Raw genomic sequence first — 1,153,433 nt, forward strand, 5'->3', positions numbered from 1 at the left:
CAGGTTCGAGCCCTGGTCCGGGAAGATCCCACATGCCGCGGAGCGACTAAGCCTGTGCGCCACAACTGCTGAGCCTGCGCTCTAGAGCCTGCGAGCCACAACTACTGAGCCTGTGTGCCTCAACTACTGAAGCCCACACGCCTACAGCCTGTGCTCCACAACAAGAGAAGCCACCGCAATGAGAAGCCCGCGCACCACAACGAAGAGTAGCCCCCGCTCGCTGCAACTAGGGAAAGCCTGCGCGCAGCAACAAAGACCCAATGCAGCCAATAAATAAATAAATAAATTAATTAATTAAAAAAAAAAAAAAAAGAAAAAGAAACCTGGAACTCTCCTGAAGTTTCTGCTTCCCTGACAGCTGTCTCAAGTGATGGGTGTTTTTCTTATTCATCTCTCCCACCTCTGGGCCTGAGAGTGGAGAAGGTCTCCTTGTACCTCATTGCTGCTTGCACACCATTCTCTCTTTTTCCTCCCTACAACTTTTTAAAATTGAATCTCATGCCATCATATTATGTCGTTCCTTACCCCTTATTGTTGCCATCATCTACTGATTCTCTAGCCTTTTCCTCTTACCTTCTACAGTTTTACTCCTGGCTCATTCTTGCTATCTCTAATACACTCACAATTCTTGCTAATTTAATGTAGACTAAAGGAATCATTGCAACAACCTGATCTGTTAGTTCCTTGGACTCTTCTTCAAAGAACTTGTCTCCAGCTTAGTGCAGCCCCTCATTCTCTTGGTTATATCCTAGACCTCGAGATTACCATAAATGCAAACCCTACATAATCTCAATATATTTTTTTAACATCTTTATTGGAGTATAATTGCTTTACAATGGTGTGTTAGTTTCTGCTTTATAACAAAGTGAATCAGTTATACATATACATACGTCCCCATATCTCTTCCCTCTTGCGTTTCCCTCCTACCCTCCCTATCCCACCCCTCTAGGTGGTCACAAAGCACCGAGCTGATCTCCCTGTGCTATGCGGCTGCTTCCCACTAGCTATCTATTTTACGTTTGGTAGTGTATATATGTCCAATCTCAATATTCTTATATCCCACTCTCTAACCAGTACCTCTCCCAGCTCACATCCAGCCATCCTTGACCTCCATTGGGACCTACAGTTCATTAACCTAAATTGTCCCTCTCCTTGTGACATCTTCATTACCCTCTTACCCGGATTCATCCATAGGCAATCATAATAATCTCCCTCACACTTGCTCTTGTCTTCCTTGTCCCATTTCTCCCTTCTTTGTACTGCTTCATGAAACTACGTTTGGGTTAAATCCTTCCTTGTCTGGGCCATGCAGCTGAGTATTGCTGGAGAAAAACTTGCAACTATAATGATAGTGTCACTTTAAATTAAATATACAAACCATAATGCTACCAGGCAATTGTTCTGGCCCATTCAGTCTCTCATTTTCGTAGACAACTACTTCACATTTTTTTCAGAAGCAAAGGAACGCTTTATTCTTATTCTTTGATCAGAGAATGGAGAGGTGCACGCTCCCGCTCTAGAGCACTCACTCCCCGCCACAGGCCGTGGGCGGGGCTGCTTTATAGGGATCTCGTGGGGGTGGGGCAGTGGGGGGGTGTTCTCACAGGATTGGAGCAGCTGTGCTGCTCAAGCTCCGATCACAGCGCCGGGCACAGAGTCTCTGCGCACGACCTGCTGCTGCCATCTTGAATTGAGGTGTCACGCTCAGCACTTCTGCACACAGCCAACAAAGTTGGTATGTCGCAGCAGCAGTTCTGCGTCGGGAACTCTAATCCAATGTGTTAGGTGCAAGGCTTCTGCACACGGGCTCCCTATAGACAAGTGAAACCAGACTAAGCGCAAAAGGAGAGTTTAGACTTTATCTATCTTATTTTCCCTAGATATTATCTTATTTTTCCTGGGGATCCCTGTGGGCTTTGCTGGTGACATTTATGGGTCATGAAATGGACTTTGCATTTCATTCTAAGTGTTATGGGGAGCCACTGCAGAGTTTTAAGTAAACGAGTGAGATGATCTGATTCACATTTTCAAAAGCTTCCCCTGGTGGCTTCGTGGAGAAAAACATGAAAGGGGGATGAGGGGCAAGCCTGGAAGCAAGGACACATGGGCTTGGCAACTGTCCTCCATGCTCCTAATGTTTTCATGTTACCCGAAGCTCTCACCTGAGAATCGGAAACGATTATGGATCAAGGGAAAAGGGAAAGGCGCTAACAGATGTGGTGAGGGCCAGGAGAAGCAGGAAACGTTGAGGCAGAAACCACAGAAAATTTCAGAGGGTTCCAGCAAGATTAAGTTTAATGGCTGTTACCATCTTTTGCCTCTAATAAATGTAAATGTTCACCACAAATAAAGCTTTCACAAGTGGCAATTTCCCCTGAAATTCTGGGAATAGGGAGAAGGTCCAGAACCCTGGAGCTGAACAACAGTGTACAAAAATCTAGTCAGAGACTCCCGAATGAACAAAGAATGCTGAAAGGAAGGTGAAAAGGGTCAGCAAAATAGGGTCTTGAGATGAGCACAATTTTGCCATCTGAATCTGCATTTGCTACCCAACCTGCTAAGCTTTGCTACTGCCAGCCACTGAGCACAGGTGAGTATACTGGAAGATAGCAGCCCCAATTTCATGTTTATTACTGATTCTCCTCCAATGTGGCAAGGTTAAATGATGGAAATCAGTGTTCTCATCCTTGACTCCTCTCTATCAAGCGTCCCCATGTTCAGTTTTCTGTGAGGATGCAAAGAGCTCAGGTGTTTTTTGTGACAATGAAAAGAGCTGATGGCATCGTTTGATATCTCAAGTTGTGAGAACACTATTTCAATGCATATTTCATCTTGACACTCTTCTGCCCATGGCTGCACTTCATGGGAAAGGACTACTGCTCTAGTCATGATTAATGAGTAACTGACTTACTCTGTAACTGGAAATGCAGCACAAGCCTGAGAATGATAATGCAGCTTCAAAGCCCTTTGTTTATGAAGTGTTTTTATCATAATTTAAAAATTCTACTTGTTTTCACGTAAACCTGTGAGGTAGGTTATCGTCACTGCCATGCTAAAGATGAGAATGTGGAGCTTGGATGACTCCTACAAGGTCATAAGAGAAGTTATTTGCTTAGTCAGGATAGGAACTCACAATCCTGTTTCACCAGATTATTCCCCTTTGAGTCACATAATTACAGTGACAAATGGAGTGACCAGAGATAAAATGTTAGGTGAGACAAGCATAGAAGTCCATTGATGCAAAAAGCTGGAAGGCAAAAGGTGCCATTTTTCATGCAAGAAACATAGTCTGTGCCATGCTTTTAAGCCACTAAGGAGAAGAAAAATAAAGTTATATATTTGCTTTTTTTTCATTGTTGTTGCTATTTGTGCTGTCTCTATTCCCTGAATACTGTCCTTGCTTTTAGGTTTGTCAAGTGACTCTACTGTGGCTCTTGTCACTGATAGAAACCATAGAAGAGAGCTTGATGTTTCCATGAAGTTCGATGTTTCCATGTTTCCTACTCAAAGGGCAAATGATGAGTGCAATATAAAATAAGATCAAAATCCAGTAGAGGTTTTGACGATCTCATTCTGCCTTTCCTTTTTAGAATCTTATGAGATATATTGCTCTACTGAGAGAGAAGGATGTTGAGGGTGAGAACAAAAGAGAATGGTCTATCGTTGTACTCAATTTCTTGATGTAGTGATTAACAAAAGGAAGTCCTTACATATTAAGTATGTTAATCATAGACGAAGCCTGAGGTGGGGTCAAAAGAAAAGGTCCGGCTTTATGATCCAGAGAAGGGAATTATTTTACTCAGATCTGATGCTGAAGATTTAAAAGGAAGGTCCTTATCGTTCCATATCAATTGCCATCCCATCCAGGAGTGATAGGCATGAGCAAGGGCAAGCTGAGCGGTGACAGCTCTAAACAAAATAGACTTAAAGGTGGCTTCTAAGTGTGGAGAGTAACACGGCTTGTAGACAGACACGGGCAGGACCAACCTATAACAGAGTAACAGCATAGGGAACCATTTCTCACCTCTGCACATCAAGAGGAAAAATACTTATCAGTAGGAGAAAGAGTGGATGCAGTGTACATGTGGAAAAAGCCTTGGGAATCCCACGTCAAGCCAAGAGGTGCAAGGGAAAATTGTCCAGCCTGCTTTCCTTTCCTTGGGGAGAAAAATCATCTATGAGATACTCAAGTATACCAGTTGACTATTGTGGAATTTTTCCTGCACTTCAGGACAACTGAATATTTTGGAGGAGGGAGAGAAAACTGGCTAGGGTAAGCCCCTTCCATTGTTTCCCCAAGGTGCTTTGTATCCTCCACATAACTGCGCTTACAATATTGTGATTGTCTATTTTCTCATCTCTATCTCTGCACAGCTGTAGGCTTTTCGAGGGCAGGGGTCTTGTCTGGCTTGTTCAGTGTGGTATCTCCAGTGCCTAGCACATTGTACTTGGCACTTAATACATTCGATGGTTGTTGGTTGTCCAAAGGAGTGAATGGTGGATCAAGTAAAGGCAGCGTACAGATAGAAGAAATAAACTTTTGTTTCCTGAATCTAATCCTACTGGTAATCTTTAAAGAGATATATAGCATATAATTAAGAACCAGGCTGCCTAGTTTCCAAATCCAGTTTTGTCATCTCCAAGCTGTGTCATTACAGGATGTTTCTTAACCTTATCTGTGAATGGGGACAATGATACCCACTTATATCAGTGGTTATGTCAGGAATCTCAGTTTGGCTGCATGTATAGAAAACCCAAATAAGAGAAGTTTAAATGGGATAAAGGTTTATCTTTTATTACCTAATAATAAGTCAGTTGGAAGAAAGGTAGTCCAGGGCTGCATGGCAGGTCTACTATGAAATCAGGACCCAAGCTCTTTCTACCTTTTCTTTTAGCCAGCCTTGGTGTGTGCCTTTTACAATGGTCATGTGGTGGTTGCTGGAGCTCCAGCTATTGCATCTGCTTTCTAGGCAGGAAAAAGGAGATGAACAAAAGCAAACTCCACATGACACTGAGTCTCCTCCCTTTAAAGAGATTCTGAGAAGACTCAACCAAAAACTTTCATTTATAACTCATTAGCCAGAACTGTTTCACACGTTTGCCCATCTGGGAAGGAGTCTGGGAAATGTGTTTTTTGTCTTTTAGCTGGGCATATTGCTAGTCTTAAAATAAAAAGAGTCATGTTGGTAAGGAAAAAGTGGAGATTGGATATTGGATAGACAACTAACCATATTGGAACAGGTAAAGACACACACAGTAGGCACTCAGGAAATGTGTTGTACTCACATTTAAATTAGACTTGTGATTGTAATTGAAAATGTTTTAAAATATATAGAAATGATGGATATGTAGACTTGAACATTGAATTTATAGGACGTATCTTTTGGGTAGCTTCCCAGCTCATGGGTAATGATTAACGCTGACACAGTATTTACTGTGAACCTGGATCCTGATATATAATCACTCATTTAATCCTTAACCACAACTCTGAGAAGTAGCTACGGATATCATTTTCACTTTGTGGATGAGAAAAACTGAGAGTTAAGTAGGATGCTACCACAATCATCAAATGGTAGAAGTAGGTAGCATTTAAACCTAGACAATCTGCTTTCATGGTCTGTGCTCTTAATCACCAGTGTAAGTGAGAGAATGTCTTCCAATAAAAGTGTATTTAAAAGACCTCATTTCCGGGACTTCCCTGGCGGCGCAGTGGTTAAGAACCCGCCTGCCAATGCAGGGGGCACGGGTTTGAGCCCTGGTCCCGGAGGATCCCACATGCCGCGGAGCAACTAAGCCCGTGTGCCACAACTACTGAGACTGCGCTCTGAGAAGCCCACGCACCGCAACGAAGAGTAGCACCCGCTCTCCGCAACTAGAGAAAGCCCACATGCAGTAATGAAGACCCAACACAGCCAATAAATAACTTAAAAAATAAAAAAATAAAAACACTTAGAGTTTTTTAAAAAAACAAAATAAAATAAAACACCTCATTTCCTTCCTCTAAAAATTTTCCAGTTCCCTGGCTGGAATAAGCTAACTATGAAATCTTACAAATATATTTAAATTTATTGTGTCTCTTTGATGCCATGTTCGAAATAAGGAGAATAAATAGCAGATGGTGATATCTGTTAGAATATAAACCAAATAGGGAAAGACTGCCATTTTTTCTGGCTGCAGGAAGTGCCTAATTTAGTGTCTCAAATATTATGAAAGTACTTGGCAAATCACATTTGTTAGTGAAGCCCGCACTTCGACTTTCCCAGCTACTGAGCCTCACCACATAAAGATGCTGCAATTTAAGAGCTTCCTTTATAGATGGTCTCCCTGTGCTATGCGGCTGCTTTCCACTAGCTATCTATTTGTGACCACGTAGAGGGGTGGGATAGGGAGGGTGGGAGGGAGACGCAAGAGGGAGGGGATATGGGGATATATGTATACATATAGCATAGCTGATTCACTTTGTTATACAGCAGAAACTAACACAACAATGTAAAGCAATTATGCTCCAATAAAGATGTTTTTAAAAAAAAAAGAGAGCTTCCTTTACAGATGGAGCTAAAATTCTCATCTTTAGTCAACATGAAAATATGCTGTTTATAAAAACATTTAAAGCCGAATGATCAGCAACCAAACAGTTCATAAAGAAAGGCACATATAATCAATTTGCATGCATATATGTATACACACATATGCATATGTACATATTTTGCATGTATACATTATAAATGCTCATGCTTAAAACAATATCCTGATTATTTTTAGAACATCTGTTGGGAGAAAAGGATATTACCCAGGCACTCTTCAAGGATGACACGGATGGTAGGTAGTGACTGATTATGAAGAAGTGCATGTCATCTATACAAGGTCAGGCAAAACAAAGCTTTGAGCCATTTCGGTGTTACCATGAAGGCAATTGCAATGCAATTTGCTAGTGACCAAATGATTATCAGTATTAACCCTGTCTGCAAAGGCAGGAGAGGGGGTGGCACTTAGCTCCTGTTCACTTTCTATTGCCAACCTACAAGGCATCAGTGGTGGGATGGGTGGCACCTACAACTGCTTCTGATTGGCTGCTTTCACATCCTATGAAAGGAGAAGGAAGGGGCATCAGCAGGTGGGTTTACAGGAACAGTTTCATAAGCTGGAGACTGGATGCTATTTCTACTGCAGTTAACCTCAGGGGGCTGCTTTTTCCCTTTCCTCCCTTCTTTGGATTTTGCTAGTTAATACCCAAAAGGTTGACCCTTCACTCTGCCCTCAAAGAAGCCCTTCTGCCAGGGCTGGTGGCTATAGCTTTCAGCCACACGCACTCAGAAATTAGTATTTCTCAGACTAGTGTGTTTCTTTTCTTGTGGGCTTCATGGTTTTGGTGGTTGTTCTTTCCTTCATGTTTCGACATCTACTGTCATAAAAGTGACTCTGAGGGCCAAAGGAAGGCTGACAATTCTACTCGAGCCCTCTGTGGTACTTGTTGCCTGGTTCAAAAAGTGCCATTGTTTTCAGGTGGTCGGGGGATCATTTGCTGCTCTTGAGGTAGGGGAACCCTATAATAAAACAAATCTCCATAAAGAATATCACCTCTTGTAACACATTATTAATGCTGTTACTGTTGAAATTATTAGAGCAACAATCTTAGCTAGAAAAAATCATTGAAATATAGGAAATCAACTGCCTTTTGATTTCAGTAAAGGAGAAAAGCTTTTTTATCTTGTTATCTTGTCATTGCTTTGTAGTTTTTGAAAATGTGTGTAATTTTCATGAAGATGCATATTTCCCTAAGGCTAGCAGGAGATGAATGAGTAACAAGAGGACAATGATACCTACTTCTTTCTTCCTTTTAATAGAGGTTTTACTTGGTATGCTTTGTTAAAACTTTGTAAAAGATATACACTGATGTTTGGAATTTTAAAAACATCTACTTTTTAAACTCTTTATAAAAATTAATTTCATGGATTAGGGTTTTTGTTTGTGTGAGACTATTCAAATGTATTTACATGGTAACAGGATAAAAAATGTGGAATAGATTAGTTAAATCTGATTATTAAAAGAAAACAACTACTTATGTATTTTGTGGCATCCCAGTTCTTAGCATCTCTTTTCCCCTTAGAAACACTCATACCTCATTAATTTGGATGACATTCACTAGCAATTTGTCATAGTTTAGGCTGGATGAAATTTTTCTAGCCAGGTCTTAAATCAATGATAGAGTAAATAGGTTGAGAAAAGAAGATCATAGAAGTCATGTTTCAACACTGTTTTTTATCTATTCACTCATTCTCTACCCAGAAATAATTTGGAAGCATATTTGCATTCAAACAACCCAGCGGTTATAGGCTTTCTACTTTACCTACAAATGAGTGATACTTCCATCCACCAACTACGTACTGAAAATCTATCTTGTCCCAGGAACCGTGCTAAGCACTAGAGATATCAGAACGAATCAGAGAGGGCTCCACCTTTGGAGAGCTCAAAGGCTAGTGACGTGGTAGACAGGAAGTAGATAAACCACAGTGAGAGTCGTCAGTGCTCTTGTATGTGTATGAACAAATTGTGTGTGGGTACAACAAGGGTGTTAATGTCAGTGGAGCAGCCAGAGACAAGGCTGGAAAGGTAGGTTGGGACCCTCTCTCTACCTCTGCCCTCTGAGGCACTGTGGAGGTTAAGAAACAGCAGGCCAATGGAAAAAGCACTGAACTTCATCATTGCTGAAGCTTTCTGAGCTAGTTTATGTAAAATGGTGTAATAATACCTGCCTCTCAGACTAATGGGAAAATAAAATTAGGAAAAACATGAAAAGTGCCTAAAAACCTACTTGGTACATAGCTTGGGTACTTTCCTTTCCCTCTTAAAATGCTATTTCTAGGAATCCTCCAAGAACTGTTTTTGTAAGTGAACAAACCCCCTAACTGAATCTTTTTGTTTCTTTGTCTGTTTTGTAAATATGACCTATGGCTTGTATTGCCTGTAAATTGTAATAACCTTCCAAATTTCTTTGATTATAGAAACATGAGTACAGAATCTGGAAATTAGAGGATTTGGATCTTTAGGCTGAGTTAGATCTATCATTCTGATGCCAATTGGATTTAAACTCACTCAAAGTTTTTGCAAAATTTCTTTCTCCTAGCCTTTTTATCAAGAAGTAGAAATAATATATTTCTGAGCTAGTTCCTATGGAAATCTTTAAAGGATACATTTAATAATGTATGCAAAAGTGATTTGAAGAGATCCATACAAAGTAATAATAACAATACCTTACAAAATCTTTCATTAGGTAAATGTGGGTTATTTTAATTCTTAATAACTTAACACGTCAGTAATCTCTTGGGATAGAAATTTCTGGATGAAAATGCAAGTGTCTAAAAGTTTTGACTATTTCCTTAAAGATGATAAGTACTCAGTTCCATACCTAGTTTAGAGATTATTCTTTTTCATTTGGTATAGTTATGCTATGTGGTAGAACTAGAACAGTGCTTTTCATATTTATTTTATTGAATCTCAGGACTCTTAGTATGTTGGCCAAGATTCATTTGTCAGTTCTATAGTCGTTAGTATTGAATACATCTTGTAACAGCTATTTTCAAAATAGTCCTAAATTCTCAGAGAATTATGTTAATTGTTTATCATCATACATAAGGGTTAATTTCTGATTTGTAATCTTAACGTAATAATGAAGGTTGGTAAAGTCCATAGTTACTGAGATGGAGCTTTTCCTGATGTTACACGTTTACCTGGGTCCTTACCAGTTACTGTATCTCACTTGATTTCATGAGTAGCTGATGTTTTCTTTCTGGTTGTGATTTTAGTGGGGTTTTTTTTGTTTGTTTTATGTGATTTTTTTTTGGCCATGCTGTGCAGCATGTGGGATCTTAATTCCCCGACTAGGGATCGAACCCTCACCCCCTGCAGTGGAAGCACGGAGTTTTAACCACTGGACTGCCAGTAAAGTCCTGATTTTAGTGTTCTTGATTGCTGCCATACATATGTCTGTTAGCCTCATGCAATTGCTTGTGTTGGTGTCAGGCTATAACCAGTGCATTTTAGGATGTAAACTGTACTTATGTCCAGTGATCAGTTTATAGAGGTAGTAATCACCCAGGTTTATACTTGACAGCCATATGAATGGCTCATGTGAACAATTCTTTTTTTACTTTATTATGTGATATGCAGAGTATTTTAGTTGTTAGGTTTAGATGTTGCAGAAGAAATGTTGCCATTTTTACACAGCCGCGGTACCTTTTAGAATTTGCTTGAAACTTTCAGAATGTAGTAAAATAGCATCATGGTTTATGTATTCCTTTAACTTCATTGCTTTAACTGAGAGGTTTTAATGTTATCTCCACAGGAAAACAAAATGCTTTTCAAGAAAATGATAATACTATTAGTAGCATTAGTATCAACAGTCATCATTGTTTTTGCAAAAGGAGTTTAGTGGCCAACCCTAGCCATCTAATTTAGCACATTTTGTTGTAACATAAAAGAGAAACTATGAGGAAAAAAATCTCAATAATTTATATGCAATAGATTTGTTTTACTATTCACCTCTGAGGTCTCTTGTAATTTGACCTCTATGGTAGCTATAAAATATTAGAGTAAAATAAGATCATACTAAGAATATTTACCTAAGGCAACACATAATTTTAGAATCAGTTTTAATGTATACATTATAATAATAAAATAAGAAAAATCTCCTTGTTATGGTGATGACTTCAAATGCTAATTACAAACATCATTAATTATTGTTAGCTGCTGATTAAGTCTAGGATTTAACCTAAATTTTTCCACTTCATGTTCTTAAATGAAAACAACTGTCACTTTAAGGGATTCTATTCCATCTCCATATGATGGTGATAGAATTTCCTAAAAGGAAAGCAAAAATTTTCTGAAAGGAAATTGATTGCTAAAATATACATTCAATAACATTGAATACTTATTTTCCTGGTCCTTGACAAATCATGAGGGAATGAATATTAACTGAGTGTCTTCTCTGGGCCCAACCCTGCTCTAGGCATGGAGGCTGTAGTAGTAAACGAAGCAAAGGGGCTGCTTTTATGAACTTCTGTTCTATAGCTAAATGGTCTACTGTCTAACGCTTGCCAGAACTCCAACTGATGGAAGGGTTGTTTAAACTACTCTAATGATCAGCTGTTTTCCCAAGGGGAAACTCTGACCAATAGCTGATTTCAGATTGCTGCATTTTTAATGACATGAAAGTTGCATTTGGAATTAGATTGCAACCCTGTGGTCATGATGGACAGGCTCCATGGATCCCTATGGAATGAGTTTCTCATCAGAGCTCTAGATGGTCTACATCAGTGGTTCTTAAACTTTAGAATACATATGAAACAACTTTGGCACTTGTCAAATTCAGACCTCACCTGGAGAAATTCAGTTTCTTTAGATTTAGAGAGGTGCTTAAAAATCTGCATTTTTAACAAGCAGCAGGTGGTTGTGATGATGGTGGTACCACAATCATATTTTGAGAAACACTTGTATTTAGATTTTATATATGTGGCATTTACTAATATTATAAACTTAATCTAATTTTACTAATTACTACTAACATTACAAACTTATAGACAACCTTAGCTGTTCATTGGTGTAGATGAGATATATGACCCATGTGAGAAATTAATTTTAGCATGAGATGTAGGAAATGTTTATTTTCCCTGGAGAATTATTTTATCATAGTGGATAATGTTAAATGTGTAACTTACCATGCTTCCTTTTCCATTTTGGCATTCAGGTAGCTTTGTATTAAATTGATAACTGAAAAATAGTCATAAATTTGATCATCATAGGTATTCTGATTTCTCCACATCACCCTCCCTTAATGCCACCAGTTTCTAATTGTCTCTTCCAACTTTTCTCAGTGGTTCTGATGATAAATGTTTATTCATATTTAGCAATTACACTCCATAAGCAGCCCCAAATACTCTGTGAGAAATGAGATATGTTATAAGCAAGACACTTTGTAATTCAGACTTTTATTAATACAGACAAGTATTTCTTCCAATTTAGTTTAATTTAGGTATCACTATGCTAAAGAGAAAAGCTTGTTTCTTCATTTTGCAGTAATCGTATTTTTGAAATTTGTATTCATTTAGGAAATACTTAGAATGTGGATAATAAATATTAGCATTTGTAATAACCATCATGCCTGGGAATTCTTGATTATGCAAATGTGATATGAAACAGGCAGTACGCTGAAGTGGAGTCCTGGACCAAGAATCAGGAGCATGGGATTTAGTCCTAGCTCTATTTATTTATTTATTTATTTACTTTAAAAATTTATTTATTTATTTATTTATTTATTTATTTATGGCTGTGTTGGGTCTTCGTTTCTGTGCGAGAGCTTTCTCTAGTTGTGGCAAGCGGGGGCCACTCTGCATCGCGGTGCGCGGGCCTCTCACTATTGCGGCCTCTCTTGTTGCGGAGTGCAGGCTCAGTAATTGTGGCTCACGGGCCCAGGTGCTCCGCGGCATGTGGGATCTTCCCAGACCAGGGCTCGAACCCGTGTCCCCTGCATTGGCAGGCAGATTCTCAACCACTGCGCCACCAGGGAAGCCCTCTATTTATTTTAATGACATGAAAGCTGCATTTGGAATTAGATCACAACCATGTGGCCATTCTGATTATATAGTCATATAATCACCTTATGACTCTGGAGAAATTGCAACCTCTTTGAACCTCTGTTTTTCCGTCCATGAAATCACATGGCTTTGAGTAAATAATCTCTGGGCTCTTTTAAGGCTTATTTGCAGATTATTATAATTTCCTTAAGATTTATATGATATAAATTCTCTTTAAGTATGGCTTTAAAAGAACAGGTAAATGCAAATATCTAAGTGGGATATTTTTTAAAGTTGGAAAATCCATCCTCAAGAATTGATTCTGACATTAAGAAATGGGCCAGACTCAATTTTGTGTAAGATGTTTCTTACACATGAGGCTGAAAGTGCAGATAAAGTGTTGGTGATACCCCCTCCTCCTTTCTTTTTCACAGTAGCTATACAAAGGAGGATATAGGTATGTGTACATATGCTATCAAGAAAATTAAATTATATTCAGACAAATGTAAAGTTTTCATCTCCAAGTTTGTCTCAGTACCTTTCTGCCCACTTCCCCTATATCCTGTCTACGTTTCACACACTTAATCCTCCTCACTCACTTGATTCTTCAGGATAGACCTGAGGTGGAGATGACAAACTACTGACATGGCGATTTTCTAATGCTAACTTCTGAAAAACTAAAATCAGGCTGGAGAATGTTTATCTCTCATAATTGCTCACTTAAAAGATTAGACTTTTAAAAACATTTTTGGATGACTAAAAAATACACTTCCATTTTGCAGCGTTATAGCCTTGATGAGAACCTCAAAGTATTGTGAAATTCAAGGCCTCCTGATAGAATTTTCTGAATACACGATGCAATCTTGTTGCCTAGAGAAGGAGAGAAAAGACATTTTCAGCACTTATAATGGCTGGAGCATCCTTTTGTTTGTTTCTTCTATGATAAACCTGCAGCAAGTTGAAGCTTATGTCAGAATATGTCCAGAAGAAGCACAGTTTTTAGACGCCTGGTGAGTAAGAATATCTCTAATCATGAACACACAAACCAGAACCAGCACTAATTAGTCTTTTTATTCATTGCACTGGGACAACAGGAATTATCATCAACAAGAATGGCCATCAGATATTTTATTAACATGTACATGTTCTTTGTCAAGCTTATAGTTTTTAAGAAATGTTTGTCTTAATGTAGTCCTAGGGACCACATTAGGGGAGTACAAATAATTGTGGCTGAAATTTATGGCTCCTTTTTTTTCATTTTGACATTTCATAAAATCAAACTTTTCCTTAAAAACTGTCAGGAGTTGGCTTTTAGCAGACCAGCAGGGACAACCACAACTTTTATTCAAAAATTATTTTGAGCCTATGTATCCCCTATTGCACTGTGTACAAAGATTTGTAACACATGGTCTCAGCCCTTAGGGAACTGGGAAGACAAGGTATCAGTCCATAAAAGTGTGACTAATTTGTTAAAAAGAAAACTACAAAGGATATCTTCAACAAAGATAGTGTAGGAAGTGCTAAAAGAATGATTTAGACAATAAATCCTAAATGTACAGGATGGACAAATTACTGTGGGTAGGAGAAATCAGGAAGGCATTATTGAGGAAGGTGAACTTCAGTTGCTTGTGATTTTATGGCCATTGAGGAAGGGGTGCGACGTTTCATACAAGCAAATAGTTTGTGTAATATTAAAGTGAGGGCAAGTGGAAATCTAGGAAATAGATTAGACCCACTTATAGAATAGGGTTTGGTTACTGTAGATGGTTTCTGGCAGACAACATTGGAAAGATAGATTGATGTCAGAGAATGATATCTTTTTTTTTTCTTTTTAAACATCTTTATTGAAGTATAATTGCTTTACAATGGTGTGTTACTTTCTGCTTTATAACAAAGTGAATCAGTTATACATATACATATGTTCCCATATCTCTTCCCTCTTGCAACTCCCTCCCTCCCACCCTCCCTATCCCACCCCTCTAGGTGGTCACAAAGCACCGAGCTGATCTCCCTGTGCTATGCGGCTGCTTCCCACTAGCTATCTATTTTACATTTGGTAGTGTATGTATGTCCATGACACTCACCCTGTCACATCTCACCCCTCCCCCTCCCCATATCCTCAAGTCCATTCTCTAGTAGGTCTGTGTCTTTATTCCCGTCTTGCCACTAGGTTCTTCATGACCTTTTTTTTTTTTTTCCTTAGATTCCATATATATGTGTTAGCATACTGTATTTCTTTTTCTCTTTCTGACTTACTTCACTCTGTATGAGAGACTCTAGGTCCATCCACCTCATTACAAATACCTCCATTTCATTTCTTTTTATGGCTGAGTAATATTCCATTGTATATATGTGCCACATCTTCTTTATCCATTCATCCGATGATGGACACCTAGGTTGCTTCCATGTCCTGGCTATTGTAAACAGAGTTGCAATGAATATTTTGGTACATGACTCTTTCTGAATTATGGTTTTCTCAGGGTATATGCCCAGTAGTGGGATTGCTGGGTCGTATGGTAGTTCTATTTTTAGTTTTTTAAGGAACCTCCATACTGTTCTCCATAGTGGCTGTATCAATTTACATTCCCACCAACAGTGCAAGAGGGTTCCCTTTTCTCCACACCCTCTCCAGCATTTATTGTTTCTAGATTTTTTGATGGTGGCCATTCTGACTGGTGTGAGATGATATCTCATTGTAGTTTTGATTTGCATTTCTCTAATGATTAATGATGTTGAGCATTCTTTCATGTGTTTGTTGGCAATCTGTATATCTTCTTCGGAGAAATGTCTATTTAGGTCTTCTGCCCATTTTTGGATTGGGTTGTTCGTTTTTTTGTTATTGAGCTGCATGAGCTGCTTGTAAATCTTGGAGATTAATCCTTTGTCAGTTGCTTCATTTGCAAATATTTTCTCCCATTCTGAGGGTTGTCTTTCGGTCTTGTTTATGGTTTCCTTTGCTGTGCAAAAGCTTTTAAGTTTCATTAGGTCCCATTTGTTTATTTGTGTTTTTATTTCCATTTCTCTAGGAGCTGGGTCAAAAAGGATCTTGCTGTGATTTATGTCGTAGAGTGTTCTGCCTATGTTTTCCTCTAAGAGTTTGATAGTGTCTGGCCTTACACTTAGGTCTTTAATCCATTTTGAGTTTATTTTTGTGTATGGTGTCAGGAAGTGTTCTAATTTCATACTTTTACATGTACCTGTCCAATTTTCCCAGCACCACTTATTGAAGAGGCTGTCTTTTCTCCACTGTATATGCTTGCCTCCTTTATCAAAGATAAGGTGACCATAGGTGCGTGGGCTTATCTCTGGGCTTTCTATCCTGTTCCATTGATCTATATTTCTGTTTTTGTGCCAGTACCAAACTGTCTTGATTACTGTAGCTTTGTAATATAGTCTGAAGTCAGGGAGCCTGATTCCTCCAGCTCCATTTTTCGTTCTCAAGATTGCTTTGGCTATTCGGGGTCTTTTGTGTTTCCATACAAATTGTGAAGTTTTTTGTTCTAGTTCTGTGAAAAATGCCAGTGGTAGTTTGATAGGGATTGCATTGAATCTGTAGATTGCTTTGGGTAGCAGAGTCATTTTCACAATGTTGATTCTTCCAATCCAAGAACATGGTATATCTCTCCATCTATTTGTATCATCCTTAATTTCTTTCATCAGTGTCCTATAATTTTCTGCATACAGGTCTTTTGTCTCCTTAGGTAGGTTTATTCCTAGATATTTTATTCTTTTTGTTGCAATGGTAAACGGGAGTGTTTTCTTAATTTCACTTTCAGATTTTTCATCATTAGTATACAGGAATGCAAGAGATTTCTGTGCATTAATTTTGTATCCTGCTACTTTACCAAATTCATTGATTAGCTCTAGTAGTTTTCTGGTAGCATCTTTTGGATTCTCTATGTATAGTATCATGTCATCTGCAAACAGTGACAGCTTTACTTCTTCTTTTCCGATTTGGATTCCTTTTATTTCTTTTTCTTCTCTGATTGCTGTGGCTAACACTTCCAAAACTATGTTGAATAATAGTGGTGAGAGTGGGCAACCTTGTCTTGTTCCTGATCTTAGTGGAAATGGTTTCAGTTTTTCACCATTGAGGACAATGTTGGCTGTGGGTTTGTCATATATGGCCTTTATTATGTTGAGGAAAGTTCCCTCTATGCCTACTTTCTGCAGGGCTTTTATCATAAATGGGTGTTGAATTTTGTCGAAAGCTTTCTCTGCATCTCTTGAGATGATCATATGGTTTTTCTCCTTCAATTTGTTAATATGATGTATCACGTTGATTGATTTGCGAATATTGAAGAATCCTTGCATTCCTGGAATAAACCCCACTTGATTATGGTGTATGATCCTTTTAATGTGCTGTTGGATTCTGTTTGCTAGTATTTTGTTGAGGATTTTTGCATCTATGTTCATCAGTGATATTGGCCTGTAGTTTTCTTTCTTTGTGACATCTTTGTCTGGTTTTGGTATCAGGGTGATGGTGGCCTCGTAGAATGAGTTTGGGAGTGTTCCTCCCTCTGCAATATTTTGGAAGAGTTTGAGAAGGATAGGTGTTAGCTCTTCTCTAAATGTTTGATAGAATTCGCCTGTGAAGCCATCTGGTCCTGGGCTTTTGTGTGTTGGAAGATTTTTAATCACAGTTTCAATTTCAGTGCTTGTGATTGGTCTGTTCATATTTTCTATTTCTTCCTGGTTCAGTCTTGACAGGTTGTGCATTTCTAAGTATCTGTCCATTTCTTCCAGGTTGTCCATTTTATTGGCATAGAGTTGCTTGTAGTAATCTCTCATGATCATTTGTATTTCTGCAGTGTCAGTGGTTACTTCTCCTTTTTCATTTCTAATTCTAGTAATTTGAGTCTTCTCCCTTTTTCTCTTGATGAGTCTGGCTAATGGTTTATCAATTTTGTTTATCTTCTCAAAGAACCAGCTTTTAGTTTCATTGATTTTTGCTATTGCTTCCTTCATTTCTTTTTCATTTATTTCTGATCTGATCTTTATGATTTCTTTCCTTCTGCTAGCTTTGGGGTTTTTTTGTTCTTCTTTCTCTAATTGCTTTAGGTGCATGGTTAGGATATTTATTCGAGATGTTTCCTGTTTCTTGATGTAGGCTTGTATTGCTATAAACTTCCCTCTTAGAACTGGTTTTGCTGCATCCCATAGGTTTTGGATCGTCGTGTCTCCATTGTCATTTGTTTCTAGGTATTTTTTGATTTCCCCTTTGATTTCTTCAGTGATCACTTCGTTATTAAGTAGTGTATTGTGTAGCCTCCATGTGTTTGTATTTTTTACAGATCTTTTCCTGTAATTGATATCTAGTCTCATAGCGTTGTGGTCGGAAAAGATACTTGATATGATTTCAATTTTTTAAAATTTACCAAGGCTTGATTTGTGACCCAAGATATGATCTATCCTGGAGAATGTTCCATGAGCACTTGAGAAAAATGTGTATTCTGTTGTTTTTGGGTGGAATGTCCTATAAATATCAATTAAGTCCATCTTGTTTAATGTATCATTTAAAGCTTGTGTTTCCTTATTTTTTTTCATTTTGGATGATCTGTCCATTGGTGAAAGTGGGGTGTTAAAGTCCCCTACTATGATTGTGTTACTGTCGATTTCCCCTTTTATGGCTGTTAGTATTTGCCTTATGTATTGAGGTGCTCCTATGTTGGGTGCATAAATATTTACAATTGTTATACCTTCCTCTTGGATCGATCCCTTGATCATTATATAGTGTCCTTCTTTGTCTCTTGTAATAGTCTTTATTTTAAAGTCTATTTTGTCTGATATGAGAATTGCTACTCCAGCTTTCTTTTGATTTCCATTTGCATGGAATATCTTTTTCCATCCCCTCACTTTCAGTCTGTATGTGTCTCTAGGTCTGAAGTGGGTCTCTTGTAGACAGCATATATATGGGTCTTGTTTTTGTATCCATTCAGCCAGTCTGTGTCTTTTGGTGGGAGCATTTAATCCATTTACATTTAAGGTAATTATCGATATGTATGTTCCTATTCCCATTTTCTTAAATGTTTTGGGTTTGTTATTGTAGGTGTTTTCCTTCTCTTGTGTTTCTTGCCTAGAGAAGTTCCTTTAGCATTTGTTGTAAAGCTGGTTTGGTGGTGCTGAACTCTCTCAGCTTTTGCTTGTCTGTCAAGGTTTTAATTTCTCCATCAAATCTGAATGAAATCCTTGCTGGGTAGAGTAATCTTGGTTGTAGGTTTTTCTCCTTCATCACTTTAAGTATATCCTGCCACTCCCTTCTGGCTTGCAGAGTTTCTGCTGAAAGATCAGCTGTTAACCTTATGGGGATGCCCTTGTGTGTTATTTGTTGTCTTTCCCTTGCTGCTTTTAATATGTTTTCTTTATATTTAATTTTTGATAGTTTGATTAATATGTGTCTTGGTGTGTTTCTCCTTGGATTTATCCTGTATGGGACTCTCTGTGCTTCCAGGAATTGATTAACTATTTCCTTTCCCATATTAGGGAAGTTTTCAACTATAATCTCTTCCAATATTTTCTCAGTCCCTTTCTTTTTCTCTTCTTCTTCTGGGACCCCTATAATTCGAATGTTGGTGCATTTAATATTGTCCCAGAGGTCTCTGAGACTGTCCTCAGTTCTTTTCATTCTTTTTTCTTTATTCTGCTCTGCAGTAGTTATTTCCACCATTTTATCTTCCAGGTCACTTATCCGTTCTTCTGCCTCAGTTATTCTGCTATTGATCCCATCTAGAGTATTTTTAATTTCATTTATTGTGCTTTTCATCGTTGCTTGGTTCCTCTTTAGTTCTTCTACGTCCTTGTTAAATGTTTCTTGCATTTTGTCTATTCTATTTCCAAGATTTTGGATCATCCTTACTATCATTATTCTGAATTCTTTTTCAGGTAGACTACCTATTTCCTCTTCATTTGTTAGGTCTGGTGTGTTTTGACCCTGCTCCTTCGTCTGCTGTGTGTTTTTCTGTCTTCTCATTTTGCTTATCTTACTGTGTTTGGGGTCTCCTTTTCACAGGCTGCAGGTTCGTAGTTCCCGTTGTTTTTGGTATCTGTCCCCAGTGACTAAGGTTGGTTCAGTGGGTTGTGTAGGTTTCCTGGTGGAGGGAACTAGTGCCTGTGTTCTGGTGGATGAGGCTGGATGTCGTCTTTCTGGTGGGCACGTCCACGTCTGGTGGTGTGTTTTGGGGTGTCTGTGGCCTTATTATGATTTTAGGCAGCCTCTCTGCTAATGGATGGGGTGTGTTCCTGTCTTGCTAGTTGTTTGGCATAGGGTGTCCAGCACTGTAGCTTGCTGGTCGTTGAGTGAAGCTGGGTCTTGATGTTGAGATGGAGATCTGTGAGAGATTTTCGCCGTTTGGTATTACGTGGAGCTGGGAGGTCTCTTGTGGACCAGTGTCCTGAAGTTGGCCCTCCCACCTCAGAGGCACAGCCCTGATGCCTGGCTGGAGCACCAAGAGCCTTTCATCCACACGGCTCAGAATAAAAGGGAGAAAAAATGGAAAGAAAGAAAGAGGATAAAATAAAATAAAATAAAGCAATTTTATTAAAAAATAAGAAAAAAAGTATTAAGTATAAATTTATTAAGAAAAAAAAATTTTTTTAATTTTTAAAAATAGATTTATTAATTTTTTATAATAAAAATGAGAAAAAAATTATTAAGAAAAAATTTATTAAGAAAAAAAATTTTTTAATTTTTTAAAATAAAAAATATGAAAAATCTTATTTAAAAATTTTTTTTTAATTTTTTAAAAATAGAAAATAAGGAAAAAATTATTAGGAAAACATTTATTAAGGAAAAAAAATTTTTTTTAAGTAAAAAAAAAAAAAAAAAACGGACGGACCTAACCCTAGGACTAACGGTGAGAGCAAAGCTATACAGACAAAATCTCACCCAGAAGCATACACATATACACTCACAAAAAAAGGAAAAGGGGAAAAGTTAATATATCCTGCTCCCAAAGTCCACCTCCTAAATTTGGGATGATTCGTTGTCTATTCAGGTATTCAACAAATGCAGGCACATCAAGTTGTTTGTGGAGCTTTAATCCGCTGCTTCTGAGGCTGCTGGGAGAGATTTCCCTTTCTCTTCTTTGTTCGTACAGCTCCCAGGGTTCAGCTTTGGATTTGGACCCGCCTCTGCATATAGGTCGCCTGAGGGCGTCTGTTCCCCGCCCAGACAGAACGGGGTTAAAGGAGCAGCTGATTCGGGGGCTCTGGCTCAGTCAGGCTGGGGGGAGGGAGCGGTAGGGAGGAGGCGGGGCGAGCCTGCGGCGGCAGAAGCCGGCGTGACGTTGCAGCAGCCTGAGGCGCGCCGTGCGCTCTCCCGGGGAAGTTGTCCCCGGATTAAGGGAGCCTGGCCGTGGCGGGCTGCACAGGCTCCCGGGAGGGGCGGTGTGGAGAATGACCTGTGCTCGCCCACAGGCTTTTTGGTGGCGGCAGCAGCAGCCTTAGCGTCTCACGCCCGTCTCTGGGGTCCGCGCTGATAACCGCGGCTCGCGGCCGTCTCTGGAGTTCGTTTAGGCGGCGCTCTGAATCCCCTCTCCTTGCACGCCGCGAAACAAAGAGGCAAGAAAAAGTCTCTTGCCTCTTCGGCAGCTGCAGACTTTTTCTCGGGCTCCCTCCCGGCTAGCTGTGGTGCGCCAGCCCCTTCAGGCTGTGTTCACGCAGCCAACCCCAGTCCTCTCCCTGGGATCCGACCGAAGCCCGAGCCTCAGCTCCCAGACCCCGCCTGCCCCAGCGGGTGAGCAGACAAGCCTCTGGGGCTGGTGAGTGCTGCTCGGCGCTGAGCCTCTGTGCGGGAATCTCTCCGTTTTTCCCTCTGCGTCCCTGTTGCTGTGGGATCCGCGCTGATAGCCGCGGCTCGCGCCCGTCTCTGGAGCTCGTTTAAGCGGCACTCTGAATCCCCTCTCCTTGCGCGCCGCGAAACAAAGAGGCAAGAAAAAGTCTCTTGCCTCTTCGGCAGCTGTAGTCTTTTTCCCGGACTCCCTCCCGGCTAGCACCGAAGCCCGAGCCCCATCTCCCAGGCCCCGCCCGCCCCGGCGGCTGAGCAGACAAGCCTCTCGGGCTGGTGAGTGCTGGTTGGCACCGCTCCTCTGTGCGGGAATCTCTCCGCTTTGCCCTCCGCACCACTGTGGCTGCGCTCTCCTCCGTGGCTCTGAAGCTTCCCCCCTCTGCTACCCACAGTCTCTGCCCACGAAGGGGCTTCCTAGTGTGTGGAAACCTTTCCTCCTTCACAGCTCCCTCCCACTGGTGCAGGTCCCGTCCCTATTCTTTTGTCTCTGTTATTTCTTTTTTCTTTTGTCCTACCCAAGTACGTGGGGATTTTCTTGCCTTTTGGGAGGTCTGACGTCTTCTGCCAGCGTTCAGTGGGTGTTCTGTAGGAGCAGTTCCACGTGTAGATGTATTTCTACTGTATCTGTGGGAAGGAAGGTGATCTCCGCGTCTTACTCTTCCGCCATCTTGCCCCTCCTCCCAATGATATCTTCTTTAAAAGCTGGCTCAGCAGTTGGAACTCTGTAATATAGGTGATGGAGAACAATCAACCAGGAAGAAAGCAATCATTTAGGAAAACCTGATTGCAAGATACAGGAAGACCAAAGCAACAGTTTTCAAAGTATGGTCCACAGACCCCTGGACATCCCCCAGATTTTTTTAGGGATCTGTGAAGTGAAATCTATGTTCATGATAATACTAAAATCTTGTTTACCTCTTTCACTATGTTGACATTTGCACTGATAAGACAAAGCAGTGATGGGTAAGACAATGGTGGGTGGCATCTTTGCATGAATCAAAGCAGTGACACCAAATAGTGCTAATAGTCATTAGATTCTTTGTCACCACACACTTGCAGTGTCAGTTTTGCTTAAGAATGTCCCTGACGAAGCTGTAAAAATGATTAATTTTATTGTCTCACTCTTGAGTATGCATCTTTATGTTCTTTGTGACAAAATGGAAAGTATGCATACAGCACTGCTGCATACTGAAATATGATGGTATTCTTAAGAAAATGTACTTGCTTTGAGGTAAGCTGCCCTAGCCACTTTTTTTTTTTAATTTTTTTTCCTAAGTATTTGTTTATTTATTTATTTATGGCTGTGTTGGGTCTTCGTTTCTGTGCGAGGGCTTTCTCTAGTTGTGGCAAGCGGGGGCCACTCTTCATCGCGGTGCGCGGGCCTCTGACTATCGCGGCCTCTCTTGTTGCGGAGCACAGGCTCCAGACGTGCAGGCTCAGTAATTGTGGCTCACGGGCCCAGCTGCTCCGCGGCACGTGGGATCTTCCCAGACCTGGGCTCGAACCCGTGTCCCCTGCATTGGCAGGCAGATTCTCAACCACTGCACCACCAGGGAAGCCCCTAGCCACATTTAAAAAAAAAATAAAACATCATTTTTCATTTGAGATAAAGGCAAACTATGGTCATTCCGAGGAGGTACTTGGTAGACATGTTCTCAGAGACAAAATGGATGGGTAGGTTAGTTAGCTTGATTGGAAGAATCATTTCACAATGTATTTGTACTTCAAAACATCACGTTACGTATCACATTTGTTTGTAAATCATACCTCAATAAAGCTGGAAAAAATAAAGTAAAATTGGTTAATCAAAACAAACAGACAAACAGAGTGAGCCTGTCATTTCAAAGAAGACAACTGACAACATTTGTTGCCAATTACAAAATTTGACCTTTCAGGTGAAAATTAGACTTTGGAAAACTTTTGTCTGCCACACTGAGATCGACAGCTTCCCAATACTTAGACACATTTCTGTTGAGATCAGTATCGATATTAACTAGTGTGATTTATATTATGTAGAATGAAAATTGTCAATATTTGGAAGATCTGTATAACTCATTGAAGTAATACTTTCCAAGTGGCTAGTGCATGTTGTTACAAAATAATGCATGGGTAAAAAAAATCCATTTTAAAGTTCAAGACAAACCAATGAAATTTAGTGTATTCAAGTTAAAAAATTGACTGATATGATTTCAGATTCCACATTGCAACTAACCTTTAGGAAACTACCACTTTTTGAATTTTGCTGGTAGTATTCAGGTAGTATCCACAATTGCCTCCTTTTTTCAACTGCTTATCTGTGTGAGGATGGATTTTCTTCATATATTCAACCACAACAGCATATTGCAACAGATTGAATGCAGAAGCAGATGGAAGTGTACAACTCTCTTTTGCTAGGTCATTCGCTATAGAGATTGGCAAAAATATAAAACAGTAGCACTTAAGACATTTTTTTTTTGCTTGGAAAATGTAATTATTTTCATAAAAGTATAATTTGTGTTTATATATAATAGATCTATTATTTTTAAAATGAATTAAATTTTTTTAAATGAAAATTTTATAAAATTCTCAGTTTTAATTTCCTATATAATAAATATCAGTAGCTATCACCTAAATAGTAAGACCTACCCCAAAGAGTTATTGTAAGGGTTAAATGAGTTAATACATGTAAAACCTTAAGAAAATGATGGTGCAAAGTAAAGACTTCATAAATGTTTTAAATTATTATTATGTCTCTTTTTACTACTTGATCAGCTCCTTAAGAAGTGGGTAATTTGCAGACAAACTCTAAGGGATTCATGTCTTTCAATGCTCATGTATCTGCCCACATAAATAATAGAGTGAAACAGTTGCTTCTGTTTTTCTTTTGCCTTCTAAATCTCATGAGAGCATCTCTCCCTGGTAGATTATAACCCAGAACCATGCCAGCAAGGGATTCTGGGAAATATTGTTCCCTGGCCTTCAGCCCCTGTTGTGTAGGAGAGTGGGGAATGGTGCTGAGTTGCTAACAGATAATATGAAGCACAAGGGTTAACAAAATTAAACACAATTAAAATAATTAATTTGGGATTTCTTAAAGTCTTAACTATGCTAATAGGCACTGTAAAACTCCAAAGGAGATTAGCTTAGGTTTTCCAAACATATTTGACACAGAGCTTTTTTCTCCAGATTACTTATTTTCCATGGAGCACCTGGGCCGGGAAGAGTCTATTGTTTTCTCTGAACATTCTGGGCTCAATAAAGTCATTAAGGGCCAAATGTCATAGAATCAGTGCTTTAATTCTTGTGATGCTATCAGTTTCCTAGGAACATAGGACATTTCAACACTCGGAACCACTGGGAAACTCTGCCAGAGTTTGTAAATAACCTCCCATCCCCTGAAGTTTCTCAACTCCAAACTACCCTGTTCATCTTTGGTATGTCATGTGCAAATTTTAGAACAGTCAATAATAATATAGAAATAAATGAGAGTCAACTGATATAACCTTCATAAAATATGTTACTACAACTGTGAATTTTGAATAGTCAGAGGTGCTTTATCTAATTAGTGAGTTATCAATATGAATCAGTTATCAGTGTCTTCATTCTTTCAATCCTCAATTGATGTAATGCATACATGCGTGTTTGTATGTATGTATGTGTGTATATAGAGAGATAGAGTCCAGGTATGGTGCTAGACATGGAAACATCACATTAGTAATGAAAACTTATCTTTCTCTCAAGGACTGTACAGTAAAGTTTAGTGGATTTCCTTTTCTTTTTCTTTTTTAATTAAAAAATTTTAAAATTTAAGTATAGTTAATTTACAATGTTGTAATAGTTTCTGGTGTACAGCAAAGTGATTCAGTTATACATACACATATATATATTCTTTTTCATATTCTTTTACATTCTGGTTTATTATAGAATATTGAATATAGTTCCCTGTGCTATACAGTAGAACCTTGTTGTTTGTATCTGCTAATCCCAAACTCTCAATTTACCCCTCCCCTACCCCATTTCCCCTTTGGAAACCATAAGTTTGTTTTCTATGTCTTTGTTTCTGTTTTGTAAAAAAGTTCATTTGTATCATATTTTAGATTACACATATAAGTGAGATCGTGTGGTATTTGTCTTTTTCTTTCTGACTTCACTTAGTATGATAATTTCTAGGTCCATCCATGTTGCTGCAAATGGCATTATTTTATCCTTTTTTATTGCTGAATAATATTCCACTGTATATATATATATACCACATCTTCTTTATCCATTCATCGGTCAGTGGACATTTAGGTTGCTTCCATGTCTTGGCTATTGTAAATTATGCTGCTATGAACATTGAGGTGCATGTATCTTTTTGAATTACAGTTTTCTCTGGATATATGTTCAGGAGTGGGATTGCTGGATAATATGGCAACTCTATTTTTAGGTTTTTAAGGAACCTCCATACTGTTTTTCACAGTGGCTGCACTGATTTACATTCCTACCAACAATGCAGGAGGGTTCCCTTTTCTTCATACCCTCTCCAGCATTTATTATTTGTAGACTTTGTAATGATGGCCATTCTGACCAGTGTGAGGTGACACCTCATTGTAGTTTGGATTTTCATTTCTCTAATAATTAGCGATGTTGAGCATCTTCTCATGTGCCTATTGGCCATCTGTATGTCTTTAGAGAAATGTCTATTTAGGTCTTCTGCCCATTTTTTGATTGGGTTGTTTGTTTGTTTGTTTGTTTGATATTAAGCTGTATGAGATGTTTGTATATTTTGAAAATTAAGCCCTTGTCAGTCTCATCATTTGCAAATATTTTCTCCCAGTCTCTAGGTTTTCTTTCCATTTTGTTTATGGTTTCCTTTGCTGTGCAAAAACTCACACGTTTGATTAGGTTCCATTTGTTTATTTTTGCTTTTATTTCTATTGCCTTGGGAGACTGACCTAAGAAAACACTGCTATGATTTATGTTAGAGAATGTTTTGCCTATGTTCTAGGAGATTTATGTTGTTGTGTCTGTGTCTGTGTCATGTCATTTCTTTTTTCTTTAAACACTGTTGATTTTGTTGTTTATTGAAAGTTTAGTGGGTGGACCAGAGGACTCTCAAAGTGTGACTAAAGTAAGATTCCTTATAACTTTTTTTTACACTTTTAGTGGAAAGATTAGCCGTTTTCAATTAAGCGATATAGAAATCCATAGGGGAGACAATACAAAATTATTGAATGAAATAATTTTTTTGCTCCTTTATTATGTTACTTATCTGTGCTTTTCTTGTCTCCTGTTGCAGCTGATCTGAACTTCATTTTTATAAAGAGTCAAACAGGTGCATTTTCTACTTTTTATTACATTAAAATTACTGTCATGAGTTAGTGCATCTATGATAGCATGATAAATTCTGTTGGTGTTTGTACCAGTAAACTTAAAACTCAAGCTGTATGAATTATATTCCTTCTACAACTATATATCTACAACTACATGGGTGCACACCTGTAAGAAAATTTTATATATCAATCAATGGGGCTGCTATGGACTGACTCGTGTCCTCGCAAAGTTCTTATGTTGCAACCTTAAACTCCAATGAGACTGTATTTGGAATAAGGAACCAATTAAAGTTAAATGAGGTCATGGGGTGGGGACTGGATCCAACAGAATTAGTGTCTTTGTAAGAGGAGACACCAGAGAGCTTGCTTTTTCTCTCTCTGCCATGTGAGGACACAGTGAGAAGATGGCTGTTTGTAAACCAGGAGGAGAGATCGCACCAGAAATTAAATCTGCTAACATCTTGATCTTGGGCTTACTAACCTCTAGCACTGTGAGAATAAATTTCTGTTGTTTAAGCTACTCAGTCTATTGTATTTTGTTACGGCAGCCCTAGTTGGCTAATACAGATTTTGATAGTGAGAAGTGGAGGTGCTGCTGTAACAAATACCAGAGATGTGGAAGCAGCTCTGGAACGGGGTAATGGGTAGAGTTTGGAGAAGTTTTGAGGTGCATGCTAGAAAAAACCTGGATTGCTGTGAAGGGACTGCTGGTAGGAATATGGATGTGAAAGGCATTCTGGTGAGGGTGCAGAAAGAAGAGAACTTCAGAGAAAGCCTCCATCTTTTTAGAGAATATGTAAATAATCATGAACAGAATGTTGGTAGCAGTATGCATGGTAGGGACTTCCCTGGTGGCGCAGTGGTTGAGAATCCGCCTGCCAAGGCAGGGGACACGGGTTCGATGCCTGGTCCGGGAAGATCCCACATGCCACGGAGCAACTAAGTCCGTGCGCCACAACTACTGAGCCTGTGCTCTAGAGCCCATGAGCCACAACTACTGAGCCCACGTGCTGCAACTACTGAAGCCCGTGTGCCTAGAGCCCGTGCTCCACGACGAGAGAAGCCACCGCGATGAGAAGCCCGTACACTGCAATGAACAGTAGCCCCCACTCACCGCAACTAGAGAAAGCCCACATGCAGCAACGAAGACCCAACACAGCCAAAAATAAATAAACAAAATAAATAAATTTATATAAAAAATTATGCATGGTAAAGATCATTCTAGTGAAATATCAGATGGAAATTAGGAACATATTGGAAACTGGAGGAAAGGTGATTCTTATATAGTGGCAAAGAACTTGGCTGAACTCTGCTGTAGTGTTTTGTGGAAGGTAGAACCTGCAAATGATGAAAGTGGATATTTAGCTGAGTAGATTTCTAAGAAAAGTGTTGAAAGAGGGGCTTGATTCCTCCTGCCTGCTTGTAGTAAAATGTGAGAGGAGAGAGGTGAATTGAAGAAACATATGCTAGCAAAAAGGGAGCAGAAGTTAATGATTTGGAAAATTCTCAGCCTGTCTGTATTACAAAAAATGGGAAAGTATGCTCTAAAGAACAACAAGGTTGTAGCTGGATTATCACTCAATTAAGAGCTCATAGGATTATGCAAACAGAAACACTGCCAGTTTGAGAAGGAGACAGAGAGGGGTACAGTGAAGGAAGGCTGTCAAACTTCTTGAATTCTACAGGACAAGATTATAGAGCTATTTGGGTGTGAATGTGCACTATTCTTCAAAAAAAGGGAAAAATGATTCTGAAGACAATTTGGAAGTCATCAGGGCTGCCACTCCCATCACAGGCCCAGGGGAGGCTTTCCTCTTCAGTTTCAGAGGACAAGGCCCTGGCAAAGCTGTATAGGTGGAGGGGGGGGGCCCTTCCGAGTCAAAGGGGTGGGGCCACCCCAGTAAGCTGTAGAGGTGATGCTGTCATTCAGCAGGACTGGAAGACAGGGCTTTGAGCCAAATAGGATTATTCTCAAGCCTTAAGATTTAATGGAATGTGATTTGCTAGGTTTTGAACTTACTTGGGACCTGTCATCCCTTCTTTCTCTCCTATTTTTCTCTTTTAGTTTGGAGATGTCTATCCTATGCCTGTCCCACCATGGTATTTGGAAGCACATAACTTGTCTGGTTTCACAAGTTCGTAGCTGGAGATGAATTTTGCCTCAGGATGAATAGTATCTCAAGTCTCTTTCATACCTGATTTAGATGATATTTGATAAGGCTTTGGACTTTGGACTTTATAGAGTTAATGCAGGAATGAGTTAAGCCCTTTAGGGTTGTTGGGATAAAATGAAAGTATTTTGCATATGATAGGGACATGGATTTTTGTGGGCCAGGGCTGAATGCTATGGACTGAATTTTGTCCTCCCAGATTCATATGTTGAAGTCCTAACCTCTAACGTGATTGTATGTGGAATAAAGAAGTAATTAAGGTGAAATGAGATTTTAAAGGTGGGGCCCTGATTCAATTGGATTAGTGTCCTTATATGAGGAGACATGAGAGAGATCACTCTTTCTCTTTTGACATGTGAGGATACAGTAAGAAGGCGCTTTGCAAACCAGCACCAGGAAGAGAGCTCTCACTGGTAACCAAATCCCCAGCTACCTTGATCTCTGACTTCCTAGCCTCCAGAATTGTGAGAAATAAATTTTTGCTGTTTAAGTCACCCAGTTTGTGGTGTTTGATTATAGCAGCCCTATCTGACTAATACAGGGACCAAATAGATAAAATATTTACCTGTGAAGGTTGAAAACAAGGAAATCTATAATCTTGTTTATTCTAAGAGCCAATGCCAGTTTAAAAGGGATTATTATTATTTTTATTGTGGTAAAATACACATAGTATTAAATTTACCAACTTAACCATTTTTAAGTGTACAGTTTAGCAGTGTTAAGTATGTTCACATTGCTGTGCAAAAAATCTCTATAACTTTTTCATCTTGCAAAACTGAAACTCTATACCTATTAAACACTAATTTTTCCTCCCCCCAAGCCCTTGAAAACCATCTTTCTATTTTCTGTTTCTATGATTTTGACTACTTTAGGTATTTCGTAAGAGTGGAATCATACATTTGTCCTTTTGTGACTGTCTTATTTTTTTTAACATAATGTCCTCAAGATTTATCCACATTGTAGTATGTGACAGGATTTCTTTCTCTTTAAAGGCTGCATAATATTCCATTACATGTGTACACCACATTTTCTTTATCCATTCATCTCTCAAAGGACATTTGGGTTGCTTCCACCTTTTGGCTATTGTGAATAATGCTGAATGTAAAGGGGATTATTTATCTATTTATTCCATGAGATGATTTTGGAGAGTATGCTATTTCTAAGGGCAGTAGATTATTTTAAGTTTTCATGTCAGTTTGCTACCTGGATCTGGCAAATGAATTAAATAACTGATTAGGTAGGTATTACTCAAATCCAGGTAGACTTGGAGGACTTCTTTCCAGTCTCATCAGGAAGCCCACCCAAGGCAGGTATGAAGCAGGATGTGACCCTGCAGCTGAGGGAAGACTGGCAGTAACCAGATGGGGCTTCAGGGTCCTACTCAAGCAGGTTGGTTTTCAGTATTAGACCCTAGCGCTGAGGCAAACTAGCAAAGTATATAGATTCACTGGGAAGAGCATAGGATGGTGGCAAGCAGGAGTCTAATATGGATGGGACCTGTACAAGGCGGGGATGGGAATTGGAAAAGCAGTGGCTTGGAGTCTACACCCAGGTCTTACACCCAGGTCTTATTCTTGTATAACAAGTGCCAGGTGTGGTTGGAAATAAAACTTTGCTATAAATCCAAAATATTGTGAATGCTCAAAGATAGGTCTTTGAGTACTTCTGTTCCTACCATTTGCATTTGTATTTTCGTCTTTGTAAATAATGAATTACAAATGAAACAACTAGGTTGAATGAACTAATCTCTATCTTCCCAACTATACAAGTATTGATATCTTCCCAACTATACAAGTCTATAATTCTAAGAGTATTCAAGAATATAATTAATAATTTAAGTAAAGGCAGAGATTTTGTCTGTTTTTTCCACATTAATTCATTAACCTAGAACAGTACCTTGCACAAAATGATCAATATTTATTGAATTTGAAAGAATGTTGTACATGGAAAAATAAAATGTGGCCTATTTCTTTCACTCTGTATCTTGGAATTGAAGAATATTAAAAAAATTTTTTTTTGCAGTATATGACGTGAAAGGGGGATGCTAACAATTTGACTGGAAACATGGAGAATTCATCACTATTATAAGAAAACTGTGATATAGAGACAGGTCAATTCTTAATGTTGATTTTCAGACAGGTTTGCTTTCAATTTACTTGAATAGCTCTTGGACTTACCTTAAGGAAAGAAAGGAGGTAGTTAGATTCATAAAACAAAATGTTTTTGTTTTAATATTTATTTTCAATTAGCTTTAATTCTAAAAAATAAGGCCTTTATCCAGTACCATTCTGTGGAAGACTTTTACCATATGATGGCTTAATGTGAGAAATTTCCTTAGAATCATTAATTTAAGTAGGAACCTAAGAATTTCAAGTTGCCTTTTTCAGAGCTGAAATCATTATTCTTGGTATTGTCAAGCTGTAAGACCAAATTATATCACTAGGTGGCATGAGTTGCAAATTGAAAAGCTGTAGTGTTACCAGATATGAAGTATAATAGCTGATATTTACCTGCACCCTAGCTTATCTTTGTGTGTAGGTATATTAATCTTGGAAACTCTCACCAGGGAGAATATACATTTTGTTTGGATCTTCACTTATGAACTACATATAATAAAATAGAAAACAGGCATTAAGCTCTTAGTTTAAGAACAATTGAAAAAAAGAGCTATAGTTTTTCTTAATCAAAGTCATTCACTATTGAGTTAAAAAACGAGGGGGCACCATAGGGTAAGTAAAGTTATCCCCAGGCAAAACTGCAGAGTGGTGGATTAATCCCTCTCTCTGTATCCTGTAGGACCAAAATAGATAGTTCTCTATTTTCCCCATTCGCTTTTGGAAAGTCCCTTCTCCCAGCTGCTCCATGGTCACCACTGTGGGCACTCAGCAAACTCATTTTACTTGTACATTTATCAAAACATGCCTATTCTATGTCTCATCCTCTTAGAGTCAGAACTTTGAGTTCTTTCCATATATTTGCTAATCAAGAAACAAACCCATGCCCATGTATGAACGGGGATTAGGTTTTAATGGGAGAGCTGGCTCAGCTTTGTTTCATTCTCCTCTCTTAGATAAAGTGTATTTTCATAGAGGTTCGAGTGGTCAAGATTTGAACAGGAAACAGAAGGCATACTCAATGGGGTAAGTGGAGAGAATATCAAGTAGTGGTAGGGACCCACCCTGGGACTACTGACAGTGATGAAACTATTACTATTCCCTTTGCCATGGACTAGGGGCATCCCACGAGGAGCTGCGGACATAAATAAAAGAAGACAGTCACTATAAACTCGAGGGTCCAGGCTGCTGCTGCTGGTGTGTGTAGGGGGAGGGCCAGGATTAAATATTCGGGTTTTTCTTCCCTTTCATAGTCTAGTTTCCTGATGTTGCTTCCCACTGGGGAGATCTTAACCGGAAGCCAGAAGTCAAGGGAGCCTGTGAATGTGGTACGTAGAGGTCAATGTCTCAGGTTGCAGAATGGGGCAGAGAAATTGGAAAGTGATTGTGGAGGGGCAAATGGAAGCATCCAGCACAGGGGACTTCTGAAAACAGTACTTCTTTTTCTAGATGGGGCCTCCAGGTTGGGAATTTCAACTAATCAGCTTGTTGGCAAATAGGGCCTTAATGTATTACTCAAGTTCCACAAATATACCTTTTTTTAGTTGTGAACTATACTTGATAAATATCACATAGTTAATATCTATTTATTCATGATTGTCTTTGTACATCAACAAACAACTAGATAATTCATCAGAATATTTGATTCCCAAAAGAGATCTTTTTGGAAGTGCTTTCTTCCACCTTCATTAGTGTTTCTTAGTATATCAAAGAACATAGTGCCATATACTCCCATCTTCTAAAAATAGTCTCGAGAATACAAATATAAGCACGTATTTTTTACCACAAAGATTTTACAATTCCAGTTTTTATACAATATGCCCCAAACTTTTTCTAAAGGAAGAAACCTTTAGGCCAGAATATATTTTATTTATATATGTATATATATATCAATACAGGCAATTTCTCCTGTGCTAACTCAAGCTTGCTCAGGTGGCTGAGTTGTAGTTTGAGCCCCCTGATAGGTTAATTCTTTTTTCTCTCCATGCAAATTAGTCCTGGCACTTTTACAGTGAGGAAATAACACGGGCCATGAGAGGGACTGAAGCAGGGAGGAATTTGCCTGGTACATCACCCAGGATTGATTTGGAAGATTCCACAAAGGATTGAGCCCAAGCACAGTTCAATATTCTGCATACAGTAGACAGTTCTGCTCTGCTGGGTCTTAAATAAAAATAATTAAAACACAAAATGAATTTTCTTGTTCTTTTTTCCCTGGCCCAGATTGCTTTTCTATGAGAAAAGATTAGAATGCCCCCAGAGGATCTGGTAGCAGAGATTTAGAAATGCTGTACCACCTCAGACTGCTTGCTAGTTTACTGAGGAGAAATTGTACAAAGGATTAGGATTTTGGTCACCCTCTGACTTAAACCCTTAGATTCTCCTGGTACTTAGCTCCAGGTTGCTAAGCATCTGAGGCAAAATGAGGTCATCCTTGGCACTCTTATTCTTTTACTTTAAACATTCTGTAGGCAAATTTACGTAAGCCTATTGCCCCAGCTACCAAATATACACAAAGGATCCTTAGTTAAAGCATTCTCCTCAGATTCAAACACAACGGCTTCATAACCTACTTCCTAATCTCCGTTTCAGATAATGCCACTACAATCTACCTGTGAGTAATCCTGCATGCCACCTCCTTCCTTACTTCTCAGTAAGTCGCTAATTTCCCTTGACTTCTTCAGTACTGCTGGAACAGTCTTTCCCCTCTCTACTCTTTGCCACTGCCCATAGGTCAGATCATCATTTCCCCGCATGGGTCCTGTGCTCTGGTCATTCTGAATTACTTGCTCTTCTCCATACTAGCCATAGTCTCTCATGCCTTTGTGTTGGCCTCTCAATCTTTTTATTTTATCTGCTTTCATTAATTAGCTCAATTGCTCTGTGATAAGTGTCAGTTCCTCTGTGATATGAGGCCATGACTGAATTAGTTTCTTTCTCTTGGTTCTTATAGTGCTCTGTACATATTTCCAATATGTTATAGCAACTACTATTGCACTATACTTGCTTATTTCTATATATGTCTTCTCAAAATCCTGACACTGTTTGAGAGTTAGGACTTTGTCTTAATATCTAAGTATCTCTAATATTCATAATCAGCATTCAATAAATGTGAATTACTAAATAAATGATTATATGTGGTATAGAACCATCCCCTTGTCATGGAAATGAAACACTATATTCTATTGGTGATATCTAGTCAAATGGCCTCACTTAACATAGGGGAGGCTGGAAAATATAGTCCGACTGTAGTCCAACATTTGGTGAATAGCTGGCTTGTCTGCCATAGGAAGAGTGTTATTGGGAGGATACATATTTGGAAATATTGGATGCTCCTTTATAATAAAAAAACTTATTATGTAGTGAATCCTGATTGTTCTTTTTGCCTTAAGATCTCTCTTTGTCTGATATTAATATAGCCTTACTAGATTTCCTTTGAGTGATTTTTATCTGGAACAAGTTCTTTATTATTAAAAAAGCTATATCTTTATGTTGATCATATATATATGTCTTGTAAACAACATCTAGCTGAACAATTTTTATAAACCTAACATGACAATCTTTCTTTGTTGGTAAACTTAAATATTTATATTTGAATTTTATACTTAATGTAGTTGATGACATATTTGGATTTAATTCCTCCATGTTATTTTATAGTTTTGATTTGTCCTTTTTATATGATTCTTTTCTCTTTTCCTACCTTCTTTTGAATAGATCAAGATTTTAAAAATTCCACTTTCCTTTCAACCAGAGGATGTGCATCATTACTTTCCTAGCTGATGCCAAACTGTTTTCCAAAATGTCTTTACCAATTATATTCCCACCAGCAGCACATGAGAATTTTTTTTGCTTTCCATTCTCACCAGCACTTGATATTGTTCGGCTTCCTTTATTTTTGGTAACCTGGGAGGTATGCAGTGGTATTTCAAGGTGCTTTAATTTGCATTTATCTGATTGCTAGTGAGGCAGATTATCTTTTCATATATTTAGTGACCATTAAGATCCTTCTTTTCTAAAGTGCTTATATCTTTAGCCCATTTTTTCTATTAGGTAGTTTGTTTCTTTCACTCAGTCTAGTAGCAGTTCTTTTTTTTTTTTTAACATCTTTATTGGAGTATAATTGCTTTACAATGAATGGTGTGTTAGTTTCTGCTTTATAACAAAGTGAATCAGTTATACATATACATATGTTCCCATATCTCTTCCCTCTTGCATCTCCCTCCCTCCCACCCTCCCTATCCCACCCCTCTAGGTGGTCACAAAGCACAGACCTGATCTCCCTGTGCTATGCGGTTACTTCCCACTGGCTATCTATTTTACGTTTGGTAGTGTATATATGTCCATGCCACTCTCTCACTTTGTCACATCTTACCCTTCCCCCTCCCCATATCCTCAAGTCCATTCTCTAGTAGGTCTGTGTCTTTATTCCCGTCTTGCCACTAGGTTCTTCATGACCTTAGTAGCAGTTCTTTATGTCTTCTTTATACTAGTCCTTTGTCAATTATATGTGTTGCAAATGTCTTTTTCCACTTTTTTACTCATTTCCTTCTCTTTCTATCGTGTCTTTTAATGAAGAGTTTTTAGTTTTAATGTCATTAAATGTATCATTCTTTTTTTTATAGAAATCTTGAGGATATTTTCCTATATTATCTTCTGAAAGCTTTCTAGTTTGTTTTCCTCATAGGTCTCTAACTTACTGTGAGGTGACATTAGTCTGTGGCAGGAAGCAGAGCTTTTTTAAATGAAGGTACCCAGTTACCAGTACCCAGACCCTTTATTTATAATTTGTATTAACACCTCTGTCATATGACCCATTTCCCTCAATTGGTAATAACCTCTCCCTCAATTTGTAATAATGCCTCTGTCATTTATATATGTGTGTGTTAATTTTTGGACACTCTTTTCTGTTCTATTGATAATCTACTTGTCTATCCCTGCAGCATTACTAAACAGTCATATTTATCTAGCTATATAATAAAAGTTGCTGTCTTGTGGCAAATTTCTTTCTAATCCATCCAATGTAGCCTTAGCACGTAAGGCTCTAGGTTTCAGGGCTCAGCACGTATCCTCAGGACAGAAGTCATTTGAGTACCAATTTATCACTCTGTATTTCTGCTTACTTTTTGGATTCTTAGCTATGTATTTAAAAGAATCTTTAGTGCAAGTCATCTCGCATTGGTGTTTTATCTGGAAGGATTTCTCAGGATATCTTGTTCTCCATATTGCCAGAGGCCAAAGCCTCCTTCATTTGGCAAGGAGAAACAAAACCTGCTTTAAAGAGCATTTCCAGATTTTAAGAGGAAATATTGCTCAAAAATTTTTCTGTGAATATGAACAGGGAGAGGAGGATGGAGAAGATAAGTTTAATTTTATGACTTATCCCCATCATCATGCAATCAGTTATTCTTAGGTCTCTATAGGCTCAATGAATTAAAATATTACATCTAGCATTAAATATTTTCATAGAAATATTTAGTAGCCTTAGTAGCCTACCATGACTTTTTTTTCTATAACAAATACTTAGTAAATTCTTCTTGGTTGACTAATTGATGGTAGTATCTCAGAAAACAACTTAAAAAAAATTTATATAATCCTTAGCATGTGCCAGACACTATTTTAAATGGTTTATAAATATTAGCTCATTTAATACTCACACAACTTGGTGAAGTAGGTAGTGTTATAACAAATGAATTAACTAAGATATGGAGTAATTAGTTAGGTTGCCTCACATCAACAGCTGGCAAGTGGTGGAGCAGGGATTTGAATCCAGACAGTCTGGCTCCAGAGTCAGCACTTTTAACCACAATACTATGCAAAATTCAGCTCATGTTTCTATGGAGTTTGTTGTCTCTCACAGGTGGTAGAAGTTTTAATGATAAAACATGATAGTAAACTCTGAAGAGAGAAATAAAAAATCATCAAGTTATTTCACTACCTATATTTGACATGGTTTACAATAATTTGGCAGTGAGATGTCAAATGTAAGCATGATTTGGAAGTGGACCACAGCATACCCACATTATATTTTATTTTATTTTTTTAATAAATGTATTTATTTGTTTATTTATTTTTTGGCTGCGTTGGGTCTTTGTTGCTGTGCGCGGGCTTTCTCTAGTTGCGGCGAGCGGGGGCTACTCTTCGTTGTGGTGAGTGAGCTTCTCATTGCGGTGGCTTCTCTTGTTGCAGAGCACAGGCTCTAGGCGCGTGGGCTTCAGTAGTTGCAGCACACGGGCTCAGTAGTTATGGCTCACGGGCTCTAGAGCGCAGGCTCAGTAGTTGTGGCACGGGCTTAGTTGCTCCGTGGCATGTGGGATCTTCCCGGACCAGGGCTTGAACCCGTGTCCCCTGCATTGGCAGGTGGATTCTTAACCATTGGCATCAGGGAAGCCCCGCATTATATTTTATTCATCAACATTTTTGAGTACCAATTATGTGGCAAGCATTTTGCTACATCCTGGGGTTAAAAATATGAATAAGATATGCCCTTCCCCTTTCAATTCTCACTTCTAGAATCTAGCAGAAATTTCTCCAGAATGGCAGAAATGGGTTTCAGTGAACAGAGGTACATCTCTGTAGGAACTTTCTTAGATAAGTACAGTTTGGGGTGGGAAGTGTAAGAGAAAAAGGTAAATATATATAAAAGAAACAAATAAATAAAAAGAAGCAAGCAAGAAGATAGATTGTTATGACCACTGACTGACTTGTTCCTATTTTACCTATACTAGTGGCCTATTTCTAGGTTTCTGAGATAGTGCCCAAGGATTTTTTTCCTCTGCTTTGAACATTGCAGATAAGATATGGTTGTGATAGGTAATTTTGAGCATGTTAGTTTCCTTCCATCTTAGTGAGGAAGGAAAAAGATGACACATCTCAGAGTTCACTAATTGTCATTTTTCCTGGAATGTGAAATAGGGAAAGCAAAATTGCAAAGTGTTATAAGGTACTAAGGCAAAAGATTATCCGCAATGTGAATGTGGCTGCTATGGCCTCTCATTCCAGTTGAGTAATCAACTTGTATGTGACCTTGAACAATTCGTGCTTGGGGATTTTTCACTACCTAATTCTCAGAACAGTAAAATAAAAGCAACACCAAAATGGAATTCAATCAAAGTATCAAAAACCAAAGTTGATAATTAAGTACAGTTTCTCTGAGTTTTTAAGTTATTGTTTAGTTGCAAATTTTGTATTTTTGTATTGCTTTGTGAACACTTTCAAGTCATGTAAATACTTGCAGAAAAATCCACTCAATATACTCTTTATATAGAGCTAGCTGTACTAGTCCATGATCGGTAATATAGTTTCTTGGGTTCCTCTTCCAGTGGGGGATAGTTCTATACTACTCTTTCCATTGTATCCTTTCTCCTGGCTCCCTTCCACTTTGTGACAAATACCATGTAGAAGACCATTTACGTGGTATTCTGGTGAGATAAAACATTTATGTAAATTGATTTAATTAGAACATAATTACTTTATTGATTTTTGTGCTAAAGAAAATGTTTTTATCATTGCATTTGTTACCTGTCATATTAGAAACCATGTAGAAAACTTCCAGAAAAATGAAGAATTAGACCAAGGCTTTCAAAGAAATATATATTAAAATAGCAATTCTTTAGGGGATATTAGTAACAAGATTTATAGATGATATGAAACAAAAAGAGATCAGTAGCATCTTAATAATCAGGATAGTGAATGGAACTCAGGTACACATCATTATAAAAGCCTTTTAAAGGGCTGGGAAGCTATCCCCCTTGGAGCTTTGTGCATGATTCCGAACCTTATATGATAGGTATGGTAACGAAGCATCAATAAAGACCGCCATGATGATAAAGGATCTTTAGGTCATACCTCCTGTGGAGACTAAAAAAATGAGGTCAGTGTTCATTTCTGAGAAGGAAATGAAAGGTGAACATGACTAATGCAGATAAAGTTTCGTGTATAAAAAAGGTATATAAAAGGAAACTCTTCAAGGATATAATAGTTCAAAAGCAAGAGGGCATGAAATAGAATACAAGGGACTGACGTTTAAAGAATGTTATTAAGAGAGTGCAGTTCATATGTGGAAATAATGGCCAAAGGACCATGGAATTTACCATTTAGGGAGAAGGAATTTATTAGATAGTTAGGTAATATCATGGAACAAATTGGAGGGTGTTGCAAGTATGACCTGGATGTTCTTTCATGAAGAATTTTTATTTTATTTTATTTTTAATTTTTTTAACATCTTTACTGGAGTATAATTGTTTTACAATGGTGTGTTGGTTTCTGCTTTATAACAAAGTGAATCAGCTATACATATACGTATATCCCCATATCTCCTCCCTCTTGCGGCTCCCTCCCACCCTCCCTATCCCACCCCTCTAGGTGGTCACAAAGCACAGAGCTGATCTCCCTGTGCTATGTGGCTGCTTCCCACTAGCTATCTATTTTTTACACTTGTTAGTATATATAAATCCATGCCACTCTCTCACTTCTTCCCATCTTACCCTTCCCCCTCCCTGTGTCCTCAAGTCCATTCTCTATGTCTGAGTCTTTATTCCTGTCCTGCCCCTAGGTTCTTCAGAACCTTTTTTTTTTTTTTTTTTAACATTCCATATATATGTGTTAGCATATGGTATTTGTTTTTCTCTTTCTGACTTACTTCACTCTGTATGAGAGACTCTAGGTCCATCCACCTCACTACAAATAACTCAGTTTTGTTTCTTTTTATGGCTAACACTCCATTGTATATATGTGCCACATCTTCTTTAGCCATTCACCTGTCGATGGACACTTAGGTTGCTTCCACGTCCTGGCTATTGTAAATAGAGCTGCAATGAACATTGTGGTACATGACTCTTTTTGAATTATGGTTTTCTCAGGGTATATGCCCAGTAGTGGGATTGTTGGGTCATATGGTAGTTCTATTTTTAGTTTTTTAAGGAACTTCCATACTGTTCTCCATAGTGGCTGTATCAATTTACATCCCCACCAACAGTGCAAGAGTGTTCCCTTTTCTCCACACCCTCTCCAGCATTTATTGTTTCTAGATTTTTTGATGATGGCCATTCTGACTGGTGTGAGGTGATACCTCATTGTAGTTTTGATTTGCATTTGTCTAATGATTAGTGATGTTGAGCATCCTTTCATGTGTTTGTTGGCAGTCTGTATATCTTCTTTGGAGAAATGTCTATTTAGGTCTTCTGCCCATTTTTGGATTGGGTTGTTTGTTTTTTTGATATTGAGCTGCATGAGCTGCTTGTAAATTTTGGAGATTAATCCTTTGTCAGTTGCTTCATTTGCAAGTATTTTCTCCCATTCTGAGGGTTGTCTTTTCATCTTGTTTATGGTTTCCTTTGCTGTGCAAAAGCTTTTAAGTTTCATTAGGTCCCATTTATTTATTTTTGTTTTTATTTTCATTTCTCTAGGAGCTGGGTCAAAAAGGATCTTGCTGTGATTTATGTCATAGAGTGTTCTGCCTGGGTTTTCCTCTAAGAGTTTGATAGTGTCTGGCCTTACATTTAGGTTTTTAATCCATTTTGAGTTTATTTTTGTGTATGGTGTTAGGGAGTGTTCTAATTTCATTCTTTTACATGTAGCTGTCCAGTTTTCCCAGCACCACTTATTGAAGAGGCTGTCTTTTCTCCATTGTATATTCTTGCCTCCTTTATCAAAACTAAGGTGACCATATGTGCGTGGGTTTATCTCTGGGCTTTCTATCCTGTTCCATTGATCTATATTTCTGTTTTCATGCCGGTACCATACTGTCTTGATTACTGTAGCTTTGTAGTATAGTCTGAAGTCTGAGACCCTGATTCCTCCATCTCCGTTTTTCTTTCTCAAGATTGCTTTGGCTATTCGGAGTCTTTTGTGTTTCCATACAAATTGTGAATTTTTTTGTTCTAGTTCTGTGAAAAATGCCATTGGTAGTTTGATAGGGATTACATTGAATCTGTAGATTGCTTTAGGTAGTATAGTCATTTTCACAATGTTCATTCTGCCAATCCAAGAACATGGTGTATCTCTCCATCTGTTTGTATCATCTTTAATATCTTTCATCAGTGTCATAGTTTTCTGCATACAGGTCTTTTGCCTCCTTAGGTAGGTTTATTCCTAGGTATTTTATTCTTTTTGTTGCAGTGGTAAATGGGAATGTTTCCTTAATTTCTCTTTCAGATTTTTCATCATTAGTGTATAGGAATGCAAGAGATTCCTGTGCATTAATTTTGTATCCTGCAACTTTACCAAATTCATTGATTAGCTCTAGTAGTTTTCTGGTGGCATCTTTAGGATTCTCTATGTAGAGTATCATGTCATCTGCAGTGACAGCTTTACTTCTTCTTTTCCGATTTGGATTCCTTTTATTTCTTTCTCTTCTCTGATTGCTGTGGCTAAAACTTCCAAACTATGTTGAATAATAGTGGTGAGAGTGGGCAATCTTGTCTTGTTCCTCACCTTAGTGGAAATGGTTTCAGTGTTTCACCCTTGAGGACGATGTTGGCTGTGGGTTTGTCATATATGGCCTTTATTATGTTGAGGTAAGTTCCCTCTATGCCTACTTTCTGCAGGGTTTTTATCATAAATGGGTGTTGAATTTTGTCGAAAGCTTTTACTGCATCTATTGAGATGATCATATGGTTTTTATTCTTCATTTGTTAATATGGTGTATCACATTGATTGATTTGTGTATATTGAAGAATCCTTGCATTCCTGGGATAAACCCCACTTGATCATGGTGTATGATCCTTTTAATGTGCTGTTGGATTCTGTTTGCTAGTATTTTGTTGAGGATTTTTGCATCTATGTTCATCAGTGATATTGGCCTGTAGTTTTCTTTCTTTGTGATATCTTTGTCTGGTTTTGATATCAGGGTGATGGTGGCCTCGTAGAATGAGTTGGGGAGTGTTCCTCCCTCTGCTATAGTTTGGAAGAGTTTGAGAAGGATAGGTGTTAGCTCTTCTCTAAATGTTTGGTAGTATTCGCCTGTGAAGCCAACTGGTCCTGGGCTTTTGTTTGTTGGAAGATTTTTAATCACAGTCTCAATTTCAGTGCTTGTGATTGGTCTGTTTATATTTTCTAGTTCTTCCTGGTTCAGTCTTGGAAGGTTGTGCTTTTCTAAGAATTTGTCCGTTTCTTCCAGGTTGTCCATTTTATTGGCATATAGTTGTTTGCAGTAATCTGTCATGATCCTTTGTATTTCTGCAGTGTCAGTTGTTACTTCTCCTTTTTCATTTCTAATTCTATTGATTTGAGTCTTCCCCATTTTTTTCTTGATGAGTCTGGCTAATGGTTTATCAATTTTGTTTATCTTCTCAAAGAACCAGCTTTTAGTTTTATTGATCTTTGTTACTGTTTCCTTCATTTCTTTTTCATTTATTTCTGAACTGATATTTATGATTTCTTTCCTTCTGCTAATTTTAGGGTTTTTTTGTTCTTCTTTCTCTAATTGCTTCAGGTGTAAGGTTAGGTTGTTTATTCGAGATGTTTCTTGTTTCTTGAGGCAGGATTGTATTGCTATAAACTTCCCTCTTAGCACTGCTTTTGCTGCATCCCATAGGTTTTGGGTCGTCGTGTCTCCATTGTCATTTGTTTGTAGGTATTTTTTGATTTCCTCTTTGATTTCTTCAGTGATCTCTTGGTTATTAAGTAGTGTATTGTTTACCCTCCATGTGTTTGTATTTTTTACAGATATTTTCCTGTACTTTATATCCAGTCTCATAGCATTGTGGTCAGAAAAGATACATGATACGATTTCAATTTTCTTAAATTTACTAAGACTTGATTTGTGACCCAAGACATGATCTATCTTGGCGAATGTTCCATGAGCACTTGAGAAGAAAGTGTATTCTGTTGTTTTTGTGTAGAATGTCCTATAAATATCAATTAAGTCCACCTTGTTTAATGTATCATTTAAAGCTTGTGTTTCCTTATTTACTTTCATTTTGGATGATCTGTCCATTGGTGAAAGTGGGGTGTTAACGTCCCCTACTGTGATTGTGTTACTGTCAATTTCCCCTTTTATGGCTGTTAGCATTTGCCTTATGTATTGAGGTGCTCCTATGTTGGTTGCATAAAGGCTTGCAGTTGTTATATCTTCTTCTTGGGTGGATCCCTTGATCATTATGTAGTGTCTTCTTTGTCTCTTGTAATAGTCTTTATTTTAAAGTCTATTTTGTCTGATATGAGAATTGCTACTCCAGCTTTCTTTTGATTTCCATTTGCATGGAATATCTTTTTCCATCCCCTCACTTTCAGTCTGTATGTGTCCCTAGGTCTGAAGCTGGTCTCTTGTAGACAGCATATGTACAGGTCTTGTTTTTATATCCATTCAGCCAGTCTGTGTCTTTTGGTGGGAACATTTAATCCATTTACATTTAAGGTAATTATCAATATGTATGTTCCTATTACCATTTTCTTAATTGTTTTGGGTTTGTTATTGTAGGTGTTTTCCTCCTCTTGTGTTTCCTGCATAGAGAAGTTCCTTTAGCATTTGTTGTAAAGCTGGTGTAGTGGTGCTGAATTCTCTTATCTTTTGCTTGTCTGTAAAGGCTTTAATTTCTCCGTTGAATCTGAATGAGATCTTTGCTGGGTAGAGTAATCTTGGTTGTAGGTTTTCCCCTTTCATCACTTTAAATATGTCCTGCTACTCCCTTCTGGCTTGCAGAGTTTCTGCTGAAAGATCCTCTGTTAACCTTATGGAGATTCCCTTGTATGTTCTTTGTTGTTTTTCCCTTGCTGCTTTTAATATTTTGTCTTTGAATTTAATTTTTGATAGTTTGATTAATATGTGTCTTGGCGTGTTTCTCCTTGGATTTACCCTATATGGGACTCTGCGCTTCCTGGACTTGATTGACTATTTCCTTTCCCGTATTAGGGAAGTTTTCAACTATAATCTCTTCAAATATTTTTTCAGTCCCTTTCTTTTTCTCTTCTTCTTCTGGGACCCCTATAATTCGAATGTTGGTCCGTTTAATGTTGTCCCAGAGGTCTCTAAGACTGTTCTCAATTCTTTTCATTCTTTTTTCTTTATTCTGCTCTGCAGTAGTTATTTCCATTATTTTATCTTCCAGGTCACTTACCTGTTCTTCTGCCTCAGTTATTCTGCTACTGATTCTTTCTTGAGAATTTTTAATTTCATTTATTGTGTTTTTCATCGTTTGTTTGCTCTTTAGTTCTTCTAGACCCTTGTTAAACGTTTCTTGTATTTTCTCCATTCTATTTCCAAGATTTTGGATCATCTTTACTATCATTATTCTGAATTCTTTTTCAGGTAGACTGCCTATTTCCTCTTCGTTTGTTTGGTCTGGTGGGTTTTTACCTTGCTCCTTCATCTGCTGTGTTTTTCTCTGCCTTCTCATTTTGCTTAACTTACTGTGTTTGGGGTCTCCTTTTCGCAGGATGCAGGTTCGTAGTTCCCGTTGGTTTTGGTGTTTGCCCCCAGTGGCTAAGGTTGGTTCAGTGTGTTGTGTAGGCTTCCTGGTGGAGGGGACTAGTGCCTGTGTTCTGGTGGATGAGGCTGGATCTTGTCTTTGTGGTGGGCAGGCACGTCTGGTGGTGTGTTTTGTGGTGTCTGTGACCTTATTATGATTTTAGGCATCCTCTCTGCTAATGGGTGGGGTTGTGTTCCAGTCTTGCTAGTTGTTTGGCATAGGGTGTCCAGCACTTAGCTTGCTGGTCGTTGAGTAGAGCTGGGTCTTAGTGTTGAGTTGGAGATTTCTGGGAGAGCTTTCGCCATTTGATATTACTTGGTGCCAGGAGGTCTCTGGTGGACCAGTGTCCTGAACTCAGCTCTCCCACCTCAGAGGCACAGGCCTGACACCACGCTGGAACACCAAGACCCTGTCCAGGTACCGGGGAGTTTCTTGCCTTTTGGGAAGTCTGAGGTCTTTGGCCAGCATTCAGTAGGTGTTTTGTAGGAGTTGCTCCACATGTAGATGTATTTCTGGTGTATTTGTGGGGAGGAAGGTGATCTCCACGTCTTACTCCTCTGCCATCTTGATGGTCTCTCAGAATTTTTATTTTATATTTTGGAGTATAGCTTATAGTTTGCTCAGAGGTAAAAGATCATGTCTATTGGGCAGCTGGTAGTATGTTACATGCTGCATTTAATTCAATGCAATCAATTATTGTAATATGAAGTTACATTTTAAAGTTTTTATTTACAAGCATTTTTATATGGTGGTATAAAAAAAAAACCTGTCAGTGGAGAAAGCTTTGTCTTACTAACAATATAATTAATAGGAAGACATACATAGGGGCTACTCAGGTAGATATGGGAGGAGACCAAGGTCAATTTATTCCAATTCAGTAATACTGTATGTACATGAATCTTGTCTTTCCCTGAGTTAATCCAGCTTAAGAGTATAAATGTACTTATGTTCATTACAGTAAATTATGCTTTTTTTCTGGATATTTTACTATTTACTATTCCATTATTTACATTACCCCTCATATCTCTTCTATACATATCTAGGGTGTATAGGTACATCAACAGGGGATGTCTCCTGTGACCTCACAATTATTTCTTTTAAGCAGTGCTACTTATGTAAGGTATTTGGCTAGTTGTTTCTGGTGCCCATGGCCCCCTACTCAGCACTGCCACTGGGCACCACTACCAGGTGCCACTGCTGCCCTGGGATGTCCTAAGGCAGTACCGTGCTATGTGAGACCTCAGTGAAATGTAGGGCCCTCATCCACACTCACCTTCCCCCTGCCAAAGTAGGAGGGTGTCTCTTTTCCATGTTGGGTTTGTTTCGTCATGTGGATATCAAATTGGTGCTGCCTTGGTCTAGGTGCCTTACAGGTTTTAGCGAAAAGATTACACATTAACATAAACATAACTGGGACTGAGTCAATGGGTCAGGGCAGATGGCTTATGGTATACACTTTGCTTTCTCTTTGTTGATGACTAAGGTTTTCTTATTGGACCAAATCATTTATGTTTTTTGAACATATTCCTACCCCAGGTGCTTGCTTCTCAGTCCTGAATGTAAATGGATTTCTATATTTCCCTCCTTCACCCTTTTCCCTGTCTGTCAGAACCTTTAGTCATGCCTGCAGCCTAGAAATGAACCATTCAGGTAAGAGCTGGGAGATGGGGTTGAATGAGGAATCTTCAAAACAAAAAACAAACACACAGGGGCTTCCCTGGTGGCGCAGTGGTTGAGAATCTGCCTGCCAATGCAGGGGACACGGGTTCGAGCCCTGGTCTGGGAAGATCCCACATGCCGCAGAGCGGCTGGGCCCGTGAACCACAATTACTGAGCCTGCGCGTCTGGAGCCTGTGCTCCGCAACAAGAGAGGCCGCGATAGTGAGAGGCCCGTGCACCGCGATGAAGAGTGGCCCCCGCTTGCCACAGCTAGAGAAAGCCCTCGCACAGAAACGAAGACCCAACACAGCCATAAATAAATTAAAAAAAAAAAACACACACAAAAAACAGTAAGGAGGAGAAGAGGTAGAGAAGTAGACGGAGAAGGAGAAAAGGGAGAAAAAGAAAAAAAATAAGAAGGTGAAGATACTCCATTTTTCCATACTTGTTCTCTCATTAATACTCTGATGTTTCTTAGTTTAATATTCAACATTTCCCTTCTATTGATATTAAAATCTGATATTTCTTGTCAGATAGGATGAGTTAGATCCCACCAAAATCTTTACATTTTACACTTTAGATAGTAGATGCAATTTCATGGTTCAAACGAAATTCAGTTTTAAGCACTGGCTACCTTACCAGCATCTAGCTTGATTCTCTTTTTATTTCTGAGAGAATGCCAGAAGTGCACCCCTTTGGTTACTGAGGAGAAGGAAATTCTCTTTACAGCTCTTTCCAATTCTCATTACCCCCTGCTTTATGCCAGAATATTTTTGTTGGTGGCTGGCTGCAACTTTTTAATTTTCCATGGCATAAAATTTTTTTTCCTTGGAACGTAAGTTGCCGTTTCAACCCAGTCAAACAGATCCTTTTCACAGATGTTTCAGTGACATCAATAAAGCTGTGAGCCACGGAACACTGGCAGGGCATGCCGTGTGGACTTTGATTCTTTTGATCTCTGGAAGGTAGGGCTGCACAACCTCGCAGGCAAGGTGATGCAAGCCTCCAGTACTGGGACACAGGCAATTTCTAAGGCCAGAATAGCTTTCTGTTCTCAAAGAGTAGAAGTGTGTCCCGTTCATTTGCTGATGACCTTAGCTGCAGAGTCAACATTGACTGTAAACAGCAAAATTAAGAGGGTGATGGCAGGTTTCTATGGCGTTAGTAAAACCTGTTGGAGAATTTACGGTAGTCTGGTTTTAAAATTGAGATAATTATAATTCACATGCAGTTGTAGTAAATAATACAGAGTGATCTCTTGCACTCTTTGCCTATTTTCCCCCAGTGGAAAACTATAGTGGAATAACAACCAGGATATTGACATGGACACAATTTGACAATCTTAGATTTCCCCAGTTTTACTTATACTTGCACACAGCATGCCTTTGTATTGAATGAATGCATGCATATTAAGTCCTATGTAGTTTTATCATCTGGTATCCACCACCACAGTCAAGACACTGAACAGTTCCAACACCACAAATATCCCTCGTGTTGTCCTTTTATTACCACATCCACCTCCCTCCTGCCCCCACGTCCCCCTTAAACAACCACTAATCTCTTCCTTATTTCTATATTTTGTCATTTAAATAATGTTATACAAATGGAATCATACACTAGGTAGCCTTTAAAAGAAATAGACTTTACTTTTTAGAATGGTTTTAGGTTCGCAGCAAAATGGAGCAGAAAACACAGAGAACTTCCATATACCCCCTGCTCTCCCACATGCACAGCCTCCCACATTACCAACATCCCTTACCAGAGTGACACATATATTACAGTCGATGAACTTACACTGACACATTATCACCCGAAGTCCGTGGTTTATATATAAGTCCATAGTTTTTATATTTTACATAGCATTCACTTTTGGTAGTGTATATTCTATGTATTTGGACAAATGTATACTGACATATGTCTATTATTATATATCACACGAAATAGTTTCACTGTCCTAAAAATCCTCTGTGCTCTGCCTATTCATCCCTTCCTTTCCCCAGTTCCTGCAACCATGGATCTTTTTACTGTCTCTATAGTTCTGCCTTTTCCAGAATGTTATATAGTTGGAATCATACATATCATAGTTGGATTTTGTAGTTGGCTTTTTTTTCACACAGTGAAAGAGAGTCATCCAGGTTGTTGCATGTATGCATAGTTTCTTTTTTTTTTTAATTGCTGGTAGTATCCCACAATTTATTTGAACATTCATCTGCTGAAGGACATCTGGGTTGATGCCGTTTTTTGGCTGTTATGAATAAAGCTGCTAGGTATGTTCATGTACAGGTTTTTATGTGACTGTAAATTTTCCTTTCTCTGGGATAAAAGCCTAGGAGCACAATTATTGGATTGTATGATAGTTTAGTGTTTAGTTTTACAAGAAACTGCCAAATTGTTTTCCAAAATGTATGATTGTAATCCCACCAGCTATGTATGAATGATCCAGTTTCTGAACACAGCTTTGCTAGCCTTTGGTGTTGTCACTTTTTAATTTTAGCCATTGTGTCAGATGTGTAGTGAAATTACATTGTAGTTTTGTTTTGTTTTGTTTTTTTGGATACTTCTGTTTTTTAAATTGAAGAATAGTTGATTTACAGTGTTGTGTTAGTTTCAGGTGTACAGCAAAAGTGATTGCAAAAAGAATCTGAAAAAGAATCTGAAAAAGAACATATATATTCTTTAACCATTATAGGTCATTGGTTATTACAAGATATTGAATATAGTTCCCTGTGCTATATAGTAGGTCCTTGTTGTTTATCTATTTTATATATAGTAGTGTGTATCTGTTAACCCCAAACTCCTAATTTAAATTTGTATTTTCCTAATAGCTGATGATGTTGAACAACTTTTCATGTGCCTATTTGCCGTCTGCTTATTCTCTTCTCATGGGCTTTCATAGAGAAAAATTTTAAATTTTGATGAGGTCCTATTTATCAGTTTTTCTTTTTAGGGATTGTGCTTTTGGCACCCATTCTAAGCCTACCTCTAGATTCCAAAGAATTTCTGTATATTTTTTCCTAAATGTTTTACAGTTTCAGGTATTATATTTAAGTCTATGACCTACTTTGAGTTAATTTTTGTATAAGGTATAAATTTAAATCAAGGTTTATTTTTCTTTGCCTGTGGATGTCCAATTGCTGCATAATCATTTGTTGAAAAGGCTATCCACTGAATTGCTTTTGTAGCTTTGTCAAAAATCAGTTAAGCATATTTATGTGGGAGCATTTTTGGGTCCTCTATTTTGTTTCATTGATCTATGTGTTTATTACTAGTCTATTTTTGTCATCTAATTTAGTGATGAGTGCATGCACTTTAAATGAATTCACTCTGGTCATTCCAGGTTTTTCATGTTTTTAAAAACTTAATTGGTGAATCCAAAAGCTGAGAAAATGAAAATAACTAAAATTTACTGGGAGTGTATTATTTGCCAGGAACTACTAAAAGTAATTTTTTTTTTTTGTATTATTTAAGTTGCACAACAATGCTAAGCTGTAGGTACTATCTTTATTTTATAGATGAAGAAACTGAAGCACAGAGTTCCAGGATGGGGTCAGGTGAAGGATGACTCTGGAATCGCCTTGCATACACGGTGCAGGCTACATTTCTTCTCCCACCCTCACCCGAGCTTCTGCCGTGTGGATGAAAGGCTCTTGGTGCTCCAGCCAGGCATCAGGGCTGTGCCTCTGAGGTGGGAGAGCCAACTTCAGGGCACTGGTCCACAAGAGACCTCCCAGCTCCATGTAATACCAAATGGCAAAAATCTCTCAGAGATCTCCATCTCAACATCAAGACCCAGCTTCACTCAACGACCAGCAAGCTACAGTGCTGGACACCCTATGCCAAACAACTAGCAAGACAGGAACACAGGCCCATCCATTAGCAGAGAGGCTGCCTAAAATCATAATAAGGCCACAGACACCCCAAAATACACCACCAGACGTGGACGTGCCCACCAGAAAGACAAGATCCAGCCTCATCCACCAGAACACAGGCACTAGTTCCCTCCACCAGGAAGCCTACACAACCCACTGAACCAACCTTAGTCACTGGGGACAGATACCAAAAACAACGGGAACTACGAACCTGCAGCCTGTGAAAAGGAGACCCCAAACACAGTAAGATAAGCAAAATGAGAAGACAGAAACACACACAGCAGACGAAGGAGCAGGGTCAAAACACACCAGACCTAACAAATGAAGAGGAAATAGGTAGTCTACCTGAAAAAGAATTCAGAATAATGATAGTAAGGATGATCCAAAATCTTGGAAATAGAATAGACAAAATGCAAGAAACATTTAACAAGGACGTAGAAGAACTAAAGAGGAACCAAGCAACGATGAAAAGCACAATAAATGAAATTAAAAATACTCTAGATGGGATCAATAGCAGAATAACTGAGGCAGAAGAACGGATAAGTGACCTGGAAGATAAAATGGTGGAAATAACTACTGCAGAGCAGAATAAAGAAAAAAGAATGAAAAGAACTGAGGACAGTCTCAGAGACCTCTGGGACAATATTAAATGCACCATCTTTCGAATTATAGGGGTCCCAGAAGAAGAAGAGAAAAAGAAAGGGACTGAGAAAATATTGGAAGAGATTATAGTTGAAAACTTCCCTAATATGGGAAAGGAAATAGTTAATCAAGTCCTGGAAGCACAGAGAGTCCCATACAGAATAAATCCAAGGAGAAACACGCCAAGACACATATTAATCAAACGGTCAAAAATTAAATACAAAGAAAACATATTAAAAGCAGCAAAGGAAAAACAACAAATAACACACAAGGGAATCCCCATAAGGTTAACAGCTGATCTTTCAGCAGAAACTCTGCAAGCCAGAAGGGAGTGGCAGGATATACTTAAAGTGATGAAGGAGAAAAACCTACAACCAAGATTACTCTACCCAGCAAGGATCTCATTCAGATTTGATGGAGAAATTAAAACCTTGACAGACAAGCAAAAGCTGAGAGAGTTCAGCACCACCAAACCAGCTTTACAACAAATGCTAAAGGAACTTCTCTAGGCAAGAAACACAAGAGAAGGAAAACACCTACAATAACAAACCCAAAACATTTAAGAAAATGGGAATAGGAACATACATATCGATAATTACCTTAAATGTAAATGGATTAAATGCTCCCGCCAAAAGACACAGACTGGCTGAATGGATACAAAAACAAGACCCATATATATGCTGTCTACAAGAGACCCACTTCAGACCTAGAGACACGTACAGACTGAAAGTGAGGGGATGGAAAAAGATATTGCATGCAAATGGAAATCAAAAGAAAGCTGGAGTAGCAATTCTCATATCAGACAAAATAGACTTTAAAATAAAGACTATTACAAGAGACAAAGAAGGACACTATATAATGATCAAGGGATCGATCCAAGAGGAAGGTATAACAATTGTAAATATTTATGCACCCAACATAGGAGCACCTCAATACATAAGGCAAATACTAACAGCCATAAAAGGGGAAATCGACAGTAACACAATCATAGTAGGGGACTTTAACACCCCACTTTCACCAATGGACAGATCATCCAAAATGAAAATAAATAAGGAAACACAAGCTTTAAATGATACATTAAACAAGATGGACTTAATTGATATTTATAGGACATTCCACCCAAAAACAACAGAATACACATTTTTCTCAAGTGCTCATGGAACATTCTCCAGGATAGATCATATCTTGGGCCACAAATCAAGCCTTGGTAAATTTAAGAAAATTGAACTCGTATCAAGTATCTTTTCTGACCACAACGTTATGAGACTAGATATCAATTACAGGAAAAGATCTGTAAAAAATACAAACACATGGAGGCTACACAATACACTACTTAATAACGAAGTGATCACTGAAGAAATCAAAGGGGAAATCAAAAAATACCTAGAAACAAATGACAATGGAGACACGACGACCCAAAACCTATGGGATGAAGCAAAAGCAGTGCTAAGAGGGAATATTATAGCAATACAAGCCTACCTCAAGAAACAGGAAACATCTCGAATAAACAACCTAACCTTGCACCTGAAGCAATTAGAGAAAGAAGAACAAAAAAACCCCAAAGCTAGCAGAAAGAAAGAAATCATAAAGATCAGATCAGAAATAAATGAAAAAGAAATGAAGGAAACAATAGCAAAAATCAATGAAACTAAAAGCTGGTTCTTTGAGAAGATAAACAAAATTGATAAACCATTAGCAAGACTCATCAAGAGAAAAAGGGAGAAGACTCAAATCAATAGAATTAGAAATGAAAAAGGAGAAGTAACCACTGACACTGCAGAAATACAAACGATCATGAGAGATTACTACAAGCAACTCTATGCCAATAAAATGGACAACCTGGAAGAAATGGACAGATTCTTAGAAATGCACAACCTGCCGAGACTGAACCAGGAAGAAATAGAAAATATGAACAGACCAATCACAAGCACTGAAATTGAAACTGTGATTAAAAATCTTCCAACATGCAAAAGCCCAGGACCAGATGGCTTCACAGGCGAATTCTATCAAACATTTAGAGAAGAGCTAACACCCATCCTTCTCAAACTCTTCCAAAATATTGCAGAGGGAGGAACACTCCCAAACTCATTCTACAAGGCCACCATCACCCTGATATCAAAACCAGACAAAGATGTCACAAAGAAAGAAAACTACAGGCCAATATCACTGATGAACATAGATGCAAAAATCCTCAACAAAATACTAGCAAACAGAATCCAACAGCACATTAAAAGGATCATACACCATGATCAAGTGGGGTTTATCCCAGGAATGCAAGCATTCTTCAATATACGCAAATCAATCAACTTGATACACCATATTAACAAATTGAAGGAGAAAAACCATATGATCATCTCCATAGATGCAGAGAAAGCTTTCGACAAAATTCAACACCCATTTATGATAAAAGCCCTGCAGAAAGTAGGCATAGAGGGAACTTTCCTCAACATAATAAAGGCCATATATGACAAACCCACAGCCAACATTGTCCTCAATGGTGAAAAACTGAAACCATTTCCACTAAGATCAAGAACAAGACAAGGTTGCCCACTCTCACCACTGTTATTCAACATAGTTTTGGAAGTGTTAGCCACAGCAATCAGAGAAGAAAAAGAAATAAAAGGAATCCAAATCGGAAAAGAAGAAGTAAAGCTGTCGCTGTTTGCAGATGACAATGTACTATACATAGAGAATCCTAAAGATGCTACCAGAAAACTACTAGAGCTAATCAATGAATTTGGTAAAGTAGCAGGATACAAAATTAATGCACAGAAATCTCTTGCATTTCTATACACTAATGACGAAAAATCTGAAAGTGAAATTAAGAAAACACTCCCATTTACCACTGCAACAAAAAGAATAAAATACATAGGAATAAACCTACCTAAGGAGACAAAAGACCTGTATGCAGAAAATTATGAGACACTGATGAAAGAAATTAAAGATGATACAAATAGATGGAGAGATATACCATGTTCTTGGATTGGAAGAATCAACATTGTGAAAATGACTCTGCTACCCAAAGCAATCTACAGATTCAATGCAATCCCTATCAAACTACCACTGGCATTTTTCACAGAACTAGAACAAAAAAATTCACAATTTGTATGGAAACACAAAAGACCCCGAATAGCCAAAGCAATCTTGAGAACGAAAAATGGAGCTGGAGGAATCAGGCTCCCTGACTTCAGACTATATTACAAAGCTACAGTAATCAAGACAGTTTGGTACTGGCACAAAAACAGAAATATAGATCAATAGAACAGGATAGAAAGCCCAGAGATAAACCCACGCACCTATGGTCACCTTATCTTTGATAAAGGAGGCAAGCATATACAGTGGAGAAAAGACAGCCTCTTCAATAAGTGGTGCTGGGAAAATTGGACAGATACATGTTAAAGTATGAAATTAGAACACTCCCTGACACCATACACAAAAGTAAACTCAAAATGGATTAAAGACCTAAGTGTAAGGCCAGACACTATCAAACTCTTAGAGGAAACCATAGGCAGAACACTCTATGACATAAATCACAGCAAGATTCTTTTTGACCCAGCTCCTAGAGAAATGGAAATAAAAACACAAATAAACAAATGAGACCTAATGAAACTTAAAAGCTTTTGCACAGCAAAGGAAACCATAAACAAGACCAAAAGACAACCCTCAGAATGGGAGAAAATATTTGCAAATGAAGCAACTGACAAAGGATTAATCTCCAAGATTTACAAGGCTCATGCAGCTCAATAACAAAAAAACAAACAACCCAATCCAAAAATGGGCAGAAGACCTAAATAGACATTTCTCCAAAGAAGATATACAGATTGCCAACAGACACATGAAAGAATGCTCAACATCATTAATCATTAGAGAAATGCAAATCAAAACTACAATGAGATATCATCTCACACCGGTCAGAATGGCCATCATCAAAAAATCTAGAAACAATAAATGCTGGAGAGAGTGTGGAGGAAAGGGAACACTCTTGCACTGTTGGTGGGAATGTAAATTGATACAGCCACTATGGAGAACAGTATGGAGGTTCCTTAAAAAACTAAAAATAGAACTACCATACGACCCAGCAATCCCACTACTGGGCATATACCCTGAGAAAACCATAGTTCAAAAAGAGTCATGTACCAAAATGTTCATTGCAGCTCTATTTACAATAGCCAGGACATGGAAGCAACCTAAGTGTCCATCATCGGATGAATGGATAAAGAAGATGTGGCACATATATACAATGGAATATTACTCAGCCATAAAAAGAAATGAAATGGAGGTATTTGTAATGAGGTGGATGGAGTTAGAGTCTGTCATACAGAGTGAAGTAAGTCAGAAAGAGAAAAACAAATACAGTATACTAACACATATATATGGAATCTAAGGAAAAAAAAAAAAGGCCATGAAGAACCTAGTGGCAAGACGGGAATAAAGACACAGACCTACTAGAGAATGGACTTGAGCATACGGGGAGGGGGAAGGGTAAGCTTGGACAAAGAGAGTGGCATGGACATATATACACTACCAAATGTAAAATAGATAGCTAGTGGGGAGCAGCCGCATAGCACAGGGAGATCAGCTCGGTGCTTTGTGACCACCTAGAGGGGTGGGATGGGGAGGGTGGGAGGGAGGGAGATGCAAGAGGGAAGAGATATGGGAACATATGTATATGTATAACTGATTTACTTTGTTATAAAGCAGAAAGTAACACACCATTGTAAAGCAATTATACTTCAATAAAGATATTTTAAAAAAAAAAAGAAAGAAACTGAAGCACAGAGGAGATAAAGGTTATACTGCTCTTAAGTCAGAATATGCCCTATGATTCTGGAGATAAGACTGTTATTCACAGTGTTTGACAAGTTCTTACAGAGGGTACATATTTATACCTTGTAGGATCCCAGATGATATTTCTCATGAAAACTATCTTTTAATGCCATTATGAAAGTTTGCACCTATATTTTGCTGACAAGCTGACCTACCTTAAGAATAAGGATGTAGTTTAAAAACAAAATGTGACTACCTGAATAATTTTCTGAAAGCCACCTTTGAATGATGTTTTAAAAACTTTGTTTACTTTCCCTTGCTATTTGATGACCTTTACTTTGATAATATCCACCCATATTTATACTAATTAAAATCAAAAGACATGAAGAAAAAGGTTATCATCTCTGGGACTCTAGACAGTGTATTGCCCTACTGTGATTACTCCATGGCTTTATTTAAATTACACCTTGTATACATAGAAATTGTTATATTAATCTTTTTGTAAGTGAGGTTAGATTTTTTTTTTAATAGTGAAAAGAAAAGTGACTTTTCATAGAGCCCTCCCCACTTGGGTATTTAAAGAAAAATTTATGAAACTCTTTAAATGTAGTCAGTGAATTGTATTGTCAATATTATGAAAATATTGTTATTTTCTTAAAAAAATGACTCTTTTAATGACTGTTTTTGTTACCTTCTTATTGTGACTATAGTAGTTTCTTTCACTTTCATGGTGGTATTGACATATGGCATTTTTCTGTTATTATATACTAGGGGCTGTGGTAGGCCAAATAATTCCCGACCAAAGATATCCATGTCCTAATCCCTGGACCCTGTGACTGTCACCCTATATGGCAAAAGGGACTCTGTAGATGTGATTAAGTCAAGGATCTCCAGATGGGAAGATTATTCTGGGTTATGTGGGTAGGCCCTAAATGTAATCACAAGAGACCTCATAAAAAGAAGGTGGAGAGGGTTTTGTGAAGAAGTAAATGTAATGATGGAAGCAAGAGATTGAAGTGATTCAAGGGACAAGTCACGAGCCAAGGAATGCAGATGGCCTCTAGGAGCTAGGAAAAAACAAGAAAATGAATTCTCCCCAGGGCCTCCAGAAGGAATCAGCCCTGCCAACACCTTGACTTTAGCCATGTGAAACTGATTTCAGACTTCTGCTCTCCAACACTGTCAGAGAATAAATTTATGTTTTTTAAGTTATCAAGTTTATGGTTACAGTAACCATAGAAAACTAAAATTGTCTTACACACAGGTTGAGTGACGGAATATTGCAAGCATAGTCTGATTTGAAACACATCGAAGCCAGAAATTCCTGAAATTTAGCTTAAGGTGGTTGGTTGATTGCACTCTTATTTCCCTTTTGATACAGATATCTTTAAAAAGGTGGTCTGCTCCACCTTTGAGTCCAGGAGAACCAGTGAGAGGAGAGCCTATGGGATGATATCCAAGGGAAAAGTTGGCATGGCAGGGATCAGGACAAGCCAAGAAGGAACTTTCAAGATGCAGTTCACGTGAAGACTTCTTTATGACAAGTCAAAGTCTTAAGGAGGAAGAAACCTAAAGGGCAAGGTGAAGATGGAAGAGAAACACAAAAAAAGACTAACAGAGGATCAGTGGAGGGAAAAGCTGAGCTAGGCAAGGTCATGAAAGTTGGAGTTAGTTGAAGACCCACCAGAACCATGAAGGAAATGGCTCAAGGTTACTTTCACTTTGATTGCCTAGATGAACTATGTAAATTATGTCGACCAGAAAAGTACACAAAGGAATGTATGCAATCACCTGATGCCTCCCTTGTTACTTAAGGATCTGCCAACTAGATTCTGTGATCAGTGCTGCCTATGGGGAATTTAAAAGCCACCAGTTTAGAGGAGATGAGAAACCTCAGGCCTTTCTCTGACTTTTAAACACTTAGTCTGGGTGTGGGGACACGAAACATAAGTGGTCACTTACTGCTACTAAAGACATTCCTACCTGTGCCTCAGTCACATATGTCTGTGTTTTATTTTTTGTTGTGTTTTGGGCCTCTAGCAGACCTGGACATGACCTGCCACATAAGATTTCCAAGTGTTAACGAATAATATTTAATAAAATTTCCATTTCACAGTCTCATTTACTTTTTAGTAATTGAGTCTATGTTGTTGTAACTTTCCTCCTTTATTTACCAATAGGGAAAGAGGATCTGTTCACTTTTGAACTTGTCTGGAGTTCCTGTCAGATAAAAAAGGAAAGTTGAAAACCCTCTGTTATGGGTAGAGAGGGAGAGGAAGAGAGAGCAAGGAGTAAAACAAGAGTGTCTTGTTTCTTCCTTTCCAGGGTGTATACTAGGAAACTCTCAAGCCCCTTCTCGCATTCTGCCTGGTACCAAAATGACATGGCACTGTCATAGTGGGAGATTAGACCTGGTTGAGGAGGGTATTGTGGGCTGAGGATGGAGCATACTCAGTATGATACTAAGAGAGAAGCCTGATGTTATCAGGCTTCCTGTGGGGGATAAGGAAGTCTGCTGTAGCCTAGAAGAGCCCTGTGGTTGAGGCAAAGAGGATGCAGTGTGGAGCCTAGAGATGCTAGGGATGCTATAGAAAAAGTCATATTTTATCAGATACCAGTGCAGCAGATATTGTGTATCATGTGAAATGAAGGACATTTTTCGAGGAGGTGAGAAAGATCTGAAAAGCAGAGACAAGAGTATATCAGACATCCCTGTACTGGTGCCACAATAGTAAGTAAGCTCCCAAGATTTAGATAAAGCAGAAAAGGGAGGACCTAAACAAGTGATCCCTGAGATGACACCCCTGAAGACTAATCTGAAAGAGCCTGAGTTATTCTAAAGACTGAGATAACTTAAGTGGTCAAATGAAAGTTTTTGTTTTGTTTTGTTTTGCTACTGTATAGGAATGGGGGATCAAAACAGAATAAAGTTAGTTATAAAAATAAACTTACATTAAATTTTTTTGCTCAATTGAGTAGGAGGGTGCAAATTTTGACCCTTATCACCCAAGGTTAATCCTTTAATTTGTGTTCTTAAATCCACTTTCTCTATCTGCTCCAGGACTGTATGCTTTACTCTCTGCCTTCTTCCCCACAAACTCTAAGTACTTCTTAGTTACCTCAAGATTAGTCATCATTGACTTCATACTTGCCAAACCTAATGTTCTCTCTATAGTCCTTTTCTATATAATTTCTGTGCTGGTCCAGGGACTATCTGTCCTCAGATTCCTTCTCATTCATACCCTGGTCTGTGTTGTAAGCTGGGGTCTGAACCCTATAGGCTGTTTCCTAGTCTCCCATATGACTCATTTATGGCTGGGTTGAGACAAGGGGAGGTGATGGCTGAAGACTATAAGGGAACATTTCTGCTAATTCCAGTATCTGAATCATCCCTGGGTCTGCTCTGATTGTGTTTTTTATTCTCTTGGTTTTCAGACACATTTTATTTTTTTTCCAAAGATCTATAAATTTTTATTGTTGCATTATGTTACAATGGACTATTCACTGTCTTCTTTATCCCCAACCTAAAGAATATGTTTCTTTCTTTTTTTTAAATTTATTTATTTAATTTATTTATTTTTGGCTGTGTTGGGTCTTCATTGCTGCGCGCGGGCTTTCTCTAGTTGCAGCGAGTGGGGGCTACTCTTGGTTGAGGTGTGCGGGCTTCTCATTGCAGTGGCTTCTCTTGTGGAGTACGGGCTCTAGGCGTGCGGGCTTCAGTAGTTGTGGCACACAGGCTCAGTGGTTGTGGCTTGCGGGCTCTAGAGCACAGCCTCAGTAGTTGTGGCTCACAGGCTTAGTTGCTCCGTGGCATGTGGGATCTTCCCGGACCAGGGCTCGAACCCGTGTCCCCTGCATTGGCAGGCAGATTCTCAACCACTGCATCGCCAGGGAAGCCCAAGAATATGTTTCTTAATGATTGCACAGCACTTCACTTATAGAGAACAGACTTTAAATGTTGATTGGCTGACATGGAAGCAACCTAAATGTCCATCGACAGATGAATAGATAAAGCAGATGTGGTACATATATACAATGGACTACTACTCAGCCATAAAAAAGAATGAAATAATGCTATTTGCAACAACATGGATGGACGTAGAGATTATCATACTAAGTGAAGTAAATCAGAAAGAGAAAGACAAATACCACATGATCTCACTTATATGTGGAATCTAAAATATGACACAAATGAACTTATTTACGAAACAGAAACAGACTCACAGACATAGAAAACAAACTGTGGTTACCAAACGGGAAAGGGGGTGGGGGAGGGATAAATCAGGAGTTTGGGATTAGAAGAACACACTACTATATATAAAATAGATAAACAACAAGGTCCTACTGTATAGCACAAAAAACTATATTCAATATCCTATAGTAAACCATAATGGAAAAGAATATGTATATATATGTATAACTGAATCACTTTGCTATACACCAGAAATTAATACATTGTAAATCAATTATACTTCAATTAAAAAATAAATGTTGATTGGCTAAATGAACAGGTAGAAGAATGGAATGAGATAATAGAGACACTCCCTCCCCCCTCCTGAGGGAATGATCAGTCAGCTTTTTGCCAAGATTCTGATATCCTGCTGAGAATCACTCTCTGTAAGTGTTACTTATGGAAGAGTGTCTTATCCCCAGGTGTATTCATGTAGAAAAAAGGTGAGAACCATTGCCTTATGGAAATGAGAGCTTCCTATACAGATCTGTTTCTTGACTCATTGGAAAGTAATAGGACTGGACTGAAAATTAAATTCATCCCCAAATAGTACAAGTATGGAGATAGTGCTTCTCAAAGTTTTCCTCCTAAGCATCCATCAGGGTAGAGGAAGGTAAATATATACATCTGGACCTGACCTGGAGGTAACAGTGGTATGGATCAGGAAGCCAATCTGCCCTGAACTGAGAGTTTATCTCTAGAATTAATTTTAAAGTAGATACTCTGCTTTTGTGTTTATTTTAATAGACAAGTCTTCTACTTTGAGTCAAGTTGACTTTCTCAATTCATGGCATGAGTTTTACTCTGAGACTTTGTCTACCCATAGCTACATTGTTCCCCAGCAGCTGCTCCACGTTCTTCCTTGAAAAGTACAGATAGACAACTTGCTGGTAGCAGATCTCTTTCTAAGAGAACATTTTGATAGAGAAAGAGAGCTGGAGGCCATTAGGTGCTTGTAATGAGGGGCAGGAGAGAAGAGTTTGTCATGGGGATGGGAGAGGTCATTGAAAGGTTAGGGTGGATTCCCTTTGGATTTTTTCTTTGCCTAGTCCTGATGTCTTAGAATTTGGGATAATATTGATTTTGATTAATATGAGTCACAACTTTTCCCTTCAGTAGTTCTAAATGCTCCATCATCCTGTTGAAGATACTGCCGGTAAGAGAAAATCTGATCTTGCTAGATAACCAGTGTGTCCTGCCCCAAACAGCAACTGTGAATCTAACTGCAGCTTCACCATCTGCTTAAACACTGTTACTGTGATCCCAGAGGATGACAGAAAGTCACATATATGTTCCTTTTATTAAGGCTGACATTCCTTGCTGTGCACCTTACCTTTGCTCTTACTAGATATGTACAATCTCATTTAGGAGAGAAGTGCTGAGATGGGGGAAATAGAAGCTTTGAATACACTGTAAAATCTGATATGAAAATTTTATCACAGTTGCACTATTTGCTAAAGTTCATTTTGAGGCACTCTGAGATATGCCTGAAATTTTAAGGGGAAAACAGGATGTTGTCTACTGAATTTAGAGGCCCTGCAGAATAAATGAACCTGCCTGTTTTCTTATTACCAAGGGAATTTTATATATAAAATGGAAGCATAACAGTTAGAGAAGAACATTGTAGTATATTATTTGTACTGGGGCATAAACTATACTTGGAGATGAGCTACAGGGTAAATGAGTCTATTGCAGCATAGGTCAAGCTAATAAAATAAAAAGATGTTAAGTTCTGTCTATTTGTACTCTTCTGTACAAGAGTGCCTTGTACTTCTTGGAGAAAAGATTCTCTTCTTTCTTTCTATCTATCTACCTATGTATCTATCATCTATCTATCTATGTATCTATCTATCTTTTCAAACTCTTTCAGATTTCCCCAGCCATAATTTACTATTTCCTTATCAAAACTCATATTCCATAAATCTGCAACAATTATTTGGCAATTGGTCTTATGTTACTTTAAAATTGATACTTAGATTATGTATTGATATCATTGCACAGCTAGTATATTTTCTTCCTAACTGGATCATAAGCCTTCAGAGAGCAGGGACTATGGTTTCCTTTTTGTATTACCCAAAGGTGCTAATGTAGTGCTCAGTGAATATTGTATTGAGTTTCAGTTATAGGCATACCTCATTTTATTGTGCTTTGCTTTATTGCACTTCACAGATATTGCGTGCTTTACAAATGGAAGGTTTGTGCCAACAAACCTTGCATTGAGAAAGTCTCTCAGGGCCATTTTTCCAACAGCATTTGCTCACTTCATGTCTCTGTGTCACATATTGGTAATTCTTGCAATATTTCAAACCCTCCACCAGGAAAAAGATTATGACTTGCTGAAGGCTCAGATGATGATTAACATTTCTTAGCAATAAAGTATGTTTAAATTAAGGTACCTATATTGTTTTTTTTAGACATGATACTATTTGCACACTTAATAAACTACATTATAGTGTAACATATATGCACTCGGAAACCAAAGCATTTATGTGACTCATTTTATTGAGACATTTGTTTTATTGCAGTAATCTGGAACTGAACCCGCAATAGCTAAGAGGTATGTATTGATATATGGCACATTTTTTTAACCAATAAAACAAAACGGAGTTTCTAAATATTTTGCAATTACTCAGTAGCCAGGTGTATGAAGTCAGATTATTTTCCTGTTCATGGATAACTACCCATGCCAATTCATTTCATGAATATTGCTGAGAATTTAGCTTTTAAGCACTGTTATGCATAGTGGCAGGCAGCATGGGTAATTTTTTTTTTTTTAGTTCATGAAATTATTTTATATTTACCCTGGGCACACAGGAAGACATATTTCCCTGTATTTTCTTGAGTCTAGGGACTGTGTCACCGAGCTCTTCCAATGGAAGGTGAGTGGAAATGATGTGACACTTCCAGGCCTGGACATAAAAAGTCCCTATGCGATCTGCCTTGATTTTCCCCCCAACCATATAGTAGGAAAAGGAGGCTTTTGAGATGGTGGAACACACAATAGAAATATCCTGAATCCTGAGTTGACTGGTTGAAGGAGCCGCCCAGGAGATCTCCTGGCCAGGAACTTTAGCTCTGGATTTTATAAGAGCAAGAATATTGTATTGTTGTATAAAGCTGCTGAGACACTGGGGTTGTCTGTCACAAGTTAATGTTGAATAATACAGTAGAAAAATCAGTGATAGAGATTGAAAGGTTAAGAGCTGAAATTAGGGACTTCCCTGGCAGTCCAGTGGTTAAGATTCCATGCTTCCAATGCAGGGTGCCAGGGTTTGATCCCTGGTCAGGGAACTAAGATCCCACATGCTGTGCACTGTAGCCAAAAGATTAAAAAAAAAAAGAGCTGGAATTAGAGGAAAGCAAATGAGAGGAGAGAGGGAGGGAGATTGGAACCAAATAAGGTGGTTTTCAATTGGGCTCCATGGAAGGGATGATCAGAAACAAGACATTGCAGGGACGTCCCTGGTGGTCCAGTGGTTGAGACTCTGCGCTCCCAATGCAGGGGACTCAGGTTTGATCCCTGATCAGGGAGCGAGATCCCGCATGCATGCTGCAACTAAAAGATCCTGCAATTGGCAACGTAGATCCCGTGTGCCGCAACTAAGATCTGGCACAGCCAAATAAATAAATAAGTATTAAAAAAAAAAAGAAATAATATATTGTTGGATGTGTTAATGTCTGTAGGAACTTTAAGAATGGAGGTGCCAAATACTTAGTTAAAATATTTTTAGAAAGTAATACTTGGTACATATAAAAGAATATACAGTGATATATAGTTTAATTTTTGAAGGATAATAATAAAAGGAACACTTGTGGACCTATCACCCCCGCCTAAGAATCAGAACATTATCATTACTGTTGAAGCGGCAACTGTATGGATACATTTTAGAAACATGAACTAAAAAAGCAAGTCTCAGAAGATTATATACTAGATAATAACTTTTTATAAAGCTCAAAAAGTATAACAAAATAATGAGATATTCAGGGATACATACATGTTTAGTTTTTAAGTTGCTATGCTGTGGTATTTTGCCCTAAACTTTCAGCAAAACCTTTTTTGAATTTTGTTGGTACATTGGGAGGATAAGTTGTGAAATTTAACGAGGGAAGAGAGATACATAAACAACTGATTATGGTCTTATTTCTCAAAGTATGTTCTGTGGACCTGCAGCCTTGGCATAACTTTGGATCCGTTAGAAATGGAGAATCTCAGCACCAATGAGACCTACTGAATCAATCTGCATTTTAACCAGGTCCTAGGTGATTTGTGTGCACATTATATTTGAGAAGCTCTGGACTACAGCACACTCTCCAGAATCATCATTGTTTCCCTTCTTCTGAATTGGCTCCAGATATGATGTTCACCAGATAGTTCCACGGGGCACAAAAGAATGGGGCAGGAGGAACTAATGTCTATTGAGTACTGATCTAGAAAGACAGATATATCTAGGGTTATCCTTCTTTTCTCTTCCCCCACTCGCTGATTCTCTATTATAATCAGGCTTATGGTAGCAGGAGTCACTGACTCAAGTAAACCCCTAAATCACTATAATTGCTGTTTAGCCTTATGTCTGTGGCATGCCTACTTCCAGGGAAATAGCAGTTGGAGCACGTGTTATTGGTTATACTCCCACCGAATGACATACTCCTGAAGAGGATCATGTGTTACAACTTGGGTTGGGGTGCAGGAGTGATTGGAATGAAGCAGTAGTGTGTTCCCTTCTCAAGTGGCACCTCTGTCTATTTGAAATGCTTCGTGTATTTCACACACTAATGAATGACCTTGCTGGCTGCTAATGCATGCCAGAAAGCATGAATTTGATCCAGTTTTTACCACGTGCTGATGGATCCTGTCAGGAATAGGGCTAAAAGATGAGATTAGACATTTCTTTAACTAGATTTAAAAAAAGGACACTCTTTTATTCTGTAAAATGAGTTGACATGTGGCATTAAATTCATGGCTGTTATCTGTCAGTGGGTTTTCTGGGAAGAATAATGAATGTTAAACTTTATTAGAAATGTAGCTCAATCTTAATATCACAAATGTGTTGGTAGACCAGAAGGAATGTAACTGTTTTATCAGAATGACTTTGGTTTGTGGAAGTATAATTAATGGAAGGGATAATTTATACCATCAGAATTTCCCATTTAGGTTTTAAAAATCTACCAAAAACCTAACAATGAAATATGCCAAAAATAAATCATACTTCAGAATATAAAAGAGATTGAAGAATAAATGAGGTAACTTCTCACTAAGCATGATAGATAGCATATATGCATTCAGTACCACCTCCACTGAAAACTTTGTAGAGATTAAAAAAAAAAAAAGTTGTAAGTCCTAAGGCCAAAAAGTCTAAGAGAAGGGACAAATACAACATAGTTTGGAAGGGAGAAGCAGATGGTTCTTGTTATCTATGGCTGCAAAATTAACTGTCTCAAAAGTTAATGAATTAAAACAACAACTATCTTGTACTTCACACTTTTCTATGGTCAAAAATTTGGGCAGAGTTCAGTTGGGTGACTCTTCCATTTCATACAGCATGACTGTGATACCTCAGGGGTATTTATCTGGCAGCAGGGCTGATCTGGACTATCCAAGATACTTTACTCATGCACCTTTGCAGAGGCAGCTGGGAGGCTGGGCTCAGCTGGATCTCTTTCCCTCTCCATGAAGTCTCAGTCAGGGCCTTGCATGTTGCCTCTCCTGCAGGGTGGTTGGATTGTTCACCTGGCAGCTCAGGGCACCTACAATAAGTTTCCAAGAGATAGGATATGGAGGTGTCACACTGTTAAGGCCTGTGTTTGACAAGTGGCACAGCTCCACTTCTGCCATATTTTGTTAGTCTAAGTAGTAGTCTCAACAGAACAATGAGGCAAAACTTTATGACCATCTTTAATCTATTACCTAGATATATGAATAATAACAGACTTAGGAGACAAGAGGAATCTGAAACCCAAGGTAGCAGTGATGGAAACACAGGGTCAGCTGAGTCTGCCGCAGAGCCCTAGAAAGGTTTAGGTATTTCAGGTACTTCTGAAAAGAGGAAAGGGGTACAAGTAGGGTCGAAAATATAAGGATTGGTTGAAAGTCCATATAAAAACAGTTAGATCCCCGATCCCCTCTCACAGTTTGCTGAGCCCCTTCTCCATGCTGATAGAAGACTAGAGGTTTAATTTCCAGAGAGGTTGAACCAAACAGACTCTGGACTTGGGCACAACTTAAAGCAGGGGAAGCATACAGAAAACAAATACATTGAATTAAAATCTACATATTGTGCCATGACATTCCCTTCCTCTCATTTCCTAAATCAGCTCTGATAATACTGCCAGACTCTTAGGCGAACTGGAAGGTTCCTCTCTGCTGAAATTTACCAGCCCAAGAGAAAATGTCTACAGATGTTGACGGTTGGAGGCCCAGTGAAATGGCACCATCAGATCCACAACAATGAAGCAGTCAACAAGTCCCGTCTACACACAGAGCATCTACTCAGCTTTTAGTGCCTCACTCTTTTTTATTTATTTATTTATTTATTTATTTATTTATTTATTTATGCCTGCATTGGGTCTTCATTGTGGGCTTTCTCTAGTTGCAGCAAGCAGGGGCTCCTCTTCGTTGTGGTGCCCAGGCTTCTCACTGTGGTGGCTTCTCTTTGTTGCGGAGCACGGGCTCTAGGTGCACGGGCTTCAGTAGTTGCGGCTCGCGGGCTCTAGAGCGCAGGCTCGGTAGTTGTGGTGCACAAGCTTAGTTGCCCTGCCGGCATGTAGGATCTTCCCGGAGCAGGGATAGAACCTGTGTCCCCTGCATTGGCAGGGAAGCCCTAGTGCCTCACTCTTAAAATGAGCAGGCAATCAAGGATTGATAGACATTTGAGGCAGCTCTTAACATGCAGAGGCCAAACCAAATAAGCAGAAATAAAGAACACAGGGTAAATAAAAAATGTAAAGAAGAAAGATAAGAAAACTGTAATTAATATCCGAAAATAAGGGTCTTCCCTGGTGGTCCAGTGGCTGAGACTCTGCGCTCCCAATGCAGGGAGCCTGGGTTTGATCCCTGGTCAGGGAACTAGATCCCACATGCTGCAACTAAGACCCTGCCAAAAAAAATCTTTGGGCTTCCCTGGTGGTGCAGTGGTTGAGAATCTGCCTGCTAATGCAGGGGACACGGGTTCGAGCCCTGGTCTGGGAAGATCCCACATGCCGCGGAGCAACTAGGCCCGTGAGCCACAACTACTGAGTCTGCGCGTATAGAGCCTGTGCTCCGCAACAAGAGAGGCCACGATAGTGAGAGGCCCGCGCACCGCGATGAAGGGTGGCCCCCGCTTGCCGCAACTAGAGAAAGCCCTCGCACAGAAACGAAGACCCAACACAGCCAAAAATAAAAATAAATAAATTTAAAAAAATCTTTAAATATATGACAAAATATATTCCATACATGAAACAAAAAGGGACATTGAGTAGACAAACTAGAATTCTTAGAAATAAAAAGTATGGAATTAGAAATTAAAAATTCAATAGAATGATTGAAAGGTATATTTGAGGAAATTTTATGAGTAAAACAGAGAGGTGAGAAATAGTTGAGAAGTATAAGAAAATTAAAAAGTAAGTCCAAGGGGTTCCTTATCTAGATAATAGAAAAAACAGAACAGAGAAGACAGAGGGGAATAAACAATTTGTGAAATATATCAGGAAAATATATCTGACGGATATGAATTGCCAGATTGATAGGGACCACCAAGAGACCACAGAACAAAGGTTGAGGCAAAGATCCACATTATGGTACATCATCATGAAATTTCAGAAAACCAGGAATAAAGAGAAACTCCCAAAAGCTTCCATGGAGGAAAAACAATTGACCAGGATTCAAAATTGCACACTTCTCATGAGCAACACTTAGATGCTGAGAGGTAATGGAGTGACATATTCAAAATTCTGACTGAAAATGATTTCCAATTTGGAATTCTATGTTCAGCTAAGCTATGAATCAAGTGGGTAGAAAAAAGGCATGGTGCTTTTAGCTGGTTAAAATGTGATAGAATGTGTTCAGGATCCCTGAGAGCTGAGAGTGATCATTTCTCTTTAGTATGCATTCCCAGCCTCAATTAGACTCTACAGTTCCCAAGGCATAGAATTTTAATTTTTAATTTGCTCTGCCTAACATCTGCGTAAGGTAGGCGTTTATGAATGGTGTTTATGAATACATGGACTCTGCTCTACTTTAAGTCATACTTATTTGAAGTGCTGAATAAATAGCATTGCTTTGAAATGTATGACAGTAACTTATTTCCTTAGTTGCCATTTTTTGATATCATATCTATTATTTATTCTCAGATTTTTTTTTATGACCTGTCTCTATTTAGGAAAAAAAAGATCTTTTGTTTTTTTATTCTCTCATTTGGTCCAATAGTTTAAAGGATTTTGTTGCTTGCCTGTTCAGGAGGAGGAGTAGAATATGATGCTCATATTTGTTATAACGAAATACTTTCAGAGCCATTTATGATGATCTTGACCTGAGAACAGCTAGTACCAATAAATTAAGGACAAAATATGAATTTTTCCCATTGTAATTACTATCCAGACCAGGAAAATCAGGTGTTTAATTACTCCCAGCATTATTGTTGGTATATATTGGTATATATACCAATAGGAATATATATAACCAATAGGAATAGGAGCTGGTAGTGAATAAGGGAATAAACTGATTGGTTTATATAGTGGAGACAGATGGCTCTGGACCCTGAGAAATGGCTCAAAGAGAACTTGGGGATCTGTATGAGGATCTGGAAATCAAAAAAGACATTAGCTAGAATTGTCCAAGAGGGACAAGGAAAGGGAAAGTCAATCTGGATCAGGTGTAGAAATATTTTGGGTTTTGAGAGACTGTGGACTTCAGAATGATAGGAAGCAAAACTGACCTCAGGTGGCTGAGCAGAATCAAAGAATATAGGAAATCACTCATTAACCAACACACACCCATTCGTTTTTATTCTGCATACAGGTAACTGTGTATGATTCTTTCTTTTTGTAGTAAAGTTATTTATTTTCCCTTGTGTGCTTTTAGGAAGCCTGACTTATGAATGTGGGATATTTGCTTCCCATTGAGATAATTATAGAGGATGTGGCAAGAATTTTACCAAGAGTCCAAAACAGAGTCTTCTGTGACCTCACACACGTTAATTAACACACAGTCGTATGATGGAGATGTTTTATTACGTACACTTCCAAGGCCATGCCAAGGCTGATTGTTACCACTGTGTGTTCACCCCTGAGTTAATCATTGGCACATGCTGTGGTGTGCTGAGACCTGTCCAAGTGCAAAGACTGGAACATGTGGGACATGAAGAATGAATGCCTTTATGGTGGAGATGCCAATCATCCTTTCCCTACACACACCCCTTCCTTAGGGAATCTGCCTTCCTTTAATCCCTGGAAGGGGTAGCCTTCTGTACCACATGACTTAATTCTCTATGCTGTGGCTGATTGGACCATAGATGGACCTCTGACCCAGACTGAGCCTGGAATTTGGAGTTGAGAAACAGAGCTTGATTCAGATAGACAGTGGTAGGCACTGGACCCAGGAGATCATGTAAACTTGGGACTTGTTGCCTTGTTGGCCACATGTAGTCATGGAGAGGGAGGGAGAAGAAGAAAGAAGGAAAGACTAAGCTATTGCTTTTGTGACTGCTGCCTGATGGAGTGTGTGATAGTGACTGGCTTTTCAAGTACAGTTCTTATTCATAGGAATCCTGACCTGCTTAGATACTTTGAGGATGTAAACTTAAAATACCCTCCAATCCCCATAGGTTGAGTGGGATCTGTCCTTTCAACAGTCAATTTACATTCATTATTCCATTCAATTTTTCTATCCCAGCAATAAGGCTGACTCACCTGCAGACCAGTTAATATATGTTTAGAGAATGCCCAGTTAATTGCAATCACACAATTCCATAATTACTTGGGGTTTTTTTTTTTTAAACATCTTTATTGGAGTATACTTGCTTTACAATGGTGTGTTAGTTTTGCTTTATAACAAAGTGAATCAGTTATACATATACATATGTTCCCATATCTCTTCCCTCTTGCATCTCCCTCCCTCCCACCCTCCCTATCCCACCCCTCTAGGTGGTCACAAAGCACCGAGCTGATCTCCCTGTGCTATGCGGCTGCTTCCCACTAGCTATCTATTTCACATTTGGTAGTGTATATATGTCCATGACACTCTCTCACCCTGTCACATCTCACCCCTCCCCCTCCCCATATCCTCAAGTCCATTCTCTAGTAGGTCTGTGTCTTTATTCCCGTCTTGCCACTAGGTTCTTCATGACCTTTATTTTCCCTTAGATTCCATATATATGTGTTAGCATACTGTATTTGTTTTTCTCTTTCTGACTTACTTCACTCTGTATGACAGACTCTAACTCCATCCATCTCACTACAAATACCTCCATTTCATTTCTTTTTATGGCTGAGTAATATTCCATTGTATATATGTGCCACATCTTCTTTATCCATTCATCTGTTGATGGACACTTAGGTTGCTTCCATGTCCTGGCTATTGTAAGAAGAGCTGCAATGAACATTTTGGTACATGACTCTTTTTGAATTATGGTTTTCTCAGGGTATATGCCCAGTAGTGGGATTGCTGGGTCGTATGGTAGTTCTATTTTTAGTTTTTAAAGGAACCTCCATACTGTTCTCCATAGTGGCTGTATCAATTTACATTCCCACCAACAGTGCAAGAGTGTTCCCTTTTCTCCACACCCTCTCCAGCATTTATTGTTTCTAGATTTTTTGATGATGGCCATTCTGACCAGTGTGAGATGATATCTCATTGTAGTTTTGATTTGCATTTCTCTAATGATTAATGATGTTGACCATTCTTTCATGTGTCTGTTGGCAATCTGTATATCTTCTTTGGAGAAATGTCTATTTAGGTCTTCTGCCCATTTTTGGATTGGGTTGTTTGTTTTTTTGTTATTGAGCTGCATGAGCTGCTTGTAAATCTTGGAGATTAATCCTTTGCCAGTTGCTTCATTTGCAAATATTTTCTCCCATTCTGAGGGTTGTCTTTTGGTCTTGTTTATGGTTTCCTTTGCTGTGCAAAAGTTTTTAAGTTTCATTAGGTCCCATTTGTTTATTTGTGTTTTTATTTCCATTTCTCTAGGAGCTGGGTCAAAAAGGATCTTGCTGGGATTTATGTCATAGAGTGTTCTGCCTATGGTTTCCTCTAAGAGTTTGATAGTGTCTGGCCTTACACTTAGGTCTTTAATCCATTTTGAGTTTATTTTTGTGTATGGTGTTAGGGAGTGTTCTAATTTCATACTTTTACATGTACCTGTCCAATTTTCCCAGCACCACTTATTGAAGAGGCTGTCTTTTCTCCACTGTATATGCTTGCCTCCTTTATCAAAGATAAGGTGACCATAGGTGCGTGGGTTTATCTCTGGGCTTTCTATCCTGTTCCATTGATCTATATTTCTGTTTTTGTGCCAGTACCAAACTGTCTTGATTTCTGTAGCTTTGTAATATAGTCTAAAGTCAGGGAGCCTGATTCCTCCAGCTCCATTTTTCGTTCTCAAGATTGCTTTGGCTATTCGGGGTCTTTTGTGTTTCCATACAAATTGTGAAGTTTTTTGTTCTAGTTCTGTGAAAAATGCCAGTGGTAGTTTGATAGGGATTGCATTGAATCTGTAGATTGCTTTGGGTAGTAGAGTCATTTTCACAATGTTGATTCTTCCAATCCAAGAACATGGTATATCTCTCCATCTATTTGTATCATCTTTAATTTCTTTCATCAGTGTCTTATAATTTTCTGCATACAGGTCTTTTGTCTCCTTAGGTAAGTTTATTCCTACATATTTTATTCTTTTTGTTGCAATGGTAAACGGGAGTGTTTTCTTAATTTCACTTTCAGATATTTTGTCATTAGTGTATAGAAATGCAAGAGATTTCTGTGCATTAATTTTGTATCCTGCTACTTTACCAAATTCATTGATTAGCTCTAGTAGTTTTCTGGTAGCATCTTTAGGATTCTCTATGTGTAGTATCATGTCATCTGCAAACAGTGACAGCTTTACTTCTTCTTTTCCGATTTGTATTCCTTTTATTTCTTTTTCTTCTCTGATTGCTGTGGCTAAAACTTCCAAAACTATGTTGAATAATAGTGGTGAGAGTGGGCAACCTTGTCTTGTTCCTGATCTTAGTGGAAATGGTTTCAGTTTTTCACCATTGAGGACAATGTTGGCTGTGAGTTTGTCATATATGGCCTTTATTATGTTGAGGAAAGTTCCCTCTATGCCTACTTTCTGCAGGGCTTTTATCATAAATGGGTGTTGAATTTTGTCAAAAGCTTTCTCTGCATCTATTGAGATGATCATATGGTTTTTCTCCTTCAATTTGTTAATATGGTGTATCACGTTGATTGATTTGCGTATATTGAAGAATCCTTGCATTCCTGGAATAAACCCCACTTGATCATGGTGTATGATCCTTTTAATGTGCTGTTGGATTCTGTTTGCTAGTATTTTGTTGAGGATTTTTGCATCTATGTTCATCAGTGATATTGGCCTGTAGTTTTCTTTCTTTGTGACATCTTTGTCTGGTTTTGGTATCAGGGTGATGGTGGCCTCGTAGAATGAGTTTGGGAGTGTTCCTCCCTCTGCAATATTTTGGAAGAGTTTGAGAAGGATAGGTGTTAGCTCTTCTCTAAATGTTTGATAGAATTCGCCTGTGAAGCCATCTGGTCCTGGGCTTTTGTGTGTTGGAAGATTTTTAATCACAGTTTCAATTTCAGTGCTTGTGATTGGTCTGTTCATATTTTCTATTTCTTCCTGGTTCAGTCTTGGCAGGTTGTGCATTTCTAAGAATCTGTCCATTTCTTCCAGGTTGTCCATTTTATTGGCATAGAGTTGCTTGTAGTAATCTCTCATGATCGTTTGTATTTCTGCAGTGTCAGTGGTTACTTCTCCTTTTTCATTTCTAATTCTATTAATTTGAGTCTTCTCCCTTTTTCTCTTGATGAGTCTGGCTAATGGTTTATCAATTTTGTTTATCTTCTCAAAGAACCAGCTTTTAGTTTCATTGATTTTTGCTATTGTTTCCTTCATTTCTTTTTCATTTATTTCTGATCTGATCTTTATGATTTCTTTCCTTCTGTTAGCTTTGGGTTTTTGTTGTTCTTCTTTCTCTAATTGCTTTAGGTGCAAGGTTAGGTTGTTTATTCGAGATGTTTCCTGTTTCTTGATGTAGGCTTGTATTGCTATAAAATTCCCTCTTAGAACTGGTTTTGCTGCATCCCATAGGTTTTGGATCATCGTGTCTCCATTGTCATTTGTTTCTAGGTATTTTTTTATTTCCCCTTTGATTTCTTCAGTGATCACTTCATTATTAAGTAGTGTATTGTGTAGCCTCCATGTGTTTGTATTTTTTACAGATCTTTTCCTGTAATTGATATCTAGTCTCATAGCATTGTGGTCGGAAAAGATACTTGATACGAGTTCAATTTTTTAAAATTTACCAAGGGTTGATTTGTGACCCAAGATATGATCTATCCTGGAGAATGTTCCATGAGCACTTGAGAAAAATGTGTATTCTGTTGTTTTTGGGTGGAATGTCCTATAAATATCAATTAAGTCCATCTTGTTTAATGTATCATTTAAAGCTTGTGTTTCCTTATTTATTTTCATTTTGGATGATCTGTCCATTGGTGAAAGTGGGGTGTTAAAGTCCCCTACTGTGATTGTGTTGCTGTCGATTTCCCCTTTTATGGCTGTTAGTATTTGCCTTATGTATTGAGGTGCTCCTATGTTGGGTGCATAAATATTTACAATTGTTATACCTTCCTCTTGGATCGATCCCTTGATCATTATATAGTGTCCTTCTTTGTCTCTTGTAATAGTCTTTATTTTAAAGTCTATTTTGTCTGATATGAGAATTGCTACTCCAGCTTTCTTTTGATTTCCATTTGCATGCAATATCTTTTTCCATCCCCTCACTTTCAGTCTGTACGTGTCTCTAGGTCTGAAGTGGGTCTCTTGTAGACAGCATATATATGGGTCTTGTTTTTGTATCCATTCAGCCAGTCTGTGTCTTTTGGTGGGAGCATTTAATCCATTTACATTTAAGGTAATTATCGATATGTATGTTCCTATTCCCATTTTCTTAAATGTTTTGGGTTTGTTGTTGTAGGTGTTTTCCTTCTCTTGTGTTTCTTGCCTAGAGAAGTTCCTTTAGCATTTGTTGTAAAGCTGGTTTGGTGGTGCTGAACTCTCTCAGCTTTTGCTTGTCTGTCAAGGTTTTAATTTCTCCATCAAATCTGAATGAGATCCTTGCTGGGTAGAGTAATCTTGGTTGTAGGTTTTTCTCCTTCATCACTTTAAGTATATCCTGCCACTCCCTTCTGGCTTGCAGAGTTTCTGCTGAAAGATCAGCTGTTAACCTTATGGGGATTCCCTTGTGTGTTATTTGTTGTTTTTCCCTTGCTGCTTTTAATATGTTTTCTTTATATTTAACTTTTGACAGTTTGATTAATATGTGTCTTGGCATGTTTCTCCTTGGATTTATCCTGTATGGGACTCTCTGTGCTTCCAGGACTTGATTAACTATTTCCTTTCCCACATTAGGGAAGTTTTCAACTATAATCTCTTCAAATATTTTCTCAGTCCCTTTCTTTTTCTCTTCTTCTTCTGGGACCCCTATAATTCGAATGTTGGTGCGTTTAATGTTGTCCCAGAGGTCTCTGAGACTGTCCTCAGTTCTTTTCATTCTTTTATCTTTATTCTGCTCTGCAGTAGTTATTTCCACCATTTTATCTTCCAGGTCACTTATCCATTCTTCTACCTCAGTTATTCTGCTATTGATCCCATCTAGAGTATTTTTAATTTCATTTATTGTGTTTTTCATCGTTGCTTGGTTCCTCTTTAGTTCTTCTACGTCCTTGTTAAATGTTTCTTGCATTTTGTCTATTCTATTTCCAAGATTTTGGATCATCCTTACTATCATTATTCTGAATTCTTTTTCAGGTAGACTACCTATTTCCTCTTCATTTGTTAGGTCTGGTGTGTTTTGACCCTGCTCCTTCATCTGCTGTGTGTTTTTCTGTCTTCTCATTTTGCTTATCTTACTGTGTTTGGGGTCTCCTTTTCACAGGCTGCAGGTTCGTAGTTCCCGTTTTTTTTGGTATCTGTCCCCAGTGGCTAAGGTTGGTTCAGTGGGTTGTGTAGGCTTCCTGGTGGAGGGAACTAGTGCCTGTGTTCTGGTGGATGAGGCTGGATCTTGTCTTTCTGGTGGGGACATCCACGTCTGGTGGTGTGTTTTGGGGTGTCTGTGGCCTTATTATGATTTTAGGCAGCCTCTCTGCTAATGGATGGGGCTGTGTTCCTGTCTTGCTAGTTGTTTGGCATAGGGTGTCCAGCACTGTAGCTTGCTGGTCGTTGAGTGAAGCTGGGTCTTGGTGTTGAGATGGAGATCTCTGAGAGATTTTTGCCGTTTGGTATTACGTGGAGCTGGGAGGTCTCTTGTGGACCAGTGTCCTGAGGTTGGCTCTCCCACCTCAGAGGCACAGCCCTGATGCCTGGCTGGAGCACCAAGAGCCTTTCATCCACACGGCTCAGAGTAAAAGGGAGAAAAAATAGAAAGAAAGAAAGAAAGAGGATAAAATATAATGAAGTAAAATAAAGCTATTATAAAGCAAAGCTATACAGACAAAATCTCACCCAGAAGCATACACATATACACTCACAAAAAAAGGAAAAGGGGAAAAATTAATATATCCTGCTCCCAAAGTCCACCTCCTGAATTTGGGATGATTTGTTGTCTATTCAGGTATTCAACAGATGCAGGCACATCAAGTTGTTTGTGGAGTTTTAATATGCTGCTTCTGAGGCTGCCGGGAGAGATTTCCCTTTCTCTTCTTTGTTCGCACAGCTCCCGGGGTTCAGCTTTGGATTTGGACCCGCCTCTGCGTGTAGGTCGCCTGAGGGCATCTGTTCCCCACCCAGACAGAACGGGGTTAAAGGAGCAGCTGCTTCGGGGGCTCTGGCTTACTGCCCGAGGCGCACCGTGAGTTCTCCCGGAGAAGTTGTCCCTGGATCACGGGACCCTGGCAGTGGCGGGCTGCACAGGCTCCCGGGAGGGGCGGTGTGGATAGTGACCTGTGCTCGCACACAGGCTTCTTGGTGGCGGCAGCAGCAGCCTTAGCATCTCATGCCCGTCTCTGGGGTCCGCGCTGATAGCCGCGGCTCGCGCCCGTCTCTGGAGTTCATTTAGGCTGCGCTCTGAATCCCCTCTCTTTGCACGCCGCGAAACAAAGAGGAAAGAAAAAGTCTCTTGCCTCTTTGGCAGCTGCAGACTTTTTCCCGGACTCACTCCCGGCTAGCTGTGGTGTGCTAACCCCTTCAGGCTGTGTTCACGCAGCCAACCCCAGTCCTCTCCCTGCGATCCGACCGAAGCCCGAGCCTCAGCTCCCAGCCCCCGCCCGCCCCGATGGGTGAGCAGACAAGCCTCTTGGGCTGGTGAGTGCTGCTTGGCACCGATCCTCTTTGCGGGAATCTCTCCGCTTTGCCCTCCGCACCCCTGTGGCTGCGCTCTCCTCCGTGGCTCCGAAGCTTCCCCCCTCCGCCACCCGCAGTCTCCGCCCGCGAAGGGGCTTCCTAGTGTGTGGAAACCTTTCCTCCTTCAGGTCTCCCTCCCACTGGTGCAGGTCCCGTCCCTATTCTTTTGTCTCTGTTATTTCTTTTTTCTTTTGCCCTACCCAAGTACGTGGGGAGTTTCTTGCCTTTTGGGAGGTCTGACGTCTTCTGCCAGCGTTCAGTGGGTGTTCTGTAGGAGCAATTCCACGTGTAGATGTATTTCTAATGTATCTGTGGGAAGGAAGGTGATCTCCGCGTCTTACCCTTCAGCCATCTTGCCTTATTCCCTACTTGGGTTTTATCTGTCTCCTTCGGACGATTGTGAAGTTCTTGAATTGTTTCATATAATAGGAGGGTAATTGCTTTTTGAAATTGGGCATTGCCTGAGCTGTAGTAAACTTAGCTTATGAGAACATGTTTTCTCATAAGGGAACAATATTCCTAGCACTAACTATTGGCATGTTTTCAATAAATCCCCTTTAAAGTTTTATTTATAGGAAAAACTAAGGGTGTGTGTGTGTGTGTGTTACAATGTGAGCATCCTCTGACCCAAACTATTGACTGTATTAAGGATTTCAGGTCCTTTGTGACTCAAGGAGGAATCAGTTCTGAGGTCATCAGCCTGCCTTTCAACAGCAGGAGTGAGGAGGTGAGCCTGGCAGTGTGTAGCCAGAAGCCTTTGGTCATTATGATTCCCAAATAGCCATTCTGATTCCAGGTGGTGTGTACGGCAGATGGTGGGCTTCTCCAGCTTAAAGAACATTTGGGTAAGTATGTATCACTGTAGATATAATTATTTGGCAATTGTTGAGTAAAATCATATTTAGAAAATAAACTGTCTTTAGAGCTAGTTTTTGCATTTCCAAATTAAAAAAAAATTGCCTAGACAGTAACACAAGTGTAATATCATTTAATTAGGCTGCCTATTTGACTTTCCCAGGAGACTTTTTTCTGGCTTTTCCTGTAATACGTTATAACACTACCATAATGGGACTTTATTATGTATTTTCCACATACAGTGCTCTTATAAGTGGAAAAAGTCAGAAAATTCAACTATTGAAATAAGTGACCTTTACATTTGGAAAACTAATTTGTTCGACATAAATATAGGAACTCTCATCATGCCACTTAAAACACATAGAATTAATGGTCAATTTAATTTTTTTTTTTTTTTTTGGTTTGTAATTACTAAACTTTAATCAATCAGTTCTCCTGAGTATTCTGAGACTTTACTGTTAAAATTTTTTTTTGAATTTTATTTTATTTATTATTTTATACAACAGGTTCTTATTTGTTATCCATTTTATACACATCAGTATATACATGTCAATCCCAATCTCCCATTTCATCACACCACCACCCCACCCCCCTGCTGCTTTCCTCCCTTGGTGTCCATACGTTGGTTCTCTACATCTGTGTCTCAATTTCTGCCCTGCAAACTAGTTCATCTGTACCATTTTTCTAGGTTCCACATATATGCGTTAATATACGATATTTGTTTTTCTCTTTCTGACTTACTTCACTCTGTATGACAGTCTCTAGTCTCTTATAAAAGGAAATTGTTGGACTTCCCTGGTGGCGCAGTGGTTGAGAATCTGCATGCCAATGCAGGGGACACGGGTTCGAGCCCTGGTCTGGGAAGATCCCACATGCCGCGGAGCAACTAGGCCCGTGAGCCACAACTACTGAGCCTGTGCGTCTGGAGCCTGTGCTCGGCAACAAGAGAGGCTGCGACAGTGAGAGGCCCGTGCACCGTGATGAAGAGTGGCCCCCGCTTGCCGCAACTAGGGAAAGCCCTTGCACAGAAACGAAGACCCAACACAACCATAAATAAATAAATAAATAAAACATAAAAAAAAAAGGAAATTGTTTACTTAATCAAAATATGCATAACATATCTTTCTCTGTTTTCTTTCAGTCACTCATTCTATTTTTTTGCCTCTTCCTTCCCAAATTTAATACGTTTTTGATACTTATTTTTGCATTTGAGATTTTAAAGATTCCAGATATAAGCAGTAATAATGTCCAGGAAATTAGCAGCAAATGGGTTATAATGGGTATAGGCTGGAGAGAGAACATGATTTATTCACCTTCTAGCCCAAGTTCCTCCCAGACTTAACTATCAAGAAGAACAGTCTTGGGCTTTAGGAGGTCTTGTTCTTTTCTTCTTTTTTCTTTAAATTGCAAATTACATCAATTTGTACATTTAGAAAGCAATAGTGTCCTAGAACTTGTTCCTTAGTATTTCCTTACTTCTATTTTAGCCTCTCAGGCCCTAGGTTATTGCCTTGTTTAGTTTTCAGCCTAGTCCTTGGCTGTTTTGATGAGGGGAAGATAGCATTTATCTATAAAAGGACAGCCAGACCTGAAGACATTACTTCGACCTCTCCAGCTGTGGGCAGGAACCACTGAGAGCTCCTGGAAGGCAACGTCTCTTCCCATAGGCATGAGCTGAAGGCTCCAGGAGTGCCAGAACTAGTGCCAACAAGCCTTACATCCCTGCTTACCTTCAGCTTTAGCATTAAAAGATGAGGCCTCCCAGATTATCCATCATTTCAAAACAATTCTCCTCTTCTTCCTCAGGACATACCCTGGTCTGATGCCATCTCCTGCCTTTCCCTGTCCATCCAAACCCTCCCACTCTTCCCTCAGGAACCCAGGGTCTATCAATCATCTGGAAACAGCTCAACATCCTCCAGCCCTTGTCTGATTGTTCCTATCACATTCTTGTTCAAGTGACAACAGCTTGTACTTCCTCTGCAATCACTTCAGGGGCAACTGTGTTTTCTCTCATACTCAGTGTGAACTTTAGGGTCTGGCGGTGAGTAGATGGCCTCTTATTCTTCATCACTGCCTGCAAACCTTCCTCTCTTTCTCATTTCCTTTTTAGCTCATGACTTCAGATTTTACCATAGCCCTCCTTGCAGCTGCTTCCTCTCACTCCTGGATGATCATAACCATGGCTCACTCCTTTCTCTCTTCCACTTCTCTTATGGCTATGCTCAGTTGCTTTTGACTTTCTTAGTTCCAGGAATCTCTCCTTCCTCTCCAACTTCCTGACTCATGCATACAGTTATATGCACACTGGGTATCACTAGTGACTGTACCACCTCCAACATCCCATTTTCCCCTCAGACTTTGCCTCCCAGCCTACTAACTCCCAACTCCTGTACTTCCACTTTGGTAATTCTACCCCTTAAAGATTTCTTATCAACTGACCCTCCACATTTTTGTTATTCATAACCCCTTAATATCTTCCCTCCCCTTTTTACCCAACTTAGATTCCATATTTTGACACCACAACCATTCTGCTAAAATCTTTAATTCTCCTGACTTCCCTAATCCATTCATTGTATGCACCTGACCAAACTTCAGCCCTCCTTAAGCCTGGTTATCTGTGGCCCTATACTGGAGCAACTGAACAGTGCTGGCTAACAATCACACTACAATGCTGGTTGGCCTTGCTGCAAAGTTATGACCCCAGATCTCATAACACTGAACACTGTCAGAAAATCCTGTTTTCCTTTTCTAGTAAATTCACCTTCATCCTCCTTAGGTGACTATTTGACACCTTCTCTTCTCCCCTCCAACCTCAAAATGCCACTTATTCTTTCTTACTCTCAATTGATGACTTGGCCTTATCTTTCCTGGAGAAAATAGATGCGATCAACAGGAATTACCTATTTTTTCTACTACCTGCCTGTCTTTATGTCCACATACTCTGCCTTCCTCCTCTATTGCTCTTAGCTTGTATTCTTGATCAGTTTGCTTTCTCAAATTGTTCTTAGGTTTGTTATCTCCATTTCTTTAGCACATCTCTAAACGTTAGAGTGCCCCAGAGTTTATTTTTTAAGCCCTCCAATCTTCTCTAGCTACACATTTCTCAGGATAGCCTGTTTAGTCCCATGGCTTTAAATATCATCTAAGTGCTCCCAAATTTTCAACTCCACCCTGAACTCTGTCTTGAGCATCAGAAAAATACATCTGACTGCTTACTCAACATTTTTACTTGGGTGTCTTCTAGGCTTCTTTAACCTAACATGGTCAAGACATAACTGTTAGTTTTCTCAAAAAGAAAAAAAAAAAATCTATCCTCTCTCAATCCTTCCAAATATTAGTAAATGGTACCATCATCCAACCAGCGGTTGTTCAGGCCAAAAACATGGAAATTATTTTTAAATCTTCTCTTTCCCTCACTGCCCACATTGAATCCACCAGCAAGTCCAGTTGCCTGTATTTCTGAGTTGTATTCTGAATCTGACCACATCTCATCATTTTCAGTGTTGCAAACCTAAAACAAATTGTTACTATGCACACTTAAAAGATCCTGAAATTATTGTAATTAAATTTTCTGTGTTTACTGTCTTCTCCCCCACATTAAATATAAACTCTTCAAGGGCAGGGACTTTGTCTTGCTCACTGTTGAGTCCCTAGCACCAGTAACTGGCACACAGTAGGGGCCAATAAATATTTTCTAGTGACTGATATTTCAGTCTGTGGAATTTGTCTTTCAGAGTAATTATTAAACTATATGGGATTTATTAAAAATTTGTATTCCTAAAATCCCAACAATCAAATTGTTAAGTCTCTGCTTCCAATTTTAAAAGGCTAATCAATCATTCTGGTACCTAGCTCTCAGCTATAAACTATTCATATGACATGACTATAAGGGGATTATTTAAAAATATATACATTTGTGTATATATAGTATATATATATGTACATACACAAAAATATGTATACATCTGTATGCACATACAAGCTTATATTTTACATAAACAAGGTCATATTATAGATGCAGTTTTTTTCCTTTCTTATTTTTCATTTGCCTCTCTCTTCCCTACTTGTACCTCACCCTCTACCACATAGTTTTCCCAACCCCAAAGTAATAATCTGCTGGGTTATCTTCTGCATGCTATTATAATTATAAAAGCATGTGCTATGTATGTGTTATATTTATTCAATTATTTAATTATAGAGGAACACTTTGTCATGGATTGTTTTACAAAATGGGATCACATTATGCTTAGTCATGTGTATTTTACTATATAAAAAAATACTTGTAGCAATTTGTCTCAAATCCTTCCTCTACAAATTGCAGGTGCCTATTCTTGCCATTTAAAAAAATAAGAACCCATTTAAACACTCCTGTGACTGTTGTGTCACATAAGTGAGAAGAGAGGGCTGAAGAATTACATTACACTTCTGAATAGCCCTTGGTCAACGAAGAAGAACCCAAACTTTAGTAATGTGATTAGTATCAACTTTCAGACCAATTGCAGGGGAAGAGAGCCTTAAGATACTTGTATATATAAGTCTGAGGGCCTCTGCAGTATTGTTATAGTAGTAAGAGCATTGGTTTGGGAGCAAAATGGCCCAGATTTTCACTTATATTCTGCAGTTGACATGCTGGCTAGCCTTTGGCAATTCATTTAATTTCTCTGAGGAAGCCTAATTCCTGGATAGAAGAAAATTTGTGTTCAAGTTTGTTACTAGGATTGTGATCCTAACTTATGAAGATTTTAAGTTACTATGTTCTCTAACCTGTCAGCTAGGTAATATTTGTCATACTAACACCATAAATTATTGTTTTGGATCCTAGGGGATTACAATTCTTAGACTGTAATGTGATTTACAAAAGTCAGTTGTCATTATTTTTGTTTTCTCATATATTGATTGAAGGATATAACAGCCATATTTGAGTGATGGTTCAGATCTGCACTGTCCAGTATGGTAGCTACTAGCCACATGTGGCTATTCAGTGCTTGAAATGTGACTAGTCCAAATTGATAGGGGCTATAAATGTAAACACACACAAGATTTTTTGAAAACATAAAATGTCTTATTAATTTTTAAATATTGATTATGGGCTTCCCTGGTGGCGCAGTGGTTGAGAGTCTGCCTGCCAATGCAGGAGACACGGGTTCGAGCCCTGGTCTGGGAGGATCCCACATGCCGCGGAGCAACTGGGCCCGTGAGCCACAGTTACTGAGCCTGCGCGTCTGGAGCCTGTGCTCCGCAACAAGAGAGGCCGCGAGAGTGAGAGGCCCGCGCACCGCGATGAAGAGTGGCCCCCGCTTGCCACAACTGGGGAAGGCCCTCACACAGAGACGAAGACCCAACACAGCCATAAATAAATAAATAAGTAAAAAAATTAAAAAAAAAAAATTGATTATATGTTTTTTTAAATTTTTATTTATTTATTTTTGGCCGCACCGTGTGGCATGCAAGATCTTAGTTCCCCCAACCCCAGGGATCGAACTCGCACCCAAGGTTGTGGAAGCATGGAGTCTTGACCTCTGGACGGCCAGGGAAGTCCCTAATATTGATCATATGTTTAAATGACACTTTTTGGATATGTAAAGTTAAAATATTAAAATTAATATCACCTTTTTAAAATTAATAATTACATATGTGTCAGGAGCCACTCAGTTGAAGGTATGACCTTAGTGGGTATGCTTGTGCCAGGTAAGCATGCTGCCTACCTTCAGCTGACACATGCTAGGACTTTGAGAGCCTATAGTATTCCCCATCCTCCAAGGGCTCCTGTAAGGTCATATACAGCTAAAGGTCAAGTCCTCCCGTTTCAGGTGAATTATTGAACAGGTGTGGTACTAAAGGGCTAGCAGCCTGAAAATACTCTGCTGTTTTTCTTAATTAGTCGTGGTGGATTAGGTTCCCTAACAACTGGTTGTTTATATCACGGGAATTCAGGATGGCTCACACATTCTGTCTGGTTTTTTCTTTGATCATCCTGCCCAGTCTTCAGCTCTAATTCCTGTCTGACTTCATGTTTCTGCTTTCATCTCTTTAGTTAAGACTTTCTTGTAATGACCTTCTCTTAAATCCTGCATTAGTTGTGTCTCCCCAAGCCCACCTCCTCGTTGAATGTACAGTGTCCCATCCCTGTTGGCTGTGAGCTCACCGCCACTGGTCTGGTTTTACTTCTTGAGTTGAATCCAAATGTTAACAGCCTTTGTTATCACTGAGGCTGTACTCTAACAAGTAATTGTCTTTTATTTATTAATTTTTTACTTGCCCAGATTTAGACTTCAGAGTTACTATACCATACTAAGTAGACTGCCTCTTAATGACACATTGGCTGACTGGCATATCATTAAATGAGGCAAATATGTTAAGTTAATTTAAATAACTTTAAAGCAAACCTGCCAGAATAAATGCATTCAAAAGCACAAATCTTGTGTTAACTAACCTTATTGGGGTAACCATTTAACAATGTATTTATACATCAAATCATCATGTTGTACACTGTAAACTTACACAAAGTTATCTTTCAATAATATCTCAATAAAGATAGGAGAAAAAAATGATAGCACAAATCTTGAGAAGTTATACAGATATCCTAATTCCATTGCTAGTACTCAAAACCTTACTTTATAGTCACACTTTGTAAGGTTCTGTTTTTATAACATCTGCATTTTGTTTCCACTGTTCCAAGGAACCCAATCCTAGTGCATAAGTAAAATGTACCCTGTCAGAATTTGCACAGCCTGCCTATGGATGGTCAAAAGCTAAGGGGGAGACCTTAGCTCAGTTGGACGGCAGACCCAGCACTGCAAAGTATGAGGGCAGGCTAGAGATGGGCCAAATCAAACAAAATTAAATTTCATTGGTTAACTAAATTAAATAAAATTTAATTTTAAGGTCAAACTGGTGTCCAAAAGAGTAACTAGCCGAAATAAAAGGTGGAGAAAGCACGGTTTAGCAACATTATAAGAGAAAAGGGTAAGGATGACTGGTCCTGACTAAATTATTAATATGAGATTTCAATTTCAGGAAGATGTGACTTTGCTATCTATGAATATACATAATTTTAAACCAGGATGTTATCTTAGTTGTTCTTAGCTTAGTTGTTTTGGCTTTGGAGCCAGAAACATGGAAAGCCAGATGTATTTTACCTTATATATGTTTGTTGATAAAGTGAAATTTTTCTTGTAACATTTACAGCTTAGCAAATGATTTTTAAAAATATTAAATAGTAAGAGGATGATTGACTAATTCATAGTATCCACGTCTATTCAGTATTTCATAACTCTATTTAAATTTATGCTTTAGAGTTCTTGTGCCAGGGCATGGTGACTACGTCAGGCTTGGCCCCTGATGGGGAGGTTAGATCAACTCAGTAGTGTCATTGACACTCAGTGACTACTCACTACTGAGTAGTAGAGGCAGTGACAGCCCTTTGTTGGCCTGGTGTTTCATGTCGAGGTAGAGATTGAGGACTTCCAACATGATGAGGACTCAGAGACTTATTTCTATCCTCACCTGTGTGGGGACGACATCTCCATCACTGATGACGATTTGGAGAATGGGCCAGGCATGGCAATGTATCTGAGTTGCGCTCTCTTTATAACCGTGATTAATGACAAAGATCAGTTTATGTGTAAAGAAACAGTCCCAGCCCCTTCAACCAACAAAGAGTTAGCTAATTGCTGAAGAAGACTTTAGGAATCCAAATCCTGAACAGCTGGAAATAAGCCAAGGTGGAAAAATCAAATGCAAAGTTACTGGCTTTTTCACGGGGACAACAATGTTGTGGTTTGCTGTTCCAGGAGAGTGTGGATTCTTTTCATCGGCTGCCAAGTTCATCTTCAATCAAGGAAGCGAGATCATGACAGGACATACCTGGATTTTGTGTTTAGAAATCTGAATTGGAAGTGATCTTAATTTTTCCATCTGAATTGAAAGGAAGAGAACTTCAAATTAGTGCTTTCTTTCCCTATGTGTCATCATTTTTATATCTTACATCTCATTACTTCATTATCTGATAAGGGCATCATCTACCTCTAAGTCATAAGGATCTTTAATAAAAAAGGTATTTAATTTTTGAAAAAAAATAAGTTATATTTTAATAGAAGGTCCAACCACTTGTCTAGTGGCTACTGAAAATAAAGATGCTATGACCAGAAGTAGACTTTAAAGACTTTGCATTTTTATGTTTGTGAATTTATAGGCAATTCATAGCCAGTTTCTTCCCTGCTTGGTGCTTCAGAGGAACCAAAGGACCAAGTTAAGTGGAAAAATGATCCTGCTGTAGTTGTTGCACACATTTACATTCTAAGATTCTATTAACATTTTTTTATGATGCTCCTTCCCCAACAAACAAACAAAGAAATAAGTTCAGTTTTAGGGTGGGTCTCCTCTCATCCCCTCTTGTGACAGTTTTCTTAGGTGGACTTTACATTGAACTCTTCTGGAAATTCTGAGATTTGACAGCACCTTTTCTAACCCACCTATCTTGTATTTGGGTTTTTGATGGTGATAGAATAGCTTCAAGTCCATAGCTTAGTGAAATACAGTATTCTGTGTTGAGTAAAAATGAATGATAAAGACATGTTGGACTCTGCCACTAGAACATAAAGTGAGGGAGACTTTTGTTTCTTTGCTTTATCTAAAACTTGCCTTTGACAACACTTTTGGTTCTCTTATTCAACCTGTGAGGCTAGGTGCATGTCTGTGATCCTGTCCTCTGCACTGGCCCTTTAACTTGCACTGTTCATCTTTCAGTCCAGCAGAACGGATGACTTTTCTATCAGAGACGACCTCCTGTCAGGCACATATAGGTTTCTTCATCTACATGGTGATATGTTTCTTCATGAAAATAATAAAGCTTTAACATTTTAACTCGGTAGTGTTTAGATACTTCTGTTGGAAGATTTTGAAGGGGGCAGGCACAAATCTCAACTAGTCACTTTAAAAAAAATTTTATTGAAGTATAGTTGATTTACAATGTTGTGTTAACTTCTGCTGTACAGCAAAGTGACTCAGTTATAAATATATATATTCTTTTTCATACTCTTTTCCATTATGGTTTATCACAGGATATTGAATATTTATAGTTCCCTGTGCTATATGGTAGGACCTTGTTGTTTATCCATCCTATATATAATAGTTTGCATTTGATTCAATTAGTCACTTAAAAAAAAGTTATTGTGAAAGCAGAAGGATAGAGAATCAACTAGCAAAGAAATGACTCTTCAGGGCTCCCAAGTTACCTGACTGCATAAAGTGTGTTAAAGGTGTGATTCTAGGCAATCTCTTCACCTGAGTTTCTCCAAGAACTGTTGAAAAGTGTTGACTTTTAGAAGGCATATAACTCATATAAATTGAAACTATACCTTAAGCTAATTTCTCAAAGGGAAAGGATTCTCTAATATATTTATAAATATACACAGATTTTATTTTTGAATGAGAAATATATTTGCATTAGCTATAGCTTTGAAAATAATTTATCACATTAATTTCATTTATCAAAAAATTGCTCAAGGGGACTTTTTCTCTTCTTTATGTCATCACTGCTTTCTTACCACACAGGCTCAGAATATCATCACTCTAAGGTCTTTAGACTACATGTGGTTGAAGATAAGATACACAAGTGCTGGGTACCTAAGTTTGAGAAGGGAAGAGATGATACATTTGAGTAATTGTCACTTGACCTACAGGCATCCTATCTGTTGCCTTCTGTCTAGCTTTACCTGCCATTACTCACCTTAGAGGAAAATTCCAAAGAGTTGTTAGCACATGAAGGAATAACAGGCAAGAGTTTAAGGGCTCCGTGCCCAATGCTTTAGTCCTCTGGACCTCATCTTAGTCCACTGTGTGACTTGGTCCATTATGAAATATTTTACCTTTTGTATTGCCCAAGAAATACAGAATGAACTTCTCAGGTGTGCCTGAAATATGGGCTAAATAGAGTTTAGCCTAAGATATTAGACCATTGGACCATTGGACCAGCTGTTATCCATTAAAATTCTACTCATTTTTTTTTTTACATCTACTTTACCTTAATTTGCTTCTTCCTTTTCTTAAAAAAATTTTATTTATTTATTTTTGGCTGCATTGGGTCTTTGTTGTTGAGCACGGACTTTGTCTAGTTGTGGCGAGCGGGGGCTACTCTTCCTTGTGGTGCATGGGCTTCTCATTGAGGTGGCTTCTTTTGTTACGGAGCACAGGCTCTAGGCATGTGGGCTTCAGTAGTTGTGGCTCGCGGGCTCTAGAGCGCAGGCTCAGTAGTTGTGGCACACGAGCTTAGTTGCTCCGCGGCATGTGAGATCTTCCTAGACCAGGGCTCAAACCCATGTCCCCTGCATTGGCAGGCAGATTCTTAACCACTGCGCCAGCAGGGAAGTCCTGCTTCTTCCTTTTAATGAGGTACCAAAAGTAAGGGTGAAAAGTCCAGTAGATAATGCTTGTTCCCATGAAGGGTGACTATGTATTCTCTTCACTCCTGTCTTTCCTATGAGATCCTCAGAATCAATCTGAGTATTTCAGGGAATATTGACAGCTCCACACTTAAAATCAGTAAGGTTTCCTTAAAGGAAAATAGGAATCCAGCCCCAGAATACCTCAAGGGAGGTCCTGAAACACTTTCATTTCCTGAAATTCAGAGTTACTCTGTTCTTTTAAAAACAACATATTGTTTAAGGCCACAGGCTCTGGGACCTGACTACTTGGGGTTGAATCTTGATTCTGCTAATTAACAGCTGTGAGATCATGAGAAAGTTACTTACCCTAGGTGTGTTAAGCAAAACAAATGTTTTCTATTGTACTAAAATTATTAAAATCAGTGGTGTTACTTAATATAATCTTTTAGAATCCTCAGTTATTTTTCAAAAATTAACATAAAGATACAACAGGTAATCTCAATTCTCTCTCACAGGTTAGGCTGAGTTGGATTATCTTCATACATTATTGATTTTTGGTTTTTTTTAACACCAGTTTACTTCTAGAATGGCTTTAATAAATGTTCCACTTGTTATCAGAACAGGAATCTTACAGTTGCTGTCTTTCAATTCCCTTCTCTTAATGAGAAAACAAAGCTGCAGGTTATTGTTTTTGGCAACATTCACAAGCTCTTAGGATGGCCACTGTCATGCTACCACTGGGCATAATATAGTAAAAGTGAATACAAATCTGCTGTAACAAACAAGGTACAATTTACATTTCAGAGCTCCTTTTTGAGTTCCATAAAATTACAAAGACTGCAGCATATTCTGTCCAAAGATGCATTGAAATTCTATGAAGGAATTTCTTGAGGTCTTCAGTTTTAAGTTTTTCTTAAATTCTTTACATATTTTTATAAGACTAGAGAGAATTCTAATTTCAATGTGTGTGAAAATACTTGAAAAATACTGAGAAATATAGAATGTTTTTCATGCACAACTTTGATGATACTTGACACCCACTGTTTCCAGTTATTATATCTCTTAGCCCAATGCTCTATGAACATACATGTAATTTGGAATCTTGTCTATCTGTATTTGTATAATTTTCTTTCAAATTTTTTTTTCTTTTAGTTTGTGGTACTTTTTTCTCAGGCTGACCCTCATTTTGTATCACCTGGTTGTACTCAATCATTGATTCTAGTAATCTCTTCTTTAGCTCTCTTGAAATAAAGATGCTTATCACTGTTGCTGCAGTGACTACTGTCCTAGATTTAACTAATTCTAGCCATGCTTATTCTTTGGTAACTGTGAAATTTAAGTGAAAGTATCCTGCTGAAGTCTGACAGTGTCTGTAATAACATCACCAGGATTGAGGATCTCAGACAAAGATCCTGATCATCAATGTTCTTGTATGACTTTTGCAATATAGTTGACACAGGAAGATTTCTCATGTTTGGGATTTCAGTTCACTTTTTCTCCATGACTGCCAGTAAAAATTTTGAGGAGGTGAGAGTGGCTTAGCAACTATATTTTTAGTTATTATCCAAGAGTTAGCAACTGTGCCACCTGACCTGTATAAAAAGAATACATTTCCCCCAATTTTGCTCCAAGTACCAGTAAGGTCAATGCATTTTAATGCATGTATGCTACTCATTGACATGGATCACTCATATGTCAGAAATAAGCTGATATTTTTCAGAGGCAGTACCATACAGTAGAAAAGGCCCAGGCATTCAAATCACTTATTGTTAGTATGGTTTTTAACAATTACCTTGTCCTTCAGTTTTTACATATTTAAGATGGGAAAATGTTCTCCTCACAAGTTTGTTGTGTTAAACGGGATACTAAATATAAAGTTCATAGTGTAGTGCTTGGGACAGAGTAGTTTTTTACTAAATTGTATTACTACTAGCTTGATGTTGTGGTCTATTATCATCATCATGCATCCTTATCACCACCACCACCACCACTACCCCTGCCTGGGAAAACACTGTTCATCTTTACCATTCTTCCCCAAGGAAAAACCTAACACCATAGCAAAACCCCAAGTGGTTTATAACGGATCCCCAAAAAAGCTTTAGGCTCAGCTGTCAGGACCTCTTGTAACATGGACTGAGAAGGTTAATAGAAGTAGATATCTTTACTAGAATTGTCTCTCCTTATTTTATTTATCTCAAGGACCTTCCTATCTAAAAGCTAGTAGAAGGTATTCATCACACACACACACACACACGCATACACACACCCCTACAATCTTCTTGGTCTGTCATTTCAAGTTGAACTTGTGCCCCTGAGAAGCTCCCCTGCTACAGACAATGTTTAGAAACTGTCCTGAATAATTGGCTCCAATCCTGGAGAAAAAAACCTTATAGTTCAGAAAAGATGGTCTAAATCATACATCTGTGTGTCCTAAATTATAAACTGATCTGTCTGTTGAATGTTTATGCAAACCTTTGAGCAGATTTATTATTATTAAGCTAATTTTGTTCTCTTTGAAAATTGAAACTTTTCCAAACTACTTTACACAGGAAGATTAGATTGGGGTGATGGGTATTTTGGAGGAAGACCACAGAGGTGATGTTCCATTTTCATCACATCATATCAGGAGTACCTACTATCAGCATGACTTATTACTGTTGACATGGGCCTTGACTGCATGTCTAAGGTAGTATTTGTCAGGTTTCTACCCTGTAAAGTTGCTCTTTCTTCATCCCCCTTTCCATATGGTACTCTTCGAAGAAAGTAACTATGTGCATCCCACACTTGAGGAATGGACAGTTAGGCTCCATTGCCTCGAGGGCAGAGTATCTATGTACATTATTTGGAGTTTTTCTGCGTGGGAGATGTATCTAATTTCCCCCATTCATTTATTTATTCAATCGTTTCAATCGTATTCATGTTGGTACTCATGCATATTATATTGAATTTTTACATTATTGTGAAATAGAAGACCCAGGGTAAAGCAGGAAAGAAGAAATTAAGAAATACCTAGTTGTCTCACTGCAAGTTTATTCTCACTTTAAGTACTAATGAGCAAAAGTTCAGAAATACTCTCTTTTTTTCTACTAGTCAGGCAGATGTGTGTAGGTAATTTCCACAACTTTACAAAACTTAAAATATATGTAGGGAGTTAGGATTTGTGTTTTAAAATAAAATACTTCTGAGGACTCATCTCCTTAGACATTTACTGTCAGAAAATATTGGGAGCATAAGACAACAGAACATAACAAATATAATTTGTGTCAGAATCTTTGATGTTATCTTAACAAAGACAGTAAGAAGTTTTGTATATCACCAGGTACAGTAGACAATTCAAAGCAAGGGCAATTTGCTTCACCACTCCTGAAACAAAAATCTAGTAATTGCTTCATAATTTCCCTTTCAAGTTAATTCTCTTCTTAAAGGGGAGACTTATAGTTCTGATTTCATATTTTTTTTTCACACACACACTATTTTATTTTTACAAGAGATAAATAAACTGACACCAAGCACTGTAAATGTATGACCACAACAAAAGCAACAATGATTGCAATTACCAAACATGAAACACACTCATACTATGTCATAATATTGACATTCAGTCCAGTAATCCTCCACTGTAACAGCTCCTTTACTTTGCAGTGAAAATTGATTTGTATATTTTTTGCTGCTGAGTCCTTGTGGGATTTTTTTTTTTTTAATTCAAACAGAGAGTCACAAAAATTATAATCATCCTCATCAGTTCACTCAGTCCCATGTAATTAATGTTTTTTTATCTTGATCTTTTGTTAGCACTTTTATGAATTCATCAGTTTTCCATTAGAGTTCTGAAAATGCTTATTCATTCAGTTCAGCAGTACAGTCAGTTACCAGAAACCTGTCCTTGTCAGAGTCTTTTCCATGAATTCCTTGAAGATGAAACCCTTTTGTAGGAACATTTTTGCAAAAGCATCAGAGTACACCCAAAACTGTCTGTAAATGACAAAAGACTTAAAAAGGACCATGGTTAAAGATTTGATGAAAGTTCATAATAATGCAGTTGACAAGGAAATTTAGTTATTTCTGAGTTATACATTTTAAAGTAATAACTAGAATTATAACTTATAACATTATACCAGAACATATAAGATTTTTAGAAATTTCATGTAATGTCTGAAACATTTATATTAACATATTTCCATACAAATAACCCAAAGAAAGTTTAGTATTAGTTGTTTTTTTAATTTGTTTTTTTATACTGCAGGTTCTTATTAGTCCTCAATTTTACACACATCAGTGTATACATGTCAATCCCAATCGCCCAATTCAGCACACCACCATCCCCACCCCACTGCAGTTTTCCCCCCTTGGTGTCCATATGTCTGTTCTCTACATCTGTGTCTCAACTTCTGCCCTGCAAACCTGCTCATCTGTACCATTTTTCTAGGTTCCACATACATGCGTTAATATACGATATTTGTTTTTCTCTTTCTGACTTACTTCACTCTGTATGACACTCTCTAGATCCATCCACGTCTCAACAAAGGACTCAATTTCATTCTTTTTTTAATGGCTGAGTAATATTCCATTGTATATATGTACCACAACTTCTTTATCCATTCGTCTGTCGATGGGCATTTAGGTTGCTTCCATGACCCGGCTATTGTAAATAGTGCTGCAATGAACATTGGGGTGCATGTGTCTTTTTGAATTATGGTTTTCTCTGGGTATATGCCCAGTAGTGGGATGGCTGGATCATATGGTAATCCTATTTTTAGTTTTCTAAGGAACCTCCATACTGTTCTCCACAGTGACTGTATCAATTTACATTCCCACCAACAGTGCAAGAGGGTTCCCTTTTCTCCACACCCTCTCCAGCATTTGTTGTTTGTAGATTTTCTGATGATGCCCATTCTAAGTGGTGTGAGGTGATACCTCATTGTAGTTTTGATTTGCATTTCTCTAATAATGAGTGATGTTGAGCAGCTTTTCGTGTGCTTCGTGGCCATCTGTATGTCTTCTTTGGAGAAATGTCTATTTAGGTCTTCTGCCCATTTTTGGATTGGGGTGTTTGTTTCTTTAATGAGCTGCATGAGCTGTTTATACAATTTGGAGATTAATCCTTTGTCTGTTGATTCGTTTGCAAATATTTTCTCCCATTCTGAGGGTTGTCTTTTCGTCTTGTTTATGGTTTCCTTTGCTGTGCAAAAGCTTTGAAGTTTCATTAGGTCCCATTTGTTTATTTTTGTTTTTATTTCCATTACTCTAGGAGGGGGATCAAAAAAGATCTTGCTGTGATTTATGTCAAAGAGTGTTCTTCCTATGTTTTCCTCTAAGAGTTTTATAGTGTCTGGCCTTCCATTTAGGTCTCTAATCCATTTTGAGTTTATTTTTGTGTATGGTGTTAGGGAGTATTCTAATTTCATTCTTTTACATGTAGCTGTCCAGTTTCCCCAGCACCACTTATTGAAGAGACAGTCTTTTCTCCATTGTATATCTTTGCCTCCTTTGTCATAGATTAGTTGATCATAGGTGCATGGGTTTATCTCTGGGCTTTATATCTTGTTCCATTGATCTATATTTCTGTTTTTGTGCCAGTACCATATTGTCTTGATTACTGAAGCTTTGTAGTATATTCTGAAGTCAGGGAGTCTGATTCCTCCAGCTCCGTTTTTTTCCCTCAAGACTGCTTTGGCTATTTGGGGTCTTTTGTGTCTCCATACAAATTTTAAGATGATTTGTTCTAGTTCCATAAAAAATGCCATTGGTAATTTGATAAGAATTGCATTGAATATGTAGATTGCTTTAGGTAGTATAGTCATTTTCACAATACTGATTCTTCCAATCCAAGAACATGGTATATCTCTCCATCTGTTGGTATCATCTTTAATTTCTTTCATCAGTGTCTTATAGTTTTCTGCATACAGGTCTTTTGTCTCCCTAGGTAGGTTTACTCCTAGGTATTTTATTCTTTTTTTTTTTTAACATCTTTATTGGAGTATAATTACTTTACAATGGTGTGTTAGTTTCTGCTTTATAACAAAGTGAATCAGTTATACATATACATATGTTCCCATATCTCTTCCCTCTTGCATCTCCCTCCCTCCCACCCTCCCTATCCCACCCGTCCAGGTGGTCACAAAGCACCGAGCTGATCTCCCTGTGCTATGCGGCTGCGTCCCACTAGCTATCTATTTTACGTTTGGTAGGGTATATATGTCCATGCCACTCTCTCACTTTGTCACAGCTTACCCTTACACCTCCCCATATCCTCAAGTCCATTTTCTAGTAGGTCTGTGTCTTTATTGCCATCTTGCCCCTAGGTTCTTCATGACTTTTTTTTTTTCCCTTAGATTCCATACATATGTGTTAGCATATGGTATTTGTTTTTCTTTTTCTGACTTACTTCACTCTGTATGACGGACTCTAGGTCCATCCATCTCACTACAAATACCTCCATTTCGTTTCTTTTTATGGCTGAGTAATAGTCCATTGTATATATGTGCCACATCTTCTTTATCCATTCATCTGTTGATGGACACTTAGGTTGCTTCCATGTCCTGGCTATTGTAAATAGAGCTGCAATGAACATTTTGGTACATGACTCTTTTTGAATTATGGTTTTCTCAGGTTATATGCCCAGTAGTGGGATTGCTGGGTCGTATGGTAGTTCTATTTTTAGTTTTTAAAGGAACCTCCATACTGTTCTCCATAGTGACTGTATCAATTTACATTCCCACCAACAGTGCAAGAGTGTTCCCTTTTCTCCACATCCTCTCCAGCATTTATTGTTTCTAGATTTTTTGATGATGGCCATTCTAACTGGTGTGAGATGGTATCTCATTGTAGTTTTGATTTGCATTTCTCTAATGATTAATGATATTGAGCATTCTTTCATGTGTTTGTTGGCAATCTGTATGTCTTCTTTGGAGAAATGTCTATTTAGGTCTTCTGTCCATTTTTGGATTGGGTTGTTTGTTTTTTTGATATTGCACTGCATGAGCTGCTTGTAAATTTTGAAGATTAATCCTTTGTCAGTTGCTTCATTTGCAATTATTTTCTCCCATTCTGAGGGTTGTCTCATTGTCTTGTTTATGGTTTCCTTTGCTGTGCAAAAGCTTTTACGTTTCATTAGGTGCCATTTGTTTATTTTTGTTTTTATTTCCATTTCTTTAGGAGGTGGGTCAAAAAGGATCTTGCTTTGATTTATGTCATAGAGTGTTTTGCCTATGTTTTCCTCTAAGAGTTTGATAGTGTCTGGCCTTCCATTTAGGTCTTTAATCCATTTTGAGTTTATTTTTGTGTATGGTGTTAGGGAGTGTTCTAATTTCATACTTTTACATGTACCTGTCCAGTTTTCCCAGTACCACTCATTGAAGAGGCTGTCTTTTCTCCATTGTATATTCTTGCCTCCTTTATCAAAGATAAGGTGAGAATATGTGCATGGGTTTCTCTCTGGGCTTTCTATCCTGTTCCATTGATCTATATTTCTGTTTTTGTGCCAGTACCATACTGTCTTGATTACTGTAGCTTTGTAGTATAGTCTGAAGTCAGGGAGTCTGATTCCTCTAGCTCCATTTTTTTCCCTCAAGATTGCTTTGGCTATTCAGGGTCTTTTGTGTCTCCATACAAATTTTAAGATGATTTGTTCTAGTTCCATAAAAAATGCCATTGGTAATTTGATAGGGATTGCATTGAATCTGTAGATTGCTTTAGGTAGTATAGTCATTTTCACAATACTGATTCTTCCAATCCAAGAACATGGTATATCTCTCCATCTGTTGGTATCATCTTTAATTTCTTTCATCAGTGTCTTATAGCTTTCTGCATACAGGTCTTTTGTCTCCCTAGGTAGGTTTATTCCTAGGTATTTTATTCTTTTTGTTAGAATGATAAATGGGAGTGTTTCCATGATTTCTCTTTCTGATTTTTCATCATTAGTGTATAGGAATGCAAGAGATTTCTATGCATTAATTTTGTATCCTGCAACTTTACCAAATTCATTGATTAGCTCTAGTAGTTTTCTGGTGGCATTTTTAGGATTACCTATGTATAGTATCATGTCATCTGCAAACAGTGACAGTTTTACTTCTTCTTTCCCAATTTGTATTTCTTTTATTTCTTTTTCTTCTCTGATTGCCATGGCTAGGACTTCCAAAACTATGTTGAATAATAGCGGTGAGAGTGGACATCCTTGTCTCGTTCCTGATCTTAGAGGAAATGCTTTCAGTTTTTCACCATTGAGAATGATGTTTGCTGTGGGTTTGTCACATATGGCCTTTATTATGTTGAGGTAGGTTCCCTCTATGCTCACTTTCTGGAGAGTTTTTATCATAAATGGGTGTTGAATTTTGTCAAAAGCTTTTTCTGCATCTATTGAGATGATCATATGGATTTTATTCTTCAATTTGTTAATATGGTGTATTGCATTGATTGATTTGCATATATTAAAGAATCCTTGCATCCCTGGGATAAATCCCATTTGATTGTGGTGTATGATCCTTTTAATGTGTTGCTGGATTCTGTTTGCCAGTAGTTTGTTGAGGCTTTTTGCATCTATATTCATCAGGGTTATTTGTCCGTAATTTTCTTTTTTGTATATCTTTGTCTGGTTTTGGTATCAGGGTCATGGTGGCCTTGTAGAATGAGTTTGGGAGTATTCCTTCCTCTGCAATTTTTTGGAAGAATTTGAGAAGGATGGGTGTTAGCGCTTCTCTAAATGTTTGATAGAATTCATCTGTGAAGCCATCTGGTCCTGGACTTTTGTGTGTTGGAAGATTTTTAATCACAGTTTCAATTTCATTACTTGTGATTGGTCTGTTCATATTTTCTGTTTCTTCCTGGTTCAATCTTGGAAGGTTATACCTTTCTAAGAATTTGTCCATTTCTTCCAGGTTGTCCATTTTATTGGCATAGAGTTGCTTGTAGCAGTCTCTTAGGATGCTTTGTATTTCTGTGGTGTCTGTTGTAACTTCTCCTTTTTCATTTCTAATTTTTTTTTTTTTTAAAGAGTGAAATAGAGAGAATGTCTTTTAATTTTATTTATTTATTTATTTATGGCTGGGTTGGGTCTTCATTTCTGTGCGAGGGTATTCTCTAGTTGTGGCAAGTGGGGGCCACTCTTCATCGCGGTGCACGGGCCTCTCACTGTCGCGGCCTCTCTTGTTGCAGAGCACAGGCTCCAGACGCGCAGGCTCAGTAATTGTCGCTCACGGGCCTAGTTGCTCCGCGGCATGTGGGATCTTCCCAGACCAGGGCTCGAACCTGTGTCCCCTGCATTGACAGGCAGATTTTAAACCACTGCGCCACCAGGGAAGCCCTCTAATTTTATTGATTTGAGTCCTCTCCCTCTTTTTCTTTTTTTTTTTTCATACACACACATGGTATTTTATTTTTACAAGAGATAAATAGACTGACACCAAGCATTGTGCATGGATGACCACAACAAAAGCAACAATGATTGCAATTACCAAACATGAAACACACTCATGCTATGTCATAATATTGACATTCAGTCCAGTAATCCTCCACTGTAACAGCTCCTTTACTTTGCAGTGAAAATTGATTTGTATATTCTTTGCCTCTGCGTCCTTGTGGGATTTTTTTTTTTTAATTCAAACAGAAAGTCACAGAAATTATACTCATCCTCATCAGTTCACTCAGTCCCATGTAATTAATTTTTTTTTCATCTTGATCTTTTGTTAGCACTTTTATGAGTTCATCAGTTTTTCATTAGAGTTCTGAAAATGCTTATTCATTCAGTTCAGCAGTACAGTCAGTTACCAGAAACCTGTCCTTGTCAGAGTCTTTTCCATGAATTTCTTGAAGATGAAACCCTTTTATAGGAACATATTTGCAAAAGCATCAGAGTACACCCAGAACTGTCTGTAAATCACAAAAGACTTAACAATGACCACGGTTAAAGATTTGATGAAAGTTCATAATAATGCAGTTGACAAGAAAATTAGTTATTTCTGAGATATACATTTTAAAGTAATAACTAGGATTATGACTTATAAGATTATACCAGAACATATAAGATTTTTAGAAATTTCATGTAATGTCTGAAACATTTATATTAACATATTTCCATACAAATAACCCAATGAAAGTTTAGTATTGGTTGTTTTGTTTGTTTGTTTGTTTATACTGCAGGTTCTTATTAGTCATCAATTTTATACACATCAATGTATACATGTCAATCCCAATCGCCCAATTCAGCACACCACCATCCCCACCCCACTGCAGTTTTCCCCCCTTGGTGTCCATATGTCTGTTCTCTACATCTGTGTCTCAACTTCTGCCCTGCAAACCTGCTCATCTGTACCATTTTTCTAGGTTCCACATACATGCGTTAATATACGATATTTGTTTTTCTCTTTCTGACTTACTTCACTCTGTATGACAGTCTCTAGATCCCTCCACGTCTCAACAAATGACTCAATTTCGTTCCTTTTTATGGCTGAGTGATATTCCATTGTATATATGTACCACAACTTCTTTATCCATTCGTCTGTCGATGGGCATTTAGGTTGCTTCCATGACCTGGCTATTGTAAATAGTGCTGCAATGAACATTGGGGTGCATGTGTCTTTTTGAATTATGGTTTTCTCTGGGTATATGCCCAGTAGTGGGATTGTTGGGTCATATGGTAATTCTATTTTTAGTTTTCTAAGGAACCTCCATATTGTTCTCCATAGTGGCTGTATCAATTTACATTCCCACCAACAGTGCAAGAGGGTTCCCTTTTCTCCACACCCTCTCCAGCATTTGTTGTTTGTAGATTTTCTGATGATGCCCATTCTAAATGGTGTGAGGTGATACCTCATTGTAGTTTTGATTTGCATTTCTCTAATAATGAGTGATGTTGAGCAGCTTTTCATGTGCTTCATGGCCATCTGTATGTCTTCTTTGGAGAAATGTCTATTTAGGTCTTCTGCCCATTTTTGGATTGGGGTGCTTGTTTCTTTAATATTGAGCTGAATGGGCTGTTTATATATTTTGGAGATTAATCCTTTGTCCGTTGATTCGTTTGCAAATATTTTCTCCCATTCTGAGAGTTGTCTTTTGGTCTTGTTTATGGTTTCTTTTGCTGTGCAAAAGCTTTGAAGTTTCATTAGGTCCCATTTGTTTATTTTTGTTTTTATTTCCATTACTCTAGGAGGGGGATCAAAAAAGATCTTGCTGTGATTTACGTCAAAGAGTGTTCCTCCTATGTTTTCCTCTAAGAGTTTTATAGTATCCAGTCTTATATTTAGGTCTCTAATCCATTTTGAGTTTATTTTTGTGTATGGTGTTAGGGAGTATTCTAATTTCATTCTTTTACATGTAGCTGTCCAGTTTCCCCAGCACCACTTATTGAAGAGACAGTCTTTTCTCCATTGTATATCTTTGCCTCCTTTGTCATAGATTAGTTGATCATAGGTGCATGGGTTTATCTCTGGGCTTTATATCTTGTTCCATTGATCTATATTTCTGTTTTTGTGCCAGTACCATATTGTCTTGATTACTGAAGCTTTGTAGTATATTCTGAAGTCAGGGAGTCTGATTCCTCCAGCTCCGTTTTTTTCCCTCAAGACTGCTTTGGCTATTTGGGGTCTTTTGTGTCTCCATACAAATTTTAAGATGATTTGTTCTAGTTCCATAAAAAATGCCATTGGTAATTTGATAAGAATTGCATTGAATATGTAGATTGCTTTAGGTAGTATAGTCATTTTCACAATACTGATTCTTCCAATCCAAGAACATGGTATATCTCTCCATCTGTTGGTATCATCTTTAATTTCTTTCATCAGTGTCTTATAGTTTTCTGCATACAGGTCTTTTGTCTCCCTAGGTAGGTTTACTCCTAGGTATTTTATTCTTTTTTTTTTTTAACATCTTTATTGGAGTATAATTACTTTACAATGGTGTGTTAGTTTCTGCTTTATAACAAAGTGAATCAGTTATACATATACATATGTTCCCATATCTCTTCCCTCTTGCATCTCCCTCCCTCCCACCCTCCCTATCCCACCCATCCAGGTGGTCACAAAGCACCGAGCTGATCTCCCTGTGCTATGCGGCTGCGTCCCACTAGCTATCTATTTTACGTTTGGTAGGGTATATATGTCCATGCCACTCTCTCACTTTGTCACAGCTTACCCTTACACCTCCCCATATCCTCAAGTCCATTTTCTAGTAGGTCTGTGTCTTTATTGCCATCTTGCCCCTAGGTTCTTCATGACTTTTTTTTTTTCCCTTAGATTCCATACATATGTGTTAGCATATGGTATTTGTTTTTCTTTTTCTGACTTACTTCACTCTGTATGACGGACTCTAGGTCCATCCATCTCACTACAAATACCTCCATTTCGTTTCTTTTTATGGCTGAGTAATAGTCCATTGTATATATGTGCCACATCTTCTTTATCCATTCATCTGTTGATGGACACTTAGGTTGCTTCCATGTCCTGGCTATTGTAAATAGAGCTGCAATGAACATTTTGGTACATGACTCTTTTTGAATTATGGTTTTCTCAGGTTATATGCCCAGTAGTGGGATTGCTGGGTCGTATGGTAGTTCTATTTTTAGTTTTTAAAGGAACCTCCATACTGTTCTCCATAGTGACTGTATCAATTTACATTCCCACCAACAGTGCAAGAGTGTTCCCTTTTCTCCACATCCTCTCCAGCATTTATTGTTTCTAGATTTTTTGATGATGGCCATTCTAACTGGTGTGAGATGGTATCTCATTGTAGTTTTGATTTGCATTTCTCTAATGATTAATGATATTGAGCATTCTTTCATGTGTTTGTTGGCAATCTGTATGTCTTCTTTGGAGAAATGTCTATTTAGGTCTTCTGTCCATTTTTGGATTGGGTTGTTTGTTTTTTTGATATTGCACTGCATGAGCTGCTTGTAAATTTTGAAGATTAATCCTTTGTCAGTTGCTTCATTTGCAATTATTTTCTCCCATTCTGAGGGTTGTCTCATTGTCTTGTTTATGGTTTCCTTTGCTGTGCAAAAGCTTTTACGTTTCATTAGGTGCCATTTGTTTATTTTTGTTTTTATTTCCATTTCTTTAGGAGGTGGGTCAAAAAGGATCTTGCTTTGATTTATGTCATAGAGTGTTTTGCCTATGTTTTCCTCTAAGAGTTTGATAGTGTCTGGCCTTCCATTTAGGTCTTTAATCCATTTTGAGTTTATTTTTGTGTATGGTGTTAGGGAGTGTTCTAATTTCATACTTTTACATGTACCTGTCCAGTTTTCCCAGTACCACTCATTGAAGAGGCTGTCTTTTCTCCATTGTATATTCTTGCCTCCTTTATCAAAGATAAGGTGAGAATATGTGCATGGGTTTCTCTCTGGGCTTTCTATCCTGTTCCATTGATCTATATTTCTGTTTTTGTGCCAGTACCATACTGTCTTGATTACTGTAGCTTTGTAGTATAGTCTGAAGTCAGGGAGTCTGATTCCTCTAGCTCCATTTTTTTCCCTCAAGATTGCTTTGGCTATTCAGGGTCTTTTGTGTCTCCATACAAATTTTAAGATGATTTGTTCTAGTTCCATAAAAAATGCCATTGGTAATTTGATAGGGATTGCATTGAATCTGTAGATTGCTTTAGGTAGTATAGTCATTTTCACAATACTGATTCTTCCAATCCAAGAACATGGTATATCTCTCCATCTGTTGGTATCATCTTTAATTTCTTTCATCAGTGTCTTATAGCTTTCTGCATACAGGTCTTTTGTCTCCCTAGGTAGGTTTATTCCTAGGTATTTTATTCTTTTTGTTAGAATGATAAATGGGAGTGTTTCCATGATTTCTCTTTCAGATTTTTCATCATTAGTGTATAGGAATGCAAGAGATTTCTATGCATTAATTTTGTATCCTGCAACTTTACCAAATTCATTGATTAGCTCTAGTAGTTTTCTGGTGGCATTTTTAGGATTACCTATGTATAGTATCATGTCATCTGCAAACAGTGACAGTTTTACTTCTTCTTTCCCAATTTGTATTTCTTTTATTTCTTTTTCTTCTCTGATTGCCATGGCTAGGACTTCCAAAACTATGTTGAATAATAGCGGTGAGAGTGGACATCCTTGTCTCGTTCCTGATCTTAGAGGAAATGCTTTCAGTTTTTCACCATTGAGAATGATGTTTGCTGTGGGTTTGTCACATATGGCCTTTATTATGTTGAGGTAGGTTCCCTCTATGCTCACTTTCTGGAGAGTTTTTATCATAAATGGGTGTTGAATTTTGTCAAAAGCTTTTTCTGCATCTATTGAGATGATCATATGGATTTTATTCTTCAATTTGTTAATATGGTGTATTGCATTGATTGATTTGCATATATTAAAGAATCCTTGCATCCCTGGGATAAATCCCATTTGATTGTGGTGTATGATCCTTTTAATGTGTTGCTGGATTCTGTTTGCCAGTAGTTTGTTGAGGCTTTTTGCATCTATATTCATCAGGGTTATTTGTCCGTAATTTTCTTTTTTGTATATCTTTGTCTGGTTTTGGTATCAGGGTCATGGTGGCCTTGTAGAATGAGTTTGGGAGTATTCCTTCCTCTGCAATTTTTTGGAAGAATTTGAGAAGGATGGGTGTTAGCGCTTCTCTAAATGTTTGATAGAATTCATCTGTGAAGCCATCTGGTCCTGGACTTTTGTGTGTTGGAAGATTTTTAATCACAGTTTCAATTTCATTACTTGTGATTGGTCTGTTCATATTTTCTGTTTCTTCCTGGTTCAATCTTGGAAGGTTATACCTTTCTAAGAATTTGTCCATTTCTTCCAGGTTGTCCATTTTATTGGCATAGAGTTGCTTGTAGCAGTCTCTTAGGATGCTTTGTATTTCTGTGGTGTCTGTTGTAACTTCTCCTTTTTCATTTCTAATTTTTTTTTTTTTTTAAAGAGTGAAATAGAGAGAATGTCTTTTAATTTTATTTATTTATTTATTTATGGCTGGGTTGGGTCTTCATTTCTGTGCGAGGGTATTCTCTAGTTGTGGCAAGTGGGGGCCACTCTTCATCGCGGTGCACGGGCCTCTCACTGTCGCGGCCTCTCTTGTTGCAGAGCACAGGCTCCAGACGCGCAGGCTCAGTAATTGTCGCTCACGGGCCTAGTTGCTCCGCGGCATGTGGGATCTTCCCAGACCAGGGCTCGAACCTGTGTCCCCTGCATTGACAGGCAGATTTTAAACCACTGCGCCACCAGGGAAGCCCTCTAATTTTATTGATTTGAGTCCTCTCCCTCTTTTTCTTTTTTTTTTTTCATACACACACATGGTATTTTATTTTTACAAGAGATAAATAGACTGACACCAAGCATTGTGCATGGATGACCACAACAAAAGCAACAATGATTGCAATTACCAAACATGAAACACACTCATGCTATGTCATAATATTGACATTCAGTCCAGTAATCCTCCACTGTAACAGCTCCTTTACTTTGCAGTGAAAATTGATTTGTATATTCTTTGCCTCTGCGTCCTTGTGGGATTTTTTTTTTTTAATTCAAACAGAAAGTCACAGAAATTATACTCATCCTCATCAGTTCACTCAGTCCCATGTAATTAATTTTTTTTTCATCTTGATCTTTTGTTAGCACTTTTATGAGTTCATCAGTTTTTCATTAGAGTTCTGAAAATGCTTATTCATTCAGTTCAGCAGTACAGTCAGTTACCAGAAACCTGTCCTTGTCAGAGTCTTTTCCATGAATTTCTTGAAGATGAAACCCTTTTATAGGAACATATTTGCAAAAGCATCAGAGTACACCCAGAACTGTCTGTAAATCACAAAAGACTTAACAATGACCACGGTTAAAGATTTGATGAAAGTTCATAATAATGCAGTTGACAAGAAAATTAGTTATTTCTGAGATATACATTTTAAAGTAATAACTAGGATTATGACTTATAAGATTATACCAGAACATATAAGATTTTTAGAAATTTCATGTAATGTCTGAAACATTTATATTAACATATTTCCATACAAATAACCCAATGAAAGTTTAGTATTGGTTGTTTTGTTTGTTTGTTTGTTTATACTGCAGGTTCTTATTAGTCATCAATTTTATACACATCAATGTATACATGTCAATCCCAATCGCCCAATTCAGCACACCACCATCCCCACCCCACTGCAGTTTTCCCCCCTTGGTGTCCATATGTCTGTTCTCTACATCTGTGTCTCAACTTCTGCCCTGCAAACCTGCTCATCTGTACCATTTTTCTAGGTTCCACATACATGCGTTAATATACGATATTTGTTTTTCTCTTTCTGACTTACTTCACTCTGTATGACAGTCTCTAGATCCCTCCACGTCTCAACAAATGACTCAATTTCGTTCCTTTTTATGGCTGAGTGATATTCCATTGTATATATGTACCACAACTTCTTTATCCATTCGTCTGTCGATGGGCATTTAGGTTGCTTCCATGACCTGGCTATTGTAAATAGTGCTGCAATGAACATTGGGGTGCATGTGTCTTTTTGAATTATGGTTTTCTCTGGGTATATGCCCAGTAGTGGGATTGTTGGGTCATATGGTAATTCTATTTTTAGTTTTCTAAGGAACCTCCATATTGTTCTCCATAGTGGCTGTATCAATTTACATTCCCACCAACAGTGCAAGAGGGTTCCCTTTTCTCCACACCCTCTCCAGCATTTGTTGTTTGTAGATTTTCTGATGATGCCCATTCTAAATGGTGTGAGGTGATACCTCATTGTAGTTTTGATTTGCATTTCTCTAATAATGAGTGATGTTGAGCAGCTTTTCATGTGCTTCATGGCCATCTGTATGTCTTCTTTGGAGAAATGTCTATTTAGGTCTTCTGCCCATTTTTGGATTGGGGTGCTTGTTTCTTTAATATTGAGCTGAATGGGCTGTTTATATATTTTGGAGATTAATCCTTTGTCCGTTGATTCGTTTGCAAATATTTTCTCCCATTCTGAGAGTTGTCTTTTGGTCTTGTTTATGGTTTCTTTTGCTGTGCAAAAGCTTTGAAGTTTCATTAGGTCCCATTTGTTTATTTTTGTTTTTATTTCCATTACTCTAGGAGGGGGATCAAAAAAGATCTTGCTGTGATTTACGTCAAAGAGTGTTCCTCCTATGTTTTCCTCTAAGAGTTTTATAGTATCCAGTCTTATATTTAGGTCTCTAATCCATTTTGAGTTTATTTTTGTGTATGGTGTTAGGGAGTATTCTAATTTCATTCTTTTACATGTAGCTGTCCAGTTTCCCCAGCACCACTTATTGAAGAGACAGTCTTTTCTCCATTGTATATCTTTGCCTCCTTTGTCATAGATTAGTTGATCATAGGTGCATGGGTTTATCTCTGGGCTTTATATCTTGTTCCATTGATCTATGTTTCTGTTTTTGTGCCAGTACCATACTGTCTTGATTACTGAAGCTTTGTAGTATAGTCTGAAGTCAGGGAGTCTGATTCCTCCAGCTCCGTTTTTTTCCCTCAAGACTGCTTTGGCTATTTGGGGTCTTTTGTGTCTCCATACAAATTTTAAGATGATTTGTTCTAGTTCCATAAAAAAATGCCATTGGTAATTTGATAAGGATTGCATTGAATCTGTAGATTGCTTTGGGTAGTATAGTCATTTTCACAATACTGATTCTTCCAATCCAAGAACATGGTATATCTCTCCATCTGTTGGTATCATCTTTAATTTCTTTCATCAGTGTCTTATAGATTTCTGCATACAGGTCTTTTGTCTCCCTAGGTAGGTTTATTCCTAGGTATTTTATTCTTTTTGTTGCAATGGTAAATGGAAGTGTTTCCATAATTTCTCTTTCTGATTTTTCATCATTAGTGTATAGGAATGCAAGAGATTTCTGTGCATTAATTTTGTATCCTGCAACTTTACCAAATTCATTGATTAGCTCTAGTAGTTTTCTGGTGGCATTTTTAGGATTACCTATGTATAGTATCATGTTATCTGCAAACAGTGACAGTTTTACTTCTTCTTTCCCAATTTGTATTCCTTTTATTTCTTTTTCTTCTCTGATTGCCATGGCTAGGACTTCCAGAACTATGTTGAATAATAGTGGTGAGAGTGGACATCCTTGTCTCGTTTCTGATCTTAGAGGAAATGCTTTCAGTTTTTCACCATTGAGAATGATGTTTGCTGTGGGTTTGTCATATATGGCCTTTATTATGTTGAGGTAGGTTCCCTCTATGCCCACTTTCTGGAGAGTTTTTATCATAAATGGGTGTTGAATTTTGTCAAAAGCTTTTTCTGCATCTATTGAGATGATCATATGGTTTTTATTCTTCAATTTGTTAATATGGTGTATCACATTGATTGATTTGCGTATATTGAAGAATCCTTGCATCCCTGGGATAAATCCCACTTGATCGTGGTGTATGATCCTTTTAATGTGTTGTTGGATTCTGTTTGCCAGTATTTTGTTGAGGCTTTTTGCATCTATATTCATCAGTGATATTGGTCTGTAATTTTCTTTTTTTGTAGTGTCTTTGTCTGGTTTTGGTATCAGGGTGATGGTGGCCTCATAGAATGAGTTTGGGAGTGTTTCTTCCTCTGCAATTTTTTGGAAGAGATTGAGAAGGATAGGTGTTAGCTCTTCTCTAAATGTTTGATAGAATTCACCTGTGAAGCCATCTGGTCCTGGACTTTTGTGTGTTGGAAGATTTTTAATCACAGTTTCAATTTCATTACTTGTGATTGGTCTGTTCATATTTTCTGTTTCTTCCTGGTTCAGTCTTGGAAGGTTATACCTTTCTAAGAATTTGTCCATTTCTTCCAGGTTGTCCATTTTATTGGCATAGAGCTGCTTGTAGTAGTCTCTTAGGATACTTTGTATTTCTGCGGTGTCTGTTGTAACTTCTCCTTTTTCATTTCTCATTTTATTGATTTGAGTCCTCTCCCTCTTTTTCTTGATGAGTCTGGCTAATGGCTTATCAATTTTGTTTATCTTCTCAAAGAACCAGCTTTTAGTTTTATTGATTTTTGCTATTGTTTTCTTTGTTTCTATTTCATTTATTTCTGCTCTGATCTTTATGATTTCTTTCCTTCTGCTAACTTTGGGTTTTGTTTGTTCTTCTTTCTCTAGTTTCTTTAGGTGTAAGGTTAGATTGTTTACTTGAGATTTTTCTTGTTTCTTTAGGTAGACTTATATAGCTATAAACTTCCCTCTTAGAACTGCTTTTGCTGCATCCCATAGGTTTTGGGTTGTTGTGTTTTCATTGTCATTTGTCTCTAGGTATTTTTTGATTTCCTCTTTGATTTCTTCAGTGATCTCCTGGTTATTTAGTAACGTATTGTTTAGCCTCCAGGTGTTTGTTTTTTTTATGGTTTTTTCCCTGTAATTCATTTCTAATCTCATAGCGTTGTGGTCATAAAAGATGCTTGATATGATTTCAATTTTCTTAAATTTACTGAGGCTTGATTTGTGACCCAAGATGTGATCTATCCTGGAGAATGTTCCATGTGCACTTGAGAAGAAAGTGTAATCTGCTGCTTTCAGGTGGAATGTCCTATAAATATCAATTAAATCTATCTGGTCTATTGTGTCATTTAAAGCTACTGTTTCCTTATTAATTTTCTGTCTGGATGATCCGTCCATTGGTGTAAGTGAGGTGTTAAAGGCCCCCACTATTATTGTGTTACTGTCAATTTCCTCTTTTATAGCTGTTAGCAGTTACCTTATGTATTGAGGTGCTCCTATGTTGGGTGCATATATATTTATAATTGTTATATCTTCTTCTTGGATTGATCCCTTGATCATTATGTAGTGTCCTTCCTTGTCTCTTGTAACATTCTTTATTTTAAAGTCTATTTTATCTGATATGAGTATAGCCACTCCAGCTTTCTTTTGATTTCCATTTGCATGGAATATCTTTTTTCATCCCCTCACTTTCAGTCTGTATGTGTCCCTAGGTCTGAAGTGGGTCTCTTGTAGACAGCATATAGATGGGTCTTGTTTTTGTATCCATTCAGCAAGCCTGTGTCTTTTGGTTGGAGCATTTAATCCATTCATGTTTAAGGTAATTATCAATATGTATGTTCCTATGACCATTTTCTTAATTGTTTTGGGTTTGTTTTGTAGATCCTTTTCTTCTCTTGTGTTTCCCACTTAGAGAAGTTCCTTTAGCATTTGCTGTAGAGGTCCTTTGGTGGTGCTGAATTCTCTTAGCTTTTGCTTGTCTGTAAAGCTTTTGATTTCTCCATCAAATCTGAATGAGATCCTTGCCGGGTAGAGTAATCTTGGTTGTAGGTTCTTCCCTTTCATCACTTTAAGTATATCATGCCACTCCCTTCTGGCTTGTAGAGTTTCTGCTGAGAAATCAGCTGTTAACCTTATGGGAGTTCCCTTGTATGTTATTTGTCGTTTTTCCCTTGCTGCTTTCAGTAATTTTTCTTTGTCTTTAATTTTTGCCAATTTGATTACTATGTGTCTCGGCGTGTTTCTCCTTGGGTTTATCCTGTATGGGATTTGCTGCACTTCCTGGACTTGGGTGGCTATTTCCTTTCCCATGTTAGGGAAGTTTTCGACTATAATCTCTTCAAATATTTTCTCTGGTTCTTTCTCTCTCTCTTCTCCTTCTAGGACCCCTATAATGCGAATGTTGTTGTGTTTAATGTTGTCCCAGAGGTCTCTTAGACTGTCTTCATTTCTTTTCATTCTTTTTTCTTTAGTCTGTTCTGCAGCAGTGAATTCCACCATTCTGTCTTCCAGGTCACTTATCTATTCTTCTGCCTCAGTTATTCTGCTATTGATTCCTTCTAGTGTAGTTTTCATTTCAGTTGTTGTACTGTTCATCTCTGTTTGTTTGTTCTTTAATTCTTCTAGGTCTTTGTTAAACATTTCTTGCATCTTCTCGATCTTTGCCTCCATTTTTTTTCTGAGGTCCTGGATCATCTTCACTATCATTATTCTGAATTCTTTTTCTGGCAGATTGCCTATCTCCACTTCATTTAGTTGTTTTTCTGGGGTTTTATCTTGTTCCTTCATCTGATACATAGCCCTCTGCCTTTTCATCTTGTCTATCTTTCTGTGAATGTGGTTTTTGTTCCACCAGCTGCAGGATTGTAGTTCTTGCTTCTGCTGTCTGCCCTCTGGTGGATGAGGCTATCCAAGAGGCTTGATGGGAGGGACTGGTGGTGGGTAGAGCTGACTGTTGCTGTAGTGGGCAGAGCTCAGTAAAACTTTAATTCAGTTGACTGTTAATGTGTGGGTCTGGGTTCCCTCCCTGTTGGTTGTTTGGCCTGAGGCAACCCAACACTGGAGCCTACCTGGGCTGTTTGGTGGGGCTAATGACAGGCTCTGGGAGGGCTCACGCCAAGGAGTACTTCCTAGAACTTCTGCTGTCAGTGTCTTTGTCCCTGCGGTGAGCCACAGCCCCCCCTCCGCCTCTGCAGGAGACCCTCCAACACTAGCAGGTAGGTCTGGTTCAGTCTCCCCTGGGGTCACTGCTCCTTCCCCTCGGTCCCAATCTGCACACTACTTTGTATGTGACCTCCAAGAGTGGAGTCTCTGTTTCCCCCAGTCCTGTCGAAGTCCTGCAATCAATTCTCACTAGGCTTCAAAGTCTGATTCTCTAGGAATTCCTTCTCCCGTTGCCGGACCCCCAGGTTGGGAACCCTGATGTGGGGCTCAGATCGTTCACTCCAGTGGGTGGACTGTTGTGGTATAAGTGTTCTCCAGTCTGTGAGTCACCCACCCAGCAGTTATGGGATTTGATTTTACTGTGATTGTGCCCCTCTTACCATCTCATTGTGGCTTCTCCTTTGTCTTTGGATGTGGGGCATCTTTTTTGGTGAGTTCCAGTGTCTTCCTGTCGATGATTGTCCAGCAGCTAGTTGTGATTTTGGTGTTCTCGCAAGAGTGAGTGAGAGCATGTCCTTCTACTCCGCCATCTTGGTTCCTTTCCTGATTTCATATTTTCTATCTCAATTAGGTGGCTTATGCTACTCTGATTCCATGATGATGACCAAGAGTAATGGTATCTGTTCCCAAATCTGTTTATGCTGGTTAAACTTGTGCTTTTAAATTCTATACTTTAATTAAATATTATAAAAATCTATCTGAGTATATTGAAACAGTAGTTGTTCTTATGAAAACTGGACTTAATACTGTGGAAAGACTTGCTGAATGTAATTTGCTGAATTAGGTAAAAGATTCAGCTGTGCAAAAGACTGAGAAGAAAATTGTAAAATGTATTTATAATTCATAAATTGTGAAAAAATTATGAATTCAGATTATTTAGCAAGTATTTAACTTTTTACTCTGTTAAAAAAAACCCTCAAATTGAAAATCACAGACATCATATTATAGATAGGATGACTACACATCCTGTCTTGTCTGGAACCATTTGTTTTATGGTTGGTGATTCAGCATCCTATTTAATTCAGCATTTTTACTGAAACTAAGTATTATCATTAATATTTGCATTGAAGTAAGCCAGGGTGGGTTAGACCTCTGTTTTGTATTGGACGCTTCTGCCATGGCCTTTTTACTGGTGTGTGAGATGCATGTGCAGTAAACAGAGATGACTTGTTGAACAAGTTTTGTCTTATATAAATATTTACTGAAGAAAGGCACCCTGAATGTAGGTAAGAAAGCAATACTCTGAAAATATTGTGTTGAAGTATTTACAGATTTCTAAGTGAAAAATTACTGTCTGTAGGGAGTAAATATATTTTTAATTTAAAAAACATTACGCCTTCACAGAAAAGTTCATTGAAAGTGTCAATATTTTAAAGTTTATTGACTATAAAATGCAATCTTGAAAATAATTGTAGGCAATTTTGTGGGAAAAAAAACACAAGAAAACAAACAAATCAGTAAAAGCATATTAGAAAAATTACATCAGTTAGAAAAATACCAGTGACCCAGTATTAGACAGATACGGCTAATAAACTGATTAAAGCATGTGAATGCATATCAAGACTACTTAATTATTCTGCTTATTGTATTTTTAAATATTCAGATAATTAATATGAAGATTTTTAAACAATTGTTTTGATACTTGTATACATACATTATTTTTTAGCAAGAAATAAAATTTTTTAAAAAGCTCTTTGTCTGTCAGTAAGTAAATATTTCAAAAAATTATACAACTTTAATTACTTTAGTGACCTTTTTCACTCTCAAGAGTCCTAATTTGGATGATAAATTGTATGGTCACACACAATATTGATGTGAACTCCAGTAAGTGATTCCATAATCAAGGAAAAGTCCTTTGGTCCTCATTTCACAGATGGGTGAAAAATTGTACAATTCTATTTCTAAACAAGTATACAGTGTTTAATATATCTCTGCATCCTTTTTTTTGCTTGTAATTATCTGTTTCATTGATTAATGGACTCAGTTGGGATTAGTTTTAATTGCATAGAACAAAACCAGTTAGAAGAAACTAGCTAAAAGTTTATTTGAATCTCAATATAAAAAGTAGTAAGTGGTAAAGCTAGGATTTGATTCAAAATCTGTGCTCTTGTTCACTGCATGGTGTATAGCAGTTACAATGCATTCAGCTGTAAGTAAGGCATGTTATCACACATGCAAAATGAGTCTTCTATGGGAATATATACAGTTGTGTTTGAGCTTCTTTTCAAAATAGTCTCAGTTCTCTTGTATAAGTTAGATACATGCTCTACTTCCATAGTGATAATTTAAGTAAGTATTAATGAATACCTAATATATGAAAAGTAATCCATGAATTATAGTGGGATATAGAATGAATAAAGTATGGTTTCTGTCTTTAAGTATCTTAGATTATAATAAGCTTAAAGATAATTATCATTATTTAAGCCTGTGACATAATTTTATTTTGTAAGTAGAATAAGTTTCAAGAAGCACCTAGATCTATCAGCCAGTAATTCTCCTAGGGAGAAAAACACCAATTAGACGAAAATTTAAAAATTTCCAGTAGTGTATGTCCTTTTTTACAGTTAAAATAAAATCCCAGTCCAAGTTTATTTAATAAAGATGCTGTCCTAATTGGCAATCTGTGTGGAAGAAAACAAAGTTAGATCCCTTCCTCACAACGTGTATCAAATTCCAGATAGACCAAAATTTTTAAAAAAGGAAATATTAAAGAAAACAGGAAACATGGAAGAAAACAAGATAGGAAACTTAAGAGCATAAAGGGAAAGGCAAATGTAATTCATCACAGAAAAATAAATATAAGTTAATATGACAAAAGACACCAGAAACGAAGTCAAAACACAAACGATAGTGTGAAAGAGCAATAATGGAAATCACAGATCAAGGGTTATATCCCCAATATAAAAAGATTCCTATAAATTGTTACATATGCAAGTGCTCTTATGCACTATACAATTAACATGTACGGATGCTTAGAAAGTTTTCAAGTCCTTGTTTAATTAGCTCAGTTTGGGGAGGAGGTGTCTATCTCTGTACATACAGAGCAGGTTAGCTTCCTGTCTAGGCAAAATACCAGGCATGCTGGTATATTTTTCACAACATAACGAATAGTTTACCGACTTTATCTCTGATATCTAAAGCACATATTTTGAACCTCAGCTAACATTACAGCCTAGATGCAATGCAAATGCAGTTAGAGAAAGCAATTTATACTGACCAGAAAGCTGCTTTGCATAAAGTTCCCTTAAGACATCTGATGTTTGAGAAAGAGTTCATTCCATTCTTTGGTGAAATCATCAAGCAACAGCATTTCTAGGCCAAGTATCTCACCCTAGTATCCTGTTATGTTTTGCTCTGTCTTTACTGAGAGGGTTTATAATTGAAACTTGCATGTGAGGGTCATTTCTATGCCATTTATAAAGCTGTAATTGATTAAATGACACATTTTTACAATGTTAGCCAGACTATTATAGTACGGAGATGAATTAGTTCCTATTTATTTCCAGGAATAAGTTTGTTTTTGCTGATGAATTTGTTTTTCTTTAAAAAAAAATATTCTCACCATGAAACTTTTTTATCAAATACAGTGTCCCAATCTAGCAATTAGTTTCTTTTAGAAATCCTATAACAACTAATCCCATTTATCTTTTTAGATGGTCAACCTTTGACTTTGAATTTTTTTAAACTAGAATTCTCAAGTTTTACAATATTTTTAATTTATAAAGTCATGCAAATCATTTCGGAAGCAGAAAGCACAAATCCCTCATCTTACAGCAACAAAACTGAGGCTCAGAAATGCTAATTGGCTGGTCTTGTCTACTGTTAATTAACAAGGGCTAGAGACCCAGTCCCTTGACTATCAGTATAGAACTCATCTTAGGTTGCTTTCTAATTTTCTGACCAAGCTTCCATGAGATATTATTCTTCCAGAATCAAGCCAATTGGAGATTCTAAGGTTTGACAGCAAATCTCAATTTCTAAGTGTGTCTTAGAAGACAGTTTTAATTTTTAAAAGGCAGTTCCTAATGTGGTTTAATATCTTTTTAAAGGTATATAATAAGAGCAAGTAGAAATATATTTAGATTTCTAATTTTATTTTTATGATTTTGATTTTGAAAAACCTAAATGTAATATGTGCTTATAATTGTAATATATAGAATGTCACATAACATTTCTCCTAAAATAACTCATGAATCCTATTTTTTAAGTGCTCCTACCCAGAAAAAACACCACTCAATATATATAACCATTGGAATATGTTTTAGGTTTTTTCTTTGTAACCTCTTCAGCTTCATCTCCATTTGATTCTCAGACTAAGAATTCTTAAAAGTGGCAGATGTTCTCCAGATTTTCATAATGTTCTATTCAAAACAACCAATTTTCTATAATTTCCTTTTTAATGGTACTGCATACCATATGACCTAACCCCTGATATCTGGGTAACTAGTCCCCCAAAGGCTGTTTGGAGCTATATACAGCATCCAAGTATTTGCCAAGTAAAAAAAGTGTTTCCGTCTGAGGATTGCACAAAAGGAAGCACTGCTGAGCCATAGCTGCCAAACCGGCTGACTATTTCTTCCCGATACTTTCTACTGCAGATGAAGAATGTGAACAGGTGCACGGTTGCCTTTCCTTAAAGAAAAAAAAAGACTTTTCAACTAAAGTACATCACTGGTTACACTAAAATAAACATTCTTGAAAAAACAAAGGCCAAATTATTGGGGTATCTTTTTCTTTGTATTGATCCCCTCAAAGTCACTGGAAACTATGTGCAGAAGAATTGAGCGAGGGTGGGCAGTGGTGAAACGCTGCCAAGTTTGTAGTGAGTTATCATAACCACCACCAACAAATGTTTCCTAGAGCTTCCCACAAGTCTGGATGGCACCAGGGTGGTTGCTATGGGAATTGTGTTTTAGTTTCATACTGTTATGCAGGGTTATGGGTGACAGCAGGTCACGGGTTTGTGGCAGGAAGAGTGGCTGCCTCTCCACTCCCAAGCTCAGCACAAGTGGCAGGTTTTCAGCTGTGAGGCAAGTGAGAAAGGTGATCATAAAGTCTTGCCTTTTTATTTGCTTTTTGTTCTAAAAGATAGAAGCTGTCTGTGGTTCTGCTCAATATTTCAAAAAGGTCATTTAGGTGAGAGAATGTGTAGTTAATAGACCTGAGAAAAAAGGTGACCACTAAAAATCATTAGGGATAAAGATTAGCAGGCAAGATTACAGAGTTAGGCAAATAGCAGGAGGAAGAAAAAAAATGTAAGCAATCCTGACTCTAGGTAGGCAGGTTAAATTTGGAGGGTCTCAGAGGTAAGCAATATTTAGGCAGGTTAGGTAGGTCCAGACAATGATTATCCAAATGTAGCAATGTGACCTGAGGCACAGATTCTGTGACATAGATATTCCAAATATTCTTGCCAGAAGGGAGACCAGTATGATAGCCAAGAGATAGAAGTATATGAAAGGTGGAGATCAAAGTGAGACTTAACAAATTAAAGTGAAGAAGATTTTTGTGAACAGAATCAGCCAGTGTATCAGAGACAAGAGGAACTTTAATAGTGTTATAAAACATTACCCCAGAAAGAAATCTGTTTTGCTCTTCCAGCTATATCATGCATGAACCTGTCTAGATTTCTAGAGATGGGGATGCAACTGGTTACTGCAATGCTACTCCTCACTCCTCACAATGCCTAGAAAATTCATTTTATGTTACAGAGATATCATTTTCTATAAACTTTATTAGGTAATCTGCTTTATCATTCATTATGGAAAATTTACAATAAAAACAGAAGAGAGAATATAAAGAACTATCAACCAGCTTCAACAATTGCCAACATATGGCCAACTTTATTTCAACTATAATCTTTATATTCTCCAACTTGCTCCCCTCTCCCCATGGATTATGTTGAAGTAAACCTCAGCTAGCCTATTATTTTACCTGCTAAAATTCAGTATGTATTGTAAAAAAATAAGGACTGTTTATAACATCATCATACCCCTCATAATTAACAGTCATTTCTTTTTTTTTAAATAAATTTATTTATTTTTGTCTACATTGGTCTTCGTTGCCGGGCGCGGGCTTTCTCTGGTTGTGGCGAGCGGGGGCTACTCTTCATTGTGGTGCGGGGGCTTCTCATTGCGGTGGCTTCTCTTGTGGAGCACGGGCTCTAGGCACGTGGCATTCAGTAGTTGCAGCACACCGGCTCAGTAGTTGCGGCTTGCGGGCTCTAGAGCACAGGCTCAGTAGTTGTGGCACATGGGCTTAGTTGCTCCGGGGCATGTGGGGTCTTCCCGGACCAGGGCTTGAACCTGTGTCCCCTGCATTGGCAGGCAGATTCTTAACTATTGAGCCACCAGGGAAGCCCAACATTTCTTAATGTCACTAAATATCCATTCAGTATCCAAATTTCCCTGATTATCTCATAAATTTATGTTTATGGTTGGTATTATTTGAATCGAGTCCCAAACAAGGTCCACATTAAGAGCACATACAAAACATATAAAGTGCACATTAAGACTCTTTAATAACAGTTCTTCCAGTTTATTTTTTTTCCCTTGCCATTTACTTGTTAAATAAAACAGGTCACTCATGTTTAGAATTTCCTACATCCTGGTTTTAGTTGATTGAATTCCAGTATGTGTCATTTACCACGTTCCTCTCATCCCCTGGACTTTCCGTGAAAGAGTGGGGAGGTCTAGAAGCTTGATCAGATTCACATTTGCTTTTGTAGCAAGAACACTTCATTACTGGTACTATGTATTTCTTATTGAATCACATCAGAAAACTCATAATGTCTTGGTTATCTCTTGTGATAAGATTGATCGGTGGGTTCAGATGTTGTCAGCTTATCTACCATTATAATTTCCAAAATAGACCTTCATCTAATTGTTTCAGTAGCCACTGATGATTATGGCCTAGATTCATTATTTCATTAGAGTTCCAAAAGGGTTATACTCTAATCCTATCATCCTATCTGTATTTATTACCTAGAATTTATCCATAAAAACATTCTAAAATCTAGAAAAGTTTGTATAGCAAAAACAAGGCAATGATTTGATTTTTTATCTTCTTTCTTTTTTCATTTTATTTACCTCATTATAATTTTGAGGAAATTATTAAGCCCTCATCCTAATACATTATAAGAAGGTACACACAAACCAGAGAAGTGGCATAATACAATGGAAAAACCAGGGGTCTAGACACGTGAGAACCAAGGACGCTTATCTTGCTATCGTATGGTGTGTTGAGGTTGGTTTGTACGTGTGACATTTCTGATATATGCAGTTCCTCTGTAGGCTAAAGAAATATCTTTAATTATGAAGTTCATGTTTCTACAAAGAAATTTAATTCTTTTATTCTCATAATTTCTGGCATTATCAGGACCTCTGTCTGCTGCCTTTATTGATACACGCATTCTCAGCTCTGATAAATATATTTGTAATCCCCCTTGTTGCTCATTCTGTTTCCTGTCATCTTCTGTTGTTTATTACAGAAACATCCACTCAATATCTGGCTCCATTTTATAGAAATAAATTTCCTATTTTGTGTTTTTTATCTCACTTTTCAACTTAACCCATCCAGTGATACTCCTTTTATTGAGTTATCAATATTTCACTTATTTCTGACAGAATACTTATGTATTTACCTACTATGTTTTTCACTTTGATTCTGCTTCTTATTAGTTATGAGAACTTGGGCAACTCATCCCTCTAGACTAAGTTTCCTCATTAGTAAAATTGAGATCAATAAATCCAACTCCAAGGGTGTTCTGGAGATGAACAAAGATAATTTATAAGAAATTATCAATCAAAGGACCATTCTTACATTCTGATCTGATGAGTACTTGGTGAGCTCTTTTTGTAGTAGCCACTGTGCTAAGTTCTAAGGATATGCCAACTAAAGTAGATATGGGTCTTGTTCTCATAGAACTCCATCTAATGGTTCTATGATGTTGGAATACCAACATCAAAATATAATTGCATTTATTCCATAGATGTTCTGCAAATGATTGCTGAATTTGACTATTTTGTCTATTCTATTGGTGATTTATTTCTATGTCTTCCCAATTATTAGAAGTTGATGTTTAGTTCTGGTTCACTGCTATTTTCACTGTGCAGGTGTCATCTTGGTTTTCTTTACTGGGTTCCAAAGATTAATATACTACTAAGTCTTACTGTAGAACTTCCTAAGTATTAAATATGTATGTATTATATAGGGAAGCAGGGAATTTCCATTTCATTCATGCATTCATCCATTTATCAAATATTCAATGAGACTAAAATATGCAGAATGATTTCAGAGAAGATAGAGATGCTCAGACCAATTTGTTTTATAAGGCAACAGAAATGAGTCAACCAGAATTAGACAATGCCTCTTCTGTGTTTGGCCATTACTGCCTGCAAATTGAATCAAATATTTGAGATAAAAGATTTGGATCAATATGTCTGATTTAATACACTAGTAAGTCACTAATAGCTTCAGATAGATTGACCATACTTTAAAAAATAATTTCCTTTAAAATATAGGTAGGACTATGAGATAAGGAAATGAATAGGGAATGTCACCTGCCAGAACTGAACCATGACTTCCTGTCTGTCCCTTTATAAGCAAAGTTGTGCAGTCTTTTTCTCATTGTCCCCACCCTCACCCCTATTTCCATTTAAATAATTTTTATTAATTGGCAAACATATCTTTGGCTAGCTTGGTCTGTGCACTCAGTAATATATTCTCCATGTTGATACGAGTTATTCTACAACCTGTAGTTTAAAATATCTAAATGTGTGTGTGCATGTGTGTATGTGTGTTTAAGATATTCATTGAGATGATTCAGAAATCTAATTTCTGTTCATGTGTGCTAATTGGATTCAGGTCATATCTTTTCATTGAATTCTTAGCTTTATTACATTTTTTGGTAGTGATCAAGGAGAGTATATAAGCTCATCGATATTTTGGTTCTTTTACTCTTTTCCATGATTTGGCTACAATTTATTTCCTTTTAAATTTGTCATAACTTTCTCATAATATTCTCTTAACATTTAGTTTCCAAGAGTGAGGTAGTCAAATATATTATTATTCTCAATTATTTTTTCCCCTTTTCTGTTTGAGGGTTATACTTTCTGACCCCACTGATATCAGATTTGTTCAGTTGACTTGCTGGGCCAATGGAATGCAAGTGGAAGTAACATTTAAGAGCCATCATGTAGTTCTATCATTATAGGCATACCTCAGTTTACTGTGCTTCACTTTCTTGCGCTTCTTACAAATTGAAGATTGTGGCAACCTTGTGTTGAGCAAGGCTATCAGCACCATTTTTCTAACAGCATTTGCTCATTTTGTATCTCTGTGTCACATTTTGGTGATTCTTGCAATATTTCAAAACTTTTCATTATTATTACATTTGTTTTGGTGATCTGTGATCAGTGATGTTTGATTTTTACTATTATGACTCACTGAAGTCTCAGATGATGGTTAGCATTTTTTAGCAATAAAGCATTTTTAAATTAAGGTATGTACATTGTTTTTTAGACATAATGTTATTTCACACTTAATAGGCTACAGGATAGTATAAACATAACTTTTATATACACTGGGAAACCAGAAAATTTGTGTGACTCGCTTTATTGAGATATTTGCTTTATCACGGTGGTCTGGAACTGAATCCACAGTATCTCTTAGTTATACCTGTATTCTTTTCCTTCTGCTATGACATCAAAATAAGGGCTGCTCCTTCAGCTTGGGCGCCAGGATGAAGAAGGCATTCAGCAGGAACTGAGGCTGACACAGACATAAATGATGTTATTATTAAAAAGCTCAGATTTTCAGGGTCATTTGTTACTGCAGTATATAACTAAGCTGATTCACACAAAGGAACATGGTAGTTTTATTACTATTAAGAAGTAGGGGGATGAACTGCTAGTGTACCACAGAGGACTGAACACATGTTTTGGAGTTTGAGAGTTATGGGTTTGACCCAGGTTTGAATATAATTAGTTGTGTGAATACTTGGAATAGTTATTAAACTATTTGAACTTCAGTATTTTCACCTCTAAAGTGGGATCAACCCACATAAACTTACAACTTTGCTGTGAAGATTAAATAACTGCATTTAAGGTAATGCTTACTGCTGTAACTAACAATCGAATGCAAAACTGCATAATGACTCAGAGTGTATAGAAGTTTGTTTCTAACTCACTTAAACTGCAAAATTCGTGATCCTGATTGTCCGATGTTTTCTCTCCAAGCAATGATTCAGGGACTTGGCTCCTTCCTTCCATTTTGTGGCTCTGCTATCTGCAAAACATGGTGTCCAAGGTTGCCTGGGAGCTATCTCCATTCCTGTCATCCAGAAATGGCAAAGGAACATGGAGGATCTCAAGAGGGAGGTTTTCATAGACTAGGTGTGGAAGTGCTAACACATTGCTTCTGCTCATTTTCCAATGGTTAGAACCCAGTTACATGGTCACACCCAAGTACAATGTAAGCTGGAAATGTAGTCAGCTATGTGCTTAAGAAGAAAAGGAAATAGGTTTGATGAACTGTTAGCAGTCTCTGCCACAGTGATATATGTTAAGGGCAAAACTACGTACAAGAACCTAGTAGATGCTTAATAAACATTCTTTCCTGTTTGCTTTCTCTAGGTTTCTTCAAGCCTTATGTAGCTATCAAAAATTTTTATCTACTGGGAATCAAACACACGGCTTTAAGATGGAATATATAAACCTTGCAGCCATGAAAAAATGATTAGTTCAGGGGTTTTTCTTGCCTGATAATTCTTTTTTTTTTAACATCTTTTTTGGAGTATAATTGCTTTACAATGGTGTGTTAGTTTCTGCTTTATAACAAAGTGAATCAGCTATACATATACATATATCCCCATATCTCCTCCCTCTTGCGTCTCTCTCCCACCCTCCCTATCCCACCCCTCTAGGTGGTCACAAAGCACCGAGCTGATCTCCCTGTGCTATGCAGCTGCTTCCCACTAGCTGTTTTACATTTGGTAGTATATTTAAGTTCATGCCAGTCTCTCACTTCGTTCCAGCTTCCCCTTCCCCTTCCCTGTGTCCTCAGGTCTATTCTCTACGTCTGCGTCTTTATTCCTGTCCTGCCCCTAGGTTCTTCAGAACCTTCATTCTTTTTTTTTTTTTTTTGATTCCATATATATGTGTTCGCATATGGTATTTGTTTTTCTCTTTCTGACTTACTTCACTCTGTATGACAGACTCTAGGTCCATCCACCTCACTACAGATAACTCAGTTTCGTTTCTTTTTATTTGCCTGATAATTCTTGATATTCATAAAGCAACTTGCTTAGTGAAAATATCTTGGTTCATTGCCTGTCACAACTAGAGGTAAAGCTAGATGCATTCAATAAGTGTTTGTTGAATGCCTAACTGAGTAAATATGCCTCTTTTGATTTAATAAAATATCATGACTGAGCAAGTGTTATACCCTTCTGTAAGGCATATGGTAAAATATGAGAACTAAACAGGCTCTCTAGGGACTTTGCCAACCAAGAATTGGTATCTGACTTTTATTTACTATGGAAAATGCTTGTATTTCTAACATAAAATTAAAAGACTTTACACAAATTTTCAGTTTTTTATTATGTTATTGAATAATTCCTTTGGGTTTACACTTTCATGATTCTGGATATATGTGAAAGCTACTGGTAATTTCTGCTAGTCAAAATCAGTTTTGTAAGTCTTTGCAGACATATGAAGATGGGTTTGCCCCTCAGTTTTTCTTTACCTCTTCCTAGGTACTTGACTTTGGGGAACTTACATTACATATATGGGCCTCAATATTTTCATCCATAACAACAGGATGAAGATAAATCTAGGTTATATATTTATAGTGAGTTTGAAATGAGGTGTACAACATGTAAAACAATGAATACATTTTCTGGAATATAGTAAATACTCAGTAAATGGTAACTTTTCTATTAATATTAATAGCAGTGATGATATTAGTAATATCATAAATAATAATAATAGAATAATAACAAACTATTACCATGGAAAGGTATATCTTTCTCAGAAGTACACTACATATGTGAAATAAGAATGATGTTTAAAAATATTTTCCTTTAAAAGCCATCATTCCTAGAGAAAACATGGAATGAGGTTGGAATATGCGTCCTATAATGCCCAGACCAAGCTTTTGTTCTCACCTGAGGATTTTGACATTGCGTAATTGCATAGTAAACAAATTATGTCACATGCTTGGCATGTACTTCTTAATAATTTTGAAAAGCCACTAGAGGGTGCTACTTTGTTAGGAAAATAAAAGCACCTCCCAACAGTAGCGTTCAGTCTGCAGCGGAGACATCTGATGTTAGGGGCCAGAACTGAGCTCTCTGCTGTGAGTATCCGGATACAATTTATTCATTTATCGTTTATGTCGGAAGTAAATAGCAATAGTTTAGGCAAGCCACAAAAGTTGGTACAGATAAAATCCTAGTCTTTTCTTTCAGTAAATATTTATACCAATTCTGTTATGCAAAAGATGTGAATATTTCTTGCCAAACAAAATTCTGAGGCTATATGACTTTCTTATGGGAGATAAGCCGGCTTTAATTATGTGTGTTGTGTTTTGACTAGATATCTGTTGCTCTAAGTTTGGTGTAATGATTTTCTTCTGTCTTTGGTAGTTTTTATCATAAAGATTGGTGAAAGTGAAGATCCTGTATTATTTTTGCCCTCTGAAAAATAACATTTCAGTGATCCAAAGGTCACAGATATGTTCAGGTGGGTGAGCTGCAGATAAACTAAGTATATGACCTTCGTTTTCGTAACTCTGAGTTTAAAGTGAATGTTATGCTGATGAGAGATTGTATGAAGTGTCAGCCTCAATAATGAATAACAGCCTTTAGTCTGTAGTTCTTATTCAGTGGCAAAAGCATCTTTGTGAAGCCAATTACCTAAGGATGAAACACAGTCAGCATGGGTTTAGTCAAAAGATTTCTACAGATTAACTTTTGTCTTTTCAGCCAACCATGAAGTAATGACAGAGATGGAAAAAGATTGTCGGTAGTTGGAGGAGAGGAAGAAATAAATTGGGAAACCTAAAAAAATCCTAATTCTCCAGTAGAAGTGAACTGCACAAAAGCTGGGTGTTCTCAGTGTGCACATTTTTGATCCCTGATAGAGGAGTTAGCTTCCTGAGGGATTTTTTCCTACTACATATTACTTCTGAAATATGAGTGGGGGGAAAGGGTTTTGGTTTGACTTGCATTAATAAAAGGAACAACTAAAAAGTCTCAGAGAAAATTATCTGGAAGAGTCTAGCTCCTCAAGTCTTCTGAGATTCTCCAGAGCCAAAGTAACTACTCATTAGTCCGGATTGGACTTGATGATTACACAGAATATACTCAGGTTACTGGCTCATGGTGTGTGTGTGTGTGTGTGTGCGCACTCCATACACACACATACACTTTATCACAACTCTAAGAGGTCATGTCAGTCAAGAGCTCAGTCTTACCCTACTCTAATTTTTAATGTTAATCCAGCTTCTTTAGCTTGTTTCTCTTTTGGAACAGCTGACCCCTCCTTGCGGTGGGAGCTGGGAGGGGTCAGGAGGCTCTGATTATTATTCACTGTTGAGATGTTTTAAATCAAATCTTTTCCAGAGAATTTGAGACTGGGAACACTTGGGTGGCACTAGAATATGAAAAAACTATTTTTCATCTCTCTTTTTCATTAGTGTCGATCATGTGTTTCTTTTTGTAAGTGCACTGGAGAATAGTGATGAAATGGAATGGGGTTATCCCATTGTCCATGTTTGTTAGGGGTGTAAGGAAACTTTAATTCACTCTTCTCTGATCAGAAAGGGCTGAATTTTTACTGAGAAGTATACCTCTACTTTAATTTGCCAGCTGTGTGAAAGCATGGATTACAGAAAATAATATGGAACTAGAAGGGAGATGTCGGTTTTAAGCCCTCTGCTTCTGATCTGCTATTCTTAGTTGTGGCAAGTGGGTTTACCTTAAACCATGAACATGACTAAGCTTTAGGTTAGTTTTTAAATTAAAATCTTATTTTTGGTAAGAAAGAATAGTGTCTATTTGGTTTGCGACAGAAAAGTGCCCTCAAACTATAAAGGCCAATAGAAGTGTTGTCATGGTCTGTGACAATATGGTCAAAATTAGGCTTTACTAGATTAATTGAATGCTATTAAGAAAATACCCTGTTTGTTTTCCCATTCCTTGATTTTCTTTAGCATTCCAATTTCTCATTCTATATACTGCTATCTTGCAAATGACTGTATTGAATGGTTCAGCCTGAGAGCAGATGTTAAAGGTGTAATGATGAGGGAAGTAGAAAAGGTAGTTTATCTTCTCATGTAATACATAGTGTCACTGCCAACAGCTGTGCTTTTGCTTTTGATTTTGTTGTAACCCAATTCCTGCTTTAAGGCATATTGTACTCTTGTCCTTTTAAGCGTAGATGTTCAAATAATTCCATGGAATCCCCTTTACTGACTTAAAACCTGAGTGGATGTGAAATTCGAAATACTGTGCTTGAAAGTTTTTTTTTTTTTTTGCTCAATTTTCTCATTTGGAAACTTGAAGGGAGCAAGTTTTTTCAGTAGCTTTCTTTGGTATAGCTCCATGATTCTCAAACCCTAGATTGAGGCTTCCCTTCAGTCCCTCACTGGACTGAATTTTGTGAGGGAGTCCTCTTCTTTCGCTTTGTACATCCCTAAACAAACCTTGTTTAAGTAAAAAATAAGTGAAAGTCTTGGTTTCCCTGCTTAAGTTAATAACACACACACACCTATATGTATATATGTCAATCTTACCCATAAGGATTGGGCAAGACAGATGGAGATCAAAGAGATCAAAATATCACCTTTATCCTTTATGATTGATAACACTAATATTGGAGACTGTGATTTGGAGAAGTGGCAATAATGACATCTTAATACTAAACTCCAAGCTCAGCCAGAGGCAGGCAGCTGGGAAGATACTGGGTGGAAGTCTGCCCTTGTTCCACCTAAAGGCAGGTAGAGTGTGTACACTCTCTCAGAGCAGCTAGCTCCCTCCAGGATGTAGGGAATAGAGACTGAGCTGGGTCTACCTAGTTCTTCTCCCAAAAACTCATCAATCAGTTCGCTGACTTTCTGAGGTGAGAAACCTCGGAAATGCCTCATTACAGAAACCTGAGGGGAGGAAAGAATGTCCCAACCCCACTACCCCTCAAAATATTCTCCAGGGCTTTGTTTTCTTACTTTATGGAGCTTAACCATTAAGCTGATGAAAAGCAAGATTACTGCTGTTGTCTTAGTGGAGAAACTCTGCGGTCTATCAAGACAGCCTGCCCCTACCACCGTGAGGCTGTTGTCCAACGACTGATCTCTGACTTGTTGTGGATCTGCCTGGGAAACCGGTGAGAGAGACACCTTATTCCCCTAGAAGTGTCCAAAAGGGTCAGTCTGTACTACAGTTGAAAACTCCTCTTTCTGTTCCCTACCCAAATTACTATCTAGCTACATTGTCCAAGTTTATTAGAGGTTTTGCAGTAATATCCAATGACCACATGGAGCTATTCCAATAATAATATGTCAAAAAACTAGATGTCCCAAATATAAATATAAATCTCTGTCCACTATTAAATTCTTCAACAAAAATTAAAGTACAAATTTAAACTCCCTTGAATTTTATAGTTCAAATGAACTAGAGCCCAGAATCAAATTATCTTACCTTTGTGATTTCAAAGAAATTAGTGAAAAAAAAATCATCCTTGCCAATTTCTTAGTCTAATCAGCCTCAACAGAGACTTCTTAGTGGCTGGAGAGGATGAGTTTCCCTCAGCAGCTGCAGCGTGGCTTATTTCTCATGGAAATAGGTGTAATTCCTTTAGAACTTTCAGAAATAGTATTAATTCATTGCCAAGTTTCTGATGTACCTAATTTTTTAGAAAAGTATTCACAAGATTATTATAGCACTGGCCCCATTCTCACCAAATTTAGAAAAAAAATTAATAATTAATACTTAGCTCCTAGAGTAGTTTTTATGATCCCCAAACTCAGTTTTTAGTGATGTTAAAGATTCTAGAAGAGACTTATTGAGATCTGAGAACAGGGTGGACAGTCTGTTTTAGTCTGACCAGGATGCCAGACTTTCAGAATCAATGATTTGGGAACTTGAACTCAACTGGGAGAAATCACCTGTAAATACATTACCTTTGGCCCTGGGGAATTACCAGATCTTGAGAGAAAATGCATTTATGAACACAATCTCTTCTCCAACAAAGGGACATTTGAGATGTGCTGGGCAAGCTTAGGACTTTGTCAAGGTTTCTACATTCTTATTTGGCATGCTTTTGGGCCTTTTTGGGAGGCATCCTGATGGTGATTTAGTGTGGATTCTGTCTAGTGACAAGTCCCCCACTCTTTTTCCATGGTGGTTGGTTCCATTACTCTGGCTATAAAATTGCTAGAAATGAAATGAAATATCCTAGAGAAACTTTCTTTCTCCTCTTCATCATTCCTCCAGCTGGGGAAATATCTTCAGCAGATTCCTGAACTCACAATGTCATTGATATTTCTTAAAGCTTGTAGCCTTAGAAGGGTTTAGTGAGAACAGGTATCTCCCTGTGTCCTTCAAGAAAATGTTACCTGGCACAAAAATTTTAAACTAGGACCTCACCCATGTGTGCTCTGAAAGCACTCATAGAACTTAGGCATGCAATGAAAGACAATGCCTACATACATGGTTGAGAAAAATAGTAAAATAAAAATTGATTCACCTATTGGCCACACACAATAGATAGCTTAAGGTCATGTTGTAGCAGCCTAGTTCTGAAGGTCTCTGTGCCCCACATGACATTATTTAAGGTGTGGGAAGCCCTGCTTGTGTAAAAACAGCCTCTCGCTCTATAAAAATAGACACACATCTGCGGGCAAGCCACTGTAAGCTGCAGTCCTCCACCAAATGCAAAATCCCATAGTGACCTATTCCTTTAAAGTACAAGATCTAAAGATGCTACTTCGGCTGCACTGATTGTAAGCACACGACAAAACTGTGAAAGCCAGCTGCAAGATACAGTATAAGCCCCTGCAAACCACCAAAGTCAACCGCAGGCAGAGCCTGACATCATCCAGTGCCTCATGATTCAATATTATTTTTGCTCTCCAAATTCCACTCCATGTCTATTTCTCAATATTCCTGGCTCAAGGCACCATATCCTAACAATCCCTTGAATTGAACTTCCAGATCTTGGGCAGAGGCAGAATCTGCCCTGTAAAACATGGGATTTGGAATAACAGAACTGAATGCCTACACTCCGTAGTTAGCCGGATCACAAGGGAGGGGAAGGCAGAAGGAGCTGGGCTACTCATGTCCAGTTCTTTTCTAAAATTCACCAGTCAGGTAACTCACTCTTCTTTGTGCCCAAGTAGCTGGTGGTATTTAGAACATTTAGGGCATTTCTCCTCATAGAAAGCAGAGGAGTAGAGAAGTTCTTTCCCCCTTAACAGAACTTGATTGGATGTTCCCCCTGTGGCCTCCTTTGATAGCTTGTTCATGAAACCAGTTCCACTCTCCAGAATAAAAAACCCAAACCGAACAAATAAATACAAGACTTAGGTCTTCTAAGTAATTGAGCAGCTCAACAGCTGAATGGCTCAACTGATGCATCATCAATTTCAATTCTGCTGCAGGTTTTCCCATGTGTTTTACATATGTTAGTTGTAACTGATCTCTTCAAACACTCAGTGTAACACATTTCTGGAAATGCTTGGTTAAGTCTGGTTTTCCAAAAGTAGGTTGGAAAGATTTCAAATAATACAAATGAGAAAAAAATGGAATGAATAGGAAAATGATTCGCAGTGCCCATTGATACAGGGAGATGTAATTACATTAAGTTAAATGAGGTAATAGTTGTGAAAGCACTTGGCAAACTTGTAAAATACCATATGAAGGTAAAATTTTAGCTGTTACATTCTGTGCAAATGGATTGCAATTTGAAGTCCACAGTTCCTATGGTAAGAATTTTGGTAGGAACTTTATAAATTTATTTATTTATTTATTTTTGCTGTGTTGGGTCTTCGTTTCTGTGCGAGGGCTTTCTCTAGTTGCGGCGAGTGGGGGCCACTCTTCATCGCGGTGCGCGGGCCTCTCACTATCGCGACCTCTGTTGTTGCGGAGCACAGGCTCCAGACGCGCAGGCTCAGTAGCTGTGGCTCACGGGCCCAGTTGCTCCGCGGCATGTGGGATCTTCCCAGCCAGGGCTTGAACCCGTGTCCCCTGCATTGGCAGGCAGATTATCAACCACTGCGCCACCAGGGAAGCCCAAGTAGGAACTTTAAAATCAAGTTCTACTCTCTCTTAAAGAAACAGAGGCCTTGAAGTGGTCAATTTCTCTAAGCCTTAGCGTCTATGGTCATGGTCACCCATTTAATGAATGGCCAAATGGGACCAGAAGACCATTTGGTTCTCTCAATGACTGGCGCCAGAGCTGGTGTTTGCCTAGATTAGTGTGAAATGCAAGCTGCCAGGGCATGAGATGCCGACAAAGATGAAAACTTGACCATAAATAATGTTGGTACCATCAACTCTAGATATGAAGGAAAAGAGATATGTATATTTTGGAACCTAACAGGAATTAATTCACTTTGTTTGCCTTTTTTTATAATGTCAGGAAATTTCGTGATCAGTAGTAGTTTCTTTAAAAAATAGTAAAACAGTATTACAAAGACCCCAATCTATGTCCTACTTCTATATAAGTTTAGTGTACATAAAGATTTTATCCAGAGGACTTGTTATTTTGCATTTTATTTAAATGATTAGTTCAATGATGTATGCTTTTATGTCTTAATGAAATATTCCCTTTCAATGAACAAAAAATCCTTATGGATCTTACAACATACAGTAAATTCTGCTATAATGCATGTTTTGAAAATGTGAAATTGTTCCAACACAACTGATATTTTAGGGAACTTTGAGCATGACACAAATTTTGTCTTTGCACAGTTTTGTTTATAAGAAACTCTAGGTGAATGCAGTGACCTGCAGCCAGCTGAACCCAGCTGCATAGGAATTCGCATAACACACATGCATGCATCTCAAATTCTACCAGGTATCTCCTTTCACCCCATGTATTATAAGCCTCGCCCACCCACATCTGGTGTTAGAACTTTCAGACCCATTTCAGGTAACCCTCCTTCTATCATTTTACAATGACTTACAAGGTGCAACCCTTCTGTAAACTTCAGGTCTTTTTCAAGGTAAAGTGCCATGTTTATTGTAATATTTATGTATTTTGTAACTATTTCACATGTGTAACACTGTGCTACCATTTTTATTAGGTTCCTACCTTTAAAAAAAATGTCACTGATGAGATTTCTAAGTGTTGTGTCCCCAAACCCATTTTCTCTTAAGCCCTGTGGTTTTTATTGTGTGATTTTGCAAAGCATCGTAATTTTGAGGAATGCAGATGTCGTGTTCTAGCAGAACTGACTGGATTTTAAATTCAGTTTTTCACTTTTATTTATATTTTGGAACAAAAAGTAATACAATTATCTATTTCTCTTCTTTCCTCCCCCCAACTTTTTTGGTAGTGCTGTTAGTTTATTGTAAGATCCCTGCAAAGTGTCTGCAGGCTAGTTTCTGTGGGAAGCAAGCATGTCTTCATTTGCATGGAGTGTGAACAATTTTGTGCAAATATACACCTTTGAAACCAGGCAGAAACCTGCAGGAGTCTGTCTTTAGGCTCAGAGATATTGACAACATGCATTCTTGTTTTTTCATGCTCTGAAATTGAGACAAACTTTGGCTGTCAAAAACTTCCATATATGATATTTAATAAATATGTGTATGAAATATACATAAGGAAAAAACATTTTTGCAGCATTTTATTTTTATTTTGTGCATCTGTCTCATGCCACATGAGTACTATCACATATATGGTGTATGCATCTACTCTACTCTGATATTTATTGTTGTATTTGTCTTCAGAAGCCCCTTTTTCTTTTCTTTTTTAAACTTTATCAAGGTATAATTGACAAGTAAAATTGTAACATATTTAAAGTGTACATCGCGATAATTTGATATATGTATACGTTATAAAAGGTTTCCTCCCATCTAGTTAATTAACACATCAATCACATCACATATTTATCTTTTTTTTTTAAAAACTCCTTTGCTTTTCTATACTCCCTCTCCCATTCATCATGTGATGTACCCTATGCACAGCCACAGTACATAAAACATAAGTTTTAGACCAGAAGTTCAATGATGTGAAGGAAATGTATTTGTTCATAAAAGCTGAAAAGAGATATTAATATTTATTAACTTCCTTCTATGTTCTAGGAAGTTGACTACCTTGTTCACTGATAATATATCTCATTCAATCTTCACAATATCCCATATAGTTTTTACTCTCCATTTTAACAGATGAAGAAACTAAACCTCATGCAAGGTCGTTAGTTGTCCTAATATCAAGTGGTGTTAGAGTCATGTGTCCTTTTGGGTCCCCTGATAAGTGAACACAAAGATGAGATTAGATTTGTAAGAGATTTATTGAGGGAACTGCCTGTGAAAGATAAAGGAGGGAGCAGGAGAGTCTTTAGACAATGATGCAGGTCTGAAACCCAGGAAAGGAGAGAAAAGGAAGGAAAAGCCACAAACTGAATGGAGTTCTGAGAAAGTCTGAGTCAGGCCAGTGCCTCAGGGAATCCCTGAACAAAAGATGGCCATTAGAGGAGTCCTGCACTGGGGAGAAATGGCCCATTTCTAGTACTCCTGCCATATCAGTGGTTGGGAGCAGCCCAAGGGAAGCATGGACTCTCTAAGCTCTATGTTGGGTCCAAAGGTGTGGACAGCAGGAGGCTGCCAGTCAGCTGTGATCCCATGAGCAGATTCTCCTGAAAGATCTGAGCAGTGCACCTCTATGGCCACCCACAGTCATAACTCAAGAAGAGACATGCCTGAGTACAAAGTTCTTCTCTACATGGGTAGCACACAGGGTTAGTGGCAGGGGTCGTTTCCCACCAAGCAAAATAACACCCTCCCTCACCTCTAAATAATATAACCTAAGTAAAATTTGTGGGTTTGATGTGCAGACACAACTTCAGGATATGTTTCTCAGTCTCCTAGCTTTTAACAGCTTGTTTCATCCAAGTCCCTCCTAAAATTTTGTAGCTGCCACTGAAGAGCCAAGAACAGAGAAGCAGTTTTCTAGAGCAAAGGTTCTAATGTTGGCAGCACATTAGAATCAGGGTGAGGGGATGATTAATATTTCCTATGGCCAATCTGCGCCTCCAGCCAATTAAATCGAATCTCTCAGGGTAGAGTCTAGCGATCAGTATTTTTTAAAGGTTTGCAGGTGATTTCAGTGTGTATTCAAGGTTGAGAGTTATTGTTGTAAAGAATATCTGCCTGAGGTAAAAGAATAGCTATATCTTTGAACATTCTTCTAAATACTCAGTCTCTCTACCAGTTCCACTCATATCCACCCCAGCGATTTACCTAATTAGTTCAAGAATGTTCCTAGAGGCCATTAAGCTTAAAGAATTTTTAGTCTTTGTGACAGTAATCCTATACAAAATTTTCCTATCTTTAAGTTATACTTGCATTCGCATTTCTGTTTTCACCATACTATAACTTGAGCACATCTGTATATTTTTATACAAAAGTATGATACAAATCATAACAAGAAGGAATCCTGGTTCTCTGGCTACACTCAGCAGTGTAGCTTTTGAAAGTGCTCAGAACTCTAAGGAATCCTGGAGGTAGAGGTAGAGAGAAGCCTTTTTGCCTTAACATGGGAAAGACATTGCCACATTTTCTCAAAATTTGAAAGGAAAACAGGAAGAGAGTTAAGAGTGTGGACTGAACCGAATGGAGAGTTCAGATTGGGTGTGTTTTATTTATACTCTTATTTTTATGTTAAATGAATATCAGTGAAAGTAATATGTTCATTGTAAAACTCTGGAAAAAGACAATGTAGACAGATGAAAATAATATGTTTAATACTAATATTAGTTATTTGTTCAGAAATCCAAGTTGGTCAATATATTTGCCTCCAGTGAGCTCTACTTGTTAGATTAGGATGAATTGGTCAAGGTGTAGCTGTTGGTACCTGACCTCCACTGTGGGATTAATTTTTCTCTGTTATCAAGAAAAAACAAAAAGCAAACAAACAAACTGCCCCACCGTATATCTATTCATCTGCAGTGGCAGATCAAGAGTAGAGATGGAGCAATGGAAACTACCAGAAACAGGCAATAAGGGGAGGCATGGTCTGTAGAAAAGTTAAAAACAGTAATAAAACTAACTTAAAATTGATTTTTAAAATTATCATCATGCATTGGCAACTCTAAAATGATGTCAGTGATAAAAATACTCCTCCCTAAAAAAGTATATTTTCTTGGTCCAAGTTCTAAATTTCAAATCAACACTTTTAAAAAACTTATTTTAAAATAAACATTGTATTCTGCATTGTATTCTCCATGGAATATTCCCATTTATATAATTGACCTCTGACATTTGAAATCAGTTGCATACCTTGCTTCCAGAGCTTATTTGTAAAGGTCTGGCCTCCTTCTGGCTTGCTTAAGGCATAGCTTGTCTCCAACCTTTTGACAACATATAGTCCGGCATTTAAACAATAGATTAAAAATAACAATAGTGACACAGAATGTGTAAAGATGATGAACTAGAACTTGAGTTACTTCATTTTTGTCTTTCTTTGTGACTAGTTGGAGTTTTCATATGCATTTAAAGTTTAAACAGTGAAATAATGCAGACTGAGAGATGTAATATTTTTGTTTGGTAAGTGCAAATTTTAGTTCTTACATGAACTATATTACTGAACTCTTCTTTTTATATATGTTAATTGCTTTAAAACTAAAGAACTACAAGGGAGTAAAACATTGCATCAGTATGATTTAGTAGGTTTAGCTATTTTGGTTTTATTAAAATTCACTTAAAAAACTGGCATGATTATATATACACAAAATTTAATAAAAGGAAAAAGTCACTATCTTCATATCTCTTCTGGCTATTACTCATTCTATTTCATATTAATACTGAAAATAATTTTGCTGTATAGAGTAGGATAGCATTGAGAAATGCTCTGCTCTCAGTGCCAAATAATCCAGGTATGACACCATTCAACTGCTTTTTCAAAGAGCTTGAAAGTCACTTAATGGGCCTTGTATTTTTTCCTTCATCGTGTCAGTTTTCCCCTTTTCTCCATTCCTACCTCCTTCTTTGCTTGCTCTTAACATCCAATCTCCTAGGGCAGGAAATGTCTCCTAGAAAAGTAGAAAGAAGTCATTAATTATATTTACAGTTCTGGTTTTCCTGTGTTGTCAAAGAGGGTTAAAGTAATCCTGTCACAGACCTGGTCAAAGATCAGCTGAGAAAGCCTGAAGAAATCAGTGAGATTGATTTGTCCAACCCTAAGGGAAGTGTGATGAGTATTCTATTGAGAAAAGTAATCTAATTTGGGCGGTCCAAAGGAGATTGGTCAGATTAAATGGTCACTATATACTACGAGTTCTATTCAGCAGAAATGTTCAAACATTTAATTGCTCTTTAGTGGGTAAGCAAAGCTGACAACTTCTTTTTGAGGTGCATTTTGAGGGTGAAAGGAAAAAAAGGGTCTCCATAGATTTAGGCTATTAAAGTATGGAAGTAAAAGAAGTATAAAATTGGCAGAGTTATTTCCCCTGTACTCCTGGTTCCAAACAGAAGGAGGTGCAGCAGTGTGTGTGGCTAAAATGAGTGGCCAAAGCCCCCAAGAGCAAGTTACGCCAAGAGGATCTGAATTGTCTGAAATGCCTAACAGGTGTCTGATGTAATTTCTATGGACTTGAGATGCAAAGTAGTGAGCAGAGCTAAAGCCACTGTCTACTAGGCTTAGATTTGGAAGCAGACAGTGACCTCCATCACATATGACAATGATAATCACAAAATCCAGGCTGGCGTTTACTCCTAGGGAAAAAGGGAGAGGAAACAGGATCAGGAACAAGTAAACCGGGATTCAACAGTAACCATCATTCTTTATCTCTTCAAAAGAGCTCTGAGGGGAAAATGGCAAAATATTACACTTGTGTAAAATTGAGCATTGGGTATATGAGTATTTGCTATGTTATTCTCTTAACTTTTTGTATGTTTGAAGAATAGCTTAATAAATAAAATTCAAGAAATTAAAATAGATATTATCAAAGTGATACTGATAATGTTAATGATACAGGAATGTGTTATAAGTATTTGAGTCCTAAAGTCATATGTTTTAGTTGAAGATATTCCCCTCTAGTTTATTTTTGTAAAAATTCAGTATGATTTCAAGAATTATTTCTTGTTGACAAACACTAAAGGAAACAGTATACTTTTTTGTAGTACTTTTATAGCTCGTCAATCTTTAAGACACCATTAGAAGTAATCCAATCCACCTCTATTTTGACTCGGCCTCCCAAGAATGCATAGCCTTGGGCAAAGGCTAACTATTAGGTAGTAAAATCCCATGGAAAAAAATTAAGGGAAAGAGGAATGAGACATAGAAGAAGGAAAAACCAGTTCAAGGTATTAAGCATGACTGATAGACCATCTCATAAAACTGTCTTCTGAGAGGCTATATAAACAACTTCCCAATCCATGGAAAAAAAAGGAAGAATTTATCTGTAGGCTTCCATCTCCCATTGGTTAAAGCTTTACTACACAGGTGTTTAACTCTTTCCCATCCACCACTCTCACACACATAATTCTCTGTGGTACATGCTTGGGACCATAGCATCACCTGCCTGTTATCAATGAGGATTAGTAGGGTAGGAGATAAGAGTGTGCACAGTAAGTGCTTTTTACTTGCATATGTTTGAAGGTTTTTGGCTTCTCCAAAGAAGACTAATTGATTATATAAGTGTGGGTTTTTTTTCTGGACTCTCTATTCTGTTTCGTGGATATATGTGTTTTTGTGCCAGTACAATACTGTTTAGATTACTATTGCTTTGTAGCGTAGTTTGAAATCAGGTAGCATGATACCACCAGCTTTGTTCTTCTTTCTTAAGTTTGCTTTGACTATTTGGGGTCTTTGGTGGTTCCATACAAATTTTAGGATTGTTTGTTCTAGTTCTGTGTAGAATGTCATGGGTATTTTGATAGAGATTACATTGAATCTGTAGATTGCCTTGGGTAGTATGGTCATTTTAACAATATTAATTCTTCCAATCCATGAATATGGAATATCTTTCCATTTATTTGTGTTGTCTTCAATTTATTTACTTAAGTTGAAGTATAGTTGATTTACTGTGTTGTGCCAATCTCTGCCATATGTGTTGTCTTCAGTTGCTTTCCTCAACGTCTTATAGTTTTCTGAGTATAGGTCTTTTACCTCCATGGTTAGGTTTATTCCTAAGTATTTTATTCTTTTTGATTTAATTGTAAATTGGATTGTTTTCTTAATTTCTCTTCCTGCTAGTTCATTATTAGTGTATAGAAATGTAACAGACTTCTGTATATTAATTTTGTATCCTGAAACTACTGAGTTCATTTATTCTAACAGTTTTTTGGTGGCATCTCTAGGATTTTCTATATATACTATCACGTTATCTGCAAACAGTGACTTTTTTATTTTTTCCTTTCCAACTTTGATTCTTTTTCTTTCTCTTTCTGGTTTGATTACTGTGTCTAGGCCTTCCAATACTATATTGAATAAAAGTGGCAAGAGCAGGCAACCTTGTCTTGTTCCTGATCTTAAAACAATGTTTTTAGCTTTTCACCATTGAGTATAATGTTGGCTGTAGGTTTGTCATAGATGGCCTTTATCATGTTGAGGTATGTTCCCTCTGTACCCACTTTGTTGAGAGTTTTTATCATAAATGGATGTTGAATTTTGTCAAATGCTTTTTCTACATCTATTGAGACAATCATATGATTTTTATTCTTCAATTTATTAATGTAGGGACTTCCCTGGAGGTCCAGTTGTTGGGACTTGGTGTTTTCACTATTGGGGGCCTGGGTTCAAGCCTTGGTTGGGGAACTAAAATCCTGCAAGCATGAGGAGTGGCCAAAAAATAAATGATCAATGTGGTGTATCACACTGATTGATTTGTGGATGTTGAACTATTCATGCATCCTCAGAATAAATCCCATGGTGTACATGCATTGTTGAATTTGGTTTGCTAATATGTTGTTGAGGATTTTTGCATCTATGTTCATCAGTGATATTGGCTTGTAATTTTCTTTCTTTTTTTTTTTTAAACATCTTTATTGAAGTATAATTGCTTTACAATGGTGTGTTAGCTTCTGCTTTATAACAAAGTAAATCAGTTATGCATATACATATGTTCCCATATCTCTTCCCTCTTGCATCTCCCTCCCGCCCACCCTCCCTATCCCACCCCTCTAGGTGGTCAAAAAGCACCGAGCTGATCTCCCTGTGCTATGCGGCTGCTTCCCACTAGCTATCTATTTTACATTTGGTAGTGTATATATGTCCATGACACTCTCTCACCCTGTCACATCTCACCCCTCCCCCTCCCCATATCCTCACGTCCATTCTCTAGTAGGTCTGTGTCTTTATTCCCATCTTGCCACTAGGTTCTTCATGACCTTTTTTTTTTCCTTAGATTCCATATATATGTGTTAGTATACTGTATTTCTTTTTCTCTTTCTGACTTACTTCACTCTGTATGACAGACTCGAACTCCATCCACCTCATTACAAACACCTCCATTTCATTTCTTTTTATGGCTGAGTAATATTCCATTGTATATATGTGCCACATCTTCTTTATCCATTCATCCGTTGATGGACACCTAGGTTGCTTCCATGTCCTGGCTATTGTAAACAGAGCTGCAATGAATATTTTGGTACATGACTCTTTCTGAATTATGGTTTTCTCAGGGTATATGCCCAGTAGTGGGATTGCTGGGTCGTATGGTAGTTCTAGTTTTAGTTTTTTAAGGAACCTCCATACTGTTCTCCATAGTGGCTGTATCAATTTACATTCCCACCAACAGTGCAAGAGTGTTCCCTTTTCTCCACACCCTGTCCAGCATTTATTGTTTCTAGATTTTTTGATGATGGCCATTCTGACCGGTGTGAGATGATACCTCATTGTAGTTTTGATTTGCATTTCTCTAATGATTAATGATGTTGAGCATTCTTTCATGTGTCTGTTGGCAATCTGTATATCTTCTTTGGAGAAATGTCTATTTAGGTCTTCTGCCCATTTTTGGATTGGGTTGTTTGTTTTTTTGTTATTGAGCTGCATGAGCTGCTTGTAAATCTTGGAGATTAATCCTTCGTCAGTTGCTTCATTTGCAAATATTTTCTCCCATTCTGAGGGTTGTCTTTTGGTCTTGTTTATGGTTTCCTTTGCTGTGCAAAAGCTTTTAGGTTTCATTAGGTCCCATTTGTTTATTTGTGTTTTTATTTCCATTTCTCTAGGACCTGGGTTAAAAAGGATCTTGCTGTGATTTATGTCATAGAGTGTTCTGCCTATGTTTTCCTCTAAGAGTTTGATAGTGTCTGGCCTTACACTTAGGTCTTTAATCCATTTTGAGTTTATTTTTGTGTATGGTGTCAGGGAGTGTTCTAATTTCATACTTTTACATGTACCTGTCCAATTTTCCCAGCACCACTTATTGAAGAGGCTGTCTTTTCTCCACTGTATATGCTTGCCTCCTTTATCAAAGATAAGGTGACCATATGTGCGTGGGCTTATCTCTGGGCTTTCTATCCTGTTCCATTGATCTATATTTCTGTTTTTGTGCCAGTACCAAACTGTCTTGATTACTGTAGCTTTGTAATATAGTCTGAAGTCAGGGAGCCTGATTCCTCCAGCTCCATTTTTCGTTCTCAAGATTGCTTTGGCTATTTGGGGTCTTTTTTGTTTCCATACAAATTGTGAAATTTTTTGTTCTAGTTCTGTGAAAAATGCCAGTGGTAGTTTGATAGGGATTGCATTGAATCTGTAGATTGCTTTGGGAAGCAGAGTCATTTTCACAATGTTGATTCTTCCAATCCAAGAACATGGTATATCTCTCCATCTATTTGTATCATCTTTAATTTCTTTCATCAGTGTCCTATAATTTTCTGCATACAGGTCTTTTGTCTCCTTAGGTAGGATTATTACTAGATATTTTATTCTTTTTGTTGCAATGGTAAACGGGAGTGTTTTCTTAATTTCACTTTCAGATTTTTCATCATTAGTATACAGGAATGCAAGAGATTTCTGTGCATTAATTTTGTATCCTGCTACTTTACCAAATTCATTGATTAGCTCTAGTAGTTTTCTGGTAGCGTCTTTTGGATTCTCTATGTATAGTATCATGTCATCTGCAAACAGTGACAGCTTTACTTCTTCTTTTCCGATTTGGATTCCTTTTATTTCTTTTTCTTCTCTGATTGCTGTGGCTAACACTTCCAAAACTATGTTGAATAATAGTGGTGAGAGTGGGCAACCTTGTCTTGTTCCTGATCTTAGTGGAAATGGTTTCAGTTTTTCACCATTGAGGACAATGTTGGCTGTGGGTTTGTCATATACGGCCTTTATTATGTGGAGGAAAGTTCCCTCTGTGCCTACTTTCTGCAGGGCTTTTATCATAAATGGGTGTTGAATGTTGTCGAAAGCTTTCTCTGCATCTATTGAGATGATCATATGGTTTTTCTCCTTCAATTTGTTAATATGATGTATCACGTTGATTGATTTGCGTATATTGAAGAATCCTTGCATTCCTGGAATAAACCCCACTTGATCATGGTGTATGATCCTTTTAATGTGCTGTTGGATTCTGTTTGCTAGTATTTTGTTGAGGATTTTTGCATCTATGTTCATCAGTGATATTGGCCTGTAGTTTTCTTTCTTTGTGACATCTTTGTCTGGTTTTGGTATCAGGGTGATGGTGGCCTCGTAGAATGAGTTGGGGAGTGTTCCTCCCTCTGCAATATTTTGGAAGAGTTTGAGAAGGATAGGTGTTAGCTCTTCTCTAAATGTTTGATAGAATTCGCCTGTGAAGCCATCTGGTCCTGGGCTTTTGTGTGTTGGAAGATTTTTAATCACAGTTTCAATTTCAGTGCTTGTGATTGGTCTGTTCATATTTTCTATTTCTTCCTGGTTCAGTCTTGGCAGGTTGTGCATTTCTAAGAATCTGTCCATTTCTTCCAGGTTGTCCATTTTATTGGCATAGAGTTGCTTGTAGTAATCTCTCATGATCGTTTGTATTTCTGCAGTGTCAGTGGTTACTTCTCCTTTTTCATTTCTAATTCTATTAATTTGAGTCTTCTCCCTTTTTCTCTTGATGAGTCTGGCTAATGGTTTATCAATTTTGTTTATCTTCTCAAAGAACCAGCTTTTAGTTTCATTGATTTTTGCTATTGTTTCCTTCATTTCTTTTTCATTTATTTCTGATCTGATCTTTATGATTTCTTTCCTTCTGCTAGCTTTGGGGTTTTTTTGTTCTTCTTTCTCTAATTACTTTAGGTGCAAGGTTAGGTTGTTTATTCGAGATGTTTCCTGTTTCTTGATGTAGGCTTGTATTGCTATAAACTTCCCTCTTAGAACTGCTTTTGCTGCATCCCATAGGTTTTGGATCGTCGTGTCTCCATTGTCATTTGTTTCTAGGTATTTTTTGATTTCCCCTTTGATTTCTTCAGTGATCACTTCGTTATTAAGTAGTGTATTGTGTAGCCTCCATGTGTTTGTATTTTTTACAGATCTTTTCCTGTAATTGATATCTAGTCTCATAGCATTGTGGTCGGAAAAGATACTTGATATGATTTCAATTTTTTAAAATTTACCAAGGCTTGATTTGTGACCCAAGATATGATCTATCCTGGAGAATGTTCCATGAGCACTTGAGAAAAATGTGTATTCTGTTGTTTTGGGGTGGAATGTCCTATAAATATCAATTAAGTCCATCTTGTTTAATGTATCATTTAAAGCTTGTGTTTCCTTATTTATTTTCATTGTGGATGATCTGTCCATTGGTGAAAGTGGGGTGTTAAAGTCCCCTACTATGATTGTGTTGCTGTCGATTTCCCCTTTTATGGCTGTTAGTATTTGCCTTATGTATTGAGGTGCTCCTATGTTGGGTGCATAAATATTTACAATTGTTATACCTTCCTCTTGGATCGATCCCTTGATCATTATATAGTGTCCTTCTTTGTCTCTTGTAATAGTCTTTATTTTAAAGTCTATTTTGTCTGATATGAGAATTGCTACTCCAGCTTTCTTTTGATTTCCATTTGCATGGAATATCTTTTTCCATCCCCTCACTTTCAGTCTGTATGTGTCTCTAGGTCTGAAGTGGGTCTCTTGTAGACAGCATATATATGGGTCTTGTTTTTGTATCCATTCAGCCAGTCTGTGTCTTTTGGTGGGAGCATTTAATCCATTTACATTTAAGGTAATTATCGATATGTATGTTCCTATTCCCATTTTCTTAAATGTTTTGGGTTTGTTATTGTAGGTGTTTTCCTTCTCTTGTGTTTCTTGCCTAGAGAAGTTCCTTTAGCATTTGTTGTAAAGCTGGTTTGGTGGTGCTGAACTCTCTCAGCTTTTGCTTGTCTGTCAAGGTTTTAATTTCTCCATCAAATCTGAATGAGATCCTTGCTGGGTAGAGTAATCTTGGTTGTAGGTTTTTCTCCTTCATCACTTTAAGTATATCCTGCCACTCCCTTCTGGCTTGCAGAGTTTCTGCTGAAAGATCAGCTCTTAACCTTATGGGGATGCCCTTGTGTGTTATTTGTTGTTTTTCCCTTGCTGCTTTTAATATGTTTTCTTTATATTTAATTTTTGATAGTTTGATTAATATGTGTCTTGGTGTGTTTCTCTCTGGATTTATCCTGTATGGGACTCTCTGTGCTTCCAGGACTTGATTAACTATTTCCTTTCCCATATTAGGGAAGTTTTCAACTATAATCTCTTCAAATATTTTCTCAGTCCCTTTCTTTTTCTCTTCTTCTTCTGGGACCCCTATAATTCGAATGTTGGTGCATTTAATGTTGTCCCAGAGGTCTCTGAGACTGTCCTCAGTTCTTTTCATTCTTTTTTCTTTATTCTGCTCTGCAGTAGTTATTTCCACCATTTTATCTTCCAGGTCACTTATCCGTTCTTCTGCCTCAGTTATTCTGCTATTGATCCCATCTAGAGTATTTTTAATTTCATTTATTGTGCTTTTCATCGTTGCTTGGTTCCTCTTTAGTTCTTCTACATCCTTGTTAAATGTTTCTTGCATTTTGTCTATTCTATTTCCAAGATTTTGGATCATCCTTACTATCATTATTCTGAATTCTTTTTCAGGTAGACTACCTATTTCCTCTTCATTTGTTAGGTCTGGTGTGTTTTGACCCTGCTCCTTCATCTGCTGTGTGTTTTTCTGTCTTCTCATTTTGCTTATCTTACTGTGTTTGGGGTCTCCTTTTCACAGGCTGCAGGTTCGTAGTTCCCGTTGTTTTTGGTATCTGTCCCCAGTGGCTAAGGTTGGTTCCGTGGGTTGTGTAGGTTTCCTGGTGGAGGGAACTAGTGCCTGTGTTCTGGTGGATGAGGCTGGATCTTGTCTTTCTGGTGGGCTCGTCCACGTCTGGTGGTGTGTTTTGGGGTGTCTGTGGCCTTATTATGATTTTAGGCAGCCTCTCTGTTAATGGATGGGGCTGTGTTCCTCTCTTGCTAGTTGTTTGGCATAGGGTGTCCAGCACTGTAGCTTGCTGGTCGTTGAGTGAAGCTGGGTCTTGATGTTGAGATGGAGATCTCTGAGAGATTTTCGCCGTTTGGTATTACATGGAGCTGGGAGGTCTCTTGTGGGCCAGTGTCCTGAAGTTGGCTCTCCCACCTAAGAGGCACAGCCCTGATGCCTGGCTGGAGCACCAAGAGCCTTTCATCCACACGGCTCAGAATAAAAGGGAGAAAAAATGGAAAGAAAGAAAGAAAGAGGATAAAATAAAATAAAATAAAGCAATTATAATAAAAAATAATAAAAAAATTATTAAGAAAAAATTTATTAAGAAAAAAAATTTTTTAATTTTTTAAAATAAAAAATATGAATAAACTTATTAAAAAAATTTTTTTTAATTTTTTAAAAATAGAAAATAAGGAAAAAATTATTAAGAAAACATTTATTAGGGAAAAAAATATTTTTTTAAGTAAAAAAAAAAAAGCAAAAACGGACGGACCTAACCCTAGGACTAACGGTGAGAGCAGAGCTATACAGACAAAATCTCACCCAGAAGCATACACATATACACTCACAAAAAAAGGAAAAGGGGAAAAGTTAATATATCCTGCTCCCAAAGTCCACCTCCTAAATTTGGGATGATTCGTTGTCTATTCAGGTATTCAACAGATGCAGGCACATCAAGTTGTTGTGGAGCTTTAATCCGCTGCTTCTGAGGCTGCTGGGAGAGATTTCCCTTTCTCTTCTTTGTTCGTACAGCTCCCGGGGTTCAGCTTTGGATTTGGACCCGCCTCTGCATGTAGGTCGCCTGAGGGCGTCTGTTCCCCGCCCAGACAGAACGGGGTTAAAGGAGCAGCTGATTCGGGGGCTCTGGCTCAGTCAGGCCGGGGGGAGGGAGCGGTACGGAGGAGGCGGGGCGAGCCTGCGGCGGCAGAAGCCGGCGTGACGTTGCAGCAGCCTGAGGCGCGCCGTGCGCTCTCCCGGGGAAGTTGTCCCCAGATTACAGGAGCCTGGCCGTGGCGGGCTGCACAGGCTCCCGGGAGGGGCGGCGGGGAGAACGACCTGCGCCCGCCCACAGGCTTTTTGGTGGCGGCAGCAGCAGCCTTAGCGTATCATGCCCGTCTCTGGGGTCCGCGCTGATAGCCGCGGCTCGCGCCCATCTCTGGAGTTCGTTTAAGTGGCGCTCTGAATCCCCTCTCCTTGCACGCCGTGAACCAAAGAGGCAAGAAAAAGTCTCTTGCCTCTTCGGCAGCTGCAGACTTTTTCTCGGGCTCCCTCCCGGCTAGTTGTGGTGCGCTAGCCCCTTCAGGCTGTGTTCATGCAGCCAACCCCAGTCCTCTCCCTGGGATCCGACCGAAGCCCGCGCCTCAGCTCCCAGCCCCCGCCCGCCCTGCCGGGTGAGCAGACAAGCCTCTCGGGCTGGTGAGTGCTGGTTGGCACCACTCCTCTGTGCGGGAATCTCTCCCCTTTGCCCTCCGCACCACTGTGGCTGCGCTCTCCTCCGTGGCTCTGAAGCTTCCCCCCTCTGCTACCCACAGTCTCTGCCCACGAAGGGGCTTCCTAGTGTGTGGAAACCTTTCCTCCTTCACAGCTCCCTCCCACTGGTGCAGGTCCCGTCCCTATTCTTTTGTCTCTGTTATTTCTTTTTTCTTTTGCCCTACCCAGGTACGTGGGGATTTTCTTGCCTTTTGGGAGGTCTGACATCTTCTGCCAGCGTTCAGTGGGTGTTCTGTAGGAGCAGTTCCACGTGTAGATGTATTTCTCATGTATCTGTGGGGAGGAAGGTGATCTCCGCGTCTTACTCTTCCGCCATCTTGCCCCTCCCTCCCTGTAATTTTCTTTTTTTGAGGTGTCTTCGCGTCTGGTTTTTTTTTTAATTTTTATTTATTTATTTGTTTATTTTTAATTTTTTTGGCTGTGTTGGGTCTTCGTTTCTGTGTGAGGGCTTTCTCTAGTTGCGGCAAGCAGGGGCCACTCTTCATCGCGGTGCGCGGGCCTCTCACTGTCGCGGCCTCTCTTGTTGCGGAGCACAGGCTCCAGACGCGCAGGCTCAGCAGTTGTGGCTCACGGGCCCAGTTGCTCCGCGGCATGTGGGATCTTCCCAGACCAGGGCTCGAACCCGTGTCCCCTGCATTGCAGGCGGATTCTCAACCACTGCGCCACCAGGGAAGCCCTTGCGTCTGGTTTTGATATCTGGGTGAGGCTGGCCTCACAGAGTGAATTCAGAAGCATTCCTTCCTCTGCAATTTTTGGAATAGTTTGAGATAATAGGTGTTAATTTTTCTTTAAATGTTTTGTAGAATTCACCTGTGAGGTCCTGGACTTTTGTTTGTTGGGAGCTTTTTGATTACCGATTCAATTTCATTACTGGTAATCTGCTTGATCATATTTTCCATTTCATCCTGATTAAGTCTTGGGACATTGCATGTTTCTAGGAATTTATCCATTTCTTCAATGTTGTCCATTTTATTTGAGTTTTATTTGTTCATAGTAATCTCTTAGGATCCTTTGTATTTCTGTGGTGTTGGTTGTAACTTCTCTTTCATTTCTAACTTTATTGATTTGGGCCCTCTTTCTTTTTTTTTTGATGAGTCTGGCTAAAGGTTTATAAATTTTGTTTGTCTTTGCAGAAAAGTAGCGCTCAGTTTCATTGATCTTTTCTATTTTTTCAAGCCTCTACATTTATTTCTTCTCTAAATTTTATGATTTCTTTCCTTCTACTGATTTTGGGCTTTGTTCTTTTTTTTCTAGTTCCTTTAAGTGTAAGATTAGGTTGTTTGTTTGATATTTTTCTTGTTTTCTGTGGTAGGCTTGTAGCAGTATAATCTTCCTTCTTAGAACTGCTTTTGTTGCATCCCATAGATTTTGGATCATTGTTTTTTGCTTATTTTTCTACAGGTATTTTTTTACTTTCTCTTTTTTTCCACTAGTGATCGATTGGTTGTTTAGTAGCATATTATTTAGCCTCTGCATGTTTGTGTGCTTTTGCAGTTTTTTAAATTGCAGTTGATTTCTAGTCTCATAGCATTGTGGTTGGAAAAGATGCTTGATATGATTTCAATTTTCTTAAATTTACTGACTTGTTTTGTGGTGTAGCATGTGATCCAGCCTAGAGAATGTTACATGTGCACTTGAAAAGAGAGTGTATTCTGGTGTTTTTGGATGGAATTTTCTAAATACACCTATTAAGTCCATGTGTTCTAATGTATCATTTAAGGCCAGTGTCTCCTTATTGATTTTCTATCTGGATGATTTCTCCATTGATGTAAGTGGGGTGTTAAAGTCCCCTACTATTATTGTATTGTATTATTGTCAGTTTTTCCCTTTATGTCTGCTAATATTTTCTTTAAATATTTAAGTGTTCCTATGTTGGATGCATATATATTTATGATGGTTATATCTTCTTCTTGGATTGATCCCTGGAACATTATGTAATGTCCTTTTTCTCTTGTTAGAGTCTTTGTTAAAGTCTATTTTGTCTGATATAAGTATTGCTACCCTGGCTTTCTTTTGATTTCCATTTTCATGGAATACCTTTTTCACTTTCAGTCTCTGTATGCCTTTAGGGGTGAAGTGAGTCTCTTGTAGGCAGCATATAGATGGGTCTTTTAAAAAAAATCTATTTAGCCACTCTATGTCTTTTGATTGGAGCATTTACATTTAAAGTAATTATTATTATTATTTTTTAACATGTTTATTGGAGTATAATTGCTTTACAATGGTGTGTTAGTTTCTGCTGTATAACACAGTGAATCAGCTATACATAAACATATATCTCCATATTCCCTCCCTTTTGCATCTCACTCCCACCCTCCCCATCCCTCCCCTCTAGGTGGTCACAAAGCACGGAGCTGATGTCCCTGTGCTATGTGGCTGCTTCCCACTAACTATCTATTTTATATTTGGTAGTGTATATGTCCATGCCACTCTCTCACTTCGTCCCATCTTACCCTTCCCCCTCCCCATGTCCTCAAGTCCATTCTCTACGTCTGCATCTTTATTCCTGTCCTGCCCTAGGTTCTTCAGAACCTTTTTTTTTTTTTATATTCCATATATACGTGTTAGCATACAGTATTTGTTTTTCTCTTTCTGACTTACTTCACTCTGTATGACAGACTCTAGGTCCATCCACCTCATTACAAATAACTCAATTTCATTTCTTTTTATGGGTGAGTAATATTCTAAAGTAATTATTGATAGGTATGTACTTATTGCCGTTTAGTTAATTGTTTTGGAGTTTTTTTTGTAGATATTTTTGGTTCCTTATTTTTTTGCTCTCTTCTGTTGTGATTTGATGACTATCATTAGTGTTATGTTTAGATTTCTTTCTCTTTTTCTGTGTGTATCTGTTATAGATTTTTGGTTACTGGTTACCATGAGGTTCATATATAACAACATATATATGATATATATGATTATTTTAAGTTGATGATTTCTTAAATTTGAATACATTCTAACAACCTTGCTTTTGTACTGTACCCCCTGTGTTTACTGTTTTTGACATCATATTTTGCATCTTTTTGTTTTGTATATTCCTTAACTACTTATTTTGGATATTTACCACCTATATAAACCACCTACTAGCTTTATAAGTTGTTGATCTGATTGATCATGCTTTTACTATGTATTTGCCTTTACCAATGAGATTTTCCTTTTGTAATTTACATATGTCTAGTTGTGGCCTTTCCTTTTCCACTTAGAGAAGCCCCTTTAACATCTCTTGTAGAGCTGGTTTAGTGGTGCTGAACTCTTAGCTTTTGCTTGTCTGTAGAACTCTTGATCTCTTCTTCAAATCTGAATGATAGCCTTTCCAGGTAGAGTATTCTTGGTCGTAGGTTTTTTCCTTTTATCATTTTGAATATATTGTGTCACTCCATTCTGACCTGCAAAGTTTCTGCTGAAGCTGATTGTCTTATGCAAGTTTCCTTGTATGTAACTGGCTGCTTTTCTCTTGGTGTTTTTCATATTCTTTCTTTATCTTTAATTTTTGCCATTTTAATTATAATGTGTCTTGGAGTGGACCTCTTTGGGTTGATTTGTTTAAGACTCTCTGTGTTTCCTGAAACTGGATGTCTGTTTCCTTCCCCAGGTTAGGGAAATTTTCAGCTATTATATAAGTTTTCTGTCCCTTTCTCTCTCTGTCCTCCTTCTGGGATCCCTATAATGCAAATGTTACCATGCTTGATGTTGTCCCAGAGGTCTCTTAAACTGTCCTCATTTTAAAAAATTCTTTTTTCTTTTTTCTGTTCATCTTGGGTGATTTCCACTACTGTGTCTTCCAGTTTGCTGATCTGTTCCTCTGTATCATCTAATCTACTCTTGTTTCCTTCTAGTGTATTTTTAAAATTTCAGTTCTTGTATTCTTCAGCTGTGTTTGGTTCTTCTTTATATTTTCTAACTCTCTTTTAAACTCCTCAATGTGTTCCTCCATTCTTCTCCCAAGTTCATTAAGCTTATTTGTGATCATTACCTGAATTCTTTATCTGGTAGACTGCTTATCTTCACTTTGCTTAGTGCTTCTTCTGGGGTTTTGTATTGTTTCTACTTTTTGGACATATTCTTCTGCCTCCTCATTTTGCCTAATTCTCTGTGTTTATTTCTATGTAGTAGGTAGATCAGTTATGTTTCTTGATCTTGGAGAAGTGGCCTCATGAGGAGATATCTTATGGGATCCAGCATCAGACTCCCCTCTGGTCATGAGAGCTGTATGCTCTCGTGGTGCCCCTTATTGGGATGCATGCACCATTCTATTTTGGCAGGCCAACTACTGTGGGCATGCTGGTTCCTGGCCTGATTGGATCCCAGACCCTTCATTGTGTTGTGGTGGCCACTAGACTGGCCCAGCTGGTTATGGGGGCCTGGGCAGGTGCCGCCTGCTGGTGGGTGGGGCCTGATCCTGGGACAGCTGGCCCTGGTGACTGGGGCATCCTGGGACTGGTGCTGGCCTGCAGTTGTGTGGATAAGCCTGTTGTACTAATAGGCTAAGGGGAGGACTCCAAAATGGAGCTTGCCAGCAACAGTGTTCTCATGGTAGAATGAGCTGCCACAAATGGTAGCTGCCAGTGTCTGTGTCTCTAGGGGGAGTCCCATTTGCCTCTTATTTCCCCAGGAGATGCTCCAAGATCAGCAAGTGGGTCTGACTCAGGCTCCTTTCAGATTACTGCCTCTGTTCTGGGTCTTGGAGCATGTGAGATTTTGCATGTGTCCTTTAAGAGTGAAGTCTCTGTTTCCTACAGTCTTCTGGCTTTCCAGTACATAAGACCTGGTGGACTTCAATGCCAGATATTCTGAAGATTCATCTTCTCAGGGCAGGACCCCCAGGCTGGGGATCCTGATGTGGAGCTCAGACTCATTGCTCCTTGAGGAGAACTTCTGCAATTGTGATCATCCTCTTTTTTTGTGGGTTGCCTCCTGTGGAGTGTGAGTCTTGATTACACTGCGTTCCTCCCCTCCTACATTTCTTGTTGTGGTTCCTTTTTTGTATCTTTAGTTGTGGAAAATCTTTTCTGTTAGTCTTCAGGTTATTCTCATCAATAGTTGCTCTGTAAATAGGTGTAATTTTGGTGTGCCTGTAGGAGGAGATGAGCTCAGGTCTTCTTACTCTGCCATCTTTGCCACACTTCTCTTTGCAGTTTTTCTTACTGAAAGACATCAGCATTACTTTTATATTTACCAAGAAATCTTCAACATCAGTTGTTCATACTTTTCCTGTTACGTATAAAGCAATATGAACAAACTGTTAGCAGAGAGCCTAACATAGACAAGGAACATGATGAATATTAATTCCATTCCTGTACCTTTTTCTAAAATGTTATTCTCCAAGGTCCCAGAACTTGGACAACATTTCCTATGCTTTGTACCTATTTGCACCACAATAGATACCTCATGTTGGATTTTTAAAAACAATATATGTCTTTCTCTCAAGACTGTGAACTTGAAGGCAGGAATTATATCTCATTCATCTTTGTGAACAGCACAGTGGTTGGCCCAGTTGACTCTCAATTAATGGTAGTCAAACAGAACTGACATTTGGTGTGTACATAAGTAAGCAGGCATAAACATTTTGGGTATTTAATTGCTTCTCTCTTGATTTCTTCTCTGAACATAGAAAACTATCGGTAGATTGTTGGGAGTTCGCAGTTGTGATGGCATGTGTGATTCCTGCTGCTACGTGCAGCTGTTGGAGCAAATGTACTCACTGATGTGATAGTTTACCTGGAAAAGGGAATACTCTACAAACAGCATACTCCCAGACAAAACTTATAATGAGGATTCTATAATATCATAAGTGTCTCATTAGCAATAAAAGCTATTAAAGCCACTGTTCTTAATGAAGAATTAAAATAGCATCCTTCATTAGAATAGAAAGGGTAAGAGTGATACAATCAACATCGTGGATGGGGAGTTGGTGAATGTTTGGATGTTGAGGGAGAAAAATAGCTACAATAGAAAACGATCCCAAGATTTAGAATATTGATAGTATGAAAGAATGACTATGTTATTTTATGAGTCCGAGAAATAGGAATAAAGAAAGATGTTTAAGGAAAGTAGATGAGCTTGATTTTTAACTGGCTTTAATATTAAGGAATGTCCATTATTTCAGGAATTAATACATTCCATTTATATTGAATACCTATTATTACCACACACTGTTGTAAGCTCTGAGCACAGAAATAATATTGTCTGTCAGGCATCTCGTTAAAGAACTGTCAACAGATTTTCAAGTGACTCAAATACAGGTGGAATAACAATTCTGCTAGAAGAAATAATATGAATTTAAAATTCATATTATGAATTGGCAATGATGGTACAAAATTAAAGAGATGAAACTTAGTAAAAGTAATTTTGTGTGAAAAAAACTTGGTGTCTGTTAGTAGTATGAAATGGCTACCCTCCAAAATCAAATATATTCTTAAGCTATATTAATACAAATGTACAATAAAACAAGGGGTATAGTACATGCTTGTAAAATAAAAGATGCATAAGTGATAATCCATTGTGAACTTCTCAGATCACATCCAGGGTATTGCGTTCAATTCCAGGTGCTACTTTTTAAGGACTAGTCAACGAGATGAGCTTATCTCTGTTATGTGAAGGACATTAAAGGACGTAATCAGAATTAGGAGAAAAATTGCTTTGCAGTGTTTGGCTTGTCTACCCAATGTCAATGTCAAAACTGAGGCCATTTAGGTAGAAATGCTAGGCAGGAACATTTGACACATTATCAGATGTAACAGTCTGATACCTGGAGTTATCTGGTGTGAATGAGAGCTGTTCACACCACAGATGGATGAAGGAGAAGTAGTAGAAGGCACTGCTGCTAACAGGCAGTAGACTTTATTTATTGTTGCATGAAGTTTAAAGCTATGCATTAACAGCTTAGCAGCCCACCATCTACTCTAAATCTAAAGGAAAAGAAACAAAGTGTTCAATATTTTAAAAAATCAGCCTAAAGACTAAAACAGGAGGAAGTAGATCTATAAAATGACTTTGTGATCCAATTCTCTGGGCATTTTTTTGTCAGTTGTGCTGTGAGGTGACATTATCATAGAAGAGGAAAATAAAAAGAATCTTAATTTACAAGATTGGTTGGAGAAGATGCTGTTATGGTTGCATACAGATAAAAAGGTCACATTTAAAGATTCTTCTGTCCCAGGATGTTAAAAAACAGAATTCCTTTAAGAAGAGTCTGTTAGGGGAACACAATGATATATACATTTTAAGTCTTTGTATTCCAGTTGAATTTGCAAATCTAAATAAATAATTGTTTGTGGTTGGGTACTGCTGCTGTTGCAATTGTGCATAATTATTCATTCATCTGTTCATTCATTTATCAAACATCTACTAAGGTGCTACCAGGAAATAAGGAATAAATTCAAAAAGTTATGTCTGCAAAATAACTGAGACTGTAGTGAGGCAGACAGGAAGTAAACAAATGATTGAATGCAATGTGATGGGTCATATATTAGGGGCAGTGGTATCCCTAAGTAAGCATGATCAACTTTGCATGTGTATTGAAGAATGTAATTCAGATGGAGAGAAGAACATTTGTGCATAAGAAAGCAATATATGTTAGTATACCAAGATACAATACACTACTATCTGTTTTTCAGGGTTCTGTAAGCAATTCAACACAACAACAACAACAATGATACCTAACAATTATTTTGTGCTTATTATGTCCAAAATACCAGTCTAAACATGTTATATGTATTAACTAATCTAATCTTCATAGCAATTTAGAATAGTCTGGCTCCAAAATCTTCACCTTTAACTTCCATGTTATATATACTTTCTTGAAGAGATGGTTTTGACAGTATGGGAGATTAGGTACCTTAAAACTAAGTGGAAATATGAATCCAGGGGCATAGCTGGATTATGTGCATGCTGCTTCTGGGAGGGTAAATTGTTGTAAACACTTTGGAAAAGAGTTTGCTATTGTTTTGTAAAATTGCTTTGGTTCAATCCTAGTTTAAACACAAAAATTTCACTCCTGGATATATTCCTTAGAGAAGCTCTTGAATATGGGCTGCAGGAGACAAGTAGAAAGAGTGTTCATGGCAGCATGTTTGTAATGGCACACACACAAAAAGCAAACACCCAAAGGTTCATCATCAGCACATCATCAGTAACAGCAGAGTAGATAGAAACATTGTAGTAAATGTGCATAATGGAACACTACTAGCAGTAAAAATCAATGAGTTATAGTGCCAAAATGGATGAACATCAGGAAGATTATACTGAGTAAAAATTACACATTTCAGAATACATAAAGAACACATTTGTATAAAGTTCAAAATATGCTAAAATAACATACTGGTTAGAGATAAAAGATACGTAGTAAAATATATAAAAGCAAGGGATGATTCTTTAAAAAATTCAAAATAGTGTTTCTTCTAAAAGGAGAACAGAGGAATAAAATATGATAAAAGTGTATAGGTAGATGTCAAAGTAAAGTTCAATTCACCGTGTTGTTATTCTTCATATCTTACACATATTTTATAAATATTGTTTTGTATCTACTCAATGATCACCATATTTCATAAATTTTTAAGCCAATATTTTTTCATGTTTTAATATTTCTTAAACTGAGATGCATCTTAAAATTGAAGCACTATAAAAGTAATGGTCAGCATTTTTCTTTCTTAGTTGTTTGCAGAAAATAATGCAGTGCCTTATAATCGAGGGCATCTGAGATCTAGTGAAAAACAAAACTCTGGGAATAATTCTGATAAATGCCCTTGAGACTGTGTGGAGAATATGCAGAAAAATGGTAGGGTATGAGACCATAGTGGTAGGTGGGGGCCAGATCATTGGAGTGGCTGCATGTCATTGCTGAAGTTGTAAATTCCATAAAAGATTGGAAGCTATTAAAGGGTTTCATGAAGGAAAATAACATGACAGATTTATACAAATTTGGGGGACTTAATTATGATATTGGTTTAAACTGATTCTTTGCATTCTTGCTTCAACTTTTAAAAAGTAAATATTATCCTAAAAAACAGTGAACTTGAGTAACAATGAATGCAACAATGATTTTTAAAAATAATATCCCATGTGACAGCAAAGAGGTGCCCCTCCTTCCTTTCTGGGGTGGTATCAGTGAAGGCCTAGTGAAGAGTCAAGACTTTCACCATTGCCCAGTGGTAATGAGGCCACCTCCATTGCAGTGTCAGTGTAGACCATATGGGATGCTGTAACTCCCATCCTGCCTAGCAATAATGAAGAGCCGTCCTCCTCCCCTTTAATGTCAATGAAGGCTAAGTGATAACCTGGACTTCTGCCTCTACCTGGCAGTAACAAGGCAGTGCCTCCCCTCTCCTCCCAATAGAGTGGTGTTATAGAAAGCTAACTAAAACAGAAGGTTTAAATAAGATCTAGAGTTTCATAACATATTATGAAAATATGCAGCTTTCAAGTAAGAAAAACACTCATAATATTAAGAACCAAGAAGACCTCAAACTAAATGAAAGGTGGCAATCAAAAGCTATAATATCAATATGACAATGATGTTAGAATTATCTGAAAAAGCCACTCTAATAAGAATGCTTCCACAAGCAATTATAAATACACTTGAAACAAATGAAAAAACAGAAGACATCAGCAAAGAGAGAGAAGGTATAATAAAGAAGAAGATGGAAATTTTAGAACTGAAAAGCACAATATCTGAAATGAAAACTCACTAGTTGGGCTCAATATCAGAATGGAGGGAATAGGGAAAAGAATCAGTGAACTGGAAGATATTAATAGAAGAATAGAAACAAACCTAATCTGAATGACAGAGAGAAAATAGACAGGGCAAAACCAAATAAACAACCAACTAACAAAGCCTAGGTATCTGTGAGACTCTAACAAGAGTCTGACATTCATATCTTTAGAATCCCCAAAGGAGAGAAGGAAGAGGGTGGGGTTGAAAGAGTACTCTAAGAAATAATAGCTAAAACTTTCCAAATTTGGCAAGAGACATAAACCTATGGATTCAAGAAGTTGAGTGAATCCCCAAAAGGATAAAACCAAAAAAAAAAAAAAAAAAAAAAAGCTAGACACATCATAGTTAAAATTCTGAAAACCAAGGCAATAAAAAGTCCTGAAAGTAGCCAAAGTAAAATGATATCTATCTATAGGAAAACAAGCAAACAAACAAAAATGATAGTAGATTTTTGATCACAAACCATGGAGGCCAAATGGACAAGGCATAATATTTTTCAAGTTGTGAAAGAAAAGAAATTTCAACCCAGCATTTTATACCCAGCCAAAAAAAAAAAAAAAAACAGCAACAAAAAACCCTGAATAAAGAGAATTCGTCACCAGCAGACCTACCTTAATAGAATGGCTTAAGGAAGTTCTCTAAAGAGAAATGAAACAATAAAAGGAGATATGGAAGATCATAAAGGAATAAAGAACATGATAATCAAGAATATTGCTAAGTAAAATAACCTTTCCTTCTCCTCTTGAGTTTTCTAAATTTTATGATTGAAGCAAAAAATATAATATGTATGTCTGATGTGATTTTGAATGTATGTAGAGGAAATATTTAAAATAATTATAGTATAAGAAGGGGAAAGAAAGGAATGTAAAGGTACATAAGGTCTCTGTACTTGGAATTATAAAATGACAACACCAACAGACTGTGAAAAGTTATGCATAAGTAACATAATATCTAGAGCAACCAGTACAAAAGCTATATAAAAAGATGCACTTAAAAACACTATGGATAAATCAGAATAGAATTCTAAAAAAATATTGAAATAACTAATAGAAATCTATGAAAAAGGATACAAATGAAAAACAGGGAGAACAGTCAACAAAAAATAAAATGGTAGAGCTAATCCCTAAGATATCAATAATTATATTAAATGTAAATATGCTAAATAAACCAATTAAAAGACAGAGATTGGTAGAATGGGTTAAAAAATGACAAAACTATATGCTATCAATAAGAAACTCACTCCAAATATATGATATAGGAAAGTTGAAAGTAAAAGGATGGAAAAAGATACATCATGGAAACATTAGACAAAGTAAAGTTGGAGTGACTGCATTAATATAAGTTAAGATAGACTTGAGAGAAAGAACATTATTAGAAACAGAGGGTCAATCCACTAAAAGACCTAGCAATGCTAAATGTGAATTACCAAACAGTAGAGCTGCATATTAGGTGGAACAAAAACTCATAGAACTGAGAAATAGACAACATCAATATTATAGCTGGTGACTTCAAGACACCTCTCATTAATTGATAGATAAGACAAGACAAAATCAGCAAAGGTATAGAAGAATTCAACAACACCATCACCTAACAGGATCTAACTGACATTTATAGAACATTCCATTCAACAACAGCAGAATACACATTCTTTTCAAGTGCTTATGGAACATATACTAAGATAGACCATATCTTGGGCCATAAAATAAACTTCAACAGATTTAAAACAAACAATTGAAATCATGGAGAATGTGTTCTCTAACTACAATGAAGCCAAACTAGAAATCAGTAACAGAAAGATGGCAGGAAAATCTCCAAACACTTGGAAACTAAATAATATACTCTTAAATAATCCATGGGTCAAAGAGGAAGTCTCAAGGGAGATAAAAAATACATTGAAGTGAATGACAGTGAAAATATAGTATATCAAAAATTGTCGGGGGGCTTCCCTGGTGGCACAGTGGTTGAGAATCTGCATGCCAATGCAGGGGACAAGGGTTCGAGCCCTGGTCTGGGAAGATCCCACATACTGTGGAGCAGCTAGGCCCGTGAGCCACAACTACTGAGCCTGTGTATCTGGAGCCTGTGCTCCGCAACAAGAGAGGCCGCGATAGTCAGAGGCCCGCGCACCGCGATGAAGAGTGGCCCCCACTTGCTGCAACTAGAGAAAGCCTTTGCACAGAAACGAAGACCCAACACAGCCAAAAATAAATAACAAACAAATAAATAAATAATTTTAAAAAAATTGTGGGACACAGCTAAATCAGTGCTAAAAGGGAAATTTATAGCAATAAATGCATGCCTTAGACAAGGGAAAATTCTTAAATCAATAATTTTAAGATCTCCTCTCAAGAACCTAGAAAAATAAGAGCAAAATAAACCCAAAACAAGCAGAAAAAAATAAGAGCAGAAATCATTGAAGGAACAAGGAACTGTAGTCTGTTTATAAACATCTAAATGCAGTAGTATCATTTATTAAAATGGCAGTATGTTCTCCATTGAATTTCATTCTCACCTTTGTCAAAAATCAATTGGGTATATTTACGTGTGTCTATTTTTGGGTCTCTGTTCTTTGACCCTCAGTCCTCTTCTGATTGTTCCTTAATACTCATTACGCTGGAATTAAATTAACCTCTTACAGATAGTAATGGTTATAAAGATAAATACAAAAGATTGTAAAGGAAAATAAATACCTTTGGAAAAAATAGGTGATTTATTTTCTAGGCATTGTTTTCTGTCCCCCTTCTACGTCTTATGTAAAATGCCTGTAGATACAGGGGACCCTTTTCTCCTTTTTAAATACAGAATGCCAGTTCTATAATAAGCTTTGAATGTTGGTCATATGGTTGTTAGACATCAACCAGCCCATCACTCTTTCTAGAGAGGCCTCTGATGGGTTAGAATAGTTAATCCTCATGAACCATAAATCAGGTGACTTCCAGAGAGAAGGAGAGGCGCTAAGGATATTTCACCCTCTATCTGAAGCCAGAGGCCTGAAGTTCCCCTGGTACATTCAACTCTCATCTTCTTCTGTGGGATCACTATCTGAAATATGCTCAATGAATGTACAAGGATAAATATTCTATGTGTGAAAGCATTCTGGAGCCCTGCCTTCAATTCAGATCTTCATCTCTTTCCTAAAGAATGACTCTTTTCTTTTCCAGGAACTTAGTCAATATTTTTTGAAACCAGTTTTTTTGAAGAACTATTTTCTAATGTTTTTCTTTAAAAGGCTTAAGCCATTTTGTAAATAGGCAAGATGGAAAACATGTTTGGACTGGATTGGTAGATGACATAAAAATTTAGGAGGGATTCATTTTTACCTTTGGTATCTACAAATTAAATTACCTTTCAGCCAAGGAATTTCACAACCTGCCTCTTAATGTTTGCTAGTGTGATATTGTTTTCCCTTGTGGTAAATGCCCACACAAGGAACAGGAGTCATGTGGATTACTCTCTCTCACTCTCTCTTTCTAGACAGACAGACAGACAGACAGATGACACTCATTTGTACCTAGGTCCCTTTTACATGTCTACCTGACAAGGAGATAAATATGACAGCTACTGCATTTAAAAAGAAACTAATAATACAATCTGCTTTATGTGCTTTAATAAAAACCAATCCATTTGGAAAGAAGAGAAAGTCTTAAAAAGTAGCATAACATCCCCTTTCAGTTTTTCATTAATTCATCCTCTCAATCTTTCTTAGTAAGTTTAGAAGACTTCACTTCTTAGTCTTGTCCATCTCTGATAGATATCAGTATTATTTGTCTCAACTATTTCAGTTAGAATATACCACACAAATAGCCACAGCTTCTCTGAGTGCTGACAGACACTAGTAAATAAATCAAATGGCATTGATTTTATTTCCCAGGGTGCATAATCACAGACTGCTTCTCTTATTTTAAATTACTTGGCTGGCATAAATATAAACTATTCACTAAAAGAGAGTCCAGCTAAGAGTGTACAGATAACTGTACACAAATTTGTTACCACTGTCAGAAAAAGAACTGAAAATAAATATGTAATAGTCACATGGGACAGTAGTGTCACATCTCATAAAACAAATAATTATCTTCTATGTTCCCGAAATCAATGCTTAGTTTTATTTCCACTAAAGTTGCATAGTAGGGGGAGAGAAATGTGTCTTTGGATACCCTGTAATTTATACTACTAAATTAACAATTTATAGTATAAAGTAATTTTTAACAAGTGGAAAAACCAAATTCTTAAAGGTGAAGTTAATATTACTCAGCCATAAAAACGAATGAAATAATGCCTTTTGCAGCAACATGGATGGACCTAGAGATTTTCATACTAAGTGAAGTAAGTCAGACAGAGAAAGACAGATAATCATATGATATCACTTATATGTGGAATCTAAAAAAATGATACAAATGAACTTATTTACAAAATAGAAACAGACTCACAGACATAGAAAATAAACTTATGGTTACCAAAGGGGAAGGGGGGAGGGATAAATTGGGAGTATGGGATTAACAGATGCACATTACCATATATAAAATAGTTAAACAACAAGGATTTACTGTATAGCACAGGGGACTATATTCAATATCTTATACTATAAAGGAAATGAATAAAAAAAGAATATAGATATATACGTATATATGAATAACGGAATCACTGCTGTATGTTTAAAACTAACACAACATTGTAAATCAACTATACTTCAGTTTAGAAAAAAGGTAAAGTTATTTGGCTTTAAATTTCTTATATTAACATAGTGGCTTTTCTGGTCAGCTTAGATTTGACTGAAGGGTGTTTGGGTTTTTAAAAATGCAACGTGAGTGAGTCAATATAATGATTCATTTTGTACTTTACATATTAAGCCTTTAGTAAAAACACCCACACATTTTTATTGAGTGCCTATCTTGAGTTAAAAACGGTGCTTATTGGTGGTGGGGAGAGGGGGCTGTGTGTTACAGCAGCCCTCCCCTGACAGCTATGTGCAGGAGAAGAAAAGTTGTGATGTGTTAAAGCTTTGTCTATGGTCCTGTCTTACTGTGTTATCTCTTGGTTACCTGGACGCTGGGTCTCCTGGTGTGCCCAAGCTCTGGGTGGTTTCAGTTCTTGCACCCACACTCTCATCATCAAAAGCTACCTGTCCCATGCCCTATCTCAACTGGTTGCTTTCCTCATTATCCAAAATGGCAGCCAACTATGTGATCAAAGGGTATGTATACACAAGCCTTCCTATGATTCTTCTGTATTATATGTATTTTACAAGTCATCTTTGGGAAGCAAAACTTAAACCCAGGGAGTAATGGCAACATAGGAATTTCAAGTGTTTGGAAGATATACAGGTTGGTGATTCCATGTGGCTTTCCTGACATCATACTCTGTGAATAACTGCCTACATTTTCATAGGGTTCAGTCTATACATGATAGAGGAACATGTTTGTTATATTAGATTTTTATTGCAACAATTAAGTGCACAATTCTGGGATTAAAACATAATGAAAAGTGTTAAATTGATGACATGTTCGTTTAATTTTTTTTTTTTTTGCAGTTCTAATATAAGTGTGGTAAATATATTACAAGTAGAAATGCACGTAAGATAGGTTATGCTTTACAATTAGACCCTCAGTTTTGTGTAATATTCATTAGTACACTGGCAATTTTTAAATCTGAATCATTTAAAAATTTGGAATAATCAGTTATTATTTGTACATGTTCCTGGGTTTTTAAACATTCATTTATTTATAAATTCAGGCACATTCCTTGAATTTGTATTGTGTTGCAAACTCTGAGTTAGTCTAGGGAACATGAACATTTTCATGAAGAGAAAAAAGCACACTGATCATTTGGGATTTATGAGTGGTAACTAGGCATTATACAAATCTTATGCAACTTACGTGTTATTGAAATGAAAAAATGGAAAAAAACAAACAACAAAAACAAAACAAGCATCAGGAAAAATTTAACTCAGAGTGTATAGTAATCAGCTTTCCAAACTCCAAATCCCAAGCTGATCCTCTTACAGATGCCTAACTCTGCTGCACTGCTTCCTCATTTACAAGATCACCTTATGTACCTTTTAAAACAAGGTTTTCTCAACGTGTTCAACCTATTGCTCACCAACTCTGCAAGGCAGATGGAAAATTTGCATTTAACTACACTCTGGAAAGCAGTTGTTTTTTTTTTTTTTTGGTATCAAGTCAATGGTTTCATTTTATTAGTGAAACAGCATGGAGAACCTCTTAACTACAATGAAGTGTTAACCCACTTTTAATTACTTTCCCTTTAGAAGTAGATTTCGTAATTTTAACCTGGAACATTGTGAAGGATTTCAACTTAGTGGTTGCTTGCAACTGCAATATATAAATTTCTTATTTTCCATGTAATGGTGTATAAAACATAAATCTCCAAGGAATTCTAGCCCTTAAATGAGCCAAATTTGTTTTCTTCTCTAAAGTCAAAGACCATGAGAAAATACATGTCTAGACAAATATGTTATCTAATTTAGAATAAAGTTAGGCTAAGAAACATAAAAATATTGCTGAGTCTACAAAATCTTCACCACCTTCCTGCAGTTACCAACAATATATTTTTAAAATTTGTTTTCCTTGTGGTATTAATGCTATTCCAATGATCCTTTACTTATAGTCAGTTTAGAACTTTCACAGATATGTACAGAGCTGTTTTCCAGAGCAAATTGTTTTAGTTCTGCTCTCCATCAACACACAGTATTTAATAGTGTTCTGTAGTCTTTTTAGTGTTGGCTATGTGTTGTTGGTTACTGTAAGGCGTTAGTCATAAGTTGGTATCCCTTGGACAGCAAACCGTTTTATTTTGCCAACTCAGTGCTTTTATTTTTATTTTTTGTTCTGTTTGTGTGCTTATAGGTGAACAAGCACTTTTCAATTTGCTGTAAACCCCAGTAAACCCTTTTATATGTAGGCTGTTCATTTAAAATGCCTGTACTTAGCTGGCATTTAATGGCATTTAAGTTTGTCATATTGGCTGTGTATGTGCTCATAAGATGAGAGATAAATGGTAAAATTGAAAGTGGCAAAAATAAAAGATGAACATTGCATATAAATGTAGCATATAGGATGAATTACTTCACAGCAGAAACAGAAAGAACAAGAATTGGTCATCTATTTTTGAGAAAAGTGCTGGGTGGGCCTGTGCAATGATAATAGGAAAACTGATTGACAAAATTGAAAATCTTTGATTGAGAAGCTAGAGGATCAAAGTTGAATATTTACTAGCATAATGTACATTCAGAAGATGTCTAGGAGTTTGTTGGAAGAACTAAAATCCAAGCCTGGTGAAAATGAGGTTAATGAGATTATTGCTGAAAGCTATGGCTAGTTCTACAGGTTCCAGGCCCATTTGAATCTGCACAACATCAAAGTGAAGAGAGAGGCTGCAACTGCTGATAAGGTAATTTTTTAGAAGAAGGAGAATTCTTTATCCAATAGAGATGAGATTGTTCAATTTTGGGAAAAAGAGACCAATAGAATATATATATAACGAGGTGGTGAATAGTATGCAGGATTTTAAAACTTCGAAGGACCAATGCAAACTTCCATTGGGAGAATGCATCCTGGTATTGCAAATTTAAGCCTCCCTTATTTCAAATAGCTTTTCAGATTAGGACTATTTCATAATTCACAGAGTTTAAGTCTGGGGGAATGGAGGAATAGATTTGTCCATTGCTATAGCCCTAGTGTTATCACATATGAAAGCAAAAATGAACATCTATGACTTAATCTTAAGAATGATACAGCTATGTTTTTGGTATAAGTTAAAATTATTTTTTTATTTTTAAAATTGTGATTCAATATATGTAACATGAAATTTACCATTTTAACCATGTTTAAGTGCACAATTCTATGGCATTAAGTACATTCACATAGTTGTGCAGCAATTGCCACCATCCATTTTCCGAACTTTTTCATCATTCCCAACTGAAACTCTGTACCCATTATACACTAACTCCCTATTTCTGCCTCCCCTCAGCTCCTGACAACCACCATTTTCCTTTCTGTCTTTATGGATTTGACTATTTTAGGTACCTCATATAAGTGGAATCACATAATATTTGTTCTTTTATGAGTGGCTTATTTAATTTAGCATAACGTCCTCAAGGTTCATCCATATTAGAGCATGTGTCAGAATTTCCTTCCTTTTTAAGGCTGAATAATATTCTATTGTATGTATATACCACATTTTGTTTATCCATTTATTTTTCCATGAACACTAGGATTGCTTCCATCTTTTAGCTATTGTGAATAATTCTGCTATGAATATGGGTGTATAAATATCTATTTGAGTCTCTGCTTTCAGTTCTTTTGGTATATACCCAGAAGTGAATTGCTGGATCATATCATAATTCTATTTTCAACTTTTTGAGGAATAACCATATCATTTGCCACAGTGGCTGCACCATTTTACATTCCTACCAGAAATGCAAAAGTTTCCAATTTCTGCACATCCTTGCCAACACTTGCTTTTTTTTTCTTTTTCTTCCCCCCACTTTTTTTTTTTTTTTTGATGATGGCTATCCAAATGAGTATGATACCTCATTTTGGTTTTGATTTGCATTTCCCTAAAAATTAGTGATGTTAAACATTTTTTTCATGTACTTATTGTCCATTTGCATATCTTCTTTGGAAAAATGTTTAAGTCCTTTGCCTATTTTTGAATCGTTTGTCTTTTGTTGTTAAGTTGTAGGAATTCTTCATATATTTTGGATACTAATCCCTTATCAGCTATTTGATTTGCAAATATTTTCTCCAATTCTGTTGGCTGCCTGTTCACTCTGTTGATCGTGTCTTTTGGTGCACAAAAGTTTTTAATTCTTTTTTTAATGGTAACTTTTAAATATATGTATATTTTAAATTAATTAACTTATTTTTGGCTGCATTGGGTCTTCGTTGCTGCATGCAGCCTTCTCATTGCGTTGGCTTCTCTTGTGGTAGAGCATGGGCTCTAGGCGCACGGGCTTCAGTAGTTGTGGCATGCGGACTCAGTAGTTGTGGCTTGTGAGCTCTAGAGCGCAGGCTCAGTAGTTGTGGTGCATGGGCTTAGTTGCTCTGCGGCATGTGGGATGTTCCCGGACCAGGGATCAAACCAGTGTCCCCTGCATTAGCAGGCGGATCCTTAACCATTGCGTCACCAGGGAAGGCCCAAGTTTATAATTTTGATGTAGTCCATTTGTCTATTTTTTCTTTTGTTACCTGTGCCTTTGATGTTATCTGCAAGAAAGCATTGTTATATGTAACGCTATGAAGGTTTTCCACTTGATTTTCCTCCTAGAGTTTTATAATTTTATTTATTACTTTTAGGTCTTTTTGATTCATTTTGAGTTAATTTTTGTATAGGGTGTAAGGTCAGTATTCAACTTTATTTTTCTTTGCATGTGGATATCTAGTTTTTCCAACAATATCTACTGAATAATTTTTATTTTTAATGGAAAATTCTGATTTTTATCATGCTGTTTGGTCTATAATTAATCTTTGCTTATGTTCATCACTTTTTTCTATTAGTTTAATGTGAAAAGAGCTTAGGACATCTACTGCAGGAATGTCTGGATAGACACACATCACAGATACACACACAGACACATGCAAATCAGTAAATTATAAACTATATGAGCTGTGTTTGCATGAGACCCCACTAGGCTGCTTGGGAAAATTATAGCAAATAAGACATTGTGGGACATATAGACACCACTGAATTTTAAAGAAAGGCTTTTGCAACTTTTTTTTTTTAACATCTTTATTGGAGTATAATTGCTTTACAATGGTGTGTTAGTTTCTGCTTTATAAAAAAGTGAATCAGTTATACATACACATGTTCCCATATCTCTTCCCTCTTGCATCTCCCTCCCTCCCATCCTCCCTATCCCACCCCTCTAGGTGGTCACAAAGCACGGAGCTGATCGCCCTGTGCTATGCGGCTGCTTCCCACTAGCTATCTATTTTACATTTGGTAGGGTATATATGTCCATGCCACTCTCTCACCCTGTCACATCTTACCCTTCCCCCTCCCCATATCCTCAAGTCCATTCTCTAGTAGGTCTGTGTCTTTATTCCTGTCTTGCCACTAGGTTCTTCATGACTTTTTTTTTTTTCCCCTTAGATTCCATATATATGTGTTAGCATACTGTATTTGTTTTTCTCTTTCTGACTTACTTCACTCTGTATGACGGACTCTAGGTCCATCCATCTCACTACAAATACCTCCATTTCATTTCTTTTTATGGCTGAGTAATAGTCCATTGTATATATGTGCCACATCTTCTTTATCCATTCATCTGTTGATGGACACTTAGGTTGCTTCCATGTCCTGGCTAATGTAAATAGAGCTGCAATGAACATTTTGGCACATGACTCTTTTTGAATTATGGTTTTCTCAGGGTATATGCCCAGTAGTGGGGTTGCTGGGTCGTATGGTAGTTCTAGTTTTAGTTTTTTAAGGAACCTCCATACTGTTCTCCATAGTGGCTATATCAATTTACATTCCCACCAACAGTGCAAGAGTGTTCCCTTTTCTCCACACCCTCTCCAGCATTTATTGTTTCTAGATTTTTTGATGATGGCCATTGTGACTGGTGTGAGATGATATCTCATTGTAGTTTTGATTTGCATTTCTCTAATGATTAATGATGTTGAGCATTCGTTCATGTGTTTGTTGCCAATCTGTATATCTTCTTTGGAGAAATGTCTATTTAGGTCTTCTGCCCATTTTTGGATTGGGTTGTTTGTTTTTTTGTTATTGAGCTGCATGAGCTGCTTGTAAATCTTGGAGATTAATCCTTCGTCAGTTGCTTCATTTGCAAATATTTTCTCCCATTCTGAGGGTTGTCTTTTGGTCTTTTTATGGTTTCCTTTGCTGTGCAAAAGCTTTTAAGTTTCATTAGGTCCCATTTGTTTATTTGTGTTTTTATTTCCATTTCTCTAGGAGCTCTGTCAAAAAGAATCTTGCTGTGATTTATGTCAGAGAGTGTTCTGCCTATGTTTTCCTCTAAGAGTTTGATGGTATCTGGCCTTACATTTAGGTCTTTAATCCATTTTGAGTTTATTTTTGTGTATGGTGTCAGGGAGTGTTCTAATTTCATACTTTTACATGTACCTGTCCAATTTTCCCAGCACCACTTATTGAAGAGGCTGTCTTTTCTCCACTGTATATGCTTGCCTCCTTTATCAAAGATAAGGTGACCATATGTGCGTGGGTTTATCTCTGGGCTTTCTATCCTGTTCCATTGACCTATGTTTCTGTTTTTGTGCCAGTACCAAACTGTCTTGATTACTGTAGCTTTGTAGTATAGTCTAAAGTCAGGGAGCCTGATTCCTCCAGCTCCATTTTTTGTTCTCAAGATTGCTTTGGCTATTTGGAGTCTTTTGTGTTTCCATACAAATTGTGAAATTTTTTGTTCTAGTTCTGTGAAAAATGCCAGTGGTAGTTTGATAGGGATTGCATTGAATCTGTAGATTGCTTTGGGTAGTAGAGTCATTTTCACAATGTTGATTCTTCCAATCCAAGAACATGGTATATCTCTCCATCTATTTGTATCATCTTTAATTTCTTTCATCAGTGTCTTATAATTTTCTGCATACAGGTCTTTTGTCTCCTTAGGTAGGTTGATTCCTAGATATTTTATTCTTTTTGTTGCAATGGTAAATGGGAGTGTTTTCTTAATTTCACTTTCAGATTTTTCATCATTAGTATATAGGAATGCAAGAGATTTCTGTGCATTAATTTTGTATCCTGCTACTTAACCAAATTCATTAATTAGCTCTAGTAGTTTTCTGGTAGCATCTTTAGGATTCTCTATGTATAGTATCATGTCATCTGCAAACAGTGACAGCTTTACTTCTTCTTTTCCGATTTGGATTCCTTTTATTTCTTTTTCTTCTCTGACTGCTGTGGCTAACACTTCCAAAACTATGTTGAATAATAGTGGTGAGAGTGGGCAACCTTGTCTTGTTCCTGATCTTAGTGGAAATGGTTTCAGTTTTTCACCATTGAGGACAATGTTGGCTGTGGGTTTGTCATATATGGCCTTTATTATGTTGAGGAAAGTTCCCTCTATGCCTACTTTCTGCAGGGCTTTTATCATAAATAGGTGTTGAATTTTGTCAAAAGCTTTCTCTGCCTCTATTGAGATGATCATTTGGTTTTTCTCCTTCAATTTGTTAATATGGTATCATGTTGATTGATTTGCGTATATTGAAGAATCCTTGCATTCCTGGAATAAACCCCACTTGATTATGGTGTATGATCCTTTTAATGTGCTGTTGGATTCTGTTTGCTAGTATTTTGTTGAGGATTTTTGCATCTATGTTCATCAGTGATATTGGCCTGTAGTTTTCTTTCTTTGTGACATCTTTGTCTGGTTTTGGTATCAGGGTGATGGTGGCCTCGTAGAATGAGTTTGGGAGTGTTCCTCCCTCTGCAATATTTTGGAAGAGTTTGAGAAGGATAGGTGTTAGCTCTTCTCTAAATGTTTGATAGAATTCGCCTGTGAAGCCATCTGGTCCTGGGCTTTTGTGTGTTGGAAGATTTTTAATCACAGTTTCAATTTCAGGGCTTGTGATTGGTCTGCTCATATTTTCTATTGCTTGCTGGTTCAGTCTCGGCAGGTTGTGCATTTCTAAGAATTTGTCCATTTCTTCCAGGTTGTCCATTTTATTGGCATAGAGTTGCTTGTAGTAGTCTCTCATGATCGTTTGTATTTCTGCCGTGTCAGTGGTTACTTCTCCTTTTTCATTTCTAATTCTATTGATTTGAGTCTTCTCCCTTTTTTTCTTGATGAGTCTAGCTAATGGTTTATCAACTTTGTTTATCTTCTCAAAGAACCAGCTTTTAGTTTTATTCATCTTTGCTATTGTTTCCTTCATTCCTTTTTCATTTATTTCTGATCTGATCTTTATGATTTGTTTTCTTCTGCTAGCTTTGGGGTTTTTTTGTTCTTCTTTCTCTAATTGCTTTAGGTGCAAGTTTAGGTTGTTTATTCGAGATTTTTCCTGTTTCTTGAGGTAGGCTTGTATTGTTATAAACTTCCCTCTTAGAACTGCTTTTGCTGCATCTCATAGGTTTTGGGTCATCGTGTCTCCATTGTCATTTGTTTCTAGGTATTTTTTGATTTCCCCTTTGATTTCTTCAGTGATCACTTCATTATTAAGTAGTGTATTGTGTAGCCTCCATGTGTTTGTATTTTTTACAGATCTTTTCCTGTAATTGATATCTAGTCTCATAGCGTTGTGGTCGGAAAAGATACTTGATACGATTTCAATTTTCTTAAATTTACCAAGGGTTGATTTGTGACCCAAGATATGATCTATCCTGGAGAATGTTCCATGAGCACTTGAGAAAAATATGTATTCTGTTGTTTTTGGGTGGAATGTCCTATAAATATCAATTAAGTCCATCTTGTTTAATGTATCATTTAAAGCTTGTGTTTCCTTATTTATTTTCATTGTGGATGATCTGTCCATTGGTGAAAGTGGGGTGTTAAAGTCCCCTACTATGATTGTGTTACTGTCAATTTCCCCTTTTATGGCTGTTAGTACTTGCCTTATGTATTGAAGTGCTCCTATGTTGGGTGCAAAAATATTTACAATTGTTATATCTTCTTCTTGGATTGATCCCTTGATCATTATATAGTGTCCTTCTTTGTCTCTTGTAATAGTCTTTATTTTAAAGTCTATTTTGTCTGATATGAGAATTGCTACTCCAGCTTTCTTTTGATTTCCATTTGCATGCAATATCTTTTTCCATCCTCTCACTTTCAGTCTGTATGTGTCCCTAGGTCTGAAGTGGGTCTCTTGTAGACAGCATATATACAGGTCTTGTTTTTGTATCCATTCAGCCAGTCTGTGTCTTTTGGTGGGAGCATTTAATCCATTTACATTTAAGGTAATTATCGATATGTATGTTCCTATTCCCATTTTCTTAAATGTTTTGGGTTTGTTATTGTAGGTGTTTTCCTTCTCTTGTGTTTCTTGCCTAGAGAAGTTCCTTTAGCATTTGTTGTAAAACTGGTTTGGTGGTGCTGAACTCTCTCAGCTTTTGCTTGTCTGTAAATGTTTTAATTTCTCCATCAAAACTGAATGAGATCCTTGCTGGGTAGAGTAACCTTGGTTGTAGGTTTTTCTCCTTCATCACTTTAAGTATATCCTGCCACTCCCTTCTGGCTTGCAGTTTCTGCTGAAAGATCAGCTGTTAACCTTATGGGGATTCCCTTGTGTGTTATTTGTTGTTTTTCCCTTGCTTCTTTTAATATGTTTTCTTTATATTTAACTTTTGATAGTTTGATTAATATGTGTCTTGGCGTGTTTCTCCTTGGATTTATCCTGTATGGGACTCTCTGTGCTTCCGGGACTTGATTAACTATTTCCTTTCCCGTATTAGGGAAGTTTTCAACTATAATCTCTTCAAATATTTTCTCAGTCCCTTTCTTTTTCTCTTCTTCTTCTGGGACCCCTATAATTCGAATGTTGGTGCGTTTAATGTTGTCCCAGAGGTCTCTGAGCCTGTCCTCAGTTCTTTTCATTCTTTTTTCTTTATTGTGCTCTGCAGTAGTTATTTCCACTATTTTATCTTCCAGGTCACTTATCCGTTCTTCTGCCTCAGTTATTCTGCTATTGATCCCTTCTAGAGTATTTTTAATTTCATTTATTGTGTTGTTCATCATTGTTTGGTTCCTCTTCAGTTCTTCTACATCCTTGTTAAATGTCTCTTGCATTTTGTCTATTCTATTTCCAAGATTTTGGATCATCTTTACTATCATTATTCTGAATTCTTTTTCAGGTAGACTGCCTATTTCCTCTTCATTTGTTAGGTCTGGTGTGTTTTGACCCTGCTCCTTCATCTGCTGTGTGTTTTTCTGTCTTCTCATTTTGCTTATCTTACTGTGTTTGGGGTCTCCTTTTCACAAGCTGCAGGTTCATAGTTCCCGTTGTTTTTGGTATCTGTCCCCAGTGACTAAGGTTGGTTCAGTGGGTTGTGTAGGCTTCCTGGTGGAGGGGACTAGTGCCTGTGTTCTGGTGGATGAGGCTGGATCTTGTCTTTCTGGTGGGCACGTCCACATCTGGTGGTGTGTTTTGTGTTGTCTGTGGCCTTATTATGATTTTAGGCAGCCTCTCTGCTAATGGATGGGGCTGTGTTCCTGTCTTGCTAGTTGTTTGGCATATGGTGTCCAGCACTGTAGCTTGCTGGTCGTTGAGTGAAGCTGGGTTTTGATGTTGAGATGGAGATCTCTGAGAGATTTTTGCCGTTTGGTATTATGTGGAGCTGGAAGGTCTCTTGTGGACCAGTGTCCTGAAGTTGGCTCTCCCACCTCAGAGGCACAGCCCTGATGCCTGGCTGGAGCACCAAGAGCCTTTCATCCACACGGCTCAGAATAAAAGGGAGAAAAAATAGAAAGAAAGAATGAAAGAGGATAAAATAAAATAAAATAAAATAAAATAAAATAAAGCTATTATAATAAAAAATAAGAAAAAAATTAAGAAAAAATTTATTAAGAAAAAATTTTTGAAAATAAATTTTTAATTTTTTATAATAAAAATAAGAAATTATGAAGAAAAAATTTATTAAGAAAAAAATTTTTTAAATAAAAATAAAAAACAAAAAAAACACAGACGGACTGAACCCTAGGACAAATGGTGAAAGCAAAGCTATGCAGACAAAGTCTCACCCAGAAGCATACACATATACACTCACAAAAAGAGGAAAAGGGGAAAAATTAATATATCCTGCTCCCAAAGTCCACCTCTTGAATTTGGGATGATTCATTGTCTATTCAGGTATTCAACAGATGCAGGTACATCAAGTTGTTTGTGGAGCTTTAATCCGCTGCTTCTGAGGCTGCTGGGAGAAATTTCCCTTTCTCTTCTTTGTTGGTACAGCTCCCGGGGTTCAGCTTTGGATTTGGACCCGCCTCTGTGTGTAGGTCGCCTGAGGGCATCTGTTCTTCACTCACACAGGACGGGGTTAAAGGAGCAGCTGCTTCGGGGGCTCTGGCTCACTCAGGCGGGGGGGGGGAGGGAAGGGTACGGATGCGGGGCGAGCCTGCAGTGGCAGAGGCCGGCATGACGTTGCAAAAGCCTGAGGCGTGCTGTGCGTTCTCCGGGGAAGCTGTCCCTGGATCACGGGACCCTGGCAGTGGCGGGCTGCACAGGCTCCCGGGGAGGGGCGGTGTGGATAGTGACCTGTGCTTGCTCACAGGCTTCTTGGTGGCGGCAGCAGCAGCCTTAGCGTCTCATGCCCGTCTCTGGGGTCCGCGCTGATAGCCGCGGCTCACGCCCATCTCTGGAGCTCGTTTAGGCAGCGCTCTGAATCCCCTCTCCTCGCGCACCAGGAAACAAAGAGGCAAGAAAAAGTCTCTTGCCTCTTCGGCAGCTGCAGACTTTTTCCCAGACTCCCTCCTGGCTAGCAGTGGTGCACTAACCCCTTCAGGCTGTGCTCACGCTGCCAACCCCAGTTCTCTCCCTGCGATCCAACTGAAGCCCGAGCCTCAGCTCCCAGCCCCCGCCCGCCCCGGCGGGTGAGCAGACAATCCTCTCGGGCTGGTGAGTGCTGGTCGGCACCGATCCTCTGTGCGGGAATCTCTGCTTTGCCCTCCACACCCCTGTTGCTGCGCTCTCCTCCGTGGCTCGGAAGCTCCCCACTCCGCCACCCACAGTCTCTGCCCGGGAAGGGGCTTCCTAGTGTGTGGAAACATTTCCTCCTTCACAGCTCCCTCCCACTGGTGCAGGTCCAGTCCCTATTCTTTTGTGTCTGTTATTTCTTTTTTCTTTTGCCCTACCCAATTATGTGGGGAGTTTCTTGCCTTTTGGGAGGTCTGACGTCTTCTGCCAGCGTTCAGTGGGTGTTCTGTAACAGCAGTTCCACGTGTAGATGTATTTCTGATGTATCTGTGGGGAGGAAGGTGATCTCCGCGTCTTACTCTTCCGCCATCTTGCCCAGACCTCTCTGCAACATTTTGAAGAAAACTACAGATAAGTTCTTTGCCTTATGGTTTAATCTTTACTGTATATTTTTGTGATTATCAGAGAAAATGATTAGTTAATCACAATATTCTTCAGGTATTTAAGTAACAATGGTGGTGGGACATGTATAATGTAACAGCATAAGTCTAACCACCACCAACTCTGATGCACACAATTTATGATTAATATATTATTTATTTGAAGTAAATTCATGATAATTATACCTTTGACAGTTTTTCTTTAATAATTTCATGTATACTTTTGATTAAAATTTTTATCAATAGAATATAATTTAGTTATGAATAAGTATTTTGATAGATTATGTATTCTGTAAATATTTTATGAATGTAAACTTCTAGTAAGAAACTTCAGATGAAATATAATGATTTACTATTATTTCGGTTTCCTGTGGAAGATGAAATTTCTAGACTTAATCATTTATTTAAAAATTTTTTTATTTGCTAGGATTTTTATCATTATTTATACTTAAAACATTTAAATAATTTAATAGAAAAATACCAGAGTCAAATAATAGGAGGTTTCTCTTTTGACTTTGTAGAATTATAAATAATGTATTCCTATTTCAAGAGAGATGGACTATGAATTTTGAATGTGAAGGGCTGAAAAAAGTTATAAATGAAGGATGTGGTATGTATTGACCTTTATCTGGAGTCAAATTTTGGAAAAAATAGAACAAGCCTATATAATTTCATAGTTTAGATTTCAGATTTTGTGTCATATCCTTCCACTTACGTGTCATATAAAATTTGTGAATAATAAAATATCAGGAAAAGTATCAATCAATCTAGTGAATTAAACCATTTAAGTGTAATATTTACCTTGAATATTTCTGTTGAAAAGTCAAACCAACTTCTGAGTTCAGGAAAAAAAAGTGAATGAAAATATTTTGAAGATTTTTCACTGGCATCTGCTAGGAGCCATTGGGTTCCCTTTATTTTCAGCAGATACTTGCTGTGATACTTCATTTAAATATTGAACGGTTGACTATTTCTAGCAGAATGGAATATTCAGTTGCTTTTAATAGGAATAGCACTTCATATTTGCCAAGTTTCAGCCACATGTCTTTATTATTTCTCAACACATTAAAACATGTCTACTTAATGTTTGGTTATTTTTGTTGTTCCTACAAAGGCTTGTTGAATTATAACAGTTTCTAATCAAAATTTTAAGCTCATAAATAAATGCAAAAATAAAACTCCTCATTAAGTTATAAGCTACCACTAGACTATGTCTAGCACAAGCAATTAATTTGTTAAACATCTATATGCCAGACACTGTAAGTCTTTGGTATATAATGGTGAGAAACTTGGAACTTAAGAGATGAAGACAAGAAAGTAGGCAATTAAAATATGTTGTAATATGTTATTAAGGTTTTTAAAAACATTTTAAGGATGTCTCATAGTTTCTTAATGTTTGACCCAAATCATATCCATACCCATGCATGTATTGGATGGCAAAGAACAATTTTTGACTCTAAAATATTAAAGTCAAAGTTTGTAAGGTAAACTTATTTCATTTTTAATAGGATTACATATCTGTCTTTGATTAAGTGAGTTCTGCTCAAGAGCTGTATTTGGCTATTAGTAAAGAGGTCAGAATAAGGACATTTGTTTTGTAATGTGGTAGAGGGTTTTTGTATTTTTTTAGGATATTGGTTTTAGCTAGTTTTAATAGTTTTCCGTTTGTACTTTTCAGGAGTATAAAGAAAATTAAAGTGGAGTGTTGAAAATTCCTTATACTTTCTAGTAATTACATAGCCAATCTAGGTTCACAATTTAAAGAAAGAAAAGAATAGATGAATAAGTCAAGGACCAGCTTGTTTTGTTTTCTTTAAAATAGGTAAAGTTTTTTTAGGTTAACTCCAGGACTCCATGTAAAAAGATAAGCCAGATAGCTAACAGCAAAAACAAGCATATAACAAAAAAATTTCGTAATCCTAGAAAGTAATCAAATTACTTGAAATAGAAGAAATATTTGAATTTTAAAAATTCAGAGCAATGAAAGAATAAACCAGTGTTTTAGGATCTCATAACTGAGGCAGCAAGATAGAAATCTGGATTATAAATTTAAAGATTATGAAATCGGATTTAAAGGTTATGAAGTTTCTGGTTGTGCTATAGGAAAACAGTGTGATCTTGCTTTCCCTCAGTTGAGTCATTTATAAAATAAAGATAATACCTACCGTGGCTGCTAAGAAATGAAAATAAATAGTCCAGTCAATTCTTGGTCTAAGTAAGGCATTACCTTAAGGACTGGGGAATTTTCCTGTTCTTTTGTTTCATTTTCACTTAATCTAAACTACCCATCTTCTGACTATATTGCCATTTGTTATCGATTATATTAATGTGGTCATTAATGAAAAGAAATAGAACCTAAAAACATTTTTTCTCATTTTATCTTTACCTGTTTTTGTGTAGGTTATCAAAAAGCATTGATTAAAATAAGATTTGAGGTTGTTGGTTGAATGCAACAGTCTAGGGCTGTTTCTTGGGGTTGTACAATGGGCAATATCAGAGAGAAGTGGCCTAAGTTAATTGTAGAACCCAGGTTAGAGGCTACTTATATCTTCTACAGATGAAACCTTTTTCCTGACTTAACTGGTTTGGAAATTTATCCATTCAATTTATTTTATTTTAGTGATTATTACTTTATAACATTTACATGTAACAAATTAACATTGAGTCAAGAGCTCTGCCCTTCTTCCAAACAATATAAAGAAATTAATTGCTTTAACTCTGAACTTCCATCTTTCAGCTTCAGTGCTATTGTTGTTGTGTATTTTAGTTGCATCTTGTTCTCTGACCCACCATAATCAGTGATAATTATTATTATTTTAACAATTAATATTTATTTAAATTTCCATCAGATTAAGTAATATATTTAGTCTTGGTTCTTGCATCCCAAGCCTGCCTTCTTGGTTCAATTTTCTTACTGCTGAGTTACTTACTTGGTAGTTATTTCAGCAAAGGTCTGTGAGTGACAAATATTTAAGACTTATTGTGCAGGAAAATGTTTTAATTTCACTGTTACCTGTGAATGATCGTTTAGCTGAATATAGGTTAACAGTAATTTTTCCTCAGCACTTTGAAATTGTCTTCTGGCAAGTATTAGTGCTTATGCTTTGCTATCAATATAGTTGTGCTTTTGTAGATAATTTGTATTTTCTCTCAGATATTTTGTAAAATGTTCTCTTTGTTTTGATAGTTTGCATTCCACTAGATGGAGATCTATATTTGTTTATCCTGTTTGGAACTTGTTGTGCTTCTTCAGTCTGAGAATAACTCATGTCTTTATTTAATTCAGGAAAATTTTCAGTTTTTTAAAATATAATTTTTTGCCATTCTTTATCCTCTATTTTTTATTTTCATTTTTATTGAAATGTAGTTGATGTGCAATGTTTCAGGTGTACAGCAAAGTGATTCTGTTATACATATATTCTTTATCCTCGCTTCACTGGAAATTTCTGTCATACATATCTTGGAGCTACTCATTCTATCATCCATGCCACTCAAATAGTCTGTCATATTTCCCATCTGTTTTACCTCTGTTTTGTATTTTGGGTAATTACTTTAAATGCATTCCAATTCATTAATTTTTTTCCAGCTATTTCTAGTCAACTCTTCAACCTATCCATTGAATTATTTAGTTCGATGACTCTAATTTTTGCTTCTAGCATAAAAAGTGTTTTTCAAATCCAATTTTTTCCCTACCTTTCTGTTACTACCTCATGGCTTCTACTTTTCTCTTTTATAGAGTACTGTATTCAGTTTTGGAGTGCACATTCCACCATTGCTTTAGGCGACTCCTTCAAAGAGACTTATTTTCTTGTGTGGTTTGTAATCTTGTGAGCTAGTCTTCACAAGAAGCTGTTTTTCATGAGCATCAAGAGCGTTCTGCACAATGGAAGTATGTCATCAGTTGTTTCAATTTTGTCTCTGTAGAGGTGCCAATAGCATTGTAGACAAGGTCATCCTGATGTCTCACAGATTCTTAAAATTCAATTTCTCCACAAAGACTACATCATTTCCTCTACCCCAAACTTGCTTCTCCTGTTGTGTATTCCCTTTCTCAATGAAGGGGACTGTATTAGTTTGCTAGGGCTGCTCATAACAAAGCACCACAGACTGGGTGTATTAAGCCACAAAAATTTATTTTCTTACAATTGTGGAGACTAGAAGTTGGAGATCAAGGTGTCAACAGGGTTGGTTCGTCTGAGGCTTCTCTCATTGGCTTGTAGGTGGCCATCTTCTCCCTTTGTCTTCACATAGTCTTCCTTCTGTGTGACTGTGTCCGAATCTCTTCTTCTTATGAGGACACATGTCATATTGGATTAGGGCTCACACTAATGACCTCATTTTGACTTAATTACCTCTTTGAAGGCCTTATCTCTAAATACAGCACTTTCTGAGGTACTAGGGGTTAGAACTTCAACATATAAATTTTGGGGGAGGGGAACACAATTCCGGCCACAACAGGTATCAACCAGTTACTCAAGCTAGAAATCTGGACATTGTGCTTTACTACTCCCTATTTACCCTCTTGCTTCAAGTAGGCACCATTGATTCTATTTCCTAAATATCTTTCAAATTTATTCAATTCTAAGAATTTCACTGCCACTTCCCAACTTTTGGCCATCATTATTTTTTCCCCGGGATAATAGCAATAATTTCCTTGCTGATTTCTTTCCCCCCAATATTGCATTCTTCTACTCTTTCTTCCACATGATAGATAGAGTAATTTTTTTTAAAAAGGAAATACTTATAATTATAGCTTTGTCTATCTCTGCTGAAAATCCTTTAGAAGTCCAAAATCTTTTCTATGGTTAAGGAATCTTTGATGAATGGAGTCCACTTTTCTTTCTATTGTTTTAGAAACATTTTTTGTCTTATGCTTTTTACTAAACCATTTTAAATTCCCTGCACGAGACATATTCTCTCCAGCCTCTGGCCATTTGCATCTTGCTCTTCATACTTGGAACAGTCTCCTCCCTCGCCTTCACCTCACTTTTGAACTCCTACTTATCTTTTAGATTTTGGCATAAAAGTTTTTTTTTTTTTTTTTATGAGGAAGAATTTCACCACCCTCTAAGTCAGGTAAGGGGCTCCTTAAATTGTCTCCCCATCATAGTACAGGACACACCATGTTGCAATTGCTTGTTTCCTGACTGTATAATCCTCTATTCTGGAAGCTCCATTAGAGCAGGGATTATTTGTATGTAGTTCACAATTGCGTCAGTACTGCCTAACCCATAGTAGGCACTTAGTAAATACTGACACTTGGCATACTCCATATTATTTTTTTGAAATAGTGGATTGAATGAAACCTCATTTTCCCGACCATCCTATTTAAAAGTTCAACCCTATTGTCCTTTCATGCTTTATTTTATAGAGAAGTATCCATATCTGATTTTGTGTCTGTCTATCTATCTATCTATCTATCTATCTATCTATCTATCTATCTATCTATCTATCTATCTATTGTCTTTCTCCTCCCTGTCTCTACAAGTGTAAAGCTTGTACTATAGACTAAGCATACATGAGAACTGAAAAGTTTACTTATGCTTTTATATATCTGATGATTGAAGAAATTTTATACAAACTAACTTCCAGGTTCTTACATTTCAAACCTTGGTGCCTTCCATAAGACATGTTCACATCACTATACTACCTCTGACCCTACACCTTTGTGTCACGATGCTAGGTGAGTTGGCACGGTGAATGATGGGAGGATCCTGGAAGCCATCCCTGCACTGGGGTAACTAGCAATAACTCAGCCATACACAGGCATGACTGTGACGCTCATAATATATCCCGCTCTACCTAAACAAAATCTGTCTTCAAATTTCTCTTTAACTTCATCCCCCAAAATGCCTGTGACCACTCCAGTGCCATATAATATCAAGGGAAATTAGAATGAAAAGAGATAGTGGCCTTAACTAAGTGTGTCTGTTTGTTTTTTACTTTTGCAAGTTTTACAAAACATTCAACCATGTGAACACATCGCTAGGGGGCTTGGAAAGGTCTGTGCAAGTGAGGGTCCTTGAAGCTTAGCTTCATTCTGTTCAAGATAAACGTGCCACTGAAGGCAATGTTGCTCTGGTTAGAGTGGGGACATAGGTGGGATTGGGGGCTGGAGTCAGACCCTGTAAAATCCACTAATTCCTCCCTTCCCACTGCTGGAAGACCCTAAGAGCCCCCCTAAGTATTTCTGATCACAGATGAAAACAACTGCCCTGTACCATCTTACTTTCCAGTGTCAATTCCTTGAATATATAGCTTAAGAACCAGACTTGGAGTAAGAAACATTAATTTTTCAAACATGGAGATAAAGCACAATTTCTTTCAGCAGAAAAGCTCTTTCATATTGTTAAGACTGGTTCTGTCATTTACTATCAAAAGGATAATTCAAATCTCTACTCCTGATCTCTTAGAAAATAGCCAGACTTTCAAGATCATATCAAAACAAGTAACAAATACCCTCTTTTGAAGGGGAAATGATGAATCGATGCAGAGAGCTGCTGTGAAGGCAGTGAGGGGTAGTTCAATCAGGCTTTGATTATAGGTATATTACCTCTGTCAGCTGAGCCATCAAACCAGCAGTAGTGATTAGGGTGCACAATATAAATGCCTGCCCATATGAACACAATTTTGTAAGTAGCACATGAAAGTTTCCAGTCATAACCAAGTAATATTATTCAAGAAGAGATGACTTCAATACTCTCCATGCATGCTATAGGCCCCTTACATGGAAACCGTTTTCAGATTCAGTGATATTCAGCCTCCTGTTGCGAACTCGCAGGCACACAGAGAAAAAATTCAGAATGCAGCTATCATCCAAGAAATGAAGGTGGTATGTAGTTTTGTAACCAAATTGTGGCAGGTGGTATGTAGTTTAATCCCTGAAAAGACAATCCTTGCTTTTTTGTTTTTAATAAAATGGAAACTGTAGTCTAATATTTGTGAACATTGATAGAGATGATGACAAAGCACAAGTATATGGTTAATTTATATAGTGTAGAAAACTGAACTTTATTTCTGGTGCCAGGATAGGGGAACCCAATGAAGTATCTTCCAAGAACTTGAAAATTTAGATTGTCTACTGAGAGTTAAACTAATCAAGTCCAAATATAATAGATGTTATTATCTGTAAGAGCAAATATGTGGCCAACGAGTAAGGGAACAACTAAAACACCAACAAAGGTGAATTGGACGGAGTCATTTATAGGAGAAAGTAGGGGAATGAGATTGCATTTGGGGAGAGGAAACATCACCTATGATTTCATGGTCAGTTTGGAGAATGTGTGACAGTGATGGGCCTTGGAGGCACTGATGTGGAATACTTCTTTTGTGAAGAAATAATGGTGACAAGTCTGTCCTTTCATTGAGTGCTGTATCTTATCAACTAACTCTCCTTGTTCTGAATCTATGCAAATTTATGATAATTTGTATTCTTATGTAGCTTGTTTATAGGGAAAAAGCTTCTGATTTGGTCAAATTGTCATTCTAGTATCTGAGAGTTTAGTTAATGTGGTCTACTCCTGAGAACTTTATTATTCTCATTTGTGTTCACAAATTTAGGTATCTCTCCTGCACAGTTTACACCTGCAATGAACTTACAATGGATAACAACCTCTTGGGAGTCTTTTTTGGGAGTTGCTTGTCTTCTTAGGTGACATTCCATTTCACTGACATCTTCTGAGAATGTGAGATACTTTCTATTAATATTGGTTTTTGGAGACCTTTTGTTACTTTTAAAGACATAGGGTTTATGATTACAAGGAATATTTTCGTTGTGTGTTCATCAGACATAAAGCATTTCCTAAGTAGAATCAATTATGTTCTTGCAACAGGACCATGCAGAGGTGGCTCGAGGCTACTTTCTACAACATAAATAGCTTAAGGATTTAAAAAGTTGTAATAGATCCTATTTGTTATTCCTTTGCTTATTAAAAGAAAAAACATCTTTCATCATTACTTTATGTTAAAGATGTGGTACAAATATCAACAAGCCAGGACAAATAAATGTGCTAGCAAGATGTCCAGGCTAGGAAAGTATCACTATTAGCAGGAAACCACTGCTCCTGTTCATGATTGCACTATCAAAGTAGAAAGATTATGTTACTGTTCTTACTAATCACATTTGCCAAGATGCTCACAACAGAATCCCAGAGCCCTGGTGGTGCTGGGAGAACTGGCAGCAGTGGCAGAGGAGACCATTAATGCCTCTTGCCTTTTACAGGGTTTTGTAGTTAGAGAATATGCAAGGTGACGCATTATCTTAGTGGACATCAAAGGTCATTATTTAATTATTGCTCAAGGGTAAAAACATTGTTAAGATTGCTGTCATGATTTTATTTTTTCACATTGCAAATTAAATGAACAATGACTAAGAGACACTTTATTTCCTCCTAGGAATTCAGGATTGAGTATTATTTTTATTTGCAGTGAATTGTGAAGGCCACTTCTCTAGTTTAATCTTCAGTTCATGTGCAGTTATATAGATTCTCATGCTGTAGTTTTTTGGTGTAGTTACAAATTGACTTGAGAGTTTTGACTATGTTTGAATTCATTCATATAATTCAGAACAGAGATACCACTTAGTGATTTGGATCAGAAAAAGTAAATGTAGTTGAACTCTGGGATACACAAAGAATCTCCATATCAAAAAATGATGTAATTATAGCATTTAATAAAATTTGTTCTGGAGTTTAGCATGACTCACTTACTTCTAAGTGGGAGGAATAAATGTACTGAACTTTTAAAGTTATTTTTCTTTTTATCAGTTAATATTTTTATTTTTAAAATAAAATATGAGTTTACTTTCATTGAAATGCACATTATAAATTCAATGAATTTGATAAATGCATACTCCACTGTAACAACACTTTTGTCAAGATAAAGACCATTTTAGGTTTGCACAATTATAAATAAAACTGCTGAAAGCAGTCTTGTACAAGTCTTTTTGTGGACATACGTTTTTATTCTATTGGTAAATACTTAGAAATGGAATTACTGGGTCATAGCTTGGGAATATATTTAACTTTACAAGAAATTGCTAAACTGTTTCCCAAAATTATTGTCCATTTTATATTTATATATCCACAAGCAATGTATGAGAGTTCTGTGTGATCCACATCCTGGTCAACATTTGACACTGTCAGTTTTTAATTTTTCTCCCCATTCTAGTGGGTGTGTGGTGATGTCTCACTGTGCTTTTAATTTGCATTTCCCTCTAACTAATACTGCTGAACATATACTCATGTCTCTATTGTCTATTAATATAACTTCTTTTGTGAGGTGACTGTACAAATCTTTTGCTCATATTTAACTGGGGTAAATGGACATTTATCATTGAAATTTTCTTTCATTTCACAGGAAGAGGTACAAGGTTGTGATAAGTTAAAAATTAATATTGTAATCTCTAAAGCAATCAATTAAATAACAAAAAAGTAAAGCTAAAAAAACCAAGAGAGGAGATAAAATGGAATAGTAAACTATACTTTCTTAGTCCAAAAGAAAACAAGAAAGGGAGGAAAAAGAAACAAAACAGAAAGAACAAATGGAAAAGGAATATCAAGATAATGGACTTAAACCCAACCATATCAATCAATTGCATCATCATTTATTTATTTTGACCTATTTTCTCTTTCTGAAAGTAAAATTACATGTATATTAATCTGCTTGATATTTTTCCACAGATCACTGAGTCAATGTTTAATTTTTTAACTTTTTTTCCTTGGTTTTCTAATATCTTCCACTTCTGTGTGTCCTCCAGATTATCAATTGAGCTCGAAACACCTCACTAGCACTTCTCTTCTGAGCCTCTGCTAAACCTGCCTATCCATAGCTTAAAACACAGCTAAACCTCAAGATGACTATGCTCTTGCCTGTATCTTCCTTTCTGGATACAACATAGTCTTAAATGATTTCTTTTTAATATCCTTTAAAATATTATTTTAAGGGTAAGCAAGAGATAGAATAAGGAGTATCAGAATAATTTTATATAAATAGGGAGAAGCAGAGGAGTCACAAAATGATTGGAATTGCTGCAGGAAATACTGCAGTGAAAAAAACCCAATTTTAATGCATTGTTTGTGATTGTTATAATTTTTTTGTTATCTGAACTCAATTCCTTCAAAAGTGGAATTTACTAATACTGGTTACTGAAATTCAGCAGCATATGCTGGTACAGCTGTGGTAGTTGTTAAAACACTGATAGCTTCTGTATATGACAGAATATAGCTGCTGCCTCCAAGCCCTCTGAATGCCTGCTGCTGCCCCAGCTGCCCCAGTCACCACAGCCCCTCATCTCAGGAGTCTCTATAACTACCCATAATCCATGAATTTAAGGGTTAAGATTTAGACATTTTTCACAGAACGAGAAAAACAATCCAAAAGTTTGTGTGTAATCACAAAAGACTCTGAATATTCAAAGCAATCTTGAGAAAAAATAACAAAGCCAGAGGTGTCATGCTCCCTGATTTCAGACTATAGTGCAAAGTTACAGTAATCAAAACAGCATGGTACTGGCACAAAAACACACACAGATCAATGGAACAGAATGGACAGTCCAGAAATAAACCCACGTACTTATGGTCAATTAATCTACAACAAAGAAAGCAAGGATATACAATGGGGAAATGACAGTCTCTTCAATAAATGGTGTTGGGAAATTGGAATGCTACTTGTAAAACTATAAAACTAGAACATTTTCTCACACCATATACAAAAATAAACTAAAATGGATTAAAGACTTAAATGTAAGACCTGAAATCACAAAACTCCTAGAAGAAAACATAGGAAGTACACTTTTGACATTGGTCTTAGTAATATTTTTTTGAATCTGTCTCCTTAGGCAAGGGAAACAAAAGCAAAGATAAAGAAATGGGACTACATCAAACTAAAAAGCTTTTGCACAGTGAAGGAAACCATCAACAAGATGAAAAGGCAACCTATTAAATGAGAGAAAATGTTTGTAAATTATAGGTCTGATAAGGGTTGATATTGAAAATATATAAAGATCTCATACTTAATATCAAAAAAACAACACAATTTAAAAATAGGCAGAATAGGCATTTCTCCAAAGAAGACATACAGATGGCCAATAGGCATGTGAAAAGATGCTGAACATCACTAATCATCAGGTAAATGAAAATCAAAACCACAATGAGGTACCACCTCATACCAGTCAGAATGGCTATTAACAAAAACAACAAAGAAACAACAGGTGTTGGCAAGGATGTAGAGAAAAGGGAACACTTGTGCACTGTTGGTGGGAATATAAATTGGTACAGCCACTATAGAAAACACTATGGAGGTTCTTCAAAAAATGAAAACCAGAACTACCATTCGATCCAGCCATTCCACTCCTGGGTATTTATCAGAAGAAAACAAAAATGCTATCTTAAAAAGATATATACACCCAATGTTCATAGCAACATTATTTGAAATAGCCAAGATACGAAAGCAACCTATGTGTCCAACAAGAGATGAATAAAGAAGATGTGGTATATATATGCAATGAAATATTACTCAGCCATAAAAAGAATGAAAATTTGCCATTTGCTACAACATGGATAGACTTGGAAACTATGATGCACAGTGAAATAAGTCAGGCCGAGAAAGATAAATACTGTATGCTTTCACTTATATGCAAGATCTAAAAAATAAAACATGAATAAATATTAAAAAAACAGAAATAGACACAGATACCAAGAACAAACTAGTGGTTACCAAAGGGGAGAGGGATTGAGGGAGGGTCAAAATAGGTGAAGGGGATTAAGAGGTACAAATTACCAGGTATAAAATAAATAAGTTACAAAGATGTAATGTGCAGCACAGGGAATAAACTTTGTATGGTGTATAATCTATAAGAATATCAAATTAGTATGTTGTACACCTGAAACTAATATAATAAGTCAATTATACTTCAATTTAAAAAAAGATTTGGCTTAATAGGGGGACTACTGTGACATATTCCACACTATTGGCGTCTTATGCTATACTATTAATGGTTAAATATTTCTAAGAGCACCCTTAGTTATATATACATTGTGATTAAGCTTCTCCATATTCATGGAATTGTATTAAGCTTTCCGCTGGGTGAGCTGATTGGAAAAATATAATAGCTGCAGTCCAAGTATTTGTCAGAGAATATTATCTTGATTTTAATGCTATGCAATGCTTTTTGGAAGTTGATATTAGCCATCTTCCTAGCCTAAGGATTACATGAGTGATATGCAATCCATCCATTCCCCATTTTAGACATGAAAATTTATCCCTAGAAATTATCATACTAAGTGAAGTAAACCAGACAGAGAAAGACAAATACATGGTATCGCTTTTATGTGGAAACTAAAAAAAATGATACAAATGAACTTATATACAAAACAGAAATAGACCCATGGACATAGAAAACAAATGTATGGTTACCAAGGGGAAAGATGAGGAAGAGGAATAAATCAGGAGTTTGGGATTAACATATACACACTACTATATATAAAATAGATAACCAACGAGGACCTACTTTATAGCACAGTGAACTATACTCAGTATTTTATAATAATCTATAAAGGAAAAGAATCTGAAAAGAAATAGATATATATGTTTGTATAACTGAATCACTTCACTGTACACCTCAGACTAACACAACATTGTAAGTCAACTATACTTCAATAAAAAATTAAAAATATAAAAGTTTATCCTTGAATTAGATTTCAGAGAGATCTGTATTTTAGAGTGAATTGTTTTATCCCTTTCTTGAATTGCTTTAACTAAATTGCAGTTGGTAGTATACCATTAGTCTGCACTGAAAGATGTTCTGAGAAATAACATTCAGAATTTTCTTTCTATTGAAATGTATTCTTTATAAGAATTCAGGGGAGAAACTCTTCCCAGGACCTAGTAGGGGAGAAATAATTTTGCTTCTTCACAGTTATTGTTTGTTTTCACGTAAGGAAAACTGTCTTTTGAGTAACAAATTGGGTTTCCCTTACTGGATCAAGCATTAACAATCTCAGATCCAAATTTGTTTTCTACCTTTAACAATTCTTCATTCTATCTATCTTTCTTTCTATTAAAACATCTTATATGGCAGATACTTTTATAAATTTACATCAGTTTTAAGCAAGGGTGAGTACAGTTAAGTAAGCAAAACATACAAATGAAACACAATAAGCTTTCCATTAAAATATTTCTTTGTGTCCATGAAGCTGGAACCCAACAGCTAGATTGCAAGGGCAGGAGGCTCCAATATTTCTGTGAAGTTTCATTGTCAACAGAGGCCTTCATGTTGTGTGTGTGTCATTGATGCAAAGATGCACATCTTTTCCACATTTTATAGTGAAAAATCTAGATGCACTTTACAAGTGATAGTGCCTGAATTAGAGGGAATATGATATTTGTATGTATTTGTGGATGGTAAGGAAAAAGAGAGAAGTTGTCTTCATTTTCTCTTTAATAAACTAGCTGAAGCCTTGCCTTTTCTATTATGTATCACAACCTGCATCCCTCTTTCCCCATCTTCTGCCTGGCAAACCTGATGCACTTTTCAAAGCTAAGCACAAATATCATGTTCCCTAGGAGACCTTCCTTGATGCTTCAGTTAAGGTTAGGGTACTTTTTTCATGCTTTTAGTGTCCAATTCCTCTTTACACTTACTATACTCATAATTCTCTGTTCAGGTGTTTGGAAGCAACATAGCAGAATAGTTAAGCACTTGGCCTCTGGAAGTAGACAACTTTGGATTTAATTTTACTATATTAACTTTTGGGTGAGTTGCTTAACCTTTGCTGCTCAGTTTGTTACCTGTAAAATGGAATTATCGGGTAACCTATCTCATGGGATTATTTCAAAGATTAAATGAGTTAACACATTGAGAGCACTGTTTGGAATAGTAAATGTTTCTCTTCTTCCTCCTCCTCCATCTTCTCTTTCTTCTTTTTTTTTTTCTTCTTATTATTACTATTTTTGTTGTCCACACTGTAATGTGAGCTTGGGAAGCAGGAACTGCCTAAACTCCCTCTAAGTTTTTTATTTCTAATTTCATTTTCATTTCTAATTTCCCAGAACCTACAAGAATGCTTGGTACAGGGAAGTCCTTACTAGATGTTACCACTAAATAAAATCCTGTATTAGAGATGAATTTTGAGTGATATGTCATATTTCAGTGAAAACTGAGCTGTGTTTATGAAAATGCTTTATGAAATTGAGCTAGTGTAACTATCAGAATATCTTTCTACATGGTATAAAATCACTCCCTTTACTGGAAAGGATTCAATTACCTATTTAATAAACAGTAAGTTGAGTGCCACCTCTGTAAGAAACTGTCCTAGCTACATGGGAATGTAGAGGCAAAAAGAACTTCTGCCTTCAAGGAACTAATTTTCTAATGTAAAGAAGTGAGAGCATATGGTTTTTTTAACTGGATATTTTGTTTGTTATGAAAATGCCCTTAAATCTAGCAGTTTGTGATAGTATATACAAAAATAAGAAAATTTATTATTCCTTAAATTTATTTTGTCTCTCAGGATAATATTGAGAATAATAATTTCTTCCCCAAAGTTTAAAAAAATTACTATTTCCTTATCTATTCTCTGATACATTAAGAAACCAGAATTGAGAGACTAGCTGTTGATTTCTGTGATGTATTCTTTAGATTGAAAACCATTTATGGAGTTGGATATTGTCCTTGAGAAACCTTTTGCATTTCTTGGCTTCTTTTAGTAAGTTATGTTTGATCTTACTTAGAACCACTACAAGTTGTTACACTGAAATTTGGGCCCTTAGTTTCACGTTTTTCCACTGGTATCCATTTAACTCAATTGCCCAGTACATAAAAGTAGCTCATTAAAATAAACCCAATGCTCTTATGTTTATGTTGTGCTTCTAAAACAGCAGTAGCTTATGAATCCTTTTTTTTTGGTTGTTTGTTTCTTTTTAAAGAAAGTGCTTGGGCACCATTGACTTGTACAGTGAAAAATATTTCCTTGAGAGATATTCTTACACAGTCTTTCTTTCGTGAGAATTTTCTTTTTAGCCTTTAGTTATTCCATGTGTTTTAGTGCCTACTCCCAAATTCTAGCTGATGTAATTTCTCCTACGGTACATATCTCGACAGATGATTCCTCCAAAATTTATGAGTACTATATACCAATCCTTAATTCTGGGGCAATATTCCATCTCCTGAATGTAGTTATCACTTATATTCTTGCCAGTTTTGCTTCTTTTTACTTCTTTTGTCCATCTGGCAGTATACTCCCAAGCCTTTACAATTTATGAATCACTGGCAATATTCACACCCAATTGTCTATGACTCACTAGGAATCTTTGCCAGATTTCTCAGCATTTAAAGGATATATTCCTATTTTATGTTCTCTTGTTTTAACAGGAACAGTTGGCACATATGCTTCTTTATACTGTAATTTCAAAAATGGATGCCAGGTTGAAAATCATTCCCATATTTAAATCATTTACACATGTAGCCTCTTGTTCTAAAAACTCACAAATTAAGACCTCTTTAGGGGCTGCTTTTAACAAGCGTGGATGTCAGATTTAAACAATGTGAACTTCTCTAGGTGAGACATTAGAGTGAATAAATTATTTCAGTTCTGTAGGAAAATTGGGAATGTTCACTCTCTTTAGATGAATTATAATTTCCAAGGATTTCTTCCTTGTTTCCAATAATGATAAAAGCATAGGCTCTGTTACTCACTAGCTGTGTGATTTAAAGATATTAATAGCTTTTCACATGTTTCCTCATTTGTAAATATTTGTGTCAATATCTATGAGGTTACCTCTTCAGCACTTTAAGAAATTCTTAACATGGAATTTGTTCCTTGGAAAATATTTTTATTGATTAGAAGTAGTTTAGAAGATACTTACATAAAAGATGAATATATGGAAGGAAGAACTTAATATGTATTTTTTCAAACATGGGTATACCCACATATAATCATCTCACCTTGTATTTTTTTGTGGGGAGCGGAGGTGAATAAATCATTATTATCTTAAGTATATGAAGATAGCATATAACTTAACAGAGAACAATACCATATCACTATAAAAATGCTAAAGATATGAACAAATAATTCATGTATGTACAAACACAAAAAAATTACAATTTGATTAAAAACATGGGTAAAATATTCAGTCTCTATCGTGATCAAAGGAACACCAAGTAAACAATAAAATTTCATTTTGAATCCATGAATTGATAAAGATTTAAAATCATAATAGGTAGGGGTGCATGGTTTTAGAAAATGAATGTTCTTTTTTAAAAAATTTCATTGAAGAAAGAATATCTCAATACCTGTGATTTATTCCAGGAGTTCTGATACAAGAAAATGGACATTCTTATACATTTTTGGTAGAACTGTAATTATATTATTTCTAGAAGTCAGCTTGGCATCATGTCTCAAAAGCCTTAATATAGGGCTTCCCTGGTGGCACAGTGGTTGAGAGTCTGCCTGCTAATGCAGGGGACACGGGTTCGAGCCCTGGTCTGGGAAGATCCCACATGCCGTGGAGAAACTAGGCCCGTGAGCCACAACTACTGAGCCTGCGCGTCTGGAGCCTGTGCTCCGCAACAAGAGAGGCCACAATAGTGAGAGGCCAGCGCACCGCCATGAAGAGTGGCCCCCGCTTACCACAACTGGAGAAAGCCCTCGCACAGAAACGAAGACCCAACACAGCCAAAAATAAATAAAAAAAAAAAAAAAAAAAAAAAAAGCCTTAATATATTTGTAATGCACTGTGAGCCTACAATTTATTTATAGAAATTTATTCTAATAACCAGAAAAGCCCCCACACACATATGTATAATATATGCACATATGCATATTAATTGAATATTGTCATTAACAGTGGGAAATCAAAATAATATAAATCTCCATCAATATATTTCTCATGTCACCAACAAAACTGTTCCTCCCTTGGTTTTCCCCATTTCAGTCAGGGGACTTGCTTAGATAAAAAACTTGTTTCTTCTCCTTCTCTCACTTTCCATATAGGGTCAGTCCCAAGTCCACTTTTTGACATCCCAGAAAATAACAAAGGGATATAATGTATAAACTCATTTAAAACAATAGATGGCTTTATGTTAACAGCATCAGAAAAGTAAAAAGAAGAAGCATATACATCTATACATGTACATTAGCTCAGAGAAAAGAAATACAGAGGAGAGAGGCTGGATATAACTTCTTTTTGGATGCTTGACTGTATAAATAATTCTCTTCTCAGAGCTACAAGTTTTTTTTAATACCAACTTTAGACTTTGGGTGATAGCCTTATTCCTTGAAAGTAGCTTAGCTTAGCTTAGGAGAGACTTTTCTATAAGGCACAAAAACAAGGAAGATGAAGCTCTATCTAATATACTTATTTACTTTCTGAAATAGTTAGAATAATCACCTCCCATTGTTTTCATTACTTTGTTGTTGTTTTTATTATATTTGGATTTGAATACATTTTGAACCATCACGTAAGACCTGTTCTTTAACAGCAATTGTCTTTAACAGCAATTGGAAGACATGTGACTTTCTTTCTTTCTACTGATATATGCTGTCTTGATAAAAGTTCCTTCTAGATGTTTTGGAATATTTTAAACAGAATTTTTAATTCTTGTGCAATATCACATACTAGCATTAATTACCTATATTTTTCCAGTTTGAAAGACGTGGTGAAGTGAGTGCATTGGCTAAGTTTATTTAGCAAGAAAATCAATATATAAAAAAATGAAAGCAGATATACTGAATATATTGTGGTATTTGTCCAACTGGTCTTCCCCTAACTTTACATTTTCTCTCAGCTTACATAAAATGGAGCCTGCAAGGAAAACACAGTGCTGTCTAAATGTAGCTGTCATTGTGGCCTAACAAGTTTGATTAGCTCCATTAGCAAGAATACCCTGCAGGGAACTTTAGATAAAAAACATTAAAAACTTGTATTGTCAACAAATTCTTAATCCTAACTGAGTCTGGTAGCCAATTTAGAAATTGATTGTCTCAAGCAATTGGATTTACTGGGGTTACTGTATCAGTATCATATCTGATACTTCTTTTTTTTAGATACAAGTAATAGACTTCCGCTGCCTTCCTCATTATTCCATTTCCATGGGATAATCTGGATTGCCATTGAAAGCATTGTTCGGTAATGTGAAAAAGCATTCATTATAAGGCGCTGGATATAGCCAACAGGAGTCATTTTAATTTTTATTATTAGTTGAATTTATGAAAACTTCACAGGGAAAAGGGAATAAAATATCTCTGCTCATAGTTAGTGTCATATTCTGATTTTTATATTGGTTGTATTTTTTAAAAGTTAATGCTTTATAGGTTAATGTGGTTTATACAGAAGTCAAAAAGAATCAGACTGATTTTAGAGAAGAAGTAACATTGCCTTCTTTGTACCATTCTCTGGTAAAAACATTTCAGAGATTTTATAGGTCATAATTTCAGATTTACAAATGATTTTTAAATATTACTTTTCCCTAAAAGTTCTATTTGATTTATAAAGTTAATGTGATCCTACCCAGATTCAACCAGAGGTTTTCTGCTGGTCTTCAACATTCAGATTTCTCATCACACTAGTGGCAGATAACAACCTATCTTCCATGGAGTTCTTGAATGGACTAAATTAAATGAATGTATGTTATTCACCTGGAACAGAAAAGATGCTCAATACTAAAAAGAAAAGAAAAAAGAGAGAGAGAGATGCCCATTTATCACCAACCCCTTCCCCCTGACATTGAACCAGTTCTCCTTTCCTCTGAACTTCTATGGCACTGGGGACTGTGCCATTTCTTTGCTATGTCATTTATTACCTCGTATTGCTAATGTTCTTAGCATTCATAGTTTGAATTCATCATGTTTCACACCAAATCTGTTCCTCATCCGGGATTTCTATCATGGTGAGTGATAGAACACCATCCAAAGTGGTGTTTAAGCACAAACTGGACACCATGTGTGACTCTCCCATCTGCTTCCTCAACAGTAAATGTGAAGTTCTGTGCCATCTCAATATCTCTGTTCTCTGCCACTTTTTGACGTCTTTCCTTAGCTCAAGGTTTGATCACCTCTTGCCTGGATTACTGCTACAACTTTCCACAGCTGGTTGGATTCCAGCATTGTTCACATTTAATCCATTCTCCCTCATGCAGCCAAAAAGATATTTGCTAAAATGCAAATATGACCTTATCACTTTCCTGCTTAAAATTTTTCAATGGTTCTGAAATACTTTTAAAATAAAGTCCAAATTTCCTACCATGGCATACGAAATATTTTATGATCTAACCCCTACTTAGTTATCTAGCTTTATATCTGGGAACTCTTTCCACTGTCCACTCTAATTTCCTCCTGTACTGAGATGAACACAGATATTGCCTATGTTGATGAATGTGGAATGGGACTTTTCCTTTTGTCTTAGAATTTCTGCTAAAGCCTCAAAGTTAAGGGCAGTAGGCAATAGGTATTTACAACTTCTAAAGAGAGCTGCTAGACATTTCTATAGAACTGCCTAAAACATAATAATGTAAGTTTGTGACTTATCATTTTCTATCACCCACATCCAACCTATACAAAAGAAAATTAGAAATGCAAGAGACAGTTTATTGGAAAGTAGGAGAATTACTAGTGGTGATGGTGCTATGGTATTTCCCTTCCTCTCACCATGGAAATCCGAGGGACTTCATCCACTTCCCCAAAATGCGTGAGGAGTCATCAGAAGTATCACTTACAGAGGCTGGAGTTGTCTGAAAGAGGGGAACTCATATCTCTTGTTGTATCTTTACTGTACTGTGTATTGCTAGCTTGGACTCTGGTATGTACTGGAGCAGAGAGTTGAGAGAATTCTTGGAAGAATTCTCCCCTAGGGATTGGAAACATATGAACACGGAGCCTTGTGATTGCATTCCCCTGGTGAATTTGAAGGCAGGAAGCTGACTGGAGTAGCAATGTGAAGAAGACAAGGCAACAACTGGTAGAAGAAGCATTTGTCAGAGCAAGAATATGGGAGTTTTCCATAGGCCAAGTGGATGTTATAGAGGGAGCACCGAACTCCTGCAGGGGTGAGGAGAAGCCTGCTATATGCTCTGCATGAAAGGTACCTCCAGCAGCAGGAGTTTGGAGGGTTTGCCAAAGATCTGTGGAGTGTGTGTCTGTTTGGAACAAATGCAGTGCACAGGACCCTGCAGAGGCCAGGGATGGTCTCTAGAGAACATCCAAGTATCTCATGAAGCAACCAGCATTTGAACGCTCTCCATAATGCAGGACCTGATATCCAGCTGGGGTCAGCCAAGAGAGAACTACAAGCACACCTGCCAAATATGAAAACCTCTGCCATCTGTCTTCTAATCCTTTCTCCCCTTATTCCCTACGTTGAGGAAGCTTGGAGGGATGGAGAAGAGATAGAGCAGGAAGAGTGAAGAAATGGACCAAGCTCCCTACCAACCACAGGTCTGGGGGGCTTAAGCTGGGGAGAGGAGAGAAAGGATGCTTAACTCATTCCTTCAATAAACATTTATTGAGAATATATTGTGTACCTGCCACTTTTCTAGGTACAGGGAATACAACAGTGAACAAAAAAAGAATGATCTTTGTCTTTATGGACTTTATAACATAATAGAGGAAGAGAAATGATCAAATTAAAACAGTAAAAATAAGTTAAATGTGTAGAAGGTAATATGCACTACAGAAAAAAAAAATAAAGTAGAAAAGGTGAGAGGACATATTGGGAGGGGGAGAGGGTTAAGAGTGGAAGAGATGAGAAATGTTTGCTAACCAACCAAGACAACCACATTTGCTGAGGATTGGATGTGGAGTATGAGAGACAGGGCAGACTAGCGTGATTTTTGGCGTGAGCAACTAAAGGATGAAACTCTCATTAACTGGGAAGGGTTCTGCTATAGGAGGAACAGGTTGGGAGCAGGCTGCTTTGAGACATCCAAGTATAGATGTCACGGCAGGCAGTTGCAAGGGAGAAGTTGGAGTTAGAGAGAGAAATGTTGACACAGTCAGTGTGTGGATATCATTTAGATGAGACTGAAGTTTTGATTTATATGGCTCTGGAATTTTTAATACCTGAAATTAAAACTATTTTTAGAGCTGAAAGTGACTGGAAAGCTATCAGTTTGGCCCAGGGTGGTATTAAGGGGCTGGCATTTGAGAAAAAATCCAAAGAAGTGCATTAAACTCAGTGATAGAAGAACGATAAAAGTTTGCTGTTTGTGTTCCGTCAAAAGCAGCACATTCAACAAACCCATTACACCCTCAACGTACCTTGCTCTCTCAAATCTTCCCACATTTACACATGACTTTCCCTGCCTGGGTATTCTCCACAGTACCTCTACTTATCTTTGCCTGGAGAGCTAGAGTACATTTTTCTAAAGTGCACTTTTCTAATGCTTTATGGGAAGTGTTTTCCTACCCTTCTGGTTGAATCCATTTCCTTCCTGTGAAAGCTAAGACCCTTCCCTTTATGACACTGTTTCCTTGTTCTTTGTCCCATTCTAAACTGTAAGTTCCTTGAAGGCAGGGCACCTGTCTTATTACCCTCTCTGTCTTTTGTGTCTAATATAAGATCCTGAATAGTATATGCCCAATATATCATTATGAAATGTAAGAAAGCAGGTTAAGGGCAGAGATCGTGCTTTATATGTTGTATTGTTTCCTATGGCACTTGAGTAACTTGTATCACACTTAGGAATAAGTCTGTCAGCATCAGTGTAGTGTAAGGAAGGCTGCTGGTCTGTTTTTCTTGTAATGGGTACTACACACTTGATAGTGTTAGACAGGCAGAGTCCCAGTTCCTTTAAATACTGGGGAGTTTATCTCTAAACTTTATGAAGATGACGAAAGGATTTATTGAGAATGACTGAACCAATGTTCTGAAATAAAAACTGTATACATTTATCTTATGTATAAATTACAATGCCTCTGAATTCTATATTTAGGTATTTCTCACCGACAACAATATATACCCAAGTTAACATCTTTTTTCTGGTCTGTGCTCTTCTTTTCCTCAACTATTTCCAATGGTGTTCACTTCTGGCATTAGTGTCTTACAGGTTCTGTGCTGGGATTGTTGTGATATAGTTCAGGATTAGGTGTAGCTGAATAGTACAGAACACCTAAACTAACAGTTACTTAAATAACATAGTTGTTTATTTTTTTAAATGAAAATGAATCCAGAGGTAGATAGTACAGGGTGGATTTGATGTTCCCATAGTCACTAGGGACTCAGGGTTTTTTCTTAATTTCCGCTTCTCCGTGTGTCTAGCATGTGCCTCCAACTTCAAGGTCACCTCGTAGTCTAAGAAGGTTTTTGATGCTCTAGTCATTGTGTCCCAGTTATAGACCACAGGAAGAAGGTGGGAGAAAAGGAATGGTAACAGGGAATTTCCTTCCAAAGGAGGCAGCTACCCTTAGTCAGGCTTTCCTGGAGTCCCACTCAACATTTCTGTTTACATCTTATTTTTCAGAAGTAGTCACATGGCAACTGCTAGCTCTAACAGAAGCTAGGAAATGCTGTCTTTTAGCTAAAACTGGGGTTCTATTCTATACAAAAGAGGAGATTGGTGGCAACTGGAAAATACAGTCTCTACCATGGCTGTATGCTTGTATCAGGTTTACTGTCTACTACTTTGTCCCTTATTTTACTCCATGTCTCCTTAAATACAAAATCTTTACTTACTGATTTCCACAAAATGCCACATTTCTCTCTAATCTGCTCTGAAAATCCTGGCTGACTGCTTTGCTTGTTCTCAGAGGAGTAGCTTTGGTTGGCCTGCCTGGCCCTGCTGCTCTCTCTCTAACCTCAATGCTCTGTCTTATATCTGTGTTCTCAGAGCCAGCTGTGCTCTCCTTGGAGGGCAGGGACAAACAGCAGGACTTTATTTTGCTCTCTTTCCATTCAAATAATCTCTTTCTTGTCAGAATCTGAGCTGAAAATCGCACCTTGGCTTTGCAGTATTTAATACTTCCTGTAGCCAAAGGATGAGTAAGTGGAGGGTCTCATTGTGACCTGAAGTGGCCGCAGACTGTTGCTTATTTGTGTCAGGTGCCCTTCCTTGCTGCTTCCAACTCCTAGGTCGGCCACCTCTTCCTTCCCTACTGGTCCCATTCTGGCACATCTAGGCACAGTCCCTTCAGTGGTTGCTGCTGCCTCAGTGAAGGGTCCCTTAGAAAGACAAGCTCTTGATACTCCACATCAACATCACATAAAGCCCTATGAGTTTATAAGATTTTAGTCAAAGATTTGGGGAACTATGTTGAATTCCAGTGTAGATGGTGGGCAACGGAAACTATTTTATAGACAGGACTTTTCCATAGTCAAGAGAGGACCATCACAGCCATTCAGTCTTTCAGAGGGTGCCCTTCTCTATTGCTCCTGTGTATTAAGCTCTTTCTAAGTGAGAGTGCCTTTTCTCTGAACACGTTTGAAGTAACCTCCTCTCCTAACCACAGGGACTGATTTCACACCAGAACCTACTCCTACCCTGATTCCCCCAGCAGTTTATTTCTCCTTGTCTCAGTTACTTGGAAAAGGATAACACTCAGGAGAGTTCATAGTCACCCATTACATTCCAAGTCCCACAAAATGGTCCAGAGTAGATACTTCAAGTTTCCCCACCAGTGTGAATTTATTTTGATTATGTAGTAGGTACTTGTACCCTTTCTTCCAGACACACACTCACACACATACAGACATATCCAGACACATACGCATATATACACATCTCTCTACCAAAGAGGAACAGTATGAGTCTACCCATAAGGTGGTAAGCAAATTACCTGAGATTTTCATGCCACAAGATTCACTGAGAAAGGCTTTGTGGAACTTTACCACTGTGGACCATGTGTCCATTTTTCATTCTGATATAGAGTTGCCATATGTTTTAATAGTGAGCAGCCCTGGAAGAAATCTATGTATGTGCCGGCTCTGTGGCCCAGCCATTTGTTTGTTTTGTTGATTTTGTGGCATGCTTGTTTGGAAATGAAGGTATACTGATCTATAAATTGGAAATATTCTCAGAAGAGGCAGTTTTGGAAGGTTTTGTGCTCCTTTATAGCTTAAAGTAGAATGTAAGCATCTGAAGACCTCAAATGGGAGAGATAGGATTGAATTATTATAAATAGTTTAACCATCCTATGGATTTGTTTGCATTGTTGAACAACATTTTATTCACACCACAAAATAACATCTTGATAAAATAAAAACTTGATATATAGTTAACTTTTCTTAAATAGGCTTTATATTTTAGACCAGTTTTAAGTTCAAAGCAAAATTAAGCAGAAGGTATAGACTTCCTATATACCCCTGTATGGTTAACATTTAAGGTGAAGTATTGATTCCTGTTCCTGCCACCTAATTACAGTGAAATTCACTTCTCTGTTGGATTTTAGTACTCTTGAACTTAACTTACTAGTGATCACTGGGGATAATCATTAACTTCTAGGACATAGAATGACTTCAGCATAACATTATTCTCTTTCTGTTCAATGTTTATTATTTGGTAACTTAAAATGCTGTTTTTGGATTGAAATGATGCATTTGTAATTTACATAGAAATGGCTTCATTCATATGCAATCCCTTTATCCATTTGGTGAGTGAATATTTTAAAGTGAAAGAAATTTAGTTGTCTTTACATTGTTACACATCAATTAAAATAATCAGGTATTCAATGAAAGGGAATACTATGACTTTGCTATTGTGGAAGGTACCTGTTGCCTGGACCACTCTTGAAGTAGTGACTATAATCTTGATACTGCTTTATCTGCCTAAATAAAGGTAGATAGAGAACCAGCTCTGCTACTGTAAAATGTACTTGGGCTGATGATTTTTCTGAAGATGTCCTAGAGGTTCCATTTATCACTAGGAAGTAAATGTTAGGGCCAGTGCTCCTTGGTGAGTTCTAAAGCTTGCTCTGAGAGCTCAGAAACTTCCACTCCACCATTTTATCATGCATGGGATGATGAGTTTTCTCTAGGGAACAGTTTTTTTAATCTAATAAAGTAGTGATTTACATTTTTCATACTTTTCTCCTTGAAGCTTCTAATTCTCTTGAGTGTTATATTGTGTTTCTGTGACTGAGGGGAGGAATATACATAAAGATTATTTTAAAAAAATATTCTGCCTTATTATTTTTTTGTGCTCATTTTCCCCATTTGAGCTATTATATGAAAATTTCTGGACTTCATATGTATAAATTAAAATACTTTTCTTTCTTTCTCTACCTTTTCTAAAATCTTCATAAAGATTCTTCTCATATCCCTTAAATGTTATCTTCTTAGGAGGAAGAAACTTGGCCTAAACTGTCACATACATTTTTCATGAATGTTTGCCTGGTGTGGAGAATGCCTTGCAAAGTCTAAGAATTTTGCCAAAGGTGGCACATGCATTATATCCCTTCTTTCAACAATTCATTCACCAGCTCTGTATTGAAGAATCATTCACCAGCTCTGTATTGAAGAATACATTTTCCAGGCACTGTTCTAGACAGTGGTAAGATAAGTGAGACAGATATGGTTGAGGCCTGAAGGAGTTTACAGTCTAATGGGGGAGACAGATTTGTGAGTCAGCTACAGGCATATGTTGGAGATATTGTGAGTTTGGTTCCAGACCACTGCAATTAGGTGAATATTGCAACAAAGCAAGTCACACAAATATTTTGGTTTCCTAGTGCCTATAGAAGTTATGTTCACAGTATACTGTAGTCTATTAAGTGTGAAATAGTATTTTGTCTAAAAAACAAAATACATACCTTAATTAAAAAATACTTTATTACTAAAACATGCTAACCATCATCTGAGCCTTCAACAAATCATATTCTTTTTGCTGGTGAAAGTTCTTGCCTCAGTGTTGATGCTGCTGACTGATCAGGGTGGTGGTTGCTGAAGGTGGGGTGGCTGAGGCAGTCTCTTAAATAAGACAGCAAGGAGGTCTGCCACATCGATTATCTCTTCTTTCATGAAGGATTTCTCTGTAGCACGCAAGGCTGTTTGATGGCATTTTACCCTCAGTAGAACTTCTTTCAAAATCGGAGTCAGGGCTTCCCTGGTGGCACAGTGGTTGAAAATCTGCCTGCTAATGCAGGGGACACGGGTTCGAGCCCTGGTCTGGGAAGATCCCACATGCCGTGGAGAAACTAGGCCCGTGAGCCACAACTACTGAGCCTGCGCGTCTGGAGCCTGTGCTCCGCAACAAGAGAGGCCACGACAGTGACAGGCCTGCACACCGCGATGAAGAGTGGCCCCCGCTTGCCGCAACTAGAGAAAGCCCTCACACAGAAATGAAGACCCAACACAGCCATAAGTAAAAAAACCAAAAAAACAAAAAAAACTAAAGCCACATTGAAGGGGGCAGGTGAAATTAATTGTAATGGTATATTTAAAAAAAAAAAAAAATCAGAGTCAATTCTCTCAAACCCTGCTGCTGCTGTGTCAGCTAAGTTTATGTAATATTCTAAATCCTTTGTTGTTATTTTAACAACCTTCACAGCATCTTCACCAGGAGTAGATTCCATCTCAAGAAACCACTTTCTTTGTTCCTCCATAAAAGCCAACTTCTCATCCATGAAAGTTTTATCATGAGATGGCAACAGTAAATTCCTGTCTTCAGGCTCCACTTCTAATTCTAGTTCTCTTCCTATTTCCACCATATCTGCAGTTACTTCCCCCACTGAAGTTTTGAACCCCTCAGAGTCATCCATGAAGTTTGTAGTAATCAACTTCTTCCAAACTCCTGTTAATGTTGATATTTTGACCTCTTTCCATGAATCATGAATGTTCTTAATGGCATCTAGAATTGTAAATCCTTTCTAGAGGTTTTTAGTTCAGTTTGCCCAGATCCATCAGAGGAATTACTATTTATGGCAGCTATAACCTTATGAAATGTGTTTCTTTATTTCAATAAAAAAATGAATTGAAGACAAGAATAATCTATTTTTATACTTTGGTGATTTCCATATAAAAACAGTAAATATTTATTTTGTTATAATAATTGACTAAATTATAATTCTCCTCTCTGTCATTGTCATTTAGAAGTGTCCAATATGCAACATATAATTCCTTGAAGTTCTGCTTTTGTTTTTTCTTGTGACTTCAAATGTACTATTTAGAAGGATTTAAGAGTAGATAATCTAGTTGTATCTAGGTCTTGCAGCTCAAAGGTCTTGCCAATAAAGAACAGCAGCAGCATCTGCTGTTGGTAGAAATGCAAAATCTCATGCCCCACCCCAGATCTACTGATTCAGAACGTACATTTTAACAAGATTCCCAAGGAAATCACATTCATGAAATGTGTTTCTTAAATAATAAGACTTGAAAGTGGAAATTATTCCTTGATCCATGGGGTGCAGAATGGATGTTGTGTTAGCAGGCATGAAAACATGAATCTCATTGTACATCTTCATTGGAGCTCTTGTTTGTCTAGGTGCATTGTCAATGAGCAGTAATATTTTGAAAGGAATCTCTTCTTTTTTTTTTTTTTTTTGAGCAGTAGTTCTCAACAGAGGGCATAAAATATTCAGTAAACCATGTTGTAAACAAATGTGCTGTCATCCAGGCTTTGTTGTTCCATTTATAAAGCACAGGTAGATTTAGCATAATTCTTAAGGGCCATAGGATTTTCAGAATGGTAAATGAGCATTGGCTTCAACTGAAAGTCACCAGTTGCATTAGCCCCTACCAAGAGAGTCAGCCTGTCCTTTGAAGCTTTTGTCAGGCATTAACTTCTCCTCTATAGCTATGAAAGTCCTAAATGGCATCTTTCTCCAATAGGAAACTGTGTTGTCTGCATTGAAAATCTATTGTTTAGTGTAACCACCTTTATTCATTATTTTAGCTGTATCTTCTGGATAAATTGCTACAGCTTCTACATCAGTGTTGTCCTGTTGCTTCATCTTGCACTTTTATGTTATGGAGGCTCCTTCTTTCCTTAAACCTCATAAACCAATCTCTGCTACTTTCAAACTTTTCTTCTGTAGCTTCCTCACATCTCTCAGCCTTCATAGAATTGAAGAGAGTTAGGGCCTTGTTCTGGATTAGGCTTTGGCTTACAGGCACGTTGAGGCTGGTTTGATCTTCTATCTAGACCACTAAAACTTTCTTCGTATCAGCAATAAGGCTGTTTTGCTTTCTTATCGTTCATATGTTCACTGAAGTAGCATTTTAAATTTCTTTCAAGAACATGTCCTTTGCATTCACATTTGGCTAACTCTTTGGTGCAAGAGATCTAGCATTTGGCCTAACTTGGCTTTGGACGTGCCTTCCTCACTAAGGTTAATAATTTTTAGCTCTTGATTTAAAGTGAGAGACATGTGACTCTGCCTTTCATTTGAACACTTAGAAGCCATTGTAGGGTTTTCAATTGGCCTAATTTCAATATTGTTGTGTCTCAGGAAATAGAGAGGCCTGAGGAGAGGGAGAGACTTAAGGGAACAGCTAGTCAGAGGAGCAATCAGGACAAGTACAGTATTTATTGATTAAGCTCTCCATCTTATATGGGCAGGCTTCGTGGTGTTCCAAAACAATTACAATAGTAACATCAAAGATCACTGATCACAAATCACCATAACAAATATAACAATAATGAAAATATTTGAAATATTGTGAGAATTACCAAAATATGACCAAGAGACACGAAGTGAGCACATACTGTTGGAAAAATGGTAAACTGATAAACTTGCTAGATGCAGGGTTGCCAGAAACCTTCAATTTATAAAAAAAATTGTAATAGCTGAGAAATGCAATACAATGAAGGACAGTAAAGCAAGGTGTGCTTGTATTATAGTCCTGTGGGATAAATGCTATGATTTCAGAAGCGGGCTGCCTTTGAGTTGAGTTTCGAAAGGGTAAGTAAGAATTAGCTTGAAAACAGAAAGAAAAAAAAGGCATTTGAGTGGAGGAGGGTCTGAAACAGTATATATGTTTAAAGCATTTTAAATCCATAGATGTGGACTAAGGGGAAGAAGCATGTGAAGGAGTGATAGAAGAAGTTACAGTACGTAGGTGCCTGGTCATGAAGAGTTTGTGTGCAAGCGAAGAATTTTAACTCTAATGTGAAAATTATGGGGATATACAAAAGGATTTTTAAGCAGAGGAGAGAAATGATATTTACATTTTAGAAACATCATTCTGGCGGCAGTTAGTAGGAGCAGAGGAAGCAGGGCAGACTGAGGGAAGCACATCTAATTCTGACTCTACTGTAATATCCAGGGGAAAAGAGATGAGGATTTTAAGGAGTAGAAAAGAAAGGACAGATTAAAGAGACATTAAATTGGTGTCTCTAGTCTATATTCTGCATCCCTGGATGAGTGAGTGGGTTGGTGATTCTAGTCCAAAAGATAGGAAACGCAGGAAAAAAACAGGTTTTTGGGGAAAGATGATGTTTTATTTTGGACATGTTCAGGTAAAAGTGACAAATGGCATAGGCACAGTGGAGACATTCACTCTAAAATTAAATATAAGTGTCTGAAGCCAGTAGAGGGTTCTGAGCTAAAGATATGGATTTGGGAGTCATCAGTGTATATGTGGATACTGAAGCTTTGGTGTCAATGAGGAAACAAGACTTTTGGGAAATCTTGACATTTATGAGGCTTGTGGTAGATGATCTCATGCAAGATATTGAAAACAAATAACCCATAGCACGTTATTTTGTACATCTACATTACCTTTGTGCACTTATTTCATAAGTGGTAAGTTCTCAATAGAGTTTTGAGAGAGTGAGTTGGGGGGAGGAGGAAGGAGGGTGGAAGGAAGAAAGGTTGGATGAAGACTGGTGTCTTTAGAATACTTTGTGAAGCTATGGCACCAAAGAGAACATAAGATAACACACTAGATCCTTTTCCTGTAAGCCTTGGGATCAAATCTGATTTACTTTAGGAACATCTAAAAGTATTTCAAATTATCTCCATTGTATATTTTAAAGATTTTTTTCTAGGGTTTTGATAAAGATCCATTTCAGGTTAGTCTTTCAACCTATGCTGGGGCAGACCTTTCTTGGGCTGCTCCTGAATTGGCCCTGGTGCTCAGAGGCCTTTGGAAATCACATTGAATTTTCAGAATTATCTGCACATATTAGGTCTATTTGGTATAAACTTGTAAGCCTATTATTGACCAGGGACTGAATCTGACCCTAAAGAAGCAAAACGACAGGGTGACAATAGTGCCATAATACTCACATTGGCTCTACCAGCCCTCCACAGTGATTTATCCAGGGCTCTGGGTGTTAAGAATACATGGAAGAATCCAAATTCAAGACATCTTAGAGTGTTTATTTAAGAACCTTATACTTCCAGCCTAAGTGTATAACACTTGACACCATGTGGATTAGAGAAGCTATTTTCTTGGTACAACAGAAGTATGAATTTATGAGTTTTGCTTAAATAGCCCATTATTTCTGCCTCTCCCCAGCCCCTTTTAATTTGCATAGATGCCCTCAGATCTTAGTCAATGCTATCTTACTTTTCTTGTATATCCCTCTAATGACTCTTTATGTTCATAAAGATGTGCAATCTGTTTCCAATTATTACTTTCTTATGGGTGGGAAATTCTTGTCATGTCCATAAATTGGGTATAATCTAGAACCCTTACAAATACTGTGTAGAAGTAACTATTGCCTTTATTTGGCAGTTTTTTTTTTTTTTTTTTGGTTGTTGTTAACATTTATAAATAAACTTGTAAAACTTTCCAGCTCTTCCTCTTAGCAACATTATGAGAAGGAAAGATTAGCCATGCACTGCTAAGATAGGAAATCTTAATAAGAAGAAATAGGAAATATTATTAAAAAGGAGCTAATTAAAGTAATGCTCATGTCTTTGGACAAGACAATTGAAAGAAGACATGCAGGAGGTGGAAATGGTTCAGTGAAAACAAAAGGTCAAGGCTAGTAAGAGGAAAGTGACATTTACTTTTACTTCTGAATTTAATCCCATCAGACAGTCTCCTAGGCAAAACTGTCCAGTAAGTTGTCAGCAGCCAACTTCATACTTTCTCTCTCATTGGGTTAGGCTTGCCTTCTTTTTATGAGCATCAGACGGAATGCTCAATTAACAGTAGAGCTAATATCATAGGAAATAAAAATGTTGTCCAAAGACTAAAGAAGTCCCTTGAGCTCTAATAAAGAAGCAATGATGAATGTCCAGGTAGCACACACATCTCAGATTTTGTGGAACAGGATTTACTGATAAAAGCTCATAGAGATAGGAATAGTAGCAGGAGTGGGTACCCCTGTTCCCCTTGCACTTTGGGGCAACCGATTGATCTGGCAGCGCCAGACATCAGATTCCAGGAGAGGGAACCTGGTTGTGAGTTTATAAGCTGTCTGCTTGGCGAAAACCAGCTCCTGCCCTGGCAAACTCAGGGGTACAAGTAAGGACCACATGGTAGAAATTTGGTGCCTGGCCCCATTTTTTTTATCCCAACACCAGGTTGGGAGAACATCAACCTTTCCCTAGGCCTCATCAGGGGTTGGGACCCTAGCCTAGGGGTGGCAGCTCTATGCTTTGGTGGCCCACGGGCCTGATCCACCGACTCAGCATTCTGTGGGGATGGCCTTTAGCACCTGGCTCAGATGTTTCTTGGTGCTCTAGAACTTCCTCTCTGAGCGGCCAGCCTGTCTCAATCAGTCTTGGACAAATTAACCTTTCCCTCTTATGTATCCTCCTGTAATCTCTGTAAATGCTCAAGCAACTATGCAGCAGGGCTCAAGAGGAAGAAATCCTCGGAACATCACATTCCCTTCCCTGTGGTACTGAGAGTCACAATGGGACTGCCTTACAGCACAAGAGAGACTTGGTTTTCAAAGAAATTTCGTGTTGGTTTTAAAAATGCTTCTTTAATGAAGTGTTTGTATTTTTCACTTTGTAGCACTAGCTCCTCAAGAGCCCTAGTTCTTGGCAAATCTATTTGCTAAGCAATTTATAGTTTATAAAACTAACGGTTAATGGGTGCTTATTACGTGACAGGCATATAATGGGGGCACTGTCATTATGTTTATGCTACAGATAAGAAAATGGAGCTAGGAATTAACTAACTAACTCAAGGTTACAGCCAATAAGTGGTCAAGTTGGGATTCAAGACCAAGTATGTATACCTGGATTCAAAGCTTGCTAAAATCATGGCTTGTGAAAATACAAAACCCCATGCCTAGATTTATGTGAATTTTCATCTATTGCAATGGCTTTTTACTTCCTCCTGGTTCTTATAACATGTTATCTCATATTGACCCACACATGAAATTTGCATCTCTTTGACTTTTACCCAAAATCACCCACACAAAACTGATTAGTAAATAGAATTTACGGAGGATTTCATGGAGGAGTCAGGAAAGGGTTTATATTACTGTGACACAGATGACTTTGTCAGCATAGGTATTACCATTAAAAGATATTCACCCTTGGCCTTGCTGCTGTGGAGAAATTCTGTCTATCCCAGCATCGCTTGCCCTATTGCCCTCTTCTTTCTTCTCTTAGCTTCTCTCCTTTCTGCAACGCCCTTTCAGGAGTAAGCAAGCAAGCAAGCAAGAGAAACAACTAACCAAAAAGCCAATTTCTTTCTTTTTTTTTCTTTTAAACAAAACACCTCTCCTTTTCCTCTGATACTTTGGTGTCAACCAAAGCCAAGGCCCTCCATGTCTTACCTTCCAACCTAAGTGATTATGGATTATCTGCCTCCCTTCTCCCCACCCCCTAAAAGCATTCACAGGCTAAAATGACTACAAACTTTCTAATGAACACTCAATTCACTTTAGAGCTTGAGCTCTGGCAGCCTACATCCAGCTCTTCCTCAGCGTGGCTACCTACATTGCTCTGCCCGATCTCAAAGCCTTTCAGACTGAAAAGTTCAGGAAGGGGAAGAGGAAGATGGAGGGAAGTGGAGGGAAGGGGGAGGGAGGAAAGGAGTCTTCATATTTTGTGGGGCTTACTTTGCCTGTAGACTTCTGAAATGCAAGTTAAATTTTTTTCTTAAAGATGTCTGTCCCCATTCACTACCTTTAAACTGTTTATCTCCACAAGTTTTTCTTTTGCTTTAACTCAGATAATGGCCTGGAAAGATCAAAGAGCAAAGGTATGTGGCAGGGGAGGAGACTTTGGGGTAGAGGAGCAGTGTTAAATGCTTTCCTTTAAACATCTTATATGGTACAACCTATAGAGTTAGAAAATAATTTTCTGATATCCTTTTTGAGAGTAGAGGAGAAAGACATAGTTGAAACATCTAGCACTCATATGTTGCTAGGTTTTTTTTTTTAAGTGATTTTTTAGGTCCTAGAAAATAAAGGCTCAGATTATTAATTTATAAAGTGGACATTGTTTTGTATGGTTGTAGGGTTGTAGGGTCCCCTTCTTATTCATTACTAATATGGACCATGATCCAAGGCTGTTACTGTCTACAGATAAATTGGGTGGTAATTGTAAAATTAGCCATGTTCCTCCTATAGATACAGTTTATTTGTCAGTTTATAAATGGATTAATTTCAGTTTGATCAGGTCCTTTTTTTTTTTAGAGTAAATTATTAGTGAACATGCCAAACATCTTTCTGAATTCTATATACCAAACTCTGTTACTCACCATAATTAGATAATAAGTAATTTGTAGTTCATCAAATGTTTTAGGTAATTGTTAACATATAGAAAACATAGATTACTGATTTTCCAAGAAATATAGTAAATTCTTTGAAGACTATGTTACACTTAACGTAACTTCTATAATAATAAATTGAGTGCTTACTATGATGTCTATTGTAGATTCTTAAATGAAGATAAAATGTAATAGATACAACCCTTGTCTGCAGGCCACTCCTGGCCTGAGGGAAGCACACAGTTCATCTCATCTATGTGTACACTGGTGCACAAAGATGCTCTAAGAGCACCAAGGACTGAGGGATTCATTTGGCTTGAACGGTTTTGAGGGGGTGATGACTGTAACCTGGGAAGAAGAGTAGGGTTTGGTTGGCAGAGAGAAAAAACAGGCATGGTAGGTAGAATGGAGGTGAGAAATGTTTAGGAGAGTATGTTTAGAAATGAGCTAGTAGCCTAGTGTGGCTGGAGTGTAGTTATGCTGGGGCTGGTGGTGGGATTTAAGGCAGGAAAGGTAGACTAAGTCCCATTTGCAAGGTAAGGAGGCTTTTAAAGACAATGTTAAATAGTTGACATTTTATTGTGAAAGCCAGTGTTTCACTGAATACAGGTGTTTGGTAGACTTTAAAACTTACCCCCAAAAGACTATAAACAAACAAAGTTTGGAAAATCCTGCATACATCCTTCTCTCAGGAGTTCACAGTACATAGTGGCACATTAAAGTTTCAGGAATATCCTGCAATAAAGACTTATTTTAACTTGTTTAATATAATGTTTCTGAAACGTACTTAACCATGAAAACTTTGCTTCTGGAATCTTTATTAATACATTGAAGGATTCCTATGTTTCATGGAACACAGTTTGGGAAAATCTTTAGCCTTTGCTGTAAGCAACGGATTAGAATAAAAAGTGTTTAAGTCGGGCAATGGCATGATCAAATCTAACCTATATATTTTAGGAAGGAATAAAATACAACCTTCCTTTGATTCAGATTATTCATGTATTTCAAGATATTATAGCACATCGAGGCAGCTATGATGTAGTTATGGAGAAGAAATTATAGGGAACGATATTATGACAGTAAAAGTGGAGAAAGTAGAGTGGGATGACAGATGAAATAGATACAGTTGACTTTTGAGCAACATGGGTTTGAACTGTGTGAGTCCACTTATATATGGGTTTTTTTCAATAGTAAATGCTACAATACTACATGATCCACAGTTGGTTGAATTAGTATATGTGGAACTGCAGATATGAAGGAACTGAGGACAGGGAGGACCTACAGTAAGTTTTACCCCGATTTTCAACTGCATGGAGGATTGGTTCCCCTAACACCCATGGTGTTTAAGGGTCAACTGTACAAGTAATTTCACTGAGATAAGTTGATAGGATGTCTATGGGTGTTAGTGGGAGAAAATGGAAGACAAAAGAGATTATTTTCTAGTATTATTTCTGGTGTTATTTCTATTTCTGATGTTGTTTCTAGACTTTGATGAGTAACTGGATTGTAGTGTAATCATTCAGAGTGAGAAATGCAGGAGAGTTACTGAATTTTAGGGGAAGGGTTTTCAATCAAGATAGGTACCATTTGAGTTTAAGGTGCTGTGAAAAATTGAGATAGATTAGTGATTTTCAAAACATGGTCTGTTGATGCCTGGAGTCTCTAAGACCCTTTCATAGGACCCATGAGGTAAAAATCATTAGTATTTCATAATAATACTAAGATATTATTGCCTTTTAAAATGTGTTGACATTTGCACTGCTAGTGAAAAGCAATTGTGGTTTAAATTGCTGGTGCTATAGCATGAATAATGGGTGCTTACTAAAGCAGTGGTGCCAAATCGTAGGACTGTTGTCATTATAGTCTTTATTGCCATGCGTTTGCAGCTTAAAAAATGCCCAGTTTCATTTAAGAATGTCCTTGATTAAACTCTAAAAACTATTAGTTTAATTTAATTTTTACCCTTTGGTGCACATCTTTTAATATTCCATTTAGCAAAATGAGGAAATATGCTTATTGAATTACAAAGTTTGTCTGGGGAAGAATCACTTGTGTTTGAATTGCCATTTTTTTTAAAAGAAATATTTTTACTTAAAAATAAAACTGACAGAAAAATATTAATTATTCAAAATTGACTCTTTGGCAGTTATATTCTTGAAAATGAATGAAGTGAGCTGTCATTTCAAGAAAAATAACTGGTAGTATTTGTTGCTAATGATAAAATTTGAGCTTTCAAGCAAAAATGAGAGTTTGGGAAAACTGGTATTCATCACCATGGCGGCTTTTCTAATGAGACTGGTAGTAACATTAAAACTGTAGTTTAAAAAAATATTGTGTGATAAAATGTGCCAACATTTGGAAGATCTGTATAACTAAGTGAACCAATATTTTAAAAAGACCAATCTATAGTGTTACAAAATTATACAAGAAAGACCGATAGACTTTCAGTTTCAGATTTTCAGTTCATTAGCTCTGTCAAGTCTACTGATGAGACTTTCAATGGAATTCTTTATTTCTAATATTGTGTTTTTTAATAAATTCAAATATTTCCATTTGATTCTTTCTTACAGTTTTCATCTCTCTGCTGAAGTTCACATATTCATGCATGCTGGTTACCTTTTCACTAGATGTTTTAACATGTTTACCACAGTTATTTTAAAGTCTGATAGTTCCACTATCTGGGTCATCAGATTCTGTTTCTGTTAATTATTTTAAGTTTTGAAAATGAATGATTTTTCTTTTATCTTTTGAAAACAATTCTTTGTTTTCTCTTTTTGTGTGCCCGATGATTTTTTTTTTTTTTTTTTTTGTATTAAATGCTGGACATTATGTATAGAACAGTAGAGACTGAGATAAACAGTATTTTTGCCAGAAGATAAGCATGTCGTTTTTTCCCCCAGGACCCTGGGGACTTGACTCAATTTAGTAAGGAGTTGATCTGGATTTGGTGTTTGCCGTTGCTGTTATTATTGTCAGTGCACCACAGTCATCAAATTTCTCTGGTATTGGGCTGCTTTTGCCTTCAGCTTAGTGTGGGGTCTGGGGTGCCAGCAGATTTTCTGTGTTTGTGCTCTACCTTCAGCTTTCAGATGTCTCTGCATGCACCGCAGAAGGGATCTCTCCACGCTCTTGCTGGTTACTCCATGCTAGGCTGATAGTGGTGGCGATGAGTTATTTGTTGTTCTAATCCAGCCTCCATTTTATGAAGGGATTGTATACCTAGATCTCAGACATGGGGCATTCTTAGCATTCCTGCCTCTCCTCCCCGAAGCAGCTAAATTCAGTCTTGTATCTGTGGCTTGTCTTGCATAGGAGTTTCTCTCCTAACCCCAGCAATATCAAACCTACAGTACCTGGTTCCTGGAGCCAGAGTGGTTTCTTGCCCTTCTCCAGGGGAGAGAGCCTTTTCTTTTACCCATCCCCTAGATGCAATGGATCATTGCCTGTGCTCTGGGAGCTACAGTGATTGCCGCCCCATCTCCAGAAGCTTAAGGCTTTCGCTTCTTAGGAAAGAAGAGTCTGTTTAAATAAGCAAGAACTCATGTTTTTCCCCCCAGCAGTCTGGCACCATTGAGGTATGTTCTTTTTGGTTTCCTGCCTTGCCCCATTATTTCATGTGAGCACTTAAAGGGAGTCTGAGAAAAAGAGCTTGCAAGTGACTGCAAACTCTCCTTGTGTCTGAGGCCTCCAGCTATTTCAGACTGATATGCCAGTCCACACTTGACCCTTAATAATTAATTAAAATTATAGTTGGTTTCTTCTTATCCATTTATTTAGTGGCCACTTCTTGCTATGCTCTGCCACAGATAAGACACTTTGTGTATTCTGTCTTAGAGAAACTAGTTTCTACTTAGAATTCAGGTTACTTTGTTGCCTGTGAACTTAGCTATATAATGGGATCAAAAAAAGTTCTGATTTTGTACTTATCTTAGTGTCTCATTGTTAAGATGAGAGTGGCTTTCTCTCCAGCTTTCTACATTCTCAGGCCAATGGATTTTAATGAAAATTAAAATTATGAAAATTTATTAGTATGATTTCAGATTGCAATTTATCTTTAAGAACCTACTACTTGTTGAGTTCTGGTGTAGTATTGGAGAAGAATATGCACAATTATCTGAGATAACAGTTTAAATGCTCTTCCCTTTTCCAACTAATCTGTGCGAGGCTGAATTTCTTCACGTACTTTAACCAAAACAACCAAATATATTGCAGCAAATTGAATGAAGCAGATATGAGAATACAGCTGTCTTCTATTAAGCCAGACATTAAAGAATGTACAAAAAAGTAAAACAGTGCCACTCTTCTCACTATTTTTATTCTGAAAAATATAGTTTTAAAAAATGAAAACACTATTTATGCTAGCATACAATAGATTTATTATTACTATTTTCAAATGAATTGATATTTAATATTTAGTAAAATAAATTAATATTTTAAAATAATATATATTTCATAAAATTTTCTCATTTTTTAATCTTTAATATGGTAAATGTCTATAGCTACAACACACGTAAACAATAGCTCTTTGGGATTCTTAATAATTTTTGAGAGTGTAAAGGGTTAAGTTCCTGGGATGAAAATATTTGAGAACCACTGAGCTAGATAAATTTAGCAGCAAAAGTATACATGGGTCTGGAACTAGGAGAGAGATATGAGGCAGAGACATTGTTTGGGAATCAATAGTGCATGGTTTGTAGAGGACACTGTAGGTATAGAATGAGAAAAAAAAAAGAACCAAAATAGACCCTGGGGAACACCATTATTATGACTCAGGGGAGGAAGAGGAATAAGCATGGAATACTGTGAAGGAATTTTCAGGAGAATATAGTGTCATAGTGGTCAAAAGAGTAGAGTTTGAGAAGAAAGGGATGGCTTAACTGGATCAATCAACACCTTAGTGAAGTAAATATCCCTTAGATCCTCACTGTGACATATTTAGAGGGTGGTGAGGTCATAGGTAATAAATTCCCTGCAAGATCCCCTAAGCCACTGGATTTCTTCCTCTATACTATACAAAGAAGTTTTAGTACCTTAATTTCATTTAATGTAGGCCAATGTTGAGTCTATATTCTAGTAAACTACGTGAACTGGTAGAAACACTTCTAGCCACTCAAGCTAAAACATTGACTCCAGAGTTATTTATTTAGGGGCTCATATCAATATATTTGTTTTCCCAAAATGCTGACATTTTAAAGCACTTGATTCCATGCAGTGAGACTTGATATGTGCAGTGACTTTTGCCACTGCATGCCATGAACTGTCATTATTCCACTTTTTACTGGCAGTGAGGTTATTACTTCCTTCAAATCTAATCAGCCTATAGATCTGATTCCACATTCCTATCTTTTGAAGTTCTGTTTTCTGGTGTCAAATATAAAAGCCACTCTCTATGGCCCAGATTTGAAAGGTTTTAGGATAAGGAACCTGAGGATCCTACAACTGTTGGAAGAGCAGGGGAGCAAAGTCAGGGAAGCTGCCACTGACAATCTTGGCACGAAGCAAGAATGTGAATACATCTCAAGAGTTCACCAGGGGGCTTCCCTGGTGGCGCAGTGGTTGGGAGTCTGCCTGCCAATGCAGGGGACGCGGGTTCGAGCCCTGGTCTGGGAGGATCCCACATGCCGCGGAGCGACAAAGCCCGTGAGCCACAACTACTGAGCCTGCGCTTCTGGAGCCTGCACTCCGCAACAAGAGAGGCCGCGACAGTGAGAGGCCCGCGCACCGCGATGAAGAGTGACCCCTGCTCACCGCAACTAGAGAAAGCCCTCGCACAGAAACGAAGACCCAACACAACCAAAAATAAATAAATTAATTAATTAATTAAAAAAAAAAAAAACATATTAAGAGTTCACCAGGAACCCGCATGTGAATCACAACATCTGGCCAAATCTGCCTTTGCAGAATAATGGCCTCTCTTTTCTCCAAGTTTCAGTGAGTGACAAGGTCTAACTGGGAAACATAAAAGGAAGAGGATTCTGGGAAACTTATCCTGCTGCAATCAAAGAAAATTGTAAAAGAGGGAGATGCTGATACTGAGCTGACCTTAAGTAAGTCAGCACAGGCATGAGGTGTTGGCTCATACTGGGAGATCTGGTAAGATTCAGAGGTTGAGAAGATATATTGGAGTCAACAGTAAGAGTCTGAAAGCAAGCAAAAAGACTTGGGGAAATGTTATGGCCTAAAGACATGGCTGTGTGTTGAAGTTCAAGCCAGGCAAAAGGCAAAATGAGTAATAATTGGCCATGTGGGCCCTCCATGATATGTTCCAGAGCTATTTTTCCATTCTTGGCTCCATGACCTACTCTAAACACTCTGTGTTCAAGGCCTTCTTTTGTTCCTCCAAATGTTAAGCTTGATGTTCCTTTTGCCTAGGATGCTTTCCCCTCATCCTATTGTATGGCAGCCACGATCTTATTTTTTAGATCCTGGAGCAGAAGCTTTTCTTTCAGAGAGACAGTCGCATGCTATCAATATTACAACTAAAGCGTTTCTACACCCTATCACAGTGCCTTGATTATTTCCTTCAGGACTTCTAGCACAATAACAATCACTTTATTTAAATTGTTTCTTTAAATGAGTTTGTCATTAAATAGAATACAAATAAACAAAACAGCACTTAAGGAAGAAATTTATTCGTGGTTATCAGGCCAGTAGGGGAGCTGTTTGAATCATTTGACTTTCCAGGATCCAGCAAATCATAACATTTTAATAGTTGCTACTCTGCTTATAAAACACAGATAACTATATGGATAAACATCATCTGCGCTTCATACGTATGTGTGTATTGTTACCGTGTTCTCAGTTTGGAGTTTCAGGTAACTGTCATAAAACCTGGTACATTTGGATATGTCAATGACCATTTGGTCAAAGTTCTTCAGTTGCTAATTTGTTTGTTAGTTCATTTCACAAATATTTTATGTGTATCTCGTAGCTCTCCAAAATTTCAAGCTCACAAACCTCTTTGGTATTGAATTTACATGGCAAGTAGTTGGTGGTTGTCATCGTCCTTTTATGCCCCTGTCCAGTCCACCAGACTACATTGACTAAGATCATAGCTATAATAGTCTATTTCATTTACCTTCCATTTTATGGAAGCAAGCACAAATAAAACCACAGAAGAAAACTGTTAGTCTGTAGATTTCTTTAAGAAACAATTTCTTATTTGTCAGTATATATTATACTGCTTAGGTTGGTGGGAATTTGGTTAACAATATTGTTAGTGGTGGAGGTAGAACTTCCATGTATGTTACAGAGTAAGACTTTCAATATATGTATTTATTTCCAGAGACAATACATGGTAAAGCTGTATCCATAGACTAAAGAGTCTTTCTATAAAGACTAGGTTCCACTTTTTCCTTATTAATTGGCACTCTATAGGTTATGTTTACTTGCAGAATCATGTGTTGCGTGTGTGTATAAACACACACACAGTACAGTATTATTTGATAATGCTGGTCTTGTTTAGTTATTATTTTTCCTTTATCTTCCTTTGCTTCCCTTCTTAATTCCTTCATTTAATAAGTCATCAAGACCTATCCATTTTACCTCTGCCAAGTCTCCCAGACAAACCTTTCATATTTGCATCTCTGCAGTATTAATTCAAGCCCTCCTTGATGATCTCTTTCTTGGATTGTTGCAAAAATTTCAAACTCTTTTCCTTGATTTGTTTCTTTCCTTGATTTTGTTTTTGAGCTGAGTCCTTACTAGGTGGATAACCTGGGGCAAGTTACCAAGTCTTTCTGAGATTCAGTTTGCACTTTTGCAAAATGGGCACAATCATACAAAGCTCCCAAATGTAGTCTCTGCAGAAGTCAAACCAGACTCCTCATTATTCCCTAAATATGCCCGATGCTTACCTGCTGCCAGTTTTCTCCCTGTCTGCTGAAATCCAGCTCAGGATTTGAAGCCCAGCTCATATGCCCCCTGAACCCACAGCCTCCACTGATCCTAACAATTGGAAGTAAATTTTCCTTTCTCTGTACTCTCACAGTCAGGCTTATCTTCTCCCCAGACTGTCCCCATCCTAGCTATTCTGAATGTCCCCTAAGTTGCCTGCAGACTCTTTTCTCTTCCTCCAACAAATTAGAGGGTAACAGAGGAATACTTTTAGAGCCTTTATCTTGAAGTAGAAATAAAAATAGACCACCCTTTGCTTAAGGATGGAGAGGCCATGCACTTCCAAGACATTATTCTGTGATGACTGCCAGCGTATTGTCTAGAGCTTTCTCTGTCCACGTCTAATTTCATCTGTTACTCCCTTGGTGCCCTATCAACTATTCTTTCAACAGCTCCCTAGGTTTCTTTCTGGTCTCACCTTAAGTGAGACTATCTTTTTCCCCCTGCTCTTTCTATTCCCATTTAGACCAAACTACTGGGTCAGTAATTAATAATAGCAAGTGCTTTCTATTATTGAACCTCTATTGACTTCATCAGTTACAATTTCCGTCTAAAGGAGTAATGCACATAACCCCTAGCATTTAGCTGAATCTTTAATACTGTTAGTTGTTTTTTCTTGTCCTTGGGCTACCTAATTTTCTCCCAGAGGTTTACCTTTCCTCTCCTTCTACTAATTACTCCTCAATAGAACTAGACTTTTCCTCTCTCCAGGCCTCATCTACTTCTTTAATCCCATTATTCCCATTCAAGTAGGAATTCTATACCAAAGGTTTGGGAATAAGCAATCTTTATATGTTGCACTTTTCATGTACCTGATATTTATCATATTCAATCCCTAATTATGGATAGTAATGTCTTTTTAAATAACTCTTATTTATTATAAATTCTTTGAAGATAGGGACAGTATATTAAATACCTTTATTTTCCAAACTATCCTCCTTAGTGCTTTGCAAATAATCTGTTAAATACAGAACTAGAACAAAAAATTTCACAATTTGTATGGAAACACAAAAGACCCCGAATAGCCAAAGCAATCTTGAGAAAAGAAAATAAAGCTGGAAGAATTAGGCTCCCAGACTTCAGTCTATACTACAAAGCAACAGTAATCAATACATTATGGTACTGGCACAAAAACAGAAATATAGATTAATGGAACAGGATAGAAAGCTCAGAGATAAACCCACGCACATATGGTCACCTTAGTTTTGATAAAGGAGGCAAGAATACACAATGGAGAAAAGACAGCCTCTTAAATAAGTGGTCCTGGGAAAACTGGACAGCTACATGTAAAAGAATGAAATTAGAACACTCCCTAACACCATACACAAAAATAAGCTCAAAATGGATTAAAGACCTAAATGTAAGGCAGGACACTATAAAACTCTTAGAGGAAAACATAGGCAGAACACTCTATGACATAAATCACAGCAAGATCCTTTTTGACCCACCTCCTAGAGAGATGGAAATAAAAACAAAAATGAACAAATGGGACCTAATGAGCTTAAAAGCTTTTGCACAGCAAAGGAAACCATAAACAAGACCAAAAGACAACCCTCAGAATGGGAGAAAATATTTGCAAATGAAGCAACAGACAAAGGATTAATCTCCAAAATTTACAAGCAGCTCATGCAGCTCAATATCAAAGAAACAAACAACCCAATCCAAAAATGGGCAGAAGACTTAAATAGACATTTCTCCAAAGAAGATATACAGATTGCCAACAAACACATGGAAGGATACTCAACATCACTAATCATTAGAGAAATGCAAATCAAAACTACAATGAGGTATCACCTCACACTAGTCAGAATGGCCATCATCAAAAAATCTAGAAACAATAAATGCTGGAGAGGGTGTGGAGAAAAGGGAACCCTCTTGCACTGTTGGTGGGAATGTAAATTGATACAGCCACTATGGAGAACAGTATGGAGGTTCCTTAAAAAACTAAAAATAGAACTACCACACCACCCAGCAATCCCACTACTGGGCATATACCCTGAGAAAACCATAATTCAAAAAGAGTCATGTACCACAATGTTCATTACAGCTCTATTTACAGTAGCCAGGACATGGAAGCAACCTAAGTGTCCATCGACAGATGAATGGATAAAGAAGATGTGGCACATATATACAATGGAATATTACTCAGCCATAAAAAGAAACGAAATTGAGTTATTGGTAGTGAGGTGGATGGAGCTAGAGTCTGTCATACAGAGTGAAGTAAGTCAGAAAGAGAAAAATAAATACCGTATGCTAACACATATATATGGAATCTAAAAAAAAAAAAAAAAAGGTTCTGAAGAACCTAGGGCAGGACAGGAATAAAGACGCAGATGTAGAGAATGGACTTGAGGACACGGGGAGGGGGAAGGGTAAGCTGGGACAAAGTGAGAGAGTGGCATGGACTTATATATACTAACAAATGTAAAATAGATAGCTAGTGGGAAGCAGGCACATAGCACAGGGAGATCAGCTCGGTGCTTTGTGACCACCTAGAGGGGTGGGATAGGGAGGATGGGAGAGGGACGCAAGAAGGAGGAGATATGGGGATATATGTGTATGTATGGCTGATTCACTTTGCTATAAAGCAGAAACTAACACACCATTGTAAAGCAATTATACTCCAATAAAGGTGTTAAAAAAATAGGTGTTAAATAAATGTCTAATGAATGAATAGAACCGATTTATGATTGACTCAGATTTGAAGAAGTTTATTGTGTATAGCATGGAATTGTTTTATTCGTTACTCTTCTTTCCTTTACTCTTTTTTTTTTCCAGTTAACAAATACTTCGTTTTGACCTAGAGCTTTTCAATATAAATACACAAACTTTCAGGGCTGAGAAAAATTGTTTTATGCCTCATCTTTCAAGCACCAGATAGGAAAAATCCATCCTTGGAATATCATTTCCTTTGTACTTCTTATATGCTAAGACTGAGGCAGATTGTGACAGGCTGTCCTGGAAAGTTTGCTGAGGGCTATTAGGGAAATGTCAGGTGACTTCCAAAGTCGTCTTCAAAGGAGTCCCACGGCAGGCCCATGCACATTGCAGATAGTGCTTGTCCTTGCTGCTCCTGCGGTCAAGCTGCACCTGCTCATTTTAGTAATACTGAGTAGTTCTCTGGCAAGATGGATAGTGTCAATTTGTCAGGTTTCATAATAAAAATGCTTGAAACTCTTGCTGATTTTAGCCAGCTTTGTATCTCAACAGCAATATCTATAATGACAGGTAAATTAAGTGGAATGGAGAGAAGATTATAGCCAAAAGTGATCACAACAATAATGAAAACTAATCAAGTGACTAAACAAATTACTGTTCTCATGTCAGTGGGTAAGCAATTTTTTGATATTTTTCTAGGTATAAGACAAAATTATGGACTAGATTGTATAATTTTTTCATAATTTGGTTTTATATTCTTTTTCAAACTCCTTTACATCCTGTTTGTGTGTGTGTATTTACACACACATGTGTGTTTATTGCTTACCTTGCTAAGGGTTTTTGAGGATTTAGGCCTTGGGATTCTTTTGAATAGTTGCATAACATACAAGTTAAGGATTGCATTCTTGGCAGGTGTAAGTTAGTGGGAAATGAGATTACGATATTACATTCTTTTGAACTGACTGTTAAAGCCCTTTGTGTCATTGTATGTGCAGGTACCAGTTAGAATTTGTGGGCTTTGTGTGTATATCCCAAGAAGGGGCAACCTTTAAAAGAGAAAGAAAGACTTATTTGGAATCATAACAACATAAATACTCTAAATGAATAGGAGGCTCATAGATACCAAATATTATATGCTTTAGTTTAGCAAAGTGTGAGCTTGAGAGAAACAAAGTTTACTCCCCCAAAAGACTGCTTTCAAAAGAGATCCAGTGATCTGCCTTGGTGGAGCCAGGGCTGCAAGTGTTGAAGTTGCTGTCACCAGAGTAAAATCTTCTCTATTTTCACATTTTTGGTGAGCTCTCGTCAATACATCTGCTCCCAAATCTTAGACCATGGGGTGAATTCTCCAGTTGACAGCTCACAAGTTAGAGGATATAGTCAACTTTCCATTGGTGGGGGAAGTATGTTTGGAAAAATAAATTTCCCCAAAGTATCAATAGAAGGAACCTAGGCTATCCGCCTATTATTAAACCAATTTAAAATTTTCATTTTAAAATTTGAACCAATACCTGTTTCACTAAATATTTAAGAAATGCAAACAACACAAAAGTGAATGACCAAGATGAAAAAACAGAAAAATGAAAACAGAAAGAGAGGTAATATAGGCAGCTGAAAACCAACCAACCAACCAACAACCAATCAACCAACCAAATGAACACTTCATGAATTGTAATTTATATCCTTAGATAAAACTGTGAAGGCAGTACATCCATAAAGCAAAACTAGCTTTTATGAAAAATGATCATTAGAGATTAACAAATCTTCTTGGAAGTTAAAAAAAATATGATTGCCAAAATAAAAAAAACAATAGAAAATCTTAAAAAATAAAATGATTGAATTTTTCAGAAAGTAAAGAATAAATAGAAAATATGATGGCAGATTTAAGGGACAAGAAGTATTACTCTAGAAAGTCTAATATTCATCTAAAAGAAGAAAGAGACATAAAAATAAGAAATATGAGAGCATATCTTGGATCTGAAGAAAGACATGTGTCTTCAGTTTGAAAGTGTCTACTGAAGTTAATCAAATTGAATATATTTTAAGGAACACACTTAGGCATATTTCTGTGAAATTTCTCAACAGGGATCAATAAAAATTCCTTATAACTTTCAGAAATTAAAAAAATATGTACAAAGTAATGATAATCAGATTCACACCAGATTTCTTTCTCTTCAATAGCTAATGTACTGAGAGTTCTGTTGGAAAGTGATTTTGCACATAGAATTCCATTCTACAATCTGGAAGGATTCAGATACTCTTTCCACCACTAATCTTTTCTCAGGGGTGGGTAAGGGAGGAACTACTTGCGTGTTATTCCAGGAGCAGGAAACTTAAAAAAAAAAAACAGGAAAAAGAAAGAGTATGTGCCAGGAAACAAAAACTATTCAAGAGAATAATAAAAAGAAATCCCAGGGTAACAGACCTAGTTATAGAAAGCAATCAGTCCAAATTAGAAGAGGAGGTCAGAAGGCTCCTTTAAGACTATCTTTTAGAAGAATAGGATACAGTTTGCTCTATGGATAATATGATTAAAAACTGGAAGTTCTTAATAATATAGTGAATAGAAATATGTATTGCAAAAGAGGAGAGCAAATTGAAATTAAAATAAAAGAAAGAAATATACAAGAAGGTCATGGCCCAAATACGATGCAAATAAAAACTGTGAGTGATTCTGAGCACTTGGAGGAGTAAAAGGAAAGAGAATTCATTTGATCTTGATGTGTGTAATATTCTAATAACAGCAGGGGTTTAGTGCATTTTCCTTTTTCTAGGGGTCTATTCAATTAATTAGTTTTAGAATTAATAGTAATTATATAATTATCATATAGTAAATACTGTTTCTTAGGTTCTAATTTTTACAAATGAAGCACTGAAATTTTAATTATGCTTACAGAATGGGATGTAAAGTTGTAAACCTTGACAATATGTATGTGATGGTAAAGCTGACAGGTGTCAGGAGATGGAGAGAGAGGATTAATGGTACTTAGAAAGATGTTTAAGAAACAGTACTTAAGGTTAAAAGAGCAAGAAAAAAATTAAGTGTGTAACTTTATAGGACTAGTCAGTGGAAAAACTAAAAATTAAAAATATAACCAATACATCTAGATAATGAGGAGTGGGGGTGGGGAGGAGAAAAAGAGGAGTGATATATGGGAGCTAGTTCTTAGTAGAGGCAATTGGTGCCATACCCAATCCATAAAGAAAGTACATGGATAAAGTTGATAATTCAAGTGTATGACTAATTTTATGTGTCAACTTGACTGTCCATGGAGTGCTCAGATATTTGTCCAAACATTTTTCTGGGTGTTTCTGTGAGGGTGTTTTGGGATGAGATTAACACTTAAATTGGTAGATGGAGTAAAGAAGATTGCCTTCTCTAATGTAGGTGCGCCTCATCCTATTAGTTGAAGGCCTGAATAGAACAAAAATGCTGATCGTTCCCTGAATAAGAGAGAATTACTTCTGCCTGGCTGCTTGAAATAAGATGTTGGCTTTTTTTTCTTTTTGCCTTGTACTCCAACTGAGACATCAGCTCATCCTGGTCTTGTGCCTGCCTTTATTTATTCATTTTTGGCTGCATCGGATCTTAGATGCGGCACGCGGGATCTTCGTTGAGGCATGCGGGATCTTTCTTTGCAGCGCACAGGCTTCCCTCTAGTTGTGGCGTGCAGGTTTTCTCCTTTCTGGTTGTGGCATGCAGGCTCCAGGGCGCGTGGGCTCTGTAGCTGTGGTGTGCAGGCTCCAAAGTGCGTGGGCTCTTTAGTTCATGGCACACAGGCTCTGTAGCTGAGGCACGCGAGCTCAGTAGTTGTGGCACGCATGCTTAGTTGCCCTGCGGCATGTGGGATCTTAGTTCCCTGACCAAGGATCGAACCCACGTCCCTTGCATTGTAAGGTGGATTCTTTGCCACTGGACCACCAGAGAAGTCCCCCTGCCAACCTTTAGACTGAAATTAAACCATCACTTGTTGACTCACCCTGCAGATCTTGGGACTTGTCAACCTCCATAATCATGTGAGCTAATTCCTTATAATAAACCTCCATCTATCTATCTTTCTATCCATCCAGTCTATTGTTTCCTCTCAGGAACCCCAACCAATACATCAAGAAATATAGGTATTTATATATCCTTTAGACTTATGGTAATACCACCAGAAGATCTAAAAACTGAAACAAAAACTTCTAAAGCATGGGACTCAAAAAGGGATTTAGATGGAGAGACTAGACTTGTATGCCATTATAATGTTACTTTCTACTCTGCATGCATTACTTTATAAAAATAGTAAAATACTGTGCCTAAAGAAATATATATTTTGAAATTATACATTTTATTCCTGACATTTTTGAAATATTGTTTCCAAAGTTTTAGTAAAAATGTCACACAACTAGTCACAAGATGTCAAAAAGCATACTGCCTATGTTTTCTTCTAGGAGTTTTATGGTTTCATGTCTTACATTTAAGTCTTTAATCTATTTTGTGTTTATTTTTGTATAGGTGTAAAAAAGTGGTATAGTTTCATTTTTTTGCATGTAGTTGTCCAGTTTTCCCAACACCACTTATTGAAGAGCCTATCATTTTCCCATTATATATTCTTGCCTCCTTTGTTGTAGATTAATTGAACATATAAATATGAGTTTACTTTTGGGCTCTCTATTCTGTTCTATTGACCTAAGTGTGCTTTATTATGTCAACACCATACTGTTTGGATTATTATAGCTTTGTAGTACAGTTTTAATTCAGGACGTATGATACCTCCAGCTTTTTTCTTCTTTCTTAAGATTGTTTTGGCTATTCGTGGTCTTTCGTGTTTCCATACAAATTTTAAGATTATTTGTTCTAGTTCTGTGAAAAATGCCATGGGTATTTTGATATGGATTTCATTGAATCTGTAGATTACTTTGGGTGGTATGGACATTTTAACCCTTGTGCACTGTTGGTGGGAATGTAAATTGGTGCAGCCACTATGGAAAACTGTGTAGAGTTTCCTCAAAAGATTAATAATTGAACTATTATACAACCCAGCAATTTCACTTCCGGACATTTATCTGAAGAAATAGAAAACACTAACTGGAAAAGATATATTCACTCCAATGTTCATTGTAGCATAATTTACAATAGCCAAGATATGGAAGCAACCTAAATGTCCATTGTTAGGTGAATGGATAAAGAAGATGTGATATACAAGAGAGTTGAACCTGAGGAAATACAGATTTCAGGGTGTTTTTGCCATGTCATTAAGCACTATACATCACATTTAGCATAGTAATATGGCAGATTTGAATAAAAAGATCAGTATGAAACTGTCAGAAAAAATATGAGTTAGCAATATATCAGTAAGCATTAGACTAGGATGCATCAATGGAAATTGAAATGCTATAAAAATGGGCAGTGGGCTGTTAATATGTATATTTCTGATGTGGTACTTCTGTACTCAAGTCCAGAATGATTGTTGTCCTAGAGGTCATGTAAAAGCTGTGGCAACTAACTCCCTTTTGAATCTGTAAGTCCTCAAGTGTTGGATTCCTGGTACTACCTAAGTCAAGCCATAATATCTAGTGGAGATACAGGAATGCAGGTTATCTGGGGGACTTCTTATCCATTTTAAGCATCCAGGAAGCACATAATTTATTTCAGTAAGAACAAACAAAAACCTCAGGAAAATCCCAGTGCCATGCTCACCCTAGGAATTTGAATTTATAAGGCATATATATGATCAGACCCTCTAATGAACCTTATCAAGAAAACTACTCTGAAAGAGTTAATTGTTCATTCTTCCTAATTAAATGGACTGTTCTATAGTTAGAGATTTTTAAAATTACATTGCTTCTCCTATTAAGTCACGTTGTATCCAAGTGCTATAAAGCAATGGTTATATGGGGCTGAGGAAGGTGTGACAATTGCTGTCACTGTAAGGATATATCTGTTAAGAATGTTCCACCTTAGATCCCAAGACTTGTTGGTCAACATGCCAAGTTGCACAAGAAAGGGATTTATTATGACCTTATCTTGTACCCTTGATTCTGCCAGCCCTAGTAGGCATTGCTTCATCTTACAGCTCTTACACAGATGTTTAGTTTTCTTGCATCCAGCCACCATTCCATTAGCCCTGATCCCAGAGAGTCAGGTGTTAGAAAATCCCCGTTGTGTTTAAGCCATTTTCGAGGGTGCTATTGAGTCCCCTGTAGCAAAAGTCTGTGAGATTTGGGGTGAAAAGATCATTACAAATAGAAATAATAAAATCTAACTTTTTACTATAAAAATGTAGTGTTGAGTAGCCTTCATGAACACAGTCAACAATTATGTATGCCATATGTTACTGTGCATGGTATTACTTCCTCATGATATTAATCATTTTACTCCCCAAAATTCTCCTTAGAATGTCTTCACTCCTGTAGCTAAATTTTTGTGCCCTTTCTTATTTTAAAGGACAAGGTGAAATTGAATATGGAAAAGAAGGCTGTTTGGATAGGCAAGCGTGTTAACATTGATTTTACTTCATGGTGATATATGTGTTGTAGGTAGAGTTACATAATCTAATCAAAATTAATACTGAATGCAAGATCTTTTGAGAATTCAAGAACTACTGTAAAGAAAAATATTGCTTTATAAATATCACTATTTCAGTTCCTTATTTCCTTCACATGTTGGAGAAAGATATTTAGGAAATAGAGTAAATTAATGTGAAAATTTGCCAAGTTAACCCTATTTGAACAACCAAGAGTTTTTCGTTTGGTACTAGAATGGTTCTCTAGCATCCCCTTTCTCAGCCCCCTCTCATTCCCAAATTAATTATGGCTTCTCATCTAGAGATAGGACATCTGTGACTATCATCCCCAATGTAGGAGCCCAACTTCTTTGATACACTCTGAGTTTCCCTCACCAATCTTTCTTTCTCTGTCTTTTTATCCTTTTTCTTTTCTATACCATAAGCCAGTCTTGCTTCATTCATGGTGCAGGTATCCAGCGGGTATAGCTCAGGAGTAGAGCATTTGACTGCATGGTGCAGGCATCCAGACCTGAAACCAAAAATATCTAGTTGACATAAATGAATCAACCAACTCCTATTAATCGAGCAACTACTGGAAACCTATTAGTGCCTGTCCCTAAAGCACTGATTCCCAAACTTGAGTCTTGGGTCTATAGGTAACACTAAAAATAACATTGTGCACAGAATAGCTATTTATAATTCAAAATGTTTATCTGAAGCAGCACACTTTCCTATTATAAGACTGTACAGGCCAACTAAAGCATAATTTATTGTTGACTAGAGATATATTAATTCTTTGTGGTAACACGAACAATCTCATATGGATCACAAGCTCCAAACGTATGAATTTTGGGAATATCTTATTGCATATTTAGTTGATTAGGTTGTGCATAAGAAAAATGGGAAAATGCATACTTAGTACGAACTTGTGTAAATGTTAAGGAGAGTATTCTGAGGCCATAGAACATTGAAAACCAATGTTCTAGAGAGCTTTTATTTGTCTTAGCCTCCCAGAAGCAGGGGCAATGACTTTGAATGTGGGCTATTCTGTGGGCATTGGTTTTCTCCCTTGATTCCTTACTCAGATGCTCATGGGCAGATGGTTTTCCAAAAAATATTTCTCAAAATCACTATTCCGTGTTAAAAATGTAGATGGATCTAAGAAAATGGCATAATGATGATCTGATTTATTATTTTGAAGAAAAACCATCCTTTCATTGAAGCCTATTTCAGATAAAGTGTAATCGTGGTTCATTAGACATTGATTGGGGAAACTATTGCCCCACAGTAATGGATGGGATGCTTTGCTCCCATATTATTTTGGAACATGAATGGAGATATAAAAATAAAAAAGAATTCCTTCTGTTCAGGGAACTTTTACACTTTTATATAGTCTTACACTCTTACTAAGACATTTTTTGCCTTGCCTCCTTTTATTAATAAAGAGGGATGGCATATTAGTATAAAACAAACATTTTGGAAAATTACATTTCTTTATTCAATGTAAATAATGTGGTAAGAATCCCGAAGCTTAACTCCTTATATGCCTGTCTCTTTCATTAGGGCTCTGAAACAGTGGCCATCTTTATAAATTTAACTCTAAGCTTAAAATTAGGAAATACTGATTAAAAAAAGTGATAATGGAAACAAAAGGTCTGCCTCAAACTATATGAATTATAACTCCTAAGCACATGATCATCACCTATACATCATCCAACTTGAGATTTAAAAGTGTCCTCTGTCTCCTGTGTAAAAATAAAATTGTTGACAGTCTTATGTTCTTGTTTACAAGCTTTTTATTTTGGGATAGTTTTATATTTATAGAGAAGTTACAGAAATAAATAGAGAGTTCCAGTATACCTTTCACCCAGCTTCCTCTAATGTTAATATTTTATAAAACTATGGTACATTTGTCAAGACTAGGAGATTAACATTGGTACATTACTATAACTAAACTGCAGAGTTTATTTGGAAGTTCCAGTTTTTCCACTAATATCCTTTTTCTTTTCCAGGATCCATTCAAGGATACCACATTGTACTTAGTCATTATGTTTCCTTAGCCTTCTTTGGTCTGTGACTGTTTTTCATACTCTTGACTCTCTAATGGAATTTATTATGTACTATATTTAGTTGGCCTACCAGCTTTTTATTTACCAAATATTCAAAGAAGATTTTTTTCTTTGTTTTTGATTTTCAAACCTTTGTCTCTCCCTATTAGATCCAAATTCCTTTGTACTCACTCAGATCAATGTAATTTGTTTTTTTTGTTTTAGTTATTTATTTTTTTTGGTGTCTTCATTATTTCATTCTCAGCCATGCAAATTCTCCTCCCCACTCAGTAGTGTTTAATAATTTGCACACTATGAAATAGTGGGAAGCTGTCTTCTGTTTAAAGTTGTGGACCAAAAGAATTTCTCTTCAGAGAGAAAAGCAACTGTCTCCTGAAAAAAAAAATTGACAATTGTTAAAGTCTACCCCAGAAAATAGTGAACAAAAAAGTATTGTAAAGAGCTGTCAAAAAGAATTTGAGTGTGGAGATAAATTCCCATTCCCAATGAAAGGTTGGTGTCAATCAGTTTGAAATTGTCCAGAGATCTGCTCAGATACTGCCTGACTCCAGTTAGTAAAACATTAAGGGGACATGTGGTGATATTTATACATAGAGCTATGGTATTTTCATAAATGGCTTCAATAGGCTCCTCTGTATTTTGGCTTGTATTTGGCATATTATAAGCCAGTCATCACAGCCCACACATGATATGCTAGATGGGGAACTTGAACCAGTGATTCTCTTTCTTTCATGAGGATGTCTTTATTGAACCGTTAAGGATATCTAAGGTTAAAAGACCATCACCACTATTATTTCTCAAACTACAGTTTCCAAAGATATGTGACTTTTTTCATGAAGTTGAACAGCAAGCAGTTAGTTTCCTTCCTCCACCCCACCCTGTTGCAGATGGGCAACATTATTATTAACATGAAAACCAGTCATTGATTCAGAAACACTACATTGGTGATAAGATGGCAGTTTCCCCAGACAAAGGCACCACTGATTTCTTTAATGAGACTAAGGACTAGATAAAGCAAAGTCCTGAGTCAGAATCAGTCAGTAGGTCATGTTTTGTTCACATGTGGTTCAGAGTAAGATTCAGTTCAATTTAGCAATAATTGAGTAATAAGAGTGTAATGCCAGCTAATATTTTATAAGATGTAAACTCCTACTTTATTTTAACTTAATAATTGTTCTATGATACGTAAATCTAAACTTTACATTTACACAAACAAATTGATACAAAGAAACCTAAGAAATCATGTCTTCAAATACAGTATATTTCAGGACCCTTGAACCATTTTATTTTCAATTCAATGAACACACATGTCCAATAACTTTGATTTCCTCCTTGCACAAGTTTCCTTCTAAGGAGGTATATTCACTCTCATCTGTACTATTACTTGTTCCTTCTTAGATAAGTGCTTTATATTTAGCCAATAAATATCTTATTTAAGAATTTTAACTGAATACCTATTGTCATATCTTAGGATTTGGTGAGACATGTGGATAGAGCAGGATTTAGAACTATTGGATCTACTCACTGAAGTTGGACAAGCACCGAGGTAGTTGATAACCTACAGAGGTCATTGGTTAGGGGGATCAATTTGGTGACCAGGCAGAATATCCAAGGGTTTCAGCAATCTCTGTCACAATCCACTTGGCAGTGGGGAAATGGCATATTGTTGCAACAAGAGAATCCAGTTCAGTCAGACGGAGTTCTGTGGAAAGGTAGTTATACTTAGATTGAAGATGAATTTAGCAATCAGTTGGGTTTGAAAGTCTGTACTTGAACATAAAAGCCCTAGTTATTATTGGCACATTGTAGGTTATCACCTGGGAGCTCACAAGGAAAGACTAAGATAGAAGAAGTTCAAGTATGAGAACTGAAGTTTATGGGGCTATAGATGAGAGGAAGTTAGGAATTGAGAAAGGGCAGGAATTCATTTTTCACATTTATAGATCATGTGCTAGTTCAGGACCTCTATGAGACAGACATCAAGGCAAAACTAAAAGTTCAAGAATTTTATTAGAAACGGCTGTGTGAGAGAAAATGGAACAGGGAGCATGGCATAGCCATTAGATTAGATGCAGATCTGGCCCTGAAGGGGAAAGGGAGAAAAGGTAGGGTAGAAGTGCCTTAAACTACCATGCAACCTAATAAAAGTTTTGCAAGGCTGTTTGAGAATCATCAAGTCAGTGTCAACAAAAAGAAACCTCTTATTTCTCATAAGAGGGGGCCTGCCCCAGTATGCCTACCATGCTCAGTCATTGGTTCAAAGGAGCCTGGGGGAAAGCAAGGCCTTGGTGCCAGTGTGGCAATGGATTTTAGAGCTCTTGATCAATTACTCTGTCTGTAGTTGGAGGACTAAGAAGTGCATCCTTATGACCACCTCAGTGTATTTCATAAAAGTGACCTGATGCTCACTCCCAAGCCATAAAACTATGACTCTGACTTAAATTAGTTTTAGACGCTGGAGATGGAATTGATTCTATAAAGGGGAATGAAGTGATCCACCCTGGGAAGAGGAGAATGGATGTGGAGGTTAGGAACCAGTTTGAGTTTAACACCTACTCAGGATTGTCAAGAGTTTTAGCTTTAGTTTCCTGTATGTATATAGGCAATTCCCATATTAAGTGGTTTTCCATTTCGCAACTCATTATCCAGTATTATTTAAGAAGGACCAAAACTTCCCTTCCTGTTTCTTTTTTAACAGTTTTCACTCCAATACCAAGACATTCTGTATAGTATTTTGTATATGCACACCTCTTTTTATGTATCCCCTCATAAGATATACTTTCCAGGCTTACATTTTCCTATAAAAGCAGACTCAGACTTTTATAATGTACAGTGAGGGGAGAACACTATTCTTTACAGCTGACTCATCACAAAGGTTTCATGATAAATGTATAACTTAGTTGTGTCAGTTAATTCTCACATATCATTTTGATGGCTATTATAATAAAATATTTATGCAAGTTACTTAAATATTAATAAATAAAACCACAATGTCAAAAGAGAAAGTTCTAATAAGTTTTACTTTAAAGGTTATCACCTTTTCTTGCTCCATCTCCTTTTATCATACTACATGGGAAGAATAATAGGAAAATGTAGTTTCTCAGACACAAAGAGTAACCAATCTGGCACAATAATACCCAAAATTGCCTTGAGTAATACTGAAAGCAAATGAACTTCTACTGATTTTTTAATTTATTGATTCCAATGCTGTAATGTGAAAATTCTTAAACTGTATATGGAATGAAGCCTTGTAAGAACTTGGGGTTAGGAAAATATGTCATTCTTGTGTTAATGATTCCCACTGACACTCATATTGCTAAATTAATTTTTTTACTTAATGAATTTTCCTATTTAAAGCTTTCTCTCTGGTCCTTTTCAATTGGCATAACTTATTCTCTATGTGTGTTTAAGCTAATATAATTTGGATTCAATCAGCCAGTAATGAAGTTCTAAAAGTTACCTTCCTAGTTTTCAAAATGCTTAAGGTCATGTTTTCTTGGTGATGTAGCTTTGCTGAGGGGGCAAGAAAGAAGAGTTGGTGAGAAACGCCATGAAAACTAGGGTTGGTAAGGTTTAGTTGACATAGACTCCTTACTGAAGGTTTTTCCCTAAGCTCCCATTTAAGGCATAGGCCATCCGTTCATGCTCTTCTCTTTTCTCACCTCAGAGTTATGAGAAAGAAGAATGAAAAGAAAAAAAAAAAAAAAAAAAAAGAATGAAAAGAGACAGCACCAGAGCGGAAGATAATAATAAGTGTGATTATCAGTGAGTAAAGATCTATCCTGCCACCCACACCCACATTTATTCTCCCATCTGGGTAAACCAGAGATAGTTTGTTGTTTGTTTGTTTGTTTTTACTTTTAGTAAATTTGGAGGACAAGGATAACAAAATAGCATATTGAATAATTTACATGTTTCATAATCTTTGAGAATTCTATCAGTCACGGTGTTGGTCCCTTCTTGTTTAGTATTCATTAGATGTGGGGCTTTTGGCTTCTACTTATATTCTCTTTAGAGAGCTTAGCAACCACCCACATTCTTTCTGACTTTGCCTTTATTAAAGACAATATCTTTGGTAATACAAACCTTTCCTGTGTTGGCTTTCCCTCCCAAACTGAAAACAAAATCAGGCTTTAGAGTATATTCCATGCCAAATAATTAGTGTTCTTTTTGCTTAAGTGAAGGATTTGCATTCCTAAGGACTTGTGAAGTGAAAGACACTCAGTTCACTAGAGTCTGCTCAGTTCACTGAAATACCCCATGGTAGATTGTTACAATTATAAACACAGTGAATCACAACTCTCAGCATCCATACACCTTTGCATTGTGACTTGGTTGCTCTTTTAAGTAAGAAGTGAAATCTGTTTCTACACTCTTTAAGTCTGGGCTGGCCTTGTGACTTGCTTTGATTAATAGAGTGTGGCACAAGTGACAGTGCAAGTTCTGGAGCTTAGGCTTTAAAATGTCTTGTAGCTTTTATTCTTACTTATTGGAGCCATCCTGCCAAGAAATAAGACCAGCCTATTGAGAATGAGAAGTCAAGTGCCAGAAAACCAAAGCTTCCCAGTAGATAGCCAGCACCATCTGCCACATGTGAATGAGGCCATCTTGGGCTCTTCAGCCCCAGCTGAGCCATCAGATGACTGCAGCTATGTGAGAGATCCCAAATGAGACTAAAAGCACTACTCAATTTGACAACCCATATAATTGTGAGAAGTAATAAAGCTTTGTTATTTTAAACTGCCAAGCTTTGGGGTGGTTTTTATACAGCAATAGATAACTGAAATAATCTAGGACAGAGAACAATCAAGGAGTATGGCTCCCACCTCCAAGGAGTCTAAAACTGAGACAAAATTCAAATTGCTCCTCCATAGTTGTAAAATTTCTTTGTCTCATGTTCCTGCAAAAATTTATGTAATTTTGAATTCTGTTCAGTGCTATGTTTATTTCAACCTAGAAATAAATTTAAGAATTTTTCTACCACTAATTATAATGGATGCTCAAGAAAGATATGCTTTATTTATCCTGTGGCAACATAACCCCTGGCATATGTCTCTGTATCTCAGTTTGAATAGTATAGTATTTCTAACATATAGCTATTGTAATGTAAAGTATTGGAAAAGAAGGTGATTTTAATTGTCTATCCCTTGTAATTTTGCCTGAATGTTGTTTCTTTCATCATTTGTGATGTGACAAGCTCTCCTGCAGTTTCTCCTTTGTATCCTTGAATACAATTGAGTCTTAGTTGTCTAATTATGGTCAGTGTTCATAAGAGACCCCACCGACAGCCTCCAGACTTGGTTTTGGTCAGTTCTCTACAAACCTATGGCTTTTTTTTTTTTTTTTCTGAAAAATGGTGACCTGTTTATTTCTGTTGTTACTACAAGAAATTAATTGTTGCCTAGCAACCAGTTTTCCCATCAGCTTCCTAAAGCAGGAGGGGTTGCTAGATAAACCGCTTTACAGTTTTTTCAGAAAAGGTTAGACTTATCCAAACATATTCTAGGTTTGGAAAATTATCCTGGACGCATCAGGAAAACAAAGAAAAAGCCAGGTTGCCCTAGTTCTGCTATTACCTTGTTGAAATACACCCATATGGTTGGTAAATAGCCACTGCTCTGATTCAGATGAGTGTTTCCCATCCCCAACCAACTCATTCCTTCTTCTGAACTAACCTCTGCCCTCTACTTCCAAAGGGTTAAGATCTGGAACCATAAGGCTCTCCTCCAGAACTCTGCTTCAGCCATTCTTGTTGTTACACTTTTAACATCACCCCGGAAATGATCATATTATATAGTTCAATTTAGTTTTTATCAGAATAATTGGGAAATAGATAAAAGAAAGTATGAAGTAATAAAAAGAGCATGAGACTATCAGTAAAGGGGTTTGTTATGTTATGACTTTAGAACTAACCACCTGAATAACATTAATCTGCTGTATCATGTCCACATCTGGGTCATGAAGGAATGATCACTAAAGCCATGATCAGTACAAATATTTTTATGAGTCTAGGTAACAATATATTTCAAGCTGAATTACATCCTAATTTAGAAAACATGTAGTATTTAATTAAAATTAAGCTCAAATTGCAATGCCAATGGGTGACATAAAGGCAAGAAAATAAGCAGAGAGATTCTGCTGGTAGAGGCTAATTATAAACTTTTGAGAGAAAATCAGAAAGCTTTCATAGGCAGTAGAATGAAGGGAAAGAAATGAGTGTTTGTTGTTGTGTATTGATTCTATTTTTAGGCATATGGCTTTGAGGTGATTCTATAATTGAATTTATTAAAAAAGTAATTGTAAAATGACAAACTTTACTATAAGAGTTTAATTTAGTAATAGTAAATAGTTCTCTTCCAGAAGAGTGAGATGATGTATTTGATAGCTACTGCATCCTGACAAAATATTTGGAAATAAAACAGTGTATCTTGCTTATTATGAATATTTAATTTAGAGAATATCTTTTGATTTATCTACATACAGTAATAGTGATGACTAAATAAAGTTTTATTTAAAAATATTTGAGGCTGGATGTCAACAAAATGACAGGCTAGGAAACTCCTAGTCCTTGTTCCTCCATGGAAACATCAATAAACAACTAGAAATTGGCTGAACTAACCTTATAGGAGTCCAAAAAACAAAGGTATAAATAAAAATAGTATAATTGAATTTAATAATTCATTGTAGGGGTACAGCAGCAAATTTGAGTAGGCAGAAGAAAGAATTAGCCAACTTGAAAACAGAACAACTGAAATTATTGAGTCCGAAGAACAGAAAGAAAAGAGATTGAAGAAAGGTAAACAGAGTCTAAGGGATTTGTGAGATACCATCAAGTGAATTAAGGAAAAGAGAGAAAAGGGCAAAGAGGTTATTTGAAAAATAATGGCTGAAAATTTCCCCAAATTGAGGAAGGACGTGAATCTACAAATCCAAAAAGTTAAATGAACACCAAGTAGGACAACTTAAAGAGACCCACATTGAGACACATTATAATCAAACTGTCAAAAGCCAAAACAAAGAGAGACTGTTGTAAGCAGAAAGAAAAAAGCAACTTGTCACTTACAAAAAAATCCTCAATAAGATTATCAGTAAATTTCTTAGTAGAAGCCTTGAAGGACAGAAAACAGTGAGACGATACACTAAAGGTGCTGAAAGAAAATAATTTCAATCAAGAATTCTATATCTGGCAAAACTTTCCTTCAAAAATGAGGGGAAAATTAAGACATTGCTAGATAAACAAAAGCTAAGGGTAGTTTATTACCACTAGATCTGCCTTACAAGAAATGCTAAAGAATACCATGCAGTATCTCAAAGCCATATGAAATACAAAGATTTCCAATAAAAGTTAACTGTATGAATAAATGTAAAAACCAGTGTTATTGTAATTTTGGTTTATAACCCACTTTTTATTTTCTAGAGGATTTAAAAGACAAATGCATTAAAGTAATTATTAATCTTTGTTAATGCATACACAATGTATGAAGATGTAATTTGTGCATCAATGATCTAAAGTTGGGGTGGAGCTATGTAAGAGTAGAGTTTTTGTGTGCAATTGAAGTTAAGTTGGTAACCTTTCAAATAGAATGCTATAACTTTAGGATATTATATATAATCCTCACTGTAATGACTAAGAAAATATCTAAGGGATATATACAAAAGGAAATGAGAAGGGAATCAAAAGGTGTCATGATTTCACTTATATGAGATACCGAAAATAGTCAAATCCATAGAGACAGAGGTAGAATAGTGGTTACAAGGAGGGGAAAAGGGGGTTATATTAATATTATTTAATGGGTATGGAGTTTCAGTTTGGGATTATGAAAAAGTTCTGGAGATAGATAGTTGGGATGGTTGCACAACAATCTGAATGTCCTTAATGCCACTGAATTTTACACTTAAATATGGTTAAAATGCTAAATCTTATGTTATGTGTATTTTACCATAGTTAAACTAAACAAAAGACATGAAATGAGAGATCTAAAAATAAGAGCCATTATTTCTGGAATATTTATTATGAATGCCAGTGGCTTCATACTTTTCATACTACTTTACATACATACAACTCATTCAATTTAATAATTACATCTGGTAAATGCTTTATCATGGGAAAAAGATCAGTAAATCAAGTCTCAAAAAGTTAAATATTTTTCCCAAAGACAATGCAGGATAGTGGAAAAAAAAAAGGGATTTAACTTTCCATTGGTCTGAGTAAAAACCCATTGCCCCTGAAACTTCATTGAAAAAAGACAGAAATTGAGGGATGGGGCATGTTTAGGAAATTTATGATAAACTATGAAATTAATATGCTATTGGAAATGTTTAGAAACAAAGTAACAGCATGTGATTAGTAATTCTAAATGTTTGCATATGAAATAATTATTATTATGAAATATTCCAATTTATTTTCAGAAGGGAAAATAATTTATTAATAAAATTGACTTTACTCAAGACTAATTCACAATATGATTTTTACTTAATGGGAATTTACCTCTTGATTGATGTGGCAGAGGCTCCCAGATGCTCACCCAAATGTGTGTTCTCTTCTTCCTGTGTGCACTAGATGATACTTCCCAGCCTCCTTTGTGATTAGGAGTAGTCATGTGATTGATTTCCAGTCAATAGATTGTAAGAAGTAATATGTATTGGTCGGTCTCTAAAATCCTCCTATCAGTATCTTCTGTCTATTGTTTTCCTTTAGCTGTCGAGAATAGAGATAATGTCTAAGGAGACCTCGGAAGCCACCAGGGTAGCAGAACCTCTGTCATCATGCATCTATGAATGACTGTAGAATAAGATTGTCTTACCTACTCATTCACTCATCCAATACTATCTCATGATCAAGAAATGCACTACTATTGTGTTTGAGCCAATACAAATTTATGGTCTTTTTAGAATAGAACTTAGTCCACTCTAACTAATATAGTTAAAATAATAACACCAATAATAATTACTGGTATTTTACCTATTATTAGATATTTTATTCTATGTAGTTCTTTTAATCAAAATTATAATGAGTACCAGTGGAGAAAATAAGATTATAAGCTTTTTTGAAGGGTATATCAATTAGGATGATAAACACAAGACCAAAATATAAAATCTATGAGATTTAATTTTTATTTACATCTAATTTAACCAGTGGGATGTTGTCTTAGTCAGTTTGGTCAGCTATAAGAAATTGCTATAGACTGGGTGGCTTAAACAAAACATATTTCTCACAGATCTGGAGACTGGGAAATCCAAGATCAAGGCACCAACAGATTTGGTGAGGACACTCTTCCTGGTTTGTAGATGGCCCTCTTTTCATTGCATCCTCACATGGAGAGCAGAAAGAGGAAGTAAGCTCTCTTGAGTTTCTTCTTATAAGGGCACTAATCTCATCATAAGGACTTCACCCTCACAAACTATTACCTGCCCCCACCAAGGGCCCCATCTTCAAATACCATCACATTGAAGATTAAGGTTTCAACATATAAATTTTGGGAGACACAAACATTCAATCCATAGCAGATGTCAACTCACTGATGGGAAGGTCTTTTATATGTTATGTTGCTCTAGTTCTTAGCAGAATGCCTTGTATGTGGTAGGTTTTAATAAATATTTGAATGAATGAATGAGTGAATAAATGAACAAACAAATGAATTAATTGACTCTTCATGGGACTTTGGGACTGAGTTCTTAGTCTTTTGGTACCTTAGATCCTCTAATATGAAAAGTTTCCAATCACTTCAAAACTATGGTGATTGTACTGAGAAAATATTATTTAATCATGTTCTACAAAGCATTTTATTTAGAGAAAAACTGTCTAAAGAAACAAATTTTAAAATAGCCTAGAATGTGTATATAATTATATTCATACTTATAAATTATAGTACTATGTCTGTCATCCTAGATCTTTGTAAATCATTATTTGATAAAATAGAATACTCTTTTCTTACAACATCTTTGTTATAAGCTTGAATATTGCTTGTTGGAGAGACTGCTATTAAATATATTTTTCCTTACAATTACATTTGATATTTTTGCCTACTTAATATTTTATAATTGAGTAGTTCAGGGTTATGTAAATCCATATACTTTGCATAAAAATTATAAATCAAGATTGGTAAACAGTGAAATGTCTAGTTTTATACAATGTTTATGAATAATAAAGGGAAATTGATTCACATGTGTACATTCAGCTCGCAAAGCATCTACCAAAATGTCGCTCAAGGTGTACTTCTGAATAGATATTAGGTTTCCTAGTTCCACTGAATTCTTTTATTGAAAGTTTTCATAGGATGTGAACAGATGCCTAATTTGTTAATCTATCACAAAGAAAACTAAGATTATGAGGTGATGAGTTTGCCTCCATTATTTTATTGGTTTTGAAACACTGAAAAATAAATGAGAAATAGTAGAAGCAAAAACTTACTATTCTGTGAAATTTTGAAGAGTTACATACTTTTTAAGAAATGATTTATTGATCAAAGCAAAAACAGTTATAAAAATGATGAATGCCTTAATTTCATTTGCTCTTTTTACTTTGGTTTCTGTATTTTTCTTTGCAAGCAAAGTAATTTTCGTCTTCAGAAGTTTGATTTGAATGTATTTTTATATCTTCCATGTGCTCTCTTATCATGCTCACTTCTTCCAACTTCTTGAACATAAGGAATACAGTTATAACTTTTATTGTCCTTGTCTACCATTTCTATCATGTCTGTAATTTCTAGGTCAATTCCAATTGATTGACTTTTTTCCTACTCATTATGGATGAAATCTGCTTGTTTCTTTTTACATGATTACTAATTTTTTAATTGGATGCCATACATTGTGAATTTTACCTTGTTGGATGCTGAATATTTTGTATTCCTAAAATTACTGTTGAGTTTTATTCTGGGACACAGTTAAGTTACTTGGAAACCATTTGATCTTTTTGAGTCTTGCTCTTAAGCTTTGTTAGGTAGAACGAGAGCTATACTTATTCTAGGGCTGGTTTTCCCCTTTATTGAGGTAAAATCCTTCTGAATATTATAGGAATGTCCTGTGATTTATGAGGTTTTCAGTTTCCCTCTAATCTTTTTGGATGTTTCTTTCCTTGGCCTTGGGTATATACCTCACACTTAATGCTCAACTGAAGAGATGAGGGGGGTCCTCAGGTTTTGGTACTCTCTTTCTGCAGCTGTCTCCTCTTTTTTCCTCTCTATGAACTCTCGCTGCCTTGGGTTCCCTGAACTCCCGGTGTCTTATCTTATGAGTCTATCAGGCGTAAGTTCTCCCTTCCTGACTCATGGTCTATAAAACTCTCTAGGCACTAAGCTGAGGCAGTTGTAGGGTTCACTTTATTTCTTGTCTCTTAGAAATCACTGTTTTTTTTTTCTCATTTGTCTGATGTCCAATGTCTTGAGAATTGTCATGTTATATATTTTGTCCATTTAAAGTTTTTTTTTTTTTTCAGAAAAAAGATAAATTTATTCCCATCTTTCCTGGAAAAGGAAGTTTCTAATGATGTTATTGAAAATACTAGAGTCATGCAATTTTGGGTAAAGCATCTTGGAGAGGCTAAATAGAAAAAGAGCTCAAGATTTGGAGGGAGAAGATGTGGGTTTTGTTGTCCCTGAAATTTTTGGCAAATATGCTCATGGAACAATGAGAGCATAGAAGAGAGGTACTTCATTAAGCCTAATTAGAAACTAACTTTTCAGAGTGCCCTTTATGAAACATAGTTCTGTTCATGCTATTTCTCTGTTTAAACCTTTCAAATGACTCTCCATTATAAAAAAATGCAGCCATGAGGGGGTGGAGAAAGGTTGAAGTCTCTAATTTGGAATGTATGACTGAGAATAAATTGTGTGTATGTGTTGTAGTAGTTGTGGGTGAGGCTTAGAAGAGGGTGGCAAGAAATGAAGCAGGAGATACCCTAAGATTTGTCTGAAATTCCCAAATCACAAGTACTTCCAAAGTAAGTCATTCAAGGATGACTAGCTTAAAGCAAAACAGTTGTTTTCTTCTTATTTAATTAGTCCCGTTTCTTTTCAGCTTAAAGAAGTTCCTTTAACATTTCTTGTAGGGCTGGTTTAGTGGTGATGAACTTCTTTAGCTTTGGCTTATCTGAGAAACCCCTGATCTCTCCTTTCTTCTTCAATCTGAATGATAACCTTACAGGTTAGACAATTCCTGGTTGCAAGTTTTTTCCTTTCAGCACCTTGAATATGTCATGCCACTCTTCTGGCATGTAAAATTTTTGTCGAAAAATGTGGTGTTAGCCTAATGGGTTTTCCTTGCACATAACAAATTATTTTCCTCTTGCTGCTTTTAGGAGTCTCTCTTTATTCTTAATTTTTACCATTTTAATTATAATGTGTCCTGCTCTGTGTCTCTTTGGGTTTATCTTATTTGGTACTTTGGGCTTCCTGGACCTGGATGTTTGCTTCCTTCCTCAGATAAGGGAAACTTTCAGCGACTATTTCTTCAGATAATTTTTCTGGACATTTCTCTCTCTTTTCTCTCTGTGACCCCTATAATGTGAATGTTATTCCGCTTCATGTTGTTCCAAAGGTCCGTTAAGGTATCTTCATTTTTTAAAATTCTTTTTCCTTTTGCTGGTCTGGACGAGTTCCATTGTTCTGTCTTCTGGCTCACTGATTTGTTCTTCTGCTTCATCCATTCATCTGGCTAACCCCTCTAGTGTATTTTTCAGTTTTGTTATAGTTTCTGTTTGGTACTTTCTTATATTTTCTTTTTGTTGCAGTTGTAACTGTATTCATCCATTCTTTTTGTGTGTTCAGTGAGCATCTTTATGACCATTGTTTGGAACTCTTTATAAGGTAAACCATTTTATTTAGTTCTTTTTTTAGGTTTTGCTTTGTTCTTTTCATTGGAACATATTCCTCTATCTCCTCATTTTGCCTATTTCTCTCTGTTTCTATGTATTATTAGGTGTATTAGCTATCTCTACCAGTCTTGAAGGACTGGCCTTATTTAGAAGGTGTCCTGTGGGGCTTAGAAGCACAATCTTGCCTGTCCAGCCTAGCCAGATGCTCAAGAGGTGTCCCCTATGTGGATTGTGTACACTCTTTTGTTGTGGTGGTATTGAGGCTGTGATGGGGCAGTGGTGGGCAGTACTGGCCCCTGGACTGGATGTGGGACTTGGTGGCTGCTGCCATGGGGTGCTAGTGGTGTGAACTATTGCTTGGCCAGCTGTGAGCCTAGCCTAGGTTCAGGGGTGGTGGTTTTTTCAGTGGGGCCTGCTCTGTGCCACTAATAGGTAATGTGGAGAATTCCAAAATCGTGCCTGCCAGCATTGGTATTAACAAGGTTGCCTAAGATCACATAAATTGCTCCTGTCAGTGACTCAGTCCCTAGGGAGCACCCCAACTGGTTCCTGCCTCTACAGTAGACACTTCAGGATTGGTAAGTGGGTCCCCTTCACCTATTGTCTATACACTTTTCAGTCTGGTGTTTTTGTGCTGGTTTTTGGGTCAAGCAAGTTTGTGTGTGTCCTTTAAGAGCAGGTTTTCTGTTACTTGCAGCTCTATAGTTTTCTTGCATGCATTCCTGTTGGTTTTCAAAACCAAGTGTTTTGGGGGCTCATTTCTCCTGTGAAGGATACAGGGTTTGGAGTACTTGATGTGGAGTTCTTGAATCCCTCTCTTCTCAGGGAGAAGATCTGTTCCTTTGTGTTCTCTCCTGATTGTTGATTACTGTGGTCTGGGTGTGAGTTTTTCCTTGGTGAGCCTGTATCTCTGCCTCTCCTACCCATCTCAATGCTATCTTTTTGCACTTTGCTGTGGAGATTCTGTTCATCCAATTACAAGTATCTTTCCAAGGGGATTATTCCATATGTAATTGTAGATTTATTGTGTCTGTGTGTGTTGATGGGAGTGTGGTGAGTTCAGGATCTTTTTATGCTCTATCTTGAACTGACTTGTACTTTTCTCTCTCAAACTTGTAGAAAGCAATTAGGTCAAATGCTAATTTTTAACATATGCCTAACCTTTCCAAGAAATTTTGTTTTGCTTATAATATATAAGCAAGTGTAGGCTTTATAAAGCCTTAAATGTTAAATGAAGGCAAATGTGAACAGAAATTATCCTTATAATGCTTTGAACAATGAATATGAAAGCATATTGGGGGAATAAAGAAAGCAATATTGGATTTTATGGTTAAATTTTTTCCTGCATGGTGGCAAATATAATGAATACTCTTGTACTGAAGAAAAATATACAAATTTGATATTGATATTTGATATGGCAAAACATGTTCAGAATATGCATTATAAAACATAATGAGGAGGCTCGGACCTACAAGATGGCAGAGGAGGAAGATGTGGAAACCACCTTCCTCCCCACAAATATATCAGAAATACATCTACATGTGGAACAACTCCTACAGAACACCTACTGAACGCTGGCAGAACACCTCAGACTTCCTAAAAGACAAGAAACTCCCCATGTACCCGGGTAGGGCAAAAGAAAAAAGGAAAAACAGAGACAAGATTAGGGACATGACCTGCACCTCTGGGAGGGAGCTGTGAAGGAAGAAAAGTTTCCACACACTAGGAAACCCCTTCACTGGCAGAGACAGGGGGTGGGCCGGGGGAAAGCTTTGGAGCCATGGAGGAGAGCGCAGCAACAGGGGTGCGGAGGGCAAAGTGGAGAGATTCCCGCACAGAGGATTGGCGCTGACCAGCACTCACCAGCCCGAGAGGCTTGTCTGCTCAACCGCTGGGATGGGTGGGGGCTGGGAGCTGAGGCTCAGGCTTCGGAGGTCAGATCCCAGGGAGAGGACTGGGGTCAGCTGCGTGAACACAGCCTGAAGGGGGCTAGTGCACCACAGCAAGCCGGGAGGGAGTCTGGGAAAAAGTCTGGACCTGCCTAAGAGGCAAGAGACCATTGTTTCAGGGGGCACAAGGAGGGGGGATTCAGAGCACCGCCTAAACGAGCTCCAGAGATGGGCGCGAGCCACGGCTATCAGCGCGGACACCAGAGACGGGCATGAAACGCTAAGGCTGCTGCTGCAGCCACCAAGAATCCTGTTGCAAGCACAGGTCACTATCCACACCTCCCCTCCCGGGACCCTGTGCAGCCCGCCACTGCCAGGGTCCTGTGATCCAGGGAAAACTTCCCTGGGAGAACACATGTCATGCCTCAGGCTATTGCAATGTCATGCTGGCCTCTGCCGCCACAGGCTTGCCCTGCATTCCATACCCCTCCCTGCCCCAGCCTGAGTGAGCCAGAGCCCTCTAATCAGCCGCTCCTTTAACCCCCTCCTGTCTGGGTGAAGAACAGAAACCAGAGGGCAACCTACATGCAGAGGCGGGGCCAATCCAAAGCTGAAACCCAGGAGCTGTGCGAACAAAGAAGAGAAAGGGAAATTTCTCCGTGAAGCCTCAGGAGCAGCGGATTAAATCTCCACAATCAACTTGATGTACCCTGCATCTGTGGAATACCTGAATAGACAACAAATCATCCCAAAATTGAGGCAGTGGACTTTGCGAGCAACTGTAGACTTGGGGTTTGCTGCATGCAACTGACTAGTTTCTGATTTATATGTTTATCTTAGTTTAGTTTTTAGTGCTTGTTATCATTGGTGGATTTGTTTATTGGTTTGGTTGCTCTCTTTTTCTTTTTTATTACTTTTTTTATTTTAATAATATATTTAAAATTTTTTTTAATTTTAATAACTTTATTTTATTCTTTCTTTCTTCCTTCCTCCCTCCCCCCTTCCTTCCTTCCTTTCTCTTTCTTTCTTTCCTTCTTTCTTTCTTTCCTTCTTTCATTCTTTCCTTCCTTCCTTCCTTCCTTTCTTCTTTCTTTCTTTCTTTCTTTCTTTCTTTCTTTCTTTCTTTCTTTCTTTCTTTCTTTCTTTCTTTCTTTCTTTCTTTTCTTTCTCTTCTGAGCCATTTGGCTGACAGGGTCTTGGTGCTCTGGCTAGGTGTCAGGCCTGAGTCTCCAAGGCAAGAGAGCCAAATTCAGGACATAAGACCACCAGAGACCTCCCGACCCCACGTAATATCAATTGGCTAGAGCTCTCCCAGAGACCTCCATCTCAATGCTAAGACCCAGCTACACTCAACGACCAGCATGCTCCAGTGCTGGACACGCCATGCCAAACAACTAGCAAGACAGGAACACAACCCCACCTGTTAGCAGAGAGGCTGCCTAAAATCATAATAAGTTCACAGACACCCCAAAACTCACCACCAGATGCAGTCCTGCCCACCAGAAAGACAAGATCCAGCCCCACCCACCAGAACACAACCACCAGTCCCCTCCACCAGGAAGCCTACACAACACACTGAACCAACCTTTCCCACTGGGGGCAGACACCAAAAATAATGGGAACTACGAACCTGCAGCCTGCGAAAAGGGGACTTCAAACACAGTAAGTTAAGCAAAATGAGAAGACAGAGAAATACACAGCAGATGAAAGAGCAAAGTAAAAACCCACCAGATCAAACAGATGAAGAGAAAATAGGCAGTCTACCTGAAAAAGAATTCAGAGTAATGATAGTAAAAATGATCCAAAATCTTGGAAATAGAATGGAGAAAATACAAGAAACGTTTAACAAGGATCTAGAAGAACTAAAGAGCAAACAAACAATAATGAACAACACAATAAATAAAATTAAAAATTCTTTAGAAAGAATCAATAGCAGAATAACTGAGGCAGAAGAACAGATAAGTTACCTACATAACATACAAGGGAATCCCCATAAGGTTAACAGCTGATCTTTCAGCAGAAACTCTGCAAACCAGAAGGGAGTGGCAGGACATACTTAAAGAGATGAAGGAGAAAAACCTACAACCAAGATTACTCTACCTAGCAAGGATCTCATTCAGATTTGATGGAGAAATTAAAACCTTTACAGACAAGCAAAAGCTAAGAGAATTCAGCACCACCAAACCAGCTTTACAACAAATGCTAAAGGAACTTCTTTAGGCAGGAAACACAAGAGAAGGAAAAGACTTACAATAACAAACCCAAAACAATTAAGAAAATGGTAATAGGAACATACATATCGATAATTACCTTAATTGTAAATGGATTAAATGCTTCAACCAAAAGACATAGACTGGCTGATGGATACAAAAACAAGACCCATATATATGCTGTCTACAAGAGACCCACTTCAGACCTAGGGACACATACAGACTGAAAGTGAGGGGATGGAAAAAGATATTCCATGCAAATGGAAATCAAAAGAAAGCTGGAGTAGCAATTCTCATATCTGAAAAAATAGACTTTAAAACAAAGAATATTATAAGAGACAAAGAAGGACACTACATAATGATCAAGGGATCAATCCAAGAAGAAGATATAACAATTGTAAATATTTATGCACCCAACATAGGAGCACCTCAATACATAAAGCAAATACTAACAGCCATAAAAGGGGAAATCAACAGTAACACAGTCATAGTAGGGGACTTTAACACCCCACTTTCACCAATGGACAGATCATCCACAATGAAAATAAATAAGGAAACACAAGCTTTAAATGATACATTAAACAAGATGGACTTAATTGATATTTATAGGACATTCCATCCAAAAACAACAGAATACACATTCTTCTCAAGTGCTCAAGGAACATTCTCCAGGATAGGTCGTATCTTGGGTCACAAATCAAGCCTTGGTAAATTTAAGAAAATTGAAATCGTATCAAGTATCTTTTCTGACCACAACGCTATGAGACTAGATATCAATTACAGGAAAAAATCTGTAAAAAATACAAACACATAGAGGCTAAACAATACACTACTTAATAACCAGGAGATCACTGAAGAAATCAAAGAGGAAATCAAAAAGTACCTAGAAACAAATGACAATGAAAACACGATGACCCTAAACCTATGGGATGCAGCAAAAGCAGTTCTAAGAGGGAAGTTTATAGCAATACAATCCTACCTTAAGAAATAAGAAACATCTCAAATAAACAACCTAACCTTATACCTAAAGCAATTAGAGAAAGAAGAACAACCCCCCCCCAAAGTTAGCAGAAGGAAAGAAATCATAAAGATCGGATCAGAAATAAGAGAAATGAAGGAAACAGTACCAAAGGTCAATAAAACTAAAAGCTGGTTCTTTGAGAAGATAAACAAAATTGATAAACCATTAGCCAGACTCATAAAGAAAAAAAGGGAGAAGAGTCAAATCAACAGAAATAGAAATGAAAAAGGAGAAGTAACGAGTGACACTGCAGCAATGCAAAGGATCATGAGAGATTACTAGAAGCAACTATATGCCAAAAAAATGGACAACCTGGAATAAATGGACACATTCTTAGGAAAGTATAATGTTCCAAGACTGAACCAGGAAGAATTAGAAAATATAAACAGACCAATCACAAGCACTGAAATTGAGACTGTGATTAAAAATCTTCCAACAAACAAAAGTCCAGGTCCAGATGGCTTCACAGGCAACTTCTATCAAACATTTAGAGAAGAGCTAACACCTATCCTTCTCAAACTCTTCCAAAATATAGCAGAGGGAGGAACACTCCCCAACTCATTCTACGAAGCCACCATCACCCTGATACCAAAACCAAACAAAGATGTCACACACAAAAAAAATAACTACAGGCCAATATCACTGCTGAACATAGATGCAAAAATCCTCAACAAAATACTTGCAAACAGAATCCAGCAGCACATTAAAGGATCATAAACCATGATCAAGTAGAGTTTATCCCAGGAATGCAAGGATTCTTCAATATACGTAAATCAATCAATGTGATACACCATATTAGCAAATTGAAGGATAAAAACCATATGATCATCTCAATAGATGTAGAAAAAGCTTTTGACAAAATTCAACACCCATTTATGATAAAAACAGTCCAGAACATAGGCATAGAGGGAACTTACCTCAACATAATAAAGGCCATATATGACAAACCCACAGCCAACATCATTCTCAATGGTGAAAAATGGAAACCATTTCCACTAAGATCAGGAACAAGACAAGGTTGCCCACTCTCACCACTATTATTCAACATAGTTTTGGAAGTTTTAGCCACAGCAATCAGAGAAGAAAAAGAAATAAAAGGAATCCAAATTGGAAAAGAAGAAGTAAAGCTGTCACTGTTGGCAGATGACATGATACTATACATAGAGAATCCTAAAGATGCTACCAGAAAACTACTAGAGCTAATCAATGAATTTGGTAAAGTAGCAGGATACAAAATTAATGCACAGAAATCTCTTGCATTCCTATACACTAACAATGGAAAATCAGAAAGACAAATTAAGGAAACATTCCCACTTACCATTGCAACAAAAAGAATAAAATATCTAAGAATAAACCTACCTAAGGAGACAAAAGACCTATATGCAGAAAATTATAAGACACTGATGAAAGAAATTAAAGATGATACAAATAGATGGAGAGATATACCATGTTCTTGGATTGGAAGAATCAACATTGTGAAAATGACTCTACTACCCAAAGCAATCTACAGATTCAATGCAATCCCTATCAAACTACCAATGGCATTTTTCACAGAACTAGAACAAAAATTTCACAATTTGTATGGAAACACAAAAGACCCCGAATAGCCAAAGCAATCTTGAGAACGAAAAATGGAGCTGGTGGAATCAGGCTCCCTGACTTCAGACTATACTACAAAGCTACAGTAATCAAGACAGTATGGTACTGGCACAAAAACAGAAATATAGATCAATGGAACAGGATACAAAGCCCAGAGATAAACCCATGCACATATGGTCACCTTATCTTTGATAAAGGAGGCAAGCATATACAGTGGAGAAAAGACAGCCTCTTCAATAAGTGGTGCTGGGAAATCTGGACAGGTACATGTAGAAGAACGAAATTAGAACACTCCCTAACACCATACACAAAAATAAACTCAAAATGGATTAAAGACCTAAATGTCAGGCCAGAAACTATCAAACTCTTAGAGGAAAACATAGGCAGAACACTCTATGACATAAATCACAGCCAGATCCTTTTTGACCCAGCTCCTAGAGAAATGGAAATAAAAACAAAAATAAATAAATGGGACCTAATGAAACTTAAAAGCTTTTGCACAGCAAAGGAAACCATAAACAAGATCAAAAGACAACCCTCAGAATGGGAGAAAATATTTGCAAACGAAGCAACTGACAAAGGATTAATCTCCAAAATTTACAAACAGCTCATGCAGCTCAATAACAAAAAAACAAACAACCCAATCCAAAAATGGGCAGAAGACCTAAATAGACATTTCTCCAAAGAAGTTATACAGATTGCCAACAAACACATGAAAGAATGCTCAACATCATTAATCATTAGAGAAATGCAAATCAAAACTACAATGAGATATCATCTCACACCAGTCAGAATGGCCATCATCAAAAAATCTAGAAACAATAAATGTTGGAGAGGGTGTGGAGAAAAGGGAACACTCTTGCACTGTTGGTGGGAATGTAAATTGATAGAGCCACTATGGAGAACAGTATGGAGGTTCCTTAAAAAACTACAAATAGAACTACCATATGACCCAGCAATCCCACTACTGGGCATATACCCTGAGAAAAACATAATTCAAAAAGACTCATGTACCAAAATGTTCATTGCAGCTCTATTTACAATAGCCAGGACATGGAAGCAACCTAAGTGTCCATCATCGGATGAATGGATAAAGAGGATGTGGCACATATATACAATGGAACATTACTCAGCCATAAAAAGAAATGAAATGGAGGTATTTGTAGTGAGGTGGATGGAGTTACAGTCTGTCATACAGAGTGAAGTAAGTCAGAAAGAGAAAAACAAATACAGTATGCTAACATATATATGGCATCTAAGGAAAAAAAAAAAGTCATGAAAAACCTAGTGGCAAGACGGGAATAAATACACAGACCTACTAGAGAATGGACTTGAGGATAGGGGGAGGGGGAAGGGTAAGCTGTGACAAAGTGAGAGAGTGGCATGGACATATATACACTACCAAATGTAAAATAGATAGCTAGTGGGAAGCAGCCACATAGCACAGGGAGATCAGCTCAGTGCTTTGTGACCACCTAGATGGGTGGGATAGGGAGGGTGGGAGGGAGGGAGATGCAAGAGGGAAGAGATATGGGAACATATGTATATGTATAACTGATTCATTTTGTTATAAAGCAGAAACTAACACACCATCGTAAAGCAATTATACTCCAATAAGGAAAAAAAAAGTACTGGCTGAGCTGGGTCTGCTGCTTATAACACTGAAGGGTAAGATAAGAACATTAGTTGAATACTTACCATATCAAGCATCTTACATATATCATCTAATTTCAATCTTACAGTAAACCTATGCATAGATTACTGTCCCCATTTTATAGTTGAGAAAATTGAGCATCATAAAGGTTACATTTCTTGTTCACAGTTGAAGAGTTAGTCAGTGATAAAGTCTGATTTTGAAACCAGGTATGCCTGAGAATAATTGGTAATAGATTTGGTACAATAATTGCACTTGGAACTTTAGCCACTGACCAGTTTAATTTATATACTAAAATTCCTTTTGATGATCTTGTAAAGAAAAGTAATACATTATTGTTAAAAGAGTTCACAAGTACTTTAAGGGAGATTATACCATTATTATGTATAACCTGGGTTTGTGAAGGTTTGTAAAGAATAATTTAACATATTTCTTTCATGTTTTTAAATTCTTTTTTCTTTATGTTTTCTAAAGAAAATTGCTAAGTTAAGCACAAATACTGCTTCTCTTGTTGGTGTTTGTACGTGGATAAATTGAAGTCTCTAATTAGGTGTTTTGAATATAAGTTTTTCCTCCAATAAAATTTATCATGAGATAATATGCAAAGAACATTTATACCATTCTTCACTTGATACATATGAAAAATTGAAAGTAAGAGATATTTGATCAGATAATGTATTCCTGCTAACATTTTGGAAGCTTTTCTAATAGGATGTAAAGTTACTAAATGATAGGGAAAAATATCTTTCAATGAAATGTCTGAGGATGGATAACAGTGCACATTTTGTTTCTCTATGGAAAGCAGTTAACATTAATGCTGTATATAATGAATATTTTCGAAAGATGCTAAGTGAATGTAAATTAGCTATGACTACATAAAAGGGTAAAGGTAGTCCTCAAGTTATAGATGGAAAACAATCTGTTGGATTAACCCATGTTTCCACAGCTATTGAAGCCAGGGGGAGGGAGTCACACTAAGCATTAATAATTTACATCTCACCCCCATTTGCAATTACAAGGTTACCAGCCACCATCCCTCAATTATCCCTGCAAGTGGTACACCAATTGAATATGTCAAATAGGATTTGTAGAAGCAGTAGTAAATTTAAAAAAAAATAAAAATTTAAATGAAACTCTTTTGATCTGAAGAAGGGAGACCTAGTACTAGACCCATTCTTCAGGATTGATCCAGCAACGGTAATAATCCCAGTGGCAGAGCTGTACTTCATTTAAAATTTTTTATTACTTATTTTTCTCTTGAAAATGTAAATTGTTCACAACAAGTTCCAAGGATATAAAAAGCCATATGCCAAAGTAAACCTTCCTCCTATTCTCTTGTTTCTATTCCCCAGAGGCAACACCATTACAGATTTTGAGTCTCTCCCCAGATTATGTGTTTATTTTAAATAAGGGAATTTCTGGAGTGCTCTGTAAAGTATATTTCCCCACGGAGCATATTAAATGCACTTTCCTGTTCTATTCTGCACCTTTGGAGTACATGTGGAATGACGAATTAAACTTGCCCAGCAATTCTGTCATCACATGCTTAATATGACATGTAAATTGTTAGCATCTCTGCCCTATGTGGCCTCAGCTGCCTGAGAACTCCCATACTAGCAGCGGAATGAATGACAGGCCAGATCTAGTAGCGGGTGTTTAATTAACTCAGTGAGCTAACATGAGAAAAAGAATAAATCTTTGTACTTGATAAAGGCTCAATTTGCTTATCCCGGCATTGTATTACCTTTCTGGCAGCTAGGTGTTTCAGAAAGAAAATTTTGTGTATTTGCATCTCCTTACATATTTGTCACGTATGATTGAGGGCGTTTATTTCATGAATGGAGAAAAAAATCTTGTATTTAGGTTCCCTGGGAAGCAGGTCTGTCTCTCTGTGCCTTTCTAAGTCATCTTGGTGGTACTATAAATTCTTATTTTCTTAAACAACTTTATTGAGGAGTAATCGACATGCAATAAAGTCCACATATGTAAAGTGCACAATTTGATAAGTTTTAACATAAATATAAACAGTGAAACCATCACCACAATCAAGATTGTGAACATATCTGTCACCCCCCAAAAGATTTCTAATGCTCCTTTGTAGTCCCTCCCTCCTGCCTTCCCCAGCCTGTACCTAATCACTAATCTGTTTTCTGGCACTGTAAATTAGCTGCCTTTTTAAAGAATTATACATAAATGGAATCATACTATATATTCTTTTCCATCTGGCTTCTTTCACTCAGCATAATTATTCTGAGATTCACCTATGTTGCTGCATGGATCATATCTTTTTCTTGCTGCGCAGTAATCCATTGTATAGATGCACTACAGTTTGTTTACCCATTCATTTGTTTAGAGACATTTGAGTTTGTTCCAGTTTTTAGCTCCTACAAATAAAGCTTCTGTGAACATTCATGTTCAAGTCTGTGTATGGATGCACTTTCATTTCTCTTGGGTAAATACCAAGGAGTAGGATGAATGAATCATACGATAGGTGTGTATTTTATTTTTTAAGAGCCTGCCAAACTGTTTTTCAAAGTGATTGTACCTTTTTACATCCCCACCAACAATATATGAGTTCTAGTAGCACAACAGCTTGCCAGTCTTTGGTATCGTCAGTGTTTTATTTTTAGTACTTTTAGTAGGCATATACTAGTAATATCTCATTTTTTAAAAATTTGCTTTTCTCTAATGAGATTTGATGTGGAACACCCTTTCATGCACTTGTTTGCCATTTGTATTTCTTCCTTGGCGAAGTGTCTGTTCAAACTATCACTTTAATTAATTAATTCAGTTTTTTTATTATTAGGCTTTGAGAGGTCTTTAGATATTCCAGATACAGGTCTTTAATCAGATCTGTGATTAGCAAATATTTTCTCTGGGCAAATATAGTTTCATTCTGTAGTTATGTTTTCATTTTTTTAATAATGTATTCTGAAGAGCAAACATTCTTAATTTTGATGAAGTCCAATTTATCAATTTAAAAAAATGTTATGGATTGCGCTGCTCATGTCATATCTTAGAACTCTGCCTAATTCAAGGTCACAAATATTATCTCTGATGTTTTCTTCTAGAAGTTTTATAATTTTAGGATTTACATTTAGTTCTATAATACCTTTTGAGTTAATTTTTATATGTGGGGTGAGGTATTGAACAAAGTTTATCATTTTGCCTCCAGTACTACCCTGTCTTGATTAATGTGGCTTTATAACAATTATTGAAACCCCAAATCTAAGCCAACTTTTTCTTTTTCAAAATTGTTTTAGCTAATTTAGGTCCTTTACATTTGTACACAAACATTAGAATCATTTTCTCAATCTCCATATCAAGGCATGCTATGATTTTGATTGGGATTACATTGAAACTATAAATCAACTTGGAGGAATTGACATCTTTCATTCCATGAGCATAGTAAATTCCCCCATTTGCTTAGGTCTTCTTTAATTTCTCTCAGCAGTGTTTTCTAGTTTTCAATGTACAGGTCTTTTACATCTTTTAAGATTTACCCCTAAGCATCCCTTATTTTTAGTGTTATTGTAAATGGCATTAAAATTCAATATCTGATTGTATATAGAAATGTAATTGATATTTGTATATTTCTTGTATCCTTCAGCCTTCCTAGTAGTTTTCTTTTAGATTCCATAGGGTTTTCTATATAGTCATTATATCATCTGCAGATAAGGATAGTTTACTTCTTCCTTTTAAAATCTGTATACCTTTTATTTATTTTTCTTGCCTTCCTAAACAGCCTAGAACCTCTAATACAAATTTCAATTGAAGTGCTGAGAGCGGTCATGCTTGCCTGCTTCTGGTCTGAGGAGAAAAGCATTCATTTTATTTCACTTTCAGGTCTAAAGGTACTTTCATTCTAGTTTGACAGTACTTTAAACATGTCATTCCACTGTCTTCTGACTTGCCTTCTATCTAACCTATAGTCATTTTTATCTTTGTTTTTCTGTACATATTTTGTTTTTTTTCTCTGATTACTTTTAAGATTTTTCTTTATCACTATTTTAAGCAATTTGATTTTGATGTGCCTCACTAGTAATTTTCTTTGTTTCTTGTGTTTGGGATTAATAGAGCTCCTTGGATTTATGGGCTTATAATTTTCATCAAATTTGGATATTTTTGAGTCATTAGTTCACCAAATATTTTTTCTCACCCCATCCTTCTTCTTCAAGGACTCTAATTACAGTTACATGTATATACTTCATATGTTGTCTTACAGCTCACTGATGCTCTGTGAATTTGTTTTTAGTCTCTTTTTCTCTCTGATTCACTTTTGATGGTTTTCTATTGCTATGTCTTCAAGTTCACTAACCTTTTATTTTGTAATTCCGATTCATTGTTTACCCCATACTAGTGTATTTTTTTACCCTGGATATAGTGTTTTCATCACTAGAAGTTTGATTTGTATATTATTAATACCTCTCATGCCACTACATTTTACAGATGAGGAAACTGAGACACACAGAAGATAAGAAATTTGCCAGAGATTTCAGAGCTATTAAGAAGTGGATGCCAGGATACAAATCCAGGCAGCCTGATCCCAGAGACTTCACTTTTAATCAACACTTGTATTCTTAGTTTAAATGGTGTACCACTATCCCATACTAATCTTTTCTAAAGCATTTAGAAAAATGCTTGGTGGGTAAAAGGATACAAAAAATGTTCATCGTTGCTGTTGTAGTAAACTGTTGACAAGCTACAAAACTTCCTCAAGATAGAAAACTCAGATTACAATTCTTAAAAACTTTCCTGATCCTTCATCATGAACATAGGCATTTCCCTCCTCTTTGTTCTTCCTTCTATAATAGAATTTTGTAACTGTATGTGTCCTTGAATAATGAATGGAAGGTAGGTCGGATGGTGGACCAAGTAGAGTTTTAGGGTACAGACATCCTGCTTGATGGTCAGTGGGTGAGGTGCTGCTGACAACTATCAGAGAAGAAGCTTACCAGATACCAGGAGGAAGGACATATACACTATCATGACTTCGCAGCACAGGGATTGTACCATGATGGGGACTGGGCAGTCTTCAAGGGCTACCTTGGCTCCATGAAGTTTCTAGAGTTGTTGCATATTGAGACACAACCACAGAGGGTGCGATTCTTATCAGTATCTATGTGAGTAGTAACCCCTAGAACTGTGGCGTTTACAACCATCAGAAGGGCATGCAGCTGCCCTTTGATGCTACCAGGTAGATTACAGAATAAGATGATTTAAATTGGAACTCAGCTGAAAGCAGAGTGGCCTCTGCTTACTAATTTTTCTCATTGCAGCAGGATTTCTTGAGGTCTGGTTACACTATCTTAGACTTTACCAAGGTATCAACTCTCCATAACCAACTTCCTCCCTTCCTGTTTGCCTGATTTCTCCTCCTACGCTGGGGAACTTTTATTCTGTCTGTCTTGAGGACAGGGAATTTAATTCTAACTCACTGGGTTTTTTCCTTGCCCTGAGTCCTGTCAGAGGGTAGACTTTTGAAACTAAAACAAACTTATATTTTCTATGGTAATCAATCTTCCTTGAAGCTTGTATGCTACAAGATCAGATTATTGTGCAAATAGAGGGGAGAGCCAGAAATACTGGAAAAGGGGGAAGATATCAGTTATTATTTCAAATATATCTGTCTCCCCAGCTAGACCATGAATGCCACAAGGAATTAATCCTCAAGGGTAAGGAGTATGTTTTTACAAACAAAGGGGATGGATTTGAGTGCCATACAGGTTTACTCAAGATAAATGGTCAGTTCTTTCCATTTCTCAGTAGTTGCTACTATGCTAGAGGAAACTCTATTCTATTCATGCATTCTGCACACTTTTATCCCTGAAAATTGTGTACTGGACTAATATAATAATTCACTTCTGTGCTACAGAGATGATTTATTTTGTAAGGCTAATATTAGTTTCCCTAATTTTAGGAACTGGTATTTTGAATTTTCCCCTTTAACCTTGATTGTAGCTTATAAATATTTATATTGTCTCATTGGGCAAGCCTCTTAGAATCATACATCTGAATTTTGAGAAGTGGGTAACCTATCTCATTCTTTACTGTTAGGTACCAGGATCATCACACTTTTCTTGTGTTAAAAATATCTATTCCATATTTCCAGAGGTATTATTTAAAACACTACTGGAGAAGATTTAATGAGTTGGTATTCATTTTATCTTGTATACCTGGACTTACAGTTCATATCTAAAATGTAATTTATGTAAATAATGTACAAATTAGAATATATGAAAATTATAATGAGTAGCCATCATCTGCTGGCTACAGACACAAAGCAACACTCAAAAAAATCTTGCTTATATATTTCAGTAGTAAGAATTGTGGATTCACATTCTGGAGACTCACTTACTAATTTCAGTTGTATAAGTTCATTTTGTGGCTTTGAGAAAATATTTGACTCCTCCTGTTTCCGAACCAAACTGTGTCCACTTGCACACAGTAAAGCCCATCTACTGACACTGGGTTGTGGTGAAGGAAAGTGTAGTGTTTATCGCAGGGCGAAGCAAGGAGTTTGGGACAGCTAGTGCTCACAAAGCCCAAACTCCCCGATGAATTTTAGCAAAGCATTTTTTTTTTTTAAACATCTTTATTGGAGTATAATTGCTTTACAATGGTGTGTTAGTTTCTGCTTTATAACAAAGTGAATCAATTATGCATATACATATGTTCCCATATCTCTTCCCTCTTGCATCTCCCTCCCTCCCACCCTCCGTATCCCACCCCTCTAGGTGGTCACAAAGCACTGAGCTGATCTCCCTGTGCTATGCGGCTGCTTCCCACTAGCTATCTATTTTACATTTGGTAGTGTATATATGTCCATGCCACTCTCTCACCCTGTCACATCTCACCCCTCCCCCTTCCCATATCCTCAAGTCCATTCTCTAGTAGGTCTGTGTCTTTATTCCCATCTTAGCAAAGCATTTTTAAAGGCAAGGTGAGGGAGGACATCCCAGGGTATGTGATCAGCTAGTGCACAGTTCTCTGATTGGTTGATGGTGAGGTCATAGGGCAGTATCACAGAGGTTAACATTATCAATCCTTAAGCACCAGTATGCCTGGGGGCTATGTGCTCATGGTCGTCAAGTAGCTAATTTCTTCCATTTGATGGGGGTTTTAGCATCTATAAAACAACTCAGGAAGTGTGCATCAGATACTATTATCTAGGTAGTTCAGAGAGGAGCTACCGGAGAGGATATGGGGGAGGGGTCTGTGCTGGGAAGGCCCCATCGGGTCCTGCTGGGTTACTTTTCAGATACCTGTTTTCTTGCCTTTATGGTGGGGACATTGGATTGGATCAGTGGTGGGCTTGCTATTTTGCATGAATATTAATGCAGGAAAAATTATCCTTTGAAACAAATAAAATAGAAATTTTATTAGTTATGTATTTTTACCAGAAAATACAATATTTGTGTAAGATTTCTTTTATTCTTTCTCTGTGAATAAAGAGTTTCCTTTTTGAATTAAATTTCAGAAAATGCAATAAAGCACTATCATGATGGAATGTCGAGACTAAATTGAAATTTTTGTTTGAAATTGGTATACTTTGCCTCCTTTCCAGCCTTCTAAACAACTTAACTGAAAATGTGGTTTATCACATAGGGACTCTCAATATTGTATTCTTCAAAACAAGATTTTCCCATTGCAAACGAAAAAAAAAAAAATCAGTGATGTTTTTAATCTTAAAAACATTGTTCCCCGAGCCTTTTATGTTGGAGTAGATAATTTTCAACAGCCACTTTCTCCTCTTGGCAGTGGCCATAGATGTAGTTTGTGTTTTATTTAGAAAACAGCCTGTCACACACACACTGCCACCTGTTGTCTTTTTCCTCCTGTATACTACACTGAGCAGATCATTTTTTACATTTTTTGCCCAGTGATTTCAATCAACTTATTCTTCCCTGATAGTCAGACCCAAGGAGCAGAGATGCAGAACATTGATCAACAACTGATTTCTAAGGGCTGGAAAACAGTAAGCAGAATTTGGCACTGTCCAAGCCTCATTCCTGAGCCACACCAGAGAGTTAGAAGGGACAAACGTCATCTGTGGATTCCAGAATGCACATCAACACACTTTATCATCTCTAGGATTCCTTCCAGCTTGAAAATATCTTATTTCATTATGAAATACTAGAGACAGGGTTTTTATTGTTGTTTTGTTCTTTAGATCTAGACCCTTTATTTCCACCAAAATCCTGTGAAATAAACCTATGGGAATCAAATTCACTCTCATTGGGTATTGTCTTAATGGTTCTGAAAAATTCTATCATTTTTGAGAAAAATGGGAAATATTATTTCAGGACTTCCAAGAAGTCTATTACTGGTTGACAGGCCTAACTAGCCCCAGAAATAGAATATGAAACCAGACTCCCAGTCCTAATTGATTTTGGAGACCCAAGTTGACCTAAAAAGGATGCAGCTTCCTTAGATTTAGACTTACATTTATATAGGGCTTCAATGGGTTCATATAGGAAAAAAAAAGAAAAAAAAAAGTACACAAATTTTATAACTATAATAAAACTACAAACAAAACATTTCTAACAGTAACTATTGGTCCAAACAATAATAGTATTTTCATGACAATGGACAGTCTTACACAGATTTAGCAGTATTTAGAGGTACTGGTCACTGACACCAAATTCAAAGTATTTTTAACTGTCTGAGTTCTATAAGCTGAGAATTATTTATTGGCAGTAAATAAAGCTCACATTTTCAAAATGCATCACCATCTCACCCTGCTTGAGGCTGATGTGGTACAGACACGTTATTTACAGGTGTACCTCATTTTATTGCATTCTAATTTATTGCGTTTTTTAATAAATTGATGGTTTGTGACAACCCTGCACTGAGCAAGTTGATTGCTCAATTTTCCAACAGCATTTTCTCACTTCATGTCTCTGAGTCACATTTTGGTAATTCTCACAATATTTCAAGCTTTTTCAATAATTATTATATTTGTTGTGATGATCTCTGATCACCACGATGATCTTTGATGTTACCACTACAACTTGCTGACGGCTCAGATGATGGTTAGCATTTTTTAGCAATAAAGTATTTTTATTTTTTTTAACTTTTTATTTTATATTGGTGTATAGTTGATTAACAATGTTGTGATAGTTTCAGGTGTACAGCAAAGTGATTCAGTTATACATATACATGTATCTATTCTTTTTTTAAATTCTTTTCCCATTTAGATTGTTATATAATATTGAGCAGAGTTCCTTATGCTATACAGTAGGTCCTTGTTGCTTATCCATTTTAAATATAGCAGTGTGTACCTGTCAATCCCAAACTCCCTAACTATCCCTTCCCCCACTCTTACCCCTGGTAAGTATTTTTAAATTAAGGTATTTATATTGGTTTTTTTTTTTTTTAGACATAATACTATTGCCACTTAATAGACTACAGTATAGTGTTAACATAACTTTTATATGCACTAGGAAACCAAAAATTCACGTGATTCGTTTTATTGCTATATTTGCTTTATAGTGGTGGTCTGGGACTGAATATCTCTGAGGTATGCCAGTATTCCCCACACCTCATTTTATTTCTCTCTTAGGCACATAGGTAGACTACACTTCCAAGCCTCCCTTGCAGCTGGGGAGCATGGTCACATGATTGAGTTCTGACCAATGGAATGTGGGCAAAAATAAAATATGCTACTTATAGGCCTGATACATAAAGTTCTCTTATCCATCACACTCTTTCTTTCCCCATACAAGTGGCTGTTGAAGGAGGATTCAGTAGATGACTTCAAGGCTGCAGGAAACGGTTGAGACACTAGACTGAAAAAAACTGATTCCTTGAATAACTGCATGGGGTGGAGCCCTAGATCTCCTCTGCTTAGGACTGTGAAGAGAATGAAAAATTAATTTTATGGTATTAAGCCAAAGAGATTTTTGAACTGTTTTTTATAGTAGTTAGCTTACTTTGAGCAATACAGCTTGCTCAATAGATATACAAATCTTCCTAAATAGTATGCCTACCATTCAGAAATCAACTGTAGATTTTGAAGTCCAGGCTTAGGCAAAAGCGGTAAATGGTTTCACCTCATTAGACAATTATAGGATTGACTGTGGAAAGCTGAAGGGTTAACCTTAGCAGAATTTTGAGGCTACATTTAAGTTCAGTGGAAAAAAGAACCCAAATTCACTAGTGATTTTTGTCTTGGGCAAAAGAGAGAATAGTGGTACAGATGCCATGTATTTGAAATCACTGGGTAAGAGAATTAAGCCTTTTGAAGGCACAGATAATGGAGAATCGTGAGATAAGCCCAGGTGCAAAGTTACTTTTCTTATAAAAATGACATAATTTACAACTACAACTGTTTAGGTATAGATTCAACTCTAAATCCTAGCATAGTGCCTGGATCTTAAAGGCTATTTTGGTAAACTTTTGTCAAATGAATAAACAAATAAAAACTAAAGGTGTTTGACTATCAAGAGAAAATTCTTTTGAAGTAAGTTGCAAAGAAAGATTACACATTCACATGCGGGTGTCAACTTTCTGACGTGCTATCAATTATTAAGATGTGAGCTCCATGAAGGTGAAGGCCTTTGTCTGTTTTGGTCACAGATGTACACCTGACCCATGGAAGAGTACCCGATACATTGGAGGTGTTCAATTAAATATTTGTTGAACCAATCAAATGCAGTTTATATTAATCTTATTCTGGCTCTGATTTGTTTTCCAGCGACGAAGTCCTTCCCCTACTGTGCTTATAGCTGACAGTACTTCGGTACTTGACACTACAGGTCTTGTAGGCAGCCTGTTTCATTAGCTGTTTACCCATATCAGAGGAAGGTGTTATTCTTAACATGGAATGGGCTCTAGAATCATATTACAGAGGCTACCGCTTGTGCTTCTTAATCTCTGAAGTATTCAGTTCTGTAAGCAGAAAAATAAAGTATTTGGGTAACAACATTATAAAAATGCATTACTGGCTCTTCCTAGAAACTTGTGCTTCTGAATTAAATAAATAAAGAAATGTGCAAAAAAATGCAAACACTCATACTGCCAGTGAAGGGTTTGGTTGCCTTATTCTATTATTTCATAGTTCAAAAGCATTCTAAATGCACATTAATCATTTTTTTTTCCACACTGAAAAGAGTAATGAAGTTTCAGTGCTAAAGTCATATGTGGGACTGGCTTCATGGGCATGCAGTCTGAACAGGTTCCCTACCCTTGGTTAGTTCTTCTAAAATTCTTAATAAATTTTGTACAAAGGTCCTCACATTTTTCAATTTGCAGTGCACCCACAAATTATGTACTGGACCTGATCATGTGGCATCTTCTAATACACACCTTATAGATAACAGGACACTCCTGACACAGAACAGGTGCCCAATAAAAAAATTGTTTTTTTGAGTGAATATATTAGCGAATTAAAACATTTTGATAGCATATCATAAAAATACAAATACTTGTATCTAACTCTTAAGCAGAAGAGTTTCTTATTCAAACTAGAAAATGGAGGCAGAAAGAGTGAGAAAAGGGCAATCAGTAGTTCTTTTCCTTCCAAATCCATGAGAGTAAAAAGCTGAACATAAGTTCACAGCCTACAAAACCAAGTAAAATAAAATAAATCATTACTTGTAAGAGTAAATTATTATCTTTTAATTTTTGGTATTGTTTATGGAGCATTTGCTACAATATGCTCAGAAACATTCAAGGGTTTATTAGTTAATCTATTGAAAATCATTTTCTGCTATCAAATTTAGACCATCTCCTTTTAATTTCAGTGAATATTTTTTCTCTTCTGTTATGATACATTATGAATAGTAATACTGTTACTTGGGAATTTTATAGGCCCCTTTTCTCTATGAAGCTCAATGTTTGAAAAATATCATCTTCCTAACCTGCCCAGTGTTTGGCAACATATTGGCAGAAAATAAACCTGAAACTTGGAGGGCTGCAGATCAATAACAAGAATGAAAAGAAACCTCAAGTTTTTCGGTCTAACCCCAGAAATTTAGATTCACTATGTAGATGTGTTGTTATCAACACAATATCATACATTATTTTATGCAAATTATAGTTCATACCAAATAGGTTAAAAGTTGGCATAATCATCATCAAATACTTTGCACAGTCATTGAGTAGAGCACTGATCTAAATGTCATGGATTTGCTTAGCTTGGGATGTGGTCTATTTGACGCTTATTCAGCCACATGGAGACTGATAGCTCTGCGATTTCGTATTTGCTGCTGCATCTATTGAGGTGACTTAGGTAATGTGTTTGGTCACGTCTCAGACCTATTATTTTTGTCTAGTATAGAAGCACATTTCTGTAAAAGCATGGTTGTGTACATATGTTTAAGCACTAAATTTAGGTTTTACATATTTAACTTCTCAGAAATTTGACTAAAGCCAAGAAAGATATATCTGATTACTTTTGTTAGATGCTTCTTGATAAATTGTGTTCTCACTAGAGAACTATAATTTCTTCTGGAAGAAATGAAAGATCTCTTCAATCCCTGACTTGATGGCTAACATAATAGAAAGTTCCCAGTCCATTCTACTGGCAGACATTATACATTCAGAAAGTACCACTTTCAGATAAAGTTGAAATATTGGCATGCTGGCTGACACTCACTACTAATTTCAATTTTGATGGAAAAAAATTTAACTAAAATGGGATATTGATTTGATTTGGAAACTATATTTCCTTGGAAGAGATTTGTCTCATTTATCACAAATTAGAAGTTATTTCTCTGGCTGCTACACCTATCAATTTCCTCTCTAATGTTTCAGAAAAATTAATCAAATAAGAATGTTAAGTTTCAAGTTTGTTATACACTTTAATAGAGTCATTAAATATATCTTTTATTTGAGGTTCTTACTACTGTAAACAAGAAAATGAAAAAACTGACACATATCTAAAATTTTTTAATATTAATGCAATTATATTTTTAATATTTTATTTTGAAAATACGTATATGTCATTTTCCTCTTATTCTTGCCTTATTTTTTATTACATTACCATTGATCTTAATACTCAATATTGCTTCAAAAATGTGAAAAATGCAAAAACAAATATCTTTATTCTTACTTGGCTCTATGTTTATCGCTTTATAAATATATTAAGTAATGGCATTATTGATTTCTAAGGGCTAATAGGAGTCATTTTTTGGCACTAATTCTATATCAGAAATAGAACCTAAAAAAGAAAAGTGGGACTAAGAATCAGAAAAGAGAGCAATATGGTATTATATTAGATTTTGGAGAACTCTTGCCATGGACTGAACCTTCAGGCACTGACTATATAATGATTCAGTGACATTTCTTTTCATGGAAACAAAGGATAATAATATGGGACAATTATTCTTAAGCAAGGTAGGCCGACATAACTCCTTCCTTTCCTATGATATGTCTCCAAATATACATTAAAGGATAAGAAATCCTTTTATGAAACTCCTTTTTTTTAAACATCTTTATTGGCGTATAATTGTTTTACAATGGTGTGTTAGTTTCTGCTTTATAACAAAGTGAATCAGCTATACATATACATATATCCCCATATCCCCTCCCTCTTGTGTTTCCCTCCCACCCTCCCTATCCCGTTGCTCTAGGTGGTCACAAAGCACTGAGCTGATCTCCCTGTGCTATGTGGCTGCTTCCCACTAGCTATCTATTTTACATTTGGTAGCGTATATATGTCCATGCCACTTTCTCACTTCGTCCCAGCTCACCCTTCCCCCTCCCCGTGTCCTCAAGTCCATTCTCTACGTCTGCGTCTTTATTCCTGTCCTGCCCCTAGGTTCTTCAGAACCATTTTTTTTTTTTTTAGATTCCATATATATGTGTTAGCTTACAGTATTTGTTTTTCTTTTTCTGACTTACTTCACTCTGTATGACAGACTCTAGGTCCATACACCTCACTACAAATAAATCAATTTTGTTTCTTTTTATGGCTGAGTAATATTCCATTGTATATATGTGCCACATCTTCTTTATCCATTCATCTGTCGATGGACACTTAGGTTGCTTCCATGTCCTTGCAATTGTAAATAATGAAGCTCCTTTTCAAATAATCCCACTGGTTTACCCTTTCGATAAGTATGTTCCTCTAATTTGTTTAGGGAGAGATTAGGTCCTTTGCAAAAATAGTTCAAAAGAAAAATGTGATGTTAGTTTTCCATGGGTCAAGTTCCAGTGAGATTTTATCATGGTGGAGTATGTAATTAATTTTTAACAAGGACCCTAAATCATATACCAGGGAAAATAAAAGATTCAACTTATTCTTTTGTTCCTAAGCAGGAACTATTGGTTAAAAATTCCCCAGAGTAGCTCAGCTATAGTCAGGAAATCCCCTCTGTCATCTATCCTTAATCATCAAGCTAGAAGCATCAGCTTCAGGGCTCAGAACCATTTGCATCACTAATGTTTCCCATGTCTAGGCAGAAAATTCAAAACAGTGTGTATGTGTGAAAACTCAATATTGTTTGAATGCTCCATTTCATAAGAAAGTCAGCATATGCAAAACACTTTACCAGTTTTATCTTTTGATTATCCTGAAATTACCATCTCATTATTGTTTTACAAATTGGAGCAGGGACTCTTCCCTTCCTTACCAAGCTCAGTGGAGTCACATGGAGGTTGAGGATGTGCGGTGGAGAAGGGGTTTGAGGAGCCAAAGGCTGAGTGACGGCGGCTGTGGAGAGGTGGAGAGCTGTATGACCAAATGATATAACCTATATCACAGCACTCATCAACAATATTTGGCAAAGTGTAATGCTTCAATGAACTTTTATTCAATGCCTAAATGAGATTTTACTGGGGTCTCTGGGGAAGCATTCAGTAAATAGTACCCTTCTCCCTCACCAGGATTCTGAAAAAGTTGAGGGAAGAAAAGTAGCAAAGAAGTTTAATGTCTCTTTTTTTACTGATAGTGGCTAGCTTGAGCATGTGACTTTAGTTTTGGTAACGAAATCAGTTCAATAATTCTGAAGTTCAGATGGATTAGATTTCTTCGCCCAATCAGAGGACCAGGGCAGACAGAGACTCAGAGACTCAGAAGAGGAGCAGAAATCATGCTCCCCGTGAGCAGCTTACTTCCTAGAGGAAGAAGGACGACACTCACAGTTGCATACTCCAGTTTGTTTTACCCAAATTTACCAAACAGATCTATCTCCATCTCCTCAGGGTAGATTGAATCAAAGGTAGAGAGTGGCCAGGCCTGTGCTAAAGAACAATCTGTCCTCATTGAAAATTCATGCCATGGAAATTAGGTCATGTAATGACTAAAACCACAGAAAATGCAATGCTCAGCTCTTACAATGTTGAATACTTCAAGTAGAGCCATCATTTGTGACTCAAAGTAAACTGCTTGTCAATTCCTGTAGGGGGAGGGAAGGATTGGGTGTTTGGAATTAGGAGATGCAATCTATTACATTAGGATGGATAAACAACAAACTCCTACTGTATAGCGCAGGGAACTATATTCAGTGTCCTGTGATAAACCATGATGGAAAAGAAAAAAAAAAATTCCTGTTGGGGAGACATTCTTCTCTTCTAAAATTTATTTATAAAAGGAGGATATAACAGACCTTCTATGACATAACAGGGTTTGATTTTATAGGAAAAGCGTTGGGTATTTATTAAAGAATTTTTAAGTGTAGAGGTAAGAAAAACAGATTTGACTTTTAGAAAGATCATTCTGAATGGCATACGCCATAGAGGATGAATGGGGATGGGGTTTGGGGGAACAGAACAGAGATGAAAAGCAGGAAAGTCATTTAGGAGGGTTCTCCCAATGTTAGAATTGTGAGGGTCTCAACCAATAAAATTGCTAAAAGATTAAGAAAAGTATGCCTATTTGGGCATCCACAATGTAACTATAGGATAATGGCACTCATCAAAATCAACTCACACAATTCATTGTGATTTTTTAACCTATGCTCTCAGTCTTTTGTTGTCGGTATAGATTAATATTAAAGCGTGACTATTTCTATGGCAGCTTCGGTTCCCTGAATAAAAGTAGCTAAAGAAAGAAAAATGATCCAGTGTACTTCAGAGTACTGTATAAGTGGGTGACTAAGAAGCATTGATGTAGCAAATATTTTTAATCCTTGCTTTGACAGGTGTAGACAGTTGACACATGAATTTCCTGTGTTGTCTCATCTGATGTGATTCTTAGAGTGATGTGTTTTGTATAGAGCCCTCAATTTAGTTATTGCCTGCAATCATGACACCTATCAGCAGACATTGATGGACACATTAAACAAATTATTTTTCCTAGAGAAAGCATTTCAAATTATTGTATTTGTTAATGCATAAGTGCTGTTTTCCTAAAAATATTCTATTTACAAATTTAAGCAATGTAGAAAAGTATAAAGAAGAAAGTAAAGTTAAAAACAACATTCTCAAATTTCACAGCCAAGAAATAACCAAATTTGATAACATCATTGCAAACATCTTTCTATCCATATGTAGAGAGAGATTTTTTAAAAGGTAATTTTAGGAAAATAAATGGATGACAGTAGACTACATTCAATTTTTAAGCATTAAATTTAATTTTAATTACATTTAACAAAAGTACAATCCTCTGAAATAAAAGGAATTGTGAAATTATCTGAAGAAAAAGACTTCAGATAAATGTTTCTCTACCACAAGAAAGATTGATTGGGTCTTTAAAAATCTCCCTAAAGCTAAAGAAAAAAAAGTTAGAGCACTCATTTCTTTCTTTGTTTATTTATATTTAATTACATATTTCCACTTTAGACAATTTCTCCTACTTCTTTCCTTGGCTTACATGTACCTTACCTTTTCTTCCTGAATCCCTTAGGATTTGTTTTATAATCCTTGTAACTGTGTAACTTCCTCTAAATATATCTTGATGTTGCTCATTTTGCATAAAATATTTTTGTCAAATTTCCCAAGGACTCATCCTAATTTTGACAACCATCTACTTTTTTCCCTTGGTACATGGTGAGCCATTTCAACCTTCAGTTTTAATTTTTATCTCAGTAATGTTTTCCTCTATGATATATTTGACTGTTTTCCCCTGTTCCACTTGTTCTGTTCTCTGCATTATGAACACTAGGTATATATCAGAGAACTTTATCTCCTTTCCTCTCTGTCATCTTCTTTATAATTTTTATTTTATTTTGTGTGATTTTTATGCTTAGTTTTTTGTCCCTAGCTTCCCCCCCCCCCATTTTTTGAGCACCATCAGCTCAGTTTTTCATCTTAAAATATCATGTTTTATTTTAGAATTTTTAGAATTAAAAAAAAATTATTGAATGATTTGTCTAAACTCGTCATTTCTATATGGATTTTTCATCTCTCTCTTTCTCTTAGTCATTTTTGTAGCTTTTGTGTATAAGTCCTAGAAGAATTCATTTCTGTTTATTACTCATTTTTGATGAGACCAGTTATCTGCTGAAAAAATAATGAAGGAAGCTATAGAGGAAGAGGCTGCTGGAGAGACACATGCATTTAGAAGTGAGCCTTTTGTTGTACTGTTCTTTGACCAGAAGGGGAAGTTGTTTCCCTGACTGTGTGAGTGTGACTCATGGCTCATTGATCTCTTTTCTGTCTCCTTGGTTTCACCTACAGTGCAGTGTTGTCTACATAAAAGACCTTCAAATACTTTATGAAATAAACATTTTTTGGAAACTGATAAGACTAAAGAAGATTAGATATTACTTACATTGCTCTTAACCATTCTTTTCAAACATACACACACAATCACAAAACAATTGTATCATGGATCACAGGAAGGTCGGATGGAAGAAATAGTGGCAGTTGGGGGAGATATCAACGTATTTTCTAATTGTTACACAATTTATAGATGCATATTTCTCCAAGTTGCTGCATAGAGGCTTCTTTTCCTCCATTCAGTTTAGGAAAAAACCTTTCACACTGACTGAAGAGAGATTGTGACTTGGATGCCTAGTCCCCCTTCCCAGGGCTTGATTTCTAGTCTTGTGTAACTTGTAGTTAATGAAGTCACACATCTGAGACCAGCAGTGCCTAGCAACCACATTGCTCTTAATTCCCAGAGAGCCTAACATTCTCAGAGCTGGCAAGACAAACTAATAATGGTCTGCTTTAGATTCAGAGACCATCAGGAACTTGATTGACATCTTGAAGGAAGTGAGAGGAAGCCAAAGATCCCAAGAGGTAAAGACTGGGATTGTCTTTCACTGCTCTGGCAGGAAAATTTCTCCTCCTGAATGGTCAAGTTATTCCTGAGTTGTCATGACAATCAAAACTCCCTTTAAAAGAAGTTGTTTGAGGAGATCATATTCTTCAGGCAAACTTTCTTTTCTCTCATTTCCACAATTACTAATTAAATTTTGGGAAAATGTCACTAGAGAAGCAGCATTGCTGGATAAAAAGCCTAGAGAGTGACTTCTCCAGGAAACAGTTATTGGCAGCTTTATAAGGAAGACAAATTTATTTTTGTTTCCTGCCAATAAAAACAATATTTTGGCAATTGGGGAAAAATTTGTCAATACCAGAATGTGTAAAGAAGAAAAGAACACTTATGCATTATCTCATTCTTTAGAAATACTTATCATTTTGATATGTTTCTGCTCAGCCTTTTTGTATGTGCATATGTCTTTTACATTGAGATTATACTGTTTGTACAATTTTGAATTCTATTGGCTTTTCCACCAAACATTATATCAGAAATGTCTTCCCACATTACGTATTTTTAGGAAACATAATTTTTAATCACTGAGTAATATTCTGAATAACTGGAGATATCATAAAGGTATTTGATTCCCTTATTGTTGGATATTTATATTACTTCAAGTTTTTTTGTTATTATAAATAACATTGCAATAAAAAATTGGGGGACATAAATACTTGCCTGAATTTTGTATTTTTTTCCTGGAGGCAGATTTTGGATTTACTGGTTCAAGGAGTATAAATATTTTAAGCCATTCTGGCAAATATTTATTATTCAGTCTTGACAGACATTCATTTCAACTTTCTAACTTGTCCTATGATTTAGCATTTATTATTAGAAAGATTTGTATGTCCCTAAAATGTCATTAGACTTCCATATATTAGGCAGTTCATTGGTACTATTTAGAGATATGTGTGTGCATGTGCCTGAATGTGGATGTATGTGTACATGTAATGACTGAGCCAGTGTTTGTGAAACTGTTTTTCATGAAACATTAGTTCTGTGAGGTGTTAAAGCATGTGCTGAGGGGCAAAAATGGCTTATGCTCAAATAATGCATGAGTACTGTTCTCACTGCTCTTTACATTTTCTCCACCAAACTACTCACCCATGACTAATACCAGCCCCAAATGAGCATCAGTGAATTATATGGAACTGAAACAGTCAGATTCTCTGGCTTAGTACCAGCAAACAACTGTGCCACGGGCCTGGCAATTCTGCCTTTCAAATACGGAACCTTTTTCAGAGTCTATAGAAAGTCTGATGGCAAACAAAAGTTTTAATGCTCTCTGCCTCATCTTGTGTGGACAGAGACATGGGATGAAGACAAATGTGTGTGAAGGCTCCTGTAACCCTTTTGTGTCACAGAAGGGAATGTGGCCTACTGAGATTAACTGGCTCCAATTCCAAAGGCCTGGGGCTTTTGTTGAGATACAGAGACTCTCAAGGTGTTTTCTCCATATTCCTTTTCACGTATTAACTAGGAAAGAACCACAACTCCACCTAAAGTAAAACAGATATTAATCAGTGGTTTCACAATTATGTTTTCCCACATAGTAGAAGGGATTTTCATTCTATGCAGATAGGAGAGAAGATCAAGGATGCTGTCTGTTAATTAGAGAAGTTTTTTTGTCATTTAATAATATTTTTACCTCTTTTTGTTTCTCTGAAATGATGCAGTTGTACATATTTTGATGTGAGCATACTTAGGTCTCTATTATAGTTCAATGGTTAGAAAAAGTGGCTGTTGGCAGCTATGATATTCTTATTTCTTTCCTCAGGGGACCAGTTGGAGGCATTGTTCTTGGTTATTTACGAAAATTTTACATTCATGGTGGCTGCCGAGAAATGAAGGACATATAATTATTTACCGAGAAAACCTATTGAATACTTGTGACTCATATTGTTTTATACTTCCTCAAAGGAAAAGATGACTATTCACTAAATAATTTAATATTATACTCATTATTAAAAAACACCATAAAATTAATCAGATCTTTGTTTTAACCAGCCATACTTCTTACTTATTAAAGATACATTTACATTAGCTGTAGAACCTGAAAAAAAATTTTTTTTGCAATGCAAATTAATTTCTAGGAAGCTCAGGCATCAGGGAATAACAAGGAGGTGAATAGAAGTGCCATAAAAGGGAAAACTATAGTAGAGATGATGGAAAGTTCTCAGAGAAAAAATACAGGAAAGGGAATTATGCTCAAAATTTTAGAAGGTTCTTCTCTTCACAGGAATGAGATTCGTTTCCCTTTAATTTTTACTCTTGATCCTATATCTGCTTTTTGGAGCTCCATGGAATTGGTCTAATTCATCTCCCAATAATAGCCCTTCATCTATTAGAACAGCCATCATTATTTCCAAGAGTGCCTAGTGTTGTCCATTCACATTTGCATTCACATATTTCTTGCAATATCATGTACACATACATATAAAATTTGTCGTGTATATTTGTATACACTCTCAGTACTGCATGCTTTTAGCCAAATGATATCATTTTTAAGTAATTATTCTTGGAAATAATTTTTAAGCCTTGGTCAAATCTTCCCTTTTCTCTTTTGGCCCTTCTCAGTAATTAGGAGGACATAGATGTATTTACATGTTTCCACCCACTGCTGAGAGTCAAGGTGTAGTTATAGGAATCTGGAATAGAAATTCTCCTAAAGGCCCTTTTTCTCTGATGGCCCATGGAAACCAAACTGTTAACTCTCCTCCTCAGTCCTGACAAGCGTCTTGACTCATGAGGTCCTCTTCTTGTATTTGAGAACTGGCAGGATCCAACACCATTATCGCCTCTGTTGGATTTACCTATTTTTAGAAATGCCTGAATACCCAGCATAGAGATATAAAGCAAGACACGCTTCTTTGTAAATCCTTCTACATATGTGGGCAATTCAGTTCTCAGAGACTCAGGTAATAATTATCATTTTGGGGAGGCCCAGCCCTATCAAGTAGGGATCAACTCTCCTCTCCCCTACCCACTGCTCCCATTTTCTTGTACTAAACTCATTCACAATTTTCAGACATCTCTGGATTTCATAAGACTGCAACTGGTGTGGATCTTTAAGACAGGTAGTTTTTGAAGGAAATTTTAGCTCCTAACACCTTTTTGAAGTTAAATAATACATGTAAGGCACAGAGATTGTTTTTGAATAATTTATGTAGAAATATTCAAAAGGAAGAGCTCATTTGCATCAGATGTAGAGGTCAGTGATAGCTCTAACACCAGTGAATTTAAAAATTATTAAGAAATTACCAAGAGAAGACATATTGACATTTTGAGAAATGGAATTTAGAGAATCAAGGTGTTTGGGCCAATTTTATGTGATTGCAGTTATCACTCTACTGTAATCTTATAAGTTACTCTATGTACAAAATATTGAGAAGGCTGAATATGTATCCCAACTTAAAAGAAAAAAAGGACACTTATGTAAGGATGTATCAATGGCAACCTTGTAGCACCAATGGCAACTTCCTTACTGACTCTTGGATGTATGGTTTTTAGTGGTAAGCTAATTCTCTTCACTCATGGGAACCGTGAAGGTAGTCCTCAAGATTTCTTGGTCCTGCTCCTAGAAGTCTGGCAGTCATGGGAGAGGCTGCGTTGAAAAGAAGTTAAGATCACAGATCATGGAGCCAGACTGGATTCAAATACTGGTTCAGTTACACATTAGTTGCAAGTCTTTGGACACCTAACTTAGCCTCACATTCATTTAAAGATAGTGCTAATAATAGTCCCTATCTCACAGGGTTTTGTTATGAGAAGTTGATGGGTTGATATTTGTAAATTACGTACAATATTGCCTGTAGTTAGTGCTATATAGACATTTACAAAATAAAATAAAATGAGAAACTTTTTGTCTGAAAAAGCCATGAGTGTGATGACCTGTTGCTTCCGTATGCTATCAGAAAGACGTTTTCTCTAGTTTTGTGTTTAAGTTGGCAAGTGCGATTTTGTATTATAACTTAAATCTCTCCCACTGAGTTATAGCCACTAGGAAAAAGTTCTTCTCTTTGTCTCATTATTACATCAAGGAAGAAACTGACAGAGAAGGGATTCAACAGACAGTGTTCAAGAGAGCTGAGGTTTGGCTTAGAGACACCAGTATACGTGTTTGAAAATTAAAGACTAATATATATTGAGTATTTTTTGAGGGGGCAGGAGATTTTATGGTGCCAATATCCAATCTGATTATTTTTAACTGGTTATCTGAATAAACTAAGTAACTAAATTGACTTGGTTATTTGGGGGATATGTAGATAACTAATCTCAGAAAATGAGTTATAATCAGCCAGTCCAACAGCAGGGTTGGAAATAGATATAAGAAATATTAAAATCAAATTCTGTCTTGAATATCTAGAGTAGTGGTTTCCATTTCAAGGTTTTGTCATTTATAATTATTTAGATCTGCAATAAAAATATAAATACAACCTTTTAGAAAGATATGGATAGAAAGTGGGGGGAAATGTGTGCTGCAAGTCTGAGGCATGAGGAAAAGCTATTGGAGAGCTTGTATACTTGGCATTTTCTACATAAAACATTGCCTTTAAATTATATTGACCTTCTCTCAAAGGTATGTGTACTTTGAGGAGTGGTCCATAGTAGTGATGATCTAAGCTTCTTTTTACTTTGCAAGTAAGGAATTTTTTTCTTTCTCATAAGGTCTACAGAGCCTCACTTTTTAAATTAAACATGCTTCATCAGCCTTGAAAAACACTACACTCAAGAGAAATGAGTGAGGTCAGAGAGGGGGTAAAAAAAAAGAAAAAAGAAACACAACAAAATAACTACACTTATACCAAAAACAAAACAAACACAAGAGACCAATAAAATTCGATTCATTAGACTTTGTGTTTCTACTCTTCACAGTGACCATACAAGGAATGGGATATGTGATAATTAAGAAACAAACTAATAAGAATTAGTAGAATATAGTCCTGGCCCTGAAAAAAAAAAATCTTCTAATGTAGTCAAGGAGGCTGGCATACAAAATTAAGAGTGCCTTGTGATACATTCTGCAATAAAGCTACATAACAGGGACCAGGATAACCACAGAGAACCAAGCTAGGCTTTACAGGGGAGGAAGTATTTGAGCTGGACCTTATAAGATGACGTATATCAGGAATAGGTAGAAAAAGGGAAGGATATGTACTCAGGATAAAGATGCAAGGAGCGCTGGATATATGTGAATGAGGATTGGCTCAGTTTTTAAGGAAGGCAGAGGCTGGGAGGGTAATGGAATATGTGGCTGGTAAGGTAGGATGGGGGTAGAGTATAAATGGTTATGTATTGCCATACTAAAAAATTTAAAACTTATCCTAGAGGCAGTGGGAAGGCCATAAAAGTTTCTTATCACATAATTATGTGGTAGAAAGAAAGTTCAAGTTGTAGAGAATTAACTGGTATTTTCCCTATAATGCCTCTCAGACTTTTAAGGTGGCCATGCTTGTTTGAAAAAATGTTTTTCATACTTAAACTGCCAAAGAGCATAATAGGGTATTTTTTGCAGGCTGCATTTGAAAAGATCATTTAAGATAATTTTACACATGTGTAAATATAGATTTTTTTTTCTCTGCTCAATACTAAGAAAAATGGGACTTCCCTGGCAGCACAGTGGTTAAGAATCTACCTGCCAATGCAGGAGACATGGGTTCGAGCCCTGGTTCGGGAAGATCCCACATGCCTCAGAGTAACTAAGCCCGTGCACCACAACTACTGAGCCTGTGTGCCACAACTACTGAAGCCCGTGCGCTTAGAGCCTGTGCTCCGCAACAAGAGAAGCCACCGCAATAAGGAGCCCATGCACCGCAACCAAGAGTAGCCCCTGCTCTCTGCAACTGGAGAAAACCAGCTCCCAGCGGTGAAGACCCAATGCAGCCAAAAATAAATAAATAAGTAAATAAATAAATTTATTAAAAAAATACTAAGAAAAATGATATTGGTAGTTTTCTAAAATTTTCTAATTTAAAAAGGTACATTATAAATAAGTTCAGATATATTCAAGGAACTTTTTCTCTACTTTTTAAAACATTTGCTTTTTTTTTCTAGAAGAAAATATTGTTTATCTATCTTTGCCAAATCTCTTAGAACTCTAAGACAAGAAAAATGGTAATTCATCTCCTTCCTACTGACTATTGTACTAACATCCTGACATTTCTTCTTGCATCATTTGGTTTTAGCAATCCGTGGTTAATAAGAATCCTACAAACTTCTTTGCCAAGATGAAATTATAAGTTTTGATTCATTTCAGGAGTGAGTAGGTAGGGAGTTAGACTTATGTTTTCATCCTGTCTCCATTTTCCTGAGTTTTACTTATGGCAAATCATACGTCCCTTATTGTATCCTTTATTGTATCCTAAGTAATTCTCCATAGCTGTGCAATTGAGCTCATAGCTAAGTTCAAGTCTTTTTCTGATCTGCCAATGGCTCTCATTTGATGATGCTTACGTCATCATTTTAAGGCAGTTCCAAAGCAATCTAGAAGCTGGTGATCCTATTAGAAGATATCACCTGACTATCTAGAGTTCACAGGACAATGATTTAAAGGAACAGTAGTGCTATATGTAGATTTCTGTTAATTATAGACTATCAAGGTATTGTATTCAAGGTTGAGCAAATATCTCATGATATGACTGCACAATATGACTCAGAAAAAAATGCAAAAGAAAAGGTAATTAGTGAATTACTTTTTCCCCTGAAAATTTTTTAATCAACTTTTTCAAGATATAATTTACATACACAATAAAATTCACTAATTTTAAGTTCATGGTTAGATGAGTTGAAAAATGCATATGCTTGTGTAAGCGCCACCAAAATCAACCTAGAGAACATTTACCTCACCTCAAGGCATTCTTTCATGCGTCTTTTCACTTATATGTCTACTTTCAGTTCTAGTCAACCACTATAACTAATCATTATAGATTAAATTTACCTTTTCTAGAATTCCCTTTAAGTGGAACCATAGGATGCATACTCTTTTGAGTCCAGCTTCTTTTACTTGGTCTGTTTTTGAGATTCATCCACATGTGAATCAATAGCTTCTTCTTATTTATTGCTGGGTAGTATTCAATTTTATGGATATACAAAAATATGTTTACCTATTCACTTATTAATAGATATTTGGGTTACTTCAAGTTTACCATTACAAATAAATCCTCTATGAACATGCACGTATAATTCTTTGTGTGGGCACAAGGTTTCATTTGTCTTGAGTGAATACCTACTAGTGGAATTGCTGTATCATCCGGTGTTTGTTTAATTTTGTGAAAAACCGCCAAATTATTTTCTAAAGTAGTTGTACCATTTTATGCTTCCAGAAATGTGTGAGAGTTCCAGTTGCTCCACATCCTTCACAATATTTGCCATTATCAATATTTTTAATGTTAGTTATTCTAATATGTAATGATATTGTATTTTTAAATTTGCATTTCTCTGAAGGCAAATAATATTGAGCATGTTTTAAAATGCTTACTGGTCATTTATATTTGCCTGCTTTTCAGTTAGGTAGTTTGTCTTTATATATATACATATATATGTATATATATACACATACACATATATATATATACATATATATGTGTAAATATATGTCTTCCTGCTAATATATTGAACTACATCCATTGATTTTCCAATATTAACCCACATGTACATTCCCGGGATTAACCCCATTTAGTTATGATTTTATCCTTTTTAATTATTATAATTTTATTTGCATATATTTTAAAAAAATATGTTCTTCTATGTTTATGAGAACTAATAATCTGAAGTTTTCTTTTCGTATAATGTCTTCTGATTTTGTTATTGTAGTAATACTGGCTTTTGAGTTTAGAACAGCTTTTAATCGATGCCTAGTTTAGACCTACTACTAAGGCATTTTCCTTCCAGAGTTTCTGTTGAATGCCCAGGTATTTAAGAAGGACTCTACTCTTTGGCTAGTATGAACTCAAATATCTCCCAGGCCCATATGAGCTCTTGTTCAGATCTCAGCCCCCAAGTTGCTTTTTGTCCTGACTTGTGGGTTTCTAAACTATTTATCATGACTTTGTATTCGGCAAGAGTGGAGGAGCCCTCTGTGTGTATTTCTGGAGCTCTAGCTCTGTAGTGCTTTCATCTCTTAAAACTCTGCCCTTCAAATTCCAGGCACCCATCTCACTGCACTCAGATCTCTGTCTTCTTAATGCAGTGACATGTCTATGTTTTGCTTAGGATCCCCCTCCCTGCACCATGGCCTGGATAGTGTCTCCAGGAGGAAAGCTGGGAAAGTTGTAGGGACCACCCCATTTGTTTCCCTTTCTTCAGGGATCAACATCCTATACTGCCTGTCGTCTAATGTCTGAACACACTTTTGAATGTATTTTGTCCAGTTTTCTAGTTGTTTACTTGTGAGGGGGTAAGTCCATTTCCCTTTACTCTATCATGCTCACAGGCAGAAATCCAGTGCCCTACTTTTTGTTGTTGTTTAAAACCAATTGAGTTAAGCACAGTGTCTGATCCTGCACTCTTTGGATGGAGTGAATGAAACACTGCATGAATGAATAAAGCACTGGGTATTTTTTCAAATTGAGGCGCAATATGTGCCTTCTTATTTGAAAGAGGCCATAAATAGGCATCCATTCATCAACTGGACATTCACTGAATCCAAAACCAGTTTGGTCAAATGACAAGGCTTAGAAACATGACTGAGATCCCTTAAGAACTGGCTATTTATTTAAAGATCCAGATTTTTTTTTAACAAAATAATGGAAGAGTTTTTGGCTCATATATATTTAAAAAATCTAGTTAGCTTTATTTGAACACCATTTTTTTCCACCTTCAGAAATAGTACATGAATAAAAACCAGGAACACCCTTAATCTATTTGGATTTATGCAACACGATTTTATATAATTTTAACAGTAGGCTTAAGTTAGGAGTGGAGAGAAGAACTGAGGTCAGTATGCTCTGACAGAGAAACACTGCCACATTATTTTATGGGCTCTGAGTATCAACATTTCAATTGATTCAATGAAATATTATAAAGATGAAACTAAAGATTAACATCATGAGGGCATATATTTTTCAATCATGATTTTGAATTATGATGAAAATTTGTACTATTTATCCATACCAGTTTGTCTGTTCCCTTTCATGACTAGTAATAAGCAGTTATAGAATGATAGCTTGAAGTTAGAGTTTAGCACTTAACCCTAGACTCCTGAAGCAACCTGGCCTTTTAGGGAGTCAGACAGTTGACCTTGGCCTCTGATCAACAGAGTATACCAACCACTAGTTATTTTATGTATTAATGACATTGAGGTATAATGAGAACGTAGTTTAAAAATTATTAATGTGCTTTCTTCTTTCACCTTTTTGAATATAAGACTTTTGCCCTAGTTCCCCAGGGGTAGACATTGCCTGGGACTATATTAGGAACTGATGGTGTAGAATACAAAGAGAAAGACCTAGTTAATATTCACCTTCTGATATGCAAAATAAAATTATGCCACATGTTAGCCTTTCAGATCTTACCATAGACTAAGTTTGAAGGACACTGTTCACAGTTTTCTCTAACAGTGTAAAGAATACACTCCTTCCTTCTTGACAGGCCTTCTCTGATAGAAGGAAGATGTGACATAAGGGAAATAGAAGAAAGCTCTTTCCCCTCAAGGCTGGTCCAGGTATTTGCATGATGAAGGTTGGAAAGAAAAGAAGATACCAAAGCATTTAGATGTGTTTGTCCCAATTTCCTTTTGGGGCTTTGGTTGTGGTTAAGCTCACAGGCTCACTAAGTTTAGGGGGCTCAAGAAAGTTAGGGCTCTTGACCTAGTACTTGTATGGGTCTCTGAAATGAGGCTACACACATTAAAGTTGGGGAATACTATTGATCGGATGGATACTTTGAAGTTTATAAATCCTGGGCTGAGAATCAGGACTATTTCAGGAGGCAAGGTGATCCCAACAACACAGGATGGAGTGGACATCTCAGCCTGGGGCCGGTGGAGGTGGAGCTTTAGACTCAGGAGTTGCAGCCATCAAGGACTAAAAACAGATTGAGTTGGTAACAGATGGCTGTTGCTCCCTGTGAGTGCTTCTAGAGCTGAAACACTGAATCATGAATTACTGACTCTAAACTGCAACAAAGGAGGCCAGCAGGGCTCATAGTGGCAAGGTGAACAAAGGTTATAGCCCTTTAGGACAGTGGACAGCAGGGAGCACATATCTGAGGATTAGCATGTAGTTATTTCTATCAATTCCAGGGGGACCACAATACTCCCAAGGACACCTGTGCTCGACACTCTACCCTTCTCTACTCATGCAGATTCATTAGAGAAGAAGTTAGGGGGAGGAATAGAATATTAGAGACACTGAGAATTTTTATCCAGAGAAAATGAACCCAATACAATTTAATCCTTAATCTGTAGCTTTAACCAGAATTGGTGAGTTAATCATTTTTTGCCCTCACTAGGGGGTCAACCACAGAGATTATTTGGGGATAGGAATTTGTTAAAACAAAATAAAAAAGCTTCATTTCCTCTGCATGTTTAACCTGAATTTAAAAATCACTTTAATTAATGGTTTGTAATGTTGATGTAAATTTTACACAAATTATTTTCATTTATCTGAATTAGTTTCATTGAAAATGGAAATCTAAAATGTACAAAGTTCTATTTGAAGTACTATGGCAGGTTCAGCACACACATGCATGAGTGCTATCATTGCCCCTCCTCTACCCTCTGTTCCTTTAATTCCCCAATCATACCCACCATACCATCACTAATTAGTCAAAAAAATTGTCTTTTTTTTTTTTTTACTGAGACAGGAAACAGGCTGTACAAGTTTTTCAACATGGCACTCTAGGCAGCAACTACTAATTGCTCAAAGTTGGTAGGAGAGAAGAAATTTATTTTGCAGCTCTGTACAAAGAGGAACCCAAAGATCTTTAAGATATGGTCTCTGCTTTCAATTGAATAATCAAGAACGTAAATCATGTGTAGAAGTTGACTAGTAAACTAGGTAGTATATGATGTAGGATGTATAAGTGTGGAGTAAATGAATGCTACAGAATTTCACACAAGGAAGAGAAAACTGGAGGTTGGGAAGAGAAAACATGAAGAAATGTTCATCAGAAATGTAGTTCTTCAGGTACACCATAAAAGCAATTTGGAGAGATGGAGAAAATAAAGGAGGGAATTTACTGATATTGTGAGTAGCCCTCAAATTCCCAAGTATACTAGAATAAGCCAAGTATGCATTATAAAAAAGTATGTAAAAGTTTGGGTTCAAAACCTCACTCTACCACTTACCAACTTGTGAACTTGGATGGGTGACCTTGGCTCTTTGAATCCGTTTCCTCATCTGTGACAATGTGGATGATAATAACCAAATATTAGTATTTTTGAGGATTAAATGAAATAACTTAGAAGGCACCGAGTTAAGTACCTGGTGCATAGCTCAACAATGTTATTTAACTCTATTTCCTTCCTGTTCATCATTGCCTTTCATCTCCTTTGACTCAGCAAGTTTCTCTTATGGAAGATTTTGTTCCACATAGAGTCTTCCTATTCCATTATTTCTTTGTATGACACCTTTCTAATTCCTATTATGTTGAAACTTCAGAAAGGGTCATTTAAAATAAATGCTTCCTAAAGGAACCACAAAACCAAGAGTCTTTAATTTAACTGCCACAGATTTAAATATTCACATTTCACAAGCTCGACCTTAAACCCCAAGTACAATAAACTTTCTCATGAGTAGAATAGTTAAAATGGTTGCGTGTACTAGAGACTTTGTGTTAAGGACATTACATTTTCTTATCACCTTTGAATATGGTCATTATATTTTGTTGGCTATTTTCAGTTCAAAATGCACCGTGTAGTGTATGAAGATTTAGATACAGGGTAATTTATAAGAGCCACATGGCTCTTATCATTACACTGTCTGGGCAGAGAAACCTGAGCTCAGCTGTTCCAGTGTTTGTTTTACTTCTTCCTAGGCCTCAGGCTAAAGTGGAGGTGAGGAGTTATGCACATGTGGAATTAATAAAATGTGTTGAGATCAGATTACTATTAATTGGATGATGTAATTCCACATTATCAAATTTTCTGCTGGAAATAAGGGTCTACCTGCATTCTGAACACCTGTATCCTTAAATGATAATACCGTGTATACTATGTGTTTTAAAGAATGGTCACAGGATTCGGTGACTTGCCAAGAAATGTAGGTATCAGTTTATAGCTAAATAGGTATTATGTTCAGATTGGGTTATGGATCGATAAGGAGAGAACTTCTCTATATCTCTATCTCTCTGTCTCTCTATCTCTTTCTCTCCCTGTCTCCTTCTGTGTCTCTAATCCCTGCCAAGGATATGGACCCTAAAGGAAATGAGGTAGCTACATAGAGCAAAAACAAGTGCAATATTTTTAGTAAGATTTTCCTCTTGCCCCTGGACTCTTTATGCTTCTGACATTCTTGGACTTTTGGGATCCTGCTAGGGTTGGGAAAGAGGCTGAATTTGCTACTTCCTTGCTCTTTTCTATTGACAAAAGTAATCTATATGCTCCTGTTTAAGGGATTGTTTAAATACATCAGGTTCTTCTGGTTCATTAACCAAATTCAGAGCTAGCAACTAGAGGTGGAAAATGGAGTCAATGCCTGAATGTCTCTTAAAAATATCTCTGCATGTGGCTTCCAAATGTCCCAGAATATCTGTCTGCCCAAACCATATTAGACACTTTTCTCTTTTATCAATGTCTGGGGCTTCCTAGGAATGGAAGGATGAGGCTGGCCTACTGAGAGGATGGTGCAAGTTATGAGCACCACTAAGAATTTGTAGTTTGTCAATTGGTAAATGTTAGCTGTCTTTTGAGATCAAATGCTCAGAGAGGTATAGACATTTTGGTCTCTGGGCTCACATGCAGTTTGGGTTTTTTTCTCTTGGTATCAGTTAGACCAAGACCTTATTCCTGGAATGATTTCAAGTTCATCACATGCTCAGGATGGTTATAGTTTTAGTAGTATTCACTGGAACAGTGGCTCCCAAGTGCTGGTCTAAAGACAGTGCCTGTCTTAACAAGGGTTCCACCGTTCCAAAGTAAAATGGAAAAAATGTTGGTTTCCCAAATTTATGGGGAAAATCTTTAGGGGTCTATGAAATCTGAAAGTTAGGAAATTATTGTCCTATCCTATACTAGGACAAATGAATAAAAAGATTAAAAGGATCCAACAGCATTTTAACTCACCTATATCAGTAGCTGAAAAAAATAATTAGGGCAAATTCTAAAATCAGCAGCTACTCTGTTCTTTCCTTAGCACAGAGTAAGCAAGTAAGATATTCTATAAGTATTAGAATGTCAAATATTGACCAGCAACATTGGTCACTGTCAGGTAGAAAATAAGATGGAAGGTAAATTAGATCATATTTTATATTTTGTTTATATAAAAATAGAGATAAGTGGCCATGGATAACTCTATTTAGAGAAATTGATTGAGAAATTTACCTAGGGGAGGTGAAATCTGGGGAGGGATTTATGGCAGTAGTTTTTTTTTTTAATTTGATACATTTATATATTGTAATATAATGGCTGAGGTAGCAATATTTATCACATTATATAATTATAGTACAATGTGATTTCCTATATTCATTGTACTGTGCATAGATCTTGATGGCTTATTTACTACTTGTTACGTGTGTACCTTTAACACCATCAGTTTTACCCCACCATCCCATCCTCTGGTAACCACCATTTTACTCTCTGTTTTTTACACATTTAACTTTTTTAGATTCCACATGTAAATGATATTATACAGTACTTGTCTTTCTCTGTCTGACTCATCTCACTTAGCATAATGTGCTCAAGGTCCATCCACATTGTCACAAATGGGAAGATATATTCCTTTCTCATGACTGAATAATATTCCACTGAGTGTATATATCACATCTTTTTTGTCCATTCACCTGTTGATGGGCATTTGGGTTGTTTCCATATCTTGGTTATTGTGAATAATGCTGCCATCAACATGGGAGTGTGTATTCTCCTCGAATCCTATTTTCATTTGCTTTGGATATATACTCAGAAGTGGAATTGCTGGATTGTATGGTACACCTATTTTTAACTTTTTTGAGGAAACTCCATATTTTTTTCCATAGTGGTTGGACCAATTTATATTCCCATCAACAATGTATAAAATTTCCCTATTTACCACATCTTTATCAGCACCTGTTGTCTCTTGTCATCTTGATAATAGCCATTCTAACAGGTGTGAGGTGATTTCTCATTGTGGTTTTGCATTTCGCTAATAATTAAAGTTGAGTATTTTTCATGTATCTGTTGACCACTTTGATGTCCTCTTTGGAAAAGTGTCTATTTAGTTCTTATGCCCATTTTTAGAATTGAATTGTTTGTTTTTTTGTTATTGAGTTGACTGAGTTCTCTATATTTTGGATATCAATCAATTACCGATATATTGTTTGCAAATTTTTACCATTATGTAAGTTTTTTCATTTTGTTAATTGTTTCTTTTGCTGTGCAGAAGCTTATGAGTTTGATGTAATCTTATTTGTTGATTTTTTTTCTTTTGTTGTTTCTGCTTTTGTTGTTATGCCCCCAAAATTATTGCCAAGACCAATATTGATTAACTTCTTCTTGACATTTTCTTCTAAGAGTTTTATGGGATCAGGTTTTATGTTTAAGTCTTTGATCCATTTCAAGTTAATTTTTGTAAGTGGTATGAGATAGGGGTCCAATTTAATTGTTCTACATGTGTTTCTCCAGTTTCCCCAGCATTATGAGTTAAAGAGACTATCTTTTCCCAACTAGATATTCTTGGCTCCCTTGTTGAATATTAGTTGACTAGTGATACCTCCAGCTTTGTTCTTTTTCCTCAAGATTTCTTTGACTATTCAGGATCTCTTGTGGTTCCGCATAAATTTTAGGATCGTTTCTCTTATTTCTATGAAGAAAGCCTTTGGTATTTTGATAGGGATTGCATTGAATCTGTAGATTGCTTTGGGTAACATGGCCAATTTAACAATGTTAATTCTTCCTATCCATGAACATGGATGCATTTACATTTATTTGTGTCTTCTTCAACTTCTTTCAGCAAAGTTTAGTGGTTTTCATTGTACATATATTTCACTTCCTTGGTTAAATTTTTTCCTAAATATTTGTTTTTGGTGCTATTATAAATTAGATTGTTTTCTTTATTTCTTTGTCAGATGCTTCATCATTAGTGTTAAGGAATGAAACTGATTTTTGTCTGTTGATTTTGTAACATGCCACTTTACTGATATTGTTGACTACTTCCAAAGTTTAAAAACTTATTCTTTGGGTTTTTCTATATATAGGATCATATCATCAAAAAATTACAATTTTAGTTCTTCATTTTCAATTTGGATGCCTTTATTTCTTTGTCCTGTCTAACTGCTCTAGCTAGTACTATATTATTTGAATGGGTGTGGTTGAGAGTGGGCATCTTTGACTTTTCCTGATCTTAGAGGAGACATTTTCAATTTTTCTCCATTGAGTATAATGTTAGCTGTGAGTTTGTCATATACGGCTTTTATTATGTTGAAGTATGTTCCTTCTATACCCAGTCTGTTAAGGGTTTTTATCATGAAAGAATGTTGTATTTTGCCAAATGTTTTTTCTTCTTTTTTTCTTAATCTAGCTAAAGGTTTATCAATTCTGCTTCTCTTTTTGAATAACTAGCTCTTAGATTTTTTGATCCTTTGTATTGTTTTTCCAGCCTCATTCATTTATTTCTGCTTTGATTCTTATTATTTCCTTCCTTTTACCAACTTTGGGCTTAATTAGGTCTTCTTTTTCTAGTTCCTTGAGTTGTAAAGTTAGGTTATTTGAAATCTTTCTAATTTCTTAATATATGCATTATTGCTATAAACTTTCCTCTCAGAACTGTTTCTGCTGCATTCCACAATATTTGACATGATGTGTTTTCATTTTCATTTGTATCAAGATAATTTTTTATTTCACTTTTGATTTCTTCTTTGAACCAAAGGTTCTTTAGAAGTATGTTGTTTAGTTTCCGTATATTTGTAAATCATCTCATTTTACTCTTGTTGATTTCTAATTTCATACCATTGTGGTCAGAGAAGATGGTATGATTTCAGTTTTCTTAAATTTGCTAATATTTGTTTCATGGCCTGTCATATGATCTATCCTGGAGAATATTCCAAGTTCACTTGAGAAGAATGTGTGTTCTGCTTCTGTTGGATGGAGTGTTCTGTATTTGTCTATTATATTTATTTGTTCTAAAACGTAGTTCAATTCCAATGTTTCCTTGTTGCTTTTCTGTCTGGATTATCTGTCCATTGCTGATAGTTGGGTATTGAAGTTCCTTACAATTATTGTATTGTTTTCTACTTCTCCCTTAAGATCTGTTACTAATTGCTTGATATATTTCAGTGCCTGGGTGTTGGGAGCATATGTATTTATGATTGTTATACCTTCTTGATGTATTGACTCCTTTATCATTATGTAATGACCTTCTTTGTCTCCTGTTAGCTTTTTTGGCTTGAAGTCTATTTTGTCTGATATAAGCATGGCTATGCCCACCTTCCTTTTATTTCTGTTTGCTGAGAATATCTTCTTTCATCTTTTCACTTCGAGCCTGTGTGTTTCTTTAGAGCTGAAATAAGTCTCCTGTAGGCAGCATATAGTTGGGCCTTGTTTGTTTGTTTGTTTGTTTGTTTTTTAATCTGTCCAGTCATGGTGTCTTTGATTGGTGAGTTCAATCTATTTATATTTAGGGTGATTATTGATATATAAGGATTTACTACTGTCATTTTATCTTTTGTGTTCTAGTTATCTTGTCTCTTCATTGTTTTCTTTTTCCTTCTGTTTCTGTCTACCTTTGTAAGTTGGTGGTTTTCTATGATGAAAAACCATCTTTCCTTTTCTATGTTTCGTGTCTCTGCTCTAGATTTTTGCTTTGTGGTTGCTATGAAGTTTACATAAAATATCTCATAGATAAAATAGCACTTTTCCTGCCAATAGCAATATATTTTTATTCATCTATACAGGTTTTATCCTTTTGCTCTTCCCCTTTTATATTTTTGATGTCACAAATTATCTCTTTTTATACTGTGATTTCATTACCAAGTTGTAGTAGCTATAGTAGTTGTAGTTGAAGAGCTCCTTTTAACATTTCTTATAAGGCTGGTCTAGTATTTGTGAACTCACTCAGCTTTTGTTTGTCTGGAAAAGCCTTTATTTCTCCTTCATATCTGAAAGGTAACTCTGCTGGATAGAGTATTCTTAGTAGGCAGTTTTTATCTTTCAACATTTTGAGTATGTTATTCCATTCTCTCCTGGCTTGTAGAGTTTTTGCTAATGGGAGTATCTTTGTAGGTTATTGTTTTTTCCCCCTGGCTGCTTTAAAATTCTTTTTTTTAAAATTATTACTGACCTTTGACAGTTTTAATATAATATGTCTTGGAGAAGGTCTTTTTGCCTTGAGATAATATGGTGTTCTATTATCCTCATGGACTTGTATATGCAGTTCCTTCCCCAGCTTTGGGAAGTTCTCAGCTATTATGTCTTTAAATAAGCTCTCAGCTCCCTTCCTCTCTTCTCCTTCTGGGATACTGATTATTCTTCTGTTGCCTTTCCTAATGGAATCAGATAGATTTCATAGGGTTTATTCGCTTAAAAAAAAAACTTAGTTCTCTCTCCTCTTCCACCTGTACTATTTCTATATGTTTATCCTTGAGCTCACTAATTCTCTCTTCCATATGACCTGCTTTATTTCCAGTGCATCATAATGCATTCTTCATCTCATTTTTTGAGTTCTTCAGCTGCAGAATTTCTGTTTGGTTCTTTTTTAGGATTCCAATTTCTTTGGTTAAGTACTCCTTCTGTTCATTAATTTTATTCCTAAGATTGCCTTTCTGAGTTTTCTTGTAGCTCATCGAATTTCTTCATAATAGCCACTTTAAAATTCCTCATCAGTTAGATCACAATATTCGATGTCTTTGGATTCTACTGCTAAGAAATTGTTATTTTCTTTTTGTGATAACTTATTATTGTGATTTTTTATGGTGTTTGATGAAAAGTACCTCTGCCACCACATTGGAAGTAGTGAACACCTTTCTTATTTAGGCAAGGCTTTGTTTACTTTGATTCTAGTAATTCATTAGGTTGATAGTTAGAGGCCTTTTGTTTTCCAGAAGGTGGTGATATAGCACAAGTTTTTGGTTTCTCTTATAAGTGCTGACTAAGGTTGGGAGCCTGAACATAAAAAAACAAAACTAAGGGTGGCAGCAGAGTGGGGGGAGGAGGTGTGAGGAGATGTGTACTTAGCACTTATGGCTTTGGATGTACCCATGTCCTGGTAGGGGAATCCTCAAGTGAGGGGCTCCCAGAGGACTGTGGGCAGTCCTGTTGCCTCCAGGGGACATACAGCAGGAGACACTTTCTATCAGCTCTCTGTGTCTGCATACTTCCCTCTTCTTTCCCTTCCCCCAGTCACTCCAGTCTCCCTTTTGAGAGAGAAACTGGTCCCTCCATCTGTAGCACATGTGGCCAGGCAAACCCTCCCTCACCACCTTCACCTTCTGCTTCCTCTGCCAGAAATGTTGTACTGCTTTCTCTGCTATCACAGCCTCTGTTGCTGCAGGCTCCACTTCACAGCCTCTGTTGCTGCAGGCTCCACTTCCTCCATCGTCCAATCCCCCACTTTCAGACAGATGAATATCCATCTCTTGGGTGTCCTGGTGTGTTGTGCAGTTTCTTCCCCCTTTAACCCTCACCTCCGTTTGTGGCTGTCTGATTAGTTGTAAAGCAAAGAGGAGAGAAAAAAGGAACGACTCAAACCACCATGATGCTGACATCACTCTCCTCAGAGTAATTAATTGACAGATTCAGGTATTTCTCTGTCATCATTGACTCATCAGTCAGCATGTGTTGAGGGCATAACATTTACTGAGAATTCTGTCATCTCTATGTTGCTTTTGATTCACTTACTCTGTTACACATCAACCTGTGTGTGGTGACTGCTTATTATTTCCCTAGTGTGATAGACCTGGATATGCTCACTGGACATGACTAAGAGCCAAAGAATCTATGGTTTTCCATTTAGCACAGGCCTGTGATTCTGAACTTCAAAGTCCCAGGTAAAAGCTCTTTACTTGTTTTTCTGTTGTTGTGTTTGTTATAGGTTATCCTACATATCCAGGTGACAATTACTTAGTGCCTAGTTTCAAGGCCTTCTCAAGTAAAGCAACTCACTATTGATAAATCATTCACCAATATATTGTTCAGTTAAGCCTCCTTAGTTGGGTGAGTATAATAATGGTATCATCTTAGACCAAGTTGCATCTCAGGCAGGAAATATCCCTCAGAGCTAAGTAAGTAATTATTTGGCTTTATATTTTTTGTCCTTATAATGACTAATACCAGGTGATGCTTTTAGGTAGCTTGAGATTTATGAACCACAGTGCCTAAATCTCAATGAATGTAACAGTAGGGGCAAATAACTATACTCTGTATACTCTGTACTACTGTATTTGCAAGACACTAAGTGCATTATATATTTCACTTCGTGTAAACCTTTTAAAGACTCTGTGAGATGGCTACTACTATTATTATTATCCCCATTTTACAGATGTGTAAACTGAGGCATAGAAGAGGTTAAATAATTGTCCAGAATGGCAGTGAGTGGTGGAGCCAAGTTCTTTGACTGCTGACTGCAAATACTGAACCTGTTGAGTTGGTTGTTGATGACAATCATGCAACCATCACATAGAAGGGCAGATTTGTGGCCATTATTACCTTTCTAAGATACAATAAAACAAAGGGTACAAATTTTATTTATTATTGATTTGCTTGTTCTTTCAATTGATTTTTAAATTTAAAAAAATTTTAAAATTTTCACTAAATTTTAGATTCTTTTCCCATATAGGTCATTACCGAATATTGAATAGAGTTCCCTGTGCTATACAGCAGGTCCTTATAAGTTATTTATTTTATACATAGTAGTATGTATATATCAATCCCAATCTCCCAATTTATCCCTGCCCCCTTACCCCCCTGGTAACCATAAGTTTGTTTTCTGCATCTGTGACTCTATTTTGTTTTGTAAATAAGTTCATTTGTACCATTTTATTTTTAGATTCCACATATAAGTGATATCATATGATATTTGTCTTTCTCTGTCTGACTTCCTTTACTCAGTATGACAATCTCAGTATCAGGAAGGACCTAATTTGAAGAGAGGAAAACAGTAGACTGAAAGATACAAAACTGCTGTACTACAGAAATGAGTTTCTGACAAGGCATGTGTGTTGTTCCTCCCCTAGTATTTCATCATCCCTGCCATCACCATCATCATCATCACCATCCCACGGTTTTGATGACCAAGTGGAGAATTTTCTCTCCAGAGTAAACATTGTATTATTCATTAAAGACTACTTCCATCTTCCTACATATACTGTTCCACCAAATTTTCTTTTAAATGGAAATTTGTTTCCCAGCATAGGATGAAAGGAGCATTTAACTCTAAATTTCATTTAATTTTTCTAAATTTAATTTCTAAATTTCTAAAATTTCTAAATCTTATTTTAAAATTTTCACTAAATTTCAATAAAATCATTAAAACTAAAAAAAAACTTCTGCTATCTTGCTTCTCATTTTATTAAAAAAATCCAAATATAATTCTCTCTCTGTTGTATTTAGTTGAATAATTGTCTTTTTTTTCTTAGTTTATCTTGTTGGCCCCTAGAACACAGTACCTTATGTTCCAGAGGTTTTTTTTCTCCCTTGATTTTGGGACAAAAGACTTATTAATATCGAAGTATTGAATTTTTTTTAGATTGATCAGTAATCTCTGATGGATGTTATAGCAAAATTTAATCCGAACAGAAAAAAATAATGAAGTTTTATTTGTTCATGTTATATAAGGTTTACTTTATTATTAGAAAAAATTTAAAAATAGTTTCTAATCATGTTCTCAGGGTACACTTCAGCAAAGAACCATCAGAGAACTTTGAGGAACAAGATTAAATACTCATGTCCTGGAGGGTACATGGCACACTCAGGGGCCATGCAATAAGGTCACAGGTATATATAGAGAGAGAGGACTTGGGGCTCTGCTTTTATCAGGGTGTGAGGGTGGGGCATCTAGGGTTTTGCAGGGTCATTCATTATTTGCTATTGGGTACAGGAGAGTGGAGGCAGGGTCACTCAGACAGTCACTTATCTAGGTTTCCCAGGGTTTTCTGAAAGGGCAACATTACGGGTGTGGGCAGCCTAGCTCTTTTTTTTTTTTTTTTAAACATCTTTATTGGAGTATAATTGCTTTACAATGGTGTGTTAGTTTCTGCTTTATAACAAAGTGAATCAGTTATACATATACATATGTTCCCATATCTCTTCCCTCTTGCATCTCCCTCCCTCCCACCCTCCCTATCCCACCCCTCTAGGTGGTCAGAAAGCACAGAGCTGATCTCCCTGTGCTATGCGGTTGCTTCCCACTGGCTATCTATTTTACGTTTGGTAGTGTATATATGTCCATGCCACTCTCTCACGTTGTCACATTTTACCCTTCCCCCTCCCCATGTCCTCAAGTCCATTCTCTAGTAGGTCTGTGTCTTTATTCCCTTCTTGCCACTAGGTTCTTCATGACCTTTTTTTTTCTCTTCCTTAGATTCCATATATAAGTGTGAGCATACTGTATTTGTTTTTCTCTTTCTGACTTACTTCACTCTGTATGACAGACTCTAGGTCCATCCACCTCACTACAAATAACTCAATTTCGTTTCTTTTTATGGCTGGGTAATGTTCCATTGTATATATGTGTCACATCTTCTTTATCCATTCATCTGTTGATGGACACTTAGGTTGCTTCCATGTCCTGACTATTGTAAATAGAGCTGCAATAAACATTTTGGTACATGACTCTTTTTAAATTATGGTTTTCTCAGGGTATATGCCCAGTAGTGAGATTGCTGGGTCGTATGGTAGTTCTAGTTTTAGTTTTTTAAGGAACCTCCATACTGTTCTCCATAGTGACTGTATCAATTTACATTCCCACCAACAGTGCAAGAGTGTTCACTTTTCTCCACACCCCCTCTCCAGCATTTATTGTTTCTAGATTTTTTGATGATGGCCACTCTGACTGGTGTGAGATGATATCTCATTGTAGTTTTGATTTGCATTTCTCTAATGATTAATGATGTTGAGCATTCTTTCATGTGTTTGTTGGCAATCTGTATACCTTCTTTGGAGAAATGTCTATTCAGGTCTTCTGCCCATTTTTGGATTGGGTTGTTTGTTTTTTTGTTATTGAGCTGCATGAGCTGCTTGTAAATCTTGGAGATTAATCGTTTGTCAGTTACTTCATTTGCAAATATTTTCTCCCATTCTGAGGGTTGTCTTTTGGTCTTGTTTATGGTTTCCTTTGCTGTGAAAAAGCTTTTAAATTTCATTAGGTCCCATTTGTTTATTTTTGTTTTTATTTCCATTTCTCTAGGAGCTGGGTCAAAAAGGATCTTGCTGTGATTTATGTCATACAGTGTTCTGCCTATGTTTTCCTCTAAGAGTTTGATAGTGTCTGACCTTACATTTAGGTCTCTAATCCATTTTGAGTTTATTTTTGTGTATGGTGTTAGGGAGTGTTCTAATTTCATACTTTTACATGTACCTGTCCAGTTTTCCCAGCACCACTTATTGAAGAGGCTGTCTTTTCTCCACTGTATATGCTTGCCTCCTTTATCAAAGATAGGGTGACCATATGTGCGTGAGTTTATCTCTGGAATTTCTATCCTGTTCCATTGATCTATGTTTCTGTTTTTGTGCCAGTACCAAACTGTCTTGATTACTGTAGCTTTGTAGTATAGTCTGAAGTCAGGGAGCCTGATTCCTCCGCTCCATTTTTCGTTCTCAAGATTGCTTTGGCTATTCGGGGTCTTTTGTGTTTCCATACAAATTGTGAAATTTTTTGTTCTAGTTCTGTGAAAAATGCCATTAGTAATTTGATAGGGATTGCATTGAATCTGTAGATTGCTTTGGGTAGTAGAGTCATTTTCACAATGTTGATTCTTCCAATCCAAGAACATGGTATATCTCTCCATCTATTTGTATCATCTTTAATTTCTTTCATCAGTGTCTTATAATTTTCTGCATACAGGTCTTTTGTCTCCCTAGGTAGGTTTATTCCTACATATTTTATTCTTTTTGTTGCAATGGTAAATGGGAGTGTTTTCTTAATTTCACTTTCAGATTTTTCATCTTTAGTGTATAGGAATGCAAGAGATTTCTGTGCATTAATTTTGTATCCTGCTACTTTACCAAATCCATTGATTAGCTCTAGTAGTTTTCTGGTAGCATCTTTAGGATTCTCTATGTATAGTATCATGTCATCTGCAAACAGTGACAGCTTTACTTCTTCTTTTCCGATTTGGATTCCTTTTATTTCTTTTTCTTCTCAGATTGCTGTGGCTAAAACTTCCAAAACTATGTTGAATAATAGTGGTGAGAGTGGGCAACCTTATCTTGTTCCTGATCTTAGTGGAAATGATTTCAGTTTTTCACGATTGAGGATGATGTTGGCTGTGGGTTTGTCATATATGGCCTTTATTATGTTGAGGAAAGTTCCCTTTATGCGTACTTTCTGCAGGACTTTTATCATAAATGGGTGTTGAATTTTGTCAAAAGCTTTTTCTGCATCTATTGAGATGATCATATGGTTTTTCTCCTTCAATTTGTTAATATGGTGTATCATGTTGATTGATTTGCATATATTGAAGAATCCTTGCATTCCTGGGACAAACCCCACTTGATCATGGTGTATGATCCTTTTAATGTGCTATTGGATTCTGTTAGCTAGTATTTTGTTGCGGATTTTTGCATCTATGTTCATCAGAGATATTGGCCTGTAGTTTTCTTTCTTTGTGACATCTTTGTCTGGTTTTGGTATCAGGGTGATGGTGGCCTCCTAGGATGAGTTTGGGAGTGTTCCTCCCTCTGCTATATTTGGAAGAGTTTGAGAAGGATAGGTATTAGCTCTTCTCTAAATGTCTGATAGAGTTTGCCTGTGAAGCCATCTGGTCCTGGGCTTTTGTTTGTTGGAAGATTTTTAATCACAGTTTCAATTTCAGTGCTTGTGATTGGTCTGTTCATATTTTCTATTTCTTCCTGGTTCAGTCTTGGCAGGTTGTGCATTTCTAAGAATCTGTCCATTTCTTCCAAGTTGTCCATTTTATTGGCATAGAGTTGCTTGTAGTAATCTCTCATGATCATTTGTATTTCTGCAGTGTCAGTGGTTACTTCTCCTTTTTCATTTCTAATTCTATTAATTTGAGTCTTCTCCCTTTTTCTCTTGATGAGTCTGGCTAATGGTTTATCAATTTTGTTTATCTTCTCAAAGAATCAGCTTTTAGTTTTATTGATATTTGCTATTGGCTCCTTCATTTCTTTTTCATTTATTTCTGATCTGATCTTTATGATTTCTTTCCTTCTGCTAACTTTGGGGTTTTTTTGTTCTTCTTTCTCTAATTGCTTTAGGTGCAAGGTTAGATTGTTTATTTGAGATGTTTCCTGTTTCTTGAGGTAGGCTTGTATTGCTATAAACTTCCCTGTTAGAACTGCTTTTGCTGCATCCCATAGGTTTTGGATCATCGTGTCTCCGTTGTCATTTGTTTCTAGGTATTTTTTGATTTCCCCCTTTGATTTCTTCAGTGATCACTTCGTTATTAAGTAGTGTATTGTTTAGCTTCCATGTGTTTGTATTTTTTACAGATCTTTTCCTGTAATTGATATCTAGTCTCATAGCGTTGTGGTCAGAAAAGATACTTGATATGATTTCAATTTTCTTAAATTTACCAAGGCTTGATTTGTGACCCAAGATACGATCTATCCTGGAGAATGTTCCATGAGCACTTGAGAAAGATGTGTATTCTGTTGTTTTGGGGTGGAATGTCCTAAAAATATCAATTAAGTCCACCTTGTTTAATGTATCATTTAAAGCTTGTGTTTCCTTATTTATTTTCATTGTGGATGATCTGTCCATTGGTGAAAGTGGGGTGTTAAAGTCCCCTACTATGACTGTGTTACTGTCAATTTCCCCTTTTATGGCTGTTAGTATTTGCCTTATGTATTGAGGTGCATAAATATTTACAATTGTTATATCTTCTTCTTGGATTGATCCCTTGATCATTATGTAGTGTCCTTCTTTGTCTCTTGTAATAGTCTTTATTTTAAAGTCTATTTTGTCTGATATGAGAATTGCTACTCCAGCTTTCTTTTGATTTCCATTTGCATGGAATATCTTTTTCCATTCCCTCACTTTCAGTCTGTATGTGTCCCTAGGTCTGAAGTGGGTCTCTTGTAGACAGCATATATATGGGTCTTGTTTTTGTATCCATTCAGCCAGTCTGTGTCTGTTGGTTGGAGCATTTAATCCATTTACATTTAAGGTAATTATCGATATGTATGTTCCTATTCCCATTTTCTTAATTGTTTTGGGTTTGTTATTGTAGGTGTTTTCCTTCTCTTGTGTTTCTTGCCTAGAGAAGTTCCTTTAGCATTTGTTGTAAAGCTGGTTTGGTGGTGCTGAACTCTCTCAGCTTTTGTTTGTCTGTAAATGTTTTAATTTCTCCATCAAATCTGAATGCGATCCTTGCTGGGTAAAGTAACCTTGGTTGTAGGTTTTTCTCCTTCGTCACTTTAAATATGTCCTGCCACTCCCTTCTGGCTTGCAGAGTTTCTGCTGAAAGATCAGCTGTTAACCTTATGGGGGTTCCCTTGTGTGTTATTTGTTGTTTTTCCCTTGCTGCTTTTAATATGTTTCCTTTATATTTAGTTTTTGATAGTTTGATTAATATGTGTCTTGGCATGTTTCTCCTTGGATTTATCCTGTATGGGACTCTCTGTGCTTCCAGGACTTGATTAACTATTTCCTTTCCCATATTAGGGAAGTTTTCAACTATAATCTCTTCAAATATTTTCTCAGTCCCTTTCTTTTTTCTCTTCTTCTTCTGAGAACCCTATAATTCGAAAGATGGTGTGTTTAATGTTGTCCCATAGGTCTCTGAGCCTGTCCTCAGTTCTTTTCATTCTTTTTTCTTTATTCTGCTCTGCAGTAGTTATTTCCACCATTTTATCTTCCAGGTCACTTATCCGTTCTTCTGCCTCAGTTATTCTGCTATTGATCCCTTCTAGAGTATTTTTAATTTCATTTATTGTGTTGTTCATCATTGCTTGGTTCCTCTTTAGTTCTTCTACATCCTTGTTAAATGTTTCTTGCATTTTGTCTATTCTATTTCCAAGATTTTGGATCATCTTTACTATCATTATTCTGAATTCTTTTTCCGGTAAACTGCCTATTTCCTCTTCATTTGTTAGGTCTGGTGTGTTTTGACCTTGCTCCTTCATCTGCTGTGTGTTTTTCTGTCTTCTCATTTTGCTTATCTTACTCTGTTTGGGGTCTCCTTTTCGCAGGCTGCAGGTTCATAGTTTCCGTTGTTTCTGGTATCTGTCCCCAGTGGCTAAGGTTGGTTCAGTGGGTTGTGTAGGCTTCCTGGTGGAGGGGACTAGTGCCTGTGTTCTGGTGGATGAGGCTGGATCTTGCCTTTCTGGTGGGCAGGTCCATGTCTGGTGGTGTGTTTTAGGGTGTCTGTGGCCATATTATGATTTTAGGCAGCCTCTCTGCTAATGGATGGGGCTGTGTTCCTGTCTTGCTAGTTGTTTGGCATAGGGTGTCCAGCACTGTAGCTTGCTGGTCGTTGAGTGAAGCTGGGTCTTGGTGTTGAGATGGAGATCTCTGGGAGATTTTTGCCGTTTGGTATTACGTGGAGCTGGGAGGTCTCTTGTGGACCAGTGTCCTGAAGTTGGCTCTCCCACCTCAGAGGCACAGCCCTGATGCCTGGCTGGAGCACCAAGAGCCTTTCATCCACATGGCTCAGAATAAAAGGGAGAAAAAATAGAAAGAAAGAAAGAAAGAAAGAAAGAAAGAAAGAAAGAAAGAAAGAAAGAAAGAAAGAGGATAAAATAAAATACAAGTAAGATAAAATAAAAAAGTTATTAAAATAAAAAATAATTATTATGAAAAAAAATTTTTTTAAGTTAAAAAAAAAAAAAGAGGACGGACAGAGCCCTAGGACAAATGGTGAAAGCAAAGCTATACAGACAAAATCTCACACAGAAGCATACACATACACACTCACAAAAAGAGAAAAAGGGGAAAAAATAATATATCTTGCTCCCAAAGTCCACCTCCTAAATTTGGGATGATTCGTTGTCTATTCAGGTATTCCACAGATGCAGGTACATCAGGTTGTTTGTGGAGCTTTAATCCCCTGCTTCTGAGGCTGCTGGGAGAAATTTCCCTTTCTCTTCTTTGTTCGTACAGCTCCGGGGGTTCAGTTTTGGATTTGGCCCCGCCTCTGCTTGTAGGTCGCCTGAGGGCGTCTGTTCTTCGCTCAAACAAGACGGGGTTAAAGGAGCAGCTGCTTCCGGGGCTCTGGCTCACTCTGGCCCGGGAGAGGGAAGGGTACGGGTGCGGGGCGAGCCTGCGGCGGCAGAGGCCAGCGTGACGTTGCAGCAGCCTGAGGCGCACCGTGTGTTCTCCCAGGGAAGCTGTCCCTGGATCACGGGAGCCTGGCAGTGGCGGGCTGCACAGGCTCCTGGGAGGGGCAGTGTGGATAGTGACCTGTGCTTGCACACAGGCTTCTTGGTGGCAGCAGCAGCAGCCTTAGCGTCTCATGCCCATCTCTGGGGTCCGCGCTGATAACCGCGGCTCGCGCCCGTCTCTGGAGCTCGTTTAGGCGGCGCTCTGAATCCCCTCTCCTCGCGCACCAGGAAACAAAGAGGGAAGAAAAAGTCTCTTGCCTCTTCGGCAGCTGCAGACTTTTTCCCGGACTCCCTCCTGGCTAGCTGTGGCGCACTAACCCCTTCAGGCTGTGTTCACGCCGCCAACCCCAGTCCTCTCCCTGCGATCCGACCGAAGCCCGAGCCTCAGCTCCCAGCCCCCGCCCGCCCCGGCAGGTGAGCAGACAAGCCTCTCGGGCTGGTGAGTGCTGCTCGGCACTGATCCTCTGTGCGGGAATCGCTCCGCTTTGCCCTCTGCACCCCTGTGGCTGCGCTCTCCTCCGTGGTTCCGAAGCTCCCCACTCCGCCCCCCGCAGTCTCCGCCTGCGAAGGGGCTTCCTAGTGTGTGGAAACCTTTCCTCCTTCACAGCTCCCTCCCACTGGTGCAGATCCCATCCCTATTCTTTTGTCTCTGTTATTTCTTTTTTCTTTTGCCCTACCCAGGTACGTGGGGAGTTTCTTGCCTTTTGGGAGGTCTGACGTCTTCTGCCAGCGTTCAGTAGGTGTTCTATAGGAGCAGTTCCACGTGTAGATGTATTTCTGATGTATCTGTGGGAAGGAAGGTGATCTCTGCGTCTTACTCTTCCACCGTCTTCTCCTCTCTCCAGCCTAGCTCTTTATCCAGTTTGTTTGCTAGTAGCTGTGTCATTTCACTGGAAACATGTTTATTCATATGACTGTCTTTTGAGTTGAATGACTTGGCAATCAACAGCTTAAGGCCAGGCACTTACACTATAGTACTCCATTTTTCACTCCCATCTTCCTTCTGCCTGAACAACAAAGCATTTTAATTATAGGCCTGTAGCTACCTCTTCCTCACCCTACTCTACTCCACTCAGGGCAAACATCCCTACCCAATTTGAAGAGAATAACCACTTTTAGCAGCTTAATAGCTGCAATGAACTGAAATTGCTAATTCTACTTCAGAAGGTGAACATTTATTTCACTTTTATTAGTAGTATCAGGGTCAAGACACAGAAGTTTTACTCCACTCAAGACTAAGGAATTGTTTGATTTTATGCCATTTAATTGGTATGGCTTGTCCCAGAATGTAGTTATCATTTAAGACTTCATTTGAAGTCTTAGCATCTATAGTATTCTATAGTATCTCTTCTTCTATCTCTTCTGACAACACTTTAAATCAAGTTAGTTCTTCTAAACTGAATGATTGTACAAACAAACAAAACAAAAGAAGTCTAACTCACTTCAGCGGTGATTAATCATCCTACAAAAAAGATGTACTTTCTTTTATATTGTAGTTGTCTGAGAGAAATGCCCAGCCAGGAGCTATATTTCTCAGCCCTCTTATATCTAAGTGGGTTCAGGAAAGTGGTTCTTGCCAATGGAATATGAGGGGGAATGAAATCTGCCCATTTCTTCTTTTGGCAGCTTTCTGCAGATAAGCACAGCCAGGTGTCCCCATATTGGAAGCCAGGTATTGAAGATGGCAGAGCCATGAGATGCAAAGAGTTTGAGTTCTTAAATTAGCACTTAGAAGAGAAAAACTGATCAGGGATACACAGTTGAGATTTTAAATAAGAGAGAAGTAAACTTCTACTGTGTTTGAACATTATAACTTTTAACTTAATTTTATCTGTAGTTAGCACCTAAATTTGGAATATACTTCAACTTTAGTATCTGATTTATCATCCTGTTACATATTCAGACATGAAATATTTACGGAGAACTTATTACACACACACACACACACACACACACACACACACACCATATTTACAGAGAACTCAGTGTCAGGCACTAAGTTTCCACTTCTTGGAAAAGAAGACAGAGACTTTTCTGCCTCAATGACAGTGAGCTACCTTGTTCTCCAGAAATCTTCCTCATGATGAATTTCTCTTTTCATGGCTTTTCATTCTTTTTTTCTTGTTTATCAACAGCAATCTTTTCAAGGCCTTGTCCTCTTATTCTCTATAATCAATACTTTTACTCAATTATCACCTCTATGAATAATTTCTAAATCCATTTCTCTGGTCATGGCCTCTTAACTATATTCTAGTTTTTTATTCCAATTATTTATAGGACATTTTCACTTGGATGTCCACATCATTTTAAGCTCAACTAGAAGGCAATATAATAGCATAACAAAAAGAAGTTTAAATTATGATTAAAGTTAAGTTTTCTATAGTAAGATAACTATTAATTTAATGACCACCAAACTAATTCTCATCATTAGCTTATATTGTTTCTAGCAATAATTTTTTTTCCTAAAAGAAAATGCAAAATGCATGTCAACTGTGTTTGAGTCAAAATGAATTTGTTTTTGTGTCTCTTTCACATAAATAAATTAACAATGAACTATAAACTCTGAGAAGAGTTGTAGCTACAGCAGTTTGAAGGTTTTTAACCTTTACCTTTTTTTTTTTAACATCTTTATTGGAGTATAATTGCTTTACAATGGTGTGTTAGTTTCTGCTTTATAACAAAGTGAATCAGTTATACATATACATATATCTCCATATCTCTTCCCTCTTGCATCTCCCTCCCTCCCACCCTCCCTATCCCACCCCTCTAGGTGGTCATAAAGCACCGAGCTGATCTCCCTCTGCTATGCTACTGCTTCCCACTAGCTATCTATTTTACATTTGTTAACCTTTACCTTTTATTCTGACATAAAAACTTCAAGCACCTCTTCACTAGGGAAACCTTTACAAAAGTGTTTATCAGCTTCAGCCTCTTCCAGGTTCTTGATAGAATGAGGTACAAGGCAAGGGTCTAAACTTGAAAACACCCATGTCCTAGCTTATTGGAGGAGCTGATGACCTAGTTATCTGGAGTTCTATTTGACTGTGTTCAGAAGATTGTGTGAAAGAGGAAGACTGGACACACTGGAGCCTGACAGTTGTTGCCTCTGGTGACCCTACACTAAGACTCTTAAGTGATCAGATCACAAGAGCTGCCCCTTATTATCTCTAACAGTGTTATGTTTATCTGGACGTAAAGAGTTAGCTCACTCGAGCTTTTGGGGCTATTCTGGTTGGGGATCAATGAGGAGAGATAATTTTAGACATAGCAATGAGGCATCACTAAAATTAACCTCTGGCTCTGTCCCAGGGAATCAGTGACAGAATCCTAGAGAAAGGCATGGTGAGGCACACTAAAGAGTCAAATGAAAGTGGTGTATCATTAAGAACATGTTAGAAACAGAGAACACAAGGCTTCTAGGCTTTAGGTTTTATATATTTCATACACATTCACATCCTTCTGCAATTGTTCTTTAGAGCATAGCAAAGGAGAAACTGGTACTAAAGTAATGTGACAGGAGGAGCTTGTATGGATAAAAAGGTCAGTAGCAAATTGAGAAGTAGAGGATTGTGTTTGGGAAAGCTTAAAAAATGGATGCCTGAATCTGTCTTCTGAGAAAAATTTTAGGTGCCTTCATGTTTTTCTCTGTTCTTTCCTTCCTTCCTTCCTTCCTTCCCTCCTTCCTTCATTCATTCCTCCCTCCCTCCCTTCCCTCCTTCTTTTATTCCTTCCTTTCATCTTTCCATCTCTTTTTTAATGCTGTTTATTGAATATGTATTTGCTAGACGTGGTGCTAGGTATTAGTAATACAAAATCATTCCCTTTAAGTGTTTTACTTTCTATTGTGGAAGTCAGAAATGTAAAATCATCAATTATAGAACAGTAGGGAAAGTGTTGTGATAAATGTATTCAAAGTCTGCATGCGAACCCAGAGGCAAGTAACCTAACATGGCTGAAGAAGTCAAGCGAAACTTCTTGGAGGTGAGGGGACTACACTGACTCCTAAAGCCTAGAAGATTAGATGAAGATTAAATATGCAAGGGCAATCTCAGTAGTGATGTCAAATAAACTTAATAGTGATTAGAATTGGAATGCAGGAGTTAATAAAATCTGTTTTACTGCCACTGGAAGAAGGCAACTAGGCAACAACAACTGCTTTGAAGATTGGTTCATCATTTTTTTATCATCATAGAATTTTGGTCTCACTAGTGCTTAAGAACATGGATATGAAAGAGAGAAGTTGAATGTTTAGATTTGTCCAGAGCTGGGATTTTGCAAAGAAAAGAACAGTGGAAGGAGTATGGATTATAGAGAAACTTGCATTTGGGAGCCCTGGATGAGAAGGGAGAAATTTGCAGACTGATTGTGTTTCTGGGGCCAATACAGAGACCACTGTTTTATTTATACCCTCAAAGTCTTTGATTGGACCCCTAAGCTCCTCCTGTCTGTTTTCTTTCATTCAGGTAAGTAAATACCTTTGTCTCTGGACATCTACACATAAGTAAATAAGCTGAGAGGTAGAAGAACATAAAAATTCTTAAATTCTATCTTAGAATTTTTAGGAATATGTCAAAATTTTTCTTGAAATTGGAAGAACCTTTACGTCTGTATGGCAAATACCTTCCATGGTGGGGATGGCAGGGAAAGGCAGGGTGAGTAAAATCCTGAGAGTTGCAATGCTGGTTGTTAGGGGTTACTTTATGGGATAGTATTACAGGGAATCGAAGAGAGGCTAGAGGTGCTTAAGGAATGAATTTCTCTGTCGGTGGTTGCTAAGGCCTTGCCTTGTTAAAAAATAGGAACTATGCGTCTTATGTGAGCTCATATCTTGTTTGTGGGCTATGGAGGAGCCTTTTGGAAAGAAAACTTTAAATCTGGCTTGATTGCCCATGTATAAAAATATCTGGGTTTCTACCTAGAGTACAGAATACAATGCATAGATCTAAAACATGAAGGTGATTTTTAAGGAACATGTAATTGTCATTATCCTTAAATTAAGCTTGAATATAGTTTTAATTTTAGTAATATTTATTTTTTAAACTGTTGGGTATCTTATCCTAATAATGAAGTGTTGCCCCCCTTCGCCAAATTCTGACATAATAATAAATGTTAACTACTGAAAATCTCTATGAGAACACACAGTGACAATTAAAAGCCCTGTGCCTATTTAGGTGATTCTGACTAACTGTCCTTCAGGATAAAAGTGGGAGTAGAAAGATTAGTTTTTTAGAAGAAATAAATGCTTATGTGTTTAAGAATTAGTCCATCATTGCACCTGGTTGGTTTCAGAGACTCACACGAAAAGACTGTATTTTTCCCAAAAGACTTAAGAACAGTGTTCTATCAAACCCTCTTTTCGTCTGGGTGGCAGCCTCCCCAGTGGCATCTTATTCTAACTCTACCATTTTGGGTTACACTTAACTATTAAACCAGTCTTATCCTAGTTTTGAAATGTAGTCCTGCTTATTTACAAATTCCTATCTTATATTTAATTCAAAATGTTTTTAGGCCCAAGCACAGGTAGACTTCTGTATCTAGCATTGGAGTAGAGGGGACTTCTCACACCCCTCTTCTTATTCTCTGTATGTGTAATCTTTAGTTTGGGGGCAGGGAGGAGATAGAAGAAGACATTTCCTTAAAGACTGTATGGTAGGTTGGCTGTCAGTGATGGTAAAGTTGCTACCTCATTTTTGTCTGCTAGTGATGCATCTCTGTCTAACATTTGTTAGTTCTTCAAGTAGGTCAAGGTGGGGAGTTTACTCATAATTCTCTTCAATTTATACTAGACCCCTTTCATTTATACCCCTTTACCCCAGTCTGTTCACCACATAGCCTCTTGCTGCAGGAGTCCCAGTGCCTAGCAATTGACCCATATACCAGTTGTACCTGAAGTTGACTTTGCCAAGAGACCATTGAATCCACAGCATTATTCATGCCAACTGATGATAGTGTTGACATCTTCCTGGATTCCCCTTTTCTCACTCCCTCTCTTTCCTCATCCTTTGACCATGTCCCAGTAGAACTATTAGCCCAAATGGTGCCTTTAAGTGAATTGGAAAAAAAAAATTTCCAATTGCATTAGAAAAAAAAGTTTTCCAAATGAATTGGAAAAAAAATTTTCCAATTGAATTGGAAAAAATAAAACTATGTATCTCTTTCATCTGTGTATACAGAGATGTATCACTGTGCCAGATCTCACAGCTTGACTTTGGAGCATGGTTTGTATTTCAGTCCTTATTTCAGTCCTTGTTTGTAATCTCATCTAGGTGTTCTTGTGCAGGGCATGGCCTTTATGCTCACATAAGGAAGTCCTGAGTTTTGGTGCTCATTTTGCTAGCACTCTCAAGATACAAGCTGATTTCTCTCACCAACAAGGTAACATTGGGTGAGGACTGTTAGTGTACCAACAACCTTATAGTAAGTGATGTTGAATTCCTTGCTTCTGACATGAGGGAAAAAGAGTGGAAGACATATTACTGCTCCAAAAACTCTGCATTATGCTGAAAGCAATCTCTTGCAGACCCTCTTTTATAGCTCTAGATGGTAAAACTCTCCAAACCAGTTATCTTCCTTGGCTACTGAGAGCAGAGGAGTTATGTGACTTCTTTGAAGTCATCTCTAGATCAGTGGTTCTAAACTGGGGAAATTTTGCTCCTCAGGGGACATTTGGCAATGTCTGGAATCATTTTTGGTTGTCACGACTAGGAGGCAGGAGTTGCTCCTATCTAGTGGGTAGAGGACAGGGATACCTGCTAAACATCCTACAATGTACAGGGTGTACATCCTACAGTCCCCTCTGCCCCGCCCACAGCAAAGAATAATCCTGTCCAAGATGTCAGTAGTGTTGAGGCTGACAGACCCTGCCCTGGAACACTGCCAAGCATCTTGTTCCCCACATTGCTAAGGGTCAGGAAATGACCTTATCTCAACTTCTCACATCAAGGGACCAGGAGAACTAAGTTCTTACTTTTGATTTTTCACTTAACTTTGACTCTGGACAAATCTTTGCTTCAATTTCTTCTATCAAATGTGATAAAAGTATCTGTTGTACTAACTTTCTAAGATGGTAATGAGAATGAAATAATAGATATGAATGTTCTTTGAAAAACTTTCAAAAGCCACAAAACTCATTATTTCTGCCACATTGAGAGCTTTCTAAGCACAAAAGCATTCTGCTGACTATAGGGCTGAATTACTCTGCTTTATCCCCTTGCAGTTCATTTAAAAAATATGCCACTTGTTTAAACATGGATAGGTTATCTAGATGAGATAATTTGCTTGAAGTGATTGTCTTTGGTATTCATTTGTTCTTATACTCTATTAGTTCCTTTGTCATCACTTTTCTTGGGGGTCCAAGTTGCATATATATTATCTACATTCCTGAAAAAAATAATTTAAAGTTGGGCTAGTTTTTGAATTATTAAAATACCTAAATTAGTAGCATCACCTAAAATTTATGATTAGAGTCTGAACTAAATCTGTATCATTTTGAACGTGACGTAAATGAAATAAACATGTTGACCTTGGGCATGCACAATCATTAACAGATATAAACACATTAAATGGAATGAAACATTATAAAAAAATCTATGTACATATGAAAATGTTTCCATAGTTAGACCCCTACCAAAGAAGTGCTAAAAGTAATGTGAATGGGGCTTAATGTAAACTTATTATCAACAGTTGACCATTTACCAAAACAGCATGATACCTTTTTAGAGTGAATCTTTAGTCAGCAATCCAGTTGCAAAACTTCATCTTAAGAGTTGAGAGGGATAAACTGGAAAAAGCTATTAGGATTATACATTTAAAAAATAATGTATTACAGACTGAGAAGAACATATTGGATAGAAAGCTTTTAGTTTGCTCCTTTTGAAACACGGTTTAAAAGGGGCATGCCTGTTTAGATCGTGTCAAGGTGTCATATAGCTATGTTGTAGAAGAAACATGTTAGTTTTGGGGGAAGAGGTAGCACAAGTGAAAGAAAACTCCCAACTCCTTTTTGATCATTCCATGATCACACAGAAATGACACATCTGACATTCTTTGTGTTTCTCTGGATTTCTAGAAAGGAATCTTAAGCATGTATCATTACTCTCTTTTTTTTCCTTCATTAAGACTGTGATACTAGCTATGGTTATGCTTAAATCCATGATTTCCTTTAAGGTTTTAGTATTCTATAATTTGATCCTCCTTGTGCTAAGCTCTCTAAATTGTGTCTTGCCATTCTCACATTGGCTGAATTCTAATGTATAGAGAAAGAAAGAGCCTCCGATGCTTTAAATGCCCTCTTGATTTTGCCAGGGAAAGAAGAGTCAACATTGCATGGCATATTTGGAGTACAGATGAGTATGTAAGGAATGGGAATTGAATAAAGGTAAATGTCTTTTCATAGATAACAAACAGTTACAAAAGGGGAAAGGGCAGGGGTAGCATAAATTAAGAGTTTGGGATTAACAGATACACACTACTATATATTAACTAGATAAACAACAAGGATCTATTATATAGCACAGGGAACTATATTCACTATCTTATAATAACCTATAATGGAAAAGAATCTCAAAAAAAAATATCTGAATCACTTTGCTGTACACCTGAAATTAACACAACATTGTAAATCAACTGTACTTCAATAAAAAAATAAAAAGTAAGGGTAGTAACATCTGAGGTATATATACACAAAAAAAGGTTAATGTCTTTTGAGTTATTCACTAACAAACATTTATGCATCTGCTTTCTTTTCTGCCACTTCTTTTAATAAAAGAAACACCTTTTTTACACTCCTTCAAAATACTGCAGTTTGGGCAGATGGGAATAGGTGGTAAACTGGCTTGTAAATTTGTAAACTGTGACTTGAGCTCTTCTACTTCTTCCGGTACACAGGATGCAGGTATCATGAATCGAAGTGAAGATATCCTGAACAGGTACATAGTCAATCAAGCAATTGCTGAATTTGCTTTATGACAGTGGTGTAGTTCTAGAAGAAGTATAACAAAGCATTACTAAACAATGGCCAGAATTTAAATTGCTACTTAATCCAGATTGACAGATAGTACTACTGATGAAACATAAGGGCTTCGGTTCATCACAGCCATTCACAGGACTTTATGGTATGTTACTGCCTTGTTCAGGACGATGCCTGGCCCATTTCTGGTGCTCAGTGAGTGTTAAATAATACCAATATTGTCAAGTGCTTCTTATTTTTCACCCAGGAACATTTATAATTCTCTGCTTCATGTACTTCCTAATTTTTCATGCTCAATGATGGGAATGAAAATTAATTACACTGGGAATGTGAATGTCTCCTTGGCAAATCATTCCTATTCTGTTCAATAACGTTTTCATTGGTGACCCTAGGAGGTCCCTGAACTCTGTTCTCTTGTCCTAGTCCCCTATTCATTCCTCCTTCCTTTGCCCTAAAATCTTTTTAGAAATGCTAAAACTCAACAAGAGTAATAGCCTTTTAATTTAGGTCTGGTATTTAGATGTGATTTATTTTAAAACCTTCCCAAATGTGGCATTTAAGTCTACTTGAAATTCCCAATTCTCTACTCTTGTAGCTCAGCCAAAGATGTCATTTTGATTTCTGAGCTGCACATTCCTGGGAGCATGGATCTCATTTGTCTGAAAAAGAGAGATGTAAGCTCATTTGAAGTTTCAGTTGACTTATTGTTCTTTTTTGACCTTTGCTACTAATAGCTGGCAGAGAATAAATCCAGACATGTCAGTCACTGTCTAGATTTTAAAAACTATTGACTGTTTCTTGAAGGATTGTAATGCTTATTTTATTGGCCTGTTGTACCATAGGAGGAGATTTATAGAGTGCCAAAAAATAAAAACCATGGCTAGCTAGCATCATCCAGATCTGCTGGTAATAAAGTCATTGCAATTAATAACTATCAAATATAAATGAGCAGAAATCACACCAAGGAGAGAAACAAAAGCATTTTAATCCTTAGATCTCTTCTGGTGTTATCATATTTAATGCTCTGCAAATAGTTGAATTAACTAGTTTTCCTGATTTTTATTAAGCTGAACACTTCCTCTTAACAGTTTTCTTCATATTTTGTAACTTCCAAAGGAAGACTCTCCAAATCATTACTCATGTGTGCTGTCATCCAGGAAATCTTGCCCCTTCTCTGCTTCACTCCCACCTGTGCCTTGTATATTTTTAGCTCTTCTACACACTGCCATTCTCTTTAACACAATTCCTGCTATGATTTGGTCATTCCCAATACTCTGGTCTCTCAGTTTTTTCAACTTCTGTCCTCCAATGATTTTGCCTTACATCCTGCCTTAGACACATTCCATTGTCTTTACTCTAGATCAGCAGTTCTCAAAGTGTGGTCCAATGTACTCTGAGGTTCCCAAGACACTTTCTGGGGGCCAATGGGTTAAGAATGATTTTCATCATATTGCTAAGATGTTACTTACCTTTTTCACTCTCATTTTCTCATGAATATACAATGTCTTCCAGAGACTACATGACCTGTAATATCAAAATAGGTTGAATACAGAAGCAGATTCAAAATCCATCTGTCTTCTATTCAGGCAGACATTAGAGAGATTTGCATAAATGTAAAATAATGCCACTCTTCTCATTAATTTTTTTTGTTTTGGAAAACATTTTTTTTTTAATAAAAATAGTCATGTTACATTTAATGGGTTTATTATATTTTAATTGAATTAAATAAATATCTTTAAAGCTCCTGTTTTAATTTCTAATATAGTAAATATTAATAGATGTAATCTATATAAAATATTCTTTGCCATCAATAATTTTTAAGAGTGTAAAGGGGTCCAGAAATCAAAAAAATGACAAGTACTGTGCTGACCAAATTTCTCAAACTGTCTAGGAAGATGAAACCCCCTTTCTATATTGTTGTTTTGTAACATCTAATTGATCATAAATAAAAAATGCTTTTGGAAAATGAAATAAAAATAAATTGGTTAAAAAAATGTAGATGCAAAAGATGCAAACCCACGATCAAATGCTTGGGTGTCATGACACTGTCAAGTTGTTGTTAAATTTTCTTTTTATTCCCAATTTCTGCAATTTATCTCATTGTGGACCCATATGAGGCTCAAGGATTGGCTTTGATACTGCTTTGAGCAGCACTGCTCTAGATCTTGTCACCACAAACAGCCATTCTTCCGCAGAGGTAACATCCCATGCTCTGATCACAACATCTTATCTTTTCGCTTTATTCTCTCCAGTAATTCAACTCCAAAAATCCTTTGACTCCCAACCAAGACTTTCAATCTGTTTCCCTAACACCTTTTCACTCTTCCTCAGTGCCCTCAATTCCTTATTTCTCCCTTAAATTTCATGGTTAATTATGATAAATACTTCTTTGCAACACTCGAAACCCCTTTCAATTTCTCACTTCTTTATACACAAGTTAATGACTCACAACCCTGTTTAAATCCAACTCTACACACATGCCGTGCCTGCCTCCCTGCAGATGAATGTGGCTGGGAATAAACCCGTAGCCATGCCAATACTTCTTACTTTATATTCATGATGGTAACTTCAAGTAGGCCCTTAATTCTGCCCATGACAGCCAATTTTGTCTAGTTGTGCTGTGATACCAAATAATCTCAGCGTCTCAAAGGGAATGCAATAAAGCTTTGTTTCTCATTTAAATGTACACTGTGAGCCACCTTTGACTCTTGACTCTGGGAACTAGGCTAATGGAACTGCTCCTTCCTGGGGGTGCTGCTGTACTCATGGCAGAAGGAAAGAAGAGATAGTAGAAGCATATGATGTTTCTTAAAGCTTCTCTTCTGAAGTGGTACATGCTACTTCCACTTCTATTTCATTGGTCAAAGGAAGTCATCTGGCTAAGCTTAATATCAGTGGGGTGAGAATTATAATCCTCCTGCAGTGCTAAGCATGGTAAGGAGGAACTAGTCGGAAGGGGCAATGAATGTTTTTACATTAATATCACCTATCCAACAACTATCCAGTGCTACAATTTCTCATTCAATTACTTTTCCATTCCCACAAATGAGTATTTAATGCTTTCTCCACTCCCTTAAGCCTCCAATACCTCTTCTCATATCCTTACTCTCTGTTGATGATCATGCTTCCCATTTCACTGAAAAAATCAAGACAATCAGAAGATAAATTCCTACCTACCCACCTACCTGCATTTGTAGCCATATATGCCACCTTCCTTTGTATTAACTTTCCATAATCCCACTTGGGGCTGACGCCTCCATTTGTCTACTAGACAGTATTGCCTACACCTACTCAAATGTATTGCCCCAGCAACTCTTAACTCACTTCTATATTGTCAGTTTCTACTCTGTACTAGATTACTCCCACAGGCATGCCAATATGTTATTTTTCCTATCTTAAAAAACAAAACAAAATAAAACACAACACAAAACCCCCTTGTACTCATTAACCCTCATGATATTCTTCTATTTATATTTCTCATCTTTGAAAGAGCCGCTTATGCATGCTATCACTATATTCTCTCTTCTCATTCCTCCTGAACGGTATCAAGGTCTCAATGACCTCATTTTTGTTAAGCCAGTAGTCAATTCTCAGTTCTCATCTTCCTTGACCTATCAACATCCTGGAAATAATTTATCCACTTGCCATTCAGAACACTACACATATCTGGTTTTCATTCTACCTTTTTGACCACAACTTCTCAGGCTTTTTGTGATTTCCTCCCCATTTCCCTCACTCCTCCATGTTGGGGTACTTTATGAAGCAGTAATGGGTTTTCTTTTCTTTGTCTATGCTCTCCCGCCTTGGTAAGCTCATCCAGTTTTATGATTTTAGGCACATTATGTTTGCAGCTTTCTCTCACATTTATAATTTAAGCTTGGACCCCTCTTATGAATTTCATACTTATAAATTCAGTGTTTGCATGAGACAATCCCAGTTTACACTTGTTGTCCGGGTGTAATTATTAATAGAGTTCACTTTCACTCTCTGAAGTGTTTCGGTTTGGATGAAAACTCAAGTTGCCCTTCTCATAGGTCACACAGGAGGAGATGGTTGTGGATGTGTAGAAGGAACTCTGGGAAAGGCTAGAGCACAGAGTCTAGCACACCATCAAACAACTGTTTGTGTTGTGTTTTAAAGTGGGTCCTTTTAGAGTAAATATACCTTTTCACCTGTGCTTTGCCTTTCTTAGAATTAAATAATTTTAGTTTTTATTAAAAAAATAATTAAGACTGAATATATAATCTGTGTACACAACTAAACTTTCTGCTTTTTAAATGTATGTTTTTGGAGGAGCTCAAAGCGAATAAGGGGCCAAGGTAAGGACTAGAGATGAACATGGTCCTGATGATGAAGATACCACTGTAGCAAAGGATGATGTCTCAGCTAGCCGTCCATAAGCTACAGTGGTCTCCAAATCTTGTGGTTGAATACTCTATCTTTAAAAATTTTTGAGCATAAGCCACCAATAAATTCAAGTAATTGTATATGTATTCTAAAACATATATAAAAATAGAAAAGAAAATGGATGTGATGAAGTCAAATATAATGACTATAAACAACTTTTTATTTGTAATTTGTTAATGGAGTGATTATAGAGAGCTCCTTACTCTCACTAATATAATAATAATTTAGTGTGAGCAATGTGATTGAATATCCCAGTATTTAAAAACTTTCGGCTTACAATTTTTCATACAGAGATTTGAAGATCTGGTTCCTTTTATTTGAATATTTGTTTTTAATTTCTATCATAGGTTAGAGAAACCTTACCAAGATAACCAGATACAATTGGAGGGAGTACAGTGTAGTTATACTTACTAAACCACGACTTTCATTTTCATCCCAGATATTAATCATGCAAATGTTTTTATTAAAGTATGGCTAGTAAATTTCCCGATATTTATTATTAAATTTGCTTTCAAATTACTTGAAGGATGTTGCATTTTTATATATTTAGTATATGAGTCCAAAACTCACTGCAATCTTTTGTTTGGAAGACTTATAAACAGGTTAGAAAATTCTGATTACAAGTTTTTTTTTAAAATAAACTTTAATTTTAGAATAGTTTTGAATTACAGAAATGTTGCAGAGAGTACACTGAGTTCCCATGAGGCCCACCTCTAGTTTCCCTACTGTTATCATCTTACACTAGGACAGTACATTAGTCACAACTAATGAACCAATGTTAATATATTACTATTAACTATAGTCCGTACTTCTTTCAGATTTCCTTTGTCTTTACCTAACGGCCCTTTTCTGTTCCAGAATAGGACATGACTCCTTAGGCTCTCCAGACTGTGACAGTTAACTTTCCCTGTTTTCTCAGACTTTCCTTGTTTTTGGTGACCTTGACAGATTTGAGGAGTACTGGTCAGTTACAGAACGTTCCCAAATTTTTAAGTGTGCAGATATGAGTTTTTATAGATGGTACAAATCATATTGCTTTTTGTAACAAATGCATATAGATGTAGAAACATTTAAAAACAGTCATTTTAAACAACTCATCACTCTTAAAAAGCACCTTTTTATTTTTCGTTATTAAAACCTCACCTTTATATTGAGTGGGCAGATTATACACAGTTATCACTATTTTTGAAATTTTCTGCTAGGGGCAAACTACCAAGTGCTACATTTTCCATAGAACAGGTCAGCAGATTTAGAACAACTTGTCTTCTTTTAACAGAAAAATGCACCACTCATCTTCAGTTCAACAACTTTTTAAAGATTTTGATGCAAGATAACAAATACATGTCTGGGCTGTGCAGCAGATTCTCTTGCTCACTCCCCACCTCATTACTGAGATTTTGTAAGAACTCTATTGCATTTTTTAAACTAATTTTGATTGGAGTATAGTTGCTTTACAATTTGTGTTAGTTTCTCCTGAACTCTCTTGTATCTTAAAGGTCTTTTAAAGGTGAATTGTATCAATGATTTCCTGCAGTACTCTGTGTACTTCTATCTTTTATTTTGCTGCAATAGCTTGCCTGTGAATGATGAAGTGAATGGAGTAAATGTGTGGCCCTATCCCTGTAATTTTTCCTTATAATCTTTTCTTTAGTCTGGCCAAAATATTTACTCCATTAATGTTGTAATGTAAATTTTGTCAGGAAAAAACACTATTTTTTAAAAATTAAAGAGCTCACTTTCTGTCAACAATATGTCTTTTATGATACATCTTTAATTTCATGGTACACAAAAAGTTAGTTTTGATGTATCTTATTTTTGAAACAGAATTTAGCTGTTATATACTAATATACTAAGTTATATCAGAAATATTGGTATTTTCCTCCAACTTTAGAGAAAACATATCACCACGTGTAGATTGTTGTTCCAGTTCTTGTTTCTTCCAGTCTTCTGTTACGTGTTCTATACATCTTCCAAAATGATTTACTCATAAAAAAGCATATTATTTTGTCTCTGTATTGTGTGTGTGTGTGTGTGTGTGTGTGTGTGTCTTCTGCTAATTTTTACTAAGAAAAAGAACAAGGGTTTCCTAGATAATATGTGGCTTTTAAAATTTTTTCTCATAGTGAGAAACTTCTAGAGGTGATATGTCTACCATGCAATTTAGTAATGTTGTAAAATTAAGATGATTTTAAACATGACTGAAAAAATTATGGAGCTGTGTCTTCATGTTCTCAGTATGTAATTTTAATATGAGTTACTAATTGTGATGACTTCATACCATCACTGAAGAAAATCTCAAAGATTTGTTGTTAATGGTAGCAGATGTCAATCCATTAACTTCCTGATAATTTAAAAATTTTTGGTCTACTTTGGTCGTGTTAGGTATGATTATGTTATTGCAGTTTTCTAAGGCTGCATACAAAGGATAGAAGAAGTGTCAGCCTTTCTATTTTCTTGATGTTTTTCGTGGGCTTGCACGATTCTTATCACGCTCAATCTGTTGGTTTACTTTACCTGAAAAAGTTTGATCCACTGGTCAATTTGTGAAGATTAACTTGTTTAAAACTAGATAATATGATCTATAAATCCACCTAACCACATGCATTCTGAAATGTGCTTCATTACTCTGAAAGCAAAATAACACTTTAGGGCCATATAGTGGGTTAAATGGTGGCCCCCAAAATGTATGTCAACCCAGAACTTCAGAATTGGGTCTTTGTAGATGTTATTGAGATAAGGATCTAGAGATGAGATCATCTTGGTTTAGGTGGGCCCTAAATCCAATAATGGGTATCTTGTAAGAGACTGAAAAGGAGAAGACACAGGGGAGAAGGCCATGGGAAGTCAGAAGCAAAGATTGGAGTGACTTTTCTACAAGCCAAGGAACGTCAAAAATTGCCAGTAGCCTCCAGAAGGTGGAAGAAGCAATGAAGGATCCTCACCTACAGACACATCGACATCTTGATTTTGGACTCCAGAACTGTGAAAGAATAAATTTCAGTTGTTTTAAACTGCTAATTTTGTGGCAATTTGTTATGACAGCCCTAGGAAACAAATACAGGTTCCATTGTCCACTCTTCTGCCCTGTGACTGTCTCACTCTTTCCAGAGGAAACTTAAATAATATACCTGACTCATGCACACACACCTGACTGTAAACTGAGTGAGGTAAGAGTACAAACCCATGAATTAAATATCAATATCTCAATATTAAGAGAAGCCTTTGTATTATTCTCACACCCTAAGTAGATGCATCATCTTATACAACACCTGAAGAACATTCACCCCACTTTGGAGACCACTGGGGAGAGACTTTTTATATTTCAAGATGTATCTGTTTAATTGTTTGAGTCATATCTTAAGAGTCTTATCAGACAATATTCAAGGCCACAGAGCAGCAAGGTTTCATTCTTTGAAGAGCTGAGGAAATAGAGTAAGAGAAAGGACATGGGACCAAAACATAGTATTTGGAGGATGTAGAGTAGGGAGGATGGACAGTGAAGTTAGAATTCTGATCCAGGATGTAGCCCTGGCCTGAGCACATAAAGTGCTAACATAGCTCTTTAGGGTCACAAAATATGAATAAACTTAATAAATTTGGAACAATATTTCTACTTCTTTTTGCATGCAATTATGTCATTATTGCATTTAAAAATGATTAAAATAGTATCAAGTGCTTATTGTAGAATACAAGGATAAACAAAAATGTAAGACCTATGATGCTATTACTTGGTATATTTCTCCCACCCCCCACTCCCACCACCCAGTGTGTATATTTTTAAATTGGAATCACAGTATAGATTTTTATTTTCTGCTTTTGTTCACTTAGCATTTTATTGTATGCACAAATAATATAGCACAAATAATGTAGCACAAATAATAATATGATTGGAAACTATGGTGTTATAGGTTGAATAATGTCCCACCAAAATTGATATGTTTAAGTCCTAACCCCCAGTACCTCGGAATGTGACCTTATTTGGAAATAGGGTCCTTTCAGGTATATGGTTAAGATGAAGTCATACTGGAGTAGGAAGTGTCCTTAGTCCAATATGACTGGTGTCCTTATAAAAAAAAAAGGGAAATTAGACACAGATATTTACACAGGGAAAATTCCATGGAAGATGAAGACAGAGTTTGGGCTTAAGCTTCTACAATACAAGGAACACCAAAGATTGCCAGCAAACCACCAGAAACTAGGGGAGAGGCATGGAACAGATTCTCCTGCACAGCCCTCGGAAGGAACCAATTCTGCCACCACTATGATTTTGCACTTGTAGCCTCAAGCACTCTGAGACCATAAATTTCTATTAAGCCATCCAGTTTGTGGTGGTTTGTTATGGCAGCTTTAGCAAACTAATACATATGGTGTGGTGGTGAAGTACATGAACAATAGAGCTAGGAGGTCTGGGTCTTAAACTCAGCTCTACCTCTAACAAGCTGTGCCATTGTACATGTTAACCTTTCAGTGTCTCAGTTTACTAGCCTATAAAATGGGGAACAATGATGCTTCAGACCTAATAGGTTTGTTATAAGGATTGACTAGGTCCATAGATACAAAGCCCTTAAAGTGGTATTCAGCTTATAGTAGTCATTTACTTCTCATTTATTACTCTTCAAAACGTTAGTAACTGGATATTATATTCTACATATGTACCTTAACTTATCTAATCATTTTCTATTCTTTAAAATATTATAAATACTACTACAATGAAGACAGTTATAAATAAATATTTTTTTCCATTAGGCCAGACACTATATGTGCAAACCTTGGTCAGAGAATGTTAGTCTTAAGTTTCTGGATACTATATGTTTAAAAATTCCTACTTTGAACAACTGTGTTTTAAAGGAATCCCCTCATTGTATCTTGACTACCATTAGGCATTACAGTTAACTAAAAATATTGCTCATTTCATAAAATTATTGTATTTGCTTTCTTTTTGTTACTTGTATGGTAGTAAGATTGAATAAAATTTATTAATTTTTGAATGCTAGCAGTTGAGTGATGAGTATTTGGTTGATGAAAAAGAAATGTGGTTCTTATGGGAAATACATTAAAGCCTATCTCTTTAGAGAGGAAAAGTCGAGCATCTCGAAGTCATTCACTTCAACCTGCTCTTATCCCCTATGAGACATTGGACTTTATCAACTCTTTGCTAATAAAATTCATTTTTTATCACTGATAGCCTGCGAGCTTCTCCTCATTCTAGATAAATTGCTAAAACAATCTACAAATATTTTAAAGTGACATGTCATCCATTCACTGAATAAAAAAGGCTTGTGCTGAGTACAACCTTACAGAGACTGAAAGAACACTGCATTAGGTCTTTATAATATGCGATGTGCCAAGGACTCGTATGTGAAATGAGGCTGAGATAGGAGGTGGGGAGAAATGAGCGGGCTGGTGCTTTGTTGCTGTCAGGAGCAAAAGCATATTAATCAATGCCTCTACGAATAAAAATCTGCTAATATCATAATATCATGGCTTAAAATAAACAATCTCACAGGAAGTATGTCTCAAAACCAGCCTTTGTCCTCAAGACGATCTTGCTGGGTAAAAATTTGTCTTAAAAGGCGCTGACAATTCAGTGCCAAAGGGAGCCTTATTTTTTTTTAACTCAGGAGTTTAAAAAAATAACTAAAACAAAGACCAAAGAAGAAACCCCTTGTGAATTTTAGTTACTTATGTGTAACATGCCTAGATTTAGGAGTTCAGGAACAGCTTTATTGGATTTTCTAGATCATATGAAAAATTCTTTGGTATATTTCAGGCATCAAATTCTGTCAGCCCAGACTCAGGGCAATCATCATGCATGTATTGAGTTCCAAAAAAAATTTAATACTTTATTCAGTCTCCTGAAAAATGATAAAATGACAAAAAACAAACAGACAAGTCCCAAATCCATACTACTTATCTTTGTGGTAGAAGCCGAAGAATTTTGTAGAAGCTGTAATATAAGGAGAAATGATTATAGTCCTCATTTTATCCTTGTAACTTTCATTCAGTTAATAGTTATCTATTAAGGTCCTACTAGAGCCGGGTTCTGTAATGATTCTGGGGACATGACAATGAACAAGAATAAATCCTGCTGCCAGGAATTCACAATCTGGTGGGAAAGGTAGATAAATGAAGAGTCATAACTATAAGACAACTGCTATTGAAGAATGTTGGAGAACCATGAGAGTAACGGGAGCAAATCCCACTCTGTTGAAGTGAGGTAGATGGGCAAAGGGCAAGCCAAGAGGCTGGAGAAAGAAACATCTGAGCTAAGTTATAAATAGAAATAAAAACTGAGTGTGGAATGGGAAAAAGAAGAGAAGTTGAGTGGAATGACATGAGCAGAGATGTAGAAGGGTGTCTTTCATGTCATGTGCAGGGAACTGCACACACTGGGTAAATCCCAAGTGTAAGTGGATAGGCAAAGGAGGCCAGAAAAGCATGCAGAGTTTGCACGTGCCTACCGTAAATTTAAATTTCAAGCACAGGCAATGGGAATGCATCCAGGATTTTAAGTTGGGCAGTAACTTGATCAGTGCAGCCTAGAAAATCAACTTCTTAGTAGTGGAAGAGTGGTCTCTGATGGAGGAAGGGTCCATTGAGAAGGAAGTACTAAAGCTTATGTTTTCGCTTACTATGTATCTTAAAAATAATAAAACTATGAGATTGTGCTCAGTTTGATGGGATGCACTAGAAAGAAACTTTACTGTTCCTCTAACTTTTAACCCACTCTGTAGGCTGGCTCCTTTCCTGCCACTGGATGAAATCTCATTGCTTTTCTGATCACTTTTAGGGACAAGTAGAGTATCATTTTAGGAGGTAAAATGCCAAGTCCCTGAAATAATCAAAATGATACCTTCATGTGAAATTAAAACTTTCTTCTCCTGTACGTTGGATCTTCTTTGGGATAGGAGGCTGGAGGGCAGAAGCTTCTTTTCTATTCTGTCCTTGTTCTTCATTTTCTTCTTTTCTGCCTCTCCATGCACCAGGGTTGGGGTGGACCAAGATGGCGGTGTGAGGAGTATGCTTGTGATCTGGCTTTGGGACCCTCCGGGACCATGTGGACTCAAGTCATGAGGTGCTCTTGAGGTTTTCTTGGGGATTCATCCTCTCAGAACCTTTGTCTGCAATTCCTACCACATGAGAATACTTCTGTCTCTTCCTTCAGCAGACCACTTGCTACACCCTTCCTTAGTCCTTCAGATTCCTAGAAATTCACCCTTTTTCAGGGTTACTTTCCTCTTTGGGACAGAGACCATTTCAAGGTATTTCCAGGCCAGCTTTCTCCCATCTGGTTCATATGTCTGTTCACTTTCATTCCCATCATAAGTGAAAATGCAGGTCACCCCTAGGGCAATCCTCTCTCCAGCTCACTCTTTCTCTTTATCTCTCTGTGTCTCTGTCTCTCTCTTTCACACACACACACACACACACACACACATTCTTTCTCCATCTCTCTTCTTCTGTCTTGGGTTAATATGACTTCAGTATATAATCGTAGTTCTTAATCTTTCTAAATTCCTAAATACCTGCTTAGCTATCTGATTGATATCCTTAAAGCATCCCTTGATTTGCTTGGGAGAGAGAGAAAAACCTCCTTGAAAGGTAGGGGGAGCTCACAGCACTCTCCAAACTCCAGATGAATTCCAGCCTTTCTGTAGCTGGAGGTGAGTGATCTCTAATTCTTGAAGAATAGGTTTTATTATCTCATCACATTCTTATATGTGATTTATCAACTTTCTGTGGGATTTAGGTATGGGTTTCCTTTTGCAGTGGTTCTCAACATTTGGAGCCGAGAATAAATAAAGAGAATTACACTTATTATCCCTGTTAAACCAAGAATTAAATTATGATGTAGAAATATTTAGTACATAGATGAAGATCCTAAAAATATTTTATAGGTATATAAATATATCTATATATCAAGGATAGATTCTCAGAAGAGAGGCTTGATCAAAAGTTAGCATGACACTGGTATAAAGAACACCTTTGATGTGTTTGACAGGATGTGGGGAGACTATTATATGGGGTGGGTGAAATGTGTTGAGGACCTAAACCAAGGGAGCAAAATTGCCAGTGGAGAGGAAGGGACAGCAGAATATCCTGGACTGGGAGATTGACATTATTATGGGGACTTCCCTGGTGGCCCAGTGGTTAAGAATCCACCTGCCAATGCAGGGGACACGGGTTCAACCCCAGGTCTGGGAAGATCCCACATGCCGTGGAGGAGCTAAGCCCATGCACCACAACTACTGATCCTGCGCTCTAGAGCCCACAAGCCACAACTACTGAGCCCGCATGCCACAACTACTGAAGCCCACATGCCTACAGCCCGTGCTCCACAACAAGAGAAGCCACTGCAGTGAGAAGCCTGCACACCACAACGAAGAGTAGCCCCTGCTCGCCGCAACTAGAGAAAGACCGTGAGCAGCAAAGAATACCCAACGTAGCCAATAATAAATAAATTAAATAATTAATTTTAAAAAGACACTATTATGGACTGAATTGTGTTCCTCTCAAAATTTATATGTTGAAGCCCTGACCCCCAGTAGCTCAGAATGTGACTCTATACGGAGATAGGATCTTTAAAGAGATAAGTTAAAATGGGGGCAATTATGATGGGTCCTAATCCAATCTGACTGATGTCCCAATAAGAAGAGGAGATTAGGACACATGAGAGACACCAAAGATGCAAGCACACAGAGAAAATGCCACATGAGCACACAGAGAGAAGGCAGCCACCTGCAAACCAAGGAGGGTGCCTCAGGAGAAGCAAACTCTGCTGACACCTTGATCTTAGACTTTCAGTTTCCAGAACTGTGAGAAAATAAATTTCTGTTGTTTAATCCACCCAGTCTGTGATATTTTGTTATGGAACCCTATCAGTCTAAAACAGATGACCAATATAGGAGAGTGAAGAAGCGACTAGGACCTTGATTCACCAAGATAAGAGTTACGTGGTGGGGTCACTTGTGTGAGTCTTGGGAGGAGAACTCTTGCCTTTCCCCTTCTGTCCTTACTTTTCTTGTATATTGTTCACTTACAAATCAAGGGTTCATCCAAACTAATATACTGTTCTATGTTGAGGAAAGATAAGATCAGAGGGCATTACACATTATGGTTCAAAGCAAGGGTCTTTGAGTCAGTAGAACTTGTGTTCAAATCCTAGCTATACCATTTTGAGCAAGTTATGTAATCAGTCTTGTGAACTGAAGTAAACCAATTTGGTTACTTGCAATTCTTCGGTAAGTGTTTATATCCTCCATAAAACAAATTAACAAAAGCTCTGTTTATTTTTTTCAAAGATAGATGAAGAATTTAGAGTATCAGCCTTTAGATTATGGCTTTTGATCAGTCTTGCAAAGTGCTGAGTAACCCTGCAGTGTTTTCCCAGTTAGGTACTTCAGGTGTTTACTAATGACTGTAGGGAATAAAATAAAACTATATATCAAAGCTATACGTCACATTGTCCAATCCAAAGAATTTTAAGATAAATGAGACATAATATAAAACTCCCTAAGTTGACTTGCCCTTCTGTAAAATGGATTAATTTTACCAACATCACATTCATAATGCAAGGATTAAAGTAAATCATGTCAGTAAAGCACTGAGCTTCATTTCTGGCATATAGTTGGAACTTAAAAGTAGTTGGTTATTTTCCCTGAAAGATGACATGAATTAAGTTGTTCTACAAGGAAAATAGCCTCCATTTTGTTGCTAAACCAATAAGTAGGAAATCTGATCTAGGAATTTACTGATCAGTAGCAAACATTTTTTTACCCTACACATCATATCAATTAAGGGATTGCTCTGGTCTTGAATATTTAAATTTTTTTTTAATCAAACATTTGTCAAACTTCTGTTCTAATACACCTTTTTAAATCCAGGAAAACAATTTTTCTTTCAATCTTTACTCATTTCTGCTAAGAAGTATAAATTTCTATCCAAAAAAGGGTGGGCAAATACTTCTGTAGATTCAGTTTTGAATTGTGAACAATTTACACAGTAAGTTTTTCACTTTTGTGCAAGAAAGCTGAGAGTTATTAAGACAACATTTTAGGTTTGATATAATCTTGTGTCCACTGGACCAAGAGAGCACAGACCAGATTATTAAATTATATTTTGTTACTGAGGGCATATATGACTTAGGCTATTGTTTAAACTCTAAACATACTTTTTTGATTTATTAGATTGCCTCTTTTTCCTTTATCTAATTTCTTGATGTTTTGCAGGCACCACTGTAAATATTAGGAGAAAATGCAGTTCAGTGTCGTAACTTTCAGAAAAGCTGTATTTAGTATAAGATGTCAACTATTCAATGTAAACTGAGAAAGTCAGTCAAAAATGCAAACATTTGGGCTGTGTGATAATCCTCCCCATATTTGGAACCATTCTAAATGGGATAAGTTGAAAGAAGGGAACTGATATTATTACAACTCAATTTCTAAACAATGATTGATCCTTCTCTTTTCCAAAACTGTAATTTAAGCAGGAAAACATGTTGCCTTAGCCATTGCTATATCCTTCAGAAATAAGAACAGCTGTTTTGCCAGCAGTGTGGATTCCTTTTTCTATAATGTAAGTAGCATTAGAAAGAAAAGTTTTTCTGATTTCAAAAGGACCAGCTGCTCTGATGTTTTGGGAATATTCCCATATGTTCTGAATGGGAAAAGTTAAATGAAGCCAAACCAAAGACTTCTGACTTCATAAAAGAGACAAAGCTTTTCAAGACTTTCTCAACCAGAAAGTTTATAATTAGAGTATTAATTTCCTGGAGGGAATTTTTGCTTCTTTGTGTAACTTAAAGGACAAATTTTTTCATTCAGTCTCCCATAGGGTTTTGTTTTGTACTTAGAATTAATAGTCCAATGAGCCCAAAATAGTCCCTGATGCTTGGCTGAAAAGTTAATTCAAGAGCAACTAGTAGTGTATTAAAACATAAATTAGTATTCAAAATCAGGGTCTTGCAGCCCATTATAGAAATATGTGAATCTGCTTTACAAATGACTAATTTCATATTTGTGTTTAAGCTAACTGGCACTGCTTTGAAGACATCTGTTTTATGAATACTAACATTTAGACTATATAAAGAAGAACAAACAGAAACTTCTCCCCCAAGAAACCCCTTGCTGAGATACTTAATGGCGTACAACCTGTGAATCAGCTAGAAGAGCCTGGCTTAGAAATCAACCACAATTTCTCACATCTATAGCAATGGTCTTTCATTAACTTGTAGAGTCTCTCAAGTTTATTAGTGGCAAGAAAGAAATTGCAGTCCTTTGGTCAGGTCCAGACAATGTTCGTGAAGTAGGCTGGGAATGGATCCATGTGGGAGGACATGAGACAAAATTTTCTGGTGGGGCTGGGCCTGGAGGTGACCTCTCCATGGGGAAATTGTACGTGATCTTGGACCTAAGAAATGTGTATGTTCCTTTAAGTTCGATGAGTGGATAACCTGAACTAGTTGTTTGGGTTAAAGAAGGAAATTTAGCACAGGAAAAAAAAAGGGAATTGCATCTTTATTAGTAAGGCTCGTATTTGTCCTCTAAGCCACCATTTTTAGCCCATGCTATTCCTGTATTGCCTTTATCTTCTTCAGACTGTCAACCTGCAAGATAATTTTGTTATATTTTAATTTCTATTGTTTGCGTTGTAAATAGAGTAGGTAATCATATTTTTGTAAAAACATACATGTTCCTTTCCTCTCTGATATTTATATACACACTGAGGAACTTCCTTCACTATTGTTTCACTCTGGTTATTTGATAATCAACATCCAAGTGTAAAGGATCTGTCTGTTTATGTAGTCAAACACATCACTTAAATCTGATTTAATTTGGGTAAACTGACACCTATTAATTGTGTTCTGGACAACATAGTATAATGATTAGTGATAATAATTAAAAAATAATAACGATATCAGCTGACATTTAGAGAATGCTAACAAGTTCCAGTTGCTGATGTATTCTGTCATTCTATGTTTTCAGTAATCTCTTATAGCACATGTTTTTTTTTTTAGCATCTTTATTGGAGTATAATTGCTTTTCAATGGTGTCTTAGTTTCTGCTGTATAACAAAGTAAATCAGCTATACATATACATATATCCCCATAACTCCTCCCTCTTGCATCTCCCTCCCACCCTCCCAATCCCACCCCTCTAGATGGACACAAAGCACCGAGCTGATCTCCCTGTGCTATGCGGCTGCTTCCCACTAGCTATCTATTTTACATTTGGTAGTGTATGTATGTCAATGCCACTCTCTCACTTCGTCCCAGCTTACCCTTCCCCCTCCCTGTGTCCTCATGTCCATTCTCTACGTCTGCGTCTTTATTCCTGTCCTGCCCCTAGCTTCTTCAGAACCATTTCTTTTTTTTTTTTTTTTAGGTTGCATATATATATGTTAGCATACAGTATTTCTTTTTCTCTTTCTGACTTACTTCACTCTGTGTGACAGCCTCTAGGTCCATCCACCTCACTACAAATAACTCAGTTTTGTTTCTTTTTATGGCTGAGTAATATTCCATTGTATATATGGGCCACATCTTCTTTATCCATTCATTGTCGATGGACACTTAAGTTGCTTCCATGTCCTGGCTATTGTAAATAGAGCTGCAATGAACATTGTGGTACATGACACTTTTTGAATTATGGTTTTCTCAGGGTATGCACAGTAGTGGGAATGCTGGGTCATATGGTAGTTCTATTTTTAGTGTTTCAAGGAACCTCCATACTGTTTTCCATAGTAGCTGTATCAATTTACATTCCCACCAACAGTGCAAGAGGGTTTCCTCTTCTCCACACCCTCTCCAGCATTTATTGTTTGTAGATTTTTTGGTGATGGCCATTCTGACTAGTGTGAGGTGATACCTCAATGTAGTTTTGATTTGCATTTCTCTAATGATTAGTGATGTTGAGCATCCTTTCATGTGTCTGTTGGCAACCTGTGTATCTTCTTTGGAGAAATGACTACTTAGGTCTTATGCTCATTTTTGGATTGGGTTGTTTGTTTTTTTGATATTGAACTGCATGAGCTTCTTGTATATTTTGGATATTAATCCTTTGTCAGTTGCTTCATTTGCAAATATTTTCTCCCTTTCTGAGGGCTGTCTTTTCATCTTGTTTATGGTTTCCTTTGCTGTGCAAAAGCTTTTAAGTTTCATTAGGTCCCATCTGTTTATTTTGGCTTTTATTTCCATTTCTCTAGGAGGTGAGTCAAACAGGAACTTGCTGTGATTTATGTAATAGAGTGTTCTGCCTATGTTTTCCTTTAAGAGTTTTATAGTGTCTGGCCTTACATTTAGGTCTTTAATCCATTTTGAGTTTATTTTTGTATATAGTGTTAGGGAGTGTTCTAATTTCATTCTTTTACACGTAGCTGCCCAGTTTTCCCAGCACCACTTATTGAAGAGGCTGTCTTTTCTCCATTGTATATTCTTGCCTCCTTTCTCAAAACTAAGGTGACCATATGTGCGTGGGTTTATCTCTGGGCTGTCTATCCTATTCCATTGATCTATATTTCTGTTTTACTGCCAGTACCATACTGTCTTGATTACTGTAGCTTTGTAGTATAGTCTGAAGTCAGGGAGCCTGATTCCTCCAGCTCCATTTTTCGTTCTCAAGACTGCTTTGGCTATTCGGGGTCTTTTGTGTCTCCATACAAATTGTGAAATTTTTTGTTCTAGTTCTGTGAAAAATGCCAGTGGTAGTTTGATAGGGATTGCATTGAATCTGTAGATTGCTTTGGGTAGTATAGTCATTTTCACAATGTTGATTCTTCCAATCCAGGAACATGGTATATCTCTCCATCTATTTGTATCATCTTTAATTTCTTTCATCAGTGTCTTATAGTTTTCTGCATACAGGTCTTTTGTCTCCCTAGGTAGGTTTATTCCTAAGTATTTTATTCTTTTTGTTGCAATGGTAAATGGGAGTGTTTCCTTAATTTCACTTTCAGATTTTTCATCATCAGTGTATAGGAATGCAAGAGATTTCTGTGCATTAATTTTGTATCCTGCTACTTTACCAAATTCATTGATTAGCTCTAGTAGTTTTCTGGTAGCATCTTTAGGATTCTCTATGTATAGTATCATGTCATCTGCAAACAGTGACAGCTTTACTTCTTCTTTTCCAATTTGGGCTCCTTTTATTCCTTTTTCTTCTCTGATTGCTGTGGCTAAAACTACTGAAACAATGTTGAATATTAGTGGTGATAGTGGGCAACCTTGTCTTGTTCCTGATCTTAGTGGAAATGGTTTCAGTTTTTCACCATTGAGGACAATGTTGGCTGTGGGTTTGTCATAAATGACCTTTATTATGTTGAGGTAAGTTCTCTTTATGCCTATGTTCTGGAGGGTTTTTATCATAAATGGGTGTTGAATTTTGTCAAAAGCTTTTTCTACATCTATTGAGGTGATCATATGGTTTTTATTCTTCAGTTTGTTAATATGGTTTATCACATTGATTGAGTTGCATACATTGAAGAATCCTTGCATTCCTGGGATAAACCCCACTTGATCATGGTGTATGACCCTTTTAATGTGCTGTTGGATTCTGTTTGCTAGTATTTTTTTGAGGATTTTTGCATCTATGTTCATCATTGATAATGGCCTGTAGTTTTCTTTCTTTGTGACATCTTTGTCTGGCTATGGTATCAGGGTGATGGTGGCCTCGTAGAATGAGTTTGGGAGTGTCCCTCCCTCTGCTATATTTTGGAAGAGTTTGAGAAGGATAGGTGTTAGCTCTTCTCTAAATGTTTGATAGAATTCGCCTGTGAAGCCATCTGGTCCTGGGCTTTTGTTTGTTGGAAGATTTTTAATCACAGTTTCAGTTTCATGACTTGTGATTGGTCTGTTCATATTTTCTATTTCTTCCTGGTTCAGTCTTTGAAGGTTATACCTTTCTAAGAATTTGTCCATTTCTTCCAGGTTGTCCTTTTTATTGGCATAGAGTTGCTTGTAGTAGTCTCTTAGGATGCTTTGTATTTCCGCCGTGTCTGTTGTAACTTCTCCTTTTCACTTCTAATTCTACTGATTTGAGTCTTCTCCCTTTTTTTCTTGATGAGTCTGGCTAATGGTTTATCAGTTTTGTTTATCTTCTCAAAGAACCAGCTTTTAGTTTTCTTGATCTTTGCTATTGTTTACTTTGTTTCTATTTCATTTATTTCTGCACTGATATTTATGATTCCTTTCCTTCTACTAACTTTGGGTTTTGTTCGTTCTTCTTTCTCTAGTTCCTTTAGGTGTAAGGTTAAACTGTTTATTTGAGATTTTTCTTGTTTCTTGAGGTAGGCTTGTATTGCTTTAAATTTCCCTCTTAGAACTGCTTTTGCTGCATTCCATAGGTTTTGGATCATCGTTTTTTCGTTGTCATTTGTCTCTAGGTATTTTTTGATTTCCTCTTTGATTTCTTCAGTGATCTCTTGGTTATTTACTAACGTATTGTTTAGTCTCCATGTGTTTGTATTTTTTACATTTTTTTCCCTGTAATTGATTTCTAATCTCATAATGTTGTGGTCAGAAAAGATGCTTGATATGATTTCAATTTTCTTAAGTTTACTGAGGCTTGATTTGTGACCCAAGATGTGATCTATCCTGGAGAATGTCCCATGCACACTTGAGAAGAAAGTGTAATCTGCTGTTTTTGGATGGAATGTCCTATAAATATCAATTAAATCTTTCTAGTCTATTGTGTCATTTAAAGCTTCTGTTTCCTTATTAATTTTCTGTTTGGATGATCTGTCCATTGGTGAAAGTGTGGTGTTAAAGTCTCCCACTATTATTGAGTTACTGTCGATTTCCTCTTTCATAACTGTTAGCAGTTGCCTTATGTATTGAGGTGCTCCTATGTTGGGTGCATAAATATTTACAATTGTTATATCTTCTTTTTGGATTGATCCCTTGATCATTATGTAGTGTCCTTCCTTGTCTCTTGTAACATTCTTTATTTTAAAGTCTATTTTATCTGGTATGAGTATTGCTACTCCAGCTTTCTTTTGATTTCCATTTGCATGGAATATCTTTTTCCATCCCCTCACTTTCAGTCTGTATGTGTCCCTAGGTCTGAAGTGGGTCTCTTGCAGACAGCACATATATGGGTCTTGTTTTTGTATCCGTTCAGCCAGTCTATGTGTTTTGGTTGGAACATTTAATCCATTTACATTTAAGATAATTATGGATATGTATGTTCCTATTACCATTTTCTTAATTGTTTTTGGTTTGTTATTGTAGGTCTTTTCCTTCTCTTGTCTTTCCTGCCTAGAGAAGTTCCTTTAGCATTTGTTGTAAAGCTGGTTTGGTGGTATAGCACATATTTTTTAACAACTGTTTTTTTATGGATCGGGAAACTAGAGCCTAGACAGATTAAGTATCTTTCTTAAGGTCACATAGATAATAGAGGGAAACTAGGATTGGAAGCCTGTGTTGCCTAACTCCAGATCCAAAGCCTTTGCTGTTTTCATTACATCATGCTGCCCTCTTGACTAGGATCTCCCTAGGAACAATGGGGAGGCATGAACCATTTTGATTTCATAGATAATGTCTTCAGTACCCTGTGGTTTCTTTTCTTCATTTTACATTCATATCTTTTTAATCTCCCTCCCTTCTACCACAGGTATCCAGTTCTCTCATGCTGCTCTAGGCCATCCCATGTTTAAAGTTATTAGGCTATTTTTCTTGGAGATGGAAACATTTACAACAATTTTATAAAAAGTATATAGGCAGCAGGCAATACTTACTACAAATGAATGAATCATAAATTACAGAATTTCCACTGTTGGTTCAGGTTTTAGGAGAACTGGAGACTTTCCTGAAACCCTCTAAGTGTTGTCTTTTGGCTAATTTCCTCCACACAAGGTTGACTGTGGAGGAATGGGCTTATTTGGAAAGTTAAAGCTAGGCAAGTCTCCTTCCTTGCCACACCCGCACAACCCACTGCCCCCAGGTCAGGATGAAGCTTTGCTGAATCCCACTGTGGTTCAAGATCCAGAAAGCCCTGTGCTTGTGAATATTCCTTTCATAGTATAGAGCATGAGTTTATGCTGCAAGTGCTTCTGTAATGGTGATGTGAGTTAGAAAAATAAGAGTTGTAGCAGAGTAAGAATTAAGTCTTCTGGATGCAATGGGACCATTCTTTGCATGAATATGACTTTTGGCTTGTGTTTCCTATTATGATTTCTTATAGTGGGGGAATTTTGCTGTGATATGCCACATCTGTTGCTGCCATTTGAGGCTACCTTGTTTTTTAAACAGATTGTATATCTTTGGATAACTAAACCCAGAACGTATTCTAGTCCTATAGACTACGTGTGTTTATGTGGTGCATACATCTGGGTATATGTGTGTGTATATGCACCTATGTGCATGTGTGTGTGTGTTTCAGGAATGGGCATGACTCTTCCTTAGCTTAACAGAAATGTTGCAGTGTGTAAAACTGACGTATTATTTCTCAATGGTGAAACAATCTCTAGACTTCCTATACCATTTAAGTAGAAATATTTTGTATCTTTTTAAAAGTTTGAATTTATGTCTTAGAGTGAGAACTGACAAAAATTTGGAAATAGCCAACAAAATTTCTAAAAGTGACAGAACCCTCACTTGGCATGGTACCCACACAAGTCATTATCTAAAAGAGTCTATATTGTTAACCTAAGTATAAGGGCTTGTCAAAAACTGTGAAAGGTTGGAGACTTTACCTTAGTTGCAACATAACACATTAATCCCCCCAATTTCATAGATGGTAGGGATACAAGCATCCTGGGTTAGAGACATAGCACAGTTTATAACTCACAACCAATACCTGCAGCCAGATAATCAGCATTTTTGTGCTGTTCCCTGAGCTCCAATTCCCACAAGATGATGTAGAGAGGCCACCAATACCCACACACACAGTGCGGTGAGTTACAGAAGAAGAATGCAGAATTTAGGAACCAGGAACCACTTATAATGAGCAGAAAGCAAACCTGTCCTCTGCTTTGGAGGAAAACACTATCTCTATCTTCCAAGGCTGCTTAATATACAATTATCCTTGAAAATATAGTCTGCTACAAAGGACAATCAGTGCCTTTGCTTTTAAGACATGCAGAAATGCAAGAGACTCATGCAGGATTATCTCTCAACAGTTTATTTCTCGGCTTTCCTTTTCTTGGTATCTATTTTTTTCCTTTCCAATACCCATGCCATACTATCACCTTGAATTTATGACCAAAACCAACAGAGAGGTAAATGTTCAATGCGTTAGTTGAATAGTCTATTTGGATCCATTTTATAGCTTATCTGATCATTTGTACAGACATTGGTCAAAAATAACCGTCATAAGAAACTTCTACTAGAAAATGTTTTCCCTCAGAACCAAGGCTTGAGGGTGAAGAGTAAAACCTGACTAGGGTAAAACCTGACTAGGATAGTCAGGATCTGAGACCTCAGGGCCCAGTTCTAGAACAAACACTGAGTCAAAAGAGTTAGCTGAGGATTGGCAAGTGTGGCAGCTATAACTAATCTAGGGAACTGGATTAGAAGAAAAATGTCTTAAGAACTGGCTTCCTAGTTATCTTCTGCTTGGCTTTGCTCCTACACCCATTTTCCATCCTTGTGACCATTCTGTCTGCTGTAAGAGGCCTGTGCTTAGGCACTGCATTACCCAGAATCCCTTGCCAACTGGCTTCCACTGGGAGGCACCAGTAGTGTGATTGAAGGTGGGGAAGAGGGAAAGGTATTGGATTTTTTTCCTAGGCCCTTCTTGGGCCATGTTTCTGGAAGTGACTCAGACCTTCCATAAGTGCAGCTCCAGCTCCTTTCAGGCAGCCCTTCTTCCACAGCTCCGGTTCTCACTGGATTCCAGTGTTTCAGGACTAGGCTTCCCATTGGCTTCCCACTGCTGTTTGTCTTAAGGTACCTCAAAATCCCTTAGCAATTCTCTTAACTTGTGCCCACCCTTCTATAAGTTGAACTTCATTCAGGTCTCTTAAATATTTTGAGTTGGTTTCTGTTTCCTACTGAGACTCTGACTGATAGAACTAGAGAAAAAAAATGGGACCCTAGTCTCAAAGGACCTAAGATAATAATCAGCATTTATTAAGCCATTACTGTGTGTTGGTTTAAACCTCACAGCAAACCTAGGAGGTGGAAACTATTAGTAGCTCCACTAGACAAATAAAGAAACTGGGGTACAGAAATCTAGCAGTTGGGGGAACAGAGACTTAAACCCAAGCAGTTGGACTCTAAAGCCCTCACTGGTAACACTACACACTACAAGTCACATGGCCAAAGTCAGACACTGCCATATGCTCCTCTACAAGGCAGAGGCTTAGTCATCATAATCTGAGGAGGAGGCAGGTGACCTCTAAGGAGGCATAAGGCAAGAGCAAGATGATAACAACTGGTTTTCAGGATTAGTGTGGGATCAGGAGCAAGCTGTCCTGCTGCTGAATAACTAGTGCTTTAGTCTAGGACTGGCCCTGCATCATAGGCCTAGACCGAATCCAGTTTTTTGAGGTTAAGATTCCCTAGCTGTGGGAGGGATGAAGGGCTATAGGGACAAGAAGTCAAGGACAGGGGTGGGGGGTCATTGCCATGTCTAGGTTTCAAGCTGTAAAGATCTATGTCCTTTGTAAATAGATATATCCATGTAAGAATGGTATTGATAAAATATACTACTGAATGCAGACAGCAGTTAGTGCCATTCAAAACCAACTAGAATGTCAAAATATTTCAAAAGAGAGCTATATATTAGTAAAATGAATTGAACTTAGTCAAACAGAATGAATAAAATAAAAACAGCATGTACAGTTGAGTGGCCATCTGACTTTCAGATGTCTGGCACGGTTAACTTTCCAAAACAAGCATGAACATGAAAATAAGCAAAAAGGCTAATAATCCGAAACAATAAAAATAGCCCATAACATATTTCAGAACATTGAATGGCTAAAAGGAAAAGCATTATTTCTTTGACTAACAATTACAATAAAACTCATTTCTCATTGGCACCAAAGCCCAGAAGCCCTGGAGAAATAACAGAGTAAACAGTGAAAAGACTGATGAAAGAGAATTTGGAAATATCCACATACAAGTTTGTCTCAGAGAGACAACTGGCTAGTCTCTTTGCAAATGCCACGTGGCCAGAAGAGAGAAGAAAACAATGAACAGTCGTGAGGAACTGTGATGAGAAGTGACAGCCAGTATCAGAAATCCTCACTAGGGGAGGCAGAAGAAATACCAATTTGCTGAATCCAGCAGCCAGAGATCACTCACTGTGCTGGCAAGCATAGCTCATTCCAGGCACAGGACAGGAGGCTGTGATCACCTAACTGCTTCAATTCCCAGCAAAGCCTTCTGCATCACCACCTCCTTTATTACTCTACTACAGCCTTGTCTTGATTCTGTCCTTGTAGTCTTAGAAGCTGCTCCAGAGGGAAAAGGAAATGTAGGAAATGCTGATCATAATTTTCCCCTCTTAGTGATTCTGAGTGAACATTTATTTACACCCCCAAAACATGTGAGAGTCTAAAGTAAGAATGCCATTTAATTTTGATAAATCCAGTCTGTCAAAATAATTTAACATTGAAACCTTTTTATTTCTGTTTCAAGAACAACCTTTGGGAAATGCTGCTATAGTCACTCTAGACGAGACACAGGTGCATTCTGGAGTCACCTGTATCAATCAGAATTAGGTAATATTAGGTAATATAAGGAGAGTTTAATAAACCTGGAACCTGGGCAGTGACAGCAGAGAGCCATTACTGTTCCCCGGATGCTGAAACTGCAGAGACAGACAGCTGTAAGGCAAGAGGTGGCCTCTGGGAGAAAGATGCAGCCAACCTGAGACATAAACACCTGACCTTCCTATCTTCCCTTCCTTTGCATCTGCTGTTGCCTCTTCTGTATGCCAGTGGCTGCCTCACTGTAAGCTGGAGGGCAAGATAGCTCCCAGGGAAAAATGTGCAGGTCAGTGGCCCAGGATGGAGAAGGGGAGGGGGGATGGCTGTGAGGGAAAAGAGAAGACTCTCGACATCACCTCCCCTACTATCAAGTAGAAACTTCCTAAGTTAAAGGTAAATAATCTGTGAAATTTGTGTAATAAGTAGACAAGCAACGAGATCTCTCCAGAACTTAAAGAACAGAAATATTTGGATGGATCAGTGCAGTGTTGCTCATCCTTGCATTGCCATGTAATACAGCTCTGTATTGCCATGTAATACAGTAAGGATGGCTTCTGGTAGATTTTGAATCAAATAAAGCTGTTGACCAACTTGGTTAATGCATGCAGCAAAATTAGTGTCAAGTTCTGTTTCACGCGAGTACTTCTCAGCAAAAAGATCAGAAAATATTGCTATTTTTGGTTCAGTGATTGCTGAAAAGTATGAAAAAAGCTGCTTGACTAGACTTCAGAGTAAATCATCGCATTAGAAGACAAAATACAATGAACAAGCTTGAAGTTGCAGGCAAATATTTTGATAAAGAACAATTCATTCATCTATTTAGAGATATTATGCATGGAGTTTCTGTTTTGAACAGTAAAGTACTTATTTGCCATTCCAGGCGGGTAGGCAGTATTTCCGAATAAGCTTGAGAATTTAGAGTCAGAGAAACTTGGGTTAGAGTCCTGTTTTCCTCACTTACATGGCGGTACCTGCCTGGCAAATTCATCAGTCTTTGTAGGCATTATTTTAGTTAAATTATAAATAGAAGCTAATGTTCGCCAAGTTCTTATTTTATGCCAGGCATTAGATTGTGCATTATCTCAATAATTCTTATAATAAACTTAGGGAAGATACATTTATTATTCTAATTTTCAAATACAGAAGTTGAATCAATTGCTCAAGGTTACACTAACACATGTAAACCCTAGGCATACTGCTTGATAATAAGTGCTTGATAAATGCTAGATGCTGAAAGTATTTTTTATTAGTATTACTGTTAATATTACTTGTTAACTTTTCCCTTAAGAATAACAGGGAAATAAAGTGCCTTTGGAATACAGCAAATGTGGCTAATTTGATTTTATATATGTGATGATATTACAGGCCCCCATTAAAGTAAAACGTATGGTAATTGTTCTTTTAAAACTGTAATTATTCTGAAATTTTCAAAGATGTCACACATTTACTTATTTAGAGTAATTTAATGCATGAAGGGACACGTTATATATATTTTTCTGATTTGTTCCCTAGAGTTTATATCCTTAAAAGAGGAATGTTTCAAAACACACCAGATTCCAGAAAAAAGCACTGACCTTGAAGATGTAGGTTTAGAGTCTGGGAAAACACTAAAGATCATTTATTCATTTACTTAGCCACACAAAGTTACTAAGCTCCCATTATATGCCAGGGAGACCAGAGATTATGAAAATATATTACCAAAGATTGGTCATTTATCTATTATATAGAAACCATATATTAAGACTTCCTCTGCTGCTGGATTCTTTGTAGGTGAAGCCCCTTAAAAAAAGAGAATGCACGATTTGTTCTAGAAGTTCTAGAGTAGGTGAAAATAATCTATGGTGAAAGGGCATGAGGGAGCCTTCTGGGGTGATTAAAATGATCTCTATCTAAATAGAAGTGTGGGTTACACACAGGTTTGCTACATAATTTGCAGGGCCCAGTTCAAAAAGAAAACATGGGGCTCCTTGTTGAGAAGTTATTAATACTTTTGGCCAAAGCAGAGCATTAAGCTAAGCACAGAGCTCTTCTAGCACGGGTCCCTGTGTGACTGCACAGGTCACACACCTCAGAGTCTGGCTCTAGTTATACAGGTGTATGCATTTGTCAAGTCATTGAACTGAACCCTTAAGATCTATATGTGAAGTATGTCTCAATTTAAAAATGTAAAATTAAAATAGAGTAAAAATAAAATCAAGTGGAAGAACACTGGAGGTTGAGGTATGCTTTCTCAAGTATACCATTAGTGCAAATCATTCATTCTTTGTCAAGCACTAATTGAATAACCACTCTGATGGGTGCTAATAATTATGTATATATAGGCATAGTCCTTGCACTCATGGAGCTTACATTACAGCTGGAGGAGCTTTCTTCTTATCTTAAGCTCTGTTTAAAACAGGGCTTTTATTTCTGCTTACATACCCAATCTGTGCTTTCATTCTAGCTTTCTACTCCTCAGGCTGATCTCAGCCATCCTGATACTAGTTTGTTCTTCTATCAAAGCAGTAAGTCATGGGCCAGTGTTTCTGGGTTCCCAGCATCTGGCTGCTATCCGGTATCCCAGAGATTGGTGCCCTTGTGCTACTCTAGCTCATCTGGACATGAGTCCCTGAAGTAACTCTGCTGTCCCCTACTGTACCTGGGGTCTGAGACCCTGGTCAAATCTAAAAATGTTGTAATACTTTTAATTTCACAGTAGTACTTAGTTTGAATTTTAAACAATATTCTTTATGCCTAGAAATCTTTTAAAAGTCAAATATTACGGATGACATAGGGAAAAACCAACCTGTCTATGTTTATAAGGGGTATCTTTTAGTGATGCTGTTGGATGAAGAGGAATAACAACATATAGGCTTTATGATAGTAAACACTATCATAAATTAAATGTCACTGGAATAATGGGCAATACTTATTTTTTAAAAATATTTTTTATTATATAAGTTTCAGGTGTACAGTATTATAATTTGACATCTTTATAAACTACAAAGTGATCACCACCTCTAGGCTAGTTACCATTCATCACCATACAGTTGACCTCCTTCACCCGTTTTGCTCACTCCAACCCTCTTTCCCCATTAATCTGTTCTCTGTATCTATGAGTTTGTTTTTCTTTTATTTTGTTTGTTGGTTGGTTTTGTTTTTTTAGATTCAACATATGAATGAACCATATGATATTTGTCTTTCTCTCTCTGACTTATTTCACCTAGTGTAATACCTGCAACATCCATACATGTCGCAAATGGCAGGATTTCATTCTTTTCAATGGAATACCAGGTAGTATTCCATTGTGTGTGTGTGTGTATATATATATATATATATATATACCACATTTTCTTTATCCATTCGTCCATAGATGGACACTTAGGTTGTTTCCATATCTTGGCTATTGTAAATAATGCTGCAAGGAACACAGGGGTGAATATATCTTTTCAAATTAGTGTTTTTGTGTTTTTTGGATACACACCAAGAAGTGGAATAGCTGGATCATATGGTAGTTCTGGTTTTAATATTTTGAGAATCTCCATATTGTTTTCCGTAATAGCTGTGCCAACTTAGAGTCCCACCAACAGTGCACAAGGATTCACTTTTCTCCCTGTTCTCACCAACATTTGTTATTTCTTGTCTTTTTGATATTAACCATTCTAACAAATGTAAGGTGATTTCTCATTGTGGTTTTGATTTACATTTTCCTAATAAATTAGTGATGTTAAACATCTTTTCATGTGCCTGTTGGCCACCTGTATGTCTCTGTTGGCAAACTGTCTATTTAGTTTCTTTGCCCATTTTTCAATCAAGTTGTTTGTTTTTTTGTTGGTGAGTTTTATTTCTATTTCTTCATGATTGAGTCTTGGAAGATTGTATGTAAAATCTAGGAATTTATCCATTTCTTCTAGGTTGTCCAATCTGTTGGTGTATAATTGTTCATAGTAGCATTGTATGATCCTTTGTATATCTGTGGTATCATTTGCAATTTCTCTTCTTTCATTTCTTATTTTATTTGAGTTCTCTCTTTTTCTTGGTTAGTCTAGTTAAAGGTTTGCCAGTTTTGTTTATCTTTTTAAAGAACCAGCTCTTAGTTTCATTGATCTTTTCTATTGTTTTTTTAGTCTCTAAAAACTTTTTTTAGTCTCTTTCATTTATTTCCACTCTGATCTTTAATTCCTTCCTTCTATTAATTTTGGGTTTGTTTGTTCTTCTTTTTGTAGTTAGATTGTTTATTTGGGATTTTTCTTGTTTCTTGAAGTTGGCCTGTATTGCTCTTACAAATACTTTTGCTGCATCCCATAGATTTTGGTATGTGGTGTTTCTACTTTCATTTGTCTGTAGGCATTTTTTGATTTCTCCTTTAAATTCTTACATGATCCATTGGTTGTTCAGTAACATGTTGTTTAACCTCCATGTTTTTGTGTTTTCCCCCCTTTTTTGTGATTGATTTCTAGTTTCATACCATTGTGGTTAGAGAAGATGTTTGATACAATTTTTATCTTCTTGAATTTATTTAGATTTGTTTTGTGATCTAATATGTGAGTTATCCTAGAGAATGTTCCACATGCACTTGAGAAGAATGTGTATTCTGCTGCTTTTGGAGGAATGTTCTTATATATCCATTAATCCATCTGGTCTAATGTGTCATTTAAGTCCACTATTTCCTCATTGATTTTCTGTCTGGATTATCTATCCGCTGATGTAAGTGGGGTGTTAAAGTCCCCTACTATTATTGTATTCCTGTCAATTTCTCCATTTATAAAGAAAATTAATACATGCTTTATATATCTTGGTGCACCTATGTTGGGTGCATATACATTTATAAATGTTATATTTTCCTGCTGGCTTGACCCCTTTATCAGTATGTAATGCCCTTTTTGTCTTTTATTATAATCTTTGTTTTAAAGTCTATTTTGTCTGATATGAGTATAGCTACTTCAGCTTTCTTATTATTTCCATTTTCATGGAATATCTTTTCCATCCTTTCACTTTTAGTCTGTGTGTGTCCTTTCTTCTGAAGTGACTTTCTTATAAGCAGCATATAGATAGGTCTTGTTTTTATATCCATCTAGTCACTCTATGTCTTTTGATTGGCAAATTTAGTCCATTTACATTTAAAGAAATTATTGATAGGTATATACATATTGTCATTTTTAAAGTTTCAGGCTGTTTTTGCAGTTCCTCTCTGTTCCTTTCTTCTTTTCTTTCTTCTTGTATTTTGGTGATTTTCTTTAGTGTGATGTTTAGGTTCCTTTCTTATTTTCTTTTGTGTGTTCACTGTAAGTTTTTTCCTTGTGGTTACCATGAGGTTCACATATAACATCCTATGTAAATAGTAGCCTGTTTTAAGTTAGAAGCAATTTAAACTTGAACACATTTTAAATCTTTAACTTTTTAATCCTACCCCATCCATGTTTTATACTTTTGATGATACATGTTGCATCTTTTTATTTTATGCATCCCTTAACTAATTATTGCAATTTTAGGAAATTTTACTACTTTTGTCTTTTAACCTTCATGCTTGCTCTATGTGATTGATGCACTACCTTTATTATATATTTACCTTTTCCAGTGTAATTTTTACTTTCATATGTTTTCTTATTATTAATTCAACCATTTCAGTTAAAGAAGTCACTTTAACATTTCTTGTCAGGTTGGTTTAGTGGTGATTAACTCGTTTAGCTTTTGCTTATCTAGGAAACTCTTGATCTTTTCTACAATCTGAATGATAACCTTACTGGTTAAAGAATTCTTGTTTGGAAGGTTTTTTCTTTCAGCATTTTAAATATGTCATACCACTCCCTTTTGGCTGATAAAGTTTCTGCTGAAAATCTGCTGATGCCTTATGAAGTTTCCCTTGTACATAACAAATTGTTTTTCTATTGCTGCCTTTAGAATTCTCTCTTTATCCTTAACCTTTACCATGTTAATTATAATGTCTTCAAGTGTGTCCCTTTGAGTTCTTCTTACTTAGAACTCTCTGGACTTTCTGGACCTGGATATCTGTTTCTTTCCCCAGATTAGAGATGTTTTCAGCCACTATTTCTTCAAGTAATTTTTCTGGCCATTTCCCTCTCTCTTCTCCTTCTGGAACCTTTATTATGTGAATGTTATTCTGCTTGATGATTCTTAAAAGTTCCTTAAGCTGTCTTCAATTTTTAAATTTTTTTTTTCATTTTGCTGTTCTCTCTGAGTTCCCTTCCTTTATCTTCCATCCTGCTGATTAATTTTTCTATCTCACTCAGTCTGTTCACCCACGCCAGTGTATTTTTCAGTTCAATTATAACTTCTGTTTTGTATTTTCTTATATTTTCTATCTCTTTGTGAAATCTCTCACTGTGTCATTCATTCTCCCATGTTTAGTGAACATCCTTATTACCATTACTTTGAACTCTTTATCAGATAGATTGTTCTCCTAATCCAGAGGTTTTATTAATTTATGATTTCTTGAGATGCAAACTAATTATTTGGAAAAAGGAGTTTTATTTTTTAAATTTAACAACTGATTGTGTTTTATAATATTTTGCCTATAACTCTCTATATAAAGCTGATGTTATTCACCAGTTCTTTGTTACCCAAAAGATAACAGCCTTATTTGGGCTTATTTTAATAATTGTTGCCTAATTTCCCACTTCCTTTCTCTAACTGTCTTTTCTATGAATAAGTTTTACTATCTTTATTTTATTATCATATGCGGTCTTCAACAAGATCATGAGCAGATTATTGATTTTGAACTACAAAAATCAACCAACTCTGAAGTTATTTATCCAAAAAGTAGTCTCCCTCAATCACAGACACTGTTTATATCAATCATCTATTCATCTTTTCTATGTTCCTGGGTATATCAAATAATTCTTTCAAGAACACTCACTCACATAATATTGTGTGGGAATGAAGCATTTATGGGATTTCATAGAGCTTCCACAGAAAAAGCAAAGGAATATTCTGGAAATTATAATATTGATTTGTTTCATTTTTGTATAATTTACCTTCTCAGCCAGACTTGAGATTCTCAAAGAAATAGGTGGTGCCTTTTCATCCCTGTATTATCCAGAGCAATGCTTAATGCAGTGCCCAAATGCCTGAGGCAGTACCAGATTCAATATAGTCTCATTAAATGAAGGACTAAGTCTGGAGTTGATATTTTACAAAAACTGAGAAATTAAATTCATTTTGAGGTTCACAAAGTAAATATGTTTCAAGATTAATCAATGCTAATTTTACTTATTTTAAAAAGCACTTCGAAAAGCTTGTTGAGATAATTGATTATTTCCACCTCTCAAGTTTAGAGAAAATTCTGATCCTTAGTGAATTCACTATGAACAACTATGCTTTTTACTCTTAGAGGAATTTAAGTCAGATAGACCAGGAGATATTAATAAGCACATAAAGCCTAATGGGTGAATTTCTGCTCTCCTCCCATACTTCGCATGGTGCAGTGTACCCTGTAAGTGATGGATAAATATCACCTGACTGGTGGGGCACCCCACAGTTATCATTCTTAATTATTGGTCCTGTAACTAAGGGTAATGTTTCTTTGTAATTATTCTGCCTACAAAGAAGACCATAAATGTTTAATGCTCTTGTGTTTTCTGTTCAGGGTTGTTTAAGATGAAGTTACTCCCTTTCGTACTCAATGCAAACACCTATACCCATCACTAGTTTGTGATAATGTCTTGATAGCAGTTGAATTCAAATTTTACTGACTAAAAGTTTACACTGTGTACCAGGCACTCCAAGCCTGCCAAGTTCTTCCCAAATATACCCAAGACTTTTCAAAGGCCTTTTCCATGTCTACCAAAATTAGCCCTGCTTGTTGATGGCTCGCTGCTGACGGCTTTCTGTGGCTGGTCTGTAGACACAGACACACACCATCCATGCCATTGATTTAGGATTTAATAAATAAAGCCCTTGCTTCTATTGCCAAGGCCAGGGATCTGCAATCACTGGTGCTATGTGAACTGGAGGTGTACATCCACTGCTGAGGTTGCTGGGCAGTGCTGTAACCCTCACCTCCACTGAACAGGACCCATTGCCAGTGTGAGCAGCCAGGCTGATGGCTCAGGTCACCAGTGCTCTCATCTGTTCCAGTCCCAGTTCTTCCACCACAGAGTGAACATGGGAATGGCATCCTTCCTCTAGAATATAATTGATTATAGGGATTCCTTAGCAAGGACCTCAAGATGTTAAGAGTTTAGTGAAAAACTTCCTTTAGTTAGCAAAATTGGCCCATTTCTCTTCCGGGTGTATACAAACCAACCCAGAATCTGTTGGGGAGAGGTTCCAGTATTAGCTGTGTATCTGGAACCACACCTCCTCTCTGACCCTCAAACTCTGTGCAAATTCTCCTCAACCTTTTCATATCTTTTCTTTGCGATAAATTCTCTCTCAAACCCCTACTGACCCTGCTTGAAATTTGACTTCTGTTTGCCTAATCCTCAGTTTTCTAGATATGTTTATATACAATCATAGTTTGGGAGCTCCTCAGCATTTGTGTAAATCAGCTGACACAACTAGATATGCGGTCGGGGAGAAATGATGCAAAGGTGTCATATAACTCAAAAATTCCAGTTTACACAATTCAGCTGGAATGGCCTTTATATGTGAAAAAGTGAGCATTTATACTCTTTGAGTGTTCGAATCTGTGGGTGGACAGGTATAATTGAAAAGATTCCTCATGTGATTCTGATAACTTTTCTATGAAGTCAGAGAGAGTGGAAATAAAGAGGATGTGTGGGTTTTGGGGGAAGCGTGTCTCCCCTGTATCTATGCCAAAAAAATCACTGTCACTAAAAGGATATATTATAAATCTCAAGTTTAAAGTAATTTATAAAGTAATGTGCCTAACTTAATTACTCAGGCTGTGGTTAGAGTTGGTACAATGGAATTCTCAGAATGGGTGTGAGAGATTTGAGAAGTAAGAGGCTGGGAAACCTCTGCTTATAGTTTCTCCAGGGTTTTAGTTTATCCTAGTTTTATTGTGTTCTCTATTCTGGCCCCTCCAAACATCATGCTTTAATTATACACCTGTCAATTTTCTGAGCTCATGTCTCAGGTGGGCTTTTATATTTTTCTCACTCTGTAGGAGTAGTTGGTGTGATGATTTTTTAACCTCTTAAGTTTTTCTTCTAATATTTTAGAGAATATAGCTGTAGCTATATATGTAATCCAGTGTTACCTTAGCTAAATTGGTCAGTGGAAAATACCAGAATCAGCTCACAAGAGAAGAAGCCACAGGAGATTAGGCAGTGACCTTCTAGAAGCATAAATATTCTTCAGAATATGCTGATAATGAACATATTTTGTGCTTGAAGCTTTAGTAAAGCAGGAACAAATTTGAATTAGTTAGCATCATGTGGTAATTTTCAAGGTCAATAACAGGTGAGGTGAAATTTTAGAGAACTTTGGAGCTAGAAGGGATTTTTTTAAATCAGTGGCTTTCCAGCTGTGTTGACTAAAACCTGCAATAAGAAATACATTTTACATCATGACTCAGTATCTACATAGGTATGTCTGAAACAAAAGTTTCATGCACCTACACATACACAGACAGAGAAATAATAATTGTTACATTTACCATAGGGAAACACTTATTTCCTATTTTATCTTTGACACACTAAATTAGTTTTATATTCCATATGTGGTTATGAACAGAAATTGTAAAGTATTATTATAGATCACCCTGACCCGCCTTTCATTTTATAGAAGAATTGGATAACCCTAGCAACTAAGTGAATCTCACAATCTCTATCGCTAGGTAGGTCTAGGTCTAGAACCCAGGTCTTTTGATTCTTCCGAATGTGATCTATTCTCAAAACCGGTATATAATTAGTAGTGTAGGGCATTAATTTTTAATGTTTCTGTTAGACAGTTACATGTTGGGCTGCTTAAGGATTATAACTGTGACTATATAACAGTTTTGAATATATTAAAATTGCATTGTTTAGATAATTATATATGGAAAATCATTCACTCTTAGTATGCATGCAAAGAAGGAACAGGCAGAAGCTCAATAAGAGGAATGAATTGGGGAGCTGCTCTTGAGAACTAGAATTTTGGCTTCTTTGTTTATCACTATAGTCAGACTTCCTTGATTCTCAGCCTACTCTACAGTGAGTCACTGCCTTGCATGGCCTTGAGAGGAATTAACTAGAGGATACCTTTTATGTGAATAGCAAAAGGCCTGCCCTTTGGAAAGAGGCTTTGAACATTCTTGACTTCTAACTGGTCTCTTGTTAGGAGTTAGCGCCCATCAGACAACCTCTCTTCCTTAAATGCTGCCCTGACACTCTTTCTGCCCTCAGTGAGTTGACTTTGTATCTAGCATGTGGCATATATTTTGAATTGCTTTCCCAATAGGTGGTATTGAATTGTAATGAACTCATGTGCTCCCATTTCAACCCAGTGGCACACATTATAAAACCAATGGCTGACCAAGTATTCTGCAAAGGGTTGTCACCAGACCATTAGTATCAGGTACTTGGTATGTTTATTGGAAATGCAGAATTCTGAACCCTGCCTCAGATCAACCAAACTGGACTCTCAGGGATGAACCTGGGAATCCATATCTTTGACAGGCTTTTCCTTTGTGCACACTGGCTGATGTGAGTTCCATGTTGGCAGTCGTGATTTCTGTTTTACTTACCATTCCGTCTCTATTAAGTGGCACTATAGACACAAGAATTATTTGTTAACTGAATATCCTACCTCATACTTCATTATCTCCAATGTCTGAGGCAACTGACTCACCAACATTTCAGAAAAGCTTAGTGCGACAGCATGTAGGTTCTGGAGACTGTCTGCTTCCACCATTTACCAGTTGTTCAACCTTGAGCAAGTTGCTTAACCTTTCTTAGCCTAAAAATCCTTATCTGATAAAATAGAGATGACACTACTACCTACCTGGAATTTGGCTATGAGGATTAACTGAGTTAATACAAAAAGTGCTTAGAACACCAGACAGATAATAAGAGCTCCTGAAATATAAGCCGAGTAACTGTTAGTATGCGTTAAGTACATTCTTGGGCATTATCTCTTCTAGTCCTTTAACCACCCTGTCACATTGTTTTCACAGACGAGGAAACTAACTTAGTGATGTTTTAGTGACTTGGCCAAGTCACAGACTCCTGTATACATGAGCCTGGATTCAAACCTAGGAATTCTGAGGAACATCCCAGTGCTCTTTCCCTAACAGCACAGCTGCTTGGTCCCCTTCCCGCTAGTTCTAATGCCACCTCCCTTGTATGGAAATAATTGCACTGTTTCCTGAACATTAACAAAATGTTTTCAAGACTTGTCTTGGAGAGGAACCAAGATGGCGGAGTAGAAGGACGTGCTCTCACTCCCTCTTGCGAGAAAACCAGAATCACAGCTAGCTGCTGGACAATCATCGACAGGAAGACACTGGAACTCACCAAAAAAAGATACCCCACATCCAAAGACAAAGGAGAAGCCACAATGAGACAGTAGGAGGGGCGCAATCAGAGTAAAATCAAATCCCATAACTGGTGGGTGGGTGACTCACAGACTGGCAAACACTTATACCACAGAAGTCCACCCACTGGAGTGAAGGTTCTGAGCCCCACGTCAGGCTTCCCAACCTGGGGTTCCGGCAACAGAAGGAGGAATTCATAGAGAATCAGACTTTGAAGCCTAGTGGGAATTGATTGCAGGACTTTGACAGGACTGGGGGAAACAGAGACCCCACTCTTGGAGGGCGCACACAAAATAGTGTGCGCATCAGGACCCAGGGGAAGGAGCAGTGACCCCAGGGGAGACTGAACCAGACCTACCTGCTAGCGATGGAGGGTCTCCTGCAGAGGCGGGGGGTGGCTCTGTTTCACCGTGGGGACAAGGACACTGGCGGCAGAAGTTCTGGGAAGTGCTCCTTGGCGTGAGCCCTCCCAGAGTCTGTCATTAGCTCCACCAAAGAGCCCAGGTAGGCTCCAGTGTTGGGTTGCCTCAGGCAAAACAACCAACAGGGAGGGAACCCAGCCCCACCCATCAACAGTCAAGTGGATTAAAGTTTTACTGAGCTCTGACCACCACAGCAACAGCCAGCTCTACCCACCACCAGAGCCTCCCATCAAGCCTCTTAGATAGCCTCAACCACCAGAGGGCAGACAGCAGAATCAAGAAAAACTATAATCCTGCAGCCTGTGGAACAAAAACCACATTCACAGAAAGACAGACAAGATGAAAAGGCAGAGGGCTATATACCAGATGAAGGAACAAGATAAAACCCCAGAAAAACAACTAAATGAAGTGGAGATAGGCAACCTTCCAGAAAAAGAATTCAGAATAATGATAGTGAAGATGATCCAGGACCTCAGAATAAGAATGGAGGCAAAGATTGAGAAGATGCAAGAAATGTTTAACAAAGACCTAGAAGAATTAAAGAACAAACAAACAGAGATGACCAATACAATAACTGAAATGAAAACTACACTAGAAGGAATCAATAGCAGAATAACTGAGGCAGAAGAACGGATAAGTGACCTGGAAGACAGAATGGTGGAATTCACTGCTGCGGAACAGACTAAAGAAAAAAGAATGAAAAGAAATGAAGACAGCCTAAGAGACCTCTGGGACAACATTAAACACAACAACATTTGCATTATATGGGTCCCAGAAGGAGAAGAGAGAGAGAAAGGACTGAGAAAACATTTGAAGAGATTATAGTCAAAAATTTCCCTAACATGGGAAAGGAAATAGCCACCCAAGTCCAGGAAACACAGCGAGTCCCATACAGGATAAATCCAAGGAGAAACACACCGAGACACATAGTAATCAAATTGGCAAAAATTAAAGACCAAGAAAAATTATTGAAAGCAGCAAGGGAAAAACGACAAATAACATACAAGGGAACTCCCATAAGGTTAACAGCTGATTTCTCAGCAGAAACTCTACAAGCCAGAAGGGAGTGGCATGATATACTTAAAGTGATGAAAGGGAAGAACCTACAACCAAGATTACTCTACCCAGCAAGGATCTCATTTAGATTTGACGGAGAAATCAAAAGCTTTACAGACAAGCAAAAGCTAAGAGAATTCAGCACCACCAAACCAGCTGTACAACAAATGCTAAAGAAACTTCTCTAAGTGGGAAACACAAGAGAAGGAAAGAACCTACAAAAACAAACCCAAAACAATTAAGAAAATGGTCATAGGAATATACATATCGATAATCACCTTAAACGTGAATGGATTAAATGCTCCAACGAAAAGACACAGGCTTGCTGAATGGATACAAAAACAAGACCCATCTATATGCTGTCTACAAGAGACCCACTTCAGACCTAGGGACACATATAGACTGAAAGTGAGGGGAAGGAAAAAGACATTCCATGCAAATGTAAATCAAAAGAAAGCTGGAGTAACTATACTCATATCAGATAAAATAGACTTTAAAATAAAGAATGCTACAAGAGACAAGGAAGGACACTACATAATGATCAAGGGATCAATCCAAGAAGAAGATATAACAATTATAAATATATAATGCACCCAACATAGGAGCACCTCAAGACATAAGGCAACTGCTAACAGCTATAAAAGAGGAAATTGACAGTAACACAATAATAGTGGGGGACTTTAACACCTCACTTACACCAATGGACAGATCATCCAAAATGAAAATAAATAAGGAAACAGAAGCTTTAAATGACACAATAGACTAGATAGATTTAATTGATATTTATAGGGCATTCCATCCAAAAACAGCAGATTACACTTTCTTCTCAAGCGTGCATGGAACATTCTCCAGGATAGATCACATCTTGGGTCACAAATCAAGCCTCAGTAAATTTAAGAAAATTGAAATCATATCAAGCATCTTTTCTGACCACAATGCTATGAGATTAGAAATGAATTACAGGGAAAAAAACGTAAAAAACACAAACACATGGAGGCTAAACAATAGGTTACTAAATAACCAAGAGATCACTGAAGAAATCAAAGAGGAAATCAAAAAATACCTAGAGACAAATGACAATGAAAACACGATGATCCAAAACCTATGGGATGCAGCAAAAGCAGTTCTAAGAGGGAAGTTTATAGCTATACAAGCCTACCTAAAGAAACAAGAAAAATCTCAAGTAAACAATCTAACCTTACACCTAAAGGAACTAGAGAAAGAACAAACAAAACCCAAAGTTAGCAGAAGGAAAGAAATCATAAAGATCAGAGCGGAAATAAATGAAATAGAAACAAAGAAAACAATAGCAAAGATCAATAAAACTAAAAGCTGGTTCTTTGAGAAGATAAACAAAATTGATAAGCCATTAGCCAGACTCATCAAGAAAAAGAGGGAGAGGACTCAAATCAATAAAATTAGAAATGAAAATGCAGAAGTTACAACAGACACGGCGGAAATACAAAGCATCCTAAGAGACTACTACAAGCAACTTTATGCCAATAAAATGGACAACCTGGAAGAAATGGACAAATTCTTAGAAAGGTATAACCTTCCAAGACTGAACCAGGAAGAAACAGAAAATATGAACAGACCAATCACAAGTAATGAAATTGAAACTGTGATTAAAAATCTTCCAACAAACAAAAGTCCAGGACCAGATGGCTTCACAGGTGAATTCTATCAAACATTTAGAGAAGAGCTAACACCCATCCTTCTCAAACTCTTCCAAAAAATTGCAGAGGAAGGAACACTCCCAAACTCATTCTATGAGGCCACCATCACCCTGATACGAAAACCAGACAAAGATACTACAAAAAGAGAAAATTACAGACCAATATCACTGATGAATATAGATGCAAAAATCCTCAACAAAATACTAGCAAACAGAATCCAACAGCACATTAAAAGGATCATACACCATGATCAAGTAGGATTTATCCCAGGGATGCAAGGATTCTTCAATATACGCAAATCAATCAATGTGATACACCATATTAACAAATGGAAGAATAAAAACCATATGATCATCTCAATAGATGCAGAAAAAGCTTTTGACAAAATTCAACACCCATTTATGATAAAAACTCTCCAGAAAGTGGGCATGGAGGGAACCTACCTCAACATAATAAAGGCCATGTACGACAAACCCACAGCAAACATCATTGTCAACGGTGAAAAACTGAAAACATTTCCTCTAAGATTAGGAATGAGACAAGGATGTCCACTCTCACCACTATTATTCAACATAGTTTTGGAGGTCCTAGCCACGGCAATCAGAGAAGAAAAAGAAATAAAAGGAATCCAAATTGGAAAAGAAGAAGTAAAACTGTCACTGTTTGCAGATGACATGATACTATACATAGAGAATCCTAAAAATGCCACCAGAAAACTACTAGAGCTAATCAATGAATTTGGTAAAGTTGCAGGATACAAAATTAATGCACAGAAATCTCTTGCATTCCTATACACTAATGATGAAAAATCTGAAAGAGAAATTATGGAAACACTCCCATTTACCATTGCAACAAAAAGAATAAAATATCTAGGAATAAACCTACCTAGGGAGATAAAAGACCTGTATGCAGAAAACTATAACACACTGATGAAAGAAATTAAAGATGATACCAACAGATGGAGAGATATACCATGTTCATGGATTGGAAGAATCAATATTGTGAAAACGACTATACTACCCAAAGCAATCTACAGATTCAATGCAATCCCTACCAAATTACCAATGGCATTTTTTTACAGAAGTAGAACAAAATATCTTAACATTTGTATGGAGCCACAAAAGCCCCGAATAGCCAAAGCAGTCTTGAGGGAAAAAAACGGAGGTGGAGGAATCAGACTCCCTGACTTCAGACTATACTACAAAGTTACAGTAATCAAGACAATATGGTACTGGCACAAAAACAGAAACATAGATCAATGGAACAAGATAGAAAGCCCAGAGATAAACCCACGCACCTATGGTCAACTAATCTATGACAAAGGAGGCAAAGATATACAGTGGAGAAAAGACAGTCTCTTCAATAAGTGATGCTGGGAAAACTGGACAGCTACATGTAAAAGAATGAAATTAGAACACTCCCTAACACCATACACAAAAATAAACTCAAAATGGATTAGAGACCTAAATGTAAGACCAGATACTATAAAGCTCTTAGAGGAAAACATAGGAAGAACACTCTTTGACATAAATCACAGCAAGATCTTTTTTGATCCACCTCCTAGAGTAATGGAAATAAAAACAAAAATAAACAAATGGGGCCTAATGAAACTTCAAAGCTTTTGCACAGCAAAGGAAACCATAAACAAGACGAAAAGAGAACCCTCAGAATGGGAGAAAATATTTGCAAACGAATCAACGGACAAAGGATTAATCTCCAAAATGTATAAACAGCTCATTCAGCTCAATATTAAAGAAACAAACAACCCAATCCAAAAATGGGCAGAAGACCTAAATAGACATCTCTCCAAAGAAGACATACAGATGGCCAAGAAGCACATGAAAAGCTGCTCAACATCACTAATTATTAGAGAAATGCAAATCAAAACTACAATGAGGTATCACCTCACACCACTTAGAATGGGCATCATCAGAAAATCTACAAACAAAAAATGCTGGAGAGGGTGTGGATAAAAGGGAACCCTCTTGCACTCTTGGTGGGAATGTAAATTGATACAGCCACTATGGAGAACAGTATGGAGGTTCCTTAAAAAACTAAAAATAAATTTACCATATGATCCAGCAATCCCACTACTGGGCATATACCCAGAGAAAACCATAATTCAAAAAGACACATGCCCCCCAATGTTCATTGCAGCACTATTTACAATAGCCAGGTCATGGAAGCAACCTAAATGCCCATCAACAGACGAATGGATAAAGAAGATGTGGTACATATATACAATGGAATATTACTCAGCCATTAAAAGGAATGAAATTGAGTCATTTGTTGAGACGTGGATGGATCTAGAGACTGTCATACAGAGTGAAGTAAGTCAGAAAGAGAAAAACAAATATCGTATATTAACGCATGTATGTGGAACCTAGAAAAATGGTACAGATGAGCCCGTTTGCAGGGCAGAAGTTGAGACACAGACGTAGAGAACAAACATATGGACACCAAAGGGGGGAAAACTACGGTGGGGTGGGGATGGTGGTGTGCTGAATTGGGCGATTGGGATTGACATGTATACACTGATGTGTATAAAATTGATGACTAATAAGAACCTGCAGTATGAAAAAACAAACAAACAAAACAACTAATACTAAAGTTTCATTGGGTTATTTGTATGGAAATATGTTAATATAAATGTTTCAGACATTACATGAAATTTCTAAAAATCTTATATGTTCTGGTATAATGTTATAAGTCATAATCCTAGTTATTACTTTAAAATGTATATCTCAGAAATAACTAAATTTCTTTGTCAATTGCATTATTATGAACTTTCATCAAATCTTTAACCGTGGTCATTTCTAAGTCTTTTGTCATTTACAGACAGTTCTGGGTGTACTCTGATGCTTTTGCAAATATGTTCCTATAAAAGGGTTTCATCTTCAAGGAATTCATGGAAAAGACTCTGACAAGGACAGGTTTCTGGTAACTGAGACTGTACTGCTGAACTGAATGAATAAGCATTTTCAGAACTCTAATGAAAAACTGATGAACTCATAAAAGTGCTAACAAAAGATCAAGATAAAAAAAAATTAATTACATGGGACTGAGTGAACTGACGAGGATGATTATAATTTTTGTGACTTTCTGTTTGAATTAAAAAAAAAAAATCCCACAAAGACTCAGAGGTAAAGAATATACAAATCAATTTTCACTGCAAAGTAAAGGAGCTGTTACAGTGTAGGATTACTGGACTGAGTGTCAATATTATGACATAGTATGAGTGTGTTTCATGTTTGGTAATTGCAATCATTGTTGCTTTTGTTGTGGTCATCCATTTACAACGCTTGGTGTCAGTCTATTTATCTCTTGTAAAAATAAAATACAGTGTGTATGTGTGAAAAAATAGAAAAAAAAAGAGAAGAAAAGTACACAAACTAAGGATGTAAAATGATAATTTACAACCAAATAAACACCATGTAATCACAAAAAAAATAAATAAATAAATAAATAAATAAATAAGACTTGTCTTATACACTTAAGTTGGCCCACCCCAGTCGATTACAAGTTGCTATCTGGTCATCACTGCTGTGGTATGGGTTTCTCAATCTTGGCAGTATTGACATATGAAGCTGGATAATTCTTTGTTATGCGGACCATCCCATGCATCGAAGAATGTTTAACAACATCCTTGCCCTCTACCTACTAGATGCCACTCTGTTTGATAACCAGAAATGTCTCCAGACATTGCCAAATGTCTGAGAAGCGAAATCACCCCTGGTTGAAACCTGCTTTAATCTGTTATATCTCTTTCTGTCTCCCCCTTTTCAATCACCTCCATCTAATTTCCTCCTATTATTTAGCCTCTCAGCTAGCCTCCCATTTAACCCCTAACACAGACAGAAGCAGGGGTCCCTTTCAAAACACATTGTTTCCTGGTGCCTAAAATTCCACCAATAGAAGTTAAAGCATAGATTTTAACAAACTTTAAACATGAAAATTTCTGGAAACAAAATGCATGCTATTGATTACTGAAAATTTTAATGATTTAGTTTTAATGTATATACCTTTGTGGCAAATAGATGATGGGATAAGCACAGAGCATGATTATTTATGTATTTTTCCCAACAGCACTTAATACAATGCTTTATGTATAGTAGATGTTTAATAAGAATTTGTTGAATTAATGAACAGATGGATGAATGCATGAATAGATTAAAGAATGAATAGGAGAAGTGAAGGCCCCAAGAATAGACTGTTTTTCTAATAAATATGAAAGAAAGCATTGTTAAAAGTGGTTTTATTTCTTTACACAAAAGAGGAAATCTGGATATGTTCAAATTAGTTGAAAAAAGTGGGAGCTAGTAGAGAGAGAGATATTATAGAAGATAATGAAATACTTACTTGAAGGAGTCCGGTTTCAGAGGAACGTGATAAAGTTCCCAGTTAGGAGGATTATCTTTGCAAAGGAATTTTTGAGGTGACCTTTTCCTTTCCTTTTCTGAATAAAAATTATCAATGGGAGAAAGCAAAGTCTTTTGAAAGTAAATGAAAATTCTAGCAGAAGTGTAGTGCATAAATTCCTCCATTTTATTTATGTGTTTTAAGCTTGGAATGGCTTGAGTTAAATTGATTCATTCTTCTGCACGTGCCACTTGCAATTAGGGACTATTCAGCATCAGCCATCAACACCTGCTATTTGTCTTTGGTTTTTAGGCTGGCACTATTTTCAAAGGTTCTATTTCTAAATTACAGATTTCCTTTTAGAAAGGACACAGCCCTAATCTGCAGAAGGAGATGCTGTACCGTCTACAAAACAAAAGCTGGCTTGTGAATTTATGTTTCAGTTTTTAAATTCTGTGCATGACAATAAAACCTCTATGGAAAGGCTCTTGGTTTCTGTATTAGATGAGGACATGCTGCATTGCCAAAACGTTAGCTCTTTGTTGGTTGTTGAAATTCGGAAAATTTTGAAAGCAATTTATGCATTTGTGTGAGACCAGCTACATTTAATCTGTTTGACAAGGATAAGTTACAAATGACTTGTTTAATAGATCATCTGTATGAGATGAAATGCAAATGAGGACATGATGAGTGCAGGGGTAATTCCTCTGTTCTTTGCCAGTAGAAGAAATGGCTAAGCAGATTTTGAGTACACTTGCTGGGCCAATTCAGGATCAGATTAATAATGCTAATGGCAGAAAGGACAATCCTTTGTTGTCCTTTGTTGTTGTTAATTATAATTTATAAGGCATTACTAGGGTTCAAGTGTAGCTTGGTAGTGGGTGCTGGATGTCAGAAAAGAGATCCACTGCTTTGCTGCAGCCCAAGGACTCAGACTCAAAGTGCTTCAGCAGATGAATTCCTTGTGGCAAAGGGTGAATTGAACCGGAAACAGCTGCAGTGGCTGTAGCCCCTTCCTTATGGAAATACCTCCAGAGTGCCAGCTCCCAAGTCTGCTGCCTGGATTCCAATCCTGGCTACCTCTAATTGCTAACTTATCTGCAATGCAGACTAATAATAGTGCCTGATTTATGGAACTTCTGTGAGGATGGGATGAGGTAGTCCATGTAAAGAATAAGCACAGTGCCTCAGAATAAGCCCTCAGTAAATGTTAGTCATCATTGTTCTTGCTTTTAATTATTAGAATTAGAAAATATGAAAGTGCAACTCATGCAATGGAAGGAAACTTGGGAAATATTTTTAGTTCTAATTTTATTTTAGAAAATTTGCCCTCATCAGTCTCTGAGATTAAAGAAACGACCAAGTAAGCAAGCAGGCAAGCAAGCAAACAAACAAAAAGCAGCAGCAGAAACAAGTTATTTAAAAGCTTAAAGGCTAGACAGACCACAGCCCATCCACCTGGGAGCTAGGATCTCTAATAGTGGAAGGCTTTGCCCACTGCAGGACATCCTGTACTTCTGAAATATATGGTTCGAGGTTTGTCACTATGTCTGCCTTGCCCATTTTCACACCATGATTCTATTCCCTGTACTCAGAGTGTGGGAAGGGGTAGTCCTGTCACCTAGGAAAGAACATGAACAATGTCTCTGAGATTAGACACTGAAATATATGGGACTGGTGGGAGAAGGGCATCAATGGGATGAATTTTTGGTGACTTAAGATGTTGTTTGATTCTGATTTGGAGCCAGCAGAAATCTGGACTTGCATCATGTTCAAAGATGACCAATATCACATTGCTGGCTGTCAATAAATAGGTGCTGTTGTGAGAATAATGGACGAAAGCTGTCACTCAGGTGCTGACAATTCTGCTAGCCATTGTGGGAAGAGAATATGAGCTGGTGTCAGTGCTTCTGCCTTCCTAAACTGAGTTCAGATACAAGCAAGGTGATGTTGAGAGGGTTGCAGTCTTCTGGACCTCAGCTTCCTCACGTGTAGAATGAATGCTTCTAACTGCGTGGTCTCTAAGGTTTCTTCATGACCATAATTTGATGATTTGAATAGAAGTAATCCTATCCAGGCACATGGGAAAGTAGAATGGAAATAAGGAAAAGAAAAGGAATGAGAGAATCTGAAAGCAAAGGGAAGTATGGAGATCAGAGAGAGAAGAAAGAAAGCAAAGGCAAGATCAGATCAACGAGAGGAAGGAAAATACAAGATAAAACAAGCCAACAGTGGGAGGAGAGGTGGTGAATAAGCACTGTAGCTCTTCTATTGGTCAGTGGAGGTGTCGATCTGAGGATGAAAGACTCTCATGGTGTATTACTTTCCTTCATTTTGCACAATCTCAGTTAGCAAGTCAGACACTTGCTGTTAGAGGAAAAGTGGAAGAAACAAGAAGGTTTAAGTAGATAATTGGAGATTGCTTGAGGAAGGACAGAGGGAAGTTGAGGGTGGAGGGACTGATGCCAAGGGAAAGGAGAAAATAATCAAAGGGGAAGAAGAGGCGTTCCCTTGTCCCGCACCGTTGGCTCATCCAGACCCTGCACTGGGGCCCCTCTGTGCCAAGAGTTCCCTCCTTCTGCTAGGCGGTTCCTGCTGTATTTATACAGAGTGAAAAACGGAGGTTCTTTTCTCTGTCTCTGACTCTGTAAATGTAGTAAGTCTACAGAATTTTATCCATCATGATGGAGTCTGGTATTCCCAGAAGTCACTCTCCAGGCATCCTAACGATGTTCACATTTCAACTCCCATTTGCCTAGGGTGTTTTTAAGTCAGGACTCTCAGGGATCATAGGAAAGACAAGTATTTTGAATTCCTTATTTTTGTCTGAATGTGCATGGTGAAGGACAAGTCTGTTAATTAAGGGGCCTTCAATGAGGCAAGAATTTTATTGTTCCAAAATTCCATGGAATATCCCAATCAGAGTCTCTGCATTATACAACTGTAAGAACTACAAAGAAATAAAAATGGTAACAGGTTCTCAGAAGAAATAAGATCAGTAATACTGAGCTGACATTTATACAATATCAGAAAGTGGGTTACTGAAGAACCCATGTTCCTGTAATGTGCAGGTGTCTCTATTCTTGCCCCGTTACTGATACTGATGTTCATAATCCAAGTGTGCAAATTGCAAACTCCCAATTTCTAGAGTCTTAAGTAGCTTCTGGTAGTTTTTAGTTTTTATTTTTCTTATTTTTTCTAATATATTCTGATACATTAATTTTCATTAATCTCTTGATGAAAGACCTCCTTCTTTCAAATGACATGGGTTAGGGAATTGGTCCAGGTGTGAAGACTGACAGTGAAAATGACTGAGTCCAGAGATGGGTCAAGGTTGCTAACACATCAGAAAACCACTAGACTAGGCGACTAGTTAAGCAAAGAATATCGACCAGAGAAGATAAGTGAGTAGACACAGTGTTCTGTCTTCTACTTCTTCACAAAAGACTGCAAATTTCAGTGGTCACTTCTGCTTAAACTAGTGGGAGATGTTCATTTTGATGGAGCTCAGAGCCTGGTTTAAAAACTAAGCAGGGCACAACACTGTATCAGTACTTGAAGGCTTGTTTTTCCTGTCTAAGCCTTAGATTCTTTGCTGTGCCATTAATTCTATATCTGAGATCTCTTTCTTACAGATCGCTGGTCAAAGCAAATTAAACTGTGACCTAACATATGGTAATGGCCCCCAAAGATAGTTTTGTGAATTTCTGTTATGTTACATTGGCCAGTTGGTGATATTTTAACTGCCCTGCTGACATACGTGATTATTTTTATTAACTCAATAAAAACTCTGAATAAAAGTCAAAGGAATCATTTTATATTATAGTTCAACCACCTAAAAGAAAAAGGAGGTAGACATGTTGCCTTTGATGAATCATATTCCTTGTTACAAAGACAGAATTGGCCAGCAGGTACAAATCCATATTTGTAGAAGTCACGTATTGCTGCATGTTCCTAGAAACTGGAGCGACAAGGCAGGAAATTCACCACTAATCTCCAGTACTCTTGAAGATTCTGTAACTACAACTACTGACAAACTATTCTGATGGATTGGATTATTCACAGCCTTTGCAGTACCTCCCCTTAGAGTAGGAGGGGTGTACATCCCCACCCCACTGACTTCAGGTTTGGTGATGTGACTTTTTGGCTGATGAAATGTTAGCAGATGTTACATGAACTGAAGTTCCAAATATGTTTGCATGGTTAGGTGTGGTTTCTTATCCTTCTGCCATCTAGATGGTACCAGGACGAGAGGCATGTGGAGCAGACCTGAAACTGAACTTGAACCACAGCTTGAAGCAGACCCATCCTGGCCAATTTGATGACGAACAAGAGAGAAATAAATGTCTGTTGTTGTTAGCCACTGAGGTTTTTGGGGTTATGATTTAGTTAACATTTTCATAGCAGAACCATGGCTAATATATCTAGAACATCATTTTCCTTTCTGAACTAATTTTTCTATTAGGTTTATAAATAATAATGGGCATATCTAAAGATATGTGGTGAGGTTACCTCTGCAAGATTTTTTTCTTTTTTTTTTTTTTTTAAAGGGGAAGAGGAGGAAATGAGGAGTCTTTTTTTTTTTTTTTTAATTGATTGATTGATTGCTATGTTGGGTCTTCGTTTCTGTGCTAGGGCTTTCTCTAGTTGTGGCAAGCGGGGGCCACTCTTCATCGCGGTGCGCGGGCCTCTCACTATTGTGGCCTCTCTTGTTGCGGAGCACAGGCTCCAGACGCGCAGGCTCAGTAGTTGTGGCTCACGGGCCTAGTTGCTCCGCGGCATGTGGGATCTTCCCAGACCAGGGCACGAACCCGTGTCCCCTGCATTAGCAGGCAGATTCTCAACCACTGCGCCACCAGGGAAGCCCATGCAAGATCTTAATAAAGGTTTTTGGAGGTAGGGTTTGTGCTTTTTTGGAAGTGTCCCTGTATTGAGATGAGCTTTACAGAAAAAGCAAGAGAGCTTATTTGAACGATTTTTCTTCGTCCTCACACATACAACATTTTTTAATAGTATTTTCAGTATCAAGGTAGTGCCTGATATATTGACTTAGAAATCCAGTCTAAGATTTGTTACTTTAGATACGGGAGCACTAAAAAATGCAGAAATGTGGCATTAACATTTTAAATTCTTTTTCAGGATGTAAAAAGGACAATTTGAACAGTATAATGAGATTTCTCATTTTAGAATACCTTGCTGCTTCTATGCCATGTCTGTATCCCTCCAGTAGACATTGCTAATCTTTTTAGCCAAAGACATTGACACTTTCTGCCGCTGGCCGACTTGGCTCAATGCAGCTCCTGGGACAGCCCTGGCAATATAGGCCGTACGTTTACAACCTCATGCTTTGACCAGCAGGCGGGGCTATAGAGTTAGTCCTGTCCCAGCAAGGTCAATCAGCCTGCATTTGCTACCAAATGACTGTTTTCCCACAACCGCCATTCAGCTGGCTCAACTCTGCTGGCACAGTGCTCAAGCTGTTTGTGTGGCAAATCCCATATGGTTTCCGTATGGGATTTGACCACCTACTGTGACACTGGTCAGCTTGGTTGGAACTTTGTTATCCTCCCTGGCTTTTCAAATCCTCTTCTGCCTGGGAACTGGACTTTTCTCCATACCTACAGATCGACAAAGTCCACTCTAGATCTAGCAACATAAATAGGATCCCATGCGCCTGACTCTTAGCATCATCCCGTGATTGTGCCTGTGCGTATGCTGAGGTTCCCTACATTTCAGACTGGACCTCTTCATTCTTGAAGTGAGTCTCTTGGTCACACATTAGATATCCTATGTGGATTACTGATTGCTACAGTGAGATGTCAGTCCTTCACCAGGCTTGGTTATTACTAGTGCCACACCTAGTCTGTTTCCTCTAGGTTCCAGCTTCATTCTCTCACTCACCAATCCATATTGCTGGCATTCCTCTTGATGCATGTTTATAAAATATGACTTTAGTTTCCTTGATCTATTTTTAATTAAAAAATCCCCTCATGTATTACTTTGCTAGGGCTACCATAACAAAATAACACAAATGGAGAGACTTAAACAGTAGAAACTTATTTTCTCACAGTTCTGGACGCTAGAAGTTCAAGATCAAGGTGTCGGTATGGTTGGTTTCTTCTGAGGTCTCTCTTCCTTGTTTGCAGATGGCCCCCTTCTTGCTGTGTCCTCACACATTTGTCCCTCTGTCTGTGTTGTCTGTGTTCTCATTTCCCATTCTTATAAGGACACTTATAGTCATATTAAATTAAGACCTACCCTATTGACTTTGTTTTAACTTAATTGCCTCTTTAAAGGTCCTATCGCCAAACAGTCACATTCTGAGGTACAGGGGTTAGGGCTTCAACATATGAATTGTGAGAAGCACAATTCAGCCCATACACCCATTTTCCAAATAAAAATAATTTTTATTTTTTGGTATTTGATTAAATCAGGTTTATTTTGAAGTGTTTTGCTTCAACTTCAAATAATGGTCATGTGACGTAGTTTTATCTTTAATTCTTCAGGATACTGATAAGGAGATGCTAATCATTTGAATTTCCAATGATGGATGTAGTCTCCTGCTTACTTATTTTGAAGAATTTCCAGAATCATTACAACTGGATTATCATTGCACAGCAAAATTACTGAGGAAGCAGTGATGTAATTTATGTGTGATATTTATTTCTAGGTAATTCAGAAATGGCTGGAGAGGGAAGAGTGTAGTGGTGAAAGAGGTGTGAGAGAGCTTTGCCACTCTCCTCAAGCCTCCGACTCATCTCTACGTCGTGAATCTGAGTCTTCAGGCTGCGAGTTCTCTCCCTCAGTCTCCTATCTCCTCACCTATAAGCTCATTCTATCTACAACTCTTCCTCCACATTTGCCTGGAATTCCACTCTTTCGCACCCCCTTATGTGATTTGCTTTATTATCTCTTTTCCAAATTCTCAGACTCTTTCTCTTCCTAAGCAACTTCTCATCCATTTTTTTACATGATGCAGGTTTGCTCATATATCAATTTTGCTGCACAAAAAAACCCACCCATAATTCAGTGACTTAAAAACAGCACCATTTATTTAGCACATGAGCCTTAGGTGGGTGATCTAGGTTGGGTTTGGCTGAGCAGTTCTCTGGTCTTAGATGAGCTCCCTGCCTGGTGATGGACTGGGGGAATGACATCACTTAAGGCTCAACTCACTATTGTCTGGTGTCTGGGCTCCACCTTTCCCCGGTTCCACAGAAACTGATCCTACTAAGAACAAAACAACCTGCTTAATTACTCAAACCGATGGAGGATTTCAGGTCTAATCTTACTTGACTGTCCTTCAGCATTGGTACTAATGATGGTCACTATCTTTGTGAAATAATTTCTTCCCCATTGGCTTCCAAGAGTTCTTTACTTCTTTAATTTTTATTTTTTTTAGTTTCCTCTCACTTATTCTACTTTTCTCATCCCTTACATACTAGTTCTTCCCAGGAGTCTATACTCAGAACTTGTCTCACTCTATCCTCTCTCTAAACAGTTGTGTTCACTCCCATGGTGTTAGTTGCCAGCTGTATTGTCCGAAGCAGAGTGGGGAAGAGTACAAGTTCTAGTTGCATTATGAAGACTGATCGAAAAATTATGCCTTACCTAAGACAGTTTACAGAGCCATAATTTAAGGAGGAAGCAAGGTGGATAAGCTAAAGGGGTCACCCAGTGAAAGAGGAAGACCAAAGAAAAATCTTGAACATATGAGAATAGAGCCTGAGATCAGAGAGGTAGGGATAAATAAGAAGGGCGAGAACAGGCAAGCAGGGAAGTAGGATGGGGTGGAGGGTGTAGAATGTGTGTGAACAACAGGGATAAGCATTGTTCCATGTGGCTTGTATGGGTAAACTTGTTCTGTATTGCATGGAGGACAAGTTTTATTTAAAAGGCCAGAGATATATTGATTCAAAATATATTTATTAAGCATTTACTATATTCCAGGCTCTGTTCTATGCACTTGGGATTTTTCAGCAAAAAAAGAGGTAAAAAGTATGTGTTATTAAAAAGTTTACATTGGGGATGGGGGATGGGAACAGACCATAAACAATTAACATAATAAAAAAGTGAAAATAGCTTAAAAGGTGATAATTACTATGGGAAAATTAGTATGAAAAAATAGCAAGGGGAATCAAGAGTGCAGGAGTATGTTAAAATATAAAGGGTGATTGGAATTGGCTCATTAAGAAGGCAACATTTTAACAAAGGACCAGGTGAGCCACATGGATATCTTGGAGGGGTGTACTCCAGACAGAGAGAAGATCCAGTGCAAATGTCTTAGGTCTAAGGCTTTCAGTGGTTGGAAAATAAAACTACAGACAGCATCACAGGGTCCAGGGCACCTGCAAGTATCACAGAAAATCATCTGAAGTGCCCACATATCCCCAAAAGGCAAGGTAAGCTGGCAGTGGGCTGGTGGGCCAGAAGAGAGCTAGAGGTTGAAAATAAGAGACCATAGAGGTATATGCCTACCAATTAGAGGTCCTGCCGAGGATAGTGGTGCAGAGTCAGAGGGGACAGAGTCTTGCAGCCATGGTTGGAGGTGAGGGTAGCTAAGCCTCATTGTGGTCCAGGGAAGGGAAAGGTCAGCGCCCAGACCACGGTTTTCTTCAGAGGATGACATGTAAGCCTTTTAGTAATTTAAATTATCTTAAGAAACAAGGGAATAAAAGGGGAACTCTGAATTTAGTGAGTATTTGCCCTAGGAGACTGAATTCTAAATTAAAGGGAAACGGAGTTCTCTCAAATTGGAAACATTATGTTTGTTTGCTTTTTTATTCTTAAACAAAATTGTAACTTGAAAGTCAACTTAAACTGAGTTATATTTTTAGACACATGAGAAATATTATACTTGCCACATGTATGGTTTATAGATGAAGAAAAAAGAAACCAAGAGTTAATCAAAAATGTTATTTTGATATTTAATCATTGAAGGTTACACATCAGCTTGTTGACAGAATATTTGTTTGTACTTCTGCTATTTATCAAATATTTACTGTGTACCTCCCACACATAATCACTCTGCCTTAAATTACAAGCAAATTATGAAGCTTTGCAAGACACTAATCCTGTCCTCAAGTGGCTGACAATGTATAATAGAAAAATATAAATATAAAATTTTTTGTTATTGGAAACATATTAAGTGGTCTTTGAGAATTTGCTTCCAGAGGGGCAGAGATAGATTAGAAAGTGAAAATTATTTTTTGAGCAAATTACAGAAAAATTGAGTGAAAGTACCTAGAGTTCCCATAAATCCCCTCACTTAATCCGCCAATTTCCCCTATTATTATTATTATTATTTTTAAAAATTATTTATTTATTATTATTATTTTAAATTTTAATTTTGGCTGCGTTGGGTCTTCGTTGCTGCCCGTGGGCTTCCTCTAGTTGCGGCGAGTGGGGGGCTTCTCTTGTTGCGGAGCATGGGCTCTAGGCGCACGGGCTTAGTTGCTCCACGGCATGTGGGATCCTCCCGGACCAGGGCTCGAACCCGTGTCCCCTGCATTGGCAGGGGGATTCTTAACCACTGTGCCACCAGGGAAGCCCCTCCCCTATTATTAACTTCTTGCATTAGTGCGGTGTATTTGTTACAATTGATGAGCCAGTGTTGTTACATTATAATGAACTATAGAGTCCCTTAAGGTTCACTTTATGTTTTACACATTCTATGGGTTTTGACAAATGTATAATGGCAAGTATCCACCATTATACTATCATACAGAGTAGTTTCCCTGCCCTAAAAATTCTCTGTGCTCTGCCTATTCATCCCTCCTTCCCCCATCCCCTGGCAACCACTGATCTTTTTACTGTCTCCATAGTTTTGCCTTTTCTACAAAGTCATATAGTTGGAATCATACACTGTATAGACTTTTCAAATTAGCTTCTTTCACTTAGTAATATGCATTTAAGTTTTCTCCAAGTCTTTTCATGGTTTGATAGCTCATTTCTTTTTATTGCTGAATAATATTCTATTGTATGGATGTAACACATTTTGTTTATCCATTCACCTGTTGAAGGACATCTTCATTGCTTTGACATTTATTTTTTAATTTAGTCTTTCTTCTGTCCTAAGACTGAATCTTTATATTTTTTAACTTAAATTTGATCTGTCTATGTTTTAACTGGAAAAGCACTTATATAATGTTGTATTAGAACTTGTTTGATTGGAAGTGACAGAAACCCAAACTGAATCAATTTAAGCAAGTAACTTAATTTACCTTAAGGGTACAGTGATAATACATGGAGCCCAAAGACAGGAACAAGAATGAGCCTGGGAAACAAGTGAAACTTGTCTGAGGATACCTCATCTTGATTGTGAAAGCACACACACACACACACACACACGATTCTTTCCAGATTGGTTTTTAACAGTGTATAGCTCTAGCCAATGGAAAGAAGCTAGTCTGATTTTCACTTTTGGTATCAAATTCAGATTCCTATGAAGACCCTCATTGCTCCAACTCTGGTGCCCTCTTCTGGATCAATCAATCATGCCTTTGAAGCAGAGTCAAGAGAAGACCACTGTTTTTGCAATGACCATGTGGAAGGGTTAATTGGGGTAGGATTGATCATATATAGTATGTGGTCAGAAGAAAGCAGTGCATCTAAAACAACTGTGAAGTTTAAAAAAAGCAGAATCCATGTTTTAAATACAACAGTATTTAAACTATAGAAAATATATCTGAATATGGAAAAAGGTACAAAGATAAAAATTAACAAAATATTTTAGTGATTATGTTTTATTTTTACTTTTCTAGATTTTACAAAACTCTTTTGCTGTTTATTTTTATCATGAAGTGATGTATTAAAAATTAGATCCACATCCAGTTATTAAAATAGTATCTATCACAGAAAATAACTTTACTCAGTGTGTTTTTGAGATCAATCATTTAGAGTACATGTTGACTCTTTCTTTAGCTTGCTGCTGGGAACAGAGGGTAAGAAAGACTATTCAATATTCTTTGGGCAAATTTAACTCCCTTCATTGTAAATACCTGCCTTGGTTTTCCTGCAAAAACCAAGTTTACGAATTTGTCATTACAGTCATTTTGGAGTGACTGAAACACGTGAAGATAACTTATATGCATCTTAAATCATTAGTAGCATTCACCAGCTGATTAATTTAGCAGTAATGGCTAGAAGTATCAATGACAAAGAGCGTAAATATGTTGTGGCTTTGTGTTTCAATATAGAAAGGTAGAAACGTTAGACAGGCAGAAATGATGTAACAGCAGTCATTCATTGTCCATTTACCATTATTCATCTATTAATTCAGCCAGTGTTTACAGAGTGTTTACTATGAATTGTCTGTGAATCTTTTAGTAGTTTGAACTCCCTGAGGCCTGACCCCTGTTTTTTGTTGTATGCCTTTGTATCCTTAGCATACAATACTACACTTGCCTTAGAGTAAGGACACGATAAACATGTGATGATTTAAACTGAATTGGGTTGCCTGGTGCTGGCAAATAAGAGTGATTAAAAGGTCCCTGTGCTCATGGACCTCTGCCCAGTGGAAAGTAAACAACACATGAAGGCAACATGCTCCCTTTAATTGAGTACTGCTATATGCTAAGTACTTTCACACAGAGCATCTTTAGACCTGACAGCACCTCTGTGTGTGTGTGTGTGTGTGTGTGTGTGTGTGTGTGTGTTTTGGGGAGAGGGTACTATATGGTTAAAATTAAGACAGAAAATTTAAATACCTTGTCCAATGATACCTAGCTAATAAGTGTCATAACAGATTCAAAGCCACACTCTTAAGAATTGTGTGTTTAAATCCATTACTGGCTCGTATGGTGAGCTTGGTTAGCCTGTTTATATTTTCTGTTTAAAGCAGCTCCCTTTCCTTTGTATACTATCGGAAAAAAATAATGCTATTTATTTTCAATAATGTGCTTGAATTGTTTTTCCAGTGGGATTATGGGACTCATTAAAATGTTCACACTGTCCCATTTGTGACCAACAGCAGACATTTCAATATAAGGGTCAACGGGTCCTTAATTAGCAACCTCTTCCTCTTTGGGGGTAGGGCCAGTGACCTTGGCATCAGTAATGCCAAGCTTTAGTCAACTGAGCTCTACTACACTATAAACTCATTATTTCCCACATTATCTCTTTGATTTGTACAGTCATCAGCTTCCAGATTCTAGTATTCCTTCCTACTAATAATTAGACTCTGAAAACTCAAAGACCAAAAATCATATAGTTTTAATATTCTTAAAATAAATATTAAAGATGTGTATTTAATATTTTTACACATATGTAAACATAATATTTTAATAGCATATGCTCCTGTAAAAGCACATCTAGTTAGCAAAACAATAATAATTTAGAAATGTATCTTGCAGCTGAGGAGGGGGCTTTCTTACACAAGAAGGGCTTTGGATCAATTCATTCTATAGGAAGCATGAACCTGAGGCACCCATGACTAGATTACACAGGATCTTTATCATTCTCCTTTGTCAAAATACTTCTTTACCACTCAAAGATGTGAGCACTGACAGGACCCGTTGTACTGAGTAGTCATTCCCTTTGTTCTCTGCAATCACCACTATTCACTGCCACACTATTTAGCAATGACATTTTTCTTAATAGAGAATCCTGAAGCTACATTTATCCCCAAACTATTGCTCAAAGTGTGTTGAAAATCAAGAGCTCCAATGAGGTGGTACGATGTAAGAGAAAAATGGGTGTTCTTATGGTTCAGCATCTTGGGAAATAAGTGTCTTTAGACATCAAGCAGTATCTCTTAAACAGCACTGACACAAAGCACCACTAATTCTGCTAAATAAAAGCCATGTTTCTTGAATCCAGTATATAATTCATGATCTCACAAGATCAAGAATAATCTTGATTCTTAGTAAATTAAATTTCCTTAGCATCTTAATTTTTATTTGCTTTGGTTAAGGATTTTGAAGTGTACCTTTAACCTAACAGAGACATTGCAATCCTAATGTAATCATCAGATTGTAGTATGAAAATTCAAGTTCTAGGGTGAGTCTGAAAAACTTTCAAATTTGAGATTTTTATTATAATTAGTATGCCTGTGTTAATGTTTGAGACAGTTTAAATATTTTCTAAAAGAGAACAGAAAAATTTATAAAAATTGAAGGTTTTCTTGAACCCAGATTAATGGAGAAGTTAAAAGAATAGTATTCTAAAAATAGGAATGAACTGAGGAAGTTTCATAAAAGGAAACAATAGCCCACTAAATACTGTTTCCTTTACAATCATGTTTATATTATTCCAGTCTTTAAAATGAAAAGTAAATATTTAATAAGTTTAGAAAGACTAAAAATATATTTCCCGTATGTGAAAACAACTGATTTTCATTTTAAAGAAATCATTCTTGAATATATCCTTATATGACATGCATTTATAAGAAGGAATCCATTTTTGATCACTTTGGGGGATTTTTAAACTACGAGACATTATAATCTTTGTCTCATCTCTTTCTTTTGCTAATGTCTTCTCTGTGCCTTTGATCATGGTCCCCTACCCCCATCTTCCACCATGACTGTCCTTCAGTCCCTGTTTCTACCTAAGTGTCCTTGGCACCAGGGTTAGGATAGTCTACAGGCCAGATTGAAAATTTTCCTAGGATATCAACTTAATAAAGAGCATTTCCATAGACAGCAGGATATTTCCACCTGAAGATGGTGAGACATTAATTAACTGCTCAGTAAATACTTGACTCAAATTACTGTTCCCTTACATAAAGATGGAAAGGCACTCCATGCACTCACCACCTCCTGTCTCCCAAATAAAAGCCAAACACCACTGGGCAAGAGTCGATTTACTTTCTTGGATGATGCTGCTCATTGTAGCAAGTCAATATTTTGCTGTTCATCCTCTGAGTGGAGAGAAACCAAATGATTTTCATATGAAGTCCCAATTTACAAACATTTGTAATCTTGATAGTGACCAGGCTTCCTGGCCTTCCCCAATCAATAGAAATTGACTAGAGGCCAGACAAGAAATTCAGGCAAGGCTTTATTGGGGAAGACCAAGAACCCTGCAGCTGGGGGGAGTGAAAACAAGTAAAAGGGTAACAGATTCTCTTGCTTGCTCCCCAAGGCGGGGCGAGCTGGTTCCTTATATGGGTGAGAGTAGGGGTGTGTGTAGGGGTCAGGCCGGAGGGATGGCTTAAGTCAGGGGTCCCCAACCGGGCTGCAGAGCAGGAAGTGAGTGGAGGGCGAGCGAGGGAAGCTTCATCTGTATTTATAGCTGCTCCCCATCGCTCGCATTACCGCCTGAGCTCCGCCTCCTGTCAGATCAGCGGCGGCATTAGATTCTCATGAGAGCGCGAACCCTACTGTGAACTGCACATGTGAGGGATCTAGGTTGCGCGCTCCTTATGAGAATCTAATGCCTGATGATCTGAGGTGGAGGTGAGGTGGTGATGCTAGTGCTGGGGAGCAGCTGCAAATACAGATTATCATTAGCAGAGAGGTTTGACTGCACAGAGACCATAATAAATCAATTGCTTGCAGACTCGTATCAAAACCCTATCAGTGAGTGGCAAGTGAAAACAAGCTCAGGACTCCCACTGATTCTGCATTATGGTGAGTTGTATACTTATAATATATTACATTATAAATATTATTATATTTCTATTATTAATAATAGAAATAAAGTTCACAATAAATGTAATGCACTTGAATCATCCCGAAAACATCCTCTCTCCCCGGTCCGTGGAAAAATTGTCTTCCACAAAACCAGTCCCTGGTGCCAAAAAGGTTGGGGACAGCTGGCTTAGGTGGTTTGCCCACCCTTTGGTGGTGTTGAGTGCAGGGGGCATGTGCAGTACCCTGCTTTTGCTCCTGACAGCCTGTTTTTGTTCCTGGCTTTTCAGAATTGGCAGTTGGGTTTTTTTGGTCTTTTTGTATCTTGCTGTCCATAATTTGCTCCAACTGCACAAGCATGCAGTTATTTTTAGTCCTTTATAGTTTCTTTGTATTTTGTTGCTTGAGGAGACGTTTGTCCAGGTGCAAGCACTGCAGCAAAGGGTCCCAGGTCCCAGATCCCAGCCTATCGCAAACTGAAGTACCAGTGTATTGCATTGTTTATTCCTTAATTCAACAATCAGACATTGGGTGTTCCAGGTACAACAACAAGTGGTGGGATTATAAGACAATTAAGGAATAAGACGTGGTTTCTTCCATCTTGGAGACATTAGTCTGGGGAAACAGCAGACTTGATCAAGGAAAGAAACAGCATCTATCACAGCCATTTGGGATTAAACACACCAAATTGCTTATGAACTTTGGACTGAATGTGTATATCTCCTCACAAGTCATATTCTGAAGCCTAAATCCCCCATGTGATGGTATTTGGAGGTGGGGAGTTTGGGCAGTTAATTGAGTCATGAGGGTGAAGCCCTCATGAATGACATAGTGCCCTTATGAGAAGAGACAGGGCAGAAATCATCTCTCTCTTTCTCTACTATATGAGAATGCAGTGAGAAAATGGCCATCTGCAAACCAGAAAGAGGGCTCTCGCCAGATACTGAATCTGCTGGTGTCTTGGTCTTGGACTTTCTTACCTCCAGAACTGTGAGAAATAAACTCCTATTGTTTAAGTCACCCAGTCTATGATATTCTTGATATAGCAGCCCTAACTGTCTAAAACAGCCTTACTGCTAGGATTCCTTTGGACCATAGGTCCTTTACATGTAGCTGATCCATGGGTCTTTGATTAATAATGTACAGGCTGGGATCTGGGACCTGGGACCCTTTGCTGCAGAGCAAAATGAACCCAAGAAAATAAATAATGAGAAGAGGAGTTTCTGGGGAATATGCATTATCAGAAGATTTTTCATTATCTGAGTCATTGATTAATTAAATTAATTAATTAATTAATTAAATACTTATTGAACATGTTATGTGTCAGACACTATTGGGTTTGCATAGTGATAAACTAGGTAGAAATAGTATCTCTCATGGGAGAGTCAAGTAAAAAAAAAAAATCCCCAAACAAAAACCCAAACAGAATGCAAAATAGTACATTTTTAAAAAGCCCAGGTTGTGATGAAAAACAAACAAACAAACAAATATGGGGCTCATGTATTAGATTGTAAGCAAAATGATGGAAGGGATTCCCATCTATTTTGTTCACTATCTTCAGGAGCAAAAACAGCATTTGACACCCAGAGCCTACAACAATAAAATCTTGGTTGAATAAATCTGGCAAATAACAGGAAGGGGTTGTATTAGTGGGATAATCAGAGAAGATGTATGTATCAGTTTCTTATTGCTGCTGTAAAAAACTACCATAAACCTAATGGCTTAATTAAAAACAGAAACTTATTATCTTACAGTTTGATTGTTCAGAAGTACAAAATGGGTCTCACTCAGCTAAAATCAAGGTGTAAGGAGGCTGCATCCCTTCTGGAGACTTCAGGGGAGAATCAGTTTCCTTGCCCTTTTTTAGCTTCCAGGCAACTCCATTCACTGGCTCACAGCCCTTTTCTTCCATCTTCAAAGATGCTGAGCCCTTCTCACATTCCATCTCTTGGGTTCTCTCTTCCATAGTCCTATCTTCATTTTCCACTTTTACAGACCCTTGTGATTACGTTGGGAACACCAGGATAATCCAGGAAAATCTCCTTATTTTAAGTCAGCTGATTAACAACCTTAATCCATCTGCAGTCATAATTCTCCTTTGCCATGTAACCTAACATGCTTACAGGTTCCAGAGACTAAGATGTAGGCATCTTTGGAGGGTCATTATTCTGTCTACCACAGTGTTCTCTGAGTAGTGATGTTGAGGAACTAAGACCTGGAAGATGAAAGAAGTTAGGCATGTAAGGTGTGTGTGTGTGTGTGTGTGTGTCTGTCTGTCTGTCTATGTGCACATAAGCTAGTAGGGAGGCAGGGGTTGGAGAGGTAGAGAGGAGAGAGAGCCTTTTCATACAGTCTGTGAGAAAGAATTTGAATTTTATTCTAGGTACACTTAAAAGCTATTGGTTTTAAGCAAAAAAAAAAAAAAAAAAGATCTGATTTATATTTTAAGAGGGTCATTTCTGGGAGAAGTTGTAAGAAAAGGGATGGATCCATCCCCAAAAAGCATGTATTTTTTAACTTCAGAAAGCTAGAAGTGTGATGGTTGGATTTATGAGGGAGGCCAGCTGGGTAGGTTACGGACGTAGGGGCTGAGGAATCTGCTTGGGGTGGTCTGGGGCTCATTCCCCCTGGTTGGTTGCAGACTTGGTCAGGAGAGAAGGCTTGGAGTGAGGTGGGCAGGGGGGGGATGGAAGGGGTCTGAACAGGGGGCAGTTGTTTTCTCTGTGAACACGTTCTTCACTGTGAGTCTTTTCCAGATTTTTAAACAAGGTAAGTCTTTATAGCAAGATCTGGCTCTGTGTCTGATTTTGGCCTAAATTCCAAAGAGGGTAAATGAGGAATTGGGTCATGCAAGTGAAGAAGATTCCAGGATCTGAGAAGCTGATAAACTTGTGGCCACCTAGCCAAATGTGGAAGCACATAATTTTTGGAGTCTGTTACTCAAAAGTTTTATGGACTGGGAGAGTTTAAATAAGAAAGTGGGCCTAGGAAATTTATTTTAAGACCTATTTTTTTGTAACACAGAAAGGAGGAAGCACATTTTTTCTTGCTTTGTTAATATCCACAAAACCCTGGCCCCATGAAAAAGGTATAGAGAACCCTTTATGTTTCCTCATTCTAGGCAGCAATCTTGGAGGACTGGAAGCTGTATCTCCTGTGTGTTCTGAGGTGCCCAGTGCAGCCCCTGGCCCGTGGGGATATTCAGTCAATGCTGGAGCTCTGGACGGCATCTGTATTGTTTAATAAGCTTTAATCATCACCATCTTCATCCTGTATGGTTTATTAAAATGCCTGCAGGTAAAGCAGTTTACCAGTGAGGGAGTACACATGGTACTCTGCACTGTGTTGTGATATTCAGGTATTACTGCACTGCGGAAACTGAGGGTAAACTGATACCACCAGTACCTTCTGCTATTAAGATATCTGAACCTGCTCAGCAGGCCAGGCGTGGCCTGGAACTGGTGACTTGGCAGAGTCTCAGCCACAAGCAGATGTTCATTTGGATGCTAATTAAAATTTATAAACCATGTATTTTTTTTGGTTACACACTTTGGTAAGTTATTTCTTAAATACCTTCCAAGTGTATCCCTTAATAACCAATTAAAACTATTTTAAAAGAATTTACTGTTTTAAAAGGAATGTATTGTTTTGTATGTGCCAAAAAGAGAGCAGAATATAAGGAAATCTGCATTGAGATATTTAGCATGGGATTATTAAAAAACAAACAAACAAACTCCATGTGTGGGCATTTCAGATATTTGGTGTTGAGAGGGTCAAATGGCATGCCAGCGTAGGAACCTGTAGTTCTACACACTCTCTGTAGGTCTCTGTCTTCAAGTGCCACTGGGAGGATTCTGCTTTCTGTGACAGAGGAGTTATGGGGTCTAATTTCCTGGTGTCCTCCCAGCTTCTCTCCAGTCACTCAGCATTCTTGGAGGAAGCCCAACTGTGGATAGAGAAATATCAGGACTGCCACGAGGGAGAGAGAAAACCATTGGCATCAGCAGGCGATGCCCACAGTAGAGTGAGTAGGAATTACTCTGGGAGAAATTGTAGAGAGCATTTATGTAGCACACAGTTGGGATCTGCGGATGGAGGGGAGAGAACTTTGGAACAACTGGAGCCTCTTTATGCTGCCTCGGTCCATGGGAGATGAGAGCATGCAACTAGAGATAGAATAAGCCTTTTTCTGGCTCAAATGGCACGGGACTGGGATTGGCAAAAGATGAACACATATTTTCCTTTTTTACTCTCCTTGATCCATTTTCCTTTCTTTCAATATTTTTCTGTAATCCTTACTTTAAAATAAGCAGAAAGTTACCGGCTCTGTAGTGCTTGCAGGCAAAAATGGAAAGAGGCTACCCACTGTGGATGAAAATAATGAACTTCATTGGGATTTTCATATAATGGAGGAAATAGAGAAATAATAGAAGGTTGGTGGTGACTGCCAGAGAGAAAACCCCGCTTAGAAAGGTTTATGAGGTAGTAAAGACCTAAAAATGATCATTTTAGTTATTGTACCCACTGTGAATTTTAGTTCAGATAATAACCTTAGAATTCTCTCTCCCCAACCTAGCTCCAAGGCATCATATAGAATTCTTTCATTTATTAAATCGACAAATATTTGAGTTTCAGGCACTGTGTTTTGGTGCTGTGTGTACAATCAACAAGAGATACAGGGCCCCACCCCTCAGAGATGGCACTTAATCCAACCTCCAGGAGGGGGCTTGGCTCTGAACTTCTTCCGAGGCCGAAGAGTTGCATTATGTCAAATTTGGAACTGTACGGATTTTACTGACCGAGCAAAGAATCCTTCATGGAATCAAAATTATTGTTAGAGTCCCTTTCACCCAATGCAACCTCCCAAAAGATGTTAAATGAACATTCATGATTATAGAGCAAACTTCAGAAGCTTGCACACCATGGCACAAAATGTGTGTAAGAGTACTATAAAAACAATTATATATTGGTGTAGTTTTCATTTAAGAGAGCTGTTTTTCTTTTAGACTTATGTTGCAAAGCATACTTTTTTCATAAAGAGAGAAATCTCTTTTGTTGGCATTTATTGATTATTAAAACAATAATAATTGCTTTTAAACATGTGAGAATACATTAAAGAAGCACAAAATGATAAATGAGAATATTGACAAGATTTAAGATATAAAAATGTATATGTGTTACCTAGAAAATTCTATTTGCATTATGATTATACAAATGTTATATATACTCATTCATTCAATAACTCTGAGCATATACCTACTATACTAGGTAGTGGGAGTCATGGAAAGATATGATCCTTGCCTTCAAGAAGCTCATACACTAGTTGCAGGCAGATCCAACTACAAAGGAACAAAGGAACAATTGTAATATGACAAATGTCACAATACAGGTTTTATGACCTTCAAAGAGAGAGGGTCTGTACCCTGGCTGAAAAAGTAAGGAAGGGCTTTGCAGAACATTTTAAGCATTAAAAATGAATAGACATTTGCTTGCTAAATAATTAGCGGAAGGACCCTTGAGGCAGACGTCACAGATTTTAGAAAGAGTATGGAATGTCGGGGAATCAAGAAAGGCATGCCAAATAAGGAGCAGAATCCTCTTAGGCAGAGTGGTGGCTGATAAGTCTGGATAGACAGGTAGGGGCTGAGAGTATGGAACTTTATGTAATATGCCAGTGTTTTTATTTAATCCTGGAGAAAAAAATTAAGCAAGATAATAAGAAAATCCAATTTTTCAAATCAAAATGATCTTTCTGCTGGCAGAAAGAATGAATAGGAAGGGTCTGGGGAGTATGAATTTCCTATTTCCTATTGCTGCTGTAACAGATTGCCGCAAACTTTTGTGGTTTAAAACATCACAAACACATTGCCTTACAGTTCTGAAGGTCAGAGGCCCTAAAATCAAAATGTTAGCTGGACTGTGCTCCTTCTGGAGGCTTAATGGGAGAATTGGTTTCTTTGCCTTTACCAGCTTCTAGAAGCTGCCTGCATTCCTTGACTCGTGGCCCCTTCCTCCATCTTTGTTCAAAGCCAGCAATGTAGCATCTTCACAGTGTCGTCAAATCTCAATCTCTCTCTCTCTCTCTCCCACACACACACACACACACACGCACCCTTCCCTTTTTTTAAGGACCCTTGTGAGCACATTGAGTCCACCTGGATACTCCAGGATAATCTCCCCATTTCAAGAGCCTTCACTATATTAAATCTGCAAAGTCCTTTTTGCTATATAAGGTAACACATTCATAGGTTCCCGAGATTTGGGCATGGACATATTTAAGGGACCTTATTGTCTATCCCAGGTTGGGAGGAGAAGAATGAAATAGAAATATCATTTAGGTGACTGTTTCTCTAATCCAGGTTAGTGATGATGAGGACTTAAAATGAGGTCATGACCAAGCAACCTCACTCCTAGATATTCACCCAAGAGAAGTAAAAACACACGTCTGCGAAAGTACTTTTGGCAGCTTCTTTATCAGCTCTAAACTAAAAACAATCTAAGTGTCCACCAATAGGAGGTTGGATAAACAATCTGTGGTATATTCATAACGGAGCACTGTTTAGCAATACAAAGGAACAAATTTATAATACTAGCGGAGCATGAATGAATTTCAAAACAATATGCCAAATGAAAGAAATCAGACAGAAAGAAATAATACTATATGATTTGATTTGTTTGAAGTTCTAGAATAATTTGGAAGCTAATCTATGGTGAGGAAGATCAGAACAGTGGTTGCCTCAAGAATGAGGCCAAGAATGAGATTATCTGGAAATGGGTATAAAGGAACTACATGGGATGATGAGAATATTCTTTTTAAAAATTTTTTGTTAATTTAACTTAATTTTTTATACAGCAGGTTCTTATTAGTTATCTATTTTATACAAATTAGTGTGTATATGTCAATCCCAATCTCCCAATTCATCCCATCACCCCCCACGTCTGGATGATGGGAATATTCTGTACCTTGATTGGGGTGGAGATTACTCAGTTTACATAGATCAACTCACCAAACTGTACACTTAGGAGCTGAATATTTTATTGTTTATGAATTATACATCAATTAAGATTAAAGTATATTGAAAAATATAGAAGTAGTAGTGGGAATAAAAAGGCAAAGGATCAAGAGCTATTTTGAATCTAAAATTGACAATAATTTGTAAGCCATTGAATGCCAGTGGAAGAAAAAAGAGAAAGAGAGAAATAGACATGGAAATAAATTTCCAAATAGCATTAAGAAAACAAAATCAACCAGTATGGTTTATTAGATGCAGATTTCAGTTTTATCAACACTGTAAAAATAAGACACAAAGTTCTGACTGATGACTTATGAAATAGTAAAAATGAAAAACATTAAGAATTTATTTCTCATTCTCCTCTTTGTGCTTTAATTCAAAGGTTTAAATGTTAGTTATTAACCTCAGATGGGAGCAGTGACTGAGTTTGGATCTCTGGTGTGAAAAATAGGGCTGATGGGATTCAAGCTTATTTGCTAAATGGAAAAAATATATATAATTAACACCAACTCTGCTGTATTCTGGGAGCAGTGACTGAGTTTGGATCTCTGGTGTGAAAAATAGGGCTGATGGGATTCAAGCTTATTTGCTAAATGGAAAAAATATATATAATTAACACCAACTCTGCTGTATTCCAGGACCAGTTTGTGAGGCAAATAAATTCAGCAATTAGTGTTGTTTACTCGGAATTGAACAGAAGATATTTCTTGAACGTTTCAAAGCTTTTGCCTGCTGTGAACATTAGCTTGGTCATCAATACGTTCAAACTGATTTAAAGAATGGTGAAATTTAGTTAAGCCGCAAATTATTTTTAAAAACCATTATACTCAGTACCACCATTTTGGAAATAAAGAGGTTGCTTTAGAGAATCTGAATAATTATTTTTGGAGTTTATTTAATATGAACAGACAGGATCTGAATCTCTGCTGTGATAATTCCATTGGTTGTCTAACTCCAAGGTTTTTCCCTTTGCCCTCTCCACTCCTCGCTCCTAACTTTTCCTTTCCCCTCTCCTCTTTTCTAGGCTCCTTTTCTCTCTTACTGACTTTATAGGTAATATCCAGTTCCACATGCTATCTATATGCTGATAACTCTCAAATTTCTATGTACAGTCCACACCCTCAACCAAACCCCAGACTTATATCCCATATTATCCAGAGGCTGCAGCAATTCAGAGATTTGCAGCCTCAAAAAAACCCTGACTGCATCTATTGTCTACAGAGTCCATGTTAATCTACAGATTTCAGTCTGGAAATGGCTTGAAACTCTGGTTATATACAATACGATCCTATCTCTCTCTACCTTTTCAAACATTTCCAACATTTTCTTTGGGAAGCTACAGTAAAACATTAAAAAAATTTGTACTTCCCTCCTGACCAACTCAGCTTGGAGACCCTGATTTCTTAGCCGCCTATATTTAATAATCAGTATAACTACCAGCCCTTTATTTGTGACCTTGGTCGTTTACTATTTTAATTACTGAAGTTTTATGTGTATCTCTGCCCTGAGGCAACTTACAGCAAAGGGCACAGTTCCCAAGCCTTTGCAAATAAATTCATAAACACAAAAGCCATTTTCAGCCAGGCTAATAAAAACACACGGACTTTAATTAACTCTGATCCATAGTTCAGGCTGACACCTCATCATGTTGACCTTGTAGAGTCTCTGGTGAAACATAAAGTAAGAGCCAAGCAAAGTTTTACCACAATTTTGTTGAAAGCTGAAGTTTAGTTCAGGTTTGTAAGAAAGCTGAGAAGAGAAAATGGATTTAAATGGAAGGAGTGAAAATCACACCTTGTCCATTTGGAAAGTTCTTTTGGTGCTTCCACAGAGAATGATTTCTGCCTTCCTGCTTTCACAGAACCATTTGTGAAAGAAAGAGTCATGGCTTCTATGAATTTCCCATTATAAACTCGAAGAAAACATCCCATTTTTGGTGTCAGCTTCAAAGCACATGGTTTTGAGAAATCAAAAAGGAAAATTCCTTTATGTCATAATTTGAACTTTTACTGCAGGGCCTGGCTGGAATGGATGAAACGTGAGAGGTTCTTTTTTCTTCCCATTTTACTAAAATCTAAATGAAATGTAATGTTTTAGGAAGACAGCTAAGTTGCCTGGAGATTAATATTTATTGTCTCAAATATAATGTCACATGACCTAGAGGCATTATTATCCTGAGGATAAACCAAAGACCGAGAAGTTAAAAACTGCCACTCAAGAATAAACTCTTCTTTGAACTTGCAGAGAATTTCTGTTGTTGGTCATCAGTCATTTACTTGGTGTGGAGCTGAGCAAGTTTCTTCACCTCTCTCAAGTTTCTCACTTGCGGAGTGAAATTAATAATAATAATAGCACCTTCCTTATGGGATTGTTAGGAAGATTAAATGAGATAAAATCTGTAAAGTACTTGGAACCAAGTCTGTCATATAGTGTCAAATAAATGTAAATTAGCTTTATCTACATTATAACTTCACCTTTATGACTTACTTCAAAACTTAAGATTTCTTTAAGTTTATTGCTAGAAGATATCAGCTTAGATTTTAATGTCATTATTCTGTCAGTCAGGATTTTTGTGTTAGCAAATGATAGAAAACCCAATTCAGACTTTCTAAACTCAAAAAGGAAGCTTATTAGCTGATAGCTGAAAAATCCAGGGACAACCTCAGTCATGGCTTGATCCTGGAGCTCTACTGATGCTGTCAGAATGTGGTTTTTCTTGGGAGTTTGTATTGTGCTGTGTAGGCTTTCTTCTAAGCTCCCTGGGGGTTTCAGGCTCTTATTTCTTGTCTCAAATTTAGTGGCAATGCAGTAGGTGCTCAATCAGTATTGTTGCCCTTACCTCTTCCTTTTTCACTCTGTAAACCCTCTCTATTCTCTTTGAGTCTAAATCCTTTTAATGGCGTTTCTCTCAGCGTCTTCTACTCTACAGATCACTTTATATTCTCTCTCTTTTTATTTTTTCTTTCTGGCTTCCCGCCTGCCTTTCTTTCTAAGACACTGGTGAAGCTCTTCATAGCCTTCTCAGCTCTTACAGCCCAGCTTAAGGGTCCCGCCCCCAGTAGCGGGGCCCGCAGTATCTTCACTTATGTTCTTTTCAGGAATGTAATATATACTTCAACATGCTTAAGACAGTCACCACCTAGTCCTCAGAAGTCCCAATTTTCATCTGTTATAGTATTTTAAATAATAATACAAATTCTTATTTCCCAAAAACATTCTCCATGGGAAGTTTGAAAAACAAAACAAAAAGAAAGTTAAATCAGAAGAGCACAGAGAAGAAAATGAAATGCCTACAGTCCTACTACCTAGAGAACTGCGGTTGCCTTCTTAATTTTCTTCATTTCTTCTTCTTTCCTCCTTTGCCTGCCTTCTTTCCTTCCCTTCTCTTTCTTTCCTTCTTCCTTCCTTCCTCTCTTACATCTTCTATCTTCTTATTTGCACATATTTACACTCTGGCTGTTTCTTTTTAGTCTTCTCTTCTGGATCTTCCTCATCTTTTTGACTCTAGATATTAGTGTTCTCCTGACTCAGTCATCAGACATCTTCATCTATGCTCACTTCCATGGTGGTTTCATCTCGTCTCATGGCTTTAAATCCCACCTATACAGTGATTACTCTAGGTTAAACCACCTTGAATTTCAGACACATATATCCAAGTACTGTTTGGCATTTCTGCTTGGATGTCAAGTAGGCATGCCAAAAAGGAACTGATCATTTTTATGCCCCAATTTTCTCTTATTGTCCCTTTCCCATCACAGCAAATGGCAGCTCCATCCTTTCAGTTACTCAGGCCAAAAAAACCCCACTTTGGTGTCATCCTCTCTACTATTTCTTTTTCACTATGCATCTAAACCATCAACAAGTTTTGTTTTCTCTGTCTTCAAAAGGCTTCCAGAAATCTAATTCCTTTTCACACCTGACTGCTACTACAGTACTCTAGTCAAAGATTATTGCTTGCCTAATTATTGCAGGCTCTCTGCTTGCACCCTTGCCCCTCCTTGGCAGTCTGAGTGATTTTTTTTTTAATTTATTTATCATTATTATTATATTTTTGGCTGTGTTGGGTCTTCGTTTCTGTGCGAGGGCTTTCTCCAGTTGTGGCGAGCGGGGGCCACTCTTCATTGCGGTGCTCGGGCCTCTCACCGTCGCGGCCTCTCCTGTCGCGGAGCACAAGCTCCAGACGCGCAGGCTCAGCAGTTGTGGCTCACGGGCCCAGCCGCTCCGCGGCATGTGGGGTCCTCCCAGACCAGGGCTCGAACCCGTGTCCCCCGCACCGGCAGGCAGACTCTCAACTACTGCGCCACCAGGGAAGCCCCCTGAGTGATTCTTTTAAAATGTTAGAGATTCTTTTAACAGTCACTCCTCTCCTTGAAATTCCCCAGAGCTTCCCACTCACACACAATAAAATCCCCGATTTTTATTATTGCCCTCAGATCCCTGGCCCTATGTGATCTGCATCCCTAACTCAAACCTCTCTCTGATCTCATCTACTATTTTCTATTTTCTTTATTCTAGCAGGAAACTCCTTCTCCTCCTGATTTTGGTGGTCTCTGAGGCAGCAGCTAGATTTTGCACTTGGATGCCCTCCTGAGAATATGTCACAGGCCATTCCCATTCCCATGAGTTGTGCTTAACCTCAAAGACGCCCAGGCTGTGTCTCCTGGTGCCAATTTCCTGAAGGTTCCCATCTTCCCTCTTATCTTTCTCACTTTTGTTGGGTTGCACTGCCTGTCTCTCCAAAGAAAAATTATTCCTTGGTCCCATGTGGTCCTTTTTCCCCCAGAGTAATTTCTGCCTACTCGGCCCTTTAATATCTCTCTCTTCACCCCACTTAAGAAACATACTAATATTGTGATCTCAGGCAATCTGTTTATAAGAATAGAGTTACAATTATAATCATAAAAAAGCAAATAGTATTTCTATAACTCTGGTCCCCACATTCTGAAGGAATTCTGTGTTCTCTCGTATTCCTTCCAGATTGGCCTAGGAGAAATTTAGGACAGTCAGAGTTGGGAGTCTAGAATCAATGCCTTTCCTTTTCCACTTCGCTTGCTCTGGGTCTTTATGGTAATGCCCACTTACTACTGATGCCAAAAGTGGCAGATATAACATTGATGCTGACTGAAGGCATTACTGTTCTTCTGGAACTGCCAATGCCCGAGGTCAAGGAAGCCAACATTTCTACCTAATTCCCTGATGTTTAATATTGAGGACACTGAAGGTGCTGCCATCACAACCAAAACTCTCACCATTCACTGTTGCTGTTGCAACTTTCAATGTCCCAGTGGCTTTATGGACTCTACCTCTTTTAACTACTCTTGCTTTGTTTTTGCAACTCATGCCTATTAAGCCTGAGTTTTGAATAACCGTTTCTGTGGCAGATTCTGTGCACACTCACAAATTCATAACAGGTGCATTCATTTATTTTAACCAGGGATCTACCAAGCATAAACATAGGCCCTGGGAACACAGAAGTGAGCAAAGCAGATGAAGTCCTTGCCCTCATGGAACTTACCTTCCAGTAGGTGAGGTAGATAATAATACAAATAACTTACTACTTACCATAATTTCAGGTGATCGTGCTGTGAAGAAAAATAAAGCAAACTAAGGTGGGAGAACAGTACATTGGTACCCTAAAACAGCTATTTTGGCCTTCTCTTGACTCTCAAACCAATATATATATCAAACTCTATAGTATTAATTAAAGAAACTTCTTATGCATCTGCAATCAGTGAAGGCATTAGACCCCGACAAGGTATAGTCTCATAGCAAGAAAAAACTTTAAAACTTGCCTCAGACCAACATTTGAGAAGTTATGGGAAACATGTAATCATATTTTCTAAGATACCATTTTCGAAATCCAAGCGACAGAAGGACCAAAAATGTGTTAGAGTACAGGTGAAGTTTTTTAATCTAGTCTTCCCACTATCTTTTATATAAAAGTGAAAATGACTTTGGATGAAACAACTTGGGCGCAACTCAGAGCAGAGTTGTTTATTTGGATTTAGGAGCTAAGCTGCAGGGGTTTCTAAAGGTCTTGGGTTACAAGAGAGAAAGTGGTAGTTACCAAGCTCGGCAGACTAGCGGGGAGAGAAAGGGCACTTTCATCTCCACTGGGGAGCCAAGTCCAGCCTGGAAGGCCATCTCAGTATACCAAGCACGATCCTACATTAGTCTTTCCCATCACTTATGGGCTGAGATTTAGATGTGCTGCCCAGCTGAGACATGATGGGATGGCCATAAGGACTGAGGCAAGTCAACCAACAACTAAACGAGTGATTCTGAGATGGTTTCTACCATCAAGTCTTTGATAGAACAGGAGGTGGAGTAAGAACCACACTTTGAGTTGAAGTTATCTTTTCTTTGTGTTTTCACTCTCTATGTTTACGCATTATTAAAATGAAATTATTCTGTAGTGGATCAGTTACAGGGAACTATTTGTATAATAATTAACGTTTGCTTTCTAAAACTGTCAGAATTCATAGACTCGGCATTGTCAGGCCAGGCCCACTTATTATAACAAATGGGAGATCCCATTCTTAATGGTCATAATTTGGCAATAGCAAAGAAGAATGAAGTTTGATTTTAACTGTGTTGCATTATAAAAAAAGAGAGTTAAATGTACACAGTCTTGAAAATAGTTATGTCAGAATTTTTTACATCTTGAAGAAGTTTACAAATAAATGAATTTGACTCTTCAATAAAAGAATTTTTAAAAAGAATATAGTGATATTAATTCTCTACCAGAAAGGGATACTTTAAAAAGAGTACTAGAAGCCATTGAAGTTTATTTCTCCTTAACAAACAAGACCACTTTAGCTCATGGAGAGGCAGGATTGTGTGGCGGTTAGCGGGATAGATTGGTGCTGGATTTCAGGGTCTAAAACCTCACCTCGTTTCTTACCAGTCATAGGACCATGGATAAGCTTCTTAATCTCTCTGTGCTTCATTTTTTCCGATGCAAAACAGAGATAACAACGGTACATACCTAATAGGGTTCTTATACATTAAAATAATTATTAGACAAAATGCACCTAGAAAATTATTAAATAAGTAATAGTTACTACTGTGACTCCTAATCATTATTATTAGCTTTATCACTCATGTTGTATGACATAAGAGTGACTCTTCCCCTGAAATCTCAACAGCATAAAGACTCAACAGCATAAAGAAAATAAATTCAGAGACAAACAGAAGGAAATCTAGTATATTAAGAACACTACTGAATAAGGAGGATGTAGAGAGGAAATTTCCTAAATCTCTGAGTTTTATTAAATATAAGGTTTAATCATACAGGGGTCAAAAGATAAATTAGGTGAGAAAATGATGGTGTGTGACTCACTGGGAAAGACGAGAACACTTAATTTGTCCCCAATTTTCCCCTTGAGGTACAAGTAAATGACAGTTTTATTTTCTACCTACTAAAAGTATATTAAAAAAATGCTTTCCTGTATTGGCTTCAAATAGACCCTTTCAATACTCTTAATCTTTATACTTAACAGAATCCTAAGGTCTATCAGTTAATATTACTTTGGAGAGCTCCATTTTCTATTTCCATATTTCTGTTTCTAAATGTGGCTATACAGTCTCTCTAAAGCCACACCTAATTCAGATTCAGAGAGAAAGTTCTGAAAATTATAGAGTGAGCACATACTGTCATCAAGTTCCTTGTATGCACTTTAGAGAAATGTATTTAACTCCTATGATGGCACTTTGAGATACCTATTATTATTCTTGGAATACTGGGAAATTAAGTAGCTTGCCCAACATCACCCAAATAGAAGATGATACCTGTTGATTGAATGGGCTTGTTGATTGTAAATACAGTGGGACTTTAATTCAACAACAGTTATTCAAAGAGCATAGATTTCTTGATTCAAAAACTTTCAGCTTGTTAGTTACTAACTCTGTTTATTTGGCAAGTCATTTAACCTTTTTGATCTTTACTTTCTACTGTATTAAATGAGGCAAAGACCAACTGACTACTTCAAAGAATTGTTATGAGGATTCAGTGAGATGATGAGTAGAAAATACATCAGAATCAGACAGCTCTGTTTTCAAATCCCTGCTTTACTGCTTAGGAACTTGGCCAAGTTATCTCAACTCTCTGCACCTAAGTGTTCTGGTCAGCAAAAATTGGGTGAATTGTGACTGCTTTTTAAGGTATAGTTTTTGAGGTGTAATAATGTATGTAATGAACCTAACTCAAACACTAGAACTTCATAGATGGTTGTGGTTAATATATTTTCTTATAATTTAAAACATTTTATACATGTTCTAGGGGGCTCAATCTACCCATAACTCTGTAATTATTGAAAATGTAAATTTGAAAATGTGGGACATTTCTGAACACATGGCAAAAATCTAAATCTAAAATTCTCCCTATATTTTGTATATAAGTTGTCATATTAGAAGATTTTTCAAAGGGTCTAAACACTTAAATAAATAATTTATATACAATGCCCACTTCACTTAAACCCTGCAAATGGAAAGGTTGTGCAACCTATTGCCAGGATGAGTCACCGTATTTGATAAAGGCTAATTGTGCATTTTTTTGTAAATTGAAAACAGAAAATATAAGCAGAAATGCAGATCCAGCTGGTGGTAGACTGACAATGTTTCACAAATTCATTCTCTCCGTTTGCCTTATTTACAGAGTTTGGGCTGGATACTCAGCTGCCCAGCTAGAATTTTCATTCCCCATTGTCCCTTGTAGCTTGGCATGGCCATATGACAATGTTCCTACCAATGGAATATGAGCAGAAGTGAGTGTGCCCCTTTCAAGTCTTGTACTCAAAGCACTGAACCTGCACTCCTTCTGGCTCCCTCCCCCTTCCCTCTGAAGCATGGTGACCACAGAACCATATCTGGAAGCTACGTGTTAAGATAGCAAGGTTGCTTCTTCATTTTGGGTTTCTGGAAAGCCTTCTGGAGTGGAGCTGCCCCACATTCCTGGACTGTTTCATGGAAGAAACTTAACATCACTCTGATTTAAGGCTTGGAACTGGGGTCTATTAGTTATAGGAACTCCAACTTCACCATAACTAGTACATAATTAAAGTCAGAACATGGACGACCAGGCTTTCTCTTGTTCTTTGTCTTTCTCTGAGAGGCATGACTCCTATCCAAGAGAAACTTACAAAGCAGAAGCAATTATAATGGAAAAAAGCATTAAGGTTAAGGTTAATTTACAGTTAACAAAGGTGAAATGAAGGTTCTTATTGAATTATTTGACAGACTAAATTTTCTTCCCCAAAACTTGAAGATCTAAAACATGCCATAAACAATAAACTGTGGTTCCAAAGCACATAGCCTTTCCATTATTGAAAATGTTATCTTTATCTTATCTCAGTTGGTCTAAGGTGGGTTTTAGCAGCATAATTCTGGTGATTTCGGCCTTGTGTTGGCTGGGGAGAACTTACAGGCAGTGACTAATAGGCAAGTAATTTGAGAAGTTGCTTCCTTAAATTTTTTACAGACTTGTACCTTCTCTTTCTATAAAATTATGCCTATTTTTGCTCCTGGCCAAAAAGTGTTTGCTCAATAAATGTTTTAAAAAAGAGTGTTTGAATAAATGATGCAGAAATGTTATCAATGCAATAGATGATTGTTAAATATACAGTGAATATCAGTGAGAAGAGAAAAATCATACTTTCTACCCTAAAAAAATAAAAAACGCTTTCTCTTTTGCCACTCTTTCCCAAAATGATTTAAGAAATCTGCTTCACAGTTTGCAACACTAGTTGAGAGTAACTTCTGGGGAAGGTACATAATGAAAAAAAAAGTACATAGTCTATTAATATAAATTAATGATCCCAAATATAGATTTAAATAATGGGGACCAAAATCAGTTGTGTGATTTTTTTTCATGGTGATGGAAGCCACTAAAACAGTGATATCTATATCCATAAGAGAAAGGAAATATGAAGTATCAAGTTCTTAAATGTAATTTAAAAAAATTAAAGAGCCCTACTCTTCCTCTTCATCACATAGGCAGCACCTTTGAAGTAAACAAATCTCTAACTTGATCAATTTTTTGTAGTGCAGATCACAGTATGACCCAACCCAGCCTCTGATGGTCAGCTGCATCATAAGCTCCGTGGCCTCAGCTCTGGGAATATGCTCAGAATTTACAGTTCTCTGGAGGCTGGGAGCAGGAAATATCTGAGCCGAACAGAAGGCTGCCTTCCGTCTTTGTAGCTCCAGCAGTTCAAATTAAGAGTTCAAAGCATCATACATCAAAGAAAGGACTTCTAGAATGTAGTGGTTTTCAAGGCCAAATGAACACCATAGTTATATTTTTAGAGGTGATTTTTCATGGTGTGAACCTTGCGTTGGAAAGTTTTTCAATATAATTGGTTTCCTTTACAATCCTTAGAGATCTGAGGAGTCCACAGGCTTTACCAGACTGCCAGGGAATCCACAGCACAAAATGTCTGAGAAACCCTGATCTAGAGTGTTGGGGACTAGTAGGTATTGGCTGGGGCTCAGCACTCCGTTCAACCAGGCTTGAGATGAGAGCTGGATTCTACGTCTATCAGGAAACCAGCCCTGTAAGAGTCAAGTAGGACCCTGGAATTCAGTATGTTCTCAGGTCCCCAGAGGTCAATTTAACACCCTTTCATTCCCTATCTCCTTGATCAACATGCACATTCACTGTGGCTAGTCGAATACACTCAACTCCACAAACAGCTTTAAAAACCTTGTTTTACACACTGAATTTCTCACCATTGACTTCTAAGTGGTCAACATAATTTCTCTATAAACTAAGCTTGATATAAATACAGATTCAACATTATTTTATAGGAAAAATGTTCAAATGTCTAATTGGTGATGCTACCAGTGAGATAGTTCTTTGTCAGTTTTAGACATTCTTCTCTATTGTCCTGTTGTCTTCTGAGAATTTAATGCTATCATCATGGATTGTGTTGATGGGGACATATTTTAGGCAAAAGAAACTCAACTACTGTGTTTTATAAACACTTGGGGAACAACTAAACTTTGTTTATGCTTTGCTGAGCAGTTTCTGTCATTTATAAATCCATTTATGTTTGAAAAGGAAATTTAATTTATACATCTCTAAATGGTTTACCCATCTAAAACTGGTTTGTAAAAATCCATTCAAAGTCAAGGCTGTTTTGATTTGTTTTAATATCTTTTGCCTTCCAGTAGATTGCAAACAGTCCTACTTCACATTCTTTAATTCCAGTAAAATTCAGAATTTCCAGTGAAGTGGAATCACCGGAAGGAAGTCCTATGGGGCTGAGGAAACCTGGGTTCAGATACAATTCTAGAACTCACCAGCTGTGTATTGGAGAGATTTGGCCACATTCCTTCACCTGGTGTTTCTCAACTTGGTGACAAATTATAAACAAACACCCAAAAGCTTTAAAATATGATTACCCAGGTCCCCATAAAATATCATTACCACAGGTTTGGGTTTAAATAGTTTGGCATGGAGTCTAGGCCTCCATATTTTTTATGTCTTTGAAAAATTATTTAGCTATAGTTGATTTATAATATTGTGTTAGTTTCAGGTGTATAGCTTCAGATTCCTTTCCATTATAGGTTATTACAACATACTGAATATAATTCCCTGTGTTATACAGTAAATCCTTGTTGTCCACATATTTTACATATAGTGGTGTGTATCTGTTAATCCATTACTCTTAATTTATCCCTCCCTCTCCCCTTCCCGCTTTGGTAACCACAAGTTTGTTTTCTATGTCTGTGAGTCTGTTTCTGTTTTGTAAATACATTTATTTGTATTACTTTTTTAGATTTCACATATAAGTGATATCATATAATATTTGTCTTGCTCTGTCTGACTTCACTTGTATGATAATTTCTTGGTCCAACCATGCCGCTGCAAATGACAACATTTCTTTTTTTAGGGCTGAGTAATATTCCATCGTGTACACACACACACACACACACACACACACACACACACACACATATATATACCGCATCTTCTTTATCCATTCATCTGTTGGTGGACATTTCAATTGCTTCCATGTCTTGTAGGCCTCCATATTTTTTGAAAGCTCCCTTTGATGATTCTAGTGGGCTATAAGAGTTGATAGCTTATTTGGGTTTCAATACCTCCATGTGGTTAAACAGAAAAGTACTTAAATATTTTATATCCTGAGGTTATTATGAAAATCGATGGAAATAATGTATTTTAACATTTAAAACATAAAACACTATAAAATTAATGATGATGAGGCAACATGACAGAAGATTTCTGTACCCCTTGGTCAGCATTGCCTATGTTTCAATGAGGAAAGCCACTTCAGAATATCTAAAGAGCAAATGTTTATTGTTATCATTATAGAGCAAAGGTTTATTGTTATCATTATTACTGTTTTGTTCCTTCACCTGTTTGTAAATTCCCGGCTTATTTATGATTTCTCATAGAATAAATGATGAGCATAATTTTATAATATTGCTAACATAAGAAAGATTATTTTTATTATTTATTAGAACATTTAAAAATCAGAAACTACTTTAACATTATTAGGAGGTTGACATTTTGGTCGCCATGTAAATATTTTTATAATGAATGACTTGGATTTCTTAAGCAATTTGATAATCTTGCTCAAGACTCATGCATTATTATTTTTGATTATTGTTTTTGTTGATATTAGAGCAAGAAGAATATACCCAGTAGGTTACTGGCTACATGGGATCATTTGAGGAGGTGCTTTGGGTCAGGTTCCCCAGCAGCAGAGCCTGAGCTAGGGATTTGGTCACGTATGATTCAGTGAGGGAGTGCTCCCAGGAGAAAGGAAGTGAGGCAAGTCAGCTTGGGCAGAAGAAGCAGCTAAACAATGATGTGCTCTCAGGAGAACTCTGTCTTCAGTCAGCTCCATAGGGAGCTTGAGAGCATCCATAACACCACAGAGTTTGTCCCACCTGGGGCAAGGGGGACAGCCTTTTGTACCCCAGTGACAGATTTTGGATGAAGACAATTCTCTGGAGAAGAGAGGCAGCTGTGCATCATAGCAGTCAGACTCACTACAGCTGGAATGTGTATATTGGCTGATAAATGAGGCCTGGAAAGAATACCCACAGCATTTTATCCCCTGCTCCAAATATTATCCTCCCGTCTGCCATTTCATGTTAATAGTTTCATTCTCTTGGGTATTTAAGAGTCTTTGGTAAGATGAAAATATCCTTTGTATTGGTCATACCTTAGGTTGATACCTTAGCTGTCAAGGGAGAAGAGACAGATATTTATTGAGCACCTACTAGGTTTTAGTCACTGTGACATGCTATCATCATTCACAAATATTTTCTTACGTAATTCAAGGGATACTTTAGTGAGAAGTGCTTGATGGTCTGAGATCAAAATATGCCTAAGAAAGATATTTAAAGAAAAGGAGTAATTTCAAGGGAGATAAGACTAAACTCTTTGAGGACATGCACCAAATGTTAGTATCTTTGTGTATTTCCAGTGCAACATAAAAATTATTCAGGAAATCTATGCTAAACACATCAATAAATAAATGGCACTAGGAAACAGAATGATGACGGAGAAAATCTACTAGCAGAATTTTGTCTGCTCACAATTTTCCCCAGAGTTAGGGGAAAAAAAGAAACCCAAAAGATAGGGATTAGATTTAGACTTAACAAAACACAGAAACCTATATGAAAATGGCACTGGTGCTGCATAAAGACAGAATTTCTCTTCCATGATTTTTTTAAATTGAAAGTCTAGTATTATTCTGAGGTATTTATCCTAAAAGATGCTTGATTTAATGCAATACCCTACAAATTACCAATTGTGTCAATATTCTGTAGATTCCTCCTTTGTGAACCATGGTTAGAGCTTTGTTGATTTGATAATCCCAGTGGAAAACATTTGTTCATTTCCTTACAATCTTCCAGGCAGAATGCCCATCAGATTTTCATCAACTTTGCAAACACATTCTTCTGGTATGGAACATGATTTCATTAAATTGTGCTGGAACTTTCTTCCGGGGTTACACGAAACAAACTGCAGGTGTGAGTTGGGTTTTTTTTTTCACTCCCCTACACTGTACTGCCATCCTTATAAACTCCAGTCTGCTGTCTAATCAAAGGAGGCTTCAGAAGATTCACCTTTTTCCTGTCATCAACAAGTCCCTTTACCAATAAAAATGGCTGATTTGTATCCTGAGAATACTGGTTTTTGATCATTTTTTATCCTTAAATGTCAGTACCAGAAAGATCAAAATTTGCAAAAATAAGCAGTCATGTATTCACTTCCTCATTTCTATCATCTTGCAGCTGTCTGAAAACCATGATCTTCTCCTGTGGGCCTACCCAACCATTTAAAGTTTGCAGTATTTTCCATTCAAAACATCAACATATAAGCAAGTGTTTTATTTAAAATTAGTAAAATGGCAACCAGCTAAAGATATTTTAGGGTCAGAAATACAGATATAAATATGCTGGCCTTCATCTAAGAACAAAGTACTGTGATAAGACATAGGCTCCTTGGAATTCCTTTTTTATGGGTAATAGATTTACACTAATTTGTTTATAGCCTCTCCATAGTCACTGTGGTGCTCTCCTGACAGAGTCAGAACTGCTTGGATTAGCCCGGCCTCTGGTCAGGGAACAAAATAAAGCTATTTGGTATTAAACACAAGGTCTGCCTCCATCCAGTACTCTCACCTCCTAGTTCTCTACCTTTTCTCTTCCCTGACCCATGTGAGTGAAAGATTTAATATGCCAAAGAGTATCCCACAGGTGGGATATCTAGGTGAAGCAGAGTCCTGGCAGAACAGCTATAACTCCAGGGCACAGTTTAACTCCACCTCTTTCTCCTGAAAGAAGCATATCGCAATGGAATAGAAGAAGATTGGAAATCATAACAAGATGGATACTTTGAATCCACTGTATTACTTATTATTCATGATTCCTTTGAAAATGTTGCTCCTTTAACTATTATGAGTACCACATGACCTGTGACATATACAGCAATGCATTACCGCACTGCAGATGCTCAAACCAGTACATCAACAGGCCACTCACAAAAGTGGTCAACAGTTCACCCCTGATTGCTACGTACAGCCACTAGGGGCAGTGTAATAGCAGCAGGGGCACAAGTAGGGAGGGGTTAGAAGACCTGATTACCTGTGCACCGTGGATAAATCTTTCCAAGTTTTACTTCAATGGTATAGGACTGGATTAGATGATTTCTAAAGTCTCTGAACAGAAACTTAAAATCAGAGAGCCTTATTTCTCCAATAATCAGGTAATTAGTCCTTAGAGATCAGTTAATAAAACCCTCTTGTAGACCTGGAGAGGTGAGATCAGTGGAAACACACATAGTGTTAGTGATGAGGGCAGCATGGTGAACACAGGCTCCATCATACACTTGGTCAGGGATTATCTCTAATCTTTTCAATAATTAAGAACAGTAAGTAATAATCTCCTTTTACAGGTGAGGAGACAGATTTCTAATGGTTAAAAGACTTGACCAAGCTATCGCATCAAGTTATACAGAGAACCCTTCTGTTGAAGCCATGTATTTTCAAGTATACCACAGGTTTTGCTACATCTAGAACTAAAATACTGTCTCCTCCTCTTTGGGGCTTTTAAAATTCTATGACTATCCTAAATGTCCAACAAGAGGATACTGTAAATACATTATAGCATAGCTACAGAATGCAATGCCAGTAAGAAAAAATGACGTGACCCATTCAAATATATCGTTGAGGGAAAGACATAATGTAACAAGTTGATCCTATAAATGTATTTTTTAGATATATAAATACATCAAAATGTTCATAGAAGTTGAGTTTGGGAGGTAGAATTTGGGGTGAATTCTAGTTTTTCTTTTTCCCTGTGAGAGTTTCTAAATTTTCTACAATGAATAACCATGACCTTGTTGCTTAACTATGTTGAGCCTCAGTTTGCTCAACTGCAAAATGGGGATAATCATGGTACTTGTCTCATAGGGTTTATTGTCTGGGTCATATGACAAAATCTTGTAAAATGCTCAAGCTAGCGCCTGGCCCATTGTATGCACTAAATATTTGTTAGTCACTGAGAGAAAAAGAAAACTTTGTTTTAAAATGAATTCTGTTTTTTCTTAAATTGGTGTCTAACATATAGTTTATTTATTTATTTATAAATTTATTTATTTACTTATTTTTGGCTGTGTTGGGTCTTCGTTTCTGTGCGAGGGCTTTCTCTAGTTGCCGCGAGCGGGGGCCACTCTTCATCGCGGTGCGCGGGCCTCTCACTATCGCGGCCTCTCTTGTTGTGGAGCACAGGCTCCGGACGCGCAGGCTCAGTAGTTGTGGCTCACGGGCCCAGTTGCTCCGCGGCATGTGGGATCCTCCCAGACCAGGGCTCTAACCCCTGTCCCCTGCATTGGCAGGCGGATTCTCAACCACTGCACCACCAGGGAAGCCCCATATAATTTATTTTAAAAGTCAATTAAGCTAAAATTAACTTTTAAATTTTTTGCAAGATTACCATCATTCTGGAAGATAATTGTAGTCACTGGGAGATATAGCCCAATCAAAGCTGGACTATAGCCTATTTTTATTGAGGCCAAGACTTCAAGTAGTGATGTACTTGATGCTATATAATTAAAACATAAAAGTTACTAAAATGCAAGTGTAGCAGAAGCTCCAGCTGGAGACTAAACTGTGTTGTTTGCCCTGGGATTTAGGTTATATCTCAGCATGTCCAAGAGACTAGCAAAGGCTACCTCTGATGCATCTATTTGCCCGAGGGACTGAGGATTCTTCTGGGAGAACACCTAGGGGAATAAAGTGCAGACACTCCAGTTTGAATAAAAAACAACAGGCAGGTTTACAGGAGAAAGTTGATTTTGAGATGTGTTTATTATACTTTGGACAAGTAAGTGGAATGTCCTACTGACCAAGATTCAAGGAGGGATGGTCAGAGCTGGCTTTAGAGAAGGACAGGGAGTCATATATGGAAATTTAACAAGGATCTAAGGAGGTTCCCTGGAGTGACAATGTTCATGGATCGATGAATATACGGGCCTGCTGGTTGGGCCTCTTTTAGAAAAGAAAATTTGCTTTCTTGTTAGGTAAATTCCAAAACCAGCTAATGTGGTCTCCAGAATCGAGGGGCTATTCTTAGAATCCCAGAGAATGCTAAATCAGCAAACCCTTTCCCTCACTAATCTACCTAAAAAAAAAAAAAAAAAAAGTGCTACACAAAACCCTCTGCTCATGTTTTCATTTTTCCCAGTGGCTTTTTAGGATGAGCCCTGACAGATAGTTGAACAACTGCCCTTTGGATGGTGACTGCAGAGAGCTGAGCGAAGGGCCTGGGAATTCTGAAATACGGAGCAGATGAAATTCTTAAAACTTGATTATCTTGAGTTCTCTAACATTCTTTTATCTGTCAACATTATCATATTAAATTTTTATCATGCCTGAAATGTTTATTCCTGCAGTGAAAATCACTCCAGGTTGCAGTTTTTCCCCTTCTCAAATATATTGTTATTTCTCAAGATGGTTGTTTTTATTTCATCATCCATCATGATAAAAACTGGCATAACCTGGAGCTTGACTGTTTACTATCTTTGGATTAGTATTTCTTATGGTGACACACCTATTCCATTGAGTAAAATTCTAAGCTGCAGTAGGCTGGGGGCTGTGACTGTCAGCATTCAGAAAAGGGACATATAACAAACACAGTACAATGGCAGTCAATTGTGAGGGTTTTCCTGGTCTCAGTAGGAACAGATTTTTGCCATAAATGTCACAGGGGTGTGTATCTTGGTTTTATAGGAAATCACACACCTCCAGGTGGGTGATCTTGTGATGCTCTGATCATCATCTGTTAGAGAAGAGATCCCAGTCTTCCTCTCCCACACGTTCTTGGAAGGACCTAATACCTTGTACAGCTGTATTCCGTCTCATTTCTATTCCTAAAGAGAGGAGATGGGTTAATAGTTGTATAGACAGAAAATTGTTTTCAGAAGGAATTGGGAACAGAGCTGTAAAACCATAATATCTTCCAGACCAACTTTTTGTTATTCAGGCAATCATAACAGACACTCAGTATTATATTCAGACAGAGGGCTTTTCTCCTCTTTTCCAGTTCCCCTTTAGAGCCTGACTTCTTTTAGTAATATCTCTTCATACTTGGCTTCTCAAGCAAGAGCCCCATCTTAATATTTTTGAAAGTGAGCTCTCTCTATCAATTGTCTTGACTCAAATTTTCCTATATCGGCCCTGCTCTTCCATTTATGATAATTTTAGATTCTCAGATCACATTTTCTTCTTATATCTCTTCTGTCTTCAGATTCACCTATCCAAAATATCTTTGTTAACACTTGATACCTGCATCAATTCTCCAATGGTACATTGGGTTTCTGGGTCCCCGCAATTGTGTAACTTTCCTTCTACTTTCTTGCCTGTCTACATAACCTCATCATTTGAATGTGTTTTAAAATTCCTTGGCTTTGTTTCGATTTTCCTTGTCAAGTAAAGTTCCCTTTATTATACAAGTTCCAACTCTTCACTGACTTTTAGAGAAAATATGTGCTTGTCATTCAGATCCAACGTACGTCATTCATGTTTGTAAAGTTATTCTTACTTCACTGAACTGGTCTCAGTTTACTCACCTTGTTTTTAATTTCTCTACTGGCATTTTTCTTGGGCAGTTTTTTCCTCACTGTTTTAAATTTCTAAGCCCTAGCCTGCTAGATGGGGGCAAACCCTCATTCTTAAGAAGAATCTTTGTTAATATTTCCAGGTCACAGTAACACGCAAGGGCAGCCGGCTCTGCCACAGAACTTTATTTTTGCTAAGAACTACATAACTACCCACATCAACTTTATTTATCAGAAAAATAAAGCCAGTCCTTCTCCCTTCCCCTGAGAAAAAAGAACCAATGGGATTCCAAGGAATAACTTACCACTGTAAGTCTTCATCTCTCTCTTTCCCTCTTTAAATGGCTTTTGCTTTCTGCTAGCTCACCATTTCAATGTTTTCCAGGCTTGTATAAAAGCTGTCTTTTAATTTTCCTTTTCATTGATAATGTTACATCTGTCTTGTGAGCTGTTTTTAGGCGGTTTACATATATTTCGTGGCAGATAAAGAACTATTTGACCAGAGACTTCAGCTGAAACTATTAGTCAGGATTCTTCCATAGAGCTGTGGTGTTAGACCAGGTCTCAGATGGGTTTTTTTTTTTTTTTTTCTAGACTGTGTCTGATCTGTTCTACTCAAACTGGCAATGCATTAAGAAGTAATTTTATAACTCAATTGCTTATCAGAAATAAAATCATGCCACTGAAAAGTTTTAGAACTAAGAGGAACCTGAGTATTCTAACTCCCTAATTTTAGGGTGAGGAAGCCAAAGTGCAGAGAGGTTGCTTGTCCGGGCTCACAAATAGCAAGCAGGGCGTAGCAGAGGGAATAGTGCCCTGTGAGATTTAGTGACATTCATCCAGTGTTCAGATACTTAACATCAGATCATGTTCCAAATACTTGGGGGTTATTTCTCTCCCACCCCTTGCCCATTTTATGCATTATGAAGAAAGCTTTCTGACTTCTTAAAGGAAAATACTGGATTTTTTTGATGTCTATGTTTGTAACATCACAAACATAAATTATAATCTGGTGCAGTAATACTGTTTAGTATAATTTTACTTGTCTAATTATAGCAATAAAATAAGGCCCAGAGTTATTGTTTCTTTTTCTGTCTTCCTCAAATAACTTTTCTTAACCTTTCGTGAATCCACTTATCCCTCCTTCCTTCTGCTTTGATTGCACCTTCTAGCTTGCCACTTCTAATCTCCTGTAGGTTGAGAAACATTCAGGTCAATATTGTATGTTAAGTAATATTTACTAAGCCTCTCAATGAGTGATCATGGACATAAGATAGGCTTTCATGCTGGAGTCGCCCCTTTTCTGTTTATTTCTGAAATCTGGGTGATGATCTTGGAATCTCCACAGAAGTGGAGAAGAGGGCATTTCTCTCACCCAAACCTACTGAGAGGGCATGAGCATTCACCTGTAACACGTTGTTGAAGAGGGTCTCCTATCCATGCATTTTGAATAAATCCCCCAAATGCTAGTGTTCCAACTTACAGGCCTGAGAGAAAACTAAAATTCGACTCTTTCAAACATATTTTAATTTATAATTCTGGATTGCTTCTTATATTCTACGATTTTCCTTAGACCAATAAACTGCTCCATTTAGAAGGGAATGAACAGGGTACACTCGTTTAAGAGCCATAGTGTGAGATGTGTTCTGAAGTCCTGTGCCCTTGATCTAAGAGATGAAAGAAGCACTTTGTCAGGAATGCTGGCTTCCCAGGCTTTCCCTTTGCTGAGCAGGTAAATGAAAATGTTAGAGAATGGTTGACAGAACAGGAACGCCACTAGGCAGATCTTTCTTTGTGAGTAATGAAGCATTATTCTTTCTAAATGTCAGGGTACTCCATCAGAGCAAATGCTTTCAGTGATCTCTTTCACATACTGGCTTCTCACTATATATATACTCACATTTCCAGACAGTGATTGTAAAGCAAAGTCAAAAGGAGGAAGATGTGAACTGCAGTGGATCCAGGCGTGATTGACTACTAGTATCAGAAATTCCAAAAGTTCAAAATAGCAACTGTGCTGTCTCACTATTTTTTCTTATTAACAGGGGTGAGTGGAAATAAACGGCAATAATCCTAACTCAATTTCAGAGTCAGAGCCATCCTGACTCCATGAATTCTAACCATCACAGAGAATTGATTCTAGGAAACCTCTAATTTCTGTGTATCAGTCAGTGTGTTCCACTCCTCTATATACGCAGATACTAAAACAATAATTTCAAAGTAGAGTGTCATATTGTTTTGATATTAGCTTTTCTAAAAGAGAATCATTGTTTTTAATATTCTTTCTTCCTTATATAGCAATATTTATGTTTCATGTTTTTATGTTGTCAACTGATACTGAATTTTATGAAGTTCAGGCTTACCTAGAATTCCTCTTTTGATTAATTTATGTGGTATTTTTATCTGTTTAGCATTTAATTTATTAGATCTTGTTTATCTGCTCTGGTATATTTTGTCAATAATATACTTAGAAATGTGGTTCTGATTTGTTTTAATGTGATAAATTTTGGTCTTTGAGGCCCTGAAAAGCTGGACCTAAAACCTGCATTTAGACACTGCTCTTCATAGCTTTACATGATTATCAGTATTACTGATAGGGAAGAGAGTGAGTTCATGTGATATTTTCTTCCTATATTATAAATAGTATCTGCTGCTTGATTATTTAAAAATATATTATAAACCATGATCTTTTATCATCTTACTTTGTGTATTATTTTTTGTTTCCCCATAGATTTTATTTTAGAATGAGAATGACCTTTTCTATCCAGGTTTTTAAATGTTTTAATAAATGTTTTTCATCTTTTTTCCCCTTATTCATCAACATTCTTTGTTCAGAGTAATGCAAATAGTATAAAAGAGAAAGAGAAAGAGTAGTGTATGTTTCTCAAAATAAAGGAAAAATACTTGAACAGAAAGTGACATGTAAAAAGAAGAAATAGACAAAGGGAAAGTAAATAACTATGGTTTGAACTGTAATAAGAGATGAAACTAAGGTTCTGTATTTGTCATGATAATCAACCTTGTAATTAAAAATTTTAAAGATTTAAAACACATACTGTGCATTTCAAATAATGATCTTTTAAGTCTTCCGGTTATTTGGATCCCCAGCCATGGAATAAACTAATACCAGAATTTCATTTTAGGACATCATTTTAGGAAAGAATGACCTTAAAACCTTCAAGAGATTCAGATTCTATGTTTCTGACAAAGAATCCAAAAGAGTTGTATGCTCCGCACACTTTCCCCCCCAGGCTGGGCTCCCTGAGAGTAGCATTGTTCTTAGAAGTAAGAGCTGAGGCGCCTTGGGAAGAAACACAAGGGAGGCGGGGTGGGGGGTGGGGGGCTGGTTAGGAGGCAAATAAAATTTTTCTATTGTTAACTAGAAAAGTTCTTAGGGAACTGTCAAAACCTAACCTGGGGCTAGTCTCTGGGAAACTATGGCCACTTTAGAAAATAGGAAAATGTCTAGATTGTTGTTTCAAAACATATTAGTCCCCAACAACTTTGTATTCATAGCTAAGATCTCACAAAAACAATGACTTCCCTCGGCCACATTGGTGCTGTTACTCACTATCGGCTTCCGGTGCTGTCCTTGCTTTTCATTGCTCCACTTGGTGTTCTGGCTTTGTCAAATTCCCGGCAGCCTGACATGCTCCAGTGTGATCTCAGGTTGGCCCTGGCTCTCCTGTGTGATTCTGGGGTGTTGGTTCACCCCTGACTTGCCCACCATCTAACTTCTTGACCCAGTGCTCCTGAACTTGGAACCTTGTGCTATTCCAAACGGCCTCCCTCCCTAAGAGAAATGGAACCCTCTTAATTCCCCGGAAGAAAATAAGTGATCAGCTCTGATCCTCCCTTCCTGGTTTCTTCCCTCCTAAGTGTCACCAGCTTAACTCAGTGATTTACTCTTACCTGCATTTCTGTGCTGCCATTCTTTGGTCACACTGCCCACTATGGCATGCATTAACTTTTAAGGTCCCATATATTTCATGGAAGGTCGAAAGAATTTTATACCCCTCTCTGCCATTCCCAGGTTTTAGTACACTCATGCGTGACATCCATCACCCAACAAATTTACATTAGGGATCCAACTATGTACTCATAATTGTGATAGGCAGGTGGGGGCTTAACAGGACAAATATGTTAATGTTGTTGCCTTTAAAGAGCTTATTTTAGTCTTAAGACAAAAGTTAAGTTTGTGTGAATGGACTGAGCCTTTTGTACAAAACATACACTCCTCCACTCCAGCACAGGGATAGAGAAAAGCTCCCCGGAGGAGAAGCTCTGACAGAGGGGACTACAGTTCTGTCAGATTCTGACATTTTCCTAGTTGATGTTGTTGTCTTCTTGTGTATTGCCACTTCTACCACTTTATTCTGTGTCACACCCCCGCTTTCTCTAGGCCACTCATACAACAAAAATCCCTTCTCATGTCCACTTTATTTAGCACAGTTGGGAATACATAGATTTTCACTCTCAAAATGTATTATTAAATAGCAGGTAAAATAAAATGTTAATAAACAACAACAATAAATCCTAACATCTTTTTGAATGGTTTACCAGTGGTGGTGCTGTCTGTGATAGGAGGAGAGGGCAGAGAGTTTTGCAGAATAAGTGCATGTCAAGGGTGTTGTAAGTCATGAATAACACATTATAGTTCAAGGCCAATTCCTCCCTTTGCTCTTAGGGGCTCCAGCAGGAAAGTAAAGTTTTCCAGTTCTAAGGATACCAGCAAAAGGAAAGAAGACATAATCTAAGCTAAAATCTTCCATAGCTTAGAGCAACATTGACCACAGAACCTTCTTTAGGCTGGAACACGTGTGCAGCCACCTGTACTATTCTCTCCCTCTCACTCCTTAGCTGTCTTTTGGCCATGTGGTTATTGGAGATCATCTTTTCTTCCCGGCACTCTGGAACCTATCAACGTGAACAACATCCTCCATTGAAGAACAGACAACCACTGATAAAATCAAGCCTCTTCTTATTTTAAGCCTCCCCAGTATGTCCCAGACACAATGGGAAATTCACTTCAAATTTCTCCTCAGAATCTCTTGCCTACTTCACAACTGATTTATAGGCAGTGAGCATGAAATTATACTTTATCTTTTCCTGGATTAGGTTTCCAGTCCTGCCTCTCCAAATAACTTAGAAAAAAGAGAAGGTTCAGGGATGGGTCTAGAATCAGCCACAAAAAATTGCAATATACAGTGTTAATGTCTGTTTATTGAACTTTTCATATGCAGATAATAATGCTGGAATATTGTGACAGGTAGTCTAGCCTTCATTGACAACGTTTTATTGGTCATTCCAAGATCAGTGGCTACTAAACGGTCTTCCCTTGTATGCTGTGTGATTGCTGTCTCCTTCCTGATGTGAAAATATCTCGGCCACAGTGGTCTTCTACGCTCAAGGACTCCATCTGCAGACGCCTGTTTCTCGGCTTACGTGGAGAATTTCAGCCCAAAGGGGAGAGGGCCCCCCGTCCCTCTCTCGAAGCATTTTCCCCATGTCAGGAGCGGGGCATCTTTTCCACCTGCTCATTCCTGCCTCCAACAATATGCCACATACCCTTTCCTTTCCTGGCCCTTTAGTGCATCTAGCTGCTCAGTCAGCTCGTAAGGATCTCCTGGGTGCTTATTGTTTGCGTGCACTTTGAGCTTCTTACCACCTTCTGCTCTTGGATGTTGGCCCACCTGAATTTGGACTCACCTGCTGCCTGCTTTTCTTGTTCACAGTTCACACGGAGACTGCTTCCTGGTCTCGAAGCCTTCATCCTTGATCTGTTGCCACTCATGAATATAGAGAGCAAGTTGCTTTTCAGGCAATTAAATGTCAGAATTGTCTGTCTGCAATTTTTGTATCCTCTCCAAGAGGATCGTTGTAAAACCCGGTCTTTCCTGTGGTTATAGCTGCCTTGCTTCACTTTTCTCTATGGAGCTTCATCATGTGAATTTCAGTCTTTCGTGTATCTGTTTCAAAATCTTGAAATGAGGAGTGCTGGATGTGCGTATAAGAAGACATTACCGTTTAAGAACTCACTATTGATTGGGTCATTGTAGGTAACAAGGAATAGGGTTTAAGGGGTTTCATGTGGAACTGGAAAGAAAGCATGGTATGGTTGGTATACATGACAGCCAAATCCCAATTTTGTGATGTGAACACCTGTTTCTAAATCAAGTTTGAGGAAGTTGGAAGGGAACACGGACTAAAGGAAAAAATGCTAGATGTTAGACAGACTTAGGTTCTCAGTCCAGAACTGTTTGCTTATTCCCTAGGTAACTTTAGACATGTCACTTACATCTCTCAATTGCATACCTTTGGTTAAAGAATCAAGTGAGACAATACACACAAAAGGTCTAGCATAATTCTTAGACTGAAATAGGTCCTTAATAAACTTTAGTAACCCACATCCTCTCTCATCAGACCTTCCGTTCTTTACACGGCTGCTGCTCTGTACACAAATTTAATCATGTTGATTTCTTGCTTAGAAGCTTCAATATCTTAGAACGAAGTAATAACTCATAGAATGAAGGTAAAACTTCTTAACATGGCCACAGTATCTGACTTTACCCATTAAGTTACCTAAACATAATGGTGCACGTGTTTGGGAGGGCATTCCCTCTTACCCACCACGCCTCTTTAGTTTTCCAGAACAGTTTTGCCTTTCAGTGTCGCCCTTATTGCCTATTGACAAGTGTAGGGCTGAAAGGAGGTTATCCTTGTGGAAAGTAACATAAGGCAATATAAGAACTGAGCAAAATCATGAACAGGTGGTCAGTTTTTCTGCTGAAAAGATAGAGGCTGATGGGCTATCAAAGGGAGAGATTAGCATAGCTTCTCTGAATGCACAATATACTTTGTTCACTGGGGTGGAAACTGGACCATCTATGGCCTCAGTTCCCATGCAACTCCTGGATGGGAGTAGCAGATGTGATCACTTAGATGCGTGCTGGGAGGTCTCAGGAGAATGTCTTTGCCCAAGTCTGTGGGTTGCTCTATGTCTCATTCCTTTGTCTCTCACCCTCTCACCAGAACTATTTCTAGACAAGACTTAATAAGCGATCTCTAAATCAAAATGTATTCTCACCAGGTCTGCTGCCTATTTATACTAGTCTTACCGTGACCCTAAGTCATAGGATTTTAATCTATTTTTTTGGTTGCTGCTGTTTTCATTTGTTTTCCCTGTGCTATCCCTTGCCTGAGACAAATGAACTGATAGATTGAAGGCAAAGGGAAGAAGGGAATACTAGAAATAAAAATGCATTGGTTAGTATTTCAGAGGTAGTATATCATCATATAAGTGTAATTCCAACCCACAGAAATGTTCTAGGACCTATCCACCACGTGAATAATATTTATAAGAAAAAATGTAGCGTAAGTTCAATCAAAGTTATTAGGAACGCATTACCTGCTGCTGTAAGAGGGCACTAGGGTAGATTGCTTGCCATCATCCTATTCCTCTGACTACTAAGTAGTTGAACCGAGGCCTCTTCCAGCTGTGAGCTGGGCAGAGGAGGATTTGGAGCAACTTGGGGCCATGTCAAAATCACCCAGGATACTGCTCCATTTTGGGCTTGCTTCCTACCTTCTTTCCTGCACTCTCTTGATCTTTTCTTTTTCTCTGTAGCTACCAGAAGACTTTCCTTTCAGCAAGGATTTCTCTTCTTCCCTGTGGACTGTGACACAACAAAGTCTCTGCAACTTTGGCCTTTATCCTCTGTCTCTGAAGTTAGTAGATAAGTTGTTGTTTCTGTTTTTTAGCAAAAATGGAAAACAGGCAAGGTAAAATCACCTTTTCAGGTCTAGTTCTGGTCCTCTCACTCTTGCTCTCAGGAAAGCACCTGTGCTCAAGTCCTACATCAGTGGGACCCACCTCTGAAGTTAGACAATTGAGTTGGGATTGTATCCTCTCCCATCACTCACACCAGCATTTAGGCACATGACAGGCTGAATTAAGACTTACCTTCATTTAAGAGAGAAGATAGAATCAGTTTTTATGAGGAAAGCCATCCTAAACGTTTTATCTCGGAAGTTAGGATGGGCATTCCAACGTGAAGCTGGGAAGGCTCTGAGAGAGGCTCAAGAAGGAGAAGAGATAGGACACAGAACTACCATCTTGTTTCCTCTTTATCCTCAGCAATCCTTCCCCTGGTTCTGTAAACCTACTCTGGGTTATTTTGGACTGGTGTGTAAAACAGAGATAAGTGGTGGAGAAAAGATAAAAAAAGAAAGTAAAGGAATTCCAAGGATAGAACGGGAAATTCAATTAGCCATTTGGCTAGACAGCTATTTAAATTAAAAAGTTCTGCATAAGTTGGTTGTATATATATAAGGCACTACCTAATTGGAAAGTTGGACAGCATCATGTTTTTTTTTTTTAGATTAGATATAAATGATACCTAACTCAATTTGTCAGCTTTCCAAAGAACATCTTCCTGAGTTTTGTGTCTGAAGTCTTTGTCTTTTCCAGCATTTGCCACAAATGCTCATATTGAATGTAGCGGCGGCCTTGGTTCTGTAATGTCACATCTTCAGAAGTCATGAAGGTCAAGGTCTCAGAGAGCTTTGGGGGAATGAATGAGATGGATGTTTTCTGTGGGTTAAGATAGCAGAGGCTCACTGGAAGATGACCAAGTCTGAAGGGTAGGAATAATAAGAGCCCTTATTTGTTAAATGTGTTCCCTGCATCAGGCACTGTGCTTTTTGGTTCATATGTAATAATTCATTTTATGTTCACATTTTATGTTCTGTGAGGTACCATCATGACACTAATGATTTCCAGCTGAAGAGGACACACCTATGGGATGAATGGGGGGACAGGAGATGACATCTCACAAGTAAATCTCTGGGAGAATGCCAATTAACAAGGACCAAACAAGACGTGAATCCATTACTAGGACATTATATATATAGTGGCAGGAGGTCAGCCAGCAAGTGACGAATAGACTGTTGAAGAGACTGGTGCCAAAGACTAACAAAAAATAAGGACCTCCAGGGAGAATCCATGGTTCTTGTAGAATAGGTGGGTCAGCTTCCTGTTGGGAGTTTCTAGGAAGTCACTTAGCATTGATGACATTTTTGCAGTATCTTATTCCAGGCTCTTGGCTCTGCCCTTTACAATTCCATTGGGTAAAACACCCATGCAGATTCTGGTATGCATAGTTTTCCAGATCTCAGACTCATGTTATTAATAGTAGTCTAGGTGGCATTGTACATTGAATTATGAGATTTGAGCACTTTCATTTTTAAACAATGCTCATTACCTCCAAAGGATCTTAAATGCCTGACAGGTCCATGAGCATACTATAAAGTGTTTGAACTTCTGTACTTATAATATGCAAACATCAGTATATGCACTGTTCATGCCAGAGCCCTTGTGTCCTGTGATATAAAACTAGTTGTCAGGTAGGAGCACAGTTTACATCTTCTTCGAACATAAATATATTGAAATTTCCTAAGGTAAGACTAATTGATGGTAACAGGAATTAGTCGATTTTAATAATGTAATTTGTTCAGTATCACTATAGCAATTTAAAAAAAAGAAAGAAAAAGGTTTAAATCTCTAAATTCTATGCTGAAAGATCCAAGGTTAAGATAAGGTTGTAGCATAGCTTTTTTATTTACATTGTTAAAAATAATGATCAAGTTAATTAAAATTGAATTATAGTGGAACCATCTCGATAGACTCATGACAGCCATTTTAATGAGTTCCATTAAAGGTAGCAATAATAATTAAGCTATTTTGAAACCAGATCAATAATTTTCATAAGGAATCTATTGTGCACATTTCTCTCACGTCCCTGTTGGTAAAATTGTAGTAGCAGGATATTAAGACTGTGGACTCTAGATACACCTGTGGCCCTGCCTGTTCTGTAGTGATTGTGTAATGAATTAATGCTGTGCATGCTATTTGAGAAGAGTAGTTACCATCAATGTACATTATCCCTCTCTGCACAACTCTTCCACCTTCAAAGAACAATGGTAACACTAAAAAAGAGGGGACATTGTAAGGCAAAGGTCCCCAGTCTTTTCTCAACAACTGGGGACTCTATAAACACCAAAATATTTAAAAGTCTCCTTACATAAATGTAGTTGTATTTTTAGTATCCTATTGATTAATGAAAGGAATAATGACACAAAGCTCTATGATTTCAGCAGTAATTCGCATTTTATTAGTCACAACTTCTACATACAAAGAAGAAATATTAGTGAATTTTTGTTTGAGCCTATGATGTTTTAGTTCTCAGACAAAGCTGCTGTATTTTTGTCCTTCCCTTTCCTTCTCTCCTCAGGATAGGGCCATTGGTATTGGAAGTCTGGAATAAAACGAGATAGGCCCCCATGTTTCTGTAGCTTCTCCTTGGGATGTCAATCTGAGCAGAAAGTTGGGAAAAAGGAGAGTGGGTTACTACATAGATATCAACACATCTGGCATCTACTTGCTCTTTCTATGAGAATGTTTTTCTTTTAAATTATCACAAAGCTCTATTTTATATATTTGTATTTGTAATTGGAACAAAATATTAGCTAAAGGAAGAATGAAGCTGGATATTTATTCTTTGTCCCTAATTCTGTGAATATTGAGACTTTATGTAATGAATAATTAAAAGGCTCTTTATATAGGTAAATAAATCTTGACTTTTTTGTGCTCAAGAATGACCAATTATGCTAGTAAACATCACTCAATGTAGATAACTTATTAATCTCCTTATTTCAGCCTTTTAAGTAAATACTTCATTTTAAAATTTTGAAGCCTCATGACTGCTCAAAAACCACACAGATTAGTGATAAATATCCATAAGTTGACTTCTTAAAGCTCATTAGCTGTTTTTATTCTATTTATTATTATTTATTACAATTATTATTATTATTTATCACATAAATTTGTCATGGTGTCCTAGGTTATTACAAAGCTGTGTGTTCTTGGACTATTTACATTTGAGCACAGTGTGCCTCTCCCCAGAAACAACAATTTTCCAGGGGGATTCCTGCAGCTATTAAATAAAAATGCAATCATAAGGTCACTAATCTTACCTCGATAAAGTGCAAATGCAAAGTTTTTATTATTAATAGGTTTATCCCATATATTATACAAAATTATATAGTATTTCAGAAACATAAGCAATAATTAAAAAGTTAACATGGGTATAACCTGGGTCAATTAATACCATATCCACAGAAGAGTACTGAATATTTGGCCTATTGGACTTTATGTTTAGAAATTATTGTTCTTGCAAAATAAACTGTGAATGTGATTATCTATTAAAAGGAACTGTATGTAGAAATGTCTAAACTTAGACACACATTTTAGTTCTAAAGTTGCCTTTTTCATTAATAAAATAAAGATCAACATTGCTATAATCTTCTTTTCATTGAAATATTAACATAAATCCTTAGTCTAGAAAATTTTAAATTAATATAATCTTTGTGTGAAAAATGTATGAATTATTTAAAATAACCATTTGTTTCTATTTTTTAAAACCCAATGGCACATCATGAGAAATTAGTAAGTCATTTTACACATGGCAAGTAGCTTAATCTTAAACATTTGTTTTATAATATTAATTTTATAAAAGGCCTAAAGAAATGGACATTTTTACAGTGATCCTCCGAAAGGAAAAGAGAGACAGGGGAAAAATGTAACTTTTGAAACACTTTTAATCCTACAGATTACATTTCTCTAAATTTTGTCAAGTTTTGGTTTAAATAAGTATGGGAAACTTCAACCCAAATGTATATCGCTTTAGAATTTGATAAGTGATTAAAGCTAACAATTAAGATAAAAGGAATTTGTTGTTGTTTTAGGCTTTCCTCGTGTAGTGTTCAAGCCAGAAAATATTTTAATGTTTGTAAACTGATTTTCAAGGATTTGATACTGTCACTAAATTTGATACTGTTGCTAAATTTCTGTCATTTATGTATAAATAGTGAGTGTTTTTTCTATTATTGTCAATTCAAAACCAGAAATTCTGTGCAATGCATGCTAAGAAAAACCCGCCTGGTAAGTACCTAGACAATTACATTCATTGTCTTCTATACAGCAATGCATTGAGAATTTAAAGAACAAATGAGCAAAAATATAAAGTATGTCAAGATGTCTTTATATACTGGTTAAAGTGGAGGCTAGCATCTGTCTAAAATGATGATATAACATTACCATAGGAAGAGTAAGCCTTTTGTTTGCCTGTAAAGATGATGCCAGCAACTTTCAGACGCTTGATCTGAGCCAAGAATAAATGTCTATATGAGAGCGTCGTTTCTGCATTACCTACGAGGAAAAGGGAAAATTTACTCTAAACCTTCTTAGTTCACTCATTCTCAGTGATTGTATGTGAACTTCAGGAAGCCACAAATATCTGAATTGACTTTGCATTCTGTACAGGCCTCGCATTCGGGAGGTGTTTAAGTCTTTCAACCATATAAAGGAACCACTCATGTACATAGCAACTAGGTACTTCCTTGAATTTGCTCATTTCTCCCAATATTATTTTTCTTCATAAAATTACCAGTATTGGGCTTACCTGCAATGCACTTCTGATTCTTTGTGTTAGTACTTGAGTATCCACAGCAGTTTAAAGGGACTTAGGTGGGGATATGGGTAAAATTTACATTGGTAGTGAATGTTTACATACTGGTTGAAGTCTAGGCTTTAGACTTTAGGTTTTGAGTCTCTACTCAGCAGGATCAATGGAAATCCTCATCCCCCTGAGCCTCCCACCTACCTCTCACAGCGTATGGAGCCCCTTATGTCCTCTCCTTGGGAGTTATTGATATTATCCTGCTACTCTCCACTCTCTTGCCTGGTAGCTCTAGGCTGCCCAGCATTGGACCTGGAAGGCATGGCTGGGTTTGATCATGCTTTTGCTGCTGATTGCTTCCACAGATGCTGAGCACCCTCAGCCCCCAGCCCAGATAGGAGAGGCTTTCTCTAAGTGGATCTTAAAATTATTTTATTGGGCTCCCCAAAGGGTGGTTTCATTTTCTGTCTTTTGTCTGTTTGTATTTGAAATCCCTTTGCTTTAGGAACTTGGAATCATTTTCTCCAAGTTTGATTAAGAAGACATTAGAATGGGCTCATCTGATGTTCATCCAAAAGCATCTTTCTTCCTTGAAAATGCATTGGTGTCTCGGGCGGTAGCCTTGGTGCTTCAATTTCTATCTCACTGGAACTTTTCCCTACAAGAGCCATTTAGAAGCCTCTTTCACTGGTCTGTCCATTCTTGAGCAAAACACACCAGACAGAATGTCTTCCCCTGAAGTCATCTGGGACAGACAGACTGCTCAGCATTTAGAAACTACACTTGTCCTCCGCAGCCTCAACCCAGTTCATTCCTTACTCCCAGCCTATAACCTCTCCACTTTTGCAAAATAAGCCTTCAAAAAGCTTTCTTGCTACCTTTTTTAAGCTTTGAAAAAAGTTGAGAAATTTGATAAAAGGAGATGATAATAATTTTTTAGTCCTATGTGGTTTTGTTATTTGTTTGTTTTTTGTGTATGTGTGGGGTTTTTGTTTTGTTTTGTCTACTTCGTAGCCCACATCTTGAACTGCCCTTTGGTTATTGTCTTCTTGGAATATTACTTTGAAAATCTTTCAAAAATCACATTATTTTTTATTGCTTTCCCAGGAAGTTTATGTTTGGTAAATTTTCAAATATGGAGGAACTAGTTATCCTCAACTCTATTCCTTATATAATCAACCTCTAGCTTTTTTATGTCTTAAGAAGCAAACTTCTAATTTCAAATTTTTTTCAGTTTCACCTCCAGATCTAAAAACCAACACTCATTTCTTAGGAACTAATTTTCAAGTTCGTGGATTATCTAAACTGCTTGCTGTTCTTCCTGATATTTCTGCCTGATTTGTGGCCAATTCATTGTTCATTAGCACCTCTGACACATGGTGAGCCAAGAGAGAAAGAGGGAGAGCAGTTAATTTTGCCATTTTTTGAAAACTTGGATAAAAGGTTTAGTAGGAAAGGACACTAAAATTAATACCTAAAACAGGATTTAAAATTGGTCTGTAGGAAGATGACAATTTTTCCTTCTCACAGAATAATGTAATGATAACAATCATCGTCAAGCACTTGATCAGTACAAGTGATATGTGAAAGAGAAATTGTGCTGTCTTTTGCATAAGGAGATGTTGCTACTGACACATGAATGAAAAGAATCCACAGTTTGTACTCAAATGGCCTGAATTCAAGTCTTATCTCCAACCTTCATTAGTTTATGTGATCCTGAGCAAGGCCTATACATTTCTCTCTGTTCTCTCTTCTGTAAAGTGTAAGCAATAACCGATTTTTCTTAGGGCTGCTGCAGTGAAAAGACATCACATATAGGAAGACACTTTAAAAACTCTAAGGGATATTCCTATAACTTTACAATTATAATCATTATCATTACTATTATCATTAGTAATGTGTTTGAATGGATTATTTTGATTCATTGACACTTTCTTATTTAGTTTTCATGGAAGATAGTTTAAAAAGTTGATGGTTATGTCTGCACTCTATAACAAGAAAACATTTATTCTGCTTGATAACCTCATTGGTTTTAAGTGACTTAAAGTAATGCTGAGCCCCAAGTCTCTAGTTAACAGCCCAAACCAGGGAAATAACATTTACTCAAGCATGGAATCAATTACGCTTAGCATCCGAGGCCAGTAGCAGTCTTAATAGCTCAATTTTGTATCCAGACTGTATATTTCCTATCATTGGGACAAGAATCCATAATGAGCTATAAAGGTTCTTTTTAAGTTTTAAATTATCTGAAACTAGATAAAGCAGGCAATGCCAAGGGGAAGAAAATATGGAAAAGGAGGCAAAAAAGTACATCCATTATTTGAAGTGCTTGAAATATGATGAAAATAAAATGAAATGAGGAAGCACTTGGAATATGATGAAAATAGGATGGAATGAGGGTATCCTAGACAAATGATAAGACTTGGGATATACGATACTGCAATTAGACAGATGTAAAGACCCTACTGATAATTTACTTTCTATCTGCTTAAAAATAGAAACCATTTTTAAGTCACACATAATTTAGGTAGTCTACAAGTAAATAATTCTTGGGAGCAGGTTGTTTTATTTCAATGGCAGTGTTTAATTTTCTAAAGAACACAGACTTAATGAGGAGATTCCAACATGAGAATGAGCTTGAAACCTACAAAAAGGCAAGTATATTGAAAATAAGCCCATCTTGCTATTACTCAGATACTCAAATGGAATTAGATTTTTAAATATTTAAGTTCCCATGCCAGTTTTTTCATATTGAGAGTTGAGTCCACAAGGGGGAAGTTTCATGTCTGGAGGAATGTTTCACTCTATGGATGTGCATGTGGGATGTGAATGTACATGGTGTGTGTGTAGGGGGGTGTGAATGTGTGCACGCTTGTACTCATCGATGAGTAGAGAAAAGAGAGCCAGGATGTGAGTGACAGGAACATAAAGACTATCTTAGAGAAATTTTGAGTCAACAAGCTCAAGGAAACTCTAGACTACTAAGGGAGAGATTTAGAAATGGCCACTGAAAATATAAAGCAGGAGATTTTTCTGGGAGCTGACTGAGAGGAATCTGCATATCTTGGAAGGGAGAGTTTAGTTCTTTAACAGAATCCAGTAAACTCTGCAGTCTAGCTCTAAACAAAGAAAACCGTTTTAGTTGGAAATTGAGGTTTGAATTTGCAGCCCAGGCAAAGAGGACCATGCTTTGGTTAGTAATGTGAGCCAAACCATTATTTAAGACACACACACATACAGAGGTGAAGAAACAATTAGATATACTCAAAATGTTAGCAATACTTATCTCTGTATGGTGAGATCATGGCAATTTTTAATTTCTCCTTTCATGCTTCTTTATAGCATCCCAATTTCATGAGTTGAACATATATTAATTTTGTAATTAGACAAAAAACAACAAACACTATTTTAAAACTAAATTTAATCATGGATTTTTCCTTTGTGTACCATCTAATCTGAAGGTCTAGGGGACAATGGAGTATGACACTGGCTGCCACCAAAAATATATCAGTTCAGTAAGAGTATATAGCGATGGTTGATATTATACTCCATTCAGGATCTAAACAGGCACATAACATACTTGTGCTTCATTTTTAAGGCCCTTGACTGACAGCAGACCTATGATGGAATTATAGAGGCAGGAAGAATCCACCTCCACAGGAGCTGTTCTCTCTTTCGCACTTTCTCGCCTTCATTCTCTCTCACAGGGATTCAGTTGGATATTTTGGCCCCAACATTTCAATAGTAGTAGTGCTACCTTTTTTTCTGAATCATGTGATCCAAAGTGTTGCGAGGTGATAGGCACAAAACTCCCTGAATCTCTCTCTACTTTATTTAGCTAAGACAAAACTGGGCTTTCTAAAAAATTTAAAACTTCCACCAGGAAATAAAAAGAAAAACCAAAGACAGATGTTTTGAAACAGACATGCATCAAAGCACAGCCTTCTATCTTAATTCTGAAATCAGATCTTGGCATATTCCAGTACCCACACAAATTCTGCATTGTTGGTGAGAACCCGAAGGAAATGTTAGGATTTTGGCAATTTTTGACTATTCAGTTTTGTTACTGTGTTCTTTGCCCTCTTAGGAATTTATGTTTTCCCCAAAGAAAACATAATTAAAGAGCCCCAGTATTTGATATTAATGGGCAAGTGGGTAATATGACAATACATTACTCTATGCTAAGGTCTTCAAAGAATCTGGCAAGGAATCTGGTGGAAAACTTTACACTTTTTAAATTAGTAAATTGCACTAAAACACATTTTTAATCCATACTTGTTTAATAGTACCATTTGACCCATATACTTGACATCATATTAGACAAAGTGATTGTACAAATTCTTGCTGAGGTTCCTCCAACTAAATTCTAACCAAAGACAGAAAGTGTCCAAGGGGCTTTGTCTATGGACGCTTTTCCGCCCTCAACTCTGGCAATACTGATACTCAAACAACTTGCCCAAGTATACTAAGGCCATTATCAGCTTTCTCTCCTCTTCCTCTCTCTCCTCCTCCACCCACTTCTCCTCCTCTATCTCCTTCTATTTCTCTTCTAGGTCCCTGAAATCCCTCTGGTCTTGGAAGTATTACACATCCTCCTTGTAAATCTCCTTGTTAAGGCCCTTCAAATCTTGCTTGCCTTTTATACTGACCTTTCATAGACTCTCCTTCTGAGGATGTCTATGATTTAGGAATTCTGGAAACTTAGCCCTTACCCTTGAAGCATCTGTGGGTTTTGTAGAGTTCATCTGAAACATGCCTTTAACTGAGAATTGAGTTGACTGGTAAAATTCAGCTTTAAGTGATGCCCTGGGCAAGTTCTCACCAGAGACCCTGGGAATTGAATGACAGACATCACACTCCCTGGAGTCCATATCAGTCACATTAGCATCCTCCGCTGGTTAGACTCTTTCAAATCTCCTCTTTACAAATGTATTTCTCCTTTAAAGTTGCTACAGTCTGTATAAGGGATGTCTCCTAGTCTCAATTAATCCACAAATAAGGGAAAAGTAACATAGTATGAGTCCTGTGAACAGCCAAGCATTTTCTCATTCAGTTTATACTCTGTTAACGAAGATCTTTACTAAATCCCTAAGGAGCTTCTAGGAAACAAATACAGTGGCCCTTTTTCAGCAGAGAAGTGGGAGGGGAAGAGGGGGCTTTGGTAGATATACCTCCCCTACTGCTTAATCCTCAAGTGACAATCTTCCTATCCTTCAGTTGTACTGTCTAGCTTAAGATAATCACACACATACACTTCAGTGAAGTGATGTCAGGTGGAAAGGGTGGAGACAGAAGTCAGGAGATGTGAAGGGAAAGATCTTGGATGCAAGGGTGTGTCACAGAGGCATGCCTTAACCTTTTGGATTAGGGACTATCCAGCAACTACCTTGAGTTCAATTTTGTATTGTCCTGAGTCTAAATTGCTTGCGGTAATAATTGTTAGAGCCTGAAATAGGTTACCGACATGATAGGTTCCTTGTCTTTTTTAAATGTCAGAATCTTTAATCATACCTATTGACACTTATCTTCCTGAGGCTCCTGAGTCCATCAAGTGTGTGCAGATTTCATTTTGGTTAATTTCATTGTTTTCCAGCTTTCATCTAAAACTGCCCATTGACATTTACCTGCCAGGGTGCAGGTAAAACATGTAAAGCCACATGAGTTGATGAAGGACATTTGTTCCTACCAATTAGAAAATAAGCTACATTGCTTCTGGTTAGGAATTCCATACACATTTTTAAAACGACATGCCCAAAGAATTTTTCCCTGCAGAACTTAATTTGATTCATTAAATGGCTGAGAATTCTTCCACCAGAAAATCAATTTTCTAGTGGGACATCAGGCTGGGATGGGGCAGATCACCAGAAAGAAAGACTCCAAGAAACCAGAGAGAGAAGGATAAAAGAGAAAAAAACATGTGTCCACACAGACTTTTATTTTTGGTGTTTCTAAATTTGAATGTGTGCTCATCCATATCACTGGAGATCCCTAGTGAGAATACTCTTATTTTGTGTCTTAAAGAAATCTAGTGATGATTTTTAAATAATCTAAAGCAGAGATCTTTATAAAATTTTTTGAATAATTGAGTTGGCATTCCAGGTAACCAGTACTGTAATATCTAGATTTGAAATTGACATTTTTGGTAGTGGGAGGAGAGGGGGGCTGCATCAGCAAAATGTTTACTACTCTGTCCTCTTTCTTTCATACTGTGTAATTTTGAGAGCTCTTAAACCATGATAAGGAAGTAATTATTCTTCCAATTCCTCTAAAGATCTAACTAGAGGGCATCCATCTAAATAAACATTTCTAGGAATACAGGTTTAATGACCCAGGTAATTCTGATTGGAGAAATAAGATTTTACATAGATAGCTGAGGGAAGCAAGTAAAACCTTGTGGTTGTGGCGGGGGCTGGGGCGGGGGGTTGGTTAAAGAAATGCAGAGTTTCTAGGGGTAGGAGACATGGTTTCTCCATTCTTTTCCGCACCCACAGCCCCAGATCTGTGATCAATGTGTGTCTATGATGTACATGAAATAAAACGAGTGATGCCAGCTGCGGGGAGACCGAGGCAGGGCTCTGCCGGGTCGTTGGGGAGCCGGGCGCCCGGCAGTCACTCAGGCTCTAAGATAACGAGCAGTGAGGCGTCGGGCGAGGACAGGGCTCCTCCCGGCCTCCCCAGTAGCGCGGCTCGAATCTTCTGAAGCTGCCAGTTGCCAAATGAAATCTGAAACCCAGGGCTGCGTCTGAGGGTTGGCCCGGCTCAGTTGTTCCAGCCTCTTGTACTGTACATTTACACATTCACACACAGTCACTCTAACTTCTGGGACTCTTCTTTGCGCAACTGCTAGGATTTCTCAAGTGCATGTGGCAACTCAGTCCAGCTCCGGGTGGAAACCGGCGGGGCTTCGGAGGGTCTCGAAGGCCAGGGGAGCTGTCAAGGCTGCAGCAGGGACCGGGGAGGATCGCGGCGCAGGCGGCTGGGGGGAAACACCCACAATTTCCACCCCAGCCGCAGCTCCTTCTGCCGCCGCGTATTTCTTCCAAAACTACAGCTGCGGAGCTACCAAGTGCATGGGCGCAACACTTCCCCTTATTGTGGGAAGTAAGGAGACTGCTCTCCCCCTTTTTTCTTTTCCTTTTTTCCCCTGGCTTGTCCTGGGGGCCTTTTTCTTCGGAGCAGTCGCCGTCCTCCGTCTGTCGTGCGCTCCGAGGAGGGTAGGTGACGCCGCGGGGGGGGGTTGGGGAGGTGTGCTCCGGCGCCACCGCGGGAGGCTGGGACGCGGCCTCGCCTGCGCGTGGGGGCTGCGGGCACAGCTGCCTGCGACAGGGGCGGGGGCTGCAGGGGGCGAGGAGGGATCGCAGGAATCCCGTGCTGGTGCAGTGTGCGTGTGTGTGTGTGTGTGTGTGTGCGCGCGTACGCGCGTGTGTAGATGATGGGAAACAATGCTCTTTTATTATTTTTAAATGGATAAAAACAACGCAAGCTGGTGGTTCGCGCTTCTAAGCTTAAAAATAGAGGGAATTGAAAACTCTGTGCAGTTCACTTCCATTAGTATCTATCCTCCCTTTCCCCGCTGCTTGTTTCTGCTGGTGTCTTATATCAATATTATAAGAGTTTCCTAGATAACAGGCATACAGAGGTATGTTTTAATAATAACACTTTCATTGTAAACAGAGCGTTAGCGAATCTTTGGTGAATTTTAAGCCACCCGAAAGATTTTGTTCAGATTTTTTCAAGAGTAACTTTTCGAGGAGGTATCCAACCTCTTTTGAGGATAATAAATATGTAATATGTTCTAATTTTAAAAATACTTCTCATTTAAAAAATGTTTATTGTACAAGTCCCCAAGTAGAAAGGGGGAGAATATTACTCTGGATTCCTTAGAGATGTTAGGTTTTCAATACCAGCTAGTAATAGGGAGCCCAGACTCCCTTGTAGTCTATGCATATATTAATTCATTTAAAATATCATTTCCAAGCTATTTCTGCTTCCCTCACAGTTTATATTACTCTTTTTTTTTTCTTTAAACCTAGCAAGACATTATTATTTCACCTCTTTCTAAAATGAGGGAAAAAAAAATCATGCTGGGTATTTGAAATATAAAAGTTGTAAAGCGTCTGCTTATCCATAAGCAAAACAATAATATGTGTCACTGCGTCTGCTAAGTAGGACAAATCAATTGAAACCCAGCGATATTTACAGTAGAGGTAAGAGCTTTACTCAATTACTGAGATGGACAGACAGATTAAATACAAACAAGCTGTCCCCTGATTCTAATTAGAACTCAAAACCAACCCTTAAGGGCAAGAATGGATGTTGGTATTAAGCTGGACATCATAAAACATAAAACACACAGAATTAATATATTAGAAAAAGCCAGAAAACAAATATAAAGCCCACGTTAGACTTATTATGATCTCACTCTCCCTTTTAAATTTCTTAATACTTCCTCTTCTCTGGGGATAGTTCAACCCCCAAGAGAGCCCAATGATACAATTCCCCTTTTTGTCTTCCCTGAGTGCCTGACCTTCAGGTAGCAAGTCGAGAAATCTGTTCTCTTTAGAGCCATTACTGAGTTGTCAGAGAATTCACCTTAGACATCTTGGAGGACTGAGATATTGACAAAACCTTAAAATAAATAAAATCCTCCTTCCATTCAGAGGAGGTATGTTCTTGGTGGAAGACCTTTAAGTGGGAACAAGGGAAAACCTGTGAACTTTTTCAGATCTGGAATTTAGTTTGAGATGTATGTAAGGAATACACAACTAGAGTGATAAAAGGAAGGAGAATCTGTAATCCTTTCTACATGTGAAAGGCTGTTGAAACTCAGTCTGTCCTTGGCAAATAACTGTGGTATTTGGTTTTATTACTTAATCTCAGGGGCTTGGTTTTGAGAGGAGGATGGTTTCTCAGTTATGTTCTTCTGGGCTGTACATACAGTGAATCTGAACCATTTTGAAAATAAAGACTCGAGTAAGTGGGGAAGAATTGCATTCTCAAGAAAAATAATCCCTGCAGAACAAATAGCAATGCACCCTTCCAGACAAGAATATAGATTTAAGTGTAAAAGTGGGAAGGAAATGTTCCGGACTGAAATTTTCAGTGAAATCCTTTCAGGTTTTGCTCAGGATAGCAATGGCCAAAACTCTGAGAATTTTCATCCTCATGGTTTTATTTACTGTGTGATCTTGGGCTCTCTAGGGTGAGGGTGTGGGTTAAGGGAAGCAGGGGTGTGGTGGGGCAGGAAGGGCAAGGAATGTGCAGCAGGTGGTACTGAGTAGTTTGAGTCTGTTTATTTTGCTGTCTTGGCCAAAGCCTAGTTGTTGTTTACCAACAGTGCCCTGAATAGTTTTGCTGTGACCTACTGGCCCATTGAAGTGTGTTTTCTCTCTGGCTCTGTCAGTGTCCAGGTTGGTTTCTCAAGGCTGAAAGTAGGTGGTGCCACTGCAAAGTCCAGGCCATGCATTTGGTTACTGTTCTTAGCGTTTGCAGTGCTGTAGGACCGTCTTTGTTACCTGTGCTTATTCTCCTGTGATTTTTCTGGCCAATGTTGAAGGGTTCTTTTCCCATGAGTTGAGCTTATGTAATGCTGATTCCTTCTTTCTGCCTTGTTTCAATTTTTGGTAAAGCCGAATGCTTTGGAAAAATAAGATGGGGGAGGTGGATAGAGCCCCAGCTTGGAGCCCAGTAAGGAGGGACAGCCACCCAATTGGTGATACACGAGTGTGGAGAAGGTTGATGATAATGAGAACCTGAGGTATCCATTCTATCTTGATCACACTTTACTGAGGAAAAAAGCAGAAGAGATTTAAAATAAAAAGATGCCTGTTTACACTTAAACTTGTGGTTAAAGGATTAATATTTCTCCCAGATGGAGAAAGGTATTTAAAATTAAAGTCGTAAATAGGCAACTTAGTCATGAAGTTAATGCTCTTCATGTGAAGAGTTGGAACTTCATATTGAGTCTTGCAATGGTAACCCATCTGTCTTTGCTATATGAACTCAAACTTTACAAGATTATGATGGTTTCAGCAGCTAAGTAAAAGCACATTTGGAAGTGGAGGGATTATTGTGATAAAGACTCAAAGAGCGTTCAGTTTTCAGAGGTTACTATGTACATGTGTGCTTTTAAGCAGCATCTCCATTCTACTGTGGCATTGCCACAATTAATCTTTATAAAGTGCAGATCTAATTATATAAGTCCCTTGTTCTAAAACCTTTGATAGATCCCAAAGATCTATAAAAGTAACTTTAAACGCTTTAGTATAGCAACTAAAAGCTCTTCAAAGCCCTTCCTTTTTAGTTTTGTGTTCCTACACAAGGACCTCTCACTCTTCATACTTCTGATTTCTTGCTCCTGGGTTTCATTCTCCTGGAATGCCCTCTGCATGGAAAGCCCCTCTTGATTATTGGTGGTCCACTTCAAGTGGAACTTCCTTTGGAGGACTTACCCAATTCTGTGCAGGAAGAATTAATCATTTCATCTTATCTGCTTCCATGATGTTTTAAACATACTGTGAATAATTATTTTAATAATTTTTATGCAACCCCCCAGCCCACTACAGTGAGTTTCTTAATGAGTGTATTGGTGGTGAGGGAACCACCTGCATCTAGTGCCTAGCACAGTGTCTGAAACATAGTTGGCATCTGTTAATGTTTCCTAAGTGAATGAGCAAGCAAAGTCATGAATGAAAAAAGCAGTGGTGGACTCCAATTTATGCAGGTAGTTATTTCCCCAAAGTTCATTTCAAAAATGTCTATTTGGACTCAGGGTTCACTTTCCAAAAGTGACAGTGCTACCAAACATAATTCACTTTCCAGACCAGCCCACACAAGCCTATTTAATTCCTAGAATAGATGAAATTTTGTGCTTTTGCTATTCTAAAGTAAAAGCAAAACAAAACAAAATCTAGTGTGGAACCATTTTTCCTTTTTGAAATTACAAAATACACTTGAGTTTAAAGAGAGTAGAAACAATTAGAATAGATATACATCTTCCACAATTGTTTTTTATATTATACTGTAAAATCTGTAATCTGCCAGATCCCAGTGGGAGGCCCTGGATTTAGCTGTGAGGACTAATAATGGATTCTGTTGCCTGTGGAATGGGCAATAATCTTAATTAATAAAACAAAATAGAAATACTAATTTTGGCTATTTAATAATTATCTTGAGTGCTAGTGCTTGAGGGAATCAGATTTAACTAAAGGGGAATGTGGAGGTGGAAGGAGAGGAGGAAATTCGGAAGGGCACCTACTTCCGTTTTACTGATTCTTTTTATTATACTGGTTTTGTTTTCATCTCATTTGAGCATTTACGCTCAAAGTTGTTTCCTGGAAAAACTTTGTTTTTGTCTGCAGTTATTGCTGCTGCCTAACCTGTAGAAGGGAGGTGAGGGTTACACTCCCTTTGAGCCAAAATACAAATGGGCTTATTTCATTTTCAGGGCGGTGATACTTTTGTCACTTGCATAACTGCTATTTAGCATGTGGATAATTTGTCAATAAACAATGCATAATACTTGTGTTTCAGGCACTATCCAGGGACCATATATAGTTCAAGTTGCTCAAGTTGCTCTTTATATAGTATCTCTGAGAAGACTGGAAGAGCAACCATTGATATTTAAGAGTAATAGTCTACTCAGCTTTCTAAATCTTCCATGTTCTCTATTTTTATCAAAGTATATGACTGGAAATTTACCTATCCTAATCATATTATAACTCCTTTTCGTTACATTGTCTTCATTCACTATGCTTTAATATAATACTTTTTATTTTTTACTGGGAGTCAATAGAAAAGAGATGGGCTCCATGGAAAACATCTTGGCACTTTTTGTTATGTATTTCAATATTCCTTATATAAAGATCTCTATAAATTCATCTTTGCCTTTAACCACTTTAAAAGTGTGTCTCTTCTGATTAACTAGTGTTGTTTCTTTTCTTAGAAGAAAAGAGGCTAAAAATCACCATGTTTCTCATTTTGGCTTGTCACCCAAGAAACTCAGAACTAAATCTGATGCACAGTTGTACCCTTGTTGAGGTTTTCTAATGACATGGTTTGCATCCTTTTAGCCTTACTTTAATGCACTTAACATACCCCTACCTTTTAACTAAGTTAAAAGTTAACTCAAATCCATTATGGAAATAGACTGAATTACCTCCACTTTTTTTTTTTTTTTTTTTTTTTTTTTACTTTTTTAAAACATGTAGTTCAATATTTATAAAATTCTATTTTGTAGCTTTAGTATTTCAGAGCCAATAATTTTTCCAGATTATTTTTTGTGGTTCCTTGAAACATTCTAGGTACTGATTTTATACTCCCTGATAGATAAAATGGGCTTACCTCAAATTTACATTTCTTGAAAACCTTAGAAAGAAAATCATATCCGGGTAATTTTGAAAGTAGGTACTTAAGACCAAACATGTGAGTTATTTTCAATATGCATATCATAAACGTATAGAAGAGTGCCCTCAGGAATATCTCTGGGAAGCAGAAGAGAAAACTTTCTTTTTCAAATGAAAGCTACCAGTAAATTGAGACTAAAGTCATAATTAGGATCTGTAATTAGGGCTGTATTCTGCCCATCAAATTGAGTCCTCAGAAAAGATAGTAATTTTTCAAATATCCTGAGGGGAAATAACTCTCATTTTGTCCTGAGTTTTTCTCTCTCTTTAAGTCACATAGACTTTCATAATAATAAGCACTCTACCTACTGAGTATCGGGTTGGCCAAAAAGTTCGTTCAGGTTTTTCCGGAATGTCTTATGGAAAAACCCAAACGAACTTTTTGGCCAGCCCATACCAAGCACTCCATGAGATTTTTTAACATACACTACTTCTAATTCTAGAAATAGTTAGAAATAATTAATAATTCTAGAAGTAAACTATATTATATCTAATTCAGATATATTATTCCCACTGTATGAGGAAGTTTAGGCTCAAAGAGGTAAAACTTACTCAAGACATTATAGTTAGTAAGGCGTATGGAGTTGAGAAAAACAAATCTATCTGAATCCAAATACCCTGCTATTTCTAATATATCACCTCCTCTCAGTGCTCTTCTCTTCAATAGTAATTTTAGAATGATAATCTGTGTTTCAATGAGTCTGGCATACAGTATAGACGCTGGTCCCAATATGGCCTCCAGGAACTGGCCTTGAAGTTCTCCTGCAGGTCTTTTAGATGACATTCTGGTGCCAATAAGTTGAGGCCCCTGGGATGGATTGCCACCATCAGGGTTCTCTCATGAGAAAAGACGCTCCCTCTACTATAGGCTGGTAACTGAATCAATCTATAGTGATTGGCTTGACCAGACTTTACTTCTAGTGAGAGGTAAACAGCAAAGATATGGTCCATGAAACTACAATGATCTATCCTTATTGTTTAATTCCCAGACGTTTACCCCAAGGGCAAGTAATTTATTTGTGAAATGATCCCAGGAAACCCCAGGTAAGGGGTGGGCTTCTTTTTTTTAGGTAAAACGGCTTATGAGAAGTTATATGTCAGTACTTTCTATATGTCAGTACTTTTAATATTGGGTGCATCAAATTATAGTAAAAAGATGACTATAAAGATGCAGCCCTTGTATTTTCATGAACAGTGCACTGTATTACAGTAAACGAAGTTTATATCCACCATTAAGTGTGCCCCAGGAACACTGTGCGCAACAGTTGGAGGTGGCAGAGAGAGAAGGGGGCAGGTGGTCCTAGAGCTGAGGACTAGAGACCCCACTCAAAAAGCTGAAATAAATAAATAAATAAATAAATAAATAAATTCTTTATATATATATATATATATATATATATATATATATTTTTTTTTTTTCCAGGAAACTTCATACTGTTTTTCATAGTGGCTTTACCAACTTACATTCCCACCAACAGTGTACTAGGGTTCCCTTTTCTCCATATCCTCACCAACATTTATTATTTGTTATTTTTTTGATGATAGCCATTGTGACCGATGTGAGGTGATATCTCATTATGGTTTTGATTTGCATTTCCCTGATGATTAGTGATGTTCAGCATCTTTTCATGTGCCTGTTGGCCATCAGAATGTCTTCTTTGGAAAAATGTCTATTTAGGTCTTCTGCCCAATTAATCATTTTATCATTTTTTATACTGAGTTGTATGAGCTCTTTATATACCTGGGTATGTATTTGAAGAAAATAAAAACATTAATACGAAAAGATATATGTACCGCAATGTTCATAGCAGCATTATTTACAGTAGTCAAGATATGGAAGCAACCTAGGTGTCCATCAACAGATAAATGGATAAAGAAGGTGTGGAGTATATACACAATGGAATATTATATAACCATTAATAAAGAATGAGATTTTGCCATTTGCAACAACATAGATGGACCTGGAGGGTATTTTGCTTACTGAAGTAAGTCAGACAGAGAAAGACAAATACTATATGTTTTCACTTATATGTGGAATCTAAACAAATAAAACAAATGAAAGAATATAACAAAACAGAAACAGACTCACAGAGAACAAACTAGTGGTTACCATTGGGGGAGCGGGAGTGGGGCCAGATAGGGGAAGAGGATTAAGAGGTACAAACTACTAGGTATAAAATAAGATATGAGGATACAATGTACAGCATGGTGAATATAGCCAATATTTTATAATAACTTTAAGTGGAGTATAATCTATAAAAATATTGAGTTCACTATGTTGTAAACCTGAAACTAATATAACATCATAAATTGACTATACCTCAATTAAAAAATAAGAAAAGAAAAAGCTAAAATATAGAAGGAAAGGATTATTTCTCTGGGGGTAGCAACCGAGAAGGGGAGAAAAGTGGAGTTAGTGGTGGCAGTACTCACTGGGCACACAGAAATGAAATGGGCAATAGAGAAAGTAATTTCAAAGCTAGTCTTTCTCAAGAAAGGAGCATTTATCACAGGAACTGTTGAAGTGCATCTCACTCCTATCTGTAAAGATACCTAGAGAAAAAAGTTCTCCAGCCTCCTTGAGGTGTCATCTTTGATTGTTTTATTGTGTTGTGAATATCTGGTTTTAAAATTTCTTATATGAAGAAACTTCTAGCAAGAAAAGATGAGCTAGGGGAGTCAAAGGAGCCTGATGTTATCTTGTTGCACCTAATTGCATAAAACTAGGATTTAGCCACATGAGTACCAACTTCAGAATTCCGTTTTGGTTTTTGTATCCCATTATGGTTTAATTGTTACTGTGAAATGGTCAAGGGCAGCGCCAACAATTTTATACAAAGGCATCTATGGGTATACAGAAGGACTAGCCCTCTCAAATTTGTCATTTGCTGATTAGAGATTTCATATTTTGGTAACAACTCACACTTTCATCATGGAATAACTTTTCTGTGTCTACGGGGTTAGGCTCAAGTTGGGAGGTTCTGTGGGGGAGGCTTGGATTTTGGTGCCTAGAAACAGGTGGAGGTTACAAGGAATTATCTGGGTGAGGAGCCCTGAGAACTCCCACATAACAGATGGAGCTGCTGGAGGAGGATGGATGGGAGAAGGGGAGAAGCAAGGTCACAGGATAATAAGTGTCAGAAGCCAAGGGATCAGGAGAAAAGGCAAATTCGGAGATAGTACTGGAAAGTAGAAGCCAAGGGAAGCGAGGCAGTGTATGATGTGACAAATGAGTCAGTTTCTGTGTCTAACAATAGGTAACAATTATTGAAGGCTTACTATGTGCTAGTTATGCCAAACTCCTGTCCTGGGTTATCTCCTTTAATCCTCAAGCTCCCACATCAGTAGGACCTATTATCATCTCTCTTTTATAGATGGGAAAATGGAAACTTGGGGAGTCAGTAACTTACCAAAGTCACACAGCCACTAAGCGGTAGATCTGGGATTCAAAAGTAAAATATCTTACTGTGAGATATTATACCATACTTTATCATTATACTCTGGAATTAGACCTATGTTCCAACCCGGCTCTGATACACACAAGCCCTGTGACCTGGGGCAAGTTGTGTTAACCTCCTTGAATCACAGATTTCCTCTCTGTGAAAATGGGCATTTAATAATACCTACTCCATAGTATTGTTATGGGTTTTTAGTTTATGAAGTGAACATGCAAAGAGACTTGAAGGCTATCTAGCATCTGGTAAATGTCAATACATGTCAACAGTTATTATTAAATTAAATGATGAACATGGGATTCCTGAGCAGTATTTTTCAAACTATAGGTCTTGCTCTATCAGTGGTCGTAAAATCAAATCAGTGGTTCATGACCAGTGTTTCCTTTTAAATGAAAAGGGATAGAACAGGATGGAATGGAATAGAAAAAAATCAGTGTTTATTATATATAGTAAAAGTAAGAATTGTTTCATGTTTTAACTTCCTTTTTTTGTGTGTGTGCATGTATGCACCTCACACACTAGGTAAAAACGAAAAATGTGCTTCTTATTATTGATAACTGTAAAAATAAAGTATTTTTAAAATCCTTTAAAGTAGCAGTTCAGAGTGTGGTCCCAAGACCAGAAGCATCAATTTCACCTGGGAACTTGTTAGAAATGCAAATTACTGAGACCCACCTGGGCCCAGCCATTTGAGTTTTTAACAAGGCCTCCAGGTAATTAAGGACCATTACCTATTCAAAAATGGCATTTGGAAATCACGATAAAATTAGGTAAGGGTATATCTAAATGACTTGAGTGGTTAATAGTATATGTTGTCTTATATTGACTAAAGATGTTAATTCTCCACAAAATGCTGTTTTGTGTTGTGTGACTTTAGTTTTATGTAGTCTTTTCTCCTATTTTTTCTACGCTGCCTACTCGTGGTGCAGGTGGGTGAATCCCACAGAAGTCAATTACTTTATATGTAGAAGGACATTGAGTAGTTAGATCCTGTACTTTCTTCTAGAACTACAAGATAAAAGTTTAACATTCTTTGTGAGTAGCCCAGAGCCCTGAATATCTAAGTTGTGTTCAATTTGAAACATTTTAATGATAATAGTCCAGATGCCTGAACAGCTGTAAAATTGGGAATTAAATTAAGAACTCAAAAAACTGCATTCAGTATTTTACTAATTGAGATATTTATTTTGAAAAGCACATGCAGACAAGAGATTGGCAGTCTACTGATAGTTAATGCAACACTAATACTGATGGTAAACAACAAAAAAACATTTTGGGAAAAACGGAAGTCATAAATTTTTATACTGGGTTGTTTTTTCCCATTAATGAACACAATGAATGTATTTAAGATATTTATTGACTGTATGCCATTACTTTAAAGAGAGAGCAGGCAATATTGCATTGACTAGCCTTTGTTCATTATTGTGTTTTACTGTTGCATTTGGTTTTTGGTCGGAGGGTGTATTTAAGACTTAAAACAATTCTGTTTGAAAATACAGCATCCAGATTCACTAGAAAAGACTTGAGGAAGTTTCCATTTTTTTTTAAAAAAGAGTATTACCTTGGATTTTTAAAAAACAGCTTTTCAATAGGTACATATTAACTTTTCTAAAAGTAAGTTCTTAGTGGTGTGTGAAAATATTATTCAGGACAGAATTGTCAGGAAAAAAAGAGTTTCAGGCGTAAGAAAGTCAACCTTCTGGCTCATCACAGGTAAAATTTTATATTTAAACAATGGCTGGAGAGATGTTTCAAAAGATCCTTCTTTACTTTGTAATCTATGGTTTGGGGAGAGTGGAAGGGAAGGGAACTAGGAGGAGGTGGGCTCTGATCCTGCTTCTGGTATTAATTAGCATCTGTGAACTCAGGCAAATCATTTCGTTTTTCTGGACTTTAGTCTCCTTATCTATAAAATAAAGGTGCTCGAGTTAATACTTTCTAAGATTGTTCCAGCTTTGAAAAAGTCTCTGTGGCTAAATAGTAGTGTTCGTTTTGAACAATTTTGATAAGAATGTGGCTATGTATGTAATTAACAGGGCTCTGAAATTTGGATGTTTGACTTTATAGAGGAGTAAGGATCTGGAAGTCTGTAGATTACATGATAAAGTTTAGCCTGACCTTTCCTTGTGCCAATGGGCTAGTTTTCATCAGCTGTGGGTTTGGGGTCCTGGGTGATGCCATTCACTAAGAGGCTTTTGAAAATGCATGAGGGTATTTTGGTCATAACAATGACTGAGTGAAGCTACTGGCAGTCAGTGCCCAGGGGTCGAGAATGCCCTATGTCTTGCAATGTGTGTGACAGTCCCTCACTACAAAGAATTTTCTTTCCCCAAAAGCCAAAAACATGTCCATTGCAAACCAGCAAATAAAGTTAAAAGATTGAGTTTTAACTCCATATTTTATAAAGTCATCTGGGAAATGGTAATGAAGTCATGATATACTTTCTGCTGTTTCAGTAACACAAATGCAAACACTGTCTATTCTTAGATGACAACTGGTGTTTATGGTGCATGGGGGAGGACAGCCTCCAGCTCTCTGCACTATATATTGACTATGCAGTAAGAAAAGCAGAGAAATCTCAGCTCTGTTAGTACAGGGTGCAAATATAACTTGAAGGCATACTAGGAATAGTCCCTTTGAGTATGAAATTACTAGTTTCCTAATGACAGCCGTATTTTTAATGAAATCACTTACAGAAGTTGCCATTCAATGGAACGAGACATTTCTTGTGTTCAAATAATGCCATGATGAAGGCATTCGATACACAGATTTAATTCTCTATGATAAGAAATATCACTTGCTTAACAGCTTTATACATGATGGTGAGTGACATGAATACTTCCTGTTTCTCCTCTGGCCTCCTTCTGCACTTGGGTTGGCCTTGTATATTCTGGGTCAGATTAAGGATAGAGCCCATTCAGCAAGAGTGACTCATCCAGGGCCTTTTCAAGAACCCTGGTAACATTTTCAAATTTGACGTAAACTTTGCTTTGGAATCATTTAAATCACAGGATCATTTTCTTAAAATGCTTTTCTCTCTTCCATCTTCCTTCTTGTGTTTGTCAAGTCCTTGGTTTATTAATGTGTATATTTTTAAACTACTGCTTATACTCAGCTCTCAGATACTGTGAAGATAAAAGGTGTTGTATGGGTAAAACTGTTGTCTAGCAAATCAAAGCCAACTTGATATTTTCCGGGAGTGAAAGGGAACCCCTGCTTCTCCCTTCTTTGGTGAGTTTGGGCCTTAATACCTCTGCAGAAGGGGGAAAGGGAGGTGAAATTGAAATGTGTAACTTTTCCTATAAATTTAGTAAAAATTTAGATTTCAAGATAGGATTGAAATTACAGAATTAAAAAAAAAATTTCTTTTGGGTAGTCTTTCATGTTAATTATCTATTCTGGGCCTCCGCAATTAACAAATTATAAATTACACGCTACATTCCTCTTAGAATGAATTTATTGGACATTGGGACAAAAGCCCACTTAGAAAATAGCTATAACCATCTTCTCTCAATCTTTTAATATGGGAAATGAGTCCAAATGATCTAGGTGATTTGCCCCAGAATACCGAGTCAGGAAAAGGCAAACCAGACTCTTGATTTTTGGCAACTTGATTTTTCTACCCCACTGTCCCATTTTTCAGAGGTCTTTCTCACCTGTGAGTTCCCTGAGACAATTAAACACAAATGCTAGCCTATGGCATCCACTGCATATAATGAATTACCTCCTCTGCTCTGTAACTAGAAGGGTACTAGTTAAGTACCATCTGGCAAAACTGTGAAAAGAGTCACTCATGATTTTCTGTGTTCTATCGATTAGGTGAGGAATTATGGCTGAGAAAAGAGCAAGTGAGTCTGTAACGTTTTAAAAAGCATTCTTACTGAGTCCAGAGTAACCCTAAAGGCAGCTGAAAAATTACCATATTAAAATCAAGGTGTAACTGGTAATACATTCTGTTTTGGGTTACATTTTTAATCTAATTCCTTGTAATAATGTTAATGATATTGAATCCATTTAATATGAATATTCTCAATACACTGTAGATTTTCATTCAGTTCAGTCTTCAAACCACACTATAATTGTACACTGTTCTCTTATTTTATGTTTTCATATTCCTGAAAAACAAAGAAACAAGTAAGCCTGATGGTATATTACCAGCTAAGAGATTTCATGCAGAAAACAAAAACAAAAATTTAAAAAAAACAAACAGGTTAATCTCCTTAAGCACTGCCTTGACAGGCCAAATAATCGTTGAAGGTGAGTGAGAGAATGGAGGAGGGGGAAAAAGAGGCTTTGGCTAATGGTAACTGCTGTGTAACGCTGAGAAACAGGGAGAGTTCTTTCTGTGCAGTGCTTTTATTCTCTCTCTGTTTGCGGTCCTATCCTCTACTGTTTAATTTGTGGAACATTCCAGGGAGTATCCTTAGCTCCCCTGACATGAGCCTGGGACTGGGGCTTGAAGGCTCTGAGGGAGTCCTTTCGGAAACACGGGAGGATGAATAGAGCATGTGCCATGCGGTTGAGAGGGACTCCTCCTCGGGAACAAGGTGAGACCTTTGTGCCACTGAGCTGTGGGATGCCAGATCACGTGGCTCCGGGCACCTTTGCAGGCAGTTCTGAAAAGTGTATGATGCTATCTCAGAAAAGTGGGGTTACTTCGATATCACAAAAGAGAAAATACTAAATGCTTAGTCTTCCTTCAGACGTTTGCAGGCAGCTCAATGGTGTCACATTGGGACTCGGCTTCTAATATTTTTATTTTCAAGCGAGAATAGGATACTAGTAGCTTTATGAGGGTTAGTCCTTATTTGTTTAGCAAATCACACTGAGCAAATGCATAGCAATAATAATAGTGGCCTATTTTTTATTGCTGTTTTCTGTTTGTTTGAGGTAATAAACATTTTCTTAATGCCTTAGAAAGAGCCATTAAGGAAAATAAAATTATATTGAACTGTTTTATAGAAATGCCAAGCAACTTGTGTATGATATCATTTATGAGCTTTATTATTAATGTGAAATGCTAAAATAATTCAGAAAGAATAATATGTAAAGGTCATATTACTATGAGCCTGGAGGGGGTGGAGGTGGAGGGGAGGTGGAGAGAGAGAGAGAGAGAGAGAGAGAGGGAGGGAGAGGGGAGAGAATTAATAAATACATGTGTTATGTTAAGGTGGAAAGTGCTGAAATTGCTGGTGATATTTCCTAGGACCGTGGGATGTGCTGAGTTACAGCTGGTGCTGCTGTTGGTGAATACTGTCAGGGAACAGATCCTGTGACTGCTTAAGAGATTTGAGATTGATTCCTGATACCAATGTTGAGCCATAAATTATAACCAGAATAATTAGGACTGTGTTTACAGACTTGGGGGCCGGCAGCAAAGGCCTCTGGTAACTTGTTATTTCCAAAGGACCAGGTTAAGTTTTTATCTTAAATCTGAGCTTTGATTTGAAACAAAGGTATTAGCTGATTTTTTCTTGAGTTGGTAGTTCCTTTACCTTGCAATTTCCTGTTACTCCATTGTTAAGTTCCCAGAGAATTCTCTCTAGACTAAGTTCACACAGGAACCCGTCTACCTGCCTGCTTTCTGAGACGCCGAATTTGGTGCTGTTATTGATTTTAATCAGATGCAGAGAGCACCTTTATTTTTCTGACAGCTAAGAACTGTAGTAAACAATTTAGCCATAGAATGTCTGTTTGGCAGCTTTTGGAAAGTTATTAACCTGGCAGCTCAGCTCTTATTAGACGAATGCATTGATGTATTTACCTCCGGAGGTCTATGAGGGTAGCAGTTTTCTTGTGGTAATAAGTGGTTATTAACTAGTATTTGATAGCTTATTTGAAAAAAATTTTCAGAAAAGAACTTGAATGGCATGATATCATAAAAGCCTTCATTATTATATAGTTTATTACTGAATTTTTCCCCATAGAGACCATCTGATATGATATTGAGTCTCAGATTTTCTAATCTTTCTGTTTTTAGTCCAACACAAGTGCTTCTTTCTGCAGACTCCAATATCCCTTTTATTAATAGATCTGTTTAGTTTAACACTTTTCTGATATTCAAGCACGGGTGACTTTTTGTCACTTGGTATAATAAATAGTATGTAAATAAGTGGTATTTATAAGGGTTAGTACAAAATTTGGTATTCTGGGTTGATCAATTATCTTATTATCTTCTTTATTCTCTTCAAAGTTATGACTAAATCTGGCATGATATTAAATGTCTTGTAATTTATCATCCAAAAATAATGCTTTCTTAGACTAATTTTAAATTGATAACTTTTTCATAATTAATGACCATTTCTGGATTGTAATTGTTTATTTTTTAGTTCATTGATGGCTAGTACAGTACATTTCTTCCATTTAAAGTGAGCCTTTAAGAAAATAGTGGTTTTGTTCTCTTTCATTTCTTCTGCTAATTTTTGTGTGTGACTTTACATAACAGACTCAGAAATTATGACTACGAAAGTAGGTAATGGAAACTAGTGTCTTCTGCTAATTGCCACTTACTGTTCTGTGACTTTTTCACTTGTCTGTGTTCAGTCAGCTAGGCTCTATTTCAGCTCAAGTGTTATCTAGAAATCACCAGGACTCCCGGAGTATGTTCACACCCACGTGGCTGTGTGAAAACCAGACTGAAGAGAGCGGTGATGCTGGGCAGAGGTCCAGAGAGGGGTTCAGAGTGAATTAGGTACTTACTGGGGTCTTGGAGCCAGTGTTTTTCATCTAGACTTTTGCCATGAATCTACACTTGCTTCTTCTTGGTTCAAGGAAGATACTGGCTAGAGTACATCGTCAACCAGGAGACCCCAGACTTTGTCCTATGATGACTGCTTCAGTGCTTCTGGATGCCTGTGATGCCATCTCAGAAGAATTAACCTTAAGTTCTCTTAGACTTAACTTTAAGTTCTCTTAGCAGCAGTTTCAGCTGCTTCATGTTATGAATTCTAATGGATATGAAACTGTATTGAGCAGGTGACAGCTATGAGTCAGCCACCACCACATCAACACCCGGGTCACTTCCATTCTAATTCAGAGTGGCAGGCCCTTTCCTCTTTGAAGTTCAGTGTTTTGCTTCTATTCTTTCTCTAACCACTTCTTTCTTTCTTTACTCTTTCTTCCATTTTGATTCCCTTTAATTTGTTTCTTTCTTTGCTTTATCTCTTTATTACCCTAGAGCTTTGTCATATCAGTTTCCTCTTTTCTTCCCATATTGCTTCTCATTATTATTGTTCATGGTATTTATCTGGCCCCCTATCTTCTTCAGTTACACATTTTTGGGGATGTACTGGATTGATCATTGTTTCTGTTCAATTTGAATGAGTCCACGCACTAAATATTCCACTTTGTCCCAAAATACTTGAACAAACTGTTGTATACGTATTATGATTAACTCCTCCTTTCTCTTCCCACACCAAGAAAGGTTTCATAGAAATGTAAAACCAGATAAGCAGCTGATGTGGCAAATATTACATTGGTTCTTGGTTCAAAACACTCTGGATTTGAGAGTCAGTTCTGATATTCACTAGCAGTGGCAAGTCACTACAAATATTTTGTAAAACAGGGGATAATGGTCAAATGAAATAACGTAGCTGAAAGCAGTTCATGGTGCAAATGTTAGCTATTGTTACTGAGAATTACTAATGAAGAGGTTACCATTCAATATCATAGGACATTTTAAAATTTATATTTTATTTTTTAACTTTTTACTTTGACATAATTTCAGACATATAAAAATTTTGCAAAAGTAGTACAACGAATGCCCATATAACCTTTTTCTAGATATTAGCATCTTAAAAATATCAGAACCAGGAAATTAACTTTGACATAATACTATTAACTAACCTATAGATGTACCACTGTATTGCACCACCAATGTCCTTTTTCTGGACCAGAATACAACAGGAATCACACATATATTTAGCTGTCATGTCTATTAGTCTCCTCCAATCTGGGACAGTTCCTCAATCTTTCTTTACCCTACATGATCCTGACACTTTTGAAGAGTAGTGACCAGTTATTTTGGAGTCCCTCAACTTGGGTTTTCTGATGTTTTCTCATGATTAAATTCAGATTATGCATTTTGGACAAAAGTACCATAGAATGATGCTGTGCTCTTCATATCAGGAAGCATGTGATGTCAAGATGTCTAATTACTAATGATGTTAACTTTGATTTCTCAATTGAGGTCTGCCAGGTTTTTCTGTTGTTAAGTTGCTAGTTTCCTTTTTTGTAATTAGTAAGCATCTTGTGGGGAGATACCTTGAGACTATGTAAATGACCAGTTTTTCATCCTACTTTCAACCACAAATTTTAGCATTCATTGACGATTCCTTATTGAAACAATTGTCACTGTGGTATTTTCCAAATGGTGACTTTCTATTTTATCATTTCTTCTACACCTTATTCAATTAATATGGACTAATGGGTATTTGTTTCAATCTATGAGTTTTAATCCATTACAACTTATATTTATTTTGTTGCTCAAATTGTCCAGATTTGGCCATTTGGCCAATCTTCAAGTTGGCTCCTGTGTCCTTTCTTCATATTATCATCATTTTTAGAACACTTCTTATTTTCTGCTACCACAAGATTCTCCAAGTTCATCTTATACTTTTTTCTGATCCAGCCCTTGGATCAGCCATTCAAGGAGCCCAGATTTCTTTTGCTGAAAAATGGTATTTAGAAACCAAGATCTAAGTGTTAGATGTGCTCCTTGAGAAAATAATGTATCTCCTTTCTCCTACAATATATTTACTTATTTCCTCAATCCATAAATACACATAAAATACTTCAGAATTGCTAATCCATATCTCTGTGAGAAACATATTTTCTAACTAGAGTACAATATTTGTGTAAAACTATATTTTCTTTAGCTTTAGAGTCAAAACACTATGACCTACAAGGAAAACTATGGAGATATTGTCTTGATTTGAATATTTGCATACTTAAGCAAGCGACCTACAGATCAATGTGCTTTTTTGATAAACTAATTTGATACCTGCTTTGTTACCAACATGAGAAGGAAGCTTCATAAATCTGATATGTTTTCAGGCTGTTGTGGAATTTGGATAAGCATGCTGCTTACAATTAGGTAAAAGTAAAACCCCATGGAAACTGCATCTTATTCTATTGGAATATTTTAATTAATTTTTAAAGCTTTTGCTAGAATTTGGTTAGGAACTAGTATAAACAATAGTTTATTTATAGTATTGTTTCAAGCCTTTTTAACTCTCACTATCATTGTTCTGGTTCTTTCATTATGTTCTCAACTCCACATTCCCTGATTCTTTAAGTTTTCACGAAGAACTGACTCAGCCTCTGCTTGTAAAGGTGGAGATTATGTACAATTTTATAACCTCACTCTCCATTTCTAACATCACTGAAAATATTATGTCTTTCCCAACCAAGTCTTTGTAAGAGATATTCAAAGAGACAAGGAGAACTTTTTCTTTCACACAGACCTTTTGTTATTATAGGTATGTATCACAGCTTTCATTTGCTAGAAAAGTAAGAAGGCAGTGAAACAAAACCCCAGACAAACAACAGAAGTCCAGGGCGTTTGGTCATATGTTAGTTAGACAAACCTTAAATGGCTGTGATACCACTGAATCCCAGTTAACACCTGCTATTCAGGCTTCTCCCCCTCACCCCCCCCCACCCTATTAAAAAGCCCATTTAACTTTCGGTGGGATTTACAACACAAATAATATTCCTTTTCTAGTATTCATAGAAATGTTTGTTCCATTTTCTTTGAGGATGTGGCACGTTTACATTTCCTCCCTAAGTTCCTATGGAGTGGAACTTTCATCACCTGCACTTGAAATTCTCTCCTTTTTTTTTGGAAACCACATATTATAACAGCTCACAGTACACAGGTTCTGGGTTGATTACTCAGGTTCTTATCCTTACTCTACCACCTATGTGGTTCTTGGTCAAGGTACTTAATCTCTATTGGCTTTAGTTTCTTCTGGAAAATAAGAACAAAAAAGAGAGCTTTATGTGGTCGTCAAGTTTAAATGAGCTAAGAGATATACAGTGCTTAGAAGCATTCCTGGCACATAACAAGCACTCAATAAATGTTATTGCTATTGTTGTTATTATTTGTGTACCCTGCCTCTCTTTGGGTCTCATCATACCTGCATTTTCTAGAAGCGTAGATATGTGGGTATTTAAGATATATATTATGTACAAGAAAGAGAAGAAATAGCTATTTTGCATTACAAAGAGTCAAGACTAGACATTACGTGAGGATGAAGCAAAAGAGGAAATGACTATTAAAGAGTAAATGATAATACTCTCTGTTTTTACCATCTTAATCTCCTTAATATCGATTAGTCTCTGACATATGAAATAAAATAACAGAAAACAGTCTGTCTTATTGAGTACAATAAGACAAAATTTCATGAAATGTCCCAAGATAAGGAGTGACCTAAGCCAAAAATAGACACTTCAACCTGACGAACGATTTTGTCTTTCTGAAAGACGAGACCTGCAAACTACAGAGTGTAGCAGTCTCTTTTTCTGCTTTGTTTCTGGGTTTCAGTGAAAAGGGAAGGGAGCTAGAAGGGGTGGGGGGAAGGATAGGAAATGCTAAAAAGAGACTAGCCCAAATCAAGTAACAGGTACAGAAAATGTTTATTGTTATTAATCAAGAATTAATATATATGAGGGCAAAGTGATTTCTTTTAGGATGTCTATTTTTAATAGTGTGTTGGAATTTAGTGCCCTATAACATAATATGTGTCGCAAGCATTTCTGACGCCTAGATAGAGGTATGATAGTGAGCCAGTGCTTGGGTTTCTTTCCTTAGCTGTAATTTATGAGTGTCGGCATTATGTCTCTCGGTTAGAGAAAGAAAATTTTAATCTGTCAGTACTACCATTTATTGTATATATGTTTGCATCTCATTTTGATTATATAGCTTCCAAACCCTGGGGAATGAATGAAGTAGTTAGACTACTGTTATTCTTGGTGTGAGATTTTAATCTTTTATCTTAAATAGCACAGTGAACTCTTTCTTTTAGTGACTGCATTTCCCACCATTAGTCACACTTAGTGGTTACAAAGTTCTGTTTTCTTTTGTACAAATGCTGACATTCTTGTAACTTCTTGGCTTATGAAGGTGCATGTTTAGAGTTACTGGGGGGCTTCCCTGGTGGTGCAGTGGTTAAGAATCTGCCTGCCAATACAGGGGACACGGGTCAGAGCCCTGGTCCGGGAAGATCCCACATACAGCGGAACAACTAAGCCCCTGCACCACAACTACTGAGCCTGCGCTCTAGAGCCTGCGAGCTACAACTACTGAAGCCCGCGTGCCTAGAGCCCGTGCTCCGCAACAAAGGGAAGCCACCGCAATGAGAAGCCCGTGCACCGCAACAAAGAGTAGCCCCCGCTCGCCACAACTAGAGAAAGCCCATGCGCAGCAACGAAGATGCAACGCAGCCAAAAATAAAATAAATAAGTTAATTAATTAATTAATTAAAAAATATTAGAGTTACTGGGAACTATGAAAAGGAAGGTGTTTATTTACTGAGGTTTAGTAAGAGAGTCATTGATATGCTATTGTCATCCTTTGCAGAGATCTAGGAAAGCTTTCGGTTGCATGTGCCTTTCTGGTTTAGCAGTTGTAAAACAGTAACAACTCGAGAGTATCACCATGTGGCAGGGCCAACAGCAGCAGAAATAGGTTCATTACAGTCACTGTTGATTTAAACATGGGAATCCTTGGTATGGTGGGAATGTTTATTTGTTTACTTTTCATAACCTAAAGTAAAGAACTCCTTCCTTGAAGAAGTCTATTTCCCCTCTGGCTTTTGAGAAAATTATAATCTTTTGCATGATTTACTGATCACCTTTTGATCACAAGTGTATGTCATGTCATTTTGGACAGGTTCGAATCACAAGGATAAAGTTCAACAACCTATTAATAAAAATGGCCATGCAACAATGTGAAGACAAACATCCTTAAGCTCCAGGGTATATTTAGTTGTAATGATAAAAAAGCACAGCCTTAGGTGCTCCATGGTTTATAATTTGTGTCACATTTTCATGAGAGTTTTGCAGATTCCTAGCTATAAACATTAGCTTCCATATTTTGGTTATAAGTTGAAAACCTTTTGGGAAATTGATACTACCCAAATGTTTTTGGTGAAAGTCTATCCTTCCTGAGAAGAGCCTACCGAAAGAATATTGAGGGAGGAGTATGAACTTTATGGTTAAAGAAAGAAGGAAGGAATTTTCTGAAGTTTACAAGTGGACAAGGAAGGAAAGAAGTCATTTCAGGCAGAGGGAAATCCATGTACAAAGAAACAATATTGTGATGAGAATATTAGGAGATGTTTGGTAAATGTCCATTTTAGGATGAATTTGGACACTGCTAATAAAGAGGAAGGAATGGAGTCAAGAATTATGAAAAGGTTAAAATGACTAAACTTAGTGACTAATTAACTGAAGGAGGTTAGTAAGAAGGGGGTTGGAAAGACCCAAACCAACTGAACATATTAGTCACAGATATTAGTAACTAAGTCTCACTTTGCCCCATCCATTTCTGAATAGCTCAATCAGGGCATTAAATCATGTGCTTTTGTGAAGCCTAAAAATATGGTTTCATGTCTCAACTCTGTCAGTCATATGTGCAACTTTGGGAAAATAACTTCTACTTATGTTAAATTCTGGAAAAGAATACTTCTTAGAGATTTTACAAAGACTAATTGGAGGAGAGAAGTCACTTAGTAATGACTGTATAAATGCAAAATGTATTGTTATCCTGTTGCCCACTGCTACTGATCGTCAGTATGTTTGGAAAATCAGTTCCTCTACACTAAATTAAGAAACACGACACTGCATTCCTAATTTTTCACTTGTACTGTTGTAGCAGTCTCCAGACACACCAGTTTTGCCACACACACTTGGGTCTCCCTAGCATTTGGTTCCCTTCTCCACCTTTTTAATTTCTAATCTAAATAAAACAAGAGGTAGTTATGGTTGAGTTCCTTTTTCTTTTAAGTCGGTTAATGAAAAGTGTGCAGTCCTTTCATCCAAGTCAAATAAATGCACAAACCATGAGGCAGGCTAGTAGTTTATTTTATTTTCTTTGGTGACAGGAACAAGGAGATTTTTGTGAGGAAACAAAATGCTTGTTGCAAAGAATCAGTATTAATGTGTCAAAGGTGACTAACATCTTGAATCTCATCCAGACACTTACTCCAGGGGAACTGAGGACACAGTAAAATAATGGCCATCTTTGACACCTGGCTTGGCTCTCAGTACCAAATTTTGACATGGCTTGTACCCTAGTGAGCTGGGCAGGCCTCATTCAAGTTTTGCAGAAACAACCTTGCTTCTTAACCCAACACTAGACAGAAAGCAGCCCAAATGACTTGTGTTATTATTTTTCTTAATACCTGTTTACTTGGGTATGGTAAAATTTTCAGTTTTATTAATGGGAAAAGGGAGAGAGCCCTCGAACAGAGTGATTCCGTGCCTCATATCTGGGCAGAACCTCTTGCTGAACTGCCTTTATTAGGTGAGAACCCCTCTCCAAAGTGGGGAAATCCACAGGCCTGATATGCTATCCTGGGCACAAGAGAGTGAAGAGAGCAAAAGAGTCTTTCTCTTCCAAAACCTAGAGAAGAATTAAAATCTTTGGAAAAAGACGCTGAAATCTACATTCTAACAAATTCCTCAAGTGGGTCTACTGTACACCAAAGTTGAATATTTACTAAAAATTCTTCCCCCTACTATGGTCCTTCTATAAAAACCAAAATGCAGCTATGTATAACTAATAAGCACTTATTCACATTTCTAAGAAAATGAAAGCTATCTCTAAGAGCAAAGGAACAAATCATTAAGAAGTAATTCTTTTCAAATATTGTGATACATTTATTTTTTCTTTTATTTGCTTCAGGCAACTTAGAATTTAACTAGATTAACTAGTGTCATTCATGTGGTCAGAGTAGAAACCTTGCAGTTAAGTTCCTCACACTTATTCCACAGCTTATTCTTATTCATAATCACCCTCTTATTGTTTGTTTAGTTGTTCTTAGCATAGTGTTATTACTTAGTAGATCTTGCTCAGAATGACTTCTAAGTTAAATCAGACCTATTGTTTTAGAGTTAGAATACATACCAACACCAATATTTGGAAGAATATATCAACATATATTTTGGTAAGGGCAGCATTGTTAAAATGAATCAGTAGCCTTCTAAGTTGACTAGATTAAAAAAGCTATCAAGATAGGATGCAAATGTAGGTTAAACGTTCAGTGTACCTATTAGGTTTTCAAGCCTATAGCCTTGTAATCAAGCTTATATTTGAATTTAATATTAATGAAATGCTCTGCTTTAGAAGCCTTCAGAAGATAGCAGATACTCTCATTAACATGTACTCCCATGGCCTTAAGTGGGAGTGAAGCACCTGTAAGACTAGAAAGCCTTTATCTCTCTTTCACTCCCTCTTTTCTTCTTGTCTGTCATGATGACTCAAGGTCTACATATTTGAAGCCATTAGAACATTAAGGAGTGACTTTCTGTCTGAATAAAAAAAAAAAATCCCACAAGGACTCAGAGGCAAAAAATATACAAATCAGTTTTCACTGCAAGGTAAAGGAGCTGTTACAGTGGAGGATTACTGGACTGAATGTCAATATTATGACATAGTATGAGTGTGTTTCATGTTTGGTAATTGCAATCATTGTTGCTTTTGTTGTGTTCATCCATTTACAATGCTTGGTGTCAGTCTATTTATCTCTTGTAAAAATAAAAAAAAATAAAAAACAAACAAAAAAACATTAAGGAGCATTCTAAAGGGGTCCAACTGAAGAGAGTTTCCACCTAGTTCCCACCCAGGAATGGCCCTTTCATTCATTGCATTAGCTACTAAGACTGTCTCCCATTATCATCTCTTAGAGGAGGACTCCATTCAACATAAAAGGACAAACTGAAATAAAATAAAGAAATATATGGCTTAAATATTATTGCTGAAGGGGAAATGTGGATAGAAATTGATCTAGGTCTGTGCTGTTCCATAAAGTAGTTGCAGCTCTTGAGCATTTATAATGGGTCTAGTACTACTGAGGAACTGAGTTTTTAATTTGCTTCTAATTTTATTTAATTTTTATTAACATGTTTAAATTTAAAAAGTTAAGTATTTTTGAATCATTGAAAAAATTAAGTATTTTTTGGAATAACTTGGTTCTGGGAATCTATTTTTTAAATTGTAAGTTTTATGAAACCTAATACCAATCAAGTATTTCTGATAACAATTTAGCCTCCATATTGAGAGTGCTATAAGTATAAAATACAGAGTAGATTTCTAGGCCCCAGTAAAAAGAAAATAAAATATAATTTAAAAAATATTGTTTATATGTTGAAATGATACATTTTTGGCTATATTGGGTTAAAACACTTTTTTAATGTAGATAGTAGAAAATTTTATATGTGGCTTCCATTATATTTCTGTGAGACAACACTGATACAGATATTTATGACAACCCCAAAAGTCCATAGTATTGGGTACTGAGAACCTCAGTGTTCCATGGCATTTTAATCCCATAGCTCAAGTAGGGACTAAATATATATTATTGGGTTATGACAATAAATACTTTTATGACCTTAGAAAGTAAATTGACTGCTTTGTGACTCATAATACAGATTATTGACTAAATGGTGTTAATGCCAACCTAATATATAGATATCAACTCATTAAAACAACTAGGAATATTTAGAGGGAGGACTGAATAAATGTTTACCAAAATCTTTTTCTTATTTCATTTTTCCTTCCCACAACTTTCAAAGAAATTTATCTTAGTCAAAATTAGCCAAGTGAAATACATTGTTCCAAATATATTACATAATGCATAAATCAAACAAATATTTATGAATAATCAACTCAGATATAGAATGCTCGTGGCCTCAGAATGAAATACAAAAGCCCGTAAGACTTTGTCCTTGCCCATGTGGAACTTAGAAATCTGGTAAGCTAAGTAAGAAGCATATTTTAAAAATTGGTAATATAAAATGACATATATAATAAAGGACTAAATTTGATAGATTCTAATTGTTTGGGAACTTAGGGGACAACCAAACACATGTGAACTGAGGTTGTGTAAAAGCTATATGGTAAAGGTGAGACTTGAGCTTGGATGGTCAGATTTGCATGGTCTGGGGGAAGGAGCTCTCGAAGATCTGTACATTGACACATTGAGCTTTCTTTTGGGTCATTGATCACTTTTCTAAAACTGTTTATTTGCCTTTTTACTCACTAAGATGTGATCTCCTTGAGTATAATGATTCCATTTATTTCACCTTCCCCATCCCAAAGCCTTTGATGCCTGGCACATAGGGGGTATTCAGTTATATTTATGAAGGATATTAATAGCTGAATGAATAAATGAGAGCATTCTCCTCAGAAGAAAGAAAATAACCAAAGAAACAGTAAGGGGAATGAGCATTACGAGATTTTGGTAGCAACAGACCTTTTATGGTTCCATTTCTGATCTAAAGAAGTAAAAATAGCTCCTGTTTCCCAGGGTTGTTAGAGATGTTCACATAGTAAGTGAAAGGACTTGATAAACCATAATGTACTATACAAATCCAAGATTTCACTAGTACTCAGCTTGGGGCAGGTTCTTATTCATCTTTGAAGTTATATCATTGCATAGAAATATTCAATAAACAATTGTTTAATAAATGAATCAAAGAATGAATGGGAGGTCCCTACCCTTGCCACCTTCTGTATTTCTATTTTCCATCTACCTGAAAATGCAGATAGCCACTCTAATTAGAAAAGTGTCCAAATTCTGATTAAACTTTGAGGAGAAGCTTGAAGTCTTTGCTGATGAAGACAATTGATGTGTGTAAGTCCATGAATCTTTTAACATTTTCACATCTCTTTTGCCTTTTCAGCACTATTAATTTGTGTTTTTTTGCTATTCTTAGGTAATGGGCATTGATTCAGATTTTTGAAGTTTTTAGATATATGGCCTGAGGATTGAGTTCTTCCATTGTATAGAAAGCATATCTCAAAATATACCTTCACATTGCTCATGCGGGTCCTCATATGTAAAGCAGTTGGGGAAGGCATAAAAATATTTTCCAGAATCCTGAATCAAATATACCCAAAGATAATAATTTGGAGGTGATAAGGGTAAGATCATTATTAAGGAAAATAGCGCATTAAAAATGCTAACTTTAAAAAACCGGCAATACCATCTTCAGAGAAAGACATGCAGAATTGAGTGGTTTATTTTGAAGGTTACAGGAGTGATCTTCCATTCTTAAATTATGGCTTTCAAGGAATGTTTTTCTGCGATGTACACTTTCAATATCTTACAATTTTGTCAATTATACCTCAATAAAGCTGGGGGAAGAAAAGAGTGTTTCTCTGCCTGAATCCTAAGTATCTGACCTAAGGCTAAATGACAGAAAAGTTTTGTTACCACTAGCCAAAAGAGAAACACAATGCAGATGGTAAAGATAAAACCCCAGCACCCTGTCTCCAAGCTTGACAATTCATCTTGTGTAATATTCTTTCCTTCCATTCCCACTGCTGTCACCCTTCCCTTTGATGCCTGGGTTATTGCTGTTTTGTGCAACAGTTTAACCTATTTATCTTTGGCCTTTGCTACAATTAAATCCATCTTTGTTGCCAGTTCAGTCTTCATGTCTCTCCTCTGTCCAAGAATCTACCCTGGCCTCCTCTTGCTGGAGTGTTCCAGTCCTTATTGACCCAGTCAACCTTATTTCTCTGTCTGTTCTTCCCCACAGGCTGGTCTTTTCAACTCCAGTCTTCTCCTGTGAAATCTCCCTCCAGTCTGTGTCCCGGCACTGAGTGATCACTCCACTGTCTGAAATTTTAGGGAACTCTAGCTATACAATTGATTTTATCATTTATAAAATTCGACTTTCTGGTATTATCTTTCATCTATATGTCCTAACTGGAAGTCTTAATTGAATTTAAAAAAAGATGCAAAAAAAATGTCTAGATTATAAAAAGTCAAACACACACGTTTAAAAATATACAATGTATGTTATAAAAAGAGGACAAAATCATCAATATGTTAAATAGAGACACATGTTTTAGCACAGAAAAGTGAAGCAGTACCTGCAGAATACTTTCTCTTTGAGGAAGTCTTTCTTTATCCATGTATTTCGAAATGCTCATCTCCTCTAATCTGGTAGCATGTTTATTCTTAAAGCATAATAAAAACCTGGTTTGGAATCTGCAACTGTAATGCTACTGACTTGCTTTTTGCTTTTTCATGATACTTTTTCAGGTTTGATTATATTAAAAGATGATTTTTTACTTTGAACCCTGAGGATTTTCATAAGATTTTAAATTATATATTTATAATATATAAGAAATATATTAATTATTATATATTTTTGTAAATTAAATATAATACATTAGAAATGCTACTTTTGTATTATGAGCTGCTATAATTGTACCTTTTACTGGCACAATTTACTGATAAAGCCCCATCCCCAATAAATATATTCTAACAGCACAAAGATAGAATGGTGACAAGCTGTGGCTCCATATTTATGGTCCTTGATCTTGACTATCCAGAAATATTTTTCAAAGATCAAACCACAGCACACTGGCTCTTGGCACTAGAAAACTTGGGCTTTGATGGTGATCAAGTATTACATGTGATGTGGCGGCTTTTAAAAGGGCCTCTTCAAAGTAAAGTGATAGGAATGTACACTGCTCTTTTGTTTCAGAGAAAAGACTTTGCCAAAATATTAAAAAGAAGTGACACTTTATAAGAATATTTTCCTCCTTTGGGTTTGTGACTGGATACTTATCATCATGAGAAAGTGCCATGGAATGTGTCTATTTCTTTCTGTTTAAGCTAGCACTAGGACCCTGAAGAAAATGTCTGCCATGCATATCAGTGAGCAAAGAGGAGAGCTCAGACCTTCACAGTATTCAGCTCTTTTCCCTTCCTCCACTGTCCTTCCCACCCATCTCTTCTCTCTCTCTTTCTCCCTGGCTCATTCCTAGGTTCCCACATCATGCCTCCCCTACTATCTTCAGGCTTATTTTTGTTCCTCTGCTCAGCTCACCCTGCTTTTCTCTTATGTCCACTTCTTTCTCTATCATGCCCATGACAGTATACCTTCACTATATCCTTCCTCTCTCTCCTTTCAGTCTCTATTCTCGCTATCATTTCTTTCTTTCGCAAGGAAAATCCATGTCTTTTCTCCAGAAAAGTGTTGGCTGCATAAAATCTGTGTATTGTATAAACTTGTCTTGACCTAGTATAAGTCTGTTTCTCCTAGATGAGTTCTTAGAATGTGGTACTTCAAATATAAGTCTAACAGCCACCCACAAAATACAAAGAATCCTATTTGAGGATGAAAATTGCTTCAGGCTAGATGTCGGCCATTCCAGTAATTTAAAAGGGTAGAGTGAAGCTATTTTGTAAAATATTTAAAAATAACTACAAAAAATATTTTTATCACAGCTGATGCAGAGAATAGGAATTCTGATTAAAAGAAAGATCTGTCTGTGTGGATTTTCATGTAATTAGAATTTAACAAAACTGAAAAATTATATCTATTTTACATGTAATTCAACATTTCTTTTATCATCCTGGAAAGACTTCAAGCTGACGTGGTAATAAAACATGGCACTCTTAAGGCTTTAGAGTTATAAATACAAACTCAAAATATACTGTATATAATATAATAATAGATATCATATTAGGTTTTTTAAAAAAAATTTATTGGAGTATAGTTGAGATACAATGTTATGTTAGTTTCAGGTATACAGCAAAGTGAATCCGTTCTACATATACATATATCCATTCTTTTTCAGATTCTTTTCCACATAGGTTATTATAGAGTATTAGGTAGAGTTCTTGTGCTATACAGTAGGTTCTTATTAGTTATCTATTTCATATATAGTATAGTAGTGTGTATATGTTCATCCCAATCTCCTAATTTATCACTTCCCCCCATGTTTCCCCTTTGGGAACCATAAGTTTGATATCATAAAGAGGATGTGGTATATATATACAATGGAATATTACTCAGCCATAAAAAAGATCGAAAGAATGCCATTCACAGCAACATGGAGGGACCTAGAGATTATCATACTAAGTGAAGTAAGTCAGACAGAGAAAGACAAATATCATATGATATCGCTTATGTGTGGAATCTAATAAACAATGATATAAATGAACTTACACAAAACAGAAACAGACTCACAGGTCGTAGGTTTTTAGGCCTGCTGAAACAAAGCAATGTTAACAATAGTACAAAGTACTGTTTTAAACTAGGTAGTTTATTATTATTTTTTAACATCTTTATTGGAATGTAATTGCTTTACAGTGATGTGTTAGTTTCTGCTGTATAATAAAGTGAATCAGCTATACATATACATCTATGACTTTATAAGAAGTCATAAAGTCATATGACTTCTTATAAAGTCATATTGGGTCAGGAGTCACACTACCGCAGTATGACTTCATCGTAACTGATTATAGCATAACAACCGTATTTCCAAATGAAGTCATATTCTGGTAGTGGGGGTTAGGACATCAATATGTCTTTTTTGGGGGAACACAATTTAATCCATATCAAGAAGTCTGGGTTCCAGTCTCATTCTTCCACCAATTAACCATGTGACCTTTGGCAAATAACAGCTTCACTGAGCCACAACTGTAACATGTATATAATTATTGTACCTACCACATAGTGCTGTACGAATTAAATGAGATAATGCTAAGCAAAATATCTGGCACATACTAGGTATTGGGCTGGCCAAAATGTTCGTTCGGATTTTTCCGTAAGATGACTCTAGTAGCACTTAGATGTCTTTTTTTTTATTATTTATTTTTATTTTTATTTTTTTAAACATCTTTATTGGAGTATAATTGCTTTACAATGGTGTGTTAGTTTCTACTTTATAACAAAGTGAATCAGCTATACATATACATATATCCCCATATCTCCTCCCTCTGGCATCTCCCTCCCACCCTCCCTATTCCACCCCTCTAGGTGGTCACAAAGCACCGAGCTGATCTCCCTGTGCTATGCGGCTGCTTCCCACTAGCTATGTATTTTACATTTGGTAGTGTATATATGTCAGTGCTACTCTCTCACTTCATCCCAGCTTACCCTTCCCCCTCCCTGTGTCCTCAAGTCCATTCTCTACATCTGTGTCTTTATTCCTGTCCTGCCTCTAGGTTCTTCAGAACCACTTTTTTTTTAGATTCCATATATATGTTTAGCATACAGTATTTGTTTTTCTCTTTCTGACTTACTTCACTCTGTATGACAGTCTCCAGGTCCATCCACCTCACTACAAATAACTCAATTTCATTTCTTTTTATGGCTGAGTAATATTCCATTGTATATATGTGCCACATCTTCTTTATCCATTCATCTGTTGATGGACACTTAGGTTGCTTCCATGTCCTGGCTATTGTAAATAGTGCTGCAATGAACATTGTGGTACATGACACTTTTTGAATTATGGTTTCCTCAGGGTATATGCCCAGTAGTGGGATTGCTGGGTCATATGGTAGTTCTATTTTTAGTTTTTTAAGGAACCTCCATACTGTTCTCCATAGTGGCTGTATCAATTTACATTCCCACCAACAGTGCAAGAGTGTTCCCTTTTCTCCACACCCTCTCCAGCATTTATTGTTTGTAGACTTTTTGATGATGGCCATTCTGACCGGTGTGAGGTGATACCTCAATGTAGTTTTGATTTGCATTTCTCTAATGATTAGTAATGTTGAGCAACCTTTCATGTGTTTGTTGGCAGTCTGTGTATCTTCTTTGGAGAAATGTCTATTTAGGTCTTCTGCCCATTTTTGGATTGGGCTGTTTGTTTTTTGATATTGAGCTGCATAAGCAGCTTGTATATTTTGGAGATTAATCCTTTGTCAGTTGCTTCATTTGCAAATGTATTTTCCTATTCTGAGGGTTCTCTTTTCATCTTGTTTATGGTTTCCTTTGCTATGCAAAAGATTTTAAGTTTCATTAGGTCCCATTTGTTTATTTTTGTTTTTATTTCCATTTCTCTAGGAGGTGGGTCAGAAAGAATCTTGCAGTGATTTATGTCATAGATGTTCTGCCTATGTTTTCCTCTAAGAGTTTTATAATGTCTGGCCTTACATTTAGGTCTTTAATCCATTTTGAGTTTATTTTTGTGTATGGTGTTAGGAAGAGTTCTAATTTCATTCTTTTACATGTAGCTGTCCAGTTTTCCCAGCACCACTTATTGAAGAGGCTGTCTTTTCTCCATTATATATTCTGGCCTCCTCTATCAAAGATAAGATGACTATATATGCATGGGTTTATCGCTGGGCTTTCTATCCTGTTCCATTGATCTATATTTCTGTTTTTGTGCCAGTACCATACTGTCTTGATTACTGTGGCTTTGTAGTATACTCTGAAGTCAGGGAGCCTGATTCCTCCAGCTCTGTTTTTCTTTCTCAAGATTGCTTTGGCTATATGGGGTCTTTTGTTTTTCCATACAAATTGTGAATTTTTTTGTTCTGGTTCTGTGAAAAGTGCCATTGATAGTTTAATAGGGATTGCATTGAATCTGTAGATTGCTTTGGGTAATATAGTTATTTTCACAATGTTGATTCTTCCAATCCAAGAACATGGTATATCTCTCCATCTGTTTGTGTCATCTTTCATTTCTTTCATCAGTATCTTCTAGTTTTCTGCATACAGTTTTTTGCCTCCTTATGTAGGTTTATTCCTAGGTATTTATTCTTTTTGTTACAGTGGTAAATGGGAGTGTTTCCTTAATTTGTCTTTCTGATTTTCCATTGTTAGTGTATAGGAATGCAAGAGATTTCTGTGCATTAATTTTGTATCCTGCTACTTTACCAAATTCATTGATTAGCTCTAGTAGTTTTCTGGTAGCATCTTTAGGATTCTCTATGTATAGTATCATGTCATCTGCAAACAGTGACAGCTTTACTTCTTCTTTTCTGACTTGGATTTCTTTTATTTCTTTTTCTTCTCTGATTTCTGTGGCTAAAACTTCCAAAACTATGTTGAATAACAGTGGTGGGAGTGGACAACCTTGTCTTGTTCCTGATCTTAGAGGAAATGAGTTCAGTTTTTCACCATTGAGAATAACGTTGGCTGTGGGTTTGTCATAAATGGCCTTTATTATGTTGAGGTAGGTTCCCTCTATGCCTACTTTCTGGAGAGTTTTTATCATAAATTGGTGTTGAATTTTGTTGAAAGCTTGTTCTGCATCTGTTGAGATTATCATATGATTTTTATCCTTCAGTTTGTTAATATGGTGTATCAAATTTATTAATTTGCATATATTGAAGAATCCTTGCATTCCAAGAATAAACCCCACTCGATCATGGTTTATGATCCTTTTAATGTGCTATTGGATTCTGTTTGCTAGTATTTTGTTAAGGATTTTTGCATGTATGTTCATCAGTGATATTGTCTTGTAGTTTTTTTGTGACATCTTTGTCTGATTTTGGTATCAGGGTGAAGGTGACCTTGTAGAATGAGTCTGGGAGTGTTCTTCCCTCTGCTATATTTTGGAAGAGTTTGAGAAGGATAGGTGTTAGCTCTTCTCTAAATGTTTGATCGAATTCGCCTGTGAAACCACCTGTTCCTGGGCTTTTGTTTGTTGGAAGATTTTAAATCACAGTTTCAATTTCAGTGCTTGTGATTGGTCTGTTTATATTTTCTGTTTCTTCCTGGTTCAGTCTCAGAAGGTTGTGCTTTTCTAAGAATTTGTCCATTTCTTCCAGGTTGTCCATTTTATTGACATGGGATCTCATGATCCTTTGTATTTCTTCAGTGTCAGTTGTTACTTCTCCTTTCTCATTTCTAATTCTTTTGATTTGAATCTTCTCCCTTTTTTTCTTGATGAGTCTGGCTAACGGTTTATCAATTTTGTTTATCTTCTCAAAGAACCAGCTTTCAGTTTTATTGATCTTTGCTGTTGTTTCCTTCATTCTGTCTTATTTATTTCTGATCTGATCTTTATGATTCCTTTCCTTCTGCTAACTCTGGGGTTTTTTTTGTTCTTCATTCTCTAATTGCTTTAGGTGTATGGTTAGGTTGTTTATTTGAGATGTTTCTTGTTTCTTGAGGTAGGATTGTATTGCTATAAATTTCCCTCTTAGGACTGCTTTTGCTGCATCCCATAGGTTTTCGGTCATCGAGTTTTCTTTCTCATTTGTTTCTAGGCATTTTTGATTTCCTCTTTGATTTCTTCAGTGATCTCTCGGTTATTTAGTAGTGTATTGTTTAGCCTCCATGTGTTTTCTATTTTTTAGTTTTTTTCCTGTAATTGGTATCTAGTCTCATAATGTTGTGGTTGGAAAAGATACTTGATATGATTTCAATTTTCTTAAATTTACCAAGGCTTGATTTGTGACCCAAGATATGATCTATCCTAGAGAATGTTCCATGAACACTTGAGAAGAAAGTGTATTCTGTTGTTTTAGATGGAATGTCCTATAAATATCAATTAAGTCCATCTTGTTTAATGTATCATTTAAAGCTTGTGTTTCCTTATTTATTTTCATTTTGGATGATCTGTGCATTGGTGAAAGTGGGGTGTGAAAGTCCCCTACTATGATTGTGTTACTGTTGATTTCCCCTTTTATGGCTGTTAGTATTTGCCTTATGTATTGAGGTGCTCCTATGTTGGGTGCATAAATATTTACAATTGTTATATCTTCTTCTTGGATTGATCCCTTGATCATTATGTAGTGTCCTTCTTTGTCTCTTGTAATAGTCTTTATTTTAAAGTCTATTTTGTCTGACATGAGAATTACTATGCTAGCTTTCCTTTGATTTCCATTTGCTTGGAATATCTTTTTCCATCCCCTCACTTTCAGTCTGTATGTGTCCCTAAGTCTGAAGTGGGTCTCTTGTAGACAGCATATATATGGGTTTTGTTTTTGTATCCATTCAGCAAGCCTGTGTCTTTTGTTTGGAGCATTTAATCCATTCACATTTAAGGTAATTATTGATATGTATGTTCCTATTACCATTTTTCTTAACTGTTTTGGGTTTGCTTTTGTAGGTCCTTTTCTTCTCTTGTGTTTCCCACTTAGAGAAGGTCCTTTAGCATTTGTTGTAGAGCTGGTTTGGTGGTGCTGAATTCTCTTAGCTTTTGCTTGTCTGTAAAGTTTTTGATTTCTCATTGTATCTGAATGAGATCCTTGCTGGGTAGAGTAATCTTGATTGTAGGTTTTTCCCTTTCATCACTTTAAATATGTCCTGCCACTCGTTTCTGGCTTGCAGAGTTTCTGCTGAAAGATCAGCTGTTAACCTTATGGGATTCCCTTGTATGTTATTTGTTGCTTTTCCCTTGCTGCTTTTAATATTTTTTCTTTGTATTTAATTTTTGATAGTTTGATTAATATGTGTCTTGGCGTGTTTCTCCTTGGATTTATCCTGTATGGGACTCTCTGCACGTCCTGGACTTGATTGACTATTTTCTTTCCCATATTAGGGAAGTTTTCAACTATAATCTCTTCAAATATTTTCTCAGACCCTTTCTTTTTCTCTTCTTCTTGTGGGGCCCCTAAAATTCGAATGTTGTTGTGTTTAATGTTGTCCCAGAGGTCTCTGAGACTGTCCTCAATTCTTTTCATTCTTTTTTCTTTATTCTGCTCTGCAGTAGTGATTTCCATTATTTTATCTTCCAGGTCACTTATCCGTTCTTCTGCCTCAATTATTCTGCTATTGATTCCTTCTAGAGAATTTTTAATTTCATTTATTGTGTTGTTCATCATTGTTTGTTTGCTCTTTAGTTCTTCTAAGTCCTTGGTAAACATTTCTTGTATTTTCTCCATTCTATTTCCAAGATTTTGGATCATCTTTACTATCATTACTCTGAATTGTTTTTCAGGTAGACTGCCTATTTCCTCTTCATTTGGTTAATCTGGTGGGTTTTTACCTGCTTCTTCATCTGCTGCCTATTTCTCTGTCTTCTCATTTTGTTTAACTTACTGTGTTTGGGGTCTCCTTTTCACAGGCTGCAGGTTCGTAGTTCCCATTGTTTTTGGTGTCTGCCCCCAGTGGGTGAGGTTGGCTCAGTGGGTTATGTAGACTTCCTGGTGGAGGGGACTGGTGCATGTGTTCTGGTGGGCAGGGCTGGATCTTGACTTTCTGGTGGGCAGGGCCACATCCCGTGGTATGTTTTGGGGTGTCTGTGAACTTAGTATGATTTTAGGCAGCCTCTCTGGTAATGGGTGAGGTTGTGCTCCTGTCTTGCTAGTTTTTTGGCATGGGGTGTTTGGCACTGTAGCTTGCTGGCCATTGCGTGGACCTGGGTCTTAGCATTGAGACGGAAATCTCTGGGAGAGCTCTCGCCGATTGATATTATGTGGGGCTGGGGTGTCTCTGGTGGTCCAATGTCGTGAACTCAGCTCTCCCACCTCAGAGGCTCAGCCCTGACACCAGACTGGAGCACTAAGACCCTGTCAGCCACACAGCTCAGAAGAAAAGGGAGAAAAAAAAGAAAGAAAAATAATAATAATAATAATAAAAATTTTTAAAGGTATTAAAATTTAATAATAATAATAAAAAAAAGAAGAGAGCAAGCATACCAATAAACAAATCCACCAATGTTAACAAGCGCTAAAAACTAAACTAAGATAAGCATAAAAATCAGAAACAAATCAGTTGCAGACAGCAAACCCCAAGTCTATAGTTGCTCCCAAAGTCTACCACCGCAATTCTGGGACAATTCATTGTCTATTCAGGTATTCCACAGATGCAGGGTACATCAAGTTGATTGTGGGGATTTAATATGTTGCTCCTGAGTCTGCATGGAGATATTTCCCTTTCTCTTCTTCATTCACACAGCTCCTGGGGTTCAGCTTTGGTTTTGGCCCCACCTCTGCGTGTAGGTCTCCCTCAGGCATCTGTTCCCCACCCAGACAGGAGGGAGTTAAAGCAGCAGCTCATTAGGGCCCTCTTGCTCACTCAGGCCGGGGAGAGGGAGGGGTATGGTAGTCATAATTGGAATGCGGGGTGAGCCTGCAGTGGCAGAGGCTGACATGATTTTGCAGCAGCCTGAGGCGTGTTGTGTGTTCTCCTGGGGAAGTTGTCCCTGGATCACGGGACCCTGGCAGTGGTGCACTGCACAAGCTCCCAGCGGGGGGAGGTGTGGATAGTGACCTGTGCTTGCACACAGGATTCCTGGTGGCTGCAGCAGTAGCATTAGCATTTCATGCCCGTGACTGGGATCTGAGCTGATAGCTGCAGCTTGTGCCCGTCTGTGGAGCTTGCTTAGGTGGTGCTCTGCCTTCTGTGGGCACATGGGGAAGGAATCCCCTCTCCTTGTGCATCCCAAAACAATGGTCTCTTTCCTCTTCAGCAGGTCCAGACTATTTCTCAGACTCCCTCCTGGCTAGCTGTGGTGTACTAGCCCCCTAAGGCTGTGTTCACGCAGCCAACCTCAGTCCTCTCCCTGGGATCTGACCTCCAAAGCCTGAGCCTCAGCTCCCAGCCCCCAGCCACTCTGGCAGGTGAGCAGACAAGCCTCTCAGGCTGGTGAGTGCTGGTCAGCAGTGATCCTCTGTGTGGGAATCTCTCCACTTTGCCCTCCGCACCCCTGTTGCTGTGCTCTCCTCCGTGGCTCCAAAGCTTCCCCCCCGCCCACTCCCCCATCCCCACCAGTGAAGGGGCTTCTTAGTGTTTGGAAACTTTTCCCCCTTCACAGCTCCCGCCCAGAGGTGCAGGTCCCGTCCCTATTGTTTTGTCTCTGTTTTTCCTTTTTCCTTTTGCCCTACCCAGGTATGTGGGGATTTTCTTGCCTTTTGGGAAGTCTGAGGTCTTCTGCCAGTGTTCAGTAGGTGTTCTGTAGGAGTTGTTCCTCATGTAGATGTATTTTTGATGTATTTGTCGGGGGGAAGGTGATCTCCACGTCTTACTCCTCTGCCAGCTTGAAGGTCCCCCAACTGGTGAATTTTTGTGTAACCATTTTAATACTGAAGATGGAAGAAAAAGGCAACATTTTTGGCATATTATGCTTTATTATTTCAAGAAAGGTAAAAACACAACTGAAATGCAAAAAATGATTTGTGCAGTGTATGGAGAAGATGCTGTGACTGATCGAATGTGTCAAAAGTGGTTTGCGAAATTTCGTGCTGGATATTTCTCGCTGGACAATGCTCCGTGGTCGGACAGACCAGCTGATGTTGATAGCAATCAAATCGAGACATTAATTGAGAACAATCAACGTTATACCACATGGGAGATAGCCAACATACTCAAAATATCCAAATCAAGCACTGAAAAACATTTGCACCAGCTTGGTTATGTTAATCGCTTTGATGTTTGGGTTCCACATAATTTAAGTGAGAAAAACCTTCCTGACCGTATTTCCGCATGAGATTCTCTGCCTAAACGTAATGAAAATGTTCCGTTTTTAAAACAAATTGTGACGGGCGATGAAAAGTGGATACTGTACAATAATGTGGGCTGGATGCGATCGTGGGGCAAGCAAAATGAACCACCACCAACCACATCAAATGCAGGTCTTCATCCAAAGAAGGTGATGTTGTGTATATGGTGGGATTGGAAGGGAGTCCTGTATTATGTGCTCCTTCCAGAAAACCAAACGATTAATTCCAACAAGTACTGCTCCCAATTAGACCAACAGAAAGCAGCATTCAATGCAAAGAGTTCAGAATAAGTCAACAGAAAACGCATAATCTTCCATCAGAATAACCCAAGACCACGTGTTTCTTTGATGACCAGGAAAAAACTGTTACAGCTTGGCTGGGAACTTCTGATTCATCCTCTGTATTCACCAGACATTGCACCTTTGGATTTCCATTTACTTAGGTCTACAAAATTCTCTTAATGGAAAAAAATTTCAGTTCCCTGGAAAACTGTAAAAGGCACCTGGAACAGTTCTTTGCTCAAAAAAAATAAAAAGTTTTGGGAAGATGGAATTATGAAGTTGCCTGAAAAATGGCAGAAGGTAGTGGAATAAAAAGGTGAATATGTTGTTCAATAAAGTTTTTGGTGAAAATGAAAAGTGTGTCTTTTATTTTTACTTAATACTGAAGGCACTTTTTGGCCAACCCAATATAAGTAAATGTTAGCTATTCTTGCAGTTATTATTTAGCTTGTTATTTTTATTGCTGTTGTTGTTAGAGACATCCTAGTTTAGTAGCTGAACTATGGTATTTGCTCATTGAATGTTAAATTTGTCACTCAGGGCCATTATAATTAAATTCTAGTCACTCAGGGCCATTATAATTAATGTACTGTGGATGATGAAAATGCTGTTAGAGAATACTCACCTATGGAGTAGTTGAGGTTACTATATTTTACCAAAGGTTTGCCAACTGGTTGCTAAGGGGTTAATTTACCATGTTTTTTGGTATTGAAATTTAGGGGTTCTCCAGGATAACTTAGTACTGTGGGTCATGACTGGTGAATTGAATTGAATTTTAAGAGCCTGAGTCCTGGTCAGATTTCTCTATAACTTGTCACAAAAAGATTTCATATTCATTTTTAAGACAAAGCTTATTTGATTTACATGTAACAAATATAAAACTAAGAATAATGGATATTGTATGATAATGATGAGCCACTCTTCGATACAGAATAAACAGAGGCTGAAAGAGGTTAAATTACTCCTGGAACAGTTCTTTGCCCAAAGAAGTTCAAGTGAATTAGATGCTAATTAAATTAAGTACTCCGTCAATTGTCCACACTCCAGAGGACAAAGTCCCCAGAAAGAATTTGAGTGTGTTCTCCAGGTTAAATGTGTGGACCATCTTGACAAATGCTTGACCCTGGGGTATGTTTCCTGCCTCTTAGATTACTTTGAATTTGTCTCTGCTTTGTGTCACTTCTTGGGCACTTCTTGTGTGTCACTCCTGCTGTACACACAGAAGGGTAATAGCTACTGGACCTTCACTTATTTACCAGAACATCTCAATCAAGAGGTGATTCCGTAGGGAATTTGCCGTCTAACTCCAAATGAGGGTTGGGAAAGAAGTTTATTTAGTACTGTCAGTTAGAAGTGACCTCCAAACCTCCAGTGGACACCTTGAGTGAAGAGGAAACAGGAATTCTTGAGCACAATCAGGAGGAAGTGTGAATCTTTTTCCTCTTGCCACCATGTTTGACCACATGGGGATTCCTACTTTAGTGTTCATTTTTGGCCCCCAGGACTACTAATATACCCTTACCTGTTTGCTAACCATAATTTTTATCCCACTTAAAAAAAACAGTGGGAAATCATAGCACACCACATTTAAGCATAAACATTTGCTTTTGTTCAATTTTCAATTCTCCTGTCCAGCTGCCTAAACACTCCCTGTTTGGAATTACTTTTTTTCTTTCTATTTTTAAAAATAACTTGATTGTACATGTGTATTTGATCTCTCAGCCATGAGTCTTTGTCTACTAAAGACAGAAAACCAATGTGAAATAGTTTTAACACGAAGAGGAATTTATTGGCTCATATAAGCAACTCTAGGGAGGGTTAGTATGTAGTTCACTTTAGGGCTGACTAGAGCTGGGGGTTGACCACTGTCAGGATTCTCTCCACTCATCTTTTTGCTCTGTGTGTGATGGCTTTTTTTCTCTGGGGTTATATTCTCCACTAGTGAGGGAGCCTTCTGTGAGAAGACCTCGTTCAAATTCCTACAGCTTGATAACAAGAAAAGAAATGAGTTCTCTTCTCCTAGCACAAGTTTGATCAGCCTCCTCAATAGCTGAGCTGATTAGCTCAGCTCAGTATAGAATCTGTACGTACATTTTACCCACTGGGGTGGGACTCAGTCGTAGTCAGCCAACATGAGAGCCATATGTCTAAGGGGGAATTTCTCAAAGGAATAGGTGATATTTGGGTCCTAAAATAATAAATGTCCAATGTATCTGATACTATGAAATGTTTTCTTGTCTACTGTTTTGATTTTTCCCATGATTTTTTCCCCCTTATGATGGATTTTTTTCCTCCACTCTTCAGATTGCCTGATTCTGGTTAGTCTGTAATTTTGGAGTTTGATCTAAGAGGTTTGATCTAAGTCGCAGTTGCAATGTCTTTACTTGCTCTACCTGGAGAACTGTCATGACAGGCTCCTAATGTGTGTACGTTGCCTTTACCTCAATTTTTTCTCTGATAAAAGATCTGCATTCCTTTTTTCTGTCTCTGGAAATTAACTCCTCATCAGTCTTATTGAAAGTCTTTGTGAAATGGTTTATTTTAATATAATCCCTGCAGATTTTATTCTATAATGGCTCACATTCTTCCCTGTCGGCATAATTCTGTACACATAATGTGTACCTTTTCTTTTTCTTGTGTTAGTTCCTTGACACATTGCTCACCTTTTCCACATTCAGTAACTAACCATATCCCCAACAGTGCTGCAATAGGTAATCCATTTATTTCTTGATGAGTTTAAGAATGAGATGTATATTTGTATTGCCTTCTGTAGCATCACACTAAATATCATCTATAATTTTATTTATTGCTTTGCTTATGCAAAGTGTCAGTCACAAATGACTGAGTTATTACATACATAGATTTATATTGTCTAAAATTCTCATGTCAGTAACACTTTATGGGTATGAAAATGCAAGATAAATTATGGAGTTAGAGGGGTAGCAAAGGTACTATAGTATTCTTTTCCTATTCATAGAAGCTAATTTATAGAGGGTTACTCTAATAGACTGTTCTATAGGTATTTATTCAAATCACTAAAATCTCTCATTTTTTATAAGTTATTTCATATCTTTTGTCTCTACTGGGAGGAGTAGCCTCATTCAGATACTTTGACCTCTTCCTCCTCTTTCAAATAGCTTCTCATCTCCTTTTCCACAGGAGGATTTACCCATGGCACAAAGCCATTTGCAGGCAGCTGCAGGGGAAATTTCCATCTAGAGATGGGAACAAGAAAAAAAAGGAGACAGCACAAATCTGTGACAACACTGGGAATGAAAATGCATCAAAACTACAGATACAAAAGAGATTTTAAAGTTCACAGATGAGTAGTATGACTGTATTGTTGCAATAAGCTTAGCATTTTAGATGATATGGATAATTTTCTAGCAAAATATATATTATTAACCTAGCCGAGGAAAAATAAAAATTATGAATAATCAGTAACCATGAAGGAAATCAAATTAATGGTAAATGTCTTGCCTCCCCCATCTCCAAATGCCATCAAGCCCAGACATAGTTTAAAAGAAAAAACACTGTAAAAGCAGAAAATCCCTATCTTAGGCAAACTAGGCAGAGACTCAGAATAGGATGTCTAACCAAACAAGTTTATGCAGCTAGTGTAACTTTGATATTAAAAGTGAACACAAGGATAGAATAAGAAAAATTATAATGTATTCTCCCTTATGAAGATAAAAACAAAAACAATGTAATGCTAACAAAACATTTTCAGCATGTATAAATAACTACATGTTAGCCAAGAGATGATTATTCAAAAATGCAAGGATGGTTCAATAATCAGACATGTATAAAATTAGGAGAAAAACCTCATATGATTTTCTCAATATATGGAGAAAAAAGCTTAAATAAAATTCAACACTCAGTTGTGATATAAACTCTGTATATATAGAGTTATGGAGGATATAGAAAATTTTCCTTATTTTGAATAAGAGACATCAAAAACTTCCTTCAAATTTTATACTTATTTGGAAAACTTTATAAACTTTCCTATTCGTGTCAGCAACAGGATAAGAATTCTTGTGATTATCCCCATTATTCAGGATTGTACTTGATGTCATAGGCAACTTTAAAAGTCAAGAAAAATAAGTTGTGCAAGAACTTAAAAGGAAAAGAAAAAGAAAATTTTATGAATAGTGAAACTGACTAAATAGAAAATCCAAGATAGGCATCAAACATATCATTAGAGCAATTTAGAAATGAGTTTGGCATGTTCACTAGATTCAAGATTAATATACATAAAATGTAGCATTCCTGGAAATTAGCAATTAACCAACTAGAAAATGTCAGATGAAAAACATACACCATTTATGGTAGGCAGAATAGTGACCCCTACCCCCCAAATAGTGTTCACTCTGAAACCTGTGAATATGTTAGGTTAGTTGGCAAAGGGGAGTTAAATTTGAAGATGGAATTAGGTTTAGGATAAAGGGATTATCCTGGATTATCAAGATGGTTGCAATGCCATTACAAGTGTCCTTCAAACATGGAAGAGAGAGGGAGAAAAGTCAGTGTCAGAGTGATGTGACATGAGAAAGACTCTACCTGCCCTTTGCTATCTTTCAAGATGGAAGAGGGCCATGAGCCAAGAAATGCAGGCAACCTCTAGAAGCTAGAAAAGGCAAGAAAGTTGATTCTTCCCTAGAGCCTCTCATGTGGAGGAAGATAATTGGCTTTCATTCTCCTGCTACAGTGCCTGGAAGAAGCTTCCCTGTTCTCTTTCCCTTTTTGTCTCCCACATACAAGGGCCTGGAGGTCTCAGACTTTCTAGTCATTTCCCTCCTTGGTCTCTTGGGGCTCTGAGAGGCCAGGTTTACACACGGAGCTCACTCAGCTCACAGGGGAAGAGGCCACATAGGGATTACTTCTCAGATCAGCCACTTGTAGACCCAGTAACTATTTGAGTCAGGAGCAGCAGAAAGAAAAGAGTTAGCAGTGGAGGGGAAAGAAGCCACATTTATTCCCAACTTCCCAGAAAGCCCTTGATTAAACTTGTCTAAAGTTCTTGTCCAGTGACCGTATTGACCACAAACTTACATTGGCTCAACCAACTGGAACATGTGTTGTCTTTGCATTAACAAAATATGTGGAAATTATTGTAAATGTGTATGTAAAAGTGATGCAATCTGTCTTGGTTTGGGTGCTCCCAAGAGCAGACCCTGAAACAAGTATTTGAGTGAAAGATGATCTAAGGAAGCATGTTGAGGAAGTAGAGACCGGACAAGGAAGAAAAAAAAGTCAGTGAAGGGCACTCATGGAGTTGGGGACAGCTCTGGGCAGCTAGGGCCCAATACTGCTGAGCATCCAGAGATCATGTAGAATATTTTCAGAATTAACTCATCTAGGAAGATGAAGGCTGGGGCTTTATACTTCAGAACTTTTAGCCTGGCCTGCATGCATGAGGTACGCATACTCCTATGATCTGAGAACTCCTCCAAGTAGAAGGACACATTAAAAAAAAATTCTTTTGGAAATAATTTTATTTTCTGAATGGCAAATCTTTTACATAGTTTAAAAGTAAAAACTATTTAAAAAGGGATAAACTAAGATATACATATTCTTATTCTTACTTTTTCATTGCACAAAAGGTATGGTATATACTCCCTTTTATATCTTGTTGTTTTTTTTTTTTTTTACTTGGCAATATGTTCTGTAAAACACTCCATTAGAGGTTTCCAGTACTCTTCCTTGTTTTTTTTTCTGTTGTCATTTTTCTTTTCTTTTCTTTTTTTTTTTTGTTTGTTTTTACAGCTTCATATGATTTCACTGTGTTGTGGTATCAAAAGTTTTTTCAGTAGCATTTAGGCTATTTCCATATTTTATCTTACAAAATTGTCATTCAAAATTATTATGATTATTACTCTTTCTCAGTAAACAATGAGCATAAGTTGTTTCATAATTTTAGAGCTGAATCTTTAAGGTAAAATTCAAGAAGTAATATTGCTTGGTCACAGGGTAAATGCAGTGTAGCTTTTAAAAGATGTTGCCATATTCTTATCCATAGGGTTATACAATGTTGTACTCCTACCTCAGTACCTAACAATGTCTGTTTCTGCTTGGCACTGCCAATGGAGTGTGCTGTCAAATATTAACATTTTTGTCTATCTAATATGCATAATTATAATTTGAATTTCTCTTATTTTGAGAATTCCATCTTTCCTTATTTTTGTGAGCCAGGAAATTTATATATCATTTTTGGATAAACTTCATATTTTTGTATGTTATTTTTCTGCTGGAATTTTGGTTTCTTTCATTCCTTAATTTTTAAGAATTTTTATACATTAAAGTGATAAATTAAGAATTTATTTAGTCTTTGTGATACACATTGCAAATATTTTCTCTGTTATTAGTCTTTTGATTTTGCTTTTTTTTTAAGTCATGCAGAAGGTTTCTTCCCTTAAGTTTATATTATTTAATTTGTCAAACTTTGATTGGATCTGGATTTTAAGTAACAATTAGACAGACATTCTCTGTACCTATGTCTTCTTCTAGTATTTGTATGGTTTCCATTTTTTTGTTGTTTTTTGTTTGTTTTGTTTTGATATTTAGATATCTAATGCACTTGGAGATTATTCTTGCATATGGTGTGAGGTAGAATCCACTTTTATGTTTTTCTAAATGGTTATCCAGTTTCCCAAACCCCAGTTTTGAAAAAGTCCATCTTTTCTCCAGTGATTTGAGATGACACTTTTATCACGTAACAAGTTTCTGTGGTACTTGGGTCGGTTTCTGAATTTCCTCCTTTGCTCTCTTCATCTGTGTGTCTATGCATGAGGCAGTACTTCACTGTTTGAAACCTAGAAACTTCATAGTATATTTCAGCCTGCATATTTAGCAGGTTTAGCTCATCTGCCATTATTTGACTTAATAAAACAAATTTCCCTCACCTATGCCTTATTTTTGGACAACTAGGATTTTTCTTCCAGCTTTAACAACAAATATGATCACTTTACAGGCTAATTTGCATTTATTAGATTGTTAAAAAGTTAAACATTTTCTCATATGTTCATTCACTAGTTATTATTTCTCTTTTGTGACTTGCTTTCCATCTTGTGTTTTATTTCAGTGTTTTCTTATTGATTTATATGAACTTGCATGTAAACATACTAATCCTTCATCAATCATACTGCAAGGCTTGCCCAGTTTATTAAATGTTTAATGTTATTTGTATTTTGTCAGGCTGATATTTTAAACTTTAGGTTGAAAAACTGTGACTCTTTGCTTGTATTATTTCATTAGTCATTTCTAAAATCATTTCTCATTCATAGGGCTGATATGTATTTATAATTTTAAATGAATACATTATGTTTATCCAAAATATAAGAACAATTTTAACTTGCCTAGTGATTTTCTTCCCCAGACTAATGTAGGTTTGAAGAAGTAAATTAGAAGGCAGAAGCAATATTAGAGGCAAGAACTCTGACAGCTTTAAAAAGTGACATCTGATGAAAGGACAAAAGACTTTCTAAAAATATCACACAGAAAGCCTCAAAATTATAGCAATCTAAGTCCATTGAAGGTAGAGCACTTTTATAGACCTTAAAGTGCCCTAAACTGATGTTCGTAAAGCGATGTAGAGTTATGAAAATATTAAATGATGTACAGGATATCATGGGGAAAAAACAAAGAAATATATAAGATGTTTTTAGAGAATTTCTAGTTCAAATAAGTTTTTAAAAAGGTCCTTAGGCATAAAATTCTTAGCCAACCAGGAAAATTGGCTGTGAAAAATGACTTGTTCCCAGGGGTACCAGTTAGATGACATTTTATAAAAATAATTTGTCACATGTTTTATATGGCTTCCTAGATTCTGAACACATTGGGAATAATGATCTTGATTTATTCCTCAATCCCCTTTAATGCCACATATTAATAGGTACTGAATGCCAGCTGAGGGCCATTTTTCTATATACTTATTTTTTTTAACCCACCCGCACTTTCCCAGGGAGGAAATGGAGGCTTGGAGAGGTTATGCTCCTTCCCAAGGTTGATTTTGAACCCAGTACTGTCTGGTTCTACCTACATGGCTAATCCCTTTCTCATGATAACTGGCACAGTATCATGCCTAGGACTCGGTTCACTGTTTGCCAAGTAAATCAGAAAATTATTTTAATTACTAATTATTATTAATGAGAGGTTGGGAGTGGGTGACATGGTTTGCAGCTTTGTTGGAGAAACAGGACACACACATGAAACAATTCCTCAATAAAATTATAATTTGAAGTCCATCATTTTAGTTGCCTTTCTCAGAGCAACTGAGTCAGCCCAGAAGCCTTTCCAAAGAAGCAATTAGATTCTTCTAGGCTCTGAATGTACTTGTCTTTGGAGGAATACCATTCTCATCAGCTGACTCTAGAATCAAGGCAGTATATAGTCACATGTTAGATGGTCTTTCATCCTTCCCTCCACTGAATTCTTCATTGAGACTGGCAATCTCTTAGTCTTGTTGATTATAAGAGAGAAATGAAGAAATGAAAGAATGCTCTTTGTTTGTCTTCAAAGTCCTCCCTGTCTGTGGGTTGCTGTCAAATTCTCTCCTACATCATTTTCTACATTCCATCTTGCAAAAATGTTTTTGCGGAGATGATGTTTTTTTCAAGTCACTTTTACACTTTTTCTATCCATTTAACTGTTGTCTTCTTTAGAAATATGCTTACCTAGTAAGATGAAACCACTGGCACAGCCTTCCTTTATACTTGATGAATTATTGCTTCAAAAACATCTTTGGCCTTCTTTCTTAACTATAAACCAGCCAAACAAGACAAAGAGTATGTTAAAAAAAGGGGTTAATATCCACATTTAATGTAGGAAAACATATAAGATTTATGCAGTTTTGTGATGCAAAAGGTGAAAAGATTGTCAGGGACTTTTCAAATGATCCAGAAATCTGATTGCCCAGGTGATGGAGGAGAGATGGAGATGTCACTAGAGGCACTGATGGATTTCTTAGATTACAATACCATTTCTTAGGGAATATAGCAAATGTCAAAAGTTAGCTACATTATCTGTCTCTTTTGATTTTATTTAATCTAGGAGGTACCTTAACAAAGAGGGTGAGCGTAAGTAATGTTCCCTCTGAGAATGCCAGTTCTGTCACAGAGCCTGCAATAATGTTTAAGGTAGTACCAAGAACACAATGGATTCTCAATCAGCAATAAATATTTGCAAATATAGGCAAACATATTCCACATTTCATCTTCTAATGTATGCTAAAATACCCCTTGTCTTTCCTCTTGTATATAAGGTATTGAACTCATCTAGGTCACCTTTATCTTTTTTTTAAACTTTTATTGGAGTATAGTTGATTTACAATGTTGTGTTAGTTTCAGGTGTACAGCAAAGTGAATCAGTTATACATATACATTTATCCACTCTTTTTTAGATTCTTTTTCCCATATAGGCCATTACAGAGTATTGAGTAGAGTTCCCTGTGCTATACAGTATGTCCTTATTTGTTATCTATTTCATATATAATAGTGTGTATAGGTCAATCCCAATCTTCCAATTTATCCCTTCCCCCCTCCCAGGTCACCTTTATCCATGCAGTGCCCAATTCTACCAGTGTTGATTCAGAGGATAATCAGTTGAACATGTAAAATGCTTGGTGCAGGAAATCTTGAGGATGCAGACATGATTATCATTGATGGGACTTGGATGGGCAAATATGGGGAAAAGGTAATATTAGGCAAGGTTAATGATTTGACCAATGACACTGGCAAGACTGTATGGTGCACTTAGAAAACACTCGGGTAAATGACAATTACTCAAGTAGAGAGTATGTTGGAGGAGTGGGAAAAAGATTAGAGGAGGATTTGAGGGCAGAAAAGGTGGCTAAGAAAAACTATGCCAAATTATAGTTTAGATATTATTTGGTTATAACTTGCCCACTTCAATGGTCTTTTTCCCAAGCTCTTTAACTGTGGCCTCAATACATTGACTCCCAAAATTACAATCTGTTGCACTCCTAAACAACAATGCTATGATTCCATTTTCTTGGCTGATGCTCTGTTCATCAATTCCCCACCTCAATACTAACCTTTGGGGGCCCCTAATATTGTTGAGATAAGGCATTGAAAGTTACACAGTGTCAGGTGGATGGAGGGCAAGTACTGCCAGATGGTCTTAAGAACAATTTGAAATGGTAGTACGCATGTTATATATAATGTTCCCCCTTTTTTACCACCTCCATCCAGACATACCACACTCATGCACTACCACCCTCTTGTTCACATCCTCCTATTCTCATTCCCAACGCTACACAGGCAGCCCTCCACCTGGGAGCCTTGCAGCATCTCACCATTCTCGCCACACATCATCCTCAGACCGGGTGCTCTTCTTTGTGACACTTCCAACCTTTGGGTCACTCCTTTCCCTCTTTTAGTATCTCTACCTACCGCTGATCCTAATGGACTATTTATTCAGTTAATAAAACTGCACTTGATATGAATTTTAACTGATTTTCACCTGTTTAAAATGCTCTTAAGAGCATAGTCCATATTTTTCATGAGTCTCACAAGAAACTCCACAGGAACTATCTAACTACAACCCATTGCAAAGGCCAATATAGTTATCATTTATTAGTTACAATCAAGGACACTAACCAAATTTCATGGCAAGCTGCTGTGTTAGAAAGAAATGGTTTGTATCAGGATGTCAGTAAAAAAGCTAAAGCTATCAAGTTATTAAACCCTCATTCTTTAAATGATTGAAATGTTTGATATCTGTTTTGTAGAATTTTCTGAGAAGTTTAAAGAAAACAGGGTACAGTATTTATCTTAATGTGTTATATTAATGGTTTTCAATTCAGTTTGTGCTTGGTTTCTAGCAAAATACACATTGTGTGAATTGTTCTGACAAGAATTCAATAAAAATTCATAAAAGGAATAGAAAAATGCTAGAGCATCTGTTTTGTTAGTACCTGCGTATAGGCTAAGCCTGGAAAAAAAAATTAAGGTAGTTAATGGAATTTGATTTATTCAAGAGCATTGTAAAGATTAATGTTACTAAATGTTATTAATTTAATATACTTTAAATGACATATTAATAAAATAAGCATAAATTTAGTCTAGCTCAATCACACATTTCAGAGTTTTTTGTTTTGTTTTGTTTTTGTTTTTTGTTTCAAGTAATAAACTCAGGTGATAAAACACCAAAATATCAAATACTTAGCTTGTTATAAGTCATTTTTTCACAACATACTCTCCGTAATATTGTATAATTATAAGTGTTGCTGTGGTGTTAGTAGTAGTAATAGAAGTAGTGTTAGCAGCAGCAGAACTGAAGGCCGTGGTGATGATAGATACAGGCAATGTGTTATTACTATTTTTGTCTCTCCCTTCACTCCTCCCTCACTGTTTATTCACATTCTCATTTGGACAACTACTGTTCTAGGTATTTTATAAGGATTATTTGTAAACATCAAAAAAATTAACTAGGTAGATGGTCCTATCCCAACTTTGCAGAAGTGGAGACTGCAGCTCAAAGAGTTTAGGTAACATACCTAGGGTCTTATAACTTGGTAGAGCCAGGATTTGAACTCAAATCCCTGTCTCTAAAACTCTTGCTTGTTGTAATACATTGTGCTGTCATGTGATCCTCTCAGTTTATCCACATGATACAAAGTAAGTGAATTGTATAATCGCATGATTTTCTTTTTCCCTTGGGGCCAGCTGAAGAGGTACATCTCTCACTTTGTCTTGACTTGCCTTTCCCCTGCTTATTCAGATAGTTAGCTGCTTTTATATCTTTTTGTCTGATGTGTGCACGTGAATAGCCTGCTTGTCACATGACCACATGCCAGATGGGCTGGTCGTTTGGCCCTTTGGCGGCTGACATACATCCAGGTGGCTCTGCCAGTCTCTGACGTGGTAGAATGGTATCTGATGTATTCAGATAATGTTAGCTATTCAGTACTGAGAACAAAGGCCCATACATAAATGGAGATCACATTCTTTTCTCAGGCAGTAAGGAAGGCCTCTACTATTTAAGGATCCTTATTACATGTCTAACACTTTCCCTGTGTCATCTAATTTCACCACTAACTCTCAGATGAAAATAATGTATTAAGTCACATTTTCATTTCAGGAGAACTAAAATACTTAAAGTACTGTACATGTCTCCTAGATTTCCCATTTTAAAAAGTAACATACAATTATAGCTTGCAAACACATATGCCCCAGAGCACCTCCTCATTACCATCCATTTCTATGGTCTCAAAGAACCCAAACCAATTTTAGACATGACTTAATCAAAATCTGATTAGAGTAGCAGCACTTAAACAAATATAAATATCTGTTATGTGTGCCATTGACAGCCTCGTTAACGTGAATGAGACATTTCCTAATGACAGTAAACTTCAGTCATTCCTTTCCTTTCCTTTTCTTAGTTCATAAAGCAGTTATAGCCAAGACTACTAGTTGAGTCACTAATTGTTCTGTAGCTGTTGCATGACAGTGTTGAGGGTCTTTCCAGATTGTGTGCACCATTGGAATTTGGGGAGCCATGCTTCACTCTGATCATGTAATTGCTGAGTGCTTGGGTTCTCAATAAATACCCTTCGTGGGATTCACTGAGCACAGGTATGTGATGTTCCTCTCCTTACGATGCAATATAGTAATAAAGTGAAGGTTGCGAATAAAGAATGGTTTCTCCAAAGACCCGTTATCTTGGCCACTGTCACAGTAGTATTCAGATTTAGAACTTATGTGAGGACTGTGGGTAAATGCTCCTGGCATGATTTGCCTTTGAAGTGGTGACATTTTCAAACCAAGCCAAAATTGAATCATTATTTTCTATCTATTTAGTCTAACAGATTGTCTTTCTTTACCTTTTAGGATTCCAAAATGACTTTGTAAAAACAAAACACAATACAACTCAGAAACACTTTTCTCCTTACCTTAAGAGTAAACGGTGGGAAAATGTCATAATTATCAAAATTTTACACTTAGTCAGCCAAAGATAATTGTGTAATTGGGGGCAATTTGAAGGCATAAAGTTGAAAATGTTATTTCAGGGGTTTTTAGCATGGTAAATTTTGAAGTGGAATTATCACTCAGAACATGTAAATACAGTTAGCAACTATGGTCACTTAGCTTACAAATAAATAAATGCCTTATAGATGGGTTGGCAGGAAGAAAGGTTATTTTCCTCCTCTGTGGAGGAAAGTTTCTTGGTAAAAAAAAAATGAGATAAAGTATTTAAAGAATTTGATTCTATTGAATTTCTTACATCAGAATTATAATTTATTAGGGAACAAGCATACTAATAAATGCATATTTGTGGACTCTAAAACTTATACTCTTGACATGGTTGTACTGTGATGGGATTAATTCCATACATATTGGTCATTTTCATATAGAGGTGGTGAACAACCCAATTCTTTGCCCATGGTTTACATTTGTATATCTAGCTAGTCTTTTGGAGATTGGATAATTTATCAGTTATTACTCACAGGCTCATTTGAAGATAACAATATTCTCTATATGTAGTACAGGTTGGCAAAGTGTGGTTCATCTATGCCAGAATTACCTGGAGAATTTTGCTGCAGAATCCTGACACTCCCCTCTCTGGCCCATCTTAGACCATTGAATTAGAATCTTAGGATGGGGCTACATTTTTACCAAATTCTTGGGTGATCTTAAGCATTCAATATTTAATAACCAAATTCTTGTCATAACTATTTTTCTTTGATGTGTAAGATTTTAACCATTTAATGGATAAGATGTTAACACACTGTATAATAGTTTAACCATTTAACAGATAGGAGTTTAGTTAAGTAAAGTTTCTATTACAGATATGTAGAGTTAATCATATCAGTAACTATCACATATTGAACATATGAACAAAAAATGCTGTTCCATGACCATTCAGGATCTGCAGTTCACACAACTGCCCTGCATGGTGGATGATACTATTTCCATTTTACATGTGGGAGACAGGTTAGAGAGGTTAAGGATACGGCCTACTTGTAGTAAGAGATGGCACTAGGAATTCAATCCAAATGTGGTTTAGTCCAAAGCCTGTACTGGAATCACCATGGCAGAGTGCTCATTTATGCACTTGTAGCAATGCACAGGGCCACCGCTAGTTCACATGGCACTTTTATACAAAGTAGAAAAGGTCTCTTCATCCTTCAGAAAGATGCAGCTCATGCTACAGTACAAGAGCCTAGCATGAGGTAGATTTCACCTCTCCCCTCTCTCTCCATCAGGCTCCCTTGTGCAATGAGCAACCTGAATTACTCTAGGTGCTGGCCTAGATGATGCTTTTAGTGAGACAATTCTAAGGCTCTGTACTTTAGATTTGATATCTTATAAACACCCAAAAACATGTTAGCAGACTAAAAAAATCCCGGAAGTGTGACAGGAGTGAAGAGCAGGGAAAGTGAGGAGATGGCTTATTGATTGCCCGACTCTGTTGATTTATTTTGATTGCCTTTGGGGTTCTTGTGAAATGGAGTGTCTTTACATTCCTGTACTGTGATGGAGGCCACTTATATGAGATCTTAACCTTTTTGCTCCAGCCCAACATAGTTTGACATGGTTTCATTTATATCTACACTCTATCCACTATTTTATTAATATCCAAATTACTACATTTTTGATACCAAAATGAAGTAATGTTTATAAACTATTCAAGATCTAATTGGACTTTTTCCCACAGCTGTATTTTTTTTTTTTTTTTTTTTTTTAATTTTTGGCTGTGTTGGGTCTCCGTTTCTGTGCGAGGGCTTTCTCTAGTTGCGGCAAGCGGGGGCCACTCTTCATCGCGATGCGCGGGCCTCTCACTATCGCGGCCTCTCTTGTTGCGGAGCACAGGCTCCAGATGCGCAGGCTCAGTAGTTGTGGCTCACGGGCCTAGTTGCTCCGCGGCATGTGGGATCTTCCCAGACCAGGGCTCGAACCCGGGTCCCCTGCATTGACAAGCAGATTCTCAACCACTGCGCCACCAAGGAAGCCCCTGTATTTTTGTTAATAGTTTCACATGCCCATGTATTATTAGCATTAAAAAATATAGCTCATGCTTTTGGCTCATGCTATACATTTATGCTCTTTTCACACCTCTTCTAGTCTACCTTTTAGATATCTTACTATATTTGATTCAAGCTTTCTTTACTCTCTGCAGTAGGACTCATCTCAGAAAACCAGGAAAGGTTTTAACTTTTCCATTAAAAAAATCAGCTTATACAATTCTGAATTTTCTAAAAGAAAAAACAAGTCAGCATGGAAAGCCATTAATTTTTTAGACAAAAACCTTGGTTAAATCTTCAGAGCATACTGCTATTTGAGCCAAGAATGTTCTATAAATAAGCCATACTAATTATTGAGCACCTACTGTGTGTCATGTCCTGTCCTAGGTTCTTTGCATGTTTTTAGCTCATGAAATTTAATCACTACAGTCAGTCTTTTGGAGACTGCTTTCCAGGGGAATAGGTGATATACTGTGGCTGCTTCAGTGCAGACTTGTCACCATTCCTGGAAGAAAGCATCCCACCAAATATTTTACTATTTGTGCATTGGCCATGAATGTCACCTACACAAGGAGCCACACCTGGGGTTCCTAGAGAGTTGTAGTGGGTATTCTCTGTGTTCCTGTTTTTTTAGGGAGTCAACCTTTTAGTTTGCTCTCATTCTTTATGTTAGAAAAATAGAAGCAGGTTTTTTGTAGGAACCTTTATACTCCCCCATGGTGCCTATTCTCAGAGGTGTAGGCTCTTAATCACTTTGTTCCATTTCCTTCCTTTGAAATAGAGATTATGGACCTAATGAATTCAGCATTTGTTTTGATGAACTTGTATTGACGAACACTAACTTGGACTGGACAGAGAATGAAATATGCTTTAAAGGGGTTTTTTCACACCTCAATACAGCTTTCTTAAAATCAGATTATGAGATAAAAAGTAGTTGCCTGGGAAAACCTTAATGATTTTAAGTATTGGATACCAATGGTTTGGGGGCTACCTTGAAGCTGCTACTGAAGACCACAGGGGTCCTGCCTGTTGAAGAGAGAAAGACCACTCATAGGATGGTTTTTGCTGATTATTGCTATTTAACAAGCTTACTTTCTGATTTCTGGATTCTACTGGAAGTTGCTTTAGATAGCTACTGAAATTTTGAATGTGAATACTATTTTAAATACTCCCGTTGAACAACTGTCAGTAATACATTTATGAGTTTCTTATATAAAATATATTATTGAGGAAAAAATATTCCTATCATCTTTAAAGATAAATAGTACTCAGTTTATTTATTTAGACTTATGCTTATGGAGCAATTCTATTATGTTGTACTAATATTTTACTTTTAGGATTATTTCACATGATCTGTACATTTGTAATGTAACTTATTTCCTAGGAGTTCAAGCAATAATTTTATTCTTGAATCTTATTTAAAGTTCACTTACTGCTTCGTCTATTGTGGGTCAGCAACATTCTGCACATTTGCTTCTCTCAGGAGACGTGGGATAGATCAACGGAGTGTGTATAGGCATTCAGAGCACCAGAGAAAGGTATGATAGAAACGTTCAGTTACATTATGGTAGGGAGAGCTGAAGTGGGAATAGTTTCAGGGGACATTGCTGTCTTTTCTGAGGCTGTCTCTTATTAATAATTCATTATAATTTAGAATACAAAGTAATTTTGCATTTCTTACATTCAGTGTAGCTCCAGCATATTTTCACTACCTCCTCATAAGCTTCACTTGTGATTTCTATGCAATTAGCAAACCCATTTGGGGCATTCATTATGTGTCAAATGTTGCACTAGGGTACAGAGTATTATGATGAACAGGGCATATTTTTTATTTGGGAAGGTAGGAGGTGCATATTAATAATAAAAAGGCAAAATTAAAAGTTTTGAGCCATAATGCTTCCATAAAAGTGTTATGGACATTCAAATATGGCAAAGCCACTTCCAGCTTGAGGAAGCCTCTCTTCTTCTGAATGTCTCCCATTGCCAACCTCACCCACTCAGAGACCTTTATTTTACCTATGGAAAATTTTACCTGAGTGTGTTGAACTGTTTCACTCATCTCTTCTTTCATACTTTTGTTCTCTTCTTGTCCAAGTAGGACAACTTAATGCTTTTTAAGTGCACTCATTCTCATACTGCTTCCCAAGCATCACTTTGAAAACAGAAATACTCTCTCACAAACCTGCCAAGTATTTTTTTTTTCTTCTTTTAAATGATTCCTGGAATTTTACCTCATGCACAAAATCTTTTGATTTGATCAAAGAAGTGGATATGGATTTTTCTGCTGCTCAACATTGACAGCAAACAAACACCCATTTCTTCCCCTGATTTCCTGAGACATATATTCAATAAGTTTGTTTAGTACCTTTTATGTGCCAGGAACATAAACGCATCTGGAATGAGTTTCTCAAACACTGATAAAAGAGACAGGTGTATGAACAATAGATTACAATATGATATGGTCAGTGCTGTAATAGCAGTGTGTGTGTGAGGTGCATTATGAACACAAAGAACAGATTACCTAGCTCTGGGGAAACTGAAGAGTAGAACTGTGCGAGAAAGAAAAGAAAGAGAAAGTCACTAAAAGAAGGAACCAGTCCATGCAAAGGAATAGAAGCACGAAAAAAGGTGTAGATTTGGGTCAGATTGTGGCATACCCTGTATTCCATATCATGACAGCTGGGTTTAAACAAGATATTACATGTAAAGTGATCAATGCAGGACTTTATACACAGAAGGCAAGAAAAAAAGTATGAGCTATCTGTGTTAAAAATACTGTTTCTTATTTTTAATCATAATAATCCAGGAAGATATCAGGAGTCCTTGGAGACTTTTAAGCAGCAAAATTAATGAGTAGATATGCTACAGAAAAATGGCTCTGGCATCAGTTTAAAATAAGGATTGAAGGGAGAAAGATTGAGGGGTAGAAGATCAGTTGGCAGTTGTAACAATAATGCAGGCAAAGTGTAATTAGGTTCTAATGACATGGGTTTGAGAATTAACCTCTTTATGTCTCTTTCCTCATCTGTAAATGTCAGGATTATAATAGCATCTAATTCATAGGATTTTCATGAGGATTAAATGAATTAACATTTTCAAAGCTCTTATAACAAAGCCTTGTTAGTACTATGTGTTTGTTAAACAAAATTCAAACAGATGAATATTGCTTGTATGTCTTTTGTATATGCATGAGTCCTAGATTGTTGTAACTGGACATGAATTGTATTCATGTAACATTCTCTGCATAGGCAGTAATAAAGAACTGTTCATTTCAGTTGGTTCTAGTTATAGTAATATTCAATTGATACTTGTCTATTTAACACCATGAAAGATAGAGACAAGTCTTGGTCTTCTGAGTCAAATACATAATAACACCTTGACTACTCTTCAGCTGGTTATCGTCAGTGATGGCAAAATCCCTTTGTACATATCATGTAATAGTCATTGTAGTATATCGGGGTACAGATATTTTAAAGGTTATGTGCACATAAATATAAAAAGATTTTGTTGTTGTCATCAACTATTCTATTGGAACTCAAATTTATTTCCAAGAAGAGACCGTGAGCTATAGTGTTCTAGATGCACCAGTCCTAAATCAAATTATAGATTTTGGCAAGTACACTGTAATGCATAATTCTGTGGCATGCTGCTCCTATGTCTGATTAAATAAAGCACCTGTTTCTTTATAATATAATTTTATTTAATTTTGTACTATGAAAAGACACACTTGACTTGATCTAATCTTCTGATTTTAAGTGTAAGGTAATTGCTGATTGAGAATAAAATGCTGGTGAAACCTGTCAGAGGACTTACTCAAATTCAGTTGGCCTGAAATCTTTTGGATCACTCTTTCCTTGGCTTTTCATCACCATTTCTCAAGCTCAGAATTATTGACATTCTTGGTCAGATAATTTTTTGTTATGCGGGGGCTGACTTGTGTACTGTGGGACGTTTTGCAGAATCCCTGGCCTTTACTCACTAGATACCAGGAGAACCCCTTTCGTCTAGTTTCAACAACCAAAAATACCTCCCGATATTGTCAAATGTCTTCAGAAGAGTTGGGGTGGGGATCACCCCTGAGAACAACTGTTCTAAATAATGATTAACAGACACTAAAAGGATGCAGTTTTCCTGAGTCATGCAGCTGGAATATCAATTTGCTCAGGGTTCATCTCAGCAATTTCAGTTTTTTACTAACCTTCTTCAGGCAAGAATTTTATCTCTCGGGTTTCCCCAAATATGTTAAAAGTATTTTCTTCCAAGTCATTTTACTGGCTTATTAATATTTTAGTTATCCCATATAGGAGGTTTCTGCCAAGCAAAACCATCTGGTTGACTATAAAGCTAATTTCTTCATTTTTATATTTGGCCATATGAATGTTGTGCTATTAAAAAAAAAACTTTCCACTTCATTTTGCCTCTTTTGAGAATTAGTTAATTTAAATATGTTCATATTATATTAACAATGCCAAGGACTAAAGTGGCGTTCAACTAATATTTGTTGAATGCTTGAATGTATGAAAAAATGGACCTCAGTCTCATGTGTATTTACGGTGAAAGAATTACCTTTCAGTTCACTTAAAAAAGGGATCTGCTTCTTAATTAAAAAAAAAAAAAAAGAAAAAAAGAAGGGCCATGCACTCCTCCAGGCCTCCTTAACAGGTGAATATTTCTGAGCTACTTTTCATTTTTATCAAAAAAGTAGGGGTCTAGTGGGTATAAAAATAGGGAAAAAAATCATTAGATATGAAGCCAGTGAAGTTCTAACAAATGTATACTGCATTTTCCAAATGGATGAGAATCATGATAAGCTGTTTCTTTGCCTTCACAGTGTAGTACTACCTTATGAGAACTTCTCCTATGTAGATATTTGCTCTGGGTTGTTTCACTGTGTTATTTAACTTTCAGAAGACTATTTTCTTTACTGCCTTTACTAGTCCAGAGGGCTTGTTACTTTGCAAGTCTCCAGGAACACAGTGCATCAGCTCTCCCTATTGTACATTTTTATCACTCTAATTTTGCAGGACAGAGGTACTTGGAATGCATTTCTGGATTGTGATTTTCCAGTAAGTACCCAAATAACACTTTATTGAGAAATATAACACTGATATATTTAATACTGGCTTTATTAATTGTTCCATATGTAATATCTGACCCCCCAAATAGATTGTAAGCTCTCTGTAATTAGAAATTACATCTGACATTCTTTAACATTCTCTAGTATAAGAATAGAGTCAGAAATCATTCAGTGAATCTGGATTCTCTTCTTGGATAGTATTCTTTTATGTATTTAATTATTCAAGAATGTCTAAGAAATTCATTCTAAAGAGAGTTGGCACTTAGCAAATTTTGTCCAAGGAAATAATTAAGGAGTAAATAAGTATTAGGCCTTAGGTTTTTTATTTGCATAAGTGCAGGGATTATTTTCCATAATCAAGGTATTTGGGGTTCTAAGAAAAGGTTTCATGCAGTTTGGTAGTATTCTATAATTTTCTAGAAACACAAATTACACAGATGGGGTGATTAGTTTCCCTTTCTGTGTAAAATTCCATCTTTCCTTTCTTAGGGTATATGTGTTAAGCATTAGTCAATGGGATATTGTGTACCAACTTTTTGACCAAGGCCCACGAGTACAGCAGCTGGCCAGACCTAGAGGTTAAAAAATACAGGACCAAGAGAAGAAGATAAAACGAAGATTTCAAGAAAGAAATGCACAGCAAATTCTGGGAGATGACATTACTGTTGGCAAGATACACTGATGGTATATTTTGTTCACTGCTTTGTCCGCAACAATTAGAACAGTATCTGGAGCATAGGAAACTATCAGTGAATACTTTTTCAGTGAATGAGTAGATTAGTGATATCGAAGAACATAAGTTCTTTAAGTATAGGACTTTGATATTGAGTGGGTGTGTTGGAGGGATGAGGAAAGAATTTCTACATACTTCATAAGTGACCTTCCAGGTCTAACTAATTTGCGGCTTCTCTAAACCATTTTGATTTTAGGCTGATCATTGTAGGAAAGGAGAAGCATCTCAATACCTAGTGTGTTATTACTGGCCTTGCAACTTTTGTTTTATTAAATCCTTAATATAGGTATTTCAACTCTCTTTGCTTTAAATATAAGATAAATACCTTTGCTGAGTATAGTACTTTGCTTTTTCATTAAGTACTCATATTTGTTGTTTATTTTTGTTCTCACAGCAATCCTACAAAATGAGTTTTTATTTCCTCCATTTAACAAGTGAAGCTTGTAAACTGAGTTGTATGAACTAGCTTCATCTGCAGCCTTCTTATTTCAAAAATCCATCTCCTTTCCACATCATGCTGAATCGGTGACCAGTTTCTATGGTTCTGTTTGTAATGAGCATCAATTAACTGTAGAGTCCTAAGTCTTTCAGGGCCCATTTGGATATATAGTAAAATTGCAAAGCACAAACGTTTATCACGTTATAGTAGCAACTTGGCCACATGAGTGATAATGGAGATGATGGATACCATTGTTTTCAGGAATCAATTTTAAAGTCATAATGTGAAATGAATTGGGATTTAAAAATTTAGAAGTAGGTAGTAGCACATTTCATTGGTTCTTATTTTGTCTTTTTGTGAGTGATAGTGTTTCACTTAGGGTCCTGGTTGGAAAATAAAATTCACCCTAGATGGGTGAAATGAAGAGATTTTAAGGAAAGAATTCTTTATCAAGACAGAGAAAAACAGAATGATCCTACAGGAATGAGGGCTGTGGAGAATAATTGACAAATGGAGGATAATTAACTCAAATACTTATACTGAGGATTGGATAATTAATTTCTGAAACATTATCTCTATCTGTATCCATAATCATGCCAGTCTACTTAATTTTCTTCCAATAGAGAATATATGGTTCAATTGGAGAATACATTTGAAATTATAAAAACATCTTTATCTACAATTTGATCCTGCAGAATTTAGTTTCGCCATGAAAGGCTTTAACACCAAATATAATGTTTTGTGGTCTTTGAAAGGAGAAACTACAAATACTGTGAACACACCATAAACATTTGAATATCAGTTGGATCTGACAACAGTTATTCCTAGTGGCATATTATTTTCCATGAATGTCTGCCATTTCATGATCTTGCTGCATGAAAAAAAAACTTTGTTCTATGACCACTCTAATCCTGTCACTGCTAGGAAGTCTCAACAAATCCTTAGTATATAATGCTATTTTTATATTGTCCACTGCTTTCTGTCAGTGATGGAAAACTTCTGAGTTCCTGAGTTCGTTCTAGTCACTGATCAGTGGCAGCTCTCAATAGACAAAAGCCAGTTCTGTTAACAAAAGGTGTTGACTTGGGAGAGGAAAACTCTCTGCTACGACCATGGGGTGACACCTGGAACAAAATCATCTTCAAGGTCATGGTTTTCTGTTTTGCTTTGTATATGTGAGAGCTTATAAAAGCCTTAAAAATGTTCTAACAGTCTGAGATAAAATATATAGTAGGAGTATTTAGCAGAGAGTTAAAAAAAGTAGCTACTAGGTATGTTTGTGAGTGGGCTTATAGTATTAATTCTCAGATGAAATGTTTCCTATGAATCAAGAAACCTCCATATTAATTCTCATCTTGAGGGAGGGGACGTTATTTTTATCCTTTTGTTGTTATTGTTTTTATTGTTAATTTTGCCCATAAAGAAATATCCTAGTTTTCTAGCTAGGTAAGTATACTTTAGTGAAATGCATTCAATGTTTTTCCTACATTTTCCTTTTAATTATTTTTACTTTTGACCTAAAATTTATATTATTCTGTCAGTCAAGTTGCTTTGTTTAATTGTCTATTTTATTTGATATGCATTCAGCAATCAAAGTCTGAATGAAAATATTCTCTAAAATGAACTCTCTGCTGTTCCATACCTTTGAGAATGTAGTTTTTAGCACTTAATCAGCTTTATAGGCTAAACTATTCTTCATGATTTACTGCATGGAAAAAGGAGTATCCTGCCTCATGAGTGGGGGTAGAATATACCTTTGGATTCTAGGGTGCTATTTGTATAATCTGAAATACACCTCTCAACCACTGTTTCAGTTGCCAAATGCCAAACATAAAGATGTTAGCAAATTTTGTGTTTTTTTTGGATATGATTATTATGTGATTATAAATATTATTGTAACTATAAAATCAGTGTACACTCAAATGCAATAAAATCCCATTTAATATTCTAAATATATTATGATAATCACTAATTTAAAAATCTGAGAAAGATTTTAACTAAATAACTAGCTTATGTTAAGTTGTTCTCTTCCCAGGATACAGAGGACATATAGGACATTATAACCTTAGTTGAGATGCTTTTACCTATACAGCAATGAGCCTGCTCAACATGCACATGAGAGCTCAGTAATTGGAGAATGAGAAGTCTGCAAGTCCTGGATAAGGGAATAAATGAGTGGAATGATCTGAGGCAAACAGAACTAGTCTAGGGAAGCCTGTGAAGCAGCCAACACTAGCATGGAGGTTATAGCAGATGTGTGTGTGTATATATATACGTCTTATATATTAGATATAAAAATTAGACATAGAAATGAAAAGCGTTACCCATAAGGATAGGTAAATTTGGGGTAACCTGAAAAAGATACCAGGGAAAAGAAGAAAGTATTATTGACTGCCTTCTCTTCATTTGGCTCTGGATACACCCAGTTTTATGCAAATCACACAATAATCAGCAAGTTTGGTTTTTGTAAATAACTTCCTTAAGTTATGAATAATTAATATCAATCTTTAAGTTGTTAATTGGTTATTGTCAATAACTGCCTTAGGTTTTCAGCACTAGGAAGTGGTTGGGCTGGGCTCTCGCCACAGCTCTGTCAGACCACGAAGGTCTGCTCTCTTGTCACATCCTCCAACAAAAGGATGCATAATAGTTGGGGACAACAAAAGGGGCCAGTGTGTTGACAGATTTGCCTGGTTACAGGTAGAATGTATTGGTCTGTTTATTGGGAGAGAAGGTAGTTGGAGAAGATTAAGGGAGATGGAAATATGTGAGGGTTCAAAGAAGGATGGTAAGGAAAAATTAGTGACTTCTGAAAACACAGGATCAGCTATGTGAAATAGAGAGCGTAGTAGCTAGTCCCCATATTATATTAATGCTTAGTTATGCATAAGGTTATTTGTACAAAGCCTCCAGTAGCCAATCAGACATATGTGACATCAGTGGGATCACACCTTTTGACTTCCCTACTTTTCCAACCTAATCAAAGGCACTAGTAGTGACCTCAGGGCAGTAGATAAAAGTGACTGAACAAGGGGATCATGATTGTTCTCCCTCCAGTTCAAATCACATTTAGCCAAGATCTGCTGGGGTGCTTCTGGCTGTGTTTACAAGTTAAAGACAATAACTTCCCTAAAGCTGTGTCTTTAATTAAGTGGGTCTGAATGTCTCCCAAGACAAGAAGTTGAAGTATGTAGAACACGCACAGTCCAACTCAAAGTCCAAGTGTGTTATTTCCTAGAGCTCAGTTGCAAAATATAATTATAAAATGCCTCAAATTTAGCTGATAGATTTTCCATTGATGTTTAGAAGCACAAAAATGCATTATTTGTATAGCTTCATTTATTTCATACTTTTTAATAGATGGTAAATAAATTGCACCTTTTTGTTAAATGGTAAGAAGTTAAAAATAAAAGGCTGAAGAAAAAATGGCCATTATATCCAGAATTATTCCTCACTGTTGCAAGTCAGACACAAAGTATCCAACTTATGTATGAAGAGCATGCATTCAATTCAATAAATATAACACTACTAATTGAAACGAGGGAGTAAGCTATATGGTAAATACGTAACAATGTAGAAATTGGCAATTACCATGTGATTGGTAGCACACAAATTGAATGCAGGTTAGGAAGGGCTCAGGAGATTTAAGGCAGAAATGAGTCTCCACATTACCTCATTGACAATCCTAGTGATGATTAAAACAAAGGAACCCATAAAAACTTACAAGAAGGGATGTGATTTGGTTATGGAGAATAATCAGTTCCAAAGCAGAATGTTGTCACATCTGAATCACATAGCCCTTCCTAATGCCCATTAAATTCTTCATAAACGGAGGAAGGGGCAAGATGGCGGAAGAGTAAGACGCGGAGATCACCTTCCTCCCCACAGATACATGAGAAATACATCTACACGTGGAACTGCTCCTACAGAACACCCACTGAACGCTGGCAGAAGACGTCAGACCTCCCAAAAGGCAAGAAAATCCCCACGTACTTGGGTAGGGCAAAAGAAAAAAGAAATAACAGAGACAAAAGAATAGGGACGGGACCTGCACCAGTGGGAGGGAGCTGTGAAGGAGGAAAGGTTTCCACACACTAGGAAGCCCCTTCGTGGGCAGAGACTGCGGGTAGCAGAGGGGGGAAGCTTCGGAGCCACGGAGGAGAGCGCTCCCACATTGGTGCGGAGGGCAAAGCGGAGATTCCCGCACAGAGGAGCGGTGCCGACCAGCACTCACCAGCCCGAGAGGCTTGTCTGCTCAGCCGCCGGGGCGGGCGGGGCCTGGGAGCTGGGGCTCGGGCTTCGGTGCTAGCCGGGAGGGAGTCCGGGAAAAAGACTGCAGCTGCCAAAGAGGCAAGAGAATTTTTCTTGCCTCTTTGTTTCGCGGCGCGCAAGGAGAGGGGATTCAGAGCGCCGCCTAAACGAGCTCCAGAGACGGGCGCGAGCCGCGGCTATCAGCGCGGATCCCACAGCAACAGGGACGCAGAGGGAAAAACGGAGAGATTCCCGCACAGAGGCTCGGCGCCGAGCAGCACTCACCAGCCCGAGAGGCTTGTCTGCTCACCCGCCGGGGCGGGCGGGGGCTGGGAGCTGAGGCGCGGGCTTCGGTCGGATCCCAGGGAGAGGACTGGGGTTGGCTGCGTGAACACAGCCTGAAGGGTCTAGCGCACCACAACTAGCCGGGAGGGTGCACGAGAAAAAGTCTGCAGCTGCCGAAGAGGCAGGAGACTTTTTCTTGCCTCTTTGTTTCGCGGCGTGCAAGGAGTAGGGGATTCAGAGCGCCACTTAAACGAACTCCAGAGACGGGCGCGAGCCGCGGCTATCAGCGCGGACCCCAGAGACGGGCATGAGACGCTAAGGCTGCTGCTGCCGCCACCAAACAGCCTGTGGGCGAGCACAGGTCATTCTCCACACCGCCCCTCCCGGGAGCCTGTGCAGCCCGCCACGGCCAGGCTCCCGTAATCCGGGGACAACTTCCCCGGGAGAGCGCACGGCGCGCCTCAGGCTGCTGCAACGTCACGCCGGCTTCTGCCGCCGCAGGCTCGCCCCGCCTCCTCCGTACCGCTCCCTCCCCCCGGCCTGACTGAGCCAGAGCCCCCGAAGCAGCTGCTCCTTTAACCCCGTTCTGTCTGGGCGGGGAACAGACGCCCTCAGGCGACCTACATGCAGAGGCGGGTCCAAATCCAAAGCTGAACCCCGGGAGCTGTACGAACAAAGAAGAGAAAGGGAAATCTCTCCCAGCAGCCTCAGAAGCAGCGGATTAAATCTCCACAATCAACTCGATGTGCCTGCATCTGTTGAATACCTGAATAGACAACGAATCATCCCAAATTTAGGAGATGGACTTTGGGAGCAGGATATATTAACTTTTCCCCTTTTCCTTTTTTTTGTGAGTGTAGATGTGTATGCTTCTGGGTGAGATTTTGTCTGTATAGCTTTGCTCTCACCGTTAGTCCTAGGGTTAGGTCCGTCCGTTTTTTTTTTTTTTTTTTTTTTTTTTTTGGCTTAAAAATTTTTTTTTCCCTAATAAATGTTTTCTTAATAATTTTTTCCTTATTTTCTATTTTTAAAAAAATTTTTAATAAGTTTTTTCATATTTTTTATTTTAAAAAATTAAAAAATTTTTTTTCTTAATAAATTTTTTCTAAATAATTTTTTTCTTATTTTTAGTATAAAAAATTAATAAATCTATTTTTAAAAATTAAAAAAAATTTTTTTTTCTTAATAAATTTACTCTTAATAATTTTTTTCTTATTTTTTATTATAATTGCTTTATTTTATTTTATTTTATCCTCTTTTTTTCTTTCTTTCCATTTTTTCTCCCTTTTATTCTGAGCCGTGTGGATGAAAGGCTCTTGGTGCTCCAGCCAGGCATCAGGGCTGTGCCTCTGAGGTGGGAGAGCCAACTTCAGGACACTGGTCCACAAGAGACCTCCCAGCTCCACGTAATACCAAACGGCGAAAATCTCTCACAGATCTCCATCTCAACATCAAGACCCAGCTTCACTCAACGACCAGCAAGCTACAGTGCTGGACACCCTATGCCAAACAACTAGCAAGAGAGGAACACAGCCCCATCCATTAACAGAGAGGCTGCCTAAAATCATAATAAGGCCACAGACACCCCAAAACACACCACCAGACGTGGACGAGCCCACCAGAAAGACAACATCGAGCCTCATCCACCAGAACACAGGCACTAGTTCCCTCCACCAGGAAACCTACACAACCCACTGAACCAACCTTAGCCACTGGGGACAGATACCAAAAACAACGGGAACTACGAACCTGCAGCCTGTGAAAAGGAGACCCCAAACACAGTAAGATAAGCAAAATGAGAAGACAGAAAAACACACAGCAGATGAAGGAGCAGGGTCAAAACACACCAGACCTAACAAATGAAGAGGAAATAGGTAGTCTACCTGAAAAAGAATTCAGAATAATGATAGTAAGGATGATCCAAAGTCTTGGAAATAGAATAGACAAAATGCAAGAAACATTTAACAAGGACGTAGAAGAACTAAAGAGGAACCAAGAAACGATGACAAGCACAATAAATGAAATTAAAAATACTCTAGATGGGATCAATAGCAGAATAATTGAGGCAGAAGAACGGATAAGTGACCTGGAAGATAAAATGGTGGAAATAACTACTGCAGACCAGAATAAAGAAAAAAGAATGAAAAGAACTGAGGACAGTCTCAGAGACCTCTGGGACAACATTAAACGCACCAACATTCGAATTATAGGGGTCCCAGAAGAAGAAGAGAAAAAGAAAGGGACTGAGAAAATATTTGAAGAGATTATAGTTGAAAACTTCCCTAATATGGGAAAGGAAATAGTTAATCAAGTCCTGGAAGCACAGAGAGTCCCATACAGGATAAATCCAAGGAGAAACACACCAAGACACATATTAATCAAACTATCAAAAATTAAATATAAAGAAAACATATTAAAAGCAGCAAGGGAAAAACAACAGATAACACACAAGGGCATCCCCATAAGGTTAACAGCTGATCTTTCAGCAGAAACGCTGCAAGCCAGAAGGGAGTGGCAGGATATACTTAAAGTGATGAAGGAGAAAAACCTACAACCAAGATTACTCTACCCAGCAAGGATCTCATTCAGATTTGATGGAGAAATTAAAACCTTTACAGACAAGCAAAAGCTGAGAGAGTTCAGCACCACCAAACCAGCTTTACAACAAATGCTAAAGGAACTTCTCTAGGCAAGAAACACAAGAGAAGGAAAACACCTACAATAACAAACCCAAAACATTTAAGAAAATGGGAATAGGAACATACATATCGATAATTACCTTAAATGTAAATGGATTAAATGCTCCCACCAAAAGACACAGACTGGCTGAATGGATACAAAAACAAGACCCATATATATGCTGTCTACAAGAGACCCACTTCAGACCTAGAGACACATACAGACTGAAAGTGAGGGGATGGAAAAAGATATTCCATGCAAATGGAAATCAAAAGAAAGCTGGAGTAGCAATTCTCATATCAGACAAAATAGACTTTAAAATAAAGACAATTACAAGAGACAAAGACGGACACTATATAATGATCAAGGGATCGATCCAAGAGGAAGGTATAACAATTGTAAATATTTATGCACCCAACATAGGAGCACCTCAATACATAAGGCAAATTCTAACAGCCATAAAAGGGGAAATCGACAGTAACACAATCATAGTAGGGGACTTTAACACCCCACTTTCACCAATGGACAGATCATCCAAAATGAAAATAAATAAGGAAACACAAGCTTTAAATGATACATTAAACAAGATGGACTTAATTGATATTTATAGGACATTCCACCCAAAAACAACAGAATACACATTTTTCTCAAGTGCTCATGGAACATTCTCCAGGATAGATCATATCTTGGGTCACAAATCAAGCCTTGGTAAATTTAAGAAAATTGAAATCGTATCAAGTATCTTTTCTGACCACAACGCTATGAGACTAGATATCAATTACAGGAAAAGATCTGTAAAAAATACAAACACATGGAGGCTACACAATACACTACTTAATAACGAAGTGATCACTGAAGAAATCAAAGGGGAAATCAAAAAATACCTAGAAACAAATGACAATGGAGACACGACGATCCAAAACCTATGGGATGCAGCAAAAGCAGTTCTAACAGGGAAGTTTATAGCAATACAAGCCTACATCAAGAAACAGGAAACATCTCGAATAAACAACCTAACCTTGCACCTAAAGCAATTAGAGAAAGAAGAACAAAAAAACCCCAAAGCTAGCAGAAGGAAAGAAATCATAAAGATCAGATCAGAAATAAATGAAAAAGAAATGAAGGAAACAATAGCAAAAATCAATGAAACTAAAAGCTGGTTCTTTGAGAAGATAAACAAAATTGATAAACCATTAGCCAGACTCATCAAGAGAAAAAAGGAGAAGACTCAAATTAATAGAATTAGAAATGAAAAAGGAGAAGAAACCACTGACACTGCAGAAATACAAACGATCATAAGAGATTACTACAAGCAACTCTATGCTAATAAAATGGACAACCTGGAAGAAATGGACAGATTCTTAGAAATGCACAACCTGCCGAGACTGAACCAGGAAGAAATAGAAAATATGAACAGACCAATCACAAGCACTGAAATTGAAACTGTGATTAAAAATCTTCCAACACACAAAAGCCCAGGACCAGATGGCTTCACAGGCGAATTCTATCAAACATTTAGAGAAGAGCTAACACCTATCCTTCTCAAACTCTTCCAAAATATTGCAGAGGGAGGAACACTCCCCAACTCATTCTACGAGGCCACCATCACCCTGATACCAAAACCAGGCAAAGATGTCACAAAGAAAGAAAACTACAGGCCAATATCACTGATGAACATAGATGCAAAAATCCTCAACAAAATACTAGCAAACAGAATCCAACAGCACATTAAAAGGATCATACACCATGATCAAGTGGGGTTTATTCCAGGAATGCAAGGATTCTTCAATATACGCAAATCAATCAACGTGATACATCATATTAACAAATTGAAGGAGAAAAACCATATGATCATCTCAATAGATGCAGAGAAAGCTTTTGACAAAATTCAACACCCATTTATGATAAAAGTCCTGCAGAAAGTAGGCATAGAGGGAACTTTCCTCAACATAATAAAGGCCGTATATGACAAACCCACAGCCAACATTGTCCTCAATGGTGAAAAACTGAAACCATTTCCACTAAGATCAGGAACAAGACAAGGTTGCCCACTCTCACCACTATTATTCAACATAGTTTTGGAAGTGTTAGCCACAGCAATCAGAGATGAAAAAGAAATAAAAGGAATCCAAATCGGAAAAGAAGAAGTAAAGCTGTCACTGTTTGCAGATGACATGATACTATACATAGAGAATCCAAAAGATGCTACCAGAAAACTACTAGAGCTAATCAATGAATTTGGTAAAGTAGCAGGATACAAAATTAATGCACAGAAATCTCTTGCATTCCTGTATACTAATGATGAAAAATCTGAAAGTGAAATTAAGAAAACACTCCCGTTTACCATTGCAACAAAAAGAATAAAATACCTAGGAATAAACCTACCTAAGGAGACAAAAGACCTGTATGCAGAAAATTATAGGACACTGATGAAAGAAATTAAAGATGATACAAATAGATGGAGAGATATACCATGTTCTTGGATTGGAAGAATCAACATTGTGAAAATGACTCTGCTACCCAAAGCAATCTACAGATTCAATGCAATCCCTATCAAACTACCACTGGCATTTTTCACAGAACTAGAACAAAAAATTTCACAATTTGTATGGAAACACAAAAGACCCCGAATAGCCAAAGCAATCTTGAGAACGAAAAATGGAGCTGGAGGAATCAGGCTCCCTGACTTCAGACTATATTACAAAGCTACAGTAATCAAGACAGTTTGGTACTGGCACAAAAACAGAAATATAGATCAATGGAACAGGATAGAAAGCCCAGAGATAAGCCCACGCACATATGGTCACCTTATCTTTGATAAAGGAGGCAAGCATATACAGTGGAGAAAAGACAGCCTCTTCAATAAGTGGTGCTGGGAAAATTGGACAGGTACATGTAAAAGTATGAAATTAGAACACTCCCTAACACCATACACAAAAATAAACTCAAAATGGATTAAAGACCTAAGTGTAAGGCCAGACACTATCAAACTCTTAGAGGAAAACATAGGCAGAACACTGTATGACATAAGTCACAGCAAGATCCTTTTTGACCCAGGTCCTAGAGAAATGGAAATAAAAACACAAATAAACAAATGGGACCTAATGAAACTTAAAAGCTTTTGCACAGCAAAGGAAACCATAAACAAGACCAAAAGACAACCCTCAGAATGGGAGAAAATATTTGCAAATGAAGCAACGGACAAAGGATTAATCTCCAAGATTTACAAGCAGCTCATGCAGCTCAATAACAAAAAAACAAACAACCCAATCCAAAAATGGGCAGAAGACCTAAATAGACATTTCTCCAAAGAAGAGATACAGATTGCCAACAGACACATGAAAGAATGCTCAACATCATTAATCATTAGAGAAATGCAAATCAAAACTACAATGAGGTATCATCTCACACCGGTCAGAATGGCCATCATCAAAAAATCTAGAAACAATAAATGCTGGAGAGGGTGTGGAGAAAAGGGAACACTCTTGCACTGTTGGTGGGAATGTAAATTGATACAGCCACTATGGAGAACAGTATGGAGGTTCCTTAAAAAACTAAAAATAGAACTACCATATGACCCAGCAATCCCACTACTGGGCATATACCCTGAGAAAACCATAATTCAGAAAGAGTCATGTACCAAAATATTCATTGCAGCTCTGTTTACAATAGCCAGGACATGGAAGCAACCTAGGTGTCCATCATCGGATGAATGGATAAAGAAGATGTGGCACATATATACAATGGAATATTACTCAGCCATAAAAAGAAATGAAATGGAGGTGTTTGTAATGAGGTGGATGGAGTTAGAGTCTGTCATACAGAGTGAAGTAAGTCAGAAAGAGAAAAACAAATACAGTATGCTAACACATATATATGGAATCTAAGGGGAAATAAAAAAAAAAAAGAGGTCATGAAGAACCTAGTGGCAAGATGGGAATAAAGACACAGACCTACTAGAGAATGGACTTGAGGATATGGGGAGGGGGAGGGGTGAGATGTGACAGGGTGAGAGAGTGTCATGGACATATATACACTACCAAATGTAAAATAGATAACTAGTGGGAAGCAGCCGCATAGCACAGGGAGATCAGCTCGGTGCTTTGTGACCACCTAGAGGGGTGGGATAGGGAGGGTGGGAGGGAGGGAGATGCAAGAGGGAAGAGATATGGCAACATATGTATATGTGTAACTGATTCACTTTGTTGTAAAGCAGAAGCTAGCACACCATTGTAAAGCAATTATACTTCAATAAAGATGTTTAAAAAAAAAAAAAAATTCTTCATAAACTCTCTTCTCCCCACCCCACCCCTGAAAACACTAAGATAGAGTTTACACAAAACTTCTATGATGCAGTTTGATGTATGTGTGTGTGTCTGTGAATATGTCTCTTAGTCCCTCATGCAGTTTAAAAGACCTGCATCCCTAAATTATGGCTTTATTTCTCTATTTTCTTCACTATTGATTTTCTTGGAAAAGTAAACTCGCTAGTCCATACTCACTACCTCCATTTTTTTCCCATTTCCATTTTAATTCCATTTCTATCACTCTGAAACTCTTTCTGCTTAAACCCTCTAGTCACCTCCAATCCCGAAACTTGGTGGTCCTTCTGCAGTTTCCCACCTACTTAGCCTTGATGCTTCTCTCTGTACATCATTCATTCTTACAGTTCTTTCCTCTTTGACTTCCTTCATACCCCTGTCCTAAACACTGACTGTTCTGGCAGTTCCTTAGCCATCTCTTCCATACATTCTCCCATTGCTCACCTCTTGAATATTTAAAACATGAAGGACTCTATTTTCAGTCTTCCCAGTTGGTGATCCCTTGTGTCTCTTGACGTTAATTGTAACAGATATACCCTGACTTAGGTTACATCTCTAGTGTTCAATGTTCATCTGTGTTTAATTCATTCAACAAATTTGACAATATTTGTTGACTCTCTTATGTGCCAGGCACTGTTTCCATTGAAGTGATACAATTATGATCCTGTCTCCACACAAAAAGGACATAGTATTCTCAGAGAACATAGGGTCTACTCAGGTGAATAGACATTAATGAGAGAACCACATAGATAAATATAAAATTATGTTTGTGGCAACTGCCACAGAGGAGAGGCATATGGTCCTATAAACACTTAAAACTTTGTCAGAGAGATCAGCATATGCTTCCCTGAGGAAGCCTTCAGTTCTTTGGATAAAGACTCAAGGATCACTCCATCACCCAAATGTTATTTTCTTTCCAGGTGACCTGTGCCTTATTGGGGGGTGTAGTTTCCATGTCCTGATGGCTGACGTGCCCAGGAGTATCACCTCTAGATGGGTGAGATTTCAATATTTCCATCTTTAATATAGGATCCCTATACTATATCCCTAGTCTAGGACATGAAGATACATCAGATAATATGCTACATTGTATCATTATTTAGCACCCTCAACATAAGAGTCGGGCCATACACACATATCAAATATAGATGGAAATATATTATTGTACTTTTTTCTTTAGATATAATTACACATCACTGAAAATATACTGTATAGTGATTAAAATGTACTATCTTTGCCACTCATATCATGAATGGTCCCTTATATTTTGTTTTCAAATCTGTTCCAAATACCTTTTTTATTACTCATTGAAACTCTGATCAAAATATCTACCTAATTGTAATAGATTGCTGATTTGGTGCTTTAACTGGTAAACAAAATGTATGGGGGCTTTTGATCACAAAGGAGATTTAGTGTTCAGATTCCAAAATTTATAGCTATTTTGCCAAATAAATAAATGGTCATAATTATGACAAACAATATTTCTTTGTAATAGGGGACTTTGGATACATCTTGTGAACTTAAATTAACTAAAGATCTTGAAGAAAGATGAGAAAGAGTGAGGACGAATTCCTTTTTCATAAAACTGTCAATGAAGAATTACCATTAATGTGTTAACTTGGCTGATGTGATTTGAAGGATAGTGCCTTTTTGTGACAAAAAATACATACTCACTTAAAAAATATGTGTGACTATTTATGTTTGCAGTAAAAAAAATATGTATCTTATGAACATTTCAGGTCCTAGGTAATTTTATATCAAAAATTAATAGTCAAAGCCACAAGAATTTACTGCATTCCTACTATATGCAATATGGGAAGCCATGATATCCCAAGCACATTTTTTGGGAAAGAGCCTTATTTGTTTCCAATTTATTCAAGGAAAAATTAATCCAGAGAAGGAAAATTATCTTTACTATCTTAGATACTCTATATAACTACCTTTTTTTAAAATAGTCTCTCTATCATTTGCATTTCAATCAATGGAGAAGCAGTATTGAGTACCCACTTCATGTTCAATTCTGGGCTATGCATGATATTACAAAACACAATCCTTGACCTTGAGAAGTTTTCCATCTGGTTGGTAAGATAAGGATCGGGCTTAAGACACAATTAAAGAAACACACATCGACTATTGATGCAAGGTCTCCCCTCTTATGCTCAGCCATTCATACTTTAACATTCTTTATTTTTCTCTTTTAACTATTGACTCTAGTCCAGGGCAGAAAGTGTCTATTTTGAGCAATGAAAATATAGGACTTTAGTTTGAAAGAATGTGGACAAAAAACAGTTCAAGTACAAAAAGCCATACAGAGCCAAGAGATTCCTATAGGGAAAAATAATGTTTTTCCTACTAAATTTTGAATGTATTCTCTAGGGTAAGCTGGGTTTTGGTATCTAGAAAAAGTTTTGCTTATTTGAGTTTTAAAACTCTTCTTTTGCCCATGTTTACCTGTAGGCATCTACAATTGCAGAAAACTTTCTTTAGAATTGTGATTAACTCTTGGCATCACCTAGTATGCTTTGCTACAATATTTAATTAGAAAAAATGAAGGATAACATGATAAAACACAAGAGTAAGACAAATTTTTTAACTTACAATTTCATATATACTAAGATGGCAAACTATTTTATAGCTTTATTTAGATCCACTGTCTTAGTGCTTTCAAAGAATACTTTAATATAAGTTAAGGGAATTATTTAATTCACATTAATATATTCTTTGAAAAAATAAATAGTCATCATCTATGAAATAAATTATAAAAATCACACCAAAGTATATATTGAGAAGAAGAGATTTGAAAATTCTGTTATAAATGGAAACTAAGGCTGTAACTTCTGGTTCTTAGGTTTTGCTAGCCTAAGTTACCACCTAATAGACAGCAGGTATTTCCACTAAATTTAAATTGGTTAAGTGAAAGGAAAATCAGAAAAAATCTTCGCAACTTTCAAATTTCAAATATATTTCTACTGTCTTCGTTCTGAAGATTTATTTGAAAAGTATTGTGTTTCTAAAGGAGTTAGTCAACTAGGTTTATGATATGGAAATAACCTAATTATTATTAGCAAACATTTTCATCTTTTTAAGCAAATCATCCCATTATTAAAACTAACCTGCATCAAAATAATTTAGTATTTAGAGATTTTATTTTTTAAAATACAAATTTTTAATGGCTCACTGATATTCACATGTATTAATATTTATAAGTGAACACAACCAAATAACTTTAAAAAATCTAATGTGATGGCATTTCAAATCAACATAGGACAAGGTAGAATACTTAAAGACCTATTTTAAACATTATTAATAATTCAGTGCCACCAGCCTTTATGAGAACTTACTAAGAATATTCAGTTGGCTAACTTCATCTCAGTAATCATGAGATAGATGAATAAGACACAGTCCTTGCCCTTGAGATGATAGCAGTCTAAAAGTTATGATCAGCAAATTTTTTTACACCATCTTTATTTGGATATAATTTACATACCCAATCTGTACATACATAATTTAGATATAATTTATATATACTTTTATGTGTAGTTTGATGAGTTTGACAAATATATATATATTACTCTTGTAACCATTACCCCATATAAGATATATAATATTACCTTCGCCCTAGAAATTTCCCTTGTGATCCTTTATAGTCACCTCTGGCTTCAAACAATGACTGTTCCAATTTTTTTCCCCACCATAAACCAGTTTTTTCTATTCCAGAAATGTTATATGAATGAACACATATAGTGACTAGGAAATATTTCTCCATAAGTCTTTCATGATTCTGCATGTCTTTTGTGAGCAGAGGCACTGACTGTTTTTTCCAAAGGTGTTTGTATAGTGAACAACCTTGGAAGCTAGAGATAATGTCTTCTTCCTGAGAAAAGAGCAAGTTTGTTATTGTTCAGTGCATTAGAGATAATGTGTCCCTCTGGGGTAAAGTCAGGCGGGCTTACTGCCCATTATAATGGATTCAGACTCCCGAAGCTCCCAGGTTCCTCTCCTGTAACATAACCCACTGTTTGGGCAGGTGTGGTACTCTAGCTAATCCTACTGCTGTGAGTAACAAAGTCTTTTGTCTGTGACCCAAGAGTCTTGTGTCTTTTGCCAGCATGAATGAAACTTACAAGCTTACACATTGAATAAAATCTCAGATCCTTGGCAGTTCTTGGCACCAGTATGTATTCTTTTGTGTCTGGTTTCTTTAGCTTAATGCTTTTGAGAATTATCCATGTTGTTTTACAAATTAATAATTAGTTCCTTTTCATTGCTGAGTTGTACTAATTGCACAATTATATCAGATTGGTTTATCTGTTCATTTGTTGATGCACATTTGAGTTGGTAGCAGTCTAGAAGTCAAGATCTGCACATTTTCTAAGTAGTAGTTTTTATACCATGTAATCCAATAGAGATATTTATAAAATGCTGTTAGAATACAGAAGAAGCAGTGATTAATCATGCAAAAGAAAACCTCACAGATGGGTTCACATTTGAGTTGGACCTTGAAGAATGAGTCTAATCTTCTTGAGAGTATAGAAGCCTGGCCTGTTGACTTATTAGAAAAAACAAAAAGTTCTACTCAAGTTTCTTTATGTGCATGCATTTTATATATGTATATCTGTGCATAAGAATTTTCTCTTTTATTTCCAAAAGTTATATGCTTCATTTGAAAGCAAGAGAAGTGACTGTTGTTTCTAAGCATCGTGAAGTCTTTACTTAACTCTTCCTTCAGTTCATCAGCATGATCAGTCACTAGTGACACTATAAAGTTTTGAGGGGTTGGTGGGGTGCTGTCCACCCTCCCCCATACTTAATAAATTAACAATAATTTAACTAATATGGGTTATTTATGTTTTCCCAATCTTATGCAGAGAATAAGTAAGACCATCTTTAGGAAGTGTTGCTCTTTTTATTGGTTTACAACCTACAATCTCAGTAAGTTATCCTTGTTTGGCAACTATAGCTTCAAAGCAAGTTTTCTGAATCTCTGGTCTTTCATACAAGCAGAAAGCTGTCCTGCAGCCTCTCCAATGTAGAAATCCCCTAAGCAGCTACTGCCCGGCCCATGCTCCAGTCTCCATCCTCTCAGTGCTCTTGTCACAGACAAGTCCTGATTCAGAGGACTTTGTTGGTGACAGAAGATGTAGTTCTATACATTTTGACTAATCATAATTCTTGGATCTTTGCATTTATTCTTTGAATAAAATGGTCTCCCTTAGAAACATTTGTTTTGGGCTAACTGTATATCTTATATTAAGAAGCCCCTTGAAGAAATAAAATTCTTATAAATAAGTTTTATAATTAAAGAGATAAGAGTAGCATATGTGAAATAATTAATAGTTAATTATGTTACTGACAGAGGTATATAGATCGTGGTTGAGTGTAAAATTTGGAACCAAACTGCTGGTTTGAATTCTGGCTCTACAATTTACTACCTTCGTGATCTTGCATGAGTTACTTGACTGCTTTAGACCTTCTGTAAAATGAGGATGATTATAATAGTATCTATTTCACAAGGTTATTGTGAGGATTATATAAAAAGTATAATGCACTAATGACGTTGCCTGGTGCGTGTTAAGTAATATGCACATTGGCTGTTGATGATAGTGATGATGATTATGATGATTACGAAGATGAAAAAGAACGATTATTTTAGTTGTAGTAAGTTCCATGAAGGAAGAGGTAAGAATAAGCACTGTGTGTTTGTGTTAAATTGAGACACAGATTTGGACGACTGCTTCACAGGTGCTTATTGGGGGAGTAATGAACAATAAATTGGAAAGGTAAACTGGGTTAGATTATGACACTTTGAAAATGATACTAAATTTAAACATAATGTGCTATACAGTTGGAAGCTTTTGAAGGTTCTGGACTGTATAAAATACATGTTTAAGAATGATCAGTCTGGCAGTAGCACTAAGAGAGGGGCCCTTAGAAACGTCAAAGAATGAATTCATCATATAGGTGTGAGGCAAAGGGGTGGTGGTGAGAGTAGAACAAAGCTAGTTAGGATAGAGAGAATGGGGAGGGAGGATAGGAAAAAAGAATAGTTTAGCTGTGGGAGCAGGAAAAATACCATCATTAACTGTTGGTTTAGCTGGGCAGCAGAAAAATGATGATTGAATCTGGATTATTTAGCGATCTGTTAATGATAAAAATCCTGGTAAATGACCTTTATAGTATTACAAGATTCTGAATGGCAAAGCAAGACTGAATTGTGTTTATTATAGTTTTGATGATAATTATGATTATTTTTCTAATTAATTGGAAATTGGCCATCTGTTCATGTTATAAAAGACATTACTGGACTTCATATTTAATTAACCCGAGTGTTACATTTCACAACCATGTTGGAAAGAAGAATTTTTCTGCAAGCCTTAAAACATGTTTTATTTTTTCACTCTAAGATTGTAATTGAAGTTGTGCTAATACTTGAATTTTTATAAGTGACCCTTTATGTAATATCTCCATTTTATGTTTAAATTCTTAAAATTCTAAAGCAGCTCTATGAAAAATAAATACTGTTAGAATATTTCCTCAATAGTCTGTTAATTTTGTCTTATACATTTTTTATAACAATATTAAGCTATGATGTAATAAATATTTAAGTGCTCACTCTTTGTCCTGTCATTACAGTGTTTGTCCCTTCAGTTTTGGGGAATGCTAGTAAGTATACAGTGTGGTCTGTGTAAGGTGATGTTGTAAGTATGAAGCAGTGTAGTTTGGTGGGAAAAAAAGGAAAAAAGAACATCTTCTTTTAAAACAGCATCTTCTTAAAAAAATACCTGCTCAGATATTTGCTAGGTTTATGGCTTGAGCAAGTCACCTTAGCCATTTGGATCCTACATATAACAGGGACATCAGTCCTGCTTTTTAAGGGTTCTGTCAGGAATTATATGGATTATAAGGAATGTATGGAATTCAGATTATATGAAATTTATGAGAAGCCTTATGTATAAATATTGGTGATTATTATTATTTTTTGCAAGGTAATATGTCAGACGTGTTAAAACATTATGGGTTCCAATTCTTACTGTTGTCACTCCTAGCTTTTCTCTCTCTCAGATAATTCCATTGCCATTTAAAAGTATACTTACTTAGGTCTTTCAGCTTTGTTTTTTCACCCAATCTAGATCTCATGAAAGGTGAGTTTGAGATTAGCATGAGTAATTTTCCAGCGTCTAGGGAGGCCTTACTGAGCTAAGCAGGTGACTACAGATATTGGCACCTGCAGTGAGGGAACAGGTGTAAGTCAAGCTGTAATAAAATTTTTAGGACTTATAACTTTGTACTTTTCCAACTGAAATGACACAGTGCTCCATAGTTTCTTTTTTTAAGGCAAAAAGGAACTTGTCCTTTTCACTGCTAATTTTCTCATAAAGTACCAAGCACACGAGCCTCATTCTTTTTTCCTTGGGTTAAGAGTGTCAAGTGTGCTGCAGCACGGCAGGGCTTTATTTGCTGCCCTCTGCAAAGAACGGACAACCAGCAGTTTCTGAGCTTTTCACTTGACTGCTTTCAAGCTGCTGAAGGGGAAAGAGCAACAAGTCAATGTGGCAAATGGTTCACATGGAAGAGTCTGTCCAGTATTAGAATTTTAAAAGTAAAAACTCAAAATGAAATATATGTGCATAAATATCAAGGTGAGAATATATTAGTGATAGATCTGGAAAATGAGCCTTCTCTTTATATATATATATATATATATATATATATATATATACACACACACACACACACACACGTATACATATTTGAAGAACAGAATTTGCTTCTCCTTTGTGTGTATATATGTATATATACACATAAAACATATATATATTTATTCTTATGACATAAATAGTTTTATGACTCACATCACTTTTACTCATGGACTTATTAAAATGTGCATGCTATTCTATGCTAGAGTTTATTTCTGTGTAATATTTGAGAGGAAATGTAGAATTGTGATTAAGACACAGTCTCTGCAGCCACACTGCCTAGGTTTGAATGCATGGTTGTTTTTAAAGAGCCACTTATTAGCGGTAGGACTGTAGGTACCTTTTGGTACCTTAGTTTCCCTATCTGTAAAGTGGAAATAATAATCATACTTACTTCATAGAATTGTTTTGAGGATTAAATGAGTATATATACACACACAAGCACATATACACAAATACATATGTACACATATATATTGCTTAGAATAATGAGTGTATAGTAAACACTATATATCAATATTATTTATTAAACAAGTAAAATCATATTTCTATATAAAAGCAAAGAAAATGTCATACAGATTTTCAGTGGTAGTTGTTTTTATAGTCTTCTAAATTAAGGCATAACATTTTCAAAAAATAAAATGATAGGATGCTAAAATGGCATAGCAATTCAATAAAGAGGGCCGGGAATAGAACAAGACTTCTACTCTATTTACTGTCCTTTTTCCTTTAGAAGTCTTAGCTGTAACTGAACTAGAAAAATTTTCCTACTAATCATGTTACCTCTAGAGGTACGATGCTGTTAAAAGACCATTTCTAAGAATCACAACATTGTAGAATTAACAGAAATCTTAGATTTCAAATAGTTCATTCAACCTCTTTATTTGGGGGCTCAGAGGACTGAGACCAAGAAAATCAAAGGCTTTTCTTAAGGTCAGGTAGCTATTTAAGTCCAAAACCATGTTTACTAACTTTTAGTGTTGTACGTTTTCTTTTCTTTTAATTTTTATTGGAGTAGAGTTGATTTACAATGTTGTGTTCGTTTCATGTATACAGCAAAGTGAATCAGTTATACGTATACATATATCCACTCTTTTTTTTTTTTTTTTTTTAGATTCTTTTCCCATATAGTCCATTGCAGAGTATTGAGTAGATTTCCCTATGCTATACAACAGGCTCTTATTAGTTATCTATTTTATATATTGTAGTGTGTATATGTCAATCCCAATCTCCCAGTTTATCCCTCCCCCCCATCCCCTGGTAACCATAAGTTTGTTTTCTACATCCGTGACTCTACTTCTGTTTTGTAAATAAGTTCATTTGTACCCTTTTTTTTTAGATTCCACATGTAAAGAGATATCATATGATATTTGTCTTTCTGTGTCTGACTGACTCCACTCAGCATGAGAATCTCTAGGTCCATCCATGTTGCTGCAAATGGCATTATTTTGTTCTTTTTTTATGCCTGAGTAATATTCCATTGTATATATGTGCCATATCTTCTTCATCCATTCCCCTGTTGATGGACATTTACGTGTCCTGGCTATTGTAATAGTGCTGCAGTGAACATTGGGGTACATGTATCATTTTGAATTATGGTTTTCTCCAGGTATACACCTAGGAGTGGGATTGCTGGGTCATATGATGGTTCTATTTTTGGTTTTTAAGGAACCTTCATACCGTTCTCCATAGTGGCTGTACCAATTTACATTTCCACCAACAGTGTAGGAGGGTTCCCTTTTCTCCACACCCTCTCTAGTATTTATTGTTTATAGATTTTTTGATGATGGCCATTCTGACCAGTGTGAGGTGATACCCATTGTAGTTTTGATTTGCATTTCTCTAATAATTAGTGATGTTGAGCATCTTTTCATGTGCTTTTTGGCCATCTGTATGTCTTCTTTGGAGAAATGTCTATTTAGATCTTCCCCCCATTGTTTAATTGGGTTATTTGTTTTTTGATATTGAATTGTATGGGCTGTTTGTATATTTTGGAGATTAATCCTTTGTCAGTTGCTTCATTTGCAAATATTTTCTCCCATTCTGAGGGTTGTCTTTTTGTTTTGTTTATGGTTTCCTTTGCTGTGCAAAAGCTTTTAAGTTTAACTAGATCCCATTTGTTCATTTTTGCTTTTATTTTTATTACTCTAGGAGGTGGATCAAAAAAAGATCCTGCTGCAATTTATATCAAAGAGTGTTCTGCCTATGTTTTACTCTTAGAGTTTTAGAGTGTCTGGCCTTATATTTAGATCTTTAATCCATTTTGAGTTTATTTTTGTGTATGGTGTTAGGGAGTGTTCTAATTTCATTCTTTTACATGTAGCTGTCCAGTTTCCCCAGCACTACTTATTGAAGAGACTGTTTTTTCTCCACTGTATATTCTTGCCTCCTTTGTCATAGATTAGGTGACCATAGGTGCATGGGTTTATCTCTGAGCTTTCTATCCTGTTCCATTGATCTATATTTCTGTTTTTGTGCCAGTACCATACTGTTTTGATTACTGTAGCTTTGTAGTATAGTCTGAAGTCTGGGAGCCTTATTCCTCCAGCTCCGTTTTTCTTTCTCAAGATTGCTTTGCCTATTTGGGGTCTTTTGTGTTTCCACACAAATTGAAAGATTATTTTGTTCTAATCCTGTGAAAAATGCCATTGATAATTTGATAGGGATTGCATTGAATCTGTAGAATGCTTTGGTTAGAATAGTCATTTTCACAATATTGACTCTTCCATTCCAAGAACATGGTATATCTCTCCATCTGTTTGTGTAATCTTTGATTTCTTTCATCAGTATCTTATAGTTTTCTGAGTACAGGTTTTTTGCCCTGCTGTAGTACCTTTTCAATTACAGTAACATACTTGAGACTTACTCATGGTGGCTAAATGAAAAACAAAATTTGATTCTCATTTGAGCCAGCATACAGTGAAGCATATGTGTTGTATAACTTTTTGTTTTGATATACTTTCTCATTTACAGAAAAGTTATAAGAATAGTACTAGGAACTTCTAACACCCTTAACCCAGATTCCCAATTATTTACATTCTGTTTCGTTTATCATTCGTTTATATATGTGTTTATATATATGTTTATTTATGATTTTTTCTGAATTGTTTGAAAATAAATTGAAGACATCTATCTCTTTTAAATACTTGAATGTGTATTTCCTAAAAACAAGTCACATAACTGCCTTGATAACATAATTATCAATGATCAAAATGAGAAAATTTAACATTGATAAAATATTATCTAATCCACAGTTTATATTTAAGTTTTATCAATTTTCCCAATAATGTCCCCTTTCTCCGTTTTGTTTTGGCTCAGGATGCAAGCCGGGGTCAAGCATTCTGTTGAGTTATCATGTCTCTTTAGTGTACTTTCATTTGGAACAGTTCCTTAACCATTTTGTCTTTTTTGACCTTGAGATTTTTGAAGAATGCAGAACAGTTATTTTTTTGAATGTACCTCAATTTTTGTCTGTGCGATGTTTCCTCATGATTAGGTTTAGGTTATGCATTTTTGGCAGGGCCACCACAGAAGTGATAATGTGTCCTTCTCAGAGCATCCCATCAAGAGGCCCATGATGTCAATTAATTCCAACATTGATGATGTAAACTCTGGTCGCATTGGGTCTGCCAGGTTTCTTCACAGTAAAGTTACTATTTTACCCTTTCTAAATTAGGATTAATTTGTGGAAAGGTACTTTGAGATTATGTAAATATGTCTTCCCCACCAAACATTTACCCACTAAGTTTTGCATTCATTGATAATTTGTAACTTCATTATTGCTTCCATATTTATTAGTTGACATTCTACTGAAAGGAAGAGCTTTCTCACATCTTCCATTTGTTTATTTGTTTGCTTGTTTGTTTATTATATCAGTAGAACTCATGTATTCTTGTTTTATTCTATGGGTATGATCTAATACTATCATTATTTATTCTTATCTTCAAATTGTCCCATATTTGTCCATTGAAAACCACTTCAAACTAGCCTCTGTGTCCTTTCAATATTCTTCCATCATTCTTGAGAATTTCCTTACTTTCCAGCACATGTTATTCTAGCATCACCTTTTGCTTTTCCTGGTGAGGCCCTGGAATCAATCTTTTTTTATCCAAGTGACCATGATTCTATTTCCAAGTAAATGGTGTTTAGAAGTCAAGATCTGGATGCTAGGTGTACTCATTCATTGTTCGCTCCTGGTGTGTCATTACTTCAGGGTTCTCTCAGTGAGCAGCATTAGTAAATATATGTCTATATTTATTTCTGTATCTGTGTACCTATCTATTAAAAATCATGAGATGTTGGTTAAAGGGTACAAAGTTGCAGTTAAGCAGGATGAATAAGTCTAGAGATCTAAGCTACAACATGATGATTGTAGTTAATAATACTTTATCAAATACTGGAAATTTGCTAATAGAGTAGATTTCAGGTGCTCACATCACACACAAAAAAATGATAACCATGTGAGGAGATGGTATATTAATAGCTTGACCGTAGTCATCTTTTCACCATGTATATGTATACCAAATCATCATGGTCTACACCATAAATATATATAATTTTTATTAAAAAAATAAAAACCACGAGTTCATGCTGATATCTCTAATTCTATCTCAAACACAGGATATATTCTCATCTTTCCATTTCCATGTTTGTAACTTCCTTTTCCAACAGTGAGAAACCTGGCTGCCTATTGCATTCAACATACATATTTATTTACTCAACTTGGAATACTCAGAAGGTAATTTCAGAATTGCTAATCCATTTCATAGCAAAAAGCAATCCCACTAACTAGAATTCAATATTTTCAGTTTATTTTAGGGGTAAGATTTATTAGAACAACATAGCTTGTGCATAAATCTCAAATGTACAGTTCATGAGTTTAGACAGATGTCTGTACCCATATAACTCATATCCCATAAAGACATAAGGCATTTCCATCACTTTAGAAAATCCCCTGTGCCCCTTCCCACCCACTCCATAGTAGCCATTTTTCTTATTTCTATCATCATAGACTGGTTTGGCCTATTCTAGAACTTAATATGAATGGAATCATGAAGTGTATATTCTTGTATCTGGTTTTGTTTACTCATTATAATAACTATGGAATTCATCTTGTATAGTTTGTTTCTTGTTATTGCTAAGGAGTATTTCACTGTATGTTTATGCCACAATTTGTTTATCTACTCACTTGTTGATGGGCATCGAGTGATTTCTAGTTGAGGCTAATATAAATAAAACCACTATGGATATTTTCGTTCAAATATTTTTGTGACCATATGGATTCCATTTCTCTTGGTTAAACATCTTTGATTGGAATTGGTAAAATCATAGGTAAAGATGTGTTTAATTTCATAAGAAATTACCAAACCTTCTGTCAAAGTGGTTGTACCATTTATGCTCTTACCAGCAATGTCTGAAAATTCTGGTTGCTCCATATCCTCACCAACACTTGATGTTGTCAACTGTTTTTAACTTTAGCCATTCAAATGTTTATGTAATGGTATCTTACTGTGATTTTAATATACGTTTCTCTGATGACTAATGGTGTTGGGACTTTTCTGTGAGATTATTGGACATTTCTATATCTTCCTTTGTAAAGGGTTTATTTAATTTATTTTCATTTTCTAAAGATTTTTTTTTTTTGGTCTGTTTATTAGTGAGTTGTAGAAATCCTTTATATATTATGGATGTAAGTCTCTTGGCAGATATATGTTTTGCAAATATTTTCAAACAATGTCTGGCTTGCCTATTCCTTTTTTTAAATGATGTCTTTTGATGAACAGAAGTTTTTACTTTTAATAATTTCTAAATTATAAATTTTTATGATTATTACTTTATATATCCTTTCTAAAAAATAACTTTTTCATCCCAGGTTGTGCATTTATTCTCCTATGTTTTCTTCAGGAAGTGTTAGCTTTTAAATTTAGGTCTAATATCCATATTGAATTAATTTTTGTGTATGATGCAAGGTAGGGGAAGCTCTGTGTGTTGTAAGCCTAGATTTTCATTATTTTAAAGAAATTTTTCCCACACATATTTTCATTGTGTTTTTCCTGGATATTAAGAAAAACTTTTGGGGTAGCAAGTGATTAAAACCAACTCAAGCTAGATTAAGCAAATGGGAATTTATTTGCTCACTTTGCCGGGCAGAGTAAGATGTATTTCATAGGATCAAAGGAAGATACACAAAGGCCAGGAGTTCAGGAGCTAGAACTAGGATGGATATTCCAGGGCTCTCTGTAGTCTTTTCTCATATCTGCTTATCTCTGCATCACTTCATTGTGCAGACCACTTTCCTCTACAGGCCAGGGGAGATGAATGCTGTCAGCCTCATTCATCACAGATGCTCATTCTTCCAGCGTCACTACAGTTGTCCTAAAGAAGGACTCTACTTGGCACTGCTTCAGTCACATGCCCTCTTCCTAGGCTGGTCACTGTTGCTTGGGAGCTCAGAACCTAGGCGTAATCAAGTCCAGGCCCACCCTATGGCAGAGGGATGGTGCTACCATCAGAAACAACATGGAATGAGGGAGAGAGGGTTCCCCAAGGATAGGTTGCTGGACATTCCAAATATTATATGTCCCACCAAGATTCCTATTTTTAAAACATGGCTTTTTACAATGTATAAAATTAAAAATTAAATTTAAAAAATGGCTCTTTATATATGGGATTTATTTATCTTTCATGGAACTCTTAATTAAATATATTCAGGTGCAGTAAAGCTAGATTTCTATTCTGCTCATCTAAAACTGAAGTGTGAATTAATTAGATACTTTGAAGAACTAAAATGTATGCAAATTATATGATTAAATGATTAAAGTTTAACACATCAAAGTCCATCATAATGTGAATGATGCCGAATGAAGTGGAAGAGCAGTCAGATTTTTTCATTTTGACCTGTCCCCACTTTCCTCAAATTATAATGAAAAAATTGGATTGTCAATACCTCAGTATAATAAATCATTGGGAGAGTAACCGTGGTTCAGTGATTAGGACAAGATTTATATATTTAGAGTGCCCATAATTTTCCAGAGCTTTAAAGCAAGGCTGATGATGTTCAACCCACAGGATTAATTGACAATAAAAGAAGTGGTTCTCATTGGAAATCATTAAGCACCTCGAGGCTTGCATTTGAAGGAGAATACTTGAGAGTTCATTGTAGGCAAATGACTATCTCAGCCAAAGTTACCTACTTGTATAATATTTTCTTTGAAGTGTGGTTGAGTAAAAAGCTGGCCCCATAGAGAGCCTTGAAATGATAATGTAATCGACAGCATAACTGACTTTCCTGGGTTGGATTCACTAAAGAAATCTGACATCAAAAGTAGTATTTTAGACAGGCTTTTGTCTAAGTATAAAAATGTGACCATCAGGGGATAGAGATGGAAGACCTCTTTAAATGACAGGCCCAGAGGTTATTTTCCTGTTATGAGAGGAGGACCCAGCTGGGAAGGTCCTTCCCACCTTAGCCTGACTGTCTTCCTCAGCATTCCACTTGCTTCAGTTTTGCTCTCTTCACTCTGCCCACTGTGTAGAAAAGCTCCCCTTCATGGCTGCCATTGCTGCCCCATCCTCTAGGTACTATAATCCCATTAATTTTCAGATTTAGGTGGAAAGTCTCTTTTCTTTGTTCCTTGAGACAGCTTTTCAAAATAAAGTTTTACCAATGAAAAATGAACTAGGAGGGAGGGGAAAGACACACAAGAACTTAAAAATTGAGTTGTTTATAAAATCTGCTTTCTGATCCTATTTTTAAGGGTCTAGTCATAGATGGGGTTAATTAATATAGAACAAGGGACATTCAACTCCTATTTCCTTTTCCCTGCTTCAGATCCGTTTGCTTTGTTCTTTGTGGCCATATGATGCAATGATAGTTGCCATCTTAGAGCTCTCAGCAAACTATTAGTTTTTTCCATTAAAAGAAGTTGACTTTCCTGCTTGCCTTGGCAGCATGTTTACTAAAATTGGAATACTACAGAGAAGATAAGCATGGCCCCTGCAAATTCGAGAAGCGTTTCGTATTTTTATGTGATGTACAGCATGGTGACTATAGTTAATGATACTGTATTGCATATTTGCTAGTAGCCAGGAGAGTGGATCTTGATAGTTCTCATCACAAGAAAATAAATTTGTAACTATATATGGTGATTGATACTAAGTTGACTTCTTGTGGTGATTGTTTTGCAATATATTCAAATATTAGTTATTTTGTACACCTGAAACTAATATAATGTTATGTCATTTATACCTCAATTTAAAAAGAAAAAAAAATAAGTTGATTTTCTTTTCTTTTCTCATTTCAAATGACATTCTCTCTCGGGGAACACCTGAGTTTCTATTTTCTGTTAGGGGGATATTTTCAGTTCTTGGTTTATTTACAGAATCAAAGTAACAAAGAGTCTCTCTCTCCTGTTCACATATGATTGATTTGTTGTGACTGTCTGGAGTGCTGTATTGAGAAGCCATCTGGAGGTGCATCTAGGTCCCTCAGGAAGGAGAACTGTGATTAATTAATAATGTCTGTCATGAGCTTAAGAGTAGCTGCACACTTGCCACGTATCTGTCATTTCTCTCAATTCCATCAATGGTAAAGCATTTGTTTTGATTTGATTTTTATTTCTACTCAGGTTATCAGCCTTGGGAATTCCAGTGGTTTTCTTTTTTTTACTAATCCCTCAGATACTGATGTGGTGGTGGGGGAACACAACTAAATATATATTAAAATACTTTTCTCCCTGTTGAATTAAAAACCTCCTTAAGAAGGAGCAGATTCTCTCTACAAAGTCTGAGGCATTAAACATACAACAAAAACAAAGTAAATATTTAAACTTTTTTTCAAATGGTTCATCCCATTAATTCATTTTGATTTCTTACCAAATGAATATGGAAGTATTTTATATTTTATATTAAAATATAAAATGTAGATTGACATTCCTGATCCATCCCAACAGGTACATAATTTTCTATTATTGTGTATTCTCTGTTGTTTTGGACAACTTAATTTCAAATGAATCAAGGAACAGGATATTTAGTGTTTCTTCAGGAAAATAACTGCACATTTACAACATTATTACTGTTAAATTTTCCCCAGGTATGCTCTTCTGATGACTATTTTAAACTTTGCATTCATGACTGTTGTACATTATTCAGTTCTCCTGTTTTCTTCACACTTAAACTCTTCAGTTTTAAGAAGAAATGTTTCTTTATTTTTAACTCGAGTTATAATTCCAGTGAGGCAAATGGGAGTTCTCTTTGCTCAACAGTTTCTGAAGTTTGGGTTAGCTTTAAAGCCACTAAAAACTTAAAGGGTTGTATTTAGATGGGAGAATTTGGGCTGAAGTCCTTTCATTGGTGTCTATAACATCAAATGGTTTAGGATTTTTGCACTGCACTCTGGGGAGCCTTGAGGCCTCTGAGGTCCATTCTCTTAGGCCCCCAAGACTGACCGATGCATTTGTTTATTCATTCATTCCTCATTCCCTTCCATTTATTCAACAAACCTTTGAGTATTTAGTATTTGCTGGTGTGGAGGGTTCAGGGAGCCCATATCTTCCAAGAGTTTTGGTGTAGAAGACTGAACAGTAATAAGCATATGGCCACATGTGACAAAGGCTCTGTTCAGAGTGACATGGGAGCTTGTGGAAGGGGAACATCCAGACTGGGGATGGCAGTGGCTCTAGGGAAGCCTTCGTAGAGGAGCTGAAGGATGAATAGAAGTTAATCACACAGTGAGAACACCCAAGTGTGGAAAACCCTTTCAAAGTGTTTTTAAAAATTCGATTGCTTCCTGAAAACAGATTTGGCCTCCTGGAATTTATCTTGGAGTTAAAACAGTCTCCACTAGATCCACTGCAATATGGGATCTAGAATGCTGATTCCCTTGTAGGTATCACAGTTTGATTCATTCTTCCAGTGGAGAGGTGGTGTGGTAGAGAGTGAGGTACAGAAAGTGCACTGTTTTTCACTCATCAGTTTTCTTTAGTTAGCGGTTACTTAGGCTACTAAGATGTAATTCTTTAAATATTTTCGTGCACATTTTTTGTAAACGTACATTGTCTTAGTCTGCTCTGGCTGCCATAACAAAATATGATAGACTGGATGACTGAAACAACAGAAATTTATTTTCTCACAGTTCTGGAGGCTGGAAGTCTGAGATCAAGGCACTAGCATGGCCACGTTCTGGTAAAGCTTTCTTCCTGGCTTGCAGATGGCCACCTTCTCGCTGTGTGTTCATATGGCCTTTCCTTACTGCCTGCTTGGGGAAAGAGAGAGAGAGAGAGAAATCAGGCCTGAAATTATTTAAATATTTAGAATTTTAAAAGAGTTTTAGGTTCTAATCAGGTAAATAATTGCAGTTATTAAAGAAATGTTCTGGTAAATAATAAAAATAAAAATATAATTTCATAGGTTGACAGTAGTATACCATGACCAGTTTGTTCAGTGAACCTCGTATGGCAAAGCTCTTTTATGTTCTTTGCTTCATCAAAGAATGTCAGATCAGCAGGAATATCTTTACATGTCTTCCAGTGGCATGGAACTTAGTATTTAAAAAGATGAGAAAAGAATCTTAACAAATATGTTGCCTTTAAGGGTTTTCTTCTCTAGGGAGAAGACACACACAATGTGTATATACCCACATACACACACACATGCATGTTCATACACACATGTATGCATATATGTGTACACACACTTGCATTCACACATATGAATGAATACATACACATATGCACACATACTATATAATTCCCTGTGTGTGTTTTTGTGGTGTGAACCATTACCTATAGAAAGGCTATATGCTAGCATTTAGGCATACAGCTCAATCAAATGTACTACTGCTTGTCAAACCAGCATGTTAGCAACAGATACAGAACAGTTTTTTTTTTTTAATAAGAAAAGGGTTAGAATTCAGATAAATTTTGTCCCTCTGTAGTTATACATCATGTACAGTGCAATCACATTCGTTTTACAAAGGAGTTAGGTTCCACCGTCAACACAAAAGGTGACAATTGGATGTGAACAAAATGACTCTTGAAAGTTACACAAATTGCTCACAAATTGCAGTATTTTACCAACTCTGCCAGTTTTGTATTTGTTTTCTCTCCTAGCAACAGAACAGATCACTGTTCTTTAAACAACTGGAGTAGTTTATTTGTGTTGAGCAGCCATGTGGTGTGAAATCGTGTGTACTCTGAAGCTCTGGGATCACGTGTGTGCGGTGCGATACTCTCCCCACCAGAGCTGAAGGAGCTGATGCTGGCTGTAAAAATGCACCTCCCGCTAGTCCCACATATGTGGGAGCACATGTTCATTGAGTGTAAAGGAGGCATTGTGGTGGAACGCTGTTTAAGTTGTTCTCTCTCCTCCTGTTTCCCTCTAGCTTCCTCCTCCTTTGCCGTTCTCTTGTGTTTGCTGAACATTGTCATCTTGTAGGTAAATTCAAACACATTGCAACTCTATGGCATATGGCATTCTATTTAGATACATCTTTGTTTATGTGCCTGTTTATAAGTTCTTTGTTGAAACAAAGTTACAAATATCAATACCTATGTGTGTGGCTGTTGGACTTCTAGAAAATTCTGTTAAGAGCATGAATTTCATTTCTGATCACACCATGTAATGCTCACAGCATGTGTTCCTAGCTCATCTGGTTGCAAAAAAGTACTATACTAGTAGATGTACAAACCAGTTTCCATCCCTGGAAAATAATTTAAATCTGTTAGCCCATCAAATGATGGGATCTTTTTGGGCTCCGGCATGGTACAGTAGCTATCATTAAGGCTGTGAATACACAAGTTAACTTAATTCTGCTTTTGTTTTAGTTTAGAGTAACCATTTATTTATGTTACTGTTTTGTTGCTTTGCTAAACACTGAGGTCGATGGTCCTACTGGCATCTCATATACAACCCAGCTGCCACTGACTGACTACGGGAAAGTACTTTCCCAGTGGAGATTAGTTAAAACATTCTCTGAGAATCTGAGAGAGTGAACCATACTTTCCTTCATGCGAAACCAGAATTAATTACATGTATTTCCTGCCAAAGCTAAGAGGTGCAGTTTTGAATTTCTTCAGAAAGGGCAATTTCAGGTTCACTTAAGTTTTATGATTTTAACATTGTGTTTAAGAACAATTTTCATGCTAATTGAAGTGTCCTGTGTCAAAGGAGGAAAAAAAAATCAAGTTCTTAAGGTAGACCATCTTCTTTAAGACATTAAATGGAAATTCACAACTTTCCAAAATATTCTTTGTAGGAATTCTATTGTGATGGTTACATAGCTTCATTCCTTGATTCAACAATTGTTTGCTGATTACCAAGTAAGCACTGGATATACTGCAGTGAGGAGAAGCAAGTTCTTGACCTGTTGAAGCATATGGGATCCTGCAAGGGTGATCAGCAATAAACAGCTAAAGAAACAGCAATTTAGAGAAGTGTCAGGAAGACAGAGGACAGAATTCAGTGATAGAGAATAACAAGAGGGGAGCTAATTCACTAGGTGATTCGTAATGGTGGTTGGAGGAGGTAGGTTTTAGGCTGAGACTTAAAGGATGAGAAGAGGTGGGCCAGGTAAAGAGCATGAGGCAGAGCAGCCTAGGCAGAGATCAGCAAGCATCAGAACTCCAGGCATAAAGGAGCTTGGGTGTTTCCAGAACTGAAAGTAACCTGGTGTTACTGCATCAGAGGTTTTAAGTGTGTGTGTGTGTGTGTGTGTGTGTGTGGTGTGGGGGGAAATGAGGAGATGATGGTATGAGATTAGATTAGATCAGTAAATGGGTGTCAGATGATTCAGAACCTTGTATGCCATGGTTAAGACTCTAGATTTTAAAATAAGTACAATGGAAACCAATCAAAAATTTAAGAGTAGAGAATCATTATCTGATTTAATTTTTAAGAGCTCACTTTGGCTATTTTGTGGAGAATGAAACATGTGTGAGCATGTTTCATTGTGTTTGTGGTTAAAAATGGAAGCAATGAGACCAGTTGGAGGGCTATTAGAATCATCCAGTCAAAGACAATGGTGGCTTGGGTAATAAAGTGGTGATGGAGATGGAATCAACTGGATAGATTTGAAATATTTTTTGGAGGTATCTTCTGAATTTACAGGTACATTTGATATTCAGGGTGAGGAGGAATCAGGAATCTAAAATGATCACTTTTTTTTTTTTCCAACTGGGCATATCATGGTAGTCTTTACTAAGATTGGGTGTTGGGCAAGATCAGGTTTCAGAGGGAGATCATGTTCACTTTTAGATATCTAGCACCAAACCTATTGCAAATTTTATTAATTCATCAAACATTGATTGAGCTTCACCATATGCCAGACATTGTACTAAGTGTTGAGGATATCTGGTGTCCTTATGCTTATGGAATTACAGAGATGGTAGATTTCAGGGTGCAAGAAGGGACCATAGCTGGAAATCATCCAGTCCAACATCCTTATTTTAAAGATGAAGGGTAGAATTTGAAGCATTTGATTTTTGAAGAAATATCAAGACTCCTCTATAAAAATTATGGTTATCTTAGTAAAACTTAACTTTACTCAACCAGCAAAAATTGTGGTATTATTTTCCCTTAGGGATAGCATACAATCTGTTTTCATTTCTGTTTTAATGAATTGTTACAACTAGTACTATTAAAACACTTTCTGTTGCATTCTGAAGTCATGAAAATCTGGGCATTATAGCCAGGAGTTCAGTGAGTGATGCTGTCATTGGTTTCACTAGGCTTATAAACAACACATACAAGAAGAATCATAAACCATGTTCAAATGTGCACACATTTTTTTACTGAGGATTGATAGTAGACAAATGTGGAATTGGACACTTGTATTTTTTATATTATTGATGGTAGGTTGATATTTACCTTGAAACATTTTAGAGGAGATTTTTCAAATTTAATGGAAAGCATTAATATGAGAGGGAAAAAAAGAAGGGCTGCAAAGAAAAAATTTGTTGTTGTGCAATGAATTCTAGATTTGTGTGTGTGCAAGTGGATGTATGTTGGAATGTTTGTTTTAAGGGCTTATTCAATTTTATACGTTAATATATTTGGTTAAAGAATAAAGAGGTAATGATGAAATAGCAAGTTTTATAGATGTGAACAATTTAAACACCAGGAAACCAAAAAAGATTATTTAGAGTGGTCTAGATAAGCATACTTATTATCTAAATTATGATAACAGCATTTATTGTTCATTTAAAGTGAGATTTACTTGGCTCTTTATACTAGGTCAAGTACTGTGAAAGAAAAGAGATGAAAGTTCCTGCCCTAAGGGCGTAACAAACTTGAAGCATCAGGCATGATCCAGTCTGGTCACACCCATGCACACACACGATGGGAGACTGTTTCCTTCAGTGAGCGGTGATTGCCATAGGAATGCCCTGTGGAGAGAAGGAAGTTTCAAGATGTTTTGTAGAGATGAGGGCCTGTTCATCAGAAGGATGTTTCAGGATAAGAAAGGAAAAAGTGGATATTGAATGAGATAGACGGCAGTCAAGTGACCTACTTGAAGCTTAAAAGTAGGTTGGAAAGATGACGATAAAAGCAAGGATGGAGCTAGATTAGAATGCATGCCAATGGAAGAGGCAAAACTCCTGAGAGGATGGTTGAAATGGTCAAAATAAGAAGTATTTAGCTCTGCTTCTTCCCTGTAACTGGAAGGGCAGGACTAAATTCAAAGAAACCGGAAGTCCAAGGTTTAACCCTGTACCTTCAAGGAAGAAAGGTAACAGCCAAGGGCTGACAGTCGAAACTTCATGGAATTTATAACTAGGATTATGTACACATAAATTAATTGAAAAATTAGTAGCGAAAATAAAGACTAGATAGAAAGACAGCTTGTTTTCTGGAATCTTGCTGAAAAAATAGAAGCTTTGTGCATGAATATACCAGAACAGGAGTAATCTATGTTTTATTAATTAATCTGTATCCTTATATCCTCATGAAAGATACAAGGGTAAGAGTGTAGTTTTCACTTTCTGAAAAAGTGCTTAGGAATAAACACTGGCAAGAACCTGCAGGAAGCCTTCAGGACAGGAAAATGTCTTTTGTTCTTAACCACTTGCCCCTGGCTCTCCCAAAAGCCACCGTCTTACTGTGGTGGTTTAGCCTCTCACCTGTAGATTAATATTTCCTGTATGATAAATTAATTTGCTTGCTATGGACAGTGTGTATGACCTTATATTCCTTCACAATAACCTTGAAATTTTCTTCATCATGCAGTTGACTGGAACACACCACTCACTCCTGAAGTTTGAAAGAGACTCACTGGCCAAACAGGACTTTTTTTCATTTTTTTTTTTTTCTTAAGCTTTTTCAGCTGCACTAATTCTTAACCAGCCAAAGAAACTCTCAAGGGGATACTCTGGGGGAAAGGGGAGCAGAGACATCTTGAGAAATTTTTACATATGTAAAACAAATGTCTTCCACTGAGGTTTTTAAAATAGTCCCTTTAAACTGTAACATGTGTCAGGCTAAGTTTGCTCAAATAATCACAGGGCTGCACAAGCAGGTCCCAGTCAGTGCACACCAGGCACAGAGGCCCATTTTCATGAGAGTTATGTTTTTGTTGGTGGTTTTAGTTTGTCTTCAGAAATTGCCTCTTGCGTTGGTGGTGTAGTGGTGAGCATAGCTGCCTTCCCCAAATTACTTCTTAACCCATTATCTCTAGAACTTTCCCATTCTTTAATTCTACTTAGGAAAAAAGGGATATTATCTCACAGCTGAGTGGGAAGACGCAAGGAACTTGTCCAAGTTTTCTCCAGGAATATTGTTGTCAGGTTTGTGGTCTGCTTCTAGAAATTTGGTATGTGAGTTAATTTACATTTTTCACTCTACCTCCAGCTTTTTTTTTTTTTTTAAGGGACAGGGGTAATTTAAGAGGGAATTGAATATATCAGAGCACCTTATTTTTGTTGTTGTCTGTTTGCTAAATAGGAAAGTCCATCACCTTGGTAATGGAGGAGAGCAATGACTCCATGGAGAACCCCCAACAAGGCCAAGGGCGGAACAATGCCATGAAGTGTGGGTGGCTGAGGAAGCAGGGAGGCTTTGTCAAGACTTGGCATACCCGTTGGTTTGTGCTCAAAGGAGATCAACTCTATTATTTCAAAGACGAAGATGAAACCAAGCCCTTGGTAAGTAGGAGAAAATTAAAGCATTGTGGTGCTTAGTAGTCTAAGAAGTAGAGAGGTTTGCTAGAAACTGATGGAGACTGAGGTCAACCCAATCTCCCTGGTCTCCTTCTTTTCGTTGGCATCTTTCACACTCTTTCTCATTGTTTACTTTGGTTCAAGATGATGAATTTGCTAATTGAGGCCAAGAGACAAATTACACTTGTCGCATATTAATTTTGACTTTTACGAAGCTGTAACAGAGTGTCTGAGTCCCTCAGGCAAACTTACTTCACGTGGAAATGTTAATGGACATCTGCTAGAAGATATATTCTATAGCCAAAACATCTTTCCTTTTCTCAGAAGTAAGTTGGAAGATTTTAAGGAAAACTGTAAATGCAATTTTAAGTAATTTCTGAGACACCTTCAATATCAATTCTGTGGGGGCTTCTCTCTACTCTAACTCACATAAAATATGGATGTAGTGCTAAACCAGACAATGTTGACACATCCAACCAGCATACACAGTATAGTCCCCTGGGAATAGTTTCTATGTTTCTTTGTGGTTTCTTACTGGTCTTTTATTTTCTTGTTTACTTATTTTCTCAGCCACAAATCTCTGGGTTGCAATTAGAGAAAGGGAAAATCTCCATCATTCCCTGTAGGTACAGTAAGCTTTCTTAGCTGTGATCATTGCTTATCAATTAATGAAAGGAGATAGGAACTGAGGTATCACTTCTGTGTTTTTCCTTCATCTACATCTATAAAATATATAAATAGAGAAAAAATGTTTTAGATCAGTTTACATAAACATCCCTAACAGTATGTTCTTGAGGCTATTTTCCTTGTATTAAAATGTAAGAATTTAGTTAGGAATTTGGATCAAGGCTCTGCTTTAGTATTTTAAATTCCTCAGACATTATAATTTAACAAAGTTCTCATTAGTATAATCAAATTACATAAAGATAGCAATGAAATTACAAGCTCTACTCATTTTTTGAAATTGCTATTTTTTCCGCATATTTTTACCAGGGCCAAGCATTAGACTAAGAATTTGTATATATACGCTATCTTATGAAATGCTTACAATAATCCTGTGAGGTAGGATTATCCTCACTTAAGTATGATGAAATCAATGTTTAGGTGTAATGCATATTACCCAAAGTCAGACAGTGGTGCCATATTTTGCCTCTAGTTAGGTCCAAGTTCATATAGCCTAAGCCAAAGAGCTCATAAATAAATCAATAAAAGTATCCCATATTGATATCATGAGACTTACAGTGCATTTCCATACCTGCTATTGTTTTCATCACAGCAAACCAGTGAGGAATATGGGGGTTATCATTATAGATGAAGAAATTGTGTCTTAGTGACATGAAGCAACATGACCCCCATCATATAGAGATCAGAGGCAAAGGAGTAAAGTCTTTTGTTTCTTAACTCTTACTCTAGGGTTCTTTTCTTGTACCTTGTTTTAAACTATGTAATACTCACAGTAAGGTATTATCCTGAACATAAAATCATTTTTACCAAACTGAGGTTAATGTGAAAAAATGTAGAACGTGGGGGATCCAGTATGGAAACTGTGATATGGGGGACCGTGTTCAATAAAACAGAAGTATGAGTAATATTCAATATTTTATCCTATGAACTCTTGTTCTGGCGTGGTTTGGGTGGGCTGGGTTGTTAAACAGAATGGGTACAAATCAAATGATTAATTAGGTATCATCTAGAACCTAAACAAGGGATTAGGGGAGCAAACAGAGGTTTCAGAGGCTGAGTGGCTAGAGAATTGAAAGGAAACTGAACAAACGTTTTGACTCTTTGGTGAGCTCAGCGTACCTTCTAGTAATGAAGATAAGATACGATGGGTCAAGCTCGAGCTCAATATTTCTAAAATTTGAGAAATTGCAGATGTCAGAGAATATGCACATGACCCCTCTAAACTGTTAAAAGAGGATATTATCAAATTGCCTTGGCTACTGTCCTCTGTGGAATTTCTTAGAAGATCTACAGTCACAAATAGTATTCAGTGCAATGTAGTTATTTTGACAAAAAGTTGGAAATATAAATAAGAAGATGCAAAAACTTCTGATTAATTCAAATGAAACTCTGCCTCAAAGTGAAAATTACTTTCATTCATAATATTTCTAAGATAAGTAATATTTTGATATTAGTATGTTACTAGTATTTGTAGACTTATAATGACTGAAATTAACAAAGTAGTTATATTGACAAGAAAATACTAATTCTTATACAAACCAAACATAGACTACAATCATTCCCCCCCCTCCAAAAAAGGTTTCTTAATTTTTCTTCTACTTATTACTTGTTAAAGATTTGCTGTTAATAAAGCAGTAATAGTTTGGGGTGAATAACTTTGAATTATTATTCTTTTTTTGGATCATGTTTTATGACAGTGCAAGCACCAGGAATTTTGACATAGTACTTTTAAATTTTAATCTTTTACACTGATGTTTAGACATGTGAGCACAGAATCAGATGAAAACCCAGCAATTCCTATATCAGAGGACACTTTGGAATTTGAAAGGACCATGTATTTGCCCATGAATGGATTAATTACTTACTTTAAAGTGAGTTCTTTAAGTGAGCATAGATGCCTGACACATTGTAAGTGCTGCAGCACATTTTTGCACGAGTTGGTGAGTGATTCAGTAAAATATATCTCTAGCCAAGCAGGGTTGGGCCAGGACCATGTGCTGTCAGTAGTACTGACTATCCTCAGCTTCATGTATCAAAATCATAACCTGTATTTAAAATAATGAAGTTTAAATCACATTAAATAAATCCTGTAGTGATATATTATAGAATAACTCTAAAGAATTCGATGAAGAACAATTGAACATCCTGAAAAATGTTAAAACGGGAAAAAATTTAGTTGTAGTGATATGTTATAGAATAACTCTAAAGAATTCGATGAAGAACAATTGAACATCCTGAAAAATGTTAAAATGGGAAAAAATTTAGTTGTTATAAAACCCCTCATTTTATAGATAAAGGGTACGTGTGTGTGTGTAGGTACCCTTTATCTATAAAAGGGTACCTACACCTCCTGTGTGTGTGTGTGTGTGTGTGTATCAACCAAGGGATACTGTTAATGAGTAGCAGATGATGAACTGAAAAATCAGATTTCCTTGCTCCTGATCCAGTGTTCCTTCAGTTTAAGCTTTTGCCTGCTCACAAATCCTCAACATTTTTTTAGATTTGCTTCCAGTCAGAAGTACTGTTTTCAGTATTGGCACTTATAAGCATAAGAATGCCCTTGACCTTCATATATTTTGATGAGGGCTATTTCAATAATACTGGAGGAAACATCACTAATGAAATGAAAAAAATTCACTCTTCTAAGCATTCCTAGCCAACTGAAAATGTTCAATAAACTTAATCTGGATTGGTTTTCCTCTCTCTTAATAGTATTTCTAAAATGAAAGTATTAAAACCCTTGAAATGTGTGTCCCTCCTGTCCTAGAAAGAGGCTCTCAATTTATTTTAGTGAAACTTTCTCTGAGTTTCTCAACTCAGTAAAGAGAGTCAAACTCCATCATTATCCTTGCTATTAAAAACTGCACATCTGTTGGGAGAAACATGTAAACAAAATTATAATTGTGACAGGCTACCATGTAAGCACTGAGTGCTAAGAAAACACAGATACAATTAGTGCCAGGGAGTGAGTGGTGACTGGCTAGAGGAGTTGGGGGAGACAGTGCAAAGCAAGAGGTGACCCTTACCTGGGGTGCTGAAGGTTGCTGGGAGTCTTCCAGGTACATAAATTGGGGAAAGGAATTCAGAGCAGAGGAAAGATATGGAGTTGTAGAATAGATATCTATAAATAGCTCCATATTGTAAGGGCAGCAAAATGACAAGAAATGGGCTTAGAGAGATAGGTGGGGCCACAGCAAAAATGAATGTGTATGTCACCCAAAGAGGCTGGATTCTCAGGTAGGTAATGGGAAGGTCTTTCCAAAACACCTGAGCTACTCAAGATGCAAAACCACACTACCCTGTTAGAAAGGAATAATGGTGGCTGTTTCCTGATGTCTCCTCTGGCTGCCGTAATAGAATACCATAGACAGGGGCGCTTAAACAACAGAAATTAATTTTCTCAGAGTTCTAGAGGCTGGAAGTCCAAGATCAAGATGCTTTCAGGGTTGGTTTCAGGTGAAGCCTCTCTTCCTGGCTTGTAGACAACTGCCTTCCTTCTGTGTCCTCACACGGCCTTTGCTTTGTACACAGGAGAGTGAGAGAGCCCTGGTGTCTCTTCCTCTTAAAAGGACATGAGTCCTATCAGATAGCCCCATCATTATGGCATCATTTAACCTTAAAGGCCCCAAATACAGTCACATGGGGGGTTAGGTCTTTAATGTGAATTTGGGGGAGCCCAATTCAATCCATAATACCTAATATATTGAAAACCTATGTTAATAAATATAATTTTCTCAGTTAAGTTTTTCTTCCATCTGTACTGTCTATCTTCATGTCTACTAGAACCTAATATATCTGATTTAGTGCATTTTAAACTTAATTATTTGAACCTAATATTGATGTTTCATATTCTTATTCAAATTGCACCTTGCTTCCCAAATATTCCACAACCTGTGCAAGTTTGGGAACTTAGTCTCTAAACTGACACTTGTATTTTCTTCCTGAGCAAAAGGCAAAAGCACCTCTAGGTTCTCCTTTCTCTGGGGACAGTACCTGGTTTGTAAACAAGACTTTCCAGCCTGTAGCCAGGGTTCTCCTGGCAATATACTGGAGGTCTATCTCAAAATATAACTGCTTTATATTTAATATACATCAAACTAAAATCTTTAGTATCCTATACTTTTAAAAATGAAACTTTAGTTCATCTAGGCTGAAACTCTCTCCAGAAACCATTTTCTACAGTGTTTGCAATTACATGGATACAGATTTTATTTAGAACAGATTTAAAAATACAGTTGTTTTTGGTTGTTTCTGAAAAAACGAACACAGAAAAGTGATGTATGTAGCCAATTTTGAACATACACTAATGCATCCTTTATTTCTGTTACTCATAGAACACTACTGTAAACATCCTATAGTACTGTATTTTTTCAGTTTTTGTTTAATATTTTTTGTATTTTAATCTTTAAAATAAAGTTCTATTTACATACAGAAAAAAGTTTAAAATTATACTGTACAGAAGAATTTACTTTTTAAAAAGTCTTCCATCTACCCTGCATACCCCTAGGACTTTTGGGTAGCTATGAAAAATGTTTTAAAACAGATTTAAACTAAGTTTGTGACAATATTGTTTGCCTATTTTTCATTAATAATCATGACAAATGACTGTGGCTTTAGTTACAGATATTATAACATGGGGTAAGCAGCTGAGTTATAGATAAAGTATAATTATTATAGCTATCCTAAAAATAAGACAGTTATATAGATTTTGTTAAAAGAATTTAGTGATAAATTCCTAGTACTTTTTTGGAACCATTTGTTTTACTTCTATCCTGAAGTATATTATTACTTAAATAATAACCAAGTCTCAAGTTTGGCCATACTAGTGAATGTCTCTGACATACCCTGGGTACTAGAACTTGACACTGGGAAGCATTGATTTTTAGAAGCCAGTCTGGCACTCCTGATAAAATGACTAAAATCCAAACAGGCACTAACCCAATTAATCTAGTCTAGACTTTCTACAACAGATATTGATCCACTTGTGTAGGGAGGGTTTTTCTGGACATGATGAAGATGACACTGTATTAGATCACGATGGATTTTCTTAACTTAGAGAACAAAGTGATTTTCAGTGAATTATAACCTGAGGTCTGACCTCTAAATGTGCAAAAATTGATTACCGATTTAAGAGTAAGCTCTAACTTTATATATCTAATGAAACTTGTGAGTTAATGAAATCTAGAGATCTCTAAGGCAATTGCTGTTCTCTGTTAAAGTATATGAGCCAGGGGACTTCCCTGATGGTCCAGTGGGTAAGACTCCACGCTCCCAATGCAGGTGGCCCGGGTTCGATCCCTGTTTGGGGAACTAGATCCCACATGCATGCCACAACTAAGAGTTCACATGCTGCAACTGAGAAGTGCACATGCCGCAACTAAGACGTATGCATGCTGCAACTAAAAAGGATCCCTCACGCCGCAACTAAGGATCCCTCATGCTGCAGTGAAGATCCCGCGTGCCGCAACTAAGACCCAGCACACCAAAAATAAATAAATAAATAAATAAATATTAAAAAGTATAAAGTATATGAGCCAGAAGCAGCCAAAACCCCGATTGCGTGTTTAAAATAATACTGGAGGGACTTCCCTGGTGGTCCGGTGGTTAAGGTTCTGTGCTCCCAATGCAGCGGGCAAGGGTTTGATCCTTGGTCAGGGATCCCGCATGCCACACGGCACAGCCAAAAAAAATAATAGTAATAATACTAGAAACCTTGAAACTTGAATTTCAGCTTCAAATCTATAACTGACTTTCTATGTAGCATCTAAGTCTTTTGGCATTTAAAAAGACACATAAGAAGGTATTGTGTGTCTTCATAAATTTTTAGGAACTCTTAGCTCTTTCCTAGAAATTATATCAAAAGATAGTGTTATTAATATAAAGTATTTTATTCTGCTATTTGTTGAATAATTTTTTATTGCTTATAGAAGTCACCTAGGCATGGCATTTATTTATTTCAGTGTGGTTAAAAACGTAGGCTTTTGAGTTACATTGTTTGGGTTGAATCTTGATTCATCTACCAAATAACTATGATATACTAGGTAGTGATTAAGCTGGTTTAAGCTTCAATTTACTAATCTGTGCAATGGGATAATAGTAGCACCTACCTCATAACATTGTTAAGAGGTTTAAATGAGATAATTTATGGAAAGAATCTTAGAAAGCAGTAGCATATAGTAAGCATAAAATAAATGTTAGCTATTTTTATAATATTAGTTTGACAAAAAAAGTTTATTTCTTGAGATGTTCACCCTAATCATTCATTCATTTCATTTTTTTCAACACATATTTATAGATTTCGAGTGTACCTGTAGTTATTATGCTAGATTCTAAGAAACAAAAAAATGCTATAACTGATGGTATAAAAAGATAGACCTCCCCCCCCGCAAAAAAAAAAAAAGATTTAAAAGGAAGAAGCTTATTTCTTTCTCAGGTGAAGGTCCAAAGTGATTCTAGGTAAGTGAGGAGGTCTGCTTCAAAAAACTGTTTAGAAACTTAAGCTGCCAGTGATTTTGCAATTTTAACTTTTGGCTTCAAAATTCATCATGGGGTCATTTCCTTCCCAGTCACCTAGAAGGCAGTATAAAATAGAGTACTGCATAGAAGGATTAGGTGGACTAATAATGGCTCTTATCACTTCTATTCACATTCTGTTAGATAGAACTGAGTCACATGATCATTCCTAACTGCACAGGAGGCTGGGCATGCAGCCTAGCTTTATCCTGGGAGCAGAGAAGAACGTGGGCATGAAAAAAGAGTTAGCAGTCTCTGCCACAGACACAAATAATGCTAAATATCCATGAAGGTGGTGCTCAATTCCAGTGGCTGTTATAGACAATTGCAGTTACCGTACAGTGTAATGAGTATTTAAATAAGGAAAGTATAGAGAACCATTAGGAAGCCACGGGAGGGGCACCTATAACCACTTCAAGGTTCAGGGAGAGTTTTTCAAAAGAATATATATTCAACCTGAGAATTGAAGGAGAACATAACTTTATTACAAGCAGTTGGGTTGATATATGTGGCAGAATTAAAGGTGTAGGTCATGGTCCTTCGGTAGATTGTTGGAGAATTGATAATGGCTGAGTATTTCAGCACCTAAGAAAGAAGACAAGCAGTGATTCTTCCCTTGCTTTTATGTGCCTATATTTCTTGGTTTACTGGATTTAGAACTAAACAGTGAAAATAGGGCTTATTCTATGTATAGCTCACTGTGAAGGAATCCAAAATGCTCACCTATCCAAAAAGGCCTCCTCTGACAGTCCTGCAACTCTGTCTGGTGTTCCTATTGTTCATTATTTTGTATTGTGCAATAATTTCTGGAAAAATTTTTGAAAGGCAACTATGCCACAAACACTTGGTCTTCTATCATCCATTATTACCTTACCATGAATCATGGTAATCAGACTGTAGGAGGAAGAGCTGAGAAAATCTGTTGCTGCTGGAGAGGGTACTTGGTATGGAAGAGCAGCAAAGTATGTCTTGGACGAAGGGAAATTGATGGATGGGCATGGTGGCCAGAGGGATCAGTGTGAGAGAAGATTTCATCGTCATAATTTCCTCTAGAATTGACTCTGTCCAGCTTGGTCATTTCTCTGGAAAGCAGTTGAGCCCAGTTTTTTTTGTTTGGTGTTTTTTTTTTTTTTTTTTTGGCTGCATTGGGTCTTCGTTGCTGCATGCCAGCTTTCTCTAGTTGCGGCGAGTGGGAGCTACTCTTCCTTGTGGTGCGCGGGCATCTCATTGCGGTGGCTTCTCTTGTTGCCGAGCATGGGCTCTAGGTGAGCGGGCTTCAGTAGTTGTGGCACCGGGCTTAGTTGCTCCACGGCATGTGGGATCTTCCCGGACCAGGGATTAAACCTGTGTCCCCTGCATTGGCAGGCGGATTCTTAATCACTGTGCCACCAGGGAAGTCCCAGCCCAGTTGTTTTGTATACAGGTTCTAGGATCAGACTCCCTGTGTTCAGCCTAGACTCGATCACTAGTGATAGGCTTTGGGTGAGTTACTTGTTGTTTACTTGGGTAAGTTACACATATGTAAAATGTGAGTAATAATAATAATTATCTAATAAGTAGTTGTTAGCATACATGAAATGACGTTTCTAGAATACTTTTACAATATGTTGCCACATATAAAGCACTCAGTAAATATTGACTATCGTTACCACCACCACCACTACGATCATCATCATCATCATCATCATCATTTTTACCATCTTTTACCATCAGGATACCCTGACACAGCAGTTTAGAAATCAGGATCTATAATATATACTTTATTAATTGTGTAACAAAGGGAATGGTAGATGATCAGCCCATGTAAGTAATGCTAACTTCAGAGCAGAAGATAACTTGTTTTTACTTGTGATCTATGCTGCCAATACACTGAACTCAAATGGAAAGATTCTCAAAAAAAAAAAAAAAATGATAACCTTTGCAGTATGTCTTTTCTCTTTGTTTAAATTACTTTTGGGGCCCCTTCAGAGCTTATCAAAATGATTATGAAGACAGCCAAGGAGTCCTGAAGGATTCTTTTTGGACCATCCCAGAGAGAGGCAGCCCTAGTTTTCTCGTCTCACACACAGCACTTTTTCCTCAAAAATAATTTGGAGAGAGATCTACTGGAGTTGAATCCCTTGAGTTCTGCTTCTAACATTTACTCATATTGACTGAAGGCTTTTGTATTTGTGATGCAATTCAATAGACAGAACCAGATAATTCATATGCTATCTCATTAGCATAAATTTAGGTCTATTTCCATTATCCCAACTAGTGGAGAAGAGAATGTAGGGAAAAAAATTAATGGTTGAAAATATAATTTGAATATTTATATTTTTAGTGCTTAGATTAATATATTTTAAATGGCTACATTTTCTTCCCCTGGTGTATGAAGTATTTCACAGCTATTTGCTATTTTTTTCTTTCAGGTTTCTTTTGAGCACTCAATGTTTCTGGCCCTTCTTCTTTAGCTTTATCCTGCATAAATCCAGATGCTCTCTGTTTTCTAGTGTTATTACCATATGTTCATTCATTCAGCGACAATTTATCAATTGTAAACTACATAAATTATAATTTACCAAATGTTTTGATCGCTTTTTGTGTAAAAGGAAGCAACCCTAGATACATGAATTGTTAATCTTACTTTCCGAATTTTGGCTTCTTTCCCTTAGCATATTTTCAGGGTTCATCCATATTGTAGCATGTATTAGTAGTTCATTTCCTTATATGGCCTAATAATATTCACTTGTCTCTATATGCCACATTTTATATATACCCATTCTCCAGCTGACAGACATTTCGGTTGTTTCCCACTCTGGGACTATTATGAATAATGGTGCTAGGAGCATTTGAGTACAAGTTTTTGTATAGACATATGTTTCCATTTCTCTTGGTTATATACATAGAAGTGGAATTGATGGGATATACAGCAACTCTATGTTTAACCTTTTGAGGAAATATGCCAGACATTTTTAATTATTAAATTCCAATCTAATTTAATACTCAAGACTCACGCTTGGTTTATTTATTCTTTTTTAAACATCTTTATTGGTGTATAAGTGCTCTACAATGGTGTGTTAGTTTCTGCTTTATAACAAAGTGAATCAGCTATACATATACATATATCCCCATATCTCCTCCCTCTTGAGTCTCCCACCCATTCTCCCTATGCCACACCTCTAGGTGGTCAAAAAGCACTGAGCTGATCTCCCTGTGCTATGCAGCTACTTCCCACTAGCTATCTATTTTATATTTGGTAGTGTATATATGTCCATGCCACTCTCTCACTTTGTCCCACCTTACCCTTCCCCCTCCTCGTGTCCTCAAGTCCATTCTCTACGTCTGCATCTGTATTCCTGTCCTGTCCCTAGGTTCGTCAGACCCTTTATTTTATTTTTATTTTTTTAGATTCCATATATATGTGTTAGCATATGGTATTTGTTTTTCTCTTTCTGACTTACTTCACTCTGTATGACAGACTCTAGGTGCATCCACCTCACTACAAATAACTCAATTTCATTTCTTTTTATGGCTGAGTAATATTCCATTGTATATATCTTCTTTATCCATTCATCTGTTGATGGACACTTAGGTTGCTTCCATGTCCTGGCTATTGTAAATAGAGCTGCAATGAACATTGTGGTACCTGACTCTTTTTGAGTTATGGTTTTCTCAGGGTATATGCCCAGTAGTGGGATTGCTGAGTCATATGGTAGTTCTATTTTTGGTTTTTTAAGGAACCTCCATACTGTTTTCCATAGTGGCTGTATCAATTTACATTCCCACCAACAGTACAAGAGGGTTTCCTTTTCTCCACACCCTCTCCAGCATTTATTGTTTCTAGATTTTTTGATGATGGCCATTTTGACCGGTGTGAGATGATATCTCATAGTTTTGATTTGCATTTCTCTAATGATTAGCGATGTTGAGCATCCTTTCATGTGTTTGTTGGCAATCTGCATATCTTCTTTGGAGAAATGTCTATTTAGGTCTTCTGCCCATTTTTGGATTAGGTTGTTTGTTTCTTGATATTGAGTTGCATGAGCTGCTTGTAAATTTTGGAGATTAATCCTTTGTCAGTTGCTTCATTTGCAAATATTTTCTCCCATTCTGAGGGCTGTCTTTTCATCTTGTTTATGGTTTCCTTTGCTGTGCAAAATCTTTTAAGTTTCATTAAGTCTCATTTGTTTATTTGTGTTTTTATTTCCATTTCTCTAGGAGCTGGGTCAAAAAGGATCTTGCTGTGATTTATGTCATAGAGTGTTCTGCCTATGTTTTCCTCAAAGAGTTTTACAGTGTCTGGCCTTACGTTTAGGTCTTTAATCCATTTTGAGTTTATTTTTCTGTATGGTGTTACAGAGTGTTCTAATTTCATTCTTTTACATGTAGCTGTCCAGTTTTCCCAGCACCACTTATTGAAGAGGCTGTCTTTTCTCCATTGTATATTCTTGCCTCTTTTATCAAACATAAGGTGACCATATGTGCATGGGTTTATCTCTGGGCTTTTTATCCTGTTCCACTGATCTATATTTCTGTTTTTGTGCCAGTACCATACTGTCTTGATTATTGCAGCTTTGTAGTATAGTCTGAAGTCAGGGAGCCTGATTCCTCCAGCACCGTTTTTCTTTCTCAAGATTGCTTTGGCTATTCAGGGTCTTGGGTTACCATACAAACCGTGAAATTTTTTGTTCTACTTCTGTGAAAAATGCCATTGGTAGTTTGATAGGAATTGCATTGAATTTGTAGATTGCTTTGGGTAGCAGAGTCATTTTCACAATGTTGATTCTTCCAATCCAAGAACATGGTATATCTCTCCATCTGTTTGTATCATCTTTAATTTCTTTCATCAGTGTCTTATAGTTTTCTGCATACAGGTCTTTTGTCTCCTTAGGTAGGTTTATTCCTAGGTATTTTTTACTTTTTGTTGCAATGGTAAATGGGAGTGTTTCCTTAATTTCTCTTTCAGATTTTTCATCATTAGTATATAGGAATGCAAGAGATTTCTGTGCATTAATTTTGCATCCTGCTACTTTACCAAATTCATTGATTAGCTCTAGTAGTTTTCTGGTGGCAACTTTAGGATTCTCTATGTATAGTATCATGTCATCTGCCAACAGTGACAGCTTTACTTCTTCTTTTCCAATTTGGATTCCTTTTATTTCTTTTTCTTCTCTGATTGCTGTGGCTAAAACTTCCAAAACTATGTTGAATAATAGTGGTGAGAGTGGACAATCTTGTCTTGTTCCTGATCTTAGTGGAAATGGTTTCAGTTTTTCACCATTGAGAATGATGTTGGCTGTGGGTTTGTCATATATGGCCTTTATTATGTTGAGGTAAGTTCCCTCCATGCTTACTTTCTGGAGGGTTTTTTATCATAAATCGGTGTTGAATTTTGTCAAAAGCTTTTTCTGCATCTATTGAGATGATCATATGGTTTTTCTCCTTCAATTTGTTAATATGGTGTATCACGTTGATTGATTTGCATATATTGAAGAATCCTTGCATTCCTGGGATAAACCCCACTTGATCATGGTGAATGATCCTTTTAATGTGCTGTTGGATTTTGTTTGCTAGTATTTTGTTGCGGATTTTTGCATCTATGTTCATCAGTGATATTGGCCTGTAGTTTTCTTTCTTTGTGACATCTTTGTCTGGTTTTGGTATCAGGGTGATGGTGGCCTCGTAGAATGAGTTGGGGAGTGTTCCTCCCTCTGTCATATTTTGGAAAAGTTTGAGAAGGATGGGTATTAGCTCTTCTCTAAATGTTTGATAGAATTCGCCTGTGAAGCCATATGGTCCTGGACTTCTGTTTGTTGGAAGATTTTTAATCACAGTCTCAATTTCAGTGCTTGTGATTGGTCTGTTTATATTTTCTATTTCTTCCTGGTTCTGTCTTGGAAGGTTGTGCTTTTCTAAGAATTTGTCCACTTCTTCCAGGTTGTCCATTTTATTGGCATAGAGTTGTTTGTAGTAATCTCTCATGATTCTTTGTATTCCTGCAGTGTCAGTTGTTACTTCTCCTTTTTCATTTCTAATTCTATTGATTTGAGTCTTCTCCCTTTTTTTCTTGATGTGTCTGGCTAATGATTAATCAATTTTGTTTATCTTCTGAAAGTACCAGCTTTTAGTTGTATTGATCTTTGCTATTGTTTCCTTCATTTCTTTTTCATTTATTTCTGACCTGATCTTTATGATTTCTTTCCTTCTGCTAACCTTGGTGGTTTTTTGTTCGTCTTTCTCTAATTGCTTTCAGTGTAAGGTTAAGCTGTTTATTTGAGATGTATCTTGTTTCTTGATGTAGGATTGTATTGCTATAAACTTCCCTCTTAGAAATGCTTTTGCTGCATCCCATAGGTTTTGGTTCATCGTGTTTTCATTGTCATTTGTTTCTAGGCATTTTTTGATTTCCTCTTTGATTTCTTCAGTGATCTCTTGGTTATTTAGTAGTGTATTGTTTAACCTCCATGTGTTTGTATTTTTTACAGATTTTTTCCTGTAATTGATATCTAATCTCATAGTGTTGTGGTCGGAAAAGATACTTGGTACAATTTCAGTTTTCTTAAATTTACTAAGGCTTGATCTGTGACCCAAGATATGATCTATCCTGGAGAATGTTCCATGAGTACTTGAGAAGAAAGTGTGTTCTGTTGTTTTTGGATGGAATGTCCTATAAATATCAGTTAATTCCATCTTGTTTAATGTATCATTTAAAGCTTGTGTTTCCTTATTTATTTTCATTTTGGATGATCTGTGCATTGGTGAAAGTGGGGTGTTAAAGTCCCCTACTGTGATTGTGTTACTGTCGATTTCCCCTTTTATGGCTGTTAGTATTTGCCTTATGTATTGAGGTGCTCCTATGTTGGATGCATAAATATTTACAATTGTTATACCTTCTTGTTGCATTGATCTGTTGATCATTCTGTAGTGTCCTTCTTTGTCTCTTGTAATAGTCTTTATTTTAAAGTCTATTTTGTCTGATATGAGAATTGCTATGCTAGCTTTCCTTTGATTTCCATTTGCATGGAATATCTTTTTCCATCCCCTCACTCTCAGTCTGTATGTGTCCCTACGTCTGAAGCTGGTCTCTTGTAGACAGCATATATACGGGTCTTGTTTTTGTATCCATTCAGCCAGTCTATATTTTTTGGTTGGAGCATTTAATCCATTTACATTTAAGGTAGTTATTGTTATGTATGTCCCTCTTACCATTTTCTTAATTGTTTTGGGCTTGTTATTGCAGGTCTTTTCCTTCTTTTGTGTTTCCTGCTTAGAGAAATTCCTTTTGCATTTATTGTAAAGCTGGTTTGGTGGTGCTGAATTCTCTTAGCTTTTACTTGTCTGTAAAGGATTTAATTTCTCTGTCAAATCTGAATGAGATCCTTGCTGGGTAGAGTAATCTTGGTTGTAGGTTTTTCCCTTAAATCACTTTATACATGTCTTGCCACTCCCTTCTGTCTTGCAGAGTTTCTGCTGAAAGATCAGCTGTTAACCTTATTGGGATTCCCTTGTATATTATTTGTTGCTTTTCCCTTGCTGCTTTTAATATTTTTTCTTTGTATTTAATTTTTTATAGTTTGATTAATATGTGTCTTGGCATGTTTCTCCTTGGATTTATCCTGTATGGGACTCTCTGCACTTCCTAGACTTGATTGACTATTTCCTTTCCCATATTAGAGAAGTTTTCAACTATAATCTCTTCAAATATTTTCTCAGTCCCTTTCTTTTTCTCTTCTTCTTCTGGGACCCCTATAATTCGAATGTTGGTGTGTTTAATGTCCCAGAAGTCTCTGAGACTGTCCTCAATTCTTTTCATTCTTTTTTTCTTTATTCTGCTCTCCAGTAGTTATTTCCACTATTTTATCTTCCAGGTCACTTATCCATTCTTCTGCCTCAGTTATTCTGCTATTGATTCCTTCTAGAGAATTTTTAATTTCATTTTTTGTGTTGTTCATCATTTTTTGTTTGCTCTTTAGTTCTTCTAAGTCCTTGTTAAACGTTTCTTGTATTTTCTCCATTCTGTTTCCATGATTTTGGATCATCTTTACTCTCATTTCTCTGAATTCTTTTTCCGGTAGACTGCCTATTTCCTCTTCATTTGTTTGGTCTGTTGGGTTTTTACCTTGCTCCTTCATCTGCTGTGTTTTTCTCTGTCTTCTCATTTTTCTTAACTTACTGTGTTTGGGGTCTCCTTTTCGCAGGCTGCAAGTTCGTAGTTCCTGTTGTTTTTGGTGTCTGCCCCTACTGGGTGAGCTAGCCTTCCTGGCTAGCTGTGGCGCACTACTCCCCTTCAAGCTGTGTTCATGCAGCCATTCCCAGTCTTCTCTCTTCTCCTTGGGATCTGACCTCCAAAGCCTGAACCTCAGCTCCCAGCCCCCACCTGCCCCGGTGGGTGAGCAAACAAGCCTCTCAGGCTGGTGAGTGCTGGTCGGCACCGATCCTCTGTGCTGGAATCTCTCCACTTTGCCCTCTGCACCCCTGTTGCTGAGCTCTCCTCTGTGGCTCCGAAGCTTCCCCCCCACCACCCCCCATCTCTGCCAGTGAAGGGGCTTCCTTGTGTGTGGAAACTTTTCCACTTTCACATCTCCCTCCCAGAGGTGCAGGTCCCATCCCTATTCTTTTGTCTCTGTTTTTTTCTTTTTTCTTTTGCCCTACCCAGGTACGTGGGGTGTTTCTTGCCTTTTGGGAAGTCTGAGGTCTTCTGCCAGCATTCAGTAGGTGTTCTGTAGGAGTTGTTCTACATGTAGATGTATCTCTGATGTATTTGTGGGGAGGAAGGTGATCTCCACGTCTTACTTCTCTGCCATCTTGAAGGTCTGAAACTCCTCACGCTTGGTTTAAATCTCATTTATGTTGCTCCACACTGTATCCCAGTGCTTGCCAGCTTTGACGGGGCACACACAAGGGAGGAAGCTCAGGTGCATTTTTTCTCCTCCCCTCTACCCTCGGCACTGTGTGTGTGTGTTTGTGTGTTTCTGTGTGTTTGATTGTCTGTCTGCATGTTTGAGAGGCCCATTGGCTGGATACCCTTTCCTTCTCTTTGAGGTCTCTGGACTGGCAGTGGGGAAGAGGAGAGCAAGAACAAATGCATCTCTGCCTAAGAGCCTATCGTTGTAAGGAGACTATAGGGCCATCTTGATTGCTTCTGTTTCTCTGGCTAACTTGTGGTTGTTTATGACCATCTTTACTACCCAGAATGTTGGAGATGGGGCTGTATCTTGTCCTCTTTTTTCACCCTTCAACTCTCAAAATGAGCAGTACACCCACAGCTTCTTGCTCCTAGGAGATCCTTACAAGGCCACACGCCTTCCCTGGTTAAACTTGAGCTCCTGGAAATACATACATGGTCACCATGACAAATGTGGTACTGTAGGCTCCTCCACACTGCCACAGAATTTTCCTTGCCCTGCAGTTCTTTTGTCCATTATTCAGGGATAGGTGAAGAGCAGTCTAAGCACTAAGCTACCAGTCTCTCTAGTTGCCAGCAATTCTCCTGGAGTTTGTTCTCCCTCACTAGAGAGGGTTTTGGCTTTCCCTCAGACTTCTTTCCTTAGCAAGAAGGAGTAGCTGATGGCATTTGTTGTCTTTCCAAATTTAACATCTTTTTATTTCTGGTTTTAGATTCTAGAAGTCAGTTTGGGGCAATAGGATAATTCCTACTCAACACCCTAGTACAAAACATTGTGTCATAATATTACATTTTTCAATTACAACTCATGAATCAAATGTACATACTTTCTTCTCGAGGTAAGTGGGACTAATATTCTCTCATTAACCACCATTTCTAGAGATTGTCAAAATCCTTCATGTGTCTGATTTCCCATGATTATTACCTTGAAACAATATTCTGTTCCATTTATGACCTAGATACTCACCATATAGTAAGTACTACATATATTTTAAATATGCTAAATTATTATTTTTTTCTTTTCTCACTCACTTTTCCTGTTTGTGTCATAGTCATAGAAGAGATTAACAGAATCAATTCAAAGTCTTAGCAGAACCCTCAGTTCATCTTTGCAAACCTGGATTCCTACTTAAATATATTTTTTTAGGTATGGGATCACACATGGTTAAATAATGTGTTATCCCTCACTAAACTTAAAAAAATTTAGTTCAGATAAGTAGATGCACATCTTCTACTTGGCCTACCTTTTGGCTAATCTTGAGAAATTGTCAGAGGGATGACTAGAATAAAGAACTGAATCTGTAGATGTGAGCTCACTGACCTAGATGTGGGTTGAATATGCAATAGTCCTGGCCTTTCTAGCAGTGGGCACTGATTATTTGAATAAACCAACATAACCCTAACTTGACTGTGTTATTTAACATTTAGAACCTTCTCCAGGGAAAGCCGGAAACATCAGCAGTAAGACTCTAATACATTTTTAGACAACTTTGCAGTGCCAAATTCCTGTGTCTATTTTGAACCTTTTTCCTTGTTGTTTTAAATTTTTTTAATGACTAGACTTACTACTTATATTTTTCTCTAGATCTTAAAGAGAAAATTGACATCCTGCCAATTTCTGTTTTTTACAGTACACATGGTGGTGCAGGAGCCAAGGGTTTTCTGGGCTATGGACTTTATTCTGCCATTAATGAAGGATATCACCTTGTGTTAATCAACTCTTAGTACTTCCTCTGTTAAATAAGGAGATGAAACTGATGGTTTCGGAGTTGCTCTTTGATCCCTGGTTTCTAGAAGTTTTGCTTAGCCCCACAAATGCTGCTGCTTTCTAAAAATTAAACTTTCATAATTCTTCCAGTGAACTAATGCTTTTGATTATTTCCCAGATCATTACATTTGCCTATAAAATGTGCATGGAATATCCACAGACATTTTGAAAACGGGACACTTTACCTTTTGACCATACTGGGGGAAAATGAGCAGTCATTCCATTTTCAAACTAGACAAAGATTTCATAAATATTCTAAATGTTCTGTGTTAGTTTGCATTTTGAATATTTAAGCAAAAATCTTTGGTGAAGGCAGTTTTACTCATTATCACAGATAGTGACATAATTGCTCATCTAAGTTTTCAAAACTTCCTCTTTAAAGTGTCATCATTTCACATGCAATTGTGATAAGAAGACAGTGGTTATTTAAGATGTTGTTTCTCCTTTTAACTCTTTAAAAATGCTTAAGAATATTTTAGAGATACAAACAATGACTTTGCTCCCTCTGAAGCCCTTTCCTTCCAAAATTATGAGATGCAAAACTCATGAAATAGAAAACTTGGCTGGGTTTTTTAAACATGCATAAATCATTCATAAGACTGTTGTTTACTGTTTGAGATTCTATCAATTAATTCCTTTTTCAAAGCAGATACTGCGACATTCTTTGTGTCATTGTTCAAAACATTTACAGTGGGTTAATTAAATATCAGGTATTCATTTTTAAATCTTGTAACACATCATAGTATTACTGGGGAAAGAAACTCAGAATACTTACAGATCTCAGGTAATAGTCTGAATTGAAAGTTTCAACATATTTTGATTAAAATATTTTGAATCATATAATTTGTTTTGATCATAGAAATAATTATTGGCAGAAGCTATATTTGTTGTCTTTCCAAATTTACACCTCCCTAGTCAGCTACTTCTATAGAAATTACATTTTTGTTTCTGCCCTCTTCTCTCCTCTTGCGTTCTAGACTGGGGAATAGGAGTCATGTGATGCTATCCCTGAGGGCTTTTATTTTGTGGCATTCCATGTAGTTGATACCTTTCTAACCTTTTGTTTTGATGTCTCTTAAAAAATCAGATATTCTCTTATGAATTATATTGGCAATTTTACTGAGTTCTCAGAAACTAATATAGTAATAAGCTTTCCTATGTTAGAGTGTAACTAAGTCAAGCTGTTCCTTGATTTAAAATATTTTATTAAAGTGTCAATTAAAAATAATTCCAACTAATAAAAATTTAAAATACATTTTAACAGGTAATCTGACTCTACTGTAGCTTTCCAGGGAGATGAAAGAGAATAAATATTTATTGTGAACTGTTATGTGTCATGTTCTGTGCTCAGTATCCTATTTACATTATTATCTCACTAATTCTCAGAGTAACACTATATGCAGAGTTTTTTATCTATGGGAAAACTGAGCTTCTTAAGGGTTAGGGAAATCTATGTTCCAAAGATAACAAATGGCAAAACCAGGCAGAACAGTGAAATAAATAATATAAGAAGAAGTCCAAGAAGAAGAAAAAAAATGTTCTGAGGAGGTGAGCCAGGTCTAAACTAGAGTTGAGATGTTTTTGATTAGATTCATTCATTAAATAAGAGAGTAAAAAAAAAAGAAATGGATAAATAAGAGTATAGCTTGCATAGAGCCCTGATGAAGAACCCATCATTTGAAATAATGATGACAATTTAGAGGCATCCTCGGGTTCTAGGAATTAGGTTAATAACATAATTTTTGCTGAGAGGTCCTGGGATAGAGGATGTTGGCCTTCTGTAGAGGATACTTGGCAGTTTGGGAGGTATCCTCAGAGTCGGTATCCAAGATGGGATACAGACCCTGCTAAAACCCACCCGCCTACATCTAATACTCAGTTTTTGCAGTCATTCATGAAATGAACCTCTGTTAGCTGTGTAGGCATTTGCAGGTGGTCCCCACTTCTAGCTGCTTTATATTACACCAATCTGATCCATAAACACCACCTGATATAAACCTGAGTTTTATTTCTGGCTTTCTTTACAAACTCATACAATGAAGAAGATTCATGGACAATAGCAGATGTGATGCATTCTGTTTCCGACACAAGACAAAAGTGATACATAGCAGGGGCTGATGACTGTATACTAAATTACTATCTGTAAAATGGAAATGGATAATCAGGAAATGTACCAGGGACTGACTTCTTAGGCATGTGACAGGGAACTGTGGAGAACATATACTAGCCTATCAAAACCGTTGCCTGTTGAGGGCATTTTCGCTGGTCATTGTGCTAGTGGTGGTTCCCAGCAATGGGTTAAAAAGACCAATCCAGAGTGTGCAGACATTAATCCCCATCCCAGGGACTAATACATAGAAGGGAAAAGAGCCAATTATCTCTTTATCCTTTGCATCTAGTTTGTTCTTGGCCCGATATATAAAAGACTTGATCCTGATACCTCATTGGAGGAACAATTTATGACTCCCTGAATCTCTCTGAGTTTCTTTTTGTGTCTCTGCATCTCTCTGTCTTGCTTTTTTTTCTCTTCCTCCATTCTGTCTTCTCAGTGTTTGGTTCCAGGGACTTTCATGCCTGATAAAGTTGAGAATTGCTTACATTTGCACAGCTCATGTTTTTGAGCAGAGTTTCAAAATCTAGGTCTTCTGCTGTAAGCACTTAAACTAGAGAATAGGTCATAATCCAGGATGTGCCTACTTCTTAAAACGGGAGGTTGATGAATTCTCTATCAGAATCTTAAAAGTATTCATAGTAATTTTAAAAATCTGTGTAATTTTTATATAATCAAGGGCTGTCTCATGTTTTCAATAGCAGTGTTTTGTTTATAATCACATTGGCCTCAAGCAGTATTCCTTAATTGACCCAACAAAAGGATAGAGGTACGTTTCATACAGAAAAGGCTGCATTCCCTTAAAGTGAAGGCCAAGTGATGTCACCAAACGATACTGTCTGAATAAAAGTTTCTAAGTCATTAGGATGGAGATAAGTGGTAGGCAAGTTGAGGCATCACATGTTCCCTGTGCAAGAGTAATCAGTACCTAATTCATGCCATCAGTGATAATTAATTTAAAAAAAACATCTAGTAGATCACATTATGTTGATAATTTATAATGATAATAAGTTATAATAAGGGAGACAGCCATGTAACACATAGTAGTAACACAGTAAAGTGCTATGAAGGAAATGAATAGGTACCTAGACAGACAATAATGATGCAGTAGTGGAGGAAGGTGGGGATGCTGCAGAATGATGAAGACTCAGTCATGCAAGGAGAGGAGGGAAGGATATTCTGGGCTGAAGCAATAATATGCACAGGAAAAACAGGCCTGTGTGCTGGTGACCTCTTTGGTAAGGGGTTTCTGATCATCCCTGCCTTTATCTTGAGAATGATTTCAGCCCAACCAACAAGCAGGGTTGTTCTTCTCCATCAGCCAGTCACTGAAGGTTTGCATGCACATGATTGGACTCTCCACAAAAGGCTTCTGGTGCTTTTTATCCTATAATGATGATGCTTTCTGCTTGCTAAATGCCCTCTGCTGCCCTATAGTGTAATAGCTTTGGTTTGTTTATTTAAGAGACAATAAAAACATGTATCATGTCACTGCCTTTCCATGATGCCCTTCTACATTCTCTGCCTAGCCTGGGGGGTGGGGTAGAAATTAGTAGCTTCCACTTGTGAGTTCCCACAGAGTTCTGTGAATCTCTGTATGATAACACTTGTCATACAGGATTGCTTTTAACTCTCCTACCTAACTGCATGTGACTTCTTGAGTCCAAAGACTTTCTCATGTAACACAGTGTCCAGCAACACAACGTGTACTCAGTTTACCTCTATTGACTGAGCAGTATTAAAACTGCTGAAATGCATTTCGGGGGGCTCCAAGGAGCTCCAGTTCTTTATGTCTCAGTGCATAAAGAATTCAGCAAGAGGCAAAGTGATAGATAAGAAGTGATTTATTAGAATAGGACACTTGTGAGGCTTACAAGCAGGCGGGTGAGAGGGTGCCACGCCCCGAGAACTTAGTGGGCTACAGTTTTATAATCAAAGGAAAAGTGGGGAGGGGGAAAAGACCACCTTCTTCCTCATTCCTGAGTAGACGTCACACTTCCATCATCAGTTCCTCTTCCACATCAGGTGGGGGAGTTTTCTTGTCCCTACATGGTCAAGCCAAGACTGTCATGGCGCAATGGAAGGGAGCAAAAAAGCAATAGCATATGCTAAAAATGGTAAATCATCTCAGGTTTCAGTATAACATCACCTTTTCCTTACATTTTTGTTTTTAGTGTGCACAGAGGAGCTTGTCCTAGGAGTCATTAACTTACTGAGTTCACTGGGCAGGATGTGGGTCTCGTGCTACCATTGTTTTATTGTTTTGGGACATGTCTCATGCTTCTGTTACATGGTTTTGTTGCTAAGCAAGCCTGCTTGGTTTTGTGATTAAGCAAACCTGCTTTCTTGAGTGATCATTAACTTAGAGGGGTCTCCTATACTTTTTTCTTTACTTACAATCCCCTAGTGGGATTAATTATTTAATCACCTACTTTGTCCCTTTACTGTGTCCCTATCAGTATCATAAACTCATGTTCAACATGAATATCTAACTCTGCAAAGTATATGGTTATAAAAAATCATTATGGAGGAGTACACATTTTTCAAGATGATGACACTCTACTCTTACTTACACTTGAGATTGTTTTAAATCTGTAATGAGGTTTAAAATAAACTAAATCTCTATTTTTTCCCTAAGGTTACAGAAATATTAGCCTTATATTTTATTGTCAAGGCAAAGTTTCTAATTGATGCATGGGAGGGAGTTATAAAGACAGTGATTGCTGAAGTCTTTGTGCCCTGAATACTTAGTCTTTCTCTCTGACCCATAAAGTTTCTAATTTAATGTTGAGCTGATTTAAAATGGAGAAGCATGAGAGGTTGTCTCCTCTCTAAAGGCCATCAGGTGATATTCTCAGAGGTAAATCACCTGAGAGGTAAAGTTTGCAGGGGAAGACAACTTTGTAAAAGAAATTGCATTGGGTCTTAGAGCCATTGGCATATGATGGATAGAGGTCTGTAAACTCCACCACCTCCTTTTAGCCCTGCAGAGTAAACCTTCTGTGGGCATTTGCGTAGGGGTGAATTACGTTTGATAACAAATGGGATTGGGGTCTAGCAGGGATCAGAGGAGCTCGATTTATTCTTAACTCTGCCACTGAAAACCTGAACAATTAATGAATCTGGAGACTCATTTGCTCATCTCAACAAGAAAACAAAACAAACAAAACACAAAAGAGTGCACTGGAGGACTTCTAATACTTTTTTGCTTGAAATTTTGACAACTCTTGAAAATACACCTTTTATTAATGTTCCTTGAATTCTTTTAACCTTGTGATGCAAAAAAAAACAAAACAAACAAACAAACAAAAAACCCCAGAAGACAGGACATTGTAGCACTAGTAAGCTTGACTAAGGAAAAGAAGTTTTTATTTTTCATATTTAATATTTGAACAAGCTCTTTTTATCATGTAATTATGATAATGACCAGTTTGGAGGCATGTCTGAAAACTTACTAGATAATGAATCTGGTTCTTATTAACACCTTCTACACCTCTGGCTTGTCCATTAGCTAGAGATGTATACACCTTTCATTTCCTTTGGTTCCCAATATCAAGCTATTCTCATGTCTGATACTACTTTGAGCCTTATAATTCCTCTTTGGATGTAGCTAGAACCATATCTTTACATGGAGTTGGTTAGAGTGGAGACCTGCTGTGCTTCAGGGAAGCCAACTCAACAGGTTTTCTTTGTTAAATTTATCACAAAAGAACCTCATCCTATAAGACAAAAGTAAAGTATACTGTGTGAATTTTGAGAGAAATTTTACATGTTGTGTTTTTTGTGCCTTTTTTAGTTTGAGACATCCACCATCAAAATACTTTGATAGAAATATACAGTGCATACTAATCCTGTATGTTAAAGAATGCTTTTAAAGTAGATTCAAGAGTTAAAATATAGAATGTGGATTTTCATTTTACAAATGTTTTCCTCTTAATTGTAAGTCCGGAAGTTAGATTTAATATTTTTCAAAGCCCTTTTGCAAATTTCCATACCATGCCATATTTGTGTACCAGTTACTATAGTACGTTTTTTTGCATGTTCGTTTTGATTATCCCCTTTTTCAGAAGGGAAAGAGAATTCCCTCTGAAAGCAGTGCTTAATATGTGAGTGCTAGATAGTGAATTGGTAGCACAGAGATGCTAATGTTTAGAAAATGACTAATGTAAACGAGATTTTAATTCATTTAGAATGGGAAAACTTCTTTCTTTTCTCCCTTTCTTTCTCCTTTCCTTCTTGCCTTTTTTCTTGAATTAAAATAACATTCATTGAGTACCTGCAATCTGGCATAGTTGCCCTCCAAAAGAACATACTTTATAGTAGACCCAGTTTTACTGCTGGAAACTCCTTACAACCTTTATCAAAATTATTAGTGCACTTTAAAGTAGACCTAAGGATATATCTAAAATTTAACATAAATACCCTCACTTTTTTCAATATATTTGCCATAATTCTTGAAATGTGTGTAGGAAAAAGTTAAGGAGTAATCAAATATAAATAAAAATCATTGGTCTTAGTTTTCACATTTGTAAAATGAAAGGGTTAACTAAAATATATTATAATGCCCTTCCCATGCAGCACTTCTAACCTGTATTATCTGCAGTTGTAACTGATTTGCTAGCACTTTTGGGGGATTGGTAATTACACCTCTACCAATTCTCATCTGCTTTCCAATTTAATCAAAAACACACATATTTCTGTGACATTCAGCTTGGAATTAGGGAGTGAGTCTGGAAAACCAGAATGGCAAGTGTAATACTAGAGGGCTCAACTTTAGTGTCATTACGGTACTGTGTCAATAAGCTAGGAGGCATGTCACAAGTCATTAATTAAAATATTAAAGCTTGAGAAAATATCACTTTTTAAAAAACTTCAGTGCATTCAAGATCATCCCTATAATACTTGCACTCTGACATTTCTTCATGGAAAGAGAAAAGAATGGAATTGCAGATAAAGCTCCAAGAATTGGCCATAAACATAATTATGTCAAAGGATTGTTGTGAGTACTAAATAGCAGTTGTGAGCTGCTACATGTAAGGTACCTAGATTGGTACCTGGCATGTAGAAAATACTCAGTATATGTTAATTAATAGTATTACTAGACCACGAACAACCAACCACCACCAACACAGCAAACACATGTTATTAGCTTTACTGCCAATTACTTGTATCATGGCAGAAGCAAAAATAAGTTTGAAAACCTCTGGCCTAACATACAATCTAACATGCAGTAATCTTCTTAGGCAAGGTTTGTCAGATGTGTTCCTGTTCTTCTTTTCCCTCCCCAAGGCAGACTTGTCTACTCCATCCCAGCACTCCTTTCCCACTAGGTTGGTAAATACATTGAAATCTTTCTTAATATGGCATTCCAGGCAGCCACAAAAAGTTGTTCAGAGTTATCATGAGAGATGAAATCTATCTGCCAGCCTTACCTTAGATTCAGTAGCCATTGAATTGGCCCTCTAATCCATATATAAGGAAAGGAATCTCATTTTCCACCTCAGGGTACTTACTAAAATAACTTCCATCTCTTCTGAATACAAGCATAAAACACCAAGAACTCATTGGAATTCAATAGTGGCTTATTCTCTCTAAAATATATGGCAAACAAGTCTTTTGTAACCCCACAAGAGTCACCTATATTTTCTCTATCCCCTAAGTTAAAAATAAAACAGAACAATGTGAAAACATTACTTAAAATTTACTTAGCTATTATACAGATATAAAAAAGGAACTAGGTGGAACACAGAATCCATTCTTCAATTCATTCATATGAGAGAGTCATGCAGTCAATACAGAAAAGTGAGTTTAAATAGAAGAGACTCAGCTGACAAACACTGCAGTCCTATTTACTTTCCTTTTTACAACAGGCTTGTTCTGCTTTTTGCTCTCTTCCTTTCATCCCAATCTGCAAAATACGTCCATGCTCACCACAACCCACTCCCCCTTTTCTCTCAGACTTGGATAAATAATGTACCTTATGTACTGAATAGGCTTTGCAGAACATGAAAACTTTACTCCAACAAGTGGTATACATTGAACTTAACCCAAACACAACAAAGGAATAACCCTTTTCTCAGGCTGATGGAGCAAATCAGGCAATAGGAAGCTCCTGTCCATTCAGACATCCATTATTTGAAGATCTCACTAGAAATGAGTATCTCTTGGCCAAACATGGGTACATTGTTTATTTTGCACAGTTCATTTTGTACCTAGAAAGTGATAACATAAAGCACCTAACAAATCAGATGGTATTTATAGTTATCTGGTAGGCATAAGGCAAAGTGGCAAAGTTCCTTTAAAGAACTAAGCCATACTTGCTTAGGTTGAGATTCATGGTTTAATTTTCTCACTGAATTTCATTGTGTAGCATTTGCTCATAAATGCAAATTACTCTGCTGAATTAGAACATTGGTACCTTCTTTTCCTGTGTGGTTTATGTAAAAAGACTTTGGGGAGCCTAATGGAAATCTCCTGTTAAATAAATGGTTGAATATAGAAATGCAAATAAGGGCTATGAAAGAAGTGTAAAACAAAAGGAGAAAATGAAAACAAGCCTCAGAAAATGGTTTCAGAGACTGAAATAACTGAAAAGGAAACATTACAAAGACAAGTGTAGCTTGTGAATTATATGACTGCTATAAACTACATTCACTTCCCAAGAGGTCTAATAATGCTAGGTGTAGGCATCACAGTGTGACTGGCTCAATTCGATTGGTCATACTAAAATAATTAACAAAATGTTAAGGTTGACCTAGTAATGATGCTCTGACCAAATAGCATAGAAGATGCCTTGGTCTGATTTACCATTAAGAACTGACTCTGTCCCAATCTCTAACTCCTTCCTGAATGCCAGTGCCTAGCATGTATATAACTACCCCCATCGGAGAACTGATCACACTTTCCTTTTACTTAAAAATCAATATCATTTTGGAGGATTCTGGGAAGATAGTGGAATAGGAAGCACTAGAAATTTGTCTCCCTACCTAGATAGCAATTGTGCTGGCAGAATCTGTCCGATGTAACTATTTTGAAACTCTGAAGTCTATTGAAGGCTTGTAACTTCCAGGGGAAGGCATGGCCAGTACAATACATTGGTCAGTTTTAGCTCTTAGCAAAGTAGCAGCTACCTGTCACCCACCCCCAGCCACATGGCAGGCAGCTGTAAATATGTTCTAGGAGCAGCTTGCACACAACTATGGGAGCCAGGATGGGCAAAAAGGACCCTGTCCTCCAAATTTTGGGTATCTGTGCTCTGATCACTGATGCTGCTTCTGATTACAGAAGTGCAAAGAAGCAGCCATCCATGTTGTTTCATCTCCCACCGTTGCTGCAAGCCCCTCAGCTGAAGTGACTTCCTGGGTATTTAAAGGGCCTGCACCCTTTTGTCTCCACCCTCCCCCTTAATTTTTCTTATTCCTTTTTGGAAGCCAGACATTAAAGACTAGAACATTCAAAAGCAACTGCATATATAGAGAAAATTAGAAAGTGACTGCACATGCCCAGGGAAAAGCGCAGTCTCAGAAAAGATGTGAGAAGGCCTCACGTTTACAACTCAGGGTGATCCTTGGCACAGAGACAGCCTACAACAATCAAAACAAACAGACAGACAAACAAAAACAACAAGCTCTGGGGAAGGGGGAAAATTTGATTTCCAGAGTTACCACATTATCAGATTCAAATGTCCAGTTTGCAACAAAAACAAAAAAATCATAAGACATATATAAAGAAACAGGAAAGTATGGACCATTTAAAGGAAAAAAATAAATCAACAGAAACTGTCCCTAAAAAAGAACAAATGGCAGATCTACTAGAAAAACACTTTAAAACAACTGTCTTAAAGATGCCCAAAGAACTAGAACTAAAGGAAGATGTGGAGATAGTCAAGAAAATGATATATGAACAAAATGGAACTATTAGTAAAGAGATAGAAAACCTAAAAAGAAGCCAACAAGAAATTTGGGAGCTGAAAAATAAAATGAATAAAAAATACACCAGAGTGATTCAAAGGCAGATCTGAGCAGACAGAAGACATAATCAGTGAGCTTAAAGATAAGATAATGGAAATTATTGAGTCTGAAGAACAAAGGAAAAAGATTACAGAAAAGTGAATGGAGCATAAGGGACCTGTGGGACACTATCAAGTGGACCAACATATGCATCGTGGGAATCCCAGAAGGAGAGGAGAGAGAGAAAGGAGCAGAGAGAATATTTGAAGAAATAATGGCTGAAAACTTCCCAACTTTGATGAAAGACATGAATATATACACCCAAGAAACTCAATGATGAAGTAAGATGAACCCAAAAACAACCACACCAAGACACATTGTAATCAAACTGTCAAAAGCCAAAGACAAAGAGAATTTTGAAAAGAGCAAAACATAAGTGACTTGTCACATACAAGAGATCCACAATAAGATTTTCAGCAGATTTCTTATCAGAAACTGTAGAGGCCAGAGGCAGTGGGCCAAAATATCCAAGTGTTAAAAGAAAAAAACCTGTCAACCAAGAATTCTGCATCTAGCAAAACTATCCTTCAAAAGACAGGGAGAAATTAAGGCATTCCCAGAAAGAAAAAAGCTGAGGGAGTTTGTTACCACCAGACCTGCCTTGCAAGAAATGCTCAAGGGAATCCTGCAGGGTGAAATGATAGGACACTAGACAGTAACTTGAGGTTGCATAAAGAAATAAAGATCTCAATAAAGGAGAAGGATGGATTAATGAGCCTGAAATGACTCACGGGTATGAAATCACTGATAGTTCAGTGAAGACACTGCTGAAATATTTTACAGAATGACCAAATTCATTATATTTTATCACATTAAAAATTCTATAAATATGCATGTGTACATAATTTTACATAATTATATAAACGAAATCTTCCTCATTCCACCATTACCGGACACCAATCGTCACCTAATACTCCCTCCATGTTCATTTTCCAGCACTTGGGAGTATGTTGTTGGCTGTTGAAATACAACAGTTTTTTTGGCACTCTTTCTCCCTCTTTTCCTTTTCATCTTCTCCCCAAAGAAAAAATGTCCCATGTTAACAACCTAGTACATTTCCTTCTATATTTTTTCATGTGCATATAATTACATGAAATACACATATACATGAATATTCATGCTTACCATTACTTGTAATATATACAATATAGGAAGGTATGTCCTTTTACAAATATTATATCATATCAAGCCTACTTTTCTCCATCCTGCTTTTCTTACTCAACAATAACTAGGTTACTAGTTTCTCCAAAGGAACTAATATACTCTGTGATTCATTATTTTTATTGGTTTCATATTTACCAATGTAATAATAAACATGCATGTATGCAAAAAATATATCATTTTGCTCATGAAAACTTAGCTTTTCCCACCAAACCAGTATCACCATTGGTGGCTATGTAAAATCTTAGACAGAATGGGATCTGACAAGTAGCAAGCAAATAATTCCTGGAAACGTACTTTCATTTTCTATAACGAACACTGTGATGCGTGCTTATGAATCCAGTTTTATCTTAAGGATTCTAATTCTTACATGCATGCAGTCTTTTGTGCTTTTGGGAATGGAGCTGAGATTGTGCCAGCATTGAAGGTCAAACATTAAATAGAGAGTGGGAAGCCAGAAAGATTAGGAGTCAAGGTCCTGAGCCTCATAATAAAGTTATTTAACAACAACTTCTGAGTGGGCATATTCCAGTTTTTCTTTATCTTCCATAGAAAATATTATTGTCCCAGTGATGTTCAGATAAATTCTGAATGAGTTAAGAGAAAAGAAGGAAGATGGAACTTTTCAGGGGCTCAAGGAATTCTTTTCTTGTTTAGTTGGAGATGCTGTGGTTATGAGGAAAGCAGTTAAAATCCTGCATTCACTTTCTTCCTGTAATCTTAGTTGTCTCTCAGTTTTAAGACCAGATTTTCTAAAATAGAAAATGGCCAATCCAAGGGGCTGAACTCTGGAATATTCTTCTGAAATACAAATGGAGTGAAATTTATACATAAAACAGTTCAACACAATACCTAGCTTTTGCCCTAGGTGTTCTAAAGAAACAAAAAAGATAAAAGTTATATGGCTTAAAGGCTAGATTTTTTTACTATAATGACGAGCATGGAATCTAATTTCAAGTTTACCTTAGTGTTTTTCAACAGCATTCAAAATGTCCATTGCTAGACTCTTCTTTAACTAGATATCATAATATTTTAAGTCCAAGTATCATTTAAATAAAATAAAATTTAAAAATATATGAAATCATCATTTGTAAAAAAAAAAAAGAGTTCACGTTAAAGGAACAATGACTAGCAGATTCATGCAAAGCACTCAGCCTGTCACTGAAAAATAGGGTTTTTTTTCTTTTTTAAGCAAGGATTTCACTTTTCATTGTAACCCTCAGTACTTAAATATATACTTTCCGTAGACATGTTACTTTCATGAATCAATTGCATATTAGAAATAATGTTTAGAAGATATTTTTTCACTCTATCTTAAGATGTAAGACATCATTGGTATGAATTGGTAATAAAAAAAGAGTTGTTGATTTTCTTTTCTTCATTTAGAGGGAAGTCGACAAATTATTCTTTCATTCAAATAGCCAACACCTTCTACTGTGCCCAAAAGCCCACAACTGAATACTTACTTTTTTGATGTTTAAGAGTTCCTTGCTTTAAATATAGTTATTAATTAAAGTATGTACTTTGTGAGGAAAGCTGCAAAGTCTTATTCGTATGATTCCGTTGCCTAGTACATAGTTAGCACTTAATTAATATTGGTTGAGGATAAGGAGAAATTACTTCAGAAAACCAAGTTTCTTGAGAAAATCAATCCCTTATTGGAGGAGAGCAAACTGGTTCCTAGAGGAAGTAAAAGGGGTGATGGGGGAGGGTAGGAATTGCCTGCAGGAGTAAGAAGTAAAGAAAAATATTACCTATTCCCCAATTTTGTCAGTGTTTTGGTTCTTTACCTTTAGTCATATAGCTACCACAAAGATCTTATAAGAAATTTTGCATAAAATCTCTTTGAAAATGTAAACTTTATGCTCCTTTCGGGCAGTGACTATGTCTTTCTCAGTGTAGACGCTCATGTATGGGAGGCATTAAATAAATGTTTGCTTAATGAGGTTATTATATGGTTATATATGGTTAATGAGGTTATATATGTAATATATTATATATATATAAAGAGGTGGATTTTTAAATATAGCTGTTATCATAAACACCTTGATAATTTCCATCTGGAATGGTTGCCTTAACAGATTAATAAGTAGAGAATCTTAATAAGTACAATTTTACTTTCAGAATATTCTATCAGTTGAACCTACAGTAAATTGGATATAACATGAAATTAAGCAAACAAATTTCCCAATTAAAATGTCAGTGAAGATATCTGAAGCCTTGTGAGTCCATAATTATGACAGACGATGGTATTGTGACATCTGAGATGGCACTTGGGAGATTATCAAGTGCACCTTTCATCCTTCATTTTAATTTGGAGGATGATTTCAAGCTTATCCTAAGGGATAGATATGTTAAAGTTTACTATGTCCCAAGAATCCTTATTCTTTATGCAGCCACATTATAAAGCAAAAAAGTAGAAATTTCATGACTTCTCAAAAGATAAATTTGATATCAATTCATCTTTTTATTTTTGAAACTCATTTATTTTCTTTTTTAAATGAGGTAAAAATTTAGCTATGTTCTGTCTGATTAATGAATGGATACAGGATCTGGAGCTATTGAAAGAGTCTGAATTCATTAGGCTCAAATATGTAGCTATTCTCACATTCTACAGCTATGGCCCATTCTAACTATTCATATTACATTTAGGCGTATCAGAATTATGATAGCTAATTTTCATTCTTCCTAACACCCCTCCATCAGTCCATTTATAAGGAAACTGAGGCTCAGAAGGGTGAATGTTTTGTCCCAAATCCCAGAGATGTTTAGTGGCAGAGCTGAGAATGTGTGTGTTTATGTATGCGTGTGTGTGTAACTTTTTTTAACATCCTGACAAAGCTACAATTTGATGTTTCTCAGTAGCTCATCATTATACTAATGAATGATGATTCCTTTAGATTTTTGGCATCGAAACTGTTATTTGAAAAGAGTGAGATGAATGAGATCAATCAAGGGATTGAATTGTAGTGGTGGATCTCATATCATATTAATAGCGACCTATACTAATAATCTCATTTGGCTATATGACTACAGACTTATAGGAACTTGGATATTCAAGTTTGAAGGAATTTTAGTAATAATTTTTTACAACATTTCCCAAGGCAAACAAGTAATTGCAAACTGAAAAAAACTAAGTCATGTTATTCAGTAGAAATATAGTGCAGGTCACAAATGGAAGCCACATAAGTAATTTAAAATTTTCCAGGAGTGTAATTAAAATGAATAAAATTAACAGGTGAAATTAATTTTATTAATATATTTTACTTAACCCAATATATCAAAAATATAATTTCAACATGAAGTGAATGTAAAAATCATTGAGATATTTTACATTTTTATGTACTGTCTTCAAAATCTATGTGTATTTTACACTTACAGCACACCTTAATTCAGCTAGCCACATTTCAAGTTTTTAGTAGCCATGTGTAGCTAGTGACTACCATACTGGACAACACAGGTCTGAATGGTCTGCCATGCTGCTTGCAGTGAGGGAGAGGAGGAATTAGAGAGAGGAGGTGATTAGCTTATCTTATTCTGGAGAGATGCTTAGGAGAGGGTGCTGGCATAGGGTATTACAACATATGAAGGTAAACATCGCATTTCACAAATGGGGATGTTGGAGCCCCAGTGATGCTGAGCAGCTTGCCCAAGAGCCTGGACCTAGAGAAGCGGTTGAGCTGGAAACAGAGCTCAGTGCCTCTTGAACTTTCTCTCCTTTTCCCACTATACTGTGTGTCTTTTCAGGGAATAAGGAATCAGTAAATAAAGTCAGAAAATCATCTTTGTATGTAAAAGGTCCATAGAGCAGAAGTCTCCTTACCTTAGGTGAAAGATGCATGCTTATTGGATGGAAAATTTCCATTGGATTTGTTTACTCAGGTGACCTCCTCATAATAGATTTGTTATATTAATAACCATACTTTGGTGATGTTGATGTCATAATATTGCACCTCATGATTTTATTGAAAGAAAACATTTTACCCTAAGAGATAGATGTTAATTGCTATTAAAACTGATGTATTAAATTTTAATTTTGTATTATATGTATCACAAGTCCTACACGTAAAATTCAAATATAAGTGGAAATGACTCTACTATTTATATTTTGCATTTTATATTATGACCTTAAATAAACTCTATACTTGCAGTAATTGTAGATGTTTTATAAATTGTGGTCTGCAAAGATAACACTTTTTTAAAACAAAATGAATTCATTTTACATTGTTTATTTGTTCATTCAGTTAATATATATTTAACCCTTACTGTATACCCAACAACCTGTTAGATGCTGAGACTAAAATTGAGGATAACGTACCATGGTTTCAGCTTCATGGAGCTAACATTTTATTTGGGAACACAGGCAATAAATCTGTAACTAAAAAGAATATATAGTTATAAATCATGAGAAGTGCTGTATAGAGAAAAAAGAAACCAGTGTGCTGAAATAGAGAATTAGGGGATGGGGTGGCAGAGTTCTTCGTGGTAGAGAAGTCTAGAGTGGGAGAAGGGAATGGCAGGTTCAAAAGCCCTGGAGTGGAAAAGAGCTGGGTGTGTTATAGACACAGAAAAGAAGGCATTGTGACTGAGGCAGAGTCATGCAGTGAGAGGGGACAGAAGAGTCTGCAGCTATAGGCAGGGACCACATAATCCAGGCCTTTGTTGAGGACATTAAGGATATTTTTTTCCTAGCATGTAGTGGAAAAATGTATTTATTGAAGAGTCTTAAGAGGGGGGAGTGATATGATCCGATCTATGTTAAAAAATTCACTTCACTGTGTCTACTATGTGGAGAATGGATTTCAGAAGAGCAAGAAAGTTAGGACTCTGTGTACTTCAGGTGAGGAAAGAGGAGATGGGACCTTCATCTACCAGAGAAAAAGATCTGGAAGACACAGCACATTCAGATGTGTATTTTGCTATAGAATAAGCTTCTCATTACAGTGGCTTAGAGAAATCACTTATCTTCCTTTGGAAGGCTAAAACTCCACAGGGTATTTTAGATCACATATGGTAAAGTATTTTCAAAGTTCAGGCATTTCTGTGCTGAGCTACTCACTTGAAGAACTTGTGCTGCTTCTCCTTCATGATGTGGTTTCCATCAATATGCTTTTCATGCTAGGCATATGTAATATGCTATAGTTATTCAACTCTGTTAGCAACTCCCACATAAACTTTTTGTTTAAACATTCCCAGGGCAATATATTCAAATTGAGGCATGCCTTGAAAAGACTTTTTAGTTTTGCATTCTGGTCATCTTTTACAAAAGAATGTAAGAAATAGATGCTCAAATCAAACTTTCTTCCTCAGTAAGATCATTGGTAAGTGACGGATAAAATTTGAATATGCTCTTAGGGTGGCTTTTACAGCACAAAATAATATATTCATTTTGTCCAAACACTGCAGTAATGTTATGACATGTGACACATTTTTATTTTATTCATTTTCGATTAATTCTCAACATTCTATAAGAGCCCCTTTTGTTTCTTTCCTTTGTGCCATTCATCACATTCTATATTCTTAAATTTATTGTTTTGTTATCTATTTCTCAACTGAAATGTAACTGCTGTGGAAGGGAAATTGTATTCTGTTCTATTCAAGGCTGTATCCCAAGGAATTCATATAGTTCTTGGCACATAATGGGTGCTTAATAAATATTTGTTAGATAAATGAATGACTGAATGAACACTTGGAAATAAACTTTGGTATTTCTACTAATCAAAACCCATTTGAGAGATAACTGTTTGCTCAGTGTTATATATAGCAACCTCTTTTATTTGAACCTCTCCTTTAACTCACTTTATATTAAAGCAGGGTTTTTCAATGTCAGCTCTATTGACATTAGAGGCTGGACAATTCTTTGTTGTGTGTATGTCTTGTGAATTGTAGGGTGTTTGACAGCATCCCTGGCCTCTACTCACTAGATGCCAGTAGCACCCCCTCCCCAAGTTGTGACAACCCAAAATGTCTGCAGACATTGCCAAATGCCCCCAGTTGAGAACCAATAAAAATTTCTTTTCACAGTATACAAATAACAATGTTGAAACTGCTTAGGTTTTGAAGTAGTGAATGCTGAATTTTGGTATTTTCTATGTGGAATGTTTTATTTTAAAATTTTATAGAATATTTTATAAAGAAGGTAAACAGAAATGGATACAATCTTTTCCTTTTGTCCATGTGGAAAAGCTATTTCAAGGAGTCACAGATTCTTTAAAGCTGTTCATTTTTAGAGATTAACGAAGAACACACACTTTCAGTAAGACATTCATTTACTGGAAACAAAATATGATCATATGAACTCAGTTTCCCAAAATGAGAACATAGGAAGTCCCTAGGTAGCAAAATTGGTTCTGTAGTGATTAGACAGAATTATTACCTGCATGGGAAGAAGGAGAGAGAACAGAAAGCAACTCACAAAGGCTCAGGGCTTTCCTTCCTCCCTCCCTCCTCCTCCCCTCCTCCGCCTTTTCCCCTCCCCTTCCTCCTCCTCCTTCTTCTTCTTCTCTCTTTCTCTTTCTCTCTCTCAACAAATTTTTAGAGAAGTTTTAGGTTCACAACAAAACTGGGAGGAATGTACAGAAGTTTCCCATATATCCTCTGCCACTACAAATTCATAATCTCCCCCATTATCAACATCACTCACCACATGGTACTTTTGTTACCAAGGATAAGCCTACATTGACACATCACTATCATCAAATGTCCATAGTTTACCTTAGGGTTCACTCTTGGTATCATATACTCCATGGGTTAGGACAAATATTTAATGACATGTAGCCATCATTATAATTTCGTACAGAATATTTTCAATGTCCTAAAAATCTTTTGTGCTTTGCCTATTCATCACTCTTCCCTCCCACCACAGATTTTTTTTTACTGTCTCCATAGTTTTGCCTTTTCTAAAATGTGATACATTTGGAGTCATATAGCATGTAGCCTTTTCAGAGTGTCTTCTTTCACTTAGTAACATGCATTTAAGTTTCCTCCATGTCTTTTCATGGCTTGATAGCTCATTTCTTTTTAGTGCTGAATAATATTCCATTGTCTAGATGTACCACAGTTTAATTATCCATTCATCTACTAAAGGGCATCTTGGTTTCTTCCAAGTTTTGGCAATTATGAATAAAGTTGTTATAAACCTCTGTGTGCAGGTTTTTGTGTGGACATAAGTTTTCATCCTTTGGGGTAAATACCTAAGAGCATGATTGCTGGGTTAGAAAAAAAAAGAGTTATGTTTAGTTTTATAAGAAACTGCCAAACTGTCTTCCAAAGTGACTACCATTTTGCATTCCCACCAGCAATAATTGAGAGTTCCAGATGCTCCAGATTCTCACTGGCATTTGGTATTCCAGATTTTGGCTATTCTAATATGTGTATAGTGGTATCTCATTGTTTTAATTTCCCTGATGACATATGATGTGGAGCATCTTTTCATATGATTATTCGCCATCTGTATATCTTTTTGATGAGGTATTTGTTAAGGTCTTAGGCCCATTTTTTAATCAAATTGCTTTCTTACCGACAAGTTTTAAGAGTTCTTTGTATATTTTGGAAAACAGTCCGTTATCAGTATCTAAAAAGGTATCATCTTACCCAAAGCCATCTAGGTTTTCTTCTATGTTATCTTCTAGGAGTTTTACAGTTTTGCATTTTAACTTTAGGTCTATGATCTATTTTGGTTAATTTTTGTGAGGGATGTAAGGTCTGTTCTAGATTCTTTTTTTTTTTTTTTTTTTCTCATGTGGGTGTCCAGTTGCTCCAGCACCATTTGTTGAAGAGACTCTCTTTTGTCAAAGATCAGTTGAGTATACTTATGTGGGTCTACTTCTGGGCTCTCTGCTCCACTGATCTCTATACCACACTGTCTTGATTACTGTAGCTTTACAGTAAGTCTTGAAGTTGGGTAGTGTGAGTGCTTGACTTCGTTCTTCTCTTTCAATAATGTGTTGGCCATTCTGGTTCTTTTGCCTCCCATATAAAATTTAGAATCAGTTTGTAGATACTCAGAAAATAACTTGCTGGGATTTTGAATGGGATTGTATTGAATCTAGAAGTCAAGTTGGGAATCAGGGCTGTTCTGAGTATGGCAAGATAGCCAGAATATTTCTGTGTGATAGAGAATTTAGTGAGATGTTTATATTACTATTTCCAGAATTTTGTCTTTTTTATTTATTAAAGCTAAACCATGGTACAGATAAAACTCTGCATTGAACATGAAAAAGGAAGCAGCATTGAAGGAAAAAGTATATCATATCTCACATAATTTCCAAGGCAAGATGTACTATTTAAAGCAAATGACCATGTAGCCAGTTTATAATGAGGCTCCGCTTTTCTGAAGAAACACAAAATTTTAAGGGAAGATTTGGGTGACAGTAGAGAGGAAATGTCTTCAAAGCGACAGCATGATTAATCATTACTCCACCAACAGTTTTGTTTTACACAGACAAGTTTGCTAATGTGATAAAGCAAGAAAGTATAATCCTATTTGAGAAGGAAGCAGTAGATATGTCACTGGTACTCAAAGGACCCATTTTATCAAAAAATTTAATGATAGTGCTACCCCCCTCCCTGCTCATCATTATACCATCTTTTAAACTCATGTATTTAGCATATTATATACATGGATATTCAAAATATGTTACTAATCTGATTCCAAATTAAGAGATTATGAATGGAAGCAAATAGAACAGTGGTGCACAAACAAGTCCAAAATTGTGTAATAGACTGTCTTATATTAAATTCTCGGTGGGGTTTTTAATTCAACTGATTTGGCGAATGAAAGAGTGGCCTTTCTCTTCCTGCCATGGCAAGTTCTGAATGTTTTTCTCTGGGTGTTCCATTTTAAATTCCTCAGTCCTTGATAAAAGGGACTTTCATCTTAGGTCCAACATTATTAAATTTTAGAGAGAAATCTTGCAGTGTGTGTTTTGTGATGACACTGAGAAAATTACCTTTGATTAATCATTACCACCTCCCTGGATCAAGCTTCACTATTTTAATGTCTAATATGTTAGGGATTATTTTATATTTCAAGTTCATAAAAACCTATTTTTAGTGACATTTATGAGCAAAGATGCTGCTTTCTTAAATGCACCACCTCATTTATTTTGTTACACCTCATGGCACTGTGAGGAAATAAACTGCTTAATCATTGTAGTCAAACTAATATTTTCCATTTTCAGAAGAAACTAAAGTTAAATTTTTACTTAACATGGTTTTTTGTTCCCCATTAATTTGGGGGATAAGAAAATGCACATAATACATTGTCTTTAATAAGGTCATTTATTTGAAGTGCTGAATATTTAAGACCATGTGGAGGTGACTGACCACCTTGGAAATGCACCTGTATAGGGACCGTTCTTCCTTCAGGCTCTTGTCTGCTGCCAATCATTGCAGGTTAGGTACCTCTCATGTATCATCCTTGGCACCTTCCCCCATACAGTAGGTTACTAACTTTATCCTTTAATAATATTTTAGGTATAAAAAGTTCCCTGTGTGTTTCAAAGAACCCTTACAAAGATAATTTGAATACTGAATATCTTTATTTTCACTACATAGATATTATGGGTTTTTCTCAGTAAGAACAAGGAAATCAGTTAAAGCCTTTAAGATCATCAGAATATCATTAGTTTTCTCACTTCTCAGATGATGGTCAAATTAAAACCAAAATAGTCACCAGTATTAGATATGGTATAAGTAAAGGGAGAAGAAGGCGTATGCACTCATTCACTCTTTTTTTTTTTTAAATCTTTATTGGAGTATAACTGCTTTACAATGGTGTGTTAGTTTCTGTTTTATAACAAAGTAAATCAGTTATACATATACATATATCCCCATATCTCTTCCCTCTTGCCTCTCCCTTCCTCCCACCCTCCCTATCCCACCCCTCTAGGTGGTCACAAAGCACCGAGCTGATCTCCCTGTGCTATGCGGCTGCTTCCCACTAGTTATCTATTTTACATTTGGTAGTGTATATATGTCCATGCCACTCTCTCACTTTGTCCCAGCTTACCCTTCCCCCTCCCCATATCCTCAAGTCCATTCGCTAGTAGGTCTGCATCTTTATTCCCATCTTCCCCTAGGTTCTTCATGACCATTTTTTTGTTTGTTTTTTAGATTCCATATATATGTGTTAGCACATGGTATTTGTTTTTCTCTTTCTGACTTACTTCACTCTGTATGAAAGACTCTAGGTCCATCCACCTCACTACAAACACCTCAATTTCGTTTCTTTTTATGGCTGAGTAATATTCCATTGTATATATGTGCCACATCTTCTTTATCCATTGATCTGTTGATGGACACTTAGGTTGCTTCCATGTCCTGTCTATTGTAAACAGAGCTGCAATGAATATTGTGGTACATGACTCTTTTTGAATTATGGTTTTCTCAGGGTATATGCACAGTAGTGGGATTGCTGGGTCATATGGTAGTTCTATTTTTAGTTTTTTAAGGAACCTCCATACTGTTCTCCATAGTGGCTGTATCAATTTGTATTCCCACCAACAGTGCAAGAGGGTTCCCTTTTCTCCACACCCTCTCCAGCATTTATTGTTTGTAGATTTTTTGATGATGGCCATTCGAACCTGTGTGAGATGATATCTCATTGTAGTTTTGATTTACATTTCTCTAATGATTAATGATGTTGAGCATTCTTTCATGTTTTTGTTGGCAATCTGTATACCTTCTTTGGAGAAATGTCTATTTAGGTCTTCTGCCCATTTTTGGATTGGGTTGTTTGTTTTTTGATATTGAGCTGCATGAGCTGCTTGTAAATTTTGGAGATTAATCCTTTGTGAGTTGCTTCATTTGCAAATATTTTCTCCCATTCTGAGGGCTGTCTTTTCATCTTGTTTATGGTTTCCTTTGCTGTGCAAAGCTTTTAAGTTTCGTTAGGTACCATTTGTTTATTTTTGTTTTTATTTCCATTTCTCTAGGAGATGGGTCAAAAAGAATCTTGCTTTCCTCTAAGAGTTTTACAGTGTCTGGCCTTACATTTAGGTCTTTAATCCATTTTGAGTTTATTTTTGTGTATGGTGTTCAGGAGTGTTCTAATTTCATTCTTTTACATGTAGCTGTCCAGTTTTCCCAGCACCACTTATTGAAGAGGCTGTCTTTTCTCCATTGTATATTCTTGCCTCCTTTATCAAAGATAAGGTGACCATATGTGCATGGGTTTATCTCTAGGCTTTCTATTCTGTTCCATTGATCTATATTTCTGTTTTTGTGCCAGTAACATACTGTCTTGAATACTGTAACTTTGTAGTATAGTCTGAAATCTGAGAGCCTGATTCCTCCAGCTCCGTTTTTCTTTCTCAAGATTGCTTTGGCTATTAGGGGTCTTTTGTGTTTCCATACAAATTGTGAAATGTTTGTTCTAGTTCTGTGAAAAATGCCAGTTGTAGTTTGATAGGGATTGCATTGAATCTGTAGATTGCTTTGGGTAGTAAAGTCATTTTCACAATGTTGATTCTTCCAATCCAAGAACATGGTATATCTCTCCATCTATTTGTATCATCTTTAATTTCTTTCATCAGTGTCTTATAGTTTTCTGCATACAGGTCTTTTGTATCCTTAGGTAGGTTTATTCCTAGATGTTTTATTCTTTTTGTTGCAATGGTAAATGGGAGTGTTTCCTTAATTTCACTTTCAGATTTTTCATCATTAGTATACAGGAATGCAAGAGATTTCTGTGCGTTAATTTTGTATCCTGATACTTAACCAAATTCATTGATTAACTCTATTAGTTTTCTGGTAGCATCTTTAGGATTCTCTATGTATAGTATCATGTCATCTGCAAACAGTGACAGCTTTACTTCTTCTTTTCCAATTTGGATTCCTTTTATTTCTTTTTCTTCTCTGATTGCTGTGGCTAAAACTTCCAAAACTATGTTGAATAATAGTGGTGAGAGTGGACGACCTTGTCTTGTTTCTGATCTTAGTGGAAATGGTTTCAGTTTTTCACCATTGTGAACGATGTTGGCTGTGGGTTTGTCATGTATGGCCTTTATTATGTTGAGGTAAGTTCCCTCTATGCCTACTTTCTGGAGGGTTTTTATCATAAATGGGTGTTGAATTTTGTCAAAAGCTTTCTCTGCCTCTATTGAGATTATCATATGTTTTTTCTCCCTCAATTTGTTAATATGGTGTATCACATTGATTGATTTGCGTATATTGAAGAATCCTTGCATTCCTGGGACAAACCCCACTTGATCATGGTGTATGATCCTTTTAATGTGCTGTTGGATTCTGTTAGCTAGTATTTTGTTGAGGATTTTTGCATCTATGTTCATCAGTGATATTGGTCTGTAGGTTTCTTTCTTTGTGACATCTTTGTCTGGTTTTGGTATCAGGGTGATGGTGGCCTCCTAGGATGAGTTTGGGAGTGTTCCTCCCTCTGCTATATTTGGAAGAGTTTGAGAAGGATAGGTATTAGCTCTTCTCTAAATGTCTGATAGAGTTTGCCTGTGAAGCCATCTGGTCCTGGGCTTTTGTTTGTTGGAAGATTTTTAATCACAGTTTCAATTTCAGTACTTGTGATTGGTCTGTTCAGATTTTCTATTTCTTCCTGGTTCAGTCTCCGAAGGTTGTGCATTTCTAATAATTTTTCCATTTCTTCCAGGTTGTCCATTTTATTGGCATAGAGTTGCTTGTAGTAATCTCATGATCCTTTGTATTTCTGCAGTGTCAGTTGTTACTTCTCCTTTTTCATTTCTAATTCTATTAATTTGAGTCTTCTCCCTTTTTTTCTTGATGAGTCTGGCTAATGGTTTATCAATTTTGTTTACCTTCTCAAAGAACCAGCTTTTAGTTTTATTGATCTTTGCTATCGTTTCCTTCATTTCTTTTTCATTTATTTCTGTTCTGATCTTTATGATTTCTTTCCTTCTGCTAACTTTGGGGTTTTTTTGTTCTTCTTTCTCTAATTGCTTTAGGTGTAAGGGTAGGTTGTTTATTCGAGCTGTTTCTTGTTTCTTGAGGTAGGATTGTATTGCTATAAACCTCCCTCTCAGAACTACTTTTGCTGCATCCCATAGGTTTTGGGTGGTCGTGTTTTCATTGTCATTTGTTTCTAGGTATTTTTTCATTCCTCTTTGATTTCTTCAGTGATCTCTTGGTTATTAAGTAGTGTATTGTTTAGCCTCCATGTGTTTGTATTTTTTACAGGTATTTTCCTGTAATTGATATCTAGTCTCATAGCGCTGTGGTCGGAAAAGATGCTTGATACCATTTCAATTTTCTTAAATTTACCAAGGCTTGATTTGTGACCCAAGATATGATCTATCCTGGAGAATGTTCCATGAGCACTTGAGAAGAAAATGTATTCTGTTGTTTCTAGATGGAATGTCCTATAAATATCAATTAAGTCCATCTTGCTTAATGTATCATTTAAAGCTTGTGTTTCCTTATTTATTTTCATTTTGGATGATATGTCCATTGGTGAAAGTGGGGTGCTAAATTCCCCTCCTATGATTGTGTTACTGTTGATTTCCCCTTTTATGGCTGTTTTTATTTGCCTTATGTATTGAAGTACTCCTATGTTGGGTGCATAAATATTTACAATTGTTATATCTTCTTCTTGGATTGATCCCTTGATCATTATGTAGTGTCCTTCTTTGTCTCTTGTAATAGTCTGTGTTTTATAGTCTATTTTGTCTGGTATGAGAATTGCTACTCCAGCTTTCTTTTGATTTCCATTTGCATGGAATATCTTTTTCCATCCCCTCACTTTCAGTCTGTATATGTCCCTAGGTCTGAAGTGGGTCTCTTGTAGACAGCAAATATACAGGTCTTGTTTTTGTATCCATTCAGCCAGTCTATGTCTTTTGGTGGGAGCATTTAATCCATTTACATTTAAGGTAATTATCGATATGTATGTTCCTATTACCATTTTCTTAATTGTTTTGGGTTTGTTATTGTAGGTCTTTTCCTTCTCTTGTGTTTCCTGCCTGGAGAAGTTCCTTTAGCATTTGTTGTAAAGCTGGTTTGGTGGTGCTGAATTCTCTTAGCTTTTGCTTGTCTGTAAGGTTTTTAATTTCTCCATCGAATCTGAATGAGATCCTTGCTGGGTAGAGTAATCTTGGTTGTAGGTGTTTCCCTTTAGTCACTTTAAATATGTCTTGCCACTCCCTTCTGGCTTGCAGAGTTTCTGCTGAAAGATCAGCTGTTAACCTTATGGGGATTCCCTTGTATATTATTTGTTGGTTTTCCCTTGCTGCTTTTAATATTTTTTCTTTGTATTTAATTTTTGATAGTTTGAGTAATATGTGTCTTGGCGTGTTTCTCCTTGGATTTATCCTGTATGGGACTCTCTGTGCTTCCTGGTCTTGATTAATTATTTCCTTTCCCATATTAGGGAAGTTTTCAACTATAATCTCTTCAAATATTTTCTCAGTCCCTTTCTTTTTCTCTTCTTCTTCTGGGACCCCTAAAATTCGAATGTTGGTGCATTTAATGTTGTCCCAGAGGTCTCTGATACTGTCCTCAGTTCTTTTCATTCTTTTTTCTTTTTCTGCTCTGCAGTAGTTATTTCCACTATTTTATCTTTCAGGTCACTTATCCGTTCGTCTTCCTCAGTTATTCTGCTCTTGATCCCTTCTAGAGAATTTTTAATTTCATTTATTGTGTTGTTCATCACTGTTTGTTTGCTCTCTAGTTCTTCTAGGTCCTTGTTAAACATTTCTTGTATTTTCTCCATTCTATTTCCAAGATTTTGGAACATCTTTACTATCATTATTCTGAATTGTTTTTCAGGTAGACTGCCTATTTCCTCTTCATTTGTTAGGTCTGGTGGGTTTTTACCTTGCTCTTTCATCTGCTGTGTGTTTCTCTGTCTTCTCATTTTTCTTAACTTACTGTGTTTGTGGTCTCCTTTTCGCAGGCTGCAGGTTTGTAGCTCCCGTTGTTTTTCGCGTCTGCCCCCAGCGGCTAAGGTTGGTTCAGTGGGTTGTGTAGGCTTCCTGGTGGAGGGGACTAGTGCCTGTGTTCTGGTGGATGAGGCTGGATGTTGTCTTTCTGTTGGGCAGGTCAACATCTGGTGGTGTGTTTTGTGTTGTCTGTGGCCTTATTATGATTTTAGGCAGCCTCTCTGCTAATGGGTGGGGTTGTGTTCCTGTCTTGCTAGTTGTTTGGCATATGGTGTCCAGTACTGTACCTTGCTGGTCATTGAGTGAAGCTGCGTCTTGGCGTTGAAATGGAGATCTCTGGGAGATTTTCTCAGTTTGATATTACGTGGAGCTGGGAGGTCTCTTGTGGACCAATGTCCTGAACTTGGCTCTCCCACCTCAGAGGCACAGCCCTGAAGCCTGGGTGGAGCACCAAGAGCCTGTCATCCACACGGCTCAGAATAAAAGGCAGAAAAAAAGAAAGAAAGAAAGAAGAAGATAAAATAAAATTAAAAAGTTATTAAAATAAAAAAAATTGTTTAAAAAGAATTTTTTTAAAGTAATAAAAAAAAAGAAAGAAGAGAGCAACCAAACCAAAAAACAAATCCACTAATGATGACAAGCACTAAAAACTGTACTAAAAAAAAAAAATAAATGATGGACAGACCGAACCCTAGGACAAATTGTAAAAGCAATGGTGTACAGACAAAGTCACATACAGAAGCATACACATACACACTCACAAAAAGAGAAAAAGGGAAATATATATATATATATATCATTGCTCCCAAAGTCCACCTCCTGAATTTGGGATGATTCGTTGTCTATTCAGGTATTCCACAGATGCAGGGTATATCAAGTTGATTGTGGAGATTTAATCTGCTGCTCCTGAGGCTGCTGGGAGAAATTTCCCTTTCTCTTCTTTGTTTGCACAGCTCCTGGGGTTCAGCTTTGGATTTGGCCCCGCCTCTGCGTGTAGGTCGCCTGAGGGCGTCTGTTCTTTGCTCAGACAGGACGGGGTTAAAGGAGCAGCTGATTTGGGGGCTCTGGCTCACTCAGGCCGGGGTGGGGGGGGAGGGAGGGGTACGGATGCGGGGCGAGCCTGCAGTGGCAGAGGCCGGCATGACGTTGCAGCAGCCTGAGGCGCGCCGTGCGCTCTCCCGGGGAAGTTGTCCCTGGATCACGGGACCCTGGCAGTGGCGGGTTGCACAGGCTCCCGGGAGGGGAGGTGTGGATAGTGACCTGTGCTCGCACGCAGGCTTCTTGGTGGCGGCAGCAGCAGCCTTAGCGTCTCATGCCCGTCTCTGGGGTCCGCGCTGATAGCCGCGGCTCGCGCCCGTCTCTGGAGCTCCTTTAAGTGGCGCTCTTAATCCCCTATCTTCGCGCACCAGGAAACAAAGAGGCAAGAAAACGTCTCTTGCCTCTTCGGCAGCTCCAGACTTTTTCCCGGTCTCCCTCCTGGCTAGCCGTGGCGCACTAGCCCCCTTCAGGCTGTGTTCACGCAGCCAACCCCAGTCCTCTCCCTGCGATCCGACCAAAGCCCGAGCCTCAGCTCCCAGCCCCCGCCCACCCCGGCGGGTGAGCAGACAAGCCTCTCGGGCTGGTGAGTGCTGGTCGGCACCGATCCTCCGTGCGGGAATCTCTCCGCTTTGCCCTCCGCACCCCTGTGGCTGCGCTCTCCTCTGTGGCTCCGAAGCTTCCCCCCTCCGCCACCCACAGTCTCCGCCCGCCAAGGGGCTTCCTAGTGTGTGGAAACCTTTCCTCCTTCACAGCTCCCTCCCACTGGTTCAGGTCCCGTCCCTGTTCTTTTGTCTCTGTTATTTCTTTTTTCTTTTGCCCTACCCAGGTATGTGGGGAGTTTCTTGCCTTTTGGGAGGTCTGAGGTCTTCTGCCAGCGTTCAGTAGGTGTTCTGTCGGAGCTGTTCCACATGTAGATGTATTTCTGATGTATTTGTGGGAAGGAAGGTGACCTCCGCATCTTACTCTTCTGCCATCTTGAAGCTCCTCTCCACTCATTCACTCTTTCATTTCATGTTTAAATTTTGATTTCCTCATGTGTGTCTGGCCCTGTGCTAGGTGCTGGTGAGACATTTATGGGACAACGCTAATGACTCATTAATGCTCCTGCACACCTGTCGTGTTGTAGGCAGAGATAAGTAAATGCATGTAAAAACGTAGCTGTGCTAGGAAAAGTCCTGAGCCTATGAGAATACTTAATCAGGGATTCTGACCTAAAGTGAGAAGTCAAGACTGTTCATTGAGGAAATGATATTTGAGTTTAGGTCTTAATGAATAGGATGTGCTTGTGAAGATGGGGCAGCAGGAGGACGGTGGTGGTGGTGGACTGTTCAGGTAGAAGGAACAGTATGTGAGAAAACCCTGTGGTAAGATAGTTACTCACTAAAAGCAAGAGTAGAATAATGTGAGATGCGTTTGAAGGACTGCAATGACAATGTGAAACTCTCATGACAAAGTGTAAGATTTCCATATTTGAAAATTTACACTGTCTGCATATGGAGAAGGGCCTACAAGGAGGCTAGAGAAGATTCAGGAAGATTTCAGAGGCCTGGAAATGTGGAAGGTGACAAGCCAAAGAGGTGAGTTGAGGTTGAAAGAAGTAGATTGACTCCAGATCATGCAAAGTATGAAAGTCAACAGTACCTGAGGATGGATTAGGTAGGGGATTTTGGAAGGGAGGTTTGTAGCTGGTGTGACCAAATGATCTATGATCCTACACTCTGAGAAACAGAACATGCAGAAGGACCAGTTTTTCCGTTTTGCAAAATCAGGTAATTAGTTAGGTTACTAGTGGATGATGGGGTAGGCGCTCTGAATCAATTGTGTCCATATAATTTTCATCTTCAAGGTCAAAACCTTCATTTGGGCAACAGCATCACTTATTATTACCCAGGTTGCTGCCTGGTAATATTCTGACCAGAAAGGAGACACATTCACCCCTCTCAGTATTTTTAGAATTGCTTAAAAGTGGTACACATCTTTGCAAATCCTTGTAAGGCAACTCAGTAAATATCACACGCACAGACAGAATGCAGCCTGTAGAATGAGATGTTGCCTTAGACTACAAAAGCAGATGATGTCAAAACTACTGGAACTTGAGATTTCCTGTTTTCCAGTAACAGGCTTAGATGACTCATTAGGCTTGAATGAGATGCTTTGAACTGGGGTGGCTACAGAGATGTTCTCCTCAGCATGTTGAAGTGAGAAGCACTTCGTTGGCCTGTTGCTTAACTTGCCTGCTGTAGAAATCTCCAGCTGTCCAATACTGGGAAGAAAACTATGGCTATATCTTTTGAAAAAAGATCTATGAGACAAATCATGAAAGAATTACCCATGGATAATAAACATATGAAAAATCCCTTTATTAAGTAGGCTTGAAATAATATTATTGGAATTAACCTTTGTAACCAGCAATAGGGGACTTGAGATAAATTTTATTCATATGTTGGAACACTAAGCAGCCATTAAAATGTTCATACAGATGAATAACTATTAAAAAGGAGAGAACATTCATGTTTTAGTTTAAAAATGTGTGTTTCATATGGGAACATATGTATATGTATAACTGATTCACTTTGTTATAAAGCAGAAACTAACACACCATTGTAAAGCAATTATACTCCAATAAAGATGTTAAAAAAATTTTTGTTTTTAGGTATATTGCTATGGCCATTCATAATACACACAAAGAACCAAAGCTGAAAGCACTTACACCAAAGTGTTAAGAGTGTTGCATGTATTAGAATATGGGTAATTTTTATTTTATTCTGTTTCATGTCTATATTTTGCATATTTTCTGTAATGAACATATATTATTTTTGTCATAAAGTTATAGAAAATGAGAGATCCAATTTGTCTATCAAATTGGAAAAATATATTTTTAATCATAAAATGTTGACAAAACTTCAGGGAAATATATTGCTAAGAGAGTTTAATCTAATATAACCTACCCAGATATAATCTAAGAGAGTTTAATATGACCTACAGCATACCTCAAAATATAAAGTGTCCATACTCTGTGACCTAGCAATTCCACAAAAAAGGTATTTATTCTAAGGAAATAATCAGAAAAGTTTATAAATACTCATTAACATGATTTTTTCATGTCTGTTTATAATAGTAAATAATTAGGATCAACAAAATATCTACAAATATGGGAATGGTTAAACAAATTATATTGCATTCACACAAAAGTCATTTAAACTCATGTTTTAAGAATACTCAATGAAATGGGAAATGCTTATGATTTAAATTGTTAAAGAGCAGGTATGAAATAGTACATACATTAAAATCTCAACTATTTATAACACAACATATACATGCATGTGGTGGAAATGAAAAGATATACAGAGGCATGTTATAATTATTTTTCTGAACAGTGAAATTACACACAGGAGATTTATGTTTTCTTCTATGTGTTTTTCTGTGCATTTCTAAATTTCTATTGGGTTGGCCAAAAAGTGCCTTTGGTTTTTAAGTAAAAATAAAAAACACATTTTTCATTTTCATCAAGAACTTTATTGAACAATGTATTCACCCTTTTGTTCCACTACCTTCTGCCATTTTTCAGGCAACATCCTAATTCCATCTTCCCAAAACTTTTTATCTTTCTGAGCAAAGAACTGTTCCAGGTGCCTTTTACAGTTTTCCAGGGAATTGACATTTTTTCCATTAAGAGAATTTTGTAAAGACTTAAGTAAATGGAGATCTGAAGGTGCGATGTCTGGTGAATATGGCAGATGAATCAGAAGTTCCCAGCCAAGCTGTAGCAGTTTTTGCCTGGTCATCAAAGAAACATGCAGTCTTAAATTATCCTGATGGAAGATTATGCGTTTTCTGTTGACTAATTCTGGATGCTTTTCATCGAGTGCTGCTTTCAGTTGGTCTAATTGGGAGCAGTACTTGTTGGAATTAATCATTTACTTTTCCAGAAGGAGCTCATAATAGGGGACTCCCTTCCAATCCCACCATATATACAGCATCACCTTCTTTGGATGAAGACCTGCCTTTGGTGTGGTTGGTGGTGGTTTATTTCACTTGCCCCATGATCTCATCTGTTCCACATTATTGTACAGTATCCACTTTTCATCACCCGTCACAATTTGTTTAAAAAAACGGAACGTTTTCATTATGTTTAGGTAGAGAATCACATGCGGAAATACAGTCAAGAAGGTTTTTTTCGCTTAACTTATGTGGGACCCAAACATCAAAGCGATTAACATAACCAAGCTTGTGCAAATGATTTTCAACACTTGATTTGGATACTTTGAGTATGTTGGCTATCTCCCGTGTGGTATAACGTTGATTGTTCTCAGTTAACGTCTCGATTTGATCCCTATCAACTTCAACTGGTCTACCTGACCATGGAGCATCGTCCAGTGAGAAATCTCCAGCACAAAACTTCGCAAACCACTTTTGACATTTTCGATCAGTCACAGCACCTTCTCCATACACTGCACAAATATTTTTTTGTGTTTCAGTTGCATTTTTACCTTTCTTGAAATAATAAAGCATAATGTGCTGAAAATGTTGCTTTTTTCTTCCATCTTCAATATTAAAATGGCTACACAAAAATTCACCAATTTTGATAAGTCTTTTTTAAATGCCACCTGATATAACTGCTGTCACACACAATCTAACAAAATTGTTTCAAATGAAGTTAAAGACAACTAAGTGCTACTAGAGCCATCTTATGGAAAAAATCCGAACGAACATTTTGTCCAACCCATTACAAAAAGCATGCATTAAATTCAACACCAAAAAAAAAAAAAAATATATATATATATATATATACATTATATATATATATATATATATATATATATATATATATATATATATATTTCATGCTGAAGAGATTAGTGGGAAGAAAAGTGTTGAGGATGTGTGCAGTAACCAAAGTGTTTATGGGGATTGCAATGGATTCCTTCAAGAATTATAGTTTACATACAGTAGCTGACCTCTTTTGCTTATTCTCCTTGAAATATCAGGAACTGTCTGCTTCTCCTTTTCTCCCACTACAGCACTTTCAAAGCCTTTCAGGTATGTGGAAAATCATAACATTTACGTGGTGGGTAGTATATTCAGTTATTCAGATTTAGATGCAACAAAATTTATTGAGAACCTACTATGTGCCAAACACCTTAGGAAATAACTTCACTCTTTGAGTATCAGGACTGAAAGGGACATTTAAAATTTCTATAGAAAGAACAAAAGATATAGATTTGCACAGTCAAAGTTTGAGTCTAGAGTCTACCACCAATTAGCTTTATAAACTGAGCAAGTCACATTCTTCTGAGCCCTTATACTCATTCCTTTATTCATTATTTATTCTTTCAATAAATATTGACTAAATCTGACAGGCACTCTTCCAAGCTCCAGGGTAGACCAGTGAACAAAACAAGCTCATTCTTTTCATGCTACTAGGTTGAAACTGACAATATATAAATACATAAATACATAATATGCCAGATAGAGTTAAACATTTTGGTGAAAACTTAAGCTAGTAAGGGGATAGGAAGGCTGGAGGGCAGGGTGGAAAATGTTTGCTATTTTATAAGGAATTGCCAAAGAAAGATTGATAAGGTGTCATTTGAAAAAAATCTTGAAGAATATGAGAGACAATAATAATAAATGCCTTACTTCCTTCACTGGACTGTTAGAGCTATGTGAACAGGCTTTGCAGATGTAGAAGGGTATCTTCAATATCATGCAGCTAGAGTTCTGTGAAGTTCCATTGCCTTTGGTAAGAAGGGCCTGACTTTACTTCTGTCTACTTAGGGGTGTTCTTCCTTTGGAGCTGGAGTAGACATTATAAATAATTGGAATGAGAAAAAATAGAATCTCTCTCAGGGCCAGAATGGACAGACATTTGCCATTCTGTTTAAATAGAACTAATGAAATATAGATTACAGCATTCCCTATAGAGAGCTTTGCACTCTGCATCAAACCCATTTAAGTTCCTTTTATTTTAACCACAAAAGTTCTCCAAAAACGTTACAGTTGGCAAAACAAAAACAAAAACAAAAATGCCATACAATCTAACAGTTCACTGGTATCAATCAGGTCATGCAATATCACTAAGAAATGTCACACATCAGTTGTCTCTGTACCCCTTCCCTAATATCTTTGATAAATTCAATTCATTTTCATCTCTCCTAGATATTTCTCTGTGGATTTCTCTATTGTCACACATAACACAGCCACTCTGGGATGAGTTTTAAATCATAAGGAAGGAAAAGAAAAGTTTCTTCGAGTTGTCACCCACTGACTTTGATACTTCCTCATTCAGCACAGGTGTTGGAGCAGTGGCCACACTGCGCCAGGTTTCTCAGGGTTGAGTCCCCAGGTCTTGTGCTTATCCTCAGGTGTTGATGGGGCTCAAGCGAGATGGAATATGAGAGTACACGAGGCCTGGTGCTGGCTGCAGACCAGCTCAAAGCTCTGGGGCTAAGTGTTGATGCAGGTGTGCCTCTTACTGTCTGTGGGTCTGCAGTTATAAAAAGGAAGCTGTAAAATGTGTCAGTGGGAGGGGAACTAAGAATGAAATGAAAATTTCTAAACTCTACTTAAAGATGTCTTCTATTTAAGATCCTCTTTTGTCTTTAACAGATTCTATTGCAGAAAGTGTCTTGTTCTAGTATATGCTCAAAAAAATGTGAATGGAATTGCAGAAGGAAGGAAGGAAAGAAGGAAGAAGGAGAAAGGAAGGGAGAGAGAGAACAGGGGAGGAGGGAAATGAGGCTGTTGTAATATGTCACACTTTAGGACATAAGACATATTAATATGGAATTTTTAAAAGATACTAATTATTTAATGCTTCCCTGTTTTTATCAGTAGAGGCAACAAAAAATGAGTGCTATAGTTAGGGCAAATAGTCAAATGGCTTATAAAATGCTGACCACTCCTTCCTTTATGCCCTGCACTAAAGTCATGTATATAACCTAGCCTCTATGAAACCTTTTGTGTTTATTATTTACATATAAACACATTTGCAGTAGTATTCATCTCTGTAGCCATATGGTCAATATAGCGTATGATTGACAGTACTGAATAGATATTCTTTGCTATGAATTTGTTAATGTAATCGAACCTGAGGATCTTCTTTGGAGAGGCAGCACAGTGCTGAGATGAATTCTGGAGCCAGACTGCTTAGTTTGAACCTGGCTTTTCCACTTACTACCTGTGGGACCTTCAACTTATTACTTGACCTTTCTGTGGCTCAGATTTTCCATCTGTAAATGGAGAAGAATAATATTCCCTATGGCAATGAATTATTGTGATGATTAAATAAATCATGTGTATAAAATACTTAGAAAAGTGCTAGCATATAGTATGTGCTAGAATAACCCTTGCTATCTTTTAGTTAGGAATTAAGTCCACACTCTGAAATGAAACCCTATACAATTATCTGTTTTGTTAAATGTAAACTGAATGATATTAATAGTATACACTTGGTGCTGCTACAACTGAATTTTCTCATCATTGAGAAATTGGTGAACATCATTAGCCAGCAAGAGCAATGGCATAATTTTTGTTCTCATCTAGGACATTTATGTCGTCCTCATACAATTGATCCTTCTCTATGTGCCCCACACTCTTCTGGGATAGGAGTGTTAACTTTGTTTCAAGACTTTGGTCTTCTGCAAATGCTCCAAGTTCACTGTCAGTTCAATGTTTATCAATTCCTAAGGCAACTTTATTTCCCTGTAGCATGTTCTGCAAAATACATGCCCTTAATTTTTTAAACTAACCTGAGAATGCTTTCACTTGTTTTCTATCATGAGTGTTTCTTTGTTTTATTGTGCCTTCTCTGTTGCTTTCATTACAGCAATGAGGAGGGCAACCCAATGCATGCCCTTTGCGGAGGATGATGAAATTTTGATTAGATTATGAATTGAAGAAGAGATCCTTCATTATTTAGCACTATGGCACTTTTAAATGCCATCAAACCGCACCTTATCTGCAGGAGCTTACCTATTTTTAGCCACTTGGCAATGGATAGTTTTAGACTACCTAGTTATTGGAGCATAGGACAATTTAATGAGTATTGTTTATCTGGGTGAGCACCCTGGGAGCGTGGACCAAATCTGAATCAATTTATCACTGCTCAGGTCTAGCAGAGGATTGCACTGGTGAATTGAATTGAAGGGGTGACATAGAATGCTATGCTCTCAGACATGTTTTCCTTAGAGAGCATTCAAGGGTTTTGGAACCACACTGATACATTTTAATGGATTTGGCTCAATATCATCAACAGAAATAGATCACATGCAAAGGCTCTGAGATGGGTGAAGGTGCACTGGAGCATATCAGAAATCAGTCTCTCAAATTAGTTTTCTGCCCCTGAGGGAAAAAATGTGGCATGCCTGTTTCTCATGTGCAGTGATTCTTGCTACCATGGTGAACAGGTGTTCCCAGTTTCAAGGGTCTTGTGTATGTTAGTAGCTCCCAAGGTTTCCACTCACATTTATCAAGAATCTTCTAATGTCTCTTTCACTCTCTCTGTGACCCCTTACAGCCATACCTCAATTATGGTGGCTCTTATTATTTTCTCTTGGAGAGTTAGACTGCATAATGGGTGAAAGCATGAACTTTGACATAAGTTAGACCTGGATTTGTCCGGGCTCTTGGTGTGGCATTCTATGGATATGAAAGAAATTGTGACAGTCTGCCTTTTGGCATCAATATATTCATCTAAAAATTGTGGTAAGAGTAGAACAGGGGATTCTCATTATTGAAGAAAATTGGAAATAGAAAAAAAGTGAATCCATTTAAAAGGAGGACCTAGTTTCATAATAAACAGTAAATAAGTTTTATTAGGATTTTGTCTTGAAATAGTTATGCAAATAAATGTATTTCATCTTATATAAAACAAGTATGATTGCAACTGTGTGCTATGGCTATGGGATAAGCTGGGAAGAATGTTTGAATGGGGACTAATCTTATAGGTTAGTTATAAGTGAACATTTTGTATTGTCAAAGCCTTTGCTGTTCAATGTGACCTTGTAAATGTAGGGACGTGAACAATAATTTTTCAAATAAAAAGAACTCGCCTAAAGTTATCATGTGGGTAAACTAATATGCCTGAAACACATTTGCCATTGTGTTAGATAAGTGAAAGACGGTGTGTAATAATAAGCATGCATCTCCACTGGATCCCAAGACAATTATCCACCTAAGGAAAAAGATAGATTTAAAGTGTCTGTGTTTTTAGGGCTTTAGAAATTGTGTTTAGCTCTTCCTCTTTGAAAAATTGTTGTTTATGAAAACATTTGGGTTTATTCATTAGCACTGCAAAAATCAGTAACTCACTACCTGAGCTGTTCATTGGTGGTCCCCGACCCCGCTCCCTCCTCCTCCTTCCATGACCTGATCCCTTCTTCTCACGATGCTCTTTCCTAAGGAAAACAGTTCAGGCACATGGGTCTCTCTCAGATAATGCAGAATACAACTGGAGATTACGATTATTCTTTGAGTCAGTGGCAGAAGTCCAGTGAAAATCTGTACTACCTACTTGCTGAAGCTTGATGGGGTATGCAGGAAAAATGTGAGCATAGCAACTGGCTTGTTTTCAAAATCTCTCCTGGCTTTATGCAGTAGGCACACCATTTCTTTCTACATTCAGGTATTTAATTATAATCCCTTACTTGACCTGTACTTTTCTCCAGGTTCTGTTATAGTTAGTACCAGTGGGTTCTTTGTAATTGATTGCATATACTGACAAGGAACCCTTAAAAAATAACTGGTGCAAATAGTTAGGTTTATATTTCTTCTTTGGTGGCTAGCCAGGCAACTATATGGATAAATTGGGTTCTTTCTCATTGCATTCATGCCCATACACACACATGCATGATGCAAGGGGCAATATGTCAATTTCTAGACCTTCTTCTCAGGTTGTGAATATTGTATTATAAGACTAAAATGATCCAAGTAGCAAAATGCATACTTTAATATTTAAATATTATCTTATTATTTTCATCTATGAAGAACTGGTCTGAAGCTGTGTACTCAAAGGAATGCTTTCTATTCCGTTTCCATTTAGTATTATTTTTAGTTTTAATTATGAAAAGTAAACTGATTTAAGAGTTAATCATGTATTCACCACACACATTTAACAGAATTAACCTTTCGCCATATTTTTTCAGATAACATTTTTGTAAAGGAATAAAATGTTGCAGGTATAAGGAAAGCCCTATCCTTTTTCCTCCCCTTTGTGTTAAAGTTAACTACTCCTGAAGTTGGTGTGTTTAATGTCCATGCATGCTTTTGCACATTTTTACATACACGTGTATCTATAACCAACATACACTAAGTGCATGTTTTAAAAGTTTAATAAATCTCATAATAATCTTTAATTTCTTTTTGTAGTTTGCTTTTATCACTCAGCATTATATTTTAAAATTTTATCCATATCGATACATTTAGTATCTAGTTCATTAATTTTAACTGCTTTATAAATTCCACTGCATGAAACCAGTCCTGTTATGAGACCTTAAATTTATTGAATGCCTCCAAGTGTCAGACATTATGATACATATATATATATATATATATATATATATATGGTGTATGATTTTTGCCCCCAGGTTAAACCTTAATTTGATGAAGTTTTACTGACTAAGTTAGAAATCAGAAACTTTTATTTTCCTGTCCAGCAAAACCCAGCATTTCTGAGCTCACTATATGTCCTCTCAATTCTGTTTGCAAACCAGTCAGTTCTTTGCTGAGCTTATTTCTTGTAGCACTTTGGCAGATATGCCTATCAGAAGCACGCTCATGCTTCTAATATTCTAGTTGAACACCTGCTTGCCTAAGTTCACAAGTTTATTAGATACATGTTCTGTCTCCAAGTTAATACAGACAACATTTTTTACCAGGTATTTTACCACTACATGAAATGGTTCCCTATTTTTCTAGCCTCCTATAATAGTTTATTGTCATTCACCACCTGATCTGAAAACCAACGTTATGTATATTGGGTTTTGGCACAGTAGAACCTTAGTTCTAGGTACCAATTTCTTTATCATTTATCTTTCACCAAAATAATTCCTAACAAACCATCAGATACTCAGTGTCTTATAACAACCATCAACTTTTTTGCTTTCACATTAGATTCGCACAGCTGGAGACTGGCTGATCCAGTCTGGGCTTGGCTGAGCTGAATTATAAGCTGCATGTTGAATCCACGTCTGCCCCACAAGCCTTTTCACTTCCCTGGACCATGGGCTACTTGGAGCTTGACTTTGTCTTGGTAATCACAGAGGCCCAAGAGGGAAAACTCAGTAACACAAGCGTACCTCAAGCCTCCATTTGTGTCATGTCTGCTAATATCCCATTGGTTAAAGTCTAAGGTCAACAGGGCAGGGAAGGGTACTCAGAGTCCTATGGCAAAAAATGTACAGAGAGAGGAATAAAGAATTAAGAAAAATAATGTAATTTCCCACTAGAAATAAGAATGTATTATTTTTACTGATTGCCTCTCATGTGCCAGACACTGCTATAGGTGTTCTACATACATAATCTCACCTAATTCTCATATCTCCATCATGAGATATGTATTGTTATCTCCACTTTACAAATGAGAAAGCTAAGACTTAGAAGAGTTGACTAATCAGCTTTAGAAGTAACAAAGCCAGGAACTGAATCCAGATCTTTAGGTCTCTAGATATATGCTCTTTCTCTGAAAAACCATACAACTTCAATTATAATTTTCCAAAATTTTAACGTAAAAATTAGACACATATAGCCATAGAATTTTAAATAAATAATAGTACTAATCAGTATGTCTTATATGTGTCCTTCAGAACCAGTTTATCCTCACTACTTTTCTTGTAAGAATCAGAGTAGATAAGCATCATTATCCATCTGGGACAAAAAGAAAATGAAGACAGAAAAGACAAATAGACCAAGCTTGCAGTCAGAATGAGAAGTGTGGATTTTCATTCTCTTATGTTTTTAAGCATGCCCCTCTTTTTCAAAACTTCAGTGGAAAAATGTGTAATTAGATTATATTGATGAACTTAGGTGAAGCAGTAGATAAAGAACTCTCGTCTTTGTTCACAAAACAGTCTTCAGGAAAAAAACAGAAAAAAATCTTGGGCCCCAAAATGTCTTCTTTGATAGGAAAGACAATGATTAGTGATATGCTGAAAACAGGAAAGAACAAGGCATGCTTATGAAAATGAAGCACTGAGTATTTTTAGACAACTAATCAGAGGGATCTGATTAGATTAACTAAGTATAGTTGACCCTTGAACAAAGTAGGGGTTAGGGGTGCCAACCATCTGCCCCCTGCAGTTGAAAACCTGCATATAATTTATAGTCAGCCCTCCATATCTGCGGTTCTGTATCCACAGATTCAACCAACCGCAGATCTTGCAGTACCGTATTATTTACCATTCTAAAAAACTCTGTGTATAAGTGGACTCAAGCGGTTCAAACCTGTTGTTCAAGGGTCAACTGTATACCATATTGGCTGCACTTATTCTGGTGGAGGAAGTCATTTAAAGTATCATAATACCTAGAGATCTTTGAGATTGATTTCATGTGCTGCAGAACTGACAGTATGAATCCTACGTAAACTAGCAGACTACCAAATAGATACCTGTATATCTGTCTTTTCCTTGAAAAAATGACATCCAAACTTAGCTGAGTTTGTTATTATCTGAGATGTGAAGAAGCTGAACATACTTCATTCTGTCACTTTAAAAAGAGGACAAATAGACCCACAGACTTAGGAAACAGACTTATGGTTACCAAAGAGGAAAGGTTGGGGGGGAGGGATAAATCAGGAGGTTGGGATTAACATATACACACTACTATATATAAAAATAGATAAACAAGGACCTACTGTATAGCACAGGGAACTCTACTCAATACTCTGTAATAACTTATATGGGAAAGAATCTAAATAAGAATAGATAGATGCATATGTAAAGCTAAACCACTTTGCTGTACACCTGAAACTAACACAACATTGTTAATCAACTATACTCCAATATAAAAAAAAAGTTATGTCAAAAAAAAGAGCACTACACTAAGTGAAAGAAGCCAGTCACAAAAGAGCACATATTGTATAATTCCATTTACATGGAATACTCAGAATAGGCAAACCTATAAAGGCTGAAAATATATTAGGGCTGGTAAGAGGGGGAAGGATGGGAATGGGCATGACTGCTGTGGGTAAGGAGTTTGGAGTACGGAGTTTCTTTGAGGCGAGGTGAAAGTATTCTAGTTATATCACAGAGAAAGTTGCATGACTGAATATACTAAAAACCACTGAAATGTATACCTTAGATGAATTATATCTCATTAAAGATGTTTAAAATTTCACAAAAAAGAGGACAAATAGCCTTATATAAGAAGAAGGCAAATAACCATTGACAAGCTACTACAGAGGACTTTTCAGGATAAGTAGTGTTCCAAAGTCCAGCCATTTATATCATGTTCTGTAAACCCTGGCTGCATGTTGACCAGCATTATTCTGATCAACCCTAGCAGGCTGCTTTGTACTGGCTCCAGCAGAGTCCTAATTTTCTTAGGACCATCCATTCTGGGCCAGCCAGGAGCCAGAATGCATGTGGACTGATTCTGAGCCAAGGCACCAACCAAGGAGCAAATTATACACATTGAACCATTGCTCTCCATTATATAATGCCCCAGGGTGAATTTTCCATGCCTTTAAAGCACTTAAATGTCACATTAACTCCTTTTGATAACATCATATATTAGGAGATTAATCATCCTGTATAATCCTGTCATTATTAAAAATTGCTCATAGATCCTGTGATTAAACTAAGCCATCAGAGTCACATAGATACTTACTAATAGATGGTCCTCCTCCCCCATCACAGCGTTGTTCTTACTGAAATGTAATTTGACTTGATATCACATGCCTATACTTAGAAGCATTATAGGAAAAAGGCCTGTGAAAACTAACTTGTCACTGTATTATAAGGACATTGTCTATCACATTGCAGTGTTATTCCCAAAATAATCCACCGAAGAAATTCAATTTCATTAAGAGAAAAGGGTGTGCTTTTCCTTTACACCAGGTGTATATGTGCTTTATAAACAACTGTCAATTTTCTAAAACATTGATCCCTTGATTCAGGTTGCTTACACAGGATTTAGGGCATGCAATTGCAATTTACATACTAATCTCCTTCCATACTTCACTTTGTTTTCCTTCCCTCATTTTCCTTTCACCTCAGCTTTATTGCTTTCATTTATTTTACTTTTATTTACTTTACTTTGCTATATTTTTATCTGTAAAACATGTCTCCGTTAAAACCCTTCTCAAAACAAAGAAAGATAAAAATTAATTTTATGACTGATTAGTGGAAAAAATAATAGTCACTGAGAGATTAATTTCCTTGATCCTCAGTAATTTAATATGCAGCTCACCTGAGCAGGAGTAAATAAAGCTCACCAGGGCACTGTTTTGCAAAGGTTCCTGCTTGTCTGGTCTGCATATACTGGGTACCAGAATCTTTTCTCCAGTTCTCAGTTGACTTAAGACATGTATCATGCTCACATCCGTCTTTTAAATTGCTAGATGTTATTTTTGATAACAACAATATTAATCATGAATAAGTTCATGGTGTAGAATTAATTATGTTGTAATTGTGAAAATTTTAAGCAAATATAAACTTGTAGAGAGAAGACCAGTGATTACACAGCTTCTAGTATGAATTGCTCAGTAATAATTAATGTGGGGATTCCTCTCATAAGGAATGAGTGAAACTCTTAGTTGAAAGGGCTTATTTTATTAGTCAATAAGAGTTTCTAATTCATGTAAACATGAAAAATATGTGGTCGTTCAGAGTATTGTATACATTATTTCTCTTGGAAAAATAATTTTTAGAGTGTCTATTTCAAAACAGCATCTTTGGCTAGTTTTGGAAAAAATTTAGTGTATTTGCGTTTCTCTGATGCTGGAAGGATGTGTATTTGAATTAAGTGCCTTAAAGCAGATCAGACTCAAGGAGAACTCAGTTTTGATAATCACAAACTGCTACCTTTAAAGGAAGAGAAACTTTTATGCCTTTTCTGCATCATTGAGTTCTTCATCTCATTTTCCAGCCTGAAAACCAAAGGAACAAAACTATATTAATCCAGCAGCTGAGAGGCATATTTAAAATAAAGTATTTGAAGCTATCTTTGCAGCAGCTTTCCTGAAATTTCCAAGTAGTTAATATTGTCATCGGCTGACAGGCAGTTATGTAAAGCCTAGTCTGTGTGTCGCAAAGAATTTGTGGATTCTAGCTTTACTGAAATTTTTTTTGTTTTTGTAATGTCTGACCTTTGAAAAATCCTTAATCTTAACAGTTTGTGATGATTTCTTGTTATGACTCTTTCATTTATAGTATTTTAGATATTTCTAATGTTTGAGGGCTCTGATCATCGGCTCTAGTTCTCTTGTTGGTCATGACTTTGTGTGAATTATGCAGCCTAGAAAAATAGATATTATAGAAGGCATCAGATTACCTTTTTTGTATCTCTGTCTTTTTATCCCCAGTTTTGCAAAGGCTTTCTTTTTTGCTTATTTGTCCTTTTACTCTCTTTTAGAAATAAAGTATTTTTCTCTAAATTCCAGAGTATGAGAAGCAAACATTTGCTTGTATTTACATACCAATGAGTTGTAGGAAAGCATAACAGTTTTTCATGTATCTAATGTAGCTATATTAAATATACCAAGTTGTATATATTTTAATATATTATTTGTATAGCTCTGTGTTAAACATATCTAAATGTTGAATAATCTATATATCCACAATATGGATATATAGTTATATTTAACATTTAAAGTAAAATTTTCAATATTCAAAAGAGCATGCAGTGAAATATCTCCCTCCTACTTCTGTTCCTCGGTCACCCAGTTGCCCTCTCAGACACAGCCCCAGTTACAACTTTCTTAAGTATCTTTCCAGAGACATTCATTGCACACACAGACATACACATGTATTTTTACTCTTTTCTATAAAGATGTAGCAAACTACAGATTTTATTCTTTACCTTGTTTTTATTTCTCATAAAATTATGTCTTTGAGGGAAAAAAAGAAAAAGAAAAAAATTATGTCTTTGAGTTTGTAATGACCTTCTTTATCATTTTTATAGCTGCTACATAGTATTCTATTATATAGATATACTCCAGTTTATGTAATCAGCCCTCTGTTGATGAACATTTTGATTGTTTCTAATCTTCTGCTATTACAAATGATACTCCTGCAACATTCTGAACATGTACGGTATATCAATAGGATTAATTCCTAAAAGTGGAAAGCAATTTTTAATTATGGTAGATATCTGCAAATTGTCACTTATTGGAATTTTACCAATTTACACCACCACTAGCAAGGTATGAGTATCTTTTTATTCATACCCTCTCCTTGACATTTCTGTGTAAATTATATAATAAGCTTGTCTAATTGAGGAAAAAAATCTTATGACTCCTTTTATTATAAAGAAGTTAAAATTCTGTATCAACTTGGTAAAAATTGACATCTTTATAATTTAAGTATTTTAATCAAGGTATGATATGCTTAGGTCCTTTGGTACGTCCAAGTAGGGTTTTAAAGTTTTACTGAAATAAATCTTCCACATTTCAGGTTAAACTTAATGTAAGTATTTCTTATTTTTGTTACAATTTTGTGGAGAAGGGTCTTTTTTTTTAAACCATTACTGGTGATTGTTTATATATATATATAGATAGATAGATAGATACTATTAATTCTTTTAATTTTGAACCCAGCTGCTTTTATATACTCTCTTCTCATTCTTCACAAATTTTCAGTTGGTTTCCTTGGATATTAAAGGTAATCAATCATATCTGCTCATACTTTTACCTTCCCAATGTAGTCAGCCCTAGCTAGCTTCTAGAAACAAGCACTAAGTCTCAATGGTTTAACCAAATAAAGTTTTATTTTATGATGCAGCCGAATGCAGTATAATGGGGTAGGGCGGCTCTAGCCAAGGAGTGATTCAGGGACATAGGCTTCTTTTATCTTCTATTTCCATCATCTTAAGGCAGGGATTGTCAAAATATTTTTCTGTACAGGGCCAGACCGTGAGTATTTTAGGGTTTGCTGACCGTAGAGTCTCTCTCACAACTACTCAGCTGCTATTGTGGCTTGAAAGCAGGCATAGACAATATGTAAGTGAATAAGCATGGCTGTGCAATAAAACCTAAGTTACCACAACAGGCAGTGGGCCAGCTTTGGCCCATGAGCTGGTTTGCCAACCCCTGTTCTTGGGCTTCAGATTTCTACATTAGATTTTCTGTATCCAGCTGGCAGATGTGGGAAGAGAGAACCAGGATCACATGGAATGTTTTTATTAGACACACTTGGAATTAGTATACCTCACTTCTGCTTTTGTTCTACTTGTAGAATTCATATATGGCCTTGCCTATTGGGAAATTTAGTTTATATATATACCCAAGAAAAGTAAAAAAATAGTTATGGTGGGTGGTCATCCAGCTTGTTTCTACTATACTTCTGCTTGACAACCTTTAGAAGAATAATTTATTTCTTTTGTGTAGTTATATTGACTGTCATTGCTAGAAAGTGTGAAATAATAGTGGTGATAGTGAAGATCCTTTTATTGTCCCTGATATTAATGACCTGCTAGATTTGTCATTAATCTTTATGATTAGTTTTAAGACTAAGAAAGATGTATTTTATCATGTTGGGGAAGAATTTATATTCTTTGTATTTGTACTACACAACAAATTTATATTCCTATTATTTACGAAAGGGTCTATTTTGGTAAGGCCTATGAGCTAAGAATAGTTTTTTATATTTTAAAAGGGTTGTGTAGATTAACACTGAATGTACAACAGAGACTGTGTGTGGCCCACAAAGCCTAAAATATTTGCTATCTGACTCTTTAGAGAAAAAGCTTGCTGGCTTTTGCTCTAGAACAGTGCTACTCAAAGTAGAGTCTAGAGACCAGGAGGATTAGCAACACCTAGAACTTCAACACTATTAACATTTATGGACGGTTATTTCTTTGTTGCGGCACTGACCTGTGCATCCTTACTGATACTAAAAAAACAAAAAAAAATGTTTAGCAGCATCTCTGGCCTCTACCTACCAGATGCCATTAGCACCCTCTCACATGGTCACTGCAATAAAAAAAATGTCTCCAAACATGTGTGTAAATTGAGTGGTTAAGATTTCCTACTTTTTCTGACATTTAATAAATTATATTATCTAGAATATCAATCACTTCATTGAGGTTTTAAAATATATTTTCATAAAATTGAGCTAAGTAATTTCTTATGAATCTATTTTTAACTTTACTTAGCTAATAGTTTATTATTTTATTACTATTTCCAACAATGATTTCTAATAATTTTGTCAATTTTTCTTGTTTTGCTATTTCATTTATTTCAACTTGTATTTTTATTAATTCCTCAATTGGCCCTCCCTGAACTTTTGTATTGCTCTTTTTCAGAGTTCTTTGTATGTAGTTGTTTATTTTAATTTTGTTAGCTTAATATGAATATTTAAAGTAGGAATATTCTTCTAAGCTCTGTTAGGTCTCTTCCATAAATTTTGCTAGAAAATTATTTTAATACTGATATTTGTATCCATATTCTAATATCTTAGTTTTGATTTCATCATTGACTCATGTTTTTGAAGAGAAAGTTAATTTAATTTTGAAAAATTGCTGATTTCTTAGCTCTTTTTTCTTGTTCTTGTTAATTCCTAATTTTATTAAATGGTTATCAGAAAATACTATCTGTGCTGAGTCTACTCTTTTGGAATATATTGAGGGTTTCCTGCAGTTGATTTTAGTTTTTAGGCTTATTTTTTTCTAGTTCATCTCTCAGGTTCAACATGTAATTGGGTTTCACCTTGTTTTCCAATTTGTTAGTTTCTTTTATATATAATAGCTCAGTTTAGTACATTTACAATATGTTGTTATGATTAATATGATAATTCATGTTCTTTTACATTATGTGTTTAGTTTGTATAGGATATTTTATTTTTTTCAACATTTGGTTTTTTGGACTTTGTATCCTTTGATTTGCATGTGTTTCTTCCAATAATATGGAAAATTTTACTTTTACATGAGGAGATACCTTTAAACTAGCAATTTATATAAAATCCTTAACTCTCTATATTTTACACAAATATCTGTTTACTCCCTAGAAGGAGCAATGATTATGTTGGCATATTTCTCTCACTAGCTTTTCTTCTTCACACCCAGTTTAGGTGACAATGTTGTATGTCTTAATGCATACCTATATGTTGTTAAGTAAACTGAAACTTCTCCAACTGATCAGTTTTAAGTGATAGAGTTTTTCACCTAGCTTTAAGAGAAAAGTAACTTAAAAGTACATTTAAAAAATTCCAAAATTTTCTCTTTTTTCTCTTGCCCATTTTGTTAGATTATTATACTGTCAGGATGTATAACAATTATGAAAGTTCGATAATCCTGCTCCCCACATGTTTTAGTTAAATAGATTCAATGTTCCCTTCAAATCATTTTGCTATATTTTTCCCATTCTTTCCTGTTTGGCAAAAATTATTACTCAAGTCACTTCATCAAGATGAGCTCATAGCAATATTCCTTGGTTTTGCTTGTTCAAAAATATGAGTGGAAAATTATTAGATCACATTTTATGTCTTTGCAGCCTTTGTCACCATTTTTTTTTCTACTTTTTTTTAATGTTGAATATTGTGTTGGATAAAACTGAGATCAGACTGAGTTTTAGCTGCTTAAAAATGATTTGATCATGCCTGGCCACCCAAAGAATTTTTTTGTTAGCTGACAAATACAATAATGTAACTAGGATACATCTCAGTGTGAAATGGTCCTGCTATATGAAGTGTCTTCTGTATCCTTAGATCCGATTCTTCCTTAATTTCTGGAAAATGTCCTTGTAATTTATATTTTAATATTTTGTGTGTTCCTTTGTCTGATTTCCATATATATCATTTTATGAAACCCATTTAACTCTTTAAAATTTTTTTCTTTTATGTTTTCCAGTGCACCCGTGTCTTATAATTTAGTCTGCTCCAATTTTGTGTTTATTTCTCTGATGTTTTTATTTTTTTCCCACTCCTTTCCTGAACTTCAGCAGCCTACGATTCATCTATTTTTGTTTTCTCACCACGTGTTCTCTGATCTCTTATATAGCCATGTGCCCATATAAAAATTTTGGCTTATATTCCTATTTAAAACAATTAGAAAATATACATTGGGAGGCAGTTAGCAGTTTCTGCCGCAAGTAACGATTGACCTTCTACAGAGAAGTTTTTTTCTTGTTCTAAGCTATGTGTCACATAACTGACACATGTATTGCCTAAAGAACTACCATTCTTTTATTAGTAAAAGGAGAGAGATGGTTGGGTCAGGAGGTATTTTCTTGTATTCTCCTGGTGCAAGTCCTCAGAACTCCATCTCACTAGATTTTATGTAATAACAGAACCTAAGGTAGGTTATACAAGTTGTTAAAGGAAATACAAAATGAAACATTCTTGTGGTCTCAGTGCGTTTTTATACCTTTTATATCACATTTATACAGTGAGGGTTTAGGATTCCATTTTCTGTTAACAGGTATGTAGCCCGGCTGCCAAATCCACATTAATTAGTAGCAAATTAATGTCTAATAGCAATGTCTGATAAAATGCTTGCCTCTCCAAGCTCCATTTAGCCTTGGAGTTGCAATTACCTTGTGCTGTGTATTTCTTCAGGGCATGAGGGTGTCATTTGCAGGTTTTTGAATGTTTTAGAATATCAGGGGTTAAAATTAGGTTTTGTTTTCCCTGGCAAGATAACAGATGTTCTAGGACACTAATTACCCTAGGAAGAGTACCATTTACTTAGTATATATTAGCCTCAGTGAAAAATTTTCCTTTTGGTTTTGTTCCAATGGATAGCATTTTTTTCTTTTATATGTGTGTTTGGCTCAAGGGAAAAATAATAATGAGCACACTGTTGTCTAACACCTACAGTTTTCAGCTCCTGGTGAAACCTGGCTATTAAAATGCTTAGTGTATATCTACATACAGTGTTACCACACTGCCTATATGGAAATCCTGGCACCTCTTTTATTAACAGTTCATCTGAATGTCTGGCTGTGTTTTCCTTTGCTTTTCTCAGTGTCTGGCATTTCTTTGACTGTCTCTCTAAGTCTCTTTTCCTATTGATGTGTATTTTTTTTTTGTTGTTATCTGTCAGTCTAATTATAAATTACACAGATAGGGAATGCATATGTTTTGTATGATGGTTTACCCTTCCTTGGATTATATAGGAATGCTTAGAAAGTTACCCAATATAAATGATTTTGACAAATTAGCACATAGTCTAGTCCTTCCTTAACAAGTATTTATTCAGTATCTTCTATGAGTATAGAACTCTGCTACCATGTGTTTAAATTAGGCAATTTCTTATAACTCTAGGCATCTGCAAGGTCCTAAAATTTTAATGCAGATTGCTCCTTGAACTGACCTCCCAATTTATTTTGCCTTATGTAAAATACACAGTTTCTTGCCAAGAAGTTCTTCTAGCAGAGTGATATTTACGACCATTGACTGTCTTACCTTTTTACCTTAGGCAACAAGATTCAGGAAACTAGAAAGCATTTTTAGATTAAGACCTTATTTTTTATTCCCTTTAATGAACAATTGTAAATCAATAGTTCCAATGAGATAGTTTTAGAATAGGTGTGATTGTTATATACTTCCTAAAATATTTTGGGAGCTTGTTTCCTCCACTCTAAAGCTAAGCTCTGAGTTATAGATTGGCTCAGCAACTAGATGCCTCTGGTTCTGCGATTTTCTTTTTCCTAGTAAATGTTACTTTGGTATTTGTCATAGATAGGTCCTTAATTGTTTCCCCAGCTACATTCTGCAGGAACACTCCCCCTTCTGAAGATGCTCATTACTGTTTTATGATTTCTTCTATTTAAATGACATGACACTTGCATGTAATTATGCAACTGGTGTTTTGCATATCGTAATTAGCAGTCTTATTTAACTAAGGAATGAAAAAATTTCACAAATGGTTTGGTCCTCTTTTAGTCAGTGAGTTAATATCGTATATTGATATATTTAAGATGCAATGGAGAAATTAAAAGATACCTTGTCTCAGTATTAGCAGTTTTGTTTCAAGAACGTATGAGCGCTATATTCTAAATATTCTAAAGTGTTAGTTCAATAAATTTGTTCTGCCTCTAATTATCACCAATACTCCTCAATTACTCCATTTTTAATTTCAGCCTAGAGGCAAATTAGGATCATGATAATGGTCAAATATAGGATTTCTCTGGTTAGTTTTCTTTTTCTTACTTTTCAGGAACTTAAGCATCTTCAAATATATCTAAAGACTAGTGTCTGTTCTCAGAAGATGTCTACTGTGGTATTCCCTTTGGCTTCCAAATCAGTTTTGTCAGTTTCTTCCTCTCACATTCATCATTGCTTCATCTCCTACATCTGATTCTTTCAGAGGCCCACAAAAGGCCCTGTTGTTCATACTTGCTTAAGCATCAGTATCACTACCGATATCCAGTGTGTTGGACTTGACCTGTGTTCCTAAGATACTCCCGTGCTCAGTGAAACTACCAATGCCAATTCCTTCCAGTTTTATTCTTTTTCTTGACTGCCTTTGTCCTGTATCTCAGGCTTGAGTGCATGAGCCACAAGACCTTTCAGTGACAGACCCTTCAGATACTCAGAATTATTACTACCCTTTGACTCTTGTCTACTTTCCTTGAAAAAGATATTCTCTTCTCCTATGATTCAAATAATTATAACCCACACCTTACTCATCCTTAAGGCTTAATCATAGTTCAGATCCACTAGCAAAGAAACTGAACTGAGTCAAGGTTTTAGTCCAAAGATCTTTCACATAAACTTCCTGGTCTCTACAACCCCAAATTTTGGCAACAGATAAGTGGGGGGGATCCGGAAGAGTAGACGTTTTAGGTTAATTGATATACCACTAGACATTCATTCAGCTTCACTGTTGTTTTTTTTTTTTTTTTTTCTTTTAAAACATGCATTCACCTTCTAGGTATTCCTTAATAATAAATTCCAATATCTATTGTCAACAGCCACACATAGTAACTACTAACCACATGTGGCTATTGAGCACTTGAAATGTGACTAATCTGAATTGAGATGTACTCTAAGGGTAAAAGACACTCGATTTCAAAACTTTGTGTTGAAAAAAGAATGTGAAATATCTCATTAATATTTTCAAATAAAGTCATGTTGAAATGAGAATGTTGGGATCTATTAACTTATATTAAATGTATAATTAATTTCACCTGTTTCTTTTTACTGTTATTGATATAGGTACTAGATAATGTTAAATTAAGTATTTGACTCATGTATTTCTATCAGACAGTACTGATCTAGATCAAAGAGATATTTGAGGTTGCTCTTTAAAATAAGAACATGTATTAACACAGATGACTATTGCCAAGAACTAGGACTGTGGTCTGCATTCCTATGAGGCTTTTTCCCAAGTCTACACTCCCTTCGCCTCAGCTCCTGAGCAGAAGCTTCTTCTACACCACACACCATCTCAGTCACACCACACTCTTGTCCCCATCTATATCCTTAGTAACCAGCACCAGGGCAGACCAGGAATGTGGCATTGCTTTGTAATAACGTGTCTCATCTCCACCCCCTTCTCACCAATCGGGACAATCTTGCATGTTCATAACTCTAGCTAAGCCCTGATTTAAGAAGAACTTCAGCAGTGATTTAGCTAGAGAAATAATTTTGTACTTCTGATATTTTATTTTAGATCCAAATATCACATTTAATGATATTTATTAGACTCATACATGTAACGTGATACAACATCTTCTGAGTAAGAGTCTGCTTGACTTAGTGGTTTTAATTCGGCTGTTCCAACGAATTTAGAGAAGAGCCTGGTGCAATATAATATTCTTCTTTCTTAACACCTTTTGGCACCACTTGAAAAACTAAAGGAATGCATTCATCAGCTGACATGTGACTTCTTCAGACTCTCTAATGGTTATAGGAAGAGAAATTCTGTAAGTGATAACAGCTTTTCTTAAACCTGAAGAAAACTCCATGCGTCAATTTAACAATACAGAACTGTGTTTTTCCTCCTTTTTATTCCCCTCTAGTATTAACATGAATTTTAATTTTCTTTGTGTGTGTGTATGTGTGTGTGCTCCCACGATGTGTGGGGCAACTTGTAAACTGGATCAGTGATAACAAGGAGTCTCTTGAAGATTTTTTTTTCTTAAGCTATTTTTAAATTTTATTTATTTATTTATTTATTTATGGCTGTGTTGGGTCTTCGTTTCTGTGCGAGGGCTTTCTCTAGTTGCGGCAAGCGGCGGCCACTCTTCATCGCGGTGCGCGGGCCTCTCACTATCGCGGCCTCTCTTGTTGCGGAGCACACGCTCCAGACGCGCAGGCTGAGTAACTGTGGCTCACGGCCCTAGTTGCTCCGCGGCATGTGGCATCTTCCCAGACCAGGGCTCGAACCCGTGTCCCCTACATTGGCAGGCAGATTCTCAACCACTGCGCCACCAGGGAAGCCCGAAGATTTTTTTTTTGAACTTAAATTACATTTTGCATTTAATTACTAGAATATACTATCATAGACAGTTATGGGATATCCTCTGCCCACTTTATATTTTCTGCTGAAAACCCTCTTCTTTAAGTTGAAATTATAAAGATAAATAATTCCATTAAGGAGAAACTTAATGATAAAAACACTAGTAAGTTAAAGACAAGAACCTAATGCTGTTGGTTCACTTCATTAGGCCTTGACTTTAGTCATTGACATGCTATTACTCAGGGCTTCTGTTATTCTAGATGGGCAAGAAGCTGAAGAAGGAAGGTAGAATAATTTTTAGAGAGTTGCTTCTAATATATAGCTAATGAAATGGCAATCAATTTTATGTAAATTTCTATTCTTGTTGATTATTTCTCAACTTGTCCCAGGGTCACTCAGAAGAGGAGAATGGAGCCCATGGAACTGAGAATCAGACATGATCGCTATTATCTTTAATCATAGTCTTAGATATAATCTATTTCTTACTCAGCAGCTTTAGGACAGGTTGACTACCAAGAATTAAGTACTATTTTCTATTTCAGGAAATTCTAGAATCTCAGTGCCTTTGAAGAGCCTATGTCCACATGGCTAGTGTTATCTTGAGTATTACACTGAAAAGAAGTTACCCAGAGGCTATAGGAGCAAAGGCACTTGACCTAAATCTCAGTCAAAGACAGGAAGGAGAATAAGATTCTTTATACCTGTTCAGTGTTCAATAAACCTAAATAAATAATGAACTCTCAAAAATGGCTCCAAGACATTTACATAGTATAATTCAGGAAAATAATGGCTACTGTGTCCTTTGAGTCAGTGAAGACTAAATAACCTTAAAAAGACTTTCTGTAATGTCCTTTTTTTTCTCTTTGGCCGCACCTCGCGGCATGCAGAACTTTTCTGACCAGGATCGAACCCATGCCCCCTGCAGTGGAAGCGTAAAATCTTAACCACTGGACCACCAGGGAAGTCCTCTGTGATGTCTTTTTTTTTTTTTAAATAAATTTATTTATTTTATTTGTTTATTTTTGGCTACGTTGGGTCTTTTTTGCTGCGTGCGGGCTTTCTCTAGTTGCGGTGAGCAGGGGCTACTCTTCATTGCGGTGCGCGGGCTTCTCATTGTGATGGCTTCTCTTGTTGCAGAGCATAGGCTCTAGGCGGGTGGGCTTCAGTAGTTGTGGCACGCGGGCTCAGTAGCTGTGGCTCGTGGGCTCTAGAGCGCAGGCTTAGTAGTTGTGGCACACGGGCTTAGTTGCTCCGCAGCATGTGGGATCTTCCCGACCAGGACTCAAACCCATGTCCCCTGCATTGGCAGGTGGATTCTTAACCACTGCGCCACCAGGGAAGCCCTGTGATGTCCTTTAGTACATATTTTGTGCACAAAAATAATGCATTTAAAAACAAGTCATGCTAAATTCATGTATCTATTTATTAGAGTAAATAATTTCCAAAAAAGGAAAAATTGGCCATTGTTTTCCTTATGTAGTTATAAAATTATGAATGATTTACTAAGATTCAATTCATACAGATTTTAGTGCAGCTATCTTATCAGCATCAATGCCAAATTGAAGACAAGACTAATATGGTGAGAAGTTGAAAAAAGTCAGAAATATTGCTCAGTTTGTTAATTACTAATAAAATGTCAAATTACTAGGAGATAAAGCAATTCCTTTGTATTAGCCATGTCTTTTTATTTTCTATATTCTGACGCTTTGACATCCAGGGCCTTGCTTATCCTGAAATGACAGCCTCTCTCTGGGTTATCCAATTCCTCAATCCTATGTCAGTGTTTTAATGTGGACTGTAAGAATTTTCATGATACACTTTTATGTTTATTTAACAAATATTTATTGAGCCCCTACTAAGTCTAAGACTGTCCTAGATTTCATACTCCTGTTCAAGATCAATAAGACATAGTCCTATCCCTCAGAGTATTTATAATTTAGTTGTGACTAATTCTTTCCTCAGTGAAATAAAAGCGCAATGATTATTTAAAATGTAATTATCACCTGGTTTTATATTCACTGTCTTTTAATGTATTTATCTCTTTGCATTTGCATAAATATAGTCAGGATTTGATTATCTAGCACAAACAAAGGGCCATAGAGTCACGTATATCAATTGAGGGGTAATTTAAAAATAATATAAAAATTATTTATATTGATTGAATTATAGGAACAATTTTTGCTTCTATAGTTGGACACAGTGTCAATCAAGAATGCAGCACTCAAAATATGTCACTGCAAACTCAGAAGAAATTGAATAACTTCCTTGTTTACCTTCATGCTCTTGGGGAATCTTCCTTTCCTTTTGCAGATGGAGTGTAAAAGATGAGCCATTTTAACTTTATATTCTATATTAGTTTTCTGGGGCTACCTAACAAAGTACCACAGATTGTTCAGCTTAAAGTACAGAAATTTATTTTCTCACTGTTCTGAAGCCTAGAAGTCTGAGATCAAGGTGCTAGCAGGGTTGTTTCCTTCTGAGGTGGGTGAGGGGGAATCTATTCCATGCCTCTCTCTTTGGCTTGTAGATGACCATCTTTTCCCTCTCTTCACATGCTCTTCCCTCTGTATGTGTCTGTGTCCAAATGTCCTCTTCTTATAAGGACACCAGTCATACTGGCTTAGGGCCCACCCTAATGACCTTGTTTTAATGCAGTACTCTTTTTGAAGATCCCATCTTCAAATGCAGTCAAATTCTGAGGTATCAAGGTTTAGGACTACAACATGAATTTTGGGGGGGGTGACACAATTCAGCTCCTCCTCCTCCTTCTTCTTTTAAGAGAGAAGTGTTATTACCATCAAGCAAAGTGACAGTGCAGAGTGTCTTTGAGAGTTATAGAGCTTGTGTGCACATTGACACGCTTCTCCAAAGTCCATCTGAAACCCCACTATTTTTCTAATTGGTCACCCAGCCCTCAGTGAGCACTCCTTCCTCTGAGCAGCTACAACAGTTTTGGTCTTAACCAGACTTTTGTTTCTCCAACTATATAGTTAAGTTACACTAAAGATAAAACTATGTCCTACATATAAATATTTGTATTCATTCATTGAACAGAAAAAAATTCTTGAACACTTGATATTGATCAGAAACTATCAAGTCTGCAGAATATCAAGATAAATAACATATGACCTCTTACTCCATAAGCCCAAAAACTGATGAGGAGGAATATAAAAGAAATTAATAATGCGAATAACTAGAATAAGATATTTCATACTAGAATCCAGCTTTTTTCACTTCTACCTATTGCCATTCCACTAATGGTCAAGGTGACCCATGCGTCCATGATGCTAACTAAGTCCAGTGGTCAATTTTCATTCCTTATCTTACTAGAACTTTGAGCATAATTTGAGACAATTGATAAATTTTCTTCACTTGGTATTCAGGTCACACAGGCTGTTGGTTTTCTCAGTGTTTACTTCTTTACCACTTTTTACACCTCTACTGCTATCACCGTGGTCTGAGCCACTGTTATTTCTTACCTAATTTACTCCCAATCCCTTTTTGCTTCTCTCCCTGTTTCTATTTTTGTTTCATGACAGTCCATTTTCAACATAACTGCCAGAGTGATTCTTCTAGAACTTAAGTGAGATCACATCACTCCTTTGCTTAGAACCCTGCAATGCTCCCCGCGGTACTTAGAACAAAATCCAGGGCACTTGTAGTGGTCTTCAAGACCCTTAACCATCTGGCCCCTCGGTATCTCTCTCTGTTTCCCACTTCTCTCTTCGTTGATCACTCTCCCTAACCTGGAATCAAAACCCCAGTCATAATCTCACTTGTGGCCTTTGCAGTACCTCTTCCCTCATCTTAAAATGCCTTTTCAAACAGCTCCATGGCTAACTCTCTTTTCTTCATTAAGTCTTGTTCAAATGTTACTTTCTCAAGGAGGCTTATCTGGATCACACTACTTAAAATCACAAATTGCCATCCCCTCCACACTTCAAATACTACCCAACCTGCTTCTACTTTCCTTTTATTTATTTATTGTTGTTCACTGTATTTACCAACTTCTAATATACTATAAAATGTACTTTTATTATGCTTGTTCTTTGTTGTCTATTTCCTCCACAAGAGTGTGGGTTTATGAAAGCAAAGATTTTTCTTTTATTGTCTAGAAGAGTGTCTGGTTGATAGTAGGCTCTTGGTAAATATTTGTTGAAGGAATGGACAAGTGAATGAATTAATGAATGTGAACTCACGTTATTATTTGTAGGAGTATATGCAAAATGTCACTGAGAGCTGTGGGGTTAAATCTCCCAAGTCCAGGAAAGATTAGCTTGAAGGTTGCTTTAATTATCTTTAGGTATGTTATTATTCATCTTAGATTAGAAGTTAGTCTAAGTTAAAGATGAAACCTTTTGACTTCACTCTTGGTACAGTCCATAAGGAGAAAGGTGTCTATATGTAAAGTACCTGCAATACTATAGCATGATTTAGAACAAGGGCTCTGGAACCAAAACAGCTCAATATCTTACTAGTTATGTGAAGGGTGAGTGACTGAAACTTTGCTGTCTGAGTTTTCTCATCTATAAAATAGCGAAACTCAGAGTACTTACCTGATAAGTTATTGTGAGATTAAATGAGAGATCTAAGTTTGACTTCATAGCTAATGAGTTGCATGGGTTAAGCAAGTCTTTTAATGACTCTGCCTGTATTTGAAAACAAAAAATAGTACCAGATTGCATCTAATACCTATTCTGGCTCTAACAGCTGTAATTCTCTGATAATGACGATAATGGCATAGTTCCTTAGAGTCATTTATCAAATGAGTAACTTATTTCTGCAGGAAATTTATTCTCTAGATAAATTAGAGATGACTAAACCAATAGAATTTATTATCTTAATTTTTATTTGCTATTAAAATAACTTTTGGCATTGCTAGGGCAATATGGGGCTTCAAGAAATAGTAATTAATGATGGTGACACATGCATATGGCATTTCACAGATAAACGATGTAAGCTTTTGAATAATATACATAAGCACCTACTCTTGCTCTTTTGTAGTTAACTTTTCTTTGAAGGAATACTGCAGGCCTGTGTGTAGCATTCGTTTTACTCTATATGACAATTATATATGGATTTTGCAAGATCTGGCAAAATCTCATTAAATTGTCAAAGTTCCGTTTGATAAATAGGAACTCATGAGGTACCAAACTAGACAATGGCAAAAGGAGTGAGAAACTCATTTCCTACACTTTTTGTAAAGATCAGGTCTCATAATGACAGTCATGAAAGTGATCTGTTACTTTAAAAAAATTTACCATTAGAAGTGAAAATAACCTAGATAATAAAATTATATTTAAACAGATCTCTCTTGGATAAATTCTAGCTATGGTCAGTGGACATCTGCTCATTTTTATACTTTAGTGTTTGTTTTCTTTGTAGCTCAAGATTAAAATTCCAGACAGTTTAATAATAAAGAGTAAGTCTATCATTTAAAATGAATGACTTAATCAAAATTTCCATATAACGAAATTATTTTCATGCTCTGGTCATTGGCACATTTAATTTAAACACTTTTTCATAAAATAAACTTCCAGGATAAATAGAACAGAATCATTATGGTTTTAGTAATAGAATTTGGTCCTAAAGCACTTTCTTTAGGCTCTGATTTTTTTTTAAAGTCTTGATTACATGCAATATTTATATCATTGCTCTAGGGGTAATAATGAGGGAGTCTGCATGATAATCAAGAGAAACAGTGAAGGGCAGGTTTTGGTTATAAAGAAATTATACCATAGATAGGAATATATGAAGATTTACCTTAATACTAGAAAATGCTTTCTGTATGAAAGTAATCTTTTTAAGGTAGACTGACTTCTAAAAAACAGGTACCTATCCTGTTGGCACTGGGAAATGGACATCAAAACTGTGTGCTAAATATCCTTACATAGTAAATTTCATTTTAACTGAAAAAAAGCACATGTTGGAGAACACCTGTTGACTGTCAGTATTTCTCATACGAACTTTTTTTTTTAAATAGCAGAATTTTCAGGCCCACGAGAAGAAACTGATAATCCCACTGAGAGATTTTTGAAGAAAGTGTACAAAACAAATTTTATCTTATTTTATCTATTTTTTGGTTTAAAACAGCACGAATTTATTTTCTTACAGTTCTGGAGGTCAGAAGTCCAAAATGAGTATTAAAGAGCTAAAATCAAGGTATCAGCAAGGCTGGCCTCTTATAGCTTCTAGAGGCTCCCAATGGTCTTTTTTTTTTTTTTTTTTTTTAACATCTTTATTGGAGTGTAATAGCTTTGCAATGTTTCTGCTGTACAGCAAAGTGAAACAGCTATATGTATACATATATCCACATATCCCCTCCCTCTTGCACCTCCTTCCCATCCTCCCTATCCCACCCCTCTAGGTGGTCACAAAGCACCGAGCTGATCTACATGTGCTATGCTGCTGCTTCCCACTAGCTATTTCACATTTGGTAGTGTATATATGTCAGTGCTACTCTCTCCCTACGTCCCAGCTATCCCTTCCCCCGCTGTGTCCTCAAGTCCATTCTCTATGTCTACGTTTTTATTCCTGCCCTGCCACTAGGTTCATCAGTACTGTTTTTTTAGGTTCCATATATATGCGTTAGCATACGCTATTTATTTTTTCTCATTCTGACTTACTTCACTCTGTATGACAGACTCTAGGTCCATCCACCTCATTACAAAAAACTCAGTTTCATTCCTTTTTATGGCTGAGTAATATTCCATTGTATATATGTGTCACATCTTCTTTATCCATTCATCTGTCGATGGACATTCAGGTTGCTTCCATGTCCTGGCTATTATAAATAGTGCTGTAATGAACATTATGGTACATGTATCTTTTTGAATTATGATTTTTCTCAGGGTATATGCCCAGTAGTGGGATTGCTAGGTCGTATGGTAGTTCTATGTTTAGTTTTTTAAGGAACCTCCATACTGTTATCTATAATGGCTGTATCAATTTACATTCCCACCAACAGTGCAGGAGGGTTCCCTTTTCTCCACACCTTCTCCAGCATTTACTGTTCGTAGATTTTTTGGTGATGACCATTCTGACCAGTGTGAGGTGATACTTCATTGTGGTTTTGATTTGCATTTCTCTAATGATTAGTGATGTTGAGCATATTTTCATGTGTTTCTTGGCAATCTGTATGTCTTCTTTGGGGAAATGTTTATTTAGGTCTTCTGCCCATTTTTGAATTGGGCTGTTTGTGTTTTTGATATTGAGCTGCATGTGCTGCTTGTATATTTTGGAGATTAATCCTTTGTCAGTTGCTTCATTTGCAAATATTTTCTCCCATTCTAAGGGCTGTTTTTCATCTTATTTATAGTTTCCTTTGCTGTGCAAAAGCTTTTAAGTTTCATTAGGTCCTATTTGTTTATTTTTGTTTTTATTTCTGTTTCTCTAGGAGGTGGGTCAAAAGGATCTTGCTGTGATTTACGTCATAGAGTGTTCTGCCTATATTTTCCTCTAAGAGTTTGATAGTGTCTGGCCTTACATTTAGGTCTTTAATCCATTTTGAGTTTATTTTTGTGTATGGTGTTAGGAAGTGTTCTAATTTCATACTTTTACATGTAGCTGTCCAGTTTTCCCAGCACCACTTATTGAAGAAGCTGTCTTTTCTCCATTGTATATTCTTGCCTCCTTTGTCAGAGATAAGGTGACAGTATATGCGTGGGTTTATCTCTGAGCTTTCTATCCTGTTCCATTGCTCTATATTTCTGTTTTTGTGCCAGTACCATACTGTCTTGATTACTGTAGCTTTGTAGTATAGTCTGAAGACAGGGAGCCTGATTCCTCCAGCTATGTTTTTCTTTCTCAAGATTGCTTTGGCTATTTGGGGTCTTTTGTGTTTCCATACAAATTTTAAGATTTTTTTGTTCTAGTTCTGTGAAAAATGCCATTGATAATTTGATAGGGATTGCATTGAATCTGTAGATTGCTTTGGGTAATATAGTCATTTTCACAATGTTGATTCTTCCAATCCAAGAACATGGTATATCTCTCCATCTATTTGTATCATCTTTAATTTCTTTCCTCAGTGTCTTATAGTTTTCTGCATACAGGTCTTTTGCCTCCCTATGTAGGTCTATTCCTAGGTATTTTATTCTTTTTGTTGCAGTGGTAAATGGGAGTGTTTCCTTAATTTGTCTTTCTGATTTTCCATTGTTAGTGTATAGGAATGCAAGAGATTTCTGTGCATTAAATTTGTATACGGCTACTTTACCAAATTCATTGATTAGCTCTAGTAATTTTCTGGTGACATCTTTAGGATTCTCTATGTATAGTATCATGTCATCTGCAAACAGTGACAGTTTTACTTCTTCTTTTCTGATTTGGATTCCTTTTATTTCTTTTTCTTCTCTGATTTATGTGGCAAAAACTTCCAAAGCTATGTTGAATAATAGTGGTTAGAATGGTCACCCTTGTCTTGTTCCTGGTCTTAGAAGAAATGCTTTCGGTTTTTCACCATTGAGAATGAAGACAGATTTTAAATGGCTTTGAAATTATCAGCCTAGTTCTATGGAGATTTCAAAATATATTATGAATCTGTGTTATAGGAGAGTGTGTTAATGTTTGATTGTTTATATAATATATTAAACCATAGATGTTAATTTTATTTCATAGATGTTAATTATATTCTATTAATAGATGTTAATTCTATTCTAAAACACAGATTTTCAAAGATTTCCATTTAATTGATGCAAAGTCATTAAGTTGTAGAAAAATGATGTACCACTAATTCGTACCTTTTGTTCAGTTTTCACTTCTTTTTGATAATATGAATTTGGAAAAAAAGTCTGTACCATTATTTCTTATAGTAGTTCAACTTAGAGCTACAGTCTATATTTCTCTTTACTTCAAAAGTCATTTTTCAAAGATGCATCATTTTAGGATTAAATAATTATAAATTCATAGACCTTCATTGTATAAGCTATCTGCAAATGCCACTATTTGACTAGTTTATAATTTTAAATATCATGAATTTTTTGTTAATCTCTGATTTATTCATCCTCTTTGTATGCTAGTTAGTTGCTGCAAAAATATACGAGAAACAAGTAGACAGTGATCTGGCCATACTGCTATGCAGTTTAGAGTCTAGGTGGTGAAATGAGGTTGTTTTCTATAGTTGTGATTGGATTTCAATTCAACCAACATTTGTTTAAAATATACCATTATTAGTAAAGCTTTTTATGCAGATATATATAGCATGCAAAGATGAAAAATAATTGAACCTGCCATATAAATATTTGTAACTCAATGGAAGAGATAGACATACATTAAAATCTGATTAAGTTAAGCAACTGGGTTGAGAGTATAAGGGTGGGAGAAATAAATTCTAACTGCAACTGAGAAATTGGGAAGAAATTTCATGATAGTGGGATTAGAGCTAGACATTTACATTTGAAGGACATTTCTCTTAAAAATGAAGTAGGGGTGGGGTGGGAGGAGACAAGCAGTCTAGTTAGGTCCAAGTTCACAAGGCTGGGTAAACAGGGTAAGAAATAACTGTGAAATTGGATTTAATTATTATAATAAGCATTTTATAAAGTGTACTTTGCATAATCTCTACTGAATTATTGAGACATTCATGAAGTCAAATACAACCAAATCATAGCAAAATAGCAAATTGGGCAAAATTACCCAACATTCTTTTGCTTTTCCTTTTGGTGTCCCTTAGCTGAGTTTGACACCTAATACCCACATTCGGCTGTGGTGACACACCACCATATTCACCATGGTATAGTAATAACTGTGCAAGTTTGAAGGTCAAATGACCTGGAGTTGAAGTCCAATCCTAGCTAACCTCTCACAAGAGAGTGACATTGAATAGGTTGTTTAAATACTTGTCACTTCATTATTTCACATATAAAATTAATAGGAAAAAATACTTACCTCAAAGAATAAATCCAATATTAGTTATAAAAATGTGTTTTACTTGTAATGACTATACAAAAGCTGATAATGAAGATGTTACCTGCCATAGTGGCAGTGGTTGGTACGATGATGATGCACTGAATACTCAGATGTCAGATGTCAGAGATCTTTGATCAAATGTCATCTTCTCAGTGAACCTGATCAGACCAACCTTTTAAAAAATTACAGTCCTCTTCCTGCAACTACACTTCGTCCATTTCTGCTTTATTTTTGTCCGTGGAACTTATTGCCATCTGTAATACTATACATTTTACTTATTTATTTCATATGTTTTCCCCAACTGGAATGTAAGCTCTACGAGGGAAGGGATGTAACTGTACTTTGTTCACTGTTGTATCATTAATGCATAGAAAAGTGACTGATGTTTGAATATTTTTTGATAGCATGAATGCCTAAATTCCCCTAGGGACGTCAGCTAAATATGCTTTATGCTGATTTGTTAGTACCTATCCTAGGCAATATGTATGCATTTACAGATTATCTCCAGAAACAGAACTTTAAGCTAGTTATTCTAAAGGTAGAAACTCCTGATCCTATGCCATGTAGAAGAAGGATAGGTAAACTTTTGTCGGTTGTGTCTTACAGAGGTCCCTGAAAAGTCCTGAACAAGGTACCTTTCCCTCTGTCACTCTGACCTCTTATTGTATAGTGCATGTTATTCTCAGATACTCAATTATAGTTTAAAGTTAGTTTAATATATTTTGCACTGAGTTTGAGGTACATGGGCACATTAGTCGCTTAAAACTAGCTTAGGAACAAATGAAAAGATTCACACAGGTAAAATGAATTGCAGTGCATGTCCTTTGAGAACACAGATGACAGGAATATCTAAGTATGTGTTTTACATTGGAGTTTTGCAAATAGATACACTAGATTCAAAACCAATGGCAGAATGAACAACTTTAAAGCAATCAAGACCAAAGATGTAACATTGCATTTACTATCATAAATCCTAAAACCAAATACATTTTGGAAGTGAAAACTGTTATTTTTGTCCTCTGAGATTTTAATAAGAAGGATATAACTTGAGATTTATGAACTAGAAAGATAATTATGTCTCAGCTTGCAAAATTCCTGCTGGTTTGATATATTTTAATTATTTTCAAAAAATTAGTTTTATTTTTCTTGCTGGAAATGTAGTCACCCTTGCCTCCTAGAACTTAATTATTGTGTCCTTGGGGGAGCTTCCCAATATCTGTCACCCAATTTCCTTCTTTCAGTCATGTTGGTTTTTAACAGTACACCGAGTTACAATGTCCTAAAATAGAACATATTAAAATTCTTTGTTTTTAAAAAAATTGCCAATAGAAATTAACCTTCCTAAAAGGAGTTTACAACTATGTCACACATGTGCATTCAGAACACTGGATTATGAAAAATATTATAAGTTTATATTCTATTTCTGAAATTAAAATGCTAAAAATGGCTACAAATGAACTAGGTAATTGGCAGATATCATGGAAGTGACTTTCTGTGTGGGACACTTTAATTCCACGGTATTTACTAAACATCTAAGCCATGACTGACATTCTACATTTTATGAGAACAATCCAATTCCTTAGTCATAAAATGGCTTCAATTCAGCAGCCAATTCCCCTAATCTTGGCTGACTCATTTAGCATATTAACCAGGTATTGTGTTTTTAAATTCACTATCATATTTAATAGTCATAACAGTCTTGTGGGTAAATATGACCATGTTAGAGCTAAGGAAACAGTTTCAGAGGTGTTCAATTTTTAGATGAAATTCTCACAGCTATTAATTGCACAACCAGAATTCAAACCCAGGCATTCCAATTCTAAGACTAGGGCTTATTCTACTAAAGCACACCCCCTTTCCTTAATGACTTGGTATTCTTTAATATAATTGTAAAGTATTCTTTTGTCACTTGGTATCCATTTGCTTTCATTCGTAGTTAAGAAATCATTGACTCATAGTGGTCTGTCATAGACATGCCTAATCCATAGAACTTGAGACTTATTCTCAGAATTTGATATATTCTAATTGTGAAACAAGACCAATTCAAAAAAACCAGAACAAATTTTCTGAGAGTCTATTCATCTTTCTTCCTCCATCATTCACTGGACAAGAAATAAAGTACATGTGGACTATCTTCCAGCGCTGTGTGGTGTCTTGCTGTGTGAAGTTAAGAATTCCCTCAGAGAATCGGAATAAGAATTCTAAGTTTCTAGATAACATGGTTCTCTGGACTGACTTTAGGTAGCCTTGACAAGGAAAATATTTTCTTTGTATTTCTTTGATAGTCATTACACTTCATAATGCCTTAAATGTTAGGCATTGTTTTCCTCTCTTTACATGTGAGAAAATTGAAGCTTAAAGATATCAAGGCAGTCATTGAAGGTCATGTGGCTAGCAATGGAGAAAAAAGGACAGAAAAATCCAGACTTTTTGGCTCCAAATCTTATAGTCTTTCCACTACACTAATTCCCATGTTTCTTACTTATCAATCAGAGACATTATACTCAACTATATAGTGTAAATAAAAGAAGTATACAGTTTTTCCATAATGCTATCCAGATTTGGGATAAAATAATCCACACTTTCCCTTGGAAGGTTGTGCCATAAGAGAAGTTTTTACCCATAAAGCAAAAGATGATGGATTTTAGAAATGAACCATTTAGCAGAATAATCAACACAATTTATAGGTTATTTAGTGTCACCAAAGGAATCTAGGACAGACTTAGGCAAAGGCTTAGAAAAATCAGTCCAACAATTTTCATGCAAAATCATCAGAAGACAATAGAATCCCCTCAAAGAAATGATCAATTATTTCATTCTTTTGCTCTTTCAGTATGGAATATGTATTTAGTATGTTGCTAATAGCAGAATCCTTGGGTTTGAGACCCAGTTTCATCACTAGCTGAATGAAAACTTGGTCAACAATTTCTGAGCTTCTAGTTTTCTCATCTGTACCATGGGGATAATAGGAGTGCCCACCTTACTGGGTTGATGTGGCCAATCCTCACATCAATCAATGAGTTAATATACATCAAGTACTTAGAACAGTGCCTGGCTCCTGTAGTAAACCTTATATAAGCACTTGTTATGATTATATTATTGTAACATAATAATCATTATTGTTAATACTATACACAGTGAATTATGGAAATACAACAATGAATAAGTAGTCCCCACAAGCTGTATAATGATAATCAGGTGAAGGAGTCCATCATATGTCAGAGAGGACTACATGAAGGAGAAAAGGTTCCAACTGAGAAGATGAATACTATGAAAGAGTTGATCCTTAAGGAGCCCTTTTCTACTAATAATACATATTCCTAGGTCAAGCTCCTTTGTCAAGTGCAAATTGAGCATTTACAATTAGCCTGTGAAGTTAAGAATTCCCTCAGAGAATCTAAATAAGAATTCTAAATTTCTAGATAACATGGTTCTCTGGACTGACTTTAGCTAGGGTGACCATTAACCACTTGAAGGTTAAGCAGAAGCTACCCTTGTAGGAGCATCTATGTGCAGAGAATGTTCTAGGTGGAGGGAACAGCATATACAAAGGCCCTGAGGTGAAAAAAGTTTAGTGAACTTGGAGCTTAGTGAGTAAGAGGGAAAGTGACAGGAGAGGAAGATGGAGAGAGAGACAGGCCTGGGAACATACAGCTTCTTGGATGTTTCTGGAAAGAATTTGGGTCTTCTCTAAAAGTAATGGAAAATATATTAAAAGATTTTAAGCAAAAGAGTAGCCTGCTGTTGAGTAGAGAAGACTTGGGGGATAGGGAAACCTTAGGGTGTAGGTATAAGAGTGTCGTTTTCTTTTTGCTCAATAACCATCCTCTTCTATTTGAACTGCTATTTGACCATGAGGAATGACAATTATAAAACCTAGTTGATCCTATTTGAACTTTATACTGGGAGAATGGTCACTGAGACTGTATAGGCATTTTCTTTTTTCTATTTTTTGAATTTTATTTTATTTATTTTTTATATAGCAGTTTCTTATTAGCTATCCATTTTATACATATTAGTGTATATATGTCAATCCCAATCTCCCAATTCATCCCACCACCACACCCCCGCCACTTTATCCGCTTGGTGTCCATACGTTTGTTCTCTACATCTGTGTCTCTATTTCTGCCCTGCAAACCGGTTCATCTGTACCATTTTTCTAGGTTCCACATATATGCGTTAATATACGATATTTGTTTTTCTCTTTCTGACTTAACTTCACTCTATGACAGTCTCTAGATCCATCCACGTCTCTACAAATGACCCAATTTCGAGAAGATGTGGTACATATATACAGTGGAATATTGCTCAGCTATAAAAAAGAACGAAATTAGGCATTTTCAAAATGGACACCGTGGCACAAAGAAAGCAAACCTTAGAGCTGTACGAGAATCTTGCATTGGGTTTTGCTTGCTCTAAGTGACAGATTAAGCTGATGCTCCTAGCAGACTGGGTTACAGCAATAGAAAGGGATAGAAGCAGATGGAGTGCCCCCTTCCCTGTCATGAACCCAGAGAGTAAAAGGAGTAAGGAAACCCTCTTTTGTCCACAGATTTACAAACAACATAAAACCTAAATAATATTCTAAGACAGTACAAATGCAAATACTGTTCCCTTGTGTCAATTGCATGCAGCATGCCTGCATACAAAGAATGGTAATTCTTCACTCACAGGACATATGGCAGTGCACTATTCAAAATGCTTTATAATCCTAATTTTTGTTTCTGGGGCTGAGATATTATGAAAGGAACTGCTTTTGCAACTTATTAAAGACTTCTAGGAACAAATATTTCACTTTGTTCAGGACTTGTAATTTTGAGCCATTAATCATCCACTGAGCAAGGGCCAGTCAGGAGATGCTCATTGGTGATTGTTGCAGTGTGAGGGTTCTTCCTCGGAGGTTCTGAATCCTCATCCTCTGAGCTACACTCAGTATCACCCTAGGAGAAGTCCAGGGGTGGAAAATGTGGATGGATTTGTGAAGGTTTTGTAATAGAAATGACAGAACTTGCTGATGGTTTGAATTGGATATGAGATGCAAGGGCCACAGAGGAATCAGGAAAACTTAGGTTTTCCCCCAGTTTTTTGTTTCCTATACTCACCTAAATGGAAACAACATGCGATTTGTGATCCAGTTTTCAATAATTATAAAAATAATATTTAGACTTAAAATGTAATTTTAAAAATTCCTCATGATTACCAATATTTCATTTTTAAATATTTGTTCCCAGCCTTTATCCAAACATATATAGTTTTAATAACTGTAAACATAGTACACATGTTGAATTTTTTTCTGTTTTCACTTAATAGGTCATAAGTGGTCTTACATTATTTTGCATCTTTATATAATTTAATAATTTTGATGAGTACATGCATACATATTCTCTCCAGGTCATATTTTTAATTAAATTAACCATCTTCCATTATTAGTTATTTCATAAGTTCAATGAAAAATATCATTGACTAAACCAGATCTGATTTTTAAAAGGATGTTTTTGATCTTTCAAAATGACATAATATTAACAGGTGGACTTAGAGATCTGAAAATCATTCAGAAAACTCTGATAGTGAACAATTTAATGTCTTTCTCAAAAAACTCATTTCTTAGCACAGCTTATAGTCTGAGAATTTTAAAATGCTGGTGAAACTGGTCTATTGTTTTGCTTGCTCACATCAACGTCAACAAGTGTTTTTCAGTGGTAGAGCAAAACACGGCTTTATGCTTCATGATATATTACAATAAAAAATTAATGACTAATGTTCATATTAGACATTTAAAAAGTGTTCTACATTTATTTGTTATTTCATATGGAGATAATGAGTGATTCCATGATTTCAACTTGTTTACTTTTTGATACCTTTACTGAAATGTCACTTAATCAAAAAGGACAGAGAGAATACTCCACATAAGGAAAGACAGTTACTAATTAGTAATAGTTGTGCTATCTTATTGTCTCACAATATTACTTTACTGACTCAGCCTGTGATATGGGATATAATTCAGAAGATAAAATTCTATTTATCGAAGAAATCCATGAGAAGCTGATCCATCATTAGGATACAAGTTAGGGTTTTCAAGGACATTAATATTAGCATTCCCATTAATATTAGCATGTGTGTTTCTTGTGCCTAGAATTTTTATTAAGGCAAACTTTTTTTAAAGCATAGCAAAAATTCTCATACCTGCAGTATTTAATGATGACGAAAACGAAGAAGGAGAAATTTCAAGCTTTGTAATAAGAACTTCCTGAGTCATTCTAGCACCAATTCTTGTAGATATGAGGGATAATTCTTTCCCCCAGTCAATAATGTAATACAAGGGAAAGAGAAGATACGCCACTGTTTGAGGAATGCAGAAACTGTAGATTTTAGGAAGGCCAAGTGGAGGTGGTGTGTTTGGTGCACTTCCATTACATGAGGCAATTGTTGCGCAGTTGGTGTCCTGACTGGTTGGTACTTTGAAAAAGTACCAAAGGAGGAACTTTGAAAAAATTCATATATTTATGTGATAATTGTAATTAAGGATTTTTTTATTTTTTATTTTATAGTTGGGCATAAGTTTGCTTTCCTTGTTACTTTTTATTTTTGTATTGATTTTCCTTGAATTTTAATTTTTCCTCAAGATGCTAAGACCTCTTGAGACGTATTATAAACTTACAATAGTAACATATATTTTTCCCCTAAAATGATACTCATAATGATGAACCCGTGACTTCAAGACAAGGCTAAGTTATGTCCAAAAGTCAAGGGAGAGTCTGGTAAAATTTACAACCCCAAATAATAATATGCAATGAAACATTAAATATGTGACCTTTGATTACACAGAACTGGATTAAACAGGAATACATTACTGTTGTAGACAGAGAAGTCATTTATATTTGGTTGGCCAAAAAGTTCATTCGGGTTTTTCCATAACTTCTTACGCAAAACCCGAACGAACATTTTGGCCAGCCCAATATTTTCTGCATATGAATACTGACAGAATCATTGGAGGATTTTCTATACTAATTATGTAATTTGGTGAAAGGGCTTTGAGAAGTCTCTCTATGTATTATGTGGTAGAAAAGCTTAGAAAAGTCTAAACAAGATGAAAGTTACTTGAGTAGATGTAGGTACTTTAGATTTGTGCTGTCCAATACAGTAACCACTGGCCACATGTGGTTATTGAAACATAAGTTAATTTAAATTAAGAATTCAGTTTCCCAGTTGCACTATCTGCATTTCGAATGCTCAGTAGCCACATATGCCTAGGGACTACCATATTGGACAACACAGATTATAGAATATTTCCATCATGGCAGAACATTCTATTGGACACTGATGCTCTAGGTGCAACTTATACATGTCCCCTCATCTTTTATTTTATTATTAATAATAATTATAATTATAATAGAAGTAGAAGTAACATTTTGGTACTAGAGTATATATCAGAAAATGTGAGTTTTAATATATATATTTTATGGATGGTTAAAACAGTCCTACAATGTCAATCTTATTACTCTGCTTTACACATGAGGAAACCATGACCATTATGGAAAAGTTAGTGGTTGATAGAGATAGGATTCAAATCCAGGCCTCTCTCATGCTGTATACCATGATCTTTCTTATGCATACATTTTTATTATAAATGGATTCATGAATAAAAATAAATGCATTTATCTACATTTTGCAAACAGAAAATCTGAGGTATTTATGTAACTGATGGAAATCTATATTCTACAGAACAAGAGAAGGATTGAGAGGTACTTGGCCAACAGATCCTATCCTAGTTACTGACACTTAAAAAATTTATATTAGGGACTTCCCTGGTAGTGCAGTGGTTAAGAATCCACCTGCCAATTCAGGGGACACAGATTCCATCCCACGTGCCGGGGAGCAACTAGGCCCATGCACCGCAACTACTGAGCCTGAGCTCTAGAGCCCGCGCATCACAACTACTGAAGCCCGTGCGCCTAGAGCCCGTGCTCCATAACAAGAGAAGCCACCTCAATGAGAAGCCCGCGCACCGCAACTAAGAATAGCCCCTGCTCGCTGCAACTAGAGAAAGCCCACGCACAGCAACAAAGATCCAACACAGCCAAAAATAAATTAATTAATTAAAAAAATTATATTAATATATAGTCAGATTCATGAGAATTGATATTATATAACATTATGTAAACATGTACATGTATACATGTGTACTTCTTATGTTACCTTAGAATTAATAACTGAAGACCAGAAGACATAGTTCTGAATATAAGAAAAATCTGCATACATTATAATTCATATAGGGTCAGTAATAAATTGAATATATAGAAAATTAGCTATAGTTTTATAAGATACTCTGTTTTAAAGATTTTTCTCCCATTTCCTGGCACAAAAGAGTTTGTCACTCAATTAAGAATGCTTATTCTTAAAATATTTCTTTTATTTTAGATACTTTTCATTAATAGCATGTAACTTTTTTTGGCAGATGTTTTTAGCCCTAAATGGAGATATGAACGTTCTTTGCTAGAACACAGTATTCAGTCTAGGTTACTTACAGTTGGATTGTAAGAGCTATCTATGTTCAGGGGTGTAGGGTGATAAATAGCCTCACAATTAGGTACTGTTTTCCATAAATACTCTTGTATCTGATGGACATTTCACCAGGTTTATTATACAATTGTATGATTTTAGTATTGTTATTGAGTAATGCCCTTTAGGGACATGCTACTGCAAAATAAGTTTCATATAAAATGAGCTGAATAGGAAATTTTAATTCATATTCATTTTAATAACTTATTCACTTTAACTGCCAAAGGAAATTTTATGCATAACTCTTGATCACAGACATTGAAACTTTAAAATGAAGTTTCGTTAAACCGTGCCTTGAAAGAATAAGTGTACTGTACACTTGAAGAAAATATTTGAAATTTTTTATCAGAATAAAATAAAACAATTTCACTCAGTAGCTGATGAGAAGTCTCCTCTTATTTAGTTGCTTCCCAATAGAGTAAATATGCTGTTTCCTTAACTGCTGGATAAATTCAGATTGCAAATTGCAGTTTTAGAATTTGCCTACAGCTATTGCATCCTGCATGGACACTTATAATCCTATATTCTTGGGTCAAAGCATGTTTTGTGAATTATTTACTTTTAGTAATAAAAGGTGGTAACCGTAAGCCGAAGACTACTTAATATTCTTTAGAGGCAATTCTGAAATGTATTCTAAAACACTGTCTGTTATAAAATGAGAACAAAAAACACTCTGTGCAACCACTGAATTTGAAATTATAATTAAAAATTCAATGACACTTTAAGAAAGTGAGAATTGTTACTTTTGCCTAAAATATTTTAAGCATAAAAATACTTCACCACACAAAACAACAGAAAGATAACAATATTTTAGATTCAATTAGTTTATCTCATATGAATGATTTATTAATCTTGATTTTAAGTAATCAGCTTTTTTAAAACGCAAGCATGATAATCATGACCTGTGGCCATATTTAACCACAGCTGTCATGTGTTTCACACAATAGTGACCTAGCTAATAGTCCTAGTATTGAATAAACCTTGCTCCTTTCATAGTTCATTGAGACTTATTCTTGGCCAAAGTATAGGTTGGTAAAAAAGTTTACAGCAACTTATGTAGAGTAGTGCAAAATAAGGTCAATATTGAAAAGGATATAAGTAATACAAATCTAACACTTTAATGGTGTTTTAGAACAATTTTCTACTGAATAAAAGGAGAGAATTTTTGTCTTGTTTTTATTTTATCCTCATTGTTTTTTGACATGAGTTTGGCTGTATTTTGTTTGCTCCTTAAGCTTTTCATTTTTTTCTGGGCCATGGCTAAATTTCTCCATCTTTCCAAGCCTCAACTTATGTAACTGTATAATTGGAAAAATAATTTCTTAGAACCTACTCATGATTGTGTTTTAATAAATTGCTGTCAGGCATACTGAAACCTTTGGAGGAAAGGTAATGCAGTTTTTTTGTTTAAGTAATTAATTTATTTTTTGGCTGCGTTGGGTCTTTGTTTCTGCACGCGGGCTTTCTCTAGTTGTGGCGAGCGGGGACTACTACTAGTTGCAGCGTGCGGGCTTCTCATTGTGGTGGCTTCTCTTTGTTGCGGAGCACGGGCTCTAGGCACGCGGGCTTCAGTAGTTGTGGCACACGGACTCAGTAGTTGTGGCTCGCGGGCTCTAGAGTGCAGGCTCAGTAGTTGTGGTGCACGAGCTTAGTTGCTCTGTGGCATGTGGGATCTTCCTGGACCAGGGATCAAACCCATGTCCCCTGTGTTGGCAGGCGGATTCTTAACCACTGCACCACCAGGGAAGTCCCAGTAATGCGTTCTAAATGGCTTACTTTTGTTCTTCCTTTAGAGTTCCATAAGATGTAAGAAGGAACTCTGCTAGAAAAGGAGAAATACCTTCTTCTCTTTTAACCTTTCCTTCTCAGAACTTGTGTGCTGAAATTAACAGTGAATCTTTAATATCTAGCCAGCAATGAAACTCTCCATAAGTATCTCAAGAAATCTGGGACGGAAAACGGTCAAAACAGAGTAATCTTTCGAACACTTCATGTCTGCCTGCTCTCCCGCGGGGACAGGGTATTAGAGAAATTAATGACTCCAGGCACTTTCACAAGGAAATAATATTCTCATTTGGTTGGCAAAGTATAAATACTTCAGGGGTAGATAATAACTACAAAATACAAGTTTTACAAAATGTCACAGCTCTAATTATTCTTCATTTACAATTGCATTCTCACTGGCCAATTTGTCAAGACTTTCTTTTTGCCACTGACAAAAGAAGGAGCAAATTCTTTTCCTTTCCATTGCTCTTGCATAAAGTGTCTATAGAGTATATTTTAAATAATTATAAAAAACTTCAAGCTATCAATATTGGGACTCTGGGATCTACTAATCCCTTTTTCATCAGTAAAGCAAAATTATTAAGTTTGAAGGAATATGTAGCTGATCTTTCTTTGAAATTTATTATCTGGGACCCTGAGACAAAGTTCAGCACTCATAGGGTTCTTGCCATCAAAACCAATTAAACGAGCTTCTCAGAAAGTTTTTCTTAACCTTTTGGTAGAAAATTATTCTAGTGAAAACTGCTATTGTCATTCTGTTGTTTTTTGGACAAAATAGATACATTTTTATAAATATTATTTGAATCCCAAGTTATAGTGAAATGCCACTCCAATATAGAATTAAGCACACAATAAGCACTCAAAAAATACTTGCTTTGCATTGGTTTTCTGAATGTAAAAGTATCCCATTATGTGAGACTTAATTTGGTTCTAAATTTGGTTCAGCGTCATAACATGTAGACTAATTTTCCCAGGACCATCTTCATAGTAATATTAGCATGTTCGCACATAGTTTAGTCATAAATATGGGCCATGGGGAATCTTTGAAGACATTTTTCTTCTCTGTGGTTGGCCAAGTCTTAGAGCTCCTTTTAACTGGCTCTGTGAATATGGTGTTGGCAAACACACGTGAGAAAGACAGGCTCATCCGGCCAGTGAGGTAAGCAGAGAAAGTCAAGCCCTCCAGCCTCTCATATTTGACACAAAAGAAAATTAAGAATAAAAGTAATCAAAATTAAATAAATTCCCTCATAAACAAACCACATGAAAAATTAAACTGTTCCCAAGTGCTTTAAACATTCAAGCAATTGAGGATATTTTGATTTAGAAAAAGAATTAACAGGGGAAGAATGGTCCCAAGGTAGACAATAGCATTGCTATCAGCTGAGGTCATCCAAGACAAAGCAAGGGAAGAAACTTCCTAGTAGAAAATGAAGTTGAATTTTCCTTATTTCTTTCTTTTTTAATTGAAGTATAGTTAATTTACAATGTTGTGTTCATTTCAAGTGTACAGGAAAGTGATTCAGTTGTGTTTATATATATATATATATATATATATATATATATATATATATATTCTTTTTCAGAGATAATCTTTTTCAGATTCTTTTCCATTATAAGTTATTACAAGATATTGAGTACAGTTCCCTCAAGTTGAATTTTCTTCCATTGTAAGATGAATTATTTGGTAAAATCAAGCATTATATTTTACACATAGTTGAGATTTAAAAATTGATGTAGGTTGAATGAAGTAATGAAGAAATTTGTGGCTCTAGGTTGCATTAAAAATATTGATTCAATTCTGAGTAAGTGATTTTTGCTAAAAATTTGTGAAGTTTTAACTAATAAGCATAAGAAAATCTGAAAATATTTCCTTGAAGTTCTGTAAGTGTGAGGGCAAAAATTTGTATCACCTTGCTTGTCAAATTCAAGGGCACTGTAAGAAAAGTTATTCTGAGACCTGAAAATAGTTTCAAAATTTTGAAACTATCACAAACAAAATATTCACATTTTCATTCTCTAAACTGGATAACCAAGTGTAAATAAATGGTTTTGAAAATCCCCCAAAATCCCTTTGAGAGTCTCTAATAGTAATCCTAGAGAGGCCATCCATTCAATTCACGTTGATTCAGAGCCTGTCAATAATGTGCCGGGAGCTATTCTTGGCCCTGAGGATAAATCAGTGAAAAAAGTAAAAAATCCTGTCATCATGAAGCATACAACCTAGTGGAAAAACCAGATAATGAACAAAATAAGTGAATGATACAGTAAGATGATAAGTACTTTGGAGGAAAATTAACCAAGAAAAGGGAAAGAGAGTAGGGGCAGAGAGAAGTGCCTTTTCAAATCTAGTTGTCAGGGATGGCCTCACCGAGGGGGGTGACATTTGAGCAAAGACTTGAGGGGATAAGCCTGCCAGGCAGAGGAAACAGTGGATCCCTGAGGCAGCATCCTGCCTGAAACATGCCAGAAAGAGCAAGAAGGCCAGTGTGATTGGAGTAGAATGAGACAACATCAGAAAAGCCATTTTAAGAACTTAGGCTTTACTTTTTGTGAGAGAGAAAAACCATTGGAAGATTTTGTGCAGAGAAGTTTATAACAATTTAATAGTATCTGTCTGGGGCTTCCCTGGTGGCGCAGTGGTTGAGAGTCTGCCTGCCAATGCAGGGGACACGGGTTCGAGCCCTGGTCTGGGAAGATCCCACATGCCGCGAAGCAATTGGGCCCGTGAGCCACAGCTACTGAGCCTGCGCGTCTGGAGCTTGTGCTCCGCAACAAGAGAGGCCGCGACAGTGAGAGGCCCGCGCACCGCGATGAAGAGTGGCCCCCGCTCGCCGCAACTAGAGAAAGCCCTCGCACAGAAACGAAGACCCAACACAGCCATAAATAAATAAATAAATAAATAAATTTATTAAAAAAAAAAAAAAATAGTATCTGTCTGACTGGTGTGTTGGGAATAAAAGTGAACAACGGTGGAAGCAAACAGACAGATTAGGAGGCCCTTGGAGTCATCCAGGATTTGGATGATGGCAGCTTGGATCAAGGCAGGAGCAGTGGAGGTGTGAAGAATGCTTGTATTTTCTGTATGTTCTGAAGCAGAGCCAATAGGATTTGCTAGGAGATTTATATGGGGCGTGAGAGAGAACCAAGTCAGTCATGACTCTAAGGCAGTGGTTCTTAACTGTGGATAATTTTGCCCCCCAGGGAACATTTGGCAAAATGTCTGGTGAAATATTGGGTATCACAATTGGGGAGTATGCTATATGTGTCTAGTGAACAGGGGTCAGAGATGCTGCTAAACATCCTATGATGTACAGAAGAGCTCTCTCCAAAAAAGAATGATCCAGTCCCAAATGTCAATGATGCTGAAGTGGAGAAACTCTGGACTAAGGTTTTTGGCCTGAGCAACTGGATGGATGGAGTTTCCAGTAACACGAGGAGGAGGCTGCTAGTGTAGTGGTTTGGGAAGTGAGACCAGGAATTCTGTCTTTTTGAGGTGCCTATTAGATTTTCAAGAGACCAATTTCAAATATTACAATGTCACAAAGTAAAAATGAAAAAGTTTATCTGATTTTAAATTATTTTTTAACATCTTTATTGGAGTATAATTGCTTTACAATGGTGTGTTAGTTTCTGCTTTATAACAAAGTGAATCAGTTATACATATACATATGTTCCCATATCTCTTCCCTCTTGCATCTCCCTCCCTCCCACCCTCCCTATCCCACCCCTCTAGGTGGTCACAAAGCACCGAGCTGATCTCCCTGTGATTTTAAATTATTTTTAAATGGTTTCTTTAGAGATTAAATTCCTATAGAATTTAGGAATTTAGAAAAGGGATCTTTCCCATTTACATTCTTTCCCTATTTTGGATCCCTAGTACCACACACTTCTCTGAGCAGCATTTCTGATAGCTTAGAAGATATTCTTATATTTTTAGGCCATCCCTAAGAATAATTGGTTTCTTTTCACCTATTAGTCCTTCAAAATAGCTTCCTTTTTCCCCTAAGTTCAGAATGCTCGCAGCTGAACAAGCAGCTACACAGGCAGTCTGACTTGTTGTGGGGAAGTTTGCCTTATTACTTCTCAGCCAGCCTTGGTGGATTATGTGGAAAAAATGGAATCTGCTTAGCCTAAGATTTTAAAGTCTTTTAACTTTGCAGTTGACTGCCTAAAATTGAATTTTGTAATTAACTTAGTTGCATTTCTATTCCTCTCATCCTCCCCCTACGTGCATTCCTTTCTCTAGAGGAAGAAGCCAATCAGTGAATACCTTAGACCTGCCCACCAGCCATGAAGCAGAGAAAAGGTAGATGCTAGTGATTGAATTAATTCTCACACTTTAGTTAATGATGCTCAATATTTCTCATTTTTTTTTTGTTTCCAAAATGTCATTTTTTCTCTTCAAATACTGTTAAAGTATCTTTGAAATGCATCTTGCATGTAAATATAACAAAGCAGCCAGAATAATTAGTTCACAGCTACTGGTTTTTATAACTCAGATGTCCAGGGCTGCAAGGAGTGAAATGGTGAAACTCAGCAAGGGGAGGGGACTTCACTGAATTAATTTAAAAGAAAATCTGTACATGGGGATTCTTTAGAAAGCTGTTGTTAGGCATAATTTTCTCTGTTATTTTTAGAGTTTCAATTTCTAGTCCATTTGGTATTTTGAGAGTTTTGATTCATCTTCACTTATAACACCTTTATTAAGACTTCAGAAATAGAAACAGTCATGGACAAATGCTGTGATGCATGTGGCTTCTATTTTCTTATTTCTTACTAAGATATCTAAATACAGACATTTGATCAGAAACATTACAAAGATGATTGATGCATGTTACAAACCTAGAATCTTCATTAGGAACATGCACAGATTTTGCTGTAAATATGTTTTATAACAAAATTGATGTGTGGGTACATCTTCCTGAAATTGAATGTAGTGAATAGATAATGTCAAAAATATGAAATACAGATTGTGACTAGTCAATAATCAGCAAGGAGGGAAACTAGTACAATTAACTAAAATTGAGTAATTGGGGAATGAATCTTTCTGAAGAACCAGTGAAGGAGCAGGGCAACCCAATTTCCAGACTCTTCTGGTTTAACTTTTTCTTTGGTGGTCAAAAGGAAATAGCCCATAGGCTCTAATCTACTATACCTTGCTAATCAAATCATCACGTGGTCTTCTTTTACTTTGTTTCTCTAGACTTGCAGACTTTCAGAAACTACAAGTTGCATGAAAGTTTGATTTATCAAATGTACATGTTCTGTCTAACTTTGCATTTATTTTATGTTCTTCTCCTAACATCCATAAATTATATTACCGAATTCTGTATCAGTAAGTTAATATTTGTGTTTTTCTGTATCCAGTGTCCTAAAGAATCAAAGGTTACCACAAAAGATGGATAAAAATCGACTAGATTTTTAGAATTCTAGAAAAGAATTTCTTAAATCACTTATTGGCTTGTTGTCTGATTTCTTGAGGTTAACAACAACTGTGTAACTACTGTTTTTTTCTCATCTGTGTCTAGAAACAAAGAATAGGAAAACACTTAAATTGCAGTTAGAGTTTGGAAACACCAAAAAAGTATTTGTAGTAAGGATAAACAAATATAAAGCTTTCCTTAAGTGATTAAGTAAAATACCCTAAAGATCTTTTAAATGTGGAAAATTTATGCATCTGGAGGCTTATTTAGTTGCTAGTTGGCATGATCTCTCAAAGTGCCCTTTTTGTAGTACTCCTTGACAGCCCGATAGTAAAAAGAAACAGAATTCAGCGTATAGTGTCTCATTAAAGCACACTTGGCCCATTTTCTCCTCAGTGTTTTAGATGGCTGATCCTAATCCTTTGTTCAGAGACTTTCACCAGACTTGCAATTTGTAACTTTCTCTGTTGTCAGATCAAAGACGATTAAAACAAAACAGAAAACAGCGTACAGTTTTACTCCATTCATTCATCTATGCCACAGCTGGTAACTAAGAACTTACTATGTGCAGGCACTGAGCTAGCCACAGGGACTACTAGGAAAGTAAGACCCACAAGAGCTGATGGGGAAAATGAAAGGGAGCAGGGAAGTTGATAGACAATTACAGTGCATTTGCAAAATGCTATATAAATACAGACAAATACAGATTACGATAGGCGCACATAGACGGGACTAAAGGCATCTTCCTAGAAGAATAACCTCTAATCTGAGATCAAAAGATGAGCGAGAGTTAGCTAGAAAGAGAGAAGATGTGATTGTCCTTGCAAAGAGCCTGAGATTTTGCATATCTTGCTTTGTCTGAGTTTAAGAGAGGGAAGCCTCAGGAAGTGATACTATGGGTATAGGGAAAATGGTCCTTCATGATGGGCCTTGTGATCTAATCCACATTAAAGAACTGGAAACTGATCCGGAGAACAATGTGGGGTTTTAAGCTGTAAACTAAACTGTTGGATATACACTTCAGAAGAATTACTTTGGCTCTGGTTTTGGAGAAGAGATGGGAGGAGGGAAGACCAAAGTAAAGGCCATCAGTTAGGAGGCTGTGAAGTAACCAAGGAGAGAGATGTCATGGTCTGAACCAAGGTGAGGGCTGAAAGTGGATAGATCTAAATTTTACGTCATGTTAGAATTTCTAGCATTGCCATTTGTATCATGCCTTTCCTATGGTTCTCTTAGCAGCCATTTCATCACCAAGTGACAGGATTTGCTTTGGATAGCTTGGTGGTCGTAGCTTCTGGCTCAGTGACCATGCTCCCAGTTCACAACTGGGTGAAAAAAATTCAGGAACGTTGAGCCTTCAAAATCCACCTGTTATACTGGCACCCAGGGAGAAGTGCCTCAAAATTCAATCTTCACTTCAAGGCAAATTACCTAGAGAAACAACATGATTTTATTTAATTGAGGAAGTCTGACCCTAATCTGATGTTTCACCTGATTCAGATTTCAGGGCCATACTGTCAATATATTGTGGCAACACATATAGTTAAAAATTCATAACACATTATTTGGAGGATGGGTTATGGTAGCAGGTAAATAGGCCCATCCTAATCTCTCCAGGACAGTCACACTTTATGTTTTGCTAGACATCATATGAGAAGAGGAAGTAAGAAAGAGAAATGCAGAGACAGTGTTTGATAGCAGGAAGTGCCATTAGAAAAAGAAGAAATGACCACCAATAAAAATATTTATATATATGTAACATGTTTTATATATATATATATATATATGTGTGTGTGTGTGTGTGTGTGTGTGTGTGTGTGTGTGTATGTGTGTGTGTGTGTTTAAGTTACTTGCTATAACTTGTTAGATTTGCAACTTGTCCATGGTGTGTGGAATTATGAAATCTTAATAAGTGCTATCTTAGACAATTCAGATAGATTATGTGCCTTTTTTTTGTCCACGCTGTGGGGCATGTATGCAGGATCTTCATTCCCCGACCAGGGATCAAACCCATGCCCCCTGCAGTGGAAGCGCGGAGTCTTAACCACTGGACCTCCAGGGAAGTCCCAATCTTAGCCAATTCAAATAAAAACACTCCCAAGTCACTGACACTGCAAAGATATATGTGTGTGTGTGTGTGTATATATATATACACACACACACACACACACATACATATATACATATATATACATATATCTGGATTAAAAGGTAAAAATGTAGACTGCATTGGCTCTGTACTTTCAAACATACAGAACATAGGTTCTATGTGATATATCAGACATTTCAATCTAATCATATATTTTAGTGGACTGAACTTTGCACAGAAGATAGTGACAGAAAAAATTTTTAATGCATCTACTCCTGCACACAAAATTATAACAAAAAACACAATCAAATAAGTAGATCTTTTCAGTAATTCAGGAAAAATAAACCCAGGATGTTTGCAAGCTAGGTTCTTCACTTGTATAGGAAAATATGTCAGCACCCTTTATTGGGGCTTCAGTACGGATCCCCAGAGCACTGCCTCTTAGAAGGGAGCCAGGAAAATTAGAAGGAGGAGAGAAGGAATGTGAAGCTGTGGAAAGTAATTTTTGTCTGGGTTCGGATGAGGTGACTGCAAATCTGATTCTATCCCAAGAATAATTTCTCCTACTTGAATGTTATGTAACTCCTCCACTTTTTTATCCAATAAACTGTTAAGCTTGTTTGGATGCATAAAGAAGCTGAACATGGACAAGGGTGCCTCGTTGTTCCAGCAGAGGGAGAGAAGATTGGGAGGTGGGGAAAATTCTCTGAGGTTGCCTACCTAGTATCCTCCCAACCTTTACAGGGAGATAGAGTGATTCTATTTGACATTTACTTGCCATAAATTGTTAGAATTGCCCACTTGCCCATGGTGTTTGGAATTGTGAAATCTTAATAAGTGCTGTGTCAGCCAACTCAAATAAAACCACTCCCAAATCACCAGCACTGCAAACAGAGGAGAAAGTGCCAGGGAATATTAAATTAATACATTCTCCATCTCCTATATAATTTACATTCTGAACCCAATCAACAAAGCAGATGAGAACTTGAGCTCACTTCCTCCTCCTCTCTTCTACCCTATGTCTCCTTTCTTGGAGAATGGTGTCACCAAAGCATAAAGTAGGGAGCAAATGTAATTTTAGATCATCAATTCCTACTGATCTAATTCCCGTCATTTCTTTCAAATCCACTTGCCTTACCTCCTGCCACATCCTAACTCAGGGCTTATTTCATTCTTGCCTGAAAGTTTGCATTGCCTCTCAAACCATTCCTCGCCTGGAATTTCTTTGTATCACTTGCAAAATTTCCTCCACGTTCCCCACAAAGGGAGTTACAAACACTCAAGCAGATCATGGCTTTCCCATGTTCACAATCCTTTAGTGGTTCCTAGGACCTAAAGCAGTTCTAAAAGAGGGACATGCACATGATTTGTGAATGTTGAAGAAAATACAGATGAAAGGCTTCACCCAAGACCTATGAAATTGGAATCTCTTGAGTTAAGGCCCAGGCATGTGTTTGGAAAAGGATCTCTAGGATATACCCAGTTAAGAACAACTGTCCTACAAAATAAAATCTAAATTTCTTTGCATGACATACAGAGCCCTTCATTATTTGTCCCCTGCCTCGGACATCTCAGATGTCACTTTATATTTTTGCTTCATCAATACTGAACTCCTTTTAGTTTGGGGAATACATTTTTCTTTTATCTTAGTGCCTTTGCACTGACATTCCCTCTGACTAGACTGCCCTTTCCTTGAATCGTCCTACCTATCTTTCTAAGCTTTGCTTTCCCTAAGCCTTTCTGCCCCTCCCAGCAAAATTAAATGGTCTGTTTTCTGTATTCCCTCTGTATTTTGTCCACAGATCCATTATAAAAATTATCATATTATATTTGCTTCTTTCTTTCTTTCCTTCCAAGAAATCAAAAATGATACTACACTTCCATATTCCAATAACTTGGCTCCAAGTAGGCAGTGAAATAAATATTTGTCAAATGAAAATATGAGTAAGCCAATGAATATGTGAATGAATAGAAATGATCCAACAAAGCTTGAGAATGAGGAAGCTGGGAGCTATATATAAACAGAGGTTTTGCTACAGCCTTTTATGGTGGATCTGTGAGTACAGGGCATCTATTTCTGTTAAGAAGACACTTCTTTTTCTTCTGGAAAACACTTTTTCCATGCTTCCGTACGTTTATGTGGTTGAAAGTAGACCTTTCTGTAAAACTTTTCTGATGCTGACTTCTGAGGTTGGGAAATTATTTGAAGACTAGCATTGCCTGTAAAAATGAATACCTGCTGAGGCCTCTACTGAAAGGCAGAATGTGCTGCGTATATCACTGAACAAATGCAAAGAATTCCAGGAAGTAGCTGGCTGTGTGGATATCTCCATGGCAAGGAAGCATTTGCTGCTGAGTCTCAATCAGGATGAGAATTGTTGGAAAACTTTATTTAAAAGACACTTGGAAAGTGGAAATGGAAAATACTGAATTCGAGCATTCAGAGGACAGCTGTGTCTCTTTGTGTAATTAAATATCTCCCCTACTGAGTGCTTATTTTCTTCATGTCTGATAGTTTGATGTTCTGCAGCCATAATGGTGTAATAGCATGCTAGTTTAATAATACATTGAATTTATGTCATCCTTTCTCTAAGGGCACTGGAGTTTTTTGTAGACATTTAGTTAATTTCTCCTTTCTGGACTCAGAGGAGTGTGAGTTTCACCTTTGCAAAGCTTGCCAACTGGCCTGTAGTGTGTTTTTGATAGAGGAAGCTGGAGAAGATATTTTCCTTTAATGAGATAAAGATGAGCTTATACACGAAACATGTTCAGTCTGTAGCAGCTGTGTTGACCTCTGCCCTTCCTTTTGCTTAAGTTCTTCCTCCCTTTGGTGGCCTGGATTGGAATATTCTCTTCTGTACACCTGCACTTGTACTGTCCTTATTTGGGACAGTTCTTCCTCCCCCTGTATAAGGATACAGAAAGCCTGCAAGGCATCTGCACTCACCTATGTGCAGGTTCCTTTTAAAGGACAGACGTAATTTATTGTATAATTCTTAAAATTTGGTACTGTTTCACATTTATTTCACAGCTGAATTTTAATTACTTTTTATGATTTTATTTCAATTACTTCATGGTGTGGGAAATGAAACTTCTCAGTGTTTCTCTCTCTGGCCTTTCTTTTATGCCTTCTGTTCTATTCTGAGTGCAATTTTCAGGATGTGGGTGAAAGAGAAAGAAATTAGAAAGAAGGCTCCAGTTCAAACAGGGAGAGCTGGAAAAGTGCTTAGAGAACATTTTATTACAACCATTTCACTTTACAAGCAGGGGCATCTAAGCAGTGTCTTGAGTTACTCTACCGTTGATGGCTAAACTTGGTCTCGTGCACTTAGTCACCTAAAGTCAGAGACTTTTCCCTTGTAACTGCAGGAGCCATGCTTTTAGAACCCTTAAATCTGGTTCCCTGATCCGGCCATGCTCTTTTTAAAAAATATGTGAATTTACTTGTACAAAAAGGACTTAATGGAGGTTAACAAAGGCACATTTTGTTTCACAGCTTATATTTAATGGAAATAATAGCACAAGAAATCTGCATTGATTGAAAATCTGAAAAAGTGAGTTGATGGTAATGCACAGAATCTCATGAGGTCCTGTCATAGCCTGGCCTCCAAGTTTACCCAATAATTTAGCAGCATCTGAAGTAAAACCCCAGTCTACAGATTGGGACAGTGGTTCTCATCTTTAGCATTCATCTGCTGGAAACCGGATTCAGTAGGTCTGGGGTAGATCCCGATAATTTGCATTTCTAATACTGTTCCTAGATGCTGTTGCTGCTGCAGGACCAGTGGTCATGCTTTAAGAACCACTGCTCTAGCAGAAGTAGCAGGTTTTATTTCTGTTATCACCAGACGAATTATAAGGGATTAAGCAGGCAAATTCAACTCGTCTTGCTGAACGACCTCTCTCAATATTAAACTAAGATTATTTACCGTCCACTGTCAAAGGTGTACTCATCCTTTTAAGACTATTATGTCAATTGTGCCATTTTATCACCTATCCCAGAATAAGCAAAATCTCTTCGGTATGTGGTTGTAACAATATTATATTTTCCTTTATACTTTACTAAATAAATGCATATATACCTTACCTAAGTCAACCTCCCTTTAAAAGTGGCCATAGCAAATGTTATTTTGCACATTCTGCAGATTAAAAAGCTGTACCTCGTCTACGACCATATGTGACTTGAAATCACAAAGCTAGTAAGTGCAGAGATGGCAGGGATTTGAACTCAGTTTTTCTGACATTCTTCTGACAGCCTAATAGTGAAAACTGATGAGCTAATGACACCCTTCACTGTCATAAAAGATGCATCAGTTTGCATAATATTGGCTCTGCAGCATACATGCCTATTAACACTGTGAACCTTGAACTAATTATTAACATTTCAAGACTCTTGAATTAACCTGAAGGATCTGCCTTGACATAGGCTTTTTGTTACTGTTTGAGAATTCCTAATAGATGATGGGGACAAAAATAAGCCAAAAATAGCCACAAATAAATTGGCATCTAGCCAATTAGTTGTACCGACCTATTCACAAGTGCTAAGAGGGGAGCTGTAACAATTTGCAATCAGAGTTAAGGCTGAAAAATCTGCATGGAGGTTATTCTTGAGCAGTGTTTTGAAAAGAAGATACCGTGATATGGTTTGCAATAGAGGAAGAAAGAGCACTTCTGGTGAGAAAAAAGAAAGTAAAGGTTGGTAAGCCTCCTTCCTTGGCAGGAGTGAAGACCAAAAGATGCAATTGTATCTTAGAAGCCAGCTGAAAAACCAAGATGCACCTTTCCCTGAGATACTCAGCTAAAACAGTGAATATAATCAGGGCTTTCCTAATGGAAGTGAGTCAAAAATTCAAATAAGAAATGCAAATTGTATCACACCCTCCCCCCCCACTTCCTAGTCCTCTCTGAATGTTTTCTATAGGAAAGTGTGTTTATAGGGAGAATTGGCATGTATCCTGCAGTTGTGAGAAGTGACATTAGCAGATCAAGATGACTAGAAAGTAGCTGGCAGTATGTCGCATTGGTCAGTGCGTGTGAAATTCCAGACACTGCACTGGCCAAAAGAATCTGGAAAGTTTTGTGAAAGTCTGGTTTGTGGGGAATCATTTCTGGATATCCTTCTAGCAGAAAATTTCCTGTAAGATTTAAAGTTGATGAGACCAACCTTCCGCAAATGGCAGAAGCCACCAGTAGAAACTACCAGCTCCTGGAAAGGTGATGACAGTGAGGCTAAGGGGGAATTGCAATTATTTAAGGACTCACTAGTGACTCTGAAGTGTGTACTTTGCCTCACTTGATATTATGTTGAGCTTCACTTGGCCCGTGGCTCACCTCATTTGATGAAGCGAAGCTGCCTTAATGTTTGAACATGCCCCTAATGTTTACATGTTCCTTTCTACCTTCAGTCATTACACAGGATAGTTAGCCAATACTATTCACACGGAATTATGTTTGCTTTGAAATGCATATCTGACTCCCACTCTCAACCTCAGCATCTGGGGTGATATCCTGCATATAGTCCCCATTTTGTGGCCCTGTCTCCCACTGCTAGGTCAAAGCTGCCTGGAAGACTGCAAAATTAAAATGGAGAAGTAATGAAGAGTTTCCTAAGTTACAAATAATTGATGATGATTATAAAATTGATGGTAAGTTTTCACTGCATAATTTGATTGATATGGCAGTTATCATAGCAGCCTTGAACAGAATGCTCTTGTGAACAAGATCATTTATCTCACCGAGTCTGTTATTGCATAAACATTTTAAAATGAAAGGCATAATAAATCTGTCCAGAGCACGCACACAGTGAGCTGCCAAACCTGCCACCTGTTTAAGGTTTTAATGAACGCTTCTGCATTCAACAAAAAGCCATATCAAATTAGTGCTGACATTTTGCTTTGCTCCTGCCTTTCATATTCCCAGAACCCTGAGAGATCATCTTGCAAAATCCTCTAAATGGAGGACTGATTTTTTCATTAGAATTCAGCAACAACTGTTAAGCCAGCTCCCCCAGATTCGTGGTTACATCTGCAGTTCGATTGGGACTTGGGGGGGTCACGGGCAAAGTTAAGAGTGTTGGGTGAGTGGAGAGTTAGAACTCCAGGAAAGTGGAAAAAGAGCACTGGACAAGGAGCCAGGAAACCTAAGCGTTTGTCTTGGTTTTCCGACTGTTAGCTGGTGGTTAGCTGGTGAACTTTTGGGTCCTGAGGATCCACTGTTGGCATGGGCAGTGCATGTCCTGGGTCTGGAGTTGGAGAGAGTGAGGAGCAGAGTTATGGGGAAAGACCAGACAGCATAGTGCCGGACGGGGCCAAGCTCGCCTATTCATCTGTGAAAGTCTTACCAAAGCAAACAGAGCAATGTCATCTTGTTCCCTAAATGTACTGCCCTTTAATTCTGTCAGGTGAAGCAGTTGTTTTGAGGTATAATAGCATGTTAAGGGAAGGATTCCCATATTTCCTATCCCAGGGTCCTTAAATGGCACAGGTGCCAGCACTCCGAGAAAGGGCAGCACGTGAAAGAAGCAAACAGAACCTCCGCCTCCTGGGGGCTCGAAGAAGGGAGGCTCAGCCACACAGGTGGAAGGACCCTTCCTGGGGCAGAGCAGAGCACTCACGCTGTGGGGACATGGTGACTTTGTGCAGGCTTTTTACACCAAGCAATTTTGCTGCTGAGCAGCACGGATAACCTCTGAATCCAGAGCTTTGATTAAATAAAGGGCATTAGCAAAAGACACATGTGTGGGTCATTGCTTTTCCTTCTACTCTGGTCTTTTCTCTTTATCCTCCTCACAACATCTTAATGAGCTTTTAATCCTCCATTTTTATGTTAGCATGTTTATACACAGAGGTTTATCTTGTACCCCTGACCTTGGCAGACAGCCCGTGTTTTATATGCACACTTGTGGGGCGGAGGGGATTCAAGTTTGCCACTCAACCTAGTTAGGCACACAGCCTATGCCTCCCTGCTGTCCCTTGGGGTGACAGCCAGGGAACAATGGGCTTAATTAGCCTATTTCACATTCAGAATATATTTTACAGCTAGCCTTTGGTCCTGGCAGGCCATTAAGGATGTATCCATTCCTGCTGCTGCTGTTGATGGTGAAGTGAGTTTTTAACCATGAACTGTTGTGAGTCCTCTGATAACATTTCAAGGGTAAAATCCCTTTGATCTTCTCATTTCAATAGAGATCCCTCAAAAGGAATAAAGCCCAGGTTCACTAGCCAACAAGTGATGGCACAGGTACACGTAGTCTGTTTAAGTCAGGGAGACACGTTTTATCAACTGTCAGGAAAACAAACATGGGACAATCATGTGTTGGTTTTATGTATTATTTTTCAATTTTGTAGGCTATTTTTCACTAAATTATTTTGAAGGGGTTATTTTCATGTGAAAAGCAGTATCAGAGTTCAGCATAATCAGCAAGAGATCTAGGTCCAGTGCCCGAATTTGTTTTTATTGATAATAGTTACAAAAAGAATTTAGAAGAGTCATATAATAAAAAGCACAAACAAAACATTAAAGCAAGAGGCAAATAATAAAGGCAGTTGGAGGAGTACAATTAATACCTGAAAGCTTAGGCTTAGTTAGTCTGTAACTATAGATACTCTGGGTTGCAAAGGACTGTGAAATTGGGTAGTATCAATTTCTCAGACCACAAACGCAGTGTTAAATAAAATGTAACTACATTTTTATATAATTCATATTAATCTAAATGTCAAATTCCTATTCTGACTGATAGTCAAGGCATGAATCACACAATTCTTAGCTATTTTTAGATTTACAATCAATTGAGACAGGATTTTCATGTACATGGCACCGTAGCATCTAGAGAGGTGCCCAGACCCTGTTGGCATCCACCGCAATGGAAATCATTCCTTCAGAGAAATCGCCTCTGCATACTTGTATGTGCTGTGATAATGTCCTGTGTCTTCCTGGTCTCTGGTCCTCAGTCCTTGAATTTTCTGTCTTTCTCACCCACATTTCAAACCCTCTTCACTCTTAGCTAACTCAAGCATGTTGCTCCATGCTCCCTGAATCCCACCCTCTGCAGACGCTGCACCATGCTGGGATGGGGTGAGAAACCCTACCACTTGCTTTCCAGACAAACTGACCTTGAGCCTAAGCTCAAGGATGTCAGGACACAGGGTCCTTTCTCTGAGAGTCTTACCAGTATCTATCTCTCTTGTTTTTCCTTCAGTTCTTTTCTCCCATTACAGGTCCAAGTTTGTATTCTTTTTAATCTAGCTGTAAGTGGAAATAGGGAGTAGATAAGAGGAAATATATGGATTCTGCCTAATTGAACTTTCTGTCATATTCTTGGCCTGAAGCTTTTAAACCTTGCTACTCATGTGAAGTTTTCTCTCTCTGATTCTACTCCCCTCCAAGGAGATGAAAGAGTCCTTCTAGTGGCCCAAATGAGGGAGCTCAGGAAAAGTGCATCATCAACACCTATATCATCCAGGCACAGTGATCTCCAATACTATGAATCTCGTTGACATGAGCAGTACCAGATGACTGTCTGGCCTCTGTTTAAACAGTCCCATTGACAAGAAACTACTGACATCCAGTAGTTTCCCTTTCTCTCCTTCCCTGTGGATGCTCCTTTTTTTCCTCCTTGCCTATCCATGGCCCAACACTAATTAACTGAAACTGAAAGGCAGTTAAAAATGTTTTTTAAAAAGCCCTACCTACCACCCAATGCATAGTCAACATTTAATTGAATACCATACTGCCAAAGTAAACTACAGATTTGGAATTTTATCACTAAATTGAAACCAATTAATACTGAGAGCCAAAAATGTACCAAAGAAGCCTCATGTATCTTCTCTCATTCAAATTTTGATGGTCCTAGACTGTGAGTTCCTGGGGATAGGGACTATGGCTTCTTCATTCCAACACATAGCATCCTACTCCTAGTATGTACTTGCACAGTATTTGAAATTTGTGAGATAAGTGTTGTTTTGACATGTTTCAGAGTAAATTGAGATTCAGAGGGGTTAAGTGACCAACTCAGAGTCACACAGGTAGTCACGTGGCAGGGGTGAAATAAAATTGAAGGATTCTGAACCTGTGTGCATGGATAGCTCTCTCTTCCTCATTGTTTGGATGGCTATAACATTGCATATATCATGAGTTAGGATGTATATTTTGAGTCTCATAAGCTCCCCACAGTTTAACAGTCCCCTCTAACAGCCATGAAAAAAATCTCAGTGATAAGCCTTCCTCTTTGTATTTTCCTGATGCTTTCCTAAAGATAAAGTGAAGCATAAATACTCTAGGGAGGACTCTCAGAGCGCATCTTGTTTAAAGGATGGTGCTGGCATCCAGGAGTGTGTCTTGCATGAATACACCAGAACTTTTATGTAAGACTTACCATAGAATTTTCTCTAAACTCAACAGACAGCCTTCAAATATGTAGAAGAACTTCCATGATAATTTTAAGACTTGAAACTAAAATGATGTCCTAACTCTTCCCAAATCTTGCTTTCTGAGAGTGTCTTTCCCCTTTTGTATTAGACAATGAGATGGGATGCGAGTATGTGAATTGTGCTCTAAGCAGCCTGAGCTACTTGACAATCCTGTGACTCAAGTCTAATTTGAGGTTCCCACTGAACAGAGATTTCTGGTTTTGTTTCAGATGCCAGTAAGTTTCTACCATGTTCCTTCCTCCAGGAAGTACCACAAACCCAACCACATAATGAACAGCACTTGATACAATTAAATATGATGTAAGTGCAAGAAAGCCTTTGCTAACTCATGTGACATTCAGCGCTCCACTTCCCTCCCAGGCCTTTTTCCTGTTTGGAACATTGGAGCCAGACATGGCTGGTCAGTAGGAGATAACAGCTTCACTGAGCTCTCTGAATGCATCTGGAAATGACAAGCTCACCCCAGACAGTGCCCACCTTTTCTAGGAAGGTAGGAAGGAGGCCAAGGAATTTGTATGTATGAAACCTATATGTAATAATTTTTTTAAAATCTGTGTGTTCAGATCCCATATGCAAAGTAACAACAAGTAACAGCTCCTACATGATCTTCGTGGAGAAAATTGAACACTCCAAGTTGGGGAGAAGTTATAGATCAGCCTTGTTGGTATGTGTTTACTATTCATGCCTTTATTTCCATCTTAACGGTACTTTCAATTCAATAACAAAAAGCTTTCTTGTAGAAGAATAAGGAAAAATAAATGAAATATTGTAGCTAAGACTTATTGAGCACTTACTATGGGTTGGGTGCTGTTCAAAAGAATTTAAACGGAGTATATATTTTAATACTTAAAATACCTGTAGATTGTAGGTACTACTGTGATTCTCATTTTATATGTGAGAAACTAGGGCAAAGTTAAGAGACTTGCTCAGGGTCAGGAACTGCTATAGAGCCTAAAAATCAGTCTGTCTGATTCAAGTCTGGACTCTTAACCACAATGTTTCCCTCTACCCTAAAAGAGGATCTTCTTCAGGAAGCATTCACCAAGCTGAGTAGGACAGTGTCCTCTAAGTACCAGTATCAATGGTCCACTGTCACTACATTAAAATCAACAATGTACAGAAAGGTAACAGCCACAAAGTATCCCTGATTACTTATATTGTGTGACTTTACAGTTAATCCAACAGAGTGCTCTAATTTGAAAAGATATGCTAGTTTACCATATTACCAGAGAGCCTTAGTATGTTACCTGAATGGGAATAGCAGTGGTTTGCATTGCCTCAGACTTACGGATTTTTACAGAACAGAGGCAACAAGGCTTCATCCTGTGAACCCTATAGAATAAGCTGAGGGAAATCAAAGGCAGCCATTCTGACTCTTCCAGCTCTAGTGGACTTCTCACTGGCCACGATGCAGACCAAACTGCATTGTTTTGGGAACCAGCAAGAAGAGAGATGTTAGAGGTGTGATGGAAATGCACAATCATCAGTTTAGCCTCCAGAAACAGAACTCAAGATATTGCCTTCAAGGACTGCAAAAGTTCAGGGTTGGAGTTGAATAGTCGAGAGAAAAATATTCCTGCCACTTTATGTGGTTCTTTGAACCTTGCTTGCATAGCACATTTACCTCCTCTTGATAGACCTTCAGGAGCAGGCACTATGAAAACTACATCGATTACCTTAACAGTATTGGACTTTGGGCAAAGGAGACAAGATAGAGAGAACCTTTTCCTTCAACAACTACTCCTTCAAGAAGTAGCATTGCTCGTGCTTCTCACCAATGTAGCCAGTGGATCTCATGCTTATCTAATATGTTAAGCATTTTAAAGACACATAATATGTATTTGCTCATGAATCTCCCATTGCCAGAAAAATCTCTTTCCCTTCTCTGCCTGCTACATTCCAAGAAATGAGGGAATTCTAGGTTTCTGTAGCTATGCTGATCCACAAATTGGGGTTCAGAGCTTAGACGAGCTAAGCCCACTACCCCTCACTTCCCTTGACTTTGTTACCAATTCTCACCTCCCTCAACTGTGTGTGTGTTTGTGTGTAAAGGGCAAAGAGAGAGAGACAGAGACAGAGACAGAGGTTGGGGTAAATAGGAAGCAGTGAGTCTCGATAATAAAAAATGGCAGTTCGTATAGATATAACTTGGGGTATGTTAAGGAGGATGACAGGGGAGGAAATCTATATTATGTCCATTAGAAAACTTCCTGTCTGTCAGTACATGCTTACATAAATTCTCATACAATTGTAATGATGTAGAATTATGCAATTCTATCCTTGTCCATGAAGGTAAAAAAATCTGCTCTTAAAAACCTCATTTTATAGGCAGGTCTAGACCATGATCTTCCAATTGTTTGCTCATTTAACTCTTAACTCATCCACTTATTCAAAAAAAATATTTGAGCTAATTTTTAATTAAAACATGGCCTCTGTTAGAATAGGGGCCCTGGATTCTTATAAAATCTTTTAAGGTTGTCACACTTAGTAATATTCGAACATATTACCTTTTTAAATACTTTTTATTGTGATAAAAACACATAAGATGAGAGCTACTCTCAATAAATTTTGAAGTGTACAGGACAGTATTGTTCACTCTATGCACAGTATTACACAGTAGATTTCTTGAACTTTCTCCTCTTGCGTAACTGAAACACTACACCCATTAAACAGCAACTCCCCAATTCCCCCTCTTCCCAGCCCCTGGCAACCACCGTTCTACTTTCTGCTTCTATAAGTTTGACTACTTTACATACCTCATATAAGTGGAATCATGCAGTGCTTGTCCTTCTGTGATTGGCTTATTTCACTTAGCATAATGTCCTCAAAGTTCGTTCATGTTGAAGCATATGTATAAATTTTCTATTTTCTAAGGCTGAGTAATACTCCATTGTACATATATATCATATTTCTTTATCCATTTAGCCCTTGATGGACATTTAGGTTATTTCCACCTCCTGGCTATTGTACATAATGCTGCAATAAACATGGGAGTACAAGTATCTCTTTGAGATACTGTTTTCAATTCTTTTGAATAAATACCCAGAATTGGAGTTGTTGGATCATTCGGTAGCTCTCCTTTTAATTTTTGAGAAATCTTTGTACTGTTTCCGCAGTGACTATACCATTTTCCATTTTACCAACAGTGCAAGTGCACAAGGGTTCTCATTTCTCCACTTCCTCACCAATACTTGTTTTCGTTTGTTCATTTGTTTGTTTTTTGTTTTTTAATAATGGCTATCCTAACAGGTGTGAGATGATAGCTCATTGTGGTTTTGATTTGCATTTCCCTGATGATTAGTGATAAAACATTACATTTTAATTTTTAAAAATTGTAATTACATCCAGAGAACAAATCCTGTATCTATATATCTCTACTCTCCAACGTCATTCATTCTTTGACATGAGAAATGGTCTGTGCTCCTTGAAATGGCCTTCTATCCTGCTTCCTGTGCTGTAGAAGGTTGAGAATCACAGGTACCATTTCATTTCATGCTGTAGCTTCTCCCTGTGTGTCCAAGCTGCTATAATTTCTTCTAAAATGTTGTGGGCCTTCAGTGTATCATGTTATAATTCATTTGATTAGACAAAAGCTACACTCACATTTCTTTCTGAGCTAGGCCCTTCTATACCTTGGATGGAGAATCAGAGTGCTGACAGACAAGGCCCTAAGCATCTTAGAAGACTTTTTGTTTAGTTAATGGTCTACAAGGTAAACCCTTAAGATTCTTAGAGGCTCTCTTAACTAGAAAAAAGGGTCTGAGTGTCATGTCCCTGAGATTCCTCAGATGCTCTATCGCACACCCTTGAATCCTTCTGAGGTCTCAGCGAAGGGTCTTTCGACCACACTTTTGAGATGTTTACTACTTGACTGGTGGTGTTCTGGATTTGCTGTTTGCCCTGAGACTATTTCTCACTTTGTGAGCTTTTGTTGCCTAGAGAAACTGGGGATTACAAAAACAGTTTTACTTGTAGGTCTTGCCTTCTTTATATTCTCTCTAAGTCTTCTTTATAGTAGTTTTTTTAGCTTATCTTTTTCTAGCCATACATTATCATATGTAGATAAAAGAAAACAGTTGGCACTTTCAACACTGTGCCTGAAAATCTTAGTGAAATCCACCAGTTCATTAGGTATATTTTTTTTATGCCTTATCAATGGTACAGTGTTGCCAAATACTCTGCCACTGCATAACTAGGGTTATCTTTTCTCCACCTTCCAATTTCCTCACTGTCTTTCATGCCCCCAAACCCCAACAGAAGTCTCTTTGAAGCCCTTCTGGCTTCTGCCAAAGTCAATGCTACATATTTTAGGTTTTTGTTACAGTAGCCATTGAATTCCAGGTACCGCTTTATGCTTCTGTTATGGATCACTGCAAACTATCCCAGAATTCTGAAGCTCAAGACAATAGCCATTTTACTATACCCATGTTTTCCTGGGTCAGAAATTTGGACAGTTTGGCTGAACAATTCTTTTGCCCCCATTGACAGCAACCAAAGTCACTTGGTGGTACTCATTGGTGGATGCTCTGGTCTGGAGTGTTCGAGACAGCTTCCTTCACATGTCTGACACCTAGGTGCAGACAGCTGGGCTCAGTCATGTCTGTTGATTGGAGCACCTGGTGTGAGCTCTCTAGCATAGAGGTCTCAGGATACCTGGTAGGTTTTTATAGAGGATCAGGGCTCCCAGAGAGGGTCCCAATAGACAATCTTTTCACAGATTCAAAGCGGCCATAGAGCCCACCTATATTTAAGGGAAAAGCCAAACACTTCATCTCTTGATGGGAAGAGTGCCAAAGAATTTGTACCCATATTTATCACACCAAATGATGGTATAAGAAATAATAATGAGTCAGTAAGGAATAAAGAAAATGGAGCAAATATTTACTAGAGAAAAAGGCACTATTAGATTATAATCCAAAAATTTATTAAATTCAGTGTGTGAAGTGAACATGCTCTATTATCAAACTTCTCTGAGGCAACAAATACATATAAGCTTAGGAACTTGTAGTTTTCCAGAGCAGGTCATGACAAAGAAGTGTTTACCAAGAAAATTGAGCCCCTGGTGACTGCTTGTATTGATGTGACTTTTAATGAAAGCTCCCAAATTAACTTCTAGGGAGGTATATAGTATTGGAAAGCTTACTCAGAATATCTTGCAACAAACAATACTGACAGGCTAGAGAGCTATGTGTGTGTGTGTGCGCTGCCCTCTCATTCTTCACTTTGTGAAGAATCCTCTGCATACATTAAACAAGTCCTTAAGCCTGGTTGCTTATTGAAAAAGAGAGCCTAACTTTAAAATCCAAATATACTTGTGAAATTGGAGCACACTTCTATTCTCTAGTATGTTAAATTATAAGGCTACACCCAGCAGGGAGTGTGGGGAATGCTTTAAAAGAAGAGGATAACAGTTTTTACCAAAGTTATTGTATCAGTCAATTAGTCTTCTCTGCTTCAGACATTTGGCCACCAGATATGGGCATTGCAAATTTTTTCAGAAAGATTTTTTACTAGGAAGTAGGTGAAAGAGTCCTTGTCCAATGTAGAAATTTTTCCACTAACCTCTTCGCATTCTCGCCAGGTGTTGCTCCTTGTCAGTGTAGAGATGGGACTGGGGGAAAGGGCCATACATTTATCAACTTCTAGAACAATTTCCCAAATTCTTATTAGGTAGATAGATGATTGGTGGATAGATAGAGAGATTGATAATTTTAATGAAAATTTTTGTTTAGGGAGAAATCAGTAGGAAGAAGTTTTGAAATTTTGCAGAGAAGTTACTTAGTTTGGGAAACAGGTTGGTGCACTACCTGGCTTATTTGTTTATTTATACATGGCTTTTGCTTTTCTTTAAGTTCTGGGAAACTACAGGATTGCTCACATAGGAGAGACTCATCAGCTGTTATTGCAGGAGGGACTTAGAGATCAACGAGGCAGTGCTGGAAGAACAGGGCACCTGGAATCAAGGCTTGTCAGGAGCACAAGTCAGAACCCACCGATTCTGCCGAACATAAGCTCAGTGGAACAGGAGGTCTATCCATCTTTTTCACCAGTGGGGTGTCAGGTGGCTAGAGCAGTGCAACTGCTTTTTGAATTAAGGTTTTCGTATTGTGATTGACGATTATAGTACTGCTGGTATTGATTTCTGTAATCTGTAAAGGACTAGAAAACGTACTGTTTGGATACATGGCGAAAAGGCTCCTCCTTAGCCTTAAAAAAAAACTATATCTGTCTCTGCCTTTTTCTCCTGCTCCTACTGTGTGAGCGCATGTGTGTATATGTGTTTTACATACTAAATGTATACATGCATAAATACATTTACATATATATAACTATGCATTTTTTTTCAGTTTCGCTTTCAGGCTACAAAGAAAGACTATGTTAGACAAGTATACGTAAATATTAGAGAATTTTCTTCCCTTTCCTAATTACAGAGATGCATCTTTATCTCAACATTGATATTCAGCTATGATTCTTGTCTTAAATAAATCTCCTCAAGTAATGAAGTAACCCCACACATCATACACTGAGTGGTCAGGTTTTTTACAAGGTATTAAAGGTAGGTAACTAAATACAAAGCCAGTGTTTAGCTCAGTAAGGAAAACAACAATTACTGTGAAGGTAAAATGATTGCCTAATACCCCAAGATGTATTTTAAGCCAAACCTATAGGTTTTTATTCGGGATTTTAGCAGAGAATCCAAACCCCCAGACATCATCTCCACCGTAAGCTCTTAATATTATATATGCATTTTTTGGCTTATTTTGTACTTCCTACAGTGAAAAGTAAAGCAAAACAATATTTTGGTTCTGCCTTTATCCATCTCTACATAAAAGGTGAAATGATGCTGATACAAGACTGTGCTATTTCTCTGCCTCCCTCAAAAGACCATGGCTCATATTCTCCTAGGCCATGGGAGATGCATAGTAAAGACAGGGTTTGTCTTCACCTAAGATGTTTGTCTATAACATGGGCACGGAAAGAATTTAGCTACTTCTGGTTCATTTATCCACTTGAGAAAGGTTAAAAACTGAAACGTACCTTAGTGTTATCAGGTAAACTTATCTTATTTGTACCATGGATAAAAAAAATCAAGTTCTTGTCTGAAGTATCTCTTTATAAACTGGCAACCTTCTATTTTGAGCTAAAACCCCATTACAATAGCAAGTGTGGAAATTAGTGAAGGATTTGTAGTCTCTTTGATTATCACTGACCCTGAAATATTGAAATTAATATATTAAAATTCTGAAGCTAAGTAAATCACACCTAAGTCATTTGATGGTCTGTAACAGCAGGAAGTCAAATAAATTAGAGATGAATGTTTTCAAATTAACTGATATAACTTAATATTCATTAGAGTAAATCCATTTAATTTCCTCTTAGTTTTATTTGAAAGGGAGCAAATTAATTGGCATAATATATTATGCAGTGTTTACTACTCCCTACCGCCCATCTCCAACATATATGGTACTCAAAAGCAAATACAGTTCCATAGAGGAAATATACTGACAGAGTATAACTTGAATTTATCTTCCTGAAGGAAATATACTGACAAAGTTACAAATAGTTTGTCAACCAGAAGAATGGACAGTTTCCTTTTCATCTATGTTTAGACATATACAGATAAAGGATGATGTAGCATTTTGGAGAAAAACTAGCATTGCCAGATATTAGGGTGATTTTAATTTTTCAGAATACATGAATTAAGTTGAGAGTGATGGATCTCATTTGGGGCCCAACATCTTCTTATTTTTATTGAACATGAGTGCTAAAATGCCTTATTTTAAGGTTCCTAAAAGAGAATACACACTGAATAGATTTGCTTTTTTCTGCCCCATCATCAGCTTTTACTAGAGTCTAGCATTCAGATTGGTAACTTAATAGGAAGAAATACATTTACACAATATTTTTACCAATTGAATAAGGAAAAGGCCGATGTATATTCAAGAAATATCAACCTTATTCAGAACCCAATAAGCTGAATGATTTATCTGAATCATTTCAGATTCATGGTTTGTTTCCATTCCTTTGCTAACACATTTTCATCTCCACTTTTAATGCCTATAATGGTTTTGTGTTATTTTAAGTTAGGTATCCTTTTATACATTTTTAAAGTTTGCATTAAATGGCAACTTAGTTTGTTGGAAAGGGTTCACTGACATCACATGTGCAAGCTCTTTATTTCTTAAGCAATTTTTTTCAACTGAACTCACAACTGGATTGTACTCATTGTGAATAAAAGTACTCAACCAGTCATCTTCATGACTAAGGCAGGGGCTGCTCTGTCAGTTGGGCAGAAGCAGGAGCTGCCTGAGTCCCTTGTTGACTTATATAAAAGGATACTGTGCAGAAAGGATGACACAAACAGAGCATTTATCAAGTTGTTGAGGACCTCCTTGTCCTCAGCAGTGAGAGGGATGGGTAATGACAGAAGAACTTTCCTAGTAGGATGTATTTGGAGTGCAGTTTGGATGTAGTCTAGGATGATATTATCAATGGATAATGAATGTACTACAGTTGGAAGCATAAGAAAAGGCCCCTTTGAGCCATAGAAGGTCATTGGAAGATAAATCAAGATCAACTAGTGAGGAAAGGGTCTTATAGTTTTATGTTGTTTTCCAACTCAGGTAATCAGCCGCCATGCATTTGCACTATTAACAAACATTTATTGACTATTGTATACAGAGAATTACTTTGTCCTTAGCATTGGGCTACACTCTAAAGAAGTTATGAAGAATAATGTCCCCCTGTGTCTGTATTCAAGGAGCTTAAATATCTAGTTGTGTGCAGAAAAAAAAGACATGCATGAAACCAGTGAACATTCCTTAGATAACATAACACACTGCTATGGCAATAAGCTCAGTTGTACAATAGATAGCAGATGAGATAATATAAATATGTTCAAATTTTCTAGAAGAGAGGTTAACAAATTAGGTAAAATGGGAACCATCTGGGCTTAGTTTCTGAGGAAAGGAATGGCGAAGAAGCTAAAGTTTGAGCTTTAAGATTGGGTCAAATGTTGACAATAGATGAGAGGAAGGGCCTCCCAGGTTGAGAGAAGAGCATGAGTAAAGCACAGAAGGTAGACATGAAAATGTTCTAGGTAGGGGGGTGGAGAAAGTGGAGACTAGCAGAAAAAGGATGGGTGCCTTGACCAGAGATGATAGTAGATGTTGAAGAGAAATTAAAATCAAAGTTTGGAGAGTCCAAGTTGAAATAACTACGCAACTCGATAGAAAGGCTAAGTCCTTTTTTTTGTTTTATTTTTAATGTTTACATCTTAATGTTTTTTCTTAGTCACACATATATTATTATTTACAAAGCATGATTAAACAAGAGGTGTGTGTTTGAGGGGAGTATGGGTAAGGAACAGAAAAGTGGGAAGGGAAGCCAGCCAGAAGTGTCTACATAACAAAGCGCTCACTAAAACTTCCTTATGGTTCCGCCCATTGTGACAGTTTTAATAAAACTCAATTATTTCAGGTATACAGATGCTTCAAACCTTTGTCCGTTTGGAACTAGGATTCTTACCAGGGAATCTTCGTGTTTCATCTTTGGTGAACTGATGGCCGTGGAGAGGGATAGTAGGGCTTCTGTGACTGACTGCCTGAGGACACAGGAGGAGCAGCTGGGAGACCATGTAGGAGGCTATTATAGAGGCATAGCTGTAGAAGACAGAAAAGTAGGCAGATGCCAGAAATTTTTCCAAGGGAGAATTAACAAGATTTTGTGGAATTAATTGAATGTTAAATGTCTCAGCATTTGTGAGGTGCTATAAACTGTACTGGAACATGACACTTCTCTATGTAATAATATTCTTTCTGATGTCATAAGCTCAAAGTTTCAACAGTTAACACTATGGAGGTGTCTTAGTCTGCTGGGACTGCCGTAACATAATACCATCGACTGGGTGGCCTAAACAATGGACATTTATTCTCTCACAGTTCTGGAGGACGGAAATCTGAGATCAGGGTGCCAACGTGGAGAGGTTCCACTGTGGTATCTCTTCTGGCACTAATTCCATCAGACCAGGGCCCCACCCTCATGACTTAATTATCTCTCAAAGCCTCATCTCCAAATACTTTCCCATTGGGGCCTGGGCTTCAAGTATGAATTTAGGGGGGACACAAATATCCTGTCCATAACAAGAGGATATTTTTTGGTTGCCTCCTCTATTCCCATTCCATCTATTCTTTGCTTTTTTCCTTTCTAACTGACCCTTTGGTTGGTATAGAGAAAGGTTTGAATCAGAGACTAGGGCAGGATATGCCATCCCATTGTGGGCACTCTCTTGTTAATTCTCTGTCCAGATATATAGAAGGGAATCAAACTGACAAGTTTTTATTACAAATTTTACTTTTCCAAGAGGTGTATCCTGACCATCCTATTTAATACTGTAACCTGACACCTTCCTCACCTCCCCACAACTCCTGATCTCTACTTATTCTGCTGTATTTTTGTCTTCATAGTCATTATCATCTTCTAAGATACTACATACTGTTCTTATTTTATGTATTGTTTATTGTCTATCTTCCATCATTAAATGGAAAATTCACTAGGACAGAGAGATCTTTATTTTACTCCCTGATCTATCCAAAGTACCTAGGACAGTGCCTGGCCTTTAGAAGGCAATATATTATATTACTGAATGAATAAATGGACAACCACTAAGTTAACTAGATGAAAAGGATATATTATCTATTGACCATTGATAATTTTAAGAAAAACACTATGTTGTACAAACTGAATTAAGATTTCAAAACTCAGACCTAGCAACGATCTTTACTTTCCTGAAGAGGTCATATGGTTGAAGTAATAAGAAGTGGACCAATATTGGATGTATTTTGAAGATAGAGCCAACAGGAGTTGCTCATGCACTAGGTGTGGATATAAAAGAGGGAAGTCAAGGGTAACTTCAAGAATTTTGGCTGAACAACCTGAAGGACAAATTTGACATCAACTAAGATAGGAAGGATAACAGGGAGAGCAGGTTTATTGATGGTGGTGATGATGGTTGGGAGATGAGATGAGGAGCTCTGTCCTGGAAGTGTTGAGTTTAAGATGCTTATTAGTCAGACATTCAGGTGGAGATAGAGTAAGTACTTGAATATGTGAATATCAAATGAAGGATAAAAGTCTGAGCTTCTATTCTTAACACTTATGCAAATTTATATGGATTCCATTAAAAAATACTTGTATTATTGTTGAGTTTGATATCTGTAATTATGCATCTGTGCTCACTTTAAGATACCACTGAGGAAAAAAATGGAAAATCATTCTCATTGTTTTTGAAATACACCCTATATGAGCATTCCCCTTTTATAGTCTCTCTTCCAGCTGGCAAAAGACAAATAAAATATTTTCCCTTAATTATTCCAAACTGTTCTATTTTTATGCAGATATAATTAGCAATATTTATTTCTTGAGAGTTTTTTTTCCTGGAAATTAATTAGTTAAGTTGATCTTCAAGAGGAAGAAATATTTCATTGTAAGTAATAAAGTGAAAATCTTTGGGGTATTTTATTAGTCTGTCACTATAATTACAGGCATATTAAATAAAAGTTTTGTAGAAAGAGGTGCTAAGGTGATAACCACTTCTGCTATCTCTGCCTCCATCACTACTTATATTTCTTCTTATATACTGCCACACTAGACTTGAAACCCTGTTTTTCTTCATGACCACAATATCTATCTGTTGTGTTCATTACCTAATAACCACCAGCTACTTTTATGTTGTCTTTGTTTGCATCTTTCAAAAAAGTTGTACTTTCTGCCTGGCTGCATCCTACTATAAAATAAATAACACCAATAAATTTATTGGATTTAAAACAGCTGTCATAAAAGGAAAAGTCTGTCCTTATACTTCATATCTTATCTGGTCAGATTTTGGTTGATTGCAATTTTCTCTTTTTAAGATTGAGAATTTCTTAGGTGGTCCTGACAGATATTCAGGAACCTTGTAAACTCTCACATTAGCACAAACTATAGAGTCAGTGACATCAAGATCCATATAGAGACATGTACACACAGATGTGTACTATATGTACGGGTATAATAAAATGAGGACTCCAGCTGACTGAAACCACGTAGTAAGTGGATTCAATAAAATTCTGTTTTGAAAGCTGATCATCCAAACCATCTGCAATGTGGTAAGATCACACTTCCTTCATGTCTCATCTGAGAGGACAAAATAACCAAGATTTGGATCTAGTTCCTCTGTCTAAAGAAGGCCATTCAAAAGTCTATCAGTCCCATGGTGCATATTTCTCCTTCTAAAAGGTTATTTCATCTCTACTCAACTCCAGTCGGCCTGTGTCTCTCTCTTTTTTCTCTTTCTCTCTCTGGTTATAACATAGGTGTGTGTAAAATGTACACACCCATGTGTAATAAGGCTTCTCTCTTTATGACTCTATTATACATGAGGATATAGATAAGATGAAGGTTGAGGAGGAACTTAAAAAGGGAAGTGTACTTTTATATTTTGGTGAAAAGGCAGAATGAAATAGAGAAGTGAAACAAGTTTTTAACATGTACTTCTCTTTTTCTTGGCTAAGAGGAACAGATGTACATTACATTTGCACAAATGCAGTTTTCTTAAAATTAGAATAATGCATACAATAAAATGATTATTTCAGATTGCTTCCTAGCACAATAGTAAATAGATGTCAATCTTATTAATAATTAATAATTTATTGATATCTGTTTAATAATATATATTTCTTGAATGTATTTTAGCTGAAATGCTTCAATATTCATTCACATATTAGTGTTTTATAGATTTTAAATTATTATAGGAAAAGATATATTTTTAAGACACAATAAAAATAACTAGTCCCTTTCAATTTTGTAATTTTTTCCCTACACAAATTGTCACTGAGTTATTCAGTGTAACACAAAAAGCAAAAACCCAAATGTTTGCTTTTTGTTTTGTTTTGTTTCCCTTGGGGGTTTGTGAGCTTTGATGTACTGTAATTGAGATTGTTTTCAGCATACATGACTAGATTGTCAAGATTAAGTTCATGTTTAATCTACAGCATCATTTGTACACAGTTTTAAACATTTAAACTCATCTTTCATTATTGTGAAAATGTAGACAATGCTTACTTTAATGTGACTTTAGTTTGTGTATTTGTGTATTGAAGTTCAGGTATCTCCAATCCCACGCCCACCCACCTTCATTAACAGCCTGTGAGTAAGCATAAGCAAAATTTACACTTTGGGTCTGAAAAGTGTATGTGTTCAGTGTGATGATGAAGAAGACCATTCTTTGCTCTGTGTAAGCTTGATTTGGTTGTGGATGGACAGAAGTACGGGTCAGAAGCTGCCAGTGAGAGCATCACAGAGACCCATGTGAAAGGAAAGGTCACATGTGGGAAAGAATAGAAAAATCTGCATATTTACAGGATGAGAGAGAAAAATGAATAAAAAATAAAGATCCAACCAAGATTATAACTGAGACAATCAGGTCATTGTTGACAAAAATGAAGCTGTGAAGAAGGAAATTTAATCTTTTGTTTATGTTAAAAACAGATCCTATCAAGGCATTATTCTATTTGAATAATTAAAATGAAAGTTGCCTGCTCACCAGGAGCCTTCGTTATATAAGGAATTCATTCACATGCTTATTTATTTATTTATTTATTCATTTACTCATTCTACAAATAGTTTTGAGTACTTATATCTGAAAGATACTGCTATTTTCTCTGCGTGGAGTGTGATAGATATTGTGGAGAGGCTTGCAAAAACGCATCATGCTCATAACTCAGATCTTTGAGCGTGTTATGTAGATGAGGATAAAGAGTAAAAGAGGAATTGGGCATTCTTGTTAGGAGAAATTCACAGGATTATTGCATGGGGATGGGGTAGATCAGTCTGCCTAGAGTAATGTGTGGAGAGGATGCCACAGGACAAGGAGCTCAGGGTCAGTGGGGTGAGATTGTAGGTGAGCCTGAACACCAGGATAAAGATGAAGTAGTGTTTTCGGTTGACTGGGCTGGCAGCAGTGAGAAGCCCTCCAAGCCCCCAGAGTATCAGTGACACTGAATTTTTTAAAAGTCAGGCTTATTGGGGTTTACATATGGTTATGTAATCACCACCACAATCCAGATATAGGGTTGTTACATCATGGCACAAAAATTTCCCTCATGCCCCTTCATAATCTTTCCCTCCCTCAACCTCAGCCCCTGGTAACAAATGATATTTTTTCTGTTCCTATAGTCTTAACTTTTCCAAATATAAATGCAATCTACAGCATGTAGCCTTTGAGCCTGGCTTCTTTCATTAAACATAATGCATTTGAAATTCATCCATGCTGTTCTGTTTTCAGTAGCTCCTTCCTTCTTACTGCTGAGTAATATTCAATTGCATGGATATACCATAGATTGTTTATCCATTCACCTGCTGAAGGACATTTGGGTTATTTCCAGTTTGGGGGTGATTATGAGTAAATCCACTATATACATTTGCATACAGGTTTTTAATAATGTACTTTAATATATCTTCTTCCCACTGGTTTAGCTTCTAGCCTTGGAGTCAATAAAACCATTTCTTCTTCAAGTTCAGGTTTTTAAAAATGCATATGTGAATGGATTAAATTAGTATTATCAAACCCCTTATTTATGAGTTAAAATTTATTAATGGCAGTGAGAAAATGTTTTATAAGATACCTATGGAATGGAAGCCATAAGAAAAATAAAAGAAAATAAGGCAGTGACAGGGGAAGTTGGCAGTATTCAAAAGTAACTTTTGCCAAATGGGCCATCACAAAATGCTGAATGTACTGTCCATGTACTATGCATAAGGCAATGTGCTGTGATGTGTGGAGGGATTCAAAGTATGATACTCAGTTCTTTATCCTCAGTTCTTTAAAAATATTTTTAAAACTTTCATTAATACCTGACACTATATTACACATATATTTATGTCTCTTCCTCATTACAAAGTAAACTCTACAGACAAGATGTGCTTTTTGTTTTGTTATTTTGTATTTTCTTTATGTTTGTTTTTAAGCACTGTATTTTCAACACCTAGAAAAATATCTGGCATATAGTGGAGCTTAGCATATATTTTTGAAAGTATAAACAAGGAGATAAAACATTATAAGAAACTAAGAAGACATCATAAGTTAATTTGATTGACAATGGGGGTGACCAATAAGTGTTAAAAGTTTGGAGTGTGTGGGCAGCGTTAAATAGACTACTATTAAATAGTTCCTAAATAGTTATTAAATATTTCTCAAATAATTACTAAATAGGAAAGTGGAGAAGTTTGCTGAAGAGTTTTCTTTAGATTTTGTTGCTTCTTATGGTGAATGTACCTATTCTTCACATGTAAACCATACTTCAATTAATATGAGACCACATCAGATATAAAATGTACAATTAGTTTGTGTATCACTAAGTAGAATTAAAGACTGTAATATAAATTATAATCTTCTATTGTCTATAAAAGGTATCCCAGTTAAAAGACATTAAATGCAAAAATTTCTAATTATAAAATTAATTAAACATAAAATTTTTGCCCAGTTTAAGTAAGATGATATATTTAAAAATCCCTTGTAAGCTATAAAAATTTATATAAATGATAGATACTATACTTTACCCCAAAATTTAGTGCCTTGACCCAAATTAACACAAAAATTTAGCAAAGAAAATGTATGAATATACATATAATATACAAAAAAGACATATATACATTTAGGGTAAATCATTACTTGAATGAATATAAAATTATTACTTGTGTGTATATAGAAGTTCATGTGAAAAGTGACCATATACTCTCTGGAAGCAACAACGTGATCAGAACACCTGCAGGGTTAGCAGAATTTTAGACCCTTTTAATTGAATTACATTGTCCAGGTATAAAAGATTATAGTCCAGTATTTTTAAAAATTAACATTTTTTTGTCTACTTACCATGTGCAGGCATTGTGTTAAGCTGTTAACAGTTCTATAAGTCAATTGCTAGTATTATAGATGGAGAGACGGAGGCACAGAGAGGGTCAGGAACTTGCCCAAGATTTTTCTAACAAGGAGCAGAGCTTAGCTGTAAACAAAGTCAGTCTGACTCCAGAACTTAAGCTCTTAACTTCTATTCAGTGGCTCTTCATGTGGAGCACTGAGTTCGGGCACCATGCTTGAACAGTTAATGACAAACAAGCTTGGTTTCAGAGCTGTCTGTATGGATGATGAGGGCTTGGACACTAATTTTTCTGAATGGATGAACAAAATATAGGACTTAGTGTGGGCATAGTAGCTGTCTTCAAAGATGTCAAGAACCAGAGAGCATTATCAATCAAATGTTTGGCGGGGGCAGCAGAGATTCTCAAGTGTCAGATTTTAGTTGGCTATCATGTAAATCTTAGAAAAGACCAGTGGCTACCATTGTGGAATGAACTTCCTCAAGAGGCAGTAAGTGTCTTTCCACTGGAGTGTTCAACAGAAGATGGATGAAGACAGAATTGAGGTATTTTGTAGAGGAATGAGCTGAGTAACTTTAAAGTACTTTCCAGCTCTAATATTATGTGATATGTAGACATAAAATCAGTTTAGGGGCAGATTACCTCTCAAATTCCCATTAAAAAATTTTTTTCCCTGATGGATGCCAAATCTGTCAAATACTGCATCTGTTGAATCATTGGGTATATTTTAATGACAATTTAATAAAATGTATTTTCTTGATTATTAAATAAAAATGGCCGAATATACTGTGAAATTTTCTAGTTAAGAATAAATGCTAACATAAAATTTCACCTTGCTTACTAAAATTCACCTGTCATAGTGAAGAACTTTAATATAGAGTCTACTTTTAATTTAATATTTTTCTATGACTAACAATCATTAATTTATTTTTAAAAATCGAGTAAAAAAAGATTTTCACTAGACATGAAACATATGTTTCACTGAAGCATGTGCTCTTCAAAAACATGTCTTTTTGAGATATATTAGGAGTACCTCTTATTGTTTATATTTTTAAAATTCAAATTTCTTTCTTAATACCATTACTATAATCCATGCAAGTAAATATTTTTAGCAGAGTTTGTGGTTAAGGAGAATGCAGAAATACAAATGATTTGTTTGGACTTTTTTATTTTCCTCACCAGAGAAATTTGGAACCTTTCCTTATGCTTCCTGAATTAGTGTTTTATTTTGACTATCTAAGAGATAACTGTTATCTCTTTAACTTTTATTTTCGCTATGTCTAGAAAAATATTTCCACTGAGATTCTTAATACATTGATGGTTATAATAATCATAAAATACCACTAGATTTAAATTCAGATTTTAGATCCTCAGAAGGTACTTGATGAACGCATAAGTAATCCCAAACTGATCCCCTACAGGTTTTTATTTTTCATTAAAAATAGAAATCGTTGAAAAATAGTTTCTACCCTTTGAACATATGTGTAGGACACAAGCTATATTTTCTTGAAAAACAAGAAAATCTAAAGAACATTAGTAAAGTTGGACAGTTTATTGTCTTATCCAAAAATTAGGTCGCCAATGCCTCTGGTACAAGAATGAAAGTGGATTAACTCAACCTGGAATGAAAAGGAGACCAGCATGACTATTGCACCCTGAGTTCTGAGTATCTGATTTATGTCTAAATTAATTGTTAATTTTATATATTTTTAGAGAAAAAAAAAGGAAATAGTCATTTTTTTTCCTAATCTCCACCTGCCTGTTGTTAGTATGTGGCATAATGGTCTGAATGAGCTGAGGAAATTATTGTTTAGCACTCTGACTATTCCAGGACAGAAGCTTGCTGGTTTTCATTTCCTAATTTGTCAAAGAGAAACTCCTGGGAAGATGAACCTGAAAACTCACAGATATAGCAAGCAGTATCTTGCTCAGATCTCATTTATTCTTCAACATATGTTATTTTGAGTAACATTATATATGTATGTGTTGTGATCACTTTTCAACATGTATTGTTCTACTAGACTATAAATATAAATAATAATAAGTAACATTTATTGAGCTAAAACTCTGTTCTGTACCCAGAGAATTACCAAATTAGACTTAGATGAAAAACAGTCTTAATAATGGCTACTATTTACTGATGTCTAACCATATATCAGTTACTATGCTAAACACTTCATATGCATAATTTTATTTAAACCTATAAACAATCCTCTATAGAAAGCTCTTTTTTAGACCCATTTTGCTAATGAGGAAACAGAAGTACAAATGTTAATAATAATTCTCTCCAAGTCATATGTCTAGGATGTGAAAGTCAGAATTTAAAACCAGTTTGTCAGAATCTCAAGCCTGTGCTCTTACTTTACTGTCTTTCTCTACTTAAAATAATCCTAGTGAATGTATATGTTCCCTACCTTTCTGCTTCCTTACATCATGGTGTCTTCATTGGAAAGGAGGCTAAAAGTCAGGAAGTCAAAGGGCACACATTCTTCCTATCAACTCCACCATGTGATTTCTCAGGCTATGTTTGAATTCCTCTGATAAAAGGGAGCTCAATTCACCTAAGAAAACCAGTTTTATCCTTGAGTATCTATTATTATTAGACAAAATGAGTCATCTTGGGAGAATAAAAGAAAAAAAATCATCTTTTCCAAAGTGTGTCACAATTTAAAAATGCCACATGCCTGATTTGATTTTAATCTCCAAATCATCCTCTGTGTTAGTTCATGTATGTACTATATTATAATTATCCCTATTTTATAGATAATGGAACTCACCAAAAGATTCGGTGGCTTCATGCATTCAGCCATTCAATAAACTTTTATCTGTACCTTCTATATGCCTGTTACCTTCTAAACTATTGGGGATAGAAAAATAAATAATATATAGCTCTACTCTTGAGGTCTTTAGAGACCATGACATTTTAGGGACTCAGATTCCTTCAGTGTAGCTACTCTGCTTCCTTTCTTAGTACTGAATTGTCATCACCAGAAAAATTCAAGTAGTACCCATTGTGATATTATGATTTCCTAAAGGTTTCAAAGCGCTCATAAAATGGTGGTATTCTCCAAACATTTGTAGGAAGAGTGTCCTAGGAGATTGCTACACACACACATACACATATATACATATACATACATGCATACATATATATGTGTGTGTATGCATATTCACTACACACAATTATTTCTGGAATTAAGCACTTAGTTTGTAGCTTTGCAATTTAAGAACACCTTTTTTCAGCATACAAGTGGGAAGAGACAGAGAGGAAGATCACACAGGATATTTTATAGCCAAGTTTGGAAGTACATCACTTTTGCCTATTGGTCAGAACTTAGTCACATGATCTCACCTAGACACAGGAGTGATTGGGAAATGAAATCTTGCAGTGTGCTCAGGAAGGAAATGGAATTGTTGTGTAACTATAGTACCGGCTCTGTTTCACTTAAGATTTAAAAACTAATTATTAATATTCTAATAGGTTACAGGGGAGAAATCATCTGATTATTTCTATAAATACAAAAAAGAGTTAATAAAATTTAACACCCATTCGTGATTTAAAAAAGCAAAACATTTCTTAACAAATTAGGAATAAAAGAGAAGCCCCTGAAAGTGATGAAGAATAGCTTATTAAAAATCTAGCTGTCCTCATAGCTAATGATGACACATTGAAAGCATTCCCTTTAACACCAGAACTAAGTTAAGAATATTTGCTATTATAACACCAATTCACCAGTTTATTAATGGGTCCTTGTCAGCACACAGTAGGATAAAAGAAAATGTTTAAGGATTGGAGAAGAAGATACACAGCTGCCATTAGTTACAGACAATATCCATGTCTTGAAACTCCCAAATATCTTACAGATAATTTACCAAGGTTGATGTATACAAAATCAATATACATTTTCATAAACTAGCAGTAAACAGTTCAAAAACATATTTTAGGTGCCATTTGAAGAGCATCAAAATATACAAGGTAGATCAAAATATATACTAATATAAATATATATACTGTATATAATATACAACAGTATATATACAAATTCAGATTTATATATATACATACAGATACAAAAATATACAGATGATAATCATTTGTGGAAAGACATGAAGAAAACCTGTATTAAAGGTGGGATATAACATGCATATGAATTGGAAGTCTTTTTTTTTTTAACATCTTTATTAGAGTATAATTGCTTTACAGTGGTGTGTTAGTTTCTGCTTTATAACAAAGTGAATCAGTTATACATATACATATGTCTCCATATCTCTTCCCTCTTGCATCTCCCTCCCTCCCACCTTCCCTATCCCACCCCTCTAGGTGGTCACAAAGCACTGAGCTGATCTCCCTGTGCTATGCAGTTGCTTCCCACTAGCTATCTATTTTACATTTGGTAGTGTATATATGTCCATGCCACTCTCTCACTTTGTTCCCGCTTACCCTTCCCCCTCCCCATATCCTCAAGTCCATTCTCTAGTAGGTCTGCATCTTTTAAATTGGAAGTCTTAACCCTGTAAAACCTCTATTAATATTACATAATTTAATATTGTAGGAAGGCAAATGATCTTAGCATTTAGATCTCAGCTAAAATGTCACCTGCTCAAAGAGGTCTTCTCTGAACAGTCATTCCAAAGTACCCACCCAGGCACTTTCACAGGTAACACCCTATTTTAATTAACTACACAGTACTTTACATCATTTAATAATTCCCTTGTTATTTAAAATGTATTTATGTATGGGTGGATGTATGTATTTCTTCCTTCATTAAAACGTAAGCTTCGAGGCTTCCCTGGTGGCGCAGTGGTTAAGAGTCCGCCTGCCAATGCAGGGGACACGGGTTCATGCCCCGGTCCGGGAAGATACCACATGCCGCGGAGCGGCTAGGCCCGTGAACCACAACTACTGAGCCTGCGCATCTGGAGCCTGTGCTCCGCAACAAGAGAGGCCGCGATAGTGAGAGGCCCGCGCACCGCGATGAAGAGTGGCCCCCGCTCGCCGCAACTGGAGAAAGCACTCGCACAGAAACGAAGACCCAATACAGCCAAAAATAAATAAATAAATAAATAAATAAATAAATCTTAAAAAAAAAAAAAAAAAAAAAAAACGTAAGCTTCATGAGAAGAGGGACATTGTCTACTTTCAATGCTGCTGTATCTTCAGCATGCAAAACATCATCTGACCTAGAGAGGAAATGCAACAACAATTCATGTTGCATTATGATTGTATCATTGTCAAGCTATCTGGTTTGCTGCATACTTGTGTTTTGTTACAGTGCTTTCTTTGTGTAGGAAATCAATGCATGTTAAAACAGCTATCAAAAAAACAACAACAATTTCTACTTAATGTATTTTAGAAGTAGAAAGGCTGTTATATTAATTTTATCTATTGCAAAGTAAATTAGATTTTAATTGGATTACTACTTTGTCTCTAGTCGATCTGACAGAGGCATGGTGAAAATGAATACTTAGAATTGAAGCACTTTGCTTCTTAATCATAAAGCCAAGTCAAAATTTTTAAGATAGAGAAAGAAATCAATGACATTTGAGTAGCTTGGGGCAGGAGCCAGGAAAACACATTGTATGATATTGTGTGAGAACAACTATGAAATCAATAGAACTTCTGAGGTTAAAAATATTAGACTATTAAATCCAAAAGTTTAGTCACTAATATTTTCCCTTGAGATTATTTTGCTAAGCAAGAAGAGTAGTTGTTTGCCAAGGAAGGACAAAATTAAATTAAAAATATTCACACACACATTATCAAAGAAATTTGGATATGAAGCAAAAATGTTTTAAAATTGTGCCTATGCTCATACTCCCTTCAGGTTCTTAGTTCCAGGTTGTCTTAGCACATCTAGAATAACATGTGTAGAGCCCACCAGATATATCTTTAACACTTTGAGTGAATTAACTCAAACTCAAACATAAAAAGGTTTATTTTTATATCAAAAAAGTAATATCCTTGCAATGTAGAAATTCTAGAGAAAAAACAGTATAAAGAATATTTAAAGTTTTAACTGTATATAGTGTTAGTTTTTGGTTTTTTTTTTTTTTTTTTGGCTGTGTTGGGTCTTCGTTTCTGTGCGAGGGCTTTCTCCAGTTGTGGCAAGTGGGGGCCACTCTTCATCGCGCTGCGCGGGCCTCTCACTGTCGCGGCCTCTCTTGTTGCGGAGCACAGGCTCCAGAAGCGCAGGCTCAGTAGCTGTGGCTCACGGGCCCAGTTGCTCTGCGGCATGTGGGATCGTCCCAGACCAGGGCTCGAACCCGTGTCCCCTGCATTAGCAGGCAGATTCTCAACCACTGCGCCACCAGGGAAGCCCCAGTGTTAGTATTTTTGTGAAACTTTTTCTTTGCGTATTATTTTCATTTTAAATTTAATTTCTGAGTAGATAAAACATTCATTTACTTTCAAAATCAAAACTGTATTAAATGTTTACATTGAAAGTCTTACTTCCCATCCATCCTTATTCTCCACTCCACACACACACTCTCCCTATAGATAACTACTTTTCGTAACTGAAATATAGTTGATTTACAATATTATATTAGTTTTCAGGTGTACAGCATGGTGATTCAATATTTTATAGATTATACTCCATTTAAAGTTATTATAAATATTGGCTATGTTTCCTGTGCTGTGCAATATATCTTCATAGCTTATTTATTTTATACATAGTAGTTGGTACCACTTAGTCCCCTACCCCTGTGCTGCTCCTCTCCCCTGCCCTCTCCCCACTGATAGCCGCTGATTTGTTCTCTGTATCTATGAGTCTGCTTCTGTTTTGTTATATTCATTCATGTGTTTTATTTTTTGGAGTCCACATATAAGTGATAACATGCAGTTTTGTCTTTCTCTGTCTCATTTATTTCACTAAGCATTACCCTCCAGGTCCATCCATGTTGTTGCAAACGGCAAAATTTCATTCTTTTCTATGGCTGAGTAGTACTCCATTGTGTGTGTGTCTCTGTGTGTCTGTGTATATATGCAACATCTTTTTTATCCATTTATCTGCTGATGGGCACTTAGGTTGCTTCCATATCTTGGCTATTGTAAATAATGATGCTGTGAACACTGGGGTGCATATATACAGATAACTACTTTGATTAGTGTCATGTATATTCTTCCCATGATTTTTTATGTGAATAAAGCCAAATACATATATATGTTCTTGTTATTATTTCTTTATTATTTAAAACATAGCATACTGAATGCTTATTTCTAAATCGAGCTATCCTTCTTTCTCTTTATAATACATCCCATAGAGAACAATTAATATATGTATTCTCATATATATTCTTTAATAGATATAGCTTATTTTATTTTTTGTGGCTGCATAATATTCCATTACCCAGATATATCATCATTTATTTAACCAATTTTTCATTGATGGACACTTGAGTTGTTTCAAATCCTGTTATTACAAACAATGCTGTTTGTAAAACAAGTGACCTTGCAAATAAGCCATTTCTTATGTGTGTGGGTGTGATAAATAGTACCAGTGTGCCCTCTGTATAAATTTTACCATTTTGCCCTCCTACCACCGGTGGATGAGAGTAATGTTTTCCTTAGCAACAGACTATGTCGTCAAACTTTTGTAATTTTGCAAAAGCATATTATCTTTACAGAAATAAATATCACACTGTATTTACAATTTCAGCACTGTATTTTAAGGATTACATAGAACATAATTAATTGTAGGTCAAAGAAGTAGAAGCATGCCAATAAAAATAGGTGTCCAATAAGCCAAAGGAGATTTTTCATTTTAAAGTTCAAAATGTAAAAAGGAGCTGTGTGATTAAGTCCTACTTTGCCTTTTTCCTGTTAATGACTTTTTTCCTCTTAGTTGTACTTCTCAGTTTTAAGATTCAAATATATGGAAAGTTATTAAACCAACTATAAAATAATTTTACTTGGTTGTTAAAAAATTAGCATGATCACTTAATTCAGCATCCCAGATTATTTTGGTATTATAAATTTAGCTATTATACCATTTCTTCCAAGGTTAAACCTAGGTCTTTTCCGCTTTACTTTTTAAACACACAAAGGGTTTATTAGTTGATTAAGATAAAGGGTTAAATGAAAGTTTTAATTATTAACAACTTTCTGGTCCATTGATAATGGCTTATTGGACCTTTCTCTTTAGGGTTCCAGATTTTCCCATAATAAACATTATACAGCTATCACTGTTTTTGCTCTTTATATTTCTTTCATAATAAGACATAAACTCAAAAACATGTTTTTTTCTTTTCTCTTCTCCTCCCATAGACTTTGCTTCAAACCTTTGGCATTTATCACCCCCTGAGCAGCTGACATTTATTTTTCTAATTGAGAAATAATAATAAATGTGGTAAAATAGCATATACTGTTGGACATGAAGTAAAAGGTCAAGGTCCTAGTAACCAGTTGAGAGGGGTTAGCTGTTGAATTCAGTCATTTCTGAATAAGGACTCTTACTTAACCTTGCCACAGATATTCTGTCCTGGAATCCCAGGACATGAAGTGACACTGGTTTAATCAGTTCCTCCTATTGAGAGCAGAGGGTTGGATGAGGAGGGATTTTCTTTAGCTACCAGCTATTTGAATGTCTTGCACACTGTGGATTCTCCCCTCAAATCACTGGCTAATTAAAATTTAGGCACCACTTACCCGCACCTGAGAATTAGCAGTGGACTCCTTTCAAAATGTCAGCTGTTTATAAGCTGCTCCCTAGGGGTCATTAGAAAGCTTATTTCAGAGTCTTTATATGTATTTTTTTCCTTTGGCTGCTGTAACAAGTTACCACAAACTTGTTGGCTTAAAACAACAGAAATTTATTCTCTCACAGTTCTGGAGTCCAGAAAGTCCAAACTCAAGGCGTAGGCAGGGCCAAACTCCCTTCAGAGGCTCTAGGATGGAACTTTCCAGCTTCTGGTGACAGCATTTCTTGGTTTGTGACTGTGTCATTCCAACCTTTGCCTCCCTTTTCTCATCACCCTCTCCTCTGTGTGTGCAACAGATCTCACTGTGTCGAGCTCTTGTAAAGGCACTTGGCATTGTACTTAAGGTCCACACAGATAATTCAGGATAATTCTCTGTTAGGATCCTTAACTTAATCATATCTGCAGAGACCGTTTTCCCAATAGAATAACATTCCCAGGTTCCAGGGATTAGGACCTGATATCTTCTAGTGGCCAATATTCAGAGTATTGTACTATATTTAGATATGTTCTAGAACTATCTTCCACAGTCCTTACCGCAAGGCAGTATAACTTTGAGACTCCAAAATGCTTCTATTCAACCCTGCCTTCTACTGTCATTTTTCTTTGCTTTAAAAATATGTTTGTATATTTTTCCTTAGTACACAGTAATACGTGCTCATTATTTTTACTTTTTAAAAATATAAGAAAAACTTAGCAAAATAAAAATTATTTATGACCTGGCTATCTGAAGATAATCTATACTAACATTCCATTTTTTCTAAGCATTTTGGCATTCTCAACACATAGTACATACTAAATATATGTTTAATGAATAAACAGGTAAGTGAATGAATGAATAAATCACACTGCAGCTTTCTATCATATAAAAAAAACTAGCTAAGGAAGTGGAGCTTGGATTTACAGAAGGTCAAATTGCATCTCTGCACTTCACCAGCTGCATGCTACTCAACTTATTTATGCTTCAACCTTCCTTCTGTAAAATGGACAGTGGTAATTGTACCTCCACACATGGTATTCTAGAAGATTAAAATGTACATCAGAGTGCTGGCACACAGTAAGTCTCAGCAGATGGTTAGCTGTAATGATTCAAGATGGAAAAGGGGGATTTCACTCTGAAGGGAAGAATTTGGAGTAGAAATTGTTGGGGGATAGAGTTTGTGTCACAGTTGGATTTTTTTCCTTCCAATTACAATCTTTCAAAAATGGCATGGGACACCTTAAGAAAGGTTGTGAGATAGGTGTTGTGGGAAAATTCTGGATGCCTGTGGTATTGCAAAGGGATTCATGTATTAGAAAAGCGTGAAAAAAGTAATTTCTAAGGTCTCTACCAATTTTGAGAGTGTAATTATAGAATTTTGGTTTTAGAATAATGTCTTCCTTTTTCCACATTTTCAGGCTGTTTTTTCCCCTGTAGTCAAGGAATTTCTCCATTGTCCAATTAATTAAAAACATGTAGCTAGGACGATAATGTCTGTGTTTCCAGGGAGAATGTTCATTTAGAAGGACCCCATCAGAGAAGAAATTCAAGAACTTCCTCTGTTCTGTCCAGAGGGGGAGTTCACATGGGGCAAGGGATCCTTGTGTCTGAAAAGAAAGATTTAAAAGCTTTTAAATAAACTACATCAAAACACTGCACATATTTTTTTTCTATCACAAATATTGCTATCCTGTTAGCCTCCTAGGATCTGAACATATGTAATAATGTTATGCAAATGCTGTTTTAAAATTAGAGTGAACCCAGAATGACAATGCTTCTCAAGTTCTTAATTTGCAGTTTAGAATATAAAGCATCAAGATGAGACATCTGTATAGAGAATTTATTTCTATTTATTCAGTACTTATAAAACAGTTATGCTATTATGTTTATCATTGTTAATTTAAATAATAGTTTGGAAATATTACATGTATTACTTGCTCTGATGTGTTTCATTAGCTAAAAAAAATAGTACATTTTACAGAGTGTACACTTCATTAATATTATGCCATTTTTTTCTATAACTCATAACACTGCTTAGGTCAGTGTTCCCCAAGCAGTTTGCACTGCAGAATTATTTTGGTAGATCCTAAATTTGAACCAATTTGCAAGTCTCCCCTTCTCTTATCTCCCTAGAAGCACCCCAGAAATCAGTATAACTATTTCGGGGGCTAAGAAGAAACTCGATAACTATTTATAAACATTCTTCAAAATGCTTTAAGTAACAGTAATTGATTAGAAATAAGAACATGAATTCGGATAATAATTAATACAAATAAGTATTTGGAATCTACTGTGCCAGTCTCTTTGCTAGGTGCTTCCTGAGCTCTATTTCCCTCATGTATAAAATGAGAGACATGACACAGAGTCACGAGGCAAATTAATGATACTGTATAAGTAGAATACACATTTGCTTAGCAAAGTAATATATGGTCAAGAAATGTTAGCAATCATCATTATCAATATCATTTTGCTTTGCTGTTTGTTATTATGATTGCTAATTAGAGGTTTATTTGTTTTAATCTAGTCTTACGGACATGATAGTAAAAACTGACTTCAAATTTTCTAATTGGTTTACTTCCTTGTTCACTCAACTAGATGATAATACTAGCAGATGTATTTTGAACCTTTACTAGAATCATCCCATTATTTGGGGATTAGCAAAATATGGACCCAAAATATCTTGCAGACTTCTGGGATATAAGAAAGACTTTTTAAAATATTAAAAGCAACTAAAAATACTATGTACCCAGCATTTTTCTACAAACTACACATATATTAGTTCACAGTTATGAAGTAGGTTCTATTTTTATCCCATTTTAAGGATGAACATGAAGAATAGAAAGGATAAATATCTTGCCTGAAGTCACTTGGTTAATCGGTGGGAGAGTGGGTATCTGAACCTAGGCAGTTTGACTCCAGAATAAATTTTCTTAACCACTGACTTCATTGTCATTGGTAGATTGGGATATGGCTGGAGCACTTGTGGATACAATTTTATGTCCTTTATAAGCATACAGTATCCTGTTTCCTTTTCATAACAGGGGCTTATCTGTAATAGGTTGGGTTTTTTGGGTTTTTTTTTTTTCAATTTTCTGCCTACCCTGAGTGATTCTCAGATCCAGGAGTACAGAGACATTATTGGACTTTCTAACCATTACATTCTCTGTGCCTAAGACAGGGCCTGGCACATGCTGGGTGTTATTTAATAACTATTTGTTGAATGAATTAATGAAGTTACTTGCTACAAAGAAGAAAATCACACCGATCTACACTATTAAAACCTAATCTATTTTACTCTAATAAACATTGTTGAGTAATATTTATTTCACCTTGATATCATTTTCAAACCTCTGTCTGGTCACATTAAAAATACACATATATTGTCAAGCTGAGACTTTGCCTTGTTCCTTGTGATGCTCATGACCATTGTTCATGCTGGAAAAAAAATCTCGTCATTGTGCTTATGAAACTAACAAAGCTACTGCATATGCATACATTTTCCCAATCCAAATCCCAGAGAATAAGATCACCGTGCTTACTTTCAACAGCATCTAGTCTTGCCCCAATATCTTGTGGTTTTGGCTCAATGATCGGATATTAACTAGAGAGGAGCTGCTTTTCTAATAGCAATTTTAGCTGAAAGCAAAATACTAGTATGGTTCTGAATTATGTTTCTTTTGCCAACTCTTAGTTGTCAACTGTAAAAAGAATTTAGCATATTATTCCATTTTGAAGTTTTAAAGATGCTTTATAAAAGGGATATTCCCTATAGGGGAGAAAAATAAGTGTAATTCCATTCTGAATATGCTGATTAACTATTGCCATATAATGATTGCCATATGTAGTGAACTCCTGTCAAAAAGAGTACATCTCCTTTCTTGTACTTGAGCCTCTTCTCTCTGACCATCCAAAATTTGCAGTGAGGTATATTGAACATCATGGGTTAATATGCCCTTTGTTAAAAAACTCAAGAATATTTGCACCCTGGATATTTTGTCACTAAAGAGCCCCAGCAAGAAATTGATGGCTCTACCTCAAAAGGTGTAATTGAAGAGTGTGTGGTAAAGAAATTATTTACAATTTCTTGGAAAGGTTACTGGAAACCAAAAGGATAGTGAAAAAGCTCTGGGGCTAAAAACAGGGAGGAACCCATTACCACTCTGGTCTACTGGAACCTGCAGAAGCCTGAAGGTCTAGGAGTTGTAGACTAAGATAAGCAATGCAACTAGGGTCAAATTGCTGCCTAGCATGGAGGGAGAGTTATCTTGGCTTGACTCTGGTGGCTTTCTGACTTCCTGCTGTGGCCTCGAAACCAACCTGAAGCCAGAGGTCAAGAGAGCCTGGTTTATGCAATTTGTAGAGCTTAGTCTCCTAGGGTACAGAATAGAGTGATGGGTGGATAGAAGATCTGGAGGGCAAATAGGGAATACCCAGCATAGCTACTAACAGAAAAATTAAAGAATTGAGTTTGGGCTCAAGAGCATGGGCCTCATGGAGCTTGAATCTTCCTAATTTCCCATTTCTAACAAGAGGCATCACCTTTCTTTCAGATATACAGAAGAGAAAAACAGAAGAGTCAAGGAAGTCATCTTGACTCTTCCTTCTTCATTCCCTGAGTTAAAGATATGACCAGTTTCTTTCATATTTCCTCAAAATAGATCTCTAATAATTCACCTCTAATGCAAATTTATGCCATTTCTACTGCTGACACCTTTATGTCTTGACTTTGCTCTCATGTCAAATTAATTGCTTTGTGGTAACAAACTTCTAAGAGGTGGTATTTTTAAATCTCCTGCTTTGCTCAAGAACCTATTCTGGTTCTCAGCTGTCATGGACATCAAGTGCAACGTCCTCAGCCTAGGGTTCGACTTCCCACAGCATGTCCTCAACATCACCAAGAAGCCTTACTTCCTAATTATTCCTCCACATGAATCTTCTCCTTAGTCTTACGTGCTGTGCACTTATGGTTCTAATTACTGTTTTGCTGATACTACGTCCTCCATTTGGGAAGATTACCCCTAGCTCACTAAATCTTAAAACCTTAACCTCCTTTAAAAACCATTTCCTTCATATTATCTTTCTAACTAATCAGACTGCCCTTATGGCACTCTCTTCTTAAACTTTTATTATATATATATTTTTTTGTTTTCAACCTACTTTGACACTCACTTGTTCAATAGTTATATACTGTTATTCTTCTATTGAGAGTAGAGTTTATTTCTTTCAAATACCTCACATCACCTGAGATAGTTCTAGAAATATTATCTGACATATGGTAGTGTCTCAATACATTATGTTTTAATCAGATGAGGTACTTGAATTATATTTGTTTATTAGTTGTTTGTTTGGTTAGTTAGTTTAGGGCAACTCTGGAAGAATTAACCAAACCCACACAAACAGTGCATATTTTTTGACTACTAATTTCTCTTGTAGGTATTTGTCCTAAAGAATAAGTTAAGGAGAAGCGCAAAGGTTTAACTTCATGGATGTTCATGGAAATGTTATATGTAATAACAGTTACAAAAAATCATAAACACTTTACAATAATAAAGGATGTGAGAGTATGCATATTCGAGCAAGTAATGTACTATGCTATTCAGCTTTTTTAAATGATGCAGATTATTAAATTGACATAATAACAATATATGACTTAAGTTTTGAAGCAAATAATAAATATTTTGACTACTATTTTTGTAAAAATTACTGTGTATGTTAATACATACATATACATAAATACATACAAATATGGATAGGTGTATATGGTGTTAATATTGGTAATCTATGGTGATGGGTAAATTATAGATTTTTGTTTGTTTATGTGCATTTTCTGACAATGTATACACTGCAAAATACTTAGAAGATAACTATCACAATTAACACCCTTCTCTTAGTTATAGATATTAACTGCTTTGTTTCTATACAAGGTGATCAAGTTAGTTGTTTCAATTAAATGACTTTATTTTACTTACTGAATGACTTAATGAACTAACCACAGGAAAGGTTTGGCAATTGCAGTATACCCTGCCCTAAACATTGCCTACTGATAAGTAAACTATTATTTTTACATCACAATTTGTTTGGAAAACTGTCAAAATATAAATATAATGCCAAATTTGAAAATGAAAATGAAAATTTCAGCCAGAAGTAGCTATTTCTCATCTACAAAAAAGACAACAAAGGATAGCATTACTCTGTCTTTTAATTATCAAGTGAAGTTGATTGGGATTTCATAGAGGGGAATAGTTTATGTAGAAGAGTGGCTTGAATTCAACTTATAGGACATATGTACAGTTTAAGATCCTAAACAGAGCCTGAAGACATAGAATTAAATATGAGTCATACGTGTATACATACATACATGCATGCAGAAATGAATGTTGTGTCTATCTAGAAGGTTAGATTGTATGTTCTAAAACTGAGCTAAATCACACATTTAATTATTTCACAAAAGCATTTCAGGAAATAAAATAAACTAGTAATTGAAACAACTGATTTTATTACTCTATATAAACCTCTCTATAAATGGTCTTAATTATAATGAATATTTTCAAAGTCTTAGTAATCTCTTAACTTATTAAAAAACCACCAGTAAGTAGAATGGAATCCATAGGCAAGAGGACACTAGATATGATGAGAAGTAGGAAATTTTACTTCCTGGAGGAGGAAAACAAAGGCAGTACTTCCAACACCTCACCTTGTAAGGTGCAGACAGATGGGGAGGTACCCTTCTAACCTCTAATTCCTTAGGTTTTAGTTAGGGAGTGCTATGCTTTATCACTCTAAGGCCAGAAGGAGGGACAAATATAATGACGATAATATTCTCTGCCAAACCAGGTAGAATGAAAGCTGTGTAAAATATTATTTGAGCTAAATATTGCTTCAAGCTGGGAAAATGGACAATATAATACAGTGGACAAGAGTATAGGCTTTTGAATCCAGCGTGCTTGGTTTTGAATACTAGGTTTACTGTATAACAGTACTCATTCACTCAACAATACCCTTTTTTTAAACATTAACCTTATGCCAGGTGAAGTGCTAGGCTTTGGCGGTAGCTTAGGGTAAAAAACACGCATTATATTTGCTCTTTTATAGTTTAATGGTAGAGATAAACATTAATTAAATAATCTTACAAATAACATAATTGCATATACTGGTAAATCAGTCTAAGGAAAATTCAGGAAGCTATGCAAGTATATTTTAGATGTAGTCAATCTGAAAAATTGGTATAAAACAACCAGAGAAAGAATGTAGTCCTAAGGTAAATGAGAGCATGATGCCATTTATAGAAGGGCAATTGACCAGATCATAGAAAGCATTGAAAGTGTAAGACTGGAAAAATTAGTTTAGAGGTGTAGGTGGAGCCAGACCTCTCAGAGCTTTATTCTAAGACAAAGGAAAGCCATTGGAGATTTTTAAGCAGGAAAGTTGAAAGATCAAATTTCTGTTTTTAAAGATCACTCTGACCACCTTAAGGAAAAAGAATGGATTAAAAGATGTTCCAGTATTGAGGGGAATTTAATGAATGGGTATTTGAAACATTCCAGATAAGGAGACAACAGTCTCTTGGACTAGGGCGTGGTGATAGTAAAGATACAGTAGAATAGAGATAATGACTGCTACGTTTCTGGCTTTTGCAACTGATTGCAAGATGGTGCTGAGTTAGGGAATACATAAATAGGACCTGAATTAATTGCATTTTAATTTGACTAAGTTTAGTTTAAGATGCTTTTGAGATATCCAAATGGAAATGTCAAATAAGCTCTTGGATATAGAGGTCTGGAAGTCCGAGAGTCCTGGGTTTGAAATATTAATCTGATATTCTTTGCCTTATGGTTTAATAAAGTCACAGTCATGGATGAGATAGCTTGGAGAAAGAATGTATAAAGTCATAAGAGAAGGAATCATTGAATAAATCTCTGAAAAACTCCAATATCTAAAGGCTAATTAGAGCCAGCAAAAGTGACTCAGCCAACAGAACAGTAAGAGGAAAACCTGGAAAAAACCAAGACACCAAGGAAAGAAGGCACTTCAAGAAAGAGTAGTTAATAGTGCTGGATGCTCCTGAGAAGCCATGTTGATTGAGGACTGAAAATTGTCAAGCAAACAGCTTGTGAGAGTCATGTAATTGGAATTATGATTGCACAAACCACGCTGCAGTGGATCTATATGAGGAAATATATTCAGTGTAGACAACTCTTTGCTAGGGAAGGAAAAAAAAAATGAAACGAGAACTGGAGTGGGAGGTGGAGTCAAAGTAACTTTTTAAATAGGATCAACTTTTAAGTATGTCTCTGTGCTGATGAAAATGATGCACTAAAGAGAAGAAAATCCAACCGAAAAGAGAGGGGATAATCAAGAGAAGGCTATGGCAGCATTGGCTAAGTTATTGAATGTCTCTGCCTTGGTTTTCACAGCTATAAAATGGGGAAAAATAATACCTACCTTATAAGATTATTCTAACAAATAATATTATGTTGGTTGAATGGTCAGTAAAAATTTTCAGCACACAGAATACATTTAATAAATTGGTGCTTAAAATGAACTCAGCATCTAACACAGTGTTTTGTATATATTAGGTGCTCAACAAATATTTGTTAAATGTTGAATGAATATGATGCTGTTACATGATTTTGGACTAGATGGGAATATAAATGAGTCTGATGCATATTACTGTATCATATTACTGTACTGGTTACTGTATCCTGGGTTACAGATTTAACTAAGTTTATATTGGATATAAACTTGGATATTCACTGATGATGCTGATATTCAATATTTGCCATCTGATATTGACGTTTGGGGCATTTGTGTTCACAGGGTACTATTTTTCTGCCTGGAAATAAAGTCCTTGAACATCCCTGCAATGAAGAGAGCCCAGGGAAATTCCTTTTTGAAGTAGTTCCAGGTAAGATATTTTTCTGGTTTGATTCAACTATTGCCATTCCATGTTGGTAAAGGTGAAGACAGGTCAGACAGCCTTTATTTTTCTTGAGTCATGGCTAAGAACATTAATTTGACGAGGCAAGGGTCAACGTTGGTAAGTATTTACACAGATAATGATTCCAGGTTTGTACACTGGTACAAATGAACACATGTACACACATACACGTGGCCACATGACTATTGGATTTCCATTTGTCCATGAGACTCCAGAGCTGACCAGAAGTCATGACACAGCACTTGTTAGGGACTATTGGAGACAAAGGTGATTTTACAGTGCTCTTGTGGTATGAAATTTGACCAGGTGTTCCAGGTAGAATGCCTTGTCCAGCTGATTCACTGTCATATTTTCTTACAAAACTGCGTCTTTAAGGAGTCTTTGCTATAAAAACAAAACAAAACAAAAACCCTCCTTCGATGACTGACCAAGGATTGCAGTTCTGTACCTCATCTTCATTCACAACCAACCACTTCCACATGTTTGGCTGGTAGCATTGAGGATGTCTCTGCCAAGTCATCAGATCCTGCAGTTACATTTCTTCAACATCTGTTCATTTTTTTTAGTCATCTGCATCCACCCCTCTCAGAATACCTGATCTCCACTTAAGTCTTTGACTCACCCAGCAACACTCTTTTCAAGGCTGTGATCTACTTCTTTGATCAGTTCATTAGCCCTTCTTTAACACTTGGTGTAAGAAAAAGGGAGTTAGGAACGTGGTTTTCATGGCTTTGGCTCTGACTGACCCAGTTAATGTGATATTAACATTGATTTAATCACAGCCTAGGGTGAGTGTGAATTTATTTGGGTGACTAATATGTAATGCATATCAACAATGCCAGTACAAAGGCAGTCAATAAAACATTTTCCCCAGATTTATAAGTGCTAAGAATCTAAAATGTGAAAGCATATTTTTTCCCCTCAATGAAAACAGCTGTAGCTCTGGGTTCATCTGGCTCACAATGGAATCCATGACTAAATGTTAATTAATGCAGCTGAAGTGCAGAAAGCTTAGTCGGATGCATTGTGTTGTTTCCCCCCAGGGAGAACATATTGTAGGAAACCTGAATCTTGTTTGCTCTATTAAAATCTTTTTATACTTACTTCTTAGTGGAATACCCTATATGGAACCAAATTCCAGATGTTGCAAAGTCTTTGAAGTATCAGTAGAGGAAATTTCTTTCACTGTTTATTCTCAGATATTAGGCCTGTGGGCTTTGAAATGAGCATGGTATTAAACTGACAGCTTTGATTCTGTATCTTCAATAACACTAAAGGTCTACTTTCCCATGCAGTCTACTAAATGTGTAGAGATTTCACATTTTGGGGAAGATGTTCTGATATACTGTAGGTAGATATTGTCAAGACTGTTCTCAGAAGAGCTGTGTCTTCAAGCCCATGAAATCACAAAACCTCCCCTCCAAGGTTACAGTTCTTGGGTATGTGTTTCGAGTGCAATGCATATGATATAATGGCTTTTAATGAGCAAAGCTTAAGGGGTTTATGACCTTGTGCTGTAGAATCTGAAGACTGTCATTCCAAAAAGAATTTCTTTTTTCTCAAGGAAGTTCAGGTTGGCTGCAATAATTATGGAAATAAACATATCAATACTATGCCCATAGCTCATTTGAAAAGATGCTTTCTGAATCATTAATACAATATGTAGTAGCTTCTAAATTAGGTTTTATAATTCTGAATCATCTTATGGAGTGACAAGAGAACTGTGCCAAATGCTTCTTTAAAGAGAGAATTGGAAAAACAATGGCTGCATTGAGAATCCAGTGTTTGTGCCATGAATCTTGGTCATCGGGGTTTTTGGTGTGTCCCTAACATTAGGATGGAATTTCCAGGCAAATGTTTCTGTATTTGTATGAGGATGTGAGGATTGGTATCACATGATTTTAACCAATTTTTGCAAAATCAAGATTACTTAGGGCTTTTTGCACCAGAAACTCTGGTCGGAAAGGCTGGGGCAAGGCATCTGCATGCGGCACCCTGTGAGCAAGTGAAGCTAAACTAAGCACAATGGAAAATATGACTTTTCATTCCTGGCCCTGCTTCACCTGTATACGTAGGTGAACTCGTGTTGTGCAGCAGAACTAGAAAGAAACACTCATCCTTCCGGAAGCACCAGCCATGTGGCTGACAGGGTCTTGGTGCTCTGGCCTGGTATCAGGCCTGAGCCTCTGAAGTGGGAGAGCCGAGTTCAGGACATTGGACCACCAGAGACATCCCAGCCCCGTGTAATATCAATCAGCGAGACCTCTCACAGAGATCACCATCTCAACACTAAGACCCAGCTCCACCCAACGGCCAGCAAGCTCCAGTGCCAGATGCCCCATGCCAAACGACTAGCAAGACAGGAACACAACCCCACCTGTTAGCAGAGAGGCTGCCTAAAGTCATAATAAGTTCACAGACACCCCAAAACACACCACCCGAGGCAGCCCTGCCCACCATAAAGACAAGATCCAGCCCCACCCACCAGAACACAGGCAACAGTCCCCTCCACCAGGAAGCCTACACAAGCCACTGAAACAACCTCACCCACTGGGGGCAGACACCAAACAACGGGAACTACAAACCTGCAGCCTGCAAAAAGGAGACCCCAAACACAGTAAGTGAAACAAAATGAGAAGACAGAGAAATATGCAGCAGATGAAGGAGCGAGGTAAAAACCCACCAGACCAAACAAATGAAGAGGAAATAGGCAGTCTACCTGAAAAAGAATTCAGAGTAATGATAGTAAGATGATCCAAAATCTTGGAAATAGAATGGAGAAAATACAAGAAATGTTTAACAAAGACCTAGGAGAACTAAAGAGCAAACATAAAATGATGAACAACACAATAAATGAAATTAAAAATTCTCTAGAAGGAATCAATAGCAGAATAATTGAGGAAGAAGAATGGGTAAGTGACCTGGAAGATAAAATAGTGGAAATAACTACCACAGAGCTGAATAAAGAAAAAAGAATGAAAAGAATTAAGTACAGTCTCAGAGACTTCTGGAAGAACATTAAATGCACCAACATTCGAATTATAGGGGTCCCAGAAGAAGAAGAGAAAAAGAAAGGGTCTGAGAAAATATTTGAAGAGATTATAGTTCAAAACTTACCTAAGGCTTCCCTGGTAGCACAGTGGTTGAGAATCTGCCTGCCAATGCAGGGGACACAGGTTCGAGCCCTGGTCTGGGAAGATCCCACATGCCGCGGAGCAACTAGGCCCGTGAGCCACAATTACTGAGCCTGCGCATCTGGACCCTGTGGTCCGCAACAAGAGAGGCCGCAATAATGAGAGGACTGCGCACCGCAACAAATGGTGGCCCCCACTTGCCACAACTGGAGAAAGCCCTCGCACAGAAATGAAGACCCAACACAGCCATAAATAAATAAATAAATAAATAATTTTTTTAAAAAAACAACTTACCTAACATGGGAAAGGAAATAGTCAACCAAGTCCAGGATGTGCAGAGTCCCATAAAGGTTAAATCCAAGGAGAAGCATGCCAAGAAACATATTAATCAAACTATGAAAAATTAAATACAAAGAAAAACTATTAAAAGCAGTGAGGGAAAAGCAACAAATAACATACAAGGGAATCCCCATAAGGTTAACAGCTGATTTTTCAGCAAAAACTCTGCAAGAGAGAAGGGAGTGGCAGGACATATTTAAAGTGATGAAAGGGAAAAACCTACAACCAAGATTACTCTACCCAGCAAGGATCTCATTCAGATTCGATGGAGAAATTAAAAACCTTACAGACAAGCAAAAGCTAAGAGAATTCAGCACCGACAAACCAGCTTTACAACAAATGCTAAAGGAACTTCTCTAGGCAGGAAACACAAGAGAAGGAAAAGACCTACAAAAACAAACCCAAAACAATTAGAAAATGGTAATAGGAACATACATATTGATAATTACCTTAAATGTAAATGGATTAAGTGCTCCAACCAAAAGACATAGACTGGCTGATGGATACAAAAACAAGACCTGTATACATGCTGTCTACAAGAGACCAGCTTCAGACCTAGGGACACATACAGATTGAAAGTTAGGGGATCGAAAAAGATATTCCATTGCAAATGGAAATCAAAAGAAAGCTGGAGTAGCAATTCTCATATCAGACAAAACAGACTTTAAAATAAAGACTATTACAAGACACAAAGAAGGACACTACATAATGATCAAGGGATCAATCCAAGAAGAAGATATAACAATTGTAAATATTTATGCACCCAACATAGGAGCATCTCAGTACATAAGGCAAATGCTAACATCTGTAAAAGGGGAAATAGACAGTAGCAAAATCATAGTAGGGGACTTTAACACCCCACTTTCACCAATGGACAAATCATCCAAAATGAAAATAAATAAGGAAACACAAGCTTTAAATGACACATTAGACAAGATGGATTTAATTGATATTTATAGGACATTCCATCCAAAAACAACAGAATACACTTTCTTCTCAAGTGCTCATGGAACATTCTCCAGGATAGATCATATCTTGGGCCACAAATCAAGCCTTGGTAAATTTAAGAAAATTGAAATCGTATCAAGTATCTTTTCTGACCACAACGCGATGAGACTAGATATCAATTACAGGAAAAAAAACTGTAAAAAATACAAACACATGGAGGCTAAACAATACACTATTATATAACCAAGAGATCACTGAAGAAATCAAAGAGGAAATCAAAAAACGCCTAGAAAAAAATGACAATGAAAACACGACGACCCAAAACCTATGGGATGCAGCAAAAGCAGTTCTAAGAGGGGAGTTTATAGCAATACAATCCTACCTTAAGAAACAAGAAACATCTCAAATAAACAACCTAACCTTACACTTAAAGCAATTACAGAAAGAAGAACAAAAAAATCCAAAGTTAGCAAAAGGAAAGGAATCATAAATATCAGATCAGAAATAAATGAAAAAGAAAAGAAGGAAACAATAACAAAGATCAATAAAACTAAAAGCTGGTTCTTTGAGAAGATAAACAAAATTGATAAACCATTAGCCAGACTCATCAAGAAAAAAAGGGAGAAGACTCAAATCAACAGAATTAGAAATGAAAGTGGAGAAGTAACAACTGACACTGCAGAAATACAAAGGATCATAAGAGATTACTACAAGCAACTATATGCCAATAAAATGCACAACGTGGAAGAATGAACAAATTCTTAGAAAAGCACAACCTTCCAAGACAGAACCAGGAAGAAATAGAAAATATAAACAACCAATCATAAGCACTGAAACTGAAGCTGTGATTAAAAATCTTCCAACAAACAAAAGCCCAGGACCAGATGGCTTCACAAGTGAATTCTATCAAACATTTAGAGAAGAGCTAACACCTATCCTTCTCAAACTCATCCAAAATATAGCAGAGAGAGGAACACTCCCAGACTCATTCTAGGAGGCCACCATCACCCTGATACCAAAATCAGAAAAGATGTCACAAAAAAAGAAAACTACAGGGCAATATCATTGATGAACATAGATGCAAAAATCCTCAACAAAATACTAGCAAACAGAATCCAACAGCACATTAAAAGGATCATACACCATGATTAAGTGGGGTTTATCCCAGGAATGCAAGAATTCTTCAATATATTCATATCAATCAATGTGATACACCATATTAACAAATTGAAGGAGAAAAACCATATGATCATCCTAATAGATGCAGAAAAAGCTTTTGACAAAATTCAACACCCATTTATGATAAAAACTTACAGAAAGTAGGCATAGAGGGAACCTACCTCAACATAATAAAGGCCACATATGACAAACCCACAGCAAACATCATTCTCAGTGGTGAAAAACTGAAACTATTTCCTCTAAGATCAGGAACAAGACAAGGTTGCGCACTCTCACAGCTATTATTCAACATAGATTTTGAAGTTTTAGCCACAGCAATCAGAAAAGAAAAAGAAATAAAAGGGTCCAAATCGGAAAATAAGACGTAAAACTGTCACTCTTTGCAGATGACATGATACTATACATAGAGAATCCTAAAGATGCTACCAGAAAACTACTAGAGCTAATCAGTGAATTTGGTAAGGTAGCAGGATACAAAATTAATGCACAGAAATCTCTTGTGTTCCTATACACTAACAATGGAAAATCAGAAAGACAAATTAAGGGAACACTCCCTTTTACCATTGCAACGAAAAGAATAAAATACCTAGGAATAAACCTACTTAAGGAGACCTGTATGCAGAAAACTATAAGACACTGATGAAAGAAATTAAAGATGATACAAACAGATGGAGAGATATACCATGTTCTTGGATTGGAAGAATCAACATTGTGAAAGTGACTATACTACTTAAAGCAATCTACAGATTCAACAAAATCCCTATCAAACTACCAATGGCATTTTTCACAGAACTAGAACAAAAAATTTCACAATTTGTATGGAAACACAAAAGACCCCGAGTAGCCAAAGCAATCTTGAGAAAGAAAAATGGAGCAGGAGGAATCAGGCTCCCTGACTTCGGACTATACTACAAAGCTACAGTAATCAAGACAGTATGGTACTGTCACAAAAATAGAAATAGATCAATGGAACAGGATAGAAAGCCCAGAGATAAACCCACGCACATGTGGTCACCTCATCTTTGATAAAGGAGGCAAGAATATACAATGGAGAAAAGACAGCCTCTTCAATAAGTGGTGCTGGGAAAACTGGACAGCTACATGTAAAAGAGTGAAATTAGAACACTCCCTAACTCCATACACAAAAATAAACTCAAAATGGATTAAAGACCTAAATATAAGGCCAGATACTATAAAACTCTTAGAGGAAACCATAGGCAGAACACTCTATGATGTAAATCACAGCAAGATCCTTTTTGACCCACCTCCTAGAGAAATGGAAATAAAAACAAAAATAAACAAATTGGACCCAATGAAACTTAAAATCTTTTGCATAGCAAAGGAAACCATAAACAAGACAAAAAGACAACCCTGAGAATGGGAGAAAATATTTGCAAAGCAGCTGACAAACAATCTAAAAATATACAAGTAGCACATGCTACTCAATATCAGAAAAAAAAAAAAAAAACAACCAAATCCAAAACTAGGCAGAAGACTTAAATAGACATTTCTCCAAAGAAGATATACAGATTGCCAACAAACACATGAAAGGATGCTCAACGTCACTAATCATTAGAGAAATGCAAATCAAAACTACAATGAGGTATCACCTCACACCGGTCAGAATGGCCATCATCAAAAAATCTACAAACAATAAATGCTGGAGAGGGTGTGGAGAAAAGGGAACCCTCTTGCACTGTTGGTGGGAATGTAAATTGATACAGCGACTCTGGAAAACAGTATGGAGGTTCCTTAAAAAACTAAAAATAGAACTACCATACGACCTAGCAATCCCACTACTGGGCTCATACCCTGAGAAAACCATAATTCAAAAAGAGTCATGTCCCACAATGTTCATTGCATAACTATTTGCAATAGCCAGGACATGGAAGCAGCCTAAGTGTCCATCGACAGATGAATGGATAAAGGAGATGTGGCATATATATACAATGAAATAGTACTCAGCTAGAAAAATAAACGAAATTGAGTTATTTGTAGTGAGGTGGATGGACCTAGAGTCTGTCATACAGAGTGAAGTAAGTCAGAAAGAGAAAAACAAATACCGTATGCTAACTCATATATATGGAATCTTAAAAAAAAAAAAAAAAAGGTTCTGATGAACCTAGGGGCAGGGCAGGAATAAAGACACAGATGTAGAGAATGCACTTGAGGACATCAGGAAGGGGAAGGGTAAGCTGGGATGAAGTGAGAGAATAGCACTGACCTGTATACACTACTAAATGTAAAATAGATAGCTAGTGAGAAACAGTTCCATCTCACAGGGGGATCAGCTCAGTGCTTTGTGACCACCTAGAGGGGTGAGATAGGCAGGGTGGGAGGGAGACATAAGAGGGAGGGGGTATGTGGATATATGTATACATATAGCTGATTCACTTTGTTATACAACAGAAACCAACACAACATCATAAAGCAATTATACTCCAATAAAGATGTTAAAAAAAAAAGATTACTTAGGGATAGCATGACACTTGATTTATCTTTGCAAATGAGAATGACAAGATAATATTTTCTAATTATTCCAATTGTGTGATAGTTTGACATAGAGAATCTGGAAAGTCCAAGAGTGTTTTCACTTGTCAGAAAATGCAGGAAACAGGAAGGATTGGAGAAATGTGGTCAATGCCTTGTATAGAACCTTCTGCGGGACTGCCTGTCTGCAGATCCTTGTAACACGTACTTATTCTACACTGACTTTCTCTGTGGAATTCTGTCGATCACAACTTCTGAAATCTCATCCTGCAAATGATACTTACATATCCAACACGATTCTGTCTTTATGGACAAATACCTCAAGCCCAGCTACCCAAGGTATAATCAATGAAAAACGATGAATAGGATTAAATTCTTTAATCATATCTACCTATAATGATTTCTAGCAAAAATGGCAAATACCTCCAGAAAGCTCTTTACCAAATACCCTAGCACTATATACATACACACACATTTGTGTATGAGTGTGTAGACTTGTGTGTGTATATATATATATATATATATATATATATATATATATAACAAAATATATAATGTATATTTATATACACATTATATGTATATATCTTTAGCAACTATATATCTTTATAATTTTTCCATGTATGCTACTTTGTTTTGTTCCATTTTTGGTTTTGCTTTAGTCTGAAATGTCCTATGAAATTAAGTAATAATCATGTGTAAATTTGAAAGAAAACTCAAAATTTTCCAATAGAATTGAGGGTTTCAGGTCTTTGTATAGTACTTAATTACATTTGTTTTTGTATAACATTTCTCTGCAGATTTTAGGCTTTTGTAAAAATCTATCTGAAAAAAATTACCATAATTTAGGGTTAATTTCTTATAGAGTACTATCCCATGAAACGAATTGCCTCTCTGAATAATGTCATGATTTATAGCATTTCACTACAATTTTTTCCTATTTATCTGCTTGTTATTCAAAAAGGAGATGTGATCCAAATTGGCAAATTTGCAGACTTTGCTGTCAGACATGCCAAATTTTAGACTGGAGTGAGCTTTTATGGCCAAGTACTAAGCTTTGGGGAAATGTGGTTTAGGGAGAAATGTTGGCAGACCTTTAATGCATAGTCCTCGAAGAGGGAAAAAGCAGTTGGTTTCTTTGCTTCTCAAAATGTTTTCTGTGCATGTTTCCCTTGTGATGTTAAAATAAAATAAAGTAATTAATGGAATGCTGATGTCTTAGCTTTCTTAGAAGAATAGCCTGCCAGAGGGAGAAGAAGTAGTGATGCAGAGACAGAGACAGGTAAAAAGAGATGAGGAAGTATGTACTTCATATAGTTAGGAACCACGTCTATCTTCTCATTACTATATCCGTAACACCTAGTACAGTATAATGCAAGGTGCCGTGTACTTATTGAAGTGTATATATTTACCAGGTTTATGGAGGAAAGTCAACCATATGAAATGGGTTTATTGTTGGCAGTAACTACTCCCGACTTGGCTATGTTGAAGGCTTATTCCCTCCTGTGTAGGATCTTTCCGCCTCATGGTACAGCAAAGACCTTTCTGCTGCTCTAGTGGTTCAAGTGGAGGGAAACTCCTCACATCCTCTTTCTTACTCCTCTGCCTTCCTCTCTGGTAATGATACCAAGAGAAAGATGGAAGGAGGTAGAGATCTTCCTGCAGAGAAGCTACCGCTGGGGTGTAGCGTCTTAACATTGACTGGTTATTACACACCTCTTCAAATGCTGACTCTCTCATGAGGTGCCTTTGCAGATTTTATAATGTCCCTAGAATTGGAAATGCATGTCATGTGATAGGAGTCTCTACCTTGGGCATGGTCCTGGTAGATGGGATACCAACAAAATGGCTCAAAGGCCAGCTGCTTGCTTTGTGCTTATTCAGCTACCTGGAAACTCATGGACCCTGGTATGCCAAGTAGCGGATATACAGGCTGTTTCACTGTCACTGCCCACCTCAACCCTGCCGTCTTGCCCCCTTCTCCATGAAGCATGAGCTTCACAACCAGCAGTTCAGTGGTTTCACACATCATGTGAGTCTGCAACTTGGAGAAGGGCTAGGTGACAGTTTGAGCTTCAAAATTGCTGAGCAACTCTCTTGTGCTCACCTGACTTGTTCTGATGGTTCAGAGAATTTTCTTCTTTCTCCTCAAAAAAATAGTGTTTATCTTGAAAACTGTTATATCCAAGTAGCACTTCCTCTTTTCTAGTCTTCCTCTTGTAATCGTCAGGGGCAGAGGGATGGCATTTGGGTTCCTTCTCTGAAATGTGTTTTCTCCATAAGCCCTATAAGGAAGTGGCCAGGCACAACCTTCATTTTTTTTTTTTTTTTTAAACTTAGAGTGTGAGTAGCTTTCCTCTTCAGATTCAGATCTTAGCAATTTCAGGATAATGGAAAAATGACTTTTTATCTATATCTATCTATAATCTTAGATTGGATTCCAGGGAAACACACTCTGATGGAGAGTTATGTTAGAACATTTACTGGGGAGTGCTCTCTGGAGATACTTCACCTCTAAGGAATTGAGGAAAGCAGGATCAGACAGAAGGAGAAGCTGGCCCCAAACACCATTGCAGTTAATGTCTCAGCTGATGCTATGGGGAGCTCTGGAGCTTGGATGCTTCTTAGAGTTGCTCTAACCTGAGGGACCAAGCCTTTGTTTCCTGGCATCAGCTAGTCTAGTCATTGACTGGGGGGAGGTGAGACAAGTAAACTCATGTGAAGCGGCTCCAGGTTGCAATGGAGAACAGTTTCCATGAGGGCCTCTATGAGCCATCAGCCAATATACCGGCCTCTGGGATCTAGACAGAGCATCACAGTATCCATTAGAGTATTTATAGCTTTATCTGTATCTAGCTTTCTGTATCCCAGACAATGTTTCAGACTTTTTAAATGTATCACTTAATTTAATCCTTACTACATTATTATTTAATCCTCACCTCTATTACTATATCCATTTCCAGATAAAGAAACTGAGGCACAGAAAAGTAGTTTGATCAAGGTCAAACAGCTAACACTAGCTAGTAAATGCATGTGTAAATATAAATATAAATATATATATTACTTATCACTGACTTTATTTATATATGCATGTATTCTGGCTTAAAATATGAGATATCAGAGTATTAGAGGATGGAGCCTAGTTTTTGAAATATGAACTTGCGAACAGTTTTTATTAGTAGTAATTGAAGTGGATAGACTTGTATCTCTTCTTAGCTCATCCATTAAGGATGACAATTTGGGCACTTGAAGTGAGAATAGGCATTTTCATTTACATGCAGTTATTTATATGTGTAAGCCTATCATAAAGATATGCACTGGCTAAAGATGTTCACTTAGAGTTATAAGGCCACAACTATACTGTCATGAAAAAGTGGGGAGAAAACCACACTTGTCTGCAGTGGACTTTCTTATATGTGAATAGCTATGTGAAAGGAACAATCTGCACCCGTAATTTTTTCTTACAGAAAACTATTACACGCTGGAGTTCAGTTCTCTTCATGGCAGAACTCACACTGCTGAAATTGGCCTCACTTCTTCACTAACTTCCTCCGCACACTAGCCAAGTTATCACCACTGTCTAGCCACCAACAAGCACACCTAATACTTTATTGGGAATCAGTCCAGTGACCTGCACAGGTATTATTCAAGCAGAGACCCATTATGAGTTTTAAGGGCAATTACCAATATTTCAGACCCCCAAAGCCCCATCTCAGCCCAGTGTCCCAAATCAATAATAAGTAGAAAGTAGAGGTTTTCTTCTTCTCGTCCTTCCCCCAGAAAAAGAATAGAAGAGGTGAACACAGGGAAAAAAAGGGGATGAGAGATGAAGAGGCAGCTATGGGAACAAAGAAAAAAGAGAAAATTTAAAAGGTAATTTAAAGTGATTTTCATCTGCCTGGAAATGAAAGTAAACCCTTCAACAAAGGAGAAGGTGTCATTTATCCCAACTTTAGCCAGGAATATACTAATTATTAATAATATCCTTAGACAATTACATATTACTTATGTAAATTTTAATAAAAAATGTTTCCATTCTAACTACTTTCCAGAAGGATTTTCAGGGGTAATTGAAAAATTAGAAAACATGGGTGCCGAGAGAATCCAATTAATGCATTATGGATCTTTTTGCTAAAAAAAAAAAAAATGCATTTACCTACCAAAATTGCAGACACTTATGGGGGCTTCAGAGATTCCCTGAAACCCAATTGTGGACTCCAGCTTTAGAACTGTAATTTAAATTTAGGGACAAGAGACGTAATTAGTCTCTATCTTTCTATCTCCATCTCTATATTTAGCTATTCATCTCTGTGTTCCTGTACATCATCTATTTCATCTATATACATATGTGCATAAACATGACAATTTTTTTTATTGTTAGTAACTATGTGGTACTAGTAATCAGTTTTTGACTTTTACTGCCCTGATTCAGTTGTGTTCTTTTCCCCCGCTGGTTCTATGATTATGTAACTCTACAGACCTATTTTATGCATTTACAAAAAAACTTTCTGGAGAACATTTCATGGCTCTGGAGGCTATAAAATTTTTAATTTACCAAAACTTGAACCTACTTAGATGGTCAGTGCAGCTGTGCTATATGAGGCCATCTGAGACACATTCATGGGTGTCTCTGAGAAAGAAAAACATGTAGCCAATTTTTGAGTTTTTGAGATGATTATGTGACATCAGCAATGAAAGTTTATCATCCAAGTCTGTATTTGCAACTCCTTCTAGGGTGATCAAATAATGTTATTGGGTAACTTAATGTGCTGTCATTTAAATTTGGTATCTACTTTATAGGAAAATTCGGGGATGTTTTAATAGTGTTTTAGTATAGAAGTTGGTCATTTTCTTGATCACTGGTTAAATATATTGCTAGGGCATTTAATTTTACAACACACTCTTTATCTTAATTTTTCCCTTTTGTGTTAGTACTGTAAGTTGAAAGCCATGTAATTATATTTGTTACCCAAAGGCAACTAGGACAATCTCTTTTTTTGTCTGCCTATGTCTGTAGGCAGCTGTGAAGCTTGTATTTTTTTTCTTTGCTTAGTTAATATGTGCAAATCATTTAGAGAATGTGAGTAGGAATTGTTACGGTATGAAAACATAATTCTGTATACACAAGTAGTTCTGAACATGACTTAAATAAATGCATTGAAAATCAGCATGCTTTAGCTACTCTGTATTCTTCTATATAAAAAAAGTATTTGAGATATTTGCGTCAAAATTCCCTTCCTACTTAAAATGCCTTAAAATATACATTTAAAAGAGGCTATTAAAATGTCACAAAGGGCATTTAAAAATGTTTTTAATCTCTTGAAATTCTGACTACTGCCATGTCAACCAAAAGACATTTGGAGCATTTATAAACCGATCATAAGATCCCACTTTTGAGACGTGTCCATATGAGAAGGGCTCTCTCACAGTATTTGTAGACATGTTGACCTACTCATATTCATTTCTATCATTCATTCTATATCCTAGATCAGGGGTCAGAAAACATTTTCCAGAAAGAACAAGAGAGCAAATACTGTAGGCTTTGCTGGCCATAAAGTATCTGCTACAACTGCTGAACTCTGCTGTTGTAGCATAAAACAAGTGGGTATGGCTGTGTTCCAATAAAACTTTATTAATGAATACTGAAATCTGGGTTTTATATAATTTTCAAATATCAAGAAATATTATTCTTCTTTTGATTTTTTTCCAATCACTTAAAAATGTAAAAAATAGACAGTAAGCCAGATTTGGCCCATGTGCCATAGCTAGCCAACCCTTGTGCTAGATTAAAAAAAGCAAACTTATGAAAAGGAGTCTGAGGATACTATTATAAATCACTAATCCCCACTGGTGCCACCAGAGACAAAATTAGAATTCTGAGACAGAGTGTCTCCCCAGGCCATGGCATTACCCACTGCCTCAACATCATGATTCAGGACCTGTTTGCCAACATTTTTATTTAGAAGCTCCATCTCTGAATAATATCTCTTTTTTTCCCCCAATCATGATGAATCTAAAATGTTTTAGTGACCAAACCGAAACTCTCACTTTAAATTTTGTCTTAGCTCATTTAGAACTCTAGAATCTGACCAGAGCTGAAATCTGTGATGTGACTTTTAAAGCAATGAATACCATTAATAGGAGATTGGGTGTGCCTAGCATGAGAAACATTTCCCATACTTTGTTCAGTCCACACAAGTTCAGGGAGATATTCATAAGTATTCTGAGATGGAAGCATCCCTTGCAAGATCAAGTAAGATTGAAGTTTCTTCTAAACTCTCCTTTTTACAATGTACATTAGCGTCTTAAAGCTCTAAGTATCTCACACCAAATGTCAGTACTTTGTTTGCTCGTAAAACTAACAAACTTATTTTCTCAGAGGAGTAGTTTATTCCCCCCACCACTCATTTATGAACATATCTCTACTCCTAACCCACCAGTTTTCCTTTAGCATCAGTATGAGAAACACTTCCATAATTTTTAGAGCTAACGTTCACTGAACTGTGTGAGGCCTGTACTAATGAATGTCAGATTTTAAATACAACAGTTCATTTAACATGAATACACTTGTGATAGATGCCATTCTCCTCACTCGTCAACAGTGATAAAATTCACATTCCTAATAAATGCTAAAACCAGGCTTCACACTCATCTGAGCCCACAAAACCACCAAATGCTACAGCTTCCTTATACCAATGAGAATATGGATAGGTTAATTTTCTAGATCCCACAGAGGCCAAATATCCAAGAGTTAAGGAAAATAAGGACAACAAATGAAGAAATGAGGTTATGGATTTAAAAGTTAGTGTACTCCGTAGAGAACAGACTTGTGGTTCCCAAGGGGGAGGGGGAAGGGAGAGGGATGGACTGGGAGTTTGGGGGTTGGTTGATGCGAACTATTACATTTAGAATGGATACACAACAAGGTCCTAATGTATATAGCACAGGGAACTATAGTCAGTATCCTGTGATAAACCATAATGGAAAAGAATATAAAAAAGAATGTCTATATGTGTATAACTGAGTCACTTCGCTGCACAGCAGAGATGGGCACAACATTGTAAATCAACTATACTTCAAAAAAAAAAAATTAAAAATAAAAGTTAGCGTACTCTGCATTTCCTTCCTCTCTCCGCAAGACTCGCATTTCTTGTGTTGTCTGTATTCTCTTCCTTCTCCATCAGATTTGATGCTCTTGAGAACAGAAATGATACCTTCCATCCCTAGTACCTAGCAGAGTGACTGTCATGTAGTATATGCTCAATGCACATTCGTTGAATTAATGAATAGACTAGACCTCAGTTTTATCATCCAGGGAATGATTGTATTGGATTAACCAAAATGAAATGAGCCTTGCATCTCTGAGCTATTTAATTTGATCATAGCTCTTTGTCTCAATGCCTTAAGAGACTGGAGAAGTTCATTAACTTCACAGACTCTACGCTCTTTAAAAAGCAGTCCGCATTGCCTCATCCTTCACTCCTTCATGACCACTAACACCAATTGTGTCATTTAGTACTTTGATGATAGAAGCTGTTTATTAACAAGTTATCTGCTGGAATAAATGTGATCCCCTCCCCCTCATTGTTCTCTGTGGCCTGGTTTTAATTATGTACTCATGGGCTGTTTGCATTCACCTTTTTTATCCAGTAGTTGAAAAGGGCTTTGCAATCCAATCAAGCTCAGAAAACAGACAGTACTGTGCTAAACAAATGTCAGTGGCTGTTACTAGGAAAAGAGTATTTCTCCAGGCAGTTCTTTTTCTGTGGCAGGGCTTCTTTGAGCTGTATCTTAGCCAGGGAAAGAGTGTGTCTGAATGAGGCAATGGCCAGTGAGGAGAACAACCATAGGTTAGAAGTGATATGGGAGTGAGAAAGAGAAAACATACTTCACAGGAAACGCAATGTATCAGAAGAAGGAGGGTGAGTGCTGCAGAGCAGCTGCTGGTAGTTAGGTTGTAGGAAACAAGCTTGCAGCAAGGATGAAACCAGCATGTCACCAAGTCCTGTGCTAACTCTCAGGGAACCAGGGTAGCCTTTTTCATTTTCCTTTTTTTTTCCTTTTCATTTTTAATATAAAACTGAGCTGAACTGGTCCTGAATGTTTCCAAAAGTGAAACCTTAGGGACCATCTGCAACCCAATAATGCACCCTTGGGCCTGTTGGACATCCTGACTTTAAAACGATTGTTATCTTTGTCTATTGATCTGTGGGTTCATTTGCCCTGTGTCTGTTTTTCAAATGCTGCCTTTCTTGAGAACTGTTCATCTTCACAGCCCTGTGCCATCAGGCCTAGAAAGGCCCAAATTGAAGTCCTGAGAGGTCTTGATTTGGCAGAAATGTATGGTCCTACCTGCTAAAATCCCTACACCCCAATTAAGAAAACTGGCGACTTGGGCTTTCCTGGTGGTGCAGTGGTTAAGAATCCGCCTGCCAATGCAGGAGACACGGGTTCAAGCCCTGGTCCGGGAAGATCCTACATGCTGCGGAGCAACTAAGCCCGTGTGCCACAGCTACTGAGCCTGCGCTCTAGAGCCTGTGAGCCACAACTACTGAGCCCGCGAGCCACAACTACTGAAGCCCATGCACCTAGAGCCTGTGCTCTGCAACAAGAGAAGCCACCGCAATGAGAAGCCCGCGCACTGCAACGAAGAGTAGCCCCTGCTCACTGCAACTAGAGAAAGCCCGCGCACAGGAACGAAGACCCAATGCAGCCAAAAATAAATAAATTAAATAAATAAATTTATTAAAAAAAAACACAACTGGCGACTTGAGGTAAAGCCACCTAGGATTTATAAAACCCCAATTTATTCTGGGTGATTTGCTAAGTACTTTGTTAACTATAAAACTCTTTGCTTTAGGTATACAAGAGTAGAAAAAGACCTAGGACCTAGGAGGAGAGATGCCTAAGGGGAAAAAACTAGGCATTGATGGTGAGGAAGGAAAGCCACGAAGCCCGCCCTGGAGACCAGTGTAGGAAGAGGAGAGAGGTATCAGACCTCTCTGTCAGACAGTACTAGAATCAAATCCCAGCTCTGCCACTGGAGCTAGTTGCTTAGTCTTGCTAAACCACAGCGTCCTCTTAGTGAATGTGAAGTAAGAATACCTCCCTTGTAAGGTTGTGGTGAGGATGGAAGGAGATAAGGGTATGAGGAGCAGTCAGCACTCTGCCTGGCCCAGAGAATGGCTTACTGAAAAGTAGCAAGATTTGGAACTATTGTCCATATAGTACCATGTATAAATAAGCACTGGCCTGGATATTGAACAGTCTTAGATGGCATTATAGATGCAGTGGAAATTTAGGAAGACATAGGTCATTGTGGGCTGGAGTAATCAAGGAAGACTTCCTAGAGGCAGTGAATCTGCAACTGGAATGTAAAGAAACGACAGGATTTTGATTAGATGACTATAGTGTTAAGAATTTTTTTTTTTTTAAATATTGATGAAGCACAGAGAAAGCTCTGAAGCCAGAAAGGAGTACTAATGGAGTAAGAAGGGGGGATGTACCAAGGACATGTAGTGTGATTCATGTGTGTCCTGCTGTTCTACACAGTCCTGGAGAGGCCGCCATTTGGCTGTTCCTTCTATAGGGCCAACTCGGAAGAGCCCTGATTCTTAGGGAACTTGGTAGCATTCAGACACCAGGCTGCCCTCACATAGGCAATCAGCTAATTTTGTGAAAATACAGCAAGATAAATGCTAATCAAATGTTTATATTTCAAATATTAGAGTAGAAAAACAAAATTCAAACTTAGTACGTTCAAATTGCATCAGCCAGCTCTGGGTCTAATAGGCCTCCCCAACTTTAGAGGACTGTCACTAGGTTGTCATCATGCAGTGACATTGGTTTAAGGATCTGCTGGTCCCACACGGAAGGTTTTCCCATGAACTTCTAACTTGACCAGCAGTATTTCTAAACTAAACTTTTGTGTGCCTGCGACAAGAAATAGGGACGAGTAGAAAGAGTGCTTATTAGTCTATTAGACTGCTAGGGCTGCCATTACAAAGTACCACAGACTTAAACCACAGGCTTAAACAAGAGAAATTCATTTTCTCACAGTCTGGAGGCTAGAAGTCCAAGATCAAGGTGTTAGCAAGATTGGTTTCTTCTGAGAGCTCTTTCTTTGCCTTGTAGATTGCTGCCTTCTCCCTGTGTCTTCACATGGTCTTCCTTCCGTGTGTGTCTGTGTCCTAATTTTTCTCTCTATAAGGACACCAGTAATATTGGATTAGGACCTACCCTGATGACCTCATTTTAACGTAAATACCTCTTTTAAACCCTATTTCCAAATAGGGTCAGCTTCTGAGGTGCAAAGGGTTACTTTGTCAACATATGTATTTTGGAAGAACACAACTCAGACCATAACAGAGTAAAAAAGATGAGACATCACTGTACTTCCAGAAGCTTCTCTTTTTATGGGGCAAACTCTTCCTCATGTTTACTACTTACTACTTGAGCCCTATCCTACTCTTCAAGGAAGGTATGTACACCTTCCTTGCTGTATGTACACCAAGCCACAATCCAGAATTCTGCTCAGTTCTTTCATAAAGGTTGGAAAGCCTGAGTGATTAACCTACCAAAGGATTAACTAAAAAACATGTGAAATAGAAATGGAGGCTGCCCAGAGAAAGACCAAATATTTCATATCTAGCTACTCTTTTCTGCAAATTGTCCTTGGATTTAAAATTCTCCTTAATTTTGTTCCTAGGTTTTTTTTGTTGGTCTTGTTCTTTGTTTTTATCACTTTGCCTAAAGGAAATAGATTAGACATCTAGCCTTGTGTCATTGTTAGTAGTTAGTGTCTTTGGGCTTTTTTTTTTTAAGTCCAGGCTAAATTTTATTTGGGAACAAACTCCTTTCCAAAAGTGGTACATTAATGCCTTAAATACTACTGTCATGTGTCTAGTCAGGGGGAAAAAGCCAAACGGAACCCTTGATAGATCTCATCCAGTTGCCCAGGCCTTCCGTAGTGAATTACCAACTTGTCATTCTGTGTGTGGAGGAGCACAATATCAAGACAGGCAATTAAGGCTTCTGGAAAACGATTAGTGCAGGGGCATGACATGATGTGGGGTTCATTTCTCCAGCACCAATCACACTGTCTTTCTCATGACTCACTATTTCTGATGTGTCACTTGCTTACAGGAATCACAGGGGAGATAATGACAGATCTGTGCTTGGGGGCTGTTTGGCTCTAATGTAGGGTCTGTGATTTGTCATAATGTGTTCTTTGATTGAAAGATAACTCATTCCGATATGGATATAATTGATGCAAATCAATTCTCATTTAAATAGTTGATTTATTTTGTTTTTTTTATTTTTGTTCAGCCTTTCTTTCCCACAGATAACCTTACTGCCAACTTAATTTTATGGAAATTACCTCAATTGCCTGATACCAAATATACAAAACTGCTTACATCTGCCATTTGGTCCTCTTTCCCTCTATTACAACAGAGCAGTGGTCCCTTTTCCTCCCTAAATCCAGTCTTGCATCTGTCGTGGAATTCCATGCACGCCCACCTTTTCAGAAGCCAGCCATAATCTACTGATTGCGCTGTTTCCACCTGGTTATGTAGCTTTGTTTACTATATTGGATTATCCCCATAGGTTCACAGGGGTAGCCTGGGAACTGGAATTTTTATGCAAAAAAAGTAAATTAATCTCATGTATACTAAAGTTTTAAAAATATGAGCGTACAACATGCTATTATTCCTCTGATTTAAAAAAAATGATCTCTTGGCCACTCTCCTCCCACTATCCATCACCTCCTGTGTTTTGTGTTTTGCTTCTTTTCGCAATAAAACTGCTCTATGCTCTATACTACACTCTCTCCAGTTCCTTTCTTTGGCTCAATCCGTTTGTCGCCCACCACACTCCACCTGACTTTTTCTTATTATTGTCATCAATGGCCTCTAATTTTCCCAAATGCAACAATTACGTTTCAGCTCTCATAATAATAATTGCCAATAAGACCATTTGACCCAGTCCACCACTGCCTCTTTCTTTTTTTAAAAATTTATTTATTTATTTATTTATTTATTTTTGGTTGCATTGGGTCTTTGTTGCTGTGTGTGGGCTTTCTCTAGCTGTGTCGAGCAGGGGCTACTCTTCATTGCAGTGTGCGGGCTTCTCATTGTGGTGGCTTCTCTTGTTGCGGAACACAGGCTCTAGGCATGCAGGCTTCAGTAGTTGTGGCTCGAGGGCTCTAGAGCGCAGGCTCAGTAGTTGTGGCGCACAGGCTTAGTTGCTCCGCGGCATGTGGAATCTTCCCGGACCAGGGATTGAACCTGTGTCCCCTGCACTGGCAGGCAGATTCTTAACCACTGTGCCACCAAGGAAGTCCCCACTGCCTCTTTCTTGACACACATTCTTCACTTGGCTTCAAGGACACCACACTTAACTGGTTTTCTTCCTACTTCACTGCCCATGTCTTCTCAGTCACCACTGCTTCTTCCTCCTTGTCTCCTTAACCTCCTCATGTTGGAGGGAACTTGGGCTCTGTGTCTGGTCATCTTTGTCCCAGAGATCTGTAGTATATTCTCCTAGCTCATGTATAGACTCTACTCTTCCCGTCACTCTGTTTTATCCCATACACTGTAGCCAGAGTGATAGTTTTTAATAAAGTTTATTCTTTAGAGAAGTTTTAGATTTATAAAAAAAAATTGTGCAGAAAGTACAGAGAGTTTCCTTATATAGAGTCATGTTTTTGATATTCAAATCCAATCAAGTCGTCTCCTATTTTTTTAAAAACATAACCTTATCACAGCCCACAGGCCCCCACATAGACTATCCAGTGTGTTTCATCTTCCTTCTTTGCTCTCTAACCACACTGGCTTTCCTTCAGTTTCTCAAATGTGTCACGCTTCACTGTAGCCACAGAACCTGTACATATGCTGTTCCCTTTTTAAAAAATTGGTCCTCCCCATCATTCCAAGATTCATAAGATAACTCCTACTCATTTCTCAGATAGTACCTCATTTGTTACTTCTTCAGTGAAACCTGCACGTGATTCTCCCTCCCAGTCTGTCTTAACCCACTATTGAAGGCCCATGACCCATTTTTCTTGTATAAATAATGTATCTCTCCCTCACAAAAATCTAAGTTCCACGAGAGCTAGATCTCTGTTTTTTGCTCATTATCTTATTTATAGCACATAGCCAACTACCCAACATGTCATGGCCATTTAATTAATATTTGTGGAAGGGAGAGAGGGAGGAACTTGGAAGGAAGGGTGAAAAAGAAGGGGGGAGGGAGACATAGGAAATCAGTGTAAAGGAAGTCAGTGTAATCTAGAAATGGGTAGATTCTGGGGTTGATAATCAGGAGCCTTGAGTGTAACACTAATTCTGTTACTCAATTCACACTCAAGGTTTGGTTAGTTCAACAAATATTAGTAAGAATCAGCTATGATCCAGATATTATGTACCAAGTTCTTATTCTCAGGCAGCTATGGTTTGTCATCCCAGAGAACATCCCTTAGAGGTAGAGTTCCACTGAACCCTCTGAAAAACACTGATTAAATCCATTTATGAAGAAGTCTAGCACTCACAGAACTAGTACATCGGTGAAATGGGACTCCTGCTCCTGCTGTATCTCTTAGGCAAGTCCTCTAATCCCTGTGGTATCCATTTCCTCATCGGTGACATAGACATTACATCATAGAATACCAGATGAGACTGTGTATGTCAATGTCTGCAACATGGTGTCACCCAAATGAGCATAATTTAGTCCCATTAGTCTACCATCATATGCGTGTCTAACTTGTCCTCAACTCTCCTCTCTTTAGGGGCACCTCATTATTTCTAATGTGTTGGAATCCAGTGATAAGTCTTAGTAACATCATTCTCCATCATTTTCTCCCCTAGTTGATGTGATGTGTAAAAATCAAATTGTGTGAAAGGACTCACTGGAAAAAGAATGGGATGATCTATGTGCCTGTGTAAAAAAATGGATTTCTTTTATGCGGTTGTGTTCCCTTCCCTCTCAAAATGCTGAAAAATCCAGATCTGAGCCATAAATGACTCCTGTCCTCAGTCAATATGAACTGACAATGGAACGTTAAACCCACCCATTCTGCTCAGCCCCTTGTTGTTAACCTGTGGACCCCAGTAGATTTGATTGCTGCTTCCTTTGAGATGAATGTTTCCTCCTGCACTTCCTGGGAGTTAAGGGTGCCTGTTCATTAGTTTTCTGAAACACAAAGCCTCAAGGGCATACATGATACTACTGATGGGAGTACTAGTGATGAGACTGATCATGCATAGGAAATGGGTTGTATGCTCAGTTGATTGGTTACTGACTGAATTATGCAGAAAGATCCAGGCACAATGGCTTGGTAAGTTAATAGTGGCTGAAAACACTACCTTATTCAAAGCACGGTATTACTATCTCCTTGCTCTTCAAACTAATTGGAGGTCTCATTTTAAAATATTTAAATTTGAAGCTTTTACATGCTCTCACTTTCATGACATTTGCTTTATCTTTGAAGCAACTAATGAGTCCCACCCTTCCAGCAAATCTTGAATCTTTAGGATTCCTTGGCCAAATTAATATTGAAAATTACTTTTAAATAAGACCTAAGATTCACCTAATAACATTAGATTTTATCTTTAACTGCAAAAAAAAAAAGAGAAAAGAAAAACCCAAAATCAAATGGGGGAATATAATTTTGTTTTAGAATCTCAACAAGATTTAAAATAAATGTCTCCTTACAATATACATGACATATGCTATTTTTGAAAGGATTGTTTGAACTAAAAAATGTGTTCCAAATTAGAGTTAATATTTTTCTATTAAAAAAAATAACAGTAAAGAAGCAGCTTCTTGACATTTCTCAGTACCTGTCACATACATTAGATAGAAACTATCTCACATAGCAGAAATTATAAAGATCCACCTCCTCAGTGAGGGATGAGTATCTATATACTTAGATGTGGCTAGAACAGCAATAGGAAGACTAACATATTTATTTCCATTTTTGAGAAATATGGAATCTGGATCAGGTAAGATCCCTTGCTTTTTAAGGCTTTACAAGTTTGTTCATTCATGTAAACTCCAGATAGTTTTAAAGTGTTTCTTGTAACCAAGGGATGAGTGGTTGTGGCTTTTTTATATTCCCAAGATTATAGATTTAAATCCATTAAAAGATAATGTTCACTAGTGTTTGTGAGATTTGCTATTATTGTTTCCATCCTTCTATTCCAAACATGAATTGGCTTTTAAAGAAATCAGTTTGAGTCTGAAATTAAGACAAAAAGAATATTGTAAGGAAAATGAAATTTAATAAATCCCTTTCTCTTATTTTGTGGAAGTTGTAAGGAACCTCAAAGATTGTTGTGTTCATTTTGCAGTGAGGATTATGGTTCCCAGAGAGGTTATTGTGGCCAACCTTGTATAAATGCCCATGTTCTCAGTTGAGTAGTCTTTCTACTCTTCCACATTCTGTTTGATTGTATTAATATTAAAGTTCCTTGGTTTCTCAAGTTTAAGTAGCAAGACTACTCCTAGTCTGCTTGATTCTAGTAGTGCAGTGATGACAATATAGTGATCATCATAATAGATACTATTTGATGTACTTTAAGTGCTAAGTATAGTGTTAGGCCCTTTTTATGCATTATTTTATTTATTTTTTACCATTATTATGAGTTAAATATTGTTTTCTCATATGGTGAAGTTAGGTTCAAAAGATTAAGGAGCTTTCCAAGATCACAGAACTAAGTTTGTGACACAGAGTTCAGATCCAAGTTTTCTTTTCTAAGTTGGTTTACTTAGGATGAGAAATAGAAAATGATCAGAGAAATTAAAATTTTGTCCTCTAGTCAAAATATTGTGAGATTTTATTAGATCTCTAGAACATGGTGTCTGTAGTTAACTATCAATATATTTTATTGATGAAAATTTCTGTTATATTTTATATATCATGTTAATAGGAAACTGTTGGCATATTTGACAACAAAATTTTTCCTGGCTTAATTAATATTTGATAATTGGGCTAGATTTTGAAGAGATGCTTCCTCTCAACAGCAGGATTTGAGTCAGTTTGTCTGTTGCTCTTATCTGTTGTGCATCTTCCGTGGAGGATGGTGGCCACACCCCTGCACACCTGTCGAGTGGCCAGTACTGTAGTGGTTATACCTGTGTCTCAAGACAGAGAATTAGGAAGCCTTCCTTCCCGTAACCTGCCCTATATACGTATGTTGTCAGAGTGCTGTTCAGTGTCAATGGGGAGGCAAGGTGTGGAGGGATGGGAAAACTTTGTGGTCTTTTCAGTAGTTTGTTAAGGCCACATACATAAATGTATTAAAAATAAGATGGTAAGTAATTTCATGGAAAATTAACTCAAGAAACTAACCAAAAGTCATTAAAATGCCATATGGAAGGAGGGAAGATGAAGAGATTGCATTTATCCAACCATGTGATACTGAACCATCTTGTTATGTCAGCTATCATCAGGAAAATTTCAGTGTGGAGGACAATGTTTCTTGAATATTTACCTTGAAAGTAAGCAAATCAGTATAAATTGACAAAATTTAGGGCTTGTTTAAAGGCAGTATATTATTTGATATTAAGTTCTGTGTGGGCAAACATGTTAACTTCTAGTTTCATAACTATTCTATCAGAAAAAGTTTGATCTTAACAACTTTACTCAGATAGAATTCATGTACCATACAATTCACCCCTTTAAAGTGTACAATTCAATAGTTTTTCGTATATTCAGAGAGATGTGCAGCCATCACCACAAACAATTTTAGAACATGTTCATTGCCCCAAGAAAGAAATCTCATACCCATTACCTCACTTCCATTTCACCCAAGCTTCAAACATCAGGCAACCATTAATCAATTTTCTATCTGTATAGATTTCCCTATTTGGGACATTTCACATGAATGGAGTTATACAATATGTGGTCTTTATAACTGCCTTCTTTCACTTAGCACATTTTCAAGGTTTATCCATATTGTAGCATCTATTCCTTTTTATTGATGAATAATATTTCATTGTATGGACATACCACACTTTTATTTATCCTTAATCTGTTGGTGAATATTTTGCTTTTCTTCCACATTTTGGCTATTTTGAATAATGCTGCTATGGGCATTCATGTACAAGTTTTTGTGTGGACATATATTTTCAGTTCTTTTGGGTATATACCTAGGAGTGGAATTGCTAAGTCATATTATAACTCTATGTTTAACATTTTGAGGGATTGCCAAACAGTTTTCCAAAGTGACTGCATGATTTTTACATTCCTACCAGCAATATTGGAGAGTTTCAATTGCTGCATATCCTCACCACTTTTTAGGTTATAGCCATCCTGGTGGGTATGGAATGGTATCTTTTTGTGGTTGATTCACATTTCCCTAATGGCTAATGATGTTGAACATCAGTTCATGTGCTTTTGGCCGTTTGTATATCTTCTTTGGAGAAATATCTGTTCAAATCTTTTGCCTATTTTCAATGGAGTTATTTGTTTTGGTTTTTGTCGTTGTCGAGTTGTAAGAGTTTTTACATAGTCTGTATACAAGTTTCTTATCGGATATATGATTTGCAAATATTTTCTCCCATTCCATTGGTTGTCCTTTTACTTTCTTGATAGTGTTCTTGAAGTACAAGAGTTTTTAATTTTGATGAAGTCCAACTTCTCTATTTTTGTTTTTGGTCACTTGGTATCATATCAAAGAAGACTTTGCCTAAAACAAGGTCATGAAGTTTTATTCTTCTAAGAGTTTATTATAGTTTACTCTTACATTTAGGTCTAAGATTCATTTTGAGTTAATTTTTTTGTGTAAGGTGTAAGAAAGAGGCCCAACCTTTTTTTTGCATGTGGATATCCTATTTTTCTAGCACCATGTGTTGAAAGGGGCATTTTTTCCCACTGGATTGTCTTGGCACTCTTTTTTATTTTTTAAGTTATGAGGTTTTCTCCCTCTGGTTGAGTCAGCTGCAGATAGCACAATTCCAGGCATGTTTTTTTAAAAAGCCTCATTCTTTAACTTCCAATAATTCTCTTGTCTGCCACTTGCCATCTACTTTAGCCCCAGGGAGGATGCTCAACTTCTAGTGTGGGATCACCATGGATTGCCTTGTGATGTTATCAAAACCTTGAAAATAAAAGGAGCATTTAGAGACTATGCCTCACCTGGCTTGCTCTGTTGACTTCTTCTCTTAATGGGGCCACTGGTCCTTTTCTAGCTTCGGGCTGGAGGAACTGCCTGGGCTCCCCGCCTGGCTCCCCACTTGCCTGCCTCCTTCCCTCCTGCCTTGCCATCACCCTACGTCTTGATAGTTTGAGTCTGCCTGGACTTCTCCTCATATATTCTTCCCCAGGTTGCCAATATGCATTTCACTGAATGAAAAACTCTGGACTTTTCCATCACTCAGGGTATGATCCTTAACTCCTCTGTCTTGCTCACCCTTGACATCCAGTTCATCAGTCAGGGATGCTGACTAAACTTCCAAAATATACCTCCACTCTGTCCTCTTCTCTCCATCACCTCTTTCTCATTTTTATCTAGGCCATATCATCTCTCTCCTAGGTTTCTCAACTCTATTTTCCTCCAAAATTCCAGAAAGATCATTTTAAAATAAGCTAAACCAAGTCACTGGCTGTATGAAGGCTTCAACAGCTTCCCACCGCCCTTAGTATATCATCCAAACTCCAGGTCCTGCCCACAGCCCAGCAGGATCGGACCTCCACCTGTCACCCCTTGCTCACCAAGCTCCAGCCACACTGGCTTGCCTTAGAGTTCATGAGAGCCCCCCGACTTTTCAAATGTAAAGCCTTTTGTGCATGTTGGACACTCTCCTTATAATGCTCTTGGCTCAGTTTTTTGTTTGTTTGTCTCTATTTCTTATCATCTGAATCTCAATTTAAATGTCTTCTCCTCAGAGGAGACTTCCTAATGAAAGTAACTACCTCCAATCTAATATTCTTTTTTTTGTATTGAAGTATAGTTGCTGTACAATATTATATGTTACAGATTACAATATAGTGATTCACAATTTTTAAAGACTATACTCCATTTATAGTTATTAGAAAATATTGACTATATTCCCCATGTTGTACAAAGTGTCCTTGTAGCTTATCTTATACCTAATAGTTTGTACCTCATAATTCTCTACCCCTATACTGATCCTCCCTCCTTCCTCTCCCCGTTGGTAACCACTAGTTTGTTCTCTGTATCTGTGAGTCTGTTATATTTGTTTCTTGTATTTTTTTTAGATTCCACATATAAGTGACATCATATAGTATTTGTCTTTCTCTGTTTGACTTATTTCACTTAACATAATGTCCTCTAAGTCCATCCATGTTGCTGCAAATGGCAAAATTTTGTTCTTTTTTATGGCTGAGTAGTATTCCATTGTGTGTGTGTGTGTGTGTGTGTGTGTGTGTGTGCATATACCTCATCTTCTTTATCCATTCATCTGTTGGTGGACACTTAGGTTGCTTCCATACCTTGATAATTAGAAATAATACTGCTATGAACACTGGGGTGCATGTATCTTTTCGAATTTGTGTTTTTGTTTTTTTCGAATATGTACCCAGGAGTGGAAATGCTGGGTCATGTGGTGGTTCTATTTTTAGAACGACCGTACTGTTTTCCACAGTGGCTACACCAATTTACATTCCCACCAATAGTGTAGGAGGGTTCCCTTTTCTCCACATCCTCGCCAACATTAGTTATTTGTGTTCTTTTTGATGATAGCCATTCTGACAGGTGTGAGGTGATATCTCATTGTGGTTTTCATTTGTATTTCCCTGAGGATTAGCGATGTTGAGCATCTTTTCATGTGCCTGTTGGCTTTCTGTATTTCCTTTTTGAAAAAATGTCTGTTCAGTTTTTCTACCCATTTTTAATTGGGTTATTTTTTTTTTTTGATGTTGAGTTGTATAAGCTGTTTATATATGTTGGCTATTAACCCCTTATCAGTCATATCATTTGCAAATATTTTCTCCCATAATAGTATTCTTTATTAGTCATCTTGTTCATATCTGTCACAAGGCTTTACACTCTGAATTTAATGACTTGTTAACTTTTTTCATCTGTTTTATTCACCATTGTATTCTGTGTTCAGCTCATAGTTGGCAGACAATAAACAATCAAATATAAGCACACTTTCTTATCACTGTCTTTCTTCCCTCCTCTTGCTCCTATTTCCTTCATGTCAAGTGAGTGGAAGAAGATGTCATTCTTTGCATATTTTAGCTGATGGCTTTATCATGAGATAAGCCCCCGCCTCACCACCAGATATGTTCAAATATAATACCACCTGTGTCTTCTCCTCACCAATACCACACTCTCCCAAAAACACAGATCCCTGGGGCACAAAAGAGCAAGAGTAACTGCTAACTTTTTTGAACACTTATTCTGTTCATTATGTTTGGATTCTTGTTTAACTTAACAATGCTGTAAGGTAGCTGCTATTTTTATCATGATTTTACCAAGAAGAGAAAGCTCAAGGTGAAGTCACTTGTCCAAGGTCACCAGCAGGTAAAATGGCAGATGCAGGGTCCCTTTCATTAACCATTTTGCGATTCTTTCAGAAGGATCTGAGGAGGCTAGATGTTAACAGGAGGTTTTTCTCCCTTCAGCATCAGACAGGTAGATATGTGCCTCCCTCTACGCAAGAGAGAAAAGACACTATAGAAAACAATATTGGTATCAGAGGGAAGATGGTGCTCGAATGGCTTTTGTTATTAGGAAAAAGATGGGGACTTCTTGGAGAATGTCTATGGTGATATCTTGTTAAATGACTCAGAAGTAAAGAAAAAGGAACGTTTAAAAAAAAACAGGTTTTTGTTTTCATCTTCAGAAATATCTCTGAATGCAAATAGTTTGTCATTAAACGTGTGAAGCTTCTTGCTGTCTAAATGCTACTTATTTATTTTTAGATTCAGTTTAGTTCAGTCGGGCATGTGCATGGCTCAGAGACAGGCAGGGACGCCCAATACCTGGTAAATGGTTGCAAGGACTGTGGCAAGGAACTGTCTCTGTTACCTGGATGTGGGCCATTTACCTCCCTTGGAACTGGAAGAAGAGCCATGATAGAGAAACTGACTGAAAGTTGAGAGCGAAACTGGATTTGTTGCAGCGCCTAGTGACATTTTGGTGCATGGTTTTACAAACTCACAGCACCATTCCATGAGTGTAGGAGAGGAAAGAAGTGTCCCAAGGAGATAACTTCTTTTGCAGGCCCTGCTGTTTTTCCTTCATGTTTTATGTGATAGTCAAATGTTACAAGGGCAGCAGACACCACCTCACGTGGTATGATTATGTAGTTCAAAGACCAATCCAACTAAAAAGATCTGCTCTTTAAAAACTCTCATTTCCACTGAGGGGATTATGGAAAACACGACTGTGTTTAAAAGTCTATGTTCTATTTGCCAAAAAGTGGAGGAGGGAGTGGAAAAGTTGGGTGGAGTAAACAGGCCAGTTGCCATGTGACTCCTAGAGGGCCTGTGGGGAAGACGCCAGCTGCCACCAGTTGGTAGGATTTGGTCATCAGGGCACAGAGTGAGCAATTGTCCTCGGCTTTGGAGGCAGAAGCCGGCAGCTGACCCAATAGTCTGCTTTCTCCTAGAGAGATAGACAGTCATCGAGCTGAGATAGTGATGGTGTTTGTCTCCTATCGTGCAACCTGGAAACTGGAGAAAATGAAGGCGGGCCCAAGAGAGTGGAAGGAGGAGGAAAATAAAGAAAAAGAATACTGATTAACTCTGCATGTCTATTCAGCTTAGCTTGAGATTGATTTTGCTCACTGAATAGAACAGGAAACCAGCATTTCTTTTTTTTTTTAATTAATTAATTTTATTTTATTTATTTTTGGCTGTGTTGGGTCTTTGTTGCTGCATGCGGGCTTTCTCTAGTTGTGGCGAGTGGGGGCTACTCTTCGTTGCAGCATGCAGGCTTCTCATTGAGGTGGCTTCTCTTGTGTCAGAGCACAGGCGCTAGGCACACGGGCTTCAGTAGATGTGGCACATGGGCTTAGCTGCTCCGCGGCATGTGGGATCTTCCTGGACCAGGACTCGAACCTGTGTCCCCTGCATTGGCAGGCAGATTCTTAACCAGTGCCGCACCAGGAAAGTCTAACCTGCATTTCTGAATTGAATAAATAACAGAATTACCAAATTACAAGTGTAGGAGAAAAGATGAGAATGAAAAGTGTAGGAGTTTGTATACATATAAATATATGTAGATATAGATAGATATATATATAAATGCATGTTGAATTAATTCATTGTTGCCTACTCTATACCAGGCAAAGACATATTATGTAAATTTCACAATGATGCCATTAAGGTAGGTTCTTTGAGTCCAATTTACAAATGTGGAAACTGAGGTTTGTGACAAGGTTTAGTCTCTGGTTTGTATGACTCTAAAGTATGTGAAGTTATCTAGTGTTTATATATTCTCCATTATTAATGGTTTCAAGTTTTTTTAATATCACTAGCTAGCGTATAGGTTTCTCAGGGGGCCAAAACATTGTCCTACCTTTGTTATATCTCAGTGCCATTTTGCACATAGTTTATAGGCAACAAATAATCATTTTTATGACCTTTAGCATACTGTTTAAACTTGTTAGAATGTAGATATTTTATGGTAAAATGTATTTGAAATTTCATACGGAGTACTTTAGTTAAAGTGTTGTAAACCTCATGGTTTACATGAGACCCAGAGACTGAAGTCTTAGATAATTGCAGCTTATGTGAAGTCTCCATGCGTCATCAGGACCCCTGGATATCAGTTAAAGCGAGAGAATCTGAATCTCTGAGCAATAATGAATGATTCTGAAATTCAGATTCACCAGGAAGAAATTGAAAGCCAAAGGAAGACCATGTTGTTAAATTACTGTATACAGTTACCTGGCTGGAAAAGGGAAAAAAACAGTCACGGAAGCTTAAATACATCACTGTCATTAGATATTTAGGAGAATAAAAGATGTCTGGGACCTTGGAGGAGAAATAGAGAAGAAGACTAAGGGATGTCAAATGTTTGAAAGAATCAAAGAAACCAAACACACAGAGAAGAGAAGCACTGGTGTCGCCCTGGAGGGGCAGTTCCCAATCATTCCACTGAGACCCCCAGGCCAGCTGAGACACTGCAGGTTAGCCCAAGAGTGCAGTGACTCTAATTCTACCCCTTGCTCTCCTTCTCAAGGAATCACCCGAAACTCAAGTGAAAGTAACCTTAAATCAACTTTAATTATAAATAAGCAAATCTCTTGCCAACGTCACTATGTTAATTGTCATTAGCTACTCCTAGATTGCAACGTAGCTCATAGCACAGCAGCGTGACATCGAGCCTGAAAACTACTTGAGTATTTAACTTCTAGGTACTTTCTAGATCTCAAATCCCATGATTTACTGATGAGTTTACTAAGAACTATTGAATTGTTGTTCAGTAGGTGATGTTTATCCTCAGGATCTTTAAAAAAAAAGCATCTCTTTTAAGGAATCCATCTATTTGTAAAAGTATCTATTTCCAGTGGTTCTGCTGTGTTTGTTTCGATTATCACACAGGAATTCAGCTTTTTCCAAATATTCATAAAAAAAATGGAAGCCATTTTCCACTCAAAAAATGCTTTTCATATTGTAAGACTCCAGAGTCCTTTACTGGTAACATGACAATTCAAACATGTTTGGCATTAAGCTTCAACCTTAGAGCGGGAGGGGACCTGGCTTCTATTCCTTGGAATGCTTATTTGCTTGATTTCAAATCCCATGGCCCCTGAATCTATGAATTTTTAGAATTCTGCTTTTAGTCTCAGTCACATCCTCACTTGGTATGTGTGAGAAAGATACAAGGCCCAAATCGCTGAATGACTGAGTAGAATTTCCTAAATGAGAGTGAAAATTAGTCCTCTGAGTGAGAATGTAATGAGAAAGCACCTTTGGCATCTTGGTTATTAAATGCTACTCCACTTTTTAAGAAGAGAAAGAGAGGGTGAGAGAGACAGATTGCTTGAGACTGAGATTGACCAAGGTTTCTAGTAAACCCTCGCCATGTAGTTAGAGGCAAACGAGGCAGTTGCTTATAGCTATGACATTCCTGACTAACAGGACTCCAGAACAACTCGTTACACAAGGGGCATGCCTGTGTTGATTCATCTTTCATATTAGTTCAGGGATATTTTCCATTAGGTAAAGCTGCTTTTATTTATATTTTTCATTTATTTATTTTTTTAACATCTTTATTGGAATGTAATTGCTTTGTATTGTTGTGTTAGTTGCTGCTGTATAACAAAGTGAATCAGCTATACGTATACATATATCCCCATATCGCCTCCCTCTTGCGTCTCCGTCCCACCCTCCCTATCCCACCCCTCTAGGTGGACACAAAGCACCGAGCTGATCTCCCTGTGCTATGCAGCTGCTTCCCACTAGCTATTTACTTTACATTTGGTAGTGTATATATGTCCATGCCACTCTCTCACTTCGTCCCAGCTTACCCTTCCCCCTCCCCGTGTCCTCAAGTCCATTCTCTACGTCTGCGTCTTTATTCCTGTCCTGCCCCTAGGTTCTTCAGAACCTTTTTTTTTTTTAGATTCCATATATATGTATTAGCATATTTTAATGGTTCTTGAGTCTTTTAAAAATATATCCATCTCCATAAATGTTCTTTGTTAAGCCCATATTTCAGAGAATTCTTAATAGGTATTCCAGTCACTAGAGGGAATTAGCCAGGTAGTACAGAGTATCATATGCAAGGCTCCGTACACAGCCAGACAAGTCGAAATATGCCCTCTATTTTCAGAAGCCTCCTGGACCTTAATCTAGTCTCAATACTCTCCATTATTCATTCTAAACAATGTTTAAATATGGGTGTGAGGTTAAAGCAAGGTGCTTTTATCTTCAAAGCAGTTGTCATTATCAGATATGGGTAAATTGGTGCCAGAAGAAGGTGAAAAGAGGAAAATCTTCTAAATTCAACAAGTACTTATCGTGTACCTACTCACACACTACACAGTATGGAAGACATTAAAAAAAATGGATAAAATAGTTGATGACATAAACTCAAGACATTTTTAATCTAATTGGCTGCAGAGTACCCACCTCTCCCCCACCAAAAAATGTGTATTGCATGGAAGAATGTTCTCTGTGCAAGAGAAAGTACTGGAGGAGTCCACTGAGGGGAGAGTTCCCATCAGTTGCACTAGATTGGAGAATGGAATTTGTATGTTTTCAAATTCTACATGTTCTCTCAGGTCCTCTTCTAATAAACCTCACAATGACCAATCCGGAACACTAAACCACTAAATCATGAAAGATACATTTTTTTCGTATGATATTTCTTATATTTGTTTGTTATTTTTTCCTCGCTATAATTTCAATTTTTTAAACATTTTCTCATACCCCGACCTTTCATAATAAAGAGTGAATTCCTTGGGGCAGGGGCTATATTTTTTGTCTTTGTGTATCCCTTAGCCACATGCCTGGTTAGGAGAGGCACTTGGGTTGCTTGAGTGGCTAGCACACAGAATGCCAGGGTCCTTCTTTGTGTGTGATGCAGCAATGGCTTTCACCCCATTGCCAGTCAGTACCAATATGTATTGAGAATAGCTGCTTCTTTCTGTCACGTAAAATCATTATGAACTGCATTAGAAAGAACATTTTTTTCCACTTTTAAGTAAATGCTTGAAGCAACATGAGCAAAGCTTTTTTAAAATATAAGCGCTTCCATTTTTTGCTTTTTATCTTTTCACATCAGTTTGGGTTTTGGTTATGTTTTTTAAATGTGACAATATTAAAATATTTCCAAAATATAAAAGATCCAGTACAGCTTTTGAAAAAGTCTTGTTTGGGACGTAATTTTTGAACTTCTATTGTGCAAAAAGAAGCACCGAGCGTGAAACAAACAAAAATGAAAACCAACTACAACATGACATTAAAATAGTCAAAACGTGATCATCTTTTATATTTAGAGTCTGAAACAGAATAATTTTTAATTTTTTAAAAATATAATCATTAGAACAGAATAGTCAATAAAAATTGTGTTGTAAATAAATTAAGAGGATTTGGGTGTGGGTGGGAGGGTAGACTTCTAATGCTTTAAAATTTTGTGAGTTATTTTAAAATAAGAGTAATAAACCATGTACAATTAAAAAAAAAAAAGCTGATTAGACTTTTAACCTAACAGGCCTATTTTTGTTCCTGCCTGGGTTGTTTGGCTCTGTAGTTATAGTTTCTTAATAAATATGTACAAAATACACAGCAATACTGCCCTCTACAGTTCCCCTGTAAGACAGTCACTTGTCTTCAAGTGTGTAAATGCCTAGTTTTAAATGAACCTAACTTACATGGATGATTTCTGGTGTGTTTAGCTCTGATGTTAGTCTTAGCAGTAAACAGCTGCGGCCATCCCCCGCCTCTTTGCATGATGAACACTTAGAGAAGTCAAATCCCCTAAAATAGTTACATGATCCGTCTTATTTCTATGAATATACGATATCCACAGTTCTTAAAAGCTTTTCACTCTGTGGTACAATTGGCAATACATACCCCCTTTTCTCATACATATGCCATACTGGAATTAGGTAAGTAGTCTGATATGCCAGAAAGACAGTGGAATATATAAAATCTGTGGAAAGTGTTTAAGATTAAAAATAATGATGCTGCCTTATAGTCACATTTTTTATTTGTAGCAGAGGAAAGTTAGTAGATTAAACTCTGTTGTCCTCAGTAATTAAAAGTAAAAAGTAGAAAGAATATGTGATCCAAACTAGCTTCTTCAGCTTCCAAAAATTTTGGTGTTTAAATGAGATGTATATATCTCTTTAATTATAGGTGCAAATGAGACACCATAAGAAACTAGTAGTCACATGATGTAATATATAAAAGCTTTGCAAAAAGACATGAAAATAAAAATGTCTAAAGGAAGAAATATGTTTTATCCCCCAAATATGTTGCAGAAAGGCAGTATTTCCTGGTACATAATTGCAAAATCAGAATTAATTCAAATCTCAGTGTTGTTACATACTGTATGAGCTTTGGCACGTTGCTAAAACTCTCTGTGACTCACTTGTGAAATTAAATGGTAACTATATAAGTACTATATAATATTTGCTGCTAATATATTACTATTCTCAGAGTTAAGTATTTGTATAAATTTGCTTATGAGCATATGTAGGTTGTGGGGAGATTGAGGGCTCAACCGTTGCCTTCTTTAGGATGTTAGTTGTAAGTAGCAGAATGCAACTCATATTAGTTTAAATTAAACAGAGGGGGTAATATTATAAGAATTCAGGGATTATTTTCCAGAGCTCAAGGAAAAATCACCACCAACTCTCAGGATAAACAAAAGCACTTAACTTGAAAGTCTGGCAAGCAGTATTTTTCTCTGCTCTTGCTTGTCCTTGGATATTCTGTTACGTCTGCATTATTCCTCTCTCTCTTGTCAGACTGCCTCTCCTTCAACATGTCAGAATATGGCCAGTCACAGCTCTAAAGATGTTGTTACACTTCTAGTCACACTAAGATACTGAATGACTTTTTTCTTAGCTCCAATCCCAAATTCCTAAGAACAGGACTCTAATTCAACATGGATGAGATGCTCAATTGTGACTAACCAGCTATGGCCATCAGGAGAAATATAGAGCTAACATGTTGTCTTTATGTCATTTTCTAAATGTAGACTTTAAGAGATTCCTTTAATTCGTGCTCTATAAGCAATCTCCAGTTCACCAACCTTTACATTTAAATGGTTGCCTCTTGGTTGTTGTTTGGAATTCCAAAATAATTTCCTGTGTCAACTCTGTTATACAGTATTGTTACAGCCTTAGGAGAATCTCACTCCATCCCTCCCCCAAAGAAAAAGTTGCAAATAAAAAATTGCTTAACTCACTATGTGTCTGAAAAATAATCACTAATTTCCATAGGAATCACACACTAAAGATGTTTTAAGACTATTCTATTTTCATACGATTTTGTCAGATTATCAAACTATGCATTCCATTCTATTGTTGTTTGGAAACATGGTCCCACCATGTTTTTAAGAATGTAGTTTTAACCATAGTGTATCGTGTTAGTTTAAAAAAAAAAAAATGAGTTCAGAGCTCCTCTCCGTGGTCTTGGCAACTGAAGCTAGAACTCCCTCTTATATCCATCCATCCATCCATATATGTGCCTGGCACTATTGTAGACACTTAGGGTGACAGTATTAAAGCCAAAGTGTCATCTCTTCTGGAACTTGTTTTTTGGTAAGATAAAACAAACAAGTAAGCAAATGTATAAACAATAAAGTATCAGTTAATGTATAAGTATCAGGTAATGATAAGTACTATGGTTTCTAAGAAAAATAAAGCAAATCAGGGAATTGTGATGTGGAGTGACTGGGAAGTCTCTTTAACTGGGCAATGAGATCAGAGATTGCTAAACTTTAATTTAGCAGCTGTGGTTCTAGAGCTAGGACAGGGGCATCCAGCAGAAGGGTGAGGGATCCAGGAGATTGAGAAGGCCAAGACAGCCTTGTTACCGTGCCCCATCAGAGGTACTTAATACCAAAATCGCTCTTGCTCACCCTCTTTCTAGAGCCCAGGGAATTAACTTGGCTCCTTACTATCTCTTCCTTCTTTTTTCCATTCAGAGATTTCCCCCTTCCCTGTTCTACTGCAGAGCCGAAATCTCAGAGAACTCTCCTCCCTTCTACACAGTTTTCTTGTGGTTCTCAAAGTATGTTTTCTTTCCCTTTTTATAATCATTTTTAAAGTACTACATGAACATATGTTTTCCTGAATTATGGATTTCAAATCATCAATCTCCCTGCCTAGATTTATAAACATGAATGTGTGTGTGCAAGTAATATATGTATGTGTTTACTTGTAAATAAAATAATTCAATACATATATTCACTTATGAACTTATTGGATGTAGTGTTCGTTCTTGTTCTGTATCTTTTTTTAACTTAATAATTTATTTTAGATATCTTTTTATATCAGCACACATAGATTTACTTTGTTCTTTTTAATAGCTGCATAGTATTTCATTGTACAGATGCAAAATAATTAAAATTTTCATCCAGCTCTTAATAGATATTTAGGTTGTTACAGTATTTCTTATTGTAAACAAAACTGCAATCTCATAACTTATGTCTTGGCAAAAAAAATTTTTTTTTGAAGTATAGTTGATTTACAATGTTGTGTTATTTTCTAGTGTATAGCAAAATGATTCAAATATATATATATTCTTTTTTTTTTTTAATTTATTTTTGGCTGTGTTGGGTCTTTGTTTCTGTGCGAGGGCTTTCTCTAGTTGCGGCAAGCGGGGGCCACTCTTCATCACGATGCACGGGCCTCTCACTATCGCGGCCTCCCCTGTTGCGGAGCACAGGGTCCAGACGCGCAGGCTCAGTAGTTGTGGCTCACGGGCCCAGTTGCTCCGCAGCATGTGGGATCTTCCCAGACCAGGGCTCGAACCCGTGTCCCCTGCATTGGCAGGCAGATTCTCAACCACTGCGCCACCAGGGAAGCCCTATATATATATTCTTTTTCATATTCTTTTCCATTGTAGGTTATTACAAGATATTGATTTCCTGTGCTATACAGTAGGACCTTGTTGTTTATTTTATATATAGTAGTTTGTATCTGCTAATCCCAAATTCCTAATTTATCCCTGCCCCCCTCCTTTTTCCCCTTTGGTAACCATAAGTTTGTTCTCTATGTCTGTGAGTCTGTTTCTGCTTTGTAAATAAGTTCTTTTGTATCATATTTTAGATTTCATATATAAGTGATATCATATGATATTTGTCTTTCTCTGTCTGACTTCACTTAGTATGATAATCTCTAGGTCCATCCATGTTGCTACAAATGGCATTATTTTATTCTTTATTATGGCTGAGTAATAGTCAGTTGTGTATATATATACACCACATCTTCTTTATCCATTCATCTGTCAGTGGACACTTAGGTTGTTTCCAGGTCTTGGCTATTGTAAATAGTGTCACTGTGAACATTGGGGTTCATGTATCTTTTCGAATTAGAATTTTCATCTTTTCCAGATATATGCCCAGGAATGGAATTGCTAGGTCATATGGTAGTTCTATTTTTAGTTTTTTAAGGAACCTCCATACTGTTCTCCGAAGTGGCTGCATCAATTTGCATTCCCACCAACAGTGTAGGGGGGTTCCTTTTTTTCCACACCCTCTCCAGCATTTATTATTGTGGACCTTTTGATAATGGCCACTGTGACCGGGTGAGGTGATACCTCACTGTAGTTTTGATTTGCATTTCTCTGATAATTACCAATGTTGAGCATCTTTTCGTGTATGTCTTGGCAAATATTATATGGTATCACTTTACGTGAAATCTAAGAAATAATACAAATGAATCTACATACAAAACAGAAACAGACCCACAGACATAGAAAACAAACTAATGGTTATGAAAGGGAAAGGGAGTGTGGGAGGTATAAATTAGGAGTATGGGATTAACAGATACAAACTACTGTACATAATATAGATAAGTAACAAGGATTTACTGTACAGCATGGGGAACTATATTCAATATCTTGTAATAACCTATAATGGAAAATAGTCTTCAAAAAATTATATATATATAACTGAATCACTGTGCTGTACACCTGAAACTAACACAATATTGTAAATCAGCTATACTCCAATAAATATATATATGTGTGTGTGTGTGTGTGTGTATATATATATATATATATATATATATATATATATATATCGGCATACTAGCTATGTCAAATGTTCTGTGTGTGTGAGTGTGTATATATTAAATTTATTTATATATTAGGTTAACAAAATAAATTCTGGAGTCTATAAGTAAAAAAATGGTCAAATATTGGCAATTTTATGTGGTTTAACCTAATTGTAAAATTCCTCTCCAAGGCTCTAAGCCCAACTTTGTTCGTTTTTAATTTCTAACAGCTGTTGAAACAGAGAGGCAATATCTTAGAGGCTAAGCTCTGTTGGATCAAGTGAAAAAACTATATGGATTATTATCACTACAAAATCATAGTTTCCTTTTAACTAGACCTACATTTCCATTTGGGAATGTTCCCAGGAGACTGCCTTCCCATCCTCTAGTGCCAGAGGGAGTCCTTTATAGTAGGAATCAGGTAGCTGAATAGCGGAAAGGAGAAAATATGGACCAGGCTGGCTCTAGAATGACATTTGGTAAATCATTAACCTTTCTAGCTTGATTCCAGTAATAAATACAGATAACATCTACCTTAAAAATAAATGAAATCATTCCTACAGCACTCCCTAGCACAGTATTTGACCCTAAATTCTTGCTTAATAAATCACATCTTCCTTCCTCCTTCCCTTCCCCCTTCTCTCCTTCCCTTTCTCTCTCCTTCACATCTATGCTCTGAATCTCCACACTACAGGGAGATGGCAAGGAAGAGAGGGCCTCTCTGGGCCACATAGCCACACAAGCATCGACAGGCATTCGGAAGCCATTTCTGCCCCAAAGATAGGCACTGAGCTACTTCAGTCATCCGATAGGTGCTCACTGCTATCTTATAGGTCAATGGCCTGGGCACAGCGCACAAAGCCTGGCACCACAGGGTCTGGATACGTCCTAATTGGGGCCCAATCTGTGTGTGCAGTTACTGGGGAGCTCAGTGGATAAACACAACTTCTTCCATATTACTGTCCGTCGCTTGCAAAACACTGTGCCCACCAGGAAGCATCACTCCCCTGTTTCACAGGCTTCTCTCAGAGCCACCCTCAACTTCAACTCCGAGAAGCACAGATTTCTACTTCAGTGTCATTTGTGTCTGCTGAACTGCCTTTGTGTTTATTCTCTCTTTTTTTAAGGTTTTTACAATAACATTTATTTCCTAAAAGTTAACATGTGCATAATAGGAAACCAAAAAACACAAAAAGCAAAAAAAAAAGTCATCCATAATCACAAGCAGTTTACCATTTGATGTGTCCTTCTAGTTCTCCTTTTTGTATCTACACAACTAAGAATCCATTTTTATGTAATTAAGATCATACAGTTATGTATTATGCTTTTTCACACATCATGAATATTTACCATTTCAAAGTCCCAAAGCTATGAGTATTTTGATAACCAAGAATACACTCCACCAACTCAATCTGGAAGGAAAAAAATGTAATCCTGCCTTTCTTGGTAACAAAAATTTCATAAAAGACAAAAATGGCAACAGGCTTTATTCTCTTCGATAACTCAAGAAACTCAGATACTGTTCCAGACTCTGACTTGGCTCTCATTCAGTGTTTTTGTTTTTGTTATTTTTAATTTTATTTATTTTTGGCTGCATTGGGTCTTCGTTGCTGCGTGCGGGCTTTCTCTAGTTGCGGTGAGCGGGGGCTACTTTTTCTTGCGGTGCACGGGCTTCTCATTGTGGTGGCTTCTCTTGTTGCGGAGCACGGGCTCTAGGCGCGTGAACTTCAGTAGTTGTGGCACGCGGGCTCAGTTGCTCCACGGCATGTGGGATCTTCCTGGACCAGGGATCGAACCTGCGTCCCCTGCATTGGCAGGTGGATCCTTAACCACTGCGCCACCAGGGAAGTCCCTCATTCAGTGTTAATCACTTGGTATTAAATATGAGGGCCCATCACTTTTTTACAGATGAGAAAAGAGAGACATTGTGCTTATGTTTTGAAATTGTGGAGGGATTTCCATGGGAGTTGGAAAGGGACAGACCTGAGTTCCAGACCTGACACTGGCACTTAGTATATTTATTCTGTGAGCAAACTGCTCTACATTTCTGAGCATCAGTTTCATTTCCTGTAAAACGGGTTAATAACTCTCATTAAAATTGCTGGGTTGTGTTTCTCATGTATTACTTGAGAAAATGTATGCTAAGTACCTAACACCTTGCACAGCACAAGGAAGCCCTAAATAAAGGTTCACCTTGACTTATGATTCTCTGTATTGATCTGCCACTAGAGATACTTGCCTCTATTCACTGCCAGAATTTCAGGACCATAGAGGATTTGTGTTGCCAGGAATAAGGCAATGTAAATTTTGGCAGCATTGATTAAAATATTTTTTTCAGGAATAGGAACTGAAGTTCTTTCAGTTATCTGGTTGATGTTTAACCTGGGAAAAGTTTTTAAATGGGTATAAGAGGATGAGAGAATGAGCAAATAAGGTATCTTCTGACACCTCCTTGTCACTGGTGTAGAAGAAGAGAAAGAATGTGTCTTTTTGAAGCGATTGTTATACTGATTACAAAGCCCCTTACATAATGACGACCACAGATTTGAGTTATATAGAGATGTTCCAATGGTAGGAGTACATTCTGATAATTGTCAGGTTGTTTTTTTTTTCTTCTTTTTTCTTCTTATTCTGTCTTATTGTCATAGTGGACTTGGTGTGATTAGAAATGTTACCGCTTTCCATAGGGGTTAAACCTAGGAAGGGGAGGGGACTTAGAGATATATTTCGCGGATAGTAAGGTAATCATTCTGTGGGATCTTTACTTCAAAGCCTCATGCACACATCAGACTGTAATAAGCCCTGCCTTTGCTTCAATTGCTAAGAAATCTTTCTCTTAATGCCAGGGTATCATCCTAGCCTTTGAATCTGTGCATGTTTCAGAATAGTGTTTAGAAGACAACATTTCTATAAAGCAATTTGTGGGCCACACACATAAGCCTTTATGCACTAGCTGATGGCTGTTTCAGATACTTGACTGTTAAATTGGTTTTGAAAAGAGGAATGTTCCCTTTTCTGGCTTATTTTCAGATTAGCATCATCCTTCTGAACAAACAATAGTTTTCCTGGAAATATGCCTATTTACCGATATCTTTCTGATTAAGCATTATCTTTCACTTCATTTTAACTTTCAAATTATAACCTCCATTGACAGTACACAGCAGATTTTTCTCATGTATTATCCTTATTAGAATAACTTCAGTGATGTTTAGGTTCTTATCATATTCCCTAGAAAGGCTCAGATTGGAATAGTCCTCTGAGGAGTTATATGGTAGGCAACACAACTTTAAAAGTCCAACTTAAAATTCAGTGAATTCATGAAGAATTTAATACTACCTAGTTGGGTAGACATTGAATTCTAAGTTCTCGTGAGCAAGTAATGTCTAGGTTTGCCTCTTGAAAAATTATAAAGATAAGGAAGAGCAATTTTAAGAGACTTTAATGTCTGCCAGATACTGAAAGCAGCCAGAAAATACGAGAAAGGGCACTGAACTAAGAACTGTATTTAGTCCTGGCTCAAACATTTGTGAATCATGCAACACTGAGCAACCCACTTAAATTTTCAGTTCCTCTGTTTACAAGTCTGTAAAACTGGGATGATTATTCCTGTCCTGTTCACCTCCTATGGTTGTCACAAGAATCAGATTAGAAGATGCATGTGAAAGAGCTTTGTAGCTATACAGTGCTCTTCAGATGTAAGTCTTTGGTATAGGTTGCCTCTAGTTTAAGTTCTGTAAGCTTTTTGAGGACAAAGATTGTATCTCTGAGTCATGAGCACTATATTGTCCTGAACAAGTGAATGAAAGGAGGTGATTCCCCCTCTGCAATTTTCTGTGAGGTTGTTTATTTTGCATTTTTTCCAGAATCACAAAGTATAACTTTTTTTGTTTACCATCTCAGCATACTTATGGGGAAAATTCTCCCTTTATTTGAACTAACTCTCTTACCTGGTAAGAACCTTTAAACTTAGCAAGTAAATGTTTCTTGTGGAGAAGTCCATTCCTAATCTCAGGGCATTGTATTTCTAAGTGTATCTGATGTCAGAGATCAGAATGCAGACATGTCAAAGCTTGTATGGTACTGAGTGTTACAACACATGAAATAACCCTGAATTCTTCATCGATTAAATAGCATGTTTAATTTTATTAGAAAGTAAACATATTCCTTCATGGGGTACCACTGCTTCAACTACTGACCTATGGGGAAAAAGTTAGTGCTCTGGGAAACTTCCATTATTTTATATCAATTATGACTTGTAACACTGAGTTGAGTATTGTTCATGGCCCCTTCTAGCAAAAGATAAAATACAAAGAAATGCAATAATGTTTGAGACTGCAAGAGCCAACAGATGATACAATATATCCATACCCATCAAATTCTTTTTTAATAGTTAATAGATGAACTGATTAAACTGAAATGATTGCAAGTATTTAAGCTATTCTATACATTTAATCAATAAGATGCATTTTTAGGGATTGAACATTATGACCCACACTTAACTCACCTTCTAAAAATTAGAGCCTTAACATTTCATACCTAACTTCAAATGTTGAAATTCCAATCTCAAAACTTTTTAATTATACTACAATTTTAGGGTATTACAAATATTCCCTTATTTTTATTGGAAAAGAACTTACAGAGCCTAGTTCCTCATTTCCAAAATTTGTAAGAATCAGAGTCTCACAGTAAAAAAAGAGGGGAAGTGTTTTGAACAAATATTTCAAGGTACTGAATAAGCTCTTTTCTTAGTATCTTTTATTTCTTCAATGACTTGAAATTTTTCAAAAACAAATAACTTTTGAGTAAAGAAAGTGTTTATACTGTTTACAGAGGAAAAGTCTCATAAATCACACGTAAGGCAGGGCCAACCCCTTTGCATCCTATTGTTCGTTTGTGGCTTGCTATGGAAAGCATTTTATTTCCTGAAGTTGGCTGTATTTTGTTGACCTCCAGGACTCAAGATCTGTTTACTGAACGGCAGTATAATTCCAAAGCCCTTGTTGAACACGGGGGTTGGAGTTAAGACTGGAATAGGGGGATCCCTCAGTGGCTGCACTGGCTCTAATTCTATAGCAACGATGAAGGAATAAATTCATTTCAGGGTATTACTGGGGCCCTGAGAAATCTTAACTATGTTCCAAAGTTATTTTTGTGTGTTCTCTTGTTTGTCTTCTGACCAGAACAGTTGTCTGAAGGTCCCTGGAATCAGGCTCTTCTCTGAGGTCAGATGACCTTTCTGAGCCTAGAATGAATCAGTTACAGAACATTTGAGTCAGGCTACCTCTCTCTTTCTCCCAGGACTAGTTTCTTCCTGATTGTAACCCTAGGGGGATATACCAGACACTCACTAGAGGGCAGCAGGGGGTCAGTGGAACCAATTATTTAGTAACTTGCTAGACTGTATTATGTGCTTTGAAAAATGCCTAACAGTTTTTAAAAGTTTATTCACTGCCACTTCCATTACAAAATGCAGTGGCATCAAGAATCTATTCATGTGGGTGTGTTTGTTTCACAAAAACCTGGAATAAAGGACACATATAACCTAGCTATTTTAATGCAAGAAGTCTATCAATTGCAAGGCATTCATCAGCTACACCTGTGAGAGTGTGGGTCCCTGAAGGACTGGTCTCTGTGTCCATGATAGGAATCAAGCCACAGTTGAGTAGATTGTGAGGGAGGAGGCCTAAAGTCCAGGAGTGAGAAATGAGGGAAAATGACTGGACCTCTCCAATAAGCTGGGGTGACAGGGGGAAAAGGGGTGGCAGGTGAAGAGGTATTCCCTCCATTCAATAATGAACCATATCCTCCAGCTCCACCCAGGCGGTGTGTTTTCAGGAAGGAATATCACTCGCACTATTTTCCGATGCAGCCCCCTAAGGAAATTGGGGAAAGGGACGTGGGCATCTCATTTTGCAGTTTTATGCTGTGAGAGGGGAGCCCAGCCACTCTGCGCACATGGCACATTAGAAGGAGGGAAGTGAGCAGGTTGACAAGGGAATGACTTTATGAAACGTCATGAGGGGGAACAACTAACTTTGTGGAAGGTGGCAAGGACGAGGGGGAGACAAAAGAGAAGAAGAATTTGAGTCATTGTGCACTGTGCAGTGAGCGTGAAATGCAGAGACCACGGTCTGTGGAAGACAACAGTAAAGGCTGTCAAGGAATATGATGCATGAGCCACCCCAGGACCCTTCTAAGCAAAGGAGAGGATTAAGGTACCAAAGGTTCTATAATCTTGCTAGTGAGACTTGAATATAAAAATTATTTTTCTTATCCTTTTTATTGTTACCACACTCCTTCCAGGGCATCCTATAGGATGGCATGAACTGGACAACTTAGTTCTCAATTAACAGAAATAATTGCACTTTCATCCCCACATTTCACTCTCCGAGGTTCATTGTGGATAAATATAACATACCAGTGTACAGTTTTGTTTTTAATTTGAATACCACTGGGAAAATATTAATCCCCATCTCTGTTTTTCTCTATGTCAGCTGGGGACCCTTTGCATTAGAATCACACGGGATGAATTGATTCTTATACATTAATAATTTTAGGAGGAAGAATTTATTAAGAACTCTAAAAGAAAGATATAACCAAACGTCAAGGGAACATAAAGAAGGGGGAAATTACTTTCTGCCAGAAGACTCTGGGAAGATTTAATGGGAAAAATGGCATTTGAAAAGATTCCTAAAATATAGGTAAGATTTTTTTACAAGGAAAGTAGTGGGAATAACATTCTCGCACAAAGGAACAGTTACCTGTTCTATACCTGCTTGGCTAGTGAAGAGAGATTGATGACTGAAATATTGGCACAGAGGTTGAACCCAGCTTGTAAAAGGCTTTATGCAGAGTGCTAAGAAGTTTGAAATGTAGTCTGTGGTCACTTCAGCAGGTGTCTGCACAGAGCTATGTAATCAGAATGGCACTTGAGGACAGCTTCTCTTTCTGTAGGGCTGGGGCAGAGACTGAAGGCAAAGGCATGTTAGGAAGTAGAAGAGACTGTCCAGGTCTGAGGAAATGACTCTGTGAAGTAGAGCTATGGCTGTGGGAATGGAAGAAGGGAATGAACAAAACAAGCATTAAGGAGGGAAGAAGTTGGTTGTTTAACCTGAAATTTTTTAAATGTGCTTCATCAATTCTTGGAATGAGGGAGGAGCTTTGTCTTCAAAAACTTTGTGTGTTACAACCGTGGATCAGTTGGGATGTGGCCAAAGACAATCCAACTCTATCTTCAAGGTTCCGCAATTGACTCAGAGAGGGAGACAATGAAGAGGTAACGACAAGAGGAAAATATGTCTTGTTACCTGAATGCTGTGAAGTGTTGCAGATAGATGGGGCTTCATTTAGCCAAATGAAGATAAACTTTTCTTTCTTACTTCCTCGGTTTGGGTTTACTGAATTACATGTTAACATGTTTTAATTCAATGTACTTGTTAAATTAAATATCACAAGGTTATTTCAATGAGGAGATATCTAATTTTAACCCCAAATAATAATAAACAAAATTTAAACTTTGAGATAATTGAAGTCAAATCGAATTTACCTGGTTCAGGATTGCATTATTTTAATATTCAGTAGTACTGCTAGAATAGTATTCAGCAGTCACAATGAGCTCAGTAACCTGAATTTTGCTTTTATACTTCTTATTTAGTAAATTTTTCAATCCTAGGAAACACCATTCTTTTATATTGTGATGGAATCTTACAGGCAGGTCTAAGAAACTTAGAATTTCCTATTTGAACTTTTCTTGACTGTAGCATGGAGCTTCCCGTATGCCAACAGAAATGACATTTTCTTTCTGCTATTTGAGTAATCTGCTTCCAAACAGGAAAAACGGGGAATAGGACCAAACGCCTGTGACAATTACCTTTGGAGCAAGATTTGAAGCCAATTAAATCATATCCATATGATTTTGTTTGGACTATAATTGCTATCGCAATGAGATGCAGGAAGAACAGAAGGCCCTGCAGCCAAAAAGGACAGAACTTGGAAGAGTTCAAGGCCCATCACATTAGTGATTCTTACAAATTGTACTCAGAAGAGATCTGACTTGCCCCAAACAGTTCACAAATTGAGCAGTCCAACTGTATCTTATGTACATTTTCTGCTTTCCAGTTATGACAGATGCATACTTGTTGTGTTCCAGTTGCTCTCTAAAATATATTTCTTAGCTGCCTGCCTCTGCCTGTTTTCAGTCATGGATCAGTATTGCTAACAGCTTATCAATAATTTAAAACAAAAATCTGGAGCAATGAGATCTCTGTAGGCATTGCACTGTCAACAGGAAAAATGAAGACATGGTAATGAGGAAAACATTAGTCTGATTATTTTAGGAGAGATACATTCTCATGCTTTCGTGGTTGTGTAGAAGCTGTAATTACCTCCCCCCAGAGCGTCAGGTCACAACAGCTTGGAGAGTGCTGAAGTTCTTCGTAATTTGATTCTCTCTTGTTATTCTGTGCTTTATCAAAGTTAGAGAAATGTGCACCCAAATCTTACCAGTGCACCCAAGATAATTCTAGAGTTTTTTTCTCCAAGCCTGGGGATGATTTCTCTTTAGTCGCAGCATGTGCTGACACCTCTGAATAGCTGAGAATGCTCTCCTCAACAGAACTCCTCAGCGGTCACTTGCATCCCACCCTAAAAGAGCCCTGCTGGGAACACTTGGGTTTTCATTGGTCTTTTGTTTATATGAGTGAATTCTCGCGTTATTTCCTCTAAGCTGGAAGTTGTAATCAAAAGAAGGTGAATCACAGAACTGAGAGAAAGGAGTTAAAGGGAAAACAATGGAAATTATATTTAGAAAACTGAGTAGACTGAAAGAGGATATTTTTAAAGGAACAGAAAATAAAGCCCTGATGCATGGGTCAAATTAAGAATGAATATGGTATGAGAAAGGGGTGGAGTTTCAGATGAAGCAAAAAATATGCCTAAAATACGTTATGCGTTCTCTCTGTGGGATGGAATGACGTTGAGAGTTTCAGAAGCAGAGAGCACCCCAAGGAGCAGACAACAGAGATGACCTCTTTCCACCTCGGCATTACAGAAGACTTAACCTTCTGGATGCCGACTCTGCCTTTCTTGGGGAGAGCATAAGTTTCAGTGAACCAACAAATGGATTGAAGGTGTTTGTAAAGAGGAAAGACTGAGTCCATAGTAACGGCTGTATTATGATCAACAGTGCTACTTTGTTTCTTTGTTTGTGTCTCACAGCCTTTATATTGTCTTTTCGAGAACTGAGCCAGTTGGCCAGTGGCCATGGTAAAATTTTCGTTGCTAGTGAACATGAATACATCCCATCAGTGGATGCATCTTTCAGTATTCTGCTTAAACTCAGCTTTCCATTTGAAATGTCATATAGTTATAGGTGACTAGAGAACAGTATTTAAGAAAAAATGATTTGCTCAAAATAGTGTCCAAATACTAAGCTACATTATGGAACAATTATCGGTATCATTAAGTAATTTGCTTCTATTTTTGTATAAAAACTATAGCATGCAATTACATTTAAGGAAAGTATTTGACTTTGAGCATTTGTCTCATGTCCAGAAGATCGTAGGGTACATTTTCTAAGAGAATGAGAAGGAAAGAAGGTTGTCAGAGACGGATCCGAGAGAGAAAATGTGATGACCTACTGCCAGCCTTCTACTTTTCTAAACTTCTCTGTACCAAACCTAATTAACATAAATTAGCAGGTATTATTATTAATAAAACTATGGTTCCTTTAAAGGTGGCAATCTAATTACTTTTTCTAATATTTTATCTGAATTATTCCTTCAGACAATTCTGTGAGATAGATTATTATTTTCTATTTTACAAATTAGGAAAGTGAGGGGAACCAAAAGGTTAAAAAACAAATACCTGACATCATGTAGCCCATGAGGGAATGAGCTGGGATTGGTCCAGGTCTGTCTGGCCCACGCTTTAGTATTTAGGGTCTGCTGCCTTCCCTTACAGCCAGAAACTCCTCCAACAGCAGGCCCACCGAAAGAAAGGGAAACAATTTCCTGTTACACTTATGCAAAGAATTCCTGTGTGCCTAAAATAAAAGGATTTACTCTACACCATTGGTTTAATTAGCGTAACTGTGAAGATCAATGAGTTCAGAAATGCTTTTTTTTTAAGAAAGGAAAACCAAGATGACATGGCATAAAACTTGGAGTAGCTATGATTTTTTAAGCACATGTTTAAAATTTAATGACAATAGCTTATCTTCTTTTAAATGACTGATTTTCCTATTAATATCTAAAGTAAAATATTTTTTAAAGTATAAATTTTGCACCTTGCAAACATTGTATCAGTATTTTGAGTATATATCCACTGCCACATTCCGGTATTTTATAATTGCAGGAAGTCAGTATTCCAAGTGGAATGATTTGGTGTCGTTATTTTGTTCTGAAAAAGCACACAGTATAGCACTGGCTTGTGATAAATCACTGACATTCTGCTATGGTGGCCAGACCATTATTTTCTTATATTAAGAAAAACACTGAGTGCAGCAAACCAGAATTATAGCCCATGTCATATTATTTGCAAGAACGATAACTAAGGTGCCTAGGGCACTTGCATAAACCGCTGTTTCTTGTATTTTCCAGGTGATAAACCTATTAGTTTGGCAATTTATAGAAAAGCCATAGATCCATCTCAGTGCCACTGGAATAACTGATGCCCCTTTGGCAGGGTACATCTACCAACAACAAGAGGTGGAGGGTGGGAACCAGGGAAGAGGCCTGGGAGAGAGGGTCAGTGTCTAACCACCTACCAGCTGGGAAGAAAGGAGAGGAGCCCAGAGCCTTCAAGTGTCAGAGGGAGGAGTCCAGGATTACTTAGTCATTTATTCTTGGTTTGTCTGTCTGTTCATTGATTTCTGTATTTTAAAGGGAGAATATGTGTTAAATACTTCTCTTTACCCTCCTGAATTATTACAGTCTCTAAATTTTCAGAAGTCTATGATATACGTATCATCTAAGCTATCACAAGCATGCCTTCTTACCAGGATTGAGAAAGCGTCTTTCACATGAAAGGCCTTTTTACAAAATGCAAAAGCAGAAGTAAACAGGATTGATACTTACATTAACATTGCATGTAAACTCCAAAAGTCAGCATTCTATATTTTCCTTATCAGAGTATATATCACACTTCATTTTTTTCAATGTTCATTTTCTGTCTCTTCTAATAAATGTTAAGGTCTGTGAGGAAATAGATTTGCAAATTTTCGAAGTATAGAATTCAGTATAGAATTCAGCATCGAATGCAATGCTGAATGCCATGGAGTTCACAACACTGAGGGTTTCTTGAAAAATTTAATGACGGTTTTTTTGGGGGTTTTTTCCCTGCCAAGAAACTCTAAGCCAAATATTCTTTTCTCCAGCTTTCCTTTAATTTGTACCTCCTCACACTTTATTTTAGAGCATTATCATAGATATGCTGAAGAAATCCACTTTTCTATTTACTATGATGTGAGGGCTTTACGAGGCAACATTTTATATTTGTTCTCCCCTGCAATAATCAATGCATTAAAAGGGAGGAGATGCTATGCAGGGATACTTAAACAATCAATGAAACACATTCCCAAGCAACAATAATGTGAGGGAGGCACTGCAATTTGATTAGTGACCTTTTCATTCTGTATAGAGATAACCTTTACTGATATCATTAACCAGATGAAACCCTGGTTTGATGCCGCTCTTTTAAGCACAGAGCTTGGTATTGATTGAGAAGCAAGATCTGAGATTTTGTTAGTGTCGAGCTGTTTACAGAAACAAGAGGTACATTCCTCTCCTTTTCTCCAACCCCCGAAGTAATTGTTTTTTACCATCAGCTAACAGAGGAGAAACCAAGGACATTTTCTTACTTCTGTTCTTTTGCTATATACACAGAAAGCTGTTTAAGTGAAAGAGCACTTTCTGTATGCTATAAGGATGGAGGCTTTTGTATTAGCAATTCTGGTGTGGCATAAGTGCATCCCCTTTTCTGTTATTTTATCCTCAAGGATCACTCATTATACTGCTCCTTGTTAGTACTTTTCAATTCAGAAAGCCTACACTACTCCTACATGTGTTTACATTTAAACAAACCAGGTACACTTAATTGTTGCCCTGTGAAAGGCATATGTTATCATGGGGAAGACCTAGAGATTTTTGCCTTTTGGCCCAAATGGCTGATTATCTTTGAAAGGTTTAATCTGCATCTGCTTGCATACCATAAAAATAGAGTATTTGTTTGGACTTTTAATGAATGCACATAGGAATCAAACATTAAGTTTTAATTCCTGAGCTAATGTTTAAATGAAAGTCAACTCTTAAGTTGAATACACTATACATTCTAGAAAAAGAGAAGTTTAGCACTTTTTAACTTAGTTTGGTGAGATCAATTTGAGAATAATTTTTTTTATGGTATATGAATTGGATTGTGTAGTGCCTGGAATATTAGAACATGCATTTGTGTGGAATTATGAAGTTTGATTGATTTGCAGACTAAGTTCATAGCATGTAAGTGTGATCTATGGACTCAGAATGAATAATTAATGTTTAGCAAATAAACACTAGAAAAAAATGAATCAAAAGATTTACTAAGGGGACTTCCCTGGTGGCACAGTGGTTAAGAATACGCCTGCCAGTGCGAGGGAGGGGCAAGATGGCGGAAGAGTAAGACGCGGAGATCACCTTCCTCCCCACAGATACATGAGAAATACATCTACACGTGGAACTGCTCCTACAGAACACCCACTGAACGCTGGCAGAAGACGTCAGACCTCCCAAAAGGCAAGAAACTCCCCACGTACTTGGGTAGGGCAAAAGAAAAAAGAAATAACAGAGACAAAAGAATAGGGACGGGACCTGCACCAGTGGGAGGGAGCTGTGAAGGAGGAAAGGTTTCCACACACTAGGAAGCCCCTTCGCGGGCAGAGACTGCGGGTGGCAGAGGGGGCAAGCTTCGGAGCCACGGAGGAGAGCGCAGCCACAGTGGTGCGGAGGGCAAAGCGGAGATTCCCGCACAGAGGAGCGGTGCCGACCAGCACTCACCAGCCCAAGAGGCTTGTCTGCTCAGCCGCCGGGGCAGGCGGGGCCTGGGAGCTGGGGCTCGGGCTTCGGTGCTAGCCGGGAGGGAGTCCGGGAAAAAGACTGCAGCTGCCAAAGAGGCAAGAGAATTTTTCTTGCCTCTTTGTTTCGCGGCGCGCAAGGAGAGGGGATTCAGAGCGCCGCCTAAACGAGCTCCAGAGACGGGCGCGAGCCGCGGCTATCAGCGCGGATCCCACAGCAACAGGGACGCAGAGGGAAAAACGGAGAGATTCCCGCACAGAGGCTCGGCGCCGAGCAGCACTCACCAGCCCGAGAGGCTTGTCTGCTCACCCGCCGGGGCGGGCGGGGGCTGGGAGCTGAGGCGCGGGCTTCGGTCGGATCCCAGGGAGAGGACTGGGGTTGGCTGCGTGAACACAGCCTGAAGGGTCTAGCGCACCACAACTAGCCGGGAGGGTGCACGAGAAAAAGTCTGCAGCTGCCGAAGAGGCAGGAGACTTTTTCTTGCCTCTTTGTTTCGCGGCGTGCAAGGAGAGGGGATTCAGAGTGCCACTTAAACGAACTCCAGAGACGGGCGCGAGCCGCGGCTATCAGCGCGGACCCCAGAGACGGGCATGAGACGCTAAGGCTGCTGCTGCCGCCACCAAACAGCCTGTGGGCGAGCACAGGTCATTCTCCACACCGCCCCTCCCGGGAGCCTGTGCAGCCCGCCACGGCCAGGCTCCCGTAATCCGAGGACAACTTCCCCGGGAGAGCGCACGGCGCGCCTCAGGCTGCTGCAACGTCACGCCGGCTTCTGCCGCCGCAGGCTCGCCCCGCCTCCTCCGTACCGCTCCCTCCCCCCGGCCTGACTGAGCCAGAGCCCCTGAATCAGCTGCTCCTTTAACCCCGTTCTGTCTGGGCGGGGAACAGACGCCCTCAGGGGACCTACATGCAGAGGCGGGTCCAAATCGAAAGCTGAACCCCGGGAGCTGTACGAACAAAGAAGAGAAAGGGAAATCTCTCCCAGCAGCCTCAGAAGCAGCGGATTAAAGCTCCACAAACAACTTGATGTGCCTGCATCTGTTGAATACCTGAATAGACAACGAATCATCCCAAATTTAGGAGATGGACTTTGGGAGCAGGATATATTAACTTCTCCCCTTTTCCTTTTTTTTGTGAGTGTAGATGTGTATGCTTCTGGGTGAGATTTTGTCTGTATAGCTTTGCTCTCACCGTTAGTCCTAGGGCTAGGTCCGTCCGTTTTTTTTTTTTTTTTTTTTGGCTTAAAAAATTTTTTTTTTCCCTAATAAATGTTTTCTTAATAATTTTTTCCTTATTTTCTATTTTTAAAAAAAATTTTTAATAAGTTTTTTCATATTTTTTATTTTAAAACATTAAAAAATTTTTTTCTTAATAAATTTTTTCTAAATAATTTTTTCTTATTTTTAGTATAAAAAATTAATAAATCTATTTTTAAAAATTAAAAAAAATTTTTTTTCTTAATAAATTTACTCTTAATAATTTTTTTTCTTATTTTTTATTATAATTGCTTTATTTTATTTTATTTTATCCTCTTTTTTTCTTTCTTTCCATTTTTTCTCCCTTTTATTCTGAGCCGTGTGGATGAAAGGCTCTTGGTGCTCCAGCCAGGCATCAGGGCTGTGCCTCTGAGGTGGGAGAGCCAACTTCAGGACACTGGTCCACAAGAGACCTCCCAGCTCTACGTAATACCAAACGGCGAAAATCTCTCACAGATCTCCATCTCAACATCAAGACCCAGCTTCACTCAACGACCAGCAAGCTACAGTGCTGGACACCCTATGCCAAACAACTAGCAAGAGAGGAACACAGCCCCATCCATTAACAGAGAGGCTGCCTAAAATCATAGTAAGGCCACAGACACCCCAAAACACACCACCAGACGTGGACGAACCCACCAGAAAGACAACATCCAGCCTCATCCACCAGAACACAGGCACTAGTTCCCTCCACCAGGAAACCTACACAACCCACTGAACCAACCTTAGCCACTGGGGACAGATACCAAAAACAACGGGAACTACGAACCTGCAGCCTGTGAAAAGGAGACCCCAAACACAGTAAGATAAGCAAAATGAGAAGACAGAAAAACACACAGCAGATGAAGGAGCAGGGTCAAAACACACCAGACCTAACAAATGAAGAGGAAATAGGTAGTCTACCGGAAAAAGAATTCAGAATAATGATAGTAAGGATGATCCAAAGTCTTGGAAATAGAATAGACAAAATGCAAGAAACATTTAACAAGGACGTAGAAGAACTAAAGAGGAACCAAGAAACGATGACAAGCACAATAAATGAAATTAAAAATACTCTAGATGGGATCAATAGCAGAATAACTGAGGCAGAAGAACGGATAAGTGACCTGGAAGATAAAATGGTGGAAATAACTACTGCAGACCAGAATAAAGAAAAAAGAATGAAAAGAACTGAGGACAGTCTCAGAGACCTCTGGGACAACATTAAACGCACCAACATTCGAATTATAGGGGTCCCAGAAGAAGAAGAGAAAAAGAAAGGGACTGAGAAAATATTTGAAGAGATTATAGTTGAAAACTTCCCTAATATGGGAAAGGAAATAGTTAATCAAGTCCTGGAAGCACAGAGAGTCCCATACAGGATAAATCCAAGGAGAAACACACCAAGACACATATTAATCAAACTATCAAAAATTAAATATAAAGAAAACATATTAAAAGCAGCAAGGGAAAAACAACAGATAACACACAAGGGCATCCCCATAAGGTTAACAGCTGATCTTTCAGCAGAAACGCTGCAAGCCAGAAGGGAGTGGCAGGATATACTTAAAGTGATGAAGGAGAAAAACCTACAACCAAGATTACTCTACCCAGCAAGGATCTCATTCAGATTTGATGGAGAAATTAAAACCTTTACAGACAAGCAAAAGCTGAGAGAGTTCAGCACCACCAAACCAGCTTTACAACAAATGCTAAAGGAACTTCTCTAGGCAAGAAACACAAGAGAAGGAAAACACCTACAATAACAAACCCAAAACATTTAAGAAAATGGGAATAGGAACATACATATCGGTAATTACCTTAAATGTAAATGGATTAAATGCTCCCACCAAAAGACACAGACTGGCTGAATGGATACAAAAACAAGACCCATATATATGCTGTCTACAAGAGACCCACTTCAGACCTAGAGACACATACAGACTGAAAGTGAGGGGATGGAAAAAGATATTCCATGCAAATGGAAATCAAAAGAAAGCTGGAGTAGCAATTCTCATATCAGACAAAATAGACTTTAAAATAAAGACAATTACAAGAGACAAAGACGGACACTATATAATGATCAAGGGATCGATCCAAGAGGAAGGTATAACAATTGTAAATATTTATGCACCCAACATAGGAGCACCTCAATACATAAGGCAAATACTAACAGCCATAAAAGGGGAAATCGACAGTAACACAATCATAGTAGGGGACTTTAACACCCCACTTTCACCAATGGACAGATCATCCAAAATGAAAATAAATAAGGAAACACAAGCTTTAAATGATACATTAAACAAGATGGACTTAATCGATATTTATAGGACATTCCACCCAAAAACAACAGAATACACATTTTTCTCAAGTGCTCATGGAACATTCTCCAGGATAGATCATATCTTGGGTCACAAATCAAGCCTTGGTAAATTTAAAAAAATTGAAATCGTATCAAGTATCTTTTCCGACCACAACGCTATGAGACTAGATATCAATTACAGGAAAAGATCTGTAAAAAATACAAACACATGGAGGCTACACAATACACTACTTAATAACGAAGTGATCACTGAAGAAATCAAAGGGGAAATCAAAAAATACCTAGAAACAAATGACAATGGAGACACGACGATCCAAAACCTATGGGATGCAGCAAAAGCAGTTCTAAGAGGGAAGTTTATAGCAATACAAGCCTACATCAAGAAACAGGAAACATCTCGAATAAACAACCTAACCTTGCACCTAAAGCAATTAGAGAAAGAAGAACAAAAAAACCCCAAAGCTAGCAGAAGGAAAGAAATCATAAAGATCAGATCAGAAATAAATGAAAAAGAAATGAAGGAAACAATAGCAAAAATCAATGAAACTAAAAGCTGGTTCTTTGAGAAGATAAACAAAATTGATAAACCATTAGCCAGACTCATCAAGAGAAAAAAGGAGAAGACTCAAATTAATAGAATTAGAAATGAAAAAGGAGAAGTAACCACTGACACTGCAGAAATACAAACGATCATAAGAGATTACTACAAGCAACTCTATGCTAATAAAATGGACAACCTGGAAGAAATGGACAGATTCTTAGAAATGCACAACCTGCCGAGACTGAACCAGGAAGAAATAGAAAATATGAACAGACCAATCACAAGCACTGAAATTGAAACTGTGATTAAAAATCTTCCAACACACAAAAGCCCAGGACCAGATGGCTTCACAGGCGAATTCTATCAAACATTTAGAGAAGAGCTAACACCTATCCTTCTCAAACTCTTCCAAAATATTGCAGAGGGAGGAACACTCCCCAACTCATTCTACGAGGCCACCATCACCCTGATACCAAAACCAGGCAAAGATGTCACAAAGAAAGAAAACTACAGGCCAATATCACTGATGAACATAGATGCAAAAATCCTCAACAAAATACTAGCAAACAGAATCCAACAGCACATTAAAAGGATCATACACCATGATCAAGTGGGGTTTATTCCAGGAATGCAAGGATTCTTCAATATACGCAAATCAATCAACGTGATACATCATATTAACAAATTGAAGGAGAAAAACCATATGATCATCTCAATAGATGCAGAGAAAGCTTTCGACAAAATTCAACACCCATTTATGATAAAAGTCCTGCAGAAAGTAGGCATAGAGGGAACTTTCCTCAACATAATAAAGGCCGTATATGACAAACCCACAGCCAACATTGTCCTCAATGGTGAAAAACTGAAACCATTTCCACTAAGATCAGGAACAAGACAAGGTTGCCCACTCTCACCACTATTATTCAACATAGTTTTGGAAGTGTTAGCCACAGCAATCAGAGACGAAAAAGAAATAAAAGGAATCCAAATCGGAAAAGAAGAAGTAAAGCTGTCACTGTTTGCAGATGACATGATACTATACATAGAGAATCCAAAAGATGCTACCAGAAAACTACTAGAGCTAATCAATGAATTTGGTAAAGTAGCAGGATACAAAATTAATGCACAGAAATCTCTTGCATTCCTGTATACTAATGATGAAAAATCTGAAAGTGAAATTAAGAAAACACTCCCGTTTACCATTGCAACAAAAAGAATAAAATACCTAGGAATAAACCTACCTAAGGAGACAAAAGACCTGTATGCAGAAAATTATAGGACACTGATGAAAGAAATTAAAGATGATACAAATAGATGGAGAGATATACCATGTGTTTGGATTGGAAGAATCAACATTGTGAAAATGACTCTGCTACCCAAAGCAATCTACAGATTCAATGCAATCCCTATCAAAGTACCACTGGCATTTTTCACAGAACTAGAACAAAAAATTTCACAATTTGTATGGAAACACAAAAGACCCCGAATAGCCAAAGCAATCTTGAGAACGAAAAATGGAGCTGGAGGAATCAGGCTCCCTGACTTCAGACTATATTACAAAGCTACAGTAATCAAGACAGTTTGGTACTGGCACAAAAACAGAAATATAGATCAATGGAACAGGATAGAAAGCCCAGAGATAAGCCCACGCACATATGGTCACCTTATCTTTGATAAAGGAGGCAAGCATATACAGTGGAGAAAAGACAGCCTCTTCAATAAGTGGTGCTGGGAAAATTGGACAGGTACATGTAAAAGTATGAAATTAGAACACTCCCTAACACCATACACAAAAATAAACTCAAAATGGATTAAAGACCTAAGTGTAAGGCCAGACACTATCAAACTCTTAGAGGAAAACATAGGCAGAACACTGTATGACATAAGTCACAGCAAGATCCTTTTTGACCCAGGTCCTAGAGAAATGGAAATAAAAACACAAATAAAAAAATGGGACCTAATGAAACTTAAAAGCTTTTGCACAGCAAAGGAAACCATAAACAAGACCAAAAGACAACCCTCAGAATGGGAGAAAATATTTGCAAATGAAGCAACGGACAAAGGATTAATCTCCAAGATTTACAAGCAGCTCATGCAGCTCAATAACAAAAAAACAAACAACCCAATCCAAAAATGGGCAGAAGACCTAAATAGACATTTCTCCAAAGAAGAGATACAGATTGGCAACAGACACATGAAAGAATGCTCAACATCATTAATCATTAGAGAAATGCAAATCAAAACTACAATGAGGTATCATCTCACACCGGTCAGAATGGCCATCATCAAAAAATCTAGAAACAATAAATGCTGGAGAGGGTGTGGAGAAAAGGGAACACTCTTGCACTGTTGGTGGGAATGTAAATTGATACAGCCACTATGGAGAACAGTATGGAGGTTCCTTAAAAAACTAAAAATAGAACTACCATATGACCCAGCAATCCCACTACTGGGCATATACCCTGAGAAAACCATAATTCAGAAAGAGTCATGTACCAAAATATTCATTGCAGCTCTGTTTACAATAGCCAGGACATGGAAGCAACCTAGGTGTCCATCATCGGATGAATGGATAAAGAAGATGTGGCACATATATACAATGGAATATTACTCAGCCATAAAAAGAAATGAAATGGAGGTGTTTGTAATGAGGTGGATGGAGTTAGAGTCTGTCATACAGAGTGAAGTAAGTCAGAAAGAGAAAAACAAATACAGTATGCTAACACATATATATGGAATCTAAGGGAAAAAAAAAAAAAAAAAGAGGTCATGAAGAACCTAGTGGCAAGATGGGAATAAAGACACAGACCTACTAGAGAATGGACTTGAGGATATGGGGAGGGGGAGGGGTGAGATGTGACAGGGTGAGAGAGTGTCATGGACATATATACACTACCAAATGTAAAATAGATAACTAGTGGGAAGCAGCCGCATAGCACAGGGAGATCAGCTCGGTGCTTTGTGACCACCTAGAGGGGTGGGATAGGGAGGGTGGGAGGGAGGGAGATGCAAGAGGGAAGAGATATGGCAACATATGTATATGTGTAACTGATTCACTTTGTTGTAAAGCAGAAGCTAGCACACCATTGTAAAGCAATTATACTTCAATAAAGATGTTTAAAAAAAAAAAACAAAAAAAAAAACAAAAAAAAAAACACACAAAAAAAAAAAAACAAAAACAAAAAAAAAGAATACGCCTGCCAAGGCAGGGGACAAGGGTTTGAGCCCTGGTCCAGGAAGATCCCACATGCCGCAGAGCATCTAAGCCCGTGCGCCACAACTACTGAGTCTGTTCTAGAGCCCGCAAACCACAAACTATTGAGCCCTCGTGCCAAAACTACTGAAGCCCGCGTGCCTAGAGCCTGTGCTCCGCAACAAGAGGAGCCGCCGCAATGAGAAGCCCGCGCACCGCAATGAAGAGTAGCCCCCGCTCGCCGCAACTAGAGAAAGCCCGTGCACAGCAACAAAGACCCAACACAGCCAAAAATAAATTAATGGATTAAAAAACAGAAAAAAAAAAAAAAAAGAAAAGATTTACTAAGGTACAAAGATATTTGAGGGAGGAATAGAAAAATTCTTAAGGGTAAGAGTGTTTTCATATTCCCTTAGGTCTCCAAACACAATAGTAATTTAAATAAAGAACTGTGGGCATCTACTGTTTTTTATTAGCAAGCTTCTGATATATTAAGAAAATATATTAAGTTTAACAATTATTATGTATTTGTAGTTTCAGAGGGACAAAACTTAGTAAAATAATTATGAAAGATTGTGGGAATGGGTAGTAAGAATGGATATGGTTGCTTATCATGAAAACTGAAAATTTATCTAATTCTAGGTGTCAAAGACAGAGAACAACTTTTTCAAATGGAAAGTACATTTTAAAAAAATCAGTGGACACTCTTTTTTTTTTTTTAACTTTGGGTTTATTTATTTATTTATTTATTTATGGCTGTGTTGGGTCTTCGTTTCTGTGCGAGGGCTTTCTCTAGTTGCGGCAAGTGGGGGCCACTCTTCAGCGCGGTGCGCGGGCCTCTCATTATCGTGGCCTCTCTTGTTGCGGAGCACAGGCTCCAGATGCGCAGGCTCAGTAATTGTGGCTCACAGGCCTAGTTGCTCCGCGGCATGTGGGATCTTCCCAGACCAGGGCTCGAACCCGTGTCCCCTGCATCGGCAGGCAGATTCTCAACCACTGCGCCACCAGGGAAGCCCGACACTCTCTTTTAAAACATGAAATCTCATGTACCACGTGTAGCCCTTTGGTGATGAAAAGTTGAGAGCAGAGCAGAAATAAATTTACAGTCAATAGCATGGGGTTGTTTTTAGTTTGGAGATGACTTTTTCTCTGTCAGTATAAACTTGGTTTTTTCCTACCCTTATGAATTACAAGGGTTTGTGCAAACATAAAAATGTTGATTTGCTGTACTTTACTGTTGAGTCAGATGTTTTGTTCTTTGTAATCTGTTTTCAGCCTAAAATAACATCAACAATGGTAATGCAAAATCAAAATACTTAAAGCCCTGGAGGGAAAATCCATCAAAATAATGTCCCCACTTCCTAATTCTGAATATTGTGATTCATCCATCCTTCTATATATAGAAGAAGGAAGTGGAGAAGAGTCTGGGGGCTGGGAGTTGGAGAAGTAAACAAAGACAGAACAAAGGAAGGAAGGACTGAAGGAAAGAAGGGAGGAAGGAAGGAAGGGAGGAAGGGAGGAAAAAGAAAGAAAGAAAGAAAAGATGGGTAAGGAGAGAATAATAAAAATATTGGAAGACGATTTTGGAATTGATTGCCCTCACTTAAACGTCTGGGGTGCAGTTTAACACACTGAAAGAACTCCTTGTTCCTTGGCCCCTGCAGTACCTCTAGGTCCTTAAAACAGAGTTGTTCTTTTTAAATCAGTGGTGTGCAGATTCTTGCCACTCAGAGTGTAACTCTCTGGCCAGCGGTATCAAATAGGAACTTGTAAGAATATCAGCTTCTCATGTCTCCACCAGCTCCCTCAGGCCAGAATCAGAATCTGCGTTTTTAGGTCGATCCCCAGGTGGTCATATGTTGTTAAGAATAAGTTCAGCCGTGCACGGCCCTGTGTCTACTGGCAGAGTGTGCACTTGTCCCTGAGTGACCAGGGACCACAAACAAAGAAACACAACGTGTAAAAAGCAGAAGAAAAATCTCCCAGGAAGAAAGCATAAATAAGAGGAAATATAAAATCTTCCACTTATGCTAAGTGCTTCCCACTAAACAAGACATCACTAAAGTCATTCATTAGCTCTAACTTGAGAAAAACAAACTATAAGGGGTGGACTTGCCTTTTTCTGCTTCTCAACATCAAACAAAAACTTTCTTACAACTTTGATGTTTAATAGTTTTAAATGGTGTGTTTATCCTTACCAGCTCAAGTCTCAGGTAGTAATACTTTAATGTTTTGGTTTTGAATGAATTGAACTGTTTCTCTAGGTTGCACTGCTTCCAACTGTCCATTTCCATGTAGATGTGTGTTTTTTAGAATTTTTTATGTGTGTTTGTAATGTATATATTATGTGACCAGGATACATAAACACACGTGATACATAAACACACCATGTGAATGCTTCATCATCTTCATTACATGCTGTGAGACTACAGCAGTTTCTGCCTTTCTGTAGAAGAGGAAGAAGGCTTATCTGTATATGCCAAAAGCACTGGAGACTTAGAGCATCTCAACAACAACAAAACCAACCAGAGTACCTGAGAGAAGAAAAATGGCATCTGCTCTTCAGCCAATAGACTGCAAAGAGGGGCAAGTTATTAAAGAAGAAAGAAAACATGTTTCCAAATTTCAGTATTATATTTTAGTCATGGCAGTAGTAACTTATTTCTAACTGATGTTAACAAATGTCAAATATGATTGTGGAGAGAAAGAAAGGCTCTTCCCGAACTGTGACATTCTTGGTAGGAATTAAATTTCTGTTATCCTTTTTTTTGTTTGGCAAATGATCCTCTGATGTGTGAACTGGAGAATACAGTACATGTTTGTATATATAATGCTACAATGCTTATATTATCAACTTTTGTTTATAACTTGGCCCTTGGAAGTGACTGTTGAGGAAAGGAATTGCTCTAAACTTGAAAATCCTAAGACATTCTGAGGGTACAGACAAAAAAACATACTGACTTCTAAAAAAATGTGCCGACGTCTTTGCTTTGAAGGAAAGATAAACAGTGTTCTTGCAAGGTGGGAAGGGTGTCAAAGAGATTCACACTCACAGTCCCAGAGAAAAGAGACTGTTTAGATGTGGCTGCTTTGTTAACCATGACCAAAGTGAAATGAATTGGCATGACAACCTGCAAACATACTGTAGCAAAATAATAACAATAAAAAATAAAATAATTAAAAACAAAGAAAGCAGAAAACAAATGAGAATAGCCTGTCAAATACAGATTGAAAAAATACCTAGGAGAAAAATGAGATAGAAATCTAAAGTCTTCCACAAGTACCCAATGCTATGCATTATTTTAAAAAATGCATTATCTAAAGAAGACCAAGAATTCCATAGATGTGAGCTCAAAGACAGAGTGATAAAACCAGAGAAAGTATTTATTTTCTTCAGAGCTGAGGAGGCAAATTGAGAACTTAAAAAAAGACCTTTATAAATCTAACAAGTAAATTAGCATCAAGAAAGAACCGCGATGAGATCACTGGCATGAAAGAAATACTTGAAATAATTGTAGTGAAAGCAGACGGGAGACAGAAATTAGAATAATTAGCAAAAAAATGATAGACAAGAATGGGTATCTCTGAAGGGCAAAAGCCATTAAATGGAAAGGAAAAATATTTAAAGACACAAAGAAAGAAAAAAGTAAAATTAAAAGCGTACCTGGATCTGCAAATTAAATGGGCCCATCAAACTGACATAAAACAGGATATGTGGACATATCCTCTTATCTAGCATCAAGGAAAAAGGAAAAATTCCACTGGCATCCAGATGATAAAATCAAGTTGCATAGAAAAGGAAAAACAAACAAAACAAAACAAAACAAAACAGGCTTACCTCAGACTTCTTCACAGCAATTTTGAGTGCCAGAAGACACTGGAGGATAATAATTTTCATTGGTATCATTTACCAATGAAAATATATCTAGCAAGCTGCTGTAGGAACATATTCTCAGTGATACAATACTTATCTATGCCTTCCTGAAAAAATAACTCAAATGTTAACTTTGTGAAATCAAGAATGAATCAAAATCAAAAACTCAAGAATAGGAATGTGTGATAAAATTCTCACAGTAACACTGACTTAACTATAGGACTAAGATTAAGCACCTGGTAAAAATAGGGTTACAGAACAGAAAGCAGATATTATTATATCATTCTTATTATTTTTGGAATATTTATGTATAATTAAAATGTAGGGAAAGGTGGGAGAGGAGATGGAAGAAAGTATAAGTAATAATCGCCCATATTTTTAAATCTGAGCATCCAATTATATTGTGAGAACTTGAAATATATGATTAAAAAAATAAAAGATATATTCTGTGTGTGTGCCTATATATCTTTACATTTTTTTCCTAGCTCTGTCTGGTGAGAGGGTCTAGAAGGAATGTATGAGTGTTCAGCACTTGGTTCCTAAATGCTGTTCTCCATTAAGATAAATCAAGGTGAGAAGACTGATTTTAGTCTGGGACAGGGAAAGTATAGCTAAGCCTGAAATATCTTGTTGCCCCAGAAATAAGAATGTGCTCAAAGAATGATAGTGGGCTTCCCTGGTGGCGCAGTGGTTGAGAGTCTGCCTGCCGATGCAGGGGACACGGGTTCGAGCCCTGGTCTGGGAAGATCCCACATGCCGCGGAGCAACTAGGCCCGTGAGCCACAACTACTGAGCCTGCGCGTCTGGAGCCTGTGCTCCGCAACAAGAGAGGCCGCGATAGTGAGAGGCCCGCGGACCGCGATGAAGAGTGGCCCCCACTTGCCACAACTAGAGAAAGCCCTCGCACAGAAACGAAGACCCAACACAGCCACAAATCAATAAATTAATTAATTAAAAAAAGAAAAATTATATAAAAAAAATGACAGCTAATAAATATACAAGTAATCAATTGATGCTAAAAACTGCTGGGTGAGAATATGATAAGAAAATGGATCAAAGTTAAGTTCATCAATTTCAGGGCAATCTGATGTCACATGCCTCTTGATATAATGCAATGAGAAAGACCCAACATCACTTTCCTGGCATTTCTGCTAAAAACGTATAACCTGAATCTAATCCTGAGGAAATGTTAGGCAAATCCAAACTGAGAGACAGTCTATAAAATAATTTGCTGTACCCTTAAAAATTTCAAGATCAATAAAGACAAAGAAAGATTGAGGAAATGTTCCAAATCAAAGGAGTCTATAGAAAAAGAACACTAAATGCAATGTGTGACAATGGACTGGATCCTGAAATGGAAAAATAATAGCTCTAAAGGACATTAGTGGGATAATTTACAAAGTTGAATATGGACTGTGGATTAGATAATATTTTATCAATGTTAAATTTCATAATTTTGAGAATAATACTGTAGCGATGTAACAAAATATCCTTGCTCTTAGGAAGTACACACTGTGTACTGCTAAAGGTATACATTGTCTCCAACTTACTCTCAGTGATCCACAAAAAAAATAATATGCCTATACATAGATTGATAGATGGAAATTGGTAAATCTGGGTAGAGGGTATTTGGGTTTTGTTTGTAGTATTCTTAGAATCTTTCTGTAAGTTTGCAATTATGCTGAAATAAAAAGTTACAAACATCTAATGATGATTCATCTCTATTATAGCCCTTCCACCTTTGCACAACTATTTCTGTACCACATCTCTCCGAGTAGAAACAGGCATCTCCAAAGTTTTTCACTGAATGGTGTATCCCAGTGCATGTATGTCTCGGTCATATGTTTATAAACTACACACACACACACACACACACACACGCACACGCGTGCACACACACACACACTACCAATACTTCTAACACTTCAGTGGAGTGGCACACGTCTCCATCCTTGTTCATCTTTTCTAACTACACTCACTCTTCTGACTATCTCATCTACTCTTATGTCTTTACATGTCATCTACTTGTCAATAACAAATGGAGTTTGAAGAATAAAAGCACTCTAACATTTCACCAACAAAGTCCAATGATATCTCCTGAAATATATATTCTCTCATAGGAAAGTATTACTAACATAGATGATGACAGACTCATTGAATAATATCAAGAAAGAAATCAACGTTGAAGTTTATTGCAAGACCCAGGGACTTGATAGTTTCCAGGATGAAAACATAAAGAATATACTGACTAAAATTTCAAAGAAAAATAAAATTATTTTCTCGATAAGCTAAAACTGCCAGTAATTATCTTACCAGTTCAATAACTGCTGGCTAAACTGGCCTATGGGAGTGCTTTTTTCCCCTAGAACTGTGGGAAATATGCATTGACATCTCTTAATCTCAAATGCTGGAATTAATAGACCCAACAATGTGTTGATTAAAATGATGAAGGAAACACTGCAAGGGCCAATTTTTGATGAAGGAGATGGATCTATTCAAGTAAGACTCTTTATTGATTAGTGGCCATATAGTGATGAAGAAACATACAGTATTCAGATTTGAAACAGACACATCTTCACACAAAAGCAATCCTTAAGAGATATTCAAATAAGCAATTCTTGAACACTTGATAAAAAGAGGAATGGATTCTAGGGAAGTCAATTCACATGTGACTATTTCCTGGAAGCTTCTGCCACATTGATGAGATTAGGGTCCTTGGTGTGATTCATTCATTCATTCAAATCAGTAAACATTTATTAGGTAGTCATTTTGCTAAGCGTTTTGACTGCCAGTAAAATATTGCATTTATTTTTCTTAGCCATCTGAGAAGTTGTGTAGATAAGTCCAAGGTATTAAGGATAGAGGAGAGAGATTTTATGATGACAAAAGAAGACACATTTGTTATTATGCTTACTTGCTTGTCTCTAAAGTTAAACAAATTTGTAACTTCCAAAAATTGGTAAATAAAGATAATGTTTTCTTTTTGAAAAACAGATCTGTGGATATACATATGTATGTATGTGTGCAAATATACGTGTATGTGAACAGATGTAGATGGATGGATGGACGGATAATCTGGGTGGATGCACAACAAACTGTTGACAATGGTTAATCCTTAAGAATAGGATAGAATTGAGGTGGTAGGAACCTTAAATTTTACATTATATTCATCTTCATTACTGTTTGTATTGTTTATAAGGAAATATGTTACTTCTGCGTTGAAAAGGAATCAAAATAATACGAGGAAAAAGTCTGACTTCCTTGTATTTGGTGGCATTGAAGCTTGAGATCCAATAGCACAGGATTGATGGGCAGTTTGTTTTTATTATTTTTTGAACCATGCTTATGTATCTAGGAACTTGTCAAAGACTACAGCCCAGGGAGGCGCCTCCTCTATTCATTTTCAACACTCTGTCTTGTAAATGTGGACTCATTCTTTCCTTGTGAGAAATGAGAGTCAGGAAGCAGCTCTACGCTTCTGAGGGAAATCTTTTTTCTCTATAAACTCAGGAAGCTTGATCCTCAGTGTGTTTGGGGATCCCAAAGAAGTTTAATATTTAAAAATTATTAAGCACAGTGTGGTTTGGCAATATATCTGATGACTTTTCCCATAAGAAAATCCTAACGGTCCTCCTATTATACATGGAAAAATAAAATGTCTCCCCACTGCCTATGTTTTTATTCTTGGGAATCTTAAAAAAATCAACATTGGTGTTACCATTGCAGTTGTTTTTTCAATAACTGGCTGTTTTAATTTCCTTATGATACAACAGATATCTTCCCAGTCCTCATAGATAAATAAACCTTAAACATATTTAAAACATATCGGAGATAATTACCTCAGAGAATAGTTGAACTTCACATCTGAAAGAACCTCCAAGGTACTCTAACTAAATCCTCTCATTTTGTAAAGGCGAAAACTAAGCCCCAGTGAAGTGTTTTGTCCAAGGTCACACAGCTAATTGCTGACAGAACAAAGGTTGGAAACCTAATTGGTTGTGACTGATATCTCCTGTCTGTACCTGGGAATGTTAGCTTCCCATGCTATGGCCATTCTTCCTTTTGTGCAGCTTAGTAAGGAACTTTGCCATATAAGGAAGGATATCTTCATCTAAGAAAAAAATCCAAGAGTGGGGCAGGAGAGTGGATTGAGATTTGACTGAGTTTGGTGTTTATTCATATTGACTCATTGATGGTTAATGCATTGAAAAATAAGCCTGTGCTTATTAAATAATCAAAATATCTAGGGGTACCCATCTAAACTAAGATCCTTATATTTTATAGCCAAAATGTTGATGTGAATTCATTACTTTATAGGGGAGACTAGAAGCTATATACTTGTTGTCTGTGACTCTCTTATAATTCATTGTTCCATATAATTTTTTAATAAACTATGGAACTAAAATGATTAATATATCCCAAATGGTTCAGTTGATCTGGCTGTTTTATATATATTGTACTCCTTGTCCAAGTTGTGTAAAAATCCTTCACTTTTTTTAAATCTTGCCTCGCTTTAGGAGCCAGTTACTCTAAAACCTCTGACCTCAGTTTTGATACTATCATCATCTGAAAGGCAGGTTTAATGCCAACCTCTAGGTAGGGTGGTGTATATCCAGGTCTGTCTATAAGAGTCCTGGTTTTTATCTGCTATCCCATTGTAATTAATGAGTGCCTCCTTTTATTCTCAAAGAGTCAAGTTTTGGATAGTGAAATATATGGTTATCCTACCTACAGTGGATGTAAAATATGCTAGAGAAGGAATTTTCCTACTTCAACTTTAAAGCAAATCTCAGCATTTTTTTTTCCTGTTTGAGCTGTCTGCCCCTTTCTGTTTTCAATGTCTTAAGAGTTTTACCTCTTCCCTTCCTAGATTCATTGAAACTGATTTGTCTTTCAAACTCCATTCTACTCAAAACTCAATATTTGACTTGATTAAACTAGGATATCTGCCAAGTCCACTTTCATTTTCGTTTCAACTGACTATCCTTGTATAGAGTGTGAATAAATCTTTTAGGCTTAAAATGATTAGGTTATCAAGAGGAATTTGATGAAGGGTTTGTGCTTTGCAGGGAGAAGAACATATAGTTCCGTAGAAACAATGCAAATACAATTGTTTGTGTGTTGGGTCTCAAATCTGAACACGCTTATACCTAGAAAAACCTAAAAAGTTCTGCCTAAGGAATCTTTTAAGATCCTGCCAAATTGTATTCCAATCTCTTCAAGCCTAATCACCCAAATTTAAAAATCTACAATCTCCTAAAAGGGGCAGAAAATTTAGTGTAAAGAATATGGGCTTTTAAGCATTTTCAGAACTCTAATGAAAAACTGATGAACTCATAAAAGTGCTAACAAAAGATCAAGATGAAAAAAAAAATTAATTACATGGGACTGAGTGAACTGATGAGGATGAGTATAATTTTTGTGACTTTCTGTTTGAACTAAAAAAAAAAATCCCACAAGGACTCAGAGGCAAAGAATATACAAATCAATTTTCACTGCAAAGTAAAAGAGCTGTTACAGTGGAGGATTACTGGACTGAATGTCAATATTATGACATAGTATGAGTGTGTTTCATGTTTGGTAATTGCAATCATTGTTGCTTTTGTTGTGGTCATCCATTTACAATGCTTGGTGTGAGTCTATTTATCTCTTGTAAAAATAGAATACAGTGTGTGTGTGTGAGAAAAAAAAAAGAAGTACAAAGTATGCATTTAAGGCTAAAAAAAAAACTATGAAAATAAATAACACTTTCTATTTAAAAAAAAAAAAAAAGAATATGGGCTTTGTGGCCACATGGACATGAGTTCAAATTCTGCTATCACTCTTTCAAGCTGCGTGCCTCAGCTTCCCATTCTGTAAATGGAGAGAACTTACGAAAAATGTCTTTTATGTAATGAGGATTTACTACATTTTCATGCAATTCTAATACTGTATACATTTTTCTGTAATGATTTTATGGAAATTTTGGAAGTAAGTTTGCCTTTCCTACATCTTCCTACCTATGGAACAATTTAAATATCTTTTGAGGCCATCTCTGTCTTTCTGTCCCTACTGCCTAATTCCAGACCATCACGATGTCTTAACTGGATAAAGAAAGATCCTCTTAAGTAGTCCTTTAGATCACTTGTTCCTAAATTCTTTCTCCAGTTAACATTCTAAAAACAAAATATCCCATGTTTAAAATCCTTTAGTAGCTACCCATTGCCTTCAGGATAAAACCCCAATTCCTGACTCTGGCTTTTGCCTATATTTCTTCCTGCATATTTTATCTATTAGTCTGTCGTTCATTCTACATGCCAGCTCTGTAGAACTACTTGAAGTGGCCCAAGCATGTCCTGTCTCCTGCCTGGAATGTTAGTCCTTTTCCTTTCCTTCCGCATTCAAAATGTGCTTTGGTTTCATCTCCTCAAGGAAGCCTTATTTGGTCACTTCCCTTCTTCATTCCATGCTACTCTAATGTGCTCTCCTATAATGTTACGCTGATTTCCCCAAGTGTGTAGACTTCTTCCACCTCCAAAAGGTAAGTCTCTCCCCATGCTAGATTTCGTATTTTTCTTTATCCTCAAACATTGCACATTATATGAACTCAATAAATATGGGCTTCATTAAATTGAAGGAAGGAAAGAAGGGAAGAGAGGAAGAAAGGAGGGGATGAAAGAAGAAACTTTCACCTTATATTCCTAGGGAATTTTGTATTCTGGATAAAGAAATATTATTATCCCATGATATAACAAGGAATAATTATACAGCTCTCATGACCGAGCACAAGGGCCTGTCTATAGAAGGCAATCAAAAACTATTTGCAGCTTTGATTTATTGACTAAATAAATGACACCTATATATTTAGATTAATATTTAGTCAGTACCATAAGAAAAGGGCACTTTTTTCCAAAACAATTTAAAGTGATGTTATTTGCCACTGAGTGGTAACAGTGTTCAAGCAAGAAATTTCCTCTACCAGGGTGTCCTAGGGGGACAGATGCTGTGGTGCCTGGGAAAAATCATTCTCTTGCAAACAGAGGATCGCCCTCTCTTTGCCTGCCATCACAAAACACCTTTCTGATGTGACTGGACCCAGAGTGTGTTGAGCCAGTCACATGACCCACAATACATCTGAGTCCCAGGACCCAGAAAGGCTGACTCACTAAAACAGGTAATTAGGAAGCAGTAGGACATAAGACAGGAGAGTTGGCAGCTGAGAGCAGTTTCTTGAAACCACCTGAAAAGGATAGAATTAGGATATCTGCTATTTTAATAAGTGCAATTACTGTAGAGTTCAGGAAACAAAGGAGATATCTGGAAGCTCTTAGGACCTTCCAGCAAAAAAAAACCCATACCTAGTTAGGTGCATATATCCATGAAGGATATTCTGGCAAGTCAAGGAGATATTCTGGTCTTTGTGTTAAGAAAATTCAAGGGTTTAGAGGCCCCTTGTGTAGATACAACTACATGCCTAGAGCCCAACAGGGGCTCTTTCTTTATTTCCGGGATGCCTAGCTGCTGAGCCACAAGGAGATTTGCAGCGTTCTGTCAGTTGTAAAGGTGGATTAGTCTTTGCCCTCATGCTTATGGACTTGGGTTAGATGATTGTTGACTGAAGAGTAGTAACCCAGGCAGGAATATAAATAATACATTCAAGAAATATTTATCAAAGACCTATTTTATAGTCGATACTGTTCTGAACACTGAGAATAATGAGGTTTAAAAAGCCTAAATCTTATGTTTCTGATCTTATTTATAACTTCTGATACATTTCTGATGGTATAAAACTTATTCTAGAGGACATACAGTAAACATATTTAAACTAACTAATGAAATGAATGAATAAGTAAAAAAGAACCAAAGACAATTTTGGATAGTGGTAAGTGCTACGAAGAAAAACCAAAAGAGGGAAATGAAGTAGAGAGAGTAAGTGTATGTGGTGGGGAGGATGGTGAGCCAGAGTGGTCAGGAAATTCTTTTTCTGGTGAGGAAGCATTTGAGATGAGCTTCGAGTGCTGAGAAGGGGGGTAGTTCTGTGAAGATATGAGGGAGGAACATTCTAGACAGATGGAACAGCAGGTTAGGAAAGCAGCAGGAAAGATGAACAGGGGCGAAATGATGAAGACCCTAGGAGGCTATGGTTAGTCATTTGGATTTATACGGAGGGCAGTGGGAAACTTACAGGGATGAAACAGGGAATGATGGGAAACTCTTGGACACTATGAACCAGGGGATAATGGGAAACCATTGGAAGGGATGAAGGAGAGTAATGATGGGAAACCATTGGACGATATGTAGCAGGGAATGATGGAAACCAGCAGAGGAGAGGAAGAGGGGAATAATTACTCTGGCTGCTGCTAGGAGACTGGATTGTGAGAGGAAATGGGCAACCAAGTAAGCACGTGCTGGAATTGGTTTAAGAGAGTTGATGCTTGAGATTTTTTATGTGCATCAGTCCCCAGGGACTGTTAAAAACTTCCATGTATGAAAACTTCTCCCAAGCATAGAATAATCTGATAGCTGTTCATGCATTCACTTCCCTTCACTGCTATCACAAAACTGCTCTCTGGGATTCTTTAGTACAAGCCTTCTTCTTACGTTACTGTAAACCTGAAAAAGAGGAGGAGATCAAGAGTTAGAGAATTCCGACTGCCTTGTCTATGTTAATACAGTCTGCCCTGGAGTTCACCTCTGCTGTAAGTACTTCTCCCGTCAGTGGAATTCAACTCCACAGATTCCATCTTCATAACACAGTAACTCTTCCCCTCTAAACTACCTTAGTATTCTGAAATTCAGAGCATGCCCAGAGTAGGGCAACCTGGAGTATGTACAAGGGTCCTAAATATAAAGGGACAAAAAATTTTTAAATGGTTGTATATCACTGTGCTATTTTATTTTATTTATTTATTTTTTAATATTTTATTTTATTGTATTGTATTTTATTTTTTGGCAGCGTTGGGTCTTCGTTGCTGCACTCAGGCTTTTTCTAGCTGTGGCGAGCGGGGGCTACTCTTGGTTGCGGTGCACGGGCTTCTCATTGCGGTGGCTTCTCTTGTTGCGGAGCACGGGCTCTAGAGCACAGGCTCAGTAGTTGTGGCGCACGGGGTTAGTTGCTCCGTGGCATATGGGATCTTCCCGGACCAGGGCTCGAACCCGTATCCCCTGCATTGGCAGGCGGATTCTTAACCACTGCGCCACTGGGGAAGTCTCACTGTGCTATTTTAGATCGTGCTGAATTTCACATATTGACAGCACTTGCTTCCCTCCCAATTCGTAGAAAGGAACCATGTCATGAATTACAAAGTAAGTTTGAGGGCCAATTTCCTGTTGCTTGCACTGGTCACCAAAATTGCTGGTTCTTTCTTTGCTTAATCTATTTTGAGAGACTTTGGTTCCTGAAGTCAATACCTATAATCTATTGTCTGTGGCTCAGCCCACTTCTGTTCTAAACAACCTGCTGCTACGTGACTTCTCTCTACACCTTTTTTCCTGAGTCCGCTCAACAACCCTGAATCCATCTAAATCTCTGTGTGTCTCCTCACAGCCTACTTCTCTTTCAAAGTTTTACTCACACTTCCTTCCTGCCTCTTCTAACAGACAACAGGCAAAATGTTCAAATCAAAAAAGAAATAAAAGGAAAATATGGAAAACTTTTAGTAAGCCCAAGAAATACGTATCAGTGTGTCAAACTCTTGTCATATTTGACATATTAGTGTCACGTATAAATGTAGATTAGATGTTAATGTCTGTGGGGTTTCCCTTTGCATAGACCACAATCAGACAATTCAGAATAAAAGGAGAATAGGATCGTGCCATTGTGTCAAGAAGCACTGTGGTTTTACAAGATTTCTCTCTCAGCATTTACGTGTTCTGAATATCAATTGCTTATTCGTCAGGGTTGTAAAAATGATACAGTATGCATTAATTATTCAACATTTTGGAAAACATGTTTCAAAGAATCTAATCCAATTTTCATTTTAAAAAGTATACTTTTATAATTATTTGGTCACATATAATAAATAATAGTCAAGAATAAACTTGTACGTGTGGTAAAATTTTTTCTGACAAATTGGAAGTGGAGATTTTTGGTAATAGTAATGTGTTTCCGGTTCGAGAGCCATGTAACAATACCACTGATGCTGGGTAGAAATACTGAACACCTGTCACAGGTCCGTCCCTTTCAGAAGTAGTTCTCTGTAAGCACTAAGGGATGTTCACATCCCCTGAAAAATGGCAACTCCCGAGTCATAAAAATACTCTGGAAAATCATCAGTGGAAAGATTATTTCCTAAGTATAAAAGAAATTAGGCATTATAGAGAGACTTTCACTCTTAAGGATTTTAAAGTGGAGGGAAATTTTTTTTTCTGAGAACAGATGGTTCTCACATTGTAATTGTGTTACTCCTCCTGCCAACTCATTTGGGTATGATACAAGGATACAGAGGAAAAAGGTAAACCATTTCCCCTCAGGTACGCTAGTGTAGTAGAAAAAGCATTGAATTGGGAATTGTGAAACCTGGTAACTATTCTTAGCTGGCACGAATGAGCTATGTGAGTGACCTTGCACAAATCATGTTTTCTCTGGGCATCAGTTTCATTATTTATAAAATGAGGGCATTGGGTTAAATTATATTTAAGATCCTGTTGTGCTTTCTATGGTTCTCATTTTTAATTCTCCTTCTTTTTAAAAAAAATTTTTTTGTCTTTTTTCTAAATGCTCAAATACTACATTATTTAAGGTATATTTCCTGGCAGTTTTTTTTTTTTTTTTTTCTTCCCTCTCTGTCTCTTTCTTCAATATATGGGATAGGAGGATACTGACTAAGTCTGAGGGGAAGGAGAAGGAATAAAATTAGCTACAGGAAGGGTTTATATCCCCCTCTACAAGAAAACTTAAATACAGCTACCACCGCTTTGAAAGGAATGGTTTATGTCCAAGCAGCATTTTCCAGACAAGCTCTGTACTTTTTTTGCCAACAGAGTTAACTTTAAACTGAAGTCAGTAGACAGTTAAACAAGAGTCGGCACTGGAAACAGCTGTGAGTAGACAAGACCAGTTACTTATAAGGTACTGTTTTTTACTCACTGAAATCTCCTTCAGGGTTCATTTGTTTCGGGCACAAGTATTCTGTGGTCATTTGACCTTTTTCTCCCACTTTGCCTCTATTCTGAGAGAAAACACACTCTAAAATATCTTAGCTCTTTAGCTCTTTAGTATTGTTTTGTAGCTGTTGGTGGTTAAAGCTGCTAAGATTTTGTTTTGTTTTGTTTTATTTTCAGGAACCTAATAATTGTTGTTGTTATTTTATTTTGAAGCTTAGTTTAACTTTGTCCTTTGTTTCCTCTTGTCATGGGTGGTTTTTATGTTTTATTGTTCATATCGAATAAAACGGGATATGCTTTAATATTACAAAATGTACAGAATGCTCTTGACCTGGGGGGAGGGGGGCAGATATTGGTTAATGCATCATCAGCTTCAAGTATAAAACCTATATAGCCAATCAGATAAGTGGACCAGCACAGGGCAGCTCCAAGCACTTTAACTGGCTCAGTCGAGGCTCCCTGACCTCATCACAGCTTGGTGGGTCTGACCTGGAAAACACAAGTTTTTGAATTGGGGTTTTATCTTTAGTTTGCTTCTATGCTTGTTAATTTTAACCCTTCCTTCCCTTTACCCCTATTTATCTTTAAAAATTCTGGTAAGCCTGCTTTTTTTTTAAATGAAGTTTATCTTGTTAAGCTCATCCACCTTAAAGGGACAACATTTCTAAGAGTGATGTTTGCCATAAGATTTTAAATCACTGAGCTATGGAGGGGCTTTCAGAGCAGAAGAAGAGGAATAGCCCACGTGGCAGTGGAGTGGACGGAAAAGACCCCATGTACCACTGTCATCTGAAATGTCACTCTTTCCCCAGAGGCCTGGTTAACTAATATATAGTATTTGCTGCTGGTCAATAAACAGGTAATAGAGACAACTTAGGAGTTCTCTATCTGTGGACTTTCCAGAAAGAAATCTTACAAGTCTACCACTGAAAACTCCAAAAGTTTTAGAAAGAATTTAGCCATTTTTGGAGAGTCATCTTTCTGAAATCCACTATATATTTTGCTATCTCTCTGGAGGGGGCTAAATTCAATTTAATGTTTTCTGAATTGCTCAGTATTCTCATCATGAATACACATCATATAATTATTCTATAATGTAATAATACTTGGGGGTTCTATTCTGTGTTGTGTAAGGCTATTTCTTCTTATGTCAAAAGGTCACACAATTACTATGCTTTTAAAAATTGTATTTTTAAATTGTTGTATTATTCTTATAGGACATTTTGTGTGTGTGTGTCCACCATCCATATGGAAATGGGATTTCTTTACCTACTGATGTGGACAGTTTGCATTCTCTAACAACTCTCTTCAACCTCAACCATCCCTTTGTAATTATTATTTCATTTGTGCTGTGCACAAGGAAACCAGAAAACAAACAAGTTTATAAAAAATTATGGAAGGAATGAGAGACAATAACTTTATCTGAAGACCCCAAGAGAATCTTTTATGAGGAAAGTGTAGAACCAAAGTGCATAGACACAGTGACATCTATTTTAGGTGCTTAGGAGACTTTTGGTTTATGTCCAAGTTCTTGGTTGTGTTCTGTAGTAGAAGTTGTCATGGAAGTGGCTCTGGGATAACTACCTCATTCCTGCATCAGATACAGAAAGTGCAGTTTGTTCTGCTTTTTATACAGTTACTGGAGGCATGTGTCAAGGAATCAGTGACTAGCCAAATCCCAAGGGGCCTGTAATATTAATTAATATTAATCAAGTACTATGTATTCTATTTTAGTCCCATTCACACATATGCTATTCACATGCATATATGGCTGGGAAATAGCATAATACTGCTTTGTAGGAAAGAGAGAAAAGGAAAAAAAATCATTATCATCTAGTCTATGCAATTCTTCTGTGTGGTGATGATACTTTAGGGAAAAAAGAGGAATGCAAGGCTAATTGTCTCAATGATATCTTGGTTTCTTTAACTGCATCTTCTCTTGCAGCTTTTTTTAAGCTGAAAATACTGTAAAGCATTGAATTTAGTAGCTGAATATATGTTTTCTTATCTTCCAATATTTTTTATGTTGTACATTTCAGAGCAAAATGAATCACTGGTTTCTCAATGATCTTGATAATTAATCCTATTCTACACAAGAAAAATATTAAAACTGGATATATTAGACAGATACGTGAAGCTATAACCTGAGTCCAGGGCAATTCTACATTCCAACTTTAATTAGAATCCACTGCTAATTACTTGATCATAGAGCTTTATATAGAATTATATTGTGAGGCCTTTTGTATTGGAGGCCCTTTTTAAACTTAAGCTATTTTTTTTAATACAGGTTTCTCCTAGTCACTGTAGAAATTGTTCTAGGTGTTAAAGCATCTTGTGGTGTATATGACAAAGTCCTTCTGTTTGAAACAATGAATTAAGGACTGCCTTTTGTCTGCAACAGTGAATTTAGGGTCTACATAAATTTAGAAACATTGTCTAAAAGATAGAGATTTTGCTTATTTCCCCCCCTACTTCTTTCAGTTAAATGGCATGAGTTATTTTAAAATAAAATGGTATTCTAATTGAAACATAACTCTTTAAATTTGAAAGTATACTATTGTTATTTTAAGTCAATGTGATAAAGGTTTCCTTTACTTAATTGAGTATTTCAGGTTAATCAGAATTTAATTTTCACACTCATACCTAATTAGGAAATTTGATATATGATGCATATTTTACATGAGAACTATATTACCACAACATCTAAACTTAAAATCCCTGAAAACTCAATGCCATTAGGAATACACACTTGGGAAGACTTCTATTTAGAAAATGCTTTTTCAAACTAGTAAAGGAAGAAAAAGCTAAAATAAATTAACACATGACAGTGTTCACTGATAATGCCTTGTAAGGATCCTTTTTAACATAACCTCGTGAGGATTCTCCAGAAGTCTCAGAAGCTAGCCCCTCATGAACTAGATCAGTGAGCAAGATGTATGTGTTCCAGGGGGCTGTCAAGCTTAATGCGGTAGGTTGTGAACTGGGGAGAGAAGCTGTTGATATTTCCTAAACTGTTGAACAGAGAGATAATTGATTTGTTCTCATAAAAATCTGCATTTAGTTTGTTTTCAATTACAACCTCTCAGGAAAGAAGAGATGCTCAAACTGACTGAACTACATCCTTATATATTGGCCTTTGTTTAATGTACTAAACTGGTACTTCTAGACAATTTAAAAGGTGATGTGGTCAAAGACTAAGGTTCTTTTTGTACATCTTAGTCATGCAATAAGTGTTTGTTGAATGAACATAACTTAAAACGGTATTAACAAATAAGGTGATACTAAAACCATATGTTTTACTTCATATTTTATTATTGGAGTATTTGTTATTTAGTTTACTGCTGGGTCATGCTAAAACATGAAAACTTCATTAGATAATGCCATTTAACAAATTATGAAATTGCTGTTAGCACACAGTACTTTGGAACTGAACATTTCTATGAAGAAAAAACATCAGGTGCCTATTGTCAATAATAATTTAAAAAGCGGAGTTGGAGGACATGGAGGTGTCAGCCATTTTCCTTTACCCCTTTTTTGTTTGGTTTATTTTGCTGAAGGTACTGTGGGATTTATAATACATTTGCTACAAGAAGATGTTGCTAGCATTTGATTGTATTAATATTATATATATTTTTTTGTGGGGGGACAGCAGGAAATTAGAAGAATAAATAAATGTGGCTGAGTCTAAGACAATTTTACAAGCCAAGTATTATTTTGGTGATCTTAAAATTAAAAAAAAAAAAACTTTAAAGATTATATAAGTTAGAAAGATCTAGGCAAACACTGACATCTTTCCAAACTAACAAAAAATAATAGTAATTCTAAGGAGCAATTTTCATGTTTCTGTAGCTTCTATCTCCAACCTGCTTGCCTTTGAATATGTTTAATATCAAGCGTGTCTTCTGTGGTCCTTCTCTGCAACATGGTGCTAGTTCAGCAGGGAAGACAGCACTTATAGGTCCTCCTTCTCCACACATGAAAACATTATAAGTAGAGTTGAATACAATGGAAATGAAAACAACCTTCCTGTAAACCTCAAATGTAAAATGCCTTTTCCAACTCACAAGGGAGTTAGCAATGATAATGATTATAAGGAGAGTGACAAAATAAATTATTGTCACCAATTCCACTCTCTAGAAGATTAATTCCTATTGTGAGACTTCTTTCTGTATTTGTGCACATAATATGGTACCAACATTTTGTTTCATCTCATTTTTACAAAATTGGCTTAACACTGAACATTTGAATTCCACCTATTTCATGTAACATTTTATTGGCAACTTTTTCTATATCATTCAGAACACTTTGGAAAACAGATAATTGACAAGTGTATAGTATTCTATTCTATGACTATACCGTACATAATAGAATATGCACCCCCCATCTTTGGGAACCCATGTTGTTTCAATGTGTTCTTTGATAAACAAAATAAGGATAAGCATTCATTTACATATGATTTTTTGTTCATTTGATTATTTTAGAGCTGTAATGACTTAGAAATTAGCAAGTCCAAATCTCTCTTTTTACAGAGTAGGAGAACTAAGTCCAGAAATATTACTCATCTAGAATCCAGGCTTCCAGCTTTCAGTCTAATTTCTATATTCATCCAGAAGAAGTAATGACTGGGCGATAAATTTATTCAGGGGCAAGAGGTGAAAGCATAATTTCCTTCTGTCTGAGTAAGAGGTCAACCATGTACCCTATTCTCTGAAAATCCTCAGGGAACGGAAGAGTTCTCATACTAAAGAAAGAACTCAAAATTCCATGCCAGAAGTCTTTATTACACAAGGGGTGATAAACATATAATAGCTATGGGAACATTTTTAAATAGCTGTCATTTCATTAATGAGTATTTGCTAAAGAATTTCCTGGGCCACTGGTGTTTATGGAACTTTCAAACAAAATATTTATGAAGATGAAACCAGGCCTTGCTTCATAAATTATATCCTTTTACCTGCACCTTTGCTTTTCCTCAGGGCACAACCAATGTTCAAGCCTCTGCTACACTAAACAAATACACACTCAACTTTCTCAACCAAGCTTTCTCTTCTTGGTGCCAAGAAAAATTTGCATTTTCTGCCTCTGCTTCCTCGCCTCCCTCTGACTCTATAACTCTTTGCAGTTTGGCACTTATTTCTATCACAATACTGAAAATATCCCTCAGAGGTTGCTAATGATGGTGGAATTAATGGTTAAATCCAACACCTTCTTATCCTTGTGCCCACCTCTGCTTTTTCTACCATTTATACTATTTACTGTCTTCCTTTTCTTGAAATATTTCTGTCGTGAGATGTTAGGGATCTTGTACTGGCCTGTACTTCCATCTCTTTTTTCTTCACTCTCTTCAGAGGGCTCCTGTCTTTTTACCACCTCCTTGTGTGTTTCTTTTGTTTCCCCCCATTATACTTTCTTCCTCAGAAGATTGCATCCAGTCTCACAGCTTCAATTTAAAGCCCAATCTAGAGATCTGGTCAGCAAGACCTCTTCTAATCCATACTTTATACAAGTTATAATAAAGGTCCCCTTCCTCTGGATGCACAATGCTTTGACTTGGCAGGGAACTGGGCTGTATGTCAGCCCCAACTTGACTGTACAACCTTCCTTACGTAGTTGCCCTGCTCGTCAGAGCTTCCTATACAATGCTGTCTCAGGTATTCCAGTGCTTCAAACTCCTTATCTTACCCCAGCTCAAACCAGCCCTTCATCTTTATCTCCTTCCTCACTTCCTATACAGTCAGGTGATGGTGATTATAGAATTAAAAAATATGTATTCCCAGCATTTTTTTCTCTTCGTTCTCATGGCCACCATCTTGCTCAGAATTTAATTATCTCCCTAATCCTTTACCACTCCAATCCATCTTCCACACTGCTGGCAATTTAAAAGAGATATGTATGTATATTCTCCCTCAATTTTTCAGTGAGTTCTTAGTAGAGGGTTAAGAGCAAGGGCTATGGAGTTGAATTTCAGGACTTGAGGCCCAGCCCTGGCACAATTTACAGGTATCATCCTATGCAAGTTATTTAATATTTCTAAGCTTTCGTTTTCTCACATAAAATAAGGGTTCCAAAAATGGCTAATGTGCATATGTTCTAGCTAGTGCTCTGTACACTTGCCGTGCATTCCTTCCTTCCTTCAGTACTCAAAAGAGCAAATTTTATTATATTTACACTAAACATTCTTAAAAAGTGAAATCCAATTAATCTTAAAGAAACTGGTTTATTCTTCATGAGTTCAATTTGGTTTTTTGAAGAAACCCACACTAAAGTTAAACCCAGATAATACCAATGATCTTAGCCCAATTGATGGTGATGGTAAAACAAAGGTAAGTGGGTGTTGCATTTCATTTTGAGACAAAGGCATCTCCTGTCCCATTATTTTCTTTTAAGAAAGAAGAGCAAGAAAAGTTAAACGAAGTGTTTTTTTTTTCTTTTTTAATAACTACAAACTACATGATGCAAATGAACACTTTTCTTTTATATTTCTATGTGGTTTTCTTTATTTATTCTTTATGACTCAACCTTATAGTCACAAAGCAAACAAGTGGAGTAGCCAGAAGTCTATCCTAGGTTTTCTGATAACAGGCTCCCTGCCTCATTTGCATACTGCTTCTCTTTCTTTGAAGTTAAGAATCCATGCAGTGACATGGTCAAATTTAAGCAGAAATACTCCAAAGTAATGATTAAGGGTTTTCAGATGTATGCCGTGAATATTATTTCACTATAGTTTTAACCTCAAGCAATGGGTTAATTTAGTTTTTCCAAATTGATACATGCCTGTCACTTTGGATAGATAAACTGACCATTTGCCCTTGTATCCAATATGGGTTTTTTAAAAGCTGTGCTAGTGTCTCCTTTAGTGCTTTCCCCCAGAGACCGCTAAGTTATTTCTGTCAGAGGACTTAGACTCTTTCTTAGCATCAAAGGGTTCTGTGGCTTATTTCATGTCCTTAATCAGCTCATTAATTACTTATAAATGGAAGTTGTCTAAATCATATAATAGGGAAGTTGGGTAGGATCTTAAAGATCTTGTAATTGAGCCCCCCCATATGTCAAATGACCAAAACAGTCCAAAGTAGGCTATGTGACTTATCCATGATCCTAAAGCAAATCTAGAGCATGTTTCCTCTATAAGAACATCTACCTTACAGTTATGCTGGCAACTTCTTGGAATATTAATTGCATTGAACAGTCTCAACATCACAGAGAATAAGCCTGAGTCTTCGCTCCTCTCCTCCCTCTATCTTTCTGTGTCAGCAGGAATTGTTCACTCTAGTATGTATATCAGAGATCCATGCACAGGAACTGCTTTTTGGTAGAGAAAGCCTTCCAAACACTTGACTTTAAACTTCTTTAACTCCTGAAATGGGAATTAGGGACATACATACCAACTAGAATAATGAAATATTTATGAATTATCCCCAAAGTGCAACTCCCAATGCTCCACAGTGCTCTCTGCAGTAAAGCTCTGTGTCAGAGATATACTTGTACATTTCAAAAAAAAAAAAAAATGTATGAACATTATGTTATGGCAGTTTTATTATATGAAAACCCGTATTGCTTATGAACACACACAGAGATTGGGGGAAATGCTTTGGGATAACTAACTTATTAAGAGTGAATGTTTCCCTCGCTCCTGTCAGGTTTGTCCCCATCTCTGCCATATTCTCACATGAACACCTGGAGCCAGCATCTCTGCAGCCTCGCCTTTGTGTTATTTGCCACACATAGGTGGTCTTTCAGCCTAGACCATGGTTCCTCAGTCTTGTCTTTCTAGAAATCACTACCTCTTCTGAGATGCTCTCCCTGATTCCATCCGTACCCTTTAATCCCACAGCACTCTGCCATGGCTTCCATCGCTTTGCACTTTAACTTCTTACTTACTGGTCTACTTCCCTAGCTCTGCTACACCCCGAGCTCCTGGAGGCCAGGGGCTTTGTCTTACAGGTTCTCTGACCAGTGTGCAGCACAGTGCCTGACAGGCAGATGCCAAATTTAGGGGCCCGGTATTACTCTAGTCTTGTTGTTACAAAGGTACATAAATCATGTACAAGGTTTTCCCATATAATGATATGTTAAAAGATGGGCCAACCTGTCTCACTAGACATCTGGTTAGTCAACTGGAAAGTAAAAAGACACAGGCAAGAGAACATGAGCTTGCTTCTTTTTCCCTCTGGGTAAAATAGTCCAGGTTTTTGCTCTCTATATATTTTATTTCATGTTTACTCAGATTTCATGATAAAGCAGATGAGCTTTTTTTTTTTTTGCCACCTTCACTCATTTTGCCATTCAGGTTAGGGTTAGGATTAGTTTTATTAAAATTTGTTTATTTTAGCTTCTTCACCATTTGTGAGAGTTTCGGCAATCCCTTTATATGATGGAGGCTTAGACTCAGTGCTGACATTCAAGAAGTATTTTGAGATATTCATTCATGGTCTATCCCCTTATATTCACTCAAATTCCACTTGTTTTTATTACAAATATTGCCTCAGGAAAGGGATAATTCAGAAAGAAACGTTTTGGATATTTTTGTTTGCAACAGCTTTTGAGTTTCAAAAAGCTAACTCCTTAAATCCTCAGGATCCAAAGTTTAAATTATAACAACAACAACAAAATAAAACAGATCTTTATCCCATCCCCAAGATCAGATAATGATTCTCATGGTAGTGGGACCAAAGGGAAACATCAGAGGGAAGCAAAGGGACATTAGATGCTTGGAGGATGGTGGATTCCAAGTAAGGGCTCCATGTTCTGGCACCCTCTCTCCCACTCCCTGAGCCAGATACATGGGAGACAGATCTGAAAACCTGGATCAGACTGGGGGAACGTAAGAGCAGAGGAATCTGTGAATCACTTCCTGTATGAAGTGTGTGGAGGTTATAAAACGAATCATTTTTTACTGCTGCTCTGTGTGGTGCCAGGTCATTAGACGTGAGTATCTAGGCAGACATATCCAAAACAGCCTCCCAGCTTATCCCCATGCCCTCAATGGAGCCAAGAGGGGGAGAGAAGCAGCAACGTGAGAGTCAAACCTGCAGAAGCCAGGAGCCAGGACAGAGAGGACTTAGTCCCTGGGCCTGTGGACTGAAGTCCAGGAACAGACAAGGAAGGTGGAAATCAGCATCTCAGAGGTGCCCGTGTGTGCAGAGGATGACGACCACGGACAACTTTGCCACTCTCCCCTGTCCCAGACATGGAACCCTAGATGTTCGCAACATCAGATGGCTCCCGAGAAAGTGAGGGCCCTGGATTAACCAAGATTAAGCTTCAGTCACTTGATAGTATAAAAGAATAAGAAGTTACACTTTATACACCTGACTTTGTAAACCAACATCCATGACTTCCTTCTACAGAAATCATTTTTTTTTAAACTTAAACCAATTACTTTTTTGTCTGTGTTGCTATAGAAAACGCTAGTGTGGAAATAATGGTTTGTAATCTTATTAAACTATTCTTGTTTTTCTTTGAAGTGGGAGACATATCAAGGCCAGAAAGACAAAGTGTAGGATTTGACCTGTGTCGATCTTGAGCATAGAAGTGAGAGGATTAGGGAATGAAAAGAATAATCTTATAAGAGAATCTCTGCATGAGACAGCTTAATAGAGCTTCATAATTTAGTTTCCATTTCATCCAAATTCTGATCTCTAAGGACCAGAAACATCTGTTATCTTTCTATTCCTCACTGATGTTCTCTTAAGTGACACGGAGCAAATGCTGAAATTTTGGTAATTTGCTCAGGATTGTTGCCTGTCTAAAAGTGCCTTATAAACTGAGCCCATACTGGTAAATGAGTGATCCTTACCCAAGTTCTTAAAGCATAGCTAAGCTGCCCAAAAAAGTAATATCTGCTCCAAGTCTAAGGGCTCCATACAGAAAGGAAAAAAAAATCACTTACTGACTTTCTGAGGAGTTTACAGTTTACTCAAAGAATAAATACTGAATTTGCACTTGCAAGAACTTCCCCTATGAAGATCTAAGTCCTGAGGAGTTCTTAACTTAATGACGGGAGAATTTTCCAACTCACAGCCTGTTTAGGTTTTCACTGGTCCTCTGGGACATCTACGGAATTTCTTGGCCAAAACTTGGTAACCGCCTATGTATGGCCCAGTTTCCTACTGCTTAGTGTGTAGACAGAGAGGGGGTAATATACAGAAGTAGACTTGTGTGCATGGGTGGGACCAGAGATTGTCACTCCATGTAAGTGCAGATGCAGGCTCTGAACAAAAATCTTTTCTGCAAGGCCAGACATGGCATCTGCCAGGTTTAACAACACTGGGGTATAATTTGGGGAAGCAGTCAGCATCACGGATACAAGGATGTGGCAAATGAGGTCCAGTCCATCAGAGAGAGCAAGATAGCAGGCAGTCAAAGAACAGGTATACTAAACAGGTCAAGCAGGCTTTTGTTTTCAGGGAAATCAGTCGGCAGATTGGCTGGAGTTCATGGATAGGACTCTTCTTAAGAGTGAAATGGAAAGCAAGATGCAGGCTCATTGAGCACCTGAGTACTAGACACTAGATAGGAATTAACACACCAAAAAAAGCAAGAACTCAGGTTACAATAGGAGATCCCAAATCTGCGGGGCAGGGCTGAGCTATCAGTGAGTCAAATGGTAGTAGAGAGAAGTAAATTACAGGTATTGGTAATCCCAGAAAACCAGATATTCTGCAGGGCTATGCCTATTCCGGACTTCTGATATTCAGGACAGACTACCAGAAGGTCTTAGGGGATGGGGACATTAGTGCCAGCCATTTCAACTGTTGCTGGAGATTACAATAGCCCCCTTCCTGAAATGCAATGTTAAGGAGTCTTCAAAATCCCCTTGAGAAGTCCTATTAAAGTGCCATCCGTATGATGCTTTCTCTTCCAAGACTACTAGATTCTTATATCCCCTTGATTTAAGATCTAAGTAAGGATGTTTCCTTGTCTGAGTTTCTGGCCTGTCTTCCAATGTCCTGATTTTAAATATTCCTTTCTCTTGTCTTCTTTCAATAACTCCCTGAGTGTTAGATTTTTCTAGCAGGTGCAAAAGTAACCTGAAGAACTTAAAAAGCAGATTTCTGGTCCTGTGCCCAGATTGTCTGCTTCAGTTACTCTGGTATAGGGCCCTGAAATATGTATTTTAACAAAAACCCCAGGTTTTAACGGCAGGTGATAATGATGCGAGTGGTCCATGGACCACACTTTGAAAAGCACTGCTTTACAGGGAGATCAGCTCGGTGCTTTGTGACCACCTAGAGGGGTGGGATAGGGAGGGTGGGAGGGAGGGAGATGCAAGAGGGAAGAGATATGGGAACATATGTATATGTATAACTGATTTACTTTGTTATAAAGCAAAAACTAACACACCATTGTAAAGCAATTATACTCCAATAAAGATGTTTAAAAAAAAAAAAAAAAAAAGCACTGCTTTAAGTTACCGAAATACCTTGGGAATTTTGACATGTCATTAGCTATATTACAGATCTCAGACTGCCTGTTGCTCCCCATGTAGCAGCACAAATCATTCCTTATCACACCATATATCTTGATTTTGGGTGATGAAGATGGTCCCCATAACAGTATCCTGGGCCAAAACGTTGAGAGTTTTAGGATATAATTCAAAATTCAAGATAGACTGCGTTTTGGCTGTCTTTAATTTTATTGTTATCTATAATTTAAAGGGCAATTTGTTTTTACTGAAATTTAGATCTATTCTGGGATATGAAAATGGTTTCAATTTATACTTGAAATATAAGATTATATCTTTTACTCTTCCCAGAGTGAGATATCTCTCTTTCTAGTTTATTAGAGAACTGTTCTTTCAACTGCAAGCATAAAGACAGCTGCAGACTCTTGGTATAAATTAAAAAGGAGTATTTGGGATATTTTCAGTGTCTCTTTCAGAATTGGAAGCTGGGCAACAAGCAGTCATCACATATGGGAAATATTTACATTGCCTGAGTGGGCTCAAGTTTGATGTAGCATAAATGGTATTTTCAAGAGCTCCAGTTCCCCAGATTTTCCATGGCTGCAGTATATGTCTTGTCTCTACTGAGAAATATGCTAGTCTAGGGAGTAATGAATAAGCATTCTTCCAGGCACTGTAGTCATAGCCCTTTGTTTTTGGCCAAGTTTAGTGTGACTGTTTCACGTATGATTTTGTTCTTCATGAGCTGGATTGGAAAAAATGAAAACCTGGTCTAAAAATAAATATACCAGGCATTTAACCACTAATCAGTAAACATTTGTTATAACTAGGGTCTGTAAGATCCAAATAGCAGGCTCGTGCCACCTACTAAGAGTCCAGTGCTGGTCAAAATTCTGTTCTGTGTTTTATCTTTTCTAACCCAACAAGGAAGTAAGGAATCACAGAAAGGAAGGAATTGCATAAAATAATGTATATAGCAAATTGTCAAAAAAAAAAAGAAAGTAGATAGAATTGGAACTAAATGTTCATATTTTGGGAATTTATGCAGTCTTTTTAAAAATGTTTTGATAATGGCCTTACCAGAATTTTCAGTGTTTTAAATGCTGCTGCTGTAGCATATTCAGGTAAATCATAAAGGCATATTTGGGGGTAAAGATAGGAGCCAATAATGTAAAATACTGCTTTCTTCCAAAAATGGTTAGGATTTGAGAGGTGACCCCAGAAAAGAAATTATAGGTGTTAAAATACTGTCACAAATTGTGTTTGCCAAATATTTTCAGCTCTCTGTTCTCTGGTCACAAAACAGAATTATACTTCTCCCCATTTTTGAAGTGAATCATGGCCATGTAACTTTGTTTGGCCAATGAAAAATGAGCAGAAGTGATGTGTCTCACTTCCAGGTAGAAGTTTTAGGTGCCACTGTCCAGATCACCATGTGCCCTTCCTACTGCTCTGGGATTGTGGGAGCACATATTAGGGTCCTTGAATGAGTATGATGAGCTGAGGCTCCTGCTGACCCACAGTGGACAATAGTGTAAGTCAGAAATAATTTTTGTTATGGAACTGGTTGTTTGTGTGGCATCACTTAGCCTATCCTGACTAGTAAAGATATAGACATGGAGGCAAAAAAAACAAAAACAAAAACAAAACAAAACATAAAACCCCAAAACCAAAACCAAACAGACAAAAATCCCTCTTCAAGTGTTTGGATAGAAAATGGGATTTCCCAAGTAAAAAAACAGGTTGTCAATAATGTACAATTGTGCATTGTAGGTCCCTTAAGAGAGCTCTACAGCCAGCCTGATGGAAAGAATTGTGCTTGTTCAATTTTGGAGTCAGGTCTGAATTTTAAGGAACTAAAAATGATATTAAAAAAGATTCGTGTTCATTGATATATGTATTAATGAGAAGTAACATACAATAAAACTGTCAACAATGATGACATTCGAAAATTAAGAATTGAAATGAATGGGATAGAGATTCTACTTTTTCTTTCAAGAATTCAAACTTTGAAAGACCTTGAAACAATTTTATATTTAAAATACAAATATGGCAAAATTTACTGCCATTCCCCAATAAAAATCTAAAGCTTTAATAATTTTTAAAACTGTGTTTTAGATAAAACATGGTGATCAGGATTAAGAAAATTCAGAATATGCTTGTCCTGAAAAAGCATCCAAAATCAAGGATTTAGAAGGAAATGGAGTATCATAATTTACCTGTATAAAAACCAAGGCACATATGGTCTACTCATAGCATAGATTGCTTTGAAGAAACTTGCTCATTAACTGTAAATATAATTTTTAATTCCAGTAAAGTCTAAGTATGTTAGAGTATGTTCCAATTCTTGATTCATTGCATTATCTTTTAAAATTCTCTCATTTCTTGCAGTTTTCCCCAGTCTATCTGAACCCTCAGAATTTTTTTCCTGAAATCCAGCCCATGTCCCCTCCTTTTTCTTTTATCCTTTTAAAATCCCTTCTTCCTGCTTCAAGCAGTTTCTTTCCTTGATTCTCTCAGCTTTCTCTACCCATTACCCGAATTCTATAAAACTGAAGCCAAGAATGAAGCAGAGAGACTGAATATTCTTTGGAGTGAAAAAGGCCAAGAGTCAAAGACAGAAATGCTCTGTAGCAATCAAGAAGAGATAATATATGAAAAAAATTATAATATACATTTTCCTTTTTTTTTTGTCCCTATGTTTGACGTAGTTATGAGGGTTAAACTTTCAAGGAACTAGCCTTTGCTTATCCTGGGAGCAGCCCACTGGTTACTTCTATAGAGACAAGCCTCTTTTAAATACAGATATTGTGGTTTTCCCCTTGAAAGGAGCTGGAACTAATAAAAGAATGAACTATATGCTCCAGCCCAGCCCGCTATGGAGTACACACCTTAATGGTATTTTGAAGGGTATTATGACAATTTATGGATAATGTTCCAAAATGCTAATCACTCAGAAAACATTTCCGGTAGGTCTTTCCTCCCAGCATCATCCCTGTTTGGCTTTATTTTCATAGGAAATATCTGATCTCGAAGAGCTACTATATTTCCTATTTCAGAAATCCAAATCATCAAGCTGATTTATGATAGTACAGTTTGAAGCTCTGTCAGACCTCATTGTCATGCACCACTGAAGTACATCAACAAATTGCACCCATCAACTAATATTTAGACTTGTTTAACTCCCTGTCATTATTTAATTAGGCTCAAAAATGTCACTGTAGGCAAAGAACTCACTGTTTTTCTGTACTTAAGAAATTCTTGTTGAAATGGAGGAATATTTTTTCCTGGTCCCATAAATTAGAGACAGTAAGATAAATAGAGAGTTGACAGATATACAAGAAGCAAAGTTAGCTCCCAGTTATATAACACCAATAAATTATTAAAGAATGAAATTTTGTCTTAGCTGGAAGTCATAAATGTTTCAGCCTACACTTTTCACTACCCTCTACATCTATGAACAAGAAGTAGTACAGAATATATGAGCTTTAACTTTGTCTAGATAATAAGTTTGGTGCACTTAGTTGAGTATGAACTATCTCAAAAATGTATACTTCAAGAAACTGCCATTATAAAAAAAAAGAAACTGCTGGCAACAATTCTAATTGTTCATTTACAATAAGTTTCTGTGAAGAGGAGTCCTTAAGGAAACAAAGTTAAGCATGTGTTACGTCGCTAAACCTTAAGAGGACGGCTTCTTAGAGATATCTGCTTTGATTTGGGGACATGGTTTTAAAATACAGGGTCTGGATGGATACGAAGCTTACAAAACATAGCCCAGATAAATGAAGATAAGGTTAGTAGAAATTTTAAACCATATTTCCCACAGAATAATCAAAAGATAGGATAGTCCTTCCTCTTTTAATTCTGTTTATGGTACCTGGCAAACTCTTTTCCATCACATTCTATCTTTAAACAAGTCTTCAAAGCTTTAAAATTATGACCCTCAGTTTGTATATACTCTTTTTTAACCTTAGATAAAATACGTGACAGAATGAGATTAGGCTAGTCCCTGTCACAAAAAAATAGAACGCTCTTGTGTATTCTTTGAAAAGAAGAAATTAATAGTCCCTAAGAAAGTTTTCTTTAATATTAATCCACCATCTACAGCACACTAGGTGTTGCCCAAAACACACACACGTGCACACACACACACACAAACACACATGAAGCAGTACCTTCTTTTTGCAAATTTATGATTCAGTGTCAGCACGTATCATACAAGAAAAGGAATAGCAAAATGATAGGGGTATAAATAAGAAGATTTCAAAGGAAATTTATTGAGGTTTCACCTGAGAAGAAAATGTTGTGATTTTTTTAACAGTATGGGTAATGATTAAGAGTTACCGTATAGCTCTTACCATTTTCTTTAGGGAATAGTATTCCTTATGCTGAGGGGGAAAGGCAAGTTTAATAACTTAATGAGACAACCTAAATGGATATCATAGAGAGGGGATAAAATCATACATTCTGGAACTTTGAGGAAAAAACATTTTTACCTTTATTTTCAATGGAAGTATCTATTTTCTATGACCATTTCTATTGTTTCTAGAGTTATCTGAGTCTATTGAAGGTGGCTGTGTGAGACTTTCATAACGCAATTTACGTCTGTCAAGAGGATATCTGAATTCCACTGAATTAATAAAGTGGTGGAATGAAAAAGAGATGCCATATGTCACTGAAGATTATTCTGCTGATGTTTTCAGTATCCTTTTTGTAACATTAGTTATGAAGCCAGTGGCATAACTAATAAAGTACAAAAGGAGAAAAAATAATGCCCAAATATAATCATAGTATATGATGCTTTTAAAATACGCTATCTTCAAAGTGTCATTGCAGATCTTTTTTTACTTAAACATTATCTTGAGCATCTCAAAAAATTTCGATTATGTGACCTTTCAAATGAGTAACACTGAGCCCATAACCATGTTTGTCCCTCTGTTTCATCTCATCAGTGGCTTAGTCTAATGTTGTTCTGCAACTGATAAAATAAAAATCTGCCCTCATGCACCTACTGGATTACTCTCCTCAAAGAGCAGCCTGAGAGGTATAAGGAATGGAAGGAAGAAATATTACTTAATTAGCCCATGGGCATTTTCATGAGTAGTTGTCAACATCCAGGGGCAAGGAAGCATCACCAAGTAAACAGAAAAATATCACCTCTCACTATCATATTTCCTTCATTCCACATTACAGTTTTTCACACTTTAACATTTTGAAATTGGTATTTGTCTCAGAATTGACATGTATATTGATATAGAAATTCACGCAAAGTTCATACAAAGGAGTCAATGTTACCCGATGTTAAAAAAAAATGACAATAAACTAATGACCTTTTCTTCCTCATTCTCTGTCTCAGCTCTATTTTCTATTCTCTTCCTCTTTCTCCCATTGAAAGGCAACGTGGTTTATTAGAGAGACCATCAGCTGTGGATTCCAACAAATTAGGGTTTGAACGAGAGTCCTAATTGTGGACTATTTTGATCTTCATTTTTTTTTCTCCATGGGAGAGTAATAAGGCCATTATCACAAACTGTTGTGAAGTCTAATGAAATAGCACAAAGTTTGTAGTAGAAAACAAACGTAGTAAATAATAATTGGGTCCCTTTTCCAGTGCTTGGGGTGTTTACCAGGCTCCAATTCGCTGGAACTCCTTGTTTTATTTTCCCACCTTCCCTCATATAACCCTCATTTTGTTATTGTTAAAGTAGACTTCAATGGAAAAACAAACAATACAATAACAGAGGCAGAAACAAAAAGATTATTCTTCCACATGTAGTGATATAAGACCAAGTTAATACATTCCCAACTCAATGAAAAAGAAAACTATTTCCAGTTCATTTGTTTCTAAGTAATAAAAGCCGGGTTTTAAGTATCCAAAATTTCAGTTTAAATATCAATTTAACCTTTCCTTGAAAAACATCGAAAACAATTTGTAAGATAAAAATGCAGGAATTCTTTCTCAATATCTATAAAATACAGACATATTAATGGCAGAATCCAATCAAGTCACTTCTTAAAAATACCACATTAGTCAGGAAAACATCAGATCTCTGTAATATTCCAATCCCTACCCTACCTCAAACTTCAGTAACAAGCCCTCTAGTCCAAATAATTTAGAATCTCTTGGTCCCTTATCCAGTTTTGAAGGAGATGACAGGCTGAGAAAAGGAAGTGAAGGATTATTAACCCTTGGCTGTATAAAGGTCTTTATCCCTTTTATAGCAATCATAGGAACAGTTTGGGCTGAAACCCTTAAAATCTGGCAACTCCTCGTACCCATGCGTTGTTGACATCAGACAGTAGAGGCTTGTGAACCAAAGTTTGATATTCTGCTTGTTTGGGTTTTAGTCAATTTTGCTTTAAGCTTTGAAACGTTTATTGTGGCAGACTCTATCTAGAACATTTCTACTTGTTGTATCTTAGTTAATGGGAAATTTGTAGATAGGCAACAATCATTAAATATTCATATCCAAATCATTGCCGTCTTTCCTGGTTTTTGGCAGTCAGAATCTGAAACAAGGCTATTTATTTGTATGCTATTTTCTCAACTCAGAAAGTATCTTTTAGGAACTGTCCGGGTTTTGTTATTTTTGCATTTACTGTGATTTGACTACACAATTTATATCTATTCCAAAAATAGGAGAGATGTTTCCAATTAATAAGGCATGGTGGAAAAAATTAGTGAAGAATCAACTTCTGTACACACATAAAATAATTTAAAAGCCCAAAACCAAAACTAAAAATAACTTGTAGTATTTCTTTGCTTAAGGACACTCAGCTTACTGTATCTACGTCTAACATTAAATCGGCTTTCATCCATTCACACGTGTTCATCTTGGATAGTCTTTGGATCAATATAAGTGCATTAACTACTTAATGTTTACTTGGTTACACTGATTCACCACCAGAGAGTGATTATTATCAATTCCCTGAGAAAAGGGTTCCCTACTGCATGTGGCGAGGCATGTAGCATGAAACTGGTCCCTTATACTAACATCCTGAATCAAAGATGTGAAGTTTACTCATGGGGTTTTTAAAAAAATAATTTAGAACATATTCCAAAGTATCACTATAATATCATTCCTGTGTAGCTGAGAAGTTTTCTAGAACTGTAATCTGTGTTAATTAAGTTTGAATATCTAGTCTACTTTTTAAAAATATATGTATGGGACTTTCTAAGATCATTTTCTCTGTAGCAACATTTTTATTAATTTTATGGTTCTTACTTGTATCAGAACTTTTCCAGTTTCAGTTATAATTATAGCCAACATCAGCAAAAAAAAAAAGGAATTTATTAGATCACAAAATTGAGAAATCCAAGGATAGCTCAGGCGTCAGGCATGGTATATCAATTTGGGTCTAATCAGGAGAGAGAAACCACATAGTAATTTGAACAGGGAAAGTTTAATATAAAGAATTATTAACTGTAACAGAGGATTAGTGTATCAAGTGACTGGCTTGTAAAAAGTAAAAAGAACTCTCAAGAATATAGGTATAGGGGCTTCCCTGGTGGTACAGTGGTTAAGAATCCGCCTGCCAATGCAGGGGATACAGGTTTGAGCCCTGGTCTGGGAAGATCCCACATACGACAGAGCAACTAAGCCCGTGCGCCACAACTTCTGAGCCCATGAGCCACAACTACTGAGCCAGTGCACCTAGAGACCGTGTTCCGCAATAAGAGAAGCCACCGCAATGAGAAGCCCATGCGCTGCAATGAAGAGTAGCTCACTGCAACTAGAGAAAGCCTGCACGTGGCAACAAAGACCCAATGCAGCCAAAAATAAATAAATAAAATAAATTTATTAAAAAAAAAAAAAAGAATATAGGTATAGCAGATATAAAGAGCAGCCATGAGCCCGAGAGGTGTGATTGATTGCCCAAGGAAACACCCACCCCTCCCAAACCCCCATCCCCCACTGAGATCCAGACCTCTTCGGAGAGGGCATGGCCTTGGCTCACTAGATGGTTGAGCATCACTCTGGCGTGGCACTGGCAGAACTTCCTGAAAGTCCTCCCTTTGGAACTTGCCTGAAATGTGCCCTCCAGAGTGCCAGAAAATCCATGGAGAGGTGTCTCACTGGAGGTACTCTGCTACAAAAGGGCCTGAGGAGGTATGGGGAAAACTGCTGGCCGCTGAATATGAGGGCCGGTGTGTACTGCAGGAGCTTGATGCAGAAGGAGCTGCCAGAGCTGCAGTTGCTGGGCACTGAGGCCTCTGTGCACTGGAAGGGCTGGGAGCTGGAGGAGCTGCAAGTGCCGTGGGAAGCTGCAGAGCCAACACTGAGGAACCAGGAAGCAACACCCGCTTTCTTCTGCACTGTCTCTCTCACGCCCTCTACTGACAGAGTTTTAACATCGTGCCAACTGGCAAAGGAAACATTTTCAGAGGGACATGTCTATTTTCACAGAGCATTCAAAAAGGATGGATTTAGAGCAAACGTGGTGAGATCCCAAGATTCAAATGATGTCAGCAAGATTTGCTAAATACTGTTTCTTAGTCTTTCTTTCCTCTGGGTGGCTTCATTCTAGGCTGTCTGCCTCCATATTGTGATACGATGAATTCAGGCACTTAGCAGCCGAAGAGCTTTTCCTCTCAGCAGTTGTAACAAAAATCCTATTATTATTGTTGATTCAGATTTGTCTGACTTTATCCACATGCCATCCCCAAATCAGTGTGGCTGGGTTGTGTGTGTGTGTGTGTGTGTGGTTTTCCCTCATCTGGCATTATGTTTCTGCTTCCCTTACCTTTACCCTCATCAGACTGATATTACCAGACTAAGGCAGGTTGTACTGGGTAGGCCAAAACAATTTTGGATAAATAGGGGCACTAGCTGCAGAGTAAAACTTCAGAATTTCTTGCATGCCTTAAAGATGTACCTTATGCCCTTTTGAGCTTCTTCATTTTCTTAAATCATTTTTATAAGATTCTAGAGCTTGAATAAAATTTAGACCATCTAGCTTAATCAAGTCCCTTGACTTTACACCAAGAAGAAAAACTACAAAGACAAAATACTAGTGTCTGAATTAAGTCTTGAATCCAGGATTTTTGTTAAAACAGAATAAAAAACTTAAATGTAACTTTTTTTTCAAAGATGAGAGGATGTATTTAGTTAACTAAACATTCTCGCAGCAATAGCAGTGCATATGTGCCATCTAATACAACTCAGCAAAAAAAAGGAAGGAACTACTGATATACACAAAAATTGGGGTGGATTTTAAAGGCATTATGCTGAAAAAAGCCAATTTCAAAAGGCTGCCTACAGTGTGATTCAATTTTATAAAATATTCTTGAAATGGGTCACAAAATTATACTGACAGAGAACTGAGATGTGATTGCCAGCGCTTGAAGTTTGAGAGAGGGTTGACTATAAAGGAGTAGCATGAAGGAGTTTCTTTTGGGTGATTGGACAGTTCTGTATCCTGATTACCATGGTGGTTCAACAAATCAATACATGGGATAAATTTCATGGGACTAACTATACTATACCAACACCCCCCACCCCACATGCACACAAATGAATGCATGTAAAAACTGGCAAAGCACGAATAAGTTCTGTATTTTTATTAATGGTATTGTACAAGTGTTAATTTTCTGGTTTTGATCACTGTACTATGGTTTTCAAAGATGTTTATCTTTAGGGGAAGCTGGGTAGAGAATACATGGGAAATCTCCATGATTTTTTGCAACTTCCAATGCAAGGGTAAAATTATTTCCAAATAATGGTTATAAGTAATAGTAAATTGAGGCTGGATTTCTGATAGTGAATCAGGAAATTGAAAATCAGTTCTCTTTCAATTTTCTATTTCTTCACAGTGAACAAAATTAATTTTTAATAATTCATTTGGATACATAAGAAAAAAAAACAAATGGGTGCTTATACTATTTATTCCAAAAATCACAGATATTTTAATAATATCAGGGGAAAAAGCAACAAAAACAATTTCAAAACATACAAATGAGGAAAAAGGAAAGTTAGAATGAACTCTAAGGTACTGGATTAGTACTGTGCTAGTGACTGATGACTGAGTTCCTACTAGCTCTTTGCTCTTGTAGGAGAGTAGATTTGCTCAGGTAGAGGCAAGCAGAGGATGGATCCCAGGCTGAAGTAGGCTCCAAATGGTAAAATAATAACATCCCAAACCACTGTAGGACAAAGGTTGGAATCAGAAGAAGGAGAAGGAGGAAGAGGAGGAGGAGTAGGAAGAGGAGAAAAAGAAGAAAAAAAAATGCTCAAACAGAAACTGTTTTTCAATGAAGAAGCTTAACTGTTAGAATATAAATTTTATTTATTTTATGAGGCAACATCAAAAGGCTGGAACAATTATCGGTGCATAGCAACTGAACCAGGCTATATGGGAACAATGCTTATAACCATGTGGTCCTCTTAATTTCTTTCAATGTTAGGAATCAAAAAGAATTTTAATGTTTACCTTATATTATTCAAGAAAACTATAGCACAGGTAGATTATTCCCTAGACATTCACAAGGTGAATATATCTGGTTTGTTTAATATTTCCAACTGAAATTTTTCATTAAGAAAAAAAGGCAATTCACATTAAGAAATTATTCAGATAAAGTATCCTTTTTTCTTTGTTAAATTCATAAATAACACATAACTTTCCAAAGGACATACAGCTTTAAGGTGAACATAGTTAAGTACTGATGAAGTAAGGATGGTTATGTCTCAGTCATTGATGGTCAGTCATTTTCAACTATCCACAGTTTTATAGGCTTCCAGTTTTTTTCTTTCTTTTTTTTGTTCTTCAAGGACAGCAAATTTAAAATGCATAAAAGTAACAATCTAATTGAGTGATAAATTTCTAAATCTGTATTCTACTCTCTACTCATATATTCCTATTATAATGCCCTCCTGATTAGTAAGAGAGTCTGTGCCCCAGAAATATTCTTTTATTTTGGTCACTATATTTTGAGTTTGGTCTAATTGTACACTAAGTGAAAGCCTGGGAAAAGTTATCAAGTCTAGTTGTAATTAATTAAACATTATATAAGATTTTCCATATAGTTGAAATATGATGTAAGTCTTCTCTTCCATGTGAAAAATGAGTTGTTCTGCTGTAAGGATTTTGTTTCCAGGTAAAAACTGAAATATATTTACAGTGTCTTCCTTCAAGCATATGAAAAGATGGTATCTTGTGAAATCTTCTAAATAAAATAGGAGTAACCTTTTAGAAATCCTTTGAAAATTATATAGTTGTTCCCTGTGAAATAAACCATGTGCTTGCATAGGCAACAGCTAGAAATGAGCCACCTATCTCAAGAAGGCATTCCTTACCTTAGCAATACATTAGACAGATTCTGGGAGTCCGTTATTAGTGTATTCATGTACCATAGATTATTCACATTAACCAAGCTCAAGAGAATGATAGAGAAGACCAGAACTCCAACCCCACTTTTACTTGAGCTGGATTCCTCTCATCAGTAAAATCATTGTCTTTGTTGCATGCAATTAAGATATATGAGAAAGCTAGGTGACTTTTGGAAGGTGACTAGGTGGGCCTGAAATCTGAAGAATGGGCATTCTGTGTAACAGGTCTAATAATTAAACTAAGCCATTCACAATAGGGATGAACTTGGTGGTAGATTGAAATAAATTAAATCCATTAACTAGGACCTTTTCATGGACAATGTTTTGTTTTTTAATTAATTAATTAATTTTATTTTTGGCTGCGCTGGGTCCTTGCCGCTGCGCGCGGCTCTCTCCAGCTGCGGCGAGCAGGGGCCACTCCTCCCTGCGGTGCACGGGCTTCTCATTGTGGTGGCCTCCCTCGCCGCAAAGCACAGCACGGGCTCCACGCACGCGGACTTCAGTAGCCATGGCTCGCGGGCTCTAGAGCACAGGCCCAGTAGTTGTGGCGCACGGGCTGAGTTGCTCCGTGGCATGTGGGATCCTCCCAGACCAGAGCTCGAACCCGCGTCTCCTGAATTGTCAGGCGGACTCCCAACCATTGCGCCACCAGGGAAGCCCCATGGGCAATGTTTAGATGAGAACTGATAGCACTGGCTTCATGGCTTCCAAGGGTTTTCACCAGTAGCTACATGTACCTAAACAAATTACTTAACTTCTTAGAACCTCCTAATACTTTTTTCTTAAAGGTTGTTGTAAACAGCAATTAAGTAATATTAATATGTACCACCTATGTAAAAGCTTCTCAAAGAAGATGGTTTCCTCCTAGTCCACTGCCTATATCAGTTTTAAAGCTAGAAAGAGTTTTGAGCTAAGGAATGACTTCAGTTACTTATCTCCAAGCAACAGAAAACTTAAGAGTTCAGTTTAAGAGTTGAACGTGCAAATATCCAGAGAAACAGTCAAACTTCATGATTCTTGACTTATTTATAAATGGTGCATAAAGAATAACAATATGTTAGTTTTAAATGGAAAAAACGAAGACAATCAGATTTAAAGTAACTAATGTCCAATTTGAAAAATAATTTTTATGGCAAATCAAGATAGTTTCAATAGGCAGCACATTGAAATGAAAACGATCAGGGAGTCTGAGTTTGACTGACTTGCTTTAGAATTCCCAACTCTTTAGCACAGCTCCTGGAAGTTACTTAACACTCATGAATTGCTACTTCTACATTGGCAAAACAATAATAATTATAAAAATTACTTGGTGAAGGTAAAAACAAATAATATGTTAAGGTGAGCAAACTGATGCACAGTGGGAACATGCAGTCCTTAGCACTGCACTTTGTAGGTATGTTCATGTAAACTTCAGAATACTAAGATGAAACGTCTGTGTCTGGTGTCTGTGCTTGACTGAGGCTTATATCCACGGATACCGATGGTCAACTTCTCTACTGACTGAGCTTTCCATGAGCAGAGTTTTCTAAATACTAGAAAATACTAGAGCTATAGAAAAGTGTGCTTAACTGCTAGTAACATTTTCCTAGCTCAAATAGACTTAGTTTGTTTGCTGTCTATGATGGATCCCTTCCAGGGCCTCCTCCACATTGTTGGGGTGAAGAGGAAGAAAGGCAGGAAATTCTCACTAGATCTCCAAGGAACTAGGCTACCACTTTCACACCTACGCCTTGGAACAATTTGTATATCTTTTTTATGATGCTCAATTTGCCTTTTTCCCTTTTCACTTTTACTCTTTGTGTTTGCATATATTTCCTTATGTTTCATGGGCTTGAAGCTTAATTTGTCCCCAAACCTTTTTAAATGTTAAGAGATTCTTCTGTTTCTAAAATTTATGGCCACAATATCTCTCTGCCATTTGCCCAGGCTGGTTATTTAAAAGGCAGCTCACACCTCTTTTCTGTGTGATATACTGTGCCCCCTACTGCGGGGGTCCCATAAAGTGACTTTGAAAACAGTGTGCCATGGCTCTTTGCATATTTTTACTGGAGTAAGGGGCTCCTACTGGTTCCAAACATTTTCATTTATAATCAATGTAAATGTTCTACCTCCAATCCCAGGAAGAAACTAATTTTATAAGTAGACAAATTCTTTAAATAGGATTTTATGGAATGGGACTACATATACTATTAGATTTAGGAAAATCTTTAAAGTTTTGTAGAGTTTATTATGATGAGCTTTATAATTTAAAAAAGCTTGATATGGAGGCCACTGGAGCCCTGGTTTTTGTTCAGCCCCAATAACTTTGACAAGTGATTTAGTGTTTCTTTACAGCAGCTCTTCCTCATCTTTACAATAGGTCTTATATAACATCCTTCCTGTACTTCCATCAATAACTGCAATAAATATATACTGAAATACAATATTCTATGCAAAATTTAGATATAAAATTCTATATAAAACAAGATTTTTATGGATCACCAAAAACACATTATAATTTAGCAAAAAGGAGATAATTTGTCTTTTCTTTAAAAAAAACTAGGTAATACTACCAAACAGTACATAAATGAATTTGATTTATTTAAAACACACACACACATGCACACACATGGGAGTGCACTTGGGGTAGGCAGCTCAGAAATACAAATCAAATTACTAGGCCAGATAAAGATTTTTTTCATCATTATATATCATATTACAAATTGATGGATTTCTGAGAGACCAAAATTAATTAATTTTTAAAAAATATGTGACATCTGTACAGGGCTTTATATATATTTTTTATCTTATTCTAATGAAAGCTATCTATTCTAACCCTTTCTTGGGTTTTCCTATTGAAGGCATTCACTATATACAATGCTCTGAAATTGCCAAAGGACAGCCAATATTCAAAACTCTCCTTTCTGCAATTTTGAGTTCAAAGATCCATAGAGCTTTGGATGTGAGACAAGTTATGGGTCATAGCTTTGGTTGTTTTTTGTGTTAATAAATGGCTTCTCATTATTTCCTTTTCCTTTAATCTCTGGTTATAATAGGCTGCCATTTTAGTTGCAGACATATGCTGACCAAACAGGAACAAAGATATGAGATAAAAGTTTATTTGAGCTGCAAGTTTATAGCAAGCATGAATGCAAGTTGATTAGGGAGCCTGTGGTGAGGCTTACAGGCAGAGTCTCATAAAAATATATCACCTTGATACTGTTGCATTTGAAACTGTCTGCTGGAATGCCTTTGTTACTGATTATTCCTTGCAAAGTGAACTGACCAAGGATCTGGCTGTTGTTCTTACCCTTCCCACCTCCACCCATTCCCCTTGCCTCCCTTTTTTTTTTTTTTTAATGTATTTTTTTTAAGTCTTTATTGAATTTGTTACAATATTGCTTCTGTTTTATGTTTTGGCTTTTTGACCATGAGGCGTGTGGGATCTTAATTCCCCCACCAGAGATCGAACCACACTCCCTGCATTGGAAGGCAAAGTCTTAACCACTGGGCCACCAGGGAAGTCCCATTGCCTCCCTTTTAAAAGCAATAAAGACAAAGGTGAAATTTGGCTCCTGCAAGAGCTCAGTGTGGGTGAAATGGAATAGTCCTTCAGAGCAATCAGGATAATTATCCAGCCACTTTGGCAAATTTACCGACATCTGTTCCAGAGTCATTTTTGCTGCACAAATCTGCCATTAACAAATAGTGAGGACTTTAATTGAGCATACCAAGGAGTGAAACTCTGATAAGATGGCACCATCTGGAATAGAGAGATGTAAAATTCTCTCCTCTGCTGTGGTGATTAGGTATTATATTAAAATTTGTCTTGATCACAAATGATTCCCCTGCTGTGTAGGGTTAATGGCAAAGACTTTATGATTTGAGATACTTTGCTCAGGTATGCCACAGCATTAAAATGTAAATTTCCTGAGTTTGAGATTTTTCCTTTGGCCTTTTATTAATGCCCCATTAGTACTCTTTAACTTTGCACACTCCACAAAGAATTATGTTGATCAGCTTTGAGCTTCAAGAAGAGGTCAGCCAGAACCAGCAGTGTCAAACCCTTGACAGCTGTCCTTAACAAACTTATCTGAAAATTTAAAGTCAGGATAATCTCCCTAGAAAAATTCACTTATGCACATAATCACAGACTTTTGGATTCGATTTCAGGGGAGGCATCATAGACTCTTTGAAGGCCATTCATACTAAATTCATGGATCCCAGATTATATATCTGTTCATCAGACACACTCTTACCGTCTCTTGTACATGCAGCATTGCATCCATTTCATTCCAGCCTCCTACCTCATTTAACTGCTTTATTTGACCAGATTTTTAAGGTTCTTCAGCAAACGTGAACTTTGGATTTAGAAACTAAACGGGTTCCAGGGAATTCCCTGATGGTCCAGTGGTTAGGAGTCCGTGCTTCCACTGCAGGGGGCCCATGTTCCATCCCTGGTCGGGGAACTAAGATCCCACAAGCCATGAAGTGTGGCAATAAAATAAAATAGAAATTAAACTCGTTCCAATTTGGTTCAGTTTAATGGCTCCCAACTGAATAAGTTTCACTACTGACTGGAAAAAATGATAAATTAGATCAGTTGCAAGACATCAGTCTTGGCTTCCACAGATCTAAGGTGGGGAGTCGGGGAAAAGCTTGAAGTAGATTCTAAGAAAAGATGCGTCTAGGGGACTCTTGTCACTTGCTTCTTTTTTGTTTGTTTTTGTTTTTAAATTAATTTTTATTGGAGTAAAGTTGCTTTACAATGTTGTGTGAGTTTCTACTGTATAGCAAAGTGAATCAGTTACTATATGTATACATATATCCACTCTTGTTTTATATTTCCTTCCCATTTAGGTCACCACAGATCATTGAGTAGGGTTCCCTGTGTTAAACAGTAGGTTCTCATCAGCTACCTATTTTATGTATAATAGTGTATATATGTCAATCCCAATCTCCCAGTTCATCCACACCCCCGGCCCCCCATTCCTCCCTGGGTAACCATAATTTTGTTCTCTACATCTGTGACTCTATTTCTGCTTTGCCAATAAGTTCATCTGTACCATGTTTCTAGATTCCACATATAACCAGTATTATACAATATTTGTTTTTCTCTTTCTGACTTATACTCTGTATGACAATCTCTAGGTCCATCCATGTCTCGGCAAGTGGCACTATTTCGTTCCTTTTTATGGCTGAATAATATTCCATTGTATATATATGTACCCCATCTTCTTTATCCATTCCTCTGTCAATGGACATTTAGGTTCCTTCCATGTCCTGGCTATTGTAAATAGTGCTGCAATGAACATCAGGGTACATGCATCTTTTCAAATTATGGTTTTCTCCGGATATATGCCTAGGAGTGGGATTGCTGGGTCATATGGTAGCTCTATTTTTAGTTTTTTAAGAAACCTCCATACCATTCTCCATAGCAGCTCTACCAATTTACATTCCTACCAACAGTGTAGGAGGGTTCCCTTTTCTCCACACCCTCTCCTGCATTTATTGTTTGTAGATTTTTTAATGATGGCCATTCTAACCGGTGTGAGGTGATACCTCACTGTAGTTTTGATTTGCATTTCTCTAATAATTAGTGAGGTTGAGCATATTTTCATGGGTTTGTTGGCCATCTGTATGTCTTCTTTGGAGAAATGTCTATTTAGGTCTTCCCCCCCATTTTTTGATTGGGTTATTTTTTTTTTTTGATATTGAGCTCCATGAGCTATTTGTATGTTTTGGAGATTAATCCCTTGTCAGCTGCTTTGTTTGCAAATATTTTCTCCCATTCTGAGGGTTGTCTTTTTGTTTTGTTTATGGTTTTCTTTGCTCTGCAAAAGCTTTTAAGTTTCATTAGGTCCCATTTGTTTATTTTTGTTCTTATTTTCATTACTCTAGGATGTGGATCAAAAAAGATCTTGCTGTGATTTATGTCAAAGAGTGTTCTGCCTATATTTTCCTCTAAGAGTTTTATAGTGTCCTGCCTTACATTTAGGTCTTTAATCCATTTTGAGTTTATTTTTGTGTATGGTATTAGTGAGTGTTCTAATTTCATTCTTTTACATGTAGCTATCACTTGCTTCTCAACAAGCAATGCTTTCTGCCAATAAAGTTAAAGTTCATTGCAGCTTAGTTTGTATAGCAGGGTCATTATTGAAAACATTTTGTATTTGCCAGTAGTGTTAGACAATCATGAAATGCATGGTCTAAAATTTTGCATTCCGCTTCTCAGTACATTTGAGAGAAGGCTTTAGGAAATAATCCTAACATGCCCAAGGCAAATGACGTACTCAATTTTGTAACAACTGTTCCCTATGGAAGTAACTTTTTTTTTTTTAAATTGGGGGCTGATAGGAATTCAAAGAAGGTTGCTACATAACACCTTGAGATCTGATAAGACAGGCACAAAAATAAGAGTTAAGAAATAAAGATTTTTCACCAGCTCTCTCATTAAATTATAATTATTTTCGTAAATTTACTTGGATAATCTTTAGTTCTAATTTTCCATCTGTAAAATGGGAATACAATGTAATTCAAGAATTAGGTAATTAAGAGAAAGCTTATGACTATCTCAAAATAAGTAGCTTTTGCTACATGTGGCTTTTCCCAATTCTAATTATCTTTACATCAGTCTGAATAAAGCATTTTTCAGGTGGTAGAGAAAAACATATGTGATACACTTTTTAATTTAACACAAGACCTATATTATCCTGTTCTAGAACAGCTATATTTACCTTTTTAACCAAATCAAAGAGGCCCAGTGTCAGAAAGATTTTTCCAACTAATGCCAGTATCTTCAAGCTAGAAAGGCTTTTGTATTTTGTAAAATTGTATAAATACTTGTCACGGTATAATTTTTACACCACTACTGATTCAGTGCCAAACAGTTCATGGTTTTTCTAACCATCTTAAATCAAACTCTGAAATTCAAGTCACCAGAATAGTGAAGAAATAAAAATTCAATCTTAGCCATTATTGTTCCTCCTTATCTCATCTTTCTCACCCCCCAAATGGAGGCTGTGTTAAAATTTCATAGAAAGTACTGTTAGGTCTTTAACCCACACCAGGCTGAAATGATCAATGCCTAAGCCACATAATCTCCTGATAATGAATGGTTCTGTTGCTTCTGTGCCAAGATCACTGGTGGCTTTGAGCCTTTGTCCAGCCTTGGAGCCAGAGCTGTGCCACATCACCATTCTCCTCCTGGTCCTGTTATCTCCCTGGGGCATTTCAAACCCCACTATTCCAGCGACTTTTTCTTACCCTGAGGTCAGCCACTTTGGTCTCTATGCCTCTAAGCCCTTCTCTTTATCTCTTTGTCTCTCCATACCACCCCTCCCCCTCCTCCCCCCTCTGTGCCCCAAACAATTTTCCCCTCCATGGGCCTTTATAAACACAATGTTGATCCTTCTTTGGAACAGAAGAGTTTTTCCTAACTAACCCTAATACGTATTTTTATTTAATTGTTGACAGTGTTATATAGCTGTTTGTTTCTTTTTATAATGAAAGCTACCGGATGTGCCAGCATTCTTGTATTTTTTCCCCCAGTTCCAAAATTATGCTTTTTATTTCAGTGTGCTCTTTTTGGGAAAATTATTTGGCAGGCATCAACATAAAGCAAGATTCTCACTGTTAAGTCCTAGGGGTGACTGTGGGCATTTTCAGACCCTGCCATTCTAAGGCGGTATCTAGGCAGGCAATGAGTCTTCACCACTGAGCAGCATTGCTCTGTAAGTCAGCTTCCTTTCAGCTGTTTTAACCGCTCTTCCCCATCAACCTTTTTTGGTTTAATGTGAACCCGTCAGTCACTTACACCTTATTCTCTGTGATGCTCCTTCAGTTGCCTCAGGTGGATATTTTGTTTGAGCTTCCTCAGGTAAAAAAGAGTTATGTTGTCAGTAGCCAGCATTTCTTAGCCTGCCCCAGGGAGGGGTGGTCTGAAACTAGATTTCTAGACATTCTAAGGTATTACCTCCATTCCAACTCCCCTCTGCCTCTGTTCATATTTCATTCCTAAAAGTCATCAGAGAGGAGGAAGCTCAAGAGACATCATCTAGAGAGTGTGAACTTTAAGTCTAGAATGAAAGTTGGCCCTCATGTAGCAGCTCTTTCTCAGTCTTGTTTTGAGATTTTGAATGATAGTTTTCATTCCTGTTCTGCAATCTAAATGTCCATGCGGTAGTAATTATCTGCTTTAATCATGAGAGAAAAAAACCCAAAAGAAAAAGCAGTTAAGTAAAGCAAAAAAAAAAAAAAAATGTGTATGAGGAGACAAGATAGGTGATTTGGAAGATTAATCTATGGACAGAAAACAAGCTCTTTGTTACATATGAAGTGAAGACTATGTTTTCCTGGAAGTCACAGAAAGGGTGATTGCAGAATCATTCACACAACCCTTCCTGCCTTTTATCAGATTTAAGGTGAGTAGCTGTCATGAGCCTTGGGTAGAAAATCATTACTGACACCTTGTTGGAAGTTTTGGGTAGACAATGGGGAATGACAGCCCCAGGGTTAACTGGTTAAGGACAGAAGGACATTCCATAATATCTTTATAAACAGGATCAAAGACAGGTTCTTTGGTTATCCCTATAAACATTTCTTGACATATATCTAGCTACCATTGTCAACATCATTAACAATTTGGGGGTTTCTCTATTAGGTACTGAAAGGAGTTTAAAGGAAAAAACAAGTAAGCCCTTCCATTTGAATAGAGGTGAGAGTAAAGATATTATTATATAAAATTAAGAAAAGAAACAATCATATCTAGCTAGTTATAGAGAGATTCATATCAAAGTATTAGTGACAGAGCAAATAAATGAGTTATTCATATGATTCATCAGATAAGTATCCCAGGTAAGACATAGAATTACCTTATTCCATTCAAGGCTTAGTCATTTCCAAAATGTTACAATGCAACTAAATATATTTATACATGCAGAAGTTTATTTAACTTTCTTTAGCACCCCTCCCTTTTTTTTCAGGTATAGAATCTACTTCAGGACCCTCAGGACTTAGTTCTAACATCCCTTATTGTTGTGTAAAGTTTCTGGCCCACAGAATAGTCTGATGAGGCAAGTTTAGAATATAAAGGAAGCTTTTAGTGGAATGGCAAGGATGGGGTTTTCCAGACCAAAGGAGTGATGAGTGGTAGAACAGGCTCAGAAAAATGAGGTGAGGGGAGACAGATGGTAAGGAATGGGTGTGCCCAGCTATGGGATTTCTTTCTGTAGTCAACCCCCAGTGTTGAAATATCAACTGGGGTCCCCCAAAGGTATATTTGAAAGTGTGTGGTCTTCAGAGTCAAATCCTGATTCATCATCTGCTAGGTACATAAGTTGGGTCAAGCTACTTAAATTTTTGAAACTCAATTTCCTCATCTGTAACATGAGGATTATATGATGAAATAAAATGAGAGCCTACCTTTCAGGGTTGCTGGGAAGATAATAAAAATGTATGTAAAGTCCTTGGAACATAACCAACCCTCAGTAAATGGCAGACATTATGGCTGAAACGTAGTCTTTAAAAATTTCAGCCTTGCCTTTCATATAAGTAAATTACCAACTTTGTTAGACAGTATCTTCTTCGTCTTTAATTTTCAGCATAAAATAGCTCTGTGACTTTGAGAAATGCCCTTAACCTTTGTATGATTCAATTTCTTCACACGTGAAATAACAGGGATAATATCCTGAGTAATGTTCAAGTCCTGCAAAGCCATGGTGCTAATAGCCTGCTATCTGTTTTGTTCTTGATCATAATTAAAGCAAAGTAGAGGCATATGCATCAATATGCTGCAAAATGCATAATGCAACGCAGCTCTGGCATCAGCAGTATGGACTGTAGGGTCACATGACCTGCGTTACTACTCATGGTTCCTCCTTGTAATGTACTTGAATGTCTTGGGCAAGTCAGGTAGCTGTTTTATGCCTCAGTTTCTTCTTTTTTTGGACTTTCTTTGCACAACTTAATCTTCCCATGATATATAGAAAATCTTTTGTCCTCAAACCTCTATTACCTCATCTATCCTAGTGGTGCTCTGCTTTCCAAATGTAATAAATAGTTCCAGTGAAAATATTACATTGTTTTACCACAAGCTGGCAAAACACCAACACTTCAGTCACTCAACCCAATCAAACAAAAATGTTTCTAGAAAGTCATTTCTCTCTTAGTTATAGAGCTATAAAATTATAACAAATATTCACTAAAAATTTGAGATATTGTCACAAGAAATTAAATCTTATTAAAATTATTAACACAGAGAAGAGAGTATGAAGGTACTATGTTTATTAATCCATACTTCCTCAATATTTACTTGGTGGGTTTTACTTTTCATGAGTGAATCTGAAGGTTCATGACATACAGTACCTGTATAAACATTTCCATATTCATGAAGGGTTTGGAACATTTCTAGTATTAAGGGTCTGTTATAGTGAAGAGGAAAAATATCATTCAATCCATATTTTTTTTTTAAGTCTTTATTGAATTTGTTACAATATTGCTTCTGCTTTATGTTTTGGTTTTTTGGCCGCAAGGCATGTGGGACCTTAGCTCCCTGACCAGGGATCAAACCCGCACCCCCTGCATTGGAAGGCAAAGTCTTAACCACTGGACCGCCAGGAAAGTCCCTCAATCCATATTTTAAACTTAACAGGAAGATAGGAATTTGAACTACAGGGCCACTGGCATCTTTTCTAATACTGAGGTCCTATGATATTTATGTGTTCCTTGAGAACTTCATTGGTTATTAAAAATGGCAGCACTTGAAATGATGTCTAGAGATGTAACTAGTATGGATCAAAAAGGCTTTGTCTCAAAATGCTGAATTGTAAATGCTATAAAGTATTTTTAACAAAAATTTTAAAATTATGTAAATTTGAAAAGTTCCCTTTCCTTTAGCAGATGTTTCCCCGTTATTCCTCATCCTAGGAGTGAGTTCACCCCAGAATGTGAGATCTGGATGCTGGTGCATGTGGATGATGTCTACAGAGTCCTAGTCAAAGGCAATGAAATTCCCAGTCCAGAGAGACCTGGCAAGCAAGGAGGGCACACTATTACCTACCAGCTCCACTCCCTCTTATATTCACGCTACTTGATCTACACAACAAAATTTCTAGGTTGGTTTTACCCTAAAATTTTGCTTTTCTTATGCCGTTACTTAAACATTTATCATTTTATCCCACTGATAATTATAGTAAAAATAGAAAATTTTAATGATGAGGATTTAATCCCAATTTAAGAGCAAGATAAAAAAAAATCTTCACATTTTATTATCATGTGGATAAGTTCAAAATCATCAGGAATATCTAGAGAAAAATCAATACATGTATTACATGCAAAATTGATTTTAGCATCTTTTTCAAATATGTTCATATCACTTCTGAGCAAAATATATATGTAGAGAGAAATAAAAGTGACATAATTAGTATTTTCTTTTATAGTAAATGTATTTTTCAGTAATAAGGATCGAGCTCCAAGTAAGTGAGAATTTCTCACCTTTCCAAAAAATCATTTTTGTACTTCTTCATAACATAATTATTGGATAATAATAGCTAATTAAAATAAACTTGGCTGTTTCTATCAAATGTAGGTTCGTGGGGGTTTTAAGTTTGAAAGCAGTATCTTGAGCTTAAGATTATTTTTTATAATATCAATTAAGTTCCTAAAAAACTAACTGATACTCCCTTCAGAATCTAGATAAATCTAACAGAAAATCTGGAACTTGAAACTGAATATTTCCCGCAACAAAAAAATATCTTCCCTTGCTTTAAGGAAACTACTCCCAGACCTAACAATAAAACCCACAATCTCTAAGTTATCAAAGAGAGTCTCACATGGGGACGCATAACTCCTATTCTCATTCCCTGAGTTCCTTGAATGTTTTCTTCCCTTCAGGAGATACTTTTCCATTATCTTTGCAGTCATCCCATGATGACCTCGTAGGGCCTCTTGCTTTCATAATTTATCAATACAGCCTGCCCTATTATAGCCAGTAGAACACCTGATGCAAGGCTGGATTCTCACAAAGGACCCAGGGAAAACAAAGGAAAATAACCAGCAACTAAACCACTGTGCCATGAAACACCACCTGTTCTGCAGGGTGACTGGCTTCAGTTGCATCATGGCCCCTTCTCTGCCTCAAAGTAGGTGGCTCCATCCTACGACCTGTCACTCAGCTGACTTCCGAGACATCCATGTTCCTCACAGCTTACACCTAAGTCGACAGCCGGAAACTAGCTTCTTCTTCTACTCCTAGAGAGCCTTCCTCTGGGATTATTTTCTTTTTAATACAACTACCTCATTCCAGGATGAACTAAGTCGGAAATAGTCACTCTCTCTATTGAAAAGGCCATGACAGAATAGTAATCACCTCAGTACACCTCGGTGAACCCAACATTCACATAGGAGGTGAGCACAGGAGCAAACAGGGAAGCTGTCTGTTTGGATTTCTCCGTAAACTGCCTTGCTTTGACCACAGGGAGCAATGGATCTATAACAATAGGGAAAAATGACCTAACTGCCTGAGTAGAAATCAGGAGACAAAACCTTGTAGTAAAGTAGAAATAACAACCAAATGAAGAATCCCATTGTTTTCTACGCCAGAGTCAAATGCTCAATATCTGTGTGACTTTGAGCAAGGATTTTTTAGCTGAGGGTGTCAGGGTCCTCAGCTGTAAAATTCCTCTAGTCTCTTTCATATCTATGATTGATGGTCTAATTCTTTAAAGTGAAAGGTACCTAAATAATTAAACAAATTTTGCTTGATAGGTGTCCATTATATCCTTAAGTGAAAAGGATGTGGATTCAAATTATAAGACATCATAAAATGTAAGTCTTAAAATTTATTGAATCATCTATTTGATAAATCATAGGTAAAAAGTGGCAGTTTTCCCACATAATTCACTTTATTAGGATTAAGAGTTTCATATACTATTGTATGATTAAAACCAAGTATAAATAGTACAGTGAAGATAACCCTTTTAATGTAAAGACTTTTCTGAGGTATTTAATACAAAATCATGGCTCTGTATCCCAGATCCTGGTTCTGGGTTGAGCTCTGTCCCAGCTGGCTAATTACCTTGTTCTAATGAAATTCTTAGCATGATCTGAGTCTGATATTCCCATTATCTTGGCTATTAAAATCCAAGTGCCTATTCCTCCTTGAATCAGGTCTAAGAACATGTTGAATTATTGACCACTTACTGAATGATACTGATACTATGATAGAGTGGTATTGATCTCCTAAACTGCATTTTCCTTATCTGTAAAATGAAAATGATTATACTCATTAAGTCATTGCTCCGTAATTAGTTTCTTTTTTCTCAGAAACACGATGAAGGAGGCAAAGCATAAACTTCTGGTGTCACATGGGCTCTTTTCATTCTCTTGTCATTTTAGCCTAATTTGGGGCTATGTAAATCAGGAAAGAAACATTCAAGACCACAGCAGGGGGTGATTGGTTTTGTCATCAAAAGGGCCTCAATTAGGTGTCAGCAGATCCCTCCCTCCTTCTAATATTACTGACCATAACATTTGAAACTTTAGTGAGAAATCAAAACCTAGTTTTAGGTAATATAAGTTTTCATTAGAGAGAAATAGGGCTCCCCTTTTAGCTTTCTTCCCCTACAGTGGGTCCTCTTCCTCCTCAGTGAAATCTTTCTTCTGGTTGTTTTCTTCTCTCCAGCCGGTTAAAAACATTTATTGATCCCCTGTTGAGGCAGAGATGTTTATTGCCTCTACTCTTGCCTGTGCCCACTTGTTCATCCTAGTCTTCTCCTCTCTCTCAAGATGTCACAATAGCCCTCTTCACGACAGATTGTTTGCCACTGTAGAGATTTGTCGTTGTTGTTGTTTTAGTGGGAAATGTCATGGGACTTGTGGAGGGAAGTAGTTATCAGAAGAAATATTTTTTTTTTTTTACATGGGGGTGGGGGGGATTTGGTGAGGAGTTTTATTTTTTTATTTTTATTTATTTATTTATTTATTCATTTATTTATTTATGGCTGTGTTGGGTCTTCGTTTCTGTTTCGGCAAGTGGGGGCCACTCTTCATCGCGGTGCGCGGGCCTCTCTCTATCGCTGCCTCCCTTGTTGCGGAGCACAGGCTCCAGACTCGCAGGCTCAGTAATTGTGGCTCACCGGCCTAGTTGCTCCGCAGCATGTGGGATCTTCCCAGACCAGGGCTTGAACCTGTGTCCCCTGCATTGGCAGGCAGATTCTCAACCACTGTGCCACCAGGGAAGCCCCCAGAAGAAATATTTTGACAACCACTATTTAGTCAGTTTGAAAAGCTGAATGGAAAGGCTTATGAATTCAGTTTATCTGCACCATTCCTTTATCTTTTGCTTTATGAATAATTATTGGTATGAGCCGATGGTAATAGGCCTTTATATTGTGTTATTATTTATACTTGCCTAGCAGAAAAAGCCATGGAGCTCATTTGAAAATCAACAAAAATCAACACCAAATTCATAAAATTAAGTGCAGATTATCATCTAATGACAACTCCTTAGATTCTCAGTTTACATGTCATCTCAACATCCAATATCTGATTGGAATGTCATTTGACAGGTAAGGAAATTGAGCCCTGGGGAGGGAAAGTGAGGTATCCAAGTTGTCCATCAACAAGTGGCAAAGTACCCCTGCCTCCCATTCTAGTTTTCCTTGAACCGGACAAGGATACCTCTCCATTTGCTGCTGATTCTTGGTGCTGCTAAGATTTTTCTTATTCCTCTAGTTTCTCTTGTCAAAATTTGCAATGGTGGAGAGAAGAAAAGTGAATAAGAAAAATATATTAGTGCAAAATTATGCCAGTGTTAATTATTCTGCATATGCAGATTTTATATCCTTCTGATATGTTTTATTGTAGACTTACAGAATGAAAAGCCAGCCTCAAGTTTAAGTATAATTCCTTAAAAGTGCTCTGTTGACATAGCTGAATAAGCTCAATTTAAGAAAGCAAGTTTACATATGACTAACAAATTTGTTTTCACTGATATAACGTACTCTATTTTTTTCTAGATTAAATAATGTGGAAATTATGTGAACATATTGAATGAGTATCAAAATACCAATTTTTTTTTTTTAAAGAAACATGAGTAGTTTATTTTTATTTATTTAGGCTGTGTTGGGTCTTCGTTGCTGCGTGTGGGCTTTCTCTAGTTGTGGCGAGCGGGGGCTACTCTTTGTTGCGGTGCGCAGGCTTCTCATTGCGGTGGCTTCTCCTGTTGTGGAGCACAGGCTCTAGGCACCCGGGCTTCAGTAGTTGAGGCTCGTGGGCTCTAGAACGCAGGCTCAGTAGTTGTGGCGCACGGGCTTAGTTGCTCCACAGCACGTGGGATCTTCCCGGACCAGGGATCGAACCTGTGTCCCCTGCATTAGCAGTCAGATTCTTAACCACTGTGCCACCAGGGAAGTCCCCAAAATACCAATTTTAAAGTAACTATTAAAATGATAAAATGTAAAATGTGAATAAATTTAAACATACCTCTTACAGTGAGTAAGTGATTTATGAACTACAACATGGAAACAATGGATGTTCTCTTCCATCATTTATTTTAATGATTTTTTTTATGTTACACAATGTGCTTTGAAACCTTCAAAGAATCCACACATGGAATTTATCAAATAAAAATTACATTGGGGTCTTTGGGTGACATAGATGTATGGTAAACAGAATGTATAAGAAGTCACTTAGAACCTATTATGTATAAATGAAACTTAGGAGATCAACACCAACTTATATCTAATGTTTTATTGGGGTAAATGTTTGTCCTTATTCTAGGGATAAAAATAAGCGTGGTTACAAAATTTGCACAAACAACTTGAACCAAAAGAACACAGAAAATTGGTATATGGATTAAAGTATCCAAAATAACTTATAACAAATACTTGTAAATGCGTTTATTCACTCACCTTCCGTCCCAAAAAAGAAGTGCTTTAAAACTAATATACTCTAGTTTTTTGCCACCAAAAAAAACTCCCAATCAGAGTAGACTTTTTGACGTAGTGATCCTTTTTTCTACAAATTTGTTCTAAGACTGAAAAAAGAAATCTACAGAAAAACAAAAATATTCCTAGTAATAGAGTAGTATAATTTTTACTAAAAATATCCCCCGAAACCAAGTTTGTGCCCCCAAATAGAGTAATATACAAATAAGTTAGATCATACCATTAAAAAGAATATTATTCAAACATTGAAAATAACAAATGAAATAATGATTTTATTTATATATTTTACAATTTAAAAAGTGTTTTGCTTTGTTTTTACAGTATCTCATTTGATGATTCTTGATATAAGGAAAATGCTTATAAAATATTCAAAGTGAAATAATAAATTAAAAAATTATGTATAGGGCTTCCCTGGTGGCGCAGTGGTTGAGAATCTGCCTGCCGATGCAGGGGACACGGGTTCGAGCCCTGGTCTGGGAAGATCCCACATGCCGCGGAGCAACTAGGCCCGTGAGCCACAACTACTGAGCCTGCGCGTCTGGAGCCTGTGCTCCACAACAAGAGAGGCCGCGATAGTGAGGGGCCCGCGCACCGCGATGAAGAGTGGCCCCAGCTTGCCGCAACTGGAGAAAGCCCTCTCACAGAAACGAAGACCCAACACAGCCAAAAATAAATAATTAATTAATTAATTAATTAAAATTAAAAAAGAATGAATTGCCCATGAGAGCAAAAAAAAAAAAAAAAAAAAAATTATGTATAAGCTATGACAATAACCACATAAAACTCTACAGATGGATAAAGATTGGAATACATATATACCTGGGTGCATGTATGTAAATAGATAATAGATAGATAGATGGATAGATGCACACATACAGTATATAGTTGAGGGGGCTGTAGATATCATTTTCTTTAATATTAAGGTATTTAATTTAAACAAAAACTTGTCCTAAATTTTAAACAGAAGACAAGATGTGATTATTCCTCTTGAATAGATTAAAGAATATTGTCTTTTTTCATGATAGAATAGAATCTATAAAACAGATCTTTTACTATAATTTCCATATGAATGCATAAGTTATGAGTTTTTCAATATTTTAATCAACCAAGATGAAATTTAGTCCATGATATTAGTTCATTCCATAAATATATAATTTAAGTGTATTCAAACTTTACTCAGCTTCCAAAAATAACCCTGGAATTCTAACAGTAGCCTGAGTAAAGAGTAGGAATAATGCAAACACATACATTGGTTTACCGACAGTCCAAACAAAGATATAAATAAGTAAAAGAATTTACTGTTTTCCTTAAAGTCTATTGGAGATTGTTGTTTTGAAAATACCACACTTTTATATTTTTGAGCCTCTAGCTCAGTAATATCTGAAGAGCTTAGTGTGCTACCAATTTTATTTGTGTTGACTTTTTGTTTAAAGAGCAAAACCCATCCCCTTGAAATATAGCCCTGCTCAGCTGAACCTGTTTCTCCTCATGAGCATGTTAGAAATTTTTATTTCAATTTAAACAGGAAAACATATGGCTATGACTTAACCGTTGAAAAGGAAAATGCTCAGTGTACGTGAATTTGGTCTTGCTATTTCTCCAGTTCCTCAAATGTTACTTCAGCAAACAAATAAAACATTAGTAGGTGAATGAATCTTAGCCTGAGTCCAAATATTCCTGACTGGCCTCAAGACCTTTGTTCTCAACACTGCTGTTCCCAAGTAATACATACATTGAGGACCCGAGTCTGCCATTTAATTAACAGACTGATGTTTGTTTATTTTCTTGTAAACCTCAGTTCTCTACCAGCTGGTTCCTAGTTAGATCAGAAAGATATACAGAACACAAACAGAAGTGCAAGTAAGGCCCAAGTAACTTCTGCAATGCAGTCTCTTCCCTAGGCATCCTGCTTATCCCCAAAGAAATTTGTATTGCCCTTACAGTAGAGATCTCTGTAAATATGCTCTAAAGCAAGATCATTTTTTAGAAGACAGTAGATTTTCTTGATTGTATATACTGTTAGTTCATCATTCCCCTTTTAGGAATAAGTAGTGATTCCAAAACTATGATCATGTATTCATGAGTGTATATCATGGTACTGAGATTTGTACCATGTCCATTCTCTCAGTATGTACACACAGATACACATCTGGCATTTTCCCTATCTCCCTTTTTTCTATTCTAAAAACCGGTGAAACCAACAACTCTATATTTTCCATATATTATAGTAGTGCAGCATCTACTTTTTTTATCTGTACCCATGAAGATTTTTAATGCAGATGGTGAGAGAAATGGTAATAATGCTCTGAAGACTGAATGTTTCCACTTGCAGAGATTATAAGCATAGGTGAGTTAGTTTTGAAATGTTTATTTCAAAAATGATTCCCAAACATTATGAACTATGGTTCATAATTATGGTTTCTTTTTTTTTCTTTTTTCCTTCTTCCTTTCTTTCTTTTTCTTTCTTTTTACTACATGGTAGTAATGGCCCTTGCAGAATATTTAGAAAATAGAAAAAAGATCAAAAATAAAATTTTTATGATACCGAGAGACAAAAACTATTAAATAGTAATGCCTATCTTTCAGATTTTCTATAATATTAAATATTTATTACAAATTCAGATAACTTTGCACACACTATTTTCTAATATGCTTTACTCTATAAATGTATCATAAAGTAATATCTTAAAAATTCTAACCTAGTGTTCTGAATTTCAGTCCTTATTGTACCATGGCATATTAATGTTTCTTAATTTACTTAAGATACATTAAGAGGCATTGACACTGATGTTTTGAAGGTTTTACCGTCAAGGACCCACTGGTGGAAAACACGAGCACCCATGTTCCAGAGGGTCCCAGGCTTCCAAGAGGAGCCCTTACTGAAGGACTCTGGTGGAAGAGCAGCTGAGGCTGTAATCACCAGCCCAGGCTGCCAGGTGGCTGAGAGCTCTTCCTTAGACCACCTGACTATAATGTCCTGTCACACTGTAAGGGGGTGACAGTTATACTGCAAGACTGTATTTTTTACGAAAATTCCAAATACCTCCAATGATCCTGATGGTACATTTTAAAGTGACTTTAAATGCCCAGAAATTCTTTTCCCTGTGTTCACAAAAGGATAATCTTCAGAATTTTTCCCTCTTTATTCATACTCCTAAGTTTTGTTTTTTTTTTTCTAAAACCACTTGAATGTATTTAAGAAAGTTTTCAGTTAAGTCAGGACAGTGGTTTTTCACATCATAGAGTAGAAAAGGCATTAATAACAACATCTTTTTGCCTCCAGGGAAAAAACTTTCCATTCAGTACAAAACAAAATTATGTTTAAAAATACAGTAAATTTTTACTGCTCAGGAAGTGTTCGATTTCATGTGTTTGACTGTATACAGATTAAGAGACTTGACATACATATCTTTCAGCATCCACACAAAATGATTGAAATGCTAAAAGCTTACACATTTCAGATTACTTTACATTTTTCCCTAAATGACCTTCAATATTTTAACAGTATTTGCTCTCCGTGGCTAATAGTTATTATCATGTGGAGTCCTTTCTAAAGCCTAAGAAAAAGAAGTAAATCGAAGGGAGCGGCAGGGAAAAATGTGTTAGAAAGATATTTTTTTCTCATTATATTAAAAACTAGAAACGACTCTATCCTACACATCTGTGAGCCCAGTTCCACCCTAAATGGAAAGATTCTAAGGTTTTCAGGCCAGACCCATATCTGTGTAAAGTTAAACACTGCCACTAGGACACATCAGGAAGATATCGTCATTGGGCAAGGGAGCAAGAACCAAATAGAAAACCAGACCATCTTATTTCCTTTCTTCACCCATTGCAAATATTGGCCCATGCTTCGAAATGCTTTCCTCATACATTTAAACTTTAATACAAATTTCTTTTCAATACATGATTTGAAATCAGGATCTCAAAATGAAGTTTCTGAGACAAAGAAAGGGAGGATGCAATATGTTCTTCTGTTTTTCTGCTGTGGCATTACACTCAGGCAAACACTAGCTGAAGTGTTTGAAAAACAAAATGCTTTAATGGGACAGTATAACAATTGGAAGAAAGTGCCCAAAACTATGTTTTCTTTATCATTATTTTTGACTTGAAAGATAATTGAAAGCTTTGTCAGTAGATTTTTGTTTCATTGAAAGATCACTACAGTAGTTTCTAAATTTAAAAAAATAATAGTAATTCTGTCTGTGGTTGTGTTTTCATCCTTTCTTCAGAAATAAAATGGGTTTGGGAATGAGAAAAAACAGCTTTTCCCTTTGCTGTATGTTACATATGTCATCATAGGCTTCCCAATAGAGTAACTCTCTCTTTTTTTTTTTTTTAACTTGCTCTTTAGTTAAATATGATACCATAGAACAAGGGCATTGTAGTGAGTGTCAAAATGCATATTCTAAGCAAAGGTAGCAATGAAATCAATGTTCAGTAGCTGAAGGCCCCTTACCTTCTTTTATGTGGGTTGATTGGCTGTTTAGGATGATATTAGTGCTTTTGTTGTTTATTCGGAATTTAACTTGAAAAATTGTGATTAAAGTTCCAGCTTTTATTCTTTTTCTCTGCTGTTTATTTTGACTTATTACTAATTTAGTCAGTGGCCCAGTTATAGTTCTCTCTCTAATGAAAATATCTGAAACAAAGTGATTCTAGCTGCAAGACTTTGAAATTTATAGTTTTCTTTTTAAGGCTAAATTTGGGGAGGATGAGAAGGCTGGTTTTATGAAGTGCTTTTGGATGGTGCACTTTGCAGATGGGAGTGCTAAAAGCAGAGTCAAGGTATAATCAGCCAGAGGCATTCTCAGAGAAGATTGTAAAAATATGGAAAAGGGAGATTGAAGGCAGGAGCAATTACCCTACATGAAGGATTTGGTATGAATTGCCCTGCTGGCTTGCAGATACAATTTCAAGGTTTCTCATTTAACGGGCAATGCCACTTAAAAAGGGGAGAACAGAAACATATACCATGTAGGGCTGCAGTTTAAACTCTGCTTCTAGCTTTCCAATAAAACTCGTAGAAAGGACCTGGCATTTTATTAACATCCTCAGACTCAGGGAACTGAAAATTATGACTCCACTACAGTACTCCAAACTGTAGTTGAAAAAAATGTCTTTTCTGCATTTAATAGTAAGAGATTGCCTTGCTTCCTTGTGGGCATTCCTAAGGATCTGTTAATTTAAGCAAATTAAAATGATACAGATGAACCGGTTTGCAGGGCAGAAATTGAGACACAGATGTAGAGAACAAACATATGGACACCAAGCGGGGAGCGTGGCGGGGTAGGGGTGGTGGTGGATGAATTGGGAGATTGGGATACATATATACATATATACATATAGTGTATATACATATATACACTAATATGTATAAAATAGATAACTAATAAGAACCTGCTGTATAAAAAATAAATAAAATTCAAGAAAAAAATATAGTGGTATTCTACTATACAGAAAGACCTCTAAATTCACATCTTCAGCTTCAAGACAGGCAAGACACAATTAAGAAAAAGGAATTATAGGCACATATTAACAAAAATTGTATTTTTTCTCTGTATCCTACAATGACTTCATTGTTAAAAAAATCAAAACTTGTTTTTCTAAACATTTCTCTGCTCTTTATAAAAGTTAACTTGCCTAGCAAGTACTCTCAAGGTTTTGTGTAATTTGCATTCTTGCCTTCCCTACCCCTGCTATTTAAAAGCCAAACTTTCTTTTCTTCTTCTGAGAAAGTTATAAATCAACAGATTTCCTCCAAATACGGGACTCTAGGCCATGCAGACCTTGATTGTAATTCCAGCTCCACCACTCACCAGTAACAGTGTTCAGGCAAATTATTCTCATTGATTAAATGGGAATAACAACAACTACCTCATAGCGTTACTATGAGGATTAACTGAGATAACATTCATGAAGCTCCCAGCCCTGTGTGTCTCACAAGACAGGTGTTCATATACTTAGTTCCTTTCCTGTTCCCCATTGGTGTCCTTCCTTACACTCCCTCAACCTAATCTCTAAATAATGCATACGTAATGGTAGGAACATTAGCATGAATGCCTTAATGCATTTGTTACTGAGTTAACTCAGCAGTGAACTTGGCATTCCATCCCCAACCTTTCCCCTTCATTAATCCCCTTGGGCAACCCCTCCAACACAGGAGTACACCCAGGACACCAGGAACTGTGAAACCAGCCAGGCACGTGAGCATCTTCTACCAGGCTTTCAGCTGGTCTTGTTCTGCCTCAAAGACCAGACAGAGCTCATGTTTTTCACAATTAACTGACTCTGGCCATGTGGTCGCTGCCATCAAGATCTGCCACCAGGAGGACAGCAGTTAATAAAATCTTGAACTCTATTTATAGCCCACTTGAAACACTCACCCATGAAGCCTGAGGAGTCCTCCTTGAGAACACAGAAAGTAATTCACTAGTCCCAGCACCAAACTAGGGCAATAGAAAGGCGGAAAATGCAGTAAGTACATTTTTTTCCCAGCCCTCTATAGTTTACAAAGCATCTGCTCCTACACATTGTCCCATTTCGTCCTCATACTGACCCAGGAGGGAGCCCCAAAGCAGATGTTGGCAACAAATCCCCATTTTATAGATTACAAAACTGATACCTAGGAGGTTAGATAAGTTGCTCATTTTACATGGTTGGAGAAGGAGGGGAAAGGAAGGTGGCTAAAGAGTAAAAATAATTTCCTGTTAATACAATCAGTCTAAACTTCAGCGCATAATTATTTACCTGTAAGAAAAAAATAAACAACAAAGAGAAATAATGTTTCATAATGTTCTGGTAAGCTTAAACATTGTTTCTTCTCCACTTCTGATAGGAAAACCAAAATATGAGAAATAAAAACCTAGAGAGACTTTACAGGGAAACATTTATAAACATGTTTGTATCTGTCTAGAACATCTACATGCAGAATGATTATATTTTAGACAAGAAAGGCCTTCTTGAAACCTCTCCAAATTAAAATGTGCATCAGTCAAGACTAATCTTGAAAAAGATGGTAGGAATTTTTATGAGAAACCTTAATTGATTTTGCCAGTCATCTCTGAAATAAATACATGTTTACTGTCTTTTTAATATGGGGGGGGGGTTGCATAATTGAAGTATGTGCCCAAAAAGCAAGTCTTCATTAATATGAATTAGTTTATGGACCAGAAATGATTTTGTTCTTAAAAGAATTATTTGATTTTGGCAAATACTTTAATTTTCTAAGAGCTTTCTCTAAGCGGTGTTACCGAGAAAGGGTTTTCAGAAACTTTTTGACTTGAAAAGGATGTCTGAGCAATTAGAATAGCCACACTGAAGTCTGTTTGTGCCTGTGTGTATGTCTGTGTGTGTGTGTGTGTGTGTGTGTGTGTGAGAGAGAGAGAGAGAGAGAAAGAAAAAGAGAGAGAGAGAGAGAGAGACATTATTGCTTCAAGAGGGCCTCTGGGTTAGCAGGTTGGCTCCAAGCCATTTGAGGATTCTCAGATTTACTGCTTCTCTGACTATTGCTGCAGCCCTGATTTATGGACTTCAGAATCTTGTGAAAGGCAAGGTGTCTGAAGTTTAGAGTCTTTCCTGGATGGTCCCTCCTCTTCCCCGTTCACTCCTTTTGCCGCTGTTCACCTTGTAGTGACCTTGCAGGACTCAGCATTTTTACCTGAGCTCAGTAGCCGGGAGCCCACTAGTGCTGGGACGAGGGCAGCAGTTTCCATTCCTGGGTGATGGAGTCATGGGAGAAACTGCAGCGAACCAACAGAGAGTAGGACCTGAGCGGGCGAGCCGGGCTGGACGGTGCTTTAAGCGGCTCAGGACAGAGCAGCTGCTCCCTCTCCCAGCCTGCAAGCGCAGCCTGCAGTTGTCACTGACCACTGAAGTGTGTGTTTGTGCAAGGTGAGAGCTGGGTGCTTTTTTGTTAATTTGGAGACAAATCGCCAGGTATTGCTGTTGATTGTTTTTGATAATTTGGGGGTGTTTATATCACCACAAATTCAGGACCTAGACTGTGTGTGGTTTTATTTATACCCTTGTTTTTTGTCATGATCCATTATTCAGCGCTGCACGGTGTCCAAATTATGGCAACAGATTGGACGTACTGCTGTTCTTACACTGAAATGTGATCAGTCTGGTGCAATTTTCTTGGATTCTTTCATTGATTGCTGCTGCCAAATGATGGAGCTGTTCATATAAAGGATTCCAGTGCTGATTTGAAAGCATGTGAAAACAGCTTCAGACATAAATCTGAATTGCTATTTTTTGGAGTACTTGCTGTGGTGTATTCTTTGCTTCACTCATGTTTTAGTGGTTGAAACTTTGGAGACAGAGGAGTGCCTTAGGGCCTAATCTGGTGATAAAAGTAACATGGGAGTTTTCCATGTTTTTGCTTGTCAAAATGAAAACTTCTGCTTGGCCAGTGGGGTGTGTGTGTGTGTGTGTGTGTGTGTTTAAAAAAAAAAACTGAGGATCAAAAGAAAAGCAAATAATACTTTGCTCTATTTTGATGTACTTATCATTAATTTAATCAGCTCCTAGAGCTTTTTTTACCAGCATATTTGAGTTTGGAACTTCGCATTTTGTGTACACAAGGACAATACAGCTACAGTGTGCACTTGTGAAGGCATGTGGGGGCATGGAGTCTGTGCTTACTAGGAATAAAACAGGAATCCAAAATGTGTTCTTGGTTAAGCTGACAGGCCTTAATACCGCACCAGTTTTGTATGTTAGCTACTTAATGAATCTATGCAAAATATAAAGGAGATACAGTGTATTATTATATCTAAATAAATACACTAGAGATTTGTATTCATGAAATACATGCTCTAAAAAAGGAAAACATGTGGGAATTTGGTACTGTAAAAATAGGATGAGCAAAAGTTTGAAAAGCTGTCAAATTTTACAGGGAGGGGAAAAACAGTACATTAAAATGAGGAATAATTGGGATGGAATATGAAAAGTACTTCAACTGCTCAAATTTTTAAGTCTAATGAAAGAACAATAGAATATTTAAGGAAATTCAGAGTCTGCAGAAATGAAGCCAAGAGCAAAAATTCTTAAAACATGTTTTCAACCTGTGGAATGTACTTATTTGTCTTGAGTTCTGTTGCCTAGATTGATAAATTAGAATTTTTTTTTAAATATACATTTTAAAATTTTATTTAAAAGTGGTCTTCATTTGGGTAGACTTTGAAAACTAATAAAGTAACATAAGATGTATTAAAATGCAATGAACATTGAAATTATTCAAACACTTAACAAGTAACATACGATATGAAAACTATTTGTCCCACTTTTGAATTATGTCTGTTTAGAAAGAGTCTAATCCTCTAAAGTAGAATGTCAACTGTTGCTACATACGCTTGGACTGCTAAGGTCCTTGGATACACTTCATGGTTTCTTGCTTTCAGACTATGTTACAGCACTGTGGAACGGTGAGCAGAAAACACTTGACTCTAACATTGTCATGCTTTCTATGTGAGTTTAGAATAGAAATAGTTTCATTTGACAGATATGGAACTTGAGGTGTACAGAGAATTCATGATTGGTTGGCCTTTCCATATAGGAACCTGTACTACCTTGGCTTTTCTGCTGCCTTGATCTAAAATTTGGCTGCTTCTTTAAAAGGGTGTAACATGACTTTATCACCAGGACTGAAAAGATGTGGTGGAGGGCCTCTTATCAGTGTTTTATAAACACAAGAGTATCCCTGTCTCTATGATGAGTGCAGTCCAATGTGTTCAAATGTGGTGTGTCCATCTGTACCCATGGTCACTTTCCACGCAGAAAGACTAGAAACTTTGATGAACCACAATCAGTGTAACAGCCAAGAAAAGTCTTGAATAGTGCCCTCATTTATTCTTTAGATAACTAGCTTACTGTGGCATACAAAGAGGTTTAAAAGGGTTTAGAGATTATAGGTACTGACCTCAAAGCACAGGCCAGTATGTGCAAACACATTTACTTCTATGCAATTAAGGGCTCCTAGTTAAAGGAAATGATTAGGCTTCATTTATATATTTGATAAGTATCTCTTATTTTTTAAAAAGCTTAAGTTTCTTAAGCACATTGTGTTCTCGCTCCCTCTCTTCTTTCAGCTTTATACTTTACTCTAGACTTTAAACTTGCTAAATCCTTAATTTACTGAACCTGCTTTCTTTTGACCTACACTCAATCTCTTCTTCTTGGGTAAGAAAGCAATTATGATTTATCTCCTGGGGCTAGGGGAAGACCCACCTCCCCTGAGATCAAGAGATCACTGCCCACTCTGTGAGCAGGAAATGGGGTGAGATTAGCAGGAAAGAATGGATTGATAAACGGCTACCAGGAAGGCAATGACTGCGTCTATCTTGCTGAGCGTTTCTGCTATTCATGCTCTCTTATCCATCTAGTCTGTTACCAGGCTTGGAAACCTTTATCAAGAAATGTTTGCACATAGCAACGTAGTTACACTTTCACAAAGATTTTTGGTAAATTGAGATTAAATATGATTTGTAGTGTATGGGTTTGGCTTAAAGTGGTATCCGTAGTTTTTATGTCTTTTTACCTTAGCATTAAGGTAATTAAGTTCTATTTTGCCTAATGACTCCTCCTGAAGTAATGCAGATTCAGGTGAAGTACTGAGTATTCACACGACTTTTAACTATTACTTCCAGATTCCCTAAAGTAGGCCTGGATGGTTTGTGGGCAAGAAACATGGAAGGCAGTTTGTATGATATGACTGTTTTTTTCTGGTAGATGTCCCTCTGAGGCTACAAAGTGTCCAGACAATCTCTGGGCTCCTTAGTGGACCACTGGGCTGCAAGAATTTGGTAGCTGGAGTGGGAGCAGGTGGCAGCAGGCAATTCTTCCCTGGAGACAGAGATGAAAAACATTTTCTACAAGTCTACTCAAGAGGCCGGCCTCATTTGTGTTGAATCCAGTGTGTCTTCTAAGGAAACAGGACGGGTAGAGTCTGGTTGCTAGAAGTTGCGCCCAGAGTGTGACAGACCTCCAAGGAAGTGCATCTCCGTATTCTACATATTTTTACAACCAATACAAGCTCTGTTTTTTAAACTTTTAAATTATTTTTACTAGGGCAGGCTTCAAACCTGATCCCCGTGTCAATCCAGTTCCAACAGCCATCCTCTACTGCACAAAACAAAGAATTTTCAAGAAATACTAATAGCCAATTAAACTCTTTACATTTTTTTTAATGGCATACTGCCAATCAACAATGATTGAAAGAGTATTTATTTATTTATTTATTTATTTATTTTTGGCTGTGTTGGGTCTTCGTTTCTGTGCGAGGGCTTTCTCTAGTTGTGGCAAGCGGGGGCCACTCTTCATCGCGGTGCGCGGGCCTCTCACTATCGCGGCCTCTCTTGTTGCAGAGCACAGGCTCCAGATGCGCAGGCTCAGTAGTTGTGGCTCACGGGCCTAGTTGCTCCGCGGCATGTGGGATCTTCCCAGGCCAGGGCTCGAACCCGTGTCCTCTGCATTAGCAGGCAGATTCTCAACCACTGCACCACCAGGGAAGCCCAAACTCTTTACATTTTAATAGCCAAACAATTTTCATCAATGTATAATTCGAGTAATCACTTCAAGAGAATGTAATTACAACTTCCAAATATTTCTAATGACCAAGAAGCCATCAACAGAAAATTATGGCAAAGTTTCCTGTTACAGGCATATTGGATCTTAAGGGAATGTTCAAGAATTTAATCCAATATATCGAAATCAATAAAAACAGACTTCTATGTGCTCTTTTCTGATAGAATATTTTCAAGATCAGCCTGTTTTGAATATTTTTATGATAAAGTATAAAACACCCTGGAGGCTTTCCCTTCTCTCACTCCTGTTCTCTTATAGCATGGGGTTTCACTTGACTGATAACTCCTATCAGAACACATCAATGTGTTAAAAGGAATTATTTTGTAGCTACAAAGAAGTATCTCCTTTTCTTTATAAGTTAAAAACTCTGCTTTTAAATGTAGGTTTTATAATTATTTAGGTATAGTGGGAACAACAGATCAGGAGATGATTGCCATTGAAAAGATAGTTTGCTACTCAGTTTCAAAAGGAGGGACACATCATGCCTTGAAGGACCACATAGAGAAGCACCTGGGTTGGTCAGGAAGCCGAGAGAGAAAGGGGGGAACATGGGCAAGAGGCTTTATTGTGGTTTCCTTGGGAAAGAACAGGCAAAGTAGGGTACGTAAGTTTTGGACTGGCTAGTTCTAATAGTTTCAGCAGGCTCTGGGGCATAGAGACTGACTCTAGTTGTCTGGGTACCTGGCCCTGAGGTGTTTAGGGCAGATGGATAGTGACCCAGGATGTGAGAGCCTTGTGAGAGCCAGATAAAGGATCTGGTTGGGGTATGGGCTCAGAATTGGTTTATTTGCATAAGAAAGGCATGCTCATGGTTAGTCTTTCCTATCTCTAGGAATTGGCTAGCCCTGGAAGGGGCAGTCTCTTCAGGGTCAGCAAAGCCCAGATGCCAAAGCATTAGAAATACAGAAAATGAAAAGGCATGACTAATACAAACTAACACACCCAAACAGGAATAGACAGATTACTTAGTATCATTTTGCCAAATTTGGTGTTCACATGGTTAGTTCACTATGAACAACAATCTCTTGATGTGAAATGTACCTCTCCATCAACTCCGGGACCTCTGCCAGCAAACTCCAGAAAGGTTTTGTTCCATTTGTTTTTGTTTTTTAAATGCAATACTTTAAAACAGCAAAAGTGTTGAAAATAACTGAATCCTTTCTACCGAATAACTAGGTACATTTTACTTGTCCTACACAGCTATATATTATTTGATTTAGAGTCTAACAATAAATGTGTCCACATTAGGGTTCTGATAGAATCCTTAATTAGGCTAGAATTATTAAAGAAATTTTAACTTTGTACATTCACCATCCACCTTTGGTTGGAATCATCTTCTGGCACACAAAAGTTAATAAATAATTGTTAAATGAATAAATAAATGATTAAGTGATCTGAACTCATTGGCAGAATTTTCTTCAGATTCCCTAAGAGCCTTTTACATTGTTTTCAATATGATTTTCAGAATAAGGAAATTCAGAAGAGTAAAATATGTTGATTATTTTGCTCAAACAAAAGCTAAATCTCCTGTCACTTAAAAATAGCCATAACCAGCCATGCCCTTATGAGCAAACATATAATGTGGCAAGGAACATATATAAATTGAGTAACAATTCAGTTTCAGCTGAACTGGCAAAACTGGCCTTCATAATGTCCTACTCCTTGAGTCAGCAGCAATGCACAGAGGGATCAAAGAACATTTAGCAGATGAATAGGATAATTAATTTATCAAATTAGAATAGATCAACATGTGCTAAAAATAACCTGTAATCAAGGAAAGCGGCACCTTAGAAATGTGGCATCTTTCCTTTGTAATATTTCTCCTTTTCATTTTTAAACATTAAGGAAAGGAGAAATCATGCATATGGTGTTTCAGTGGAAATGGAATTTTCTTACTGTCCATGTTTAGTTTCCCCATTCCAGTTACTGGAATTTCCCACAGGAATGTATTGTGTAATAACTGTGGGACTTCAAAATAGTGGGGGAAGGATGATTGAGTGGACAACAGGTATTGGTACATTTAGATAGCCATTTGGGGAAAAAAAAAGGTTTATCCTTTACACCAAAATAAATTCTAGAGGAGTCAAAGATTTAGATGTAAAATATAAAGCTACATGCATGCTAGAAGAAAGCTTTGGTGTACTGACTTGAACAGAGGAGATGCTTCATCCACCGTGTCACTAAGCAGCCACAAACAGGGGTAGAAATGACGTCCTGCTGCTTGAGAGGTGCCTAGGCTTTGTGGTAATTGCTGCAGTTATAGCAGAAGGGAGGTGTCAAAAGTGATCCTTCCTCTGTACCATCTGCCCCATCGTTCTCTATGCTTTTCAGGCACCAAAGCTTCTGAGATGAAGGAAAGCAAAGAAGGTATAAATGTAAATCACTAATTTCTGTTTTAATTCTAAAGCTGATGCTTTATATTTTATCCTGGGGCCAGACAAGTATCGGGAAAAAATTATAGACTGATTTCTTGCTCTTAACTCTCCTGATTCCCAAATCTGAAACGTGATTGAGGTTTCAAAGTGGCCTCACTGTCTCTGGTATCTGCAGGTTTCAGATCTGTGATTTCCATTGGTGTGACAGGGGAATGAGACACTCTCAGCTGTGCCCTGACCCTTCTGAGTTGTTGTCAGACTAGACTGAAGCGATTCCAAAAGCTCTCAAGGGATGTGTGCTTGGTGGGGAGCAGAAGAGCTTCAGTTGGAAAGCTTTTCCTTTAGGGTCTGTGGATTCTTTCTTCTTTGTCACTTCCTTTTCCTCTAGTTAATTTCTTTATCCTGAATTCCTCCCCTCCCATCACCTCCCATACTGCTGCACGCCATCCTCTGACCTGGATGAAAGAAACACTTATGTCATTCACGCTAGGTTTCTCAGACTGGCAGGCTGTTTGGAGCAATGTGCAGAGTTCCTAGCAACAGATTAAGGCACATTCACAGCACTTTAAAAGGCTGCAGGCATTGAAAAATAACAGAGGACTACCTAGTTATACTTGGAACTTCTACTTTGTGGATTTGTATTAGCTAAGAAACCCAGAAAAGTTTTTAAACTTTTTTTGGGTTTATTTTTAATGGAAACTTGGAAGGTATAACCAGGTTTCTAAAACAGTCGTGATGAATTTAATCATGGCACTGAGAATGAAGGCCAACTGTGTCTATGCTAAGATTTAAAAGTAGGGCATATAAAGTTCACCGGCAGTCACAGGAAGGTGATTTTAATTATCAGGAATATTTTATATTCATTAAGAACTCAGGCACTAGGGTCAGCTAGACCTGTTTTAAAATCCATGAACAAGTTGTTTGTGCGAAAGTTATTTAACCTTCAGTTTGTAAATCTCTAATATTAGCATAAATCACAAATATTAAGGTTAAAATGATAAACTATGTATGTGAACTTGTTTTTAGTATAAGAAATAATCAAAAAGCTAATCAACATAGATGTGTAGGGAGGTAGTTTAGCAAATAGAATTGTCACAATTTTGTGGAGGAGTGAGTTTTTTCTAGATCTGGCAAAAGCTCAAAGTTGGGAAAAGTTATCAGGGAGAAGAAGGGAAAAAATAATGAGAAAGGAAAGAAGGTAAATCTGACTATCCCAGAAGAGAGATCTGATCATCATTGTATGTACCCTCCTTCCATGAGGCTTAACACCATATCTTAGAGCAGGTGCTTATTTATGTTTGAAGAATGAATAAAGAAAAGGAAGGAGTGAGACCGTAACCATAATGGTGGAGGGAAATGGATGGTTGTACAAAAGAAGCTCCAGGATGTCCTATCTGAAGTACACTGTGCTAGATTTATCTACAATGATCAAAAAATAAAACAACAAATCAAGAAGAACAGATATGTTAATTACATGGTATGTTCTTTATCACAGTCTATAAAGTGGAGGGGGTGAGAAACAAAACCAGCGATCTTTGAACACACAAAGGGAACGACACACCTGTTAAATCAGAGAGAGAGAGAGAGAGAGAGACATATGAAGTCAGCATGGTTTCTGGTAGAAGTCAAGAGGTGAACCCAGAGCCTAAATTGGAAAGACCATTAATCTTAAAGAAATGTCAAAATGGGAGGAGGCCCTCAACGTAAAGGAGCTGTTGGCATTTGGTGAGAGTCAAAGATTTATCATCTCTTGCTTTGCTTTATTTAGTTTCCCAATGCCTTGCCCATTAAATGCCAATAACTCCATCCATTTATTGTGAAAACTCAAACACTCCTACGCTTTTCTAAACAGCCCTCCAGGGAGTGGTACCATCCCCATGGAGAGTATAAAAAATAGGATGAACTATATGCAGAAGTGTAAAGGCTAAGTAACATAATGAAGAGCTTCACACCCTTGACTTTCATGGATCTTGGAAGCTTGTGTTTTACCCTCTTAAAATGAAAGCAAAGGTCTTGAGTAATTTGTCATTTTGCTGAGGAATGTTTGGAGTGAGACTGATTTGTATGGACCCGTCATTTAGCTAGTGAGTGAGATTAGTTTACTTCATTCTTTTCTACATCTTCTAAAAATCTGTGTGGGTTGTTTTTTCTACTTGTATTCATTGGAAACTTAATAACTCTCATAGTGTGATTTAAAAACAAAAACAGAACAGCTTTGTTTCATTGTAGAAAAATGGCTTCAAAAAGAAAAGCTATTTGTAGGGCTCTAATGAAGCACAAAGGATGTGAAGAGGTAGAAATAAATGGGAATTCATAGACAAAAGCAGTTTTGAATAAATTATGAAATTCAAATTTGGCAGTACTGATGATCTATGTCAAAATGAGTCCACCAAATGTGCTATAAAGCAACAGCAACAACAACACAAAAGTGATTTGTAAAATTGTTTTAATGCCTTTATAATTTATTTTAGGTCTATGTTTATAGGATTATTAAGGGGCCACTCCAAGTTTTCATTTTCTGAAGGAAATTATATGCTATAGAAGCATTTGGGAATATAGAGATTTGCAAAAATCTGGGCATATGTCCTTTGAGTGTTAAGCGTCAAGTTTGTTGATTCCTAAGGGGAACTAACAACAGAACAACTAATAACTAAATCTACAGTAGATTTAACCTGTTTCATGATTAACACCTGCAATGACTGTAGGACCAATCCAAGCTTTTGTCTTAGGCAAACCTGAGAAAACATGACCTACCCCTTTGTGTTACCTTATCTGTGTGTGGAATGTCGCCCTCACATTCTTCACATTGTACTAAGTTTAGTGGTGCACTGAAATGTTCCGTATATGTCAGAGAGGAGGAGAAAGAAGAGGTGTCAGGGAAGAGTTGTTAATACTATATCTGTATTTCTTTTCTAAGGCTGCTGTAACAAAATTCGACAAACTGGATGGCTTAAACCACAGAAATGTACTGTCTCACAATTCTGGAGGCCAGAAGTCTAAAATCAAGGTGTTGGCAGGTCTATGCTCCCTTTGAAGGCCTGGGAACGGATTTGTTCCAGGCCTCTCTCCTTAGCTTGTACATAGCCATCTTCTCCCTGTGTCTTTACATCATCTTCCTTCTGTGAATGTTTGTCTCTGCGTCCAAATTTCCCCTTTTTATAAGGATCACGAGTCATATTAGATTATGGCCTACCCTATTGACTTTAACTTAATTATCTCTGTAAAGACCCTTTCTATTTCCAAATAAGTTTACATTGTGAGGTACAGGGGGTTAGAACTTCATCATATCTTTTGGCGGGGGGACACAATTCAACCCATAACGTTGGCTCAAGTAAGGTGATGATAAGGAAAATTCAGAGTACAGGACTGGCTGTCTTATTACCTTCACACTATTCAAAGTGTGGTCAGTGAATCAGCAGCATCAGTATCACCTCAGAGCTGGTTAGGAATGCAGATTATCCAGCCCTGTCCTAGGCCTATGGAATCAGAATCTGCATATTTACCTAGATCCCCAGATGTTTCATTTATACATTAAGGTTTGAGAAGAGCTATTCTAGCTCATAGAATAAAAGCCCCACTCTCAAATGCCAAGAAGGAGAATAAAAACGAAGTGCTTATATGCAGAAGCCTCATTAATATGTGCACTTAGCAAGTATAGGCCATTATTCCAGCACAGCTATGGCACAGTTATCTATAAAGGGAATATTGATCTCTGGAAATAATTTTAGGAGTTAAGTTTCAGTTATCATTAATTTCCTCTACTGTAGATTATCCCTTGGGAGTGAACTCAGAAGATCATCATATATAGAGAACGCTCAAATTATTTCTCCTACACTTAACTTTGCTTGTGTAAATTGCTTCTTTTCTGCCAACCTGGTCTACAATTTAAGTTGACGCAGCTAGCTGAGTCATAGAACTTAATCCTGAAATAAGGTCCATTGAGGGAAAAAAAAGTCCCCTAGTATAGGGGAAAAGGCACTCGAGTTTATAGCACCATCTTCTAAGTGATTAAAAGCATGTGAGCTCTTGTTCGCTTACTTCTGCCTTTTCTGTCCCATAGTCTTTGTGCTCCCCTAAAAATGTAATTCACCCAGAAGTTGTGTCTGTGTTACATGAAGACAAATAGAAACATAAAACTTGAAAATAAAAGAGGCATAATTAAACTTGTCCTGGAGTCAACTTAGGCAAATGCTTATAACAGCAGGGGAACAAATACAGCTTCCTGAGATAAACTCTGAGGGCACGGTTCTCATGGAGTTGGGGACTTTAAGTGAAATATGATTGTCCGCAGGATTAAAATATGCTCAGGAGGAATCTGGTCCCCTAAAATCCAGGATGTCAGCAAGTATGCAACATGAACCATATTCTGATTCCATTGAAACTGCCATGCTGCGGATAATATTGCTGGTAAATTTCCCTACATGGGGATCAACCTCTGTAACTGGAAATTAGACAACTCTTGATAACATTTGTACCATCTTCTCTTGAGATTTATATTTGGCTTAGGTCCCTAGATAAGTGTTAGTATTTTGAATCTGTTAGCTTTATCTATATATTAAGTAGTAAAACCATATTTCGAGAATGTGCTAGTGGCATCATTTAATTGTCTTGACCATCTTTTCTGTTAGCATTCTTTATTGGATTTGAAAAATGTCAAGAAAAAATGGTGAACATGTATTGCTACTATGTGCCAGCCACTTTCCTAAGTGCTTTACATACTTAAACACTTGTAATTCTTCCAACAATGTCATAAATTACAGATGAGAAAATTGTGCAGATGAGGAAAACTGTGCAGATAAGGAAATTGAGGCAGGAAGAGGTTAAATATGTTGCCATGTCAATTAGTGTCAGAGTCAGAATTCCAGATCTGATGCCAGATCCCATGTGCATAACCACTGTGGATACTGCCTCTCAAGAGAGACAAGTAATTATTCTGAATATCTCATTAATGGGCCAAAATAACTACTTTAAAATGTGTTTTTAAAATCTCTTTTATTGCACAGACAATTATTACTGCAGATGTGCCTTCTCTTTGGGTGGGGGTATTGTGTCCTTCCTCAAGTGATCTATTTTAGGCACAGTTCCTTTCAGCTATACACCAAATAAAATGCTTTTCATACCCTCCCTCCATCACTAATTCCACACCCCCTCCATTTACCTGCTGTCTCCGTGTACCTGTTGTCTTCTTTATTCACAGGAGGATACACCTTAGATGTTTCTGCTTTTCCTCTCCTTGCTTCTGCCTCTGGCTGAACTGAGTTCCTCACTTTTATTTATTGCTGTTGTTCTGGTCTATATGCAGTTCTAATAAAAAGCATAGGTCAGTTGCCACAACACAGGCATTGTCCATGGCATTCTCATGAACAACTAATTACCTTAGATGACATCTAATAAATGTTTGTTGCATGCTTAATTCCAGAGGGAAGGGGAAACACAACAATAGCAATGAACTAAAAATGGTAGCTACTCCCATTGCTCTGGGAAATCATAATGAAACAGGATAGACTCAGTAGAAATAATTGCACAGATTGTCTTTAAATATGAAAAACAGCAATTTATAAACGTATTATTTGACATAGTCCTTGCTTCCAAGTACCTTTCTCAAAGAGGAAAGTGTCTATATTGATTAGAATTTGGATATCAGAGGATAGAGACTCTCTAGTGGTCCATACCTTTTATCAATATTATTTACTCAAATTTGAATCCCTGATAACAGTGTTTATATTCACATAGAACTTCTTTATCACTGCAGATAAAACATTAAACCTGCATTTGCCTGATTATAATTCCAACATTTTTGAGAATAAAATAATTTCACTCTGTTGACCAAGTAGATGCAAAATAAGCGCTAATTTTAACTGGAGTTAACTTAGAAGGTATAAAGTACCCTTCTTAAGAAACTCAGTGACCTGTATCTGGCTGGAGAAAACAGAACAAAACAAAAAACAAAAACCACATGACAGAATAAACTTAAGTAAACTTTGATAAAAAAAGAAAACTAGGGCCAAGTTCAGAATTACTTAAGGGAGATGAGAATCATTTTTTCCTGAATTGCATTTTAAGTCTTGCCTTTAAGCAGTGAGCTTTTGTAATTGAAAGCCATGAAGAAAAGATAAGCTTCAGAGTGGACACTGGGTCCAGCAGTTATGCAAGGTGTGATGAACAGAGTGGCCCCAAGTACAAAGCATTGCAATTGGCCTGTCCTGCTCCACAGGTGCCATGACTCATCCCGTATTATATATCATATGATTTGTTTCTCATTCATAACTGTTGTGTATACAAGGCTTTGAATATTTAGCAGGATTGTACCTGATGGCTATGACTTTGGCTTTGCAAATTGAAAAGAAGCCCATTAAGTGTGAAATTTTTAAGAGATAAACATCCTACCTGTGATGGACCAATATTATTGAAATACAGCCTCTATAAATGAAAGTTCAGGTATTAATTTGATTTTGTATTGAGACACAGCTTGTTGGTAATGGCCCTTAGCAGTCTTAAAGCCATCATGTCACTTGATCAAAAGGAGATTATTCATATTACAAAGTCCCATAAATTAAGGGTAGAGGTAGACAGAGAGATACATTAATTATGTAATTAGACAACATATATCAATTTATCCAACATGAAACTGCTGATCATTTTAGGTGCCTTATTTGATTTTAGTCTCTTCTTTTTTTGGATTTGGTCTCTCAAATGTTACAAAGATGATCTAAATGAAGACATTAAAGTAGCTACCTTGGACTTCCCTGGTGGCGCAGTGGTTAAGAATCCGCCTGCCAATGCAGGGGACACGGGTTCGAGCACTGGTCCGGGAAGATCCCACATGCCGCGGAGCAACTAAACCCGTGCGCCACAACTACTGACCCTGCACTCTAGAGCCCGTGAGCCATAACTACTGAGCCCACGTGCCACAACTACTGAAGCCCACATGCCTAGTGCCCGTGCTCCACAACAAGAGAAGCCACTGCAATGAGAAGCCCGCGCACCGCAATGAAGAGTAGCCCCCGCTCGCCGCAACTAGAGAGAGCTCGCACACAGCAACGAAGACCCAATGCAGCCAATAAATAAATAAATAAATAAATTTAAAACACATTGTTTCTCATTTAAAAAAAAAAAAAAGTAGCTACCTTAACATCTATAGGGAATCCCAGAGGATGTTGTTTTGTTTTATTTACCAAAGCTCCATTTTAGACTTACCTGTTACTAGTTTTCAAATGTGATCTAGAATGATTGTTCAGTAGAATATCTTCATTCAGTAGAGCATATTGCTGTATGTTCAGTAGAGTCTGTCTATTAAAAATTTACAGTGTTTCTTGATGAAAACATTCTCCTGACACTGCGGCTGTAGAAGTAAGAATAGTCTCTATCAATTCATTTGAATGTCTACATATTTGCACATTTTTAGCAGATAATTTGTGGTCAAAGACCAGAGAAAAGAGGCAACTTCTCCCACAAGTGATGTTTCTAGTAATTGAAAAAAGAGAAACAAAGTACACTGTAGTCTCCTGCAACCATAAATCCTTACTCTTGAAATGGGTTAGGTTGAGTCTCTATTAATACAGCTTCTAGGAGAGAGGGCCGATCCTTTGCGGGTTTTTTTTTTTTTTAACAGTGTGAAACTAGTCACTGAACATCAAATAGGATGGAGCTATATAACTTGGCACAGCTCTTTGTTTGTATTGGCCACACTGATACTTTTCCTCAGTCTCTTTTTATTCTTATATTTTGTTTACTTATTGGGCAGACTTTCAGGTCAAATTGTCAGGCAAGAAATCTTTCATTAATTATTCTATTCTAATTCAAGTTTATATCTCAAGGTTAGTGATTGAAAGTTGTATGAAATGTGTGAAGAGGAACTTTCTTTTCAACTTATAAAATGTTACTAAAATGATTTTCAAATGTGACAGGAAGAAGGGATCTTGCAATTCCCTTCTTTTTCCTAGTGAATTCAGTCATTCTAACACGTCTTTTTACTTCATATTGCTTCATATTCTTGAGAGAGAATGTATTGCAAAACTTTCTATTTAATTTCATGTCAGCTTTAAGACAACTGATATTTGGTTAATATGAATGGGAAACAATTTTAAATATTCAAAAACTATCATTTTAAGCTCTGTTGAAATAAGTACACATGTTTTTCAATATTAGTATAAATTTGGTTAAAATTTGTAGATTTCAAAATGCATGCCTGTGTGCTTTTCAGTATAAATTTTGACATATCCAAATTATGTTATTTACTAAAATAGGAAGTATGGGTAGATTTTTAAACTCTGAACTCAACTACTGATGCATCCTATTTTAAACAAATATACTGCATTACAAAGTTTCCTATTTCTCCCAGATGGGTATAAAAGTAGAGGATTTTTTTTTATCTTTAACAATCATTTCATGTAATTTCACATTTTTCAAGACAAGTTTTTCAAGGAGAAAGTAGTGATGGAAGACTTCTCTCTTTAGATTCTTTGAACACCAATAATTTGGGGCTTGTGTGTCATTGAGATGATAAAAATAATTACACTAGACTTTTATTTACCCAAATACAACCCCAAGAAGTGGTCATAGTGTCATTTCCATCTCACAGCAAAGGAAACAACTGAGTGTTACAGGGATTGAATTACTTCCCCAACTATCAAATAGCAGAGTCTGGGTCCAAACTCAATTGGCCTTGTGACCAAAGAGGCCAGGAGCTCTTAAGTTCTTGCTTAATCAACCCTCCTCAATTCAATTTTATAGCCTGCCAAGGAGCATCCTGCTGGTGCCTAGGCCTGTTTAACACTGCTGAATGAAATATGTTCCCTGAATGTGTTTTATAGATAGGTGTGCTAGGGTGAGGCCAGAGGAAGAAATTCTCAACACCATTTAACCAATGTTGGCTTTATGTATATTGCCATACAATATAAAATCTGCTGTATGTATACTGGACTTGTGTGTCCAGTTTCATTTGAAGAAAAAAATTCTAATAAAAACAAACAAAAATGAACAAATCAAACTATTGCTATAGTAAAATACAATTAATGATGATAACAGTAGTAAAATGTAATACCTGTATGGGGCTTATATAAGCCAGAAACTATTCCAGGTAATTCTTATTGTTACCCAATAAGATAAGTTCCATTATTCTCATTTCATAGATGAGGAAACTAAAGAGGTTAAATAATGACTTCTCCAAGGTCTTGGCTAGTAAAGAGTGCATTTGGAATCAGAACTCAGGCAGTCTGGCTCCCAAATCTGGGCTCTTAAACACTATGCTATGCAGCCTCTGGATTGTAAATAATTATAATAACATATATTCTCACTGTGTACCAAGCACTATTCTAAGTATTTACACCAAGCCTGTTTATGTGGCCCTTTCCCCATAGGTAAAAGAGACCAGAGAGAGCAGGAATATGTCTCTGAAACTACTGAATATTTTAGGTATAATAAAAAATGTGTTACCTGTTGAACGTATGTCCCATAGGTACTGTACTTGAGTGATTAAGAGGAGAGGCATATGTACCCCTCAAGAGGAATTTCAGAGTTTCTCTTTTGGAATAAATGCATAATTAACATCATTCAGGTATTCTGTGATGTGTTCTGTCCCCCAACCCTGACCCCACAGTTGAGTGCAGTGGAAAATAGATGGGAGTTTAAGGTCTGTCTTCACTCTATGTGTGCTTCAAGCTCTCTTTAATTTCTATGAGTTTAGAGCATAGGCTCTGGAGTCAGGACCTCTGGATTCAAATCCTGACTCTGTCCCTGTTACCCAGGTGACGCTAGGCAAGTTACTTAACCTGTTTTTCTCACTGGCTGCATCCACAGATGGGAAAGATTAACATTAGATACATCAGAGGGCTATGGTAAACAATGTGAAACATTTTTCTTGTGGTTATTACAAGACAATAAACGAAGTCCTCCTGGTCTTTGAAATGTACAAAACATAATGAAACTGCCACTTTACCTCAATTGGGTCCCATAAAATGAGAAGCAATAAAGAAAAACAAGTCAATTATTCCACGGTCATGAATTCAACCCATGAGGAGAACTGGCAAGGCACGTTATATACACATCAGCTGTGGCAAAAATAAGTCAACATTGTTTGTAAAAGGCCTGTGATGTCTGGATTACCAGCTGTCTGGAAAAAGGAGAACATAGCTTCCTTTTTTGTTTAATGTGGTCTGCCAGCCAGCTGGCATCAGGGGAAGAGGAAGGGAGCTCATGTTGATTGAACGAGTGTCTGTGCCAAGTGTATTGTGTAACTTGTCTCATTTGGTCCTCCCAGCTGGTTGGTAGGGTGGTATCAATACCCCTGATGTACACATGGAAGACAGACTTAGGGAGGTCAAATAACCCAGCCAAAAACCCACAGGTAGTAAATGGGATTCTGACTCCAAATTTAGTCAGGTCATGCCACTGGCTGCTTTATTTTTTTTTTTTAATTGAGGTATAGTTGATTTACAATGTTGTGTTAGTTTCTGGTGTACAGAAAAGTGACTGTTATACATATATACTCTTTTTCATGTTATTTCCATTATGGTTTATTACAAGTTATTGAATATAGTTCCCTGTGCTAAACAGTAGGACCTTGTTGTTTATCTATTTTATATGCAGTAGTTTGTATCTGCTAATCCCAATCTGCTAATTTATCCCTTCCCCCTTCTTTCCCCTTTGGTAACCATAAATTTGTTTTCTGTGGCCATTGACTGCTCTTGATAATGCTAAATATACTCATTGTTGACCAATTGGAGTTAGCAGTAAAAATAAAAAATTTCACATTAAGAAATACCACATTTCACATTAAGATATTTCAAAATTGTATAATCAACAAATATTTATTTATAAACGACCTCTAGTTTTTTCCTCATCCATAATTGACTCAAAAGCTTCTGGTGTCTTTCATTTCCCTTTTTGTTCTCGTCCTTTATAATTTTTCATATTTCTTCCTTATTACTAAGGTAAAAATGGAAAATTGTGGAAGGGATGAATATTATGTACCAAAGTAAGAAATTTTAAATGTATGAAAAAATTAAAATACATAGGGTTAAAAGTATACTAGACTTTTTTCTTGTAACTATCCGTAAGAAATCAACTCATGGACAAAGTGATAAATTTGTCATTATTGAGTCGAATATGCAAGTTACTATTAGAATTTTTGTGACTGCCTTTAAGTTTTTAGAAGATTAGATTGATGGTACAGTAAGATTTTCTATTTAGGTTAATGCTGCCATTAAAATGCTAGATTAGTCAGATAGCTCTTTTATTTTCTCTGTTTGTCTCGTAACATAAAAGAAGATTAACAGAATTAAAACTGCACCATTTGTCAGGAAACCTGCATTCTAGTTCTATGTTCTATTATTATCTGTGATTTATAGGTAAGGAAAAGTTAAATAGCTAGTAAGTGGCAGAGCTAATATCCAAATTCAAGATGCAAATAACAGAAGATCCAAAGGGGACTCATGATAAGAAAAATTTGATAGTAGATTCATAAATTTGGACTTGAAGTCTTTTTACTCATCCATTGTAGATCAGAAGGCAGTTGGTGGTTTTTAATCATTCTCTGAATAACTTGCAATTTCTTAGCTAATAAAATAATCAAATTTAAACCAAAGGGCAACAATGGCACCAGTGAAAAAGCTTGTGGTGAAGGGGGGCAAAAAAAAGAAGCAGGTCCTGAAGTTTACTCTTGACTCTACGCATCCTGTAGAAGATGGAATCATGGATGCTGCCAATTTTGAGCAGTTTCTTAAGGAAAGAATCAAAGTGAATGGAAAAGCTGGGAATCTCGGAGGAGGTGTTGTAACAACTGAAAGAAGCAAAAGCAAGATCACTGTAACTTCCGAGGTGACTTTTTCCAAAAGGTATTTGAAATATCTCACAAAAAAATATTTGAAGAAGAATAATCTCCGTGATTGGTTACGCGTAGTTGCTAACAGCAAAGAAAGTTACGAATTACGTTACTTCCAGATTAATCAAGATGAAGAAGAGGAGGAAGATGAGGATTGAAACTCAGTTATCTGGAGTATTTTGTATGAATTCTAAAATAAAATTTAGGAAACAAAATGGTGGGTTTCCTTGTATCTCTGCAGCGTGGATTGAACAGAACATTGGAAATCGCAGTGAAAGGGCTTCACGTGGGCTGCCACTCACTTATTTGTAATTAAACTCTTTTCTGCTTGAAAATTTCAATTCCTGTGGTAGAAATACCAAAATAGAAGGATAAGGCTCCTTCAAGGGAACTGACTACTGTTCAAGCAGGTGGATGAGGGCGTGGAGATGTGAGTTCAGTTAGTCACTATTTTACACAAAAAGGGGTGAGTCAGTTTCACCTGATACTTTTCTCAAAGACTGAGGAATACAAATGTGGGAACTCCTAATTCACTGAAAGCAGATCCAGTGACTTGTTTATGAGGTTCTCTTTTTGGGAAAGTGGCAATGTCGATAAAATGCAGGCTTCTGGGGCATTTGTCTTTTCATTTTCTGATTACAAATTACTCCACGTACACAGTTACTATGTATGTATATCCTTTTTCTTCCTGTAGAAATAAAACGTGGTCCTTTTGTGTCGCTGCATATTCTACTACCCCTCAGGAAAGGGTCTGGAGAGCGACTGTAAAAGTCACAGGTGTTCAATTAAGGAAAGGTCTACAAAATATGAATTTGTAAATAATCATTGTTTCTACAAGTCTTTGCACCAAACTGTCCCTTTGAACCCCACCAGGGGGAGCTGGAGATGAGGAATAGTGGAGCTTCCAAAGGTGGGTGTCGGTGAGGTTCCCTGGGGTCAGGATCAGAATCCCAGAGTTCTGGAGTCTTACCACGGGGGCAGGTGTGAAGGAGAGGGGCCTGGGAGACAGCTCAGGCTGAAGAGAAGTGTTGAGATGCCCAGAGAGTAGTCCCTTTCACACCATTTAGGCCACGGCTGGGCTTAAAAGTCATTCTACAAACTGACACGTTAAGCAGGGCCAAACTGAAAGGGGTTCCCACGATACTGGGGGCTCTGCTGCCATATGTGTAGAGGCTAGAGATCTGTGAAAGGTCATCAATGAGTTGTAAAAATGTGATTGTTGCTGACAGAATATCAAGAGTGACTTTGAGAAGAGACCCTGATGCCTTATGGTGCCCTCCTAAAATCTGAATTCTACAGGACTGTCTGCATTGTCTTAAGATTACATTGTATCAAATTCATGTTTCTCAAGAGCTTGCCTAGGGCTCATTTCCACACCTGAAATTCTTGTGCTCTTGCTAGTTGCACAGCTGGAAATTAAATGTTTTGAGTCGTACCTTGGCTCCAATTTAACATTTGGTGCTCCTTGGGTTGAATTTAATATACTAAGGCTTTGCAATTTCATTTGTGGTAAAGGCTCTAGCATTTTCTATTTCTATGCAAATTTCTTGAAGCAGAATTGTTTGCATGTTTCTCTGCCCTAGAGAAAGCAGTGTTTCTTTCAAATTTAACTGAGGCATCAGTTGCTCTTTGGTACTGTCCATTACCATGATTATTAACTTTGTTAGCAGGTTTGTGACTTGGGTTTGCAAATTTTACTTGTTTGTTGCATTGATGTTCCCTTGTAGTAATTCTTAGTTTGGTTGTAAAAAAATTAGCCCTGGGTTGAAATTAGCATATAAATTTTTTTTTAAAACTATTCCCAGAATTTAAAACTTGTAATAAAATTGAAGATAAAAGATTTTTCTATGCCTTTTTGAACTCTTGTATTTTGACTTTTGATCACATTTTATATTAAAGTGGCTAACACATGGCTAAAAAAAAAAATTTAAACCAAAGAATACCAATATTGCTTGACTATTAATTCCAGCTGATGGGATAAATATGAATTTAGAGATTGGTGTATAATAAGAATAAGAAAAGAAATAATGATTCTTTATATATAACGTTATATTTTAAGATAATTTCTCACCAATACAAATTTGTGTATATTCATGGAGAGACATTTTTATGGAAAGTTTGTTCATTCAAATCTAAACCTTTCTCATGAGTCAACATTTTTCTTGTGATTTTTGTTAATACTCGGGGGAAACATTTTTTAACATGCTTTGTTTTGTAGAATTAATAGTGCAATATTGAATATGACATGGAAGATATTACAGTGCTATTAGATTTGTAAAATATGCAACTGTAATTAGAGTAAACTTCAGTTGTTTTCAGGATAAAAATTGTTCTACATTGTTTTGCATTCCTACAATGGACATAAGATATGTATGTGAGTGTACACACATGCACACGAGTGTGCAAACATGTGTGTGCAAGTGTTGTGCAAGTTGTGCCTGAGCGGGGTAGAGTAGGGGATGTGTGTACTGATAGTGGTCTTTAAAGACAGAGCAAAACATTCCTTTTTATTAGATTACATATATATTGAACTTAGCACATTAAGATTTAAAACACTAAGATCAATAGAGATCAAGCAGCTGGCTAAAGTCACATGGCTAGTAAGTGGCAGGGTCCCATTCTAACTCAAGTCTGTCTTCCTCTCAAACTATAGAAACATTAATGTATACATTCATGTAATGCATTACTGTATATCTGTGTACATATTTTGAAACTTAAATACAATATTTGCATTTGCTTCCTTAGGATTTTTCTCTACTTTTAATATTCCCTCTCCTTTCAATACAAGTTTTGCTTAAACACGCTTAAGGCATAGCAGTATTTCTCATCAGCATCCACCTCATTCAGGGAGAAGTAGAAGCGCAACCTTATAAGTTAAATAAATAATAAATGCTGAATTGTGAATTGAAAGCTCCCACTTACATTAACAGAGTTAAAAATTAAGTAAAAAAACAACATTTTCCGTTGGTGGGTATTGGGAGGGTTACACTAGGACTCGTTTTTTCTAAACAGCACAAATTTCAAAGTCATTAGAAAGGTTTATTTAGCTACTAAGAATATGTAAAGATTTATTGGTGATTACACTTTTTAAAGTAAAAACATAGGATCTTTTTATATTTCTGGTTATTATTTCCTTTTTTTATGGAATGTCACTGACATTGCTAGAAGGCAAAAAAACACAAAACTGCCTTCTTACAGCAACTTGTCTTCACCCTCTGCCCTGCTCTCTGTGAGTTAAGAGGATGGGGAACCCCATTTCACCATCACAGGTCAGGATTTTTGATTAATGATGCTTTTTGTTGAGAGATACTACTTTAATATCTTACCTTTTGCTTCTCCTGTAGAATGAGTCAGACAGTACAGCATAAGTCATCATTAGGATTGGGGAAGTGCTTTTTTGAAGTCAACACTTTTACATTTCCTATTGGAATAACAATAAAACAATCAATTAATTACCACTTAATGGTAATGGGTTCATTCTCACATATCACAGGGTGGCTATTAACCAACTTTCACTCTACCCTGTTACCTTGCATAAAGATAATTTGTCAGGATTCCAATACTGTATTTATTACCACGCTGTGGGTCTCAGAAAAATTGATTTCTGGCCTTTTAATTAGGAAAAGCAATAAGCAAACAGATTTGTACAGTTTGATATCTGAAATATAGTTAAATAGAAAGCTACCTTTCAGTCAAAGGACCACCTTTAAAACTATTGCATTATTTTCATTATTTATGTTTCAGGATAAGATATCACAGCAAGATTTACAATAGTTTTACCACCATTTTGTAGCTTACAAAGGCTAGAATATAATTCAGCCAAAGTAAATCTAAATCCATACGTTCTTTCGAAAGATCTTAGATGCCAGCTGGTTCTAGAAACAAAAGGGGGAATTTTGAGGGTACATCCATTTATGAACTATGTTGGGAATTTCTAGGTATCATATTTCTACTAAAACTTTCGGAGTACATGCAAAGACTTCCACCAGTAAATTTTTATAACAATATAATACTTCAATATCTAGATTTTATTCTTCACTTGATCTGCAATAAATATCTAATAAGAAAGATTAAAGTAAAGTATCGTCTGATTATTTTGAATCCCCAGAAAATTTGCCTGACTTATTTTTTCATTCATTTAACAAATATCTGTTCATTTGTATTATGTGATAAGTACTATTCTGAGTACTGGGAATATTGCAGTGAATCAAACTGACAAACTCTTTGTCCTCAATAATCTTACATTATAGCTACCAGAAGATATATAATTACAGTATATTGTATGTATAAACAATGCTTAATAAGATAAATGTAAAGCATGCCAGGCAGCAAGGGCTATAAAGAAAGATATAGCAGAGGCAGAGAAAAAGAGCACAGAGTGGGTGGAGCAGGGTACTATTTTATGTAGAATTATCAAGATACACCTCTCTGAGGCAAATTGTGAACCAAAGCCTAAGGGAGGTTGCTGTGTAATGAGCTGTTCAAACAGAGGAAATGGCAGATGGATAGGTTCAGATGTGAGACTGTACTTGGCCAGTTGGAGGAACTGCAAGGAAACCTGTTTGGGGGCAGACGAGGTCAAAGATTAGGGCACATGTAGCGTCCTCATTGGCTAAGGAAGTGATGATCTGTTTATTCACAGCATTAGAGCTTAGGGTTCAGGATATGGTGGTATTTGGTGGGTCACACTGCCAAGGACCCAATCACCCATCCCTCAAGTTGCAGGTTTAGTAGTTTAATGTATCTCAATGCTGCAGAAGAATTATGTTTATTTTTCAGATGAAGACATCTCACAATAAGTGAATCTAGGTATGTTATACATGATTACATAGTTAGTAAACGGCAGAGCTGGTAGCCTCATCTATGTTCTATAACTTTTCTCCCAGTTCACCACACTGTCTCTGCAGTGAGGCAAATCTGCTATGTCCAGGTCTATACCCCAAATCAGAAAAACGTGGGCTGACCAATGAAATGTCTCCCATTTGTCAGTTTGTTCATATGAGATACAAAATATCCAAATTGTATATTTATATACAGGAAGACAATGACATGAAATGAGGACTGCTACAGAAATCCTGTCTACATGAACTGAAATCTCAGAGGCAACATATAATGGTCAGCATTTTCAACACACTTGACAAATGGCATTTTGAATTTACAAAATTGAAAAACTAGAAAATTACATTCCTATGGACTAGAGACTTATAAACACAATTTAGACTCAAGGGCCTTTGTAGATAATGGTTCTGGTGTGTTGTTAGCTGGTGTAAATTCAGCAAAAAAAAAAAAAATTATGATAAGGAGGAAAGTTCTAAGAGTAACATATTGGTCAGCTTTGTCTTGGGGAAATTATTTCTTCCCTTTTCCCAACTTTCCCACTTTACTTATAAAATGAAGGTGTTATAAAACATTATCTCTAAGTCTTCAAGGCTCCCTGTGGAAAGTTCCAAAATTATATAAATCCATTCATTTCTTGCTCCTTTATTTCTCTCTTTTCCTTTAGCCTACAAAGCCCAGAAGACTTGTAGTTCAGTGACTGGGTTTCTTCCACCAGGTCCAAAGTGGAACTGGTGTTTATGCTGAGCCAGTGAGTGAGCTCAGACATCTCGTATGCACTTGGTCCCTGGAGTTCTGCCACTTGAAATGGTATTTTCAGGGATGACTTCACAGTATAGGAAACAGATACTCAGCCATGCTCATCATTAGATCCAGCACCTAACAGGCAGCATTTCTAAGAGAAAAACAACAACAACACTTCATACCTTTAAAGTTCTGGGGTTGCCCTAAGAACAAGGGACTATTTACTGGACATTATGCTTTTCAAGGTCCTAGCTTTATGTTAACTTTGTTTTGTTCTTATAGCAGTAGTACCAGGTGACCAGGTGTCATCTCCTTTGTGTGAAGCCTACCACTATCACTCCTGAGGATTGCAACTAATATCTAATATTGGTGGACCTCTTTCCATTTTGAAAAACAATTTCCTATGTGCCATCTCATGAAATATTCACAGTAGCTCTGTGAGTTTGTTTGTATTAAATTATTAGCCCAATGTGATCAAACATTATTTATGTATACATGTGTGTATGTAAGAAAGTGTGAGACACTGAGCCAAAGACCAACTAAGTTCTTCAGACTCTAAATCTACTCTTCTCTAAACCACAGAAAATCTAAACCTGAAGTGTTGGAACCAAACTTGACTAGGGCACACAGGAAAAAGGCTCTGTGAAATTAAGCCTAGACATACTGATCCTATATTTGAGTGAGAGTGATCAAATATAGAATCAGCTTAATTAGACAGAGTCTAATAGCCTACCTGAAGAATCTGAGATTCCCATGATGTTTATACTCCGTGTAGAAAAGTAGGATGCTGAGAAGTTTGCCATTCCCTCAGCCTGGCTTTGAAATTGGCCTCTAGAAGTGATGTGCTATTCACGCACAATTCTCTTTTGGACATGTGTTTAGGTTTCTCTTGAGTGAAACCAGGAGTGGAATGGCTGAGTAATTTGCTAAGTGTATTTTTAACTGTGTGAGAAATTGAGCAAGTGTTTTCCAAGTGATTTGCACCATTTTATATTCTCACTAGTATACATGAGAGTTCCAGTTGCTTCACATCTCTGCTACCACTCGGTAATGTCAGTTTGTTTTTTAAAATTTTGGTTATTCTAGTGGGTACTTAGTGGAATTTCATTGTGGTTTTAATCTGATTTTCTCTGATGACTAATAACATTAAGTATCTGTTTATGAACTTTCTGGCCTTTCATATATCTTCTTTTGTTTACTGTTCACATATTTTCCTAATTCATTTGAAGGAGCTTATTATCTCCTCATTAATGTGTTGTACAAATTCTTTATATATTATGGACAGAAGTCTTTTTTTAGATAGATGTATGTGTTGTGAATATTTTCTCTCAATATGGAGCTTGCCTTTTTGTTTACTTAACCATGTCTTTCTAAGAACAAAAGTTTAATTTTGATGAGTTCTAATTTACAAATATGTCTATGTATTAGAAAATTTACTGAAATGAAAATAAAGTTATTATTTACTAGAAAAGCCATATGTATAGAAGGATCTCATTTTGGTTAAAAAACATCCTTATGTAGATAGATATAGATAGATATACAGAGATAAAGATCTGATGTTTTAATTTTTTTAGTCTTGCTTATCAGCACTTCCTTTTTACAATGCATGTGTCATGCTTTTGTAATAATAAAAGGGTTTTTTTAAAGAAATTATGTAAAATAAGAAGTGAAAGGATCTTTCTTGTTCTTCCCTTCCAAACCTACTCTTAATACTAAGCTCTCTTAACATTTTAGTACATTTTTCTATGACTGCTTTTATGTATACTCATAATATTTCAAAAAATATGATTATACTGTACTTTTTTTGGCAATTTACTTTTTAAAATTTAACATATCATGCACCTCTCATAGATTTAGATACATCAAAAAATAGTTATTATTCCCCCTTTGCTGGATACATAGATTGTTCCCATTTCTGTTGTGCTATTATAAGCAATGGCTCAATTAGCATTCTGGAATGAACATGTTTAAGAAATCAACATTCAGCAGGTATTTATTGAACATTTGTGCTGGTCTCTGTTCTAGACACTGAAGATACAGTAGTGAGCAGAGCAAACTTTCTGCTCTTCAGGAATTTACTAGTACAGGGTAATGAGCAAAAGCCATTAGCAAGAACAAGCTTCCTTGATATTTCAAGGCTGTGAGGAAAGCAGAAATAAGGTGATTTCATAAATATTTACTTTCATTTCACAAACTACAAGAAAAAAAAAGCCTGTCATGAATACAAAGTAAATGCATAATGTAACAAGTGAGATTACCAGAATAAGAGTATTGGAATAGAATACTCCCTCTCTGGAAACAATGGAATGCATTGCATATACTCCATTTCTTACTGTTTGTTCATTTAAGAATAAGAAAAGTATGGGTTATAAATTCAAATTTATCATCATGATCAGTTATTACATATATATGTTATTATATATGTATATATATTTCCTAGAATCCATTTACTCTCCCTCGTAATGCTTCATTTCCTATTCAGAAATTATCTCTGTGCAGTTTTAGTGGTAGGAAAATTCTAGGTTTACACCTTTTCTTAAAGAAGCAAAAGGCATTAGATCCTTATTGCCTCAGTCCAGTAGAGACAGAGAGTAGGCACATGGATTTATTTTGACCAATTTGGTGCTTTCTCTCAGTTGTAAGATACACAGGATAGAGAGAAACAGTTGGAAAGTTCACATTTGAACAGTGATTGCAGAGGACACCATAGAAGCTGGCTACTGTGGTAGGCTGAGTACTGCGACTCTGGATCTCTGCTTTTTATTTTTATTTAATTACTTTTCTAGCCCTCTGAAACTCTGAAGCCTGGTCCTTAGCCTCCCATTGATTCTGAGCTCATAACATATTCTAATAATTATCCTTTTGATTAAATTAGTCATTTTTAAAAATCTCCTTTGCTTGAAATTAAGAGCTTTAAGTGGAACCAATATTACTTTTAACTTTGTCTTCAGCACCTACCACAAAATAAGTTCCTCCTTACAACAAGAGTTGTGAGAAATATAGAATAAATAGAACAGACATATAGAAACATGTCCCTCTTCAATTACACATTCATTCACGTAACATTCAAGAAATATTATTAAATGCCTGCTGCACAAAGCACTGACTAAGCTTTGGGGAGCAAGGGAGACAACTCTAACATTTATGAAACAAGAGCAAGGCAACAGGGGTACATTAGTTGGTCTTCAGACCCCTGAACTCATATTAGATGACCAGTGCCTGCATATGGTATTTTACTCAATTGATATTCCTTTACTATTTATTTAAGCCAGTTTATTATTCATAATGATGTTTTCTACCACTTCATTTTGAAATTCCTCACTTTTTCCATAACAGGATACCAGTAAATGGTGCCTGGTGGTAATCAGATCAATATTTTCGTCTTCTGACCCTTCGCTGCAGTAGCATTTGCCTGAAAATGAGTAAATGCTTTGTGCAGCTAAGCGGCGTTCATGCAGAGGGAGTTCAATAACTTAACACAGAGCAATTCATGCAAAAGCAGGAAAATAAAACGATATCTGGTCTGTTACGGCTCCCCGGTTGGTTTTGCCTCTGTGGACAGGGTGATTCCAAGAAACAATGTCATGGAAAAGAAGGAATGGGAAAAGCCAGCATTCCAGGCAGAAAGGAGACCTTTGTAGAAACAGTAGTTGGCATAGTGCCTTGAGGGTCTGAAGGGACCTGGAAGAGTTTCTTTTACCTGGAGAGAGTGAAAGGTTGCAGCTGGTGAAAATAAAAAATGAATGAATCTAAAGAAATGTATAGATACCAGATATTAAAGAGTCTTTTACACCAAAAAGAATGAGTCTCAAGTCATTCAAGCAATCCATAAATTCATAGCCTCTGCTACCACACACTTTGAGGTCTTAGGGAAAGCTTTTTCCTTCTTTCACATGTTACTGCAGGCCTTTGTGGTCATTAAAACATAGTTTGACCTCCTGCCATCGGGAAAAAAATGAGGGGTGGAGATCTGACACCTACCTCATCGTGCGCTTGCAAACACACACACACACACGCATACACACGCACTCACACATGATCCCCTTGTGCTTTATGCTCTAATTGAGAACAGCTTGGTCTTGGTCTTTGGTCAGTTCCTCAGCCATGAGCTATGAAAGACTGGACATTCCCTCAGACATCCCTTGAGAGTTATTTCATAAACTTTTGACATCAGAACCTTAAAGAGATTTTCTTAAAGAATGTTCACTTAGGGACAAAGATGGAAAATGGTCATAGAACAATAGATAATCTTGGCAGATAAAAATAAAAGTCCTTGCTAAGTGCCAGGATATTTTAGAAATAAGAGTAGATTGTTTAAATTCATGATGAACTTTACAGCCTAACTGCTGAAATATTCTCTCTTTATAGCTAGGAAGTGTAGTTCCATGTGGTTTTTTCTCTCCAGATATTTAATGTGAGATTTAGGTCTTAGCATCTCCACAGACCCATGCTAAGAGCTAGGGTTGTGGTGGCGAGTGAAGTTTCCGGGCCAGCACTACATATGTCTAAACTTTACAGAAGGCGGGTTCATATATATTGATACCTGGACTATTTTAACTGACAGATTCTCCCAGCTTACTGTACCCTGGAGTTCTAGCTTTCCATTTCATTTAAGAGCCTTGGCTTACTAATGAGGCCATTTTTGCAGCAAACAGGAAGAGGGAGCAAGGAGGACAGCCCTCCTTTTGAACTTCCCTAGTTATCTTTTAGTCTCTTTACCACCATATCAAAGTGGTAAACCGAAGTTTCAGAGCTTGCAGTTTTAAAAAATTCAAGCTTTCTCCCTAGAGGGAGAGTGTCATTCTGCCTGATATTAACTGGGCAAAGCTTTCTGATAAGCATAGTGCCCTTAAGCAGCCTTTAATATTTAATGATGGTATCATAGAGGTATTGACTTGAGAGTAAACAATAAATTATAAAAACACCCAGAAGCTCATGTCAGATGAATCAGAACAATTGATTTTCTTTTTAAACATGAGCTTGCCGTGGGAAGTATTTTAATATGGCAGAAACAGGGCCAAGAAGTCGAGATTTAGAATGAATGAGGCGTGGAAGATGAATTACAGGACAAGGTGCTAACTATGGAGAATATAAAAAGCAAGTGTGTAGAGAGGTAGGGGGAAGCAGGGTGACTTGTTGAAATATGGTGCCCTGTGAGGACACATTGACATATGAAAACATGGAAGATGCCAAGAGGGAACTGCAATTTACAGAGATTGTCTCTGCAAAAACCAGCTATTAAGTACACATGATATTGTTGGGACATCTCTTCATTATGGTTTAATATTAAACTTGTCAGCCCCCTTAGCCAGGGACAGCTCTTCAACCATTTATTGCAGGATCCATTATGGTTGAATCACCAGCATAATAGTCCGAACGGACTGGAGGCTTTTATTTCATGTGTCTCTGCAAAACCCAAGGCTGGCTTAGAATAGATGACTTCACTTTGAATGAAGCACCAATTACTACAGGAAAGTAAACATCAAACATAACTGGAGTTCCTGAGGACTGGACAACCGTAAAGTGATGAATGATTAGGAGTGGATTTAATATTGTACCCTAGGTGCAATACAAAATAATTTGTCAATCACCAGTGGAATGAAGGTGGGCATTATGGAAGGCAATTGCTGACATCCATCTTATCTTTTCATTTGTTATTAAAATGAATCATGAGAGTCACTCTTCCTACTCATATTTTGTGAGCAGGTTGCTTATTAATATTATTAAATCTTTCCTTGCTAGTTTGAATAAAATGCTTTGGAAGGAATGCATTATGTTTAATATTGTTTTGCTCAGACCCATTTGTCAGTATTTCATATCTATTTTATTCCTCTATATTTTCTTGTTTCCTTATAAGAATACCTGTCATTCTGCGTGCGCACACACGCACTCAGACACAACTCTCTCCCACTTCACTAGATTAGGTGATTTCCTTTTGTAGATGGTAAACCCAGAGCACAAAAAGGGAAAGAATTGCCTCGGGCCAGATACTGTTTTACCAACCTAACAAAAATAAAAATGTCAAAATTAAACATAAAACCGACTATGAATCTGTCTTGTTATTCAGCTAGCTCTTGCTGGTGACAATATTTTTCCCATTATTTATTTGGTGTACTTTTGCAAGATTTACATTTTGGTGATCAACCCCTTCCCCGTAAAAGAAAAGGTCTTATGTGAAGTAGGACAGGAAAAGATTAGATGCTATGCTGTGGGGGCTATATAACCCGCGTCATTGTGCAAGTTTCTTTACTCAAAATAGAGATTTTGCAGATGTTACTCTTATCCTTCAGCATTCCTTATTTCTATGCTGGAACTTCTCTGGCCCAGTGATCACCAGTTTTGTCCTGATGCCTCCCACTCTTGCTTTGTAGATCCGTGCCAGCCATTCCAGAGGAAGCTAAGCGTGAAGCAAGGCATATGTGGTGTGCACAGCTTAGGCACATTGCCAATGTATACTGGTTAGTTAAGGAAGGAAGAAAGCATGAATGGTATTTACCAGATTATTTCCTCTATTTCCCCTCCCCCCCCCTTGATGTCTCAGGCACCAAATATATTTTATGTTACTTTACCATTCTCTTCCTTTCTGTTTCTGTGCCCATCAACTTAGCCCACACATTCATCCATTAACACCACAATTATTGAAATGCTGCCCCGAGAGATCTCCACATCAGCCTGAGGTTTCCTCTACTCCCCAAATTATACGCGAATAATCATCGTTGTTTTAATGATACCCTTCACTCGCACAACACCTCCCGCTCCACATCTCTACTCAGTTACCCTTGATGGCTCCCTAAAATTAGGCAAAAAAAAAAAAAATCATAAGCTTGAATTTAAAAGTTCTCTTAATCTGGCTCCTACTTATTTCTCCAACATTTTTTTCTTTCAGTACATTCCTACAAGAAATCTCTACTGCAGCTAAGCATTTTATTATTCCACAATTAGATCAACACGTAGTTCTAAGTACCTTTGGCTTCCTCTTTCTTAATTCTCGAAGTCCAGCTGTTCCTTAAATTCCCAGCTAGAGTTTCAGCTCTTCCACCAGGGCTAACCTCTTCTGAATTCCTGCCCCAGCCCTCTCCCTTGATATATGGACTCAGATAACCTACTCATGGTTACTATGTGTCTCAGACTTAAACTGTCCAAAATGCAACTCTATATGCACTCCTCTGCCACCACCACTTCCTTTTCCATCCTTTCCTAGCTCAGTAAGTGGCAACACCATTCATCTAATATTTGTCGGTGTCCCATTTTTCCTCATTTCTCACATTCAATTCATGTGCAGTCTTATCAGTTCTACTCCCAAAATACATTTCACATTTTTTGACCTATCTTCATGTTTATTGCTCTCACTATGGCACAAGCCACCATCACTTGAAGTACTGCAAGGGTCTCCTAAAATATCTCTTTTCCACTCAAACACATTCTCCACAAAACAGTTGTTTAAACAAACAGATACTGTTTGGTCCCTGTTCCCTGCTTAGAACAAGGATCCAAGGATCCAACAGAGATTCCTGCTGGGAACAGATCCTGTCCCTCCCCTGCTTGGAATGGTCCACATTCCCTACCATGACCTGTAGACTCAACATGACAAGGTCCATCTCTAACCTCATCTTGGGCCACTGTCCCCATGACATATGTTCTAGCCACTTTGGCCTCCCAGTGATTTCTACATACACCACCAGGGTTTTTTAAAATTTAGGCTCCCTATACTTAGATCCACCTCTCCTTCCAGAGGCCTGTTTTCCTTGGCTGGCTGGCTGCTCTTTCAGGTCTCAGCTTAAACTTCAGAGAGGCATTTATTACCCACCCTAAATAGTATAGGCTACCACCCCATTATTTGCTATCACAAAACCCTATTTGCTTTCTTCGTAGCACTTACTACAATCTCTACTTACTTAGACATTTATTTATTTACTTGATATTGCAGCTTTTTAAAAAAAATCATGTCTCACCAACATTGGAATGTAAGTAAGCTCAATGAAGTCAAGGACTAAGTCTGCTTGTTTATCTTTGTATTTCTAACACTTACCACTGTGCCTGGCAACGATAGATGCTCAGTAAGCATTAGTTAAATGAAAGAACACTACTTTTTGGGCACAGGTTGTTTTCCATTCCTTAGTGCTATTACTTATAATCGTTGCAGAGTTTTCCTTATAACATTTACTTCCCCAGTGTCTAAAAAAGTACCCTACATGTACCTGGACTTCAATAAAATTTTTATTGTTAATGTTTATGAAATAGGAAGTTTGAAATGTCAAATTAAGTGTACGGGGTGTGGTGGGAGGGTACATTTGTTAGGAATCAGCTCGTTACTCCTTGAATAAAAATCTGAATGATGTTAGGGAACTTTGAGTATGACTTTTAGTAGAGCCCTGCCAAAGAAAACAGTACAGTCGTGTAAGAGGCTTGAATTAGCCATGTAAAATTTGGTACAGATTTATCTTAAATTCAGTATATCCTAAGAAAAACAAAATTATTCTCCTCTGGCTTGGCAAAGACATCTATACAAAAACCTTGTGGCTAAACTTATGATAGGTAATCTTCTGAAAAGGAAGAAAATTAGGGGTTTTTTTGTTGTTGTTGAACAGACCCCAAATATAAGCTGGGGTGGGGGGCTGGGAATGTAAATGTTAGGATGAGAAGGAAGGGTCTTTCAGAGGTGTCCCCATGAGCCAGGCCCACTGGCAATGAATAAGAGCAGTAAGAAGTGCACAGAAATGTACACCATTTAGGTAGGGGGAACTTGCAATTTCTCCTTTGTTTGATTTTTCTTTTTACGTGTGTTAGAGGAATAGAAGAGCTCTGGCTGAAGTTTTTTAATAAAATGTCTTCAAAATAAATCATTTATAATAGCATCTTGAGAATGTGCATACATTTGAAATGAATAAAGTCTGTCACTCTGAAAGAATAAATTCCATATGCTACGTCCATCTCCCTCCTTCATGCGGTGTCGTGGTCCAATTTCCCGTCCACTTGCCTCACTAAGAGGCAAGTCAGATTTCCTGGGCTGTAGACAAAGAAATGACTAAATAAGTTTTGCTGGGTCCTCTTAGAGAACAATTTTCCTTGTAAGCTTTCCTGTTGATGAGTTTCAGAATTCTTATTTGCAGTGCTATTCAACTTCATTTTGTGAATAAGAAGCTTTTTAAGCTAATTCTTGATTTTCCAGGTTAATAATTACTGTAGCCAAATTAAATCCTAAAATTTCATGGGTCGGTCGATGAGGTGAAATCACTTATTCACTTTAAATAAATCACCAACTCTGATCAGGGAACATATTATATTTTATTTGTTTTTCAGAACTGATTGTGTAATTTACTTTAGAAGTAAGTCTGGAATATTGAAATCAAAATATACAAATAAGAGGGATTATTCATTTCAATTAAGATAACATATGCAAAAAGACTTCCAATTGGATTCTTCTGTAAAAGACATCTGTAATACATTCAAAAAATTATTGGGTTAGTGAATTTTAAAAGTTAGCTTAAATCTTTATTATTTTTATTTATCGAGAAGCTATTCCTTGTATATTTCTAAATATTTTAGACAATTTACACTGGAAAACAAGACAATGAAAAGAAAAACAATAAAAATCAGTTAAAATGAGCAGAGAAATGGATTTAGTTGCTGGAAACATCTTTTGCAATGTGCTTCACTCTATGGTGACCCGATGCAATATTAATTTGATAAATAATTACATATATAACGTTAGGTATTAGGTATTGTAGTAGAGATAGAAAAAGTAACTGAGGCACAGCAATGCTATGAAATCACTTCTCTAAGCACATTCAACCACTTGGTGACAGAGCTAGAGCCACAGTTCTTCAGGAATAACTTCTGGAACAACTTCTGGAACAACTTCTCATGATTCAGAATTGCTTCACCAAGCAATAAAGGATGCTTGGAGAGTCCTGACTTAAAAACAAAACAAAACGAAACAAAACTTAAAGACTTCAGGGCATTGCTTTGGCTTTCCTTGTCAACCAGCAAAGTCTCTACTTGAGCCTTTGCCATGGTTTCTATGGTTTTTCTATGGATTTTTTTTTCCCACTTGAACAAACTCACCTGTGATTCTTATACGTTTAGAAATATTCAATGCAGAGGTGTTTTGCTGCTGGTTTTCAAGTTTCTTTTCTTTTTTTTCTTTTTTTAAATTTATTTTATTTATTTTTATTTTTGGCTGCATTGGGTCTTCGTTGCTGCACATGGGCTTTCTCTAGTTGCGGTGAGGGGGACTACTCTTCGTTGCGGTGTGGGAGCTTCTCATTGTCATGGCTTCTCTTGTTGCAGAGCACGGGCTCTAGGCACGTGGGCTTCAATAGATGTGGCACGCAGGCTCAGTAGTTGTGGCTTGCGGGCTCTAGAGCGCAGGCTCAGTAGTTGTGGTGCATGGGCTTAGTTGCTCCGTGGCATGTGGGATCTTCCCGGACCAGGGCTCAAACCCGCGTCCCCTGCATTGGCAGGTGGATTCTTAACCACTGTGCCACCAGGGAAGCCCCTCAAGTTTATTTTCTTTTTTTTTTTTTTTTTTTTTTTTTTATTCACATGGAAATTATATTTTTATTTTGGGGGAGGAACCACCATACTGTTTATCATGGTAGCTATACCATTTTACATTCCCACCAACAGTGCACAAGTATTCCAGTTTCTCACCAACGTTTGTTTTCTGTTTTTTGATAGTGGCTATCATAGTGGGTGTGAGGTGGCAACTCATTGTAGTTTTGATTTGCATTTCCCTAATAAATAGTGATGTTGAACATCTTTTCATGTGCTTATTGGCCATTTGTATACCTACTTTGGAGAAATGTCTATCCAATTCCTTTGCCTATTTTTGAATCAGTTGTTTATTTTTGTGTTGTTGAGTTTTAGGATTTCTCTATATATTCTGGATATTAATCGCTTATCAGATACCTAATTTGCAAATACTGTCTCCCATTCAGTGGGTTGCCTTTTTACTCTGTTGATAGTGTCTTTTGATGACAAAGTTTGAAATTTTTCAATAAATTCAATTTGTCTATTTTTCCTTTTGTTATCTGTGCCTTTGGTGTCATACCCAAGAAATCATTGCCAGATCCAATGTGCTGAAACTTTTGTCCTATGTAGTCTTCTGAAAGTTTTATTGTACTAGGTTTTACATTTAGATCTTTGATCCACCTTGAGTTAATTTTTGTACATAGTGCTAGGTATCCAACTTCATAGTTTTACATGTGGATATCCATTTCTCCCAGCACTGTTTGTTGAAAAGATTGTCCTTTCCCCACTGAATAGTCTTGGCACCCTTGTCAAAAATCATTTGACCTAATATGCAAGGGCTTATTTCTGGACTTTATTCTATTCCATTGGTCTATATGTCTGTCTTTATACCAATATCACATTTTTTTGATGACTGTAGTTTTGTAGTAAGTTTGGAAATGAGGAAGTATGAGTCCTCTGGTTTTATTCTTTTTTTCAAGATTGTTTTGGCTATTCAGGGTCCCTTGAGATTTGAGGATGAGTTTTTCTATTTCCACAAAAAACATCATTGAGATTTTGATAGGGACTGCATTGAGTTACTATCTAATGGCTTTTCATTTCATTTTGCAGGACTCCCTTGAGCATTTCTTGCAGGGCAGGTCTAGTGGTCAACTCACTCAGCTTTGATTTATCTGGGAATGTCTTACTTTCTCCCTCAGTTTTGAAGGACAGTTTTGCCAGATGTAGGATCCTTGGTTGACTTTTTTTTTTTTACTTTTGGAACTTTGAATATATCAGCCCATTGGTTTCTGGCCTCCAAAGTTTCTGATGAGAAATCTGCTGGTAATCTTGTCAAGTACCCCTTGCACTGATGATTCACTTCTTTTTCTGCTTTCAAGATTTTCTCTTTGTGCTTGGCTTTTGAAAGTTTGATTATAATTTGTACCAGTGGGTCTCTTTGATTTACCTTGTATGGAGCTTGTTGAGTTTCCTGGCTGTTTATATTAATGTTTTTCATAAAATTTGGGAAGTTGTTTTGCATTATTTCTTCAAATATTCTCTCTGCTCTTTTTTCTCCTCTCCTTCAGAGACTCCAACAACATGTCTGTTGGTGCCCTTGATAATGTCCTGCAGGTCCTTCAGGCCCTGTTAACTTTTTTTCAATCTTCTTTCTTTCTGTTCCGCAGATTTAATCAATTTTATTGTCTTACCTTCCAGTTCACTGACTTTTTTCTTCTGTCTACTCAAATCTGTCTTTGAATCCCTCTAGTGAATTTGTCATTTCAGTTATTGTATTTTTCAGCTCCAGAATTTGTTTTTGGTTTCTTTTTAAGTTTTGTATCTCTTCAGTGATATTTCCATTTTGTTCCAACATTATTTTCTTGACTTTCTCATATCTTCCTTTAGTTCTCTGAGCATCTTTAAGGTAATTGTTTTAAAGTTTTTATCTAAATAGATCTGCCATCAGAATTTTTTTCAGGAATAGTTTCTATTGATTTATTTTTTTCCTTTGAGTGAGCCATGTTCTCCTATTTTTTTGTATGCCTTGTGATACTTTTGTTGAAAACTGGATGTTTGAATCTAATAATGTAACTCTGGAAATCAGATTCTTTGCCTTCTCCATGCTCATTGTTATTTGTTATTGTTTTTGTTATTTAATTGTTGTTGGTTGTCTCTGTGCTGAGGATCAGTCTGAGGTGTAAACTCAAGGTCTTCTCTTAGCCTTTCTGGGCATATATAGTTACTTTCTAATTTTCCTTGTACATGCAGGTTGTTTTGAATGTCCTGGTCTTTCATGTGTGGTTCCTTTTCGGTCCGGTTTGGTGCATCTTTTAACCAGCCGAATCGAGTCCTTCACAAACTGCCGACTTGGCTCAACGAACTGCATTACCTGATCCATGATGCCTGCCCGCCGTCCGCTCGCCAAGGCTAAGACACGTAGCACAACCAAGTTTATTTTCAAGGGAATAAATACTTAGCATATTTAAATGAATGTGAATCCTATGTTGTTTCTATGTTCAAGCCAATGGTTAGAGAAATGTCACCATTTGCTGTGCTCTTCTGCTTGCCTCTCCTCAGGCATTGCCCGCCACTCCCATCCTGCTCTCTGCTCTAGTAGGCAGAACGATGAGGACCACCCCATCCCTCCCTTGTCCTATGCCTTTCGGTTGCAGTTGGCCCACAGAGGACCCAATCAAGGCATCGGGTGGAGGGAGGAGAATAAGGACGGTGTCTGTTTCCCTGACTCCAGCACTGTGGGTGGAGGGCTGGGTGGGTTGCCTCTGTCTGGCTGTATCCTAAGGGATGGTACAACTCTACAGTGCCCAGCCTGGGGGATTCCTTTTGTGGTTTCCTTATTTCCTGCCTATGCCTTTGGTAATAGTCTTTTTATTAATCCCTCCATGGATTATCTTAATCTGCATGGGCTGTTTCCTGCTGGAATCCTGATAGACACAGCATGTGAGTGGCTCTCTACTCTATGTGAATTTTAGTCAGAAAAAAATGTCTTCCAATCTGTACTCTTCTGCATGCTTCATGGATATTTGGACAAATCACTTAACCTTTATTTTTTAAATGAAATTTAAAGCCCTTGATTCAGGAGGACTAAACCGGAGGACTAAATGAAATAATTTATGTTTATGCAAAGCACCTGGCCCGTAGCAGTCATTTTCATTTTTTTAAAAAGTTGTAATGCTGATTGAAGTGCTCTATTTTCTTCTAAAATGTCATGGCTATTTATACGCTGTGTGCTCAGTCTTTAACACATCTAAGTATAATTTGGGCCTCATTGTCATGGAGTCTACTGAATTTACAACTGATATGAGAATTAAAAGAACATCAGACCTATGTTCATTAGCCAAATAGCTAAAGTCGAAAATATTTGGCTTTCCAGCTAGCCAGGGACGGGAGATGGTGACAGAACTATAGTTGATGGGGGAATAAGCAATAACAAACATATGATTTCCTTTTTTATTTTTATTTTTTGCTGGGGCATCCTCTTTTCCTCAAAATAGCACAGATCATTTAGCTTACCCAATAAATTACTCTGTGCTTTCATTTTGAGAGGAAAAAAATGAAAACATACCAGTGCCTGGAAGTTTCAGCTCCCCCTTTTTTTAGAATCCTATTTTTATATTCAGTTCTTAATCCTCAGTGCTATTGTTATCAGGCAGTAGTGATCTAGGTGATCTAAAAGTTCTATATTTAATTCCTTAAGAGCTATAGATAGCTGATATTATGATATATAGCAGCAAAAGATAACCCCTCTCCAGAGGTCATAGTCAACCAAGAGCACACACTTACTGAGCATGAACGTGGGAATGGTGATTAAAATTCAGATGGGTAGGATGAAATTTTCTTTATGTTGTGATTTTGTTTTAATCTTGCTAGCCTTGTAATTGGAAAACTTGAACTGTAGGGCATCTACATTTCCCCCTTTGACTGTGGTGAAGGAAGAATACAGTGGCCATATAGGAATATTGTGAAACTGGGATGGATATTAAGGGAGAAGGAAAGGGAGTAAGTTATAGGGGAAGGATATGAGCTGTGCAAAACTGAATAACACTCACATTTAATTTTAAGAAATTTAATGAAAAATTCCACCTAATATTTTTTAAAAAGTCAGTCATATACCCAGCACCCAGATCTTGGTTTCTAAGACTATCCTCCAACAAAGAACGAGGGATCCTTGGAAAAATGTCTGATTCTAGGACTGGGATAGGAAATACACAAGATGAGCCTGCAGCATTTTGTAGTGCCAGAAGATAAGGATGTGCTATTTAAAAACAAAGACACGATTATAGGGATATATCAAAGGGACAAAATAACCAACTGAAAGAGCTCCCAGTAGATAAAACTGGAACAATGTAACAAAATAAAATATTGGATTGTAATCCAAACTATAAAATAAATGAGTTATTACATATTACAACATTATTACATATTACAAATAAATGATTGAATTTCAGTCTGTCCAAAAACTCAACAAGGAAGTCGGGGGTTGGGAATGGTTGTTGATACATCCAGTCCTCAGCATCTGTTGTTCCAAAAAGATCATGCTTCTCTTCTATTTCTATCATTCCTTGCAGGGGACTCTGGTATTTCACTTGCATTACCTCTAGTTGTTACGAGATGATGCTTCCAACTGCATTTGACTGGTGCCTTCTGTGATCATCTAACTCTAGTTATTACAGTCCTGCTCTGGGGGAAACAAAACAAAACAAAACACAAAGCTGAGAAACTTTCAGCTCACCAGTTTGACACCTATTTGGTGAACAGAGTAAGGCAGCACATTTTATTACACCAACTTGTAGAAAAGGAAAGGCTTTTCTTTCTCCATACATTTCCATAATCAATTTGGTTTTTCTTTTATTGATTAACAGAAGCATCTTGTTAAAGGAGCTGATTATATTGAATTTGTGGGAACTGTTTTCTGAAACTGAAGTTGAGGCATATACCAGAGAAACAGGAGAATTTTATTAAGGATTCAGGATAGAATATTTGAAATTAGAATTCTTCAGAAGAGAGCTGGAGGTCAGCTCATTATACATATGACATAAAAGTGAAAAGCTTCGGCTATGCATCCACACTGCCTGGATTTGAATCCCTGCTCTGCCAGTACTATGGCTTTGTGCCTTTGATTAGTGTCTCAATATTTTTGCACCTTAATTTAATCATCTGAAAAATGGGAATGATAATAATAGTGTCTACCTGAAATGCTGTGTGGATTAATTGAGTTAATGCATGTGGAGCTCTTACAACAGTGCCTGGCACTTAATAAATGTTAGCTGTTACTATTATCATTAGCAGTAGTGTCAGTATTACAGGAGAGCAATAAAAGTGCCTTCATCATTTATAGTATCATATACTATATATCATTGAGCTTTTTTCTCTCCTTCCCCAGCCTTAAATGTTAGCAACCAACTATGTCTAGAAATATGAAACTACATCCTCCCTGTATTGTTAAGGCTTTTATATGTATATGTCTATATTTTCTATCAAAGATGAAATTTAAACGATAGAACTCATTCATTAGGTATGGCTATAAAGCAGATTGACCTCAATTGTTGATTTTGCTTTTCAGGATAAAATGTAAACCCAGTGTACTTTGCTGACCTTCCCTGTCTGTGTATGGTAGCTTATTATCCATATTGCCCCAATACTTATGGGTTAACTTTTTTAGAAGTAAAGTCCACTAATTATTAGAGACTTTCCTTTTTCATGAACTCACATATTTATGGGTGATATGAACATAGGGGTTCTTGGAGATTGCAGGTGTTTTGTGCATTGGGACAGATGTCTCCATGGGTTTACTTTGTGCTCTGCACACTTAAAAGCCACTTACATTGTATAATAACATTTAATTATTTAATGAGGGTTTTAGGGCCCTTTCCTTTGATAGTAAGTGTTTATAGAGGAAACATTTTTCAGACATATCAAAAACAGAGATTGGGGGAGGCAAGGAAGGAATAATATCTCCTTTGTTTTAAAGGTGACAGTTTACTCTGTTTTATTTACTGTTTCATGAGTTTACTTCAAGTTTCTTTGTACTGAATAGTACCTACTAAATGGTACAGTTGTATTTCTATTTGCTCACCATGGTAATGTTGAAATAAGGGGAGGAATTATCAAGTAGATATGAGACTAGACTTTTATTCCCATTTATTCTTTCTTTTGAATAAAGACCTCCTAAACAATTCCTGGTTGGAAGAAAGGTATTGACTTTCTCACCTATTCCAAAGGAAGTCTATGAAGTGTATAAATGTGTATAAAGTGTATAAATGTCTCCATAAATGTTTCAGATTACTCTCCAAGGTAATTTTTGAGGGACGTAAAGCTTATAGCATCTGGGAGTCATATTTAGGAGAAAGAATACAAAATTATGAATAAGAAATAAACTATTGTTTTAGAAAGAAAAAGGATTCCCAACAAATTTCAAATTTATGACAGCCGACAAATACCCACAAGCATCACAAATCCAGAAAAATAACAGGATTGTTACTTACAAAATGCCTAATGTACTTTCTGCCCTACCTTAATTGACGGAGTACTCTTTGATTACCTTTTGACAACTATTTTGTAATATCACTTTCTACAGAAAGAGTGAAAAGATAATTCAGCCTTTCCTTAAACCACATGCATATATTCCACTAAACCTAAGCTAAATGTATCCCCAGTACATCTCCTTACCTGGATACCAAAAATGCTGGTGGCCACTCCAGTGTTAACTGACCCAAGGGAAAGTATGATGGTTGGTAAATTGAAATGGAAAGAGGGGCTTTACTAGACTGTGGCTAAAGCGTCTTAATTTTGTGAATTTTATAAAAATATATATAAAAATATATGACCATGTGAGCACATTGACAAAGCCCCTGCAGGACCTTGGAAGAGCGCTGTGCAGTTGAAGAGCCTTGAAGCTTAAGCTTCACTTGTTCCATAATTAATTCCCCTCTGCTTGAGGGATGAAGTAGTGAGAGCAAACTGACTCTTCCTTTCACCAACAAAGAGATGCATTATATTATCCATGTGGTTTACTCTCTTGAAGACGCCTAATTATTGGATGCTATTATTATGTTAAGATAAGGGTAAGAAGAAATTGTTTTCATTAAAAAATAATGATTATAGCCACTAGTTTTAAAAATTAATTTGCTCTTTAAACTAGACATTTAACCAAGGTCTAGTATGCACCACATATTAAGTCTAAATTACCAATGTACTCCCAGGAAGAACTGTGAAAATATACATGAATTATTTACTCACATACTTCAAACAGGCCGAATGAGTGTTTGTTTTTATCTAATAGGTTATGTTTTGATTATAGACTGGTGACCTTGAACTTAGGAAACATTTATCTTTCACAAGAACATTTGAATTTCCTAAGCCTTATATTTTACATTAGGAGACATAATCAACATATTAATATAGAAATCACTCTACATCTTAAGACATACCTTAGACAAACAAAAACAAATCCCATTGGAATTGAACTATAAAGAAAGGGTAAATTATTAATGGCCGATTTTTCTTCCCTTGCTGAGAAGTCATATTTTGCTATAATATTGCTGATACTCTGGACTTTAAAGAATCCTGAGGCTGGTATTGGTGTTACTTATGCATAAAAAAGCTGTGGTTTATGATGGTAGGTACCTTCAACAGAGACCCTACCCCTTACTGGGTAAGCATAAGGAAGCCCAGAGTATCAACTTCCAGGTCAGATCATATTTCAGACTCTGGCCCAGCTATTTACTAGCTATGTCAATATTGGGCAAACAAATTAATTTCTGATCTTCAGCTTCCACTCTGTAAATGGGAATAGGTGAGCTGTAAGAATAATTTAGAGTAATAAAGTACCTGACTCTCCTTCTGACACATATGGCCACTTGATAAATGTTAATTCTCTTCTTCCTTTTCTTGCTCTTCACCCTATTTCCTCTCCAAGTGAACACACATCTTTATTCGTAAATCACTTTGTTCACTTAGCAAATGCTTGAGATCATCTACTACATACAAGGGTTTTTGCCAAGTGCAGAAGGTTTGCAAAACTGAATAAGACATGGTGCCCTGTCCCAGGAGTTCATGCAGGAGTGGGGACAGTAAAAGCTAACCAGAGTGTAATGTGATAAATGTTGCCACGGAGTGTTCGGAATGAGAGATCCCATTCTTGTCTGCTGTACGACCAAGCTCTGTATTGCTTTTATTTCGAAGCATTCATTTCATGCGACATCGTTTCATGCCTTTCTATTTCAGTATATCCATCTTGTGTTTCTGTTACCTGACCCATTCGTTAAGAGTTCCTCACTTCCATTCTCCACACTGAAGCTGATGTCTGCTTTTATCTACTTTTTTCCATGCAGGGTAATAAAAATTGGACTAGTACCCTCAAAACATTTTGACTGTGCTCTCTCAATTAAAAAAAATAAAATAAATAGAACATTCAGTCCAATGTAAATATGGTACTTATTTGCTTGTATGTTATACATTTTTATTAATGTATTTTTTATTTATAAAACATGCAGAAAAAAGTTGGATGATTAAATTAGGCACTCTGCTGTTAAGCTCCATATGAGTTCATAAAAAATTCTGTGTCTTGCAAAATTGCTTAATAAAAATATTAAGGCTTGAGTTATTCCATAGAATTAGGAAGAGATCACTCGAAACCTAGAGCAATTTGAAAACAGAGCACAAATAAGAATGAGAAATATCTTCATACAAACATTAGTACCGTGAAATCTCCATAGAACTTGGCACCTAACTTCACTGTCAGACAGTCAAGGCTTTGCAGTCTGGAATCCTGGGCTTGACTTCTTCCTTTAAGATGTAGGTATGGAAGGGTACTTGCTTCTAATAGAGACCATTTTCATCAAAATGGAAAATCTTATCCCAGGTGTGGGCTTTCTCATTAATCCACTGTTTTAAGTGAGGGGATATGTCTTGGGCAGTTTCTACAACTGCACTTGCATCTTAACCTATTGAAAAGCTGAGAAGTTCTTAAAATTCCTAAATAAGCCACTATTGGAGGAACGCCCCTCTGTAAAATTTTCAGCTCCATCCTTAAGGTTTTCAAATATTGCTAAGGCTCTCTCTTTGATCGTGAGAAAGCTTGTACCTGATTTCTTCAACACATTAACATTCTAGTAAAAAGCCATGTATGAACCAAAACTATTATTGTGTCCTACTGATATCCCTCCTTTTTTTACAATCACATGTGAGGAAGTTCATATCAAAGAAACATAGAGCAGAAGAGATTGTATTTTAAAAATAATAACTTTATGAGTAATACAAAAATATCTTAATTTAAATGAAAGATACCTTTAATATATGGCATTTTTCTCAATCTTTATAAAAGCAATCATTTTGGTAACCATTATAACTGAGATAAATTATCTCACAAAAGCAGAATATACATGCTGTACAATCAGCATACACGCAGGGCAAGGTCTTTCAACAAAAATAGCAGGTATACATGTGTTTCAAATAATCATGTTATTTTTCACAGCTTTTGTTTTTTTTTTTTTTTTTTTTTTTAAACATCTTTATTGAAGTATAATTGCTTTACAATGGTGTGCTAGCTTCTGCTTTACAACAAAGTGAATCAGTTACACATATACATATGTTGCCATATCTCTTCCCTCTTGCATCTCCCTCCCTCCCACCCTCCCTATCCCACCCCTCTAGGTGGTCACAAAGCACCGAGCTGATCTCCCTGTGCTATGCGGCTGCTTCCCACTAGTTATCTATTTTACATTTGGTAGTGTATATATGTCCATGACACTCTCTCACCCTGTCACATCTCACCCCTCCCCCTCCCCATATCCTCAAGTCCATTCTCTAGTAGGTCTGTGTCTTTATTCCCATCTTGCCACTAGGTTCTTCATGACCTCTTTTTTTTTTTTTTCACAGCTTTTGGACTGCTGCTCGTCAGACTCAATTAGATTGTTTCCTCTTGTAGTTTACCTGATAGAATTGGCTTGTGCTTGAATTATCAGCATTGTCTTTAATCCTTGGTTTCTTGGAAAGAATCTTTTCAAGCCATCTGTTCATTTCATGAGGACTAGTTTCTTAAAATTGGTGCTCTAATCCATTACTTCACTGAACCACATGCCTGTAAACTACAATATATTCAGTAACCTCAAAGCTCAAATACAATTGTAAGATTTCTGCTCTCCATTCCTTTGCCTTGTGAAACTCCTCCTCTTCTCTCGAGAGTCTCCTTCTTCAGTAAGCAAACTGACCGTCTGACCTATGCACTAAGTGAAAGTCTCAGGGTCAGTCACATGTGAAATATTACTAATATTGGATCTCTTTATTTTCTTCTATGAAAATAATATAAAATCAAGTTGTAAGATTTTCTTCCAGCACCCAATGGATTATCATGCTCAGCCCCTCTGACCATCAGCTCTAAGCATGATGGAGCGCATATAACCTCACAGGTACTTGACCATCCTGTAAAGCCTCCCAATTAGTGCCCTTGTTTTACCATTGCATGATACACATGGGTTAGAGAGGTTCTTCTGGCACTACTTAGGACAATAGCTGTGTGCTTTTTTGTTAAAAATATTATTCACGATAACGTGTTAAAGACTAGTAAGGCAGATTTTATTCTGGGAGACTGTCTCAAAAGATATAGGGACCACTTCAGTGGAGTTTTGCAAGTGGAGGAGAGAGATTGGACTCAACCCTGAATACAAGAAGGAAAAGTGGGAATTTATAGTCAAGAAAGAGGGTGAGGGGGTCGGTGAATAGAAAATTACTAAGAGGAAACATCGGGGTGAGGGGGAATTGTGGCTAAACCAACCTAACAGGATTCTTGCTAAAGGCAGGCCAGGGTGATCAGACATCATGGGGCATAGTGGAGAATGAAGAACCCCATCAGATATCAAGGGTGGGGATTCTGGCTAAACTGACTTAGCAGGATTCTTGCAAAAATTGGACAATGCAGAGACAAACACAGAAATTCAAAAGTCAGTATGTATTTGAAAAGAGAGTTCAGAGGAGCCTGACTAAAGTTTGGTCAAAAAGAGATTCTTTGTTAGTTTGCAGTCAGTCTAGTTCTACCATTCTTCATTGAACTTTTCTCTATAAAAAGATTACAGACTAAGGCTTCCTGAGTTTGAAGTTGATGTACTTTGTTAACTACTACATTATTATTAGATTCAGTTTTCATGTAAATCTTCAGTTAAGATGTTATTTCTCTATTCCAGCTCTATCTCTCTATATTTATCTATCATCTCTCTTTTTGTTTTCTCATGACTGTTACAAAATATGGTAGCTCATTAAAAAAATGTTTTAAATATTTGTAGTCAGTTAGTCTGAGGTAGATTCTTGTTGTTTTGCATGTTTCATTCCCACGTGTATTTATTATTTAACACAAGGTGGTATAGAAAAAGCAAAAATGAGTAATGAGTGTAGTATCTGTTTTGAAATAAAAATTTAAGAACAAAGGACACATTTTATCCTATCTAAAATATAATGAAATTAAGTGGGGGCAAACTATTCAAAATGTTTTATGTTTGATAAAGACTTAATTAGGTGTTTCATAAATTGTTTAAGAAAACTTATTAAATGTGCCCAAACAATATGCATTTATGCAAAAGTTATTAAATGTGCCCAGCTTAATGCATTTACGTTTACTAGTGAAAGAAAAGTTTGGTCCATGATTGTGAAAACAAGCTAGTATATAGAATATACAGTTATAGGAATTGATAGTTACTTAATTAAATATTAACTTCATGCACACCTCAGAGTTTTATACTCTTTATTTGATGTTAAAATGGTTATAGGAAGTAACCCTATTTTTTGTAGCTAATTAAAATGGAAAATGGAATACATGAAAGAGAAAATATCTTTGTAATACCTAGCTAATTTATTCCTGTATCTATCAAGCCTGTTATTTCAATTGATGGCAAGTACTCAAAAGAGCTTATCTTATCCCTTTAATTTTCAAGCATGGACATATATAGACAGATATGTGTACATGTGTGCTTTTGATGCTGTAAATTCTTTAAAAAGACCAACGTGCACCTTTTTTAGTTGAAAGTGGAATGCAGTGTGCAATAAGGATGAAATAACCCCTCGATAAAGATTTCAGGAAGACTAAGTGTTCAGTTATTTAAAAACAGGTAGCAACAACAATTGTATAGCCCACATCTATGTATACTATAGAAGAGATAGTTAATTTTTTAAAGTTACAATTAATATCAATTGCTCTTGGTTCCCTCGTCTTTTAAGATTGAGGAGAAAAATTCTACATTAAGACCCTTATTAATAAACAATAGTAATCAATGTTCACTAATAGATGAAAGTTAAGCCAGACCCAGATGATATTTTCAGTCAATTTTGAAGCGGCATTTAACTGTAAATACATATTTTTTAAATCCTATATTCATGTTTTTTACACCTTATCTTGGAATAAAATATTGCAAACCTTGTCATTTTTGATCTTGCATAATCCATTTGTTTCATTGTAAAAGTCCAAAGCATTTGTTATCACAGAGCATTTTACTACGTTAAAGCTCCTCCAGTTATATCCCTTAAGAGGTTAATAAAAAAGCAATTTTTTAAGTTTTTCCCCCTTATCTCCAGTATAACATTTCTCTTACATTATGCCCATTTTCTCTACAACCTTGCATTTTTCTCCTTTTGCCAAGCTTTATGATACAAGATATCACCTTTATGAAAGCATTGAAGAAACTGTGTAAAAACTTGGAATGAAAAATTGACTAGGCATTCAATCTCCGCTAAGCAAATCAACCGAGTACAGTACCAAATGTTTCAGTGCTTGTGGAAGTATTACAAAGGCTAGCTGCTGAATAAAGGCAATGGAATTTTATCTTTAAAACACTAAGAAATAGAACACTTGCATATATTTTATAGGAACATAGTAACTATGTCTAGTAATGAGGAAAGTATTTTATTTGGCTTTTTTGCATAAATGTCAACATCATGATCTTATTCTATGCATTTTCTCTAAGACAACACAATCAGTAAAATTGTGTTCCATGTACATATCAGTTGTATTATGTTTATTCTGAAAATTACTCTTCAGAAATTTCTTTTATTGCATTGCAATAAGATACAATTTATTTCTGACCAACACATTGCCTACCTTTATGTGTTGTGGAGATTTGCTATGATCACCATTTAGCTGTTATATAGTTATATAAATGCAAAGAATGATAGTGACTGAGAAAAATGTAAATTTACAGATAAGTAGGGAAATTACCATTTAGTTCCAATGGCAAAAATAAAATATAAACAGCTCAATAATTTTTTTGGTTTGCTTTTATCCTCTTAAAGATGTTAGTGTCATTCCTTAGATTAAATTATGTTTTCCATCTTGTGAAACTATGAGCCATCGAAAATAAAAAGAACATGTTTTTAAAATATGAATATTAATTACTATTATAATAAAAATTGAAAAAATAACATAAATAGTATTTGTGGGAAGGATAGTAACCAAATTAGCAAAAGAACATGATAAAATTAAATGATTTTGGAGGGCAGCAGGTTTGTATGTTTTATTTATTTTGTAATTGTTAACCTTGCCATGCTCTTTGTTCATTTTTTTTTTTTTTAAATATGATTGAACGAATATTATCATTGAAACGTTTCAGTCAAGAAGGAATGTCAGTTCTACTCAGTTGTTTTTCTTTTTATTTATTTATTTATTTATGGCTGTGTTGTGTCTTCGTTTCTGTGCGAGGGCTTTCTCTAGTTGTGGCAAGCGGGGGCCACTCTTCATCGCGGTGCGCGGGCCTCTCATTATTGTGGCCTCTCTTGTTGCGGAGCACAGGCTCCAGACGCGCAGGCTCAGTAATTGTGGCTCACGGGCCTAGTTGCTCCGCGGCATGTGGGATCTTCCCAGACCAGGGCTCGAACCCGTGTCCCCTGCATTGACAGGCGGATTCTTAACCACTGCGCCACCAGGGAAGCCCTCTTTGTTCATTTTTTTTTTAAAAAGTAGAGGAAGAACAGCTTGTCCAGGTTTTTTAACATGATTTATGCTGATCTCTGGGGTAAGTTTTCTTTCATCCCCTCAAGTCTACATTATTTCGCAGTCAGATTGTGATTTCAAAGAACTGTCTCTTTGGTCAGATCTAACCATGCAAATTAGTGATGCTTGTTGTACCTTCAACTCTCTGAGTGTATATTTACTACCTGGGAAAACAAACCCGCAGTTCTCAAAGTCCTAAGCGTCCTGAGCTTCTCTGCCAGCTCTGGATTCCATTTCTCTACTGGAAGCTTCACTGTCAGGATTGTTATCACTGTAGAGCACAGTATGTGATAAGCGGGTATAGAGGCTTCCTTTCTCCAATTTATGGTTGTTTGCTTTCTTTTTTTCTACGTGTCAATAAATATATATTTTTTAAGACTTTATTTTTTAGAGTAGTTTTAGATTTACAAAAAAACACGATGAAGGTAGAGATTCCCATTTGCACCTCCCACACACATGCATAGCTTACCACATCACCAACATCACGCACCAAAACACTACTTTTTTGTTGTTGTTGTTGTTGGTTTTTTTTTTTTTATTTTATAAATTTATTTATTTACTTATTTTAACTGTGTTGGGTCTTCGTTTCTGTGTGAGGGCTTTCTCTAGTTGCGGCGAGCAGGGGGCCACTCTTCACTGAGGTGCGCGGGTCTCTCACTATCGCAGCCTCTATTGTTGCGGAGCACAGGCTCCAGACGCACAGGCTCAGTAGTTGTGGCTCACAGGCCTAGTTGCTCCGCGGCATGTGGGATCTTCCCAGACCAGGGCTCGAACCCGTGTCCCCTGCATTGGCAGGCAGATTCTCAACCACTGCGCCACCAGGGAAGCCCAACACTACATTTTTACCAAGGAGGACCCTATGTTGACAAGATAGTTTCTTTTTAACTGTCTATGACCATGTACAATACATTCTGCTAAATTAATCTCTCCTATGTAACTGATTTTCTGAGCAGTTTAATTCTGTGAGAATCAGACCTCGCTGGTGGGAAACAGCACAAAACACATCAATCTGGTGGTCTTCTGCAACAGTGATCACCTGCCTCCAAAGCACACATTAATGTCATGAGTGGGGAATTAAATTCTGCTAAATATAATCAACATCATAAACACTTTGGTGAATTTTCAGTCATAGAAAACATGGAAGATTGTAGACTTGGATGAATAAACAAGGCTACATGTTTCAAGGCCTGTAGTATTGAATAAATTGTTACAAAATTTAGTGCTCACTTCTTTCCCCTTAAACATAATTCAGAATGGTTAATTTTGGCAATTTTAGTTCAGCTTTTAGGCCCAAATCAAAGGAATCATACAATTATTTTTATGTAAAAACTTTAAGTCCTTCAAGATATCATATAGCTTCTGAGTAGTATGTAAGTGATGATCTAAATTATATGTAAATGAAAATTTACTTTGCTAATTTTCTAAAGATATATAAAAGTTTGATGAAAACTTGAAATGATGATTCCCAGTGCACACTTCCTAATGAGCTCTAAATCCTCTTGGAAGTTTTCCTTGGGTCTTGAAGTCACCATTGGATACTGTGAATAAGGGGGAAGTATGAGTTTGAACTACGTTGAAATGGGAACTACGAAAGAAGGAAAATTCATGACTCAAAATTAAGGACCTAGGTTGATAAAAGTGAAGGTAAGGAATCTTAGGAAGGTAATAAAATATAGAAAATCTGGGCAATTACATAAGGATTGAAAGAGGCGTTAACAAAATACAACCATGGGCCAATGTGTTTGATGAAGATGTAGGCATACATTTTCAGAAATACTGCATTATACCATTGTGGCAATTAATAAACTGATTTATTCACTTATTCAACAAATATAACCTAAGCATCTACTATGAATATAGGGATTATGGTCATGAACAAAAAAAACTTGGTCCTTGCTCTGATGGATTTTACAGTCTAGGAAGGGAAACAAAAAAGTAATTACTAATGCTTAAATAACAATTATTGACTGTGTTTTGAATAAAATAAGTTGGATGCTGTGCACAGAGAGTAATTAATATAGACTATGGCTCCCGGAGACTCACCTAGTGATATTATTACCTACGTTTGTTGTATTTTTATATTCCTTAGTCATGTTGATCCCTCGGTAAAGGGAAATGCCTTAAGAAATACTTTTTATTTTGGAATTTGGAATTTGATGGGAGATTTAAAAATCAGAAAATCACATTTTAGGGATTTTATTCAATGAATTTCTTAAATCAAGAATTTATACTAGATTGTCTTTCCAACCTTCCGGTCAGATTAGCAATGGAAAAGTCATAGGCTCTGGAGCTAGATAGATTTGGATTCCAGATCTGTGTCTAACATTTGTTAGTTGTATGAGTCTAGGAAAAATTTTAAGTTTGTTGAATCTCAGTTTCCTCTTTTTTAAAGTGTGCAAATATTATCAGCATCATAGGGTTACTGTGAGAATTAGAGGACAAAGATTTAGTCTCTAGTAAGTGCTTAATCAGTAGTCTTTTTCTCCCATTTTTTATTCCATGACCTATGTTCATCTTTAGACCCTCCTGATAATTAAGATGACATCATTAGAAGTTAGGAATTCTAACTCCCACTCTGCTACTAACTAGTTGCACGACCTTGGCCAGTTCATAAAGCCCTTTTGTTTCCCCGTTTCTGATCTGTAAAGTGAAAAATATGAACACAGTAATCTTTGTGGTTCTTCTGAATTCTATTTCTTTTTTAATTCTATATGTTGAAATATTTGAGTGAAATGAACAAGGATGAGAAGGATAGAAACTTTAAGTAAGTAAAATTTAATGTTTTAAAAATTAAGCTTATGTGCAAAACAGTTTGAGCACTTGGTGTGAGCCAGGCACTTTGTGAAATGTAACAGCAAAGATAAGTAAGACACAGCTCTTATCTACACGAGGGCTCAAGTGTAATGCCTCAAGTTTCTAAGAGCCAAAAACATATTGGGTAGGTGAAGACAGATCTGGGACCTGACATAATTCCTATAGTTGGAGCCACACAAGGCAGGTCCAGCTGACCACCAGCTTAGTGAGTCAATCAAGGTGCAGTGTCTATATGGCCAAGGGCTTCAGGAAGCATTCTGCAAAGATTTTCTGAGAGGATATAGGGGGTTCCTAATAGATGGCTAGAATGTAGCTACAGAGAATGTAAAGGGACAATGCAGGCCAGAATCAGCGTATGATTATCCAAACCCCAGTGACTGGAATGAGGTCCTGGAGTAAAACTAGAGTCTCCAATGAGAGTCAAAGAAGGATTTGCTCGGAGCAGACAGGAGACCAGAGTGCTGGGCAAAACACAAATCAGGACTCCACAGCACAGAATGCCCTGCACTGCAGCTGCCATCTGGGAGATGAAGAAAGACCCTGCTGGACTGACCTAGACTGGTGAGGAAAGATATTGAGGATATTTAAATACTCCCTTCCCTGTGTCTGAATGGTCTGGGTCAAGCAAATCAGCAGGAACAGTTCTAGGGAACAAAGGGATGTAAAGATGGAGCAGTGAGGGGTACTGTCACTTGTCCCCTTCCTAAGCTTATCATTGAGTAGGAGGGCTCAGAGAAGTCTGCATACAAAGAAGAATTTGGCAAGGATCATTGGAAATTTGCAAGAAAAGGGACTTCAAAAGATGGAAGGTACACATATGGCTGAAAGGTTTATAAGCAAGGTTTGAAGAGATGGGGAGAATTTTGATAGGTTTTTGTGGTTTTCAACCTTGCCTGACTATTGGAATCAGCTGGATCACCTGGATTGGCTTGTAAATATGGTATGGTTCCTCCCCTTTCTGGATGATTCTAATATGCATCCAAGGCTGAAGAAACACTGTGATAGGAGACTGTTCCAACTAGTGGGAATGCCACGAGCAAAGACCCAAAGACAGAGAACAGAGCTTATTTGGGGACCAGAGTCATCTAGTTTCAGTGGTGCAGGTGCTGGGGTGTTACACTGGGGGGAGGAAAATAATACATCATTACACAAACAAAATGGGCCAATGACAAAGCCTTGAGAAATTAGCTAAACTAGGAGAAATGAAGGGACCAAGGTAGTACAAGTACTGGGAGCCAAGAATGGTGAGAGTTTTTGGAGAAATATGGCTATATAGTGAAAATCCAAACACACAAATAGACAGAAGTCTAGGAAAATGTAACACAAATTGAGAAGGCATGCAATCTATTTTTCCTGCATTTTGGTCTTATATGATTACTAAGGTCACTAAAAGTGCTTGTTACAGTTTTATTGCATGTTGAGCTACAGTTTTTCATGCATGTCTAGTGAAAAACACCCTGCGTCTCAAATTCTTTACTTACAAAGTGGAGATTTAAACAACAAAAATCCTTGTCCACTTAAAACTCCTGAGGTTGTTTTGAGGACAAGTGTGTGAAAGCTTTGTTTATAGCATCAGTTCTCAAAAAAATGTAAAAAGTGGTTAAATCTTGAGCAAGAGCCTGTAGGTTAAGTTGTAATCAATAATAATACACAACTTAGTATTCATTTCTTTAACACTCTCAACTTACCTAATCATTACTTAGGGAATTGGCAATTCCAATTTGTTTTCTATAACCTATTTTTCAAAGATGTTTTGCTCAAGCTTTCTCAAGCAAATCCCTTTTAGGTACTATCTGATCTTAGAAGGTTTCAGTTCATTCAAATCAGAAGATGCTGAAAAGTTAATGAGGGAAAAAACTTTGTGCCTGTTTTGACTTTAAAGACCACGGGGACAGTAAGCCACTTCAAAGCCTGTCTTTTAATCTTCTCATTGTTGAGCTCTTTGTTGTGAGGGGACGAGGGGGTGTGATTTTTATCCCTGTAATCAGTTTCTGTCAAGACAAGCTTTGTAAACATTTGTTAAGGGGGAGTTACAGAAGTATTATGTGTGGTCACTGGTCTCTCACCCTTAGCTGATAAAAGGAGAGATGAGTGTCAAGTCAGCAAACCTCCAGTCTGGGTTAGCTTTCCTCTGGAGGTCTAGAAATGAACCCACTTTCCACAAACACACCTATAATGAAGGAAGATTGAATTTGAAACTGTCAGGTTGTGGAATGTTGGACTTTCTTCTAGAAAATATGGAAGGTAAAATCATTGGGGTTTTTTTTTTTTTCTTTTTTAGAAATATTTGGAAGCTATGATAAAGAAATCTTGAGGGTGGAGGTGGGGGGGTCTGAGGGCAGAGAGACATCATTGTCTCAACTAAAATTGTTATTTTAAAGGTTTATTATTTCAGTTTATTATCTGCTGCCTTCACATATAAATTGTGTGTATAAATATAATCTCAAAAATTTCTTACTTTCTATGTGAAAATGGGCTCGGAAATTTTTAAATTACATAGGTTCTTTATGTCTGTCAGGAAATTCAAAGAAACTCTAAGAGTGGCCAGAAGTCACCAGGTAGAAGCAAACAGGGAAAAAAGTGAGGCTTGAGAGTATTTTTCTTATTTAAGGCAAATAGACTTTCTTCAGATTTATTCATTATTAACCAATGCATTTTAGGATTTGGTGTCTTTATAGTACATATTAGATTCATTATGATTCCTTTTGTAGAGTTTAATGTTTTTGTATGTGGCCTTGACTATAGTGTTTTAAGGGCTATGTAACTCCCCTAGGCTTTTAGTTTTGCAATCCACACGGATAGCCTAATTTAGGCTTATATTTGCTCTGGAAACTTAGTGTCTATGTATAGATTTTTAAGTACATGTTTTTATTTGTACTCCTTTTTAAATGTGCTCTTCAAGTAAAGACCATTTTTACAAATTCTTAGTTCATAGTACATTTTCTATAGAAATCTGTAAATAACAATAACTCCTACCCAGTTCGAGGGTTGTATTAGCTTTCTCAGAGAATGCAAGAATGCATTTTTAGAATTTTCAAGGTTTTTTGGGACAGTTATTCAGTGTCTCTGAAATAGAAGAACTTTTAATATAACAAAAGCATTGTTTAATCATGCACTATATGGTTTAAATTGTAAAATAATAGGCAATACTATAAATTTTTAATACCTATTAATATCTTTTTGAGCTTTCTCTAATAAAGTAGGGAGACAGTAGTTCTTTTTAGGTCTTCCATATGCTTTCAAACATTTGATAATCTCTCATGTGTGAAACCATATGGAAAACTAAAACAGTGGGTTGTTATGGTTAGTAGAGGGGTCATTTCTCTTAACATCTGCGCTCCTTAATTGTCTAAAGCTAGAGTTAGAGAGGGTAAATTATGTTGGTTGATATTTCATCAATTGTCTTTTATGCCTCAGAGGGCAAAATTCTGGATAATTAAAGCACTGCCTAGAATTAGAATCCCTCACTTAGAGAAATTTGAAATGGAGTGTCATAATCAATTTCATTGTTGGACTTGTTCAATAAATTAAAGATAAATATTAATCAAAGTTACACTATCACTATTCTAGTGCTGTAGAGAATTTTGAATCATCTTATGCTATTTCAAAACACTTTTGGGGGTTATATTCAGATTTATCTTTAATTTAGCAGTGGCTGGACTCAGAAGTCATTCATTGTTTGAGGGCCGAAGATACACTTTAGCAAACCATGTTTCTAGCAAAAGTTTAAAGATTGTCAATGCCCGTTATCTGACAACATGATCTACTTATTATAATATGCTAAACTTCACAGAACAATCATAAAACTTATTTACTAAGTGAAATAGAAATTATAGCTTGGGTTGCTTAAAAAGATTCATATACAGCAGTGAAGTGCACCATGGACAGAGTATACTTTCCATTTTTAGTTTTCATCCTGACTCCAGATTAACATTCTCATGAGGTGTAAATGTGAACACTTTATAGATGAACAATCACTGCACCTGAAGATGGTCCTGCAAGTATTAAGCCTTATCATCATAGACCAAGATTGTGTGTCTCTTCTAAAATCACTGCTAAAATAGAGTCGTGAGTTCATGCTACTCAAACTGCTTGAGAGAGAAGGAATGATAAACAATCATTCGATGTTTATTTTCTGAATGGCTCTTTAAAATTGATACGTATTCGTAGAGCATTGAAAGTATTAATGGAATAGCTTCGTTGCTTCCAAATAGACTAATACATTATAAGTTGAAATCATGTCATAAAGCAGCCGAAATGTTGAGGCTAGACCACATGCATTTTTCCCTAAAAAATACAAATAAAATAGTTGAAATTAACCCCATACACTCAGATACGAAGACAATAGTTGATACACGTTTTGATATAAGATAATGTTAAACAAGGGTGACTCATGGGCTGTATATCTATTGTATGCATAGAGTTTATTAATGGTCACCACAGAGACAATAACAGGTTTTACTATATATAAGCTGCTGACCTTTTCTCTTGCAACTAGAGAATATCCTGGATCATATATGAATCATAATTTTCCTTGCATCACAAAATACATATTGATATTGACAAGCCTGAATGGTGTTCTATGATAAATATTGTCTTTTTCTACAGTCAGTTTTATCTGGGACCCACAGGAAGTACCATCCCCCGCCAGCTTTCTTCATGTAAACCAACTGCCTCTTTTTCTGTTCTCTATCTTCTTTCTCCTTATCTTTCACCTTCCCTTCCCCTCCTTATATGGGCACAAGATAGTCTGTGTTTTATTATTTCATATATTTTTTGAAAAACTATGTATTTCATTCTTCATTTAAAAATTGGCATATAATGTATTTTTAAAAATTAGTCTCAATTCTTTTCATTCTTTTTTCTTTATTCTGCTCTGCAGTAGTTATTTCCACTATTTTATCTTCCAGGTCACTTATCCGTTCTTCTGCCTCAGTTATTCTGCTATTGATCCCATCTAGAGTATTTTTAATTTCATTTATTGTGCTTTTCATCGTTGCTTGGTTCCTCTTTAGTTCTTCTACGTCCTTGTTAAATGTTTCTTGCATTTTGTCTATTCTATTTCCAAGATTTTGGATCTTCCTTACTATCATTATTCTGAATTCTTTTTCAGGTAGACTGCCTGTTTCCTCTTCATTTGTTAGGTCTGGTGTGTTTTGACCCTGCTCCTTCATCTGCTGTGTGTTTTTCTGTCTTCTCATTTTGCTTATCTTACTGTGTTTGGGGTCTCCTTTTCACAGGCTGCAGGTTCGTAGTTCCTGTTGTTTTTGGTATCTGTCCCCAGTGGCTAAGGTTGGTTCAGTGGGTTGTGTAGGTTTCCTGGTGGAGGGAACTAGTGCCTGTGTTCTGGTGGATGAGGCTGGATGTTGTCTTTCTGGTGGGCTCGTCCACGTCTGGTGGTGTGTTTTGGGGTGTCTGTGGCCTTATTATGATTTTAGGCAGCCTCTCTGTTAATGGATGGGGCTGTGTTCCTGTCTTGCTAGTTGTTTGGCATAGGGTGTCCAGCACTGTAGCTTGCTGGTCGTTGAGTGAAGCTGGGTCTTGATGTTGAGATGGAGATCTCTGAGAGATTTTTGCCGTTTGGTATTACGTGGAGCTGGGAGGTCTCTTGTGGACCAGTGTCCTGAAGTTGGCTCTCCCACCTCAGAGGCACAGCCCTGATGCCTGGCTGGAGCACCAAGAGCCTTTCATCCACACAGCTCAGAATAAAAGGGAGAAAAAATGGAAAGAAAAAAAGAAAGAAAGAGGATAAAATAAAATAAAGCAATTATAATAAAAAATAAGAAAAAAATTATTAAGAATAAATTTATTAAGAAAAAAATTTTTTTTAAATTTTTTAAAAATAGATTTATTAATTTTTTATACTAAAAATAAGAAAAAAATTATTAAGAAAAAATTTATTAAGAAAAAAAATTTTTTAATAAAAAATATGAAAAAACTTATTAAAAAAATTTTTTTTTAATTTTTTAAAAATAGAAAATAAGGAAAAAATTATTAAGAAAACATTTATTAGGGGAAAAAAATTTTTTTAAGTAAAAAAAAAAAAACGGACGGACCTACCCCTAGGACTAACGGTGAGAGCAAAGCTATACAGACAAAATCTCAACCAGAAGCATACACATATACACTCACAAAAAAAGGAAAAGGGGAAAAGTTAATATATCCTGCTCCCAAAGTCCACCTCCTAAATTTGGGATGATTCGTTGTCTATTCAGGTATTCAACAGATGCAGGCACATCAAGTTAGTCTCCCTGAATATAATAAAACAAATCTCACCCTTTTGTGATCTTTTACTTCTGAGGCCCTCATTTGAAATTTTTGGTATGTTTCAGTGATCTGGATTTAAGAAAGTTCTATTTTTACTATTTACTAGTGATGTTTATAGCTTCAGATGTATTTTTATTGCATTAATTGTTCTGAGCAGCAATTGTTACAACAGTCAAAAAAATTAAAGCTCTGTCTGTTAAACTGTATTAGGTAACTTTTTCAAGAAGATGGATATACTATACAATTCATCCAGAAGATGCCAGAGTTTTAATTAAACAAAATGTAAATCCTATCTGGGCATAGAGTAATACTGTAACAGGAGCTTAGTTTCTCATTCCTACTGAGAAACTGTTTACACTGGTAGTCACCTGCAAGGTGGAAAGAGAGGCAGAATTCTCACATTTATTGAATGTGTCACCTGTTTGTGCTAAATGCAGATAAACTACACATTTATAAGCCTTCCTACTTAACAAAATTGTAACTAATGTTAGCATTTCTAGATAAAATAAATACTTAGGGAGAAATCTCAATAAATACCAGGGATCATTGTTTCCTTTTCAGTATAAAACCTCATGGAATTAGAATGAAAATAAAACACCATTTATTCTGTTGTCTGCTAGGCTTAGTTGCATATTAAAATAGTATACAAGGTAGTTCTGTAGTTGAATGTCAGAGAACTTTGATAACCACACATCTTCTTTCAGTGACTGTTTAGCTGCTTGTCTACTGGTGTTTACAGAGCAAAATGATTGGAAAGCCAAGAGAAAACCAAGTATCTCATTGGTTAAGGTAGTGCACATACAATCTCCCGAAGTTTACACAGCAATTGAAATGGCCTCTTCTATAAATAATGCCATACTTCCTGGTATTTCTATCATTTACAGCTTATAGTAGCAACAGCAGCCTCAGCACAATATTTCTTAATCCCCCCAAATGTCTCAACCATACATAAATCATCTGAGTCCTGGCAGAATCTTGTATTGACCCTCCAAGACTTTTATTGCTGTTTCATTCATTTTTTAATTGCCTCTTCTTTCTTCTTCTTCTTTTTTTATTTCCTGAATCCATGTGCTGAAAAGGGGGTTATAATTTTCATTTTCTTGTGAATGATGTCTATATAGTTTCTTCCCCAACACGCTGTCAGTGTTGTAGGAAAGAAAAGCTTCCCTGTTATGAACAGCTAACTGAAGCAAAAGAATCATTAGACTGATGAAAGGTCTGTTGGGGACAATCAGAGTCTTTCCTCTTAGCTGTCAGTTAACAATGACACCTAATCCTTAGCATTTACTGAGTGTAAAATAAAGGTCGTTAACAATTTTATTACCAATACTTTCATCCCTGAAGACTTCCCTGTCTCCAACTTTCTGTTCACTCTTTCTTTTCCCCTTCCTTTTTTTCCCCTGTTTTGTTTTTGGTCATTAGACAAATCCTTACTGAGTTCTTACCATGGCAGAAGTTTTGCTTTGCTAGGGACTCAAGATTCAAAGATGACTACATCATTTTTGCAATTAAGGAACTGACAGCCTTGTTGGGGAGACACAGATGCAAGCAAAGAATTGTAATATTCTGTGAATACAGGCAGTGATAGAAGCATGAACAAACAGACACAAAGGAGGCGCCAATTAAGTTTGGCTGGAACAGCGAGGATAACTTCACTGAAAGTGAAATTTCCTAGCTAGGTCTTTAATAGAAATTTTGCAAATAAATAAAGAGGGAGGGAGGGAATACATAAATAAAAGCATGTCCAGGCAATGGCAGCTAGAATAAAAAAATAAAAAATTTTTTAAAAAGTGAGAAGAGTAAGATTGCAATTGAAAAGAGGACTGGAAATATTTTTGAAGCAAGATTGTTAAGGGCTTTGTGTGCCTCTAGAACTGGGGACCTTGCTCTCTGATGATGGATTGCTATCAAAGATTTTTAATCAGAGGAATTATCAAATTAAATCTATGACAGTAGCATGCAAAATCCATTAGGACAGGAACTTTGTTTCAAACACTTCTAAATCCCTGAACAGAGTCGGCAGGCATCAGTAAGTACACACTTAACAAATGTCTATCCTAAAGATTGCATGGGGTCAATGTGGCAGTGGAATTGCTAATGGAAGGTATCAGAGATAGGGGTACCGTGAGGAGACAGTGTAGTAATCTAGGTGAGAGATAATGACAACCTGAACTAGGGAAGTGGGCGTCAGTTGGTGAGAGGTGTAAACTGGAGAGGTGCAACGAAGTGGTTTGGAAGTGGTATTGACAGGGCTAAGTGACTGATAAGGTCTGGGACATCCATGGGGAGATTAAAGAGTCGTACAGTAGGACTAGAGTAACTTCCAAACAAGATAAGAAAGGCAAGAGAAAATGCAGATTTGGGGGTGAAATTGATGATTCTTATTTGGGGATACTTTATGTTTGAACCCAGTATTGTACATTTTTCATCTACATAAGAGATGGAGATGTAAAATTAAGAGCCATCACACCAGGGTTAATAGCCAAGCTTGCAGAAGCAAATGAGATTCCTCAGAGAGAACCTCACACCAGAAGGTCACTATTTATGGGGAAGATAAAGTTATCCAAAAGGAGAGGAGGAGGAGAAACAACCAGAAAAGTAAGGGAGAGGTTCCAAGAAAAGTGCATATAGTCCACTCTCTCCTCTTCTCCTCCTCTATGACTAACGTTCTTCTGGTGGTCTTTGAAGACACAATAGGCTCATCTGTTACCGAAAGTGGGGGTCCGGTAAGCCAATAAAGAGGCAAGGTTGGTGGAAAGGAAAGTTTGCTTTATTTCCAAGGCGGGCAACCTAGGTGGAGGAGGGCAGACTCCTGTCCAAAGGCCCACTCCCCTCGCCACCCCGACAATCAGTGGGCAAGAGTTTTCGTAGGTTAAGGGAGGGGTCTACATGCAGAAACAGCACAGTCAGCTCTGACAGTCATCTTGAAATTGGTCATGCGGTGGTTTGATCAGCATCATCTTGATTGTTTTAAGTACAGTTAATCTTCAGTTCCAGGGTCTGTTTGTTCCCATTTCTTTGAGACCAGTTCTTGGAAATGTGGCAGCTTACATCATGGCTACGATCTGGTTGTCACGTAAACTTCTTCCACCTGGTGGGAGTTTTAGTCTCTATAAGACAGCTAAAAGGATATGGCTCAGAATATTATCTATAGCCCTTGAAGAGGAACGAAAGGTCGTTGACTATGCTTAATGACTACACTATTATTATTTAGTCTTGTTGGATTGTTTTCCTTTCTATCTGCATTTTCTCACTTCTCTGATTAAACTTATTCTTTGGCTAAAGTTTTTCCACAGACAAAAGGCAGGCTGAGGACATAGGGGGCAAGGACCATAGGGTCCTGCTCCGTTTCACATCCACATCAGACAACATGATTAATGGTGGAAATTTTGTTCATCTTCCTTTGTCAACTCTAGGCAAAGTTGAACAACTTAGGAATTTAATGACAGTGGATGGCTAAACCCCACATTATTCTTTACAGTATTTAACAGGCAGGAGACAAAACAGAGCACTGGTAAAGGAATCAAAATGAAGGATATAATTTACTTATTTACTGCTGCCAGCTTCTGTAGCTTGCCATGGAGAAGTTTACACTGGTGAGTTTAGAACCAGGACTGACGCAGCCTGTGAAAATTAGTCTGTGCTATGACCAGTTTCTCATGTTAAAGGCATTGATCCCAAAGAAGATCACCTGGGATCCAACCAGCAAGACACTCATGAAAGGCACACATAAAAGTGACATGGAATTCGTCCCATGCCCTCTGAGCATCTGGGCTTTCCATCTTTTGTGTTTGTTTCCTGAGAAAAACTCTTTGCAGGGGAGATCTTTTTTTTTTTTTTAGTTTTTAGTTTTTGCAACTATTGATATGGGATGTTCTGCATCCATATTTTATGGCAGAATTCATATTTCTAATTCCTAATTCCTTAATACGTATCCAGCCTGACTTCTGTCTGTTCCATTTTTGAAGTCAGAGTTGATTCCAAAGACAAATGCTACAATGTATGAATGAAGAGTATTATACGGGAATTTTGCTTAACAGGCTTATGGAGGACGAATGATCAACAAACCAGCTTTAAAAAGCTAAGTGCTAGATCATTCACATCTTATTTCTTAGTATTTTGATATTGTTTCTAGGCTGCCTGCCTGATAATATGGAAATTTAATACTAGTTCCCAAAACCTGTCTGAAAGATTTATAGGTCATTTCTGTCTTCCAGTGGTTGTATATAGATCTCACATCATGGTCTATAGTGATCAATTACCTTAATTCCATGGTAGAGAGTACTTTAATGTAAAGTTAATGGCTTCTGTGACTAAATTCATAAGAATAATTACCCTATTGAAACAAAAACGTAGGAACACAAAGAGCTCCCGCTCCTAAGTAAGCATGTGCCCCTTGAAATCAGGTATAGCTAAATAAATAGAATATTTGGTGGGATAGTTAAACCAGATTTGTATGTTTTAATGAAGTGATAGAAATGTAATAGGAATATTTGCTGTAGTTTATTTTATTGACATTAGGTAATCAACATCATTTGGCAATTGTCAGGTTAATATTACCTTTCTTTTGGATTTCCTACCAGTTCTTAATCACTTTCTTACTATTGTTCTCTTTAAAAGAATTTTCTCCCCCAATCTCAAAGAAACGTCCATCTATTTCTCTTGTGGTCATCTCCTACCAAGAAAACAATATTTCTCTTATTTGAACCCTTCTTCCCCAACCCCATGCTGGGAATTCTAGCCTCCTGAAGTCTCCCCTCTAGTGTTGTTGTAGAATTTCTTTGTAGAATTGGCTCATGGCTAGAATGTCTTTAGAAGTGGGTGCCAGATTCCTCTTCTTGAAGTTTCATTTGCATAGCAAGCACAGTGTGTTTATTTACTTGTGTGTTTGTTTATTTGGGGGTCATGGAGTTAAAGTTCCTCTATCCGAATATATTTTGCCCCTTACTATCTCCTTATTCTACTGATGCTCAGAGGCCTTGGCAGTGTTTCATGCTTGCTCTCTCAATTGTCCTTTCAGATCCCAATGTTGCAACTGTTATTGTCTGCTCCTGCTCTGGGGATCTCTTTTGAATGTCACTTAATTGCAATGTTCTATCTCAATCCTCTATTCAAATATAGAATTTTCTGGATTGCTATTCAAGACATTATCTTCTCTGCATGATCTATCATGCTCCAATGTTAAAGTGAATACTTTATACCCCATGAGTGCTTATGGGGTATAAAGTGCTGGATGCGCTTCTATAAAGCACTATAAAGTACACTTCTTTGAACTCTCAAAATCTTTCATGGAGTTTGGTTTAAACATCTCTTGTAGATTTTATTGTCTTTATTGAAACCCTTCTACCTTAGACATTGCTTATGTACCATACTGAGGATGATATGATTAAAAGGCACTGGGCACTACATCACATGATCCTTTCTCCTCTTCAGCAGTTACCCACTATCATGGGACAGATGTGGAGGTCTCAATCCTTCTTCCCACAGGTTGAGTTCTTTCTTGAAAGGACCCAAAGCGACACACCAAGTCAATCCCCACTCCATCATACTCTCAGTGTGAATGCTAGTATGAACACTGATCAGTTTTCAAGCAAAAGCACCACCCACTTCAAGTCAATATTCATTCAAAAGACAGGTGTGAGGTAAACCACTCTATACACTTCATGTAAATAGATTTTTTTTTTTTTTTTTTTTTTTTTTGCTTATTTAGTTGTGTGTTTATAGAGCTGGAGAAACTGCAGTGCTGAAGCAGGGCATGATTGGCTAGGAGGTCAAGGATTTCCTTATAAGTCTGGCAGGCCCTGTTTTCTAGGGTAAGCTGAGTTGGATGATTGTGATTGGTGTTAGATTTCTGTGACAGTGAGGCATTTCCCATAAGTGCAGGCTGACTTCATTTTGGTTTGTGACCTGGGCCAGGCCACTGGCGAGGCCTCCATTTGGTGTCCTGATACACAAATTAATGTTATCATCAGTATTAACACTGAAGCCAACAGCTTTCCACTTCTCTCTCCTTGTGGCTCTCGTCTTCCTGCCTTTCTTATTCCTTTAGCTTCCTCCCGCCATTCTTATATTTGTTCTTTCTCATTTATCTTCTTCATTCTTTATTTATGATATTTTCTCATAATTTATTCTTCTTTCTATGGCTTTCCAGTTTTCTTCCTTTCTTTTTTTCAACTTGAAGAGCAGTCAAACTGACAGGCAGAGTGAGACAAGTGATGGAGGGAAAGAAATGCTCGGGGCAGGGGGAAAATTAAGTTTTGTGTGTGTGTATGTGTGTCCACTGTGGGTTGAGGCAGGGGTGAAGATGGAACAGGCATACAACATTTTTCCCATGTAGCAATTTACTGCTCACTTTTTTTTTTTTTTTTGGTTAGGTTTTTGGTTTGTCATTTGGGGGATTTTTTGGTGGGAAGGGTTGGGGTTTGGTTTGGTTTTGTTTGTTTTGGTTTTAAGAAAGGTCTCCAGATGAAATTGGGTCTAAAAATAGTAAACTGTTACTATCTCTCTTGAAATGCCTTCTTTTTAACTATTATTATTATTGTCATTGTTGTTCTTATTATTAAGCCAATTATTATACTCCTGTTTGAAGAACTGTCAATAGACAAAAGTCATCTCCATCTTACACATGAAGAAGGTAGGCTCAAGGAGTTTCAGCAACTTCCCCAGTGGTACATGACTGCTGGACACAGGACTATCTGATAAAACTTCAGCATGATTTGCTTGAATTGACAATAGTATTTTACTCCTAGGCCCTTTGCATAGATCACTGGCAGCTCCGTGCCTAAACATACATAAACATACCCTCTTAGGTATGTATTTGTATCCACATGGTTGCACCCTTTTCCCTGATTAAAGAACAAGATGACTGCCTCAGGCTGGAGCTGATGAGATACGTTTCTGAGTAGAGTTGGTCTAGGATACATGTAAGATCAAAAAATGCACTTGGTAAATCATTTAAGAAGAAGAATGTCAGGATGTGAACTTGCATAAAGATTGATGCATTTTCAAAAACATCGAACCAGGATAGTTGACCAGTTGGCAGAATTCGGTTCTTGTTGGTTCACTACTTTTCTTAAGAAAATACAAACATCCAGAAAGATGTAAAAGAGTTATTCCAATCAGTCTTATATGGATTTAATATGTGTATAAGTTTTTTAATGGCTTAAGGTATAACTGTGTTAAATCCTGCATTAAAAACAAAGTAATCAGATAACTTTTCTGGAAATTTTTAAAGCACCGGCTTATTAGTAAATGTGTTTAAAGTTAAAAGTACTCTTTGCTTCATTTTGGGAAATCCCTATTTTGTGAAGAAAAAAATCTTTGGAGGGAATAAAAATTTCCATACTAGATAGATTGCTTGAAATTTATTTATCAAACGCAAATAAGAAGAGAACAAAACTATATTGGTAACCAAAATAGAATTTTTCCTCCCTTGCATTTGGGACAAGGTCAGTTAATCAGTAAATAACTTTGGCTGTGTTACAAGCGCTGTTCAGTAGCACATTTCAGTTCCTATCTTCACTTCATATGCACACTTTCAGAGCTCACTATTTCTTTACTTTTTGTTTGACGATTTCCATTATGTAGAAATAGAGTCAACAAGGAAAAAGAAGACGGAGAAATTATTCTTTAAAGGTGAAAAGGTAGTAAGATAGTATCCAGTGATAAAGAAATAAGGCTGATATTATGTGGCAAAAATAATTTAAGTTCTGGAAACAAAATATACTTTCAGATATTATCTGCTCAACTCCTAGGTAAAATTAAATTTAAACAAAACAGTAAATCAAAAGTCTAACTTCTTTCCTATACTCTCCAAAATCCCAAAATATCTTTGAACTTCATTATCTCCGTCTGTAATATATAATACTATTTAAAGTAATCCATATCCAGCAAGATAATATTTTTAAAATGTGACGAACCTCACATGATAAAGATATTCACAGAATAATTAAGGTAATAAAGATAAATATTAATGTAGCAATATCTACCAAGTTCTGCAACATAACAAAGAAGCCAGAAGAACAAAAAGATGGGTGCATTAAAATGCTTATGCTTCCAACCTGTGGTGCAAAGCAAGATTGGAGAAAACACAGAAATTACTGAATAGAGAACTTACTCTAGTCATCTATAACAGCTGTTTGACAATGTCCCCCTGCTCATCTATGTATTTACATATTCTTAATATCAAATGCTTTCTTCCTTTCTATCAGTATATTTTCTTCTCTTAACTATTCAGGATGGATTGGCTGATCATTTCGACTGAGTCTGAGAAGGAGTAGAGTATGCAGCAGGCACAATTAACATTCATTTACATGCAAAACTAAGTAATGTGAGGAATTTAAAGTTGTCTTATCCTGCAGATCATTTTTAATACCAAAACTTTCTTCATACAGAAGAAAGAATGTTCCTGGCACTGCAAAGTCATGAGATTCTCCTGGGGCCCAGAAATGCTGAGCCAGGGCTTCCAGACCTGATGCTTTTGTATTGAACAAAATCAGTCTTCCAAATTCCACTCATGTTTGAACTCTACCCTGTTGATTTTTCCTCTTGCAATAGCAGAAAATGACAGCTTCCTTTAGAAAGAAGAGCAGGTACCCATAAGATAACTTTGCATAGTATCATGGCCATACATATGAAACCGTCTTCACCACGACATTTGGACTAGCAGATGTTCAATTAATTACTCCACTAAAAGTTTCGGTTAAAGCAGGGAACTGTCAAACAAGGCACACACGATGTAGAAATTTTATACCAATTTAAAACATTTAAATGTATATGCATTTGCCAATTTTGATGTGAGGCCAAGCTCTTTTCTTTGAGAAGGAGTCAAATGATTGGTTTTCTTCTTGTCTTTTTTGCAGAAGTTGCTCCTATAATTTATCACTTGTAATTTTCATATTCAGTTTCTTTACAAATACATCTGCAAAGTAATGTGAGCTCAGAACCTTTCCAGATTCCTATGATTTGTTTTTAAAGTCACGTAGGTATACTGAGGTATGAGTTTTTAAAAACCAATAATTACTTTGGTCTTGCTCACATCTAATTTAATAGTAACGTTATTTTATGTCTGTCCTGTACAGCAAATCCTTAAACTAGTTTTCATAGAACACCCCTCTTTGTTTTTTGCCTCCATATTTGAACACTTCATATTATATACACTACAAAATAATATTTATGAAACTGAGTTCCTCAGACCATTTGTCTATAGGTATTGGAGTGGAGTAAATGTTTTCAGATCAAATAAGTTTAGGAAATGCTAGTGTATAGTAAGTTATGCAAGTTTCTTGACTGAATAACTTTTTCATGGCATTTGCAAGAAGTCTGACTTAACATACTACGTTTGGCAACAAACACAATTTACCCAGCTGGTGGGAGCAGAAGTAAGCAGGCATACAAAAAAGGAACTAGCCACAAAACTTAGGGTCCCGTGAGTAACAAACAAACCTGTTTTATAGAGGGAAATGGAGAACACTGGTTACCGAAGGCACTGAGGAGATAAAAGCTAGTGAAGAAACTCTCTTATATATTAGTTTTAACTATGTCAAGCCTGCAAAAATTCTGTGTCCTACAGGTATATGTGTTGAAGTGTATATAATTGTCCTCATCCATAAACTGCAGAGTAAATACTCCAGATTCACTCTTTCCTGGATGGCATACAACCTTCCTCAAGGTCCCATCTGTCTCTTTTATCTCTCTCTATTTTTCTGTTTCTTTTCTTTCTCTTTTATTCTTTTTTTTCACCACATTTGGCAAAGCTTTGTCTATAACTACATTTTTAATTTTCATGATTAAGCCTTCTGGCCTTAGAGATGTTGTTTATCTTCTTGGGAGTACTCAAGGTAAAGATGTTGCTACTCTTCTAGAGAAAATACAGTAAATTTTGCTCCCAAGAGGAGCAAGGGTAGTTCCTACATGATACTCAGCTTTCTACACAGCAGCATGTTTTGCTGATACAGAAAAATGATAAATGAATTACTTAAACACGCATCTCCCTACCAAGTCATCTAAGGATAGTTTTGGTGGTGACATTTAAGCAAGTGTATGTTATGGTCTGACTGTTAGATAAGACTATTTTGTGTCAGCAGATCTGAACTCTTTATATATGTACAATACAAAATATTAATTTATAAAACTGAGTTCCTCAGATCATTTGTCCATGTTTAAAAGAGGAGCAAATGTTTTTAGATCAATTAAGTTTAGAAAATGCTAGTGTATACCAAGGTATTCAAGTTGCTTGAGTGAATTACTTTTCAGAGATTTTAATATGCTGATATACATTGAGCATCTCTTATGGTCAGTATGGTGTTATACATTTCCCAAATTTACTTCATCTTCAACTCTTTTTTTTTTTCCTGGATTACCTATTACATTTTTAGGAATAAGAAAAATTTAAAGCATCCAAGCAATTGGCTAAGGAGAGAGGAGTTATGAGTGGAAGTGCCTGAATTAGTAACAAGTTATACTTTTGTTGTAGAGAAGGAAGAAGGAAAAGTCAAGAATGGGGCAAAAGTTGTAAGGGAAGACTTTATGGTATTCAGAATGGTTGAGTTGGAGAAACCAAAGGAAAATTGGGTCTGAACAAAATTAAGTTGCTGCTACCTTCTTTGAAATGTGTTCTTATTAATTATTACCATGACTATGAACAAAACCAAGATTATGTGGACCTCTCCATAAAACTTGCCACTTAATTTAAAACAAGGTAGGCATGAAGAATAGTCTAATTCTCAATCATGGACAAAAAGGATCACAGTGAATATCAGAACTTTGCCCAGGAACAAGTGACTCTTGGATGTCAAAGAAGTATTCAATGTTTCTACTCCTCGGTTATCTCATCTGTATAATAGACACTATAAAACCTCCACTGTAGGATTATTCTGAGACTTGAATAAAGTAAAATGTGTGAAAATGCCAAGCATGGTGCTTGGCAGGCATATAGTAGGCATACGGTAAATATTACTTTTCTCTTTTGTTTACACTTACCGTGTGCCCTCTCAGTTCCAACAGTGGCCTGCATTCTTAAAGGCAAAGTTAACCTTTTACTATTTACACTATCTTCACTCGCTAAGTGTAGTCGCCTTGTTTTCTTCTGGTAAAAGAAATCTTTTCAGGGCCAATTACTTAACTTCTTCTAGGGCAGTCATACTTTCTAATTTGTTTTTAGTACTAGAAATATATCATAAAAAAGTAAAAAAAATAAATGATTTACCAATCTGAGTTGCACATCAATCAAAGGCAGTTATTTATGTTGTGGAGATGTGTCTTCATTTTAACTTTACTCCTTCATATTGACAAAGGAGTAGTAAGAAAGTTATAGTGATTTGTTTCTTGTCAGGATCCATTATGGGAAACCAAGGAGCAAAAAAAATAACTGACAAGAACCTTGAAACTGTAAGAACTCTCCTTCCTTACATTTCAACTACCTGTCTCATAGTAGACTAGACATAGTAGACATGGTAGACCATTTAATGGGTGAACAGATTTCAACCTGCTGTTTTAGAATCCTAACCATAATATAATATGTTATATTATAGGATCAATCATGTTTGTTACGTGATAGTTTGACTTCTTGAAAGGTGTATTTTATTTACTCAGCAAGAAAGTTGAAAAGATACATGGGAAAGTAATTAAGCCAAATAACTTACCAGTTGCTTTAACAACTTTGTTATACTACTGCTCCTTCAAGAAGTCCAGCTTGCAGCCAAGGAGTTATTTGTTTGCCAAACAGAAAGTAAATATTCATTGTAGCCTTACGGACCAGAAGAGATGGTTCATTCTGTTGGCCACATATTTACCAAACTGTAAATGGCATTTAGGTTATACTGACTGAATCCTACTCTTCAGGGTGTATTTAATATGTAACACTTCCATCGTGGTAGAGACTCCTGATTTAAAGTCTCTATCAACTCAGACAGCACACATAGGTAACAACTGAAGCCTACTGGTCTAATTTAGAGATTATGATATTTTCTTTCCCAGGAAGTTTTGTTTCCAAATGGTCACATTGAGTGGATCTAGTGCCTTTACACTTGTACCTTCCAATGTAGGTTGATACAACATCATAGTTCCCTGTCTCAAATAACCTTCCAGCTTTTTTTTTTTTTAAATAAATTTATTTATTTATTTATTTATTTTTGGCTGTGTTGGGTCTTCGTTTCTGTGAGAGAGCTTTCTCTAGTTGCGGCAAGCGGGGGGCCACTCTTCATCGCGGTGCGCGGGCCTCTCACTATCGTTGCCTCTTGTTGCGGAGCACAGGCTCCAGACGCGCAGGCTCAGTAATTGTGGCTCACGGGCCTAGTTGCTCCGCGGCATGTGGGATCTTCCCAGACCAGGGCTCGAACCCGTGTCCCCTGCATTGGCAGACAGATTCTCAACCACTGCGCCACCAGGGAAGCCCACCTTCCAGCTTTTAACTGGCCACTCATTTTTAAGGTTGGCTGAGAGAAGAAAATAAAACCTCCACGGTCTGGTAATCATGGGTGGCCCTTATTTGTAACATGTTCCCCTTGGGCTGAGTCACAAATCCGCTTTAAAAAACTGATCAGTACCCTCTGGAACAGAATGTCAATCAGATGTGACCAGAGTTTTATAATTTGATGAAAACTTAATATTTTCTGGTTGAAATTGACCTGGGCTTTGGTGAAAGGTTTAATTGTTCTGTGCCATATCTCAGTTTGTTGATTTTTTCCCTAGTAAATAGATTATTTTCATGCATGCTTTAAGAATAATCAACTGAGGATGTAACAAAGGGTTTATTGAGAAATAGTTCTTCTGATTTATGGAAAAGATTAAAAACACTGTGTTTAACTTTTTCTTAAATGAGAAATTTGTATACTTCTAAAGTCCATGTGATAGAGGGGAACAAGGTCAAAGAATTTTTCTAATTAACTGAACATTTTGATCTTTGGTCTAAAGCATCTAAAATCTAAAAATCTTCTGATATATGCTGGACCTATGGCAATGCTAAGAGCACTGGTATATACTATATTTGATTTTACTGCAGCTAGGCTATTGCAACTTAAAAGTGAGCTTTTAGTTTTTGTTCTTATTAAAAATCTTGTAATTTGTTCACCTTAGGACTCTTATATTGTATAGCCATAATATTTTGGTGTATCCTTTTCAGAATGTAGTTCAATAAGTATAAAAATTTTATTAAGTTAACTCTGTAAAGAGATATATTTGAAAACTTCCACTGTTAGTAATGTGAAGCTACAGCAATGTACAACTTCAAGATTTAAAACTGCTTATATTTTGAAGCATTCTTTAAAAACCAAAACCAAACCAAACCAAAACAAACAAACAAACAGACAAACAAAAAACCCAGGGTGTTTAAAACATCAAAACTACCCTAGGAGCTTTTTTAAAAATACAAATTTCTGGTCTCATCCTCAAAGATTCTGATTCACTTGATCTGGATTAGACCCAGTTACCCCAGTTGTTTAAAACCCTCCCCAGATGATTTTTATATGTACTCTAGACATCAGTACAGTATAATGACTGCATAAAAAGCAATATTTTCTAAGGCATATGCCATAAAACACAAATCCCTTGAGATGACTTGCAAAGAAAAATTTCTATAGGCAAGTATGTAAGGGATCCCCTGCATATTATCCTTTCTTGGAGTTTTCGTAGAACATTTTTAAATATTGAGACTGAGAAGTTCTGCAGAAATTAAATCTATTTAATTTAGTGTACCTGTAGCTTTTCAGATGGATTTGTTCCTGGATAACTTATTTTTTTCTGTCAGTGGTGTTTTTATTTTATTTTTTTATTAAAGTATAGTTGATTTACAATGTTGTGTTAGTTTCAGGTGTACAGCAAAGTGATTCAGTTATAAATATACATATATCTATTTTTTTCAGATTCTTTTCCCTTATAGGTTATTACAAAATATTGAGTATAGAGCTAGATGGTTAAACCTATTTTCTCCAGAATGTCCTTTGAGAAATGCTACTAAATAAAATTTAACAAGATCCAAATTGTTATTTACATCAGTACTGTTTTTTAATGCAATATGATTATGATGTCTTTGAGAATGTGCAATATTCAAAGCTATTGAGAATTATTTTACCTTTGTTTAGACCTATGAATGGAATATTTCTATTGCCTAAATGGCATCTAAAAATTAAATACTAAAGAGTCACTCTATTTTTGTACGATTTATTTTCTGATTGCATGAAACAATCAAAAAGAAAGCAAATAAATAAGTACATATAAGTGGTTTGTTTCAGTGGCTTAAGTGGCCATTTCTTGAACAGAATAATGGTTCTGTGAAGCTAAACTACTAAAAAAGTGCTCTTTTCACCATATTCTTAAATATCCGCTGAATTGAAGTTTGGAAGCAAACAAGTTGTTGGTGAGTGCTCCTTGTCACGTCACAAGACTTTACAAATAGACTGGTAAAAAACAAATTACAAATGCTTAACTCTTGCCTTTAATTGGAGGATCAGATCTAAAATTATGGTCAGGGCTCAGGTGACAGAGAATTTGTCAAAATTAGTTACTTGAGTATTTTAATTTAATGTAATATGCTCAGAAGAAGTTTGAATTATATTTAATGTGTGCTTGTCTTCCATTAGGAAAAAGTATTAAAGAAGTTTTGGGTTTGGAGGTAGAGATATAGTCACAATTCTAAGAAAGGAAGCATTTCCATAACATTGAAAAATGTTATCAAACAAGGAGGACAATGAATCGTTAGTTTTACTCTCCAGAAAAGGGGAGAAAAGAGGGTGATTTGTTAATCAGCATCTTTTCAGGTCACATGGGCCAGTCACTAAGCTAAGCACATTGTGTACATTATCTCATTTAAGTAGAAGAAATTGTTTTTTAATCCTCTTATATTTTCAGAAAACATAATCTGTTGTTTAGAGTTTTAAAAACAAGTTGTGGTAATGGACTTACGTACTGTATCTGTATTCACACTGTACACTTCCTTTTTCCATTCTTCCTTCATCTGCCCCATCATCTCTTGTTCCAATTCTTTCTTCCCTTTTAGAAAATGACTGTGCTTTTTACCCAGTGAATTTAATTGAAAATGTTAAGCAAGTAGATGAAGAGCCCTGCTTCCATGTGTTTTGTATGAGGAGAAGCTTCCCTTGTGTTTGGTTTCCATTGAACATCAGTCTTACCTGGAACATAAGCTCATTGTTGTACCTTATTCTTAACTACATATAAAGAACACTCTACTTTATAATGATAGCAGGACTGTCAAAAGCAGTTAATTTCCCCCTCACATTTAGTGAAGCAAAGAAAAATAAAACTTCATAAGCCTGGTTTCAAGTATGTAGATGATCTGAAATTGTGTTCATGGGTTACTTTTCACGTTTAATTCACCTTGGTTTGTTTCATGGTGCTGTCACCTCAGTGCCAATTAGTACAATGGACATCTGCCAAGAAGGAGCTGAAATAAGGCCATTGGCTCATTTCATCTTGGCACAAGGTCACTGCTAAGCTGTATTTAACCCGGTGCTAGAGGCCAGACACATTGTTTAGTCCAGGAGCTGTATTATATGCAGGAGCCTTAAAATAAAGAGAGACTATGCAGGCACTGTTTTTCTTCTTCAGTCTTCTCACAAAAGAAAGATAGGGAAAACCCATCATAAATATTTCAGAATTATGGTAACCACTACCAGCATACAAAGTGTACATTATAGATTTTTCCAGCATACTAAAACCCATCATTTATGTGAGGAAGTTGCTTATATCACTCTCTGCTGTTTCTCAGAGTCAAATAAATGGTGACGGCCATATCATTGGGAAGACAGGGAGTATCCTCACTTGGCAGAAAAGGGGGTTTAGAAAGAAGGTACTAGTTGGGGTTGATAATATTCAAACTAACAGGGCCAGGATCAGTAATAGTGATATTGGAACCTAAGGCAAAAGGAAGATTCAGGAATAGTGATCTTGCCTTTATTTTGATATTTTGTTCATGATGGACTTTTTATGTTAATTTGTTTCTGTTAAATATGTTATTAAAATATCATTTATCTTGATTACTAAGTATTTTGGTGCTCCTTAAATTTTGTACCATTCTAATCTTTGCTCTACAAACTAAAATAAGCTGAAAACTCAAAAGGTTTATGGAAAATCATAGAGAAAAAAATCACCATACTGACCCCATATTTCATATAGTAAATAATAGATATCACAGTTTCATCATTATTAGCGTTTGAGATTTTTTAGTGCATAATATTGAACAGCAGTAAAGTTTCCAGCATTGCTGAAAGTCAATAATAGGTTGATTCACAGCCAAAATTTCATGAGGAGCGGGATAAAGGAGATGTGGCTGAGCTACATGAAATTTGTGATCTCCTGTATTTAAACAGGGGTCTTAGTCAAGGCAGGTTCCCCTCACGCACCAGTCCACACTATTCCTTATGAATCAGAGAGATATTTTTATTATTTATATTTTAAATGAAGGATAAGGTTAACGTCCTGGCAAGAGGGCACGTATTGGTGAAAAGGGAGACTGAATATGCAAGGAACTGATTGATTTTTTAAAATTTTCATTGTAGATGCAAAATGAAAAGAAAATTAAACATGATTTGCAAGAAATCTTGCTTGCTCAGACATCTTACTGTGGAATAGTGACTCAGCCTTGACCAAACTCTGAGCCCCTGTATTGAATTTTCATATTACCACCTTGCTTCTTTGTAGTTGTTAATATATTCTTAGTGTTAATATGTTCCCAGGTTCTAAGAAAAAGAGAAAGCCCCCCTGTGGCCAACTTATCATTTGGTATTCCTATAGCTGCCAACTTAAAAATGGATAGCAAAACAAATCTGGTTTATTTTATTTACAATTATACATGTATCTAAATGTTCAATATATTTTTCTCACCTGAATCCCTTTATGAAACCTAATTAGATCCATCACAACGAATTCAATTCAAAGAAGCATTATCTTGATATTTATCTAGGATCTTGCACTTCAAACTCTTTGAAGTTGACTTCGTGAATGATTTCAACATTATATATTTTCTCTTTTTTATTAGCTTATGTGCAAATGAATTTCTGTCTGATACCTGGTTCCCAGCAAAAGTGTTGTGTGTGAGCAAGTGTATATATGAGTGTATGTATACATTTGTATATGTGTAAGCACTGCATTTGCCCACGATGCCCCTGCTTTTATTGGGAATAGAAAGTGGAGATTCATATACTTCTTAATTTCCTCTACTAGATGGCACATCACTTATGAGCAAGAACTGTGACTTAATCATCTTTGTATCAATGGTTCTTCACTAGTTTGGTACCTGCCATGTCCTGTTGCTGAGGATGAACTCATCCAGAAAGTGATGCCTTGCTGCTACTCTCTCTCTCTCAGGAATCTTCTAATAATGAAGCAGTTATTTGCAAACAGTTAGCCTGGAAAAAGATGGCAATATACAGGAAGAACTAAGGAAGGCTCAGGGACATGGGACCAAAGAGAAGGATCTTGTGGGGGCTGCAGAGCTTCTCAGAGCTTAGTCATAGGCTGGAAGAAGTCCAGAGCATGGGAAAGCCAACTCAGTTCGAGGCAACTTCACTGCAGAAGGGACATCTGAGTCAGGTCTTCAGACACACTGAGCCCCACATGCACTTACATTCCCTCCCCGACTACAATGCCACCTGGACTTGGAGACTGTTTATCAAAACACTTTTCAAGTTCCCCCGCTTTCAGAACATTCTTCCTGATTACATAAATCAGTATTTATTTCTTACTTTCTTAACAAATGATACCTCTTATTCTCTGTATCATAAATGATTGCACCTGACTGTGTTCAGTTCATGCTTTCTTTATAATTTTCTTCCGTGTCATGCTTTGTCTCCTTAATAAGATTATAATGTCCTGGTGGAGAGAGCATATCATAAATTCGTTCTGTACTCCTCACAGTGTCTTAGCAATCCCGAAAGTATATAAAATTTAAATAGGTGTGGCATTAAATTAATTGTAAGTTTATCGTTTCTTCTTTGCACTGAGGTTGCTACATATCTAGGCTTTAGAAATGAGGAGAATGCTGTGACTTAAAAGATGAAAAATGCATCACTTACTTAAGCTTAACTGTTTTAATCAGAGTCCCAATTGAAAAAGGTGACAAACTCAAATTAGCATAATTTGAAGAAGGTTTCTATACAAAGGTATTACTTAAAAAGTGTGGATAGGCTGTGCGGGATTATAAACAATAGTGAAATAACCTGGCTCTGATAACAGTGAAAGAGCTTTTCCAGTCTGCCGTCTAAGGGGCAATGGCAGAGAGATCTTAGTGGAACTCTGAAAAAGGGTGCCATGTAGTAAAGTCTTCTAGGGTCCAGTAGTGATTTTTGGTCAGAATACAGAGCTGACTCAAGGCAACCCCAGAGCTAGGGAGCCAGGGAAATAAATACCCTGATCTCACACTTCTTCCTCCCTCCTATCCCTTCCATGGCTGCCTATTGGCCCAACCCAGTGGAAAGCTATAAGGATGGGAATCCAGTACTATCATCCATGCAAGTTAGTCTCCCTGGGAGGAAGCTGGGTGGAAAAGTGCAGAGTGTATTTGAAGAGGCACATGGAAGATATCTAGCACATTCTCTCTTAATGGAACCTGTCCTGATACTTGGAAATTTATACCACTAAGGGTAGTACTTTCTTTTAAAAAATTAATAAGGAACACAGATTTTTGAATTCAGTAAGTCAAATGCCTATATGATGCCACTCCGCTTTAATTACCAAGTAATGTTACAAGTGCTATCCCAGAGATACATGCAAAATGCTATGGAAGTCAGGGAGGGAGGGACCAATTTTACTTGGAAAGCCAGCAGGGTTTCTCCCTGGGGTAAAATCTTTAAAGGTTCTAATGAAGAAAGGAAGAAGGAAATGCTATACAGAGAGCACAAGGTGATTCCTGAAAGAGCAAACAGCATAGAGCAAGCATATTCTGAAGAAACCAATAATAATGGGAAAAGAAAATTGGCCTCTGGGGTCAAATTGAAACCTGTTCAAACCCCAGCTCTTCCACTTACTAGCTATGTGATGTTGGGAAATGAACAAAACCTCTCTGATGCTCAGTTTTATCATCTGTAAAACAGGCACAGTAATTCTTACCTCACAGGTTACTTTTATTGATTAAATGAGACAATGTACAAAAAGTACCAATAATTATGTCCAGTTGTTAGGAGTACTCTCTTTAGACACAGAGACTATTATTTCCAAATTCTTATTCTAGATTACAAAATAATAACCTGTTATTAGGCTGAGAAACTATAGAATAAAGGCAAACAATCAGATAAACAACAAGAATTTACTGTATAGCACAGAGAACTATATTCAATATCTTATAATAAACTATAATGGAAAAGAATCAGAAGCTGTACACCTGAAACTAACACAATATTGTAAATCAACCAGTTCAGTATTTTTAAAAGGGCAAACAAACAAATCATCAACAAATTAAGTTTCTAACTTGGATTCATATGGTAACTTTTGTCTTGGGTGGTGGATCACTTGTAATAGTCGGTAAGTAATCCCACTATTTCCCATTTATGGTTGTTCTCTGCTGGCATCTAGTTTTGGTACTGAATGATTTCCCTGTTTTTGCTCACTTCTTTCTTTTCAATATGTTGTAAACCGTCAAGAGGTCTTCCTCATGGGTTTCAATATGCTTGAGGTCAAACTTGTATGCATATTAAAGAGCAATAAATAATAATGTTCAGTGAATGGAGTCATATAATCCTTTAATCCTCTATTAAGTTATTCAAGAAAGATCTTTCAACAGCTATCACAGGTAGTTCAGGCTTTCTTTCTTCACATCTTCTGAAAAGGGTCAGGTTTTTCCAGTATCTAAAATGGTGAGTTTGCTAACTTTGAGATTTTATGGACTCTACTGAAGAGAAACTCAGTGACCTTGATTTAATCTTGCTTTCTACTATAAAACATTCTTCTTCAGTAAACAACTGGCTTTATATCCCTTTTCTTTTTCTATCTTGATGTATATATATAAACATATGTGTGTCAATCCATTCATTTTATGCCCTTGCCCCCATGTCCTACCCACCACACAAAAGATCAGGAAAGATAGCATACATATATCTACTACCTCTTTGGTGACTTTCTTACATTATATTTGAAAAAGTATTCTATTGTTTCTCTTTGGGTTTTTTTTTTTTTTTTTAGGAATCTTGCCTCTAGCTTAACAATATGTCCATTGATCTGCCAATCTGTATTCAGAGTTTAGTCAGATTTAGATTGGTAATTATATATGAATTAGACTACATGCCCCCAAACAGCAAGTGATTTACTGACTTCTAATGCTACTGCAGACACCCGTTGGTATTCATTAAATGTTAATTAATAACGGTATGCTGAGTTGAATTGACTTGTGGATTCTGGCTGATTGCTCTTCAGTTTAAAATTATGAGATGCACAGCATCAATCTATCCGCAAGCAGGATCAAATTTTGATTTATTGCATGTGTCTAGAAAATTGTAGAGCTTTAGGAATTCAAAGAAGTAGATATTTGTAGTAGATATGAAAGATAATACATAACAGAAAAACAGAAACAGTGTGAAAGGTCTGAGAGCATTTTCTAGGGGCTTTTCCTTGCCTCTGTTACCCTTTAAATTCTCATTTGGAGTTATCCAAATTCATATAAAAGCTAGGTGGCTTTTTTAATTTATAACATTTTTGTGGTTAAGTGGATAATTATGAGAACTTGGAACATTCTCTTGTTGTCCTGAGTGGGCATTATACTTCTCTTTGCTAAGGACAATCACTATTTTATAAGGTTTTGGAGGTAGTTGCAGATTATTTTGAGAAGTAGGAAGGAATTCTTGAAATATTCTAAGTTTTTTTTAGCTCTATTATGGTTCTCTTAATATGGTTCTCATTTGTTATAAGTGATTTTTAGACATGACTCCATATTTATGTTTTCTGCCTGCAAATGGTTATGGGGAGTCATAGTTTTATGGCAGAATTTCAGATTTTCATCCATTTGCTTACTTAATATTACCTAAAATTATAAAATTAACTTTTTAAAAAGCCCAAGAAAAATCTTTCTATAATAATTCTGATATAATTAGCCAGATTGAATCCAATTTGGAGTAAAAAGAAAGAAGTTTAGTCTTTTAGTAAGATGGATTTGATATATTTCTGAGCATTAAAATTAATTTGTGTCCATCAAGGATTTTTTTAAAAATTGTTTAAGAGGGGTGCCTTTTGTTAGGCAAACATTCCTCAATACTACTTGTATTTAAATTAATATTCCATTAATTAAAGATGTAGAACCCTAGAGTTTTCTGAGCCTTCAATAATAGTTCCAGTTTTTCTTATTTTATATATAAATCTAGTAAATTGTATGTTATGATTTAAAAATAACTTTTCTTTGTTTTTGGTTAAAGCTCAATAAACATGAATTTGACAAATTAGATTTCTCTAAATACTTAAACACTGTCTATACACTAATTGAAATCCCTGAATCATTTTAAACCATATAGTATGTTTAATTCTCATAAGTATTTCTGACACCTTCCAAGGCAGACATAGAGATCTACCAATATCTTTCCAAGTAGGTAATGAATACTTGCCAACCTATTATGTTCAAGCATTTAGATTCCATAAATATTTTTCTTTCAAAAATTCAAATATTCACTTGTATTAGTTGAATTCTGCCAACACATATGCTACTTGGTTTTAAACCATCTCTTCATCAACTGATTTACTTTGAAGTGATCCTACACCTTTCTTTAATAATAAAATTTCCTATCTGACTTATTAATCCTGAGTGTATGGTCATTATATTGAAGGTACTGAAAACTGATGGATTAACCTATCATAAGTAGTGAAAATTTTTAATTCCAGAGACTTTGAAAGGAAATTCAGCTTTTTGAAATGTGTAAGACTGAATTAAGAAGTCTTGCCTACAAGGAGTCATGTTTTAAGGAATAGATCAAATGATCTATAATCAACCTCAGTGCAGTTATGTATGTGTATTCATATGTGTTTATTTTAAAAGAAATCATCCTAAAATGTGTTCATATCACCAATATGAGAACTAAAAAGAGAAAATCTGTGTTTTGTAGCCCTTCTAGCAGTGTTAACCATTCTAAATTTGGATTAAGAAGTAGATATGGAATAGTATTCTTTATAGGAACTTCTATGTCTGTAGTCAGTTTGGGAGGAACATGTGCCCTTCTGAGCCTACTCCTTCTGTAGGGTCTTGGAATTATATGTAATTAGAATGGGACAATTACGTGACACTCCTAACCCCAGACATAGGGTGAGGAATTAACTGAGTGAACACAGAGACTCTTTTCAACATTCATTGTGGAAACAGGTTACACTTAAGGAAATCATAGAGTTAACGTGTAATATATTTCTATCAAGCAAGTTAGGAAAATATTCCCAAGAATCCTTACCAGTGGAAGTGATAATAGTTCTGAAATACCAATGATCTTGTCAGTTTAGGTTTTTGACACATTATATAAATGTGTGCTTTATGAAGCAGTGTGCCTTTACCTGAAAGGCTAGGTTCAAATTCCAGATCCTTAAGGCAAATTTTACATCTTACCCTCCCAAACATATATACATGAAAGCTCATGAAACTCAGAAAATTCATAAACTATGGGAGACAAAGCACAGTGTACAGTTGAGCTGTTCTGATTGCAAAGTTAATTTTAGCTGCTTAAGAGAACAGAATTTAAACCTAAGTCAAAGAGTTATTCTTAGTTTTATACTATCACAATGATTGCTAGTTGCCATTTGTTGAGAGGAATAATTTAATTTTGAGCTATGTATCATAGCATTTTATTTTAAAATATCAATTCTTTTTATATACCAAAATACTTTTTTTTTAAATAAATTTATTTGTTTTTTTATTTTTGGCTGCGTTAGGTCTTCGTTGCTGTGCACAGGGTTTTCTCTAGTTGCGGCGAGCAGGGGCTACTCTTCGTTGGGGTGCACGGGTTTCTCATTGCAGTGGCTTGTTGCGGAGCACGGGCTCTAGGCACTCGGGCTACAGTAGTTATGGCGCGTGGGCTCAGTAGTTGTGGCTCATGGGCTCTAGAGCGCAGGCTCAGTAATTGTGGTGCACGGACTTAGTTGCTCCGCGGCATGTGGAATCTTCCCGGACCAGGGCTCGAACTTGTGTTCCCTGCATTGGCAGGCGGATTCTTAACCACTGCGCCACCAGGGAAGTCCCCCAAACACATTTTATGTAACTGCTGCTATGTAAAATTGGTTAATTAGCATCTGTGGCAGTTAAAACTAGTAAGGTATAAAGAAAATTGTCCCAATTAAGTTGCCAGAAGTTTCCTATTGAGCAAATAACTAAAAATTGTGTTCAAATAAAAATAGTAAAATTTAACTTGAAAAAATGATTTATCAGTTTAACCTTAGTCCCTCCTTACGTTGCCCCCAGGCAGAGCTGTGAAGAAACAGCTGCTCTATATGACTTCTTTTTCTTTCAATGATTCTCTTCTAGATGTTTTACATATTTTGAAAGTAATAAAATTTGAGGGGAAATCAATTATATTAATTGTCAGACCTTATTAAAGATTCTAAGGAGAGTGAGAAATTTTGAGCACAGCTTTAAAGAAATATGGATGAGTCTTTAAACCTCTTCTCTGATACATCATCAATTTTTCCCTCTCCAGTGAATAATTCCCATAAGAATATAACATTTTGTAATGTTTCTCATCTTAAATCCCTTTGTCCTCACAACTCCCCTACCCACCCATCACTGCCCCTATTTCTCTGCTCCTCTATACATTAAAGTGCCTAGAAGACTTGTTTATACTGGCTGTTTCTGTTTTCTCTCTTCCGTAATCTTTTTACTTTTATTTTATATTGGAGTATATATAGTTGATTAACAATGTTGTATTAGTTTCAGGTGTACAGCAGAGTGATTCAGTTTTACATATACATGTATCTATTCTTTTTCAGATTCTTTTCCCATTTAGGTTATATTCTGTAATAACCTAAATTATTATGAGCAGAGTTCCCTGTGCTGCTGTACAGTAGGTCCTTGTTGGTTATCTACTTTATTTTATGTTTATTTATTTATTTATTTTTGGCTGCCCTGAATTGAACCCGGGCCCTCGGCAGTGAAAGCATGGAGTCCTAACCACTGGAGCACCAGGGAATTTCCTGGTTATTTATTTTAAATATAGCAGTTTGTACATGTCAATCTCTTCCATAATCTTATGAACACATTCCAATGATGATTTTATTTGTGCTGGCCTGGTTGACCTTTCAAGGTTACCAGTAATATCCATATTGTCTAATCCCTGACCCGTGCTTCCCCTAATTTCGTGGTCTGTACTTAGTCCTCATTTTCTTTAACCCCCTCAACAGCATTTGACTCGCCTGATCACTTTCTTTACTCAGCCTCTCTTGTTTCTCTTCCTACCTTCTCAGTCTTCTCTGCTGATTGCTCTTCCTTCTCTCAGTCTCTAAAAGTTGGCACTCACTTGAACTCCTTTTGCTCTATTCTAGCTACGGTGTTCCCTGGGGACCTCATCCAGGTCTGTCTTTTTATACTATCACACTGATGACTTCCAAATCTATATCTAGCTCAGGGGTGAGTCCAGACCTTTGTTCTGTTCCCTGCTGTATCCTCAGAACTTGGTAGAGTGACTGGAACAATACAAGTGCTCAATCAATATTTATTGAATAAATGAATGAATGTTCTGCTTTGCCTCCCAGGGGTATTGTAGAAACCAAATAAATCAAGAGATATGAAAGTAATTCACCCTGCAATTGTCAACTGATATTATTATTCATCTTGCAGTTTTGCACTATTCAAAAATGATTTATCATTTTGAATGAGAGGATTTTTTAAACGTATTTCAACATTCTAATCTAGATCTTCAAAAATGGCATGTCTCCTCAAATTCAATGTTCTGTTTCATTCATCAAACTCTGAGCACCAAGGAAAGAGGTATAATGAATCTGTATTCAAGTGTAAAAATAAATGCTCTAATGTTTACTCTGATAAAAATATGGTGTCTTTAATGCATGAGGCCCACAAATTTGCTAGTCAGTAATCCCAACTTGAATGACATGTCCTTGCAAAACTAGTTGCAGAGTGTTAATCATTTACAATGTAAATAAGCAATTAGATAAGTTATATGATTCATAGCTTTAAAGCTTAATATTTTCTGGTTGAATGGCTGTCAATGAAAGAATAAGACATGGATACAAGCTAATAGGATGAGTATGGTTGAAATACACCAATTCTAAAATTATAGTCTCTGCCTGTTATAGCAAATTCTTCTACAAGAGTATTGATTCTCAAATTTTATGGTGCATCAGAATCTTCTGGCAGGCATCTTAAAGCACAGATTACTGGGTCCCACCATCACAGTTTCTGATTCAGTAGGGCTTGGGCCCAAGCATTTGCATTTCTAACAAGTTCTCAGTTGCTTTCTATCTTCTTGGACATAGATGAGTTTCATTACACTTTGAGAAACACTGCAATAAAAAGTTTATTGCTATGTTCACGTAGAATATAAAGTTCAGTATAACTCCAAAACATTTCTCCAAAATTTTCCAATATTCCCCAATATTAAAGTCATCATTTATACTATTAAGGGATCTCATGATTGAAAAACACTTTCAATTTTAGATTCATTCAAGGCCACAAACTCTCTGCCTTGCTTCTTTAGCTGTGAATGGCATTCCATTTGCTACAAGTTGTAGATTATTTCATTAAGACTTGCTTTCATTTGTGACTTCCATCTCTGTCATCACTGTTGGAATAACATTGATCTGAATATACATGTCATTTATTCTAGCTACCTGTCTTCTATATCAATCAGATAAAATTTTGAATTCATTGGTTTCCCAAAAAAGCCAACCTAAATTAGAAGACTTAATTCTAGATACTCGGGCTCTTTCAAGGAAATGTTCTAATTTTATTTCTCAGAAGTTTTGATCAGAAGAATTTAATTAGATGCTGAGAAGGAAGTAACTAGATTCTGAGCCTCTGACATAATTGAAAGTCAAAATATATTGTTGGATTTAAACAGAGATCCTATTGACTGCTCAGTACAATCTGGGAAACAACTGCCCAAAATGTAATAAATTATATCATTTTTATAGTTGATGTACTCAGCACAAATAGTAGGTTTTTTGATAGAATGAGTCCAAGAAATGTGAAAAATTAGTGGAAATATAAACTATGCCTATTTAAGGTTTTACATTTTTCATTAATCATTTAAATGTATCACAATTGTACTTTTAAAACATGACCTATATGAAAATCAATATTTACTTGAAAGATAAATTGTTACTTTCCTAAGAAAGGACTTTTCTTAACAAATATAGTCAGAATATATATATTTCCAAAAGTAAACTACTTTCCTGCATTTTAAAAGATTCAAATTATAAATATTTAATTTATCCAAATATTTAGTATCAAAATTATTATACATGGCAATAACAACGAGAGCAGAGCATTGTATGTCCCAAGCACTATACAAGATATTTTATGGTATTATTCATCAGATTAATTCACAATAATACGGTGAAGCAGGTACTCATCACCCTCAGTTAAAGCTGAGGGATCTCCCAGCTAGTCAATGAGTAATTTGAACTTGAGGAGTCTGCTTTCACTGTCCTAACTCTTAACCATTTTTCAGTACTTCTTTATAAGCACGTATTTGTTTTTGCAATTTGATCCAGGCAACACTTTTGCTCTAATATTCACATATTTGGACATTTCTTATAGTGAAGTTTGTAGAAAGGCAATCAGAAATAATTTGTACGGTATAGAATTTTTAGGTCAGTGCTTTCTATATCTGTAGACAAGTAGACAGACTCCCAATAAATCATTTCTAAATTTAATTATTAGAAATCTACCATAATTGGGATTTCCCTGGTGGCGCAGTGGTTAAGAATCCACCTGCCAACTCAGGGCACATGGGTTCGATCCCTGGTCCAGGAAGGTCCCACATGCTGTGGAGCAACTAAGCCTGGGCGCCACAACTACTGAGCCCACATGCCCCAGAGCCCACACGCCACAACTGTTGAGCCCGTGTGCTGCAACTACTGAAGCCCGTGTTCCTAGAGCCCATGCTCTGCAACAAGAGAAACCACCACAATGAGAAGCCCGTGCACCGCAACGAAGAGTGGCCCCCGCTCACCACGACTAGAGAAAGCCCACGCGCAGCAACAAAGACCCAATGCAGCCAAAAATTAATTAATTAATTAACTAATTAATTAATTTTAAAAAAGGAAAAAGAAATCTACCATAATTAATAAATATCAATCAATCTATAATCGGTTGATAAATGTGCATTTATAGTTATTTTCAGCTTAAACATAATGTAGCTATATGTTGTTGGATGATTCCTTCTTAAAAAGAGATTATAACCTAGTAAGGAGTATAGGAAGTATGTAAAACAGTATTATAAAGTATTCATGAAATTAAAATGTAACATTAATTTTATTATAATGTAAGACAACATTTAGTAATGTGTTTGTTGTGTACTGACTGCAAACTACAAACAGAATGATGATTACAGCCACCGGCCTTAATAATTCTCATTTTCTGGTTTAAGGGTTTTAAAATTTTCAAAATCTCATTAAGGATTAATGCAAATTTTCTGTTGACAAAATGCATTGAAATTTTGCCACTCTGATATTTTTGAAATTAACCTTTGCGGAAGAAACACTTGGAAAAAATTTGATTAGCAGAGCATCCCCAAACCCTTAATTTTCAGAGAACAATGTCTCTATAATGCACGAGACAATATGAAAAAATTAAATATGATGTTGAATGTGAGGCCAATTTGTTCTCTGGCTTTATTTTGTAAATTATATGCTGTTTTATTATTGTTGTTGTTTATTAAGAGGTGATAGTATCCATAGAAACCTACAATTTTTTTGCTTGTACTTCACATAACACTGGTTGTTTTCCAAGTATCATTCTCCATAAAAGGGAAAAAATGTTTTTCTATCTCAGTAATTTTCCACAGATATGCTTCAGAATTTACTTTATATCTTGCAATTTATCATTAGAGCTCTACTATTAATGAAGACTCAAACTGTTTTGAAGGAAATAATGCTTAAAAAATTAAGACCTTGCAATGGTATGAGTAAAAATTGATAACCCTACTTAGAACATTTAAATATTTTTCTGTAAGCTCTAATTAAATGGGTAGTACACTAGGGCTAGTTTTGACCTGAATTGTAATTGGAAATAAGGAAACATTTTGCCCTCGAAATTATTAACAGTATCAGAGGTGTTCACTGAAATACCCTCAAGTCTGTACCATGAATTTTGCTTGGAAACTGAACCTAAATTTCGGTCACCACAGTTTTCCTTGAGCAACTTGTTTTAAAGTTTAAGCACAAACAAGTAATTCACTGTATAGCTTTAAAATATGACACACATCTTTATATGATACACATATAATACTTCACTTCTGATTAATTGTTTTGCTTTTTAGTTCATAATTTTGACAATTTACAATTATTATTTTCCAAGGAAAAAAAATCTACTTTGGTGACTATTTTTGGAAATTTCCACACAATAAATTCAGTAAAATATTTTTTAAAATATATTAGTTAAGAAAAATAGCAGTCTATTTCACTGAGAAAGTCCTAGTTACGTGACGTAGCCTGTACTTTGAGCAGCGTTGGTCTCCTGTCCCAAATCTTCCCTTGGGAATGTACTCAGAGATGTATTTGGGGAAAGAGGGAGAAGAGTTTGTAGGTAAATTAGTGAGAATTCAAAACCAAACAATTTTAAGCAACACTGAGTGAAGTTAGCAATAATTATCTTCACCTTGGCTTTTTATTGATTAGTGCTTTCATGACCATACAGTTCTTATCATTTGTTCTTTTCAATAATTTTTTTTGCTGATAAAATAACACATGTTAGAACATCTGGAATAATGCATGCATTATAAAACAACACATGGTTGAACATCTGGAAAATACAGAAAAGTACCAAAGGAGAGCAAAATAATTTCTAATCCTAGCATTCACAGTAATCATTGTTAGAATTATTGTGTTTTTCAACCTAGTATCTTATTTATCTGACTTTTTACCTATATGAAAATAGAGATATCATATATATAAAATCTGTATATTTCCTTGTGTATAATAAAAGCTCATATTAATAAATATTCTTCAAAATCCTATTGTAGTGATTGCATCATAAGGAATATTATCCATACTCCTATAAGCAATGAGCATGTATATCTTAGCATACCATTACCAATATTTCTCCTAAATATTTAAAAATCTTTGCAAAGCTTTTCATCAAAAATATGATTATCTTTTAAATTACTATTTTGTAATTATAAGAGGAGTTGAAATTTTCATATGCTAAATATTTGTATTTCTTTTTTGAATTAACTGTGCATCTACTTTAATGTAGATTTCTTTAACCTATTCTTAAATTTTACATTAAGCTTTTTCTTAATCTATTAAGTTCACTAAGCTTTTCTTAATCTACTTTTTAATTTTTGCAAAAGTTAATCATGCCATATAATTTATTTCACAGAACTTATTTTATTTCTGGGAAGGAAAAAATTCATATCAAATGCAAATATACAGAAGATCCCAATGAAATGTACACATACTTTCAATTACATATAAACAAATAAAATTGAATGATGTGACCTACTTGGCTAACTTAAAATCACAGACGCTTGAAGTGTTGGTACCCTAGCACCAAAGCATTGCTACCAACCCAAGCTAACATCTAGAAGGTGTATACAATTTACTGATACATTGTGTCTTTTAAAATGCGCGCAAATCCACCATCATCTAAAGTAGTATTAAAAATAAAAATAACACTGCATAGATATTTATGTTCAAGCAGAAATTAAGAATGGAGAATGTATACTGGTTATAATATATATATACTTATATACACATATATGTGGATTGAAGATGACTATGATACTTTCACTCCAGTGATAATTACATCTTAAGGTTGCTTTTTTAAATTTCACCTTTGGAAAGAATTTTAGATTCACAAATAGGTAAATGGAACATTAAGCCCCGTAAAAGATTAACAAACAGAGTGAAACTTGATCCACATGGTTGAAAGTCAATATTGAGTTTATTCATTTATCAAATTATACATTTAATAAATTGTTTTTGAGCCCCTTCAATTGCAAGGCTCAATACCAGACTCTCAGAACTGAAGGATTATGAATTAGAACAAATGGCTTCTCCAGTTAGAAATCAGGTAACCTTAGCATGGAGAATTTAGTTCATATCTATATAAATGTCTCCAATTGTTTTAATCACATTCTTAGCAATGAGTCTATTATTTCCACTGAGACTCATAAAAAAAAGTTTTTCTAAATCTTCTCCCTGTCTTTTGCTAATTCACTGAGGAATCAAGATCTATATCAATGGATGAAATTCACAGATGAGAATTTCATATCTGTGATTGGCAGTCGAAATGAGATTCAGGGGTCAGGCACACAGCATCATTGGCTTTCAGGCAGAAACACACTCCAGTGGCTGTCACTCACTCTCATTACTAGGACTGTTTCTGCTGGGGCTGGGAGTGACACAGCAGGATATGACTGTCTGAATTGCTAAGCAATCTCCAGGCAAAGACAATAATTAAAATATTCTGATTTCAAAATGGTAATTTTTTACAGGTGGATCAGAAAACAGAATAAATTTTAGTACTGTGCCACGCCAAGCAAAGCATCTTTTTCTTTGGTCGTTTATTTCTTTCTGCGACTTATATGTCATACAGCCATGCATATGCAAGTTAATGTGTGGCAAATTTTCCTACATGCACAGTATACAACTTCAATGTGCATCGTTATGTATCAAAGAAAGACAGCCTTCTATAAAAACTCCTGTGTATGTGTATTATTGACTAATTGTTCTCAAGCACTCACTAGCATACTACACTAATTGTATGTCTCTGAGGTCAAATTAAATGTAATATGCCCTTTTTGCATTTGTAGATATGGGAGGCAGTTAAATGAGACTGAATTAATATTTACGGAATTTCTCTTTTAGCCTAACACAGTGCTAGTATATTAACTTCATTTCGTTTAATTCTCACAAAAATTTACTAGATAGGGATTATTATTTCTAAAGCATGACTAAAGATACTGAGTTTCCAGAAGTTATGTGCTTTCCCAGAAGTTAAACAGCTAATATAATATAGAATTGCGATTTCAGCAGGGTTTTCTCTGATTTTCTGAGCCTATGCTTTTTCAGACATAAATTGCTTAAAGTGATAGTTGACCTAGGCTTGACCTAGAGGTGTAAGAAGGTCATTGTTTCCCAAATAGTGATGTGTTCTCTTTAAGGTGAGAAGGCTCATCTTGTTTATTCAAGAGATCTGTAAACATTAGGGAACTGATTTGATGGCATCCCTCACCCACGACACCCCCAAATTCAGTTGTATTGAAATGTAAAACATCAGTGCTGGCTGTTCAGCTGGTTGGCTTAAAGTTATTTCACTTCTCTGACCTCGCACCTGTTCTGTTAATTTGCATCAATGCTAGAAGAGTTGTATTTCTCAACCTAGGATATTTGTATAAAATTCGGAGATCACAAACTCAAATGCCTAGAGTTTTCAGAGCTTTGTGAATGAGATTGGATGTGAAAGAATAGGAAGTGCGGGGCCTATTGGAGGCTGCACGCTCCTCACAAAGGAGATTGTTTTTGAGCCCCTTCAGTTGCAACTTGCAGTACCTGGCCCTCAGAACTAACTGAAGGGTTGTGAATTAGAACAGTTGGCATCTGTTCTGATCCACTTAAAAACAAACAACGACAATGTCTTAAACAAATAAAATACTTCGATATGAATTAATCCAACCCAAGGCTGCAAGTTTACAGCACTTAGTGAAAATTAAATTGTTCATAGATGATTTGAGCACCTTAGCAGTCAGTATAATGCTGAAATATTATCAGAATTCAGTTAAATAATACTTAATGGTCCATTTTCTTAATTATTCCTTCTGTGAACCACACTAGTTTTTTCAAAGAGAATGAAGCAGTGCAGTCACTGATACTTGTTTTCAGAAATGCTCCTTTAAGCATAAAAATGCTTTATAGATCTCCAGCATTTCAAAGTTGATTTTAGAGATTATAAAGGTTTTAAAGTGTATGAGTTGTTTTCGGCCAGTGCGGGGGCGGGGAAGGGGGGAGATAAGAGAAAACAGCAAGCAAGGAGGTACTGCTGGGGTTTCCTAAAGCTAACCCTTAGGTGGCAGGGCCATCTGGGGTGTTAATTTGGTCGTTGAGACTGGCCAGGCTTGTGTCTTCTTCTGTGTGTCCCCCTGAAGGTATGATCTGGGGGAAGAGGCTCGCCTTCCAGGACAGAGCGCAGAGGAGGACCTCTGGGGCAGATTCTCACATGTGGCTCTTTTCCCTTTCCTGGGACTCGTACTCAAACATGATGTGCCCGGTGGCCTCACTGTGTGCGCTGAGCAGACTCAGACTGTTCTGCGCTTGCTTGGAATGAAAACTCAGGCTCTGTGGACCACTTCTCCATCTTTCATTTTGCTTTTGCTATTTTTCCCTATTCAGCAGTACGGTGTGAATAGATTGGATTATGAGTTAATACAGGCCTATGGGTTGTTGCTAGGACAAAAAGCTAGGCTTTGTTTGGGGAATGACATTTGTTTGCTGGCTTTCTCTTGGAAACATGAGAGCCTTTCCCTTCTAAGCAGATTTTTTTTTTTTCCCCATGCTGAAACCATGGTAAATATTTCTGATTCATTGGGTAGAACCTAGTGCTAGCTGCATTAGGTACAGTTTATGTTTCAGGGATTCACTAGGAGGCTGCTGATGGGGAATCTTCGGCTGAGCACACACTCATGTGTTAATGTTCCTGTCTTCTTACAGGAGGCGATCGAGATCGGATGACAGCAAATCATGAGAGCTACCTCCTTATGGCGAGCACCCAGAATGATATGGAAGACTGGGTCAAGTCCATCCGCCGAGTCATATGGGGACCGTTTGGAGGAGGTGAGTGTATTTTAAAATCATGGAAAAACAGAAAGGTAGGCCAAAACTGTTCATCCTTTCCCCCAGCCCGTGTCACTATCAGCACCTACTTTCAAATGGATGAATGTTAAAATAAATAGTAAACTACTAATTTATTTGTAGACACATATCTAAGTAACTCCTAGAAGTTCAATTTAGATCAAATATCATTAATAACCAACCTTCTTCCACGAATATTTTGAATTATAAAAAGGGATAATATTTTTCTTTTATCTTGGATGTTCCATTTTACTAATAATACATAGTTATGAGCCTCATATCATAAATGTAGATTAGTTAATAACCTGTAGATACAGGGCAAAAAAACATTTTGACTATTAGCTTTGGAAGAGATTTCAGCCCCCAGATGCTCAGTGGTATCAAAGAGGAGTGGCAAAGCATTGGATGAAAATATGCTGGTAATCAGAGTGACAAAAAAAAAAAAAAGCTTTGCAACTTTGCAATCAGGAAAGTATTTGTGGATTTGATAATAAGTTTCTTTTAAAATTCTTAGCTAATACAGTGTAGAGAATATATCATGTGAAGAATAAGCTACATGGTGCTATGAATAGAGCTAAAAGGAAGAAGGAAGGATAAAAGATGTGAACTTTTCTATCAAGTAATATAGAGTGATATAAACAGAAAACATATTTAAAGAAAAAATCCAATAAATGGAACCAAATAGATAAGGACCCCAAAATATTCATCTATAACCAACATGTATTTCCAAGAATGTAAAGCCTAGTTATTTTATGTTGATGTAGTTAAAATAAATGATATAAATCAAATTCATATTTATTAAAGCAATTAGAACTTTCATATTTATTTTATCTTCTCTTTTGTGTATTGCCAGCCCCCTGAATTCAGAAGTGAATTTTTTTTCCCTTAACATATCAGATGCTTCTTAAGCTGACTGACCTCTTTACATTTTAGAATAACTTCAAAAGCATAGTTTAAAAAGTTGAAAAGTTAAGTTAAAGTTAAAATAGTAAATATTCATGGAAGACATGTTGATATTTTACAAGAGTAGTGGTACATGTCTGCAAACTGTCTGTCCTTTAGCAGGATCTCCTCTTGGGGGAGGAGAAGGTTTCTAACCAGGGTGACCATTCATCCCAGTTTGCCTGGTAACAGTGTAGTTTACTACTGTTGTCCCAGGCTAATTATTGACAGTGCTACCTCTCACTCTCATGGTGTTCTAGTTTGGGTGACAACTTGTATGGTCACCCTATTCATTTACTGAAATGGCTAGTAAGTGACTTCAAAATGTTTGAAGAGGCCGGTGGGCTGAGATCCCATCCCAGTGCCTTAGCAGAGGGGTCTTCATGACTATTGATGAGAGATACATACTCAGCTGCGGGAGGTCTTCTGTTACCCTCAGGGTCAAGGATTTATGGGGAAGCCTAAGGATATGTCTTTTCAAATTTCCTGTTTCCCCTCCATTATCAGGTTTCTGAGGCTCCTGAGTTCAGGAAGATTCTTAATATTTGCTGAAAGTGGTACTTTTGTTGAAGGATTATTTCTATCAAGGATTATTTTCTCCCATTCCTCCTCTTCCATCTGTCCTTTTCTCAAGAAAAATGAATGAGATCCAGTTTACTTCACCAAATCAGTGGCCACGGGAGGTCCTATCAGCCCAGGAGTATCACAAGTGATCCTAGTGGGATCTATGTATTAATCTTCAAATTTATGAATCTGGAAGGAATACTCTAGTATCTGATTGGTTTGTATATTTTATCCTGCAGAATGTGCTTCAGGGATTTTGCAAATGCCTGATTCAAATTTACTTTTAAAGAGATATATTTTAGCATAGAGCACTTACAACAGAAACAATATTCTGAAGAATAAATCTTCTCCTGCCCTCTTTGTTTTAATTGAAGAGTGTTAATGAGATTGTAAGGCAAGCTCTTAAAGTACTCATTCAATTTGCAAGAAATCTTTTGTGATTCATCTGAACATCGGAATTTCCTAAAGTTGTTAGAGAACACACAACCAAACCGAATGCTGACCCTGATAGAAAATTGCAAACGTCACCCATAATCTCATGTTTCAAATGTTTGTATTAATATAGCCCCTCTATACTTACTGATTGAATTTTAAAGAAATGTTACAAATTTGAGTTGTAAACAATAAATTTATATGACTGAGAAACCTTTTATTTATCTTATGTATTGGGGTTCCACTTAATATTTCATTGAAAATAAGTTTTTCACCAATTAATAATATTTTACTTTATTTTTATTTATTTTTTAACATCTTTATTGGAGTATAATTGCTTTACAATGGTGTGTTAGTTTCTACTTTATAACAAAGTGAATCAGCTATACATATACATACGTCTCCATATCTCCTCCCTCTTGCGTCTCCCTCTCTCCCACCCTCCCTATCCCACCCCTCTAGGTGGTCACAAAGCACCGAGCTGATCTCCCTGTGCTATGCGGCTGCTTCCCACTAGCTATCGATTTTACATTTGGTAGTGTATATATGTCCATGCCAGTCTCTCTTTGACCCAGCTTGCCCTTCCCCCTCCCCAAGAATATTTTAAAACCACTTTATTAGTTCAGCCTCACATTTTGTAGATTAGGTCATTAAGACCCAGAGAGAATGAATGACTTGCCAAGTGTCATACTGTGAGTAACATAAGTAGGAAGAAAACTCGTGTGTTTTCACTGTGAGCTTCTTCCTGCTTTATTGCACAATAGCTGATCTATTACTTCTACTGTGGTAGTGAAAAACCCACAATTACAAGTCCATGCCTTATTGATAGTATATTCTTCAGTATATGAAAAACAAAAGTGTTTAAAAGTTGATAAGTAGGATGAATATAGTTGAGTCCTTCAAAAATATCTGAATTAATACGATCAAGAAAGTGAAAAGACAACCCATAGAATGGGAGGAAAGTATGTCCAGAGCATATGTCTGATTTTGGACTTCTACCCAGAATATGTAAATAACTCTAACAACTCAAAAATAAAGGCAAATCAAAATTTTGACCCAATTAGAATCAATTTAAAAATAGGCAAAGAATCTGAATAAGCATTTCTGTAAGGAAAATATACAAATGGCCAATAAGCACATGAAAAGATGCTCAGCGCTATTAGCCATCAGGGAAATACAAATCAAAAGCACAGTGAGATACCATTTCTTTCATACACACTAGGATTGCTAGAATCAAAAAGTTCCATAATAACAAGTATTGGCAAGGATGTGGAGAAATTGAACCCCCCCCCCATATTGCTAATGGGAATTTTAAATGTAGCTGTTTTAGAAAACAGTCTGACAGTTCCTCAGATGATTAAACATAGAGCTACCATATGACCCAACATTTGCACTTTTAGGTATATACCCAAGAGAAATGAAAAATGTATGTCCACACAGAAACTTGCACATCAATATTTATAGCAGCATTATTCCTAAATGCCAATAAGTAGAAACACCCAAATGTCCATCAATGGACAAATAGATACACAGAAAGTGGTATATTCATACAATGGATTGTTCAGCCATAAAAAGAATGAGGTACTGATGCATGCTACAATGTGAATGAACGTTGAAAACATTGTGCTAGATGGAAGAAGCCAGTCAGAAAAGACGATATATATATATATATCGTTCTATTTATAAGAAAGTACAGAACAGAGAAATGCATAGAGACAGAAAGTAGATTTGTGATTGCTTAAGGCTGGGATGGGGAAATAAGGAGATTGCAGTGGGTTGGTAGCCAAAACATATGAGATCTCTTTTTTAGGTGATAAAATGTTCTAAAATTAACTGTGATGACTGTTGCATATATCTGAGTATATTAAAAACTATTGAATTGTACATTTTAAACAGGAGAATTCTATGATATGTGAATTATATCTCAGTAAAGCTGCTAAAAAACTCCTGAATTGTCATAATTGCTTTTCATTAGAGAATACATTTCCCCTTCCTATCTTAGTCATAGAATCCAAGACAGTTAATCCTAAATAAAAACCTATTGGCTTCCAACCTCCTTCTCACTGCTCAAAGATTGTTGTGGTTGTTGATTAAATGGCATCTGTAAAGACATTTGGAAGGTGACTTTTTATCCTGATTTATCAAGTTCTGTATACCACCTCTGGATACATTTTAAATGTGTTTATTGTAGAGAGGGCATTTCATTGTCTATATTGCAGTTCTACAACCTGTGTTTCTAAATAGTTAAAGTTTTTCACGAGGCACTGAAGCTTATTCAGGTTGTTTATACATGTAAAATATTCCCTCTTTACCATTTCAATATTAGACATTTGGTTAAAACATAGGTGACACCTGAGGAGTTTGCTTAGTTTTTCAATATTTAGAAATTAAAAACTGTTACGTGAAATCATAAAATATAGGGCTTTGATATTTCTTTTTATGAAAAAAACCAAAGTTACTACAAATACTCAGATGAAGGAGGGGAACCAGGGGAAATGCAAAATGTAGACATCCTCTCTTAACAACCAAGCCTGATAACTTAGTTCAGTATTGAGTCTAGATACCTCAACTTTCTTTTATCTGATTAACCCCCCTGTAAACAGATGCTTCCCTACTAGTGATGCTGAGAAGCACCTGGTTTCTGCTTAAAAGTGAAATCCAGAAGTTGGGATGTCAAAACATGTATTTAACTTTGGAAAAGTTTAGGGTTCTGTTTTTGTTTGTTTTGGTTATTCTTGTCTTTTTCACTGGGCTTCTGTTCGATTGTTTTTGAGGCAATGTATATGGAAGTACCCAGCCCAGGATCTGGGGAGGGTGAAAATTCATTAATTGTTCATTAGATCTGAGGGAGGAGCCTAACTTTAGCTACTAACAAAATCAGGTCCTTCCTGTATATTTCTGTGTCCTTATAAAAAGAGTTGAGTCAGAACTTACCAAGGCAGTAAAAATACTGAATGTGAATAATCCTCATGATGAGTAATTAGCACACGGGCAAGCAGTGGTTAATTAAGAAGCTATGTGCTCTTGCCTCTGACACAGACCACTGTGTGATCTGTGGTAAGTGATATTACCCCCTCACCTTTAGGTTCCTCACTTGTGAAATAACATTGGACAAAACTCTTTTAACTAAGATTCATTCCAACTCCAAAGTCCTGCGATCACGTGTGTTCCCTCCATACCAATGCTCAGAGAAGTGATGTTTTCAGTGGACCAAGGTGCCTCTCGTCCAGCGCTGCCACTGTCTTGGTGGGACTGAGTTATTCTTCACAGTTCCTTATTTTCCTAGCAGCCTGCTGTGACACAGAAGGCAAAAACAATGGTCGAACTATGGGGCAGAAATAATAATGATTCCCTCGGTGACAAAATTTTACCTATCTGGGCATGCTAGTCAGAGTAAAGGGAGTATCTTTTTAATACTCTTCACAGCTTTTTTTAATGCTCCTGCTAAATAGCTAGGAAGGTACCCAGAGGCCTTAGGGGTCAGTTGGGGTTAAAGCACTAGCATTCCAAATGTGCTCATGGAGCAGCCAGGTGGATGAATGATTAACCCAGTAAGTAAATTGTTCAGTGACTGGGACCAAGGGGGTTGGTAGACATAGGGGCTGGGGTGCAGCGGGTGCATGCATGATCAGGGGAGAAGATGAAAGCAGGATTGGTTCGAAAACCATAGCCAGGCAAATACATATGTATAAAAACGTATAAACACACACACATATGAGTTAACTTGTTTTGTGGTTATACCTGCAGAATCTTTGTTGCTAAATTTTGAACATTTTCCTATTTCACACACATACAAATACACAGATATGTTTTAACGATATGCACATTGACATCAGCACTCACAAATAGATTCAGTTGCAGAGTATCTGAAAAAAAAAAATCTTGTATAGGAAGAGAATAAATGCAGAAAGGAAGGGGCAAAAAGTTGACCCCCTCGGGGCTGGTTTGGGGCTGTTTGGTTTCTGGAGGGACTGAGGCAGCCAGCTGTAAAGGTATGTACAAGACCAGAGCCGGCAGGGGAGTCACTGCAAAGGCAAAGGAAGAAACAAGGGGTTCAGGCGGCCGCGGGGCACTCTCCCTGCTCCCCTAACACTGTTGTGACTGCACCTGCTGCATGTGACTGGCGGGCACTGAAGGCAGCCGCAGCCACAGCGTGGTGACGAGGCAGCTGCAGTCCTGCCAGCTCCCGCCCAGCTCTCATTGAGAAAAGGGGAGCAGGAGCAGGGCTAGCGGGGGAGAAGCTCCCTGCAGAGCTGCTTCCTACACGGATCCGAGGAGGAGCCTCTCCCAGAACGGGCACTGGACTGTTTTGACGTGGCGATTCCCTCGGGAGCCCCGGGAGTTTGAAGACAGAAGGGAGAAGCCCGCAGAGAGCATCAAAGGCTGAGGGGTGCTATAAAAGGAACAGGGGAGTTCTTTGAAAAGAATCTGTCATGCACCGAAATGCTTTCTGGAGAAGGTGCCATTATTTGCCTCCCCTTTTGCTCAGATAAAAGGAGCCAGCAAGGACAGTACTGAAGTATCCCTCAGGGGCCTTTTGGTCATTGTTCCTCTTTCCCCTGCTCACGGCTATTTGCTGACCTTTCCAGAGAATCTCAGTCCCCCCAGTTCCAGCTGAGAAGACAGTTCTTAATAAAAAAAAAAAAAAAGAAAATTCTGCTGTTGGAATGGGAGGTGCCGCTTGCTTGCTGTGGTTCTTTTTGCTGTGACATTTTGGAATGTCTGCAGAAACAAAAAAAATAATTTAAAAAACCTCAAAAACTCCCGGGATTAGGCAAGAAAAAAGGAACTTTTTTGCCAAAAAGAAGTAAATGAGAGGTGGTAACTTATCCCTGATCCAGGACCTGGATGATCAAAATCTTCAAGTTCTAGGAAACAGCACTTCAACAAATAAACAAACATGAGAAGGAGTAGCTGTGGGATCCCGATATCACACAGAGGCAGGTTTTAAAGGGAGCCAGAAACGGGTTCAGAATTTTGGGGCTGTATGATGCCTGAAGACCGAAGTACTGGGGGGCGCCCTTCAGGTGCCTTGGCGTCTACTCCTTTCATTCCTAAAACTACATACAGAAGAATTAAACGGTGTTTTAGTTTTCGGAAAGGTAGGTACGTAATATGTTCATGTCCTTTTAAAATACCTTTCTGATGCCTTAAGGTCAGTTTACGCTCAGATAAAGTGGGAGTTTGGAAACCAAGAGCTTACAACTGTACAAGAATGGTTTACGTGTGGTTTTGCTTGTCTATACTTATTTCTCGAGGCTCCTATTGATCTGTTTATTACTGTCTGTGACTGGCCCAGGTGGGCGGGGCTTAAAGAACGGTGGTCCTAAAGGGATCACCTTGACTGCTGGAGAGCAAACGAGCTGGCCGGACCATGCCGAGGGGAGGGGCCGAGACTACCTTGGGCTGTTCCCAGACTCAAATCAAGCAGCCATGTTGTTCCCCCCTTGAACGGAGTCCCTGTTCTGTGCTCCCATCACATCGGTTTTGTTCTGGCTGCCTGCGCTTGCCTCCCCTCCCTTACTAAGAAAATTGTAATAATCAGATTATCTGTAGTGACCCCTTTTCAGGAGGCTTTGAACCCTATTGATTAACACTGATAAGAAATAGGAGTCACCTTGACTTTCCAAATATATCATAAGGTGGCATTGGGAGAGGGCAAAGATATGAAGAATCAGGAACAAGGGGTGGGAAAATATAAGTTTAGGATCAATAAAAGAAACTAAGTATTTCAGAACTGATTTGTGCAGGGGGAGTTAAAGGGTACAACATAGGTAAAATGAAGTATTTCTATAAAATGTTTCTGTATCAACATATTTTAAAATGTCCTTTTGTATTAATGGGAATGTAATGTAAATGGGAATAATTAAATCAAATGATTATTTAAATTGGAACTAGGTAATTATAATTTTAAAGTCACATACTGTAACCTAATAATTTAATCAGGAGCTGACTTGAGTCCCATCTAAGGTTGTTCTTTCTCCCTTTTTTCTTTAATTTGCCACCTATTAATCAACATTCTCTATCTAGTAATCCACAAAAAATAGAAGAGAAGAAAAACCGTATATTTAAAGCAAGATATAGTGGGAACTTTTTAAAACTAGACCTTGTTCCTTCTGAGTCTTTTCCTTTGAGCAGTTAATATCTGGCTATGATCATTATCATATATTATAAGCAAGGAATTCGGGTGTTAATTTATATTCCTCTCTCATCCACAAAGATAATTAAATGAGAGATACGTGTCTCATATTTTATAGATCTTTAGAGATTTCATGGTTACTGTAAGGTTGCATCATTGATAGAGAAATTGGCAATGAGAGAAACTGAGAAAGGCTAGGGATTAATTGCTTAAAGGACATCCCCTCTTCTGGTTCCCCCACCACTCAGCAACTAAATTGGGTTTATCCAAACATGTAGAGAAGGTCTACTTTTCTAGGTTATTACTGCTCATTTGTAACATGAAATGTTCTGGGGACAATTCATTTATCTTCGAAATGCAGAGCAAAGTGCTTTTACCTTTTCCACCTTCTCTCCTCCCATATTGGAATATAGCATGTCTTCGAGAATCCTGACTAACACTGCTGTTCATTATGTCCTCTTCCCTCTCTCCTTAAATATCAATGAGGGAAGGCAGTGCTGCAAAAAAAAAAAAGAAGAAAATTCCCATGGGCTGGCAAATGGCAACCAGAGAGTGGGGAACAGCTTCCGTCTATCATCTCCTGTAGGCTATTTTTAAACTATTGTCCTTGCCTCTGCAAAGTCTTAGTAATCTGAAGAATGTTCAGCATTTGAGTCAAGGATTAACAGATTTTTATTTTACAAAGCTGCATTCTGGTTACCGTCAGAACCGTGAAGGAGAGGAGGCGCAGGGGGCATTCAGCTGTGTTAAGTTCCCTCTCCCCTTCTGTGGAGCCGCCTCATACCAGCCTCTCCCAGGTCACGGGCTGCTCAACCACAGTTAGGCAGTGAGGCTCTGGGAAGGAGGGCGCCCGGCTGAGGCTGGGCTGCGAGGCTGTTTCTGTGCCACACTAGCCGTTCTCTTCAGCGGCGGTGTGAAGCCCAGGGTGTTAGATCTTTATTCAAGGTCCTGCACTGAAAAGAAGGAACTTTTCTTTCAATCCCAGGTTCCCAAACCATGCTACCTTAAGAAGAGAGTGTCGTTTTGTGCTTTGTTTAATCCCCTGGGTGCTCCAGGAGTTCCAGAAGTGGACAGGGGTTTCTGAGTTCCTCTCCCAAGCCTGTTGGAGAGCATCCACTGAAGTCCTTTCAATGAAAGCAAAAGGGAGGGTGCAGGAAGCATGGAAAAGCACCCAGAAGTGAAAAATGGTAGTGCGTCTGCTTTTCCTGATCCACATTTTAAACATTTTTTACTACTGTTATGGGTCGGCTGACAGAAGAGGCAGCTCAGCACTTCAGAATGGCCCTCAGAATGAAGAGGGGAGCTCAGTTAAAGTTTCCAGAGGCCTGGTGGGATTGCAGCTTGCATGCTGTGCCTGTTGGAACTCACTACTCTGAGTTCCTTTCTTTTACAGACCTCTTCTGTCCTTTACTGCCCTCTGTTTCTTTGTTTAGCTACTAATAAAGGTCTCTGGACATGTTTTCTCAGTGGTTTTAAAAATCTAGGCACTGTGAACCATCTATTAGCAGGATGCTGGGGAGAGTGGTGCTTTGGATTTATGTTCTGGTGAGATAAAGATTACAATGTGTTCTTTACCCTTTTGATTTTGAAACTATATATTTTTTACCTCCATAAGACTAATATGTAATATACAGAGCCTAACCAATCTTTTGATTACTTGGAAGTGCATAACACTTTGGGTCCTGATGTCAGTGTTAATTTCTAGTCAGAATGGTCTGGCTGGTTTAAGATTGTTGTGATCACAGAACATACTAAAGTAAAATATTAAACCCTAACTTTATCTTGTCTTTTTCCTGAGTCGTGCTCTTCCTGGAGATAAAGCATCATTAATTCCCCAGTGCTTTTTTTTTTCCCCTAGACAGTAACTTAGTGGTCATGCCCCATTGCTTCTTTCTTCTTTATATACTTTCAGCTCCATTTCTATTTCCATCACCTTAGTTGTCTGTGCCTTTATGGCTTCATGCACACAAGGTACTTTAACCTTAGAAGTGGCTCTTCAAGACAGCATCCATCCTCACCTCTTTTCATCCCCAATATTGTTCACAAATTCCTGCAACACAGTTCACTTGTAAAGTGTCGTCCAGTTGGTATTCCTGAAACAGTACTAACAAGCAATGTTCCACAGCTTAGAAATTTTTCATGAGTCCCTATTGCTCCCAGGAGGATGTCCCGTTTCATGCAACTGTCAAGGGCTGCTAAGTAATTCCAACTATTTCCAATTCCCCAGACTATCCCCTCTTCCTCCCTGAACCCATCTCCTGTAACACCTCTTTGCTCTGTTCAGTGCCCCCTCTGCAGTGATGCTCTCTCTCCTCTGCAGTCTGTCCACATTCTACACTGTCTTCAAGTCATTGTTGGCTCTCATTTCTTCATCAAGCCTTCTCTGTTCACCTGTTATACTCTTTACTCTATAGCCCCTATATTTCTTATATGCTGCCACCTGGCCACCTTATCTTCATAGCTATTTTCAAGTGCTTTTATGCACATTTGTGGTAAGAAATATATATTTGTATTTGTTTATTTCTTCTCAAAGTTAAGAATGGCAATAGGTCTATTCAATCCAGGATTCACGATCTATTGCAGGCTGGTGAAGTATAGTATTATTACCTATCTTTTTCTGCTAGTTCATAGACAGTAGTGAATTAAAATAGAATATCTTTACAGAGGTGGTGGATAACACCAGCATTTTCTTTAAAGTTAATTTAAAGTATTCTGATCTGTCCTCAGAACCTATTTTTCCCTATATATGCAGATGGTATGTTTATAAGTGAAAATGTTAACACATTAAGTGATGGTTAACCTTAAAGCATAAAAAAGTTAATGTTGTATATGTTGTAATCACATTTATCAAAATTGATTTGTCCAACAGAATGCTACTATCCAAATCCATATAATTTTAAATGGTGCTATAAATGAGTAGCTCATTAATTCACATGTCAAAGTTTTACAGAGCATCTACCAAGTGATTTTGGGGGTGAGAAGGCAAACAAAACAAGTTTCCTGGAATCTATGAGTTCACAGATTCCTTGAGGATAAAGAAACATATAAAATAAGTAATTACTTAATCTGTAATAAGCACTACAACAAATTATATACGAAGTCTGAGGAGTTTATGAATAAAAGACTCAACATGGACTCATCTGGAAAGGCAGTGATTCATCTGAACTACATGAAATCAGATTTAGTCTTTGGAAGTTTATGGAAAGACATTTTCTCTTACATGATCCTAAAAGAGTAGTCAGCATCCCTATGGGGAAAAAATGTCTGAGTTGAATTAACATAACATAGTGGAAAAGGAAGGCTTTTAGAGTCATATAGACCTGTGTTTATACCCCAGATCTACCACTTACTAGATATGTGACTTCAAGTCACCTAGCATCTCTGAGTCTATTTGTAGAAGGGAGATGTCCTTGTGGAATATTTGTGAGTGTCAAATAAGAAAATACATGTAAATTGCATGGCTTGGTACCTGGATGTAAATGGTGAGTATAATTACTCTGCTGGTCTAAGACCAATGCTATTGGGTCACTATTATCACATTATTACACTTGCTTATTTTTTTCAGGCCTTTATTTTTCTCCCTCCTTCCCCAGTCTGACTACAAGGAGAGTCAAGATTTTACCATATATTCATTGGTTATTATAGATTCTGAGCTTCTTGAATTAAATTTTTCTATCCATAGAAGATTTGTTGGCTGCTTAGAAAGTGCTAGTAACAGACTGAAGTAAGCTTTGGCTGTCTTTGTTTCTTAGTTCTGTACTAAATTGGATGTCTTTTATTTTTATTTGTCCATTTACCATGGGCAAATGTTCATTTTTAATTGAAAATTATTACAATCCTGGTGACACCGTGACTTATTCTGTTAGCAGGGTTGTAGTAAGCAGAAGGATAAGTAAAAGCAAATTCTCTATATGGCTTAGCATGTAATCTATGGCATGGAAGGGACAGGGAACTCTGAAAAATAACTGATAATAGAAAATTTAAGTAGTAACCGAGAAGTTATCTAACTTCTGCCTTTTTCATCAACAAATCAAAGACTTTTTTGTTTTCACGTTTTTATAGGAATCAGTGCCACAACCTGAGAAGTCTTGATAAGTTTCGTTTTACCTTGAAGTTAGTCATTTATTTCCTCTAATTGAGGAGGTGAAGTATTTTATTTTAATGTATGCATTAATTCTACAAATGTTTATGGAACACTCAATCCTTACCCACTTTGGTGTTAAGTTCCAGGGAGCAAGAGAGTTTACCTATGTGTCTTAATCCATTCAGGCTGCTGTAACAAAATGCCACAGACTGGGTAGCTTCTAAACAACAGGAATTTATTTCTCTTGGTTCTGGAGGTTGAAAGACTGAGATCAGGCCAGCATGGTTGGGATCTGGTGAGAGCCCTCTTCTGGGTTGCAGACTGTCTACTTCTTGTTGTATTCTCAAGGGGCTGAAAGGGAAGGAGTGAGAGAGCTCTCTGGGGTCCCTTTTATGAAGATACTAATCCCACTCATGAGGGCCCTGCCCTCATGACCTAATCACCTCTCAAAGTCCCTACCTCCTAAAACCATTACCATAGGCATTAGATTTTCAACATAGGAGTTTGGAAGGGACACAAACATTCAGACCGTGACACTATGGTAGACGGAGTATGAGCCTTGGAGTCTTTCATGTTCCCAGTTCAGTCCTTATGTCTGCCGTACTTTCGGAAATTTACCTAAACCTCCTTTAAGTTTATAGGATAAATATATAGTATAAACTGTTATCCAATATCATTTATAACAATAATAATAAATGTAAAATAATTGTTTTATTATAATAATTGTGAAAGTACAATCTTCTTTTGACTGGTGAGGGACTAGTCCAGTATGGATAGGCATCTAAATAAACAATTACAAAGCAATATGTTAAGAAAGCAAAGAAGGGCTTCCCTGGTGGCGCAGTGGTTAAGAATCCGCCTGCCAATGCAGGAGACACGGGTTTGAGCCCTGGTCTGGGAAGATCCCACATGCCGCAGAGCAACTAAGCCCGTGAGCCACAACTACTGAGCCTGCTCATCTGGAGCCTGTGCTCCGCAACGGGAGAGGCCGCGATAGTGATAGGCCCGCGCACCGCGATGAAGAGTGGCCCCGCTCGCCGCAACTGGAGAAAGCCCTCGCACAGAAACGAAGACCCAACACAGCCAAAAATAAATAAATAAATTTATAAAAAAGAAAAAAAAAAAAAAAGAAGAAAATAGCAAGTTTTGTGTCTGGGATAGGGGTGAAGGAATATTAGTAAGGACTTAACACAGGAGATGATGTGAGTTGAATCTTGCAGGATAAGTTTTCCTAGGCTGGCTCATGACAGCAGGACCTACCTTCTAGAAGGAGACGTGAAGATGTAATAAGTCATAATACATATAGGAAACAACAAATAGTTCAGTATAGTTATTGACTATGTTGTTTGTGAGGAAGCAGCAGTAATGAGCGTGGATATGGCACAGTGCCTGGCACAGAAAGGGTGCTACTAAACATTTGTACTTTGAATAGTGGATGAAGAGGCAGAGATCAGATTGTGGAGACTTTGTATTTCATGAAAAGGAGTTTGGTTGGCCAGGGGGCACCATGGGAAGAAATGAAGCAAAAAAGAGGCATAATCTGATTTAAATATTATGAAGATCACTGTGGCAGCACTTGCCTGGCTTGGGAACCCAGCTCTATAAAAGTCACTTAAGAAATATTGAGGATCGAGATTGAAAAGAGTATTCTTGAAGGAAAGAATTACGTAAGGTGTGAGAAGTGTCAGGAAGAAGAGTGAGATTGATAGTTTTAAAGGGAGTGAGCCATGGACTAATGCAAAAAATAAATTTGGCTGTCAATGATTTGGCAACTAGGTAGTTATTGGTAATTATAGAAAAAGCTCTTTTAGTGGAATGATGGTGTCAGAGGCCACATTGTAATAGGTTGACAAGAAGATAGAAAGTGATGAAATGGAGCCAGAGTTATACTTAGTTGGGAATCAAGGAGCAGAGTGAATAAATACAAGGCACAGAGAGTCCAAAGATGTTTAGCTTTGTATTTATTTATCTTTTAGGATGGGTAGAATTTGAGTATATTTTTTAGATCACACTCAATAACGTCACAGGCTGCCTCTAGCTATTGAGTATGTAAATCACACATAAAGGAGAAACCTCACAAATCCTGAAGATATTTAGATTTTCTTTATATTTTTTTCTCCCTCCTGTCTCTCCCTCCAGTTGAAACAGCCTCCCACAGATATAATAAAATTACCTGTGCGATTTACTTTCTCAGCCTAGTGGAAAGTCATGTCCTGAGTGATGCTTCATGACACCATCAATGTACTTCCAGGGGAAATATGCAGAAATTCCAAGGGTGGTTTTGTTAGGGAATGTGAAACCTCTCTGAGAATTTAAATGGACATAGCTGCAACTGTTTACAAGACTCACACCACAGGGAATATTCTTGTTAATAATCTACTAATCAATGTGTCCTTTTCTCCATGCTGCTAGCTGGGGATAGATCATGACCTTGTGCTTTTGTGTTAATTTTAAAATTTGAAGTTTCACTGCTCCCTCAAAGAAAATTCTAACTAAAGCAGCTTTTAAAAAAGAATTCCCCCCTACCTTTTTGTACAAAAAAAATTCTCACACAGGAAGTTAACTCACCATCTACCTTTGTAAGTCAAAGATGTTTGGGACATTCTATTTCCAATGCTACGGAATGGGAAGTATACATCTAATCATTACCTAATTCTTTGCAAGACCAGATGAACAGCAGAAAATTACTATTTTTCCCACAGGAATTTCTAAGTATGTGTACATACTGTCTACATTTTTAAAACTCTTTTACATATTCCGTTGCTAAATAGGCATAGCTCTTTGTATTAAGGAAATCATTTTGTTGAGCAAGATGCTGAGTTTTTTCCTTCTCCTTTTTTTTCCCGACTTCCCTCCAAATATGCCATTTTCTCAACAGAAATCACCACTCCTAGTGTGATGACAGGAATTGAGACCAGAAAACTAGTAAGAGACATGTTTCTTCCTTTGTAACTCAATTTTCAGCCATTATGCCCACTAAGCAGTATTGTGTAATACACAAACAGAGGCTCTGAAATTCAACAGCCTTGATCAAGTCCTGGCAACATCTTTTACCAGCCCTGTGACATTCAGCAAGTTACTTAATCGCTCTCTGCTTCCATCTCGTCCTCAGTAAAATGGTGGTACCCACCTCATAGAATGCTGAGAGTTTTAAATGAGAGAAATGCAGGTAAACTTCTAGTACCCATGCCTGGCGTACATAAATACAGCCTAGCTATTACCATTTTTTAGAGCACAGAAAAGGTATGCTATTTTCTTCACTTTTAGAATGTATTAATATTTTAAATTACTAGGAAATGAGGACACATAATATTTGGGATTAAATAAAGTGGAAGAGGACAGGTATTCAGGAACAAGCAAAGATTTTTAAGCCTGACTAAATCTGGATATGGACTTCCATTCTGCCACTTGGTGCTGTGTAGCTAACCTTAGGTGATTTATTTAATATCTCTGAGACCAATTTCCTAAGGTATAAAATAGCTACCTTGTATATTTATTATGGAAACAAGAGAATATATGTCAAGGACTTAGTGCATATTAGGTACCTAATACATGAAAGGATGTTAGGGCTTTTGGCTTTTAGTTTCTTACTATACCTCTTAAGAAAATTCTTATCATATAGGCAAGCCTATATGTAACAAGGGGAGAAAAAAAAGAAAACCAGAGTGCCCATCTAAAGCAAAAATTACTGCGTCCTTTATCACATCCCTGAGTTTTGGGGAAAAAAGAAATCCTGAGAGTTTTAAGAAAAGAATGTTTGTTTTTCATTACTGCATAAAACCAAATCTTGGAAGTTTGGTTCTCATTTGTAGCGCTCATAGAGTTTGAACTGGAACATCTTTAGTAGATTTTCTGCTGGATTTAGGGAGAAACCTTATGTAATGTATCAGTCCAAAACAATAAGTGAAAAATCAGATATGTAAGATTTATTCCCAAATGTTAACATTATGTTTTAATATAATCTATAAGTGCCTCTGAAAGGCTATCTCCTCAATTTTGGCAGGATAGAACCAAACATCCCAGGCAAATAAGCATCAAAGAACTCCAGGGAAAAAGATTTGGTATTCTTCATTCATAACCAATTTTCAAGCTTTGTTATTAAAATACTAGAAGAGCTTCAAAATCATTATCACCACTTCATACAGAAATGGGCATTGTTGCAAATAACTGAAAACCCAGTGAACGGTGACTTATACAAGGGCTTATTTTTCTCACATTGAAAAAAAATCTCCAAGGAGTTGCTGCTGGTATTGGGTCAGCGGTTCAGTGATTTCAGCCCCGTTGTCTCTGTGAATCTTTCAGCCTTTCCCTCGTGGCTGTTGCCTAATGGTCAAAAGATGACTTTTAGTCACAGGTAGCATGTCCAAGTTCAAGATGGAAAAAGGCATGATTGGCAATTCCAGCTATATCTTTCTCTTTCATCAAGATAAACAATTCTTCCTAGAGACTCCAGAAGACTCTTGGGAAGTGGGAGAAGTATTTAATTTTCCAGCCACGAAAATAAAAATAACAAGACAAAATAAGGGTGTGAATATCTGTTGAGTTAGGGGAAAATGTTTAGCACACCATTATCGAGAATCTCCTTGTTCCAAAGTCTACAAACTAAGCTAATTTCTAATTCTGTTTTATATGCATTTGAATATTAATAACAGGTAACTCAATCTTTTTTCCTAGAAGGAATATATGGATACCATTAGTGCCAGATTTGATACCAGGTGTACAATAGTTTGGTTTGTTGTTGTGTTATTGTTTCTACCTAGGCTAAGAATATTCTCTTTGGTAGCAAGTGTTTATTGCTTGGAATGTGATGGTTTTGCATTACTGAATCCATACATAAATTATTTTACAGATAGGGAGGTAAAGCATATGTTCTTATTGTTAAATTCTGAACCTGATGTTTTTGAAATATTCCCCAAACATTCTGGAGTCTTACATAGTTTCAACATGCGACACTAATTTTTCTTCCCCTTTTATGAAAATCATTAGATCATTAAAGCCATCCCATCTGGAAACGTTGGAATCACATTTGCTTTGGCTCTTTTTCTCCCTCTTTTCTCATTGGTTGATCATTTTTCCAAGCTACCAACTGATAATAATATATTTTAGAGGCATTGTTTCTTAATCAGTGGGGTACCAAATGCATGCACCAAGAAATGCATCATTTGTAGGTAATTAAAAATCATTAAAAATCACTGATAAAACTGATCAAAATTGTTTTGATTTTTATTACCCCCATGTGCTGACAATTCTAGGCAATGTGTAATCATATATGCCTCCCTGTTAGGACAAACCACCATGACCCTGTCTCCTCACTTTTAGTATGCACTGCTTCGTAATTCAAATACTTCTCTTTTCAATAAATTAATAGTTTAAGATTTTAAAGAGCTAACACTGTCTGAAATATTTTATATGGATGAAAATTCTGCATTTCTTTTCATGGTTTTATCCCTTTGATTATAATCATGGCATCATCTCTTGATTGAAAACAAAAGGTGAACAGAGACATGAATAATATTTAAACTAAATGAAAATTGGACATAAAGTTACACTTGTAACAGAAGTAGAATTTGACTATTATCTACAGAATATTTCTGTTTTTAAGTTTTTGAATACGTTTTTTCCCAAAAGGAAAAAATAAAAGAAAACCCAAAACTGAAATTATGTTTATTGCAATATTTCTTATTTCAAAGTGGATATCTCAAACTCCGTATTTCCATTTCAGTTTTGGGCTAAATATGGAATACAGGGGGAAAGGGCAGCACAAGGTAAACCCTTTTCATTTGAAGAATTGTGCGTAATGAATTTAATTCTGTAATAATGTGAAGTACCAGATGTGAAATGCTTGCTAGCATTCCAATCTTTGTTTTTCCTTTACATTGAGTTTTAAAAGAAAGCAAAAAAAGTGGGAAAAGATGAATTTCTCAAATTCATTGTGATCCTTTATTTCTCCAGGCATTTTTGGACAGAAACTGGAAGATACTGTCCGTTATGAGAAGAGATACGGACACCGTCTGGCTCCAATGTTGGTGGAGCAGTGTGTGGACTTTATCCGACAAAGGGGGCTGAAGGAAGAGGGTCTCTTCCGACTGCCGGGCCAGGCTAACCTTGTCAAGGAGCTGCAGGATGCCTTTGACTGTGGAGAGAAGCCATCCTTTGACAGGTAGATTTCAAGTTTTCACTAACCATCCTTCACTGAGACACTCAAACTCAACCAGAAGGTTGCAGTAAACTGAGATGACATCATCTTAATTGATGTTGTAACAGTTTAGAAGATGGATTATATGGCCTCACAGAGATGGATTGTTTTTAAGTTACAGAGTCAAAAATTTGATACTTTAGATGTCTTTCTCTGCCATACTCCGCCCCCCCCTTAAAACATTATTATTTATTCTTTTCCTTTGGCCCTAAATTAAAACTGTATTAAACTTTTACATCGGAAAAGTAAATTTTCAGAATAAGAGTCTTCTCTTGTTTGATGTTTCTTTGAATTCTTTCAGCTAAGGGATATTAAAAGTGTTGATAAACAGAGATTGGGATATTGGCAATGTAATTAAAAGCATTATATTTTTAAATATATAGCTCCATCTTAATCTAGGATAGATTTACAAGGAAACAAGGAGAAGTATATAGTATGATGAAATTCAGGAAATAATGGAAGTTGCAGAGAAGAATGCATAAAGCATCCATAACTCCACTAACTGAGTTGAACACTGATAATATTTTGTAAATTACCTCCTCCTCTTCAATTTTTTTAATTCAGTAGAAAAAAATAGTCATTTATCCTAATATTATTAACTCAACATTTGTAGCAGTTTTTTTCATATCAAGAGTTGAAAAGTGCCCTTTTATTCCAGCATATTCTAACTTAACATCTGATCATTGGCAACCTCTGTAAGCATAATTTTTAATAACTATTTCACTCTATAGGTATATAGTTCATAATTGCTTCAATAAATGGAGACATTTAAGTCGTGACTTTATTACTATTACAAGTAATGTTGTAGTGAGTACACATTAATATAAATATTTTCTATTTTTGGATTATTTTTTCAGGAGAGATTCTCAGTATTGGACTTGTGGATAAGAATAGTTTTGATACTTGAAAATTGCCTACTTAAGTAGTATTTCCCTTTGAAAGTATAGAATTATCGTGTGGATAGACAGATCTACAGGACAGATAGACAAGAAGACTCTTGAATACATGATACGAGATAAAGGAAGCATCATTGAGAGTATGGACTTGTTCCAATCCAAAAAATTCATGGTAACTCATTTGATGCCCTTTTACTGGTCACATTAACAAAACCCCGAACAGTGATACAATCATGCTGGCAAGGTGTGTTGAGGTAGGTGCCCTGATGGTGAGAGTACAGATCATCATAGTCTTTCTAAAGAAATTTGGTAATGTATTTCAAGACCCTTTAAGCAGGAAAGCCCAGTCCTAGAAAAAAATCAGATATGTGGAAAAAACTGAAGCGCAAAGTTGCTTATTACAATTTCCATAATAGTGAAGAATGAACTCCAATCTGTTATCTCTAGCAATAGACTGTGGTTAATATAATATAATAAAATGTTATTTACTTATTAAAATTTTGGGAAAACGCTGATTAGACAATAAGTGGAAAAATTAGACAGGATAAATTAATTGATCAAAATGCCACCTTTTTACAAAAAGTGTCACAGTTTATAAAGATTCATAAATTCCCTCTGAGAGAGAAAAATTAAATGTGGTGGTAAAGAAATGAATTCAAAACTAGGGTCAGAGAACAAATTTCAAAAATGCAGATATATTTTTGGTGGGGGAGCCACATGTCTTAATCTATACTTTGAAAAAAAAAGATCAGCGGTTCCATAGTTCAGGCCTGTACGCTGTACACAAGATATAAACAATGGTTTATCTAGGAGAAATGTAATTTTTTGTTCCAAAATTAGAAAAAAGTTTGTCAATGGGATCCTCAAAGTAAAATATCAGATTATGGGATAAACAACGTCCTATACAATGAACTCATGTGACATTGATAAATTTCAGTGGTCTTTTTCTTTACATTTATGTATGGCTTAAATACATGCATATGACCTTAATAGCAAAGTTTATCTATTAAAAATTCTTTTGACACAGGCATTTAAAATTTGGTTCTTTTAACAGCTCTTTGCTAATATGTGCAATTTAGGGGGATATTTTATATATTTAAGGATACTTATAAGAAAAGATGTGCCCTGTAAGCAAAATTATTTCTCTGTAACTATAGGCTGACAATGAACTTTATATAAAACGTGATCCCAGTTAAGAAAAATGTATTTTTTTGTATAAAAATGCATCAGTTCATAGAGACTAAAGAAAATATAACAAAAGATAAAATTAATTTTGTGGAATAATGAATGACCTTCTCCCCTTTTTTATACTGTAAATTCAGTAACTATACATTACTTTTATAATCAAAAGTTTAATCAGAAAGATCTTTAATTAATTTCGTGCTGCACAATAATTTCCTTATCTTTTGATAATTTCTGAAGTGTAACTACAGAAACTCCCCATTTACTAGAAAATCTGTAAAAGAGAGTTACAGAGAGTATTTCAGTGTCAGAAACAATATGGTAACATTGCTAGTATGCTTTGAGAAAAAGGAGTGTCATTCGTTTCCTCCGTCATTCACTGGTTCAGGTTTCTACACTGGTATATTAAACCACCCCAAAACTGTGTGGCATAAGCAATAACAACCAATCATTTGTTTATAAATCAGCAATTTAGTCAGACCTTGGCAAGGATGTTCTCATTTCTCCAATACATAGTGTTGGTTCATGTAGATCAGTTAGGTCTGAAGGATCTAAGATATGGCTTCACTCACATGTCCGTAGCATTGTCTGAGGTGACTAAGGTAGCTGAAGGCTGCGTGGTCCTTTACCTCCTTCTCTCTCTCTCTCTCTGTCTCTCTCTGTCTCTGTCTGTCTCTCTCTCTCTGTAGTCTCACATCCAATAGTGTGTCTCTTCATGCAACTTTTATCTCTAGCAGATTAGTCAGACCAAGCGACATTAAGGCTCAGGGTTCTAAGAGAGTAAAGCTGGAAGCTTGTAAGCATTGCATTGCTTAAAGCAAGTCACAAAACAGGGCCAGCCTAGATTTGGGGGAAGGGAAATAAACTCCAGAACTTAATGGAAAGAAATGGCAGGCATATACAGAGAAGGAAAAATTTGTGGGACACTATTTTAGGAGAAAATCACTATAGCTTTAAAGTCTAGAAATCAAGTGGAGTAAATTCCCTAACTATGTTCTTTTTCAAGATTATTTTGTATATTCTAGGTCATTTGCATATCTGTAAAAAATTTAGTATAAGTTTGTTAGTTTCTACAAAAAATCCTATTAGGATTTTGATAGAAACTTCATTGAATCTAGAAATCTATTAATCTAGAAAAGTGACATCTTAAAAATATGAAATCTTCTAATCCTTGAACATAGCCCATCTCTACATGTCATTAGGACTTTTTGTATTTCAGCAACACAAAATTGTATTGTAATTTTCAATGTCAGATCTTGCTCCATTTTGCTAAATTTATCCTTAACTATTGAATGTTTATAAATGCGCCTGTAAATAGTATATTGTTTTTTATGTTTAATTTTCTAATTGCTTACTGCTAGATTATACAAATATGATTTTTTATAGAGAGATTTTTCCTATAAACTTGGCAAATTTATTTATAAATTCTAGAAGGTTCTTTTAGATCCCTTAGGATTTTCTCTATGCATGATCTTGTTGACTGTATATAATGAGAGTATTATTTCTTCCTTTTCAATAAGCTTTGCATTCCTCCTTCTTGACTTTCTGTATTTGCTAAGAACTATTCTACAATAGTAGTGAATGGATATACTTTTTGTATATGTAGAGGGAAGTTTTTAGTCTTTTGCTATTACTCATGATGGTAGCTATAAGTTTTGTGTAGATGCCCTTTATCAGGTTTGAAAATGTTCTTATATTTCTAGTTTGCTGACAATTTTTATAATGACAGACAATTGAATTTGATCAAATCCACTTTTTCTGCATTTATTGCAGAAATTATCTGGTTTGTCTGTTTTATTATGTTAATGAGGTGAATTTCAAATGTTAAACCAACTTTGCATTCCTAGGATAAACCACTTTTGGTTATTATGTATTACTCTTTTAATATATTGATGTATCTGACTTGGAAATAACTTGTTGAGGATTTTTGGACCCATATTCATCAGGGCTATTGACCTAGCAATTTCTTTTCTTGGAATGCATTTGACTAGTTTTGTTATCAAAGAAATTCTGGCCTCAAAAGTAGGCCAGAAAATGTTCCCTCAACCTCTATTTTCAGAAAAATTGTATGTAGTTTGTATTATTTCCTCCATAAATCTTGGGTAAAATTTACCAGTGACATCCTTGGAGGTGAGGTGAAAGAGGTTAATCCTGAATAACCCAGTAGGTTATAATAAAAAATTTAGTTTTTATTCAAAGAGATATGGAAATCCATTGAAAGATATTTAACAAGCAAATGGAATAATTTTATTTACATGTTAAAAAGAAAAGGTCACTCTGTGAGGGAAAACTAATATTTTCTACTACTCCACCCACAGAACACTTCTGACACCAAATGTGTGGGTTTTCCGTAAGAAACAATTCTCCAATTCTTGGTAGACACCCACTGAGTGTCCTACGATTTAATCAATTCTGGCACTAACTGCCCAGAGTTAGTGCAGACCCCACAGGTTAAGGGCTCATTTCCACAAGTCTGCCCCCCTCCTTCTTCAGGCACCAATTACAAGTCCCAGGTTGCCACCTGTACTTCTGACCAACTAGCCATAAACCTGAGGTTCCTCAAGATCAATCATTTGCTAGAATAGCTCACAGAACTCAGGAAAACAGTTCAGTTACTAGATTACTGGTTTATTATGAAAGAATACAACTCAGGAACACAGATGAAAGAGATGCATAGGGAGGAATGGGGTAGGGGCTCAGAGCTTCCATGTCCTCACCAGACGTATCACCCTCCTGGCACTACGACGTGTTCACTAACCTAGAAGCTTTCCAAACCTCTTCAGTGAGGATATTTTTATGAAAGCTTCATTACATAAGCATGATTGATTAAACCCTTGGGCTAAAGTTCCAACCTTCTAATTACCTGATGGGTTTCTCTGGCAACCACCCTTCACTCACCCCACCCTCCATCATCCTTATGGGCTTTCTCAAGGATGCCTGAACATAAATTCAGGCATGGTTGAAAGGGGCTTGGTATGAATAGCAAAGACTTTCCTTTCACCTTCCTCATTCCAGAATTATTTTAGGAACTGGGGATAAAAAACAAATATAACAAAAGACGCTTCTATTACTCTTATAATTTAGGAAATTACAAGGGTTTTAGGAGCTCTGACCAGGAGCTAGGGATGAAAACCAAAATATATCATGGTATCACACTCTGACAATCTGAATGTGCTTGTTTTGACAAATAAATTGTTAAGCTTGAGTCTTTCAGTAGTAGGGAGGCAGAAATACAAATTACTGGATTCTGCTGATTTTCAAAAAAGGATTTCCAGATCCATGGACAGTGAAATAAAAAGAAAAGAGTAACATATTTGTGGCCAAATGTAATTGTAAACTACATTCTTAGGGAATAAATAATCCATAATTTCCCAAGGAGAGTGTATTATTTTTGGAAATGTGTCCAAGTAGAGTATTCTGCCCCATCTGCTTTTTTAGTTACTTGACTGAGTTTAAAATTTCTCATGACCAAGTCCCAGTTCAAGTTTCAGTTTTTGGGATGTGAAGACAAACTGCCTGGGAACATTTTCTAGTTCAGGTTAAACTCACCAGTGTTCACCATCAAAATGATCTAAAAAAGAATGTAAGTTAAAAAATGCAGGTCGTGCATAATGTTTTGAGTAGATATTAGTATATAAAGCAAAGTACAGAAATTTTTCTTTGTGAAATATGTTAAAGAATGACAATGAATAAGTATTTTCTCTTATTCTAATAAAGCTCATATCTCACTAAAGGGTCAACTGGCTTTAGCTTTCATCTTTATGTTTATTAAAACCTGGAAAGAAATTCCCACAGGAATTCTGCAAAGATAACCTCTAATTTTAATATTAAGGCCTATTATTATTGTCATTCTAATATTAAGCTCTAAAATTTGAATTTTAAAACAAACTTTTTAAATACCATTTTAAAATTATAAAAGTATAGTGTTATTAAAATTTAATGTAAATATTATTAAAATCATATTTTAAATTATAACATTTTGTATACAATTTAGAATATAGAAGAATATAAGAAAGAAAGATGACTATTTCAAAATTAAACAACCCAGAGAGCTCTTGCTATATATATAAATAAGTAGATATGGGGACTTAAATATAGAGATATATCTAAATACAGATAGATATATATATACACACAATTACGGGAATCACACAGTTTTTACATCTTGCTTTTCTTGTTAACATTACATCATAAACAACTTGGCATGTCACTAAGTAGTTTTTGCAAACATGATTTCAGGGACAGTATAGTAATTCATCATATCATTATATTGGTTTGTGTTACGGGAGAAGAGAAAGATGGTTTGAGAAAAAGAAATTAAAACATACACTACTTGAATTTAGAGAGGTTGCAAGTGCATGTGCCAGTTTTTATGAAACCATGTGCTTTCTGCTCTTCTTTAATTATATCAAATGCTATTTTCCCAGTTCTGTGGTTCAAGTTTGAGACTTTTATGTATGCATGACTTATCAGTTAGATGAAGTATTCCCATAGACTCCTTGACCAAAGTGAATTCTGAGAGAAAGGACACTCTCATTGACCTGAAAGAATTTGTATTTAATCAGTTTATGTCAACTGTAAAAAACAACAGATGTTGGAGTTCCTAACCTTTCTTTTCTTCATTATTTCTGTTTAGAAATGTAAAAAATTAAAATATAACATTTTATATTAAACTTCCCCACTTTGAAGGGACAAAAATGAAATGCAGAATGTGTAAAATCAGATTAGAAGCAAAGTGTTTTTTCATTTCCAAAGCTCTCCGGATGGTATCAGCTGTTAAAGAAGACACAGTTTGGAAGAGCTGGGAAGGTAGGGTCAAAAATGGCCATGTGGGTGTCACCATCATAGCATTAATTGCTCAGCAACAAAATAACTATGCACTTACAACAAAGCATTCAAGAGCAAGGACAGAAGCCTGGAGAAGCCAGTGATTTTACACACTGTCCAAGAATCCCATAAAACAGCTGCTGTCCGAGGTACCCCAGCTGCCCTCCCTTATACTGAGCTCATTCTGTCCTCGTCCCTCCTCCTCTTCTCCTGTGTTTATTTTTTATTTGTTTTGGGGACTGACAGGATTACAAAACAAACTGCAAGTCTACAGAGATAAGATGGGAAAAAAAAGCCTAAACTTTAGAGGCAGAAAACCCAGACACATTTTACTTTTATCCTCTGGGTAACAATATAGCTTTGAGCATTACTGACCTGAGTTATAAAAAGTGAACTTGAAAGGGAGAGCACCATAGACACAGAAGAGATTCTCAAACATTATTTTGTATAAGAATGACCAAGAGAGAGAACTCAAGATTCAGATGCCCAGACCCCACTGGCTCTCATTCTGATTTAAAAGGTTTGAGGATACCTAGGAATCTTCATTTCAAACAAAGCCCCAGGTAATTCTTTTTTTTAATTATTTTTTATTTTTTTTTATGTAGCAGGTTCTTATTAATCTATTTTATACATATTACTGTATATATGTCAATCCCAATCTCCCAATTCATCCCACCACCACCACCTCCACCACCGCCGCCGTGCCTCCCAACCCTCCACTTTCCCCCTTTGGTGTCCATACGTTTGTTCTTTACACCTGTGTCTCTATTTCTGCCTTGCACCATTTTTCTGCACCATTTTTCTAGATTCCACATATATGCGTTAATATATGATGTTTGTTTTTCTCTTTCTGACTTACTTCACTTTGTATGACTGTCTCTAGGTCCATTCCACGTCTCTACAAATGACCCAATTTCATTCCCTTTTATGGCTGGGTACTATTCCATTGTATATATGTACCACATCTTCTTTATCCATTTGTCTGTCGATGGGCATTTAGGTTGTTTCCATGACCTGTCTATTGTAAATAGTGCTGCAATGAACATTGGGGTGCATGTGTCTTTTTGAATTATGGTTTTCTCTGGGTATATGCCCAGTAGTGGGATTGCTGGATCATATGGTAATTCTATTTTTAGTATTTTAAGGAACCTCCATACTGTTCTCCATAGTGGCTGTATCAATTTACATTCCCACCAACAGTGCAAGAGGATTCCCTTTTCTCCACACCCTCTCCAGAATTTGTTGTTTGTAGATTTTTTGATGATGCCCATGCTAACTGGTGTGAGGTGATACCTCATTGTAGTTTTGATTTGCATTTCTCTAATAATTAGTGACGTTGAGCAGCTTTTCAGGTGCCTCTTGGCCATCTGTATGTCTTCTGGGGAGAAATGTCTATTTAGGTCTTCTGCCCATTTTTGGATTGGGTTGTTTTTTTAATATTGAGCTGCATGAGCTGTTTATATATTTTGGAGATTAATCCTTTGTCTGATGATTAATTTGCAAATATTTTCTCCCATTCTGAGGGTTGTCTTTTCATCTTGTTTATTGTTTCCTTTGCTGTGCAACAGCTTTTAAGTTTCATTAGGTCCCATTTGTTTATTTTTGTTTTTATTTTCATTACTCTAGGATGTGGGTCAAAAAAGATCTTGCTGTGGTTTATGTCAGAGTGTTTTTCTTATGTTTTCCTCTAAGAGTTTTATAGTGTCTTAAAACTTAAAACTATAGTTTTAAGTTTTATGGGTCTTACATTTAGGTCTTTAATCCATTTTGAGTTTATTTTTGTGTATGGTGTTAGGGAGTGTTCTAACTTCATTCTTTTACATGTAGCTGTCCAGTTTTCCCAGCACCACTTATTGAAGAGGCTGTCTTTTCTCCATTGTATATTCTTGCCTCCTTTATCAAAAATAAGGTGACCATAGGTGCGTGGGTTTATCTCTGGGCTTTCTTTCCTGTTCCATTGATCTATATTTCTGTTTCTGTGCCAGTACCATATTGTCTTGATTACTGTAGCTTTGTAGTATAGTCTGAAGTCAGGGAGTCTGATTCCTCCAGCTCTGTTTTTTTCCCTCAAGACCGCTTTGGCTCTTCAGGGTCTTTTGTGTCTCCATACAAATTTTAAGATTTTTTGTTCTAGTTCTGTAAGAAATGCCATTGGTAATTTGATAGGGATTGCATTGAATCTGTAGATTGCTCTGGGTAGTATAGTCAGTCATTTTCACAATATTGATTCTTCCAATCCAAGAACATGGTCTATCTCTCCATATGTTGGTGTCATCTTTGATTTCTTTCATCAGTGTCTTATAGTTTTCTGAGTACAGGTCTTTTGTCTCCCTAGGTAGGTTTATTCCTAGGTATTTTATTCTTTTCATTGCAATGGTGAATGGGATTGTTTCCTTAATTTCTCTTTCTGATCTTTCATTGTTAGTGTATAGGAATGCGAGAAATTTCTGTGCATTAATTTTGTATCCTGCAATTTTACCAAATTCACTGATTAGCTCTAGTAGTTTTCTGGTAGCATCTTTAGGATTCTTTATGTACAGTATCATGTCATCTGCAAACAGTGACAGTTTTACCTTTTCTTTTCCAATTTGTATTCCTTTTATTTCTTTTTCTTCTCTGATTGCCGTGGCTAGGACTTCCAAAACTATGTTGAATAACAGTGGCGAGAGTGGACATCCTTGTCTTGTTCCTGAACTTAGAGGAAATGCTTTCAGTTTTTCACCACTGAGAATGATGTTTGCTGTGGGTTTGTCATATATGGCCTTTATTATGTTGAGGTAGTTCCCTCTATGCCCACTTTCTGGAGAGTTTTTATCATAAGTGGATGTTGAATTTTGTCAAAAGATTTTTCTGCATCTACTGAGATGATCATATGGTTTTTATTCCTTAATTTGTTAATATGGTGTATCACATTGATTGATTTGCATATATTGGAGAATCCTTGCATCCCTGGGATAAATCCCACTTGATCATGGTGTATGATCCTTTTACTGTGTGGTTGGATTCTGTTTGCTAGTATTTTGTTGAGGATTTTTTTTTTTAATTTATTAATTTATTTTTATTTATTTATTTTTGGCTTCATTGGGTCTTTGTTGCTGTGCGTGGGCTTTCTCTAGTTGCAATGAGCAGAGGCTACTCTTTGTTGTGGTGCACAGGCTTCTCACCACGGTGTCCTCTCTTGTTGTAGAGCACGGACTCTAGGCACGCGGGCTTCAGTAGTTGTGGCACGTGGGCTCAGTAGTTGTGGCTCACGGGCTCCAGAGCACAGGCTCAGTAGTTGTGGCACACAGGCTTCATTGCTCCACGGCATGTGGGATCTTCCCGGACCAGGGCTCGAACCCGTGTCCCCTGCATTGGCAGGCGGATTCTTAACCACTGCGCCACCAGGGAAGTCCCTTGTTGAGGATTTTTGCATCTATATTCATCAGTGATATTGGTCTGTAATTTTCTTTTTTTGTAGTATCTTTGTCTGGTTTTGGTATCAGGGTGATGGCGGCCTTGTAGAGTGAGTTTGGGAGTGTTCCTTTGTCTGCAATTTTTTGGAAGATGTTGAGAAGGATGGGTGTTAGCTCTTCTCTAAATGTTTGGTAGAATTCACCTGTGAAGCCATCTGGTCCTGGGTTTTTGTTTGTTGGAAGATTTTTAATCACAGTTTCCATTTCAGTGCTCACGATTGGTCTGTTCATATTTTCTATTTCTTCCTGTTTCAGTCTTGGAAAGTTATATCTTTCTAAGAATTTGTCCATTTCTTCCAGGTTGTCCATTTTAATGGCATAGAGTTGCTTGTAGTAGTCTCTTATGATGCTTTGTATTTCTGCAGTGTCCATTGTAACTTCTCCTTTTTCTTTTCTAATTTTATTGATTTGAGTCCTCTCCCTCTTTTTTCTTGATGAGTCTAGCTAAAGGTTTATCAATTTTGTTTATCTTCTCAAATAACCAGCTTTTAGTTCTATTGATCTTTGCTATTGTTTTCTTTGTTTCTATTTCATTTATTTCTGCTCTGATCTTTATGATTCTTTCCCTCTACTACCTTTGGGTTTTGTTTGTTCTTCTTTCTCTGGTCCCTTTAGGTGTAAGGTTAGATTGTTTATTTGAGATTTTTCTTGTTTCTTGAGGTAGGATTGTATTGCTATAAATTTCCCTCTTAGAACTGCTTTTGCTGCATCCCATAGGTTTTGGATCATCGTGTTTTTGTTGTCATTTGTCTCTAGGTACTTTTGATTTCCTCAGTGATCTCTTGGTTATTTAGTAACGTATTGTTTAGCCTCCACATGTTTGTGCTTTTTACGGTTTTTTCCCCTGTAATTGATTTCTAATCTCATAGCGTTGCGGTTGGAAAAGATGCTTGACATGATTTCAATTTTCTTAAATTTACCAAGGCTTGATTTGTGACCCAAGATGTGATCTATCCTGGAGAATATTCCACGTGCACTTGAGAAGAAAGTGTAATCTGCTGTTTTCAGATGGAATGTCCTATAAATATCAATTAAATCTCTCTCGTCTATTGTGTCACTTGAAGCTTGTGTTTCCTTATTAATTTTCTGTCTAGATGATCTGTCCATTGGTGTAAGTGAGGTGTTAAAGTCCCCCACTGTTATTGTGTTGCTGTCAATTTCCTCTTTTATAGCAGTTAGCATTTGCCTTATGTACTAAGGTGCTCCTATGTTGGGTGCATATATATTTATAATGTTATATCTTCTTCTTGGATTGATCCCTTGATCATTATGTAGTGTCCTTCCTTGTCTCTTGTAGCAGTATTTATTTTAAAGTCTATTTTATCTCATATGAGTATTGTTACTCCAGCTTTCTTTTGATTTCCATTTGCATGGAATATTTTTTTCCATCCCCTCACTTTCAGTCTGTATGTGTCCCTAAGTCTGAAGTGGGTCTCTTGTAGACAGCATATATATGGGTCTTATTTTTGTAACCATTCAGTAAGCCTGTGTCTTTTGTTTGGAGCATTTAATCCATTCATGTTTAAGGTAATTATCGATATATATGTTCCTATTACCATTTTCTTAATTGTTATCAGTTTGTTTTTGTAGGTCCTTTTCTTCTTTTGTGGTTCCCACTTAGAGAAGTTCCTTTAGCATTTGTTGTAGAGCTGGTTTGGTGGTGCTGAATTCTCTTAGGTTTTGCTTGTCTGTAAAGCTTTTGATTTCTCTGTCGAATCTGAATGAGATCCTTGCTGGGTAGAGTAATCTTGGTTGTAGGTTCTTCCCTTTCATCACTTTAAATATATCATGCCACTCCCTTCTGGCTTGTAGAACTTCTGCTGATAAATCAGCTGTTAACCTTATGGGAGTTGCCTTGTATGTTATTTGTCATTTTTCCCTTGTTGCCTTTAATAATTTTTCTTTGCCTTTAATTTTTGTCAATTTGATTACTATGTGTCTCAGTGATGTGTCTTTGTATGTTTCTCCTTGGGTTTATCCTGCCTGGTACTCTCTGCACTTCCTGGACTTGGGTGGCTATTTCCTTTCCCATGTTAGGGAATTTTTCGACTATAATCTCTTCAAATATTTTCTCGGGTCCTTTCTCTCTCTCCTTCTGGGACCCCTATAATTCAAATGTTGGTACATTTAATGTTGTCCCAGAAGTCTCTTAGGCTGTCTTCATTTCTTTTCATTCTTTTTTCTTTATTCTGTTTCACGGCAATGAATTCCACCATTCTGTCTTCCAGGTCACTTATCCGTTCTTCCGCCTCAGTTATTCTGCTTGATTCCTTCTAGTGTATTTTTCATTTCAGTTATTGTGTTGTTCACCTCTGTTTGTTTGTTCTTTAATTTTTCTAAGTGTTTGTTTTTTAATTCTTCTAGGTCTTTGTTAAACATTTCTTGCATCTTCTGGATCTTTGCCTCCATTCTTTTCCTGACGTCCTGGATTATCTTCACTATCATTATTCTGAATCCTTTTTCTGGAAGGTTCCCTATCTCCACTTCATTTAGTTGTTTTTCTGGGGTTTTATCTTGCTCCTTCATCTGGTACATAGTCTTCTGCCTTTTCGTTTTGTTTATCTTTCTTTGAATGGGGTTTTCGTTCTACAGGCTGCAGGATTGTATTTCTTCTTGCTTCTACTGTCTGCCCTCTGGGAGATGAGGCTATCTGACCCTAGGTAATTCTTATATACATGGTACTCTAACCACAACTTGTGAAATAGTAGCCAGACTATGGGCTGCAAGAGTGTGGGTTAAAGGGAAACTGATCATTTGAAGGGATGTGCCTCAGTTTTCTCATATATGAAATGGAGAAAAAAGTTTAACCTCATGGCACTAATGAAAGCAACATATTATTTCTGTCTAAGCTAAGCAGGTCTTATCCTACTGTGAAAGATAAATTACTTCCTGGGGTGTACAGTTTATGTGTAAAATATAAAATTTCCTATCTGCTAAAATAGGTCTGAAATTTTAGAACAGCCTGAAAAGTACGTCCCTGCACCTATGCTTTGATCCATGTGAAAACTCAAACACTGGGGAGTTCGGTAATGCACTACAGGTATAGAGCCTTTGTATCATACTGTGAATAAAGATCTACTGGTCAGATCTGATGGAAGAAAGTGAAGAAAGAAAATACTAGCTTGAGGACATGTGGATAGGTAAAGGGTTGGAAAAGCAAAGAACAGACTCCCAGGAGTTTGCCTAAGGCAAGATCTGAACTTGTAGATGGCAAACTGGCTACCTGTTTTCAGCAACCGAAATGATTTTCCAAAGTTCAGAAAAGGGCCAGCCCTCCAAAGTCCTGGGCAGCTGTTTAGCTGTGGTAACTCTTAACGTTTCTATATTTTGATGCAGTTCTTAGATATTATGATGGCTTGACAAGATTGATAACCATTGTCTTAGAGTACTTCTCAAATGTCCATCATTCACATAGGACCATCCTGACTTTAGCCATATTCATATAACACCTGTACTTGGTTACTGAACTTTTTCTTTTTTATTCACTGTTATTTAAATCAATTTTGTTGTAAAAGGAACTTGATATCATTTTTTAGTTGAAAATCAGCACTTGCCATAAATAAAAGGTTAATATAGCACAAATGCAATAGCCACAAAGAGGGTATTAAATGCCATCTGAATACAGCTGCTTTGGGAAGACTCTGACCCTTTGGACCTCTGTTTATTTGATGAAAGTGGAGATTGGCACATGCTGGGACCACCTGAACACATCTCTCATCCCCAACTGATACTTCCTACTTGTTATAATCAGGAGAACTGAAAGACAATCGAGAATGGACTAATGTTCCTTCTGTGTAATTTAATGTCTCTTAGTGTCCTGTCCGTGTGGCACCTGACTTGGAATAGCCCACGTTTTGGGAAGTACAGCCAGATTGCTCTTTGCTAGCACTGACAGGCCTACTTCCTTGAATGCTTGGCTTCTTTTCTAATTTGAACCATGGGTGTAACTTGCAAGGGTTCCATGAAACCCCCTTGTAAACATATCAAGGTCTGAAAAATTAATGAGCTTTAAGGGAAAATATTCCATATGTGGAAAATACTCACCCGAATGGATACTTACTAAATATTTTACGTAAGAGAGATTGTTAGCTAGAAATCTGTCATGTTCCATTGTGCTTACTCTCTTGGTGATGTATCTAAAAAGCCAGTACATGTGAATTGGGGGAACTGAATTACACCTTCCTTTCAATTTAGCTTTGAATAAATTTAAGTTCACTTCCAATGAAACCTGATTGAGTGATGAAGAAAAATAGCCAATTAACCAAGAAGTTTCCCAGTATTTGGCGTATCTATCAATTGGCATTTGTGTACTTAATTGCAAGGAAGCAGTGTAGGAATAAGAGTTCAGGCTTTGATGAGAAGCAGGTACCATTTACTACCTATGTTAACAATCTGAGACTAGTTACTTAACTTCTCCAAATTCCTAGTTTCCTCATATGTAAAATGGAAATAACGCTTAAGTCCCCCAGAGTTGTTGTATTCATGAATTTAAAAATAAAACAAAATGGAACAAAAACACCAGGAGTAAGTGGTAGAAGAAGACACTTAGCACATTTATTGTCATTGTAAGTATCATGATGTTGGTGATGATGGTTTTAACATTTTATATGACAAGGTAAAGTAATATCCTGAACCCATAAATACAGAAACTAGTGCTTAACCATAAACTCTTGTGTTTTTAATCCAGAATATCTTCATTTCTGTTTTGAAATCTCCATAGCAATTTCTACTGAAAGAAATAAGATACTATAATGTTTTATGTTCTGAAAGTGTGTTTTTGTGTGTCTTGTAAGTCAGATTGTAAATATTTTTGCATGAGTTTGGTGAAAGTACATCCCTTAAAGGTATATATTTTCTGAAATAAATTTATTGAGTCATATTTTACATATCATGCAATTCGCCAATTTCAAAGATACAATTCAATGATTTTTAACAAATTTACCTAGTTATGCAACCATTACCATATATTGGTTTTAGCACATTTTCATCACCCAAATAGCGTCTTTTATGCCATTTACTGTTATTCGCAGCAGCCCTTCCTCCCCAGGCAACCACTAATGTACTTACTTTCTGTCTCTATAGATTTTCCCTTTCGACATTTTGTATAAATAGAATTATTCAATACATGGTCTCTTGCATCCAGCTTTTTTCTCTTAGCATAATGCTTTTGAGGTTTGTCCATGTTATAGCATGTATCAATAGTTTGTTGCTTTGCATTGATGAATAGAATTTTATTTTGTAGATATACTACAGTTTGTTTATTCGTTCATCAGTTGATCGATATTTCAGTAGTTTGTGTTTTTTGCCTTTTATGAAGAATGCTGCTGTGAACATGCATGTACAAGTTTTTGTGTGGACATGTTTTCATTTCTCTTGGGTGTATACCTAGAAGTAGAATTGCTAGGTCTATGTTTAACATTTGGGGAATTGCCCGACTGTTTCCCAAAGTGGCTGCAACATTTTATATTTCTACCAGCAATGTATGAGTGTTCCAATTTTTTATCCTAGCCATTCTGGTGAATGTGAAATGGTATCTCATTTTTGTTTTAGTTTGCGTTTCCTTAATGACTACTGATGTTGTGTATCTTTTTATGTGCTTATGAGCCATTCATGTATACACTTTAGAAGGCATATGGTTTTTAAATGTTTGATTTTTCTGGTTATCTTGATAATTTATTATAAGGAAATGGTTGAAAAATTGCTAAAGAATCAAAATAGTGTTCTGGGAATTGAGATAAACATCTGTGATATCATGAGAGTATGCATATGCATACTCATGAGGATCTCACTGTGGATATTCATTTAAAACTCTGTATTTATAAAGTAAAATTCTACATGTATGACTACAATATGAACTCAAAGAAAGTAGAGAATTTTGACTCTTGATCACCTTTTTTATCCCTAGCACCTAGAACGATGTCTGACACAATGTAGGCATTCAATAAATCTTTGTTGAATAAATGGATACAAGGAGTATATTTTGAATATATTTGTTGGGTAAAAGAGTGCAAATATTTCTGATATCTCAATAAGTAGACAATTCATGTTCTTATTTTCATAGATTAGAATTCAGGAAATTTGAAAATTGTCATGTTTCAAAACAACTTCTAAAATTCTGTTAAAATATCATTTTTGTTAACTAAAGCAAAATGCCTGCCGATGTTAATGTGGAGTCATAATCTTATGAATGGGAACACAATTTCATAAAAGCCACAAATCTAAATTAAAACCAGTACCTTTGTTTGTTTTGTATTCCAGAAATGCTCCATGAATATGGATGCATTATACTTCCGAAGTGAACTAGATTTTGATTTATAACAAAACAACAACAAAAAATAAAAACAAACCCCCTAACTTCTGCTCAATACAATTTGTTTGTCTCTCTTCTTCCCACTTACACTGACCTCTCTTAAATATAGTCCTAGTAGATAACAGCACTAATATAATATATATCTGTATACGTGGTAGCAAAGTATCCTTTCCAACAAAGAGCATGACAGCATTTATTAGTAGGAGATTCACAATAAATACATAATTGGATTCTTTTAAAGCTTTTTAGTCTTTCCCCCAATACGTATATATACACACAAATTAATAAACTGGAATGGTATCATTTTAGCTCTTATGTGGAGAGTGCTTTTGTGTTGTATTAAAAGACTGTTGAAGTGTTCAGAGGAGGAACATGTTCTGCGTGGACTTGAACAGTTTGGGTGTTGATTTTGTAGATTCACCTGGATATGCCAGAAAACCCTTTTAAGTTCCCTCTAACACCATGAGTTACAGATTCAACAATGTAAAATTAGGCATTTCTTTATTCATCTCCTTTATAACAGGGGTCCCCAGCTCCCGGGCCGTGGACCTGTACGGGTCCGCAGCCTGTTAGGAGCCGGGCCGCCCAGCAGGAGGTGAGCTGCGGCAGAGCGAAGGTTCCTATGCTGCCCCCCGTCGCTCCCTATCGCCTTGCATTACCGCTTGAACCATTCCCCCCACCCCGCCCCCGCCCCCGTCCGTGGAAAAATTGTCTTCCGCAAAACCGGTCCCTGGTGCCAAAAAAGTTAGGGACCGCTGCTTTATAAGGCACAAAGGTTTTCTTTCCTACCTTATTGACTTTATTAGAAGAAAATAAGTATTCTGGAAAAGAATGTTTGCATCCTTTATTGTTTATCCTAGAAATCAGATAATCAAAAATTTCCAGTCTTGTGATGGTTACGAAAGGAAATGAGCAACATGCAAAAGAGTCAGCGTTAAAGACACATTAATAAGAAAAAAGAGTTATATTAAGGAAACTTTGCTATTTAGTTTTCATTAACTAGAAAAATTACCTGTGATATTGAGCTCTGTTTTATTTTTATTTACAAATGGAAATATTAAATTATGTACATGGATTTTAAATGTTTTTGGGGAAATTTAAAAATATATTTTTTCCATAAATATACCCCGTCAGCATCAGAACATCAATAATGATTCTCTGGGACATTCTTGGTTGCATAATCTGAAATCTTTCAGAAAAACCAATTAATTGTTGAATGTATTATGATGATGACATTTCCTTTGTTTCTCCTGAAAATCCATCTGCAGAGTTTAGTAAAGGGAAAAATATGTAGGCAGACAACATAAAATTGTAAAGTAACTCAATACAGCTGTAACTTCTCTATTTTAGCTAAGCCAATTTCATTGTTTGCCAAGATTTTGAAGATCATATGAAACTTCAAAATTACAAATTTTGAAATTACAACCCATAACGTTTTAAGTCCAGGGTACAATTGAAACAAGCAAGGGTTATGTGATAAAGTCTCTGGTACAAACAATTACTAATGTAAAGACATGAAAACTGATAGAGCCATGTAAAACTTCTGTGAAAGAATCCTTTGCATCTGTACATCAGGAGTCAAATGTCAGGAAAGACAGCATATCCCATTTAAGCAAGAAATGTGGAAGATCATCATTTACATCTCATTAGATAATCACAGTGTACTTAGAGAATGTATATTATTCCTTCCAGTTGTCTTTATTTCTGAGCCATTTCTGGGGGAAATGTGAGGTGGGCAAGAAGTGTCCTAATCCACCTCTCTCAAACTATAGTCACATAATCCAATGAATAGTAAGTGCTATTTGTTCACTGTAATTTAAAATTTTCTGTAAATGAGTTTTCTTGTGTCTCTTACTATGAGTAGTTTCTTTATATCCACCTGAAAATAGGTCATCTAAATTGACAACAATCTTCTAATTTTTTTAATCATTTATGCAATTCCTGCATATATTTTACACTTTGTGAATTTAGGAAATTATGTTTCACAGAACAGCCAGAGAAAGTGTTAATGCAATGGATATTATTCCATCGTGACTCCCAACCTAGATTAGGAATGCCTATGTTTATTAAAAATTGTGAGCAAATTAACTACTTCTTCCATTAACAACTATAGATACTCTCTGGAATCTCAAAGGCTTGAGCTTTCTCCTGAGACAATTATGAATAAATTCAGTAAAGTTCTACTGGCACTGAGAGAGAACAAAGTCCAACATGCACAGTCAATCAAGGAGAGCCTTGATTCATTTTCTTCATACCATGAAACCAGCTGGATATGTTTACAAAAATTCTACAAAGAATAAAAAAAATATATATATGTATGTAGTACCTGTGTGTGTGTGTGTAGTATGTGTATATATGTATATATAGTACGTGGATACACACACACTTATAATAGAATCTCTCCAGTTTGCAAACAGGCTATCTCTAATCTCTTTATCATTCGTGACTTTCAAGTAATTCCTTAGATCAATACATATTCTAAGCAATTATATACATTATCGATATGAATAGGGTCTTAGTTTAATAAGAAAATCTTTGTGGCTCCTTGACCTCAGATTTATTTTCTTTGTGAAAAATTTTTTTTCGTAACATGGGTCTTAAGAGCTTGGACAGTATTAATGTCATTTATAGTATAAGAATGCAACATGTGTGTTTGAATGTTACTTCTAAGTTGAATTTGGATATAACATTGAACCTTGGATTCCAAGTCACCAGGGCCATTGTGAACTCATTTTAATAGTCATGTTGATTAATTTTGTAACTGACAACATATTTCTGTAATTAATTAATTTATTTTTTTGAGATATAGCTGACATATAACACTGTGTAAGTCTAAGGTGTACAGTGTGTTGGTTCAATATGTTTATATGTTGCAATATGATTGGCATGTTGCCCAGCATCTCTATCAGGTCACATAATTATAATTTCTTTTCTGTAGTGAGAACAATTAAGATCTAGTCTCTTAGCAAATTTGACATTTATAATACAGTATTGTTGACTGTATTCACTATGCTGTGTGTTAGATCTCCAGAACTTATCTACTATTTGCATCTTAAGGTTTTAGTTAGGTTTTTTGTGTTGTTGTCATTGGAATTGAATGCATATGTATGTACAAGGTAGCCTGTTAAAATAGTTATACTGATGTAATGTTACTGTAAGGAAACTTGTCTGAATGTTCTACATCAATCCTTTTAAATGCCTCAATCGCATTAGCCTTTCCACTCCGATCAACTCACCTTGGTTCTATGATGGAAAAAGTCAGATTTTATTTTTATTCTTCAGTCTAAATTTTTAATTTACTTAGATATATTAGAGTGTGGCTATTTATAAAGTGAATCAATGCTCTCAAACACTAATCCAAACTAACTAAATAATGTCACCTCTAATGACTAGTCTATAAAATAAGTATATATGTTTCTTTGTAATGTATATTTATCTGTATATGCTTAAACATTTGCCCTTTGTATTCACATGTAGTATTCAAAAGCTATACAAGGCATTTTACTTGTCATTTATATTTATTTGGTACAAGTGATTACCACCTGGATGTGTATGTTCAGGGGTCTAGTGTGGGAAGACAGGCTTGTAGCAGAAAGACCAATGAATATGCTGTTATATTAATGGAGATGAGTGATAACTTGAACTTGAGCAGTGTCAATGAGACTGCTGAGGAGGGAACAGATTCATGAGGTGTGACACGAGAATATATAGGATCCAGTCATTGGTATTTTGCAAACTTTCCAGGTGATTCCAATGTGCAGCTTAGTCTGAGAATCACTAGTCACTGTTAGATTTAGAATCTCAGAAAAAGCAAAATTTAGGTTGACTTCTAGGTTTCTTGTTTGTTTCTGTGAATGGTGATGCCATTCATGGTTGAGAAAATGGTAAAGGAGGAATAATTTTATTGCAAGGTTTTTGTTGCTCTCCAGCTTTGTTTATATGGAGTTCAGAGTGTGTATGGAACGTCTAAGAATTCAGTGGAAAGGTCTGGTTTGGAGATGTGTACTTTGTAGTCATTGTAGAAAAGTGATCGTCAAACTTATGGATTTAGCCAGGGTATGTACACAGAGTCAAGGAGAATAATACTTAGAGGCCAGGAGAGGAAGAAAAGCTTGGGAGCTGACTAGGAGAAGGTGAGTGAGGTGACAAAAAAACAATGAAATGAGAGACTTACCCAGGGGAAACATTTGTCAGAAATAGCAAATGGATGAATATCCATGAATTTTTTTTTCAGTTTGGGGCTGTAGTTACTTTCTATTTGAGGGATCTATGATGTAGAATCACCAAACTCAGACTGATCACAGGACTCTCTTCCTTCAGCTACACAACAGGGCATTTTATTTGTTACTTTGAGTATCTTATACGCATATAGGGGTATGTGTGTGTGTATGGTATGTTGCATTGTATATAAAACTGTCAAATATTCTTTTTATGTGATTAGCTAGCATTTTAAAAGGGGAGTCTATATACACATAAGTAATTACATACATATAAGTAATCCTAGAAGTAGGAAAGAAAATGTCAACGTAACAGTTTGGTTTAAGCATGAACAACATCTCCCCACCAGCATTCCTCCCACCTCTTCCATCACAACACTGGAGAGATAAGTATGTAACTAGTCAGCTCCAATGGATGATAGAGTAGTCAGATTTAAACTTGTGACCATTACACATTAGAACTGCCTCCTTATTTGGAAGTTTTCCACCTCAAATACATGTTCTATATTAATATCCCTTGACCTTGGCAACATATGAAAACTGAGGAGCTTTAAAAAATCTCAATGTCCAGGCTTCACCCAGACCAATTATATCAGAATATATAGGACCCAATCATCAGTATTTTGAAAAACTTTTCAGGTGACTCCTGTGTGCAACCAAGGTTGAGAATCACTTTCTTCTATGTCACATTGGTCAATCTGACAATATTTCCATAAATCTACATTATCTGAAAGCATGTTTCTATTTTTCTGATGACATCTCATTACCTAGCACTGTGGCATGGTTTTATAGGTAAGCTCACGAGATGAAGATTTGGTGCCTCTGCTATAACAAAACACCACAGACTGGGTGGCTTAAACAACAGAAAGTTATTTTCTCACAGCTCAGGACCCTGAAAGCCTGACACCAGGGTGCCAGCATGGTTGGGTTCTGGTAAAGGCTCTCTTCTTGACTTGTAGATGGCTGCCTTCTTACCCTCTGCTCACATGGCCTTTCCTCTTGCATGTGCATGGGAGCAAGGCGGTAGGGAGCAAGCTTACTGGTGTCTTTTATTATAAGAGCACTAATCCTGTCAAACCAGAGTCCCACCCTGATGACTTCATCTAACCCTAATTACCTCCCAGAGGTTTCATCTACAAATACCATCACATCACATTGGAGGCTGAGCCTTCAACATATGAATTTGGGGGAGACAACAATTCATTCCATAGTAAGGGTCGTCTTGCCACTCTCTGCCATCATTGCTTTTAAACCAGGAGGCTTCTTTGAGACAAGCACTAATTCAGTGTAGTCCAGACAGATAAAACTGCCCTTTTGTGTTGTATATAATTCAGCAGTGACACTTACATAACTACAGTGAGCCATGACAGTTTAACCAGATTCAAATTTTACTGCCAAAAAGTGTACCATTTTTGACAGATATATAAAAAATAAGTTAGAACAGAACCAGACTTTTCTTGTAAATGTTTAGTTTAGTTTGGAACTGCCTACTGCCTTTGGATTTGCTTTTCTATGTCTTGGTGAATTTGGTGCACAGAACTGCATGTTGTTTAAGACAGTTTGGTGGCAGGCTTCATCCTGGTAATGCTGCTGAATGTTTTCAGTCTCATATATGTTCTTCCCGGAGTTTGATAGATATGACATTATTTTTTTTTAGTTCCAAGCAAATTTTAGGTCATCTCACTGTGTGTGTTGCAAAGAACTTCACAATATCTTTAATAACTCCCTGTGGGGTGCCTGGAACTTCATTCTATTCACTTCAATCAATGGATTATGTTGTGTCCTGTGCAGAGTATCCGGAGTGAAAAATTCCCACTTCTAGTTTTCAAGCTTAAAAGTTCTAAGGTTTTTGTCTGTGTAGTATTATACTTGGAATTACTGTGGCATTCTACTTATCTGTATGTGTGAGTCTGTTTATCAGGGAAGGCAGGGGTGGGGTTAGAGGATGAGCAAGACAGATTGTTGTCAGACTCCTTTATCCCTGTTAGGATTAGTAAGGGGCCAATATTGTACATAGATTATAAATAGGCAAGCAATTTCTGGGAAGTATAAAAAGATTCTTAGGATCACACACCTGGCAGGGACTTAGCAGATAAAAAATACAGAAAATGTTTAAGGAGTCAAACAAATGAGGCATGGGATGGAAACGTGTTGATGGTGATGGGTTAGAGATATAAGCCCAAGGGGGACAAAAAAGATCTATGTTGTTCATCTCTGTCTCACCTAGCATGTGGCGTGAGGTGGTCCACACTGTAAGTGTTCAACAACTATTTGGTGAGTGAATGATAGAACAATCCCAGAATGACCAAAGGAAGACCCTCAAGAATATAAAACTAAGTCAATTATAGAAAGTCTCATGGAATTCAGGTTTGATTAAAAAGCACTACAGGATCCAGAAGTAAAGTCCAAGTACAATTTAAGGTGAAAACAAACCCCATATGTTGATCAATTAAGGGACATATGCTACAGAATATCTTCTGGCCTGATAGCTCTTTTTTTTTTTTTTTTTTTTTTAATTTTTATTTATTTATTTATTTATTTTTGGCTGTGTTGGGTCTTCGTTTCTGTGCGAGGGCTTTCTCTAGTTGTGGCAAGCGGGGGCCACTCTTCATTGCGGTGCGCGGGCCTCTCACTATCGCGGCCTCTCTTGTTGCAGAGCACAAGCTCCAGACGTGCAGGCTCAGTAGTTGTGGCTCACGGGCCCAGTTGCCCCGCGGCATGTGGGATCTTCCCAGACCAGGGCTCGAACCCGTGTCCCCTGCATTGGCAGGCAGATTCTCGACCACTGTGCCACCAGGGAAGCCCCTGATAGCTCTTTTACTCAAGATTCCTGGGCCTGTCTCTGCCTATTTGCTATCATTGGATAGGATGTGCATGATTATTTATCTTAATTTCTGAAAACAGAGTCTACCACCAAGTGGGTGAAGGAGACCTGAGGTCTGGATAATGAATTTATATTAGCAAGTAGTTTTGAATTTCTACCAAACGAGTGTGACTTTAAAACCTCTCATATCTCAGCAATTAGCCCCAAGGCATGTTCTGTCAGCGCAGTTTCCTGTTCGTGTACCCAGGTGGAGTTAATAACAGGACCTACTCACTGGACAGCTGTGAGGGCCTGAGACAGGGAGAGATGTGTGTAGATGTGTGCTGCTACTATTGTTGTTGTCATTATTATTATTATTATTATTAACCAGTTTAGGGATTTTAATTCTCCATTGTACATCAACTTTTGCTACAATATAATCACTTCACTTTGCTGAAGAACATGATGTATTTCTCTGAGGCAAAGACACACACATCCCACTAGGTACTTTGGGCAATTAACACATCACATTGATACTACTTAATTGGCTGTACATACTAAAGCAAATATTAATCAGGCAAAGTAGTGGGTTTTCAGTAAGAGATACAAGTCTGTAGAGGTAGATGCAGAAGGTTGCTATTTTGTAGAATGGATATACAAAGAGATTTTTCAGAGAAACATCAGATTTCGCCTTGCAGCGAGTAGCATGCTGGCAATTGGGGCGGATAGACTGTGAGCCTCTTGAGGTGAACCGGAACTGGCAAACATGTTCAAGTCTTCCCAGAAATGATTGATTTCTTCCGTTCGGTGGGAAAGGACAAAGCCAAAAATGAGAACGCTAGGAAAATGGAAAAGTCTCTATTTCTACAAAATAACCTAAGTTTAGTAAAGCCCCTCAGAAAGAGTCAAAAATTTTTAAGTTGTAACCTTTAAGCCAAAAATGTAATAACCTTTGTTAATTGAAATAAAAAAGAAAATATATTCGGTTACTTTTTCCTTACCATTTTTATATAACCAACAGTGTATGGGTATATACTTATAATGCTAGAAACGAATGTAATGTATCACTTTAGAGAAGGAATAAAATAATCATCATAGCCCACATCTCTTACCTTGATTCATAGCGCAAATATTTCTATTCTTGGAGCATTACTGCAGCTTTGGTGCTTAGAAATTTGCGGTGGATGAAAAATGATTCTGCAGCCTTTCATCCTTCACAATTTTCACACCATCTCAATAAGTTTAACTTTGCAATCGTGCCATCTAGTGCTCAAACGTCCTCAGTACTACAGCTCAACTTCATTAGAAGCAAAATAATACAGTAACAGGCAAATTACGTTAAAAACACCGTGCTAGGGCCTGGTGGCGCAGTGGTTGAGAATCTGCCTGCCAATGCAGGGGACACGGGTTCGAGCCCAGGTCTGGGAAGATCCCACATGCCGCGGAGCAACTAGGCCCGTGAGCCACAATTACTGAGCCTGCGCGTCTGGAGCCTGTGCTCCGCAACAAGAGAGGCCCCGATAGTGAGAGGCCCGCGCACCGCGATGAAGCGTGGCCCCCACTTGCCACAACTAGAGAAAGCCCTCGCACAGAAACGAAGACCCAACACAGTCATAAATAAATAATTAAAAATTAAAAAAAAAAAAGAATAAAGATGTTAATCTGAGATTACAAAACGATCTAAAAAAAAACAAAAAACAACACTGTGCTTGGGGACAGGCAATGTAATGAACAGTCCATCACTGAAACACTAAAACAGATTTCTTGTTAAATAAATATTTCTTGTTTATCATTATTGTTTCATTAATTTATTGCATTTAATTCATAAATATTTTTGTATATTCTATTTATATAGTCATACAAATTATACATAACATACACCATATATTGCAATTATACTTATTTTATATTTTATTTTTGTATTCCTATAATGTGTATTTTGTCTTCCTATAATGTGTCTTTCTATAACTTTAACAAAATGATCATTGAATTTGAAGGCAACACAACCCAACGACCCAGTCATGGATTGGGTTTGATTAGAGTGGATTGGATAGAGTGGAATGAAAAGATGGAAATCGGTTATTGTAATATTTGATTGCCTTGCATATCCTGCCCCAGGTCGTGGTTTTGCTACTGCTGATGACTGTGCCTTCAAGGGTCAGGTGCTTCAGGACATACCAAGAGAAACACAGAAGGGTTTTGGATTGCACGAAATAAAGCAATTTGCCATAATAGAAAAAAACTAGGGTCTTTTTTTTGCTTTACCATTGAGACTATTTTATGTATCTTTTAAAAAAAAAATTTAGGAAAGTATTTTTAGAAATTAATGAGCTTGAATAGTTTTCAAGATGTCCCAGAGACATGATTTTTATGTTCTTTACTAACCTTTAAGATGGCCTCTATATTGTCTATCGGTTCAGAAATTTAAGAGAAAAAAATTCATTTCTGTAATTATGAAAAGAATACAATTGATTAAAGACAGGCCCTATCAGATCACCTCCATCATTTTAGCATCTGAAAAAAGGTTGACAATATACTAGCTCTGACTGACTCTGATGTTAAAATGGAAAACCTCAGCCCTTGCCCTGATTCCAAGGTAGATGAAGTCCTATGGTCCATGAGGCTGCTCCCCTCTGCTCAGAACTCATCCTCTGAGCTCTTTCTCCCTTAGCCTTTTATCAGCTCCTCAAGGACAGGACACTCCCTCCCACTTTGGGCTCTGTTTACATGCCTTGCTTTAATCGGAATGACTTCTTTTATTCTTCACTCTCATTTAGTTCATTCTTACACCCCCTCAGATCTTACCCTAAGCATCATTTCTTCAGAGAAGCCCTCCAACCCCTGGATTAGTCCTTTCTTGTTATTAGATGGCACCCAAAATGTTTCCTTATTACTCCTCACCACACTTTGTAATTATATATACTTGTGTTATTATCTACTTTCTATCTCCTACTCCCACTAGATTATAAATTATGAGCAGGCTAGAATATTCCTTTTTATAACCCCTTAGGGTCCTAGCCACTGCGTTTTCTATAATGCCTGTTACAGAGAGTTTATGCGGGAGATAGTTGAGGAAATCAACCCAAGAGTCCAAAATTGAGAACTGAGATGCCCATTGTCCCAGCCCATGTAGATTTGTGAAGTCAACTCTGCTTTTATGTCACCCTCGGGGCAAGAGAATTGTCACTGAGGCAGGAGATCCTGGTGCCTGTATCCCAGCTTCTGAAGGAATACCCCTCAGCGACTTGTCACTTCCTGCAGCAGAGTCTGGGATTGGAGTGTTTGTTCCCACCACTTACAGAATTCCTGACCTTGCTCGCCACCACTCTTCCCACTTCTTGGGAATCAATTGACCTTTCACTCCCTAACCACCACTCTCCTTCCCACGCTCTTGTTCCTCACCCCAAAAACAAAGCAAAGCAAAACAAAACAAACCCAAACGAACTGCCTCCTCCTGCCTCTACTGTCAGCCATCTTCATGGATTAACAGAGAGATACAGAGAACAAAATATAAATTAATATTTCAGTAAATTATCCTATCACTCTGGTATTCAGCAGAGAGTAAACATAAATTTTACACAAAGGACACGTTAAGTTTTCAGTGTTTATTTTTGTAGCACTTCCCTTCTCTTTCTAGAAGACTGTAAGGTTCACCAACTATCTTAGAATATCAGACAAGCAATCATTCTGAGATCAATCATCTTCAAAGTGAGTTTTTCTTAAAAAGTTAAAACGTACTAAACTTCAGATGTCTATAACCAATCACCAATGTCTTCTAAAGAATAAGAAGTGAAGTTAGGATCTATAAGTAATTAATTTTGACATTGAATACATATAGACACACATATGTAGATTGGGTGTTTTTTGGTGCATTGTATTATATTTTATTTTAAATCTGGTGTATATATTCTCATTGTTTTAGAAAAGTAACACTTTTGCTTAACATCAAATACACACAAAAGAAAAATGCTTGCACTTTTGAAGATTTTCAAACCACACTGAGGATTCCAAGTGTCTCTCTGGGTCCCTCTCTTTTCCACCTGTGGTAGCATCTAATAGGTGTTACCCAAGCATGTGCTTCTTGAAAGCTGGATTGACTAATTCAATTGTCAACTCATTTAGAAGTCTGACTCTTAGATGTATACTTGATGAAAAAATTAACCAAACGGTATAAAGTTCACTCCGTAGAAACTCTTTACACTTCTACCTCCACAGCAACACGGATGTACACACAGTGGCATCACTTCTTAAACTGTATCTCCGAGAACTCCCAGAACCGGTTATTCCTTATGCCAAGTATGAGGATTTTTTGTCTTGTGCCAAACTGCTCAGCAAGGAAGAGGAAGCTGTAAGTCCATGCATTTATTTCTTAAAAAGCTATTGTTTGGGTTTTTTGTCAGTGTTCTTAGTCTTTAATCTGTAAATTTTCCTTTGCCCCATGCTTGGATTGTTTTCCACTATTCTAAGTATTGACATCACACATGTTTAGATTTTACACACACAACGCAGGTCCCATTTTTAATCCTCTCTCTGATCAAAAAGAAAAGTACAGATGAATAAATGAAATCAGCACTCCTTGCCACTTTGCCCTCAAATGCTAAAAATCGGAAGGACGCTCACTATATTAAGGCTACTCTTTCCCCCAAACAACCTTCTTACAAATAAGGCTATCTTCCCTTTTCAGTCAATTGTGAACAAATGTTAAAAATGTTAAAAGGGCTTCACTTAAACATGTTTCTCCACAAATAGTGCTTACAGAGATATTTGAAATGCTTTCACATCTTTTGAAAATATTTCTGAAATGTTCTCTGTGATAGTGGCAAGTTTTCAAGACAGTATCCTTCACTGGTAATATGTGAAACTAACTAAAATATAATAATAATAAAGGCTGTATGCCCATTTTCCATGTGCTTTAATTCCAAGGCCAACACTTAGATAACATTTATTCTCTTCTTTATATTCAGGGTGTTAAAGAATTAGCAAAGCAGGTGAAGAGCTTGCCAGTGGTCAATTACAACCTTCTCAAGTATATTTGCAGGTAAGAATTGTCCTAAAGACAAAAAACTAAATTTAAGAAGACTGTATTTAGCCTGACACTAATTTACTTTTGACAGTGAATAAAAATCACTTAACTGCTCTGAGTTCCAGTGTTGGCCTCTATAAAACTGAGGTTTGACAAGGTGATTTCTTTTTTTTCAAAATAAATTTATTTATTTATTATTTATTTTTGGCTGCGTTGGGTCTCCGTTGCTGCCCGTGGGCTTTCTCTAGCTGCGGCTAGTGGGGGCTACTCTTCGTTGCGGTGCGTGGGCTTCTCATCAAGGTGGCTTCTCGTGTTGTGGAGCACGGGATCTAGGGCGCACGGGCTTCAGTAGTTGTGGCACACGGGCTTAGTTGCTCCGCGGCATGTGGAATCTTCCCAGACCAGGGCTTGACCCCGTGTCCCCTGCATCGGCAGGGGGATTCTTAACCACTGCGCCACCAGGGAAGCCCTTGACAAGGTGATTTCAAAAGTTTCTCTGAGCACTAAAATTGTTTGATTTTGTAATTTGCTGTTTCTGAAGTCTCTCTGGCCTCTACATATTAAAGATATGTTGCTTTGAACTTCCATCCAGGTTGTTTATACATGTACCATGTACCATTGTTTAACAGAAGGAGCGTGTATCCTGGCATGAGAAAGATCTGCCCGGGAGTCCAGATTCTACCACTGACTACTTACGTGTCTTTATGCAATTTTCTTATCCTCTTTGAGACTAAAGATCCTAATAGGTAAAAAGGTAGTGAAAACACATATTTCACACAGCTGTTTTAAAAATTAAAGTATATTTTAAAATTTCATATACCTATACATATAGTGAATGCTAATATTAATTTTTTCCATTTCTCTCAAGACTCATTGAAAAAAACATTGTAACTCAATTCTGCTAGAACAATAATTGTGCTTCATAAAGCTCTCTCTCAATGACCATGTTTAATGTCAGGGATGCTATGTACCATGTCTGTGCCCCTATTTAAGAAATCAAGTATGTGCTATTGAAATATATTAAATTTATTTTTTAAAATTTTATTGGAGTATAGTTGATTTACATGAAACATATTAAATTTAAATAAAGAGATTAATGATTGGCACTACAGGTCATTGTAAACTATTTTAAACGATAGCTTCCCAGTCCATTTTTAAATAAAATTAAAAATTTTAATTCAGTACAGTGCATCATTTACATGTGTTTTTTGCATCATGATTAGATAAATGTACAGCTGACTGGGAACTATGGAGTTTAAGACTAACGCCAGACACTGTGGAGTTCATTGTCAACTGTAATTGAGTAGGAATTCCAGAACCTCCTGCCATACTTTTTCTGGTGATGGTTAGCATTCAGGAAACAAACAAGACCTTAGGTTTCAGAATTTGAAAAAGCAAGAAATAGTTTCACTGATAAGATAGATTTATTAACATAGAAGGGTTCCATCCCAAGTTTTTGAACTAATTCAAGCTATTGTAGTGGATGAGAAAAGGGTGACAGTCTCTTAAGTAAAAGGGAAAAAGGCTTTTTGGAGAACAGTATTGCAAGTCTTTATCTCCACAATAGAAAACCTTAACTTCTCTTAACACATTTAAAGCAGACTTTTAATTTCAGCTATTTCAAATAAGAAATAGTAGTTTGACTTTTTGCCCTTCAGTCTTGCTATAATTAGGCTGTATAACAGTAGTGAACATGTGGAAATAGACACTTTTTTATTTTTATTTTTGGCCACGCTTGTGGGATCTTAACGGCAGTGAAAGCATGGAGTCCTAACCACTGGACCACCAGGGAATTCCCAAACGGCACCTTTTTAAAAACTCATGGTATAGTAATCAAGAGTTCAGACTCTAGCATCAGATCACCTGGATTCAGATCTCAGCTCTGCAAACTCTGTGTCCTTGGAGAAGAGTCTTACCTCTCTGGTGCCTCACGTGTCTAACCTGTAAAATGGAGATAATGGTATTTACCTCACAGAGATGCTTTGAGAGTTTAATAAGTTAGCATGACTGACACATAATAAAATATATTATTTTAAATAGCACATAAAATAGGTTAAAATTTTTTTCATCACTTCTTTGTCTCATTAGTACAATTAGTAAACCATGAATTAATAGAAGTTCTTGTAGAAACAAAGAGGGGATGGGAAATGAAGAAAAGCTGAAAAATTACAAAAACAATCTCTGCTATTAAAATCATTTGGGGATAGTGGGAAGCAGCCTCATAGCACAGGGAGATCAGCTCAGTGCTATGTGACCACCTAGAGGGGTGGGATAGGGAGGGTGGGAGGGAGGGAGACACAAGAGGGAAGAGATATGGAGATATATGTATATGTATAACTGATTCACTTTGTTATAAAGCAGAAACTAACACACCATTGTAAAGCAATTATACTCCAATAAAGATATTTTAAAAAAAAAATCATTTGGGGAAAGGGCTATTTCATGCCTCTAATTCTTTAGCACCTAACAAGTTAAAACAATTTGTGCTTGCAATTTTCCATATCAGTAGAACTGAGGTTTTATTTTAAACCATGTTTGATCTCATTTTTTAATAGACTATAAATTCGAAGCTCACAAATTACTCCACAAAGAGAGTTGATTCCTCCTCTCTGAAATAAGAGATTGTACCAGACAATCTTATTTATAGTTCTTGAATTAAATATATATATAAATTTAAAATTTTATTTAGAGATTGGAAAGAAATTCATATTCTTGAATCTCAAGTCCACATTAGCATTATCCAAACACTCTTGTCCCTGTGACTGACAGGGAAACCAAGCCAAGCCAGGCCAGAGCAGATATTTGATATGATCCCTTATGAGTTTGATCCTTAATAATTTGCAATATACATTCTGCACATTTGACAGAGAGATGTTTGAATTCCTAAAGAATTTTGTGTCTATAATCATCTTTGAACGTACTCCACTCCATAAATTTCCTTATAACCCATTTTCTTCCACTGACAAGTTTGATCCCATTGTGTTCTGTTCATACTCTTGCACCCAACAGGTTCTTGGATGAAGTACAGTCCTATTCAGGAATTAACAAAATGAGTGTGCAGAACTTGGCCACTGTCTTTGGCCCTAATATCCTGCGCCCCAAAGTGGAAGATCCTTTGACCATTATGGAGGGTAAGTAAATTATTATCTTATACCCTCATCAATAGAACTGTCTCTTTGTTGTCCTGAGCCTATTCTCCTGTGAGGAAACTAGGGAAATAAGTGAATCCATGGTAACTCCATTCATGGACTCAAGTTCTTCAAATACAAAAACTCCTCTTTGGGAGTCAGGCATTTTTTTTGGAGTTTACTAAACATAACTTACCAAATGATTCCTTAGGAGTTTTATAAGAATAAATGGAACTTCCATAAGTCATCTGCAAAGTATCACACAAGAATGGGAAAAAATCTAATTCACTTTTTGAGTCCAATGCAATTTTCAGAAAATTCAAATAGTTACTATTTTAAGTTAATGTATTTTTATTAATTCTGGTTTTATTTGACGAATTTCAAGAGGCAGAAAATATGGGCCTCTGTAAGATAATGCTGCTTATTTACCTTGGGTTGAAACATGAAGAAATTCTTGTTTTCTGTATTACAAAATGCCTCAAATTCTTTTCCACAATGAACTGTTACTTCTGTTTATTTCCAGCAGGCCTCACTGCTTGAGTGCTTTTTTACCTGTGGCCATCAGTAGTACTGCTGATGTGCAGGTCTTGCTGAGCTGAAAGAGTAAGATTAGAGGATGGAAAACTCATTAAGCAGCAGAAAAGAGAGAACTAGACATAGAGATTGTTCAGAGATATGCAGAGGGTATCCCTCAAGTCTTTGCCTAAGAATTGCTTTATGCTTGCATGAGAGGACTCTATACTACTTTCTGGGGGAGAGTACCAGAAATCAGTAGTATGAGCCATTCCTGGGCCTCACAGCAAGCTTGAAATAACTGTGTTTCCCACAACGAGAGTAGAAAACCCTGACATTGAGACATTGTATCGAGCCCTCAGAAAGGTATTACCTTGGTGATAATGTTAAAAGTTACAGTCTCTATATAAAGTTTTTAAAAGAAATACTAATGATTCAATAGAGGTTTGGGGAAGAAAAGGAGGAATAGTTGGAGCACAAAGGATTTTTAGGGCCATGAAACATTATTCTATATGATACTGTAATGGTGAATACATGATATTATGCATTTGTCAAAACCCAGATCTCACAAAGAGTGATTTCTAATATAAACTGTGGACTTTAGTTAATAATAATAATAATAATGTGTCAATATTGGTTCATCAATGGAATCTAAAACTGTTAAAAACCTAAAACTGCTCTAAAGGTTTCACATTAGAAACTATGCAATTCAAAAGGACATGGATCAAAATAAAGCCTATAAGTGTAAAAAAAAATCCAACTTATCTTCAAACACCTAACTATAGCAAAAAAAAGTCCAACACAATTTAAAGATATTTTTTCCAAATTAAATAAAGCAGTGTGCTAAAAAAGAAAACATATATTCCCTTAAGACTTATAGTCAATGTTTATGTCAACTTTATTCATAATAGCTCCAATCTGAAGATGATCAATTGTCCTTCAATTATTGAATAGATAAACAAATTTTGATACATCCATGAAATGGAATTCTACTCAGCAATAAAAAGAATGAACTACTGATACATGGATAACAATATGGATAAATGACAAAAGCATTATGCTAAGTGAATAATGCCTAGACACAAAAGACTTCATACTGTATAATTGCATTTATGTGAAATTCTAGAAAAGAAAAAACTGTAGTGACAGAAAGCAAATCAGTGGTTGCCATGGATAAGGGATTGGCTACAAAGGGGCACAAGTGAATTATCTATATAATGATTAGGTGGTGATTAAAGGACTGTCGTTTGTCCAAATTTATCATATACCTCACAGATATCTTGTACATGTGCAAAATGAGACATGTACAAGGTAATGTATTGCAAAAAATACAAACTGAATCTACATTTCAATAGAATGCTGCCATACATATGTATCTTAAAGTGCCTAGGTACCTTCAAAGGAAAATTGAATTCTTATCCAGTTCTTATGAAAAAAAGTACCCCATAATATGGTATTTAAATTCAACCTGTATAAAATTATATGAGCCTGGGGAATTGTTGGAACATGTAGTCCAGTGGGACTCCCAAATCTGCTTGGACTCTTCAGAATGGACAGGTGATTATAACCATTCTGACCTCATTTATTTCGGCTTCATGTTTCTTATTAGCATTCTAAGGAAGAGAATGACAGAGAGGGGAGAATAAAAAGGAAAAAAAGATAGTGCATATAATGACACATAGATCATTATTACTACCAGGCTAGTCTGTCCTAAATGGCTATAAAAATTGAAAGGAAGTCCCTTTGCAAGAAATGATTGCCATTTACTATTCTGGAAACTAGATGAAAGCAAAGCCTTCCAAGGTAATAGACATATATTTCTAAATCTCTAGGGATCTGACACTCACTCTATAATCGTGGCAGGTATACACTGGCATAGTTGTTCACGTATTTCATCATGGAGACCTTGAGGATATCTTTCTTCAATAAATTAAATGCCCCACACAGTTCACAACTGTGATAAAAAGCAGTGATGTTTCTAAATTGATACATAACTGATACGAGAATCCAGTTATCTTCTACAAGCCAGTCTTAAAAATATTAAATCCAGTTATCTTCTACAAGTAGGTCTTAAAAATATTAAAAGTATTTGCAAAAATGTGAACAGTGCACCTCTTCTCCCTACTTTGATTGTTTTAAAAAATATAAGTACATTGTTTATATTAATATGTAAAAAAAAAAAAAAAGCAGTGATGTTTCAAATGTTAATATTCCAGTGATGGGGAAAGCTCTATTTTCCCAAAGTACTAGACAGAGCCATATATGACAGAGGCTGCTAATGTTTGAAAGTATATCCGTCATATGGGCAAATAGTGAAACAGTTGTCTTCAAACACAGTACATAATGGTGTCAGTGTTGACAGTCATTTTAAAGATGCTAAAATCTTTTCTTCAGATTCACTGCTACATGCATTGAAAATAGGATGACAAATGCAGAAGTTACTAAAAGAGAAAAGATAAATATATAATACCATTAATTTCATTCAGTCTTTTTTATTCCACAACTCCATCATAATTGATGATTCAGTAGATAGTTGTCTTTTATTTAGTTTCTTATTTAGAACAACACCGAATTTACTTATTATTACTACAGTTTTAAATCCAGCAGCTGTTCTACTTTCATTCTTTTACATGTAGCTGTCCAGTTATCCCACCACCACTTATTGAAGAGGCTGTCTCTTTCTCCATTGTATATTCTTGGCTCCTTTGTCATAAATTAGGTGACCATGTGTGTGTGAGTTTATCTCTAGGCTTTCTATCCCGTACCACTGATCTATATTTCTGTTTTTATACCGATACCAAACTATACCGTAGTATAGTTTGAAGTCAGGTAGCCTGATTCCTCCAGCTCCATTTTTCTTTCTCAAGATTGCTTTGGCTATTGGGGGCCTTTTATGTTTCCATACAAATTGTAAAATTTTTTGTTCTAATTCTGTGAAGAATGCCATTGGTAGTTTGACAGGGGTTGCATTGAATCTGTAGATTGCTTTGGGTAGTATAGTCATTTTCACAATATTCATTCTTCCAGTCCAAGAATGTGGTATATTTCTCCATCTGTTCATGTCATCTTTGATTTCTTTCATCAGTGTTTTATAGTTTTCTGAGTACAAGTCTTTTGCCTCCTAAGGTAGGTTTATCCCTAGGTAGTTTATTCTTTTTGTTGCAATGGTAAATGGGATTGTTTCCTAAGTTCTCTTTCTGATTTTTCATTGTTAGTGTATAGGAATGCCAGAGATTTCTGTGCATTAATTTTGTATCCTGCAATTTTACCAAATTCATTGATTAGCTCTAGTAGTTTTCTGGTGGCATCTTTAGGGTTCTCTATGTGTAGTATCATGTCACCTGCAAACAGTGACTGTTGTACTTCTTCTTCTCCAATTTGCATTCCTTTTATTTCTTTTTTTTTTTAACATCTTTATTGGAATATAATTGCTTTACAATGGTGTGTTAGTTTCTGCTTTATAACAAAGTGAATCAACTATACATATACATATATCCCCATATTTCTTCCCTCTTGTGTCTCCCTCCCTCCCACCCTCCCTATCCCACCCCTCTAGGTGGTCACAAAGCACAGAGCTGATCTCCCTGTGCTATGCAGCTGCTTCCCACTACCTATTTTACATTTGGTAGTATATATAAGTCCTTGCCGCTCTCTCACTTCGTCCCAGCTTACCGTTCCCCCTCCCCGTGTCCTCAAGTCCATTCTGTAGTAGGTCTGCATCTTTATTCCCATCCTGCCCCTAGGTTCTTCATAACCATTTTTTTTTTTTAGATTCCATATATATGTGTTAGCATACGGTATTTGTTTTTCTCTTTCTGACTTACTTCACTCTGTATGACAGACTCTAGGTCCATCCACCTCACCACAAATAACTCAATTTCATTTCTTTATATGGCTGAGTAATATTCCATTGTATATATGGGCCACATCTTCTTTATCCATTCATCTGTCAATGGACACTTAGGTTGCTTCCGTGTCCTGGCGATTGTAAATAGTGCTGCAATGAACATTGTGGTACACATCTCTTTTTGAATTATGGTTTTCTCAGGGTATATGCCCAGTAGTGGGATTGCTGGGTCGTATGGTAGTTCTATTTTTAGTTTTTTAAGGAACCTCCATACTGTTCTCCATAGTGGCTGTATCAGTTTACATTCCCACCAGCAGTGCAAGAGGGTTCCCTCTTCCCCACACCCTCTCCAGCATTTATTGTTTGTAGATTTTTTGATGATGGCTATTCTGACCGGTGTGAGGTGATATCTCATTGTACTTCTGATTTGCATTTCTCTAATGATTAATGATGTTGAGCATTCTTTCATGTGTTTGTTGGCAATCTGTATATCTTCTCTAGAGAAACGTCTATTTAGGTCTTCTGCCTATTTTTGGATTGGGTTGTTTGTTTTTTTGATATTGAGCTGCATGAGCTGCTTGTAAATTTTGGAGATTAATCCTTTGTCAGTTGCTTCATTTGCAATATTTTTTCCCATTCTCAGGGTTGTCTTTTCATCTTGTTTATGGTTTCCTTTGCTGTGCAAAAGCTTTTAAGTTTCATTAGGTCCCATTTTGTTTTTACTTCCATTTCTCTAGGAGGTGGGTCAAAAAGGATCTTGCTGTGTTTTATGTCATAGAGTGTTCTGCCTATGTTTTCCTCTAAGAGTTTGAGAGTGTCTGGCCTTACATTCAGGTCTTTAATCCATTTTGAGTTCATTTTTGTGTATGGTGTTAAGGAGGGTTCTAATTTCATACTTTTACATATACCTGTCCGGTTTTCCCAGCACCACTTATTGAAGAGGCTGTCTTTTCTCCACTGTATATTCTTGCCTCCTTTATAAAAGATAAGGTGACCATATGTGCGTGGGTTTATCTCCGGGCTTTCTATCCTGTTCCATTGATCTATATTTCTGTTTTTGTGCCAGTACCATACTGTCTTGATTACTGTAGCTTTGCAGTATAATCTGAAGTCAGGGAGCCTGATTCCTCCAGCTCCATTTTTCGTTCTCAACATTGCTTTGGCTATTCGGGGTCTTTTGTGTTTCCATACAAATTGTGAAATTTTTTGTTCTAGTTCTGTGAAAAATGCCAGTGGTAGTTTGATAGGGATTGCATTCAATCTGTAGATTGCTTTGGGTAGTATAGTCATTTTCACAATGTTGATTCTTCCAATCCAAGGACATGGTATATCTCTCCATCTATTTGTATCATCTTTAATTTCTTTCATCAGTGTCTTATAATTTTCTGCATACAGGTCTTTTGTCTCCTTAGGTAGGTTTATTCCTAGATATTTTATTCTTATTGTTGCAATGGTAAATGGGAGTGTTTTCTTAATTTCACTTTCAGATTTTTCATCATTAGTGTATAGGAATGCCAGAGATTTCTGTGCATTAACTTTGTATCCTGCTACTTTACCAAATTCATTGATTAGCTCTAGTAGTTTTCTGGTAGCATCTTTAGGATTCTCTATGTATAGTATCATGTCATCTGCAAACAGTGACAGCTTTACTTCTTCTTTTCTGATTTGGATTCCTTTTATTTCTTTTTCGTCTCTGATTGCTGTGGCTAAAACTTCCAAAACTATGTTGAATAATAGTGGTGAGAGTGGGCAACCTTGTCTTCTTCCTGATCTTAATGGAAATGGTTTCAGTTTTTCACCATTGAGGATTATGTTGGCTGTGGGTTTGTCATATATGGCCTTTATTATGTCCAGGAAAGTTCCCTCTATGCCTACTTTCTGCAGGGTTTTTATCATAAATGGGCGTTGAATTTTGTCAAAAGTTTTCTCTGCATCTATTGAGATGATCATATGGTTTTTCTCCTTCAATTTGTTAATATGGTGTATCACATTGATTGATTTGCATATATTGAAGAAAGCTTGCATTCCTGGAATAAACCCCACTTGATCATGGTGTATGATCCTTTTAATGTGCTGTTGGATTCTGTTTGCTAGTATTTTGTTGAGGATTTTTGCATCTATGTTCATCAGTGATATTAGCCTGTAGTTTTCTTTGTGACATCTTTTTCTCGTTTTGGTATCAGGGTGATGGTTGCCTCGTACAATGAGTTTGGGAGTGTTCCTCCCTCTGCTATATTTTGGAAGAGTTTCAGAAGGATAGGTGTTAGCTCTTCTCTAAATGTTTGGTAGAATTCACCTGTGAAGCCAACTGGTCCTGGGCTTTTGTTTGTTGGAAGATTTTTAATCACAGTTTCAATTTCAGTGCTTGTGATTGGTCTGTTCAGATTTTCTATTTCTTCCTGGTTCAGTCTTGGCAGGTTGTGCATTTCTAAGAATTTGTCCATTTCTTCCAGGTTGTCCATTTTATTGGTATAAAGTTGCTTGTAGTAATCTCTCATGATCCTTTGTATTTCTGCAGTGTCAGTTGTTACTTCTTTTTCATTTCTAATTCTATTGATTTGAGTCTTCTCCCCTTTTTTTTTTTTTTGATGATCTGGCTAATGGTTTATCAATTTTGTTTAGCTTCTCAAAGAACCAGCTTTTAGTTTTACTGATCTTTGCTATCATTTCCTTCATTTCTTTTTCATTTATTTCTGATCTGATCTTTATGATTTCTTTCCTTCTGCTAACTTTGGGGTTTTTTTGTTCTTCTTTCTCTAATTGCTGTAGGTGCAAGGTTAGTTTGTTTATTTGAGATGTTTCCTATTTCTTAAGGTAGGATTGTATTGCTATAAACTTCCCTCTTAGAACTGCTTTTGCTGCATCCCATAGGTTTATGGTCATCTTGTCTCCATTGTCATTTGTTTCTAGGTATTTTTGGAGTTCCTCTTTGATTTCTTCTGTGATCTCTTGGTTATTAAGTAGTGTATTGTTTAGCCTCCATGTGTTTGTATTTTTTACAGATTTTTTCCTGTAATTGATATCTACTCTCATAGCTTTGTGGTCAGAAAAGATACTTGATACGATTTCAATTTTCTTTAATTTACCAAGGCTTGATTTGTGACCCAAATATGATCTATCCTGGAGAATGTTCCATGAGCACTTGAGAAGAAAGTTTATTCTGTTGTTTTTGGATGGAATGTCCTATAAATATCAATTAAGTCCGTGTTGTTTAATGTATCATTTAAAGCTTGTGTTTCCTTATTTATTTTCATTTTGGATGATCTGTCCTTTGGTGAAAGTGGGGTGTTAAAGTCCCCTATTATGATTGTGTTACTGTCGATTTCCCCTTTTATGGCTGTTAGTATTTGCCTTATGTATTGAGGTGCTCCTCTGTTGGGTGCATAAATATTTACAATTGTTATATCTTCTTCTTGCATTGATCCCTTGATCATTATGTAGTGTCCTTCTTTGTGTCTTGTAATAGTCTTTATTTTAAAGTCTATTTTGTCTGATATGAGAATGGCTACTCCAGCTTTCTTTAGATTTCCATTTGCATGGAATATCTTTTTCCATCCCCTCACTTTCAGTCTGTATCTGTCCCTAGGTCTGAAGTGGTCTCTTGTAGACAGCATATATACAGGTCTTGTTTTTCTATCCATTCAGCCAGTCTATGTCTTTTGGTTGGGGCATTTAATCCATTTACATTTAAGGTAATTATCGATATATATGTTCCTATTACGATTTTCTTAATTGTTTTGTGTTTGTTATTGTAGGTCTTTTCCTTCTCTTGTGTTTCCTGCCTAGAGAAGTTCCTCTAGCATTTGTTGTAAAGCTGGGTTGGTGGTGCTGAATTCCCTTTTATTTCTTTTTCTTCTCTGATTGCCATGGCTAGGACTTCCAAAACTATGTTGAATAAGAGGGGTGAGAGTGGACATCCTTGTCTTGTTCATGATCTTATTGGAAATGCTTTCAGTTTTTCACCATTGAGTATTTGCTGTGGGTTTGTCATATATAGCTTTTATTATGTTGAGGTAGGTTCCCTCTATGCTCATTTTCTGTAGAGTCTTTTTTTTGGACATCTTTATTGGAGTATAATTGCTTTACAATGTTGTGTTAGTTTCTGCTGTATAACAAAGTGAATCAGCTATATGTATACATATATCCCCATATCCCCTCCCTCTTGCGTCTTCCTCTCACCCTCCCTATCCCATCCCTCTAGGTGGTCACAAAGCATCGAGTTGACCTCCCTGTGCTTTTGGGTGTTGAATTTTGTCAAAAGCTTTTTCTGCATCTATTGAGATGATCGTATGGTTTTTATTCCCTAATTTGTTAATATGGTGTATCACATTGATTGATTTGCATATATTGAAGAATCCTTGCATTCCTGGGATAAATTCCACTTGATCATGGTGTATGATCCTTTTAATTTGTTGTTGGATTCTGTTGGCTAGTTTTTTGTTGAGGATTTTTGCATCTATGTTCATCAGTGATATTGGTCTGTAATTTTCTATTTTTGTCATATCTAACATCATACATAAAAATAAACTCCAAATGGATTACAGACCTAAATATAAGACCAGACACTATAAAACTCTTAGAGGAAAACATAAGAAAAGCACTCTTTGACATAAACCACAGCAAGATCTTTTTTGACCCACCTCCTAGAGTAATGAAAATAAAAACAAAAATAAACAAATAGGACCTAATTAAACTTAAATTTTTAGCACAGCAAAGAAAACCATAAACAAGATGAAAAGATAACCCTCAGAATGGGAGAAAATATTTGCAAATGAAGCAATGGACAAAGGAGTAATCTCCAAAATATATAAACAGTTCATGGAGCTCAATATCAAAAAAACAGAAAACCCAATTAAAAAAGGGGCAGAAGACCTAAATAGACATTTCACCAAAGAAGACATACAGATGGCCAAGAGGCACATGAAAAGATGCTCAACATCACTAATTATTAGTGATGCAAATAATTATTAGTGCAGCAAATAAAAACTACCATGAGGTATCACCTCACACTGGTCAGAATGGCCATCATCAAACAGTCTACAAACAATAAATGCTGGAGAGGGTGTGGAGAAAAGGGAACCCTTTTGCACTGTTGGTGGGAATGTAAATTGATAGAGCCACTATGGAGAACAGTATGGAGGTTCCTTAAAAAACTAAAAAGAGAGCTACCATGTGACCTAGCAATCCCACTACTGGGCATATACCATGAGAAAACCATAATTCAAAAGGACACATTTACCCCAGTGTTCACTGCAGCACTATTTACAATAGCCAGGACATGGAAACAACCTAAATGTCCAACAGTAGATGAATGGAAAAAGAAAATGTGGTACATATAAACAATGGAATATTACTCAGCCATAAAAAGGGACGAAATTGGGTCATTTGTAGAGATGTGGATGGACCTAGAGTCTGTCATACAGAGTGAAGTAAGCCAGAAAGAGAAAAACAAATATCGTATATTAACGCATATATGTGGAATCTAGAAAAATGGTACAGATGAACCTATTTGTAAGGCAGGAATAGAGATGCAGACATAGAGAATGGACATATGGACACCGGGGGGAAGGGGAGGGTGGGACGAATTGGGAGATTAGGTTTGAGATAAATACACTACATAAAATAGATAGCTAGCGGGAACCTGCTGTATAGCACAGGGAGCTCAGTTCGGTGCTCTGTGATGACCTAGATGGGTGGCATGGTGGAGGTGGGGGGGAGGTCCAAGAGGGAGGGTATACATATAGCTGATTCACTTCATTGTACAGCAGAAACTAACAACATTGTAAAGCAATTTTACTCCAATAATAAATAAATAAGTAAATAAATAAATCCAACAGCTGAAATATAGTTGGACAAGTACATGATTTGGAGTGAGAAGATGAAGTATCATATTTCACCCTGGTCACTTATCATCTGTGTGTCCCTGGGCAAAACTGTAACCTCTCTGAACCTCAATTTTCTCATCTGAAAAATGTTAAGTCCTATCTCACAGCCTTCTGAGAAAATTTAGAAGATGTAAGTGAAACATTTCTACCTAACACAGTTTCACAAACTCTAATACACACAGGAATCATCTAGGAATATTGCTGAAATTCTGATTCAGAAGGTCTGTCTGTGGTGGGTCCTCTATGCTCTGCCAGTGCTACTATTCTGTTATTGCTGGTGTCATCTGGGGGCTGGTTAGAAATGTAAAATCTCATGCCCCACTCAGTATTTACATTTTAACAGAATCTCCAGATAATTTGTATGAACATTAATGTTTGAGCAGCACTGGCCAGCATCAGACCTAACACACTGCAGATTCCTAATCTAAATATGTTAGAAGTTTTGAATCATTACAGAAGTGTGCAGGATATAGATGAATATAACACATATTTTCCTATTCAGAATTTGAATTATATTCAGAGCCAAATCCTGCCCAGGTGTTGCTTTAAGCTAATGAGTGGCCTCATTCCAAGTCAGGCTTCTACTCTCTGACAGCTACTAGCAGCTATTTCAGTAGATATCTGCATTGTCAACAGCACTTATCATTTTCTTCACCAAATTTATTTAAGTATTTTAAATAATATTACCTTTACTAACTAAAATTTGTTTCCCTGTATTTATTTATCAGAGACTACTCTTAGGAGCTTTTATCAACATGATAAAAGAAACACAGTTAACACACCACATTAATATAGTTCAAGCCAAAGCAAAGATGATTAATGCTTTCATGAGCCTACACTGCTTTATTGTGGGTACATGAATAAAATTTTTACAAAGATTCTTAGGGGATTGGGACACCTAAATTTGTGAAACTACTTTAGAAGCCCAGTTAGTGGTGGTGGCCTATTTTAAGGGGTGGGAACAGCCCAGCATGTAAGTCAGTGAGGAATATGTGAAAATATATTTTGAGATTTTGGCTAACATGCCATAAAACCTGATAAATCCACCAATTTTTAGAAAGAATATTACTGCTTTTTATGATAGGTTAGCCTTTCTATCCACTGTTGTCTGAGTTATTTTTAGTATCTGAAACTTGTAAGGTATTGATTTCTAATCATACTTTACAGTGAATAATAGAAATATGAGGATCAAATGAGAACCTTAGCATTTTCATTTGTGTAAGAGAATTATTTTCTTTCTTGAAGGTCTTCTCTTTGTTTAAAATGCCCTGAAGCATTGATATTTCTTGTAGAGCAGATTTGCTAGTGGCAAATTCTCTCAGCTAGGAATGTCTTATTTGTCCCTCATTTTTGAAGCCTAGGTTTGCTGGATAATGTAATTCTGGCAATAAGAATGATGAAAAATCAGCTGATAATCTTATTGAGAATCCATTGTACATGAGTTGGTTATCTCTTGCTGTTCTCAAGGTTCTCTCTTTGTCTTTGGTTTAAGACAGTTTGACTATGATGGGTCTAGGTCTGGATCCTTTTGCATTTAGCTTGCTTGGAATTTGATGAGCTTCTTGAATGTGTAGACTCATATTTTTTCATCAAATTTCATCAAATTCCAGCAACTATTTCTTCAAATATTCTTTCTGCTCATTTCTCTTTCTACTCTCCTCCTGGGATACCATTACGCCTATGCTAGTATGCTTGATGGTGTCCCACAGGTCTCTGAGGCTCTGCTCATTTGTCTTTATTCCTCTTCCTTCTGTTCCTCAGACTGGGTAACCACAGTTGTCTTCAGGTATGCTGATTCTTTCTTCTGCCTGCTCAAGTCTGCTGTTGATTCCCTCTACTTATTCTTTTCATTTGAGTTATTGTACCTTTCAACTCCAGAATATCTATTTGATTCTTTTCTATACTTTCAAGCTCTTTATTGATATTTGGTGAAACATTGTTATCACTTTCCTTTGGTTCCTTCATTTATTAGAAAACATTTAAAATAGCAAATTTAAAGTCTGACCAGTGAGTACAGTGTCTGGGTTTCCTCAGAGTCTGTTTTTTTTTTTTTTTTTTTTCCCTTGTATATGGGCCATGCTTTGTTTATTTTTTGCATGTAGCATTATTTTTTGAAAACTGCACATTTTTTAATAATATAATAATATGGGAACTCTGGATATCAGATTCTTACCCTCCCTTTGTTGTTGTTGCTGTTTGTTGTTTGGTTTTTTAGTGAGTTTTCTGAACTAATTCTCTAAAGTCTATATTATTTGTCATCCGTGGCCACTGAAGTCTCTGCTTGGCTTACTTAGTTGTCAGCTAGGGATTGAACAAAGATTAAAAGACTATAGCTAATAAGTCTCCCAGTCTTTACCAAGACACTCTGTGTGCGTGTTGGGGCAAACTTTCAACACTCAGCCAGGCAGGTTACAACTCTGCTTTAGCATTCAGATCCTTTTTGTGCAGAGCCTCAAGATCAGTCAGAGGTGAGAGCTTGGGAACTTCTCGGTTCTTTCCTGAGCATGCATATAGCCCTAGGCATGCACAGAACCCTAAGCAGGCATGTAATCTTCTAAATTCTCAGGAATAAAGGAGAGCTTTTCAACACCTCCTAAGGAAATCTCTTTCCTCAGATTTTCCTTCTAAGCTTTTTATTTAGCCTATTGTTTGTCTTCAACTGTTATCCACTTGCTTCAGGCAAACATGATTTTAAATGAAAGAGCCCCTAATTGTTTTTGACAAATGGCCTTGAGAAAAGTCTTGCTAACTCTGGTCAAATTCTTAGTCAGATAAAATGAAGACAAGCCTCTTGAGTGGCGTCTTCCAGGGAACCACCAAACAAGTAAAATAATGACAATTCTTTGGGAATGGGACTTTGAAGGATTTCCAACCCTGCTTTTCCCATTCCAGTGGCTGCCAGACTGCTGGTCCCACTGTGATTGTGGGCTGTTGGTTTTCAAGGCCACTGCAGAGAGGAGGATAGGAATAGGATGAGTTAAAATACCACAGTGTTTGCTGTTCTTTACCAAGATTCAATGATTTTTTTTTTTTAATAAACACTCTCCAGATTACAACAAGCCTTTATTTAATTTCCAAAGTTCTGAAAATGATGATTCAGAATATTTTTGTCAGTTGCTTTTATGGAGGAGAAGATTCTTGTAGGTCTGTCTTTATTACACCATTTTGGCTAATGTCACTTAAAATGCCTTGAAGGTTTTGAAGGCTGAGCAAAAGTTGTATGGAACTTCATTGTCTTGCTATATTATAAAGACAGACCATATATCCACTAGAGATTTTATAGGGTTCCACTTTGAGATGCCACTACAAATGTCTTGATAGTTTGAGGCAATTGTCTGATGAGAGGTAACAGTGACTTCCTCAAAGAAAGATTTTTCATAATTAAATGTCAAACTTGCAAGAAATGTGTGACAATGAAGAGGCTGGTCTTTGGAACTAATTAATTCTGGGTTCAAGCCCTGCATTTTCTCCTTAATAGCTTTGGGATGCTGATCAAGTTACTTAACTTTCATAAGACAGTGATAGTTAGATAGAACGGTATCTATTCATAGATTTTTTTTTTTTAAATCCAACTACACTAACAAAAGTAAAGTGTTTGGTATAGTTCATGTTAAATGCTCAAGAAATTTTAGCAGTTAATATTGCTATAGATAATATTGCTATTATCATCATTAAGAATATAGTTTGGCACTGCTAATAATAATGCTGAATGTTCACCTGAACTCTTTAAGAACTCTTTAAGAGTCACATTCAAAACAAGAAATAAAACTGTTTCACTCATGCTATTTTGTTTTCTATGCAATTCCAGGCACTGTGGTGGTCCAACAGTTGATGTCAATGATGATTAGCAAACACGATCGCCTCTTCCCCAAAGATGCAGAGTTACAAAGCAAGCCCCAGGATGGAGTGAGCAACAACAACAATGACCTTCAGAAGAAGACCACCATGGGTCAGCTACAGAACAAGGAGAACAATAATACCAAGGACAGTCCTGGAAGGCGGTGCTCTTGGGACAAGTCTGAGTCTCCCCAGAGAAGCAGCACGGATAACGGATCCCCCACAGCTCTATCAGGCAGCAAAACCAACAGCCCAAGGAACAGCGTTCACAAGCTGGATGTCTCTAGGAGCCCCCCTCTCATGGTCAAAAAGAATCCCGCCTTCAATAAGGGCAGTGGGATAGTCACCAATGGGTCCTTCAGCAGCAGTAATGCAGAAGGACTTGAGAAAGCCCAAACCACTCCCAATGGGAGCTTACAGGCCAGAAGGACCTCTTCCCTGAAGGGGTCTGGTACCAAAATGGGCACCCACAGTGTACAGAACGGAACGGTGCGGATGGGCATTTTGAACACAGATACCCTCGGGAACTCCGTGAATGGTCGCAGCATGAGCTGGCTGCCCAATGGCTACGTGACCCTGAGAGATACCAAGCAGAAAGAGCAAGCAGGAGAGTCGGGCCAGCACAACAGACTCTCCACCTATGACAACGTCCACCAGCAGTTCTCCGTGATGAGCCTTGACGACAAGCAGAGCGTCGACAGTGCCACCTGGTCCACTTCCTCCTGTGAAATCTCCCTCCCTGAGAACTCCAACTCCTGCCGCTCCTCCACCACCACCTGCCCGGAACAAGACTTTTATGGTGGGAACTTTGAGGACCCCGTTTTGGATGGGCCCCTGCAGGATGACCTTTCCCACCCCGGGGACTATGAAAACAAAAGTGACCGGAGGAGTGTGGGCGGTCGAAGTAGTCGTGCCACCAGCAGCAGCGACAACAGTGAGACCTTTGTTGGCCACACCAGCAATCACAGCGCACTGCATAGTTTAGTGTCCAGCCTGAAGCAGGAAATGACCAAACAGAAGATAGAGTATGAGTCCAGGATAAAGAGGTGAGGAAAATCTGGAGCCCCAAACTGCCAGAGAGGGTGAGATAGCCTCCTAATATGAGACAGGCTCACCCAGAGGGTAAATATGCTGACTCCAAAGTCAGAGACCTGGGTTCAAGTCCTAGCTTCACCGTTTGTAAGCTGTGGGACTTTGGGAAAGCTCACTTCATCTCTGTGAATCTCAGCTCCCTAACATGAACATTTTAAATTCTAGCAGTATCTACCACAAAAGCATGTAAGAAATCATTGCACATTGTCCCTGGCACAGAGCAGTTGCTCAGTAATACTGTCTCTTGTTAATAAATGTGTGAATTTGTGTTTGAGGGCTGGGGAGAGGAGAGGAAGGGGATGAATGCAGAACAAGGAGTCTGTTCTCACAGGAAGAGGATGAAATGAGGATAAAGAGAAGTTGGAGAAGTAAACAGATCTTTATTGTTCATTTTTTCCATTGTTGAATGCTGGGAGAGTGTCTGTTCTCTCCCAAGCTCAGACCCAGACCTCGAGGATTCAGCAGTGGATAAAACACAGAAACTCAGCCCTCGTAGAGCATGCTTCTATTCCACTGGAGGAGACAGATAAATAAGTAAAATAGGTCTCATGCTAAGTAGAAGACTAAAGCAGGGAAGAGGGGTAAGAAGTGTTGGTGAGGGGTAATTCTAAGTGTCGGGCCTTATAGGAGGTTAAAGAGGCAGCTATGCAGATGCCCGGGAGGAGTGGAAATGCCGTGAGATGGAATCAGTGAGGAGCTCAGAGAGGTACCTTAGAGCCTTCAGGATCATCTTAAAGTCTTTGGCTTTTACTCTGGGATTGGAATCCAGGCAGGTTTCTGAGAAAAGTGATGGCATGAAGTGTATTCATATGGACAATGGAAATTGTAGCCTAAGTGGGGAGCAAAAAATATGAATTATAAGGAAGCAGTTGTGCTGAAACCTAATTGATAGCAGTGGACATCTTCTCATAAGATGACCAAGGTAGCGATGGCTTAGCAACTTCAGGGAAGCAACCTGGGCAAGACATGGGGTATTGGCTGAGCATCCTGTGTTGACAGTACCCCTGACTGCCAGATGCTCCATCATCTTGAAAGGCAGGAATACAGAGAATGGAGCCCATGATTCACAATACAACCCTGTGCTGGAAACCTGAGCATCACCACACCCCGTGATTTCACCAGGGTCACAGAATTACAAAACTGATTGTTTTTATGTTCTCCTTTCAGTGTAGTATAAGGGAAGGACACTGCACTCTCAAGAGAAAGCCTGAGGCTCAGTTCAGCCTGAAGTAACCCCTCTAGTGGCCTCAGTCCCAGTCCCAGACTGTGCCTTGGTAGACCCCTTCCTGTTTAGGTTCCTCATAGTTTGTGAACCTCAGTCTTTGTCCTGCTTCAACTGCTTCCATGGCTCCAAACCCCACATGGTTTCTTTTTTATATATAAAGTTGACCTTAATGTATTTTAATGTTTCCCATCCATTTATCAATTATCAAGCCAAAAGATATGTATTTTTAAGAGCTATGGTAAAGTAAATATAAAAAAATACTTCTTATATGTTAGATTGAAAAAATTACTTTCTTGGAAACAGAAACTTGGTTTGAATTTTCCTATATAATGCTAAGTGACAGGAGGTTTAAATAAGAAGAAAAATGGAGTCATCATCTTATAAGGCTACTCTTCATTCTGAATGTAGTTTTTGGAACCACTGGCTACCAAGTCTCTGAATTGCTGCCAAGGCATGATGATAAATTAACACTTAGCACTGGGGAGCAAGAGATAACTCTTGAAACTTGCCTTAGGATAGGAATACATTATTCTGAATGGTTGCAGATGTACACGTTCATTTATGAGAACATTGGTGCTACATTTATGTTCTGAGTCTATGGTGCATTTTAGAGACATTGATAAAATAATAGAACCTTCCAACAGAATGTCATTCATTGGCATCTTTCACTGTAGCATTTTTACCCATGTGACAAGCAAAGGGAGAGGTCCATGATAAAGTAGGGCAGAGGAGCTGCCACATGACCAAGCCACAGAAATATAAGAAGTAACTGTTCTAGTTAATTCTTGATCATTCCAGTTTAGAATTATACATTTGTCTTTCAATTCCTTTTTAACTCTACCCTACAAGTATTAAGGATAGATAGATGGATAGATAGATAGATAGATAGATAGATAGATAGATAGATAGATAGATAGATAGAGATAGATGATAGATACGTACATACGTACACACATACATACATACATCCCTAGATAGATAGACAGATGATAGAGAAATAGATACTATACTATCTATCATTGATATGTATGATTTTTAGTTTTTAAACATGTGAGTTTGACATTATTTCCCCCCCTCGCCTTCTCCCTTTATCATATTGTGGTCAGAAAAATTCATTTGTATGATATCAATTATTTGGTCTTGTAAGAAGTATTTATTAACTTATTGTTGGTTTGGGATTGTATATATGACCAATAGATCAAATCTGTTCATCAAGCTGTTCAAATCTTTTACATTTCTCCTAATTTTCATCAGATAGAGCTATAATTTCTAAGAAAGTTATCTTAAAATTTCCTAAATTTTGTGGATTTATCTATCTTTATAATTTTGTTATATTTTATATTGAATAACTTGAGGCTATACAGCTAGATGAATAAAAGTTCAGAATTGTTTATATCTCCCTGATGAATTGATCCTTTTATCATAAAGTAATGGTAATAATGCTTTTTGCCCCAAAATATTTTTTCTCATATTAATATTCCTATATAATTTTTATTTTGATTAATAACGTCCTGCTATATATTTCCATTAACTTTCAAACTTTATGTTTCATTATTTGAAGACATATTTTTTTCAATTCTGGAGTATTTTTATTCATCACCATTTTTGTTTATTTCATCTCCCATTTTCTCAATTTTCTTTCTCTCCAACCCTTATTAAAGTATGTTGGACCTTCTTAATCCATTCTCCATCTCTGTTAGCTTCTCTTTCTTATATTACATTTTCATCTTTTTTCATTACATGAAGCATTCTGGGTAATTTTTCCTCAGAGCTGTTTTCTCATTCATTTATTTCTCTTCTGATTAATTCTGTCACTTCACTCAGCCCATGAGTAGAGTTTTTGTAGTCTCTTTGTCATAAAGTCAATTGATGTTCCAAGCTCTCAGTTGAATCACTTTCAGCCTTCTGCCTCTCTTATACTGGAGATCTCCTCCTCCCCATGAGAAAAATAAAATCCTAGTCACAGCTTCCAGGGCTTCTATCCAGGAACAATACCCCTCATGTGCTTCCATTTACTGTTCTAAATTTGAGTTTCTTCCTTGGTTCTGATAACTTGAAGATGCTCTTTTAGTTCTTTTAACCTTGCTGTGTATTTTAAAAATATTTATCTTATATATTTTTCCAGCATTGATCTGTGCTTACAGTGGGAGGGGTTTCTTCTGTTTTCAACCCAGTCTATTAGATTCCTGGAAGTTTCATATGAGTGCCTGTTATGTACAAATGCATTAGTATATTTTTTAAAGGGTGTCTTCCTTGGTATTTAAGCTTGAGTTTCTTCCAACTTTTTTAGTTCTAAAATAAATAGCTTTAGAAAGAAAAGAGAATGTATTGTAAAATAATTCTGGGTGACAACCAGCACACTACCAGGTTTTTATGTAAAAAATGTGATCATGTGGTCAAAATGGCCTTCTAAACTGATTATAGAATGTGACTTTTTTAAAAATTCTAGTTTCTTACAAAGGGAGAGCAGATTCATCTTTAAGTGTTCTTATGATTATCTGGATGAAATATCAACATATGGGACTCTATTTCAAAACAGAAAAATAATTGAGATTTTAATTTGAAAATTATTAAAATAATCAGATTTCTGGGAGCTACCTGTGCATTAGCCTTTCAAATTTCAGTAGCATGGCAAATTCAAACATACTCCTGGGACTTTAGCTCAGAATAGGAGAAATTAAAATGTCAGCCATTACCAAGACACATCATCTAATAATCAAGTGCTTACTATTCCTCCTTGAACAACAGCAATAATAAATTATGTTTTGGAACTTAATGATTATTGGGAAAATTTTGTTTATAGGAAATTATCTAAAATTATACAGTTATCCAAAAGAATATAGCTATCAACCTATAAAAATATAACTCTAGAGATCTTAAGATATATTAACTTGGAAGGCAGTGAGAATTTTAGATAGTAGGCTACTTAGGTGGACTCCATTGTCACAGATGAATTACTTATTCAACACATGTAATCTCTACCTCTCTTGTTAATATAAGGTGACGCTGTTAATACCACTTTTATACGATGGGACTCTATATGTCCCAGAGAAGTCCATTCTTAGCAGTCGACTTAACCTTTCTAACAATGACATTTTCACTATCATTCTTTTTCCTTTGATAGAAAGCAAAAATAATTGTCCTTTTTTTCTTCCAACTTTATCAGACTCGCCCCCCCCCTTTCTTTTAGTAAAGCCAGATTTACATAATGATTCAGGAAGCTTTGTGGTTTAGGCTGCCTCTTACTTCTGCCATTCTGTGCTCCATGACATTGGTCTCTGACTTCTTTTTGCCGAAATTCATTAATTCGCTGTCAAATGACAATGAAGTGCATCCAAGAGAGGTCTTGGGGTCTCAACAAAATGATAGTAAATCATCTTAGGAATTAGTAAAAAAAAGAATATATATACACCTTTTAATCTGTGGACCTTGCTTCATTGATTTGAAAGGCTCAATCCAATTTCCTAAACATTGCAGAGACAGTTTAGGAAATATTTTTTATCCCTTTTGCATTTCAAATTAATAAAATTGCTTTATCTCTTATTCCTTCCCCCACCCTTTGTAGCTTAGAACAGCGAAACTTGACTTTGGAAACAGAAATGATGAGCCTCCACGATGAACTGGATCAAGAAAGGAAAAAGTTCACAATGATAGAAATCAAAATGCGAAATGCCGAGCGAGCAAAAGAAGATGCAGAGAAGAGAAATGACATGCTTCAGAAAGAAATGGAGCAGTTTTTTTCCACATTTGGGGAGCTGACAGTGGAACCCAGGAGAACCGAGAGAGGAAACACGATATGGATCCAGTAAGGCTGATTTCTCCCACTGTCTCCAGTGGCTCTGGGGAAGACTCTGGGGGGTCTGGTGGGACTATTATATAGGATCAGGTGGCTGGTCACCTGGCTGTACAGAGCTCTAACTGGGGAAGAAATATCATTTACAGACATTGCCCATCCATATCTGCAATGTGTACCAAAGTTGTATCATGCCCCATAATGCTACTGTCAAGTGTTACAACTGGATATGTGTATATAGAGTAGTTTTTAAAAAGTAAACTAAAAATGAGAAGCATATCTCAATAATTATTTTATTGCAAGTCTTGTATTTAAAATGTTAAATCAGTATGTCATTGCAGTTTAGCTTGCTTTCAAGCTTCACCCCTTGCACTTAAGCTATTTTTGGCATTGTGTTATCATCAGCTTATTTTATAGATCAATATTTTTATTTCCCCTTTTGCTGAGGAAATGAAAATAAGCAGATATATAAATATATATAAATATATATAAGATGAGTTATTAAAATCAAAAAGAGTACTTTGTGGCTGTGCTGTTTGTGCCAATGGACCTTGCCATGACCAAAAAGAGAAATGTAAATAATTTTATAAAATACGGTAGAATCACCAGGAACCTTTGAATTGCTCTGTAAATTCTGCCCTTGACACTGCTCAGTTTTCTTGGTGAGATGCTTTGACACAGGAGATTTTGGACTATGTAAACAAGTCCCCTTCTCAAGCCCCCTGGTCTGCCTTGCCCGTTCCACAGATGTATGTCTCCTATGCAGGATGCACCTTAGACGGGAAGCATGTTTTTTTTTTTAAAAAAGAGCATTTAAGCAGTCATGCCTTGAATTACTCTGTCCTTCTACTGGATAGTTATGAGGGAGATTCTTCCTGCCATTGGGAAGTTGAAAAACAATGCTGGCTAACCAGTGCCTACATTGAGCACGTGTCCTCTACTCCAACCCCGCCCCCCCACCTCCCCGCCCCCAATGCAAACAGTGAAATAGTATTAGTGTGTCTCTCTCAGTTAAACTGCTAGAGTGTGTGCCATATATTCTTTCACTCAGGCTGACTGCTCTGTTGTCATCTAGGATTCTTTCTGCACAACAGAGGGTAAAGGCAGTTTGCAGCAAGAGGGGGCTGATGCAGGGGAAGGGGACCAGAAGGAGGAGGAGACAAGATTGGAAGAAACTAACTATTTTGCTTCTAATTTTTACAGTATTCTTCCCTGTCAAAAACATTTATTCACAATAAATTTAAAATGCGAATCTTTAAAGGTCCAGTTTTGATAAATTTGTGAACATCAGTAATGATAACTTTCCAGAGAAGCCCAGGGCTCTCTGGAGCTGGAGTTTGGGGAGAACAGTTCACAGTTCAATGAGGCAATGATCGAAATAAATCTTTCTCACGCTAGAACAGAAAGTCACAAAAGGTAAAATTGGAAATAAATACTACTTGAGTTTATGGGATTCACACTGTTTGAAGGTTCTATGTTTGTATTTATTTTCAAGGGGACAGTAGACTTTACAGAGTTTATTCTTGTCACTGTGCTGCTTTTGTTTATATCCTTACACAGAGCAAGCTTACGTGGTCCTTTGGTATCAACCACTGTCTATGTAGCAATACCTTCTTTATCTTTAGTTCCCTTTTCTCTCTCTTTCCAATTCTTTAACAAGATACTCCCACCTGGATATCGTAAAGGAAATTCAAGCTCAAAATGTGTAAAAATGATCTCAATAGCTCTCTCTACCTTTTCGTCTTTTCCCAGTCCCTGTCTTAGTTGACACAAACCTCAGGCTCATCCAGGGAGCTGTATGATACAATAGTAAAAATCAAAGGCTATGCAGTCAAACTGCCTGTGTTCACATTTTCTCCAATTTGCCAGCTGTTGCTGAATTTTCGATGCATCCCTTTTTTCATCTGTAAAATGGGAATAATAAAAGTACTGCTCTCACAGACTTGTTATGTGGTTTCAATGAGGTAGCTTGTATTAGGCTGAGAACAGCACCTAGTATACAGGATGGACTCCATAAATGTTAACTCTGATTTTTCTCTACTCTGCCCTCTTCTTCACTTTTAAATTCACTCACCAAGTACTGTTCAGTCCACCCATCCTCACCTTTTTCATCTGCTCTCTTTGATCAGTTTCTCCCCATCTCTCAAAGAAAGCATCGCACCCAGCCACTTGTGTTCCAGTATCTCTCCTCTACTTTCATTTGCAGACTGCCCTTTCTAAGTCACCCTTCTGATCATATCGTAGCCTTGCTAATAACATTCAAATGCCCTTCACGCAGTGTATACGACTCTAACCTGAGTTTCATTCTCATCTCCTGCCACTTCCCCCCACACCTGCCATGCCATTTCATGCCTCTGGAACTTTCCACCTCCTATTGTTGTGCCCATCTTGACTGCCTTCCTTCTATCTGGCACACTCCTACCATTTTTTTTTTTTTTTTTTGCCAAATCAAATGTCAGCTCCTCTATGACGCTTCCTAGGATCTCAATGCAGAGGGAGTTACCTTTTGTGCTCCCAATTTGGGTATATCTTTTTTAGCCTTTCCCATGTCTGGTTATTTTCTTCACCAAGTTAAGAAGCACTTTGGGAAGCAGCAAGGGGGAATGAACGATAATTGCAGGAAACTGAGAGCCAGACAGACTAAGATATGCATCTCAACATGCCTTAGGCAACATGCAAGGCAATAAGTCACTTAACTACTCTGAACCTCAGTTTTTTCATCTGTAAAGTGGAGATAACTTCTACAAAGCAAGGATGTTGTAATACTTAAAGGTGATATGTACTGTGCTTATCTCAGTGCCTGCCACTTAGCTTCATTGATAGCTCTATTGATAAATGGAGCTTCTTAAGGCATGAGAATAATATCTCATTGATCTTAAATCTCTCCATCTCCAGTATTATTATGCCACAGAGTGCCAGCATGGAGAGTTAGCAATAAATTTGGCCTTTGATTTATGAGGGATATTGTGATTAATTTTAACTATAAATCTCAGTGATGATGATCTCCAATCAATGGATACTATGAACAGCTTGTCCATCTGGGTTTCTACTGGTTCTTATATTAATTCTGCTGAAAGCCTAGAAAAAATTCAACTGCAAATTGACATAAGAATAAATTGGAAATAAGTAAGTAGTATCAAGGGTTCATTTGCCACATCCTGTGTACACTTCTTTAAAACTCTTTAGGCAACTGCAATGATTCTTAAATTATGAGCTCAGGAGAAAAGATTTGCTTCCAAGTGTTGAGTCTATAGTATTGGTTTTACTCATCAAACTATATGGCTGGGTATCCTTTAGAGAACATTTAAAATAGAAGTGCCTAGGACATCAAGCCAACTGAAATGTAGATTTTACATGTAACTTTATTATGAACTGACGAAAAGCTCCAAGTGGAATTTAAATAATGTCATTCCTATTTATTCACAAGGTGAGGAGGGCTCCTTTTAAAAAAGTAGGTTATTCCCAGGTAGGATAGTTTAAATCACTGATATATAATTATCTCCCCTTGGAAATTCAGAAGAGGATTAAAGACTGGGAAGCCAACCACAAACCCCAGTGTTCCTTACATTGCAGATCTGTGTTCTGATTAGAGTAGCATCCTAGAAAAGAATATGCGTGAACTTTTGGATTCAGAGACCTGGATCAAAATCCCAACTCTGCCATGTATTAGATGCACAAACTTAAGAAAAGTTGCATAATGTTTGTAAGCCTAAATTTGCCTTTCCATCAAATAGGGATAATAATAGTGCTTGTTCCTCACTGAATTTTTTCGAGAAATGATTAAGTAAAATGATTAGCACAGTACCTGGAGTATAGTAAGTGCTCAATAAATAGTAGTTGTCAGCCCTCAGATTACTTCTATTGAAAGGTTGCCACAGCTTCTAGAGAACATAACAAGATTCTGGCCTCAGGAAACAGGCCGGCAATGAAACACTAGCATGCACAGCAGCAGAGGATATAATTGTGTCCCCTTCCCAAGTACTCCAATTTCATCTTTTCTCAGATAATCTGCCAGAGACTGATGACAAGGAAGAGGCAACCCAAAGCATCCTTTCTATTCTGAGTTAATACAATTACATCTGTGATCTGGGAATAATGTCTAAAGAACCACCTGTAACTGTCTTGCAGCAACTCTGTCTATGTGGACACTGAGGAAGACATTGGGCATTAAAGGTATTGGGTAAAATACAATGAAAGTGCCTAAGGATATGGGCCAGTGAACATACCTACACTTACATCAGCATCACCGTTAGCGAGTATTTATTGAAGGCCTCCACAAGCCAGGCCAGCACTGTGCTAGGTGCCCTGGGATACCTAGTTCACAATAATTACCACATGAGAGGATGTACTGTGGACATAAGGGGTCACAGAGGTGAGGCTGGGCACGAGCCATGACTATGATGTAAGCCCTGAAGGATGAGTCGTAAGTTAGCAGACAGGGAGGCGGTTTGGGGCAGAGACCTCCCTGGAGCATGCGTGGAACAGCACATGCAAAGGTGCCTGTGGTGCAGACTCCAGGGAGTCTTTTCAATGATATAAAAAGACCTATCCAGCCTGTGCCGTCGAGGTGGCCTTGTGTGTAACAACATACCCACACCCCGCGAGACCTGAAAACACACTTAGGACCCAGGCGCCTTCCACTCTTTTATTCAAAGAAAACAGCCAGAGCTGGACACATTTTACCTTGTTTGAATTCATAAACTACAGGGAAAGAGTGCTGGATTTGTGGCTCCCAAAGGTCTATTTCATTATTCTCTTTATAGTCTTCTTAACAGCATCAGTGGGGAATGAGTTGAACGTTAGCACTGCCCAGCTGAAGGGCCACTTTTGCAAAGTGACTTGGAACACCTACAGTTCCCCAGGCAGCCGAAATTTACTGAACCTACTGCAGAGCTTCAAATAGAAAGTTCAGCTGACGAAAAGTGTGTTTTTTAACTCACAGCTTGTGGCTCAGGTCCAGGGCTGAACAACACTCTTATTTCTGGACTACGTGTAGCTGCTACCATTATGGCCCCTCCAGGGCCAAGCCCAGGTGAGACCAGCCCACACAGGTAGGTGTCCCTTCCTTAAGTAGACAGTACGGGTAACAGGATATTACTGAATTGTTTGAATGAGGAGTCAAATTGGACTATCTGCTTTGAGCAAAGTTGTCTCTTAGCTCTGAGGGAAGCCCTTTAAGAACTGGTGAAAATACCATGTCCATCCCAGCCCTCTCCTCCCAACACACACGTTCCCCACCTCCTTATGATTCATTAGAATTGATTATGTACCACACACCAAAGTCATCCCAGGGTTGGGCCATCACACCTCACCCTCCATTATTTTTCACTAAAGTAGTTCACACTCCATGTCACTTGCCTCCCCCTGTGAGCTCATCGCCACATCGCTCAGCACATTCCCCCATTTGCTTCAAACTCTGATCCCCCCTCCCCTTCCCCAAACTTTCGATTACACCTTCTACATCTAAAAGCTACCAGCAACCTCCCTTACATCTCTGAAGAATAGTTACCTCCTGAAGACACAGCTCCCCAGCAGCCCTCTCAAGGATGGCTATTTTTCCTTCCCACAACCAGCGTATCGTTAGGCTGAAACAAACGTAGGTCTTGCTTGGCTCTTTGCTACTACTTTCAGAGCTTTGATCCTCTGTCCTCCCTAAGAACCTCCTTGGAAGCACATGTCACATGAAAGAATATTTCAGCACCTAATCAACTGTTTTTCCCCCACCCCTACTCATGTACCATCCACCAACCTGGCCATACAGCTCCTTGACCTGTTCACTTCTGAAAAATCTTGTTCTCCCTTTGCCTGAACATCAGCCACCTGTGCCCAAGGTTGACCTCACACTGTGTCGTTACCAACAACTGCACCATCACCAAAATATCCGTTCCAAGCCTCTACTCTCTGATCGTCACCTCTTCTCTTTCTAGGTCACCGCCTTTGGCACCATCACTCCAACAATGCTTGCATACTCCCAGAGTATCTCTGAGCTACAGACTTCCTTAAATTTTCACAGACAATCATCCCCTCATGTCATTGCTTCCCTCCTTGACCAACTTAGCTTCTGTGGTTCCTCATAATATTTATTCTCTTGTCTCCATTCTCAAATCCCTTCATCTTCTCTTCCACCACTCCACTCATCTAAGAAGAAAGAAAAACAACAACAACAAAAAATAAAAACAAAAAAAGCAACCCAACTTTGGCTAGATCCAATTTCTGCTTCCTCCTAACCTGCACCTAAGAAACTAAACATGACTGAAGAGCAGAAGACCACCAATTGACTTGTCTATCTTATATTTATATAAATATGGCTCACATGGACCTCATCATTGTTCAGTAACTTATCTTCATACTTTCTAAGGTCTATCTTGTACTTCTTAAGCCTCCATGAACTCTTCCCATCCTCATTTTCAGCTGACAACCTTACTTATATAAGCTTACTTACTGATTTCCTATTTTTACTGAGAAAAGAAATCAGAAGACTATGTTTTTATGTTTCATCATCATATCTAGCAAACAACCTACACCTGTCCTGTACACATCACTTTAGCTCCTGCTCCAATGACTGTGTTGTCTGCTCCAACCAGGCCAACCGTTCCTCTTAGAGCACCCACCCCTTTGGCCTTTTCAAGAGCATAGCTCCTTCAGATAAATACTCTTTCTCTCTTGCATTACACATTTTGCTCTTAAATATTAGTCCCACCAACATATACCCATGCTGTAATAACTTTTTAAAAATCCTCTCCTCATATCCTATGTATGACTAATTTCAATATCATTCTTCTGCTTCACTTTTTAGAAAAAAAATTCTTCAATTTTCTATACTTGTTCCTAACTTCTCACCTCCCACGTTCTCTTAAATTCACTGGCGTCATGCTTTCTTGCTCAAAATTGCAGAGAAACCACTGTAGTCAAGGTCAGCCATGACCTTCACAAAGTCAAGTCCAATTGTCAATCTTCAGTCCCCATCTTACTCAGCCACTCAATGTCATTGTCCCTGGTGCCCACTCCCTCATTTTTGAAACACCTTTATTTGGCTTCCAGGACAGCGCCAGCTCCTGGTTTTCCCTCTACTTCACTGGACATTCCTTAGAATACTCTCCTGTTCCTGATTTCTATATGTTGGAACAAGAGGTGCATCCATCTTTAGACTCTTCTTCTTCTTTATCTATACTCAGTTTCTTAATGGTCTCATATAATCTGGTTTCAATGAACACTTATAAGCTGACTACTCTCAGATTTATGTTTCAGCTCAATTTCTTCCCTTAACTCCAGCCTCGTAGATACTCCAGCTACTTCACTTGAATATCTAATCATCAACTGACATTTCCAACAACAAATATGATTTTCTTCCCAAATATGCTCCTAACCCATCGTTCACAGTCAACTGCACTATCATTTACCTTGTGGTTTAGATTTCTTAAAAATCCAGAGGCATTCCTTGATCTCTTTCTTTCATATCACATATCAATCCATCAGCAAATCTTGTCAACTCCGCCTTCACAATGTATCCTTAATTAGATCCTGAATCCAACCCCTTCTCAGCATCAGCACTTTCTAGTTCAAGCCCCATCATGTCTTTCTGGACTACTGTTACACCCTACAGTGGACTCTTCATTTCCATTCTTATCTTTCTTCTCTTTCTTCTTAACCTCCTCTCTCTACTCAGCCAGAGGGATCCTTTCAAAAAGAAAAATTAGATTATATTATTTCCATGCTTAGATCTATCCATTATCTTCCCATGTTTAGAATAAAATCGCAAGATCTTGCTGTGCTCTAACCCTGCTTACCTTTCCAATTTCATTTATTATCACACTAATCTTGTCCATTCTGCTTCATCCACAAGACTCTTTGCCATTCCTTATATATACAAGCAAGCTCTTACTCCAGGGCCTTTACACTTGCTTTTCCCTCAGATACTGATATGGCTCATTCCCTCACTTTATTCAGGTCTCTGCTCAAATATCACCTCTCTGAGAGGCCTGCCCTGACCACCTCATCTAAATGGTACCCTTTTTCATGCCTTATTCTTTTAACCTGCTTTGTCTGTCTTCTTAGTGCTATCCACGACCTTACTGCTCCATTAGAATGTAGATTACATGAAGGCAGAAAGGTTGCCTGAATTGATCACAGCTATGTGTGCATAGAATAGTCCTCAGAAAACTGGAGTGCTCAAGCAATATTTGTGGCATGAGTCAATGAGTGAATATTCAGAGTTCAATGCCAGATTTCAGGTTCATATATTCAGGGATATTCTGAGTTGGAGTTTCTAATAAAAAATATTAAATGACTAAATTCTACCCTAAGTTATTTTAGGGCTCCATTCATCACTTACAGACTAAACAAATTTCAGAGATTTGGCTTCGTATGAGAGCATCACTGCAGAGAGACTCCAGTACACGTTGTGATGTCATTTGCTGATCTGGAGATTTTGATGCCAGAAATATGAGCCTCAAGCTCAGCATCCAGGCCTAATAGCTCTCAAAGGAAACGTGTATCAAAATAACTTTATATAATGTAGAAAAAAAGCATCCATTTTATTTTGTTGTTGTTGTTGTTTTTTAGCCTCTGAAATTTTAATCTATTTTTTCCAGGATACAAATATCATAAGTTATTGACAACGTCTCAAAATGTCATCACATTTCTCCCTTTATCTGGTGACTGACAATTTGTTTAAGACCTACCAAAAGATAACAGTAAATCTTTTGATTAAAAGAGTGAGAGTAAAGATACATATATTTCCTCATTGAGTTAGTGCAGGCCTACTTGTATCTTTCATCTCTATGCTATTTTTTAAACAAATTGTAAAATATGTTTTCATCTCCTATAATGTCATGGAAAATATCCAAAGTTTTCTTATGCTGATTCATTAAGTGTACTTACATGCAATTAGACAAAATGATAATACTGAAAGAAGCAGATTTCTTGTTTCATTGCTTTAAGAGAATAATAAAAATGGAATCATTCAAGTCACACCACTAATTTGAACACATTGTTATTTTAAAAGAAAGTAAATAAATGAGTTAAATTTTTTTTTGCTTTAACCATTGATTTTTAAACTGAAAGATTAATTTACTCTGAAGTTGTGAGGCTAAGGACTATGCTGTATTTGTCTCCTACCTAGGACACATAAATAGATGTTCAATAAATGTTTTTGGAGTGAATGAATGTACCACTTAAGAATGTACCTCAGAAATTAAACTAGAAATTTAGAGCAATCTTCTTAGAGCTTGATTTGCACCAAATCCAAGTTTGCAAAATGTTAACATTAAGGAAGAAGCAATTGTTTTTTGAAAGTCTTCCTTTCATAAAAGAAGTACTTTAATATTACTAGTTTCCTTAGTCCATGTAAAATATTATTTGGGTTATAAAAACTGATTTTGTGTATAACTGTTCACAGACAATATTTTCACAAATGTGAACATAAGAGTGTTAATGGAAGGCAAACTATGAGTGATACACTTTTCTAGGCAGAGTGTGGAGAGTTTTTAAGATGAATAACATTTTGCACCTGCTTTTGAGTTGCAGACAATGTGGACTGCTGGGTAAACAGAAGGATTCCAGACAAGATTTCAGGGAAGGACTGTATCAGAAGTTCAGTGACGAGGAAGTGAAGTCACTCACTCCATGGAGTAAAGCTTAAATCCTCTAAATTGCATTTCAGACTTATTTTACATTGGGTTTTATACTAGGATAAGCATATCTTTAAAGCAAGAAATATGTGACATAGAGAGGATGGGAAATTTCAAAGGGGTATTTGACTCTTATTTGTGTATGTGCCATCACATTTCATGTGCTCAAGAACTGTGCATTTCTACAGCTTGTTTCAGTAACTAAAACAGAACACACTGATCTAAAAGGATGAGCAGGTGGAATTCAGTCTGGACCTGAGGGAGATGACTTGCCGGGTTCATTGGTCCCTGACATGAACTGATCTGAGACAGTGGGATTTTCAGTGTGTTTCTCTAGTTGCAAATGTCTTCCAGGCATGGCTTTCAAAAAGCTGGGAGGAAAGGCACGCAACAAGTAAAAAATACCATTCTGATAAATCGGTAAGGTCAAAAAATCTCTATCTTGGGTAAAACCCAGTTCAACTACTGAGCAAATAGAATCCTCCTTCTAGACTGGTTGTTGCATAAGTAGCTGCAAGAAAGGTAGTTTTCAAGACACCTTTCTTCTTACTGCAAACTGGGTCAAACTTACCCAAATATTTGATAACATTTTATGGTACCTGGTATGCACCAATAATTCCTTCTGACCCTTTCTCTCCATAAGGAATCTTGTGGAATTTAATTTCCCATCTTAATATTGTGGGTATTTTCAGGTGCCTATATTTGGCCACTTTTAAACTTATTTTACTAAGAGAGTAAAGATCTGTGGTTTAAATTAGAATAAAATCTATGCCAGAGATAACAAAGGCTTTGGGTTTCTATTTTTCTTATAAATAAAAGGATAAATTGTGTTAACGCAAAAGAATAGGTATGTTTATCTTCCAGATTTTTTTCTGATAGTTAACTGGTTAAACAAAATGTTTTATTTACAGAAATAGAAGGGCCATTCCTCAACACTGTCAGACACTTCCAGCTTAATTGACACGGGTTTGGTGACCTTATCAAGACACAAAATCATATTTTAAAAAGTTCACCAAGGAGTTTGAGATATTAAGGTTGGCTACCACGTAGACAAAAAAAAATCTTTTACCCTCTCTCGAGTAATAATTAAACTGATCAGAAATTCTAATAAATTAACCTAAGATATTTACGCCTGTTTTAGTCACCTAATACTTCCAGAAAATTATTTTTTCCTTTCCATCAATCTTATACCTTAAAGGAAACTTACTGAATTGCAGATGTACAACCAATATCCCTAGACAGAAAAGAAGGTCATTTTTAGAAGAAACCAATCTCAAATGAAAGCACAGCCTTCTGCATGGTCACATACATATTACACACTCATTACCCACCGTGAAAAAGTAGGTCATTCTTCATTTCTAATTTATTCCCTGGCACAATCAGACCACATGATGAAATCATGTGAGATGCTTCAGAGTTACTGTCAGGACATGAAACCCAAGACAGTGAGCAGCACAGCAACCATTGGCAACAAGGCAAAACTCCAGCAAAGTCTGGATGTGGATTTGGTTTTGTGTTACTGGAAGCAGATTTGCTCTAGTTTTTAATAGTTCATAAGACACAGAAATCATAATGTATCGACATAGTATCCACCTACAAAGAGTTCAAAAAAGCCAAAGTTCTCCCCTCATTCGCCCTCTTGTTCCACCAACATTTTGAAAATAAAGGAAAAAATAAAATAAAAAAAGAGAGAAAGAACACAGAAATGATTTAAATAATTTCAAATCCTTATTAAACATCACTGAAGTGCATTTGATCCATCAGGCTGACTTTCAGTTCTTACCACTAAGACCTTGCAGAGAAACTGGATGTACATAGTTTTGCCTTCCAGGATTGATCTAGAACTGTAGAGGTGAGATGTGTATGAATATGGGTGTGGGTTTTAAGTCCATTTTATGAACACGGACACAGGACAATTCTCATCATTTGTAGTAGTCTTTGGAGTCCAATCATGCAGAATAACAGGCGGGTTCAAGTCAGGTATTGTTGCAAGATAGACATGGCAAGGTGAACAGTTTAATGCTAACTAGGGGTGGGAGATTTGTGTCCATTAGAATATACTGGCCATTGGTCCCACATAATCAAAAGTTAGATGTACAGGAGTCCATATACAGAGGCCTTCCATTTCAGCTTGCTGACCAAGGAAATGGGTCAATGTGAGCCATTTCAGACAGTGAAAAAACTGCCCAAGTGCTAAAAGAAATAAAATCTTATATTTTAATCACATGGAAAATAATTAATATAACTATTTACATTATAACTTGATTGTTGTTCTTAGAGGAAAGAGTTTCCATTCTTGGTTCAATGGTATCTGTGGAAAATGTCTGTCTTTCACAATTAAAACGCGTGTGGGGTATTGTGAGTAGGGCGGGGGTGGGATTCCTCCTCAGACCCAAGGTGGGTGGGCTCAAAGATTCCTGGGGCAACTTGATCCCTTTCTCTGAGCTATAGAAGATAACTTTTTCAGCAAAGCTGACCATCGCGTTCTGTGCAGAGCATAATGCTTTTAAGATTTAGATTGTCATATGTTAAGAGAATCAAATAGAAATAGACTTTGCAGAATTTAGATTTTGCAGTGACTATTTAAAATTTAAAAGTCTGTTTTGCTTATTGTTTTTTTTTTTTCTCCTGGAAGGTCATAAAAGGATTTATGTAATCTCACCTATTCTACTTATTCCACTTGTCAAGGCCTATTTTCGGATTTATCAGTCAGCTGCTATCAGTATCCACAGGTAATAATTTTCTGATAATGATAAAAGATTGAGAAAAAATTATCCAGCTCCTCGGCCCTCAATTAAATAGTTTACTCCAATTGGAGGGAACTGGCCAGATTCTGGTCCACCTGTGGGGTACATTCCCTCAAAGCTCAGTCATCAGATTCTTGAAGATGCAAGATTATTATCAGTTTTTATTCCACAAGAAGAAATTTGGTTGTAAGGCCAATGTATCTCTTTTTAACACATTGGCCCACAAAATACATATAAAAAAATCAAAGTGGTAGTGGTGGTTTTGCCAAGATCTCCCAACAATCTAGTTCCTCCTGCACATAGGCATACAGCTATCCCTCCTACAAAATACTATGAAACATTTCTTTAAGGATCACTGTGAAACTACGTGCCCTATAGGAAGTGACATGTTAGGCCTCTCAGAGTGCCAACTTCACATTCCGAAAGGAACCCCACAACTACAGGCAGGACCTTCACGTTTTCCAAGAATATAGACCAGGTGACTTGACACTTCCCTGCCTGAAAAGCAAGAGAGTCCTTTGGAAGTAACAGGTGACTATACAGGAAACATTTGTTTTTTTAAGAAAAGAAGACTCAATGCAGAACATAGTATATTCTGTGAATTTGGTAATAACATAATCACCTCCTGAAGATACTATAATAAAATGGACCCAAAATTGTGAAGGACCGGCGGGCTTTTGAAATGATTATTCTCTTTGTTGGCCCATCACCTGTCTTGCTTTGACAACCTAGGAAAATTAATTCTATAGGCAGTCAAGAAGCTAACCCTTAGCTCAATCTGTACATGATATTTCACTATGAAGGATTTGTTTCATTTTTTCTTGTCCATAGGGAGTTCTGGCTAAAGGTAATCAGCCCCCAAGAGCCATACAACAGGAGAGATCAGACTAGCAGAGTTTAGGGAAGGTGGCAATAGCAGGGGAGGGGCATTAGCTAGTTCTTGCCTGGTTTCATCTGATTGAAAAAAAAAAATTCACTTCCGCAGACATGAGAGAGAGTCTAACTGTCAAACAGTTCTAAGATGCTGGCTGGAGATTTTCTTCTGTCTTCTGATGTCATTTTGTGGCTGATGAAATTTCCCTTGTGACTCTCTTTCAACAGCTGCCTGCTCTCTGCACTCAATCCTGTGTGTTTAAAGAGCCGGGAGTGGAAAGGCCACAGGTATAGCAAGAGAAGAGCATGGAGAAAGAAGATAAGCAAAGAAAAAGGAATACAGAGAAGAGAAGCTTTTAAAAAGGGGGAGGGGGTTGGGGGAGTGTGACAGAAAGAAAAGTGAGAAAGCTCATGTGATTGGGGAAGCATTTTTAAAATCAGGTTGTCTGCAATATTAACCAAAAACTCTGGCAGCAAGATAGAGAAACTGGGCCCCTGCTATTCCAGGAGACAAGCGGCACAGTCTAACTTTTTTTCTCTCCATTTGGAACAAATGACCTCTTGTCATGAATCCTACTGTGTGAAGCAATACCATAAATGGCAGCATTGCTCCCACGGCGATGGTCAGTGTTGCCTCTATTGCTTGAAAAGAGACACAGCTTTCCTACTGTTGTGTTTAAGGCAGTTTTCAGAGCACTGGCATTCTTGTCTGCTCTGTTTTCAAAGGGATTCCATTTGCCAGTCATCTCACACATATCAACCACCCATCCCATGCGTTTCACTTCTTCTTCAGGTGAAATACCACCGCGTTGGTGAGCACCAAAATGGTCAGAGTGCAAAGAGCTGTGATGAATACTTCACCAAAGTGAATAAGAAGAGAAGCCTGGACCTGGTCCCTATTATTGCTGAGAAGTCACCCTGGTATTGCCTTGTATAGAACCAGGATGTTTCACAGTGCCTCCTTAAGTGCCCAGGAAAGCACTTTCATTTAATTTGAGCTAAATTCAGGAGATTTTGCTAAACATTGACATAAATGCTTCATGGCTTTTAAGACACTCTATTGCTAAAGCTATTTAGCAGCAGTAACTTATGGGCAGAGTTATTGCTGTCACGTCACCTGTGGTACAAAACTCAGATGATCAGCCCTTCTTGGATTGTTGAAATTTATGAAATAAACAAATAAACATGAAACATCAGCCATATTAAGGAGTCGCGGAAACCCCTGAGGAATGTCTGTGGAAATGTTTTCAAAGGCTAACCTGAGGATCACCCTGGGCTTTGGGTATTTTTTAAGTAATTTCTTTTTTTAATTCTAGAAGAGGGCAGTAATATTTCTTCTCTAAATAAGACCTTGGCAAGGTATAAACCTGGAAAGTAGCACACTCATGGAAAACACAACCTACAATCTGAAAATAGCCTAGATAGGCTCATTTTCTGTGAGGGATACCGTATGGAAGCGATTCCACTCTGTTTCAGGGAGGGGTTCTTACCATCAGATATGTACACACTAACCCTGCCTCTTCACCTGCCAGTTGTGACACATGATTTGTAAACAGCAAATGGGGTCTCCTTTCTAAAATATGAATGTCGGTGTCTCCTAGTATCTGGCTAATAATCTCCTTCATGCCTTCCTCCGCACTGCCCCACCACTCTCTATCAGAGAAAAGACCCTCAGCCTTTATTCCTGCCTTCCTTCTAAAGGTCAAAAAACATTTAGCACCTGGAAACTGTTACCCCCTCCCACCCCACACTGTACATAAGCATCACATATGTTCTTTCTAGAAATTGGTATACAGGTGCCATTTAATCAGTTCAAATTTGGAAGCTACATCTTCAAGGGTCCAAGAGAGCTCACTCCCCCCATCTTCCCCCCTTTACATGTTTTCTTGTAAGACATACAGCTTAATCAATTAACAAACTAAATAGCTTATATACTGGCAATATATTACAGATGGGTTTATGTCAGAGTAACAGATCACATGAAATGGACCATGTGGTACCCCAGTGCGTGATGTCTTGGTAGAGCCCTGAGGACACTGACAGTAGCATCTCTAAGTAAGTATGCTGTATGAATACAGACACATGCGGATCTGTATCTACATCCATCTGACTAGGCCAAAAGGAGCAGGTAGATGCAAGATAGAGACACACACATGCTGGATGGGGCCACTGCACACCTTGTCATGCCATTTGAAAGGGCAGTTACAGGTCGCTGGTTCTGCAGCCATTAAAATTACACTTTATGGAGAAGGCTTCTCTAATTGTGTTTGATTTGCTTTCTGTAGTAAGCATTGTTAGAAGAAGACCAAAGCAAGAGCAACTAGAAGTTAAATATACATTTGGCTTAGCTGCAATACAGAACTCTGGAGAAGAAGCAGGCTGAAAGATTTGTTTCAATTTTAGGCTTGGATTCTCTCCCTTGCTGTTTTCTTGTCATTGTGTGTCTGTGTTTGTGTGTGTGCGTGAGTGTCTGCGTGTGTGTGTTCCATCACATCATCTCCTGAAGAACGCTGGGTTTCGCAGGCAGGCGGCTAGTCACCTGCAACAACCCAGGGGTCCTGCCGAGGCTTCCAGGCTGCTGTCAGTGTCAGATGCCAGGGTCTGGTCGGTGGACATGGAGGAGATATCGTTGACAGACGAGGATGGAGGGAGACTCTCACTGCTGTTCACTGCTGCACCTGTGCTAAGAAAATGAAGACCAACATGACTAAACCTGGAACTGGACTCAGCTGAATGTCACTCAGGTTGCAGGCACGGGCAAATATGATAGGGGATGTCTGGTCCATCACTCATTCGACAAACTTTCATAGAACAACGAATACAGAGCACTGTATTAGATGGTGAAAATCAATATAACAACACAGCATCCCTGGTCACAAGTTATTCACAGGCTAATGCAGTAATTGTCAAATCTCACTCTACCTTAGAAATCACCTGTAATGCTCTTAAAAGAAAACAAAAAATAAAAAAACACCACTAAAAACCCCAATCACCCCTTGTACCTCCAATATTGTAATACAGTTGGCCTTGGGTGAAGTCAAGGCATTTGCATGTTTTAAAAGCTCCCCAGAGACTGTGGTGTCAAGGGCTGAAGGCCACTGTTCTATGGAGAAGGCAAATGAGCAAAACCCTTTAATGTAATCATCTGAGCCTGGATGCTTTCAAATTCAGTGAGCTATTAAAACAAACACACATAAGATGCCTACCCCAGAAGTATGGGCTGAGGGGAAGCCCAGAAATAAGAATTACTTGGAGGCTACAGCTCTAGAGAAATGAACGTATATTAAGTAAATATTATTACATAGTCATTAATTTGACATCAAACTTAAAAGTCCATATAGAAAAGCCAACTAGGACTGTGGATGAAAGTTACCATAGACCAAAAAAAGAATAGAAGCCAGAGCACACCTCTTGATTGTGTGTTTACTTTCCAGCAGGCTTGCTTACCTGGGAATCTCCAAATCAGAACTCTGAATTACTAACTTAGATTAATTTGCAAAATTTTAAAAATTTATCTGCTATGTGGGAATATAAAGATTTTGAAACTCTGAGAAGAAACTTGCTCATGGTAATCACTCAGTAAATACCTGCTGAGTTACAACAGCTTTGAGAACCACAAAGGAAAGATGAGCCAGTGGCATTGTAAAATCAAATTAAACCAGAGCACCCTGGAAAGAGTCCAATCACTTTTTCTCTTTATACTCAAGCAATATGGGTGGTAAAATGTATGTTTTGTGAAATAGTTCACTATTAAAAATATCTAAAGTATAAGCATCTTAAATAAGAGATGAGGAATTCTAACTAAATTGTATTTTATTTGAGCAAATATAGTGTGTAAGATATATTTGGTGAAAATCATAAATCCCAAATAAGATAGTGTTATCAGATAGATCTAATAATTCAGAAAAAAGATCTAATGAAGTGGAGAGGTTAACACAATCTCTTAGTTCCTGGCGTAGACATTTCTTTCCTGTGGAAAAAATGTGATTAAAATGTGACAGTCGGACTTCCCTGGTGGCGCAGTGGTCAAGAATCCGCCTGCCAATGCAGGGGACACGGGTTCGAGCCCTGATCCAGGAAGATCCCACATGCACGGAGCAACTGAGCCCGTGCACCACAACTACTCAGCCTTCGCTCCAGAGCCCATGAGCCACAACTACTGAGCCCGCATGCCACGACTACTGAAGCCCATGCGCCTAGAGCCCATACTCCGCAACAAGAGAAGGCACCACAATGAGAAGCCGGCGCACCGCAACGAAGAGTAGCCCCCGCTTGTCGCAACTACAGAAAGCCCGCGTGCAGCAACAGAGACCCAATACAGCCATAAATAAATAAATAAATAAATAAGAAACAAATATATTTTAAAAAATGTGACAGTATCTGGAGAGGATGCACACGCATAAACTAAAACAGATTATATGTACCCTATATGCTTTTAAAATTTTTGTTTGTTGATTATAAATATATTTATGTAAATTATGAGAAATATAAAAAATACAGGAAAAAAGATAACAATATGCACTCATCCTCAAATTAATGATAAGAACGGTTAAATTTCTGGTATATTTCTTTCTAGTCTTTTTGCTAGGAAGTTTCTTTAATCATTTAATGTATATCCATTTGTATCCTGTATTTTCATATACAAAAGGTTTATGCATTTTTCATGTTCTTCAAACTCTTAAAAGTATCTGTACTTCCTAATCTTAAGTGTCGCTAGATTTTTAAATCTGTCTTGTTAACATCTTCCTGTAAATAATTTTACTCTCATTACCAGAAAAATACATAATGTGAAGTTATCTGGTTTCAATTTATTCCAACTTTACTTAATTATATCCTTTACAGTTATGGTGCAGAGCTAGTTCATTTCCTCTCGTGACATATACTAGTAGATTTCCTATGCCAGCAGACAACCCTTGATTACATAGCCCAAATACCCAGCTCTGCTTTACCCCTTGATTCTAGATTAAATTATACCAACATCCTCATGTTCTTTCATCAGCTTTGTCCTGTAATAATTGAGCATCACTGTGATGGGCTTCTCAGAATCATATTCAATTTTTCCACATCATTATTAAAGGGTAGCGATTAAAACGAGATACAGGATTCTAATAAAGGCTTGGTCAATTGTGGACCAACAGAGTGAGATTACTGTCCATTTATCTCCTAGATGATATATCCCTATACTACAGATGGCTTTCAAATCACAGTACTAGAGTTTAGATTTAGTTGTGACTTGAAATATAAAATATTGCCCATGTAACGTTTTTAACAGCTTCATTGAGACAAAATTCACAAATCTAATTTGTACAATTCAATGTTTTTTTAGGATATTCACAAAGTTGTGCAGCCATCACAAGAATCAATTCTGTAGTGTTTTCGTCACCCCAAGAGGAAACCCTATACTCTGTTTCTTACCAACCCGAGGCAATGACTAACTTACTTTCTGTCTCTATAAAATTGTCTATTCTGGACATATCAGTTAAATGGAATAATACAATATGTGATCTTTTGTGACTGGTTTCTTTCACACAGCATAATATTTTCAAGGTTTATTTAAATCACTACTTCATTCCTTTTTATGGCTGAATAACATTCCACTGTATGAATACATCACTTTTGTTTATCTATTTATTAGTCGCTGGTCATTTAATGGACATTTAGGTTGTTTCTACTTTTTTGGCTATTATGAATAATGTTGTTATGAGCATTAATGTACAAGGTTTTATTTCTCTTGGGTAAATACTTAAGAGGAGAATTGCTGGGTCATAGAATAACTCTATGTTTAATATTTGAGGAACAGCCAAACTGTTTTTCAAAGTGGCTGCATCAGTTTACATTCCTACCAGCAGTGTATGAGGGCTCCAATTTCCCCCTATCCTCTCCAACACTTATTATCTATCTTTTTGATGATAGCCATCCTAATGTATGTGAAATGGTATCTCATTGTGATTTATTTGCATTTTCCTGATGGCTAATTATGTTGAGCATCTTTTCATGTGCTTGTTAAACATTTGTATATCTTCTTTGGAGAAATGTCTGTTCAGATACTTTGGCCATTTTTAAAATTGTGTTATGTTCTTTTTATTAGTGGATTGTAAGAGTTCTTTATATATTATGGATACAAGTCCCTTATCATGTAAGACTTGCTGATGTTTTTCTCCTATTCTATGGATTGTCTTTTCACTTTCTTGATGGTGTCTTTTGAAGCACATTTTTTTAATATTAAGTTGGATTTAACTTTTTTTTTTTCATTTGTGCTTTTAGTGTCATATCTAAGAAACCATTTCCTAACCAAAGATCATGAAGACTTACTCCTATGTTTTATAATTTTACCCCTTACATTTAAGTCTATGATCCATTTTGTGTTTCATTTTTGCATATGATGAGGTAGAGATTCACCTTCATTCTTTTGCATGTGGAGATCTAGTTATCCCAGCTCCAATTACTGAAAAGACTATTCTTTGCCCATGGAATTGTCTTGAAATCCTTGTTAAAAATCAATTGATCATAAATATAAGGCTTTATTTCTGCACTCTCAATTTCATTTCAATGATCTGTATGTGTATATTCATGCAAATACCACACTGTCTTGACTATTACAGGTTTATGGCAAGTTTTGAAATAAGGAAGTGTGAATCCTCCAACTGTGTTCTTTTTCAAGATTGTTTTAGCTATTCTGTGTCCCTTGGCTTAATGCAAACCAAAAAGTATTTTAAAGTATCTCAACAAAATAGACCTGGTATTCTTTTGAGATAAGCTTTTTTTCCTTTCCTGGTTGAAACTGATTATGTGGACATGTTCCAATGGTCACAGTTAAAGCTGAGTACTGATTCAAGCAGGGTGAGATAAGACTTAGCTGAGATTAGGCTCCCTTATAAGATTGATGTTTACAAATAAACACAAACTCACAACAATGTCAGCTAGAGAAATGATACAAAAAATATTGAAGAAATTTCCCCAGTAAAACACAAATTTTTATCTATAAATAATTCTGAATGAAGGCAACAAAAGTCAGGGCAGCTTTTAATAAATTCTTCATATACAGGGGATCACATTCCTACTGCACCTATTTTATAATCAGCATATTTTCAATGTACTTACCATTCTAAGTGTTATGCTATATGGGTCAGCCTGTTATATATAGTTTTGTCACATGATTACTTCATGTTTATGTTTCCCTTGCTTCTTTTGATTTCTTTCATTATATTTCTTAATTTCTCCTATCTTCCTCTATCCCAACTCTTGAGCAACTCTTGAGAATAAGAACTCAGGTTAACAAAATGCTGAGTATCTTTTGTGTGTACTCTTCTAGAGAGGTTCTGTGAGGGAAAGCAAATTTCTCCCTGCTGTGAAATGGATGAAACTTCTGACCTAGTTTTGGCTAAGGGAAATAACTTTGTTGTAGTTGTCTTTCTTCTCCTTTTGTTCATCAGCTGGCTTTCTGTAATTTCTATCATCTATGTTGGAATGGTCCTGCCATCTATTTTATCAAAGTTGAATGCAAATTATAGCTGGTATTCAGTTACTCAAAGTTCAGAATCTTTATCAGCTGTATTTCTAGGGTTCCATAGATTATTGTTCCTGATTTCTTATAGCACAAATGCATTAAAAGAGGTTCTCTCTTCTAATGCTTCCTCTATAAAATCCCCATTTCATTCCCATGAGAAGGGTTGTATGAGAAGCCGTTCCTCTTTATACAGTGCTATGGTGGGAGAATCATGTGTATTATCTAGTGGTGTGCTGGAGTGGCTTTTGAGAGTCAGTTATTAGCATTTCTTTCCAACTCTGCCCTCATTGATGTCACATCAGTAGCTTGAAGTTGATCACAGTGAGAATATTTACAGCATAGAAATTAGTAAATGCTATAATCAGTCGTTTTTTTAAAAAAAGAGATGGTTGTTAAAAATTGTCCCCCACTATAATATAAAAAAACTTTTACTTCTGTATTACTTTTTCTATTGCACCATAATATATGCCTTCTTGACTGTAGCCACCTCTGGCTTTACTGGATGACCCTCTCAAGTCTGTTTTTTTGTGTAGGCAATAAATAAACGTTTAAACCATAAAACCAAACACAAATAATAGAAGGGTCCAGACATAGATTTTGGTTTCAAGTTATTAATTTACTGCCAAACAGTTTGTGACAATCTCTTAAATAGAACTGAACTGAATTGAACTTGATTATAATGTCCACTTGCCCAGGATATACTAGCAATGTGATAAATATCCCTTCTTCCTATATTGTTTTCAGAGAAACCAGTAAAGATACACATTTTTTTAAAATGTTTTATCATCAGTAAAGTATTACAAATTTTTGTCAATAAAAATGTCATTAAAATTAACTGAAAATATTAACAGAGTTGCAAACAAAAAATACTAGCTACTTTCAACTTTACCTGAAAAAAATTAGGTTTTATGGAAAGAAGTAACTTACAATAACAAAAATTTATCAGCTAGAAGTTATCTAGCCAAAGGTATTCATTATTTCAGCAGAAAAGGTTGTTCTGCTTCTTAAAGGAAATTATTTTCCTGACCTATCCAAACATTTTAAAAAAGTAGACACAAAGAATTAGAACTACTAGAATTTAAAAAAAAACACTGAGATATATTCCTTCTCTGTCTTCGTGATCTTCAGCTTCAATTTGTTTGGGGCTGAGGTTTTTAAGTAAAAAAAATTGTTGGACTAGATCTGTGACTAATTGGGAGCGACACACTCCCATGGGGTGCAGAATATGGAGGGGGAGGGGCTATATGTTAAAATCACGTGAAGAGCTTTATCTTCCATGTAGAGTTTCTAAAAAATCTCTACCCATCCTGATGTTAAGCATCCCTATCTTGGTGAGTCGTTGTTACTTGTGGGAGGTTTACTTCTCAGGCACAATGAGGCGGTGAACAGACTGAGAGTTAGATGACCTCCTAGTCTGTTCTAGCTCTAACATTCTATAACAAATACTTTTAGAAGAAAATTTATTTATATTCATGGACTGCTATTCCCTCAGCAATCTTTACAAATCAATTCAGAAAGCAAGCAGCCATGCTATTCTTGAAAATAAATCACTATTCAAGTGAAATCAGATAGCAGAAGGGAGTACAATTATTTATTTAGAAATGTATCTGAGGTTTAGATTTATTTCTTATTGATATACAATTCCATCAATAAATTTCAAACCTAGGTATTATTAGGCAAATGCACATTTAACTTCTTATTTATGTTTTAAAAGCATCACTAAAACATGAGTTTGGGTATTAGAACAATTTTGTCACTGAGAAACTGCATTAACTTATTCCCTTGCTGCGGGGCTCCCAGCATTGCTGTGACTGAATATTAAGGGAGTCTATGTTGTAATATTACTTCATCCTAGCTATTTACAAAATAAAATGTGATAAGCAACATTAATGAGAAAAGGTGAATATAATGAAGAATGCAAAAAAAGCTGACTTTTCAAAAGTTTTCTTGGTAATTGCTTTTTCTTTCCAGCATAGGTTACTGCATATATATATATACCATGCACACACACACACACACACACACACACACAGTAGTGTTCCAATAAAAATTTAACAATTGGCTCTCCAGGGGGGAGGAATGCCTTGATTTGTAGAGTCGGCCAATTTCTATGTCTTAAATCCTGCATGGTAGATTTCAAGCTACAATATGAGGTCAAAAAACTCATAGTTGGATGTATACAAGTGGCTCTCATGAGCTGGAAGAGTCAACTCCAGCACATGGCTATTCTATGTCTCCACATTATGCACACAAATACAGCAGACACAAATATGTCATATAATATATATTATACATATGATTTCTCAAAATTAAGCCAGGAATATTTTCCTTTAAAATCATGTAGTGAAAGACTGAATCCACAATCATTTTAACTATAAATTGTTTAAGCCAGTCAACTATAGTTTAGAGCATGCATAGAAGGTAGATAATTTAGTATTGTTACAAGTAGTTGGAATGGTTAAAAAATAGTTTGGCCTTTTCACATGCACATAGAGCCTACGTGGCATATTTTATAATTAATCATTAACATATTAAACTAAACAGGCATGCAAAAGAAATTCAGGAATATGCATTTCTAAAAATGAATAAATCAAACAACCACCTGAAAGCAGCAAACCTTTATCTGAAACGTGAGCAAATGCCAAAAGCAACAATTTATGTACTGATACTTGGTTCGTTTATCTTCATGGTGATTAATAGGGTGAATAAATATTTACTGGCATAAGAACATACTGAATCGCATACTATATTAAAGTTATAATCCTGTCCTGAATTCTGTCTTTGGAATAGCACCAAGAAACATGCTGAGGGAGGACCTGAGCAGCAATTTTCAAATATTTATCAAGCTAATATTATGTGCAAGGCACAACACTCAGGCACTGCTTGACACGCAAAGGTGAATACATACCATCTTTCTTTTCAGTGAATTTCAATCAATAAGGGTAATAAGACTATGTTTAAAATACAGGTACTAGTAGGACCCATATGAAGAAAAGATTCTATTCTTTGGGAAGATATGAAAAGTCTTTTGGAACAGATATAAAAAATATTTTGGAACAAGGTGGTATTCAATAAGAGAATACTTATGAATGGGCAGCATTCCAAAAGGTGGGGATCCAGTCAAGTAAGACAATGGTAATACAGGAGCCTAGAATGGGTATAGTATGAAAGGTGGAAAAACGTGGATTACAGAGGGCTATCCATGTCAGGGAGAGGTTACTAGGCTTAAATTATAAGTGATGCAAAGCCATTGGAGGCACTGATCAGTGGAATTATTGCTCAAACCTATAGTTTTGAAAGATCAACTTAGGTAGAGACTGAAGTCTGGAAAATTATTTCAGGAAAACTTCAATCATAATGATGTTAAAGGAAAGGCATGGTAATTAGATGTAAGACATCCAGCAAACAAAATTTTTAGTATGTAGAAAATGACTCAGTCATAAGGTGAGTATGGAGTAAAAGATCAATCAGGGGTTTCAGGCTGGGAGGCTAAGAAAATAGAGCTGCCATTAACAGAAATGGGAAAGTTGTGAAAAAATTTACTGCTGAGTGGGTGAATCTAAATAGAGAGGATGTGTTTGATTTTAAACAAATTGAATCTGAATTGGCAGCAATCTCATGCATTCTGGCCAATATTTTAATTTCTCTATGACTAGTTATATTCATCATTAAATATTGTAGTGGAATGTATTTATTTTCCAGTCATTCCAGAAATAACAAACTGCTCTGTAACCTAGTCTTTGGCCTTATTAACCTTAAATGTATTTCTTGCAAACTTAAAAAGGATTTACTCAGTCAGGACTCAGGTTCATCTATTCAGAGCATGTAGAAATTATTTATGTCAATAGCCTTAGACACTGTTCAGGAAAATTATCCAACACTTGGGATTAGTGCAAAAAATGAGCATGTAACTTTTTAATATCATACTTGAGCATTTTTTAACAAGCCCTCCTAAGGGTCATCTGACTGTTTTGTGGAACATAACTTTTTGGACTTAATATTCTCAATTGATTAGGGTCCAGATGTTTTACAACACTGTAAACTCATAGAAAGCTGATAAAGTGAAACTCTGGTTTTTTTTTCTGCCTGGTAGAAAAGATAACCACAAAGATAGGTTTGGTTGCCCTGTAGGACATTTACAAGTTTTGATTTAATTTAGTAATCTTATTTCAGTGTTCTTTTTTCCACAGACTATGTAAATCCTAATTTCTCGTATCTTCATGGAACTGTTATTCTGCCATTTCCCTCATTAATGAGTTAAAAGAAACTTCTTCATGCAATCACTTTATTTTTGCATAAGAATTATGGTTTTAATGATTAAAGAATTAGGCCTTAATAACATACAAACTTTGTTCCTTTACCAAATACTTAAACCTTTCTTCATATGGCAGACCATTCATGAATTAATGATTAATTGATCTAACTTGTACCATTTCTAATCCCATTTTTCCCACCCTGAGCTGTACAGTTTGCATAAAATGAATCATGGGAATAAGAAGACTTTTGTAGAAGTGTTGTGAAAGTATTGAAAAGAGAATTATGAATTTTTATGTCATCACAGATTAGTTGCTGTGGAGACCTGGTTGGGGCCAAGGGGAAAGTGGAGGAGGAAACGAGCAGAAGATGGGGTGTTCTGGAGCGGGTGGCATGATTCTGAGCTCTTTGAAAAAAGGAAAAGAGATGAATTAATGATAATTTGAAATAAAGATGACACTCTGTTAAACTTGTCCAGTCCCAGCCTGAGATGCTAGGTCACCCTTCACTGGATCCTGGTATTTCGTCTTCTTAATGATTATAAGAAAATATGTTCTGGCCATTATGGGAATTCTTAAGGTAAGGAGTCTTTCTGCCTTAGCAGGTGGTATCTTGAGGCTGTAGGATTCAGTCTTTGGGTTCTTTAATCAGCAGCAGATGGAACATGCAGGTAAGTTAGAAGCAGCTTCTACAGACCTGTATCGATATGGATGCTAGGCTGAATAAATAGGGTGGGTAGACTACCAACCCCAATGATTCCCTTAACCCTCTTTGAGGAAAGGGAAGACTTGAGATAGAATTGGACATTTCCTCAAATCTAGAGGTGAGAAATGCAGGTCATATGAGAATTGCATCTGTTTGGGCATCATAGTGGCTGTGGGTACAAACTAAAGAGCAGTTATCAGTGTGAAGAATTGATTAATTCATCCTACCTGTTTCCTGAAGCAAGTTAAAGTGCATGGGAACCTCCATACCACTATGGAGAAGACTATGGAAGTTCCCTAAAAAACTAAATATGGAACTACCGTATGACCCAGCAATCCCTCTCCTGGGCATATACCCTGAGAAAACCATAATTCAAAAAGGCACATGCACCCCAATGTTCATTGCAGCACTATTCACAATAGCCAGGACAGGGAAGCAAGCTAAATGCGCATCGACAGATGAATGGATAAAGAAGATGTAGTACATATATACAATGGAATATTACTCAGCCATAAAAAGGAACAAAATAATGCCATCTGCAGCAACATGAACCTAGAGATTGTCATACTGAGTGAAGTAAGTCAGGCAGAGAAAGACAAATATCACATGATATCACTTATATGTGGAATCTAAAAAAAAAAAAATGGTGCTAATGAACTTATTTACAAAACAGAAATAGAGTCACAAATGTAGAAAACAAACTTATGGTTACCAGGAGGGAAAGGGAGGGGAGGGATAAATTGGGAGATTGGGATTGATATATACACACTACTGTATATAAAATGGATAACTAACAAGGACCTACTGTATAGCACAGGGAACTGTACTCAAACCTCTATAATAACCAATATGGGAAAAGAATCTAAAAAAGGGTGGATATATGTATATGTATAACTGATTCACTTTGCTACACACCTGAAACTAACACAACATTGTAAATCAACTCTACTCCAATAAAAGTATAAAAAAATAAATAAAGATGGAAATGAAAAAATAAAGTGCATGGGAAAAAATTATACATCAAAGGTAGGACACCAGGTATACTTTCCTCTAAACTAATAATTTGCAGCCTACATTTCTGCCAGCATGATCTGAGTGTTGTTTAAATCTAAAGATACTCTCTTTCTATTCAAAGCATAAGTCTTAGGAAAAATATATTAGCATTAATAAGTGTAAGTAAATTACCTCAAATAATTCTAAAGCACATTAGTAAGATCAGTAAAATATGTATATGTACAAATGTGTGTTAGATTCTGTAGATTGTAAACTGAAAGATTTTCTATGCTGACTTTAATTGGATCCCATCTTGGTTAAGGCTTCAACTATGGTTACATCAACCTTGGGAAGAATGCAAACATTAGAGTGAATGAAGGAAAAGGTTTTGGCTGGAGGGATTCCTGAACTCTACATTGACTCGGTGGTCAAGAGGGCATTATGGCTCTGAATTTTGATGAGGTGCAGTTACCCTTTAACCAGCCCATGTTAACGTTTCTTTAAGATTCCTTATTATCTTAAAATAAGTTCTGAAAGAACTCTTGTGCTAGGTCATTATAATCAGAATAATCAGAATGAATGCCACACTAAACATCAAAAGGAATAAAACTAAAATCATTAGAGGGAAAAACAGTCATGTGATATTAGTTCATGTGCTCTATTGGCAATGTTATTGACCGCAATCTCTCCTTAAGGCCAAGAAAAATACACGAGTATTGGTTTATTGGTTATTCACTGAGAGTGAGTACCTGAAGGAGAAGGCTGTCCTTTCACAACGCCATTCTTAGTCTTTTCTTCTGAATTCATGACTTCCTTGTAAATAAGTTCTGTAAGAAACAGTTATCAGTGTTATAAAAATCAATTTTCTCCTTAACCCAAAGAGGAGATTCATTAGTTAATGACAAGTAATAACATTTTGATGGGGCTGAGTAAATTATAAACCAAGTGGAATTTCTTTACTCTTCTATTTCTACATTTTCTTGCAATAACACAGAGCCTGGCAAAAGTAGGTGCTCAATAAAGCATTTGACCAAGAAAATGTATGAAGAGTACACGTTACTTGTTTTCTGAACTCTTTGGGAGATTTCTGATGCATTCTAATTTTATCTCTTATGGATTTTAATGGCTCAGCTTTGAACCTCCATTTTTCTTTTATGTTCACTTCCTAAGAGATATACATATTCTTCTTGTGGCTTTAAATTGTTACGTTCTATCAGTTTTCCAACTCTTATTCATCTTTTTGCTAGATTCAAATCTTGGATTTGTAAAACTAAACTTGCATAAAATCCAACATTAAAAAGTTATTATATTTATTCCCAAACTTGCATCCATTTCTGGCTTTTTCATTACTAGAATTAAAAATATGTATATCTTCATTACTTTTTACTTTATAGCTTTTAGCTACAAGTTATTCTGTGCCATTCATTCGTGCTTTGCAATGGCTTACAATTTATAAAATCATCATCCTTTACAGGTATTTCTTCAGTTTTTCAGAATTTAGTCTATGTCCATCCTCCTCAAGTGATATTTATACCCTATCGCTTACCTAATCATGAACCCCTGAGTGCCTTCTGGTCCTTATTTAGATCAAATCAAGTCTTTTTCTGTCTATCATTCTCATCTTTTTTTTTACTTGATCTACTGTTTATATGTGCTTATTTTTCCATACTCTCCAACGTGACCTCTTGAACAGGGGATTCTCTTTACTAACTTTATAACACTTTTTGCTCATTCTTACCCTTTGGTTTCCTCTTATATCTTCATTCTGGTATTTTCCTCAATTTTTTTTCTTTTCCAAACTTATAATTATTAATTCTTTCAAGGTAGCGCAAATGTTTCTTCCCTTCAGATCTCCCCTTTATGTTCCTCCTCATAATGACCTAATCATGTGTTATAATCTGCATTTGGCTTTATCATATTTATTCTACTCTGTGGTTATTTATGTTAGTGGAACAATTCTTCTCTACCTTGTCTTACCCTGAGTATGACCTTGATCATGCAGTACGTGTTTGAAAAGTTTTCTTAAAAAAAAAGTTAATGTATTCATTCACTCTTTTCTTACTTTAAAGGAGAATAAGGCACTCAGATACATGAATTTTCATTTAAATTTTCAAGTCCTATAAATCAAGTGAATGAATTTATATATTCACTATCTTTTATTCTATGATGACTAAAACCATCTCAGGCATAATTTTATCCATTTTATGTGATAATTTTATGTACAAACATGGAATGTTTAATTCTGAAATTTTGAATTAAAGTTTGCCCTCCACCATGACAAATATTTTGACAATCAGTACTATTTTTTAAAAAGTGTCAGTAATTAAGTCCTTTCATTCTTGAGTAAATGCAATACTGTTATTAGTATGAAAAGATAGATGAAGTTTTAGGAGCTTTGAAAATGGTCTAAGAGGATAGCACTTAGAAAATCATCTGTTACTAAATTGTTTTAAAAGGAAAAGCCTTAAAGATGTTTTCTGGGTTTCAATAAAGCAAAAGGTACACTTATTTAAACAGTAGGGTCACCTTTCCATTCTTCAATGGTGTGTTCTCTTTCATCCAGCTGTTTGTCGTATATCTGGGGTGGGGGCTGCAGAATAAAAACAGACAATAAACCTTCCGTAATAAACTCAAAATAACTAAACTCTTACAATGCACGAGAATATTTTGCTATTCATTGATTTTAGTGGTGATCAGAATCTCATATAAATTGTGGAGTAATTACAGTGGTACAGAAGTTAAAATTTCCTCACAAATTTACGAAGGATTCATTTAAATGCCAAATAAGCCAGCAGAATCCAAATCCTGAGAGCTCACTTCCCAAAACCTTCTGATTCAGAACTCAAGTGTAAGCAATTAATATTCAGTCTTTAAAAAGCAAACAAGACACTTGATTACAAGGACCCAGAGGCTATTTCCTCCATTCACTAGCCCTATAATAGAACCCTACTAAAACTATCCCAGACTGATAAGATTTTGGTCCATTTTAGACCCCTGTGAAAAAGACTCTTGAATACCTCTCAACAGATCATAGTACTAGTTCCCCGTGTAAAGAAATATTTAGATCTCATTAATTTTTTGTGTGTGTGAAGCATCATAAAACATCTTTATACATAACTGTGTGCCCTATATTTAAATGATTTAAGATATTTTCCCCCCTCAGGCAGAAGCAGCTGCCAGTTGCCTAGAGAGATGGGTCACCTTGAACCCCTGAGTGGCCCCTGAGTTAACCCTCTCTAGGAGAAATGATGTGACAGGACCTTTAGTCTAACATTGAATCAGCATTCCTCTTGCTATGAGGAATTTGGACGTGGAAAAGGAGAAATTTTCACAAATCTAGGTGCCTTCCAGGAAGGAAGGTCTCAGATAGATTCCCTGACTTCTTCCTCCCAATGTTTGGACCTAGGGAAATCTATCACAGTGACATAGAGTAGCTCCAACTCAGCTCAAGTAACACGGAAAGAAAAAAATCTCTTGGAAAAATAGAGGTGAGAGAGAAGGAGTTGAGGAGGTATATTGGCTAATAATGGCTTCAGGGCAAAGAAGAGCTACAAAATGTCTGGTGTCATGAGACGGGGTCCCAGAATTCATGTTGTCCAACACTCCAAAAGCAGCCATTTTTTGTAAGAAACTAACAGTTACTCAATAAAGTGACTCAGGTCTATTAAGACAGCATCCCTCAGAAATGGCTGTTGTAGGAACACTTCGGACAATATCTTCAGAGACAGCTTCTGACTTCTGTGGGAGGTTCTTTGGCCTGGGAGCAGCACCCTAATACCACAATGGTTCTTCTTTACTGCATGCAGAATCTCTGGTAGCCTGAATCATAACAGACATGAATATTCATCCTAGCCCTAATATGCTGGGGCAGCCTCACATACTACAGAAGTAGTTGGACATGAAAATAAAAGACTTTGATTAGTCATGGTAGGGCAATTTAACACAATACTGAATTACTGAGCAACATCTACTGATGAGGCCAGACATTCCTTTAAAACCTGTGATCGTTACTGGGACAGAAGGCTTTAAACCAGCTACTGGGATTCAGATGTGGCTGACTGAGTAGCCTTTACTGAAAGAGCTAAACAGAACAAGACCCCACCCCACCCCATGACACTAGTGAGGACACAGAAACACTGACTATATAAAGTTAAGGGCACTGGGATGATCGGGCACTGCCCCCGGGACCTGACTGAGGGAGGACCTTCTACCCCAAACTATAAAGAACTTCCCAATTATAGGAATATGATGATTTAATGAGTGAATGAGTAAAACTAAGTTATTTTTGAAAATCTGTGAAACTGTCATCTAAGTAAGCTAATGCAAAGCCAAACTCTGGTTATGTAAAGATGCTTCACCAAGTGGTAGGTTTTCTGCTTTGCCTCTTCCTGAGCTTGTATAAAGCTGTGGTGAGGTCCTCGTCTAAGTGGGCCTTGTCCAGGCCCCCCACAGACCAGTGTGCACAGCTCTCAGAGCTCACGCCCCACCCAGAGCTCTGTGCATTGTTGGCGCCTCTTCTACCAATAGACTCAGCTCAGGATCCTGTGCGGCTGACTTCTCCATGCAGTGGACTTTTCCATTCAAGTTTCAAAATTAAACATGGCTCAAGGGTATAGTTCCTGTCAAAGTTCGTAAATGTTATTTTCTCTTTGCAACAGAACTATTTGAGAGAGGTTTTCCTTGGAGCTTCAGCATACAGCTGTTGCTGATGTAGAAAGCATGAAGTAATAGACTCTAACCACAAGCTACAAAGAAAGAAAGCAAAGTACTGAGTCCAAGATTTCTCCTTTCAATAAACCAAGAGGATTGCTTTAAACACACTTGCATTATAATTATGGTTGAAAGGGCTACATGTTCAGGGTTTGTTTGGGTTTTTTTTTTTTTTTTTTTTTAAGAGAGAATTCAATCACCTGCAATGGAAGAGTACTTCACATAAAGATGTCTTCTACATGACAATATAAAATAGTAATTGACCAATAATCCAAAGAGAGTAATGTCGTATTCAAACACATATATATATGTGCTCAGACAGCAATTGTCAGCATGCAGTGGTCTATAACACTCTCTGCCCCTCCCTGCTAAAGAGAAGCTAGTGGTCTACTGCTCTGTTGCTCCTTTTCCCCACTTTATTAAATAGGAAGGATTCTCTCTTGCTAGGTAACAGTCTAAATAAAAAAGAAATGAGGAGTGGGTATAATGAGAAGGGCCCCAGAGAGTATTTTAGGAGAGTTTAGTAGATTAGAACAATTTGAGATGTGAGAAAATTAAGGGTGAGAAGAAATTAAGAATAATTTGTGGAGAGTTATTAGAGCTTATGATTTGCATGCTTTTGAATATTCTTCGAGACTGGAGATTCCCTTTCTACTATTTTGGAAGATTTGGGCTCTACTTCCCTGATTTAAATTCTTAGAGGAATTTATATGAATTGCATAAACAGTAATGGATTAGATGTGCTTTATATTGATGGCACTATATATACATATACTATTTGTTTCAATTAAATAAGATAAACACATGGTCAAATACGAGTCACTATGAGTTAGTAAATATTAGAATTAATTAATTTATTTATTAAATTCATTCATTCAATTAAGGTTTGGGGCACCTAGTATATGCTAAGCTATATTAGAAATTGAGATTTCAAAACTGAATAATGTGACTGCTGACCTCAAGGAGCTCACAATTTAGTGGGGTAAGACTTATGCAAAACAGATAATTAATACACAGCATGATAAATAAAAGAAATATGTAGGTGGTATATGGGAGCAGAGTGAAGAAACGGTAACAAAACTGTAGCAAAACCTTTTTCTTTTTGGAGTAGGTGACACCTGTATTAGTTCAGTGAGCAAAAGATGTCTTGGATATTGACAAGATAAAAAGGGAAGGAGAAAAAGATGACTCTAGGCCACAGAAGCTAGAGAACAGAATGGTGCTGGTGGTAGTAGTCATGGTGGTGGTGAGGTTGGTGGTGGTAGTGGTGGGAGGTGTGCTTCTCTGCTCCAGTGCACGCACATGCAAAGAGAACTGGAAGCAGTTCTGTTATTATGAAGTATAACTTATGTGGTCAGAAGTGACAAGAGATAAGAGCCGTGAATAGAGAAGTAGATGGGTCAGGGAAAGGCTGGATCAAGGATGGATTGGTTACCATGATTGGAATTAAGACTTCTTCCTAATGGAGGAGAAACCACTGAAGAATGCAATAGAATGGTATGGCCAAATTTACAGCCGGATTGAAGAGAAACATAAACTGAATTCAGAGAGAAGAGTCAGGGAGCTGCTGGATGATCTAGAAAAAAATTAAAAGGTCTGACTGGGGTAGGGAAGGTAAAAATTGGTAGAAAATATGGATTCAAGAATACTTAATAAATATTAATAAATAAAATTGGTAGAATTTTGTTTTTGATTGAATGTGCATGGTGGGAAAGAAGAATGACTCCCAGATTTCTAAGTTGAATAGCTGGACAATGGCAATACTAGTGGAACCAACTAAAAATATAGAATGGAAAAAGGGAAATGAGACTAAGTGCTATGTTGGCAGAGATGTCTATTTGATAATCAAATATATGATCTGATGTTCACAGGAATGCTGTTGGCTAGAGATGTGTAGATTTGAGACTACCAGCAAGAGGTGTTTGCTGAAATCATGGCAGTGGATGAGGTCACCCATGGAGAGTATGCAGGTAGGAAGAGTATAGGGCCGAAGTGGACCCCTAACAGACACCAGAGTTTAAAGGTTGACCAGAGGAAGATAAGTCAAAGTGGGAGGATGAGGGGGAGGAGAAAGGAACATTTACAGAAATCATGAAGAATGAGAATATTACAATGTTATAGAAGTGATCAGAGAGTTTCAACAAGAGGAACTGGAAGTTTCTTGGAAATGAAACAAAGATTTTGGCTTTCAAGGCACCAGAAAGGCATGATAGAAAACGTGCTTCTGAAATCCACAAAGGTTTCCAAACCTCAGAATTGCCACCACACCCAGAAAGACCCAGGTCGGCTCTTGGTGGGGGACATTAATATGAGCTAGCACCTAAAACATTGGAACAATATAGAAGAAATATCTTCAGTGCTAACATGGATATGGGATATGAATAAACAAATAAACAAAAAGGAACTGCAGAACAGATTGTGACACTGAAAAAAAAAAATGTAGTTATATGCTCTTAGATCTGCTCTCCCAACTATCTTTGAGGGCTTGATAAATGAAGAGCACTCTTCTCCAATTAAGGGAGGCCACTTTTTTTTAGAGAAGATACTATATGCTAGGCTCTTTATATATACCCTTATAATCCTCAGGTCAGGAAACTAAGATTCAAAGAAATTTTAAAAAAATATCTTGAAGTCACATAGCTAATTAATGTTAGAAATTTGACTAAAAGTTTAATTGAATTTAAAGAATTTAAAGAATAATTCAGAGCAAATAGTAATTGAGTTGAATCTAAAGTAAGGGATAATGAAACAGTATCTAAACAATATTTAAATCAAAATCTTTATAAAACAAGAAATAGAAAAATAAGCAAATAGGGTGACTGTATGTCTAAATTTGCCCAAAACAGTCCCAGTTTGTACTTGCTGTCCTTGCAGTTATTAATAGCCCTCAGCTCCTTCACTCTTATAAGTGTTGGGATGATAATTATGTGAGCATCCTATATGGCAATGTTGAAACATGCATATTAGGGATCTAAGTTATACGGCAATGGGAGGATGGAGAAAACAACTGAATTGCAGCATTTTTCTACCACTGGAGTCTCAACAATTGCAGCTGTATCTTTTCCTGCTCTAGGACATCATGTTAGCATTTACTTCCATTTTCTCCACTTTTAGGAATGTAAAACTCAGATAAAAAATATGGCTCTTGCCAAAAAATACATAAAAGAGTACAGTTCTACATAAGAAAATTAGGATTGAGGAATATGGATTTTTTGGGGGCATTCTCTTGAATTCTTACTGCTGGACTTGATTTCTTGACAAAAAGATCTTTTTAATCAGTATCTATTTGAATTCCTAATTGATTCTCCCAAGGTGGAAGTTGCTCTCTCTTGCAACTTCATTTTATATCATTTTATATCATATATTTAAGTGATACTTCTTCACTAAGTAAAATGTATGAATTTATTCTTTCCTTAATCTTCAAGATAATCCTGTTTTCAACAGCATCATAGAATGTTAGTGGTGGAAGAGAGTTGACAGATTATCTAGTGCCACCCTTGTTCAATTTGCAAATGAGAATATGAAAACTCAGAGATCATAAGTGATTTGTCCATGGTCATAGAGTTAACTAGTGGCAGACTTAGGGATAAAATGCATGATTTCTTATAAGAAAAGATGGAATGAAGGAATTCTTAGGGTTAAAGACGTGCTAAACTGAATAATTCAACACTCACAAAAGATTTTCATTAACGACAAATTTGAGCCTACCACTCTGATTTCTGCTCCAATTTTCTGTCAGTCTACACATGTAGCTAGACTTGGCAATTATCACCCAAGCAGTCAACACATATTCTGAAATGCTTTTTGTTAAAATATCTTGGACAACATCAGGACCTCTACACATATGAAAGAGATGAGAACCAGATATGAAAAATCTAAATTGTACATAGCTGTTCCTTTTATTCATCTTTGAGCCCTGAATTAACATTTTTTCCATATCAGTCATGTTCTGACCATATGATAATCATCAAGATGTTGCTGTTTGTTTTCTGCTTCTTTCATCCTAATTAAGCATACAATATGGTTTTGTTCTACTTTTTCTCTGTGTGTGTTTGCAGCCTTGTTGAAAATGCCAATGAAAGCTTTAAATAACATTGTCTTTCTGTGTGTGCATTCTCTATTAATTCAGCAGCTGGATCAAAGAAAATGATATTATGTCCTATTGAAACACGCTTTGCTTTTTCTTATTAACCTTTGCAATGTGAGGATTGCCAAAAGATGTGTGATTCAACCAAGGCTTCAACCAAGAAGACTGAATTTTAGTACAAAGTTAAATCACAAAATCTGTTTAAGGAAACGTGCAAAATTCAATTTTAAATTTCCCTGACCCTACATATATAGAATAAGTTTTCCAAAAGTATTTAAAATTTCTGATGAATAGAACGTCTTAAAATTTTAACCTCCTGATTGGAAAATAAACATTTATATAGAATAATTTTTTATATAACACTAAATATGTTTGTTTGCCTCTTTCTTTCTTTCTTTCTTTCTTTCTTTCTTTGGCTAATGACACCATTTAGTACGTTCTATTTTTTTCTAAAACTTTATATTCTCTGTAGTACCAAGAACAGTTCATTATCCACAATGAGGTTCAATGTTCGCTTAACAGTCTTACCAACAATCTGCCAAGTTAATAAAAGTATAATAGCAATACACACAATCATCAAAATAATTGACTAAAAATACTTATTTTTCAGTGTTACGATGTTTCTCTATTTTGCGACCTTACTATGCAGTAAACAATGACTTGGTTTCCAATCACCAAAAATTTAATTGCCTCTAAAAGTAGACAAAGAGAAACTTGTAATACACATCAGTTGATTTTTAAAAATTGCTTGCACAGGTTTTAGGAAGTATGTCTGTGCTCTTGAATAGGAATTAAACTATCTAATACCACAGATGAAGCAAATGCCCTTTAAAAGTCTGATGACTTGAAAGCATTCCACAATAGGGGGATAAAAGGTTAATACAATCTGTCTCTGGAAACTAATCTGATTAATTCTTCTTTTTTTTTAAAGTTATCTTGCATTGGGTCCCCAAGGAGGGCCCAAGAAGGGGATTCACGTGCAGGTGATCATTCGAAGAAGTGCTCTCGGGGGCATCCTGTAAGGGAGGGAAGGAGGATGGACAGGGAAACATGAATGACACTACAATTAATGACCTTAACGAGAACTGTTTTGGTGCAGAAGTCAGACTGATCTGTGTGAAAGAGGAAGTGTGAGGTAAGAAATATGACTTAATGACAACTTATGAGACTTAGGACTACTTACGAGACTGAGTAACAGCACTGAGAAGTATTTTGCAGGGGGTGGTGAAGAATTGAGAAGCTTTGGCAATTTGGATTTGAAGGAGACTGAGGGAGGCGTGTAGAATGACTCCTAGGGATTTGGTTCAATCACCCGGGTGGAAAGTAATGCCGTGGATTGAAAGGTGTGATGGGGGGGAGGAGGAGGAGTCGTCGGTTTTGGGTGACAGGGGATATGTCCAGTTCAAAATTCAACATGTTAATTTTGAGATACCAATCTAAATGCTAGTTATTGTTAGATTTATAGATCTGGAACTCAGGACAGCCATATGTAACAATGTATAGATTTGAAAGTCATTTGTAGTGATTAAAATTAAGGGTTGGTCAAAGGTGCCAAAAATTCCCATGGAAAAAAGAAAATAGGGCTATAGGAGAGGACTCCTGGGATCCCCAATTCTAAGGGAGGAGAAAACAACTCAGACAGCAATGGTGACTGGAGAACAGGAATGCTGTCACCACAGTGATCAGTGGGGAATGTATCAGAAAGGAGGACATTTTCAGCCTATTCAAATGGCAAAGATGCACAAGATGCCAATATTCTTTGGACTTGGGCCTTAGGAGGGCACTGGTGATCTCAGAGAAAGCAATTTCAAGGCTTGAGAAATGAACTAGAGTAATTGTGAGTAAACAAAGTCTAATTCTTTACAGAAACCTGGCTATGAAGGTGGAAGGTACTTCCATTGCTAATAGTGTAGTAAAAAAATAATAATAATGACTTTGATTCCTCTTTAAAATGAAGGCAACTAGAGCATGTTTATTTGTATAATCACCAGTGGAAACCGAAAGGTATGACACACACAGGAAAAGAAGAGACCCACACGCAGAAAAGAAAGACCATATGTGAAAAACAACTGTATCCTGGGTTTTTCTGGACTTTGTGTAACTGACTCTATTACAGCTTTATCACTTTCATCCTCGACATCTTCAGCATCTTAGTACCATACATACAAAGTTGATTTTCATATATTATCTCATTTAGTCCATATAACAACCCTCCTCTTCTAGGCATACAACTGAAGTACAAAGAAATGAAACAACCTATCAGTAAGTGGCACAGACAGCATTGAAACCCAAATCTATCTGAATGTAAAATCCATGTTATTTGCATTTTTCCACCCAACTATAGCTTACAAAATAGTTCATGGTAATTTAACCTGTTGAAATAAATACATTTAAAAGTCTTCTTAAACAACCAAAGCAACAGAGAACAACAGGGAAAAAAGTCAATGCTGTCTCTAGCTGGAGGAACCCTCACAATGCTATTAATTAGTATTACGGATATAAATTTCAAAGTCCACTCAATAGAAGGGCCAGTGTGTGCACTGTATTGTGATGCTGCCACCTTGTGGTTGGAAAAAAGACAAATATTAAGTATGAGTTCATCATTTTAATCAAATCGCTCTCACCCATGGGTTCTCCACTTTGGTTGCAGGTTGAAATCATCTGGAAGTTTTAAAAATGCTGATGCCTGAATCCCACCCCAAGAGATTTTTATTTACTTGGCCTGGAGTGAGATCTGGGCATCAGGATATTTTAAAACTCCCCAGGTAATTCTAATGTGCAGCCAAGATTAAGACCTCTGTTCTCACTCCTATACAGTAATCAAAGCAAGTTTTGTCATTTGCCTAAGTATGCTTCATGTGCATAGATGAAAGAGAAAATATTCAAGAGAAAGTAAATGATTTCCTCTCAGTCTTCAATGATATCTACTTCTTGGGAGAAAAAAAAATGTTTTGTGAACAGAAATCATCATGTGCTATGGTTTTGAAGAACAGGAACAGAGAGATTTGTGGATTATAATCAAAGTGGACACCAGATTTGTATCTCTTAATCAGATTCAGCCTTTGTCAAAAGAGAGAGAGGAGAACTCTGAGTTTCTTGAATAAGTCACAGAACTCCTCACAGGAACAATGGAAAGAGCACGGAACTCAGAGCACCCTTGACTCTGATACTAGGAAGACAAGTGACCTTGGGCAAGTCACTTAATTTGCAATGAGTCTTAATTATCTGGAAAAAGTTTCATATGCTGCTTTATTCCAGAGGAAACTAATTTCAAATGTATAACAGGTAATTCAACACACCTCTCTTGAGAACTTGCAATGTGCAAAACATTGTACTATACTTTGTTACATTTGGAAAGCACTAATGTTGTTTGAAGACACCACAGCACTAAGTGGCCAGAGGAAATTTTAAAAGCTAGTAATGCAAATTGTAATTATAATGTGAACTGAATGTAATTTAAAAACTTAATTTAATAATGTTCCAGTAGCTTAACAAGGAAGTTAAATTCAGTTTTCTCTACTTTTCTCTTCTATTCTACAGCTTTCTCAGATATTAGGTCACAAATTTATTAGCTTTATACCATCAAAAAGTTTAATCATATCTTGAAAATGGAAATTCTCTTTACTGTTCCTTGGAAGTTAAATTTTTCTATGGTTCTTTAATTGAAAAGGCTGAGTAATTGCACCATCAATCACCCAGTGTCCAAGTCATAAATTGTTTTTTTATTCATTCATTTAACATATATTTATTAACCAACTACTATATGCTATGCAATCCTTGAATCCTACCACCCTACACCTTAAATCTAATCACTTATAAGTCATGTTGATTGCTAGCTTCTAAAAGTCTCTTAAATCTTTTGCTCATGTCTATTCTCAGGCCACCATCAGTTCTAACCTATGTTACTACAGATTTATCCCCCTGCCTTACATCTTCCTTTTCTCTACTCCAGTCTCACTTTGCATATAGAGTGATCTTTCAGAAGTTTAAATCAGATAATGCTGTTGTTCTGCTTGCTAGGTTTTTTTAAATTTTTAATTGAAGTATAGTTGATTTACAATATGATATTAGTTTCAGGTGTACAACATAGTGATTCATAATTTTTATAGATTATACTTCATTTAGAGTTATTATAAAATATTGGCTATATTCCCTGTGCTGTACAATATACCTTTATATTATTTATGGTATATATAGTAGTTTTGAATGGCTTCCCTTCACCCTTAGGATAGAGTGCATGCTCCATCATGTTTTCCTTCCTTACCTGGTCCCTGTTTGCCAGCCCCAATTTCTCCTTACCCTTCTCCATTGAGTCACCCCCAAAGATCTGCAGCTCTCCCAACCTTCTCTTGACTCTGAGTTTTTTAGCCCTCTTTTTTTTTTTAATTTACTTATTTTACTTATTTATTTTTGGTTGTGTTGGGTCTTCGTTGTTGCACATGGGCTTTCTCTAGTTGTGGTGAGCGGGGGCTACTCTTCGTTGTGGGCTTCTCATTGCAGTGGCTTCTCTTGTTGCAGAGCACGGGCTCTAGGCACCCGGGCTTCAGGAGTTGTGGCTCGCAGGCTCTAGAGCGCAGGCTCAGTAGTTGCGGCGCACGGGCTTAGTTGCTCCGTGGCATGTGGGATCTCCCGGACCAGGGCTCGAACCTGTGTCCCCTGCACTGGCAGGCGGATTCTTAACCACTGCACCACCAGGGAAGCACAACTCTGAGTTTTTTGCACAACCCTTTCTTCTGCCTTTTTTTCTTCATTTGGATAATTCCTGCTGTATCCTTCATGTTTCTTTTTAGATATTAATCCCTCCAAGGAGCCTTCTCTAATTCACATTACTGAGCTGAGTTTTTTCTATGTGCTTCAATAAGCTTAAAATTTGGACTACTTATCACTCAACATTTACTGGTTTTACTTCTCACAAGATTGTGGGGACAAAGTCTTGAGGACAAAGATTGTATCTTCATTCACCAGAGCCTAACACTGTACATAGCACACAATAAATATTCAACAAGCCTTCTTTGAGAAGATAACGTCTGAGCAAAAACTTAAATGAAATAATGGAGGGAGCCATGTGCATTTTTATCTTTATGATGTAAAAAAAAAAAAAAATCTGCTGTAAGTCTCTTCAGATTTCCCTGGAAATAAAACAAACAGACAAGGGATGCCGCTATTTCTTATCAATACGTGTATAACTGGTAGTACACATCTGGACTACATTTAAATGTTCCGTTACATACCCAGTCCTTATATTTCACCAAATCTTCTAAGTCAGATTCTGTGCCAAATACCAAAATTCTGTCTACATCTCATTCTCCACTATCAAACAACAACAAAATTTCACCATTTTTAGGAAACATAATCATCATGACTCAGGTAACCATTTTGGGTTGGAGGGAGATGGAAGGATCTTGATTCTTCCTTTGCCTCCAACTTCAAATATTGTGCAATAAATTTGGTAAAGATAGCATTAGAGAACAAGTTGTTTTATTTGAATTACTTAAAGAATCAGTAATTAATGCTCTCTAAGACTGTTGTGAATTACTAGCCACCTCTTTTATATTATCTGTTACTGGCATTGAAACCAAATTCTCAACCAAACTGTCAACCACTTACTTTATCTTTTGCGGCAAAGTTGACTTGCGACCAATTAGTTTACGACAAAGATACCAAACAGATGCACTCAGTAGGTAAAGCAGAATTTCTGCTCTCAAGGAACATTAGAGCAGTGGAGTCGGGGAGATAGACCTAAAAATGGATTATTTCAGCATAATATGTGATATGATGATAGCATGTGGAAGGTTCTAAGGAAAAAAATGTTAACCTAAAACTCTGAGAAGCAACAGCTTTTATTGCAAGACTTTCCATGGCAAAAGGCCATATTAGCCTCAATCATACATTATAGGACAAGAATAAGCTATAAAGGAGCTAGAAAAACGTTCTGGGTGAAAAGTCAACACAGCTAACACAAATATTGCTGAGTCAGCCTGTTAAGGCCATGTGCCATTTGCACCTCTGCCCTACAGTCACAAAGCTGAAGCAAAAGGAGCAGGGGAATAAAAAGACCTTCAGCACTCCTATATCAGTCACATGACTCAATAACAATTCACCCTAGAGACATTAACCAGAGGAGATCATACTCCTCTAGTTAATGTAAATGAGTAGAGTAGCCCCAGGATAAGAATCCACAATGAATAAAGAAACATAGCTACAGAATTAGAAACTCTACCAAGGAAAACTGATTTCCCTATTCTTTACTGTCATTATAGGAATTCTATTGCATTTTAACATAAAATTTAGTATTTTTTCTATTCCAAAATATTTTATTTAAAAATATACACTTTTTTTTAATTTTTGAATTTTATTTATTTTTTTATACAGCAGGTTCTTATTAGTCATCCATTTTATACATATTAGCGTATACATGTCAATTCCAATCTCCCAATTCATCACACACACACCCCCCACCACTTTCCCCCCTTGGTGTGTCCATACGTTTGTTCTCTCCATCTGTGTCTCTATTTCTGCCCTGCAAACCAGTTCATCTGTACCATTTTTCTAGGCTCCACATATATGCGTTAATATACGATATTTGTTTTTCTCTTTCTGACTTACTTCACTCTGTATGACAGTCTCTAGATCCATCCACGTCTCTACAAATGACCCAATTTCCTTCCTTTTTATGGCTGAGTAATATTCCATTGTATGTATGTACCACAACTTCTTTATCCATTCGTCTGTCGATGGGCATTTAGGTTGCTTCCATGTCCTGGCTATTGTAAATAGTGCTGCAATGAACATTGGGGTGCATGTGTCTTTTTGAATTATGGTTTTCTCTGGTATATGCCCACTAGTGGGATTGCTGGGTCATATGGTAATTCTATTTTTAGTTTTTTAAGGAACCTCCATACTGTTCTCCATGGTGGCTGTATCAGTTTACATTCCCACCAACAGTGCAAGAGGGTTTGGCTCTTCGGGGTCTTTTGTGTCTCCATACAAGTTTTAAGATTTTTTGTTCTAGTTCTGTAAAAAATTTGACAGGGATTGCATTGAATCTGTAGATTGCTTTGGGTAGTATAGTCATTTTCACAATGTTGATTCTTCCAATCCAAGAACATGGTATATCTCTCCATCTGTTTGTATCATCATGTTTAATTTCTTTCATCAGTGTCTTATAGTTTTCTGCATACAGTTCTTTCATCTCCCTAGGTAGGTTTATTCATAGGTATTTTATTCTTTTTGTTGCAGTGGCAAATGGGAGTGTTTCCTTAATTTCTCTTTCAGATTTTTCATCATTAGTGTAAAAATATACACTTTTTAAATTACGAGTTTCTACTTTTTTTCTCTCTTAGCACTGATCTTTCTGAAAATCTTAGAACATGACATAAAGATTTTGGATCAATGAAATTTTTCAATCAGGTATAAAGAGCTCTGCTAATCTAGTAATTACTGCCCCTTCTACCTACCTAGATTCCATAGGCTTGGCACATTATATAAGTAAATGTTCATGTACCACTTTTATACACAAGATGTTAATCAGAAAAAAAAGTAGCAAATATTATTGTAAATTCATTTCTATTCTAAATTTCATGATTACATAAATTATTAAAAGACCCCCTTTGTAAAGAATAATAGAACTTTTTAAAGGATACTGTGACATAGTTCAATGAGCACTGGCTTAGAACCAAGGATTTTGGCTGTGGACGTGTAAAAGTCATTTTAAAATTTTGTACAATAGGAATAACAGTACCCCGAAGTAGTGGTAGGGGTTCTTTTGGCTGGGGTAATGCAGAATAGGAACATGGATGGGAAGGTTAAATAAAATAGTCAATACGAAGGTGATTAAAACATTTCCTTAATTCAATTAATTCTTTTGAAAACCTGCAGTGTGCTAGGAACAAGTAGTTACACAAATGATGCAAATGAATGAGACAAAACCCTTGTCCTCAAGTTGTTCTTAGAGCAATAATTTCTAAGGTATCTGTGGTGGGGACAGAGTGCTGAGGGGGTGGGGCAGTGATTGGGTAAGGAACAGAATCACCTGAGGATGAAAGGTTATTTCTAATTAATAATTTGCTCACAAGATTCTAACATATCCCACACATCCCATTAAGAATCATCTCTTATGAAATAGACTCGCAGACTTCAAAAACAAAATTATGGTTACCAAAGGGGAAAAGTGGGGGGAGGGATAAATTAGGAGTTTGGGATTAACATATACTCACTACTATATGTAAAATAGATAATCAACGAGGATCTAATGCACAGCACAGGGAACTCTACTCAATATTCTGTAATAACCTATATGGGAAAAGAATCTGAAAAAGAATGGATATATGTATATGTATAACTGAATCACTTTGTTGTACACCTGAAACTAACACAACATTGTAAATCAACTATAATATAAAATGAAAATTAAATTAAAAAAAAAAAGAGAATCTCTTATGTCATATAGATTATAACCATTAGGTCGAAGCTATTTCAATTATACTCACAAACTAAAAAGTCCCTCTTTAGTAACATGATGTGTTTTTAAAGTTTATTTGAGCATTTTCACATATAATATCCTATCTCTTAAAACCCTGTTAGATAGGGCATTTCATAGATGACGATTACTTGTGACAATTATACCACCAAAAACATCTTGGAATCTGTCATTCTTTTTTTCATCTCCACTGCCATTGAAATTCATTTTATCATCTTTTATCTCAACTACTTCACCAGCTTCTTAACTGGTCTTTCTTCTAATAGTCATCACCTCAACCAGTCAGAAAGAATGGTCTACCTAAAACAGACATCTCTGATTGATATTCCTACGGTCACTCCTTCTGTGCTTCCTGACCTGGTCTCTTCCTTGGTCATGTTGAATTTCCTCACACAGTTCTCATATTAACTGCAAGAAGATGTCTCTTCTCTCCTGGCCTTTGAACACGTTGCCTCCTTTGTTCAGAAGATCCTACTCTGCAACCCCCATTTCATTTGGCTAACTCTTGCCCATTCTTTTCATCCTATTTAAGACTTTTCTTCCTCCTGAAAGTCTCATTTGTCTACTAAAAGATGGGTAATGCATTATTCTTTTGGCGTCTGTAGCACCTTGTGCCTCCTTTTCATAGAATTTACCAGAGTGGTTAAAACTTCTCATTTACTTGCCTATCAAACTTACTATATTATAAGCAACTAAATAATAGGAACTAGGTCTTTTTATTATTATAATTAATGAATCCTCAATGGCCATATGTAATTGAAGCTCAATAAAAATTTAGGGAATGAAAGAAGTGAACCCATCCAAGGTAGGATGAGGTCTTGAGTCCCTGTCTAATTGTGGATCCTGAGTGGTTTCCATTGTGCTCTACTGTACCCCTATATGACGATTTTGGTCTCCACACTCTATAGCTCTTTGTCTTCGCCCATTGCCTAGAACCCCTTGGTCTGAGGAAGCTAGGGTGTTTGCCACAATATTATAAATTAACTCATTGCAAGTCAAATTTTTGCTTTGTTGCTAAGCCTTCTATTCATGGGGGAGCTACTCATTACTTAAGAACTTCTCTGTGAGTGTATGTGCAAGAATTCTGGCTAGGAATAAACTTTTCTTTGTGATTAAATAGGATTCACAAGGCAATGGAACAGGGAATGTGAGCAAGCCTACTTCAGAAAAAGAAGTGGTGACAGATTGCTGTACCATGATGACAGCATTCTGGTGTATATGTCATGAAACGAAGTCACCAAAAATGCTTTCTGCTGGACTTAGTCCAAAATAACAAACATCTTAGATAAGAAATTTTCATTAAAAGTGCCTGAAGCATAGCTATTTTATCCTTCTCTTCTTTCAGAGGAACATGAAAAGAATTCAGTTTTCAAAAAGCACATAAAGATGGAAATCAGATCCTCCCTGGAATTAGAAACTGTGGGGAATTTCTTCTGGTTATCAATCAAAAGCATTTTTCATAAGCAACAAATTCCATTCCTTCCCAAGATATGTGGGCCAATATTCCACAAATGACCCTGTGAGTCCCAAATTAAACCTGTAGCAAGTTATAGAAGTGGTTTTTATCATTCTTACGACTGTCTTGCCATTCGAAAGAGACATAATAATTTTATTACAGCATATACTCTGTGAAAGACCATAAACTTTTAATAGATTTATAAAAAGGGAATGTAACCTTTTCAATATTCTGTCTCATCGTTGCATGAATCCATTCTGCCCTCTCCTCACACATAATGGATGCCCCAGGGCCTAAGCAGTGGTTCCACACTTGGGAAGAAAATGTTCACATCCAGCCTTTTCCCTGAATCTGAAGGTTACCATGATTTCACACTCAAGAACGCTTCCTGGCTTCTCTTTTTTCTGATTCTGCAGCTCCTCAAACGTCCAGTCCATAGATTTTTGATCTTAGGACAGTTCTGATGACATGCTGATTTCATCTCTATAGTTTTAATTTAAAAGTCAAAATAGACATCTTTCAGGTTTAATAACTCTTTGTTTTCACATGACCACACATTCATTTTCAGCGTCATTAAGGATTGTAATTTCTTATTATTTCCCTTCTATCCTAGAATGTGAAATTTCTCAATTTACCTCCTAACCTTGATAGCATAACCAACTCTAAGCGTGACTTCTGAAACAAGACGGTTGATTAACTTGACCCTATGATCCCCACCTGCATAGCGAAGAAATTAGGCCTTTTTATGTGTTTTTGCTGTTCATTTGTTTGTTTCACTTTTATGTTGCAATAAACAACAGATAAAGAAACAAAAATCTTTGGAGACAAATATGGCAGAGAAAAATGGGTAGTGCAAAGGAAGTAAGTCCTTAACTAGGAGAAACAAAATGGAAGCAATATATGAGGAAAGTTGGACCCGTCATTCTCATGAAGTCTGATCTTCATGCAAAACAATGCCATCATAAAGCTATAAAGCAGCCTGCCAACTGAAGCCTTGAAAGTTTCATAGCACAAGAAAAGAGCTAGCTACTTGAAAAGTAGACACTGGTATTAATTTCTGTTTCTTGAAGAAATGCCATTTTAACTTGCCTAGAATCACAGAAAACTTTTTCATATTTTCAATAAATTTTTAAAATCGTAATGAAAATTGGAAGCATAGTGCTTCATATTTACCTGTCCCTTCTCCTTATATCCCCTACCTAAAAAAAGGAGAACCTTTATAAATGAAAGGGTCTTTCTATACAAATAAAAAATTACCTCAAGGAAATAACCTGAGATTTTCTAAGAAGTGCATTAAGTCTTTTGGTTATGTCTATGACTGATAGCCAACTCTAACAGTCAATTACACATATTTTTGTAGTCCCTCATCCAAAACTTTCTGTATCAGACTAGCGTTTTTTAAAATATTAAGAATTAAATTTGGAGGTAAAAGCTCTAAAAATCTCATAAAGCCCATGAACTATATCCCTAGGAAGATATACACACATAATTATAGGCATGTAATTTCAGTATGTTTTTCACTAACCCTCAGAGTCTCATCCAAGGAACGTCTAGGGTAAATGAATGACAGAATAAGAAAGATTAGTGCTAGATCGTGAGCTCAGCAGGGTAGGGAAGTGTTTCCCTCATTTGTGCATCTGTAACTCTGGAACAGTGCTCAACATAGCACACGAAAAAAACAAGAATTTGTTATGTTGTACTGTGCATGATGGGCATGTGTGTATTGGGGGATTTTTTAAAAAGGAGAATGTACTTTTTAAAAGTTCATCACACAGTTAAACCTCATTGAATCTGGTAAAGATGGGACAGAAAAACATTTTAAGTAGCAAACCAGAGCAGATTTAGAAACTTGAACAGGGCTACCCACCAAATAAGCATTACTGCTGGGACTAGAACAGAGGTGGCCTTTAAATTACAAAGTTTATATATAATAACATATGGGCCTTGCAGAAAATATCACCACCTCTGCAGAGCAGTATCAGTTTCTTTATCAATAGAGGTTCTATATTGAAAACACTAATAATGATACAAGGGTAGGCAGGAATGCCTTAGAGCTACGCTTGAACTTATATACACAGTACTTTAGAGGAGGTTCTTTTAGGACAGATAAAAAATTGTGGAGAGGGAACAGTCTAGTTTGATTATTTTAACAACATTGCAGGTAGACAAACAAGGCAGGAATGCAAATTACCAAGTAAGTTATGTTTCCTAGAGATTAGCCATTTTTATGACTTCTACTTATCTCAAGGCAAAGCTGTCCAACAGAGAGTCTCTCTTCTGACCGACCTTTCTTTTCTCCTCTTTAGTCTTCCTCTTACTATAAAATTTGGTAAGTTTTCATTGACAGAAAACCTTACAAGTTCCGATATTGACTTCTTTGTTTATCTCCTAGGAGCGGCTCTGAAAGGGGAAAGCATTACTTGTTTTCTTTTTTTTTCTCTCACAGTTTGTGGATTATATTACTTTGTGGCACCTTAGACAGATGCCACAATGAGTAATCTCTTTCTTTCCAGGATGAAAATGTTAAGAAAATAAAACACGCTCTCACAAATACCTACTCCCTTGAGTTAAGTGGGTGGATCTCACAATAACTAGAAGTCATCTAGGAAAAAAGAAAAAAAAAATCATAGATTTGGGAGAAACTGACAGGACATCATAACTCCGGCTTTCAGAGATCACCAGCTGTGGAATGTTCTAAAAAAACAATTTCTGTTCCCTTCCTATGTTTTTAAAAGAATTCTCCTTCAGTGCTCTATTCAAGAGATTAACAATATTCACTGCCTAAAGGGCTCAAGGTAATATATGAAAAGAAAAACCTGATCATAGGCTCTACCAGTCAGCAAAACAGGTATCTCCTGAGAATGAACTATTCAACTACTCCAGTTTTGACACTTGAGAACCATAGGTGTTCTGTGAATTCTGAATATCCCAATGATTTGAAATCAAGGAGGTTTTTCTTCAGTAGAACAATTTGCTATAATTAGAGACAAATGAATTAATGTTTGAGCAAAGTATATGTTCTTCTTGTAAGTCATGTAGGGAGAGGGGCCACTAAAAGCAGGTGGCTAAATCTATCTACAACAAACATTTTGACAAGCTCCCACCAACATGGCATCAAAACAATCCCAATGTGATTCAGAAGATATTTTCACTTTAACAGTTGAGGTACTGGGCATATGAACTGTATTGTAAGTTATATTTTTCTCTAGAAGGCAGTTAGTAAACTGCTCACATTTTGCTGCTGAAAAGGATACATCAGTACAAACAGATGGAAATTTAGAATTCCACAAACGGCAGATATTAGGAATTAGAGACATCAATTTAACTTTAAGCAAGCAAATGAGAATCAAAAAATACAAATTTCTCCTTCTATAATTAAACACATAACTGGAGTGCACCAAATTCATATCCATTGTAGCTCATGTTTCTTTCTACTTATTTCTAAATTTATATACATCCTGAGTATAATAAACCTACTGAGAGTTCAACTCCGCAATAAAAGGGTCTTCTGTGACAGATAGATGGCACTAAACTATTTCTCAAATTAAGCCTGCCAGGGAGTTTCACTAGCTTTTTCTCAGCATGATGCATGCTGCAATAATAAGAAATCATAAGACTCAAAGAGGTAGTCCGTGTGTCAGGACAGATGGAGAGAACAGCTGAGAGAGGGATTCAGCCAATTTATTAACTCTCTGTGAGTAGAATAAATCATATTTGAAAGAATTCAGAGGAACACTTAGTCTGAAAAAGGAATTTAAATGATGGCAATTTTAGAATGGAGAGAGTAGAATAATAATGTTTCACCTTAAAACGTCACTCAGTAACCTCTTAGTCTTTCCAACCCCTAACAGCAAAAGGTCACCAGTGACCAGCACCCCAATTATAGACCAGGCTAGTGATGAACACTTGGGAAACATTTAGACTGACTGTCAAATTTAAAACACTTAATGAATATTATAACATACTGTGGAAATGAAATCCATGATATTAAATATTTGAGGTACCGTTGTTAATTATTCTTTTCCTTGCTCTGAAATGGGATAGCTTGTCCTATTTGTGAAAATATTTAAGAGAACTTACTTATAATTTTTGATACTCTTAAAATGCTAAACATAATCTGAGAAATCTTTTTTGAGAATAATTTCCTTTATACAAGCTCCATATAGGACTTTCGGGAGAACTCAATTTATGTGCTTTATCACATATAGTGATATATCTAGTTGTAAATATGAAAAGAAAAAACCCTTTATAAGTTTTCCAAATTTTAATCCAAGGGAAAAAGGCATGATTGAAATGATCTAAAGAAAAGTAAATGGAGTTTTTTTTTTTTTTCTTACTAAAAGTGAGTGTACTTAACATCAAGAAGCATCTTATTACTAGTACCGAACTAGTAATACGATCCCTAGTAAAATCCCAGGTCATACTCAGAGACATAGCACCATGCAGTCTTTTTGGTTTTAATGAAAAGCAATGGAGGCTTTTTACCCATTAAATGTTAAGAGAAACTAGTTTTCTTATTATTTTGGTGAGATAGACTTTTTCTTCCCCAATAAAACTTTTAGATTACTCCAAATAAATTCTTAAATAAAAATTCTTAAATAATTCTTAAATGTTGCAGATTATGTTTTTTAAAATATTTAAAAGGTCTTTTTTTTACAGTTTGAGAATTTCTATTAAATTTTATATAATAAACTTCATTTCCAAACTGGCTTCCTTCTCAGGCTCACTAAAGGCAAACAAAGATAACATCTATTAGCCCTTTAAGCATGTGTCTATATCCCCTGGGGGAAATCAGGAAACAAAAACAGAAGTTTCTGAATTTCAGATTGATTACTTATTCAGAAGCTATCTTGAGGACATGGCCTAACCTTTTGATACTACTCACCAAAGGGAAATGTCAATTACAAAGACTTTAATCCCCTTTCCTCTCAATGGGAGAGATATAGCCTATACAGAGAGTTGTTTTCTTTTATAACTCATTTAAATCATTTCTTCTAGATGCTTCATGTTTAATGGTGTTAGACTCACTGACTTAATAAAGAGATTATAAAATATTTGAAGCAAGCACATATACCTTTTATTCAGTGGTTTATCACCAAAACATAAAACTACTGAGGGACTGATTGAGCATTAGATGCATCAAGTTCATATTCATGGCGGCTCATATTTTTTCTCATTCCTAAATTTATATTCATTCTGAGTATAGCAGAATGTACTTAATACATTTATAATTGAATATATTTATAAGCCTATTCTTTACCACATTGCTTTAGGAACTTATGGATTTAAGAGAATTCAGTAGAAGATAATTGGTTAAACCATAGTTAGTGAAGATAAAGATAATACAAACAATAACTCACTCATGAAGTAGATAACAGAGCAAGTTAACACATGATAATCATAATCAAATAATATTAGCTTTCACTATTAAAAATATATTCAGGAGAATTAGAAGTAGAAAATGAGAATAATTTCCCACCATCACCTTCAATCACTTGAATTTGTTTGAAGGCCCCAGATAGTCAATACTTATAGATGAATCTTTAAACTACATATGAAGTCTTAGTATGCCAACTTCAGGATTCTTTGATTATTCAATAATAATCTATGCATTTCAGTTACTAAAACGTGGTCAGGACAATGATTTATATTCAAAGCTGACTAGTTTTTTTAAATATCATAGCTAGAGATAGATTATCATAATTTGTTAAATATAATTCAAAGCTATTGATGCAATCTGGTTAAGGATTAGGAAACAGTCATTGCAATTTAGTTATAACTGATTAACATTAAGAGGAACAATTATTACAGTTTCTTCTTACGTTCGGAATCCTATATACTAAACAGGTTAAATTGTCAAGTAAGATAGGTAACCCACATTTGGAGGAATTTATGTCCAGAGATAATAAGTTATAAAATTCCCAATCAATAAAAATTTCCATTGGCTATTAACTGAATAAATACATTCAAGAGAATTAGAAGATCAGTAAAAGCAGGAACCTTGTTTTTTGTTTTAATTTCACTGCTGAATCACCAGCACCTAGGTCAGTGTGTGACACACAGTTTGGGTTTAATAAATATTTACAGAGTGAAAAATACCAAACTGTTAATAAATAATCGAAACATATGTGACTAGCTCTGTAGGAGCTGAATAAAGAAAAAGGGCTAACGAGAGAAGGAAAGACAAAGAAGGAAGAAATAACAAAGAGGTGAGTGAGAAGAAAGAATGACAGAGGTCTTTTTTGGTGTGTTTTACCTACTTGGCAGCAGAAGAGTGGAATGAAAGCAACCTAAAGGAAAACAGATCGCTGAATCCCTCTTCCCCCCATGCACATGTTGTCCAGCATTGGCTCCACAAGCTGTAGGCTCCTCATCAACAGCATAACAAACAACTGAAAAAGTGACACCAACATACAAAAGGAGAACTACACACATTCAACTGCAAACCCAATGAGAAATGCTCTCATGCCCAGACTATCGGGTTGGCATAGTACTTGTGATTTCTACAAGATACTTGAGGAAATGAAATATTAGGAGTTTCTAAGGGGATAATGTTTACTTCACTATTACCCAGTGTGGCCCCTGAGCACCTACCTCTTCCAACCTCCAGTCTTCTCCTCTCCAGATTAAGTGAGCCTAACCATCGGTTACTTTAATTTTACTTAGGGGTTTTAGAGCTGCAAATGAGGAAAGAATGAATAGGTGAGCGCCTGCCTTGGGCCTATTTGCCCACAGATACAGTCCTCACCTTTCCTTTATTTGCTCTGTATCTCAGAGGCTGGCCCCTGCAGGCTGCATTTCCAAGGCTCACCTATCGGCTGGTTTAGGGCTGGTCTCAGCCAAGAGGAAGGAGACACCACTAGAAGATGGGGGCAGTGGGGAGAAGCCAGGCCATTTCTCCCCATTTCTCTTGCCAGACACACCTGCATCTCCTCTGTGTCTATTACCCAGCTCCCACTGGACAGGCCACCCACCCCTGGGCTCCAATAAACCATCTCCTCTCTCTAGGCTTCCTACTGTCGCTAATCTCTGGGTTGTTCCAAGAGTATCTGCTCTTGACTTTTGCACTGCAATCAGAAAATATTCTTAGCTTTGCCACTGTTTAAATGCCCTCTAGGGTGGTATCTGATCAGACCTCAGACTTTAGACTACATGTCTCTCCTGAACTGGTCTTATCTGCCTGCCCTATGTAATTTGTCCACATCTCAGAGCCAGCCCTCACTCTGGATTGCTCAGACCAAGCTCTGGAACCTTTGCTACTTTGACCACAGGCTTCTGATTCTCTTCTCAATGCTTTCTGATCCCACGCCTAGCCCTATTCTACTCTCCTCATCATGGCTTATGAACCTGTGTCCCTGTCACTGTTCTCAATTGTAGAGCTTATATTCTGAATGTTGATATTGGCTGAACTGCAGCATGAAACCATTCTACAATGATCTTTAAGCTCTCATTTAAGATTTACCTTGAACATATTTCCAGACATACACAACAGTAAAATTTACATATCTATGTCACAAGAAAATTGAAAATAGTGCATATTTCCTGGATGGTTGGTCATCCCTTCCATGTGTTCACTTTGGTAATGACCAGTAAGATACAAAGGCAGACAAGAAGATAACTAAAATAATGTCAGAGAATAACTCTGCTCAAAGGGCATGAAATCTATGATGGCTTTGCGATAAAAGAGCTTATAATAGTCAGTTTAGCTTGTTCCTATAAATTATTTCACTGTCAGCAAAAAATAACATAATCCCTAAAGCAATGAAATAGTATATATTAATAACAATAAAACATTTAAGGCTCTATTAATTACCTTATGTTGTAAACAGACAGTAAATGTGTAACAGTACTGACTATTCTCAGCTTACATTTTCTAAGTGCTTATTTTAATCGAACTTCAGCACTAATACATGTAAGTGTTATTCTGTTTCCCAGGTTATTCTCTCACCGCGGAGCTAAAGACCAGATTGTTTAACTCGAGGTCTATATGGGTAGATTAAATTCCCACCCAGGCTTGTCCCAATTCCCAAATTAATCTTGAATTGGGTAAGAAATAATAAACAAACTCAGCACTGGCCTTGCTTCCCTAATCGCACTCCACCCAAACTGACTGGATTAGTCATACCATTTCCCCTTGGTCTCTATGTGGATGGCATGTGTACTTGTATTCCCAACAGAACATTCCCAGCCCCTCTCTCCAGTTCATCCTCGGCTGTGGCCCATGTTCCAAGCCTCTCTTCTAGCATTCTTCCTGTGACTTTGACTCAGTCACCATACAGAAGGTCCTAAGTTGCCTGCCACCCCTCCACTGCACTCTCAAGTATTATACCTGGGGCTTGCCAACTGGAGGACAGAATTCTCAGATACCAGCTGCCTGACTGGTTCAACCTGCCCCTTTGTCCAGATTCCCAGAGTAATGTTTTGATCATTTAGGACTGGATCTGGGCCTCTCTGAGACAGAGCCTTCCAACAGTGGACCTGATCACTACTGGCCATGAGCCAGGACACCAGCACCAGTCCCACCTTAGACAATGGTTCCAGTGTCAGGTCTGGAGCCTTCCTTCTTATCATGAATTGAGAAATAAAGATATGTCCTTCTCTAACCCCGTAGGTTTTCAGTTGTCTTCCTTATGATGATTACTTTGAGTTTTGAAGTCTTTGGTTTGGTGATTGAGCACATCTCCTCCCCCTCTTCTCTCCCTCCCTCCCCATAGCCCTCTCCCACTCCTAGCAATGCAGAACAACTGCAGAAGCCCTTAGTAAGGCTCCTGTACTCAGGAGCTTTCATAGAGTGCTCAGGAGCTTCTGAAAAACAGAAAACTATGTTTTAAAAAATGGTCACATTTCATATTCTCCTTAAGTTCCCGTTTTATATTCCCTGAGACATAGTTAATCAACTTCTCCTTAGCTTGCAGTTCACAAAAGTCCTCCTAAAGTGCGTTCATACTCCTCCTCTCAGGGTTTGCAGGGTGAGAGTCACCCTGTATCCTAGCAGGGTCTCTAAACTCAAGAATCTGGTAAGAAACAAGGCAACTGATCCTCACTGTTTCTGTATTTCCCTCCAACAGAGCACAGAGAATATGTTCAAGTTTATTCTCTCAAATAGCCCTGACTATACCCTAGTTTATTAAAGATAAATTATAATGAGGATTTGTGAACAATGTAATTTGTCTTTATTTTGGTTTAAATTAATGGCACTGGATTCTTTTATACTTGGCAAGGTAGTGGTGGGTATACATCAGCAAAAAAAGAATGAACATCTTAAAATCTTGCAGAAACTAGATAAATTTTAGTGATTTTTTAAAATATAGAGTATTTCTATAGTTTCTTGGCCAGCTGGTCTTTTTTCACCAAATATATCTATCTTTCCTAACATCAAAAGTAGTAAAGGCTTGCATGTAAAAGTCATAACAGTAATAGTAATGATTATGAGAATAGTAATTTATGATTTCTACTGGCTGTCAAGTACTGTATGAAGTACTTTATGTACATTACCTCTTTAAATTCTCAGAACACTATGCACTATGTATGATTGTTTTCTATTCTTAGTTAAGAAAACTGAGTAGAGGAAAGGTTAAGAAACTTGACCTAGGCCAGCTAGTAAGTGGCAGAACAGAAATTTTAACCTAACTCATCTTTCCATATCTGTGGCATTGCATACAACTCAATAAATTGCATTTGTGTATGCTATTGTACTCCTCTTGATGAATACTGAAACAGAATTAGAATGCCTCCCTATTGTTTTATGAAAAAGCATTGACATGAAATGTGGCCTTTGTGTTCAGGGTACATACACCTGTTGCTCTGAACATTATTTGAATAAGAACTTGCTAATAACTTGAGCAGTTCTAACTTCAAAATTGATGTAATATTACACAAATAGATGAATATTAACCTTGACATTCAACTTTTTACATTTTCAACTTCATTGTTCCACGAATAATTTTCTCTCTTACAGTTATGACAGCATTCATATGCTCTCCTCTTTTCATTTTGGTACTTTGGCACTTTTGGAAACATGTGATAAGATAGCTTGTAGTATGGTTAACAGATTAGTACACATAGCATTTCTCTATTCTTTATTTTTCCTGAAGACATCACATTCTCTTGCAGTTTTTCCATTATCACTCTCCACTTGCCTCTATTTTCTTCCAAAGAAACTTATTTTGACAATATTGAAATGGCTGAGAAAAAGATTCTAGCCATGTAAGGTACCCTAAATTTTATCTTTCTATCCTTCAAAGGAATTTTTCATAAAAAGTTAAAATTAAGTTAAAAACCCATTGATACTACTCATTAATATATTGTTACAGATTCTAAGCAATTGTTTTTTTTTACAGGCAACATGATTACAAGTGAATTGCAAATGCAGACTTTATGACTCCAATTAAATTCTAGGTCACAATCCATTAAAAACAGATTATACATATTACATTAGATGTAAGGAAAAATACATATGCCACATGATTCGAACTATCAAAATAAGTGAAGAGCAATAATTTCAAATAATTTATGTTTGTCCAAAATTTTTATCAGCATAACCTCAAAAATCATCAGAGAAAAAATTCTTATGCTTAATTTTTACATACATATACATCATACTTTCTCTTACTTATTTCATTATTTCATTCTACCCCAGGAACCTCTTTGAAGTATTTCCCAAGAATGAGAGACTGGAAGAGATTCTAGTTTTTAGCTGTAAGAACATTAGTATTTTTAGTTTCAAGAGCATTAGAAGTAAACTCATAAGTAATTAATTTTAGAGATTTTATTTTGTAAAAATCAAATCAAGTGACTAAAAATTAATTTAAAGCAAATTAAAATTTCAGCATCATTGTAAAACTGCTTAAGAGAGCAGATCTTAAGAAAATGTTATGAGAGACTGTTTTACCTCAGTTTCCACACAGGAAGAGTCATTTATCACTGAAGTGTTTTCTCTGAAATTTTTGAATGTTTAAGAGCTGGGTTACTATGAAAAGTCGCTTTTTGAATATTATGTCTATAAAGTTTGATTCTACCTGATCCTCACTCCCATCTGTCAGCTCTCACTTCTCCAGTGGAGGGTGAAGGGATGAGAATTAATGTCAGCCTTGAATTTAGCATCTCTAACATGGTCAAGCACACAATGAAGCAGAGGAAAAGAAGTCAAAACAATGCAAAAATTGGCCGGGCCAAGAATATCTTGGGGTACAAAGAAGTTCACAAGAAAACAAACAAACAAAAAGAGGGACAAGAGGACATTCCTATTGGGAGGCCTACAGGACACACATGGGCAAAACAATAGCCCTTTGCCCTGAGCAGCCCTGGCTCCATACAGAGAAAAGGAGAAAGGCAGAGATATAAGAAAGTGATTGAAGAGAAGATAGCAAATGGTTGAAAAATAATTTAAAAATTGAAAAGAGTTATGCTTCTGAGAAGATTCTTAAACTATATCTGGATGGAAAATATGGAGATATATCTGACTATGGTAAGAACCAACCTGAAATTTAGAACCAACCTGAAATAGTATCCTTATTGGAATACCCGATTTTTCTCATCTGATTTATGCAAGGCTTCACAAAGGCACCAACGGCCTAGTAAAAGCTTTATAATCTAAATGTTCTTAGTACCACACTTTACTAAAGACAGGCATCTTATTGGAATAGAGGCAAAGAGACTTATTTACGTTTTCTGTTACTTAGTTTGCATCAGGAGAGGCTGATAATTAAACATAAAGGAGGAGACACCGGTGGTGTTAACAATTTAACAAAAACTAATGGAAGTGTTTCATGGACAGCCAAGGTTTGTTGGACTAAATCACCATCTCTCATAGGAAATCCTGAAAAAGAAACACAACTCAAAACACAGGCTGAAGAAAATAACCTTTAGAAGGGAAGGTAATAGCTTTGTGACTTAGGAATTTTATGAAGGTCCTTTGAGTATTCTTTTGGATTCTAATTCTCCTTTAGTTCACACCATGGAGCACCCAGTTACTATGATTTGTTTGTGGAAGGAAAATAAAATAAGCCGAAGACTTACCGCCTCCACTTCGGCAGGATCATACCACACATTGATGTATGGATGCTGTAAGGCGTCGTCCACTGATATCCTTTTTGCTGGGTCAATCACTAGCATCTTTGACAACAAGTCCCTGGCTTGGCTGGCTGAAACAATGAATGAGAAAAAAAAAAGTAATGTTTTGATTTTGGCAGGGAAATTTTTTGGAGGGAGAAAAAATTTAAAAAAACAAAAAACAAAGATCAATTAGCACCTTCCATCCAAACGTCAGGTAACTTCACCAAGTGATTAGGGAAATGCAAAATTAAAAAATGAAAATATTTTTTTATCCATCAAATTTGCAAAAATAAGAGATGGCATAATATCCACTAACTCCAGGTAATTTCACTCATGTTGGTGGCAGTGTAAATTGATAAAGATTTTTTAGAGGGCAATTTTGGCAATATCTATTAAAATTTTATATGTGAATACTTTATGGCCCAACAGTTCCACTTTTAGGTATACAGTCTAGAGAAACAATTGACATGTTCATGAAAAGCATATAGAAAGGATGTTCACTGCAGCACTGATCAAGGATTAAAACATTTTAAACAATCTAAATGTCCACCTATAGAGCAACTAAATGAGCTATGGTACAACTGTACCAATTATATGTGGCAGTTTAAAAGAATAAGGTAGATCTATATGGACTCACATGGACATGGTGTTCAGTGAAAAAAAAAATTTGCAGGATGAAGCATAGATCCTGATGCCATTGTATAAATCTGCCCCTTCCCAATAACACAACAAACATTTCCCTCTCTCTCTATTTATGTATATAAATGCATAGAAAGGTCTGCAGGGATAATCAACAAACTGAAAATCATAGTTACCTCTGAGGAGAAGAAACTATGTACATGTATTGCTTGCATAATTAAAAATAAATTTAAAAGAATGAAGTTTTAAAAATGCAAGCAAAGTGAGTGTACACCGCTCATTTTAAAACTTTTCTGAGCTGCGAAAAAGGATAAAGCAGTGTCTAGAGGGCGGCAAGGAGGTCAGGGGTGACTTTTTGATGATGGGAGAGATGATGAGGACTTTAACGGGAGCAGAAGCTTCAAGAATTGAGAGGAGGGGACAGATTTGAGAGAAAGAATCCACAAGACTTAGTAACCAAATTGGTGTGAGAGATGTTCAGTTGATAAAATACACATTGTCTACTGTGTGCCAGGTACAGTGTGAGATGCTAGGGATATAAAAAAATGACACAGTGATAATCATTAAGTGTATTTATTTAATAACATTGCTAAAGGACACTCTAAAAATCTCTGAAAATACATAAAATTTTCAAGAAAATACAGATCCAAACTGGTTTGGAAGTTTTTATGGTGAAAATATTCAGTTTATTCCAAACATATGGTAAAACTTCAAATTAAAGAAAGCAAAATCTAAATTGGTTTGCTAAATTAGGAAAAAGGCAATGTGTTTGAATCCATGAATATGTATCAACTTTTAATTATCAATTTTTTTCTGATTATTAAGGAAATATGGATTAATTATAAAAAATTTGGAAATCACATAAAACATAAAATCCAGAAAAACCCACCTTCCCCACAAGCGATCACTCTCATTATTAATGTATTCTCTTCTAGTTTTATGTGTTTTTTCATAATTTTGATTGCACTACAGTTAAAATGTAGCAATCTATGACATTAGTATCTCTGGTGTTGTTACATTTTAATAAAATACTTTTAATATATTTATTTATACTAATTATATATTTATAAAAATCGCTAGTTAAATTAGACTGGAAGATTTTTAAAATTTCTATTAGTCATTTTTCTGGGGATCTCAATTCTAGAAATTTAATGTCTGCTAATTCCAAACTGATACTGTGAAGTTCACAAGAGTAACAAAAGTACAGAAATATACATTAATTTTCAATAATTAATCTTTCTCATTGTTAATAACCCTGTCATGATTTAACGGGGCTGTATTTGTTTATGTCATTTGTTCAAAGATCTCTTTGATTTGTAACTGATTTTATACCCAGACTCACACAGTCCCATGGGTTCTCCCATCAAACCCACCTATGTTTCTGCTCTTAGAAAGGGTCAGGGGGGTTGGGGTGGTCTCCTCATCAATAGGGACATGAACGACAGTAATACCAAATCATCTTACTAAGAAACAATGATCAGTATTGCTTGTAGGGGACAAAATGAGGAAGAAGAAAAGGTTTCAATTCTTCATCTTTCATTCTTTCATTTGCAAGTAAATGTCTTACACTCTTTAATAACAGTAGAATAAATTCATCCCTTTGATTCTTTGTATAATTCTTTATAATTTGCTGATTTTATATTACAATTATAATTTAATAATTGTAAATATGTAAACTAGTTTTTTTTTAATTTTTAAAATTTTTTTACAATTTTTAAAGGTTACTTTTCAGTTATAGTTATTACAAAATATTGGCTATATTCCCCGTGTTGTACAATACATCCTTGAGCCTATCTTACACCCAATAGTTTGTACCTCCCACTTCCTTCCCCTGTATTCCCCCCCACCACCACCACTGGTAACCACTAGTTTGTTCTTTATAGCTGTAAGTCTGCTTCTTTTTTGTTATATTCACTAGTTTGTTGTATTTTTTAGATTCCACTTTCAAGTGATATCATACAGTATTTGCCTTTCTCTGTCTGACTTATTTCACTTAGCATAATGTTCTCCAAGTCCATCCATGTTGCTGCAAATGGCAAAATTTCATTCTTTTTTATGGCTGAGTAGTATTCCATTGTGTGTATATGTGTGTGTGTGTGTGTGTGTGTGTATCACATCTCCTAGTTTATTATTTGCAAAAGTAATATAATTGTAGAGGTTCAAACTGAATTAAAAAGCCAAAAAATAAACTCAAGAAGGTTGGAATTATATCATGAAACATGGCATTTTACTGAATAGTTTCTCTACAAGTGTTTGCATTATCTCAAATAATTTAATCAAGGCTTTGTGGCCTCTATATTGTTACACTATAAGTGACTTAATAGGAAGGGATTACTTTTGCCTGACATGTCAATTACCATCATAAAGACGTACATTCTTCGAAATCCCTACCTGGGGTATTAGCACTTCTTCATTCTGCATATAGTTGATGTTGCTCTTAAGAGCAGTAGATTTAGTAATAATTTAGTCTGTTGTCATTCAGAGAGCCGGTAGAGGTAGTTAAAAGAAGAAACCCAACTGTGCAACAAAAGTGTCACAAACACAGAAACAATGCTGTGCATTTAAAACCCATCAGATAAAAGTTTGGAGGAAATAATAAGACCCTGGGAAGTCGTAGCACCGCATTTCAGCTTCTCTATCTCATTTATGTCTATATTAGCTATAAATTAAGTCTGAAAGTTAAATATGTAGCTAATTAATTGTCCACTGAACATTTGGGGTAAAATTTCACAAGTATGTGTCCTTTTCTGGGATAATGTATAGATCCATCTAAAATACTAATTATTTTATTATTAATAAATATTTATTAGTATTTTTATATCTAATAGTTACTGAGCACTTACTGTGAGCCAGGCACTGTTCTAAGTGCTTGACAAATTAGTCAGCTAATCTTCCCAATGACCCTATAAAGTAGACACTTTCTACTTTCATTTGTTAAAGGAAGTACAGAAAGATGAGATAACTGGCCTAAGTTCACACAGATTTCAAGGGATAGGGTTTGAGCTCCGGCAGGGGAAAAAATCAAATTTGCTTCAAAATCACATTCTCTAAAATGTCCTAAGTTAAAATAAGAATTAGAATATTATTTATATTACACTTTATATATTACCAAGTTTATTCAGTACTATAACCAAGCACTATGATCCCAGTTCTGTTGGTGAAGAAATTAAGATTTGTTACTAAAGTTCATAACTGCAGACATGGTAATAGAAAAATTACTTATTAATGAAAGTGTTTACACTGAATACAAAATGTGTAAGTAAAAAATCTCATTTGTCACTCAAATGAAAAAATGGTGGTTAAGCATTCCATAAAATACAAATAAAACTCAAACATCTATAGCTCTAAGATTTGACAACTAAAAACTTGTGTTGAAAGTATTTTCCAGGTAATAAAAAGAACTGAAACAATTATTTCAATGTATATTACATTGGTCTTTCAGAGTTAGCACTGCAAAATAATTTTAAGATTCTAAATAAGCCCCATGAAATAGTTTAACCCGCACCACTGTTACACTCTTTATTATTAACCTTCTCTCTAAATATCCAGGCAATTTTAAAATCCTTGGCTTCTCCCCCTTTGTAAAGAAGATCTTTTAAAAATACCTCTCTTTAAATTGAGGTATTTCAAGTTAAAGAAAGATGTCTCTATAGCTTGCCCATCACCCACATAGTGGTTCTGAAGTTGTCCCTGAAGGGCTTACCTTTGAGTTTATTGTGCTCCGAGTCCGCTGGGAAGAGGGAATCTGGAAAGAGCTTGGGGAAGGTGAGTCCTGCATACTTGGGCCGATTCTCCACATAGTTTCTTACTGTGGGTTGCAATTTCTTCATGAATTCTGGACATGGTGTTCCTAGTTGCTCAATTACCTTGTTCCACTGGTCAATATCTGAGAATTGAATAGTTAAGGGCAAAAACAAGTGTAGGCCACTAGCGCTTGCCTTTCACTAGTTGGGAGACTAACTGCTTCTCAGAATCCTGAGCAGTCATCAACACAAATGGAGTTTTAATAAACAACAAAGGACAGAAATATAAAATCAGATTGTCAGGCAGTGAATCCTCTTGGAATTTTAAATTCACTTTCGGAACATATACACTTTTGGGGAATTAGCATTACTTAAAATAGGATATCATGAAATAGTCTTTGGGTTGTAAAGATGAAAAGGTATTTAAATAACACAAGAAGAATTTCTCCTCTTGAGCTAAACTTCTGTATAACCATGTAATATGGAAGAGAAAAAAATATAAAGACATATAATAATATTATCATGAAATTACTTCAATCATTTATTTTCTAAAAATGACAAATGCACAAATATTTTATAAGATTTGTTTATATTTTTCTTAAATTCTTTTTAAGGTTTTTTTCTTCTGTTCTCTATCAAATGGGAAATTTCATTATCTGTTTATGTTTTCCACTCATATGCATTACAAATAGGATCAATCTAATTTTTGATAGTAACTCACTAATTCTTCAACAAAGACTTAAAAAAAATTCTCTTTATCAAAGTAGTCGCAGTTTCATACCTATTTTCTTACTTCTGATAATAGTGCCCTGTATCCCTGAATATTGGGGATATGAGGGTAAACATAGGATGTTCAATTTAAAACAGATTTCAACCAACTGCATGTGTTTCAAAAGTATGTCAAGCATAGGGAATTCTACAAGAAAAATATTACCTCTCTATGAAAGTTAATACTTTACAAAACTGGGGAGTCTTTCACAGACATACCCACTGATTGAAATTTTCTTTTTCATCTATCATTGATATTTGATATGTCAGAGCCTTGAGAATGATAAATACCACCTATGAAAACTCTGAAGAGCCAACTGGAAGAAGTTGATTTCAAACAGATTTCCTTGCCATGTGTCAATGAATGATGGAGGCCTCAAAAATTCTTAAATACAATACCACAGGCAGTGTACTCTCCTATGTTGTTTATTCTACTACTCTATCTTTAGTGTAAAGTTAATTAATTCATTTCTGTTAATGTAGTTTGTGACAGTTCAAGTAACTTTACCATAATATTACTTAATTGAGATTCATAAAATCTTTACCCCAGCTATTCCATAGGGGTGGACTGAAAAAGATGGGCCGTCTTAACAGAAGACAAAATTAACTATATTCAGCCAAAATAAATATATAATGCAAACAATGTAGATAGGTGATTGAAAAAGATAAAGTCAAGCTAATTTGCAAATTCTCTTCTATTTCCCTTATAATCTAGCTGAATAAAATTTGAATTATTACATAGCCTCTCAAGTATGGGGATGAAAAAAATACATGATTGTGTAATATCAAGAAATGAAGTAAAAGCGGGAAAAACTGAAGAATATTCCTTTACAAAATGATAGGAATAATTAAACAAGAACATATTTCAATAAAAATTAATCTAAATTACCATGTGCCTGAGAATATAGTAGTAAGTGAAAATCATTAGAAATAAACTTAAAAAATTATAAAAGATTAGAGTTAAAAGTTACTCTTAGACAAAAACTTATGGTAGTACTATGGATATAGGTAAGCTAGAATGACTTAGATATATTTAAATAGAAAACATTAATACAGTTAAATAAATCTCAGTGCTTACGTTGTAAATTATGAAAAGAGATCTACTCTTTAATACAGTTAAGTTATCATGTCCTAACAAGCCATCATTTAATCATCGGTCAAACTTCTTTAGGATTCTGAAGATTTGATGTCAAACTAAAAATAAGGGCAAAGAAGCTGTCAGATTTTCTGTAAAGGAGTCTTTTAACAAAGGTGGCAAAATACTCCCAACACACTACTATAGTGACATTTAACTAGCAGTATATAGTTATTTAGTTAAAAAGTGATTGCTTTTAAAGTAACATTCCCAAAACAATTACATGTTATTTTTACAGTAAAGTTTAAGGAGACTCAAATATTCTGGAATTAATTAAACAAGAACTATTAAAATGTTTCTTATTACAAGTTATAATTAAACTCTATAGAAGCACTCAGCACATCTTCCTACCTTAAATTGCTTTTTAGATGAAACACTATTGTGGTCCCTGATGTAATGGTTTACAAAAAGAAGGGAGGCGAGAATCTTTATTACTGACAATGAAATAATTGAATGTTCTAACTGCAAATATGTAGTATAGTCATCTTTAAAATTGTGTGCCTCTATTTTAACCAATCCATTTCAGGTTCTTTCTTCCCACAAACATGACTAGTATATTTAAGTAATAAGTATTTGTTTTCCAGATGTTCACAGGATTGCAAACAACTTTGTCCACTATCCTTAGTTAACCACATGATTTTTCTTTATAATCATAATTAACCAAATATAAGCCATGACTGGAAGTAATGTCTCCTGGCTCCAAATCCAGTGCTTGTTCCAAGGATTGCAGTAAGAAAAAGAGCAAGCTTGGAACTGACGTGTTAAAAATTGCTTTAATTTGGCCATAAAATTGATGGTATGTTTGTCACAGGCCATTCCTCTTAAAGAATGCCTCTGAAACTCCTTACCTAGTCTATAAGGTCAACATATCCACATAAAACAATTAATTTTATTAATATTTAAATAGAAAATAAGGTGATGCATTTTTAAAAGAAATTTTTTAATCATCAGATTTCCACAATGATTTTATTTTAAAATATATATAAAATATTAACTAGATTTTTATGATTATGTGCTGTTAGCATAGTAAATTTTTTTTAAAAGAATGGCCAAAATTATTTTTGCAAAAGGATTTCTTCGTTTTAGAACACTAATAAGTCATCATTTTTCTATTATATGAGTAAGGATGTGATTCCTTACAGATTCCAGCCTGAGCAGTTATCAAAAAAGCAATAAATATATATTTTAATATACTTTAATATATTTTAAAATATTTTGATCTACTATTTCAGAAATTGTCATACAACTTAAGTACCAAAGGTATTTAATAAAAATTGAAAAATGTCATTTAATAGGAATCATTTGACAATTTCCTCTAGTTCTAAATTCACTACATAAAAAATAGTCATATTACAAAAAGTTTGATTTTATAGAGTATAATGATAAGATAATGTGCAAATATTGACTATTACTAATGTCTTCAATAAATAGTATTGTAATAGAAGAATGAAACAAAATAAGTATGGATTGTAAAAATGATTATTTGAAATCCTAAGATTAAAAATTATTCCAGGGCTTCCTTGGTGGTGCAGTGGTTGGGAGTCTGCCTGCCAGTGCAAGGGACATGGGTTTGAACCCTGGTTCGGGAAGATCCCACATGCCACGGAGAAACTGGGCCAGTGTGCCACAGCTGCTGAGCCTGCGTGTAACAACTACTGGGGCCCGTGCTCTGCAATGGGAGAGGCCACCTCAGTGGAGGCCCACGCACTGCAGTGGGGAGTGGGCCCTGCTCACCGCAGTCAGAGAGGGGCCCGTGCACAGCAACAAAGACCCAACGCAGCCAAAAGTAAAATAAATTAAAAACTAAATAAAATTTAATAAAAATTATTCCAGCTAATTCTTGTCAGTTAGCCAAGAATTTACTTTTAATGCCCTCCTTTTACGTTAACTTCCTTGGTTGAGGAACTTTCTAAAATATGTAACAAACTGCCTTGAACCTAATGTATGAAATTACTCATACATTATTTTCTTATTATTTTCTGGGTATTTGGGGTCATAATTTATACTATGCACATTTAAGCTTTCAGAAGCTACTAAGTGGAATCATAAAACGTTGTTTAATGACCTCATTCTACTATGCTCTTTGAATTACTGTATCTTCTTTTCATGTTTTTTTCTTCATTGATTACTTTTTGTTATGATGAATATGGTTTCCAGAGTTGACACCATCATGAATTCAGACTTGCTTTCTACTCTGCCCTAAGCCTTATATTCAATATTCTATGCAAAAATTTTCTGACATCTATTTGCAACTTAAAGAATATCAATGTTTGCCCCCAAATTCTTAACTATGTTTTTAAAGATAATATTGTTTAAGAGCACTGTCTGTATAGAAAAGTTCCAGGAGAGGCTATTTAATCTTGCAAGCCAACTTGCTGCCTGGTTGGCACTGCATTGTGTATTATTGTGTGGCTTTATGTTAGCCCTGTATTCATGTCTGCAATGAATGTGCAATAAGGAAGTGGAGGTATGCATGTCATGTGTTAGGCATCATGATATAAAACTGTGGTTCCCAAACTGAATATTCATAACATAGGGAACTTATAAAAATACAGATCACTCCCCTCTACCCACTGATCTACAAGATTCTGAGTGCATATGCCTGAGATGATATCATTAAGAAACACCAATAGTAATTGCAATCCAGATGGCCCCTGGACTCTATTTGAGAAATACTAACAATCTCTTGTGAATTACTAAGCCCAGATTTAAGAATAAAGTACTAACTTGTTTCAGTTTTATGACACAAATTAGAATAGGGTCAATTTCACCAAAAGATTATTCCATACCTGTTTGCTATGGAAAACTTAGGGGTTGTCAACTTGGAAATATTTCAGGGAAAGAAAAATCCTAATATATGTTCCTTTTCCCCATGTCACTTTCCTGAAAAGACCATGGGAAATTATGACAAGTAGGCTCCATGCAGAGAAAGAGGGGTTCTACCCATCAACATCTAGGGAAAGATCGAAATTATATGTTGTTATCATAGATATATATGGGGTGATATAATATCATATTATATGGGGTGCTACTCATGTGAAGTATAAAAGCTATTCAATATAAAGTTCAAAATATTTGCCAATTTATTTTCCAGTAATTACTCCATATTGCTCTATGATAAACTTTGTTCTCAAAAGAACTCTCAATTCCGAGGACATTGTAAAAATCAGGATAGAAATATATATATATTCATAAGACATAGGTCTGGATTCAGATTTTCATGGTTATGTCTTGAGTTGTTTTGTTACTTTAAAAATATTTTTACTCTTTTTTCATTTGAAAATGTTATTTTCCTCTCAAAAGTCCCCCTCAAATTCTAGTAATATGAAATATGAATAAGTGACTTAATGCACAATTGTAACTAACGTTTGTTTTCATTATAAATGAGCACAGGAAGAGGAAATATTACAAGCCAAAACACACTGAAAAGCTCAAAGCTGACAATGTGAGTTAAAGGCTGTTTGTTCACTGGCAGCAGATTGCTCATGGAGTACTGTGGGACATGAAATATCCAAAGGCTGATATTTGAAGCATGATGTATATGCATCTCAGTATAACCTATTTCATCTTATAAATCTATTTATTATTGTAATCTATATTTACTTAAAAGCAAAAAATGGAGAGATATTTCACATATAAGCAAATCTAATATACATTAATATGTGTCACAATGTAGAATTTTCATTAAGCTATTGATGGTTAATCTTTGGGGCCACTCATTTGTACAAGTCCCTTGCAAAACTCTGTGCCTAGTTTTGTATTTGTAATATTAGTTTTTTTTTTTTACATAACATCCGCCTCCAACTGCATGATATTCTGGCCTCACAAAAGCTAGATCTGACTCTACCTGTATTTTGAAACTGGAAGAGGTCTTGGAGATCATTTAAATTGACCTCTGTATTTTGTAGCTGAAAAATGTCAAGGTCTTTTACAATTGGTAAGTAAAATGACTTTAAACAAAGGAGCTCATACAAACAGCTCCAAACACTAAAAGAAATACAGAATGCTATTTAACAGGAGTTTTGGTGACTCTGTACTCTGCTCTGTGAGATCTTCCCTGAAAGATTACATCCATTTCTGGGTATAACACTATATAAGGAAAAGGTTAAGTAGGGACAATGAAGTTTATATGAGGTAAAAAGAAAATGCTATATGAGGCATACTTGATAAAATGTTTTATGTTTCAACTCAAAAGGCAAGGAGACAACCCCAACACCCCCATCCTAGCACTTTGAACCCTCTTATCCTTTAGCTGTTATCACCTTCTAATATATTGTGCCTTCTATTTTAAATTTCATGATGACAAGGATTTTCATCAGTTTGTTTACTTACATATCTGTAGATATAAGCACATAGTAAGTGCTCAAAAATATTTGCTGAATAATTGAATGTCTACTTTATGTCCAATTACAGTTTTTTCATGGAGATAATGTGAAGAATAGTGGAGAGAAGGTATTCAAAGAAACGAAAGCTGAGAAATTCCAGGAATTGGAGATAGGTTGGAATTCAGGCAACACAGTGAATCCCAAGAGATAAATAAAAAGAAATCCAAACCTAGTCACATAGGAGAGAAACAGCAGATAACCAAGGACCAAGAAAAAGGACAAACTATGCCCAAAGACAACTATCACACTGACAGCTAATTATTCACCAGTAATATTGAAAACAAAAAGCCAGGGGAATAACACTTCTAAAATGCTGGAAGAAATAGCTGTCAATCCAAAATTCTATATCCAACAAAGCTCTCTTTTAAGGAAGGGAACACCAATCAAAAAAAAAAGTTTTATTGTCAAAGACTCCCATTAAAGGATGTACTTCAGAAGGAAAGAAAATAATCTCAAAGTAAAGGGCCAAATTGCAAGAAATAGTGATAAACCAAGAAAATGATAATCAGGATGAATCTAAACAAACTCTACCTGTATGCAATCCAATGATAATATTGTCAATTCATGAGGCTAAAAGAAGAGAATTAAAATACTGGGCACAGATAGCATATGTAAATTGGTATAGTAATGATCTAAATTATGAACATGTGCTAAGATCCTTATGCATTCAGGAGAAGGATAAAACTTGTCTGAATTAAAACAGCAATTCTCCACAAATTGAAGTACAGATTCAATACAATTCCAATATAAATACCAATAGGGATCATTTTACAGAAGTTAGCAAGCCAATCTAAGATATTTGAGGAAGAGCAACAGTTCATTAATCACTAAGCTACTTCTGAAGATGACAAAAAAGTCGGATATTTACCCTACCTGATATGTGTATAGTGTACTTCTGTATTCATTAAGAAAGGGTAGCAGGAGCTTCAAGATGGCAGAAGAGTCAGACGTGGAGATCACCTTTCTCCCCACAAATACATCAGAAATACATCTATATGTGGAACAACTCCTACAGAACACCTACTGAACACTGGCAAAAGACCTCAGACTTCCCAAAAGGCAAGAAACTCCCCACATACCTGGGTAGGGCAAAAGAAAAAAGAAACAACAGAAACAAAAGAATAGGGACTGGACATGCACCAGTGGGAGGGAGCTGTGAAGGAGGAAAGGTTTCCACACACTAGGAAGCCCCTTCGTGGGCGGAGACTGCGGGTGGCGGAGTGGGGAGCTTCGGAGCCACGGAGGAGAGCGCAGCCACAGGGGTGCGGAGGACAAAGCGGAGAGATTCCTGCACAGAGGATCGGCGCCGAGCAGCACTCACCAGCCCGAGAGGCTTGTCTGCTCAGCCGCCGGGGCGGGCGGGGGCTGGGAACTGAGACTCGGGCTTTGGTCGGATGCAGGGAGAGGACTGGGGTTGGCGGCGTGAACACAGCCTGAAGGGGCTAGTGCGCCACAGCTAGCCGGGAGGGAGTCCGGGAAAAAGTCTGGAGCTGCCGAAGAGACAAGAGACTTTTTCTTCCCTCTTTGTTTCCTGGTGCTCGAGGAGAGAGGATTAAGAGCGTCACTTAAAGGAGCTCCAGAGACGGGCGCGAGCCGCGGCTATCAGCGTGGACCCCAGAGACGGGCATGAGATGCTAAGGCTGCTGCTGCAGCCACCAAGAAGCCTGTGTGCAAGCACAGGTCACTATCCACACCTCCCCTCCCGGGAGCCTGTGCAGCCCGCCACTGCCAGGGTCCCGTGATCCAGGGACAACTTCCCCAAGAGAACGCACGGCGCGCCTCAGGCTGGTGTAACGTCATGCTGGCCTCTGCCGCCGCAGGCTCGCCCCGCATCCGTACCCCCCATCCCCCTGGCCTGAGTGAGCCAGAGCCCCCAAAGCAGCTGCTCCTTTAACTCCGTCCTGTGTGAGGGAAGAACAGACGCCCTCAGGCGACCTACACGCAGAGGCGGGTCCAAATCCAAAGCTGAACGCCAGGAGCTGTGTGAAGAAAGAAGAGAAAGGGAAATTTCTCCCAGCAGCCTCAGGAGCAGTGGATTACAACTCCACAATCAACTTGATGTACCCTGCATCTGTGGAATACGTGAATAGACAGTGAATCATTCCAAATTGAGGAGGTGGACTTTGGGAGCAATGATATATATATGTTTTTCCCTTTTTCTCTTTTTGTGAGTGTGTATGTGTAAGCTTCTGTGTGTGATTTTGTCTGCATAGCTTTGCTTTTACCATTTGTCCTAGGGTTCTGTCTGTCAGTTATTTTTGTTTGTTTGTTTTTTGTTTATAGTATAATTTTTAGAACTTGTTATCATTGGTGGATTTGTTTTTTGGTTTGGTTGCTCTCTTCTTTCTTTCTTTCTTTCTTTCTTTTTAATTACTTAAAAAATTTTTTTAAATAATTCTTTTTTATTTTAATAACTATTTTATTTTATCTTCTTCTTTCTTTCTTTCTTTTATTTCTCCCTTTTATTCTGAGCTGTGTGGATGACAGGCTCTTGGTGCTCCAGCCAGGTGTCAGGGCCGTGTCTCGAGACAGGAGAGCCAACTTCAGGACACTGGTCCACAAGAGACACCCAAGCTCCACGTAATATCAAATAGCGAAAATCTCCCAGAGATCTCCATCTCAACACCAAGACCCAGCTCCACTCAACGACCAGCAAGCTACAGTGCTGGACACCCTATGCCAAACAACTAGCAAGACAGGAACATAACCCCATCCATTAGCAGAGAGGTGGCCTAAAATCATAATAAGGCCACAGACACCCCAAAACACACCATCAAAGGTGAACCTGCCCACCAGAGAGACAAGATCCAGCCTCATCCACCAGAAAACAGGCACTAGTCCCCTCCACCAGGAAGCCTACACAACCCACAGAACCAACCTTAGCCACTGGGGACAGACACCAAAAACAACAGGAACTACGAACCTGCAGCCTGAGAAAAGGAGACCCCAAACACAGTAAGTTAAGCAAAATGAGAAGACGGAAAAACACACAACAGATGAAGAAGCAAGGCAAAAACCCACCAGACCTAACAAATGAAGAGGAAATAGGCAGTCTACCTGAAAAAGAATTCAAAAAATGATAGTAAAGATGATCCAAAATCCTGGAAATAGAATGGAGAAAATACAAGAAACGTTTAACAAGGACCTAGAGGAACTAAAGAGCAAACAAGCAGTGATGAACAACAAAATAAATGAAATTAAAAATTCTCTAGAAGGGATCAATAGCAGAAGAACGGGTAAGTGACCTGGAAGATAAAATAGTGGAATTAACTACTGCAGAGCAGAATAAAGAAAAAAGAATGAAAAAAACTGAGGACAGTCTCAGAGACCTCTGGGACAACATTAAATGCACCAACATTCAAATTATAGGGGTCCCCGAAGAAGAAGAGAAAAAGAAAGGGACTGAGAAAATATTTGAAGAGATTATAGTTCAAAACTTCCCTAATATGGGAAAGGAAATAGTTAATCAAGTCCAGGAAGCACAGAGGGTCCCATACAGGATAAATCCAAGGAGAAAAACGCCAAGACACATATTAATCAAACTATCAAAAATTAAATACAAAGAAAAAATATTAAAAGCAGGAAGGGAAAAACAACAAATAACACACAAGCGAATCCCCATAAGGTTAACAGCTGATCTTTCAGCAGAAACTCTACAAGCCAGAAGGGAGTGGCAGGACATATTTAAAGTGATGAAGGAGAAGAACCTACAACCAAGATCACTCTACCCAGCAAGGATCTCATTCAGATTTGATGGAGAAATTAAAACCTTACACACAAGCAAAAGCTAAGAGAATTCAGCACCACCAAACCAGCTTTACAACAAATGCTAAAGGAACTTCTCTAGGCAGGAAACACAAGAGAAGGAAAACACCTACAATAACAAACCCAAAACATTTAAGAAAATGGGAATAGGAACATACATATCGAAAATTACCTTAAATGTAAATGGATTAAATGCTCCAACCAAAAGACATAGACTGGCTGAATGGATACAAACACAAGACCCGAATATATGCTGTCTACAAGAGACCCACTTCAGACCTAGGGACACATACAGACTGAAAGTGAGGGGATGGAAAAACATATTCCATGCAAATGGAAATCAAAAGAAAGCTGGAGTAGCAATTCTCATATCAGACAAAATAGACTTTAACACAAAGACTATTACAAGAGACAAAAAGGACACTACATAATGATCAAGGCATCAATCCAAGAAGAAGATATAACAATTGTAAATATTTATGCACCCAACATAGGAGCACCTCAATACATAAGGCAAATACTAACAGCCATAAAAAGGGAAATCGACAGTAACACAATCATAGTAGGGGACTTTAACACCCCACTTTCACCAAAGGACAGATCATCCAAAATGAAAATAAATGAGGAAACACAAGTTTTAAATGACACATTAAACAAGAAGGAGTTAATTGATATTTAGGACATTCTAACCAAAAACAACAGAATACACATTCTTTTCAAATGCTCATGGAATATTATGCAGGACAGATCATATCTTGGGTCACAAATCAAGCCTTGGTAAATTTAAGAAAATTGAAATCGTATCAAGTATTTTTCCAACCACAGCGCTATGAGACTAGATATCAATTACAGGAAAAAATCTGTAAAAAAATAAAAACACATGGAGGCTAAACAATACACTACTTAATAACCAAGACATCACTGAAGAAATCAAAGAGGAACTCCAAAAATACCTAGAAGCAAAGGACAATGAAAACACGATGACCCAAAACCTGTGGGATGCAGCAAAAGCAGTTCTATGAGGGAAGTTTAGAGCAATACAATCCTACCTTAAGAAACAAGAAACATCTCAAATAAACAACCTAAACTTACACCTAAAGCAATTAGAGAAAGAAGAACAAAAAAACCCCAAAGTTAGCAGAAGGAAAGAAATCATAAAGATCAGATCAGAAATAAATGAAAAGGAAATGGAGTAAATGATAGCAAAGATCAATAAAACTAAAAGCTGGTTCTTTGGGAAAATAAACAAAATTGATAAACCATTAGCCAAACTCATCAAGAAGAAAAGGGAGAAGACTCAAATCAATAGAGATAGAAATGAAAAAGGAGAAGTAACAACTGACAATGCAGAAATACAACGGATCATGAGAGATTACTACAAGCAACTATATGCCAATAAAATGGACAACCTGGAAGAAATGGACAAATTCTTAGAAAACTACAACCTTCCGAGACTGAACCAGGAAGAAATAGAAAATCTGAACAGACCAATCACAAGCACTGAAATTGAAACTGTGATTAAAAATCTTCCAACAAACAAAAGCCCAGGACCAGATGGCTTCACAGGCGAATTCTATCAAACATTTAGAGAAGAGCTAACACCTATCCTTCTCAAACACTTCCAAAATATAGCAGAGGGAGGAACACTCCCAAATTCATTCTATGAGGCCACCATCACCCTGATACCAAAACCGGACAAAGATGTCACAAAGAAAGAAAACGACAGGCCAATATCACTGATGAACATAGATGCAAAAATCCTCAACAAAATACTAGCAAACAGAATCCAACAGCACATTAAAAGGATCATACACCATGATCAAGTGAAGTTTACCCCAGGAATGCAAGGATTCTTCAATATATGCAAATCAATCAATGTGATACACCATATTAACAAACTGAAGGAGAAAAACCATATGAACATCTCAATAGATGCAGAGAAAGCTTTCAACAAAATTCAACACCCATTTATGATAAAAACCCTCCAGAAAGTAGGCATAGAGGGAACTTTCCTCAACATAATAAAGGCCACATATGACAAACCCACAGCTAACATTGTCCTCAATGGTGAAAAACTGAAACCGTTTCCACGAAGATCAGGAAAGGCAAGGTTGCCCATTCTCACCACTATTATTCAACATAGTTTTGGAAGTTTTAGCCACAGCAATCAGAGAAGAAAAAGAAATAAAAGGAATCCAATTCGGAAAAGAAGAAGTAAAGCTGTCACTCTTTGCAGATGACATGATACTATACAGAAAGAATTCTAAAGATGCCACCAGAAAACTACTAGAGCTAATCAATGAATTTGGTAAAGTAGCAGGATACAAAACTAATGCACAGAAATCTCTTGCATTCCTATACACTAATGATGAAAAATCTGAAAGTGAGATTTAAGAAAACACTCCCATTTACCACTGCAACAAAAAGAATAAAATATTTAGGAATAAACCTACCTAAGGAGAGAAAAGACCTGTATGAAGAAAATTATAAGACACTGATGAAAGAAATTAAAGATGATACAAACAGATGGAGAGATATACCATGTTCTTGGATTGGAAGAATCAACATTGTGAAAATGACTCTACTACCCAAAGCAATCTACAGATTCAATGCAATCCCTATCAAATTACCACTGGCATTTTTCACAGAACTAGAACAAAAAATTTCACAATTTGTATGGAAACACAAAAGACCCCGAATAGCCAAAGCAATCTTGAGAACGAAAAATGGAGCTGGAGGAATCAGGCTACCTGACTTCAGACTATACTACAAAGCTACAGTAATCAAGACAGTATGGTACTGGCACAAAAACAGAAATATAGATCAATGGAACAGGATAGAAAGCCCAGAGATAAACCCACGCACATATGGTCACCTTATCTTTGATAAAGGAGGCAAGAATATACAGTGGAGAAAAGACAGTGCCTTCAATAAATGGTGCTGGGAAAACTGGACAGCTACATATAAAAGAATGAAATTAGAACACTCCCTAACTCTATAGACAAAAATAAACTCAAAATGGATTAAAGACCTAAATGTAATGCCAGACACTATCAAACTCTTAGAGGAAAACATAGGCAGAACACTCTATGACATAAATCACAGCAAGATCCTTTTGACCCACCTCCTAGAGAAATGGAAATAAAAACAAAAATAAACAAATGGGACCTAATGAAACTTAAAAGCTTTTGCACAGCAAAGGAAACCATAAACAAGACCAAAAGGTAACCCTCAGAATGGGAGAAAATATTTGCAAATGAAGCAACAGACAAAGGATTAATCTCCAAAATTTACAAGCAGCTCATGCAGCTCAATATCAAAAAAACAAACAACCCAATCCAAAAATGGGCAGAAGACCTAAATAGACATTTTTCCAAAGAAGATATACAGATTGCCAACAAATACATGAACGAATGCTCAACATCATTAATCATTAGAGAAATGCAAATCAAAACTACAATGAGATATCATCTCACACCAGTCAGAATGGTCATCATCAAAAAATCCACAAACAGTAAATGCTGGAGAGGGTGTGGAGAAAAGGGAACCCTATTGTGCTGTTGGTGGGAATGTAAATTGATACAGCCGCTATGCAGAACAGTATGGAGGTTCCTTAAAAAACTAAAAATAGAACTACCATATGACCCAGCAATCCCACTACTGGATATATACCCTGAGAAAACCATAATTCAAAAAGAGTCATGTATCACAATGTTCATTGCAGCTCTATTTACAATAGCCAGGACATGGAAGCAACCTAAGTGTCCATCAACAGATGAATGGATAAAGAAGATGTGGTGCATATATACAATGGAATATTACTCAGCCATAATAAGAAAAGAAATTGAGTTATTTGTAGTCAGGTGGATGGACCTAGAGACTGTCATACAGAGTGAAGTAAGTCAGAAAGAGAAAAATAAATACTATATGCTAACACATATATATGAAATCTAAAAACAATGGTCATGAAGAACCTAGGAGCAAGACGGGAATAAAGACACAGACCTACTAGAGAATGGACTTGAGGATACGCGTAGGGGGAAGGTTAAGCTGGGACAAAGTGAGAGAGTGACATGGACATATATACACTACCAAATGTAAAATAGATAGCTAGTGGGAAGTAACCGCATAGCAAGGGAGATCAGCTCGGTGCTTTGTGACCCCCTAGAGGGGTGAGATAGTGATGGTGGGAAGGATGGAGACACAAGAGGGAAGAGATATGGGGACAGATGTATATGTATAACTGATTCACTTTGTTATAAAGCAGAAACTAACACACCATTGTAAAGCAATTATACTCCAATAAAGATGTTAAAAAAAAAAAAAAAAAGAAAGAAAGGGTAGTAGTGGTATAGAGATAGACAAACAAGCCAGTGGAACAGAATATAGAGCCCAGAATCTAATACCCCTTCCCCCTAAATGTGAAAACTTATAGGTCAATGAAGAAAGAATAAGCTAATCAGTAAATGGAACTGAAATCCCTCTTTCACATCATACACAAAAATCATTTCCAAGTGAACTAAAAGCTTAAATATAAGAGATTAAACTTTAAAACATTCACAGCAAAATTACAAGAGAATATAAAGGCATCAAAGGATTCTTAAACAAGACATAAAAATGCATGAACTATAAAAAAAAAAAATAAAAACAGATTGCCAAATTCCAAAATCACTACACAATAAAATGGGAAAATAATCTAAATATAGGGAGAAGATATTTGCAACACATAAAATGGACAAAGATTAGGTACTGGAATAAATAAAGAACTCCTACTAATCTGTTTTTTAAAATACAATAGAAAAAAATTGTTTTAAAAAAAATTTTTAACGTATTACCAAGGGGGAAATACTAATGGCCAATAAACAGGAAAAGATGCTTGTAAAGAAAATGTAAATAAAAGCTCCAATGAAATAGGATTTTATATCCAAGAGATTGCTAACAAATTTAAAAACAAATCTGACAATATCAATAGTTGGTGAGGATGTTGAGTGGACAGTTACATTTATATACTTTTACTCTGGAAATCAATCTGATGTTACATAGTCAAGTTTAATATGTGCACACCTATGAGGCCATGCATTTATCATAAAGAAAATTGTCCATGTGCTCCAGGAGACATATATTCATTGTTTATGAAAGCAAAACCAAAAACTCAATGTATTCCAAAGTTTATTTATAGGAGAATGGATTTATTGTAGAATATTGATAGACTGGAATACTATACAGTAATGAAAATGAATGAACTATTTCTGATGCATCAACATGGATAAATCTTAAAAATATAATATTAACTTAAAAAAAGCAAGTCACAAAATAATGATAGTACAGTATGTAAAACAGATAAAACTAAATAAAATGTTGCTTAGGGTTAAGTATGCATGTGGTAAAAATGTAAGAAAAGTCAAGGAGTTTGTAAAAACTTGTCTTTAGGACTGTGGTGTCCTCTGAGGAAGAGAAAGGATAGAATTGAGGAGGAGCACACAAAAAAATTCAAAGGTATTGGTAATGTTCTACTTTTTAACCTGAGCAGTAGTATATGTTCGTTCATTTTATTGATCTTCTTCAAAAGCTATGAATTTAATATTAATTCACTTGTGTAATATAAAATATTTTGTAATTTTTAAAGTAAAATTGTCTGCCAGGGTGAAATTCATTAGGAGATATCCCAATAGAAAAGTATCTCAATAGTTGAATTCTGACTCTTCTGCAGAAAGTTAAACACATTTAATTTGAATAAAATTCAATTAGTATGTATCTTAAAATACATCTATTAATAAAATAGCATATAAATGAACTGTTTTGGGGTATCAATTTCTCAATGCTAAAAATACTGTGTTGAATTTGTTTAGGCATAAAAGATAAAGGGTATAAGACCTTATTAATATTTTAAGTTTTGCTGTTGAGTTATTTTATATATTAAGATATGCATAGCTCATATCACAAGGACTTTTATCAATCATTTATTTTGAGAATGTCTTCATATAAATAAGGATATGTTGATTAAAAATAATATGACTCCCTATGATATATTGTATAGATGTATACTATACATATTATATATCTAATAGATTTAGATATGATTTTATTGTCACTTTCAGAAAAGTCATATTTAATAATAGGGAATTTTTTAAAAATAAGTAATCTGTCTTGCATTTTAAGAGCTTAATGTTATGATACTCAGTGTTCATAATTTGTTTGCTTGAAAAGTACTGGTTTAAACTTACCTACATGTTTGAAATCGTGAAAAGACCACATCTTACAATGAGAGAAGACGCTTTAGAAAATAATTCCCATTTGCCCTTCAAAAAATTTACAAATGTATCCTTACACAAACGCTCCAGAAATGACCCAATATAAAAATATCAAGCTCAAGTATTGAAAAGGCATCTAATATGAGACTTTTTAACATTAGGAGCAACCCAAAGGCTTACTTATAAGGGATTTTGACACCCAAGTTAAGAAATGATAACCAAGGAACTTCTTCCAAAAAATGGATTCTAAGAAATGTTAATCCATACTTAATAACTCAGTTGTGGAAATCTGATTTGATTTTCTTTAATAGAAAATGTAGGAAAAGTAATGAAAATCAATCATTTTAATTTACAGGTGGCAAATAATTCATTTCAGTCATCAATTACTCAAGCAAAATGAACTTCTGAAAAATCAAAGAGTATCGAGTTAACAGACTGAGTCTATTTTTATCAAATGTCTAAAATTAGCCAAAACTTAAGAACTGCTTCATGTTCATGTTCAAAGGCCAAACTCAAGTTTATAATTCGTTGGGAATCAAAGAAATCCTGTTTGTTTAAAATCTGAAGGAATTTAGTTTTTGTTACACCAATATACTTTTAAAGAGCATTAACATAAACATGAATGTGGCAAATTTATAGATGCTACTTAGTAAAATGCGTATGTAGGAGACAATACTGCAATATAGACATAAATTTTTTAGAAATAAATGTGTGTCATATATAAAACTAGAAAAAAGTTTTCAGTAAGAATAGAGTTAAAAGTAGTGCAGCTTTATTTTTAACTAAACAAAACATTTCAGGTTAAGTTTTTTATTCTACAAAAACTGAGTGCCTAACTCGGTCATTTTGTAAACTGGTCCTTTAATACATACAGAGAATATATGTATGCAACTATATATATGTGATATATTAATCCTCAGAGCAAATGGCTAATTATAATATGATTAGGCTATAATATTAGTAATTAGATTTACTTTAATTATACTTTAAAACACCATTACTATAGGCTTGATTTTGTTTTTGAATTATCATTTAAGTAATGATCATTTTATCTTTAGTATGGTGAGGATATAATATTTTCATAAGTGACTGCATGTAGGAGGATATTTAACTAACTAAAGAAAATAAGTTATTATAAACCCGTATACTAATTCACATTATCCATATCTTTTTAATACTGCAGAGCCTCTAGAATCTTTAATTGCTAATTATTAGCTGCTTAAGAGAGGATCACTTTTACTTATTCAAGTGATGTAAATTTGGTCTCTTCAGATATTTCATATAATCAGTACTATTAATGAGGTTTTAATTATTGTACTTGTTAATAATGTGGAGAAAAGAAGAGCAGGAATGGAGCTATTATTCCTAGAAATTAAGCAAATGAGAAAAATAATTTTAGAAGATCAATTTTAAAATGAAATTCATATGAATGCTCTCTGATTATGTGTTAATGATAAACCTATTACATTTGTGAGTACACATAAATCTAACTGATAAAAGATTTCCATGCCAAGTGAATATTCTTATGATATAAAAGCATAAATATTTAATCTTAAACTAAAAGATTCTGTCATTTATTATCTAGCTATGAATATAACTTAATTTTAAAACATCTACAACAAAAAACAGTAGCGTATATCACTGTCATTAATTTCATAGGACTGAATTAAGGCAGACCTTTGGATAGCATGTTGAATGTTCCATATCTGATACTGTATTATCCACATAAGATCTTGCTAGGAGACAAGGTTACCCTACCATGATGCCAGCTGGTAAACATTTGGCGTTGGAGTCTCCAGAACCCCTCTAAGGGCAGTGAGAATATACCATCAGCAGTATTGTACTGGACACCAAAAGGAATTGATTGAGAATGATACCCATAGAGACCACTGGCTGCTAAGAAGGATACGATCAGTGCCAGGAAACAGCACTGCACCTTTTATCATTTCTCCCATGATGCACCCTACTGACCACATGTCAACTGAAAACAAAAATGAAATGAAGATAAACAAGAAGACAGGAATAGAGCAGCAAATAAACGAAAACACTTGCCTACACATGCCATGGAGCAACAGTCTGACCTTTTGCTGACTGGATAAGAGGCCAGTCTTACAGTGCTTTAAAACAGTGGATAGGAAGAAAACAAGAATGTCAGGACCCTTTCTGCTATGTAACTGAACTAACAATGCCACTCAATGCCACCTAATGTATGATAATATTATTTTGCAATTATAATTCAATGATTAATTTAGTTTCTGATTTAAAAGGTCTCATTTGCATTCATCTGCTAGAATCCTACTGATTTGTATTATAAATTATTTTAGATTGTGTTAATATGGGAAACATGCAAAATGGTTTTTCTTTCATTCTTTTGTATACTATACTTGGAGAAAAAAAAGAAAGAAAAGCTGAGCTGCCAGCAACCTCAGAAGAAAGGGTTTCTTTTATAAAACACACTTACTCTTATTTATAAATATGAATAAATTTCCAGAAGTGAAATGCCAGTCCAAGAATGAGTGTTTGGAATATGCTGGTTCAGTTTCATTGACTCCCATCAAAGGAGCATGCTTCTAAACTGGAAGCCTTGTCTTATCCTCATAAGCACGGTTGCTTTATAATGGTAAGAAATGTTGGCTTTCAAAACAAGGTGGTTTGACATGAAATGAACAACATGACTTAAAGAGGTGACCCTTCTTCTGAGACTGTGAATCAAAAGAAACCTGGAATTCAAGGTGAAATTACAGTGGTCTCTCTGCTATTGCCAGTTATCATCCAGAACTTAAAACCAGGAAGCTAGGGCAGAGGATACTCAGGGAGGGGCAAAATAGGGAAGCAAGAAAGTGAAATCTCTCTTTAACTATACTCGGTTACTCACGTGTTCCTATTAAAACTCAGAAAGAAAGGTAGGTCATTCTCATGGGGGAAAATAACCTAGAAGAATAAGGGAATTTGAGGGGGAACAAATAGGGAAAGGCATTAGGATAGCAGCAGCACACTATAATTTTGCTCCAGTTACTCTTCAAATTACATCTTGTAATTTGGCAGTAACCTTACAGAATTCCTCATAAGATTCTTTCCAGTGTGAAAATCTCAGTCAGGTTAAACTCAAAGTTTCCAAAGTTTGACTTAACATCTAAACAGAGTGATCACTGCAAAGAAATGGTTACAGCTTTGAAGGTGATAAGCATACCCAGAGAAGCAAATTAGTTTTGCTTCCACTTTAGGAAAGCAAGTGACATGCAAAAATATCAGGGAAAGATAGAGCAAACAGTTGTGCATCCCTTTATTATTAATGCATTTGTAATTCCAGATAATATCTGTCTCACAAGAGGTTGGTATTGTGAGTAACTTGATTAAAAGGGAAAAAAAATCTCTGAAACGGTATTTGCTTTTGAATTGCAAATATTCTTATCATACTGTCCAAAGTGACCAGTCTAAGTTGTTATTTACCATGTATCTATTTTTTATAGATATTGTGGGAGAGATAGGTAAAAAACTATACAGCTATAAACTCAGTAAACAAGTTTTCTCTTGCCTGCATCTAAACATTTGGAAAAGGCTATTTCTGCCACAAACCTATCTGCTAGTTAGAAAACTTCTATTTCTATTTTTTATTTAATGCAAAAAATATCTCTTCTATGTTATCTCTGGCAGAAACTCATTTTTTTCTGCTGCAGAACCAACTCCATTGCTTTCTAATTGTATAACCTTGGCCAAGTTACTTCATCTCTCTTTTCATCCTCTAAAATGAGGATGATAGACAGTATTTATCATGTAAATTTTTTTTAAGACGTAAAAGGATTATGCCGGGTAAAGAGCCTTCCACATTGTCTGGTACATAGTAAGTTCTCAATAAATGTTAGTTATGTATGTATATAATACATGTATCATCATGTATTATATATATATATAAATTATATTCATATACATATATAAGTATGTGTATAAATATATACATATATAAATTATATACATATATGCATATATAAATTATATATTGGAATTAAATATATATAGGGAAGGCTCATTTATTTTATATTTATATAATATTATATTGTATCTTGTATTTATATACATAATTAAGAAATTTTTCCAATGAGGAAAGCTTACTCACTGGGCAATCCTTTTCACTGCTGAAACCACTTAGAAAGGCATTCCACATCACAGCTGACTCTGTGGAACTTCTCTCCATTATCTAAACAGGAATTACCCTGTTCCCTAATCCAAATAATAATCTTAAAATATGTGAATATAATCTATGATCTCCAGCCACTCTTCTAAAACTGGAAAATTTTCAGACTAAAATCCCTTGATTTTCACTCTCCCTCACCTATGCCTTTAAACAACAGCAACAACAATAACAACAGATGACCTACATGGAATCTTAGTCCTGGTATTGCTTCAATCCCAGTTGGTTCTAGACTGTTGTTGGTTTAATAACTGCTATATCTCCCAGTTCTCATTTGTGTGGCTCTGCTGGATACAGATATTTCAAAGTAAAAGGAGAACAGTTTTGGAAATTTATCTTCATGTCAGAAGCTAAAATAGACAATAGATCACAAAGCTTTCACATAAAAATAATGCAGAGATATATAAACTCAAGATCTGAACTACTGATGAATATACTGAATTCCATTTTCTTTATTTAATGTATCTTTTCTGAGTAATAGTGCCCTGGAAATCTCTCCAATTTCCAAATTCCATTTAACTTCCCTCATGATTCACTATTCCTACAGACTATCCATGCTTATGCCACGGAAATGCTAAGCCTTGTGCCTGGAAATGATAAGCTCTATTATTATAAATTATAAAAGTAGAGTATATGCACATGAATTTATATAGATTTTTATTACTCAAGACAGGATGATTTCTCAAGAGAAAGCCATTGCATCAAATTTTATTAATTAGTCATCACAACTAAAACAGGAAATAGGCGATAAAAGAATTTGGTACTAAATCTTGTTGGGACCAGGGGTAGTAGTAAGCCTTCCCTCATCTAATATGCATATCTGCTTATCAGGGTGAAACTGGATTATTCTATGAAAATTTCAAGATATTCCAATGAATACTGACTGTGAATAGACCTTAGAAGAAATTGGCAAATTCAATCACAGTTGGAAACTGGATTTTGATGCTTTCTGAGACAGTCTGATATGGTATTTGGGTCTCCATAAGAGTTTTGTACACTAATGCTGCCGAGGTAGAATTCTGGTTGCTTTTATGGTTCTGATTCATTACATTTCCCCTCTCATCATCAGTATTCCCAGAGGCAGAGAGCAGATTCATTTGCAACTGTGACAGGCAGAAACTGAGTCACTTTCCTTAGAAGGAACTTATAGAATGTCTTCTAAGGAATTAGAAGGAATGTTAAGTAAGTTTTGGTGTTACTAAAATATGGTTATAAGTTTTCTAGGTGAGAAAATCTCAAGTGTATTATTTGTCAGGCATTAGATTATACTAAATTATCTTTTTTCTACTTTAGCCAAGTGATAGAAATGATATAATATAGGTCCTGGCAGTTTAAATCTAAATAAAGAAAGCACTTTATTGCTACTTCCACACCCCAGTGGCTTGGACTGTGATCTATGATGAAATATTTTTTGGACGATGTGAGCTTCTAACCAGCAACCTGGCAAATGTTTCCTATCTAGGAGATTATGTGGCTCTGGTAACGCAATTGTGAGACTACACTGCTTTTCTCCGTAACCTAATTATATCTTTATTTAGCATACGATTCAGACAATGGGCTTTGATAAATTTTCTTTCAACGAATACTTCAAAGTACAATAGGAAGAAGATTTAATATGGTTTTCTAAAATCTGAACATCATTTCTTTGAAAAGTTTGTTTTAAAAGTTAAAATTTAATTAGATATTTTACAAAAGCACATTGTTTTAAACTTCAGCGCAAAGATGGAATTATAAAAGGCTACTGATATGCATAAATAAACTGTGAATGTACCTACTTTGCACTTGTGAATCTCAGTAAAAAAATAAAAAAACATTCACAGAACACAATGCTAAATATTCTAATTCCAGGAAACAGAGGAAGATTTTCTCCTTGAGACCACCTGTTTAACTTGCTTTTCCTTCTTTATGACTTCTATGGCATCATATTAATGGCTAACCTTTATTTTATAAATGTCATATCATTGATTTGCTTTTTTAACAAAACAGAAGAATATCTATTTAAACTTACAACAGAGGAGAAAATCTTTAGCTTTATGTTAAATTATAAATAAAACTGTAGACTAATGAATTTTCAAAATATTCTTTTATAAAAAGACAAACAATTTTTTACTGCAACAAAATATTTTAAATTGTCATCATTAAAATCGTGTAATTCTGCAGTGTACACAAATAAGGAATTTAAAGAAATCCTGATGTTGAAAAAAATTTTTTTTTCTTTAAACTTTTCATGTTCTGATGAACAAATCGTAAATGCTGGCTCTGAATGTCTCACATTATCACCAAATTAATTACAAGCTCCCTGAAGATTCGGGTAATTATCCTCACTTCATTCTGCACATCAACTTGAAGAAGTGCTTTAGTAAGTGACAAACTATTCATTTTCTTTCCTTTTACTGTCTAATTCACAGATAATTTTGGTTTCTCATCACTTGAGAAATTTTTTTATTCTAGGTGGTCTTTTGGTTATTTCTATTTTTTATAGTTTATCTAATTCAATTTGAAGGTTATTTGGGCCGGAGTGCCCCCAAACTAACTTCATACCATAAAAACTGAAGTTCCTTATCTTTTAAAGGTATTTAAAGTTATGTGTATGTTTGTAAACATCTAATGTTTTATATGTATCAAATGATATCATCACAGCCATCCTGTAAGGCAGGCAAAGGAGGTATTTTATACAGTAAATTGAAGTTGGTAGGAGATGTCACATGACTAAAGCTAAGAGGACCAGAGTAAGTTCTTGGAGCCCTTATGCGCTGGAGACTCATTTGACTGCTGAAGGGAGAAAGAGTCCCACAATAGGTATCACTGTTCACAAACTTTGTCCTAAGGGCCAATCAGGCCAAGGACAGTTTGAATGGAATAGAACACGTAGTGACTAAGGAATGTGTTTTGTTGTTTGCAGTTTTACCCCCTCAAATAGTTCACCTTATTTTTGAAGATCTTTCAGTACTCTGCCTACAGAACTGTAGAGGGATAAAGAAAAATAATATGCTTTTAAACCTTTCTATATCCATTTCCGGGAGACAGGGGACTCCTGGGGGACCCAGCAGTCCTAGTGGAGCTTTGTCCATGGTCACTTAATAGCTCCTCTCCAAGGCATCAAGGAGTCAAGTTCCATCTCCTCAATTTCTTCCTTCTGTTCCACCCCCAAAGTCTGTTCTCTGTGTCTTCCCTCACTTTCTGCCCCCTTTCTGTGTATCTCTCTCAACTCCTTTTATCACCTTCATGCCTTATCCTACCCTCTGTTACATTCTGGCCTACTCTAAATTTCTTGGGAGAGGGATTTTGCTCTTATAACTCTCTCCTCCTCCCATCTGTTCAGATCACCTCAGAATCTCCAGCTCCCATTCTAGTGATTCCCGTCTTACTCTGATTTTCTCAAAGTAATAATAATAGAGTATTCACAAATTCATGGTGAAAATGTATTCTTTTAAGCAAATACAAAGAAAAAAAAATTAAGTCTTATTTTTTCAAATGTTTGTGATTATTGGCAATTTGCTTATGGGTGTGAAAGAATGACTAATTTTTACATCCCAATTTTATTTAAAGTCATAAATTATATATTATTAATGTTGTACTACCATAATATTAGATAGAAGATGCAGAATATAGCAATGTATTAGCTGCAAAAGTTTATTAGGAAGTAAGCAGAGTTATTTCAAAGAGGGAAGAAGGATTAAGAATATCTATCTGTACTAGATGGATATAATAATCCACAACCTCCAATTTTTGTTCACCTTACTTTGATTATTCCTAATTTTCATTTGTTCAAGTTTAGAAAAGATATGATACTCAGTTAATCTGAGGATGTTTTCTTCATTTCTTCAAATATATTTTTGGCAAATCATTCTCTGTTCCTTAATAACCTGGCTTCTTGGAAAGATTATATGTACATCCTTTTCTTTCTAACTGAAATTTCTCATGTCCTCAGAGGGAAAGGCAAGAGGCAGTGTTTTAGCAATCTGTCAGCTTTAATTGGAGATAATATGCTTGAGGTCCAGAAGTTTCAAATGAATATGGTGTGCCTATTTTTAACATTTCCCAGGTCCAGAGAACTTTGGCCAGAACTCAAAATAAAGGAATATCACAGACCTTGCTCAAAAAAGGTGCTACCATTTGAAGTAGAATGGAAAAAATAAGGTAGAAAGAATATATTTAAAAGAAGCAGGCTTAAGGAAAGAACTGGTATTATATGAAAACTATACTGGTATTATATGAGACTTCAGTAATCAAGAAAACAGCATGCCCTGGTTGGGTTGTGGGGTGGAGGGAAGGAGTCAGGAACTAGATAGTCCTTTAAAAAAACAAAAAACAAAAAAAAGCTTCTAAGGAAGTATCATAAAACTGCTTTACTATAAGTTATTATTAAAAAAACCAAAATCTTAATGAAATATAAAGTCACTGATGCCTCTTATATGATAATTGGACTATGTAAATAAAATAATGGACCTGGCATATTTATTGTTCTCTGGCTTGAAATTCATCATGGGTCCAAGAATATTAGTAATACTATATATTTTGTCAGCATATATGCTATGAAATAGGTTTTAATCATAAAACCATAATGAAAATTGAGTGTATAATACTGTATGTTTATATAATTAAGAAACACTTTACACAAGAAAAACAAACACTTTATAAATGTTCCTTTGGATATTAAAAAAGCTAGCAAACTAATAAAAGTAGAAGTAAAAAAGTAAAATATGTATGTATGTAGGTTGCCAACACTTTTAGTCATCAAGAAACTACCTTGTGATACCATCTGGATCATATCAATAGTCAAGAAACCCACACAATGTTTCTCAAAATGCAAAATGTTAAATACAATTTTAACAGAGGAAAATAGCTAAAACTTCGGTCGTCAATGATAATTTCTTAAGATTTCCCAATTTTTCAAGGTGTTTTACTACTTTTACTTAGGGTCCAGATTTTAAAAAAGGAGCATGAAAAAGTGCTGTTCAGAGAGAGGAATAACGTTGATTATGATGATAGAGTATTATAACATCATTTTTCAGCCTCAGAGAAATTCAACAGAATTTACTCTGAATAATTCTAAGTGAATTATTCACTTAGATTGTTTTTTTAAGTCTCTGAAGAATCTTGGAAGTAGTCAAGGTATAAATTAGCGTATACTAAAATTTGATATTACTTCCAGTAAATGCTGGAATCATTTCAATATGTTAAAATATTGGTATGATTCTTCTCCCTATAAATAAGCTCCATCAGCCCCCAAACTTGTGTCTGATCATCATGGCCTAGTGAAGTTACTTCAATGCTCTGATCCCTTTATTATTGGTAGTAAGCTCTAATCACAAAATGATAATAACTTCATGTAAAAATTAATGAAACAATTCCACTCAAAAACATATAGTACATGTAATCCATTGTTTAATAGGGATTTCTATGGTTTCGTTTAATTTTTAAATATGGTCATGACTAAGACATTAAATTATAATTTTAATTATAGGCAAAATGAATTCCAATGCATTTCATCTGAAAGTTATTTACCTATATTTAAGTAAAATGTAACTTAAGCAAGATATTTGCCACTATAATGACTTTATGTAACTTCCCCACTGACTTATAGGTCAGCAATATATGGCACTAGGCTATCGGATACCAGTATTTTATATAATCATCACAGGAGATAAAGGAATACAGAATACAAACCCTTATTACAATCTACATTTTGTGTATTGGGGTTTATTTAATTTCTAGGACCATATTTATCAAGGATATATATTTTACGTATTGATATTTGCACAATTTACTTACAGTTTTAAACATTTTTCTAAAAAATAAACTAGGATAAAAGGAAAAACAGACCTCCAAGAGAACAATTTCTGGAAGAATGTAGAATTATCAATATGGTGCTATTATCTTTGCTTGTTTATCTGAAGGGTATTTTGGGTTCAAAAATGTTTTAGTTTTTCCTAATTTTATTGGCTTTTAAATTTAATACTGCTAAAATAAGAGAAAAAGAACCCTGATAAATGCCTGAATAGCTAAATTAGATCTCAGAGAACCATGCTACATGGGAATCAAGTGACTGTAACAACAATGTCACATGGGAATGAGATATTTTGTAACATTTTGTCTTTGGGAATTGATTGAGAAGTTCTGGGTTTTTTCAATCTGAAATGTACTGTACCCCAAAGACAAAAGCACACACACACGCACACACACACAAATTCCTACTTTTGTATGAAATCAATACATATGAATGTGAATTACAGTATTGTTCAAACCAACTACATGATTTGTATGTAATTGATCCTCAAAATAAATTCAATAACTAATTTAAAGTAAAATGAAATATTATCATTTAAATACATAATCAATATAAAAATTGAGATATTTTACATGTTTTCTTTTTATATCTTCAAAATCCAGTAGGCATTTTGCACATATAACACCTCTGAATTCAGACTAACCATATTTCAAGAGCTAATGTGGCTAGTGGCTACCTATTGGATAGTATAGCTGTAGAAGATGTCATTACTATTATATTACTATTGGAATTTAGAGAATATCTTATTAATATACAGCAGAATAAATAAATGCCTACATTAAATGCATGGTCATTGTGGCATCAACTTTCTATTGTCAGACTTTTTTTATCATTGGCCTTTTCTTCTATTCCTACTAAATAACAATAATAATCTTTCTTACATTATAAGAGTTCCTAATAGAGCTTTCTTATTAATCAAATACAATACTTAATAGTAATGGATCACATGTTTACTGCCAATTTCTAAAACACTTCCAATGTAATAAATATATTGAACTCACTCTTGCATTATCGTTGTTAAAGTTCTCAGTTGTTGTACTTAGATTTGCACAATTGTGTGTTAACAGGGTATTTCTGTATTTATAAAAATATATTTTCTATTAATATGTAAACTTTCTTATTGATATATTACAAACATATATATGTGCCTTTGTTAAAGAGTGAACTTTTGATCCTTTCAGAAATATATCAGCTCTTTTAATAATTCCAAATCAGAGATACCTGTCCAAGAAATTTCTGATGGAATCTAGTAGAAGACTAAGTGGTAGAACACAAATCAACACTGCTTTTTTTTTTAATTGACTATACTCCTCACATTGTATATTTCATTTCTTTAATTCTAAATTTCATTGGAAAAGCAATTATCTAAGTCACATGTCCAAGTCAGATGAGGAAAGCCTATTTTAAACCCACCTGACCTCCAGCAATTTGAATAATAATTATGATTTTTAAATGTGGAAGTTCTTGTTTGAAGGAAGATGTGCTATATTAAACTATTTAAGACTGGATATAGTGTCAAGAGTAATTCAAATCAATAAAGGCTTGGACAGAAGCTTAAGATGTCAGCAAGTAGAGAAATAATTATGCCTAAATTTGTTGAAGCATAAAATGGTTTTAGAAGGGAGATGGATAATACTTGCAAATAGTGACTGCTATTTTGAGTTACAGATAAGAAAATTTAAGAAGAAAAAAACCCATTGAAAATTTAATTAAAACAAACCATTGAGGTACGTAGTCTTCAGTACTGGTCAGATTAGAGAAATAATCACTTTTTTTTTAGTCACAATTATACCACTTACCCAACTTTTTGCTTCTATCTTTACTCTCCTGGCAAAATCATTATGTGTTTAAAGGGAGAGAGAACAAAACAGGTAAGGCTGCAGCAAAAAGGTACAAGGATACAGTCCCTTCCTGGAAAGAGGATTTTGTGGCGAACCATTTCTCCCATAATGCATCCCACAGACCATATATCCACTAGAATAAGAGAGAGGGAAGTGAAGAAAAGGGAGGAGAGTAAAGTTAACTAAGATAATTGATCTCTGAAGGAGGAGGAAAAAGAACAGTTTGATTAGAAGATACAAATTTTGTCTCCCACCAAAAGTTGGTCAAAAAGGTGAGTTAAAACGAGCAATATAATATCACATAAACAACATCTAGTATAAGAACTCAAATTAATTTTTTAAAGTTACTTTATGAGTGCCTTAGATTGCCCTTTAGTGCCATAAAATGGTAGCATGGAAAAGCAGCAGCTTAACCAAAAGTATCTCCATGCCAGGTGACAGCTAAAAGCCACCAAAGGGTTTTCGATGTCATTTGCTGGATGCAGAGAAAATAATCTTAATCGACCCTTAGGGATGGCTGTTTCCATTTTCTATTCTATTCAGTTACACGGAAGAGGGCAACTAGAGACCCCCTTTTTCTTGGTCCAAAATAAGGTACATGCAACCAAATCCAAGAAACTAGGAAATGGCTGGAACCATGGTTTAAAGGCAGAAATATTGGAATCCCTGGTATTCAAGACTTAGTTTTTCCTTCAGAAGTTATTCTTGTAAATAAGTATCAGTTTTTGTTTCTGTTTGAAATATTTCAAGAAAAAAGATGCATAAATAATTTGCACATGTATAAAGGAGTCATGACATAAATAAAGTATTAAACGTGTTAAAAAGTTGTTACACACATAGGTTCCTCAATTGTCATACTTGTTAACAAAACAGGCTTCACCTTCTCTTACTAATCTTTACCCTCTTCCAACTCGCTTTTTAGTAAGGACAAAGGGAACTCTGGGGCAGAAACATTAGGCTAAAATCCTCCTTGGGGAAGGAAGGCAGGGTTCGGTGCACAGGGTAGCTGGGCATGCCCGTTGTCAGAGCAAGCAGGTTTTTCTGCATGATAACCTTTATCCTGTATGGAGGTGAGAGCAGCACAAGGGTGCTAGGTGTGCTTTCTCCATTGATCAGGAGAAGCCAAAAAACTAAGGCAGCAACTTGCAATCCTTTCTAGTGAGGGAAGAACAAGAGATGAGATCACATGCCATCTGCACAGCAAAGATCTGAAAATCCATAATAACAAATTTAGAACACCCCTCCCCCACCAGATTCTTGTAGATTCTTGATTTCTTGAATTTTTTAATTGGTTCCCACTTTGATTTTTTAAAAATAACTTATGAAGAATGTATACAACTGTCTTCTTTTCCAAATAAGTTAGATGTGGTATTGCCTTGGGAAGAGGACTAGATTTTCCTCCTCCAAGTCAAAACGGATTAGAATTCTCCCATTGTCCAACAAAGTAAACCTGACCTTCCTAAGAACTTCTTCCCTTCCTCTGCACAAATGCACAAAAGTATTGGCTCTCTTCTAATCTGGAAGGGCACAAAGACATTTTTTAAAACTTTGGTGGCCAGGGAATTTTCATAAAAGTACTCTGTAGCACCTACACATAAAAATACAATGATAATTATTTCTACAAAACTTATAGATTGTCAGGAACTAAATAGAATATCAAAATGAGTATGAAAGGTACATTGAGTGCATTTATACAATTCTAATTTAAGACAAGTTTAATTCCTAAATATAGTGGATGTGTTTTTTAATACACCTCATTACTTATTAGAGATATTCTTTTAAAAATAATATATTGCAATGCTTTCTAATAAGTATTTTTATAAATCCTTCATTTTAATAAAATCAAATTAGAATACATTTTGAAGATTCTTTCTACCTTTTCTTTTAAAGTGTTCATGAATACTAGATTTTCTTCATAAAATCAATAGTGTAAAATTTAATACTTTTCTCTCTCTATGGTTTTAGAATTTATTAAAACTTGCTAGGCAATTGCTACCTTAACTATTACTTATGGAACACTTTAAAGTATTAAAGAAATTCTTATCCAACTTGAACAATTTGGATTATTCTAAATTGACTGTGCATTGAGCATTTGTGAATATTCTTGCTCCAAGGATTTGTGGTATCTTTTTGTTTGTCTTTTCCTAAGACTAGAGCCATCAATCTAAGAAGTGACATAAAGCCAAATGGCTAAATGCAGTAGATAGATTTCTTCCTGTTTATACTCACTTTGAGCTCAGCTGCCACCTAAATAGCAATTTTTCTCAACATCTATAGCATGTATGCTAATCAGTATCCACTTGACTGTTTAATCAGACTCCATTTACAATTCTTTTTAGCTATGACATTTCAGTGTTCTTCTAACCAAGCTTACTTCTCAGCAACAGCCTTTACATGTTTAATGAGTGATTCTTCGTAGTAATATTTTTTTAAAAACCTCTGAATATGAAAGCTGGCAGCCTTACTTTTTAAAAAGTTCATATACATGAGAGAGAACATTACTCTTGGCTATCTAAAACACATACTCATTTTCTTCACAGTTTCTTTGCCTGGTACTCAGAAGCATCCTTACCGTTCTCCTTGTAGCCCATTCCCAGAATAACCTCGGGGGCCCTGTAATAACGTGTCACCACATAAGGAGTCATCATGAAGCTTGTGCCTGCTGTCCTGGCCAATCCAAAGTCTAGGATTTTCAATGTACAATCAGACTTGACTACAATGTTACTTGGTTTCAAGTCCTGACAATAGGAACAAGAGAAGAAATTAAAAGCTAGCATCAAATGGAACATGTGATTTCCATTTACTCAATCAACATGGTAGTCTTGCAATAGCACTGATGGGTGCCCACCCACCATTGACTGTAGAGCCCTATGCAAAGCAAAAGAGTACTTCCCAAAAGAAGTTTACAATTAGTTTTGGGATTTCTTTGTTTTAACATCCTCAGAAGCTTTTTGAAACCCAGAAGAGAACTGTATCATTTTTACAATTTAGGCTCATCTTGGGAAGAGGTTTTTAGAAAAAAACATCATTTATTGTCATCTGTTAGGTTTCTCCTTATGGCAACATAAACCTTTTAGTTTATACTTCATTTCTAGGCCAGACAGAAGAGCAGATCAGGGCTGCTGTCTTTATGCGACCAGAAACAGTGGAAATGAACTGTCTTGTTTCAGCTGCACATATGACTCTGCCAATCAGAATTTCTGAGAAGCCTTGGACGCTGACTCTCAATGAGCTGAAACAAAATGTTAAACAAAACCAACTACAGTGTGCTAAAGTCTCCTCCTACACATTAGTGAACTATGTGCTAATTCTATAGTAAAATAAATGAAGTACATTATATTTAACCAAGCTCCCCTACATAAAGAAAATAATCTACAGTTGCTCTTTCTCTTCTCCACAAGCATCTTCATTATAATTCTGGACTAAGTATTCTTACCCTGTGAATAATTCCAGCAGAGTGAAGGTGCTTGATGCCACACAACATTTGGTATAGCAGGTAAGACATTCGCTCGTGGTCTAACTCCATCTGAATCACCTGACACAAGTTGGCATCCATCAGTTCCATTACTAAGTAACTGCAAGGTAAATCCACATTGTAAGTTCCAAGTCACAAGACATGTGAAGTCCTTCAAACAAGTCAGGATCCTCTCCTAAATCTATAAGTTTCCGAACTTCCCAGCTCAACTTTTGACTGAATTAAGTATATGAAAAACCTCCAAGTACTGCATGCACGTTGGCCATGGTAACTCTACCACAAAGATGCTAATAGAAGTAGCATTTATTAGTGTGTGGTTCCTGTTCATATATTTTGTACCTTCATCTTGTTCTCATTTTACCCTGAATTCCCTGAACTCTTTCCCGTGTATTATGATTACAAATAAGAAAAAAAATTCAGAATAGCATCTTCCATTAAATGCAAGGTATCTGTGTTAAATAAGACAACGTGCTAGGATTCACTTCCTCTCCTCTGTTTATTGTCATTATACTTCTGGAAGGTTTTTTGCACAAAATCAAAGGCACCACAAAAATAGAAAGAAAGATTAAGGATGATTTTTTATCGTGTCCGTCATTAATATTTCTCAAAGTGAATTGACTCATTCTAGAAAGCTCACAGAATAAATTAAAAATAAGTAAAAATATAGAATAAATAGTAAGCCTTCCCTGATTCTGACTGAACTAAGAACATGGGGCAACAAAGCACAAAGAGCCGTAAGGCCAGAAAGTAGCAGAAGTGTCTTTCCAGGAAGAACAGCAGAAACAGAACCTTCTCTCCTGTCACTGGACCCCTTTCATTTGCCGCCAGTTCTTACCTCCCTTTGATCTCTACAAGGGATTTCATTCATCTGATTTTTGTCAATATCACTTGAGTTATTTGAATGTCATGCTCCCCCTTCCTTCATGAGTTTTGTTACTTACACATCTTGGAACTCCTCCAGCGTTTTCTGGGGTGTGAAGACATTTAATAAACTAATAATCTGGAAAAGAGATAGTGGAAGGGACAGAAGAAGGAGAGAAAGAAAAGGGGAGAAAATGAATTATTTAAACAAGCACTTATTCCAACTCAAAGTCACATATTAGTGCTATGGTGGATATAGAAAAGTCAGAAAAATTTTCTAGAACTGTCTCAGAGAACATTCAAAAACATATTCAGAAAGGACATGTAATCTGTCTTCAGGTTAAAATGCAATTAAAAAGCTCAAATTCTTAGGCAGAGAAAAGAGTCATAGAAGATATATGATTGTGATATTGCTTTAGAGTGTGATTCTCCTTAGTAAATATAGGGTTGTAATGTAACTAAACAAAAAAGAGGAAAAGCCATGTAAGAAAAGTAAGGCAGCAGTGAAATAACCAGCAAGACTTAGCAAGTCTATGTCTTCCTCCAAATGAAAAGGTGGTGTTTAAGTCAAGGAGATGTTCTACGTTAAGGAGGTATTCTAAGTCAAGATTTTTTTGTGTTGTTATTTTAGTTTCTTTTGCTTCTATTTCACACTCAAATATTATTTAAACTAATTCTCCAGTGGTATGTGTGGGGAAAGGTATATCTTGGATGATATCAATGATGAATTTAATGGCAAATGTATTTTAAGTTATAAAAATGATTTTTTAACTTTTTTGTTTCCTGCTTTAGTTATTTTATATATTAGGTAGTAAAGAAGTTTACCTTCTAGCATAAGTAAATGTTAAAAGGAAAAAACCTTTGTTTTATGCAAATAGATTACATACATAAATAACTCAAAATTGTCTTTCAGCTAAATATTCTGTACTAAAGTGCCAGAGGGAAATAAAAATAAAAAATATAGATAACAATCCTCTACTCATAGGATGGATGCAACCATTTCACAAAAACAAGTTTAAGATTTGCACATCTTTAAAACATGAGCTAATGAATTTCAATAAAGTTCATAAGTGGTATAGAAACACGAAGTAATAAACAAAACAAAATGATTTTCAACATAGGAGAAATGCAGTCAATCTAAGGAATGCTTTAGGCCTTCAGTAGTTTCCAATTATTGAGGAATTACTGAGAAAAAAAATCACAACACCATCCAATACTTTCATATATATATACAGGGTAATGGTTATAACATATCAAAAAACATGAGATTATCTCTTCTGAAGCAACCTTGCAGCATGGAATGTGCGTATGGAAATAAAACTGTTTCAAAATATTTTTTTAAAATATTTATTTACTTATTTGGCTGTGCCAGGTCTTAGTTGCAGCACGTGGGATCTAGTTCCCTGACCAGGGATCAAACCCAGGCCCCCTACTTGGGGAGCATGGAGTCTTAACCACTGGACCACCAGGGAAGTCCCTCAAAATATTTTTAAAACTTGTGATTAAAGTGCTTTGCTATTCTGTATACTTAGTTATGGTGTGTATTGAAAAATGTCTACAGTTCTCATTGGAAATGTGAGCCTGTTTTTATAGTACTTAATATTAGAAAGTAATTCATTTTGATACTTGTTCAAACAAAAACATCAGAGACCATGTGTGGGACACACACACACAACACATACAAACAACCCTTAAAGATGAAAAAATGCTAATCCATATTATCTGGTGAATAAATAATCTAGGTAATCTAAATTAATCTAGAAAATAGCATTACAATGTTAAATAAATCAAGGTTTATTATTTTAAAGAGTAAATTCCCCACTATATATTCTTGTATTCCCCTTTTCTATGCCCTTGTTTTAACACCTTCATTGCCTTTGATTTTCCTCTGAGTATTTCTCCTCTGTTCTTTCTTTGATCCCTTATAAATCCTAACTCCTATTAATAACCAATTAAAAATCTTATCTTTAGAAACAGACCATCACAGGTATTTCCATTTTAGTTCAAACGTTTTCAGGCAGGAATCTGATTCAGTTCCTTTTTTTATTCCAACATCTTAAAATGTGGATCAACGTCTGTCATGGTCCCACAATCATACCAGCTATCACTTCCTAGAATTGTGTTCATTTTCTAAATGGATTGTCTTCTTTATTATTAAAAACTTAATTGGGATTGCTTCACTATTTTACATTACTTTCCACAGCATTTCCAGCGTTCTTCATTCTGACTGCTTGTAGTTAGTATTACAAGCACTAATGTGGAATTTGCATTTGGTTGTCAGTGAACTTCCTTTCTGTTAACAAGTTCCAGAAATTTATTTCCCTAGATTTATATACATACATGCATACAAACATATGTACATACACAAACATATGCACATACACACATAGCAGGTAGGATGCCATTTACAAATTATTATTTCAATTTGGAAATCCTTTTTAGGTATCATAAATGTGAACCCCCATATTCCAGTCAAGAATGGGGAGTATGATTCCCTCAAATTGGCAAAGTAAGTGGGAATTTCTCCACGATGTATTTATTGCATTATAGGGGCTGGAGGGAGGATTAGGGAAATCTAAATATTCAATATATGAAAACAAAAAACTATTAAATCTTCCCATGCAGTTGTTTCATTGCTTGTGTCCATCCATCTTCCATTGCCTATGGTATTTCTCATCCTCTTTGCTATCATAAAAATAGATTGCATTGGTCATGTGGTTAATCTTGCTCCTGCCTTTATTTCACATACTGAAAGAACAAATTGCTTTAGCAGAATGATCTTTCTTAGGAATCATCATTTCTAACATTTCTATATTCCTTTCTCGAAGTATCACGTTCCTTGCCTGGCCAAATCAGAGATGGGTACGTACCTCAGAAAATTTTTCTTTCTGAGTGAGGCCTTTCCTGCTTAACCTATTTAAAAGAGTAACCCTACCCACTCTGCACTGACCAGTATTTTTTATCTTTCTTCTTCGTTTTGTTTTCCTTGGTAGCACTTATTACTATCTGACATTCTAAACATTGACCTACCTATTTTGTAGACTGCCTTTCTCTTCCCAATAGAACCTGAGCACCGCATGGGCAGGGATTTGTCTCTCTTATCTTCACTGCTGTATTTTTAGCATCTAGAGCATCTAGATCTATACCTGGCACATTGTATTCATTTAACTGTCAAGTGACTGAACTAAAAAGTCATTGGAGTAGAGTAATAGGGGGAAAAAGAAACACTGTCATTGGGCCTAAATCCACATATTTGTATTTTAAATATCTTTCAACTAAACACTCATACATTTGCTTCTACTTAGTGCCTTATGACAAATTCACCTGTTTATAAAACTGCACTGATAATTTCATGTATTCTGTGATTTTCATACTCAAGAAAAACTTTATAAGGAGTTATTATTATAGTTTTATAATAATTAATTTTATTATATGTTTATATGTAATAAATTATATATAAAATATTTATTATAATTTATTTATTAATTGTCTTTATTAAAATAAGAATTATCTCCCATTTATCCTTACTAAGAAGAACAGGAGCACAGAAAGAATTCTAGAGGCCTTTGCCGGTGTTTGAAGAAGATTATAATCTGAAGTGAAGAAAGCCCTGTAATGGTGTTCCCTACTGAGTTCCAATGTGAAACGTTCTTGACAAGCCTGTTCTGAAGTACGCTGCAGATATGTCCCTGCACGTTTGCCCAACCCTGCAAAAAGCAAGATGCCAAAGCACAGTGTATACACTGAACAGTTGGAGGACACTGCCAGACTATAGCTAAAAGTAAACGGAGACAAAAATCTTCACCAGTTAATAATTAAATTTAAATTATTATAAAGAAATATAGCATATTGTTCTTTAAGATATTTTTGGTTTTGTTTTGGTTTGTTGGATGTTTTTTATTTGTTTTTTTTTGGAAATGCATGAAGTTCTCTGGTTAATTTGGAGCAAGATAACCAAATATGGTTAATTTCTTAACAGGGAAATATCTATCAGATTCATCCCCTCCATGCCATACGGTTTTCAGATGATTTTTAAGAAGAAAGCTACCATGAGCACAATGAAAGCAAATGTAGCATATGGGCAGGATAAACAATCTTAAGGGGCAAAAATTGCAAAGTAAAGAAAGCCTTTCCTACTCAAGTTGGCATACTGATCTTCCTTCCCCAATCTCACCACCTCCTACCACCAGAGGTTTAAAATAAGAACTCACGTTTTTATGGTTCACACACTTCATGAGGACCAGCTCCCGGTAAGCTCTCTTGGCATGCGTTTGGTTCTGAAAGGGTCTGCTGAGCTTCTTAATGGCCACATTTCTGTCAAGAACAGCATCATACGCAGCACTGCAGAGACCCAAGAGCAATCCAGAATTAAGAACAAAGGAGCCCTTAGAATTCCTGCCTATCAAACTAAAGATACAGATAAGGAAAATACTAGTTTGGAATCCTACTCAAATACCTGCTTCTCAAGCCACATGTCAATCAGGCTGTAAATAAAGACGTAAGAGTGACTAGTATAGAAACATTCTACCTGCTAGGAAAAGAAAAAGAGTATCTTGCCAAGAAAACAGCATGTAATTTCATCAGTGAGTCGGGGACAAAAGAAAGAAAAGTGCTCAACTTTCCCACTGGCCATGCGACTGTGGCAAGTCATTTAATCTCTCTGGGCTTGAATTTCTCATCCACTAATATGTTATATTTAGCTGTGAAACTTTACTGTTCTTTGATTGTTTTCAGTAGACATTCATTCTTTCCCCACTCACAGGACCAATTTTTAAGGTGTGACATTAATTGCCATGAATGCGCAGGTGGGCTGATGCTCAAAGTGCACTCATTAACAATAACAAAGCTTGAAATAAGGAATGCAGTCAGAGAGGGTTTCAGAAGCATAAATCATTACATTTAAATACAAAGACAGAAATGAATGCTACTAACATTTGAAGCTTTCAAGCCATTTGAGAAGAATTTACCATGCTTTATGTTTCTACCATACTCAGAATACATGGGTCTAGGGATCAAATGAGGAAGTGAATCTCTTTTTGCTAAATATTATACCTAATGAACCCACTCACAAAGTTTTTTCCATCTCTGCAAATTTGGGTTGTCCTGGACTTTGTCTTTGTTGCTAGGAAAGAAGGGAGCAATCAATATCCTATAGATCTATTGAATTGGAAGTGACATTAACCATTTAGGGCTCATGCCACTAAACTAAAAGATAAATAAGAGGTTCACTGTATTGCAAATAGACTCACAAGAGAAGTTTGGACAAAGTCTTAGACTTCATCTTGTCCATGCCTCCATTTAATACTTATTCCTCTCCAAAACGTCTCCATCAAATTTTGACCAGTTTCTGCTTGAGCATCTTCAAAAACATGGACCCCCTTTACATAAAGGCAGCTCATTCTGTTGTTGGAAAGCTCTGAGTGTTAGAAATGTCATCATTCTAATAAACAGAGTTGTCTCTCTGTGATCTCTACTAACTACTGTCATCCCTGCCTTCCAGGGCAACTCAAAATAAAGTATTCCCTTTTCATCATGACAAGCCCATAATGTTTGAAATCCATTAAAGGACCTTGCACAACATCTGGCTTACTCTATAAGCACTCAGTAAGCGCTCAATAACTCTTAGCTTTTCTTATTTCCCCCCTAGGCCTTTTGTTTCTTAAGCTAAATGGTCCTACCACCATTTGTCAGAGTGTGATTTCAAGTCCTAGTACCATCTGGTCAGCTTCCTCTGAATATATTCCAGTCTGTGGATGTCCTCTGAAAATGCCATTGTTACTCTAAGCATGGAGTGTCAGTGAAGACTAGGGAAAGGCTACCAATTCCTTCATTCATTCACTTGCTCATTCATTCTGTTGACACAGTTAATACAGCTAAGTCTGTCCTGGTTTCTTTGATAAATGCATCACACACTATTGATTCACAGTGAACCTATGCTAATTAGAAATACTGTCTTTTTAAAAACTTGTGCTGCTATTCAACTCTGTATTTTAGCACTGGTACTTCTATTCTTGTGTTCGTTCTGTTCTTGTTAACCTATCAATGTCAGCACAAGTAAAGAGTCAAATGGGCATACATCTTATAGGTAGTGTACAAGGGCAACAGTGAATTTGGAAATACAGGATTTAAACTTGCTTTCTGAAGCTAAGAAATTGTGTCAGCAGGAAAGTGATCAGAACAGTCACCTTAAAGAGAAAGACTAAATTTTAAGCCAAAACAACTTAGGTGAAGTCATTAAAATATCTAAAGAAAGAATAGCAATTAGTCATGTGGGCCTAGGAAGGAGTCAGAGAGGTAAATTCTGGTACTGCCTGGTGAAATAAGAAAGTGCGCTCTCAGGTAGGTCCAGGGATCCAGTCAGCCAGGTGGATATCCCTACTGTGACTGTCAGAGACTACAGCCAGTTAGCAATCTGATCTGTGTCTCTTTAGTCTGATTCTATCCTCTGCAGTCAAAATTCTACTCATCAGGCTCTCCTTCAGAATTCTGCATACAAGAATTCTGTCCATATTTGGTTAGCTTGACTATTGCATGTCTCGTAATTTAATAAATCAGAATCTGGTTTCATGTGTGAGCTTTTAGTGAGGCTTGTCGATGTGAGTTTGAGTCCCTGAGATACTGAACAGATCCTGGAGACAGTAGGCCCATGTGGGATGACTGAGAAAATGCTGCCCTCTGGGGATCTTGGCAGGTTCCGGCCAGTCTCTCTTAGAAATGTTGTGATGTTCTCTCTCCCTCTGGTACCTCTTTCTTGAAGAAATTCTAGATCTGAATCTCAGCACTACTGCTTACTAGATGTGAAGCTATGAGCAAGCCACTTAACACTTTCTGACATCAGTTTCCACATGCTTAAAAATGGAGGTAATAACAACCTGACAAGATTGTTATAAGGAGTAAATGAGGTAGTAATGTATCTACAGCCCCTTGCCTAGAGTGTGCACTCAATAAATAATGACTATTACTATTTTAAATTCAATGTCCTGCTGGAGTCATTGTGTAATGCAGGGCAGGATAAAATATATATATAATTTTTTTATATTTATCTGCTGTAATTGGACATGTATCTACTAATCAGCAGTTTTTAATCTTTCTACTAATTACAGATCCATTCAACTATATCACTATCCTGAGCACACTTCACAAGTTTGTCCTACGTTATAAAAGTCTGGGACAAAAGCCTTGTTAACATCCAGACACGTATAGCCATACAGTTCTATTACCTACCACTTTAATAAGCTATTTGGTGTGATTTGTTTTTAATGAAACCTCTATTCCCAGTCATCACTACATCCTTTCTTAATGACTCACAGGGTATCTTTTCTAACCAATACTAGGACCAATGTCAAGTTCAATAGGTGTCTCTTATAACCTCCTTCTTCCTTCTAAAGAAATAACGTTCGCCTATCTACAGTTGTATGGAATATGGTGGTTTGGCCCATTGAACTTCCATTTACCCCCTTGTATCATGCCTTCCTGTACTGAAGAGACTTGAGAGACACACATACAATTCCTAGATGCTTTTGCAGCTAGTATTCTGGATTCCAATATCGTCCTGCCAGGTAGATGCAACCGTGGGAGATTTGCAAGGCAAAAGTGAGGGTGGTCATCTTCTAACATTTCTTAGTTAGCAAGCATGGTCTCAGGAAGATGTGAAATTTTCTTCTGAAGCAGTGATTCATGTCATTTTCCAGATTTCTGGGATAGAAGATGGTTTGAAGCAGAGGCAACAGTGGTCTCCAGAGCCCAGTCACCAGCATGATGGATAGTGATGATGGTAATAATGAGTGCACAGTTCCAGCTCTGTGATTTTCAAATCTCGGTTACAATCATGTATTCCAGAAGTTCAGTTTTTTTAGGATACTCTCAGAGGTTGGGGCTCCCATGGTGATTCATCTCTCTCATGTCTGGGAGTCCTTCCAGGAAGCCCAGACTAGAGTTCACTTCTCCAGGCCTTCCAGTGATTTGCAAGCACCCAATTTACCGTATTAAATCTTTGCCTACTTATAATGTTTCTGTCTCCTGCCATGAACCCTGGCTGACACTACAGTCTTTCCCATTTTCTGTAATTCCTCAGTGATTACTGGCAGCAGTTTAGCAAATACATCTGCAAATTGGAATCACTGGTTGCTGCATAGACACAAATTAATGTCTGAAAGTTTTTTGTTACTCTGAAGTCCTTCTTTCTTTGAATCTTGGACTATAGAATTTTACTTTATTTCTTTCAATGGCTTTTCTTTTTTTTCCCTTCATGCCGGTAAAAAAAGAGATAAATCTTTATGAAGGTTTTTCAGCAACTTCTAGCAACTTTCCAGCAATTATGCTGAAAATTTTCTAGCAATTTCTTAACATACTCACTTCCACGTCTACCAGGTTTATTCATGAGAGAAAGATATAGCCTCCTTTTGTTATGCTCCTGTCATTTAATCCAATTTTATGTTGCAATAAAGCTATGTTTACCTCCTTGAATGTATTTATATAAACACACACACACACATCCCTGTAGGTAAGTCTTACTCTCAACATAAAATCAGTTGTTTTGATTTTTTTTCCTTCTGGAAATTGCAGACAACCTGTTGCAAAGTTTTCTTCTTCCTAAGTCATAATTATTTATTTGATAATTTCTCTTGTTCCCCTTCCCTATCACATTTAAAATGTTCTTGATCAATATTAACATGTTTGTGGGCAAAAAATTTAAAAAATAACTAAAAAATCCCTAGGCATTGTGAGAAGAACTTTATGTCTTAAAAAATAAAAATTAAAAAACCTTATCATTGGAGCACCTTAAACATCTTAAGCCATAGCTGGGCAAGCCAAATTCTGTCCTGGAATATACGCTGCACCCTTCACTGTTCTTTTCCCATGTTCCCATGTTCTCACTTTGACCTTTACCAAAGGCCTGGACTTTAACTGAAAACTATCAAAAAATCTCTACCTCGTGCCTTCAAATATCTCACTTTCATGCCCAAACATTATAGTCCTTAGACATGCTATCAAGACACTGATTCCACCACAGAGAAACATGTTGGCCAACCTGCAAAATCACCTCTGCCTCAAGGCTTTTGCATTGTTCCTTCTGTCAGGAATGCTCTTCTCACATCCTCACTTGCCTGACTCCATCTTGTAATTCAGGTTTCAGCCTAAATATCATCTCCTCAGTAGAGGCTTTCCCTAATCCCCATATCAAAAGTCAACAGTTGATTTTTTGGACTAATTTGTCATTGAATTGCTTGGCTATATCAATTTGGTTATATTTTGTTAGAGATACTTTTGATTACAAGTAATAGAATTATGACTAATAGTGGCTTAATTATTAAAGATCTTCATTATATCATACAATGGAAAGTCTAGAAGTAGGCATATCCCAGTTTCAGGAATACATTATAACTCTCATGGGCCCTAGGCACTTTTGGCGTCCATTTTCTGCAAATTGTTTCTAAGCATGTTGTAAAAAAAGCCAATAATAGAAATCCATTAGTGCATCAAAGGGAAATGTAGGTGCTGTGATGCACTGCTAAGATTCCCCTTCAGGAATAAAGGACTTTTTATCCCAGCTGCTGGGAATGCTGCTGGCACACAGCCTCTCAGCTCTTAGTCCCCGCTGGTTATAAACTCAGCTGAAAAGAGCTGCCCAACTGAAGTTACACTCTCTTCTTGGGCAGCCTTCAATCAGCGACTAATAAATCTGGGATTATGAAAGCCTGGCCACCTCATCCCAGCTCAGGACAGCTAGGAAGGCTCATTCCCTCTTCAAAACTCCCAAAAGGGTCAGCTGAAGCGTCCACTGAGATTTCATTGCAGCTGAACTTCTGACTTTGCTTCCTTCCCTTCCTTTCCACAGCTGTAAACCCCCAAAACACTCCCTAATAAATCTCCTGCATACGCTCACCATCTCAAAGTGTATTTTCTGGGGAATGCAATATTTGACAAGCAGTAACTCATGACCAAATACAGCAATAAGCTGTGGAGTTCGCCTGAATCTTTTTCTAAGCAAAAGGCAGGGTCCCATTGTGGATGAAGGTGGCTGGGCTCAGAGCTCAACACCAAGAAAGCCATTTCACCTATGCAACAAACTAACCTATGTGACCAAGCCTAGTTATTTAGATTCTAATCAACACCACTTCACACTTTATGGACAACAGAGTTGAAGCAGGGGTAGCAAGGGGCTCAGAAGCCAAGCCCTGAAAGATAGCACCAAAAGCAGCAGCTCTTCCAAACACTAGAAATTGAATTAGTACTTTACAGCCCTTCAGCAAACTAGTGATGGGGGAGATCACACAAAGATTTACCACATGGATAATGAATGTGGGACTAGCTAAACAAACTCATCACCACAGAAAATAGATGAAAGTAAAGAAGATGGTTACCCTAAGCATAAGGCAACCATATTCTTGGAAATCAGGTTGATGGCATTAGTGAAGAATTGAAGGCTCCCAAAGAGGTACTTCTTCATCTCAGTGAGATGGAGTGATAGGGTGCATGCAAGTGCTGCCTCTCTTGATCTTCTTTTATCTTTGTGACAAGTTGTCTCAATGTCACCCTGCTGCCCTTAGTGACCATTCAGTGCACCACCCATGTATGATCCAGCTCATGGTTTAAACTACAAAATCCACAAAGCTGCCAGGCTGCTATGTGATAGGCTAAGTAGTAAACTTGGGAAATTAGAGTTTAGCTTGATATGAAATATGTGAGGGCACAGAGGCTGGTCAGCCTGCTATAAAGCATATAGTGAGGATATAGAGAGTAGTCAGAATACTCTTGCTACACTGATTTTGCCATTTGTGTGACATAAATCTATAATTATTTACTTTTTAGTGTTTAGTAATGCTTTTTTAACTTTGCAAGAAACCCTTTTGACAAAAATAAATAAAATTGAGACTGCATATTTAATTAAAATACTATATGCTATATAAATATAGTATATATATACTATATATACTATATAGTAATATAGTGTATATATAGTATATATATTATATATAGTATAGTATACTATAGTAATATGGTATATATAGTATATATATATAATAGTAATAGTATGCTATACTATTTCTCATGTTTTCTTGGGCATGACTAATGAAAACCAGAAAATAATTCTCCTAAAGGAACATCAGTATCTATTTCAAAATTAGTAATTATTTTAAGAAGACTGTTTCCAAGGACGATAATTTAACACATGCACCTACAAAAAATGCATTTAAACCATGACTTTTCATTTAGATCAAATGACTGTTCTTCTAAATTAATTTTGCTTATTTTCTATCCCAAGGGGTTTTTTTTGGGATATGTACAAAAAGTTAAGCAACAGCTTGTTAATGTGTTGCCTCCATTAGCAGAAAAATAATTTTGAAAGCATTTAAATTATGTCTGCTTTATATCATTTTACCAAATCATTTTACCTGCCTTATATCAAATGCTTCAAATATAAAATCAGAACTTTTCAGTAACAGTTTGATTTTCTATAGTAGAGTGGTTGTGATGTAAAAATAATTCACACTGAGTCCAAGCAAACTGCAATATTCTACAAATCAAAATAGAATGTGTATGTGCCAAGATTTGCAAATAGAATATATACGTGGTTGGAATAACTTTATCACAAAATTTTGGAGACAAAGATTATGTTGAATCAAAAAATAAAGATGCTTCAGCCAGGCAGTTAGCACTTCTTGGCACCCCTTATAATTCTGATTGAGGAATAACTTTTTATAAATAAGTCCTAAATTTCAGATGCTTTTTTTCCCCCAAAATCTCTTAGAAATCTTTAACCATAGTATTCAGTAAATGGAGCATCCCAATATTTCAACTGTTGAAATTTTAGGGAATAGCTATTATTATAAACAAATAATACTTGCAAATAAAAGCACACTGAAATGTGGTGGAAGGAACTGAAGCAAGAAAGAAACTGAACAAATCAAACAATAAAATCATGTTGAAAAAAGTCTTCTTCAGAAAAATACCAGTGAAACTGTTTTACAAACAGATAGGACTAGGAAGTTTCAGTTGATTAAAATACATGAAGATATATGAAGAACAGTCATTTGTCTCATGTTATATTTTTAATATTTAGGTAATCTATATAAATACATTTAAAATTTTTACTTGTATTTGTATTCTTTTAATTAATTTAAACAAATTTCAATAGCACTATTTTGACACCCACCAATGTATCTTAGTGTGCCCTTTCACTGTCAAATTTTCCCGACTTAGAGATAAATGATATGGTCCCCTGCTACTGATGGTCACTGTGTTTTCTTGTTCAAGAGGTTTTTGCACATTGTTTCCACAAGATGGAAGAGGCAGAAGTAAGGAACTGCTCTTCCAGGGTTATTGCTACATTCTTACCTTTGGTCATTTCCTGGCAATAAAATTCAAAGTCTGATTTCTATTTAATAGTTTCATCTTACTAAGATTTTCCTTATAAATCTGCACATAGGTTAGGTGAGTATCAGACCCTGGATGATGTCAGACTTAGCTAAGGAGTGGAAGTTTATGGAGCACATCATCTTTGTTTGTACAAGTAACTCTACTCTGAAATGACAACTATCAAATTGGCCATGTAGTAAAAATGTGCTATGTCCAAAATTAACGGAACTAAAGACAGTAAGATGTTCCTTTGGCTCAGAGGTTGGTACTGTTTCTTGACACCTGCCAAATTAATGAGATCCATTAAGTGACGCACAGGAATCTCAAACAGTTCCTGCACACAGGACATATAATTATGACAGGAATAAGCTTCATTGCCCAGCCCATGGGCCTGCTCTCTCTTCCTCCGCACCTGCCCCAGCACAGCGTTTCTGGATTTACGATTGCCCTCCCTTAGTCTGACAACTGGGGAAGCACTGCTAACAGTGGATGACCCCCAATGTCTCTTGCCTCTGAAAATGTGTATTAGCTATTATTTACAGCCCCTGGGCTTCTTTCCTTTGTTACTGCTATGTTCCTCTTTGTCTACTATTTATCTTTTTTTTAATTCACTTCCCTTACTCTGATATTTGGGCTGATATTTTTGAAATTGAATTCTATATCCGCAATAGTTTATTTGTACGATCATTATGGTATACTTATCATATATTGTCTTTTATTACCTTTTTTGCTATCCTCAAAGTTGTTGTCATCCTTAGCGGTCAAAATCCTGAAGGATTTAGCTCTGTATCCCTTACATGTTTGTTGCATGGAATTATATTTGCCATTGCTAGATGTTTATGTCCAGAGCTTTAAATATGTTAGGAAAATGGCATTATATAAGTTAAGGACAAAATTCAAATAAACGAAGCAGCATATTTTAACTTAATGCTGTGTTACTCGAGATGCCAAGATATTATCTGGCTAAGACATCTTTCTCAAAGCTCCTGACTCACATATACAGCTATCTACTGACCACCCCTAATTGGCTGTCTCAGAATTACCTGAAAATTAATATGTCCATAACTGAATAAACCTCTGATTTCTCTCTCAACCTGTTTCTCTCTTAAACATCATTTGCTCAGGTATAGAAGTCATCTTGATCTTCTCTTCTCATCTCCTCCCCATATCCAATTCGTGAAGGTCTGCATTTACTTCCAATGTAAATTTTCAAATTAATCCACTTAACTCTAACTCCATTTCCACTACCATGAGCTACATGTACTGCAGAGACTGTTCCTTAAATGGTCTCCTAACATTAACTCTTGCTTCTCGACAATCTGCACCTCACCACCCTCATAGAATCTCATTACATCTAAATTGGGCCATCCTTGGCACATTATTTTGTGTCTGAGGATCCTGCTCATTTTTAGCACCTATCAAGAAAATGTCTTGAAGTAACACGGCATTAATAAAATAACTAATAGAACCTCATAAATTGTTACAAAAATTAAGTTAGCTTAACTTAAAAAAACCTGCCACGCTGCTTGATTGTAAGTTCAATGAGGGCAGAAGCCACCTGAATTCTGATCACCATTGTTCCCCCAGTTTTACTGAGCTATAACTGACATATAACATTGTATTAGTCTAAAGTGCACAACAAAATTATATGATATATGTATATATTGCAAAATCATTACCACAACAAGTTTAGCTAACATTCATTTCATCACCTCACTTAGTTACAAATTTTTCTTATAATGAGAACTTCTCTTAGCAACTTTCAAATATACAACACAGTATTGTTATCTATAGTCACCATGCTGTGCATCACATCCCCAGGACTTATTTGTCTTATAACTGGAAGTTTATACCTTTTGACCACCTTCACCTATCCCTCCTCCCACTCCTAGCCCCATCTCTGGCAACCACCAATCTGTTTCTGTATTTATGAGTTCAATTTTTTTTTAGATTCCACATATAAGTGTGATTATACAGTATTTGTCTTTCTCTGACTTATTTCACTTAGCATAATGCCCTCAAGGTCCATACATGTTGACACAAATGGCAGGATTCCCTTCTTTTTTAGGTCTGAATAATATTCCATTATATAAAATGGAATATTTTATAAAATCGATGGGCACTGAGGTTGTCTTCATGTCTTAGCTCTTGTAAATAATGCTGCAATGAGACTCACTCACCTTTGCTTACATTGAGAGTGTAGTACAGTGTCTGGCATATAGTTGGCCCCAAATAAGTATTTTTTAAACAAGTAAACTAATCAGTGATCGTAATACTCCTAATGGTAGAGCAAAGTGAATTATAGGTCTAAGATTTCTACAAACATGAGTCAAATCACATATTGTTGAAGTCATATGCTTCATCTTTAAAATTCATGTAAAATTTTTATTTTAATCCCATATATATCTATATTTGTTTTAATATAAAATTTCATTTCCCCATCAATACTTCAGTCTTCACATGAAATTTGAGTTCCAGGCACACCTGCCATATTTATCATGGGGCTTTGAGTGTCCCTGGCATGCTGCACCAGCACCCTTCCCTGTCCAGCCCTTACCCTGAAGCACAAAGACTCCAGTTTAAAAAGTGGGAGATTAACAAATAGGCTGTTTTCTTTTCACCAAAATTTTATTAGCATTTCTAGACAACAATAATAAGACTGTAGCTTCATCCACCAGTAAATATTTTCCTAATAGCAAATAATTTACCAGATTCGCTTTAGGAAAGATCAACTAGATTCATCCTCATATTGATAGCTACTGATGTGAAGCCTAGGTAAACCCAAAATGTGAAGACTTGATATAATTGTTAACTCTAAGTCAAAACAAGATTATGCATAGGCAATTTTGATTTTATTGTGGCATTATTCAAGTAATCATAGAAACTGGGATTGGGTTTCTTCCAACAAGAAGTTTTATGATTTGTATAGCACAGGTTGTCATTAACTTAGGCAGGAAAATCCCCGGGTTGCTAAGTTTTATGCATGCAATAATCTTATAAGATAGGCACTCTTAGTAACGCTACTGTTCAGGTGGCAAAACTGAAGTTTATGTGACAAAGTGAGAGAGTGGCATGGACATATATACACTACCAAACGTAAAATAGATAGCTAGTGGGAAGCAGCCGCATAGCACAGGGAGATCAGCTCAGTGCTTTGTGACCACCTAGACGGGTGGGATAAGGAGGGTGGGAGGGAGACGCAAGAGGGAGGGGATATGGGGATATATGTATATGTATGTATAACTGATTCACTTTGTTATAAAGCAAAGGCTAACACACCATTGTAGAGCAATTATACTCCAATAAAGATGTTAAAAAAAAAAACCAAAAAACTGAAGCTTAATAATAACGACCAGTATTTATTAGCTCCAGCAGTTTTTTTCTCCGAATTCATTTGCTTCTAAAGTTCTTAATACTTTCCATAAACTAACTCATTTGATCCTCACTAAAATCATATGAAATAAGTATTATTATGATCTTGTTATAGTTATTTTTACTATTCTTGCAACTTTTCCACAAGTTTAAAATTATTTCAAAATAAAAGTTTGACATCTTTATTATAAATATATAGGAGTATAGCACACATCTGAAAAATTAAAATGTAACTGATATCATATGACTGTGACAGGGTGAAATCTCCTAATTTTCCTCCAGCTTTTATTATTAGAATTGTTTACATTTTCTTTATTATCCCTATTATTAAATCCAAAACTACAAATATTTGCAAGCCATTCCGCTAAGACGGCAGCCTTTCTGATTCTTATTTCACAGTTAATTCATCTTGATTCACTTATACATTCAACAAATAGTTAAATAATATTTATTTACACAATTGAAAGAATTGATAATAGAAAAATCACTTCATGATAATAACTAAATTTTGCACTTATTGTCTGGACAGATATTAGCTAACTTGCTGTATTTTTACAGAAAATTGACGAACTAGTAGAGCTAAGGAAAACTGAGGCACAGAATGGTTAAATAACTTGCTCATGAGACAATTAGTACATGAGTGATCTGGAGATAGAATGCTCTCCGGTTAAAGTTTTACTCCTTGTATTTATAAAAGAAACAAAAATTGAGCTTCCAGGAAATATATTAAAGCATTAAAAAAAAAAAATCACAAAATTTTTTTGTTAGATAATTTCTTTGAGAAGCATGGTAAAACCAGATAAATGGCTGGTAAATTCTGCAGGTGTTAGTTGTTTTTTGTTTGTTTTAAACTAACATGATGATTGTTCAGCAAAGGTTTAGTCTATATAGTATTCTTCTCACAAAAGCTGTCGTCCTAAGAATTTTAAACAGTGATAGAAAATTGGCACTTTGAGACTATACATTGGAATTTCTTTGCACAACTATCTAAAAAGAACCACACTTATCAAATACAAGTATTAATTTTACTCCTAAATGCATGCCTGCCTTTTGCGCTCTCCACCTTCTTCCTGTTGGCTGGTATCATTAACAACCTGTTTACTGACCCCCAAATGGGTTTCCTGACAAGCTGGTATTAACAGCCCTCCCACTGCATCCTGCTTTTGTGGTTTTATTTGTGCTCAGTTTAGGAACCCAAGGCACCCAACACTCATAAGCACCAAAATGGAAAAGAGATTTATTTATGTACTCTTCTGTGATGCAGTCTGAGTTTAGAGAAAGGTCAGAATGTACAAGACTCAATAACAAAAAATCAATAACAAAACAAAATAACAATAATAACAAAAATTCTCTTCTCACAAAGGTTATTTCTGTGTCACTGGTAAAGATTAAAGCATTGTGTATGTATGTATGCATGTGTGCATATGTGTGTATGCACACCCGCACACATGCATATGTATTTTTATTAATCATCTATTCTGGGGCACCATAATTAATATATAGATGAAACCATGTGAATACAAATTATATTTCCTCTAAGATAATAAAAATAATCCCTCTCTTTGTCCTTTGGCTAAACACTATAAGGAAATGGAATTCCATTGTAACATTTCTTTTTAATTTGAACTAATACTCAGTTTTGAAATTCAAGTTCATTTAAGACTGTTTCATGGCTATCTCTTTTTTCACTAAACAAAAATTCACTGGTCTTCTATCATGTCTCTATTTTTACTTACTGGATATATGTATTTGGATAAAGTAAAAAACTTCATAGAAGAAGGTTAAATTTTACTAGATCATGTCACATAATTAAGCAAAAACTTGCTAATATGTATTGTGATATATACAAAAAAGAACAAGTTTAGTTTCTTGTACTCAAAGAACTGTGACATACTGGGGGACTACCTAATACAGGAATAAAATATGAACTGAAAATATTAGCTCAAAAATGAGAAAGGAAATACTAAACACTAATGGAAAAGTCTACTTTTAAGGAAATATTGAGGATGGCAAAGAGGATAATTGCTAGAGGTGATAAAATAGTGTGGGATATAGTTGCAAGTGTAGGGATCAGTTTATACAGGATAAAATGCTGCACAGCATCAGCCAGAAAAGTAGCCTAAATTGGTTCAGATGCCAGTACATAGGCAGAGATGGTGGTGGTGAAGAACTTGTTCATTTCTGTTGGCTTTTAGTTTTGCAGTGAAATGGGAAGCAAGATCATCAGCTGAGAGAAAGGATGGAGGAAAGGTTTTTAGAGTTTTGAGGGCAGAGTTAAGGGATAAAATTGTCACCAAGGATGGTAGAAATGTAAGGGACTAGAGTTTCTGGGCAGTAGTAAAGGCCCACTTAATCTTTTGGTCTTGAATTTAGGAGCACACAGTCAACATGACTAAATGTTTTTCTCCAGCCACGTTCATCTGTCTTAATGGAGAGGAGTTAGATTTAACCAGCATTTGAGTTTTGCCAGGCAGAAAGAGAGGAGAAGATAGCTGAGAGTTTATGTATGGGATAGATTATAATAAGAGACACAATATCTACGCTGTGTAAGGAGGAAAGTGAGTACATGAGGGTGGTCAGGAACAGAGAAATGATAGAAGATTGTAGGAATTGGAAAGAGGGTGCTAGTATCAAATGTATCGCTCATTCTAGAAACAAAAATTTCAGTTGAGGTAGTTAATTTAGCTTCATTTTGATCATTGAAAACATATATAAACTAGATCTTGTGGGTAGTTTTGCTTGTTTTGTTTTTATTATCTAGCTAACAGGCATACAGAAAGTTTAAAAGTCAAGGAGAAATATAGAAAAAAATAAACATGGAGAATTATCACTGCAGAATGTGGCATTGAATTTGAGGATTTAATAAAACCCAAATTGCATGTCAAAACTAATATATCAGTTTTGAAAAGGACAGTTAGGGAAATACGTACTTAGCTAGGGACTTATCTTAGCATTTGTACTAATTGTTGTATTTTTAAAACAAGAACTATAATTTCCCCCCAGTTTATATCATAAACTATAGCTTTATTGCAGTTTCAAGGTAGAAAATGAGAAAGGAAAAAAAATAAAAAAGAGGTCCCACGAGTTTATGATCAGATTACTGGCAGCATGTTGTGCCAGAAATGCAATTAGTCAATTGTTTCACCGTAAATCCTGTTTATAAGTCAGTAACTGCTGTAAAATGTGAATGTTAAAAAATGTTCTGTTTGCCACGAAATATTTTTAAATCATGTTATTTATGAGACAATGCAAATAGCATTTTACATGAATGCTGACATTGACTATCAAAATACCATATTTAAATTGTAAAATAAGAATTTGAAATACTGACTTGGAAAACACAGCCAACAATATTTAATAAGAGTAGCGAAATAAACTGAAGTGTACCAGATTAGAAAGGGGTTACCAAATATGAACTCAATGAAATACGAACCTAGAACTTAATTCCAGTGGTCACCTCATTTCTGTTCTGCCTTTAGTCAGATAAGATACTATTCTAGTCCATAAAGATCTCAATAATGAGTTAATAAGCAATTTATGTAATCCTTCATACTTAGATAAAACTTGGATACAGTTCTTCTGCAATTTTATTGCCATTGCATGTTGAGTTAAAGTACTGAATAGTATAGAAGTTATTCTTGCAATGATTTTATATTGCCCTTTGTTGACTGTTGAAAAGAAAACTCAAACTGAACACATTTTTTGTATTGGGAAATGCACCTAGGCAAACATATTTATCTTATTGAAGATTCACAGCTAACATGACTTTTGAAACTATAGATTGACTGTGATAGTCATAAAAAATACATGTTCAAGATTATGAAGTCAACCTGATAAATTTTGTCATATAGTTCAACAAAAATTTGCTTCTAATATTTCTGATCTCAATCTCAACTCCAGTTCCTTTAACTTACAAATATTATGTTTTAAAAGAGCAAGTCACATGCTTTTTTACACTTAAATGTTCAAGAGTTAAGACCACTGACTCTTTTTTCTCCACCTTCTCTTCCATCAACTTCCCCTTGTAAAAGGTAGAACTGGAGTGGCTGCAGACATTTCGGGGACCTGACTAAGGGGAAATTAAGTTAAGAATAAATTTATTTTGGTTCAGTGGGTTACTATAGGCTTCACAGTCATTTATATATTTAAATTATTGCAATTTTCAGGGATTAGACATGCATGCTAAGAATATTGCAACCTCTGGGCACATTCACCTGGTGCCCAATATTGTAACAGGAAGTGGCAGGACCAGAAATTATATCACAATGTGAATACTGCCTGACACTGGAAGTATGCAGGTATGTAGATGGTGGTGGAGAAACAATATTTGAAATATATGAAACCAGAAGATAGTCTGTAAATAACATTTTCAATCATTACAGCCCATATATAAAAGAAACTAGAGTTTTTCCCAAACTTGACAACAATTCTAAACATGTATATGAATTGTGAAGCTGAAAAATATTTTCTAAACTCTCAATATTAAAAGGTAAGTTATGAAGAAATTGGGAAATGATGTATCTGATAAAAGGTTCATATTCAAAATATACAAAGAACCCATACAACTCAACATCAAAAACAAACAAACAAACAAAAAACAAAACCAAAAAATACCACAAACAACTCGATTAAAAAGTGGGCAGAGAACCTGAATAGACATTTTTCCAAAGAAGGCATACAGATGGGAAACAGACACATGGAAGATGTTCAACATCACTAATCATCAGGGAAATGCAAATCAAAACCACTATGAGGAGGAGAAGCTTCAAGATGGCAGAAGAGTAAGACGCGGAGATCACCTTCCTCCCCACAAATACATTAACACGTGGAACTGCTCCTATAGAACACCTACTGAATGCTGGCAGAAGACCTCAGACCTCCCAAAAGGCAAGAAACTCCCCACGTACCTGGGTAGGGCAAAAGAAAAAAGAAAAAACAGAGACAAAAGAACAGGGACGGGACCTGCACCAGTGGGAGGGAGCTGTGAAGGAGGAAATGTTTCCACACACTAGGAAGCCCCTTCGCGGGCGGAGACTGTGGGTGGCGGAGGGGGGGAAGCTTCGGAGCCACGGAGGAGAGCGCAGCCACAGGGGTGCGGAGGGCAAAGCGGAGAGATTCCCGCACAGAGGATCAGTGCCGAGCAGCACTCACCAGCCCGAGAGGCTTGTCTGCTCACCCGCCGGGGGGGGCGGGGCTGGGAGCTGAGGCTCGGGCTTTGGTCGGATGCAGGGAGAGGACTGGGGTTGGCGGCGTGATCACAGCCTGAAGGGGTTAGCGCACCACAGCTAGCCGGGAGGGAGTCCGGGAAAAAGTCTGGACCTGCCGAAGAGGCAAGAGACTTTTTCTTCCCTGTTTGTTTCCTGGTGCGCGAGGAGAGGGGATTCAGAGCGCCGCTTAAAGGAGCTCCAGAGACGGGCGCGAGCCGCGGCTATCAGCGCGGACCCCAGAGATGGGCATGAGACGCTAAGGCTGCTGCTGCAGCCACCAAGAAGCCTGTGTGCAAGCACAGGTCACTATCCATACCTCCCCTCCCGGGAGCCTGTGCAGCCTGCCACTGCCAGGGTCCCGTGATCCAGGGACAACTTCCACGGGAGAACGCACGGTGCACCTCAGGCTGTTGCAACATCATGCCGGCCTCTGCTGCCCCGGCTCGTCCTGTATTCCGTACCCCTCCCTCCCCCCGGCCTGAGTGAGCCAGAGCCCCCGAAGCAGCTGCTCCTTTAACACCGTCCTGTCTGAGTGAAGAACAGATGCCCTCAGGCGACCTACACACAGAGGTGGGACCAAAGCCAAAGCTGAACCCCGGGAGCTGTGCGAAAAAAGAAGAGAAAAGGAGATCTCTCCCAGCAGCCTCAGGAGCAGCGGATTAAAGCTCCACAATCAACTTGATGTACCTGCATCTGTGGAATACCTGAATAGACAACGAATCATCCCAAATTGAGAAGGTGGACTTTGGGAGCAAGATATATTATTTTTTCCCCTTTTCCTCTTTTTGTAAGTGTGTATGTGTATGCTTCTGTGTGAGATTTTGTCTGTATAGCTTTGCTTTTACCATTTGTCCTAGGGTTCTGTCTGTCCGTTTGTTTTTTTTTTTTAACTTAAAAAAATTTTTTTCTTCAAAATTATTTTTTATTTTAATAACTTTATTTTATATTATTTAACTTTACTTTTATTTTACTTTATTTTATTTTATCTTCTTTCTTATTTTCCTTCCATTTTTTCTCCCTTTTATTCTGAGCCATGTGGATGAAAGGCTCTTGGTGCTCCAGCCAGACATCAGGGCTGTGCCTCTGAGGTGGCAGAGCCAAGTTCAGGACACTGGTCCACAAGAGAACTCCCAGCACCACATAATATCAAATGGCGAAAATCTGCCAGAGATCTCCATCTCAACGCCAAGACCCAGCTTCACTCAACAACCAGCAAGCTACAGTGCTGGACAGGCTATGCCAAACAACTAGCAAGACAGGAACACAACCCCACGCATTAGCAAAGAGGCTGCCTAAAATCATAATAAGGTCACAGACACCCCAAAACACACCACCAGATGTGGACATGCCCACCAGAAAGACAAGATCCAGGCTCATCCACCAGAAAACAGGCACTAGTCCCCTCCACCAGGAAGCCTACACAGCCCACTGAACCAACCTTAGCCACTGGGGACAGACACCAAAGACAACAGGAACTACAAACCTACAGCCTGAGAAAAGGAGACCCCAAACAGAGTAAGTTAAGCAAAATGAGAAGACAGAAAAACACACAGCAGATGAAGGAGCAAGGCAAAAACCTACCAGACCTAACAAATGAAAAGGAAATAGGCAGTCTACCTGAAAAAGAATTCAGAATAATGATAGTAAAGATGATCCAAACTCTTGGAAATAGAATGGAGAAAATACAAGAAAAGTTTAACAAGGACCTAGAGGCACTAAAGAGCAAACAAACAGTGATGAACAACACAATAAATGAAATTAAAAATTCTCTAGAAGGGATCAATAGCAGAAGAACGGATAAGTGACCTGGAAGATAAAATAGTGGAATTAACTACTGCAGAGCAGAATAAAGAAAAAAGAATGAAAAGAAGTGAGGACAGTCTGAGAGACCTCGGGGATGACATTAAACACACCAACATTCGAATTATAGGGGTCCCAGAAGAAGAAGAGGAAAAGAAGGGACTGAGAAAATATTTGAGGATATTATAGTTCAAAACTTCCCTAATATGGGAAAGGAAATAGTTTATCAAGACCAGGAAGCACAGAGAGTCCCATACAGGACAAATCCAAGGAGAAACACGCCAAGTCACATATTAATCAAACTATCAAAAATTAAATACAAAGAAAAAATATTAAAAGCATCAAGGGAAAAATGACAAATAACACACAAGGGAATCCCCATAAGGTTAACAGCTGATCTTTCAGCAGAAACGCTGCAAGCCAGAAGGGAGTGGCAGGACATATGTAAAGTGATGAAGGAGAAAAACCTACAACCAAGATTACTCTACCCAGCAAGGATCTCATTCAGATTTGATGGAGAAATTAAAACCTTACACACAAGCAAAAGCTAAGAGAATTCAGCACCTCCAAACCAGCTTTACAACAAATGCTAAAGGAACTTCTCTAGGCAGGAAACACAAGGGAAGGAAAAGACCTACAATAACAAAGCCAAAACAATTAAGAAAATGGTAATAGGAACGTACATATTGATAATTACCTTAAATGTAAATGAATAAAATGCTCCAACCAAAAGACATAGACTGGCTGATGGATACAAAAACAAGACCCATATATATGCTATCTACAAGAGACCACTTCAGACCTAGGGACACATACAGACTGAAAGTGAGGGGATGGAAAAACATATTCCATGCAAATGGAAATCAAAAGAAAGCTGGAGTAGCAATTCTCATAGCAGACAAAATCGACTTTAAAACAAAGACTATTACAAGAGACAAAGAAGGACACTACATAATGATCAAGGGATCAATCCAAGAAGAAGATATAACAATTGTAAATATTTATGCACCCAACATAGGAGCACCTCAATACATAAGGCAAATACTAACAGCCATAAAAGGGGAAATCGACAGTAACACAATCATAGAAGGGGACTTGAACACCCCACTTTCACCAATGGACAGATCATCTGAAATGAAAATAAATAAGGAAACACAAGCTTTAAATGATACATTAAACAAGATGGACTTAATTGATATTTATAGGACATTCCATCCAAAAACAACAGAATACACATTCTTCTCAAGTGCTCATGGAACATTCTCCAGGATAGATCATATCTTGGGTCACAAATCAAGCCTTGGTAAATTTAAGAAAATTGAAATCATATCAAATATCTTCTCTGACAACAACTTTATGAGATTAGATATCAATTACAGGAAAAAATCTGTAGGAAATACAAACACATGGACGCTAAACAACACACTACTTAATAACCAAGAGATCACTGAAGAAATCAAAGAGGAAATCAAAAAATACCTAGAAACAAAGGACAATGAAAACACGACGACCCAAAACCTATGGGATGCAGCAAAAGCAGTTCTAAGAGGGAAGTTTAGAGCAATACAACCTAACCTTACACCTAAAACAATTAGAGAAAGAAGAATAGAAAAACCCCAAAGTTGGCAGAATGAAAGAAATCATAAAGATCAGATCAGAAAGAAATGAAAAAGAAATGAAGGAAACAATAGCAAAGATCAATAAAACTAAAAGCTGGTTCTTTGAGAAGATAAACAAAATTGATAAACCATTAGCAAGACTCATCAAGAAGAAAAGGGAGAAGACTCAAATCAATAGAATTAGACATGAAAAAGGAGAAGTAACAACTGACACTGCAGAAATACAAAGGATCATGAGAGATTACTACAAGAAACTATATGCCAATAAAATGGACAACCTGGAAGAAATGGACAAATTCTTAGAAATGCACAACCTTCCGAGACTGAACCAGGAAGAAATAGAAAATCTGAAGAGACCAATCACAAGCAGTGAAATTGAAACTGTGATTAAAAACCTTCCAACAAACAAAAGCCCAGGACCAGACGGCTTCACAGGCGAATTCTATCAAACATTTAGAGAAGAGCTAACACCTATCCTTCTCAAACTCTTCCAAAGTATAGCAGAGGGGGGAACACTCTCAAACTCATTCTAAGAGGCCACCATCGCCCTGATACCAAAAGCAGACAAAGATGTCACAAAGAAAGAAAACTACAGGCCAATATCACTGATGAACATAGATGCAAAAATCCTCAACAAAATACTAACAAACAGAATCCAACAGCACATTAAAAGGATCATACACCATGATCAAGTGGGGTTTATCCCAGGAATGCAAGGATTCTTCAATATATTCAAATCAATGTGATACAGCATATTAACAAATTGACGGAGAAAAACCATATGATCATCTCAATAGATGCAGAGAAAGCTTTAGACAAAATTCGACACCCATTTATGATAAAAACCCTGCAGAAAGTAGGCATAGAGGGAACTTTCCTAGACATAATAAAGGCCATATATGACAAACCCACAGCCAACATCATCCTCAATGGTGAAAAACTGAAACCATTTCCACGAAGATCAGGAACAAGACAAGGCTGCCCACTCTCACCACTATTATTCAACATAGTTTTGGAAGTTTTAGCCACAGCAATCAGAGAAGAAAAAGAAATAAAAGGAATCCAAATCGGAAAAGAAGAAGTAAAGCTGTCACTCTTTGCAGATGACATGATACTATACATAGAGAATCCTAAAGATGCTACCAGAAAACTACTAGAGCTAATCAATGAATTTGGTAAAGTAGCAGGATACAAAATAAATGCACAGAAATCTTTAACATTCTTATACACTAATGATGAAAAAATCTGAAAGTGAAATTAAGGAAACACTCCTGTTTACCAACAGGAGTTTGTTGCAACAAAAAGAATAAAATACCTAGGAATAAACCTACCTAAGGAGAGAAAAGACCTGTATGCAGAAAATTAAAAGACACTGATGAAAGAAATTAAAGATGATACAATAGATGGAGAGATATACCATGTTCTTGGATTGGAAGAATCAACATTGTGAAAATGACTCTACTACCCAAAGCAATCTACAGATTTAATGCAATCCCTATCAAACTACCACTGGCAATTTTCTCCGAACTAGAACAAAAAATTTCACAATTTGTATGGAAACACAAAAGGCCCCGAATAGCCAAAGCAACCTTGAGAAAGAAAAACGGAGCAGGAGGAATCAGGCTCCCTGACTTCAGACTATACTACAAAGCTACAGTAATCAAGGGGCCTCCCTGGTGGCGCAGTGGTTGAGAGTCTGCCTGCCGGTGCAGGGGACATCGGTTTGAGCCCTGGTCTGGGAGGATCCCGCATGCCGCGGAGCAACTGGGCCCGTGGGCCACAATTGCTGAGCCTGCGCGTCTGGAGCCTGTGCTCTGCAACAAGAGAGGCCGCGACGGTGAGAGGCCCGCGCACCGCGATGAAGAGTGGCCCCCGCTTGCCACAACTGGAGAAAGCCCTCGCACAGAAACGAAGACCCAACACAGCCATAAATAAATAAAAAAAAAGATTAAAAAAAAAAAAAAAAAAAGCTACAGTAATCAAGACAGTATGATACTGGCACAAAAACAGAACTATAGATCAATGGAACAGGATAGAAAGCCCAGAGATAAACCCACGCACATATGGTCACCTTATCTTTGATAAAGGATGCAAGAATATACAGTGGAGAAAAGACAGCCTCTTCAATAAGTGGTGCTGGGAAAACTGGACAGCTACATGTAAAAGTATGAAATTAGAACACTCCCTAACACCATACACAAAAATAAACTCAAAATGGATTAAAGACCTAAATGTAAGGCCAGACACTATCAAACTCTTAGAGGAAAACATAAGCAGAACACTCTATGACATAAATCACAGCAAGATCCTTTTTGACCCACCTCCTAGAGAAATGGAAATAAAAACAAAAATAAACAAATGGGACCTAATGAAACTTAAAAGCTTTTGCACAGCAAAGGAAACCATAAACAAGACCAAAAGACAACCCTCAGAATGGGAGAAAATATTTGCAAATGAAGCAACTGACAAAGGATTAATCTCCAAAATTTCCAAGCAGCTCATGCAGCTCAATATCAAAAAAACAAACAACCCAATCCAAAAATGGGCAGAAGACCTAAATAGACATTTCTCCAAAGAAGATATACAGATTGGCAACAAACACCTGAACGAATGCTCAACATCATTAATCATTAGAGAAATGCAAATCAAAACTACAATGAGATATCATCTCACACCGGTCAGAATGGCCATCATCAAAAAATCTACAAACAATAAATGCTGGAAAGGGTGTGGAGAAAAGGGATCTCTCTTGCACTGTTGGTGGGAATGTAAATTGATACAGCCACTATGGAGAACAGTATGGAGGTTCCTTAAAAAACTAAAAATAGAACTACCATACGACCCAGCAATCCCACTACTGGGCATATACCCTGAGAAAACCATAATTCAAAAAGAGTCATGTACCAAAATGTTCATTGCAGCTGTATTTACAATAGCCAGGACATGGAAGCAACCTAAGTGTCCATCAACAGATGAATGGATAAAGAAGATGTGGCACATATATACAATGGAATATTACTCAGCCATAAATCAAAATGAAACTGAGTTATTTGTAGTGAGGTGGATGGACCTAGAGACTCTCATACAGAGTGAAGTAAGTCAGAAAGAGAAAAACAAATACCATATGCTAATACATATATATGGAATCTAAGAAAAAAAAATGGTCATGAAGAACTTAGGGGCAAGATGGGAATAAAGACACAGACCTACTAGAGAATGGACTTGAGGATATTGGGAGGTTGAAGGGTAAGCTGTGACAAAGTGAGAGAGTGGCATGGACATATATACACTACCAAACGTAAAATAGATAGGTAGTGGGAAGCAGCTGCATAGGACAGGGAGATCAGCTCGGTTTTTTGTGACCACCTAGAGTGGTGGGATAGGGAAGGTGGGAGGGAGGGAGACGCAAGAGGGAAGAGGTATGGGAACATATGTATATGTACAACTGATTCACTTTGTTTTAAAGCAGAAACTGACACACCATTATAAAGAAATTATACTCCAATAAAGATATTTAAAAAAATTTTTTAAAAACCTACAATGAGATATCAGCTCACACCTATCAGAATAACTATTACAAAGAAAGACAACAAATAACAAGTGTTGGTGAGGATGTGGAGAAAAGGGAACACTCATGCACTGCTGGTGAGAATGTAAACTGGTGCAGCAAGTATGGAAAACAGTATGGAGGTTCCTCAAAAAATTAAAAATAGAACTACCGTAGGACCTAACAATTCTACTTCCGGGTATTTTTCCAAAGAAAACAAAAAAACACTAATTTGAAAAGATATATGCAACCCTATGTTCATCAGGGCATTATTCACAGTAGCCAAGATATGGAAACAACCTAAGTGTACATCGATAGATGACTGAATAAAGAAGATGTGGTATATATGTACAATGGAAGATTACTCAGCCATAAAAAAAGAATTAAATCTTGTCATTTGTGACAACATGGATAGACCTAGAGGGTATTATGCTAAGTGAAATAAGTCAGACAGAGAAAGACAAATACCATATGATTTCATTTATATGTGGACTCTTAAAAAAACAAACAAACAAACATAAGAAAACAGAAACAGACTCATAGATACAGAGAAAAGAACTAATGGTTGCCAGAGGGGAGGGAGATTGGGGGATGAGTGAAATAGGTGACAGAGATTAAGAGGTACAAACTTTCAGTTATAAAATAAATAAGTCCCAGGGATGTAACGTACAGCATAGGACATATAGTCAATAATATTGTAATAACTTTTTATGGTGACAGAGGGTAACTACTAGACTTATCATGATGATTATTTTGTAGTGTATAAGAATATCTAATCACTATGTTGTACACCTGAAACTAATATAACATTGTTAGTCAATTATACTTCAATTAAAATTTAATTAATTAATTAATTAAAATTAGACTCTTGGGGGAAATAAAGATAAGTTTTGACCAACCATGATAGGAGAGAAACTGAATTTTCTTTCTATCTTCTCTATAGGTAATAATATTTTAAAAATTATTGTCATATGAAGACATGTACAAAGAATATGCATCCAAAAATATATTAAAGGTGTATTATATCAGTTAATTAGTAAAAATATTACTTTTCTAATTTATGATTCTGTGGTATTTGTCAGTTTTTTCTCTAATTTGAAATTTTTTGTAATTTTTTTTAAAATTGACTTATTTATTTTTTCTTAAAACTTTACCTTCTTAGAGAAGTTTAGGTTCACAGCTAAATTGAGGGGCAGGAATAGAGATTTCTCATATACACCCTGCCCCCACACATACATAGCCTCCCTCATTATCAACATCCTCCACTAGAGTGGTATATTTGTTACAATTGATACTATATTGACATATTATTTTCTCCTAAAATTCATAGTTTATATTACATTCCATTGTCTGTACATTCTATGGGTTTGGAGAAATGTATGACGACATGTATCTACCATGCGGTACCATACAGAACAGTTTCACTGTCCTAAAAGTCTTCTGTGCTCCACCTATTCATTCTTTTATTTTTATTCTAAATAAATGATTTACTCTCATTCTTAATTTTATGTTTGTGATTTTTCTTAGAGAAGGTCCCCTCAAAATTTTACAAGCTTAAGGCCCAGCAAATCCTAGGTGTGCCCTGTTTATAATATAAAATTTCACATGCCCATAGCTAAAATAGTCTACAGGTACAACCAATAATTAGAACAAACTATTTCACCTTTTTCAAAGAAATGTGTTCCTATGATCTGAATGTTTATGTCCCCCCAAAATTCATATGTTGAGATCCTAATGCCCAATGTGATGATATTTGGATGGCCTTTGGGAGGTGATTAGGTCCTGAAGGCAGAGCATCATACATTGGATTGGTGGCCTCAGAGAGATCCCTTTGCCTTTCTGCCTTGTGAGGTTGTAGCTAGAAGGCATCATTTTATGAAGAAGAAAGCAGACCCTCACCAGACACCAAATCTTCTGACACCTTAATTTTGAACTTCCCAGAACTGTGAGAAATAAATTTCTGTTGCATATAAACCACTGAGTTTATGGTATTTTGTTATACCAGCTGGAACAGACTAAAACATGTGTCTATAGTTTTGTATTTAGAGAAAAGTCTGAATTTTAAAAAACTCTTTTTTTGGATGTTAACACATATGAATCTACCATAACTAGACAGAATTTTAGGTTCAGACTTTGGATGTAGAGTCAGACATCTTCACTGTGACTCAATCTAACATTTAGACATTACCAACAATGTAATGTTGATCTTCCATTCCAAATCTAAACATAACACAACCTTAACCACCTTCTAGCAGTGGATTCTCTGCTTAAAAGCACTGATAACTTACAAATAATGTCTCTATGGTAACAAAAAAACTTAGAATGGGGAGAAAACTAATCCATGTAATCCAACTAGTTCATTTAATCCAATATTCCACCAAAAGAAGAAATTCTATGTAGAATATAATATTATTAAGAGATATTCATCCAAACGGCATGGTACTGGCACAAAAACAGACACATAGATCAAGAACAGAATAGAGAGCCCTGAAATGAAACCAGGCACTTATGGTCAATTAATCTACAACAAAGGAGGCAAGAATATACAGTGGAGAAAAGACAATCTCTTCAATAAGTGGTGCTGGGAAAATTGGACAACTACATGTAAAAGAATAAGATTAGAACATTTCTTCACACCATATACAAAAATAAATTCAAAATGGATTAAAGACCAACTGTAAGCCTGAAACCATAAAACTCCTAGAAGAGAACGTAGGCAGAGCACTCTTTGACATAAATCGTAGCAATTTTTTTAATCTGTCTCCTAAGGCAAAAGAAATAAAGGCAAAAATAAGCAAATGGGACCTAATTAAACTTAAAAACTTTTGCACAGCAAAGGACACCATTGACAAAACAAAAAGACAAACTACTGAATGGGATAAAATATTTGCAAGTGATATGACCTATAAGGGGTTAATACCCCAAATATATAAACATCTTATATAACTCAATATCAAAGAAACAAACAACCCAATTAAAAATGGGCAGAAGACCTGGATATACATTTTTCCAGAAAAGACATACAGATGGCCAACAGGCACATGAAAAAATGTTCAACATAATTAATCATCAGAGAAATGCAAATCACAATCAAAATGAGGTATCACCTCACACTTGTCAGAATGGCTATTATAAAAAAAGAAAAAAAGAAACAAGTGTTGGTGAGGATGTGGAGAAAAGGGAACACTAGTACATTGTTGGTGGGAATGTAAACTGGTATAGCCACTATGGAAAACAGAATGGAGGTTTCTCAAAAAACTAAAAATAGAACTATCATATGATCCAGCAATTCCACTGCTGCGTATATATCCGAAGAAAGTGAAAACAGTAACTCAAAAGAAACATGCACCCCAATGCACCTGGCAGTGTTATTTACAATAGCCAATATATGGAATCAACCTAAGTGCCCATCAACAGATGAATGGATAAAGAAGATGTGGTACATATATGCAATGGAATACTACTCAGCTATAAAATAATGAAATTTTGCCATTTGCAACAACATGGACAGACCTAGAGAGTATTATGCTTAGTGAAATAGGTCAGACAGAGAAAGAAAAATATTGTATGATAGCATTTTATATGTGGAATCTAAAAAGTACAACAAACTAGTGAATGTAACAAAAAAGAAGCAGACTTACAGATATGGAGAACAAATCAGTGGTTACCAGTAGGGAGAGGGGAGGCGGGGAGGGGTGAGACAGTGGTATGGGATTAAGAGACACAAACTACCATGTATAAAATAAATAAGCTACAAGGATGTATTGTACATCACAGGGAAATATACCCATTATTTTATAATAACTTTAAATGAAGTATAATCTATAAAAATATTGAATCACTATGTTGTATACCTGAAACTAATATATTATAAATCAACTATACTTCAATAAAAAGAGAGAGATTCATCCTGCCAGCTTTTGCTTAAAAACTTTCAGTAATCAATTGATCACAGCTTCGCAGGGAAGACAACTCGTTGATGAATAGCTCTGAGTCTGATAAAGTTCTCTCTTAAATCAAACCAAATCCAACTCCTATTAATCCTATGTATGCCCTCTGGAGCCAAATTGAGTAAGTTTACTCACTTATTGACACAGGTGTCTTCAGATATTTGAAGATATCTTCCATCTCCCTGAAAAGTCAACCTCTCTCCAAATTAAGTGTCTCTAGCTCTAGATTCAATAACCATCCCCTTCCTATGTATATTGTCAAGTATAATTGTGAATCCATAGACCACTAATTTATCTAGCTACAGAGTCATATATTCATGCCACTGAAAGGAAAAGGTCTATTGTCAGATAAATTTTAAAGTTTGAGGTAACTCAAACTTAAAACTTTAGTTAACAGTAATTAATAATTCAATCTTGCAAAACAACATCAGTCCACTCCATTCCCTCTATCCCACTGTCACCACACACACACACACACACACACACACACTTTTTCCAGTCTATTACTTCTATTTGATCTGTAAACTGATAATAATATTCAGGTGTTTCAGATTTTCCAAAGAAACAGAAGCCAGGAAAATGGAAAAAGTATTACTTTTGGCAGTACACATTATATATTCTCCTCATCATTCAAACGAAAAGAAATGTATGTACAAATTCAGTTTGCAACTGGCTGCAATTTAAACATACATGTGGGCATGCTTGTGTGCAGACAGGTATACACTCACATACAAACCCGCACAGACACACAAACTATTGGCTGCAGAGACTTGAGACTTGGTAATTACTTCCCAGGCTCCCAAGCCATGCTTCCTAACAGATGCACAATAAATACTTTGTTAAGTGCTGAAAGCACTGTGCTTGTCAGCAGTAATTTTCAAAAGAGAAGAAAAAGCATATTGTGCATTTCCATAAATAGCAAATGGGCTACATATCAAGACTCTGAATTTTTAGCTAGAAAGACTTCTAATCATTGAACCAATACGCTAATTTTAGTTATACAAGAGGAAATTGAGGCCTAAGGAAGACTACTGACTTACCCAAAGCTATACAGCTTATTTGAGACCCAGTTTCTACAAGACTGTCCTATGTTCTAGAGTTCAGCTGTACTATAACATACAAGTCAAGCTCAGCATGGTTAAGGACCAAGATCTACGTGAAGGAATCATGAAACTATCTTACAAAAAGGATATTGTTTACAAAAAATGATACGAGTATCTTACAAAAAATTATAATTCCATGGTGAATATGAGACACTTGACCACTGAACAAGATACAAAAAGGTACAGTATACACCTCAGATGTAGTGACAAAGGAGAAATCAATCCCTGAACTGAGGAAATTGCATCATGAGATCCATATCTTTGTTGGGGGTAAGGGAGAGGGAGGATCCTGTGTTCAATACAAACAAAACAAAGCTCTGTAGAATTTACCAATACAGATTAGACTTTTTAAAATGCACTTTGAGCAATGTAATAGGATAACCCTAAAGAAAATAATCTTTAGATATAATATTGATGCAATAAAAAAGACAAGCATAACTCACATTTAGTAAGACAAAACGAAATATCAAGACCAGACCAGAATAGAAAATAATCTTTAATACAGACCAAAGAATTTTCACCAGTTCTTTTATGTGTCTGTGGGTGTGGGCATGCACACATATTTGTGAGTGTGTGTGCATGTGTGTGTGTTGTTTTGGGCCTAGGGAGGAAGAGAGAGAACCAGAATTTGTTGAGCATCTAATACGTGTCACACACTGCATGTTGTATTTTACTTATATTATAAAATTTAATCCTTACACAACCTCACATAATCCTACGATGTAGGTATTATTATACTCATTTTGTAAATAAGGAGAAAAGCTCTGGGGGCTTTAGGTCATGTCACTAATAAATGAGAGAGGCTAGGCTGAAATCTATGTATGTTGAATGTTAAAGTCTATGATAATTCAATTGATGAGGAGAAACAGGATGTTTGGTCAAAACCTCATTGTGTATTCATTATGATTTGTCACTTAATTATATTCTGAAGTATTTATCTTTTTATTTTTTCACAGCATGGATTCAGTCATTCTCATTTAATTCTATACAATCATCAGAGTACTCCCCCATCAAACTGTCCAGATACTGTTACCTCTAAATATCTTCACTGAGCAGAACCTCCTGGTAGTTAGAGGAAGGACAAAACCAGGTACACAGTATTCTTTGGAAAACTCTGTCTGAGAAGGCTTATTTGTGTTTCAGCATGCTCTGTGTTAAGAAGTGACCCCCCCTCCCTTAACTCATAAGGTGTATATTTAAGTAAAATAGGTGTTGAATTCCTTGATTGCAGCAGTTTAACAATGCAAAACCTACTTCTAGTGCTAACAAGTTAATGACTCAATAGCCATTAGACATAAACTTGTCTAAAATCCTCCAGACATGGGAATGTAGGTATGTTTGACACATTTCCAAGACATCATCCTTCCACGAATCTCATCTACTTATGAGGATTAACTGAAGAAGCCTGAGAGGGCAAATGAGATGACCTTGCATTAGTTTTCCAGGCTGCATAACAAATTATCCCAAACTTAATGGTTTAAAATAACAAACATTTATTATCTCAGGGTTTTTGTGGGTCTGGAGTCCATGCATGCATAGCCTCGCTGGATCCTTTGCTCAGGGTCTCACAATCAAGGTGCAGTCAAGGTGTCTGCAAGCTAAAGAAACTTTCTGGAGCTCAAGATTCTCTTCTGAGTTTACATAGTTGTTGGAAGAATTCAGTCCCTTGTGGTTGTAAGACGGAGGGCTGTATTTTCTTGCTAGCCATCAGCCCGAGGCTCCTATCAGCTTTTGAAGGCCACCTCCAGGTCATCGGCTCATGGCCCACTTACCACATGGGCTCACTCCTTCAAAGCCGGCAGCAGAATCTCTCACTCTGTCTCATAAGATGGAGTCTTATAACCTAATCAAGGAAGCGATTATCCTTCCGATCACCTGTTCCATACTTACTGACTAGAAGTAAGACACAGGTTCCATCTGCACCTAAAAGGAGAGGGCCCTCAAACAAGGGTTTGACTCATTGGGGGTCACCTCAGTGTGTATCCACCACAGACCTGCTATGGACTGAATGTTTATGTACCCCCTCCCAAATTCATATGTTGAAACCCTACCCCCTAACATGATGGTATTAAGAAGTGGGATCTTTGGGAGGTAATGAGGATTAGATGAGATCACGAGGATAGAGCCCTCATAAATGGGATTAGTGTCCTTACAAGAGTCCTGAGAGAGCTTGCTTCCTCTTTCACCATGTGATAACACAGTGAGGAGACAGCCATCTATGAACTAGGAAACAGGCTTTCACAAGACACTGAATCCTGACCAATGCAGACAACCTGATCTTGGACTTCTAGACTCCAGAACTATGAGAAATAAATTTCTGTTGTTTATAAGCCACTCAGTTTATGGTATTTTGTTAGAGCAGCCTGAGGTGACCAAGACAGAACTCAAGTCAAAAAGTTTTAGTAGTGAACTTAGTCATCCAGGTCTCCTTGCTCATCAACGAGTTTTTACTTCATTCTAAATCAATTACAATTTGCGACACGGAACAAGGACAAAGGGAAGCTAACCTTCTAGATTTTAATTGTCCCATGGGAAAAAACAAAACTCAATTATGAAGGGATTACAAGCAAACTACCAAGAAAGTAATACGAATTTCATCCTTTTGATGACCCAGATAATTTAGCTAGATTATCTGCTTTGCTCCTTTGTTTTAGGACTCCCAATTAAGTCACTATTTTGAAGCATCAATAGATGGACCCAAATATCAATACAAACTGCCCAAATGTAGCAATTCAGTTGCTTCCAGAGAGTCTGTATCCAATCCTGCCCTTTTAGAGCCCAAGGATAGGTCAATCCTAAAATATACTACTGGAAGTTTTTTTTCTCCTTCCATTTCAGTTAATAAAAATGTTAAAGATTCCAACCGATAAGATCAATTAACATAATAAATGACATATGTGTTATTATTTTTATAGTTATTTCATTGAATAGCATTGTTTCCTCAAAATTATCTGTAGGATTTTTATTTTCCTGGGAGAAAAAAAATGAAAATATTGCTAGTTCCTTTAGTTTTTTGGAGGAAATCCATTTTGTTTGTCATAATTTTTTGCCATAGTTAAGGAGGGAATTACAGGAATTAAATATCTACTATACATCCAAAGATTGTGCTGGGCATTTTTTATGCTCCCTTACTGACATTGAAAAATGAAGATCAGAGATTGTAAGTAACGTACCTATGTCACTCAGCTAATATATATGGTAATGGCATTGTGCAAACCCAAACAGATTTTAAATCCAGATCCCTTTGGTGTTTGTTTTTTTAATCTACAAACTGCCATTCAAAAAGAAGGGAACTTCAGGTGGGTGATAAAATTAATTCAAATTGTGATGCTAAAGAAATATGTAATACTGAGGGGAATGATTTTTTTAAATGTTCATCACCAAAAGTTTACAAAAAATGCAAAGTAAACATATAATGAATATAACCAGCCCCAAAATATAGGTTTTTGCCTACACAATGTTAAAAGAATTGAATTAGTTACAAAATTTCAGACACACTCTAATATATATATACACACAAATATATATAGGTATAGCAGATATACATATATCCTGCTTCTCTGGAAAAATCCTACTTCTCTACAGAAACAGTCTCCAGAGTTTCCTCTTAGCACTAACCAGAGCCACTCACTTTAGGTAAATTATTAAGGGGCGATGTTTATTCATGACTCACTCTCTCCAAAAGTAAAAGGTCAAGTAAGAAAGTGTATTAAGGTTTCACCATCTATACTCTACACATTCAGGTATCTCTGTGTATCAATAACTGTTTGAGAAGAGACAGGTCAACTGGTCCCCCAGTCATTTGGGAATGATGAACTACAGGATAAAGAGTATTTAATATATTTCAGAGTCAAGTCTCCCTTCATTTGGAGAAACTAGGATATTTCTGGCCATGTAGACTCTCGGACATACTCAGGATGAAGCCCATTTCTTAAGGGTCATGAGGCAAGTCTCAAGCAGTGCCTTCTGGGAGAAACATCAACTGTGAAGGTTCCACACCTGTCTCTACCAGACCACTCACCAAGTTCTACAAACAGCAAAAACAGAGGAGGCAAATTACTTAAAGAAAGTTGACAAGTTTTTGTGGCAAAATATTATTTTGTATATAGCAGCAATACCAACCAAAAGAAGGCTGTTAAAATTCGAAGCAGCATCTTAAGGAACACATTATAACTAGAGGAAAATTGAAAGCAGTTCATGGTCCTGAAAACTTTGTGTTTCAAATATCAAATATTCTTATTTTCCATAACGCTCAATGAATAAATTATTCATATATATATATTTTAAAACAGTGCTTTAGAAGACACATGGTCATTGGAGTTAGACAATATGAGCTCACCACAACTAGAGAAAGCCCGTGTGCAGCAACAAAGACCCAAAGCAGCCAAAAATAAATAAATAAATATTTAAAAAAATAAAAAAAATTGTCCAAAAAAATAAAATTATGTGGGAAAAAAAACACACAAAAAAACCTCATCCCTCCCACTGTCTGAGTTTGGGTGTGTGGGTTAGGGGGCAACTTAACCTCACTAAGCCTTAGTTCCTCATTTATGAAATACTGATGATATTAACAATTTTGCCAGTCTGTTGTGACGATTAAATGAGACTAGATACATAGAGTATCTACACAGAGAATGGCATATCATAGGCACTCAATAATTGGTAGCTTTGGTGTTGGGTGTCTATACCATATAATGTCTTAATATATGCTGTGTGCTGTCCTGTCAAAGCAGGATAGTGGCTCTGAAACTTGAGTGAGCATCAGAATCACCTGCAGAGCTTGTTAAAACCCACTTTGCTGGGCTGGGGCCTCAGAGTTTCTGAGTTCCTGGGTCTGGGGTGAAACACAAGAATTTGCATTTCAAACAAGTTCCCAGGAGGTTGGATGCTGATATTGCAGGCCAAGGGACCACACTTTGAGGACTACTAAAGATGAAGAAGGTGCACTTGGTTTAGAGGCAGCTGATTTGAGTATGAGCCTCAGAGTATGAGCCTTTGTGTGCCTGCCAGTTATCAGGCACTTAAAAGTTCAGAATCAATGGATCGATGTGATATTAAAAAGAACAAGGAATTGAAAATCAAAAGGCTCTAATATAAATAACATATGACAACTGGCAAATGTTTCTCTATCTAAGCCCCAGTTTTCTATCTGTAAAATAGGCAGTTAGATGATATGTTTCTTTTCTATAATTTCACATGTTTTAAGTATATGATTGTCCTCAAATATCTTGGATAGTTAATATAGAACAGAAGATAAAAAAATGCAAGCAATAACTCTTACCGTAAACATTCAAAGCCCTATGCCTGGTTCTCTTCCTGTCCCCAATAATGTGATTCACAGAGTTGAACAAAAACAAAATAAGAAAAAATAGGACCATAAGTTGAGCCACTACTATACTACATGCCATTTATTTGTTCATTATTCATTCAGTGCCTCTTGTGTTCCAAACAGTGTGGAAGATTTTAGGAAAACAGGGTGAAGGAGACAGGGTGATTGCATCAGACTAGCAGGATACTAATCCATTTATTTATCATGTAATTTATGTTACATTGTGGCATTCTTGAGAATCACTTGGCCCTAATCCATATAATACAGCTGGCTAGAACACAGCTTAGAGGGATCAAGAACTAAAACCCACACTGATTTGAAGCAGGGCCGACAAGTCAAAGTCAGATGAACAAGAAGAGGAACTGGATATCAGTCATCAGATCCAGAAACTGAAGACTGACTATTTCAGAGAGTAATGTTCTTCTAAAATCCATCCTCTTCCTCTCATAGTTATAAGAACCTCCTTACTTTAGATAAGTACATGGTATTCAGCAAAAAACATACTTTCCAGCTTCCCTTGCAGCCAGATGTAACTTGTGATTAGGATGATGGATGGGAACAGAGCGAAACACAATTTCTGGGTTGTATCCTTGTACCTCAGTTGCTTGCTTTCCACTTGCTTTTCATTTCTTCCCACAGACTGGAATGTGACCCTAGTGGCTTTGGCCATATAGGCAAGAACAACATTGTTAAGATTCATCAGGATCTCAGGATCACCTTGTGAAACAGAATTGCCCTACCCCCTGGAACCATTTAGCAGCTCAGACTTTTATGGAAGAAAGCAGTGTTTAAGCCACTATACTTTGTGTATCTTTGTTAGGGTATCTTTAGGTATATGCTATCTAACACAGATATACAGAACTGGATCCTATGTACTAGACAACAATTTGGAAATATCCACTTTTCCTTATGACAGTAGGTCCAGCAGCTAGCATGGTGCCTGGAACATAATAGGTGATAAATAAATACGTGAATTCAATGAAATACATGAGGGTCCTGACGTTGAGGCAAATCATCGCACTACGAGGAAATAGACATGGAAACAAAAGTAAAGAATAGCTTTCCCTTTCAATCTTATTAATGCACATTCTTCCAATTCTCCAAAGATATATTTCATATTTTAAAAAGTCTTATATGGGCAAAAGTTTAAGCTCCTCTGACATGCTTTTTGATAACCAAGGAAAATAGTTATCATGTGCTAAGCATGTTAAATTGGATGAAAATAACTTTGAATCTCAACCACATTGTTTGTGCTATTATTGTGTCCCAAACTAAATTACTAATAAATATTTTTGAGTTCATATGACAGGAGTTAGCAATATACCTGTAAAGAGGGACCAAATCACTGGTCTCTTTTCTTCTGGTGTGTTTAAAGGGGTTATTTTTATTTATGCACACAAAATAATAAGTTTATATATATAGCCACATCATGTGCACTTATAAATTAATTTAATTAAAGTAGTAAAAGATCTTGCATTCTAGTTAAATGAGGACTGTTAAAAACAAGCATGTTTTTAATGGCAAAACAATCATTTTTAAATAGCCATTTTACAAAGTTATTTGATTCCAGAAACGTTATTTCTTTATAAGGTTGGACTTTTATATTATCAATGTAAATAATAGTATGTACTTCATAGAGGTATTTTAGTGTTTCTGCATTATTAGGGCTTTCTGAGCAAAGAAAACTGGACCCTGGTTAAAGCACAAATCCTGGAAATTAAAGAGTGAATAAACAGAGACGTCCAGAGAAAAATGTGTTTATATTTCAAAGCAAGTGAAACGCAGAGCCATCCTTTTACATTCCAATGGACTGTAAAATAGGGACATTTCCTTTCTGTTCCGGGAGATTTGTTGCTACTGGGGATGTTAGATCTCTCTCTCTCTCTCTCCCCCTCCCTCCCTCCCTCTCAGAAGGAGGAGACTGTAGCTGTGTAGCATTTCCTGTACAAACTCTGAGGTTCATAATTTCTTCTTCTTGGTAGTGTAAAAACCCCTTTGCATGTACAGGATAACATTTGGCTTTTATAGCATAGCCCTGAAAGGGGAGAAGGGGACATAGGTAACTGATGCAGTTGTTGTTGTAAGTAATAATACTCTGCCTCTGATCTAGAAACTTCATGTTTGCTTCCAGGACAAAACAAGTAAATATAGATGTTAAAAACTTATAATGAGCTATAAAAGAAGCAGAGATCTATGAACACCATTAGATAAGTTGTCTGCTATGGACATGGTAGCTGAGTCTATGTTTCTATTCCCTACCTATTACCATATTTACCAAAAGAGAAGGTATTAATGATAAGGCACTTCAACCAATAAGTTTCATCCTCCTCAAAGAGCAAAGACACAGTGAAGTGTCAATTTTATAAGAATTGCTCTGTGACTAATGGTATTCTCTTTTGTCCTACTTTTCCTTTCAATTGCCTTTTCATATGTAGCTGCATGGTCAAAAGACTTCTTTGTCCATTCAAATCTCTACCTCTATTTGAGAGTAAAGCAACGTTAGTGAAGAAATGTTACACAATATATCAAACACAGTTCTCTGTAAACAAAAGAAAGAAAAAGCATTTTTCTCAATTTTGCTCTTTCATGAAGAATTATTGCCTCTGTTTAAAGTTAATCCCATTAGTATCTTCCTGCTTCCTCAGAAATTGTTCTCTGACAAATGTGTTTTCATTTTCTGGTATCTTCAGTCTCTCTGTCTCTGTCTGTTCTTTGGGTGTCTCTCAACGGCCTCTTTGTGTCCCTATGTCTCTCCGTCTCCACTCTTCCTCTTCCTTTTGTGCATCTGTCTCCCGTTTCTCTCTCGCTATTTCTGTTTCTACATCTCTGTCTCTATCCTCTTCTCTTGCTTCTCTAGACCTCTCTCTCTCTCTCTCTCACTCTTCCTCTCCACACACCCAACCTCCAGCATCCAGCATTTCCTCTCTGATGGAGTACACGGACTTTCCTGTTTTTAAAAATGTACTCTTTCCTTTATCTGTAAGGTCGCAAGCCCTTAACACTTAAGAGCCCCCCGTGCAAGCCAATTTTAGGGAAAAGGAGTCCACATAAGATTTGAGAAGGTAGAGTTGAAAAACTCAGAGGTAAACCTTCAAGAGGAGAGTACCAAAATGAAGTGGCAAGTGCAAAACCGAAGAAGACAGAGATCCAAGAGTGCTTGCTGTCTATGGAATTGGTTACTGGGAACTTAGCGAAAGCAGTTCCCACAGAGCAGGGTGCAAAGAAGTGGACTCCAGTGAGCTGGGGAGTGAAAAGGAGATGAAGAGAAAACAGGAAGTTTAACAGCAGAAAATACTTATTAAGTGCCTGCTCTAAGCCAGGGCTGTGCTAAGCTTTAGAGACACAGTTGGGAGCAAGCTTGACAGTCTCTGCCTGTAAGAGCTTATAGTCTAGTGGGAAATGAGACACTATAAAGAAACAATATAAAAATAGTGTGATGATGATTGATAAAGAAAATACAGGGTGATGTGGAAGCATATCAGAGAGGTGCTGACATTGGATTCAGAAGGGTGATAGACATTTAAAATAGGGACTGCAAATCCTAGTCCCCTTCCTCTTCTTGGGCACTCGGCTAGATGACATTTCCAGCCTCTTCAACAGTTAGGGGTGGCCGTGTAACAGCTCTGGCCAGTGGACTGTAAACAGAGGAAAGCACACCGCTTCTGGGTCTGTTCAATAAGAGTTCCTCCATGCTTTTACCCCCTTCCGCTGTTTGGAGACCTTAGATGCCACAAGGTGAATATGGCAGAGCCTTCATCAGCCTGGCTCCTCAGATCACTGAATAGATGACCTACATTTTTAACCATAGTTAATAATCCTGTATTGCATATTTGAAAGTTGTTAAGAGAGTAGATCTTAAAATTCACCTCGCAAGAAAAAAATTTTTTGGAACTATGTATGGTGACAGATGTTAACTAGACTTACTGTGATGATCATTTCGCGATATACACAAATATAGAATCACTATGTTGTATACCTGAAACTAATATACTGCTATATGGCAATTATACCTCAATAAAAATGTATATTTGAAGTAGTTCATTGAAACATCCTTTATGTCAATAAAAAAAAAAGAGATAAGGTGTAGCCAGAATGATATAAACGTGGAAGACATTAGGCGTTGAACTGTGAAGGGAAATGAAAAGCCAAAGGCGGAAGAACATTTAAAGCATACAAATATTTGAAGCGTAGAGAAAGATGACCAACAAAAGAGACAGATAATTCTTGGTTATAGAAGTAGGAAGGAACCAGGAAACAGCTGGCTTCAACCCAGTTTAACATCACTACCACTCACCCACCAGCCAATAATATTCATGACACTTGTCCTAGTTTCATTCCATTCTTCCCAAATTTCTCCCACTTTGATCTAGTTCTCTACTGGTTCTTGATGTTTGCCTCCATCTCTCATTTAGAATCTCCCTCTCGTTAGGAGTTAGAATTAGTACTCACCTTTCTAGCTCATTTTTGCTCTGGCTCCTGATTCCAATCTTGCCTTCAGGAGCTTTGGATTGAATTCTTTAACTATCTTGCTGAGTACTGAACTATCAAAGACAGTTCTCTATCAAGCCAATCTCAGAAAATGGCCATGACCCAGGCCAGCTAACACTAATGAAAACTAACATGTATTGGCTACTTACTAAAGCCAAGCACTGAATTAACTAATTTAGTTTGTTTTAACAACAATTCTATACATACATATTTCTATTAGCCCCATCTTCAGATGAAGTAACTGAGGACACTCACAGATAAGAGTAAGCCAAGATCCCAACCTGGCAGTCTGGCTCCAGAGTCTGCATTCTTAACCACTATGTTATGCTGCCCTTCATGTGCTGGCCAGTTCATCCAATTCCAAACAAAGGGCAGATTTTGAAAATTCCTAGCTTGAAAATCAAAGGAAGATGACATTCGAGAAGAAGTCAATGAATACTTAATATTCCCAAACGTTACAGGGAAGTAAATAAATGGTGGCTGAAAAAGAAGTCAGTCGATTATTAGCCATTTAGGGGTCAATGATAGCCTTCTCCACAGCAACCTACTCCATCAGAGGGATGATGGTAATAGAACTGGGACTGTCTATGAAATGAGAATTTAAACAGTATGCAGAAGCACTAAATTCAGACTACTTTATCCAGAAGTTTGATGATGAAGGAAAGAGTCAAGGAGGGGCAAACTTGAGGGGCAAGCACATGCTAAATAACTTTTTTTACATAAGAATTGGGTGGAAGGTCTTCTACCATCAGGGCAGAAGAAGCTACTGGAGAAGAGACAGTTGAAGTGAGACAGAGAACCACTGACAGACCCCAGGGGCAGGGGATGGAATTAAGAACACTGGTGGGTGCCCGCCTCCAGAGCCCCTCATGGAGGAGCTAACTGGGCAGGGAAGACTGCAGACAGAGTTAGGAGGTGGAAGGGGAAATTGAGAGCTCACATGCCTGACTGAGGCCACCTGTTTTCTCCAGGAAGTAGGAAGCAAGACTTCCGCAAAGAATAGGGTGGGTGAAGTGGAATTAGGAGCTTGCAATTAAGGTTATAAAAGGATTGTAACAGCTATCATGGGAAATGAGGTAAGGGGCTGATGAGACACATAAGTAAAAGGATTGCTAAGCAGCAACAAGGGCCCGGCTGAGGATGAAGCTCATAAACTTATAATGGAGGAAGTCAGCATAATTATGTGATTTCTCCAGCTGGGCTCAGGCTCCAGCAGGAACAGAGAAAACAGCCAGTTGGGCTGCCCTGGATGAGGGTTTGGAAAAAACAGAGAGCTGCAGAAGATAGAGTGGTAAGAAAACAGAGAGCCTCTGAGACTGTGAAATTATTTTCATGGTTTCAGGCTAAATAGGAAATACGTTAATCCAGCAGGAGAATGACAGACTCAGAGAACAGGGATGCCTTGAAAGACTGACGTCTTTAAGGAGATACAGGGACAGAAAGGAGGTGAGAGAAGGAATAGCGTTAACGTGTGACAATTTGGCTTTTAATTTTCCTGGGCTCCCTCTTCCCTTCCATTTTCTTACATTCCTGTGCCAGTGAATTATTTAACATCCTAAACTTACTAGATTTCCACTGCATACTAGTTACTCTCCAACTAGTATTTTTGCTAGATAAATTGAGTTTCTCAGTCACCTGAAATCTAAAGTTCATTCATTCAATAGCAGCTCAGGTGTGATGTGTGAATTAGGAAAACGTAGCTCCTCAGGATAAAGGGAACACCCCGACCCGGGCACCCTGCTGTGCAGGTGAAGGGCAGCCTGGGTTTCCGCCCCTACACACTCCCCCATCCATGTGTCCTGGTGCAGGGCACACCTTCCCCAGCCATATTTTCCGGTCCCAGATGAGCCCAAAGAAAAAAATTTTAAATATATTTGGCATCGTATGTCCCTGGATTGGAAGTAAAATCTTGACTTTATGAATAGATATATTAAAATATTAAAAATGTGGAAAACATTTTTAACGATAAAAAATAAAGGTGAATATAGATGAAGAAGAGCACAGCTAAGAGGTCTCTTAAGTACATGTCTTTAAAGAAAAGAAACCCCATGTTAAATGAAGTGACTAAATTCCCTCTCTGATGGTGATTGACAACCCCATCATACAAAAAAGCTTAAATGCAATGGTTCTATGCTGGATTCAGAACGTTGGACATGTAAAGTGAAATTCACTTGACAAGGTCAAATATTTTAAATAAATTTAACAAATCCAGGAATAGAGAGCAGAAACAGGGGATGATAGGGCTGTCACTCGAACTTCTAAAAGATGTCTTCCTTTGTCCTCAGCTTCTATGTTCAAATCCATGATTAGCAAGACAGCTCAGACTCTATAAACAGAACATGATGCTGTAACGGGCCAGAAGCATGACTCTGTAGAAGAGAGGGGCCAAGTACCTTTCCTCTGAGCTTTATAAAAAGCTCCTCGAAGCCTTAGTATTTTTAGTTACACTATCTATATCACCTACCTGCTCTCCTTTTGTTTCTTTTTTTTAAATCATCTTAATCTACAGATAGAATGGACAGGTCTCAGAGTAGTAAATGAGAATGATTTCTGGAATCTGAGGAGCAGCAATTGCCATCTGTTATTTAGCATAATTTAATTTAACTGAAGACATTGCCTCCTTTCCGTGAGGAATGCTGTCTTTCCCAAAATGCAGGATAGTGCAGGATTAAGCCTTTAGGTATTTATATTTGGGTTTCAGGTTTCTTTAAAAAATTATAACCATGAATGCACTTTAATCCTAACAATCAGAATGTATGCATCTGGCAAAACAGTTCATGAAGCATAAACTAATTTTATTTTTGCAATAAAAGTACCTATTGATGCCCTAGAACAGGGGTCCCAGTACCAGTCCGAGGCCTGTTAGAAACTGGGCTGCACAGCAAGAGGTGAGCCGCGGGCGAGCGAGTGAAGCATCATCTGCTGCTCCCCATTGCTGGCATTACCTCCTGAACCACGCCCCCTCCCTCCACCCCAACCCCATCGGTGGAAAAATTGTCTTCCAGGAAACTGGTCCCTGGTGCCAAAAAGGTTGGGGACCGCTGCCCTAGAAGACAGGTCCTAAAAGAAATAAGAATTAGTGTCACAAACTTTTTATCTTTGGGATTGAAGTCGAAACTGAAAAAATAGAATTTACTTACTAATTATTTCTCCTGATAAGGACATTAGCACTTACATCAATAACTGATTTACAGAGAAGACTCAGTCATCGATAAGTGAATAATTATCTATGGAATTTAAATGACTATTTTTCCCTTCTGCCAACAAAAATGCTTCTGGGCTACAAACTCTTGCTGTCAATTTTAACTACAATGATATAAATTGATTACAAATTTACTAAAGAAAGACAGAGTTCAGAATAAATGTCCATAATACATTGCAAAACCAAATATAGTTTTTAATATTATATACAACCAACCCCTTCAGCATCAGTTATTGCATTGATGAACACATACATACCTTATGGTTAACAAACAGAAGTATGGAATTTATATAATTTTTTCCCCTGTAAACATACTGCTACTAAACTACCCATGGTTACTCAGAGCCACATTTTCTCTGTGAAGGAAAAAAGGTGATATTTACAAGTCTTAATCACCAATCAAGTAATACAGTAAGTAAATATTCGGGGCTTGTGCTATGCAACAGGGCCAAGAATAACAGTGAAATATGGAAGGAGAATACAGTGTCTTATTCTGTCTTATTACACTGGACCATTACAGCCTCAACCGTCTTACCAATACAAAAGGCAATATTTGAAGCTCAATGCTCCTTATATCAAGAAGGTTGAAATTAAAAACATACACACACAGGGAACTATATTCAATATCTTGTAGTAAACCATAATTGAAAATTTTTTAATTAAAAAAATAAAAAATAAGTTTGTAATAAAGGGTCTAAATTGTAAAATTAATGGAAAATAACAAGGTTACAAAATGTGCTGATATTCCAGATGTGGATCAGACAGTAATCATGGCCCCTGGTCAGAGGCTAAATGGAAACGTGTGAGTAAAGCTGCATCATTTAGCGTAATGGCTCGTTAGGAACTCTAGGAAGAGAAATGCACCACAGGATCATGGAAGTTTCCAGAAACAAAATAAAATCATCATTCAGGACCCACTGATCAGGTCTCTTGTATTATTCAGGAAGTCTGATCACCCTCTGGATGATCTCACCATCTCTCTTTGTACCATCAACATCATTACCATAAAACTCTTCTATCCAAATTCTGTGCTTAAAGATGGTTAGCTGCGTGTGTGTAGCCATGTTGCAAATTTAAAAACTAATATTTAAAACTTGTATAAATATTGTAAATATCCTAGGTTAACTGAAACTCAGATTGAAAGATAGGAATGAAAAGGTTCAGATGCTTCTTTTCTGGACTCAAGATCAGGGAGCATTAGGTAAGTTATTTTTTAAAACTCATATTCTCAACTACAATATGCAAACAATATGCACAGTCTGAAGAATAAGCAACTGTTACAATCAGCCATCTTCTTGGGTTACACATGTTGACCTTTTGCAATTTTCCATTGATATAAAAGAGTAACATTAAGTCTACCTTCCTTGAATCTACTAAAATTCATGACAATACCAGATTTATAAGGCAATTTCATATATATAGTTTGTATTATACTTTTTGAGTACTGCAAGATACTGATATCTCCATTTTACAGATGAGTAAACCAAGGTTCTGAAAGACTGAATGTTAAATACTATCATTGATAAAGCACAATGGGAAATTCAATTATTCTAAGGTGTAAGTATATCTATAACTATAATGACTGAACATGATAATATAAGGTATCTTAAAGTATCTGTAATTGAATCAGTAATATTTAAATGTGCAAATATTTTACAGAATTCAGATAATTTACTTAATTAATTTCCCTCCCAATCTTAATCAGCAATAAATAGATATTGACTATCTTTCCATCATATACCCTAACATGGCCAAGGTTCAAACTCTTTTGTTTTGGTGTATATCTACAGATATCTCCTAACCTTTGCCAGTCATTTTGTAAATGTGTGCCATTACTTCAAGGGTGATTAAATCAGAGTCTAGATAGAATAGCTCCAATTCATCACCAAGATGAGAAAAGGGGCTAAAAGCATCAGTGAGTCAATAATGTCTTTTTTTGGAAATGAAAATGAGCACATTAAAAAGGGGGGACTTTCCATAAACCATTTTTTAAAGCATATAGAAGCTATTATTATTTGAAGAAGATTCCATGGATGGTGATTGTTCTACTAACGTCTCTTGACTTGGCACTATTATCAGTAATTATTTTGAGCATTTGAACAAATTCAGAGATTTTGGGGGGTTGGCTCTTGGTTCTGTTGGATTGTTGTGTTTGTTTTGGTTTTTGATGAGCGCTCTGGCTTACCCAGAGTATTTCTACTCACTAGTACTATGTGGAAATAGGAAGGCAAAGATTCAAACTATGTTCCACATTTTAAAAAACAAAAGCAAAACAAACCACAAAGAAAACCCCTTTCCTTCTACCCCTTCAGTCAACAACTTAGACTATATGCTTTATCCCATATCATTACCCTTAAGGAGACTCTACTCCGAGGGATACGGTTACCATCTTCCCTCAAATCCCTTATGTTAGGTGCATACTAAGTCACATCTATCTTTTTCCATCACTTTCAATCCTATTTGGGAGTAAACAAGATTCAAACACATATGTATACATATGTACAAAGATAATATAGCTGCAGTTTCAGATGCTGAGCCAAGGAAGGGCCCACTAGATAAAATGCTATAACTAAGTTTCCTGGATCACAATGTTTCTTATAGAATGTTTTCTATCCCTGCCCTCCTTCAATGTAGATCACACCCATATTAAATAGAAAAAAAAAAAAAACCACAGGTACAGGAACTCAAGACTTCTCTTCAGTCTGTCTAACATTTAACTTGACCTGGCTAATAGGACATTGCTAGGCAGGCTCACCATACTCACCAATATCCACTTATCAAAGGAAGGTGATGGAATAAGAATATGTGAACACCCAAGGTTCTGCTGAACATGACTGGCAATTTAAATCTTAGATTGTTTATCTGCATAGGAGCTTGTTGCTACAGACCACTGGTTGAAGGACATTCACCAGAAATGGTTTTTTTAATTTTTGTGAAAAACAAAATAATTTATATCCTATATACATAAAATACATGTGTGTAAAATATATAGCATATAAATTCAATTAAGATAAACTAATCCATTGGGTTAGTATGTATATAAATTATGTATACATATGTAATATATTATAAATTATGTATTTGTTATACATTTATTTTGTATATACATATATGAATATATATCTAATTTAAGATAGATTAATTCACTGCATTATTTCCAGGGCATCTTACGACTACAATTATTTCTACTTCTATATCATCTTACTCTAACTGGAATTTTAGGAATGTTTAGTTAATACACAGTATATAGCATCTTATTTCTAAATATTTAATTTTCCAGGTACAGATTTTTTACAATAATCCACTACAAATCTACGCTTTTTCAGTATTAAGCTTACATCTTTGACATAAATATCTTGTAAAAGATCACCTTGCAAAATTGGATTGGGACTGCTTACAAGTTAATTACATGTAGATGACAAAGAGAACAAGCCCAAGAAAGAAAGAATATGGTTTTACGTCCTGTCGTTTAAAACTGTGCAATCAGCTCTTTTCAGTTAAGGGGTGACCAAACTTTGCAAGTTTTCTCTGCTAAACTTGGTCGTCGAATTTTGCCACCACTTTCACTGTCAGTTTAAATCATCTTTGGAGAAAGAATTGAGAAAATAGAAATGTTTCTTGGCTTGGCAAGCAGCAGCAGGATGGAAGTAAGAGAAGGTAATGAACTCCCTGCTGTTGATTTCTTCCTACATTCTTTTTTTGTTCTGAAGCTTGTAGTAGAAACAATGCTAGTGAGATCCTCTTCTGATGATCAGAAAAATGCTCTGAAATGATTTGTTCATCTGACTCCTGACTACTGTTGTTAAAAACACATTTTATAGATCACTTTACAATTCCCTACCTAGGAAACTATAGAGGACTTCTTTGTTCACATGGAGAAGGAGAACAATCATTGTTTCTTTTTGTTTCAATGGATAATATTCATTTTTTCCTCAGCGGTAGAAATAAATTTTTTACTTATTGCAAAAGATTTCATATTAGATTTTATTTAATGATTCTTAATACTGATATAGTTGGTCTATCATCCATGGTGAATGAAAAAATAGCATGATAATGGTGAATTCTTTTTGAAGATATATTAGTATTGCCTATTTGTTTTCTTGATAAAAAGTAAGCAGTGAAGCCATCCAAAGAGAGGAAACAAAGTGTAAGAAACCAATAACAAGTTTAAGGTAACTGGAACAGGAGAAATGAGAATCCATTTCAAACAAGTTAGGAGGATGGAGATTCTGTGACATAAGCACCAATATATCAACAATTATACTTGAAAAGTAAAAATCCTTCTAATAAACGCACACAGAATTTTATAGTAATATATGCCAAAATAAAAGAATTGCTGATGAGTATCTCTTTTGGAACTGGTTCATTCATGTCTTATTCCTGCTCTAAAGAAAATAAAGTAAAATAAATAAATCATCTGTTTCACATTGTCTGCCCTCCACCTCCTTCTGAGTGCCCCAGATACTGAGTTTCCATTTCTCCCAATTACTATACTCAGGATTGTGTGGGACGTTCAAAATATGCAAATCTGAGTTTTCATGAACAGAGGAAAGGTGTGGATTTTACAAGCATGCTGGGGGATGGATGCGTGTTCAGTGCGAGAGAAGTGGATGAACTCACCATTGACAAAAGGCAATAGGAAGGAAATTAAATATAAGGCAGGTTGATAGAGAGGACAAATTACTACAAAAATAGATCTTCAAGAAAAATAGTACATTACAAACCCAGGTTATGATAAGTAAACAAAGATAACTCAAAGTTAGGTTGAGGAAGAGACAACTATATTCATGTCCAGGAAGGAATGTGCTGGAATTGTGGCATCTGTGCCCGTGGTAGAGTGGCAGACTGAAGATGAGGTAGAGGAACATGCCATCCCATTTCTGCCCCTTCATCTTCATCTTTGCTAGTTTTATTTCCCTCAGCTACTGACTAAAAGACTAATAATAATCCCAGGAAACTCCAAGGCTAACATTTTGGAATTCAGGTGTCCTTTTACTGACAAATTTGCTGATAAATTTGTTGTAAGCCTGGAGTAAAAATTTTGCTCAAGGACATTTTATTTACTGGAGTTTATTTCAGTTACTATACCTAAGACCTTGTATGAGATATCCATCCTGCACAAGGAGAAATAGAAGCCCAATATGCCCTATAAAACATACTACAAAATTATTAGTACTAGTAGATTTTCAAATCTTTCTGGGACAATCTGTTAACTTCTTAAGCAAAATGTTGCTTTGGGCCTATTTTTGAATCATTAAAGTCTATCAACTTCCTTTTATTAGTAGTTCTCATTTTCGTGACAGTTTTATCTGAAAGAAAATGAATCAATTCCAATGAATATTTGAGCATCCAAACTGAGGATTTTAGAAAAACTTTCTCATGTTCTACAATTTTCCATTTAAAAAAGGTAGCTAGGAATCACTGTTTTCTCCATCTCCTATCTCTCCTCCTTCATAAGAATTTTTGGTTTTGTTTTATTTTCTATTTCTCTTTGAAAGTTCTTCATGAATGCAGTGACCTCTTAAACAGGGTTCCCACTCTCCAAGTGGTATTCAAGCCATCCAGTAGAATGCAGAAGAAAATATAAACATATCTTGTAATCTAGAAAATAAATTAAACCTTACTAATAATTATTATTGGTCTCTCCCAAACACACTTTATCCTCTTAGCATTGGTCACATATAACCTAGGGTAAAAGATGCAACTTGGAAGGAAAAAGGGAATTTCACAGTTTGGGGAGGGTTGACAGAGACACCCTGAACTCCTTCCTTTGACAACACTATAGTTCAGTGTGCCAGGTTTTTGAAGAATAGCAATCATCTTAATAATAGAATCTTTACTATACTATGTGTATTAGTATTAATGCCACAGCAAATCACCACAAGCTTAGCTGCTCAAACAACATAAATTTATTATCTTGCAGTTCTTTAGGTCAGAAGTCCTACATGAGTCTCATGGGGCTAAAGTCAAGATATCAGCAGGCTGAGTTCCTTTCTGGAGGTGCTAGAGGACAATATGTTTCCTTGCTCATTTGGGTTTGCTGGCAAATTTCAATTCCTCATGGTTGTATGACTGTCGTCTCCATTTTCTTGCTAATTGGCAGCTGAGGGTCATTCCCAGCTTCTAGAAGCCACCCCATTCCTTGTCTCGTGACACTTTTCCTCTATCTTCAAAACCAGCAACAATAAGGCAAGTCCCTCTCATGTTTTGAATCTCTTAACCCTTCTCTCTCATTGCATCTCTCTGACCCATTCTTCTGCCTTTCTTTCCACTTTTAAGAACTCATATGATTAGATAGGTCCCACCTGGATATTCCAGGATAATGGCCCCATTTTAAGGCCTTTAATCTTAAAGTTATATGTCAAAAATTTTGCCATATAAGATAACATATCAAGAATTCTGGAGATTATGGTCTGGGCATCTTTGAGGGACCATTATTCCGCCTACCACAACTTGAAATTATTTTGTGTCACAAAGAGGTTCACCTGCATCCTTGCACCATAATAAATAAACAAATAAACATTGAAAATAAAAATTTACTTAGCTGTTTATCTACAAAATAAAAGGTTTGGCCCATTATTTTAAAATATTAAAATGTTCCATCTTCAAATTGCAAAAACAACTACTGATTGACATTAGGAAAGATTGAAATTTACTAAGTGAATTTCAATAAAAGCATTGGTATATTTGATAAATGAGGTTTAGGTGCTAGTAAATGATTTAGTAGTGCACCAACCAGGCACTTCCACCATTTGCATTGACTAAGCACTGAGAGTGAACTTAAAACGAGTTGTCAATATGAAGTGAATCGTTAAAATTTATGTCCACACAAATCTGCACACAAATGTTTAAAGCAGCTTTACTTATAATTGCCAAAACTCAGAAACAACCAAGATGTCCTAAAGTAGATGAATGGATAAATAAACTAAGGTACACCCAGAAAATGGAATACTATTCAGTGAACTTTTAATCCATGAAAAGACATGAAGAGAACTTAAATGCATATTACTAAGTGAAAGAAGCCAATCTGAAAAGACTATATTCTGTTTGATTCCAACTATACAGCATTCTGAAAAAGGCAAACTATGGAAACAATAAAAAGATCAATGGTTGCCAGGGGTTGGGGGTAGGGAGAAGGATGAATAGGTGGAGTATATAGGATTTTTAGGGCAGTGGAAATACTCTGTATGATACCATAATAATGGATACATGTCACTTTACATTTGTCCAAACCCATAGAATGTAAAACACCAAGAGTGAACCCTAATGTAAACTATGGGCTCCGTTGATTATGATGTGTGAGTGTAGGTTCATCAGTTGTAATAAATGTACCACTCTTGTGGGGGATGTTGATACTGGGGGAGACTATGTATGCAGGTGGGCAGGGGATATATGGGAAATCTCTGTACCTTCCTATGCATTTTGCTGTGAACCTAAAACTGCTCTAAACAAATAGTCTTAAAAAAACAAAAAAATGTTTAAAAATGAAGTGAACCAGATTTTAGAATCATCTTATGAAATATAAAATGAAGGTTTGAAAAATAATTGTACCCTGTTAGATTTCTTTCACCAAAAAAGAAAAAAAAGAAAACTCAAATGAGTGGAAAAAGGGAGTTTTAAAACAAAATCTATTTTTAAATTATGTTAATTTCAACTTCATCTCATCTCTTAAAAGGGATGTTTTTGTTTTTAAATGGATATTATTAATTTAGCAGTAATTCACATAACGAATATATTGTTATAAGTAAATCCTTTATAAATAAATATAAATATACGTGTATCCTTATAGTTCATGCCCTAAATTTTTATAGTTGTGAGCCACCAAACTGAAAATTATTATACTAATAAGTTCATACTAAATACATTTGGTTGCTAAATTGCAAGTTAAAACTACCTTTAAAAAAATCCTTATCAATCTATCATCACTTTTGCAAGAGTTTTATAACAGGTAAGTCAGATCCTGATTTGTCATCATTTCAATTTGCCACTCAAAATGTCATAAAAGAGTAGTTACTAAGGAGCCCAGAATCTTTCCATTTTGGAAATATTCAACAAACATTTTTTTTAAATGCCACTTTTTCTAATAGGCAACTGAATTTTAAACATTGAACTTTAAAAGTCACTGGAACATTTGAGATCTCATTTATACTTGTTCAGACTGTAGGGAATTTTACTTGCTGGTTATCTGAACACATATTCCCTCATTTCTTGCTGTGAAAACATCCAAATAAAATTTTCTAAATGCTTTAGCAACAGCTAGAAAACCTCTGGTTTTCTTGGTTTCTCTATGGTTGTTGCATAATGGATTTTTTTGTGACTAGAAAAACTAGTCACAAGCAAAGATGTACATATTGTTAGGCAATGGTTAGTAAATTACTAATAAGGCTCATAAATTTATTTTTCTTTGGTAGAATGGATTTTTCCCCCTCAAGTCATGCTATTTATTTGTGTTTGTGTGTTTGTGTTGTGTATGTAGTCAACACATAGAGCATGTTCCTTCTAAAAATAGAAGTTAAATCCATCCCACTTACCAAACTATTCCCTGAGCCCCAGAGCCAATAGGCTTTAGATTCTGGTAGCGCTTGAGAACTGTGAAGGTTGAGTCTCCCACTTCCACGCTGTAGAACTGGTTGTCAACTTTGCTTTTGCTCATGTTGTAATGTTTGGCAATATATGACACATCCACTTGTTTATCGAATCCCTGTGAAAAAGAACAACAAAAACTTGAGACGAGAAAAACCAGAATGACAATGAGATACAGAAAAGCCTGTTCTTTCAATGATTACTAATACTTTGTCATCTGTAGTCATTATATAAACCTGCATTTAACACAGAAAAAAATATATATATTAGTCCATGTAAGATAACCTGGAGTAAAATATCTTAGAAAAAATGCAAAGAAAAATTCGTTTTCAATATTAAAACTATTTATGATAAAATATTCTAAGATCTGCATCATCTTTTCTGAAATATTTCATTAAAACCATTTATTTATGCAGCAAACACCTATTGAACATATACTGGCCTCAGAGACTATGTTAGGTACTTCAGAGGTGATCCCTGATCATCTGTTATAACAGCCATATGAGGAAGAATGAAAGAATGTATCTACATCCTTTTCTCAGAAAGAACTGAGATATAAAATAATGCATAGTTTTAATTAGGCAAATTTGAATTAAATAGTGTTGACTTCATTTGCTCTCAATAATACCAAAAATGCTACTGCATTAAACATTGAAAAATTTTAGTCACTAACACTGTTCTAAAATGCCACATGACAGCTTTTTTATTTATTGCCAGCTTAGATTTTAAGTATCTCAATTGCTATATCTTTTGTTTATCAATAAGAGAAGTTCTATTAATTATATTTAACAATTGAAGAAATTGCTATTTTGAATCATGATTTATGAATATATATAATGTAAGTATCCATTATCCATGATTATTATTTACCCATAAATGATCTTACATTGCTTTTTATGACATTAAATAGTTTGGATTCTGTAGTGAGAAGGAAACTTACAGAATACTATCTAGCCTTTTCCTTGTGGCACACACTGGCAGATGTTTACCCAATAGTCATTCGTCTCTTTCTTGCTGATTTTGTTCAGGTTTTGAGCACTCACATGCTCTGTGGTTTCCTTCCCAGTTCCAGCACTTGAAAATTGAATAGTCTAAACCAGTGGTTCTCTTTAGATGTGATGCTAACCCTTAGCAGGCATTTGGGAGACCTGTGGGCATGTTTGGGTGTGCCACAATAATAGAAGATGTGGCTTATTGACCAATGCTAGTTGTCCTGCAATGAGTGGGACATTCCCACACAATGAATAATTACATACTTACATCTTTTGAGTATGTCAAAGCTTTAATTAGTAAAATACAAAGCAAAACTGGCTTTAATATTCTGAGCCCAGAATCTAAACTAAAGGTCTTTGTATGGTTTTAATATATACTGACCTCCAAAAATCTAATTCTCACATAATCTGAAAGAAGATTTAAACCTCCTTAAGCTCTGGACCTGTAGTTGGTAATAAAGTCATTTCCTTAGACATTTTTGGCATTTCATTTCTAATTAAAAAAATTGAAATGGGAGTACAAACTGATTTGCCCTGTATGCTCTTGGATGAGAGACAGGCAGCATTAGTAATGAGGAGAATACAATGGGGACTTTGTGGACAAGGGTGACAAAACCTACGAATCTAGTACAAGAACCTTAAGACCCCAGATGGGCTTGGGAACAGAATAGTCGTGACAGGCACCAGCCTATGACTGGGAGACATACGCTAGCAACAATCCAGTACAAATGCACACAGACCTCAAAGAACAGAGTGGACTATAAATTAGGAATCTAGGTTGTTTGGATGGAGACTGAAAATTCAGGTAATTCACAAATACAATCATGAGAGGTCTGAAATCCAGGAGGCAGTCTATGAAGTACAGAGCCGGAAATTAAACAACACTATTAAGAATCAGGGCATTGTGAGCCCATTCATGGAGACTAAACAGGGTTTAGAATTTAGACAATGGCTGTGGACAATAGCAGAAACAAGAACATTATAACGATCCTTTATTTCAACTACAGTATCAGGAAGTGTTCTCTACACCATAGTCCATTTCTACGCTAGACTTTTTGATGTATCAGTAAACTAACCCTACTAAAGTCATTTTTTTCCCTTGGCAAGGAAAGGTAAAAAAGCAACTGGAGCTAGACTAACAAATGAATTTCATCTGTCAAGATTAATTTGGTACAAAGTGCCCGACTTGCCATTTGTCATGTTCTGACACTTCACATCCTGTACTACTCTAGTTTCTGACCACCCACAAAATTCTTAGCACACACTAGTCTCATCAAACCTAAGTAATCTATTTCCCTTTCCCCACATATTCTCTTCACCTCTGAAACATCGCTATTCCAACTGCATTGCATGTATGTAGTAATCATATGTAATGACCTTTATGTTCTAGACTTCTGGCACTGGCGATACAAAAAAAGATAAGTTCCCCATCTAGATGGAGGCAGTAAAATAAGCAAGTAGTTAAAATATGGAAAATATATTTTATAGCAGAATAAAGAAAAGATGCTAGGAGCAAACAGGGAGTAGCAACTAATTGCCTGCATTCATTCATTATCATTAATTCATCCAACTACTATGTATAAAACAACCATGAATGCCAAGTCATGGTATAAAATTGGTAATGTTGGAAAGAGACTTGATTTGTGTTTTCTCTGGCAAACTATATGCCCAGTCCTCCCCTCTAACTGGTCCTCAGATGTGAGTGTGCATTTGGACTACCTGGGGAGCTTGATAAAATACAAATCACTGACATAACACCTTGGAGATTTGGATTCAGGTCATCAGCATAGGTCCTGAGGATCTGGAGATTACTAGGCAGTCCAGGTGATTCTGATTTGAGGATCTGTGGATCTGACTTTGAGAAAGGCAGCATTAGAAAATCATTCTCACAGTGTGCTCCCTGGACCATCAGTATCAGCATCACCTGTAGACTTGTTGGAAATGAGACTGCTCACTCCCACCCCACACCTATTAAATCAGGAACTCTGGGGCCCAACATTCTGTTTTAATAAGGCTTCTAAGTATTCTGATGCATATTGAGAATCACACACTGGAGTGGAAGGACCGCCTGAAGCCTGTGAAACAGATCATACAGCTCTGCCTGAGATATTTGGAAAGTAAAACACTTATTATGCAGCAGAAATAATATTTCTGCTTCTGCATCAGGGAACACACACTTGGTGTATTTACATATTGCCAAATTCCATTGTTCATGGCAAACACAAACTAGAAACCAGAGTCCTAGTTAGGACAAGGATTACCCTACATCTCAGATTCAAGTATTTGAAAGACACCCGTTGCTCCAGACTCAAGAACTAATGAAGTCTTGGTACTCAGGACAGGTCACCAGCTGGCCAAGTGCTATAATGGAGTATATCATTTCATCACAGCAATTGTTCACACACCTGAGAAGTACCCTGTAATTTTTCCCAGTGCATATCTGGAGCAGGACTTTTCATGTAATGGGGAAGTTGTATACAGACTTGGTGGTAGTTTGGTAAAATGGTTAAAACAATCATAGAGCTTAGACTAAGAGCAAAATTTTAGCTACAAAAGTATTCCCAGTCAAAAAGAAACAAATAAAAGCTATTCAAATGAAATACCTAATGCCCTGACACATTTTCTGAAATAAAAGTTACTCAGTGATTTTTTTATCCATTTGAAAGCATATAATTTCCCACAGTAAGATTAAAAATCATCATTGTAAAATCTGTGAATTCACACACACACACACACACACACACACAATTTCCATCCTCAATTCCCATGCAGTCTTATCATGACTATAAAGTCTAAATATAAACTTTTCTCTAAAAATGAGCCTATGAAAATATGCCATTAAGCACACTATGGAAAAATATTATCAATGCTGAAGAGATTTTTCACCCGTTATATGTTGTAGTATATTCCTATTCAGATCACAGAACTGATGATTTGAACCCAAGACAAGAAGAATCAGGAATTCATATTGGGAAGGCATGACTGGCCAATAGTTTAAGGCAGGGGTTCTGAAGTTTTAATATGGCTCAGAACTACCTGAGGAGCTTGTAAAACATAGATTGTTGAGTCCCTGAAAAGTTTCTGATTCAGTGGGACTAAGATAAGGCCAAGAGTTTGTATTTCTAACAAGTTCCACACTTCGAGAACCACTATTTTAGAGAATAGTAGATGTAAGAGATGTCACCATTCAAAAAAGGCTAGTTGGAGAGGCAAAAACTGGAGGAAATGCAGGTCAAACCAAGTAAACAAAGGATGTGGAAGTTAAAAATAATGCTATGATGGCTTTCCTTGGTATCAGCACCTCTATAAGCAGGCCCAGATGTCATTTTCCCTGGGATGTGTTTTCCTATCTCACAATTACAATAGAGTGTCCAGTCAATTTTCTCTCAATTATCTCATGAAAATAAACATTCCACCATCTATTTCTATTAAATTTATACTAAAACATTTGGGAGGAAGTATGAAACTCACAGGTATTCATAAATGCTTGTCAAAATGAAAAGTGTTTTTCCAGAGAAAAAATTAAGATGATTAAATTAATTATAAATCAGAAATGTTATATTAAAAATGAAAAACATCACAGTGGTGACTTTTGGAGATCAATACGGCTCAAAATAACTACAGGTTTAGAATAGTCTCTTCTATCATTGATTCAAATTAATTTTAAAAGTAACTCATTCCCCCACTGAATATTAATCTTATATTTAAATGACTCAACGATTTATTTTATATTGACATAATAAAATTTTCTTTGAAAAAGTTCAAAGCAAACTCATTTCCTCCCTGCCCCCCATCTGCCAAAAAAATTTTAAGCTAAATTCAAAGAAGACTTTATTGCTGCTGGCAGTTTGATAGGCAGAGAGGAAATTTGAATATAATCTGTTCTGTGAAAAGACAGCATATTACACAGACCTATAAGAAAGGGCTTGTGTCATGATTCCTATCATCAGTTCAGGTGCTAGCCCATAGCTACGGAGTTTGAAAAGAAAAATGTCCCATATTACTGATCTTATCCTGTAGGTGTCCAAAGCTTTGATTGCATTTTTCTCGGACTTAATAACCTGTATTTCACTCCCTCCCCATTTTCACTTGTGCATGACTGGCCTGTGTTACTGCTAGTCAGTTCCTGAGCAGGAAACATTAAGGTTTGAGAATTTTTAGATGTTAAGTTTCCTTAGTTTCTCTTGAATAAAACTTTCAGTTTCAGCTGAAAAGAGCACCAAGCCTGGATTAGTTCTGCACTTAACACCTATGAAACCAAGTCATTTTATTCCTTCATTCATTTATTATTTATATTCTGTGTGGTTTCAAAAAGGATTTGTACAGCTCACCATAAAAGATATAGAAACAATAAAACCATTAAATCCAGTTTTAAGAATAAATGTCAAATAAAGCAGGCTGAGAGATGACGGTTTTACCAGAAGACTTAAATTTTGAACATCTACTGTCTTGAGCACAAAAGTTAGTGTCATGCTTCCAGCAAGCCAAAGGAAAAACATGACAACAACAAGACCACAGTGAGTGGCAAGTTTTGATTCATTAATTTCATAAAGTATACCATACAGTAGTTCATAGGAAAGGTAGAATTTCTCTAGCACTCAACCCCAGGAAAAAATATTCAGTAGTTCTTTATATAATAACCCTGGAATCAAACAACAGGCAGTAGATATAGTATTTTTTCATCAAAGACATAGATATATGTTTCATATGACTTATATGATATCAACTCTCAATAAGACAAGGGGAGAAAGAAAGGTGAACCAGCATTAGTCATTTACCTAGTAAAGGTGAACTTTGTATTCTGTTAAATACTATATTTAACACTAACAGCAGATGAGGAAAGTGGCATACAGAGCTGTTAATTGGCTCAAAGTCTTGGAACTATTGATTAGTGGTACCAATTAATATGAATTAAAGTTTTTCCAACTCCAAAACATGTGTTCTTCTTTTACTAAACCATTCACTAGTTCAGCTAAAATAACTTAGAACAGTGATGTGGTTTTCTTATGATAAGGTGAGCTGTAGGAATAGAGCTTGAGAGAGATGAGTGAATAACACATCCTTCTCTTTCATCTATCAATTGTCTCAGCCTGGAGTTTGAACGTAACACTAAACAATTCAGGGTTGAAGTAGACAATCTTGTGTTGGTGATGGAAAGCTGGATTTTCAGAGCTGTCTAGAATTTGTTAAATGTTTATTGAGCACCTACTATATGCCAGGCACTATTGAAGATGCTATGGATGTAACTCTGATCTAGCTCAACAGGATAGCCAAGATGAATTCACTACAAAATGCATCTCCAGGAAATGAACTGGTCAATCTGTTGGATATTATTTTAGTATTGTCGTTTGGATACTTAAAAGTATCTGCCAAAAGTGGTGATTCTGCTTTTGACACAAATGATATTGAGCTCTTCAGTCTTACAGTTATGGTCAGCATGTTGAGTTGCTCTTGCCCCTCCAAGATTGTTATATAAAGTCAGCAGAAACAATGCCTGCTACTCTGTTTGTTATGGCAGAAAGGCATGTGTTCAATCCATTTAAAATCCGAATCAAATAATCTACATATTAGTTTTAAAGAGGGATATCTGAGACAATCCTTAATGACATAAAGGATTAGATTTTGTTTTGTCCTGAGTATATTTTCCCCATTCAATTTCTTGAAGTGTTACTCTTCAAGGAGGATTACAGTGTGGAATCTACATCACTTTTATGTTGGTTGGCCCAGAGATGGTTACTCTGTGGAATCAATGGCCTATTATAAATCAGTAATGCAGTAAAAACTCTAAGGCTTAAGTTATGTTTAATCACAATTTTCAATTATGTGAAAAAGCACATAACAGTAATCAATAGTAGAGCAGGCAGGCATGGCTTCTGGCTGCCTGTTCTTTATATATAAAGGAAGACAGCTAGTACTGTTTGAATACCTACTAAGCACCAAGTTAGTATTAGGACCAGATGCTGTGCTAGGTGTCTAATAAATCATTTCATGTAAGACTTAGTATTATCATTTTGCACTTGAGAAATCCTAGAGTGAGGATTTCAACAAAGGGTAAAAATTCAGCTTTTATCTAAGAATCCTTACTGTGAGGCCTTGGGCAAGCTTTTTACAATCTTAGCCCTAGTGTCCTTATTTATGGAATGAGGGCAGTACATGCATATCTTGGAGAAATTGTGAGTTTTGTTCCAGATCACCACAATAAAGTGAGTCACATGAATTTTTTGGTTTCCCAGTGCATATAAAAGTTAGACTTACACTATACTGTAGTCTGTTAAGTCTAAAAAAAAAATACATACCTTAACTTTAAAATATTTTATTGCTGAAAAATGTTAACCATAATGAGCCTTCAGCGAGTCATAATCTTTTAGCTGGTGGGAGCTCTTGCCTCAATGTTGATGCTGCTGACTGATAGGGTGGTGGTTGCTGAAGGTTGGTGAGGCTGTGGAAATTTCTCAAAATAAGATAACAGTAAAGTTTGCCACATCGATTGACTTCCTTTTACGAATGATTCTTCTGTAGCATGCAAAGCAGTTTGATGCATTTTACCCACAGTAAAACTTCTTTCAAAGTTGGAGTCAGTCCTCTCAAACCTGGCTGCTGCCTTATCAACTAAGTTTATGTTATATTCTAAATCCTTTGTTGCCATTCCAACAATCTTCACAGCATAATCACCAGGAGTAGTTTCCTTCTCAAGAAACTACTTTCTTTGTTCATCCATAAGAAGTAGCTCCTTATCTGTTAAAGTTTTATCATGAGAGTGCAGCAATTCAATCACATCTTCAAGCTCCACTTCTAATTCTAGTTCTCTTGCTATTTCCACCATATCTGCAGTTACTTCCTCAACTGAGGTCTTGAACCCTTCAAAGTTATCCATGAGGGTTAAAATCAACTTCTTCCAAACTTCTGTTAAATTGATATTTTGACCTCTTCCCTTGAATCACAAATTTTCTTAATGGCATCTAGAATGGTGAATCCTTTCCAGAAGGTTTTCAATCTACTTTGCCCAGATACATCAGAGGAATCACTGTCTATGGCAGCTATGTCCTTACAAAATGTCTTAAATAATAAGACTTGAAACTGGATATTATTTCTTGATCCATGGACTGCAGAATGGATGTTGTGTTAGCAGGCATGAAAACAACATTAATTTCATCTCCATCAGAGCTCTTGGGTGACCAGGTGCATTGTCAATGAGCAGTAATATTTCAAAAGGAATCTTTTTTATGAACAGTAGGTCTCAACAGTGAGATTAAATTATTCAGTAAACTATATTGTAGGGGGAGGGGCAAGATGGCGGAAGAGTAAGACGCGGAGATCACCTTCCTCCCCACAGATACATGAGAAATACATCTACACGTGGAACTGCTCCTACAGAACACCCACTGAACGCAGGCAGAAGACGTCAGACCTCCCAAAAGGCAAGAAAATCCCCACGTACTTGGGTAGGGCAAAAGAAAAAAGAAATAACAGAGACAAAATAGGGACGGGACCTGCACCGGTGGGAGGGAGCTGTGAAGGAGGAAAGGTTTCCACACACTAGGAAGCCCCTTCGTGGGCAGAGACTGCGGGTAGCAGAGGGGGGAAGCTTCGGAGCCACGGAGGAGAGCGCACCCACATTGGTGCGGAGGGCAAAGCGGAGATTCCCGCACAGAGGAGCGGTGCCGACCAGCACTCACCAGCCCGAGAGGCTTGTCTGCTCAGCCGCCGGGGCGGGCGGGGCCTGGGAGCTGGGGCTCGGGCTTCGGTGCTAGCCGGGAGGGAGTCCGGGAAAAAGACTGCAGCTGCCAAAGAGGCAAGAGAATTTTTCTTGCCTCTTTGTTTCGCGGCGCGCAAGGAGAGGGGATTCAGAGCGCCGCCTAAACGAGCTCCAGAGACGGGCGCGAGCCGCGGCTATCAGCGCGGATCCCACAGCAACAGGGACGCAGAGGGAAAAACGGAGAGATTCCCGCACAGAGGCTCGGCGCCGAGCAGCGCTCACCAGCCCGAGAGGCTTGTCTGCTCACCCGCCGGGGCGGGCGGGGGCTGGGAGCTGAGGCGCGGGCTTCGGTCGGATCCCAGGGAGAGGACTGGGGTTGGCTGCGTGAACACAGCCTGAAGGGTCTAGCGCACTACAACTAGCCGGGAGGGTGCACGAGAAAAAGTCTGCAGCTGCCGAAGAGGTAGGAGACTTTTTCTTGCCTCTTTGTTTCGCGGCGTGCAAGGAGAGGGGATTCAGAGCGCCACTTAAACGAACTCCAGAGACGGGCGCGAGCCGCCGCTATCAGCGCGGACCCCAGAGACGGGCATGAGACGCTAAGGCTGCTGCTGCCGCCACCAAACAGCCTGTGGGCGAGCACAGGTCATTCTCCACACCGCCCCTCCCGGGAGCCTGTGCAGCCCGCCACGGCCAGGCTCCCGTAATCCGGGGACAACTTCCCCGGGAGAGCGCACGGCGCGCCTCAGGCTGCTGCAACGTCACGCCGGCTTCTGCCGCCGCAGGCTCGCCCCGCCTCCTCCGTACCGCTCCCTCCCCCCGGCCTGACTCAGCCAGAGCCCCCGAATCAGCTGCTTCTTTAACCCCGTTCTGTCTGGGTGGGGAACAGACGCCCTCAGGGGACCTACATGCAGAGGCGGGTCCAAATCCAAAGCAGAACCCCGGGAGCTGTACGAACAAAGAAGAGAAAGGGAAATCTCTCCCAGCAGCCTCAGAAGCAGCGGATTAAAGCTCCACAAACAACTTGATGTGCCTGCATCTGTTGAATACCTGAATAGACAACGAATCATCCCAAATTTAGGAGATGGACTTTGGGAGCAGGATATATTAACTTTTCCCCTTTTCCTTTTTTTTGTGAGTGTAGATGTGTATGCTTCTGGGTGAGATTTTGTCTAGCTTTGCTCTCACCGTTAGTCCTAGGGTTAGGTCCGTCCGTTTTTTTTTTTTTTTTTTTGGCTTAAAAAATTTTTTTTTTTCCCCTAATAAATGTTTTCTTAATAATTTTTTCCTTATTTTCTATTTTTAAAAAATTTTTTAATAAGTTTTTTCATATTTTTTATTTTAAAAAATTAAAAAATTTTTTTTCTTAATAAATTTTTTCTAAATAATTTTTTTCTTATTTTTAGTATAAAAAATTAATAAATCTATTTTTAAAAATTAAAAAAAATTTTTTTCTTAATAAATTTACTCTTAATAATTTTTTTCTTATTTTTTATTATAATTGCTTTATTTTATTTTATTTTATCCTCTTTTTTTCTTTCTTTCCATTTTTTCTCCCTTTAATTCTGAGCCGTGTGGATGAAAGGCTCTTGGTGCTCCAGCCAGGCATCAGGGCTGTGCCTCTGAGGTGGGAGAGCCAACTTCAGGACACTGGTCCACAAGAGACCTCCCAGCTCCACGTAATACCAAACGGCGAAAATCTCTCACAGATCTCCATCTCAACATCAAGACCCAGCTTCACTCAACGACCAGCAAGCTACAGTGCTGGACACCCTATGCCAAACAACTAGCAAGAGACGAACACAGCCCCATCCATTAGCAGGGAGGCTGCCTAAAATCATAATAAGGCCACAGACACCCCAAAACACACCACCAGACGTGGACGAACCCACCAGAAAGACAACATCCAGCCTCATCCACCAGAACACAGGCACTAGTTCCCTCCACCGGGAAACCTACACAACCCACTGAACCAACCTTAGCCACTGGGGACGGATACCAAAAACAACGGGAACTACGAGCCTGCAGCCTGTGAAAAGGAGACCCCAAACACAGTAAGATAAGCAAAATGAGAAGACAGAAAAACACACAGCAGATGAAGGAGCAGGGTCAAAACACACCAGACCTAACAAATGAAGAGGAAATAGGTAGTCTACCTGAAAAAGAATTCAGAATAATGATAGTAAGGATGATCCAAAGTCTTGGAAATAGAATAGACAAAATGCAAGAAACATTTAACAAGGACGTAGAAGAACTAAAGAGGAATCAAGAAACGATGACAAGCACAATAAATGAAATTAAAAATACTCTAGATGGGATCAATAGCAGAATAACTGAGGCAGAAGAACGGATAAGTGACCTGGAAGATAAAATGGTGGAAATAACTACTGCAGAGCAGAATAAAGAAAAAAGAATGAAAAGAACTGAGGACAGTCTCAGAGACCTCTGGGACAACATTAAACGCACCAACATTCGAATTATAGGGGTCCCAGAAGAAGAAGAGAAAAAGAAAGGGACTGAGAAAATATTTGAAGAGATTATAGTTGAAAACTTCCCTAATATGGGAAAGGAAATAGTTAATCAAGTCCTGGAAGCACAGAGAGTCCCATACAGGATAAATCCAAGGAGAAACACACCAAGACACATATTAATCAAACTATCAAAAATTAAATATAAAGAAAACATATTAAAAGCAGCAAGGGAAAAACAACAGATAACACACAAGGGCATCCCCATAAGGTTAACAGCTGATCTTTCAGCAGAAACGCTGCAAGCCAGAAGGGAGTGGCAGGATATACTTAAAGTGATGAAGGAGAAAAACCTACAACCAAGATTACTCTACCCAGCAAGGATCTCATTCAGATTTGATGGAGAAATTAAAACCTTTACAGACAAGCAAAAGCTGAGAGAGTTCAGCACCACCAAACCAGCTTTACAACAAATGCTAAAGGAACTTCTCTAGGCAAGAAACACAAGAGAAGGAAAACACCTACAATAACAAACCCAAAACATTTAAGAAAATGGGAATAGGAACATACATATCGATAATTACCTTAAATGTAAACGGATTAAATGCTCCCACCAAAAGACACAGACTGGCTGAATGGATACAAAAACAAGACCCATATATATGCTGTCTACAAGAGACCCACTTCAGACCTAGAGACACATACAGACTGAAAGTGAGGGGATGGAAAAAGATATTCCATGCAAATGGAAATCAAAAGAAAGCTGGAGTAGCAATTCTCATATCAGACAAAATAGACTTTAAAATAAAGACAATTACAAGAGACAAAGAAGGACACTATATAATGATCAAGGGATCGATCCAAGAGGAAGGTATAACAATTGTAAATATTTATGCACCCAACACAGGAGCACCTCAATACATAAGGCAAATACTAACAGCCATAAAAGGGGAAATCGACAGTAACACAATCATAGTAGGGGACTTTAACACCCCACTTTCACCAATGGACAGATCATCCAAAATGAAAATAAATAAGGAAACACAAGCTTTAAATGATACATTAAACAAGATGGACTTAATTGATATTTATAGGACATTCCACCCAAAAACAACAGAATACACATTTTTCTCAAGTGCTCATGGGACATTCTCCAGGATAGATCATATCTTGGGTCACAAATCAAGCCTTGGTAAATTTAAAAAAATTGAAATCGTATCAAGTATCTTTTCCGACCACAACGCTATGAGACTAGATATCAATTACAGGAAAAGATCTGTAAAAAATACAAACACATGGAGGCTACACAATACACTACTTAATAACGAAGTGATCACTGAAGAAATCAAAGGGGAAATCAAAAAATACCTAGAAACAAATGACAATGGAGACACGACGATCCAAAACCTATGGGATGCAGCAAAAGCAGTTCTAAGAGGGAAGTTTATAGCAATACAAGCCTACATCAAGAAACAGGAAACATCTCGAATAAACAACCTAACCTTGCACCTAAAGCAATTAGAGAAAGAAGAACAAAAAAACCCCAAAGCTAGCAGAAGGAAAGAAATCATAAAGATCAGATCAGAAATAAATGAAAAAGAAATGAAGGAAACAATAGCAAAAATCAATGAAACTAAAAGCTGGTTCTTTGAGAAGATAAACAAAATTGATAAACCATTAGCCAGACTCATCAAGAGAAAAAAGGAGAAGACTCAAATTAATAGAATTAGAAATGAAAAAGGAGAAGTAACCACTGACACTGCAGAAATACAAACGATCATAAGAGATTACTACAAGCAACTCTATGCTAATAAAATGGACAACCTGGAAGAAATGGACAGATTCTTAGAAATGCACAACCTGCCGAGACTGAACCAGGAAGAAATAGAAAATATGAACAGACCAATCACAAGCACTGAAATTGAAACTGTGATTAAAAATCTTCCAACACACAAAAGCCCAGGACCAGATGGCTTCACAGGCGAATTCTATCAAACATTTAGAGAAGAGCTAACACCTATCCTTCTCAAACTCTTCCAAAATATTGCAGAGGGAGGAACACTCCCCAACTCATTCTACGAGGCCACCATCACCCTGATACCAAAACCAGGCAAAGATATCACAAAGAAAGAAAACTACAGGCCAATATCACTGATGAACATAGATGCAAAAATCCTCAACAAAATACTAGCAAACAGAATCCAACAGCACATTAAAAGGATCATACACCATGATCAAGTGGGGTTTATTCCAGGAATGCAAGGATTCTTCAATATACGCAAATCAATCAACGTGATACATCATATTAACAAATTGAAGGAGAAAAACCATATGATCATCTCAATAGATGCAGAGAAAGCTTTCGACAAAATTCAACACCCATTTATGATAAAAGTCCTGCAGAAAGTAGGCATAGAGGGAACTTTCCTCAACATAATAAAGGCCGTATATGACAAACCCACAGCCAACATTGTCCTCAATGGTGAAAAACTGAAACCATTTCCACTAAGATCAGGAACAAGACAAGGTTGCCCACTCTCACCACTATTATTCAACATAGTTTTGGAAGTGTTAGCCACAGCAATCAGAGACAAAAAAGAAATAAAAGGAATCCAAATCGGAAAAGAAGAAGTAAAGCTGTCACTGTTTGCAGATGACATGATACTATACATAGAGAATCCAAAAGATGCTACCAGAAAACTACTAGAGCTAATCAATGAATTTGGTAAAGTAGCAGGATACAAAATTAATGCACAGAAATCTCTTGCATTCCTGTATACTAATGATGAAAAATCTGAAAGTGAAATTAAGAAAACACTCCCGTTTACCATTGCAACAAAAAGAATAAAATACCTAGGAATAAACCTACCTAAGGAGACAAAAGACCTGTATGCAGAAAATTATAGGACACTGATGAAAGAAATTAAAGATGATACAAATAGATGGAGAGATATACCATGTTCTTGGATTGGAAGAATAAACATTGTGAAAATGACTCTGCTACCCAAAGCAATCTACAGATTCAATGCAATCCCTATCAAACTACCACTGGCATTTTTCACAGAACTAGAACAAAAAATTTCACAATTTGTATGGAAACACAAAAGACCCCGAATAGCCAAAGCAATCTTGAGAACGAAAAATGGAGCTGTAAGAATCAGGCTCCCTGACTTCAGACTATATTACAAAGCTACAGTAATCAAGACAGTTTGGTACTGGCACAAAAACAGAAATATAGATCAATGGAACAGGATAGAAAGCCCAGAGATAAGCCCACGCACATATGGTCACCTTATCTTTGATAAAGGAGGCAAGCATATACAGTGGAGAAAAGACAGCCTCTTCAATAAGTGGTGCTGGGAAAATTGGACAGGTACATGTAAAAGTATGAAATTAGAACACTCCCTAACACCATACACAAAAATAAACTCAAAATGGATTAAAGACCTAAGTGTAAGGCCAGACACTATCAAACTCTTAGAGGAAAACATAGGCAGAACACTGTATGACATAAGTCACAGCAAGATCCTTTTTGACCCAGGTCCTAGAGAAATGGAAATAAAAACACAAATAAACAAATGGGACCTAATGAAACTTAAAAGCTTTTGCACAGCAAAGGAAACCATAAACAAGACCAAAAGACAACCCTCAGAATGGGAGAAAATATTTGCAAATGAAGCAACGGACAAAGGATTAATCTCCAAGATTTACAAGCAGCTCATGCAGCTCAATAACAAAAACACAAACAACCCAATCCAAAAATGGGCAGAAGACCTAAATAGACATTTCTCCAAAGAAGAGATACAGATTGCCAACAGACACATGAAAGAATGCTCAACATCATTAATCATTAGAGAAATGCAAATCAAAACTACAATGAGGTATCATCTCACACCGGTCAGAATGGCCATCATCAAAAAATCTAGAAACAATAAATGCTGGAGAGGGTGTGGAGAAAAGGGAACCCTCTTGCACTGTTGGTGGGAATGTAAATTGATACAGCCACTATGGAGAACAGTATGGAGGTTCCTTAAAAAACTAAAAATAGAACTACCATATGACCCAGCAATCCCACTACTGGGCATATACCCTGAGAAAACCATAATTCAGAAAGAGTCATGTACCAAAATATTCATTGCAGCTCTGTTTACAATAGCCAGGACATGGAAGCAACCTAGGTGTCCATCATCGGATGAATGGATAAAGAAGATGTGGCACATATATACAATGGAATATTACTCAGCCATAAAAAGAAATGAAATGGAGGTGTTTGTAATGAGGTGGATGGAGTTAGAGTCTGTCATACAGAGTGAAGTAAGTCAGAAAGAGAAAAACAAATACAGTATGCTAACACATATATATGGAATCTAAGGGAAAAAAAAAAAAAAAAGAGGTCATGAAGAACCTAGTGGCAAGATGGGAATAAAGACACAGACCTACTAGAGAATGGACTTGAGGATATGGGGAGGGGGAGGGGTGAGATGTGACAGGGTGAGAGAGTGTCATGGACATATATACACTACCAAATGTAAAATAGATAACTAGTGGGAAGCAGCCGCATAGCACAGGGAGATCAGCTCGGTGCTTTGTGACCACCTAGAGGGGTGGGATAGGGAGGGTGGGAGGGAGGGAGATGCAAGAGGGAAGAGATATGGCAACATATGTATATGTGTAACTGATTCACTTTGTTGTAAAGCAGAAGCTAGCACACCATTGTAAAGCAATTATACTTCAATAAAGATGTTTAAAAAAAAAAAAAAAACTATATTGTAAACAGATGTGCTGTCATCTAGGTCTTGTTCCATTTTAGAGCACAAGTAGAGTAGATTTAGCATCATTCTTAAGGGTCCTAGAACTTTTGCAGTGGCAAATGAGCATTGGCTTCAATTTAAAGTTACCAAGTATATTAACCCCTAACAAGAGAGTTAGCCTGTCCTTTGAAGCTTTGAAGTCAGGCATTGACTTCTCCTCTATAGCTATGAAAGTCCTAAATGGCATCCTCTTCTAATAGATGGCTGTTTCGTCTATGTTGACAATCTGTTGTTCAGTATCACCACCTTCATTAATTATCTTAGCTAGATCTTCTGGATAACTTGCTGCAGCTTCTACATCAGCACTTGCTGCTTCACCTTGCACTTTTATGTTAAGAAGATAGCTTCTTTTCGTAAACCTCATGAACCAACCTCTGCTAGCTTCAAACTTTTTTCCTGTAGCTTCCTCATTTCTCTCAGCCTTCATAGAATTGAAGGGAGTTAGGGCCTTTCTCTGGATTAAGTTTTGGCTTAAGGGAATGTTGTAACTGGTTTGATCTTCTATCTAGACCACTAAAACTTTCTCCATATCAGCAATAAGGATGTTTCATTTTCTTATCATTTGTGTGTTCACTGGAGTAGTGATTTTAATTTCCTTCAAGAACTTTTCCTTTGTATTCAAAACTTGGCTAACTATTTGGCACAAGAGGCCTAGCTTTTGGCCTACAGCAGCTTTCAATGCCTTCCTCACTAAGCTTAATCATTTCTAGCTTTCAATTTAAAGTGAGAGACATACAACACTTCCTTTCACTTGAATACTTAGAGGGTATTGTAAGATTATTAATTGGCCTAATTTCAATATTTTTATGTCTCAGGGAATAGGGAGGGACAAGGAGAGGGTGAGAGACAGGGGAACAGCCAGTCGGTGGAGCAGTCAGAACACACAACATTTATCAGTTAAGGTCCTCATTTTAAATGGGACCAGTTCATTGTGCCCCCAAAAATAATTACAATAGTAATATCAAATATCACCAATCACAGAATATAATAACAAATATAATAATAATTTAAAAGTTTGAAATACTGTGAGAATTACCAAAATGTGACACAGAGACACAAACTGAGCAAATGCTGTTAGAAAAATGGCACTAATACAGTTGCTCAATGCAGGGTGGCCACAAAACTTCAATTTGTAAAAAAAATAGTACCTGTGAAGTACTATAAAGTGAAGCACAATGCAACAAGGTATGCCTGTAATCTACTTCTTTTGATTAGTGGGAAAGTTAAATGTGATAATCTATGTAAAGCTCTTAGCATGGTATAAGCTTACAGGAAACTCTCAACAAAGCTGTTTGTTGTTGGGCTTCCCTGGTGGCACAGTGGTTAAGAATCTGCCTAGCAATGCAGGGGACACGGGTTCGAGCCCTGATCTGGGAAGATCCCACATGCCGTGGAGCAACTAAGCCTGTGCGCCACAACTACGGAGCCTGCGCTCTAGAGCCCATGAGCCACAACTACTGAAGCCCGTGTGCCTGCAGCCCGTGATCCCCAACAAGAGAAGCCACAGCAATGAGAAGCCCACGCACCACAACAAAGAGTAGCCCCCTCTCGCCGCAACTAGAGAAAGCCCGCACACAACAATGAAGACCCAATGCAGCCAAAAATAAATAAATAAAATAAATTTATTTTTAAAAAAAAGTTGTTTGTTGTTATTATTATTACTATTACTACTACTACAGTTATCATTATTATTGAGAAGTTAGACAACATTTAAAGACATAGCTAATTAATAGTTTTAGAATGTTTTTAACCAAAAGTTGGCCTGGGTCATAGTGCCATCCCAAGACACTATGATACTGCTATAAAATCAATGTATAACCAACAGGGTTCAGAATGGTCAGGTAATAAAATACTTTTCTATGTTTTCATTTGTGGTGAAGACAGTTGCTCTGTGGGTACCCACAAGCTCTACTACATTTCCCAGCTCCCTTGCAGTTCTGTTGGGGCCAAGTCACTGTATCTGGCCAGTGGACTACAGGAAGGATTGGCAGATATCATCTAAATGCAGAGGCATTTAAGAGGTGTGCCTCTACAATCCACCTCTTTCCACACTGTGATGCCTTAACTGGACATCACAAGATGGCAGTTCCTGAGTCGCAAGATGACAGAAGACAAAATTCCTAAGTCACCAGATAGAGGAGAGTCCTTACCAACCTGTTCTAGACTTTGTATAACAGGAAATAAACTTTTGTTCTAATAAGTTACTGAGATTTGAGGTCTATCCACTATTGCAGTATGTTTTTCATTCAATAAGTTTTTTTTTTTGGCCTTACAATGTGCCAAGCAATGTTCTAAGCACTGAGAACATAAAGCTCCTGTCCTCATGGAGCTTAATATTAAATTGTCCCTTACAGGATCAAAGTTAGAATGCTGGCTTCATTATCACAATGATCTAACTACTAAGCTAATCACCTTGAATTCTATGTACACTTTTGACCTGCCTATCTGCAATTTGTCTATAATAAAGAAAAAAGGAGTATAAAATAGGCAATAATAAGAGGTATTATATAATCAAGATGGGACAAAATTTCCAGGTTAATAAATAATAGTTAATTTTTAAAAAATACTTTCTCAGGGTAGGAGCAAAAGTTTGTTTCATCATAAGGAGAATAAAAATTCATTTAAGAATCAAAATGTTTAAAGTGAGTTATCTAGATTTCACTGACTTATCTCTAAAATAAGCCTTTGTTTTTTTGGAAGGGAAAATTGAAGTTTAGCAAATGCTACATTTAAGAATATGGAACATCAGACCTTCAAGATGGTGGTGGAGTAAGACGTGGATATCACCTTCCTCCCTACGAATACATCAAAAATACATCTACATGTGGAACAACTCCTACAGAACACCTACTGAACGCTGGCAGATGATCTCAGACTTCCCAAAAGGCAAGAAAATCTCCATGTACCTGGGTAGAGCAAAAGAAAAAAGAAAAAACAGAGACAAAAGAATAGGGATGGGACCCATACCTCAGGGTGGGAGCTGTGAAGGAGGAAAAGTTTCCATACTTTAGGAAGCCCCTTCACTGGCGTAGACGGTGGGTGTGTGAGGGGGAAGTTTTGGAGCCATGGAGGAGAGCGCAGCAACAGGGGTGCAGAGGGCAAAGCAGAGAGATTCCCACACAGAGGATTGGTAGCAACCAGCACTCACCAGCCTGAGAAGCTTGTCTGCTCACCCACCGGGGCAGGTGGGGGCCTGACAGCTGAGGCTTGGGCTTTGGAGGTCAGACCCCAGGGAGAGGACTGGGGTTGTCTGTATGAAGACAGACTGAAGGGGGCTAGTGCACCTCAGCTAGCCGGGAAAGAGTCCAGGAAAAAGTCTGGACCTGCCGGAGAGGCAAGAGACCTTTGTTTTGGGGTGTGCGAGGAGAGGGGATTCCTTCCCAGTGTGCCCACAGAAAGCAGAGCACTGCCTAAGCAAGCTCCAGAGACAGGTGCGAGCCACAGCTATCAGTTCAGACCCCAGAGACGGGCATGAACTGCTAATGCTGTGGCCGCTACCACCAAGAATCCTGTGTGCAAGAGCAGGTCACTATCCACACCACTCTGGGATCGTGTGCAGCACAACACTGCCAGGGTCCCAAGATCCAGGGACAACTTCCCTGGGATAACACACGGTGCATCTCAGGCCATTGCAATGTCATGCCAGCCTCTGCCGCCACAGCTCACCCCGCATTCCATTTATGACTATCATACTCCTCCCTCCCCCTAGCCTCAGTGAGCAAGAGAGCCCTAATCAGCCGCTGCTTTAACCCCCTCCTGTATGGGCAGGGAACAGATGCCTGAGGGAGACCTACTTGCAGAGGTGGGGCCAAAACCAAAGCTGAACCCCAAGAGCTGTGCGAACAAAGAAGAGAAAGGGATATTTCTCCCAGCAGCCTCAGGAGCAGCAGATTAAATCCCCACAGTCAACTTGATAAACCCTGAATCTGAAGAATACCTGAATAAACAATGAATGTTCCCAAAATTGAGGCAGTGGACTTTGGGAGCAACTGTAGACTTGGGGATTGCCTTCTGCATCTAATTTGTTTCTGGTTTCATTTTTATCTTAGTATAGTATTTAGTATTTATTATCATTGGTGGATTTGCTTATAGGTTTCATTGCACTCTTCCTTTTTTTTAAATATATTTTTTTTTCCTTTTTCTCTTTTTGTGAGTGTGTATGTGTATGCTTCTTTGTGTGATTTTGTCTGTACAGGTTTGCTTTTACCATTTGTACTAGGGTTCTGTCTTTTTTTTGTTTTTGTTTTTCTGTTTTTCTCTCTTCCTTTTCTTCTGAGCTGTGTGGCTGGCAGGGTCTTGGTGCTCCAACCAGGGGTCAGGCCTGAGCCTTCATGGTGGGAAGGCCAAGTCCAGGACATTGGACCACAAGAAACTTCCCGGCCCCACGTAATATCAACCGGCAAGAGCTCACCCAGAGATCTTCGACTCAACACTAAGACCCAGCTCCATCCAATGGCCAGCAAGCTCCAGTGTTGGACACTCCATGTCAAACAACTAGTAAGACAGGAACACAACCCCACCCATTAGCAGAGAGGCTGCCTAAAGTCATACTAAGTTCACAGATACTGCAAAACACGCCACCAGACGCAGCCCTGCCCACCAGAAGGACAAGATACACCCCACCCACCAGAACACAGGCACCAGTTCCCTCCACCAGGAAGCCTACATAACACACTGAACCAACATCACCCACTGGGGGCAGACACCAAATACAATGGGAATAATGAACCTGCAGCCTGTGAAAAGGAACCCTCAAACACAGTAAGTTAAACAGAATGAGAAAAAAGAGAAATATGCATGAGATGAGGAGCAAGGTAAAAACCCACCAGACCAAATGAAGAGGAAATAAGCAGTCTACCTGAAAAAGAATTCAGAGCAATGATAGTAAGTATGATCCAAAATCTCAGAAATAGAATGGAGAAAATACAAGAAACATTTAAGAAGAATCTAGAAGAACTAAAGAGCAAACAAACAATGATGAAAAACAATAAATGAAATTAAAAATACTCTAGAAGGAATCAATAGCAGAATAACTGAGGCAGAAGAACGGATAAGTGACCTGGAAGATAAAATAGTGGAAATAACTGCCACAGAGCAGAACAAAGAAAAAAGAATGAAAAGAATTGAGGACAGTCTCAGAGACTGAGACATGAGACAAAGAAGGACACTACATAATGATCAACGGATCAATCCAAGAAGAAGATATAACAATTGTAAATATTTATACACCCAACATAGGAGCACCTCAATACACAAGGCAAATGCTAACAGCCACAAAAGGGGAAATCGACAGTAACACAATCATAGTATAAGACTTTAACACCCCACTTTCACCGAAGACAGATCATCCAAAATGAAAATCAATAAGGAAACACAAGCTTTAAAAGACACATTAGAACAGATAGACTTAATTGATATTTATAGGACATTCCATCCAAAAACAACAGAATACGCTTTCTTCTCAGGTGCTCGTGGAACATTCTCCAGGGTAGATCATATCTTGGGTCACAAATCAAGCCTTGGTAAATTTAAGAAAATTGAAATCGTATGAAGTATCTTTTCTGACCACAAAGTTATGAGACTAGATATCAATTACAGGAAAAAATCTGTAAAAAACATAAAAACATGGAGGCTAAACAATACGCTACTAAATAACCAAGAGATCACTGAAGAAATCAAAGAGGAAATCAAAAAATGCCTAGAAACAAATGACAATGAAAACACGGCAACCCAAAACCTATGCGATGCAGCAAAAGCAGTTCTAAGAGGGAAGTTTAGAGCAATACAATCTTACCGCAAGAAACAAGAAAAATCTCAAATAAACAACCTAACTTTACACCTAAAACAATTAGAGAAAGAAGAACAAAAAACCCCAAAGCTAGCAGAAGGAAAGAAATCATAAAAATCAGATCAGAAATAAATGAAAAAGAAATGAAGGAAACAATAGTAAAGATCAATAAAACTAAAAGCTGGTTCATTGAGAAGATAAACAAAATTGATCAACCATTAGCAAGACTCATCAAGAAAAAAAGGGAGAAGACTCAAATCAATAGAATTAGAAATGAAAAAGGAGAAGTAACAACTGACACTGCAGAAATACAAAGGATCATGAGAGATTACTACATGCAACTATTGCCAATAAAATGGACAACCTGAAAGAAATGGACAATTTCTTAGAAATGCACAACCTTCTGAGACTGAACCAGGAAGAAATAAAAAATATAAACAGGCCAATCACAAGCACTGAAATTGAAACTGAGATTAAAACCTTCCAACAAAAAAAAGCCATGGACCAGATGGCTTCACAGGTGAATTCTATCAAAAAATTCAGAGAAGAGTAACACCTATCCTTCTCAAACTCTTACAAAATATAGCAGAGGGAAGAACACTCTAAATTCATTCTACGAGGCCACCATCACCCTGATACCAAAACCAGACAAAGATGTCACAAAGAAAGAAAACTACAGGCCAATATCACTGATGAACATAGATGCAAAAATCCTCAACAAAATACTAGCAGACAGAATCCAACAGCACATTAAAAGGATCATACACCATGATCAAGTTGGGTTTACCCCAGGGATGCAAGGATTCTTCAATATATGCAAATCAATCAATGTGATACACCATATTAACAAATTGAAGAATAAAAACCATATGATCATCTCAATAGATGCAGAAAGAGCTTTTGACAAAATTCAACACCCATTTATGATAAAAGCCCTCCAGAAAGTAGGCACAGAGGGAACTTACCTCAACATAATAAAGGCCATATATGACAAACCCACAGCCAACATCGTCCTCAATGGTGAAACCTGAAACCATTTCCACTAACATCAGGAACAAGACAAGGTTGCCCACTCTCACCACTATTATTCAACATTGTTTTGCAAGTTTCAGCCACAGCAATCAGAGAAGAAAAAGAAATAAAAGGAATCCAAATTGGAAAAGAAGAAGTAAAGCTGTCACTGTTTGCAGATGACATGATACTATACATAGAGAATCCTAAAGATGCCACCAGAAAACTACTAGAGCTAATCAATGAATTTGCTAAAGTAGCAGGATACAAAATTAATGCACAGAAATCTCTTGCATTCCTATATACTAATGATGAAAAATCTGAAAGTGAAATTAAGAAAACACTCCCGTTTACCATTGCAACAAAAAGAATAAAATATCTAGGAATAAACCTACCTAAGGAGACAAAAGACCTGTATGCAGAAAATTATAGGACACTGATGAAAGAAATTAAAGATGATACCAATAGATGGAGAGATATACCATGTTCTTGGATTGGAAGAATCAACATTGTGAAAATGACTCTACTACCCAAAGCAATCTACAGATTCAATGCAATCCCTATCAGACTACCACTGGCATTTTGCACAGAACTAGAACAAAAAATTTCACAATTTGTATGGAAACACAAAGACCCTGAATAGCCAAAGCAATCTTGAAAATGAAAAATGGAGCTGGAGGAATCAGGCTCCCTGACTTCAGACTATATTACAAAGCTACAGTAATCAAGACAGTTTGGTACTGGCACAAAAACAGAAATATAGATCAATGGAACAGGATAGAAAGCCCAGAGGTAAACCCACGCACATATGGTCACCTTATCTTTGATAAAGGAGGCAAGCATATACAGTGGAGAAAAGACAGCCTCTTCAATAAGTGGTGCTGGGAAAATTGGACAGGTACATGTAAAAGTATGAAATTAGAACACTCCCTGACACCACACACAAAAATAAACTCAAAATGGATTAAAGACCTAAATGTAAGGCCAGACACTATCAAACTCTTAGAGGAAAACATAGGCAGAACACTCTATGACATAAATCACAGCAAGATCCTTTTTGACCCAGCTCCTAGAGAAATGGAAATAAAAACACAAATAAACAAATGGGACCTAATGAAACTTAAAAGCTTTTGCACAGAAAAAGAAACCATAAACAAGACCAAAAGACAACCCTCAGAATGGGAGAAAATATTTGCAAATGAAGCAACTGACAAAGGATTAATCTCTAAGATTACAAGCAGCTCATGCAGCTCAATATCAAAAAAACAAACAACCCAATCCAAAAATGGGCAGAAGACCTAAACAGACATTTCTCCAAAGAAGATATACAGATTGGCTACAAACACATGAAAAGATGCTCAACATCACTAATCATCAGAGAAATGCAGATCAAAACCACAATGTGGTTTCCTCACACCACTCTGAATGGTCATCATCAAAAAATCTAGAAACAATAAATGCTGGAGAGGGTGTGGAGAAAAGGGAACCCTCTTGCATTGTTGGTGGAAATGTAAATTGGTACAGCCACTATGGAGAACAGTATGGAGGTTCCTTAAAAAACTAAAAATATAACTACCATACGACCCAGCGATCCCACTACTGGCCATATACCCCGAGGAAACCATAATTCAAAGAGACATGTACCGCAATGTTCACTGCAGCAGTATTTACAATAGCCAGGACATGGAAGCAACCTAAGTGTCCATCGACAGATGAATGGATAAAGAAGATGTGGCACATATATACAATGGAATATTACTTGGTCATAAAAAGAAATGAAATTGAGTTATTTGTAGCGAGGGGGATGGATTTGGAGTCTATCATACAGAGTGAAGTAAGTCAGAAAGATAAAAACAAATACCGTATGCTAACACACATATATGGAATCTAAAAAAAAAAAAAAAAAAAAAAAGGTTCTAATGAACCTAGGGGCAGGGCAGGAATAAAGACACAGAGGTAGAGAATGGAATTGTGGACATGCGGAGGGGTTAGGGTAAGTTAGGACAAAGTGAAAGAGTAGCATTGACATATATACGCTACCAAATGTAAAATAGATACCTAGTGGGAAGCAGCTGCATAGCACAGGGAGATCAGCTCGGTGCTTTGTGACCACCTGCAGGAGTGGGATGGGAGGGTGGAAGGGAGATGCAAGAGGTTCACTTTGTTTCACTTTGATTTCACTTTGATTCACTTTTTTATACAGCAGAAACTAACGCAACATTGTAAAGCAATTATACACCAGTAAAGATGTTAAAATAAAATAATAAATCTCTGAATCAAAGAGGAACTAAAATATACATTATTTTTTTAAAAATATGGAACATTAAAGTCCTATTTTCATTTATATAATAAAGAATATTATTCTTAAATCCTGTATGATATTATTATCATTCTCTCATTGCACAATTATAAAAAGATCTAATTTATGCCTAATTTTAGTAATTACACATTCTCCAACGTCTTGGTTTTCTTCTTCTTAAATATGCATTTTGTAACTACCTTGACTTTTTTTAGAACGAGTTAGAGATGTATTGAGTAAACAGCCGGATAAATATTCACCTTTAGAGAGGTGAATAATAGAAGAGTTGAATGACACATTCCTGATTAGTACTGGTTTTAGAACTCAGAACAAAAGTGGACATTATTTTTCTTAACCTACTGAAAAATTCAGCCTTTGCTTATCACACACCACAACCTCAGAAAATGCCTGTGCAGAAAAGCAAAATCATCACTTAATATATTTTCTAAAGTCTTAACATCCAAAGGGCAATAAATTAAAATAGTGTATTTAAGGAATTAGTTGATTTCTTAGGAACACTTATATAGATTAAAATGAAATCCACAATTTGGTGCTTTTCTGACAGAGCGTTATTAACTATACACTGAAAAACCACAGATAAGTCTGGGATATTTTACAGCATAACAATTTTGACAGATATCAGCAATAACTTCATTTAAACTGATTACTACCTCAACCATAATTAAACTCATAGTATTAAGCTACATTTACATTCAGGTCAAGATCATTCAACAAGAAGTCAAGTCCGAACTTTATGTGTTTCAAGCAAACCAAACACATACTCACACAAACTAATACAGAGAAGTTCATCATTACAGAACCGAATCTTAAGTAGGACCTGTACATTTTTTGTTAGATAAGCTTTAGTAACATAACTGAATCTATTTATTAACTGGAATAACTTAATAAATCTTAAGAAAAAAACTGCCCAAGGTATAAGACACAAATGTAACACTAAATTTACTCTTTTGAAATTTGCTGAAGAGTTAAGTTTTTATTTATTTAGAACAGCCATCATCTGTGGCTAGGAAAATTATTACATATACACATATAGTGCTTTTGTTATCCAGACATTAGAGTAGCAAAATTTAGTTAACTAGTCAACTCATCTAGTAATATTTTATATCTATTATAAGAAAAGCATTGCTTTAACTAGAAAAAATTCAACATGCTCAGTCTTGGCTATCATATCTAACAAGGTGCTATACCAAAAAACATTAAGACCTCAAAAGACACTGAAGAACAATTCTGTTAGTAAGAACTCTACAAAGAGACTGCTATTTCTGTCATGTCCCCAGTAATATTTTAGACCTTATATATCACAACTGTCCTTTGGAATATATATAAAAGTCTTCTTTTTTTCCTACTGGTGACCAATAGAATCTTAAGCTTCTTTGCATTTAATCGTAGTATTTTTTTCTGAGTTATATTTAGTTGCTACTCACTTCAGTCAAAACACTGTATAACCGATAGAAGATTTCAAAAAGTTCATAATGGGACTAGAGAAAGACCTTCTAGTATAATGGTTGAGATTTCCAATCCCAGAATAAAACATAATTGAATTCTGTCTTGGTAATTAATGACACTCTAAAGATTAAATGAAATAAAATCTTAATGAAGTCATCATACATAGTAAGCATTTGGTAAGTATTGGGGTGTTTTCTTTTCTCACTCGTTATTGTTTAGCCCATAGTTACCACTGAGGTTTTTAACTCAAAGCGGAATAGATTTTCTTTATGTTTGTAAGCCTAGCCACTCTCTACTTTGCTTTAGACTAGACAGTGTGTTCTTTGAGGAGAGTAACCATACTCACCCTGTATCCCTAATTTCTACAAGTTACAGATACATATTATAGGCACTAAATAAAGATGTGTTGAATAAATGAATGATGGAACCAATCAATAATCAGTCGATGTGTAGATGTCTCCTTGCATAGACAATGTAAGAAGGCATGAAGAGTTTCTGTGTCTTAACAAAAAGAAGCCCACTGAGCTCAGTCCCTTTATTTCTAGTGTTACTTAGACTCATAATTGTTGATTCACTGATTTGAACCTTCTATCTCTCAGGCTTTCTGAAAATCAAGAAATCATTTAAAATGATTCATAACCAACTCATGCATCAGTAAACATTTAGAGAGGACAATAAGTTAATAACTTTTTAGATAAATGTTAGACTAACACTAATTTATGATTAGCAAATTAACCAAAATGCAATTAAATATATTAATATACACTTACAAGATGGTAAGATGTTGAGAAGTTGACTTGATTTTGAAAGGCAAGCAAATTTCCACTCAGGACACAGTGTTTTTCTGAGTTTTTATTTACCCTCTTTTACCCAAAAGCATTTATTGAACATTTACTGAATTAAGATAGAATTCCAGGCTTGGAAGACAAGGATGAAGATGCCCTGGCCCTGCCCCAGAGGCAGTCACCATTGAGTGGGGAAAACACAAACCTGTACAACCAATGGTAACACAAATCAGGATGTGGTAAATGCTGTAGACACCAGTGGGTGTGCATTAGGTTTCCCAACACACATTATCTCTCTGTGTATATATTTCTTATATTTCATTTGTATAAAGCCCTGTACTATTCAGTACAGCAGAGTTCCAAAAATAGCACTTTTCACAGATTTTTTTAAAAATTCATAGAGTGAAATTTAATAGTTCTGCCCTTCTTTATTTAATTGAGAAAAGCAGGCTAAGAAGGCTTACCTATTTCTCAGGAGGATCAAGAGCTTTTGCACTTTCAATTCCCTATCAGTCTATATTTTTGTAAAGGATTCATACAAGTGCAAACTAAAGATTATTTTTTCATTGTCTAAGACAAATTTCTCTCCAGAATATTACAAGAAACCTCTTGCCTGCAAAAGCTGCTTGATGTTTTTTAAAGAAAAAAGCAACAAAATTAATAGGAGTACCTCAATGAATCCCATGTTCTTCAAATAATTCAACTAAGAAAAAAAGGTTAATACTACTACAGATAATGTACATATTTACTGTTGATAAATAACTACCCAGGCAATTTTATTTTCTATATTTTCTGTGATTTCTTACTGATAACAGTGAAAAACTTATAAATATGATATAATTTTTTAAAGCCAAAGATTAAGACTCAAGAGACCTGAATTCTGGATACACTTGATCACTAATTGTTGACAAGTTACTTAAAGGTCTTTGCGTATTGTCTGTGTGGCAAGAAGTTGGGAGCAACCTAACCCTGCTGGAGATGGTGTTAAACACCACTGCATACCAAGGATCCATGAGATATCTCATGAAATGAGAAGCTTCCAAAGCACATAGTTTGAAAGTAAACCCAAGTAGATAATTCTGCCTCTAAAAATAAATACAGTATTTTCTTTAAATTACTAGAATACTAAATGAGGCTCAGAGCCACAGGAAAGAAAAACATAAACATTAACATCAAATAAAAATTCTACCCGGAAAGTAAATAAAGCACTCTGAGTCACAACTAGAAATATTCTGCTTGCTATGATATTTTTAAGTTATAGAATATGCATGTATATTTTCTAGATATCAAAAGCTCATAGTAAGCAAAAAAATCAGTCATTAAGAAAGTTCATGTTTCACTTGTCTTTATTCCTTTGCTTTAAAAGAACTCTTCCTAGAAATAGACATTCTGCATCTGTACCCAAATTTTGGGAGCTGATCTAAAAATAACGTCAACCTACATAAAAACTCTTTGGATTAAAAGTAATAGCTGAAGTTTTAAGACTTTTTTATTGATAATTTTTGAAATTCAGACTTAATCTTGAAATATGTAAAAAATAAACTTTTTGTTTGTTTGTGGTTTGTTTCGTAAGTACTAATGCCCATGGTAAATGGCTAGGATCATGGACACTAAGGAAATGGCTCACAGTCATACAGCTTGCAAACGGTAGGCCCAGATATTTTAACCAGAAATTCAGGTCTGCTCATTTTTCACCAGAGCACTATCACAGTTGCAATTGATTGCATTAACCCAACATATATCATTCATTCATTAAGCAAATATTTGGTGCGAGCCCGCACTATGCCAGATACTATTCTTAGTGCTACAGTACAGCAGTGTGCAAAAGAGACAAAATCCCAACCATGTGCTGCTAATTGTTCAACAACTGGCTGGGGGTGAGAGAGAGGAGAGAACTTATCTGCAGCAATGGTTTATTTACACAATGTACATATTCCTATCATGACAAAGTTCAATCTACCAACTTGACATCATTGAACTTAAAGCTGAGAAGGGATGTGCACGATCAACTCTTGTGAGCCTATGTGAGCTCACAGCACACCACTGAAAAAAAATCCCTGCCCAACTGAAAAATGCATTCTAGCAGAGTGAGAGAAGCAAAATGCTAGTTACGTATATAGTGTATCAGACACCAAAAAGCGTTATGGAGGGAAAAAAATAGAAAGACTGGGAAGTTGGGTAGGCGGTGTGGGGTAGGCAGTGTGGATTAGGAAGGGGCAATTTTAAATAGGATAGGCAGGAAAGACTCCCTTAAAAATGACATTTGAGCCAAGTCCTGAAGGTGGTGAAGGCGTGAGCCAAGTGGATAATAAAGGAAGAGCATTTGAAGGAGGGGTGTCTAGGTGGTTACATGGCAAAGGCTTGTGTATTTGTTTTAAGAATTTTTACCATAAGTGAGATGGGAAGACATTTCACTTGACTGGAAGGTTTTTTGTTTTGCTATTTTTTTGTTTTTAACCGAAGAGTGACATGATCTCACTTATATTTTTCAAATATCACTCTTGCTGATGTTTTGAGAGTAAACCATTTGGGGGTGAGCAAAAGTAGAAGCTCTTACAATAATCCAGGTTTGGATCAGAATGGTGGTGGAGAAAACGGTGAGAAGTAGTGAGATTACAGATATATTTTTAAAGTAGGGCCAATAGAATTTGCTGACAGATTGGATGTAAATTATTGTCCAGAAGATGATTCTGAAGATTTTGCTCTAAGCAACTGGAAAGATGGATTTAGCATTTACTGAATTAGAGCAGAGCAATTTTGGAGGAAAGATCAAGGGTTTGGTTTGGTATATGTATCATTTGCTATGCCTATTAGCCATCTGAGCTGAGATGTAGAACAAGCAATTGGGTTTATGAGTCTGGTTTCAGGGAGAGGTTTGTGTTGGAGATATAACTGGGGAGTATTCAAGATACTGATAATATTTAAAACACTAGGACTCAATGGGAGCATAAGAAGAGTGAATGTAAATTTATTTAAGATTTAGTTAGCTATTTAACAAAAATATATTCCAGCACTGTACTCAGTGTTATGCAAGTATTAACTCACTTAATTCTCATAAACCTAGAAGGTAGGTACTATTACTTTTTTCCCTTTTTACAAATAAACTGAAGCACAGCAAGGTTAACTAACTTGCCCAAGCTCACAAGTAAATGGCTAATAAGTGGCAGATTTGGAATTTCTAAACTAAGCTGTCCAGATCCAGAGTTCTAGTTAGAGAAGAGGAGTTATCTGAAAGTCTGAGGCTTTTGGCACTGCAAGAATTTACAGGTCAGGGAGATGAAACAGACAATAAATCCCATTCATAGCACGTAACACATTTTACTTTTCCATAGAAATTCTAACTATGCTCAGGGAGAATAGATTACCAATGTTTTATTTCCCTTTGTATTTTTATATATTTTCTATAATCAGTACATGTTACTTCTAGAATCAGAAAATATTATATTAAAATAATAGAAGCTGCAGAGTTATTCTTTAAACCTTGTTTCAAGGGATGCATGTCATTCTCTGTTTACAGCCCATCTTGATGAGAACATGCAATGAAAATCATTACAGAAAAAACAGAAGTGCTCTCTGCTTGGGGTATGAATAGAGTTACCATGAAATTTACTGGCCAAATAAAAATTCCTGAGAGTAAAAATGAGCACTATTAATTATGCCATGACAACAGGCTTAAGTTAGAACTACCTAAACATACTTAGTGTAGGTACAGGTGCCCTAGCTGGGCTCTTTCTTAAGAATATCACTTGTATGAACACAGGAGTGCAGACTCTTATCTGGTCCATGCACAACACCTTCTCACTAGTGTTCATTGTAGGTTAAAGATAACTTTATTAGTCATTATTGTTGTTTTATCTTTGTTATCAACTACTGGTTAGAACTGACCATCAGAAAACAAACTGAGCACTACCTACATATTATTATATTTCAGTACTAGAGATACTCTACTTGGGGCTCATCAGTTCTTGGATGAAAAATAATATCATAGGGCTTCCCTGGTGGCGCAGTGGTTGAGAATCTGCCTGCCAATGCAGGGGACACGGGTTCGAGCCCTGGTCTGGGAAGATCCCACATGCCGCGGAGCAACTGGGCCCGTGAGCCACAACTACTGAGCCTGCGCGTCTGGAGCCTGTGCTCCGCAACAAGAGAGGCCGCGATACTGAGAGGCCCGCGCACTGCAATGAAGAGTGGCCCCCGCTTGCCACAACTGGAGAAAGCCCTCGCACAGAAATGAAGACCCAACACAGCCAAAAATAAATAATAAATAAATAATAGGTAAATTAAAAAAAAAATCATAGACTTTAGCTAGTTTGATGAATAAAACCACATTTTAAGGAGCTGAAAAAGACATATTAATGATGTTTAAAAATCTAGTAAGAAATCACTTTATACAGTGATCAAGTACTATATTTATAAACATTAAAAAGAATTCTCTTAATTCCTATTCTAACATAAATGAACTGGGGGAAAAAAAACAGTATCTAGGTACCAGATTCTACTTCCTAAGCTACTTTTAATGTTACATAAACATTAACTTTAGTGTGGAACATTTGCAAGATGGGTTGGCAAAATGGAAATACAAGTGAATATACTGTACCTTGTTTTACCTGTAAGGAACACACACCTGACAAAAGGCAATTTTCACATCCAAGGTTGGTTCACTGCAGTAGTACAATAAATGGAGGCTCATAAATACCTATAGAAAAAAATGGGGGCATGAATTTCCAAATCACCTAATTATTGATTATTGAATAGTATAAACTTTAGTATAATTTGAATGATACACAAGGTTTCATGCACTGCATATATTCAGCATAATCCTTGTCCAGACCAGTACTAGGTACTTTTCACAAATTGTAAATATTAAATAATAAAATAAGGTTAAAAAATGTCCTATCTTCTATAATGATCAATGTCATCACAATCATAAAGACCAGATATAAGAAACTGGATATACCTAATATGTTAAAGTTAAGTACATCCTATTATAGAGCACTTTCAGTTCCAGGCATCTAATTTTTAAAAATTCTCAAATACATGCTCAAGAGGATATATATAATAAGAATATTTGTTGTAGAATAAAGGGACTATTAAATAAAATTTAATTTATAATAAAATTACAGACAGGACTTGGAATAATTGAATCAAAGCTTAGGGTATCAGCATGGAAAATATTTCAAACATGATGTTGAGTGGGGAAAAAAAGCAGCTTTCAAAAAAGTATGAATATCACTGTATTATTAATGTAAAATTTTAAAGTACACAAATTAATATACATTGCTTTGTTATCTAACCATGTAACCATAGATTAAAGAAAATAGGACACTATATTAACATGTATTTAATCTTGGTGGTAAGTACAAAGATTTCAAGTATATTGCTTTCTGTATGTTTAAAATATTTTTTAATGTTGTAAAGTTTTAAGGAGAGGATAATAATCTAACAGTGGAAATGCCAAATTAGGTACTGGGTTATTTGGGAATGATGAGGCAGCATCAGAAAAACCCAACCAAAATCTTATTCAGTTCAATTAAACACACTTTGTTGAATATGTATTGTGTGCAAGATACAATTCTGTGAGATTAAACAATTTTAAAACCACTATTGACACAAGACTTCTGTTTCTGGCAATGTGAATGATTAGCTATCTTGAAAACCACTTTCAGTGCAAAACTTCTAGAAAGGTTAGGTGAAATAGACAAAATGTCTTTTAAAATGCATAGCTGAGCTGCCCAAAAAAAAAGGCAAGAAAAATTCTGAGAGGCTGAAAACAATGTGAAAGGATCCATGCAGAGAAGTAAATGAGCTGAACCTGTCACTCGTCCTCAGACCATCTGCTGATGTCTGAAGATCAGAAATTTAGCTTTTAAAGGGCAGCATGCAGAATACAGGAACCAAAGCTTGGAAGCTATCTATGGTGGGAAGTCACAGTGGAGACACCTGCATAAAGTTTACTATAGAAAGTTTCAAACAAAATTCTGGAGCAAGCAAAACAATCCCAGAAGGAAGGTCTGAATTGCAAGAAAAAATATTTTACATTGGAACCTGTGTAGATTTTTTAAATACAAGGAAGAATGAAAGGACTAGAATGTATGAGACACTTCTGAAGAAGAATAAGGTAGGTGTTTGTGGGGGTTGGGGAGGGAGTTGCTCTACCAGAGATCAGGATTTATTATAAAGTTGTATTAAGTAAGGTACGCGGGGTGGATACAGAGATAGACTACTGATTAATAGAATAGAGAGCCCAGAAACAGACACATACGTATATGGAAACTGATTATGTTATATTATGTTAATACAGACATTTAAACCTGATTATATTAAAGATATCTGGGGAAAGGAGAGACTATGCATTAAACCAAGCTGAGACAATTGGTCATAAATATTGGGGCAAGGGGAGGGAGGAGTTGTCCTTGTTAGAGACAATTCTCTATGGGCTTCTCATATTTCTGCATGTCTTACAGGCAGAGGCACTGGCTGCCTTTATTCCAGACTATCTTCTCAAGGATGGTTATAGAGCAAACATATCTCCCTCTGGAGCATAAGGCAATTTGATTATTCTCCACTATAATATAGATAAGGTGTCCCTCTGGGGCAAATGTCAGGCATGCTAACCACCCACCATAAGAGATTTGGGTTCCCTAAGCTTGGGGTTCCTCTTGTATAATACCACTCACTGTATGTGCAGTAGTCACCTGACCTTCTTTGAGTCGCCCTGTGGGAACTGAGCCTGAGAAACTGGCATGAATTCTGACACTCTAGCTCCTGTTATTAACGTGAGTAGTAAAGAACTTTGATCTGACCCAGGAATCGCTTATCTTCTGCCAGCATTCATGAAACTGTGGCAAGCTACTACCTTGTTAGCTTGCAGGTAGGGTAACATCTAAAACTCTTCAAAGTTCTTGACAACCCCTACCTCATATTGTATACAAAACACAATTCCAGACAGATTAAAATTTTCAGGAAAGGCCAAACTTTAAATAATATAGAAGGAAATGTAGTTGAATGTCTGAGGAATACATCATAAATAGTATGTAAATATGCTAAGTTAAAAAGGAAACTACTGATAAAATAGACTATTTAAAATGAATCATTTCTGTTTATGAAAAAATGTGATAAAGAAGTAGGCCATAAATTTAGAAAAAATATTTGAAACACATATAACCAGAGGAAGATTTATCCAGAATCTATAAAGAGCTCCTAAAATATAAGAGGAAAAAGACAAAGAACCCAACAGCAGAATGGGCAAACAATATGGATTACATTTTATTAAAAAAAGAAATATAAAAGGGGTCATAAATATATGTGTAATTTAAAGCCACATTGAGATACTATTTTATACCTATCATATTAATAAAGACTGAAAAATATGATAATATTCAGGTTTTGCAAAGCAGTTGATCAGATGGGAATATTTATACACTGCTGATAATTTTGGCAGTTGGAACAACCAAATTTAGGGGGAAAATAGCATTATACAGTAAACTTGTGCATAGCCTAACACCCACCAATTCTACTTCTACACATATTTCCAGAGAAACTCTTGTGTTTTGCTACCAAGATACATATAAAAGGCAGTTCACTAGAATACTTTTGTAATAGCAAAATAAATAAATAATAAAAATTAATACTGGAAAAAAATAATCACAGAAAAACCAATGAATAAATAAACTATGGTACATTCATTTAGTGGAATACTATATGGTAATGAAATGGTTGTATAAAGAAACAAATATCAACGTGCCAAATATCATAAACACAGTAAATGAATGAAAAGAAGTCATGGCTAACTTCACTTATGAAAGTTACAAAATATACACAACTAAACAATGTATTATTTAAGAATTTTTTTTACTATGATAAAACATAAAGAAAAGCAAAAGAATAAAAAATGCAAAATTCAAGAGATTGGCTATCTCCTAGGGAGGGGAAGAACACCCCTAGAAAGGGGCATGCAGGGGTTTTCAATGGTATTCGTTACAACTACTTTGAGCTGAGTAGTGGTGTCATGCAACATTATTTCATTATTATTCTTTAAACCCTACAGGTATAAAATATATGCTATTTGATATGTCTGATATTTTATAATAGAAAAAGGTTCAAATGACACAAGAAACAAGGTCCTTTATTCTCTTGCTAGGCATTGTTATCTCTTCATGGATGTCTGGAACCAAAACGCTTGTAAAGCCACTAATAGGAAATGATCTTGAGAAGAAATGCTGAGCAGTGTAAAGCAGAACAATAGAAAGAACTCTGTGCTTGATGATACCATTAAACTACTGAATTAAGAAATTCTGGATTTTTCTAATTCTAGACTTTCTGTTATATGAGAAACTAAATCCCCTACAGGAAAAAAAGTTACTAAAATACAGTCATAAAATAAGTAAAAAGTAAAACAAAACAACAAAAGAAACAATTTACTCCTCAAATTTCAATCTGTGAGATTTTATTGCATTTCCATGAGATTCATGTATAATTTTTTCCAGATAGTTACCTCCACTTCTTATTTTTAATTTTTTAAAAGTTTAGTTTACCCAGGTATAATTTACACACAGCAAAATGAACAGTTCTAAAGTGTGCAGGTTGATGAGTTTTGACAAATGCATATATCCATGTAACTCACATTGCGATGAAGGTAAAGTCTGAAAATCCCCGTACCCTTTTCTTGACAATAGTCCCCACCCCCCATGCAACAATGTTCTAACTTCTTTCTCTATATAGATTAGTTTTTCTTGTCCTAGAGTTCATATAAATGAAATCATACAGTATATACTCTTTTTCGTTGGGCTTCTTTTAGAATTCATCCATGTTGGCTTAAGTATCAGTAGTTGTTCTTTTTGTTGCTGAGTAAAATGTATCAGTTTATCTATTCTCTATTCTGCTTTTAGACATTTGAGGTGTTTCTATTTTTTGGATATCAATAATGCTGCACGAACATTTATATACATGTATTTTTGCACAAATATGTTTTCATTTCTTTTGGGAAAAATACCTAAAGAAGGAATTGTTGGATCGTGGGATAGGAATATATTTAACTTATTAAAAATTGTCAGACACATTGTCTACCCCCTGTAGCAATGCATAAAAATTCAGTTGCTTCACATCCTTGCCAACATTTGGTGTTATCAGTTTTCTAAATTTTAATCATTCTAGTGAGTGTTTAGTAGTATTTCATTATGGTTTTATTTTTTATTTCCCTGATGACTAAGAGTGTTGAGAATGTTTCTCATGAGTTTATTGGCCATTTATTTATCTTACTCGGTAGAGTGACTTTTCAAGTATAATACTTTGCCCATTTGGCGGGACTGTGGGTGGCGGAAGCAAGTTGTTTGTCTTTTTATACAAATTGCAGAAATTCTCTATTTCAGATTAAAGTTTACTGTCAGTTACATGTATTATGAATATTTTTTTTCAGTCTGTAGCTTGCATACTCAGCTTATTGATGCTGTCTTTTAGTGAGTAATATTTAATTTTTATGAAATTTATTTTATGATTTATTTTCCTTTTATTATTAGTGCTTTCTTGATTTTGTCAAGGGATCTTTCCCAATCCAGGTTCATGAGGATATTCTTCCACATTTTCTTCATGAAGCTTTACATTGTTGATTTTACTTTTAGGTCTATGATACCTCTCCTATTAATTTTAATTCATGGTGTGATGTATATGTTGAGGTTCACTTCTATTCCTTAATGATATGCAGTTTTTCAAGCATTCTTGGTGAAAAGATTTGCCTTTCAATATTGAGTTGCCTTGCTGCCTTGGTTAAAAAATCAGTTGATTGTACCAATGCAAGTCTATTTCAGTACTCTATTCTATTCCATTTATCTGTTGTCTATCTTCACCCTAATACCATACTGTCTTGATAAGTGTAGCTTTAAAATAGTCTTAAAATTAGGTAAGTCCCCAAATTTTTCTTCTCTTTTATTTTTGGGACTATTCTAGGCCTCTGCATTTCCACATTAATTTTAGAATCAGCCTAACATTTCAAAATTTTAAAAAATCCTTCTAGAATTTTGATTGGGATTGCATCAGAACTATAGATCACCTGGGAAAGAATAGATATCTTATTATTTGGTGTTTTATCCACAATCATAGTATATTTGTCCATTTACTTCAGTTCTTTCTAATTTATCTCAGGAATCTTTTGTAGTTTACAGTATATAGATAGACCTTATATTTTTTTAAGTTTATTCTTTAGCATTTCTATTTTTTGATGCTATTGTAAATGGCATATTTTCATTTCCATTTCCTAAATGCTCATTTCTAAAAATAAAGTTGATTTTTGTAAGGGACCTTGTATCTAGACCCTATTAAATTCACTTATTAAATCTAGTAAATATTTTGTTGATGGTTTAGGATTTTCTTTATACACAGAAATGTCATCTGCAAGTGAAGACAGTTTTTGCTTTTTCCTTTCCGATCTGCCTTTTCTTGCCTAATTGTCCTGCCTCCAGTACAATATTGAAGAGAAGTGATGACTTGTTGATAATTTCTGCCTTTTAACAGATACACTTATCCATTTTCATTTAAAGTAGTTATGGATGTTATTGAGTTTAAGTCTACCATCATACAATTAGTTTTGTATTTTATCCCTATATTCTTTTCTTTTCTTTCTTTTTTTAGCTTTATTGAAGTATAATTGACAAATAAATTGTTTAAGACATTTAAAGTATTCAATATGATGACTTGATATATGTATACTTTGTGAAAGGATTTCCCCCATCTAGTTAATTCACACATCCATCACCTCACATATTCCCTGCCCCCTTTATTGGTGAGAACATTTAAGTTCTACTCTCCAGCAAGTTTTGATTATATAATACAGTGCTATGAACTATAGTCACCATGTTATATGTTAGATGCTCTTATGGATCTTACTCAGCTTATAATGATAGTCTGTGCCCTATTACCAACCTGTCCCTACCCTATTCCTCCTCCCTCACCAAGCCAGGGGCAATCACTTTTCTACTCTCTCGTTTCTATCCTTGACTATTGTGAATAATCCTAGAGTGAACATGGGAGTACAGATAGCTCTCTGAGATAATGGTTTATTTTCTTTGGCTATATATCCAGAAATGGGATTTCTGGTTCATATGGTAGTTATATTTTCAATTTCTTTTTTTTTTTTAACATCTTTATTAGAGTATAATTGCTTTACAATGGTGTGTCAGTTTCTGCTTTATGTCAAAGTAAATCAGTTATACACATACATATGCCCCCATATCTCTTTCCTCATGCAGCTCCCCCATCCCACCCTCCCTATCCCACCCCTCTAGGTGGTCACAAAGCACCGAGCTGATCCCCCTGCGCTATGCAGCTGCTTCCCACTAGCTATCTATTTTACGTTTGGTAGTGTATATATGTCCATGCCACTCTCTCACTTTGTCACAGCTTACCCTTCCCCCTCCCCGTATCCTCAAGTCCATTCCCTAGTAGGTCTGCATCTTTATTCCCGTCTTGCCCCTAGGTTCTTCTCACCATTTTCTTTTTTTCTTTTCTTTTTTTTAGATTCCATATATATGTGCTAGCATATGGTATTTGTTTTTATCTTTCTGACTTACTTCACTCTGTATGACAGTCTCTAGGTCCATCCACCTCACTACAAATAACTCAGTTTCATTCCTTTTTATGGCTGAGTAACATTCCATTGTATATATGTGTCACATCTTCTTTATCCATTCATCTGTTGATGGCCACTTAGGTTGCTTCCATGTCCTGGCTATTGCAAATAGAGCTGCAATGAACATTTTGGTACATGACTATTTTCGAATTATGGTTTTCTCAGGGTATATGCCCAGTAGTGGGATCGCTGGGTCATATGGTAGTTCTATTTTGAGTTTTTTAAGGAACCTCCATACAGTTCTCCATAGTGGCTGTATCAATTTACATTCCCACCAACAGTGCAAGAGGGTTCCCTTTTCTCCACACCCTCTCCAGCATTTATTGTTTCTAGATTTTTTGATGATGGCCATTCTGACCAGTGTGAGATGATATCTCATTGTAGTTTTGATTTGCATTTCTCTAATGATTAATGATGTTGAGCATTCTTTCCTGTGTCTGTTGGCAATCTGTATACCTTCTTTGGAGAAATGTCTATTTAGGTCTTCTGCCCATTTTTGGATTGGGTTGTTTGTTTTTTTGTTATTGAGCTGCATGAGCTGCTTGTAAATTTTGGAGATTAATCCTTTGTCAGTTGCTTCATTTGCAAATATTTTCTCCCGTTCTGAGGGTTCTCTTTTAGTCTTGTTTATGGTTTCCTTTGCTGTGCAAAAGCTTTTAAGTTTCATTAGTTCCCATTTCTTTATTTTTGTTTTTATTTCCATTTCTCTAGGAGGTGGGTCAAAAAGGATCTTGCTGTGATTTTTGTCATGGAGTGTTCAGCCTAGGTTTTCCTCTAAGAGTTTGATGGTATCTGGCCTTACATTTAGGTCTTTAATCCATTTTGAGTTTATTTTTGTGTATGGTGTTAGGGAATGTTCTAATTTCTTTCTTTTACATGTAGCTGTCCAGTTTTCCCAGCACCACTTATTGAAGAGGCTGTCTTTTCTCCACTGTATATTCTTGCCTCCTTTATCAAAGATAAGGTTACCATATGTGTGTGAATTTATTTCTGGGTTTTCTATCCTATTCCATTGATCTATATTTCTGATATTGTGCCAGTGCCATACTGTCTTGATTACTGGAGCTTTATAGTATAATCTGAAGTCAGGGAGCCTGATTCCTCCAGCTCCGTTTTTCTTTCTCAAGATTGCTTTGGCTATTCGGGGTCTTTGGTGTTTCCATACAAATTGTGAAATTTTTTGTTCTAGTTCTGTGAAAAATGCCAGTGGTAGTTTGATAGGGATTGCATTGAATCTGTAGATTGCTTTGGGTAGTAGAGTCATTTTCACAATGTTGATTCTTCCAATCCAAGAACATGGTATATCTCTGCATATATTTGTATTATCTTTAATTTCTTTCATCAGTGTCTTATAATTTTCTTCATACAGGTCTTTTGTCTCCCTAGGTAGGTTTATTCCTAGATATTTTATTCTTTTTATTGTAATGGTAAACAGGAGTGTTTTCTTAATTTCACTTCCAGATTTTTCATCATTAGTGTATAGGAATGTAAGAGATTTCTGTGCATTAATTTTGTATCCTGTTACTTACCAAATTCATTGATTAGCTCTAATAGTTTTCTGGTTACATCTTTAGGATTCTCTTTGTATAGTATCATGTCATCTGCAAACAGTGGCAGCTTTACTTCTTCTTTTCCAATTTGGATTCCTTTTATTTCTTTTTCTTCTCTGATTGCTGTGGCTAAAACTTCCAAAACTATGTTGAATAATAGTGGTGAGAGTGCGCAACCTTGTCTTGTTCCTGATCTTAGTGGAAATGGTTTCAGCTTTTCACCACTGAGGACGATGTTGGCTGTGGGTTTGTCATATATGGCCTTTATTATGTTGAGGAAAGTTCCTTCTATGCCTACTTTCTGGAGGGTTTTTATCATAAATGGGTGTTGAATTATGTCAAAAGCTCTCTCTGCATCTTTTGAGATGATCATATGGTTTTTCTCCTTCAATTTGTTAATATGGTGTATCACGTTGATTAATTTGCATGTATTGAAGAATCCTTGCATTCCTGGGATAAACCTCACTTGATCATAGTGTATGATCCTTTTAATGTGCTTTTGGATTCTGTTTGCTAGTATTTTGTTGAGGATTTTTGTATCTATGTTCATCAGTGATATTGGCCTGTAGCTTTCTTTCTTTGTGACATCTTTGTCTGGTTTTGGTATCAGGGTGATGGTGGCCTCATAGAATGAGTTAGGGAGTGTCCCTCCCTCTGTTTTTTTTGGAAGAGTTTGAGAAGGATAGGTGTTAGCTCTTCTCTAAATGTTTGATAGAATTCGCCTGTGAAGCCATCTGGTCCTGGGCTTCTGTTTGTTGGAAGATTTTTAATCACAGTTTCAATTTCAATGCTTGTGATTGGTCTCTTCAGATTTTCTATGTCTTCCTGGTTCAGTCTCGGCAGGTTGTGCATTTCTAAGAATTTGTCCATTTCTTCCAGGTTGTCCATTTTATTGGCATAGAATTGCCTGTAGTAATCTCTCATGATCCTTTGTATGTCTGCAGTGTCAGTTGTTACTTCTCCTTCTTCATTTCTAATTCTATTGATTTGAGTCTTCTCCCTTTTTTTCTTGAAAAGTCTGGCTAATGGTTGATCAATTTTGTTTATCTTCTCAAAGAACCACCTTTTAGTTTTATTGATCTTTGCTATCATTTCCTTCATTTCTTTTTCATTTATTTTTGATCTGATCTTTATGATTTCTTTCCTTTTGCTAACTTTGGGGGTTTTTTTTGTTCTTCTTTCTCTAATTGCTTTAGGTGTAAGTTTAGGTTGTTTATTTGAGATGTTTCTTGTTTCTTAAGGTAAGCTTGTATAGCTATAAACTTCCCTTTTAGAACTGCTTTTGCTGCATCCCATAGGTTTTGGGTCATTGTGTTTTCATTGTCATTTGTGTCTAGGTATTTTTTGATTTCCTCTTTGATTTCTTCAGTGATCTCTTGGTTATTAAGTAGTGTGTTGTTTAGCCTCCATGTGTTTGTATTTCTTACAGATTTTTCCCTGTAATTGATATCTAGTCTCATAGCGTTGTGGTCAGCAAAGATACTTGATACAATTTCAATTATATTAAATTTACCAAGGCTTGATTTGTGACCCAAGATATGATCTATCCTGGAGAATGTTCCATGAGCACTTGAGAAAAATGTGTATTCTGTTGTTTTTGGGTGGAATGTCCTATAAATATCAATTAAGTCCATCTTGTTTAATGTATCATTTAAAGCTTGTGTTTCCTTATTTATTTTCATTTTGGATGATCTGTATATTGGTGAAAGTGGGGTGTTAAAGTCCCCTACTATGACTGTGTTACTGTTGATTTCCTCCTTTATGGCTGTTAGTACTTGCCTCATGTATTGAGGTGCTCCTATGTTGGGTGCATAAATATTTACAATTGTTATATCTTCTTCTTGGATTGATCCCTTGATCATTATGTACTGTCCTTCTTTGTCTCTTGTGATAGTCTTTGTTTTAAAGTCTATTTTGTCTGATATGAGAATTGCTACTCCAGCTTTCTTTTGATTTCCATTTGCATGGAATATCTTTTTCTATCCCCTCACTTTCAGTCTGTATGTGTCCCTAGGTCTGAAGTGGGTCTCTTGTAGACAGCATATATATGGGTCTTGTTTTTGTATCCATTCAGCCAGTCTGTGTCTTTTGGTGGGAGCATTTAATCCATTTACATTTAAGGTAATTATCGATATGTATGTTCCTATTACAATTTTCTTAATTGTTTTGGGTTTATTATTTTAGGTCTTTTCTTTCCCTTGTGTTTCCTGCCTAGAGAAGTTCCTTTAGCATTTGTTGTAAAGCTGTTTTGGTGCTGCTGAATTCTCTTAGCTTTTGCTTGTCTGTAAAGCTTTTAATTTCTCTGTCAAATCTGAATGAGATCCTTGCTGGGTAGCGTAATCTTGGTTGTAGGTTTTTCTCTTTCATCACTTTAAATATGTCCTGCCACTGCCTTCTGGCTTGCAGAGTTTCTGCTGAAAGACAAGTTCTTAACCTTATGAGGATTCCCTTATGTGTTACTTGTTGTTTTTCCCTTGCTGCTTTTAATATTTGTTCTTTGTATTTAATTTTTGATAGTTTGATTAATATGTGTCTTGGCGTGTTTCTCCTTGGATTTATCCTGTATGGGACTCTCTGTGCTTCCTGGACTTGATTCACTATTTCCTTTCCCATATTAGGGAAGTTTTCAACTATAATCTCTTCAAATATTTTCTCAGACCCTTTCTTTTTCTCTTCTTCTTCTGGGACCCCTATAATTCGAATGTTGGTGCGTTTAATGTTGTCCCAGAGGTCTCTGAGTCTGTCCTCAATTCTTTTCATTCTTTTTTCTTTATTCTGCTCTGCAGTAGTTATTTCCACTATTTTATCTTCCAGGTCACTTATCTGTTCTTCTGCCTCAGTTATTCTGCCATTGATCCCTTCTAGAGAATTTTTAATTTCATTTATTGTGTTGTTCATCATTGTTTGTTTGCTCTTTGTTAAACGTTTCTTGTATTTTCTCCATTCTATTTCCAAGATTTTGGATCATCTTTACTATCATTATTCTGAATTGTTTTTCAGGTAGACTGCCTATTCCTCTTCATTTGTTAGGTCTGGTGGGTTTTTGCCTTGCTCCTTCATCTGCTGTGTGTTTCTCTGTCTTCTCATTTTGCTTAACTTATTGTGTTTGGGGTCTCCTTTTCGCAGGCTGCAGGTTCATAGTTTCCGTTGTTTCTGGTGTCTGTCCCCAGTGGCTAAGGTTGGTTCAGTGGGTTGTGTAGGCTTCCTGGTGGAGGGGACTAGTGCCTGTGTTCTGGTGGATGAGCCTGGATCTTGTCTTTCTGGTGGGCAGGTCCACGTCTGGTGGTGTGTTTTGGGGTGTCTGTGGCCTTATTATGATTTTAGGCAACCTCTGTGCTAATGGATGGGGTTGTGTTCCTGTCTTGCTAGTTGTTTGGCATAGGGTGTCCTGCACTGCAGCTTGCTGGTCTTTGAGTGGAGCTGGGTCTTTGCGTTGAGATGGAGATCTCTGGGAGATTTTCACTGTTTGATATTACATGGAGCTGGGAGTCTCTTTTGGAACAGTGTCCTGAACTTGGCTCTCCCACCTCAGTGGCACAGCCCTGATGCCTGGCTGGAGCACCAAAAGCCTGTCCTCCACACGGCTCAGAATAAAAGGGAGAAAAGAAAGAAAGAAAGAAGAAGATAAAGTAAAGTAAAATAAAGTAAAATAAAGTTATTACAATAAAAAATAATTATTAAGAAAAAAATTTTTAAGTAATAAAAAAACAAAATAAAACAAAAAAAACAGACAGACAGAACCCTAGGACAAATGGTAAAAGCAAAACTATACAGACAAAATCACACACAGAAGCATACACATACACACTCACAAAAAGAGAAAAAGGTAAAAATATATATATATCGTTGCTCCCAAAGTCCACCTCCTCAATTTGGGATGATTCATTGTCTATTCAGGTATTCCACAGATGCAGGGTACATCAAGTTGATTGTGGAGATTTAATCTGCTGCTCCTGAAGCTGCTGGGAGAAATTTCCCTTTCTCTTCTTTTTTCGCACAGCTCCCAGGGTTCAGTTTTGGATTTGGACCCGCCTCTTTGTTTTCGTTGCCTGAGGGCATCTGTTCTTCACTCAGACAGGACGGGGTTAAAGGAGCAGCTGCTTCGGGGGCTCCGGCTCACTCAGGCCCGGGGGGGGGGGCGGTGGGAGGGAGGGGTACGGAGTGCAGGGTGAGCCTGCAGCGGCAGAGCCCAGTGTGACGTTGCAACAGCCTGAGGCGCACCGTGCATTCTCCCGGGGAAGTTGTCCCTGGATCACGGGACCCTGGCAGTGGCAGGCTGCACAGGCTCCCGGGAGGGGAGGTGTGGATAGTGACCTGTGCTTGCACACAGGATTCTTGGTGGCTGCAGCAGCAGCCTTAGCGTCTCATGCCCGTCTCTGCGGTCCGTGCTGATAGCCACGGCTCACGCCCGTCTCTGCAGCTCCTTTAAGCGGCGCTCTGAATACCCTCTCCTCGCGCACCAGGAAACAAAGAGGGAAGAAAAAGTCTCTTGTCTCTTCGGCAGCTCCAGACTTTTTCCCGGACTCCCTCCCGGCTAGCCGTGGTGCACTAACCCCTTCAGGCTGTGTTCACGCCGTCAACCCCAGTCCTCTCTCTGAGATCCGACCGAAGCCTGAGCCTCAGCTCCCAGCCCCCCCCCCGCCCCAGCGGGTGAGCAGACAAGCCTCTCGGGCTGGTGAGTGCTGCTCGGCGCCGATCCTCTGTGTGAGAATCTCTCCGCTTTGCCCTCCGCACCCCTGTTGCTGCGCTGTCCTCCGTGGCTCCGAAGCTTCCCCCCCTCCGCCACCCGCAGTCTCCGCCCGCGAAGGGCCTTCCTAGTGTGTGGAAACTTTTCCTCCTTCACAGCTCCCTCCCAGAGGTGCAGGCCCTGTCCCTATTCTTTTGTTTCTGTTGTTTCTTTTTTCTTTTGCCCTACCCAGGTACATGGGGAGTTTCTTGCCTTTTGGGAGGTCTGAGGTCTTCTGCCAGCGTTCAGTAGGTGTTCTGTAGGAGTTGTTCCACATGTAGATGTATTTCTGATGTATTTGTGGGGAGGAAGGTGATCTCCACGTCTTACTCTTCCACCATCTTGAAGTTCCTCTATCCCTATATTCTTTATTCCATTTTTCTTCCTTCTGAGCTTTTTTTGGAAGAACTGTGTATCTTTTTGTTTCCCATTTTATTTTATGCAATAAATTGTTATATTTCTTTTTCTTCTTTTTTTAATGGTTGTTCTAGAGTTTGCAATATGCACTTATTTTTAGTAAACTAGGTTCAAATAATATTATCCTACTTCACACATATAGTTTAAGAAACTTACAATAGTATGCTTCAATTTTCCTTTGAGCTATTGTTGTCATATATTTTAATTATACATATTTTATAAACTTCACAACACATTGCCATTATTTTTTCTTTGCATAAGCCATTCTATTTTAAAGAAATTAAGAATTTACAAAGAAAAGTATTTTATATTTAATCATATATTTTATGTTTACAGTCCTTTCATACATTTAAGTTTATTCTTAAGCATTTATATTTTCATGTCATTATAAATGGCATTTTTATTTTATTTCCATTTTTCAAATTCTCATTTCCAGCATTTAAAATACGTGGTTCCATTGCTGTTTCACTATCTTGTAGCACGTGTTAAATGAAGAAATGTTCTCTCAGCCACTCTTCATTCTTTCCTTAGTCTTCTCACAGCACTTTGTTCGTATTTTTATTATGAGTATCTTATAATATTGTAACTGTTTGTTCATATGTCTGTTCCATACTACATTATGACCTTCTTGGGGAAAGTGATTATGTTTTATTCATGTTCACAACCTCAGGGCCCAGTGCTATTCTTAGTGTAGAGCTCATGTTGAGTAAATGTTTATTGAATAAAAAGTGAATCAAAGGAAAAAAGCTTCTTTCCTTCTCTACCACAAATCTAACTATTTTCATTATCTTTTCATATTGAGACCTATGAATTTTCAATAAATTTGATGAGAACAAATTAGGAATGAGAAGTTTGCAGTAGTGAAAGTATGAAAGAGTCCAGCAAAGATACCTGCAAAAATGTTACCATGCAGGGCTGTTTTTGTTCTGTACTGCTGAACTGGGCATGTGGGAAATAATAACATCCAGCCCCCCACCTGAAATGAACAATGTATTTTAATTTTTAATGAATGAATAATCTTGCTATGAAAAGCAAGCATCTTGAACTTTCCTGGTTTGCATTATAAAGATTCCAAATGTAGCTCTATGACTAAGTCACTAAGTCAAGGCAGAATCTTCTTGTTCCTCAAAGGGACATTAAAGGAAAGAGAATGTTCAGTATGATAATCCTAGTGAATTACAGAAAACTAGTTTGGTAATTATATTTCCTAGTAGCCTGGCAGAGAACATTTGGCACCATTGCATAGGAACAACACAAATGGCCAGGGCACTATCTTGATATTAGTCTAAAGTGGAATTATTGACAACATTTTGGTACAATATGGGACCTATGAGTAGCTTGAAAAGGGAGGGGATGATAATTTGGGGAGTTTAGTGCTTTCAATTACTGGTTGGTCTTTTGGGAAAACCCTCATATGTTCATTTCCTGCTATGTACTCTACTGAGTTTTCCTCATTACATGCCGATAGGAGTTAATGGCTACTCTGAGCAAAGCAGTAGGCCAAGTTGTAAAAATGAGATACACTTGAGAATTCATTAGGTTGAACTGGTGCACAGTAGTTGCTATAAAAGAATGTAACTATGATGTGTTTTAATAGCTTAGATAAATACTTAAATTCTTTTGCATGTGAGATATGCCAACTAAACCACAGGAGGTTTGAGAATCTTCACAGATGAAAAAATCAAATTGTTCTGGGCAGTTCCAGGCTCCCATGGTTTGTCACTGAAATGCAATATATGTAAGGGTAAACAAAATGAGCTACTGATTCCAAAAAACAGTCTAAGGTCCAGCAGTTTCTAAGTTGAGTTCGTGTACCACAAACTCATTGTCTATAAATAATTTTTGTATTTAACACATATCAGATTTATTGTAAATGACTCTCTTAATAGCCTGCAGGCACATATACAATATTAAAATACAAAGTCACTGTTAATTACAAAAAACACTCTGTCTCTTCTATGCCCAAAATGGTTCTCCTGACCATGTGCAAAAGAAAAAGTAATTATATCTAAAATCTAGTAATTATCTTTTTAAGTGCTGATATAGAAAATGAAATTAAATTTAATTTTCTATTAACAACTGTGCATATGCTCACTTTAAAATATTATTAAATCTTTACATCCATGGACTATCATTTAGAGCAGGGCTCAGTAAGCTGTAGCCCATGCACCAAATTCAACTCATTACCTTCTTATAAATAAAGTTTTATTGGAACACAGCCATCTATTAGTTTACATATTATCTATGGCTGCTTTCACACTATAATGGCAGAGTTAAGTAGTTGGGAGATGGACTGTATGGCCTGCAAAGTCTAAAATATTTACTATCTCACCATTTACAGAAAAAGGTTGCCTCTGATTTCGCACACTCTACCCACAAATATCTAGGAGTACATCATTAGCTTCAGGAGATATGCTATCTCCTTCTAAGGAGTCTGTGCTTGTCTACCTCTAAAAGCTAAGTATCTCTTAAAATATTGTTTATGTAACAAGATGATTCCTTCCACAGAAATCCTTTGATAAGCTTATTTAGCAGGAGTAAAGAAATAGAGACCAGAATGTAAGAGATGATGGGGGAATGAGGCAAATGCATAAGAAAAAGGGTGGAGTATTAAGAGATAGGACATATAAAAGATGTAGAAATGGTGAAATTCACCAATCCAAGAATTATAACATACAAACATTTTTAAGCTTTCTTAATTTTGAACATATAGCATTGCTTCTGGTCCTGCAAGAGTTAGCTAATGGAAACTCATATCACAAAACTCTACATGCACTGGGTAAACTATAACAAAAATTAACACAGCTGAATTTATATTATAAAAGGAAAATTGCCAGTGGTGTTCTGAAGTTGGCTCCTACAACCAGCTTACAAAAGCTGAGTGTGCACATCCCTTCCCACCTCCATGCTTGATGACACCACTTCAGTAGTTTAAAATTGGCTGTGCTGGGGATATGCTACAAACCCGAGCACTTTTTCTCAGAGAACTAATAATTAAACATTTACTAGCACACCACTGGAAGTTACCAGGTACAAGAAATGAAAAAAAAAAAAAAAAACACTGAAAGATGCATACATATTTTCCATAAATATCAAAGGAAAGCAAACACCACAAGTGAGCATCGTCCGATACTATAAAAGAAGTATTACCACCACAAGAACTTTAGACATGATGAAAAACAATTGGAAAGACCATACGTAGGAATGAATAAAATAATTAAAGAGTCAGAATAAATGCCATGAGAAATAAGCTATCACCATGATTAGAGGAAAAATGGATAGATCTGAAAATGAATTAAATAGAAGTTGTGGAAAAAGTAGCTTTTAAATTAAAAGCCTAATAGATTAAACAGGTTAAATAGAAACAGTTGCGCTAATGAACTGGAAGGGAATTCACAGGAATTTATGGTAGAATAATAAAGAGATGGAAAATATGAAAGATGGAGAAACATATACAGTACATTAACAAGGTCCAAAATAAATATAATTGGAGTTCCAGAAGGAACAAAGCAAATAAATAGAAAGGGCAAGGAGAATATCTGAAGTAATAATGACCGTTAATTCTCCTAAAAAGCTGAAAAACAGAATGAAGTCCTTAGCAGGATAGATAAGAACAAATCCATGCCTAGAAATATTACAAGTAACTGTAGAAGAGCCAAACAGTGATAAAATCTTAAAAACAACTAGAGATAAGAGTCAGAATCCTCAGAAAAGAACAACTGGACTGAAGGAAGACTGATGGGCATAAAATAAAGTATTAAGGTAGAAAAAATGGTGCTTTAGAAATAAGTCAATTTAAAACACAGTATAGAACCAATATAATGAGAACAATGAAACATACAAACAAAAAAAGGTCAGTTTATCACCAACATATAATGGAAAGTAAACTGCTCTAATTTTGATAAGAAAAATTCTAATTTTGATGACGAAAACATAGTACGATTGGCAACCACTTGAAAGAGAACTAATTAACATTAGAGGTCACCTTCCTCCTTCACCAGAGACACAGACACCAAGCAAGGTAGTCAGTACAACAAAATAGTCCCAATACAAAATGGTTATCAAAGTAATTCTTTTAAAAGGGTTTTGATCTTAATAACAAAGAAATAAAAAATAAGACAGTATTTTACTCATCAAATTGTGGAAGTTTTTTGATAATTAATATATTCAATGCAGAGAAACAGACCTACCTGTTCTCCTCCACCCAGACATCCATTTCTCTCAATACTTCATTCATGTTTACACAATATAAAATGAGCACTAAATAAATATTTATTGAATGAATCAATAGATGTTGCAAATAAATATCCGTTCAGCATCGGGGGTAGCTTGACAACAAGGTATTCAATTGCTTAAAAATGCATTTAAGACAAATAATTCCATACCTAAGAATTTATGCTAAAGATATAATCAAGTATCTGTACAAAGATTAATCTATAAAAATATTCACCACAGCATTATTTATAGTAAAATAATTGGAAAACTAAATGCTCCATAGAAATGGATTAATAAAATAATTATCGTAAAAGCATATAACATAATTCCATTTAAGCATTTATAAATTATAAGATGGATAAACATTCACAATATACTGTAAAGTGGAAAAACATTTTAAAAGTACCACAATATGTCCACAATCTTTTAAAAACTGAATAGATATGAATATAGTTTTACAGAGATAGAACTGTGCCCATATTTATCACTTTGTGCTTTTACATATTTTCTAGTTTTTACAATGAAGACTACATCTTTTAATAAGGAAAAATGTTATTACAGCATGTGGTAAAAGAACAGATGCAAAACTTTTGAACTGAAAGAAAACATAGCAAGCATCTAAGCAACTTCTTTTCACAGATGAGAAACTTGAGGCCTAATGGTAAATAGTGAGGAAATCTTCCAAATTCACATATCTCATCAGCAAGGCAATAGGACTGTAATCCAAATGTCCCAAATGCTATGCAGTAAACACAGATTAGATTTCTCAAAATCTTGGCCAGCAAACATGTTAAATATATATTCAGTGGCCTCCCAGGAACTGATTTTTTTTCTCTTCTAATTTCTCCTAAAATTCATGTATATGGGGCCTGCACCTAGACACAAGTGTTTTACTTATTTTTCTAAAATAGCCTGTATACAATTACATTAACATAGAGAAACAGGATTTTTTCATCATCCTTATAGTTTATAAAACAAATAAAATATTTCTTGAATGGTTCTAGTGGGTTTAACAGACACCACCAGTCCAAATCTCATTATCTATCGCAAAAGGTATTTTACCCAGGTGAGGGATCTAAACCACTATTTTTTTTTTGCCTAGTTATATCTTTTTCTTCAACATTTGTCATAACATTTTTCCATCTAAATATCAAAAGGTATAAAACTCAGCTCCTCAGTTACTGCAGGAAACCCTATGTATCTCCCACCACCACAGCTATCATTCTACACACAGAACACTCAGAACCTAACATCTGCATGCTCCACACCTGAGAGCATTTCTAGGTTTGTGTGTGTACACATGTGAATTACACGTGGTCTTTTTTTCTAAATCGTTACCTGAGGGAAAGTATGCTATTTTTTCCCTTAGTGATTCCACATTAATAATATTTGTAAAGCATGGAGTATAGTGCCTTTTATATAGTAAGTGCTATGTGTTTTCATGTATTCAGTTTGATAGATAAGTCATTAACATTTCACATCACAGAGAATAAATACATTCAGACTACAAGTTCCAAAGAGTAAAAATAGAAATAGTGTTTGTATTTGTTTTGATTTTTACTCAGAATTACTTATGTATAACCATTTTTATATTAACTTCCTTTTAAAAAGAAAATTCAAATTCCTATCACATGAAGTCAGTGAAAAATGTATGTATATATCCAGTATCCATTCTGCGTCAGGCGCTATAGAGGGGACTCCAAGTACAAAAGTGAACAATTCAAAGATAAAAGGTCAAAATTCGTGCCTTTAAGGAATTCCCTTTTAATTTTAAGTAAATTAAAATACTGTACATATATATGGGTTTATTTTTAAATCCTCAAAGTTCAAAATTTTCTATTAGAGTAACTTTTTAATTTTTCTAAGGATGGACTTTAAAAATATGCTTATTTTAACACAGATGAGCATAATAATATGCCTATAGCCAGAAAAAGCAATAAACCTTTGGGCAATTAATCTAAAAGGCAAAATGAAATCTTAATTCCACTGAACAAGTAGCATTATTGCCTTAATTATGCATCCCCAGAATAACTAGGCCAATAGGGGCTATTAATTAGGTGAAATGTCAACTTGAATGCTGGAGAGGTGTTGAACTTACAACAAACAAATGCATCCCTTAAGTGATGCGGAAAAATCTAACAATATAATGAGAAGAATAAATTCAGAGGTCACTTTATCTTCCTGTCACTTAGCAACTGAATTGGAGTGAAGAGAGCAAGAGGGAAATGATTTGTAAAAATAATTAACCATAAACTCTGAAGTAGAGATAAGTACAAAGGAGGACGGAAATGGAAGCAGTTTTTCCAAGGCTTCAAGCCAACTCTTCTTGTAGGAACATATTTATCACCATCCAAAGGCCCAGATACAAGTTTTACCACCCTTTCTTTTTATCCATGCAACTCTGTCCCCTCCACTTTCATCTTCCTACTGCTGCATTTCATAAGAACACATGCAAAACCAGAGCCGTTCTCATTGTCTTCTTCACAGCTTCTTTCCATCCCCTGGTTTGCAAGACAGATTTCTCTGACTAGCCCCTTACTGCATTCATAATTAGCACACATCCTATCTTGCACAGCCAAATCTTTTTAAATTCTAATGTAAAGCACAAACTCAAGGAATCAAAAATGTAAACAGGTACTCATTTCATTTAGCGATGTAAAGGTTTCTTTGTATTAATCAACACTTCGTAGAGTGAAGAAAGAAAAGGAGGATATTTGGGATATTGCAACACAAACTCATATCACAATCCAATGCTTCCAGCAGAATAAACCATAAATTCACATAAGTTCAAATGTTCCCTCAATTTATTCTTTAGCCTAGTTTCAGTGGATATTTCAAAAGAATATTTCTTATAAGAATATGTCTATTATTTTAGGAAACATAGAAATATACAGTATTATTATTTTGTGGTTATTAAAAAGATTGCAGCAAGTTTAACCAAGGTTACCTTGGTTAGTAACCTTAACCTTTTAGAGGAAGGTCTTTTCTTTAATAATAACTAAATTAGTAGACAATCTGAAGGTTTTTTTCTTTAGGTAATTATTTTATAGAAAAAATCTTTTATATTCTTCAAGTAGAATATTAATACTCTTGCATTCAAACTGTATTAATTACCTGCTAGTGTAAACCAAAGCAAATTAAAGATTATGAAATGAAGTAAAGAGAAGGGAACAAACATCTATTGAAAGTCATCTGTAGACAAGGCTCTCTGTTAAGTTCTTTTTAAAATAAATTAATTGCTTTAATATTTTTTCAGAAATATATATATATGAATAACAATATATCACCTAATCCTACAACATAAAACTGCACACACTTTTGCAAAGCTTATGTTTAGAAATTGTATCCACATCCAATCTGAGTAAATTATGATATACTAAGTGGCATTAAAAAAACTGTTTCAAACGTGTGCTACATAAATGTCAACAAAATTACTTAAAAAAATGTGTAATCAAATCAAAAGCCATTTTAATATGACTCATGACAAAATAAAATTTTATGCCATATAAATTTAGTTTGGTTTAACTTCATCTATGATATTTCATGATTAGTTGAAATGTCACAACAACAAAAAATAAAGTTCAAAAAAAGCCATTAGAAAGCTGACCTGTATTTAGCCATCACTTATAAGAGCTACTCATGCCAAATGCTTCATTCACCATTAAAAAAAAAAAAAAAAGAACATAAACAAAAAGCCAAGGTTGACAATATACTAACGTTTTGAACCTCTATGATTTTTAATTGAATAATGGGTAATATGGAAAAAAATAAGGTCATTATAGGAGTAATATGATTTCAAAAGAATATAAGAATCATGAATCATGTCCACTCTCTTTTAGAAAATAATAACAAAGCTTTTGCATTTTGACAAGTGGACTTAGTGGAGGTAGGAAAGAAGAAGCAGTGATGTCACGAGTCTTCCTTAAGTTCTATTCAGTATTAATATATGAAAAGTGACAGAGGAATATTTTCTTTTCTTCCCTTACATACATCAATCATATAATTAACTGGCTGGTAGTTAGAAGGAAATGTATGTGTATATATTGAACTCCATCTGTGTTTAGAGTTAGAAAAGCAAGTTCAAAAATGTACAACTATTTCTTAATAATAAACAATATTTTATGTTTCTTCTAGTAACATTTTCAGTACAGAGGAGTACTGTATTATACTGTATTTGTTATGGCATTTCTATCTAGCATTTTAATGTTTGGATCAGGGCAAACACCTCTCTTTTTGTTTACTTTACCTAATTTATTTCTGTCTCAATCTCTAGGCTCTCTATAACCTTTAAATATGTTCAGTAGATTCGGTTGTGTCTTAATTGTCTCACAACATAAGGGACTTTTAAAGGAACGACTTGAGTATGCCTGAGGATTAGCACTTTTATTTTTTGTATCACTTTCCTCTCCAATGAACATGTTTGGGGAAGTTCTCCCTTTCCCTGTTTTAAAAACAGACTTTGGCTAGCTCAGCTGCAATAGAGACCACTGAGAAAAAGGGGATTAGGAAATGCCAACTGGCTGCAAGAGTCAGGGTTCAAACTCCAAGGAAAAGTTTAGAACATTGATGACAGTCCATTGTTATATGTAGATAATGAGACACTATTGTTTCTCACAAAGGATTTGCATTTATTTCAGATAAATTTAAAGAATTTGTAGATAGTCACTTTATCTGAACTATCCCATGAGCCAAGACAGGGTAGAAAAAATTAGTAGAGGAATTTAGCCAAATTGACTTGCCAAGTTTCTTACCACATAATATACCTGTCCAAATTCAACTATATGAGTCTGTCCTTGTAAGTAACTCCACGGGACATACTTCAAGGCTTGCCTTAACCACACCCATTCAGAAAAATTGGGTATTACAAGTAAAAACCTGATACTCTGTTGCTCCGTTCACTTATGCTTATCTACAAACTTTAGCATAAGATTTACACTTTTCAGAACTGGGATTCTAAACTAATATGCCTCCCTAATATTATCCATTAGGATCAGGGATCTTAATAACCAAAATAGCAAATGAAGCTGACGTAGTGTCACCCTGTTAATCAGTTACAAAGAATTTCCTTCAAAAGTGACCTGACAAGACATACAGAGTGAAGTAAGTCAGAAAGAGAAAAACAAATACCGTATGCTAAGACATATATATGGAATCTAAAAAAATAAAATGGTTATGAAGAACCTAGGGACAGGAATAAAGATGCAGACGTAGGGAATGGACTTGTGGACACGGGGAGGGGGAAGGGTAAGCTGGGACGAAGTGAGAGAGCGGCATGGACATATATACACTACCAAATGTAAAATAGATAGCTAGTGGGAAGCAGCCTCATAGCACAGGGGGATCAGCTCGGTGCTTTGTGACCACCTAGTGGGGTGGGATAGGGAGGGTGGGAGGGAGACGCAAGAAGGAGGAGATATGGGGATGTATGTATATGTATAGCTGATTCACTTTGCTATACAGCAGAAACTAACACACCATTGTAAAGCAATTATACTCCAATAAAGATGTTAAAAACAAAAAAGTGACATGACAAGAGATGAACCATTAGAAAAATCGCCCCTATCATTTAACTTTTTGCACTTGCTCTTCCCTCTTCCCGGAACTCTCTTCCTATAGGTCTTCATATAATTCCCTCTTTCTCATTATTCAGATCTTTGCTTCAAGAAGACCCAACTCCACCCCCCAAAACTCACTTCCACCTAACCCTTATATACGTTCTTGTGCTAATAGCTAAATGAGATTATATTATTAATTTAATTATTCATTGCCTTACCACCAGGAAGTATCTCCAGCATCTAGAAGGATAGTTAGCACATCATATGTAATTATTTTTGAATGAATGAATTTGATTGGTTAAGTTTCTTGAGAACAGACTAGAAGAATAAGAGGCAATAAGAGTTCCTCTGGTCCCATTCTTTAAGATTAAGATAGTTCCAATTTTTACAATCACTAGTTAAACAGAGAGCCACAAAAATGAGAACCCCCTTTAGCTTCAAAAACAATGGAAGAAAAAATAATGATGGTTGTTACCTAAGTCTAAAATGCTGGGAACATCTTAATATACTTGCTTCTCTGAGTTCATGAAGTTGGTTATTGCAAAAAATGAAGAGCAAGAGAGGGTATCAGTTCAATAATTTTTACCTCATTGAAGGCTTTTATTAAAAGCCTGATAATTTTTCTGCTTGCTTTACTGACATCTTAGAAGAATGCAAGAGCATGTTAAAGAATGAAGGATGTACTACATTATGAAGAAATTTTCAGAGGAAACTTCTATCTATAACTTCTGTTTTACTAAGAGAGAACTTTCAGATCACAAAAATACATATATTTGCAAACCTCTAGATATTCAGAGATCCTAGTTTGAGAAATATTAGTCAATTTACATTCTGTAAAACATGATTTAGGATACTTTAATGTCTTGTGCACAAACAGAATGAAGAAAGGTGCATTCCATTCCATCTCTTTTTTCCAGCTTTATTGAGATATAATTGTCATATAACATTGTGTCATATAACTATATATATATATATATATATATATATATATATATATGTATGTGGAAATATATAAATGATTACCACGATAAGGTTAGTTAACACACCCACCACCTTATATAGTTATCTTTTGTGTGTATGGGGAGAACATTTGAGATCTACTTTCTCATCAGTTTTCAAGTATTTTGTTAACTATAGTCACTGTGCTGTACATTAGATCTCCAGAATTTATTCATCTGAGAACTGGAAGTTTGTACCCTTTGATCACCATGACCCATTTCCCCCACCCCCAGCCCCTAGCAACCATCATTCTACTCTATTTCTACTTGTTTGGTTTTCTTTGATTCTACACAAAATACTGTGTGATTTGATCATATAGTATTTGTCTTTCTCTGTCTGACATTTCACTTAACATAATGCCCTCAGTATTCATCCATGTTGTCACAAATGGCAGGATTTCCTTCTTTTATGGCTGAGCAATATTCCATTGTGTATAAGCAATAGAATATTATTATACATATATACCATGTCTTCTTTATCCATTTATCTGTTGATGGACACCTAGGCTGTTTACATGTCTTGGCTATTTTAAATAAGTCTTCAATAAACATGGGGGTACATATACCTCTTTGAGATAGTAATTTGATATCCTTTGGATGTATATCCAGAAATGGCATTGTTGGATCATATGGTAGTTCTATTTTTAATTTTTTGCGGAACATCCATAATGTTTTCCATAATGACTGCACCAATTTACGTTCCCACCAACAGTACACAAGTGTTCCCTTTTCTTCACATCCTCACCAGCACTTGTTATCTCTTATACTTTGATAATAACCATTCTAACAGGTGTGAGGTGATATCTCATTGTGGTTTTGATTTGCATTTTCCTGATGATTAGAGATGTTGAGCACCTTTTCATGCACCTGTTGACCATTTGTGTATCTTCTTTGGAAACATTTCTATTCAGGTCCTTTTTCCATTTTTTAATCAGATTATGTGGAGTTTATACTATTAAGTTGTATGAATTCTTTATATATTTTGGATATTAATCTGATATATGGTTTGCAAATATTTTCTCCCATTCCATAGGTGACCTTTTCATTTTGTTGATCATTTCTTTTGCTGTACAGAAGCTGTTTAGTTTAATATAGTCCCAATTGTTTATATTTGCTTTTGTTGCTTTACGATTTTGATTATGATTTGTTACTTGTGATTTTTATTTTGCTGTGATTTTGTTGCTTTTGCTTCTGTTGTTTGTCATATCTAAAATATCACCACCAAGACCAATGTCAAGGAGCTTTTTCCCTATATTTTCTCCTAGAAGTTTTATAGTTTCAGGTCTTCTGTTTAAATCTTTAATCCATTTCGAGTAAATTTTTGTGAGTGGCATAACTTAGAAGTCCAATTTCATTCTTTTGCCTGTGATTATTGTTTTCCCAGAACTATTTATTAAAGAGACTGTCTTTTCCCCACTGAATGTTCTTGGCTTTCTTATCAAATATTAGTTGACTGTATATGCACAGGTTTATTTCTGAGCTCTTGATTCTGTTCCATTGGTCTATGTGTCCACTTTTATGCCATAATAATACTTTTTTGATTACAATAACTTTATAATATGGTTTGAAATCAGAAAGTATGATGCCTCCAGCTTTGTTGTTCTTTCTCTAGATTGCTCTGTCTATCCAGTCTTTGTGTTTCCATATGAATGCTTGTATTGTTTTCTCTAGAAACCTGTATTTCAATAGCTCAGTTTAATATTCATATGGCAATTTGTGTATTGAAAATTTTCATTCATTATTCAATCAACAAATATTTATTGGGTACTATCTCTGTGCCAAACCTTGTGCTGGGCACTGAGGATGAGCAGTTAATCAAGTCTAACATGGCTGTGTACTTCGTAGAGTTCTAGGCCTAATGCAAGCCAATCTTTAAGAATCTACCTGATTAATGAAACTACTTTTAAGGAAAAATAAAGATATAATGATTTTATGGTTGCAATACCCTCTAAAAAGTACTTTAACTTAACTTCTTATCAGTTTTCAGTTGTTGAATTCTGTAAGTTGAAGGGTGGCTCTTCTTCAGTAAGATTCAATTTGCCACTGATTCCTCACACCAAGAAATGCAAAGACATATAGTATATAAATGCATGAGTTTACTTTTACTCTATTTAAAATTAGTTTCCACGATTTTTATGTACATTCCAAGGAGAAAGAATGTTTTTCCCACCAAAGATATTCTTCGTCACTGTTCTTAGAAGACCAAATACAACTTCCAGGTTTAATGGGTTTAACTACAGCAAGAAAAAGCCATTACAAGGGTGAATTAACAAGGAAAACTCAGCACTCAAAAACTATGATTTAATCAAGCAAAGTATCAGCCTTTGCCTGTTGCCTAAGCAAAGACTAAGTCTTCATAATATGGTACAGCTCACATTTGTAGCTTTGCCAGACCAGTAAGAAAAACCCTTCACTTTGTGAGGAATCTGAAAATAGGTGGGAATCAGGGTCCAGCCTTTTCCTACTGAAGTGGAAAGAGGAAAAATATTTCTTTTCCCTGCCTCCTTTAGGATGGAATGTGGTCAATGACCTAAGCACAGTCAGAAGTGACTGTCCAAAATTTCTTCATCTTGAGGAAGTAATTCAAAGCTGTAGGTCAGATGGAGAATATCGCTTGGCAGCATTGGATAACGGGAGTGGGCAGTGGTAGCAGGTGTCCAGAAACACCAGAGTCCAGAATCATTTCTTTCTTTGGATTTTTGCCTATGCTCATTACCCTTGGTCCTCCAGTCATCCAGAAGATTTATGAACCACCTAATGACCTTTTACTAAATTCCTTTCTGCCTAACCTAACAAGAGCAAGAAAGAGAGATCTTTGCAGAGGAGAGATTTTACAGAACAAAAACTACATGGTGCCCAGGAAATGTGCAATTAAATGCAATACGAAGGCTTTCTTCAGTCAATGGTTAAAGATTATCACTAACTCCTTAATGGGGAGGAACTGGAGATTACTTATGGACCACATTACTTCCATATTCAATTGTATGTTGATCTCATTAGGAAAATTAGTTTGACACTCTTGACAAATTTTGTCATCATTTTCATAACATCCTGAGTTAAAGAAGACTTCTAGTTTTTTTTTTTTTTCACATATAGATATCTGGATTGGATAATTAAAATCAATAATTTGTTGTCCAGATGAATAAAAGTAGAAAAGTACAAGAGAAGATATTCTTTACTTGCCCTGAGAAAATTTTAATTCAGTATAAGGTAGATAGTCCTGGTACTCAGGACTGTTAGACTAAGCTACAAATTCATGGAAATATTCAGCTGCAAAGTGCAAAGAGAATAAAACTGCCCTAGAAATGCATTTCATCACAGACTCAAGAGTTAAAGACAGTATTAGCCTGACTTGGCAAAGCAAATCTAATATATTCACAGCCTTTTTATATTAAGGCACATTTAATCCCTTTTCAATTTTGCTTTTTATTTGTTAAAATCTGGATGTCAATGAATTAGTTCTGTAAAATAAAAATATTTCCAATTAAGTTTCAAATAACCTCTACTAGTATAAATATTATCTCAATTTTGAAATACTTTAAAAATCAAATGGATTAAGTATTCCCAAACGTGGGAAAAACACAATTCTTTAAGTAAACCAATTATATAAATAGATTTTACATCATTGACTGATCATAAGATAGTTTTCGTTAACAGAATGGTTTAATTGATATTATGTAGTATTTGATTGTAGATCCAGGCAATTATTTATAAACAAGCAGTATATATACATGAGTATTTGTAGATCTGTATAATTGCATATGTGTTACTAAACTACAGATGTTGGTCCTTAGACATTAGGTTCCCCTAATGTCTAAGCAGCTATATTTTGTACTTTGTGAGCCACTCCCCACCATCACAGCTGATTGGACTGGGCTGACCTAGGACAGAGAGCTACATAAAATCTCTTGTGTTCTGGCTCAAAATTGTGATCTGGGTCAACCACATTTTTTCTTGAAAATTTGGAATTGGAAAATTCAGAGACTGTGTAAGTTAAATGAAGGAATAAGTTGTGTTTTAAAATGAGGCTATGGAAGTGTAAAAAGAAAGCACATGCTACTATAACAATACATTTCAGTTATCATTAAAATTTAGTAATTGATCAAATTTATTGAGTGCTTTTATACTATGTGCCCCAAACTATGCTAAATACTTTACATGCCTGATCTCATTTAATCTTTATAATAACCCTATGAGATAGATACTCTTTTTAGTCACATTTTACAGATTAGGAAACTGAGTCACAGAGAAGGTAAGTAACTTGCCCAAAGTCAAATATTTGTGTAAATCCAGAATTCAACCCCTGACAATCTGAATCCATATTCCTTATTCTTATCCACAGAACAATACTTTCAGTGATATGAGAAAATGGAAACTAAGAAACCATAAGAAAAGAAGATCATGTCCTTTCCTGAAAAAGAAAGAGAATCTAAAGTAAGAATCTTATATATCTAGTTCCCCTGAAGACTGACTACAATATACATCCTATCCTTGGGCTCATATAAGATTTCCATATTCTTAAAATCAAATGTGCCAAATAAACATAATTAATATGTGCACTTCTATATGCTTAACAAATTGCTTTACCTATGATTCCTTCCAACCTGTCTTAATATATTCAAATTTAAAGAATCACGAAAGAAAAAAAGTACTTTCCATAAGTTATTTTTTTTTTAAAAGTCACCACAGTACTCTTTGTTTGAGGAACACCATGATTTTGAACTTGAAATTAGGCTTATAATTATCAAAATTACAATTAACTTTTTAATTATCAAAGAGGTAAAAAGTACTTGCCAAGGAACTCAATTACAAATATTTTTTTCAGTAGCTATTATTGCACTGCTCTAGGCACTGAGGATATAGCAATGAACCAAAAAAAAAAAAGAATTCCTGCCTTCATTGAATTTACATTCTATTTGTACAATATAAAAAAATAAATTAAATGTGGTATAGTACAAGACCCATGCCAATAGGCAGCTTCTAGGATAATGATGCCAAACCACAACTTCAAACTGCAAGGCCAGAGCTGACCAAGTTCATCCACATAATCACAAAAGAAAACACTCTTATGAGAACTCTCACTAAATGGGCCCACTGGTTGAGTTTTACATTTGAACTTTTTAAGAACTATTTACATATTGTGGTCATAGATAAGTCATAAATTATAATGATTATCCAAAATGAGAAGCTTATTTGCTTATGCCCATTCTAGTTGACTGATTTCCCAGATGAATTCTGTATGAGAACATAATAAAATTCAGATGGAATTCATGATTTTAAACTGGACTTATAGAATAGTAATTAAAGTCTGCAATGCTAATAATAGACCTAGTAAATCAGTATTATTAAATTTCTATATCAGATAATACAAAATTTGAGGATTAAGAAAGAGCAAGAAAGGTTATCTCAGCATGGTTTTTAACACAAGCAAAATCAGCATTTACATAAAAATGAGACACCCAACATTTCCTTATAAACAGATAAACCTCAAATACCAAAATAGGCCACTCTATACATGTAGCTCTTTCCCACCATTGTAATACAGAGTCTGATTCTACTTTTCATGATTGATTGCTGACACTTTTCCAGTTTTCCCCTTTCCCCCTCCCCTCCTGCCCCACATCTGGGAAAACTGATAAGGAAGCTCAGATGCTCCCTCTCTTGGTGACGTCAGGAAGTTCAAAACACTCAAGCCCTGACCCATGCACACAGGATCTCTCATCCCAGCCTGACTCCTAACCACAATAAAACCCCAACCCAGTCTCCTTTCCCTGCTCTCTCAACCCATTTTTGGACCTGCTTAGGAACCTATCTGCTCCACCCAGATAGCCACTTTATTTGAGTGATAAGCCTTTTCATACCTTTTTGGAGGAAGTATGGTACCATCTTGACATCTGAAGTAAATTTTGGGTGGGGTATCCATCTCTCCTCTTCAGGGTGACCATAACAATTGACACAGCAAGCATGTCTAGATGATAAACAGTACCGCTGGCGGGGGTGGGGGGAGGGGTCTTTCTTCTCTTGCTTTGGCTTGCTAACCAGCTCTGTTTCCTGCTGACTAGCTTGTACTTTGAGCTGTGTTACTTTTTGTGCTGCATTTGCTGGGTCCTCTCTCAAGCTTCTGCTATGGATGCAACTGACCTACATCAGAAGTTTCACTATTTGGCATTTAGGACAGGAGTATGGAATTGGGGTCTTCCTTAAAGTGGCTGTGGATCATGTGTCTTGACCAGGACATAGCTGTGAGTCATGTGTCTTGATTCCAGCATATACAGCCACTGACACTAAGCTCAGGGTTTGTGTTTCAATGAGGAATTGGCCCTTTCTATAGAGTGCTCAGGAGAAAGACCAATATCCTGTACAACAGGTGGGCCCACTGGGTGATCTCTTGTGTGGAGAAAAAGCAGTTACTATGTGGCATGCTGAGGTCACACTCCTAAAAGTAGATGGCTGAAACTAGGACACTATCAACTGCCTTTGCTGATGCTGCTGCCTATACCTCTGTCAACAACAAGCTCTTTACCCTTAGGAGTATAGAGAAAAACACCCATGGGCCCCCATGACACAGCCAAGGGGTTAATCCAAACCCAGCATAAACCTGGGTTCCTTAAACTCTATAAAGCAACCATTGACATGGAGGAGAACCCTAATCTTTAAGATACTGATTTGAGGCTTCTGAAAGAAGAAACATAAATATAAGCAGCATAGAGAAGACCTCCTTCCCACTGAGGTATACCCAAGGGCAACAAAAACAAACTGAAAACTGATACAGGAGGTGGAAACAAAAAAACTGAAACAGAGGTACACACTTTGACTAATTGGAAATTCAAGTTTTACTAAAAGAATTTATACAACAAAAAAAATAGAAGGGAACTGATTGGTTTTTATGCTTCTACAATGTAGGTTCTGAATCAACTTTAACATATATCGAAATGCACCAATTGCCAAACTCTCATGACCTCAATAAATTTGGGGACTCAAATTACAGTTAAACTAGGGGATCCTACTAAATTTAAACAAAGTACTTTCTATAGTCATAGGAAAGTTACAAAATATAAAATAGAGATAAATATGCCTCACCTTAACCACCAGAACTATTGCCTTGCCTAAATTTCCCATAGCCGTGATGCCTATTGCCCATAATACCTTATAGTGGTCGTGGATACTCTGACCCAAAGAGTAATAAATTAAAATTAAATTAAGTCTTTGGTACTTGCAATTGGCTTGATAGAAAGGGACTCCATAGACTCCTTTCCCTTCAAGGACTGTTATAAGACCTATTTAGAAAAAGGGTGATAATGGCCATTGTTCCTCCATCAACAGCCAAATATGGCCTTTTTCTAAACCGAGAAGAATGAATGGCGGGCTTCCCTGGTGGCGCAGTGGTTGAGAGTCCGCCTGCCAATGCAGGGGACACGGGTTCGAGCCCTGGTCCGGGAAGATCCCACATGCCACGGAGCAACTGGGCCCGTGTGCCACAACTACTGAGCCTGCGCTCTAGAGCCCACAAGCCACAACTATTGAGCCCACGTGCTACAACTAGCAAAGCCCGCGCTCCTGGAGCCCGTGCTCCACAACAAGAGAAGCCTCCGCAATGAGAAGCCTGCACACCGCAATGAAGAGTAGCAACTAGAGAAAGCCCACACGCAGCAACGAAGACCCAAGGCAGCCAAAAATAAATAAATAAAATAAACAAATTTATTAAAAAAAAAAAAAAAAGAATGAATGGCACTTCACAGTGGATTACTGTAACCTTAACATTGTGGTCTCACCCATTAAGGTCCCCACACCTAATATTATTAAAATTATTGATTCCATCTAATCAGCCATTGGTATATATTTTGTTTTTATAGATTTGGTTAATATGTTCTCTTCAGTGCCTATTTCAACAGCCTCTCAGTCACAGTTTACAGTTTCCCTTCACCTTTGAAGGGACACTATATACCCTTACCTGGCTACCTATGGTTGAGTAATTCAACAGCCCTGCCATGACACACAGTCTTTGCAGCAAGATCTAAACTTCATCCAATTTTCTCTAGGAGCAAGTATTACATCACACTGATGACATCCTCCAAGGAGATTCAGTTTACACTCTTAGTCAAGACATACAAACATTCACAAATGAGTTCACAAAAAAGGGATGGGCATTGCCCCACACATAGTACAAGGTCCCACCACCTCAGCTAAATTCCTGAAAATTATTTGGTAAGCCAAGAGTCACTCCATCCCTGACACTGTCAAGAAACAGTTGATAACCCTCAACACTCAGTGTTAAAATAAGCCCAGCGTATTGTATGCCTTTCTGGATTCAGGAGGCACCATATTCCTCACAAATATTACTAAAGTCCATTTATGCTGTTACTTACAATTCAGCCCATCATAAACGGAAACTCCTACAACAGAAAGCTCTAGAATCTGTCCAAAATGCAATACAAAAGGCACTTCCACTAGTGCCCCCTGCTCTCCTGAGACTTCTTCACTGTAAAGACTTCAGAAACTTTCTCTCATGTTTCCTGGAATCTCTGGACCACCCATAATGGACATAAATTACCCATGGACTGTGGCGCAAGAAACAGCCCTCCTCAGTTACATTCCATCAGAATGGCATTTTCTGGATGCATTCTGTGCTCTCCTGAAAAGAGAAGCTCTCACAGGGCCTGAGTCCAAGATCCTCCACACTCAGCTGCCTTGGGTCATGTACACACACCCTGCAAAATCAGCACAGCCACTGAGGCCTCCTTCCTACAGGACAGAGTCAAACCCAGGCCCCTGGCAAATCCTACCTGCAGGAGGAAGTGGCCTCCCCTATTTCAACCTCACCCCATGTCCACTTCTGCCCTGCTTCTAGGTAAGCTGATAAGAAAGCCCCAGATGCTCTCTGATTTGGCACCAGCAGGACATTCAAATCACACAAACTCTGGACCATGCAGATAGAAACTCTCACCCCAGCCCTACCCCCTAACCATAATAAAAGCCTAAGCCAGTCTCTTTTTCCTGCTTTCTCATGCCAATTTTGGACCTGCTTAGGAACATGTCCTGCTCTCCCCCAGAAAGCTCCATTATATGAGCAATAAGCCTTTTCATACCCTCTTGGTGCATGAGTGGCATCATTAGTCTCAACATACAAACCACATTTGGGGTGGTGTCCATCCTCCCTCTGCAAGCTAAGCACAACACCCCTCTACATTAATGAGTTTAACACGCCACAGTTTTTATTTTAAATCTTTTTTGAGCTATGGCTTAGTTACCATTTTGTAATACCCAAAATTCCATATGCAGGAGTTAGAGCCCTACCTCAGTTCTGATGATCTGAGAACATACACAAATGACACTTTTGCAAAGTGTTCATGTAACAAACGTTTATTGAATACATACTATAGGTCTGGGATTCTGCTACACACCAAGGACACAGTGGAGCTTCCAATCTAATGGGAAAGGCAGATATTTATCAAAACCATTTCAGGAAGTGCCAATTTTCAACTGTGACAAGTTCCAGGGAAGAAAAGTCTATTATGTTGTGTGGACCTAGACACATCCTAGACAGTGAGGAAGATTAAGGAATCGATATCTGAGCTGAAAGCTGAAGAATGAGTAGAAGTGAACTCAATAGAAAGGGAAGTGAAGAGAATTCCAGGAAGGACTAACGTAGGACAGAGGGAGCAAGAGAAATGTGAGGGACTGAAAAGTCAGAGCAATCAATACCATCGAAGGGTTTCAGGGTAAGCATGACATTAGCAGATTTATGTTTTAAAATGATCGCTCTGTGTCAGTATGAATTGAAGAAGGTTGAGTAGTTGAAGATCAAGTGTCAATAACCAAATATCAGGACTATTGATTAAAATTATGAACATATGTATTTCTTCCCTTTCTTTACCCCCCAAATTTAGGAGGATATAGTCACTTCATAGGACTGTATATACCTCAGTTTCTGTTTTCTCCCAAGTTTAGGAAATAAGTTCAGGGAACCTCATCTTCTGAAATGGAAGTTTAAAAAAAATTACTCAAAATTAATGAGATTCACCATTTATAGAAATAATATCTTAAATACAATTCTCTACTGCAATGAAAATTAAACCTTATTTATTTTGCAGTAATCGAAAATTTATAGACAGCAGATGTTTAGTTGGCCTAAAGAAACCTTGAACTTGACTGTTCCCAATTGGTTTGGAAATTCAACTGCTAAAGTATATTAATACCCTAGAAGGGGAAAAAAAGTTTCAATACCCACACAAGAATCTGAATAGTTTAATATATTTGGTTTCTGTGCAGCAAAGAGTCAATAGCAGGCCTGAAACTGCTATCCTTAAAAAGCCTTGTTTGAAAGTTTGGCCATTGGCTGGAGTATGGATACTTGGATTTGAGGCACGTTCCCACCATTGCCAAAATTGATAAGAGCCCCAGAACTGTTTGCACAAACAATGTGGTTTATGCTGAACACCTGCTTTCCTTCTGAGACTCTCAAATTTTGGTACATGCCAGGCAGACATCACTATATGACGAGACTCCAAAAAAAATCTTGGGCAATGAGTCTCCAGCAAGCTTCCCCAGTAGCCATGTTGTCACAATTTGCTGCTGGAGGAATTAGGCATGTCCTCTGAGACTTCGCTGGGAGAGGACTCCCAGAAGCTTGGGTCTGATTCCCTTCAGACTTCACCCCATGTGCCTGCTCCTTTTGCTGACTGTGCTTTGCATCCTTTCACTGTAATAAATCCTAGCTGTGAGTATGACTGTATTCTGAGTCCTGTGAGTACTCCTAGTCAGTCTCCAAACCTGGTGATAGTCTTGGTGACCCTGACATGGTTTTCATATTCTATCAGTAAAATAATAGGAAAGAATTAATATATCGTTTATTCCTATTTTTAAATTCTTATACTTAATAATTAATAATAAAATATTAACACATATCATTTGCCTAGTCATATTTAAAATTAAGGAATGTTTCCAGAAGATACTGTATTCCTGGTGCCCACTGATTCAAGCTTCATTGTTAAGTTTTTCTCCTATATAGTCTCTATATATTTTTCCAAGGATATACACCCTGTTTTATATATATATATATATATATATATATATATATACATACACAAATATAAATCTAGATGGGACTTAGACATACATATGCATATACATTTCAAAAGAGAAGGAATAGAGACAGAGTTCCAACAGCAGATTTCTCTGACAGTAGATCAAGAAAAACTTTTTGATTATGACAGCATAATGCAAGTGGTCCTTGTATCACACTAATTAAATATGGAATTTTATTTTTTAAAACAAAAATATTTTTCATTACATAGGGCTTTCTGGCTTTCAGCATGTGCTCACACATTTGATTCTCATTGAGATGAGCTTGGCAGGCATGGTTTTATGAAAAAAGAATCTAAGTCTGTAAGCGTTCACATGATACCTAGCAGGCAAGTTTCTGAATTATCACTTGGGTATCTTATTCAATGCTTACTCTCCATTTAAAGCCAGACTTTACCAGACTTGCATGAGCAGTTATATTTCAAGATCATAGTGCATTTTAGAATCCTTAGATGGTGCCAAATATAATGGGGAGAAATGTAATTAAATCTTAAAATAGAAGAAAAACAGCATATTATTAGCAATGGGTTAAAAGATTATTTTTTCAGTGCCTATCATTATAATACATTATGTCAGAATTTTAAGATATTTTGAAATTTCTTTATAGGACACAAGTTAGTAAAGAGCATCAAGTCTTGAACACATTTTCCTTCTAAGATTTTAATTCAACACTGGGAATTGCACATTATTTCAGTCAGTTTCTAAATGAGCTGCCTTATAAGAATCCAGGAGGAAGCCATCGCTTTAATTTCTCCTCAAGAATTTCAAAGATAGTTCCAGAAAATAAGAAATGACAGATGTGCCAGGAGCTTAATTTTCTATTCCATGTTAGGACAGCATACTGAAGAATTCTGTATTCTATATTATGAGTATAACTGAAGACCATTTCCATAGTGAGAATGAATTCCTTAAGAGTCTGATATGGCTGTCCCTGAACATTTACCAATATCGTGTCAAATGATTATAGGTCCTGCATGTGAGAAATATACACTCCCAAGGCAAGGCATTGTAAATCCAATTTACCTGGCTTTACTTGGTAGCATGTTTTCAATGGATTTGATGGATTACTTTACCTGATTTTTGAAAAAGCATTTTATGTCCAATAATAACACATTGTGAATGTCACAATTTGTCTTGTCAGTCGTGATAACATAAAACCCATGATGAACCAGAAATGAGAAGGAGGCTTTATCACACTGTTCCTCACATATTAGTTCTCCTGGGGGTGGCAAAATGTAAATATCTTCTTTGTAGAATATTAAAAACCTTTTGAAAAAGTTATATGGATAGTATTATTCTCAGGTCTTTAAGATTATTTTCCCATCTGTCAGCAAATTAATTACAAGGTAAGGTTTGCCCTAAAAGACATTTAGACCAGCCTTGGAGATTGTGTATGGCTAGACTAAAAATCTTCAGAGATTCTCAAAGAATGTTATTCTCACACAGGAGGGGAAAAAAAAGAAACATAAAACAATATTGATATGGATCTTCCCACATTACCTAAGAGCAAGCGTCTCTGACCCTCATCTGACTGCTGTCCGCCTCTCTAGCCTTACTGCCTTCCCATCCTTACCTCACATTTTGTTTTAACAACCTTAAATTGCTTATGATATCCCACAATACCATGTTCTCTCTCCCTTCTCCTTTCCTCACGCAATTTCTTCTACCTAAAATCCTTTTCCCAGATACTTCTACTTTTTAACCTATTTTTATATTAATACTTTGTTTCACTTAAGATATAAATTCGTCTTAGAAGCCTCATCAGACCACTCCTGCCAGATCCAGACTAGGAAAACTGCTGCTCCAGTATGCTCCCAAGACACCATACACATATTTCTGCCACTCTCTTTACCTTACAATTACAAATGCCTGTTACCCACTTTAACAATGGAGTTCTTGAAGAAGGGAATACCTCTTACTCATGTTTATATCCCCAGCACTTATGCAGTACCAACCACAATGGTAGGCATACAATAGATATCTGCTGAATGAACGAATACCGACTCCCAGATAAGGTATGGTTTCAGTCAACCTAGCTTTATGTCTTAATTTGAGTCCTTCATGAATAAAAATGAATACGTAATACAGGCTAAGTCCATGTTTCAACTCTACTCATTTTATTAAGAAACAAGACTATACATAGTTCTAAACATAGTAACATTCAATTATAGCTCTACAAGATCCCTAAATTTGCTTTTTGAGAGAAAGCAAAAATTGAAAATTTAACTAAATTCTCCATATATTGAAATTTTCAACCTCCATTATGAGTTTGTAGTGCACCTAAAGGTTGCCCACCATCACCCTACTGAACTTTTGTTAAGTTTAAACATAAAGATCCCAATTAAATCCCAATGGGAAGAGCAAAGTCACATTCCAGGACCCATGTGAAGTTTAATTTCTTCATATCTACTGCCCACACTCCCAGATACATCAATTATGCATCATTAAAATATTTTCAATGAGGTAAAATTTGGTTATAATAAAATAATAAAGTAATCATTGTGAAAACACCACATGGCAGCAATATGCGTGCAGGGCCATCAAGATGAATCTACATTATGCCCACACCTGAAATGGAAAGCCCTATTACATTAGCCAATGTTTATCAAGCTTTAATCACATAGAAATAACTTATAAAACTCTGTAAGAATCTAGGCTCTCTTTTCTCCAGCGCCTGTCTTTGTAGGTAAACACTATCCATTTTATAGTAAGAGAAACTGATATATTGTTATGAAGGAAATTATTCACATTTGGATGTTCACTAAAAATGCAAGGAAACAACTGGCTTTTCATTGTTTACCACATTAAAAACATGAAATATATAGGAACTTTCTTATTTTGTACTCTTATTTTGTACTTTGTAAGAAGATAAATGCAACTCTTTCAGATTTTATTTTATGAAAAACCACATGCATATTATAATTTTCAGGCTAAAATTAAAATGACATGTTCATAGAATAATTCTGAATTGTCAGAACTGAAAATAATCAGTCATAGTTCGGGAAAAAGTATTTCTCAGTTTTTATCTTTAAGTGATCATAAAAAAGACTAAATTCATACAGTTTTTGGTTGATTACAAAATATATTTCCCACTGAGGACTGTATTTCTTTTTGAAGGTTATTCATTTCTTTTTTAAAATGGGAGATTAGGCATGTGAAATATTAGTGTATGAATTACCATATGATTTTAAATTGTACCACTTAAAGAAAATATCATGTAACATATAAAAAGAGTTTGGTTTATTCATCTCTAAGAAAATATTCATAAAAAATGTGAGGTACCTATGCCTATCCTGATAACCTACTGTTTGCTGCTAATTTTTAGAATAGACTATCTCTACTAATTTTATCTCAGGATTATTTTTGTGAATATTCTGCTTGCTATGCAAGTGAGGAACCATGAGGATTATTGAAATTATTGATTTATATCACTCACCAACCTAATACTTAAATAGATCAAAGTTAATACATTACCTCTGTACTAAGGAAATTGTACTTGTACAAGTTCACCTTACTAATTCCTTACTATAGAACTAATTTATAAATTATTTCTTTAAAACCACCCTTGACTTATCACCTTTATTTTTGCACAATTTAAATTTCAGCAAAATATTACTACTTCAAGGATTTTAATCCTAAAATATTGTATAACATCTAGTCAACATTTTTATCACCTCCAGTTTTATTGGCAATTATAAAGTCTCTGCACTTCTAAATACTTGCTCAACCTACTTTCTGTTTTATTAATGACCTTTTTTATCTGCTCAGATATGAATGGCAATTTAACAGCCCTGGGAAAAGTAGTCCAAAAATCTAAAGCTGAGATGACTAGAAAAGACATGCTGAAGGAATATCGCAATTTTAGTTCCATATGAGCATTTTATCAGAAAAGATGAATTGATAAGGTTTAGAATCTTCAACCAAGACCAATGCTGCAGAAGGTCAAAATGCAAGGAGAGGATTTTTTTTTTTTTTTTTTTTAAGGAGAGGATTTTTTTTTTTTTTTTTTTTTTAAGGAGAGGATTTTTAATAGCCTAATGTATTACCCTGGTGATTGAAATGATTTCTATAGTATGTCCTGTAATTGCACTGGAGATATTTAAGATACATATTTATTATTATCCCTAAAGAGCTTGTTACCGTTGTGTCGAAGTAGAACTGCCAGACAAAATACCTGCAATATTTGAGACACACTTATACTAAAAAGTTATTTGTTGTTTATTTGAAATTCTCATTTAACTGGGCATCTGTATTTTTATTTGCTAAATCTTGCAACTTATGTTGAAGCATAATTAAAGGGATACTAATCATTTTCCCTCACATTTAAGTTGAAGAAACTCTTGACTCTAAATGCTATAAAAATACATGTTCTTAGACAGGACTAGCTACATAATATGTGGGGTGTCATGCAAAATGCAAACACAGGACTGTTGAACCTAGTGGCAGGGCAGGAATAAAGACGCAGATGTAGAGAAGGGAGTTGAGGGACAGGGCTGGGGGGGGGGAAGGGGAAGCTGGGATGAAGTGAGATAGTAGCATTGACATATATACACTACCAAATGTAAAATAGATAGCTAGTGGGAAGCAGCTGCATAGCACAGGGAGATCAGCTCGGTGCTTTGTGACCACCTAGAGGGGTGGGATAGGGAGGATGGAAGGGAGACGCAAGAGGGAGGGGATATGGAGACATATGTATACATATAGCTGATTCACTTTGTTGTACAGCAGAAACTAACACAACATTGTAAAGCAATTATACTCCAATAAAGATACTTAAAAAAAGGAAAATGCAAACACAGGGCCCCTTTTCAACAATTATTATTTCAAGATGGCAGTAGTAGAGCATTAAGCCAAGTGCCCATGAAGCCAGTCCCGTTCTTAGAAGTTTAGAATCCCAGACATTAGGTTATGTATGAATCAAGCGCTCTTACATGACAGAGAAACATAAATGGGTTCATTTTTTACTGGAACTGGTCTACACCAGGGGTCACCAAACTTTTGTCTATAAAGGGCCATACAGTAAATATTTTAGGTTTTGAGGGTCATACAGTCTCTGTTACAACTGCTCTGCTATACATAAACAAATGAGCATGGGCTGTGTTCCAACAAAACTTTTTTTACAAAGCAGCTGGTGGACCAAATGTGACCCACGGTCCATAGTTTGCTGACCCCTGGACTATACTGCAAACATGAGCAAAATTACCAGTTAGATTTGTTTAGATTCTACACAAATATAACCCCTAAGGTAGAAATTTGGATTATACTCATTTCCCCAGGACATTAAAACATTTTTGCAAAAGTATATAACAGAATTTATTTCTTTTAACGTATGTATCTTTACACTAAATTCAACCATTTAGTTTAATCGAACTTCTGCCCCAGTCTTCCAGGTCCTCTAAAAATATATATCAGGGAATGCATAATGAGAAATGTAATAAATGTTCCTTTCATTTTCCTCCCCTTTTTAATTTTTATTTACTTTCATGTGCTTTTTTGTTGGTTAAAAAAAATGTCAAAGGAAAGAACATAAAGAAAGGCATAAAGATGTGACTCTCTCGGTCTGTTCTTACTGGGGTGAAGGCTGCATGACAGGCCATGCAGGGTTGAAGATGAGACTGCTCATGTCTACAAGCCTCAAAGAGCTCCTTGGGAGCCCAAGAGTTCTTACATAATGCAGGCCCTTTAATAGTAGATAGGTGAAACAGTTATTATTCCCATCTTAAAGATAAGGAAACTGAGACCCAAAGAGGTTAAATGTCTTCCAAGAAACATATGTCAGAAATAGAAAGGCCAGGTTTACATTCCAATCTTCTGAGCTCTTGGTATCACAGAAAATGCAGAAAGTAGAGCCACGGCCCTTGTTTCTGAGTAGCCAATAGTCAAATATGGACAAAGAACCGAACACAAAGCCCCAAGGAGCAAAACCATACATTTAGCTAATTTGGGTTACTCAGAAATCCATATATAACCCAAGTACTCAGTGAAGTCAGAATAATTGATGGTTATATAAGGCCTACAGGAATAATTGAAAGTTATGGTGTGGGGAAGAACTCGTTTAAAAACATTCTAGTGAAAAATAAATTTTCTGAGTGACTGCCACAAAGATTTGGCTGAATAGGTATGTCTCAGCTATTTTGTTTCTTCCAGGCATGAATCTCCCTCCCCAGAGAGCATTCTCTGAAAGATGACACAATAGTGACAAACAAGTGCTTGGCAATGTTTAGAATCATATTATATACAATCTTTGAAATTTTCTTTTCACTCCACATTATACTTCTAAAATTCATCCATGCTGTTGCATGCAACTCAATTCATCATTTTTACTATTGTATAATATTTCATTGAGTAAATAAACCACAATTTATCCCTTGCCTATTAATGGGAAAAAAAGAGCATGATGTTTTTCAAGCAGGCTTGACTTCTTCTGACCCACATTTTGGTGGTGGGTTTTCAAGGTAATCCTTACCCCCAAGCCTGAAAAGAAGTGGAAAGATGCCACCTTGTACTGCAGACTGGGAAGAACTATTTCTCACCCATTTGGTTTAACATGCATCTGCACTAGGCACCTTCTAGAGCAACAACAGATTTTTCTGACCATTTCACTTTGACCTGGTTTTCCTAACCTACCCATCTTTGTGGCAGTCATTGCAAGAACCAAAATAGAGATGCTCGGAACCCCAGGATATGGTATTGTGCCTCCCAAGGTGTGTGCCTTCCTTCTGAGTTATGCATTCTAGGTGATGCTGATTTTAGATATGATAAGGGGGAAATGAAAGGAGGAATAAAACATAATTGGCCAGGTCTTTTCCTTTATAACCAAGAAGAATATGTAAAATGGCTGTCCTCTCAATCATAATATGAATCAGAGTGAAGCTGCTTGGTATGATAAAAGAAAAATGAAACTTCAGAGTACCTGCACTCAAATGCAGGGCTCACAATGTATTAACTATGCATCCTTGAACTTGATCTTTCAGTGTTTCCATTACTTTATATGTAAAATGGGAAAAATAAAATCTCCATTTCAGAGTTGATATATGGAGTCATATATGATAAGAAATTAATATAAAGATTCTGATACATATTATTTGCTCAATAAGTAGTATTTTTGCTATCATCTTTTGAGTAATAAACAATAATATTCTTACAAAAACATATTCCAAAATTCAAAATAGATTATATTCAAAATTCTCAATTGAATTTGATGTATATTATAATGTTATTTACAAAATATGAACCATTTCTGTTTTATGTCCGTATTAGATATTTGGTTTTCACTTTCATTTCCTTTAATATAATATCTTGAGTACTTTTATCTAAATCATGAATACCTAGCCCAAATTCTTCAATAATAAACACTATATTAAAACAAATCATTGATCCTCTGATAAATGTATTAACAAGTAAAGAGAATTTGTTTTCTTTTCCAAGCAATTGAACAATAAATCAACTTTTCCATTTAAAATCACCATTGTTGCTTTGTGACCACCTAGAGGGGTGTGGGATAGGGAGGGTGGGAGGGAGATGCAAGAGGGAGGGGATATGGGGATATATGTATACATATAGCTAATTCACTTTGTTATACAGCAGAAACTAACACAACGTTGTAAAGTAATTATACTCCAATAAAGATGTTAAAAAAAAGTAAATAAAAATAAAAATTATAAATAAATAAATAAAATCATTGTCAGTTTTCTTATTTATATGGATTTTTATTTACTGATCCCAGAGTTAATCCTCTAGTTCTCAAAACTTACAATACTTTAGAAACACTGCCTTGTAAATTAAGGGAGAAATTACAATATTAGACTTAAATCAACCATCTCTAAGACCTTTTTAGGAAATCCATCTCTTTGTAAGAAAATTTTCATCCATCTTATTTACTTGATAGAGTAGGCAGTTATTCTCACACATTTCCTGAAAGCCATGAAGCAACAAATTAGGAGGAAAGAGAAGAATCAAGACCAAAAAAGTCATACCAGGTCACCGCTCCTCTACTCTGGTGCTACATTCATTTTCCGGGTAAATAATCTGGATTAAATCATATTATTCCTATAATTTAAATTAATGCTATACAAGCTTCAATGACCAAATCCATCTTTCCTGCACAATCAAATTCACCCATATATCAAAGAACCAGGTCTTAGACTCACACATTAAGATGAACTGAGATTACAGGGCACCTCCTCACTTTCTAGATGAAGAAATAGAGACCTTAGAACAGAGGTCCCCAACCCACAGGCCATGGACTGCTATGGGACCGCGGCCTGTTAGGAGCCGGGCCACACAGCAGGAGGCGAGCGGCGGGCAGGCAAAGCTTCATCTGCCGCTCCCCGTCGCTCCCCATCGCTCCCCATCGCTCACATGATCACCTGAACCATCCCATCCCCCACATCGCTCGCATTACCGCCTGAACCAACCGCCCCCACATTCCGTGGAAAAATTGTCTTCCACACAACCAGTCCCTTGTGCCAAAAACGTTGGGGACCACTGCCTTAGAAGGAAGGAATTTTATCTGAGTCTCACACATTCCTGTCGATCATTCTTACCTGATCAAAAGGGAGATTCATTTGGAAATTCAGTATTCCTAATTCTTATCAAAAATATGCTTTGTTTGCACAGACTCCCTGGTGTTAGAGGTTGGGACAGGGAGGGCTCCTGGGTGCCCACAATGTTTCGTTTCCTGATCTAGCTGCTGGTTATACGAGTGTGTTCACCTTATGAAAATCCATCAAACTGCACACTTAGGATCTGTATACTTCTCTGTATACATGTTATATTGCATTAAAATGTAGTAAGATGAGTTCCTACTTTCTGTTCAGTGGTAATTGACACATATCACGTAGTAGTGAAAAGTCACTTATCTTTTATTGAATATCCACTATTTACCAAGTCCAGTGATTTGTACTGAAAATATAAAGATAAATGAGGTAAAAATCTCTTCCCTCAAGCATCTCACAATCTATGGAGAGACAGACCAGTAAATAGTTGCAATGCTTTGAACAAGGTACTGACAGCTGAAGCGAAAAGTTGCTGCGGGGCCCCAGCACCTGAGGCAGCAGGGGTGCAGGTGAAAAGTGTGCTGAGGAAAACTTTCAGAAAGAGAAGATGCTTGATTTGCGTCCTCTGTTAATTTCCCATTGCTGCTATAACAAATTATCACGAGCATAGTACCTTAAAATGACGTATATTTATTATCTTACAGTTCCTGGGGGTCAGAAGTCCACAGTCAGTCTCACCAGGCTATAGTCAAGGTGTTGGCACAGATGGCTCCTCCTGGAGGCTCCAAGGGGGAATCTGTTTCCTTGCCTCCTCCAGATTCTAGGGCCTCCTGCATTCCTTAGATCATGGCCACCTTTCTCCATCTTCAAAGTCAATAGCAATGTAGTACCTTCAACTCTCTCTCTCTCTCTGACCTCTGCTTCAGTTATCACATCTCTTTCTGCTGACCCTGACCCTCCTCCCTCCCTCTTATAAGGACCCTTGTGATTACATTGGGCCCACCTGAATAATACAGGATAATAGCCTCATCACAAGATTCTTAATTTAATTAATCTGTAAAGTCTGTTTTCCCATGTAAGGTATCATAGTCACAGGTTCTGGGAATTAGGATGTGGATATTTGGTGTTGGGGGATATTATTCAGTCTACCACATGTCCTGAAAGATGAGTAGATGTTAGCCATTTGGACAAGAGAGAAGAGCATATGACTGGAAGTGGGATTCAGACATTTAGTCCTGTACTTTCATAAGGCTGGATAGAAATGAAGGTCAGATTATAAAATGATTAATAATGCCAAGCTAGAAAATTCATATCGCAAAATGAAACAGAAGAATTTCAAGCAGAAGAGTGATGCGATCTGATATGTATTTTTAAAATATTTTAACAGCTATGCATAACCTAGAATTAGAGGGATTCAGAAAAAAACTAAAAGAAAGAAGGCAAAGGGGCTATTGTGATGGTTCAAGCAGAGGTCTGAACTACAACAGGTTGTGGGGAGATGGAAAGACAGACCCAGGTCAAAGAGATATTTAGAAAGTAAAATTAATAGAACTTGAAGAGATATGGGTGTAAAAGAAAGTGAGAAAGAAGGGGAATAGTGAATGATGGTGCCATTAACCAAAACTGGGACTCCAGAAAAAGGAAGAGACTAGTGGGTAAAGACAAGAGGTTCAGTTTTGGACACGTTGAGTTCCAGGTGCCTAGAAGACTTAATTGTGAGACTATTAAGTTGCTGATCATACATCTGGTCTATTCTACACACAACCACCAGAGGAACCTTGCTAAAATGTTAAAGCATATCTCTTTACTTGTCAAAACCCCAAACGACTGCAATCTCATTCAGAGTAAAATCCCAAATCCTCACAACAGTCTATTAGGTTAGGCAATCTGGCACCCTCAATCTCTCTAAACTTGTTCTTTACTCTTCCTTGCCTCACCCACCCATTCCACTCCAGACACACTGGCATGGTAGATACCTTAGGCACACTCCCACCTCAGGGTCTTTGCACACGCTCTTCCCTCCACCTGAAACTCTCTTCTCCCAGATACCCACATATCTCCTGCCCTGGCGTTCTTCAGGTCTTAATTCAAACATCGCATTCTCAGTGACATCTTCCCTGACCACCTAGTTAAAATTGCTACCCCACTGCCAATCTCGTTACTCTGAATCCCTGTTTCTTGCTTTACTCAGCCCATAGCACTATTCTCTGTAAACTTACAGTTTATTTGCTTGTTTATTGTCTGTCCTCCCTCCCCTACATCCCCAACCTCCTCCCAGACCCACTAGAATGTAGTAAGTTTCACAATGGCAGGCATGACTTTTGAGTCACTGCTGCATGTGGAATACCAAGAACACTACCTGACAACTTGATAAATATTTGTTTCATGATTAATGCTGGAGTGCTGGAAAGAAGACCAAATGGAAGCACTGATTTAAGAGTCACTTAAGTGGAGGCTGATACAAGCATATCCACAGTGCTACAGATACACTTTTCTAGATGTTTTTATAACTCTTAGGTTCCAACTAAAGAAGCATAAAGCTAGGAGAGAAAGTCTGTATGAAAAAGAGAAGCAAAGTGTTTAGGTACTTTAAAAAAATGCTTAGAAAAACAATGCCAACCATTTGTGCTTCTTAAAATTTGTGAAATTATAACTCATTCATGCAAAATCATTTTTAATGAATAATAACATGAAATCAGAGAAGACACCGAATGGTGCAAAACCTATGCAACAAGGATTATGCGAAAGGTAAAGTTTCTTGCGTTTGAGATAACTGTAATTTCCAAAATAGATTTTTAAATATATCACTGCTCATTAACTTGATCACTTACTTGATCTTATGGTCTCTATTTAATTATGCATCAAACGAAAAGCCAGTTCAAGTGGTTCAATTCACCACAGTTCTTAATAGCATCTTTCAGCACGAATAAGTGAAGTGCCAGCTGAGAAGCAACTCTAACAAAAACAGTGTCCTGTAGGAATTGTAAAGTGGCTTATGATGCTTCCAGTGAACATCAGGGAGGGACTATAAAGTACCATATAGAGTGTGTATGTGCATATTGTGATTCCTGAAAGACATGTTGGAAAGGCAATAAAATGTCAGCAACCAATTTAAAAGGCAGCTTTAAGAGGAAGAATCAAAGGGCTGAGCTTCCTAAGTGTCCCTGCCTTTTCTATTTTGAATTGCACATGTGATCTCTTTAAGCCTGAGAAATTTTCTTTTTAAACTTATACTGTGATATTTGGAAAGCTCTAGATTACCCCCTAATCCTTGAACACTGACACAATATTTTCTATATAACATTTTCCAATATCTAATATTTAGGAATTTTACCCAATATGTGTCTAGATGTGTATTTTTCCTCTTTATAAACATGAATATAGTTCTCTCCAGGATATCTACTTGACATTCTAAATCATTACATAATCTTTATTTTCAAGCTAGTATTTGCAACAAATTTCCTGAAAAATATGACTTAAATAAATCATATCCAATAGCCTGCATAACCTATCTCTTTTAATCCTGTGTATATACCATAACACTAACTGTAAGAGCTCTTTATACAGCTTATATTCAAGTTTCTTTGAAGACACTGATTTGCTGAGTCCTACTGTATACATAGTTCTATACTACAAATTACAGAACACTCACCGACACAAGGGCTAATTCTTAATAAAAGGACCATATTTCTAAGTTTAATTACTTAGGCATGTAGGTCTAGCATTCAAGAGGGATGTTATATGGACCAGTAAAACAATATGTGAGTGAAGTTTAAAGCCTTTGATCAGTCCTGCCACAAACTGTATAATCTTGGGCAAGTTCACTTAATTCCTTGAGGTCTAAATTTTATTTGCAAAATGAAAGGGTAAAGTAGATGATGTTTAAGAATCTGATTAAGCCCTATGAATACATTAGCCTAAACTATTTTGTCTCTAGTTGGTTTACATGGCCACAAGATTGGCAGAATGTATACTCTAAGAATAAACAGGCAATATTCTTTCTTACTTTCCAGACATGATTAAGAGACAGTTAAGAATATACTTTACCATATGATTATCTTTCCATTTAAATTTGAAACTTATCATTACATAGTGATAAACATTCAAAAATAAACTGGATAATCCTGAAGTCAAATTGTTAAAGAAAACAAAAATTTATGTAATGAACATTGTTGCTTGCCTACATAGAATCTATTCTCTGCTTTTACCTTTTTTTTTTTTTAACATTTTTATTGGAGTATAATTGCTTTACAATTGTGTGTTTGCTTTTACCTTTTTAATATAACACCAATTTTTGTTAAATAATCAAAAAGTGATAACTAACACTTCAAGAGTGCCTCTGCTGTTTCTTAATAATTTACATCTAATAACTCACTAAACCTCACAGTAACTTTATGAAGTAAGTACTATTACCACCCCTACTAAAAAATGAAGACGCTGAGTTAGATTGCTCTAATTCACAGAGCACGTAAACTGAAGAGGTGGGATTTGAGTGCAGGCAGTGGGGCTGTCTGTGCTCTTAACCATTACACCCTTCCCACACTCAGCCTGCTTGGTTGGGGGTAGTTAATTTCCTACAACTTCAAGAGGGTCTCCTGACTAGTAAGCAAATCACAATCATCCCAACTATCTTACCAATCATTAAATGGCATTCCTTGACAACCCTGACAATCCGGGCTAGTGCACAACCTAAGTTGGACCAATCAGACTAAAGGGAAAAACGTTTACTCTGTGGTAGAAAGGGAGGTCTACCCCAGAACAAGGATGTGTGTTACAGCTGATGCTGCTGGCAGCCACCTGCCAATCATGAAGGAAGCCAGTCTGAGGTCAGAGCCCACATAAAGGAAGGGGGAGGAGCCAAAAGAATCATGAAGCTGTGAAGCTGGAGCCCCCATTTCACTATGTTCTGCCTCTGTACTGTCTTTTGTTTGGACAACAAATTTCCCTTATTGTTTAAGCCAACTTGAATCAAGGTGTCTTTCTTATACCCAAAGGCATCTGATAAATATTGGCATAATTAAGCACCTTGTACACAAATTCTAAGTTGTTAACAATCATTGTTTAATCTGACCTGTGTTTTCCCTCTGCCCTGATCCTGAGACCTGTTGTAATACATTTATGTTACCTCCACTGAATCTTACTGCTGAGTCATTCCTTTCTAGGGCAGTCATTTACTTGACAAGGATTTATTGAGCATTTACTCTGTCTCAGACATTATGAGGTCCTGGTTTAGGGATATAAATGAGTCACAGCCCCTACCCTCACAGAATTAATGTCTAGGAAGGCAGGAAGACATATAAATCAGCAAATTACCATAATATGCGATGGTGTTAGAATATATAAACTCTGTGTGTGTGTGTGTGTGTGTGTGTTTGTGCTGTGCAGGTGCTCTGAGAGCATAGAGAATAGAAACTCTAAGATGTTTTGAAGTACTTTATGAACATTTCACAGAAGAGTTAACATTTTATTCCTTGACTAAAAGTTTTACAGTAGAGAAAAGGCTTTCTAGGCAGTGGGATAAACCTCATCAGCAGCATATAACTACAAAAGTGTTGGGAAGGTTTGAGAATGGCAGAGTTCCAAATGATGATGTGCTTCCAAAAAGTAAGAAAAGGGACAAGTTCTAGGACTCCAGGCCTGCCTAGTCTCAAAAATCTTTCTGGTTTTTTGTTCTCATACTTCAAGTAGCTTTACACTTTTCTTCACCTCAACCACCATTATCCTCTGTTGAGTTAACAGAGCTAAATAAAGGGTCAAGGCTGTGTTTCTCTGGCTTTTCTAGTTCTCCATCTAAAACCAGAGGCGAAAAGCTCAAGAGATGTGTTTAATTACCATTATGGTATTTGTGAGACCCTCTCTTTATTTTCTTGACAATCATAATTTGTCAGTGCTTCATTGTTGCTTTACTAATTTTTCTAAGCTTTTCTTCAATTAGTTTTGAAGTATTCTTTGAAATTTTCTGGTTATTTAAATTACAGTGTTAAGATAATTTACTAACTTCTTCCTGTAAATCCAAGTCACAACCTTAACTTAGATAGACTATATTCTAACCAAGTCAAGAGAACAGAACAAGAGAACTCAATAGTTTCTTTTAATCTCAATTTATCACTTAACATTTAAATGATATACCTTTACTGAGCACCTAATATATGCATGATAAACACTGGGGATTTTTATGAAAATGTAGCCTAGAACTAAGTCCACAGGAGATGATTAAATAATAAAATCTCAAATGGCTGTAGCCAGAAAATATTTTTGATGGTACCACAGAGGAAATTTCAGAGCTCATGACTCCACCAAACAACTCCTCTTTCCCACCTAGATTGTGAATTGGGACACAAGATATCCTTCTATCATAATGCAGGGCCAACCAGAAATATTTGCTCTCGTAGTGAGAGGCAATAGGGAAGCAGACTAGTGACCCCTCAAAGAGAACCAATGCCATTATTTCTAGACTAAAGCACAGCTGAATTGTCAATCTTATTACATATTTCAAAGAACAAACCATAAATTTCAGTATTGTGATTGTGAGTAGACAGAAATGCTATCAATAAAGATACTATTGGAAATCTAAATTTTGAACTAATTCTGAAAGACTTAGAAGGCTCTGAAATTGTTTTAAAAGGTAGAATTTAGCACAGACAATTGTAAAACTAATTTGAGTCAGCAAACCAAAATAACAAAAGAGAAGAAATCTGACTAGATCCAAGAAAAATCTCTTCATTTCAACCTCCAGCTTCTTATCAAATCCCTAGTAAGGATAAACTGATAGCTAAAACCAGAACTTTGTTATATTTATACATTATATATATTATATGTATGTGTGTGTATATATATATATATATGCACATACACCATATGCTTTCAGGTACATATGATGAAACTTAGTGGCAAAATTAAATAGAAATTTATTTTTGTCACTTAAAAAGACATCTGGACGTGGGTGGTTGCTGGCATTGATCTAGTGGCTCAGTTATGTAATGCCAGTGTTTCTGTGATTCCCCCATGCAGGGTCCTTCAGCATCACAAGATGGTTGCTATAACTCTAGGCTCATCCTCTTTAGCTGCTAAAACAAGTAGGGGTGGACCAGTGCCCACCAAATTAGTCCCTGTTAACTTAGAAAGTGAAATTTTCTGAGACACTGTCTCAGCAGACTTCCACTTGGGCAGAACTGTGTGCCAGTGGTCACCACTTTTAGCAGAAGAGACTGGAAAGAGAATTTTTAAAAAACCTTTTCCAGCCTCTATAGTGAAAGAAGAAAGAAGAGGGGTTGGAAACAACTTGAGGTCAGTCAGAACCAGATCAGCCTGCAAATGCAGGCTGCAGAAACTGATCTCTACGATGGGATATGGTTTTTGGTCCATATAGTGGGTTTGACCAATGCCAACAAATCTTTGGCATTGAATCCCATATTAAGCAGTCTTTTCAAATATTTTAAAGAGAGATTTCTTGACCAAGTGGGCACCCTAATGACAACTTCAGCCAAGAAGCTTATACCTGAAGGAGTAAACTGGAAAAACTTCATGATTATACAATGAAGTCTTAACAAGCTCACCCCTAACTGTATAGCCTACACATGGCTGAACCATAATGGGAATGTTAAATAAAGATGTTAAGTGACTGTACTACAAAAAGCCTCATGTCTGAAAGGGGGGAAATCACATGAAGTGAGGTTGGAAGAAGTACACAAAAATAAGGCAGCTAAAAATAGTATCTTTGGCTATTTCTTATCATTTGTCTTTGTCTGAAAGCAGGAAGATTGACTAAATGACCTTTTAAGGTCTTTCCATAGTAAACTCTCCAGCTAGACTCACAGGAATGATGATCTTTACAAACTTTTGCAAGGAGTTTATCAAACCCATGGAGCTGTGATCATTGATTAAATATGTTTGTCTAGCCTACAGAGTTTTGAAATAAACTTTTCTGTCCAGTAACCACAGAGGTAAGCGGCTAATTTCATAGTGATCCTTGTACTGTATTTGCTGTCTTCTTAAGTACCCACATCAGAGGTTTTAAAACATCTCAGACAGACAAGCTCTGTTCTATTTTAAACAACATTAACAGAAGGAGATTATACAGCCTCAAGATAAGTGTATCATAAAAATAGCTGTTATTCCTGTTGAACTATGTTTCTGCTATTAATATTGACTGAAAGCCTAGAGACTTTTAGAGTGAAAAAAATTACAAACAGGTAAAATTTACCCAGTTTTGAACCAGGCCTCATGAAACCATCAACCCACTTGGCAGGTGTCTGTAAAGAATCAAGTTATTTCTTAAATTTTTAATTAGATTAAATCTAAATTTTAAAGAGGAGTCATCTGATAGTCCCTCTCTTTAAATTTCTTTATTATGGAATAGAGAAAGTAGCAACGAAAGAACAAAAAAGTAAATTATGCAATTTCTGGAAATGTAGTCACTGCTGTAAACAAGTCATGGACAAGCTTCCTGGGCCTTAACGATGTACTAGTGTCCAGAAAACATGTTCTCAAAGAGCCAAGCTGATTAATTTCACCAGTGGTCATGAGCCACAACACAGCCAGGGGACATGACAGATTGACTGTTGGAGAAAACTATTATTTTCCCTCTGTGACCAATGCTATAACTGTTGAAATCATAGCTGGGAAGAAGTAAGCTCAATCATGCAGTTAAAGTGTTGTTTTGAACCAACTGACCAATAACTTTCTCAGTGAAATAAAACTTCAGGGAGCAACCCTTAGAAGTGAAGGAATTACCCATCACAACAGATAATTGCTCCCACATTAGAAGTCTAAAAAAGATCCTGGTTCTTCAAATTCTTGAGCAAAGATAGCAATCTACAGTTCTCAATGTTAAAGTAAATACCTTTTAAAAAGCCTTAAAATAAACAGAGTGTATTCCTGTAAATATTCTCCAAGAGTATCAAAACGCTTGTTAAGATAATGCTTATTTTTCAGAAGAAGATAAACTAACATCCAAACGCAGTTCCTTTGCAAAGACACAACACATGAGTAATATCACTGAGGTGACCAATCTGCTTAATCAGAGTAACATATTCTTGAAACCCTATTTTCTGAAAAAAATAAATAAATAAAACAATGGTAAAGAGACTCTCATTTAAAAAAAAAAAAAGGAAAAGACTAAAATGGAGGCCTGAGTAAGATGGAGGGTGGAGTGGGTGCGAGTTGGGAAATGGAGACACCCTTCTGGTTTGGTTTTGCCTGGGACTATCGCTACTCTCCAGTTTACGACTAGGTAGAGACTCACTGCAGGTTCCAAAATAAATGCACCTGCTTTTTTAATGTATAGCGGTTTTTCAAAATGCATTTCCTGGTCTCAATGAATGAAGAACATGAATGGAATGTGATATGGAGATTTTCAGTCTATAACATGTCTCACTCTTGCTGATTTCTTCCTCAAGTCATGTGACCTTTTTAGACAGGATGCCATGGCAGAGGGAGACATTCTCAAGTGGAAGAGCTTCATTCCTTTCTCAATGCATATATGCTGTCCTGATAATACATAATACATTTTCCATTCCACCTGCTCTTATGTGTAGCAGGTAAGGGACATTGGAGACCTTCCCTATAGATCTAATTAAAACTATAATCTTGTCTTGAATGACAGCTTTTACAGTCATACTGAATATTTTAGAAATCATGATTCTCTGTACTTTTTTTCTGATTACAAAATTTTAGAAAACTTTATCAGAATTGACTTTTCTTTTTCTGGGGGAAGGGATGTGGAGGTTTTCTCTGCTTTGCTAAGTCCCTAAACTTAAATGAAAATCTGCTTCTTGAGTAACTCAGCATTGCCTTGAGATTTAGAAATTGTGTTTGTGTCATTTCAGATATCTCTTGGTCTTCATTTTCTCCCCAGTGGAACTTAGGTTACAGATGGAGGACATACTTCCCCTATGTATCCACAGCACCAGCACTACTTGGCATATACTTAACGTTTAATATATAATTATTCAATGAAAAAGTTGCCAGAGGATGCAAAGAAAGAGAATAGAGAAGGCAAATGGAAAGGAAGGAGGGCAGGCATCAGACAGGCATAGTATAGCTGACTTATACATATATAGGTACTGGACAAAAGTTTCTATATTTAAGAACCTCATGTACAGCAAGCACACAAGAGCAAAGATATTTTCCTCATTCTTCCCCACAAGTCATTTTTATTGTGTTTTGTTTAACAACATTATCAATGGCTTTCATCTCTACAATAAACCAATTTCCCTATGTCTAGAGACACACAAAACTGGTGCCTTCACCAGGGCATGAAGGTGTCCAGAGCTTGCACATCCTCTCCAGAGGAGAGTGGAAATACACCTTTACCTAAAATCTGCCTATTTATTTTAATTGCCCACAGTCAAAAACTTAGGAAGTTAGTTACAATGAGAAAATTATAGCTGTAAAGTCATGTTATAAAAGTTTCCATTCCTTAAATGCACCTGTTTTGAAACTGGCCAAAATTACAACATTATGTTTCTGTTTTACTTGTTCTGAGGACTGAGATTTCCATTACAACTAGAGAAAATTTTCCTTTTTAGACTTTCATAGAAATAGGATATATATTGCAAAATGAACAAATATTTCAATTTATTTAATAAGTACCTATTTTTTTCTGAGCAAATAACTGCATTATTTTAAAATATGTATCATTGAGTATCTGAAGCTTTATGTACTACATTCCATTTTTAATGGTTGCATGAGGTCTTTATAACAAGTGACTGACCATGCTCTCAATTCCTCTGCCTTTATTCCAAATGTCATTTCTCACAGTACTATTTTAAAGAAGTAATTACAGAAAATATAGGATACAAGCATGAATGTCTTCTCAACTATACATGACCAATAAATTGGTATTTTTATTAACCCCTAATAATAATTTATTTTCTTGTGATTTGCTGTCATCCAAAAAGGTGGTAGAAGCAAAGCCCAGTTAATTAAGAAATCATTATAGGTTGGTTTGGGTTATGATAAATTGAAGCTTAATTTACTATTAAAAAGGACAGATACTGAATCTGTATACCATACCCACTAAGAGTGAATTTCCTAGGCAGTTTTCTTGGGTCTCACAGAATGTCTTAAACATCATGAAATCGTCCTATGGGGCTCATGTGGTCCATATATCGCCTCCTTCTTTTCTTCCTCATTGCAATCTTCCACTGATTCAGCAGTAACTTCATACCGGTTCACGGCCTCCCTCTTAATCCCTGCCATCATGCCGGGTGAATTCGATCCTCACCATCCAGCCCAATAGTCTTGCCTCATGGTTCTTTTTCCTTCTCAGTTCCATTTATCACCCACCTCCACTTCACTTCAAGCATCTTCATCTTAGGATATATATCAGCCAGAACTGCCCCATTTTTGAAATCTTAAACACCAATGTCAAATTCATTGAACCACATCCTCTTATATATCCAGTTCCCTCACACCCACTCCATCTTCTCTGCCCTTAAATATCTCTATTTGGTCCTAATTCATCAGCCCACTCCTGCTTATTCTCTCTCTTTTCTATGACTAACCTAAGTATCATTTCATTTTATTTATTTTAAAAATAAATTTATTTATTTAATTATTATTATTTTTTATTTTTGGCTGCGTTGGGTCTTCGTTGCTGCATGGGCTTTCTCTAGTTGTAGCGAGCGGGGGCTACTCTTCGTTGCTGTGCGCGTGCTTCTCATTGCGGTGGCTTCTCTTGTTGCAGAGCATGGGCTCTAGGTGCGTGGGCTTCAGTAGTTGTGGCTTGCGGGCTCTAGAGTGCAGGCTCAGTAGTTGTGGCACATGGGCTTAGCTGCTCCGCGGCATGTGGGATCTTCCCGGACCAGGCCTTGAACCCATGTCCCCTGCATTGGCAGATGGATTCTTAACCACTGCGCCACCAGGGAAGCCCTAAGTATCATTTTAAATACAATCTCACCAAACCCCTTAACTACCATTCTCGCAATCAATTCATCATACGTACCAGGCAAAACCTCAGGCCTGGATCAATTCAGCTGCCTATTCATTCCTCTTCTATGCCTAGACTGATAAGGCATACTAGAGAAAAGGCAGAATGCACAATCAGGAAGATGAATGGTATGAAAAATTCATGGATTCCAGCTTCAGCTGTACCCTCAAAATTGTTCTGCAGCCCTAGTCATCTTATTCTTTGTCCCACAGTAGCTATGTGAAATCATCCCAGGCCTCTACCCTCATTACCTACTTTATGATTTTTAACGAATAGCATCAATTCCTTACTTCATAGAAAAAATGAAAGTCATCATTTGCCTCCTTTCAACACTAAATTATTTATAAGCAGCTCAATATTTCTTTATTCACTTTTGTCCCAGTGGAAGAGCTCTTTCTCCATGTAGATCCCATTCTCTCTCCCTCATTTTCCATGTCCTCAGGTACCTCTTCCTATAAATTCACATCCTCTTGCCCAACTGGATTTTTAACCTCTTCTATGCTGACTTCATCCTCTCTTTGTCTATAATTATGTTCATATCTTTCTTATCCAATAATAAAATAAAACAAAATC

At 36.7% G+C, this 1,153,433-nt stretch overlaps 3 protein-coding genes and 1 pseudogene across 12 annotated transcripts; 3 read left to right on the forward strand and 1 right to left on the reverse strand.

Annotated features, from left to right (window-relative positions):
* The first annotated feature begins 400,538 nt into the window (after window positions 1-400,538).
* ARHGAP24 (Rho GTPase activating protein 24) lies at window positions 400,539-922,385 on the forward strand. 8 transcript variants are annotated; one of them, XR_009701126.1, is made up of 12 exons: window positions 414,028-414,092; window positions 494,605-494,804; window positions 635,017-635,104; window positions 845,526-845,648; window positions 863,780-863,987; window positions 891,929-892,061; window positions 892,678-892,751; window positions 895,746-895,867; window positions 909,918-910,992; window positions 915,829-916,068; window positions 920,060-920,229; window positions 920,999-922,385. XR_009701126.1 is itself a non-coding variant. In XM_061192470.1 (11 exons), the coding sequence occupies exons 1-11, from the start codon at window positions 414,041-414,043 to the stop codon at window positions 920,061-920,063; spliced, it is 2,319 nt and encodes a 772-aa protein (XP_061048453.1). In that variant the 5' UTR covers window positions 414,028-414,040; the 3' UTR covers window positions 920,064-920,553. The 8 variants fall into 8 exon arrangements, 7 of the variants coding, with proteins under 7 accessions (XP_061048454.1, XP_061048453.1, XP_061048452.1 ...); XM_061192470.1 differs by lacking the exon at window positions 920,999-922,385 and having other exon boundaries at window positions 920,060-920,553; XM_061192471.1 differs by lacking the exons at window positions 414,028-414,092; window positions 920,060-920,229; window positions 920,999-922,385 and adding an exon at window positions 400,539-400,900 and having other exon boundaries at window positions 915,829-917,308.
* On the forward strand, window positions 486,603-486,694 carry LOC133092874 (U6 spliceosomal RNA; annotated as a pseudogene).
* LOC133092737 (large ribosomal subunit protein eL22-like) lies at window positions 773,398-773,805 on the forward strand. Its single transcript, XM_061192477.1, has one exon. The coding sequence runs from the start codon at window positions 773,398-773,400 to the stop codon at window positions 773,782-773,784; it is 387 nt and encodes a 128-aa protein (XP_061048460.1). The 3' UTR covers window positions 773,785-773,805.
* A 9,455-nt stretch (window positions 922,386-931,840) lies between the features above and the next one.
* Window positions 931,841-1,096,963, reverse strand: MAPK10 (mitogen-activated protein kinase 10). Of its 3 annotated transcripts, none has more exons than XM_061191550.1 (12): window positions 1,096,892-1,096,963; window positions 1,064,902-1,065,071; window positions 1,014,605-1,014,734; window positions 1,010,474-1,010,532; window positions 1,009,494-1,009,632; window positions 1,008,630-1,008,795; window positions 996,146-996,217; window positions 977,893-978,075; window positions 973,515-973,639; window positions 945,291-945,354; window positions 943,514-943,591; window positions 931,841-931,983 (listed from the first exon to the last, which is right to left on the reverse strand). In XM_061191550.1, the coding sequence occupies exons 1-12, from the start codon at window positions 1,096,955-1,096,957 to the stop codon at window positions 931,841-931,843; spliced, it is 1,395 nt and encodes a 464-aa protein (XP_061047533.1). In that variant the 5' UTR covers window positions 1,096,958-1,096,963. The 3 variants fall into 3 exon arrangements, with proteins under 3 accessions (XP_061047533.1, XP_061047534.1, XP_061047535.1); XM_061191551.1 differs by lacking the exon at window positions 996,146-996,217 and adding an exon at window positions 1,006,119-1,006,190 and having other exon boundaries at window positions 1,096,892-1,096,957; XM_061191552.1 differs by lacking the exons at window positions 996,146-996,217; window positions 1,096,892-1,096,963 and having other exon boundaries at window positions 977,893-977,919; window positions 1,064,902-1,065,023.
* Between the last annotated feature and the right edge of the window lie 56,470 nt (window positions 1,096,964-1,153,433).

The sequence above is a fragment of the Eubalaena glacialis genome, chromosome 5 (genome assembly GCF_028564815.1).
Source record: "Eubalaena glacialis isolate mEubGla1 chromosome 5, mEubGla1.1.hap2.+ XY, whole genome shotgun sequence".
Classification (NCBI taxonomy): domain Eukaryota; kingdom Metazoa; phylum Chordata; class Mammalia; order Artiodactyla; family Balaenidae; genus Eubalaena; species Eubalaena glacialis.

Excerpts from the sequence above, each read along its gene's own strand:
- ARHGAP24 (XM_061192470.1), top strand. The coding sequence starts at position 414,041 with ATGAATAGAGCATGTGCCATGCGGTTGAGAGGGACTCCTCCTCGGGAA. Across the intron at positions 494,805-635,016 it reads AAGATGAAACCAAGCCCTTG|GGTACTATTTTTCTGCCTGG; the intron begins GTAAGTAGGAGA and ends TTGTGTTCACAG. Across the intron at positions 892,062-892,677 it reads TCAGCAAGGAAGAGGAAGCT|GGTGTTAAAGAATTAGCAAA; the intron begins GTAAGTCCATGC and ends CTTTATATTCAG.
- LOC133092737 (XM_061192477.1), top strand. The coding sequence starts at position 773,398 with ATGGCACCAGTGAAAAAGCTTGTGGTGAAGGGGGGCAAAAAAAAGAAG.
- MAPK10 (XM_061191550.1), bottom strand. The coding sequence starts at position 1,096,957 with ATGAGCCTCCATTTATTGTACTACTGCAGTGAACCAACCTTGGATGTG. Across the intron at positions 1,014,735-1,064,901 it reads GGGGCTCAGGGAATAGTTTG|TGCTGCGTATGATGCTGTTC; the intron begins GTAAGTGGGATG and ends GGGTCTCTGCAG. Across the intron at positions 973,640-977,892 it reads GGAGCACAATAAACTCAAAG|CCAGCCAAGCCAGGGACTTG; the intron begins GTAAGCCCTTCA and ends TCATTGTTTCAG.